At 41.8% G+C, this 1052150-nt stretch overlaps 9 protein-coding genes and 2 long non-coding RNA genes across 41 annotated transcripts; 4 read left to right on the plus strand and 7 right to left on the minus strand.

Moving 5' to 3' along the window:
• The first annotated feature begins 6003 nt into the window (after nt 1-6003).
• On the plus strand, nt 6004-32924 carry LOC123378179. The gene is made up of 4 exons (XR_006582496.1): nt 6004-6365; nt 13423-13522; nt 14733-14876; nt 32849-32924. It is a non-coding gene; the product is annotated as an uncharacterized LOC123378179 (long non-coding RNA).
• A 30787-nt stretch (nt 32925-63711) lies between these two features.
• Nucleotides 63712-76988, plus strand: DAPL1 (death associated protein like 1). Of its 2 annotated transcripts, XM_045031708.1 has the most exons (4): nt 63712-63855; nt 68405-68492; nt 74852-74915; nt 76705-76988. In XM_045031708.1, the coding sequence occupies exons 1-4, from the start codon at nt 63798-63800 to the stop codon at nt 76822-76824; spliced, it is 330 nt and encodes a 109-aa protein (XP_044887643.1). In that variant the 5' UTR covers nt 63712-63797; the 3' UTR covers nt 76825-76988. The 2 variants fall into 2 exon arrangements, with proteins under 2 accessions (XP_044887643.1, XP_044887644.1); XM_045031709.1 differs by lacking the exon at nt 74852-74915 and having other exon boundaries at nt 76705-76838.
• A 29401-nt stretch (nt 76989-106389) lies between these two features.
• TANC1 (tetratricopeptide repeat, ankyrin repeat and coiled-coil containing 1) lies at nt 106390-294698 on the plus strand. Its single transcript, XM_044978309.1, has 26 exons — nt 106390-106459; nt 159280-159353; nt 181259-181462; nt 197687-197791; nt 205982-206112; nt 206976-207165; nt 224559-224819; nt 231344-231469; nt 233067-233348; nt 234319-234470; nt 239102-239333; nt 241904-242070; nt 243237-243844; nt 245342-245450; nt 245679-245801; nt 249776-250012; nt 254385-254570; nt 260492-260570; nt 272392-272525; nt 273036-273159; nt 273430-273605; nt 283037-283169; nt 286338-286429; nt 288566-288712; nt 289538-289638; nt 291893-294698. Exons 2-26 carry the CDS (start codon nt 159293-159295, stop codon nt 293325-293327), a joined length of 5595 nt encoding a protein of 1864 aa, XP_044834244.1. The 5' UTR covers nt 106390-106459; nt 159280-159292; the 3' UTR covers nt 293328-294698.
• LOC123343300 lies at nt 275430-301756 on the minus strand. Of its 4 annotated transcripts, none has more exons than XR_006572183.1 (4): nt 301628-301756; nt 294839-294988; nt 279632-281763; nt 275430-277986 (listed from the first exon to the last, which is right to left on the minus strand). It is a non-coding gene; the product is annotated as an uncharacterized LOC123343300 (long non-coding RNA). The 4 variants fall into 4 exon arrangements; XR_006572184.1 differs by lacking the exon at nt 301628-301756 and adding an exon at nt 301128-301202; XR_006572185.1 differs by lacking the exon at nt 301628-301756 and having other exon boundaries at nt 279632-279730; nt 281425-281763; nt 294839-296000.
• A 3979-nt stretch (nt 301757-305735) lies between these two features.
• Nucleotides 305736-373740, minus strand: WDSUB1 (WD repeat, sterile alpha motif and U-box domain containing 1). Of its 7 annotated transcripts, none has more exons than XM_044978325.1 (11): nt 373638-373740; nt 368816-369237; nt 360607-360791; nt 347175-347267; nt 345885-345978; nt 344427-344460; nt 339772-339812; nt 339577-339683; nt 338812-338991; nt 319224-319364; nt 305736-306408 (listed from the first exon to the last, which is right to left on the minus strand). In XM_044978325.1, the coding sequence occupies exons 2-11, from the start codon at nt 369211-369213 to the stop codon at nt 306236-306238; spliced, it is 1446 nt and encodes a 481-aa protein (XP_044834260.1). In that variant the 5' UTR covers nt 369214-369237; nt 373638-373740; the 3' UTR covers nt 305736-306235. The 7 variants fall into 7 exon arrangements, with proteins under 7 accessions (XP_044834260.1, XP_044834258.1, XP_044834262.1 ...); XM_044978323.1 differs by lacking the exon at nt 373638-373740 and adding an exon at nt 373213-373374; XM_044978327.1 differs by lacking the exon at nt 373638-373740 and adding an exon at nt 373118-373374.
• Nucleotides 373741-383696: 9956 nt separating this feature from the next.
• BAZ2B (bromodomain adjacent to zinc finger domain 2B) lies at nt 383697-718691 on the minus strand. Of its 10 annotated transcripts, XM_044978298.1 has the most exons (40): nt 718585-718691; nt 688783-688994; nt 659012-659348; nt 601041-601083; nt 539906-540058; nt 517106-517294; nt 505749-505913; nt 502323-502516; nt 493205-493414; nt 485785-486183; nt 482281-482899; nt 481685-481978; nt 479970-480030; nt 479303-479411; nt 478929-479030; nt 469660-469870; nt 466644-466736; nt 466462-466523; nt 458213-458278; nt 456985-457050; nt 456260-456304; nt 455978-456010; nt 454586-454651; nt 434904-435044; nt 433728-433982; nt 432706-432920; nt 431668-431742; nt 426544-426787; nt 424034-424096; nt 420806-420950; nt 416187-416851; nt 415331-415607; nt 415008-415163; nt 414129-414289; nt 411935-412245; nt 411416-411551; nt 406497-406643; nt 395380-395642; nt 394421-394564; nt 383697-385168 (listed from the first exon to the last, which is right to left on the minus strand). In XM_044978298.1, the coding sequence occupies exons 5-40, from the start codon at nt 540054-540056 to the stop codon at nt 385015-385017; spliced, it is 6687 nt and encodes a 2228-aa protein (XP_044834233.1). In that variant the 5' UTR covers nt 540057-540058; nt 601041-601083; nt 659012-659348; nt 688783-688994; nt 718585-718691; the 3' UTR covers nt 383697-385014. The 10 variants fall into 10 exon arrangements, with proteins under 10 accessions (XP_044834233.1, XP_044834235.1, XP_044834234.1 ...); XM_044978300.1 differs by lacking the exons at nt 659012-659348; nt 688783-688994; nt 718585-718691 and adding exons at nt 639202-639244; nt 642776-642884 and having other exon boundaries at nt 415331-415604; nt 455984-456010; XM_044978299.1 differs by lacking the exons at nt 659012-659348; nt 688783-688994; nt 718585-718691 and adding exons at nt 639202-639244; nt 642776-642884 and having other exon boundaries at nt 455984-456010.
• LOC123378721 (histone H4-like) lies at nt 622489-622845 on the minus strand. Its single transcript, XM_045032833.1, has one exon. It carries the CDS (start codon nt 622810-622812, stop codon nt 622489-622491), a length of 324 nt encoding a protein of 107 aa, XP_044888768.1. The 5' UTR covers nt 622813-622845.
• On the plus strand, nt 718625-754416 carry MARCHF7 (membrane associated ring-CH-type finger 7). Of its 11 annotated transcripts, none has more exons than XM_044978315.1 (11): nt 719576-719755; nt 725878-726046; nt 735260-735412; nt 738013-738184; nt 740510-740674; nt 743450-744557; nt 744836-745005; nt 746810-746919; nt 748704-748817; nt 750735-750783; nt 753475-753659. In XM_044978315.1, exons 1-11 carry the CDS (start codon nt 719715-719717, stop codon nt 753480-753482), a joined length of 2259 nt encoding a protein of 752 aa, XP_044834250.1. In that variant the 5' UTR covers nt 719576-719714; the 3' UTR covers nt 753483-753659. The 11 variants fall into 11 exon arrangements, with proteins under 11 accessions (XP_044834248.1, XP_044834252.1, XP_044834255.1 ...); XM_044978314.1 differs by having other exon boundaries at nt 719578-719755; nt 753517-754416; XM_044978311.1 differs by lacking the exon at nt 750735-750783 and adding an exon at nt 722108-722141 and having other exon boundaries at nt 719636-719755; nt 753517-754416.
• A 719-nt stretch (nt 754417-755135) lies between these two features.
• On the minus strand, nt 755136-881684 carry LOC123378722 (lymphocyte antigen 75-like). The gene is made up of 41 exons (XM_045032834.1): nt 881636-881684; nt 880858-881085; nt 866792-867163; nt 862814-862987; nt 862345-862509; nt 861527-861637; nt 857802-857945; nt 855675-855863; nt 854777-854934; nt 853182-853289; nt 851715-851803; nt 850840-851012; nt 850485-850681; nt 848833-848975; nt 842458-842539; nt 840115-840186; nt 838782-838905; nt 836680-836715; nt 836233-836408; nt 833271-833335; nt 831494-831570; nt 830935-831071; nt 829952-830057; nt 827545-827705; nt 826751-826880; nt 823857-824083; nt 821574-821742; nt 819211-819375; nt 818343-818465; nt 816592-816786; nt 815970-816190; nt 814913-815087; nt 813434-813601; nt 811969-812091; nt 810489-810656; nt 780799-780912; nt 777387-777509; nt 774587-774760; nt 769268-769294; nt 768577-768705; nt 755136-759275 (listed from the first exon to the last, which is right to left on the minus strand). The coding sequence occupies exons 1-41, from the start codon at nt 881682-881684 to the stop codon at nt 759082-759084; spliced, it is 5961 nt and encodes a 1986-aa protein (XP_044888769.1). The 3' UTR covers nt 755136-759081.
• Nucleotides 881685-890787: 9103 nt separating this feature from the next.
• PLA2R1 (phospholipase A2 receptor 1) lies at nt 890788-972720 on the minus strand. Of its 2 annotated transcripts, XM_045032541.1 has the most exons (31): nt 972164-972720; nt 969528-969590; nt 963921-964304; nt 960601-960768; nt 958483-958647; nt 941586-941699; nt 940892-941035; nt 940432-940620; nt 938050-938207; nt 936458-936565; nt 926684-926796; nt 922974-923143; nt 922030-922232; nt 921508-921653; nt 920416-920500; nt 919542-919674; nt 918849-918884; nt 917837-917994; nt 912391-912455; nt 911757-911860; nt 908561-908703; nt 907346-907463; nt 906199-906329; nt 905401-905545; nt 903010-903248; nt 901906-902074; nt 899779-899919; nt 897879-897992; nt 896979-897155; nt 894875-894904; nt 890788-894746 (listed from the first exon to the last, which is right to left on the minus strand). In XM_045032541.1, exons 1-31 carry the CDS (start codon nt 972267-972269, stop codon nt 894529-894531), a joined length of 4437 nt encoding a protein of 1478 aa, XP_044888476.1. In that variant the 5' UTR covers nt 972270-972720; the 3' UTR covers nt 890788-894528. The 2 variants fall into 2 exon arrangements, with proteins under 2 accessions (XP_044888476.1, XP_044888477.1); XM_045032542.1 differs by lacking the exon at nt 969528-969590.
• A 10927-nt stretch (nt 972721-983647) lies between these two features.
• Nucleotides 983648-1029927, minus strand: ITGB6 (integrin subunit beta 6). The gene is made up of 16 exons (XM_044978517.1): nt 1029794-1029927; nt 1029219-1029295; nt 1028419-1028498; nt 1025596-1025800; nt 1023976-1024222; nt 1022802-1022967; nt 1021981-1022142; nt 1021007-1021102; nt 1011110-1011199; nt 1006495-1006629; nt 1005842-1006259; nt 1004523-1004745; nt 1001834-1001931; nt 996336-996455; nt 991358-991524; nt 983648-987260 (listed from the first exon to the last, which is right to left on the minus strand). Exons 2-16 carry the CDS (start codon nt 1029277-1029279, stop codon nt 987159-987161), a joined length of 2370 nt encoding a protein of 789 aa, XP_044834452.1. The 5' UTR covers nt 1029280-1029295; nt 1029794-1029927; the 3' UTR covers nt 983648-987158.
• Nucleotides 1029928-1052150: the final 22223 nt, after the last annotated feature.

Genomic DNA, 1052150 nt, shown 5'->3' on the forward strand with positions numbered 1-1052150 from the left:
ATTGGCGCCGCAAGCCTGGGAGGTGGGAGAAGTGGAGCAGCAACGGTGTGCTCGGGGAGGAGACGGAGCAGAGGTGAGCTGGGACAGGGAGCTGACGCATGGCTCCCTGGGCCGGGGGGAGCTGCTGCGAGGGGGGCGCCCCAGGGAGGAGGAGGGGAGCTGCTGCAGGAGGGGCACCTCAGGGCGGGGGGGTGGGGAGCTGCTGCAGGGGGGCACCTTAGGGCAGAGGGGGGGCGGAGATCTGCCACAGGGCTCGGGGAGAGGGGCGCAAGGTGGAAGTTTCGCCTAGGGCACGAAACATCCTTGCACCCAACCTGGGTCCCGCAAACAGCATCCGTTCTTTATCTCTCTGTGTTATCCTCAGGAGAGTGATATCATTCCTGGACACCTGGTTGAAATAGGGTGATTTTATTAAGGGGACATTCAGAGGTGCCCATTCCTGCTGGGCTGTTTGCCTGTGGCTGAACTGAAATATTCCCCACTGTTAGCCACGCAGTGGGGGGCAGGGTGAAGTGATCGTCCCAGAGAATTGGGTGTGGGGGGGAAGAGAGGGGGTTAGTTGGGTTTGTGCTGCATGTTAACCCAAAAACCGCAGCCCCTCCTCCTTTTAAATGGCCAACCCAATGGCTGCTTGGTATGGGAAATGAGGGTACTGCTGTTCGAAACCATTCCCACATGTTATGAAGGTTAAAGAAGGCAAAAGGCTGTGTCTTACCATGGCTGCCTGCAAGCCAAATCCTGATGCCCGGCCCTGCGTGAAAGAACTCTCACACCAAACCGGCATACCCTCAATAAGAGGCAAAATGTGACCTTGTACCAAAAGCACATGTGCTATGTAATATTAACAGCAAGGTTTACTATGAAAGCATCTACCCATTGTTCTCTAACATGTCTTTTTAACTACCACTCTCCCTTTTCTTTCCTCCACCAGCTGCAAATGTTTCAATATTCATGCTATCTTCTCCTTCCCAGAGGCTAGCGAAGTTTAGAAGGCAAAAAAAATGCACTTGCAATGAAATGTTCTCTGAGCTCATGCAGTCCTCCCACACTGACAGAGCCCAGCAAAATGCATGAAGGCAGACAATGTCAGAGTCCAGGAAAGCACAATATGAACATGAGGACAGGTGGCGGGCTGAAGATAATAGGTTATGTCAGCTTGGTGACAGAAGGCAAGAGGCAATGCTGAGGCTACTGGAGGAACAAACTGATATGCTCCGGCATATGTTGAGGTTCAGGAAAGGCAGCTTGAGCACAGACCACCGCTACAGTCCCTGTGTAACCAACCGCCCTCCTCCCCAAATTCCATTGCCTCCTCACCCAGACACCCAAGAACGTGGGGAGGGGGCACCCAACCACTCCACCCCAGAGCACTGCCCAAGCAACAGAAAGCTGACATTCAATAAGTTTTAAAGTGCAGTGTGGCCTTGTCATTCCCTCCTCCTCCACCCCTCCTGGGCTACCTTGGCAGTTATCCCCCTATTTGGGTGATGAATTAATAAAGAATGCATGAATGTGAAGCAACAATGACTTCATTGCCTCTGCAAGCGGTGATCGAAGTGGGGAGGGGAGGGGAGGGTGGTTAGATTATAGGGAAGTAGAGTGAACCAAGAGGGTGTGGGTCATCAAGGAGAAACAAACAGAACTTTTACATCGTAGCCTGGCCAGTCATGAAACTGGTTTTCAAAGCTTCTCTGATGCGCACCGCACCCTCCTTTACTCTGCTAACTGCCCTGGTGTCTTGCTGCGCATAATCAGCAGCCAGGCGATTTGCCTCAACCTCCCACCCCAACGCCATAAACATCTCCCCCTTTCTCTCACAAATATTGTGGAGCACACAGCAAGCAGTAATAATGGGAATATTGGTTCGCTGAGGTCTAGCCGAGTCAGTAAACTGCGCCAGTGCACTTTTAAACATCCAAATGCACATTCTACCACCATTCTGCACTTGCTCAGCCTATAGTTGAACAGCTCCTGACTACTGTCCAGGTTGCCTGTGTACGGCTTCATGAGCCATGGCATTAAGGGGTAGGCTGGGTCCCCAAGGATAACTATAGGCATTTCAACATCCCCAGTGGTTATTTTCTGGTCTGGGAAGAAAGTCCCTTGCTGCAGCTTTTGAAACAGACCAGAGTTCCTGAAGATGCAACCGTCATGTACCTTTCCCGGCCATCCCACGTGGATGTTGGTGAAATGTCCCTTGTGATCCACCAGTGCTTACAGCACCACTGAAAAGTACCCCTTGTGCTGTATGTACTCGCTGGTTTGGTCCTCCGGTGCCAAGATAGGGATATGGGTTCAGTCTATTGCCCCACCACAGTTAGGGAATCCCATTGCAGCAAAGCCATCCACTATGACCTGCACATTTCCCAGAGTCACTACCCTGGATATCAGCAGCTCTTTGATTGTGTTGGCTACTTGGATCACAGCGGTGATTTGCCCACAGTACATTTGCCCACTCCAAATTGATGCCCGACTGACCGGTAGGTGTCTGGCGTTGCAAGCTTCCACAGGGCTATTGCCACTCACTTGTGAACTGTGAGGGCTGCTCTCATCTTGGTATTCTTGCACTTCAGGGCAGGGGAAAGCAAGTCAAAAGTTCCATAAAAGTGCCCTTAAGCATGCAAAAGTTTCGCATCCACTGGGAATCATCCCAGACATGCAACACTATGTGGTCCCACCAGTCTGTGCTTGTTTCCCAGGCCCAGAATCGGCGTTCCAGGCCATGAACCTGCCCCATTAACATGATATCCACATTGCCAGGGCCCATACTTTGAGAGAAGTCTGTGTCCATGTCCTCATCACTCTCATTGCCTGGTTTTGCTTTTGCAGGTTCTGCATATACTGCAGGATAAGGCACGTGGTGTTTACAGTGCTCATAATTGCGGTGGTGATCTCAGCAGGCCCCTCACGGATGGAACTCACAACGCTGGGTTTAGTAGGCCAATGCTCAAACCACTGAGCTATCCCTCCACCCACTATTCATGGAGGGAGGGAGTGGGGAGCAAATTAATACAAAACAAATCTGGTCTCTTTATTGTTTTGATCCACTCCATCTCTCTTATACATCTTAGGCTGGCAGCAGATGGTGCAGTATGAATGCTAGCCATTGTCTCCTGGCTGCTTGCCAGAAGACAGTGCAGTATGACTGCTGGCCATCGTCATCTCCTGGCTGCTCTCCAGAAGCTGGTGCAGTACAACTGCTGGCCATTGTCATCCCCTGGCTTTCGCCAGAAGATGGTGCAGTACAACTGCTGGCCATCGTAGGCTCCCATTTATGTCCAGGCACCCCCGGCCGATCTCACCGAGGCCAGCCAGGAGCGCACACATCTGCCCAGGCGCCCCTGACTGACCTCACCGATGTCGGCTAAAAGAGCACCCAGGAGACAGCGATGATGGCTACCAGCCGTAATGCACCGTCTGCTGCCAAAAGGCAATCAGCTGTTGCTATGTAGCAGTGCAGTACCATGTCTGGTAGCACCCAGGAGACATATGGTGACGGTGAGCTGAGCGGGCTCCATGCTTGCAGTGGTATGGCGTCTGCACGGGTAACCCAGGAAAAAATGATTTATTGCCATTGCTTTCACAGAGGCGGGGTGGGGGGTGTCTTGACAACATTTACCCAGAACCACCTGCGATAATCTTTTTGCTCCATTAGGCATTGGGAGCTGAACCCAGAATTCCAATGGGCATTGGAGACTGTGGGAACTGTGGGATAGCTACCCATAGTGCAATGCTCTGGAAGTCGACGCTAGCCTTGGTACTGGATGCACTCTGCCAAGTTAATGGTTTTAAGTAGGGACACACACACAATTGACTGTATAAAATCGATTTCTAAAAAATCAACTTCTATAAATTCGACCTAATTTCATAGTGTACATATACCCTTAATCTTTAGAACTGGATAGAAATTACTGCATTTAAGAATTCAAAATTATAAACATTGTCAAATACTTTCCACTCACAATGTCACTTTCCTTACAACTATTAGAATCTTGTGAGGAACTTGAGTTCTACCTACTTAAAATAATCAGCCACCATTGGTAAGAAAATAATCACCCCTTATATAGGACAGGACTGCAGTAAATGTGGCCCATGCATAGGTTACCTAAGGAGGCTGTAGAATCCGTGTCTTTGAAGGATTTTAAGAAGAGGTTAGACAACCATCTGTCAGGGATGGTCTAGGTATATTTAATCATGCCTCAGCAAGGGAGGGTGGACTAGATGACATCAGATCCCTTCCAGCCCTACATTTCTATGTGTAACACTGTTGCAAAAAAAGCAAACATCATTCTGGGATGTATAGGCAGGAGTGTTGTAAGCAAGACATGAGAAGTAATTCTTCCACTTGGCACTGATAAGGCCTCAGCAGGAGAACTGTGTCAGGTTCTGGGTGCCACATTTCAGGAAAGATGTGTACAAGCTGGAGAAAGTCCAGAGAAGAGCAACAAAAATGATTAAAAGTCTAGAAAATGTGACTATAAGGAAAGATTGAAAAAAATGGGCTTGTTTAGTCTGGAGAAGAGACGACTGAGGGGAAACCTGATAACAGTTTTCAAGTACATAAAAGGTTGTTACAAGGATGAGGGTGAAAAAATTTTCTCGTTAAACTTTGAGGATAGAACAAGAAGCAATGGGCTTAAATTGCAGCAAGGGAGATTTAGGTTGGACATTAGGAAAAACTTCCTAACTGTCAGGGTAGTTAAGCACTGGAATAAATTGTCTAGGAAGGTTGTGGAATCTCCTTCATTGGAGCGTACCTGTCTAGAATGGTCTAATTATTAAGTAGTCCTGCCTTGAGTGCAGGGGACTGGACTAGATGACCAATTTAAGTCCCTTGCAAGTCCTACACTTCTATGATTCAATGATCAAAACACAGGCATTAGGAGCCATCAACAGAACTGATAACTGCAGGGACCGAGCAGCATGAAGTTCATATTTCTTTATGGTACTATTATCCTACAGAGAGAGAGAGCAGGAAGATGGATTTCAGTCATTAGTTTGAAGCATGTTAATTTGAAAGAGTGGGATCTGGAAGAATTTAACGAGTGTGCATGCTATTCAATCTGCTAACTGAATTAGAGGGAAAGCACAACAAAATCTTTTTATTTATTTACAAGCCTCATGGTGTAAGTCATTTTGTCACACATTATTTAAAAAATAAAAAAGAACTAAACAGATTAGGACTCAAAACATGTTTAACTACATTACGGCTACATCGGAGAAGCACCTGTGAACAGCCATTCAGAAGAGCAATAGAAAGATATTGCAGGAGAGCTTGGTGCAGAGGAAAAAACCTGAGTGAATTTTAAGATGCTATCAGATGTTACAGGACACCAACTTTTTTGCAGTCTTGTAAGCTGCTGGTAGAGCTGGAAAAGTACTCCAATACTTAATTAGTTTCCTACTGTTGGACAGTGCTGCAATTTTAGAAATAACTCCTCTCCCTCTGGTTGATACATAAAATTTCATGATGCCTATTTCCACCTACACCACAAAGTTGTTGCTGTTTGCAGAACATTGAAAAGATTTTTTTTTCTTTTGTGGAATTCATGTGCACCAATCAAGCAGCTGCCTGGAGAGAATAAAGTCTTATACAAAAGTTTAATTATTGAGAGTTCTCAGTTCTTTTGATGAGTGTACAATACCTCTGCTTCACTGAGGTTTCTGCTGTATGGTTAGTTATACATTTTCATATCTAAAAGTCTGATTTTTGTTTGCTTGCTGTGCTTCCTGGTGAAATGTTCATAACCCTGTTAAAAAGCTGCTGACATCTCTTGCCAAACAGTACAAGACTCATCTATTTAGAAACTGTTCTGCTGCTGTACTTCTATTTCTCTTGTCCCTTATTTGTTACCAAGGCCATTTAAAATAGGATTTAAAATGTATTTGCGCCTTTGCAAAATCACTGGTCAACCTCCATTTGTTACATCATAATTGTTTCCCAGACATGTGGACATGTGGTCTGGGAGTGTGGACACACACACACACACAGAGGCTGGAAGACCTTCCCTCCTTGGGGTTATGTGAAACCACCAGACAACTTAGCTGACCGTCAGTGGAGGTCTAGGTGCATATTCTTCCCAGCTCCTACATAAACATACTTGGGAAGAATCTTTCTGCAACTTCCCCAGCACTGCCAGTGCAAAACGGTGCACGATTTTCCACTTTATATTAAATCATTTCTAGTTAATTAGTGGTGGCTCAACTGTTTGTGGTACTGACCACCTCATCTGTATTCGCGCTGTGTCAACACCCATCATGTTATGAGCACCAAGCACATTATGGCACTCGGAATGTAATATAATGTGATCATCATCACAGCAATGTTTGGATTCATTCAAGTCAGGAAGAACTTAGCCAGTCAGGTAAGTGCTATGTTTTCTACACCAGGTTGCGCAGTGTGTGTGTTTAAAACAAACAATGAAGCATCCATTGGAGGGATGTTGTGTTTGTTTTTTTGTTTGTAACAAGTGAGGTTGTATTATTATTAAGCATAATTGCACAAAGCTAAGCTTTGGGGCTAGAGTTCACAAAAAAGAATTGCATTCCTATGTGATATTAACTGTTCTTAATTTGAACCTTGCCATTCTCAGCTGGGGTGATCATGGAAATGTTTTATTCTAAATTATTTCCATCTCCCACCAGTCCCTGAAGTGATTTGTTAATGGATCTCACATGAATTGTACATCTAAAACAATGGTCTGCTTTTCACTAAAACCTGAATTTTAGAAGTTTATTACGGAACAAATTTGCTTCCAGTCTAAGTACAGTTCTTTGGTTAATTTTTTTTTCTTACATTCAGGTTGTTATTTAAAGCTTTTACTCAACACTGGGTAATCATTTATGCTTCAAGAAAACAGTGGGGCTTAAAGGTGGTGCAGAGAAAATGATAGCTGTGTGTCCTTCTGTTGTGTAGGGCACTCAGGTTTAAAAGCAACCATAAGATTCCCACTCCCCAAGCTCCTGAACAATATTCCAAAAGTGAAATGCACATCTAGAATGCTGATTCCAACTGCATCACTGTAGGAGCACCCTAGCTGCTGGATCTACATTAATAATATCTTACACTGACACGGAAACTTTCATCCCAAAGGATCCCAAAGCACTTTGCAAAGAATGGGACAAATTCTGAATAACATTAATTTCCAGCATCCCTCATTGACTCCAATAGTAGTTGCTGGTGGGCAGAATCTCTATAGATTTGGTCATATGTCTATCAACACACGGAAATGTATCTCTATGAATCACTTAATTACTTTATGCCACCACCTCTGGGATGATGGGAAGCAGCCATTAAACAACATTCTGCACAAGTGTGTGTTGAGGAATTCTGCTTAAGGGAACAGAGTGCCCTTTTTAAGAACAGTGTAGTGAAACTGTTAATGTGTAGCCTGAGCAGAGAGTCCCTCCATTTTTAAGACTTGTGCTAGCACCATCCTCCAAAAGACAGATTCCAAACCTAATCCAGACTGATAAACGATCCTATGCTGCAAACAGCAGCCTGAGAGAAGCTGCTGCCTCCACCTAACAGGTTTGAGGACAGTGCCCTAAACCTATCAGCTATCAGGTGACCAGCGCAAGGAAGAATACTAGTAGTCTCCAGAATGAGAAGAGGAGACATGCTGCTGAAAAAGGGACAATTAAAGGAAAGCAGCAGTAAGTCAGGCCAATCTGGGAGACTTAGCCTGTTTTCTACAAGGACATTAGTGTCTTAGGTTACTTGTTGCAAACTAGACCAGAATTAAACTCCAACCATTAAAAAGCTGCATTCTCAAAGGCATAATAAAGTGGAAATATGTGAACCAGGGAATAAATCAAGTTGACTCCTCTCCCAGCAACCAAAAAAGGCAGATGAGAGGAGATTTATTGAGAACTTCAGGCTCTTGACAGGGCTATAATTATGGATTCTATAGCTATTAATCAGGTATTTGCAGAGTACTTTGGATATATCTTCACTTCTAACAATCCTCATTCGCTAATGGATATAAACAACTATTTAATTCAAACATATCTGAGCAGGTTGTTAGAAGCAAGGTCTAGATAAAGGTGTCTCCACCAAATATGTCAAAAAAGGATTTTGATTAATTTTTCTATGTAATTTCTTTTGATGGTGTCATTTTTCAGTAATTTCAAGGACTTCATTAAGTCCCAGGCAGAGTTTCTAGGATATGGACAACTTGTCAGCTCTGATAATGATCACAATGTTCATAAAATGGGCTTTTTTTAATGTTCCTTTGCTCACATGCAGGAATGGTTTGCCTTGACCAGTAAGCAATTCAGAAGCATTTGCAGTTTTCAGGCATTCAAGTAGTTAATTATATGCTACCAAGCAGGTACTGTAATATATCTTGTTATCAGGGCCGGCTCCAGGCACCAGCGAACGAAGCAGGTGCTTGTGGTGGCCAGTGGGAAGGGGCGGCAGGTCCAGGTCTTCGGGTCCCTCAGTCCCTCTCGGACCAAAGGACTCGCCGCCGAATTGCCGCCAAGGAATGAAGCGGCACGGTTGAAGTGCCGCCGATTGCGGCTTTTTTCTTTTTTCTTTTTCTCCTTCGCCACTTGAGGTGGCAAAAAAGCCTGAGCCAGCCCTGCTTGTTCTAAAGCCATAGTCCAATAAAAAATAAAAAAAGGTTGATGCAGGTCGGTACAGTGACAGCTACATACAACAGGGCTATTGAACAGGTGCATTCTGACTGGGTTTCATCAGGCTTGTTTGCTGCTTCAGCCAGCAAGAGGCAGAATGGCCTGCTGGATTAACAGAAGGTGAAGGGGAAGCTCTTGAGTGTCAATCCTGATTCTGCTATTGATTCTCTTTCTTTCTCCATAAGTAAAATGATCATTGTAATACTGACTTTTTTACCTCATTGGAGTGCTCTGAGGACTAATCAATTTATGCCTGTGCAGGGCCTTTAAGATGTAAAGTGTTTTGTTATCAGACACTAGTTTATACTTTTAAGTGTATGTTTTGATTGCACATATGAATAATTTGATTTTTTTTTGTTTTAACTTTTATCAACCAGTAGTGCTGAAGCACTAGGAAATTTTAATTACCTCTCACCAAATAAACATCCTATGTTTAAAAATACTTAGCCCTTTAAAACTTTCAGGGCCACTCTTGACTCAACGAGTTTTATCATTGATTGCAGTGGCAATATTCAACATAAGTAAAGGCAGCAGAATTCAGCCCTAACTGATTAATCCTCACATTTTCACTGATGTAGATAAGTGTGTCGCAATTATTATTAACCTCATTTTGCAGTTCGGTAAACTGAGAGCAGAAAGGCTACATGACTTGCCAGGGTCAGAGAGGAAGTTGTTGTCAGAGCCAAGACCAGAACTGACTTGTTTCAGGTTCTTAGTCTTGTTTTCAGAACATTAGACTGCACCAACCTCAGGCAAAGACATATCTTTGAACTGGAACATAGGTGTCCCAGTCTAAAAGCAGAAAATATGGTCTCTTATTAATTTTCTTTCATCTACTGGTATTTCACTGGATTTATATGAATATGAGCTATCTCTGAGATAACATATAGAACCATCACTGTGACAGGATTACTAATGCCTATGAAACCAGAAGTCAAAAAGAACCCAAAAGTGACATTACTTTTAAACTTTGATTTTTAAGTTAATCTCATGATTTTCGAATGCCTGAGGTTGGCAATACTGTGACTCCCTAGCATCCTCTGTTATAGTCAATGATATACTCTATGAGGAAGGTATAATCCTCTCTCAATGGATGAGGGTATATTATACCAGTGTGCTGCAACTTGCACGGGCCCTTTCTAAGATCCATTTCTAAAGATCTGTTTCTGATTTACAGAGCTCTGAATGGGATATGCCCATGTTATCACAGAGGTACCCTCTGGAACCCACTAGAGCAGCTGTGCTTGTCTGCAAGAAAAGAACTAAAAAAGGCCAAGATATAAATTTGAGCATCCAGGAAGTAAGGTATTTTCTATAGCCATATTCAGCATATGGACCATCTTCCCAAAAGAAATCAGGAATAATCTGACCATTGGACCTTCAGTACTTCCTATACAACCTATCTTTTCACCACACATTTCACAGAGAACTAAATTAGAAGAAAATATGGTGGAGTACTCAGACAGCATGACTAAATCCAAAGCAGATATGATAGCCGTTTTCTCTTCTTTATATGCAAGAGTCTAAGACACAATGTCAAATTCTGCCCTTTAATAATACTTAGCATTTATATAGCACTTTGCAGCCATAGATCCTTACATTTTACAGATGGGAAAAGTGGGACACAGAAGTTAAGTGACTTTGAAGTGCCCCCCCAGTTGATTTTTCTTTTCTATTCAGTGTCAGACCAATAAACCACCTAAAAAAAGGCATCATGTCCATATGTGACTGATTCAGAAGACCTAGGTTAGCTCTGCCATTGGCTTATTGTATGTGACCTTGGGATTTAGAAGACAATCTGCTGCTTTTTCCAATAGATGCTGCTGCCTCCAGCATGTATCTATTGAAATCAGTGGGAGCTCCAGCCATGCCTGTAAGGACAGAATTGCACCCAAAGTTTCTAAAGTGACTGACAGCAGGTCATGTTGAACCAGATACTGTATTTTGGGACTAACAAAGCAGATTGAGGTTCCTAGTGATCTGTTTTAGTGGTTAGCATGAAACAACTACCAATAATGGGATGGGTTGCTTTTTTCTGAATGATTTATTGGTCTGTATGAACTAATCCATTGTTTAGCTAGAATCACTAGATGTATTCTTTCTTGTGCTACTCCTAGTCACACTAAGAACAACAAAGGGAAACCAGAATCAAAATCCTAGTTGGACCAGACTATAACACCAAAGCCTGGGACCAGCTTATCTATCTTTATCAAACAAAACGCTAGAGATCCCCATTTCATTTAAAAAAAAAAAGAAGAAAAATCCAGTGGGAAGCCACTTTTTGTATTTCCAACATAAGCTTGTAAAAATTGAAAAAACTAACAACCCTGTTTCTGTGGTCAGCCAATAGGAAACAGCAAACATTTTAATTTCCTGATATTTGATGGGGTTTGGAGGTTGTTTTTCAGCTCAGGGCTAGCTTATCAAGGTCACCCTAAGCAGCAGAACTTGACTTGAGCTCTGACTGTTTGAGAAGGATTGTCCTGGGTCTGGTCTGGTTAAGGCTCACATCGAGATTTTCTGTGCCTGACACAGCAGCACCTCACAGTTTGTGTAACCATTTACACACAGGCTAAGCGACCATAAAATGCCACAGTTCTAATCTTGGGAGTGTTTTACACCCACTGAGCAGGGATGTAAATGACTGCACAAGACACAAGACAATGGTGAATGAGGCATTCTTTGGTTAGCTATAAAGGGTAACATGGAACACACAGGTCTGTTTACTTTTGAAGGACAAGGCTATTAGATGATCTCATAGCATTTGTCTAAGGCTGGCATAGCTGAAAATAGTGTGTGAGTAGTGTAATACACTGACTTAGTGCCAGGGGCGGCTCTACGTTTTTGGCCGCCCCAAGCAGTCATGCCCGGGAGGCGCCCCGGAGCCGCGGGAGCAGCGGACCTCCCGCGGGCATGACTGCGGAGGGTCCGCTGGTCGCGTGGCTCGGCTGGACCTCCGGACGGTTCGCAGGTCCGGCGGCTCCGCTGGAGCTGCCGCAGTCATGCCTGCGGGAGGTCCAGCCGAGCCGCGGGACGAGCGCCCCCTCCGCAGTCATGACTGCGGCAGGTCCGCCGGCCCAGCCTGCCGCCCCCCGGGAAAGGGCCGCCCCACGCGGGTGCTTGCCCCGCTGGGGTCTAGAGCCGGCCCTGCTTAGTGCATGTGAGCAAGTTGAGCTTTTAGTGACTAAGACAGCTCAAAGACTTTCTTTTTATCCCAAGTGCTAGAGACCTGAGAGCTAGGTGATGACGAGCCCAGGTTCTGTGTCCTCTGAGACTGTGGCAAGGTGCCTATAAATGTGTGTAGCCATGGCTCGTTTAAAAAAAAGGCACCCCAGATGGGATTTGGACTCCTTTGGACCACAGATGCTTGGGAAGGGCTTGTCTAACACTGGCTTAGTATATATGATCACATGTCCCTCTAATATGTATTTTGTCTGGGTTGTTACACTAAGATTTCAGCTACACTGCTTTGATCATGTAATTTGTCTGTCTATATCACTGCATGTGCTAATATGCTGTGTAGGAAAGTAAATCATTAAACTAGGTCTAGGTTGTTTTAAAGCTAGTAACTGAAATCCTCTTTTTGTGGTTCTCTCGCTCATCAATAGCTTTTCACATCTTTTCACTAACCTTCAGAAGGGAAGAAGATGATAAAGACAAACAGTATGTTTCTCAGTGTTTATATTAATGATATAAAGTGGAAATGTTGGGTGACTAGAGAGCAGGGAAATTTGAAAATCAAGGAATGAATAAAACAAATCTGTGAGATCTTTATTAAGATTTAATTTTTTATATAAAACACTTTGAGTTTAGAGAATCATTAAGCAGAGTGAAGATAATTATTGAAATTCCCACAGTGGGAAGGGCATTATGATTAAGTGTGTGGAACTTTAATGTAAATCTCTTTCTCATATTCTTGTATTATTTTGATCATTATTGTTCACAAGACTATTTGCTTATGAGAAAGCATCCAGCACAACAGTCAGCTTTATTATCATTATGAAAGAGCTGGCACATAAATACTTCCAATATATCTCTTTGGAGAGAGATTTGCTTAGCTTTTGAGCTGGGTATGTGTTACGTGTTTTGGGGGTGTGGTTATGGTGTGTTTCGAGAAGTTTTTCATTTGCTTTAGCCATAGGGACAAATAATAGGTTTGTGAATGTTTTCCCTCTACTTTCTAAAAGCCTGAGGATTAGTATTTCTGCAACGTTCAGATGCCTTTTAACTCAAAGGAACAGTTTACGAGACAAGTATATTAAATGTGCTATGAACTTCCTGACATAAACCTTCAGAAATGGTCTCCTGAGGAACAAAATAATAATAATGGGGAACTAATTGAGTTGGAAGTATCTATTGTTTTTGTCATGATGAATTCTCTACTGTGAATAGAGAGAAGACCATTAAACTTGTATTTCATTAAAGATTTCAGAGCTGATTTTTAAACCAAAATAGATTGCTTATTTTGAATGCCTATACAAATAAACTCTCTTATTTAACAAAGACCTGTTCTTAAGCAGACACAAGAATATCCAACAGTGATTATTTGTTTTAAGGTAAGCTAAAACTTGGCCATGTCTTTCCCCGTGGGAATTGCAATATTATATAAAGGGATATGGTTAGCACAGCATGATTAGATAAATACATATGTTCACTGGCTCGATGTGCCAGTTTAAATCTGAGGAGGAGGGAAGGGAGATGTCTGCTCCACAGTTTGAGCTGAATAGAATGTGTATTCTTTAGAGCTGTGTGAAGAACATGCCTGTTTTCATCTTTCTGCAGATGGAAAAAGCATTAAGTACTTGCTGGTCTTAATAGCACCCGTGAATGGAGTTGCAGTGGAGATGCCTGCTTCGTATGGAGTGACTATTTCTTGAAAGGGGTGAGTTCTTAACAGTACATGGGATATGACAAATGTCTTATTTTCTTATTTTGAACCCTTAGAGTGTTGACAATAGTCCACACTGCCAGCCAAATTAGTGTTTGAGGTTATCCTATATGTTTGAGAGATACTTGCTTCTAGAAAGCCCTTTTTCCAATGAAAATATTCTGTTCAGATGATCAACTGAGATTTACTGACTAACTACGGTAGCCTTCAAACAACAGAGCTGATCATCTGAACCAAGTATTTCCATTAAAAAGGCCTTTTCCTAGAGCCAGATAGAGAACAGAAGGATATGCAAATACACTACAGATCATTTTCTTTCCCCATTTTTGTTCTCCACAAGAGACAGATTCACCTCCTGCCAGTGCAGAACTCACCTTTTTTTGGCATCAGTGCCTTGGCCTGAGAGACTGGGAGCTGGGGCCATATGTTCCTTATAGTCTCTCTTATGTTCTCTCTGTTCCTTCACTCCCTATGCTTATGAATCCAGGATATCTCCCACCTTCTCTATTTTTCTTTTAAATATTAAATATTCACTGCATAAAATGATACCAATCCTGTATGTTCAGTCATATGATATATCCAGGATTTCAATTTGTTAACATACTCAGAAACTGGGCAGGGGGGAGTGGAGGGCTTGGGAGGAAACATGGACCGAAACATTGTCACTTTCCTGTTGCATATACCTGCTGTTAATGATGTCTGGCTGATACTCAAACTATTGCTAGTTTACTGCTTTCGGTGCACACATATTTTCTTGCTAACACTCCTCCCTTTTATCTGTTGCACCATTCCAAAAACCAGGCATAGTGTACAGTACCCTTTTTAATGTCCACAAGTACACGGTGACCCGGGAAAGTGAGGGCAATACAGTGTCATTTTAGGACGCTTCTCAAAATTGCTCTGCATGTCCCAAACCAGTGAACCGGGTTACCTGGCCTGAAATGCTTCTCAGCTTGTGGGGAAGTAAAGACTGGCAGATATTAAATGTATCTTATTTAGAGTATAAAATAATAATCCATGAACTAAATAGGATTATAGGCCACAGGTTCTGCATGGTATGTTTCAGCAGAGCCCCTGAATTGGCATCTGAAAACTTACATCCCAGGTCTAGCTTCATTTCACTTTAGCTGAGCTAGCCAATATATTTATTTCTAGGGTGCAAAATCCAGCTACGGTTTATCTTTCTTCTTCCCATCTTTCCTAGGGAGGCAGCCCATTCCATTTGCTAGAGTAGAGAATTAAGAGTTAGAAGACCTGGGTTCTCTTCCTGCTCTGCCATTGACTTATTGTGGAAAACCTGAGCAAATGGCTTAAACTCTGTACCCCAACTTCCTCATTTTAAAAAAAGGTAATAACAATACTCACTTGCCTTTGTAAAAGGACATGAGATCCTCCAGTGAAAAAATATAAGCACATTATTATAACCTAGGGGTAGTTGGGTCATAGTGTTGGGAGGGTGTGTAACAAAGGAGCAAAATTACCACAGCACAACAACTTTCTAAGAAGAGGCCCCAAAAACCATGGTCCCTGCACTTGTGCGTGTCCTAATACAACAGGCAAGTTAGGCTGGCTCCCATGAGAGGAGAGAACAATATTTTGGAGACATCTGCCTTATGTGATTCAAACTGCATCTCCCAGGGGAGCTTCCTTAATTAGTATCATTATTATTCATTCCGTACGGTAAGTATTCCTGGCTCGGTACTGACATATCAGTATGTGTTTCTTCCCTGCCCAGAAAAGCTTATAATCATCTTAAACTTTGCACCACATTATATTTCTATAAGAGAAATCTTCAAACTAACCTGATAGGGAGCAAATTCCAGTTCTTCATCATGTGACCTAACTCAAAAAGGCTACCTCAACAAACTCATGAGTTTTGCCACCCTGTGGCAAAGACAAATTAAGAACATCCATATTTACACAGTCTTTGCTGGCCATTCCTGTTCATCCTATTGCAAAGTTATCTATCTAAGTTTGTCATTGGCATAGTGATAATTTTTAGAATTGGCTGCAAATTGATGTATCAAACAACTTGCAACCAAAGCCCAATACCTGCAAAAATAAGAACTCACTTCTCCATGACAACTGGCACCTGCACTCCCACTTTGCATACTATGGCTCTCAGTACGGAACTACAAACTTCCTGCTTTCTGATTGGTTGTCAGTAGGTGAGCCAGCCAAGAGACAACCAGTATGTGATAATTACTGTAGCTGGAAACTGATGCAGTCTGCCATCTGCAAGGGAATGTGTGAGCATGGCAGCTGCCTGCCTGTTGTTTGCAGAAAGAAGGACTCACTAGAACTGGCAGCTTTTCATCAATCTAGAGTAAGAATGAAAGGTTTGATGCTTTTTAAAATACTTTTTCACAGGGATCTGATGCAGAGTCTTACTTAGGCAGATGCCTCAGAGTCTGTTGTGGAAAATGAGGGCTTGGCATCTGTCATATGAACGTCTTATCTAACAGGTAGCACTGCAGCATTTGCCAAAGCCAAAACACAGGCATACTCTTCCCTTCATAACAAACTGAGTACAGTGTATATACAGAACGCTGATGCTTGTACTGTTGGACTTGCATTAAAATTAGCCCAAATTCACTGGAGTTCCATATCTGCACAAAAACATGTCCGTTTTTTATTAGATGGTAAGTGACAGACATGGGCTGGAAGCAAGACATCTACAAATTTCAGGGAAATTCTAATCTGAATTCCATTGCTGGCCACTCTGTGGGCCAAACCATAAACTGGGATCTGAACATTGTGGGAGTCTGAATCCAGAGCTAAAGTTTCCAGCCCAGTCCCATTTCTGATCAGTAAGATTTATTTGAAATAGTGGCCAGTCATTGAAAGTAGCAAATACAATGTGAGGAAAACACCACGAATGATATGAAGCTGAATCTCCACCCCCCCATCTTCCAGTATCCAGAAGTCCAGTTTCTCTCCTACGCACTAAGTCCTGGAGTGCGCAGGCTGAAAAAAATCTTCATCAGTTCATCTGTTCATGAAAGGCACTGGATTGGCAGCTTTATTATTATTATTAATTATTGGCAGCTCTCTCCCACTCACATAGAGCAGCTACACAGGAAACCTTACAGCAGCGCAGCTGCAGCAGTACAGCTATGCCCCTGTAAGGCCTGTAATGTAGACATTGTTCTAACTTCTGTTTAACATATTTCTTCAGTATGTTCTTAACTGTGCCAAGGAGCTTCTGCTTCTATTTAAGGCAATCAGAACTGGAAGGGGATGCTGCTAAATTGGGTCGCTCGTTCTTGGGTAGAAGGAGCTTGAACTGTGACCTCAGCGTAGCCTAAATCAGGAGTGAGGTAATTGTCTAAGCACAGAGTCGAAGATGAAGAAGTTGCATTTCCCCTTGCGCTTGACAATACAAGAAAAGGATGTCAGAAGCAGGGCTGGCTCCAGGTTTTCTGCCACTCCAAGTAGCGAAAAAAAACCCCCAAAAAACAGCAGCATGGTGGCAGGAGCTCAATCATGCCACTCCATTCTTCGGCGGCAGTTCAACGGCGTATCCTTCAATCTCTCCCTTCCTCTTCGGCAGCACTTCGGCAGCAGCTCAAAGAGGAAGAGAGGGACTGAGGGACCCGTCACCAAATTCCCTCCAAAGACCCGGACGTGCCACCCCAATAGCGGACCGAGTGCCGCCCCTTTGTATTGGCCACTCCAAGCACCTGCTTCCTTAGCTGGTGCCTGGAGCTGGTCCTGGGTGGAAGAATCCAGTGTAGGCTCAGGGGGAGGCAAATGAACAGCAGGGTGATTGGTATGGTCATAATATCACAATGACACTTTATCAGTCATCTTATCCAGCAGGTGATACTATATTATGTGAGATTCTGTAAGCCCATGTTTAAAAGTTAGGCATACTAAAGGGCTTTGGGATAAACCTTGCTAAAACATCTGACTGGGTTTTGTGAGTGAGGTGTAGGAGAGCCAAAAATCATACTATTTGATGTGCTGTTATAACCAACTCCAAAGCAGTGCAAAAAGTAAACAAACAGCATTTAGAAAGAGTAAAAAGTAAATTTGACTATTGATATTGCTTGGAGTTTTGATTGTGCAAGGTGTTACTGATTAACACAGATAAGGATGGTTGTTTTTTTAAAGCATCTGAATTTTAGATGGATGAGTGTCCCTGCCAGCATTTTGTAGAAAGCATCTGACTCTTAACACTACTTTTCATTTTTGTGTTTAATATTACACACTCGGTTTTATACTAGCATAGTGACTAATAGACTTGCTCAGTTAGGAAACATGACATTCCACTCTCTGCCCCCCACCCCTCAACTCCACCACAGCATCTAAAACTATGTTGCTATACAGTGTGTAAGTAAAACAGAATTAACCCATGGGGTTAGAGATGGTACTTCTTGCTCAATTAGCTGCCATAGCAATTTGCTTTGTTACAGTTCATTCTTTGCCTCACTGTAGGATTTCATTTGTATCAATATTAACTGTTTGCCTTGGTAAAGGTTGCACAACAGCATCTGCAATTTATTATTCCACTGGCCCTACCACAGTAATAAAATCCTAAATACCATCTTCTTCTCACTTCAGGGACATGGTGAGAAGTACAACAGAGATGCTTAACTGAGATTAATTCACTGGAGCTTCCATTTGCTGAGATGGTGATTTCAATTACTGCAGTGTTTTACAAAAAATACACAAAACTAAAAAAAAAAAAAAGAACACACACACCCCCATCTTAGTTCTGCCTCTTAGATTATTACCATTTGTAAATAAATACGCATAAAGACTTTTGCTATCAGCCAGTTTGGCAGCTCAGGTGTATGTGCTACAGTGACGCAAAGGCCAATGTAATTTGCAGATGAAAGCGCCTCAATGCATGCCTCTTCCATCTATCTTTATTATGGCCTGTATGCCACCTAGAGGCAAATGACTGGAAAACAGAAATCAGGTTCCAGTTATACTTCTTAAAAGGAGAACTTGCTCATTTCTAAGAACAGACAAATGACTGAAAAAAAATGAGCATCAATTTTGATGTCCTGGCGTTTAGAGCAGGAAGTATACTGGTAATCATGGCAAGTCATTTCACTTAAGCATCAGCATGTGAACTACTTAGGCACTGATATAAGTCTGTATATATTACAGTTAGGCACAAAAGGCGTTGGCTGTTAGTAGTGGCGGATGGACTTACATGCAGTGGAACTGCATGTTAACTGACAGCACTATAGCAGGGCTTAAACAATAGATGCACTTAGACATTTCAGTTACACTAAGAGAAAATAGTGGCATAGTTCTTGCTAGTCTAGGGAGGATTCACATGTCTCTGTTGTTATTGGGATTTATTTTGAGACTAAACCTGAGATGGTTGGAGTAAAAACCCTGAGTAATATATTACAGGATGCTATGGTTATGCAGAATATTCTACAAGCATGGATGCTAGGATAGACCTCATCTTACTTAGGCCATGTCTACACTACCAATTTGTGTTGACAAAAGTGATGTTGACACCCAAAGGTCGACATAATAAAAATCACAATTTAATATTCACACTTGCTCTGTCTGTTGGCACATTGCGTCCTCAGTGGGGGCACCATCATCAACAGTGTGAGCAATGCACTGTGGGTACCTATCACATAGTCCTTCTGTAGGTGTTGTGGGACGATGGAGCAGATCACGGCACATCTTGGGAAGTGCTAAATGTCCCGTGATGCATTGCTTTCTGTCCCAGCACTCCAGGGGCTTCCAGCTTTCTTTCATGGCATTTTTTCAATGGCCCTTCTTTGCTATGCAACATGGCATCTTTGTGAGAAGGGATGGATCCCGCACTGCTCTCCTATGCTCTGTTAACTGTCATGAAGACATCACGGATGGCAGTGCGGCTACTCATGAAGTTCCTAACTGAAGAAGACTCACAGGTGATATGGATAGGAGCAATTTTAGATTGCTTTTGGCATTCACAGAGCAGATGCATAGGGTAGATCTTTTGGGCTCATGAAACAAGCACTGAATGGTGGGATCATATTGTCATGCAGGTGTGGGATGACAAGCAGTGGCTACAGAACTTTCAGATGCAGAAAGCCACTTTCCTGGAACTGTGCGCAGAGCTCGCCCCAGACCTGCGGTGTAAGGACACTAGAATGAGAGCTGCCCTCTCAGTAGAGAAGCGTGTGGCAATTGCGTGTGGCAATTGATTTGTGACCGACCAGTTGTGACTGGTCGGTCACAAATCAATTTGGAGTGGGGAAGTCGACTGTTGGGACTGTGTTAATGCAAGTGAGCAGGGCAATAAATTGCATCCTGATATGAAGGACTATGAATCTCAGAAATGTGCATGAAATAGTGGATGGCTTTGCAGAAACGGGTTTCCTTAGCTGTGGAGGGGTGATAGATGGCACACACATTCCAATTTTGGCACCAGACCACCTTGCGACAGAGTACATCAATAGGAAGAAGTACCTCTTCATGGTGTTGCAGGCACTTGTGGATCACCGTGGGCGTTTCACTGACATCAACGCAGGGTGGTCTGGGAAGATACATGACACACTCATCTTCAGGAACACCAGCCTGTACATATAGCTGCAAGCGGGGACTTATGCATCCGATGAAGTGGGTTGCATCCGATGAAGTGGGGTTTAGCCCACAAAAGCTTATGCTTAAATAAATTTGCTAGTCTCTAAGGTGCCACAAGTACTCCTGTTCTTTTTGCAGATACAGACTAACATGGCTGCTACTCTGAAACCTGTCATCTATTTACAAGCACCCTATGCTATAGCAAATCTCTGCTTCACAGATTGCTCCACATGCTGATGGTGCCACTCATGTCATATGTCCTCTGCACACCCTCTCCCCTGGTGAGACACTGTGGAATGGTGGCTTAGATTGCCCTAATACAAACACAGTTAGGCAGCATAGTACGCATGGATGCCCAAACTCAACCACCTGATACGTGACTGTGTTTGAAAAAAATATGTGGTGGGCAGAACTTAACTGTATTTGTTATAACTGGGCCAGATGAGTGTGTCACGAACTGGTCACAAAAACACTGTTGTACTTATAGTGCTATTCTGATCTATTTAGGTTCTTATATGGCATCTGAGTGTCTTCCAGAGTTAAAAAAATATCAGAAGACTAACATCTGCCAAATGGGTTTCTTCCCCAGTTCCTTTCATGGGGGCAGAGTGGATGGCATGTGTAGGTATTTGTTGTTGTTTTGTATATGTTAAAGTGCATGAGGAAGGCAAATCTGCAGAAATGTGCCTTGCTTTTGAGCTGGAGCATAGTGAGATTTGTGGGAGGTTTCAGACCTTAGGAGAGAGAGCTCTAGCCACTAAGAAAGCCCTTTCTCTTGCTTCAACTTTGTGGTTGGACACCAATTCCATTTTCCCTGAGCAGTGCAGGTGTCAAGGATAACTGAGATCCCTGAGGATGAGCCAGTGTTTTAGGCCTCTGGCATGGACCCTGACCATTAGCACTTTGAAAATAAGAACCAAGACCTTAAAATGACTGTTGTGCTGTACAGGGAGCCAGAGCAGAGCACTGGGAAGACATGCTCTTGATAATGTGAACAGGTGGCTGCAGCATTCAGCTCCAGTTGCAGTTTTCTCAGTTTATGCTCACAAACCCAAATAAATTGCTTTGCCATAATCCAAGTGATAGGAAGCAAACACAAGTATTATCATGGCCAGGTCTGTTGCAGATGGGACAGTCTTTTAGTTGTGCCCTCTGTCTCCTTACACACATGACCCCATTCTTTTTTTCATGCTACCCCCTACCCCTGGAACAGCCTCTCCCTTTCTCCCTTCACAGCCTTTTTCAGATCTTGTTTCTTTTGGCTTGGTTCCCTCTGGTTACTGATCTCAGCTCCACTCTGTCTCCTCTCTCATGCCTGATAAGTTTGAACATAGAAATAAAACCAATAACCTGAATTCTCTGTAAATACTATCCAGGAAAGGAAGCAAGAATCAGAGGGCCTCAGTGTGTGGGAGTTGGACTGAGGGTAGAAATAAAACACTGTTCTTGTCAGTGTGACTCAAGCAATTGCTTCTGTGATGTAGACTTCAGAAGCCTGTGGCATTTGCATTCTGCTTTGCTTCACTGTCACGCACCCTTGCCCACTGCATTAGTGTGTGTGTTGAGAAGCAAACTGGCATGTTTCTAGAAGATAAACACCTCTGTCAATGGAGAACTGCAAAAACGAGGAATTTGGGAATCATATTGAAATGAATGTACCACATACCCAGGAATATGTACCATGAGAGTAGAAAGAGCATATTGGACAAGGTTCAGAGTGGTTCTGTTCCAATCTGTTCTTATCCCTTTTGATTTCATTTACATAGTATTATTTAGTGGGTGGTACTTTCCACTCAAGAAAGAAAATAACTCGTCTGTCCAGAAGAGCGTATAGTTTAAAATAGACAAGTATCATAACAAACTATGACAACAGACTACAGTGAACATAGCTCTTATAGTGAAGGAATGAGGACGAATCATAGAAACAGTGGAAAGAGAGACCAGCTCCTTAGGGTGCATGTCGGTTTGGGAGAGCCCACTTCACCTCTCTTATTCCAGTATCCTGTCTGAGGGTATTCTCCACTTTTCCATTAACAATACAGTCACAGGGTAAGATTTTCAAAAATGCTTACAGCTGTTAGGAGCACAAATCCTATTAAAAGACAATGGAACTTGTGCTCCTAACTGCTTAGGCACTTTTGAAAATCCCACCTGCAGATCTTTCAGGAAGGACCTTAATTCTTTCAGGCTAACCTGCATCTCAAATGTACTGTGTAATCTTACAAAACCATGTAAGGATGTTATAAATCAGAGTGTTCCTGGTATGGACTATAAAATGCAAAAGTTTATCCAGATTTACACTAAAATAAAACCTGCACCTGCCTGTGAAACACTTTGAGACAGAGTGATCATTTTGCAGTTGTTTCTGAAGATAAGCAGGGATCTAGCTAGTAAGCACTGTGAAATCTATATGCACACTGGCTGATCCACAGGGTATCATAAACTCCTGTGGTAGACCTTTACTATTACACCCAATCTGATTGCTAACATTGTGCGTGTGGTCAGACATAGAGATCTAACAGTGTGTTAATAAAAGGCCTTATGAAGCACAATGTAAACCTGCTAGTCACAAGTAGAATTGTTGCCTCAGGAAATTAAACAGCAGACACTCATAGTTCTGTCAATGAAGAGAGGAGAAAACAAAACATTTGTTCTTCCACTAGGAAGTTCTGTAACTGTAAATATTTTTAAATTGGTTCTTTACCCATAGCAAAGAGATTTAATCATTGTAAGAATGATGATCATCATAATCCATCCTCAGAAACATTCCCAAGGAGAATACTAAGAATATGGGCAACACTTTACCTTGAAAGACTTGTTGGCTCATGCAACCCAAGCCAATATGAAAACAACTCCTGCTGTCTGTGGGATCCAGTGAGCTTAACAAAACGGTGTAGAATTGAGCTGAGGGAGTGTGGGCAGGGGAATTTTTCACCTCTATAGGGAAGCTCCAGCAATAGCCAGTAGTGGATGTGATGATGTGAAAAATTATCAAACGGGGGTAGCACTTCATAAAGGTGCCACAAGCGAAGAAATAAATAGCTCATTTAAAGATACTGCTGTGCTGAAATACCAGTTGTCTTCTATACATTATTTATAGGCGTGAGGAGTGACGCAACAGAGTAGACGGGGAGACAAATTAATGTGGGTGGATACAAAATTTCAGTTGCTGGCTATGCCCTTTCTGAACACAGGCCAGTCCAAGGACATAATAATACAGTGCTCGCTAGCAAGGTATGTTGTTATATATAAAAATAGAAAAAGAGTCCTTGCTTCAGTGGTTAGACGAGGCAGAAAAATCAGTTATAAAAAAATGTTATGGGTATGGCAGAAACGCATAAGTCAGAACATTAGAGTTGTCTCATCCAAACAGCCTAGAGGCAGCTGGGCAATGCAGCACTATCCTGCGACACGGGGAAGCCAGTTTCAGTCATAGAATCATAGACTATTAGGGTTGGAAGAGACCTCAGGAGGTCATCTAGTCCAACCCCCTGCTCAAAGCAGGACCAACACCAACTAAATCATCCCAGCCAGGGCTTTGTCAAGCCAGGCCTTAAAAACCTCTAAGGATGGAGATTCTACCACCTCCCTAGGTAACCCATTCCAGTGCTTCACCACCCTCCTACTGAAATAGTGTTTCCTAATATCCAACCTCCCGCATTGCAACTTGAGACCATTGCTTCTTGTTCTGTCATCTGCCATCATTGAGAATAGCCGAGCGCCATCCTCTTTGGAACCTCCCTTCCGCTAGTTGAAGGCTGTTATCAAATCCCCCCTCACTCTTCTCTTCTGCAGACTAAGCCCTGGTCTACACTATGGGTTAGGTCAAATTTAGCTGCATTCGGTCAATTTTAAAATGGGTGTGTCCACACAACCAACCCCGTTCCGTCGACTTAAAGAGCTCATAAAATCGACTTCTGTACTCCTCCCCAGCGAGGGAAGTAGCGCTAAAATCGACCTTGCTGGGTCAAATTTGGGGTAATGGGGACGCAAATCGATGGTATTGGCCTCCGGGAGCTATCCCAGAGTGCTCCAATGTGACCGCTCTGGACAGCACTTTGAACTCCGATGCACTAGCCAGGCACACAGGAAAATCCCCAGAAACTTTTGAATTTCATTTCCTGTTTGGTCAGCGTGGCAAACTCAGCAGCACTCAGCAGCACTGGTGACCATGCAGTACCCCCAGAATCGTAGAGCGTAGAATGTTTCTATGCTCCTCCTATCATCTCTGTCCCTGAAATTATAGCAGATGAGAAGGCAAAAAAACATGCATTCACAATGACATGTTTTCCAAGCTTATGCAGTCCTCCCACACTGATAGGGCACATCTTAATGCATGGAGGCATTCAGTGGCAGAGGCCAGGAAAGAATTAAGTGAGCGCGAAGAGCGGAGGCAGGACGTGATGCTGAGGCTAATAGGGGAGCAAACGGACATGATGAAGCATCTGTTGAAGTTGCAGGAAAGCTAACAGACCCCCGCTGCATCCACTGTATGACCGCTTACCCTCCTCCCCATGTTCCATAGCCGCCGTACCCAGATGCCCACGAACGCCGGGGGGGGGGGAAGGCTCTGGGCACCCAGCCACTCCACTCCAGAGGATGGCCCAAACAACAGAAGGCTGTCATTAAAACAGTTTGATTTTTAGTGTGGCTCCAATAAGCAATGTGGCCTTGTCATTCCCTCCTCCTCCACCCAACCTGGGCTACCTTGTCTGTTATCCAGGGCCGGCTCCAGGCACCAGCCGACCAAGCACGTGCTTGGGGCGGCACCTTGGAGCAGGGCGGCGATCGAGTTTTGGTTTTTTGGGTTTTTTTGTTTTGGTTCGTCGGGGCAGCACTGGAGGGGGTTTTTTCTGTTTTGGTGCTGCGGCACTCGGGGGGCGGGGCTCTGGGCGGTGCGGCACTCGCGGGCGGGGCTTCGGGCAGTGCGGCACTCGGGAGGGCGGGGGCTTGGCGCGGCGCTCAGAGGAGGGGTGGGAGCTTGGGGCAACGCGGCGCTTGGAGGGGGCGGGGGCACAGCACGGCGCTTGGGGGGGCGGGACTTTGGGCAGCGTTGTGCTCAGGGGCGGGGCTTCGGGAGTTGTGGTGCTCGGGGGCAGGGGCTGGCGCGGCGCTCGGAGGGGGCGGGGGCTTGGGGCAGTGCGGGGCGTTCGGAGGGCAGGCGGGGGCGCGGAGCTTGGAGGGGGCGGGGCTTCATGTAGCATGGCACTCGGGGGCGGGGCTTCGGGGGGCGTGGTGCTCAGGGGCAGGGGTTTCGGCAGCGTGGCGCTCACGGTGGGGTACAGCAGGGCGGCGCTCTTCTTTTTTGCTTGGGGCGGCAAAAAAGTTAGAGCTGGCCCTGCTGTTATCTCTTTTTTTTTTAATTAATAAAGAAAGAATGCATGGTTTCAAAACAATAGTTACTTTATTTCAAAGAGGGGAGGGTGGTTGGATTACAGGGAATTAAAATCAACAAAGGGGGCGGGTTTGCATCAAGGAGAAAAACACACAACTGTCACACCAAAATCTGGCCAGTCATGAAACTGGTTTTCAAAGCCTCTCTGATGCGCAGCACACCTTGCTGTACTCTTCTAATCGCTCTTATGTCTGGCTGCTCAAAATCAGATGCCAGGCGATTTGCCTCAACCTCCCATCCTGCCATAAATGTCTCGCCCTTACTCTCACAGATATTATGGAGCACACAGCAAGCAGCAATAACAATGGGAATGTTGGTTGCACTGAGGTCTGACCTAGTCAGCAAACAGCACCAGTGAGCTTTTAAACGTCCAAAGGACATTCTACCACCATTCTGCACTTGCGCAGGCTATAGTTGAACTGCTCCTTACTACTGTCCAGGCTTCATGAGCCATGGGAGCAAGGGGCAGGCTGGGGTAGATGCGACCGCGCGATGCTGCCGGCTGGGAGAGCAGCTTGTGGCAGAAGCGTCGAGCTTGCATGATATTCCAGGCAGGACTGAATCTCCATGAAACGAAACTTAAAGAAGAAAATGATCTGGAGTCTCTGGCTCCCATTCAGTGCTCTAGGAGGAGGATAGCCATATCTGTCCAGGTGCCCCTGATCGACCTCACCGAGGTTTGCCAGGAGCACCCAGGAGACATATGACGGCTATCAGTCCTACTGCGAAGGCAAGGAGCTGCTGCTGTGTAGCAATGCAGTACCACATCTGCTAGCAGCACCCAGGAGACGTACGGTGACGGTGAGCTGAGCAGGATCCAAGCTTGCCATGGTATGGCGTCTGCATGGGTAACCCAGGGAAAAAAGCGTGAAATGATTGTCTGCTGTTGCATTCACGGAGGGAGGGAAGGGGGCCTGATGACATGTACCCAAAACCACCCGCGACAATGTTTTTGCCCCATCAGGCATTGGGAGCTCAACCCAGAATTCCAATGGGCAGCGGAGACTGCGGGAACTGTGGGATAGCTACCCACAGTGCGCCGCTCTGTAAGTCGATGCTAGCCACGGTAGTGAGGACGCACTCAGCCGACTTAATGCACTTAGTGTGGACAGACACAATCGACTGTATAAAATCGGTTTCTAAAAATTGACTTCTATAAAATCGACCTAATTTCATAGTGTAGACATACCTTAAATCACCCTAGTTTCCTCAGCTTCTCCTCGTAAGTCATGTGCCCCAGCCCCCTAGTCATTGTCATTGTTCTCCGCTGGACTCTCTCCAATTTGTCCACATCCCTTCTGTAGTGGGGGGACCAAAACTGGACAAGACACTCCAGGTGTGGCCTCAACAGTGCCGAATAGAGGGGAATAATCACTTCCCTCGATCTGCTGGCAATGCTCCTACTAATACAGCCCAATATGCCTTTGGTCTTCTTGGCAACAAGGGCACACTGTTGACTCATATCCAGCTTCTCATCCACTGTAATCCCCAGGTCCTTTTCTGCAAAAATGTTGCTTAGCCAGTCAGTCCCCAGCCAGTAGTGGTGCATGGGATTCTTCCTTCCTAAGTGCAGTCTTCCTTCCTTCTAAGACTCTGCACTTGTCCTTGTTGAACTTCATCAGATTTCTTTTGGCCCAATCCTCCAATTTGTCTAGGTCACTTTGGACCCTTCCTACCCCCAAAGAATCCTTTGCTCTTAGGTCAGCAGGAAGTTTTAGTGCTGTTCAGGTGCGGTGTGCGCTTGGCTCTTTAGAAAGGGAAGGATGTACTTGACACCACTCCAGTGGCACTTCAGTGGCTTGCCATGAAACAGCATTGACTTATCACAGATTAACCATAGATTCAACAGGCCCACTGATCCAGGCCAGGCCTCTGATGCACAGGGGAATTGGAGCAATCTGGGATCCACTTTACAGGAACATAACAGGCTGAGTTCCTCCTACCCAGAAATCTCCAGCATAGTCTCTATTTGTGTCTCTCTGTCTTATATGGCACCTGTGATGCTGTATGATTGTAGATGACCATTTATATCACTGTTGTGACCACTGTTATACAATTGCAGCAAATCTTGTACAAAGTATGTCATGTAAGGTATCAATAGAAAAGTTATGAATGTCTAAGTATGATTATCCTGTTTATATGCATGCATCATCTTTGTATCTGAAGTTATGAATATTGGCTATGCATTGTGTTCCTGGGCGACACCTCCCAGAGAGCTGTCTAGCCCTGATCTAAATCTATGTGTTGATGACCCACTATGGACACTCCACTCTCACAATGGGCCATTGAAGAAACCCAGTAGGGCTTTCCTGTGGGTGTTTCCGACAACCAGGAGCCAATGGCTGCCCCATGATTCAGCAAACCATGCAAGGACATGTGATGAGGACATGTAACCTGGACTCCATCTTTGTCAGTAACTTTCCATAAACAGGGGCTATGGGCTTTGTTTGGGACAGTAACTTTCCATGCACATGGCAGAGGATATAAAAGATACCTGACACATCTCCTTTTTGCCTCTTTCCTGCTTCAATTCTCTGGACTACGGATTTACAACTACGGACTGAGGACTTCTAACCTTTTGGAAGTTACCAGAGAGACTTTTGCAAGTCAGCAGTCTATTCCATCACTGCTACAAACCTGATCTAAGAATGTTGTGATCATATGTATGTATATGATCTTTTAACCATTTAGAATTCTATTTTTTTTTTATTAATTATTCTTTAGTTGTTTACTAAGGATTGGCTGGTGGCGTGATATTTGGGTAAGAGCTGAGATACCTATTGACCTGGGGGAAAGTATATGATCCTTCGGGATTAGTAGAACCTCACATATGGTGAACCTGTCACTATATTAGACCTGTTTACCTGGATGGGAGCCAAGGGCTGGAATGCCTAAAGGGGACTGTGTTTGGCTTCTGGTTAACCAGTGCGGCACTGCAGAAGCTCTTTTGTTGCTGGCTTGGTGAATCTAAGCTTGGGGGATTGTCTGCTATGTTTCTTGCAGTCTGCCCTGAGTGTGGCATTCTCAGTGTGGTCCATCCCAGGCACCCAGGCACTGTGCCCATCACTCAGGTAAGTGAACACATCCCAGCCTTACACCTTGGGCCCAACTCTTTGTTCCAGGCCAATGCAAAGGAGCTAGAAACCCAATGGATCCAGCCTGCTGGGAATATCCCCATGTAAGAGAAATACTCAGTTAGCTTTGACTAGTGCAGTAGCTCTATGCCACCCCCTTTCAAACTCCTCCAGTCAGGGGGCTACCGGTGAGAAGGGGATGTGGCTGGAACACCTTTGTGCTCTGGATATTGCTGGTTGCCAGAACTGCTTCTTTGGGCTACTGGCAGCAGGGCATAAAATAGATCCGCTCTTGGACTGTTCTACCTTATATTGCGGTCCATACTGCAGGGCCGCCCAGAGATTTCCGGGGGCCCGGGGTCTTCGGCGGCAGGGGGCCCCGCTTCGGCGGTAAGTCGGCGGCGGGGGGTCCTTCCGTTCCGGGACCCGCTGCCGAAGTGCCCCAAAGACCCACGGCGGGGACCCCCCGCCGCCGAATTACCGCCGAAGCAGGACCCGCCGCCGAAGTGCAGCCCCCACCGCGGGTCTTCGGGGCACTTCGGCGGCGGGTCCCGGAACGGAAGGACTCCCCCACCCCCCGCCGCCGAATTACCGCCGAAGACCCGGCTGCACTCCCGCGACGGGTCCCGCTTCGGCGGTAATTCGGTGGTGGGGGGGTCCTTCTGTCCCGGACAGGAAGGACCCTGGGCCAGCGAAGAAACTCCGGGGGCCCGGGCCCTGTGAGAGTTTTCCAGGGCCCCCGGAGCAAGTGAAGGACGCTGCTCCAGGGGCCCCGAAAAACTCTCGTGGGGGCCCCTGCTGGGCCTGGGGCCTGGGGCAAATTGCCCCACTTGCCCCCCCGCTGGGCGGCCCTGCCATACTGTTTCCCAATCAGCCCCAGAGTTGAGAAGCCACTGAGGGGGTATAAAGTCACACTTACCCCACCCTCCGTCACCCCTCTGCAGTGATTACAGCTCATCCGGACCTCAGAATCAGGCCACATATCTGCAAAGGGCCTCCCATAACCATCACATGACTAACCCTCAGCTCTACTCCCCAGTACCCAGAACAATACCATAGCCTCCCCATGAGCACCATAGCTCTGACTCCAAGATGCCAAAATCTGAAGCCTGATCAAGCTAAGATTAAAGAATGGTCAACCAATAGGCCGTCATTTATTATATGACCCTCTCTTCCACTGCTCCCTTCAGAATTGGGGCCTTGCATTTGTTTGAGATCTGGGCCCATTTAAGACTTACCCTGAGCCTGAACTGAATACTGGAGGCAGCTGCATCTAGCCCTTCCCTGCTGGAGACATGGTGGAAAACTTGCAGGACTTTTGAGGGTGTCAGAGTGCAAATTAGAGTTCCTGGCGAGAGCAGTCCCCAGTGTAAGCCAATCCTTAGGCATCACAGCATCCTGTCTGCTATAACTATTCCTTTGTACATCCCTAGTATTGGGAATCATCCTTACGTGTAAGTTTCTCTGTTGGTAATAAGCATTTTTTATTTATTTATTTATTTTGCTACTTGTTCTTCACTGTATTGCTTTACAGAGTGAATCATTACACAGGTTTTCTGACATTTTAATTGGTTAATTTCTTTTTCCAAGTTATTTGCTCAAGGTAGGTGTGGGCTCATTTTTCTCAACTTTGAAGAGTGTGAAATGAACTGTCCCCTTACATATTCCCATACAGCAATCCCACACCACCAGAGGGGTTTGATCTCCATTAGAGTTAAGTGCAAAAGACATCTGGCTCATTATAAAAAGCTTATAATCAGGTTGCTGGAGTGGAGCACAATTCATTGATCATCTACTGAAATGATTCAGATTGTCAAGTAACACTAGAATCAGCCAGCTCGTCCCCTGTGTGGTCAGAGAGATGGATAGGACTGAAATCACTATCTAGCATGAAAGGCTAAATTACTTTTGACACCAGGAAAAAAAAAAGACTCATGAGTGGTTGACATGGGAACAAAATGTATAGTCCTTTTTATTTGACTGTAAATCCCCCATCACATTCCTATTGATCCAGATCCTATTTAAAGCTGTCAGTCACTCTCAGAGATGTTAATGTGTTGATTTAGCGGAAGAGGATTCATCTAATTCCAAATTTTGCACACACTTATAATCCATTATAATGAAATAAGGATCAGGCCATTCAGCAACTGTCAAAAATGCAGTTAGACTGATTTGGGGACTTCAGTAACTCAGTCAGAGGTTAGGGGTCTATTTCAGGAGTGAGTGGGTGAGTTCCTATGGCCTGCAATGTGCAGGAGGTCAGACTAGATGATCACGATGGTCCCTTCTAACCTTAAAGGCTTGTCTATTTTGTCGGTATCATTAGGCCCATGGACATTGGAAGTAGTGCATGAGCATTTATTAACAGCTACAGACATGTTAATTGTAGTGGGCTCTGGTCATGCTGGCAATACTAAAGGTTGCAAAACAAGTTCCATTATATTCCCCACGCCCACTTTTCATACCCCCATAACATTCTGCAACACTCCCCCTTTGGGATGAAGTGTTCTACTCTGATTCTTTGTCTGAAGGTGAGTTTTCTATAAAAGATTGAGGAAAATTATCTGAGCCATTTTTTGAGTTTGGGACAGTGGAGGGGAAAAGGTAAATTCTAACCACACTTGGTTGAACTGGGCTAAAAATGGCTGAAGTTTGAAACTTAAAATTGACTACATGGATAACAGACCTCGCTGAACCCTAATGACTTGACTAGATTTGATAGAGGAAAAAGTTATTCACAATTGAAACATCACATTTGAGCACGCTCATGGGGCATCTGCTAATATTTTAGTGGGTGTAGCGGGGTGGTCACCCCGCTTCTGCCCTGCAGGGCTTAAAACAGCCCTGGGAGAGGGCTGAGACAGCGAGAGGGCTGCTGCTACAAAAGCAGCAAGCCTCGGCGGATTGGGGAAAGAGCCACAGCTGCGGCCACACCCCAATCAGGCCACAGCTGGCCTGTACAAAAAGGCAGGTGGGCCAGAAGCGCAGAGTCTCTCCCTCTGCCTTTAGAGGGAGAAGGGCCAGGCTGCTGGGGAGTGGGTAGTTAAGGTGGAGCAGGGCTGGGGGAAGGTCAGAGGAGCTGGGGAGCTCCATCCTGGAAACCTTCCCCCAGGCTGCAGGCCTAGTGGAAGGACAACTGGGTACTGGGGTTGCAGGGGGAAGCCCATGGGTAGACAGAGGCAACAGGTCCAAACCCCCCTTGCCTGTGATGAGTGGCTTATACTGCTGTCTGCCCCAGGGAGTGGGGGCTAGTTGGTGACTGGCAGTAGCCTACGACTGAGATAAGGTGGGGATGGCGGGTGGGGATTCCCCAGGTTGGGGAGACCCTGAGAGTGAGGGGTTACTGCCAGGGGGGCAGCACCCCAGATAACACAAGGCACCAGAGTCCAGGGAGGGATGCGGGGGCCCAGTGGCAGTGGGACATTGGCCTGCAGGAGGGGTGCTCCGGAGGCTGTACGAGCTAATTCCCAAGATGACCAGCAGGGGGCGATGCACCAGTGAGTCTCACACACACCTTTACAGTGGGGCTCACTGGTGCCTTGGAATTCACTGCACTTTTTCCTAACTCCTGGAACAACCTCCATGAGGGAGATTTTAACTGTCCCCCGATACACACATGGGGCTAGATTGTGCAGTTTGCATTCAGACCTGTGTGTTAAGAGCTGATATAAAGAGTTGCACAAAGAAAGCCAGTTAGAGTGCACTATAAATTTTATAGTTCTAGAAAACCATGAGCAATGCTATGTATTCTTGAGCACCACCCTACTGGCCCCTTATCTATTAACTATTTGTCCGAGTAACCAGTCCTCAGGAGACATAATATCTCCCAAGGCTGCTGGCTGTACATGCTGTATCACATATTGGGATAGTGAAGATGGCTTCTCCCAGTGTGCTGACCCTGCTCTGTGCACAGTGTGGAAGCTGGTAGTGGGGTTCCTATTTCCCTGTCTCCTTTCCACCTTTTTCCAGGTGATAAGTTCCTCAAAGATATAAGGGCTGAGCAATCCCCATTCACGAGGGCTGCTTTCATGCTTTGCCTTTGTACAAGCTGCATAAAGGGGAGGTTTCTTGCTCACTTCCCCCACCCTGACCCACACACTTGAAAAAGGATAGATTGTGATCTAGCCCACAGAAAAAAATTCTCCCAAAATCTGCCATAATGTCAGGAATAGGAGTACGGGCAGGACAAAATTCCTAATTAATCAATTTTAGGATCTTTCCACAGTTGGGATAGAATTCTGAACACTGCCAATTCTAACCTTTACTTTTTAAAAGATTATTTTTCTCTCTTCTTTCATTGTGTAGTTACATCAGTCACAATATAACTCCATGCCACTGCTCTGGCACTGCTAGCCAAGCCTCGTTCAAAACTCTGTCCAGCCAAACATGAGCAGCAGTAATTCAACTTTTTCACTCTCAATTCACATCAATGAGGTAGAATTTCAAAGTCTAACTTAGACAATGTAAGTAGTAACATTATTAAACACGAGTCATTTTTGTTTTGTTAAACCTGGGAAATGAAATGCAAACAACATTAAGTTTGCACAATTACAATAAAAATGTCTAGAAACACACAAATTAATGTTCTGGAAGCTGTACTAATTCCTCTGTGTTGTGTGTGTGTATATATATATATATATATATATATATATATATATATATATATATATGTGTGTGTGTGTATATATATATATATATATAATTTCTGTTTTTCTTGTTACATGTGTTGTTAAAATATAATAGTTTATGTCATAAAATTCACAAAATGTCCAGTGTGGCCAAGTTAACATTGTTAGAACCTTAATATTTTTTGTGATTTATAACTGTGTAGCTCTAATGCTCATTAACTGTTTGTAGCATTTTGGAGAGAGGAATGGAGGTGGGACTATCTGTGCCGGGGAGAGGACATCTGATGAGTCACAGAGGATGGAAGCAAAGTGGAAGTAATGTCTTATCTTCCTCCACTGCATACAATTCAATAGTTATAGTGAAAAGTGCCAATAACTTTTCAGCATTTGGTTTATTTACAAATTATACCATTGTCCCTTCCATGTTGTTAAGTGTAGGGAGAACACTGGGTTAAATATAAAGTTTTCAAGTTTTAATGTTATATTATATAGTCACAAAAAAGTTATACATCTCCTACAAATATCACAAAGAAATGATTTTCAGTCTTTTAGATTCCTACAAAGGATGGTCCACAGGCAGTTACAAGTTAATAGAAAATTCAGGTTCATCATCCAAGTTGAAATAATTTGTATTTGACAGTCATTCTATAAATTTTCTACTTTTATTAAGGACTCCACATATCACTATAAGTGTAAAACAAAATACAACTTTAACTATGAAACCCCTAAGGCAACTCCATAATGCCTTATGTAATGGTACATACATACAGAACACTGACTTACAGATGTATAACTTACACCACCTCTTAATTGGATCTTGTGCATGCATATATGGAAAACAAAGTGCTACTGGCTCATAAAACTATTAATTGTTTTGAATAGTCTATTCACTGCTTACAATATCTATGACCTAATAATATTGACACCTTAGATAGACCAAGTTCAAATGTATTTCTGACCATCACTGAATGGTGTAATCCTTATAATATATATAAACACGTACTTGCTCTTAAAGCATTAATTTATCTGACAGTTTGGGCAATGCCAGTAATATAAGGGTCCAATCCTGCTTACAGATACTTGACTAACTCTAGGGATAAAGTTACTAAAGTGTGTAAATGTTTGCAGGATCAGCTCGTTAGCATTAATGGTCCAGGAAATACCTGTATCGTGTGCTGTTGCCTGAGAATTTGAGTCTACTTATATATTGCCCACCATGAAGGATATCAATCATGTGTGAGTTCTTTTTATACAAGACCCATTAGGAAATCAGGGTAAGCAATTCTAGAACATTATCATTGAATTATTGAATGTCACATGCCCTCTAGTGGCAAACAATACTTATGAAAATTTACTCTTTTGTGATATTTCTTAAGAGAAAATAGAAGAGAGATGAAGGGGAAAGATATGCAGCATTGCCAACCCCAAATATTCAAAAATCATAAGATGGGCATAAAAAAATTACAAGATTTAAAAAAACACATGTTGGGTGCTTTTTATTTGCCTTTTGGTAGTATAGGCTTTACGGTTTCTCAAGCTTTTTTTCTATAGTCATGAAGGCTGGAAACTCTGAGATTCTCACATAATCAAATGAATCCAAAAGCTGGGACTTTCAGAAATGCACCAAATATTGGGAGAACTGACAGTTGTGGTTTTGATAATCCAGCAGCAACTATGGAACCCGTGCAGCAGTTTGCATAGAGCTAAGAGGGTCTGTCACAGATGGGCCATTTAGATTTGGTTCTCTTACTCTCCCCAATATGTTGATGTTACACAGGCTACTCAGGTTAGATCAAACAAGTTGAGCCCAGTATGACATAAAGAGGTCTCTGTCTGGTCATTCTGTGAGAGCGGCCACAATCCATGGTCAAAACTAATAAAAGTAGATCCTCTGTTTACACAAAGAACAGAGTTTGCTCTGACCAAGGCAACAGCATAGTCAGGGCTGGCTCCAGGCACCAGCACAGCAAGCAAGTGCTTGGCGCGGCCAATGGAAAGAGGCGGCACGTCTGGCTTTTCGGTGGCAATTCAGCGGCGGGTCCTTCAGTCCCTTTGGAGGGAAGGGACCTGCTGCAGAATTGCTGCTGATCGCAGCTTTCCCCACCACCACCACCACCACTTGGGGCGGCAAAAACGCTGGAGCCGGCCCTGAGCATAGTGCCTAGGCTTGTCACAAAATTTGGATCCAGATCTAAATCTGGTTCTGAACTTCTCACAGTTCAGGAGCGGTAGTTGAGCCCCTTGCAGAGATATGGGTTACCTAAAAAAGTATAGATATGCAGCCAACACACATAGATATTTGTGGAATGTGAAATAGGATATATACATGAGTTGTTTGCAGTGTTGTTGTAGCTGTATTGGTCCCAGGATACTACAGAGACAAGGGGAAAGGTGAGGTAATGTCTCTTATTGGACCAATTTCTGTTGGTGAAAAAAACAAGCTTTTGAACTACACAGAGCTCTCCTTCAAGTCTGGGAAAGGTATTTGGAGTGTCATGGCTAAATACAAGGTGGAACAGATATGGTAAGAGATCATTGAAGATGAAGTGGCCAGTTAACACCTCTACAATCATAGGACAAAAAGTAGAGGTTAGTGGGTTACAGATTGTCCTAATGATCCATAAATCCAGTGTCTTTATTAAGACCATGATTTTTAGTCTCTAGCAAAGTTATGAATTTAAATTCATCTTTAGAAGGCATTGTGTGGGTTTCCTTTGAGAACAAGGACTGAGACGTCAGATATGGAGTGACTATTTTGTGAAAAGTGTTCACTTACAGGTGATATGGTGTTTTTGTCTTTTATCATTTTTTGTGTGAGTTCATTGGAGAGCAGAGTGATTGTCTGCTTTTACCCCCAGGGTTGTTATTAGAGCATTTAGTGCAGGGGTAGGCAACCTATGGCACGAGTGCCGAAGGCGGCACACGAGCTGATTTTCAGCGGCACTCACACTGCCTGGGTCCTGGCCACTTGTCTGGGGGGCTCTGCATTTTAATTTAATTTTAAATGAAGCTTCTTAAACATTTTAAAAACCTTATTTACTTTACATACAACAATAGTTTAGTTATATATTATAGAATTATAGAAAGAGCCCTTCTACAAACATTAAAATGTATTGCTGGCACGCGAAACCTTAAATTAGAGTGAATAAATGAAGACTTGGCACACCACTTCTGAAAGGTTGCCGACCCCTGATTTAGTGCATTGGATGAGGTACGCCACATGTTGTGATAGGCATGTGTAGGACCCATTCATCTTAAAGGTGTGTCATAATACTGGAGATATGTCTGCAGATTTTGCATCTGTTGTTCTGGCAGGGGCTGATGCTGCTTTGAGTTGGTTGGTCTCTGGTCTGAGGAGAGCTTGCTTCTGATGATGAACTTGGCAAGGTTGGGGATTGTTTGAAGCAGGGCCGGCTCTACAGTTTTCGCCGCCCCAAGCAGCGCACCGAATTGCCGCCGCGGGCAGCGGGGGTAGTCCGTGTGCCCTTAGGGCGGCAGGCGCATTTCTGCAGTGGCGGCAATTCGGCGGCAGCTTCTGTTTAGCTGAAGCCACCCCGACAGCTAAACATAGAAGCTGCTGCTGCAGAATTGCCGCCGCCACAGAAACGCGCGTGCCACCCTAAGGGCACACAGAATGCCCCCGCCGCCCGCGGTGGCAATTCGGCGCACTGCTTGGGGGCAAAACAACAGGGACTGCCGCCCCTTGCAGAATGCCGCCCCAAGCACCAGCTTGGAATGCTGGTGCCTGGAGCCGGCCCTAGTTTGAAGGCCAGAAGAGGGGGACTTGGGGAAGACTTTTTTCAGGATGTGGTCCCCATCAAGTATGGCTTGTCATTTTTTAATGATATCCTGTATGGGTTCCAGTGTGGGGTGGTAAATGAAAAGTAAGGGTGTGTGGTCAGAGGGTTTTTTTCCATATTGAAGTATATTTTCTGGGTATTTGCGTGGCTCATTCCATAATAAGATCTATTTTTCTGGTTGAATGTCCTTGTTTGGTGAAAGCAGTTTAAAGTGTAGTAAGTTATGTATCCCAAGCTTTCTCCTTGGAGCATGTTCTGTGGTATCTGAGTACCTGGCTGTAGATAATAGATTTCTTGGTGTCTTTGGGGTAGTTACTGGATCTGTGAAATAAGCGTGGCGATCCATGAGTTTCTTGTACATAGTTGTCTGTAGGGTTCCATTGTTGAAGTTGATGCTGGTGTGGGAGTGCTCTAGAGAGAGTTTGATGTATGGGTGGTGGTGGCTGACGTTGTCTTGGAAATCTATGAGGAAGTTTAGATCCTCTGTCCAGAAGATGTAAATATCATCAATGTATCTCAGATATATAACTGGTTTCATAGTGCATTTGTCCAGAAATTCTCCCTCAAGGCAATCCATGAAGAGGTTACCATATTGGGGAGCCATCCTAGTACTCATGGCTGTTCCCATGGTTTGGACAAAATGTTTGCTGTTGAATGTAACATAGTTATGGGTGAGAATGAAATTGATGAGTTTGGCAATGTGTCAGCAATGCCATCATTATAAGGAATGTTGGCATACAGGAAAGTGACATAAATTGTGGCCAGATGTTCTTCTGTGGGAGATTGTTAATGTTGTGGAGTTTCTGGAGGAAGTTAGTTGTGTCCTGGAGGAAGCTGGCCCTTTGTGGTGAGTGGTTTGAGGATGGTTCTATGAGTTCTGATTTTCCTTTATTAATAGTGCCATGGCCAGATATGATGAGTCAGCATCATAGGAGGTCACTTGAGTGGGTTTGTGGGAGATGAGGTTGTCGAGTTTCTCTTGGAATAGTTTGGGGAAATATCTAATTAGGTCCTTAAATTCCTGGTTGAATTGTGCTGTGGGTTCTCTTTGAGTTCTTTATAGTAGGTAGTGTCAGAAAGTTGTTGGTTGGCCTAATTAACATAGTCCTCATGGTCGAGAATTACTATGTCACCCCCTATGTCTGCTGGTTTGTTCACTAGCTGGTAATCGGATTTCAGGGACTGTGTAACTGTCCTCTTGGTAGTGGAGAGATTGTGGTGGATGTGATGTTTGTTATGGATTTCATAGTCAATTTTTCTTCCTAAAGCAAACAATGTAATGATCAAGTGGGCTGTCCATTGTGGGGTGTCCAGTCAAATGATTCTTTTTTCTTATGACTGTCTGTAGGGACATGATAGTTGTGGGTGATGTCATCATTGTGAAATAATTCTTTCAGGCAGAGTCGCTGAAAAAATTCTTCTAGTTCACATTAGTATGGTATCAGGTTCCTTGATGGGGCAGACGTTCAGTCTCTTGGAGACTACAAATACTTCGGCTCTGGTTAGGGATAGTTTTGATAAATTGATGATGTTGGGGTGTCGTGTAATGTCCACGTGGTGGGTCCTAGTGCCGTGGTTTCTCCCAGAGATGGTGTTCTGTGGGTTGTGGAGTTGTTGTAGTCAGGGGCGGCTCCAGGCACCAGCACGCCAAGCGTGTGCTTGGGGCGGCAAGCCATTGGGGGCACTCTGCTGGTCGCTGCGAGGGCGGCAGGCAGGCTGCCTTCGGTGGCTTGCCTGCGGAGGGTCCGCTGGTCCCGCGGCTTCGGCGGACCTCCCGCAGGCCTGCCTGCGGAGGGTCTGCTGGTCCCGCAGCAGGCAAGCCGCCGAAGGCAGCCTGCCTGCCGTGCTTGGGGCGGCAAAATGTCTAGAGCCACCCCTGGTTGTAGTGGTTCCACTATTTGATTTTTAAAGTTGGGGGTTTTTAAAGTTGGTTTGGGTTTTTTGCATTATCTCCAGGTAGGTTTACTGATTTTTCCTTCCAGTGTGTGGCAGGAATGTTCTCAAATGAACTCACACGGAAAAATTATAAAAGACAAAAACACCATATCACTCGTAGGCGAACATTTTTCACAGAATAATCACTCCATATATAACCTCCCAGTCCTTGTCCTCAAAGGAAATCTGCACAACACCTTCTAAAAATTACCCTGGGAGCTTAAATTCATAGCTTTGTTAGACACTACAAAATCATGATCTTAATAAAAACACTGGATTTATGGTTTATTATGACAATCTGTAACCCACTTTTTTGTCCTATGACTGCAGAGATGTTAACTGGCCACTTCATCTTGAATATCTGTTAACTATTTATGCTAAACAATCTGTTCCACCTTGTATCTTTCCCAAACCTGAAGAAGAGCTCTGTATAGCTCAGAAATGTGTCTCTTTCACCAACAGAATTTTGACCAATAAAAGATATTTGCTCTCTAGCTTGTCTCTCTAACATATATATGTGAACATTTATCTAAGTATTTATATGAGCTATGAGTCTTCTGAAAATGTATCCACCCTCCTTTACTTGTTTTTTTCCATGCTTTTAAGTTTCTTAACTGTAAAGTTGCTTAGAATGCATATGGTTCAACTTTATTATTAACTACCATGATGACAGGCACCTAAAAACCTAAGACATGGAGCAACTTTAACTTAAAGGTAACAAACTTTGTTTATCTATTAATCAAAAATGAGTCATGTTAGTGCAGCATAATGCTTTTTAGTCTCCATTGTGCTCCTGCCACATAGATAAATGGCTGAACAGACTCCATTAAGAGATACATTGCCTGTCACTGCCAGAGCTTAAGGAAAAAACTAATAAGATTTCACATTTCCAATGTCACACACAGGCATGAGCAGGCTCAATTTACCAGAGAGAGGCCAAAGATTAGTAATTCTGGAGTCTGAAAAGCCATGATCCCAAAGAAAATGTAGATGAGAGAAACTGCTGTAATGTCATGCGGGAAGGATGTGAGCAAATGATATTTTTTAAATGAGAGCACTGAATTCTGAAATTAATCAGTGTATAGAAAGATCTGGCATAGTTTTAAAAAGATAACCATGTTTATGATAAACATGCTAAACTACATGTTTGAAACCCAGGAATCTACTTGGTATGATTGTTCTGGATAGCTTTTAGCCAAGTTAGATTATATTTCCAACAGACTGAATGACAGGCTGACTCTTGATTTTGCCAAGTGATTTTTTTTAATCTTTTGCAGTCAGGAAAGAACTTCCCTGTAATATTCTATGCTATATTATGCTATACTATACTAACTAAACATGGTTCTTATACCATGCTCATCACTGTAGTGTCTGAGCACCTTCCAGTAATATATTAAGCAACATGTTTATAGAGCTGTCATGTGTTGTTTATTCTCTCAACATTTCCCTAAGGGGAGAATTGTGTGCAATGGAGTATTTTGTTTTGGGTATGGTGTATGTGACAGTGTCAGGCCAGAAGGCTACAAGAGACTGATAGAAGGTAGATACATTAGCCCCAGATTAAGTAGGTCCCTTTTCCCTGAGTAAGATAATAGGATGTTCCAGAACAATCAGGAAGTCGCTGGAACCAATTGTGGTAGGCAGGCTAATTAGGACACCTGGAGCCAATTAAGAAGCTACTAGAATCAATTAGGACAGGCAGGCTAATCGGGGCTCCAGGTTTAAAAAGGACCTCACTTCAGTTAGTGATGTGCATGCGAGAAGCTGGGAGCAAGAGGCGCGCAAGGAGCTGAGAGTGAGAAGGCGTACTGCTGGAGGACTGAGGAGTACAAGCATCATCAGGAGGATTAAGAAGGTGTTGGGAGGAGGCCACAGGGAAGTAGCCCAGGGAGTTGTAGCTGTCATGCAACTGTTACGGAAACACTATAGACAGCTGCGATACACACAATTGACCTCATGTACCATTATTTCAGTGTCTTTTAGCCTTTAATTCTGCAGAGTGGCCCTGGGTAGGGAGGGGCATTCTTCAACTCTGTTAATATTCACATAAACCATCCATCTATTGGCAGAGAAATGAAGCAAAATCAACAACTGCACAGCATCTGCAGACTGCTCACTAAGTGCATACATTATATTTATCTGCTGATGATATGCTAGTCTGTTTTCCAGGACTGGCACTTTTATTCCCACTGTGCAACTGAAACAATTTCTGTTTGTAAGGCTAACATATTAAAGAGGCCAGAACAAAAATTTCAGTGTTTAATAAATGTAATGGACAGTAATTATATCTGAGGTACAATTCAAATGTGCATAGCTTTCACTCGCACACTTGGAAGTGGAGACTCCTATTGTGATGACTAGGACTCACTGTTTAATTTACAAGCCACCAGTCAAACATATTTGAAAGGGTCCAAATAAAAGAGCAGAGATTCCAGTGTCCATGTTATGATTGCCTGCATTTGGATAATAATAAAAACAAGTGCATTTTTCAAACTTTCACTCATTGGTCACATGTATCACAAAGGAAAACAAGAATAAGTGGAATTATTTAATAAGAGCAGGGCAGCTGACCTTCCCTGTACTTTTGGCTATCCTCAGCACTTTACAGAAAAACCTTTGTCTGATATTCAAAACGATGAAAGACCTTTCTTGGTTCTTCAGTATTATGCATTAAGCTGATTAAAGCAGAATGGAAGGAGAAGACCGTATGATTCATATAATGAGAATAGTGAAGCTAATGTCAGGGGGATTGAGGTGAAATGTTAGCATATTGTTTCCTGCAAGTGTGGGAAAACCAGCAGGATTTCTTTGACTTAAACTAGAAGGTCTCAGTTTTGGTCTTAGGGGGTATCACATTTTCAAATCCTACCAACAATACTTACTTGTTCTTATTGACAAGTAAACTATCCAATCATTAGTAGGCTGCATGATGTGCCAGAAATACTAAGGTAATGTTCAGTTTGTAAGAAAATATAAAGCCTAAGCAATTAATAGGGAAGCTAACATATAGCATATCTGGTTAAATTAGCAAAACAACTAGATCTAAACAGCCTGACACTGAAATAGAAATAAAATCTTCAGCGCAGAGTTCGAGTAGCAAATAATGTCTGGGTGGGACATTTCTATGATAGTTGAGTGTATTGTGGCAAAGTCCCGTCTCAGTCTCCCCAGCCTTTGCTGTTTTTAGCTCTGGTGAGACCGGCTTGGGTAATGCAGTCCCCCTTAGAACTCAGGGGAAGTCTGTCCCCTGTCTTCCCATCAGTCTTAGTTAAAGTATTTTTTTACCCTGCCTTGTGGGAGAGCATCCTGCCGCTCCTCCTGGGGAGGCTTGCTGCTTCAACACTCCTGGCAGCCGGGCTCCTTCTCTCTCTGCTTTTTTCCCCCCTTCCTTCCTCCCAGGAAGGGGTTTAAAAAGGTCTCAGGCAGCTCCAAGTTGGAATCAGCTGATCCTAATTACCCTCAGGTAGCTCCCCTCAGCTGATTCTAATTTGCTACCTTGGTAACCCTTTCTCAGCTGAACCTGATTGACCTGTAGTTGCCACTCAGTTGATAAGGAGGAGGGCCTTTTAACCCTCTGGGACTGACTCCTCCCCCCCTCTTGCAACTGTCTGTCCTGAGTTTATCACACATCCCCCCCCCCCTGCTCAACACTACAGGGTTGGGCTACTTGGGTCGGCAAATAGTGTACCCTTGAAAGGCCATCCGCGTTGCCATGCTTGATTCCAGACCTATGTTGTACTCTGAAGTGGAAGGGTTGTAGCGACAGGAACCACCTGGTCACTCTCGCATTTTTCTCTTTGTTTTGGTGCATCCACTTCAGAGGAGCATGGTCCGTGACAAGGGTAAACTTCCGTCCGAGTAGGTAATAGTGAAGACTTTCAATGGCCCACTTTACGGCCAGGCATTCCTTCTCTACTACGGCATATTTACGTTCCCTGGGCAGGAGTTTCCTACTGAGGAACAGGACGGGGTGTTCTTCCGCTCCAACCAGTTGTGAAAGCACCGCTCCCAACCCAACCTCTGAGGCATCCGTTTGCAAGATAAACTCCTTCTCCCAGTCTGGAGCTACCAGCACTGGGTCGGTGCAGAGCGCGGTCCGCAAATCTGCAAACGCCTCCTCAGCCGCGCTAGACCATCTCACTATCTCTGGGCCACGGGCTTTCGTTAGGTCAGTTAGCGGGCATGCCCTGGTGGCGAAGTGGGGGATGAACCGCCTGTAGTACCCCACCAGCCCCAGGAATGCTCTGACCTGTTTCTTCCGGACAGGTCGGGGCCAATTCTGTATTGCCTCTAACTTGTTGAGTTGGGGCTTCACCACACCTCTCCCCACTATATATCCAAGGTATTTGGCTTCTGCTAGCCCAATTGCGCATTTGGAGGGATTTGCAGTCAGCCCCGCCTTCCTCAAGGTGTCCAGGACTGCTTCCACCTTCCCCAAGTGCGTCTCCCAATCCGGACTATGTATAATGACGTCATCAAGATAGGCGGCCGCATACCTGCCATGTGGGCGCAACAGTTTGTCCATGAGCCGTTGGAAGGTTGCAGGAGCCCCATGTAAACCGAAAGGGAGGACAGTGTATTGATACAGTCCCTCTGGAGTTGAAAAGGCCGTCTTCTCTTTGTCGGCCCTGGCCAAGGGAATTTGCCAATAACCCTTAGTCAGGTCAAGGGTGGACAAAAATCGTGCTTTCCCCAGTCGGTCAATTAGCTCATCTATCCGGGGTATAGGATACGCATCAAATTGGGACACCTCATTCAGTTTCCGGAAGTCATTGCAAAATCTCATACTGCCATCCGGTTTAGGTACTAGGACCACGGGGCTTGACCATTGGCTATGAGACTCTTCAATGACCCCTAACTTCAACATTTTCCTGACTTCTGACTTGATCTCTTCTCTTTTTGCCTCCGGGATCCGGTATGGCTTTACATTCACCTTCACTCCAGGCTCTGTGAGGATGTGATGGTGAACCTCAGTAGTCCGGCCTGGCTTTTCTGAGAACACGTCTTGGTTGCGTTCGATCATGTTGATCACCTCCGCTCGTTGGTCAGAGGTCAATTCTGGGGATATTCCCACTTGGCCAGGCAGGTTGCTCTCGGGAGGAGGTGACCCTATAGTGACCACATGCGCTTCTCTGTCTTGCCAAGGTTTCAACAGGTTCACATGATAGATTTGTTCCAGCTTCCGGCGTCCGGGCTGTCGGACTTTGTAATCGACCTCTCCAACGGCTTCTATTATCTCGTACGGCCCCTGCCATCTGGCCAGGAGCTTGCTCTCTGCTGTGGGTACGAGTACCATCACCCAATCTCTCACCTGGAATTTTCGGATCGTCGCCTGGCGATTGTAATATGTTTGTTGGGCCCCTTGTGCCCTCTCCATGTGTTCCCGCACTATGGGAGTGACTTGGGCTATCCTGTCTTTCATCTGCAACACATGCTCGATGACGTTTCTCCCTGGGTTCGGCTGTTCCTCCCAACTTTCTTTGGCAATGTCTAGTATGCCACGGGGGTGGCGACCATATAACAGTTCGAACGGGGAAAACCCAGTCGAAGTCTGTGGTACCTCCCTGATCGCAAACATTAGGTACGGTAGCAGGGTGTCCCAGTTCCTCCCATCCCGGCTCACCACCTTTCGTATCATGTTCTTCAACGTCCTATTAAAACGCTCGACGAGGCCATCGGTCTGCGGATGATAGACTGATGTCCTTAGGGTCCGTATGTGGAGCATTGCACATAGATCCTTCATTAATTTAGACACAAAGGGAGTTCCTTGATCTGTCAGGATCTCTTTGGGTATTCCCACTCTAGCGAAAATTTGGATTAATTCTTTAGCTATGGTCTTGGACGTAGTGTTCCGTAGGGGAATGGCCTTGGGGTATCGGGTGGCATAATCTAGCACCACCAGTATGTGCTGATGGCCTCGGGCTGATCTTTCTAACGGCCCTACTAGGTCCATAGCTATCCGCTCAAAGGGGACTTCAATAATCGGGAGAGGTACCAAAGGTGCCCTTAAGCGTGGTCGGGGCCCGTGTAACTGGCATTCTGGACAGGAGGCACAATATCGTCGGACCGCCGCATATATTCCAGGCCAAAAAAACCTCTGCAGAATTCGGTCCAGGGTTTTATCTACCCCTAGATGTCCCCCGAACAGATGGCTGTGGGCTAGCTCCATCACGCCCCTCTGATGTTTCTGTGGTACTAGGAGCTGTTCCACGACTTGCTCTTGGATACGGACGACTCGGTCCAGCAGATCCTTCTTGATCATATAATACGGCCCTGGGCCCTTGGCTCTCCCTTCAACAGGGACCCCATTCACCTCCACTACTTCTTTGCGAATGTTCTGGTATACTGGATCATTGGCCTGATCCTGTCCAAAGTTTTCTAGTGAAGGTCCAATTTGCCCAAACTCAGAGGGTTCTATTTCCCCCTCCCCTTCAAGGGAGGTCCCTGGGGAACTGGGCCCAGCTATTGGTTCCCCAACCTCCTGCCTAGTCCCCTTGTCAGTTGGGCCAACTCTCTCCCCTACGAGTATAGGCTTCTGGTTCTGCCAAGATGCTCGTTCCCCTCCTCTTATCTGCCCTCCTTTCTCGCCGAGTCTTCCTGGTTTTCCCAGGGGGTGAGAATAAATCCTGGGCAAATTCTTGGAAGGCTGGGGGGTTGCTAACTATTGAGGCTGCCCCATTGCTCTCTGGGGTGTTATCTTCGTCTGGCTCCTCTCCAGGAAGTAGACTGCCAAACCCTGGGAAGTCTCGTCCTATGAGGACTGGGTAGGGGAGTTTCGGGACCACCCCCGCCATCACCTTAGTGGGGTTTCCTTGGACCTCTATTTTCACTCGGATGGTCGGGTAGTAATTGACATCCCCGTGGACACAGGATATTCCTGTGCGCTTGGCCCGGGATAGTTGATCATACCCGACCAGCTTTCCCGAGACCAGCGTGACCGCACTTCCTGAGTCTACTAACACGGTGGTCTTTATACCATTCATTTTAACTTGCCTAGTATATCTATGAGGGACCATCGCTACTCCTACTAGACTTATCAGGTCACATGGCTCTTCTAGGTTTCCCAGGTCGCATTGCATGGGCTCCTCTAGGTTTGGGCATTTGGCAGCTATATGCCCCATCTCTCCACATGCATAGCATCGGTACCCTCCTCGGGGCAGCCCCTTAATTTTTGGGCTGTGAGGCTTTACCCCCCGAGTCTCTCTCTCCCAGTCCCCAGGTCCCTCCGAGTACTTTGGCCGCTCTTCGTCCTCCTTCTTCCCTGCCATAGTTCGGCCTGGAGCTATGGCAACTCGGGCCCTTGGTACATAGACTTGCCTCCTATCCTGGCGCCTCCCTTCCCCAGTGGTCCGAGAGAGTTCCTGTGCTGCTAGATGTCTCTCTACAAGGGCAACTAACTCATCATAGGAGGAGGGATCATTTTGACTGACCCATCCTCGTATGTCCGGCGGTAGCCCTCTCATGTACCTGTCCACAACTATGGTTTCCACGACTTCCTCCGGCCGGCGGGTCTCGGGGCACAGCCACTTCCGGGCCAGATGGATTAGGTCAAACAGCTGGGACCTCGGGGCTTTGTTGGCTCGGTATTTCCACTCATGGAACCTCTGCGCCCTTATAGCTGTCGTCACGCCCGACCTCGCCAGGATCTCTGCCTTTAGCTGGGAGTAATCGGAAGCTGCTTCTGTTGTCATATCAAAATATGCTTTCTGTGCCTCCCCACACAGAAAAGGTGCCAGGATACTGGCCCACTGGTCTTGGGGCCAGGCCTCCCGCCGGGCCGTCCTCTCAAACGCAAGGAGATATGCCTCCACGTCATCATTCATCGTCATCTTCTGTAAGTAATGGCTTGCGTGCAGGGGCCGAGTCCCATGGGGGCCGCTCGTTAGGGTGGTCAGGGCCTTTAGCTGGTTCACAACCTCATGCAAGGTGGCTCGATCCTGAGCTGCCTGGTTCATCAGGAGTTGATTTGTCTCCTGCTGCATTCGCACCGCCTCCTGCTGGGCAGCCATCTGCACCCTGGTAGCTTCTTGTTGGGCCGCAGTAGCCTGCACCAATGCCTTTACTACATCTTCCATTTCTTTTCTTTTTTTTGGGGGGGGGTGTTTTACCCTGCCCCGAGACGGTTTGCCGCAAAGTCTCACTCACATCCCACCCCTGACACCACGTGTGGCAAAGTCCCGTCTCAGTTTCCCCAGCCTTTGCTGTTTTTAGCTCTGGTGAGACCGGCTTGGGTAATGCAGTCCCCCTTAGAACTCAGGGGAAGTCTGTCCCCTGTCTTCCCATCAGTCTTAGTTAAAGTATTTTTTTACCCTGCCTTGTGGGAGAGCGTCCTGCCGCTCCTCCTGGGGAGGCTTGCTGCTTCAACACTCCTGGCAGCCGGGCTCCTTCTCTCTCTGCTTTTTTTCCCCCCTTCCTTCCTCCCAGGAAGGGGTTTAAAAAGGTCTCAGGCAGCTCCAAGTTGGAATCAGCTGATCCTAATTACCCTCAGGTAGCTCCCCTCAGCTGATTCTAATTTGCTACCTTGGTAACCCTTTCTCAGCTGAACCTGATTGACCTGTAGTTGCCACTCAGTTGATAAGGAGGAGGGCCTTTTAACCCTCTGGGACTGACTCCTCCCCCCCTCTTGCAACTGTCTGTCCTGAGTTTATCACAGTATATAGTTATTCCAAGTTAATGTGGCATGTCTAATCTGTTTATAATGTACTTTCTAAAAAATGTCCCAGATATAGCAAGAAAAAAATTGATACTTTTTGTATACAATTGCAGTTAATCCCTAACTATACACATTTAAAGTGGGAAAAGCTTTTCACTTTATTGGGTTGATAAGGCACATTGAAGTTGCTACAGTGGATTTAACTTAAAGGAAACTGTTTTTATCATTAACAGTATAAAAATGATTCTTTAGTAAACTCCCCAGTAATCTATTCTGTTCTATTTATACTCTTATACCATGCTCATCCATCAGTAGTATCTGAGTGCTTTTCACGTTTGCATGAAGTAAGAGTAGATGGTGCTGTTGCTGCTGAGACTGAAATATTTGCATAAGCCAATATGCAAATCAGTTCCAGGAAAGGGAAAGTTTGTCATCTTAATTTTTTACCTTGGCAACTTTTTTAAAATGCCTTTTTAGAAACCAGAAATCATTCTGACAATGTAACTTAAGAAAATCAGTTAATTGTGCTCTTTTATAATTAAAACCTTTGGCCTATATATTTAAACTCTTGCACCATGCTTTCACTCAGGGCCAGCTCCAGGGATTTTGCCGCCCTAAGCGGCGGAAAAATAAAAAAAGCCGTGATCGCAATCGGCGGCAGCTCCACCGCGCCGCTTTATTCTTCGGTGGCACTTCGGTGGCACTTCGGTGGCAGGACCTTCCCTCGGAGAGTGACCGAGGGACCCACCCCTTCCCCTTGGCCACACCAAGCACCTGCTTGCTGAGCTGGTGCCTGGAGCCAGCCCTGCTTTCACTACTTTGGGTGAATTACTCTTTTTTTTTTTTTATTTTTGCTAGTTCAGATGCTAAGCCAGTTGTACCACCTTGTGATGGGGTTCACAAACACCACACTGGTGAGCAAGGGGTTAAAAAGTAGGTCTGGGCCCAGGCGGCCCCATCCAGTCACACCTGCAGGGCCTGTACAAGCTGGAGGCAGGGCTTTAAAGAGGGGAACAGAGCAGCTCAGAGGGAGGCAGGAGTGGAAGGGAACAGACAACTGCCCTGAACCCTCAGGGGAAAATACTACCCAGGAGCGCCTTGCCTGAGGCCTCAATACACAGACCAGTGAAGAACCTACAAAAGAACGTTAAGTGACTGAGCGAGCAGGTCAGAGATTGGAGAAAAGTTACTTACTCTGGTACAAATAAAAAGATGGGTAAGAAATGGTCCAGAGAGAGTGGAGGTTTAGCACCCCAAAGGGCCAAGTGCAGCTGCCCACCGTTGGGCCCTGGACTGGAGCTTGGTGGAGAGGGTGGACTCAGATTCCCCTACCCCTCCCACAAGACCGTGCAACACCAGGGGCCTTCACCTAGGTCAGAGGCCTGCTGGAATAGGCTTTGACTATGCCAAGCCCCAGCCCCTGCTACCTCTGTGCAGGAGGGGAGGACCGGAAAACCTTGAGGTAGGGCCATCGAAGGGCAGGACTGAATTTCTAACAGGAAGGTGACCTATCAATCCCTGCCTAACCACTAGGTGGTACTATGGGTGGTGGTGCACCTTCTACACACCTATTTCAGAGTTAGTTCAGACATTTAGGCTATGTCTACTCTATGAGCTTAAGGGCATGATTCCCAGCTTGTGTAGACATACTCGTGCTAACTCTCATCTGATCTAGCATGCTAAAAACAGTAGTGCATCCATGGTAGCACAAGCAGCTGCAGCAGCGGCACATGCTAGCCACCCTATAAGGTTCAGGTAGGACTGTACTTGGTGCAGCTAGCATGACGTTGCTGCTGCCACAGCCTGTGCTCCCCAGCTACATTACTATTTTTAACATGCTAGCTCAGATGAGATCTAGCACCAGTATGTCTACACAAGCTGGCAATCACACACCTAGTTCATAGTGTAGACATAGCCTAAGTGTAAAGGTAGTTGACAATTATTAGAATGAAAAGGTTTTTTGTATTAATTTTGTACTCGTATTAAAACAATAAATTTCTGGACAAATCTATTAAGTTTTTTTAAAAATTGTATTTTTATGTGAATTTTCTATGATTTTTAAAATATTTTATCAATTTATATTATAATATTTTATCAAAACTATTTTCAAAATGTCCATATGTTTTAGTAACATTTTTTATACAAAAAATTTGCTAAATTTTGAAAAAAAAAGTCTCTTTTTAACGCTGCATATTGGAAACAACTTTGAAATTTTTAAAAGTGTAATTTTTCTGAAAGCTCCTCTTTTACAATCTCAACTATTAGATGGGCTGTACATTATTGATAGTAAAGTCACAATGTTCTACTTGTTTCTACAGGGTCCTTATAAAGGTTCCCACTCTTTCCCCATGCCTCTGCATCGTTGGATAAATGCACACCTGTTCATTCATAGGATTTAATGCTGATCAGGTTTTTTTAAGCATTATGCATGAGATTATGTGTTGTGCCTCTTAGAAGCACAGCACAAAACTCAGAGCCCAGGGGTGTGCGGGGCTAAGGTCACAGCTGCCTCCCCGAACTGCTCTATGGGCGGTGGCATTGTCCAGAATCAATACATGCTTTGTACTGTGACCTTGCCCCAAAACACCTCTCTGGCCCCTAACACCACCCCTACACAAGGGTTTCTGATAGTGTCCTCAGTTCCTGTGCTGAGAGGAATTCTCTCTGGCCAGTTCTGGGGCTTTTAGAACTTCTTAGGCAACTTCAGCCTTTTGCCCAGCATAAATGGATCAGAACAAGGGAAAGAATCTCACTCTATGAACCTCACTTCATGTGCCAGTATATTTATGCCTGTATTTGTAATTTTCACTCTATGCATCTGAAGGAGTGGGGGGTTTTTACCCACAAAACTCACTCACTCACTCATGCCTGTCACCCCAATCGGGGTATGGGCCGCCAACCACAGATCTCCAGAGTCCTCTATCCTGCGCCATTCGCTCTAGCTGGTTCCAGGTACAGCCCATTTTTTTGCTATCAGCCTGAAGGTTGTGTCGCCAGGTGTTTCTTGGACGGCCTCTTTTCCACTTGCCTTGGGGGTTCCACCGCAGTGCCTGTCTAGTGATGTTAGTTGGTCTCGCTAATGCCTAGTAGAGTCAGGTTGTTGCTCCTCATCTCTGCTGCAACCTGCACCGTCTTTCCTGACTCATACATGGTCCTCAAGTTCCATGTGCCGATGGTAATCCTCCTGGTAGCAAGAAGGGTAATCGACTTAGTGGCTTCCTCGTGGCTTTCACCACCCAGTGTCATGCGTCTTCAAGTTGAAGACCCTTCTTTTTCCAGCCTAAAAGTCTCTGTTATCTCTATTGTTGGCGTTTCTGTAGCAAGTTGATTTTTTATGGGGTGGAGTTGCTAGCCCCACGCCCAACCCTCCTCCTTTACCCTGACTTGGGACAGGCAGATGGCCCCAAAGGACCTCTCTGGTGGAGTTTTACCCACAAAAGCTTATGCCCAAATAAATTTGTTAGTCTTTAAGGTGCCATCGGACTCCTCATTGTTTTTGTAGATACAGACTAACTCTGATACTCTATGTCATAGTTAATTCTGTCTCATTCCTTAGCAAAAACAAATAATTTATAAATGTTTTCAGGCTCAGTCTCTGTAGTATAAATGAATGAACTAACCTGTACTTCTTCACTCTCTGTGTTAAGCTCCATTGTGGTTCAGAATCTGCTGAAGTGCTCCTTCCACTCAGGCCATTCTCAAGACTTATCATAATGGAACTCGGGACATTTTCTTTTGTCCTATTCATACTGGTTCAAAATTAGTCATCTTCTGACAACATGTTCTGTAGAAATGGGGAAAAAACACAGAAAAAATATTTTCTTCTAATTCTGGACAAGATGCTTTATGAATAAGGAAAACAATATTATCCCTGAAGCTACTCCTTCTCTTTCTCTATTTCACTAACAAGATGCTACCTAGAACCTTCCCCAACCCACTTCCTCCTGTCTGGGTTCCTGCTACAGTTTTAAAGAAATAGCACAAACATCCTCACATCATGTAGTTCAGAATTTTTATGGAAGCTTGCCCTAAAGTAATGTACCTCAGGCAAAGGCTTTTGGGACATTGAAAAATTAAAAATCATATTTTAAGACACAAATATCCTTCCTTATGAATAAAATGTTAAATTATTAAAAGTAAAATATTTTTTTTTTAAATTTTCATTAATGCTCATGTTTGTTTACCTTTTGCATGTCTCTTCACATGCACAATAAATATAGTCAGGTCAGTTTTACTTTGTAGCCAGTTTCTAAGGTTTTGGATGTTCTTTGAAATTCTATAGAATTTTTTTTTAATTCCTGAAGTATTTAATTTTTGTAAGTTTATTTTACAAAATCTAAATTTTGGGGCAAATTTGACTTTATATCTCTTTCAAAGTACCCATAGTGTCCCTTTACTGGACTGGTCTGAACTACATTAATTAGCGCAGAAAGTGTGCACCATAGGGTGATAGCTTTCAGAAGACAATATTTTACTAGCATTTTTATTTGAAACTTAGTGTAACTTAAACTGTAAAAAAAATTATATCCAATAAATAAAACTTCAAGATTAGGTTAATCTGCTTGCTGTCTTTACAGTTCATTGTAAGATTATTATGATAATCCGACATCTACCTTGGACAATTTAATTTCTGCATAGGATGAAATGGATTAACTAGTGGGACTATAGCATTATAAGGATGAAATAGGATTAACTAGTGGGACTATAGAATTATAAGAATTAAAAATGGGGTTCAGAAGCCTTACTGCATATACTTATTTTCAGTTAATTGTAGTTATGTTAGTGTTAGGTTAGCAATCCTGCAAAAAGGTTCCATATGGGTTATGCTCGTGAACATCACTTTTGCAAAACCAGACTTTGTTATTTCCAGCAACCTACTTAATTTGAACTGTTGATGAGATATTTCAATAGCCATGGTACCTTGATGTTGAATTGAGACCACAAGTAAAACAGCCTTATTTTTCAAAAATAGGGTAGAATTTAGACATCTTCATTGACACCAATTGTGTTTCAGTTGTATGTAATATTCAGTTGTGTGATATTCTCATTAATACGTTGTACCTAGCTTGCTGGATTTATATTTAAACAGGAAAAAAAACCCTGATGAAATAAAACCAGGAGAATATTGTTTCTAAATGTCACAAATGTAGAAATTGCTTGTGCCCCTCATTGCTGGAAAATGTTGACCGAAATCCATTATTGCTGATTTTACATATTCATAGGTTAAATTATGCTGGGGACAGCTAGTTGTTCTTGGCCTACTGTTGCCTTGATTTACATTTTGAGAGAAGAGATCAGAACGGAAGGCTGTGTTCAAGTTGATAGTAGATACGTGACATGGTTTCCTATTTCTACAGGAGTTCAGCTAGGCTGCGTCCTGTCACCATCATTGTTCAATATCGGTATTGATTGGTCAGTGGATAAGCTTAAGAAGGCAGCTGTTGGCAGCATGGTGCTGAACACTATTTTGCTTTGAGACCCTCTAATACACAGAGGATGTTGCCCTGCCAGTTCAGTTTGGTGAATCACTGCAGCTGATGGCCAGTCTGGGCAGGTAAAAAGCAGTATGCATTGTTTTGGTTATTAATCCAGATAAAACAAAGTCCCTTGCCATTATCATCAGGCAGCCTCCAATACTAGATTTCAACTAGCTCAGTATTAACCTATCTCAATGGGATATTGAGCAGGTGGCACTGTCAAATGGTTGGGAAGTGTCATACAGTGATACGGTCAGCAAGGTCAGAGGGAATGCACAAAACAGGGCAATTTAATGAGAATTATTCTCCAGTCATCCCGTCCCATATTCTGGCAGTCAGAGGTTTAGGGACATCCAAAGCATGGGATTGTGTGCCTGACCATCTTGACTAATAGCCACTGATGGACCTATCCTCCATGAACTTATCTAATTCTCTTTTGAACCAGTTATAGTTTTGGCCTTCATAGCGTCCCCTGGCAATGAATTCCACATTTTGACTGTGTGTTGTGTGAGGAAGCACTTCCTTATATTTGTTTTAAACCTGCTGCCTATTAAGTTAATTGGGTGACCCCTAGTTCTTGTGGTTTTTAAAGGGGGTAAATAATACTTCCCTATTCACTTTCTCCACACCATTCATAATTTTATAGCCCTGTCATATTGCCTGGTACTCATCTCTTTTTTAAACTGAACAGTCCTAGTCTTTTTAATCTCTCCTTATATGGAAGCTGTTCCATACCCTAGGTCAACAATGAAGCAGGTCAAAGGTATAAGTTTGAAGTTCCCATCTGATAAGTTGCTTTTAAGATTCAGTTTTATCACAAAAGCAATTGTGTATGTTTGTGTAGATTGGTCCTTGCCAGTCCATTGAAAGTGCTATTCCAAATGGACAGTTTTATTTTTTCCCTATAAAACACCATTTTTCTTCTTCATTTTACAAAATGAAAAATGCACTGTATGAAGATTTGCATGTCATGTGCCTAGCATACCCATATTGTTCAGATTGTGTATACTGTCACATTTCCTGGTTGTTTGGGGATACAGAAACTCAAAAATCAATGTGTGTAACAGGTTTCAATGATTTGAAGAATATGCTAAAGTCCATGTCTGTTCATGGGAGGAGGAAACAACATCTACAGTCACATAAGGCAGCTATACAGTTTGTGAAGTGTTGTAGTAACAATGCATGTTTTGATAAACAAGCATCTGAAAATATTAGGAAATGGCAAGAAGTACTAAAAATATTGCTTTACACTGTCAAAACTTTAGCTAGTTTAGCTCTCCCCTTCCAGGGCCACTGCAAAGTGTTAAAGAACAACAGTTGTAATATTTACTTAAGCCTCATTAAGCTACTTGCCAGACATAATACAACTTTTGCCCAGCATAAGAGTGACACCAAGAGAATCAAATACTTGACCAAAACAATTACTGATGAACTTATAAGTCTTTTCGCATCAGTTACCAGGAGGCTCATATTTAATAGCTAAAAAGAAGCTAAGTTTGTTCCTGTCATTGCAGATGCAATCATGGATATCAGTCATGTTGGTCAAATGGTCATTTTGCTTTGCTAATATTGATCATACTGAAGGAAAGGTACATATAAAAGAGCATTTTGTAAGTATTGTGGCAGTAAGGGAGGCAGATGTTGCATCATTGTGTGACCAGTTAACTAATGTTTTATTCTGCAAGTATGGATTAGACTCCAAACACATTTTCTGGACAGGGACATGATGGGGACAGTGTTATGGCAGAGCTCATGGAAGATTTCAAGCAAAAGTGAAAGAATACCTTTCAGGCAAGGGAGACAAAATATATGCACTATACATCCTTTGCCCAGCACATCAAATTAACCTAGTTTTGGTGCATGCTGCTGAAGATAAGGCCAGTCCAGACCTGAAGATTTTCTTCACAACTTTGCAGGAAATATATAAATATTTCACAGACTCTTATTATCAATGGGAAGAACTAACAATCAAGTCTAAAAATATTCTTTATCTTCAAACTCTTGCTGAAGAGAGTACAATTTTGCAATGAGAAGGGGAAACTGATGATGCACTTCAGGCCCCTGAAGCAGTTGACAGGATTGATGCAGCAGGTGACATTGAATAGGCTTTGGAAGAATAAAGGAGACCTTTACATCTAAAGGCACAGGCAGCTTGAATGAAAGCCACTGAGACAATGATAGTAAATTTTCAGACTATAATTGAATGTCTAGAAGATGAAACTAGCTGAACACAGGGATAGTGAGAACATACACTGAGCAAAAAGCAACCCGTCTTTGATGGATTGGATGTTCTACCTCAATCTGTCATGGTGGCATAGGAGCTTAGTTGTCATGACTCCAGCATTTGGAGTCCTTTAGTCAAAGAAAATTGATCTGTTCCAAGTCCTCTGGATATTTGAGACCATAGTGAATGAGCTTAGCAAACCCAGATCTGAAGAAAATTATGAGGAAATTGTAAAAGAATCTCAGAACAGTTGGGAAGCAATGGGCTTTGAAAATGTAAACTATTCAAGCCATAGGAAGATACGTGTATGCCACATGGATGATGAATTTGCACATGATTCTGTCTTAGAAGCAAAAGATAACCATTGAAGGAATATTTTGACGTTTTAGACAATGTCATGACGGAACTAAGATCTCCATGTGATTGTTTTCAAGAGGTAGCCACTCTATCTGGTTTCTTCCATCCCAGGGGACTTCAGAGTATAACTTCAGAAGAATCAAAGGAAAACATTCTGAAATTCATGGCAAAATACTTATATTTTTCTTTAGACTTGATTCATGAGATTGCCTTTCAAGATGTATTATTTTACAAAAAACACAGGTGTTAAGTTTGTCACTTAGAGTGCAGAGCGACTTCAATTTCATAGTGTCAAGTTCTCTTGATGATGTTTTACCAGAATATGCAATGAGCATAGTAAGACATGCTCAAAACTACATGTGTTCAACACTATCACAGACACAGCTGAGTGACCTTGAGCTCCTTCCTCTTGAGAAAGACCAGATAGCAAATTTGGAGCTGGATTGCATCACAGAACAATTTGCTAAGGAAAAGTGTCACCTTGGTGCTAGTTTCCGATAATTGGAAATACGCAAGTCTACACAATTTGGGTGAGATTTCCCCTTTGGTTTAGGCTTGTGATTTGTTTTATTTATTTATTTTTACCTTTTATGTTTAAAAAAGCTTAAAGTGACATGACCATTGGGCCCAAGGCTACTTGTTTGGTGACCATGTTCTGACCTTTAAATGTACCACTGGTTATAGACAGTGTTGGAGGATGTTTCAAAGATATGGCTGCTTGTATAGCAGCAGCTGCCATTCTGTTCCAGGCCCTTCAGTAGCCTCTGCGGAAATGATGTGACATCAAGCATACCACAAATCTGCAGATCAATAGAACTATGGTTATAACAACTCAATTGTATGGTAGTGAATTCTGGTTGCAAAGGAAGGCTGAAGAGTGGTGGATTGACATTTTGATTTTCATTGTCTTCATCAGCTGCTTCATATTAAGGGTCAGGACAAGATCACCAGTGAGGATATTCGTAGCTGAGCCCAGTAACTTCCTCCATCAGCATTGGTTCGCTTTCAGCGCTTTTCTTGGTATGGAAATAATTTGACTGAAATTACAAAGCGTGTTATCAAGGAATGCAGCTACATAGTCAGTGATCACATGGTTGCCATAAGCTTCAGTGACACAATAAGCTCACCAATGATGAACACAGACTGAACATCCATCCAGACAGACCATTATAAGGACCTAGCCAGAGACTGATTCCAGGTGACACTCAATCTGTAAGGTGGCTACGTTCCTATGGGATTTACCTTGATGATAATATATAATTTTGTATTTGGAGTGTTTATTAATATTATCTCTCTTTTTAAAAAATACCATACTCTTTTGTGTACTTTTTTGTAAGTCCCATACTCACAATAATTTCCAAAATACTGGAAAATAGATAGTGGTGAAATTCTGGCCCCATTTAGCATGAGCAGAAGAGTGAATGAATTTCAACCTGCATAACAGACTAAAATTACATGGCTACATAGTCAACTTTCAGCTGAAATTTTCTTGAATAATTGAAACTTTATGACTGATACCACAAAGAATCAGTTGGGTTTTTATAAATGTTGTGCACTATTTATTAAAATGCTAATACCATTGGAATACCTAATGTCTGGTATTTTTCACCATACTGTCACACTGTCTGGAGTGGCTCACGACCATGAGTGCCTACCTCAGGACAGACTGTCAGAAAACAGAGCAGACACCCCAAACTGGTAATATGTTCTATAATTAGATTTCACCAAGCCAGTAACAAATGTGAACTCCTAGATCACTATACCAGTCTCATGGAGTCACAGACAGACTGGAGAGTCTAAGGGAACTATCTTGCCACCCAGACAAACTAGATTTTATGATAAAAGGTCACTTAAACCAAAAATCACATCACATCAGGTTGCTCCCAATCCCAAGAGACTAGTCACTTACCCCAGATCATTTGATACTCTAGATCTTACACCAAAGACAACGGTGGTAGCCAATTCTATAGTAAACTAACTAATGATTTATTAGCCAAGAAAAGGAAGTGAGAGTTATTGAGAGGTTAAAGCAGGTAAAATGTAAGTACAGGTGAGTCACAGTCTATAATTCCAAATGCTGGCAGTGATGTAATAAACTGCCAATTTCCCAAAAGCCTCTCAGGGCTACTCAGAATAACTTTGTGGATCTCTGTCTTCTTGTTCAGTTATTCCACCCTGTTAGAATCCAAATAGTCCAGAGATGAAGGGTGTTTCCTTTAATTTAGTCTTATAGCTTCTTCTCACAGAAAATAAGCTGACAGTGTCACTACCCATGTAGGCTTTTCCTTTGGTGATGGAGAGTGAGAAATGCATTTTGAGTCTTTGACCTCCAATTATCATACACAATGACCACTTGCTTTGAATTAGCACTTTTCTGTTAAAAGTTCTTAATTTGCTTTTCACAAGACTTCTTTCTCCTTTGATGAGTTTATATAGTTACAAGTGTAAATGTTTGCTACTCCATTATAACAGGATACAGATAAGTAAAAACAATGCATGTAAAATTCCATTAGTTTTCATGGAGTTTTAACACCAAATACACTCTTATACATTTAAAAATAATTTTGATCTATACTAATACACAAGTGAATTGACCTGGGGCTTTGGCATGCGCTAGCACCTGGTCTGCCAGCATCATAGATACATTATTGTTTCCCAAATGGGAGCTACAAATTTTAGAGTATTATTGTTTATCATTCAGAAAATAAAATAAATTAATTAATTTTGCTCTCTTTTATGCCCTCCCCCCTCAAAGCCACAAGGGTTTTTTTCCTACAGTTATGGTACAGAGCCCAATTCATCCTTCTCCATTGAAGTCACTGCCTCCCCTTACACCTGTGCTGAATTTGGCTCAATGTCTGAAATTTACATTAGGTCATGGAATGAAAAGTTTGAAGCTTTACACTGTAACTCATGACAAGTAGCAACCACCCAAGGCCAAGAATGTAACATCTGCCCAGATGGATTCAAAAGTAGATGAAGCACCCCTCTGGTGCGCTACAGATGTCTAATATGTTACAATATTTTGAAAATATTTGAGTTTCTAATGGACTCTATCTTGCACTTTAAGAATAACTTTTATATGAGTACCGCCATTCCCTTTTGTACTGTTGCTTTCATACCTGAATTTTACTAATTTTTTTTCTTTAAGCACATAAGCTAATTGTAAATACTTAAGGAGGTTTAGTACCTTGAAATGCAACTGCTTCTTGCTGAATTAGCTTGTAATCTTTGCAGTTGATGGCTAAAACCCTCACTAATTTAGATCAGTATTTAAGTATCAGAGGGGTGGCCGTGTTAGTCTGGTTCTGTAGAAGCAGCAAAGAATCCTGTGGCACCTAATGTGATCAGTATTTAGGTTTTTAAAAGCAAACAGAGATTTGTAGACTAGAATAATAAAAGTAGATGAATAAAAGGCTTATATTACTTATATTAAATTATCATTATTTATTAAAAGTCTTCATCCATGTACTATGTTTGCTGAACTTCACCATTAAAAGGATTTAGCAAAAAAATTGAGACAAATCTGTCAATAACCGGATATTAATTCAAAGAAATAACAAAAACCTAATTTAATATGTCTATGTCTTTTCATACATGGTGAACAACTGATAGGGTATTACTAACTTGTCTCCAGCTAAATCTTGGGATTTTAATTTTATATTAACAATATTGGATTTGTGAAATGTCTTGCTCAAACTGAGAATTTTCAGACTCACTCCCTCTAGGAGGCTTGGAAAATCTAGTCACAATCAGAAGACAATCTCTTAAAATGTTGTAGCTTCTCCCATCAACATTGTTGCTATACTTCATTGGTACTGCTGCCCTCACTACTCCTGCTGCTTTTCTCTCTGTTTATGACAGGACAGTGAATTCCCGGTGGAAGTGATTATGTGAGAATAGTGAATAATTGGAAAACTTAAGTGGGGAATAAGCAGCAGGAACAGACACTTAAAACAAAAATCTTCCTTTAAAGTAAATATGTGTATATTACAAATTATAACATAGAGGCAGGATTGTCCTTAAATGCATTTTTCAGTTTTCAATAAGTTATCTGCAGGTCTTTAATGGAAAATTGCATAGCTTTAATTCAGCAGGGTCACTTTGGCGAATGCCATGGAGAATATTTTAAGAGCAAGTCAGACAGGGGTTTACAAAGCTAGCACAAAGACATGGCCAGCATTCATAGGGAACTGCAAAGAAAAAAAACCCACCGCTTTTGTCCTTTACTGCCTCTTTATAAAGTCTGTCAGGCTGGTCAGAAAAGCAAATACACATTCTTTGTTTAAGGCAGACTGTGCTTATTCATTGCTTGTCAAACACATTTTAAGAATATAATTCTAGCATATATTTATAACCCTTGGTACACACCCCATACATACATCGTACTAGAATATTAATGATCAGTGAGTTATTAAGTTCTCCAGTCATATATTACATGCCACCTTTTGGGTATATATCATGACATTGTGTTAGGTGTAGTGAGTATGTCAGGCCTGACAAGAGTTGCTGACACAGGGTACTGAACCACCCATGAGCCTCAGTGTCACACTGCTGCTTTGACCATATCACTCCTCTTTTTGCATTCCTCCTCTGACTCCCCCTTCTCTATTGCATCAAACATAAGTTGCTCTATTCACTTTCAAGGCCCTTCGCAGTCAATCTGCACACCACTTATTTCTCATTCACTATTGAGCTGTCGATGCTAATCTCCACCCAGCCCATGATGTCAGCTTCCGTTTGCCCACATGTTTGGGAGATGCTACCTCATTATTAAGGCACTGTGTTTTCAGTTTTTAATTTGTTTAAAATTTCCTGGGAATCCATCAGTGTTTATTACAAACATTTAAAATGGGTGAAAATGAATGCAAAAAAATTAACTTCACAGTTTTCTGGATAAATATCAGGGTTAATATTGGAGAATGGGAGGATAGAAAAAAGCAAGAGAGAAAAGTAAGAGTATTAAAAGTAAAAGCAGTTTATTTCATGAACTGTATATAATATGGACACATATGCATCACATGCTTGTGTATATATCTTCCACTACCTCGCCTTACTTTAATAGACAGCCTCACATTTAGACTAATTTATTAATAACATAAAACACATCTAACCAATATAATGTATTGGATTTTCTTAACATAATCAGTATCTTCATGTACTTGAGTAGTCTAAAATTCAGGTGAAAAAGTAGTAAAAACTGGTAGCTATTTTAAAACCCAGAAATTATTTTGCTAAAAATCAGTAAAAATTGAAAATTAAAGGTCTATTAATTATCTACTTTCAACAGGGCCAGTTCTGGGGTAGGCAAGCCAGGCAGTTGCCCATGGGCACCAACTTCCAGGGGATGCCATGCTGCTCACTTTTTTTTTCTTTTTTTTTCTCCACTGCTGATTGATTGGATAGCCATTTTTGCTCCTGTGATGAGCCAGCTGTTTGTGTGTTTGCTTGCTTGGCAGCTGAGGAAGTAGGAGTGGAGCTCTGAAAACAGCCTCCACCCTGGCCAACAAAAAGCTTACCACCACTCCTGACCTTCGGATCCCTCCTCAAAACTCTCCTTTGCCCAAAAAACTTGACAGGGGTTTGGCTGCTGGTGTGAAATGCCTATCATGTTGACCATTGTTGCCTCTTTGTCTCCGTGTACTCCCCCATTTATCTGTATACATTTGTTGACTCTTGTCTGATAACTAGATTCTAAGATCCTTGGGGCAGCAACTATCTTTTTGTTCTGTGTTTGCACAATGCCTAGTACATTGGGATCCTGGTCCATGACAAAGGCTCCTAGGTGCTACAGTAATACAAATAATTAACAATAATAAAGTTTTACTTTCTCAGCTAAATTATTGACTATATTTTAATCTACCCTTACATCAATATAGATGTTTTCAGATTAGGACACCAGGCTAAGACTGGGGAGACTAGAGTTCAATTCCCTACCCCACCATAGAATTCCTGTGACATCTTGGGCTAGGCATTTAGCGTCTCTGGGGCTCAATTCCTCATCTGTAAAAATTGGGATAATAATACTTCCCTACCTTAGAGGGGTGTTGGTATTGTGAGGATAACAGCATCAAGAGACTGTGAAGCACTTTGAGATCTACTGATGAATAAGAGCTAGCTATTATTATAATTTAGTTAATTATCCCAGTAAAACAAGCAATGCCAAGGGTACCGGTACTCTGGACAATAGCAGAGCTCTAGGACAGTATTACAATATTACAGCAGTGGGCCTCAACCCTTCCCACACGGTAACCCTATATTACAATGGAAAAAAATTTCAGAAACCCCTCTTCTAGGGGTAAGGGGAGGTCAGGTTCACAAATCACCCTATACCTGTTTGGAAATGTCTTGGAGGCCTGAATCCCCAGGCCGAAAAGCCATAATAATAGAACAATAATATTCCTGAATATTGATAAGCTCTCTGAGCACCTGCTCCTGGGGAAGATTACTGCAAAGTTGCTGATGCTCAACATGTACCCCCAAAACAATGTAAACCTATGGGTGATACCAACCTGAGATCTTATAAGGTTCCAGGGTAAACAAACTTTGACTCTTTCTTGCTTAAAGTAAGAGCCACAGAGTGATTAATTATTGCACCTGAGAGTATTTCTTTAGTTTAAGCCCCAAATTTAAAGTGTACTTTCAAAAGAATTCTCAAGCTAATTATTAAATGAAGTATTTTGTAGTTTTTTTACAATGCTTTATTCAAAACAATGTTTTGTTTGGATGTAAAATATTCCCCTGCACTGTCACACCAACATAAACAAACCCTTCTATACCAACCTCTTCCCAATGCCAAACAGGTACACCACACAAAGAGCACTTCCTCTTCTACTCCCTAAACATACCCCACAGTACCACACTCCCCAATCCCTCGCACCTATACCCCACAAACCTTTCCCCTCATAGCCCCAAAGTACCACACTCCCCAATCCCTCGCACCTATACCACACAAACCTCTTCCTCTCATACCCCCAATCCGTTCCCCCTACACCACAGTCCCTGTCTCCTGCCCCTACCCCTTCCCCCATAACACACAGACCCGTTCCTCTCCTACCCCCACTGTACTCACCCCTACACCGCACAGCCCCTTCCTCTCATACCCCCACTGTACCCATCCAGCCCCTACACCGCACAGCCCCTTCCTCTCATACCCCCACTGTACCCATTCAGCCCCTACACCGCACAGCCCCTTCCTCTCATCCCCCCACTGTACCCATCCAGCCCCTACACCGCACAGCCCCTTCCTCTGCTGCCCCCCACTGTACCCGTCCAGCCCCTACACCGCACAGCCCCTTCCTCTCATACCCCCACTGTACCCATCCAGCCCCTACACCGCACAGCCCCTTCCTCTGCTGCCCCCCACTGTACCCGTCCAGCCCCTACACCGCACAGCCCCTTCCTCTGCTGGCCCCCACTGTACCCATCCAGCCCCTACACCGCACAGCCCCTTCCTCTGCTGCCCCCCACTGTACCCGTCCAGCCCCTACACCGCACAGCCCCTACCCCCGCTGCCCCCCACTGTACCCGTCCAGCCCCTACACCGCACAGCCCCTACCCCCGCTGCCCCCCACTGTACCCATCCAGCCCCTACACCGCACAGCCCCTTCCTCTCATACCCCCACTGTACCCATCCAGCCCCTACACCGCACAGTCCCTTCCTCTCATACCCCCACTGTACCCGTCCAGCCCCTACACCGCACAGCCCCTTCCTCTGCTGGCCCCCACTGTACCCGTCCAGCCCCTACACCGCACAGCCCCTTCCTCTCATACCCCCACTGTACCCGTCCAGCCCCTACACCGCACAGCCCCTTCCTCTGCTGCCCCCCACTGTACCCGTCCAGCCCCTACACCGCACAGCCCCTTCCTCTGCTGGCCCCCACTGTACCCATCCAGCCCCTACACCGCACAGCCCCTTCCTCTCATACCCCCACTGTACCCGTCCAGCCCCTACACCGCACAGCCCCTTCCTCTCATACCCCCACTGTACCCGTCCAGCCCCTACACCGCACAGCCCCTTCCTCAGCTGACCCCCAACACAACACCCCCACCCACACCCTGCTCCGCCCCGCCCCGTGCCCCGCCTCCATAGAAGGGAGCGCCGCGCGCCTGCTCCTAGCTGGGACTCGCCTCTGCAGGCTCGCGACTGGCTGCCGCCTGTCCACTCATCCACCCCTGCCATGGCGAAGGAAGCGTCAGCTCCGCCGTCCCCCCTGAAAGGCGGGCGCCCTCCGGCAGGTAGGCGCCCCTGCTGAGCAGGGAAGCTGCTTGGTGTCCTCTGGCCGCTGCTCCGCGCGGTTGTGGTTGGGTTAGCGGGGACGGGGAGACACAAACGCGCGCGCCTGGTTGTGTAATATGCTCCGGGGGGAGGGGTCTCACACACTCTACCTACCTGCCTCACTGTGTAATGTGTTCCCGTAGTCGCCTGTGAGAGCCCCTCCCCGTCGTGCAGGGTCGGGGTCTGGGGGTGCCGCCAGGGGTGAGACTCCAGCACCCCTCCCTCCTCTTGGCCTTTGCGCAGACCTGACTGACGTTCAGACTCTGCCTGGCCGGGCAATTCTCCCTGCCCTTAAGAGCCCCTCGGCAGAATCTGGCCCCATGACCAGCTCTGAGGGGCTGGTTCCTTTGGGGCCGCTGCTGCAGCTCCCCAGAGGGAGAGGGGTGAAATCCAGCCAGTGTGAGCACCAGTCATCGCTGAAACTCTGTCGTGATCCCCACTCGCACCTGGAAAGAGCCCACGCTCCCACTTCCTCCGCACCATGTGTTCACGCGAGTGTGCTGCTATCCTGGGGTTTCTCCTGATGATGTTAACAACTAGATTCGACTTCTACAGTTCTTTCTATTTAAGAATCCCAAAGTGCATTACAAGTCGGAGTGGACTTGCTCCTGTGAGGATGGAAGGAAATATTTTTGCCAGTTTTTACCAGGGAGTTCAGCAGATATTTTTGGAAGTGATTGGGTTATTTTGGGTCCCTGTTTCGAAAAGCAGGTTGTGGTGTGGGCATCCAAAACCAGCAGCTGTTTTTAAAAACTTGGGTGTCAAGATTGCATACCAAGTATCAAGCAGAGCTGGGAATAGCCTCAATCCTGAGTCCCTGACTCTGGTGTGTTAACAAGAGCTTTCATCCCTTTTGAGTCCTGGTCTGCTGGTTTGCTTTTTCCTTTAGAGAATAACTAAGCTTTTAAAAATAAGAAGGCGAAAAACAATTCACATTGATGAAGGGAGTGTGTAGAGAGGCTGAAAGGTGTACCTATGTCTTAGAATTTCCAAATTTGACAATGTCCCTTCAAGGAATTACAGCCACTTTCTGGATTACTTTACAAAATTATAACCCAGATTTTACAGCGCCAGAGCTCTCACTAAAGTCCATGGGCATGTGCCTGAGCTACATCTACAGAATTGGGCCCTTAACATTTTATCAACACCCCTTTCTAGCTGTAGTAGCCTCTTCTACTGCCATTATTGCATTTTAGGCCTGGATCCTGCAGTCTAGTCTGGACAAGTGGATACCTGTACCTATGCAACACCTCAGTGATTTCAGTGGAGCCTATTGCAGGGATAAGAATCCATCTGTGACATTCAGGTTTCAGGATTGCAGTATTGGATTGCAAACTTGCTGTGACAGGCAATGCATTCCACTCCTTGTTTGAAGGGTATTATACTTTTATAGCTGCGGTATAAATTTTGAGTAATGATTGTCTGTAGATGAAAGCTGTTTCTTTTCTCATTTATCTCCTCCTGTTTATCAGGTGAAATCACGTGTGAGTGTTTGTTTGGGACTTCATAATCAGTTCCATAGTCCTGAATTGAAACAAACACTGGATTGTGGCAACTCTGAGAGGAAGAGAAGGGTGATAATCTTACTCAGGAATGTGCTATAAAGGAGTAACAAAAATGTGATCGGTGCATTTAAATAACTATGAATTTAAGTCTTCTTTGTCATCATATAACAGGAAACAAGTACTCTGAGATGTTATGTTAGATGGTGCCTTTGTTCACATAACCTGAAGATCATTAATGTGATACTATAACTGCTCCTTTCAAGCAGTTATGATTTGTCGTAATAATAGTTGGTATTTATTTGGTGCTTTAAATATTCAGAGTTGTATAAACATTAACTAATCCCTATGTACACTAGCTAATTGTGTGAAGACCTACTGTACTTCAGAAAAGTTCATTCTGATTACTATTCTATAGCTGCCCACGTGCACTAATTCAACATACTAAAAATTCTGCAGTTTTTGGTGAAATATAAAGTTATGTTCAAGAGCTTCTTTTCTAAATCCACTAAGATTTCCTTCTCCTAATTAGTCAGTTAAGGCACATTAAACACTAATAATTTACTAAACTTCATTTTTAAAATGCAAAATAATTTTAGTCTTTAAAAGCATATTCATTCTGAATGGTATCTAGTTTTAGCCTTGCAACTTAAAATTGTACACAAGCAGATGTTTTATTATTTTTTAAATGCCCTGGTGCCTTGGGGTCCCTCCCTGTATTCCTTTAGCCTCCTGTTTCATGCAGTGGGCAGCTTTGTACGATATGTACATGCTTCTGCATATATATATATATATATATATATATATATATATCTATCTATCTGGAGCCTTACCTCTCACTATTAAAACTTCAATGAAAATTATGTATCCTACTGTCAAAATATTTACAAATGCTTATTGTATATTTCTAGAAATGGGTGCAAGCCACATAATTTAGATCTAGGTTCAGATCTGATTTTGGACACCTCCAGTAATTTGGGTGTGTACTGAACAGGGGTAGGGCCCATTATTAAAAGGCACTAAATGTCACCTTCTAATTAAGGGTTCAGCTCACTATAGCCCTAATCTTGAAATCTGAATCTATGATTTGGAAATTCCGGTACAAAAATTCAGGGCATTTTGGTCCTAGGGTTCCAATTAAAGTCCTGATTTAGTCTAACTTAAACTTAACATCAGATGTATCCAAAAGATGTCTGCTCTCTCTGAGGACTAAGTCTGGAGCAAATTAAATTTTAACTATAAACTATATTATCAGTTAGTAGAGGGGAAAAAAATTATCTGAAATCTCTTAATGCCAAAACCTCTTCTCTTGCCAAAACTGCCAAAGTTGTGAGACCCTCAGATCTCTCCCCGCAAAGTTCACCTTGTGGCTAAGAATGATCATAAGAGACTTCAGCTTAAAAGGCAACTTAAAAAAAAGTTCCAAATGCCTCCTCAGTTATAACTATAGCTGTTGTTCCTGCAACGCTATAGACAGAGCAAAAGACCTCAAGCTGCATTTTCAGTAGGTAACGTTCAGTTTTCACAAAAACAAAATAGCTGTTAAGGAAACTTACAAAAAATAAAGCAAATGATGAGCAACCACATACAGGAACTCCTCAGTTAGTCATCCCGGTTAATGTTTCGATGTTAAGTTGCTGATCAATTAGGGAACATGCTCATTTAAAGTTGTGAAATGCTCCCTTCTAGCATTGTTTGGCAACCGCCTGTTTTGTCCACTGCTTGCGGGAAGAGCAGCCCATTGCAACTAGCTGGTGGGTGGTTGGAACCAGGGTGGACCAGCAGCCCCCCTATCAGCTCCGCACTCCCCTAAGTTCCCTGTGCAGCAGCTGATATAATACGAATTCAGATATAACACGGTAAAGCAGCGCTCCGGGGGGGTGGGGCTGCGCGCTCTGGCCGATCAAAGCAAGTTCAGTATAACGCAGTTTCACCTATAATGCAGTAAGATTTTTTTGGCTCCCGAGGACAGCATTACATTGGGGTAGAAGTGTACTTATTTGGAATTCTGCAACCTGCTTGAAGTACTTTTAAAAACAATTTTCCTTTCCTGCTTGTGCCATCCCCAAAAAACACTAGATCTGACAGAAATGCTTGTCTTGGCTGTTTAAACACAGACTAGGAACCTTGCCATAAGATGAAACAACTAGATTAAATTAACCAAAAATCTGTTCAGCTTGTTCTTATTTACTTTGACAGTTATAAAATTTACAAATATTCTTGTGCACAGGAAGAAGGTATTTGCTTTGACAAGTCATCTGAAATATCTTTACATGCCCCTTTAAAAAGTTGGATTTATCTGACATTGCTCAACACTTAAATTGTCATTGTTAGGTCATCTGTAGCTTAATTAGTACTAATTAGTTTTGTGATTGGCAGGCATTTTAATAAATTATAATTAAGCTTGAAAAAACACTAGTGCGTGATAAATATGCAGCTGATTCCTATCTGCATTATAACTTGTATTATGCATACAATTTTATTCTGGGGTATCTTGAGTAAATCATGTAAACAACCTTCCTGCTATTACTTGTATGCTGTGTTGATAACTGATGTAGAAGGACTCGACTTTATTTATTTATTTTTAAATCTATAAACAATTACATCTAAGGTCTCTGGGAAGGAATGCATGAGAGCAGCCAAATTTTAGAACCAGTATAGTTTCTATTCCTAAGGATACGACTTTTTAGATTGCAATAGCTTGAATTTACTCTGGTCATGCTGTAGTCCAAAAGTTTTTAAAGATAGTCTTGGGTGGTTCTCTGGGGCTCATTTTGGTTTTCAACTTCCACCCACAATGCAGAATAACCACAACAAAGATTAACTCTCAAGAGAGTTATTTTGAACTCTTCTATCTTACGAATTTTTCTTGTATTACCAGTTTTCCTGAGTATATGTTGTGCAGGGTTTTTTGTGTTTTGTTTTGTTTTTTTAAATCAACCTTGTGATGAACAGTTGTATAGCTGTTTAAGCTATTCACACAGTATAAATTGTTGTCTTCTAACAGTCAAATCTGGAGGTAGGAGAGTTTCCAAAAAGCAAGAAAATGGAGCTGTTGAGAAAAATTCCAAGAACCCTGGAAAAGAGAAGACAAGGTATTTCATCTGCAGTCATGCCTTGATGTTTAAGGGTAAAATTTAATAGCAAGTTGCATCAGGTTTCCAGAAAGAATAAAGCTTTGCGCTTTTGAACAGTGCAATTAGTAAGCACTAAACTCTGCTGCAGTATACAAATGAAAGGCAGATCTGAAGGTAATCTGAAAAGAAAAAATAATTGGCTTGTACCCTTTTTTTGCTTCTTTATATTTTCCTTTTAAAAAGCTTTTGTTTATTTTAAATGATTAGGGGGCTGGAGAAAATCTCTGCCTTCAAATGAGAGAGAGAGAGAAAGACCTCAATCTCTTTAGTTTAACAAAAAGAAGAGAGAGGTGAGTTGATTATGATGCATAAGTACCTACACAGGGAGTTCTTGGAAGGCAGTCTTACAAATGTCCTCCACTGTGACAGCACAGGAAGAATCTACCACAGCTGGGTACCACCCCCAAGTCCAAGCCCAAGCCCACACAACCCCCTGGATAGCTAGGGCAGACTGCTGCCAGTGCAGCAACATCCACACTGCTATTTTTAGCTTGCTAGCTCAAACTGAGCTAGTGTGAATCTGCCCACCCATACTGGGAATCACACCTTCCAGCTGCAGTGTAGACATGCTCTAAGTCTCCATGTAGACAAGCCCAGAATGACTTGTCCAAGGTCACATAGGAAGTCTGTTGCTGACCTGGCAATTAAACCCAAGTTTTGGCACTAAATCTGATCTCTTTTTAAAATGCTATAATTTGCTGGAAATCCTCTACATTACAGATTTTTTTTACTTACTTATTTATTTTTCTCAAAGCTGAGAAACAAATTGCTGCTAATTGTTTTGGCAGACCCACAGAAATCAGCACTCCACTTCCCTTGCTGGCTCTGAAGACCTTGAACTAAAACACTATTCCTGGAACTAGGCTCAGGTGACAGCATTGATTCTGGCACACAAAACTAGTAAACAAAGAGCTAATTATAAAATCCATTAGAAACTGGAAAGAAAGAAATATTTACTGGAGTATATTTTATGCAGGGGATAGTGAACTTTATTTTCAAGATGTAATTATGTAAAAGCTACAAATGAGGTCTCATTTTTTTAACAAAAGAATTTTTTAAAGTAATGCATGCATGTTAACTTGTTCAGGAAACTTAAGCGTCATGATAAATGGAGCAAAGACTGTCCTTCATTCACAGAAAATAATCCAGTGATTTAGGGAAACAGGACAGTGTGGCTTGGAGGGCTGATAATGTCTTGGGGAGTCTTTACCCTCTAGATCACTGATTCAAATGTGGCTCAGGTTGGTGGTAATGTAAATCACTTCCATCTGACACCTGTAAAGTGGCCTTTATGAAATGAGTTGATGTCCTGAGTCTGGACTCATAACAGGGTCTCATCATAGTGGGCACTCTGGTTGGCAGTCTTAGCCAAGAGACTGAGGTTTGAGGAGGCTTGGAGATGGGATTGTTCATGCTAGAGGTCAGGGTTTGGCACAGTTGTGGGGCAACAGCATCTGTGATATACATGTCCTGTTAAAAGAGGATTTCAAATGTCCGACACCTTTCATGAGAAATACATTCATGCAATTTCGCTAAATCTTACCACTTGAAATCTATCCAGAGAATGAATACTTTAAATATCTTTGGTAGGTCAAAGTTTAAAAAGTTTAATGGCAGATAACTTAGGGGCCTACTAGTGCAACTTTGTACTGTGATTAGTCTCCTTAGAATTTGCGGTCACTGAGGGCATGGCTACACTTGCAGATGTAGAGCGCTTTGAGTTAAACCAGCCTTTGCAGTGCTTTCCTTACTGCACTCTCCAGTCTGTCAACACTGACAGCTGCAAGCGCACATTTGCGGCATTGGGAGCAGTGCATTATGGGCGGCTATCCCACACAGCACCTTTTCCCAATCTGGCGCTGTAGCCTGTGGGAAGGGGGTAGAGGGTGCGGGGCATTCTGGGTCCTGTCCCAACACCCGGTGATGCATTGGTTCGCATCCCAGCAATCCCTGTGCTTCCATCCACATTTGGCACAATCTTTCAATGTTTTTTGTACTGCATGCTCTGTCTTCCCTTTCGGTCTGTGGGAATGGAGTCCGAACTGCTGAAGAATATGCTGGTGAGACTCACCAGCATGTCACATTTGGCAATCGAGTTACTCCTTAAGCTCCAAACTGACAGTGAGGACTCCGACGATGATATCGACTTGAGTAACACATACAACACAAGATTGCTTTTGGCGTTCACGGACATGCTCGCTACTGTGGAACGCTGCTTTTGGGCTCAGGAAATAAGCACTGAGTGGTGGATCACATCGTCATGCAAGTCTGGGATGATGAGCAGTGGCTGCAGAACTTTCGGATGAGAAAAGCCACTTTCATGGTACTGTGATGAGCTCACCCCCACCCTGCAGCGCACAGACACAAGATTGAGAGCTGCCCTGACGGTGGAGAAGCGGATAGCTATTGCAATCTGGAAGCTAGCAACTCCAGACAGCTACCGATCGGTCGCTAACAAGTTTGGACTGGGAAGGTCGACCGTTGGAATCGTGTTGATGCAAGTTTGCAGGGCCATTAATCGCATCCTGCTCAGAAGAACCGTGACTCTGGGTAACGTGCATGACATTGTGGCTGGCTTTGCACAAATGGGTTTCCCTAACTGTGGAGGGGTGATAGATGGGAAGCATATTCCAGTTCTGGCACGAGCCCACCTAGCCTCTGAGTACGTTAATCGGAAGGGGTATTTCTTTATGGTTCTCCAGGTGCTTGTGGATCACCGTGGGCGTTTCATTGACATTAACGCAGACTGGCCCGGAAAGGTGCATGATGCATGCATCTTTCGGAACACTGGCCTGTTCAGGAAGCTGCAAGCCGGGACACTTTTTCAAAGATCAGCAGATCACAGTAGAAGTCGAAATGCCCATTGTGATCCTTGGAGACCCTGCTTACCCTTTAATGTCGTGGCTCATGGAAACCGTACATGCAGAGCCTTGCCAGCAGCAAGGAGCAGTTCAACAGGCTGAGCCAGTGCAGAATGACTGGAGTGTGCTTTTGGCTGTTTAAAGGGCCGCTGGTGCTCTCTGTATGGGAAGCTGGACCTGGCCAATGAAAGTATCCCTGCAGTTATATCCACTTGTATAACATTTGTGAAGGGAAGGGTGAAAGCTTCACTCAGGCATGGAACTCAGAGGTTCAACACCTGGAGGCTGAATTTGAACAGCCAGAGAGCAGGGCTATTAGAGGGGCCCAGCACAGGGCTGCAAGGATTAGGGATGCCTTGAGGGAGCAATTTGAGGCTGAAAACCACCAGTAATGTTTGGTGCCCTGCACGGGAGTGAAGTGCTGTGGTTCCAATGTTAATAGGAATCTGTTAGACACGCTGACTTGCAATGCCTGTTGCTGTCCTGGGCTAAAGCATCTTCTACTTTATGCAATAATAAAGAATTATTTTCAAAGCCAAAAAATCCATTTATTGAAAAGAAACACAACTGCTTGGGAAACAGAAAGGGAAAGAGGGTGGGGTGGGGAACAGTACAATCACAGATTTGCGTATGTCCTGTTATCATACTCAGCCTTCCTGCCTGGAGCGCTGTGCAATGAGTGCTATGCTTCAGGATGGCTATACTGCATGGTGATGGAGGTGGAGTGCAGTGGGTAAGGGTCGTAGCTTTCAAGGCTGGGTGGTGAAGCTACAGGTGTTGGAGGCAGCTGGTGGCGATAAGAACCTGGATGTTGGGAAACGTGGGTTGGAGGTGACATGGGGCACAAGGGAAAGGTTTGGGACAAGAGCCGCAGAGGGGCGGGGGTGGGCGCGGTAGTCCTCTGCCTGCATGGCTATGAGTGCCTGGATCAAGTCCGCTTGGTGCTCCATGATGCTTATCAGACACTCTGTGCTTTGCTGCTGGAGCTCCGCGCTTTTGTGCCGGTGCTCCTCATTCTGCTAGCAGATCCTCCTTTCACTCTCCCTTCACTCCTGCACTTTTAGATTCTCGTTAAGGGACTGCTGCATGACTTCATGCAGCATATCTTCTTTGCTTCTACATAGACTCCAAAGAATTAGGAAGAGGCTTTCGGCCGGTGATAACACGGATGGCTAAGATCTCAAGGTTGTATTTGTAAAGGCAAAATACAACACTTAACAGAGGCAGCATTGTTCATACCAAACAGAGCAATGATTGCCCCATACTTAAGGGCAAGCACAGTCTACACAGTAGCATAATTTGCCCATCCCAAGTGAGCAGACATAACCCACGGGAGCCCCAAATGGCGAGTAAGCACATGGTCAAGGAGGGCTGATTGTTTCATGGCCATACTGTCCTCTAGGTTTCTGTGCCTTGGGGAGAGCCAACAGCTGCAGGGTGCCCCTATACTGAACACTGTCCCCACATCTTCCACAGGAGTTCATCCTGGAAGATATCTCGCTGCTGAGGGTGACCTGGGAAGCAAGGGAGGGTCTTCTACTACAATGTGGCTTCTGCCCTGGCCCATATGCAGCTTTCCTGTGTGCAGCAATGGTCCCCCCGCCCCTCACGGCACAGTGGTACAGACATGTTAGCCTGACTGGGACGAGGACCACAGTGGCTCTCCTAAGAAACCTGCACAAGCGCATTGCCCAAGTTCTGGATGAGACCTTTGAAGAGATCACTGAGGCAGATTTAGCTAGGATGGGTAAGAATGGTGTCCTTAGCCTCTGTTCGTCAGAGGATGGAGATGGATGGCAGGAGAGAGATCACTTGATCATTGTTAGGTTCACTCCCTCTGGGGCACCTGGCATTGGCCACTGTTGGTAGACAGATACTGGGCTAGATGGACCTTTGGTCTGACCCGGTATGGCTGTTCTTATGTTCTTATACCATGATGAGAGAGCACATCAAAGCCCTATTCCACATGTGGGCATGCATGTAACCCTAATCTTCCGTGCCCCAAGAGCCTGCACCAAATAACTTCCTTCCCAAAATAAGCCGCTTACCAGGCACTACCTCTGGTGTTTGTCCTGCCTCAAGCACCGGCTGCTGTGACTGGCTACCTTCCTCCTGGCTTGAACAGCTCCTAGCTGCATGCATCTAGGGATTCCGGGATGTCTTCCTTCTCCTCAGCACCCTTGCTTCTGCTTTCCTTCTCCTCCTGCCTTGTTGAACTGGGCTGTGAAGTGTCCATGGTGGTACTCTGAGTGGAGGTGGGGTCACCCCCAACTATCACATCCAGCTCTCTATAGAAACGGCAGGTTGCGAGGGCAGCACCGGAGTGGCGGTTTGCCTCACAGACTTTGCAGTAGGCATTCCACAGGTCCTTCACTTTAACCCTGCTCTGCAGTGTGTCCCGGTCATGGCCTCTTTCCATTATGTCCCTTGATATCTGCCCGAGGGTATCGTAATTCCTACGGCTGGAGCGCAGCTGGGACTGGACAGCTGCCTCCCCCAAACACTGAGGTCCAGACCTCACCATTGCTCCATACTGGGGATCACCTAGCATGTGGAGACATGGTCACCTGGAAAGATTGGCTGAGAGCACTCCTTGCCTGGCTGAGCAAACAGGAAGGGGATTTTCAAAATTCCCAGAGATTTTAAAGGGCGGGTCTGATGGTTGGTCGTCTCAGGGCGGGGCAGTAGAGTTCAAAGTGATGTCCAGAGTGGCTAGAACAGGCATTGTGGGACACTGCTGGAGGCCGATCAGAGTGCATTAACAGACCAGGGCGTCCACACTGGCGCCGTGGCATTCCAGTGGGGGCACATCGAACATTATTCCACTCACTGAGGTAGATTACCAGCAGCACTCTAGCTGCGGAGTCAGAGCACTCTGTGCCATGCCAGTGTGGACACATCATGAGAGAGAGCGCACGGAGCTGCTTTAATGTGCTCTAAATCGCAAGTGTAGCCATGCCCTTAGGGTGCTAGGGCCCGGTTCTTGGTTGGTATGTCTGTTTGTTGAAGTATTTTAAATTCACCATTGGGAAGTTCATTTGTTACTGCGGCTCAAGCCCCACAAGCCTGAGCCAGCTGACCTGGGCCAGCCCTGGCCATGCCATGTGTCTTTTATTGCAGTGTAGACCTTGTGACTTCATGAAACATTTGCCAGCAACATACAAAGAAACTATTACTTATCAAAGAGGCCTTCTGGAGGATCAGGCACCATGGACAAGTATTATCTTGTTTCTAGTTTCCTGTTACCAAGTACAAATTGAGAGAGAAACTATGTATCTGGCAACTGTAGGGAGATGATCTTAAACTCTATGATGGGGGGTGGGGGGGGGAAATAGAGTTTAAGTTATAGCTGAATCACAAAGGCTATGTTGTTTATATCTTTACTTTTCTTCTCAAGGTTTCTTTTAAGTCATCTGTGGAGACAAAAATCCTGAAAAAAATTCTTTTGCTTTGCAGCTCAATTGTTAGTGTTACAAAAATGCAAAATATGGGTGTCTTACTAGCTGATGCACTGGAGAAAGTAAGTATATGTAGTGGAATAGGGCACACATGCCTGTTTAGTCTTATAAAGAGATGCTGATAAGGTGTTGTAACATAAAATTGATTTCCCTTAACTGCTGTAATCTGATGGATGTGAGGCTATGTACTGCTATTTAACTAACTAACAACTAGCTATTTAAAAAAATAGACTACAAATCAATTGCTGAGTTGTTTTTGTTTTTCTGTGGAGGCTGTGATATTTCTAAGATGTAACTTTGAACTGTCTTCTGTACTCCACTGTGACTGTTAAAGATCGGCATGTATTTGTGTTCTGTTGGGTATAACATGGCCCTTTTAAAAACTATACAATGTCTTATTAATTTCAGATTTATTAAAAACTTGGGAAAAATAACTGAGACTGGCACTGAGTCAGTGGCAGAGCTGGGAATAAAATCCAGATCTTCTGGATTCTAGTCCTGTGCCTTAACCGCAAGATTTAATTTAACTCAGATAAGTAGGCAACCCACACAAGCAAGGAGATCACCTCAATGAAGCAGCTGAGGGAAGTTCACAACAGTATAAGGACAGGTGCCCATCAGCCCTGATAAGTTTCAAACAAAGCTACAGCAAAATAGACACCAGGAAAGCAAGACAGAGTCAGCAAAACAGCCACAGGTGATCCTCTTGGGCATCACACATAGCATACATCAGAAGTAGCCCCAGCACTGTCCAGTAGCCCATGCCACCATCATGGTTGAGGACTAATGTGAGACTTTGGAGATTCCAGTGCTGTTTCCTGACCTCTGCCTTTGCAGATACTCCCATGGTACTGCAGTTCTCTGTCAGACTGCTATGAATGGGGCATCTTTCCTGTCAGTTTTGGGTGCAATCCACAGCAACATCCAGTGCATTTCATGGTGGTCCACTGTAGAACTCCACTTGCAGTTTAAATATTTGAGAGAACCTGTTTTACAAGCTGCTTCTTAACTTGCACTCCTCTTGCATATGATTTTAAAGATTCTGCCTATATTACACAAACATGATGTCATTAAAGTCCTAAGCCTTAGACAATTCTGTTCTTAGTTTTGCCTAGTGCTTACTGAAGCCTCAATTAAATACATTTTCAGCATATAAATATTGTGTGCAACATTAACTCATTGGATCAAATCCCTGGTGTGTGACAAGATCAGCAAAGTCACATCAGAGATTAAATTAGCTCAGACTTTATTTCCTTTTCTTTAGAACTAGCAGTATACATGGCTCTTTCTTCTTTCTCCTCCCCTCTCCCCCTCCATCTCCTAACTCCTCTGTTCTAACTTAGCATTCCTTCCATTCTCTCTGACCTCCTTGATTCTTCAAATATGCCGTTTTCTCTGGGATTGGGAAAAGGTTCTCAGATATCACAGTGGGCTACTGTTGTTACAACTGAAACTTGGAAAGACTGAGAGTGACTTTAACAGCAGCTGGAATGCTAATTGGCTCTGCTTGGCACCCCTTGTAGTAGTAGTAGTGGGGGCTGTGGGTGTGTGGGTGTGGGTGTGTGTCTCATTTATTCACATGTTAACCACGCTGAAGTAACTTTGACACAGGTATGTATGCAGTGTGTTAGTGACAACCAGGTGCGAGTCTTTCACTGCTAGTCAAACACATGGAGCTGCTATGTCTAAGATATATACTGTTCGTTTTAGTGGCAGACACTTAAGATTGGTCTGCTAAAATATAAAAGCTTTTTTTTTTAAAAAAAAACTTTGTCAAGACAAAATTCAGCAGAGAAATAGCACCAAAAAAGTGTTTTTCTGTTGTGACTTTTTTTTCTTTTAATCTTTCAGATCAGCCACAAATTTCCTGCAGCAGCAGCACAGATGGCTCATCAAAAGCCACGACCAGCCCTGGAGAAGAGTATATGGCCCAAAAGAATTTACATTATCCAACAACCTCGGAAATGTTAAGATATAAAGCAAATAATCATGTCTGCTTGACAGTGAGCTAGTCTAACCACAATCTGCTATTAAATGCTATTTGCAAAAGGACAAAAACATAGGGAAATAGTTTGCTGGCTGAATTGTATTGTATTTTTCTTTCATTTCTGGCAATAAAACACTTCATAAGTATACTAATTTCTTGTTATGGCTTCATCCACCTGACTTTGTAGAATCTTCTATCTGTTCATAAAATCTTCAGAGAATCATATCTCAGAAATCTGAGTTGGAAAAGAAATGTTTTTTTTTTATCTAGTCCATCCCCCCCACACTGGGAAAGGATTGTTCCCTGCATTGTAGGGCTAACTCATGTGTTGATAACAAGTCCTGTGTCAAGGATAATGGTAATAATTGGAGATATACCAATCTCCTAGAACTGGAAGGGACCTTGAAAGGTCATCTAGTCCAGCCCCCTGCCTTCACTAGCAGGACCAATTTTTGCCCCAGATCCCTAAGTGGCCTCCTCAAGGATTGAACTCACAACTCTGGGTTTAGCAGGCCAATGCTCAAACCACTGAGCTACCCCACCCCACAATGGGTTGTGCTGCTCCAGGAGCAGACTCCGAGGCACAGTTCCCAGCCCCTATCTGGTGCCAGGGTGGGTAGTGAAGAAGTAATTTGTCCCAGACGTAGGCTTGGTACAAATTACTTCCCCAGCACAGCTCTTCTCACTCCCAGCCAACCTGGAAGGGAGGGGAAGTAGTAGTCCTATAGAGGCTGCTTTTCTTTACGCCCAGCATTGCACCCCATAATGTGGGTAGAAAGCACAGGAGAGTGAGCACCTTGTACCTCCTTACTTCCATGCATGGGAGTGTTGGGCCACAGTATGTCCCAATGTTCTTAGATGTGTGCTTCATGTTTCTGTAAAAGTCTCCTCATAGTAGTCATATGAGGAGAGGAACTGCAGGAACATGTCTCTAACTATGTTGTTGTCATTGATTTATTAAGAAGTTGTCTTTGAAAATACACCTCTACCCTGATATAACGCTGTCCTCGGGAGCCAAAAAATCTTACCTCATTATAGGTGAAACCACGTTATATTGAACTTGCTTTGATCCGCCGGAGTGCGCAGCCCCCTCCCCCCCAGAGCGCTGCTTTACCGTGTTATATCTGAATTTGTGTTATATCGGGTCGCATTATATCGAGGTAGAGGTGTAGTTTTAATCAATGTAGTTATGCCACCTGTTGCCTAGTTTACAACTTCTGTGGGTGAGACACAAGCTTTTGAGCTTAAGTAGGTGACTTGGAAAAGAGCTCTGTGTAAGCTCAAAAGTTGATCCAATAAAAGACACTACCTCACCCACCTTGTCTGTTTAATATCCTGGGACCAAAATGGCTACAACAACATGAGTTAGCAACAAGATGTTTCCCTTAAGATTTCCCACCCTTGCAACACTGGGGTATTTTTCTGCTTCTGGTAGCAATGATGGTAGTGTAGATTGGCCACTGGTGTCTTTACCACCATGTCATCTAGATTTGCTCTGAGCAGATGACCAGGTGGCTTAAAAAAACAGAAGGCTGCCAACTCCTTCTCTACCCTACAGTTCTCATGGTTGCTAACATCAGTAGAACCAATGTTGGGAAGTTTTAGAGGAAAACGGTTCAGTGTAGACACTGACAGGACATAACTTTGTATTAAATAATTAGACATTTAAAAATGTGACTACCTGACCTCCCGAAAATATATTATAGGTGGCACAGGCAGTGAGTGACTCTACTTAGGGTTGTCCTACACTTTCTACTTTCCACTAGCCTGTTTTCAGTTGCTTATAACTTTGCTGGACTTCAACAATTTAGGCAGAAATCTTCCATCCTGGGTGTCTGCCTTAGGCTAAATTATATATATTTTAATTTCAGCAAAAATTATTCAACCATTTTTCAGAACAAGGTTAGGAGGAAATTTGTTGTAAAAACTTTCTTATTACATGAGCAAAACAACGGTTTCATTGAAAACTTTAGTACCTCTGTGCTTTGGAGCAAGGACTTTGAAATTTGGCTAAGGGTGGAGAAGTTGTCCTGGTGTCCCTGGGAAAATCTGCCCAAATTTGACCAAGCTTGGAGCATCTGAAAATCTCTGTTCATACCATTCCTGAACAACCTTCTGATTGTTGTATTAATCCCCAAGCTGCCAAACAGCAACAGCAGTAACCAGCTTGCACTCTGCTTCCCATGACTGGCTGTGGAAACAGACCATAGGAAGTTCAGCCTCAAGGGTTTGACAGACAGCAGGCTCATGGCTCCTGATTGGCTCTCTGCCCTATGTAAAGTATCTAGACAACCGGCGTGGGCAAGGTGGGCCACCGCCCAGGCTGCTATGATCATGGGGAGTCTCAGTGCCCATAGGACCCGTGTGTCTGTGTCTGCGTCTGCACTGAAGGCTTCTGTAGCAAAGTATGTACGGGGACCAGGGCGGGGGGTAGGGCAATGCTTAATTTGTTCTGGGGCTTGCTAGGGCTGAGTCCCAGCACCTCTAGGCTTGGCAGTTCATAGCCACAGTACCTCTGGGCTCCTGATGAGTAGCTGCCACTCAGCTCTGAAGGCAGCGCTGCTGCCAATAGCAGTGCAGAAGTAAGGGTGGCAATACCATAGCATGCCACTCTTGCATCTGTGCTGCTGCTGGTGGCAGCACTGCCTTCACAGCTGGCTGCTGCCTGGCTAGCAGCTGCCACTCTACAGCCACCCAGCAAGTGCATAAGTTGTGACAGGGCTTCTTTCATTACAAATGAAGCATGTCGGGTGGGGGGGGGAAGGGGTTCTATGGATAATGAAGCCACCTTGGGGCAGGATCTGGGTCTCTTGTGTGTGGTACACCTGCAGGGAGTGGATTCGGGGTGGCTGTGGTTGGTGCAGGTGGCTCGTGTGCTCATTTCAGCCAAGCCCCAGCTGAGCTGGGCATGGGGCCCGCTCAGTCCTTTCCCTGCCCTCCTCAGCCCAGAGCTCACAGACTGCAGAGGGAGCCATAGTAGACTGACATGCCAACTGCTCTCAGCTTCCCAGAGCCCCCAGACCTGACTCTATATTTGAAAATATAGAAAACCCCAAAAATATTTAAATAAATGGTATTCTTTAACAGTGCAATTAAAACTGCAATTTTTTTTAATTGCTTGGCAGCCCTAGAGAGAGAGAGAGTGTGAGTGTGTGTGTGTGTGTAATATATAGTGTCTGTCTGTATATTCACATGAAAGAATTTTTAGGCTGCAAAGTTAAGCACTCAGATGTCAGGAAATGCCAGAATTAAGGTTGTTTGTGCAACCTTAAATTGGTTCCTTTGTGCATATGTATTATGATTAGGTTTGGCAGAAATCACTTTTTATTTTTTTTAAACTTTATTGTAATCTGTTTTTGAGTATTTTTTTCAATTTTATTGATTTAAATTTTCACAGCTGTAGGATACTGGGGGTGGGGGGCCAGACAATTATTTGGTGACAGTAGATGTTGAGATTTATAACCATTAAAACAGAAATTGTGAACATCACATGTCAAAAAATACAAAGTGAATATCCTTAAATCAAACTAAAGCAATACTTTTCTTAAGGACATAAGAACAACCAATCGTCCATCCAGCCCAGTATCCTGTCTTCTGACAGCGGCCAATGCAGATCCTTCAGAGGGAATGAACAGAACAGAACTTTGCCTATCTGCAAACTTTAGTTTTTATTGATGGAAATATTTTTTGTCAATTTATGGTGGTACTGTGAAATTGACATTTATTGATACTTACCCATAAAAACCTAAAATCTACAAGCCTAATTATGATACAGTCTTTAATTACATTATCACAACTTCTCCCCCCTGCCCCCATACTGTCTTATTCAATACTCAGGATGGCTGATATTCCGAAAATTTAAACTGCTGGTAATGAAGCTATTTTCTGCAAGATCCTGGCCTCACAAACACAATAGATGTCAATGAGAGCTCAGCTGTGAATATATAAAATGCTAATTCTCTGAAAAATAGGATCCTAGATTTTTCAAATGGGGCACTCAAAATTAGTGTACTCTTTAGACATAAATATCTGAGCCTCATTTCCTCAGCTGTAAAATGGGGATATCAAACTATTTTATACAGGGATGTTGTGAAGATAAATTAATTTAACAGTTGTTAAGCACTCAGATGATTACTGGAGGAAATCAGTAATTCTGAATTCAATGCAAGGTTTGAATAGCGTGCAGTAAATGAGGCATAGGGCCACATCTTGAATAATGAGGGTAAAATAAAATAGTGAATAGCTGCTCAGTGAGCAGCAACCATCCTGTGCACTGAACGAGGCTGGATCGGAGGGAGGAGGGAGAAATAGTGTGAGATCAAATGCACAGGCAACCTTAATTCTGACACTTTCTAAGTTTTGAGTGCTTGACCTTAAAACCTTAACATTATTTTAATGTAGTCTTTATACATAATATATAGAATTTATAAGCATTTTAACAAAGTTACATTCTGTCCTCATTAGTCCAGCCCACATTTTGAAGGGCCATTTTTTCCAGCTTCCACGTAACTTTTAAAAGTAAGGTAGATCTGTCATTTTAGGAAGAGTTCTGTATTTATAATTTTATTGGCTTCTGTCTTGTCCCCCTAAGTAACATTTTTGTTTCCTTAATATGCGCCAGGTATTACTGATTATAAACAGTTGAAATGTGTTGTGTGACCTCACAGTCTCTTTTTTTGGTGGGTGAGCATAAGCAGGCAGAGATCATGGAATGATGATGACAGAGGCAGGAGCTCAGTAACGGCAGAGCATGTATTTATTACTGGAAGAGGGTGCAGATACGCAGCTCTCCAACTGCTGCTGCTGACTCCAAAACAACCCTTTCATTTCACTTTACACATGCAGGAACCACCCCTTTACCTGACCTGTCACTTGGGTTACTTCCTCAGTCAAAGTCCTTCCCCTTCCCTGCCCCTGAGAAACCACACCCTTTAGGGGCTGTCTGTGGATGTGCCCCACCCACAGACCCGCCAGCACAGTATCTTGGTTAGTTACACACACAACTCTGTAAGCAGCTATCCTGTCAGGTGAGTCAGAAGCTTTTACTTTATTTTATATGTACTTCAGTGTTAGTTATTGAGCTTATGGAGTAGCTACGGTACTTTGATCATATCAGGTACAGTTCTTGCGCTCTGTAGTCTGTGACTGATGAGTGGAAGTCTGTTTTACTGACTAGACTAGGGATGAGCAAACTATGGCCCACAGGCTGGATCTGGCCCACCAGCCATTTTAATCTGACCCTTGAGCTCCCATTGGGGAGCGGGGTCTGGGGCTTGCCCCGTTCCAGTGCTCCAGCCAGAGAGCAGGGTCGGGGGCCGCTCTACACACCTCCCAGAGGCAGCGGCATGGCCCCACTCCGGCTTCTATGCCTAAGGGCAGCCAGGGGACTCCACTCTGCACACTGCCTCCACCCCAAGCTCCGCCACGACAGCTCCCATTAGCCAGGAACCACAGCCAATGGGAGCTGCAGGGGCAGTGTCTATGGACAGGCAGCATGCAGAGCCGTCTGGCCATGCCTCCGCATAGGAGCTGGGAAAGGGATATGCTGCTGCTTCTGGGAGCCGCTTGAGGTAAGCACCGCCCAGAGCCTACACCCCTGAGCCTCTCCCTGTGCCCCAGCCCTTATCCCCCTCCCGCTCTCCAAACCCCTCCAACCCAGCCCAGAGCACCCTCCTACACCCCAGCGCCTCATCCCAAACCCCACCCCAGAGCCTGCACCCCCAACTGGAGCCTGCAACCCTTCCCGCACTACAACCTCCTGCCCCAGCCCTGATCCCCCTCCCACCCTCCAAAGCCCTCGGTCCAAACCCAGAGCACCCTCCTACACCCCAAATTCCTCATCCCTAGCCCCACCCCAGGGCCTGCACACCCCAGAGCCTGCCCCCCCTCACTCCCTGCAACCCCACTCCCCTGCCACAGCCTGGAGCCTCCTCCTGCACCCTGAACTCACCATTTCTGGCCCCACCCCAGAGCCCACACCCCCAACCAGAGCCCTCACCCCCCTCCTACACCCCAACCCCAATTTTGTGAGCATTCACTGCCCACCATACAATTTCTATTCCCAGATGTGGCCCTTGGGCCAAAAAGTTTGCCCACCCCTGGACTAGAGCCAAGTAAAAAACATAGCATACAAATTAATTAAAACGTTCTCAGACGGATGAAATGATTCCATTAACACTGCAACAAAGCTAAAAATAGCCATAGTGGATTTGGTGTAAAGTCAATGGAAAATATGGGATATCTACTGAAATAAAATGTCAATAAGATTTTGAGGCTATTTAAAATGCTGTTTTCACCCTTCCTGATTCTGAGGGCAAATAATGGCTGAAGGGCTATTAAAGGGCCTCATCTCGAGAGGTGCTGAGCACTTGTAATTCCTACTGAAGTCAATGGGAGAAGCACCTCTAGAATCAGGCCCATAATGGGCTACTTGCATTCTGGCTCAAGGATATCCTACCACGGATGTGGGGGAGAGGAATGTCTTTTATTACTTTGAGTGCCCCTCTCTCTTCCACCATAGGGAACAATTTTCCTTTGGAAAGAAGAGCAAATGATGAAGCCTCTAGTTCAGGGCTATTTTCAGCAGGCCCAAGTGGGAGGCAGTCCAAGATGGCTTTTACTTCTGGGGGAATTCTGTGCCACTGTGTATATGCAGAATTAATGTACTGTGAAGAATTTTTTTTTCTCAGTAGAAAATACATTCTGCCCAGAAGTGATGCAGTTACGCCTTTCACTCACCGGGAGCTGCTGTGGTGCCAGAACAGACAGCAGCTGCTCCAGGTCAGAAGCAGCCCCAACTGCGGATAGGGAAGAGAAGAGGCCCTGTTCCTCACATCACCCTGCCCATGGGGCCAGGTCAGGAGGCACAGGTTATGCAGAGACAGTCACCATAGGGCATATGGGGCTGTTGGGATGGGGTCACAAATTGGGGTTCAGAAGGGCTAGTGATGGGGGACAGACTGGGGTGGGGGTTGAGTGGGGGTGCAGGGACACATGGGGATGGAGGAGGAGGGGTGCAGGTTCACATGGGGATAGGGAGGAGGGAGGAGTGCAGGGACACATGGGGTGGGGGTGGGGATGCAGGGACACAGGATACAGGGGAAGGTGTGCCTGACTGAATGAGAGAGGCTAGGGGTCAGCCAGGATCTGTATGGGGAAGGCTCCTTAACAATTCCCCCCCCCCAAAAAAACCCCAACCCTGGTCCATACTTCTCCCACCCACACCCAACAACCCTCCAAGTTCACATCCAGGCTCCTTCCCAAAAATTACTTCTGTCTCCCTCAGTTCCTTCATTACCCCTGATTCCCCCAAGCCTTTGCACTGCTTCTGAGGGGTGTGGAAAATATATATCTGTATTGTAATTTTATGCCTAGTAAGGAATCTATTTGTCAAAAACATTTCCTGAATCTTTTTCATTGTATTTTACAGACCTACTTGCCAACAGCTATTTTGAAATAAATTACCAAAATAATTGAAACTGGCATGATTATATTGTTTTGACAAATAAAATATGCATAATTTTTCAGAATTTTAAAATATTGTGTGCAGAATTTTTAAATGTTGGGCACCGAATTTTAATTTTTTTGGCACAGAATTCCCCTAGGATCATGCTTTACAGATTTCCTCTTCCTGGTGCCAACCTGGGAGCCAGTTCACTCCTGGCACAATTTAGAGCCTGTGCTAAATTGCACCCAGTTATCAGTGGTCCCAAGGATCCTTTCCAGTATGTAAGGATCACCTAGAGGTACCATGGTCCTCTTACTTTCCTCTGGGAATGTCTCCTGTACCAGGAACCGGGATGGCTCTGAGCTACCCCAGATATCCCTCTGTCTTGAGGGACTTTCCCAGTAATTAATCCCTCTCTGCAGCCCTCCTTCATTGCTGAAGTGGCATAAATTTCTGTTTTTAATCTCCCCCTTCGCCCCCCAGAAGCTAATGTCACGTCCAAAAGGTGCTGATTATGGACTTTCACATGCAAAAATAAAGGAGCTAGTGCTGCTTCTAATTTTTTCTATTTTTATAAGTATAATCCACAGGCTTTGGTAGAGTTAATCCTGATTTAAATTATTTTAAATTCAAGAGGAGACTAAAACTCAAAACTATGTTCTGGGATTAGAGTAGTGGTGAAGAGAATGTATAAAAAAGGAGGCTATGGCTACACCACAGTTTAGGTCAACATAATTTATGTTGTTTAGGAGTGTGAATAAACTGCCACCCCCCCAAGCAACGTAAGTTACACTGACCTAAGCGCCAGTGTGGGATGGGAGAGCTTCTCCCGCAAATATATCTACTGCTGCTCTTTGGGGGTGGATTAATTAAATTTACTGGAGAGCTCCCTCCTGTCAGTTTAGAACATCTGCACTAGCAGTGCTACAGAGGGCAGATAAAGCTGCACTGCTGTAAACTCTCTAGTGTAGCCATAGTCTCACTTTACAGGAAGCAGACACAGTCATACCTCCATTACTGTGATGTAAAACTTGTAATTCTGCTCAGTCAAGAAATTGTATCTTCAAGATTTATCTTAACTGCCATTACCTATTGTCTAGCATAGACTATTCTCTGCTGTTTAATTTGTATCTGCTTTTTGCTCTCCCTCTTTCTAATTTCCATAAATAAACTTTGTTTTATTTATAAGTGGAGTTAATGGCTGTTTTGGGGAACAATCGGGGGAGCCAAAGCAACGGTCTGTGCAGGAGAGAGGTAGTGGAGGGTACCAAAGAGCTGGTAAGGCTCCCTGATTCTGAGCGCTGGCTAGCCCCAATGCAATTTTTAGTTGCTGCTAGGTTGTTCTAAGTTGCACCACTGATTTAGGGTCTTGAATGGACCCTATGCCTGTAGAGGAATGATACAGTGAAGCTCTGCGCTGCTACACTCTCTCCCTGCTCCCAACATACCCCTTCCTCCCCTTGCTCTCTATATTGGAGGAGGAGGGGACCACAAGCAAAGGAGCTAGCTGCATGCAATCATACATAGCAAGGAATTCCCCTTCAGAAGGGGAATTACCTGCTGGGCATTTGTGGCCAGATTATGGTCACCATGTGCACCCCAAGAAGTACAAAGGGGCTGTAATGCAGTAGAGATCCTGACCCCCTCCAAACTAGCCACCACCCCGCAAAGAGGGGCTGAGATGGGATAGAAGTTTCAGTCAAAGGATGGGCACAAGTGTCCCAGTCTCAACTCACTTCTGCTAAATCACTAATAGCAGTAGAGCTGGTTGAACTTTTTTCAGGATGAATATAAATCAGAAGCTAGGAACTGTAGAAAATTGATAAGGCAAGCAAAGAGACACAAGGAGAAACATATGGCCAACAGAATTAAGGACAATAAGGACTTTATTATTTATTTATATTACTTTAAAAATAACTAAACAACTTATTGACAATGCATGAAAATGATAGAGAAATTTGCATGTTTTTTTGAACTACTAGCATTATTCAGCTCTTCTCTCCTTGCCCCTCCCCCTCCCCAATTTACATCCTTCTAAATGTTTCTTTTTGGTTTGTTTGGTTGTGCAGAGTCACTTGTGATATTGTGGTGAGTCACTTTGGAGCGTTGGGTAATTATAGCCTGTCAACTGTCAGTATTTTGTTTTATTTAACTGTAGGACTCTATTGTTCTTTAATAAAAACAAAACAAAAAAAGCCATGTAAATTGCAGCTACATTTAGAAAAAGGGGAAAAATAAAGTTTGTCTGAAGGAAAGGTAAAAACTTTGTAGGGAAGAAAGGCTATTTTCAGGCTTCTTGGAAGTTACTATAAACCAGTGGTCTCCAGCCTTTTTACACCCAAGATCACTTTTTGAATTTAAGGGCAACCCAGGATCTACCCCGCCCCTTCCCCAAAGCCCCGCCCTGCTCACTCCATCCCCCCCTTTCTCCGTCACTCGCTCTCCCCCACCCTCACTCACTTTCACCAAGCTGGGGTAAGGGGCTGGGGTTCAGGAGGGGGTGCAGGCTCTGGGCTGGGGCCAAGGGGTTCGTAGTGTGGGAGGGGCTCTGGGCTGAGCCAGGGGCAGGGAGTTGGGGTGCAGGAGGCAGGGGCAGCTCTAGCTTTTTTGCCACCCCAAGCATGGCAGTCAGACAGCCTTCGGTAGCTTGCCTGTGGGAGGTCCCCGGTCCCGCAGATTCGGCGGCTTGCCTGCGGGAGGTCCACCGGTCCTGCAGCTTCGGCGTACCTGCCGCAGAAATTGCTGCCGAATCCGCGGGACCAGCGGACCTCCCGCAGCCAAGCCGCTGAAGGCTGCCTGACTGCCGCCCTCGCAGGGACCAGCAGGGCACCCCCCACGGCTTGCCGCCCCAGGCACATGCTTGGAGCGCTGGTGCCTGGAGCTGCTGCTGGCAGGAGGGGATGAGGGGTGCTGGATCTGGGAGGGGGCTTGAGGCTGGGGTGCGGCCTCTTGCTGGTGGCACTTACCTTGGGCTGCTCCCAGTCGGCGGCGCAGTGAGGCTAAGGCAGGCTCCCTGCCTACCCTGCCCCTATGCCGCTCCTGGGAGGGGCCAACGCAACCCTGCGGCCCCTGAGTGGGGAGGAGGGGGACACGTGGCTACGTGCACTGCCCTTCTCCACAAGCACCACCCCTGCAGCTCCCATTGGCTGCAGCTGCTATTGGCCACAGCTCCCCGTTCCCAGCCAATGGGAGCTTCAGGGGCAGTTCTTGCAGGCAGGAGCAGCGCGTGGAGGGAGACCCCTGCCTCCCCACCCACGGGGCTGCGCTGGCCACTTCCGGGAGCGGTGTAGGGCCGGGGCAGGCAGGGATCCTGCCTTAGCAGCAGCCCAACTGCACCACCAGAGATTGCAATCGACTGGGAGCTTCTTTAGGATCAACCATTGCTATAAACAATGCAGAGTGAACAAAAGTGAAATATTCTTGTCAATGTCCTTTTAATTTTTAACTTTTGGTGACAAATATATTTCCCCCCTGCCTGATATTCTTTAATCATCTTGACAGTTGGAATAACAGCAATATAGTATAGTTTAATTCTTATAGTGCTTTTTCATCTATAAACCTCAAAACATTTACAAAAATGGGTAAGACCTCAAGCCAAGTGCCAATGAATTCTATGGAAAAACCTCCATGGGAATTCAATAGATACTGAGTAGTTTACTGAAGGTGAAATTTACCTCTGTACAGAGGGTCTGCTCAATTCCCTCATTACTCCTGTTTGAAGGCTTTAAGTGATGCATAAGCCTTGTGCAGGCATGAATTTTACCCTTTACAAGGCAATGTCTCAGTCTCTAAGCTCAGGGAATTCATGATGTTTAGGCAGTTCATGATGGAGATAGGATGGAGTATGGCAGCAACCATAAAACTGTGCATTTAGTAGTATTGGAATAAGTCTTTGATTCATATGTAATATTGTAATTTAAGTGTATGGATTCATTGAAGACTTATCCAAGAATAGACAACAATTTGACATTCTCCCATAGATGGAACAAGAAAAAAATGTAATTTAAGTCATGAAACTATTAATAAACAAATATAAACAGCTTTACATAATCACCTATCCCTTTGAGTCTGTCAAGCTCATGCTTCCAACCTTGAAAAAATGAACACCAAGGTACAAAACCATTCCCAGCATATGAACCTTCCCCCAATATTAAAAATATATACAGATCAAGATACACTGTAAAGTGTGTGTTACATCTTCTAGTGACTGGTCCACATATAAGATAAGGGAACTGTTATAATTCCCAACTAAGCTCTCCTTTAGCTGAAGTGGCAGAGGTCTGTGTTTTTGGGTCTCAATCAGGGTTCTAATTCCAGTTTCTTCTGTGTAATTTATATTGTAATTGTTTCTCTTGTTACATACTCCCATAAAAAGTTCACAAACAGGCAAATATGCTTTGAGAGCCCAATAATGCATTCTTGCAAAAATGTCTGTCTTCCCTGATTGTCACTTCTTGGAGTCCATTGCTGCTGTTCCTTATTTTCCCTTTCTGCAGCTCCTAGACTACCCTTTCCAGTCCTTTTGGATATTTACAGGATGAGTGTTGGTCTAGCAGATTTATCACTGGCCATTTCTGCATTGCCATGATACATAGTTTTTCTGGTGTACGATGTGTATGGTGGGATCTTTCACACACTCTCAATGATCTATCAGTCTTCCCTCTGGTCTATCTGGCTTTCCAGGACATCAAGCTTTCTGGATAGAGAGGGAGCTGCCAAGTCAGTGTTCTATAGAAGACTTTATTATACTAGGCAGGTACTTGGTATCCATTTTCACAGTCATCTGCAGCTACTGAAACAAAGAAATTATAGTCTTCCTTTTATTCAATGGCTGGTTTCCTCTTATGCAATGGACACATGCTGAGATCGATGGATTCAGCTCTCTGAAAGCCCTGTTTATTATTGATGGTACTGGATACACACTGTTAACTGACTCCATTTCTCACTGTCTTATCTTACATGATCTTGAGAGGTCTAGCTTCATATTCAGTATTTAACAAATACTCTGGTGTACATCACTAGTTTGGGGAAATGGAAAATATATATTCTGACTATACAACAATACAATTTACTCTTCACTGGAGCATAAATGTTTCATTAAACAATTTATTTTGCCTTCATATATTAGGGCAATTTCTATATCTTATTGTGTTTGTCATGGAAAATTACTCATGGGAGGTTCAGTCTAATGCTCCAGAAGCCTTTGTGATCAAGAGATTGGAAAATGGAAGGACAGTCTTTTTGTTCTGCATTTGTACAGTGTCTACCACAACAGGGTCCCGGTTTGTGACTAGGGCCCTCAGGTGCTACATTAGTAAAGTGGATTGAGGGGAAGGAAGGGAAGAGGAAAGGAGACTAGGAAAGGAGGAGAGGCTAAGATTCTGAAGTTTTTGTGAACACTTCAAACTCTAGCAGAGGCTAATTTAAACTTGTTTTTCTTTGCTGAGAGTTAAGTGGACATTATTCAAAGGACATGTTAATGACTCGCAGTCATGTCTAGAAAAATCTTTTGATAAAAGATTAGAGAAACAAGGCGGGTGAGGTAATATCTTTCACTGAATCAACAAAATATATGATCTCACCCACATTGTCTCTTTAATGTCCTAGAACCCACATGGCTATAACTGCACTTGAGGAAAGATTAACATTAGCTGTTAATTATACCTGCCTTTTTATGCCACAAGATGTTGCTGTTAACCTACAATTTATACAGCCTCCACACCAGTTGAGCTGTCCAGTGATTACATTATAGTATCCTCCCATCACTGAGCCATTCTTTTTAATCCACACACAAATTTTACTGCAACAATTTTAAAGAGCAAGCATTAAAAGCAAAGATGTATTTCTTTCAGTATCATGCTAGGGTTTGCACAAACCACAGAGGACTTGACCCAAAAAATGAATTATAAACCTATATAGTACATCATTTATAGGGGGGAGGGAAAGGGGGAAATCACATTTCTTACCATTTCTAGTATCGACGCACACATACTAACTTCATATTTGAACAAGTTAACTACAAATGAAATATAATCAAAATAAATTAGTGGCAAACATATTACCGTACATTGGCACTGAATTCAGAGGAGTAGATTACAGAATCTTGCCATTTTGAAGATCCTGTGTATTATAAATTTCTAACAGAACAATCTCAACATCAAACTATCTGAATATACTACAGGTATTTTGAAGGAAAATGTAGGCAATGAGATTTTAGGAGATTTATGAAAATGCAAAATAAAATTGTTGCCGGCACAGAGGCCCCGAGGCAGCAAACAGTGATTCGTTGCCCGGTGTGCGTTGCACTAATTAACACACCAGAGTGGAGAAGCAAACCAAGTTTATTTGAGCTCAAAAAGGTGCCAGGGAGAAAAGGCATTCTCAAATCCTGCACACAGATACAAGTGTTTTTTCTCTCTTTATACATAACTTCAGCTAAGCATTCCCATCACCCCCACACTCCTCCCCCCTTACCCCCCCTCCCGTCTATTTTCTATAGCAAATACATCATGCAAGTAGCAATTACACTAAGCAGGTTAAATCATACTTGGCAAAAACCACTTTAGCTCGTTAGTAACTCTTCTGTGAACAGTTATCTTGTTTTACTCCCTCTGATCTGTTATTTTGCCCCTTAACCAGGAGCAAGCAGGGCTCATTATAGCAGGCCTCATTATTACCTTCTGGTGCAGGTGTTGTAACTGATAACCATTCTCTGTTGCTGGCCTGTCAGGTCAATTAAAGTTCAAACATAAACATGAAAGCACTTTGGTCAGACATGGAGTGACTTTAGTTCATTCAGGCCTAATACAGATGCCTGATGACACCAACAAAATGTTTGTATGCAGTGTTGTGGTAGCAGTGTTGGTCCCAGGATATTAGAAACAACAGGATGAGGTAATATCTTTTATTGGACCAACTTCTGTTAGTGAGAGAGACAAGCTATTGAGCTGGCACAGAGCTCATCTGTGGGTCTCTCTCACCAACATAAGTTGGTCCAATAAAAGATATTACTTCACACACTTTGTCTCTATAATAAATATGTACATTTTATAAGGCAAAATGATTTCTCAGCAGCACTTCTTCATGGTCTGCTCTAGTCACTATCAGAGTTAACATAGACTGGTGCATGTAGATCTATTGAAAGTTGGATATAGCGGTTCAAAGTCAACACTGATGTAAACAGACACAACTTCATTGACTGCACCCATTTGCACCAGGTCTGAATTTGGCCCAGTTTCTCCTCTGCCTTTAATTTATTTCTAACTGTTGTTTCAGAAGTTCTTTTTTGTAACACCATAGTACGCTTACAAAGTTTGTGGAAGATACAAAGCTGGGAGGGGTTGCAAGTGCTTTAGAGGATAGGATTAAAATTCAAAATTATCTGGACAAATTGGAGAAATGGTCTGAAATAAATAGGATTAAATTAAATAAGTATGAATGCAAAGTACTCCACTTAGAAGGGAACAATCAGTTGCACACATACAAAATGGGAAATGACTGCCTAGGAAGGAGTACTGCAGAAAGTGATCTTGGGGTCATAGTGGATCACAAGCTAAATATGAGTCAACGGTGTAACACTGTTGCAAAAAAAAAGCAAACATCATTCTGGGATGTATTAGCAGGAGTGTTATAAGCCAGACACAAGTAGTAATTCTTCTGCTCTACTCCATGCTGATTAGGCCTCAGCTGGAGTATTGTGTCCAGTTGTGGGAGCCACATTTTAGGAAAGATGTGGACAAATTGGAGAAAGTCTGGAGAAGAGAAACAAAAATGATTAAAGGTCTAGAAAACATGACCTCTGAGGGAAGATTGAAAAAACAGGGTTTGTTTAGTCTGGAGAAGAGAAGACTGAGTGGAGACATGATAACAGTTTTCAAGTACATAAAAGGTTGTTACAAGGAGGAGGGAGAAAAATTGTTCTCCTTAAACTCTGAGGATAGGACAAGAAGCAATGGCCTTAAATTGCAGCAAGAGCAGTTTAGGTTGACCATTAGGAAAAACTTTCAGGGTAATTAAGCACCACAATAAATTGCCTAGGGAGGTTGTAGAATCTCCATCATTGAAGATTTTTAAAAGCAGGTTAGACAAACTCCTGTCAGGAATGGTCTAGATTATACTTAGTCCTGCCATGAGTGCAGCGAACAGGACTAGATGACCTCTTGTCGTCCCTTTCAGTCCTATGATTCTATGCATTTGCATGGTACATTTTCAGTCTGACTGCATTCAGGAGGTTGGGCTTGAGGATGGTTGTGTTCAAGGGAGGCCTTTAACTTCAGAAACTACATAGATCTGACATTATCAGCTGTACAGGACCGAAGATGCCCTCTGGTTAAGGGATTTAGAAGCCTTGTTGGCAAAACTGGAATTTATGTTTTCTAAAGTTAATAGGTCAAAATTGGCTTGTTTACACTACACAGCTTTTAGCTGCTGTTTGTCGGCTCTATATGGCACTTTCCTTTCCCATTTCCTGGCTACATTTATCTTGTCTTTCTTATTTAAATTTGGTACTAAAAAAAGCACTGAAACAGAATGTGCGAGCAACCGGGCAATAACTAGACTTGCAGTAACCACCCTACACCATTAATACTGGAACACAAATCAAACGAATTCTCCCGGAAAGTAGCATAGAATAATCAAATAGAAATAACTGTCAAGAATGATGGCTTGCAGCTGCACCTGCCCAGTCTCTAGGCAGCCTATGAGCACAGATGAGCCACAGCAGGGCTGTCTCATTGGCTGCTGAAGTCAGCAAACCCACTTTTAAGCCCAACAGCAACAAACAATCTCTGGCTGCTTAATGCACAGGCCTGCAGTTGTGGTCTCTTCTGTGGGTACGTCTACACTACGGGACTATTCCGAATTTGCATAAACCGGTTTTGTAAAACAGATTTTATAAAATCGAGTGCGCGCGGCCACACTAAACACATTAAATCGGTGGTGTGCGTCCATGGTCCGAGGCTAGCGTCGATTTCTGAAGCGTTGCACTGTGGGTAGCTATCCCGTAGCTATCCCATAGTTCCCGCAGCCTCCCCCGCCCCTTGGCATTTCCGGGTTGAGATCCCAGTGCCTGATGGGGCAAAAATCATTTTCGCGGGTGGTTCTGGGTACAGCCTCACCCCTCCCTCCCTCGCTGACAGCGGCAGACAACCGTTTCGCGCCTTTTTTGCTTGGTGAACCGTGCAGACGCCATAGCACAGCAAGCATGGACCCTGCTCAGCTCCATACCGCAATCGTGGATGTTTTAAACACCTCGCGCACTCTCGTGCAGTATATGCTGAACCAGGACCTTCGAACCGAGACGAGTAAGAGGTGGATACGGCAGCGCGGCGATGACAGTGATGAGGACGTGGACACAGAATTATCTCAAACCGCGGACCCCGGCGCTTTGGAGATCCTGATGGTAATGGGGCAGATTCTATCCATTGAACGCCGATTTTGGGCCCGGGAAACAAGCACTGACTGGTGGGACCGCATTGTGTTGCAGGTGTGGGACGATTCCCAGTGGCTGCGAAACTTTCGCATGCGTAAGGGCACTTTCATGGAACTTTGTGACTTGCTTGCCCCTGCCCTGAAACGCCATAATACCAAGATGAGAGCAGCCCTCACAGTAGAGAAGCGAGTGGCGATAGCCCTGTGGAAGCTTGCAACGCCAGACAGCTACCGGTCAGTCGGGAATCAATTTGGAGTTGGAAAATCTACTGTGGGGGCTGCTGTGATGCAAGTAGCCAAAGCAATCACTAAGCTGCTGCTACGAAAGGTTGTGACTCTGGGAAACGTGCAGGCCATAGTGGATGGCTTTGCTGCAATGGGATTCCCTAACTGTGGGGGGGCGATAGATGGAACCCATATCCCTATCTTGGCACCGCAGCACCAGGGCACCCAGTACGTAAACCAGAAGGGGTACTTTTCAATGGTGCTGCAAGCACTGGTGGATCACAAGGGACGTTTCACAAACATCCACGCGGGATGGCCAGGGAGGGTTCATGACGCTCGCGTATTCAGAAGCACTACTCTGTTTAAACGGCTGCAGCAAGGGAATTACTTCCCAGACCAGAAAATAACAGTTGGGGATGTTGAAATGCCTGTCGTTATCCTGGGGGACCCAGCCTACCCCTTGATGCCATGGCTCATGAAGCCATACACAGGCAGCCTGGACAGTGGTCAGGATCTGTTCAATTACAGGCTGAGCAAGTGCAGAATGGTGGTGGAATGTGCATTTGGCCGTTTAAAGGCGCGCTGGCGCACATTACTGACTCGCTCAGACCTCAGCCAAACCAATGTCCCCTATGTTATTGCTGCTTGCTGTATTCTCCACAATCTCTGTGAGAGTAAGGGGGAGACCTTTATGGCGGGGTGGGAGGCTGAGGCAAATCACCTGGCCGCTGATTACGCGCAGCCAGACACCAGGGAGATTAGAAGAGCACACCAGGAAGTGGTGCGCATCAGAGAAGCTTTGAAAACGAGCTTCATCAATGGCCAGGGTACAGTGTGACTGCTGTGTTTGTTGATGAACACCCAACCCCCTTGATTGACTCAGTCCCTGTAAGCAACTCCCCCTCCCCCTTCGAGTACAGCTTACTTATGCAAATAAAGTCACTCTCATTTAAAAAGCATGAATTCTTTATTGATTCATTATAAAAAGAGGGAGAGAAGTAAGGGTGTGCTTTGGGAGGAGGAAAGGAGGGATGGAGAAGGCCATTAAAAAAAAAATTCAGAGTAACGACATCCTTCTGGTTGGGCTGTCCACGGGGGTGGAGTGGGCGGGTGCACGGAGCCTCCCCCCACGCGTTCTTACACGTCTGGGTGAGGAGGCTAAGGAACATGGTGAGGGGGGAGGGTGGTTATACAGGGGCTGCAGCGGCACTCTGTGATCCTGCTGCCGTTCCTGAAGCTCCACAAGACGCCGGAGCATGTCAGTTTGATCACGCAGCAGCCCCAGAGTTGCATCCCGCCACCGCTGATCTTCCTGCCGGTCTTCCTGCCGCCACCTCTCATCTCGGTTGTCCCTCCTGTCCTCACGTTCACTGGCCTCTTTCCTGTAATTTGAAACCACGTTCTTCCACTCATTCAGATGACCTCTTTCATTGCGTGTAACTTCCATAATATCCGAGAACATCTCATCTTGCGTCTTCTTTTTCCTCCGCCTTATCTGTGCTAGCCTTTGGGATGGAGGAGGGACGCTTGAAAAATTTGCAGCTGCATGAGGGAGATAAATATTTAGAAAGATACATTTTACAGAACAATGGTTATACTCTTTCACAGTGAAAAGCACTATTCACCTTACATAGCACATGTGATTTCCCTACAAGGTCGCATTTTTCATCTTAATAGTGCCTGCTTGCAGCTCTTGGGTTACAGATCTCAGACACAGGTCCAGGCATCAGGATTCAGCTTGCATGCGGCCATGGTAAGCCACTGTCTCAGTGATTTACCCCTCCCCCCCCAACGCATGGCTAATACCACGCTAGCTCCCTGCTAATCAACAACCTTCCCCCTCCCCCCCACCCACTGCTTGTCCGGTAGCTTGGGGAAGATCGCCTCGCCGGTGACCAAACAGAAAAGATCATCGGCATTTCACTCCTCCCCTCCCCACGCTTCGCTACGTGCAGGAAAGTGTTTTTTTTAAGCTGCTGCATTCCACGAACCCAGTAGAAAAATGGCCACCCCCCTTACTTAAATTCCTGATTTCTAACCAGGTTATCCTGAACGATATCACTTTGCTGAGGATAACAGAACAAGATAAAGAGCGGATGCTTCTTGAATGCCAGCAGTCACCGGGACCATACGCCGCTATGCTTTGCCACGCAATGATACCTGATTACTTGCTACATGCATGGCATGGTAAAGTGTCCTACCATGGTGGGCGGAACAAGGATGCCTTGCCCAGAAACCTTTTGCAAAGGCTTCTGGAGTACCTACAGGAGCGCTTCATCGAGATGTCCCTGGAGGATTTCCTCTCAATCCCCGGACATGTTAACAAACTTTTCTAAGTAACTATACTGTCTGCGAATGCGTCCCAAGTCCTCAGGGCAAATCAATCATTAAAAAAGGCTTGCTTAAAAAACACTGTTTGCTATTTGCAAAGGTACACTCACCAGAGCTCCCTTCCATGGCGTCATTCTCTGGAATAGTTGCTTGTGAGGGCTGGGAGCAGGGTAATTCCGTCAGGGTGATAAAAAGCTCCTGGCTGCTGGGGGTCACGGAGTGCTGTGTGCTCTCTGCGAGGTCTTCCTCTTCTTCTTCCTCTTCATCTTCCCCGTCTGACATGGCAGAGATTACAACCCCCACCTCGGAATCCACGGTCAGGGGTGGGGTACTTGTGGCGCAGCCCCCTAAAATTGCATGCAGGTCATCATAGAAGCGGCATGTTTTTCGACCTGCCCCGGACCTTCCGTTTGCTTCTTTGGTTTTCTGGTAGGCTTGTCTGAGCTCCTTAACTTTCACTCTGCACTGCACGGAGTCCCTGCTGTGGCCTTTATCCGTCATAGCCTTAGAAATTCTTTCAAATACTTTTTCATTTCGTCTTTTGGAACGCAGTTCTGTTAGCACTGAATCCTCTCCCCATATAGCGATCAGATCCATTACCTCCCGAGCGGTCCATGCTGGGGCTCTTTTTCGATTCTCAGGAGACTGCATTGTTAACTGTGCTGATGAGCTGTGCGTGGTCACCTGTGATGATGAGCTCTCCACGCTGTCGAAGCAGGAAATGAATTTCAAAAGTTCGCGGGGCTTTTCCTGTCTACCTGGCCAGTGCATCCGAGTTGAGAATGCTGTCCAGAGCGGTCAGTGGTGCACTGTGGGATAGCTCCCGGAGGCCAATACCGTCGATTGCGGCCACACTAACCCTATTCCGATATGTTAATACCGATATTAGCGCTACTCCTCTCGTCGGGCAGGAGTACAGAAACCGATTTAAAGAGCCATTAAAATCGATATAAGGTGCCTCCTAGTGTGGACGGCTGTGGCGTTAAATCGGTTTTAGGCTCCTAAAACCGATTTAAACGCCTAGTGTAGACCAGGCCTTGAGTTTGTCTTGTTTCAGCTCTGATCCTACCTTGTTGTCAGTCTTGTTCTGGCCCTGCCCAGCCCAGCCCAGCCCAGCCTTGTCCATTCCACTCCAGCCCTGATTCCCGGTTCCTGACTTTGACATTTGGTGCTGTTCCAGGCTGCTGACTCCAGCTCTGACTAGTAGGCAAGACTGCCTATGTCTTGGTTTGCGACAGTAACAACTAATCTCAGCCAGCAGACAACAGAAAGGAAAACTCAAGAAAAAATTTCACCCCCAAATCTTACCCAGGAACATCCCCTCATCCATCTTTAAGAATGCAGTTTTTGGTCCTGTCTACTGAGATCCTGGTGGTGTCTATTGCTGTTAAACATAGTCTAGAGGACTGTGTGTGACTGCGCTGGGGGCATGCCTATGACTTTGCTTCCACTGTGACCAGTTGTGTCAAACTGTACTGGGAGGAGAGAATCCTACACATTTTCTGAAGGAGCAGCAGAGATCATTGCTGTGTGCACTTTCCTCAGCTCACTGGAAGGCTTTCTTCTGCCCCACATAGAAATCATGCCTCCAGCCACCACCAAAAGGGCATAAAACTTTCTCTTCCCCATGTGGCTTATGATCTGGGATCCTTAATTTGTGCCTAAAATCAAAAACAAATATAAAAAAATACAAAGTATTTGTAACAAATCTTTGAAAGAAAACTCCCCACCCCTCATTTATTTCCAGTATGGCTTTCTGAGGGACATAATCACTGGCAGGGATGAAGGATCATAGTAGCAATGAATTTCTCAGCTCCACACTGATAGAACTAAATTTACGTAACCATAAGAATGGATTATCATTTGTTCCATCTGAGAAACTCTAGAGGGTCCCCTTTGAGACCTTCTTTCTCTAGAGACTCTTAGAAATCTAAATGAACACATCTACCTGCCCATCTGTATGTTGGACCCATGCCACAGATGTGGCTAATTCCTGAATGGCAAAAAGTTAAAATTGTAGGAATTATAAAACACCATTGTTCATAAGCATGGTTGTCCTTATTTACAGTTTTAATGACTATATTTTTATCAGTTAAATGTTTCCAGTGCTTCTAATTTTTCAAGGAGTCTCAAATATTTGTTACATCTGAGGAATTTCCTCAGGATAAGGCTTAATTTTCTACTAATCAAAATCATTTTGCAGTACTGAAAATAAATTGGAAGCAGAGTTTTCCACTTATTAATTGATTTCCAGACATACAACTGGTGCTTCTTCAAATTGAAAACATTTGCCTTTCTGTTACTTCTGATGTTTATCCACCATTCTTCACTATTGTTCGAGTACTTATAAAAATGTCACATACAGTACATTTGTGATAAACTTTGGGTTCAAAACTTCCTCCCTTTTGGAGCATAATTTTTTCTAAACTCTGTACCATGGATGTTCTTCTGTAATCTGCTCATCTCTTGCTTATGTGTGTTTGGTATGTCCCAAAGCAGAACCTTGGAGCTAGTACTACTGATACTCTTCACTAAGGCCTCAGTTTAACAACACACTTAAGCACCTTCTTAAGGTTAAGCACATTTTAAGTCTATCTCTATTCAGCAAAGCATTTAAGCACATGCTTCAGAGTATTGCTGAATTGGGGCCAATGCTAAGTAAATACACTGCTTTTGCTGTGTATGTACCATCCATAAGCAATGAAATTCTGCAAGTCACAGGATCTTATAAATCTCTTATTTCCTCCTTAGATATCAATCATTCCTTGTGAAAACAGATTCATAAGTGAGAGACTCCCAAGATAAAATATAGGGCAAAGCTCATCTAATAATTTCTGTCTCCTGATCAAGATTCTAGATATAATCAGTTTTTGCTACTGAGAAGAGGATAAGGAATGGAAAGGAGAGGAAGGGAGCCGAGCAAAGCATTGAATCTGGATGACTCCAGTTGATTGGCTTGATAATGTTCTTGAGATCTTGTTATAGCCTTCTTTTGTAATAACTTTGCTGCCACTAATTGTGTCCTTATATTGCTTTTTCTTCTGGTAGCCCTTCCAAAGCGATGGGAACTCTAGAGTGGCAAAAGGCAATAGATTAACTACTCTAGCAGGAATAGGGAAATCCATGCAATCACTGGAGGATAAAAGGACTTTAGAATCAGCGAGCCATATCCCGTCCTCAGATAATCACCTACAGTTCTCAATGATTTCAGTGAGAGTTGCAGATGCAAATTTGAAAGCAAAATTTAGCCCACTGAGTCCTTTAGGAATCTGAGCATCCAGATCAGTCCTTACTGACTGAATACTGCAAAGATGTAGCTTAAGACTCATGGATTCAGTGATTTTCACATTTTAAAATATTTATTAATGGTTTTTACCGCTTAAAGACTCTTGCATCTAGGCAAGTAGATATAACAGTATCAGGTGATCCGTTTGATGAGGCAGATGAGGGCTGTCAAGTTAAAACCTGAGCTGCATGGAAAAACTAAAAGTAAGTAGGAAATCTCACAAATCTAATGATTTGTCACAGGAGCTCATGTATTCTGAGCAGGAAGCTACTGGTGGTACATTCCTCAACAGGCAGCTGCCATGAGTTACATGCAATTAAGTACATCTCAACAATTTAATTTTCCAATAAAAAGAGATTTTAATTAAAATAATGGTATCTGTGAATGTTAGTATTTTTTACAATAAATTTGTTACTTTTGTCTTTTTCCATAACAGACTAACTTATATAAATTGCCATCACAAACCACTCCCCCTACTCAGATGTTATTTTGTCCCACTGCAGAAAGTGAGCAAGAACTCCTGTAATTAACTAGCTTTTTTGTACTCCCTCTACTGGATGGAAAGTGGGAAACTAACTTGTTCAAGTGTTTACAGTGTGATACATTGATGACCACCTAGGAATTTAGGGTTGTGGTCACTATGCTGCAAACCATGGCCTCTTGGAGCTTCACCCTGGCAGCAGGAATAGAACCCACATCCCACTTGCTCTGAAAGTACTGGTCCTGCTACTTTAACTAAGGTGTCAGCAGTATGTACGACATGTGACCATTGATTCTTACTCCATCCAATAGTGGGTAGTGGAGTACAGATACAATCTAGCCAGTTCATTATATGTTCCCAGTGTGAGCAGCTAAATTAGAGGACTTACTCTAGCCTATTGCAGTAGACCCCTATAATATCTGGAACCCAAGATCATGGGTTCTGTTCCTCACACTTCATGTGTGTAGTTGGCTGTTTCTGACCAGAATGTCTCTGGCTGTATTTGTTCATGGATTCTTACACTTGCATGAACTAAGTAGTAACACTTAATTTCTTTTTTCTTTTTTTTTTTTCAGAGAAGTTTAGTACCCATTTCTTCTTTTCCCTTTCATAAGAGCAACAACAACAACAAAAAACCACTGTCTCCCCCACAGCCTACAAAAATTAAATAAAGAATTAATATTAATTTGCAATTGACTCATAAAAAAGAAAAAGAGAATCTGATGGGCCACTTAAATCTCATCCTGCAGTACAGCATCTCTGACTTGACTTTGCTTTAAGCTGCCATATTCATTGTCAGCTTTTGTTCTGGAGCATTATATGAGATTTTCAGTTTTCTTAGTTTCTTTTCAAGCACTGACTGTTCCAGTGTGATCATTGATGTTGACCCTAGCTCAAGATGAGTTTTTAAATAGGAAAATTTAAGAACTTGGGTGTAGGCAGGCATACACACCCACAAAATACAGGGTTTTTTTCCCCCCTAAGGGCAACAATTCCTGTGGTGTAATCTTTCTTCTGTATGCCTTGCAGAAATGAAGTGCTGGCAGACTGGCAGTAAAGCAAAATTTACTAGCACCCTGTTCTCTGAAGTGCTGTATGCCAGGCTAGGCCTTGCACAGAGGTCAAGTTTCTGGTAAATTTCACTTTGCTGCCAACCTGCACACAGAGCAAACGGAACAGAGAACTGGAGAGGGTTGGGAAAGAGTAGACATAACAGGAGCAAGGGTTAGGAGAGGCAACAAAGGTATCAGAACTGGAAAAGAGAGGAGGGAAGAAAGTGTAGGGAACAAATTATTAATTGAAAAAAATTATCAAACAGTGAAATTTAGAGTTTTTTTAGTTAATGTTTATTATTTTTATTATTTATACAGTGCCATAGGTTTGCATGGTATGCTAAAGCCAAAAAAGATACATTCTGCCTCAAGGAGCTTAAAACTTGCTGCCTGTTCCTGCAAACACTTACTCATATACATAATTATTTGTGTGGATTCCATATAGAGAAAGTGTTGCATGAGATGAACTGCAATTCTGCAAATACTTGTGCATATGAATCACATGATACCTGTGACTGGTACCACTAGGGTGACCAGATAATAGTGTAAAACATCGGGACAGGGAGTGGGGGGTAATAAGAGCCCATATAAAAAAAGCCCCAAATATCGGGACCTATAAAAGTCCCTATAAAATCAGGACATCTAGTCACCCTAGGTACCACTGAAGTCACTGGGACTCTGCACAGGGATCTAGTCACGCAGAAGAGTTTGCAGGATTGGAGTTAGAGTATCTACCGATCATAAAGTAGTTTAACAAAGATATTATTTGTAATTGATTTTATGTTTTATTTTCATTTTTGTGTTTTTCTCTTGTAAAGTCAATAAAATATATTCAGTAAATCAACAATCTTCTAACAAAAAGTACATAGACAAAGCAAAGAAATCAGATTTCTTAGCTCCTTGGGCCCCAACGTTGCTGGTCACTCTGCTGCAGTATTTATCATCTCAGGATGAGGCTCTCGGTGATCAGAACAGCTCTCTAAAAACCTTGAGGGCTTGGATAATAAATTTGAGGATATAAGGGGAGCCATAACCTCTGTGAAACAAAGCTGGAAAATCTGTTGGCTGGGACAAATTATCTGAACAACTAAGTTGAAGGGGCAGACAGGGGAATAGTGCAAGTGGAAAAACAGCTGTCGACTCAACTCCTCCCATGAGGAAGCTACTGATGAAAGGAAAGATTTTTTTTTGTGATCAAATGTATTACTGTACTGAGAGACAAGTAAAGAACCTTCACAATCAAGCTACAGCTAAAAATATCTGGATCTTGAGCTTCCCTGTGGAACAGCAGGACCTAAATCCAATTGACTTTATTCTTAATAGTATCCCAAAGCTCCTTGACTTAGATACAGAGGACTAGCACATTATTCAGCGATACCTCAGGATCCTGACCAGGAACACATCACAGGAACACTGGACTTGTAAGTCACCTGGTTTCTTATTTCAGACACAAAGAATCATAAAGGCTGCCAGATCCAAGAAAGACATCTCCTTTGAGGGACAGAAAATCTCCTTTTTTCCAGAGATAGGCCCAATCACAGAAGCAAAAAGGAGGGAATGGAAAGTGATCAACAAGGATTCTCTACAGGAAGGAAGAGAAGCTAATGTACTGTATCCAGCCATACGGTGAGTTGTGCACAACAATCTGTCCTTCTTTTGGGATAAGTTTTCAGCTCCTAAGCTGTTAGAAAAAATCAAAATGAAAACACAAGCAGCAGATAAAATTTAACTGCATCACGGTTAGGACACGAACACTCCTTGTTTCTATTTTGTTTTGTTTTTCTGTTACCACTTATGGTATTCATGTTTAAATATTCTGTTAGGATGTAACTTTTGTGTATAATCCTATGACATGTTTATCAATTCATCCAGGGGCTCTATCCTATACCTCTTACTGGCATTGTGGAAAGGCTCTGTGTACACTGTGGCAAACTGGATGTTTTGGCACTCTAATGATTATTCAGCAGCTTGATTAAGATTAAAAACATAGGCTTTAATAAATTAAATATGAAAATAAATAACTCAGTCTGCACAGGAATCCCCTATTTTTTATATTAAATTACGTTTATTTTACTCTGTCCCCATATTTTCAGTGTGTTGCAAAATGTTTTATTGATAATGAATAACATAATAATAGTAGAAATTGCATGGGGTGAAATTGGTATCTAGGCAGAGGATAGTTGGGGTTTGTGGTACCTGCGGAGGTGTGGGAGGCAGTTTGGATTGTAGGATTAGAACATTAGATGGATGTTTCTGCTAAACTATGAAATAGCTAATGATGACATTTAAATTGACATCACTAACATTATGTCTTCACTGCACAAAAAGGATGTTTTACATCAAGATCTAACTCGAGATAGCTATCCTGATGTAAAATCCTAGTGCACTGTAGTGTTTATCTTGTTTAAAGTAACCCACAGATGGGGGTATGGAGTTGGCCTCTACTTGTTACATAGAGGTAAAAGCTACCTGTGCCTTGTTTACACAAGGATTTTACATCAAAATAGTTATCTCGAGTTAGATATCTCAATGTAAAAACACACCTATTTTTGCAGCAAAGATACAGCTTATGTTTCAGAGTTAAAATCCCACTAGAATGATTGTGGCAATTCACGCACTGGGCTCTGACAGTTTTAGGCTGTCCTCAGATACATCTGTGCAGCAGTATGTTCAGAATAGTACTCCCCTTGACCTCAGTTGCAGTTGGGAGGGCTCAGTACTTCTGCAAATCAGACCAGGAGTCTCAAGTTGGGCATTCAGAAAATAAGGAACACACCGTTAGTGGCCATTTGTGGAATGTCTGGTTCAAGCAACTTGCTCAGCAGCACACAGGAACTTTGCGGCAGAGGCAAGGATAGAATCCAATTCTCCAGCATGGCATTAAACTTTCACACACACATTCCCAGCCCCGCTAACTCTCTACAAATCCACTCTCTGGATCATCCTTTCTCTTCCTTCAGCTCTCTGTCTTATTTGCTGCACACCTTCCAACTTCTGCAACAAATGAGGCAAGGGGTGTACAGATAACAGCCTCATAACTACATGACCCCAGTTCATTCCGTGACCACCGTCCATTCTGTGCAGTGAAAAGAAAGTGTTGGGCAATCTTAGCTATACGTCAGGAGTCGGCAACCTTTCAGAAGTGGTGTGCCGAGTCTTAATTTATTCACTCTAATTTAAGGTTTTGCGTGCCAATAATACATTTAAACCTTTTTAGAAGGTCTCTTTCTATAAGTCTATAATATATAACTAAACTATAGTTGTATGCAGGGGCGGCTCTAGGCATTTTGCTGCCCCAAGCACGGCAGGCAGGCTGCCTTCGGCGGCTTGCCTGTGGAGGGTCCACTGGTCCCACGGCTTCGGCGGACCTCCCGCAGGCACGGACCAGCGGACCCTCCGCAGGCACACCTGCGGGAGGTCCGCTGAAGCCGCGGGACCAGCGGACCCTCCGCAGGCAAGCCGCTGAAGGCAACCTGCCTGCCGCCCTCGCGACGACCGGCAGAGCGCCCCCAGTGGCTTGCCGCCCCAAGCACGCGCTTGGCATGCTGCCTGCAGCCGCCCCTGGTTGTATGTAAAGTAAATAAGGTTTCAGAATGTTTAAGAAGCTTCATTTAAAATTAAATTAAAATGTAGAGCCCCCTGGACTGGTGACCAGGACCCGGGCAGTGTGAGTGCCACTGAAAATCAGCTTGTGTGCGCCGTGCCATAGGTTGCCTACCCCTGCTATATGTCATCACTACCTCTGCGAACTATAATAGCTACATGGTCGGTCAAACCCACCTTCTTCAATGTTCAGTGTAACACATTAGTTCCCAAACTGTGGGTTGTGACCCCAAATGGTGCTGCACCATCAGCAGATGATCCTTAGTGTGCAGAGAATGCCATTTCGCTCTGCACAGCGTGACCTCTCCTGTGTGGTGCATGTGAGGCCATGATCTGTGGAAGACACCATTTTCATTTACCAAATGGCATCCTCTACACAGCTTGACTTCACATGCACCTTATATATGAGGTCATGCTATGCGGAGAATGCCATTTTGCAGAGGAAAATGGTGTCCTACATGAGGTGTCACCTCACACATATAGTGCATGCAAGGTCATGCTGTGCAGCGGATGCCATGTTGTTCTTCAAAATGGTGTCCTCTCTGGTGTCTAGGGTCCCAGGAGGAAATAATTAATTAAAATGGGGTCAGGCCAATAAAAAGTTTGGGAACCTCTGCTCTAACCTTCCCACTTGCTTTCAATCAAACAAAAGTAAAAATGAGAGAAAACAGATCATAGAATAAAGTATTAAGACATTATGAAAGGTGATACAAATATATTTGAATTGAAACACAAACAAACAGCATGGGCCTGTGAAGACTCAGAGATTTGGAGATGCCATCACATTTGGGTTGATTTTAAAACAGGTTTTGAAGTTTCATCCTCTAATAATGAAGAATTTTTGCACTGTATTTCATTGAGACATTAAAAATCTTCCCTTTTTTTGTAATCTGCACTATCCAAATTATCTGGGTATTGTGTAGTACTTTATAGCACTGATAATGTGTGACATATGACAGCAGTGAACACCAGGGCACACACACCAGTTAGAACACACATACAACATACACCTTAACAAGCACAGGCAGTGCAGAAAAGTTAAGAACGCAAAATTACAACAAGCATCATACACAAGTTCATAACAGGGAACACTTAGAGAAGATAACAACATGATAACTCACAAATTAACAGCAGCGGGCAACCCACAAGTCCGTATGGAAATTATTTTTTTCCCCCGTGCGACCCCCTCGGCTTGCCTTATTAATTTTAAATTTGCATTTGGCTTCTGTTTTGCGTTGTTGATGTGAAGGGTAGGAGGACGAGCAAGAGAAACCCTGCCTGGGACCCCTCGCTACAGCAAAAGCAGCCTGGCTGAGTCCCCCTCTCCTCCCGCTAGCGCTGCTAATCGCTCCCTTACGGGGCGCCTCTTTCCAAGCGGTAGTCACTTCGGGCTGTGAGGGGGCAGGACTCTGCTTGCAGACGGAGCCCCGCAGAGGGCATGAGGGGCTGCTCAGGGAGCTCACGGGCCCGGCCCAGCCCCGGCCCGGACGTGGGAGGCTGCAAGGCAGAGCATCGGGCGTACTTGGCGTAAGCTGGGTGCTATTCAGGAGCTCGCTCCCCTCCCCCAGCAGGAGTCTGTCCGTTCTGGGGAGGGAGGCGGCCGTAGGGAGACTGCGTAAGGCGGCGGCTGTTGTTGCCGCCTGCTTCCAATGAGCTCATCCCGCTGGCTGCCTGCGGAGGAGCCCGGCTCGGGACGCGCCGAGGGCCAGGCAGAGGCGCCCGGAGCGGGAGAGGGGCTGAGGAGACGGCCCCGCGGGGAAGGGCGGTAAGTGCCGGCCCCGCCGCGCGAGCGGTGCCCCTGGCCGCGGCGGGGTTTGCGGGGGCTGGGGGGGGGCTGGGAAGTGTGTGTGAAAGTTTCAGGCTGGGAATGTGCACGGGCATGTCCGTGCCGCTGGGAGCCCGGCTCCGCCGCTTCCTGCGCCGCCGCCGCCGCGGCCCCGGCCTGGGGCGGGGGAGGAGCTGCGAGGAGGAAACCGGAGGGGGCCGCTGGGGCTTTGCCGCTGGGCTCTCGGCTAACAGGTAACTTGGGGTGGAGGTGCTGAGCTCAGGCTCTGCTGAGCTGTAATGCCGGGCGCGGGCCTGGGGCGCTGGGCACTGGGCTGGGGCTGGCGCCTGGGCACTGGCATTGGAGGGGCGGGGCTGGGGGCTGGGGCTGGTGCCTGGGCACTGGCATTGGGGGGCGCTGGACTGGGGCTGGCGCCTGGGGGCTGGTCTGGGGCTGGCACCTGGGCACTGGGATTGGGGGCACTGGTCTGGGGCTGGCGCCTGGGGGCTGGGCTGGGGCTGGCACCTGGGCACTTGCATTGGGGGGGCTGGGCTGGGGCTGGCGCCTGGGCACTGGCATTGGAGGGGCGGGGCTGGCGCCTGGGGGCTGGTGCCTGGGGGCTGGGCTGGGGCTGGCGCCTGGTGGGGGGGCTGGGCTGGGGCTGGCGCCTGGGGGCTGGTGCCTGGGGGCTGGGGCTGGTGCCTGGGCACTGGCATTTGGGGGGGGCTGGGCTGGAGCTGGCGCCTGGGCACTGGCATTGGGGGGGCTGGGCTGGGGCTGGCGCCTGGGCACTGGCATTGGAGGGGCGGGGCTGGGGCTGGCGGCTGGGGCTGGGGGCTGGGGCTGGTGCCTGGGCACTGGCATTTGGGGGGGCTGGGCTGGAGCTGGCGCCTGGGCACTGGCATTGGGGGCGCTGGTCTGGGGCTGGCGCCTGGGGGCTGGGCTGGGGCTGGCACCTGGGCACTGGGATTGGGGGCACTGGTCTGGGGCTGGCGCCTGGGGGCTGGGCTGGGGCTGGCGCCTGGGGGGGCTGGGCTGGGGCTGGCGCCTGGGCACTGGCATTGGAGGGGCGGGGCTGGGGCTGGCGCCTCGGCATGGTATTGGAAGGAAGATTGTGGGTGTGGGCAGTGGCTGGCACCTGCACTTGGGATGGGTCATGCTGCGCTGGAGTTGGCATGTGGACATGGTATCCAAGGGGGGAGGTGGGCTGGCGGGCAGGCCTGGGCTCAGACTGGTGGGTGGACATAGTATGGGGGGCGGAGGTGTTCAGGCTGGCACATGAACAAAGTATCACTGCAGAAGATAGGTTGGCGCAGATCCCTGGACGTAGTACTGGTGGGAAGCTGGGGCTGGTACCTTTACCGTGTTTTTTTCTTTTTTGGGGAGGAGCCTGAGTTGGGGCTGACATGGGCACAGTTTGGGGGTTGGGGAAGGTCTGAGCTCTGCCTGGCATTTTGGCATAGGTGAGATATGGGAAAGGGAAAAGGAGGGCCATTGATGGAAATGGCCTTGCCTTTGCTCAGGCATTGCTGAGTGAGAAGGGAGGGCGGGGGGCAAAAAGCAGGTGCTGGTTGTAGCTTGGATTTGCAACTGGTGCAATGGAACAGTGATGTTAGGCAGCCTTGTCTCTTTCCAGACTGAAAGCTGGAGGCTCCTATTAATGCAGATTTTATAGAATCATCGTGTCCATGGATTTTACACACAAGGACATGGCCTACCCCTGTCTTTTGGTTCAGGATTTTTCTGATGTTTCTAGGAGTGGAGGATTCCATGAGAAGAAATAAAATCTACTTTCTGCTTAGCCTGGGAACTACTCTGAAATCAAGAAATCTTGATCTGATAATGCTTGCGCTGTTTTTAATTGATATTTGAGGGAGGGGTAGTTAAGAAGCTTACAAAATTACTTTGCATTTGTTTCATCAAGTATATACAGCAACTGCAGCCACATAGAAGGAATGGGCATATGCCACCATGTCATGTGACATGCTGCTGTCTTGCCTTATTGTCAAAAGATAAACTGAACTACCCAAAGGAGGATATGAAGCATTTCAGGTAGCATGGGGGAGAAGGCAGGACTTTCAGTTATTCACTTTTTGTGCATTAAGAGATGGTACTATCAGAGGTGGCTTTGTTGCCTGCATTTGTAAATCCATCCATCCATCTCATCATCTCATCCTAACTAAAAAGAATAAAAAGACATGTTAGCTGATGAGTTACTGTGCATTTGCGGCTCTCAACATAATCTGCCGTGAACTGAACGGCATGGCATGAAACCAAAACAATAGAAATCATAGTGGATTTGTTTCTTTGACATGTACTTCAAATAATTTTCTGTACCCTCATTGTAATGACTTAACACTTTTGATGTCAGTAACTGGCATAGAAAGAGTGAAATAATTCTCTGTGTGTGGTGGACGGAGAGAAATCTTTTTTTTTTTTTGTGAATAAGTGTACTTGGAAATAGAACACAGCTGAAAGATATAGTTCTTTGGGGAAGGGGCTAGGAAGAAGATAATCTGGATCATCTAATTTTTTTTATACTGATTTTGTTCCTGTCATGTGGCATCTGCCAAAGTGGCACTTCTGTAGTTTGCTTTGGAAGCTAACTATCCTGGTTGGCAAAGCAAGTGTGCTACTGCTTTACTACTGGTAAAGCTGAGATTTCTTTTTACAGAAAACTTGTATGGTTGGTAGGAGTGAAAGAATTTGCAAGTGACAGGAAGGTGCTCATTTATAGTATTTGAGTCCTTTACTCATCAAGACTATTTAAAGAGTCTTAAACTGGGTAATCACGTTGCATGTCAATTGTTTTTAAAGTTCCTGTCAGCCAAAATTTTTAGTGGCTATTCTCTTTAAATATATCATGATGGCTTTAATTTTAAAAGTATGTGGAAGTAAGGGAAATAAATGTGGTATCTTACATCCTTCAGAATTTCCTCCCAGTGTAGATTCTGATACATGGCTGCCAAAAATGAACCTATTCAGAGATTTCCTAATTGTTGTGATTTGACAATAGGTGATGGGGAAATAGTGCCATTATTACATTATGCTAGGAAAGCAAGTGAATAAATGTGAATAAGCTTTGGGTTAGCAGTGTAAACATACAGGTATGGCAGTGTATATGAGGTTTGTTCATCTGCATGCTATGATGTGCGAGCTGTCCAGCTTTCTTGGTTTAGCTAACCACTGGAATGTCCGAATGATAAATTACCGGGTATGTCCACTCTAGAGCCAAAACATATTTGGTTCATAGCCAAGCTTGCTCAGCTTCCCATAACAGCCTTTATAAAGAGACATTTTGTCTCTCCAACCACAGTCTTGTAGTTGGTGCCATGGCAACTTTGTGATCTGAGGGTATTATTTTAAAGACATCTGAGCAATCTTAACTGAACTGTTCACTTTTTCTTTAATTGAATTTCATATTATCAGGATTAATACTTTCCTTGGCAACAAAATATTAAACAACAACTCTTCAGACTCGCATCTCTATAAGAATATGATCATGACCTGTTGTTGTGACACCTATTAACACTGCTGGATGTTAAAATTTATGCCAATGGTAGTATTCTAAACACCTAATTTTGCTCTAAAGGTTTTCTTTTGGCTAAAAGATGGTATTCAGAGCCTCTATCTGACACTGATTTTTCTTTTATCTTCTAGAAAATGTGAGGAAAAGTCAGTTCAAATGTTAATTACGAGAGCATGCCCCTCCCAAAAAAACAAAATAGATAATGGATGGATTGGTTGTTTGGGGTGGTGATGGTTGTTTTTTTTGGGTATTGCTCTGAGTTCCTTTGCCTTAACATAAAGGTTGGCAAGCTATTTATCCTGCACACTATAGTAATTGGGTATACAAATACACATATATAGACTTTTACCTAACAAATGTCTAACTTTTTATATTTAAAGAAGTGTGCAGATACAGGAGGCATTGTCATGCTTCAGATTGTAGGCACTCAAAAGTAGTCATTGGGGCGAAGTATACCGCTAGTGTGTGGATGAAGAAAAGGAATGATGTGAAACAAGGACTAAATCACACCAACAGGTGGATGATTCTCAGAGACCATTTCATTTTTTATTTAACTACTCTTTTTGAAATAGCGGATTTAAAAAACTATCTGGGTACCAGGAATTGTAAACTCTGATCTCACCTCATGCCCTCTCCTAAAGAAGGGAGGTAGATAGAGGCATCAGTTTCCTAATACGCTCAAAAATCAACACATTCTGTCACACTGCCTAATTAACTTTAGGGTGCCTACTCTTTATTGTATTGCTTTTATTGCTCTTTTATTATTCTTTTTTAACATGATTGATCAAGCCTTTTATCACTGTAAATCAGAGAAATTTTGTAAGGAGACACTCCAACACTTGTACCTGGTTATAATATAATTCATGCTTGTATAGTGCTGAAACATACATCCAAGGATCTCAAAATGCTCTGTCAACATCGATAATTTAAGTCTCGCAACACCTCTTTTAGATATCTCTAATTTACATTGGATGAAACCAAGGGACATAGGCTAAGTGACTTGCCCAAGGTCACACAGTCTGGCAGAATCTAAAGTAGAACCCAGATTATCTTGACTCAAATTATTCATCAAAATACCATCTTTTCCCCTTGATCTCTACATCTTTGAATTTTATTGCAACACCTAAACTAACATCCTGCTTCTTGCTTTTCTGTCCAATGGCTGATCCTGAAAAATCTGCTTTTAATATATTTCAGGTTTTTCCACTGATCAAATGATACACATATTGGGGGCTTTTTAACTTGGTTTTTAAAAATTCCTTTTCATTGGACTAACACAGTTGCCACTTCTACATCTTAAACTGGGAAGTGTATCCAACTTATCTTAGTGTACATTTATACAACTTGATTTGATGGTATGCCATCAGCACTTTTTTACACTATCAGTATAAAATAAAATTCTGATATGGTTTAGCTAGCCAAATGCTGTACATTTCCACAAGGTAACTCTTTGTTTATTCAACTTTTAAAATACATGCTTGATAGTTAAAGTATTTTGGAAGTATGACACCAGTGTAGGTATATAAAATTATGAGTGATTTGGAGAAAGTGGATAAGGAAAAGTTATTTACTTATTCCTATAATACAAGAACTAGGGGTCACCAAATGAAATTAATAGGCAACAGGTTTAAAACAAATAAAAGGAAGTTCTTCTTCACACAGCGCACAGTCAACTTGTGGAACTCTTTACCTGAGGAGGTTGTGAAGGCTAGGTCTATAACAGCATTTAAAAGAGAACTGGATAAATTCATGGAGGTTAAGTCCATTAATGGCTATTAGCCACGATGGGTAAGGAATGCTGACCCTAGACTCTGTTTGTCAGAGGGTGGAAATGGATGGCAGGAGAGAGATCACTTGATCATTACCTGTTAGGTTCACTCCCTCTGGGGCACCTGGCTTGACCACTGTTGGTAGACAGGATACTGGGCTAGATGGACCTTTGGTCTGACCCAGTACGGCCGTTCTTATGTTCCTTAACTTCAAGTTGTGTGTGTGTGCGCACACGCATGCATGTGTGCAAGTTGTTATGGTTTCCTTGATTGTGCGTATGGCATTATGATAGATCTCTAAAAGTCACAATTTTGAAATGGGGGAGGAGAATGAGTTATAAAGAATGTTGCCATTTACTTTAAAATAGGCTTTTATGGAAAGCAGCAGCATTAAACTAATAGTGTGGGAAAATACATCAGCATTTAAAAATTCTAAGTGAAAGTATAACAAAATCTGAAGACCTTGTAAGGAGGGTTCCTGTCTCCCCCTCCCTCCCTCCGGCTTAAGTAAGTGGATCTACTCTTGTAGTTCAGTTGGTAGAGTACTTTTGTGCATGTAGTGGTGACTCAGGTTTTGCTTGCACCTCTGACTTCCTTCTGCAAAGTTCATTCATTCATTCTTTACATGTCTAATTAAACAAAGTGAACGCTGGTACTAGCTGCACATACTGGTATATAAAATACAACATCAGACAACATTGGGTGGTGATGGGGTAATCTTGCTATTTACTGCATCTCTTCAGGGGCGTAAATCTAATAGATTGCAAAGGAGAAAACAGGGTAGCCAGTAAGATGGATGTTTGTGTTGCTGTGTCTTGGTTAAATTTAGATCTTAAAGGAGAGAAGCTGGAACTTGTTAGTAACACAGGAAACGCCTTGAAAGAAAGTTTGTTTGTTTAGTGTGTGAATGTAAACTCTGCAGTTTTATGGCTGAAGGCAGACTATAGGGAGCCCTGATTACTTTAGCAAAGTTTTGAAACTTCTTGTGTTGTATTGGCTTCTAGTATTTAATATTTAATGCACTTAATTTAGTTTTAACAAACCATAGGTATTACATAAATTAAAACACTGACAGCTAATAGTTTTGAATTTGACTTAGCACTTAAACTGCAGAAGTCTTTAATTGCTGGAAAATCTGGAGACTGAGAGTTTGTCAGAATTACTTTAATTTTGCTTCATTTGGAAGAATTCTTTACAATGTGAACTAATCTAAAGACTTTGAATTGTGCCCTTACCTATTTCATTCACTTACAACAAGACAAATTTGTTTTTTATTGTAAGTGTGTTTTCTTTTTTGCTTTTAGGAGATGGGTCTGAAACAAAACTGTGAACACCTCCAAACTTCTGAGAAGTTAAGATCTGAATGATGCTTGAGCCCATCACTAGTTTCTACATATTCACAGGTTTTTTTTTTGGGTTTTTTTTTAAGTTGCTTGGAGAAGTTGATAGGTAGAGCTGGCTGAAACTTGGAATTCCCAGTTTGCAGTAAATTTTGAAATTTGGTTTTATTATGATTTGGGCTCAAGCTGGGTTCCCTCGGGCTTTCAGGTTCCTTGCTGCGGAGCTGGGACCCTGTCCCTGGGCAGTCTGCATTGCAGAGTTACCCCAGTCCCCAGCAGTCTGTCAGGTGAGCTGGCAGGAAACCAGTCAGGGTTCTGTCGGAAACCTGCTTGTGGTTCATTGGAAGTTCGTTGAATCCATTCTCTCTATGGGCTTGGCTACACTTACAAGTTGCAGCGCTGGGAGTTACAGCGCTGGTCATGCAGCTGTGGAAGGGCCAGCGCTGGAGTGTGGCCACACTGACAGCTACCAGCGCTGCAGTGTGGGCCCACTTGCAGCACTTTCCAGCGCTGTATTGAGAGGTGCATTGTGGGCAGCTATCCCACAGAGCACCTCGTCCCGTTTTGGCGCCGTTTTGGCGCTGAGTATTGTGGGAAGGGGAAGGAAGTGTGCGGGTCATTCCGCTTCCTGTTTGCCAGCGCCCCGTGGTGCATCGCTTCACATCCCAGCATTCACTCTTTCCAGCAGCGTTTGGCGCCATTGTGAGTGTATTTCTGTTACTCTCTGTGTGAATCGCGATTTCTGTGGCAAATGGAGCCCGATCTGCTGAGGACTCTGCTGATGAGTGTCACCAGCACAACACGTTTGGCAGTCCAGCTATTCCTTCAGCTCCAAAGTGACAGTGAGGATTCCGACGATGATATCAATATGGATTTTGCCTGCCGCGTGTGACACTAAAGTGCTTGCGGCATTTACGGAAATGCTCAGCACCGTTGAACGCCGCTTTTGGGCTCGGGAAACAAGCACTGAGTGGTGGGATCACATCGTCATGGAAGTCTGGGATGACGAGCAGTGGCTGCAGAACTTTCGTATGAGAAAAGCCACTTTCATGGGACTGTGTGCTGAGCTCGCCCCCACTCTGCGGCGCAAGGACACAAGATTGAGAGCTGCCCTGACGGTGGAAAAAAGCGAGTGGCTATTGCAATCTGGAAGCTGGCAACTCCAGACAGCTACCGGTCGGTCGGGAACCAGTTTGGTGTGGGAAAGTCGACCGTGGGAATCGTTTTTGATTGCAAGTTTGCAAGGCAATTAATCGCATCCTGCTAAGAAAGACCGTGGACTCTGGGGAGCGTGCAGGACATTGTGGATGGCTTTGCACACATGGGTTTCCCTAACTGTGGAGGGGCAATAGATGGGACGCATATTCCTATTCTGGCCCCCCCCCACCTGGCATCAGAGTACGTTAATCGGAAGGGGTATTTCTCTATGGTTCTCCAGGCGCTTGTGGATCACCGCGGGCGTTTCATTGACATTTACACAGGCTGGCCTGGAAAGGTGCATGATGCACGCATCTTTCGGAACAGTGGCCTGTTCAGGAAGATGCAGGCAGGGACTTTTTTCCCAGACAGGAAGATCACAGTAGGGGATGTCGAAATGCCCACTGTGATCCTTGGAGACCCCGCGTACCCGTTACTGCCTTGGCTCATGAAACCCTATACAGGGAAGCTTGACAGGAGCAAGGACCGGTTCAACTACAGGCTGAGCCGGTGCAGAATGACTGTGGAGTGTGCTTTTGGGCGTTTAAAAGCCCGCTGGCGTTGCTTGTATGGGAAGCTAGACTTGGGGGAAAGCAGCATCCCCGCGGTTATATGCGCTTTGCTGTACCCTCCATAATATTTGTGAAGGGAAGGGTGAAACATTCAGTGAGGCATGGACCACCGAGGTTCAAGTCCTGGAGGCTGAATATGCACAGCCAGAGAGCAGGGCTAATAGAGAGGCCCAGCACAGGGCTACAAGGATTAGGGATGCCTTGAGGGAAGAATTTGAGGCTGAAAGCCAACAATAATGTTTGCTGCCTTGCATGGGAGTGAATTGCACTGCTTACACTGTTATTCTATTATCCATAATAATAATATGATTTGTAGTGCCTCTTTCTTTACTGGGCTAAGGTATCTGTTCACTATCTGCTATAATAAAGACTGTTTTCAAAGCCAAGAATTGTTTTATTGAAAAGAAAAAAACTTCCTTGACAGACAGACAGACACACAACATTTCATGAACACAAGAGGGCAGGGGTGTGGGTTGGTGAACTGTACAGTCACAAGTTTGCATATGCCCTGTCTGGATTGCTGTTTAATGAATCCTGCACTTCAGGGTTCATATACTGCATGGTGATGGGGGTTGAATGCAGAGGGTAAGGGTGGTGGTAGGTATCAGGGCTGGTTGGGGAACATACAGGTGTTGGAGGCAGCTGGTGGTGGTAAGAACCTGGATGCTGGGGAAAGGTGGTTTGAGCTGACATTGGGGCACAAGGCACAAAGGACGGGGCGGCGGGTGGGGGAGGTAGCACGGTAGTGCTCTGCTTGCATGGCAACGAGTGACTCTATAGACTCCGCTTGGCGCTCCAGGATGCTTAGCAGCCTCTCCGCGGTTTTCCTCTGGGCCACTGCATTTCTCTTGCGGTGCCTGCTTTCTTTCTCTCGCCAATCCTTCAAGTCCTTACTCTCTCGAGCAGACTGATTAAGAACAGTTTTCAGCATGTCTTCTTTGCTCTTTCGGGGATTTTTTCTCAAATTTTGAAGCCTCTGTGATGTTGAACATCTGGGCAGTCCAGTAGTCAAGGTCACTGTAGAAACAGAAATGACAACATTTAACACGGGCAGCATTGTATCCACTATCTCCAGACATGAATTGTTACACTGAGGGAGTGAGTTCTTATTTAAGCATTCTTTTACCCACACGCATAACACTACAGAAGCCACGACATGGTGAGTGAGCAGTGCTTATATGGGGAGAAGTGGGGCTTGGGTGATAGAGGGGAGCTGGTTGCTTCGGGTAATCTGGAGTGCTAGAGGGTTTGAGTGAAATGAAGATGCAGATGCAGGGGTGATCTTATCTCCCTATCTCTTCACTAAAGAGTCTCCCAACATTTTTCACAGGACTTAATCCTGGAAGATGTTTCCCTACTGCGAGTCACTAGGGAACAGCGGGGGGGCTCTTTTAGAGCAATGTGGATTCCGCCCGGGACCCTATGCGGCTTGCCTGTGTTCAGAAATGGTCCCCCCCACCACTGGCAGAAGAGTGGCGCGGACGCGTCACCGTCACTGGGACAAGGGACACAGTGGCTCTGCCTATAAACCTGCGCAGGCATATTGCCCACGCTCTGGATGAAGCTTTTGCTGAGATAACTGAGGCAGATTACCGCGACGTGATAGACCACATCAACGGGCTATTCCACATCTAGAGGCTGGCATGCATGCATCCATAACCCCCCCTCCTCTCCAGAAACATTTCACCCAGAAAATAAAAGCCGCTTACCGGTAACACGCTCCTCTGCTTGTCCTTCTGCAACTGCTGGCTGCTGCGATTGGGTGCTTTCCTCCTGGCTTGAGAAGAGCTCCTGGCTGCATGCCTCCAGGGAATCTGCGGTTTCTTCCCCATTTACATGAGCTTCACTCGCGGTTTCCTGACCCCCCGACGCCTCCGCCTCCGCCGCCTGCTCCGACTCCTCCTCCCTGTCCCCCACCCTGCACAGAAGTCTCCATCGATATCCTGGGATTGGCAGTGGGGTCACCCCCAAGTATCTCATCCATCTCCCTGTAAAAACGGCAGGTCGTGGGAGCAGCTCCGGATCGTCGATTCCCCTCTCGGGCTTTGTAATAGGCACTCCGCAGCTCTTTAATTTTCACCCTGCATTGTACTGCGTCCCGATCATGGCCCCGATCCAGCATGGCCCTTGATATCTGCTCAAAGATATCGTAATTCCTACGGCCGGAGCGCAGCTGTGCCTGAACATATGCCTCACCCCAAACACTGATGAGGTCCTGCAATTCACCAGTGCTCCATGCTGGGGCTCGTTTGCCGCGTGGAGGCATGGTCACCTGTAACTGATTAAAACTGATTGCACTCCACACCTGGCTGCAGCAAACAGGAAGGAGATTTTTAAATTTCCCGGGGCATTTACAGGGCGGGTCACCTGAGGCAAGAGCAGTAGAGTGCAAACTGATGTGCAGAGTGGCTGAACAGGAATTCTGGGATACCTCCTTATTCCCTGGAGGACAGGTAAAGCGCTGGTGAGTGTCCACACCTGCTGGGCAGCGCTGGATCACCAGCGCTGCACTCCTTATACCCCTGCCGGGATGGGTTTTCAGCCAGCGCTGCAACCAGGGAGTTGCAGCGCTGGTTGTGCCCTGCAAGTGTGGACGGGGTGTTGTTGCAGCGCTGGAAAGCCTCCACCAGCGCTGCAACTTGTAAGTGTAGCCAAGCCCTATCTCTGTGACTGTTTCTAGTTTGAGAAATCAATGTTTTCCAGTGAAACCCTGGTTCATCAGAAAATTCCCAACCAGTGCTAGTGATAAATCCAATGTGTTCTGACTATTTTAAATTAAAATGGAAAAGGGATTATTGGAAACAGTTTGATACTTTTTGTGAAGAGTCACTCCATATGCACAGAACATTCTAAATGTGAAATTTGAAGAGGTGATGCTTTTTTTGTGGTTTGCACCAGAAATATCTATGTGATGAATCTCTCTAGTCTTGGAGCACCATTTCACACTTGGGCGAAACTCACTTTGAAGTCACTGTGGGAGTTTTTTCTTAGTAAGGACTGAGTTCCTAGACTCTTCTAAAACTTTAGCCAGCAATTAACATAAAATGAATATTAAAAAGTAAACGGGAGTGAGGGGAGAAACCACAACAGTTCGAACTGTTGATAATTTCTAATCAACTTTTATTACTATAAAGTAACCAAGGAAATTCTCAATGTCTCCTTCCTGTTCTGTAAAGTCCTTGCAAACATGAAAGAATTAGCTTTAAAAGTTGTATGTAAGGAGCAGTGAAAAGAAATTGGGGAAGGGCTTTTCTTTGGGCTGTACTGTAATGGTAGTTTGCAAAAATAAAACATGGAGACCGAGTAGAATTATATAATGCCTTTTTGCTCTAAAGCATAAATCATAACCACAAATGACAAAAATGGACTAATTTCATAACATTGGCATACATTAAGTATATAGTTTGGGAATATTGAGCTTAGGTTGTCCTTTCTTCTCTTCTCGTCTCTTCTCTTGTCCTTGTGGAGTGTAAACTACTGCCTGTGCTGCTATCACTGGACAGAACCTCTTATGTAATTTTGGCACTAGTATAAGTGTTAATACCCTTTAATGAGTAGCTAGAGCTCTTAAAGTGTTTTAGGTTTGGTCAGAGGAACTTGTCATATTTTGATTGTTAGAAGGAAGAAAATAAAAATTATGCACAAAGCCATGGCCGTAACGATATTGTGAGCCACACTTCAAGGCACAGATTCTGTGTTGTGCCTCCAGGAGGCACAGCACAACAGAAAGGGGGACAAAGGTGGCTTTAAAGTAAGCCACCTTTTTGTGCCAACTTGTTTCTGGGCGGTTGCAGGAACTCAGAATCTTCATAGCAGCTTGCACCATGGAAATGCTCCAACACACTCCTCCTGCTAGACTTCGCAAGAGGAGGCAGTGTAGAGATTATGGTGGCCCTGAGCTGTGCCTGCACTGGGGAAATTCTTCTCTTACCCCCTTGTAGTGCCTTTTCCGTTCCGTCTACTCCTGGAGTGGCACATGGGATTGAAACAGGGGAAAGAGGCTTCTTTGGGGGAGACTTTGTTTTATTAATTGGGTGCTCTTCTCTGGTTCTTCTCAGCAGTTTCATTTTCCATAACAGCTTCTGGCAGGTAGGTATATGATAAATCTAAAGACTGCATCTTTCTGTCTGGCAGAAATGACAAGGAGCTCTTTCTTCATCTTGTTGGTGGAAGTGGGAAGAGGGGATGCTTTCTCATATCTTGCCTGCTATGGCAGCTTTTTTGCGGGCAAGGAGGGAGGGATCCATCCTGCCCCTGCTTCATTTAATAGCTTTACCTAGGAGGAGAATTAAATTGATGTGATTTGTGTCAGCTTCTCTGTTACCCAGAGGGTTCTGAATAGTAAGGAAACTAACCAGAATCTTGTTAATTTCACTCTGATGCTGCATCTCTTCCTTTTTAAATTACTGAATGCTCAATTTACATTGGTCACTAAAATGAGGCAGCACATTTGACACATCCTATAGGAATCTGATAGATTCCCCCCCCCCCATCCCCCAATGCACAGTTGACTAGATGTGTGCTGGGTTATTTTACCTACCTCTAAGGATCAGGGATGGCCAGGGCTGGAGACAAGACATTGCATGGCGAAGACCCCTGCTCTGAGGCAGTAAAAAAAAATATATATATTTCTCAGGTGTTTGGCTGGCGTGTCTTGATCCTATGCTCAGGATCAAACTGATCACCAAATTTGGTGTCAAGATGGAATTTTTCTCCCAGGTCAAACTGGCAGGGATGTTGGGGGTTTTTCACCTTCCTCTTCAGCATGAGGAGTGCATTACTAGATAGGATCAAGTGGCGATATCTTGCCTTCTCAATTCCTTGCCATTGCAGGAGCCTCAGGCATTCATGGCACCTTGGTCTCTTCTCTTCTGTGCCTGTGGCACACAACTCAGGGTATGTCTATGCTAGAGCTGGAAGGTGTAAATGTATCTGAAGGAGACATATCCACACAAACTCTAAATGAGTTAGCGTGCTAAAAATAGAAGTGTAGCTACTGTGGTGTGAACAGTGGGAGGGGCTGCCACTCAAGTACAGTCCCATCGGAGTCCATAGGGTGGCTAGTTCCTCCTGCTGCTTGTGCCAACATCACCACATTTCTATTTTTAGCACACTAGCTGAATCAGAGCAGAGTCTTGAACTGGACGTCCAGGTCTAATGTAGACATACCCTCAGACGCCTGAGGGCTGAAATTCTTTAGGCCGTGTCTATACTATGCTGTTTATGTTGGCATAGCTATGCCAGCATAGCCCCCTAGTGTAAATGATGTGTATGCTGACAGAAAGCGTTCTTCTGCTGACATAGTTATACCACCTCCCTAAATGTCATTAGCTAAGATGACAAGCACTCTTCGGACGGTTCTGCCTACACAACTATGTCGCCTAAGGGGTATGAATTTTTTACATTCCTTCTTGACATAGTTATGCCAGCGCAACTTTGTAGTGTAGACCAGTCCTTAGTCTAATCCAAATTATTCTACTTAATGTACTCAAATTTAATGGCCTGTGATATACAGGTCAGACTGTCATCAGGGGTGCCCAACCTATGCTCACGGCTCTGTACACAGCCCACCAGAGTGTTTCATAAGGCCCGCAGCCTGCTTAGTTACAATATACTAAAGGCCAGTTCATTCGCATTTTGACACTGTATTTGCATTATTTTAGTTTATGCAAGTGTGTAAATAGGTTGTTTCTTTGTACAGTACCATCTGTCTAAATACATACGAAACAAACTGAACTTAAAATATAAATCAATACAGGTGATTTTAAATCTTTTTAAAATATGTGGAATCAGTTTGGCTCACATAAGATTGTGCTTAGGTTATATGTCCTTTCTGTGTAATAAAGTTGGGCACCACTGATTTTTATCCAATGATCCCTTCTGGCTTAAACTCTATAAAATCTGGCTTGCAGACATTGATTTCAAGGGGTTGATAGTCCATCCACTGAAAGTTGCTGGACAAATCTAAAACTTAGATAAAAAGTGGGCTTGCCAGATATTCCATTTTCTGGTATGTACATGTTAGTTTTTCTCCTCAAGCCGTTTCTGGACATTACACTTGTATTTATGTCACCAATTTCAAATATGTTATTCATGTCCTGCAGGAGAGGAAAAATAATTGAAACACATGTATAGCTTTACTAATGTGAGTAATTTCACTGACTTCACTTGCTCACTTACGGAAATAGTGTTCCATACTTAAAAGTTGCAGCTCAGAGGTTGGATTTTAAGATCTTTGGGGCTTATACTGTGTCTTTCTAAGTGTTTGTACAGTGCTTAGTATAGTATAATATGGCCTCTGAATGCCAACTCATTATAAATTATTAAATAATTACAGTGAAGAGAGCTGGAAGTCAAATGGACTGGGAAGAACAGTATATTAGAACTTTCCTTCTTAAATTACACTATTGAGGTGGATATTTAAGTCTCTCCCAAAATATAAAATCAGACTATTTTGCCCCTTCCCACCTCTGCACTATTGTAAAAGGTACTTAATAACATATAATTAGAACAATAAATCAGTAACAAATATGTATGCACTGTATCTGAAATATTATTGCTCACAAAAAACTTTGTTAAAGTAGAATTAAGCAGTACCCATTGCTTCCCATACCCTTCTAGAATGTGTAACTACAAATTCAAATATTAAAAACCCAGGAAAAGCCAAGTTAAGGTCTCTGTGCATCTCCTCAAAGGATGATAAGGATTAAAAAAAAAAATCACACGTTTAGGAAGTGAATAACAGATGCTTTTGCAAACACTTTACAAACTTTTGAGTTCAGTGGAACTGTGCTTATTTGCTTATGTACGCTGGTAGAGGATCTAGCCCAGTGTGTTTGAGCACTTCATTGCCTCTTACTCCCTGGTTTTATGGCCAGTTAAGAGTTGCAATTTTCCCTTTTTAGCATCTGTTGCGAATAGATCCATTTAGGCAATTGCGTTTTGTGAAGGTAATAGTTCTATCCATGTTCCATTTCTAATGTAAATTCTGGAATTTGGTTGTATGCTTCTATATTAATCATAAGAACCTGAATGAGTGTGAGTAGTTTTGCCTTGATGACTTTTGTAGTTGATATCTTATATTCTCAATTATTGGAGGCAGGATGGGGGTGTAAATCTTATCCTAATCAGGTGTCTAAGAATATTTGAATCAGTGTGTTTGAATTACGAGAACCAGGTTATATTTTTGAAAGCCAAATTTAAAATCAACTTAAGTATTTAACAAAAAATGTATATGATGTTTTGTTTCTAGGAATTAGAAGTAGGAAGAGCTTATGCAATAGACTTTTTGTGGCGCTTGACAAGGGCCAATGTAATTCCATATTGGCACTTTTAGTTAGCATGCTTCTACACTGGGTTCCAGCAAGTGCAACAGCAGGCTTGCTGCTTAAAGGATACAAAAGGGCTGTCCTATGACTGCTTGGAAAATAGGCCAACTCCAAGATCAGGTTATGGAGTAGATTGGTGCCAGCTGAAGAATTTTACCCATAAAACTCATTGAGCAAAGATGACTAGAATGGAAGATAGATTGGAGGCAGATAATTGTGAACAGTCATAGGAAGAAATTGAAGATAATCATGGAAACTGGGAGCCTAGATGAAGAACAGAAACTCAAATCTAGGAAAGATTGAAATGGTGCTAAATGAAAAATGTAAATGCTTTGAGGTGCTTGCAGCCATCATCGTTTTAGCCTCAGTCAAGGTTATATGCTTGACAATAATTGAGATGCTGTGTAGCCTTACCAGATCCATCACTGATCCTGAAAAATCAAATAGCAATGATCACAAAAAAGCCACCTTCCAGCTCCAGATTCCTTTCACATGAGGCTCTGGCCACAGTACTTCCAGAACTTTATCACCACTTATGGTGGGTTTCTGCAACTCTCAGGCTAGACTGCAGTAGCCTGTCTAAGGAGGTGAAGCTGAAGGGACTATAACATGCTAGTGTTCCATAACCTGCATTTCCTTCCTCTGCAGATTCAGTTTAGAGTTGTGGTACCATTTTAAAATCCCTCAATGGGGTAGTTCTACATTATTTCAAAGATTTTTTTTCTCCTTCGGGGACCCACCGTGGCAACTGTGGTCATCTGGCTTGCTGTTTGTTTAGATCCAGACTCACCTATGGAGTTTCAGGACTCCCATGTCTGAAGACTCCTCCCCCAGCCTAAGGGGAGGAGTGACTGAACCCAGGGCCCATATGATTTTGGGGGACAATTAATAACAAAACAGGGACAGGAGTGAGGTCATAGAGCCATAAGCAGGGAACCAGAGGGGCACACCAAGCAGAGAACCCTGGACAATGTCCACTGCTCCTCAAAGGTATCTAAGGAGCCAGCGGACGCGGCCCAGAGGAACTCTGACTGGATGTGTGATTGAAAGGAGGAACAGAAATAGGTCCCACAGTCGCAGAGCACCATCCCTGTCCAGTATCCTGGTTTTATAGATGGCCAATGCCAGGAGGAGGTTGATGAGGAGGTCTCGCGATTTTGTGGGGCCACAGGGTGTGCGTAGATCAGGAGGTGCTGGGGAAAGTGCAGCCAGAACGTTAGGAGAAGGTTCTGGAGGAGCCGGAATAGAGGCTGCCACCTGGCGCACTGCAGGTAAATGTGTGCCAAGGTCTCCCTGAGGCCACAGAAGGGGCAGGTATCGGGGAGATGGATGAACTGTGCCAAATACATTACTGTGCTCATGGCTCCATGAAGGAGCCGCCAGCTGATATCCCCAGTGGGCTGTGACACCCATGTAGAATACAGACTGGCCCACTGGGGTCCCTCACCCTCAACACATGGTAGAAGGGCCTGCTACTTGGTGTCAGGGCGGGACATGAGACTCAAGCGAGAAAATAGTAGAGTCTTCTCAACTGCATACTTCTGGAACAGACTACTGTTGTTGTCTTCAGGACATACTGTAAGACTCATCATCTTGTCATAGCATTCCTCAAAGAGTCAAAGGACAAGAAAATCTGTCATAGTGCTAAGTAACAGTTCATGAATAAAAATGGAAGCAGGACAGAAATGACTTGCTCCAGGTTAACTCCCTATGGTTACTTGTAGAGCAGGACACAACCTGCTGTGCTTTTATAGTTCTGCATAGGGGTTTGAAACTGCAGTGCTAACCACTTTAGAAATAAAGAAATGCAAGGAAGAAAAAAAATACACACTTTAGAAATGGAAAATTCTATTGTATTTCCCTCTCAGAAAGGGGTGAACTGAAAAAAGAGATATTGAGTGTCCAATTCAGTCTCTGCCTTCTGTGTTGACTGAGGAGCGCCGTGGGTTGATGACTTGAGACAGATTATGCATGGTGCATACCAGCAGTCTACTAAATACAGCACAGTTTTTATTTCTGGAAAATGATTTCTTCACATGTACACTTCCCGCTTCCCCACTTTTTTATGCAAAAAATCGGTTTAGGTTTATTTTAAAGTCCTGTTTAGGAAGCATGAAAATCAGAATGAAGGGAACATTCATTTTTAGAGGACTAGACATTATTCTAGTAAATTGACAGAGCTACACGGAAAGGATGTGTTTGGTACGTTTGAAGTTAATGTGCTTTTCTTAGTGTTTTATTATTGCACTTTATACAAGTGAAAGCATTTCTCTTGAGTTTGTCTTATTGTTTTTCCTTTACTTGCAGTTCTTCTTGCTTATTGTTTTCTGTCATCTGTCTAAGTTAAATTGATCAGGATCAAAGAAAAATCTACTGCAATTTTTCCTTTAATCTTCTATATCTACTAATCAGGAACCCTCTTCTATCCAATGATTTGTCTTGATTTGGTATCACAAGGTTTTTAAGGGTATGAAGGAAGATTTTAGAAGAACAGCCTCTACATGTATTGCGCGGCATCTTGGAATACAGCTGTGTTTCCTGTACTAGATTGGCAGAAGGACTATCAAGCTGTCAAACTGACTACAGTAGATGCACAAGGCAGTGATTTCTATTAGGGCTCTCAAGCGATTAAACAATTTAATCGCGCTGTTAATAACAGAATACCATTTATAGAAATATTTTTGATGTTTGTCACATTTTCAAATATATTGATTTCAATTATAACACAGAATACCTAGTATACAGTGCTCACTTTATATTTGTTTTTTATTCTAAATAATTGCACTGTAAAAATAAAAGAAATAGTATTTTTCAATTCGCTTAATACAAGTACTGTAGTGCAGTCTCTTTATCATGAAAGTTGAACTTACAAATGCAGAATTATGTACAAAAAATAACTATTCAAAAATAAAACAATGTAAAACGCTAGAGCCTACAAGTCCACTCAGTCCTATTTCTTGTTTAGCCAGTCTCTCAAACAAGTTTGTTTACATTTGTAGGAGATAATGCGGTCCGCTTCTTGTTTAAAATGTCACCTGAAAGTGAGAACAGTTGTTCACATGGCTCTGTTGTAGCCAGCATCACAAGATATTTACATGCCAGATGCACTAAAGATTTGTATGTCCCTTCATCTTTCATTCACCATTCCAGAGGACATGCATCCATGCTGATCATGGATTCTGCTTGATAACGATCCACAGCAGTTCAGACCGATGCATGTTCATTTTCATTATTTCAGTCAAATGCCGCCAGCAGAAGGTTGATTTTCTTTTTTGGTGGTTTAGGTTCTGTAGTTTCCGCATCGGAGTGTTGCTCTTTAAAGAGTTCTGACAGCATGCTCCACACCCCGTCCCTCTCAGATTTTGGAAGGCATTTCAGATTCTTAAACCTTGGATTGAGTGCTGTAGCTATCTTTAGAAATCTCACATTGGTACCTTGCATTTTGTCAAATCTGCAGTGAAAGTGTTCTTAAACAACATGTGCTGGGTCATCATCCGAGACTGCTATAACATGAAATATATGGCAGAATGTGGGTAAAACACCAAGCAGGAGACATACAATTCTCCCCACAAATTTAATTAACGTATTATTTTTTTAGTGAGTGTCATCAGCATGGAAGCATGTTCCTCTGGAATGGTGGCTGAAGCATGAAGGGACATATGAATGTTAGCATATCTGGCACGTAATGCTGGCTACAAAAATGCCGCGTTAACATTTGTTCTGACTTTCAGGTGACATTGTAAATAAATAGTGGGCAGCATTATCTCCTGTAAATGTAATTAAACTTGTTTCTCTTAGTAATTGGTTGAACAAGAAATAGGGCTGAGTGGACTTGTAGGCTCTCAAGTTTTACATTGTTTTGTTTTTGAGTGTAGTTATGTAACAAAATAAACCTGTATTTGTAAGTTGCACTTTCGCGATAGAGATTGCACTGCGGTATTGATATGAGGTGAATTGAAAAATACTGTTTCTTTTGTTTATCATTTTTACAGTTCAAATATGTAATGTAGAGTGTAATAAAATAATATAAAGTGAGCACTGTACACTTTATGTTCTGTGTTGTAATTGAAATCAATATATTTGAAAATGTAGAAAAACATCCAAATATTTAATAAATGTCAGTAGGTATTCTATTGTTTAACAGTGTGATTAAAACTGCAATTAATTGTGATTACTTTTTTTTGAGTTAATCGCGTGAGTTAACTGCGATTAATTGACAGCCCTAATTTATATATATATGAAAACATCCCTTTTTAATGATGCTGCAGACAGTCATGCACACTGTTTGTCTTGTCTGGAGATAAAGTAATGTCATTTTGAGATGCAGCAAAGATGTGGTGAGTTTTTAAAAATTTTTTAAATCTAGAGTCTCATAATTTCTCTTTTGCTCTGTTTATTTTTGCTTTGCTGGGCTGTTATATGTATCTTACTACATCTGTAGATGGAAAATGGATTTAACATTTCTTTAGAAGTCTCTGTGGGCCTCTGTGGTTTATCATGTACAGATGGGTTCTGTTGCACTAAACCACTTTGGAAAGTGTTAAAAATAGGGAGGGGGGGGAGAAAGAGTTGAAAGCAAGACTGTCTAGAATACTCATCTGGCAGAGTTACCAAGGTGCTGTAGCAGAATTCTCAGGATGCTGTGTCACAGATTCCAAGGGCAGAAGAGACTATTGTTATAATCTAGTTGGACCTCTTGTATAACACAGACTATAGAACTCCCCCAAAATATTTCCTAGAGCATCTTTTAGAAAAAACATCCAATCTTGATTTAAAAGCTGCCCGTGATGTACAGTCCATTGTGACACTTGACAAATTGTTTCAATGGTTACAGTCAATATAAAAAATGTATGCCTTATTTCCAGTTTTAATTTGTGTAGCTTCAATTTCCAGCCATTGAGTTGTGTTATACCTTTCTCTGAAGATATTTAATCAAATATTTAATTGTTCCCCATGTAGATACTTATAAACTGTAATCAAGTCTTGCCGTAACCTCTGTACGTTAAATAGATGGAGCTCTTTGAGTCTGCCACCATAAGGCATGTTTTATAATCCTTTACTCATTCTCTCCAGTTTATCAATATCCTTCTTGAATTGTGGGCACCTGAGCTGGACACAGTATTCCAGCAGGAGTCGTACCAGAGTTAAATACAGAGGTAAAATAACCTCTCTACTCCTATTTAAGATTCCTCTCTTTATGCATCCAAGGATTCTTATGGTGTTTTGGCCACAGCATTACACTAGGAGCTCATGTTAGGGTGATTATTCACCATGACCCCCAAATCTTTTTCAGTCATGGCTTTCCATGCTTGAGTCCTGTTATTTTGGTCAAATTGTCATCTCAGAATGTGCAGAAGCCTGCCTTTTATGTAATTATGGTATAAGTTTGGCCAGTGTGAGCTTCCATTAAGAGGAATAAAAGACTTTGCAGTTTAAAAGAAATTAACAGCCTAATTTTCAAATGTGTACCTTAATCAGGTGATCAGAGTCCATATTTTGACACCTAGATGTGTAAATTATATTTTATATCTCATAAATTCTGAAAGCATTTTAAAAAAGAAATTAAGTAACTTTAGCCAGATAGATAAGGCTGCAGGCAAATAACAGGTGTTTTGTGATGTTAACTCTTCATTTAGGGTAAATAACTTTGTCTGGGCTGTTTAACACAGGGGTTCTCAACCTTTTTATTTATTAGGCCCTCCCAACATGCTATTAAAAACTCCAGGGCCCAGCCAGGGAGGGTGGCGTGGGACTCAGGGCTTCTGGCCCGCGGGTTGCCAGGGCTCGGGGCTTCTGCTCTGCGTATGGTTACCGTGTTTCAGGTTCCCCAAAAGAGGACACTGGCAGAGGGGGAAGGGGAGCCAGGAAAGGAGGAGTTGGAGGGGGGGTTCCTGTAACCCCTCCAGCACCCCCTCCTCCCCTAACCCCTGCATTCCTTCCACCCACCCCCCAGGCGCTTGGTGCAGCCTATCTCTTACCTCCAGCAGCTGCACATAGCTCCTCCCGGGGAAACAGCTGCGCAGCCCATCTTCCTCCTCTCCTTCCCACCAGGCCTGCAGCATGGGGATCAGCTCCCCCACTGCGAAGCGCAGCCCCAAACCAGAGCCACTTCTAGCATGATGAAAAAAGAGCAAATGAACATGTGTCCCTGCAATATCAAAGCAAACTGTATACTTGCCAGAGGTTCCTTCCCCTGCATCAGGCTCACCCGTGCTGGTCTGGAGGGACTGGCTTGACAGCTCTGGAGTCAAAATAGGTCCTGGCTCACTGTTCCCCATACTGTCCGCCTTTTCGTTGTCCAACAGCCTCTCCTCACAGTTTACTCCGGGGGCCTATGACTACAGCTCCCCCAGAGAATCCACAGGGCTCTTGTCGGTGGTGGTGGTGTCTCTGCCGAGGATGGCATGCAGCTGTTTGTAAAAGTGGCATGTCTGCGACTCTCCACCAGAGCAACTGTTAGCCTCCCTTGCCTTCTGATACACCTGCCCCAGGTTCTCTGCTTTCACACGGCACTGCTGCGGGTCCCTCTTTTAGCCCCTCTCCCCCGAGCAATCTGCTCATAGATATTTATGTTTCTGTTGCTCTATCAAAGCTGTTCCTGCACAGCCGCTTCATCCCACAGATTCAGGGGATCCACAACCTCCTGTGTACTCCAGGCAGGAGTGTGTCTGCAGCATGGAGCCAGCATGGTCAGCTGGGCGGTTGCAAGGTGAGCTCTCGAAGGCGAGCAAACAGAAAATGGAATTTCAAAAATTCATGGGGCTTTAAAAGGGGAAGGGCATGTACCCTGTACCTGGCTTCCAGGCAGTGGAGTTCAGAGCAGTTATGGTGGGGGATTATGGGACACCTCCTGGAGGCCACTAAAGTCGACATAAGTCATGCAGTGTCTATGATGACACTTATGGAGGTGGAGTTATTACAGTAACTCCTAACTTAAAGTTGTTTGTTTCATTGTTACATTGCTAATCAATTAGGGAACGTGCTCATTTAAAGTTGTGCAATGCTCCACTCTTAGATTGTTTGGCTGCCTGCTTTCTCCACAGCAGGCAGCCTCCCTATGCCCCTCTCCCAGCGCCTCCTGCCTGCCGGCAGACCCTGCAGATCAGCGCCTTCCCCCACTTCCCGCCGCCTCTTGCCTGCGGCAATCAGCTGGCTTGGGGCGTTTTGCAGGCAGGAAGGATGGGGGAGGAGTTAGGACTCAGTGCGCAGGCTCCCCCCGCCTCCCGAATGCCACATGCCAGCTGATTGCCCCAGGGAGGAGCGAGGACTCGGCGCGTCTTCCCCCCTCCCTCCCCTGCCTCCTGAACGCGACAATCAGCTGGCTTGCGGCGTTTAGAAGGGAGGGGAGGGAGTGGGGAGGAGCTAGGACACAGTGTGCAAAGTAAAAGGGGAGGAGGGGGGGAGAAGAGGCGGGTCAAGAGTGGGGGCTTGGGGGAGGGGTGGAGTGGGCAGGCTGAGGGTTGAGCCCCCGTCCCTGGTGCTTGCAGAGTAGGGGAAGCTGCCCTGAATCTACCTCCCCTTCTATTTACATTAATTCTTATGGGGAAATTGGATTTGCTTAACATTGTTTCACATTTCACATTTTTCAGGAACATAACTACAACATTAAGTGAGGAGTTACTGTAAGTCAGTATAGCGGGCAAGTTACAACATTTTAATGTGGATGCTTAGAGAATTAGGTCGATGTAAGCTGCCTTGCATCAACTTAACGCCGTAGCAATCAGAAGCTGAGGAGATGGGGCCCGCCCATGCAGCTCCAAAACTGCGATAACCTCCATGAGCTGTAGAGAGCAGCCCAGATGTCAAGATTTGTGGGAGATGCTGCTAGTGGAAAGGAAATTATCCATAAGAATTTTTCTGTTCCTTCTCTTGTCCCCTCATTTCCCAGTCCGACCAGCTGTTAAACTCCTTTGTGTGTCCTACAGCAAGTCGTCCTCACTCCTTTTCTAAAGGGCTTTTGGTGGGAGCGTAGAGGAGAAGCAGAACAGAGCAGAACTGGTGATGGTTTTAATGTGATTTTAGGTTAGAGTAGGCTGATGTGAACTTGCTTAAGATCCCAGACTGGAAAAGAGAATAGCTCCATCCATCTATGCCATGGAAAATGTTGTCAACTGATACACGGATTAATGACTGGAGGAGACTAATTAGCTACAGGGATGACAGGAGGAGTTAGCCTTGTCCAGAAACCTGGCTGACTGGAGTTTCTGTTGAATGAAAAATTCCCTTGCATCATTTCATAAGAGAGGATCAAAATATGAACCTACAGAAATGAGCTAGTGGCTTCATGCAACAGCATAGAACCATCATAAGTGGCCTGCAACCCCTCATCCCCACTCCGCAGTGTGAAATCAGGGTCCATAGCTGGGTCACTGTCAAGAGATCTATTTAATAATAGTATAGACGAATATTACTAGATTGGGAGTTATATTACTTGACCTTCCAGTTAGAGCATCTTAATTCCACTCATTTTTATCCTGGCACTGAGGTTCCATTAAATGGATTTCATGCTCAGCCATCTTATTCAAAATGTCTTCATACAACTTGGTATTTCAATTCTTGCTCCCTAAACTGTGGATCCTGGAAGCATCACACCAAAGATCCAGCAGTACCTTGATGCTGCCTCTGGTCAAATGTCAGCACATTGAGATTATATCTTGTTGAAGGCTATCCAAAAAAAGCCAGAGGTGTAGTTGCTGTTATTAATGCTGTGTGCACAAGGAGGTGGGAAATTCTGAGCAGGCCTATCTGCAGTAATTGGTGACTTCCAGTTAGGAAACAAAATAGGTAGATGGCAAGAAAAGAGCATGGGGTCCTTGTGTTTTGTATGACTAGCAGCCCTTTTTTCTGGATGCAGGCTAGCACTACAAGTCTGCCCTATATCCCAGTCACGTGAACCAACTTGTTACTATACTGCTACCACTGCTACACACAACTGATGGGTTTTTGTGTGTTGATAGGGGTTGAGCAGAGGATGGGACTGAGAGTGCCTGAGAAATTGTGGACATTGACGACAAGGAAATATATATCATGCTCATGGCGGCAATCCTTGTGAACGCATGCCAAAGTGGGTAGTCCACAATAGGGTAAAATAGCAGCAGAGTAGAAAACTGGGTTACTGGTAGATAAAAGAAATATATAAAATCTGGGAAACCAAATCTAAAACCAAGCTGGTAGAAAAAGTGCTGTTGCAGTGCTTTCTTCTAGCTAACATGAGAGTGAGAGGCAGGTTTTTCTCAGGATTCCTCATCTTTTCCCCTCTTCCATTGTATTTTAATACTGTATCAGGGTCTAAATCTCCTTCTCAGTAGTTGTAGAGGGATATTGGAAGCCTCTGTCTTTCTAAGTCTGAAGTCAGAAATCTGCTATTGAATTGAGGCATAGCTTTCATGTGTCAGTGAAGTGCTGGGAAGGTGGCATAGCTCATCACAAGGTTAATGCAGTTAGGTTGTTGAGTGAACAAAAACACAGAATGCCAGCATGGGATGTAATTTTAGTGTCTGTGTAAGTATCAGTCTTAGTATCTGTTTTTGAGAAACATCTGTTTATTTGTAGTTTCATAAGAGGTCATTTTTTCTTAGTTACTATTACCCATTTTACAGCAGTGGGTTTGTTTTGGTTTTGGCAGAATGCAGCCTGTCATTCAGTTATAGAAGTGTATTAGATGTTTCTGATTTTTAGTGTGTGAAGCTTTTTTTCTGCGTGTCTGTAGCAGTTTTTGTTCATTAAATGAGGAATAAAGGATACAGCTCATCAGATCATGTGATGCATTTTTTTTTAAATGAAAAACTTTTTGTGAGTAACCCATTTGTTCCTGGAAGATTGACAGCTTTAGAAACAGGTCCTCTGTTTATCTATCAAAAGATTATGGCAACTTGATATCTAATCAATTTCAAAAAGTGAATTTCAGGTACTACAACTACCCCTGACTGCCTTGGCCAGTTATGGATTTTTTTTTTATTTTTAAAATGTTTTTCTCTTCCCTCTTGCTGTGTGAAAGACATAGCGAAGTAGGGGAAACTCACTTGAAGCTATGAAACTGACTACACATAAGGAATGAAATACTGGTCTTGTTGAAGTCAGTTGGAGTTGTCACTGACTTCAGTGAGGCTAGGATTTTGTCCAAATGCTTTGTAGTTCTATCGCTGTGCCTTAACTAGACTATCAGTATCTCTGCTTCATTATCTTATGTGACATTTTAAAACTTTACTGAAATGTGTTACAAAGCTTTGATATTTCTCATGACCGTATAGAACTTAAAGTAGTTCTGTTACTTGCTGGCTTCTGCTGGTATTTTTAGACTTGGGAAATCTCTCAAACTGTTGAAATGAAGGGAGTGAGAGCGGGAGAGTCTTCTGATGTCAAACTTTCCATTGCTTCTGTATGAGTTCTGGCTATAGTTTTTCTGTTTAAACAAAAACAGTATAAAAATGTAGTGGGCCAGCCACATTAGTCTAGGAGACTTACAAAAGTTGTATGATCGTTTGACCATTGCTTGAAAACATATTTTTATCTAATCCAATGCTGCTTATTTGGATATTGGGCATGGGGGAAAAATAGGGACGTCCCTTTTAAAATATAGGACAGATGGGGTGCCCCTGAACCTTCAATTCTAAAGATATTTGATAGTGTTAAGTGGCTCTGTTGCCACCAGTAGCAAGACTAAGAGGGATATTCAGCATACGCCTTCTTTCCAAAGTAAAATCAGTTATTTACAAATTGCTTTTAATGATTTAGGAATGGAGAGGAGTTTAAAGTAGTAAAGCTTGAAGCTAGCTAAATCCAGGAGGAAGCATAGTACTTTCGTGAAAGGGGGATTTGCTAGTCAGTGAAATAGAATATTTGTGAGAAATTGGGCATGTTGTAAAGCCATTAATTATGGAGCCATGATACTGACTTCATAGGTGAGATTGTAGCTAGCTTTCTGTTATAAATCAATGTGATTTTATTTATTTATTTATTTTGGATTCCCATCAACAACCTCAAAAAGAAAAAGCTGCTGCTTTTCTCTTGAAATTTCTCATACATATTCTTTAGGGTAAATCTACACTGCACCTGGGATTGTGATAGATGATCAGATGTTTGAGAATGAGCTAGTAACAGGAGTAGGATATGGACTCCTTGTCCCAATACTTATAGAATATTAAATGAAAATTGAGATACAAAGTACATATAAAAATATTGCTTATATCAGAATCTTATACTTGCCTACTCATAGAAAGATGATGAATAAGTGGTATAAGGTAATGGAAGACACACAGTTAAGTTACAGTGGCATTTGGAGTGGGGAAGGCAGGTGCAGAGAGAAAATTATTTTTCTGAAGTTGGATTACAAAAAATATATATGCTAACATCTAAACTTTGTAAACTTTCATGGGATATCTGATTTTTAAGAATACTTAGTGAGTCTCTAAATCATAAGGGAAAATGAACATTGTGTGTGAAGGTAGTATGTGCCATTACTCCGATTAGATAAAAATACTATAGGACTGAATTACTTGGATGAATACAAAGGTAATCAAAACTTTTTGATATGTGAAAATGTTTAATAATGACACAAATTTAAGAAGTGTTAACATGTTAAATATAGTAGAGTATATGGTGCAGTAATAAATCACAAGAAAGTCTATTAATATAAAAAGAAAGTTAGACAGTGGGTTACTAAAGGAGATGAGTGGGCTGTAGTGACTGAATAATAATCTTAAGAGCTTGAATGATTGCTTCGCCTCAGTATTCACCAGGGAAGCTGCATATTGTTACATCAAAAGTGGAGAGGAGGGCCAACAAATACAATTATACAAAGGAAACTAAAACTCCAAATTTGGTTATTGCAATTCAGACTAGCTAATTTAAACTTAGCTTGTAGAGAATGTGATTTTAAAGCTACAGTTGTAAGTGTAGCAAAGTATAGACCAATTCAGGGAGAGGAGAGAGAAATTTTTTGTGCAATGCTTATAATTTTTTCTGTTCCATATTAGTTTTTAGTGCATTTATATAGCGTGTTAAAGTAACTTATATTAAATTGGCTTGAGGGAAGGGGCGAATACAGAGATTTGGCTCATGCATTTTTTGGTAAAGGATGATATGACTAAAGTATAGCATGGAAGGCATATTAAAGTAGGACAAAGTTCTGGCTGTTTAAATGTTTTAGCAATAGCCAATTCTGAAAGACTTGGATTGAAAGTGACAGAGGAGGGGAAAAGGCACATAGTGTACAAGTACTGTAGACTGAATTTTTTTAACAAAGGGTTACTGTAATAATCCATTTGCTAAAGGCATCAGTGGAAGCAAGTAGCTTGATGAAGAAATGTCCAGTATAGTCTTTGTACTGAAGAATACTTATTTTGTTGGATTAAAGTGGTAACAGCTCCTGGTCTCCTGGGCTAAATGTAGTCCATGATAAATTGCATTATCTTGGGCTGTCTCTTAAATGTTCTTGTATTTGTATTTTAACACTATTGTAAACCCTATGGAAATAAAGAAATTTAGAGTGTGGAGTAGGAAGCGTTGCCTCAGGCCTGGTCTACACTGGAAACTCTTGGTAGTATAGCAGTGTCAGTTGGGGGTGTGGCATTTTTGTTTTTTTGTTACATTCTGTACTGATAAAAATTGTAATGTAGATGCAATTATAATGGCATAAAAGTGCTTTTTCAGTTATAGCTTATATCTCTAGGGGAACTAGTATAAGTTATACAAGCAAACCCTTTTTAGTGTAAGAGCTACCTTAAAATAAGAGCAGGGGATGGAGTCAGGAGACTGAGATTATGTCTACACTGCATTTAAATACCTGTGACTGATCCATATCTACTGACTTGGGCTCAAGTTACTGGTATGTAAAATTGTAATGTAGATGTTCGGGCTTGGGCTCGTGGGGTCCTAGAGCTTGGACTTCAGCTGGACCCTTGTGAGATTCCAGAGCTTGGATTCCAGCCGGAGCCCAAACAACTACACTACAGTTTTACAGCCCTGTAGTTCAAGCACCATGAGCTTGAGTCAGCTGACATGGGCTAGCCATGTATGTTTAATTGCAGTGTAGACAGTGGTGTTGGAACAATTTTTATAGCGAGGGTGCTGAAAGTTATTGAACAAAACTGTAAATTGTGTGTATGATGGAAACCACTTCAAGCCGAGAGGTGCTGCCACACCCCTAGTTCCAGCATCTTTGAGTATATACATATCTCAAGGATCTTCCCACCTCTGTTGCTGGCTTTGTGTGAATTGGTTGGGGCTGTCACTAAACATCTCTGTTTCTATTCCCTTTCTGTAAAGTGGAAATTACACCTTCCCTACTCAGAGCTTAGATGTAAATCACAAACCAATTAATGCTATGTTTCATATATCTAGTGCTCTTCATCCTCTTTGAAATGTTGTTGCCTACCTTTGTGCGAATATTTTTGTGAGAAGAACCTGCCATGATTGAATGGTTAAGAGAACTAATCAGGAGTGGATATTAGTCTGGCATTTCAGCCTTCAGCTACAGCATATAATACAATTTTAACTATTTAACAGGGTTCGGGAGGCTATGATCAGCCACAGGGTTTTCAGAGGGAAACCCGTGGCTGCTGGGTTCCCAGAAAGCAACTGGGAAAGAGAGAATAGTATCTATGTGAGGTAAGTTTTGAAGCAAGCTCAGGAAGTGTGCTGCCTTCTGATTGGCTGGTATTTTTATAGGTCTGTTAAAAACTTGGGGGCAGACCAAGCCAGCTGAGGGAAAGACTGTCCAAGAGAGAGTGATATGAGTTCCTGGACTGCAGGCCTGATTTATGTTGCCAGACTACCATTAAAGAGAAGTGGAACCTCATTGCTAAAGGTGACATTTACCAGGAAGCTGGCCAAAAGAAGCCTTGGCTCTTAAGACCCACATTTATATCTGGAAATAGTTGTTTTCTGTTTTATGTGATCTTTGTGCAACAATATATTACTTCTGCAAATAAAACAGCTTACCTGAAGGACTCTGTCAAACCAAGACTCTCAAACTTCTTTGAGTGGGGTAAGGGGAGAGAGACATTCTGAAGATTATTTTATGTGGACACTGCAAAACTTGTGGCGCAAGGAGGGATTCATAGAGAGATGCTGAGTATCTCAACTGGGAAAACAATAGGTGTCATTCTTAGTGATTGTTTCTATAAGCGGATGCAAAATTTTAGAATTGATGTTTTACATGAAAGGAGGTGGTGATGTGTGTGAGGAGACTAGAGAATATGCAAAATATAAATCTGTACATTCAGCTTGTCTGTAAACTAACTCTAGTGTTCTGTGACAACAGCGAAAGAAATTCCACCAGCTGGATTAAAGATGCGGTTTCAAACTTTGGTAGAACTAGAGCATAATTTCTAGTACTTAAAACTTAAGTTTTTAAGCTCTTTATGTAAAAGAATGATATGCAGGTTAAAACTTTATCATTCACCAAATACAACGAAACCATTTTCAATTAATGTTTGTTATGATTCATGTTTTTTGTTAGTTTTTAATGAAAGGGGGAAATTTTGAACATGTGTGACTGGTTAGAGGTGGGTGACTGTATGTTTTGGGTAACCCATTGTTAACTCCTGAATGTAAATCTTTGGATTAAGTGTTATTTCATCTTAAAATCTGTGTCCTTGTTGATTTCTCAACACTCGTGAAAATGGTTATTATTCAGTTTATATAATACTGTAACTTTGCATGGTGGTTTATAGCAGTGATTCTCAAATTTTTGTACTGGTGACCCCTTTCACACAGCCTGTCTCTGACTGTGACCTCCCTTATAAATTAAAAACACTTTAACACCATTATAAATACTGGAGGCAAAGCAGGGTTTGGGGTGGAGGTTGACAGCTTGCGACCCCCCACATAATAACCTCACAACCCCATGAGGGATCCCAACCCCCAGTTTGAGAACCCCTGCTTTATAAGATGAAAATAGACATTGTCCTTGCCTTGAAGATCTCACATTGTAAATTAACAGTCAGAAGAAAGAAGATGGGGCAGGGAAGGTGAGGATAAATCCAGGATGGATTTGATTTAAATCAAACTGAATGCTCGCCGAAGCATGAAGGGACATACGAATCTTTAGCGCATCTGGTATGTAAATATCTTGCGACGCCGGCTACAACAGTGCCATGCAAATGCCTGTTCTTTCTTTCAGGTGACATTGTAAACAAGAACCGGGCAGTATTATCTCCTGCACATGTAAACAAACTTGTTTGAGCGATTGGCTGAACAAGAAGTAGGACTGAGTGAACTTGTAGGCTCTAAAGTTTTACATTGTTTTGTTTTTGAGTTCAGTTATGTAACAAAAAAAAAATCTACATTTGTAAGTTGCACTTTCATGATAAAGAGATCACACTACAGTACTTGTATGAGGTGAATTGAAAAATACTATTTCTTTTGTTGTTTTTACAGTGCAAATATTTGTAAAAAATAATATAAAGCGAGCACTGTACATTTTGTACTGTTTCATAATTGAAATCAGTGTATTTAAAATGTAGAAAAACATCCCAAAATATTTAATAAATTTTAATTTATATTCTACTGTTTAACAATGCAATTAAAACTGTGATTAAATCACAAGTAATTTTTTTTAGTTAATTATATGAATTATTTGCGATTAATCGACAACCCTAGTTAAAATAGATCTCCACACTGTTGTCCTGGGCAACACAGTATGGGGAGGAGGTGAGCAGCCTTCAGTGGTGAAAGAATAGGTTAAGGACTATTTAGAAAAGCTGAACATGCACAAGTCCATGGGTCCAGATCTAATGCATCTGAGGGTGCTGAGGGAATTGGCTGATGTGATTGCATAGCCATTGGCCATTAACTTTGAAAACTCGTGGCAATTGGGGGAGGTCCTGGACGATTGGAAAAAGACAAATATAGTGCCCATCTTTAAAAAGGGAAGAAGGAGAACCTGGGGAACTACAGACCAGTCAGCCTCACCTATGTCCCTGGAAAAATCATGGATCAGGTCCTCAAGGAAACCATTTTAAAGCACTTGGAGAGGAAGGTGATCAGGAACAGTTAATTTGGATTCACCAAGGGCAAGTCATGCCTGACCAACCTGATTGCCTTCTATGATGAGATAACTGGCTCTGTGGATATGGGGAAAGTGGTGGATGTGATATATCTTGACTTTAGCAAAGCTTTTTATAGGGTCTCCCACAGTATTCTTGTCAGCAAGTTTTAAAAAGTATGGATTGGATGAATGGACTATAAAGTGGATAGAAAGCTGGCTAAATTGTCGGTCTCAACGGGTAGTGATCAATGGCTTGATGTCTAGTTGGTAGCCGGCATCAAGCGGAGTGCCCCAGGGTTTGGTCCTGGGGCTGGTTTTGTCAACATCGTTATTAATTATCTGGATGATGGGATAGATTGCACCGTCATCAAGTTCGTGGATGACACTAAGCTGGAGGGAGAGGTAGATACGCTGGAGCGTAGGGGTAGGGTCCAGAGTGACCTAGACAAAGGAAATCTGATGAGGTTCAACAAGGACAAGTGCAGAGCCTGCATTTAGGATGGAAGAATCCCATGCACTGCTACAGGCTGGGAACCGACTGACTAAGCAGCAGTTCTGCAGAAGAGGACCTGGGGATTACAGTGGATGAGAAGCTGGATATGAGTCAGCTGTGTGCCCTTGTTGCCAAGAAGGCTAACGGCATATTGGCCTGCATTAGTAGGAGCATTGCCAGCAGATCGAGGGAAGTGATTATTCCCCTCTATGTGGCACTGGTGAGGCCACATCTGGAGTACTGCATCCAGTTTTGGGCCCTCCACTACAGAAAGGATGTGTACAAATTGGAGAGAGTCCAGCGGAGGGCAACAAAAATGATCAGGGGGCTGGGGCACATGACTTATGAGGAGAGGCTGAGGGAACTGGGCTTGTTCAGTCTGCAGAAGAGAAGAGTGAGAGGGGATTTAATAGCAGTCTTCAACTACCTGAAGGGGAATTCCAAAGAGGATGGTGCTCGGCTGTTCTCAGTGGTGGCAGATGACAGAACAAGAAGCAGTGGTCTCAAGCTGCAGTGCGGGAGGTCTAGGTTGGATATTGGGAAACACTATTTCACTAAGAGAAGCACTGAAATGGGTTACCTAGGGAGGTGGTGGAATCTCCATCCTTAGAGGTTTTTAAGGCCCGGCTTGACAAAGCCCTGGCTGGGATGATTTAGTTGGGAATTGGTCCTGCTTTGAGCAGGGGGTTGGATTAGATGACCTCCTGAGGTCTTTTCCAACCCTAATCTTCTATGATACTATGATTATCACTTGTCATTTTAGTGGGGACAGGAAGGGAAATGGACAGTATTGCTAAGTCTCTGTATAGTCTGAAGTTATGGATTACTGGGTACTCTATGGGTATTATCTGAATAGCATTGCCCTCGTCTTCCAACCAGGAACAGGAAGCTAGCATTTGTCCTTGTGGATCTTTTTATCGTACGGGTAGAATGGGCCTTGATTTTTGAAATAAAGATTGGGTAAACACAGAGGTGAGAAACTCAAAACAGGATTATGCAAAGTTTTGCTGATTTAATGCCACATTGCCCCTCACCTCCATCTTCTCAAGGAAGTGGAGCATATTCTTATCTCTGTCATAGACATGTCAGATGTAAAGGTTTAGAATTTGTTTTGTATTGATAGCTCAGGATTGTATAATAACTTCAGATTCCAGCTAAGTATCGAGCTTCTGTATTCATGGCAATAGAAATTGTATACATGGCACACTCCTGAAGTAAAAAGTGAATTAAACAGAGTATGCAACTCTTTCTGTTCTTTCACAGTGTCACCAGCTTGGTTTTGTCATTCACAATATTGCTGTCAGATTTAATGAGACTATATTTTGTGGTTAGGTAATGCAGGTTTTCTACAATAGTTTTTTTTCTTCCAGCCAAGTTATTTAAAACAATCCCGTGAAAACCAAAAGAGCTTCACTTTTTTGTTTTTATTTTAACAGATTGTGAAATAGGCATTTTATTCTTGTTGCTATAGCTTATGAGGCTATCCTATAGTTTGTAGGCAAAAATGCTCTAGTTCTTTATTTCTACCTTTTTTCATTGGAATATGATACTGACTCTTAAATACTTAGCATAGTATTTGGAGTCTTAAAAAAATTAAAAATGGGGGATGGGTGGCATGTACATGTCACTAGAGTACAAATAGTTGCTGTAGTGTTTCTATTCTAGTCTGTCCCTTAAGGTATTTTCCTCTGCTTCTGCCAATGGGACACAGACATTCTCTTCTCTCCCCAAGCCCTTAGTTATTTTCTATCTTCATTAAGAATCAGACCCAAAGAGAGACTGCTTGGACACAAGAAACAATTTACATCACATTTGAACCAAAATGAGAGCCAGGCTCAGCATCAGCTATGACGATTGGTCAGTTTTTCCATGTAAAATACATTCAAAGGGCCTTTCTTTTCTTTTCAGTATGTGTGCAGCACATTGTCCCTTCTACCAGTAATGAATATGAATAGATTGGGGGAAAGGTGCCTTTTTGAATCAGAAAAATCTCTTAGATTCAAACACTCCTTCTCTTTCAAAGGATCTTCTCCACTTGTCTAGTCTTCCAAGGAGTCAACTGATAAAAGAAGGAAGACAATGACTTCTGACATTTGCAGGGTTAGAAAAGAAGTAGGAAATGCCACCCCACTCTACTTTTTGAGAGGTGAGAAAAGCATTCAGCGCTGCTACCTATGCATTAAGCAGCAAAAAGAAGACACGCACACTTCCTCTTTCATCCATGTCATTGTTTAATTAAACATTGAGTGCAGGATGTCTTTGAAATGATAGTAAAGATCTTCTAACTTACTATTTATCACCTCTTACTGTAGTGGCTATAGGCCCTGTGATTGGGGACCTCAGTATAACTATTTGTTGGTAAGAGTCCGTCCCTGCCCCCAGAAGCTTACCATCTACATAGTCAAGACCTACAAAAGGCAGTTTTTGTTAACTCAATTCTATTGAGGCACAGAAAGAGTAAGTGATTTGTCTAAGATCACACAAGCAGTCTGTGGCAGAGCTGGGAATTTAACCTGGATATCCTGAGTCCCAATCGAGTGCCAATGCACAATATTTTGTCTTTTGTTTTGTTTTAAAAGTTAGCACCAGAGGACTTTTTTAAAATTTGAAATTGTTCCTTTCTTTGCTGCTTTATGGTGTGTGAAGCAAGCCTGGCAGTTTGTCTGTCTGTGTGGGGGTTTATTCATTTGATTGTTTTTTCTCGGCTCGCCGTTTATCATAGAAATATCAGGTCTGGTTTTACTTGAAAACCTCTTGTTTGTTGTGAGTTCTAACATTTTAATTGAGGGATTGGGAGTACTGAATCTCGAACAAAGATATCCTGTATCCAAACAGTTGTTTAGTGTGAAGGTAAAACAGTTGCTAACAAAAGCAAACGAGTTTGAAACTAAAAATCCCTTCCCCTTCCAATTGTTCAACTTTCATTCTTGACTCGTGGTATGATGAAATCACTGGTTCTCTAGTCTTTATTAGGGGATGTCTCTTGTAGGGAACACTTTTTGTTATATTACTTATTCAGCCTCACTATGCTTAGTAATGTTGTGAACCTTATGTAGCTAGGATGCTCGCTGTTACAAGCATTCTCTGACATAGGAGTTAAAATATCTGCAGCAGTTGGTGACCTGTCCATACAAGGTCCCAAAATTGCTGACACAGCTGGAGCAGAAAGCATTGGCAATGATGGGGAAACTTTTGAAAAATTTGTTAGTGGAAACATTCCTGAAGCGTCTTCTAAAACTGACAGTACCTGAATTTTTAATGTTTAGAAAGAAATAGAAAAATAATCTTTTGAAAGTAGTCATTCAGGTCTACTATATAAAGAAGCAAAAAAGGACAAAAATCTGGATTTTTGTATTTGTAGATCATCTTGAAAAGACTTCTATCATGTCCCTACTGAGTCAGGATTCAGAATAGGCTCCTTCAGTCTGAACTCTGAACAAAGCCAGGAAAAGTCTAAAAGTCCACCCTGCAATTCAGAAACTAATAATTTTAAGTAGTGGGCATGACCAGATTAATGCTTTCTTTCCCCAACCTTAATCCTTTATCAGAACTACTAGCTATCAAATAGAAACTTTGTTGTTGAGTCTCTGTCCCCAGTGTAAATGCTGTCATTTCTGAACTGCTTTGGGGCTATTGGTTTGGAGAAGGGTTTGGACTGGAATTTGTGTGCTTAAATACATGTTACTTCTGTGCTGTCCATAAAAGCTGGGTTAAGCAAAGGATGTCAGCAAAATTTTCAGTGTTCTTATGAGTTCTGTTTTTATTGCTTTCTTCAGTGCCCAATTTTCTCCTCATTTGTAAGCCTATTCTTAGTGGCCAGCTGTTCGGTCAAGTGTGTCTCACTAAGCTGCTGGCTCTCTGCTTTATTGTAGGTCTTGCCAGACCATGTATCAGGGTGGAATCAAGCTTTGAGCTTTAAATTCCTACTGTTTTTCCACAATTGGGAAATTATATTTCACTTCATTATATCCTAGATATCACACCCTTCTGCCTTGAACCAAGATGCATTTCTTGGATGTTAATAGAACAATAAAGACTTGGCTACTTATATAAAATGCTGGGGCCACATTTTCATAAGTGACTAATGATTTTGGATGCCCAAATCGAGATGCTTTAAAGGACCCTAATTTTTAAGAAACTGGTGAACCCCTATCTTCTGAAAATCAGGCCTTTTGAACCAGTGATGAGCTGCCAAAATCTTAACAACCGGTTCCCTATAAAAAGTTCTGATTTAAGTGGGGGGGAGCAGGGGAGGGCCCGGGGGCGACATCCTTGTGGGGCCAGGGGCCCCTGCAGGGCCCGGGCCAATTGACCCACTTGCCCCCTCCCCTTCCCTCCTCTCTGGCCAGCCCTGGAGTTTGCAGCAGGCCCCCCCACACACCTTGCCGGGCCTCTCAAAAAGCGGCAGCAGGATGACTCCGGAGCTCAGCTGAGCTGCCCAGCTGATGCCGGCAGCTGGGGGGAAGCGGGGGAAGGGCCGGGGGAGCCTCAGCCTCCCCAGCTGGGAATCCTGGGAGCAACAGGATGGTCCGGTCCGCGGACCGGAGTTCTTTGCCCATTCCCTGGCCCTTTAACAACCGGTTCTCCACAGAGGTCTAATTTTAGCAACCGGTTCTTGGGAACCTGTGGGAACCGGCTCCAGCTCACCACTGTTTTGAACATGCCTCCACTTAGGCACACAAAATCACTAGTCACTTCTGAAAACTTGGACTTAGGACTTCAGGAACTTGGGGCATGGCTACATTTGCAGATATAGAGTGCTTTGAGTTAAACCTGCCTTCGTAGAGCGCAGTAGGGAAAGCGCTGCAATCTGTCCACACTGACAGCTGTAAGCGCACTGGGGTGGCCACATTAGCAGCTCTTACAACAGCCACAGAGAGCAGTGCATTGTGCAAGTGGCTGCAGTGTGCTGTTCAAATGAGGGGGGTGGGGTGGAGTGTGACAGGGAGTATGGTGTCTGTATGTGGGGGGGAGAGTGTGTTTTTGGGGGGCTGAGAGCATGTCAGCATGCTGTCTTGTAAGTTCAGACAGCAACAGACCACCTACCTCCTCCCCCACACCTCCCTCTCTCACACACAGCATTCCAAAGTAATGGTTGCTTTGTCTCGGAGCAAATAAGCATGCCGGATGTCAGAAACGGAGCTTTCAAAGGGCATATTGGCATGCCTGCAGTGATTCCAAAACAATGACAAGAGTGACCACTTGACTTAAGGGGATTATGAGACGTTTCTGGAGGCTGATCAGAGCGCAGTAATGCAACACCTCGTTCACACTGACGCCCGGGCATTTCGTCCAATGCGCACCAAGTGTTAATCTTCTTGGCGAGGTGGAGTTCCAGGAGCGCTCTAGCCCTGGAGTCAGAGCTCTCTACGTGCCTTGCCAGTGTGGATGGGTAGTGAGCTAGGGCATCCGGGGCTGCTTGAATGCGCTCTAACAAGTGTAGCCAAGCCCTTGGAGAGATACTCAGGGCATATGAGATGGTTTGCTGCCTCCACCCCTCTTCCTGAATAAGGGTACAATTTTCAAAAACACTTAGCATTGGTCTAGCTCTGCATTGACTTCAGAAGGAGCCGAATTAGGCACAGCAATATCCTGGGTGCTCCCGCATAGATTTATAAATCATATGAGCAAGTGACATTCAGCAGACACAGAATTTATCAGAGTCCCACATTTAATTACTGGTGCATTTTTCTCTTACTAAAATGTTAGTCTAGGTTTTTAAGACTCCCCCAGAATGTGGAATGTACAATCTATCTATTTTTTGTATTAGTTGATATACCATTTTAGACCAGCCCTCCCTCAAAAACAAACAAATGTCTTTTGTGTATATTGATATACCTTTATTTTAGAAGAGAGCTCCTCATGTTTAGAAAAATAGATGATCTATAGTAACTTTCTATATGGGTTTTATATCTAATATTCTTCTGTGGAATAGATATCAACTGGTGCAATGGGACCATCTTTTTCTATGTGCTTGAGAGTAGTTTCTACATGCTGAATATTCAAAATAATGTATAAGCTAACATACTTGAAAAATGTTCCTGTAAACATTGTCATTGTCAAGAAGCTCTAGTCCTTTATTGGCATTTTACATAACTTTAAGAATTAATGGTGACCTGCAAAGGATTTTTTAAAAAATGTAGTTGGGGTATACTTTTTTGAAAAATTTGCAGCTTCACAATGAATAAAGAAGACATGAAAGGGTAAGGGGTTGGGTTACTTTTTTTTTTTAAAGATTAAAACCCATTAATTGACCATAACCAGAAGCATCACATAAGTGTTTGTTTAAAACACTCTCATTAAACAATTCCTTACCATCACAGTATATGAATCTTCACACTCTCAGCTTTTGTGGTGGTATCATCTCACTAGTTCTTTTTTTCCTTTTTCTTTCAGTCATCATACAGTCTTCCAGGCTAGATAGGATGTGAATTTGTAATATTAGCACCTCCTTTCCCTCCCTTCCCCCGCCCCCCACCCCCAAAAGAAGGCAGTTTGTAATAGGCTCAGATAATGCAGAACTTCTTTACAATTGACTTTTCATCTAAGGAACCTTGTTATCAGACTCCCTAACATTAGCCTGTCGTTCCGTCCACCTCAATACCTCCATTGTGCCATAGTGGACTTGGAGCAATTTTGTGCTATGTCTTGCAATAATTAATCTAATATGTGGACAAAGTTGAAACTTCAACTCAGAATATCCTGGTTTAAACTAGAAGCTGTCCAGAACCAAAGCCCTGGATCCAAGCAGTCCTGATCTTTGTGGTTCAGGCCAGTTTACACTGACTGAGCTAATCTGGAGGAGGAGAGCATTTTTGCAAAATATCACTTAGGTGTGAACTCTTATGAGGTGCTGGAAGAGAAAATAGATGCTCCACTCAGGATGCTACTGTCTAAGAATGTGAGAAAGTTCTATTAAAGATGTGTTTGTGAACTGGCAGACTCTCATTAAGCAGCTCTCCAGTACTTCTCGATGTAAAGGGAATGTTTTCTTTCCTGAAAAATGATATTGATTCATATTCTCGTTCACAAGATGGCGTGATCCTGTTGGGAATCCCCAAATGCTAAGCTGACTTTGGCTAAATGTTGGAAAGACTTAAAAGGTAACCACAGAGGATAATTCCTTGTGGTTGAAACTCCCAAGGCTTGACTTCACAGTTACAGCCTGTGCTAAATTCTCCTCTCATCCCCTGGACTCCAGTGTCTTGCCTAAAGATTTATTAGACCACAAAAATAAGTAAAATCTGAGGCACAAAAATAAGTTAGTGACCACTTAGCTTGCCATGAATGCTAGCTACTTTTACATTTTTCTAGGGTGGCTTAAGCCTGGAAGGGGAAAATTCAGGCAGATGAAATAGCATGTGCTCCATTACCCAGATAAGTCATAATTTTCCCCCCGCCTCTTATTAATCTTTGTCATAATGGTAGCAGCAATCAGAGCAAAGATCTCTAGTCTCCTACTTAAGATAACTGGCTTGTCCAGTCTCTATGAGCTGTGATCACCAAAGCAGAACTTCAGAGGTTCTGTGCCTGAAACAGATTCAGTCCACAGAGGGGAGAGGGTAACCAACTCTGATGGGTGAAGTACCGGTACTTGATTCCATGGAACAGATAACAGAATATTAACTGTTCACATGGAATTCAAACAAGGACTAAATCATCCACCTAAACTAGGGATGCACTTAAACATCCCCTAGGGTACTACACTACCCCTCCCACCCCCCCAAAAAAACAAACCAACAAACCCCCCATATCTGCTCCCCTACCCCCTAAAAACACCTCACCATGTGGTTGTCAGTTTGAACCCAGTTGAAGCTCAACCCTGGAGACAACGATGAATCTCAGAGCCTGGGCTCCAGCCTGAGCGGGAACATCTGCATTGCTGTCTTTCGCCCTGTGACCTGAGTCAGTTGACTCAGGCTCTGAGACTCGCTGTTGCGGGGTGTGTGTGGTGTTTTTGTTTTGCAGTGTAGGCATACCCCAGTATCTTTCTAAGACCTAGTTCATTAGACTTTGGCATGACCCCTATCCCACAATCCTTGGAGATAAAACTGTCAGTTCTGTGAACTGACTGGAAGTCTTAATCTTGGAACAGCCAAGCAGGTGAAATCCCTTGAATGTACTATGGGATCTGGGAAGAATGCATCAAACTCCAAATGCTAGCTGGAGAGTTCACAGGGTCACCTGCATAGCGCAGATGATATGGTGTTGCAGGAAGAACTGACACACAAACGTGTTATAGAGGGTGGTGATGCTAGCTGTCTTTAGCATGGCATGTGACTGCCAGAAACCAACACCTTTGCGTTGAACAGTTGCGGCTTCTGTAAATAGTGGCACACAAAGAAAAGAATGGTCCTGTCCTTTTAGGTGGGCAGAAAGAAGTCTAAACTCTACATCAGTGATAGTCAATTAGATCGACCTGTGGGTTGATTTGAGAATTTTATGACATGAGGTGGGCCATTTGCATAGAATGCTGACAGGACACGACAAAAAAAAAAATCAGCTGCCAATAAAGACCTTTATTGCAATGTAAGTATTAGTGTTTGTCTTTTAACCAAGTTTATAAATCAACATTATTACCTGTATTTGTGACAATATCTAATGGGGGAGGTGACATTGATGATTTCTGGCAAGTTTTTTGAAGAGTGATTTGTAAGAGGTCAGGGCAAGGCACATACACAGGTGTGAAGATGCTCATCTGTCAGGTGATAGCAGTATTGTTTTTGTTGTTGTTTTGTTTTATAATGCTCATGGTAGAAAACCCAGATTCTCAGAGAGACATTGATCCAAATATCATTAAAAGATAGATGGCTAGATTCTGGCTATTCTGAAACTGGTCAGCATATTGAGTCCAGAAAACACACAGTCCCACTTCTCTGAATTTTGCCTCCAAGGCATCTGAGCTCTGGAGCCTTATAATTTTCTAAGTGAAAGGACCTTCATCAATTGAATAAAAAATGTCCTTTGCTTCAGAAGGGCAAAGTCCATCAGCAGAGACAACAAACGGATCACGAACAAACAAAAGTGAATCCTTTGGAATTTTAAAATTCTCAAATCGCATTTTAGAATTTTTGATCAGATTGTTTAGGAATTCTTGCTTCGTTTTCATAGAAGTTTAATGTGTAACGACAACACGTGGTGTGGGAAAGTGCAACATCTTTCCTGTTAAGTCTGTCTGAAAGATTTCAAGATTCCTTTGAAAGGCATGCACATTTTCAAACAGATCCGCAACGTTGCTTGCATGGCCTTGGAGCTGTAAGTTGAGGGAATTCAAGTGACCAGTAATATTGCACAGAAAAGCTACCTGTGACATAGACGGGATATCATTAATAAATTCCAGGAACTCGCAAGCCTTATTGGTCTTTTGGTTTGAAAGAAATTCTATTATTTCTTTTAGAAGCATGCACAACCTCTATAACACACGCCCCCTACTTAACCAGCGAATGTCACTGTGCTGCAAGAGTTCACTGTTTTTGGTTGAAATGTCTTGTAAAAGAGCTTTAAAAAGATGAAGTTGCGATCTAGAAGTTAAGCGTTCACTAATCTCATCACAGTACCCATTGTTAGTCCCCAGACAATTCACCACACAAGACAGTCTGGTGAATGATGCAGTGATATATATTGAATGAAGGGTGTATTGCTGCCAAACAGGAAGCAAAGCTCTCAATCATGGATGGATCTCGGTCTGTAACAAGCAAGTTTACTTTCTGCAGATCTAAACCTTTTTTTTTCTTTTTCTTTTTCAAAAAAGCCTTTTAACTTTTCAAAAATGATCTCTCCTGTGGTGTAGGTTTTTAATGGTATTAAGCCCAAAAATTCTTCCTTGAAAAATTTCACCATCATAAAATCTAACAAACAGTGATAGTTGGGTAGTGTCGCTTAAATCACTTTATTTGTCCACTGCAAGAGACACGTATTTAGTATTTTTCAAATAAAAAAACAGTGCTGATAAACAATCCTCATAAATTACCTCCAAACTTTGCACTGCTATCGAATCAGATGGAAACTTGCTTCGCACGGTTCACAGTGTCATCTTTGTTTTTATCTCTGGCAAAAAGCTCCTCCAGCATTTCCAACTTGCACTCCTTCACAAGCTTGGCATCTAGGAAAGGCTATTTCTTTTTAGCTAGTACCAACAGTATCCGAAGAGAAGCAGCTGTTGCTTTTTCCTATACAGTTGCTGATGTTGTGAGAATGACAGTTTGAGTTTTGATATGAAAACTTCAGATTTTCAGTCTTGCAACACTGCCAGGATGATAGGCCGCGTTAAAGTTACTCTGCTTTGATTCAAAGTGTTGCCTCACATTGACGACCTTACAGGCGGATACCTTAAACACAAAGGTGTTGCATTTAAATGAGGTGGCATAATAAGAAAATCTGCTGTTCAGTTTGGGTTTAAAGCTTAGTTTTTGCTGTCGACTTTGCAATGTTTAGTCCCATTCACATTAATTTTTGGCTCAATTTCCATCACAAATGAACAAATGGGTGATGTCCTAGCTCAATCATAGCCAATGCTATCGCGAGGACTTAAGATCCAGTAAGCAGTGCTTAATTTGTGACAAAGCTTGCTGGGGCTGAGCTCTTGCACCTCTAGGCTTGAAAGTTCATAGCCCTGGCACCTCTGGGCTCCCAGCCAGCAGCTGCTGATCTCTGGCTACCCAACTCTGAAAGCAGTGCCGCTGCCAGCAGCAGTGCAGAAGTAAGGGTGGTAGTACACCATACCATGCCACCCTTGCATCTTCACTGCTGCTGGTGGCAGCTCTGTCTTCAGAGCTGGGCACCCAGCCAGGAGCTGCTGCTCTCCGGCTGCCCAGCCAGTGCTTAATTTGAGCCAGGGCTTGCTGGGGCTGAGCACTGGCACCTCTTTCATTACAAATTAAGCACTGCCATTAAGTTAGTTACTAAGAAAGTAATTAAAAATGATCCGTAGCGCTTCACTGTTCATGAATTTAATTATAAACTTTTTTTTAAGGTGAGCTGGTGGGCCACACAGGAAGACTTGGCAGGCCACATTTGACTTGAGAGAGAGGATGCTTTTCGTCTGTTACAGGGCAGGATGCCTACTCCCAATCCCAGATGTGATATAGTTAAAAGGATGCAAGTGTCAAGCAAGTCCTTTTGAATTAGGTCTCACTCTTCTTGGGGCAGCAGTACACCTGCCTGCACTAGGATTTTGTTGCTCTGTGAAATAATGGCAACAAAGGTTTTGTCCTGCCTATGTGAGCGCTTACACCATTTTAAATACTGGTTCAAAGGAACTAGTTAACAACAGTGCAAGCAGGTCCCTGTGGTAGTCTAGTTTTCATATTAATTGTTCAAATGTGGAAGTCATCATCTGGAGAGGGGCTGCTGGGAAATGCTTGAAGGACACACAGGTGTGAAATTACTGATCCTTCACTGACTGAGTGGCTTGATGTCCTATGGCCTGCATTGGCACAACTGGATCACAGAAAACAACTAACAGGCAAGAGTTTCACTGTGGTTGCCAGCAGAGGCACTACAGGTGAGGGTATATATGGGAGAAACTGTCTATATACTTTTGTATTATGTGTGTGTATGAATAATAATGACAGAAGAAAGGAGCTGCCACCCTATGGAAATTGACTAGATGAATTTTTAGTAATTTTTTTAGTGTTTTAAAAGTTAAAACCAGGATAACACCTGAGATGGCTTTGAGGAATCTGCAATATAACGAAACTTGAAATGACAGAGAGAACCCTAATAACCTATATTTATACAGTATTGCTTCTGAGAAGTGCTATAAATATCCTCTTTAAAGAAACAAAAGGAAACATCTCTCAGCATATTTGTATTCTAATCTAAAATACCACACAGTGAGTTATTCATTAGTGTAGATTCCAACATTGTCTCTGGTGAAAGAGAGGAGAGAAATGTACCTCTATCCTGATATAACGCGACCCGATATAACATGAATTCGTGCAAAAGCAGTGCTCCGGGGGGGCGGGGCTGCATGCTCTGGTGGATCAAAGCAAGTTCAATATAATGCGGTTTCTCCTATAACACGGTAAGATTTTTTTGACTCCTGAGGACAGCGTTATATCGGGGTAGAGGTGTAGTTCCAAAACTATGTATAACATTCAGTACAAAAGATGGAATATGGTGCATTTTGATGAAATTTTCTAAACTATAATTATTCATGAGTATGAATTCAACAATTTTCAATTTATCCAACATACAAGGGATTATTATTCTACTAGCACTAGATAACTAGATTGCCTATAGTATAAAACTCTGTATTCTATGTGGATGAGCTACATGCTATCTTGTCTTTTAGAAAACACTTGCCTTGTAGCAGATGTTCCTTAGTTAGGAATTTGTGGAAGTATGTATAACCAGTTTAACCAGTTTGTGCTGCACTCTTTCCAAATGCCATAATCTATATTGTTACACCATTATATACATTTTTTTAAATGTATAATTATCCAAAATATTTTTCTTATTTTTTTTTTTAGCATGCGTCCTTTTATAGAAATCTTAAGATGACATTACAAGGCAACACATGAAAACTTTTATGAGAGTTTTGGCTTTGGAGTCTTGGATTTGTGTGAAATCTAGGTAGGGATATATGCCAGAAGTACAAGGAAAGAATTAGAGCTGTGTTTATGTAGTACTAAAACATACACTTAATTTGTAGAATTTACACATGTTAATGGCAGCACATGAACAAAGTGTTTTTGTAACTCAAAAATGTGAATTTTATTCTGTTTCAAGGAAGAGGAAAAGGATACGTGTTTGTATTCTAATCTAAAATACCACACAGTGAGTTATTCTTCATTAGTGTAGATTCCAACATTGTCTCTGATGAAAGAAAGGAGAGAAATGTAACACGAATTCGTGCAAAAGCAGTGTTTCTTAGAAACAGAAACCCAAGTTTTGAAGCTGCTTCTGCCTAGGGTGAGCTGTCAGTGTAGAAGCCTGATATTTGTTGTTTTATTGTTTACCTCCTTTTCTGTCCCTCCCCCCCGGTTATCATAAATCTGAACCTACATCAGGTCTCCAGTAGATTTGTCTAACTTCTTAACAAAAAAGTTCCCCTCTCCTAAATTTATCTACTTTTAGGAATTGCTGCCTCCTGATGTTTCCTATCTTTAGAAACATTGTCCAGAAAACAAAATGACTTCTATAGCAAGAAATCAGTTTAATATATTGCATTTGTGCAGTGTTCTGTGAGCATTTGATGTACAATTTCTTTTCCTAAACATATATAGTCATACAAAGTTTAAAATGCTAGACATCATGCATGTATCCATATAGCAGAACTCTGCAAATTATTCAACCTTTTAAAATAAACTTCCATTTCCAAGTATTGTTGAATGATTTTTCCCCACCCCCAGCAAAGGAGATTCCTATTAGGTGTTCACATCTCCTATAAGTGCTGGTGGTACTTGTGCTGTAACATTTCAAAATTACTGCCGTAGGCATACACCACTGGGAATTTAACTTACATCTTTGGTTTTACAAATAAATTGAGCTGTCTCAAGATTAAAGTGTACAAATAAAACTAGCCTCTAATGCAGGGCTGAAAAAATGTGCCAGACATTTACTAATCAAAGGTCCATAGGCAATTCGTTGGAGGGGCATGAAGAGTCGAGTGCCCCCCAGCAGCCAGCCCAGGTGGAGAGTGGAGGGGGCGGAGCCAGAGCCTGAAGAGAAGGGGCGGGGCCAAGTCCTCTTCTAGCCATGCTGTCTGGGCCGCTGCCTGGTGCAGCGCAGCGGCTGACTGGGAGAGGTTTCAGGCTTCACTCACCTTTTCCTCTGAAGCTCAAGACATCTCTCTCTACTTTGTGCCTGCACAACATTCTGGTTATTTGTTTGTCACGTTCAGAATTAGGATACTGCATAGAAGGCAGATTAATTGTTCACCACTTGTCAAACTTTTATAGTTTTTTGTTTTTTACAGTGCACATATTTGTAATAAAAATAAATATAAAGTGAGCACTGTACGTTTTGTATTCTGTGTTATAATTTAAATCAATATACAAGTATTTGAAAATGTGGCAAACATCCAAAAATATTTATATAAATGGTATTCTGTTATTGTTTAACAGTGTGATTAACTTGTTTCACAGCGTGATTAATCACGATGAATTTGTTTAATCGCTTGACAGCCCTAATTAAAACATATTGGCTAACATGTATCCTTTTTAAAGTACCTTTTTTCCTTCACGAGGCCTAAGATGCATCCCCAATTTCCTGATATGTTGGCACTGGTCTCACAATCTGTTGAGTAACTTCTGTGTTTAATGTCTTCACTTAAAATGAACACCTTACTATGTTCATCTTGTGGTGGTGGTGGTGGTGGTGGTAATGTATTCTTTTCTGAGGGAAGAAAATACAAATGGTCAAGTATATTGAATCTAATGTAGGTGGGTTTTTATATATACCGTGAAGTAAGCTTTTTACGATAGTAGGTTTATAGTCCAAAATCTAAGTAGTTCTTTGACATATTTAATGCAAAGTCATGGCTCTTCCTTTCTCCTTTACAGCTACATACTTGATTGATGAGTGCTGTCTTTTCCTGAAGTTGCACCCATTCCACATTTCCTGGGGGTGGGGGCGGGGGGAGGATGTTGTATCACCTCTACACTATTTCCCCTCCTTCTTCCCCAGTTTCATGCTGTCTTTTCCTTGCTTCCACTCTCATCCTTCCTCCTCCTCTTAGCAATAATTTCCCAGAAGTTTGGGGCTGTGAGGAGCTGCTGCTACTGTCACTCATTTCTAAGGCTTCTGCAGAGAAGATCATCATCTCTTCTGCTCCGTTGTACAGGTGGAAACAACTGACAAAGGAGGAGGTTATGGATGGAGAATTGAATTGTTACTGCTGCAGCACTATGTGGTGACTGGAATCGGGCACTGTAATTACTCTGTTTAGGTGTTCCCTAGCACTATCGCCTGTAGCGTCTATTTAAGTACAAAGCCTATAAGGACCACACAGGAGGATGGCAGTTGAGCCCCAGTTTCAGTCTTGTAATTTTTTTCCTAGTGCACTACCTCCATTTCCCAGAAAAAGCGTCTGTGCTGTAGGAGTTCCTTCAGGTTTGCTAGATATAGAACTGATGCAGGCACATAATTGTAATCTGAAGACTAGTTTTTTAACCATTTTAATATTTCTTGCCTGTAATTGTAGGGGTCAAGTCTGGGGAGAATATAACACTTCTGGTTTGTTTGTTTACAAAATTGTGTCTCAGTCATATGAGAGGGAGTTACAAACGTATTTCTCCCAATCTGGCCTTCTCTACACAGACAGATGTGTTGAGTGTTCAGGATAAAGAGGGGTCTGTCTCTGTTTAAAACCAATGGTATAAAACTTTATATATAATTTTATAACAGCTTCCCCCTGCTTCCCGTATCGAAATCCAAAATCCTGATATAGCTGCAACAAGTCAAGTCAAGAAGTTCTAGACTTCTTTCAACAATATTTAAAATCCTTTCTAGTTCTTATTAGTGGTCTTCTCTTTGCCATTTGAATTTCAGCTGAGTCCAGTTTTTCCCTCAATTTTATTTATGTCGGACTTGTAAAAGGCTAATGAAGTTCTTCTTTGAGTAGATGCAGCTGTATATTCAACTTAACTGTTTGCATATCCAGTGGACCAGAGCCAGAGAATTTTGTCTAGCAGTATCCATAGAGGTGTAGTGCTTGTGCCTTGTGGCTGTAGCCCCTCACCAGGACTTTGCCAGGGCTATGGCATCCACAACCTTGCTGCCTGGACAGGCCACTGAACCTTTGGGCCTGGTGGCACTGCAGCTCGCTGTTCCTTTACTGCAGACCATACAAGTGAGTCTGGTGCTGGGTTTGGCACAAGGGACCTCCTTGGCACTGGGAAACTCCTCAGCATCATTGCATTCCACTCTGCTGATGTTACCATGGCAGCATTACCTGCTCCCCACCTCGGTACTGTTGGCTGTTTCGGTACTGCCACTAGCTTTAGTACCAACACCAGTTCTAGCACTGGAGACAGTTGAGGGCTACCCTGGGCCAGATGAGGGTAGCCCTGTTTCAGCAGTTGACACCGATCTCTCCCTTGCTTTGGATGATGGATGAGTCTGACTGGTTGCTTGCACCATCGAGGCTGGCTCCACCTTTATCCCCAGAATCTCAAGACTTCTTGGCATCCAGGGCAGCATCATTCTCCCACTCTCCATTTCCTGGCCTACACCTGGGACTGTTCATGGAGCAACATGGGTACCGAGATCTGCAGTCAGGATGGGGGCCTGTGGCCTGGTGCCTACTGACCACCAAGGCCTTACCCTTATGTCCAGCTGCCCCCATGGAACTTATGAGATACTTCTTGATTGCAGAGGTCGTACTCCTTATCCAACTCTAAGACAAGATAACCAGTCATATCAGTGGCTGGGACTGTTAACCTGCCACAATTTCAGGTGCCAGTTGTTCCCCCTTCTCACCTCGGGGAGCCTTTAGAATTGCCCCGTCCATGTCTGCCTGTTCAGGAAGGGGACCCATCATTGGCACAGTTAACTGCCTCTTCCTCATCCCGGGGCGACTCGGGTGTGTCTCGCTCTTCCTCCCCTTTTGTGCCTGAGGACTTCAAGGCCTACCAGGACCTTTTGCAGTGCATGGCTGCTTCCCTGGACATCCAGATGGAGCTCCTGCAGGAGAATACCCATAAGTTGTTGGACATCCTGCAGCCATCTTCGCTCAGGAGAGTGGCCTCTCCTCCTCAGTGAGGCATTCCTGGAGTCTGCAAAGGTTAATTGGAGCACACCGGCTTCAGTGCCACCCATGACAAAGTGTTTGGAGAAATACTACTTTGTCCTGATGAAGCAATCTGAGGGGTTCCACCTAGCTCCTAATTCACTCATCGTAACTGCCATGAATGACAGAGCTTGACAGGGCAGATTGAAGTCCACTCCTAAGGAAAAGACCTCTTAAAGGATGGACTTAATGGGTAGAAAGATTTGTACCACCTCTTACCTGCAAATGGGGATTGCAAACCAGCAGGCACTGTTGTCCAAATATGATTTTGTAAATTAGACGTCTGTCTAAATTTACAGACCAGCTGCCTGAAACCTCCAGGGAGGAATTTCAATCATTTATTGACAAAGGCTCCTGGGTGGCTATGCTAGACATAACACGTGCTTCAACCAGAATGATGGCCTTGGTGGTGACCATGAGCAGGGCATCATGGCTGCAAAATTCAGGCATTGCTCCCTATAGAGGACATGCCCTTTGATAGTTGGATCCTCTTTTTGGACAAAACCAACAAAAAGGGCCTTGGGGGTGTACGCTGGCAGTGCAAAGATGCCAGAGGTCAGCTGCAGCAATACTGCCTGCAATGCCCCTTTGGGCAATTGTTCCCTACTCAGAGACAGTGGGACTACCCCAGGAAGGGGTATAGGTCCCAGAGGTGGAAGCATTCAGGTTGTGGGTTTGGCCAGTCGACACACCGTCTTCCAGTGCCATCAAGTGTCTGTTTTTGACTTGTTTGTCAGGGCAGCAGTCCAGTTGTGACTTCCATTATCCTGTTTCTCTTCTCTCTTTCCTCCACCCTCCCCTGCATTTGGAGACAGGCTAGCTTGCTTTCTAAATGTTTGGTGCTCAGTTACTATCAACAGCACTGTCAAATTGGGTTATGCTATCCAGTTCTTCCTCAACCTCCCTGCATCTCACGATGTGGTTGCTCCGTGGTTGAATGAGGACGAAGAGTAATGTTTGGCGGCTGTTCGACAGGTTCTACTTACTAATAGGAAACCCTCTATCCGGATGGTGTATTTTGCAAAATAGGCCCAGTTTTCAATCTGGTCATTGGCCTACGGAGTTCAGCCAATGCTGGCTTGTAACCAGGAGTATTCACCGCATCTTCAGTTGTTGTGCCTTATGCTTAGCTTGTTGAGGGCATATCTAGTGGTGATCTCAACCTTTCATCCCCCATGAAATATTTAAAAAAAAACAACCCAAAATTAAATTGACTATGTCAGTCAGGTCAACATGAGACACTTGATGTCTTTGGTAGGAAGGCATATTCCTTTGCCACCTTACAGTTTTGAATTGCCAACTATTAGGTGCTCACAGCAAAGTACAGCTATACAAATTATAATAAATTACACTACTTTATTGATAAGCTGCCAGAGATCTCTCAGGATTCCTTCAAGGCCATCATCCAGGAGGAGCAACTGGTGGCAAAAACATCTTTGCAGTTGGCCCTTGATGCCACTGACACAGCTGCTAGGACCATCTCCATGGCTGTGGTGATGAGATGGGCATTGTGGCTGCATCTCTCGGGTTTCCCGAAGGAGGTGCAGACCATGGTGGAGGACCTTCCCTTTGAGGGTGTGAAGCTCTTTTCCGAGAAGACCGACACCTCTCTCCATTCCTTGAAGGATTCCAGGGCCACTCTCAAGTCACTGGGAATCTATACACTAGGGCAAAAGAGATGTTTTAGCCCTCAACACCAACAGAGTCCTTATTCGTCCCAGTTTCTGTCACAATGGAACGATTGGCCCCAGCAGAAAAAGGGAAAGCCTTTCAGCTCCCAGTCCTTGACTCAATAACCTGGCCCTAAACACTGCTTTTGATGGGCAGGTTAAGGTACCGTGAGACCACTCCCCACTACTATCTGTGACCATGCACCCATTTGGCCACCATACAGCAGCGTTCCGCAGTACCTGGGAGTGCTAACCTTGGACAGATGGGTCCTAGAGATCATCAGATCTGGGTATTCCATCCACTTCACCTTCATACCCCCTCCACAACACCTTTCCCTTTTCTTCTTCGGGGACTCTTCTCACAAGAGTCTACTATGGTGGGAGATAGACTGCCTCCTGTAGTGAAGAGCCAAAGAACCAGTACCTCAACATCTACGAGTCAAGGGGTTCTACTTTCGTTATTTCCTAATACCCAAAAGGAAGGGAGGTTGAAGACCCATCCTGGACCTCAGAGCTCTCAACAAGTTCATCCAAGCTCAGAAGTTCAGGATGGTCACCTTATCAATGATCATTCCGTCACTGGAACAGAGAGACTGGTTTTTGGCCCTCGACTTACAAGATGCCTACTTTCCCATTTCAATACTACCGACTTACAGACGTTTCCTCAAGTTCACCCTGGTGCACGGCTATTACTAACGCAGTCTTTCCCTTCGGACTTTCATTGGCCTCGAGAGTATCATCTTTGACTAACCTGACTCTGAAGTCCCAGCCCTCCCAAGAGGGTACTGCTCAGGAGCACCAATAGGGACACTACTTGAAGGAGAAGATACTCACCATGTGCAGTAATGATGATTCTTCGAGATGTGTATCCTTACGGATGCTTCATTACCCTCCTTCCTCCCCTTTTCGGAGTTCTCACTATGATTCTGCAGTAGAGAAGGAATTGAGGTGGGTTAGTCTGTGTGCGCTGGCTAGCCTTATGGCACAGCATGAGGAGAGACAGCGCATTTGCGGACCCAATGGACCAAAGTTCTACCAAAGTTCTCTGATTAGCAGAGCATGGATGCAGGCACATCTACAGTGGAGCACCCACAGGGATGCACATCTTGGGGAACATTGTTACTGCACAAGGTGAATAAATTCTTACAGTACATACTAGTAATAATTACTTTATTTTGTTGTTGCATGCTGTATGCTTGTTTGACGCTTAAAAGAAAAGAGAGAGAAAAAACAAAACCTGTAGAATTGTGTTTTTCCAATAGAAGATCCTTAAGCTAAAATGAGGTTGAGGACTCTGATACTTCAGGAAGTTTAATGAAAAAGTTATGTTTAGGGACCATTCTTCTTAGAGTAAATACCCTTGTGCTCTCTTTCATTCATTGTTTCATATTCATTTCCATGAGAACTAGAACATTTGTTTAGAAATTTCTCTTCCAAATGTTTCTTCTCTTCTCTTAGTCTGTAACTTTCTGAAACTAATTAGCTGCTGCAGAAGTTGATGATACAGAAAATTAGGTTTTTTAGACTGTGGAATGGGAGATAAGGAACAGAAACTGGAATTTTATTTTTAATACAAAATTTCTTGGTAGTGATGACTCAGGATTGTGGGGCAAAACAATGCAAAGATGGTTTTAAATAAATTGGCTTCTTAGTGGCATGAGTTGTGGGGGATTAAGTTAGTAAAAATATTTGCTCCATATAGAAGTTCTATTGTACTTACTCTTTATATCAGCATTTGAAGGTGCTGATAAGTTTTACTGTCAACAGTGTTTTTTTTGCCACCTTCACTCGACCTCAAGTAGGTATTGTTTTGTCTAAATTTATTTTCCTCCTCCTTGATGAACTCTGGTCAGGAGCAGACATTCTTTTGCTAGAGTGTCTTACAGTAACTTATCCAGGTTTAGCCTCATAACCTTAATTATATGTGGAATGTGGAGAATGCTGTATGTTGTTTTTGCTTTATAACAAGATAGTGAACCCTTAATCACTTGGTTCAAGTATTAAAACATTCCTTGCAGCTTCAGTATTTGGTTTGACCAATGTAACTTGGTTATAGAAAACTAATGTAAACCATCAACATGTTTCAAATGAATACCCCTGTGTTTAGTTTTATCTTCCTCCCGTCTGTTGCAATTTTCTTTTTGGGTGAACTTTCATTATTAATGATGTATTAAAAATTTTTTTTCCTTCCTTCAGGAGCAGTATTAAAATGTTAAAAGCGGTATTAAAAAAGAGCCGAGAAGGTGCAAAAGGAAGCAAGAAAGAATCAGGTATGAATATTGAAATATTGCTATACTGTAGATCTAATAATAACTCATGAATTCAGCATTTAACATTTTCGTAAGTGGATATTTTAATTTTAATATTTTCTTAAGGAAATTACAATTCTTCAAGTATATTTAAACAGAGTTTAATTATTTTAAGAGTCAAGACAAATTAATGATAAAAAAAATTACTTAGATTCTTTTAGATAAAAATTATTGATAAATACCTGTGGTTTACAGACATTCGCTCTAAATAACTCAATATTGTTTGAGATATTATGTCCCAAATGTGTACTTTGATATAATCCATAAAAAAGGCTTTATTTTATTTTTTGTAAATTATAGCCGATGCCATAAACCCACTAATTCTCTAGTTGTCCATAGTTAAGGCTAGGATTTAGTCATGGGTATTTTTAGTAAAAGTCATGGACAGTAAACAAAAATTAACAGCCCGTGACCAGTCCACGACGTGTACTATAAATACCCCTGACTAAATCTTAGCTGCGGGGCTGGGGTGTGTGTGTGTGCTGCTGTGGGGAGAGCCGGGGTGTGTGTGCGGTGCTTCGTGGGGGGACGACCCAGGGGCCAGTGGCACCAGCTGCTGGGGGCCACTGAGGCTAGCAGCACCAGCTGACGGGGGCCACTGAGCAACGTCTGCTCCCGCCGCCCCTGGAACCACTGCTCAGGCAGCCTACGGGGCCAGCCACACTGGCTGCTGCTCAGGTGGTCCCTGGGGCCAGCTGCCCGGGGCTGCCTGAGCAGCAACCAGTGCAGCTAGCCCCAGGGACCCTTCGGGGCACTGGTGCGGCTGGCCCCGGGGCTGCCCAAGTGGCTGGCTGTGAAGCTGCTCCAACAACGGCCGATGTGGCTGGCCTCGGGGCCAGCTGCTTGGGCAGCTCTGGGGGCAGCCATACTGGCTGCTGCAGAAGTCACGGAGCTTGTGGAGAGTCATGGAATCCATAGGGTTGCCAAATTTCTGTTTGCAGAAAACCCAACACCCCTTCCCAAGGCCCCTCCCCTTCTCCGAAGCCCTACCCCCTGCCCACTCCATCCCCCCTCCCTCCGTTGCTCGCTGTCCCTCACCCTCCTCACTTGCTCATTTTCAATGGGCTGGGGCATGGGATTGGGGTGTGGGAGGGGGTGAGGGCTCTGGTTGGGGGTACAGGCTCTGGGGATCGGCCAGGGATGAGGGGTTTGGGGTGCATGAGTGGGTGCGGGCTCTGGGGTGGGGCCGGAGATGAGGGGTTTGAGGTGCAGGAGGGGGCTCTGGAATGGGGCCGAGGGGTTCGGTGCATGGGAGGAGGCTCCAGGCTGGGGCAGGGGCCTGGAGTGTGGGAGGGGGTGAGGGCTCTAGCTGGGGGGGCAGGCTCCGGGATGGGGCCGAGGGGTTTGGAGTGTGGGAGGGAGAGTGGGGTGCGGACTCTGGGAGGGAGTTGGGGTACGGGTCGCGGCTCAGGGTGTGGGACGGGCTACAGGTGGCGCTTACCTGAGGCAGCTCCTGGAAGTGGCGACATTTCTTCTGGCCCCTGGGTGCAGGGGCAGCCAGGGAGGCTCCGCATGCTGCTCTCACCTGCAGGCACTGCCCCGGTAGTTCCCATTGGCCGTGGTTCCCAGCCAGTGGGAGCTGCGGAGCCAGCGCTTGGGGCAGGGACAGCATGTGGAGCCTCTCTGGCCACCTCTGCACCTAGGGGCTTCAAGGATGTCGCCACTTCTTGTGTGTCGCTCAGAGCCAGAGCAGACAGGGAGCCTGCCTGAGGCCCGCTGTGCTGCTGACTGGACTTCTAACGGCCTGGTCAGCGGTGCTGACTGGAGCCGCCAGGGTCCCCTTTCGACAGGGTGTTCTGGTTGAAAACTGGATGCCTGGCAACCCTAGGAATCTGTGACTTCTGCAACCTCTGTGACAGACACAGAGCCCTATCCGTAATATCTTTCAGAAAAAATAGGGTAGGTGACCTACATTCTAAGCCATGTCTATATGGGACATTCAGGAAAGTAGTTAATTCCCTGTAAAAGGTGTGAAGTCAATGTGTGTAAATTGAAGCATGTTAAAGCCCTTTCGGATGCTCTTGTTCAGGAATAAAGTGGCTTTAACTCACTGTAACATCCTCTGGAGAATATAATTTACGCTCGTTTTTAGTTGATTTGCCTTAACTTTCCCAAGTGTCATGTGTAGACAAACCCTAAGTTTCATTAAAAAAATAGAAAACAGAGAAAACACCCAAAACGATTAATTCTGGCTGCCTTCAGGTCTCGGGAAGAAGAAAAGGGCATCATCTTTGTGCCTTAGCAGATGGTGGGGATAAGCAGGCTTCACTTCAGACTGCAAGCTGCCTGAAAGTGTATTACATGCTTCCAAATACCGTAGGCCCCTTACTACATGTCTGTCAACCAAAAGAAAAACCCACCATGTTACTAGAACATTATTAAGGTTGCAAAGTCAAGCACTCAAAAGTTAGGAAGTGCCAGAATTAAGGTTGTCTGTGCAACCCTAATTTGTTCTCCTTGTGCATATGCATTATAATACAGTCTTTAATTATATGATTGTGTACTACATTTTCCCACATGGACTACTTCGTCATACAGGGCAGGATGGACCTGCTCTGGGGATGAATCAGGGTTGTGTACTGAAGATGACACTTGTCTGCAGCACCTCTGCTTCATTTGTTGTAGAAGTTGGAAGGTGTGTAATGAATGAAGCAGAGGACTTCAGGAAGAGAATTGATGGTTTCATGGTTTAAAATAGTTGAATGGTGAATGGATCTACCCTGATTGTGCCACAAAATTCCTATGTGATGCTAAGCAAGACACCTAAATCAAATTTTTCAGGTGGTCACTAATTGTGTGATCCTCATTTTCTAGGTGCTTGACTTATGATTTGCAGAAGTGCTGAGCACTCACGACTGCAACTGAAGTTTATTGGAACTGTGCTTTATATTTCAAATTGCTATATAATGCTAAGTATTCTGGAAAATGACATCCTAGGTGTGTCAAATTGGGCACTCAAAATTACTGTATACTTGGGACCTTAATTTCTCTGTGCCTCACTTCACTATCAGTAAAATAAGAATATTATCCCTTCATTTCACAGGGGTGTTTTTAAATAAACTAATTAGTGTTTGTGAAGCATTCAGATACTTTAGTGATGAGCGCCATAAGGAAATAAGCCCATAAGGAAATTAATAATTCTGTCAACAGAGCAGAGTTTGAAGTAGCAGGGTGTCCAGTAAATAAGGCATGGGGCCACACATCGAACAAGAATAAAACAAAATATTGAATACTTACACCGCAAGTGAGCACCATCCTACACCGCAAGCGAGCACCATCCATCCTGCACTGTCAATGAGGCAAGGATCCTGTGGGGGAAAAAAAAGTAGTATGTAAGCATGTAATTGGACTGTTATCACAATGCATACGTACAGGGGGACAAAATTAAAGTGGCTTGGACAACCTTAATTCTGGCATTCTTCTTTGAGTGCTTGCCATGTGTATTCCACAGTAGATGTCTGTGCTCGCCATGTGCACTGGTGCCTCAGTAGTACCTGTAGGGAGAGTGCTGCTGTGACCCCTGGAGTGGCGCCGCTATAGCGGCGCCATAAGGGGACCCACACACTCCCCCCACCCTCAGTTCCTTCTTGCCGCCAGTGACGGTGCATCGGAACTACTCGTTTCAGCTTTGCTGCAGCTCATCTCAAATCTCATTGGTTGTTCAGTTGTACCTCTATCAGTTAGTTAGTAAAAGTTCTAGTTTAGTTAGTTATTCTTCAGGCCGGGGCATGCCCCAGGCCCCAGGGTTTAAATTGTGAGAGTCTTGCAGGCGTTCGATGCCCAGGAGTGATCTGCACACCGACTGTCTCCGCTGCCTGGTTGAATCCCACATCAGTGACTGCTGTAAAATCTGCAGGTCCATCAAACCCAGGTCAAAAAAAGAGAGAGACATTAGACTTCGGGCCCTTCTCATGGAGTCGGCACTGGGTACTTTGTCTTCGGTGCATGGCGATCCCCCGGCACCTTCCGTTGGCCGGCACCGCTCTCCGTCGAAAAAGCAGAGGAAGGCTTTGTCATCTCAGAAGCATAGAGAGAAGGTGTGGGGAGAGGCTAGACCCACGTCAGGCAGCCCGTCTCCACCCCCGCTCTAGAGCTCCAACTCAGGTTGAGCGGAGCAGCCTGGTTACGTTGACTCAGACCTCTCTGGCTGAAGTCTGCATGCCTTCAACACAGGTGGCCCTGAAGGCGGCCAAAAATATTATGACCCTGCAGGTGCCCGGGACACCGCTGGCACCCAGACCCTGCTCTAGAGGCAAACCGCCACTGAGGTCTCGTCAGCCGACGCCGACCCGACACAGATCCTGGTCAGGAGACTGCTCTCGGGACCATTCGTCACCCAGTGTCCTGTCAGAGCACAGCCTCCAGCCTCCCCTCTTGTCTGGTAGGGTGCTGCCGGAGCGCAGTTCTAGGCACCGCTCCACGCCGAGTACAGAATATCAGCGGGACGCTCCCGCTCTCGGTGCAGCTACTGGACCCGCTCCCGGCATGGACACCGTCGCCGGTCACACTCCAGCTCTCGCACGTCGAGGCACCGCATCCACCACTCCTGGCGGGGATCGCCAGCTCTGCGTCGTCGCAGATCTAGGCATCGAAGCGTCTCGAGGAGTAGCAGCTTGAGGCAGTACTGTTCCTCGACATTGGAGTCCCGGTTCCGTGGGAGATGCCATTCTCGGTACCACTGCGCGTACCACTTGCACAGCACCGACAGGTCATTGGTAACCCAGACCTCGACCCACATGCAGTGCCCTATGCTCCAGCCAGGCCAACCCAACCAGCTGGTGCCACCGGTGCCGCACCAGAGCCAATGGCAGGGACCCCCATGGCAGAGCCAGTGGTGCCAGTGGACCCCCTGGCCCCCCATGCACGCCCAGCAAGGCCCTCGGTTGATAGCAGGAGCATCGGAGGCTCCGTCAGTTGCACTATCCAGACCTCTGAGGGATAGATCGGCGGGTCACAGCTCCTCGGCAACGCACGAGGAATCAGATCAAGGGGTGGACCCTGTAGCATCGGCCGATGTGCAGAGCCCGGTACTGGCTTCCTTCCCTGCACCAGATGATAAGATCGCAGCTCCACCCCCCTCCGTACTGCAGGAGGACTTCAGGGCCCATCAGGAGCTGCTAAAGCGAGTAGCATCCACTCTCCATCTCCAAGCTGAGGAGATGGAAGGACCTTCGGACTCGCTGTTTAACATTCTCTCATCCTCGGCACCAGGCAGAGTGGCCCTCCCGCTCCATGAAGGGGTGGCCAACATCTCCAGTGCCCTCTGGCAAACACCGGCCTTCGTGGCCCCAATATCAAAAAAGGCGGAGCACAAATACTTTGTGCCCACGAAGGGGCATGAGTACCTCTATAATCACCTGGCCCCCAACTACCTACTGGTGGAATATGTGAACCACAGGGAAAGACAAGGCCAACCAGGACCCGCACCCAAGAATAAAGACTCCAAAAGACTGGACTTGTTTGGCAGAAAACTTCATTCGTCCGCCAGCTCCAGGTAGCCAACCACCAGGCCCTTCTCAGTCGATATGAGTTTAACTTGTGGGGGTCTCTGCCAAAATTCGAGCCCTCCCTTCCAGAGCGCGAAAGGAAGGAATTCAATCACTGGTGAAGGAGGGCGCCGCTGCCGCAAAGGCTGCTTTGCAGGTGGCGGCGGATGCAGCTGATATGGCTGCTCGATCCATGGCCTTGGCGGTGTCCATGTGTAGGGCATGGTGGCTACTGCTGTCTGGGATCTCCACGGAGGCGTAGTCTGTGATACAGGATCTTCCCTTTGATGGCAAGGACCTGTTCGCGGAACAAACAGACGTGAGACTCCACGGCATGAAGGACTCACGTACCACCCTTCAAACCCTCGGGGTCTACGTCCTGCCCAAGGAAAAGCCTAAAGCGCAAGCCTCCGTCCCTGCGCCCTAGCCGAGATGCGAGCCCGCCTACAAGAGGTCCAAAACTCAGAAGAGGCGACCTCAGAGGCAGTCTCGCTCTGCCCTGCAGCCTGGACTCTCCAGGGGCAAGCAACAGGGCAAGAGACAGTTTTGCCTGGTTGCGGGAGGGTACCCCGGTGACCCCCGAAAGGACCCTCCCACCAATAAAGTTAGTTTTCAGCATTCCTTGTGGAGTGGTCCCGAATAACATTGGACCAGTGGGTCCTCAGCACCGTTTCCCAGGGTTTATATGCTACAATTTGCCTCACACCTGCCCTCTGTCCCCCCTCCCTTGGACAGCAGAGGGGACTCATTGCATTTACCCCTGCTACATCAGGAAGTGGGTTGGCTCCTCAGCCTGGGAGCTGTGGAGAAGGTTCCGTGGGAATTCTGGGGGAAAGTAGTTTACTCCCATTACTTCCTGATCCCCAAGGCGAAAGGGTGGCTCAGACCCATCCTGGATGTGCGAGGCCTCAATTGGTTCATGGCAAAATGCCGGTTCCGCATGGTCTCTCTGGCATGTATCATACCCTCTCTGGACCCTGGCGATTGGTATGCGGTCCTGGACCTTCAGGATGCATACGTCCATATCCACATATTCGAGGGGCACAGACACTTCCTCCGCTTTGTAGTAGGACAGGACCACTACCAATTTACGGTCCTCCCCTTTGGCCTGTCCACCGAACCCAGGGTGTTCACGAAGTGTATGGCGGTAGTGGTGGCCTATCTCAGACACCGAGGGATACAGATATTCCTCTACCTAGACGACTGGCTGCTCAAGGGCAGCTCATGGTCCCAGGTACGCAACCATGTGGACCTGCTCTTGGCCACATGTGCCAAACTAGGCCTCCTAGTAAACGAGGCCAAGTCAACACTAGTCCTGGTGCAGCGCATAGAATTTGTAGGTGCTCTCCTGGATGCCTCCAAGGGGACAGGTTCCGGACCTTAAAGAGGCTTATAACTTCGGTCACGGAGTTCCCCGTTACCACGGCCAGGGCATGCCTACAGCTCCTGGGCCACGTGGCAGCGTGCACGTACGTGGTCCGCCACGCCAGGCTTCGTATGAGGCCCCTCCAGCTCTGGTTGGCCTCAGAGTTCTCCCAGGCCAGGGACAAACTGGACAAAGTCCTCTCGGCACCAGTGCGGGTGATCGCCACTCTACAGTGGTGGTCCTGCCCGACCAATATGCTCCAGGGAATTCCCTTCTGGGACCCGACCCCGTTGCTCGACCTAGTGTCCGACGTGTTGTACTTGGGCTGGGGGGCATACATAGGGACCTCACAGACGCAAGGTTTGTGGTCCACCGGAGAGCTATCCCTTCACATAAATGTCAGGGAACTCAGGGCGATACGTTTAGCTTGCATGACGTTCAGCTCGCAGCTACGCTGCAAGGTGGTCAGAGTACTCACGGACAACACTGCTGCGATGTTTTACATCAACAGGCAAGGCGGGGTGGGGTCCTCGGCCCTCTGCCAGGAAGCCCTCAACCTCTGGGAGTATTGTATAGCCCACGACATGTCCCTGAAGGCTTTCCACCTGCCAGGCACCAACAACATGCAGGCTGATTGCTTGAGCAGGGTTTTCTCCTCCTAACATGAGTGATCACTTCACCTGGAGGTCACTCATCAACTCTTCCGAGAGTGGGGCACTCCCCAAGTAGACCTGTTTGCGACTCGACGGAACCACTGTTGCCACGGGTTCTGCTCCAGGGGGTGGGGTGGGGTGGGGAGGCGGGGGAGAGCCCAGGGCTGGGGCAGCAGGGGGTGTGGGTGGAGGGGGCAGAGCCCAGGGCTGGGGTGGCAGGGGGGTGTATGGGTGGGGGGGCACTGGTGAGGGGGGAGCCCAGAGCTGGAGCAGCATGGGATGTGGGGGGATGGGAGTCCAGGGCTGGGGCGGCAGGGGGGTGCGGGTCGAGGGGGGGGGAGAGTCCAGGGCTGGGGTGGCAGGGGGGTGCGGGTCGGGGGGGGGGAGAGTCCAGGGCTGGGGCGGCAGGGGGTTGTGGGGGGGAGAGTCCAGGACTGGGGTGAGGGCAATCAAATTTTTTTTTGCTTGGGGCAGCAAAAAACTTAGAGCCGGCCCTGTACCTAAGGGTTTTCTTCCTTTGTGGGCTTTTTAAAAAAAGCAAAACAAAATAGGCCCCAGTCCTGCTTCAGGAATCATCTGACCTCTGGTATTCTTTGCTTTCCTTGGGCTTAGCAGCTCTTTAGTCCTTGGTGGCAGGAGTCTGCATTTACCCTCTCCAGATGGTGCAGCTAAGGTATAGGGCAGAGGTCCCCAATCTGTGGAGCGTGCCTCCCTAGGGGGAGCGTAGAGGATTATTTGGGGGGTTCTGGCCAGCCTCCCTGGAGGGCAGAGAAGGAGCACCACCCAGCTCCGCTCCTAGCCCTGGCCGTTGGTTCTAGCTGCTGGCTCTGGCCACCGGCCCCATCCCTGGGGCTCTGCTCCTGGCGTGGCCCTGCATCCCCAGCGCTCTGGTCCCGGCCCCAGCCTTGGCCCTCTTACCCTGTCCATTCTCCCCCTGGAGCTGTGGCTGGAGGGGCATGACAAGGGAGGTGTGGGGTAAAAAGTTTGGGGACCACTGGTGTAGGGGAACCTGGTGCCTGTCTCTAACCTAGGCTTCAGTCCCAGACTCTACACACTGGAGTGCCATCCATTCTGACTGAAAGGTTCCAATCCGCTCATCTTGAGGACTACTTCCTTCTTTGTCTCCATGGTCCTTTCCATCATCCCTCCTGGGCTGAATGCTTCCCCACTTCTCTCCTCAGGCCTCTTTAGGCTAAATTCCACTTCCCTGTCTCCATTTCCATGCTTCCTCCTTAACCACTGTAGAGAGCCTCTAACACAGTTGGCATGAATCAAGAGCTTTTTTTTTATATAGCTTCAGTAGGCGGTCACATGACCCTTCTGCCACATGCTCTGGCGGTGACTGTAACTGTCTAAACTCAGTCCTTAAATGGGGCTACCTCTCTAGAAGAGACATGCTGGCTATGCCCATGCTTACACGACCAGCACACTGTTACATACTTAATGTTCAGAGATTTAAGCAAAAATAAACATTTAATTATGGAAACTGATATTTTTATAGAGTTTTAGATATTAAGTTTATTTAAAAGTTATTTAAAAATATTACAGCTATCCATTGGTGTTTCCTTTTGGTCTCCTATACTGCCTACTCTTCGTTAGTATATGTTTGTTTTGTTTTGTTTTCCCTTAAACATGCTACACTATTGTTCCATGTAAGGATTAGGCTATATTTAGGAAAACTCAGTTTTTGAATATAATTATCCAAATAAATAATAGCACTGGATGCAAAGTATAGTTATATTGAACTGAAGCTTGACCAGTTGGTCAGAAGAAGGGTGACTTCTTTTAAAAACTTCACATACAGACCAGTCAGTTATTTCAGTTAGTTTTTTAGTAACATGAGCAGTGATGTTCTGTTGACCCCCATATCAGGCCTGAAGGAACAAGAATAATGGAAGTATTGTGCTTAGTGTGCACTGTCCTTCCTGCAGAAAATCTCATCAAAGTTTCACATCAAATGTAGCACAAAGCATGCATGAAAACTGCATTGATTTTAGTGAAAATTGGTGTAATTTGTGGGTTTTTTGTTTTTTGCATTTAATTTTTCTTTGTCATTTTATATTGTGTCCAAATCAACCAAGATATGCCACAGAGAGGTTATTACAGTGTGTTTTCTAATAAATTTCACAAAGGTATAAATCTGAGGAAAACAAGAATCAGACTGAAGTTTTTGGCTGTTTGTGAATGAACATCATAACGTTTATTGGACACGCAGTAAATCTAGTGATTTGAATCTTTTATTTTTTTACAAGTGTTCTGTATCTGTTAAATCTATCAAAGGTTCTTCTTGGTTTAAGTTTTTACCTTCTTAGTTTTCAGTTTCGCTTACCTTGTTATTTATCATCCTAGTCTCTTTATATGAACATCTTTGACCTAAATGTATAATATAATATAGAATAAGTATTTGAGTGTGCAGAATCTAATGATTAACGTTTTTACTTTTAGTAGTAAGTTCTGTTGTGCTTGAAATATTCAGACACCTTTTTGATATATTCTGAAGGATAAATCAGGTAAAAAAAATCAGATTGTCAAAAAACAATCATACTTGTGTTGAGCAAATGTTATGTGAGGTTGGAAAGTAGATTTTAATTAAAAAAAACTTGGACATTGCTCTCATTTTAATACCTTTTTTTGAAAAAAAATTCAGTGACTGTTGTGCTTTTTGGGCATTTGCTCTGGAGACTTTAGTTTTGATTGCTAAAATAATGTCCAGTCATATTGTTTTGCTTCTCCTCCTCCATTTAGGATTATTTTAGTCTAGGCCACAATTAAAAGCGTGGCCTACAGTACAGGCACAGCACTTGAATACCAAATACAAATGCACCTAAATTTGCTGATGTGATAATTTTGTTTAATCGTTGTAGCTAAATTGCCACTTTCATTTATAATAAAGCAAAACGGAGTTGTTTTGGCAAGCAAAAAATTATTTATTAGGCCACCTACTTAGTCCTTTAAAAAGAAAAGTTGCACCTTTTTTAGAAGACTTCTCTGTAACAGTAAGGATTTGTGTCTCAGCTGAAGCTGTTTATTTAGAATGTGTATTTGACCCTCACCTTCCCTACGTGATCTCTTATTAAACATCAGTGTTTGATTAACACTTGTAACTAAGCCAACAGTAAGTAGGGCTTCAGATACCCTTTCATCAAATTCAGGGTTTGCAAAATCATTAAATAAAATATGTTTGCATTTTAAAACTAAATACGCAAATCCAGTTTGCTTTTGGTATGTAAGCCCTGTATGATAGGCTTTGAATTTTAAGTCAAAAGGGTCTTTCTTGTGCATGCAGTTTTGATACCATTAGTGGAATGTTGAACTTGTGCTGGAATCCTTTCAAGTTTTAGTGTGACTTTTGGTCAGTCTTCTAAAAATGTCTCACAACAGAAGATGCTTTGTTTCATGCTAAAATATGGAGCTGTTTTTGATTATTCTGCAATGCTTTGCCCATTTTCTGTGGCTATTGGCTATTATTTAAGAGTTTAGTACAGTGACTTTTTTGCTGAGCAAGTCGGTATTTTGTGTGGTGAAGCAATTCTTTTTTCCAGAAACTAACTCCAAAGAGATCTTCTAAGTATCAAAACTAGCTTTGATATTTGGGTATTCACAAGCAATAATTATTTCAAATGCCCTAATTTCTATTTCTCACTTTAATTTCTTTTAAAAATAGTTGTCTTTTTTTTAAAGGAAACAATTTTTGCTAATGCAAAAACCTCAGTTACTGTTAGTGGTTCAGATTTGGGGCTGTTGGAGAATTAATCAGTGGGCGGGAAGTAGATATTGAGGATGAACAAATGGGTTCAGATAAAAACAGACTGGTACAGATTTTCATCCAGCCATTGAACTTCTTGTTTTAAAGTTTGCCCTGGGCTGGTTCTGATTTAATACACTTTTACTGCAGTCCAGGTGCCTAACTCCTGATGAGTCTCTTCTCCTCACAGGCTAGGTCCTTCCTTTGTCTTGTCCTTCCATACTTGGTGTGACAGGAAAACACATAGTTGAATGATTTCCCCACCTCACCCCTCAGAGGTGTCTCTTAAGTAACAGAAGTTATTTTTCTTTTCCCAGGGCCAGGGCCTCATGCCTTGGGCAATGAGTTAGGGGTAACTTCTCCAATTCCCCAGTGTTGATGATAATGTTGGTGGGAGTGGGTCTCTGGTTCCCAAGGGTGGGGACCTGATGCTCTGGTGCCTCAAAATCTTTAGGTAGTGCTCTGGAAGCAAATTCTCCTCCCCATTCCCTAACCGTGGGTTTGGGGTAAGTCTCTTGGTCCTGGGGACAAAGGCCTGATAGCCTGTCCTCTCCTGTCCCAGGCAACATTCTTACCTGCTTTGAGTTGCCTGGTTTTAATTTAAAAAAGATGAAATCTCTGTAAGAGACAACTGAAGCTTTGTTATCAGCATATAGTGATTAAAAAAATAGGTGTGTAGAAAACAGATGGACCATGCCGCCCTACCCCATATACCAGGGGTTCCTAAACTGGGGGTCGGGACCCCTCAGGGGATCACAAGGTTATTATACGGGGGGTTGCGAGCTGTCAGCCTCCACCCCAAACCCCGCTTTGCCTCGAGCATTTATAATGGTGTTAAATATGTAAAAAAATATTTTTAATTTATATGGGGGATCACTCTCAGAGGCTTGCTATGTGAAAGGTGTCACCAATACAAAAGTTTGAGAACCATTGCCGTATATTGTCACCTGTTCATTCCCATGAAGAAAAATATCAGGATGGGGGTGAAATGTGAAGCAAATTGGGTTTAAAAAAATCATATTTGAACCTTCAGTAATCTTTCTGGCACCTGGAATTTAGAGATTGTGATGGCACACTCTGGGGTTTGAAATAGCATCTGACAGTGGCATGTTATGAGGGAAACCAAATCTTTTTTCTTCAGCACTCAGAGTTCCCCACTAATCTGTGGAATCTCTTTTCTCCTCTGTGTGCACCCATTAGTGGGAGTTTATATATATGTATATATTCTTATGTATATATCATGAAGAATCTCATTCAGCTGCATGAGACTGTTTTTAGCAAAGTAGAAAGTACTTCAGAATGTTGGATAATCCTGTCTGCTTAGGTAGTATTGATCAATGGTATCGTATGGGCACACAACCTGTTAATTTGTAGGTTTCTGGGAAGTCTCTTCACTGCTCACTTAGAACTTTTACAGAGATGTCATTGAACTGTTGGTGGCAAGAGAATAGGAACCATATGCAAAGAAGGCTAAATGAACTGTTACTGGTTTTTATGATGTTCACAATCATGCTCTCTCCCGCTCTCCCAAATATAATTTTTGTCCTGTCTTAACCAAAACCATATATTAGTGCTTCCTTCCAGCCAGCAAAGTAATTACTGTAATGATAATCTGGGAGAGAGAGAGGTGGGGTTTCAGACTATAGTATCTCCTCTGTGGCTTATACTGTAAAATAACTTGAGAAAATATATCTTAAAAAATAGACTACAGTGATTATCTGTGGATACCAAAACTCCAGCAAAAATTGCAGCCAGAGTTCCCTTGCTTCCTAAAGGCTGGGGAAAAGGTATAGGTCTTGCATGTGCTGTGAAGGCTAATAAAATTTATGCTCAGTCAGTAAAGCCACAATTGTGAGGTCTAAAGGTCTGGAATCATGACAGAGTTCCAGGTTATTTAGGATATTATAAGTCAACATCTTAAAATCAACCCAGAAGGCAATAAACAACCATTGTGGATGATAGAACATTGGTTTAATGTGCTTGTGAAAAGAAATGCCACTTACCATGAAAAAGATACAGTATCAGAGAAAAAGCAGACCTTGCCACCTTGCTTGTTCCAATGCTCTTCAATACTCCTGAGGGCATTATTAAAATATTAAAAATTCTGCACACAATATTTTAAAATTCAGCAAATTTTATTTGTCAGATAAACGTGGAGGCTCCAGCATGGCATTGGGGAGCACAGGCCACTGGCTGCACAAAGCTGGAGATCACTGTCCAGCTCCCGCCCCCCTCTCCCTCCCGGGACACATACTCAGCAGTGAGGCTGCACTCAACCCTGACACAGCACAAGGACTGGGCCGGCCCCAGAAACACCCCAGATCCCTGCCACACTGTGCTGGGTGCACCAGGTGTGGGCAGGCAGGCTCAGCAAGGCAGGATCCAAGGGTGGGGGAATCCAGGTGTTGGTTGAGAGGATTCTGTGTGGGGGCAATCTGAGTGTAGGTGGCTCAGTGGAGGATTCTTGTGTGTGTGTGGGGAATCTGGATACACAGGAGTTTGTTGGGGGGTTCTGGGTGCAATGGTAATAGGACTCTGCAGGGGTGTCTGTGTGTGGAGGGTCCAGATGCTGGGGGAGGGAGACTCAGTGGGGTCGGGATTCAGGTGCAGCTGGTTGGGGCTTGGTGAGATGGGGATCCGGGTGCGGGTGGCTCGTTAGGGTGGTGCAGGGGGAGTGGGACTCGGTGGGAGGGCCTGCGTATGAGGGGGTCTGGATGCTCGAGGGTTGGGCGGATGGGGGAGTAGCTCACTCTACAGGGATTCCTCCCCCTGCGACTGAGGAGCAGTGGGTGCAGGAAGTGGTGGTAGTGGGGAGTTTTGCAGAGCTTTCTGCAGCCAGGGGAGAAATCTGCGAGTGGGTCTGACCTGGTCCTGGATACCATGCAGGGGAAGAGGAAGTCCCGTCCTCCCCAGCCCAGCCTAGCCAGGACTAGCAGCTGAACACAGCACAGAGTAGGAGCCACCAGCTAGGTCTTCCCCAGTCCCATCCCCTACCCCACAGTGATTTACCTCTGTGCTGGGTGCCCTGGGCACCCAAAACATACTGCTCGGGAAGGTCGCATGACTAGTCTGTGGCTTCCCTTTGCTTCCTCACAGAGAAGTCATTTTTCTGTGGGGGACATAAATTCTGCACATGCGCAGTAGTTCAGGTTTCCCCCAGGAGTAAATAATGGACTTGACATCATCTATAGCATGAACTCTCAAATAAAGAAAATGATAGGTTCCTGCTGCAAAGATCTTATAACATAAGGCAAAAACTATGGGATAAACCATTTTCTACCATGAGTTGTCCCATTGCCCTGTGCCTTGTATTAGTGTTTGCAGGATTAGCTCCTAAACTACCTTTAACATAAGGGATTGGAAATAAAGGAAGGGGGATATGGGAAGTTGAGGGTTTCAACTGTGAATAACAGAAGAGATCGAAGTGTGATTTTTTTTTTCCCCTAGCTTACTTGGAGCATTTAGCATGTTAGTGCAGGTATGTTCATAATCTGGTTTTTAAATGTACCTGTCATATTTAAGATAAAAAGATTGTCCTTTATTGAACATCATCTTAGATCAAAAGAGTTTTACAGGAAAGATCTATAATTGGCTTGGTAGAATGCACGCTACAAGGAGGACTGTTAACTGCAGTTTTGAAGGTTTGCATAGTTTCTCCCCCCAATCCCTTGGGATATTTTTTTGTGGGTGCACTGTGGTTTTTTTATTTTATTTTATTTTTTTCAAACATTTGCTTTGTCTCCTAACAAGAGACTATGGCACTGTACGTTAGAAAGGTGATATATATAAATAAAGGGGGGGGCACAGAATTTCTGCTGTTATGGCCTATTTTTACATCCTTTCCATATGGCAAGAAGATTGTTTTTGTTTTTTTCTTATGTGGCCTGTGAGCCTGTCTCAATTCAGCAGATGTGGCAGCAGATGTGGCTGATTTTCATTAACTTAATCTTTGGTGTTTGAAACTAGGATCCTCTTCTTGAATGTTATAATAATTAGAATTCAAAAGTCTCTTCCACACTATACAGCTTGTATATAGAATGGGGAAAATAAAATGGTTTTATTATGCTTAATCTTGAAATATATACCAAAAAAGCCTGTAAAGTTTTCATTCCTGTTATCCTTTGTTTTCAATAGGATTAGATAAAGCATTTAGTTTTAAGTCTGTTAAAATTCAAGTTCTTCATTAAGTATAATAGAAGTCTTACATAATCATTACATTGTAGTCAGTTATCCTCATCTTTTTTTATTTTTTAATTGTTTTGGTCTCTTAAAATTGTTAATCTTATTAAACCTTTTAGTTGCATCCCAATATGTCAATAGGATTTGAGTTTAATTTTCAAGCCATCTGACCCCACCCATTTTTTTTTAAAATTTTTGGCAGTTTCCATGGTTACTTTGGCCACTGAATAGGACCTCCTAGTTCCTTGTGATTCATGCCCATGGAACTATGTTGGCCAGAGACACATTGGCAGTGGAAATGTGTACAAATAAAAGGTTTATAAAATAGAGAATGTGATTTCACAGAACTACTTGTCTTTGTTTAGTTTGACATTATTAGAAAACTTGTAGGCTGTCACCTTCCTGTTATTCCAGGGCTGATGTGTAGACACTGGGCTGGAGAAGTAAAATATAAAAATATCTAATACTGTGAAAACATGAAGCTAAAATTATTTTAATTATTTTTAAAATGGTGGGTGAGTAATTGTAGCTTTTAATATGTATCAGTTTATGGCAACTGGTTACATCCTGGGATACATGTGCAAACTGGTGTTTTGGCAGTGATTATTTATGCATTTCTAAAGTGCTCATCTTTCTAACATGTAGGTGCTTTCTAGAAAGCAGGAAAGTATTATCTCTCTCCCCCTATGTAGTCATTAATTTTGGATCTGTACTATCACCAGTCTATACATCCATCTCTGAAGACTGCTAGTGGAGTTGGGAGAAACTAAACCAGGGGTCTCAAACTCCCGGCCCATGGGCCATCTGCAGCCCAGGAACCTCCCCAATGTGGCCAGAAGGGCTCCAGCAATTTTGGGGCTGGGTCTCTCCCTTGGCCCTGCTGCCAGCCCCGGGTGATCCCCCACACTTGTGCGTTGCCCGGGGCTCCGCCCACCACCGGCAGCGCAGTGGAGCTGAGTGGCTTCCTGCGCGCTCGCTTCAGTGGCTGCCAGCCCCTCCCTGTGGCCCCGGGGCAGGGCTGTGCCTCCGCATGCTGCCCCTGCCCCAAGTGCCCCTGCGGCCAATGGGAAGCTGCGAGGGCAGTGCCTGTGTGCAGCAGTGCATGGAGGCCCCCTGGCCCTCCCTGCCTTGGAGCCCCAGGTAAGCGCCTCACCCCTTGACCCCCTCCCAGAGCCTGCACCACCCCTCACACACCCCAGGCCCCAAACTCCCTCAGAGACCCTGCACCCCCTCCCCACATACCCCCTCCTGCCTTCAAACTCCCTCCCGGAGCTTGCACCCCCTTCCCATACACTACCTCCCAGAGCCTGCACCCCCTCCTGCCCCCAAACTCCCTCAGAGACCCTGCACCCCCTCCCCACATACCCCCTCCTGCCTCCAAACTCCCTCCCGAAGCCTGCACCCCCTTCCCACACCCCCTCCTGCCCAGAGCCTGCACCCCCTCCCCCTTCCCACACCTCCTCCCGCCCCCAGACTTCCTCACAGAGCCTGCACTCCCTCCCTTTCCCCACATATCCCCTCCCGCCCCCAAACTCCCTCCCAGAGCCTGCACTCCCTCCCTTTCCCCACATACCGCCTCCAAACTCCCTCCCAGAGCCTGCACCCCAATTCCCTACCCCAGACCTCCTCCCCGACCCATACTCCCTCCCAGAGCCTTAGGCAGGTGAGGAGCGGAGTTTGGGGGGGGGGCAGAGTTTGGGGCGGCATGAGTAAGATTATTGGCACACTGGGAGGATTTGAGGACTGGCACTTGCCCTAACGTAAATTGAGTTTGAGACCCCTGAACTAAATAATTTACTGCTTCAGAATAGTGTATTTATTTTTCTTTGGCATTAACACTGTGCATCATTTCAGATCTGACAGTAGTGCCAATTTATAACAAATATATAAATATCATCAGTGAAACATGCGACATTCACTGAGAATATTGCCTTTATTTGAAACACTGAAAATGTTAATTTATTTTCTGCGGGCAAATTGCATTCTGAATTACTTTGGTATTTGTTGTACTGCAATTTGGAATACCTAATTTGGTTTGCTTGTCTGTATTTCAAATACTACTCGGGTTGGTGTTAAAGACCACTAAACTAAATAGTGCTGTCTCTTTCCTACCTCGCCCCGGGCAGGGCGTATTCCTGAACAATCTGCCCAGCACATTTTTGTTGTCCCTTCTTTTGCAAGTGTCTAGCCGTTATAGTTATTGCATACAAACTGGCAAATTGAAGTGGCATTGATGCCAGGGCACCGTGACTCTTGTTGTTCCACAAGGAAACCTCTTTAAGATGGTATGTAGATTGGCATGGGGCAATTGTTTAAGAACGATCAAACAGCTAGAATGCATTGTATATGACAGGGGTTGGCAACCTTTCAGAAGTGGTGTGACGAATCTTCATTTATTCACTTTGATTTAAGGTTTCGCCAGTCATGCATTTTAATGTTTTTAGAAGGTCTTTTTCTATAAGTCTATAATATATAACTAAACTATTGTATGTAAAGTAAATAAGGTTTTTTAAATGTTTAAGGAGCTTCATTTAAAATTAAATTAAAATGCAGAGCCCCCTGGACGGGTGGCCAGGACCCAGGCAGTGTGAGTGCCACTGAAAATCAGCTCGCGTGCCGCCTTCGGCACACGTGCCATAGGTTGCCTACCCCTGGTATATGACATTTGGTAGAAATGAATAAAATGCCTCAGAACTGATTCTTATAGCTGTTTTAACTTTTCACTGTCGTCAAAATTGATTAATGAGGTGCTAGCAGATAGCAGCCAATCTGGAAGCAGGATTTTCACACCCAGTTCTTTGTCTTTCTCCCCTTTGGTGTCAACTATGCCAATTATTTGAAAATACTATATGAAAGTTGTACCTTTCCTGAAACTAACCATTCCACAGGTCCAGTCCCTGCTTGTACTGTTTGCAGGGCTTTACACGGGGTACAAGGCATTCAGAAATGTCATTTCCCCAGTGGATTAAAGGCCCTTATAAGCCTCCGTCACCTCAGAGGAACTTTGGGTGTGCTCTAGCCAAGCCATGTCTATGCCCTGGGGCAGAGTTCAGGAGGCCTCAGTTGATGAGATCTGTTGGGCTGCCTTTGCTAGGTTCATACCTTTTTGAGAAACTACTAGCTTGAATTGCTTGCATTAGGTAATGCAGCCTTTCATCAGTGGGTTTTTGGAAGGGTCCTTCAGGAGCAGCCAGAGGGCTGATTCTTTCCTGGGGTATTTTGCTCCCCTCTGACTCTGCTCCTTCCCCATTGTTCCTAATGGTCTCCCCTTTTAGCTTAGCCTGTCCTAGTTTCTCAAGGGCTGTTTTCCCTCCTGGGTACTAAAACTTGCTAGTCAAACCCATTTATCCATAGTGGTGGCAGTGACATAGAGTGAGGTAAGATAAATTAGTTTTGTTTTCCTATTTCCCCCCCTAAAATGTAACTCTTGTTTCATTATGGCAACAATGCACTCAGTGTTTTAGTGAGCAAGGATCTGTGAATGAACATAAGTGAGAGCTTGCTGTCAAGTTGGGAGAGCTTGAGTACGGGTAGAAGGGTTTCTGTGTTTTAATTTTGTGTTGCTCTTGAAATCCAAGTAATGGAAATCTGGTCTGTTGCTGCTATCCCAACAGACATGGTCATAGGTGTAATCAAAGTAAATAGCAGCAGCATGCTATAATAAAAATTGCTGAGACAGAATGGTTTTATGTACAAATGTTACATTTTTTGTAAAGTTACTGTTGTAGCCAAATTTATTTATCACATAATTTGATTGAAGATAGTCCTAGTGATCAAATGTTTTCCTGTTTTTTTGTTTTGTTATTTTCTGCAAGAGGAAAAACTTTTTGTTCCTTTTTCTGTATGTGTTGTCTTTTTTTGCACTCTGTCACCCCATCACAGCTGCAATGCTTGCACAATTTCCAAATTGCAGCCTCTGTAACATGTCTAGTGAAAACCTTAGCAACAATGTCAATATTTTCAAATTGCAGTTAGCTATATTTGCATTTTGCTTGCTTGCTCGCTCACTTTTTTCCTTTATCCAAAGACATAAATGGAATGTGAGCTCCTGCTTCTCTATGTATCCTACATCCACCTAGTCCAAGAAACCACTAATTTTATATTCACTGGTTTTGTCTTTAAGGTTATAAATGAGCCTGTCACATCTAATCTAAATCTGTATTTAGAGTACCAGTCACCAAGGTTGATGTGCAATAGGTGCAGAGTTGATACTAAAAGTGTGGGTTGGATTTTCAAAAGTGCTTAAGGGAGTTAGCTACCTAGCTTCCATTGAAAGTCAGTGGAAATTAATTGCATAGTTCCTTTAGGGGCTTTTGAAAATCTCACCCTGTGAAGTTATAAATCTGTAAATTAAAATCACTAGTGTTTTGTTTCATTATTTCTTTGGAAATATCTTTTTTACACACAGTGTGTTGCAACTTGCTACACACTGAAGTGTCTCTTCTAGTTCACAGGGGGTTTTGAGCCAGTAGCGAAGCTTCAACAATAGTCATGAAAGGCACTTTAGATAAATATAATTGTATATTTTCCTTGGTTTTTACAATTTCTATTCTTCGTTGTGATTGAACTAAAACTCAATCCCTAAAAAGTGTACTAGCAGTTTTAGCTTTGTTGGGATAGAAAATTAAGAGAGGTGCTGAAGATAAACTCAGCATTAGGAAGATGGTATGTTAGCCTGCTATTGTGTTTTTAATTGTGTTTTAGGACTTACAACTCAGTGAGAGAACTTTGAAATCCAGAGTGAAGTTCTGGCAGTTCACTTATCCTACAAAGAGAAAGCATATCTCACTGTGTAATTCCTAGAGGTAAAGTTTGAGAACAGGGTAAGATCTGTATGAACCAGACTTCTTGAGATGCACTCATTTTTAGAAATAGGAAACCACTGTGGATTTAGAACTTTTTGCCTGTTAAATGATTGTGCCGAAGAGCAGTTATCTCTAATGTCCATGTGTACTGTTTCAAAGCTTGCTAGTTGAATTGACAAAAATATCCCATTTTTTCCCCTCCAAATCTAAGAAGATTACATACTCTCTGCAGTTTTGTAATTAAAAATGGTAAGAGGTTTTCTTATGGTACAGTATGGAAATACAACAAGATGCTCTAAAGATAGTATTAATAGACTGTATCTGATGGAAAGTGCTGAGGAACAGCTGTTTAAAAGGTTATAGGTCTTGATGGCTACAAAATGAACAGGAAGCTTGACAAAACAAGGTCGGAATCTAATTGAAATATTACCTTATTGTAAGTAAATAAACTTGATATGAGGAATTGGTAATTCAAAAGAAGCATCTGTTTTCTCCATAACGCTAATTTATCAGGTTCTTTTATGGCAACCATCCTTGTGGTAGCAATGTGCCTTGACTATGGTAGCTGAGCATATAGGCCAAACTTTACTCTGGACTTTTATTTCTCCCTCATTTGTCAGGATATATATACCGTAATATTTTTGCTTTACTTTTTATTTTTGCGAGACTGGTTCACTTTTAACTATATTTTTGAGTTTAAAATTATCAATTTTTTATTTACAATTTCAATAATTCATAATGTCTTCATTAGGAAATAAAATATCAGATGCATTTTGGTATAAAGCTTTGTTTTTGAGTTCTATTGATTTCTATTTGAGACACTGAGGCCTGCATTACTAATATGGCCATACACATCTGGCTTGTCTGCCTTGCCTTCTGTTTTCCTTGCTTCATTGTTGTGAGCAGTCAGGCTTTTGAAATGTATAGCAATCCGGATTGCTATTGGACTAAAATCATTTTTCTTGATAGGTTTCCCCTCTATTAGAGATGCACACTAATTTGCCATTGTGTTGTGAACCAACATTTTTTTTATTATTTCTTAAATAAAAAAAATCATTTATTTATCAAAGCCCATGTCTTGGATTTCACAGATATAAGCAGAAAAAAAGGCAGATCAAATTTGGATTTGCCAAATTTGAGTGTCCCTTCCTGTAGACCTTCTTTCATAAGGTTATTCATGACATAGGTTGAAAACTCTTTCAGATTTTCACTGTAGTTGTGATTTTACAGACAAGCATGGCTTTCAGGGCATCACAGCAGTTGTAAAATACCTTTTCAGCTGTAGAAATGTTTGTGTATTGTGGTAATGTGGTTTTGCCTCAAAGGGTAAAATCTAAACGATAGTAATCTTATCTAAAAGCTTGTTTTATGAATGATGTTAGAAACAAAATTCTGCTTACTTGCTCTACTTTCTGTGTATTTGCGAGGCTTTTTGTTGATGCCTAGATACTATAGTGATAGGAATATTATAGAGAGGTGGTCTTTTTCCCACCATGGTAAGAGTGGTCTAGTAGACTTTTTTGTTTGTGGATGGTGCATGTTCGTACCAATGTTGTAGGCTATATTTCAGTGTAATTCTCTCACGTTTATTTCAGTGCATTTGGTAAATCACAAACAACATTTTATTTTCAGCAGGTGACTCCTGCCCAGAGAATGCACTGCACATTATTGCGACATCTGGCTACAGTGCAGATTCTCCCATTGGTAATCAGCCTGTACCTGAGGATATGTATAAACTAAACTTGACTAAAGGAGTCTCAATGTCTTTGCCATCATCACCTTTGCTGCCACGCCAGTCTTACTTGATGCAAACAAGATCAAACAAAAAATCCCCAGGTAAAACTTAATTGATAAACTAAAATATATTTGTAACATTTCATATCAAGAGCATTATAAAGTTTTTTCCCCTATTTAAAATGGTGTTGTTAAAGCTACTCTAATGAAACCAGGAGAAATTGATGTGCATTTGTATGGGCCTATGGAAAGACATAAACAACTTGTGTTCAAATGGAATATTTTCTTCCTTTCAAAAGCACAGAATTGTTCTAGCTGGTTAAAGTTTAATACAAAATCTATTTGCCTTGAAATGTCGTCTGAATATGTTTAAAAATTTAATTGTTAGAGTATGAGTTTATACTTCAGATATGTAGAGGTAAAAAAAAATCTATTCTATTTTTGCTTGATTTTTAAGTGTGGTAGTGACTATATAGTGTCATTGTGACATGCATTTAGTGATGGCTGTAGATGCGTGCTTAATTTGAGAATGATCTTCACAGTTTGTAGCTATTATTTATTTTCCTAAATAAATGGATGTAAAATTTTAAGCTGTTGAAATCATGGCAACTAATTTGTTATTACTAAGAATACAAATTTTGAGAAGTAATGCGCATGTATATGTCTCTTACTACATTAGGTATACTCTCTAGTTTCCTTTTTATCTGCATTCTGTGCATTTCAATCATTCCAACACACTAGCATCACTTGAGTTCGGACGGCTTGAGCATCAGATGAAGCTTTCCAAACTGCTGGTATCTAGGGAGATATGGAATGGTTTTGAAGTTCTGTTGTCTTAGTATTTGTATCTGTGAACTTGAGTATCATGAAAAAAAATTGTTAGGTTGTCAGTACAATAGATGCTTCTTGGCAACAAGCCATGATATGTAAAAATGAAAGAGTAACATTTGTTTAAAAGGTTATCAGACAAGTATTCCAAAATACTATTAGGGTTTTTAACAAATATTCTTAGAGGATTTACTTACATTATCTAATATTCTTTACCATCCCAATCCTTCTTGTAACCTCTTTCTTTTTGGCACTTGATGTTTAAAGTACCGTGAAAGCTTTAAAATTCAGGTAAAATTACTGAACCAGCAAATGGCATATTTCAGTTCTGTATGATTTTACAAATGATTGTATATTGACTTAAAGACCTTAGGTAAAACCTTGGCCCCACTGAAGTCCGTGGGAGTTTTGCCATCAACTTCAGTGGGGCCAGAATTTTGCCCCCTACTTTTTAACTGTTGGGAAAAGTTAACTGTATTTTGGAAAGATCCAGTGTTTTTAAGGTATCTCAAAATTGCGTGATCTAATGCAAAGTGACTGCAATTATTATGGTTAGTGTAATAGACTACTTATCAAGGTGGATAAAAATCAGTGATTTAAAAAAAAAAATCGGATTTTTTATTTAAATCGGATTTTTTTATAAAATACTTTTTGAGGGAAAAACCTATCTAAAGATAGTTTTAATTAAGATCCATGATGAGATATCTTTGAGCTATAATGTAATAGAGATTTTAAATTCTAATTCAATAGTATGAGTCAATATATTCATGTAATGTTTAAGAAAAGTTTTGTAAATGAGTTCCAATAGTTCATGGATTAGGGACCCAATTTTATGGGTTTCCAGGGGCTTCTGTATAGATTATTTAGATTAATCTTTCTATCTACTTAATGGGACTCAGTGCTCAGTCTAGAAGATGCCATCAGAGATGCTTAGGCCCCATCTACACTGGCAAATTTCTGCACAGTAAAGTGGGTTTCTGCGCTGTAACTCCTGAGGTGTGCACACTGGCAAGCCTCTTAGTACACAGAAACTGTGCAGTGTCGTGCTCTAAAAAACCCACCCCGACGAGAGGCATAGAGATTTCTGCACTGGGGCTACAGCGCTGCGATGCCAGTGTAGACACTGTGGTGACTACAGTGCTGCTATTGGCCTCCAGGAGGCGTCCCACAATGCCTGTTCTCACCTCTCTGGTCATTGGTTTGAACTCTACTGCCCTGCCCTCAGGTGACCGGCCATCATCCTCACCCCGTACATTCCTTTGCAAATTTGAAAGTCGGCTTCCTGTTTGCTCAGTGATGTGTGCAGTGGTCTCAGCACATCTTTCCAAGTGGCTATGCCTGCTCCACGCACCAGGTGATTCCCCCACTTGGAGCAGTGCTGAGCTGCTGGACCTCATCAGCATTTGGGGAGAAGCAGCTGTGCAGTCCCAGCTGCGCTCCAGCCATAGGGATTATGACAACTACGGACAGATTTCACAATGCAGGATAGAAAGGGGCCAGGGCTGGGACATGTTGCAGTGTAGGGTAAAAGTGAAGGAGCTGCAGAATGCCTACCACAAGGCGAAGGAGGCAAACCGCCGCTCCAGTGCTGCACCCATGAACTGCTGGTTCTACAAAGAGATTGATGCAATGCTCGGTGGTGACCCTACCTCCACTGCGCAGGCCCCTGTGGATACTTTGTTGGCTCATGTGCCAGTTGAGAGTGGACCGAGCCAGGAGGAGGAAATCTTGGACAAAAAGGGGGAGGGGAACCCAGAGGCAGAGGATGGCTCGGATGCCCCGCAACCCACCAGGATGCCCTGCGACCCCCTCCGCCTTCCCATAAGTCTTAGTGGCAAAAGAGAAAGAGGTGCTCTGTGGGATAGCTGCTCAGGGTGCACCGCTCCAAATAGCACTGCAAGTGCCACAAGTGTGATCACGCTATTGCGCAGGCAGCTGTCAGTGTGAACACACAACAGCAGTTTGCCTTCTGCACTCTCTGAGCGGCACTGTAACTGCCGGCGCTGTATTTTGACAGTGTAGACGTGCCCTTAGTTTTACAGTTCTCAAATTGTGGATTTGTCTCTCCAGAGATAACATGCTTGTTAACAGCAAAATTTTTTAAAAAATAAATAATATATAGAGGTGAGAAATAACAGACCTCAACCCGATTGTCCCTCTGCAAATTTGTGTACACAGAGTCAATCCCTTACCTCTCTATAAAAGTGCAAAGTTTAAAAAAGGTCAATGAATAGAAGATTGTTGGGGGCAGAATAGATCTGGACAAGGAGAAGAAGTCTGGAGATAAATGTGAGAAGGGAAGGACAGGCAGTAGAAACAAAAGTGAAACTGTTTGAGCAGCATATTCCAGAAGTCTTGAGGTCTTTCTGAGTGTAGCCTTCATTGATTTGAGATCTGCCACACCATTCTCTCACTAGAAAGGAAAACCTATAATGGCAGCAGGCTGTAAAAGAGAGCCAGCTTGGGAATAAGAACCATTCAAGAAATATATGTTTGCTGATGATGTTTTAAAGAAAGCCACGCCAGGGAACTGGAAGAAGTCACTTAAGCACTTGAATTCAGAGACTGTTGAAGTGATAATCTCATTTTTAACAGCAGTAGCTTCTTCTGCTGGCGTAGAAAGAATATTTTCTTCCGTTGCACTAATTCATTTTAAATTGAGAAGTAGTTTGGGACCTGAAAAAGCAAGAAAACTTGTTCTTTTCCAGATTATGAACAAACAGGAAAATGAAGATGAAGACGACTGAGTTAGAAGCAAAAGCCTATATTTTAATTTCTCATGTTGACCTGACTGACAGTCAATTTAATTTTTTTTTTTAACTATTTCATTTAACTATTTTAGTTAAAAACAATTTTAACAGAAACAAACCAGATCTTAAAAAACTTGAATGTTTGAGTAAATGCAAAAATTCATATGCTTGTTTTGTTAAAATGTTATGTTTGCTGTTGAAGAAAAAAATGCAGACTACGTAACATTATTATTTTAGTTAAATAAAACAATTTAAATGTCTGTCTGGTGATGTTCTTCTCCTAATACAGCATGGCAAGAAAATCCTACAAATATTAATGAATAACCTCTTGAATTGGAGATAGTTCACCTCCCAGTGACTTCATAAATACCTGTTTCAGTTACCTTTGGTAAATGAAATAACCAAACAATCATTCATTTTCTGATATAGCTGTAAAACTAATCTGAAAAGTTTTCAAAATAAATAACTTTAAAAAATGTATAGTGTGTACCTTCTAAAAATGAAACCTACATCTATCTGAGTTGTGAAGAATATGTATTAAGGTTATAACAACCAACAAGAATGCACTTTGATGTGGAAATCCATGATTAAATCGAGTTTTTCTGACTAGTGATTTTAATCAATTTGATTTAAATCAAATCCACCTTGCTACTTATTGTTTTGTTTACCCTGTGACTTTCACACAGAAGTGTTAACTCATTCCAAACGTAGAAATCTCAAGAAATCCTCTTGTCTTGTTCTTTTGTTTGAGTGTATCCCAGTGGAGTGATTTTGAAGTTGTTAGGAATACTGCCTGTCATTTAAAAGCTAGCAGCTGTTAAAATATTTTTCATTAGTGGATACCGCTGCATTGTTCCATAGGAATATACCAGACATATACATTATCCTGTGGGTATTGGAGACCTGGTATACTATTCCTTTTGAATGTTGGAGAATTTGAACTGGCAAAGGAGGAAGATTTTGTATAAATGATCTGCAATCTGGGATGGGGCAATAAGAGATGAAGAGGATTCCAGCAGTATTGCTTTCACAGCCTTTTCAGTGTTGTTGTATCAGCAGTGTATGTAGCATGGTGATATTCCCATCTCAGAATGTGGTTGACTGAAAAGGGAGATAGAAGTGAGGAGTGCACAGAAGAAAGTGTTTTTTTTGTTTGTTTTTGTTTTTGTTTTTTTTAAAAAGAACAACAAACCATAGTTCAATATAATCAAATGTTGGGGGAGATGGCGGAAGCAAATTTTAATGAAATAAAGTGATACCTATCCCACTTTACTGGGAGACAAGTATGTCAGAACTGCCAAATGGTTTGTTTATTTTGTCTGTGATTTTGTTATCAAATGTAAGACGTGGCACTGTACTGCTATAATTGGTCATGTGTCTTAGGACTGCTTTTCTAAACTAGCTAGGGCTTATATGTGGATTTCTTAAATTGAAACTCCATTCAATGTCTGGCTAAATAACATCTGAGTCTTCAAAAAAAGAACAGGAGTACTTGTGGCACCTTAGAGACTAACAAATTTATTTCAGCATAAGCTTTTGTGAGCTACAGCTCACTTCTTCGGATGCATAGAATGGAACACACAGACAAGAGATATTTATACATACAGAAAACATGAAAAGGTGGAAGTATGCATACCAACAGGAAGAGTCTAATCAATTGAGATGAGCTGCTATCAGCAGGAGGAAAAAAACCCTTAGTCTCTAAGGTGCCACAAGTACTCCTGTTCTTTTTGCAGATACAGACTAACACGGCTGCTACTCTGATATCTGAATCTTGAAACTCTTAATTTACATTAGTCTGTTTTAGGAATAGAACAGCTGTATTGTAGCCAGCATTTTATGGACTGACTTTCTTACCTTGTAACATGTCTGTATACATTAATAACATGAAACCCACAGGGTAAAAATGTAAATTTGAGTTGTCCAGGATGTAAAACAGACTTGTCTTATTTTTTATGTACTCTTGCCATCGCACTGTTATAAATCACAATTTAAAACTTTCAACAATATTGGTAACTTTCCCTTCCTGTGTAGGAACATTTGGTTGGCGCTTATGTTCAAGAAAATGACAGTGTTTTTGTCCCTTTTTATTTCAAGTAAATTTGCACACTTTATTTTAGCATATGTTTATGTATACTTTATTACAGTCTTTTTCCAGTCCCATTGCTGTATTTACTGATAAAATAACATTTAGTTTGCTGGTTAAGTACACTAAAGAAATTTTTATACATAAAAGTATTTGCATAGATAAATAGTTTTAAAATAATTTGTGGAGACCCAATCTGACCTAGAATGTTTTCTATAAAGTAATGATACATTTTTGTGTCATTTAAATTGTTTTTCAGTTAAAATTCAGTCACAGAACGAGACTTCAGTTTGAGACGTCTGAAACAAAGAAAAGTTCAGTGTAAAATAGTTTGGCAGCAGCTGTCTCCTTCCTTCCCAATCTCTCATCTCTTTCCCTTTCCCTCCCATCTCCTTTCTGTCTTGGCTTTTCTGGATGTTTCCCAACACCTGTTATATAATGGTGACTCCAGACCTTCTTGATAGTGCACGCAATGCTGGAGTCAGCCATCTGTCTGAATAGACACTGCATCAGCATCCTGTGTTCAAAACCTCAGCACTTTGAGTGGAGATGGAGTGACCATTTCTTTCCTACTGTCTTCTTTCTCCCCCATGATAGTCCTAAATTGTGTGGGAAAACTGGGGTCTCAGTTGTTATAGTTTGACTGAGTGTTATCTAATTAAACAGGAATAAATTAAGTTTAAATTTGGGGTGGAGGGAGAGAGAAAGAAAGGCAGGACAGTAATGTGGTCTCATAGACTCATAGTTCAGAGGGAACCACTGTGATCATCTAGTCTGACCTGCACATTGCAGGCCACAGAACCTCACGCAAGCGCTCCTGAAATAGATGCCTAACCACTTGGCTGAGTTACTGAAGTTATCAAATCATGGTTTAATCACTTCAAGTTACAGAGAATTCACCATTTACACTAGTTTAAACTCGCAAATGACCCATACCCCATTCTGAAGAGGAAGGTGAAAAACTCCCAGGGTCTCTGCCAATCTGACCCAGGGGAAAATTCCTTCCTCACTACAAATATGGCGATCAGTTAGACCCTGAGCATGTTGCAAGACCCATTAGGTTGATACCTGGAAAAGTATTCTCTGTAGTAACTCAGAGCCCTCCACATCTAGTGTTCTGCCTCCAACTGTTGGAGATTTTTTGCTACTGGCAGTCACTGGTGGGCCACATGCCATCCCCTCGATAAACTTATCAAGCTCAGTCTTCAAGCCAGTTAGGTTTTTTGCCCCCACTGCTCCCCTTGGAAGGCTGTTCCAAACTTTGCTTCTCTTCTGGTTAGAAACTTTCACCTAATTTCAAGCCTAAACTTGTTGATGGTCAGGTTATATCCATTTGTTCTTGTGTCCACATTGGCGCTTAACTTAAATAACTTCTTTCCCTCCCTTGTATTTTTCTCTCTGATGTATTTATAGAGAGCAATCATATCTCTCCTCAGCTGTACCTGGCCACCTAGCATAGCTGCCCCAGTCAGAATGGGCCTGATGTGGTTTAATGCTCCTGCTTCTTCAAGGAACTGGAAGGCTGGGAGCCTGTGATGACCCCATTGATGAGCACAGAAAACACTCCTCTTGTTGGGCTTTTCTCCCCCTCCGTAAGAACCCAGTTGACCTGACACTGCAGGAGTTCCTGAAACTGGACAAGGAACGAATGAGAAACATGATTAAAAATCAAATCTCTCAGAAAGTGACGGAATTTAAAGAAGAATCAAAGTGTTCATGTTTTGATATTGAGGTCTCCTAGGCCCCTGAGATTTGCCTGTGTGTGGCATCTGACTTGTGTATACACTTTCTGGAGCTGCTAGTAGTTCAGGTCCCTTTCATGCAAGGCTCAAAGGGATGTATACTTATAAACAAAGGGGGAGATTTTCGGAATCACGTTAAGGGATTTTAGGACCACAATTACCATTAACTTGGAATGCTTCACCTTGGCTTTCAATGAGGTTTGTGTTCATAAATCTCTTACATGACTCTGAAAACCTCCTTTTGAAATGATTTTCTGTCTCATGTTGACACACATCTCCTCTCAGCCTTCTTTTGGTTAGGCTAAATTAGCCAAGCTCTTTGAGTCTCCTCTCATAAAGTAGGTTTTCCATTCCTCAGATCATCCTAATGGCTCTTCTCTAAGGGCCTAACTTAAATAGGGTGACCAGATGTCCCGATTTTATAGGGACAGTCCCGATATTTGGGGCTTTTTCTAATATAGGTGCCAATTACACCATCCCGATTTTTCACACTTGCTATCTGGTCACCCTAAACTTAAACCTAAAGAAAGAAGGCACTTTAGAGAAAGCTAGCACTTGACTATCCTGTTGTGTAAAAGATACTGCAAAAGTGTCAAAGCTGAGTGAATTCAGGTAATCAGCTGTCATATAGAGTTATAGCACAACACTTGAAAGCGACACAGTCATGACCAAAATTTAGGTTTTATTTACAAAATTATATATAGGGAACTATATAAATCCGAACAAAATATTTTAGTTGAAATTAACACATTCATGGAAAGAAGTGTACCTATTTTTTCCACGTGGCATGTTTTATCCCTACTACCCTGGACACTTTCCTAATTCATATGGGATATTTAGCTTCAAGGTTGTTCTGTTTTCTTGTAATTTATCTAGACTTTATTGAATTTACTTGCTCCCCTTTACTAACCTAAACGACATTTTGGTGGTGGCAATCTCTTTCAGTCCATGTATTCCTCTGTGCAGTACTGTACTACGTACGGCATTATAAAGAGACAAGCTTAATCTCTCCAGGGTGGAAAGATTAATTAAAGATGTAGTTATAGTGTGTGAAGTATGTGTTACTTCAAAGAATTAAAGGATTCCATTCCATCATATGTATGGTTTTGATGCCTATAATGTTGTAATTAACAATTCTGTTTTTTGACCAATCTGTGCTGGGGAGGGGAATGAGAGAAACGTGACAGATGTTAGTATGTTGTTTAATGTAGTACTGGAAGATACTTGAATACCATTGTGACGAAGGCGGAATAAAAACCTATACAGAAAGTACTGGCCTTTAAAGCTGTATTTGCCAGCAGGTATTTAGACTGCAGCTCCAACTAAATGAGATGTAGGTCTACGAATCAGGCTAAACAATGTTGAAAGAATGTTCAGGTATATGCAGGGGCTGTTTAAAAACACCCACACTGAAAAATACCCTGCTTCCTTAGCACTGTTGGAGCCCCAGTATACACGGGCTTCGTGGGGTGAGGCAAAGGAAATATGTTTTTTTAACAAGTTCACTTCTAAGGTTTGTATATACAGAAACAAGCCGCCACACTCTCTCTCTCTCTCTCTCTGTGTTTATTTAATATCAGACACTGTTATAAAACATATAGTGTATCAAGCAGCTACGTACATGATGTTTTTTTTTGTTTGCTTCACTGTGGAAGACTATATTTATTATCTTTTTGATGGGCATGTGGAAATCCTATTAGTGTTAAGCATACATCAAGAGGAGGCTATACACTGACATCTATTAGTGAAACAGTATGCCTGTCTTTGGTGTGCTTTTCTAATCTTGGTATTAGATTTGATTTGTGTGTACTTTGGGGTTACACTAAGGTCACTAGTACAGTAGCTACAACAGGGTTTTTAGTTGTTTTTGTTTTAATATTGGTGGGTATGAACTTAGAGCTTGTGAAAGATTCTGCATTGAGAACCATGGAGGTAAAGACCTCTTCTCTTCCCCCACCCCCAAAAAGGCAGAGCACAGGACATGGCAGGGTAAGCTTCTTACTACTGTGCCTCATCCCTAATTTGCAGGTTTGAAATTGCATTGTACCAATTATGTCCTTTTGTAATGAGATGACATGCTGGGAACTGTATTGAGATCCAAGTCATTTCACCTAAGGCACGAAATAGTCAGCAGGTAATAATGTTCATTCACTAGACTTGGGCAGGAACTTGGATATGAAAAACTAATTTCCATAGTTTAGAAAGTGCATTGTTAGGGGACCAGCATGTTTCCTCCACAATGGGGAAGTCTTCCACTGTATGGAGAACACTAAGTCAGTGTTTCTTAAGCTGTAGTCTACAAACCACCAGTGGTCCACTGAGCACTTGTGGATCATGTGAGGCTGGCAGCTGTACTCCTCTCTTACATCTGCTGCTTTAAATATGTTAGTCTATAAGATGCCACAGAACTCTTAGTCTAGATCTGTAAAAGCGGCAAACACGGCTACCCCTCTGATACTTTAAATATCCAGACTCACTGACCTATGTGGTATTCTCCTACCTATGAAATGAGTATGATCTCAATAAAAAGCCTGGACTCCTACCTTTCAGCTGCTTCTATAGGAGGACCAAGTGTAGCAGCATCCTCTGGGGAACACTGTAGCCAGGGCTAAGATTGAACCAGTACATGGCCTTTATGGCATACCAGTATCTCTCTGAAACTACTGTATTTTTCTTCAAAATCTCAGTTTTTATTTTTGAAAAAGTGGCTGTTATGCTTGCAAAGAAACCTGAAAAATATGAACAGTGTGTACTTGATGCAGAGATGTTTATTGGTCAAGGCGCACAGCTCTGAAATGTATGTCGTCATTCATCTTAATGAGATGTTAACTCAGATTCCCAGACATGATAACTTAAATACTAACACCGTTAACTATTTTATTCCTCGTGTAAGAAAGGAAAGGCTTGATTACAGATATCCACTATTTGCTGTGTCTGAGGTCTTGTTTTGGTGTCACAAGTGGATGGTGTATGGAGATAGCTCCACGTATTTTTTTTTTTTGTCCCTCGGTCAAGAAAGCCAAGCCTACGGAGCTTCATAGAGTCCATGAGCATATCCAAGAACTGTCAAAGAGAAGCCAGTGTGGCTCAGAAAGCTTGCAGAATCATATTTTGAATATCTGTAAAAAAAAATATTGCGATAGGCATCTCATTTTGGTTAATCACATAGCTTGACTGTAGTTAGTGAGCAGAGCCTGGTGAACATCACCACCTTTTTTCCTTCCTCCCTCCCAATTCAACCCCAGATTGCAGTCATAAGAGGAGGGGACAGAGAACCCATAGCTTAAGTGGGAAAAGAGCCAAGAATTGCTGGTGAAACTGAAGTTCCTGGTTCATTTTGGTTCATGCAGTACTTGAGAGAGGAGGTTGGCAAAAGAACGGAGGGAGCAAGGGCAGGGAGGAGCCTGGGTGAGGAAGTGAAATGAGAAAAGATGGTGAGGTGAATCTATTTTGTAAAGGAAGTTTAACATTAACGACATAAACATTAAATTATGTGCAGGTATACAAAGTAATATAATCGTCAAAGGGATGATATGGAATTATGTATTGAATAATAATTGGGAAGGGAAATAGGAACTCAAGTGCATTTTGATTGGATGAGTAGATTACTGGAGAGGTTATCGGACTTCACTATAGAGCGGATCAGAATGGTAAATGGGCCATCACTGATATCTTGGACTTTTCTTTGGCCAGTTCCTCATACTGCCGTGATGATAGTGCTCCAGGCTTGAACTAGGGAAAAGCCAAATAATGTCTTTAAAGACGTTAAACAAATGCAGTTCACCTTTCAGGAGGAGCAAATCTCCTCCTGTCACCCCATTACAAGTGTAAAAAGAAAATTTTGTTTGAGCAGTAGGTGCTGAAAGTTGTAACGAAGAAGACTAAGAGGACCGTTTCACACACTTCAGAGGTGAGCTATCTGTTTTAGGGCCCAGTCCTGTATGTATTTCCTCATGTGTTTAACTTTACACATGGGAGCAGTCCCTTCTGGTTACAAGGGGCTGTGGTGTGTTTGCAGGACGTTGGGACTTTTCATAGATTATATTAATTTTTCTTAAAGGCTGGAAAGAACTGGTGATGGTCTTCTAGTCTGATCTCATTCATGACACAATCCATAGACCCTCCCCCAGTAATTTCTGCATTAAGCCCATAACTTTTCTTTTAGATATTGCATCTTTTAGAGAGAGATCCAGGCCTTCCCTGGGATTTGAGTTCAAGATCTTTGGCACTGTGAGAGAGCACAAGATCTGTACAGATCACCAGACTACCTCTGTTGTTAAATCCAAAGAAGACTTGCTGATTTTGGGCTGCTGAGATTCCCCACCGGGTATCTTTTAGTGTCAGCATAACCTGGGAAAATCTGGTGGGTTGGAAAATGAAGCTCACAACAAGGGTGGAGGGGTCAGTCTTTTATGCATCTCCAGCTTTCAAAGTAAGAAGCTCTGAAAACTCTTATAATTGGCATGTATGCAGCATTAAATGATGCATTCTGGAACATCACAGCTAAGTGGAGCTGGCCAGTCGGGAATTTGCAGAATGTTTGTTACATCTTAGTGTGCCCAATACTTTTCTTATCATGATTGGTTGCAATATTCAACACGATACTAGAGTAAACAGAATTTTCATTTTACATTTACGATTCACTTTTGAATGGTTTATCTTTGAGCCACAGTTAAACTCTGCTAATGTCTCCCTTTCTAGAGTAGTGTACTAAAGTTTATTACCATTTGCCGTTCTTCCCTGTATTAATTCAGTGTATCTGTTCAGGGCTGTAAGCATTGCTAGTCAGTTTAAATTGGCTAAAGAAAAAAGTTATTTCAACAAGGAGTCCCAACTGCTCCGCAGCTGAAAAGTGAGATCAAGATGTTAAAATATACTCTGAGGATATTTCAATTCTGAATTGTCACTTGACAGGCTCTTGCTTATTAATCTGGTTCTGATTAGAATGTTTGCTCGTTTTTCTGCTTTGCTCTATCTAATTATAGTGCTATTTGCAGTTGAGAGTTGAATTACTGTCTTCCGAAAGGAAGTGGTTATGTTTCTGAGGAATGCATTTTGAGTTGCTTCCATATCACACTTTTTAAAGTGTTGAAATAACACCCTCTGGTGGTAATTTATAACTAAACGTTTTATTTATTTTTTTTATTTATAAAATTTACTCTCATACTCCTTGGGCACAAACAGATTTATTTTTAATTACTAAATTAATTTTCCAATCCATAAACTCCTGGAGCGCAGATTAGGATGTAAATATATTCAACAATCTCCACCCTGAGTGGAAGTCTGAAAGAAGAGGCCATATCATGAAAGTCTGCAGGACAGTGTGTGCAGTTGTGGAATGAAACGCTCCTTCCAGAGCATCCAGTTTTCAGGCCATAATCACTGAAATCAGATGGGAAGTCTAGATCTCAATTGTTGCATCATAGACAGAAAGATGGTCTCTCACTGGGCCAGTACTCAAATGGTAAAGGGTTTGTGTTTCTTTAAGACAGGTTTCAGAGTAGCAGCCATGTTAGTCTGTATCAGCAAAAAGAACAGGAGTACTAGTGGCACCTTAGAGACTAACAAATTTATTTGAGCATAAACTTTCGTGGGCTACAAGTACTCCTGTTCTTTTTGTTTCTTTAAGAGCAGTTTCAAAACCTTGAATTACACCTGGAAATCAAAAAGAAGTCAACATAGTCTTCAGGCAATTGGTGTAATATGGTCTGATGCTGATGCTGCCATGCAGGTGAGCAGGATCATTCTGCATAAAATGCAGATTGAGTGGCCTTCCATGGCAGCCCCATTGATTATATTAGAATAACCAAAGCAGAAGGATCACAAAGGCATAAATAACTGGCAAAGTCCATATCCAAGAGCAATGATTACATTTGGCTTTTCAGATATGCATTAAAAATATAGGTGCCCCCTGAGAACTGAGGAGTAGTTGGGGACCTACAAGCATTCCTAAATTGTGTGCCTCTTTGGCTAAGGGTGGGCAGAGAGTGCCATGGAAGGCCACTCATGCACCACTCCTGCAAACTCTTGTTCTGATTAGGCTCGTTTGTCATCAGAGTAGCATCTCCCACCACAGTAAAAGGAGTCAAGAGACTGGAAAACTTGAAATACAATCTAAGTTAAACGAAAACAGATTTTACTCTGAAAGAAACTACCAAAATTATCAGTATTGTGTGGCGTTTAATCACCCTTCAATACAAATACTCATCAACTTTCATCCAAGCATTTCACAGCACATTACGAGCATGAATTAAGCCCTCTGAAGGTAGGTGAATTATCCCTATTTCACAAATAGGGGAACTGGCGCAGAGAGAGGACAAGGTGTGTCAGCAAGGCAATGGCAGAATCTAAGCATGCTGCCTGGGTTATGGTGTGGTTTTTTTGTTCATTTGTGTTTTATTCAGGTCACAAGACATTATGGCCTAGTTTAAATTTAAAGGGACACTTTCAAGGACTGAGGGTCTATAGGATTTTTTTTTTAATACAACTCAATAGCAGAAATGTTTTCCTTTTTTAAAAAAAAAAAGTTTTTTAAAAATTTAAACATTTCCTTGCACAGTGCCCCTAAGTTATACATTGCAGCATTTTAATTGTACCTGAGAACTAAAAAGTGAAACTGACCAGTGTGCTTATTTCACTTTAAATATTCTTCTCAGTGGGGGAGGGAGGCGAGGGGGAGAGGAACAGTAAAAATTGTGAATGAAAACTCATCATTAAAACTAAAAAAGAGTAAATTAATCTAAACTAGTGGTAACACTGTAGGTAGAGTTAAAAATCAGTTTTCCCTTTTCTTCTGGGAAATATCTTGAGAATTTTTAAAGGAGCAGGTCCCCCTGTCTGCTTACTCTCTTCTCCTCTCCCTCCCCAAGAAACTCTAGATATTGTAAAGTTTATGTCCATGGGAGAGAAGGAAAACCAGTCTGATATGGAAGACAGACAGCCTGTCTGTCTGTCTATCAATAGTGATCATTTAGAAAACAGGGGAAGAAAAATAACATGTATGTCCGTAATAGTTTCTTACAGGGCAGGATGTGAAAACAGATCAGAAAATGCTTATATTGGTAAGAGACAGAGCAAAAGAGTGGTAAAGACATGATTTCATTTAGCCTGTTGACTGGGTTAACTGATTTTTAAACCATTGAAGAAGGGTCTAGTGTTAAGGAAAGTCATCGTTCCAGTAGATACTCTAATGAGAAACCAACAGATAAAAAACCATTCATAGTCATGTCTTAAAAGGTAAAAGTAATGCAGTTCCTGACAGTGCAGGGTAACAGTTTTAGATCTAGGCTGGACGAAACCCTAGAAAAATTCAAAGTAATGAGGTTTCCATCATGTCCCATGGGAGTTATTCCACAGCTTACATTTTCCTTATCTTGATTTCATGTCATTACTCTTGAGTAAACCCCATATATCCTCTCCACTCATAGGGTCTCTATTCTTCAGTCATTTTGGCTATATTCTGGCTGCACCTGTACAGGTGGGTGGAGTAGTTACAGGCAGTTTGCACTTTTTGTGCATCTGCACAATGCACAGCCAGAATCCTGTTGGTTGAACTCAGAGTGCAAGATGTATTTGGTAAGTCTTGTTAGCAATGACACTAGATAAGCCAAAGGGACAAGAATGTGTCCATGGCCTCACCTCCACACCACACAGTGCATGCTATGTTAGCTTTGAATTTTGTCCTATTGTAGGTGTAGGTCAAATTTGTTAAATTTTTGCTACAAAATGAATAATTTTAATAGTTCTAATCTGCCTGTCATTCTTAATGAATAGAAAATAGAAGTTAAATCATTCACTATAAAATTAGAGTGCTAAGCATTATAATTACACTAAATGTAAAATACATTAATCTGGAACAATTTTCTTCACAGAAGATCAAATTTATTTTAACTAATGAAAACTCAGAATAGATATTTTTATAATGGTGTTTTCTGTACAAGTGCACATAAACTTAAAATGTTAAGGGCTAAATAGATGGAGTTAATTTATGTTGGTTTAATATATTACTATTATTCTACTTTTAGTCAACCCTTAGATGGCAGTATTGTTCTCATTGTGCTGATATTTTTCTGACCAGAAAGTCTGTTGTTCATCTAATGTTTCCTGTAATTGTTAAACCTCATTTAGCAAAGTATACTTTCATTAATAATTTAAGAAAGAAAACATAAAGCATTCTCACTTAGTTTGAGTTTTAGGTATCAATTTAATTAAAAAATTTTGTTCTGTTTTACTATTTTTTTTTTTAAAAAGGTAGCTTAAAAATACCTGGTACAGATTGACTTAATTTTTAAACATGAGCTGGGAAAGCTGATGTCTTTATAAATGAGAAACAGTTGGTTGACAAGAAGGTATTTTTCTCCCTCAATCTCACCTTCCCCTTGCAATCAGACTGTGCAGCTTTGATTGGATAAAATACACAATAATATAAAGTTGCTGGACAAAAGTATTCTGAGTATTAGTGTTGCAAGTTGTCTGCTTGTAATCCTTGTCTCCTAGCTTCAGAGATATTAGAGTTATCGTTATACTGAGTTGGAAAATTTAAGTTCTGAATAGAGGAATTCAACTAACAGCTGTCTGGATTCGAATATGTCTGTCACCTTCTTTTTACATACACTGGGCACTGCTTCAGGAGCGTCACAGCAAGCAAATTGCTTTTGTTTTCCACCAGAGTTTACATTCCAAAAAGTGAGTGTAACTCAAGTTTTTCTTTCTTACAATGGACTGTAAGAGAGGAAGTGCAGAAGTTCACTGGTCTTTATTGTAGTAGCTCTGTGTGTGTATGTTTGTGTGTATGTATGTATGTATGTAGTAGGTCGTCCTTTTAGGTTTATTTAGATCTCTAAGGGTACACACTGTTCATTTTGAAAACGTGCTTTCCATCTGGAAAAAATTAGACGCACTAAATTTTTTCCCGCTGCAGGTCCGATCAGGAAGCCCAAGTACGTGGAAAGTCCCAGACTGCCAGGAGATGCGGTTGTTGTACCATCGAGAAAAGTATCAGAGCCAACAGAACCCAATCAAAATGGTAAGAATGTACTTTCAGTGCTCTTTTATTTTATTTAATGGCTAGCTTTTCATTTCAAAGGGAGCTGGGCTATGCAATCATGGGACTTAAGTCTGTCTTGTAAGAATCTTTTGCACAATTAAATGCATTTGTAATAGGGAGGAAGAGGTTTCCTGAAAAGATTGTGATCTTTCTAAAGTCTAAACTCTTGGAGCTATGTATCCTGTGAAGACAAAATTTGATTATGAGGATTGTGGGTCACTTCTTATGCTAGAGGACTGCTTGAATTTTTCTGATTTTTTTTTTCAAAAAAATTGATTCAAAGTGTGTAGTTTTATATTGAATACAATACTGCTGTTTAAAAAGTTCAGTGAAAGCTTGCTAAACAGTAGGGTAATATCAACAGATTTCTGTGTTGGCAAAGCTGGTAACAACTACCCCCCTCAAGTTAATTGGTATTCCTGAAAAGTTTCAAGTTCATTAAATTTGACCAGCACATAACAAAGTGTAGTTTCGATGAATGTCATAGAGCAAAATGACACTCAAGTCAGTATTTAAGTATATGTACTGTAATGAGCATTTCATATCCATTGTTACATTTTAGATCAGTTTACAGCTTAACTGACCTCATTAAGGTCATTGCATATAATCAATCCAGTACAGTTGATCAAATCTGTTTTTCTTGTGCTTCAGTTTAAAAGGCATTCTTAGGTTTGAAAAAGAATAATTTATTTTTAAAATAATGTTACTAATCTTTATTACATTTTTATTCAGTGAAAATAGACTGGTTGGTTATAGTTAGTTTTGCTTTTTGGTTCCATTTCTTATTATTCCAATGCTGCAATGGTTGAGGTTGCTAAAACTTCAAAGAAAGTGCTTAAAACCAAGTGCAAAAAATAATAATTAGTGAAACAAAGGTAAAATGTTCTGATCATTTGTGGGTTTTTTTGTTGTAAACCTACTTTAAAAAAAAAATCTTAGTTTTAGTCCCCAAATATAACATTTTCTCTCTCAACATTAAAAACAAAAACTCTCTGAATAATTCACCTTTTAACCTATTTATATTTCCAATTTAAATGCACCAGCAAAAACTGTACTGTAATATTTTACTTGTAGTTAAGAATGAAAAAATTGGACACCTTTTTAATGGGCAGGACATCTCAGTAAATTGGCTTTTGGTTTCAGGTTTTCTTTTTTCTTTTCAATCAGCTACTGTGATCAGTCATCAAGCCATCTGACTGATTGACCAGCATATATCTTATTTGGTATAACACAGATAGGTATTCTGGAAACACCTTGCCCTTTCCTTAGCAGCCCCGTTAATAGATCCATAGAATAGATTATTCTCCCTCATTTCAAGTGCCGCATCTAACAGTGACCCTCCACCTAGCAGAATAGACCCACGTTCTCTGAGCGTTAGAAACCTGACTAAAGATTATTGCGAAGCTCCCCACCGTCTATGATTGAGCAGTATTTGCTGGGCTGAGGAGTTTAGACTCACTCTTATCTGAGGTAAAGCAGCAAATATCACTACTGCTTGACCGCAAGCCTGGAACAAAATACTATTTTTTAAAATAATCATGAATCACAGAAGGCAAAGGAACCAGAAGCTCATTATTAGATGCTCTGTGACTGTTCTAATTGTTCTGGGGAAAAATTAAGGCTCTGAGGGCACTTGCTGTAAGGCCAATGGAAATTTAACAAAAAGGAATCAGTGTAAATGTGGATTAGTTGTGGTCCAACACAATTAAACGTTAAATGACAATTGATAATAGCCAATGCATTTTGAAATCCATATAGTATCTTTGAAGTTTCTGTGGGGTTCATTAATTCTGCTTTGTATAAGCCAAGTATCTACTGTAAATCTGACAAAGGTAGAAATAATTGGATCAGATATAATAATAAATTTGTGTTTAACACAAGTGGAAAAGCAGAATGAAGAAGTTGATTAACAAGAGAACCATTTCTTCTTTTTGTTTGTGTGGTTCTACTCCGTAAAATGACTTTAAAAGTATTTGGAGGTTACATGTTTCTCTCAGAGAAATGGCTATTCCAACTACCAGAGCTGAAAATTTAATCTGAAGGCTGGCTTCTTTCCTGTCAGTCATCAACACCTATTGCAAAAGTCCTGGAGGCAAAAACCTGCTCTTCTACACCATGGCTTTCAATTCTATTTGAAGAACAAAAAAAGAATAGCTTTCGACTCACCCTCCCAGGGCTAACTTCTGTTTGTCACTAAAGCAGCAGCAAATATGACTGAATACACACAGAGAACAGTTCTTTTTAACATAGTCATTTTTCGTAGTAGAACTTTGCTTAAAATAACTGCAAAAATCACTTTAAACATCAGACTTAAAACATAGCCATTTATATACATTGTATTGAGATTTACTTGTAAATACATTGACATAGTGGCCAATTAGTTATGTTCCAGGTTACAAGCTGTCACATACTGTATTCAATAAAGTTGCTATCTTGACATATAAAGAAGTAACTTGGAAGATTAATTCGCCACATACTATTTATATGGGAGTTGTCCCTGACCACCATTAGCTCCACCCCCGGAGGGCAACAACAGGGCCCATTCTGCTATTCTAAGGGTTTTCACCTAGCTGTGACATTTTCCAAAGTGGTTAGTGACCAAACCCAGGGAACATCCCCAGAGCACCTCTCCTTTGTTGGCAGAGATCCATTTAAAATTGTGTGTGCGCATCCATGCACGTCCACATCCACCAAATTTTATACATCAATTCACTACTCAGGTACACTTTTATGCCAGCTTTTTCTTAGCTCTTTCACAGATCTCCCAGCAAAGTTCTTGACCATAAATACTAAATAGTGCTGCCGTGTTCTGTTGTAATTTAGAGAACAGAAACTGTAGGAATTTTAAGGAACCTGGAACCCAAAAACCTGCACTTTCCCAAATCTCAGTTGTAATTGCCAAACAGGACCAACAAGGCCACACCACAGCTGAAGTCTTGTACTCAGTTATATAAAACCAGTCCCTATCAGCACCTCATCTGTAATTACAACATGCAAATTAGCAGAATATAACTGTCTTGAGTTCCTTTTGGTGAATGCAAGATTGACTACAAAAAAAACAAACAAACCAACCAGCACCATCCATGAACTGATTTTGGACAAGGCACATGACCTCCTTTTGCAAGGACGTGGTTTAATGCCAGCACCGGCTCTGTTTACACAGGTTAATAAATGCAACACAAACCAAGAAGGATTTCAGAAGAAGCCAAAAGGGAAGGAGAATGGGGTAGGGTAGTAGTTTTGTCCCTTTATAACCTCCTATGCAGCAAAACCCCAACCCAGAAACAAAGTCTATTTGTATGTATTCACGTGGGTGTGAAGTGAAAGAGAAGAAGAATTTAGGGCTCCTAGTGGTTTACAGGCCTCTAGGTGAAGACTCCTGCCAGTTTCCTAGAGGAACTATTAGCCTGCAATATATCATTGGAAACCCCAGATTCGGCTTCTTGGCAACATACACATAAATGTATTTAGCGTATTCTTGCTGTTAATCTTCTTGTCCCCCATAGAAACGATGTATTTCATACAAGAGACACCCCACCCTCCCTGGCCTGAAATCCAGTGTGGGGCAAAGCCTCAGGGTCCAGCTGGACTGTTTGCTAATCTTGTATGACAGATAGCAACAGTATCAATTCTTTGAGTCCTTTATTCTAAAATGAGGATCTCGTAACAGAGATCCGTGCAGTTGTCACCCCAGACTGAATTACAGCAATTCACGTGTTTGGGGCTCAGCTCACTTTTCTTGCCAATTCAAGGCCCTGATCCTGATTTCTTTTCATAGCTATCTGTTGGCCAGGGCACAACTGCCTGAGCAAGCTCATCTCCATCTGTTGTCCCAAGAAAACAGGAATGATGCAGCTACAAAACCAAGCACAAAGGTGTGAGAGCTGAAGTTAGAGGGGTGTGTGTGTTGGGGGGTATTTAGAATGAGCTTCCAGATGAGAGTATTCTGGCTACTTTTAGGGCAAACTTTCCTTTAAAATAAAACTTTTATAACAATCAATACAGGGCTTTATATTAAAAGAAACCAAAATCAAACACTCAGAAAAATACCCCCAAAAGATTTTCCTGAAAGGTGAAGAACAGAAGTCCTACCATGGACCCAACAATGCAGATGTAATTTACCTGTGTAGCTTTTAGATATGCTGAAGGTCATGGGTCCTATAGAAACTAGAGATGGTCAAAAAAGGGCCCCTCACTCCCTGGAAAGCTTACAACAAAACTAATTCCCTGTTTTTATTGAAACTTTCCATGAAAAATGTCAACTTTTTGGTGAAATATCAAAAACCAAAATGTTTCAAACTAATTTTTTTTGCATTTCAAGCCTTTGGATTTTTTTAAACAAAATATAAAAAATTTCTACAGAAAGCAGACACTTTTCATGAATACATTTGTTTAGCCAGATTTCTGTTTAAAACCGAACATTTTTTAATGGAAAATTTTCAACCAGCCCTAACAGAAACTCAAAGATTTCAATTCCTGGCTGCTCTCAGCAGATAAGAAGGCTGCCAGTTGTTGTGATCATTTGTGGTGTATTATGGGCACATGTTTGTTGGGAAAGGGACAGAAATTGCAACCCCTTTGAAAAAACAAACAAACTACTACTACTATTTCTGTTACTTTGTGGTGCCTCCCTAAATGTAATAGTGTATATGAAAAGAAAAATACTCATTTTTAGAATGGATTTGTTGCGGTTTATGCATTAGAGGGTTGTAATACTGAAAATAGCTCAACAGTGTTCACCTAATGCCTTCTGTTAGTTGGCATGGTTAAAGTTAATTTACCTTTTTAATTGTAACTTGGCTTTCCTGTCAGAAATGTCATTACTGTATAATATTCAACAGCTATAAATTTGAGAGGAAATCACTGCTTATACTCCAGCTGCATACAGAATAGAAATGAAATTGAAAAAATTCTACATTTTGCCATTCAAATCATACTAAACACATATATGTGAAAATACGAAGAATAATGTGTGATGACAACTCTTGCTGTTATTTTAGTTACAGAAAAATGGTACCCTAATGGTGTTCACCTTACAGACATCCTCTTCCCAATATCATTAGGGGAGTGTTAAATACTTTTAAAATACTTAGATAATTTGTCATGGAGCTTTAAATGAACTGAAACAACTACAAGAAATACATACATTAGAAACAGGTGTGTAATCAGTTGAAGGGTGTTAGACTGGTAAAGTACTGCTGTTGGGGGACTGGATGGTTCAATGCAGCCCAAGACAAACAAAGTAAAATGTTGTTATTGCCTTCTGGACAAACTGCTGAGCTGCACTTAATGTTGTTGGGTGTTTTGACTGGTGCATCTAATTTGAAGGTGGAAATCAAAACTAACTTTGTGCTATTTCCCTGTAAATGCCACCGAATGTCAGGTATGTCTTATACTGCAATTTGAGAAGTGTATGCACTCTTCTCAAAGAGCACATTGAGGTGCAATTGGTGGTGTGAAACTAGAGGAAGAAGATTACAAAGTAGGTCTGGTACCCAAATAATCCATTTCTTCCTTTTGGTAATGTACAAGGCTCAGAAATGAGGCTTGTCTTTATTTCTGCTTCATTTGGGATACATCAGTCAGTCAGAGCACCAGGGCTTTAAAGTACAGTTCAGCAACTTCGTCCTGTCTCGAGAGATGGCAATATAACAGTTTAAATTTAAAATAATACATTTTGGCTTCAAAAACTATCAGATAAACAGGTCTTGTGATTTGTATGTGCATAAGTTGATGTATTTGTGCATTCGTGTTGAAGGTCTTTGAGCATCTGATTGTCCTCCATAAGTTGAAGTGCAGAGGGCAGCCTGCCTTCTTATAAGAATCCTTTAACTGTCTCCAGATCCTCCCTAGTGTGCTTCACCAGCTAGAAGGGATCCTTACTTTATTAATCTGTGCAATTCACTTTTATTCTTTCTGTTTTTCCATCTGTAAACTTGGGTATAATGATGCTTATGTAGAGCCAGCCAAGTACCCTGAGAAACTCAGCTAAAGAAGTGTGGGTTTTTACACAGTCCTTCTGTGACACTATTGTTGGAAGATTGAGGCTGGAGGCCCCGTCCTCTGATTTGATCAAATCTTCTCTCCAAAAAAAGATAAAAAGATATTGTAGCATGGAACAGCTGGCACCCTCACTGCATGTAATCCAGAACAAGCAGGCTGCATAATCCGAACAGTTTAGTTGGATAGTTCTTTGTCTTCATGATGAAGAAACCAGAGAAAATCTTAGCCTCCACCACTGCATGTGTGCCCCCCACTAATGCATTTGAGCAGTAGCCTGGATCATTAACTCTCACATCCTTGATAAATTGAGTTTTTGCACCTAAGTGATTGGATGCCATAGATTTTTGAATTGACAATAGAGAACTGTATTGTGTATGATGTTGGTTTGAGGAGGGGAGTTTTTATAGTTGGGTAGATGACAGGGATGTTAGCAGCTGAGAAGATATGGGGAAATCGTTTGAGTGTGATTAGCACATTAGCTAGATATTTTTCCTTATCAGCAGTGAAATAATTAACAATTTGGACATTTTAAAAATGCCATTTTTAGATTTTGGCATTTACACCCTGTTTAGATGGAAGCTACCAGTATTAGAGCTTATTGTTCTTTGGAAGACAAGACTGCACTGATTACATTCAATTATTTTAAAAGTTTTCTTTGCAGTTATAAAGTCTAGAAACTTTAAAATTTAAGGTTAGATTCTGGAGCACAATTACACAATGAGAGAGAGATTCTGCAACAAATTGTGCATGCACTGAATGCAATAAGGCACCACAAAAATGTATGTTTTTGCTATATCTACAGTTAAGATTGCAAAACGGTTTCATTATTAACCTCTGTTTTTATACACATAACTTTCCAGAATACTGCTATTAAAAATTATTGGAATGGAGTCATAATCTTACATGAATGTTCACAAACACAAAGTTTAACTATACTTGGAAATGATATTGAATTTTATCTTGTGTTTACTAACACAATGTCAAACACATTAGGGCAGGGATGGGAAAACATTTTGGCCAGAAGGCCACATCTAGGATGGGAAATTGTATGCAGGGCTGGGGCAGGGGATTGGGGTGCGGGATGTGGCAGGGAGTGCTGTGTGCAGGAAGGGGCTCAGGGCAAGAGGTTGGGGCAGAGGAGGGGTGCAGGGTGTATGAGGGGGGTTTGGAAGGGGATTGGGGTGCAGGGAGGGGTGTGGACTGTGGAAGGGGGCTCAGGGCACGGGATTGGGGTGCAGGAGGGGTGCGGGGTGCAGCAGGGGGCTCAGGGCAGGGGATGCAGGGTGTGGCAGGGGGCTTAGGGCAGGGGATTTTGGTGCAGGAAGGGTGTGAGGTGTCAGGAGGCTCAGGGCAGGGAATTGGGGTGCAGGGTGCAGGAGAGGTTTGGGGTGCGGGCTCCAGCCCGGCGCCACTTACCTAGAGCAGCTCCAGGGTGGCAGCAGCGTGCACCGGGACCAGGGCAGGCTCCTTGCCTGCCTGCCTGCCCTGGCCCCACGCCACGCCACGCCAGGAAGCGGCCGGCACCATGTCCCTGCAGCCCCTGGGGGAGAGGGGGGGCGGAGGGCTCTGTGCACTGCCCTTGCTGCTCCTCCAGGTACCTCCCCTGAAGCTCCCATTGGCCATGGTTCCCTGTTCCCGGACAGTGGGAGCTGTGTGGGGTGGTGCCTGGAGGTGAGGGCAACACATGGAGCCCTCTGTGCCGCTTCCCCCCCCCCCCCAACACACACATACTCCAGAGACCGCAGGGATGTGGTGCCGGCCGCTTCAGAGAGCGGTGCAGGGCTCGCGGTGCTGGGGGGGGGGGAGGGAGGACGTAGTTTGCCCACCCCTGCATTAGACAGTAGACATGAACTGTTGTGTTTAAAATGCTCTCAGCTAGTTGAGAATAACACTAGCTTATTGATTACTGAACATATCTTACAAGTCAGACAAAAATGCAAATGAACCTAAGACAAATCTACCTTTTAAAGCTTATTAGACAAAAAAGTAAGACGTTTTGTAATGTGCCTATTACATTCAATTAACTAAAACCTTGCACATAGAAAAATCAGTGTTGAGATTTGATTGCAGTCTCTTAATTTTTTATTTTTTTTTTACCTCTAGCAACAGTTTCCAAGTATAATACTGTAATTCTTCATCAAAGTTCAATCTTTTATTTTGGTACAGAAGGAAAGTCTGATAAAGAATCAAACTGTTCACCTGCAGCACAAGAACTGATGACAAGATTGGGATTTTTACTGGGAGAAGGGATCCCAACCTCTGGACACATAACTGTAGAAGAAAAAAATGAAACCATGGTATGATAAAAGAACATACCTTAACTCTCATTCTAACTCTGAGATAAGAACCATTTTCCTAAGAGTTAATTGCAGTCATTTGATATTTAACAAAACACTTTTGACTGTATTCATAAAAACGCATGTCATGGAACTTGTAGATGAACCAGAACTGTAGAGGTTTTTTCATTGTGAAATGATCTCAACTCCTTCCCCTAAGAATAAAGGGCAGTGAGATTTTTAAAAATAATTGGCTTATACGGTCTATTTTAGAATGATTTATTAGGGGAAAATGTTAGTAATGGTTAAAATAGCTGATCTTGTGAGGGGCACACTTCCCCCCCTGTTGAGCCCTGTTTCACTTCTGCTCTGTGATTTCTGTGTTTGGAAGCAGTGAGGGGAGAGGAATGAGAGGCTGATGTCCTATCTCTATACAAAAATGTCATGTGTTGATTGAGATCCCTCAATAGCCATCAGTCTTTATGCTTATCCCAGGCCTCCTAAATCTTATAACATCAATTTAGGTTTCAGTGGTGGTTAAGTGTGAGCAAGATAACAATCCCAGAGTTTAAATGGAGAGAATGAATAAAGCATTTGTTTTCAGCAAAATGTCTAAAAGAAAGGAAATCTGTCTAGCAGCAAATTTTTCCTCGAACAATATTTCTCTCCTTTATTTCTTCAAAATCATCACTTTTGAAAGAGTATTTCAGGAACATGCCTCTGAATCTCCCAAATCACTGAGAATAAATGTAGGAATTAAAGATCTGCACAGAAGTGGGTTCTTCAGGTTTTGACATTCTTCTATTTCATCTCAGTAATTCTAATGTTCAAGAAATGATGTGCTGTCGTCCGTGCAGTAATTGTTTGTTTCATTCATGTTGTAGTGCACAGTAACCAGTCAAGGAGTCAGCCCCTGCTCTACACTAACAAGCAGCACTACGTCACCCAGCACTGATAGTCCCTGCTCAACTCTGAATAGCTGTATTGGCAAAACAGCAGCTAATAAAAGTAGTCCCTGTGGGACCATTAGCAGCCCTAGCTCCACACTGGAAAGCAAGGACAGTGGAATTATAGGTAAGTAACCGAATTCTTAGTAATGTAAATACTTAACAGGTATCTTCTCTTGTTGTTTAGAGAAGGACCAGATCACAAGATGTTCTCCTGTCTAATTCTACTTAATAATTTGGCTCTAGTTCCTATGCTTGAGAGGATTTAAAAGTGCTGCTCTTTCTCTAACAGCATTGTGGTTTCAGGTGTGCATTTTAACCTTTTCCTGTTCATGTTTCTAATACCCCTTGTTAGTTTTTCTTTATCCCTCTTGTTAGTTTTCTCTTCAGTTCTTTCTCTGCTTTCTAATAACTACCTCCACTTCTACCCTTCCCTTGTCTCTTTCTTCTTCCTGGCATGTGCTTCTTCACAGTAGTGTTTTGCCATGGTGATGCCCACAGATGTTTGAAACCAGTCTGTTAGCTTCAACCAAAAAGTATTTAGTATTGCTGCTACAGTGACGTGCTACTGTACTGTTCATGAGCACAGTCAGATCATGCTAATTAAAAACAATGCAGGTTTTTCCAATGTTAATAGGTATGGAAGGAGGATTTAAACAGGGTGACAAGGGACAAATGAAATTCTGGTGATCCTCCACAAAATCGATAACTTTGGGCAGGATGGAATGTAGAGGCCCCACAGTTATTCACAGCATGGAAGGAGTATCTCTCTAGTGAAAGCAGCCGTCACAGTAAAAGTCAAGGATTAATTTCTTTACCATTGCTAGATACCTTAATATTTAAATAATAATATGCGTCTTAAGGGAAAATTCAAAGCTCTGGGCCGTTGTGTATTCCATCTTCTCTTTCTGTCCTCTGTCCTGAAGAGCTTAGTCTTATTTTTCTGACTTATATGTAGGGTCCTACCAAACTCATGGTCCATTTTGGTCAATTTCACGGTCGTAGGATTTAAAAAATAATAAATTTCATGATTTCAGTTATTTAAATCTGAAATTTCATGGTGTTGTAATTGTAGGGGTCCTGACACAAAAAGGAGTTGTGGAGGGGTTGCAAGGTTATTTTAGTGGGGGTTGCGGTACTGCTACCCTTATTGCTGCACGCATTGGCACTGCCTTCAGAGCTGGAAAACTGAGACTGGAGGCTGCTCGCCAGGAGCCCAGCTCTGAAAGTAGAGCCACTGCCAGCAGCCGCACAGAAGGAAGGATGGCAGGGTATGGTATTGCCACCCTTACTTCTGCACTGCTGCCTCCAGAGCTGGGCCCTCAGTCAGCAGCCACCACTCTCCGGCTGCCCAGCTCTGAAGGCAGCGCAGAAGTAAGGGTGGCAATATGACGATCCCCGCCATCCCCCCAAAATAACCATGCAACACCCCCTCTCCTCCCCCCGCAACTCCCTTTTGGTTCAGAACCCCCAATTTGAGAAATGCTGGTCTCCCCCATGAAATCGGTATAGTATAGGGTAAAAGCACACAAAAGACACGATTTCATGGTCTGTGGTGTGTTTTTCATGGCCATGAATTTGGTAGGGCCCTACTTATATAGCACTGAGCATGCTGATGCTTGACAGAAACACATAATGCAAACAGTCTTGAGAAATATTTGTCATGATTTCAGTACCTCCATTTAGAGAACTGGCTGGTGAATCCCTGAGTGCAAGTTGCTGTCTTAGGTCTGGTCTACACTACGGGGGGGGCGGGGGGGGGGGGGGTGTCGAACTAAAGTATGCGACTACAGCTACGTAAATAGCGTAGCTGAAGTCGAATTACCTTAGTTTGACTGACTTACCCGTCCAGACGCGGCAGGGTCGAACTCCGCGGCTCCAAGGTCGACTCCGCCACCGCCGTTCGCGGTGGTGGAGTTCCGGAGTCGACCGGCGCGCGTGGGGAGTTCGAACTATCGCGTCTTGATTAGACGCGATAGTTCGAACTCCGAGAAGTCGAACTCACCGCGTCGACCCGCGCGGTAAGTATGGACCTACCCTTAGAGTTACTTCCCAGCAGAGGTTTGTTTCTTATATTGGTTAGTAGTTAAACCATCTGTTAATTCATTAACTAATTAAGCCCTTTTTAAATTATTAATTTCTATCATGACTGTTAACTTTACCTACAATAAGAAAACAAACATAAAATATCCTCTTAATTTGAAGCTACAAGGCTTTCCCTGTTCCAGTGCCTTCTAACTGGAAAAGTGACCTTTCAGTTCTACTTAAAATCAGTCAGTTGTCAAAATGGCAGCTTCTTATTTGACTTGTATAAGGCACTAAACATTTTTAGTAATCTCTGTATATAGAGATTAGAATATAGAGATTAGAACATTTTGCTATAATGAAGGTGTGATGCTGGCAGACCAGGTGCCAGGCTAATTCACTTGTGTATACGTTCTTCAGAGTAATTGTTAAATGTATAGGAGTGTATTTGGTGTTTAAACTTCATGAAAACTAGTGGGATGTTACTCACATTGTTTTCATTTATCTGTATCGTGTTATAATGTAGTAGCAAACATTTACATTGTGTGTACCCTTGTAACTTAATAATCCATCAAACAAAGCATCAAACGAGAAAAGTATTGGGGAATGCAAATGAAGAACTTTAACAGAAAATTGCTAATTTCAAGGCAAGTGGTCAGGTGGTCAAAGACTCAAAATGCATCCTCACTCTCCATCATCAAAGGAAAAACTCATGTGGGTAGTGGCCCTGTCAGCTTGTTTTCTGTGAGAAGAAGCTATAAATATGGATTCAAGGAAAGATCCTTCATCTCTGGACTGTTTGGACTCTTAGAGGGAAGAGTACCAGATGCAAAGCAGGTATTCCCCAGAGACAATCTGGGAACCCTGAAAAGACATTTGAGAAACTGGCAGTTTATTACATCGCTGCCACTATTTGGAATTACAAACTGTGACTCACCTGTGCATATGTTTTACCTGCTTTAACCTCTCAATAATGCTAATTACTTTTATTAGCTAATAAACTTTTAGTTTTCTATAGATTTGGCTACCAGTGTTGTCTTTGGAGTAAGATCTAGAGTACCAATTGATCTGGGGTAAGTGACTGGATGCTTGGGACTGGGAGCAATCTGATGTGTGATTTTTGGCTTAAGTGACCTTTTATCACAAAGTCTAGTTTTCTGGGTGGCAAGATAGACTGGAGAGTCTAAGCAGACTGTCTGTGACTCTATGATAAAACTGGTATAATGATCAAGAAGTTAACATTTGTTACTAGCTTCGTGAAATCTAATTCTAGAACACACCACCAGTTTGGGATATCTGCCCTGTTTTCTGACAGTCTGCCCTGAGGTAGGCACTCACAGTCATGAGCCACTCCAGACAGCATGACAGATTGGTCTAGTCGTATCAAGATTCACATACCACAGATCAGTTAACCTTAAAGATCATAACCCAACACTGTTAAAAGTTAAAACTCTCAATATCAAATTTAAAGGGTTAAAGTTTAGTTACAATGAATGGATCACAATCATATTAGGGTCTTGACACAAAAGACCTTTTTAAAAAAATATGTAAAAGTATGGGACTATCCCATAAAAAGAGACTCAGACCAGGAACTGAAAGCTTTGCTCATACACTTTGACCAGAGAGCAGGGCCTGAGCATCCCCATACTCTAGATGCCACAGAGACCGCTGCAGCAGAACTGGTTTGGCTGAGGCACTTGGAAACCGAGAGAGAACGTGAGCATGAAATAAGGATGAGGGAACTCTGGATCAAAGAGACAGTAGAAATGGAGGAAGCTGAGGAGAGAGCCTACTAAAGATGCAAAGCTGATGCTGACATTGAGATGGAAGCCCACCAAAGACACATGGAGCAGCTAGCAGCTGAGAACGAAGCTCATGCCCTGCATTTCAGAGTTCTGGAGCAACAAAAGGAGCAGCCTCAGACTGTGAGTACATTCTCTCACAACAGCAGGGAGTAGGAGAAAGCCTGCCTGATTTATCAAGAGACTGACTGCATTGGGCAGTTCCTATCCACCTTTGAGAGACTGTGGGATCCATAAGATTCCAGAGGATGAATGGATGCCTGTCCTCTTAACCCAGTTGACTGGGTAAGCCAGATAAGGTTTTAATTATATGGAGAAGACTGATGCTAAGGTGTATAAGAAATTTTGAACAAATGTATTGAAGAGGTCCTCAGCTCTAAGTCCTATTAGTTCAAGCAAATAATTTAAATATTCCAAGAGCTACAGTTAGTCAGAAAGTCAGTGACCTGCAATGTAGTAAAGAGGGCTACATTCACCACCTTTTGCTGATGGAAAGAATTTCAGGTGAATATATTCCCTCTTTCTACCATTACGAATTTTAGCTGATTTCCACTCTGGGATCTAGCGCTGGTGGTGATAATACAGTCTTCTATAGTACATTTCACTTTGCAGTTTGACCATTCAGCTATTTTAGCATTTCATAGCAAAATGGAGGAATAAAAAGTAGTAGTCATACCTTAGTAATCTATTTTAGTGTGATTTTATCTCAGAGTCTCCCTGAGAACATGTTGTCTTAAGATAGTTAGCAAAATTGTCCTCCAGTCCCTTATCGTGTCTAGTGACATGCGTATCTTGGAAGAGAAGTTTTCTATTTGCTGTCACATAAGTTAGAAGAAGGAAAAAAATACATTAATAATTGTATTCTCCCTTTCTCTGACTTTTTCAGCATTGTGCCGCCTTCTACCTTGGAGACAGGTCAACTTTGAAATAAATCTGGGGCTCACAATTTCTCAAAACAAAGCATCTAAAACTAAGAGGGAAACTCTTATAAGAGGGAAAAGTGGATGTTTTTTACTTTTTGCTTTAGAAAATTATATGAACTTGTTTCGCAACTGAAAACTCTAACATGTTAGTAGAGGTCACTGTTAGCCGGAAGTTTAATTGATTTAAGTTTTAAGATATGCCTGTGAGGTAAAGTAGGTAAGTACTTTACCCTGTTACCTATATGACTGGAAAAAGGCTAATGTAGTGCCCATCTTTAAAAAAGGGAAGGAGGAGGATCCGGGGAACTACAGGCCAGTCAGCCTCACCTCAGTTCCTGGAAAAATCATGGAGCAGGTCCTCAAGGAATCAATTCTGATGCAGTTAGAGGAGAGGAAAGTGATCAGGAACAGTCAGCATGGATTCACCAAGGGCAAGTCGTGCCTGACTAACCTAATTGCCTTCTATGATGAGATAACTGGCTCTGTGGATGAGGGGAAAGACGTGGACATGTTATTCCTTGACTTTAGCAAAGCTTTTGTTATGGTCTCCCACAGTATTCTTGCTGGCAAGTTAAAGAACTATAGGCTGGATGAATGGACTATAAGGTAGATAGAAAGCTGGCTAGATGGTCGGGCTCTACGGGTACTGATCAATGGCTCCATGTCTAGTTGGCAGCTGGTATCAAGCGAAGTGCCCCAAGGGTCGGTCCTGGGGCTGGTTTTGTTTAATATCTTCATTAATGATCTGGAGGATGGTGTGGACTGCACTCTCAGCAAGTTTTCAGATGACACTAAACTGGGAGGAGTGGTAGATACACTGGAGGGTAGGGATAGGATACAGAAGCACCTAAACAAATTAGAGGATTGAGCCAAAAGAAACCTGATGAGGTTCAACAAGGACAAGTGCAGAGTCCTGCAGTTAGGACGGAAGAGTCTCATGCACTGCTACAGACTAGCGACCGAATGGCTAGGCAGCAGTGCTGCAGAAAAGGACCTAGGGGTTACAGTGGACGAGAAGCTGGATATGAGTTGACAGAGTGCCCTTGTTGCCAAGAAGGCTAACGGCATTTTGGGCTGTATAAGTAGCGGCATTGCCAGCAGATCAAGGGACGTGATCATTCCCCTCTATTCGACACTGGTGAGGCCTCATCTGGAGTACTGTGTCCAGTTTTGGGCCCCACACTACAAGAAGGATGTGGAAAAATTGGAAAGAGTCCAGCGGAGGGCAACAAAAATGATTGGGGGCTGGAGCACGTGACTTATGAGGAGAGGCTGAAGGAACTGGGATTATTTAGTCTGCAAAAGAGAAGAATGAGTGAGGATTTGATAGCTGCTTTCAACTACCTGAACGGGGTTCCAAAGAGGATGGATCTAGATTGTTCTCAGTGGTACCAGATGACAGAACAAGGAATAATGATCTCAAGTTGCAGTGGGGGAGGTTTAGGTTGGATATTAGGAAAAACTTTTTCACTAGGAGGGTGGTGAAGCACTGGAATGGGTTACCTAGGGAGGTGGTGGAATCTCCTTCCTTAGAAGTTTTTAAGGTCAGGCTTGACAAAGCCCTGGCTGGGATGATTTAGTTGGGAATTGGTCCTGCTTTGAGCAGGAGGTTGGACTAGATGACCTCCAGACGTCCCTTCCAACCCTGATATTCTATGATTCTATCTGTTAAACTGAATCAGAGAGGTTGTCACTAGCCTAAGGTCATACATCAAGTCATTAGCAGAGCTGAAGGTATGACCCAAAGTCTTAGGGTTTGTCCATAATTAAAAGTTTTGCCATTTTAACTATACTGGTGTAGCTAGAGCAGCAAAACAAAAAACAGACCAAAACACCCCAACCCCCCCATACTGTGCAGGTAGTTTTGTCAATATAAAAACGCTTATAGCAATATACCTAGTTCAGGAAATGATGTAAGCTACACAAGTATAAGGCATCTTTATACTGGTGTATCTATTTTGGTTTAAAAAACAAACAAAAAAACAAACAAACCACACTTCCCGACTTGATAAAGCTTGACTGGTAAAACAGTTAAGTGTTGACCAAGTCTTGGGCTCTTCTGGTAGACTCTCCTTGCCAAAGTCTGAAAATTTTTATAGCTTCTGTAAGATAGTGGTAAATAACCAGTTTTTAAAAAGTTAGTTATTTTGACTTTAAATTTTCAAATAAATGATTGCTCTGCTCACTGAATGCTCAGCATTTTAGATGTATTTTGTTGAAAAAAAAAATTGATTTTGCCAATTGTTTAAGGCTATGCGCTATATTAATTCACTAATAATTTAAGTGCTATTTAAGTTAATGAGAGTGACAATCTTTTGAGGGCAAAATTTGGCCCTAACAATAGACTTAAAGTACACATTTTGTGCCAGCATGAGCTCTTAATTCCGCCGCCTTTTCCCCCCACCCGCCCCGAAATGACAAGTCTAGATTTTAGAAAACCAGACAACTGCTCACTCTGGCTACTGAGATGGGGGGTTCCCCTCTCAACTCACGTTTCATGCCTTGGCATAATTTCCTTTCTTTTAAGAGGAGCCTCTTCCAGTTATAACTCATTTCTTTAAAGCAATTGTTTCTTCTTTGAGTTAGGGAACACATCTCAAATGGAAGTTTTGAGACCACTTCCTATAAACATTTTAAAGAGATATTATAGAGTTCTATTTAAGTCTCTTATGGATTCCACTATAATTAAAATGTATGCTGTCAAAATTATCTTAATTATACCCTCACCTACATCATTTTTTTTCTGTTTATTGTTGTGGCTTTACAGTTATTTGCTTGAAAAATGGGGTTCTCCTTTCTTGCTTGTAACATACTTTTCGCATTGCAGTATTCCTACATACATCTCTGCAATCTAGTAGTAGTCTATGTGCATACTGTATGTATGCATGCAGCTTTATTTTTAAATAGTTGAGCACTTACAATACAATATGTGCTCAGTGTTGTGAATAATATAAACGTTAACTCAAACTAGGTTATTTTTAGTTTGCACCCGTGATGAGAGGTCTTGTTGAATAATTAAATATGGGTTTGGGAGTGGAGTGGAGGGGAAGAGCAGTGTTTGAATTTAGGAGCAGCATGAAATGATCCAGTTGGAGTGTTGAAAGGAGTGTAGGAGGAAATTGGAGCAGACATAGGCAGGGCAGTATTGTATAGTGTCTTGAATTTTGTGTGTGGTTCCTGACCCTGAGACCCTCATAGAAATGATTTGCTACAGTTCATGATGGATATATTCTACTGATCTTAATGATTGAATGATTTAAAATATAGCCTTCCATCTCTCACATCTTCTCCCAAATCCATGGAAAACAAATTCCTTGGGAATCCATTTGGAGACTGTATGGCCCAGACCTGCTCCATAGATGAAGTAGGCAGAAAAATGGGGAGTGTAAATTACTCCTCCAAAAAATTCTTAATCTCCATTACCAGCCTATGCATCTGTGTGGAAGGGTATTATTAAGACACCTTTGATACATAAACTTTATTTTGGTTTTGTATAAAAAATGTGTGTAGTTGTGCATTCAGATTGGTTAATGGCATTAAATGTACATTTTGAATAGAGTTTAGCAAGTATATCTTTTGTAACATTTTCAGCACAGTTCACCCAACTATGAAAATAGCTTGTTCTTCCATGCTACTTAAGAAGGCTTCCATTGTATTTCCATTCCCACTTGGTTATTCTGGGCCAGCAGGCCCTTTGATGGGAAAGCTTCCCTCTCCTCCCCCTACTGCTGGCTCAAGCTTCTTTTAGTCTTCTAATGCTTTACTGACATCGTCTCTGCTTCCATTGAGTTTGACATAATGGAGGTGGAGGCAGGTTTTCATTTTTAGCAGTGAGCTAAATAGGAGAAAAGCCTGGGCGACTTGCCAAAACATAAGCTTTCCTGGAAACAGCCTACCCTTTCAGTATGGAAAGCTTGAGTGGAGCTCTTCCCTGGCTTTATTTTTTAAATCCAAGGGGAATCCTCATTTATAATACAGTATTTCAGAAAGGGCCAAGTTGTTCAGACACAAGAATAAAAATGCAATAACTCTGTCATACAGAAATATGAAGAGGGATGAGGATTACTGAATGCTTTATAAAAGCCTTAGCTTTGACAGTCCATAATTGTTATGCCAAATTGTTGGTATTTCTTTAAATAAGGTCCTATTTTAAAATGTCACTTACAGATCCCTTTAAATGTAATACTCAAGCCTGGTTTACACCTAAAATGTAGGACAACCTAGCTCCATTTCTCAGGGCTGGGAAGAGTATCACCCCCTGTGCGATGTAGTTGGGTCAACTTAGTTGTGTTGTCTTAATTACCATCTCTAGAGAAACTGATTTACCTTATACACAGCATGAGTTATGAACATCATCTAATATTTTTATCTAAAGCAGAACTAATTATTTTTAAATGTGTTGATTTTATAAACATCACTGAAAATAACAAACTTTATAAGCCCCCAAGAGCATGAGTGACTAAGCTAGCATCTTAGTTTGGTAATCAGCACACCTATACATAATCTTAGGGCTTGTCTGCACAGTGCGTTAGTGCACACCAGCGTGTTGTGTGCAGTACTTCCTGACTACATCAGCATGCACTAGGAAACTTTTACTGTTTGCCAGCAGGGTCCGCACAGACAGTGCGTGACATATTGGTGCACACTCGAATTTACACCCTAGCTGGTGTGCACTAACAGACCGTGTAGACAAGCCCTTTGAGATCGACCTAAGTGCACTTGCTTTGGTAGTTGTGCAGTCCATGGAGGCTCTGTGAGCCTCCTGGATTACATATTCTGAGGAATCACTTCTCTCTTACCTTCCATTACCCCCACTCTCTTGGATGAGGAGACACAGTGCCAGTTTTAGTCTTAAATTGATGCTTCCATGATTCCTAATCTCATTTATCCCCTATGGAGGATGGAGAGACTAGGATCTGGAATTGGGAGCAAGGGTGCTCATGTGTAGAAAGGGAACAGTGTATTTGCACGGTTTTATGGTGACCTTTGCACACCATACAAACCTATTCTCTGACTCGGATGCCCCACTCTAGAGCCACTATAAATCTTCTTTTTGGGCATACACACCCCCATAAGATCCCAAAAATCGTGAGGTTGGGTGGGACAACAAATTCAGACACATACATTTTTGGGCTAACCCTGTTCCTCTTCTCCTTACCCCTTCTTTGTTCTTTTCTAATGATCCTGTCACCCCTCCTTTTTTTTTATACTCCATCTTTTATTACTTGAGTTAGACTGGTAGTTTTAGACGAAATCTTTCTCTGAGAAAAATCTTAAGGATTAAAAATGCCTGGGACTACATAACCTTAGTGTGTCTTTAGCTGGTGCCTGAGTTTATAACAGTGTTTCATTTTCTTTCCTGTTTGGTAATTTTTTTTTAAACTTAAACTTTTTTAAATGAAGCAATTATGGCTTGTCAAAAACAGATAGTTAAGGGTTAATGTCTCTTTTTACCTGTAAAGGGTTAAGAAGCTCAGTAAACCTGGCTGACACCTGACCAGAGGACAAATAGGGGAACAAGATACTTTCAAATCTTGGTGGAGGGAGTTCTTTGTTTGTGTTCTTTGTTTTGGGTTCGTTCGCTCTCGGGACTGAGGGGGACAGGACATCAATCCAGGCTCTCCAATTCTTTCTGAATCGGTCTCTCATGTTTCAAACTTGTAAGTAACTAGCCAGGCAAGGCGTGTTAGTCTTATTTTTGTTTTCTCAACCTGTAAATGCTTCTTTTGCTGGAAGGATTTTTACCTCTGTTTGCTGTAACTTTGAACCTGAGGCTAGAGGGGGTTTCCTCTGAGCTATATAAATCTAAGTACCCTGTAAAGCATTTTCCATCCTGATTTTACAGAGATAATTTTTACCTTTTCTTCCTTTAATTAAAAGCTTTCTTTTTTAAGAACCTGATTGTTTTTTCCTTGTTTTAAGATCCACTGGGATTGGGTCTGAACTCACCAGGGATTGGTTAGGGGGGATGGTTAATTTCTCCTTGTTTTAAGATCCAAGGGGGTTGGATCTGTGTTCCCCAGGGAAGGTTTTGGGGGGACAGAAAGTGTGCCAGACACTGATTTCTGGCTGGTGGCAGCGTTACCAGCTAGTAATTAAGCTTAGAAGTGTTCATGCAGGTCCCCACATTTGTACTCTAAAATTCAAAGTGGGGGAGGAAACCTTGACATGGCTGTTTGCTTTTTCTTCCAGTTATTTGTTCTAGATGTTTCAATATAGTTTTGAATTCTTAGATTATGTATTAGATGGAAATGCTGTTGAAGTTAGTTGTAAATTTAGAAACGTCATGTGTCTAAAACGTATTGCATGTCCCTGGTTTTCGTCAACTGTTAAATAACACTTGAATAAATATTATGAAACGTAGATGGGGTTTCAAATAAAATTTTATTTCACTTTGATTATAAAATATATCCTACTTTGTAGTTACATCATGCTTTTCATCAAAAGACATTAGTGTTTTGCCAAATACTAATTTTACAAAATAAGCTTTGAGACACATTTTGAGGCAAGAAAGAAAACAGTGCACAGCAATACTAGAGAACAAGTTAGGATATGAAGTGAAGAATATCATATCTAGCTAAAAATTTAGGGAGAATCCAGGAAAATGGACTGTAATTACTAGAGGTGGAATTTAACCAAAGATGCTGAAGTTTAATACCTCTGCTTTTTCAAGTATTGTTATGAGATCTGTAATAACAATTAGTGATCAGGAGTTGACTTTGCTAGTATTGTCTAAATGACAGCCCCTGCAGCAGTACAGTGCACACTAGCACCATACTGGGCACTGATTCATTATTGATTTGACCATTCAGAACAATAAGAGCTACCCTTTTCTCTGTCACCACATCCAGAAACACTAGTATGTTCTTTGGTGCATGGAAGAAGCCCAGTCTGGTTCTACCATGCTTTTTTTATGACACATGATTGGGTCACAACACACAGTGCAGTGGCATAGGAACCAGCAAACAGGAGTTTGAGTGGAAATCTGTTGGAGGAGAAGAAAGGCAGTGAGAATTTAGGAGGGAAGGCTATGACAGCTACAGAGACAATAGTGATGGTGACCCGAGGAATGGAAGAGACCATGAAGATGACCAGATGTAGAAGCTGTGTGATGTACATTCAGGAGAGGGTACTTGAAAAGTATGTCATTTGTATGAATTGCCCCCTGATTGATCTGGTGGAAGAGAAGATCTGAGGTTTGGAGATACAGCTAAAAATTATGGTTGAGTTTCAAAGGGGATTTGAGCGGATGATGGGAGGGAAGGAGAGAGGTGACTAAAGGGAAACCTCAAGACTTGCAGATGAATGATGGACCAGAGAATTGTGAGGGTACACTGCTGGATGAAGAAAGTGGCCAGTGGAAGGGTGTAAATTCCAGACTAAGAGAGAGGAAAAAGCGAAGGAGAAATAGAACTGAGTAACAGGTTCACTGAGTTGGAAAATGAAGGGGAGAGGCAGGCAGAAGCCAAAGATGGGAAGGCAGATAAGATGAGAAGTCCTACAAGAAGAGGGAAAGAGACAATAGAAATAGCCAGAGTTTGGAGCCACAGGAGGATAGAGGATGACTTGCAGAAGGTTGCAAGTGAGAACAAAAGACCAGAAGACTTGCAACCAGAAAAAACAGAAGAGGGAAGACTGGAGAATCTCACCAACACCAGGAAGAGGCAGATCTATGTGACTGGGGATTCCCTATTAAGAAGAACAGACAGGACTGTCACCAGAGCTAATTTGGAGAAGAGAAGTGGTGCTCTCTGTCGGGAGAGATGTGGGATGTGGACCTGAGGCTGAAGAGAATCCTAATGGGAATAGGAAAGAATCCATGGATTGTCCTTCATGTCGAACAAATGATACTGCTAGGTTCTCATTGAAATGCATCAAGGAAGACTACAGCAGGCTGGGGAAGAGACTTGAAGAAATGGAGGCTTAGTGATCTTCAGTGGGAACCTGTCCCTCAAGGAGGAGACAAATGTAAGACAAATTTATGATGATCAACAGATGGGTTAGGCAGTGGTGTTATAAGGAGGGTTTTGGGATGTTCAGCCACTGGGAGGCATTTATGGATAGAGAATTGTTATCATGGGATGGACTCCAGCTGAGTAGAGAGGAAAATAGACTTCTGGGATGGAGGTTGTTGCAGCTAATTAAAAGAGCTTTTAATGAGGAATTCAGGGAAGACAGTTGGGAGATGCTTATGTAATTTGCATAACTGACTCTAATATTGAGTGGGAGGAAAATCAAGAAGGAGAGGATACAGCAATGGAGAAAAGAGCAGCAGAAGGTCAGAAAATGGGCAGTGAGAGGAAAGATACTGTCAGTGGTACTGGCACTAACAGTCAGGGGATACTGGCAGTAAAATGACTGTACATAATTGAGCGAAGAATCTTGGTGAAGCCAAGTAGAAACAACTAAGATGTCATCTGTACACCAATGCAAGGAGCCTGAGTAACAAAATGGAGGAAGTAGAACTACTGGTGCAGGAAGTGAAATTATATATATTATAGGATAACAAAACATGGTGGAGTAGTAGTCATGCCTGGAATGCAGGTATTGAAGGATATGAGCTGTTCAGGAAAGACAGAAATAAAAGGTAAATGTGGTAGAGTAACACTGTATATAAATGATGAGGTAGACTGTAAAGAAATTAGAAGTGATGGAATGGATAAAATGGAATCACTTTGGGAAAGAAAGGTAACAGATGCTCCACTGGGATATTATTTGGGATCTGCGACAGAAGCCTGGGATCCAATTTGAATATGTATGAGACCTCTTTAATATTTTTAATTAAATAAATACTTCTGGAAATTGTGTGATTATGGGATGTAGGTTGAAGGACAAGTGCTACTAATAATAGTAGGGCCCAGATATTCCTGGATGTGAGAGCTGGCACATTTTTTTAATCAGTCACCAAACCAACAAGAGGTGATTGATGCCCCATTAGACTTAGTATTGGTAAGTAGCAAGAATCTAATAGAAAAACTGGTTGTAGAGGACAATATTGGCTTGAGTGACCATGAAATTAATTCAGTTTAAACTAAATGGAAGGATAAAATAAAAATAGGTTTGCAGCTAGGGTCCTTGATTTCAAAAGGACAGATTTTATAAAAATTAATGGAATTAGTTATGGAAGTGGACTGAATTGAGGAACTCAAGGATCTGAATGTGTAGGAGGCTTGGAATTACTTTGTCAAAGTTACAGAAACTATCTGAAGCCTGCATCCCAAGCAACTGGAAAAAATTCATAGGGAAGGGTTGCAGACCAAACTGGATGAACAAGCATCTCAGAGAGGTTAAGAGAAAGCAGAAAGTCTACAAGGGCTGGAAGATGGCATGTATCAGCAAGGAAAGCCACTTCTTGGAGGTCAGAAATCATAGGTAAAAAGTGAGAACTGTCAAACATCAAGCAGAGTTGGACCTTGCAAAGGAAATTACAGTCAACAGTGACAGATTCTTTAGCCATATAAATAGAAAACAAGGAAAGAAGAAGTGGGACAACTAAGCACTGAGGATGGGGTTGAGATTAAAGTTAATCTAGGTATGGTCCAGCCTGGACCCAGGCCCATCCTGTCCCGTCCCAACCCCAGGCGTGGCCTGGGCCCGGATCCGGCACGGCCAGGGCAACCTTTTCCCACCCCTAATCCAGCCCCGGACAGGACCTGCTGAGGCCAGGGAAGAGGCTCATATCCTGCAGTCTCAGCTTCAGAGCTGTCACAGCGGGCAGAGGCACCTCTTCCCCCCCAGCCCAGGTGCTGCTGCAGGGACAGAGAGCTGTGGGGAGTCCTCTCTCCCCACGTTAGCCCCGGAGCATCCTCTGCACTCCAAACCCCTCATTCCCGGCCCCACCCCAGAGCCCTCACCTCCACCCGGAGCCCCCTCACCCCTGTACCCAACCCTTTGGCCCAGCCCTGAGCCCCGGCCCCACCCCAGAGCCCGGACCCCCACCCGGAGCTCTCACACCCCTGCACCCCAACACTCTGCCCCAGCCCTGAGCCCCTCATCCCCGGTACAAGCTGGGGAATGTGTCAGCTGGAAGAGACCGACAAGGAGAAAAACCTTGGTTAGTCACATAGAATCCTAGAACTATGGGATTAAAAGGGACCGCAAGGATCATCTCGTCTAACCCCCTGTCAAGTTGCAGAATTTGTCACAGGATGATCATGAGTCGCTAATGTGATATGACTGTGCAAAAGGCTAATGTGATCCTAGGACACATCAGGTGAGATATTTCCAGTAGAAAGAGGGGAAATATTACCATTATGCAAGACACTGGTGAGATCTTATTATGTGCAGTTCCGATCTCCCATGTTTAAGAGAGATGAATTCAAACTGGAGCAAGTGCAGAGAAGGGCGACTAGAATGATCAGAGAAATGGCGAATCTACCTTACGAAAGGGGTGTGGGCTGTGGGAGGGAGTTTGGGTGTAGGAGTGGTCTCCAGACTGGGGCAGAGTGTTTGGGTGTGGGAGGGGGCATGGGGTGCTGGTTCCGGGAGGGGGCTCAGAGCTGGGGCAGAGGGTTGGGGTGCAGGAGGGAGTATGGGGTGCTGTCTCTGGGAGGGGGCTCAAGGCTGGGGGTTGGGATGCATTCTCCAGCTGGACAGCACTTACCTCGGGCAGCTCCCGGTTGGCGGCGCAGCGGGGCTAAGGCAGGCTCCCTGCCTGCTCCGGCCCCATGCCGCTCCCAGAAGTGGCCAGCACGCTCTGGTGGTTCGGGGAGGGCAGGGGGACGTGACTCCCGCATGCGGCTCCTGCCTGCAATCACTGCCTCCGCATCTCCCATTGGCCGCAGTTTCCTGTTCCTGGCCAATGGGAGCTACAGGGGTGGTGCTTGAATGCAGGAGCAGTGCAGTGACAGACTTTTAGGAGCTGGAGATCACGATCAACTGGTTGGTGACCACTGGTCTAGGGTATACTTTCATGCCATAAAAGTCTATTTTGTATGGGAAATTATTTGTTGTTGCTTTCCTGTTTTGCATTAAAAAACAACACAAAATTATAATTGATCCCTGGTGTTAACTGCATTCTGTACAGATTGAAATGTTTCTGAAATTGGTAAACCAATAATTTCGGGGTGTTTTAATCTAAATTTCATTTACGGATACATCAACATTCTTTGCACCAGGATTTTTAAAAGATAATTAGGGAAATATTCCTTCAGATATCTTGAGTTGAGATCCTTCATTGTTACTTCATAATAAGCATATTGAAATAGCAGCTGTTTTTTTCATACTTGTAGTGGATTGTCAGGCAGCTTGTTTACTGAACAAAAACTGATTAGAAAAGGAAGTGGGTGGTGCAGTTTGCTATTGTATGTTTGTAGACAGTGAAGTTATAATCTGTGGAATTGTTACAAAGCTAGCCATGGGAAAGATATATTCCAAACTTTAAAGTTTGGAATATATCAAAACCACTGTATTAAACACTTCCTCTTCTGTGAATGGGGGCAGATTATATTATTACTGTATGGATTTTTTGTTTTTGTTGTTGTCACTCATTCTGTAATTTCTGATGAGCAGAGGAGCCTTAGGATAAGATAGATCAGGGGTGGGCAAACTATGGACCAGGGGCCGCATCTGCCCCTTCAGATGTTTTAATCTGGCCCTCAAGCTCCTGCCAGGGAGTGGGGTCCAGGGCTTGCCCCACTCCACATGTGCTGTGGCTCCATGTGGGTCCCGGAAACAGCAGCATGTCCCCCCTCCAGGAGCTAGAGCATTATTATTCTGAATTTCCTCTAACTCTAACGTAAGGATTGTCCTTTTTCACTTTATGATTTCACACGTACTTCAGTATGACATATTCTGTGTTGTTAGCCTGTGAAAGAGCTATGCTAAATTCCCAGCATGCTGTTTTGTGTGCTTTGCTATAGATTGCAGCATGCCTAGGAAAGTTGTGTATATACATAAATTCACACGGTATTCACAAAAACTTATTATTTTGCAAACAAACGTATTGAAACAGCTTGTATGGGGGAGGAACTGTCTGAATATTCTGGCACACTTAGCTAGGTCAACATTTAAGCTTCCAAGCTTGGATCGACAGAAAGCAGGTCAAGAATGTGTCCTGTCCTAAAGTTTCACTGTTATTCAGAAAGTACAGAATGGTGAAACTGTCCCAGCCTACTCTGGAGTTGAATTGACCCTTTTGTAAAAAGTATATTTTTGAAAAAGTGACTTATCAAGAATATATTGAAATTCTTGATTCTTATTTCAAAAATGCTTTCTTGGTTTATGTTTTTCCATTAGATTTTATTAGTTAATCAAAAAATTATTGTAGTTTGTTATATTATTAAATTTAATATTCAAAGGAATTTGAGATTTATTCTTTAAAGAGTAGTTCCCTCATTGAAAAGAACTGGATAAATTATCTCCCACAAATTACGTGGATTTACAGTAGCTTCCAAACTGCCTTTTCATTATCTGTTTTATCAGACTTTCTGTTTTCCTGTAGTCATAGAGTTTAAGGCCAGAAGAGACCACCAGATCATCTAGTCTGACTTCCTGTGTCTCACAGGCCGCCAACACCATTCAGCACTGCACTCTAAACCCAGCAACCAAAATTAGACCAAAGTATTACAGCCCCCCATAAGAGGGATTGAGCAATTTGTTTTCATTGACAAGGAGCATTCTTCTAATTTAACAGAATACATTGTGTGGAATTTTCTTGGATGTTACCTGTGTAAACTAAAATGCCATTTGAATAGTAAATGTATCATGCCACTGAAGTGCCATTGTAGTACTTGGTCCTCCCTAAGTTTTTAGGATTTTTGTTTCTTCAGCAACCATAACAAGTTCATCTGAAAATGATGATCGCAGCGGATCCAGTTTGGAGTGGAGTAAGGATGGGAGTCTCAGGGCTGGTGTACATCAAGGAATTATTCACGATCGAAGGGCAGATAATTGTTCACCGGTTGCAGAAGAGGAGACAGTTGGGTCTGCAGAGAGTTTGTCTAAAGAGGAAGTGTGCACTGGAGATGGGCCTGTTCCCTATACACCAAATTCTAGCTCTTTAATAATGCCTCGTCCCAACTCTGTGGCAGGTAAGGAAGAACTGAACTAGAGGAGGAAGAATTTTTTTGTGATCTAATTGTACAAAATGAGGTTTTGTATTCAAGTTACAACATTGATAGTAAGATATTTCTTTGTAGGAAAAAGGCATTGACTGCAGTGAATTGAATACATGCTTATTACTTTAAATTGTTTTCAAGTCTGAACATCGATTGTTGAGACACTTATAGTATATAGTGTCATCCATAGGAATATGTTTTTCTTATACTCTGTGGGGTTTTTAATCCGAATATGTGCTCATTTACTGGATTTTCTAAATGTAGCATTACTATTTTAAATTGTTTCTGATGAGGGAGGCTTACTTCAGTGTTGTTTTTTACTACTCCCATCTGTTAGCAATGCACAGTCAATACAGCTCTGGAAGAGGTGAGGTAGATTAAGTTATGGTTCGAGCATTGTTGATAGAATTAACTAAATTCCAGTTGCAGTGCCATATTTTCCCCTCACTTATACCTGTGCAAGCCCATTGACAACTTAGTGTGATACAAACTTTCCAGAAGTGGCAAGTGAAACAAATATAATGACAGTAAACTCAATTAAAACAAATGAAAACTAAAGTTTATAAAATCCAGAAAATGTCGACTGAAGGAGCCCCCCCCAACATAACCAGGCTTTGCCAGGAGTTAATGATTTCTGGAGGGGAAAAATATTATGCTTGACTTGGAGCTGAATATAGTCAGCATTCCACAGTAAAATAAAAAAGGGAGCTGTAGTTTGAGATGTGAAATAAAAAATTGCTGACTGATATTAGGGGTCATAGTTTAAAGTTTTAACTCCGACGTTTTCTGAGCCTTTTTCTCTAGGGAAACATTTTTTGTGGTGAGTGGGAAGTTACTTCTGTTACCACTGGGATTTCCAGTTGCAGTGCTCTGATGCAGAATATATTAGCGGTGCTGGTGTGAGCTTAAAGGTACAACAGGACCACCACTCTATTGCTCAGTAATTTACAGTGATAACCTGTGATAAGAGTATCATGTTTTGCTGTGTTTTTAAATTTGAAGCAGCAAATAAGTGGGGAAACTGGAAAAACACTGGGATACATTCTTCAATTGATTTTTAAAGGAAGTGTAATGTGGCCCTATTCCAGAAAGGATGTCCAACAAACTGCAGTAAGTTGGAAGTGACATTGAAAAATACACTAGTATACGGCATAGTGAACATTATCAAGAACTCAGGATTTGTCAGCAAGGTACTGGATGGGAGGTTTTTTTGTCTTTTAGGATTATATTTTGCTTATTTATTATAACTAGATTGAATGATTCAGTTGTATTGAGAAATTCAGTAACTCATTTGAAGCCCACAGAAAGCACAGTCTTGATGTGTATAGTCTGAGCATTTAAAATGCCTTGAAAATCATTAGTACATTAATTTTAAACAGTGAAAGCACCACTGTTAAGTGAAGGATTACATTACTTCTGAATGGTATATTGTGCAGGGTCTTTCTGTTAAAGTCTATGGAGGGAGAGAGTTAAGTTTTTCCAGTAGACTGCTGTGATTACAGAGCATAACTTTCCAGTTTTCTGCTATACTTGCTCATTAGCTTCATCCTATTCACTCAGTTAGACCTCCCGTGGAATGAAAATTTTAGTCTTAGACTGTGCAGTGGCAAAGAATCCTAATAAATTTGCATGAATTTTCCATTATCCAAAGACGAGTGAAAAAGAGCAGATTGATGCAGCAGACTTTTGGTACTGGACCCAGTACCGAAAACTGCACTGAGTGAGCAAGTGTCGAACTGCCATCAGCACCAAGGTGTCCACTGATACCAAGAAAAGCCCCAGCACCGTGGGAACCATACCCATCAGCATCACCTATAGAGGAGATATACTCCTCGTCACCATCCTTGGGGCATAGCACATCACCAGCATCCCAAGTCTTGAGGAAACATTCCCCTCTTTTAGAAAAAGAAGATATCCCTCTCCCATAGCATTATTGGCAAGACCACAGAATACCAGAAGGAGTGGGATCCACAGGCACAAACCTATCAGTGTCCAGTGTTTCCCCCTAAAAACATCCTCTCCTTATCATTGGACAAGGCAATTGCCTCAGCACCAATCCTGACTCTAGATGATTTCAGGGTATTCCAAGAGTTCCTGCAGTGGATTGCAGACACACTGGAAAATGAGACTGTTCAGATTTAATGCAAAACTCACAAATGATTGGAAGTTCTTTTGTCTGAATCTTGCCAGAGCTCCTCTCCCTATCAATGAAGGATTACGAGTTCCAGCCAGAGTTTTGTGGCCACATACCACCACTGGCGAAATGTATTGAGAAGAGGTCAGATGCCACCTTCCAGGTTCAAATACATTTACTTGCACTCCAACTCCAGATCTCTAGTAATCTCGGCCATCCAAGAGAAATCACACTCTGGCAAGAATGCATGAAAGGAGGAAGATCCAAAATGACAGTTTGGGAGAAAGTCTTACTGCTCTGCCTATCTCCTGCTGTGAGTGGCTAACTGCCAAGCTCTGCTAGCCAAATACGATTTTCTACATGGGACAGAGTGATGCCATTTGTCAACAAGCTCCCTTATGAGACTGGAGAAGACCCTAAGGACATTGTAAAAGGAGGACACTAGTGGCTAAGATGTGCCTACAATGGATACAGCTGATACTGTGGCTAGGTCCATGGCCACCACTGGCTCTTGGGTTGGGCATTCCTCGCCAAGTGCAAGCCACAATCAAAGGTTTGCCATTTGAGGGATCAAAACTATTTACTAAGAAAACAGAAAGTGCCTTCCACTCTCAAGAACTTTAAGGCAACCTGTAGTCCCTGGGAAACTACAGATCTCTATTGTACTGCAAAATGTATTGCCCTCAACAGCAACATCAGCAGAGACAGCGGACACCTTCATACCACAGGCAGCTGGACTGACAGTCAAAAAAGGAGATGAGATATGATAGAGGATGTCAATCCTCTTCAACTCCAGCCATGTGTAAAGTTCTATCCACATAGCAGCAAATTTGATAGGTCAGTCAATAGCTGTATCAGAATCAGTCATATGAGCACCTGTAGTAGAAGCTGCCTTGCCTCATTCCTCCAGACATGGTCGACCATCTCCACTGACAAATTCTCACTATACCTCACGTCCCTTCCACATCCCTCTTGAGGGACTCTTCTGACAGGAGAAGAGTTTACCAATATTGGGTTCTGCCGTTTGGACTCTCCACGGCACTGAGAATATTCACCGCTAACCTTTAAACTCCTACCCACCTCCATCAGATATAGCTTGGAGTCACCTACTGTGGAATACACATGAGAAGAAGAAGAAAGGACAGTTACCTGTTCCGTAACTGGCGTACTTCGAGATGTGTTGCTCAGATGTTTTCCACATCCTGCCCTCCTTCCCCTTTGTCGGAGTTGTCTGGCAAGAAGGAACCAAGGGTGAGGGGAGTGCGCAGCTCCCTTTATAGCGTGACATCTCGAAGAACGCCAGTTATGGAACAGGTAACTGTCCTTTCTGAAACAGTCAGGACTGGCCCCTGGTACAATACCAGCATACCATCCACCAGTTCAGTCATGTTCTGTTTTCTCTCCTCTCACAATGTTGAGATGCACAGGTGACCTCATCAGCCTGATTCAGAAATGTGCCAGTTTTCAGAAATTTGTAAGGCAGCCATGTGGAGTAAAGCAGCCACCCTTCATTAACGTTACGGACTTGACCTGGCAGCCAGGACAGATACAAAGTTTGGAAGAGCAGTACATACCCACCATCCAGACTGATTGCCAGTCACGGACAGTGGAATCCACATTGAAACCTACTCAAAGAAGAAAATAAGGTTATTTACCCTGCAATATTTGTAGTTCTTTGAGATGTGATAGTTGGTGCATATCCCACAACCTGCCCTCCATTCCTGTTTTTGCAGTCCTTAGCTGCCCAAGCTTTGAATTGGAAGAGAACTGAAGAAGGTTCTGCCCTTCGTGCCGGAGCATGAGGAGCCTCAGGGTGCATGGGCAGGCCTGATGGATGTTGCTAGCAGAAAGAAACTGGTCTTGTGCCCATGAGCTATATGTACTTACAGTGGAATCGTCACAGATTACATCATCTCAAAGAACCGCAGTTACTGTAGGGAAGTAAATGTATTATTTCACTGTATATATGAAGCACAGCATTGTAAAAGTTGCTTTAACTGGGAATAGCCTGATGACTTGGATCTTTGTAATGCTAAAAACCCTCCTTCTTTTTGTTAACTTGGATTTATTAATGCGCATACAACACTGGACTAAATTGGTTGATGTTGTTACTGACAATGCACTAGGCACTGTCCACATGTACAGCAAGGCACAGTCTCTGCTCCAGAAATACTCTAATGAAGGCCACCATGTTATGAGTGTGTAATTAAGATGGCGTACCTATGACACCTCTGAAAAAATGTTCCATATAAAACCACAGCTTCAGCACGGTGTCTGTCGATACACATGTGGAATAAAAATGCTGTGATTTTAAACAGCACTATTATAAAAATGTTACCTTATTACAATTTTTGGATGTGCTAATCCATAATGTAGTACATTAATAAGTTGCATTTACGACACAGGAATAAGATTCTAAATTTTTTGTACTAGTATTAAATGATAAAATGACAGGAATATTATTTCACAGGTCAGTTGGTAAGCAACCAAACACAATTCTAAATATATGGGCACCAAGGAGCCACAAAATATATGCTATTCATTTATATTGTCAGTTGTTGCTTTAGTAACATAGTAAATATGCTATACTGGTATAAGTTTGGTTGCCCGGATATGGAGGATCTGGCCCTACATTGTTCAGTCTTTACTGAGATGTGGAATGAGACTGCTGTGCACGTGTGAAAATTATCATCTGTGCAGATGTATGGTTCCTATTATAAATAATAATTTTCAATTTTATCTAGATTGTGAGAAACACGTGTCCTTGTAAACAACTGATTTACGGGGCATGGAAGGAATAAGTGTGAAGAACCAGGCTTTGTACAGGGTCAGCTTACAAGGGTCTGGGAAATCCTTCCCTGCCCCAACTGCAGAGCAGCTATTGCTGCAGCAGCTCCCACTTTCTCCTTCATAGAGAGAATGGCTGGCAAGTCTGCATAGCTGTTGATCCACTGTTCCCGGCCTGCCTTGCTTCTGTTACTCAGGGCTACACAAACCTTAGCTGAGCTCCTTTATATCCTTATGCTCCTGGTAGCAGAACTACACCAGTCTGGCTGTGTACAGGGCCCACCACTACTCTTTTGTGAGGAAGTGCAAGAGGAGAAAAGAGTGCAGGATCTACAAATGTGAGATGTTGCTTTTGAAGACTCTGCTAGGAGATTTAGGCTCAGAATGTGCCCCCCTCTAATATAATTGTGCGGTAAGTCCTCTGGGTCTTTAACAATTTTTTTTTTTAATTTTTGTCCCTTTTCATAAAATGTTTAAGGGAAAAATTACGCATCATTTTGCTGGACCGAGGATCAATTGTATATATGAGCTCTCTACAGATATTGCAAGCAGCAGTTTACCAATGTACCCTGTTTCTAAAGCTCTACTGACATTATTGATAGTGGTCTCAAACAGCAAAGTAAAGAAAAAGCCATATTAATATTGGTTTTGTTTGAAACACAAAGGGGAGAAAGGGGAAATGAATGCCTGCCAAATGGAAAAAGACCTAAATGGTGATAGGGAAAGAAATATAATCTTCCACTTTAGTGCATTTGATCCCAGAGCATACTACAGTATGTTTATATTACTTTTCTCAGACCTAGGAAGAATTGGTAGTGTGCCAATACATTGTGAAATTATCGATACATTTTAATCCCATTAATACAGAGTGTGATCAATTGCTGTTGCAGAAGATTTCTTTTCCAATCAAAACTTGTATAGTTAAGAAAGCTCTGCAAAGGAATATGAAGAGTCAGACAGTTAATGGGGTGATTGTTAATGTTCTGGATGCGGTGAAATAGTTCACACAATGTCTGCTTGTCTAATTGCAAGATTTGGATTGCCAGCAACTATGAATGAAATCACTGGGGCAGAAGATTTATCTAGCTACCTTGCTGTGTTTCTGCTTGGAAGTATTGAAGCTTTACTAAATAATTTTTGACTGCCCAGACTTGTCATAAAAATTCAGTGTAAAGCTTCTCTTTTCTCTCCCCACCCCCCCCCACCCCCCGTTAGCTTCTCACTAGGAATTTTAACATTGTTTTAAATTCTGGTAATATTTCGTATTAAAAATATAAAATAAATAAAAGCATATCTAATAAAAATGACTTTTTTTTTAAACTGGTCAGTTCATGGTATTGGTAGGATATCTAAAATCTTTTTGCTATCAAACACTTATATTTACAGAGGAAAATGGCTGTGCTCATAAAAAATGTTACCTAGAATTTGAGGGTATAACTGCAGGAAAATTAATCTATGAATTCCATGTTGAAAGCATAAATATAATCATTATTAATGATTCATGTTGATATATAGTTTAGTTTTGTGTAATTATTTATTCAAATGAAAAAATAAACTTCAGTTCTTAATATCCTAGCAACAAGTTCAACCAAGTTAGAAGATTTGAGCTATTTGGATGGACAAAGGAATACTCCATTACGCACCTCAATTCGCTTGCCTTGGCATAACACTGCAGGAGGAAGAGTACAACAAGAAATTAAAGGTATTTATACATTTGTGATTATCTTAGAATAGATACACAGTAGTAGTTTTTGTAATACGCTAAAGCTGCAAAAGCCTTCGCAAAAGGATTTTTAAGTGTAATCCTATGTAAGCACAGATGCTGGGGCTCCTCGTGTTCAACTGAAGCCAGAGCGTCTCCATGCAAGCATTCAGTTCTGCACTAGTAGATTCTATTACAGGTTTTGGGACAACATTATTGATCATAAAAAAGTGCTTGCTCACACTTCTTTCAGTATGGCATATATCAGAAATGGAATGATTTATTTAAAAAAACCATTTATTTATATAATTCAGTAAAACCTGGATTATCTGAACCTCACATATCCATAACTGAATCATGTGCCTCCAATGTTTATATTGAAGATTCCTTTGATCAGCTAAGCAAGACTTCAGATAAACTAGTTCAGTATCCTCCATGGCATTCAAATAATCATGATGGTACTGTATTTTAAAAAACAGATTTATATGCAGTCTCAAGGATATCCCTCCATCTGAATTTTGTTTATGGAAGAAAAGTAATTAATTCATTAAGGATTGGTGTAGTGGTACATAAATAATCCAGTATGGGATGCCCTTTGCAAATATAGTGGCATTTTTTTCCTTGCGGATTGTGTGCAATTTATTTTCTCATCTTAACTTTATCTTGGCCACTTGCTGCTTTTGTTGTGTAGCAATCAAACCTCCATATTGTTGCTCTTCAGTGAGTCTCTGTGTAGATGTTATGCTGCCTTCATTCATATTCACTTTATCTTTGTGAGCTAATTGCTGAAAAAACAGTTATGAAACAAAACTTTTCTTGAGAAATCAGTGTATGATTTTTTAAAAAAAAGTATGCATGGTTAAAGTAATCTTTCCAATCAAAACCAGATTCATTAGCCCTATAGCTCTTGCATTATCTGTTTGAGAATATAAATGAGAACAAGAAGATATATGCTAGATTTTTCAGAGGTGTTGAGCACCTGCTACTCCTGTTGACTTTAAAAGGACTGTATGAACTCATCAGCTGCTGACAATCAGTTCAGTAATGTCTCATTTACATGGTTGACTGATTTTGGAAGTCAAATCAAACTTTTTCATGCTTCTCAGTATTTCATTACATTTCTCTATACATGTAGTTGCTGCTTCTAAGGACCTAACCATGGGAAGTGCTTAGTACCCACAACTCCCTCTGACTCTAAATATTTCACAGGGCCAGGCCCTCAATTAGAAACATGCATTGTGCATTTTCAAATATATAGAAAAAAATTGTTCTTCATTAAATGTAAAGTTATCACAGTTCTACAACATTTTAAATATAAAGGCTGAACCCCTGTCGAAAAAGAACACCCCAACAATCATTTGCATTTTATCATGAAGTGGTTTTAATCCACACTGAAGCTGCTAATTTATAGACAGTTCAATAAGTCATTTGTCATTGTTTTTATGGTAAAAGTGCTGAAAAGAAATCCTCTCAAATTGTAAATGTACCCACCAAAAGTTATTAAAATTGTCTTCTTAAATATTGATGCCAATAAATAGGTTTTCATTGCATAACAAGATTTTCTTCTAATAAACTTTTTTTCCTTTCCACTTCTCAGCACGTTTTGCCCCCTATAAGCCTCAAGACATTTTGCTAAAGCCACTATTGTTTGAAGTGCCAAGCATAACAACAGACTCTGTGTTTGTCGGAAGAGACTGGCTGTTTCAAATGATCGAAGAAACCTTGAAGAATCCGGAGCTGGAAGAAAACAGGGGAGCAGTTATTATTGGAAATGTGGGATTTGGAAAGACTGCTATTATTTCAAAGCTGGTGGCACTTAGCTGCCATGGAAGTCGCATGAGGCAAATTGCTTCAAACTGCCCTAATTCATCCCCCAAAAGTATGTTTCTCTTCTAAATAATTGTTTGGGTTATTATACTATACAAAGACAAAAGTAATTACTGGCCTTATTGTCCCCTACATGAAAAGCTCTCCTCAGGGGTAAAGGAAGTTCCATCAACATGGCATGCTTTGACAATAATCTCCAACAGAATAGACCAGGGGTTCAACTTCTTAAACACACATGCACCCACCCACTGCAAAACCCCCCACCCCCCCCGGGTATCTATGGAAACACTGAATCTCCATATGGCATCCCAGCACTCCAAACTCACTTGGCAACATGGCTCTAATGAACTGTGCTGCCTAGACTCCCCCATTACCACCACCCCCCCCCATAGCTATTGTTGGTTTGTGGAGGGAGGATGGTGCTTTAGTATAATCATACCCTGTATTGTGCAGCCCAGATTTTTCAAAGGCTTCACAGAATCTGAGATGAAGGGGAAGATGATGCTAGGAAGGTGACACTTATCCCTTCCGTGCCCCTCTACTGCCGTTGCACTCCCTCAGTTTATCAGAGGTGAGAGGATGATATAGTTCTGTGTATTTACTCAGAGTACTTCCAATGCTGACGCTTTTCAAATTTGCCATATTGATAATGTGAAGAAAAGGCTATTATGATACCATAATTAGTACTTTCCACATCAGTTGAGCTCTGGTACATTATATGATTTAATGAGCTCTTGGATTTAGAATTGTACTTATTTTTACACCCCTGTATTTATTTTCAGTATTTGCTATTTCTTCAGCTCAGAGGTCAATTATATCACATAGAGAGTATAAAGATGAAAACATGTACATGCATGTCATATTGTAACTCTACTTTGAAGATGATATATTGTATGTTTAAAAATCCTGTATCTTAATAGTAAATTTTACCCAAGGCTTTAAAAAGTTTCATTATCACGTATGTATTTTACCCCAGAGTAGTAGTCTGTAATCATAACTTTGGTCTGTGCACTTTTTTATAGGCAGTGACCCCTGTCAAGAGATTCCTCTCACTAAATTACCACCACCTGCTCCTCCCACAAATGGTAACAATACAATGAAGATTCTGAGTTGTCCTGGTACTCCTGAACATCAAAATCAAATGGACAAATCTGTGAGATGTCTTGCTTCAAAGGTAAGCTTTCACCATTCAGTAGGCTTCTAACACACTAAAAAACTTTAAGCTCCCAGACACAGTGCTTTGCAGAGCTCCCTGGTTGTGGTAGGGGGGAGAAGAGAGAGTGATTTGGGACACACTCATATAAGGGTGTACCACATGCATACATCCTGCACAGTTAGCCAGGTCTTTCTCCTTTCATGTGAGTTGCAACCTGGTAGCAGCCCCATTGCTCACTTAAGCAAAGGGGCTGTGATTACAGGGAGTCCTTGCATAGCCTGTGCAATGGAGTCTGTGTAATACTGGACTCCTGTCTCTGCTGTTGCTGTTTCTTGTGAGAAAGTTATTTCTGTTCAATGTCAGTCATTGGCATCCCTAATTCCTTAGATGTCTATTGCTCCCACCAGAAAATTACTCCATGTAGATTCTTACAGTGCAATTTTGCATGAAATAAGGAAAGATAGACGTTTTGCTCAAGGTTATTTGCAATGCACTCATTGCTATTGTGTTTGGGCAAGGGTTACAGAAATTAAGATTAACAGGAAATTGTATCTTGGATGGGACTGTATTCTTTGGATTCTCTTTCCCTGGTGAATGTTGCCAGGTCTTTCTGATGCAGTTGTTATTGTGGAAAACCTTTGCAAAGTGAGCAGAGGCCTGCAACATGCCTTAACCATAGCAGAATTTGGCCTCATCTCTATCTCCTGTGAACGAGAGTTCCAGAGCAGTGAGTTCTCCATCAGAAATGCTCTATCCTTGGCTCCCAAGAGCCCTTAAGGCTGTCAGTTGTTGAGTCCTGGTTCACTATAGCTTCTAAATTGTGTCATGGGGGGATGAGGTGTATGTAAGAGAAAGGTAGTATGTAAAATAGCTTGAAGAGAGTCCTTATAGGGTTTTAAAGATTAGGATCAATACCTTGAAACCAATTTGGAGTTGAATGGAGAGCCTGTGCAGGTTGTGGAACACAGACTTTGATCTCTTCCATTTACAAGACAAGCCATTGCATGATTGACTGGTGACAGTTTGTACGTGGTCTGTGGTATATCAAGGTAAGCACATTTTTCAGTAATCCAGCCTGAATTTCAAAAAGTATGGATCATTTGGGCTAGAGCTTTCAAAGATAAAAAGGAAAAGTTTTTAATCGCCAGAGATGAAAAAAGATGTTTCCACTAATGGTCATGTTCTCAACAAAGAGACCTTTCCTATCCTAAATCCTCTTTCTGAAAAAGTATATTCATTACTCTCCGAGCCTCAGTGAGGTGGCCTTATCTAGCTTGTGCTTTTTATAATATATATAAAATAATAAGGAATTTGTGAAATTTATTTTCCAGTATTGCCTAGAGATCCATCCAACATCAGGGCTCCATTGTGTTAGGTACTATGCAACACACAGTAAGAGATGTTCACTGCCTTGAAGAGTCTACAGTCTAAAAACAGACAAAACTGACAGTGTGAATTAATAACTATTTCTCCATACATTTCCCAATTATTTGTTAGAAATTTTACATACAAGGGGGAGAAAAGTGTGATCATTAATAAAATTTGGTTCAAACCAAACCCTTTGCTTGTGAAAATCCTAGAACTTTGGGGATGACCAGTGCTTAGGCCCATCTAGTGCCAGATACTCCTATGCTTTGACATTTTATGGATAGATCTATTGCTGATCTCTAGTTGTAACGTTTCCCTGACACCGACTATTGCAGATCAGTTTTGTTAAAGTATGGAAAATCGTTACCAGTAATAAGAGCTTCAGCTCTTCTAAACATCAGAGATATGATATTGAACAAAGGAGCTGGGATGTGATCCTATTCCATAGTTACAATAAGGAGATTTTTGGCTGGTAATGTAGGCATGGTATCATGTAGACATCATCCAAAGTTGTCCAAGGCTTCCTTCAAGAAATCCAGAGCAAAGACTCAATCTCAGGGCTTGGCTACACTTGCAAGTTACAGCGTATTAAAGGAGCCCTAGGCGCACGAGCTCACTACCCGTCCACACTGGCAAGGCATGTAGAGCGCTCTGGCTCCACGGCTAGAGCGATCCTGGTACTCTACCTTGGTGAGTAGAATAATGTTTGATGTGCCCCTGCTGAAGCGCCCCAGCGTCAGTGTGAACGAGGTGTTGCATTACTGTGCTCTGATCAACCTCCGAAAACTTCCCGTAATCCCCTTAAGTCAAGTGGCCACTCTTGTCATTGTTTTGGATATGCCCTTTGAAAGCTCCATTTGGCAGCCGGCTGCTTATCTGCTCTGAGACAAAGCAACCGTTACCGTGGAATGCTGAGAGAGAGAGAGAGAGGTGGGGGAAGGAGGGTCTATTGCTGTCTGAACTTACAAGACAGCATGCTGACATGCTCTCAGTCCCCCAAAAACCCACTCTCTCTCCTCCCACATACACACAACACACACCCTGTCACACCCCACCCCACCCCCATTTGAAAAGCACGTTGCAGCCACTTGCATGCTGGGATAGCTACCAGAATGCACTACTCTCTGTTGCCGTTGCAAAGAGCTGCTAATGTGGCCACGCCAGTGCGCTGCCAGCTGTCAGTGTGGACAGACTACAGCGCTTTCCCTACTATGCTCTGAGAAGGCTGGTTTAACTCAAAGCGCTCTACATCTGCAAGTGTAGCCATGCCCTCAGTCTTGAGAGCAAAGAACGTGCCGACTAATGTCCTCATGATTCTCCTCAGTTCAAATCGGTTTAAAGCTCTGCCGCAGAGGCAGAAGAGTGTACTTGAACAGGATGTAAATATATAGGGAATCTTGTGCTCATATTATAATATGTTCTGTCTAGAAAAATGTGTCTTGTCCTTGAGAACTAAAACAAGCCACTGTCCCCTGAGACTGAAACTACTTCACACCTTAGATTAAGGGTATGGCTACACTTGCAGGTGTGCAGCACTGGGAGTTACAGCTGTCTTCGTACAGCTGTGTAGGGAAAGCGCTGGTGTGTGGCCACACTCACAGCTACCAGCGCTGGAGTGTGGCCACATTTGCAGCATTTACTGCACTGTTGGGAGTGATGCATTATGGGCAGCTATCCCAGCGTTCAAGTGGCAGCAACATGCTTTTCAAAAGAGGGGGGTGGTGTGGAGTGTGACAGGGAGCGGGGGAGAGAGAGAGGATTTTTGGAGCCGACACTGTGTATCAGCTCCCTGCCTTGCAAAATCTGAAAATTTCCCCGACCCCTTACTCTTAACTGCAAACAGCCTGCAGACCAGATAAGCAGCTGCTCCAACGGACTCCCTTTCTCCGCCCCGCTCCCGCTGTTTCTCTCCTCAAGCAAACACTCATCCCCCTGCCTCCCTCATTTACAGCAAGGTAGTGGGTTATCTCAATTGATTGTTCACAGTCAGTTACAGATTGATCACAGCAAACAGGAGCTGTGTTTGTTTTTTAGATAAGCAGCTCCCGGAGCCCCGAGTTCACAACAAAACAAAGAGAGGCATCATAACAAAACAAAGAGAGTAATTTAGTTAAAAGCATTCTGGGATATCTCCTAATATCCTCGAGGCCAATAACAGCGCTGGTGTGTGGCCACACTTTACGAGCAGCGCTGCAGCACCAGCACTGCAATCGTTATACCTCAAGCAGACTCAGGTGTACAGCCAGCGCTGCAGCCAGGGAGTTGCAGCGCTGGATGTGCCCTGCAGGTATGGACAGTTACTAATTGCAGCGCTGGAAAGCCTCCACCAGTGCTGCAACTCTCAAGTGTAGCCATACCCTAACTCTTTTCTCAATCTGAAAGAAGTTTTAAAAGCTATATTACTGTAGTTTAAACTATATGCAGCACATGCTGATGATAATCTGTGACTATCTAGAGTATTTGATTACAACTGACTTCCGCATTAGATTATATTATGCTGAGAAACTGATTTTACCTAAAGGATAAAAATATTCTACATCAGAGTTGCGCTTATTTAATAAAGTAGTTTCCTCCATCATTTGCACAATTTTGTATTAAAGGGGTGTTTTAAAATATCTACTTGCATCCAGTGGGAAAGGTGCTGAAGAGTTTCAAGCCATGAAAACCACTGAATGACACATTTGTGTGAACTGTAAACATTGCTTTTCATTGTGATGGGTTGATTTTCACAGAAATAATCAGAAGCCTGAACCATGACTCCTCACTTTAAGGAGCATTGTCCTCTTTTTCTGCAGCAGTCAGCTGCCTACAGCGACACTGTAACATTCAGCGGATCAGCTTGCTCAGATAGAGCTTTCACAGATCTTCAGGTTTTGTTCTGGAAGTTTTTCTTGTGCTATAGCAGGGGCCTCAAGTTCTGCCTTGCCTGCTGAACTCCCGTCATATACAAATGCCAAGGAGACTCTTGCCAAGAGGCAGATTTTCAAATTAGTGGTTTATTTATTATGTCCAAAGTGGATGTTTGGATTTCTGTGTCTCCTCTTTCCACCCTCTGCTGTAGTAACACTGTTTCCCTGTTGTTGTTTTTTCCTTGTGCCATGACTCCATTGGGCTCATCTTTCACACACTATGAATCAGGATAACTTTTCTAAAATTGAACATACCTTGGGGGCTGCCATTCAGCAAAATAAATTAGCTTAATTTTTTTGTCTTAACTAAAAGAAACTGTGTTTCTACAATGTCATCCATAAAAATGTGGTAACCTGACTTTCTTTGTTTAGGTTGTTGCCTACCACTATTGCCAGGCTGACAACACATATACGTGTCTTGTCCCAGAATTTGTGCACAGTATTGCAGCTTTACTTTGCCGGTCACATCAGTTAACAGCATATAGAGATCTTCTGATAAAAGAGCCTCATCTACAAAGTATGCTTAGCCTTAGGTCCTGTGTCCAGGATCCAGTTGCAGCTTTTAAAAGAGGAGTTTTGGAACCACTTGCAAACCTCAGGAAAGGTATGCCAAGTAGCAGGTTACTCAGAAACTGTCTCTAAACTTTGTAAATTTACCAAAAAACCCTTAAGTAATCTGATATATGTATTTAATGGTCTGAGGGAGATGATTAAATGTATAGGAATGACTTCACTAGCAGGAATGTTTTTCTTTAATCTCTTTCAGTTATAATCATTTTTGATGTTACTAGTAAGAATAGTAGACAATTTTCAGACAGAAATATTTTAGTTTTAAAATAATGTCCTCCAATATCCAATATTAAAAGTATTGGATGACTCTTTTTAAAATGTCAGTGGTCACACTTATTGTTAAGGATACATTTATAAATTATAGGCAGGACTTCTATCACCCATTAAGGTTGCCCAGCACTTCCCATTATAAGACCCAGTTTTCAGCTGTGTATAACTTTGCCCTACTTTAACTGTCTGGGCTGAAATTCTCCATACTGGGTGTCTGCCTCAGGTTGAATTTGGAAAACATCAGCTAAAGCAATTTGGTGTTTCTGAATACAAAGCTGAAAGAAAACAATATGTTTGCCCATGTTACAAAATTCTGGTATCCTTTCTTTGAAAAGCTGTAGCACTCCCATGCTGTGGAGCAGGAACTTGAAATTTGCAGGGGAGTGGCATATGTGTGAGGGATCTGTCTTTTGTTGTTCTCATGAAAATCCACTGAAATTTGGCAAATTGTAAGTCTTCGAAAAATCACAGTTCATGCATGCTCAGTAGAAACGTCTTAGATTTTAGCAGCTAAATTCCCCAGGATTCCATCTGTACTGGTCTACTCCGGTCCAGGGCTGAGCAGGACTCGCCCTGTAATTGCTGCACAAGGCTACTATGTGCCAAGCCAGGGCTGGGTCTGAGCACTTGAGCTGAGAGCAGGAAGTCTGTCTCCCCCATGCTCCTGATGACCCTCCAGCTGGGCCCAGGCAGCATGCAGGAGGAAGCTGCCCAATTCAAATACAGAGGAGACAAAAGCCAGACCTCCAGGGGGATGTGGGGAGAGTAGATTGGGACAAGGAACCTGGGTGTCGTAGGGACTGGAGGCTGCTAGGGGCAGGGGAAGAGGAAAAGGGAAAGTGGGACTAGGAGTTGGGATGTGGGGGGAGTGAGTGATGGTGACTGGGATTGGATGAGGAGTCAGAGGAGAGATTGTAATTGAGAAACAGTGACTTAAGGGGAGGGAAAAGTTAAGATGGGAGAAAAGACATATGATGAGCCAGGTTGGGGGAAGAACTGAGACTGGGACAAGAAGCTGGGGGTTGGGGAGGATGGGAAGTGTGGGATAGACTGTTGTGCTGTGTTGAAAGGGGTGAGGCTAGGACTTGTTGGAACTTGGATGAGAAGCCTGAATGTAGTGGAGCCTGGGACTAAGTAGGTGAGGACAGGGGGGCTGGGATGAGGATTTGTGGTGGGGAAGGGACAGGTTGGAGCAGGTGAGGAAGAAGGGATCCCCTCTCTAAAGAGTCTTGGCCCACTAGGACATGCTATCCTCCAGAGCTTGGAATGGAGCCCAGGATTCCCGAGTCTCACCATTCTTTTGTTGTCAGCAAATAATGGTGAACCCCACTGGCAAAGTATGTCTCATCCCTCTTTAGTGCTGGTCCGCATAGAGGGTGACAACACAGTACTGCTATCAGTTACACCATAACTGAAGTGGCAGAGTGTGCTTTCTTAAAAAAACTTAGGAAATTACATACTATGTTAAAGGAACATTATTAAAATTGAAAAGTCAAGTGGCCAAAATTAGGAAATGTTATAATTAAGATTGCCCGTGGAACCTTAATTCAGCCCCTTTGTGCATATGTATTATGATACTTTCCTTAATTCTGTGGTCACATACTGTTTTTCCCCACGGGATCCTTACCTCATATGATGCACAGAATGGACAATGCTCACTTAATGAGCAGATATATTTTGTTTTCTCTTTTTTCAATATGTTGCCCCATGTCTTATTTACATAGGTGTTTTGTCTTATAATGGTTTGTAAAAGTTTAATACATGATTAATAAAAGTTCTAATAAATGGTTATTCGTTAGAATCAAAGGGTGAGTAAGTGCTTGTAATTACATATGGGACCTTCTATTGATGTACTTATAACGATCTATAACACCTACTACTCATGTCTTTAACATGCTTGTAACATCTATTAATCAATTAACCTTTTCAGTATACCATTTACAAAATGGAGATTAAATATAAAGTGTGACTGAAAACACAGTTGGAAATGTGTAGATGTTCCCCTGCAGTTTTTATAACCCAGACCTTGCAGCATAGTGCTAGTCATAAGATCTAGAAAATGAAACTATGAACTATTTTAATTGACTAAAGAGAGTAAAGTGCCAAAAAGCAAGCAAACAGCATAAATAGTAAATTAGATTTTAAAAATTCAGTTTTAATCTAAAGTGAGATTAGTGATGGTGGTGATTTTTGGTTGGATATTCTGACTTGCAAAATTTCTCCAGGTGTGTATAAAGTTACCTGTACTGCCATGATTTTCAAAATTGTGCATAAAAATGAGTCTCTGTGAGAAAATGTGCAATCTCCTGGGTTTTTTTTACTTTTATTATGCAGAGCAGAGAATTCCAGAGGAAGAATACATCATTTTGATAGATGGTTTAAATGAGGCTGAATTCCATAAACCTGATTATGGGGACACCCTTTCTTCATTTATCACAAACATTATCTCTAAATTTCCTTCCTGGTTGAAGCTGATTGTGACTGTAAGAACTAACTTTCAGGTAAAAATCATATTTTTTGTTTAGCTTCTTTTTCTCTTAAAAGTGACTTTTTACACTGTTACAAGGATGTTACCTTGAAAGAATGCTCTTTTAGGTGAATTCAAAGACAAAAATAAAAATTGTGCCATATGTTCTTTCTTTATGGTGGATAAATAGGTTTTTTTCCCCCGTTGTTTTCTGAAGTATGCCAGTGAGATAAGTGACAAAACATGAGCTACATTTTTCTTAGCCCTCAGGTGAGATGAGAATTGGATATTGAATCAATAGAAGTTAGGAGTTCTCAACATCTTACAGAATGTGAGGTGGTTAGTTCCCAACTAAAGGTTGACTTATTTGGGATTTCTCCTGAAAGGATCACCTATTTAGAATAAGTCTTTCTCTAATACATAGTCCATGAAACAACTATCTGGGTTCTGGGAGGCATGGGGCTACAGTAGTTTCATAATGTCAGTGCCCCCAGACTTAAAGTTCCGATTATTTATCCATTTATCTGTTTTTAATTACATAAGAAATGCATTGTATTATAATGGAGCTCATTTATACTAAAGGTGTTTGAAAAGTTTTCTAGACTATGCAAATATATATTGCTCTGCCTGAAAAGCAGTTGTATATCTATCATCTGAATTACTGTTTTTTATACACCATAAATGTGTGTTCAGGTAAAACCACCATACCTAGATCACCCGTTCTGTAACTGTCAGTTCTCCCTAACTAAATAGTCATGCTCAGTCAGTACTTGGATGGGAGACCTCCAAGGAACACCTGCTGCAGGAAATGGTGGTGATGGTCCTATTCTCTCTGAGTCATTACTGAACTATTTGTAGGCAAAGGGATGTAAAAACAGTTTCCTGGCCAAATTCCATTTCTGGTAACTTTGCATTCTGCTGCCCTAAATTTGAAATGACCACTATATATCCTTCATCTACCCTTCAGGGTTTGTTAATAAAGTGTTCTGAGATTCTCAGAAGAAAGATGATGTAGTGTAAAAATATAAAATGTGTTATCTGTTTTCAGGTTACTATATTTACAAGAGCATAATAGAGCTAATAGATCTTTCTTATCTCTATCTAATGCCTCTCACAAAAGAAAAATATAGTGAAGCTAGACTGTGAATTTTCAATTCTGAAATGCTATAATGTGTGCGTGTGTGTGTTGTTTTGTTACAGGAAAATACGAGTTCACTACCCTTTTTCAAAATATCCCTAGATGACTTCCCAGATAACAAAGAAATTCATGGTGACTTGAATTCATATATTCAGTACAGGATCAATAGCAGTCAGGAAATTATAAACAATATATCTTTAAATGGGAAAGCTGATGCAGCCATAATCGGGAAAGTGAGTAACCACCTGATCATGAAGAGCTTGGGATCTTATCTCTATTTGAAACTGACACTGGATCTTTTTCAGAAAGGTCACTTGGTGATAAAAAGTGCAAGCTACAAGGTAGTTCCTGTGTCTCTATCAGAACTTTATTTGCTACAGTGCAACATGAAGTTCATGACCAACTCTGCTTTTGAGAGAGCACTGCCAGTGTTAAATGTGGCACTAGCATCCCTTCATCCCATGACAGATGACCAGATTTTCCAAGCTATTAATGCTGGTCAAGTAAATGGTGAACAGGACTGGGAAGACTTCCAACAGAGGATGGAGGCCCTTTCGTGCTTTCTGATAAAAAGGCGTGACAAAACACGAATGTTCTGCCATCCTTCCTTCAGGGAATGGCTTGTTTGGAGAGCGGATGGTGAAAATACAAACTTCTTATGTGAGCCAAGGTAAATTAAGGCTGCAGTAAGCTGTAATATGTACAGATAGCTGCTGTTACAGATTTTAATTATCACTTTTGATCACTGATGGGAGGAGAGAATAATGTTAAACAGATGCATCTTTTTCAAAGGAAGAGCTGTGCATGTTTAAAGCCAAGTTTTGTCTTCTAATGCCTAGATGTAACTCCTCATGGAGTCAATGAGAACTGGGCCTATCCATCTGAGAGCAGAATGTACCTTTAGTAGATTAATTAAGCTGTGTGATTTCACTATCTTAGTGAAGAAGTGTAATTTATGAGAAGTCTCCTATTTTTATCTCCTTGGCAAAATCTGCAATAGGAAAATACTGTAAGGTTTCTTACAAACTCAGACTTTGAAAGCTACCTTTTCTGTTAGGAAATATAAGGCAATAGATCATTTTGTCTCATCTTATTTTTTTTTTTTAAATTACTCAGACATTCTCAGTCTCATTATTTCAATTTGACCCTACTCCCCTTTCTTTGGTTGTATAGTATGCATCATGTAAGTCAGAGCCACTGAAAAACACTGTGCGTGCATATTTTGGTAGCCTGCATAGTCCATTTTGCCAGCCTGCATTTTCTGTTTTGCCACACTAGTCGGGGGTTGGAGTTTAGTCCTTTAAAAAACATTTTAAAATGAGTTAGGACCATCACGCATACATAAAGTAGATTTTGGTGATAATTTTAAACATGGATTTACCAGTATTGCACCCAGCTACCTCAAAATTTTAAGAATTCAGTTCTCCTGAGTTTTACAAAACCATGGGTTTTACATGATAAAACTGATCTAATAACAATTGAATTTAATTATGTAAAATTCACCACTCTGTGTTTGCTTCATATAACAATGCCCAGAATTATATCAGAAGCTGTAAATTTTCTGAAAAGGTGACTGCTGTAGTATGTTAGGCATATGTTTCAAGCTGATGGTGGTTTTTATGTCTGTCTGTGTGTGTGTTCATTTCATTATGAAAAGAAAAGGATGCTCTGTCATTTTTTTAAGGGCTTGAAGGTTTTAATAGAATTTCATATCTTATTAGAGGTATGGAAAAATGCAACAGTCAGATTTAGCAGAACATTGCAATATCTATTTAGGGTGTCTTGTTGACTTGACCCCTTCCATCTCCAGTCAGTGGGGATTCTGATCTGGTGCTTAAGACCTGAACACTTTTCATGAGGCGACTCTTTAGATTTCCCATGACCCTGTTCAATTCAGATTTATTCTTTTAGAAGTGAATTCACTTTACTTAGAGACAGAGCTCTGTTGTCCCCTCTGCTAATGTAAAAACTTATGAACTCAGGACAAGTATTAAAAAGTTTTCTCTCTTGTGACATTTGAAAATTTTTGTATTTAAATCGACACATGGAGATATTTGAAAAGTTTAACTAGGTGAAACAAAAAACATTGAAGTTTGCATGACATAAATGTAACTAAATCTTTACTAAATAAATGTGTGCTACTCTCTCATTTCCTTCCTTTTGCTAGGAATGGGCATGCTCTATTGGCATTCATGTTTTCTCGGCAAGAGGGAAAATTAAACCGTCAGCAAACGATGGAACTTGGTCATCACATTCTTAAAGCACACATTTTCAAGGTAAAATCCACATATTTTAAAAACACAGTTGTATGATATCAGTATAAATGCACAAATGTCTGAGATGATTCCAGACTGGGGGCTTTAATAGTTTAAAACCACCTCTATAAACACCTAATATTCTTACAAATAATTCTTACAAATTATGCCTCATCCATATAAAGAAATGTAAATTATCTTTGCAATCCTATTTCTAAAAGTATCTCTTTATTTTATCATTTCTTCTAGGGTCTCAGCAAAAAAACTGGAATTTCTTCCAGTCACCTTCAAGCCCTGTGGGTTGGATATAGCACAGATGGATTGTCAGCTGCCCTTGCTTCTCTGAGAAACCTCTATACACCTAATGTGAAGGTAAGAAAATAAGAATTATGTACTGAGGATGCCACCTGAATCACAAATGGATCTGATCTTGCACCGATGAAATCAATGGGAGTTTTTCCACTGACTTCAGTGAGGACAGGATTACCTAATGTGAAAATATCATACATAATTAAAATACCAGTGATAACTAGATGTCATCCAGAGATGGTCTGTGAATAATATTTAAGTGCTATAAAGTCAGCAAAGAGGGAAGTAAAGGTTTGCTTTTCTAGGGCCAACTTATAAATTGCAATGAATATCTTAAGATTTTGTTTGCCCAGAGAGTCAGTGTATTTTTAAAATAGACACTGAGAATCTGGAGGACATTACTCATCAAATCATAAACATTTTTATGAGATTAAATTTCAGACCAAATTTATGGGAAGGTACATTTGTTGCCCTGCAGCTGAATGAATGCTATCTGTGTTGTGCCCTTCTTTAGCTTTTGTGTTTTATTGGGGAATTTGACTTCTGTGACTATCAGAAATAGTCTGTTCTTCACTCTGTTGCATTTTATCTCATTTTGGATTATTCCTAAATCTTAATCCAAATGGGTATTTAATACATGAATCAATTTAAACAAAACCGAAACACATCTCTACCCCAAGCAGAGATTTTACTCCAGAATAGAAATGCCAGAGACTCCATGAAGTCTACTAGGAATTTTGCTGTTGCGATCAATTGTACAAAGAATTAATACAAGAACTAGGGGTCACCAAATGAAATTAATAGGCAGCAGGTTTAAAACAAATAAAAGGAAGTTCTTCTTCACGCAGCGCACAGTCAACTTGTGGAACTCCTTACCTGAGGAGGTTGTGAAGGCTAGGACTATAACAATGTTTAAAAGGGAACTGGATAAATTCATGGTGGCTAAGTCCATAAATGGCTGTTAGCCAGGATGGGTAAAGAATGGTGTCCCTAGCCTCTGTTCGTCAGAGGATGGAGATGGATGGCAGGAGAGAGATCACTTGATCATTGCCTGTTAGGTTCACTCCCTCTGGGGCACCTGGCATTGGCCACTGTTGGTAGACAGATACTGGGCTAGATGGACCTTTGGTCTGACCCGGTACGGCTGTTCTTATGTTCTAAAGAAGGCATTTGGATTAGTATGGTGAAGGGCAGCAGTTTAAAACCCTGACATAGAGAGAGAGAGAGAGACAGCAGAAAACATGCTGAGCTTAAACATTAAACTGAGAAGATCTGAATTTCAACAGATTGCATGGGCGCATAGTCAAGTATGAGGACTCCTGAGTTCCACACCCATTTCTATTTTTTACTTTGGGACAGGTCACTTAATGCCTCAGTTTGCCCATTTGTAAAATGGGTGCGGTGCTTAGTTGTTTGTAAAGTAATTTGAGATGCTCTGTTAAAAGTTGTGTTATTTTATCACAAATGATTTCTTGTGGGAGGAATTAAAAATAAAATCCACCCATCTAACGTGTTGTGGGGGTGGTCCAATATATATTGGGTTCTTAGTTGTTATATAAATAACTTAAATTTAATCTCATTTAGTCTTGACTCTTCTGAAACCTTTGCTGAAACAGCTAACGTGGGATCATTTTAAAGACTGCGCGTTTTTAATAGGTATTGTAAAATATCTGTTTTTGCAGAAAACTGTGTACCTTATTTGTAGCACCATGCTGTCTTAATGGTATTGGTTTGCTTTATACATCCACTGTCTTTTAAAATAGAACTTGCAAAAATTATGCATGTAATTAAAAGAATTTTCAGAATAATAATGGTGAATGAATACTATCCAGAAGAATTGTAGGTAGAGTTTGTTGAGGGGTATTTCTGTAAAAAGCCACTTTAATTCATATTTGTATGAATCCTTCACTGATGGATTTTCATTTCAGCAGAGAGCTGCTAATGTTATAGATTCATAGATGCCAACATTTAATGCCTAAAAAAAGTGTCCTTTAAAGGAAAATATTTTTAATATAGAATTTAAAGCAAGTCATAAATTGACTGGAGAAAATCCATATATTGGAAAATGAGTTCAAAATATGCCCTTGCCAGTAAGGTTAAGTATAGCTCTTTTGACTATAATTTCACAACCCTGCCATGTGGAGATTTTATGTGGTAAATGCACAAAACCTTGTTTTTAAAAAATCTGACACAAATGTGCAGGAAGTTCAGTTACAGATTCTTCTTCTGTTTAAAATCTTACTATTGATTGTGTCTTGGAGACTGATCCAGTTCTCATTAAAGTCAGTGGAGTTTTTCCCTCGATTTTGACTGCTCACATTTATGTCTGAGTGAGCACTATATTGACAAGTTATCAGGAGCCCAAGGACCACACCCAGTTTACTACTTTAGAGCAGAATTTAGTCTCCTCATTTTAAATATGATGAAGTGTAGTACTGAAGATTAGTTTCTAGCATGTGGTGACCTATTTTAAACTATACAATCCAGCATGCAGGAGTTGTCCTCTCCCGAGGTTCAGTAAACTCCATAAAGCTAATGCAGGGGAGTGTGACATGGCCGTGTCCATCTTTACCCCAGTTGCAGTAGACTGCCCCAAGGGATGCAGAGAGAGGCCAGGCAAACATAAGGGAGAGGGAAACTCCTTATATCACTGTTCTCACTGTGCACATATTAAGAGCTGTCTACAATCTGACTGTTGATTAAAACAGAAAAAAATTGCTAGCCATTTAGCTGTCATTTACCCACATAGTCAGACCTTGGTTGTGGTTTAATTGTAATATTAAAAAGAAGCAACTTGAGGTCATATATGCCTGTTTCAAATATTTTCAAATATGCCTGTAAAACACTAAAATACAAATGAATAGGAGGAACAATGAGGCATTGAGCCACAGTGATGTCAACTAGAGGTAATAATAGGTTTCATAGTGGACCATTTTAGGGACCTATCCTACAAAAACATATGCATGTGAGTAACTGTATTTGCAGGACTAAGCCTTTAGATTGCCCTTCTTTTGTGTGTTATCTGGATTTTCATAATTTTAGCACGTTTCTTTGATGACTGTGTTTTAGGGTTAGAGAAGAATTTAACAGTAACTTCAAGCCCAAATTCAGCCTACCCTAAAATTATTATGTTCTGCTGGAAGATGTTATTAATAGCAATTTAAGAATGGGGGGGATATCCTTCCATTTCCAAGACAGTAAATTAATCTAGTCAATGTTTTTGTGGACCTGAAACACGTTTTCTGTTCTTGTACTTTCCTGCTGATTCTTCAGCAGATTTAGTTGCAGTTGGTCCTGCTTTGAGCAGGGAGTTGGACTAGATGACCTCCTGGGGTCTCTTCCAACCCTAATCTTCTCTGATTCTGTGACACTAACGCTGGGCCCAGCCTTGTGCTCATATTGGTGATGTGGTAATGCAAGTAAGGGAACAAGGCTATGCACACAGAAACATGCTAATTTCAAGCACCATTGGAGATCAAGGAACACAATCTGTGTTTTGCTAAATGGAAAAAGTCATGATCTGCAGGGAAATAGTTGTTGTTTTCTGATAGGGAGCAACAAACATACCATGGGGAACTTTAAAGGTGAAAGAGGTAAAATTGGGGAAAATGGGAAGTGTAGGCTCCATTATTGGAATTGCCAATGTGGGGAGGGGGAGAAGGTTGCAATTTTGGCCAACTGCTAAGCGTTGTCGCAAGCAAATTATAGAGCTCCAGCGTAACAATATATGTTGTGCCATGGTAACAGATGAAAACATAGTGGTGAAGAGGTTATAAAGATTTTAAACATAATAATATTGTGGATTTATAACTTGAATTTAGAGCTAGTAAACCAAAGAGATGTAACTGCTAGCCAATGGCTTTAAAACTTTTTTTACTTCACATTAATATCAATATGTAATAAATTCAGTTTCCATGTATAATTTTAATACCAAAATCAGAAATGAAAATGAGATGCTTCTGCAGCCTCTCTAACTAAGGTGAGGATATGCTATGATAAATGTGGAGAAAAAATAGCTTGTTTAAATTCTCCTTCAGGTGAGTCGTCTGCTGATCTTGGGGGGAGCAAATGTGAATTACAGGACTGAAGTTCTAAATAATGCTCCAATACTGTGTGTTGAGTCTCACCTTGGACATGAAGAAATGGTCACTCTTCTGGTGGAATTTGGAGCTGCTCTTGATGGGACATCTGAAAATGGAATGACCCCACTTAGCTATGCAGCCGCTGCAGGTCACATGAACTTGGTTTCACTGCTCTGCAAAAAGGGTGCAAGGGTAAGCTATGACACCAAAGGATGATTTTAACTACAGTATTCATGGCTAGGAAAATATTGTATAGGCATGTTTTAGAGCAATATTATTTATTAGCAATTTATATAGAGCACTGTGTACATACCATTTTTGAAAAAAACAAAAACAAAACCCAAAAAACACATTACCAAAGGAGTATAAATTCTTACATAGATCCTTGCCCTGAAGAGCTTACAATAGAGAGCCATAATTCTACAAAGATTTATGTATGTGCTTATCTTTACATTTGTGAGTTGTCCCATTGAATTTAATGGAACTATTTACATTATAAACCTCGCCACGATTGTGGCCGAAGAGCTGAAGCTGATTGGTGATGTCCTGGGGCAGGCCCCAAGTGTGTGATGAGCAATCAGTGTCATGGCAATGGGGGAGGGAAGTAAGAGTGGAATTGCAATAATGGGAGAGGAAACATGTTCATGGGAGAGCATATTTGTTTATTTCCTACTTGGAATCATTTGAATCATCTCATTTCATAGTTGTTTTTCCATTTCATTGTATTCCTTTCTCATTTGGGGTAGATAGATCCCAACCCTTCCTAATTTTCCGTAATCCTCCCAATTTTTGCATGTAATTACAAAACTACAAATTCAGGCTTAAAACTACTACTCTTGCAAGCACACACATTTTATACATATATAAATTACGTTTATGTGAGAGACTCACCACCACTCAGGTCCAATGAACAGAGCAAATATTGCTGTGGCCTTAGGGGGCATTCTTTTCCACTTATGGCACATGCACAGATTGCACAGTGAAGGTCTGATCGGAGGCAAGCTGCAATGATTTTGAATGGGTTGAGGCATTGCTCGATTTACTGCCCAAGCCACAGGCTGTGTATTGCTCTCTAACTGCCCTGTGTGGACCCTGATGGTGAGCTTTAGGACCTAGAGCACGCCAGCAGGGTCTGCACAGAGCAGATAAAGTTCAACATGTGGCTTGAGTGGTGACTCCTGCACCCCAAACCCCACTGACAGTCGCCGTGGCTTGCCTTCTGTGAGACCCTCACTGCGCAGTCTGTGGCAGAGGATAAGCTATAGGGGGAGGAGGAGGAGGAGGAGAGAAAATATGACTGAGGGGGGAGAAGAGTATCATACCGGGAAAGAGGTTGAGCCATGGGACTGGCTGAGGTAATTAAGGGCCTTCCTAGGTGGCATAGGAAGGTAGATTTCCTAGGGCTGATTCTCCCCTTCTTCCTGTCCAGGAGTAGGAGCCGAGGCCCCCTCCTTATCCATAGACTGGGAGGGTGGGGAAGAGATGTCCCATTTTCTGTGAGGGGAGAGGGGTGGGTGAGGGAGAGCCAGAGGTCCCAGTCTGGGGGAAGAGAGATCTAAGCAGCCTCCCTGATTCCTCACCACAGTTGTTTTCATAAACGTCTGTAAAAGTCTCAGAGCAAGATTACCGTCTCTGGCCAAGTGCAAATACAAAACACTCAACTGGAAGTTAGTGCAGGGGAGATCTCCAACCTCTCTTATTTTGGCTGAGGGATTTGAAGGAGAGGAGTTACAATTACTTGGTGTGCAGGAGGACAGAAATTGTTTCAGGCATATGTAAGGACATGTATGTGGGGGAGAGAAGACATGGAGTGGAAGAAGGAAGTAAATAGAGAATGCAAATATAAGTGGAACTAGTTGAGTAGAAAAGGATATGAGAATGAGGGAACAAAGGCTGAGATGTAGGTATGGTACAGAGCTCTGGAGAACATTGAAGGGGAGGAATGTTGATTGATTGATCAACATTTTCCTGAGATGTGTTTATATGGTGATTTATTAGGGTTTCATTTGTTTCTCCTGTGTCAAATTATGAGTAAAAAAAGTGCAGAATGAACAAAATCCTGTTGTTGTTCTTCCCCCCCCCCAGATTAAACACTAAATATTTGGCAGAGAAATTGGCTAGTTAGTATTTGCCACATGTATAAAATGCTCATTAACGGATACTTATTCCTGTTACTTGGATTGTAAGCTCTTTGGGACAGGGACCAGCTCTTTGTTATGAATTTATATACTGCCTAACACAATGGGGCTCTGATCCATGACTGGGATTCCTAAGCACATAATACAAGGAATAATAATATGCACCCAGAACGCAGAGACTTAAAGGCCAGAAGGACAGACTCTTGTGATCATCTAGTCTGACCCTCTGCTTAACACAAGCTATTGGACTTCCCTGAATTAATTCCTGCTTCAAATCCAATAGCAGTGGTTGCACTGTAATAATGGAGAGGCCTCTAAATGGGGCCATGCATTATTTAGTTCCTAAATTGCTTGCTGATGGCAGAGATGTTGCTCCACGTGTCCTCTTCATTTGTCTCATGTTTTGTGGCTATATATAATCACTTTCCATACCTAATGGAGCTGTATGAGAAACCAAAGGTAGAAAAAAAGAAATCAAATGCTTTCTATCCAAATTCTTGTTGCTGTTATAAAAAATATAACCCAATAGCAGATTTTAAAAAAATCCCCGAAAAACCCACAATGCAATTGCTATGCCAGGTCTAGTGGATTAGTTTTATTTCTCGCATTGAAAAATAGAAAAGCTCACAATCTAAGATGGAAACAGACAAAATAACTAGATACTGGAGAAGTCAAAATGTGGTGGAAAGTTCCTGTTCTTTGTTTGTACTGACCATCACTTTCAACATGCAGATGAGTAATTAGACAGGCTTGATCTTTTAGTGTTTTGGGGGAGGTGTTTTTAACTTAGCAGCCCTAGACTGACCCTCTTGGCTACTTTTTTACAAACTGATAATCTGTCTACCTGCCCAGATAGCACTCTTGCAGCATTAGCAAGAGGATGGACAAGCTGGAGAATCATTGACAGCTTTGAGGGGTGCGGCATAGGGCCTCCTTCCAACCCCACCTGCTTTCTCCTCCCCAGTGGGGTCAGATGCAATGTTCCTCACTTAAACTGTACCAGTTCCTTTGTGGGGGGATGAGAGTGCTGTCCTCCTCTGTTCTTGTTTGGCTGATGTAGCCTTTTCAGGCAGTCGCTGCTGCCCCAGCTGACACTACCCTCACTGTTGATGCAAGAGTCTGAGAGTAATGATGGGTTTTCAGCATGCAGAAGAAAAAAGAAAGAAATGGTCAGTCAGAAGCCTCTCTAAATGTAAAATACACCTTAAAAAAAAAAAGTCCAAGGTTGGCCATTTACTCACCCCGACTTTAATGAAATCCATATCTATCATATAGGGCTACAGGGGTAGAGCTGGAGGTGCAACAGAGATAAATTAGAGTACTCATATTTCTGTGAGAGTAAAGACTAAGATTGTGTGTGGCCACTATACATAGGTAAAGGCAGTGACGATGCTTCTTGCACACTCCAGAGGGTCTAGGCATAATCAAGAGGGGTGTGTACGTGTGTTTAAGTCCCATAGCAAGAAATGGAGGGAACCTACAAACACACGGTCTCTTCTGGTAATTATCTTTTTATTTGAAGTTATTCAGTAGGAAAGCTGTTTTTATTTTTTTATGTTTAAGCCTCTCCTTGTGTTTCTTTAATTTTACATGAACAAGAGAATTGTCACATAGTATCATAGAAAAGTAGGACTGGAAGAGACCTCGATTGGTCATCTAGTCCAGTCCCCGGCACTGAGGCAGGTCTAAGTTTTATCTAGACCATCCATGACAGGTGTTTGTCTAACCTGTTCTTAAAAACCTCCAGTGATGGAGATTCCACAACCTCCCTAGGTAATTTGTTCCAGTACTTAACTATCCTGACAGGAAGTTTTTCCTAAAGTCTCACCTAAATCTCCCTTATAGTAATTTAAGCCCATTACTACTTGTCCTGTCCTCAGTGGATAAAAAGATCAATTTATCACCCTTCTCCTTAGAACAACCCCTTATATACTTGAAGACTATCATATCTCCCTTCAGTCTTCTTGTCTCCAGACTAAACAAACCCAGTTTTTTCAAACTTTCTTCATAGATTGTTTCCTAAACCTTTACTCATTTTTGTTGCTTTCTTCAGTTTGTCTGCATCATTCCTGAGGTGTGGTGCCCAGAACTGGACACAGTACTCCAGATGAGACCTTGTCAGTGCTAAGTAGAGTGGAAGAACTACTTCTCATATCTTGCCTATAACATTCCTGCTAATGTTCCCTCCCTCTACATTCCAGCTGTGCTTTGAACCATAATTCCAAAAATATCACTTATAAATTAAAAGAAAAAAATATTTGCATAAAAATGATTTATGTAGTACATAGTGTTCTGAAAGTATGTGAGTCATGAAACTTCGCATGAGATTATCATCAATTGCTTTGAGCTGAGCTTTGTTGTTGTTAGATCTGTTATGAGAGCTCTGAGATTACTTATAACATTCAAGTTTTTGTTCTTTCATACAGGCTGACTACCTGGACAAAAAAGGCCAATGTGCTTTGGTCCATAGTGCATTAAGGGGACACTGTGATATCCTTGATTATTTGCTTAACAGTGACTGGACAGCTCCTTCCCATGAACAAATTTCACTAAAAAAATGTCATGCACTTCAGCAGGCATTGACAGCAGCTTCCAGTATGGGACACAGTCAGGTAGGTTAGTGGTTGGAATGTTTCAAAACTAATTTGAACTATCAAAATGGTTTAAATCATGCTTTAAAATAATAAATACAAAAAGGAAAACTATTGCAGCTTCAAATGACTTTAATTGGATTTCATCTTAGGTCTTAACTGTATAGAGTCTGCAGGGTTATTTAACCAAATAGACCTTTGTGTCTTGATTTGTTGATATGTAATTGTCAAATTACTTTTTCTTCACTATTCTTAAAACTGCTATATAGAATTCCTAATTGTGGTTACTGTTAATGCCTACAAATGAATCACTTCCTCCTGTAATCAAAGGCTTATTCTACCTAGGATGGATTTTTTTTAAATTTTCTTTCAAAAACCCAAGAAAATGCTGTACAGAAAACTACAGTAAAGGAGCATTAGATTGCTTCACCTTGCAACCATCGTAGAAAGTACTAAAGTTAAGGTTGTATATGTAACCGTAACTCTGCACCCTTGTTGCATAAGCTCTGAGATACAGGGCTAGATCAGGGAGCCACATCCAGCCCACCAGATCATTTTATTTGGCCTGCCACAGCCCAGTTCTGGGCAGGTGATCTACCTGTGCCAAGCCCAGGAAGGGAGCAGGGTGTCACAGGAAGAGGGCCCCGCCTGTGCCTGGATGCATGCATCACATAATGCTGTGGCAAGAGCCAGTGGTCTGGAGTGGGGAGACATGCGCAGCCCTGCGGGACAGGAGCTGTTGCTACGGGGTGAATATGGGTTGGGCTTGCGTGCCAACTCTCCCTCCCTCCACAGCCTCTTGCCCCTTGGGGGCAGGATCTGACCCCTTTCGCCTCCCCCTCACCCCCAATAACCCATGACACACACCTTAGCCCACCAAAGGGTTTTAGTGGATTCTGTGGCCCTTTGCTATGTTAAAGTTGTCCATTCCTGGGCTTGGTCCTCAAAACTCAGTTGGACCAGCTTTGTCTGATACCCCAGTATGGCTGAAAAGGTGGTTTTAGTCCACCTTTTACAGCTTCCTAATCCTGTGGCCAACTGGAGGCTGTTTCAGTTTTGACATGACTTAGAGCAGTCTTGAGACTGCTCTAAGTTGCACCCAGGCACAAAGAGCTGATGATAAAAAGAACTCAGCAGTACTCTGTTCATACCTCCTTCCCTACACACATCTCTAAAATGCCTCCATCTCCAGAGGCTGCAAAGAAAAATGTAAGACTGGCTATGGTGGCTGCACACTGCTGGAGGATTCCACTTCCATTAGGAAAATCTTCAGCTGGCCATTTAGGCTAACTTTAAGGCCTCCTTCACATGGCTGCACCGGTTTAACTCAAATTGTTTTATAAACTGTTTGTTAGTTAAGCTGATACAAAACCCCTGTGTGGACACAGTTAAACTGACTTAAACTTGGTTTATATTGATTTAGCTTAGGTAGTTTCTTTACTGAACAAATCAATATAAAGCAGATTGAAATTAAGATTGTCGACCCAGCAGTTTGCACTGGCTTAAATGATTTATTAAAAAATACTTGTAGTTAAAATAATATACATTGCACTGCCTTCCAAATCTGCCTTAAATAAGGATATACACCTCTAGCCCGATATAACGCGACCTGATATAACACGTATTTGGATATAACACGGTAAAGCAGCGCTCTGGCGGGGCGGGGCTGCGTGCACCGGCGGATCAAAGCAAGTTCGATATAATGCAGTTTCATCTATAATTTTTTGGCTCCCAAGGACAGCGTTATATCGGGGTAGAGGCATATATTCTTTCACTATAGGCTTTTCTAAAGCGATGAGCATCATAGAATCTGAGTGCCACACAAGCACTAATGAATTTATCCTTACAACCCTGTTGTGAGGTAGATAAGTATTATGCTCCCCTTTTTGTAGATGGGACCTGAGGCAGAGAGTGAATTGTTGGAGGTCATACTACAGGTCATTGGAAAAGCCAGGGTGGAACATAGATCTCCAAAGCCTCAGTCTCTAGTGCCTTAACTAGAGGACAGTTCTGTCTGTGATCCCCTGCTTTGTTTACTGAATGCTGTCCAGCTTCTACAATAAAGGAGCCTGGGATACTTGGGGTGAATTGGGGTTCCTGTTGAAAAGGTAGGATGTAATCGTATTAAATTTTTTATAGTAATGCATATGCACAAGGGAGCAAAATTTAAGGCTGCATAGACAACATTGGTTCCCAAATGATGCACTCAAAATTTAGAAAATAATAAAATTAATGTTCTTTAAGTTAGGGTTTTAAGTGTATTTTTTGTTTATAGAAATAAAAATAAACATATGATCCATCAATACTACTGTGACAGGCACACTAAAAATGAATATGAATAGAATGCCCAAATATCTTATTCCTATTAAATTGTGGATACATGTGTTGTGTTCGTTGAGAAAACAGTTTCATATATTTCTCTTGAGAACAGAATCTAGACAGTAACTTAAGATACATTTAGAAAGCTCAGATGGGGAAGATTCAGTTTCTGTGTATGTGTCTGATATGTGATGCAACAAAATGACACAGGAAACTCTTAATATCATAGAAATTATGTTTATGTTGTAGGAAAAGTTTTTCCTATTGTTTTAGGACTCTGCTCTTTTAAAGTGGTTTACACTAATAAAACTGACAGCTAAACACTCTTACTGTGAGACGTAGAATGGACTTTTCAGTTTACTCTAACACTCTTTCTTTGAGAATCAATATGCATGAAGTATTTGAAAATCCACTTTACCTTCCAACAAGTATTTGGCCCATTCCTGAATTAATTTGTTTCTGAAGATAACATTACTATTGTGAGGGGAGTGTTAACTTCAACATATATGAGGCCACTCATGGAAGAAGGTGCCATGGCATACACTACCTAGTGAAGATTATCTCCACTGCTGCATCTTAAAGATGAAGTGAAATGCTTTTTAAATTAAACAAATCCAAAAGTCTCTTAAGTTCATAAATCACTAAACAGATTTTAATATAAATGTATTTTAAAACTAAATAGTTGAAAGTCATTTTCTCTCTTACCTGACAAGACCCGAGTTCAGAATTCTGTTTCTCTTGCCTGTGTGATTAGATCAGTAACACCTAACATTGCATAAGGAGCCTATTTAGTAGCCGTTGGTGTTATCCAGTCTGGCAGGTATAATATCCATGAACTTGCATTTTGGCAGGTGAAAACACCATCTTGATTAACTTTTCAAAATTTTACATATTTGTAATTTTCAGGTTCTATGAATATTCAGATAAGAGAGTTTTATTTTTTTAAGCATTTAGTTCCCAATCTAAGATTTGCCACATCATACAATCAGCAGTGACGTGAGAAAACTAGACTTAGAGAAAAAACATTGTGCTTAGAGCATTTAGTAATTTTTCAACAATTAGAGATATTCTGTATGTACTAGGGCTGGGATTTTTCCAAGAGTCCTTAGGAAGTTAAGCACCGAAAACCCATTGTTAGGTATCCTAAATCCCTTAGGCCTCTTTGAAAATCCCACCCTAAATTGACGTTTATATATCAGTAGGGCCCTACCAAATTCACACCCATGAAAAATGTGTAACGGACTGTGAAATCTGGTTTTCCCTGTGAAATCTGTTTTTTGTGTGCTTTTACCCTGTACTATTCAGATGTCATGGGGGAGACCAGCGTTCACAAATTGGGGGTCCTGACCCAAAAGGGAGTTGCAGGAGGGGTCCCAATGTTATTTTAGGGGGGTATTGCCACCCTTACTTCGGCGCTGCCTTCATAGCTGGGTGGCCAGAGAGTGGCAGCTGTTGGCCTCGCACTGAGCTCTGAAGACAGCACCGCCAGCAGCAGCACAGAAGTAAGCATAGCCACTCTTACTTCTGCGCTGCTGCCTTCAGAGCTGGGCGGCTGGAGAGCGGCGGCTGCTGACTGAGGGCCCAGCTCTGCAGGCAGCAGCACAGAAGTAAAGGTGGCAATACCATACCCTGCCATCCTTCCTTCTGCGCTGCTGTTGATGGCGGCTCTGCCTTCAGAGCTGGGCTCCCAGCCAGCAGCTGCTGATCTCCAGCTGCCCAGCTCTAAAGGCAGTGCCACTGCCAGTAGCAATGCAGAACTAAGGATAGCAGTACCACAACCATCCTACAGTAACCTTATCACCCCCCTCCCCACCCTTCCACAGCTCCTTTTTGGGTCAGGACCCCTACAGTTACAACACCATGAAATTTCAGATTTAAATAGTTGAAACCATGAAATTTACGATCCATGAAATGGACCAAAATGGACCGTGAATTTGATAGGGCCCTATATATCAGGAAACATAGTTCACAAAAAGTGTATTCAAACCAACTTTATTTTCTATAGTGTCTTTCATATAATCTATATCAGTGGGTAGAGTAAGATAGTACATGTGAGCTGTCTCCATTTATCTTAATGGTGTATTAACTCTTAATGCTTGCCTTTAAATTTTCACTTAGGTTAAGTATCTCACTGATGATCATTTCTGCAGAAAAATCCATAATTTTTGGAGTTCTTTGTTGGAGTTTGACTAGAATATCATTATTTTTCACTAATCCGATATCTCTGTTCCCTAGTCTGACTGTATTCCAGAATGCTTTAAAGAATGAAGGTTACCAAATAATAGAATTAATATGTATCATTAAGGGAGAAGAGGTCTTACATCTTTGTGAAATATGATGGAGAATCCATGCAAATGGGAAATACAAGAAGGATATTCCAGATTGCAGAAACTGAACAGAACACTCTCCCAGCAATGTTGCGAAAGTTGAAGGGAGAGTGTGGAGGCAACTGCTAAAAACGTGAAAGGAGAGGAATAGAGATATTTAATATCTGGTGTAGATGTTTATAAAAGCAAGAGTGTGATTTCTAAACTGTGTTGTGGAATGTTGAGTCAGTAGAATTGTTCTAGTTAGGGCTGATATGGTTGTTTTTGTTCATGTGTACGTTTAAAAAAAAAAAGTGAACAGCAGCTTGTGCATGCTGGCACCTTGCAAGGTGATAGGACAGAGTGATTATGCTATTCAATATATTTTCTTTAAATATTAGGGGTTGAGAATGAAGTCCCAGATGTGTATTGCAATCATAGTTTTATTTTAGTCATGGCTGCTTATCTCAGTTTCATTCTACACTTAACATATGGTTTTCAAACTTATTTTGCAACATTTTCTATCTCATTAATTTCCTTAGGTAGGTATGGATCCAGTATTTTACACTGTTAGGAAACTGATTTAAGGAAGCCACTTAATGCTATTGGTACTTGCTAGTGCTAAGAGGGCATAACTTTATTAAAATGCTTTTTAAACAAACCATTGCAAGAGAGGTCTTGAGTGTTCTTTAAAAAAACCCAAAAAAACCCCACCCTGTACTCGGAACAAAGTTATGCTGTGTCCGCACTGAGCAGCATAACTCTCTAAAGTGGAAAAAGATTTTAAAGGCTGGAACTAAAATTGTGGTGTAAAGTGAGCATAGAAGGGGCATGGGAGTCTACATTATTCAAGATGGGTCTAAAAACATGCTTTTTTTTTTTTTTATTATAACTGGAGTGGAAAGCATTGTATTCCTTGTGGGAAAACATGGTATTAACCAAGCCTTACAGGATTTAGGCCAAATTGGCTCTCCTTTTTTTGTATTGTCTGTCCTTGCTTATGCTGGCATATTGAGGAGCTCATTAAAATCATTAACATGTAAAACACCCTAAGATGATTAATAGAAATAAACTAGGTTTCTTTTTTAATGATTTTTAATGATTTTATAGAGTAGAAAATTAATCATAAAATGAAGTTGTACCCTAAATAATACTGAACTTACTCTAATGGTTTATGCACATATTAACTTTTGCTTGGTCCGTATGTGCTAGGAGAGAAGCAATTTCATTGCTGAAACCTTTCCTTATTGGTGTACACAGCAAAATGACAACGTAATGTTTTTTTCTAACTTTAATTTCTTTAACTGTTTTTGACAGGTGGTTCGTTACCTCTTTGGGGTTGAAAAGGAACATGAAATAGACATTAATAACACTGATGCATTGTGGGGAGAAACAGGTATTTTATTTATTTTTCCTAATGAGAGTTGCTCACATAAGATTATTGGAAGAGATTTTAATTTGATTTAAACTGCTTTGTATATTAATCACAGGAAATTTACAATAAATCAGAATACAAAAGATTTTGTAGTGACAATGCCAAACTTAATAAAAAGCCCAACCATTTTTTTATAAATGGAGTAGGATATAAAATGTATACACAGTATATAAATGAGTAACTTCTTAATGAAACTACAGATTTTTCTCTGAGGTCAACAGTGGTCAAAGAGATGCTTTCATTACAGCGTTCAATTTGATTGTTAAAATAATGCCTTGACTTTATAAACTTTGTATTAAAAAATAAATAAAAATTTGGGAAGTTGCCTAGTCAATTCAAGCTAGGTAACAGGTGCAAAATGTGCACATTTTCATGGTCAGCAAATAGATTTTTAAACTATTCAGTGAACAAGGCATATGTAAGAATATGGCTGTAAGAATAGCCATATTAATTTAAGTAGTTGAGATGTGCATAGTGTGGCTTGCAGTCTAATTTTATGATTCCCAGCAGTCTCTTTGCAGATGAGAGAGAGAGGTGTTTTTCATCTCTGTGTACTACACAAAAACTTCATTTTTATTCTTCCTTGCTAATATAAAATCAGATAACACTTCCCAATAAAACACAAATTTTTAAATAGATCACAAACTGCATCCTTAGGTAATGTTGGATTTTGGGTTTTTCGGCTGTGATTTTGTTGAATGAAGGCTTTTGCTTGGTGCCTCTGAATTTTTTGCTGACTTGATATAGTCATAAAATGGATGCATTAACACTTATGAGAGTAAACTACAATGCTACAATCCATAACCTTATGAGCTTGACTTTAGTTGATTAAAACTCTTCATGTACCTGTGTTGCAGTGTTTCTGCTCCATTACAGGGCTCTGAAGCTAATTCTTGCACAAACCTTGGAAACTGGAACAAGGCTGCTTTATGTGCATTGTGTCTCTCTCAATGTCCCTTGTCTTGCAAGGGGAGAGTGGTTCAGGAGGGGTTTAATCACTGGGTGAGCAAAGGGAAATTTTAAGCTTTGTAAGCCCCTCAACACTTGATTTATTTCTCATCAGTATATCCAAATGGAACAGGGGGTTGGGGAGGAGAAATGAATATAGATTATTAGCAGAAAATCCTCAGTCAACTCTTTCTCCTTTTTTTCTCAGTCAGAGATCAGATTAATCCTGAGTTTGACCACTTTCAGAACATACTGCAAGATCCTTTTCTTTGACAAGGCATTTCAAGCATAATAAGAATGCTGATATGCAAATAGGTGCTCATGCACAAACCACACACACACACACACACACACACAGAGATCCTCCATCTTCCTGTAAAAAGTTTAATAGAAAGCTTCACCATTCAAATGTCCTTCCTTTCCCAGTGGCCTTCACGTTGTTGCTCTGCCTGTCTTCATCATCGTGTCTAATGCGAATGTGGCTAGCTATAGGAGGCAGAGTGTGAAGTCCACACAGGTCTTGCAGTAAGAGTCTCTGAAGGACCCAATTATGGACAGATAGGGATGAAGATAAAAGTTTAGTACTTGGGAGTTCCTGCCTTTCAGCCTTATTACTCAGTCCATTGGAGCATGTTTGCCATTAGAGAATTGCTGGGAGAGGAGGAGCTATGGTAGGACTCCCCCCACCCCAAAAAAACATTCACTATTTGTGGGGGTGAAGAGTGCATGCAAGTTCAGGAAGGGCTTTATTAAAGCAGAGGACATAGAGGAAACAGAGCATAAAGGAATTGTAATTAAACAGGAAAAGGAAAATACACTAATGAAGAAAACTGTTGAAAAGACAATGGGGAGGAGGAATTGAGAAAAAAATTGACAGGATGGAGCTAGAGCTGGGGTTCCCAAACTGTACTCTGCGGAGAACTGACTGGTTGCAGGGTGCTGGCTCCTTCTTCTTTCTAGCTGCTAAATTGATTTAAAAGAAATTTATAAATACACCAGTATTTTCCTGTTGACTTCTCCATGTAAGCAAGAGCAGTTATTGGTACAAAGATATGATGACGATTGTGAAAGGAAGGGGAGAATGGTCTGGGAATGGGGCTTATGAGGAGAGCTGTCAATAAAAAAACCTGTGAGCTGTAGCCCATGCTTTGGGAGCTTGAGAACCCCTGAGCTAGAGGACTGGATTTCCTGGTTCCATAAGGCCACTGTGTAAGCAGCATACAAGATCTGGAGAAGGCCAGTGTTGAATTAATTCTGTTCAGGGGAATTCTCTGCTGGTGTAAATCCATTTTGTACCAGTCACTTGGTGTAAGGGAAACCGGGGGGGCGGGGAGGGAGACAGGCAGAGGATGTTCTGGGGATGAAATACAAGTGGGAGAGAGGAGAGGAGGCAAGATGGAGCCTAATCCTCCATTGGCGTATGGTCCCTGAGGAACCTTATGCCAGTGGGGTGAGTTAGGGCCATCCCTGTGCAATCCTAATTTATGCCAGGGTTGAATGGCCTTGAATCAGGGAACCACCCTGAGGCACCCCTACCTCCACTTTTTCTGAGAACAAGCCCAGAAAGAATTAAGCAGCAATTTTAAAATGGGATGTTTTAGAAATATTATATTTAAGAAAAACATAGAGGAAAATAAGGGACTGTAATAGACAAGACACTTTTAAAAAATTATTGGATCTCATCAGATTAATATGGCTTGTGAAATGATATGCTAATTTATGCACTCTGGAAACTTCACACATTTTCAGTGTGCCTATGTGAACTGATATTTGTGCTGCACACTCTTTAACTAGAGCTGGACAAAAAAATCTCGGTGGATAAGGCACTAACATAGGGATGAGAGAGACTCAAGGTCACGTCCCTGCTCCAGTGACTACTGCCAGCGAACTAAAAAAACTCCATAATTTGCCCAACTCTGCTCTTAACACTTCAGTTTAAAAATGTATCATGCTAATATATCTTGCCCAGGGATTTCTGAAAGGTGACAAGCCTTTGTAGCACAGTTGAGAGAGAGGTTGGTGAAGTAGGTGGTTGGAAAGTGTCAAAGATAGGAAGGGCTGGGCGAGGGAGTAAAGAGTGGCCAAGGGAAACTGTGTTTTGTGTGTGCTTGTTTTAAAAAGAAAAATTGCATTAATGTTAAAAACATTGAAAAAGAACAGGAATAAACAGTGGAAGGATGATGACATGCCTGTGAGGTACCGGATAGTGTATTTGTAACGCTACCTTCTACTGGATGGAATGTGAGACCTGCTCTGTCACCCTTTATTGGCTGATCTGCAGAGGTTAAAAACTTTGCTGTTTAGTGGTTGCTGAAGTTTTCCTGTAGTTCAAGTGGTAGAAACCTGTGATGATTTTTTCTTTTTGTTTCGGGGGCAGGGGGAGGTAGCATGAGAAGGGGAAGAGACAGGCTGTCAGAGGTCACTTTTTCTATCAGTAATATCACATGTCTATGGTGTAGCTGATGACCATGCTGTCAATGTGTATTTGGAACACAGATTCACCACAAAAAGAGAGAGCAATCTTGGTGGTAATTTAGGGCTGTAGGAGGATGTGATGAAGCATAGTAGTAAATGGGGTTAAAGGCTGAGGTGGGAGATATGAGAGAGGAGTTCTTTGAGTGATTTCATATGTCTATTCCACTGTATGTGTATGCGTGTCCCGAGCATAGCTGCTGGAAATTATCCCATCAGTACTACCCAGTGGGTCATCTCTGGTGCCCTCTGGTGCTGCACGTTTATAGCACCGGTATAAAGGGCCCCGCTGACTCCGCGCCCCCTCAGTTTGTTCTTACCGTCCAGACGGTCACTGGAACTGCTGTCCTTGCTATAGGAAGATTTTCTCAGAGGTCTTTGTTTTCTTAATAGTTGTATATCGTTAGTGTTTAAATAGTTTTTAGTCTTAGTTAGTATAATTAGTTTTTTCTCTGTTAGCGGAGTTTCATCCATTCCCAGTGCCGAGGCATGCCTCAGTCACTGGGCTTCAAGCCCTGTGTCTCCTGCAGCAAGGCTATGCCTTTGAGCAACCTGCACTCTGATTGCTTAAAGTGCTTGGGTGAAGCTCACGTCAGGGATAGCTGTCAGATCTGCTGCAGTTTTAAACATGGTATGAGAAAGGACTGGGAGGCTAGGCTGAAGTTCCTGCTGTTGGAGGTGGTGCTGATACCTTCCTCCAAGCTGTGCTAGTCAGACTTGACATCAAGCACCTCAGCATCGGTGAAGAGCACTCCTCCCACCATGCAGGAGTCCCAGCACCATTTGCCTTCGCCAGTGCCTAGGCAAAAGCACAGGATGCTGTCAGCTGAGAGGGGACATTCCCCAACTCTGAAGAAGGCCAGGCATGGGAAGCAGAGCGGATTGTGACCTAAGTCAGGCCACTCCTCTGCCTTGGCATTTCAGTCAACACCTTTGGCTTTGGCCCTTACACTGGCACTGTTGAGTCTGGTACCAGAGAAACCATCAGCGCCAGAGGGACGGTGTGGCACCAGTACCATTGCAACCATCCAAGCCAGAGACATGTGCTGTCACTAGAAATCTACTAGCACTCTCGGTACTGCCATTGCCGGTAGTACAGGAGTTGGTGGTATCGGTATCAGGGGCAGGAGGGACCACATAGTCCCCAGTGGCCGCTTGGTTCCAGGCCACGTAGTACCGTCTAGAGGGAAACTGACCATACTGGCCCCAATGAAAGCTTCTGTGCCTCAGCACCAATCTCTAGCACTGGTGGCAACCACAACTCCATGGCCACCAGAGGAGACTTGTCATCGGAATTGGAGGTTGGGTCATACTCCTTTCGTCCTGTGTAGTCCTGTGCTGTAGTCCCTACCCTACCGTGGACTACAGCACAGGAGTGTCATCAAGTGCTTGGCCTAGTGGTCACTGGATTGATAAGAACATCATTGGGAGGCCTACTACAGAGGTATTTGAACAGCCTCACAGGTTTAAAAAAGCATCTCTGTATAAAGATAGATAGAAAGATATGTAGGGGGTTTGGAAGATGTAGGCTGAAACATTACCCACTTTGTAGTAAGACTGATCAAAAGCCTGTAATTTGTGGCAGCTGTGGCAAACATTTCAGTTACATATGCTGCAGTTCAATCTGAATTGTCTGAGTGCATTGTCTTCAGCATACAATAACTTGTAGATGAGCACTTCAAGAGGTAGTTAATTCTCTTGATTAGAGGAAAATAATTTCTTATAACTCAGTGAAGGGGAGATAAATATTTTAGTTCTTACTTTATTTTTTGTTATGCTTATGTGCCAAATCTAAGAATGCATCCATACACTTGCTCCATGGTCATTGATAGCAAGAGAACTCGGGACTTTCAGTACTAAAAACACAAGCCTGTATACCGATCACTAAAGGGGAGACATGTTCATATACGCTTAGCCAGTGTTATTACAATATGCTTATTCAACTTAAGTGTACTTTTCTTTTTCATTAAATGTAGTTTGTATATTTTGAATCCGTTTAAAATGGTTTAATTTGTCTTAGAATAGTTAACATATGTAAGATCCACTTCTTTGAAGGCCTGCTGCACTAGCACTAGGGCTAATCACCTCCTAATATTTTTTGTTTATTTAAGAAATATTAATTAGAATGGTATCTTGCTCAAAATGGGAATCCAGTCAGGTGATGGGTGTGTGGGGATCTGATGGAGTGGAAGGTGGGGTGGAATGGCAGTGAGGGGAAGCTAAGTGGGAGCATCTCCTAGGTTTTTCCTCTCAATTCCTCTTTTCCTCGCCTTGAAAAAGGTAAAGGGCCCTTTCATGCTGTTGCTCTGTCTTCCCAGTCTCTCTTCTGTCCACACTCTTTCCCTCTGGGCCTCACATCTGTCTCTTTATCCTGTATTTATACGTTTGCAATCTCTTCCCCTCTACTTTTCTCTTTCAACCTTCTGGAAACTCTCTACAAGCATGTATGTACTCTGTACCGTCTGACTTCCCCAGCTGGTATCTCTGCCTCTTTTTCTTTGCATTGCAGTTTAGTATCTTAAACCACCTGATATGTCTAAAAGTGTATTGGCAACCTGAGAATCTTATTACAATATTGTCCAGTTTGTATTTTGTGATGGACTAGGCATTTTAAGCTTGTCATATTGCGGTAGTTCTATTTAACACTGTAGACGTACACAGTTTTTTAAAAATCTGCAAAATATGTAAAACAGAAAACCCAGTTCATGCCCTGAAGAGTTTACAGTCTAAGCACATAAGATTTCTTAGTATCAAATCAATAAATTATCATCTATATATGTTGAGTGCCCTAAAGCATGAGGAACTGTGCACATATCAGTTCTTACATTTCAAAATGGTTTAGCCTCTTAGAACATTTTGATCGTGTCATCTTTTGATTTAGTTAGTTAATTCTCCTATACCTACAATGCAAGGAATTTATTTTATGGAGATGGTTAAATTAAATGAATAGTTTAGTGACAAACCAGTTGGGAGTTAATCAACTGAATAAAACTATTGGGTGGCTGTGTAAGCAGTCTGGATTTGAAGGATTTTATACTAATCACAGCTAAAGAGCTACAGCTGCTACATATCTTTATAATAATAGAGTTAAATAGCAGTTAATTTTGTAAGAACCCTGGGCAAAGTTTGTGTAATGCAGTTCATGAGCATCTAAGAAAAGGTCCTGACCTTTGCAACTGAAACTCAAAAAAGTTACTCCTGGAGCTTTGTCTAGTTGACATAGTTGATGCTGGACTACGAATGAAGAATTAAACACAAATAGTGTGTCATCTTCAAGCTCCAGTGACATTAACCAATCAGTGGTTACCAGAAAAAGAAGAATAAAACTTATAAGGTAAGATATGATACTGCTTAGGAGTATCTGAAACAGTGGAGAATGAAAATACATGATTTTCAAACATTATATCACTTTGCCTTTTAAATTGTGTTGTAAGACTATATTTAACAGCTGTGTTAAAAACTCTTGGAAGGAATTAATGTTGAAGTGTTGTAATGCTTCTTTTAATGGGATGTTTGAAATTGAAAGCGTTTTTAAAACAGTGCCATAAATTTAAATGTACTGTGGGGAACAAACAAGACTAGCAGGGAGTTGGAATTAGATGGGTCTTCTCCATATCCAAAGTCTATGTTCTGTTGGTGCCCCACTGCAAAATCTGCCACCTTCTGTATGAATTTCAGGATTCCCTTTATTTTCAGCAGAAGGCTGGCAAATTGGAGGTAAAACTTTATGATCCTTCAGTATTGCAAAAAGCCCCCCCCCCCCTCCCCTTTTTAAAGGGATCTGAGCATAGTGGCTGATACACTTGCATATAATATCTCTCTCTATCTCTGTGCATCTGCATGCAGTATGATTTAGTTAGAGATCTATATTTAACACTGTTTAGATTTAAACACTCAGTAAAAACAGAAGATTTAGATTTGAAGCTGAAAATGTTTTTACTCTAATAAAATTCACATCTTTTTGCAAAATGTCAACTCAGATTTTGAACCATAGTGCAAAATGTCATTGCTTTTTGGTGTTTGTCCTTTAACATAAAATTATTCAGCCAAAGTTTTTAGTATTGTGTAAATATTTGTGTTTTTCATATAAATCATTGTGCCATTAAGGTAATTTTATCCTATCTTCATTTTTTTATTGTATCTTAAAACCAAAAAGGATACCCATAATGCCAATCTGAGTTTCTAAGTAAAATTCATGCTGTGGGGATTTTTCTGTAGTATGTTTAATCACCAGCTCTGTTTCATTCCGCCCTTTGCACGTGTAGTAGTAGATAGAGCTTTTTTCTGTCAGAACTAAATAGGATTTTGTTAGGATAGAAATTTTCCGCATCACATAAATCCACTATAACTGCCATCCTCATCTCAGAAAAGTGCTAAGGATTGAATATGTATTGGCACTAAATTATTCATTTCTCCTTAGAGGTTAGGCGAGGGGTGTCTCTGGGCTGTAGTTGAGTCATATCGGGGAGTGCATATGTTTTGTGGCTAAATGACATAGAAAGTGAAGGCCTCCAACCTGGCACCTTTCACATCAGCACTATAAGAAGATTTTGAAATGCATTATAAATACGTATTAGTAATATACTTGCATCATCAGCTGGATCAAACTTAATTCTAATTGCTTACTTGAAATTTAAATAGCAAAATTATTTTTTTTCAACTTTTGGGAGGGAGAAGAGTGTGTGATGAAGCAAATTAGTAAATATTTATATTACTATAGCATACAGGGGCCTGGTTATTGTTGGGGTTTCACTGTGTTTGTACCAACACAAAGACAGACATGCACCAAAGAAGCCTTGTTAAAGAAGACAAGCAACATATAAAGGATGGTGGGAGAGGGAGGTCTTCAACTATATAATTTTTAATAACAAAATAATATATTTGCATAGTTTTTAATTAATTATTGACTTTCCTGGAGGCCCCTCAGCTTAGGCAATATACAGTGGCTGATTTTTAAAACTTTTTTTTATATATCAGGGGTCGGCAACTTTTCAGAAGCGGTGTGCCAAGTCTTCATTTATTCACTCTAATGTATGGTTTTGTGTGCCTGTAATACATTTTAACCTTTTTAGAAGGTCTTTTTCTATGTCTATAATATATAACTAAACTATTGTTGTATGTAAAGTAAATAAGGTTTCAAAATGTTTAAGAAGCTTCATTTAAAATTAAATTAAAATGCAGAGCCCCCCAGAGCAGTGGCCAGGACCTGGACAGTGTGAGTGCCACTGAAAATCAGCTTGGTGCCGCCTTCAGCTCACGTGCCATAGGTTGCCTACCCCTGTTATATATAGTCATTATGGCAGAAGTGGGTCTTAAGGAAGGAATCTGAAGAGCGAAAAGAATACTAGCAATCCAAATCAGTTTGGGATGGGGCAGGGATATTTCCCGTACACAAAGCTGGCATCACTGGCAAAGCAGAAGGATGGGGAGGGTCAGGTGCAACACACGAGATAAAAATGGATTCTTAAGAGTGGTGTAGTTTGAATGAATGGCTTAAAGTTAGGAGATGAGGTTTTAATTGGATACTGTGGAAGAGGAGGAGATGATAGAGGGGTTCAGAGAGACTGATTATGTGGTGAAAGTAATGTGCAAGGACATGTCAGCCTAAAGCAGATTCTTGGTCAAGATATAAACCTCTGAAAATGAATGTACAAAGGAAGTACAAGAAAGCCACTTACAAGTGTCATTAAAGCTGAGGTAATGAAACATATTGAAAAACAGTCCTAGTGTTGAAAACTAGATATTTTTATGCATATACTTACATAGAAAATTCATTTAGGAAGCAGTTTTATGTAGGCTCTGGACGTGTGCATTTACCCATTATGATGTTTAAAACAAATCATGCTCTCAAGACAAATGGTGATCTTTATAGGGTAAGATTCCAGAGTCAAAGTCCAACACGCAACTGTGTGCTCCAGTAGGTATTATTGGCATCTTATAGAAATTTGAATAACCATGAAATACAATATTAAATGTTTTTTTTATCATACGTGTTGGATACTGCACCTGGTGGCAGACATTTATAATTATGTTTTCATATAGATTTCCAAACTTTGTGTCTGTCTTGTTTCAGATAAAATAAAATAAAAATCCTTTTTTCCATCCCAATTACTATTTCCCTCTAACATTGTTGGCTGCACACCAAAGATCTGCCAGATTATTAGTTTTCCTTCAGCCTAATGGGCTGCTCACATATTTTCCATTCTGCATCAGTTGCTTGTTTAGCTGCTCATTTAAATTCTTTCCTTTTTTATTAAGGCAGATTGGGTTTAGCTTTTGCAGAGTACATTAGGCAGATCAGAGGTGGTCTTTTCAGTAGAATAGTCGGAATTCCTGAACATAGTTTTGCCATTATATTGTTTGTTTTAGCTTGCTGTAGTGCTATTCTTTGGTCTTGCTTGTGGCCGAATATGGTATGCTTTAGTCATGTTATTGCTATAACTTCAGAGTTACACCTTGAACTCAAGAGCTGGAAGTGACAGTGAGATAAATGTGAAGTCTGTCTTTAAAAAGGTGGTTTTGTTCGCTTTTTTAGTTACTCAACGGTTCTACCTGTACATTGAGGATCTTCAAGAAGAACTGTCCAATTGTTTAGACCAAAACATTTGGTCTAATTTTTAAATAGGTGTCTGTAAACTGGAAGGGTGGGTATGTAGGTCAGATGTTGTTTAAAAATTTAAAAACAGAGTTACTACATCCTGCAGTGATTGTACTTTTATTACTTTTCGGCACATCTGTGCAAGTTTTTAAATACTGTATTTAAATATTTTCTAATTGAAAACTATTTTTAAAAAAGGAAAAGAAATGCACTATTCTTTCACTGAGCAACTGAAGAAAGTGTGCATTAACTCTTTATGCTGGATTTAGATAGAAGCACTATGTGTAGTGGTGAACCATTTACTGATTTTAGATGAAGTTAGCTAAGAAGCATTATTTCCAGAACAGTGCTGACATCACTGGTGATTCTGGTACAAAGAATTCAACAACAACAAAACCTGTTAATTTCAAGCTCCATTTAAAACACACAAAAAAGCTGATGTGTGCCAAATGGAAGAGAACAAAATCATGACAGGAAAATATTTTATTTTCAAGCTTCAAAGTGTGTCACAGTGGAAGTGAAAAAGCATAATAAACCATGGGAAAAGATGATTGAGTTGTTTAAATGATAGCCTAACTGCAAAACTATTATTTTTAAAGTCATGATGCTGAAAGGGATTTCAGACTGTATAGCTCCCTATAGTAGGAATTGTCTGCCCCAATATAAAGGTCCTAGCAACAGTTTTATAATTATGCTGTTTGTACTCACATGCTACCATGTTGTGTTAGGATGATCAGTCACAAAGGCACATGCATGAGCCCACAGAATGTTTTAATCCAGTACCAAATTGCTGTTCAGTGCACCCGTTTATTTGGGTTCTGTGCATGGACCAGCCAATGTTCTAATGATCTACCACACCAATATCAGTCCAAAGTTGCAAGGAGGTTGCAATCTAGTAGAAATCAAGAGTCGAGAATATTGTAATCTTTTGTACTATTCTAAAATATTTTTAACAAGAGACTAGCTACAATGTTAACATCACTCATGCACTGGCAAAAGCCATTTGAAGCCTAAAATAAATATGGTCAAGTTAAGAATCAAAACCCTTTATTAGAGAGCTAGTGTAATTTTTCCCATGCAGTCTGCTGCAAAAATAGGCAAAACAGGTTTAACTCCTCCATCAGGAAGAAACCCAGGTACATGAAACACACAAACTTCCTGGGAAGTGTTGAATATCTGCTTAGTGGTTGTAATAAGCTGCTGTCAGTCAATAAATAAGCAGCATTCTGAGAAGCTGTGATAGTCCTGGGATTCACTAACAGGACTATCAGATCTATAAACCTCTGAGAGAAGCATAGTCCAATAGGTTTCAGCTCACCTATCTTGATAAAATGATTAACCTAAAATGAAATATAATGGACGTATCAAATTGGTTGATCTAACTGTTTTGTTCTGTCCATAAACACTCTTCTTATATGCAAGCTATGTACATGATTTAATCAGTGTGTTTGAGACTTAGCTTTTCCTCAGTCACAGTATACTTTGGTGCTTTAACCTCCCATCTTAGTTCTGCTCTTCCTGATGCTCTGTGGAGAACACCAAGTTGCCTTTATAAATGGGGGGGGGGGGTTAAAAAAAACAAACAAAAAAAAGTCTCTGAAAAAGTCTAAATAATTGAATCTAGAGACAATTTGATCAGAATGCTGTGACTACTGCACAGAGGTATTTTTAGTTGAAAAAATTGTTCTTTTTTCCTCCATAAGAGGCTGTGTTTACCAAAGCTAAAACAAGTTTAATGAGAAATTTTTTTTTTACTTTCTTTAGCCCTGACAGCTGCTGCAGGAAGAGGGAAATTGGAAGTATGCGAGTTACTGCTTGAACATGGAGCTGTTGTGACAAGAGCCAACAGGAGGGGAATCCCTCCACTTTTCTGTGCAGTGCGGCAGGGACATTGGCAGGTATGACAAATGCTCATGGATAAAATGAATGATTATGGGAGATGTTTCCTGAATTTTAAAATTGTTCCTCCATCTTTATGCATGTAATAAATGGTGCAAGTGTTCAGACATACTTAATTCCCAAGGAAAACCTCACCACTTGAGTAATTTAAGATGGGACAAAGCACTTGAAATTACTGCGTCTTTCAGAACTAGAAAATTGTGCTTCCTAAACTGGGAGCAGAGGCAGCATAGGAGCTGTTACGCTGGCACTGTACTAATGGAAGATCAACCTGTTATTGGGGGATTCTTCCCGATCTGCTACCCTTGGTGGTGTGCTGCAGCATGGCACAAAGCGGCCCTAGCAGAGTGGAAAATCCTAGACTTAGAACTGCAAACTGTTGAAGTTTTAAATTCATCATGAATTATCAGGCTGAATATAAGTAACACGTTATACATCCCATTCCTAAAAAGCCATTAGTGCATTTCTAAAAATTAAACTACTTATCTAAATTTAAATTGTATTTTCAGATTGCTAAACTTCTGTTAGAGCATGGATCTGATGTGAATGTAAGTGACAAGCAAGGCAGGACACCACTTATGGTGGCTTCTTGTGAAGGACACTTGAGCACTGTGGAATTTCTACTTTCCAAAGGTAAAATCAATAATTGTACAATTGCACAAGGGATTTTTCTGTACATTTAATTACTGGTACACAAGCTAGATAATTTTTCAGCATCAGGTACTTTCGATAGTTTTCAGTCATATCTTATTTGCAAATGGTATGCCGGACTATACAATAAGGTTTATTTTATTGTAGCTTTTGATGGAGATTAGAGGAAGTTCACTTCAAATTTTGGTTTTACTTTTAAAAGTTAAACATGGAACTTTAATTTTTAAAAAACCCATTTGGGTTTTATTTCAGGTGCAGCCATTTCATCCCTGGATAAAGAGGGGCTGACAGCACTGAGCTGGGCCTGCCTAAAGGGCCATAGGGGAGTGGTTCAATATTTGGTTGAAAAAGGTGCAACAATAGATCAGATGGACAAGAATGGACGAACACCCTTGGATCTGGCAGCTTTTTATGGAGATTCTGATATTGTAAGTAAGGTTAATTTGTAGAAAATCCTCTAAGCCCACTTTAAACTTTCACAGTCTGAACTGGAATCTGTTGATCAAAATGTTAATGAAGGAAGTGTAGGCAGATAGTTAAGTGGCTTAACTTCCTTCTTTACTTACATCACTTAGACCTGGACACCAGTGCAGGTGTTTATGCAGAAAAAGCATTTTCCAACAGATTTTTAGTACCTAGATAATTGTACTAGAAGTCCAGTGTTCTTCAAATAGTGTCCCTATAGATGCTCCACTTCAGGTGCACATGCACATCATGAGCCCTTGGTCAGAGATTTTCTGTTACATCCCTCCTCGTGCCACACATCAAGGCAACATAAGGCTGCATGGGTGAAACGTTCTCAGTTCCTTCTCAACTGTCTCAGCCTGAGTTGGAGTCTTAGCATGTCCACCTGGGGCATGTGTCAGCTATCTTGTATACAGTTTATACTGAAGTTTGTTTAGTATTAGTTATAGTTAGAGATAAGTAACAAGAGGATTATTTTGTTGTTCTCTCTCTCCCTGAGGGAGCCTTATTCTGCTGACAGGGGTCCCTCTCCTGACGAGAGACTGTATCTATTAGCGACGGCCACTCTGTGTCCGTTGCTTGAGGAACAGAACTGCAGGTCTCCCAGAAGTGCAAGTTTTGTCTGGCCCTCAAATCCAGGGCAAGGAAGAACAGGGAGATTAAGCTGAGACTGCTAATGGTGGAATGCTCCCTTTGGCCAACTTCTGAGGGTACATCTACAATTAAAATGCTGTAGTGGCACAGCTGCAGCTGTGCTGCTGTAGCACTACAGTATAGACACTCACTACAGTGATGGAGGGTCTGACCTGTTGTTGTATTTAATCCACCTCATTGAGAAGCAGTAGGTAGGTTGACGGAAGAGTTCTTCTGCTGACCTGGCACTGTCTATACTGGAAGTTAGATCAGCAGAGATACGTCTGTCAGGGTATGGGGTTTTTTTACATCCATGAGAGATGTAGCTATGTCAATGTACGTTTTCAGTGTAGATGATCCCTGAATCAGGTCAGGAAACCCACCCCCACCTGTACCCCTGTCTCTGGATATATCTAGTGCTCTTTAGACCTTAGTTGCAGGCTTCCTCTAAGAAAGGGAGGCTTTCGGAGACTTTTGGTAAGGTTCCAGAAAGAGGACTCTCATCTTAAGGAGCCAGCTCCTAAAAGACCCAGGGCCCCTGTGAGATGTATGGTCTTGGAAACCTCTACCTCTTGGTTCAGTACAGCACAGGCAAAGGACTCCTCCTCTGGGACTGGCAAGGCTGGAAAGTCCCACAGCTCGAAGGAGAGAGATGGCTCTGACGGGGCCTCTGTACCATCTTCAAGGGACAAGGCGAAAAATTATGTTGCGTGTCTGTCACAGATTCTGTGACCTCTGTGACTTTTTCAATGGCCGGTGCGGCTGACTCCAGGGCTTACCTTGGGGGTGTCCCTGCAGTTCCTAGGCAGAGGGGTCATGGGGCTCTGTGTGCTGCCCCTGCCTGAAGACACAGCCCCTGCAGCTCCCATTGGCTGCAGTTCCAGGCCAATGGGAGCTGCGGAGCTGGCACTCGTGGCGGGAGCAGCGTGCAGAGCCCCCCTGGCCCTCCCTCCCCCCTAGGAGCTGCAGGGACATGCTGCCGATCCGGGGAGCTGCACAGAGCTGGGCTGGGAGTTTGCCATCCCTGCCAACCCTCCCCGCCCCCCAGCACCAGGGAGGGTCCCAGGCCGCGCATCGCCACCTGCCTCCCCCCCCCCCCCAGCACCAGCGGGGGTCCTGGGCAACCCCCCACCCCAGCCCCCGTTGTGCCCCTGGACTTCTTCCCCAGAGCACTCCTGGACCAAGTTTTAGTTAGGGGTATATAGTACAAATTATGAACAGGTCACAGGCTGTGAATTTTTGTTTACTGCCCGTGTCCTGTCCATGACTTTTACTAAAATACCCATGACTAAAATGTAGCCGTAATCCATAAGCACTCCAGTCTGGCACCCTCTGGCATAGCCTTGCTGTCAGTACCTATCCATTCAGCATCCTTGATACTGAGCAAGTAAGGGTGCCACACACACCAGCACCTGCACTGGTACAGCCCCAATCAGCAATACAGTCTGCTTCGGCTACTGCGTGAATACCCTTACTTGGTACCACATGGAATCTGATACGCTAAGGCCCTGTCTGTAACTGACTAAATGAAGTCCCTGCTCCTCATGGGTACTGAGTATCTCTTGGTACTGACACCCTGATCTCCAGATCACCATTGTTCTCTGGTACTCGAGGAATCTTGACCTTTTCTGTGTGCTCCCCCATTGGAGGATATTGAAGAGGATGAAGACTTCCAGTCAGTCTCTTCTATTTCTGAATAAGGTTCTCTGACATAGCCTTATAGGAACCCATTCTTTGACCGTCATAAGGAAGATCATCATGCTTGGCAACAAGGATGGTGGAACCAACCTGGCATGCCACCGGCACTTCCATATGTCCCCACTCCCCATGGCTACATTGAGACCCTGGGTTGCTTATTGGCAGCAATTCACAACAAGTGCTGTTTCATAGGGAAGCGAAATCTGTACAGTCCTCTCCTCCCCAACAAACCCCTCTCCCCAACAAGAAGAGACATCTGAGGAGCAGGAGGCCACTTCTCAAACACCTATTTCATCCTTGTCTCTAGACAAGATGATTATTGCCCCCACCACGTTCAATGGCTGACAGTTTCCATCAGTTTCATGACCTTATAATGAGAGTAGCTGACACTCTTCAGATTCCATTCATAGTACAAGCTGCTGGATATCCTGCAGTCACCAACATCCTCCAGGGTGGTGTTACCCATTAAAAAGGTGCTCTGGATCCAGCTAAGACTGTGTGCCAGACACCTGCTACCATTCCGCCAAGGTGTAAACAGGCAGGTAAGAAATATTATGTTCCCTTAATTACTCTGATTTTTTTTGTTCTCCCGCATTCCCTCCCGTCCCCCCAAACTCCCTAGTGGTGGATGCGATAAATGAGCATGGTAAGTAACACTTCTGGAAAGTCTACTTCATATGACAAGGACCAACAGAGACTGGACCTTTTTGGATAGAAGTTCTATTCATCCGCAACCCTGCAATTTAAGATCATGAACTATCAGGCAATCATGGCCAAATATAATTTTACAAACTATAATAGATTTACAGCCTTTATTGAACATCTGCTGCAGAAACATAGGGAACAATTCCAGTCCATCATTTCACAGGGCCAGAAACCTCTCTTCAAACAGCCTTGAATGCTGTGGACACTACTGCCAGGAACATCTTCATGGCAGTTGTTATGCTCGGCATTTTGGCTCCAACTCTCGGGGATTCTGAGAGAAGTTCAGAAAACTGTTGAGGACCTCCTCTTCAACGGTCATAAGCTTTTTTCGGAGACCGTGGATGAATCCTTGTACACACTAAAGGACTCTAGGGCTACTTTACGATCACTGGTCATGTACAAATAAGAGAAGATTTACTAGGTTACAGACTGCCCAGAGATGGTGTCCTGCTCAGTTCTCTGGAATCCGTAGATCCACTTAATTCCACAGAGAGAGTGCCATTCACTTGCATTCCATGAGCACTCAGTCATCTTCAAAGGAATAGTTCCAACGGGTCAGTCAAGGGATTGAATCCTCGCATGCCTGGTTTTACAGCTGCATCCATTTGCCCACCTCCCCCCGCTTTTAGAGACCTCCTTTCCCATTTCCAACATGCTTGAAGGTGGATCACTACAGAGAAGTAATTCATAGAGGTCATAACATTGGGCTATGCCATCCATTTTACATCCCTCTCTCCCTTCTTCTCTTCCCATTTCCCCATCCCTTTTTGGGGACCCCGCTCACTGGTTTTATTGAGACAAGAAATGAACTTTGTCCTTCAATAAGGAGCAATAGAGACAGTTCCACCTCCTCATAAGGACAAAGGGTTTTACTCAAAGTATTTCCTTTTGCCAAAGAAGGATGGAGGATTGAGACCGATCTTGGATCTAAGACTTTTAAACAAATTTGTAAAGTCTCAGAAGTTCAGAATGGTGACTGGCAGCTATAATTCCTTCACTAGAGGAAGGGGATTGGTTTTTGGCCCTCGACCTACAAGATGCCTATTTCCATATAATGATACCTCCATCACACAGGAAATACCTATTTGTCACTTTAGTCCAGGATCATTTCCAGTACAGAGTTCTTCCCTTCAGCTTTTCTTCAGCTCCAATGGTGTTCTCAAAAGTCCTGGCAGCAGTGGCTGCTTACCTCAGATGAGAAGCAATCCTTGTCTTCCTGTACCTCAACAAATGATTATTCAAGCTTGTTCCTACGAAGCAGTGCTATCTTCCATCCAGACATCCCATGTTCTTTTCCAGGAATTGTGTCTCCAGTTGAATGTAAAAAAAAACAAAAACATGTTAATCCCTGTACAGAAGATAGTTATAGGCGCATCCTTGGACTGATTGATAGTCAGGACCTACCTTCCCATAGAAAGATTCATAAGTTTGTTGGGTCTGATAGGCAAAGGTCAGGGGAGCCCTTGACGCATGATAAGGAGCTGTCTATAGTTCTTGTGACACATGGTAGTTTGCACCTCCATGACTGATTGCTTAAGGCTATGTGTCTGCTGCTTGCAGGGTTGGCTCAGAGTGACTTGTTTTCCAGCCAGAGACACCTTACAGGCATGTGACGGTTCCTCTTCAAGTGAGCAACTCCTTGGACTGGTAGAAAGATCAACTCAACGTCTGTGCAATCATTCCCTTCTGTCACCCAGATCCATCAGTAACTATGACAATAGATGCACTGTTGGGATGGGAAGCTCACCTCAGTGCTCTGATGACCCAGGGCAGATGGACATCTAAGGAAACCAGTCTCCATATAATTCTGTTGGAACTCAGGGCAGTCAGGAATGCTTGCTTTCATTTCTTATCCCACATTGGGGCAAATCAATCACAGGCATGATGGGCAACGTATCCTGCATGTATATCAACACGCAGGGAGGAGCAAGATCCCCCTCCCTGCGCGCCGAAACCATGAAACTATGGCACTGGTGTATAGCCCATCAGATCCAAATTTCAGCTGTCTACCTCCCACGTAGTCAGAACACCACAGCCAATATTCTCAGCAGATGCTTCTCCCAGGACTAAGAATGGGAGCTGCACTCTCAAATTTTTCACAGCTATTCTGAAGATGGGGTCTTCCAAACATGGATCTCTTTGCCACCTCCAGGAACAAGAAGTGGGGGTGTAGGGCACCACTCTGTGGGAGACTCCTTTCTTCTATCTAACTGAGAAACTAGAGGTGTGGGGGGAGGGAGTGCTACAGCACCCCCACGTTTTATGCAGGGCTTCGCTGCCGGCCCCCAACCTAGGGACCCCTGCCGCCATGGTCCCAGGCTCCGGCTAGCAGTGGAGTTTAATTGTAAACCGATAAGTCTGATGCTTATTGGTTAACCGGTTAAACTTTTACATCCCTACTTGTTATGATGCAACTGTTGTTCATCCCCTGCAAAGGGTGAGAGTACATTCTGCCAAATCAGCAGCAACATCCACAGCATTACTCAAGAATGTGCCAGTATCTGAGTTATGTAGGGCTATTACAAAGGCTTCAGTACGTACATTTTCTAAACTTGGTACTACAGTACTGTCTTCAATTCTAGACTCAGTTCTGAAGCTCCCTCTGCTCATAAGCAACCTGAAGTGGAGCACCCAAAGGGACACTACTTAAAGAAGAAGAGATTACTCACTGTGTGTAGTAACTGTGGTTCCTCCAGATGTGTGTCCCTGCGGGTGCTCCACTACTCACCCTCCTTCCCCTCTGCTTCAGACTGTTCTCTAGGGGATGTTCAAGTGGAGAAGGAACTGAGGACAGTTTCCCATACATTGCTATATAGCCTTGGTGTGTGGGCACATGCTTGGGCCAAATGGACACGACTAGTAGAAAATCTCTGAACAAGATTCAGGAGATGCATGCATACTTGAAGCGAAGCACCTGTAGGGACATATATCTTGAAGAACTGCAATTACTCACTTTGTGCAGTAACCTCTTCTGATGCCCTTGTGCTTTACAGTATTTCATAACGGGTATCTTAAATCTCCATAAGAAAAACACCAAGTTTGTACATCTGATCTACTGGAATTAAAAGAAAAAGAAAGAAAACAAAACAAAAAAGTCTGCTAGACCGTGGAAAATATCCTTTCTCTTTGTCTCTGTGTAACTCTTCTTAAAATAGCCTTCCAATGCCCACATTGGGTAACAATGTTGAGCAAAGACCCTAAATGAAAGGGACATATAAAGAAAATAATGGTGCATGAAGGCTGAAATTGAGTGGTTCATTTCTGTATCATAAAGAGCACTTTCTCTAATCCTAGTGTAGATATCCTGCATTCTTGATGTGGTAGTGTTTATGATTATGATGATAATACCACATAGTGTTTGTTAAGCTTTTTTTCTGTTAATCTCACAACATTCTGTAAAGGTGGCTAAACATTATTATCCAGTCTTTATAAGTGCAGAAAACTAAGGTGTTGAGGTAAATTTGCAGCATGAACTAAGGCAAATCAGACACTTCAGTGCTGAGACTACACCTTAGGTCTCCACTTCCAGTCTTGTACCCTATCCACTGCACTCCACTGCTTCCTTAGTTTATATTATAAGTATTACAGGTGGAGCAGTGATTAATTTGAAACTGAAATAAGATATGTCTATAACTGTTACAGCCAATATATGGTAACTTCAGAGTCCATGATTTAAACTTTTCAAATTTGCATTCATGAGGTGAGGCTCTCAGCAATAAAACATAATTAAGCCAAACTGGCAGAAGTTAAGCTTCTAGGAGTTAACTGGTAGGATAGGTAATGTACTTCTTACCTGCAAGGAGATGATTCACTTCAGGTTTGAAGATCATGTCAGAACACTAGTGGGAAGGACATGCACTATACCAAATCCAGCAATTAAATGGGGAACCTAGAGCCTGAGCTTTCAACCTCTTACTCATATGGAGGTAGCCTTTACTCAGGCTAGAGCATGTCTACCCATGCAGTTGCTTCAGAATAGCTATTTAGGAAGAGTCAAACCTCTAAAGGTCCACATGTGGAGTTACTCAGAAATAGCTATTGTACTTTAAATTCACACTCCACCTTAATCTGAATTAATTTACACAAGTCTGTAGTTGATTTTGAGCGAGTGGTTGTTAATGGATTTTGGAAGGCACTATGCTCAGCCTCCTCATGAGTGTATTTCTAACAGGCAGAAGGAATCCTCAGGCCTCCTAGTAGGATTTGGGGTGTATCCCCTCTGTTCAGTTGGGAGCCTTTTTGGGAGTACTGTAGTTAACATACTATATTAGCCACTGTGTAATCAAAACATTGGTGTTTCAGTATTTGCACATATACTTCTGAGTGAATAGTGGCTTATGAAATGACATTAACAAAAATTAAATATGAAGTAAATATTTCCAACCAGCACATGTTGTGTGGGAACATAGCTGTTAGATTGTTTAAAAATAAATCTGTTTTCTCCTCTAACTGGTGTCTCTCTTGCATGTTAAAGTTCCAATATTGCTACTTTTTACTGACTATATATTTTTGGAGGGTGGGGGTGTTGGATGCACTGTCTATATTCATGAAAAACACTTAGTCCATATGTGCTGAGAACAGTGTGATGAAGCTCAGAAACACATAATTTACTTGGAACAGTTTTCCTGCTTAAATGACTTCAGAATCCTAGGAATTTCCAGTAGTAGCAAAGTAGTAGTAGCAGCACTCTGCCAGGAGGAGGACATTGACCAGAGTTTCCATTGCTGGCCCCTACACGCACCTCACCTCAGATCCAGAATCCCCATCCATCAGCAACAAGAGGAAGAGAGAACCAGTCTTTAGACTCCCCAGCCTGGATGGTGACATTACATCTTGTATGTGACTTAACATCTCCTGTGCTACCAAAGGTCCTTACTGTTATCTCTGGGATGAGATTGGTCACCAGCCGGAGCAGCTCAAACTGCCAGTCAATCTAGCAGACAGTTGCACTAGGAGTTACCATCTTCTTTCACCTTGTATGTCTGGGCAGCTTGATCTCTGGGTCAGGGTGGCAGCCAACAGCATAGACTGTTGGAGGTAGTGGAAAGGCTCATCCAGCAAACCAGCAGCACCAGGACCTGGGGGCTGTGAATGACAAGGATACTTAATGTCTAACTTCAGGTTATATCATTATCAGCCATAGAAAGCAATTGTTAGGCTCCTTATTCAAGGAACTATTGCTGGCCATTAACCACCTTGCTATTACTGTCATTTCTTGTACTTCCCACTTTCAAGAATGGTTATTGAGAAGTTAATGATGGGCCAATTCCAGCTACTCTTGGGTACCACAAATTTCTGATGCATTTATTTTTATTCAGCATTGGACATCTTTTTTACTTTTTACATTTCTGTTTTTACCACTTTGTGTTTTAGTTTATGTCTATACTGCATTTTAAAACTTGCGGTCCCAAGTCTCAGAGCTCAGATCGAGCACTACAGAACCAAAAATAACAGTGTAGATGTTTGGGTTCAGGCTGGAGCTTGAGTTCTGAAACTCTCTCTCCTCCTGGGACTTCAGAGCCCCAGCTCCAGCTGCTGCGTATATATAGCTGCTTATTTTAAGCCTGAGTTTGTAGACTCTGAGACTTGCTAATGTGGGCTTTAGAATGCAGTGTAGACATGCCCTTAATTTCTTAACTGCAACATCAAACTGCTCCACTGATAAGTGGTGTAGAAATTAATAAATGTTACTGCTTTAGTTTTCTTCTTGCATTCAAAAAGCCAATGTCTGTTATCACAAAAAATTGAAGCATGTAATTAAACTTGGGCATTTTAAATAATCCATGTTTAAGTGAATGTTACTTAAAAATAGCCTGTACATTCTTCTTTATTGTATTTGTATGCCATTCTTCCCCAAACACATCAGAACAAATTTGGTACTGTAGTTTCACACTTGTCATTTTAATGTCACAACATACTGTGACATGCTATCAAAACCTCTGTTAATTATCCTGAAGCCCATATGGTCTGTGCAGGGCTCCTCTATATTTTCATCCCAGTTTTATAATCTTGGACACTAGCAGCCATACCAGTATGTTGAAGCTCATGATGAGAACAAATGGGAGAGTGAACATGTAGTGTTGGCCTTATAGTGTCTTGTATATATTTTCTACTGACATGAAGACAGAAAAAGATTATTATTTATCACTGAAGTTAATGCAGTAAAATTAGGAATGTGGCTATTGCCTTCTCCTTCCCTTCCCTTCCGGGGTAAAAAGACAAAAGAGGATTTAACTTATTTTAGAGACTGACTTTATTTAATGGGGTCTCCAAGTAGGATTAAGAAGTGGCTTCACTATTCTGCCTCTCATGTTGAAAGTTTTGAAAGGTTTTATCCAGTCTCCTTCCTTTTTCCCAGGTGCAGTATTTAGTAGAGAAGGGTGCAGTGATTGAACACGTAGACTACAGTGGAATGCGTCCATTAGACAGAGCAATTGGATGTCGAAATACGTCGGTAGTGGTCACACTACTTAGAAAAGGCGCCAAATTAGGTTAGTAAGCCCATCTATATCATCAAAGCACAATTTTTGTTTGTGTTGTTTTTGTTTTGAAGGGAAAGAATTAAATGTGTGCTATAGTGCAATAATTGTCATTTTTCTAAAACAGAGTTTTTGAATGGAAGTCTATAAAACATATTACATACAAAAACCGACTTTCAAAGAACTCTAAGTAAAGCACTCCAAAGTTAGAAAATGCCAGTTTTATGGTTACCCATGCAACCATAATTGTGTCTCCTTGTGCATTGAATGCTGAACATAGTGAGCATTTAATTTAAAAGACTGAATCAAAATTCTTATGCACAAGGGCAGGGGCTGAATTACTGTTATGCGGGCAACCCTAATTCTGGTATTTCTAAAATCTTGAGTGCATGACTTTGCAACCTTAAGAATGTTCATTTAATGTAGATTTTTGTATGGAACTTTCTAGAGTTTTTTTAAAAGGAAAAAGGTAAACAAAAATTCTGTGGCATCCAGCTGTAACAACTGACCCATTATCATCAAGTGTCAAACCCTGAACCCTCAACACTGCAAGCCAGATTGCTGCCTCTTGAACTTCAGGATCTAAATATTTTAGCACGCACATGCTCTCTGCCTTGCTTCCTTTGCCTCTTTCTCTGGAATTGGAGGGAGCTCTGTCCCCATGTGGTGCCCCTTGAGACGAGCTGTGAGGGAGAATGAGCCACTGGGGCTAGGTGCGGGATCTGGGGGCAGTTCATGGTGGGGAGGAGGCCAGGACTGGTTTGCTCTCTCCTTCTGCCACATGATGTTGCTACAGGGGCATGGGCTATGAACTAGGTCCCACTAACTACATGTGCTCTGTCAGCTCCTGGGAATTCCCAGTGCAGTGTGTGCTACTGGTGATGCTGATTTGACAGCAGTATTGCCAGTCCAGACTTAGAATTTTTATATTCAGTTGTTATTTTGGTGTGCTGCATTTTCCTCGGGAATGCAAACAAGAGAAGGAAATGGTGAATTTTTTATCAGTTTATATCTCAGCAAAAGGTGAATGGAATTTTATGGGAAAAAGAAAAAGGCATGTATGTAGTCTCAGGGCATTCCTGCTACCAAAATAATGCTGCAAACAAGGGAGGTGAGAGCTTCTCAAAGAAAATGTCTCAAGAATAGTTTGTAATGGAAGCTGTTAGGCAACCTAAATATAGGGGTTGTTACTAGAGCCTGCCTAAAAAGGGAATTTTCTGCCCCAGGGAAAATGTCAGAGTTTTTTGGGGGGTGGGAAGGGGTGGAAGGTAAATATCTAAATTTTTCACTGGACAGAAATTCTCAACAATTCTGTTTTGGGTGAACCAAAACAGATTTTTTTTGGCTTGCTAACTGCCTTCCTGGAAGTTTGTCAATTTTACTCTCTCCCTGCAGGCAGAAAGTGAAATCGAGCCTTCCAGGCAGGCAGCTGGGGGGCTGTCATTTTGATTTTTTTCCTAGCAGAAAACAGAAATTTTTGCATGGGAAAATTTCTAATTGTGCAAAAGGGGATTTTTCATTTGGAAATCATCTTCAGCCAGCCCTAGTTGCTTCTAGCTTTTCTTCATGTTTTGGTTCTAATAAAAAATTTCACTTCCATAACTTTTGGGGCTTCCATTAATTTAAATACACCTCTACCCCGATATAACGCGGTCCGATATAACATGAATTCAGATATAACGCGGTAAAGCAATGCTCCGAGGGGGCGGGGCTGCGCACTCTGGCGGATCAAAGCAAGTTTGATATAACGCAGTTTCACCTAAAACACAGTAAGATTTTTTGGCTCCCAAGGACAGTGTTATATCAGGGTAGAGGTGTAGTTGTATAATAGGTATTTAGCATATGAAAATCTTTTCCAGACATTAATTCAGTGCATAGCTCAAGAGCTAGGTGATCAGAGCACTTTGGACACTTTTTTTCACGTGATAGCCACATGTTTTAAAGCCAATGAATCTGTACCAGCCTTGCTGGTCCAGTTGTATGAAATATATGTAGTGTATTAAGCAAACAATCATTTTTTTTGTTCCCACTTCTGTATTTCCCATCTTAACACTTCGAACCTTGACTATAGCAGGAGGCTGTGGAGCCTCAAGAAAGCAAACTGGTACTAATGCTCAAGAAGGGGCTTTTCCCTTTAATACTTAGAGAATACATGATGGTATGGTAAAGAATTTATCCACATTTATTTGGAGTAGGGCCATTACATGCTAGTGGCTAGACATGAATTATGAAGTCATCCCAAAAGGGTACCGATAAAGCTGTTTATACCATGCCATAGGATGTTGTTCTGAAAAACCATTTTCGAACTTTCAGAGGTTATTTAAAATTGTATTGATATTATTTTTAATCTTCCATCTGTGAAACCAGGTGTCTTAGTTAGCAGGACTCTGCAGTTAGGATTCGGAGAATAGAAATAATTTTTAGAGGTTTCTAAAATTATAATCTAAAATAGCTTTTCTGTACACACTACTGTTCTGATTTTAAGATCTCATATCTCACTATCTACTAGGATGGGCTAGAATAAAAAAACTTATATCACTGTTATAGGGAGAGGTGAGAATACTGGGCTTCTAATGACATAAAGGCCCTGTTTTTAGCCCTCATGGACTTAATCCATGGATTCCAGCATGAAATCCGGGACTGATAATATTCAATCCTTGACCCATGAGATGTTTATCTTTTCTGAAGAGAAATTCCACGTTTGGGTTTTGTGTTACATTGCAGCTGTTTGAAAATGCTCAAAGATTTGGAATATTAACAGTCCTGGGGGCAACGGATTAGAGGGCAGAGGGCAGGTGAGGTGGTCAGTTGCCTGAGGAATGCAATTAATTAATGGCTCTAGTTTATCCTGTGGTTCAGCAGTTAATTATGTGGCTATTACTACTGTGTGTTTGTGTATGTGATTGCTACTGAGTCTGGGAACCTTTAAACCACAGTTCAGGAAAGCATCCTTATTTAGGACTGCACTTAAACACATGCTTCGGGACCTAAAGCAGGGCAAACACACTTGAACCATTAATACCAGGCTGCTGTATGTATAAGCATTTCTACAATCATTCATCACTTGTGGAATATCCACTGAAGTTTTGAGTGTGAAACTATGTTGGAAACAAGCCTAGTTTTTTTTTCTAGTAATATCAGAAATGTCTTTTGAAAAATATTTAATATTTTAACTTGCAGGAAATGCAGCGTGGGCAATGGCAACTTCTAAACCTGATATTCTGATTATTCTACTACAGAAGTTGATGGAAGAAGGAAACATAATGTACAAAGTAGGTAGATTCTTATTTTCATTGCTAACTGAATGTTGTAAGTGTGCTATTACTCAAAAGTAGGTAATGATTGTTAAAACACCTGCTTTGTCTTTAAGAAAGTATTGATAATAAGGTATATGCAACCTCCTTCCCTCATGTTGTGGGGTATGGGAACCAAGGAGCTTTGACAGAAAATATCCTTCCCCTGTAAGAGAGAAATTGATTGGGAACACTCAGATCTTGGAAAAATGGATAAAAGGATTTGACCTGGATTTCCTTTACTATGCTTCAAGTTGTTCATTGAAATATTGGTGGTAATTAGTTATTCCTTAAAATGGCAGAAAGCTAATTTGCACATATCCTATTGAATTCGGTATGAACAAAATACATAAAGCATATCCTTTTGTTAAGATACTTCTCTGCATATCATTTGTTTAAATATGAATTGAGCAAACTTTAGCATGCCTGATAAATGCTTTTCTCTGGTGAGAGATTGTTTCACAAGAAGTGAATTGGAAATGTCTTAAGTTGTGTGACATTCTTTCTGTATTTCGTTAGTGTAATATGCCCATGTAATACCCATGGAAGCTATCATTCAAAGGCCATTTTAGCCATGGGATTTGAAATCCAGGGGGTCACCCCTTGGAAGGACTGCAAAGGTCTGCCTCTACATCTTTATTGCTACTTCTGACCTGCATCTGCAAAAAACAGAAAAAAATGCAAAAGAGAGGCTCCTTATGACCTAAATAAGTGTATTTCAAACCCATTTTATTTTTATCTCTTTTCAGGGGTTATTATTTTAAAGGTGTAACTGATTCTAGGGGAAGGGCTGATCTTGTGATTTTTAATTTTTGTATTTTTAAATTTTGTATTCGTTTTACTGAATTGTGTGGTGTTTTATGCATTATGGCCTAAGCCACTATATTAATGAACTCAAACTCAAAGCTTCATTGGTATACAGTGTTCAGGTATAAGAGTTCTATCCCTGATGCCTTCATGAGGCTGTAGTAGCATATATTTAGGACAGTTACATTAGTCTTCCCACTCCTTTAACTGCTTTCCTTTATAGCCTAAATTACCAAAAGTGATGGTTTTGGGGCACCCAACTTGAGGCATCTTAAAAGAGCTTGGTTTTCAGAAAGAATTGAGCGCACAGTCTCTGAAAATCAGGTCCCTATCAAGTATCTCAAGTTGGGTGCCTAAAAATTGATGTACCCAGAATAACTAGTCACTTTTGAAAATGTAGGCCTATTTTTATAGAGAGAGACACCATGAGAGAACTTATAACACAAGTTTATTATTTAGGCTAACACAAATTACAAAGCAATTATTAAAACAAGAAATTAACTATAAAATATTTTTAAAAAAGAAAAATATTTCAGTTTTATTAATTAAAACCCTTGCTAGTCCTTATCTAAATTCTCCTTCTGTAAGAAGCATTAGCAACATCTTCTCAGGGACATTTATCTAACCACAGAGATGTTTTCTGAATGTCTTTTGGATTCTTTTAGAATTTCCAGGACTTTAAAATTTGTTGGTAGTCGCTGGAGAAGGTTAGCTTCAGTTTTCAGTCTCTCTTAAGCAAGTCAAGATGTCCCTGCTTCCTTCCCCCCTGCAATTCCTTCCCTCCACCCCCCAGCAAATCACACAGCAGCAAGACACCTTCATTGTTTCAATTCCAGCTCCTAAATGAATTTGGGAGGTGTTGGAATCTACATTTGTATGTTGCTCTGGATATAGACTGTCCTTCCTCTGAGTTTATCCTGAGATTTTATAGGTAGGCACCACCCCCAATAAAAGGTGTGGCATAAAGGTATCATCTGGCCTGTAGAGTTTTGCTGTTTAGACTTTTAAGCCAATTGTTCAATTATCCTCTGTAAAACTGTTCCACATTAAATACCAGATCAAGAAGTTGTGTTATCAACAAGACCTTACATGTTTGAAGAACTCTGCTTTGGCACCAGTGCTACAAATTTAAATATAAATATTTGAATAACTATCCCTGTTTTTGAAGGAAAAAAAACTGTAAATACAAAATCTATAAAAATAGATTCTATTTGAAGAGCATCTGTTTAGCAAATGTCAACTCGGAATGATTAATATTGAGAAATTTACAAATCCAACTTCTAAAGCTCTTGTGTTCTAAACCTATAGAAAGGGAAGATGAAAGAAGCAGCTCAGCGATATCAGTATGCCTTAAGGAAGTTTCCTCGGGAAGGGTTTGGAGAAGAAATGAAAGCTTTCAATGAACTAAGAGTTTCCCTGTATTTAAACCTGTCACGGTGTCGCAGAAAAACAAATGTAAGTTCTTATTGTTGCTCTGTTGCTCATGTACTTGGAGTACTAGAAACCTCAATGAAGCTCACACCCCATAAATGTATAAAGGGCTAGCTAGTATGCTGTCCTTGCACCATGATGCTCTTGTGATTCTTGCTCTTCCTGCTGAGCTAAAGGAGGGGCAGGCAAAGCTACCACTGGGAGGATGTACAGAATACCCCTGTGGTACTAGCATGAAGTGAGGGGCAAGGGGAGAGGGGCAAACCATACAGGTGGGCAGATTACCTGTTACTCCAGAAGTGATTGCTACTTTCATGGGTCACTGCACATGTAAGTGCTGGGACCCCTTCCTTCCCAACCTATAGTACTAGTAAACTCCTTATCCACTGTTATTTCAGCCATCATCTACTGATTTTGAGCCCTATGTTACCACAACCAATGGGACTCCTCATAAAGTAAAGTAGTACTCAGGGCTTGTCTACATGGGTGAAATTGACCAGCATAGCTATTCCAGAATAACTGCCCTGCTTTTATTCTGGAATAGAGTGTTGACACAGGGGGCTATAACAGAATAGTTATTCTGGAATAGGTATGCTGGACAACTTCCCTGTGTAGATAAGCCTTAGGGGTGGCAGCATAAGGTCCATCCCGATTCTCCCCCCCCCTCTTTTTTTTTTTTTAACCCTCCAACTTTACTTTTGCCAATTTAAATAGTACTGTCTGAAGTGGGTAGGCTATGAGAGCTCTCAAGATTGTTTCTGGTAGTATCTGCAACTTACGTGCATGTAACATTTTAAAAATATTTAAATGTCACTGTATACATTGAAAATATAATTGCTATTAAATTAGGACTTTGGCATGGCAGAAGAGTTTGCTACCAAGGCACTTGATCTGAAACCCAAATCCTATGAAGCCTATTATGCTAGAGCAAGAGCCAAGAGAAACAGCAGGTACTGTCTGTGACTGTGTCTATAACATTTTTAAACAGCTAATTCACAGGTAAATTTAAGGTGCTTTAAGTTAGAGATACTTGCAAATTCTTTGACCCCTTTTCTTCTTTTCCATTTGTGTTTATTAATTTTGTTGGGAGTTAAGTGAATTTAATGCAAGTGAAAGGTGCCAGGTAGGCAGGATATTAAACAGTTGTTTCTGGAATTCCTCATGACACTTGTTTAAATAATGATGGTGAGAGTGAGTAAATGCCCAGTTTTGGTATCTACCTTTTTATAAATGACTGTAAATTAAGCTATATTCCCTTTTATCCTAGCCTTTTCCATAGGCCAAAAGCCTTCTTTGGGGTTTATCTTGGTGTTGACAAGCCAGTCACCTGGACTGAGCCAGCAGTAATCCATCAGCATTCCTTGCAGGGTACCAAAACTAGCTAACTGGATGGGTCAGCAGTAAAAACCCTGGAACTATTATAGATGACAGAATGCCAAAGGACAAGAAGCTGCTGAATGAGCAGCAGTCCAAGATGTAGGCAAGAGTGGGGCAGGGAAGAGTAGTTGTCAGCTCTTGGTAGTACTCCTGAGGACATTCTGCACACAAAAAAAAATTTAAAATTCTGTGCACGATATTTTAAAATTCTGCAAATGTTGTTTGTCAAATAAATGTGGAGGCTCCAGCATGGCATTGGGGAGCACAGGCCAGTGGCTGCACAGAGGTGGGAGATCACTGTGCAGTTCCCCCTGGTACATGGACTTGAGGGTGAGGCTGCACCCAAGGCTGACACAGCGCAAGGACTGGGCCTGCCCCAGAAACACTGCAGGGCCCTGCCCCTCCGTGCCAGGTGCACCAGGTGTGGGCAGGCAGGCTGAGCAAGGCAGGATCCAAGTGTGGAGGGGCTTAGTGTGGGGGTATCCAGATGGGGGTTGAGAGGATTCTGTGAGGAGCAATCTGGGTGCGGGGGAGATCTGGATGCACAGGGGCTTGTTGCGGGGTTCTGGGTGCAATGGTAATAGACTCTGCAGGGGTGGGTCCATGTGAAGGTGGTTGGGGCTTAGCGCGGGGGTCTGGGTGCAGGGGGGCTAGAGTTTGACAGGGGAGTCTGGGTGTGCAGAGGTCAGTGCGGGGACCAGCTGGGGGAGTGGGGCTCAGTGGGGTGGGGATCCAGGTGTGGGTGGCTCATCTAGGTACTTCAGGTGCAGAGGGAGGGGGGTTTTGAGTGTGGAGGGGTGAAGCTCAGTGGGATATGAGGTATGGGTATGGGGAGGGGGTCTGGATCCATGGGGGTTGGACAGATGGGGGAGCAACTCCCTGTACAGTGATCCCTCCCCCTGCAGCTGAGCAGCAATGGGTGCAGGAAAAGCGGGGAGGAGGGAGTTTGCATAGCTTCCTACAGCTACGGGTAGGTCTGACACAGCCCTGGATGCCGTGCAGGGGAAGAGGAAGTCCCATCCTCCCCAGCCCAGCCGGGGCTAGGAGCTGAGCCCAGCACAGTGTACGAGCCACCTCAGTCTTCCTCAGTCCCACCCTCTGCCCCACAGTGATTTACCTCTCTGCTGGCTGCCCTAGGCACCTGAAACATACTGCTGGGGAGGATCATGTGACCGCTGTTGTGTGGCTTCCCTTTGCTTCCCCATCAGAAAATCATTTTTCTGCAGGGAAGCAAAGAAATCTGCAGGCAACATAAATTCTGCACATGTGCAGTATTCCCCCAGGTGTATGGTGGGAACCTAACCCTCCAAAGACTCTGGTCCCAGCAAGAGGTACCTTTTCCCTTCTTCTCCTGCAGCCAGAGAGAGAGGGGTGCACTTATTCTGGGGTATGGAACATTACAAAGGAACTCAGTGTGCCAGTTAAAGTGAAGCACCTTTTGTGCTGAATTCCTTATCCCCTCCTGCTGCTGTGTCCAGTGCTGCCAGCTAACTCATTGCTTTTGCCTTCTTGAAGGGCTTCTGATCCTCCAATGGGATGGAATGGGAATGATATGGGACTTCTTTGTCTCTTTTCTCCTCATTCCTAAGGTGCCCTTTGAGTGTTGAGAATTCTCTAATTTCCTACCACCACATTAAGTAGCAGATACTTTTAAAAGACAATAGATCAAAGGGCTGCCTTGATGGGTAATAGAGAGCACAGCCAGTACACAATGGTGGAAGTTTAATTGCCCAAAGTTGTAATAATTTTTTTTAATTTTAGAGGGACAAGGTGGGTGAGGGGTTCTTTTGGAACAGTTTACTTTTATTTATTTTTTCCTTTACACAGACAGTTTCTTACAGCTCTTGCTGACCTACGTGAAGCCATAAAATTGTGCCCCAGTAATCAAGAAATCAAAAGGCTCCTAGCTAGAGTAGAAGAGGAGTGTAAACAGTTTCAGAGAACACAGCAACAAAAGCAACAGTCTCCACAGCCAGCACAGCAGAATGACTCTGACAATGAGGAGGTTCTTGTCCAAGGAGTGAATGATCATTTCAATCTTGAAGAAAGAGAAGAAGAATTTCCACACCATGATGACCCCTTTCCATCTTCACAGAGGCTGCAGCGTTCCCAGACAGCTTCTCCCTACAGCAGAACCCTTCAAGACGGCCTTCAGCAGAAAGCCAGACCCATGTCCCCTCAGAAAAAAAATGGGAGTAAATATCTGAAAGAACCAGGGTTGATCATGCAACCTACAAAGCAAGCACAGATTGTGAAAACTAATCAGCATTTGAATTCCATTCAGCCTGGATCAAGAACTGGAGCTACACTGTGTAGTGCAAAGACACCGTCTCCTTTTCAGCATCTTCCCACAAATGCTATGCCTGTCCGACACCCTGGAAATCTAACCAATAAAAGTCAGCATTTAGATGGGCCAAACACTTTATCATCTGGAAGCATTCCCACAGGTTTCAGCTCTGGACTGTACAATGAAAAGTTAGCATCCAACCAGAGTCCCCATTTACAGCATAGTGAGAGTCTCTCTTCTCACTCTTTCACAAGCAAGGCCAAAACCACTGATAGGCTTACTGTCCTTGCACCTTCAGTCATGGAGAAAGCAGCTCCAATTCAAGGAATTCAAATGAACTGCAGTGAAGCAAGGCAGCAAGCCTCTGTAACTAATGTCATCTCTTCTGGCTCTCCATCTAGCAGCATGATCGTTTCCAGCTCAACCAGTAGTTTAACTTCAAGCAGCAGCTTTTCAGATAGCGTGAAAGGGTTAGGGCCAGATGTTCGAATCAAGGAAAATAAAGTTAGTCAAGTTCAGAGTGGTACGACTGAACTCAGACCTCGGAATACACCGTTTATGGGGATCATGGATAAGACAGCAAGGTTCCAGCAGCAGAGTAATCAAACTAATCGCACTTGGCATTGTCAGGCATCTGAAGGGTTAATAAAAGATGCTTCTGGTGGGTTTGTTCAATCTGTAAACTGTGAGCAATTCTCTGCCAGACAGACAGGTGGATACAGTAATCAGACTAAAACTTCCTCTCCTGCTATTGCCCCGGGAGAAAATATCCAAAATGGAATGCAGCCTAAAGAACTTGAAGAGCTCAAGTGCCAAAAGCCTGCCCACTGTCAAGATACCAGGATGTCTAAAACTGTTCCTCATTTGTATCCAGATGCTATATCTGAACAGCAGTCTCATGTTAATAAGGAAGGTCATCTAAGTCCTGTCACTTCTGCAAAACCAAAGCGAGCTTTCATAGAGTCTAATGTATGAATATATCATTTTATATAATAACTGTTTGTAAAACTTAGCACATAACAGCATATTGATTACTTATGTTAATCACTACTATAGGGCTGTTTCATCATAGAATATTGTTTCTGCATAACATATTGATTATTATCTGGCCACTTTTCTAATTATGAGTAGGTTTTCCATGTTGGCCAGTATTATTCATAGAAATATGGGATACAACCACTTCCTTAAGAAGCTATACGTACCACCATGGAACAAGAATATTAACTGGTCAAATTTAACTAGAAATGCATTTACATGGTTAGCTAAGATTGTGAATGCACCGAATTGGGACCGTGAAAGAGGGGGAAAAAATTACTTTTCATTATATTCCATCCTTATTGTAAGACTTATAACATTTTCCTCTTATATAGGGCTTTAATCTTGGCTTTTGATTGTATTAAAAGTCATCACTTGCATAATAATCATAACTGTGCCTCTTTCTAGTACTTAAAATGCTTGATTCCAACAAAGTTATGAGGGTAAAATACATAGTATGTACCATCCAGGTCTGTAAATGACTGTTTTCTTATAAAAAAGATATAGTATTATTTCATTAGTTTGCTAGGGGGATTTAATTGGGATGCATGATGTAAATTTAGGAACTTTAAGTCACTTGTATATGAGTAAACTTTAAGTAGCTATGTTTTGACATGTAAATATTATATTTTTAATTACTACAAGAAACCAAGTAAATCCAGTAAATTACAGCGACAGATTTGCATGCATTTTTAAAAAAAGCTTCAACCATACTGGTTATTGCACTGAATATTATTATATTATGGCATGTTAACAGTATACCAGTAACCGCACTTTATATAGTTTACCTAAAATACCTTTGAGGTGCTACCTTAATACAAAATGATGTATTGTACATTCACAAAGAAGAGGTACAAGAATGAAATACTTTATAGAAACATTTTTATAGGAAGCCTGATGTATTATTTTGAGAATATAAAGATAAAAATTTGAGGAAAGGGGTAGGTGCGCATTTGCTTTGTAGGATGGGGTTAAATTTTTTTTTTCAGAGCTTAAGAGGAAAAAGGTTCTATATTTGCAAGAATGTTTTCAAAATGACTAGTTGTAATGACATTCCTGTGTGTAATAAAGGTTTGTGTTGTACAAGTTGGAATTTTCAACTTTTATTCCCATGTACAGTATGTATGTACGTTGTAAAAACAACCTTACACGTTTTTACAAATTCCTTAGGAGTTTGCATTATTACACCCTAGCTTATTTATTGTTTACTGTTTCTTTGATATTTGTACAAGTCTTGTTCTCTTCTTCAGTAGTTCTCTTTTTGCACTGCTACTGTATTTTTTTCCTTATGAAATAAAGACTATTAATATAGTGGGTTGAGAGGTGCACTCTTATTTTGTGTATTGTGTATAAAACTACCAACAGATGCACACAAATTAAATCAATGATGTGTATGTAGTACAGTTATAGAAAAGGGTCTGCTTGTAACTGCATTATATGATTCTCCTCACCTCCCATTTTTCCTGATGAGGCCCGTATAGCTTTACCAGTATCTTCTGAGGGTAAACACTGATGACTGAGGTCTGGAGAATATGCAGGATGATGTTTTGAAGGTGAAAGACGTGTCTTGATTGCCATCAGCTTCTCCAGTACAGTAGAACCTCAAAGATATGAACACCAGAGTTACGGACTGATGGTCAACCAGATGCCATGGGGATCCGGAAATAAGCTATCAGGCAGCAGCGGAGACGACAAACCCCCTAACGAATAGCGTACTGTACTGTGCCTATATTGCATCTTAAAGGTAGGCACATCTGGGCTTTCTGTTGCCACCCCACCTCCATGCACGGGGCAGGCACTTACTGGTAGGAGGTGGTGAATGCTGTTTTCCCCTCTTCCTCCCGCTAGCTGGGAGGGGGACAAGTTTTCAAACTCAGATCTCAGGAAAGAAACTTCCCAAGCTGCTACTGAAACCTGGCCTGGAGTGTAAGCTGCTGGAGCTCCTGCCTGCAAACTGCGCTGTGGACGAGCAGCTCAGTTTTAAAGGGCCTGCACCACGCACCCACTGACACTGCAGTGCCCCAGAGTGCCTCACTCAGCACCCTTGCAGCCAAGATTAAAGCCCTATATAAGAGGAAAATGTTATAAGTCTTACAATAAGGATGGAATATAAGGGTGATTAGCTGCAGTTGTGGAGCCAAGCATGCCTTCTTGGAGTCACTGCAGAAGCAAGTGAACTGGCTGCTCCATCAGAGAGATCAAGAGATGCTCTCAAGGCATGCTTAGAGTGTTCCTAGCTCTCCAACTAGATAGAGGAATTGCTCTTTATTTTCCAGAATATATTCGGCCCTGGAGGTTACCATGGACAATGAGTAGGAGTATCTGGTTAAACCGCTAAAATTTTTATCTGCTGCAAGGACTTGTCTGCACAGAGAAATTATAATGATGTATAAGATCAGGGGTGAATTTAAAATGTTGTAACTACATCAGTAAAAATCAGTGTATGGACACTCCTATTTTGATATGGGTGTCTTTTTCCAGTTTACCTTATGTTGTTTCAGAAGCAGTTTAAGCTAAACTGCAAAAGGCCAGTCTTAATCCAGAGTAAGGGTATGTCTACGCTACCCACGTTACAGCGCGGCTGCAGCAGTGCTGTGACATGGGCAGTGTAGACATGCTTTATCGCTGGGGGAGAGCTCTCCCGGCAATAAAAAATAAAAAATAAAAAAATCCCTAATGAGCAGTGGTAGCTTTATCCCGGCGATAAAGTGCTGTCTATACTGCCGCTTTTCAGAGCTAAAACTTTAGTTGTTCAGTTGTTTAGTTGTTGTTACACCCCTGAAGGACAAAAGTTTTAGCGCTGAAAGTGGCAGTGTAGACAGGGCCGACGAGAAGGGGGGGAAGCCAGTATAAATTACCGGGGCCCGGCGTTCCGGAAGGGGGCCCGGGGCCTGGCTTCGTCAGTCCTGTTTAGCCGGTCCACCCTTGCTGGTGGGCCCGAAAAAAAATTTTTCACTGGGGCCTGAACCTGCACTCGGCGGCCCTGAATGTAGACACAGCTTAAGAGCCTTCATATAGGGGTGTTATACCCGCATAGTTTAACTTTAAGCGCTGTAGTTATACTGATATAATTATCCTTGAAAAATCTCCTTTGTAGGCAAGCCCTAAATAAGAAAAGATTTTTCAGTCCAAAGCATCAAACTGCCTGGATTATTTATCTCCTAGAACTAAGGTTTGACTGAACTGAATTTACTTCTGTCAGCCAAAACCAGTGAGTGAGCCAGATGCCAGGTGCTGATAAAAATAAGTCAAACCACCCTTTGAGACCTGATAAAAATGATAGCAGCCTTCAGCTACCTGAAGCGAGGTTCCAAAGAGGATGGAGTTCTGCTGTTCTTAGTGGTGGCAGATGACAGAACAAGGAGCAATGGTCTCAAGTTGCAGTGGGGTAGGTCTAGATTGGATAGTAGGAAAAACTATTTCACTAGGAGGGTGGTGAAGCACTGGAATAGGTTACCTAGGGAGGTGGTGGAATCTCCTTCCTTAGAGGTTTTTAAGGCCCAGCTTGACAAAGCCCTGGCTGGGATGAATAAGTTGGGGTTGGTCCTACTTTGAGCAGGAGGTTGGACTAGATGACCACCTGAGGTCTCTTCCAACCCTAATCTTCTATGGTTCTATTAATCAGATTTACAAAAGCAGGGCCACTCAGACCTTCCTCAGCTGTTGCAGCTCAACAACCATTGTTAAAGTGGGCTGCTGTTTCCTTTCCTTGAAGATGTCAGAATGTTCAGACTTTCCTTGACAAAGATACCAAAGAAATGTGTAATACTGCCATCGTCCTGCTGTCAGATGCTAGGGGGTTCTGGGGTCACTCAGAGGGGAAGAGGAGGCAATAATGCATTCTTATACAGAAGTGACAGTGGTACACTTCCAATGTTCATCTTCTCTAGCTTTATCAGAGTCAGGAAGCATTGCTGAACATGGGAAATTGGGTGACGAGGGTCTAGCCAATATTGCAGGAGCCGTTTTAGGAGAAGACTTCCTATGAGATTAAGGGTATCTTGTTCTTCATCCCATTGCTCTTGCTGAAGATGTAGTGGAAAAGCAGATAAGGGTTGGGAGTAATCCCTCAAAAACCCCAGGATGTGTAAAAAGAACAAAGATTAAATCCTTAGGGAGCCCAGATGACTGTTCTTGGAGGTCTGTTGATGGGTCTGACTGAGACTATGGCCTGGTCTACACTACGCGTTTATACCGAATTTAGCAGTGTTAAACCGAATTAACCCTGCACCTGTCCACACAACGAAGCCCTTTATATTGATATAAAGGGCTCTTAATACCGGTATTTGTAATCCTCCCCGACGAGGGGAGTAGCACTGAAATCGGTATTGCCATGTCGGATTAGAGTTAGTGTGGCCGCAAATCGACGGTATTGGCCTCGGGCGCTATACCACAGTGCACCATTGTGACCTCTCTGGACAGCAATCTGAACTCAGATGCACTGGCCAGAGACAGGAAAAGCCCCGCGAACTTTTGAATTTCATTTCCCGTTTGCCCAGCGTGGAGCGCCGATCAGCACGGGTGACCATGCAGTCCCAGAATCCAAAAAGAGCTCCACCATGGACTGTACGGGAGATACTGGATCTGATCGCTGTATGGGGAGACAAATCTGTTCTATCAGAGCTCCGTTCCAAAAGATGAAATGCCACAGCATTTGAAAAAATCTCCAAGGCCAGAGGCCAGAGCAGGGACTCAGCGCAGTGCTGCGTGACAAGCGTAACAGAAAGCCAAAGAATCAAATGGACGCTCAGGGAGGGAGGGAGGACCGAGGACTCGAGCTATCCCACAGTTCCCGCAGTCTCTGAAAACTATTTGCATTCTTGGCTGAGCTCCCAGTGCCTGAAGGGTCAAAAACATTGTCGCGCGTGGTTCAGGGTATATGTCGTCAATTTCCTCCCCTCCTCCGCCCGTGAAAGAAAAGGGAAAAAAATCGTTTCTCGCCTTTTTTCAATGTCACCGTATGTCTACTGGATGCTGCTGGTAGACGCGGTGCTGCAGCGCTGAACAGCAGCATCTCCTCCCCTCCCCTTCCTGATGGCAGATGGTGCAATAGGCTTGGTAACCGTCCTCATCATCCCGTGAGTGCTCCTGGCTGGCCTCGGTGATTCCCTTCTTTAAGCTTTGTCTCCTGGAGATTCAGTCCTGCCTGGAATATCAGAGCAGCTGGAGGCTGCCTCCCCGTCATTTTATCTCAATAAAGTCAGTGTTTCTTATTCATGCATTCTTTATTATTTCATCACACAAATGGGGGGATAACTGCCACAGTAGCCCAGGAGGGGTGGGGGAGGAGGGAAGCAAGGGGTGGGGTTGTTGCAGGGGCACCCTGTAGAATGGCATGCAGCTCATCATTTCTGCAGGATCTCTGGGGCTCTGACCCGGAGCGGCTGTCCACTCTGGTTCTTTAGTAGGCTTGCCCTATATTCTAGGCAGGACTGACTCTACTTTTAGACAAAACGTAAAGAAGGGAATGATCTGGGGAGTCATTCCCATTTTTGTCCATGTGCCCCCGGCCGACCTCAGCGAGGCCAGCCAGGAGCACCCATGATAGCAGCAGATGGTACAATAGGACTGGTAACCGTCATTAACAATTTCCAAAGCAGCGGACAGTGCAATAGGGCTGGTAACAGTCTCTGCTACCTTGCAAAGGCAAATGAATGCTGCTGTGTAGCACTGCAATACTGCGTCTGTCAGCAGCATCCAGTACACAAACAGTGAGAGTGAAAAAAGGCTAAATGGGCTCCATGGTTGCCATGCTATGGCATCTGCCAGGGCAATCCAGGGAAAAAGGGCGGGTAATGATTGTCTGCCATTACTTTCATGAAGGACTGAGTGACTACATTTACCCACAATCACCTGTGACAGTGTGTTTGCCCCATCATGCATTGGGATCTCAACCCAGAATTCCAATGGGTGGGGGAGACTGCGGGAACTATGGGATAGCTACCCCCAGGGCAATGCGCCGGAAATTGACGCTAGCCTCAGTACATCGATGCACACTGCCGAATTAATGTGCTTAGTGTGGCCACGTGCACTTGACTTTATATAATCTGTTTCCAAATACCGGTTTCTCTAAATTTGGAATAATCCTGTAGTGTAGTCATACCCTATGCTGTGGACTGAGGAGGACTGAGCCCATTGATTAGGACCTACCCTCTTCATTTGCAAAAAGGGAGCAGATGTGGGCTGAGGTACATTTGGCAGCACTGCTACATGAGCTGTGTGTGTCATTTTCCCAGAGCCCTTCTCTAGTGTCTTGCTCAACAGTGCCTCCTGCATAAGGAGACTTCTTTTGTGGCAAGTATCTACATCCCATACAAGTTTTAGCAGAATAACATTTTAGGCAGTAGAAAGACGCAGCAATCCATCAGAAGAAAATGTATAGGGGTAAGAAATACACATTTTCTCCGCCGGGTTAGCCATAGGGGTGGAGCAGAACTACCCTAACTCTAACCAAACTGAGCAAAAGATTTTTATTTTAATAATACATCATCTCTCCATCACTAGAATTAACTATGTATTTTAAAAGGGGGGCAACTCCTTAAAGGTGAACTGTTTCATAACATTTTAATAGATTACAGGGTTACTATTTTTAAACCCTATTTACATATCTAGTTTGAAAGGTTATGGGGTTGCACACTGAGACGTGTAACTCTCCTACAGGATGATGGTGGAGGGGACTGATTCTCCTCCAATTCATATAAATTTAAATAAATACTTGCAATGAAATTACACTCCTAATTTACACTAGAGGACAGGGACATGTTGTGAATCAGGCTTACAGTTTATAATGCATTTGCTAGGGAAGGTGGCAGAGAAGCTTGTGAGGCAATCCTAACTTTGGTAGGTCCTGATATTTGAGTCCTGCATGATGTTTGCTTTCTTGTGTCATTCATATTTAGTAGAATAGCATTACTCCCATTCGTAGGCTGACATACTGCAGCTGAAAAATGGGTGGAATTTTTCAAAGGTACATTAAAAAAACAGGAAGAGGCAATGGGGGGCTAGACTGTGTCCCCTAGATCCAGAAACATCACATTACCAACCTTTCAGTATGGAAATTAGGTCAACTACCTCCCTGGGCCCCCTGTGTCCCTGGATCGTGCAGAGTGCTCCCCAGTGAGTAACTAACTAGACAAGGAGGTGAAAGAAGCTGATGGAGAAGGCGATGAGGCAGTGAAATGTTATGCTGGAGGGAGTGAGCGAGAGCCTAGTTGGAATAGGATGGCACTTTCCTCAAGTACCAGAGCAGCAACAGCTTTCCTTCCACCCTTTGAGGCAGCTGTGTACTAGCCTTCGGCTTTTGGTCAGGGTGAGGTTAGAGCATCAAAGACCTTGTCAGTGTGTAATAAAGTCAAAAGTCCTGGTATAGGAATCACAGAAGCTGGGCTCAGACTCCGTCTTGAAGCCACAACTACAAAGGATTAATTGAACTGGGAGGGGGGGGCCATGCGCTACTGCAGCAGTTCGAGGTCCACAATGTGGTTTTTGGGGGCCAAACCCCGGAGCCACAGTGCAGTGTGGGACAGAAGCGCCGAGCGCCCCCCCCCGTGGCTGACTCCAGCAGCCTGCAGGCGTAGCGCCTCCTGACCAACCCCCCAGCCTGTCCCTTCCCGCGCGTGTTTATAGCGCGGCGGGGTGCGAGCCCCGCGCTACTGCAGGCCTCAGAGACTAGCGCAGGACGTGCCCGCCAGCAACCACCCGCCCCGTAACTCGGCCGGCGGTGACACGCGCAGCGCTAACCTGCCCAACGCCTCGGGACAGGCCCACCCGGGTAACAGGCCAGCGGCACCACCCCGCCCCCCGCAGACAGCCCCGTTGCAGACTTTTGCCACCCGCCCCCCCCCCCCCGTAAACTGCCCGTTTGTCGTTTTCATCCCCCCCCCCCCCAGCGCGCGGCCGGTGTAGCACGTTAATACACTAGCCCGGCAGCGCTCCCGTAACACTTTGGGGGGGGGAGGCGGACTCTAGCTGCGCGGCAGCCGCGGTTGTGACAGGAGCTCCGCGCTGTGGGGAAACCCGGCCCGGCGGCTCTGTTGTCCCCTCGCCCACCCTAAGCGGCTGGGCCCAGGCGCCTCCGGCTGCGCCCCACAGACGCGGTGCCAGCGCCGAGCACCGCCCCTGAGGCCCCGCAGGCTCCCGTAGCATGAGGGCTGCGGCGGCCGCCTAGTGTACGTTTACCATCGTTCAGGGGACCGGAAAGAGGCCATGGGGGGGGGGCGGCGGGGGCAGGGGGTACTCACTGGCGGGGGGCGGGGGGGGCAGTGTCCGCTGGCACAAGCCCAAGGCGCAACCTCAGCCGCCGCGGGCGGGCTCCAGGGGCGGGACCTGGCGAGCAACCGGGGTCTTCCTGAGCAGCAGCTCGGTGCGCTGCAGCGCCGGCCCCCCCCGGGGCTAGCGATTAAAAACCCCGCCCAGACCCGGCGCCGGCTTGTACACGGCCGCCTGAACCCCCTCCCCCTGGGGGCCAGCTGCCGGGGGGGGGTGGGGTGGTGGAGGGGACAAGTCCGTGACGTGGTTGGGGCACAGTGAGGGGCGGAATTGGAAAGGGCCGGTGCAAGGGGGGGGGGAAGGGGAGTGGAGAAGGTAGGAGCTGTGTGCAAGCGGCCGCCGGGGCAGAAGAGGGTGCAGGGAAGGAGTTGGTGGAGCTGGCGGGGGAGGGGTGCTGTGTTCAAAGGGCAACAATTGGGGAAAGTTGGAGACGGAGAATGAAAACTAGGCACAGGGAAATTTGGGGAGTGGAGCGCAGGCAAGGGAAGGTGGGGGGTGGGACAAGTAAGGAATTGCCAGTGGCAAAGTGTGAGAATTGTGTGCAGAGAGGGACTTTGTGGTGTTTTTTTTTTTTTAAGAAGGGTTAGGAAATGGTGTGTGTATAAGATACTAGGCATTTTTTTTGCATCTGTATGTCGAAATGCATATGCAGTATGTAACAAAGGTAGTCCCAAAATTTTAGAAAGACAAGGTGACACCTTTTAGTGGCCTCACTTCTGTTAGAGAGAAGCATTTGAGCTTACAGGGCAGTCTTCTTCAAGTCTGGGAAATAATAGGAGGTTGAATGGATGTTTAACAAAAGTAGTTAGATTACAGATTGCTGTAATAAACCATATACCCTCTGTTTCTGTCAGTCCATGCTTTTTCACATCTAGCAAAGTTTTGAATTTAAGGTCCAGGCTCCTATTTTGGAGTACACAGTTTCCTTTGAGAATGAGGACTGAGACCTCACTGATCACTGCGGGGAAAGGGTTTAAAACCCCTGATACAATATTTTTGTCTTTTAGTTATTTGGAAACATAATGATCATCTCTAGTCACCGCCATAGTTGCTTTAGTACACTGCATACAATGTTCTGTTGGACCCATGGATCTTGAAAGGTGGGTTGCAGAAGGTGGTGATCATCATAGCCATGGAGATGTGGCTATAGGTTTTGCATTTGTTGTTCTCGCAGTGGTCCCGCTTTAATTTAGTGTGTTCTTGTCCATAGGGAGCTTGCTTCAGATGATGATCTTGGACAGATAAGGGGGTTATTTCACGATGTGGTCCCCATCATGTATGGGTTATAATTGATATTCCAGCTGGGTTCTAATGTGGAGTGGGTAGGTGACAACTAGGGATTTATGGTCAGAGAGAGTTTTATTTCTGTACTGAAGCAGATTCTCCCAGGGTATTTGAGTGGCCCATTCCATGATGTGATCTATTTCTCTGGTGGAGTGTCCTTGTTTGGTGAAGGCAGTTTTGTGTGTGTTACAGTATAGGTTTTCTCTTCTGAGCATATTTTCTAGTATCTGAATGCCTGGCTATAGATAATAGTTTTCTTGATATGGCTGGAGTGGTTACTGGATCTGTGAAGGTAGGTGTGGTGATCCATTGGTTTCTTGTATATAGTTGTCTGTAAGACTCCATTGTTGAAGCTGATTATGGAATCCAGGAAGTGGCTGCTTGCATGGGAGTGTTCTAGAGCAGCAAGTGGCTCTTTAATTTGTCTCTTATGGCTCTTTGCAGCACACAATATTAAAACACTGTGTGACTGAATTATTAACCACTCTAAATTAGTAAAAGCATCCTGATTGGTTAATATGTTATTAACCAATTAAGTTGTCAACTGGTATTAAGTTATTTATTTGCTGTGAGAATCACTATATATAGTACTATAGTAAATGAAACGATGAAGTCACAGTACTGTGGCTCTTATGGGTAACGTTGATTGCTAATTTGGTTCTTGAGCCACTGAGGTCTGAGTATCACTTTTCTAGGGAGAGTTTAAAAGATGGGGAGCGGTTGTTGAAGTTATGTTTGAAATGTATCAATCAGTTTACGTCATCTGTCCAGAGGATGAAAATATCACCCATGTATCTCAGGTATACCACGGGTTTCGTGGTACAGTTGTCCAGAAATTCTTCTTCAAGGTGGCCCATGAAGAGGTTGGTATATTAGGGAGCCATCCTAATACCCATAGCAATTCCCGTGGTTTGGACAAAGTGTTTGTTGTTGAATGTAAAATTTTTATGGGTGAAATTAAATGAACAATTTTGGTCGTGTGTTTGGAGTGGATATCTGAGTGTTGTCCATTATCTTGTAAATATTTCAGGTAGACAGCGCCATTGTGAGGGAAGTTGATGTATAGGGAGGTGACGTTCATGGTGGCAAGGATAGTGTTAATGTTGCAGTGTTTGGAGGAGGTCAGTCATATCCTGAAGGAAGTTGGGTTTTTGTGTGGTGAGTGATTTGAGGACAGTTTCTATGAGTCGCAATATCCTTCAGTAAGAGCGCTGTGGCCAGATATGGGTCTTCCCTGGTATGTCAGGTGGTGGAGCAGTGGGAAATGGGGGAAGAGGGCAGGCAGGAAAGGAGGGGAGCAGTGGGGGCAGGGAAGTGTACATGTGTATGGGAGGGTTCAGAACAGTGCAAGAGGAGCTCAGTATCTAGTAGCTCAGTATCTCAAAGCACAAAGCCCTAAGGTGGGGAGAAGGCAGGCACCATTCCCAGTCCTGCAGGAGCATACACAGAACACAAAGTTTAAGGCCAGAAAGGATCACACGATCATCTAGTTTGACCTGTTTATCAGTGGCCCCCAACACCACCCAGCCCCCATACACTAAACCCAGCAATGGAAATGAAACCAAAGAGAAGACTATCATGTGCCATAGGCAGCAAATAAGAAGGACCAAGGTGCACCAGTGCTTGAGGCCCCTGCAATGGCAGGGAAATTATTAAATGAGATATACCCAGATAATCCTGGCAAGTGATCCCCACCCACAAACTGCAGATGAAGGCAAAACCCCCAAAGGTCCTGTCAGTCTGACCTGGGGGGAAATTCCTCCCTGACCCCACATAGGATGATCAGCTACACACTGAGCATGTGGGCAAGAAACAAACAGCCAATCACCTAAGAAAATGTTGGTGCAACCTCAGAGCCCTGGCCCACCCTGCCCAATATCTCATCTCCAGCCATGTCATCCCTGATGCTCCAGGGGAAAAAGGCAAAAACACCTGAGAATGCATAGGGGGATGGGAACAGGGAGGGAATCCTTTCCTGACCCCAGCAGATGACCAGCGGAAACCCTGAAGCATAAACTTTAGGAACAGAAGACAAACTAGAAATTAAACACATGGCTGTTGAGCTGCGCCCCTTGCCCTATTACAAGCAACCACATCACACAATCCTACTCATAAATTTGTCCAGCTCTTTAAAAAAACTAATTAAGTTGTCTGCCCTCACAACTTGTACTGGAAGAATGTTCCAGGACCTCACTCCTCTGACGGGTAGAAACAAATAGGGATGCATTCACTGAATGAGTCAAAAATAGTTTGTATTCATGTAATTTAAGACTATATCATTCACATATGCACAAAGGGGCTGAATAAAGATTTCACAGGCAGCCTTAATATTGGCAATTCCTAACTTTCAAGTGGTTGACTTTGCAACCTTAACATTCTTATTTTGTTTGCACTGGTTAAATATACCAGATATTTTGAGACACACTCAAAAACAGACATTACAGTATTGCCACTTGTAACAGACAACTTTATTTTTTCAAGCTTACACATATTTAGGCTTGGAAAGATTAGATTTTTTTTAAAAATTAATAAATGTCTGTAAACATCAATTTCATCGTACACACAAATGAAAATATTTCTATTGATAATTGAAAATGGTGCTAGAGAATGTATTAGATTTTGATTTAAGGATATTCACTTTGACTATTTTGGAGGGAGGGATAGCTCAGTGGTTTGAGCATTGATCTGCAAAACCCAGGATTGAGAGCTCAATCCTTGAGGGGGCCATTTAGGAATCTGGGGCAAAAGTCTGTCAAGGAGAGTACTTGGTCCTGCTGTGAAGGCAGGGGACAGAACTTGATGACCTTTCAAGGTCCTTTCCAGTTTTATGAGATAGGTGACATGTGATGTTGACAATTTGTGTTTTAACAGTTATAAAGCTTTAACTTTTTGAATCTCAACATCAACTGTCATTAAATAATTCTTGTCTAACCCACCAAAATTGATAAACTTGAAAAAAAAAAGCATTATCCAATGAAATTATAAAAAAATAAAAAAATCAAATTCTGCCAAGCCTACATATTTTCAATTAGCATTTGAACTTTCTTATTCAAAAATATTGTAATTAAAGCTCAAATATTAAAAAGAAACTCTAATAATTTATTAGGCACCAAAATCATTTTTTTGGTTTAAAGTTCTGCATTTAATGGACTGTGTGTGAGTTACAGACTAAAGACATAATGAACAGAAGCTTACCTTTTTCCTTTCCAGTGTTTTAAGATTTCTGATAGTTATTTCCTGCCACTACCTACAATTTCATTGCAATTAATTTGACAGAACAATTGGTGTATTCAAGACTAAGTTGTTTCATTATATTTCTGCTGAGTCTCTAGCCAGCGATTGATGGCCATTTTCAGAGTCCTATTTGGTGTAAGTATAAGAGATTGGAGAGGGAGATTTGTCATGGGACTAGACCGTCTCTTTTTCCTGATCCAGTTTTCCATTGCCTCTTTTTCATAGGAATAGCCATCTATAAAGAGAAAAATACAATTAAAATGTTAAAATTGCACTAACATAGGAATGTCCATCCAAGGCTCTTAATGTACTTTAGATACTAAAGATTAAGCTTCAACAATACCCCCTCGGATTCAGGGAAGCATTATTTCCAGATGGGAAAACTGGGACACAGAGGTTAAGGGACTTACCAGATCGTATGGGATCACATGGAAATCAAAAGATCATCTTTTTATTCACAACACTCCATGTTCTGTACAGAATGGATATATGGTTCTATATGATCATCTGAGCCTTTATTTCTGCAGCAAAGGTGCAGTTTTTTCATGAAAATGAATAAGTATTCCAGTTTAGATTTTTAACTACAGTGAATAAAGTACACTTCCAGCATAATTCTGTCATGTCCTACTGTACTGGTAGATCAACACCAAATATAACTGCAGCAGATTACTTTTAAAATGATGTCAACTGCAGTTAGACACTACGTATCTTAACATTGTTTTCTATAATTAATTTAAGCCTATTTGAAGCTCGAGTGCAGTTATAAAAAAAATTCTTGCAAATTTCACAAAAGGCTACAGTTACGGCAAAGCCAGTTCACTGATGCCAGTATTAAAGCCCATGTGTATTAAATGAACCCATCTTAAGAGAGAATCTCATGGTAGCCCCAATGTGACCAAAGGCTGCCCCAAAATAATTCAAGTTCTGCTGAATCTGTTTCTCATGAGATCAGAGGAAACACTTTAGACTTCAATGCCCAATGTAGCATCCCATGTGATACAGAAAGACAGACAGGATTTAGGCCAGGTCTGAATTTGGAAGGCCTTGCCGGGATAACTTTACTGGCATACTATACGGGCAAAGTACTCCTAGTGCAGATGCAGCTTACACTAACAAAACTGCGCTTTTGCTTACTCAAGTCGCCTGTGTCTCCATACCTCCCCCCCCCACACATATGAAATAAGTTATACTGGCAAAACCACAGTCTACGGTAGAGGCTTTTGTTGGCACAGCTATGTCAGTCACAAATCACACTACATCACACCCCTGGCTGATTTATCAAAATAGAAATATTCTTCTTCGAGTGATTGCTCCTATGCATTCCAGTTAGGTGTGCGCGCCGCGCGTGCACGGCTCTTCGGAAGATTTTTACCCTAGCAACACCGGCGGGCCGGCTGGGCGCCCCCTGGAGTGGCGCCGCTATAGCGCTGGATATATACCCCAGCCAGCCCGTCCGCTCCTCAGTTCCTTCTTCCCGCCCTTGACGGCCGTTGGAACAGTGGAGTTCTCCTTTGACCTCCACATCCCTAGCTCACCTCGGTTCTAGTTTTGTAGTTAGTGTATATAGTAGTTAAAATAGTTAGTTAAGTAAGTTATTAGGTAGATTAAGGGGAATTAGGGGGGCTTAGCCCCTCTTTTCCCGTCCGGTGCGGGCGTATGCCCAAGACACCGGGGTTTAAGCCCTGTGCAGCTTGCCAGCGGCACATGCCGATTGGGGACCCTCACGACTCCTGCCTGCGTTGTCTTGGTGAGGCCCATCAACCAGATAAGTGCCCGATTTGCAGATCGTTCAAGCCTAGAACGAAAAAGGAGCGGGACATTAGATTGAGGCAGCTCCTAATGGAATCGGCGCTTACCCCTGCGGTGCCGACACCAGCAGCTCTGCTGTCGCCCTCGGCACGGAGCGCTCCAGCGGTCCCCGACCGGTCCGGTACCGAGACTCTTAAGAAGCCACCGGCACCGAAGCCCCGGCACCGTTCCCTCTCACCATCGGGGAAACGGAAGCCGCAGCCAAAGTCTGGGAAGACTGCTGCATCGAGACCGCTTGTCCAGCAGCCAGTGTCGGCCCCCTCGGTACCGACCTCGACAGCGCACGGACCGTGCGCGGTACCGTCGACTCCGGCGCTGACAGGGCCGTTGAGTCCGGTACCTCCGTGCTCCCCAGTGCAAGCCGTGGTCGAGCTGCCTCTCCCGTCCACGCCCGAGACGTTCTCGATGGCGAGGGAGCTCATAGAGCTCACAGAGGCACCGAGCCTCCGGCCCCCGGCACCGCCGGTGCGGGCTGTGCGGTCAGTGGGCAAGCCGGCCATGATACGGCCTCCTTCCCCTGACAGACGGGATAGAAGGCGATCCAGGTCCCGCTCCCGATCCCGGAGACAGTCACCTTCACGCCGATCCAGGTCCCGGCACCGGTCACCATCCCGGTACCGCTCTCCGTCTCGGCGCCGGTCGCAGTCCCGGTACCGCTCCTCATCGCGGCACCGGTCGCACTCCCGGAAGCGATCCCGGTCCCGGTCTCCGGACTGTCGGCACCGAAGAAGGTCCGGATCCCGACACCGCTCCCGTCACCGTTCTCGGAGCCGCTCCCGTCGACGACGGTCGAGATCGCGGTCAACCTCCCGGTACTCACGCGGTCGACGGTCCCACTCTCGCTCCCGGTACCACGACGATCGGCACCGGTCCCCGGCACCGTCCACGGACAGACTAGCGGCATCGACGGCACAGTCCCTGAGCGCCTCTGCCCCCCCGTGGCCTTCCCGCCAACCGTCGGTCGCCTCGCACGAGGGCAGCGGTGGAGATCACCAGGCAGACCCCCAATGACAGGACCATGGTCCGCAGCAATGGGGCTTCTGGACCCCCTGGGCCTTTCACGAGGCTCAAGGTGCCCCCTCCCTCCAGCGACCCAGGCCCTCCGACCACAGGGTGCCGGAAGCCACTGTCAGCAGGCCCCCTCCATCACCTCCGGTTGAGGTTCCGCCGCCACCTGTACCGGCGGAACATCCCGTAGAGGCGGAGGCTTCGCACCCCATGGACGAACCACAGCTACAAGCCATGGGTCAGGGCCATTCCTAGTCTTCCTCGCCGGACGAGGCGGTGGTGGGGTCCTCATCATCGGATCCCCCACCGATTGACTTGCGTGCCCATCAGGACCTCCTCCGTCGGGTGGCACAAGCCATCAACCTTCCGGTCGCAGAGGTCACTGAGGACGAGGATCCAGTTACTAATGTGATTGGAGCTGAGGCCCCGATGCGAGTGGCCCTGCCCTTCATTCGCACTATTCAGAGGAATGCCACTACAATCTGGCAATCACCTGCGTCCATCCCTCCCACTGCTCGAGGCGTGGAGCGAAAGTACTCCGTGCCCCCGACCGGGTACGAGTACCTGTATACGCACCCGGCCCCAGACTCCCTCGTTGTGCAGTAGGTGAATGACCGGGAGAGGAATGGGCAGCCCGCGCCAGCGCCAAAGTCCAAGGACGCGCGCAGGATGGACCTGTTGGGCCGTAAGGTCTATTCGGCTGGCGGCCTTCAACTACGGATAGCCAATCAGTTGGCTCTCCTTGCCTGCTATGCATACGACAACTTCGTGGCCCTCTCTAAGTTTACGGAGTTGATTCCCACATCCTCCAGGCAGGAGTTCTCAGCCCTGCTAGAAGAGGGCAAGAAAGCCTCCAGGTCCTCCATCCAGGCCTCACTGGACTCTGCAGATTCCGGAGCCAGGACTTTGGCATCAGGAGTGACCATGAGGAGGATCTCCTGGCTGCAATCGTCCACCTTGCCGCCAGAAGTCCAGTATACCTTGCAGGACCTGCCCTTCGATGCCAAGGGCCTATTCTCGGAGAAGACAGACTCCAGAATCCAGACCCTCAAGGATGGCCGTATTGCCATCCGCACCCTGGGCATGCACACGCCTGCTACCCAGCGGAGGTCCTTCAGGCAGCAGCCCTATCGGCCATTTAATCAGTCTAGGTTGCGGCCTGATAATGGACACAGAGGCAGACTGAACCGCCATAGACCATCGGGCAACCGGCGTACCCAGTCCCAGGCGCCCTCTAAAGCCCCTCAAGGGCCGAAGCAGGCATTTTGATGGGACGCCCGAGGACGGCCCATCAGTCTCTTCACTGGATCCTCCCCCGTTATTTTTCAACCGTCTTTCCCGCTTCCTCCCGGCGTGGTCCCAGATTACAACAGACAACTGGGTGCTACGCATGGTAGAGTCCGGTTACCGTCTTCAGTTTGTTTCGCCCCCGCCCTCCCACCCACCCACCCCGTCCCTCTTCAGGGACCCCTCTCACGAGCAAGTCCTCTTACAAGAGGTCGAGTCTCTGCTGAGCTTGGGTGCCATAGAGGAGGTGCCAAGCGATATGCGAGGCAGGGGATTTTATTCCCGATATTTCCTAATCCCCAAGGCGAAGGGAGGTCTACGACCCATACTCGACCTCCGAGAGCTCAACAGGTACCTGCTCAAGCTCAAGTTTCGCATGGTCACCCTGGGGACTATCATTCCCTCCCTGGATCCGGGAGACTGGTTTTCCGCCCTCGACATGAAGGACGCCGATTTACCCTCCCCATCGACGCTATCTGCGTTTCATGGTCAACACCACGCACTACCAGTTTGCAGTGCTACCCTTCGGCCTCTCCACAGCGCCGAGGGTCTTCACCAAGTGTATGGCAGTGGTGGCCGCGGCCCTCCGCCGTCGTCGGATACACGTCTACCCGTATCTCGACGATTGGCTGGTCCGTGGACCATCCCGCCAACTGGTAGCGGGTCACATGACCACGATCCTAGCCCTGTTTCAGCGCCTAGGACTTATGATAAATGCCGAAAAGTCAACGTTGACTCCATCGCAAAGGGTGGAGTTCATCGGAGCGGTCCTGGATTCCAGTTTGGCCAGGGCCTGCCTGCCCCAACCTCGGCATCAGTCTCTGGTCTCCCTAGTTCGGGGCCTACAATCCTTTCCAACAACAACGGTGCGTTCCTGCCTCCGCCTCCTGGGCCATATGGCTTCGTGCACGTTCGTCACTCCGTACGCGAGGTTGCACCTTCGCCCGTTTCAAGCTTGGCTTGCGTCAGTGTACCGGCCCCACCGCAACTCCATGGATATGGTAGTCACGCCCACGAAGCCGATCCTCGCTTCGCTCACCTGGTGGCTGGACCCAGAAGTTGTGTGTGCCGGAGTCCCATTCCGCCCTCCTCAACCATCCGTCACCCTGACCACGGATGCTTCAGAGCTAGGGTGGGGGGCGCACCTAGCCGACCTGCACACCCAAGGTCTCTGGTCGCCCCGAGAGCTCTCCTTACATATCAATGTCAGGGAACTGCGGGCGATTCGCCTCGCGTGTCAAGCCTTCCGCTCCCGTCTCCAAGGGCGTTGTGTAGCGGTGTTGACGGACAACACAACGGCGATGTTTTATGTCAACAAGCAGGGTGGGGCCCGATCCTCCCCGCTTTGCACGGAAGCGATGCTCCTGTGGGACTTCTGCATAACCCACTCGATTCACCTGGTAGCGTCCTATCTTCCAGGGGTGCAGAACACGCTGGCCGACCATCTCAGCAGGTTGTTCCTTTCCCACGAGTGGTCCCTCCGCCCAGATATGGTGCACACAATTTTCCGGAGGTGGGGGTTTCCCCAGATAGACCTGTTTGCCTCCAGAGAGAACAGGAAGTGCCACCAGTTCTGTTCTTACCAGGGTCGCGCCCCGGGCTCCCTGTCGGACGCATTCCTCTGCTCCTGGACGGGTCACCTCCTATATGCCTTCCCTCCGTTCCCTCTTGTACATCGGGTGCTTCTCAAGCTTCGGAGGGACAGGGCCCACCTCATACTCGTCGCTCCGGCCTGGCCGAGGCAGCACTGGTACACTCTGCTGCTCGAGCTCTCCGTCCGGGATCCCATTCCCCTCCTGTTGTGGCCGGATCTGATAACGCAGGACTTCGGCAGGCTCCGCCACCCGGACCTGCAGTCCCTCCATCTTACAGCCTGGTGCCTGAGTGGTTGACCCACGCGGAGCGTGCCTGTTCGGTGGCGGTCCAGTGAGTCCTGCTAGAGAGCAGGAAGCCCTCCACTCGCTCGACTTACCTCGCGAAATGGAAGCGTTTCGCACTCTGGTGCGATCAGAGAGACCTGAATCCATTCGTCGTCCCTATACCAATGATCCTGGACTACCTCTGGTCACTTAAGGAGCAAGGTCTCGTGGTCTCATCGTTGAAAGTGCACCTAGCGGCCATATCTGCCTTTCGGCCGCCCGTCGGTCACCGGTCCATCTTCTCCGATCCGACGGTTTCCCGTTTCCTCAAAGGCCTAGATCGCTTGTTCCCGCCAGTACGGCGTCCTACCCCGTCCTGGGATCTGAATCTAGTTTTGACCAGGCTCATGAGAGCCCCCTTTGAGCCCTTGGCCACGTGTTCCCTGCTCCATCTGTCGTGGAAAACAGCTTTCCTCGTCGCCATAACCTCAGCGAGGCGAGTTTCCGAGCTTCATGCCCTGACGGCTGGTCCACCGTATACCATCTTTCATGCAGACAAAGTTCAGCTTCGGCCACACCCGGCCTTCCTCCCTAAGGTGGTGTCGGCCTTCCATTTGAACCAGGACATTTTTCTTCCTGTTTTTTTCCCGAAGCCTCACGCCTCAAGTCGGGAACAACAGCTTCACACCCTGGACGTCCGCAGGGCCCTTGCTTTCTACATAGAGCGAACAAAATCCTTCCGACGCTCGCCCCAACTGTTCGTAGCGGTGGCGGATCGTGTGAAAGGCAAGCCGGTCTCCTCTCAGAGGATTTCCTCCTGGGTCACTGCATGTATCCGAACATGCTACGAGCTTGCTTGTGTACCAGCTAACCGCCTCACCGCTCACTCTACGAGAGCACAAGCCTCGTCTGCCGCCTTCCTGGCCCATGTCCCCATCCAGGACATTTGTAGAGCGGCCACCTGGTCTTCTGTCCACACCTTCGCTTCCCACTACGCGTTGGTGCAGCAATCCAGAGACGATGCAGCCTTCGGCTCAACAGTCTTACACTCTGCCACGTCTCACTCCGACCCCTCCGCCTAGGTAAGGCTTGGGAATCACCTAACTGGAATGCATAGGAGCAATCACTCGAAGAAGAAAAGACGGTTACTCACCGTTGTAACTGTTGTTCTTCGAGATGTGTTGCTCCTATCCATTCCAGACCCGCCCTCCTTCCCCACTGTCGGAGTAGCCGGCAAGAAGGAACTGAGGAGCGGACGGGCCGGCTGGGGTATATATCCAGCGCTATAGCGGCGCCACTCCAGGGGGCGCCCAGCTGGCCCGCCGGTATTGCTAGGGTAAAAATCTTCCGAAGAGCCGTGCACGCACGGCGCGCACACCTAACTGGAATGGATAGGAGCAACACGTCTCGAAGAACAACAGTTACAACGGTGAGTAACCGTCTTTTTCTAGCATAGACCTGGATTAATTGTGATGAATATAAACAGAATTCTTTCTTGAGGCTACAGGACACCGACATCTTGAACTAAGGCCTAGTCTACATGTAAAAGTTTTACTGACATAGTTAGACTGATTGGGGTGTGATTTTTTACTGACGTGGCTATGCTGGTAAAAGCCCTAGCATATACATAGTTATATCAGTATAACTGCTTATACTAGTATAGCTTATGCCATTTGGAGGGAACCATTATAAGCTATATCAGTAAAAGCATTTTTATACTGATATTAGTGCATCTATGCTAGACAGTTTTTCTAGTATATCTATACCAGCATCATTTTATCAACAGAACCCTCCTATTGTAGACAAGGTCTGACTAAATACAGTCTAATGTAAGCACACAAATTCTTCCTAAATCCTTCGCTGGGCTAAGTAGTCATGGAAGGGACTGCAACTGCATTATTCATAAATTCACAGATTACACCCATCAAGTACAGTACATCATCTGTGCAGGGGAAACTCTGTTCTCTGTGTATTGCTTTACATTTTTATACTAGAACACCAAATAGGAATTAAATATAATAATCATTATGTGTGAAATCCTGGCCCACTGAAGTCAATGGCAAAACTCCCACTCACTTCAATGGGGCCAAGATTTCACCCTACACTTTTATGTTACCTCTGTCTAGGGATTACCACCAGACAGATCAATATTTAGCTACCAGTGTCCATTTATGCATCAAAAATTGCTTTTATTAAGTATCTGTATTCCAAATATTTTACAAAAACGTGTTTGTAAAATGCTTTCTAAACAATGACACATTTTAGTAGCAAGTAAATTTTATTTAATCTTTTACTGGATTCCCTTCAACCCGTCAAATAAATGTTCTCAGCCTCCTTTATGAGAGGCTGTCTTACTTAAAAGACCACATTTTATCTGTTCTTTGATTAGTGATTTAATCAGGTTTTACTATACACAAGGCATCTCCTATAGAAATAGCATATTCTCCTTACCCGTTCTGGATAGCTAAACTCCCAACATGTAAATAGTTATAGAAAACACTAAAAATTGTTCCCAGCAGGGATGCAACAAAATGTAGTTAGCCATCCAGGATAAAAAGCTTCTCTCAATGGTCGTTTTTAAATTTTAATATTGACTTTCCTTCCTTCTCCCACATAATAGGAAATACAAAAGCAGAGCCCAACATAATTTTCCCATTGGTAGCAAAGCGACTGCTAAGCATTGTTATCACTGACTATTACTGGTCTGAATTTACTTTCTCTGTGATTGATCTACAGTTAAACCATCAATCATTTTGCTTGCTCGTAAAACTAGTATTATTGTTTTTAAACTTTTCACCTAGTCTAAAATGCTATGTAGAATTAATACATACATGAAATCTCAATGTGAGCAACTCTCTGAAATAAAATGTTACGTGAAACCAAGTTCAGATAGGATTAATTTTATTCTTAGTATTTCTCTTGAGAATTTTTTTAAAATAAGCAATCAGCTTTCCATGGAATTAAAAATATTATACTAAAACAAAGTGATTCTGCGGAAGAATTAACATTATTGTCTATTGGTGAACAAATATGTCCCCTTGAGCTTTTGTTAAGTGAAGAAAGCAGGGATTCTCAGCAGATCTATTCTATCACTAATTACATTTCAATACAGGCTTTAAAATTGTTTTGCAAAGTTCATCACAAAGCTGTCAAAGGAATCATCAGAGCTGCTAGGCAAAGTCCCCTGTGCCCATAGCCTTTCATGTATAAATAAGAAGCACTGAAACAGTGACGTGACTAGCTAGTAAATTGCAATTGACAATCTGCATTTTAACAACAGTGCTCACTCAGCTCCTTTTAAAAATTCATGTATGCATTGACAGTTTACTGCAAATGCAGTTGCTTAGCTATGTTTAAGTCAAACACATTTTCCCCAAAAGTAAACACTGACAATAAAACATTTTAGAGAAAATATAAGGCATTATACTGAGCCTCAGTAACCATTTGCAACTAATTTTGTTTACAATCGACTCTAAGTTTAGAAATGCAGCAAAATATTTGTATTTAGCATACTCTATGTTATTGATTCTGAGGTCAGAGAGAAAAACTATAAAGGGGTTCTGAAATATTAATCACACATCAACTGTAACAAAATTGATGCATCCCACAAAATATTATTTCAGTGCATCAGTTACAAGTGAACTTCTGATTAAACTAAAGCAGAATAGGAAGTCAGAGCCATGCTTTACCAGATTGCATAAAAGGGGTATCATTATTTTTAAAACCCACCATTTTATTGTAACAAGATAGATTTTGTGAAATACAAATATCAGATTTAATAATATTTTAAAATCTCTTAAATTAACAGTCAATGTAGTTTAGTCCAAAACTTAATTTATCTTAACAAATATTAATATTATTTTTATTTATTAACAACACTTCTTATTTTAAACATTCCCCTCCAGCACTGGAAATACAAACAGAACAGCACTAAAAGACATCATAAAAACTAGAACCTGAAAAATGACTATAAACAGATCAGGCTTGTTTCATTTTCAATCTCAGTGAAATGCACAGTGTAAATTATATTCATTTTGAAAGTTCCCCCCCCATTTTTAACAATATAAAGCAAGTGTGGGGTAAAATTTTCAATAGGCTCCTAAATTACTTAGGTGCTAACAGACAGATTTTTCAAGGGATTTAGGTGCCTAAGGATGCAGATAGAGATTTTCAGAATGCCTAGAAATCAGGAGTTAGGTATCTAAATACCTTTCAAAAGCTAGTCCAAAGTGCCTAAGTCACTTTTGAAAATGGAAATTAGACTCCTAAGTAATTTAAACACTTTGAAAATTATTACTCACAGGGATATAATTATTTTGATACTGTCTCTTCAAAAAAAAAATTAGTAAAATGCATAGTTATTATTAGTTTCTAAGCTCTCTGAGGCAAGCATTCTCTTTTCCATAAAGCATCTAGTACTGGGCATTACCAAAATAAAAATGATGATAATTCTAACACATTCCTCATTTTACTACAGCACTAAAAGCAGCAGGGATTTTAAATTCTTAAATTCAGTAAAGGCAAAATGTTTTATCATGCAACAGAAGTAATGTCTGACAAACCGATTAAAATAAAAAAAGTCCATCTAGTGTTTCTTGAAATGAACTGAAGTATTATTTCTGTTTAGCATTTCCTAGCTTGGTGTTCCACTGCTTGATCTGCACAATCTATTTTTCTGTCACCTTTCATTGAAAATCATTGGTTTGGGTTTTTTTCTATATAAAAATGTAGAGAGACACAATAACATGAACACAGATCAAACATACAGTGAATACTTCCAAAGTGTAAAACATCTCACGGAATCCACAAGCGCTACAAAAAAAAAGAAAAAAAAGAGCCACATCCTCAAATCCACCATTGCTGTTTGCAATGCTCTGGCGAGGCAAATCAACCTTACGTTCACCCCAACTCCCTCTGTGTAGGGAAATACTATGGTGATGTGGCATCCTCTGAGTGCCACTCTCTCCTTGTTCCTCAGTGCCTTGGGAGTAGCAAGGGCATCTCTACACTTCAACCATCAGCAGCTGTCTTACCAGCAGCTTGCGTAATATAAATCAGCCTTCAAGAAGTTCTACATTATGCTGGGGACTGGACCAGCACCCCAGAATCAGCAAGAGCACAGGAAACTTTCACATGTTTCAAGGCCAGAAGTGACCACTATGCTTATGTGGTCTGACCTCCTATTTAATCTAGCACTTCTCCAAAATAATTTCTATAGCATATCTTTTAGAGAAAACATCCAATTGTGATTTAAAAATTGTCAGTGATGGAGAATCCACCATGAGCCTTGGTAAACTGTTCCAATGTCTAGTTAGCCTAATTGTTAAAAAAAAAAAGTCTTATTTACAGTCTCATGTTGTCTAGCCTATACTTCCAGCCACGGGGTTGTATTATACCTTTGTCGGCTATACTAAAGAGCTCATTTTCAAATATTTTTCCCCATGTAGGTACTTAGACACAGTGATCGAGCCCTCCCTTTAAAGTTACCTGCATAACCATCAGTCTTGTGATGCATGAGAAGCACAAAAGTTGGATTGAGCTTTATATATAAAATTTACACATAAAAACTAAGATTGCAGAACCAAGCACTCAAACGTTAGGAAATGCCAGAATTGAGATTGCTCCTGTAACCTTAACTTGGCCCCCTTGTGCATATGCATTATGATACAGCCTTTAATTCCATGATCACATATTATTTTTCCACAGGACCCCTGCTTCATTTAGTGCATAGGATGGAGAGTGCTCACTTAATGAGCAGCTAACTATTTATTTTTATCTTCATTGTTCCATGTGTAACCCTAGGTCTTATTTACTGACCATTAATCAAGTCCAGTTGTGGAGACAAAATTAATTTCCTCATGGACTTTTTTCTGGCACTCATCATTGCAATATCTGAGTGCCTCACAAATAATAAATTAATTTATTTTCACAACACCCTCTAAGATGAGGGGGGGGTTATCCATTTTATATGTGAGGATTGAGGCAGAGAGAGATTAAGGTCAAAAGAATCCACTAATTTTGGGTCCCTAATTTGAGACGCCTAGGATCTAATTTTTCAGAATGCTTAGCATTATACAGCACTTTATACAGTCAAAGCACAGTTTCCGTTGACTTCAGTTGCAGCTATAAATGCTCAATGCTTCTGCAATTCAGAACCAGGGTCTCAAGTCAGGCACACAGGAAATGAGGAGCACACAAATCAGTGAAAAGTTTGGTTTAAGTGATTTGCCTAGCATCACACAGGAACTCTGTGTCAAAGATAGGGACAGAACCAATTCCCCAGGGCAGGATTCAACTGTTTTAACCATACTATCCTTCTCTTTCTGTAGTCTCCTGTCTTATTCACTACACACCTTCCAACTTCTGCAACAAATGAAGAAGTGGTGCTACAGATAAGACTTATCTTCAGCACACAATCCTGACTCATCCCCACAGCAGGTCTATCCTGTGCACTGTATGAGACAGGAGTCCTATGGAAAAAACAGCATGTGATCTTGGAAATAAAAGACTATCATTATGGCTTAGTTACAGTTGCAAAGGCAACAGATGTATGAGTTCTTCCCCATCTGGGTACTTAGAGCCTAATCCCATAAACGTTTATTAACAGATGCAGCACATCTGATATCCAGGATCTCCTTGAATTGCGGTGAGATTTGGGGTTCTAGTTCCATCCAAGCTTTTTAGGTGACATAATATATTTCATATATCATCTCTATTTTTACTGATAGACATACAGTGCCAGGTTTTTAAAGGGGTTTGCTCTTGTATGTGCACACTTCCTGCATTTGTGCAAAACAACTGTGTAATTAGTCTTGTAATTACACAGTTTGCATAGGCACAAAATAGATGCCATTTACAAAATTGTATGTATCTCAATATCAGAAGCATGATTTCACAAGCCAAATATTCAAAAGAGCAGAAACAAATTTAATTTTTACCTTGATGGAATTTGAATACACTTAAGGATACAGGAATTCAGAATGCACGTACTTAGCATTCTTTAAGATATATATTAATAGTTCCCCAGTATTCATCTTTACACCTGAACAATTTGTTTTAATAAACTTGAAGTAGCTCATAGACATACCTGCTGCAATGACAGGCTCCTTCATAAGCTCCCTAGTTATAGGACATAAGAATTCATCAGGAATACCAAGAGAAACAGAATCCACGTTGCTCCTCAGCTCCTCAATCTTCCGGAAAACTTTACTGCGTAAACCTAGAGATTCTGAAAAGGGATGGTAGATTACAATCCTTGGAACATATTTCAAGAGCATTAACCTCTGAAACACAAACACATTATCAGGCAGAGAGATTGCTTCTGGAGCAATCTGGAAGACATTTCAGGAGCTTTGTAAATACATTGTTTCTAACTTTTTCCTCATGGTTGACAGAGACCAATTAACATGTTTTTTAAGGCATAAAAGGCTATCTATCTACACTATATACTAAGCAGTGTTCAAAAATACATTGAACAAAACTTGTCTCCCAGAGTATTTTAAAACGTCATCTATTTTCCTAATCTAGACAGAGTATTCGATTGACCTTGACCAGAGTGATACGTCATGTTTAACATGATTCTAGTGTAGACAAGCCCAGGGCTGAAGTCATGCACTGGACTGCATTACGGCTATGTCTACACTGCAGCTGGGAGCAAGCCTCCCTGCGAGGGTAGACAGACTTGCACTAGTGCACTAAAAACAGCAGTGTAGACATTGTGGCTCAGAAAGCAACTCAGGTTCTCAAACCCAGCTAACCCTCTGGATCTGAGCTATCCTGTATATTCACTGGAGCTGCAAGATCCACAGTGCTATTTTTAGTGAACTAGCTTCAGCTGAGGCTAGTGCAAGTCTGCCTACTTGGAAGGAACCTCTGACAGTTTGACAGGAGCTGGCTCTTTGCTAGTCCCTGTCAGGATAAAGGAGTGCTTATCTCCTATGATTCCCATAATGACCATCTGTATGATTATTGTAGGAGGAATCCTTTGAACTAGACCCTCAACTGTTTTCTATGGAGTTTAACACATACATATCATTAACAGATTTGCCATAATAGCCTCATTTTCAGGTTGTTTCATCTTTTCTGACAGAAGGCAAATTCACAGACATCTGCAACGGCACCAAAACGGGATATCCCCCAAATCAGAACAAGACAAATTAATTAAATACTCTAGGTTTAAGTATTGTTGCATAAATATAGCATTTTCTTCTCAGGATTTCACATACTGTCATTTCCAAAATCCACTTTATCCCCATTCAGGCCTTTATAAAGCCTTTTTCTCCTTTAATCATTTCCTCTCAGGAAACAGAGAGTGGCCACTTTGACTCCTGCCATGTGTGATTTACCGCTGTGGAGTCTGCTAGGTGAAGCAGTATGACCAACCTTGCTCCTCCTGGTCTAAGATGATATCTGTTACTGTCAAAACTAGGGCCTTCAATTAATCGCAGTTAACTCATGCAATTAACTTAAAAAATTAATCGTGATTAAAAAAAATTAATACCAATTAAAATTTGTTATAAAATTTTGGATGTTTTTCAAATATATTGATTTCAATTACAACACCAAATACAAAGTGTACATTGCTCACTTTATATTATTTTTTATTACAAATATTTGCATTGTAAACATGATAAACAAAAGAAATAGTATTTTTCAATTCACCTCATACAGGTTGTAGTGCAATCTCTTTATCATGAAAGTACAACTTACAAATGTAGATTTTGTTTTTTACACATAACTGCATTCAAAAATAAAACAAGGCAAAACTTTAGAGCCTACAAGTCCACTCAGTCCTACTTCTCATTCAGCCAATCGCTAAGGCAAACAAGTTTGTTTATCTTTACAGGAGATAGTGCTGCCCACTTCTTATTTAAAATGTCACCAGAAAGTGAGAACAGGAGTTTGCATGGGACTTCTGTAGCCAGCATTGCAAAGTATTTACGTGCCAGATATACTAAATATTCGTATGCCTCGTCATGCTTTGGCCACCATTCCAGAGGACAAGCTTCTATGCCGATGACGCTTGTTAAAAAAAAGATGTTTTAACTAAATTTGTGACTGAACTCCTTGGGGGAGAATTTTATGTCTCTGGTTCTATTTTACCCGCATTTTGCCATATATTTCATGTTATGGTAATCTCGGATGATGACTCAGCACATGTTCATTTTAAGAACACTTTCACAGCAGATCTGACAAAACGCAAGGAAGGTACCGATATGAGATTTCTAAAGATAGCTACAGCACTCGACCCAAGATTTAAGAATCTGAAGTGCCTTCCAAAATCTGAGAGAGATGAGGTGTGGAGCATGCTTTCAGAAGTCTTAAAAGAGCAACATTCAGATGCGGAAACTATAGAACTCAAACTAAGAAAAAAGAAAATCAACCTTCTGCTGGTGGCATCTGACTCAGGTAATGAAAACTGACATGCGTTGGTCCGCACTGCTTTGGATGGTTATTGAGCAGAACCCATCATCAGCATGGACGCATGTCCTCTGGAATAGTGGCTGAAACATGAAGGGACATATGAATCTTTAGCGCATTTGGCATGTAAATATCTTGCGACACTGGCTACAACAGTGCCATACGAACACCTGTTCTCACTTTCAGGTGACACTGTGAACAAGAAGTTGGCAGCATTATCTCCTGCAAATGTAAACAAATGTGTTTGTCTGACCAATTGGCTGAACAAGAAATAGAACTGAGTGGACTTGTAGGCTGTAAAGTTTTACATTGTTCTATTTTTGAATGCAGTTTTTTTTACATAATTTTACATTTGTAAGTTCAATTTTCATGATAAAGAGATTGCACTACAGTATTTGTATTAGGTGAATTGAAAAATGCTACTTCTTTATGCTACTTTTATTTTTTACAGTGCAAGTATTTGTAATAAAAATAAATATAAATATAAATGTGTTGTAATTGAAATCAATATATTTGAAAATGTAGAAAACATCCAAAAATATTTAAATAAATGGTATTCTATTATTGTTTAACAGTGTGATTAATCGCACGATTAATTTTTTTAAATTACTTGACAGCATTAGTCACAACTTTTTCAGACTCAGTTTCCACAGCTGTGCTCTCAGTTTCTGGGGTTGGCCATGATGATATTCTGTCTCCCTTAGATGATCTCTATGGATAACTTTGGTCTTTGTCCTGGGATACAACTAAATTCTATAATCCACATCATTTATTTGTGTAAGAATTGTATGGGACTCATCCCAAGGTTTATCCAGCTTAGGACAAGAGAAGTTAGGCACTTTAGAAAATCTTACTAGGCACCTATATACCTGGGAAACCCTTAGCTGAAGTCATCTGCCCTGGAGCGCATGTGATAAGTTAGGTGGACTTAGTCATTAGCTTTTCTTTTGTCCAGCAGCTCTTCAACACAAAGTTCAATATCTTCATCAACGACTTAGATGTTGGCATAGAAAGTACGCTTATTAAGTTTGCAGATGATACCAAACTGGGAGGGACTGCAACTGCTTTGGAGGACAGGGTCATAATTCAAAATGATCTGGACAAATTGGAGAAATGGTCTGAGGTAAACCGGATGAAGTTTAATAAAGACAAATGCAAAGTGCTCCACTTAGGAAGGAACAGTCAGTTTCACACATACAGAATGAGAAAAGACTGTCTAGGAAGGAGTACGGCAGAAAGGGATCTAGGGGTTATAGTGGATCACAATCTAAATATGAGTCAACAGTGTGATGCTGTTGCAAAAAAAGCAAACGTGATTCTGGGATGCATTAACAGGTGTGTTGTGAGCAAGATACGAGAAGTCTTTCTTCCGCTCTACTCTGTGCTGGTTAGGCCTCAACTGGAGTATTGTGTCCAGTTCTGGGCACCGCATTTCAAGAAAGATGTGGAGAAATTGGAGAGGGTCCAGAGAAGAGCAACAAGAATGATTAAAGGTCTTGAGAACATAACCTACGAAGGAAGGCTGAAAGAATTGGGTTTGTTTAGTTTGGAAAAGAGAAGACTGAGAGGGGACATGATAGCAGTTTTCAGGTATCTAAAAGGGTGTCATCAGGAGGAGGGAGAAAACTTGTTCACCTTAGCCTCTAATGATAGAACAAGAAGCAATGGGCTTAAACTGCAGCAAGGGAAATTTAGGTTGGACATTAGGAAAAAGTTCCTAACTGTCAGGGTGGTTAAACACTGGAATAAATTGCCTAGAGAGGTTGTGGAATCTCCATCTCTGGAGATATTTAAGAGTAGGTTAGATAAATGTCTATCAGGGATGGTCTAGACAGTATTTGGTCCTGCCATGAGGGCAGGGGACTGGACTCGATGACCTCTCGAGGTCCCTTCCAGTCCTAGAGTCTATGAATCTATGAACCACAGACAGTGCCACCTCTTCTGCTGGCCTCTCCTTGGACAAAGAAGAGAGCTTAATCCCGTTAATAACCATGCAGGTAGAATCACTGTATGAGGTTCTTAAAACTAGCCCCCTTCCCCCGGCCATGGTTAACTCTTTTTATAGAGATTCATATTGAGTGTGCATACAGCAATTCATGTGATGTATTTCATTAACACTTAAGATTTTCTATTAGTAGTAGTAGTACTATTGTAAAGTCTAGGAGCCCCAGTCATGAACAAGGACCCATTGTGCTAGGTACTGTACAAACAGAACAAAAAGACAGTCCCTACTCTGAGGAGATTACAATCTAAATATAAGACAAGAGACAACAGATGGATACAGTCTGTCAGGGAAGTACAAGGAAACAATGAGAATACTGGCCAGCATGATAGGCAATGGTTTCAGCACACCAGCGGCCTAAGCATTGTCAAAAAAAATTTGTAGACCTCACAAAAAAGTTTTAAAGAGGGTTTTGACTGAGGATATTGAGTACGTTTTGCTGATATTTATGGAGAGCTTCTCCCAAGCGTGAGGGGCAGCATGGAAGAAAGCACAAAGGAACCTATTTGAACATTTTACAAATGGGCGATGGCATCCTGGGCCAGCTTGTGGTGGGAGTCACCCCGTACTACAGATGCTAAACAACAAGAACCAAGCATTAAATATAAAAAAGAGATAATACAGGAAAGTAGAAACAATTGTATTAATTTTCATGTTTGGCTGAGAGTCAGTTTATTCTCCTTCTGATTTACAAGGAAAGAAAACTAATATAGTGATCTGGGTATTTGCAAACTAGCACAGAACTGCAGTATTGTTATTATACTATATAAAGTACTACATTAAAATTGCATACACTTAGTCCCACTACCAGAACAAAACAGGCTTCATGTAGAAACCTTAGTGAATGAACCAAGAGTATCAAATATATGTTTGATTTAAACCAAAGAAAAGTAGTACCCACAAGGAAAATAATTCTGACAGTATACATGCAGCCTCCTTCCACAGACCTAACACCATTTTATATGAAAAAATAAAGCACAATTCAGACAATTAACTCTTTTTTCATAAATGTATGATCAAAATGTATACTCGTTTAGTCATAGTTGTCCTTTTCTAGTCAAGCACAGTTACAAACTTTGACAGATAATTAGTGCCTGCAATTGGGATTTCTAAGTTACATGAATACATTACTGCAAATTCTCTGCCTGGTTCATATACTGCTTGCTCTACTAAGACTGAAGGTAGATCAGCTCACCGGAGGCAACTGCAAAATCTAACGCTCCCCACAAAAAATCCCTCCCTCCCCATAAATAACTGCTATCCACCACTATGGGAGAGTACTGCATATAGCAAATGATAGTTCTTAGCCTGATATAATTTTCAATCTTTGTTACTGGAGTAAAGGTTTGCTATGCAAACTGTTCAGTCTAACTACTGTACTTTATCTGTAGACTGTCATGCAAAACTATCATGATCTGCCAACATGCTTTTAACATACCAGTGCTTCCTGCTTTACTGTACAATTAATCAACTGTCTCAGACAATGTATGCTAGAGGCTTCAAACTCAGTCACACTGTTGTGGGAGTCATTTTAATCAGAAATGACAGCAGATACCAGAGAGTAAGAAAAATTAGAAGCAAAATTGCCCCACATTTCTTTAATAAGGTTTATATGACATGTAACACAAGGATGGAAATATGATAATAAACTCCTGTTTATTCTTAGAGAGTCTTTTGCATGTTAATATTGCAATAAGCCTGAAGGTGAATTGGGAATTGACTGAGGAAAAACAACAACAAAGCAAAGCAAAACAGTGTTTGTTTTTTTTACTTCCATACCTGTAAATCAGATTTTTTATAACCATTTTTGCCCAATCTAGAACACACAGACAGGTTTTCCTAAATTCCTGTCAAGCAGGATTATGTCATCCCAGTTGCCTCCTCAAAAGCCTTCTCCTAGTTAAGCTCCAATCAAAAAACTTATTGAGCTACCCAAAACATTATTTCTGAAAAACTAGGTTCATAAAAGCCACATTTTCAAGCAGGTATTTGGGATAGATTTCTGTTGAGCTATTCCCAGCCCAGAACCACAGCATTACCATTTGGAATAAATGGTGTATGCGCAACAATTCCCCAAATTTTCAACAGGGGGGGCAAGCTGGAGAAGGACTCAGCCATCCTGGATCCCAAGCACTCAGGATTCATCTTTGGAAAGTCACATTCAAGGAGGCACTAAAATCTACTCTACAGAGCCTGATAAACATATGATGGAGACAGAAGGATGATATTATGGAGACGATTTTGCCACAGTAAAATTAAGCAAAATTCACAGAACAGTCAGGAAAATGTACAAAATGAGGGTATGGTCATGGCGGGGCTGATACCGAAGCCTGAGTCCCGCCCATCCCGGGGCTCAAGCTGAAGAAGTCATGGAGATCTGTTAAAGTCTCTGTAGCCAAATCATGTCCTTAATTATCCTTAGGTCATTAAATCACTATGCCTCCAACTGAATGAGTTCCAAAAGACTTAGTTGCTATGGACACTTCGTTTACAATGTAAACTTCCTTCATTTTATTTATGAATCAAAAACTACATTAGAAGAACATTAAGGTTGCAAAGTCGAGCACTTAAAAATTAGAAAATGCCAGAATTAAGTTTGTCTGTGCAACCTTCATTTGGTCTCCTTATGTATTTGCATTATATTAGTCTATGATTATATTGTCACAAACTGTTTCTTTCCATAGGATGTAAGTTTTTTGATGCAATTTTCCTAGTTTTTTAAAAAAAAGGAAACTGAAAAAACAAATTTAATCATGTGATGACATACTCCCATGAATCATAGTGGAATAACTGATAGCAGTAGTAGGCTGTCTTTGTCTACATGGACCAGCAGTAGAGAGAAATGAGATACATACTTTGCAGTGGGTTTCACAGATACTTGATAACAGCAGATGAATGTTGAGACTGAGGAATCGTGCTTTCCATTCCAGGCTCTGAAAGGCATGTGCTCTAGAGGCTACAGACCTTTCGGCCCCCCTTCACCTCAAACCTGACCCCCTTCTGCCCCATCCCCTCCCACTTACCCTGTGTGCCAGCCTGTCTCCTCCCCACTCCTGCCCCACAGCTCTTTGGTCTAGTCCCTGTCTCATTGCTTAACTAATCCCAGTCTACCAACCTAACTACCCACCCACCCACACTCGCCCCAGCTCCTCATACCATTCTTCCTTTATGGGCTCCCTGACTTCACTTTCCCTCCACCCCAGTTTCTCATTCTAATCTCTCCCCCCAGCTCCTCATCTCAATTCTCCACTCTGGCTCCATGTCACAGTCTCCTTGCCTAGAGAGTTACAGTCTCCCTCTCATCCTGTCTCCCAATGCCCCCCAAAACTCCTTGCCTAGCCAGTCTAAGTTTCATTGCTGGGTTCCTTATCTCAATATACTCTCTCCATCCCCATCCCTTCCGGGGTCAGCTCTTACCTACCCCAAATGCAGAGGGGAGAGATAGCTCAGGGGCTTGAGCATTGGCCTGCTAAACCCAGGGTTGTGAGTTCAATCCTTGAGGGGGCCACCTAGGGATCTGGGGCAAAATCAGTACTTGGTCCTGCTAGTGAAGGCAGCGGGCTGTACTTGATGACCTTTCAGGGTCCCTTCCAGCTCTATGAGATAGGGATAGTCCTCCTCCACACTGTCTAGGAACCAGCAATGGAACACTGAGAGCTCAGGAGAGACGACTGAGATCCACAGTGCCATAGCAGCCCACCGTAATTGGAAGCAGCAACTGCAACAAAAGTCCAGCTCAGACCCCTGAAATCCTGGGCTGCAGCATGCTCACTGAGGATGAAATTTTTATAGAATTTACCTGCCATGCACTAACAAGTCTCTGCTGAGCATATGCAAATTTATTTTTTTGAGATAACTTGGCCAAATTTGGGCAATTTTTCATGGGATCACCCATAGGCATATTCCTGAAACTGAATCAACCCTCCTGCCCAATTTCAAGTCATTGCTTCAAAGCATGGAGGTGCTAGAACAGTGGTTCTCAAACTTTTGTACTGGTGACCCCTTTCACACAGCAAGTCTTGGAGTGCGACTCCCCTTATAAATTAAAAACACTTTTAAAATCTATTTAACACCATTATAAATGCTGGAGGCAAAGCACGGCTTGGGGTGGAGGCTGTAATAACCTCGCGACTCCCTGAGGGGTTCCGACCCCCAGGTTGAGAATCCCCGTGCTAGAGTTTCTAAATGGAATGGTTATGAGAAATATTTAAACATGGGCAAAGTATTTTTCCTTAATTGCATTTTTTGGAAATGGCTGAACCATTTTTGCTGAAACTTGGCATGGAAAATTTCAGCCTGAATGATTAAAGTTTGGCAGAGTAATATAAAACTGAAAACAGGTTCTTATGACTGGAAGTGTCAGACAACTTTAAATATATGGTGGCACTATCAGCTCTGTCCTATTGACTGTCCTAAATTCCTGGGTGCCAGTAATATAAAATGCTGACCAAGTCTGGCATGTGCCAAAGATTAACTGTGCCCAAGGATGGATTCTGGTAAAAGGAGAAAAGGTAAATGTTCTGGTCCTCATGGAACATGGAAAGAATCACTCATCACATCCATTATCACTTTTCCTGGCACCTCAGTGATGAAGGATCGAGTAAGACAGGTATACTCCAAGTGTTCTATCCACAGAATGGAAAAATCCCTGTTTTCCAGGCCCTTACTTCCTTTAACTGATTGCAACATTTCTTGAGCTTGCTTCCCCATTGCAAATAGATCCATACTGAAAGAACTCCAAGTCTTGAAAACACAATGAAGAATCCTGGGGTTCAACAATCACTATTGTAGGAGAAAATTCTGGTGACTGGGCCAGTCCACTTTGCTGCTGTTCTCCTGCTAGATGGGTAACACTGGTGGATGAAAAGTCCTTTTTTTTTTTTTTTTTTTAAACCCAGTAAGTAATTTTCATGCCACAGATGCACTTTTGATGCTCCTTATTTTTCCTGCTCAAGATACAAAAACTCCTTTACTGGTTGATATAATGTACCATTCAGGCATAGAAGACATCATCAAGGATTCTTGATCTCAACTGGATGCAAAACCTGTTACCTCAAAACAATCCACAAATTGTACCAACTGGCCAAGGAATGCTACAGTCTAGGAGGCTGAACCCTCAGAGATTTCCTCTGTTTTGAGTTCCAATACCTATAACACCTCTCTGAAGAGGTATTCCAAGTCCTATGAAGGGAAAAGTCTTGGCTGTGCTGGGGGGGGAGGTGTCATCTGAAGCCCTTTTATACTACTTTTCATCAAGATTCACCAGGTTGCTTTTTTCAGCAAAGCAGAACTTGTCTAAACTCTTGGAAAACTGGAGAGAGATAAGGGACTCTGAGGGAAACCATGGCACCAGCACACTTGATTGACCTGTCTACTGGGTGAAACAGCTCTTCTATTCTGGGCTGGTGATGTGAGAAGAATATACTCTTATTCCTGCTATCTTTTTTCTAAGCTTGTCATCATATAGCTGCAATGAACAGGCAACTATGTTTGCAAAAAATTCAATTTTTCTGCACCTTGTTTGAGTATGAGACTATATTTTACTAGAAAACATGTCTGTGATGGTCAGTATCTTGCTGTCCAAAAACTTGTGAAATCTATCACTGTGTTCTTTATATTAGGTTAGATGACAATTAGTCTGGGAACAGAGGCTAGTTCTATTTGCATGGTAATGAAGCACTCTTTCAAAGAGGTGTCAGAAACAATCAGAGGGGCTAATGAAATGTTATGTGAACCTCTGCTGGTTGCCTTCTCTTCGATTAAACGCCTTTGCAGGGAAGCGAAGAAACCCTTTTTATTAAATGCAAATCAGTACTCAAGTAAAGACTAAAGATGTAATAAAGTAACAGAAAACAATATAAGGAAAAATAGCTATATTATATATAGGTTATCCGAATCTGGTAAATGCTGCATTTACAGATCAAAGGGAAGTGGATACCAAGGAGTGGAAAAGGAGACACCCAGCCAACTTGAGATAGGATACACACAGATTTCTAGAGACATGCTTAAACTGTAAATCGGACAGGCTAGGAGAAGTCCTAAAAGCTTTTAGGCTGAGAGAAACTTTCTTTATTTACAATCTATGCAACACTTTTATACTTTGCAATCCAAGTTGTGAGCCTATCGCAGATAAGAAAGAAGAGGTACTTTTATTGTAATTCTGGTTAGATAAAATAAAAAAGTAATTATGAATAAATTTTATTTTCTATCCTATGCTAAGTAAATGTGTGACCTAATGTTCAGAAGTGATGTCAACAGGACTTGTGAGCATATAGCATTTTGGAACATCGAGCCACTGACTCTTATTTAAAGGGATACTATCAACTTGAATTATTTTAAAACTGGCTCATTTTGGAATCATTGGAATTCAAGGACATTGACATGAAGGATCACTTTGTGTTCCAGCCATAATGCTTGGGTTCACAAACCCTCCCGGGACACATTGGTAAAAATCTGGCCCTTTGTGTTCAGAGTTTAATAAAAAAAAGCATTAAAGTACTCACTGGAATAAAAAATGAGGCATACAGGTGCAAGCCCAGGGAAACACAGGCTAGTGGTTTGAACACTGAATATCTCCTTGGAATGGCAGTGGAATTGAATCTACTGCATAGAGGCTAATGCAGCCCAAAGACACAATCCTAATGCATCCTGCTGTAAGGAGAAGACAGAAAGATCCATGAACCAGCAGATCTTCTGGCCGTGTCTTCCATGCACTGTCACATACAGAGCTGCTCATAGAGCTCGGCTCCATGCCCACTATCCAGATGTCTCTTTGTATCACTGGTTCTGCTGTTAAGGGGACCTCCACTATTGCAGAGATTGGGGTTGTATTTGCTCCATAAAGTATCACAGACATTTGCAAACAAATAAGAAAATCACCGCGTTTGTCAAAATTTGGGTTTACCAACCTTGAAAGTGTGGCTCAGATATGTGCCTGCATGTTTTAACAGCTCTCTTTGGGGTGCAGTGCTTGTAATATTAAAAAATGACTTTTTTTTTTAGGGTCAATTCCTGATTATTCTAACTCAGATATTTAGAATCAATACATTGTTTTTTCTCTGCATCCTATAACCAATCCTTATCACAGGTTCTGCCAAATCAGATTTCATTTTGTTATTTGTAGTTTGTAATAGTTCTCAATGGTGTCATTATAAATCTTAATACTTTCCACAGAGTGTGATGTGTACAGTGGGTCAGTCCTCCTGGAGACTATCATCAATCCCACAGGTTTCAAAATTCACATAACCCTATAGTCAGCATTATCTGATTAGTCTCAGCTGATGAGCACCACAGGACAGTTTTAGGCCATCTCCAACATTTAATAAAATTTATACAGAAATTGATCTTATCTTTTGTTTTTCAGAAACGGTCTTCCATGGGAGAACGGTCTTTTATGGATACCTACTCTCAGAACTTCAAGAGCTAACTGATGACTTCTAGAACCCAATGAGGCAGTTCATGCAATAATGCCTCCTGTGATCTGACATATACTAGTACCTCATTGTAAAATATTTGTTGTGACCTTGTCTATTAGTGTGACACAGTGTACCTCAAAATAATACCCTGTATCTCCGTCTTCACCACTTGTATATGGTTATGATCTATTTGTACAAAGCATGTCTTGTGTGGTATCATTGGAAAAGTTATGGTCTTTTGAACATCACTGTCCTGTTAAAATGTGTGTATCATCACTGTATATGAAGTCCTGAAATGTTGTTGTATGTTTGCTACTGAAACGTGAGTCTGGGCAATGTCCACAGACTGGCTCTTCAGTGGCAACAAAGGGATGACCAACACTCAGCCAGGTGTAAAGCAACCATCACTGACCATTCACTAGCAGGGGAGTTGTTAACAAGAGATTTACAATTCACATGAAAGACAGTTGCTTGAGTACATAAACCATGGAACTGCCTGACCCCATGATGCAGAAAGGACTTTTCCAGTAAAAAGTGTCAAGATATTAAAAGGGGGAACATAGGTCCCTGACCACCTCTCCTTCCCCACCTATTCTGAAGGCAGCAAGATTATCAGGAATAAAAAAAAAAATTTGGACTGGGGTGAGTGGTCCTAACTGGAAAAGCTTTCCAGTTAGCATAGACTGCTGTAGGCAATTGGGTAAGAGAAACCTTGTTACTTCACACTTGACTTAGCTTGATAAAGTTGAGGAATTAGATTGCATTTTTACCTTTTATTTCCTTTTGTAACCAATTCTATACCACTTATCACTTAAAATATATTTTTTCTGTGTTAATATACTTATTTTAATGTTTTCTCTAAGCCAGTGTGTTTTTGACTTAAGTTTGGGGAATCTATTCCAGTTACAAAGGCTGGTGCATATTCATACCCTTTGATGGAATGACAAATTAATGAGCTTACTCTGATCAATGAGGTCTTGAGCAGTGTAAGATGCACATTTCTGGGGTGCCGTGCAAGGCTGGGGCTGAGGGATGGAGGTATGTACATATAGCGCCTTATATGTAATTCAAGAGTGGCCATAGTGCTCTGTTAGTTGTCTGGGTGTGACCTGCATGTTAGAGGCAGGGGTGAGTGGGCCAGGTGGCAGCTCACACTGCAAAGCGGGGCATAGGACACACCAGACTGGAGAGTTAAGGGGGCACAATGATTCAACAGTCCAAACTGTACCCTGGGGCATCTCACAATCAGTATATGTATGTAAGAACTTGCAGGGCTAGAATTGGAGACCATGGGGGTTCTGGGCTGCTGACGCCTCCGTGTTGCCATTAGAGGTAGGTGTGCATAGGAGTACCCTGCAAAGCAAGGCCACTCCCAGATCACTGACTGGCCAATACCAGTATATAAATTAGGAAGCCATGAGGGGGAGCTGTCTGAGCAACAACAAGGCTGCCTACCTGCTTATTTCTGCGACAGACCCGTTTGCGACAGACCCTAGACTTCAGCCTCTGACCCTGATCTGTCCTTGACTTCGCTATTAGATTGTTGTCTGTAACCTGGCACCCAACCCTGACTTCCTGGTATCCTGACCTGGCTCGACTCTGACCTGCTAGTCCCCAACCCTGACTTCCCAGCTTTCTGACCTTGCTTGCCCTGCTATTGTCCCCAATCACAACTCAGCAGCTGACCGGGCACGCCAGACATCCACAGCCCAGGACTGATAGTATGGTACTTCCTCTGGGCAGACTTCTGCAATATAGTTCCCAACTTTATTGGCATAAATCTGTAGGACTGTATACCATGTGCCCTTCTGATTAATAGTTGTAAAAAGTACTTGTACCAAGCAAGCTTCTTCTAATCCCTACTAACAAACTTTAAAAACTAATTTAACATCTATGGCTAAGGGAAAAAATCTAGCAAAAAGCACATTTTTATTTACATTTCTTTCAATTACAGTATTTTTCACCCAAAAAAATTCACAACTAAATCCAGGGTTGCTGACCTCTACATATTTCAAACACACACAGATTCCCTAGACTGACAGGAAAAAAACAACAAAAATACAGTTCACTGCTTATATTAGCCAGAATCATTGACTACAGTGTGTACATGTCAAGGCCGAATCCCCACTCTGTCTCTGAGTACAAAATCCCAGCAAGGATTTTAAAAATTAATACTGGCCAATCCAGGCTTGTATTAAACTCCCAAGGTTACAGCTTTTCTCTGACCTTCGCTTGGTAAATGCTGCCACCACCCAAATGCAACATAACCCCCTGGACTCAGGAAGGAGCACTTGGGAATTCTTCCCTATGAGGTACCCTCAAGCCCTCTCATCCCCACTCCGGGGAAGAGCTGAAGAAGAAAACAAAGGGTACGTCTACAGTACGAAATTAATTCGAACTTATTCTATTTGAATTTTCAGAAGCGATTTTATACATTCAGTGTTGTGGCCCTCCCACTAAAGCGCGTGAATTCGGTGGAGTGCATCCACAGTACCGAGGCCAGCATCGAATGTCGGAGCAGTGCACTGTGGGAAGCTATCCCACAGTTCCTGCAGTCCCCGCTGCCCATTGGAATAGTGGGTTAAGCTCCCAGTGCATCATGGGGCAAAAACATTCTCGCAGGTGTTTCTGGGTGTGTGCCGTCACTTGCTCCTCCCTCCGTGAAAGCTATGGCAGACACCATACTGCCAGCAGACGGTGCAATACGTTTCCTGGTACGTTTCCTGGTACTATGAATCCACCTCGCATGTCCTCTCGTCTTTCTATCTACTCTTTTATCTAACCATTTCCCGCCTTTTTTCGGCTACTGTGAACCGAGCAGCACAGCTTCCGCCGCAAACTCTGCTCTCCCGCTCTTGCATCGCTAGCTAGTTTTTCCATGTTGTCTGTCCTGGGCTCGCATGCAAGCTACAGAAGGCAACAATTCCCTGCTGTTTTTCAGCCATCGTGACCTCAGCCGCACAGCTTCTGCTGCTTTTTCTATGTTGTCGGTCCTGGGCTCCCATGGAAGCTACAGATGGCAACAATTCCCCGACGTTTTTCGGCCATCGTGACCTGAGCCGCAGAGTTTCCGCCGCAAACTCTGCTCTCCCGCTCTTGCAGCTCTAGCGAGCTTCCTGACTCTGTGAAAGCTACAGAAGACAACTATTTACCGCCTTTTATCAGCCATCTTGAACCGAACAGGCCTCCTACGTTTCACGCCCTTTTTCCAGGATTACTTGTGCAGGTGCCATAGCGCGGCAATCATGAAGCCTGCTCAGATCTCCGCTGCAGTTTTGACCATTGTAAATACCTCACACATTATCCTGCAGTACGTGCAGTACCTACAAAACCGGGCGAGGAAGCGACGACTGCGCGATTACTATACTGATGAGGACATGGACACAGATGTTCCTAGAAGCACGGCATGTGGCGATTGGGAGATCATGGTGGCATTGGACCAGGTTCATGCCGTGGAACGCCGATTCTGGGCCGGGAAACAAGCACAGACTGGTGGGACCGCATAGTGTTGCAGGTCTGGATGATTCCCAGTGGCTGCGAAACTTTTGTATGCACAGGGCCACTTTCATGGAACTTTGTGACTTGCTGTCCCCTGCCCTGACGTGCAAAGACACCAAAATGAGAGCAGCCCTCACAGTTGAGAAGCGAGTGGCCATAGCACTGTGGAAGCTTGCAATGCCCGACAGCTACTGGTCAGTCGGGAATCAGTTTGGAGTAGGCAAATCTACTGTGGGGGCTGCTGTGCTGCAAGTAGCCAATGCAATCATTGACCTATCAAGGATAATGACTTTGGGAAATGTGCAGACCATTGTGGATGGCTTTAATGCGCTGGGGTTCCCTAACTGCGGCAGGGCGACAGACAAAACACACATCCCTATCTTGGCCCCAGCACACCGAGGCGGCTAGTACATACACCACAAGGGGTACTTTTCCATGGTGCTGCAAGCACTGGTGGATCACAAAGGACGTTTCACCAACATCAACGTGAGATGGCGGGGAAAGGTGCATGACGGTCGCATCTTCAGGAACTCTCGTCTGTTTGAACAGCTGCAGGAAGGGACTTACTTCCCAGACTAGAAAATTACTGTTGGGGACTTTGAAATGCCTATAGTTATCCTTGGGGACCCAGCCTACCCCTTAATGCCATGGCTCATGAAGCCATACACAGGCACCCTGGACAGTAGTAAGGAGCAGTTCAACTATAGGCTGAGCAAGAGCAGAATGGTAGTAGAATGTGCTTTTGGACATTTGAAAGCGCGCTGGCGCAGTTTACTGACTCGGTTAGATCTCAGCACAACCAATATTCCAATTGTAATTACTGCTTGTTGTGTGCTCCGCAATATCTGTGAGAGTAAGGGGGAGACATTTATGGTAGGGTGGGAGGTTGAGGCAACTCGCCTGGCAGCCAATTTTGCACAGCCAGACAACAGGGCGATTAGAAGAGCGCAGCAGGGCGTGCTGCACATCAGAGAAGCTTTGAAAGCCAGTTTCATGACTGGTCAGGGTACGGTATGACAGCTGTGTTTGTTTCTCTTGAAGTTACCTGCCCCCTATATATATATATATGAAAGGCAATAAAGTCAAAATTGTTTAAAAACATGTTCTTTATTATTTGTTGCACAAACATTGAGAGAAATCTGAAGGTAGACCGAGGAGAAGGGGTATTGGGTTAGGGAGGTGGAGGAGGAGGGAAGGACAAGTCCAGAAACCAAATCAAAAGTTCGCATATGCCAACTTTTTGCTGCTTGGGCGATCCTCTGGGGTTAAGTGTGTTGGTACCCGTAGCCTCTCCCCTCCTGTTCTTGGGCGTTTGGGTGAGGAGGCTATGGAACTTGGGGAGGAGGGAGGATGGTTATACAGGGGCTGCCGCGGCAGTTTGTGGTCTTGCTGCCTTTCCCGCATTAGATCCACCATACAGCGGAGCATGTCAGTTTGCTCCCCCATGAGCTTGACCATAGAGTCCTGCCTGCTCTCATCACGCGCATTCCTCCTCTCTTCGTGTTCCTGTAATGCTTTACGGGACTCCACAATTGTTTGCCTCCATGAATTCAGCTGGGCCCTATCGGTGCTGGAGGATTGCATGAGCTCAGCGAACATGTCGTCCCGAGTTCGTTTTTTCCACCTTCTAATCTGGACCAGCCTCTGGGACGGAGTAGATAGGGGCCGCGTTGAAACATTTGCACCTGCGGGAGGAGAAAAAGGGAGGATAGTATTTTAAAAGATACATTTCAGAGAACAAAGGGGGAACTTTGGTGTGAGTAAGCCATCACACACGGCCGGGGAATAGAATTCAGCTTGCAGGGAGCCTAGTGACATGTGGGGTTCTGCTTCTTCTACATTAATTTCAATACTTTCAAAGTGCTGGGCCCCCTTTCCCATAGCAAGCAATACCTGGTGGGTTTGCCATATAAAAGGAGGGCCTGCGGACGCTCTCGGATGATCATTTTACACAATACCCACCCCACCCCCCACACCCACTGCGTGGCTCCGATGAGGCTCTGAGCAGGGATGAGCCCTTTAAACTAAACGTGAACAGCCCAGCGCGGCTGGGTTCCCCCACCCCACCCCCACTGCGTGGCTCCGATCAGGCTCTCACTCACCAGAAGTACCTTTTCCAGGGTCATGGTCCAGAAGCCCTCCTTGGGAGTTGAGGGAGGCTATTGGTTCCAGCATTAAGAATAGTTCCTGGCTAGGAGGGAAAACATATTCCCCACTTGCCACCTGTGCACTGTACTCCTCCTCCTCTTCGTTCTCGCTCTGTGCAACTCCCCACTGGCAGGTGTCCACGGACAGTGGTGGGGTAGCGGTGGCGTCACCCCCCATAATTACATGCAGCTCACGGTAGAAGCGGAATGTATGGGGCTGTGACCCAGAGCGCCCATTCGCCTCCCTGGCTTTTTGGTATGCTTGCCTGAGCTCCACGATTTTTGTATGACACTACTCTGTGCCCCTGGAGTAGTCTCTTTCCATCCTTGGCCCTGGAGACTTTAGCGTATGGATTTGCACTCCTTTTTTTGGAATGTAGTTCTGCCATAACAGACTCGTCTCCCCAACATGTGATGAGATCCAGTACCTCCCGTTCGGACCATGCTGGAGCTCGTCTGCGAATCCGGGACTGCGTGATCTCCTGTGATAGTGGACTGTGCTGATGGTCACCTATGCTGATGGTGACCAAACAGGAAATGAAATTCAAAAGTTCCCAGGGCTTTTCCTGCCCACCTGGCTAGTGCATTGGAGTTGAGAGTGTTGTCCAGAGCGGTCACAAGGGAGTATTCTGGGATAGCTCCCAGAGGCCAATAATGTCGAATTGCATCCACAATACCTTTAACCCGGGATTGAGATCTCGATTTAAGCGCTACTCCACTTGCCGAGGTGGAGTACAGAAATCAGATTAAAGAGCCCTTTAAATTGAAAAAAACAGTTTGGTCGCATGGACGGAATAGGTTTTTTTTTGTTTTTTTTTTATTAAGTTGGCTAATTCTGAAATAACAGACTAGTGTAGACCAGGTCAAAGGAAATTAATTGTTGCTACCAGCTAATAAAACAACATGCACAAACCTCTTAGGACACCAAAAATTCAATCCTGTTCTTAAAAAAGGTAAAATTTATTAAAAACAAAAAAAAAATACAAAAATTAAGCATCAAGATATCTCTCTTGAGGTTCAGCTTAAAGGTGACAAGCAAAACAAAAGCATCTGGGGTTAGCCCAGAGGAGATCCACAAGCCAAAATAAAGAAATAAACCTAATCGCGTCTATTTAAACATGCCCTGTTCAATGATTTCTTCTAGGTATGGAAGATTATTTTTTATACCTGGTTCAAGCCTTACACAGCATTCTTGCATATAGCATTGCTGCTCCGTATAACTTAACAGAGTATCAATAGTATTTGGCCATGTACTCTATTTAACAGGGAAAAAAAAAAGAGTGGCAGAATAACTGTAAACTTAAAGGAAAGTGTAGTAAGAGGAGGGCCTGAGATATAAACCTTGGTATCAGAGGCCCAGTATGGGGCCTAAGGCCTAAACTAAAGTAATGGTCAAGACTTTGCTAACATAAAGCAAAGTTGAGCTGTGAGCCAGAGGCAGGCCCTGCTCACAGAAGCTGGCAAGGAAAGGGCTGATGCTGCAAAAAGAGACATACCTCAAAGGTACTGGACACCAGATATCAGAACATTTGCATACTTGTACATTCCACATGGATAACAAGGAACAGGCTGACCCATCCCAATGACAGGGCCAAAAGGGTAATATGATGGATAGAGTTGTTTTGTTTGAACCAACATGTACAAGGTGAGAGGTGGCACCTTGCTATGTAGTGGAGTTGTACCTTGCTACGTAGAAGGGTTGCACCTCAATACATCAGGAGTGATGTGTAACTTGTTTGTACTTGTGTATAAGAATGCATCCGTGCGGCCGTGTCTTTGTCTGGCCTAGGGAGCAGTGGAAAGTCCCGCCACTAACTGAGCTGGTCCATTGTCAGGGAGCACACAAGTACTAGCTGGCAGCACCTTGGACTTCTATGCCTAGGAGCTGGAGATTGTGTTTCTCTTCGACAGTAAACCTGGCCTGGGTGCCTTCGTACCTTACTAGAGTCTGTGGTCATTGGGGGTTCTCTCGGGGTCTGCTGGGTCAGCTATCTGCGCAGAGCTGGGGCAGCACACAGAGGGAACACACACAAGCGTTCGATTGATATCAACATTGACTAGAACAGAGCTCCACACCAGGAGCGTCTGACGACAGAGAGGGTATACCTACATGGAATTTCTGACCTTCTTCCACCCTAAAAGTTCCTAAATTCCTATCAAAGGTTACAATTTTACTTGCCTTTACATTCTTACCAATTTTTAAGTCGTTAGACAGACTGTGTTTTGTAAGACTCAGCAGCTCTTTGCCATCAATGTTATTCATCTTGAAAATCCCAACAAGGTCTTTTAAACCTTGTGCACAAAGCCAAACTGAGACCTCTTCCTCTGACCAGTTCTCAATAGACATCTTAGGTTCATCTTCCAGGCCACTTCCTTGGGAAACAAGTACAGAAGGGAAATTTCAGATAAGAAATAAGAAAAACAGAACTGCTTTTGTGCACTGAAAGTTGCTCTTGGTATACCTTTGTAACATAGCTTTTATGAGCTAGAATGTTTATTTCCTGACTTATTTTTGTCTATACTAATTAGCAAATAATTTTTTGTTCCTATTGACAACTATGCTTGCAATTAACTTGTATTTTCTGTTTCTCATATTATTTGTGTACAAGTGTCATTGGCAAAGTCTGTGCTGCTCTGGGAATATTATTTGTCAGTTAAGTGCTGCCCAGAGAGTAAGAAAAAGGGATGCAAGAGAACACACTCCTTTTGTTTAGGTGTAAAATTTCCTTAAAGAAGGAGTGGTACATTTAAAAGATTTTTTTTCCTTCTTTCTTTTCCAACATACGGGACATTTCCCAATAGTAAATAACAATTTTAAGGAAGGTCAAATGTTGGGCCTATATTATTTAAGATTACACAATGAGCACATACTAGGGTAAAGCAGTCTGTATAGCTTCTCCCAATGGGTTTACACTGGAAGTATAAAAAGAGTGGGTTAAAAAAAATGCATGTATTTACCTGCAAAATGTTGCTTTGGATCAAATTGCCAGATATTCACAGTTTTATCCATTGAACCTGTTGCAAGTAATGGAATATCTGGTGCAAAGGCACAAGTTGTAACATATCTAGAAACAAAAACAATTCAATAATTGAAATTTAAAATCACACATTAAATACTTCCTTGGTTAATATAGGATTATGCTGATTTCACACCTGGTATGCTGAGTTAAAGTGTGCAGGATGCTCCCAGTTTTCTGCAAACAAAAAGTATTGCATTTGTTAGGTCAAACAGAAATAATAATCACAGTTAATCATTGTTATTTATATTGCAATTTTTAATTCAAAGCACTTTACAAAGGTCGGGAAGCATAATGATTTCAGTTCTGAAGATGGTGTAACTGAGGCACAAAGAGGGTAAATAACACTGGTCTACAATTTTTGAGAAGTCGTCTGCTTCAGAGATAAAATGTGCTATTTATTATGTATTTTGATGTGCTGAATTCAAATATGACAATTAAAACAACTGATTGGCTACTGTTTCTAAGATATTTAAGTTTTTACATTTTATGTCTATGTATATTGTGTAGATAGTAGAGTTTTAATCATAAATTGTAAACCTAGGTCTTTTCATGTGTTTATGGTTGCTTTACATGATAAACAGGACAGGTGAAATATTATGTAACACTTTAAAAATCAGCAAAGGGTTATATAAATAAAATTTATTATGAAACAAAGCAAAAAACTATTATGTACATAGTTTAGTCCTATTCAGTGTCTACTCGGCGCTTCTTGGCTTGTCTCTTGTATTCATTAAATGGAGCATCTCTTGTCACTGTCCAGCAATAGTCTGCAAGCATTGATGGGCTCCATTTGCCCTGATAGCGTTTCTCCATTGTTGCAATGTCCTGGTGAAATCGCTCGCCGTGCTCGTCGCTCACTGCTCCGCAGTTCGGTGGGAAAAAATCTAGATGAGAGTGCAAAAAATGTATCTTTAGTGACATGTTGCAACCAAGGCTTTTGTATGCCTTGAGGAGGTTTTCCACCAACAACCAGTAGTTGTCTGCCTTGTTGTTTCCGAGAAAATTTATTGCCACTAACTGGAAGGCTTTCCGTGCCGTCTTTTCCTTGCCACGCAGTGCATGGTCAAATGCATCATCTCGAAGAAGTTCACAAATCTGAGGACCAACAAAGACACCTTCCTTTAGCTTAGCTTCACTTAACCTTGTAAATTTTCCACGGAGGTACTTGAAAGCTGCTTGTGTTTTGTCAATGGCCTTGACAAAGTTCTTCATCAGACCCAGCTTGATGTGTAAGGGTGGTAACAAAATCTTCCTTGATTCAACAAGTGGTGGATGCTGAACACTTTTCCTCCCAGGCTACAATGACTGTCGGAGTGGCCAATCTTTCTTGATGTAGTGGGAATCTCTTGCATGACTGTCCCATTCGCAGAGAAAACAGCAGTACTTTGTGTATCCAGTCTGCAGACCAAGCAAGAGAGCAACAACCTTCAAATCGCCACAAAGCTGCCACTGATGTTGGTCATAGTTTATGCACCTCAAAAGTTGTTTCATGTTGTCATAGGTTTCCTTCATATGGACTGCATGACCAACTGGAATTGATGGCAAAACATTGCCATTATGCAGTAAAGCAGCTTGAAGACTCGTATTCGATGAATCAATGAACAGTCTCCACTCATCTGGATCGTGAACGATGTTGAGGGCTGCCATCACACCATCGATGTTGTTGCAGGCTACAAGATCACCTTCCATGAAGAAGAATGGGACAAGATCCTTTTGACGGTCACGGAACATGGAACCCTAACATCACCTGCCAGGGGATTCCACTGCTGTAGTCTGGAGCCCAACAGCTCTGCCTTACTCCTGGGTAGTTCCAAATCCCTGACAAGGTTATTCAGTTCACCTTGTGTTATGAGGTGTGGTTCAGAGGAGGAGGATGGGAGAAAATGTGGGTCCTGTGACATTGATGGTTCAGGACCAGAAGTTTCATCCTCTTCCTCTTCCTCGTCTGACTCAAGTGAAAATGATTCTGGTGCATCAGGAACTGGCAGTCCTTCTCCGTGGGGTACTGGGCGTATAGCTGATGGAATGTTTGGATAATGCACAGTCCACTTTTTCTTCTTTGACACACCTTTCCCAACTGGAGGCACCATGCAGAAGTAACAATTGCTGGTATGATCTGTTGGCTCTCTCCAAATCATTGGCACTGCAAAAGGCATAGATTTCCTTTTCCTGTTCAACCACTGGCGAAGATTTGTTGCACAAGTGTTGCAGCATATGTGTGGGGCCCACCTCTTGTCCTGATCTCCAATTTTGCAGCCAAAATAAAGGTGATAGGCTTTCTTAACCATAGTGGTTATACTGCGCTTTTGTGATGCAAAAGTCACTTCACCACAAACATAGCAGAAGTTATCTGCACTGTTCATACAAGTACGAGGCATCTCTGCTCACTTTGGCTAAACAGAAATGTGTCCCTTTGCAAAATCAAACACTGACAAAAAAGAGAGCACGACACTGTATGATTTCTAGAGCTGATATAAGGCAATTTGTTCAGCAGAGTGATGTAAGCTTCGTTATGATTGCATCATCCATGACTTCTAGGAATAACATGATGCAATTCATATCATGTATGACGCAATACCAGCTTCAGATTGCATCATTCATTGTTTTGCCTAAAAAGCAAGTACTGTCCAAACCCAGTCATAGATTTATTCATAGATCCAGTCAAAGATGTATTTTAGTCATTTCTGGTTTAAATTGAGATCCCTTCCCTTTATAACTCACTTGTCCTCCGCTATTCCCAAGTCAAGGGTCGTATATACTGACCCAATGGCATAACTTGAAAACTAGAGCCAATCAACAATTTTAAGCATCATTTTTGTTCTCAGTGACCCAGAATTAGTAAAGTTGGACTACATTTATTTCAGAAGCATTTTGGCTGTAGAACAGTGTAATGTGCCAAAAGTCACATAGCAAGTCAGCATCAGACCTGAGAATAAAACTCAAATCTCCTGACTTGCAGCCCCATGTTCAATCCAACAGACCACACAGCTGTCCCTCAATGTACCTGGCAGACAGAAATATAATATATTCAACTGACAGTTCTAAAATTCCGTATGGGCTGATTACTCATCTGGATAAAAAAAAATACTAGAATTAAGAACGTATCAGAGTGAACTGGTAACTGAATCTCAAATAGAATTCAAGTGCGACCTTTAAATAAAAAAACAGGGCCTGTAACATCACAAGGATTACGCAAGTGTGGTTTGCATATGTGGCCACTAGATGTTGCCATTCACAAAAACAAATCTTAACTATTCCAATCCTTTAAAATAATGTTTAAGAGTTTTTCTCTTTAGTGTAGCACATGATTCCTTTGACAGACATTGTCAGAATTAAAAACACAAGTTATTCTAATTGACCTGTCAACTTTCCTGTTTTTCCTCTCATACTTCTGAACTGTCCCTCATGAGGGATATGTCCCTTATGTTAAACTGAAATTTATCTCCATCTGATCCAGACCTATTGTTCTTTCACTGTTATTACTATAAAGTAGATCAGAATTATTTCCCATGTTTAAACAAGAACCCAAGGTTACAAAAAATGTTCTGTCAAATAATTTCTTCCCTGTCACGTTCAGTATTAAACTTCATGCATTACTATTTTTTGTATCCCTCATTTTGTTATTGTCTCATATTTGGATGCAGAAGATTGAGGGGCTGTTTTTCTATATGCCTCTTAACTATGTTTCCATAAACTCAGAAGATTCTGAGAACATGAAAGCAGCAAAATAGTCTCATGGTTGTGCCATTGGTATTCACCTTTATTCCGATCTCACAGTTTAGCTGAGAATTATCTCCCAATTAACATTATAGGACTAAACAGAACAGTGGAACAAATAATTTATTTCTTGAAGTAGTCAGCAATCATGCTTTTTTTAAAAAAATATATATAAAGTGTAACTTAAAGAAAGCAATGAATGTTTTTAAACCTCACTATAAATCAATATTGACACTGATGAAGAAAAAGAAAATCCAATCCATCCCAGCCTGGTTACCACAATTTATCCAATGAGGCCAAGGTCAGCTGGGACATCTCCTTGCAGAGGTCTCATGAGGCAAATGCCAAGAGCTCTTCTCCTCCCTAAACCAAGTATGGCTCAATTTTATACAGGCTATATGACTGGTTGGAGACACTCTCTGACTCTGATTTGCTGGGAGGCTGGAGATGCCTTCCTCATCACCTTTAGGCTGCTGTCACAGTAAGCATAGAGTCCAAAAAGTATTTCAGCAGCAGTCAGTGCCCAGAGAAGGCCTGGCATGATCCAGCCCCAGAGGCATAGTGATTTGTCAACCATCACATAGGAAGTCTAAGAACCAGAACTCACATCTCCCAGTTCTGTGACCTCTACTCCGATATAACGCTGTCCTCTGGAGCCTAAACATCTTACCGCGTTATAGGTGAAACCGTGTTATATCGAACTTGCTTTGATCCGCCAGAGTGCGCAGCCCCACTCCCCCAGAGCACTGCTTTACTGCATTATATCCACATTCATGTTATGTCGGGTCACATTATATCGGGGTAGAGGTGTACACACGTATACAGTCGTGTGATTCTGTTGTACAGTACCAAGATAAGAAAAGAATAAAGTGTAGAAAAAGGTGGCGAGAGAGTGTCTCTGTACTTTGATATGGACGAACTCCTTCCTTGCTCCTACTCCTGAAATCTTTAGTGTGTATTTTTTTGGTCATATTTGCTACTCTTCTATCTTGAGAAGACAACATTTCAGGTGAAAGGATACAAACTAAAAAAAAAATTCAGTAAAACAATCTTGAATTATGCAATACTTACAGTGTCATGTATTATGATGGATTTGTCCACAGATCTTTTAAAAAAACACATTAAATTAAATGATGGCATGGAAAGAGATGAGAAAAGAAACTGTTATAATTAAAAGCTATGGAGCAAATCTTGTTTGTTTAGACTTTCCTTGTGGACAAAAATTTTGACGTAGCAATCCTCTTCACTGAAATCTAGAGGTAGGGCCTGAACATCTATACAGCAGCTTGAGGTATAGCCTAGCAGGAAGAGTAGTGGCTGAAGTCCACAGCTCCTCTAATTCCAATAGGTTTCTGAGGCAGTGCATCTGTGTAGTACATAAATCCACTGGCCATACTATCACCACACCAGCAGCTCATTCACATTTGTCCCCTCAATGCTCCAGTACAGGGAATAGCTGCAAAGGTGGGCTCAACCATGTGTGACACTGTGAAAACTGACTGAGTGGGTGCTCCTACCCAGGAGTACTGGAACCATTTTTGTAGTGGGGGTGCTGAGAGCCACTGAATCAAACTGTGATGGATATATGATGTATATGATGGAAACCGCCTCAAGTCAGGGGGTGCAGCGGCACTCCCAGCATCCTTAGTTCCAGCACCTATGCTCCTATCCTCCAAGTATTTCTGCTTCAATTTGGACCTTGAATATCTGCAAAGCAGACTAGAGGAAGTGGCTCAATACAGAATGTAAAATACTTCATAGTTAAAATATCAGTATTTTTAATAAGATAATCCAAATACAAAGAGTTACATGTTTATTTCAGCAACTACAGTTCTTCCTGAAATATGTATGGAGTACAGACTGGATGCCAACCTCAAGAGATCAAAAATCATGAATCGGACCCTCAAAAATCATGCAACTGGCCCAAAACCTGGCCCAAAAAAATTACAACTTTTTTTTTTTAAATCATATCAACTCCTATGTTTTAGTCTGTCTTCTGACTTTCCCCTCTATTCCACTGTCAATGTGTGTGTGTGATAATTTCAGGTTGAAAAGTCAGTCTTTAAGGCATACAAAAATGTCTGCCTGAAATATTTATAAGCACATCTATTTGCAATTTTAAAAAATGTATTTGTGCATGGAACACTAGCATTTGTACATACAAACTGTGGATTTGTACATGTATCTACAAGTTTTATACATATATAATAAATTAGAGTTTTTGTGATGTGCCCATAAATATTAGTGGTAAATTTTTGGAAAAGTACAGAAATCTGGCACCAGAAATAAACACTTTGCATGTAATAATGTAGATAAGTGTCCAGAAAAGCTTTTCATACACCAAAGCTGAAATTGAGTTCTCCCCACTCCAACACTCTCATCCTATTCCTTAGTAATTTTTCAATTAACTTCAGTGCTTAAAAACAAAACCAACTCTATTTCCACTTCAGAAGGGGGAGATAAATGTTTACCTAAGCACAGCCATCTTCTGTAAAATTTAAACAACTAAAATAAAATGAAACTGCTTACCCTGAGACTAGCATCTGCCCATCATAGGAAAATGCGCAAGCCAGGACTGGGGCAGAGTGTCCATTCAATGTGCATTCATATTTTAATTCACAACCTACAAATACAATTAGCAAAAAGCAGAACATGATTTTTCTAAACTTGTTAACCAATCAATGTTTTGATTTATTACTTTAAAAGGACTGAAAACTTGGGAGCTTGATATAGTGTAATCAAGTGAGGCCAGATGTCAATAGCATAAGAGACAGCAGTGATTAATGGGGCATAGGGACACCCCCCAACCACACCCTCTGTTCTTTGGCCAGGCCCCTTGTGCCATAGTGTGCAAGAAGGGTTGACATAGAAGCAAGTATTATGGCTCTACTCTGCTTAGAATTCCTGGATAAACTGGCTTTGTGGCTGTTTTGTGCCACCAAAGCAGGCTCATGGATCTGGCCTCATACCATAATGTATGCACAGAAGGGGTAATTAGGATTGCATGGGCAACCTTAACTTTAGTATTTCCTCACTTCTGCTGCTTCACTTTGAAATCTTAACATTCTTTTAAAATAGGTTTTTGTATGGAATATATAATTATATTCCTATACAGTTAAATATCTACACATACATACAGCCCACATATGTACAGAACACACAAAGAAAAGAGGAGGGAAGGTTTTTTTCCCCCTTTATTGAAAATGGTTTTGAAGCTTTCAGTCCCACGTCTACTGCACTGGTACCTAAATCACAAAGCCACCCCCCATAGCAGAAATATTTGTTGCAGTTTTAGCAGATGTCACAGATTTAATGGACAAATGAGTCACTCCTAGTTATGGTCAACTTTAGCTCAGGACTGGGGTAATTTTAATACCATCACCGTATGCACTGTACCTCTTTGGGAGGGATAAAGAGAGGACTCTGGTCTCCAAGCATGTCAACCGAGCACCTTTCAACAGTTCTACACTCAAACAAATTATTGGTAGCTTTCAACAAATAAAAAATACTCTCGCATAATAAAATGTGTAACAATAATGTACCAACTATTCTGTGGATTTGTAACATACTATAACTGATTACTGTACGTCAGTTAAAAACTTTAATAAATAAAGAAGTTAAGCAAAGCTTGATCCTGCACAGTGCTGAGCCCTCTGACTCAACTCTAGCAAAGCACTTAAGCAGCTTCACTTTAAAAGCATGTGATTAGTCTCACTAACTTTGTATCTATAACCTTGATAGATATTAGCTCATTAGCACTAAATTATAACTAAATAGTTATTAATTTTGAGTAAAAAAGAAAAGTATTGCTATACATACCTAAGAGATCAGCAAGTGAAATAAGCCAAAGCTTGATCTGGTTATCCTGACCACAAGATGCCATTCGGAAGTATCTAGATCCTTGTTCTCCACCTGATAAAATGAAAATGTTTTAAAGGGGATCAGAAGCACTGAAAAAAATGTGACAGACCAGTACGTTAGGTTACAATTCTAACATTTCAATTTGAAAATTAGCTTCCACATTCCTAATACCTTTTTAAAGTGTTGATAAAATACTTATACAAATTAATGGTATGATTTTGCAATCCAGTTAAATCGTATAGCAGATATCACATTCAAATGTTGTTTCATGAATCGTATAGGTGGAAGAAATCTAAAACTAAGCAGTTGTGACAATAAAAATGAGATAGCAGTCAAAGCTAAAGACTTACCAACAGCCATACAAGATAGTTTAATTTCTCCCCTCTCCACCTCCTATGCTAAGTGGAGCTACAGTGCAGGAAAGCATCTGGCCAATTATTTAAAGTTTTTTAAAAAGTCTATTTTGTGGTGTTATGACAACAACAAAAAGATGGCTTTGATGTGTATTTGGCCTGATTTATTTACAAAGTATTTAACAGCATACAAACCTACAGAAAATATATATATATTATTTCATTTAGAGTAGACCCAAATTTGTAATTCACACACTAAAAACAATTTCAGTTCCAATTTTACAGCAAAGACTTAAGTACAGAATGCTGTTTGCTAGATCCCTTTTCTAAGACTTAGTAACTTTTACAATATATGCTACATATAAACTAACAAATTATATTGTTATAAGATAAATACTATGAGGTATAATCATAATTAAATCTAAAATACACTCATCAAATAAATGACTAAAGCACCTTTGGTAATGCATTTTCTAGAATGGTCAGGCTAAACTCTCTCATACAGAGAGATTAGGGCACTGGACCAGATGGCCGTTTGAGGTCCCTTTCAGTTCTACACTTCTATGATAATCTAAGTAAAATATCTACTAAGAAGGATACCATATAACAAGGGGACCATGAAGAGCATGGTCCTTAAAGATAGAAATGTAGATTTTCAAATTAAATGTACAGTGAATACAAAGAAGTAAAAACATTAAACAAATCTTGCATTTTTTCTAGTGTGCTTATTCACAAAATTCAGTAATTCACAAAGGGCCTACCAGTCATTAGTACAAAATAGCAGGGTTCTGCTGTATTTGAAAAATGTGATTTATACAGAAGTTAGAGGTCTAAAAACAGATTCTACTGTCAATTTACTGTGATGATATAATTTTATGACAAACCTGGCAATACAAAACTGTGGAGTTGTTTTTTGTTTTGCAAAAGATACTCTGTACAGTCATAGTTGCCAGTCTTGTTTTCCTTAGTTTTTGTTTTTCCTTCCTCCTACTACTCAAATTATTGAATACTTGAAGGTGGGTTGATCAAAATGGATAATAAAGGTTGTTTCTTTTTTGTGTTCGATGAAGCGAGAGAGCCTTTAAACATGGTTGTATGCATGTTCTCTCCAGGTCAGCAGTTCTCAAACTTTAAAACCTAATGTACACCATGTAAAATTCAAGAGTACTTCACATATTTTCGTAACTGTAATCAGTTTAGTTATAATGTGTTCATATTCTGATAAATGAACCCATGAACCTGACTGCAAAACCAGTACCAGTTTCAGAAAAGCTGTTCTAGTCATTACAGATAAGAGACAATTAAAACAATGCACATGAAAGAAGTTTGCCTGTTTAAAATACAATGCCAATCAGTGCATACCACTGCTGAGTAGTGTGTGAGGCAGTTGTAAAAGTATAATAAAATTGCTCCTAAATACTAAGAAGTGATCAGCACGGACTGAAGGCTAGGTAGCAAATTTGTTTTAAATACTGTATATAACTGCTATTCTGTACATTAAAAAATAATGGGCCAAATTCATCACTAGTGTTTGAATAGGTAACTTCAACAATATAAGTGGGAGCTATATCTGAGGATGGAACTCTGCCGTTAGCTAGTTAATTTGTTTACTGAAGGACCTGAATGCAGTCCAGCTTGGATGGTTGAAAAATCTAAAAAAAGGTCACGCTCCTTTACTGACTGTGAAAATACATGTCTCCTTGGCAACTGTTTTCTTGATTTGTGTTATTTTAATCATCTAAAACTTTGTGCCTCATTTAAGATTATGTCTCGCTTTTTCATTAATTTTAATTATGTATAAATCTTTCACACATAATTTGTCATAAATCTTGACATTTCAAAACCAATCTGTATGCAATGGGTTTTGGGAGTAAAAACCTACATTTGAAAATCCAAAAATTCAAGAGAAGGAAATTTGAAGCATATGTTTATAACTTTTAAATGGTACCGAGCCTAAGGGCTTTCTCCTGCCCTTATGCAAGCCTTTTTTAATTTGGATTTTCATGTGATATTAATTAAAAATGGCACTTTAACTGGATAGTTAATGATGCAATGATGGCATGCATGTCTCCAAAATGTGGCCTGTTTTCCCAGGAGAACTGGGTACAGCTCTGGGGAGGCATTAAGGAGTGGTACCTGTGTATACATATAAGACTGGAGAAGGTAGAAAAATCAGAGAAGTGGCCCCAGATGACCAAATTACATTTATTCTTTTGCCCAACTTGTTTTACATTTTGGAAAAACAAGGTGAAAGTTTCTCCTATGGAGCCTTAATATGTATTCCCATGACCTACACAGCAGCTAAACTCCTGTTCTGAATTAAACCCAACTCAGACCAATCAACTTCAATAGAGTTATGTGGGGAAGTAAATCAGCAAAATTTAATCCTAGTTCTCCATAATCATGGAAGCATTTCTAGGGTAATCTGTCACACAGAAAAAGATATTCTTGACCAGTTCTCATTAGAACTGGGTCCAAATCAAAACCTCAGATCCAAAATCCATGAACTGTGCATAAACTCAGATGAAGTTTTGAACTTTGCAGCTTTCCTCTATCTGTACAATGGGCTGACCCAAAGCCTTGGATCCAAACATCTCGGAACTAGAGACAAGTTTTGCATAGGATCTGATCTTTGCAGTTTGGGCCTAGGATTTTTCCCCTATTAGGTACAATCAGACAATGGCCAGATCCTCAATTTGGTTTATGGCTCCTTTACTCCACTTCGATGGCACAAATGGGCTGCAAATATCTAGCAGAGAATTCCTCCATTGATGGGTATCCCCTGCTTGGTGCTGCAGTTGGGTCTTGCTACCTCCATCCTCTTTGCCTCAGTTATCCTCCATCAGCACAGAATCTTTTAAGTGCCCTGTGACAGAGGAATAATACATTGCTACCCACCAGATGTTCTAAGCATAGTCAGGATCAGGGCTGGCCCTGGGAACCACAAACCCGGAACAGGGCTCTCCGAGGCCTCCCCCCTCAATCGCCCGTGCTGTGTGACGATACTGTGCAGGAAAGAATCTGCCAGTTATTTTAACCATTATTGCTTCTCTCTCTTCTGTGCCTTACTAATATCCAAGGGCTCGAACCTGCAACGTGTTAAGTACTCTGGCTCTGATCCAGCAAAGAATGTACTTAAGTCATTTGCTGGATTGGGGCCAGAGCATACTTGGAAGGCTCAAACCCTAATGCAGGGGCACTTATTGAGGAGAGAAACATTCATAATGGACAGTGACCTGCCCTCCCCAAATATCAAGAAATCCAGTCAGGGAAACACCACATCAGAAACCCAATAACTGTGCAAACGACAATTGCTGATGTGGGGAAGGGAGTGGTCACCATCGCATTTCCCTCAATGGCAGTCATAGACAAGTGCCTTATACAATGCTTGCAGAAGCCTTATCCTCACTAGGTAAAAAAGGTGTGTTCTTTACCTTGTCTTAGCTAACATGAGTTAAGCCCAAGTAAACAGAAGGCAGGTTGAGGGATTTTAGGCTCCCCCTCGGTCTTTAACTCGAAATGCTAATTTGTGTTAATGTTACAAACTGCCTTTTCTTCACTAGAATTTTACCTCAGGTTAGTAACCTCATGTTAGCTAACATGTTAAGAACACATCTCTTTTCCTAGATTAAGTCTTCACTGTCAAAACAGGTGTAGGGGTTTTTGTTTTGTTTACAGTAATATAACTAATATAGATTAGCTATCATTTAAGAAACCCACATTTGGGGGCAGTGAAGACATCCCAGCAAAGACAAGGCCATAGTAAACTCTGACTTGAGGTGAAGGAGTGGCCCACAATTTTATATGAAGTCACAGCCTTATAAAAGAGAGATTAAGTTTTGTTTGTCAAGCACTTTGGGATTCCCTGGAATATGAAAGGAGTTGTGAAAAACAACTCTATTCTATCAAATCCCCAGGGAAATAACACCTTTATTCTCCATCAATTAATTATAACGAAAAGAAAGCACTTAAAATTAGAATGTATAGAACAAATTATGCACATTTTACAGATCAGTAACAACATTGCTACTAACTCTGTTTTCAGCATGTTTTTCTGGTAGCTTTTGGGATTCATTTGCAGTATTTCCTTTTTCACTACTGAGATTGTTAAAGCTAGGATGGTTGACTTTAAATAGAAACAAAAACATACAGTTCTCTATCCTGCAATTGCAGGTTAACCACACAATTCTTACCATGATGAGAAGCAAGAGCTATTTATAAAGTGGATTCAATTCTAAGAAGCCAATTAGTAAACAACCACAGGGAAGTGAGATGATTTGATGTACTTGGCAGGATGGAAACAGAAGAATGGCTTTTAGTAGTTTTCCCAAATGAGAAGAAAACCATCTACAGTGCATCACTGTCAGAATGAAAAAAAAGAAACTACAATGATAACACGTATGTCACAGAAATAGACGAATCAGAAAAAAATAAAAATGAAATCTATATCAACAGAAATAAAGATTCAACACAAGATTCTAGAGGAGAAAAGAGAAGTGCTGAATTGTAGAAATCCTAAACCACAATGTAAGCTATTAAACCATATATTTTATACACTAGCTTGTGGAAAAAACAACCTCCCACTTAACACAAAAGAAGTGGAATTTGTCAAATCAAACCCTATTTTTTCCAGAGCAATTAAAATCTATATCTTCTGGGAAAAGAAGTGTTAAGATTCTAATTAACCATAACTAAATCCAATTTAAAGAAAATAGCAGAGTCATCTGCTATGAATAGCCTAATGCATAAAGAATAGTCAGAAACTTTGGTTTCATAGGCTGTTCTTTGAATTAGGAAGGTGAAGAAACTCAGTTTAAAAAAAGATTTTCTTTTCATTATACTGGTTAGCACTGCTTTCATGCGCTTTGTTACCTTTTAAAGGCTGTCAGTAATACTGAAAGTTTCAACTATTAGCAATAAAACTGAGAAAAAATATAAGATTCCAATAACATTTCATTAAAAAAAAATTTACAATCAGTTTTCAAACTACACCATTGGGATCAGCCAAAAAAACCAATCTGTACTCTCATGCAGGGAAATGCACATTTTCTTGTCAATTTCTCCCTTATAAAGGCAGAACCGGCAGGAGGTAGCATTACTGGTGGCACAATTTTTAAATCTACAAAGTAATCTTTGGAATATTTTCTTTCTAAAACTATGATCCGCTTTAGGGGAAAGGAAATCATAGGGAGCACAGGTGTAATGCTTAGTTCATAACTGAATTTTCTGGGAGTCTTTCTCCTATTTAGAGATTTTATTTAAACATCAAACCCCCTTCCTATATCATGACAGAATAATTCAGTGCTGTCCCTCACAACTTGGAAATTATTCCCCTTATTACTGCGCACTTTTCAGTGGACACACACTTGATAGATTTGGTATTATCAATCGCTAACTTTTGATTCAGTAGCATATGATCACTTTCTGCTTTCTCAACTTTTCCCTGTCTCTTTGCAGCCGATGATAGTTAAAGCTTTCTGTAATATATTAGTCTTAAGTGTAACCAATGCTGTTTGGTAGTATGAAACATGCTTACTATGTAATTATCGTTCTTTGGCATTTTTAAAAATTCCAATTGATACTTCACTAAAACAGTGTCTGGCATATTTGTGAACTTTGAAAATAGAATTTTATTTACCACTTCATGAAAGATCACAAAAAACCTATGAATCTTGGCTTCATAAACAGATCTAGAAAGCAGAAATAAATGATGAGATTATTAAGGCAGGTTACATGCTAATAACTTATTGCCACTGAAACTAAGGCTCCTGTTTCATGCTATGGTCTCCCACAAAATCAAGTTATTATTTATGGGGTTTTCTAGCTCTTTATGAAATATGTTAGCCTTTCAACCTGCCAGACACTTTTGAACTTAAGGGCTTCACACCTGTGTCATTCTTCTGGATTCTCCTTCATTTCTATTTGTGTATTTCTGCTGGTTAGGTAACTACTGTTATCTCTGCTGTACAAGTTCAATGCTTACACAACTACACCACACATCTCTTCACAGCCATCCCTCATAAATTCCGCAATGAATCCTGGTTTGATGTAGGATATGAAAAATCTACTTGCTTAAGGCAAATACAAACTTTCCCTGCCAAGTGTAGAAGCCAAAGATATAAATTTCTGTAGAATTTAAATTTCCATTTATAAATACAAGTTAAATTTCTAGCTACTGCCATTCCAAAGATAACCTTCCAAATGTGAACGGAATGAAGATCAGTGTAGTGTTGTCTTTCTCAGGGCTGGACCAAGGCACAGGCAGTGTAGGCCCATGCCCAGGGCAACAGCTCCTGCAATTATCTCAGGTTTCATTTTTTTAAAAAGTGGTGTAGTGGTGTCCTCCTAAGTCTGTAGATAGCCTGACATAATAGCGCTAAGAAGTTTGAACGGCCCCATATATTTCAATGGGGTTTTAACTATAGGACTCGTTATGCCACCGACAATACCCCAGTAAAGAAATGTGTGTGTGGCAGGAGTAGTTGTCTTAGCCTATTCACCACTCCAATGGATGCATCCTGGCTGCAGGAATAAGCAGCGAGGAGGGGCCTGCCAGCTGCCACCTCTGCCTCTCTTTAAATGGAGATGAGGACCACTGTTACTTAAAGTAGAGAGTCGGGCCACATTGGCCCCCACATTGTGTTGTGTCTATGGCCCTGGAATGACTTAATACAGTTCTGCTCTGACTCTGCAGACAGACATTTCCACATGCCTCTTCTGCAGCTCATGGTTTTGCCAAGCAACAGCAGAGTGAAAACAACAAGACTGGTCAATATCACTGCTGTTATTCATAACCTTGGAGAAAGCAAAGAAACTGTCAAGAATGAGGGGGCAGGACTGACATAGGAGAGAAGGACTTAAAAGCCAGGTGTTAAGAGGAGCTTGCGAACAAGGGGCAGCAAACAGTGGAGTTTGAGAGGGAGTTTGTAAGAGGGAGAAAGAATAAAATCAGCATGATTTAGAAAGGCCACCTCACCAATCCCAACACTGCTCCTGGCTCCTCCACCTGCATCTATATCGAGACAGAGACTCTGACCATACCCAGGTCCTAGTGTGGATTCACAGAGATTGCGGGCTGCATTTCCCTATCGCGGAAAGCCAGGCTGGAAAGAGCATCCTGCATGAGAGGTGCCTATTGGTAGAATCTCTCAGGGAGCAGGTGGGAGAGCTACAGGAGGAGGTGGCGAGGCTTAGGAGCATCCACAAAAATGAAGAATTCATTGAAAACATGCATATGGAGACCTCAAGGTTGAGGAACCCATCCAGCTGGAGAGGACTGCAGACGAACCACCAAGGGAGGAGGAAACAGCTCCTTCAAAGGGAGGAAGCTGGCTGCTGATTACTTCTGGCAGTAGGCAGCGCACCTCCCCTGCTCCAAACCCATTGTCAATAAAGATGAAAAACTGGTATGGTGCCCTGGCCCTGAGGAATGAGGAATCTCCCTCAAAGGTGGTGGTGGTGAAGTCATGCACCCCCATGGCTGGGAGGATCGCAGCCATCGCTCCCAAGAGAAAACGAAAGGTGGTGGTGGTCGGTGACTCTCTTCTAAGGGGTATGGAGACATCCATCTGCCTGCTTGACATGGCATCCTAGGAGGTGTGCTCCCTGCCAGGGCCCTGTATCTGAGTCATTGTGGAAGGACTGCCAAGGATCATCCGACCCAGTGACTACAATCCCATGCTGCTCATCCATGTGGGCACTAACGAAACTGCGAGGTATAACCCTGAGCAAATCAGAAGTGACTACAGGGCTCTGGGAGTGAGGGTGAAGGAACTGGGGGCCCAAGTGGTGTTCTCATCAATCCTTCAGGTCAATGGTAGGGGCCCAGGCAGAGAGAGACACTGTGGAGTTGAATACATGTCTGCACAGATGGTGGTGCCCAGAGAGCTTTGGCTCCTTGACCACAGGATGTTATTCCGAGACGAGGGACTGCTGAGCAGAGATAGGGTCCACCTATCAAAGAAGGGGAAGAGTATCTTTCGATACAGACCAGCTAACCCATTGAGGTGAGCTTTAAACTAGGTTGGACAGGAAACAAAAACCCACAGTTAAGTCCAAAACGACCTGGGTAAAGGGTCAGAATCTGGGGGCAACATGGGCAATCATGACAGGGTCAAAGGAGATACAAGAGGGAATATAGAGGGGAAATCTAATGAACATCTTAGATCTCTGTGTACTGATGCAAGTAGTATGGGGAACAAACAGGAAAAACTAGAAATACTAGTGAATAATCAATTATAAAAGGTAATAATTGGAGATATACCAATCTCCTAGAACTGGAAGGGACCTTGAAAGGTCATCAAGTCCAGCCCCCTGCCTTCACTAGCAGGACCAATTTTTGCCCCAGATCCCTAAGTGGCCTCCTCAAGGACTGAACTCACAACCCTGGGTTTAGCAGGCCAATGCTCAAACCACTGAGCTATCCCTCCCGTTATGACATAACGGGCATCACAGAAACTTGGTGGGATAATTCATGACTGGAACATCAGTACAGAAGGGTACAGCTTGTTCAGGAAGGACAGGCAGGGAAAAGAGGGAGGCATAGTACACACTTGCACTGAGGTTGAGACAGAAGCGGTAGGCAGACTTGTTGAAAATCTCCAGGTAAGGATAAAGCGGGCTAAAAAGCCAAAAGCGATGTCATGGTAAGAGTTTACTTTAAACCTCCTCATCAGAAAGAAGAGGTGAATGAAGCTTTTTTTAAAAAAAACAAAACAAAACATACAAAGAAACAAAAAACTAACAAAATCATCCAAAACTGGTGGTGATTGGGGACTTCAACTAACCAGACATCTGTTTGGAAGTAATACAGCAGAGCACAGATTATCCAGCACTGGAGACAACTTTTATATTACAGAAAGTGGGAGAAAGCAACTAGTGAAAAGGCTATTCTAGATTTGATTCTGAAAAACAAGGAGGAACTAGCTGAAGGTGGAAGGCATCTTGGATGAAAGTGATAATGAAAGAATAAGAACTTATGGACGACAGGAGTGATCCCAGAGGACTGGAAAAGGGCAAATATAATACCTATTTATAAAAAAAGGGAATAAGGGCAACCCTGACCAGGCAGCTTAACTTTGGTACCCAGAAAGATAATAGAGCAAATAATCAAACAATTTGTCAGCACCTTGAAGAAAATAGGGTGACAAGTAACAGTCAACATGGATTTGTTAAGAACAAATCAAGCGAAAGCATGACAAACTAATATTGTTCTTTGACAGGGTAACAAGCCTTGTAGCTATGGGGGAAGCAGTAGACGTGATTATCTCTGTTTAATAAGGCTTTTGATACTGTCTCATGTGATCTCACGTAAACAAAACAAAGAAAAATGGCCTAGATTAACCTACTATAAAGTGGTGCACAAATGGCTGGAAAAGCATACTCAGAGAGTAGTTATCAAAGGTTCACAATGAAGTTGGAAGGACATATTGAGTGGGGTCCTGCAGGGATCTGTCCAGTTCAATTCAGTATCTTTATAAATGATTTGGATGAATGGCATAGAGCAGGGGTGGGCAAACTTTTTGGGGCGAGGGCCACATCTGGGTGAGGAAATTGTATGCAGGGCCGGGGCAGGGCAGGTGGAGTGCGGGATGTGGAGGAAGGGGCTCAGGACAAGGGATTGGGGCAGAGAAGGGGTGCAGAGTGTAAGAGGGGGCTCAGGGAAGGGGGCTGGGGTACAGGAGGGGTACGGAGTGCAGGATGGGGCTCGGGGCAGGGAGTTGGGGTGCACAGGGTGCAGGGTGCAGCAGGGAGCTCAGGGCAGGGAGTTGGAATGCACAGGAGTGCAGAAAGGGGCTCAGGGCAGGGAGTTGGGTGCAGGAGGGGTGCGAGGTACAGGCAGAGGGCTTAGGGCAGGAAGTTGGGGGGCGGGGGGCAGGAGGGGTTTGAGCTCCAGCCCGGTGCCGCTTACCTAAAGTGGCTCCGGGGTGGCAGTGGCGCACACCAGGGCCAGGGCAGGCTCCCTGCATGCCTGCCCTGTCCCCACGCCACTCCAGGAAATGCTGCGGTGGCATAGAGAGTACACTTATAAAGTTTGCAAATGATACTATGCTGGGAGGGATTGCAAGTGCTTTGGAGGACAGAATTAGAATTCAAAATGATCTTGAGGAAATGGACTAAACAGGATAAAATTCAGTACGGACAAATGCAAAGTACTACACTTAGGAAGGAATAATCAATTGCACATATATAACATGGGAAATAACTACCGAGGAAGGAGTGTTCCTGAAAAGGATCAGGGCTTATAGTAAATCATAAACTAAATGAGTCAACAATGTAATACTGTTGCAAAAAAACACAAACATTATGGGATGCATTAGCAGGAGTGTTGTAAGCAAGACACAAGTAATCATTCCACTCTACTCAGCACTGTTAAGGCCTCAACTGGAATACTGTGTCCAGTTCTGGGCACTGCACTTCAGGAAAGATGTAGACAAACTTGAGAAAGTCCTGAGGAGAGCAAAAAATGACTAAATGTTGAGAAAACATGACCTATTAGGAAAGAGTGAAAAACCTGGGTTTGTTTAGTTTGCAGAAGAGACGATTGAAGGGGGATATGATAACAGTCTTCAAGTACGTAAAAGATTGTTATACAGAGGAGGAGGATAAATTGTTCTCCTTATCCACCAAGGACAGGACAAGAAGTAATGGGCTTAGACTGCAGCAAGGGAGATTTAAGTAAGATATTAGGAAAAACTTCCTAACAATAAGAGTAGTCAAGCACTGGGACAAATTACCTAGGGTGGTTGTGGAATCTCCATCACTGGAGATTTTAAGGAACAGGTTAGACAAGCACTTGTCAGGAATGGTCTAGATAATCCTTAGTCCTGCCTCAATGCAGAAGACTGGACTAGATGTCCTATAGTGGTTGTGTCTGGTCCTACACTACGATTCTATAGTGATATAACTTTCTAGGTGCTATTACTGTTGCTTAAAGGAAAACCAAAATGGAGCAAGGACGATGGGGTTAGAGTAGCAGAAACTCTACTGGGGGGAGGGATAGCTCAGTGGTTTGAGCATTGGCCTGCTAAACCCAGGGTTGTGAGTTCAATCCTTGAGGAGGCCACTTAGGGATCTGGGGCAAAAAATTGGTCCTACTAGTGAAGGCAGGGGGCTGGACTCAATGACCTTTCAAGGTCCCTTCCAGTTCTAGGAGATTGGTATATCTCCAATTATTACCTTTAACCCCTTCTCCCTCCCTTTCTCACAGTAGCTAGGAGGTAACGGAGGGGTAGAATAGCAGAGACATTCCCCGTTTGACAGTGCAGTCCCTAGGGAATAGGAAGGATAGCAAAGATTCTCCTCCCTCAGAGCAGCCAGGAGACTCTGGCCCTGATTCAAGAAAATAATAAATGGGAAATCAATGCGACTTAAGCATCTGATTAAGTGCTTTCTTCAATCAGGGCCTCTGTAGGGTAGAGGACACAGAAAGGGCCATCTTCCCCACCCTTCCTCTGTAGCTAGAGGGCAGAGGAGCTTCAAATGTATTAGACACCTGCTAACTAGAAGCTGATATGAAAGAGGGAACCCCTTTGTGGGTTCAAGGAGAATATTCTGGTTCAAAATTCCAGTAATCTGCTTTTTGGACCCAGCTCTGCCCAACTATCATACCTACCTGTGCTTGGCAGGTTTAATTATCCAGCTAGTGGAGGTCTATTAATATGGACTCTAACTTAATATGGTCCCAACTTCCACATCAGCAACTGAATGATTTTATAAATATGCTGGACTGCTTATTGGCTGAGCTTGCAAAGGCCTTACACTCAATTTGACAGCATTTTTCTGTTAGCCTGTCAGTATATCCATCTGTCTGTAACATGATTATCTTTGAATGCCCCATCCAATCAATTACAAAGTTTCAGATAATGTTCTAGGCATTAATGGCCTGAACCCTACTGATTTTGGGGAAAATTGGAAAACCAAAATGGGGGGAACATGAAGCCCCTCTTGAGCACATCTACAGACTCAAGCACCTTAACAACTGTCTATAGATCAAACAACTGGTTGATGGCACCCATTACTGCCTTCCAACATAATATCCATCTCATCTCTGCTCATCCTCCCAATAGAGTTGAACATGTTAGCTTGTGAATGAATTCACTCCCAGACACAAAGAAAAATAGTGGGGCTGGAGAATGTATGGGATGCCATGGGAGAAAGGGGCATGCACACAACCCTTGGCATGCAGGGGTCGGGGAAATAAGGCACACAGTCTTTGGCTTGGGGGTGAGGGGGAAGTAGGAGGCAGAGCCCTTGGAATGGTGGTGAAGAGTTAAATGGGGGAAAGGAAGTAATGAGGATTCAGAGTCCCTGCCATGGGGGAGAAGAGGAGAGACTGCTATAGGGGGAGAGGGAAATGGGGTAACACACACAAAACCCCTGCCATTGAGAAGGGGAATGGGGGAGCCTGGCATGGGAGGAGGGAGATCCACAGAGCCCCTGCCATGAGGGGGGCAGGTGAGAGTGGGAAGAAGAGGGAATGAAGCACACAGAACCCTGATAGGGACAGATTGTGGGTACCTGGTATGGCAGGGCACATACAGCCCCAGATCTGGGGAGCAAGGAAGGGGGAATGGAGCACACGAGGGGGTGGTGAGAACAGCGGTGTACACAGAACCGAGAATGTGGGACCCTGCTATGGGAAGATGAGGGACACACAATCCCTAGCAGGAGAGAATCTGGGGGCAGCTGCAGGAAATTCCTTAAAAAAAGGGGGATGGGAGGGTGGCACACAGGGAGCTTGTGTGGGTGTGCAGGAAACAGAGGAATTCAAAGAACCCCTGGTGTGTGCAATAAGCTTGGTCTACACAAGCTATGAAGTGTACAACCACCTACTTAGATTCCTAGAACATTTCTTCATCATCAACTCCAGCACAAGGGCAAATGAGGGGCACCGGGAGTAGTCTGAAACATCAAGAACACTTTCAGTTGCTATTCAGTCCTGAGCACTGATGATAAAAAAGTTATGAATAAAAGCAAGAGCTGGAGGAAAAAATAATATGAAAAAGGAATTATTTAAAATATTAAAAGTAACTAACCAGAAACTGCCTGTGAAGAAAAATCACAGCAGGTGACACCAAGATCATGTCCTTTTTCATTATACAAGCACCTCATTTTATCATCCCAAATGGTTAAATCTCCACATGATGATCCAGTGACAAAGAGATTTCCATTAGGAGAAAACGCACATGCCACCAAGGAACCATCCTTAACACTCCCAGATCTGAAAAGCAAGAGAATAAAGGACTGAGTTTAGGAAATGTAATACTCTGAAATTTTGATCTCTAACTGCCGTATGATATAGAAAAAATAGTGAAAAACTGAACTGTTTCTAAATATGGAGCTTAAAAAGAATAATAAAAAGGGACAAAAGATGACAAACTGTGGAAACAGATGTGAAATAAGCACATATATAACATGCGCACAGGGATTTGATTTCTGACCACAGAAGGAGAATGGGAGATGTTACCCCAAGGCAATATTCTGATTCAGTAATAAAATGAGCCCTGAACTAAAGCCCACCCTCATGGATTTAGTATTCCCAAGAGCAGGATACTGAGCAAATTACAACTCAGACATTCATCTAAATCAAAGATTAACATGCAACCATCACAACAGAGACTTAAATATACATAAATAGAAAATCACATTTATGAACTACAGACGTTTCAATCTGTCAGATCTGGGTTTTACTCCCCCAAAAACTCAAGCATAGATCCATATTATATGTCCAAGAGACTAATATTTTCCAGTTTAGGACATGGGGCTATTTCTGAACAACAGAAATAAAGAAGAAAATGTTGTCTGAAAGAACTGATTTCTATTTTTTTAATCTCTTTTAAAAAGTCAGTCTGAAGGGTTTTTTTAATTATTTTTTTAAATTATTCTCAGAGGTTTTGTATGCCAAGTTTTAGTTAGGAACGAACGTGTACAACTCGCTTAAAAAAAATCTCTCTAGCCAAATAGGAGTTTATAGTGGATATGCAGGTTTGTTTTGCCTTTTTTCTAATGTCCAGCCATTAGCTCACATTTAAATTAGCAGAGTATCCCATCCACTGGCTGCACTCAGTGGGCCTACCTGATCCAAAAGCCCAATGAAGTCAACGGAAAGTCTCCAGTTGGCTTCAATGCTCTCTAGATCAGTGGGAAAATGGTGGACCACAAGCAACAATTCTATCCCATGAGTCAAAATTCAGTTTAGCCATCTATTCTGTATGGATTATTGTATTGTGGGATAGTTGATGGTTTTCTTTTGTGGATAGCAGTTTTAGTTATTTTCAGAAGTACCAAGAGAGTTAGGCATCTATTGTGGTTTTACAAATATAAATTAATCAATGAAATGGTGCTTCCCTCTCTAAATACAGACATAAGAGCTACACTAAGCTACGTTTACCTGGAAGCAACACTTTTTCCATAGTATCAGAGGGGTAGCCGACGAAATGGGTATTCACCCACAAAAGCTTATGCTCCAATATGTCTGTTAGTCTATAAAGTGCCATAGGACTCTTTGTCACTTTTTCCATATTATATCCTAACCGTAGCATCATGAATACTAACACAAATACACTTTTTTCCCCACCTTTTTACAAATGCCATTCACTTTCTTCAATACCAGATAAAACTGAGACACCTCTCCTTCCTTCAGGAAAAGATCTAGTGAACTGTTTCTTTGCAAATACTTATGTCACTTACTGGATCTTTTCTGAGGAACAGTAATGTAGCCACCACAATAGATAGAAATCAGTTACACACAGCATTCAAAGTGTGGTAATTTAAAGGTAAAGCAAAACAGTTGATAAAAGACAGTTACCTTTTTCGTAACTGGTGTTCTTCAAGATGTGTTGCTCATATCCATTCTCGTTAGGTGTGTGTGCTCGCGACATGCACCGTACCGGAAGATTTTCCCTCAGCACTATCCCGTAGTGGAGCAGCTCTGGCGTCCTCTGGAGTGGCGCCCGCATGGCACAGTATAAGGAGCACCGCCAGCTCCCTCCACCCTCAATTCCTTCTTGCTGAGAACTCCGACCATTGGGAACGAGGGCGGTCGTGGAATGGACATGAGCAACACATCTCCAAGAACACCAGTTACGAAAAAGGTAACTGCATGCTCATGTTCATTCACGTTAGGTGACTCCCAAGCAGTACCACCGGAGGCGGGTAGGAGTTCATGGACGTAAAGACTGTAACACAGCTCTGCCAAACCCAGCACCGTCTCTAGCCTGCTGGGTAACGGTGTAGTGTGCCGTGAACGTATGCACTGAAGACCACGTTGCGGCCCTGCAAACGTCCTGGATAGGAACGTGTGCCAGGAAGGCTGCTGAGGACGCTTGAGCTCTTGTCGAGTGGGCCTTCACAATAGGTGGCGGTTGGACCCGTGCCTGTTCATAACAGGTCCGGATGCAGGAGGTAATCCAGTTGAAGATCTTCTGAGAGGACACCGGCAGGCCCTTAATCCTATCTGTTGTTGCGACGAAGAGCTGGGTTGACCCGTGGAAGAGTTTGGTATGTTCCAGGTAGAACACCAAGGCGCACCAAACATCCAGGATGTGCAGCCGCCTCTCCTCAGCAGACGAGCACAGCTTAGGACAGAACACTGGGAGAAAGATGTCCTGATTGACGTGGAAAGAGGACATCACCTTTGGCAGGAAGGCCGGATGGGGTCACAGCTGAACTTTGTCCTTGAAGAATACCGTATATGGTGGCTCCGAGGTCAGGGCTTTCAACTCTGACACTCGTCTGGCCAACGTAATTGCTACAAGGAAGGCAACTTTCCACGACAGGTAGGAGAGGGGACAAGAGTCCACAGGCTCAAAGGGTGGGCCTGTAAGCCTGGCAAGGACCACACTGAGGTCCCATTAAGGGACCATGTTCCGAACCGGTGGAAAGAGCCTCTCGACGTCTTTTAGGAACCTGAACAACATTTCATTCAAGAACACTGATTTCCCCTGTACCCGTGGGTGAAAAGCCGAGATGGCCGCTGGATGCACCTTAAGAGAAGATAGGACTAGGCCCTGGTTCTTTAGGTGGAGCAGGTACTCTAGGATAGACTGCAAGAGTGAATGCATCGGGGAGATACTCCGTCACGATGCCCAGTGGGAGAACCTCGTCCACTTCGCAAGGTAAGTCACTCTAGTGGAAGGCTTTCTATTCTCCGGGAGGTCTGTTCCTCTGGATTCAGCCACATAGCATCCATTCTGCGAGGTAGAAGGAGGCAAGGCTTGGGTGCAGTAGACGGGCCGTGATCCTGCACCGGGGGCAGCTACTGCCAGATCCATCAGTGTGCTGAACCAGTGTTGACGCGGCCACACTGGGGTGATCATGATGACCCGTGCTCTGTCCCTCTTGATCTTTGACAGGATCCTACTGATTAGTGAAATCGGTAGGAATGTGTACATCAGGTCCCCCGACCACGACAGGAGAAAAGCGTTGGAGAGGGCGCCTTTGCCAAGGCTATGCAAGGAGCAGACCTGATGACACTTCCTGCTCCATCTGGTGGCGAATAAGTCCACTCGAGGAGTTCCCCACCTCTGGAAGAGCATCTGGACCACCTCTAGATGGAGTGACCACTTGTAGTGTGAGAAGAAGGACCTGCTAAGGCGATTCATCAGCGTATTCTTCATGCCAGGGAGGTGGTAGGCCTCCAGGTGGATAGCATGCTGGATGCAGAAGTCCCACAGACAGAGCGCCTCTTGGCAGAGAGCTGACGAGCACACTCCCCCTTGCCTTCAAATGCCGCATTGAGGCTGTACCACTTTGCCCGTCAGGTGCGGCAGGAAGACCCTAGAGGCCAATCAGACTGCCCACGTCCCTTGGGTCCGCATCTTGCCGAGGTGTGCCCCCCAGCCAAGGTTGGAGGCATCGGAAATCTGGGAGATCGAGGGGCATGGATTGTCTAATAGTACTCCGTGTAAGACCACACTCAGTCAATCAACAACTGCAGAGAGGTAAGTTCCCTTGGTGGAATTGTGATGACCTTGTCTAGGTGATCTCTGGATGGGGAATAGATGGTGGGCCAATACTGGAGGGACCACAGCCTGAGCCTCGCGTGGCAAACAACTTAAGTGCACGCTGCCATGTGGCCTAGTAGCTGGAGGCAGACCCGGGCCACGGTGAGAGGCACACGGAGAATCTGGCAAGGAGATCCACCTCATGCCGGAACCTGTCTTGTGGCAGGAAGGCTCTTGCACAGATGGAGTCAATTACTGCTCTGATTAATTCTATCCTCTGTACTGGAACTAATGCTGATTTTTTCCTTGTTTATCAACAGGCCCAGGGCGTGGCATGTGGCTTGCAGTACTGTGACACTGGACTGGACCTGGAGTGGCCCTTGACCAGCCAGTAGTCGCGGTATGGATAAACCCGAATACCTTGACGTCTGAGGTAAGCCGCCACCACTGACATACACTTGGTAAATGCCCTCGATGCCATCACCAGCCCAAATGGGAGCACCACAAACTGGTTGTGAGCGAAGCCTACCATGAAATGGATAAAGCGTCTGTGCCTGTGAAATATTGCTATGGGGAAATATTCATTCTTCAAATCGAGAGCGGTGTACATCTTCTGGATCCTGGGAAGGGATGATGCAGGCCAGGGAGACCATGTGGAACTTCAACTTCTTGAGATATCTGTTGAGGTCTCGCAGGTCCAGAATGGGTCTTGGACCCCCTTAGGCCTTTGGAATCAGAAAGTAAGGGGAGTAAACCCCTTGCCCCTGTGGTGTAGAGGGACTTCCTCCACAGCTCCCACCTGAAAAAGGTTGTACCTCTTGCCAAAGCAAGTTCTTGTGAGAGGGGTCCCTGAAGAGAGACGGGGGGTGGGGGGGGGAGTTTAGAAATAAACTGGAGGACATAACCTTGAGCCACAGTACTTAGGACCCAGTGGTCCATAGTTATAGAGGCCCAGGCAGGGAGGAAATGAGACAGGCGGTTGAAGAAACAGTGGGAAGTAGATCTGGACAAAGAGGTTTACCAAAGCAAGGAATGTTCCATCACCGTCACTGGCGGTAAGAAAGAACTGAAGGTGGGGGGAGCCGGCAGTGCCCCTTATACCATGGCATATGCACGTCACTCCAAAGGGTGCCAGAGCTGGTCCCCTATGGATACAACTAAGGGAAAAACTTCCGGCACCAGTGCATGTGGCAAGCACACACATCTAACATGAATGGACATGAGCAAGCACTTGAAGAAGAATTAAGGCTATCAAAAGGCTTAAGAAAACTGCATTTGAGCTTCTAGATATGGAAGTTTAATAATAAAATAATAATGAATAATACTTTGCAGTCTAACAGCATCTTCATAAGACTTTGTGAAGTTAAGTGTACCAAAGACAAACTAAAAGGTAATCCGTTCACACACACAGACTTGACTAAGATTTTTCTGTTTCCCTTGTAGCAGTTAATGACATGATACCTAAAACTGTGTGGGAGGGGCATTCTTTTCTCTACTTTCCTTTAAATATTAGTAATACCATCAAATGCTGCAGGAGAAACAAAGGACCATAGATCTTGTGTCTGGCAGGTAATTAAAGGATGAAATTATTTTCAACTATTTTTCTCTAGGCTGTATTTCTTTGTAATTTTAACTGCACATATTAGGCCACATTTTTATAAAGGTTTGAGATCAATACACATTTTTGTGCACGCAACCATGCATGCCAGTACCAAATTTGAGAATGCAACTGCACACACAAAGCAGCTGCAGTAAAAGTCACACAAGCAGTTGGCCCTCCAGGCCTTAATGTTGAATCTGCAAAGGCAAAAAAGTGGGTTTTTGTTCTTTTTTGCTTCTTTACAAAAGCAGCCTACAAAGGAGTTTTTTGTTTGACTTTAAATTGTTCAGATTGCTTTTTATATTATAAATTCAGCCTGGAAGACACTGATGACTGGAGAAAGTACAATGGTAACATCACATACGCTAAGACTATGCAAGTAATTGAGAAGGGAAAGGATTTTAGTGATAATGGTTTAACTGGTTTTGTTAACATCCACTTAACTTCTGAATAAACTAAACTTTTATTAAAAATTCAATGCTTCAAGAGGTCACAATAAACATGCTCTGAGACCTCTCACTGGTCCTCTGAGAAAAGTGAGATTTGACATTCCTAATTTTTCTAAGGCCTGGTCTACACTCAGGGAGGGGGGGGGGGTCGAACTAAGGTACGCAAGTTCAGCTACGTGAATAGCGTAGCTGAAGTCGAACTACCTTAGTTCGAACTACTTACCCATCCTCACAGCGCGGTATCGACGTCCGCGGCTCCCCCGTCGACTCCGCCACCGCCGTTCGCAGTGGTGGAGTTCCGGAGTCGACGGGAGCGCGTTCGGAGTTCGATATATCGCGTCTAGATGAGACGCGATATATCGAACTCTGAGAAGTCGATTGCTACCCGCCGATCCGGGCGGGTAGTATGGACGTACCCTAAGTTATAGACAATTAAAAAAAAAAAAAACACACTCTTCAAGCCTTCTGTATGTATCATAAAGAAGGAAGAAATGGCTGAAGACCACTTAAAAAAAATGTATGTCAATCTTTAAATGTATAGGATTTCAGACATTTAAAAAATATTCAGTTTTGTAAAGTTTTCCAATTCACCTCTAAGTCATTAAGACGAAGGCAACAGGAAGCTCATCCACTCATGCAGTAACACTTCTACAACAGGTAAAAGACAGGTTTGGCCTACACAAGCTGCTATTCACTCATCTTGCTGTCCAGAAGCAGAAGAATGTTAATTAAATGTTCTCCAGGTACCCTTCTTTTCACACAAAGTCCTAAGAAATTTGCTAAAGCCACAGGGCTTTTTAGTGCAAAAACAAGAAGAACTATTCAGGACAATGAAGAAATGAAGCCTTTATTAAATTTCTAACTCCAGGGTCAAAACTTGCAATCCCTCTCTAAATTCAAATAACATTTTCCCCGAAGTAGACTACAGGATTTGGCCCAGAGCTAATTATCAATGTCTATGGACAAACTAGATAAATCCTCAAAAACATCTTTTTTTTAAAAAATGTACATTTCACTGTAAACAGAATCATTGAAAAAAGGGCATTTCCCATCCTTATTTTTGTAAATAATTATTTGCTACTGAATAGCAGGCCGAATCCTGTCCCCATATCCCTTACTAACTTCAGTGAGAGTTTTAGATGTGCAAAAAAAAGAAGGATCAGGTCTGCTATTTGTACCATTCAATCAAAGTATACCTTCTACAAGCAGCAATTGGGAGGTACAGCCATCCTTTGATGGCCAAAAATCTGGGGTTTCACCTCTGAAAAGGAATATAACCCTTCAACCCTAGATTAAAAAAAGCCAACATCAATCCACAAGAAATAAATTGGAACACTATTCTACAAGCAAAAGATAGAGGGCGGGGGGAAGGAGATAAATGGTGGACATTTTAAACATATTGCTTACAAAATAACCTTTTCCAGCTTCATTTCTGTAATAAACTATAATATAATATAACATACCATTATACTGTGTATATTTAGAACTAGATTTTAATTGGAATTATGCAGTACAATACAAAAGGGGTAATAAACAAGCATACATTTCCTAAAGCGTATGCTACTCTGGCAAGTAAAAAGGTATGAAAAGTGTATAAGTAAACTACTAACTTATGACAATACACTAATGTATAAACGAAAGGAATTTTGATTATTATTTTTAAAATAAATTTAAGATGTGGACTCATTAATCAAATCTGACACAGCCCCAATTTGTAATCTCATTGTCCCTTATTCCCAGTTGCCATAAATCAATTCTACTGAAGGAGTATGATTTATGCAATAAATGACAAGCCCTGATCACAAAGGAATCAGGATTTGGCCCTAGAAGAGCTGGGCTAAAACAACAGTTAAATCAAATACTGTATCTCCAGGATGCTCTAATTTTTCATACTAACAAAATATAGCTGTTGGATAAAATCTCAGCACTTCAAATGCATTTTAGTTCCTTCTTCCATACCTCTATAGGCCCAATTTCCTCTTTTCTGTGTTGGACAATGTGGTGGTAAAAATGCACTATCCATGTCTACAGTACAATTTCCACCATAAATATACTACCAGTGGAGTAGTATACTGGTGAATTATATTTTTGCTAGTGTAAACAAGGCCTAAAGACTTGATCCTGAGAGGTGATAACAACTACAGCTCTCAGTGAAGTCAGTAGAAGCTCAGCACCTCTGATGATCAGGCCATAAGAATATTATATTTCCAAAATGCTTTCTTAGTTATTATCAGTAAAACTTGGTATTTACCTGTACAATTTCAATGACTGCACATTCCAAAGAACGATACTACCATCAGCTGCACCGGAAACTAGGTAAGCGGAGTCAGGGGAAAATCGGCAGACTCTTACAGGGCTGCCTCGGGGCTGCTTCAGCACTGCCAGCGTCTGACCATTATGAGTATTCCACAGCATCGTGGTACCATCTGTCGAACATGAAGCTAAAATGTGTCCAGAATGAGAAAAGCAGCAGCAGTGGACAGCATAAGTGTGACCTTTTAATGGTGAGTAGGGAAGTTCAGTAAAGTTGTTTAAAGAATAGAGGCGGATTGTTTTGTCCAGGGAGCAAGTAGCCAAGCAGGAAGAGGAGAAGGCACAGTAGTTGACATCATCACTGTGATCAGCTAAGGTGTGAATTAGTTTCACCATTTTATCTGCTTTAAACCAAGTTACCTGAAATTAAAAAAAAAGTTAATACAGTTAATACATTTATCTTAGGCTTTGGCTACACTTGCATTTCAAAGCGCTGCCGCGGCAGCGCTGCCGCGGCAGCGCTTTGAAGCGCTAAGTGTAATCAAAGCGCCAGCGCTGGGAGAAAACTCTCCCAGCGCTGTCCGTACTCCACTTCCCTGTGGGGAATAACGGACAGCGCTGGGAGCGCGGCTCCCAGCGCTGGGGCTTTGACTACACTGGCGCTTTGTAGCGCCGCAATTTGCAGCGCTGCAGAGGGTGTGTTTTCACACCCTGCTGCAGCGCTGCAAATTTGTAAGTGTAGCCAAGCCCTTAGTTCTTCTACTTTAAAAGTGACATATAGATTGTTTCCATTCAACTAGCTACCTAACCAATAAATAAATAAATGTCCATTTCAAGAGGCAGTTTATTTTCGTTCAAGGTTCATTTTTGCCTCCACTAAAGTCAATGGGAGCTATGCCGCTGACTTCAACAAGAACATGATCAGGTCTTTATAAGTTAATTACAGGGTGAAAATTTAAACTTGTGCAGTAAAAACTACATTTTGAAATAAATACAACAGCTGAGCCCAGTCTTTTTTAAAAGGAAAGGAGAGGAAATTAGTTTGAGACTACCCCAAAACTTGTCTTAACATAATTAATACACAGAGTGGTTTCACAGTCTTCTTTGCTGACATTCACCTCCTCACTGTTACTGAAACTGCTGCAAACTGGTTTAATAGGGCAAATGGGCATTGTAAAAGAAGCTGATGAATCTAATGATTTACCACACATATGGCATGTTGAGAAGAAACAGTTTTTACTTTTTGGAATGAGATCCAAGTTTAAAATCAAGAGACCTTAATTAGGACTACCTCTGGAGTGGGTCAATTTATTTTCCTGCACTATTTTTAAATGAAAGAGTGGATTAAAATTTATTTTCCATCAAGGTAGGGTAGGCCAAATTGCACCAGGTCTGATATTAAATCATTTTCTCTAATTTGGAAGTCTGTCTTATTCCATACTTCCACAGATGTCTATCATGAAAAGTTGTCCAAAAAAGCCAAATATGGCTCTTTGTTGAACCAGTCAAACTACAGTTCCAGTAAGGTTCCATTTTATGTAATAGAGAGCAAAATCTGACCTGACATCTTATCACAATAGTTTATTATCCTGAGTAAATTTATTACTGTACTTTCTTTATTAATCTGCCTGAAAAAGAGCATAAAAGTCCTGCAGGCTGTACTGTGTTAACCTTTTGTAGTTTTTCTTATTTGTATACACTAGTGCCTACAGCAGCAGTGGGCAACCTGCGGCCTGCCAAGGTAATCCACTGGTGGGCCGCCAGACTGTTTGTTTACATTTGCAAGGCCGCCTGCAGCTCCCAATGGCCACAGTTCACCGTTCCCGGCCATTGGGAGCTGCGGGCAGCTGTACAAATGTAAACAAATGGTCTGGCAGCCTGCCAGTGGATTACTCTGATGGGCCACAGGTTGCCCACCACTGGCCTAGAGGCCCCAATTAGGATTAGGGCCTCATTGTGCTAGGTAGTATATAAACAGAGTAAAAGTCAGTCTCTATCCCAAATAATTTACAAACTCACTTAAAGGGAAACAGTAATAAGATCATGAATTTAATTGGCCCATTATATGTAGAAATAAATGGTTTTGGGGATATTGAGGGAGGGGGTGTTTTTAATATAAGTAAGATAAATATAAGAAGCCAACTAATATATTAAGTTTTCTTAGTTCATTGAAAAGATCACATTATGGCCAATTTTTCAAAAGTGACTAGTGATTTTTAGCACCTCAGTTCTTCTGTTCCCAACTTGGGAGCCTTAAATGAGCCTGATTTTCAGTCACTTTTAAAAATCTTGGTGATATTAATACTGGTGAATCGGATACCTGTTTCGGATCACATTTACTGAAGTCAATGATTGTACTGCAGGGTAAATGAGATCAGATTCAGGCCTAGTATGTCCAGAATGTTTTGTAATAAAATGTGAATGAAACATTAAGGGAGTAATAAAACAGATAATGGTTATAAATTCTCAGAATCCACACACTCTTTTTATCCACTATGAACTCAATCACATGAGATGCTCAGCTACCTCAACTCCCACTGACCTCCACTGGAGTGGAGATTAGTCATCATATGAAGGATCAGAACCGATGCTGCAGCTGTATCAATATCCTCTTACAAAGTGTTTTCTATCATACATCAGCCTCATCTTAGTGTTTAAAACAGTCTTTTTTAAAAAACTAGACTAACACATCCTATCTGGTTTCTCCATACCACCTTTTTTAGTCTTCTAAAGGGTTAGTTTTAAAATGATCAGTGAGTAAAGCTCATAAGGAAGCAGGTATCAAGCCACCTATTGGAAACTGCTCTGAGCTTGGAAAAAAAATGCATTATTCCAGCAATAAATTATATCTTGCAAGTCATATAGCATTTATAACAATATAGCCCATTGAAAAATAGTAGCAAAGTCTTTGGTCTTTAAATCAGTGCACTTACATCTCTCCAGTAAAATATACTGCATTGTTTGGATGTGTTCTGTTATCCAAAAGAACCAACTTAGGTTGAGCAGAGTCAGGTGAGAGTAAGAACCTCTCGCCTACACAACACTTGCCAACACCAAAGCTCCTGAGGATGCGGGAGCAAAAAGCCAGAGATGGCTTTATAGCTCCCAGGCTTCTTGTGTTGTGCACGTTCCAGGCGGAAGGGCCCCCTACTGTTGCCCTTTTGTTCTGGTTTAACCAGCTCAAAGGAACATAGGGCAGGGCTTTGGAGCTGTGCTCTGGCTCCGCTCCAGCTTCAGGCAAAAACCTGCAGCGCCACTGCTCCAGAGCTGCTCCACGCTCCAGCTCCGGGCTCAATCCAAAGCACTGACTTACGGGTAACCATGATTTGGGCATTTGTCTGTGAAGTGGTTTGCAAATCTCAAATGTTCTCAGACATCCTCAGGTCAGATCCATGAACTGAGAAAGCACTAGACTATGCAAAATCTAAACAGTGGCAAGCTCACCAGAAAATGCTAGACTAGCAAAAAACACACCAGGGCTATAATGGGAAATGTAAACAGAGACAGTGGGAATAATGAAGGCAGAAGAAATTGGTACAGGTAAAGGGCAGATTTATTTTAGTAGATCTAAACATTCAAAACAGTTTGGTTTGCATTTTGTGTGTGGGGGGGGTCAGATCCTCTATGCCAGGGGTTCTCAAACTGGGGGTCAGGACGCCTCAGGGGGCCACAAGGTTATTACATGGGGAGTCATGAGCTGTCAGCCTCCACCCCAAACCCGGCTTTGCCTCCAGCATTTATAATGATGTTAAATATATAAAAAAGTGTTTTTAATTTATTGGGGGGGGTCACACTCTCAGAGGTTTGCTTTTTGAAGGGGGTCACCAGTACAGAAGTTTGAGACCCACCACACGGCTACAGTGGGGGCCTGTCACTGGGGCGAAAGGAGAACCGCCGCCACCGGGCTGTCTCCGGCACCTCCAGCTCCCACGGGGTGGGCGCTCCGCTTCCAAGGCCGGGCTGACACCGGCCCCCACCAGAGCTCCGCCTGCCCCAGCGCCGAGGGGTTTCCACGCGCGTCACGGGCCCACTCGCGAAGCGCCGCGGCCAGCGGGAGGCGGCGCAGAGGAGCCGGGCCCCGCCACGGGACAGCACCCGGCGCAGGGCCTCAGGAAGGCCCCGGCATTAGCCCCACGGGGGGGGGGGGGACGCCCCGCCCCAGGCCGGCTGCGCAGGGGCTGCGCGAGAAGCCCGGGCCCCGAACGACCCCAGAGCCCCGCCCCCTATCACCCGCCGCCTGCGCGCGGGACCCTCCCCCGGCTGGACCGGCGCGGGGCGCTGCGACCCCTCCCTCACCTGCCTCGGCCGGCCGGGCGCCTCCGCTGCAAGTCACGTGACACGGCGCCGCCCTCCAGGTGTGACTCTGGGGGCGGCAGAGGCCAGTTCGCAACTCACCTGCGCCCACGTGACCCCGCAGCCGTGACCGAGCCAATGCCACCGCCCCGCGCTGGCCACGTGGGCGGAGTCCGTCCTCTCCCCGCTGATTAGCTGCCGAGGTCCCGGGCCTAAGGCGGCGCCCTGTCCCCGTCCTCGGAGCGGGCCCCGCAGGCGGCGCTGAACCGGAACAGCCCTGCGCCAAGAGCCGCCCCCTCGCTAGCGCGGCGGGTCGGTGCCTGCGGGGGGGTCTACGCCCGGGTCATGGGGCGGCGCCTGCGGCCTGTCAGTCCGGTAACCTGGCCGGGAGCCGCCCGCTGGTGGCGAGGTAACAGCGGTCACTGGCCCGGCTGCTGCGGGAGAGCGAGAAGGGCCGTGGGGCGCGGGAAAGCTTTTCTCCCTCACCCCCTGCAGGTGGCCCAGTAACAGCTTATCCCCTCACCCACCTTGTCTCTCTCCTATCCTGGGATCACCATGGCTACAACCGCAGGGTGAATACCCTGTCACATCACAGTCTTCAGTCACAGCCGGTCGGGTGTAGCGTATTAAAGTGCTACCGGTAGCGGTGACCCATACGTAATGGACTGGAAGAAACTGCTAGTGTAGTAAACTGGTACCTGATATAGCAGGTGCCTAGATGGCATTTTTTGCATTAGAGTGTATGTAAGATTGCTACGTGTAGAAATGTGCTACCTGTAGCAGTTATTTATATGCATGCTCAGTTTGTGTGACCATACAAAAAAAGCCTCTCGGTCCCCAAACTATTCTGCATGCACGGCTGTCTGCGTCCCAGTGGGGTAACTGCTACCCCCTCTGTCCCTGCTTCTGCCAGGGTTTTTCTTTCTGACACCCTCTGCTGGTGCCTCAGTCCTGGGCTTAACTCTGCCTCCCCCTCCATCCTTCCTGATTTTGCCCTTTAGCCCCTCTCCTAATGCTACCCCCAGCTGCTTGACCCCACCTGGCCAGTAAATTTTCACCCCCTGCTCAGAACGTAGCCACCCCCCTCCTCTGATTTGCCCCCTTTTGCCACTTTTTAACCTGTCAAAAGCAGTCCCCACAATCTTAGGGCTAATAAGGGTAGGGGCTTCAGTAGGTGTATTGAGCATGCTCAGTACACCCTAAGTAGCGCTCACTACAGAGAGCACTTTAATACACTACACCTGCCATAAGCCTCATAATGATCATATGGCCAGATCCCTTACCTAACAGGTGGGGTACACGGGGGGGGACGACGACTGCTAGTTCCTGGGTCAAGCCACCTAAGTTGTTTGAATTAGACTATATCATTCAGAAAGACATCCCATCTCTCACTCCTCTTGATAAACTCTTCCAGTAGTTAGTTATTAGCACAGTTTAAAAATTCATTTCCAGGTTGGATTGTTGTAGCTTGATTGGATCTTGCTTTGCCATTGCCTGCTAGATTAAAGAGTTGATTTATAGACTCATCAATTCACTCTTTAACCTTCTTTTTGGTAGCTTACCTCTATCAATTAAAGGCATGTTTTCCAGACCCTGAATCATAACTGTGGCTCTTTTCTGAACTCTTCCACTATCTTTGTTAAAGTGTGGATACTAGTGCCCCTAGGCACAATAGAGCAACCTTCTTAGGTCTGTGCTATATTCCCATTTGTATCAAAGCATTGCACAAGAATCTCATGTTCAGTTAATTATTTCCCATGACCCCATACATCCTGTTCAGGACACAGTCTCTTACGTCACATTCTTTATTACTACATAGATAATTGCTGCATTTGACTTTGTTAAAATGCATGTTTGATTACACCCATTTTAATCAAACAATCCAGGTAGTGCTAAATGATTTGCCCTTATTTATCATTCCAGCTACCTTTGTGTCATCTGCAAACTTTACCAGTGGCAGAGTGGGATTAAAGTTATGAGGGGCCTAAGGCTAATAGGAGGGAAGGCCTCAGTATGAATTACATATTGAAAAAAATTACAAAGTCAAATATTTATCTGCATACATATTTATGTAAAATTAAGTTTCTTCTACTCTCACTACGCTCAATGTTTTTCTTTGTTTAGCTGTGGCAAAGTCATAAATGATGTCATCGTAATTCAAAGACCTGATGATTTCATCCTCAATGCTCAAGAGGGACAAAGCACTGAGATGCTCTTGAGTCATGGTGGATTGGAGGACATTTTTTAACCTTGTTAGAAGAGAGAAGGAACCTTCTCCACTACAGTTAGTGATCATTAGTGACAAATGCTATAATGCAGTTTCAACATTTGGGAAACATTCTATCACATTTAATTCAGTCATAACACAGTACTTGCAAATAGATTTGCTTTCATCATCTTTTCTCTCTATATCTGAGTGACGTGAATTCAACAAGTTGAAGAAACTCTTTAGTAAAATCTACTGGGACATCGTCTGGGTACTTCTGATACAGACGTTTGATACCTTCCCTGACTTTGGAACTTGAAATGTTAGGCAAAAAATTTGTCAGTACACTAAAGGTTTTGTCAATATTTTCCTAAGCCTCGATCCGATGTTCTAGTGAACTCTTCAGTTTGTCGATGATTGTGATGAAGGTATTCACTCCAAAGGCCTCCTTGTCATTGAATGAGTGGTCAGTTGCATCGTCATGTCTTCTGTCTTTTGCAGCATTTGGCTGACATACTCATGGTTAGCAGTCCTTGCAGCCCCCTGAATTTCATACTCATCAAAAAGAACAGGAGTACTTGTGGCACCATAGAGACTAACAAATTTATTTGAGCCATAAGCTTTCGTGGGCTAGAGCCCACTTTATCAGTTGTATAGAATGGAACATATAGTAAGAAGATATATATACATACAGAGAACATGAAAAGGTGGAAGTTGCCATACCAACTCTAAGAGGCTAATTAAGATGAGCTATTATCAGCAGGAGAAAAAAAAACTTTTGTAGTGATAACACAGCTGCTACTGTGAATACTCATCAAAACTATCCCACATTTGTTGAAGAACAGTTCCAAGACTCCTCATTAGGTTTACAGCAGTGGAAAGGTCAATTTGAGCATTTTGCAAGCTTAGACCTCACCTGCTGAATGGTTGAAGTATATGATTCCAGATGCATTGCATCACTCAGAATATTCATATTTTTTCTTGATGATGACTTTTGAGATTCATCATCCTTGATGGCCTCTAGTGCTTCAAGGATGTTGGGGTATCCCAGAACAAACACACTCACAGCTTCACCATTGGCACTCCACTGTGTCCCTGAGTGATTTGGGCACTGGGCATCCCTTTGGTAGTGAATCTGTAAGAATCGTCCAATGACTGGTTGATGCAGAGAAAAAAATTGTACAATCCTTGGACAAATCCAAAAAAAGAAACTGCTTCAACACAACAGTCCACAGCAATCTGGCCAACAAGGTTGAGTGAGTGTGCAGCACATGGTATGTAATCAACCAAAGCATTGTGCTCATTTATCTTTGCCTGTATCCCTGAATATTTGCCACTCATATTACTTGCATTGTCATAGCTTTGGCCATGACAACGGCTGATGTCAATCCCACTTTCGGTGAGGAAATCAAGTAGGTATGAGGCAAGTTTATCCCTTGTGGCTGGTGATGTTTATGAAGGTCATGAAATGCTCACCTGGTCAGCTGGGTAGCACATAACACAAGATGACAGCCAGCTGATCTACATGTAACACCTCCGGTGCTGAGTCAGTGTACACTGAAAAAAATATCCCAAATCTTTGAGCTCATCTACAATGGCTGATAGCGTCTTCTTTGCCAGCAATGAATTAATCACAAATAGTCTTTGATAGATATGATGTATGGCTTTTTCCATGATTTGCGTGTTCATTGAGATGCTCAGCTAAGAAAAGATCAAGCTTAGTGATTAGCTCTAGAACACCAGGGTAACTACCACTGTGTTTTGATCCAACAGTCTTATCTGAGCCACGGAATGGCAGACCACGCTCAGCAAGCAAAACTATAGTTTCAGCTACGTATCAGAACTTTTTTCCAAAAAGCACGAGCTTCCAAAAACTGGTTTTCCATTTGGGTATCAATTCTGCCACTAACTTTCTTTCGGGCATGGTAGCTGCTAACTGAAAATGCATGCTGCTCACTCACTGCATGATTGGTCATATATGCAGTATTCTTCCAATCACTGAAGCCTTCGCAGAACATTCCCCACTTTTTGGTATCAGAAAACAGGCAATAATAAAAACAGCACACTTTCTTCTTAGAAGGCGAATAGATGAGCCATTCTCTCTTGCCAATCTGTTTGTTAGGCTTCACATGTTCAAACATTGATTTGGTCAGATAACGATTCTGATTGGTGTACTCTTGCTTTATCAATGAAAAGTCAGCAACTAGATATTGGCATTTCTATGGGCCCTTCTCAGTCCAATATGCAATGAGAAGTCACATCCCACTCGCCTGGATCATTGGAGAAGGATATTTTTGTATTACTATCACTAGGAAAGTCTTCAGAGGAGTGGGGTCAGACTTCCGCTAGAGAAATCACAGGAGGCTGCTGCTTTTCATCAGGCGCAGGAGCAGCAGGTTTACTTGGGCTGGTATTCGCCTGGACTTCTGCACCACCAGACTTAGTAGGAGGAAAAAACATTAGGAGAGAAGGAGTACCTTTCAGCACTACATCTTTCTTTGCCCGCTTTCAATTTCTGCCATCCTCCTTTCTTTGACACAGTTTCTATTTTCCAGTGTAGGCCTTCTGTGTACAAAGTTCAATATTGCATGGGCCCACAAACACTTACTTAGCCCAAAAAGACAAAATCACAACCACCATAAAATGAATTCACAATCTTGATGGATTAATTGTACAACACAATATCTAATGAGACAAATTTCTGATGGCCCCGCTACTGTCACTCAGCTGTTACTTCGATATGGAATGGAAGGCCTACAATAGGGCCTAAAAAATAGGGCCTAAAGTAGGACCTAAAAATAGGAGGGCCTAAGGCTATAGCCTTATTAACCTATGGGTTAATCCAGAGCTGACCAGTGGTGACTTTATATTTTCTTCCAGATCACTGACAAAGATATTGCAAAACACTGGGCCAAGAACAGTTCTCTGGCACTCCACTAGAAACAGCTCTATTTGATGATGACTATACATTAACAATTATGTACTGAGTTCTATCAGTTAAGTGCTTTTATAGTTGCCTTGCTCCACCAAATCTATAATTGAATTAAAAAACATTGTTTGCTTTTCAGTAAACATATTTTTAGTAAAATGAAGTGGACTGTCATTACTGATGCTAGCAACCTTTAATTCTTTGATTAAATCCTGTATTAGCTGTTCCATGATTTTGCCTAGGATTGATGTCAGGCTAACTGAACTAAGCTTAGCTGGGTCATCCCACTTACCTTTTTAAAAAACATATTAGCAACATATTAGCAAAATATTAGCTTTTTTCCCCTGCAGTCTTCTGGAACTTCCCCAATTTTCCAAAATTTATTGAAAATAGACATAAATGACAAATTTCCTCAGCCAATTTGTTTAAAATGCTTGGGAACAAATTTAGCCCTGCCTATTTAAACATTTAAACTTTAACAGATGCTTTTTTTTTTTTACCTCATTCCTAGTTACAGTGGGAATAGAAAGCATTTCATTGTTGCTGTAGTATGTGAATACATAATCCACACTTTCCAAATATTAAATATTTATTGAACTTTTCTGCATATTAAGACAATTTTATCTAAAAGTAATAACAGCCGGACATCATTGTTATATTTCTTTTGTTTCCGATATCTTAAAAAATTCCCTTATATCCTTTACCCAAACTATCAGAGATTTTTCACTGATACCTTTAGCTTCCCCTTATTAACTGTCTACACATTTAATAACTTCTAATTAATACCTATTGATATCAACTTTCCCTTTTTAATTGCTGCTTTCACATCTCTTCTTAACCAGGATGTTTTCCTAAGCCAAAGCAGCCTTTGTTCATGATTGCAGAATTGTGGCTTTTGTGGCATCTCGTAAAATGTTCTTAAATCCCAATTACTCACATTTTTCTGTTTAAATTTTCCTTCCAATGTTGTTCAATTGTTTTCTGTTTGGGGAAACTGGCCATTTTACAGCATTTATGTGTTTTACTAATTGGGTTTGTATTCTTTTTTCACACATGTAGCCAGGTTGTGATCACTTGTACCTAGACAACCATTGCCCAAACCACAATGCTTACACTGTTTTTAGCACTGGACTCTTGAGTCTCACTGCCATAGGTTTTAAAACAGTGTAAACATAACCTTACAAAACTTTAGAAGGCTGTCTGTCATACATACACATATACACCTTTTTGCTGTGTGTTTGCACAGTGATCAGCACAACAGGGTCCTGCTCCTATCATAGAAGATTAGGGTTGGAAGAGACCTCAGGAGGTCATCTAGTCCAATCCCCTGCTCAAGGCAGGACCAGGACCAACACCAACTAAAACATCCCAGCCAGGGCTTTGTCAAGCCGGGCCTTAAAAACCTCTAAGGATGGAGATTCTACCACCTCCCTAGGTAACCCATTCCAGTGCTTCACCACCCTCCTAGTGAAATAGTGTGTCCTAATATCCAACCTAGACCTCCCCCACTGCAACTTGAGACCATTGCTCCTTGTTCTGTCATCCGCCACTACTGAGAACAGCCGAACTCCATCCTCTTTGGAACCCCGCTTCAGGTAATTGAAGGCTGCTATCTAATCCCCTCTCACTCTTCTCTTCTGCCCAGTTTCCTCAGGCTCTCCTCGTAAGTCATGTGCAACTGCAATACAAATATCTCACACACACACGATTCCATAACCTACTATTTTACCATTTTAAAAATATTTTTCTAACATTAATTCTCACTGTACATTCTCTATAACTCTGTTCCAAATTTAACAGTCTGGGCAGCTAGTAGGTTACTCTCCATCTACACCCATTCCTTCTTAATAATTTTTTTTGGCTAGACTCTGCCCAAGATAGAGTGAATCATCTTTACTCCCACCATCTTTATGACAGTAGAAATGTGCCATACATCATGACATCAATCTAATTGTCTTGGACACTTTTGAAACATGCTAAAGACTCATCCTGTTGACCCTTGGCAGTCCCACAGCTAACCAAATTTCATAGGCAAGTCATTTAAGAAGTGCCATTTTTTGAGAGAGCAATGCCGTAAGTGAAATATAATTTTTTGGTACTTAAATTACATCCTGTCATCTGTTTTTTTAATATATTAAATATATTGATGATTTCCTTGATAGCATTAATTTGAATAGACTACATGGAGTTTGATAAGCATGCATTAAACTCTGCCCATATTCAGTGTATATCACTGGTCTATAACTGCTTAGCTTCACACCACTTGTGCAAAGTTAGGTAAGTGTTATACGGAGGAGTAAAATGTGACAGAGGTTCAGTAAATTGTCTAAGGTCATCTAGTCAATGATAACATTAGAATGATAACACTAGAACAAGAACAGAACCCAAACATGCTGAGTCAATTCCTCAGTTCCTATCTCCCTTCAGAGCACTAAATAGGACTGTGGGAAGAAAAATCATGTTTTAAAATCAACCATATATTGCATGAATTCCATTTGGGGTAATTATATTTCATATGGAGGCAGCTTATCCTACATCTGCCTACTGTGGACTAGCCTGCACTTCCTGTGCAGCATGTGGTGCTAGCCACTATCAAACACAAGATACCAGACGAGACAGACCACAGATGTGATTCAATATAGCAATTCATATGTTCCTATTATGGCTAGCTAATGTACCTCCTCAGTCTCAATTGCAGAATTATTTCTTCAGCTCCTCTCCTAAAAACAGTCATGTTGTATTGTTGGCATGTTCCACGACAGAGATAAAGGCACATAAGTAGTGCATCCCAGTTCTGTTTCCTATACAACACCATGATAATGATCTTACACTTTCCTCTGCAATGTATTGTGAATTTATGTCATTATTTGGTTTTATTAATAACTTAACATTTTGCAGAGAGCACTATCTGCATATTTTAGTAATGAGGTTGCTAAACATGCACAAACATTGATAAGTAGAACAAATCTTTTTATAAGCTCTATATCGTAGAGATACAGTACTGATTTCTGATGTGGATAAAAGCAGAACTAAATCCTGCTAAATAACTTATTAAAACTGCTCCCTCTTCAAATGTATTTTGGATGCTGTTGCTGTCTCAGTTTAGGTATGCTGCTTATCCACTACAACATAGGCAACACCTCTAAAAAGTTACCTTAGATAAAAATGTCATACCTTTAAAGACCACTGTCTTGGGACTTTTCAGGACTTGAAATAGGTGCTGCATTTTATTGGTCACTATTGGGAATCTCCCTTTTGCAGTGGTAGAAAGCTCTTATATCTAGTCCTGAGAGATCAGACCTTAAACCTGTCACAGAAATAAGGACTGAATGATGTCTGTCCCATGTGTAGGCCAGTGCAATTTTTTTGAGAAATATCTCATATAGGTTAGAGAAACAAACATTTTTGTGGCTCATTGATTTCAAATGAACAGCATTGCTTTGCAGTTGCCCAGAGGTTTGGAAGTAGCAGCTATTCCAGTGAAGATGGATAGTGTGCGGGATACTTCCAGATGATCAACAGAAGTTTGTGTAATAAATAAGGGTGTTCTCATACAGGTTTCACAATGTGTACACATGTGTACTTTATTAATTTATTTTGAAACTATTCTGATTGGGCACAGAGGGTTTGTGTGACTAAAAATGGTATAATTTTTAACTCCATACGGATACAATGGGACAGTAGTCTCATGGACAGAAGGCAACATCCTCCATCTGTAGTTATCACATATATTATGCAGTGACTGACTCCATCATTAATCCTTAGTTTTCTGGCAAAAACATTTTATTAAACCAAAAAATATAAGCAGGGGGATTGAAGGAAAAAGATCCCCTGGGCCAGCAGCTCTGCACATTATGAAAAGAACTGACTGCTTCTTCACGGCATGGTTGTCCCACAGATGTCTTTCCTATTCAAAACTGCACAGAACACCCCACCCTCTAATAACTGTGGCAACTACTGTAATCACATAAAAAAAGAATTAGGAAAATACTTATGCATGTTTGTACTATATTTAATGTAATGCATTTTGCCTAATTAGGCTGGTTGATCCTCCTTGTTTCCAGCTGCTTCTATAGGCATCCAGACTCTTTCCAAAGAAGTGGTACCTACAGAAGCAGCTGGAAAAAAGGAAACAAAATCATCCTGTGCCCGGACAATGCTCTAGTGCCAATCAGTAATTGGTCCTCAGACAACAGTTTGGGAATTGCTGCCACTAGGAATTCTCCCAACTACTCCAGGGAAAAAAAAACAACAAAAACCCAAAATTAAATTCAGGCTAAACAGACCTAGAGATTTTCTTTGCACTCCTGTCCTTCCCTTTGTTCAAAAGAAAAGCAAGCACTCACTAAAATCTCTCCCCTAAATAATAATGTATTTTTAAAAGGGAGACATTTGAAGTTAGCAGGCAAAAAGAAAAAAAAACTAGTTGTGTTTTTGGTAGCAGGAAAGCATGCTTACCTTTAACCTTACTTGTCATACCTGGCTGCCCTGCTTTGTTCTATGCAGACCTTACAGTGACATTTACAACAGTCCTGCTCTCTTCAGATATAAGGATTCTTGTCAATTTCACTTCACTGCCATCATAACAAGAATAGAGTGGCAGACACAGTGGTGAAAGGTTTTTTGGAGCACCTGAGATTAGATGGGAAAATGGCAGCCTGGTCTGTTACTTGTTTCATAGCAAATAAGTGTGTTGGAACTCTATTTATTTAAAGGACATTACCAGGACAATGTGACTTGATAAGAATACATCTTTAAGGGAGGTAAAATTGTTGGCAGACTGTACTAACCTTAGAAGAGTCTCTTCAGCTTTTTCAGTGTAGGCCTTGTAGCATATGAAGCAAATTAGGACAAAGACAACGGAAAATATCAAAAAAAAATTTTTTACTACTATAAAATTATGAGAGAGACGTATCAAGTATCTCACTAGACTGATGAATCAATGAAACAGATTTTAGCTACTTAAATTAAAGCTTAGCTTTTCTGTAGTGCCTTGTCATATTTGTTTTCTCTCCTTACCCCCCAAAAAATTGAGTTTTATTTCATGTTTGGGTCCTAGCACAGCTAAATACAACTAAATTATTTTTCCACTAACTTTTTGAAAAACAAATATTTGATCTGATTTATAGAACAAGTATGAATCAGAACTAAATTTAAGCAGAAAGACATGCCTTTCCAACTTGTAATAAAACATATGTAATAATACCTACCTGTCATACACAGATAGTGAGAAAAACTGTGTGTGTAAATATATATTTACACACACAGTTTTTCTCACTATCATATATTTTATCATCACACTTAACATATAAAACATTTTAATATATAAATATACAAACATTAATCAATCAATCTTAATACTCCTAAGAGGTAGATGGGTAAGATTATCCCCATTTTTCAATATTTCTTTTGTACATATATCTTGAGTACTAAATAACCAAGAAAAACTGGTTTGCAAAACAGTCTTTTATTGTATCCGTGCCACACATACTAGTGAAAAATAACACTCCTATAAAAAGAAAAAAAGAAAAAAGAATGCTACCTTTTCCACAACGTTTTTGTTTTAAATAAAGCTTCAAGTACTCTTACATACGTACAAAAAAAAATTTCTGATCTATCTGCCTCCAACAGGCCACCACAACACACAGTAGATAAAACACAGTGGTTACAAATGTTTTTTGTTATTTCTGTGGCAAGGCAAATGGAGGGAAATGTTTCTATGAAAAAATACTGTGTGCGTAAGAAATTGTCACAATTTTATTTCACATGGATACAAATGATTATACTTAAATCTGAGGCCCTGGTGGCTTGAAATTATATAACAAAATAGAAAAATGGAAAACTAATATCCCCTACACCCTGTTTTAAAGGCAGGCACTACCAAGATTAAGGAGACTCCACAGTGTTGGTAGAGGAAAATTACTGTACAAGCCGCATAGCTATAATTACCTTAAGACTAAAATAAAATGCTACAGTCCTTCTAAGGCATAAACAATAATGTCTGCAAATAATATGTACACATCATACATATTTAAAACAAGACGTAATATAAACAATAATGAACAGTATATACATATGTCTCAAATTTTCTTCACTGTCTTCAAATACAATTTTACTACACAAGTGATGCAGCAACATATATATATAAATGTACTTGTAACTCTACAGTAAAGTTTTAACTTTTAGTGCTTTTATAGCACATCAGTGTAAACAGTTTTACTTGGCTTTGTTTTATATTTTAAAACATTCCTTGTTGTATTTTCAAGATTTAAAGCAATTTTTCTAATTCTTCCTTTTCACAGAAAACGAAGATTCTGGATGCTGTTTAATCATAAATAATTCATAAAATTAAATACATTCACTAAAAAATAAACTACAAAGTAAAAAAATGAAAAATAGATATTTATTGAAAAGGGGAAAAGAGAACCATTTCCCCAAGTAGAGCTCTGGTGGTTGAATATTCAGTGCGTTTTGATATATTTTAAATTGCTATTGCACTATAACACCCCTTTCTTTGAAATTCTTTGGGTGTGCTTCCCTGTTCTACCTAAATTAGTTTGATAAAACACACAAACCAATAACCAAGGGCCATGGTTGCTGTAGGAGTGAAGCCTTTAGAATTAGTATCACTCTTCTGCGATACTTCTCTTTAAGGAAAAAAAAAACAGTCATTAGTTATGCGTGTGCCTTGCACTTTTTATGTAAATACAGTTCACATTGCTGGTCTCATTTGTCCTTGTTTAAGGAAAAAAACTGAGTTCTGATAAATTCAGCTCACTTTGAAAATCTCTGTCCATTTCTTTTCAAAATATTTCCTCATGTTGTGGCCAGCCCTGCCTATGTCAGAATCATCTTCATTAAAGGTTTCACAGTTGTCAAAAACAAGCCTGATGTCTAGAGAAAATGCTTCAAGATTAGGGTACCTGAAAGAACAGAGAGGGTAAGGTTTTTTTGGAACACAGAATCCCAGGGAAAAAAATAAAACCTACATACATCAGAAGGGAATGTAAAAATACAAATTAATGTACAGGTGACCATGAAATCTTCAGTATATGCTGTACATCTCAGTTATAATTTTAACATTTCTAGTTTTAATATGAACTAATTCAAGGAAAATAGTCTTTAGAGCAAAGAAGATAATTTCTATTTTTGTTTTTGATGTTTGCAGAAAGTACAGTCTAGAAGGGAGAATTCCAGGTCTATACTAGAACCAACACCAATTTTCAACCAACACTCTTCCCTCAATAGTTTTCTGGTTAAAATAATAAGGAATTATTCCCATTTTACTCCTGCCTTATTTGGCTGCATCACTGACTTTTAAATGGACTAAAGAGTTCCCTTAAATTTTCTTGTGATAGCAATCTGTACAGCATATGGACCCATATGTGTATGTCTCCATATCAAAGAAAAACCCGCAGCTGGCCTGTGCCAGCCAACTGGGGCTCCTGGGCCTCAAGCTGCAGGATGGAAGGGTCCTAGAGTTCGGCGGAGTCCCCAGTGATCGCTTAATGTTCTGCAAAGATGTGGACTGACACTCATGTCGCCGCTCTACAGATCTCTGAGATGGGGACATTCTTGAAAAAGACAACGGATGACATAGACCTTGTGGAGAGTGTATGAATAGTATCCGAATGGGTCAGACTGCAAACTTGGTAACGGTGTCTGATACAGTTTGAGCTCATTTGGAGCTCTTTGGGCTGATACTGCTGAGCCTGTGGCTCTTTCCACAATGGAGAGGAAAAGCCAGGGGGACTTCCTGAAAATCTTCGTCCTGTCCAGGTAGAAGGCTAGGGCTCTCCTGACATCTAGTGTGTGTAATATAACCTCCCTGTTGTCTCGGTGAGGCTTGGAAGATGAATTAACTGGTTCATGTGAAATGGGGTGGTTACTTTGGGAATGAATTTCAGATGTGGCCTGAGAGTAAGCATGTCTGAAAAGTATACTGTGTATGAGGGATGTGTCATCAGAGCCACTATTTCTCCTATTCTCCTAGCAGAGGTGATGGCTATCAGGAAGGCCATGTTCACTGAGAGGTAAATAAGCGAATAGGTGGCCATGGGTTTGAAGGGAGGCCTAGTCAGTCCTACCAGGTTTAGGTCCCATGTGGAAGCAGGAAGTTGAGGTTGTGGGAAGAGGTTTACTATACCCTAGAGGAACCTTTCACTCGTCGGGTGTGACAGCACCAAGCATCCCTCTACTGCAGGCCTGCACAACTCGTAAAGCGGCGAGGGCCACATTACTCCAAAGAAAACAGCTGAGGGCCGAAACCCCCCGGCCCTGCGGAAACACCTCCCCGCCCCAGCACCTCCGGGCCCCGCGGAAACACCCTGCCCCAGTGCCGCCCAGCCCTGCAGAAACAAACACTCCTTCCCCAGCGCCGCCCCACCAAAACAGCTGTGGGCCAAAAAGGAAGGTTGGGGGTGGGGAGGGGATACTTGATTTTAAATCAACCAGGGGCTCCCAGCTGAAGAGGTGGCTGGGAGCCCTCAGGGGCAAATTAAAGGGCCCGGGTCTCCGGCGGCCGGGGGAACTGGAGCTTTGCGGGGCTGGGACAGGGATTTAAAGGGCCCAGAGCTCCTGCCGCTGAGGGGAGCCCAAGCCCTTTAAATCCCAGCCCCAGCCCGGCCGCCGGAGCCGGGGTGAGATTCAAAGGGCTCTGGGCTGCCGGCAGCCCGGGGAGCCCTGAACCCTTTAAATCCCAGCCGCTGCCAGAATTCAAAGGGCTCTGGGCTGCCTGCAGCGGCGGGGAGCCCTGAGCCCTTTAAATCTCAGCCGTGGCCGGGATTCAAAGGGCTCTGGGCTGCCCTCAGCGGCGGGGAGCCCAGAGCCCTTTAAATCTCAGCCGCGGTTGGGATTCAAAGGGCTCTGGGCTGCCTGCAGAGCGCTGTGTGTGCGGGATTTAGAATCCCCCCACGGGCCGCACAGTTAACCTCTGCGAGTCGCATGCGGCCCGCAGGCCGTATGTTGTGCGGGCCTGCTCTACTGGTTGATGCAAGGTTGTTATAGCCACTAGGTGGACTCTGAGAGAAGTCAGAGATAGCCCCAATTTTTTTTTAGTGCAGTCTAAAGTACATGGAAGAGCCAAGGATGTCAGGGAGATTTGCTGGGAAGCACACCAAATCCGAAACCTGGACCATTTTTGCAGGTAGGTACGTTGTGCCGAGGACTTTCTACTGTGTAGTAATACCTCTTGCACCTCTTTGAACAGGGGCTTTCTAGGTGTTTGAACTAAGAAAGAGCCATGTCTTGAAGTGGAGAACCCCCAAGTTGGGATGCAGATTACATTCTCTGTCCTGGGAGAGAAGGCTCAGAGTGACTGGGAGAGAGATCAGCAGGCACATTGTGAACAGTGACAGGTAAGGGTACCAGGTCTGTCTCAGCCAAGTAGGAACGATCAGAATCACATGTGCGCCATCCCTTTTTATTTTCAGCAGGACCTTCAATAGTAGGGGAAAAGGAGGAAAGGTGTAAAGGAAGTCCCCATCCCAGGGGAGGAGGACAGCATTGCCCAAGGTGTGTTTTCCTATTCCCGCTCTGGAGCAATAGCATGGACATTTTTTATTCAGGTAAGTGGCAAACAAGTCTGTGGTCAGCACCCCGCACTGCCTGAATAGAGTATGAAATACTACTAGGTCTAGCTCCCACTTGTGGTCATGTGGGAATTTGTGACAGGCTGTCCACTATGGAATGCTGTGTGCCCGGAAGGTAGGCTGCTGACAGTGTGACATCATGGGAGATAAACCAGTTCATAGTCTCATCGCTTCCATACAAAGGGAGGGTGACTTGGCCCCCCCCTTGTCGATTTATGTAGTGTATGCAGGCTACGTTGTCTGTTAGAACTCTTGTGTGCGATCCTTTGATCAATGGCAGGAAGCGGGTGCAGGCATTCCTAATCTCTCTGACCTCGAGATTGATGTGAAGGGAGATCTCCATGGGTGACCACTTGCCTTATGTGGGGAGGTAATTTAGATGTGCACCCCATCCTATGAGCAATACATCAGTGGAGGGAAGAACTGAAGAGTGAGGTTGCGAGAAGGGAATCCCTCTGCAAACGTTAGCTGGGTCTTTCCACCAGTCTAAGGAGTTTTTGATCCCAGAGAGTAGTGACTGGGGTTTCTCTAACCTGTCCCTGTTAGAGCTGAGCTGAACCCCATCTGAAGGCATCACATGTGAAGCCTGGCATGTGGTATTACCGCTGTGCTCGCTGCCATATGCTCCGAGAGTTGGAGGCAGTGTCTTATATTTGTGGGCTTCTTTGTACGTCTCTATGAGTGTGACCAAGGAGAGAAATCTGTGTTGAGGTAGCAGAGCTCTGGCCTGTAGCGAGTCACAGTCTGTGCCTATGAATTCCAAGCACAGTACTGGAATGAGGATTGACTTCTCAGTGTTGATCTGTAGACCCAATTCTGTAAATAGGCATAATGTAGTTTTGGTGAGAGTCTCTAGGAAAGATGGGGCTCTGAGAAGACAATCGTCCAGATAAGGGTAAATCCTGATCCCTTGGGAGTGTAAGTGCATGAATACTACTGAGAGAACCTTGAAAAATACTCTCATGGCTGATGATAGTCCAAAGGGGAGCACTGTATATTGGTAAGTGGTTTTGTCCTAGAGTGAATTTGAGAAATCGTCTGAGAGATATGAAAGTAGGAGTCCAGAAGATCGATGGCTGAAAACCAGTCTCCCTGTTCCGACGCTGGAATAACTGTTGCTGGAGTGACATCTTGAATTTTTGAGCTTTGACAAACTTGTTGAGAGCTCTAAGGTCTAGTATGGGTCTCCAGCCTCCCTTCCTCTTGGGTATTAGGAAATACCGAGAATAGAACCCTTTGCTTCATAGATGTGGAGGTACCAGTTCTATGGCTCCTAACAGGAGGAGGCGATTGATCTTTTGTAGTAGTAAACTCTCGTGAGAAGGGTCCCCGAAGATGGATGGGGAAGGGTGCTGTGGAGTGGGTAGGGAAGTAAAATGGATAGAGCACCCAGTGGGAACGATCTCTAAGACCCATTTGTCCAATGTTACGTGTTCCCAAGCACTGCAAAATGATGCTAATTGGTGGCTCAATGGGTGTAAAAGCATTGGTCGGCTATAGTAGTTGGGGGGCATGGTCTATCGACAGTGCAACTAGCCTGTCAAAATTGGTATTTGGATGTAGACAGCTGGGAATAGGAAGATTGTGACCCAAATGTTTTATGCCTAGAAAATTAACTTTTCTTTCTCTGAGGTTTGTACGGGCATTGAGCCGGATATTGGGATGTGTGTACTCTGTACAGGGCACCACCTCCATGTCCCTCCATGATGTCTTTTGGAGATGCTGAAGCTGCAGATGTTGCGCTGAGGGGATGTGATTCAAGGATTCTCAGGTGATGCTCAAAGCTTGAGAGGCATGCTGGTGATATGCTGCCCAAGGGTCCTAATATGGCCATTGGGGTGGAGATGGCATAGAGACCAGTGGTGGTGCCCATGGATGGCCATTCTAAGATGGTGATGGTGGGGCCATCTGAGGGTTTACTCTAGAGCCCTGCTGATGTTGGGAACCATACAGAGCCTGAGAGGAATACTGTGACGCCTCCTCCTCTGGCTCACTGTCTGACCCTTCACTAAAGAGCGGGGGAGCATGGCATGGCAGCGGAGATAATTCCCATGCTAGGCAGAAGCTTGGTGTAGAGGTCCCGATACTAAGAAGGGGGTCTCTGGAGTGGTGGAATTCCACCGGTACCAACGGCGGTACTGGGGGAGACGGAGATCTTGCCTGTACTGGTCACTCCGGTGCCAGGTGCGGTGTTGATGATGGTACTGATACATACTCGTGTACCGAGAGTGCCTAGTCCTGTCCCTCAGTGCCGATGACTCGGTGCCTGTACTCATTAGGTCCATGGGCATGTTAATGGTACCAGCTGCTGTTGTTTCTGTGAGCTGTGGGTACCAGACTGAGAAGGTCTCAGTGCTGACCATACCAAAGATACCGAGCATGATGGGGACTGGTTACAGCTATCTCGGGGCTCACTATGGGGGCTTCCTGCCTTCTTCTTTGATGATGTGTGGGAAGGGTCAGCAGCTTGCTTCTTCGACCCACAGCCTTTAGATGTAGAGGGTTGTGAGGAAAACTCATGTCTGCCAGGTGACTTGTGGTGTGGATCCTGAGAAGATCCGAGAGTCGCCTCCATGAAGATAATCTTCTGTCGGAGCGCTCTGTCCTTATGTGAAAATGGCCTGAGCTACTGGCAGAGACCACATGTCTGCTGGATGTGGCCTTCCCCAAGGCAGGGAATGCACTGGGAATGCTTGTCTGCAATAGGGATTGCCTCCTTGTAAGTAAGGCACTTCTTGAAGCCCGGTGAACCAGGCATACCCCATAGGGGAAAGGTCCCTAAGAAGGTGGGGTGTTAAAGAATAATTAAAATTAAAAATATTTTATTTTATTTTAAGAGAATAATGGGGTCTAGAAAAAGCTACAATTATACTAAGAGACAGACTAACTAACTACAGAAATGAAAATAGAAAGTAATGTTCCTAATGAACTGCGAATAGCTCCATCTCTAACCAGGGGCAGTTGAGAAGGAACTGAGGCGGGGTTAGCCTGTGCATGCTGACTAGCTTCATTGTGCAGCACGAGTAGAGACAGTGCATGTGCGGGCATAGTGGATGCTGATACTGAAGTTCTCTTATCAGCAGCTCAGGGGGCAAACACAACTACAGTGACACGACTTGAAGAAGAATGTTGCATTTCCATTGCACTGGTACCCCAAGCAATAAGGAAAGTGCCCAAGCATCTCTGCACCTCTATATTTGTATATCCTGTGGATCTGACCTCGCTAGCAGGGGACAATCCTGCACCAGAAAAGTCAGTGACAAAGCTCCAATTAACTTTCAGCGGTACAGGCCCAGACCTCCACAAATCACTAGCCCTCTTCCAGATCAAGTAGCTACTAGTAGGCCACTTGCAGATATTCTAGCTTGTAACATGGATATGCTGAAGATTTTGTTCCTCAGCCTTATGCCACTGGAGCACATTTTCCCTCTGAGCTTGACTGTACTCCCACTTTATGATTTGGTCCACTATTTGAAATTTAGTCCTAGATCCTTATCACATGGAGAATATTGATACATTGTGACAGTGCGTGACCCCGCAAACAAAGGAGAATTTTACCATTCAAAAGGGGATTGGGGGGGGGGGGGATATCAATGTACTACACTGGAAAAAGTATATTCCGCCATTTTTTCAGTCCATAATCTGATTTAAGCCTTCTTGATATTATGTACAACATTTGATTGCATGAGTTATTGTTGTTTGAAAAGGAGATGCATACATTGTATTAACCTTTTCTAATAAGCACATTTGTATATACATCTTAGTAGCTCATAGTATGGAATAGCACAATGACAACTGACACTCAGGGTATGTCTACACTAGCCACTGGATCAGCAGGTAGTGATCGATCAGGGATTGATTTATCACGTGTAGTGTAGACGCAATAAATCGATCTCCGATTGCTCTCCCGTTGACTACTGAACTTCAGCAGTGCGACAGGTGGAAGCAAAGTCAACGAGGGAGCCGCGGCCGTCGATCCAGCGCTGTGAGGATGCAAAGTAAGTAATTTTAATTCGATCTAAGATATGTCAACTTCAGCTACTCTATTCTCGTAGCTGAAGTTGCGTATCTTAGATCAATCCCCCCCCTCCCAGTGTCAATCAGGCCTGAGATACAACAGCAATGGGCAAATATAAAATAACTAGGTAGAGAGAAAACTGATTTCAGAGTCAATAAGGCTTACTGAATTATTTGGATATATTTGTAAAACTCCCTTGACCTACTTTTATAGGACTTCTAAAAGACGTATTTTATGCTGTACTGCTGTTCTCATTTTTGGTTCTAGTTTGGATATATGAGATGCTGAGGTCAACTCTGCTGAGCTATCTAACTATCACCTCATCTGCTTCAAAGCACTGTTTTCAATATTAAACCAATTTTTTAAAAAAAGAAACAAGGAATCAGGCAAAAATGAAACTAAATCCATAACAAGACTTGTTGTGCCGAGGTACAGAAAAATCTTGCATAAATACAGTGTATAATCCTCAATCCATGGGCCAAGTATGTAATCCTCATTCAAGTAAATCTTCCACTGGTTTTAACTGGAGTTTTCTCTAAGTAAGGAGTCCAGAGTCAGGCACCATCAGTGCTTCAAGTCTTAGGTGTGAGAATGGGTTTAAATTGAAGATTTATGGATTGCCTATACACAGAACTTGCATCAGTTTCACTTAAATAGCTCTAAAAAACAATTTAGTTAGACTAGTGCATACCCTGTGTGGACACTCATATTGGTTAAAACCTGGATTGTATCCATTTATCAGCTTGCACATTGAAATTATAGTTGCAAGCTAAACCAATATAAACCAGGGTTTAAACCAACATTATAATCTCAACACACAAAAGTTGCAATAGTTTAATTATGGACATGTCTAAACTACAGCTGTAGCGCCATAGCTGTGCCATTGTAGCACCATAGTGTAGATGCTTCCTACATCGATGGAAGGGGTTTTTCCATTAATGTAACAAATCCACCTCTTGAAGAGGTGGTAGCTAGGCTGATAGAAGAATTCTTCTATCAGTTTAACTGCATCTACATTGTGGGTTAGGTTGACCTAACTACAGCATTTTGGACGTGAAAATTTTCACACCCTGAGCAACATACCTAAGTCGATCTAATTTTTTAAGTGCAGACCAGGCCTAAAGCAGTTTAAAAATCACACCTTTAGTTAAACTGGTACAACTTAGTGTGTAGACCAGGCCTGAAGGGCTGTCATTCACCACTGCCTTGTACTCTGATATTTACACCAGCGTAAAATGGGCACAAGATGTTACCTTCTTAGAATTCTACACTCATATTGTTGGGTGCATTTTACAACTATTTAAGGGCCTGATACTGTAAATTAGTGTGCTTTCCTGTGTGATCACCTATGCATAACTGTATTTTCTTAATATTTTATTGAACTTCACAAATACCTACAGTATAGTACAAGCAAAACATTTTACTTTGAATTTGTGTTGGTTGCAGTGATGACTCCATGACATCCTTGGGAATTTCAGGCTATATTTCCATCATCATCTATTGGGTGGCAAGTGTAGTAGCATTAACAGGCAGAATCAAATTTTCTGTTTCTTTGGTATTCTTTGCATTGCCTATCCTGACCCAGTGACTCTACAGCATGCCAGACCTATAGTACTACTATAAAGTATTACCTATAGTAGTCATTGATTATTCAGAGGAATGGTTGAAAAGAAATGCTTATAGTTGTACATTTAATAAGAGAGAGAGAGAGTGTGTGTGCATGTGTGTGTGTGTGTGCGCGCATGCATGTGTAAATCTGTCATATGATCAAATTCAGCTAAATGTGGGAGTGTGCCTTGCATTGCCCTAGCAAACCCTCCATAGCCTGTTCTGAATGGAGCTAATGGACTCTGAAGTGAGTCCATCTCTTCTTCCTTGGCTGAAAGTTGCTTCATTGTTGGTTCTTAAGATTGCAGCGATGCAAACCGGAAAGAAATGACAGCTGAGATCTTTCCATGTGAATTGAAAAAGGGTCAGGGGAAGGGGTAAATAATTGTTCCCGTTATTTATTTTAATTTTCTCTAATGAAAGATGCAGTTTTAATTTCAGGACTATGAAATAATTAACCACCATTTGTTGTAATGTTTCATGCTTCCCTCTAGTACGTAGCTTTGGAATGAATTATAACCAATGTACAGTAATACTTAAAGAGATGTCAACTTAAAAATCACATTCCTGTCTTGAAATTAAAAAACAAAAACACACAAGTAACTCAAAAGACTACAACAACTGAAATAAATAAATCATTGATTTTTCAGTGGTTTTTTGGGGCATTTGAGAGCACTTTGTGAACAGTCAGTTTTACTGTTTTCTCTCTGAAGTTTGTTTCTCAGCTTCCCTTGATGTTTGAAAGGGTATTTCACATAGGAACGGGGAAGAGAGAAATATTTATAAAACATGAAATTGTGAAGAACCATAAAAATTAGCAGGGGAACTCCAGGGCATAAACAGCATCTGAAATTACTTTGAATTCCTTGTTTTTAAAATGACTAGATTTCAAATTGATTGTGTCATTTTAATTTTTTTGCTGAACGTTCACAAATGTAATGTACAGTATGTTTACTTACTGTCCACTGCTTAGCTTCTCTCTGATGGTGGAAAAGTCCATAGGTTTTTTAATAACCTTCTTATAACCAGGAACAAGTTTCAAGTTTACAGGAAGTAGAAAAGGCCATGCATCTTCATGAGTTTCCAATTCAGACAGGATCATGCTGAATAAAACAAGGTTTTAAATCAATACCTTCAGCTGTTGGCTCATTTGCACAGGATGGTCACTGTTATGTACATTCACAATGTGTTGTCACTCTATTAACTTTACTAGGGATAGCATACTATTGTCATGTATAGAGCATAACGCACTCAATAAGTAATGTTTCTCATTAATGCTCAGTTTGTCATTTATAGCTCTTTAAAGCTAGTTCCCCAGGAAGAAATTCAAATTATTTTTTTTAAACAGAATATAATGTATCCATGTACATTTTCCACAGGGTGATCTTTAACATAACTCATTTACTTCTACGCAAATCAAACAAGTGCTACTAATTTTCTAAAACAGTCTAAAGGCTTAATTATGCCACTTGCCAGTGAGAGCCAACCAGCAAGGGAAAAAGGTGCACCACAGGAATGGCGGGGCCCTTTGTGGGGCAGAATGCTTCTTTGACATGTGCTGGGCATCTGGATTTCCTACACCTTTAGAAAGTTGTAGACAACACTTCTCTCCTCAGTCTCCACCTGCCAGCTCTTTTTAGCACACAGGAGAAAAGGGGGTAGGATTTCATAGCCACACCCCACCTTGCTATGCTCTCAGGAGAACAAGTGTTGCAACAGGTAGCTTTAGCTGGGTACTCCTATTACACACACTTGCAGTCCCCCAATGGCTGCAATCAAATTATTGCTGCCACCTGTGTGGGGCACCATATGGAACATGGCTCTGCGCTCTCTCTACTACAAGCACACTAACAGAGCAGCAGGCACTATCAGGCTTCAAACAAATGTATCACTCTCACAAAAGACAGGCAGACAGTACCTGCATATAGCCAGGTCCTTGGATTCATCTCTTTTAGGTTTCTTCGTAGGAGTGAAGCTTTCTTGTTTCAATTGGTTAGAAATATTTTCATCGATTTTTCTTTTTTTGGGGTCTGTTTTTCCTCTTTTTAAAGAGCTGCTTGTAGTTGCAGAGTCTTCATCCTCCGTATCTCCTGTTAAAGACAATTTCCTGCCTCTCTTTTGTTCATTACTTTTTTTCCCTTTGATCTGAAGTTTTTTTATTTTTAGGGTTTGACCACTTGCCTACAATAGAGAGAATCCAAGTATGTAACAAAACATAACCAGATTACACAGAAGTATGTATTATTTGTAAACAGAAAACCCATGAAGGTCTGACACACTAAACAGTATCAAAACGCAATCGCTGCATTTAACATGACATACAAAGAACAGGTAGATCACTTAATTCTTCTTGATCTCTAAAGGTCATAGACTGTACAGATTCATAAGCCAATATTTTCAGAAGTGATTAGGAATTCTGGGTCCTCAATTTAGAACACTATAAAAGGCACCTGATTTCCAGAAGATATTGAACCGTGCTCTAATAACCAGGCCACTTTATGGCATCTTAAAGTTGAGGCAAACAAAAATCAGTAGTCTCTTAGGAAAAATCTTGGCTATAGTCTTAATTCAAAAGTCCACTGGAATTCTTTAAAGCTCTAGAAATTTCTGGACAGTCCCCCTCTCCCAGTCCTCTCAACCTCATAACATTAATTCTAGATCGATCGATAGAATTGAGAAAGCAGTTTTAGTCCTGGGGAAAGGTAGAACCACTGTGAGTTGTCATGACGGTTGTAAACGGCAACATATCAAGATGGCAAGGTAGGGAAGTATATTAGGATGGATCGTATTTTAAGAACTTCACTTTTGATACCGAAGAGGGATTAACCAGCACACACACAAAATTTTACAGCTAAAACTAAATTGTGAGGAGCTGAAAATCCCAGTATGAACAGAATAAAAATATAAAAGGAGACAGATTAGAAACATGGGCTGAAAAAAAATCCATGAGATTCAATTTGAGAAAATGAAAAATCTGGATACATTTGGATTACAATAATCTAGATACATATATCCTGTGGAAATAAGAAACCTAGAGAGCAATAATGCTGAAAAAGACATAAGGGTAATAATGGGCAACAAATTATAAATATATTTACGGTGTAATATTGCTGGTAAAAAAATATAATTTCAGACTACATATTCAAAAAGATTAAAAGGCTGGTGAAGTAATGGTCTTCCTCTAAATGGCTTTGGTACAACCACACCTGGAATACTGCATTTGTTTCTGACCAGTACTACTGGTAAGACAGTGATGACTGTAGAAGATTAAGATTTTTATTTAAAGGTCAGTAAACAAGGAATTCATTGCTTTATGCAAAAAGATTAGAAGAGTTAAATATGTATAGTGTGGCTAAGACAACTAAGGGAGAACACGAAAGAAGTCTACAAATACATGAATGGTATAAATAATATGGAGGGAAGGAAAATACACACACACACACACACACACACACACACACACACACAAAACTAAGAAAGTGAACATGGTAGGCTAAAAAGCAGTGAAAGCTTCCTGACAGCAAGATATATGAGGCTTTGGAAAAATGTGCTAAAAGAGGTGGCAGCCCTACCACTGGACTTTTAAAACTGGACTGGACAAAACACTAGATTTTGCATTAACAGATACTATAAAAATATCTAAATATAGAAAGGAACTAGAAGGGAAAGGACTGAATGATTGAATAGGTCTTTTCCATCTTTACCATCTAATTCTAATAGCTCCTTTCTTGATTAAAGATTCTGAAAGCCCTAGTCTTAATATCAGGATGCAGGAGGTCTAGAAAACAGACTAACAATTTAGTAGATTAATTACAGTGAAATTCCACAACTAGACAAAGGGATTCATTCAGAGGACCATATGGTCATCATGCAAAGTGAAAGGGATGATAAACAGGATGTAAAAACCAGCCCACGTCTGAATAGGGGAGGACAGATATGCAAAAGCCTAAAAAGGAGCCATAGCAGGTTGAGAAAACAAGACGTGTCCAGCAAGCCTATGCTGAAAGGGGAACATCAACAGATTTATAGGTTGCATTCATGAAGTTCCATTTAGCTGCCTATGGGACGATAATGAACTCCAAAATGTCCCTTACTTGATAAAAGGAGGAGAGAGGATCCAAGGATGTCTCTAAGTGAAAAATCTCAACTAAACATTATACAGATATTTCCTGATGAGTCTGTAAACAGGGTTTGGGTACTGACAGCACCAAAAAACCCCATTACATCTGAATTCACATTCTAATCTTAACAGGGATTTCCTAAATCTAGAAGTCAATCACCTAAAGCTACTGAATAGAGTACATTGAAGTTTTCCTAAACTCATCCAACCAACTATTCTCCAGCCAATATGTTATAAAATTAATATAATATAAATGAATAAAAAGACACCCCGTCAAAATAAAAACTATGTATTAAAAATGGTTGTGTTACACACATCTTAGATAATTTAAACAATAATTTAAAATATCATATTTAATTTCATAATATTTGTTTATTGACTTTCTATACTTCATTCATCTTCATTTAGTAAATTTTACTTCTTGTTTCTCAAGCACTAGCAAAATGCTGCTATATTCTGGGGGCAAATACTAAGAAAATGTTTAAATACATCCAAAACCAATTTCACTGACACTCTAAAACACAATTTTCTAACATTTGTGTTAGGTTTTGTAAAATGTTATTTTATTTTTTCAATCCCCCACTTGTGCTCTAGTGTTCACATCTGATTGTGTTGTATTTATTACCAGGATACAAGCAATAATGATGCTGGAGGCCTTTTTAGATATCTGGGTTCTCTATTTAGTTATCTAAAGAACTATGTGTTACACATTTTTTCAGAGTATGATTATGCAGAATTCATTGCTTACTGTAAATAGTTATATCATTTCCCTATCTATGGCATAAATGTTTAACACATTGCGTAAGCATTTTGGTCCTGATGAAGCTGGAAGGGCTGAAATTTTTGCACCATTTGTGTAAGATGCAGAGAATATGAATGAATTATACGAGGAGAAAAAACTGGGGGCAGAATTCCTTAGCTTTAAAAACAGAATACTGCAAAGGTTTATAAATGACTATGAATTTTCTATACTATTACCACACAGTGGTTTCTATTTTTTCTTGTTTTAAATATAGGGAAGTACTCTATTATCATTCACGCATACCTTTGTGTGGCAATTGTTGCAAAATGCTGACTTAATGGTGACCCCACTGGAGGGTCCTTCAGATGACAAGTCAATTGAAGAGTCATGGGAATGGACCAAATGTCCTCACTCAAGGCCTGAATATGTGAAGTGCTGTTTACCCTCAACTTGCAATTAAATTAATGGGAGCTTCTTTGTCACCTTCTTTGTCACTTGCCACCTCACAGGCTCAGGCCTTGAGTAAAGTTAATGGCAGTTTTGCCTGAGTAAGCCCTGTCTGAACTTGGTCAAACTGATACCCCTTAAACACTTATTTTATCTGGAATTAATCTACAGAGGTAGCAAGTCAATGTCAATATTTGCCATTAGTTGCCACACACAAGTATCCTAGATAAAAGTGTTTCCCTATACTTACAATACAAAATAAATGTGATATTACCATTACAAATGGTGACGTTAAGTTTGTAAATGAATTGCAGGCATGCATCTTTATAAAACTTGTTGGCTGAATATTCATAAGAAAGCAGATGTTTTATAACAAAACATGCAATTAGTGGAAAATTACTCAGTTTCGGTTTTTGTTACATGAAGTTTGTTTATGAAGTTTTCCGCAAATCTGTGTTGAGCTTTAACCTAAACTGCCTGGATTGATTTACAGTTTAAGGTAGACATCATGATAAATTTGGTGGGTTTACAGAATTTTAGACCCAAATGCAGCAAATCTGAGAGTCTTCTCTGAGTTTCACCTTTAGTTTCTGGCTTCCTTTATACCCAAATGATTCAGTAATTTGGGAAGGAGGAAGGAAACCCATGATAAAAGATACAGGATGCTTTATACAGCATAATGCTGTCTATAGCAAAGCACAATTTAAGGGACACTATTAAAAGGAAAAGACAGTTACCTTTTCGAAACTGGTGTTCTTCAAGATGTGTTGCTCATGTCTATTCTACAATAGGTTTGCGTGCTCGTCACATGCACCAGTGCCAGAAGTTTTTCCCCTAGCAGTACCCATGGAGGGGAGGAGGGGGGGAGGAAGTGCCCCCCATGATCCCTAGAGTGGTGCCTGCCTGGCACGGTATAAGGGGACCTGCACGCTCCCCTCACCCTCAGTTCCTTCTTGCCAGACAACTCCGGCAGAGGGGAAGGAGGGTGGGATGTGGAATAGACATGAGTAACACATCTCGAAGAACATCAGTTATGAAAAGGTAACTGTCTTTTCTTCTTCGAGTGATTACTCATGTGTATTCCTCAATAGGTGATTCCAAGCTATACCTTCTGAAGGTGGGTAGGAGTTCACAAGTTCTCTGGACGGAGTACCGCTCTGCTGAACCCGGCATCATCCCTGGTTTGGGAGACTATCACATAGTGCGAGGTGAACGTGTGAACTGAAGACCACATGGCGGCACTATAAATGTCCTGTATAGGGACATGGGCCACGAAGGCAGCCGACGAGGCCTGCACCCGAGTCGAGTGTGCCCTCACAATGGGTGGCGGGGGGACACCTGCCAGCTCATAACAGGAGCAGATGCACGAAGTGATCCAACTGGAAAACCACTGGGTGGAAATTGTCTGGCCTCTCACGTGCACAGCCAAGGCGATGAACAGTTGCGAGGACTTTCTGAACGGCTTGGTCCACTCGAGGTAGAAAGCCAGAGCCCGCCTTACATCAAGCATGTGGAGGCGGCACTCCTCACTAGTCACATGAGGCTTGAGGCAGAGGACTGGTAGAAAAATGTCCTGACCCATGTAGTAGGTGGAGACCAACTTCGGGAGGAACGCAGGGCGCGGGCAGAGCTGGACCTTGTCCTTATGAAAGACCATATATGGCAGCTCAGAGGTCAGGTCCCTGAACTCCGAGACCTGCCTGGCCAACGTGATAGCAACTAGGAAGGCCACCTTCCATGAGAGGTGAGACCAGGAACGTGTGGCCAACGGTTCAAACGGGGGCCCCTTAACACGAGCCAGCACCAGATTCAGGTTCCATTGTGGGACCAGGGGCTTAGAATATGGGTAAAGCCGGTCCAAACCCTTAAGGAACCGGCCGGACATAGCATGGGAGAACACAGTGTGTCCTTGCACTGGGGGATGGAAGGCCAATATGGCCGCCAGGTGCACCCTGACTGACGAGGGTCCCAGGCCCTGGGCCCTCAGGTAGAGGAGGTAATCAAGGATAAGATGGATTGGGACGGCCGTTGGGGACATCCCTTGGTCTGCCACCCACCTAGAAAACCGAGACCACTTCGCCATGTAGGAGCGGCGAGTGGAGGGCCGTCTACTTTCGAGGAGGACATGCTGAACCTGTTCTGAGCATATCCTTTCCTCGCCACCTAGCCACTGAGCAGCCACGCCATAAGGTGAAGAGCTGCCAGACTGGGGTGGAGGAGGTGGCCCTGGTCCTGAGAGAGCAGGTCCAGGCGGAGCGGCAACGGCCATGGCGGAGCCACCACCAGGCCCAAGAGGGTCCTGTACCAGTGCTGAGTGGGCCACGCCAGGGCAATGAGGACGACCCTGGCTTTGTTTATCTTTTATTTTCTCCAGGACCCTGCCAATCAGAGGGAACGGGGGAAGGCGTAGAGAAGCTGGCCTGACCAGGATAGGATAAAGGCATCGGCGATAGCACGCTTCCTTAGGCCCCCCCAGAGCAGAGCCGGGGGCATCGTTGGTTCTGCTGGGTTGCGAATAGGTCCACCTGGGGAATTCCCCACCTTCGGAAGAGCTGGTGGGCCACTTCCGGGTGTAGAGACCACTCATCCTGAGAGGAAAAGTCTCTGCTCAAGCGATCCGCCCTCACGTTCTGGGCACCCGGCAGGTGAAAGGCTTTTAGCTGGATGTCGTGGGCTATACAGAAGTCCCACAGATTGAGGGCTTCGTGGCAGAGGGCAGAGGATCGGGCCCCACCTTGCCTGTTGATATAGAACATTGAGGCCATGTTGTCCGTGAGGACTCTGACTACCTTGCCCTTCAGGTGCGAGTGGAAGGCCATACACGCCCGTCGCACCGCCCTGAGTTCCTTGACATTTATATGAAGAGTCAGGTCTTGCAGAGACCACAGGCCTTGGGTCTGAAAATTCCCCACATGGGTCTCCTAGCCCAGGTCTGATGCATCGGACACCAGCTCCAACGATGGGGCCCTGTCCCTGAACGGGCCCCCTTGGAGCATGTTGCTTGGGGAGGACCACCACCGCAGGGAGGTAATTACCGAGTTCGGCACGGTGAGGACCTTCTCCATTCTGTCCATGGCCTGGGAGAACTTCGAGACCAGCCAGAGCTGGAGGGGGTCTCATCCTGAGTCTTGTGTGGCAGACCACATACATGCATGCTGACATGTGACCTAGCAGCTGCAGGCAAGCCCTGGCAGTCATCACCGGAACCTTGTGACCGAATCAATGAGCCCTTTCAGTGTCTCGAACCTGTTTTGGGGGAGAGGCCCTGGCCGACATTGCGTCCAGTAGCGCCCTGATAAACTTTATGCGTTGGACCGGGACTAACTTGGACTTGGTGTTGTTTACCAACAGGCCCAGGACAGTGCATGTGGACAAGACAAGTGACACATGATCCCTCACCTGCAATCAGGAGGTGCCCTTGACCAGGCAGTCGTCCAGATAGGGGAATATCTGGACACCCTGGCACCTAAGGTAGGCCGCTACCACAAACATGCACTTTGTAAAGACCCTGGGGCAGGGGACAGACCAAACAGGAGGACCATGAATTGGTAGTGATTCTGTCCCACCACAAAACGGAGGAAGCACCTGTGCCTTTCGAATATGTGGATGTGGAAGTACGCGTCCTGGAGATCGAGGGCAGCGTACCAGTCCCCGGGATCCAGGGAGAGGATGATGGAGGCCAGGGAAACCATGCGGAACTCGAGTTTCACCATGTACTGGTTCAGACCTCAGAGGACCAGAATGGGCCTGAGCCCCCCTTTGGCCTTTGGGATAAGGAAATAACGGGAGTAATACCCCTTGCCCAGGAACTCCTTGGGCACCGCCTCTATCACTCCTAGTTTCAGGAGCCGCCCGACCTCCTGCTCGAGCAGAGCCTCGTGCGATGAGTCCCACAAGAGGGACGGGGATGGGTGGGCAGGGAGGAGGTAAACTGAAGGGTGTACCCTCGGGAGATGGTGTTGAGGACCCACCGGTCCAAGGTCCACCACGACCATTCCGTGAGGAACGTACACAATCGATTGGAAAAAAGGGTGTGGATCCCTGCTAAGAACTGGTGGAGTACCCCCGAGCATCCTGGCAAAAACGCCTTTTACCCGCCTGCTTGCCCTTAGAGGACCCAGGTGGTGGGCAGGCTCAGACTGCCTTTGCGGGCGTTTTCTATAGTTCCACTGCTTCTTATGGACGGCCTTGTACTTCAGGAGGGCAGCCTGGGTGGGAGCCTGCTGCGGCTTGAACTTGGGTTTTGCTGGAGCAGGGACATAGAGGCCCACAGTCTGGAGGATCATGCAGGAGTCTTTCATGCCGTGCAGCCTTGTGTCTGTTTCCTCAGCAAACAGAGCCTTCCCATCGAAAGGGAGATCCTGCATTGACGACTGCGCTTTGCTGGATTGCCCAGACAGCAGGAGCCATGATGCCCGTCTCATGGACACAGCCGAGGCCATGGACTGTGCGGCCATGTCCGCTGCATCCAAAGCGGCCTGCAAGGACACCCTAAGCAGCCACTGTCCCTTCCTCAACGAGTGCCTTAAATTCCTTTTTATCGTGCTCCTGGAGGGAGTCCTTGAACTTGGGGAGGGATCCCCAGAGATTAAACTCGTAGCGACCCAAGAGAGCCTGATGGTTTGCTACTCTTAGCTGGAAGCTTGTCGACGAATAAACTTTTCTCCCGAAAGCATCCAGCCTCCAAGAGTCTTTGTTCTTAGGGGTCGGGGCTGGCTGACCCTGCCGCTCCCTGTGGTTGACTGACTCAACCACCAAGGAGTTGGGCGCCGGGTGGGTATACAAATACTCATGCCCCTTAGTGGGTACAAAGTACTTGCATTCCACCTTCTTAGAGATGCGAGCCAACGAGGCCGGTGTTTGCCACAGGGCATTTGAAATTCTTGCCACCCCTTCATGGAGCGGCCAGGCCACCCTACCCAGTGCCAAGGGGGAAGCACATTTAACAGGGAGCCCGAGGGCTCCTCCATCTCCTCTGCCTGGAGGTGGAGGCTCACTGCCACCCTTTTTAAGACGTCTTGGTGGGCCTGGTAGTCCTCCTGTGGGACGGAGGGGGCGGGGCCACAATCAGCTTCTCTGGACAGGGCGAGGAGGCCGGTAGGGTGCTTTGGGTGTCGTCCAGCACCGGAGGATCCACCCCCTGGTCAGACTCCAGGCACAGTGCTGAGGACACGGATCCCACCAACTCCTTTCTTGGCGGTCTAGGGATGGAAGCCGACGGTACTTTCAAGTCCCCGGCCACGGAGCGAGTCCCCACCAGGGGCTGCGCTGGAGGCCACAGTGCCCACCGGTACCACTGGACCAGCCACGACGCTCGGTGCCACTGCACTTGCTCAGGCACCGGCAGGGCCGGCTGTTCGGGCTCGCTAGCCTGGCCTGTAGACAGACAGCTGTGAGCAGAGGCCGGGCTGGCGTACGACCCTCTGCTGCCTCTGGACCAGGAGTAGCGGCGGTGCCTGGATCCGCGTTGGCCACGGGACCGCGATCTCGAGGCGGAAGAACGGCACCAACAGGAGTAGCTGCTCCGCGAACAGCGTCGACGGGTAGACCCACGACGGTGAGACGACGGCAATCTATGCTCGGGGCTACAGTGCCTTGGTGGAGACTTGGAGTGGGAGTCCGAGACGAGGTCCGTTGGCGAAGTCCACCACGGTCCTGTTGATATTCGCTCCATGAAGACAAGCGGTGCTGGGAGTCCCGGTCGGACGGCACCCATCCAGACAGTCTGGCCAGTGCCGAGGACGATCCACATGGACTGAGCCCTGAACAGTCGCTCGGTGGTGAGCAGTGTTGGGAACGCTGGGCCGACAGCGACTGCGGTGATCCCAGCAGCGGCTTGCCCCTGGAGCATGGGGCCGACATCGGCGGAGCTCCGGGCACCGGCATGGACATGATGTTCCTGGCTGCCTGGAGAGCTTTGGGCGTAGATGGCATCCAGACATCCGGAGAGGTCTGCTCCGAAGGGGCCGGGCTACTCCACTCAATGTGAGTCGGAGGCCTATGGCCCGGTGGGGATCGAGGGCTACCTGACATGGGCCTAGCCTCTGTCCCAGACTTCCCTCGGTGCCATTGCGAAGAGGGAGTCTTTCCAGTCCTCTTGGTGTGCCCCATGGAAGGGGAGCGGTGCCAACTGGTCGATGGTGCCGGAGGGTCTCCGCATACCAATGCTGCGGTGCCAGGTACCGGTTCGGAGCAGCGTGCCAGAGTTGGGGCCAGTGCTGACTCCATCGGGATGTCCTGGAACCTAATGTCGCTTTCCTTTTTGGTCCGGGGCTTGAACGACTTGCAGATCTTGCACCTTTCGCTGGTATGGGTTTCTCCCAAGCAGTGCAGACAGTCCACGTGCGGGTCACTCCTTGGCATAGAATGTCTACAAGACCCGCACGACTTAAATCCCGGGGTGCGGGGCATGCCCCAGCCTGGGCTCACTAACTAACTAAACTAACTGAAATAGCTAACTGACTACAGGTACTAATTAATGAACGAACAGTTCTCGGGACAAGCTGCAGCAAAGCTGGAGCTGAGCAGCTCCGACGCACCTTCACTGGCGGCAAGAAGGAACTGAAGGTGGGGGGAGCGTGCAGCTCCCCTTATACCGCACCAGGCAGGTGCCACTCCAGGAGTCACGGGGGGGTGCTCCCCCCCACAGGTACTGCTAGGGGAAAAACTTCCGGCATCGGTGCACGTGGCAAGCACGCACACCTATTGTGGAATACACATGAGCAATCATTCAAAGAAGAATTGGTGGATTCTCCATCAATTCACCTCTTCAATTCAAGACTGCATGCCTTTCTGGAAGATATGCTTTACTCAAACAAGTTTCTGGGCTGAATTCTGGGGGAAGAGTGAAATTTAATAGGCTGTGATATACAGGAGGTCAAACTAGCTGATCTAATGGTCCCTTCTGGTCTTATTCACTATGAAACTATTAAATTAAAATAAACTCAGTTTTAAAAAATGAGTTAAAAGTATCTTCAAGTACTACAATTGTCCTGAAATTCCCCACCTTTCCCTTTATTGACAATTTTTGTGGTTTTATGTTTCCATTTTCCTTTTTTCAAAAAGATAGGGTTTCTCTCCCTTACTGCTGTGTGAAACACCCATGGAAACTAAAAAGCAAACTGACTGAATATAGCGAGAGAGAGCCAAACTGATTGTTAACAAAGTGTTATGAAATACACATACAGAGAAACATTATAGCAACCTTAGGTGTTACTTGTAACAACAGCAGGTAAAAGATTTGTCCGAGAGAAGTATAATCTTTGATTAACACTGTATGAGAATGATGGAAGTGACACACTAACAACATAAAACTACTACATTTATTTTCATACTGCATATATGTATGAAACATTTGTCTGTCAACAGTTATATCAACTTTGTTTTAAAGGTGAATGAAAAAACATTTTAAAATAGAGAAAAAGATGCTTAGGATATCAAATTTGTAGCAGCCTATGTTTAAATGCAAAATTACTGAGAAGTACAATTAAAAACAAAGTAGCTGAAAGTCATATCCTTTGCCAACACCTGTATTAAGACTCTATTCTTCTTTTGCAACACTTGATGGCATCCTTAACAGTTACCCAAGCCAGTATAAGGCATGCAGATTGCTGCTCTACTTTAGATGTTTGTCAAGTTGTCAGCAATTGCTGGAGAAGCACAGAACTCTGAACTCAGGTACTGGAGGGTCAAAAACATTTCAATTCATCTTTAAGATTAATATTACCTTTGCTATGCAGGCAGGACAAAACCAGTCACCCTCTGGTATAGTAGTGATCTTGGGTCTATGGCAGTATGTATGACAGCCTTTGTCACAGCCATCACAAAGAAGCAGAAGTTCCTCGTTATCTCCCTTTCGACATATTTGGCAGTACTACAATACATGAAATATCGCTTTAATTCAACAAGCCTCCCTTAAAAAATGTTCCTGAAATGTAGTAATATATAACATATATTCAGCACTGGAAGATATTTTCCATATTATCTTGCATACGTACAGTAGCTACAGCTATACATGTGTATACATCTATGTATTTCTATAATTCTCTCTCTCATGTATATGGACAACTATGTAACAGGTTGTGGTTGCAGCACTGGGATATCTGCATGGCTCGTGTACAGTGTGAGAAATTAAGCCAAAGGAGAAATGCTTATACACTTGAAAAACACATCTACATTTAACACTGATGTCAAAGCATACAAAGCAATGAATACCTTTTACATTTGCTTAAATGCTGAAGTGAAGCAGAGCTATTGGATAACCACAAAAACCACTGATAGCACATATGCTATCTCAAGGACTCTCTCTCCACTTATGCCCTATGGCAGAAGTCACAATCAATTAGAATGCTCTTGTCTGTCCCCAGGGTTGAAATCCTAGGGCTAGAAAGCAGGGCAGTCTTAGATCCCTCTGTTCTGGAATTTATTCTCTTATAATCTGCCAATGCCAAGATTGGCAGCCTTTAAAATGCAGCAAGACACATCTATTTAGTCTCACTTTGAGTTTTTCATCTGGTTCAATAGCTGGTAGGGCATTCACTGTCTGCAGATAGGGCACAGCACTGATGGGCACTGACTAGGCATTGGTTAATAATTGTTCGTTTTTCATTATGTAGGAAATTTAATCAATTTTAATTTTGCATAAAAACAAATTCACATGTAACAAAAGACATGACCAAAATTATTAAATAAAATGCCATCATGAACATTATTACTATTATGCAAAAAGGAAGAGTGATGCAAAATCATAATGAAAATCATGTTTTCCTCTGCAAATGCTGTATGATACCTTTTCTGACTTTAGGTTGGCCTTACACTGGGCATATGGCTAGGAGTATGTAAGTAGAGCTTTATTTAAGACATGAATAAATTTAAAAGTAGGTCAATAATATGACAATTATTTGATGGAATGAGAAAGAAAAGAACGAGACACCGCATCCCTAAGGTTTGTGGGGCAAAACAGTTTGTGGGGGAAATGTTTCTTTTGCATATGTTAATTGCAAGATCTAGTATGTTATATGGTTTACAGAACTGTATCAAGTAATTACATTTTAAAATTAGTACAATATTTTAGGAAAATAATCAGAAAGGGCCTGATTCAAATCCCATGGAAATCAATGGGAAAAATGTAATAGGCTTTGGATGAGCTCCTATTTTAACTTAATACTAGCACTAAAATAATTCCAATTCATTATTAATTTTCCCACAGACTCCAGGAAATAATGATGCCTTTACATCTCTGCAGTTGTTTCTCATTACAACTTTTTGTTTTGTTTTGTTAAAGTCTTAGTAAGTTTCAAAAAGGCACACTAGCAACAACTGGATACAGAATTTACACTAAAGGTATGGCATTAAGATAGAATAATGGCATGTTTTAGTGGTTGGTTAGTACAAGTCTAAGATGCATGTAGCTTTGTGCCTTCAGCTGCACATGGTGTGAATAAATGGAAAAATTAAACACAACTAGACATTTGACTTACATTTTAAAAATAGAAAATTTAGTATTTTTATTTTCTGTGGCAGGTACATTTCTTCTCTGAGTCTCCTGATGTGGAGTGGGTCTTTAAAGTGAGTGCAGTGCCCCGCCAAGGTGACGGAAGGGACAATAGTCCATGGTCCTTGTACAGACCAGACCATGTAAATGACTCCTCGCTTTCTCAACTGGACCCAACAAGACATGTCCACACCAATACAAAGTAACCTGCAATTAAGGGATTCTGATTTCATGGACAGTCGTATTTGAACTCTTTCTAGACTGCTATAAAATTGAAGGTCATACTGTAGAGTGGTCAGCCTGAAGAACTTGCTTATTTTGTATTGGCTAGATAGATACAATACCTCAGTATTTGCTATACAGCAGGGGTGGCCAAACTGTGGCTCAGGAGCAACATGCGGCTCTTTTACAGTTGAAGTGTGGCTTCCGGAGCCCCCCACACTCCTCCCCCATTCTCCACCACCCAGACTTGGGGTTGGGGGAGTTCAGGACATCTGCCTTGCAGCAAGGTGTTGAAATAGGAGCTTCTACCCAGCGGGGAGATGGGTCTCAGGGCTTCAGCCCTGTGGAGCACGCCTGCTGGGGTTTGGGGCTTCAGAGGGGTGGGACGGAAGCCCCAAGCCCTGGCAGGTGCCTCCCATGGGACAGAAGCCCCGAGCCCCAGCAGGCATGCCTGGGCTCTTGAATTTCTGAAGATTGTTGTATGTTGCTCGGAAGGTCAGTAAGTTTGGCTAATACTGCTATAGGGAATACTTGGGAAATAATGCAAATAATGAAGTAAGTATTTAGCTAAAACAATACTGGCAGGTTCTTAAGTGTGACTACTGTATATTATTCAAATGTAATTTGTATTTAGACCTGTGACCTCAGTGTCATGGGGTATTAATATTCTTCACAGACCTGTTATACAGGCAAACAGACAATTTGTGTAGCTTTGCAGGAAATGTATTAAATTAAGTGCTAGAAGTCATGGCACATGTCAGTCAAAATCCATTGCAAATGAAAAATCTAGGCATTGAAAAGGGGCTGCTTAATAGAGAGTTAAAATACATTATTGTTAGTTTCAAAATACTGCAAATGGAGAGCTGTTATAATAAGCCTATGTATTTTTAAAAATATTTTCTAAATTATTATTAAATACAATCCATTTTAAATTAAACAAGTTACAGTTTGATAACTTTTGGCTAGACTATGCAGACATTGCTTAGAGAAAATTCTGTGACTTCAGGATCAGAGCCAGATGTGTTAATAACTATTTTATAAATATTTAAGAAGAAAAAGGCAATGGATCAACTGGAGACAAAGCCAATTGTTCGAGTGCCTGATATAGCCATGTTGACTTCTCTGAAGTCATCATACTTTTAAAGTAGGAAAAACTTCATTATGTAGTATCTTCCATAACATATATTATATATTTCATTTTATATTTTTACATTAATGTATATTTTAAATTAATTTGATACATTAATACTTATTTACAATTTACATTTTTAGAAAACTATATATCATTTAAATTTATGTAAGCTGACAGTCCACAACTGAACTACACAAGTGAGTTTTACATGCAATCATATTAGAGCACAAACATATTTTTGATCAGACATCTATTTTTGGAGAAACGGGAGAAGAAATGAGAGTAGCCAGCAGCATAGGAAACGGAACTCCTACTAACTTCAGTGGCTAGTTGCCACTTCCAAATTCATTAACATAGATACTGTTTTGGTGAATACAGGGGAAAGACTTTAAGATGACGACTGTTTTAGACTATTCATTTGCCTTGTTTTCTCTAGTCCAAAGTCTGTAACTATAAAAATATGAGTGGAAAACATGAAAAAAGTGCAATTTAAAAAAGGAAGAAGAAATTCTGAATTTTAAAAACTGTCCTTATGCAATTAAAATTATTATTATTATTATTTTGGTAAAAGTAATAATACCTTTCAGGACTGAGCCCTTCTACTAAATACCCAAATTCCCTGTGTAGTTCAATGCATAAACCTAATTCAGAAAAAACTGTGAATTAAACTATACTTCACTCTCAAAGTCCCAAATTACACTTTAAGCCATTTCTGTGGTCTTTTGGCTACTCTAGTAGTATCTATAATTCTTTGATAGGAGCATAAAACCTTATAATCATAGTTTGTATCTGTAAATTATCCTTCAATTATCTATCTAGAAATACAAAGCATACCTAATGGACGGAAGTGGGATATTACTTCTATTCTTGCTGGTTCAAAAATGAGGGGAGGGGCTAATAACTAAAAAAAATGCTTTCGACAGTGCCCACCATATTACACTGACAATACTGGAGCACAATATTGCTCATGAAGCAATTTTGAGCTAGTTCAATAACTGAATGAAGATGTTTACAAGTTAATATTTCAACATTAAATACTTAACTGTAAAAGTTCTCTCTTTGATGAATGTTTTAGCAGTCTTAAAACTTAATTTTCAGAAATTTGAGGTTCAAAGCTTCATGCAAATTTTTACACATGCATTTGCATGCCTTTTTTGTATGTGCAATTAACACAGCTCTACTTGTTAAATGGGCATGTGTATGAGGAGATGGACATTACAACCCACTTGCTTATATATTTGCCCAGTTTGCATGTTCAGTCATGATAAGTCGGCATGCAAAGAAGCTACACACATTCTGGAGCATCTCAACTTTCTGAAAAATCAAGCCGTTAATTGCAGTATGTGACAATCAATCAGTCTTCATGAAACTAACATCATGGATGAATAATTTTCAGTAATATGGTGTTCTCCATCAAAGAGGCATGGAAATGCCTATTTTATACCTACATGTTAATTTCAAAGAGTAATTGACACCTTAAAAATAAAGCAACCAGTGGAAGAGCTTTCTATTATAGGAAGTTTCACAATGCTGAACTCGGCAGAAGTGAAATCTGTACAATTTATGCTCATAAGAGCACTATGTACAGTTTAACTGTAAAAGCAGCAAAGAGTCTTGTGGCCACAAGACTCTTTGCTGCTTTTACAGATCCAGACTAACATGGCTACCCCTCTGATAGTTTAACTGTAGTAGGTTTTAGAAGTGGTAAGAGATACATTATTAATCACAGTATCTTAGAGTGGGGAAATAGGATACAGGAAAGTTTAGTTAGAGTATTTCTTAAATGAAAAACACTTACAACTTTCATAATAGATTTTTCCCACGCTATTGATTTCTGTAACTGCTGAATGCACAGCGCTACCTGTGCAGCACTGCGAGCTTCTGACAATGCCCTTCGCCATACCCTTAGCCCTGGAGCAATATCCTCTTCAATTCTGCATTGAAATACAGAGAAATTAAGTAGGTCACATCCATGTTTGCTGATCTCTGAACGTGGAACAATCATTATCACATTGAAAGCCAAGCAATGACGAAACGTACACAGCCAATAAGTATAAGGTTTAAGCAACTAAATTTGATGTAGTGCACAGACTGTGGCTACGTGCCTCAAAGCTCAGTCACAACCAGTTAAATGTAAGATAACTTTGCAGGATTATCAACATACATAACAAAAAATATTTACAAAGCACCATGCAGAATAACATGATCCATATGGATCACAGACATACAAGAAGATACATAGATAACAGGCAATAGAAAATAGGCTCCAATTAGCAAAGAAGCACAATAATTTTTCAAGTTAATCTCAATAACCTACCCGTCACCATCACCACTAATGGATGGTGCAGGAGCAGGGACAGTAACTGTGCCCACATTATCCAGTTTGATCTGAATGGTGGTACTTAAGGGGCTCTTCAGATACCTTCGCTCTATGTTCCGCTCCAAGTCAGCAAGCCTGGTTACAGCTATATCTAGAGGGTTGTCACTCTTCCGCTCTAGAGCACTGGTATTGCCGCCTTCTCCTCCAGCACATTCTCCATCATGCTTCTTATACAATTTAGTAAATGACTTATGTTCATAATATATCAGGTCTTCCCTCTCCGATGCAGGCTCGGGACATATCCAGCCCTATATTTAGTAGAAAGGTTTACACACATTGTTTGATGCTGTAACTGGATAAGTGTGGGAATAATGCAGAGGTGGGCAAACTACGGCCCACGGGACCCTATCCAGCCCACGGGACCCTCCTGCCTGGCCCCATAGCTCCTGGCCCGAGAGGCTACCCCCAGCCCCTTCCCTGCTGTTCCCCATTCCCCGCAGCCTCAGCTCACCCCACCACTGGCGCAATGTTCTGGGCGGTGGGCTGTGAGCTCCTGAGGAGGCACCGCTGCAGAGCCCGCCCTGACCTGGAGCTCTGTGCTGTGCATGGCTGTAGCGCCGCCAGCCACCAGTGCTCCAGGCAGCGTGATAAGGGAGCAGGGGGGTTGGATAGAGGGCAAGGGAGTTTGGGGTGGTGGTAAGGGGTGTGGATGGGGTTGGGGCAGTCAGAGGACAGGGAACAGGAGGGTGAATGGAGGCGGGGGGGAAGTCAGGAAGGAGGGGGCTTGGATGAGGTGGCAGGGGGCAGTCAGGGGCAGGGGTTCTGGGGGCAGTCAGAGGACAGGGAAAAGGGGGTGGTAGGATGGGGCAAGGGTCAGGGGGGGGAGGTTAGGAAGGAGGGGTGGGTTGGATGGGGTGGCGGGGGGGCAGTCAGGGGCAAGGTTTCCGGGGGCGGTCAGGAGACAGGGAGCGGGGGGGGGGGTGGATGGGGCAGGGGTCCCGAGGGGCCATCAGGGAACGGGGGGCTTGGATGGGACAGGAGTCCTGGGGGTGGGCCTTCAGGGGGTGAGAAGCGGGGGGCGGGGGCGCGTAACCACACCCCCCTCCCCTAATCAGCCCTCCATACAATTTCCAAAACCCAATGCGGCCCTCAGGCCAAAAAGTTTGCCCGCCCCTGGAATAATGGAATTTTGTATTTTATTAACCTAAAAAAAAAATCAGGTACTGTCTTCAGCTGATGTCAGTAGTTAGTAATCAGCTTTTTACTCTGTCTTTCCCAAACTACTCAGATAATTAAAATTATGAATCCCAAAATATAAGCATAATCAAACCATTAGCAGAGTGGTCTCTCAGCAATAGCATTCTCTCTCAGAGCCCTCTGGAAGCATCAAGTTCCATTAGTCTCTGATGGCAGACCACCACAACAGATTTCTGATTCTGACAGGAAGGACCCTGTCCAAGACCTCAAACCACAGGAGACAATGTGCAACCCATGACATGGAAATAACATCCAACTCTCAACTCTACTCCAGATCCAGATTGCAGCCAGACATATGAGCTGGGCCTACAATCATCTTGCATAACGCCATGATTCTAAGCGTGACTAGAAAGTCCTGAGCTTCTTCAGACTCACAATCCATGTGGTATGTAGCTCCTCATATGCATGGGTGTATTCCATTATTCCACCAAAACAAAGAAGTTGAAATGCTCTTTTATTTATTTTAAAGAACAACAACAACTACACACAGACATACAATAGCGGCACGAAGTGCTATAGCTAAATGGCTAGGCTAGCCCATACCTATCAAATCTTTGCAGTTAAAAACAGATCACCACCCAAAATGGCATTATTCCCACAACAATGAAAGGCATAGGGCTCTGGGTGCTATAAGGGAATATTCTGGGGGCTGCCACTCTGAGGATCTTTATCCAAAGATTTAACTGTAATAAAAATAATACTATAATCTACTTTTCCTTTATATTTGAAATAGGAAGAGAAAGGGAGAAAATATTCCAGCTTCTCTGATACAAATATAGTGAAATTATATTGGATTTGTTCCATTTGTGGACTATAAAATTAATGAGAAGGCAGTTATCCCCAACAGCAAAAGAACTGCAAATATTAGTTTTCAATTCTTATTACTTTAATAATAACATTTTTGAAGAGGGATTTTACTGAAAGGCAGTTTTACCTTAACTTGCAAACTAGCTGATACAACTCTCCTTTCTAGGTCTTCCACCTGGTGAAGAATAGCCAGATCCATCTCCATTGCTTGCTCTTCTACTGACCAGTTTTCCACAATGTCTCGAGTTACCTGGTTTTCCTCGTTTTCATTTATTTCAATAATTGCAACTGTATTTGGGAGTCAAAATTGTATTATTTTATTTTAATAAACTTTGTAACTGATTTTTGCAAACTCAAACCTGTTACTTAAAAAAGTGTTTAATGGTCGTTAGATGAACTTATTCTTAATACACCCAATGTGAACGCTTAATTTTGTATTGATTTTGTCACATATGCTTAAAGAATTGCAATATCTAGGGTGTTGGCACATTGAGTATGCACTGCAGTATGTAGTACTGTGAAGGTTCCGGGCAGGCTGAAAAGATTGGCATAACTCAGTCAGGTCCCCAAGGCAAGGGTGACCAGATAGCAACTGTGAAAAAATGGGACAGGGGGTGGGGAGTAATATATTCCTATATAAAAAAACTCCCAAAGAATGGGACTGTCCCTATGAAAACCAGACATCTGGTCACCCTACCCAGGGCTTTCTGTATTACGATGGAGCTCTCCAGAACTACCCAGTATCAAGAGGCTACAAAGGTGTTTTAAAGACACTTTAGACCCCCTCCTCTCTGGCTGCAAGTTCTGTGTTGAAGCCAATATCCTTTTTTCATTAAAAGAAACATACTTAGTTAAGTGAACTAATTATTAGATATTGGCCTGAACCAAAAGCTCAGATCTGGACAAGCCGAGCATTTGAGAACCTCTAATCTGGATCCAAATGTACCTCAGATTCATCTCTACTTATTATCCTTATGCCAATCAAACATTCATATCAGTTACATACCATCTTTGTTCTTGATGCAGGCCAAAGTAATGTAATCCATGTGTTTCTGTATTTGCTTCTGTAAGGCCTTCTCTCTTATTCCCCTGAGATGTAGTACTTTAAGCAAAGCTTTTAGGTCCTCTGGATCAATAATTCTCCACCAACCAAACTGCATTTCTGAATCAAGACAAGTTTGCAAATCTTTTACAAGCATTTTAAACATGAAGCACTATTACGATCAGATTTATTTCAAGAAATCATGCAAACAAATGTTCTGATAGTGTGGCAGCATTAGAGGAACTCAACATTTAGACAATTCTGGCACATTACTGCATTATGCTTACCTTCTGGTATGGGTTTTGGGCTAGGATAATCTACTGGCTTGGCTACTTCAACTCCTGTAGAGGGAGCAGAAGCTGTTTTTTCAGTTTGTGGTACCGGTGATTCACTTTTACTTGTAGGAACATTGGGCGTCAAAAATGAATTACCATTTCCTTCTGACAATCCTAACCCTGATCCAACACTAGGTAAGGGAGATGAAAATGGAAGGTTTGAAGCAAGAACTCCTGTAGGCCATCCACAAAATTGAAGTCCCATTATAGGTAATCCAGTCTTCATCTGCTGTATCAAAAATATTTTTAAAACATTACTATTAATTCTATGACTAGTGTGGAGTTCCTAGAAACCTGGATTAGGATTACTCAACCCTTGTGCTATGCATAATAAAAACACAAAAGAGGCCTTGATCCCTGCCTTAAAGAGTTTAAAAAGCTAAGATGCCAAATCATACAAACAGCTAGTAACCCTATATGGTGAATGTTTAGAAAACTGTTGCTTCTGATGACCACAGTTCTGAAAATTACTATTTGTAGTTATCTTTTTTTCATTCAATTTCCAACTACCAATTGCCAACTTCTTTATACAAATACAAATGATTTGAAACAGTACACACAAAATCACACAAATTGTTAATTTAAACATCCCTGTTTGCCTACTAATCTACCAATCTAAATCTTTTTAGCAAATAGTACTCGGCAGCATAAAAAAAACATTTCTAAGAATGAGTTACATTTTACAATAGTTTTAAAAAAATACAAGGAACAAAGGTACAATTTCAATGGTATGATCAGCTCTCAGAGGGAATTTCGCCTGAGTAAGGACTGCTAGATCAGACATCTTAGATTGTAATTAAGTACCAACCTGAAGTGATGATAATGCAAAAGGACTTATTCCCATAGGACTCTGTACAGAGGTTGAAGTGATATGAGGAGATGGGACTGGTGAAGGTGATTTTGAGGGAGGATTTGAATGCAGAGTTAGCGAAGAAGCAGATGGTATATCTGAATGGGTAACTGATGCATCATCACATGGTATTCTTGGTAAAAGGCTGAACCACTGTCTGCTCTTTTCTGTAAGAGTCTTTAACAACTGGTCATTTGGAATTAATGGAGAATTGTAAAACTTCCCTGGTCCACTTGCAATGGGATTAAAAAGATTATTAGAATCTGACTTTTCAGAGCTGCTTTGTGATATGGTGGGCTGAAGGCTGCAGAGGGAGTTTTTAGAGTTATTTTGATAAGATAGTGTGCACCCATTTGCTGCACTGCCATTGGGTTTTTGTGACATAATGTCAGATTCAGGAGGCATCTTTGCTACCTCCAACAGTTTGCTTAGCTTTGAAAAAGAGCCAGGCTTCTGTAGAAACAAATTAGTGTTATCCTTTTCCTTAAGATCCTCTTTCTGCTCACAGTGACTTGTATTTATACAGTTTACTTTTTCCTCTGAGGTCTCAAACATCTCTTCTTTGATATGTATACTTTCTGCTTTTTTTAACTTCTCTTTTTCTTTTGCAATTTCTTCTAGACCTGCAAAATTGAAACAACTGTAAACTTAAAATATCAAAGGAGAACCATCTAACTTAGACCATTCCTGTAATCAGGTTTTATATAAAGAAAAACTTCAGTCACTTCCACGTGCTCTAGACCACCATGTACTCTATGAAATTGCCTTCAAGCTCTGAAAAATATTTTGTAAAAGGACAAACACAACACTCAAATACACTTTACACTGTACCTCCATGTGGACGAAATTTCACAGCCAACTCAAAACAGTTTGAAAAGAAGTTTATAACAAAAATGCTCACAGACCCTTCTCATAGTGTTGTCAATTGTATTGTGTTTTTTCCCCTCACCAAATCTAAAACAGATTTAAACTTTGCTGTGTATCACAGATGAAAAACTGGACGCACTGAATTTAGTAAAAAAACTCCTGTTGAGTTCAACAAAGCCAGGATTTTGCCCCAGAAATTGCTAAGAGATTCACTTAACTTGCATACAGAACACCAATGGAATTCTGGAGCAGTTTATCAGTTCTAATTTCTTTGGAAGGAGCAAAATTTTTATAGCTTTGTGCTTGTAAAAGTTACCATTGACTACAGAATTACCAAAAAGTTTCATGTTCACACCAAGAGAGAAGGATATTTTCTTTTAAATTTATAGGCTATTTCACAGATTGGATGTCTCCCAAAGATAGAAACAGGACATTAAAATTCACAATCCACCCAATTAATTTTTTAATTAAATAAAGCGGGGAATTTAATTACCAAATACTAGAGGCTACTTTTACCTGTTTTACTCGTTATCTGAAATAAATCATTTGAAGAACCTACACAATATAATGATTGGGATCTACAGATAGCTAAGTAGATAGATGAACAGAATAGTTTAAATAGCTAAACAATTTACAATACAAAATGCTGAGGTTCAGAGTCCATGTCAGCTCGAATATCTTTGAGGTGGAGAAGGACCAGTTTATAAATGGGGAAAAAAATTGTTCTGTTCTCTCTTCTCTCCCATTTTCCTGTCAATCCTCTGTCTTCCTCTGCCCTTATTAACATATGTCAACAAGCATTAATAAGAATCTTCAAAAAGAACAAAAGAGGGGGAAATGGCAGAGAGCAGGGAGGAAAGAGAAGGGAAAGCGCTCAGCATGGCAGCCATTTGTTTGCTTAGTTTCTGCATCAGTTAGTGCAGCTGCATAATTACAGATAAACAGGGCCCCTATTTATCGTCTATGGCTGGTAACACCTGCAGGGGTTATTTGCACATTCTGCAAAACCAGAATAATTTCAACAAGGAAAAAAGCACAATAGCAAGGAAAATGTACTGCTATAATTTTGCATCTCTCTTTCTGAATTTTTAATGCACCCACCACTCTAGTAACGTATCTGGGTACTAATAATGTTGAATTTACCAAGAGATCCCAAATGGGCCTGACAGGAAGAAACAATTTTGGGAACTGTACAGGTAAAAGCTTTAGAGGGAGGTACTTTTGATAACTGGACAGATGGCTCAGTGTTTTATGCATCGAGTTTCCAGTTACCTACACCTAGGAACCATAAGTTTCAAAACTCAGCAGGGCCAACTCAGACTTTCATCCTTCCGAGGTAATAAACTAACTACTATGCAATTTACTTAAAAGGGGATGAAGTGGGCAGGGAGACATCTTGCAGATGAGATCTTAAAAAAAGAAGTCCCATTGATCTGCATGGACCTTAAGAATCCCTCTAGACTAATTTAGAAGAATATGGGTCTGTTCTGGTGTTTTTGGCCAAAATTTCTGTGCAGTTTCATTAGCACCTCCAGAGAGGAAGCTCTAGTTCAGTGGTTCTCTATGCATATAGTTTGTAAAGCTCTTTAGGATTCTCTAGGCTAAAATACACTATGTGAAATATTATTACAGTACAAAAGATAAGACACTTTGGAAAATAGGAAAAGGAACACAAGCACTACAGCATTTGATAATCAACTTCTTTTTCCATACAACTTTTGGTGTTTTCACACCAGTTTCTAATTCAGAGCATAATATAATCAGGGGATGGTGAAAGAGAGGGCCTGCAGAGCACACACAATATTAGGAAGCTACTTTTGGAATCATGATTAGGTTTAGGTACGACTTTGAGATTCAGGTTTGAGGTCAAATCAGGGCTCAGGTTTCACTTAGACAGTACTGAAAATTTTGGGGATATGTGTGAGAGATACCTAGAATGCATCTTCTGAGGAGTTTTTGGAGAGATTTTTGCAATCTTGGGCCAAAATCTTGTAAAAATGGCGGTTTTGGCTGCAACCAAACCAGAACTGAAAAATGGATCTGTTCTGGAACCAAAATCATGGGTTGGTCTATATCCAGGAATTCTAATGAGTGAATTCTAAAATTGACATGTATCTAGACTTGAGGTAAATTTAAAAAAAAAAGTTTGTAGAATAGGTATATATTAAATATCAAAATCAGCAAACTCCATTTAAATTTTAGTAAAATAGACTTTAATATCTCCTGGAGGGAAATTCAGGTCACTCAGAAAAAAAGAGGAGCATAAAACCATATTATGGGTTGATAAAGAAATTATTGTTTTAGCAGAGAACTGAAGAGAGTATCTTATTGTATAACAATCATGTTCCATTTTATTTCACATCATATATGTAATCTCTAAACACAAAACATTCTGAATATCTGCATAAATCCTGAGAAAATTAAAATAGACAAAAATAAATGCTTCTTTATACATTCTGTGGTGAACCTGCAGAATTCATTGGCAAGGAAAATATAGAGAAATAGTTTAGCAACTGTCAAGGCTGATTCCCCACTAAGGTGGGGGCCCGCAAGGGTTCTAAAAATTAATACTGGCCACTCCAGGCTGGTATTAAACTCCCAAGGTCACAGCTTCTCTCTGACCTGGGATGGGTAGATTCTGCCACCACTCAAATGCAAAAAAACCCTTGGAACCCAGAAAGGCTCACTTGGGAATTCCTTCCTGTGGGGTACCCTCAAGCCCTTTCACCCCCCACCCCCTGCGAAGAGCTGAGAAAGAAAAACACAGAAAGCAGCTGTTGCCAGCAGCTAACTAAAAAACATGTGCACAAACCTCTTAAGACACAAAAATCCAAATCCTGTTCTTAAAAAAGATAAATTTTATTAAAAACAAAAAGAAAGAAAATACATCTGAAAACTCAGGCTATTGCTAGATTTTTAAAAGAGCAATTCCAAAAATTAAGCACCCAAAATAGTTTCTGGGGGTTCAGTTTAAAGGTTACAAGCAACAAAAATATCTGGGGTTAGCACAGAGGAATATACAAGCCATAAGAAATAAACAAAATAAACCTAATTGTGTCTTTCTACACATTTTCTGATCTACTTACATATCTGGGCTCCAAATAAGCAATTCTAGGTCTGACTTTGATGATTTTCATACCTGGCCTTCAGCTTCTCACAGCATAACTGCTGCTCTGTTCCCCTCTTCTCCAGAGAGCAACAACAGACACACAGACAAAGGGAAGGTCTTCCCCAATTTTAAACAGTTCTAGCCCTCCCATTGGCTCTTTTGGTCAGGTGCCCACTCCCTTCTTTTTACCTATGGGCTTTTTTAACCCTTTATAGGTAAAGCAAGTAAAGAACAGCTACCAAGAGGTATTTTATAGCTAACTGGCTGGCTGGGTATCCATAAAAGGAAGCTCCCTCCCTCCCCCTTCATTTATCACAGCAACATTAAAGGATTTCATATGCAGCTACACTAGCTAAATCAAAAATTAACAAAAGGATATTAATTCTCTGTTTCAAGGGATAAATTAACAACTAAAAATCAGAAAAATTCCCCTTAGCCTCATCAAACAGCACTGCACAAATAACTAGGGCTATCACAGGTTAGTTTTTAGCCTTCTCCTGAAGGTAACAGGCCATTTTTGAAGACACAGATAACAGACTAGATGCACAGGCAGTATACTTTTGTATGGCAATTTCTACGATTACTCCTTTATGGTACTTACCTTCACCACTTTCCATGCCTTCCACAAAAATACCCCCACACTGGGGTAGAATCCAATACCGGCGTCTGTAACGATCCTGACCAAACATCATTGAGCGTAAAGAGTGAGATGCTTCAAATAATTTCCTTCTGTATTGGCTTTGTTGCTGTTTTAAAAAAAGAGGGATGGAGGGTGGAGGATTATAATTCAGTGGGGAAAAAAATCAGTTGTTACAGTATAAAATATCTGTTCAGGCAAGGCCAAATGACAGCTCAGTGGCCACATGAGCATTTACTTGGGATATTTCACACAAGTGTTTTATCTAAAAAGCCAAATTGTCTTTAAATAATCAGCTCAGGCACTCTTTGATATATCCTAAATTTATCAGCTTCACTATCAGGATGCTCAGCTCTCTGAGCTAAGAGGTGAAAACATTATCTAAAAGTTGTATCTGTTCTGTATTTTAATACCAACATTCAGAGAACAATAGAATCCATGATTTCATTGCACTGGAACAGCCAAAATCTTATCAATTATGCAATACAGTAAATGGTGTTCAGAGTGCTGAAGTTACCCAGCGCAGTGTGAGATTCTGTAGCTCCTGATGACAAACTAATGAATTTTTCAATTGGCTTAGAGAAATGAGTTCAGTAATATCTGAACATAAAGCCTTTATTCAAACACAGAAAGTACTTTTTGGGAGGAGTGGAGGAATCTAACAGGAATTTCAGTTAGTCTACCCACTCCTTCCTCTGCTAAACTGGCACTCTTGGAAGCAGTGTAGAATTCCCAGAACTGGGTGTTTATTGCAGCTGGGAGCAGTAGACAAACCAATGACAAAGCCTGGAAGGATGAACTCTCTTTAAATAAATAAAATAGGTACACTATAGTATCCCAATTCGTCAATTTTCCCCAGTCTATTCTCCTTATCTACTAACCTGTTTCCCTTCCTATACCAACTGCTATTATCTAAACACCTGATTCTACTGTGCTACTCGAAAACATATACAACTCTTCAGAAACTGAATAAGCAACTATTCAAGTCTATGCCGTTTTGGGCCATACTCTAGGCACCTGGCTATTTTAGAATTCAGGAATGGTCTTCACCATTGCAAGGTTCAGAACAAATTTGACTTGTCTTCCTTACCAAAAAGTAGCCTATAAATCCTACAAATTTATAGAGGGACTGATATTGTGGAGATTTCTTGCAAATTTCTTTGTGCTATTATCTTAAGTATATGTCACCTCTAGTCTATTCTTCTTTGTTTTCATCTTTCCTTTCCCTATAACATCACAGTGCTTTTAATATCCCATAGTATTTCTATGGCCAATGGCAGTGCTCACTCCAGAAATCCTACATAAGAATATTCACATTTAACCCTAATTATATTGCCTCCATCCTCTGGAAAACATAAAGCTATTAATACTAGAGCTGCCCCTTTAACTGGTGGTGACAAGTGCACTTAGCACCCCATGTGTTTAATTTAAAAGCAAAGAGTCCTGGTCTCCCCTCTACAATGCCTGGGAACTAGGTTCTGAAGGTCAACCAATAGCAGGAGAGAGCGGGTAATTACAGATCACAATTGAAAGGGAAAACCACATACAGGACATTTCAGGAGAGCGGGTCTCTTTGTATTAATTTAGATGGAATATATGGGCTAAAGTTGTTAACATGACGCTGACTGTCCAACATTAAGCACTTTTAAATAAAGTTCGGGTTTCATCCTGGTTAGTACATGGCAATCACACTATTAAAAATACCTTTCATTAAAGATACAGAAAATAAGGGAAAACAGTTACAGCATTTAAAATGTAAAGCATTAAATAAGACTTTCATTTTAACAACATCCCTTGTTCCCTCTCTCTTTTGCTGAAGAGAGTTTTCAGAAGGAAAAAACAGTCTTAAATGGTATCAAGGAGGGTAACAACTGTTGGGGGAAAGGTGACGTTAGATAGCTGAGATGGGCTAGAGCTGTTACTGTTGCGGTTGTTAAAGTCCCATTTCCTGAGACAGCAAACACGCAAAAGGAGAGAGAACAGAATATCAAAGATAGAAAATGCACCTTCTGTCTCTGGTGTTGACTTTCACTTGCAATCTCAGTACTGGAAAAACAGCCATGGCACATGGTCTTATGAGCCACTCCAAGACCTGGCAAACGTGTACAACCATTGGCCTATTTCAGTACTGTTTTAGTTGTCACTTTCTGGTCACAAGCTTACAGCAGTGTTGCAAGATATACAGTCTTGGCTGGCTAAGCCAGACTCTTATTAAAAAAGAGGCAAAAGGAGACAGGAAAGAAAAGAAATAAGGTTGGGAAGGAAAAGAACACACAGGGGGTGGGTGGAGGTGGCGAAGTCACACATCCCAGCTGGTGTTTTGGATTTAGCTGGAGCTGGCAGAGATAGCGATGTCATCTGAGTAGGTCTCTCTGTTCTAGTCTGGCCAGGACATCTCTCAGGATCAAGATGATGAAGGCCTGGGGTCCCACAATATGGCGGAGGTGGCAGCCATGATGGCGAAGCTTGCTCCAATGGCCAATTTTTCTCCTTAAAGTCTCTTTCTCTCCAAAAACGGGGTTGTGGGTACAATAGCCCGTCGCCTCATTATTTTGTCCACACAATTGCACTTAAATTTTCCAACACACCAATTCTGGTTCCCTGATCTCTGGTTCCACACTTTCCTTGTTTAGCAAGCATTATTTTAATACAGTCCTTGAGTTGTATCAGTAGGCCTTTTGTTTCCACTAATTCTGTCTTGCATTGGCAACTTTTCCTATCAACATTTGTAGTTATAGGTTATTGTGATACTTTATGAACTTCTACTCAGTTTTCACAGTTGAGCTCACAATTAGGATAAATTTGTAGGTCCCAGTATCGCAAAAGGCCCCACTATCAAGGGATGGGTTCTGGACAGCACTCACCAAGGACTGAGGAAAAAAAGACACCTAAAGAAGGGTGGCTAGTAAACTGATATCCTGTGAGAGTGAAAGTAAGAACATAAGCAGTAGGTACGTTGGGAGCTGATTAACTGGAAGTAAAAGCACTTATTTCCTCAACTCCCTAATCTACTAACATGTGAGGGTTGGGGATCAACCACAAGTGCATGGAGAATGGGAAGAAAAATAACAATGGGAAGATGAGCTGGGATCTGTGTCTCCTTCTGCCCTGTGAAAGAAACCCATGCAGAGAAAGTGCTAGAGGCAGAAAAAACAGATAAGACAGACACTAAAATTGATGGAAATCTCTTACCTTGGTGAGTTTTTCAATCTGTTTCTCTAACTCTTCAACACTTGCTGCCTGGTCCCCATCATCCTACACCCAATAAATACACGGTCATGATAGTTTATTTCAGGATAACGTAATGCTACTACATCCTACTAATGCTACAGTACAAGATCTTCATGTAACAAATACGTCATGTCGAATCTGTGGGACAAATTCTACCCTAAGACATGGATGCAACTCCCATTGACTTCAGAGGGAGTTGTGTGCAGAAGTTGGAACTATTTGTCTGTGGAATATATGTGACTATGCCAAATATATCTTTACTTCTACAAAAGTATTATAAATCTTCCTTCCCAGATGTATATGTATAGGGAGAGTGGGTGGACAGTCGATTTTGTTGAGACTTTGTCCTTTTACAGGAAAAAAATAATTCACCTTGCAGATACACACTTAAAACTATAATTTAGTTTATTAAGTTTCATAAAGTTGTGTCTTTTTTTACATTCATTTTTGAGTGTTTTTCTCATATTAAATAATGGAATAATGTCAGAATCTGATCAATCAATCTTTGGAGAGAGAGAATTTGGAGTCTTCTTTCAATATTCACAAGAAAATGCAAAGCCACTTTAAATGACAAAAATTTGTATGGGAAATACTAGTACGGCTATTATTGATTTTTAAAGAGAGACCTTCTATCATTGAAAACTGTAAGCTTTAAATTCTCCTTGATGAAATTACAGCTAGAAATAAGGATAATTTCCATAAGAATTTTAATTCAATTCAGTGAGCCCTTGGTGAACTACAGTACGGTTCCAAGAGAGTTCTATAACTTTCCTGGGAAGTCTCAATTACTCCTCACCCTGAAGCAGAAGATAGTAGCCTCCCCTATGTGATTCTTTGTGCGAACAGCTGAAATTATACCTCAGATACTTTAAAGGTGAACTGAAAAGCAAAAATGAAACTGGAATTAAACCCAAAATTTGTATGTTAAATTCCAACAATAACCATGATGGGGTGGTATGAGGAAGGGAGGCATTCCACACAGAAATAAGATTTCATTAACCTTTACAAAATCGTTCTAACTTTTGTGAAATTCTTTTTGTGCTTCTTGGCTCACAAATGCAACATTGTGAAACATCACACATAACGTGGGTTGCAGTGGGACTTTCTGTATTTATCACAGATATCACATTCTGGGATATCTTAAGTGAACCAGAAAGCACCCAGACTTTTTCACACAGTTAAAAATAATTAGAGAAGGTTAATTAAAGGTGTTGAATGTCCCCAACTCCTGGTACCCAGCCTGGTCACTGTGGTATTTAACATAGTTTTAGGGAAAACTCTCAAATTTCATTTTTGCATTTAATAACATCAGAAGTCTGTAGAATTGATTGATATGGCTGTGAGTTAAAGAAGACACAGGTCCATGGAGTCTTCCAATCTTCACAGATAAGACTTTATGAAGTAAGTCTTCCTGCTGAAACATTATTGTCTACTATCCTTTTTTTGCACACTATCCATATTTTGTATTTTCAAGGGGACTGCATTTCTAAAGGTTCACTCTTTTTGCTTATGGGACCATTCACACACAAAGATTTTCTGGCAGTATCTCCTATATTTACTCACAAGGACAGAAAGACAGCAGGAAGGGATTACTGTAATTTCATACAGAATCCAGAATGGTGGCCAAAAGGAGAGTTCCTACAGCTGATGCTTAGTTTTTAATCAAAGGTATTTGTATGGATTTGAGTGTAACAACTAGTTTGCATATAAAGCACTGTGCAAACATTAATCAGTCTCACAACACAACTGTGAGGCACTGTAGGTAAAGAAATATGACTACCTTATTTTACAGACTGGTAAAATGACAGAAAGAAAGGTGATGTGACTTGCTGGAGGCCATATAGCAAACTAGAGCAAATGACAGCAAATTTGCCAACAAATTTCAATTATTCTTTAACTTTAAAAATATACACACATACATGGTTCAGCTTAAGCTCCCAAACAACCCTTCCCTTCTTTCAGCTTGTAGTCACACCGGATACCTCAGTTTCATAGTGGATATTATTTATTATAATTTCTCTCTGTACCAATGACTAAACTGAAGCTATCCTGATAATTAACACATCCCCTTCTCCACTCTCCGGAAAGCTACTTTTATGCTTATTTGCTAGAAAACATTTGGCTCCCTGGATCTGATTTAGCCTTTTCCTCTTTGAAGAGTCTACGTAAAATGGTAGGAAGGCAGTCCTCAGAGAAATGAAAATCTAGATTAAGCTAAAACAAGCAAACAAAAAACAAACAAAAGACACCTGGCTAAAGAATATAGAAAAGAAAAGTCTACCAAAGAACTTAAAATACCAAACAATTAAAAACAAATCTAACACATACTCTCACGTATTATGATTTTTTCCTTTTTATAAGATTTTCGACAAATGTTGTCTTCAAATCTATCATATAAAGGAGTGGAAAGAAAATTCCATTCTTTTATGTTTAAAAAAAAAGTTATCATTTGTTAAATTAATATTCCCTACCTCATCTTCACAGACTTCTGCCTTCTTTCCCTTTTTGTCATCTTTGTCCTCTTCATCCTCATCATCTTCATCTGCTTGATCATCACTATCATCGTCGTCATCATCATCATAATCACTGTCTCCTCCCTTCCGTCTCCGTTTGCGGCCTGGAGTGGATGTACCCAATGAATGCTGTTCTTCTCCTATATCACCACCCACTGTAGTGTCTCTCTTGCCAGTTTTCTTGGCATGAATGATTCTAAGCCTTTAAACACATAATATGCAAGTGGTCTTATTGACTGTAGTTGTAGCATACACATACTCTACTCTGTACTTCATTCCAAGGTGCATCACTCATTTTAAACTCAAATTTACTTCTGTCCTACAACAACTTTCTGCAATCTCACTGTTTGTTATCAGAGACTGACATAAGAAATTCACATTGTAGAACACTTCATACAGAATTCTGACCCATAAAAATGTATTCTGTTCTGCACTGGATTTCCTGCCTTCAGGGTAATTTCTACTGAGTAACACTGAATTCCTATATAAAAGGCATGCAGGACCAGAGGAATTTTAAATAGCAGCCCTGTAAGCTAAAGAGAAGAGCCCATTCCAATCTTCCTCCTCTATTAATTTTTCCCTTTTTCTTTTGCACTGCACCTGCTGAAATCTGCATTTTACCCACCCATTTTAAAAGGCCACTATTAAACATGTGTGTCTGAGAAAGCTGAGAACGGATGATAGTAAAACAAAGAACATCATTTTGCTGAAGTGATCTTGGTGCTAGCAAGGTGATAGTAAACTTGACCCTTGATCCTGTATTTTTTTAAAAATAGAACTTTCTTAGGTGTATTTGGTCTATTTTACAGGTTTCTATTCGTCTTTATGCTTTGGCTGCTCTTTTCACATTCCGGACACAACACTCTCTCTAAGAAATTGTAACCAGCTAAAGTAAAGTAAAGAGGTTAACAGATGTATTAATTTTAAGAAATAAAAGAGAAACTTACATACCAGTATTTATGATTGTTGTAGACTTTCCTCTTCTACAAAATCCTACAAAAAAGATTCCATACAGCAAATGTTATAGTTCTACCTACCAGGAAGCTAGCAGGCAAACACTGAATCATAGAAGATATATATAACCAGGCTCAAATAGTCATTTAAAGAGCAGGCCAAAAACATAACTGATCTACAGCAGATATAAAAAAGCGTGTAGAAAAGGCAAATGTTTTGTAAGAGAAGAGGGGAGGGACGAAGGATGGGAAACGTGAAAGGATTACGACAAACACAATTACCAGCAAGTAATTTTTCCTTGTCGTACTTCCCCACTTCTCCCATCCTACGAAACAACATTCCATACAGCAAGTGGCTAGCTATAATGAGAAGTGTGAAAGTAGGTGGCTTCTCAAACAGCAGCCTAGAGAGAGAGAACTGACAAAAATGTCAGCTCTCTAGAATGCTGATGTATCTAGCCAGTAATGAAGGTGAAAGACTGAAGTGAGGACTGTGCAGTATTCCTACACAGAGTAGATCATTATCATTGCCTCAGTTCTCACTGCTCAAGGGATAATAGTGTCTTTAGAAGACTAAGGCTATGTCTACACTACAACTTATGTTGGCATAACTTATGTCGCACAGGGTAGTGAATAAGTTACACTGACATAAGCACCAGTATGGACAGTGCTATGTTGTCTGAAGAGCTTCTCACACTGACATGGCTATTGCCACTTGCGGGGGCTGGAGTAGTTAAGCCAATGGGACAGCTCTCTCTCGTCGGCTTAGAGTGGCTACACTAGAGAGCTTACAGCAATGCAGCTGCATTGCCGTAAACTCTCTAGCGTAGCCATGCCCTGGCAGTGAGAAATTACCTACCTCCTGGTAGGACATATTTAAAAATATCTTTAATCCACTTGAAGGTTTAGAAGATGTAGAAGATCTTAGACCCTTCTTTTGCTCATGGAAACAGATTTTTAGACTTACTAATATACTTTGGATAAAATTTTCAAAAGTAGTTATGTGACAAGTACCTAAGTCCCATTTTCAAAAGTGACATTTTCAAAAGGCTCATAAGCCTCACTGAACATCAGTGCCTAAGTCACTTTTGAAAATGGGACTTAACAGCCTAAGTCACTTAAGCGCTATAGAAAATTTTATCCTTTTTCTAAGGGTACGTCCAGACTACCCACCGAATCGGCGGGTAGCAATCGATTTTGCGGGGATCGATATATCGCGTCTCATCTAGACACGATATATCGATCCCCAAACGCGCTCCCGTCGACTCCGGAACTCCACTGGAGCGAGTGGCGGTAGCAGAGTCGACGGGGGAGCCGCGGACGTCTATCCCGAGCGGTGAGGACGGGAGGTAAGTCGGGATAAGATACTTCGACTTCAGCTACGGTATTCCCGTAGCTGAAGTTGCGTATCTTACTTCGACACTGCCCCCCAGTGTGGACCAGGCCTTTGAGAAGTAAAATTTTCCAGCCTTCACCACCAGTCTGGAAAGTTTTCTGTGCACAAGAGTTAACATATCAGGCAAAAGCATAGGTGAATAAATAGCTGACTAACATAAAATTCAAAACTTTAGGTATAAAAATCCAGAGATAACCTGAAGGACAACTTTTTCCAGAAACATCAGCTGATAAAGAAGTTCAATAACCAGTGAACGCAATTCTCAAATGCACCTAAAAGAGAAGAGGGCATGTAAAAAGACCACTTCAGTGGAAAGCAAATTAACAGATACGACTCTGAAGGACATAAACCGAGGTTTGCATAACATTGAAAATGAAAAGTAGAAAAATGAATCAAAGAAGGCACTACAGACACCTAAAGGCAGCATTCTGCACTCTAAGGCCCTGGTGAACCCTGGTAAATGCAGTCACTATGTCGTAAGGAGCAAGTGACCAATGAGAACTCTTCCCGAGAGCACAACTTAACAAAAATGCTCCAAATAGGACAGGAGATGACAAAGGTGGAACATTTCCTGATTGTGTCCGGCCACTTAGCCCAATCAGGGGAGAAAGCCCTGTCTCAGAAAGCTGTCTCTTTAATCCTCTTCACTTCCAGACACATACAAAAGGTGGTGTTTGAAGGGAATGAACTCCTGGATAATCTGACCTCAGCATGAACCTAATGAAAGGTCTTACTGGGGCTGGAAACCAAAGATATGGGGCCAAAGAAAATGACATGAATCCAATCTGAGCTAACCTTTGCAACATTCCTGGAATCAGGCAAGGGAAAAGAATAGGTATCCATGGCCTAACTTTTCAAACAGACCTTAAATTCTGGATGTCCACCCTGAGATACCTCAAGGTTTTTAGAAGTACAGAGCACACATGCCCTCTAAAAGATGCTTCAAGTTGGGCACCTGAAAATGGAGACACCGAAAATCACTAGTCAGTTTTGAAAATGTTGGCCTTCATTCCTTCCCTCAGTCCCAAAAGAAGACAACAATGTGCTTGATCTGTGGTTATGGTTTACAACCACGCGCGCTTGGGGCAGCGTCCCAGCGGGAGGGCGGCAGGCGGCTCCGGCGGACCTCCCGCAGGCATGCCTACAGAAGGTCCACTGAGACCGCGGCTCCGGTAGACCTCCCACAGACGTGCCTGCGGAGGGGTCGCTGGTCCCGCGGCTCCGGTGGAGCATCCGCAGGCATGCCTGCGGGAGGTCCACCGGAGCCGCGGGGCCAGCGGACCCTCCACAGGCACATCTGCAGGAGGTCTACCGGAGCCGCGGGACCGGCGACCGCTAGAGCGCCCCCCGCGGCACGCCGCCCTGCTTGGGGCGGCGGAAATCCTAGAGCTGCCCCTGTTTACAACTGAGGTGGTTTCTCTGTGAGAAGGGAAACCAATCTACTGTGGGTGTCCCACAGCAACACCAAATCTGAAGGATTTGATTGAGACCCCTGCCTGAGGTACTTCAGTGTTCTGCCCAGAAGGATGAACTCATTGGTTCTGCAGGCAGCCACATGCTCTTCGTCGCCCTTTGCCCACTGATATAAGTGACAGTTTGATGGAGGGAGAGAGATAAGAACGAATCCCTGAGGAGATAAAGACGGCTAAGATTTCTTGACTACATCAGAGCTTCAGCAACACTGTTTCAACTACATACCCACAGGAGAGGACTGGCCTGTTAGGATCCAGATGAGATGGGAGAATGATTGGGCTTGCCCCAAGAGATAAAGCCATTATACCTATGTAGTCTGGGAACCTGCAGTATTAGCAGAGGTCCACAGCTACATTTTTTTCCCATATTTTTTTTAAATGGTCAGTTTTTTTCCTCTATCTCCCTCTTGTCCTTCTTCTTTACTTCTTCTTTCTTCCTTCTGAGACACATTAAAGGGAAAAAAGGGAGAAATAGGATTAGAAACAAAGTACCTGAAGAAAAGGACCGAGAAAGGATTCAATGCTTCCTGGATAGGAGGCAAAGATGACAAACGGAATGGGAGCGGAGCCTGGCTTTGTACACCTCGTGATTCACAGTTTCTTTGCCTTCTAACCTCCTTGTAGATGGAGCTATTATGCTTGCTGTATGGAATTTTGTTTTGTACGATGGGAGAATAGGGGACATAAAGTGATTACCCTTGAAAATTTGCCAATTTTTCCTGAGGTAAATAGATGAGATTACCTCAGTATTTGCATTATTCCCAACACTTACTATAGGAACACTGAGGATGTACTGCAAATAGTGAGGTAGCATTATTTAGTTATCAAAGTAACTGGCAATTTTTTAAGGGTGTCCATTGTAACAACAATCAAGTCCTTTATAAGCATATTTAAAATGAAAATTGAGAAGTGTGGCAGGTCCAATCAGTTTCTTAACATCAATAACAATTTGATAGCTAAAGTAACCTTTGAATAAGAAATGGTTTACTTCTTTCAAAGAATGCAAAATGGATTTGATTTTCTTCCAATTTTGAGGCATAGTAACCCACTGAATCTCACACGTCTTTAAACGATTGTAAAATACTGGCCTTGGGACAAGTTAAATTAATATCCTTTATTAAGACAGTATTGCAGTTACTTTTTTTTCTTTTCTTTTTTTTTTTTTAAACACAACTTAGCTGATTTTTGTCTTTGGAACAAATCTTTATAGTAGAAATTTAAACAAACACACAAAAGAAATATTTAAGGAAATATAACTTACTTCCGCAATTTGCCTTCAACCATCCATTTATCTCTTCTTAAATTTGACATATAATCAATGTTCTTATCAATTTCACTGTCAAACACAAAAAAACCCAAAAGTTTTAGGTAGTTTATGAAATATCACCAAGCAAGAATACGCATATATCTGAGAAACACACACACACAATAAATATATATTACATATATAAAAATTACATCCAAAAATACTTCATTAAAAGAACAGGAAGATTGCAAGGGTAAGCATTCAAAAGTTAGGAAATACCAGAATTCAGGTTGCAAGTGCAACTTGGACTGCACACACAGTGGATATTCTTTTAAAAACGTTAAGCAAAATCTCTGCAGCTGTTTTTGAGTTTGGAGAAGGAGTTGGTTTTAAAGAAATGAGAGAATAAGTAGTTATTCAATATTTCTTTTTATAATACTCAGTGGCCTCAGGCCTTATTTGCCACAGACTATTCAAACCCAGTACCAAACACAAAGTTATTAAAATCCTCTGGGCATTTCTATGGTGCTCTAACCATGGTGTCTAAGTGCTTCACAAATATTAATGAATTTATCTTCAAAACACTCTTAAGAGAATAGGTAGTATAATCCCCATTTTACAGATGGGACACAAACACAGAGACATTAAGGCCAAAATTGTCAAAAGTGTCCACTCATTTTGGATACCCAACCTGAGAAACCTAGGCCCTAATTTTCTAAAATAATTAGCATTTTTATAGAGCATTATATGTTGAAAGCACAGCTCTAATCACTTTTAGTTGCAGTCGTGAGCAATCAGAACCTTGATTTTGCTCAAAGTCTTGAGAAGAACATTCCCTCTGGGCATAAACCAAGTATGAAAAATTTAAAATTTCCCAAGGTCTTTCTTTTGAAAAGTTGTGAGTATATGAAAATAGGGAATTATAACAGAAATCAGCTCTCACCCTTAGCTACAACAGGGACTAACAGAACTCTACTATAACAAAATATGATGTACACATTATGCATTATATGGTGTATTTGTAAGCATGGATAAAGGTTCAATAAATCTTACCTCACTACACTTTTACTGCATGCTAACTCATTAATAAGGAAAGCAAGTACCGATGCTTTCTGAGCTGGAGTATGTGCCTGGAAAGCTTTGGTCTTTAGACTTTCGGTAAGCTCAGTTTGCCCACAGTGAGCTTCCATAAAAATCTGTAGAATCTCAGAAACATTGTCACGGTTGACACCAACATTCAACAAATGTTCCCCAAGAGTTGTTTTGGCCTAAAAAATAAGTTTTTCAGTCAATCACATAAGAACAATAAAATACTATAACAGACCCAATAATACATTATGGTTAAAAATAACACTTTTGTCTGTTTGTTTGTTTTGGGAGTCCAATCCCAAAGTTAAAGTTGAGTCCAGACAGCACAGTGCAACAAAATGCATGCATCCATTGTATGTTTCAAAAAACTGAAATAACACTAATGTACATTCAATAGGTTAAGTAAAAGCAGACCAACATGCCAAGTGGTATTTGTCAGAAAATGATAGATATTGGCTAGCACAATTCAGAATGTTTAGAAAGGGCTTCAGTAAAAGGTTACATTAGTCCAAGCAAAAAAATGAATACATAAAAATAAAAAGGCAGAGAATCATGGTGTCAATCAGGGTTTTGACAATGGTGTTAGAGGGGAAGGAGCAGATTTTGAAGGAAGAAGCAACGAGATTTGCCGAGAACCTGGAGGTGAGGGTAGAAGGAACAGGAGGAATCAAAGATGTGCCCATAGAGGTGATGGTAGATCATGGGAGAAGGTGTATATGGGGGGAGAGGGGGAATGTAAGGATCAAAGACACATCTCTGGGAAACAATGACAAAAGGGTGAGAGTGAGAAGGAAGAAGAGTCACTGAAGGTAACACAGAAAGAGTGGTCAGCTAGATAGGAGAACAACCAGAAAAGTATAGTTATTGGAGTCCAAGGAAGAGAGAGTATCAAGGAAAAGTGGGTGATTTTAATGGTTACTATTAATAATTTATTTATTAATATTATTTGTTTACCACTGTAAGGTGTTTAGGACTTTTTTTTTTACCTTGTATCCTGTGATTAGTCCTGGATCACAAACAGCAGCTGAGAGGAGCCTTACAAGTAAGTCTTGTACTTCTCCCATGCTGTCCCCTATGTTTAACAAGCCCTCCTGAAGAACACTTAGATTAGGGACATCCATATTCACATCAAAACCAAGAACTTTACCAAAGTTGCGCAAGAACTGCACCACCATGAGACAGTCTGAAAATGTGCTTCCAGAGAGAACAAGGCCTGGAATGCGAGGCAACTCTGGCAAAGGCTGAAAATCAAAGAGAAAAACAATGAGAGATTCAGTAGGATCTTCCAGGATCACTATAACTTGCAAGACTTGATGTTAATAATAAGCTACAAAAGGTTGGGGTCTGAAGGGTGAAATAATTCCACTATTTTCACAGGTTATTTACTACTGACACGCTGGGCTAGATGTGGCACTCAGACCTTTGTCGTGCTTTATAGTTCAGAGTATGGTGCGCACGGGGGGGAATCTTATAAAATGAGAAAGTAGCTTTCTGTACACAGTGTTGTCATTGTGTCAGTCCCATGATATTAGAGAGAGAAGGTTGGTGAGGTAATATCTTTTGTTGGACCAACTCCTGTTGGTGTAAGCTCTAAAGCGTCTCTCTCTTACCAACAGAAGTTGGTCCAACAAAAGATACTATCTTACCCAGTATGTCTCTCCAAAGCAGCTCTCTGGTAGACAGGACTGAGAGCTGAGACAGACTGGTCCTGAGGGAACCATAGGAACACTCAAGCTCAGGAGAAGGATTACATTGGGGAAAGGAGCCCCAGGAGAAGCCGTGTCTACAGGGAAGGCTCCAGCTGGGTTCATGTAGTGAGAGAGACTTTTACAGTAATAATCATGAAGGTTACTTTAATATTTTAAAGTAGGAAAGCATGTGAATTTTTGGCGGCCTCAAAAGTAGGTCAGCCTCAAAAGTAATTTCATTAGATAACTAAAACAATATTGCCTCAGTATTTGTAGTATCCTTTAGTTAATGCTTACATTTAGTATATAGATAATACTGCAAATACAGTTATCTAAGGCAAAATTGGAATGTTTTTAGGGGCAGCTGCAGTAAGAAGAATTAATTATTGACACAATGGCAAGAGACAGAGACGAAAGAAACAGGATTAAAAAGGGGCAAGAAAATAAAAAGTAAATTTACATTATTATGATTACCTTCTGGTCTGCTAAGCACATATCTTCATTAGGCTTCTTTAGCTCCTTAGCCATTTCTAATTCCAATCTTCGCTGTTCCAGTTTACGCTCTTTATTTAATCTTTTTTCATCGCGTTTCTCTTGCTTTAACCGCTCTTTCTCCTTAAATAGAACAGAATGGAAAGAAAATTAAACCCATACATTATACTTACAATGGAACAATTTAAGAATTTGAAAAGCACTAGTTACGTAATCATAATAATCACCACAGCAATTAAAGCATTTGGATTAAAAGGCAGCAAGGGGAGAAGCTGCCCTCCCCAGCACTGTAAATAGAGTTAAATTATCCTGTCCATGAGCAGATCCGAGATCTGTGGCAGAAATGATTTCTTATATTGCTTTCCATGTGCCAGCAATGGACATTTAATGGAGATGGCCATGCGCCAAATTGGTCTCTAAAGTAGACATCAGTGCACCCTTTCTGAAAGAGTGGGGATGGCTTGGCCAAAATGGAGTCATTTTGCCTCAGCACATCAGAAAAAAGATTCTTCAGGAGCAAAAGATTCTTCTGAGTACTAATGACTGATAGGCAATTGCTCCAAATGCGAGGCTATCAAGTCAGAAGGATGTGCATATATATCCTAACACACATCTGCAAAGAAAGGGTCACTGCAGACTGCAGCAGTCCAGAACACCATGCCATTAATAAATCTTCCCTGAAGATGTATAGTTGCCAACAACCCCGCAGCAAGGGAAACTGTATGACAAGATATAAATCGACACCGTGCAGCCACTCAGTAATAGCCTTTTTTTTAAAAAAACAGAAACATCATGGTTCTCCTGTAGTTTTTTACTGTCCAAATCACACAGCAAAAGATTCTTCTGAGTACTAATGACAGGCTCATAATCTCACCAGCAGAGACAAAGTAGCCACATCCAGAACTCCCTACACATCCTGTACTAGCTGTTGCAGCCTGGCCATACCAGCACCCTGACCAGTTGAAGATTCCATCCCTCAGCCCTGTGACTCTTCACAGGACACAGCACTTTTACTTATGCTTTGCTCCATTTACCAGAACACGGCTCAGTGTCTAGAAAGCGAAAATACATTAAAGCTGCATACAAAAATCCATGCCCTTACTGCTATTAAATAATGGAAAATGCTCTCAGAGCAAAGCATATCTGGGAATTAATGACTGGTTCTGGTTAAATGCCCCTCTGCTTCATCTTGGGCCTCCAGTACCCCAAAACTGGTTGGTATTTCCCAGAAAATATCCTATACCTTGGCTATTATTATTTACATATTTTTGACAATTAGCAAAATGCTATGGACAGTTACAAAAGGCATGGGAAGGGTAAGCTTTAAATAACACTTTCTGTACAGTTATGATCAAAAAGGCAATGTTATAAAAATGGTACATTGTTACTCAACAGATCTGCTCCCTGGGTATATTAAGAGTAGTCAGTTTATTTTATTGATTAAAATAAACATTTACTACCCTTTACTTTTGTTAGTAATATTAGTGCAGAACTAAATATAACTGTAGGAGAGTGAGCGAAATTCTTCTTCTGCTCCTCCTCCATCAGAAGACTTAAGTGAGTTTCACAAGGAGAACCGTTATTATTGGTGATAATGCATACAACTGAAAGAACACAGCTCGACCCTCAGTTCTTAGGCTGAATCTGCAAGGCTGGCAGATAGAATAGCTTTTTTTAAATTCTTGTAAATGGAGCAAATTTGACACACAAACCATTGAGACACACATAGAACCCATGACCCCGTTTGTTAAGTCATATTTCAGAGAACAGCACACTTCAATAATTTTGCATGAAAATCACTATTTAAATGGACAGATAAATCCCTCTTGCTTTGAACTGAATCACAAAAATACAAAACCGAAACACAGAAAAAAATTCAACTTCTAAGACCCTGACTTTTTCCAACATTTGCATTCAGTATAGCTTTGAGTTAAGATATTTAGCCTTATTCTTAGAGGTATGTTGGGAGAAAGACATGGTCCTGTGGTCTGATCATTATAGCTCTAATCCTGGATCAGACAGCGACCCCCTCTTATTTAACCTTTCCATATTAGTTAATAATGCTTACTGTACCGACACCTCACAGGGTATTGTGAGGTTTAATCAGTTAATGTTTGCAAAGTGCTTTGAAGATGAATCTCATTATATAAAATGTTAAATTATTATTAAGTTCAAACTCAGACTTTTAATAAAACTGGTTCATGGGAGGTAGAGACTATTCAGATTAAAGAATCAAAGTTTTCCTGCCACTTGGAAATATTTGGACAGAAAATCTAAATACAAATGTTTCACATTAGTCACTTGAAAAGGACAGTTTGTAGAAATAGGTTAATACCTTTTTTTCAGAAAGCTAGGATTTACAGTGAAGAATACAGGATAAAATAATTGTTTTAGGCCAACAATACTGTGAAAAAATAAATTTAGTACAGAAGAATGTAAGGTGGCTTTGACCAATTGTTACAAAACTTTATAACATATGGGACTGTTAAGCCTGTGTATTGAAGCATTTGCCATATAATCCACTGAAATGGTCTACCCCTTTGCATTTTATGATTCTTTTGGGTCCTTTACATTTTTGTTCTGGGCATAATTAAAAGTGAGAATATGTTTCTTCTGACAGCAACTTGTACTCAAATTTAAAAGGCATAAATAAAATTTAATATATATAAGGGAATACTGTAGGTTACATGGAGAATAAAAATGAGATTAATAAAACAGAGGTCATAGAAGGCAGATATAAAAACAAAAACCGCAAATAATGTTGTTGGGGTTTGCATTAATCATAAGATGAAAATGTAAGTTTGTCTATAGCAATTAATGTTATAAAAAATCTAAAGAAGTATTTCAGTGTAAGCATTTCTATTTACTAGGTAGTAATAAATGTTCATCCTTTTAGTAACATTTTATAATGTATTATTTAGAGTGATTTTAGGGACAATAATATGTACAAAATATGGAATCAATGAGTTTTTTGCAGCAACAGTTTATTATGTTTTAATTAAAATTTCACCCCACCTAAAAGATACAGAAAGATGTGCTGGTATAAAACAGCCGTATTAAATTATATATATTATTCATTCCCTGTTCCTACAGAAAAATCACCTCCATGATCTTTATCCCTTTGTATCTTGCACAAACATCAAATTAATTAGATATTCTTGGCTGCTACACTTAGTTTATAGGTAACTGTCCAGTTTTAAATGGTCAACTTGTATATGGGACGTTTAAAACAGAAAGGTTGGTTTAGTTAAGAAAAACTGACAATTCCACATGGCATTTTCACTAAGCATATATTTATGGTATAAATCCTCATTGATGCACTATGTGCATCACTATTAGAATCACTAGGGTGCTGTGAATTCCATTCTACTTTCAAACTGCTTATTAGACAACTTCTGAAACCTGAGCTACTCCCATATCATAGCGATGTCTACAAAATTGCTGACAGAGTCCTTTAGCAATAAATGCATGTTTAACAACCTTTTGTTGTTTACTGATCCCTGAGGAATTATAGGGAAAAAGCCTCTGGTACAATTAAGTTTGTTATCCAGTTTACATAAGTAAAATGATTACAAGTTTGTGTGTGCTATTGTTTGAAATGTAATTGCTAAATGGAGGAACTCAGGAGAGTCCTTACTAAATATCTATTTGATACTACACCCTGCATTCTACACCCTCTGATTTTCTTGTGCTTTTTAATGCTGGTAATAGAGCATACTGCTAGGTCAAATCATGAACTCCACAGTCAGTCAAAACTTCCATTAAATTCTGTAGAAAATGGGAGATTTGCATGAGTATGGAACATAGAGTTTGTTCCCATAATAGCTACTAATACCTCTGCTAACTCATTTTTCTAAATACATGATGCTACTGTACTGAGCTCATAGTACTAGTTTTAAGAAAAACACTTTAGTATGTTGATATGCTCCTTAATTTTTGCAAACAACAACAAAACATTTTTCAACCACTAGTAAAGAATTTTTTTTGTTAATCAAGAAATTATAAAAATTAAATGTCTATCACAGCAGTTTTCATTTGGCACCACTTCAGAGACCACTCTGCTTTCAGGATAGAGTTTTTTCATCAGATTTTTTAGTGAGATATTTCCTGTTTAGATAAATAGTTTTTTAAAAGAAAATTATATCAAGGAAAAATACATCACTAGGTTTTTTTTCCCAGCTAAATTGTGGGCATGAGAAAATAATGTTATTTTATGGGACACTGCAGCTGCTTACAAACTATTAGAAAAGAATGTAATCCAACTTTTCGATACATAAGAGCGGCTAGATAGCCTTCCACTTCCCAACTGTTAGGGATTATTTTGATGTTAAATACAGAATTAAGCTGCTAGAATTAATTTTGTTTAAATTTATAAACAGTTAATTGAGCCAAAGCTGCTTATTAAGTTTAATGGAAGTCTACTCTTGCTATTAGTCATGATTTCAATATTCCTTTTACCTTTAATTCTTTTAATTGTCTGTGATTTGTATTTGATTATTTATTTTGCTACTTCTTGGTTTACCAAGAACTTTAACATTTTTACAGTTAGATATTAATATAAAAATAAATAAATTATACTATAGAAACAAAAGGCAAGGTTAGCAATGTTTTAGCCTTGAAGCTCTCTGAAGATAACATCATGGTTAAATCTGAAGATACCATCAGACTGAAATATGAGATGTAAATTAGTCCATCATAGCCTAACAAAAGTTTAATCAATAATTTTGTATATTGCCTCTGGTTTTATTATCTATGCTATTCCAGCATGTAATCTTATTAACTCCTTTTTATTTTTGCGGTGTACGCTCTGTTGCAATACAAAGTACGGTATGATTTGACATCTTAACCACTGGAGCGGCAAATGTTGATTGAAGTGTTTTATCCAATAAATCTCTAATTATTACAGTCTAAGTTGAATAAGCTGAATAGAGTACTCCTGAAAAAAACAGCTTTTTCTTGAGTTACTTAAGTTATTGAACATAAGCAGTTTTGTTTAATGTTGTTCAATCTCAAGTCAATTCTAAGGACCTTTTTCAATTTATTTCTCTGACCTTCTTGGCCAGAGTTATTTACATTATGTGCTAGTGCTATGTACATAAGTCATTTATTCCCTTACAGGAGGCTCATGTATTTTGTTCTGAAATGGTAAGGGATTTAAAAAATAAATTCTCATAATTACACAAAAAATATTTTGATATAGCATGAGTTACATATGAAAGAAAGAATGCTTGTTAGTTAAATATGTGTAAATAGAAGTGTCCACCCTCTACTTTGGACAACTTTATGCTTTGCTTTTCTATGGAATTTCATGACCATGGATTTTTATTGCACAGAATGTGAAAGTCCAAAAACCTACTTGTCCATGGACAGGGTGACCAGATGTCTCGTTTTTAAAGGGACAGTGCCATGTTGGGGGACTTTTTCTTATATAGGCGCCTGTTTTTAAAGGGACAGTGCCATTTTGGGAGATTTTTTCTTATATAGGCGCCTGTTACCCCACCCCACACCCTGTCCTGTTTTTTCACAGTTGCTATCTGGTCACCCTATTCAATCCCCTTCGTGAATGGGAAGGGCCACCCTAGCAGGGGCTGTGGAGGAAAAGACATCACATAGGGAGTCCGCTTGCTCCTCCAGCTCCTCTGCCTGCAGGCCAAGGTTGGACACGACCCTCTGCAACAGTTCCTGGTGCGCCTTAGCGTCACCCAGAGGAACCGGGTTAGGGGCTCTGTGATGGTCTCATCCAGAGACTACAAGGTGGAGGCCGTTACTGTGGGTTTCACGACACCCACTGGTAGTTCAGCAGGCTGTTCCCCTTGGTCCACATGGACTTGTGGGGTCTTATCCCCCTGGGCCTCAGGCACTGGAAGGAGTTGGGTCGATGCCACTGGCCTGTCCGAACTCCTGACGCCCAGCAGGCAGGCTGGGAGGGCCGGGTGAATCCCCACGAGTTCCAGGGGTACCATGGGCCCAGCCACTGGCCCTGGGGTCATGGGGCAGGTTTTGGTACTGATGATTCAGGCAGTACTGAGGGCCTAGGAGGCTGCCCCACTGATATGGAGCCTTGCTCCATACCGGCACCACAAACGGAGCGATTCCTGCCCGGTCACCCAGATTTGCTGGAGTGGCGACCCTGTGCCTCGTGATAATCATGGTCACATCTGGAGGAGGACCAGTCCGAGCAGGACGTGTGCATCTGTGGGGACCTCAGTGACCGGCGGCACTCGGTGGATCGGCAACAGGAGACTGGCAATTGACGCCTCACACTTCGAGACCAGTACTGGGATGAGGAGTGGGACCTGGAGGTATGGCGTGCCGGGCAGGATCTGCCTTGGGGATCGTTGGCAGGGCCCATGGCTGTGGTCCTCCAATCATTCCCGGGATCTGTAGCGGCATTCCAGTGATGTGAAAGGCCAGTCCCAATGTTCCTGCCAGGGAGCACGTGTCTCCATGGGTCTGAGCCAGGTAACCAGTGAAGTGAGCCTCGAATCCCACTGCCGGTGCCCAAGGTCCGGTGACCGTAGAGAGCGTCTGCCTCCCTAACTCCGAGGCATGACGGCTTCGAGCGGGTGGATGATGGTGGGACGTCCCCCATGATGGGGAGCGGCACCGTTGAGGCGAGGGTGGATGGAAAGGTCCCAAGGCGGGCTTACCCTGAAGTCTGAGCACCGGGAGCGTCAGGATCTCCTGCACAGCCAGGAGCACTTCAGGCATCGATGGCACCTGAAGCAGATGAAGGCCTGCCTCCGTGTCCGGGCAAGGAATGGGGTGGGATGCATTGCTCGATGTGAGCTGAGGCCCGACTTCCCAACAGGGAAGATGAGCTGCCCAGCGTAGGTCTTAGATCACCCCCAGCCCTGTCCTTCCCCTTGCAGGGAGCAGGAGACCGTCCCCTACTGGCCTTCTTTGACTTCTTGGCTGGGGCCGTGGACAGGGATCGGTGCCGGCTTGTCGACGGCGGGGCACTACGCACCAATACAGCAGTGCTGGGTGCCAAGCTGGACCTTTGCTCTGGGGCCAGAGTGAGCGCCGACTCCATAAGAAGCACTTTGAGTCTGATCTCACGCTCTTTCTTGGTCCTAGGTTTAAAGGACTTGCAGATTCGACACTTATCACTTATGTACCCTTCACTGAGACACCTGAGACAGCTACTATGTGGATCGCTCACGGGCATGGGCCATTTGCAGCCATCTCAGGGCTTAAAGCCTGGGGACAAGGGTATGCTCCGTCCCCCGGCTAAGTCTCTGACGGGACTAACAAAACTCTAACTACTACTAAGGGCTAACTAACTCAATTACTAACTATGTACACTAACTTTACAAGAACTCTAAGCCTAAGCAATGCAAGTAAGAGCAGCGAACATTCTGTGCACCCTCACTGGCGGCAAGAAGGAACTGAGGGGGGGGGAGCCAGCAGCGCCCCTTATGGGCCCAGGTGCGAGCCACTCCAGAGGGCGCGAGAGCCACTCCCCTCCAGATACACCTGAGGGAAAAACTTCCGGCACCAGTGCATGTGGCAAGCATACATACCTAATGTGAAATGGGCATGAGCAAGCACTCGAAGAAGAATTAGTGTTTTATACAACCATTACTTTTGTGTGACCGTGGGCCTGGATTAGGTCATTAATCAGAAATTTGCTTTCTCTGATCCATACCACACCACTGATTTAGTATAAAACTGCAGATAGAAACTGCTCAATTGTCATCAAATTTAGGAAAAATAAGTAAACCATCTGAAGATGGAAGTCTTCATAGATCCATAGTTTGGGATTATAAGCACATGACTTATGAGGAGAGGCTGAGGGAACTGGGATTGTTTAGTCTGCAGAAGAGAAGAATGAGGGGGAATTTGATAGCTGCTTTCAACTACCTGAAAGGGGGTTCCAAAGAGGATGGATCTAGACTGTTCTCAGTGGTAGAAGATGACAGAACAAGGAGTCTCAAGTTGCAGAGGGGGAGGTTTAGGTTGGACATTAGGAAAAACTTTTTCACTAGTAGGGTGGTGAAGAACTGGAATGGGTTACCTAGGGAGGTAGTGGAATCTCCTTCCTTAGAGGTTTTTAAGGTCAGGCTTGACAAAGCCCTGGCTGGGATGATTTAGTTGGGTTTGGTCCTGCTTTGAGCAGGGGGTTGGACTAGATGACCTCCTGAGGTCCCTTCCAACCCTGAGATTCTATGATTCCTTAACTTTGAAAGATAACATTATAAATTATATTTTTATATGTATAACACACTCTTTATTCTGAAAATTCTCAGAGCACTTTGACAAACTTAATTAATATACAAATTAAACACAAGGATCACTTCACTAAACACTCAAGCGCAGCCATCTCTAGAGTGGAACTTGGCAAACGTATGACAATACAAACTCTACATAAATGTTTTGCAAAGGAAGCAATACCTTCTGTAACTGAACTAAAGGGGAAAATTTGGTAGACAAAGTGCCATTACATGAGCTTCAGTTTGGCTAGGGCATAAGAGTTAAACATTTTTGGTTTTTGAAGTACTACAAATTGAACCTGATTTCTACATCTCATCCAAAAGATAACACTCCCAACACTATGCTGGGGCATTGGTTCAGTGCTGTCTCAGAGCAAGTAGTGCCACCTGCTGACTCAAAAAATAAACAGATTTATATATGAGGGTTCAGTGTGCACAATATAACTTAATTTAATGGTTCATTTGAGTGAAAATATACAAGGAAGGGAGGGTGGCTATCCACTGATCTAAGAAAACTACCATACCTCAGAAAAAAATGTAAGTCTTTTCCCTTCCGCCCAATAGGAAATGCACTTCAAAGACTCTATGCAAATAATTATTCAGAATAGAAGTGTTTATCATAGTGGTATAAAACCTTTAATTATGAGATGCCGGAATAGCTGTTCTTTCTTGACAGTACCACAAATTTCAAACACTTTCTGAGATACAGCATACTAAAAGTGCTTACAGCTTGAATTTGCTCCTATTCTTCAGCTTTCAGCAGTAACCATACTATAAAATCAGATAGGGTGAGAGATGCTCCAATTCTGTGCCTTTGTTGTCATTCAGGAAAACTGAACACTCAGGACACTATCCTTGCTGCACCGATAACCCAAATCTCGACTCCTTTCACAGCATTATGTCAACACTGTTTTGTAACTGTATGACAAGGACTTCCCAGTTGCAGCTTTTCAAACCTTCCCTAGTAAAAATTATGTTGATCATTAACGGTGTTGCCAACTTTAATGTGTTCCTCAAATTTCAATCCCACTAGAGTATAGCAATAAAAAAAATACAAGCAAGGAAGCACTAGAAATGCTTTTTACACAATGCACTAAACTAATGTGTTAATTTTTATTTTAAAAAGGACATTAAATACTGGATGGACTTAAAGGGTTTGTTGCAACCAGAAAGCAAAACAGCTCAACAGCCAGCTTGTAAAACAATTCCACAAGACCGTTATGAAGAAAGACAAAGAGGCTGGCAGAAAAATGGCCAGGTTACTACAGAACTGAACATCTCCTTAAAAATAAACCCCATAAGAATATGAATAAATACTTTGTCTTAGAGCCTCTTGATTCCAAAAAGTCACTGGCCATCTGAAATGGAATCTGCCATATAAAATACTTGAGCTCACTAATTCAGAGAGTCTCACAAAGGGGTTTAAAGATCTGTGAAGCATTCACTTATATCCTATAGATGGTTTTAAGACCATTGTATCCTTGATATATCAACTACCAGATACCAGAGGCTGGTCTGTAATTGGTTTATCTTCTACAGAGAAATGAAAAGTTGAAATTGAAGCTAAGGTAGGTGAAGTCCAGATTCTGACAAACACAGGAAGTATAGGTCATAAATCCCCCCAAAAAACTTCTTGTGTAAAAATTATGCTGTAATTGTTTGACCTAATATCAGACAGCAAACCTTTTTCACTTAAAGTTATAAGCTTTCTAGTGAGAGAAAGAATTCATGGCGAATAGTAATAACCGCACTTTGGACTTACATAGTGCTTTTCATCCACAGATCTCAAAGTGCTTCACAAAAGTGACCTATTTTATAAAGAAGATTGACCTGCTTCTGGTGTTCAGATTGGATGTTAAGAAATTTGGGAATTCTAGTCAGAATAGTAATACTAGTCAGAAAAGACGGTTACTCACCGTAGTAACTGTTGTTCTTCGAGATGTGTTGCTCCTATCCATTCCAATGTAGGTGTGCGCGCCGCGCGTGCACGGCTTCTCCGGAACATTTTTACCCTAGCAACTCCGGCGGGCCGGCTGGGCGCCCCCTGGAGTGGCGCCGCCATGGCGCTGGTTATATACCCCAGCCGGCCCGTCCGCTCCTCAGTTCCTTCTTGCCGGCTACTCCGACAGTGGGGAAGGAGGGCGGGTCTGGAATGGATAGGAGCAACACATCTCGAAGAACAACAGTTACTACGGTGAGTAACCGTCTTTTCTTCTTCGAGTGATTGCTCCTATGCATTCCAATGTAGGTGATTCCCAAGCCTTACCTAGGCGGTGGGGTCGGAGTGAGACGTGGCCGAGTGTAGGACCGCTGAGCCAAAGGCTGCATCGTCTCTAGACTGTTGCACCAACGCGTAGTGGGAAGCGAAGGTGTGTACTGAACACCAGGTGGCCGCCCTACAGATGTCCTGGATGGGGACATGGGCCAGGAAGGCGGCCGAAGAAGCGTGCGCTCTGGTCGAATGAGCGGTGAGGCGGCATGGGGGGACGCGAGCAAGCTCGTAGCACGTTCGTATACATGACGTCACCCAGGATGAAATCCGCTGCGAGGATACCGGCTCGCCTTTCATGCGATCGGCGATTGCCACAAACAGCTGAGTCGAACGCCGGAAGGGCTTCGTCCCATCGATGTAGAAAGCGAGGGCCCTGCGGATGTCCAGGGTGTGGAGCTGCTGCTCACGAGGTGAGGCGTGCGGCTTCGGGAAGAAGACCGGGAGGAAGATCTCTTGGTTGAGGTGGAAGGCCGACACCACCTTGGGGAGGAAGGCCGGGTGCGGTCGAAGCTGCACCTTATCCGCATGGAAGACGGTATACGGGGGCCCGGCCGTCAGGGCGCGGAGTTCCGAGACTCGTCTGGCGGATGTAATTGCGACGAGGAAGGCCGTCTTCCAGGTGAGATAAAGCAGAGAGCACGTGGCCAGGGGCTCGAAGGGCGGTGCCATCATCTGGGCCAGAACTAGGTTCAAATCCCAGGTCGGGGCAGGAGGACGTACCGGCGGGCACAGACGGTCTAGACCTTTAAGGAAGCGGGCAACCATCGGGTGAGAGAAGACAGACCGACCTCCGATGGCGGGCCGAAAGGCCGACAGAGCCACCAGGTGCACCTTCAGGGAAGAGATCGCAAGACCTTGACCTTTCAGGTACCAGAGGTAGTCGAGGATGGTTGAGATAGGGACCAAGAATGGGTTAAGACCTCGCTGGTCGCACCAGAGCGCGAAGCGTTTCCACTTCGTGAGGTAGGTAGAGCGCGTCGAAGACTTTATACTTTCGAGCAGGACTTGTTGCACCGCCGACGAACAACCCCTCTCTGCGTCGGTCAACCACTCAGGAACCAAGCTGTAAGATGCAGCGACTGCAGGTTCGGGTGACAAAGCCTGCTGAGGTCCTGAGTGATGAGGTCCGGCCATAACGGGAGGGGAATGCGATCCCGAACTGACAGCTCGAGCAGCAGGGTGTACCAGTGCTGTCTCGGCCAGGCCGGAGCGACGAGTATGACGTGGGCCCTGTCCCTCCGAAGCTTGAGTAACACTCGGTGTACGAGTGGAAACGGGGGAAACGCGTAGAGGAGGGGACCTGACCACGTCAGGAGGAACGCATCCGAGAGGGAGCCTGGAGCTCGACCTTGGTACGAGCAGAACCTGGTGCACTTCCTGTTGACCCTGGAGGCGAACAGGTCTATCTGGGGAAACCCCCACCTCTGGAAGATTGTATAAGCCACATCCGGGCAAAGGGACCACTCGTGGGAGGCGAACGACCTGCTGAGATGGTCTGCCAACGTGTTCTGCACCCCCGGCAGAAAAAACGCTTCGAGGCGAATCGAGTGGGTCACGCAAAGGTCCCAGAGGAGCATCGCTTCTCTGCAGAGCGGGGAGGATCGGGCTCCGCCCTGCTTGTTTACGTAAAACATTGCTGTAGTGTTGTCCGTGTACACCACTACAGAGCGGTCCTGCAGGTGGGCCCGAAAGGCGAGACATGCCAAGAGGATCGCTCTCAACTCCCGGACGTTGATGTGGAGGGAGAGCTCCTGGGCCGACCAGAGACCCTGGGTGTGCAGGTCGCCTATGTGAGCACCCCAGCCGAGTGCCGAGGCGTCTGTGGTCAGGGTGACCGACGGGCGAGGAGGGCTGAACGGAACCCCTGCGCAGACAACCTCCGGATCCAGCCACCAGGTGAGCGACTGGAGAGTGGGCTTCGTAACCGTAACCACCATGTCTATGCTGTCGCGGTGGGGGCGGTACACCGATGACAGCCACATCTGGAACGGGCGAAGCCGCAGCCTTGCGTTCGCGGTCACGAAAGTGGACGCCGCCATGTGTCCTAGCAGGCGCAGGCATGATCGCACCGTCGTTGAAGGGAAGGCCTGCAGGGCCCGTATGAGCAAGACCATCGTCTCGTGCCGAAGACGAGGGAGGCAGGCTCTGGCTAAATTGGAGTCGAGCACCGCTCCTATGAATTCCACCCTTTGTGCTGGAGTTAGGCTGGACTTCTCGGTATTGATAAGGAGGCCTAGTGAATGGAACAGATACCGGACTTCGGTCACCTGAGCTGCTACCAGTTCTTGGGAACGACCCCGAATCAGCCAGTCGTCGAGATACGGGTACACATGTATCCGACGACGGCGGAGGGCTGCGGCCACGACTGCCATACACTTGGTGAACACCCTCGGTGCGGTGGAGAGGCCGAAGGGCAGTACCGCAAACTGGTAGTGAGCTTCGTTGACCACTAAGCGCAGGTAGCGTCTGTGGGGGGGGGTAAATTGCCACATGAAAGTATGCATCCTTCATGTCGAGGGCGGCAAACCAGTCTCCCGGATCCAAGGAAGGGATGATGGTCCCCAGGGTCACCATACGAAACCTGAGCTTGCACAGGTGTCTGTTGAGCTCCCGGAGGTCCAAGATGGGACGAAGACCTCCTTTCGCCTTGGGGATGAGAAAGTATCTGGAATAGAATCCCCTGCCCCGCCTGCTGCGAGGCACCTCCTCTATAGCACCCACGCTCAACAGAGTCTGGACCTCTTGTAAGAGGACTTGCTCGTGAGAGGGGTCCCTGAAGAGGGATGGGGAAGGTGGGTGGGAGGGAGGGGGCGAAACAAACTGCAGGAGGTAGCCGTGCTGGATGGTGTTGAGGACCCAGCTGTCCGATGTTATAGAGCACCACGCCTAGAGGAAGCGGGAAAGGCGATTTGAAAATAATAGGGATGGATCCTGGGGGGAGAGTGGCGGGCCGTCCTCGGGCGTCCCGTCAAAAGGCCGATTTCGGGCCCTGAGGGGCCTTGGAGGGGCCCTGGGTCTGGTTACGCCTACCCCCCGACGGCCTGCGGCGGTAGGGGGCCGTCCGGCGATTGTTAAATGGCCTAGACCTGGCCTGGGTGAAGGGCCGGTAGGGCTGCTGCCGGAAAGGCCGTCTCTGGGTGGCCGGCGTGTGCATGCCCAGAGTCCGGATAGCAATCCTCCGGTCCTTCAGGGTCTGAATTCTCGAGTCCGTCTTTTCTGAGAAGAGACCCTGTGCATCGAACGGGAGGTCCTGGAGGGTGTATTGTACCTCCGGCGGCAAGGTGGAGGATTGCAGCCAGGCAATGCGCCGCATGGTTATTCCAGATGCCATAGTTCTGGCTCCTGAGTCAGCGGAGTCCAAGGCTGCCCGAATTAGGGTCCTGGAGGCCGTCCTGCTCTCGTCCAGGAGCGCCGAGAATTCCCGGCGGGAGTCTTGCGGGGTCAGCTCCGAAAATTTTCCCAGGCACCCTAAGATGTTGAAAGTGTACCGGGACAGGAGCGCCATCTGGTTCGCTATGCGGAGCTGAAGGCCACCCGCTGAATAGATTTTTCGCCCCAACAGGTCCATGCGCCGCGACTCCTTTGTTTTTGGCGCAGCGGCCGGCTGTCCATGCCTCTCCCGGTCATTTACCGACTGGACCACTAGAGAGTCCGGGGTGGGGTGCACATAGAAGTACTTGTACCCCTCGGGCGGGACAGAGTATTTTCTCTCCACTCCTCGCGCCGTGGGGGGGACTGAGGAGGGCGACTGCCAGATTGTCGTATTGTTCCGCTGAATAGTGCGGATAAAGGGTAATGCCACTCGCACTGGGGCGTCCGAACCCACAACATCCGTTATAGGGTCATCGTCCTCCGTGACCTTCTCAACGGGCAGGTTCATGGCCTTTGCCACACGGCGGAGAAGGTCCTGATGCGCCTTCAGGTCAATAGGCGGGGGTTCAGATGTTGATGCCCCCGCCACTGCCTCGTCAGGTGAGGAGGACGAGGAGCTTCCGTGAGCTCGATTAGCTCCCTCGCCGTCGCAAACGCCTCCGGCGTGGACGGGATCCGCAGCTCTACCTCGGTGGGTACCGGAGCGCTGGGTGGTGCCGGACTCGACGGCCCTTGCGGCGCCGGAGTCGACGGCACCGTGCACTGCCTGTGCACTGCCTCAGCCTGTACCGCTTGTGTCGGAGGCGGCTGGGCTAGCGGTCTCTGTGGATGTTTAGAAGAGACCGCCTTTGGCACCTTGTGCTTCCTTCCTGGGGAGAGGGAGCGGTGCCGGGACTTCGGTGCCGGGTGCCGAGGAGGCTCGGCACCGGAGCGGCTCGGTGCTGCCGGTGCGCTGCCCGCCGAGGAGGGCTTCGGCGCCGGTAGAGTTGGCGCTGGAGGCTGGAGCGAAGCCTCCATTAGCAACTGTTTAAGGCGCGAGTCCCGCTCCTTTCTCGTCCGGGGTTTGAAGGCCACGCAGATCGGGCACTTGTCTGTTCTGTGTGCCTCCCCAAGGCAGCGAAGGCACGGGTCACTCACCGGCATGTGCCGCTGGCAAGCCGCGCAGGGCTTGAATCCCGGTGCCCTGGGCATAAGCCCGCACCGGGTGCGGAAGAAGAGGGGCTAACCCCTCTAATTCCCTATTTACACTACTATACCTATCTAACTATAAAACTATACAACTATCAAACTAACTAACGAACTATATACAGTAAGAGATGGAGAAACGCTAGGGCTGTGGAGGTAAGGGAGCACTCCACTGTTCCAACTGGCCGTCACGGGCGGTAAGAAGGAACTGAGGAGCGGACGGGCCGGCTGGAGTATATAACCAGCGCCATGGCGGCGCCACTCCAGGGGGCGCCAGCCGGCCCGCCGGAGTTGCTAGGGTAAAAATGTTCCGGAGAAGCCGTGCACGCGCGGCGCGCACACCTACATTGGAATGCATAGGAGCAATCACTCGAAGAAGAACTGTAAGATTGACTTGAAGTTCCACGAAGCTATTGACTCAAATGAGGTCTTGTTAAACAAATACATTGAGACTTAGTGTAGCTTAAGATCACTGAGACCTCAATGTTCTTTGAAGATTCTCCCACACTGAGGTAAATCATGGCCACAGGGGAGGCTGGCCAGCCAGTTAAAGGCCTGATCAGTGCCCATTGAAGTCCATGGGAATATTCTCACTGACTTCAACAGACTTTGCATCAGGACCTAGAAGTAGTGACTGCCAGTATCTGCTGAATCTATTTTAGTCTATCCAGTAAAACCACATCTTGAGTTCCTTCAATCACAAAAAAGATTTTCATTTGAGTTACGGGTAATAAAAAATATAGATTCTGCAGTTGCTTAGAGAGAGTATGCTGGGGTTTAGATAATTAGAGAATTAAAGAGATTCTAGCATCAATATAAATTGGAGTAGTAATTAACAAACAGAAACAATTATTCTGTAACAGTAAAAGAGGAACAGTGTTCAAGTGGCTAGGGTACTACAGTTGGACTCAGGAGACCCAAGCTCAAATACCACTTCCATCACAGACTCTCTGTGTCACCTTGGGCACTTCATCCTGTTCTACACTTAAAATTTAGAGCAACCTAGCTATGCTGCTGAGGGGTGTGAAAAACACTGTAGTTAAACTGACCTATCGCTCCACGTGGACGTGCAAGGTCAATGAAATTCTTCTTCTGTTGGCCTAGCTACCACCACTGAGGGAGGCAGATTACCTACATCAGTGGAAAACACCTTCCTGTTGATGTAGAAAGCATCTACACTATAGCGGCATAGCTGCAGCTGTGCCACTGTAGCCCCCATTGCATAGACATGTCCTGAATCTCTCTGTGCCTCTTCCCCCTTTGTAAAATGAGGAAAATAATACTTCACGACCAGTACTCAGATGTTTCTGATGGGGCCATAGATTTACATAGGCTTGGAAGGATTCGATTTTTATCAGTAAATGTTGGAAAATGTCAATTTCACCTACATACACAAACCGATGAAAAGCCATTTCCACCAATGATCATCTAAATTTACAATTAGGCAAAGTAAGAAAAATGCTGCTTGAGAATTTAGAGTGTGATTTAAGGATATTTACTTTGTACATTTTGACTTGTGATGCTGATAGTTTGTGTTTTAATGATTTTAAAGCTTTAACTTTAGAATCTCAACATCTACTATCATTAAATATTTATTCTCTGTCCCCCCTTAACTTCTCACAAATGTGAAAATTTTAAATCAATAAAAATAGAAAAAATGCTTAAAACCCATAATTTTACCCAACTATGACAATTTAAAATTGATTAAAAAAATTAAAAATGAATATTGATATTATCCATCAAAATTATAAAAAAATATAATTGAATTCTGCTTAGTTTAGACAGATAGATGTGTTATTTAAAAAAACCCATAATTCTTTCAGTTTTGGGTTGTTAATACAATCTAACACACACGGCCAAATACTACTTTCAACAGCAGTGGCATAAATATTGAGTACTTTCATTCAAATAATCTGAGTTGCTTTGGATTTAAAAAACTGGTATTGCAGAGAATACAATTTCTCCTTTTAATATTTAGCAAAAGTTAATGATAAGTGTTTGCTTTTTATTTACCTTATAGAATAAGAAACTGAACTGATTTGAATTTTGCTGAATTGTACTAATAAAATGCTTCATAAAAAATGTACCAGTAATATTAATTTAAAATGCATTTTGTAAAGTATAGCGAAGTGAAAAACGTTTTAAATATATGTAGACATTACTTCATTTTAGGTTGGTGTGACAGGGTGTACTCACCCTGAACTGGACAGGAAGGGATTAACTCTTCCTTGGTGGCTGAGGAAGCCATGCCCCCATGACCCTACGGGGCATGCTCCAGGTGCAGTGGCTGTATAAAGGCAGGCAACCCAGCTCACTCAGGGCTGACCACCAGAGGGGAAGGACGCAGCATACAGGATCTCAACAGGGAGCAGCTATCAACCCACCCCATGGAAGCTCAAAGTGCTGAGGCCCCAGCTGACACCCAGGTGCCTGCTGATACCCAGGAGGGGGCAGAGACAACCAACCCGAAGACACCTCAACTACTGCCACCAGACCCACGGCAAAAAGTAGCCATGGGGATCTAACCAAAGTCCCAGACATAGGCAGCATGTTCCGGTTGGATCCCTGCTGACCTCGGTGGTGGAACCCTCTGCCACTACTAGGGCCCTGGGCTGGGACCCGGTGGAATAGGGAGGACCTGGGTCCCCTACCCTAGTGTGTTAAATTGTTTACAATGTAAATTACTGTAAGGTGAATGCCCAACTGGTTGAAAGACTGTATTCAGTGGTTCCTCGTGGGAGGGCGTACCTAGAAAAGTCCCAAAGGGGTCAGTCCCGGGTCTGGTACTAGTCAGTATTTTTTTTAATGATTTGGATTATGGGGTGGAGAGTATGCTTATAAAATCTGAAGGTCACACCAAACTGGGAGGAGATTAGGATTAGAATTCTAAACAACCGTGACAAATTAGGCAATTGGTCTGAAAACAACAAGTTGAAATTCAATAAATACGAGTCCAAGGTAGTACTCAGAAAAATCAAATGGTCGACTACAAAATGAGGAATAATTGGCCAGGTGTTAGTACTGTTGAAAAGGACCTGGGGGTTATAGCGAATCACAAATTGGATACGAGTGATGCAGTGGTTAAAAGGGCTAATATCATTCTAGGGCGTATTAATAGGCATGTCAGATGTAAGATACAGGAAGTAATTGTTCCACTATTCAGCTCCAGAGGAGAGCAACAAAAATGATAAAAGGTTTAGGAAACCTGATCTAAGAGGCAAGATTTAAAAAACTTTGCATGTTTAATCTTGAGAAAGGAAGACAGAGGACCTGATAACAGTATTCAAAATATGGTAAGGGCTGTTATAAAGAGGACTGTGATCAATTGTTCTTGTCCACCGAAGGTAGAACAAGTAGTAATGGGCTTAATCTGCAGCAAGGAAGATTTAGGTTAGACATTAGGAAAAAATTTCTAACTATAAAGGTAGTTAAGCTCTGGAATAGGCTTTTAAGAGAGATTGTAGAATCCCCAACATTGGAGGTTTTTAAGAATAGGTGGGACAAACATCTGTCAGGGATGGTCTAAGTTTACTTGGTCCTGGCTCAGTACAGGGGACTGAAATGGATGACCTCTCAAGGTCCATTCCAGCCCTACATTTCTATGAAGCCAACATATTTGGGACTATTTGCCTGTTTGGGGCTATTCTCAGTGCTGGTATTTTATCTTCACATGTTTTCAGTAATTTTTGAGAATGAAAACTGCCTTTTCTACCAGTTAATTATGCTTTCCACTTGCTGAATAAGTTGTAAACCTAAAGTTTAGTGAGGCTCCAGCATTAGCATTGTGTGCTTGTAGCACACAATTGTGTACCAGACTGACTATAGTGGTTGATGCTGTGAGACCCGGCCCCTCCCCACCCCTTAAAAGCCCAACATTAAAAAACCTACAGAATAGTCAAGGACAGACTTGTTGGATATTGTGAAAACTATTACTCATTGCAGAAAGTTAAAAAGGTTGAGGGTAGCATAGTTTTCAGCAGAAACGTTTGTAATTTTTGTTTTCACAAAATTTTCAGCTCTACTCCACCTCACAAAAACACCATATAATTTGGCATAATCAGCAATCTTCAAAGTTTCATCTATACTAGAAGGAAGAGTTGTGTTAGCTAATATATTTTAATTATCACACTATTAAACACCACTTAACATCTAGGACAAGCAGTGTGTTAATTAAAACATGTGAGTTTATGTGTTTTCTAATACAACTCATTTTCCAAGTATAGATAAAAGCCCAAGAAGTCCATGACTGGAGTAAGAATGGTATTTTTACATTTGAACAGTTGTCTGGGGAAATCTATGCAGCATATGTCCAACCTTCTGCCTTGCTCTGGACAGTACAATTAGTGTCTTACTTTTAAAGCATTAAATTTACACACAAACACACAAAAAGGGGAAATCACATTTGCTAGGAGATACTTATGGAGGCTCTGAAGTCTGAAATGACTGACACAAAAATATTCTGTGATTCAAAAGTACTTTCTGACTCTCAAGTCAGCTGCTTGCTTAACATATTTGTTTATAGAAGTTCTGTGTCACTGTTCTGTTCTATGAATGCAGATAGATAGTCAAACTGTTAAGAAAGAAACTGCACACTTTTTCAGAGCTGAATGAATACTTACTTCTGCTTTTTTACGTGCTTCAATGGCTTTCATAAGCATCATATGCTGTCTTCTCCTCTCTCGTTCCTGTTAAAGCAGATAAAATTAGAACAAGACTCAACCACAGTTACAAAAGTGTCTTTTTTATTTTACAAACTCAGTACAACAAGCTTAGCATTAATAGACAAGTCACAATAAATACTATATATAGGACAAGAATGGCTAAGTCTGTGCATGTTTTAGTTCAGGTTTAGAAAGCAAATACAAGAACAATCAAAAGCAAAAAGGTAAAGCAATGAACATGGAGACAGTGTAAAACAGAAAGCATACAGCTTTACTTATGGTCAGTTGTGATGCTCCTTCATAAGCTGGCAGAACAAAAAGCATAATGGTTGGCTGGAACAGGTCAGTTACCTTACATCTGCTATTAGAAAGCTCGCAATTACTAAATGAATTGCCAATTGAACAGAAGGCTGTATTTCTAATAATTTAAAAATATAGTAAAAGGCTGAGTTTTAAAATCATTTTAACTTCATGTTTACTCTCAGAAAAATCTTGCTGGAATCCAATATGCCACCAACAAATAAGTATGCTGAATTTTTCTGTGTTGAGACCAGTTTTACTTAAACTAGCTATGGTTCATACACAAACATGAATAAAATAGGATATTCCTATTTACTGATGCCTGTTCCTCAATGCAAAGTCAAAAAAGCTGCACCATAGATTATGTTAACAAATTTAAATGGAACATGAATTATAGTACTATAGAAAAAACTAGATAAGTTCCTTCAACTTTAAAGTTCTGAGGTAAAATCCTGGCCCCACCGAAGTTAATAGGAGTTTGTCGTTTACTTCTATGAGGCCAGGATTTCATCCCTAGTTTCATTTTCAGATTAAAATATTATGCGTTTACTATTTATTGAAAGCTAGTGTGCTCGGCACCGTACAAATCTGGGGGAAGACATGGTCCCAATTCGTACAGTAATTCTAATCCAATTTGTAGTGTTCTAATCCAAAATTATATTAAAAGCTTTATACCGAATCCCAACAAATGGGATAAGACTTGCAAAATTTGTACAGTGATTTTCTATTAAAGGTAAAATGCTAATTTTGCAACAATTCATCACTGATTTTACATAATGGTCCAACTCATGTTGTGACATCGGTAATGTAGATTTCCAGTCAACAGCCTCATATATGAATCGCAGAATTCAATTTATAACACGTCTGAGACAAGTCATACTTTTTTTCTTTAATAGACAAGACAAGCAGATGTATGCAATGCACTGTGCTGTAAAGCCATGCAGCAGTATGTAATATGACAGCAGCCAGTGCTACATTTTATGCATTGCTATGACAACCATATCACAACCAAATCACAATGCGGTGTTAGATGTACAAAAATAAACATACCCATACCATATCTAGTCTATGCCTCTCCAACTCCTGGTAGAAAGAGTTGGCACAACATTATGAAACAGAAATCACAAAGTCATAAAACCAGTTTATAACCCCCACAGAGACCCCAATACCAAAGCAAGTCAATAAACCATAAAATGAAAGAAAAACTTATGCAGGAATCAAAATCAGAAATTTATACCAAAAATATTTTGAAGACTTTTTTCCCCCAAATAGCTTAAGCAGAAGTTAAAAATTAGCATTTGCTACTGTTCTGATAACTGTATGCATACTAACCTGATGTTTCAGAAGAACAGCCTGCTGCCTTCGCATCTCTTTTTCCTTAAACATAAGAACAAAAAGGTGCTTCAAATACCTGACAATTATTATTTAGCAGTAAGATGCAATTTTTTGAGCCATGCTAAAATAGGAAGAATCTGCATTCTCTCTCTCTCTTCACTCCTTTATTTTCAAACACTTTACATAATATAGGAACAGTTTATGCTATAAAATCTACTGAACGGAGCATCAGGAGATGCCAATAACATTTGGCTACACTGAGAGTGCATGATTTCCAAATACAGAAAGTAAGTTTTTCAGCACTGATAGGGATAAATGGGATATTTGACCACAACGTTACACAAGTAGCAACAGAGTTTTTCATTATACTCAACATAAAACAGAAGAGACACTGTATGCAATGCTATTACATAAGGGTTTGGTGAGTATGTCAAAAGCTGCTCAAGCCAAGCATAAGGTACAGATAACCCTAGTATTGACACTTCTATTTATTATTATTATATATATGCATGCATATGCATGTATATATGTAAATGCACACACGCACAGACACGCACACACATATGCACAGTACTTACTCTACATTTCTATTACAAATGTAATACCTTATCAAAAAAGATTCTGCCATACCTACAGTTCTCATATTAGTTCACAATTATTATGCACAATCACACAGTTTTTATTTTTGGAAAATAAAAACTCTGATGCTCATCTAAACTAACCTTTATTCGTTTCTCAGCCTCCAATAATTTGGCATTTGCCGCTTCTTCCTTCTTTTTCTTTTTAGCCTGTGCATGCAAAACAGGTCTCAAGGTCATGCAACAACACCACTAAAACTTGAAAATAATCTCAGACTAAATAAAACTACATGCCTCACAAGGTGCAAAACAATACCACATATTATGTGTACATTATAACAGATTTCTTCCCCAGTACACTTTGCATTATCAGTAAGTTCACGATTTTTTTTTTTTAAAGTCAAGCCAGAATTATGAAGTCACATTCAAGATTTATTTTACTTGGATATTTGTAACCAAGATACATAGCATATAGGAAAATAGTTATTTTTTAAGTGTGGTTGGAAAGAGATTAAAATTCTAATCATTATATAAAACAGTGGGTTAAAAACTTTAGCAATCAATGGTTTACCACTTTTTTCCATTTTAAATACATATTTAATGTAATTGAAAATGTTCAGTTGAAGCCAATATACGGACTGCTCATCAACACATTTTGGGAAAAATATTTCCATCCATTTAATTTGTATCAATATTAGTTCTAGTATAAGACAACTGAAACCAAAAAGAAATCTGTTGTCAGACAGATCAGAAAATGGAGATCTGAAACAGAAATCTTAAATTCAAATTCCTTTAATTTAGTTGTATGTGACATGGTTACATTATATGAAGCAACCATCTGCAATATGGAAGCTTATGTCTTTTAAAAATAGATCATGCACATTTTTGAAGATCAGAATCATGCTGTTCAAATATCAACTTCACAGACAAATGTTAAATATTTTCCTTCTTTGATACTGTAATTTAACTTTTAAAACAAAGTTTTAAATCCATTCCACAGTCAGGAACTAAATTCCATATAAAGTAGATTGCAATACTATTTTACTCCCTGATTCTGCAAATACGTATTTGCTTAACTGTAAGCATGACTACTCCTTTTGTCGTTGATGAGACAATTGTTGTGTTTAAAGTTAAGCATATGTGTAAGCAACTGCAGGATTCGGACCATAGTTTAAATTAAGGATCAGTATTCTTAGAATTTCTGAAATAGTGAGACAGTTAACAATTTGAATCAAGACTGTGGAATTCCTGAAGCAGACCTTACTTTAATCCAGTTGCGACAAACATGCAGTTAAGACTTTTTTCTTAATTATAATGTTCTTGAAACGTATGAACACATTTTAAAAAGTTATACTTAGTTTATTGTTTCTACCTCTAAAATTTGCTGAGCCCGAAGTTCTTTTTCCATTCTGATTTGTTGAATTCTCTTAATTTTTTCCTGCAAGGGGGGGAAAACATCTTTTAACCCTTTTAAACAACAACAAAAAGTACATAAATTTTTTTTACATGAATGAAAAAAAAAGTGAGAAAAGAGCCATAATAATTTTTAAAGAAATGAGCACTTGTTGAATCTTACACACATTCCAGTTGATTATTTTGAACTACAATTGTCTGTGTTTGGTGTTCTACATTAACATTAGCAAATATTTGATGAAAGCACTGAAAATGGAATCTATGCCTGTGGGTTTATGTTTAGGCAATGACAACTGTATTTCTTTTATACTAACTTAGGCCTGGTCTACACTACGCGTTTAAACCGAATTTAGCAGCGTTATACCGATTTAACCCTGCACCCGTCCACACAATGAGGCCCTTTATATCGATATAAGGGCTCTTTAAACCGGTTTCTGTACTCCTCCCCAACGAGAGCAGTAGCGCTGAAATCGGTATTGCCATGTCGGATTAGGGTTAGTGTGGCCGCAAATCGACGGTATTGGCCTCTGGGAGCTATCCCACAGTGCACCATTGTGACCGCTCTGGAAAGCCATCTGAACTCAGATGCACTGGCCAGGTAGACAGGAAAAGCCCCGCGAACTTTTGAATTTAATTTCCTGTTTGCCCAGCGTGGAGCTCTGATCAGCACGGGTGGCGATGCAGTCCCAAATCCAAAAAGAGCTCCAGCACGGACTATACGGGAGATACTGGATCTGATCGCTGTATGGGGAGACAAATCTGTTCTATCAGAGCTCCGTTACAGAAGATGAAATGACAAAGCATTTGAAAAAATCTCCAGGCTATGATAGACAGAGGCCACAGTGCTGCGTGAGAAGCATAACGGAACGCCAAAGAATCAAATGGACGCTCATGGAGGGAGGACTGAGGACTCCAGCTATCCCACAGTCCCCGCAGTCTCCGAAAAGCATTTGCATTCTTGGCTGGGCTCCAAGTGCCTGAAGGGTCAAAAACATTTTCCCGGGTGTTTCAGGATGTATGTCGTCAATTTACACCCTTCTCCCCCCCCGAAAGGGAAAAAAATAGTTTCTCACCTTTTTTCAACGTCACCCTATGTCTACTGCATGCTGCTGGTAGACGGGGTGCTGGAGCGCTAAACAGCAGCATCCTCTTCTCTCCCCTCCCTGGTGGCAGACGGTACAGTGCAGAAGGACTGGTATCCGTCCTCGTCATCAGCCCGTGAGTGCTCCTGGCTGGCCTCAGTGAGGTCAGCCGGGGGCACCTGGGTAAAAATAGGAATGACTCCTGGTCATTCCCAGCAGATGGTACAGAACGGCTGGTAACCATCCTCATCATAGCAACTGGGGGCTGAGCTCTATCAGTCCCCCCCGTCATGTCTAAAGAAAAGATTCTGTACTGCCTGGACTATCATAGCAGCGGAAGGCTGGTCTCCTCTCCCCCACTACCCTTTAATGTCCTGCCTGGACTATCATAGCAGCTGGAGGCTTCCTCCCCCTCATTTTATCTCACTAAAAAGTCTGTGTTTCTTATTCCTGCATTCTTTATTACTTCATCACTCAAATGGGGGGACACTGCCACGGTAGCCCAGGAGGGTTGGGGGAGGAGGGAAGCAACGGGTGGGATTGTTGCAGGGGCACACCCTAGAATGGCATGCAGCTCATCATTTCTGCGGGATCTCTGGGGCTCTGTCACAGAGCGGCTGTGCTCTCTGGTTCTCTAGTACACTTGCCCCATATTCTAGGCTGGACTGACTATTTTTAGACAAAACATAGGAAGGGAATGACCCAGGCAGTCATTCCCATTTTTGCCTATGCGCCCCCGGCCGACCTCAGCGAGGCCAGCCAGGAGCACCCATGAAAGCAGCAGACGGTACAGAATGACTGATAACCGTCATCTCATTGCCAATTTACAATGGCAGACGGTGCAATATGACTGGTAACCATCTCTGCTATCTTGCAAAGGCAAATGAATGCTGCTGTGTAGCAGTGCAGTACCACGTCTGTCAGCAGAATCCAGTACACATATGGTGACAGTGACAAAAGGCAAAACGGGCTCCATGATTGCCATGCTATGGCGTCTGCCAGGGAAATCCAGGGAAAAAGGGCACAAAATGATTGTCTGCCGTTGCTTTGCCGGAGGAAGGATTGAGTGACGAAATTTACCCAGAATCACCCGCGACACTGTTTTTACATTGGGATCTCAACCCAGAATTCCATGGGCAGAGGAGACTGCGGGAACTATGGGATAGCTACCCACAGTGCAACGCTCTGGAAATCGACACTAGCCTCGGTACATGGACGCATACCGCCGAATTAATGTGCTTAGTGTGGCTGCGTGCACTCAACTTTATACAATCTGTTTTACAAAACCGGTTTATGTAAAATCGGAATAATCCCGTAGTGTAGACATACCCTTAGAGAAAGGAAGCACCCTGATGACAGTACAAAATATACAGTGTAGGCCAAATCCTGGCTTGCAATGGTAGAGAGGTGTAGGGATGGTAGAAATAGGGTCTGGAGTGCTCTGACGCAGTCTGCTTATGCAGGGAATGCTGGGGGCTATGAAATTCTCATTGCTCCCTGCTATCTGTTGCTTAACTCTTGCAGACATCCGGGGGCTGGGAGCATAGCCATTCTTGAACCTCCACTGATCTTGCTACCTGGGACCACACAGTACCTCTGAGCATATTGCATAGCCCAAAGTACCTACCCAGCAGCAGCCAATATTTAGCCATATCATATCTGGATGAAGTATGCACAATTAAGTGCTGTATACTTTTATTTCCACTGGAAACTAAGCTATCAAGATGGATAGTCTGAGTTTGGACAACCTTACTTATTTCTCAGAGGGGTGTGTGAAGTTATGCACTATAGAGTAAAAGTAAATAAATAAGTCCAGAAAACAGCGGCCACAACACTTTCAGTCAAGGTCATTCCCAGAGACGTCAGCATGCCTGTGAGCTCCTGAGGCATTGGGGGAGCCTAATGCAGTCACTGGACAGTTTTATTCTACATGTCCCGTGTTGTATACTTTGTGATTTGTAAACAGAGATAATATGTGCTGCAACTGAAAACCTTATAGCATCCTATTTAAGGGATTATTGTCTCAGAACAGCTGCTTGAGGCACATCAATTAAAAGAGCAGAGCATGTCTATGGATGGAGGTGTTTCCATTCTGTCATTTGGACAGACAGGAGAAAATCTGAACCACAGAACTCAGGGCATAGCAAAGCCCTTAACTTATTCCAAGGGATGTCAAAGAAGCTTGCATCAGGCTGTGTCATACAGACAGGCGTTCAAATGGACATAGTATCAAGGCACCTGGAAGAGAAAAGTCTGAGTATGATATGAGCCATCAATTCTCTATTCTGTGTGTTGGAAATTACGTCACCACTGTAGTTTCTGGAGTCTCCAGAGAATAAATATGTCATGAAGAGGAGTCAACTTCATCTCGTCTCAGGGGCATGGTGACGGTTCCTGCACCATACCAGAAGCAGGACCACTATGGTTGGAACAGGTTACTAAAACCAATATTCTGCCACCTCTATGTTCTCTATTACAACTTTCTGAATTTTAAACTGTTTAAAACATGTTAAAAGTCACTACATTTTCTGTGCCGGAGGCTAAACACATGCCAAAAAAGCCTAATGTTTGTGGTGGTGGTGGTGGGGAAATCCCCTCTTAACCATACCCTGACCTCCCAGGAAAAAGAAGTGTGAAAAGCACAAAATTAATCATCTAGAGTGACCCACAGTTTTATTACCATAAGTATATTTAATTAGATTTCTTTAAAATGTGGCTATCCAAAGTTCAAACATCTCAGCTACCTGCAAATGTCACTATACCACCCAGGGACAGAGGCAGTGAGCCCAGATCAAAGAGCTTAGTTACAGAGTACCCTGTGGATGAAACTCTGTTCTATGGCAGGTAGGTAGTTGCATTCTGCCCTAGCTGCAGTTTCCAAATAATATTTAAGGTGTAGCCCCAGTGTACAGTGCAAAATGGCAACCAACCTATCTCTTAATACTACTGACTGCACCGTCTCAATTGGAAAATCATTCCACCAATTCACCAATCGCTCTAAAAAATGCCTCTTACCTGCTATATGCCAAAGTCATACTATGTCCCCTCATTTTAATCTAACAACTTCGAGTAGATCAAGTTGAATGAAATACCATATAAACTCTAGTTTAGGGACAATAGCACTTCAAATCTTAAAAATTACCATTTTGTTGCTCTCATATGCAAGCCCTCTCCATTCCATTTATTATTTTGGGATCCTACCCTTATTTTCTCCATTTTAACAAAATTTTTCTTCAACTAACGTGACCTACACTGCATATTTCACAAATGTGGTACCAATATAGTCAGTGTTTTTTATAAGTTAGCTAACATAATATCCTCTAGATACAAGCCAACATCCTCTTACCCTTTTACTGTGCTGCAGAGTGGACTAAAATTTTATATGTTGAGTTTCTCAATTCAAATCCTTTTTCTCTCCTTTCTTTACTAATTCAATTCTATTTTGACTATACTTAGCCTGGGCATTACACATAAAAACAGGACACTGTGTTGTACATGTTAGATGAAACAGTCCTTTACCATGTAAAAATTTCTAAATGCAATTATCTGAATAAACTGATTAAGTTAACTCAGACTGAAGAGGTTTACTCTCATGCACACAATTGCCAGTATCTTCAAGTGCTATTTTAATAGGCAATCTCTTTCTATTAACTTATTTTTTTGTATTCATCATGTTTACTAAGATAGTGAGGCCAAGATTCTGATACTACTACTCATAGTGATTGAGTAGCACCTTACTCTGAGAGTGGTCCCAACTGATTCCATGTATTACACAAAGAATAAAGTACTACCCAGCATTAGCAGGGATGTTAAAATCTGTTCCACGGTTCACTAAACACTACTGCCCTAATCAGACCTGCTCAACTGCATATCATAGACCATATACTGCTAAGTCAGCGGAGACTCTAGGTGACGTGGTAGAGTCCTATGTTTTTGGAGCAAGAGGCTTAAGTCCTTTTTCCTCTGTTGCCGTGACCCTTCCTGGGTCCTTAAACTATCCTCTGTCTCCCCAGTGCCCCAACTACAGCCGCTTGACAGTCTCTGTTTAAACCAGGGAAGCCCCAGTCCAAACAGGGCTGCACTATGGCAAACTTTTGGAAGTCTGTTAGACAGGGACAGTATCTCCTTAGGAGTGAGCAGTACCATTTCTCAGTTAGCTATCACCTGTAAACCTTTCATTCTCCTTGACCCTTTGCCCAATTTCCCATTCACTTGGCAGCAACAGGGCAATCACTGAGGACACGTAGAAAGAAAGATACATAGATAGGTATCTGAAAAGTTCCTCCCTGTGAACCTTATTAGGTCCATTACTTACTGGAGAATCTAGGGTGGATTTGCAGAAAAAGGCAGATGGGGGTGTTGAGGGAAAGGTGGCAGCATGTGTGGAGGAGAATGAGTGCCCAGGGAAAGGATCTTTCTTTACGCTAAACTTTAGTTAGTAAAATGTTTCAACATGGGTAAAAGGTTTCCCTTACATTACATCCCCATAACAATATCTCACTAAGCTATCATTCCCAGCCTCCCTAATGTACAGAGACATTCAAAGGTATGAATAAGGGGAGTCCCACTGCAGTGAGCAACTTTGCTATGGTATGCTTTGTTCTGTCTGTCACAGTAGAGCTGCTTTCCCACAGACTTTACTCATCAGGTGCATTAAAAAAAAAAACACATGGAAATCCCTATCCAAAGCTGTGTTAAGTTATAGTTAAGGATATTCAAGAGTATATTTTCTATCTATCTAACAAAATCACTACAAGTCAAGGAAATCACCACTTACGGCAATATTAACATTCACACCACAGCTTACCACCCAAAAATCACAATGCCCACAAAAATTAATTCAGATTCCTCATGTCTACATAAAATGAACTTTCACTTCCAGCATTCAAACACCAACAATGTACCCTAGCAAGATTCTCTGTAATCTCATTCAACTGCATAACCTTAACTCTGACCTCTTTTTTTAGGTAGAAACAAAACAGGACACAGTTCTTCATTACAACTTGGTGGCATGTATTTGTTACTAAGATCAGAATTAATGCTGCTTGTAGAGAAATAACTATTAGAATTCTCAAAGTTTTGAAGTTGAAGTGTGCTTCAACAGCAGAAGGATTGTGTTGTTACTACACAGGACCCAGATCATACCATGCGAGGACTAAAGTTGGGCAACTTTTTAATTTGTGTCAATTTCGCTGAAATGTTCATTTAGGAAAGAAAAATAGAAAACGTATAAAGATATTTCAGCATTTTCAAAATGAAACCTTTTGATTGTTTCGTTTAAATGTTATTAGTTTAAAAATTTCCTTAATTTTTTTTAAACGTCAAGTATATTTAAAAATGGTCAAAAGTTTTACTTAACCCAAATTATTATTATTATTACACTTTTTGATTCCCTCAAAATTTCAAAAATGTTGGTTTTCAGTTGAACCCAGTTTTTTTAAACACTTTTTGAAATTGCCAACAAACCGAAAAATATGTTATTCAGCCAGCTCTAGTCAAGACTGACTTGTAATCATTTCTAGATGGTGAGACGATGAAAGCACACATTATTTCATCCCCATTAATGACTCCCCAAAGCAAAAAAAAAAAAAAAAAAGAGATCTGGGTTTACTTGTTTCCTGTGGAACCACATCCCTATTACATGGAAGATTCTATAAATACTATAGATATACCTCACTTAAATTAGGGTTGAGCTACAGGCACATTTTCAGTATGCTGAGCAATACTCTAACACAAGCGCCTTTTTTTAAATAACTCAGCTACAAAACAATTACTCAGCAATACGCTATTATAAGTAAGTTCCCTGGGGCAGGGAAAATCCTTTTGTTCAGTTTCTACAGCACATAGCACAGTTGGGTCCTGGTCCATGACTGGGGCTTCAAGGCACCACTGCAATGTAAATAATAATAAAATCCACAGCAGAAATTGACCAGAAAGGCAGAAATTTATACCAGTGTTCACTCTCACAGGTTACAATCACGATATGGTATCAAGAATGTGATAACAAATCCCTCCTTACACAGACATCTGGTGAAGCCTGTTTAAAAAGTGCAAGGTATTTCATCTTGAATATTTTCCACTAGCTCCATGATTGGGTTTTATTATTGGATTAAAATGGAAATCTCGAGTAAACACTGATTCCTCTTTCCACACACAGATTAATTAAGGTACTTTTGTGTTTCATTTTCTTACAAGGACAGTCAAAGAAATACTCATCAGGATATCCTTACAATCTTAATAAAGTTCTCTATAAAAAAATCAGAATGCCTAGGTTTTAACCATAAACACACACAATTTAAGCTTCTACACAAACAGCGAAGTTTCTATATCGATAGGAATACAGAACTTAAAATAGCGCAAAAAACAATTTAAATACTTTCTGCAAAAACACAATGCGCATCACACGCTATTTCAGAAGTTAATGTGTCCAGTTCACTGCAGGGAATAGAATTAATGCAAAGAAACCTAGTAAAATAATTGTTTTTAGAATGTCAGGCTTCAAAAGCATTCATTTAATACTTCATTTATTGGGATATTTGTTCAAATGATGAAAAAGCTGCTCCCACAAGTAGCTTAATTTATTAATGGCTAAATATGAAAAATCTTCTTGCTGTTGAAAGTATTACATATGGTTAAAAGCCTTTGATATAACAATATTTAACAATAATTTTATATTTAAAAAGCAAGCAATGTATAATTTAATTCATCACTATGCTTAGATATAATTGTTCTTAAGCAATCCAAAATCACTGGCAGTTTTCTCTCTAGCTGCTTTGGCTGAGCTATTTCAATGTTTACATAAGCAGCTATATCACTATTTCTTTTTATAGAGCCGTAGAGTAGTTGAGCATGTAACTAACTGGAGGGCCAGCTGCGCAACCCTTAGTCACATGCGTAGTGCCATTGAAGTCAAAATGATCACACAAAGAACAGATTCACCAACATGAGTAACGGCTGCGCTATCTAGTCTTTCAAAATAAAATACAACATATGTTCTTTATAATTAGATAACTAACAACTTCAAATTTTAACAAGTACACTGTATAACCTATCAAATATATTGAAAGCATGAGTTTAAGTAAATAAATAAAATATAGAGCTTATTTAATGAACACACAACATTTACCTGCTGTTTCATTATCTTTATCTGTTCTTTTTGCTTCCGCTTTTCTTCAGCAGCCATAATAGCTACAAGTAAAACAAAAAATGTAACATCAGCAGAAAATGACTGAAGAACAGTAACCTAATATCGACAACTCTAAAGCTGATCTGCAAATATGCACAATCTTTTAGAGGTTTACTACTTACCTTGCTGTTTTTTTGCTTCTTTGGCAGCTCGAGCCTGTTCCTGCTTCTGAAGTTTTCTCAAAAGCTTTATTTGTGCTGCTTGCCTAGCTATTTCTGTAAAACAAAGAGGAAATATTAAGCACATAGTCATAGCAATGTCTCACAAAAGAGATCTAACTTATGTGTTCAGACATTTTCACATAAAGAAAGAGGAGATGAAGAAAATAGTGAGTTTATCTTGCACAAATTTATCCCGAAAATGTTTAAATATAGAACTCTTATACCAGGATCTCTTTTATAAACAAATACCTATAACAGCTTCTCAAATGAACATGGATGCTCTCTGTTATCTACACAAAAATTATGTGTAATTCTGAAAAACGAAAATGATTTACTTTCAATCAAAAAATACCGACCCACCTCTTTGTCTCTTTAGAAGTTTATATAGTTTATAATCCTTTTTGAACAATCCCATGAGAGAGTTCAGATAGCACATACTACATAGTACACTCTCAAAAGGCTAGATTTTGCCACTCTTTCTCATGTTGATTAGTAAATCTTACTCTTTGAATAGTTCCATTGATTTTAGTGAGATTATTTGTGAAGTAAGGTGGTACTGAAGTGAGTTAAATTTTCAACCTGAGTCAGACACATTACTTTTTTTCATTCTTGTTATTTTCCCTTAATCTAAAAGATAAGTAATTTAGACTAGAAGTATATGGCTGCTCTCTGTATATGAAAAAATGTAATAAAATTTCAGGGTACAAGATGAGGATGTAAAACAGCAGAGCTGAAAATGAGTGACATAACAGTGAAGAGGTCTACTGGTTAAAAAAAGAAAAAAGAAAAAGTTAAAATGACAGTTTATGGACAGTTTATTGTGTAACCACAAAGAGGAATATTTTAAGTATATTTTAAGAGAATACATCAGTATTTCATGTAAAAGCTATTGAAAACTGAAAAAAAAATAAATCAGATTCTGAATTACAGAAGAGTGATATCTGAAATGCCTGAAAAACTTATGTTTTCCCACAGAAATAAGAGAGATGAAGTATAAGGATTTAAAGATGCAGTACAGACCAAAATAAATTGTTAGCGGGTACTCTATATATAGGGTGGGATTTTCAAACACATTCAGGATTGATGTAACTCTGCTTCCACCGAACTCAGTGCTTAAACTCCAGTTGACTTCAGTGGGAACAGAGTTAGGCCAAAACTAAGTGCATTTTCATATAGCCATCACAGAATCATGGGGGTGAAGGACAAAACAAAACCAAATTCTAAGGAATATTTACACAACCTATAAAAAGTTACCATCTACCCATCCAGGTATTTATAACACACACTGTATAGGCATCTCTCTGCAGAATATGAATGCCTTACAAATTCTTCACGTAAGTAAATGTATTGCCAGTTCAAAGAATTAGAACGTGCTTAAAAAAAACTCTGGATGCCACCCATGAAATGAGCCTGCGACCCCCCCTATTAAAAACACTTTTTTTTCTTTGAAATACATTGACATATCCAAATACATGGAGACAAAGAACAGTTGATAGGAAGAATGACAAAATGCCTCTGATTGGACTAGCAGTTCCTAGTCTATACCATTATTAATTAGTAAAAAGATTCTGAAAGACTGAGATCACAAAACATCAGGTCGAAATCAATTTTACTCTCAATGCTTGAGAACCTGAGTGGGAAAAGGAAGCCAAGGTGGACATTAACAGGTATAATAGGTCCAATAGTACATATAAAGAACCTCCTGTAGCCATGGGCTATGAGAATCATCTGTCCTTGAAGAATGGAGAAAAGCAGACAAGAGAGTGCCTTCAAATACCTATCTGCTTGCATGGCCTCTTTCAATGTAGTATCTGGACACCTCTATGAAATCTCAAACAACAGGAAAATTTGCAAACAGGGCACAGGGAGGGGTGTCTTTTAGTAATACATTAAAGTCACTAGTGAGGAAATAGTCACTACTGAGGAAATGTATGCCAATTTGCTCTCACCCTGCTACTACTGTAGGTAGAGGGCTGAAAAAGGAGGCATTGTGGTTTAGTGGTCGGAGTGCAAATCAGGAGATCTGGATTAATTCTGGCTTTGAATGGGCAAGACACAACCTCTCTAGCATCTGTTTTTGCAATTGTAAAATGAAGCGGATATCTACCTTCACTGGGGTGTCATGAGGCTTAAGCTGTTAATATTTGTAAATTGCTTTGAGATTATCAGATTGAAAGCAATATACAAGCAACGAGTACTATGGTGCTTAGTGGCCTCTAATGAGACAGAAAATGATCTAGCTACCTTACCTGATATCCAGCCCCAAGCCAAAAATACTACCTACAACAGGTATCTTTAAAAATGCATCCTCTCTGTTTGTTCAGGCAGAACGTTTCAATCATCTCCAATGACTGGTTCTTTGTTGTGTAATGCTCTTTGCAGGCACAGAGAAAAAAGGCACAATGAATCTCTCAAAGAGGTAGTAAAGGCTTAGATATTTTAAGTATGAATCTTGTGCAGCACCGCAACAGACAGCATATGTCCACTTTCACTATCTAGGCCAGATCAATCATGAAACTCAAGAGGAAAAATAACCCTGAACCTTAAGAGAATTTTGTAGAAATATTAACTTCTTTTAGGAAAATGTGAGGCAATTTTGAAGAACAGCGCTGGGATGAAGGTTACATGCTTGATGCTTATATTTAGGATCAGATTCTCAAATCCTTATGTATTTTTTAAAAAATTGTCAGTAGTACCCAGATTTCCGCTCTTATTACATTGTATAAATCTAAATAAAGTTAATATTACCCAAGCTTATTCATTTATTACATACACACATACACCCCCTCCTCACCTCTCTTTAAAGCACGTTTATATCTACTTGGCTTTAAACTGAAGGTCAAGGTCACACTTTTGACAAGATTTCTAAAAGCAACTTGCAAGGGTGTACAGTAGCAGAAATACACGGTAATACTTGCCTTCAGGAAAATGGAACATCGTTACTTTCAGATTGTAGAAACTATAACAAATTTCTTACCTTGAGCTTGCAACTTCCTTAAGAGCTTTGCATCAGTGTTGTCTAAAAATTCAGTGCTACCAACATTTGGAGGTCGGCCTTTGCGACGCCTCATTCTTGATTCTTCTCTAGCACGCTGTCTATCTGGATTTGGTGGTCGTCCTCTACGACCTTCCATAGCTCTGATACGGGGAATGACTTCCTCTTCTTTCAGGAGACACCACTGCATACCCTTTTAATTAACATATTTCATAGCCATTATAAATAAAAGTGAAAAGAAAACAAAAACACACATTCACAGATCTGGTCAGACATGCAAAAATGCATATGTCTATATATGTAAATATATTTACACAAACACATGAAAGTCAGTATTAGAATGACCGTGGTGACACAGAGCAATTGCATAGATATTGTGGGATTTATCAAAAGCATTTCCACAATTTACCACTACAACTTACAAGATCTCAAAGCTAATTTACTCAGCGAAACACCATTTGTTATTACATATGTGCCACTACTATATTGCTTCTAGTTCTCTCTTGTCTAAATAGCCCAATGCTCAAATTATTAGGTTAGGCAGAAGAACAGATTTTCCCTTAGCCTATAAACTTCAAATTTAACTACTACACCTGCACTTATCCATTAATCAATGTGATGTTTAAAAATCTGACAGGCTAAATGTAAAGACCATTGTTTTCCTGAAATTTATAGAATATAAGGAAAACAGTAAAAGCAGGAGAACTGATTGTGATTTTTACTTGTTACTTTTGAAGGGTTGGATATTTCAGTTTTATAATAAATAAATTGAAAAACCACAAACTCATTTCTACCGTGCGATTTTATTTAGTACACTTTAGTTTTCACCTACTGTGAAAATTAATTTGTCAGTCAACTAAAATTAAAAACTAATCAAAAGTTTTCAAGTAGTTATAATCTGCTCTATGACCTTAATTCAAAGCTCTGGAAATTGTAGCCTCTTGAACAAGTTAAGAAGCACTAAATTCAACCCTTTTTAATTTCTCATGGCACCTATCCTCATCCTAAATTCCTGTTGCTATAATACCAAGAGGTTAGTTTTTAGATAGCTTTCATTTAATTGACACAAGGGGGAACCTCATATTGTGTCTATTAATTAAAACAGTTGCTTGATCTATTTGATCTTGCTTGATTGAGCTTGATCTATTTGGAACTGTGGTATCTCTCACTGCTTTTCCAATTTTTTTGGAATGATAGGAAGAAATGATAGCTAAGAATACTTCTGGGAGCATGTCATTATTTACTTAATGAAAGCTTGTCAAGGACTCTGAAAATGTCTGCCAAAGCAACTATGAAGCCAGTCACATCTACTTTTTTAAAAAACACAGTTGATTCGCAATACTGAATTTGTGAATTAATAAGCGCACAAACAATAAAATCAAGTATGATTAACCACAAAATGTGCTTTATTTATTTTGTCAATTATGTTTTAATTATTTATGCTAATCTTTCATAATATGTTAAGAAATGTTTCATAGAACATTCTGTAAAAGGAACATTTTAATAACACGAGACCCTCACATCCAAAAGCAGCTGCTAATAGAAGCTGCACTGATATTTTTCAAATCTCAAACCACTATGAAGTAAGAGATCACAAGAATCCATACTGTACTTAGCATGCAGCTCTTCCAAGAGGCATACATTAACTGATATCCAGCACCAAGTGCAGAATCCATCCTTGTTAAAAACTGATTGAAGACTTCTCAATCCAAAATCAGTATCTGTACCACTCGAGCCAAAGAAGTACCTTAAATATCTGTCAGCAGGAGTACCATTTATAATATATATAGTATATTCTTTTTCAGGTGTCTAATATCTCAGGGATCTCCCCCTGTAGTTTATCACAGACCATTTGTCTTTTTGAGCCATGTAAACAAGACTAAATATTGTCTCTCTTTATTGTCCATACCAACCAGCAACCTAGCAGACAACTTCTCATATGCTTATTCATGAGTGAGAAAAAAAATGCACAACAAGATTCAGAAACAGAAGAAAAAAAATCAATCATGGTTCAAGGGTAGTCCAGACTGTGCTGTACTGGTGTTTGCTCTCCTTTCGTACTGTTTCCAATAAAGGACACCACAAACTGAGGGACACTACATTCAAATACATTAAGGAAAGCCACATTTGATTCTATGGACAGGATTTTTCCACTGGTGTAAATCAACATATTACCATAACAAAAGGAATGTTGATTTACATCAGATGATACTCTGCTCCTGTATCTATTTTATCCAGTTTTTTAGAATGCAGGACAGGAGATATTTGCAGGACATGACATTGTTTTAAAACAAGAGTCTAAAGGAACTCTCTCTTTCTGGTCTCCTTTAAGTATCGAAGAATGTTGGATGAGGAAACACAAACTGGGAAAAAGCCGGCTGAAATCTCATTGTAAATTACAATCATTTTAGAAGTTGTTGAATTCTGGGAACCATTGTTTATTCAAAAACAGGAATCTGACTATTCCATTTAGACTCCTATGTAGTTTAGTACCAACTTTCAGTTTCACTAAGATTTTACATTAAGATAGCTAAATCAATGTAAAAGCACACTTTTTTGCAGTGGAGACATAGCTATGGTCCATGTTAGAACAGCCTCAAGGCTACTCTAACTTATTTTAAGTAATCTACTCTTAGGGCTGTTATATAGCTGAAGATTGCTGAAGTGCAAATCATTCTATCCCATCACTCCTACCAGCCTTGACACTACTCATATGCAAGAGTAACCCCCTATGTCTTGTGATGCTCTAACACACCTGTGTATCCGGACCAGAGTTCCTGGCACCCAGTCTTGCATTCAGATCACTAGCCAGCACATATATATCTATAGACATACTTCTCTTTTTTGTTTTTAAACAGACACAGCAGACGACCTATTCCCAGGCAGTGGATATCATCAAAGTACGTATTTCACAGCTATAACACAACATAAGAGGTTTTAGGAACCGGAAAATGAGGTTTCTTATGTTTACAGTAACAAATGTTCTTCAAGGTGTGTAATCTGTATATGCATTCCACAGTTGGTGAGTGCATGTCCAGCGTACACACGTTGGAGAATTTTCTTATCAGCAGTACCCCTAAAGGTAATGCATGCGCCATTCCACAAGGGCATAATGGGTAAGAATCCATGGTCTCAGAGCTCTAAAGTAGCAGCCACAGAGGTAAGTAGTGGAATATGTAACTCGGAGAACACCAGTTACCATAAAGGTGTGTACCCTCGTTTTCTTCTTAAGAGTGCTAGCCTGTATGCATATTTGTGACTCCCAAGCAGTTTCCTGTCAGTCGAGTCACCTAAGAGACATCAGAGTATGGACTGCATCACAGATCATGTGAATCTTGCATTGTCCTTAGCAGCCTGCACCAACATACAGCGTTTTGTGAACATGTCAGTCCACCTTCATCCTGGGTCCTTTGCACTGAGGCCACTGGGTGGCCCAGGGGATGCAGCAGCGACGGGTCTAGCCTCAGGTGCGTGGATGACAGTCTTAACCTGCAGATTCGGATAGTACGACAATCCCCATGGGGCCACCTGCTCTACATTCCAAAATGAAAAACATGAGACACACCGGTGCCTAGAACCGGCGATCCTCATACTGCATCATAGCTGTATCCGGCTCTCCCCTTAGTCATGGGTACACACCTTTTGATTCCTTGGGAGACATCAAGACTGCTGAGTCCTGGGATCAGGCTGGGGACAGCTGTTGGCTGTCTTGAGTCAGAGGACAGGACAGCAGTCCTCTGGAAAAGATTGCATGAGTGCAAGGGGGACATGACTGGGTGCTGGAAACATTGAGGCCACTGGGTCCAGGAATCTAGAAAGCATCAGGAATTAGTGTGACATATATAAGTGCAGGCCCCAGAGATGAGGCCCTGAGTGGTGGAGCCCCAGCAGGTTGGTATGGCAGTGACTGCGCAGATACCTGAAAGCATGCTGAAAGCATCAGGATGGCCAGTACCAAAATCAAACTTTTACCAGGTACTGAAGTAGCCAGTGACCATTCTGACTTCTTGGTACCAAGAAGGCTTACACAGCAGTGGCAACTCGGGGTGGAGGGTGCAGGCTCTGGTGCTCACGGAACGTTTTCTAAGTTTTGAGGCACCCTTGGTGTCTGACAGGCTGTTAGTTTAATGTGGTCTTTACTTTGGATCAGGGGAGGGTGATCTCAGACTCTTCTTCCTCAAAGGCTTCCAGTCCAAGTCTGCCCTGTATCTGACGCACTCGCCTAGCAGAGTCCTAGATCCTGGGTTCCAACCCAAGCCCAGACACCTACACAGCAATAAAACAGTCATGGAGCCCATGCCCTGTGAGCCCAAGTCAGCTAGCACGAGCCAGCCACTGGTGTCTAGTTGCTGTGTAGACGTATCCTGTATGTCTTCCAGACAAGGCAGCTTCAAACAGTTTTAAAGTCTACACTGGGGCTGATTTCAACAACCTTTGTTCCCCTGCAGGCCTATATGCCTGGAATCTGGAGTTGGAGACCAACCTCACTGCCTGCTCCATGAGAAAAGCCTCAGGCATGAAGCGCTGGGTCCACTTCAAGAAAGACCTGCAGATTTCACAGTACCCCCAGGTATGTCCTTCTTGAGACAAAAACAGACACCTCATGTGTCGGTCATTCAGAAACACAACAGCTTCGCACGATGGGCAGTTCTTAAAGCCCAGGGAATTGCTATGCTTGAGCATAGTGTCCCACACCACCTGCACCCTTGGGGAAGGGCCTCTCTCTCCACGTGGCTTCCATGTGCACCTATCTGACTAAACTCACAACACTAACTAGCCAAAGCAGAGGTAAATTTGAGGAGAGTTGCTCCGACATATACCATGAGCAGTAGAAAAGGAACTGAGGCATGGCAATACATGGAGAGGAAGGTCCTATGTGTCACACACCCCCAGAGAATTGTCTGATCGGCAATATCTAACACATATACATGAGATGTGCGCTCACTAACTATGGAGTATGTATCTAGACTAGCACTCAAAGAAGAAAAAGTTCCTCCAACCCAACAAGTTTACATTTTAAAAACAAATCTTAATCCCACTTTTTTGCTACTCCTCCCTTCTTTTTCCATAGAAAAACATACAGGCATTTTTAATTCCTTAATTATGGCAAGAAGGTAGAGATTCCACAGATAAGGATGAATGATGGTTTCTATCCTTAATATTATATACTTCAGTTACTTACCTCTATAACTTATTCCATGTATCTATTAATACTTTCATGAAGTATCTTGGCTCAAGTCCCTGTTAATCTTAAACTAGAAAATTAGGATTTATGTTCCCCTTTTTTTAGAAAACTGGTACCAGTCTAAAAATGTACTGTAAATGACTACTATATCAGTTCCTTTCATAATATAGAAATCCTTCATTATGTACCTAAAATATTCTTTGTTTTCAATTAGGAAAAAAATCTCTGATTGAGCTAAAAGAAACTTTAGGAGATTACCATGCTTTCAAATTCTTTTTTTAAATTCAATGTACTGAAAAGCATTAGAAATGCCATTGTCAATATAGTAGGAAAATATAGGTGGATTTCAACCTGGAAAATTTAGATTGGAATGTTCTACTGTCTACAGCACATCAAACCACGTTCTGAATTTTATAGTATAGTTACCTGAAGTTATCATTTATTCCAACTTTGCTATTGATATGGTGCTTCTGGATTTTATTAAAAAATGACAGAGCCTAAAAATACCTCCAAATCACCTTGTAAAACTAAAATTATTTTTCATATCAAAAAAAACTTCAGAAAAATCTATCACACTGAAGTCACTGGCAAGAATTCTGCTGATTTCAGTGAGCGCAGGATCAAAACCATAAATAGTTTTCCATGCATCTTTTTCCATCTTTCCATTTGAATTTTGCAATGCTCACAATCAGATGAGACTGATATAATAACCTGGATTATGATATGCCAGAGAACTCAAAGAAAGGCAGAGAGAAGAACATGAAAAGTAGCAGTAAAGGGCCAAAAACTGTAAAAAGTGGAGGAATCAGCAGATGAGCAAATTCCTGGAATAAAACTGATAATTTTTTATACCATAAAGATATAGATAAAGTATTGGCACTTTCATTATTACAACAGGACACTAAATTTCAGTAATCTACGTACAGATACCATTTTCATTAAGTACTAGTTTAATTTTTTGTTTGAATTACTGTAAGAGGTATGTTAGCTGTTATCAGTTTAGTTCAAATGTTTACATGATAATCTAATGAATTAAAATCTGATACATGAAGTATAAATATAATTTTAGAGCTTCTTATCATACTAGGCCTTTAGGCAATATATTCTCTTTAATTCCATATTTTAAAAAAATATGTATGGATTAGAATAGAAAAACAAAAATATAAACACTAAAAATTACCTGATTCAAAAGCTGGACTGATGCCACATGTAATAAAAATGCTAATGAGGAATGCTAAAGTTTATTTTTGTCATTAAAAAATAGATGTAAAAACAAATCTGCTAAATCTAGTGGGTTGATATTAAGAGACAACCTAAGCCTCTAGTTAAAAAAAAATCTAGACTTACTATTTAAAATGTTTGCACTTTTAATAGTATTTCAGATAAAAATCAAGAAAAAACATAAATATAAGATTCACATGCCAGTTATGTCTGGAAAGTGCAAATGCTCATGACCTCAGTTTGAAATGGATCAAATTAGTCTGTGGTATCCAATGCTGATTGGCATACTTTAAAGTTAGGTAACATAACACTCACAAGTTACCTTCAACACAGATAAATTATAAGAAAAATGTTCGTAATGACACAGAATAGACATTCTGTAATCACATTGCACACCGAATATATTAGTCTCATGCTTTGTAAGTACCAATAGGAATAGAATAAAATTAGAAGTAGGATCTGGGCTTGTAAGCATAAACATATATAGACGTATATAAGACAACATACATATAGTGTACACACACACACACACACACACACACAGTAAGAATCTGAAAATATACAATAACTTGTATGATTATGTATGACAATTTACCTGCTGTGAACAAATAACATTACTCTCACCAAAGATGTTATCCCAAGCACACCTATGTTACAATAAAAAAAGCGTCTCCCTAGTGACTAAAGGATAAAATTACTTACCTATAATTATTGTTCTCCAAAGACAAACATCCTGTTCAGATCCACTATAAGTCTAATATCTCCAGAAGGCAGATATCTCCAAGATTCTGAAATGGCTCCCTCCTCCACCCAAGATGAAGATAGCAGCTTTGAGTTTCAATCTGAGGAATCTGCAAATTCTTTCTGTTTGCTTGTCAGGATTTGGTCTTTGACTAAGTCAATGTGCATTATCTAGTTACATATCAAGCATCACAGTTTAGCTTCTACACTGGAAGCAAGGGGTTGAGGGAGAAGGAGCAATGCTTTAGTTGTGCACTTTAGAAAGAAATCTGAATGAACTAGCCACAACTTCTCTTGAAGTTCCTGATGCATGCACATCCTACAACCTCCTGTTCTGCCACTCTCCCATGTGGTACAGTGTGTGCTCCTTCCCAGCACCCTATCAGTTCTGCTATAAGGTATGGAGGAAAGATAAGGCCAGGTCCCAGTTCTTCTAGACCAACCAGCAGTGGAGCTAGGAGAGAGCAGTGTTTGCATGCCCAATAATATTTAGCATTTTACCTGTATGGGTGCACAAGGCAGGAGGCCTCTTGTGCCCCCATCCCCTTGCCCACCTGTTATACGCTGGGGACAATCCAGCCATAAGAATGTACATGTGGAATCTGAGACCACTGGAAATCTCAATGTCTTTTAACAATGTATCATGGGGAGGTGTGATCTGGGTGTGATAATAGTGCTGAGGCCATCTATACCACCATCATGAACAGAGTAGTGTTTGCTAATACCTACTTGTTCTGTTTTAGCCTCCCCTTTCATGATATTTTTCTCTCTCTTAGTAAAACTGCTCTGACCTGAGCAGAGTAAAAATTGGAATTCTTGAATGATATTTAGAAGAGGTTTGGGATAATTCATTACCCAGCCTTGTGACTGAACTGTGGCCCTTCCTCAGTTCCTCCTTTCTGAAGCTTTGCAGTCCCAAAGGAGGGCAGGGAGTGCAGTACATCCCACTAGATAGAAGGTAAGAGGTGTAGAAAGAAGTAACTAAGGGTGGAGACATGTGAGATGGGAAGAATATAACAGATAAAGAAAAAGAAAAAGAGGGGTTGACCTGATGTCCAGGAAATTAATAGGTACTTAAATCAAAGCACTGAGGTTCAATAGCAAGGTACATACCTACATGATTTATTGATCTTGACTTATTCAATGGTGGGTTTACAGTGGCTGATGTACAAGGGGCCTACAACATTAGCTTCCTCAATGGGCCAGAAGTTAGCCAACGCCACCCCAAAGTGAGCGATCTGGCATGGCTTCAGTTTTATTACAAACATTTTTGCATGTTTTGTAGACGATGTATAATCCTACAGGGACTCAACTGCCTCAGCAAGGTGTTTTGAAATTCCAGGAATTGTAGAGCGCATTTTCCTGATGTCTGTCCACATTCATGTGGTGATATCCAAGGAAGAGTTATTTTTTAACAATAAGTAAATATATTCACTGACATGAGATCACAAGAAAAAATGAAAGTCCCTAAACTGGACAAAATAGATGGTGGTGTCACACAGTTCAATCATAATTTATTCTTCTGTGAAGTGGCTACTTTATCCACATAAAGCAAAGCAGAGTTCTGCCACACTCAGGTAGAATGTTTGTTCATACAACTGTGCATAAAAACTGGATCCTTCAGAAAAGCTAATACTGTAGTCTCTCCATAGTAAATGCCAGTGTTTTAAGTATGTATTTTAGATACCCTTGACGGATAAAAATATGAAAAGAAACATGATACACACATACACAGAATTTCTACAGCTATGGAGTTTGTATAACATAAGAAAAAATTTCTACTCTAAGTAGTATCTGAACGTGTCCTCTTATAAAATACTTAGCTCAAAGCTCCTTCTTACTACACAACTATAATTTCAGAGCTGATCTTGGGATATACTGAGCACCTACAACCTCCTGCTGAAGTCAATGAGAGATATAGATTTTCAGCACTTCCCAGGATCAGACCCTCAACTTTCAACAAAAGCTACTGTAAAGTACTATGTATGACTATAAGAATGAATTCACTAACAGGCAGTGCTCCAGCGTGTAGTAAAAATTACTTCACCTAGATTTATGTTACTACTCCTCGGATCAAAGACTTTACTTTTTAAAAAGTGGATACCTGCGGTCCATCTCTGGCTTCATAGAAGTCACCCACTCCTATTTTTGCACTGAAGCTGAAATTGTCCCTTGAGATATCCATTATTCCATTTCTGCTGAGATACTGAAAAAATCACATATTTTTCCACTTCAGGTTTTAAATAATTACAACCCAGCTTTGATGTACAGCTAACGTCAGGAGTCAAATGTTTTGCACATTCTATCAAGGGGATATGCCTCTATAGGAGGTCAATTTAGAAACAGGTTAAGGTACATTAGCCTCACATCACAAGACATTTTGTATCAAGGAACTTTATTTGAGGAAGAAGTGCATTTTTTTATTGTACACATGCTTAATGGTACCAGAATGCATACAAATTGAAAAAAAGTCTGTACCTTTACCACTTCAGGATACTGTCTCAGTTTCTTTCCACATGGTGCATAATATGCTACTTCTCCTTGAAGGCGACCACCAAAATTCCTTATTCGTGTTTCTCTTTGCCAGCTGTAGTAATAGTAAATATAGGTGTGTGTTAACACTCATTTTTTGAACTAATTTATAAACATTAATTTATTAATTTTACATTAAAGTCAAGAGACAAATATACAAAGTGATTAAGGCAGAAATATGACTAGTCAAAAATGGCATTGTATTAGGATACTTTAGCAAAAAAATTATACATTTTAACATTGTAATGCACACACAATTCTGGGAAAGTGAGCAGGTTCTGGGTCATGAATCATTAACAGAACTACTACTGAATTTTCAGTTGCAAAACAATTAAGCAACACATCTTTACATTTGCAACTAAGCAAATTTGTTTTGGAAGTAATTGAGAGACAATACATATGAAGGCTGGAATTTTCAAAGGGAACAGCAAGTGTCACTTCAAGTCAAAGGACTGCTTAAGTCCAAGTCAAAGGACTGCTTAAGTCCATGAGTCCCTTTGAAAATTCTATGTCAAATTCTACAATGCCATTTTTAACACAAATGACCGTTCACTTTATGAAACACTATATGCAATCACTTTCCAAATGCTCTTCAAGTAAATATAAAACATACCCATACTCTAAAGGAATACGCAACTCTCGTTCGTCTGTTACTCTTCGCCTTTTTGAAGTACCTTAAATAGAGTTTAATTGATTAACATTGGAAAGCAATGAGATGACAGAGAATCAGTTTACTGAAAACATGTATTCCATCACTCAGATCCACAAACCAGAAGAGCAAACACATTTTATCAGTCATGTATACGACCACACCAACTGATTTGTACCCGGTACTTTTTCCACTAGGCTCTCTCCAGTCTTATTTACATTTATTTCATATGTCCTTTCTCACTGAGTACCAGCTTTGGGCAAAAAAATAAATACATGGACACTGCTTTCTAAGAGTGTGCACTTTTGATGCAAGTAAACTAAAGACAGAGGAGCAGTGGAGATTGGATACAGGAAAGCAAGGCGAAACAAATCTTTTTAGGTGATTGACTAATGATATGATGGACAAAAAATAACCTTTGATTCCAGATTGGTGGATCTGAGTAGGCAGAAAGTCTTATACCATATACTAAAGAAAACATTTAACATAAAACGTACATCAGCGCCATATATAAACAAAATACAGACAAACATGGGCATGCCAATTTTTTGCACGGTGTGTAAACTTATGTTATTAAATAAAACAAGTGCCAGCCAATCAGAATGCTGAAGAGCAATATAACCTGAATTCTGAGCCTCTGACGTTTATTCGTAAGATACAGTAAATCTTTATAAACTGTAAAACCAATAAGCTTGCATCTAACAGAAAGAGCCAGTCTGAATAATAGCAAACAACTTTTCGTTAATGGTTAAGCAAGCAACTCTTATTTCACTGCACTCTAAATATTAGGATAAACTGGTTTCTGATTCAATGTCCCTATTTAAAAAAACAAAAACATTTATTTTCATGAGAAGTAGCACTTCGCTAATTAGCAGCCAAGAGACTCATTTTGATAATTACTGAATATTATGAATTAGCAAGTAAGGGTATGACCATTTACGCAAAAAAAAGTTAAAGATAATACATCACCAAGTGTACTTAAAATTTGCTTATTTAAAAGTGTGTCATAAATGTATTAATAAATGGTCTATTGTGAATGTTGCAAAAATAATGAAACTTGCAATACAACAACTCACTACGGTCAATACTCTCGTGAAGAGTGGGTGAGATGGGCAGTTTTTGGTGCAGTTTATAGTACGTAGATTGGCAAGGTTCTATTGTAACCAGAATAGAAAAATACTACTGCCTAGGTCTTGTACCATAGATCTCAAAGTACTTTAGAAAGGAGGTCAGTATCATTATTTCCATTCTACAGATGGAGACTGTGAGGCACAGGGAGATGAAGTGATTTGTCCGAAGTCCAGAACAAAACTAGACATCCTGAGCCCCAGTCTGGTGCTCTATCCACCAGTTGTCACATTGCCTCCCAGAATGCTGAGAGAGAGTAACGATCACCCCAGATGATTTGAATATAAATGCCATATAAAGGTCATATACATTGACCTTAGCATTCAGGTCCTGGTCCTAAAAGGTGCTGAGTATCCACAACTCTGTTTGACTTCAGTGGAAGTTGCAGGTGATCAGTACCTTTATGGATCAGGCAAAGGAGAGTAAGGTCAGTATCCAATTGCAACATGGTACATTACGGACACTATTATCTTGATTACACTTTTTGAAATACATTTATGAGACACATTTCTCAGACACTACACTTTGTTATATAAAAGACAGTAAGATACCACAATGTGTACTTGGATTAAGTGTGGAAGAAGGCGTCCCAAGAAAAACTGGTGACTGGGATTCAGGACATAAGGCAGCAGGAGCAGAGCTTGGAGTCTTTACTACTTGGAGATTAAGTGGTGTAGAGTGAGCTGTGAGACTGATGGAAGAGCTTTTCACAGAGGAAGTTGTTTTATTTAGTTTCAGTGGTGTTTTCTCTCCCTCAGTATCAGTATCAGATTCATCTTGATCTTTGTCATCCTCATCATCATCTTCAGACCCTTCTGTATCTGACTCTGAATTACTATCAGACTCTGTGGGAAAACAGTAACAAGTACAGGTTACAACCGGACAACAAACAGCACACTGAGAATTGTTCATTGTAGCTCTTTGTCATTCTAGCATTCCTCAAGTCTGTGGATGCATTAATTAAGAAATCTTTTAAAAGGATGCCTTTTAGTATCATTCCAAGATCATCGTGAATTTACCCAGGCTTTGACATGACTGGAACCAATACAGAACAAAGTAACTCAAGGAGTTGTGGGATATGTGTTTCCTCATACAAAATTTAGAACAAAATCTTTAATTTTTTTATACAGAAAAATCAAATAATAACCTGATTGACTATCATCAGAATCCTCATCATCTTCATCTTCATCGTCGTCTTCATCATCATCATCGTCATCATCATCCTCTTCATTTGAGTCATCAGAGTCTTTACTACTAGGAATGTCTGAATCTGTTCCTCTAAATTGTTCCACTAAAGATTTTGAAGAATGAAGGCGGTGCTGTGGTTTTACTGCTGTTATTGCATTATTGCTGACTGCTTTTTCCTTTCCCAGACCAGGTAACACAGGAGAGGTAGAGGGCATAACAGGTGTCCGGTTACCAGATGTTTTTTTCCCACATGTACTTACATTTCCTAGTGAAGAAAAGGGGGCACTGCTAGAAGTAGCTATGCTTTCATTTATCTTGGGCTGGGATTTAGATTTGGTTGTAAGTGCCAGAGGTGCTTCCTGGATGACACTCTGAATAACTCCATTGGGTTGGTGATTACTTAAGAGTGCATTTGTCAAGAATGGATTAGAATGGTTGTTTTCTTGAGATGTGTGTTTTTGATGAGCTGGTAAACTACAGGTTGGTTTTGGACTTGACAAAGCTGTGATAATCTTCTTCAGGTTCTTAGATGATTCTTGTTTCTTTAATTGTGCTGGGAATGTCTGTTTATACTGTTCCTGTAGAAACAGAGAGGCAAAAAATAAAATAAAAAAAGACTGCATCTCACAGGGAAATTTATATTTGTTTAGTCCTCACCATTTGCATTCCACAAAAAAGCAGTTTTAGTAGGTGGTAGGGAGGGTAGGTAGCTCAAGAGCTGGATAGATGACCAGGTATCAAGACATCTAGACTCTCCCTAGATTTTTCATGATAAATCAAAGAAAGATGGCTGACCCAGGGATTCAAGATATTAAGCTGATGGGAACAATGGTGCAAGCTTTTGAAGCTTCTACTTCAGTCTGGAGAGCTATTTTCACTCTTATCACCTGCTACAGTTATAACTGGAAACTGAGAGTTTACCTCTTATGAAAACAAGTCAATAGGGAAAAAATTACATGAAACAGGACATGCCCAGTGTAGTGTTTATAAGATTTCCATAGCAATTAAAGTAAAAATTCTCGTTTTCTTACTGACACAGAGTAAAAGTCATACAACCGGATGCAAATCAAATTGTTAGACAATTCATAAATCTTAATAAATATAACACAGAATACAAAATAATAATGGCTACTAAAAATAACAGGAGATTAAGGGGATGGCTGGAATAGGAAAATTTGACACAGGAATCAATGAGAATATGTTGAACCACTGGGATCATTCCAAAAACTGTTATGCTAGAACACCAGGTTGTTGTTATAGAGACCAGCAGTGGCTGAAAATGCTCAAAGGCAGCATAATTATCCCTTAATTAGGGAAACAGACACTCTTGAAGTCACTCAACAACAACCCTTTTAGAGTGCATGGAGCAGGACTGACAGGCTCCAAAGGGAATCCCATTCCATCCATTTTAACCAGAATTAAATCCTTATCAGGGTTCCTCAGAGGTTCAGTGTAGACCTTACATTGTATTTATTTTCATGGCTCTGTTAAGGGCAATAAGAATACCTCACCTTCCCTAGGGGAAAATAATCAATGAACATATATAAGCAATATTCATACACTAATTAGAAGCCATGATTACACACTAGACATAGGAAGTGTTAAAACTACATTAACAATCTGACTGAAATCACGAGACGCAAAGAAAAAATTCTCAGGCCTGACTGTCCCATAGGAGTTCATTTTCAGTGTGGTACATTGATTTTTAGCCACTCAACTCCTTAATAGGAGCTGCATGACAAAATCCCTTTCTTTCTTTCTTTCTTTGTCAGCATGTAATGCAACAAATCGGGAAGTTTATAACCTTCATAATCCAGCAAGCTGAAGCCCTTCCAGATGCACTTACACTGTCTTTAGCATCTCCTTTTTTTTTTTTTTATTATTATAAGATATTACAGTATTTCAGATTCGACCGAATTCTGATGCCAAGATAGAAGATATGAAAAAAAATATTCCCTTATTTTTCTTAGGCCTGGTCTATACGACAGACCTATATTGGCATAACTACATTGCTCGGGGGCGTGAAAAATCCACATCCCTGAGTGATTTAGTTATACCAACCTAACCCTCTATGTAGACGGTTCTTTGTTGGTGGGAGAGCTTCTCCTGCCAACATAGATACTGACTCTCGGGGAGGTGGATTAACTATGCCGACAGGAGAGCTCTCTCCCGTCAGCATAGAGCGTCTTCATCAAAGCGCTGCAACTGTGCCAGTGCAGCATTTTAAATGTAGACTTGCCCTTCATGTATGTCAAACCTTAAACATCACCTTAAAACATGAGCTTCTATTGTTTTATTATTAGTATTACGGTCCTTCCCCCCCACCCCACCCCATAGGTCAGTGTTTGAAAGCCCTGCTGGAGCTTGAAGAATCTCCCAAGTTTTTGCCTTTGCTAATTTTTCATGGGTCCTCCAATGCAAAAATTCAACCCAATGATTAAGGACTGGAGACTGCTCCCAAGAGAGCCAAACAGTTCATGGGCTGCCTTCAGAAAATATCCATGTCATAGCCCTCTTTAGTTTAGGACAATGATTTCAGGTGAGACTCACGCTCCTAATGCTAAACACACTACATTATGCTTGTATTGCTGTAGTGCTAGGTTATGGCTCCCCCATATTACACTGGTGAGCATTCACACAAATAGTCTCACTGGAGTCAATGGCTACATGTGGAACTAAGGGCCAGATTTTTAAAGGTATTCAGGACCTAAACATACAGATAAGTAACTAGTGGGATTTTTAAAGTGCTGTAGCCACTAACTTCTATTGATATCAATGGGGCTTGACATTTGTTAAAGCTACTAGACATCTAACTCCCACTGATATCTATAGAAGTTAGTGGCCTTTATGCTTTAAAAATCCCACTCGGCATGCATCTACATTTCTAGACTCTCAAATATCTTTAAAAATCTGGCCCTAAGAGTTTACCAGCATGAGCACTGGTTGCACAATATGGGCCATAGTGATGTACTGTAAACCTTGTGTGGCACTTTCACTGGCATTCTACTGACATTCAATGGATTTGTAAGAGACTGGTCAGCAGAGAATGAGACTAATCAACCTTGAAACCAAGTATGTTCTGAGAAGCAACTACTGTGGATACTTCATGAACATGTTAGAATATGAGTTGATTTTTCCAAGATATTGTTTCAGAATACTAAAAGACACTGCTAATTTACACTACACATTCAGCAAATAAATAAAATAAATAAATTAATTAATAAAACCTTTTACCTAAGGCTTAAGATTAGCTGTTCTAAAAGGCAACCAGATAGCTTTAAAGGTATTGTTAGTGCTCAACCACAAACATAACCTTCACCAATTAACGTAATTTATAAAACCTGGATTTTATAACAAAGAGCTTGAGAAACATAATGCTATCATATGTTAAGAAGGACATGCTTATAGACACTATAGTTGTAGAACAAAGTCAAGTATTGCTAAGCCAGTAATTTCTACTCACCCGTTTTGATCTTACATCACTGTTTAAAGGGCTAGATTCTTCGGAGGTATTTTTATTCCCTGCTTTCAGTAGATCAGGAGAAGGGACTATAAGTTTTAAATAAGTTTCCTTTTTGGCTTGATTTACCAAAGACAAAGGTTTCACACTGGGCACCAATCCCGTAGACTGTATTACACTTGTGTGTTTGTTCACAGATTCCTCCTTTGCCTGAGAGCTTTGGAAAATAAAGGGAAGCTGCTGTGACAAAACCTGAGGCTGCTTCTGCTGGGATTGGAATGACGAGGGAGTCTGGGAATCAGACACAAGAGGTATCTGCTGGTGTGTTCTCTTTTCCTGGGACTTTTCATGTGTTTTTTGTCCATCTGCTTTCATGTCTGTTACACTACTATGCATTAGCACCTGTAAAATATATTTACAAAATTATATAGATTACACTAGCCCATTAAATATTTAAGATGACAAACAAAATGTTATATAATTAATCTCCATAAAGCAACTACAATTTCCTCAAAACAAGGTAACTAATTTATTTTAAAATAATCTTACAATGTATTTGATTGCTTGATATTTTCCCCATAGGAAGTCACTGTTTAACATAAAAACAAGGCCAAAAAAAATCAATTATTTTGAAATGTATTCTTGATTAAAAACCTAATGGAATGGTAAATTTCTTACCTGTTCATTTCCTTTCTCCTACCAACTTCCCCCCAATTCTGATATGTATGAGCTATTCTCCTTCTGTCTGCGGTTTCCCGAGGCAGTTCAAAACTGTAACAGTCTCTGTGCTAGCCATACCTCCTTCTCCGACCTGCTGCCAGATGATTTATTCCAAAAACGAGTAAAAACTTCACAGAATAAGATTAGTAAGAATAACTTCAAAGCCAACCAATAAACTATGTACAGTAGGCTATGGCCTACAGGCATAACTACCAAAATTAAACATTGTCCCTTGGCTTGGAAGCCAGCCAGCGACGGTAGTACTGTGGGATACATTGTAGCAGAAAGGAAATCATCCAGTAAGAAATTTACCATTCCGCAAGCCCAGCGTATCCCACAACTCCGATATAGATATAGATAGGAAGCAGTGAACAGCCAACAGACGTAGAGAGGGATAGGAAATACAGAATGAGATAAGGAAGAGCCCCTGGAATTAACTAGCAATGCTATTACTGAATCCTTGCGTGCAACACCTTACTACCAAGGGAGGCTTCTGCAGAAGACATGAAGTCCACTTTGTAGTGTCTAATAAAGATGTTAACTGGTGAAGACCACTTTACTGCCCTGCAGATCTCTTGTGGAAGAAGCACAAGCTCCTTCCGCCACAAAGTCACCACCGATCTTGTGGAGTGTGCCTTCATTAAGTCTGGAACAGGAGCACCTGACGCACTGTATGCCTTTATGATGCATACCTTGATCCATCTAGCTAGTAATAATTTAGATACGTGAGCCCTTGGCACTTCAGATGAAAAGTGACAAACAAGGAGCCTGATCTTCTTGTCAATTAGGTGCGCTTAATATAGCTCTTCAGTGCTCATATAGAAGAGGTAATAGTGGTAGCGCCACACTAGCCAAATAGACATGGTTTTCTAATCTGATAGCACTGCAGTTGGAACCCCCACTTCAGCTACCAGTGAGACCAGGCATCGTTTACCCAGGCCCATTTCTTCATCCAGACCATTTACAACTCGCAGCATGGTTATTGAAAGGAAAGTGTTAGCTTGCACTGAGGTGATCTTCCAAAGCGATTGGAACTGTACTCTCCTCCAGCCGAGCTTCAACACTAAAGGCCTACTCCTTTGTCTGGACTAGGTTTAGCTCATTGTGTCAAGAATACAACAAAAATCCCAAGGATCCTGGTATCCCAGTTATCCTGGACTCGCTTTATGAAGATGTAGACAAGGGATTTCAGCCCACCACAAGGGTGCCAGGTGTCAACATAGTGTCATATTCACAAGATCCTCTGGTTCCCTGACAGAGAATCCTCAGGTATCCAGATTTCTCAGAGCAGTCACACTGGCTAAACCAGGGGCGGGCAAACTTTTTGGCCTGAGGGCCACATTGGGTTTCCAAAATTGTATGGAGGGCTGGTTAGGGGAGTCTGTGCCTTCCCAAATGGCCAGGCGTGGCCCAGCCCCCTATCTGACCCCCCCTGCTTCTCACCCCCTGATGGCCCCCCTGGGACTCCTGCCCCATCCAAACCCCCCGTTCCCTGCCCCCTGATGCCCCATCTGCTCCTCCATGTCCCCTGACCGCCCCCGGATCCCCTGCTCGTGACTGCCTCACTCCATCCAACCCCTCCTCTCATTCCTGACTGCCCCCCCCGGGACCCCTGCCCCATCCAACCACCCCTTCTGCCTGTTCCCTGACCGCCCCCGGAACTCCTGCCCCTGACTGCCCCCCCGCCACCCCATCCAACCCACCCTCCTTCCTGACTGTCCCCACAAACCCCTGCTCCCATTAAACCCCCCTGTTCCCCGCCCTCTGACACCCTGACCCATATCCACACCCCCGCCCCCTGCCCACCACCCTGAACTCCCCTGCCCTCCATCCAACCCCCCCGCTCCCTGCCCCCTTACCGCGCTGCCTAGAGCGCCGGTGGCTGGCAGCGCTACAGCTGCACTGCCCAGAGCACTAGGACAGGCAGCTGCCATGGCGCAGCACAGAGCACCGGGTCAGGCCCCGGCTTTGCAGCTGCACTGCCCAGCAAGAGCTCACAGTCCGCCGCCCAGAGCATTGAGCTGAGGTGTGGGGGAGGGGGAATAGCAGGAGAGAGGCCAGGGGCTAGCCTCCTGGGCCAGGAGCTCAGGGGCCAAGCAGGACGATCCTGCGGGCCGTATGTGGCCCACGGGCCGTAGTTTGCCCACCTCTGGGCTAAACCAATATTTCTTAAGTGGAACCTACCACTGGCGTTAAATGCCGTACCCACACATTTTTTGAGCACTGACATCAATATCTCCATTTTACCTATCCATCAAAATCTGTTTTCTGGTCACTATTATATCTGCTAGATGAGTTTCTGAACCTGGCAGCTTTATCCCCACTGTGTTTTCCATGACAACAAAAAAGTGGTGCTAAGAATCTCAGAATCATTCTTGCCTAAGGTGAATCCATCTTTCCATGCCTCCATTCTGACCAAAGCCACAACACCCAACCGAAAAGCTGTTGCACACTTGAAATAAGACTTTCTCACCTTATCTTCTGGATCACCTTTCTTAGAAATGGAAAAAGTGAGACTGCATATTGCAGGTCTTCTGGCCATCTGTGTGAAAGAGCATTCATTGCCAGGGAGGATTTGGGATTTGTTTCCCTTGTGAAGTTCTTGGACTGCCTTGTGTTCTTGTGACTGGTGAATAGGTTAATTGCCAGAAGGCTGAACTTCTGAAAATCAGAGTGAGGATTTCCTGATTCAGGCACCATTCTGAGTTCTTGACTGCATCTCCTGTGCTGAATCCTCTCTACTCATTTCATTATCTCCATCACTTCTGCATGTAGAGTTAACACTCCCTCTTCCCTGTTAGTTACTGATATATGCCACAGTGGTCATGTTGCCCAACTGGACCAGAACATGTTTGCCCTCTACATAGTTCAGGAACTTCCACAGAGCTAGCCTGACTGCTCTGAGGTCAAATAAATTGATTTGCTTGTTCCATTCCTTGAAGTTTCAGGTACCTTGCACTGTCCTGTGCCCCAGATGCGTTTCCCGCCCTCAACAAGCCGGTATTCATTGTGAGTACCTGTGGGTCTGGAAGACATATGGGAAGATCCTTGTGGATGTACCATGAGATTGTTCACTATCTGGTAGTGTTCAGCACCTAGCATGGTACCCATACCAGATCTTGCATGCGTTCTGGTAAATGCTTCCATACTTTCAGAAGAAAAGCCTGAAGGCAGCTGATATGGGACCTTCCCCATAAGGTGGCTCATATACAAGAAATCAAGAGGCCCAGTTGCTGTGGACACTGAGCTATGGTTAGCCTTCCTTACTCTATCAACATGGATAACAGGTTTTGGATCCTGGGGAATTTGTCCAGCGATGGGTAAAGCTTTGCCACAGAAGTGTCTATTTCCATTGCCTGGTGAACGCTCTGTGTGGAATGAGTCAAGGAGCTCGTCTCACTGTTTATCACAAATCTGTGTGCTTGAAGCAGTTCCAGCATCCAAATTGTGGCACTGTGTGGGTCAGAGCCCTGATCAACATGTCGTCTAGGAAGGGATACAAGTGAGTGCCCGGAGACCTGAGTATGGCTATTACTACCTCCAACATCTTGGTAAAGACCTTAGGGGACAATAAGAGGCTGAATGGGAGCATTTGGTACTGGTAGCAGGGCATGAAAAATCTCAGCAGTCTACAGTGGCATGGTCATATGGGAACATCTGCTAGATGTTACTTGCTAGGGTGGAATCTCATTTTCTTCATCCACCTGTTGAGCTGCTTGAGATCCAGAACAGCTGTGAATCCCACCCACACCCATCTCTCCCCTCCATCCCAATGCTCTTCTGGACAATGAAGAAAATGAAGTAGTCCTAAGAATCTTTCTTCTGAGGAAACCCTATTGTTCCTATGGCCAGGAGATTTGAGATTTCATTTGACACCAGCTTACATTTGACAAAGTTGCTCAAGATGGGGGATTGGCTGAAGATGGGATGAGGTGGGGACCTTAAGGTTGAAGGAGTATCTTTGATTCAATACATCTCTGTTCCTGGGCTTGTAGTCCCATCTCAGAGCACTAAGTGGGATGGAAAAGGATTGTTTGAGTTTGGCAGTGCTTTCTGCCACTATTTTGTCTAGCTTTCCCCCAAAGAGGAGAGAATCTGTGACTTCAGATAGAATGAGCGCCAACCTTCCATGAGCCTCTAGCTGCTGAGCTGGATGCCATGGCTTGGCTTAAAATCTCACTGTATCCATTGTGGCATCTGCCACAAAGGCTGCTGCCAGGGAAATCTTCTTAAGTGTGGACTGGAATTCAATATTTCTCCACCCAGTGTTCTCAGAGAGGAAAGCGTGGCAAAACTTATGATGAAATTGTGTGATATACCACATCTACCATTAATTAAAGACTTGCCTAATCCAACACCTGGTCGTCTGCCGTCATGGCGCCCACTGTGGATAAGTTCACCAGGTGAGGTACTTATGGTAGAGCTTCACAGTCTGCAGAGAAATTGACAAATAATTATCTTGTCTCAGACCCCACTCAACATCAACCTAGGTATTTGATTTACTGCGACGGCAATGGAGCCTTCTGAACCAGTTTCATACCAGACATGGAATCTGTACTGCAGCGGAATTTCAGTCGCATTTTAGACACAGTCCACTATGTTAATGTGGGCAGTCATAAACCATGAGACACGTTGAGGACTTCAAAATGACTCAATTACCTGGAGGTTTTCAGATCTTGAACATCACTGGTAAGAATGCTGTGGTTTGGCTTGACCGGATTGCATACACCAAATAAATAAATAAATACTGGAATTCAGGATGGTCTCTGTTCTTCATGACCTTAAGGTCCTCCAGCCAGGAGACTGTGATTCCTGCAAAGCATGTAGCTGCCACGGATGCTCTAAGTATGACCAACAAAGCTTCAAAGTACCTTTTGAGGATGGCTTCCATCTTTCTATTAGTTGGATCTTTGGGGAAGAAATCCCCTGCAGATGGGATTACTCTTATCTTTTGCTAAAGATTCCACAGCAGCATTGGCCTGTGGTATATCTGTAATGGCATTTTTTGGTTCTTGCACTTTGTAATACCTAAGTGAATGCCTGCTAGTGCATTTACCCTTATCAGGGGTTTCCCATTCCTCTTTGATCACATTCTAGAAGGATGTCTCAGGTTATGATTTAGAAGGCAGGTACTGTATTTGCCTTTAGGACTGCCCTCTAGCACCTGCTCAGGTTGGATCTGGATCATGCCTGCAACCTTTCTGCACACTGTTTCAAACATTTTTATGAGGAAAAAGCCTCTCTTGTATTTTTACCATGTCCTCCTCAGAGCCTGAATCTGAGCACTCCCCTTCCTCAGTAGAGACTGAGACGTCTGAGTCAGAGGACAAATACCTCTTAGTTTTTGGGTTTTGGTTTTTTTTAAACCCTTTCTCCTTTCTTTTTTGCTCTTTTTGAAATGTTTAGCCTTTTGGCCCTCTTTGCAGATCTTGCCATTCAGCTGTAGCTAGGGCTGACCTTTTGTGGCTTGCTTTATGCAGTTCCTTGAGCCCTCCAGATAAATCTTCCTCAATACCCTCCCACTCAGGATCCCACTCTCCCAGCCGGGGAAATGGGTTTTCATTGCCAAAGTTCCCTGATTCTAGCTCTGAATACAAGCACTGCTTCTCTTCCTAGGGAGTTTAGAGGGAGACCTGGAGCCCTTTACAGGTTTTTTCTTTCTGGTCCTGTTCTGCCCCAGGACTTCCCCCCTGGACTGGCTGCTTGAAGTCCTCCTAGCCATTGGAGTCTCTCCCTGCTCTTCTTTTTGTCTACAAATTAGGCTTTTCTGTGTTGGAGTGGTGTTTTCTTGGAGTATGGGGGGCACCTGAAGTGCCTATCCAATTCACAGCCTATGCGCTTGCAGTAAAAGGGCTGGCTGGCACAGAACTGGCAGGGCACAATTCGACTTCTGAAGAGCCTGTAAAAGCTGCCTTGCAGACCACCACTTGGATTTAGCTTGGTGTTAGCATGACAGCTCTGCCATGCCAGGGGTAGAAGAATCCCACTGGGAGATGCTGAAGTGCCAGCTTTGGGTGGCTGAGACCATCCCAAGGCTCAACGCTTGATCCAGAGGAGGGAAAAGAAAGACAGGCTGCTTATTTTTGCTACTGTCTGGAAAAAAAAAAAAGATAAAAAAATAACCTGTCAAAGAAAATTTGGGAGCAAAGTGAACCTCCACTTGACTGCTGCCACAGAGGCAGAAGATCAGGCAGTAGGCTAGAGAAGGGGATCTGGCTAACATGAAGCTGTGCTACAGCTTTGAATTGCCTCTGGAAACTGCAGACAAGAGGAGAATAGCCCATATGCATCAGAATTGTGGGAACAGAATATTGAGATTCCCATCCTGCTTTACTGGGTCTGGATAGGGTAAAGGGTACACTAAGAAAAGAGCAGCTATGAACAGAATGCAGTATCCATGGTGACATACAGTTCAACTAAACTTTACAACACAAAGTACTTAATTTGTCTTTACATATATTATATATTTTCCAGTTTATAACAAAAATTACCTCCAGGTCAGGCATTTCCTAGAAGTTAACCACCAGCTGAGTTAAGGGTGCTTTTTACCCTGAGCAAGCCATTGACTGCCAGGAAATGCCCTTTCCTGACAGGTATTACTTCTTAAACAATGCCTCAGCTATACAAATCTGAGTTTAATTTTTCAAGAGTAACTTTCAGTAACAAGATTGCTAGCCGTACAATCACTATACAGCTATCATACCTTGTTCTTGTTTTTATGTTGTGCTTCATTCTCTGAATCAGAATCATCATCTTCACTTTCTTCAATGCTTTGATCTTCCTCCTCCTCCTCCTCATCTTCCTCTAGATCATCTGAGTCACTACTACTAATGCCCTCACTTGAGGTGTCTGAAGAGGAGCCTGAATCACTATCACTATTGCTGGAGCTTTCTACTGCTTTCTTTCTTGGTTTCTAGAGAGAAGATAAAAACTTTATTAATGGGTAATCTTTAATTTGTTACATCATCCATCTCTTCTTGACATGGTCTTGATTAATATTATCAGCAATTCTCTAATGCATCTTATTCTCCTGATGTTCTTCGGAAAGAAGAAAGGGGAACTAGAAAATGAATAAATTAACCACATCTGTCAAGGATACATCATTGATATTTTAGAGACCTGTATCCCACTGAATGCGAGAACACGTAATGTCATCAATTTTAAGGACGATATGAGAGATTCTTTGTGTAACTGCCAAATTCAGGCCTAGATAGTTGGGTGACCACACAGAGAACGTGTGTTCTAACAAGTCTGAAAACAATAAAACCTACAATAAGCTCCATCAAGGTATTTCAATAATCATGCTGTGATAATTTGGTTAATCTGTTTTTGTACATCATATTAATTTTGTTTGATATTGTGGCCCCTCTAGGTTTGTCTGTGTCAGACTGCAAACTCTATTTTGAACAAGGAGCTGGTTGCCTTCTCACTTCCATGTTGGAATTAAATGCCATGGGGTGCTGAGGGAAGGGGTGGGGGAAAGGGCATGGAATGGAGCCTACAAGTCTGTCTTTGAAAGGGACAGTAGTTAACAGCTATTAACTAGTATAGTGTTTCTATTGCTTAGTACTATAAAGTTGCATGGCATTTCCAGGAAGGAAGAGATGGCCTCTGCATCAGAGCACTTACAATCTGTAATAGGCAAGAACAGGAAACAGAAAAGAGAAGGTAGCAACAAGGTGACAAAAATACAGGAGAAGATGTGAAATATATATTGAAACTTCAAAGAACAGATTTTCAAATGTGATAGATGAGGCTTTGAAAGCTAGCCAAACAAGTGTATTTGCTTTAAGGAGGGACTCTAAGTATGAGGACTCTTGGAACATTAAGACAGGGATGTCATGTCAGATGTAAGGGGCAATGTGAAGAAAAAAAAGGCATGAAGCATAAAGGCAAATATTGGCAGAGTGCAAGATATAAAGGTAGAGGGTAGGGAGAAACAAGGTTTAAGATGTAGGCAGGGACAGAGAAGTTGAACAGCACCTTGAAAGCAAGGATGAGATGTGGGTAAACTAGATAGATACTGGGTGAATGCCCACTTCGTCGGATGCAACCTTGCATCCGACAAAGTGGGTATTCACCCACGAAAGCTCATGCTGCAAAATGTCTGTTAGTCTATAAGGTGCTACAGGATTCTTTGCTGCTTTTACAAAACCAGACTAACACGGCTACCTCTCTGATACTAGATAGATACTGATACACGGAGCACTGAAGATGTCATAGAGAGAATGAGATAGTGTCAGACCAGTAGGAAAGGAAAATAATTTACACTGCAATATGCAGACATGTTGAAGAGCAGAGCATCAGGGTGTCTGGAGAGAACAAAGTGACAATACTTTTAAGTTACAGTAGTAATGAGAATATCTAAGAAAGCATCTTTAGAAAAGTTTTTTTCTTTACTTACCTTTTAAAAGGAATATATCAGAGGTTTGGTATAGTTAAGTAGCTTTTTATCATGGCTACTGAACAGTAATCATATTACTGAAACAATAGGAGCCTGAAAAGAATTAAGATTTCTATGCTGAAATCTCAAAACTTGTTGTTTTAAGGGGGATTTATTGGAATTAATTGTACGGACTGCTAACCATACTTGTGATACACCTGGGCTGAATTTACACGAGGGTGGAGCTATTTGCCATTTGCGATAGTTATTAAACACAGCATTTAGAACAAATGAAGTTTTAATTATTGGTCAATCACAGTGTTTGAATTTCTATTATGGGCTTGTCAAGACTGGTCTGACTGCTTCAGTAGCTGTATGGCTTTTGCCACGTCTTTACCCTATATGCAACACTGTGACTCATGATACTTACAACACTATAAAACAGGTACTTATATCCTGTGCAACTAGTTTCAGTGGAGCTGCTTCTGCTTACTCAAGGTCAGAATCTGGTCCTAGATATTTAGTGATTTAAATATGATATAAAGAGGAACAATGTTTTTATCTTCCTTTCAAATACTAGGCACAGAAGTAGGATATGTCTTCATGAAGGTTAAGGTCTTAAAATGAAACAGAATACCATGATTTGCAAGCAGTAAAATGAGCAGAACTTCCTGAGATCAGATATATAGGACAGTATTTAAAATGGGTGTTTACTGTGTTTACAATACCTCTGTCAGTAGAATAAGAATCACCCAAAACAGTGCAATACATTTAACTATTACAAATAGTAAATACTCAGTTTTTAATGACACCCACTGGATGTATGTTTATAATATCAGCTTCTTGAGCAACCAGAGATACGGCAGGCTGATGTTGACAATCAACTTGAATGCATATAGCAGTGACACTAACGTAGTCTACACTGGCCTGGTCTACACTGGGTTGGAGGGGGAAATCGATCTAAGATACGCAACTTCAGCTATGAGAATAGCGTAGCTGAAGTTGACGTATCTTAGATAGACTTAGAATCACTTACTTTCTCGCGGCGCGGGATCGACGGCCGCCACTCCCCCATCGACTTTGCTTTCACCTCTCGCAGAGCTGGAGTTCAGCAGCCGACAGGAGAGTGATCAGGGATCGATTTATCACGTCTATACTACACACGCTAAATCGATCCCTGATATATCGATCTCTAACCGCCAGTCCGGCGGGTGATATAGACGTACCCCCCAGACCTGAAGAAGAGCTCTGTGTAAGCTTGAAACCTTGTCTCTCTCACCAACAGAAATTGGTCCAATAAAATATATTACCTCACCCACATTGTCATGCCACAGTCAAGAGAAAAGAGTTTATGAGTGGGTCCACCTCAACTTGCTAGGGTAAACATGTAAAAACTACAACTTGCTCTGTGTACACCCGAGTTCTAAAACATATTAGCTACCTCATTTTTAGAAGCACACCTTTTCATACTGTAGACAAGGTGTGGCAGGGTAGGGCTAAGACCCCCTTTTAAGCCCTGCCAAAATGCTGGCTGCAGCCTGGTTTTTTGGCCAGGAGGCCAGGTGCAGAGATGCAGGTACTCAGCAGGGAGCCCAGCTTCAAGCCCTAAGGAAGGCTGGCTCAGAGAAACATACTGAGCTAAGTAGTGACAGCTGGGCCGGAGCAGGAGAAGGCTATAAAAGCCCTGGGCAAACCTCAGTGAGGAGGCTAGCCTGAGAGGAGACAGGAGGGCAGTATCTCTGTCTCCTTGCCAACAAGGAAGCCTCAAGGACCAGGAGATCTTGCGGAGGGCCTATGGGGCACTAACTGTTGGGGGATCAGGGAACTGCACAAGCACTGTAAATAAAGACACAGGGGTGATTAAAAAAAAAAAGAGGCATGGAAGACTCTTTATAATACCAGCCTAAACACAGGGTGCAGGCCCAAAAGTGGGAGAGCCTGCATGGAACCCTGTGACACAAGGCCATAGGGAAAGTGATCACCCTAAGAAGAGGGGTCTGGCATACTCTTAGGGACAATACAACAGCAAGTTCTTGCAGACAGATGCGATAGAAGCATGACTGACAAGGGAAGATAATTAAACATGCTCAGTTCTTCTTTCTGAGGGTTTGAGTGTGATAAGCACAATAGGTGAAAGTAAAGGAGAAGCATGGAGTATATTCCATGTATAAAAAAGCAGACTCTCCAGTAAGAAAAGAGGTAGCTGCTTTTGGCATACAACTCCATATTCTGCCATATTTGTCTAGGGACAAATTGGGAACCTCACTGCATTGTGCATTACTGTTGCAGTCATAAGAGTCTCAGCTTGTAGGCTATTCAGGCCCCTTTTGTAATAGGTAAAAGCCAATAATGGTTGAACTGGTCACATTTCTACACAAGGGGCACCAATTTAGTATAAAAAAGGAGAAACAGCATTGTGTGTTTATAGGATGTGTGTGGGGGAGAGGGGGGTATAAGTGCATTTAGAGGGTCAGAAAAGGGTAGGCTTGACCAAGGAGTTTCTGCAAATGACAGCATAAAAGATAAAACAGCTAAAATATGCAGACAAGTGGACAGCGAAGAAATAAAAAAACAAACAGAAAGAGAGAGAGGAAATTGTAGGAGAAAAATAATCTGTAAAAGGGAAATTTAAAACAAACACTCATGGGGTCGTCTCTAAAATATTTGCTGACAAGAAAAGAAAAGCAAGACAATATAGAAGAAAGAAGTACATCCATACAATAGTGATTTTTGCACCATTGTCTTATCTGAAATATACAAGAGAAGACTACAAAGAGATTTAAATTTGCCAAGATATTGGTCAGAACAGCTACTTTCTTAAAGAATATGCAGAAGAAGATTTAGAAGTAGGTAATAACAGTTTTTTCAGGGAATACCGAAAATATAAAATAATAAGTATAACAGCCAAATTCTACTCTGACTAGCAATCCCATTGAGTTCAATAAGGTTCTAAAGGGTAACCTTGGGCAGAATCTGGCCCCAAGTAAACAAGCTATGTTATTTGAATTAGCCTAGATTGGCTGTGTTAACAGAACATTTCAATTGCTCAGCAAAATACCATCTAGATTGAATGGAATGAATAAATCCAACAAGCAGCTTTTCGCCCCGCAAGATAATGCTTGGTGAGGTGATGCCAGAAAGTAGTTTCAATACTTGATATTAAGTGGTATTGAAATTTATTAATCAAATACAGCTGAAAATCCCAAAAGTGAACATTACAGCTCTAGAGGGTAAGGGATGTAGTGGAAATGTATTAAGCTACCTTTGCAAATCCTGAATCCTTTGACCAGCAAGACACAACCTGACCTGGCACAAGGCCATAGAGTTGTTCTTTCTCACACCAGCTGCCATTGGACCCAAGAGACTTCCAACTGAAGATGAAGTAGCAACTCCCTGATTCTGCCTTCTTTTCCTTATCCACCCTTCCTATACCAGGTTGGGAAAACTGGGGTGCATGCCAGCCCTACCTTGCCCAACCCAATCAAAAAATTCCTGTATGCCCTGGGAACCCTGAAATAGATTGTTCACCAGTTTTAAATGTTTTGTGTTGCTGGAGCAGCACAGCAGGCTGATGAATCTGGCCCTGAATTTATACTATGTAGTCTACTTCTTATCCTCAGTTAAAGGTGGAGGAAGTCTGAAGGGAAGCGAATTAAAGTATACTGAGCTGCCACCTTTTAATGCTTTGGAGCAGAACATTAGAGTTATGATCATACAGTAGTATGAAACTGTTTACTTACACAGTGGGAAACTAGAAAAGGAGCAATTTTAGCCTTAGTGATGAGTAATTCTGAGATCATCTGAGATAAAGATGTGGGAGGGGAGTTAGCTTGCCATCACCATTATGTTATGTTTATATTTCAGAGCCTAACAAGACCAAAACAAGAGAACAAAGAGATATACATTTTCAGTAGAGGAAATTCTATAAGAATGCACATAGGACTCTAAGAAACAAAGGGTATGTTTACAATGCAAAACCAAAAACCCTGCAGCAGCAAGTTTCAGAGCCTGGTTCCACTGATTTGGACTCGCTCTATGGGACTAAAAATAGCAGTGTAGATGTTCCTGCTCAGACTAGAGTTCAGGTTTTGAGACCCTTCCCCCCCACACCAAATTTCAGAGCCAAGTCTCCAGCCCAATTGAAAACATTTACAGTGCTGCTCTTAGTCTAGTAGCGTGAGCCCCATGAGCCTGAGTCAGTTGACCCAGTCTCTGAGATTTGCTGCTGCAGGGTTTTTTTGCAGTGTAGATGTACCCAAAGCCAGAGAGCCAACAAAATAGGGAACTGAAAACTGCTCTAAAGAATGAAAATGTAATGACTTAGTGTTATCCTTGTTACCTACCAGTAGAGTGACCAGATGCCCTGATTTTATAGGGACAGTCCCAATTTTGGGGTCTTTTTTTATATAGGCTCCTATTACCCTGATTTTTCACATTTGCTGTTTGGTCACCCTACCTATCGATAACACATAAGGAGACAAAAATCCTAGTGTAGATGAACAAGAAAGTGCAAATACATTATTTAAGAACATATGCTTAAATTAAAATGTCAGTTACAGAAGAAGACTATAACCAAAGAATGAAGTTAAAGAAATGGGGAAACAATATAAAAATTAAAAACAAAAAGATTTTGAAAGACAATAACAGAGATGTAGGTAAATAAGTTGTTTTAAAATAAATGAATAGGGAGTATAGTCTCTTACAGACAGTAAGAAAAATTAGAAAGCGAGATAGACAATGTTATAAATTAAATGGCACCTTATGTTTCAAAGCATAGAAATAAGAAACAGCATTTCTAAGAGGAGCAACAAAATACTGAAGTTGACTAAATTTATGTCTGAAAAATTCATACCCTTATTATTTACCTCAACTCTTGTCCTGTTCTGACTTTAACAGGGCTATATAGAGAATCGTCACCCTTAAATCCTGACATGTTTTCATTAACTTAATAGATATGTTTACCTCAGTATCTGAAGTATTATCTGAACTTCCTTACTATAGGGAATACTACATTTACAGATACACAGTTACTACAAATATAAAGGTAAAGTTATTTAGTTATCTAAGGCAACTGGCAAGTATTTAAGTGTCCAAATTCCATGGACATATTTGAAAATATCAGCCTATGTCTCTCAAAGTATCTCTGCACTTCTTCTTGATTCCACTTTGCTACTGAACTAAGAATAAATGACCATCTTCACACTTAATCCTTTTATCTTCAGACAAGGCACCAACACCAAAAACACTGAAGTACTCCTTTGCACTGAAGGTCTGATGCTGTCTTTACTTTTGCCCATTTATTTTCCTCCAACGATCTCCATGTCCACATCCCCAACAGATCACTCAAAATCCCACCCTAATCCCTTCCCCCATTTTTAACTTCAGTTCAACTACGCAACCTTTGAGTTTCTATTTAAAATGCCAAACACAAAAGTGAGTAAGTGACACAAATGTAACAATGGCTCCAGGTACAGAAGCAGGTGAGGAAAAAAATTTAACAGAAGAGGGGATTTCTGAGTTCTTGTTTATAGCTTTGTTTATAGCTCTGTATATCTTGACACCAGTGGCTTGAAACCCAATTGAAATCTTCTATTGATAAAGGGCTATCAGGTCCATGGTACTGACCCAAGCATGGGTCTGTAGAGAAGAGCTCAGGATGGAGAACACTAACTGGGGCAGAATTAGAAAGTTCTGATTTAAAGAAAATCAGTATCATTTACAAAAAGAGATGAGAACCAACAAATATAGGTTACATTATGAGGGAAATGACAACAAAAAATTGTTGACAGACAAAAGCTCTGGACATTCTGTAATTTACCCAGCTTTGGAATCAACAGTGAAAACAATCACATTTTGTAAGCTATCTGAATGGATAAAGAACTGTCTTGGTTTTAAAGCCAAGTGATACTTGGTGAACTGAAACAATAGAGGTGGAAGGTGGAAACTAAAAGCAGTAACAGAACAAAATCTACCGATGATTCAGAACTGATAGTTAAAGGAAACAGACAATACAAAGAAGAGGGGAGGAGGGACAGTGACAATCAGAATGATTTCTACAGACTAAAATTAAAGGCTGATAATTGGCTTATCCAGATCAGTTTGGAGACTGAGGCTTAGGTCCAAAAAATGAAATTTGAATGATTTCTACTGTTTCATGGTTATGCCACAAACTACTCTGCAGGAAGAGAAAACTGGAGGTAGAGAGAGTTAACATTCTAATACCTTCGGCACTGTGCTTAAGGTCAGTAAAAAGCAAGCAAACACCTGGAATACATAAAGAGAGGTATTATTAAAGATACTGTGTCCTGGGAAATTCCCTACTTGTGTATGAGGCAGAAATGCGAGCACATTTGCATGCAAATCTTATGAACTGATACAAAATTATTCTTCAACTGCTCCATTTCTAAATTTAATAAACAAATCTGGAGAATCTAAAAAGCATAATAAGATTCCGACACGCATAGCAAACCATTCCAATGCATCTGAAGGTTGTTAGAGGGTGCATGTTTAAACAGTATTCTGAGGTAAAATGTACTTTATACTTTTGGTGGGACAGATTTTGTAAAAAGACTCCCTAGATAAGCTTGTCATCAAGGTAAAAGAGAGTAAGTTATCCAAGCCTGCATCTTAAAACACCTAAAAATCTTAGATCTTTAGATGTTTTGCACGTCCCAAGCCACACAAAACATAAAATTAAAAACATATCGTGCTTGAGAATGTAGCGTGGAACAGCAACAATCAGACTATTGCAATGGAGAAGGGGCAAGAAGGTTATGGTATCAAGTGACTGCCACAAAAAGTATCAGAATTAATGCACTTCTATCCTTTGACATTTAATCTAGTTATTGGCAGCTGGTACTGTCCAAGTCCCTTTCTTTCTAACCACGAGGAGACTGAATTCTAGCCTCCAGTTTCTATTGCTTGGACATAAGTAACTTGGGACTCAGTGAAGCAAAGTACTTAAACAGGTGCCTAACTAAGCAGGTGAGTAATCCTACTGCAATGAAAATACTTGTGCTTAAAGTTAGGCAAATGCTTAAGTACTTTGCTGAATTGAGGCCACTAATAATACTTCCATTACCTCATAGATAGGAAATCCCACTTAGGAAGATATGTGAATCTTTTCTCAAAGTGCCAAAATGTTCTTTTTACTATGAAATTCAATGTTATCTTCCCATGTATGCCCAAGTATGACTAATCTATTCAGGTTAGTGGAACCTACACATAAAGCTCTACTGCTGGCTTTTAGTTAATGGGCATAATCAACTGGTGCAAGGTGAGAAATCCTGCATTAGAGAAAAAGGAAATCCCAAGACATTGGCAAAGAAGATAAAACACTTTATATTATAATCTTAATTGCAGACAACTGAGTTTTAAAGGCCAATACTATAATCTTACATCTTTAGCCATGAATCAGCAGCTTTTTTAGGTTATTTACCTTATCTTTGATTTTGTCAGCTCTGGTATCCAAAAGCTGGGTTTTGTTTTGTTCCTGGTTACATTTGCGACCTCCCCCTCCTGAGGTTATAGCCTTTGCTTGTCCGGCAGAGCTTGCAGTGGTAGTGAGCAATACGGATGTGTTGACCCCAGATACTGATGTTGTACTGTTCCCATTTACTGATCCATTCACACCTTAAAAAAATTAAAAACTGCGGTTTACAGAATTGCAGACATTAAGCAGTCACTTCCATAATGAGTTATGGTCATATTAGCCTATATTAAGGGTACCTGTAAGCAAGAGGTCAGAACCATCAGATAAAGACATATTTAAATCTTATAATATACTGTCCTATAAAACACAACTACCCCAAGAAAAGGAGTAATTTGGAGGGGGGACTGTTGTTGTTTTTAAGGAAAACATGACAATACCAATAAGGAGACATAGAAGACTGGATTGAATAATTTGTAATTTACTGTCAGAAATCAAGAATTGTCTATTTTCAACAATACACTCAAAGTTTAGTCAGTAACGATACAATTTACTCTGTTGCAAAATAAACAGCTTAAAAACATACACTGTGCTAAGCCTCTGCTAGGAGGAATCTCTTCTTATCTTAAAGGCAAAGAGAGAAGTGTGTGTAGGAAGCTGCATCTGCAGCTTGTTATTGTACAAGGCCTGTTGGGGAGTGGAGAGATATCAATGAAGAAAAAGTGAGAAACTTGAAAGAATTTCATTTGAAATCAGACAAATTTTAGTTTTACAAATTAAGTTTCAAAAACTAAGTTTTTCAAGAGGTAATCCTTGACACACACATAATTTCCCATTCTGGGGTTCTGGAATCTTGAGCACGTGGACTTGGGAGCATGGAAGAGGATGCCAAAAATTTCCTGACTACTGCCCACCCATCAAGATCTCAGTTAAATTATATAAATTATAATTTATACCACATAGAGAGAGGATATGTGATGGCACTGGATAAAGGTTTTATTGGTGTGAATTTGGAATAATTGCAGTAAGAAATCTGCAGGCCATGTCCAATTGCTGCACCCTCATTTTTTTTTAAAAAGACGGCACTTAGAGGTTTGCATGACTAAGGCACAAGTCCTGAACTCAGCATCTGGCCCAAATACCTTGGCTTAATGACACACAGGGTGTGGGTGTGTGCAGGGAGAGGGACCCTCTCTCACTACCACCCCCCAAAATCTCCTGGGGAAGTGAGGTGAAAAACAGGAACATCTGTAAAATTATGATATCCCATGGCTCTTCCTGCCTTTCCCTGCATACTGCTACCCTGGAGATAGGTACAGTCCCCCAGAGCCAGCCCCCAACTTTGATGACGTAGTGGAACTATATTTGCTACAGGTGACTGAATATGGACTTGTATATCAACCTACTCCTTTTAAAACAAATCTGCTGTGTATACTCGGTATGCAATGGCCTAGATATATAATCACAGAAAAACAAGAAATCAAAAATATATGTCCTAGAAGTGGTATTCAGTGATTGAAAGCCCACACTGCCAAAATAAACTCATACTAAATTGTTTAGATATGGCAAGGATGATGATGATGATGATGATTGATGATGATGAATTCAAAGTAAAACTCATGCACACTACCAGAAAATAGATTATATAGGCCAGGGGTCGGCAACCTATAGCACGCGTGCCACCTTTGGCACACGAGCCCATTTTGCCTGGCACACGGCTGCCAGCCGGGGTCCCGGCCGCCGGCCCCACTCAGCCCGCTGCCGGCTGAGTGAACGGAACCTCAGGCCGGCAGGAGGCTGAGTAGGGCCGGCGGCCGGGACCCCAGACCAGCAGCAGGTGCACACCCCCAGCTCCCTCCTCACCGCGCTCGGGTTCTGCGGCTCCCGGGAGTGTGAGATGCCGGGGCGCAGGACCCTGAGCCTGCTGCGGCAGGGGTGGCAGCAGCGGCTCACACTCCTGGGAGCTGCAGAGCCCGAGCACGGCGAGGGGGGAGCTGGGGAGAGCATGGGGACCGCCGTCCACATGTATCTGCTGCAGGAGGCCCCCCTCCGGGGGAAGCAGTGGGCCGCAGCCCGGGCCGGCGCGCCCCCTGGCTCGCCCCTCACCACGCTCGGGTTCTGCAGCTCCCGGAAGTGTGAGCCGCCACTGCCCCTCCTGCAGCTCCCCCCTTCCCGCTGCCTCAGCACACCATGTGGAGTTTTGCCTCCATGTGGAGCCAGCGTCTGACCGGCATGGGTCTGGTAAGGGGAGTCCCGGGGAACAGTCAGGGAGCAGGGGGAGAGTTGGATGGGTTGGGAGTTCTGGGGGTCCTGTCGGGGGTGGGGAGTGGTTGGATGGGGTGTGGGAGTCCCCGGGGGGCTGTCTGGGGGCGGGGGTGTGGATAAGGGTTGGGGCAGTCAGGGGACAAGGAGCAGGGAGGCTTAGGTAGGGGGTGGGGTTCTGGGGGCAGTTAGGGGCAGGGGTCCCAGGAGGAGGCAGTCAGGGGACAAGGAGCAGGGGGGGCGGGGTTGGGGGTTCTGACCGGGGCAATCGGGGTGGGAAGTGGGAGGGAGTGGATGGGGGCGGGGTTAGGGCAGGGCTCTCCCCTCTTTTTTGATTGTTGAAATATGGTAACCCTAGGTGAGGGAAGAGCCGGGGGGGCGTATGTGGGCTGGCGCCCACATATATCCACTGCAGCCTGCAGGAGCCCCCGGGGGGCGCTGGGCCGCAGCCTGGGCAGGAGGAGTGGGGGGGCGCAGCTGCTCCCCGCTAGCAGCGCCGCTGCCCTCCTGCACTGCGCCAGCTCCTCCATGGCTGGGGCTAGCTCTGCCGCAAGCGGGATGCTCTGGCTCTCCAGTGCCTCCGGAAGGCGGCTCCTCCCTGCCAAGCTGCTGCAGCGGCCCAAGCCCGGGAAAGCCAGTGAGTGTACTTGGGGCGGAGGCCACCTGGGTGGGGAGGGGAGGGCTCACGGGGGGACTGTGCACCCTCCAGGGGAGTTCAGAGGGGCGGGGAGGGGGGAACCTGGTCTGGGGAGCAGCCCCTGGGGTCTATAAAGGCTCGTTGGGATTTGCCCCTCAATGAACTGATGTGCAAGGGGGGGGCCCAAGGTGGAAGTTTTGCCTAGGGCGCAAAATATCCTTGCACCGGCCCTGCCCCAGGGGGTGCGCGCACCCCAGGTTAAGAACCACTGCACTAAACTGATAAATTCTGCATTTTAATTTAATTTAAAATGAAGCTTCTTAAACATTTTAAAAAACTTGTTTACTGTACATACAACAATAGTTTATAGACTTATAGAAAGAGAGACCTTCTAAAAACGTTAAAATGTATTACCAGCACGCGAAACCTTAAATCAGAGTGAATAAATGAAGACTCAGCACACCACTTCTGAAAAGTTGCCGACCCCTGATATAGGCTCAGGCTTGTTTTATTCATGTTACAACTTCAGCTGTTACCTTTTTCTAAACCACCTCGACTATTTTTTCCTGTAGTTCTTGAATGGAATGAACTGGAATCATGATTCTGGGCAGGAGGAGCAAATAGTGGTGGAATTCCCAGAAGAGGTGGGAAAAAAGCAGCCCCTGTACGAGTGTGCACATCTGTTCGCCACCATTCTGTACCTCAAAGAAGAAGAAAAAGGAAAAAACCCAGACATTAGTTATCTCACTCAATTTAATTTTTAAATCTTCATCTAATGAAGCTTGTGTGTGCAATTTACAGCAGATCCACAAAATAAATTCTGCCTATTTTGAAGTGACTTAGAAGTACAAGCATCACTGACTTTCTCTGGGACTTACACTCTGAAGCTATTTAAGAGCTTGTGAAAATTACACCCTAAATTTTTATTTATTCCCATTTTGAAAAAAAATGCACACAAAAAAACCCCACATCAGTTGCAATACTGAGGTGACCACAACAAAATTACATTGGTGCTCGAGAACACCATCAGGAAACACAGGTCACTTTTGCATGCTCATCATCCGTCAGGTGAAAAGTGAGAGTGAGTCCATGCTGTGCCTCTTAAAAGGTGCAGCCCAGAACTCTGAGGTCAGGGAGACAAGGTGCTAAGGTACCTTTATATCAGGTGAACCCTCCCAATTTTTATCTACTCTGGGTTCTCTATCGTAACTTGAACATCCCTGTAGACCTCTCCAAATTGAGATAGCCTGGGACTGCCCTGTGGTACACAGTGATGCCAGGAACCTGTACAGCTCTGCCCCAGACATGACCATTGTGCCCCCAGCCCTGCCTCAGTTTGTCCCCTACACCAACGCCTGAAAAAAGGGTCCTTAAAAGGCAATCTTTTAATAGTAGTAGGTTTTTTGTTTTGTTTTACAGAGCATGGGGGCGGGGGGGGAAAGGAGGAAGAATCCTTCCACAGCCAAAAAGTCCTGTCAGGGCTCCTTTATGCCACTCCTGCACTTCTACACAACATAAAGAGGCCTGAGTAGGGGGATGAGAATCTCACTTTGAAAACGTTGAAAAAAAACTGATAATGTGTTTTACTAACAAAACAGGAAACCAGTTTTAGTCTTGAATAATTCATGAAATCTCCTTTTTTCAGGCAGATCAAATATACAACCATTTGACATGGTCCCTTAAGTAATCAAAATAATTGAATTTTAAACAGAGCAGCATCTTAGAATTTTTGTGGCATCTTTCACCTGGCAAGTCCCCAAAATACTATATATTAAATATTGTACATAAAACAGAGACAAGATGGGTGAGGTAATATCTTTTATTGGACCAACTTCTGTTGTGAAAGAGAGAAACTTTTGAGCTTACAGAGCACTCAAGCTAGACCAATAAGAGACATTACCCCCTCTCTAGTATACTAGGACCACCATGGCTACAACAACACTGCAATTATACTGTACATATGGCACCTCAGACACACAGACATCTCTGATGCAGAGATTAGTAGTGAGGTAGACAACCTGTGCACCATTCACTGCCCAACAGTGCTGATGCCTGAGCTTGTACGGGGATCCATGATGGCATACGAATCTGCCCAAGACAACTGTTTTGCAGTATCAGGGCCACAGTTTGTAATAGCTGCTGAAGTTACTGCAGTGGAGCCAACTTAAAAACACTTGTTAGAATGAACACATTTATTCAGCAACAAACTAAAACACACAGCATAATCCAGAAAAGAACTTTTACATCACTTCTAAAGGAATAAAAAACTGTTAAAAGAACAAGCTCCTTTGCTTAAATAAAAAAACTGGTAAAACAACTGGTTCATGTTTTGGCAAGGGGAAGACCTTTTTGAAACTTCTTTTAAATAAAAGGGGGGTGAGGAGTGGGGGGCGCGGGTCATGATCTTATACTGCCTGTAACAAGAGAGTGTCAGAAATAAGATCCGTAAATGCAAATATGACATAAGTACAAAAAAAGTTTGGACTTAATAAAACAAAGCAGTTAAGCAAGTGTGTACTGTTACATAAAATACTGTAACTTCTGAAAGAGAAAGGGAACTTACAGTTCCCTTCATGGCTTGCCACACTGTTTTTGTTTGTTTTGTTTTGTTTTTTTAAATGGTGGTAGCAGCTCTTTTGATTGTGTTGTTCAACAGTAAGGAAAGAAATTGTCATAACGTATTATGCTATTTTACACAACAACAACAAAAACCAAATAACCTCTCTCAGTGTTGCTGATCAGGCCAATGGAGCATAAGATTATGGAGTAAGCTTCCAAGGGAAATAATGGAATTCCTATTACTAATATGATTAAAAGTATAGACTGACAGAGCACTAGAAAATACATGGTACGGAACAATCTGCACAAGTAACAGGATAGACTAGATGACAAATAGGCCTTTTATATCTAACTCATGTCATTTTTTGAATTAGTGTCCGCCTCTTGGAAATTGCTGCTTTAAGGGTTCCTCTGTGCAATTATGCTTTTAAAAAAACAAAAACAAATATACTTTAAAAAAGCAGCAAGCACATGCATCAGCTTTGAGTAAGTTCCGTGTGATCAAGTTGAGAACCTGAAGAATCCATTGCTCTGCTCCACAGGAATGCTTCATTTTTAAAGAGATGGTACCAACTTCAATACAGTATGAAAATGGAAATTGTACCAACAGGAGGCAAATTCTGCTGTTATTTACACTGATGTCAATTTCTCTAGTGAAGTTAATAAAGTTACACCTGATTTACACCAGTGTAGTTGAGAGTAGAATTTAGCCTTTTATTTTAAAACAGTCATTTAGAATTACTATTCAAGAAGAGAATTTGGAAAGGACGGTTAGATTACGTGTCATGTTTTACATTCATTGGCTGACACTATTAATGGTTATGAAAACTGGATTGTGAACAATGCCGGTGACAAATACACTGATCTTATAACCTGCTATGGTGTCACTCAATATGAAGTATGTAAACTAAACAAAGAGAAATGAATTCACAGTAAAATGTGGTGGAAGAAGGTGATTACTGCTCAGAAAAAGGTAAAAATATTTGAGATGTATCAAGATGTGGAGACTACCTGAGAAGGAGAATACACTACCATGTGCTAAGAAGGGAACACAAAGAGAATGGTGACAGGGCAGCACAAAGGATGGAATAAGACAAATACCAAGCAAGAAAATTGCTTGTCCCTGGTGTGATGTGCCACCTTCAAAGATTCAAATGACACAGAATGGCTATGTACAGTTATATAGCTATGTATAGTTATGTAAACTTTCTATATTGTCTTTTAGCAGGACAGCAAAGCAAAATTCTCTGAGAAAACGTAAAACTAAAACTCTCTCTATATACAATCTTAGTCATAAAAAAACTGTACCTTTATAGATAAGATGCTTCCGGGTTAACTGAAGCACCCAAGAGGTCTCTTTTCCAAGACCATCACTGAAAAGCAGATAAGTAATGATTTAGGGCCTGATCCTAAGGGATGCTGAGGAAATGCAACTCTCATTGAAGTAAAATAAACAATTTTCTTAAACACAAAGGATTGACATCTATGGTAAATGTGGATGTTCATCATCTCTCAGAATAAGGCTTAGAGTAAGTAACTGTCATTCTATTGCACCAACATCCAGTAGATAAAATGATTACAGCTGCATGAATCATTCAGCATAACAGAGACAAATCACTGAACTACAATATTGTCCCAGGATTAAGGTCTCCTGCTCTGAATATAATTTTAACCTTCTAGACTTCACCTCAACATGCATTTCCTCTAAATGCCTTGCCTCTGTCTAGTTGTGAACCTTTATCTAGTGACAACATTCTACTTCTGTTCTATTCACATGATCTCTAAAATATAACTAGGTCATTTTGGCAAACAAAGAAGACGGTTACTCACCGTTGTAACTGTTGTTCTTTGAGATGTGTTGCTCAGATCCATTCCAGTTAGGTGTGTACGTGCTGCGTGCACGTTCGTCGGAAGATTTTTACCCTAGCAACACTCGGTGGGTCGGCTGGGCGCCCCCTGGAGTGGCGCCGCTATGGCGCCGGATATATACCCCTGCCGACCCATCTGCTCCTCAGTTCCTTCTTGCCAGCTACTCCGACAGTGGGGAAGGAGGGCGGGTCTGGAATGGATATGAGCAACACATCTCGAAGAACAACAATTACAACGGTGAGTAACCGTCTTTTCTTCTTCGAGTGATTGCTCACATGCATTCCAGTTAGGTGATTCCCAAGCCTTACGTAGGCAGTGGGGTCAGAGTGAGATGTTGCAGAATGCAAAACTGCTGAGCCAAAGGCTGCATCATCTCTGGACTCTTGGACCAATGAGGCAAAGATGTGGACCGAGGACCAGGTAGTTGCATGACATATCCCCTGGAAGGGTTTGTGAGCCAGGAAGGCAGCAGAGAAGCCTGAGCCCTGGTGGAATGTGCAGTAAGGTGGCTCGATGGAACATGGGCCAAATCACAGGAGCTGCGGATGCACGACGTCATCCAAGATGAAATCCTCTAGGAGGAGACAGGTATGCCCTTCGTCCGGTATGCCAGTATGATGAAGATTTGGGGGCGTTACGAAAGGACTTTGTCCGCTCGATATAGATTGCGAGCGCCCTACGGACATCTAGGGAGGGCAATTGTTGCTCCCTTCGTGATGAGTGTGGCTTTGGAAAGAAGACCGGAAGGAAGATATCCTGGTTGATATGAAAGGCCAACACCACCTTAGGGAGGAAGGCCGGATGTGGTCACAACTGCCCTTGTCCTTGAGAAACACAGTATACCGTGGGTCCATCGTGAGAGCGAAGCTCGGAGACTCGTCTGGCCGATGGAAAGGCTACAAGGAAAAACTGTCTTCCAGGACAGGTATATCAGCGAGCATGTTGTCAGTGGCTCGAATGGGGCAGTCATAAAACTGGTTAAAACCAGGTTGAAGACCCAGGTTTTGGTGGGGCCAACTGGGGGGTATAAACGCTCCAAGCCCTTGAGGAACCTAGAAACCACAAGGTGTAAGATTACGGAGCGGCCACACTCCGCTGGGTGGAAGGTAGATATGGCTGCCAAGTGTACCCTTGATGACCGCACCAGGCGCTGCTGCTTGAGAGACCAGAGGTAGTCCAAGATGGAATGGATCGGGACCTCGGTGGGAGAAACATTGTGCGTTTTGTAGCAGCAGGAGAAACGTTTCCACTTGGCCAGATACGTTAACCGAATGGAAGGTTTCCTACCACCCAGGAGAATCCTGTAGAACTGAGGCAGAACAACGTAACTCAGATCGGTTTAGCCACGCAGCAGCCATGCTGTGAGGTGCAGGGATTGCAAGTCTGGGTGTGAAGCTTGCCGTGATCCTGCGTTATGAGGTCTGGGCAAAGAGGCAGGGGAATAGGGTTGGCTACCGACAGGTGTAGCAACCTGGTGTACCAGTGCTGCCTGGGTCACGCTGGAGCAATCACGATCAGGTGCGCTCTGTCCCTGCGGAGTTTTAGCAGGACCCTGTGAACCAGTGGGAACGGTGGAAAAGCGTACAGCAGATGGCTCATCCATGGCATCAGAAAAGCATCCAAGATGGAGCCCGGGGAGAGGCCTTGGAATGAGGAGAACTTCTCTCTCATTGTGTTCTCGCGAGAGCGAAGAGGGCTATGCGGGGAAAGCCCCACTTCCGGAAAACGGAATGGATAACGTCCGGAGGAATCGACCACTTGTGAGACAGGAAGGATCTGCTGAGGCGATACGGCAGAATGTTCCGGACCCCTGGGAGAAAGGACGCTACCAGGTCTATCGAATGGGCTGTGCAGGAGTCCCGGAGCTGGATAGCTCTCTGCAAAGAGGGGTACGTGCTCTTCCGTACTTGTTTATGTAATACATGGCCGTTGTGTTGTCCGTGAACACCGAGACACAACGGCCTTGCAGGTGCTGCCGAAACGCCTGGTACACAAGGCAGACTGCTCTCAGCTCTCGGACATTGATGTGCAAGGCCAGCTCTTGAGCCGACCGAAGGCTGTGAGTGCGAAACTGACCCAGGTGAGCACCCCAGCCGAGAGATGGGGTGTCCATCATGAGGGACCCCGAGGGGTGAGGTGGCTGGAACAGCATCCCTGGATACACCAGGGAGGGCGTCGACTCCCAGTCAAGGGAGCCTAGGATGCTCAGGGGGAACGAGGATGACCAGGAGTATGCTATCTCTGCCCGGGTGGTACACCGAGGTGAGCCACGATTGAAGTGGACGGAGGCAAAGCCTGGCATGTTTGGTTACAAACGTGCAGGCAGCCATGTGACTCAGGAAACCTAGGCAAGTGCGAGCCAAAGTTGTCGGGAAGGTCCGTAGACCTTGTATAATTGTTACCATCGCCTGAAACCAAGGCTGAGGTAAGCAGGCTCTGGCGAGACTGGAGTTCAGGATGGCCCCAATGAATTCTATTCCCTGTGTTGGAATCAGAGTGGATTTTTCTATATTGATCATCAGGCCTAGACGCAGGAATAGGTCCGTGTCGATGCCCACATGACTGGTAACTTGGGCCCCGGTGGTCCCTCGAATGAGCCAATCGTCTAGATACGGAGAACGTGTATCCGACGGTGGCGGAGAGAGGCGGCAACTACAGCCATGCACTTTGAATACACTTGGGCTGTATAGAGGCCAACCGGGAGGATCATAAACTGGAAATGATGACGGTTGGCCACAAACCGGGGGTACCTTCTGTGTGGTGGAGAAATGGCGACGTGAAAATACGCGCCCTTCATATTGAGGGCGGCATACCAGTCTCTGGGATCCAAGGATGGGATGACGGTCCCCATGGATACCATGCGGAACTTCAGCTGTACCATGAACTTGTTGAGTTCCCGCAGGTCTAGGATAGGTCTGAGACCTCCCTCCGCCTAGGGGATTAGGAATTAGTGGGAGTAGACCCCTTTGCCCCTTTCGTCCTTAGGTACCGCCTCTATAGCTCCGATGGAGAGGAGCGTCTGCAGCTCTTGCAAGAGGAATCGCTCGTGAGAGGGGTCCCTAAGAGGGACGAGGATGGATAGGCTTTTGCCCCATTGGTGGTTAGAAGGACCCTAATTTTGGCTCCTTTGGGGTCCTGATTGACGCCTACGACCGCCTAAGCCACGCCCGCTGGCAAAGCCCTGTCTTTGTCTAGGCGCAGGGTAAGAGCGGTGAGGCTGGGGACAGAAAGGTTGGCGCTGAAGCACCGTCGTGTGTATACCGAGAGAGAACGCAAAGTGACCCTGCTGCCCTTTAGGCTTTGCAGCCTAGGGCCAGTTTTTTCGGAGAACAGGCCTTTGCCATTGAAGGGCAAGTCCTGTATAGTGTGCAGCAGCTGCGAGGGAAGGCTCGATAACTGGGGCCATGAAATGCGCCTCGTGGCAACACCCGAGGCCAGAGTCGTGGCAGCGGAGTCTGCTGCATCCAACGAAGCCTGGAGGGAAGCTCTCGCCAGCTTCTTCCTTTCTTCCAGGAGGGCATCGAACTCTTGACGGGAGTTCTGAGGAACCGACTCTGTAAATTTGCCCGCCACCGTCCATAGTAGCGGCTAAGCAGGGCTTGCTGGTTTGCTACTTGAAGTTGCAGGGCCCCTGCCGAGTACATCTTACAGCCCAGTAAGACCATTCGCCTAGCCTCCTTGGATTTAGGGGCTGGTGCCTGCTGGCCATGGCATTCCGTCTCATTGACGGACTGGACGACAAGGGAGCAGGGGGGACGATGTACATATAGGTACTTGTAGCCCCTGGAGGATACCATGCACATGCATTCGACTGCCCTGCCCACGGGCGGGATAGTGGCTGGAGACTGCCAGATGGTATTCTGATTGGCCTTGACCGCAGAATGAACGGTAGGGCCACTCTAGTGGGGGCGACAGCCGACAGAATGTCTACGACCGGATCCTGTATCTCCGAGACTTCCGCCACTTGGAGATTCATATTGAGTGCCACCCGTCTCAGGAGGTCCTGATGGGCCCCCAAGTCGATTAGAGGAGGGCCCGAGGAGTATGCTCCTGCCACCGCCCCATCTGGGGAGGAGGAAGAAGAAAGGCCAGGGACAAGTGGGTCCTGTGTGGGCTCGCAGCCCTGGACAACCTCCTGATCCTTGGGGACTGGGAGTCCGGTGGCTGAACCGGGGCTTCCTCCGTACCGGTCGGAGGGGGACGACTAACTGTCGCCTCTGGTACCCACTGCTCTGACGGAACAGAGTGCGATGGGATCACAGGTACACCTTTGGCCTGATGGCACGCCCAAGATGTACAGGGTGACCACTGATGGGGGTCAGGGTCCTGGGGCTGGGGCACCTGGAAGACTCTGGTGTGCACATCCGAATCACAGTCCTGCGTGTATGAACTGCCCGCGCGGGACGACACTGATGCATGTTTGGATGGCCATGGAGGAGCTGAAAAGCCCTGGCAGAGTCTCCCTCTCTAGCTGACGTCGCTTGACGTGGCACCGGGTATCGGTACCGGGAGGCATACCGGTACTGGGAGCGAGAACAGGACCTGCGACCGGAGCGGTGCCGGGAGGTCGACCGAGATCTCAAGGCTCGACGTCGGGAGTGGCTACGGGAGACTAGTGCCTGGAGCGGTGCTGGGAGCTGGATCAGCGCCGAGTGTACCGGGCCGGCGAACGGGACGCTGATCGGTGCCGCGAGTAAGACCAGTACCAAAGTGGAGAACGGTGCCAGGACTGCGAGAGGCGTGGGCACCTGGATTGGCAACGGGACCGAGAACATCTGCGGGACCGCGATCATGAACGGTGCCGCTCTGCGGTGCCGACGTGGGGTGGTCTGATCAAGGCAGGCTTGCCGATCGACTATATAACCCGCACTGGCGGAGCCGGGGATTGAGGCAGCGCAGGCGCTGTCATTGCAATCAACTCCCTCGCCGTGGAAAATGTCTCTGGTGTGGAGGGAATAGTGAGCTCAACCACGGTTCGCACCGGGGAGCGTTCAGGCACCAGACTCGACGGCTCTTGTGTGGCCGGAGTCGACAGTGCCGATATTGTCGGTGCCGCGGCAGATATCGGAGCTGGCGGTCCGACTTAGTATAGCGCTCGGGCTGCGGAGCAGGTGGCTCTGACGCAGCTTAATAGTGAGCTCAACCACGGCTCGTACCGGGGAGCTTTCAGGCACCGGACTCGACGGCTCTTGCGTGGCCGGAGGCGACGGTGCCGATATTGTCGGTGCCACGGCAGGTATCAGTGCCGGGCAGTCCGACTTAGTATAGCGCTCGGGCTGCGGAGCAGGCGGCTCGGACGCAGCAGGAGTCTTGTGCCTCTTCATCCTCCAGGAGAGGGATCCGTGCCAAGCGGATGTCGGTGCCGGAGACGGCCGGCACCGAGAGGCCTTGGCGGTACCGGCGATCCAGTGCCGAGGGAGCGGTTCTTGAAGGCTGACCAGCGCTCGATGCCGAGGGCGGAGGAGTAAGAGCTGCCTCTCTTAGGAGCTGCTTGAGATGAAAGTCCCGCTCCCCTTTTGTTCTTGGCTTAAAGGCCTTACAAATGCGGCACTTATCTGTTAGGTGAGATCCCTCGAGGCACTTAAGAAAGGATCTCTTGTCGGCATTGGCTTATGGCCGGCCGAGCGCGGTTTGAAACCCTGTGAACCGGGCATAGTACCCTGCACTGGGTGCGGGGAAGGGGATAATCCCCGAACCCCTGTGAACCATACACTAACTATACTACAAACGAATAAAGTTAACTACCACTATATAAATCTGAACTATATATACAGAATTAACGAGAGAAACTATGAGTAGCTAGGGAAGTGGAGGTCAGCTAAGCTGCATTCCACTATTCCAACGACCAACACGGGCGGTAAGAAGGAACTGAGGAGCAGATGGGTCGGCAGGGGTATATATCCGGCGCCATAGCGGCACCACTCCAGGGGGCGCCCAGCTGACCCACCGAGTGTTGCTAGGGTAAAAATCTTCCGACGAACGTGCACGCGTCGCGCACACACCTAACTGGAATGCATATGAGCAATCACTCGAAGAAGAATAAAAGATTACAAGGAATTACAAGGTTTGCTCAGGGTTTTTATCAAGAGAGGATGAGTAAGCCAAGTGGAATTTTGGAGGTAGAATTCTAGTCTTACAAATTCTATTTTAAAAAATATATATATAGTCTTTACACATAGTTCAGTTCCTAGAAAGGAAAATCCCGTTCTCGTGAAAAAATATTCTGTTGCAATCTACAGAAGACTGAGTTACGAAAACACTTTGCTTCATCAGGAGACAAATTTTGACACCCACACTTCTCTAGGATGCTCAATGTGTATTAAGATATGAGGTTTTGTTTCCTCAGACAGGGGATTAAAGAGTTCTAAATACTAGCAGAATTAGGATGTGGGAAAATACTAGCAGAATATCTGACAACTTAAAATGGAAGTCAGATGCTACCGGGGCACATAATTTTGTACATGCAAAAAAACCGATCTCCCACAGAATTCTGCAATTTTGTTTAGGATAGGGCTTATTAGAGCTTACTGTAAAATTTTACAAGACGCCACCATGAATAAAAATTTATTACCAGTAACAACAGTTATATAAGGGTATATAATCATTACCCTAAAGCAGTGTCTGTAGTATTTCCATACTTTGGGACCCTACGGAGTTGCTACAACTTGACAATTTTTAGGTACCTATTCACCTAGGGTAAAATTTTCAAAACTAGCTACAGAACCCAGGTTCTAAGTCTCATTTACAAAAGTGACAGGCACTTAGGATCCTAAGTCCCATTGACTTTCAATGAGACATGGGCACCCTAAGTCATTAAAGTGCTTTTGAAAATTTTAACCATTGTCCTTGACCCCCAAAGTGAAGAAAAAATTCATGGTTCTTATCAATCAATCACAGCTTGAGCTGACAAAGGACAACTAAAATCAACATTATCTCTTGAGCTTGATTAGAACTTTCACTATTACAGGTGTCGGACAGAAAACACAATTGAAAAAGTTACCCCAAAAAAGGGAGAATAGATCCATTACCCTTGCATCTTTTCTCAATATTAAATAAATATCTTCCAATGTTATTGTTTGTGATGAACACATACACCTAATAGAAACAAAGGCATGTTAAGATGAAAAAAAAACAAAAACAAGTGTCTGGCTGGTTAAACCTCACTATTGGTGAGAACACCTATTACTTCTGTTACACACTACAGTGGTTCTTCGAGGACCACTCCTGAGAGGCTATTAGTGATAATCTCGGCCAATCCGCAATGTTTTCCTTTCCTCACATTATAAATTACACTCAGGAATTTCCTGGACCTTGCCCAGCCCCAGATCTTGAGGCCTTTGACACAGGAAAGTTGAACCTCTTCTACCTTGCTTGTTGATGTAAAATAAATCACTGTCTATTTGAATTAGGACAGTTCATTGTTTCTTCTTCAGAAGCTTGAATATTCTTTGTAACAGATGTTTACCTGGAAAAGGTGCTAGTTGGGGATGTGCTGCTAAGGCTGTGGGAGTACCAAGTGTTCCCAAGCCACCAAACTCTGAATGCCCTGAGCTGGCTGTATGTAGACCAAAGACTGGGTGGCTGACCATTGGGAAGGCACTCGACACTGTGGACAGGTTACACGGTTGATCCCCAGCTGTTCTGAATAAATGTCCTGAGGGGAAAAAACAACACTTGAAATTGTACTATCAAAAACAGATGCTAATCATGTGAAGCCCAACCCTCATGCTTATAGAAAGTTTATAAAAAACCTTTATCATTTTTTAAAGAACGGTTGTGTAGTTTTACATGTAGTATCCTTTGTTATTGCCATTCACTTCCTATAAAATACAGATATTATCTGGAAACATTAACAATCCTAATAAAAAGTTTGAAATATAAAAGATGGTAAAAAGATATAGTATTTATCTCTGTAATTATTTTAGTAGTCGAATGTTTTTCTATTCCCTTTAGATAGTGGTGCAGGATCAGAGATAACCCATGGGCCCTGCATGACCAAAACTGACAACAACACTACCATGTCTATCCTATATATATATATATATATATATATATATATATATATATATATATATATATATATATATATATTTTGCTGTATTCTGCAGTCTTGACTCAAGCAAACTCCCATTTTAATTCAATAGGAGGACGTGCAAATCGGGCACTCCTTCAGGATTCTGATCATCCTTACAGTAGATTTGAGAATGAATGAAAACAGACACTGTTGAATCTCCTCATCGAAAGCTAAGATTCCAGGATAAATGAGCACTTTTATTTTCCTTTTCAGCAGTCTTCAGGCTTCCTTTTTTTGCAAGTTTTCAGACAGTAAAAATAAGTGCACAAATATTTACTAAAATACATATATTTTAAATCTGGCATATTTACCTTTTAGAACTAAATTTTTATAAACACTTTTGGTTTTTGAAATGTTTGCCAATTGTGCTCTCATTAAATGTGAAATGTCACCTTTCCTCTTCTAATAAATCTTTTCTTTGGAATCTGATTTAAATAGTTAGCTTCCTAATCATGTATTTGAACTAATATCTTAGCTCACTTTTCTCTTCAAAAAATAAACAAAATTCCTCTGTTCTCATTTTCCAAAATAAAGATTTTCTTTCTAAATCTCTTGTATGCATATAAGTGGTGGCAAGAGTAAAGGGAGTGCTTGACATTGCAGAAATATGGTATTAGTGTTGACGAGAAATAATTACAGTATACAAATTCTTTAGTATCAAAATAGTATGTATAGTATTTTAAAGATGCAAAATGTGATATTCTTCTCTGTTTGTACTGCATCCAGCACAACGGTCCAGGTCCTGGACTAGGGCTCATACGCATTATGGTAATACAAATAATAATCACTATCACCATGGTCCTATTCCACTACCAGGTCTTCTAGTTCACCTACTTCAAAGTTTTTGCTATTAAAGCTCTCATCCTTGCACCATTTCATCTCTTTCTTCTATTGGTTCTATCTTGTCATAATTCCAGATTATGAGCTCTCTGGAGCAGGGACCGTCTTTTTTATAATTGTTTATATAGTATCTAGCACAATGTGGCCCTGATTGGGTAATGTAGGTACCACTGCAATGCAATTGCATCCTCACTTCCTTATTCACCTCCACATGGGTATATAGTTTTTCATTTTTTACCTTTGCCTATATTTATCTCCTTTATCTGACACCTTGTTATTTTTCAGGCATTTATGTCAGCCATACAGAGATTCATTTGTTTTAATGAAATACCCAGCAGATATTGTTGTCTGACTTGAGTTTTTCCTTAGTGCCTGTTGATTTCCCCCTAGTGTCTAGTTTAAATAATTCTCACAAACCTTGTCACAGCTTTCTGTGACAGACATCTGATTCCACTGCAATTAACACGGAGCCCACCCCTTCTGCCTAGGCTCTCCTTGCACCCACAGTGCTTAACAAATGTAATGAAATGCTGCTTCTTTGCACAATGTTCTCATTCACACCTTGAGACCCTGAAGTTTCTATAGTCTGTCTGACCCTGGGAGTGCACCTGGAAACATTTCAGAAAAATGACCATAGATGCTTAAGACCCTTCCTGATAATTTAAATTTAGCTGCCTAGCTATATCTCAGAATGTTAATTGCATCCCCTTGATGGACCTCTTTGGTGCATGAAGAACGTTCAGTCTCCTCTGTATTTATTAGAAGGAGTGTCCCAACTAAGACAGTTTGTCCTTTTGTCCCTACATGAAAATTGTACCAATAAAAATTTTAATAAATTCAAACATTTATTCTGGTGCCCCGTAGTACAGATGCAGTTTGGGTCTGATGGGAGGGCAGCAACAAGTCTTAACACCTTTCAGCCACTAATGTTTCATTTTCCTGATGTATAATAGAGAAATGACCACAGAGAATGAAGGGTGTCTGTAGTCATCTTTGCCTTCTGCAGAACCACCTACACCTGGTTGCTCAACACAGTCAGGGCCGGTGCTTCCATTAGGCGACCCTAGGCGGTCGCCAGGATTTGGGGGGCGGCATTTTGTGCGCTCCCCACGGGGCACGCGGGAGCTTCCGGTTCCGCTCCCATCGCTCCGCCAAAGAAGGACATTCTACCATCGAGACGCGGAAAAAAGCGGCAGGCAATTGAGCAGCTCAATGACTGCCGCTGTCGCCTGCGGCATTTCAGTGGAGGGTCCTTCTTTGGCGGCGCGATGGGAGTGGAACCGGAAGCTCCTGCACGCCCCATGGGGAGCGCACAAAATGCTGCCCCCCTGAATTCTGCCTAGGGCGCCAAAAACTCTGGCGCCACTCCTGAACACAGTACTGCTGAATGTCCCACACCATTTTCCGGCCTCCAAAGGGGAGAGAGAATCAATCTAAGATCTCGTAGCTGAAGTTGCGTATCTTAGATTGACTTAGAATCACTTACTTTGCATCCTCGCGGCGCGGGACCAACGGCCGCCACTCCCCTGTCAACTTTGCTTCCACCTCTCACCGAGCTGGAGTTCAGCAGTCGACAGGAGAGCAATCAGGGATCGATTTATCGTGTCTACACTACACGCGATAAATCGATCCCCGATATATCGATCGCTACCCGCCGATCTGGCGGGTAGTGTAGACATACCCAAAGAGACATCACACAAAAAAACCAGTACCAACATCAAAGCTGTGATCCAGGACACAATGCTGGGAATTTGACTGGTCCTTCCGCTGACCATAGCCACCTGAACAACCAATCTTTCACATTGGAGTGTACTGGTGGAAGACATCACTGGCGCTGTCTCTGGATCAGACATACTTTTTCTCCATCTACTGCAGCAAAGAGAAAATGAGAGGTGTGGTGTCCACCATGCCTTATACACCAGTTCATCAAGAACAGGAAGCACGGCATGGCATGGCAATTCTATTTGTAAGGGGAGCCTGATCCAAGTACCTTATCAATCTTGGCTCTTTAGGATTCCTGAAAGTAATTAGTTCTAATCAGCTAGTGAAACCAGGGTGGATATCAGTTCCTGCAGGGCACAGTCACTGTATTATTCTCCCCTCTGTGGATATGTAGTTAGCATCTCACTAATCTGCTAAAATCCAAACAGCACTCATCTCTAGGCCCATCCCACAATAGTAGCACAAAAAGAGCCAGTGGTGCCAAAATGGGTATAAACATTGGCTTCAGTGCAGGTAAGCATTACCAAGAAAATGTCTGTGCCAGTATATCCAAGCTCCAGAGCACAAACATCTATTTCAGTGCAGAAAGGGCTTCCCCAGAACCTCTTCCAGATTCTCTGTTTGATGCAAAGACTAGTGGTACTGTCATTCACATATATGATCATGTTATCCATGTGATAAATTGCAAAGGCAGGTGATCATGAATGTTCTTCACACAAAAGGGTGGAAGGATCAGGAATAGCATGACAAAAAACCTTTTCCTCTATCTTTTTCAATACTCAATTATATACTTTAAAATACTACAGAAAACAAGGGCTCATTTGAATTAATTTTTTTAAACAAAAAAAAGTTGCATGGTGACTTCTTACTAGAAAACAGGTATATGTGAAATAATATATGTTTTACATAAAAATTTAGTAGGGCATAACCCTGTAGAAATATCATATGAAATAAGAATGACACTGTGCAACAGGGTAAAGAAAAAAATGGTTACTTACCTTTGTAACTGTTGTTCTTCGAGATGTGTTGCTCATATCCATTCCAGTTAGGTGTGTGCGCGCCGCGTGCACTTTCGTCGGAAGACTTTTACCCTAGCAACCCCAGTGGGTCGGCTGAGCGCCATAACGGCACCGCATATATACCTCAGCCGACCCACCCGACCCTCAGTTCCTTCTTGCCGGCTACTCCGACAGTGGGGAAGGAGGGTGGGTGTGGAATGGATATGAGCAACACATCTCGAAGAACAACAGTTACAAAGGTAAGTAACCGTTTTTTCTTCTTCGAGTGATTGCTCATATCCATTCCAGTTAGGTGAATCCCAAGCCTTACCTAGGCGGTGGGGTCGGAGTGAGATGTGGCGGTATGCAGGACCGCAGAGCCAAAGGCTGCGTCACCTCTCGACTGTTGGACCAGGGCGTAGTGTGAGGCGAAAGTATGGACGGACGACCACGTCACCGCTCTGCATATCTCTTGTATGGGTACTTGCGCCAGAAAGGCAGCGGACGACGCCTGGGCCCTGGTAGAGTGGGCGGTGAGATGGCCCAAGGGGACATTAGCCAAGTTATAGCAGGTGCGAATGCACTCCATGAGCCACGAGGAGATTCGCTGCGATGAGAGAGGAAGACCTCGCATCCAGGTCAGCAATTGCCACAAACAGTTGCGGAGATTTGCGGAACGGTCTTGTCCGATCAACGTAGAAAGCCAACGCCCTGCGAACATCGAGGGAGTGAAGTCGTTGCTCTCTCAGAGATGCGTGAGGTTTCGGAAAGAAAACTGGCAGGAAGATATCCTGGTTATTGTGGAAGGCGGACACTACCTTCGGGAGAAACGCCGGATGTGGACGTAGCTGTACCTTGTCCTTATGGAAAACGGTGTATGGCGGGTCCGCCATGAGCGCCTTGAGCTCAGAGACTCGTCTGGCGGATGTGATAGCCACGAGAAATACCGTCTTCCATGAGAGGTACAGCAAGGAGCAGGTGGCCAGCGGCTCGAAGGGCGGAGACATGAGCCTGTTGAGGACCAGATTGAGGTCCCAGGTGGGAGTCGGATGACGCACCTGGGGGTAGAGACGATCAAGGCCCTTTCTGAAGCGAGTAGTCAGCGGGTGAGAGAACAGCGTATATCCCGCCTCACCGGGGTGGAAAGCGGAGATGGCCGCTAAGTGCACTTTGATGGAGGACAGCGCAAGACCTTGTTGTTTTAGCGACCAGAGATAGTCCAGGACCATCGGAAGCGGGAGTTCCGAAGGAATAGCGTCACGCGCTTGAGCCCAGCAAGCGAAGCGCTTCCACTTGGCCAGGTAGGTAGATCGAGTGGAAGGCTTTCTGCTGCTCAATAAAACGTGCTGCACGGGAGCAGAGCAGCGCAACTCCGTCTGGTCTAGCCACTGAGGAGCCACGCCGTGAGGTGGAGGGCCGGCAGGTCCGGGTGACGGAGAGTGCCGTGATCTTGTGTTATAAGATCTGGGTGAAGCGGTAGAGGAATTGGGCTGGCTACCGAGAGACGGAGCAGCATGGTGAACCAGTGTTGCCTGGGTCACGCTGGTGCAATTAAGATGAGACGTGCCTTGTCCCGTCAGAGCTTCAGCAGGAGGAAAGGCGTAGAACAGGTGACGAGTCCATGGAAGGAGAAACGCGTCCGACAGAGAGCCTGGTGCCAGGCCTTGAAAGGAGCAAAACTCCTGGCATTTGCGGTTCAATCGGGACACAAACAAGTCTACGTGGGGAAATCCCCACTGTCAGAAAATGGCATGAGCGATGTCTGCTCTCAGCGACCACTCGTGGCAGAGAAAGGACCTGCTCAGGTGATCCGCGATGGTGTTCTTGACGCCAGGAAGGAACGACGCCACCAGATGTATCGAGTGGGCTATGCAGAATTCCCACAGTAGCATCGCCTCGTCGCAGAGGGGGGATGAGCGGGTCCCGCCTTGCTTGTTGATATAATACATGGCCGTTATGTTGTTCGTAAAGACCGAGACACAACGGCCGTGGAGGCGAGTCTGGAACGCTCGGCAGGCCAGGCGTACTGCCCGGAGCTCCCTGACGTTGATGTGCATGTTCAATTCCTGCAGCGACCAAAGACCTTGAGTCTGAAGATCGCCGAGATGGGCTCCCCATCCAAGGGACGAGGCGTCCGTTGTCAGAGACAGGGAAGGTTGAGGAGCCTGGAATGGGACCCCCGCACATACGTGGGACGGGGTCAGCCACCAATCCAGGGATTGAAGGACACCCGCTGGGATGGTGAGTATGGTATCCAGGGGGTCCCTGTGTGGGCGGTACCTGGAATGGAGCCACAGCTGAAGCGGGCGGAGGCGGAGCCTGGCAAACGGAGTGACGTGTGTGCAAGCCACTATATGACCGAGGAGGCGGAGGCAAGCACGGGCTGAGGTCATGCGAGAGGCCTGTAGGTCATGGATTAGCTGCGTAAGGGCCTGGAACCGGACCTGCGGAAGGAAGGCTCTGGCTAGAGAGGAGTCCAGGGTCGCGCCAATAAAATCCAACCTCTGAGTTGGAACTAAGGTGGACTTCTCTATGTTGAGAAGTAGGCCTAGGCGCGTGAGTAAGTCCTTGATCTCTGTGACATGTTGCTGGACCGTGGCCTGCGAGTCCCCCCTGATGAGCCAGTCGTCCAGGTAGGGAAAAACGGAGATGCCGCGTCGACGGAGGTGGGTGGCGACAACGGCCATGCACTTTGTGAACACCCTTGGGGCCGTGGAGAGGCCGAAGGGGAGTACCGCAAACTGGAAGTGTAGGTGAGCGATTGTGAAACGGAGGAAGCGTCTGTGCGGTGGGAAGATGGCGATATGAAAATAAGCGTCCTTCATATCCAGGGCGGCATACCAGTCTCCTGGATCCAAAGTAGGGATAATGACCCCGAGGGATACCATGCGGAACTTCAACTTCAGCATGTATGCGTTGAGTCCTCGCAGGTCGAGAATGGGTCGAAGGCCTCCTTTGGACTTGGGGATCAAAAAATAACGGGAATAAAACCCCTTGCCCCGTTCCGCGTCCGGAACCTTCTCGACCGCTCCGATGGCTAGGAGCGAGTGCACCTCTTGTAAGAGGAGTTGCTCGTGAGAGGGGTCCCTGAAGAGGGACCGGGAAGGAGGGTGGGAAGGTGGAGGTGAAACGAACTGGAGTTGGTAACCACGTTCTACAGTGCGCAGGACCCAGGCATCGGTGGTCAGCCGGGCCCACGCCGGGAGGAAATAGGAAAGGCGGTTGGAAAAAAGCAGGGAGGAATTTGGAGGAAGAGCTGGTATGTCGTCCCCGGGCGCATCTTCAAAAAGATGGTTTAGGCCCCGGTGGTTTAGAGGGGGCTCGCCCTTGGGACGGTCGGTTGCCAGGCCGTCGCCCACGGCCGCCACGACCCCGCCGCCGACCAGAGTCTTGCCTGTAGTGAGGCATATAGTAAGGGCGGTTAAACTGGGGACGGAACGGACGCCTCTGGGTAGCCGGGGTATGCATCCCCAAAGTGCAGATGATAACCCTGTTGTCCTTTAGATTTTGAAGCTTGGAGTCCGTCTTTTCTGAAAAGAGCTCCTTCGAATCAAAAGGAAGGTCCTGAATGGTATATTGAACCTCAGGAGGAAGCGTCGAACTCTGGAGCCAAGAGATCCGGCGCATGGTAACGCCCGAGGCTACAGTATGTGCCGCCGAGTCAGCCACGTCTAAGGAGGCCTGTAAGGAGGTGCGTGCTACCTTTTTGCCTTCTTCTACAAAGGCTGCAAACTCCTGTTGGGAATCCTGAGGCAGGAGCTCTTTATATTTTTCTACCTCAGCCCAAGTGTCATGGCCGTAGCGGCTGAGCAAGGCCTGCTGGTTAGCCACACGGATCTGTAGGGCACCGGCAGAGTAGACCTTGCGACCAAGCAAGTCCATGCGCTTGGCCTCCTTTGACTTAGGAGCCGGGCCCTGCTGGCCGTTGTGCTCTTTGTCGTTGACCGACTGCACCACTAAGGACGAGGGGGCAGGGTGCACATACAAATGTTCGTATCCCCTGGAAAGGACCATGTATCTGCGTTCCACCCCTCGGGCTGTGGGCGCAATAGACGACGGAGTCTGCCACAAGGTATCAGCGTTCGCCTGGATAGTCCTTATGAAGGGGAGAGCTATGCGGGTTGGAGCGTCCGTGGACAAAATGGTCACTATCGGATCATTGACTTCCGATACCTCCTCAGCCTGCAGATCCATTCGCAGTGCCACCCTGCGAAGGAGCTCTTGGTGCGCTCTTAAGTCAATTGGCGGGGGACCTGCTGATGACGAGCCTGCTACCGCCTCATCCGGGGGAGAGGAGGAGGAAGAAGTGCCGGGCAGAATGGCGTCTTGGTCAGCATCTGGCCCCTGTAAAGGTTCCTGCCCCAGAGGTTCCTGGGCAGGCTGAGCCCCTTCGTCTGCACCGGATGGTACCTCAGTGTCAACTGGGGGGCGGCTTACGGTAGCCTCTGGGACGCGTGGCTCATGCGATACGGTGCGCATAGGAGGCACAGGAGGGCCTTGGCTTTGGTGGTAGGCCCAAGGGGTCCAATAACCCCACTGATTTGGGTCCTGGTCCGCAGGATGGGATTGCCGGAAAACTCCCGAAGGGACCTGAGAGTCGTGGTCATCGACATAGTAGCTGTCGGCGTGTGAGGAGGCCGAAGCGTGTCGAGAGGGCCAAGGAGGAGCAGATAAGCCTTGCGCCGAAGTGCCCACAGATCTCATTTCCCGCCTTTGTGGTGAACAGTGCCGGGAGGCATCTCGGTATCGAGAGCAGGAGCGAGAATGGGACCTGCGACCGGCGCGGTGCCGGGAGGTCGACCGGGATCTCCATGATCGGTGCCGGGAGCAACTCCGCGAGTAGCGGCGGCCATATCGGTACCGAGAGCTTGATCGGTGCTGGGAGTGACGGGTCGGAGATCGAGAGAACGACCGGTGCCGCGTGGTTGAGCAGTGCCGGGACTGCGAGCGGCGGTGTGATCGACGGCCAGATCGGGATCGGCGCCGAGAGTGGGAGCGGCGTCGAGAACGGGAACGGGTTCGGTGCCGGTCAGAGTCGGTGCCAGCAGGTGGCCTAAACATGGACGGCTTGCCCATGGAGCGGGGTGCCCGCACCGGGGGCGGTGGCACAACCGGTTCTGTCAGCGCAATGAGGTCCCGTGCCGCCTCGAAGGTCTCAGGAGTCGATGGCAGTGGCATCTCAACCGCGGCCGGAGCTGGGGAGGTTACAGGTGCCGGGCTCCACGGCCTCTCAGGGGCCGGAGTCGCCGGTGCCAGCAGAAGCGTCTGCGGCAGAGGAACCGGTGCTGTGGCAGGTTTCGGTGCCGGGCGGTCCGGACGGGGCGCACTCTGGGGCTTCGGAGCCGGCGGTGCCGCGGAGGCAGCAGCCTTTCCTTTCTTCGCCCTCGGCGAGAGAGAGCGTCTTTGGGCCGGTTTCGGTGCCGATGGCGGTTTCGGTGGCACCGCAGAGTGGTCCGGCGCCGTGGCGGTGCTGCGAGAGTCCGTCGGGGCAGCGGGCAGTGCCACGGCCGGAGGGGTTAAGACTGCCTCCATTAGGAGCTGTTTCAGCCTAATGTCTCTTTCCCTCTTAGTGCGAGGCTTGAAAGCCTTGCAAATTGGGCACTTAGTAGATAAGTGCGACTCTCCTAAGCACTTCAAACAGGAGCTATGAGGATCTCCTGCAGGCATAGGCCTGCGGCAGGCCGAGCACGGCTTGAAACCCGGGGAGCCGGGCATACGCTCCGGTCCCGGGTGCGGGTGGGGCTAACTCCTGAACCCGCTAACTATCTAACACTAAACTGATTTTAAACTATCAAAACAAGAAAACCTAAGCTAAGCTAAGAACTATGTACAACTTTTTACAGAGAAAAACTATGAGGAAGCTAGGGAAGCGGAGGTCAGACAAGCTGCACTCCGCTGTTCCAACGACCGACACGGGCGGTAAGAAGGAACTGAGGGTCGGGTGGGTCGGCTGAGGTATATATGCGGTGCCGTTATGGCGCCACTCCAGGGGGCGCTCAGCCGACCCACTGGGGTTGCTAGGGTAAAAGTCTTCCGATGAAAGTGCACGCGGCGCGCACACACCTAACTGGAATGGATATGAGCAATCACTCGAAGAAGAATCACAATTTTTTAAGGTTACTGAATTGGAAAAGATGAAGAACACAATGAGAATAAGACTTCTGAGATAATTAAACCTGTACGCACAATACTTACTCCTGTGAGTAATTCCATTCGTTTCAATGGAACTAGATCATTCTAGTGAGTAAGTTATGTAGGATCAATCTTATTTTTTTAAAAACCTTTTGAATATGATAGATTTCATCCTATAAGCAAAACACAATTTACAAATATTAATTAAACCTCACTAGCTTTTGAGCTTACTTTACCAATGGCTAAAGAGAACTAACTGTTCAGAAAGGTTAAGTGACTTACCCACAGTCACACACACACAGTCAGTGACAGAGTTAGGCATAAAACAGAGTCCCAATTTCCAGTTCCCTACTCTAACCATTAGGCAGCATTCCAATGCAATTAAATGTTAATCAGAAACAAAAGTAAGTGTTGAGGTGCTATGAAATTCTGAACAACACAGAAACGTTGGATGTCAAACTACTTGAAAGGTAAGAAATCGACAAAAAAAGGATGCAGACTTAAGATGAGTGTGCATTCTGGACAAATTTCTTCACAAGGGGATAATTAATGCATTGAATAGTGTACCAATGGAAGTAATAGAAGCTGAAGCCTTACCTATCAGTGTATGTGAACATATGTTTTTGTATGTGCGTTTTTTATTTCTTCATTTTTAAAGAAAGCCAGACAAGCAGTAAAGGAATGGAGGAAAGCCTCAAGTAGGGAGGCAGACTGATGTAAAACAGAAGCACAGTTGACTAAAAAATGTTTAGTTTTACAGTGCTACAGTTGCAACTGGTACATGTTTTTTCTGAATATGAGGGGGGAGAAACAATAGGAGTCATCAGTTTACCTGAGGATTAAAAACACTGCTGAAGATCATGAGCTCAGCAGGTAAAATTAAAGAGTTTATGAAGGTCATAGAAACTACTGGCAATTCAATAAATTATGAATAAAAAGAAAACTAATTGCAACATATCTACATGCACAAACATATTCACATTAAACTCCTTGTACGTCTTGTCAGCACTAAATGTTGCGTCAGGGAAATCCATCGCTAAGCATTAGAAAGTTTACAGATATTATCTGTTGTGCCTTCTGGCTCCACCATAGCAGGCTCCTATTCTTGCTGGAGGAGCCTCCTCCTTCTGTTCCAGAAGAATTTTCATTAATACAGCATCTTCACCTGACACCCTAGAAGAACCTGATTTAATACTATTCTTTCTTATTTGTCATTTTCCTTCAAGCCATTTTCTTCTTTTCTTATTCTTGTTTTTTCAATTTCCCCACAGTCCTCTCTCTCCCTCTCTTTATAATAATTAAGAGTTATAGAGTAACAAATTTGCATGGGGTTTTTCCAAAAAGAGAGAATCCCTGCCATGAAAAGATTGCAGTCTAGAAGCCAGATACTGTCACCCTTTCTCATGCTGGGTAGTTCCTTACTCTGCAAGCAGTCCTACTTAGGTACAGAGCTCAGCCAGGTGAAAGTAGAGTAGCAGTATCTGGCCTTGTATCAGAAAAATAAAGGAAATGAAGACAAAATAAGAGGGGGCAGGGAAGGGAGAGATGAGGGTTAAAACAAAGTTAATGTGAACTGTAATCTATTCATAGATTCCAAGGCCAGAAGAGATCATTGGGATCATCTAGGCTGATTCCTGTATAACACAAGCAATAAAAATTTCCCCAAAGAATTACTAGAGCTTTTTAAAATTTTAAAACTGGCTGTGATAGAGAATCCACCAGGAATTGGTTAATTACTCTCACTGTTAAACATTTACGCCTTATTTCCAGTCTGAATTTGTCTAGATTCAACTTCCAGCCACTGGATCATGTTACACCTTTCTCTGCTAGATTGAAGAGCCTATTATTAAATAGTTGTTCCCCATGTAGATACTTAGACTAATCAAGTCACTCCTTAAGCTTTTCTTTGTTAAAATAAATAGATTGAGATTGAGGATGAAGCTGGTAAATCCATTTATTTATTTTAAATTGTGAATAAGGTGGGGAAAGAGGGAAGGAGCAGACAGAGCAGGAGCAGAGATCCGCAGTGGAAGACAAGGTTCAAGTGTTTTTTAAGCAAGACTTCAAAGATCAACAAAGAGATGATTGGAACACTGGAAGTGAGCAAAGGGGCAAGTGTAGCTGCCAGCCTTGAATGCCCATTTGTCTGCTTCTCCCACATATGTATTTGAGCTTTCTTAACAACTGCCTATTATAACTGGAACTTCCTCCCTGAATTTACCCATAAGGCAGCTACCTTCTCCTACTTCATGACCCACTTCTGCTGTGATGCGTACAAGAATTCTGTCATGGTGAGGTTAGGCAGTAGCCAGGCTGGTTGGATTTCTCCCTCTCAAAATTTTTCAAATGATCTAGAACCTCAAGTTGTACAACAGCCAACCTGCATACCCATGTGATCATACCAAGGGAAACCACTAGAGCACTTTGCAAATTACAAAAGGAGGAAGGTGTTCCAGCCACCATTACGGGCAGTAAAAAGGAACTGAGAGGACACAGGGCTGGCGGCGCCTCATATACCGGAGCATGAGCTCTGCGGGAACAGGATTCCGGATACCACTAAGAGAAAAATCTCTGGCAGCCATGCACGTGGGCATGCACACACCTAACATAGAATTGACATGAGCAAGCATTCAAAGGAGAATGTTTTTATAATATAACTCACTTAACATAAACAAAGGCAAAACATGTGAGAGTTTCAAATAGGGCCTTTTGAAAAAAAATTACTATGTGGTAACTGAGCCATTCTTTAATGTGCCTAGAAAACAGAAGCTATCAATTTTTAAATATGTATTTAAAAATATGTTCAAATTGGAACTGTCCTTCCATTTGTCCTCAAAGCAAAGTTCTCTTACAACAAACTGGATTATAACAACATTTTCCTTCCAAAATAATCATTATCTTTCTTTTCTAAGATACTTTAAGATTCTGATTGTAGATGAATAATTTTTTTTTGTTTTTGTCCCTATTTAAGTTGCTGGCTTACTGTGTGCAGGTTTTGCATAATGAAATTTAATACAAAACTGCATTGCCTAAGACTCTTGACTTACATTTTAATAGGTTGAATATTTTTGAGCAGAGCTTTTGAAATTCTAGTAGCCAGTACACAGATAAATGATTGAAAGCATTACCCCAAAGGCCAGCATCCGTTTCTACAACGCTGGTGTCTTAGTAACAAGGAATGATAACTGCAAATGCCTTTATTAATATTAATGAACTTCATGCTGAAATAGAACAATGCTTTTCAAAAGAATTAAAAAAAGGGATAAATACTTAACTAATGCCTTAAATATAAAGCATCAGTGAACAAAATCATTCACCTATCAGTAGAAGTACAAAAATGATTAGCTAGATATTTTTGGAAACAAAATTTAAAATACTAGCGTGCCAAGACATTCTATCTTATGGAGAATCCAGGAGACCACTTACTGTGACAGAAATGAATGTATGTTATTTTCTCTGTTTTTCAAAGTTCTTTAATCTTTACACTGCAATAAAATCTTGTTGCAACATGTCTTCCAACATTAGGCTCTAGCTCTTTCAAATTGTATGCATAATTTCACAGCATTGGTGATTGTGCCTGCAGTGTAACAAGCTGAAAACTGTGGCTAATCAACAGAAAAGGTTGTATTCCCAAGTAAAGGTCACATACTTTAATTAACATTTGTAAAAATGGAGTGAAACAAACAAAGTGAACTGCATCTAAAATGTTTGTAAATTAAACTGAGCCTTAAAATGCAGCTCAAAAAACTGGCTAAAGTATTAAAATATTTACACACAAAATATTTACATACAAAAGCTTGCATAGTGTTATAGTTAAGAATCAAAATTTACATTTTCACACACACTCTCATTATGGAATCACAGAAGATCATGATGAAGTTACAAAGATAAATTCCATTTCTAAATCTCAATTTTTAACTACCCCTTATAATTGGGGGGGGGAGAGGGGGTCTTAAATTTTTGGCTTAATTGGCAAAATTGAGTGCCTAAAGTTAAGCTCCTACCGCCAGATCCTATATCAAGTGAAGTTAGTGGAAAGGCTATCATGTTTCAGCAGATAATTAAGGCCCAAATCCTTATGCACATGCTTAACTTCAAGTGCAATGGGTAGCAAATGGAACTCCTCGTGAATAAAGTTAAGCACATTCATAAGCATATATAGAAATGTAGCCTAAATGGCCAGATTTTTAAGAGTGCTGAGTATACAGCCGTTCCTAATAAAGTCCATGGGAACTGCTGAGTGCTCAACACTTATGAAAAAAAATTGACTTATTATTTAGGAATATGAATATGAATTTAGGAACCTACCTATAGGGTCCTGAAAATCCTGATATTTATTTTCTTTAAATGTAGATTTTATTGAAGACATATCTATATAAAATCAGACTAAAATTACACATTTCCAGAATACACTCAAACCCATGTAGTAATTTTTATACTTTGCATGTTTAATCTTAGTCTACAGACTTTTTTTTTTTCTTTTTTATCAGAGGGGTAGCCGTGTTAGTCTGGATCTGTAAAAGCAGCAGAGTCCTGTGGCACCTTATAGACTAACAGACGTTTTGGAGAATGAGCTTTCGTGGGTGAATACCCACTTCATCAGATGCATGTAGTTGCATCCGACGAAGTGGGTATTCACCCACGAAAGCTCATGCTCCAAAACGTCTGTTAGTCTATAAGGTGCCACAGGACTCTTTGCTGCTTTTACAGACTTTTTTTTAAAAGTCTGAAGAATATAAGTCAAATATTTTAAGTTATATGACTCTGATTTTTTGCTATATTTGCTTTCATGTTACTCAAAAATTACCTTTAAAAGTTAGAACCTGTTGTGAACATAGTATATGTAACATGTTTATTACGATTACTAATTATGTATATTTCTGTAGCATGCTCTACTGGCACTGTAGGCACATAGATTTGAACAGTCCTGTTCCAAAAAAATTTACAGTTTAAAAGACAAGACTGAAGCCTGAATGAGGTAGGGGCCCTGTGGGGGAAAAAAATAGCGTGTGATCATGTAACTGAAGACTATCATACAGGCTATGCACAAACAGGGCAAATTAAGATTGCACAAGCAACCTTAATTCTGGCATTTCCTAACTTCTGAACACCTAACTTTGCAATGTTAACCTTTTTAATGCATTTTTTGGATGTCCTACATTAAATGTTTTGCGTAATACTAGAGGAGAGTAAAGTATCAAGTCTTGTCAGTGTCACAGGTGGAAGAAACATTCAGGGCCTCTAACTCACAGCTGTGCTTTTATGAGATTACTACCACAAACTCCACCCACCTCTCTCAAAATTCACATTTAATGGGGGAAAAAAGGCTTTTCAATGTTTTTAAAACACCTAAAGAGTGGTGTTTCGCAAAAAATGTAGATCCTGTAGCCACTCAGCATATAGAAGTATTAATAAATTCATGGGAGTCTGTGCAAAGGACCGCAGGCTGAAGCCCAAATGTTTGGCAAAAATGAGTTTGACAAAAGCACTGAAGTCAAAGGCAATGGAGTTACACAGTTTACATTTTATTTACCAAATCTGCTCTTACTCAACATTGCAGCTGCTAAAGGATAATTTGGAATTGAGGTGGAGGGACATGAAAATAGTTGGAACTTAACTTTACAAATTCTTTGTTGCTATAATTTTAGCTATGTAAATTGGAAATCATCTAACTCTTCAATTAAAGCTATCCTCTTAGTTTGGGAATCTATGTTCACCGTCCCATGATTCAATTTGGGAGAAATCCTGAACTCCGAGAAGATTAATGAATCTGACCTTGGCAGACGCTCTTGGTTTAATAAAGAATTATTTACATTGATGTTTTATAAGAAGTTAATGAACTTCCTTTATTTAATTCCTCAAAGAGGTCAGACTGTTTAACCAGGATTTTTCTGAAGTTTCTTTACTACTCATATCACCAAAATATTAAGGGAATTGCTCATCTTTCATTAGTTTTGCTTTGGGTCCAGTCCTGCAACATTCACAAAAGTTTAACCACTGAATTACAGAAAGGATTATTCATGTAAGTAAACACTTGCAAAAGTGCTGACATCTCACCAAGGTGCAAAAATTTATTTTCCTTTACAGTGTTCTTTATTATTTTTCACCAATAGATGATGAGATAAAAAGGCATCAAACAATCTACTCCATTGCTTTTTTCATATTCAGTGATTAAAAACATAGCAGCAAATAAAACCACCATAAACTTTTGCATCACTATTATTGTACTCCACCTAAATTGCATACATAGGACTGTTGTATTTTTCTCTATATAGTCTCACACATACTTTTCCCATTTGAACTGGGAGAACCCAAAAATAACTTATTTGTTATATAATTTTTTAGCACTGCATATAGAATTCCAGTCTTCTATTTTAGGGATTTGTATGATATGGGTACTGAAGTTTATTACACAGACTGCAGTAGTCAATAGTCTGGTAAGTAAAGGAAATAATTATACTGAACTGGAGGAAATGTGAACCTCCCTAATTGTGCCTCTCAAATTGTATGCACAGATTAAAGTGTTTTTGACTTCATGCCCTTGAAAACAATAATTGCTTATGCTGAAGAAACCTGAGCAATTATTAGACCTGGGAGAACTATATTGGTAAAAGATGTAATATAATTAACACAATGGAACTGATGAACCCACAATCGGTGCTTTTTAAGAAGTTACATGTATGAATGAGATCTGAGGTTGGAAACTGAAACAAAAGGTGAATATTTTATTTCATCTTCTCCACTTAGAATATGTTGCAAATTAAATGTAGGAGTGATTTAATGAAACCATGATACCAACTGTATGTGTATTGTGGCAAAAAAATAAAATAATGAATAAAATAAGTACAAGCTTTGTTGCTTTGGCTGCAGTTTAGAAACAGAGCTAAATATTTTTGGGGAAATTTCTCTACAACACAGCAACTCTTAAGTAAAAACTTGAGGTACCCTTCCAAATGTAAACTGTAATATGTTATGCCACTGAGACTGAAGGATGAATCACCTATAAAGTTTATGGGGGAGAAAAAGGTTACAGCAAATCGGATTCCAGGCTGTTTGTAAGATTACAACATGCCTATAGGAAAAAATACACTTTTATGACTAGGGGGTAAACAAAAAGTCTGCGCTCAAACCAAACAGAATGAACTATTCATGGTATACTGGAGTTTCTGACGCTCTCCACTGCCATGATCTGTGAGACAGTAGGATAAAAACTGATGATTTAAAAAAAGAAAAAAAAAAGTTTTTTTTTAATTTAAATTGGATTTTTATTTAAAACTAAACAAGTTTATAAACCCAATTAAAATTAAATTTGAAATTGACAACCTGTGTTAAAGCCAAAGCATCTTATAATTTATTAAAATCATTTAAATTAAATATAAAAAATATTATTAAAGCAGTACAGGTTTGCTGCTAGGCTTTAAAGGAAGTCAAACCACTGAACTGGTGAAAGTGATTGCCAAAGCACCTTGAATCCAAGTGCTAAACAAGCTTTTGACAGCACTAGCCTCTTCTGCTGAAGCAGAGAGAATATTTTCTTCATTTCAGTTTATTCAACTATATCAGTTCAATGACTAGTTAATTTCAAAGTTTAGTTCATTCAGAGTTGAGTAACCAGTTGGGAGCTGAAAAGACAGGAAAGCTTGTTTTCCTCTCCCAATCTATGAACAAAAACCAGATGAGAGACAATTCTCTACTAGTTCTAAAATCTTGAAGGAGACAGTGTCCAGAAACAATCTGTTCAATTCCCTACCTATAGATTATATTTCCTCTGTTCAATAAAATCAATTTTAAATGCAAAACATATTTTGATGAACTTTTTTTTTATTTATCCAGCACATTAAAGGTAGTTTTACTTAACAGAAAAATTAAATTAAGTTTTTGCACATTTTTAAATTATTTAAATTTCCATTCAAATAGAGATTGACACAAATCACAAATAAAAATCATCTAGTAAATAAGAACTGCATTATTCACCACTTCCTATTAAAAAAAAAGTTAAAAAAAATCAAGAATCTGAATAACTAAACTACATAATCACTTAAATAAATGTAAATAGATATAGTGTGTCTTTGTTAGCAAAAAGAAACACCAATTTAGGCTAACCTTAGTTGCAAATCAAAATGTTTTAATGGTTACCAACCAATGTGAAGTAAAAAAACAGTTACTAACCTGTTCTGTAACTGTTTTTCTTTGAGACACGATGCACATGTCCATTTCACTTCAGGTGTGTGCGTGCATAGAAACCAGAAATGTTTTTCCCATAGCACTCGTTGGGGTGGCATATGCGTCCTGTGCACGCTCATGCTGCTAGCCAATGGCATAAAGGGATCAGAGCCACCCCAAACCTCCATCAGTTCCTTCGTACTGGATATTAGTAAGTTAGATGGTGATACAGAGGGAAAGAAGGTGGGACATGGAATGGACACGTACAACACATCTTGAAGAACAACAGTTACACAATTTGTTAGTAACTATTTTTCCTTCTTTGAGTGATTCCACATGTCCATTCCACTCCAGGTGATTCACAAGTTGTTCAGCCAGGAGGTGAGGTTTGGAATCTACTTTAACAGAGACTAACACTGCTCGTCCAAATTTGGCATCATCTCTTGACTTTTGAGATACAGTGAAAAGTTTATGAAGTTAGGCACCAACAACCAGGTTACTGCTTTGCAAATGTCCCCTATAGATACATGACCCAGAAATGTAGCTGAAGCCCCATGAGCTCTTGGAGAGTAGCATGGGGCCTCTGAAAATGACATCAGGATACGTATGATCTCACCTCTGACTCCAAAGAAGAGCCAAATAACCCGACAGCCATGGTGGTACAGTACAGTACATGCCGTGCAGGTGATTCAGATCTGACCCGACCTGATTAGTACCAGGGAAAGCATTCTTGGTTTACGCTAAGAGGATACCAGATAGCTAGGCCGGAACTCTGTAGAAGTCTTGCTTGCCATCGGTACCAAGGTCTGTTGCACCAAAACTGAAGTGGAGTGGAACAACACTGCTGATGAAGTAGGTACTAGAGCTTGTGAAGTAGATGGTGCCAATAACTACATCCAACACAATCGGAGAATCCAGTACCAAGAGGCTGCATCTGCCTCTTGCATTGTCAGTACCAAGAGACCAGTATAAGCAGATGTCTGCTGCATAGATAAAGTAGAAAGTGTAGTCAATAGAATCAATCTCAATGGTCCTCAGGTTGGAGCTGAAGTCATCACCTCTGCCTGATGGGTCAAGGAAGCATGAAATACTGGGGAGCGCCTAGCCAGAGCTGGTGCTCTACCTCTGGTATCCACACTCCTGCTTGAGAGTCCCACCAGAAACCTTGGGCTTGTCTACACGGTACTACAGCCCAGACTTCTGGGGTGTGATCTGTACAGTGTTCTAATGCATTGCACTCCAACTGCCCTGTGTAGACCCTGCTGGAGCAAACTCCTGGTTCCCATTAATGCGGTCCTCTTTTAAACAGGGTTAATGCAAACTAGGTACCTTTTAGTTTGTGCCAGTAGGATCTACACAGCTAGAGCACTCTACAAATCACACACTCCTAGTCTGGACTGTGGCACTGAGCAGACAAGCCCTTAGATCCCCTAGAAGAAAGTGGCCTTCTAGCTCTAGAGGCACATAAGTCATCCATCTTCATCTCCTTACACAGTACCAGGGAAGGGAAAAAATGGCTTTTTCTCCCTTCTGAAAATCTCTGATGAGGAGACACTGCAATGTCCAGAGGCGTGCTCTCAGGTGGAATGGAGCCTCTCAATGCATGTACCAAGCAACTTGGTTCTGAAAGAGGATGCAGGCAGCTTACATTAGAATGTGAGAAAGCCTCACCTTCCTATCTTTCTTAGTCCGAGGCTTAAGCCTCCTGCAAAAAAGGCATCCATTCTGAACATGACCCTCAAGTACACACTTAGGCACCGAGAGTAAGGGTTAACAACTACCATGAACTTCTTACAGCTATCATAGGGTTTTTGAGGCCAGAGACCTAGGCATGCCCTGATACCAAGTGTCCATGCAGAGAAAAACGTCTGATGCTCTTCAGTCAAAACGCACTCCACCCCAGCTTCCGGAAAACTAAACTAAATTAATGAGTACCACAATAAAACTATGGAACTAACTACTGACCCTGTTTACTAAGTTTAATAAACTTTCTCTAGAGGAGAGAGAGAAAGAGAGAGAGAGAGAGAGAGAGATTGTATAGATAAGCAGAGACACTCAGAATTCTGGCCACAGGCAGTGAAAAGCAACTGAGGGAGTCAGGGTAGCTCCTTTACCAGTACGAGTGTTAGGAGGGCAAACACATTGCCCTGATGGGTGTCTGCTATGAGAAGACACACACACACACACACACACAGAATGGACATTTGCAATCACTCAAAGAGCCTTTCTTCAGACAAATAACTAAAATGTACAAATGCAAAACATTATTAAAATAGATTTAAATCAAAGTTTCCTGCTTGCTTATTTGAATGATAATCAAAAATGCGGATTTAAATTGCTTTGATTTAAATCAATCTACACTGCTCTCGGACAAAAAGGAAACAATGGTCTCATATAAAGTATAAAGTCAACAATCAGAAGAAAAGCTAGTGAAACATCTACATGCTGACTCAAAAGTTATGCAAAGGACTACTGAATTTTCTAATGAAGACAAAATAAACTTAGATATTGTACTATCCTAAACATAAAAACTACCACTTTATTCTCGCCTTAAAAAGATCTTTATTGTACTTATTAAATTGTGAGCAAGTTACCAAAATACTTCTAAAAATATACTATACTACAGGAGACACACACAGACAACATAAATAGGGTAAACAGAGAAGAAAACTCTGGTAAATCCTCAATGTGGCCTAAGAGATTTTAGTCACATGTAAATTAACTCCTACTGTATGTTAGGAAACCACCATATAACCAAAACCTTACAATTGCAAGTGGCGGAGGCCAATGAGGATGGACACACACATCTGGATTTTTTGGAACAGTGTGGAAAAAGAAGAGACCCTCATCAGCTTAGCTGGTCCATTTAAAGTGAGACGCTCCTCTAGTGGCTTCTTTTCGAGCAATTACAAAGAAATATTGTTGCGATACTGCCTCAGATACAGCAGACTACTTTATTTTTTATATTCTCCAGCGCAAAGCTGAGAGTGAGTGGTACTAGGCTGGGACAGAAAGAACACACTGGTTTTAAGTGATCAGGACAGGAGAGTTCTTCAGTTTGATGGAATAGGTTTCAGCCAATTCCACTAGAAGGAACTACATTTGCTTTGGACTATGGTCAGCTACTTGTATCATAAGGTCCTATCTACAGACGTTTTCATTTGCTGTGCTTTATTAGGACCTTCAACATTAATAAAGCTAACAGACTTTACATGAACTTTCCCTAGAAAGAAAGGAGAAAGCATTGCAAGTTTCTATTATACAGCTGACTGACATCTTCATATTCTAGATCAGGGGTCAGCAACCTTTCAGAAGTGGTGTGCCGAGTCTTCATTTATTCACTCTAATTTAAGGTTTCGCATGCCAGTAATACATTTTAATGTTTTTAGAAGGTCTCTTTCTATAAGTCTATAATATATAACTAAACTATTGTTGTATGTAAGTAAATAAGGTTTTAAAAATGTTTAAGAAGCTTAATTTAAAATTAAATTAAAATGAAGACCCCCGCGGACTAGTGGCCAGGACCTGGGCAGTGTGAGTGCACTGAAAATCAGCTTGCGTGCCGCCTTCGGCACACGTGCCATAGGTTGCCTACCCATGTTCTAGATCTTCCCTGGGTAGGGAGATCCTGAAAGGTTGGTTTATTCATGAGTTGTTATTCCAGAGATAGAGATAAAATGACACTTGCACTCCTACGTCCAGTTGAGATCTCCCCCATATGGCTTTCCCAGCTGAGTTTGGATGGCCAGAACACAGTAATTTCAGACGGTGATGTTTGAAAATCCAAAAATTTGACCAGGAGGTCCATAAGAGAAAGCCTTTCTCCTACCTCATCAGAGGACACAGAATTAGGGTAGTGACTGGGCTTAACTCTGACTAAGAGATGTACATTCAGGAACCTGAACTTTAGTTTTATCAGGTCTATCCCTAAAAATTCTATCCCTGTGTACAATATATGTACACTTGGGATCGGCTGCACTGATTTTTCATGTTGATCTTTTCTGCGATACTAGTGAGGTTGCTTTATAAATTAAACAGTCTTTTAGAGTTAGCAAAGCATCATTTTCAATCTTTTGGAGGTAATGGTTTCTTCTTGAGGGTTATGTTCAGAATGGATGCCTTTTTTGCAGGGGGCTAAAACACAAAGAACTTCAGCCTGATATGCAGTTTACTCTGTATCTTTGTCTTAAAAGATTTGCATTTGATGTACCAGTTTTACCTTATTATTATGCTTAATCCTGTAATACATGCAGCATTCTGAAATTGCCTAAAATATGCTACATACATGTAAATCATACTGCAAATTAATAAAGTATAATTAATTAAGAATATTTACCGCATGTGTTGATTGTGGAGCTAAGTGATGCAGCTCCAGTGGAAAGGCCACCTTTTGAAACCGCTGATGCTACAGAAGGTGTAGAAGATGCAGGAGAGGAAGTAGCTGTAGTAGAGGAGGCTGATGATGTTAGTCGCTCTCCTGACTCCATATCTGTAAGAAACAGAACATAAGAAAGAGAACAAATATTTTTCTACTCATTAAGGAAATGAATGACAGGCGAATTGTAGGGAAACCACCCACCAAAATACAAATATACATGGAATTACACCTAAGATGTTTAAAGACAGTTAGCGAAGGAATAAATTAAAAGAACAAATTTATAATCCATCAAAAAGTTAAACAAAAAAACCCAGGAAATTATCTTCTGCAAAGATTAAAAGGACAGTGCAAAGTTTTTAGATAATTCCGTTATACGAGAATGATTTATTTAAATTCTGCTTTTTCTGGGTCTTATTTTATTTAACGACTTTCTTCTGTATTTGTAACTGCACAGGCATTAGCTGTTCCCAGTACATTTTAAGAAAAAGTAACTGAAGTGAATATAATTTGTACATTGTAAAATGTTTAATATTAAAAAAAACAGTTTACTAAAATCAGAATTGTAGCTGCTTTAAAGAAGCTAGTTATTTCCTTTCCACATAAGATCCTTATCCAGCATCTTCCCTGCTAGCTAGAGCAGGTGTAATGCACTATATATGTGCACTAAATGGTCTGGCACCTACTTATCCAAAAGATAGCTTCTTTTCCTGTGTCATACCGGGGGCATGGCTCAGCCTTCACGTCGCACTCCCTCTCAGTACCCAGCCCACGCCAGGAAAGCTAATAATCCAATCAGTGGACAAAATTTGGTGATGAATCCTGGTCACATGCCACCTGAGGCATGCTGCCCATATGCTAAGATGACGACTGCGACATTTGCAATCAGCAGAAACACCCCAATTCGGTGAGAAAGAGTTGGGTCAGCCAGCAGTGTGTTCTCTAGGGCAGCCCCTAAGCTTTGGAACTTGCTCCCTCCTAGATTTGAAACAATGTCCAGGGCACGCGGCAAGGATCATCTGTTCTCCCAAGAGGTGAGAGATTGTGAGGGTTCTGGTGGGAAACTAACTGTAAAGATCTTTAAAAGTTTCTTGTGCTGAGTTTTTATATGTTTATATATTATATACAGCATTTTAAATGTGTTGTGGAGAGTCTAGAGCAAAGGGTAAGGGCCCCCTTTTTAATTAGTGTACAGAGGAAAATAAATAAAATGTATTATCAAAAATAATACCAACAAAATATTAAAACCTGTTGGAAAATTAATTTCTCAGATATATTTATAACAGTTACATTCAGACAAATGAAAGAATAAACATAATGACAAACACATGGAAAACTGCACCAAATGGCCATTTGAGCCAGTCTGTCAAGTCTGCAGGAGATTCAGGATAGAGTTGAAGTGGGGATCACAGTGTCCCCAAACCCCATGATGTTGATCTATTATTACAACTACAGGGAGACCCCAGAGTCCATTCCAATAGTTCTGGGGTCTCCTGTAAATCTGCATTAAGAATGTTGATACCTTTTAGTTTTAAAAACAGTTAGACCTATCCCTTTGTGCAACAACCCCATCATCATGGAAACCCCTCCAGCCTCAGAGTTGATAGCCTGGTTCAACCAGCCCTGGGCTGGGCTGACAACTGGATGGGGATCCCAGGTCTCCGAGTACAGGAATTCTGACTTCAACAACAGCTCAGACACACACTCTCACCCTTAAGCTTTTTAGAACAAGGATTTCCTTTACTGTGCATATTGTACAGGGCAGACACATTGTCAGTTCCAAACAACCAATTAAGTGAACAATAATAATTTCTTAACTGTAAAAGTACAGTTACTCCCGATCTGGTGGTGGAGTGAGTAACTGATGAATTCCCAAATGACTATTTGGAAGGCCAGCATACAGAGCACCTCCACTTGGACCTCGAGTCACTCCCCCTCCTCCACAAATACACAATTTCTTGTGCTATTCGGGCAGTAGAAGGTAAGGATTAAGGAGAAAACAAAACAGGTGAGTAAGTGACCTACTACCAGCTGTGGAGTGTTCACTGCTGGAAATTATGCTACAGGGAATACACAGGACCCAGGCGATATACAGACAGTACGTCCTGCATAATATTTTGCAGGATTTGGCCCAGAAGTATGGCTCTTAGACTAGTTGGGTTTAATTAAATGCTAACTATATTTAACACATTTTTTAATTATAAAGTGTCAGTGTAAATAATTGAAGTTAAACTATAAGTATTGCTGTGTCCAAGACTAGATCCTACTTTTTCAAAGTCCATAGAATTCTTTTTATTCTTTCTTGACTTTTTTGAATAAAGATAAATGATTCAGTGCTGTTTTTCATTAAAAAAATAAAGCACAACACTTGCAGCCCAGCATTCATAAGTAAATGCTGTATTAACAAGCTCACATGTGTGCACCAGTGCATAACGTTCAGACGAGTGCTAAAGAAGCCTGCTTGAGTTCCTAATGGCTTAAATACACACAAAGAGGCAAAAACTGCTTAATTCAAAGGGAAAGGAAGATGGACTTGTGTGTAACCAGAATTCTCCAGATATGGGTCTCTCTAAGAGTTATGTGCTATTCAACTCAATCAGCAGTTCTTAAGGCAGTTTCATCATTAGTGGGCTCATACACACTGACTTATGAATGTGATGTCCCAGAGTTATAAAAACACCATCTTTCCCTGACCCTGCTCAGTTCCTCTGTTTCTTGTAAACAGAATACTCCAAAGACGCATGGGAAAAGAGAGAATCAACATGGGTCTGTATATACAATGTACTTGGAACATATTGGTACCAAGTAAGTAATCCACATTTCTCCTTCATGAAATTGCCTCTGAACAAGTTGCAGCCTTACAACCTTATTAAATTTCAGTGAAAGTAGTGTGACTAAACCAGGGTTGGCAACCTTTGGTACGCGGTCTGGCGGGGTAAGCCCCCTAGCGGGCCGGGCCAGTTTGTTTACCTACCACGTCTGCAGGTTCAGCCGATCGCAGCTCCCACTGGCCGTGGTTCGCCACTCCAGGCCCATGGGGGCTGCGGGATGTGTGGGCTGAGGCTGAGCAGCCAGCACATCCCTCAGCCCGCACTGCTTCCCGCAGACCCCATTGGCCTGGAGCGGCGAACTGCGGCCAGTGGGAGCTGCAATCGGTCAAACCTGCGGATGCGGCAGGTAAACAAACCAACCTGGCCTGCCAGGGGCCTTACCCTGGCAGGCTGTGTGCCAAAGGTTGCTGATCCCTGGACTAAACCCAGTAGTTGGCTTTGAAAACCTCCCCAAAGTCTTTCTGTTGTTAAAACTCTTCACTGCTTAATAAGCCATCTGGATAATCTCTAGGCAAAGAGAGTTCAATGTTTAGAGTTTCTCTCAAGGCTACAAACAAATGGGATGATCTCAAAAAGAGTTTGGTCCTTTGTAAGTAATACAAGGGTCCACTGGCAGATAATTTAGGCTACCAAGCTCCTCATGCATGCTATCAGGCATTGAGGAAAACACTGAAACAAAACAGGATTTGATTTAATTGAAACTGCTTTCACCTTAGGCAGAAACTCTAGATGGGGACACAGCACTATTTTATCTTTGCAATCACTTCTTAAGAAGAGTCCACCATTAAAGTTTGAATTTCGTACACCTTTTAGGCACACTTGATAGCCTCCAAAAAGGAAACTTTAATGAACAAACTATAATGGCCAATACCCCCAATGGCTCAAAGGGAACAGGGCAGGAACCTAGTAAAAACCAAGTTCATCTCCTGAGAACTATCATGCTGATAAATTTGAAGGAAGGCATTACAGGTGTAAAATACCTGGCAAAAATACTTCAGATCCCTAAGGGGTAAAAACTGCACTCTTTTAAACTACACTAATAATGATAAATCTGTAACCTCTTGTATACAAATTAAACCAAGACCTTCAAAACCAAGATGATATTATTAACTATTACCTATTTTTTACTGAGTCAACCTGATATAAGTGACCTTCCTTATTGCCTTCCCTGAGTGTTGTACCTCCTACAAGTCATCCCAATAGTTCTACCCATAAAGAACAAAAAGGAATTACACAGAATATATAGCAATTTTATAGGGCATGGAAACAGAATTTATGGATCCATGGTTAGCTGATAGAAAACAAAACAAGACATTAACTTTCCCAAATGGAAATTCTGTAACTGAGAAACTAATTTAATATAGTGGGAACTAGTTTCATTTTATAGAAACTCAAAACAGCAGCCCCACACAGCCAACCACTGAACCAGCTTATTGGTTTTATTCTTTACAACCTAATTTATTACATAGAAACTTTGCTCCCTCAGGAGATCAGACAACATTGAATCTGCAAATATAGAAACATGCTATCAGATAGCTCAATATAGCGCCAAAATTCTCAATAAACTCTTGGCTACATAGGCTACAAAAGCTCTTCCTACAGGACAGGAGCAAGCTAACTTTACACGATGCAGGAGATGAAAATGCCAGATAACTCCTGACCTTAGACATTTCACGATTAAAGTAAGAAGCTCAAATTTTAAACTCAATCTATCTGCTCAGGATTTCTAATAATTAGACATTTCCTACAGTTACTAAAGGAGACACTCCACAATTGAGAAAGAAGTGTCTGGTTTTTGACCGGAACACCTGGTTGAAAAAGTACCCTGGCGGCTCCAGTCAGCAATGCTGTCTGGGCTGTTAAAAGACTGGTAGGCAGCGCGGTGACTGGCAGGTTTCATGCCTAGGCAGAGGGGCAGTAGGAGGCTTTGCGCACTGCCCCTGCCCATAGGCTCCGCCCCGAGCACCGCCTTCGCAGCTCCCATTGGCTGGGAACAACACCCAATGGGAGCTGCGAAGGCGGCACCTGTGGGCAGGGAACAGCACATAGAACCCCCTGGCTGCGCCTCCGCCTAGAAGCCAGAGGACCATGTCACTGCTTCCTGGGAGCCACCTGAAGTCAATGCTGCCCACAGACCACATCCCAATCCCCTGTCCCTGCCCAGAGCCCTCTCCCACATCCTGAACCCCTCATTTCTGGCCCCACCCCCGAACCCGCATCCACAGCCCATACCCCCTCCGATACCCCAACTCCCTGCCTCAGCCTGGAGTTCCCTCCAACACTCTGAACCCCTTGGCCCCACACCCCAGCCCAGAGCCCCCTCCTGCACCACAAACCCCTCATCCTCAGCCCCACCCTAGAGCCCACACCCCCAGTCAGAGCCCTCACCCCCTCCCACACCCTAACTCCCCAGCCCAGCCTGGAAACCCCTCCTACACTCCAAACCCCTCATCCCCAGCCTGCTCCTGCCCTCCAAACCCCTCATCCCTGGCCCCAACCCAAAGTCTGCACCCCAGCTGGAGCCCTCACCTCCTCCTGCACCTCAACAGGCTGCCCCAGCCCCGTGAAAATGAGCGAATGAGCAAGGATGGGGGAGAGCGAGCGAGCGACAGAGGGAGGGAATAAGCAGGGGCAGGGTGTCAGAGAAGGGGCATGGCAGGGGTGGGGTCTCGGAGAAGGGAGTGGGGCAGGGCAAGGGTGTCTAGTTTTCTACAATTAGAAAGTTGGCAACCCTAGAACTTAGGGATGGATGTTCTTAACTCTATTGTAAAACATCATCGGGAAACACTTGCAAATGTATACCACAAGTTCTTTACCCTGGACTTGAAATACTTGAATATCCCTTCAAAGTTTCCATCTGCCACACATGTGATCAAACGCAGTATTCCATGTTGCAAATAATTTAGTATTTTCATTTGATTTTGAACAAATCCAGAATATATATTGGATGCTTTAAATATGATTTCCAATCATGCTCACTCTTCCTTCCTGCATGGTGGGGTAATTCACTCTAAAGGGATGTGATTTCTAAAGCATACTAATGTGTTGCCCATTATTTGGTTCATGTAGAACCTGATAGTGTCCTTTAACATAGTATTGTTTCAAACAGCACTACATTGTAGACCTTGCTGGTGTGCTTTAATGTAGTGCTGTTTGAAACAGTACTAAGTCAAAGGACACCAGCAGGTTCTACACGAACCAAATATAAATATACAGAACACAGATATCTATACCGGGCAAAAAGTTTATACAAGGTCTACTGTCTTCCAACAAAGCCCACATTACAGATAGGGTAACGTGAATCTTAACCTACACAAATATCACATCAGTTCAATAACAGCTAAAGAAAGATTCTATAAACTACTGGAGCAGATATGTAAAGATATTTATTAAATGATAAAAAAAATTGCCTCTCTAGATAAATTCAAGTTATAGTCAAACAAATGCATTGCCAAGATATTAGCACATTTGATTTTTAGATGTCTAATTACTATTAGATGTATGTAAGGGAAATTGTATTTAGAATTTTCATTACTATATTAATATTAACTTGCAAAAGGAAAGAAAACTAAGCATTCATGTCTACATCATGTTTTAATACAGTTTCCCTTTTATTTCTATCTGATAAAACATTCATACTCTTCATTTTCTTTACAAAATTGTTCCTCTTTCTGTTTATATTGAATGCAATAAAAACAACATTAAAATACTGCTTCCTCAAACTAACCAATTGTACAAGTAGTGCTTTTTTAAAAAAACTACCGGTAAGCCATCCAAAGTTTATGATACATTACATTATACACTGTAGTGGGGAAGATATCCTCAATAAAATACTGTAAGGTTTGAAATGCTACTTACAGAATTGTTTTCCATATCTATTTTTATTAAGATTTTTACTAAAACAAATTCTCTGATAGTATCAGTAATTTAGCACAATATGTCATGTATATTCTTATAGATATTGCTGTTTTAATAACTAACAAATAACATTGAAACAATAATCTGACTTACAAAAATTGCCCTTTAAAAGCAACAACAAAATTAATGTAATGTGGCATTTCATTCGGGTTTTTTTAAACTCGGAGCAGTACAACATTGACATTTCTGACAGGATTTAGAACCTAGAAAATATTGCTCTGGTTCCTAGAGACATAGCTTTGCTTTTAAGGCAAAACCTTAATTGTGTTTAGTTAGTGTATTATTCTAAACCACAACAGATGGTTGACACTGTAAAAGATAATCCCTGAAAGACTCATTAATGAGGATCTGCAATAATTAGATGATAGACTTCATGTCTTCTGTAACTAACAAGTCTATGGACAACAACAAAAAATTTACAAAAAGCCACTGCTCTCTTTGTAAAGTTCAGCAAGTATATATTAATCCTTTGTTGAACTACAATATATGTTGCCAACTAATATTTAGATCTGTTACAACTTATTAAAAATTACACATTTTATACAATATAACTTCAACCAAAGAAGTTAAATCGAGAACACAATTACTTCTGTTTCCCAAGTGTACGCTAGCAGTTTGTGCCAGTTTCCCTAAACTCTCTGCCATAAGTGCAAATTTATCTTCCTGGCTGCTTACTAATTAACTATATTTTCTGAAGTAGATGAATAACAATTTGTGAATGCACACTGAATCAAATGTAGAGAAAAACAAACTGAACTAGGTGCATCTTTTTATAAGCAAGCATTAGTCTTTTCCTTTTACATGCAAAAAACTGTTTAAATGCTGCCTAGCAACCATGAGCAATAATAGAAAATACAAAAATATTCCAAGTCCAATTGAAAAGAAATATATTCACATCAGTAAATGAACAACCAATTTTATAAGGTAAATGTTCCAGTAATTAAAACTCCATATAATTTAGTTAAAACTATATTGAAGATCGACGGTCAAATCGCCAATCAAATTAAGACTTCAGAATATACACTTTTACACTTCATAAACACTTGTTTGTATTTAATAACTATATTTTTCTTTCATGTATTTAAATAAAAAGCTTAGTTGTGATCAGATACTGACAAATTATTCTTTTTCAAGGAGGAATCAATATGTATAGCAACCAGAAGATCAGTATATGGTAGGATGTTTGAATACCATGCAGCTATGCAGAAACAAAATTAACATTAACCCAACAGAGACAAGAAGTCCAGAATGCAAAAATTAATACTGATACACAATACACTTTTGGGGGGGGCCAAAATTTATCAAATTTCTAACAAGCAGCTACTGGGCTTTGATCCTGAAAGGTGCTGAGCCTCTCGCCCCATCCAGCAAAACATTTAAAAATATTGTGTAAATATAAGAAATTGATTATTCCACTGAAGTCAATGAGACTGTTCACATACTTAAAGTTACACACTTAAGTGCTTTGCTAGATTAGGCCAGAGTGCCCAGTCCTTCATAGGATTGTGCCTCAAAGGTACAGTGCTACCCTCAATACATTTGGTAGCAATAAATATCTGGGAAGGTTTAATGATAATGTTTGATATAAATACTGAATGAATCATGTCAAACACTTGGAGCTTAGGCTCATTTTACAAAATACAATCCACATCTTGCTCCCGCTCTCTCCAGGGGGTGTATGCCCGAAAAGACAGGGGGGCACATGTGAGCGGCTGCAGAGGGTCAGCCGCAAATAGGGACTCCAGTCTGATGTGGTATACAGAGGTTTGGCAGATGAAGTAGGGAAAGAACAGCGACGCTGCCAGTGGATCCATTACAATATGCACTGGCCAACTTCCATACAGTCACAGAACCATTTTCACTGATGCTCCACAGCCCTGGGCATGAGGCAGAATACCATTTTACCAACTCTGGCTGAGTACCACTGTGCAAATCCTGTTTCTAGACCTTCATACCAATGAGAGATTTTCTTTTTCTGCATAAAGAGATTTTTTTTAAACTCAGTAGGAGTGTTGTCGTTGTTAATAAGCCTTAATGATTAATATTGGTATAGTGCTTCAAAAATATAAGTACCATATAAGCGCTACATATTATTACTGTTAAAGGCAATATTTGTAGTAATATCACCTTTCAGAACTTACGTAGCATCAGCACTTCCTTTAAAAACTCCTCTTTAGGACAAACACATTATATCACACCTTGGCAAGCTTGAAAGATGAAATGGTTTAGCAAAACTCAATTAAATAATTCCTGTTGATTTTCTGCATTTCCTTTCCCATTATGCCAATTACCAAGGTACTTGGGTCAAGGAATAAAATTAATTACCTATAATTCTTGTTCTCAAAAGGCAGCAGCATGAACCTGAGAGTCAGGATCTATTGTGCAAGAGCAAAGGTGTACTGTGACACTTAGCTCATATTTCTCTAGAGGTTTCACCTTTCTAACCATTCTGCCTGATTCATTCAGTGATGAAACAATTCAATGTTTGTTGCATCACAATTCATAACCATGGAAGCAGCCATGATATCACAAACACTAAGGTCTGATTCAGCAAACCCTTAAATGAGTAGTCTTTACCCACATTAACAGACCCACTCAAGTCACATGGGAACTGTAGAATGAGTTCCTAAATTTGGCATTGCTAAATAAGCCTGGCAGAGGGAGAAGGCTACTTAAAAAGATATCACTTTGCTAAAAGATAATGATGGGAGCCATTTCAATGGAATCAGGATAAAATATGGAATTTTTAGAAGGCTCTCAGTAAAAATGTGTCTCTTTTAGGGGGTCAGAATATGGTCATAGAAATTTACCATGGGATATTTGGCAAATGAAATCAACTCAAAACATTTGTTTTATACGGACAAAAAAAACCCTGATTTTCCTCTTTATATATCTGGCTGAGCTATTTTAATATCTTTCAGTATCTAACTAGAAATCTACCTACATTTCAGATATTTGTGCATCCATTTTTTTAAAAATAATTTATGCTTACATGTTATGCTCTTAAGTGATGGAAGCCAAGTATAAGCCAGTTTGGACAGCTGTTGGGAAAGTTTCTCCACAATAGTCTTCCAGCAAATCTCATTCAGAGCCTACAAACCATCCCTAGTGCTAGTCTTAGATTTTATCTGAGACTTTCTTGCTACATAAAATTATGCCAAATTGTGAAATGGCCTTGTTATTAATTGAAATATTCACTAAGGACTAGGGCCCTGGTCCTGCTCTCATAGAAGTCAATGGTAGAATTCCTATTGACCTCAGTGATCCAGAACTAGATTCCAGATTTAGACATCCAAACTCTATATACTAGTGACCGACACAAAAAAATAACTCTAAAGGTTCCAGAGGTGAAAGACCAGTGTTTTTGAGATGCGCCCATTATTCTACCTAATCCTTGTAATTCCAAATAATGATTAAAAGTCCACAAGCTAAGTCATTTTTCCTTCTTTGAGTTGTGTCCTTATGAGTGCTCCACTTCAGGGGATATTGCTCATGAGTCACCCGAAGAAGGATAGAGCTTAGGAGCTGGATCCAATAATAAAGAAAGGACTGCCATGACAACAACAGGGTCTGATCTAGAGGCATGTACCAAGGCATACCATTTGAAAAAAGCACTGATGCCGAGGTTTTGGAAATTTCGGTATGTCGGTATATTTTTTAATACTGCAATGGAGTTAGCTTAGGATCTTGTAGAATGGGAAATTATTCTCGAAGGAGGCTAAACATTAGAAGCCTGGTAACAAACAAGAGTACAACTAGAAACCCACTCTGAAAGTCTTTTGGTGAAGATTGTGGATCCTTTAGATCTGTCCACAACTGAAATAAACAGTTTAGGAAGCTTTCAGCGTGGTTTGGTTCTTTCCAAATAGACAGCTAACACCCTTCTAATATCCAAGGTATGGAGGACAGTTTCCTCTCTCATTTGCTGTGGCTTTGGGAAAAGCACAGGAAGGGATAACTTAACTAATGTGGAAATCAGAGGATATTTTAGGTACAAACTAGAGATATGAGCATAACAATACCTTATCCCGAAAGAAAACAGTGAAAGGCGAGAGTGGAGGAATCAGCCATCAATGCTCATAATTCCTCAACTCTGTGAACAGAAGTGATACCTGCTAAGAACACTTTCATGGACTAATGCAGCAGAGAACACTTAGCTAGCGAATCAAAGGGAGGTTTCAAAAGACAATTAGGATACGTCGACACAGCCCTCAGCAGTAAGTCTTCCTGCCCAGGTTGACAGACTCAAGTTTGCGGGACTCACACTAGTGCTCTAAAAATAGCTATATAGACAGTGCTTTGAAGTCATGGCATGGGCTGGAGCTCTACCTCTGAAATCCACCCCCGCCCTTGTCTTCAGAGCCTGAGCTCCAGCCCAAGCTGCAACATCTACACTGTTATTTTTAGCATGATAGTGCAAGCCTGAGTCTGGCTAGGAGGCTCGTTGCCATGGGCTTTGTATATGTACCCTTAAGAACCAAGTTTCAATCCCATATAGAAGCAGGCTCTCTGATTTGTGGGAAAAAGTCAACCAACTCCTTAATGAATCTTGCCATTTGTGGGATGAGGAAAGATTGAGGCTATGTCTACACTACAATTTATGTCGGCATAACTTATGTAGTTCAGGAGGGTGAATAAATCATGCCCCAAGCAACATAAATTACACTGACATAAGCACCGGTATGGACAGTACTATGCTGGCAGGAGAGCATCTCCCACCGACATAGCTACTGCCACTCATGGGGGCTGGAGTAGTTAAGCAGATGAGAGAGTTCTCTCCCATCAGCTTAGAGTGGCTACATTAGAGAGCTTATGACGGAGCAGCTGTGTTGGGGCAGCTGGGCAGCTGTAAACTCTCTAGTGTAGCTATGCCCTTACAATCCCTCCGCAAAGGAATGAAAGGCTGTAATAGCTGTCAAATGAACTCTGATGGAACTAATGGAAAAACCTCAGACTTTAAGGTCAAAAGGGATCACAGGAATCATCTAATCTGACCTCCTGCACATTGCAGGCCACAGAACCTCACTTACCCATCCCTGTAATAGACCTCTAACCTCTGGCTGAGTTACTGAAGTCCTTAAATCATGGTTTAAAGACTTCAAGGTACAGAGAATTCACCATTTACACTAGTTTAAACCTGCAAGTGACCCATGCCTCTTAGAATCATAGAATCATAGAATCTCAGGGTTGGAAGGGACCTCAGGAGGTCATCTAGTCCAACCCCCTGCTCAAAGCAGGACCAAACCCAACTAAATCATCCCAGCCAGGGCTTTGTCAAGCCTGACCTTAAAAACCTCTAAGGAAGGAGATTCCACTACCTCCCTAGGTAACCCATTCCAGTTCTTCACCACCCTACTAGTGAAAAAGTTTTTCCTAATATCCAGCCTAAACCTCCCCCTCTGCAACTTGAGACCATTACTCCTTGTTCTATCATCTTCTACCACTGAGAACAGTCTAGATCCATCCTCTTTGGAACCCCCTTTCAGATAGTTGAAAGCAGCTATCAAATCCCCCCTCATTCTTCTCTTCTGCAGGCTAAACAATCCCAGTTCCCTCAGCCTCTCCTCATAAGTCATGTGCTCCAGCCCCCTAATCATTTTTGTTGCCCTCCGCTGGACTCTCTCCAATTTATCCACATCCTTCTAGTAGTGTGGGGCCCAAAACTGGACACAGTACTCCAAATGAGGCCTCACCAGTGCTGAGTAGAGGGGAATGATCACATCCCTCGATCTGCTGGAAATGCCCCTACTTATACAACCCAAAATGCCATTAGCCTTCTTGGCAACAAGGGCACACTGTTGACTCATATTCAGCTTTTCGTCCACCGTAACCCCTAGTCCTTTTCTGCAGAACTGCTGCCCAGCCATTCGGTCCCTAGTCTGTAGCAGTGCATGGGATTCTTCCGTCCTAAGTGCAGGACTCTGCACTTGCCCTTGTTGAACCTCATCATATTTCTTTTGGCCCAATCCTCTAATGTGTCTAGGTCCCTCTGTATCCTATCCCTACCCTCCAGCGTATCAACCACTCCTCCCAGTGTAGTGTCATCTGCAAACTTGCTAAGGGTGCAGTCCACACCATCCTCCAGATCATTAATGAAGATATTGAATAAAACCGGCCCCAGCACCGACCCTTGGGGCACTCCACTTGATACCGGCTGCCAACTAGACATGGAACCATTGATCACTACCCGTTGAGCCCGACCATCTAGCCAGTTTTCTATTCACCTTACCGTCCATTCATCCAGCCCATACTTCTTTAACTTGCTGGCAAGAATACTGTGGGAGACTGTATCAAAAGCTTTGCTAAAGTCCAGAAATAGCACATCCACTGCTTTCCCCTCATCCACAGAGCCGGTTATCTCGTCATAGAAGGCAATTAGGTTAGTCAGGCATGACTTGCCCTTGGTGAATCCATGCTGACTGTTCCTGATCACTTTCCCCTCCTTTAAATGGTTCAGGATTGATTCCTTGAGGACCTGTTCCATGATTTTTCCAGGGACTGAGGTGAGACTGACTGGCCTGTAGTTCCCTGGATCTTCCTTCTTCCCTTTTTTAAAGATGGGCACTACATTAGCTTTTTTCCAGTCATCCGGGACCTCCCCCGATCGCCATGATTTTTCAAAGATAATGGCCAATGGCTCTGCAATCTCATCGGCCAACTCCTTTAGCACCCTCGGATGCAGCGCATCCGGCCCCATGGTCTTGTCTACTGCAAAGTCATAAGCGAGAACTCCGAAGTAGAGGGGAGGAGAGCAGCTAGTGGATCACCAATAGGGACACACATCTTGAAGAACCCAATGTTATAACCTCCATGACCCATTTGAGAAATGTAATTTGCTCCCATGGAGGTCAAAAATGGGAAACACTGTCTCCAAAAGGAGGGGAGATGGGTAGTATGATGCAGCTAAAGATATCCAAGGAGGGGATGGTCCGGAGCCTCGACCAAGCCCTCAAAATTGATGTTTTGATGAGGAGGGCTGGAGTGGTGGTAGTGGTCACCAAGGGAGGCCTCCTCTTTTGATATCATGGTTTCCTCTTAGGTGGTTCAGCTAGTCTATGAAAGCCAGAGAATAGGACCAGATGGGATCTCTTACCATTTGGGATCTGTTAAATTTTCTTTTATTTGCATGTGTATATATATATCTCAACAGACTTGAATCCTTCCAGATGCACAAGGATTCATTGATGGACTCACTGAGAAGTTTCAGTCCGTCAAAAAGAAGGCTTCTATGGTACTCTGAACCTCCCTAGAAAATCGCAATAGATGCAACCAAGATGTTCGATACACGATGACAGCAGTAGAGATGGAACGAGCTGCAGTGCTGGCTGCATCTAGGGGGACTTGCAACATTGCGGTTGCCAAGATCTGACCCTCTGCTATGATGACCTATGATGTTCCTGATGTTCCGGTGGAAAATAATCAATAAAAAAAGTGTTGAGTTTACTGCAACTAGCGTGATCATACTTTGCCAACAGACCCTCATAATTCACTATTCTATACTGGAGGGTTACAGAAGAGTAGATTTTACACTGGCAGCCTGAGAAAACACCTGGGCACTATTGTGAACAGTTAATGTAGACGTCTGCTTAATGTGCAGCTGCAGTCAGAAAAAAAAACCAACAACAAAATGTTAGGAGATGAATGGGATGGAAAACATTACAATGCCATTCTATAAATCAATGGCATGCTTTCACCTGGAATACTGTGTTCAGTTCAGGTCACCCCATCTCAAAGGACATAGCAGAAATGAAGAACATTCAAGTTTGGGCAATGAAAATAATTAAGTAACCCCATCATTGGAAGTTTTTAAGAACAGGTTGGACAAACACCTGGCAGGAATGGTCTAAGTTTACTTGGTCCTGACTCAGTGCAGAGGGCTGTACCTGATGTCCTCTCAAGATCCCATCCAGACCAACACTTACACGAGTCTATGAAAGTCATTTCACTAATGCGTAAAGAATAATCAAAACAAAATATAGTCCTTAAAAGAGAATCAAATGAAGACTTCTCAAAGTCTTCTGCATTTACTTGATACGGTTACTTTATCAATATATTTGATTTATCTAGCACAATAAAGTTAACCTGATTAAGCAGTTTTAATTTCTTGAAGTTCCATATGTTCTCCTGAGAAAGATTACTAGCATTCATTCTCCATTAATGCACAAAGGGGTGCACTTTTGACCCTACTTGGTGCCACCTGCAAGGCTGCCCCACAGATCTGTGGATTTGCAGGATCGAACCAGATCTGGGAGCTTCACTTCACAATGCCTGCTGCAATTACATCAACCATGATTACTCTGGAGGGTGCAACGGTCCTAAGTGGACTACACATTTTTGATGATGATTTTATATTTGACTTCTTAAGACAAATAACTTAGTAAAAATTATCAATATTTTATTTCACAACCACACAAAATAATTTTCATCTGACAGTCCTCATGCATGAACACAGCAGCTGTCAAAGGACTCAGACATTAAAGCAATTGTATTGCCCTTCAGAGTGAAGCACTTTCATTAAATCTTGACATTTTGGCAGAATAAACTATTTTTAAAATAAATATAGCATTGTGTGCTAGAGGCCATACACATAATCCTGAAGGTTATTTAAATTCGTAAGACTGAAGGAGAAATACAAATTTTCTTGCTTAATGAACACGTGAGTATTTAAGGTAGCAATGCTCACATTACACAGTTGATCTGTTCTGTTAGTCTGGTCTTCTGGTTTTTCACGTATTAATTGTGATTTTGGCATGGCAAAAGTTTAAAACCCTGTTTCTCTGTGTTTATAATAAGCATATTCATTGAAACCAGCAGACTAAATTATTATTGGTTAATCCAGAAAATTTAACTTAATGCACAATAGAAACTAAATACTAAATATTTAACTACTAAGGTCAATAGAGTAGATATAAGACAATGCACAATTTAATCATTTTAGGGAAGTTAAGGTCGATTTCTTAAATTAAGCAAGTTTAGAGTAATTACAACTGCAATAATTTGGAAAGTCCATTACACTAATTAAAGTAGTTATACTAATGATATTTTATCTTTATACCATAGTGAAGAATTAGTTGATTTCCCCACAACTAATATTTTTAAAACATTCTGTCTTTACTAGCTCCAAGTTTGGCAACAAGAACAGAAAACTCACTATCACCTTAAAAAAGAAAAGTACATGACAATCTTTCATTTTCTCTGCAGAGTCAGAGTCCTCAAATCTGAAAACAATCAGATGCCTAAAATCTTCAAAATATTTGAACCTTTGTCCCAATCCACATAATGAAATTCTAAAAACACTGAATTACCAATCCATCTCCATCCCTCCAACTATATTAACACATAACAGTCACCAAGGAAGTTCAATACATCTACAAACATCTCAATACCAACACATTCAATTCGCATCAATATAGTTCATGTTCCACCTTATTCAACCAGTGCTATCATGATTCATTTTACATATTATACTCATTCAACTCTGGACAAGAAGTTATTATATACCATCTTTCTTGATTTGTAAAAAGCATTTGATACAGTTCGCAACATTGGCACACAGCACAGTAAATTATCTGTAGTATTCACCTGTCACCAGTGGATTCCAAGAGCATCAAGCTGTGGGAGTAAAGAAATGTAAATCACACTTGGAAAAAAATGCTCCAATACTAAGGAGTTGGGACTGTTCAAAAAGTAGAACAGTACGAGACAAAACATGTCTGTTTTCATACTATCAAACAAAATCAAGTTTGGGCCAGTAACCTTTTAGACTCTGACTCCAAAGAGGATTCTAGATGTCCAAGTGTATGTACAGAATGTTTCAAGATCAATATATTTTCTTAAATACATCATATAAAATCAACATTCTGAATAAACTTGAAGCAGAGTAAAGTTCACATACAAATAAAAAATTGACACCACTAGTTCTAACAAGAAATGAAAAAAACTTGGGATTTTTAGTTACGTAGAATTATATGGTTCTAAGAAGTGCTCCTTAGCAACGGATCAATAGAAAAAAACAAAACGACAACTTTGTCTCAGTAATGTAACGTTCATGTGCAAAAGCAAGACAGGTAAAGCAGTTTACAGAGCCTAGAGTTCAATCTGGCCACTAAATCAAGACAATAATTAATTTCCTGTGTCTTGTGAATGTAAATCTGACCTTTAACTTCATTTTGTGTTACATTTTAGAATCGTAGAATCATAGGACTGGAAGGGACCTTGAGAGGTCATCTAGTCCAATCTCGCTGCACTCATGGCAGGACTAAGGCCTTGGCTACACTTGAGAGTTACAGCGCTATTGGTGGCTTTATAGCGCTGTAACTCACTCCCCGTCCACACTGGCAAGGCACATACAGCGCTGTATCTCCGTGGCTACAGCACTGTTTGTACTCCACCTCCCCAAGAGGAATAAAGAGTATAGCGCTGCTGCTGCTGCGCTGTGCCACCAGCGTAAACAGGGAATAATTTTAGTACGCTGTGACTTACCTCCGGAACCTTCCCATAATCCTTTTAAGTGAAGGTCCCGCTCTTTGTTTTGTTGTGATGCCTTTCTTTGTTTTGTTGTCAACTCCGGGCTCCCGGAGATGCTTATCAAAAAAACAAACACAGCTACTGTTTGCTGTGAACACGCAGAGGCAGGGGGCTCCCTTTGGAACGCCCACAGCTAGTGTTTGCTTGAAGAGAGGGGGAGGGAGGGGGCTTGAGGAGAGAAGCAGTGCAGCGGGCGGGGGGGCGGAGGGGGGTCCATTTCGGTGAGGCTGCTTATCTGGTCTGTGAGGAAAAGAACAGCTGCTATTTGCTTTCAGTGAGTGAGAGAGGGGTGGGGGAGGGGGTCAGAACTCGCAAGGCAGGGAGCTGACACAGTGTCAGCTCCAAAAATCCACTCTCTCTCCCCCCCATGCTCCCTGTCACACTCCACCCACCCCACCACTTTTGAAAAGCACGATGCAGCCACTTGAATGCTGGGATAGCTGCCCATAATGCACCACTCCCAATGCTGCTGCAGATGCTGCAAATGTGGCCACGACGGTGCGCTGGTAGCTGTCAGTGTGGACAGACTGCAGAGCTTTCCCTACTCAGCTGTACGAAAACAGGTTTAACTCCCAGCGCTGTACAGCTGCAAGTGTAGCCATACCCTAAGTATTATCTAGACCATTCCTGACAGGTTTTTGTCTAACCTGCTCTTAAAAATCTCTAATGATGGAGATTCTTCAACCTCCCAACCTTACTTTTGTAAGCATATGGGATAATATGAATGTTACAGTACTTAGTTACTTTCACTGTCATGCGTTTTCCATGGTTTCTTTAACCATTTCTATAGTCCTCTCTTCATGAGCCTACAACCCCCAAGGGCAACAGCTATCATATGGAGCTTTTACTACAAAGTTTTCTTGTGAATACTCAAATATGACTGTTTTGAACTTTTTGAAATGTATCGTCATTTTCAAAAACTTCTATTAAGATATAAAAATCTCTTTTCCATTAAATATGTATATTTATTTTAGTAAAGTAGGAACTCAAACAGCTGCTGTATTCCTAAATAAATACTATGTTAATCTTTCTCAATGGCTTCAGAAGTAAGCTAGCCACTGACGGAAAACAAAATTCTATGATGTGTAGCTGTTGGTAGAAAGGTATGTAATTCCCACAGTGATTTAAAAATCTCTGAAATGCCTCAGGAACTAGTTGAAAAGTATTTCTTGTGAATTTTTTAATGTACTTAACTCATTAGCAGTCACTACAGGGCAAAATCTTGTCATTAAAAGAGGTTACATTTTGTCTCTTTACCATACTTACAAGTAAATTTAGTTCTTACAATATTGCTCCTCAAGTTATAACAACATTCAGGATCTTGCTTCTTAAAATTCCAAGAAACACTGAATACTTGCTTCAGCAAGAAACTATTTTCAGAACTACTAAAATACACTACCTCCAAGGTACTTTAAGCGCACGTAAAGAAAATAGATGGTCCTAGAATGAATACAAGATTTATTTGGGGCACTCTGCTGATGTTAAAAGACAGACAAATGCCGATTCAGGTCCATCATTGGCAAGAATGGCAACCGATTTTGGTTGCTCTAGTTTTTGGCACCTATCTCAAAACACTTTGGGTTTGGTTTTCAGAGCACAGATCACTTCCAGCTTCTACTGACTTATCTAATTGGGCACTAATCTGGTTATGAAAGTCGCAGAATTAATTGCAAGAATCAATTTAGCCAGTTACTCTTGGATTATTTTTATGTATGAAATATACTTATACAACCATCAAAAATTTAGCAGTTCAAGCTTAATGATTTATCTTTTTAATGATTAACAATTAAGCTTTCCCTGTGAGTAAACAGAAAGGGAAAGGTAGAGTTCCATCGTTTCCCTCTGATGACTCCTCTCCAAAAGGCAATAATTCACAGGTTTCTGCACTTTTGCCTCTGGCAGGCAGACTCCAATATGTGTACTATTTTCTCCAGAAATCTTTGAATCTATTCACATAGGAGACTATACTATTCCAAGTCTTAAGAATGCAGTATTAATTCCATATCAGACTATGGGCCTAATCCTACAAACATGCACCATACTTTCATGAATAAAGTGCATATTTAAGCATTTGTAGGATCAGACTCCATGGACATTTTCTTAATACTTTTAGGGTGAAATCCTGGAATTTTACCATTAATTTCCATGAGTTCAGGATTTCACCCTTAGACTCTAGTGCTTATAATAAAGTCATAATATATAATGGGAACAGGGCCAGTCTCCAGGATGACCCACTTGGCATGAGCAAGGTGGTGGTGTATGGCAGCGCAGAGTTGCATGCTCCTGGCTGGCAGGAGAGTGCTGCGTGGGGGGGCGCCCAGCTTTCTCCTTGTTTTCTCCCAGCAGAGGAACATGAGAAGAGGGGCGAGTGGTGAAACACAGATAGAGCTCACCGGCCCTGCCCCCCCGCCAACATTCCTCAGTGCCCCTCCTAGGGAGTTGTGAGAGGGGAGGGAGGAGTGAGGAGCAACACCAAGTGCTCGGTCATGCAGGTCACTTTCCCCATCTGGATTGTGCTGTGAGGTGAGCATGAGAAGCTGCTGCTGTCTGCCCTCCCCTTACGCAGCCCAGTTGGGGAAAGTGACCTGGATGCAGGGAGCCCTGATGTAATTCCTCGCCTCCCCTCTCACAGACCCCTAGGGGTGCATGGAGGAGCAACGTTGCAGGGGGAAGTGAGACGCAATGCAGCTGCTCCATACATCCAAGTCAGTTTCCCCACATGGGCTCAGGAAGGGGGTGCAGGGGTTAAATGTGAAGGGGCACAGTGAAGGGGTTAGGGTGCAGGAGGGGAATGCAGGGGCTGGGATGAAGAGCGCACAGAGCAGGGTTTGCGCATGGGGGCCAGGGGCACCAAAGTACAAGTTTGCCCAGGGTACCATTTTCCCTAAAGCCAGCCCTGGAGAAAAACAGAGAGTGCTGAGATGGCAAAAGAAAAAAAAAATAAGACAATTATACACTGCATTCTAGCTGCATTTTAATTCTTATACCATTCTGTTTACTGAATGGTTTATAACACAAATCATATTTTTAAAAGTACTTTACGCAAAAGTAATAAACATCATAACAACAAAATATTCATTAGAACCATTCACACATGCAAGTGCATCCCACAAGCTATGTGGCCTACAATGTTGACATATTTTAAGATATTCTAAACAACTAGTATTGTATGAAAGAAAGAATTTACAAGAAGGATTTCTCAGAGAAAATATGATGGCAGCATGAAGCATCTATAACATGCAAAAGACTACATTAAATGAACATTATTACGGTTTCAAAGTCAGGCACTCACGAGTTAGGAAATGCCAAAATTAAAGTTGCCTGGGCAGCCGTAATTTGCCGCCCCTGCATTATAATACAATCTTTAATTTAGGGATGTAAAGTGTTAACCAGTAAAGCATTAGTCTTACCAGTTAACCCGCCTTACCCGTTAGCCCCCGGGCCACCTGGCCAGCCCCAATGGCCCCGCACCGGCCAGAGTGGCCCCAGCTGCAGCAGCCCCAGCCCGTAGCTGGCACTTTAATTGATTAACCATTAAATTAAATATTTTAATCATTTAAATGGTTAACTTTTAAAACTTTATTTACATCCCTACTTTAATTACTAGGGCTGTCGATTAATCGCAGTTAACTCACACAAATAACAAAAAAATGAATCGTATTTAAAAAATTAATCACAATGAATCAGTTTTAAATCGCACTGTTACACAATACCAACTGAAATTTATTAAATATTTTGGATGTTTTTCTACATTTTCAAATATATTTATTTCAATTACAATACAAAATATGAAGTGTACAGTGCTCACTTTATATTATTTTTATTACAAATATTTGCACTGTAAAAATGATGATAGAAATATTTTTCAATTCACCTCATACAAGTACTGTGACTAAACTCCTTGGGGGAGAATTTTATGTCTCCTGCTCTGTTTTGCCTGCATTCTGCCATGTATTTCATGTTATAGCAGTCTTGGATGATGATCCAGCACATTTTGTTTGTTTTAAGAACACTCACTGCAAATTTGACAAAATGCAAAGAAAGTACCAATTGGAGATTTCTAAAGGTAGCTACAGCACTCAAGGTTTAAGAATCTGAAGTGCCTTTCAAAATCTGAGGGACATGCTTTCAGAAGCATGCTTTCTTAAAAGAGCAACACTCTGATGCAGAAACTACAGAACCCAAACCAACTTCTGCTGGTGGCATCTGACTCAGATGATGAAAATGAACATGCATTGGTCCCCACTGCTTTGGATCATTATCGAGCAGAACCCATCATCAGCATGGACACATGTCCTCTGGAATGTTGGTTGAAGCATGAAGAGACATGTGAATCTTTAGCACATCTGGCACGTAAATATCTTGCGACGCCGGCTACAACAGTTACATGCAAATGCCTGTTCTTACTTTCAGGTGACATTTTAAACAAGAAGCGGGCAAATTCTCCTGCAAATTCTAACCAAACTTGTTTGTCTGAGTGATTGGCTGAAGTAGGACTTAGTGGACTTGTAAGTTCCAAAGTTTTCCATTGTTTTATTTTTGAATGCAGGTTTTTTTGTTGTTTTTTTAAACACAATTCTACATCTGTAAGTTCAACTTTCACATAAAGAGATTACACTACAGTACTTGTATTAGGTGAATTGAAAAACACTTTCTTTTGGTTTTTACAGTGCAAATATTTGTAATAAAAAATATAAAATGAGCACTGTACACTTTGCATTCTGTGTTGCAACTGAAATCAATATATTTGAAAATGTAGAAAACATCCAATAAATGTTATTCTATTAAGAGCGTGATTAATCACGCGATTAATTTTTTTAATCGCTTGACAGCCCTATTAATTACATGATCACACATTATTTATCCCCCAGACCCTCTGCCTCAGTCAGTGCACAGGATGGACCTACACTGGGTTGTGTAGTGAAGACAACTTGTCAGTAAAACTCCTGCTTCATTTGTTACCCAAGGTGTGTAGTGAATGAGGCAGAGGACTGCAGGAAGAGAAAGTAAGGTCTCCAGATTAAGGCATTTGAATGTTGTGCTCAGCTCCATGCCTGGCACAGATGGATTCCTCAGGAAATTTTGTTGCTAAAATCCAAGAAGTCTCTACTGAGTACCTACAAACTGCAATTTTTCAAAGGCGCAGATCTTGGCCGGATTTTGACAAGGATGGCAAGAGGTACACATTGCTGACACAGAGGTCAACTCGAGACAATTTCAAGTCCCTGCTCCAGAGCATGGGGGCCCTAGAGCTTATCAAAGAAAAGGTTACCAGAATGGTTTGTTTTTTTTTACTATGTGCAAAATGACTTATTTTCCCTAACCTCTGAACTGCTTTAAATGACATTTTCCAAAAAATATTCAGCATGAGGGATATAGCCAGCATAGAAAGTTACAAACTAAACAAAAACAGTTGGGCCAAGTTATAAGCAACTGAAAACACAGTCTTAAAATGAGAAGTGTTGGGCAACCTTAACAATAGGAAGCATACTAGCTCAATTTATGAGAGAGAGAGAGAGAGAGAGAGAGTGTGAGTGTGTGTGTGTGAGAGAGAGAAAGAGAGAGAGACAGAAAGACAACAGTCACAGTATGTCCAGGCCTTCTTGAACTAGTATAAGTTTTAAAGAACAAAAGACACTAGCAGAGCCTCATTACATGTAGCATGCTAGCTGTAGTATACCACAACGCTTGCCATAACAGCAGTTTGATTCTCAGCGTTGACAGTCAGAACAAAAATTGACAAGCTTGTCGTTTCATATATTGTCTAGAGCCTCGCTACATTAGACAGGGTGGGAGAAGTCACTTCCCTTGATGTTGGGGAAAAAATGCTCTTATACCAAGTAGTGCACATAAATCTACAAGGTATGCTTGCTGGTGCATACCAAATTTTGGTTTCATAACACGAAGATGCCAAATTTAAAGGAATATCTGCAGCTGTATTCATTCTTGTCATAGAATAATTATTGAACCAAGAGTACTTTCCTTCATTGTTAGACATTTATATATAAGGAAATATCCAGCTGAATGGCAAGGTAATAATATAGGTAACAAGGTAATAATATCTTTACTATGCCCAATTTACTTCTGTTTTTCTTTTTTAGTGGGCTTCAGACTAAAGTTAATTATTTTGTACTTTGAGGAATCTCAGATATAACAGAAAAGGGTCTGTGTTCAAAGAATGTGAATATGTATACAGGGATGTTCTAACACTCTTAATTAGATAAACAAACAATGTGTTTCTTTCATGAAGGAATATTGTTTTCGGTAAGTATGTTTAGTAAAAAAAAAATTCCAATAAAAAGTCAACACATTCTAGGTCAGTTTAACTGTAACTGAAATTGTGAAATATATTAACAAAATATGATGTGCCAACACCTCAGTTCTGTTTTCCTTTTCCTTCCAATTTAGCTTCCTGTGGTAAAAAGAAAGATATCAAACCACTCATACTACAAGTTTCAGCTACTTTCCCCAAGACAGAAAATATGCAGCCAACATGCTTGATGTCTCCCATATATTGCAAGTATAAAACGTTTTTAAGTAGATGCACCTTAAAAAAGAACGATCATTTGTATTTCTATCATATTAGGACCAAGATCAGGTCGTCTGCTGGAACAACTCATAAGAAAGCTAAAAGTTAGACAGAAGACTCAACACCCCTAAAATCAAGGGAATGCTACTGCACAATGTGGTGAATGTGTGCAGATTTTTGAAACACACAGACAGCAGGGGGTGCAGCCTATAGGTCTTAGATACAGAGGACATGAGGAAGGCTGTAGATAATCTGAGCAAACCCAGCAGCACAATTCCATCTAGAACAGTGCTGACGGCTGAAATCTAGCCCTCCGATGTAAGAGGGTTTGAATGTGCAGAGGGGCAACCCATATGTAATAAGACAACTTGGGTCAGTATTAATCCAGGAGCTATTTTTTGTGAATTTGACAGGGTATGACGCTGCAGAGAGTGTCTCCCTAAACTCATGGAGAACCAAAACACATGGCAAATCTTCCACGGGGTTAGAGGTAAGGATGATCCTAGATTTGACTCCCTTCAACAGGTCTTGGTCTGTGTAATCTAATTTTCTAATATAGTCATGCCTTCCATCCCAAAATTCACAAAGGATGATTCTTCCCCACAACAATTAACAGAGAAATATCAATCCATGTACCCTGACCGGAAACAGCAAGTCACTCAGACCTTTCATCAAAAAGTCTTAGCAGGGTACTTTAGGAGAGGTTGATAGGCAAAGGTTCTACATTTATACTTAAAGGGGCCATTACTACCCCAGCTTTTAGAGTAGGTTCTGTTTTGAGAAGCACAGAGTAGTTCGAGTAATGGCATTGAAAATTTTAACATCAGTCCAATTTACACTATAACAAAAGAACAAAGTAAAATTCTTAGTAATTTATTCAGTTCTCCTATACAAGTCAAGAAAATGAATTTTCTCTCTTCTTATCCATCAGGTGAAGACAATTAATTGGTCCATTAGCATCAGCTTGTCTAGTAGGTCGTTCCACCTCCTAGATATTGGCACCCTGTTTAATTTAGTTCAACATTCAGAAATAAATTTTGGACTTTGCAAGCACCTCTTGCTAGCAGGTAGCAGGAATCTCCAGGTTTCTACACAAACACCTTAATTCAGCTACACTTCTCCAGTTGCCTTGTGAGACATCAAAGCCCTAGGCAATTTTATTCTGTGTTTCCTCTGTGGCCAACAGAAGGATTTAGGTAAATGGATGCTTAGCTTTTTCAAAAGTGTCCTCTTCAGGTGGCTGTATGGAAATCTACGACCAGTGCCAGAGGTGAGCACTCTCTGCCCCATCACGATTTCAGCACTTCATGCTTCCAGATGAAGCACCCAAACACCCAACCCCACACCTCAGTAACAGCTTTTCCAATTTTGTACCTTAAAAACCTGGTCACCATACACAGAAGTAGCAGTAATATCTACTGCTGCGTCACTGGAGTGTGGAGGAGAAAAATCAACTGTCCCCAGCTGAAGTGGAAGATATCTCCTGTTCTACCCCCTGCACAGTGTTTCCTCCATGGCACAGCAAGAATAAGGAATTAAACTCACCATGATCACATCAGTTTCATTCTGATGTTCCTGCATAAGAAGAAGAGGTTAGAAAGGGAACAGAAAACTAAAAGATCTTACAGGGGAAGTTTGTCTCCACCTGCTGGATAGAACAAAAGCAGCAAACTGGGGGGAGGGATAGCTCAGTGGTTTGAGCATTGGCCCGCTAAACCCAGAGTTGTGAGTTCAATCCTTGAGGAGGCCACTTAGGGATCTGGGGCAAAAATTGGTCCTGCTAGTGAAGGCAGGGGGCTGGACTCAATGACCTTTCAAGGTCCCTTCCAGTTCTAGGAGATTGGTATATCTCCAATTATTACCTTATTACCTAAACTATCCATTTGTAGAAGGTACAAGAACAAATTGACTTCAGAACTTGCATCTACATTTCAAACACTGTACAGCCATGTAATGTTCAATATAAATTTCTCTAGAATCTAGACTACTGAAATATGACTATATAGAATACAACAGATTTTGTTTAAAAATTAGTGGTTATTTTCTTGGTGCCAGAGTTTAATAATGAAAACAGTAAATAATGCCACCAAGCACTTACATAATGCCTTTCCTTAGAGGATCTCACAGCACTTTGCAAAACTGGGTGATCACCATTAACCTCATTTTATAATGAGTTACATGACTCCTCTCCCCAAGAGGCAGACATTGCACAGGCACTAGCAGATAAAGCTTACCCACTCTGCCACACTGTTTTTCACCAAAAGGAGACCACTTAATGGTCAAATGGCAAACTAGTTTATCCTAAGGATTACTGTGGAATGAGTGCCGGCAAATGTTCCCATTTAATCCCAACACAATTAGGCCAAGAAGTGCTAAATGCAAAAGAGGAGTTTTCTTATGTTGGCAACCTCAGGTTGGTCAGACATGCCATCTACTTTACATGTTCCTTAATATAAACAATTTAACCCTAACTAATGTGCACGTGCACACACTCTCCAGAAACTATTAATCATGTTTAGTAAGGAGAATTCCATTAATTAGTTGTCAACCTATCTTGCACCGATTACTTCTTTTTCTGGCATTTTTAAATGGAATTCTTTATAATTTTTTATTCCAAATAACTTAGTATCATATTTAATACCAGCACATTAAGACATCCATATTGATTTTACTTAAAAAGTCCGCTCCAGCATGTTTTTATAATATACTTAACTGCCTACTGTAGAGGAATTGATGCCAAATATTCATTATGGCAGCAAAGAACACTGGTGCAATCCCATTCTAATATCCTCACCTATTTTTGGACCCTGATTTGTCAACTTTCCTGCCCACTGTGAAACAACTGAGAAAAATGGTCCATTGTATATGGTATATAGCCTCAGTAATGTTATCAGAGTATATAGCACCCTCCTTGCACACATTATAAGTGTGTAACGATCAACTTCAGAGAATTCTTCTGTATTTATGTAGTGAGTAGAATTTGACCCTCAGTCGCCTGGAACCCCATCTTCTTGTGGTATTAAATCTCAAAATGAAGTTTTTAGGGTAATATAAAAATGGGTCTAGGCACAGAACAGCAGGAGTTACACCTGCTGCTCTCTACCATAAGACTGCCAATTGTGCAGTTATTTGGCAGAAAAATAGCTAAGTTAAACTATCATGAGTACGGAAATAGAGATCTAAATAAATAAAATCTAATGAAGAAATTCCAGATAGTACTTTATTCCAAAACTGATAGACCTATGCTAGATGTAAAATAGATGATACAGGATAAATAGACTACAAATTATCAGTGTTTATTCAACAGTATTGAAAAATACTTTAGCTATATTGTTTGTAATATCAGAGTTATTCCTTTGAACATTTACCAGAATCGTAATTAAGAATAGTTGAGAGATTTGCAGCTAAATAGATTTCAAATGTTAAACACTCAGCATCTAAATGTATTTCAGACAAGTTTGTATTAAAACATTTTTCAAAGGAGTATTAAAAAACGCTAAGTAACTTTCTTAGTTCAAAAAAAAAAAAAAAAAAAAAAAAGATAATCCTGGAAATTAAAATAATTGAAAAGTCCCTCTAACTGTAGGCTCTCACTTCAACCCATATTTATAAACATTTTAAACTGAGACTTCTCTGGAAAAAAGCAGAAAACAAAAAAGAACACTTGTCTTTAGAGGAGAATAGATATATAACATTAACAGCTTACTGTGGATAGTGGTTTAATCAGGAAGTAGCCATTATCCTTTCGCTACAGAGCAGTGACAGCACTCCAAAACAACAAGCCGTGATATCTTTTTCTCAGTTAAGAGGACTGAAAGAACACATACTATTTTGCTCCAGCTTTGCTGACCCCAAAGGTCACCAGATGTCTGTTATCAAAAGCTATCATGAAAACATAATCCAAGCAAGTATTTACAATGCTAGATTTGTGGAAACATCTAAAATCTGTCTAACACAACCTCCTCTGTGTGTATTACTCACAAAACATGGCTGTCTTATTCAGAGATTAGCAATTATTGTAATGAGATACTGTCGGAGAGGGTCAAATAGTACTTCCTGCAGTTTACACATCTTGATTTCCTGGTAAACAAACTGAAAGGCAGGTGGAGCACTTAGATCACTGGTAAACAAGTATGCTCACATGACCAAAACCAACCCAGGTGAACTAATTAGTTGCAAATACAATGTATAATTGTTCCAACTTAACTGCATCAGAAATAAAAATAACTAAGCAAAATGCAGATTTTTTTCTCTAACATTGGATAAATGGCAATTCTGTACTGCATGATGTTTTTTAAGCATGGCTAAATATAAAAGAATCTTAAGTTAACTGAAGTTCAAATATACACATGCAATAAACTGCTGCTGAAGTTCTATTAGAATGAGGAATCAGTACACATCTTATGATAAAAACTCAATCACAAAAGTTATTCTTGGAAAAATCTGAAATCTGAGAAACAATTGCTAACAGCTGTATTTGAAGTTTTATAATTTTCACCCTCTTTTCAGAAGAGAAAGGAAATAAACAATAGAACTTTCTAAAAAGATGATATATATTATTTAAAAGCAACCAAAATAACTCTAAAGTGCAATTTAAAAGAAAAATAAAACAATGGTTGGATAAAGATGTCAACTGCAGGCTCCTTCACAGCACAGAGCAAGAGGCTACTTGGTTTGATAGCTTGACACAAATCAAAATTGTCACAGATATTAGCTTGGAAGGTTGTGATGTTATTTAAGTGTCTAGAATCCCCCCTCCCTCCGCTGCCTGCTGAAAAGGGGGTGCGAGATCCTCTGGTAGAGAAGAATTTGATCAATAAAAATAATCCTCTACTCCAGATATTTTAAAAAAAATCTAATGTGCAAGAAGCAAGAGAATCTGCACTTAATTTCTCTAAAATACTTTTTTGTTGTAACTGAAAGCAATAGACTAATGTCCAACCCAAAACTATCTCCTCAACTCCTTCATATTTCAACTGGATACACTTCCCTCCCCCTCTCCAACGGATGCAGTGGTCATGCCTTTGACTGCCTAAGACTGTTTTCCTCCCAAAAATCTTAAGTCACAGAGGGGACTGACATCAGCAGGAGAAGGCTATTGCTTCCCTATTTAACTGACAGAATCCACGAACGAAGAAAAGTTAAGCGGGTCCAGTTTACATTCAGGCTCTCCCTGATGGACCTTCTTCAGGAGTTGACGGGGGCCATGACACTATAAAGAGTAAAACTCCATGAAAACAGTAACCAATGGAAAGGAAGCCTCTTACCCTCAAGAGTAACATGGGGAGCAAACAAAAGGGACATCAACTTTCCTCTCTGAGAAACAGTTCAGCATGCAGCCACAGGAAAGCAGCGAACTGACAAATCCGGAGAATGAAATCCAGGTACAGAATGCGCATTGGCAATGCAAAGTTCCACTAACTATACCGTCAATGTACCCTGACCCTATCTCAAAATCACCTCTAGGAACAAGGACCTGATCCAAAACCTACAGAAGTAAATGAAAAGAATCCTATTCACTTCAGGGAGGGTTGCATCAAGCCTAGAGAGCATATCCTAGGATGAGGCCTTGTCTACACTAGAAAGGTTTGCTGGTACAGCTGTATTGGCAAACCTTTCTAGTGGAGAGACAGCTTATACTGGAAAAAGAGTTCTTTTGCTAATATAGCTAATACCAGTTCCATAAATAAATAAGTAGTATCGTCAAAAGGACATTTTTGCCAGCACAACTGCGTCTACACTACAGCTTTTATCAGCCTAGCTATGTCTGTTAGAGAGTGTGGTTTTTTCACATTCCTAGCTGACATAGCTATGCTAGCAAAGCTTTAAAGTATAGACCAGGCTTGAGTGCACATTTAGTTATTGGTGTTTCTACAAAGACTGTCCACAATGGTACCATCTCACTGCTAAAAGTATGATGGTGGTTTGAGTAGGACACCTGTCCACCAATAAACCAGGCCCCATGATTAAATGTAGTTTGTAAATTAAAAACATTCCAAAAACTATGCTAATAATATCAGCAAAAATAGTAATGAGGATTCTTCTTATAAAATATTTATATTTTATACTGTTGATTTAAAACATTATCTTGAGATTGTTAAATGTAATAAAGGATTATTTCATGAATTAGAATGGCCATAATTGTTGTAACAAAATGCAGAGAAATATCTCATTCCCTTTAAAAAAAATTCAAAACATCAAAATTGTATAGCTAGAATCTGTTGGGTTGTGTTTTTTTTCCCCTTTCTTACAAAAAGTGATTCTTGTAAAAAGAGATGGTTAAAAAATACACATCTTCAAGCAGAAATAGAGCCTTGTGCTTAGAGAAAAATCTCAGCGAAGCTCTCTTTACAATAGTTTAAAAAATACCTTTCCATAAACAGTACACAGTTCATAGTGAAATCAATGGGAATTTGCCTCTGACTTCACGAGAAGAGATAGTGAGTTAGGGCCTGACATTAGAAACTTTTCATCCAAAAAATCCTTACTCACAAAAATAGTCCCAATGAATTTAATATGTCATACACGATTTAGGGTTTTTATGGGATGGGACGTGTACTAGAGTTATTATTCAGATATTAGCTCTTCTGATAACAATTCTTCTCAGATCATTTCAATACACATTACCTAATAATTACGTTTTGAAGTGTGGGTAAAGTGTCTTTGCTACAGTATATGAAATGAAGGAGGACACACACACACACACACACACACACGATATTGGCAACAACAAAATAGGATACATCTTTAGTAAATGTTCCCAGATCACCCACAATTCCAAGCCAGATACCAGCGTTAACAAGATTACATGCAATAAGGGTTATTTTCTGCCCCTTCCAACCACCAGAGGCCCTCCAGGGACTCATCTCACCTCACACTTGTCAGTCGCTAGCTTAATCGTATAATGCCCAAGTCTCATGAGGCCCCAAAACTGCTAAAATATTGGAAAGTTTAAAAAGAGATCTGACAAGGTAAGGAAACTGTTTCTGTGCTTGCTTCATTTAAATTAAGATGATTAAAAGCAGCATTTTTCTTCTGCATAGTAAAGTTTCAAAACTGTATTAAGTCAATTTCCAGCTGTACACTTTTGAAAGAACAACCATAATGTTTTGTTCAGAGTTACAAACAACCTCCATTTCCGAGGTGTTTGTAACTTTGAGGTTCTACTGTAGGCATATTTTTACTCTTATCTGTACTTTCAGAAGGCAAGCAGTTCTGCGCTAACAAGAACATTCAGGTTGATCTTCAGAGGTGGCTCTGAGTAGAGTATATTGCAGTAGAGAAGGGTAGAAGTAACAGAACCAGGGCCGCCCAGAGGATTCCGGGGGCCCGGGGTCTTCGGCGGCGGGGGGCCCTTCCGTTCTGGGACCCGCCGCCGAAGTGCCCGAAGACCCGCGGCGGGGATCCCCCGCCGCCGAATTACCGCCGAAGACCGAGCTGAACTTCGGCGGCGGGTCCCGCTCCGTCTTCGGCGGTAATTCGCAAACCCCCCGCCCCCCGCCGGCGAAGACCAGGAGCGAAGAAGCTCCTGCGCCTGGCCCCACAAGAGTTTTCCGGGCCCCCCGGAGCGAGTGAGGGACCCCGCTCCAGGGGCCCCGAAAAACTCTCGTGGGGGCCCCTGTGGGGCTCGGGGCCTGGGGCAAATTGCCCCTCTTGCCCCCCCCCGGGTGGCCCTGAACAGAAGTCCTGGACTGTTGGATTTCTGTTGCGCAGTCCACATTAGAGAGGAAGGGCTACAGTCTCCAAGTAAACGGCAAATAGTGAAAGGCACTATGGCCAGGGCTTTGCATTTTACGTTATTCCTTAGCCACCAAATTTGCTGCAGAATCCACGTGTCACTCCAGAATATAAAACTTTCCTTTAAAACAAAACAAATAACTGTGAACATAAACTCCTGAATATGAACTGAATGAAACTGAAAAAGCAGCAAAGAGTCCTGTGGCATAGACTACAGACGTATTGGAGCATGAGCTTTCGTGGGTGATTACCCACTTCGTCGGATGCATGTGAATTAAACTTATGCAGTCATCTAAGTATACAAACAGAAAACACAAAAAATGGCTCTGAACAGTGTGAACTTCCCCCATTCATCTCCATGATGTGTTAAATCTGAAACTTAATGCTGATGGTTTCACATCAGTGTGGTTAAATCTTTCACTGCTAATGATCTGAGCAAGAATACCCAGCTAACATGTATATCCATTTATGTTAGCTACACAGACAGATATTCATGGGCAAGGAGAGACAAGTAGGCCAGCTGAATACTATCAGAATTTGCTGGGGTGAAACACCAGCAATTCAAACCATTCCTACGTTCCCTGACCCCTAAAATCTCAAATTACTTCCAACTCTGCCCACCAGAAGAAGGGAAACTAGAGATGCAGATTCTTCTCCTCTACCAAAAGTCTCAACCACCTCTTCCAAAAAACCCAAATGCATCTCACTTCTTCGTAAGTGACAAATCTTTCAGCTATTCCCTTTCCGATTAAGTGCAATTCCCACCTCCCAAGCAATCTGGAACGAGTGAGAAGTTTTACTCATTGGGCCAGATTCTAACACGCTTAACACATCTGAGTACTACTTTATTTCATGAGTGGTCCCACCACGAAGCCATTCATAGAGTTCACTAATATTTAATATTCAATATGGGGGGGGAGGGATAGCTCAGTGGTTTGAACAGTGGCCTGCTAAACCCGGGGTTGTGAGTTCAATCCTTGAGGGGGCCATCTGGGGCAAAAATCAATACTTGGTCCTGCTAGTGAAGGCAGGGGGCTGGACTCAATGACCTTTCAAGGTCCCTTCCAGTTCTAGGAGATTGGTATATCTCCAATTATTATTTTATTTATATTTATTTAACTTGAGTAAAGAGTATCAGAACCTGGCCCTATATTTGGAAAAGACATTGCTTTAAAAACATGAAGCAAACAAATCTCCTTTCTCCATAGTGTTTCAAACAGCTCATGCCAGTTCAGAAGGAGCCTCTTAGGGCTGCCCAGAAATAGTGCAGCAGCTGAATTCCCCCTATCTGTCTTAGTCCTAGCCCTACCAGGGCATAGGGTGGAGCAGGGGTTCCTGCAAGGGGCAGGAAGGAGATACGGCATCCTCCTCTGAAGCAGCATAGGCAGTGTACTGTGGCCACAGGGCCTGGTGCTATTACTCTGATTTCTTTGGTTTTAGTTTACAGATTCCTTCCCCATCACCAACCCCAATTTTAAACTGAATGCTTCAACACGTGACATATTAATTAGATCCTAAGGTAATATCTTGAATCAAAAGATTCAGGTGAAATATTGCAAGTACTGATTAGCAAGAGCCACTAAAAATTATATACTTATTGCCCACTATGTCTACAAATTGTCCTCAAAGTCTTTTCTTTGTAAATTGAATTAATTCTGCGCTTACTAAAAGGTACCAGAATGAGTGTTCAGGAGGCTGAATTTCTTTGTTTTTTTCCATCAGGTAGTAACAGTGCAAACTCCTGTGTACTCCAAGCAGGCGTGTGCACACTAGAACCAGACACTTTTGCCTAGCAGTACCTGTAGACGGGTGGCACTCAGGCCTCATGCCTGTAGCCCTACCTCAGGCTATACGAGGTGGTGCCGGCCAAATTCCCCTCAGTTCTTTTGCACCAAACATCCATGGGAAGACTCTGATGCAGAGGAGACAGGGTGGGTCATGGAATACACATCTGCATCACATCTTGAAGAACCACAGTTACAGTAAGTAACTGTTCTTTCTTCGAGTATACGCAAATGTGTGTATTCCAAACATGTGACTAGTGAGCAGTAGCCCATATCTGGTGAGGAGGCACAGCCAATGTTATATCATACTCAGTCTTGATGCAAGACGTTATCCATCTAGAGATGGTCTGCGCAGAGACCACCTATCCTTCATGGGGTCTGCATATGATATGAACAGGCAAGGCGAAGCACAAAACTGTTCAGTTCTGTTCAGATAAAAGGTTAGACAGCATCTAATATAAGGAGGCATTGTTCCTCTGGGGAGGAATGCAGATAAGGGAAAAATACAGGCAAATACACTGCCTGGTTCAAATCAAACTGAGAGACCATTTTGGATACAAGATGTGGCCAGAGCATAATCTTGTCCCTGGAGTACTGGTGTAAGGAGGCCCAGTTATCAGGGCCTGCAACTCACACACCCTCCTAGCAGAAATAAAGGCCTACAAAAAATACAGTCTTTTGAGATGGAAGGGTGTGACAGGACCCCAGAGCATAACCTGGAACCGTGGGATTGCTGTGCCCCCTTAACTTTCCAGCCTGGACAATCTCTCACAATGCTTTCCTAGTGACAAGCAGCAAACCCCTCCAGGCGCTGTTATCACAGCCACCAACCCAGCTAAGTTGCATAAGTTGGACTCAATGGATGCCTAGAGACCGGGACTGGAGTCGATGGTATATGATGCCTAGAGACCGGGACCGGAGTCAGGCTATATGAGGTGGTGCCGGCCAAATTCCCCTCAGTTCTTTTGCACCAAACGTCCATGGGAAGACTCTGATGCAGAGGAGACAGGGTGGGTCGTGGAATACACATCTGCATTACATCTTGAAGAACCAGTTACAGTAAGTAACTCTCTCTATCCTGTACTGAGAGAGGGTCAGAGGCACCTGCACCATCCCGCATGCCAGAGCCAGCCTGGTGCTGGTCTCCATTCTTCTTAGGGGAGGCAGAAGAGTCGCCTCAGGACCTGGAGTACTCGCAATTGGTCTTCTGAGACCTCATTTTTGGCGCCGAAGACGGAGAACTACTCCTGCATCTCTTTGGAGAAGCCCCTGCCCCAGAATGGGAGGCAGTAGCATTTTCCAAGCTGGAGGGGCATCTGTGGCCTGAGGAAGGCCTCAGTACCAGGTCAGGCCTGATGGCCTGTTCAAGCAGGTGCTGCTTGAGGCAAAGGGCCCGTGCCACCGGAGTCCTCTTGAACAATCTTTAGATGGAATAGCTCTCTTTAAGGTGGGCTTCGCCAAGACAGAGCAAGAACCTCATGTGGGGGTTACTATTGGGAATCGCCACTCCACACAAAGGACAATGCTTGAACCCTGGTGAGGGCATCACTGGGGAGCACTACCACTATACTATTACTCTAATACTAACTAAACTATTAACTATGCACATTAAAACTAGGCTAAGATGATGAACTGAGAGATTATGAAATGACAACCACACAGAGCTCCGACTTCAGCTGATAGGCAGTGAGAACGAACTGACGTGGAGTCAGGGCAGTGTTGCCTCATATAGCCAGGGAAGGAGTTACAGCCATGAGGTGTGAGCGCCGCCTCTCTATGGGTACAACTAGGCAAAAGTCTCTGGTTCCAACACACACACACACACCCCTGCTTGGAATATACATCTGCATCTACTCAAAGAAAAAATAATATTACATTAAAGGAATAAATCCCATAGCATTTTAACTTTCTTACATGAATAATTTGTGTCCTCCTCATTTGGGGTCTTTGTCCATCAAAACTTTCCATCACTACCAGACATGGGCTGGATTTGAAATGGCGATATAGAGACAGCAGAAACTATACACATCAGTCCCTTAAGCCACTGAGCCTCCAACTGTCTTACATTTCTGAATTTAGCATTTTATGAATAAACTCAAGTCACATTAGAAAAAACTATTTACTATCTGGATTTTCAATTAAACATTTTCCAGTATTTTCTCACTTATTAGAGCTTGAAAACGATTCAAACATGTCTATGTACACACTTATTTTGGGATTTTTCTTTTTTTTTTTTTTTTACTAGCTAGTGGGAAACAACACTACTGAACCAGCTATATAAAGTATCTACAAAAAAAACAATACTTTAACAGCCTAGCATTCGCTTTTTATAATACAGTTTAACATTAAACATGATTTATTTTCTCAAAGTGATGGCCTTCAGAAGGTTTGCAATCTACATTTTCTTTCCAGAACACAGGGAAGGGGTTTATTTAATAAATTAGATCTCTCACTATAAAAACTAGGAGAACATTTTATAGATATTTTGTATAAACAAGATACCTTTAATATACAACTCTAGATATACCTTGAAAGGCTTAAGAACAAAAAAGAAATGTTGAAGGCCGTGCATATTTTTTAGAAAAGAAACAAAAGACTGAAGAAAGCTATAAATGTATATCCTTTCATTTATCTATCAACATAAAATAGACACACACACACACACACACACACAGCCTGTGAGAATACAATATTCATTTTGCTGCAGAAGAACAGACATTGCATAACAATGAGATTTGCTAATGAAATCAGCCATCAACCTGGAATACATATGTATTAAACCAAGACCTCAGTGTCATTTTCTTTTTGCATCGTTTGTTCTCTCTCTCATTTTTCTCGACCTTTCAATATTTTGTCCTCCTTCAGGTTTCATTGCTTCAAGTACAGCAATATTGTACAATATTGTATTAACACTATAGATGCAGCACTTTTCATTTTATCACATTTATTTTTGTTAAATGAAGAAGCTAATTGCACCGGTTCCATCAGCATTGTTAATGTACCTTTGAAAGAAAAATCAGTGGTGCTAAGGAGACAAAGGAGGTTGTTTCTATTGAAAATTGAAGTAACATCTAATAAAAATTGAATATTATTTGGTACATAAACCATGTAGAAACTTTTACAACTAGACCACTGTTTACCTACCTGTTAATGCAGAGATTTTATATATAAAATATATATTACCCTTGTATTTAATGGTTAAATGTGGCCATCGTTTAAAACTATGACATGAATGAAAATAATTGCTTTACTAACTCCCCAAATCACCATAATTTTAATATATTTAAATAAGCCATCACATTTAGTAACAACATAGACAACATATATTCTACACATTGATTTGAAATACACACACTTTTACCTGAGAACTAGAATTCTTAAAAAAAATAATCAAGATTATTTACTGTTTATGCATGGAATGATGCACTTGGCAGCTGTTCACTACACAAGATCAATGAATTACAAAAGTCTGTAAGATGCTATTCAGCTCACCGAACACAATGATCCATATTTTACTTTTCTGAGATATATTTGGCTCCATATTGTTTTGTGAAGATGCCATATTTAAATGTTAAAAGCTTTCTACCTACACCATTTGCTGCCAGACCAGATTACTCAAACTGGGTTTTGAGCAACTATAAAAATTAATGGCATAATCTACTGTGGAATGTAATTGTTCTTAATCTATGGTACTAATAATTTTAAGATAGTTGGTAGTACTTCAGCTAATATTCCACTGTTAACATAATATCTGTATCAAGTTAGCATGCTTTATTTTCAATGCACCCTATTGCCTAGCTCCAAGTAGTGCACTGCATGCTAACAAAAGCAGCAGAAATCACAAAGACACTTAAAAAGTAAACAAACATTCTCTAGAACACCTGAAATCTTTGTAGACTGTCGCTTATAAAAATCGGCTTTTCACTACAGTGGAGTTATAGACATAATTGTATTGGTTTTGGGGGCATAAGGAAGAATCTATGTAATTCATAAAGTAATTTCTGTTTTCAAAGAAAAAGCTATTCATCCTGCCACCTGACACTTCCCTGTCCACTCAGAATTGGCTCTTCAGAGACAAGAGAAAAATCAGAAGGTAATTGTACCATAAATTAAGGTGAATGTTTGGGAAGGTCTGGAAAAATATTAAGAAAATTTCAGAATCTGATTACCTTAATCAAAGGAGGATTGGATGAATGGACTATAAGGTGGATAGAAAGCTGGCTAGATTGCCAGGCTCAACGGGTAGTGATCAATGGCTCGATGTCTAGTTGGCAGCCAGTATCAAGCGGAGTGCCCCAGGGGTCGGTCCTGGGGCCGGTTTTGTTCCAACATCTTTATTAATGATCTTGATGATGGGATTAATTGCACCCTCAGCAAGTCTGCAGATGACACTAAGCTGGGAGGAGAGGCAGATACACTGGAGGGGAGGGATAGGGTCCAGAGTGACCTAGACAAATTGGAGGATTGGGCCAAAAGAAATCTGATGAGATTCAACAAGGACAAGTGCAGAGTCCTGCACTTAGGAAGGAAGAATCCTATGCACCGCTACAGGCTGGGGACTGACTGGCTAAGCAGCAGTTCTGCAGAAAAGGACCTGGGGATTACAGTGGATGAGAAGCTGGATATGAGTCAGCAGTGTGCCCTCGTTGCCAAGAAGGCCAATGGCATATTGGGCCATATTAGTAGGAGCATTGCCAGCAGATCGAGGGAAGTGATTATTCCCCTCTATTCAACACTGGTGAGGCCACACCTGGAATACTGCGTCCAGTTTTGGTCCCCCCACTACAGAAGGGATGTGGACAAATTGGAGAGAGTCCAGCGGAGAACAACGAAAATTATAAGGGGGCTGGGGCATATGACTTATGAGGAGAGGCTGATGGAACTGAGGTTATTTAGTCTGCAGAAGACTAGAGTGAGGGGGGATTTGATAACAGCTTTCAATTTCCTGAGGGGGTTGCCAAAGAGGATGGAGCTAGGCTGTTCTCAGTGGTGGCAAATGACAGAACAAGAAGCAATAGTCACAAGCTGAAGTGGGGGAGGTCTAGGTTGGATATTAGGAAACACTATTTCACTAAGAGGATGGAGAAGCACTGGAATGGGTTACCTAGGGACGTGGTGGAATCTCCATCCTTAGAGGTTTTTAAGGCCCAGCTTGACAAAGCCCTGCCTGGGATGATTTAGTTGGTGTTGGTCCTTCTTTGAGCAGGGGATTGGACTAGATGACCTCCTGAGGTCTCTTCTAACCCTAATATTCTATGATTCTATACCAGAGGTGGGCAAACTACGGCCTGTGGGCCACATCCGGCCCGCAGGATCGTCCTGCTTGGCCCCTGAGCTCCTGGCCCGGGAAGCTAGCCCCTGGCCTCTCTCCTGCTATTCCCCCTCCCCCACACCTCAGCTCAATGCTCTGGGCGGCAGACTGTGAGCACTTGCTGGGCAGTGCAGCTGCAAAGCCGGGGCCTGACCCGGTGCTCTGTGCTGCGCCATGGCAGCTGCCTGTCCTAGTGCTCTGGGCAGTGCAGCTGTAGCGCTGCCAGCCACCGTCGCTCTAGGCAGCACGGTAAGGGGGCAGGGAGCGGGGGGGTTGGATGGAGGGCAGGGGAGTTCAGGGTGGTGGGCAGGGGGCGGGGGTGTGCATATGGGTCAGGGTGGTCAGAGGGCGGGGAACAGGGGGGTTGAATGGGAGCAGGAGTTTGTGGGGACAGTCAGGAAGGAGGGTGGGTTGGATGGGGAGGCGGGGGGGGCAGTCAGGGGCAGGAGTTCCAGGGGCGGTCAGGGGACAGGCAGAAGGGGTGGTTGGATGGGGCAGGGGTCCCGGGGGGGCAGTCAGGAATGAGAGGAGGGGTTGCATGGGGTGGGGCAGTCAGGAGCAGGGGATCCGGGGGCGGTCAGGGGACATGGAGGAGCAGATGGGGCATCAGGGGGCAGGGAACGGGGGGGTTGGATGGGGCAGGAGTCCCAGGGGGGCCATCAGGGGGTGAGAAGCAGGGGGGGTCAGATAGGGGGCTGGGCCACGCCTGGCCATTTGGGAAGGCACAGACTCCCCTAACCCGCCCTCCATACAATTTTGGAAACCCAATGTGGCCCTCAGGCCAAAAAGTTTGCCCACCCCTGTTCTATACCTTCACCAGGGCCATCAAATGTACTGAGTCACTACTGTATTTGCCAAGGAAGAACCCCATCAAAATATCAGACAAAAGAACAACCAAGATACCACAGTGAAATAAAGTATAATAAAAAAAATATTCTTCACACATACACAAGCACATGACACAGCCAATCTTGCATTTTTATGCAACCAATGCTTCCACTGGAGTCACTGAAAGTTTTGGGTGTTCACAGGATATATCATTTAGGCTCCATTCTATCCTTCCATTTTCCCCCTCTTCCTTTTACACACTCAAAGTGTGCAACAACTTCTAAGAAACTTCCAAGCGTCTCTATTTCAAAGCCTTAGTGTTAATTTTAAAATTCAAGAGATTTTGAATATAAAAGATGTAGAAGATTGTTCAGAGTCACAATCTCTCAAAAATATTTTAAAACTCACTTCTAAGTATTTGTCTTTCTCCAGAAATCAGTATATATTACATTTTCAAGATGAATGCAATTGAACTGGTACAGGCACAGTTAATTCCACTGGGCGCACCTTCTGGAGCAAAGACTACAACAACCTTGTGATGAACAGTGATTGCTTTCTGTAATTTTAACAATTGTCAAGTGGTTTAAAGAGTAGCACTGGCAGGTTATAGTTGTGAAATGCTTATACTTTTAATTTTAACAGTGACAGCAATATAGGTCAACTGTCCAATTCAACATCCTGTACATGAGGTTATACATTCTTGGAGCCATATATTGCTCTCACTGACATCAACAGTTCCACCAGGGAGGACAGGTAAAGAATGGCCCATTGTAGACGGGCTGGACTCACCCCTGCGGCACCTCCTACTGGTCTCTCAGGGAATTAACTCATTCCGGCATCCGGAGCACCCTCTGCAGGCCGGTGATCCACCTTCCAGCTACTGGCCCCCGTGTCCCTCCCAGGACCCCAGTGCCCCTTTAACTGGGTCTCCCCCTCCCAGGGGAACCCCCACCCTACTATCCCCACTTTGCCTCAGTATTGGCTACTGCCCAGTCTCCATCTAGCCCCTGTTCACTGGGGCAGACTGCAGTATCAGCCACTCATCAGCAGCGAAGGGGTTTGGACCTGCTGCCTTGGCCTACCCCTGGGCTGCCCCCTGCAACCCCCAGTACCGCTTGGCCTAATGCTAGGCCGCAGCCTGGGGCTCTCTAGGCAGGAGCTCCCCAGCTCCTCTGCCTTTCCTCAGCCCTGCTCCACTCTGGGTACCTTGTCTAGCTCCCTGCAGCCAGGCCCTTCTCCCTCTACAGGCAGAGGGAGAGTCTGGGCTCCTGGCTCACTGCCTCTTATAGGGGCCAGCTGGGCCTGATTGGGACTTGGCCACAGCTGAACCTGCTTTCTCCCAATCAGCCCAGGCTTCTTGCCCCAGCTACAGCCCTCTCCTGGGCTGTTTTAAGCCCTGGAGGGCAGGAGCGGGTAACCACCCCGCTACACCCTTAAAATATACAATACTAATTCAAGAGATTAACTGAAGAAAGGATGTTTCTGTATTGTCCAGTTATACAGTACATATAACTTCTCCGGCTCTAGTTTACACAAATATCTGAAGGATTAAGCAGCCATGGACATACCTTAAATATACTATACCGACCTTTAACAAATCCATGAGATAGTCTTATGGTGATGTGAAAAAATATTAAATGGGGTGAGAATATAAAACGCTTTCTTTCCAGCTACAATAAATGTGAACCCTAATTTTATGAATAAGGACTCAGTCCTACAAACTGAAGTTAATAGGAGTTGAAAGGCGCTTAGTGCCCCCATAGCAGGTGCTCAGGACCGGATGCCACCAGATGCTAACTGTTCTGTACAATTTTATCAACACAACAGAGCATGTTACAGTATTTTTGGGTCACAAACCACTGCCAGTAAGAAAAAAAAATGCAAAAATACAAATAACTGAATTTATATTATGTATTCTTGTTTTCCAGATTAGTGAGAAAAAGTTTCAGAAATATACAATATATCTTGGCATTCTATCCTTTTACTTGGATTAATTAGCCAGCTACAGTACAAACAATTTAAAAATTAACACACTGTCCAAAAAAATATTGTATCCTTTTATTTCTGTAGTTTCGTGTAGTTTAGAAGTGACACTAATTCTAGGGAACTAGAAAAGAATATAAAAAGTTCAGGGTGAAGGGGGGGTGCCTTTTAATTTTAGTAACAAGCATATCAAGTTAAAAATACTTCTGGTACTTACCTTGCTCAGAAATACAAGCTTACTTAAAAGCTTACTTCTTACAAATCTGGATAATAAAACATGTTTACGTTTCTTTATAATGAAACACCTCAATTTGTACTGAAGTATGATGACTACTATTTATCTACTTTAGGGAATAAAAGCAGAGGACAATTTATTAAAGCACAAGAGAAACTCCTGAACACTACAAGGTCACAGCCTGTGAGCTGAGCTGCTAGCAAAAACATCTATGATGCTCCAAAGCTGCCATTTTTCTTCCTTGACAAAGACTCCATCTGCCACAGAGCCATTTACAGCCTCAGAGTCAGAATATCAATGATTTCCAACCATTTTGCAAGTCTGCTTTCACCTTGACATCACCTCTGTAATACATCTAAAACAGATGAAACATATATTCCCTCTACAAGCTCTGAGCCCATGCTTTATTCAGCTGATAGGCATTTAAGTTGTCCTCTAATGTACCATTTTTTATTCTCACTGAATTGTGTAAGAAGAATTTTAAAACTGCAAATTCCCTGTAATTTCTGCTGTTTTGCCTATCTTAAAATAAGGTTCATTTGTACAACTTCAAAATAAGGGAAAAATATATTATGTACTTTCAAATACTGACTAAATAAAAAAAATTACAAAATTATATGTATACATTTTAAAGTGTGTTATATTAAAACGGTTAACTACACACATGCACACAAACTTGAAATAAATACTGTTTTTATTTTTTAATTTTTTTTTTTAAAGTTCCTCACTATGGCCAGATCTTCAGACTGAGTAAACTGGTACAACTTCACTGAAACCAATAGAGCTACATCTGTCTACACCAGCTGAGGATCAGCTCTACATCTCTGGACCCACATAGAAATTCAAAAGCTTATCCTCAAATTCTTATTTAGACTAAAAATGCTCACTCACATGAAAGGGAGTTCTGATTGCTGAAGTAAGGCTTCCAAGAACTGTCCACAGATAAACAGCAATATAATAAAAAACTAAATAGAAATAGACTTCCCATCTCTTTAGACATAAGAATAAACATACCCTTACCATACCCTTCTGGCAAAGGCCTGAGTGAACATATTCCTTGCAAGCATTACATTATGAAACCCAATATTCAGCCAGGTGTCAACCTTGCCTCTAGTTTTGCAGGTGCAATTTTTTTATCCTGTAAATAGTCACGATTTTGGTCTCCCAATGACTTATAGATGCAAGAGCAGCAATTATATGTCTGAGTGCATGAATCTAGTAGCTAGATGTCCAGCTGTTGCCATTTGAACCCTCAGTTTGTTACTCATGCTGGTGCAAGTATTTGAGGACAGAATGACACACAAATTCTGACAATTCTGGTCTTTATATCTACAAAACACACGTACCTCATTTTACAGGCACAATTCTGTGTGTACTAATACACTCCCATCCAAAAGGCAAATGAGATGCGATGATAGCCATTTGATAAACAGCAACTATCCTAACTAGCATTGCCAGGCATCCAGTTTTCAACTGAAACACCTTTTCAAAAAGGGACCTTGATGGCTCTGGTCAGCAACACTGATTGGGCTGTTAAAAGTCTGGTCGGCAGCACAGCGGGGCTAAGACAGGGTCCCTGCATGCTTTGACTCCACACAGTTCCTGGAAGCACCCAGAATGTCCCTGCAGGCCCTAGGTGCAGGGATGGCCAGGGATGCTCCACGTGCTGTCCCTGCCCCGAGTGCCAGCTCCGCAGCTCCCATTAACTGGGAACTGCAGCCAATGGGAGCTGCGGGGGTGGCGCCAATGGGTGAGGGCAATGCACCGAGCCCGCTGTCTGCCCCTGTGCCTAGGGGCTATAGGGGCATACCAGCCACTTCCGGGAGCTGCCTGAGGTAAGTGCTGCCTGGAGCCCACACCCTGAACCCCCTTTAGCACCCCAACCCCTTGCCCCAGCCCTGAGCCCTCTCCCGCACCCAAACTCCCTCCTAAAGCCCTCACCACACATCCCCTCCCACACTCTGGATGCCTTGGCCGAAGCCCTCTCCTGCACTCCAAACCCCTCATCCCCAGCCTCATACCAGAGCCCACACCCCTAGCTGGAGCCCTCACCCCACACACACCCTAACCCCCTGCCCCAGCCTGGAGCCCTCTCCCACACCCTGAACCCCTAATTTTTGGCCCCACCCCAGAGCCCTCTCCCCCAGCCCCGTGAAAATTAATGAGGGAGTAAAGGTGGTGGAGAGTGAGCACTGGAAGGAGAGGGGATGGAGCGAGCAGGAGTGAAGCCTCAGAGAAGGGGCAGGGCAGAAGCAGGGCCTCAGGGCAGAGGCGGGGAAGAGTGTTCAGTTTTCTGCAATCAGTAAATTGCCAACCCTAATCCTAACCCTTTAACCACCTCACCTGCACTCTTACCACTTCTCTCTCACCTGGACTACAATTAATATTCCAAACCTGTGTGTGATTTCAAACAGCTTCAGATTTTTCTTTTTTAAAGCCATCAGGAGAGGTTTCCTTCTTCCCCACTCAAATGTAGAGTTTTCCCTGAAAAGTGCCTAAACTAAACTGGCAGGCTGAAGCATCCCATTCAATATCTTTCTAACTGCCTTCATGACACTGAGCAAGAGATACACACAAACACAGTATATTTTCAGGTGTAGAAGAATGTCATATATTCAACACATCTCTTATTCCACAAAAATATCGTGTTCCTTTCTCCAATCCCAAATAATCCCAATATTCATTCCATTTGTCTCTCTTCTTTCACGCCCAATACCAATGCCACCCCTCCCCCCCACAGCCATTTCATCATTGCTGTCCAGTCATATGCTTGTCCTGGTGGTAGGGAAGAGGGGCATGCAGGCGACACAAGATCAGAAGGCTGACCTGTATGGGTAGTGGTTTGTAAATTGATGCCAAGCTGGCAGTAAATTGAGCAGCTATCATCCAGCACTAAGTTGCTTACTCCCCCTTGCTGGGCCACAGGGTGCATGCTGAGGCTCCATGCTCTGCCCTGTTTCTATGAAGGCTCATGAAGATGTTATTGCACTAGTTTAAATTTGGAAGTTTACCTTCACAACCAGAGGGCTAGAATTATATTTTTAATCTAAAAACTTAAATTATGGAGGAGAAAGTTGCTTATTTACCAAAACGTAACCAAAAAGCTTCTCACTCCACTAACTGGGAAAAATAATTTTAAAGATCAGTTATAATATATCTATAAATATAGTTACACCCATTTCCTCAAAAAACCCCACTGATTACAGACACAGTTGTGTTTTGAAAGATCTTTGAACTTTAGACTTTGCAAGTAAACATAACTAATATGAATTCTCCTTTTTTTTCTTCTTTTTTTGCAAACCTATTACTGCTATTAAACAGATAAAACCAGCTGGTCTTAACAATAAAGTGATATTACAGAAAATTCAATTTACATCTGAACCCTTCCAGTTGCCATCTGTACAGTAAAGCTTAATAAACCACTTATTCCTCCTAACAGATGCTAATCATGGACTGACAATACACAATCAAAATCTGTTCTTTAACTCTTTTAGCCAAATGGCCATTATTAAGTCTGGTTATCAACAGCAATATCAACATAGTTGGGAATAATTATTCTTGTTCATCTACAGCAATATTTATGTTACTACTGCTTTAAAATAGTTTGCCCACCTATCTTGAACACAAGACAAAAATAATGTACCTAACTGTAAAAGTAGATCAGAGCAGAGCTAAGCAAGTAGCTTTTAAAAGCCATTTAGACTTTATATTTTCCTTGAAAGAAACCATAAGAAACATGAAAATATTTTTGCAGCTTCTTTCCACACTGCTATTTTCCCTATCAAGCAAATTTGCATTCATCAGTAACAAAATATATATATTATTTATTTTTATTGCTGTAATTCAAAAACATTTGCTGACAAATCAACACAAAGAAACATCGTATTCACTGGCAATAAACTACTTTTATTTTAAAGTAAAGCAGTTTTACTACACACAATTGTGTAAATAAGGGGGAGAAATCTTAATTTTTAAAAGGTGTAATTTCCTCTGCCTTCTATTTAAAACAGGTATGCTTATTACAAACACTTAAAACTGTGTTAAAAGAGCTTATTATTCTTAGTTTCTCAGTAAATTATAATTATTGTTATTATGCTTAAGTAAAGATGTAATTAAATCTGCAGGTGCTGCACCATGTACGAAGCGGTTAATTCTTATGCACCTTTTGGGATGTGTTATTTTGGAACATCTAATTTTTTGTCTCCAATGTTTCTTGTTTTTAAAGCAAAATGCATGTTTTCTTGCTGCAAAAACAGCTTGATATAACTTTACAAAAGAATCAATGCCACTCCTTTCAGCAGTGGGAGGGGAAGGGCATGATTTGAGGAGCTTACAAAGATCACTAAGGATATTTAGGGAGAGGGATAGCTCAGTGGTTTGAGCATTGGCCTGCTAAACCCAGGGTTGTGAGTTCAATCCTTGAGGAGGCTACTTAGGGATCCGGGGCAAAAATTGGTCCTGCTAGTGAAGGCAGGGGGCTGGACTAGATGACCTTTCAAGGTCCCTTCCAGTTCTAGGAGATATACCAATCTCCCTTTATTACCCTTATGTCTACATTGCAATTAAACACCTGCAGCTGGCCCGTGTCAGCTAACTCAGGCTCACAGGGCTGTTTCATTGTGGTGTAGACGCTCAGGCTCTAGCAGGAGCCTACTCTCCCCTCTCAGAGCCCAGGCTACAGCCTGAACATCTACACTGCAATGAAACAACCCTGTGAGCCTGAGTAGCTGACATGGGCCAGCCACGAGTGTTAAGCACAACTCTGTGAGATCCCCTGTGAGTAAGGTGTTTAGATCAGTGGCTCTCAACCTTTCCAAACTACTGCACCCCTTTCAAGAGTCTGATTTGTCTTGCATACCCCCAAATTTCACCTCACTTAAAAACTTGCTTACAAAATCAGACCTAAAAATACAGAAGTGCCACAGCAAACTATTACTGAAAAATTGCTTACTTTCTCATTTTTACCATATAATTATAAAATAAATCAACTGGAATATAAATATTGTACCTACATTTCAATGTACAGTATATAGAGAGCAGTATAAACAAATCATTGTCTGTATGAAATTTTAGTTTGTACTGACTTCGCTAATGTCACCTGTTGTAAAACTAGGCAAATATCAAGATGAATTGATGTACGTCCTGGAAGACCTCTACATACCCCTCATGGAGACTCACTTGTTTAGAGGATGAACAGGGCCGGTGAAGCAGCATATTTGCAGATATATTGGCTATTCTCCAAGAAGGAAGAGAGTGCAGTAGGCAGGAAGCCCGACATTACACTGAAGCTGCAGAAGCAGCAACAGGGCATCCTGGCAACCTGAGAGTGGCAACATACAGTTCATTTACTCCCCCCTTTATCAATAATTTCTCCTTAAAAGTTTCTGGTTCTCAGCCTGTATTCTAATCCAACTGCTAAATTCAGATTTAATCTGTACTTAGACCACCATATTTATTTTGTTCAGATTAGCGGATGGAATGCTGACAAGCCATACTAACTGGTTGTAGAATAATACTGAGATGTTCACGTAACTCCCTTAAATGTAAACCTGATGCTCTTCAGCTCACTAATTTACTAGCTTACAAATTCACACAAAGCAATACCTTCCCTGTAAATAAATAAATTAGTTTCCTTGGTAATTCACTTCTGGCTTTCAGAGCCATCAATCCAAACATTGGGGACCTCTCCAAACATGACATTCAGAGCTACCAATGGCTACAGAGCTTTGTTTTTAAAAAGAGTCCCAGAGAGAAGAGTCCAGAGAGAAGTCTTTCATATGTCTAGGCATTAATACATATGCCCAACTCTCCCCTAACTTTTTTTTGATCTATGACTCTGATTTGCAAGAAAAGTTCTTGAATGGTGGCTCTGAAAACTAGAAAGAAAACTATGTAATTTTCATCTCTAATTACTCTACGACAGTGGTCCCCAACCCTGGCGGCGGTGGAGCATCTGCCGAAATGCCGCCGAATTTCTGCAGCATTTCGGCAGCGATGCCTCTCGATGACGTCACTTGTCGGCGGCAAGTGGCGTCATCGAGAGGCGTCGCCGCCGAAATGCCGCAGAAATTCAGGGGCGACACCTCTCGATGACGCCGCTCATCGGCGGCAAGCGGCGTCATTGAGAGGCGTCGCCGCCAAAATGCTGCCGAAATTTGAATTCAAAATTCGAATTTCGGCAGCATTTTGGCGGAAGCTCCACCGCCGGCCAGGACACGGGCGCATTTAGATGCCCCCGTGGGCGCCATGGCACCCACGGGCACCACGTTGGGGACCCCTGCTCTAAGAAGTCTGCAGCTGAATGCAATACCCACCAATTCTAGGAAGTCTGTATGGTAAACTCTGGGAAAAGGTATAAATGGAACTCCAATTTGGGGTCAAATTCTAACTCACCCCAAGCAGCCAGGCAGCCTGGCCCCCTCCACCATCCAACCCCCCTGCTTCTTGCCCCCTGATGCCCACCCGGGACTCCTGCCCCATCCAACCCCCCTGTTCCCTGACTGCCCCCTCTGGGACTCCTGCCCCATCCAACCCCCCTGTTCCCTGACTGCCCCCTCTGGGACTCCTGCCCCATCCAACCCCCCAGGACCCCTGTCCCACCCAACCACCCCTTTTCCCTGTCTCCTGACTGCCCCCCACCATTCCATCCAACCCCCCCTCCTTCTTGACTGTCCCCTGGGAGCCCTGTCCCCATTCAACTCCCCTGTTCCCCGCCCCGACCCCTATCCACACTCCTGCCCCCTGACCACCATCCCCCCAAACTCCCCTGCCCTCTATCCAACCCCCCCTCTTATTGCACTGGTGGCTGGCAGTGCTACAGCCGTGTCACTCAACAGTACCAAGACAGGCAGCCACACCACCACACAGCACAAAGCACCGGGTCGCGCCATGGCTCTGCCGCGGCGGTGCCCAGAGCACTGCGCTGGTGGCAAAATGAGCTGAGGCTGTGGAGGATGGGAAACAGCAGGGGAGGAGCCAGGGCCTAGCCTCCCAAGCCAGGAGCTATGGGGCTGGGCAGGAGGGTCCTGCGGGTCAGATATGGCCCACGGGCCATAGTTTACCCACCTCTGATCTAGCTGAATTCTGGTAAGGATTCTGGCAAGGCAATCACAAAGGGTTCCTTCTTTTCAAAGAGCTTGTACACTGGTAGTGCCTGAAGACAGAATTAAGGAAATGTTTTCTTTTGCATTTGGATGCTACAAAATATCCTGAGTAGGTTACCTACTTTTCAGGCATTGGACTAATTGGATCTGCATTTTAGAAGTGGGCAACAGTTTACATTGCCTTTCTGAGGGCTCTTTAAGTAGATTTTGAGGTTGTATGGTTCTCAGTATATCATCCTGAGAATATTACCGTAAGTAATAAAAGACAGACCTGTACAGGCATTCAGGAATCGTGTCAATTCTTATTATTTCTGATCTGGGACTAGTACGCATAATTAGAAGCTCTCAAGTGGCCTTTCCTCTGCAGCTTGAGTACACGAGAATGAGTCCTGGGTGAAGATGGTAAGAGATGCAAGAAGTACCTGCTTTCACCAGGTGCAGGTTGGGATAATCTCTTAAATGAGCCTTGTTATGTAAAGCCTCCGCTCAAATGAGTGTGAACGAGGGAGTGTGAACAAGGGAGTGTATGTGGGACTGGGCGGAGAGGAACTGCAAGGAGACAAGAGCCAGGTGTGTCTGATATAATCTGCCCTAAGAAGGCAGTCATGAAGTGCTGAAAAGAAAAGAAGAACCTGGTATGCATGAAAGGAACTGGTCTGGGAATGCTTCTCGGTGACAGACACAGAAAGGAAACTCAGTGTACGTGACAGGAGCCGCCCAGTTCCAAAATAAGAGGAAGGCGGCATGCACTCAAGCCCCTGCTTCTTGACCCTCTCAGCAGCCTGGATATGTGACCGCAGATAGACACACCAGATCTACCATGCTTCGGCTTCTCGGCCTCCAGGCTGTCTCCGGTAACTCTCTGCCTGTGTAAGTGTGTGGGTGCATGAGGGTATGAATGCAGTGAATGTGTGTGTGTATGAATAAGCTCCATCTCTTTTCTATCTGACCTAACAGCGGCATTGTAATAAAACTAATACAAGTGTGACCCTGGGTTGGTTTTTAGGGGAACCTAGGTAACAAACCTAAATTCCCTTTTACTCCAAAAGTGTCCTGATTTGGCAGGACTAAGATGGGAGTAAGATTTTATTGTCTGCCATTTTTCTTGAGTGGTGTTCTTCTTACTACATTGCTTTCCAGCAGAGCACATGTGAGTTTCATAAGAATAGGTTGTGCCTACAAGAATGCAACTCCTGACTTAGAGTATGGTTTTCCCTAGGTTTAATTCTTTTCTTTCTTTACCAAGGTATCCAGGAATCCCATGGTGACCATAACTATATATGCAGAATAAACAGGTAAACTGAGTTAGCACATGACCAGCATGCAAAATAACCTTGTAGCTAGAGACCCGCACTGAGCACAAGCAAGCCTCCTCTGGCTATTTTCTCACAGATTTCTTTTAAATGCTTAAGAGAAAATTGCTCAAAGCCACAAACCTATAAAAAATGGTTACTACCTTTCCGTAACTGTTATTTGAGATACGTTGCACATATCAATTCCAATCTAGGTGTGTGCACTCACCCTGAGCACAACTACCGGAAAATTTTCCCTCAGTGGTATCCATCAAGTTGACTCTCATGCCCCCTGGAATCGCATGCTCACAGTTCCGGTATAAAGGGTCCTGCTGACCCCGGTCCCCGCAGTTCCTTTTTGCCAGCTAATTCAGACAGATAGGTAGGAGGGAGAGTCTTGGAATGGTCACGTGCAACACATCTCAAACAACAGTAATGGAAAGGTTAGTAACTGTTTTTTCTTCTTCGAGTGCTTGCACACATCTATTTCAATGTAGGTGACTCCCAAGCAGTTGTGCAGGCAGAGGGTTCGGAGTTTATCAATATGCTGATTGCAACACCACTCTGCCAAATCCAGCATCAACTGTAGCCTGTTGGGTGGTGGTATAATGAGACGCGAAAGTGTGAACTAAGGACCACACTGCTGCTCTACAAATGTCCTGGACAGGAACTTGTGCTACGAATGCTGTCGAAGATGCTTGGGCCCTCATGGTATGTGCTGTCAGGGCAGGTGGGGCAGGAACCTTTGCCAGGTCATAGCATGTGCGGATGCAGGAAATGATCCATGATGAAAATTCTCTGGGCTAAGACAGGAAGACCTTTTATCCTGGCTGCAACACCTATGAATAGTTGAGTAATTTTCCAAACCGTCTTAGTTCTTTCTATGTAGAAGGCCAGTGCATGTCTGATGTCTAGTGAACGGAACCTCTACTCTTCCCCGTTGACATGTGGTTTCAGATAGAAAACCGGCAGGAAGATATCCTGGTTACTATGAAACTGTGAAACCACCTTTGGAAGGAAAGCTGGATTGGGATGCAACTGGATCTTGTCCTTGAAGAATACTGTGTATGGTGGTTCTGAAGTGAGGGCCCAGATCTCTGAGATCCTTCTGGCAGAAGTAATGGTCACTTCCAGGACAGGTAGAGCAGAGAGCACATTGTCAGCGGCTCAAATAGGGGTCCTGTCAGTTTTGATAATACCAGGTTGAGGTTCCAATGAGAGATTGGGTGACATACCTGGGGGTATAATCTCTCAAACCCCTTAAGAAACTGTTTAAAGATGCTGTTTGTTTCACCCATGGATGAAAATAATTGGAGATATACCAATCTCCTAGAACTGGAAGGGACCTTGAAAGGTCATCGAGTCCAGCCCCCTGCCTTCACTAGCAGGACCAATTTTTTCCCCAGATCCCTAAGTGGCCCCCTCAAGGATTGAACTCACAACCCTGGGTTTAGCAGGCCAATGCTCAAACCACCGAGCTACCCCTCCCTCTAAAACTGAGCTTGAGGCCAGATGGACCGTAACAGATGACAGGGTTAGACCTTGTTGCTTCAGGTATAGTAAGTTGTCCAGAATGAATGGTATTGATGATTGCATAGGTGAGACACCCTTCTGCGTGAACCACTGGTTCCCAAACTTCAACAACCTGTGAACACCTTTCACTAAAGTGTCCAGTCTCGCGAACCCCCTCCTAAAAATGAATTCGTGCAGGGATTTTCTCCTTTATCTGAGTATAAATTATAAAAGCAGTGATCTGGGAAATATAAAATTTGTTTTATGACATGCATATTACACACTATTTATTATTATTTATTATTACAGTATTATTACATTATGAAAATGGCAACACTCTTCCAAGATCTCATTTTCGTAGCTTGTATCACTTTGAATAAGTCTGTTATAAGACAAGGCTCCTATGTTTCTTCAAGGAGTATCAGAAGTGAAACACCATGAAGGTATTTAAGAAGCCAACTCAAAGAGTTCTTCCTACACAAGCATTCAGGTCATGAGCAGTCCAGGCAAACAATGCGCATTACAACAAAGCTTAAGCTTGTTCTTCATAATAATTTTGAAAAACAATACTAGCTGCCTATTTAATTTTAAAAACTGCAAAAAATATCCACCTCCCCTTCCATTTCTTATAAGGAGTCTTGAAGTGTAAATCTCCTCAGTGTGATAGATATGCTTGCTTTGATCTGCTAAGCTCTTGGAAGTCCAGGGGCTCCGGGCTGCTGGCCCCGTGCTGCCTAGGATCTCTAGGGACAGCTCTGTCCGCCATAATGGAATTTTTTCCCAAGAATCCCCTGTAACATTTCACAAACCCCCAGGGGTTCATGAACCCCAGTTTGGGAACCACTGGCATAAACCAAATCAAGAACCTCTTCCACTTTTCCAGGTACATAGCTCTAGTGGACAGCTTCCTCGCAGACCTGCTCCGAGCATGCTAGTTTCCAGGCTGTCAGATGAAGGGATTCGAAGTTCGAGTGACGCAGGCAGCCATTGCCCTGAGAGATCAGGTCTGGATACAAAGGTAGAAGGATTGGCGTCCGAGATATCTAGGAAAGTGGCGAATCACTGCTGGCATGGCTAGGCAGAATCTATCAGGATGACTCGCAATCCGCCCCTTCTGATCCTCAACAAGTATCAGAGGAATGGGAGAAAATGCGTAGACGATATGACCCACCCAAGGGAGGAGAAAGGCTTCTGTGAGAGATCCAGAGCTGTGACCCAGGAGGGAGCAGAATTAGAGATACTTCTTCTTGTGCTTCGTCATGAACAATCTATCTGGGGAGATCCCCACCTCTGGAAAATGGTGTTCAAGACATCTGGATGAATGGATCACTTCTGGTTGACTGGAAAAGAATCTTCTGGGGTGATCCGCTAGCTCATTCTGTGATCCCTGCAGATAGGAGGCCTCAAGATAGATCGAGTGAGCTATGCAAAACTCCCATAAGCGAAGTGCTTCCTGGCACAGGTGACACTTCTCCTGGCCTGTTGAAATAAAACTCTGTGGTCATGTTGTCTGTGACAACAGACATGTTCTTGTCGACGTCATGAGGTCCCTGATGTTGATGTGCAGCAAGAGCTCTTCCGGAGACCAGAGACCCTGGGTTTTAAGGGAACACAAGTGAGCACCCCAGGCTATCGCTGAAGTGTCCGTAACAAGATACAAGGATGGCTGGAATCCTGAGGATAGGATTCCTATGCACACCACCAATGGGTCTAACCACCAGTTGAGAGAGGCGATCACCAGTGGAGGACATGTGATAACTATGTCCAAATGATGTTGGTTTGGTAAGTATACGGACACCAGCCATGCCTGGAGATGTCTGAGTTCAAGTCTCACATGCTGCAACAAATAGGTGCATGAGGCCATGTGGCCCCGGAGCTTCAAGCAGTTCCTTGCTGTCGTGATGGGGTGATCTCTGAGGCTCTCTATAAGCATCACTATTGCTTGGAACCATGCTTTGGGGAGCAAGGCTCTGGCTTGGACAGAATTGAGGATCACCCTGATAAACTCTATCCTTTGAACTGGGGAGAAGGTAGACTTCTGCGCATTTATCAGTAGACCTAAGTCCTGGATTTTTGACTGGATTAACTTTATATCTGACTTCACCTGGACCTCGGTCCAACCTCTGACCAGCCAGTTGTCGAGGTAAGGGTAGACCTGAACCTCTCGTCTCCTCAGGAAGGTTGCAACGATTGCCATGCACTTTATGAACACTAGACGGGCCGCAGACAGGCCGAATGGGAGAACCTCAGCCCCTGAACCCCAGTGGAATCTCTTCCACAGCTCCCACCCTTAGGAGCAACTGCACCTCTTGGGCTAGAAGTTGCTCATGAGAAGGGTCCCTGAAGAGAAACGAGGAGGGAGGTGGGAAGAACTGAACTGAAGGGTATACCCCACTGCTATCGTGCTTAGTACCCAGTGATCTGTTATAATACGGGCCCACATCTGATAGAAATGCGATAAATGGTCCGCAAATACTGGGGAGGTTGGATCCACGTTCTATCTTGGTACATTGTTCCCGAGTGTCCCATCAAAAGGCCTGCTTGGACTCACCAGAATGTCTGGGGGGAGCAGGCATGGATGCAGACAAGGACTGGGGAGGAGGTATTCTCCTAAAGCCCAAGCTCCTCTCCCTGTGAGAGTCCTGCCAGGCAGGTGATGGGAAGAATGAAGAGGCCGGCTGAGGCTTATAATGTTTTCTCATGTGTGCCGGTGTATAAAGTCCTAAGGACTTCCAGATAGCCCTGGAGTCCTTCAGGCTGCGCAGCTTGTAGTCCATCTGCTCAGAAAAGAGCAACATGCCCTCAAAAGGAAGTTCCTGCAAAGTCTGTTGGGCCTCATGCGTCAGGCCTGAGGACTGAAGCCATGAGCTTATGGCATCGCCACCAATCAGGCCATCGAGCAGGCTGCAGAGTCAGCCACATCCAAGGCTACTTGAAGGGACGCCTTCACCACAGACTTACTTTCTTCCACGAGAGATGGAAACTCACATCTGGACTCCTGGAGTAACAACTCCTTAAATTTCAGCACGGAGCCCCAGGAATTAAAGTTGTATCTGCTCAAGAGCGCTTGCTGGTTCATGATCCTGAGCTGAAGGCCTTCTGTTGAATAGACCTTTCTGCCAAAATGGTCTAATTTTTTGTCATCCTTGGTCTTAGGGGTTGGTCCTTGTTAGCCCCTGTCACTCCCACTCATCAGTTGCTGACACAACCAAACAGTCTGGTGGGGGGCGTGTATGTAAGAATTCATAACCCTTAGCCGGGCCAAAGTATTTCTTTTCAGTCTTCTTTGCCATCAGATGAAGGTACACTGCGGTCTGCCATAATGCCTTAATGGGGTCCATAATGGCCTCCTTAAGGGGCAATACCACTCTTGATGTCGCTGGTGACGTCAGAATGTCCACCAAGGCTTGGGAAGACTCCCTGACCTCCTCTACCTGAATACCCAGGTTTTGGGCCAATCTCTTAAGGAGCTGATGATAAGTCCTATAGTCATCCTGAGAGGGCACTATATCTGTTCCTGTCACGCCTCATCAGGAGAAGAGGAGAAGGAAGCCTGCACCGGTAGGGAGCACTGTTCTTCACCCTCAGCACCGGATAGGTCTGGAGGTGCTGATTCTTGGTATCAGAGCTTGGATCTGGCTCTGAGCAAAGCAGTGATACAGCTCTGGACTCAGATGCCACCAAGTAGGACCTTCTGGATTGGGGACCCTGCATTGATGGGAAAGCCCAGGGATTCCAGAAGGGCCATTGTTCTGGGATCTGCCACCGCCCCGGGGGCCACACAATGGATGGGATGCGTTGGCCCGGGACTATGGCAGGATAGTGCCCACTGGGTTGACTGTGCTGGTTCTCACAAGAGGCGTATGACTCTGACTCCAAGTCCGACTCCAAAGACTCCATTCCTGGAGACCTGGGAGGAGCGGTGCTGACCAGTGCTGGCGACCAGTGCAGAGAGGAAGGAAATCAGGGTTCAGCCATCATGGCTGGTTTCCCTTTGGAAGGCAACTGGGGCCTCAGTGCCGCAGACATCCTTCCTGTCAGTGCCACTAGTGTCTGCTCCTGCATAGCCGGGAATGCCAGTACCAGCAGTGAGAGTAAGTCTCTCGCTGCAGCAAATGCCTCTGGCATAGATGGTACCACCAAGACACTGGAACTCTAGTGGTTCTCCTGTGTTGGCGAGCCCATCAGTGTCGGACTCAATGGTACCCGCTTGGGGGCTGGAGTCAGCAATGCCACAGGGGTTGTTGGAGCTACGGAGTGGACCATCCTCTATCAGTCTTCTTCTGTTTCTTCTTCGGCACCAGGGATAGTGAATGATGCTGAGGTTCTCTCACTGGAGCATTTTTCTTCGGCACCGTCCACCCTCTCCAGTGCCAAGGCTCTTGAGAGGTGGAACAAGCGTCTCTCCTCATCACCGGTGCTGAGGAATGGCATCAAAGGTCTGAAACAGCAGCCAGAGCAGTCCTTACTGAGGCTGAAGTGCTCTGTGTCAAATCTGAGTGACCTGGTTCCAAGGGACATCTTAGTGCTGCCTCCATGAGGATAGATTTCAGTCTGGTGTCCTTACAGTGCTCCCACACGTGAGTTTCCCTCTAGGCACTTAAGGTAGCTGGAATGGGGATTGCTCACAGCCATAGGTTTGTGGCACTAGGCACTGGCTTAAAGCCTGGAGACCAAGGCATGCCCCAGAACCAGACAGACCCTAACTCCGCTAAACAGAGTTCTGCTGACCTATCTATCTATTAACAAAAACGTAACTACTATGAACAAGAGATAACTATATATCATAAAAAGTTCACTGAGAATGTACTTCCATATTGTAAGGACGAAGTAGTTCCAGCAACTGTCATAGGCAGTAAGAAAGAACTGAGAGGGCTGCAGGTCAGCATGACTCCAGAGTCAACCCAATGGATACCACCGAGGGAAAATTTTCTGGTGGCTGTGCTCATGGTGAGCATGCACACCTACAATAAAATGGACATGTGCAAACACTTAAAGAACACTTCTCTGTTCTCATCCAAGTGTATGCTTAAAAGGAGACAGATTTATGTCTGTCATCTTAACCATTTATTTATATTTGAGTCTCATCCTATTGAGTAGCATCTTCTTGTGGCCAGAGATCAAACTGGGTGCTCAACAGAGCAACAGCTCAGCAGCAGACAGTCTGCTGCAAAGGAGTTAGCAGTAGCTCAAATACCATGAGCAGAAAGCTTGGGTGACACGGTTCCTCATAACCACAAACTGGTCTAGGGGTAAGTGACCCCCAAGCTGGAGAGGCACAGGATCACAAATAACCCTTGAGTCGTAGAAGTCAGAGACAAATTTTCAATCCTAGTAATGATTTTATTATTTTCAAGGCTATCTTTGCAAGGAAAAAGAGTCTAGAAAACTTTTTTCTTCAAATGAAAGCTGAGCTTAGCTCTGGCATTTATAGGCCCCACAAATCAGGAGGCCCAGCAGCTGTGGGCTTCGAGCAGCCAGCTTTGAGCATCTGAAAGACACAAGCAATTTTGTGAGGGTCCATAACTGAAGTTCCCTCTACCTGAAGAAAGCAAGCATAGGAAGGGGAGCGGAGGGGAGTTATGGCCTTTCACTTGAGATTCTTCATCTTGAGTTTCTAGCAGTTCCAAACATTTCCTAGGGAAAAAGTTGTAAGCTTTAATTGAAAGCCTGTTCAAGAAAGGAGTTCTTTTGTCAAAACCATTAAACCTCTAAGTAGCAGGGGCTTTGCCCTCCTATAGTCTAGTAAGTTTCATAATGTCTGCTGCCTGCCGTAAAACTACCAGTATATTTTCTTACTGGAAACTAGACACAATCTTCCTCCTTCCTTATGTCTGAATTTATTATTGCCACCCTGCTTGCTGACTTGCCCAGTTTTATGTTTTGCAATTGCTTTAGATTGCTGCTTCCCACTTACTTACATGTAGTAGGTTACCTTATCTCCCTCCCTACTGGTGGTCTTACCAGTCCTAAATATGGTTTGAAATCACATGTATAGCCTTTCATAGCTTCATTTTCTGCTTTGGAACACATTGCCAGTTTAATGAAGAAAATGCTTTCAACTACTGGGACTTTAAATTCTAAGATTTCTATTAGTCAGCATTCTTAAAATGATTGTTTTAGCAATTTTTTGTCCTACCAGAGCTAATTTTAACATTACTGATTGTAGAGCACCTCTGGGACGTAGGCATGAAGGTCACTAGTGAATTACAAGATTGCTCTGTATCGTAAAATATTCAGTCTGGGCACTAAGAGAGGCTCTTGTTAGTCAACATAATATCGTCTGACACACACAGAGTTAAAATATTTCTGTTCAGAATAAATGTCTGTCTTTATCTTCACATACTGGAGACAGAAAATGAACTGATGGCTAATCTGAAGGGTACTAAAATTAAATTATAAAGTCATTTCAAATCTCTGTCTGAAAGTAATTCTCTACTCCTGACAGGTAAGAAGTGAAGATAAAAAACTGTTTGAAACTATCTATAGACAAACTGACTTTGCTTATTCTCCCATTCTATTTCAATGCACAATAATTATTTAGTCTAGTAGTAAACTATTAAAGTAAGATGTAAGCAGTTTTTAAAAGTATGGTCAGGCTATCCTTGAAATAAATGGCGCTCAACTGAGTGCAAAATACTTGACTTCCTATTAGGAATATTACAATAAACTGCCTATATTAATATAGGAAAACATATGACCAGTAAGCTACAAAATATCACAACTTGTGTAATCACACCATTGTTTTATCATTATTCAAATATAAATTTCAAAGTGATTAAAATTGATTTAGCAGTTAACATATTACTTGGATATCTTACTATATTTGAAAATAGCCTCTGTCTGTACTGAATAACACATCAAAACCACCGTAAGACAACTGAAAAAATCATAAAATACTGTAATACGATATAAATTTACATTATAATTCAGACTTATGTATGGTAAGGCCACCATTCACTGGGATGTTGCTAGTACAGGCTAACTGTTTTAGTCTCTATTTTTAAAAAATGTGTAAAAAGTTAGAACCACATCCTCCAAGTTAACAATATGAGTAGTTCTTACTAATGTGTGTATTCCCACTGAAGTAAATGAAATTACTTGCATTAGTGAGGACTACTAAGGCCTAGGGTGACCAGACGTCCTGTTTTTAAAGGGACAGTCCTGTATTTAAGCTCTCCTGCAGGTGTCCCGACTTTTTCTTAAAAACGGGCAAATTGTCCTGTATTTTCTGTCCCCACCCCATCAGTACTGGCAGGTCCTGCTGCTGGCCAGATCCCTGCTCATGAGCCACCCGCCCACTATCGATGAGTGGGGAGGGGGTTCCAGTGGCCAAGATGGAGGTGGGTGTGCAGGGCTGGTGGCGGGGCGATGATACAGCATGCGAGGCAGGCTGCTCCCCCTGCTGGTCCATTAGCGCAGCCCCAATTGTGTGCCGGCTCTTGGCCAGAAGCGCCCTGCCCCCCATCCCATTTCCAGCCAGTGCTGGCTATGCACTGCGAGCTGCAGTGGTTGGTGAGTACAGGCAGGTGCCAGGCGGCAGCCAGTTATGTGTCACCTCTGCTGCCCATCCATTGGCACTTTACGTGCTCCCTCTCCCTGCTTTGCCTGCTCTCCCCCCCCCCCCAACCCTGCTGCTCCACCATATTCCCCTGGGCAGGGCGCATCCCCCTCCCAGTGCTATGGGGAGAACCGGCCCCCGGTTGGAGTGCTCAGCTCACCAACAGCCTGGCCACCAGGCTCTTTCCTTTCCGCACTGCCTCTGGCTGGGCTGGCGCCCTGGGAAAGCCCAAGACCCTCCAGCCCAGGGCGGTGGCCAAGAGGAGCTGAGCCCCACATGTGCCAAAGCCCAGCACACGGAATCCTCTCCACCCCTCAACTAAGTTCTAGAGTGGGGGGTGGGGGTGGGAAAGTGATTGCCAGCCTGTTCACACTCTGAACCTGCAGGCTCCACAGCAGCCCCTTCACCCCCCAGGTCCACCCCCAGGGCACCCTGCTCTGCTGAGTCACCTCTCTGGCTGGGTCACTGAAGCCCCTGCAGTCAGCTTCCCTGGGCCCTGGTGCACAATGCATCCTTAGTGCTTAACCCCTTCATGCCCATGCTGTAGCCAGAGGTGCCTGGATTATGCAGGTGATGAAGGTCATCACTACATCATCTCTCTCCCTCCCCCACCCTTCCCTCCCACAAAGTGCTGAAAGGCAGCTGCTGGCCATATTCTGGTGTGAATCCTGGCAGAAATCTGGGGAACAGGGCATGTGACTCTGCATGCCCCTCCCCATGTTTTGCCTCGGGAAGACACGGCACCAGGTACCAGGAGAGACAGGTCGGTCTTGGGGGCCCAGCCAGGTACGGAGGGCGGAGAGGGTCAGTTCAGTCGGTCACCCTCCCACCACGTGTATGTCACATCTCCCGATGTGTGGGGAGGAGGGTAAGGGTGTGTGTGTCTCCCCTCCCAGTGTGAACCCTAAAGCCTTAAAGATGAGAAGGTAAATAAAAAGAAATACTATGTAGTTGGATTCTTTTTAACAGGGTCTCAGTCAACTTCATGTTAATTTGAATGTTTGTACTGCATAGTTCTGATTGATTGCCATTGAACTCACTTGAATACGAGTAATTTTACCAGGTGTCCCATATTTAGCATAGGGAAATATGGTCACCTTATTAAGGCCCAGATTTGTAGAGGTATTTAGGCAGTGCTGTGCTCAACACTGCAACTTCTGGCTGATATAGGAGCCTAAGTCTCATTTTCAAAAAAGAATTTGGGCAATTAGGAGTCAAAGGCTTAGGGCACTGCTACTCTGACCACAGTAATGCTTAAGTACCTTTAAAAATCTAGATCTAAGTCACAGAAGTAATGATTAGCAAGACTGGACCCTTGAGTTTTAGGCACATCCTCTATCTCAATAAATAAGAAGTCTTTAGCAAAAACAAATATAGTCAGTCATTTGAATTAAATAATAATGAAAGTATATTGCTAATTTATACTACTGACTATGAGACCCAATGTGATTTAATGAATTTTGTGAACAGCAAATACAGCAAGTGAACCATAATAATACAAAATCTGAAAATAGCTTTCAGTGTACAGCTTTGCTGGGAAATAACAGGAGGCCATAATTTTTATATGCAAAGGAAGAGGCGTGAGAAATAGTTGCAGTGAGTTCTACTGTGCAGTTCAGATTTTATTGTAGGCTTGAATGATAATGGAAAATTATCTTAGCCAAATTCTTTCAGTTTCAGTGTAATGGAGTTACTCAACATTTAGGACTCTGTTCAGCAAAGTACCACATGCCTACCCTTAAGCCCTTTAGACTTTTAGCCCTATTGATATGTTCAAGTACCTTGCTGATGCAGGGCTTATGAGCAGAATTTAGCCCTATGTTCAGATAATTATACAACCATCAGCTCTAAAGTAGATAAACTGTAAACAATATTATTCCAGTTCTCTGTATGATTCATGCTTCTCAGAATATTATAAGAAAGATAATTGCTGTTGCACACTTACTGTGATGAATGTGGTCAGTTCTGGGACATCACTGATTAACAAGCTGCAACAGAAAATATCGTTAATGAATCATCCTCTCATATCAAATAATTTTATAAAAACTAAATAAAACATTTAAATAGAACAAGAACAATGAGGAGTCCTTGTGAAATATTTTAAAATTCTCAAAAACAATCTTAGGGAATATTTACAATGAACTGAAAATACAGATAATATCTCAAAGAACCTGATATGCAACAACAGTCATTTAAACAAAAATGTTACACAACTGCAGTTTAAATTCATTTTGTTTGCAGTCAAACACACCTAAGGTTCACCTGTGCTGAATTCTAAAGCACATAGAGCAATAATTTTATTTTTGATGTAGTCTCATTAAAGGGAAGACTTCTGTTAAAAACCATGGGTGAAATTCTTGCCCCACTTAAGTCACTGGGCCAGGATTTCACCCCATATTTTCAAACATCTTTATCTTTGGTACAAACATCTTAGGGTTCTGCTCATACAATGAGAAGTCAGTGCAGCTCCCTATGGGCACAAGTGTCTATCCACATGGATCTCATTGTAGGATCAGGACCTAAAATTATAAAACGGGGGAGAGGCGGAGGAATTAAAACATAACTGAATTTTCACTATTCATGCTGTTTACTTTCTGCATTTTTACAACGTGGATAACGAAAATAGACTAGATCACGTTTTCTTTAGCTAATGTTCAAATTCTAGTCAATTTCACTTTCAAATTCTCATAGGCTGGCACAACAGATACATTTGGGTTGCAAACATTACATGGAGATACTTGTTAAAGCAGCACAACTTTCTACTTACCTTTTTATTCAATGGAAACAATTTTATTGGTTTCAGGTTTTATTAATTTTTACATTTATAAAATCTAAATGTGGAGCCAAATTTAACCTAACTGCATCCTTTTAACATGGCAAAAACATTATAAATTTAATACTGACTGCAGAAAGATAAAAGAATGCCTTTCAAAAGACATCCATGGATAATTTTAATTCACAAAATGTACATAATTACATTATATAGGTGTCACAACTGCTCCTCTGAGCATGAGTAACAGAAAGAAGACCGAACAGGGAACAAGGAAGAGAAACAGAAAAGTGGGGAAATGCAGTGTGCAGAAAAAAACTGACTACATTGGAGAATTCAACCCTGGCCCAGTGACTTAAGAATTTCTCCTTTGTAGCCTGCTTTGATTCTCTAGTCTACTCAATTTTATCTTCACAGTTTTGGCACTTATGCTCATAGTATCTGTTCCTGTGGCACCGTTAAATGTCATCTGAATTTGGTAGAGACAAGGTGGGTGAGGTAATATATTTTATTGGACTAACTTCTGTTGGTGGAAGACACAATCTTTCAAGCTTCACAGAGCTCTTCTTCAAATCTGGAAAAAGGTAACTGGCATATCATTGCTAAACATAAGGTAGGGGCAGACTGTAATAAGGGGTTGGCAGCAGTCTTGAGGGCCTAAGATATCCCACAGGCCAAACGTTTGAGGCTAGACAGATATAGGGGGTGGCAAGAGGAGAATAGCCATGCAGCCCCACTGATTAAAACAAACAAGAACAAGCCCCATCTTGCCATGTGCTAGAGACAACATCTATATATAACAACTATTAACACAGCACTACAGTGCGCTGCATTGTACTAGCCTCACCCTGACACACTGCAGAGAGGGAGAATCAGTTCCATGCACAGAGATTATCCAGAGGTCGAAAGACCCAAACTGAGCTGAGGAGTAACCTAACAAGTCCCCCAAGGCAACAGGGACTGCAAAGGGAACCAACAGCTTAAGGAGACAAAGGCTGACGGGAAGACAAAATGGCTGCCTCAGCCTGATCTTGCTGGAGACCCTCCCCCCCCCATGCCAACTCAGCCAGCTACAGCTTCCTCCTGCATACTTTCCCCTGCCCTGGCTGGGCACTGGGATGGGGAGCAGAAATGTAAAGGAGAAGAGAGACTCCCTGCTATCAGTACCAAGACCACAACAGCCTCTGGTAGTTGGGAGGAGTAGCTGTAAGGGTACCCCTGTTAAATCCATACTGCCCTGCTGGATGCATAGGACAAAGTGAGCTGGAGCAGGCACTCTGAAAATCCCATTCAGAGATTAATATTTTCTTCTTTTCAAGATTACAAATAAAGGCAGACAATAGTTTCATGCCCAACCCAGACCATCCGGCTCTACAGCCTGCTTATAACATACTGGTTTGCATAACCAAACCTTATTATCAGAGCCAAAAACTTCAACTGAAGGCACGCACATACAACTGAGTACTGATTTTGCTGAAGACTAGAGATACTGCTAACATTCCAGCAAAGAACTTTGGAGTAGACGTTGATTTGCTAGCCTCACACTGCACTGATAAATGTAAAAAAAAAAAGTGTGCAAAAGAGTAACAAGTCTTAAATGTTAAGGCAAACATTTTTGGTCATATTCAGTCCTGGATAAGCAGGCACAAGTCCACTGACTTCAATCTTGTCAGATACTTCGTGTAGACCTAGTGAACAGGGTGGACTAACAGTTCCAAATATTATATGATACTATCAAGCCAGGCAGCTCAAAGTAGTAGTGAATTGCAGGTGATCTAAGCCAGCCAAATACTGAGTCTTTATTGAACAAGAAAATTGTGATGGTATATATATTGCTAGGTTACTATGGATTCATTTAAAAAAAAAAAAAAGCCCTCCAGAAATTTATATACAATTTTTGACAAAGGGTATTTTGTGGGTCTGGGATAAAACTAGGGTTTAAATTATTTTCCCTTTATAACAATACCCATTGCAAATCATCCAGATTTTAACCAAAACCACTAACAGAGTTTTGAAGACTGGGAAACCCATATAACACATACAGTTAGCCAGCTGTTCAAAGAAACTTTTCTAACTTGTTTAGAAATCATAACTAATTTTAACCAGCCCACTCTATCATGGTACCAGTATCTTCAAGGTCAGCATTATGTTTATCAACTTTCTCAGAATGTTGTATATAGAAAGCTAACTTTAATGGCAGAGGTTGATTAGAAAACAAACAAACAAACAAAACCCTACATTTATATCAATCTTTGCAGCCAACTTTCTTAACACAGAATGTACATGTATGACATGGTGTAAAAAGGATTTGGACAATAAGTTACTCCAAAGCAATAGGCTTTGATCTGAGGGGGGGGAAAGAAGACCAGCAACCTCAGTTTGCAGCGTGATACAACAACATTTCTTTAAGACACTTTTTAAGTGGTACTTCACACAAGTCAGCTTAAAAAAAATATACACAGACTGACTAGGAGCAAGCACTTCAGAAACTGTGCAGAGAGAAGATTTTATACATATATGGTGGATATTTCCACTCAGACAATATTGGGATCCAATTCATAACAAATATCACAAATTTTTTATATTTATTACCATATAATTCTTTGGTAATCCTTCTGAGAATTCCTAGCAGAAATGAACATACTCAAAGAAATGAAAAATTAATCTCATCTGCTGGTAGTCACTAAACTACTGATAATCTTAGTGGATAAAGAAAAATATTCCAAATCTTGAGGAATGGTTCCAAAAATACACCTCCACCTCGATATAACGCTGTCCTCGGGAGCCAAAAAAATCTTACCGCGTTATAGGTGAAACTGCGTTATATCGAACTTGATTTGATCTGCCAGAGTGTGCAGCCCCACCCCACCCCCAGAGCTCTACTTTACCGCGTTATATCCAAATTTGTGTTATATCGGGTGGCATTATAACGGGGTAGAGGTGTATGGGCATTTGTTATTAATGAAAAATTAATATATCAGTCATGTACCTTGAAAAACAGACACTGTACTTACATATTTGGTTACCATTAATTCACTTTTCAAACAAAGTACATTCATCTGTAAAAACAAAGTACATCTCTCTAATTTTTTTTAATGTTGATCCTTTTTATAGATACACCTGGTTTGATAAATATGAGTAGAGTCAGCAGTTTCACTCATTTAATAAAAGCATGTTCTGAATGGTGTAATGAGACTAATTCTATAGTATGGTAACACCCTGTTAAATAGTGAGATTTGATTATTATTACTATATAATGTTACTCTGAACAAATAAATAAGCTCACTGTTATAATAATTATTGTCTTGTTTCTAATATTTATATGGAATGACTTGTAAACTTAAGATTTCCTAAATAGCTACAAAACACCGCAAAAACTCCTGATTTCCTTTAATGGTGGTAAACTTATAGCGGTAAGTTTGTATCTATGATTTACTTCACTACAAGTGTAGTACAACACTCCTCTCATCACAACGGTATGAAGCATCATCTCTCTACTTTACAGGTTAGGAATGTTAAGCTATTTGAATTAGAAACTGAAAACAAATAAGATCTCTGAAGCAGTTTTATTAATCTTCTTTTGATATCCAGACTCCACCACAAAACTGCCTGAGAAGCATCCTATGCTCCAGATGACATTCTTAAGAGAGGAGAAGCAACCATATTTAACTACTGTAAACATGACTAAGTTAAGATTAGGTGACGGGGTATACGTGTAAGTGTGCAGGCCAAATCCTGAGGTCCTTAATAGTGTGAACTCACATTCATATCCTTTGAGTAAGGACCACAGAACATTATACACTCCTTAGGCACTCTCTTTAATATGCCAAACATATCTGCAATAACATGTTATCAAGTCAGTCAAAATCGTTGTCCATTCTTCATCTACAAAGGAGAGCAGATCTAATTAACAGTCTCTCATTACTGGGATTTGTTATTCTCTTTCCAGAGACTATATGTTTTGTTGTTCACAAGTCTATTTTGTTGCTGCAGAGTTTTCCCTCAATATATTGTTAATCCTAGCCAAGGGCATTTAATACATGGCCCCCCACCTCTAAAGAGACACATGTCTATATTTTCCTTTTTGAAGAAACTATTCAACTATGCAAGATAGAAAATGTTGAAAAATTACTCTTGAAAATGTTTTCTAAAGAAGTTAAGACATACATTTCTTCCTGCAATTAGCTGAAAGCTCATGCTTTCACATTATTCCAAAAATATATTTAAAAAAAAAAAAGAGGAAATTCAACATTTTTAGACAAGAAATGATGGCAGGGAAGGAACTGAAACAAGCTAAGATTCCAAATGACTGAAAAAGGATTAGTTATATATATTTTGACATCGCTTATGAAAAGTAAAGAAATTTAACTATTTCAGCTTATTGCTACTTGCAGACCCCTTATATATTCGCTACATTTCATTTTTGCTTCAACAACAATTATTTATTTAAACAATGTAAACTGAGAATTTTAGGAGGTGGATAATGGAATTAAGTACCTAATTTATATTAAATTTCAATGGGATTTGGATGCCTTAGTGTCCTTTGAGGAACCAAACCATGTTCTGTACAACTGAGTGCGTCAAATTTCACCTCTTTGCAATATCAACATTTTAATACAAAAATAAATCAAGATTTACCCTCACTACTAGACTGTATAAGGTATATCTCAATGGAGATGCACAGCTATGTAGTATGTATCATCTGCATTAGCTAGACTTTACACTAGAAATAGCATGTAGATTACACAGGTAGAAGTGATATCGCATCCATAATTACCCATACTTTCAATACACCAGAGTGTCTATGGGCTGCCAGAAGAGCAAAAAGATATCAGAGGTGGATGTCAGTGGCAAAACCCAGTATTATACATTTCATTGGAAAAACGTGATGCAATTTACCCATTTTTTTTGAAGAAAATTATTGTAGCCTCAGAACAGGAATGAATGCAGCTCTGCATTTCCCTGTGATGGGAACAGGAGATATAAAGTCATATTTACAATTACTAGGTTAGCATTCCAAATGCTCACAAGTCAAGGAAATGTAACTAGAAATCAGATTTGGGGGAGAAGGGGAAGGAATCTAAATACTGAATACGCTATAAGTAGTTGCATGTTAGCATTTGGAATGCTATATAGCTAATGTACATGTACTACTCTTAGATGATGGCAAAATTGAGCAGGCATAAAACACACCCAGAGACTCGGTTGACAGCTTTTTTCATAAAGGCATTTTACCTATATTACTACAGAAATTAAAGATGGGAAAGATCTATGTCTAACCCATTCTCTCTGCTAGCATATGATTCTCCCACATGGTCCATTTTATGGTGCTTTGTCCATGTCTCCAGGGAATGGAGATTTTCTTTTAGAAGATTATCCCTTGGCCTAATAAAATGTAATTATTGGGAATAAATATTGGACATTCAGCCCAAATTTTCCATTTCATCCCATTACTTCTGCTAAATTTACTGTGCTAAAGAATTCCCTTCCTTGCTCTTAACTATAAAAGCCAAAGGGCAATAAAATCCACTTGCTTTTTCAGTGCCTTTGAATATACAGACTTCATTCTCAAAAGGGGTTGTACACACAGCTGCAGAAGATGCATGACAGCAAAGCCAGCTGTAACCATGAAAGGTCAGCCCATTCAATTAGGACCCACAAAAGGAAAATTATATGCTATTGCAGCATCTCTGCCACAATTCTCTCAGCAAGGAGGTGAGTAGAGACAAGTAATAAAGAATACAAGTTTACTTTGCACTACAATTAGGGTAAAAGAGAAAGAACTCTGAAGGTCAGAAACTAGAGGGAGGATGTGTGTCACTCTTTAGGTAGGTGATCTGAATGAGACAAAATATTATACTATAAGAAAGCATCTGGCTATTTTTACACTTAGAATGCTATAGCAGCACAGCTGCAGCTATGCTGCTGTAGTGCTGCAGTATAGACACTCACTACAGTGACAAGAGGACTTCTCCTATCGCTGTAAGTGATCTACTTCCCCAAGACGCGGTAGCTAGGTCAACAGAAGAATTCGTCCATCGACCTAGCGCCATATGCCAGGGATTAGATTGGCTTACCTCCATCTCTCAGGGATTTGGATGTTTCGCACCTCTGCGAGAGCAGCTATGCCAGTGTAACTTTTCAGTGCAGATCAGATCTCAGGGTATACTACACATGTCTTCCTGACAGTTTTGCCGTACCTTTATAACTTCTTACCCTTCCATTTTGCCAGTCTGCCTGTTGCCTATGCTGATACTTTTATAACTCCTGTACAATTCCACTGACAACATGCATCAGTTAATAACTGAAATAGCCACCACCTATGGTTCCAAATGCAACTGCTATTTCCTTCAGAGTCCATCTGTTCACTCTTGATATTACTCTTCTCAAGGTGTCTCATCTTGATGGTACCCCTTCTAGATAAAGTTGTAATTTTTATGGGTTGGCTTATTATGGTTCACACAACTGCTATAACCAATAAAAGCCAGGATTTTTATGCAAAGGAAGGTGACTATATTTACTGAGGGTTGTGATTACAAAATAAACCATAAGAGCAAAGGCATGAGTAGCTGGTACATGCCATGAAGAACAAAGACACCCAGCCTTATGTTTATGTCATGAACTGCAGAAAATTACAAAAAAATGTAACCAAATTGTTTCACACTTTACAAAGCACACATTCCTTGTTGAGTATATTCATGTGTCAAGTCTGAAGTTTTAGATTCACTACATGTTTTTTAAAAGAATGAAATACACCCCTCATACACTTCTATTCTCAATAATACAAAAATGGCCAAATTGGATTGAATTCACACAATCACCTTTGCTGTAAGAACAAGCATACCACTGTTTTAACTCCTAAAACTTTATGAAGAGATCTCAAGTCTGAGGAAACTCTTGTGCACAAGCTAGTTTTTAAGAAAGATAAAATGAACTTAGTTGTAAGTATTATTGATCATTACTGTTTCTTTTTACTCCATGGAAGCAGACAGATAAGAAAAATATACATCAAAAGCCAATGTCTACAGTTTTACACACCAAAACAGTGACACTTAATATTGGATGTCAGCTCTTTTGAGGAAGCCAAAAAAGTGCATGGCTAGAACAATCAAGGAGCCAGCTTACTCAAGTTTTATATAAAAGCCACACATGAGCAATGTATATTGAAAGAGTCTATAATATTCCTGGGGGAATTCTGCGCCACTGCACATGTGCAGAATTCACATCCCCCACTGATTTCTTTGCTTCCCCACAGAAAAATGACTGACAAGGAAGTAAAGGGAAGCTGCAAGAGCAGTCACATCCCACTCCCTAGCTGCACAGGTACATTGTTTCAGGCACCTGGAGCAGCCAGCAGAGAGAAATCACCACAGGGCTGGGAACACCCCAGCCAGTGGCTCCTGCCCTGAGCTGGGATCAGCTGCTAGTCCCAGCTGGGCTGGAGGCAGGAGAGGACAGGACTTCCTCTTCCTCTGTTAAGGAGTGGCTGCGGCTGTGTCAGACCCACCTCTAGAAACCTCCCCCAGCTGCAGGAAGCTCAGCATCCTCCCCTGCTTCCTTCCCCCATCGCTCCTCAGCTGCAGTGGAAGGGGTCACTGGGGAGCTGCTCCCTCATCTGCCCAACTCCCATGCATCTGGATCTCCCATACCCAGACACCCCTACAAAGCCTAACCCTCACCCAGAACCTCCTAGCCCTCCATACCCAAACCCCATCCCATTGAACCTCAACTCCTTCATCTGGAGGCCCCCTGCACCCAGATCCCCTGCCTCTGGACCCCCACCCCTGCACCTAGAGCACCTCCCACCTGAGCTCCCTGCACTCAAACCCCCACCCTGATGAGCCTGAGCCCCCACATCCAGCCCCCCAACTAGCTGCACCAGACCCCCGCCCCACCAACCCCCCCTCCTAGCACCCAGCCCCCCTTGCTGAGACCCCCACACCCAGACCCCTCCGTTGAGCCCCAACCACTTTCACCTGGAAGCCCCCGCAGAATCCCATTGCCCCTGCACATGGAACCCCTCCAACAAACCTCTGTGCATCCAGATCCCCTCACACTGAGACTCCTCACTAAGCTGCCTGCATCCAGATTGTCCCACACAGAATCCTCTCACGCCACACTGGTTCCCCCCCACAATGAGCCCCTCCACACTTGGATCCTGCCTGGTATAGCGTGCCTGCCCCACACCTGGTGCAGAGCCCCAGGGTGTTTCTGGGGCAGGCCCAGGCCTTGTGCTGTGTCAGGGTCAGTTGCAGCCTCACCACTGAGTCCGTGTCCCAGGGGTGGGGAGGCTACAGGGTGATCTCCCATCTTCATACAGCCAGTGGCCTATGCTCCTCACTGCTATGCTGAAGCCTCTGCATTTATTTATTGACAAATAAAACTTGCAGAATTTTAAAATATTGTGTGCAGAATTTTTAATTTTTTGGTGCAGAATGCCCTCAGGAGTGCTATAATATGGTTTGAAGGTCAGAGTAAAAGTTGTATGGAAATGGGTAAGGTGAAATTTTACATAAGTATTGTGTGAACTGTAAGGGTAATAGAAGATTTTAAGTTATCTTAATTTGCCATGTTATTTTCATACTTTAAAATATATTTTAAATAAAATATGATATAAGGTTAGATTATTTTCGCAACCTTCACTTTTAAACTAAGGTAAGCTTTTTGCATCAGAGTACTAATAAAAGTGAGGTAACAGGATCCAAAATTCTGCTCATTTAACTAAGTAGTCCCAACAATATTGATAAATTTTGGTCTACAATAGAGAATAGACAATTGAGAGATACACATGAACACAATGGAAGAAGAAAGGCTAGCAGGTGGTATGGAATACTTCTGTTTGAAACTCCAAGGGACTATCATCAGTAATCAAATAAAAACATTAAATATTAAATATATTGAACTTTAAAAGTGTCTTTTTAACGTCAAAGCTGACCACATCCTTAGTCCCTAAAACAAAACACTGATGAAATGATAATTTAAAACACACAGTAAACCACATTTAAGAATCTCCCTTGAACAAGCTTAGCAACAAGAATAATGCTCAACCTTGCTTTTTCTTAATCATTGTGAAGGAAAATTACATGAGCCTAGATTGATTCTGGTCCAAATATTCAACGCACAGATTAAAACAGTGCCTTCAGTAGGCAGATTTTAGAGCAAGTGGAGACTATTGAAACTCAACAATGAATATGTGATCTGGCATGCACTTGAGGAAGTTACACAATGCCGACATGTTTATGCAATGAAAATATTAGTAAGAGGCAAAGAAAGCCTTTTCAGATTAAATACGGTTTTCCCTCAAAATGACAATTACACATACACATTTAAATGGGAAAAGCAGTCAGTATTTATAAATCAGTCATGCAATAATATGCATCCCTGTAACAAGTTTCCTCACAACCTGCATTTTTGTTATGGTTCCTCATTTAAAGGATGTCTTGCTATTTATTTTAGGTCTGACTAATATGAAGTATAAAAGTACATATACTGTTAAATGCAAAAAATTCATTAATGCAAGATAACATTGCACTGTTAAAAGTCACAAGGAGTCAGAAAGTGAAATAATTGAACTTCCACACATTTTAGAAGTGGGAAAGGAGAGTTAATTTTAAGACAGACCAAAAATATTACTTAATCTTTTTTAAAAAAATCTGGTGACTCATAAATTTTTTTTAGGGGTTGGCAATACTGAGAATCTAAATATTGCATTGCAGGCTCAGCTATACTTAAGCCACATATTTAATAAGAAAAAACAAACAAGAATTACAATGCATGTTAAGAAACAGACTTTAACCCTGATTTTATATTCAGATTCTTAGTATAGGTACAGTCCAGAGCTGAAACCTGTGGAAATGCTTCCAGATGATAAAGCGTTTGGCCCATCTAAATGCTGACTTTTATTGGTTAGATTTCCAGGGTGTCGGACAGGCATAGCATTTGTGGGAAGATGCACAGTTAGAAGGCTATGCAAATAATTGATTTAATTGAAGAAGTTAGGCAGTTAACAGGGTGGTTAGAATCTTCATTTTTGCATTTCCTGATTTTATAATTAACTGTGCAACCTTAAAGTTGCACAAACAGGCTTTAAAAAACAACAGAAAAATCCACATTTGATTTCCTTGTTTTCTCCCTAAAGTACAGAATGAAAAAAAGAAATTTCCTGTGCTTAATATTACCATTTAAATAGTCCTAGTTAAGCTTTGAAGTTGAATAGAAAGATAGGATGAGGTTGTTTCCCCACCTTTGTTGCTGCTATCATTTGGCTTGATGTTTTTTGTTTTGGTTTCATGTTTTTTTGTGAAAACCTGGGTTAACTGGTTTACACTGACCGCTGCATCATCTATATTAAATAAAAAGTTAGACACTGTAGAACCCCGGAAAAACTGTAGTTTCCGAAAGTTGTGAGGTCAGCAATTTTCTTTTCATGATTGAGGTTTGCTCAAGTCATGGATGCATACAATGACCTGAAAAGGATTTGTTTTTCTAAACAATTGGGTTTATGCCCTTTATTGTTTGTTAATTATGTATAAATAATCTACTTGCATCCAACGAAGTGGGTATTCACCCACGAAAGCTCATGCTGCAAAACGTCTGTTAGTCTATAAGGTGCCACAGGATTCTTTGCTGCTTTTATAAATAATCTGTTTTTTTAAAGTTATGTTCTTGGTTTTCACATTAGTAATTCAGGACTTGTATACCTTGGAAGATTATGGTGACAGGAGAACTAGTGAAGTTATGAAAGATTAAAAACTGAGCAACTGAGAAGAGTAATTATTAGCCAGACAGTTTAAAACATTTTTTGTTAACATCGGTAACTCTAGTGTCTATTCAACACTTGGTATAAAGGACATTTTGGTTAACATTTCAATGCCCTTGTCCCATAAAATATGAGAACACACAAACATTTCTTAGACCATAAATAAGTCATCCAAGCAAAACCAGACTTGTTGACATTACTGATAATTATGAAAAAAGGAGAATAATTAAATTCATAAACAATTAGTTAACCCTCATTCTGGATTACTTACATGCCAGATCTGAGGTTTTCAAAGTAAGCCATGTAGGGTACATCTACAAAGCAGCTAGGAAGTGAGAGTCCCAGCTTGGGTAGATGTATATGCACTAGCTGTGCTTGCTATTGCCTAAAAATAGCAGTGTAACCTCAGTGGCATAGGTGGCAGCTCAGGCTAGCCACCTAAGTACATACCTGGGGATCAGGGCAGGATTGTACTCAGGTGATTAGTTCCAAGCTGTTCCCCATGCCACCACTGCCATGTGGCTACTTTTAGGGGCTAGCTCGAGTATCTCTACCCAATCTGGGAACTGCATCTCCCAACTGCTGTATAGACTGCTCTTGGGACTTGTTTGAGGGAGAGAAGGGAAAGCTACCACTGCCAAACACACAACTTAAAAAAAAAAAATCAAACAACTGAATAACTAAACAAACAAAACAAAAAAAACCCCACTCTTTTGGGCTGACCCAACATTTCAGAAATTTTAGCCTAAGAAGTAATTTGAGATAAGTTATTAAAAGTTACAGTTTAACATAGAAGAGTGAGCCAGGAAATTGCTGCTGTGATGCCAGAAACAACAACAATAAAAGCCAACCACTTTATGATAGTTTACAAGAGAAGAGTTTCATAATAGGTTATTAAAACTCTATCTCCCAGTTCATCTTTTGCCGGCATCTGGAAACCACAAGGGACTTTTTAGTAGGTAGACAAAAGACTGGCCCAGGCTACTGAAGATAATGGTCTCTCTTGAACTGTTAATATAATACAAGAAAACTACAGTATGATATGAAGGGCAACAGAGAATAGTAAACTGTGAGGGAGAAATTAGTATGGATGAAGAAGAGGAACGTGGGTATGGTAAGATGTTAAGTGCAATTTAGCAGATGTAAATGAATTCAGCTCAGCACGGAACAAAAGAGCCTTGTATGACAGACTACCAGGGGCGGCTCTATATTTTTTGCCGCCCCAAGCACGGCAGGCAGGCAGCTGGCTTTCGGCGGCACGCCTGAGGGCGGTCTGCTGGTCATACGGATTCGGCAACACGCCTGCGGGAAGTCCAACGGTGCCGTGCCATCGGCATCCCCACCCGAAGTCGCGGGACCGGCGGGCCTCCCGCAGGCGCACTGACAAAAGCCGCCTGCCTGCCGCCCTCACAGCGACAGGCAAGCTGCCCCCCGCGGCTTGCCGCCCCAGGCACGCACTTGCTGTGCTGGTGCCTGGAGCCGCCCCCGTAGACTACCATAACAGCTCTTGGATCCCTTTTTTCTTAACAGTGAATGCAGGTATACAAATAGAGGACACCAACACCAAAAATCCCACCATCTCCTCTGCCCCTGAAAACAGATTACTAAACAGGAGTTCAACAGCATATTTTAGACTCTCAACTGAAGACTTCACCAACAAGCATAACATGGGCAGGTGCAGAATTCCACAGGTCTGAACAATCTTGAAATTCTGCAGAGTATCAGTCTTTAAAATTTAGATTTTTGTTTCGGTTGCTAATAAATCCTTCATTCTATAAATCAGTGCATTACTGTCTTGTGCATTTATTAATAATGTAGCTCAAGAGGGGTAAACATCCCCCATTCATCTCAGTTAAGTGTTCAGTTCTAAGATTAGTTCCCCTAAAGAATATGAAAAACACACACACACACCCCTCTTCACCTCTAGATTCCAAAGTAGATGCTGCATCAGCAAAGCAGAGATGTAGCACTGATAGGCACATTGTACTGGCATGTAGTGTCACCTATCATCAGTAAGTCCTTAAAGATTCTGCCATACCTTCCAAGAAGGTGTCACTACTGGAAGTGAACAAATGCTAAAATGCCAAGGTCGTCCCCACTAACAGATTTAAAGGAGTTTCTCATTTTTAAATTAGGACCAAAAGTTTCGTGATTACCACCACCACTTCCATTTCCTCTGCTCTTCTGAAATTTCACATCTCAGAGGCCATCAGGTGACAGGCACAAACTTTTTTTCCCCCACCAAATACTGACTTACCTCAGACAATAGGTTAATTCTTCTCTTGTAAGAACCAAGGGTTACTTGGCTATATGAGATAAAAGCTAGAGATGGGTAGCCAGTCAGCTTTGGGATTTACAAAACCATTAGCAGCTCAGATCAGTGTTCCACTTCAACTGAATCCCAGAAATTCAGAAGGAGGGGGAGGATACATTAGATAATTACACACACAATTTCAAAATATCTTTATATGTTAATTGAAATTAGCATAGATTGGTTTGTATTACTTTCCAGTTTAGTAAGAGAAAAAACAGAATAATGAAATCTAGGTTATCTCTGGAACTGGGCTTGAAAAGGAAAGATGGAAGGAGATCATTCAGGAGAGAGAGTTAGAGGGATTATTCTGGTTAATGTAACTATTGTAATCTGGATTTTTTAAAACACAGGCAATGCTGCTTTTAAGAAAAAGTACTGAAGGGGGAAGCTGCACTACATGTTATTTAATGTGGTGTACGTGTTATAAAAACAAAATGAAAAAGCATAACTTTTTTAATTACATACCTACAAAAGTCACTGATGTTCATCAGCTTTGTGACAAAGCACCAGAAGAAAGCTTTTTTTTTCCTTTTTGCATTAACTATGCAGCCACTGACTGATGTAAAACTTATCGTATTTTAATTTCAATAAATCTGGGTTTGAAATGCTTATTGGGCTAGTATCAGAGGGGTAGCTGTGTTAGTCTGGATCTGTAAAAGCAGCAAAGAGTCCTGTGGCACCTTGTAGACTAACAGAGGTATTGGAGCATGAGCTTTCGTGGGTGAATACCCACTTCATCAGACAGCCGACAAAGTGGGTATTCACCCACAAAAGCTCATGCTCCAATACCTCTGTTAGTCTATAAGGTGCCACAGGACTTATTGGGCTAGGTTCTCCAGGACAGATACTATTTGAGCAAAACACCTATATCCCACTGCACCCCCAAGCACTTGTTTTATAGGGGGTCCTAACTCAGTAGGTAATCTGCTATTTTCAGACCACCAAACAAAAAAGGGGGGGAGCAAGAGACAGAATATCAAAAGAAGAAAAAAAACAGCAAGAAACAAGGAAACAGAGGACAGAAACCAAGAAGAAAAACAAAAAAGGTATAGCGAAAGCAAGCAAAGGCAAATCAAGGAAAGACATGACAAAGGTTGGGCCGGTTTTGTGGCTGGCTGCTCTGCACAGCCGATAATCTTCAGCCAAAAATGGGAGTTAGGGCATGTCTTCACTAGCTTTCTAATGCTTGCAAGTTACTCATGACACAAATTAGGATAACAATTTCATTCTACTAGCTAAACCTCCAGTAATTTTAATACTTCAGTCCTTTAAACAATCACATTCTGGTACTTTTTTAACATATAAGATTTATAATTAGGGCTGTCAAGCTATTAAAAAAATGAATCTCGATTAATCACAATTGGGGGCAGATTCTCCCAGCCTCACTTATGATTAGGGCTGTCAAGCGATTAAAAAAATTAATCATGATTAATCACGCTGGTAAACAACAATAGAATACCATTGATTTATATATTTGTGGATGTTTTCTACATTTTCAAATATATTAATTTCAATTACAACACAGAATACAAAGTGTACAATGCTCACTTTATACTTATTTTTTATTACAAATATTTGCACTGTAAAAAACAAAAGAAATAGTATTTTCAATTCACCTAATACGAGTACTGTGGTGCAATCTCTATCATCAAAGTTGAACTTACAAATGTAAAATTATGTACAAAAAAATAACTGCATTCAAAAATAAAACAATGTAAAACTTTAGAGCCTACAAGTCCACTCAGTCCTACTTCTTGTTCAGCCAATCACTCAGACAAACAAGTTTGGTGACAATTTGCAGGAGATAACGCTGCCTGCTTCTTGTTTACAATGTCACCTGAAAGTGAGAACAGGAGTTCGCATGACACTTTTGTAGCTGGCATTGCAAGGTATTTGTGTGCCAGATGTGCTAAAGAATGGGTAGGCAACCTATTGCACGCATGCCGAAGGCAGCACGCAAGCTGATTTTCAGTGACACTCACACTGCCTGGGTCCTGGCCACCAGTCCAGGGGGCTCTGCATTTTAATTTAATTTTAAATGAAGCTTCTTAAACGTTTTAAAAGCCTTAAAAAGAACAGGAGTACTTGTGGCACCTTAGAGACTAACAAATTTATTTGAGCTTAAGCTTTCATGGGCTACAGCCTACTTCATCAGATTCATGTAGTGGAAAATACAGTAGGAAGATATATACACAGAGAACATGAAACTATGGGTGTTACCATACATACTATAAGTAGAGTGATCAGTTAAGGTGAGCTATTATCAGCAGGAGAGAAAAAGAACTGTTTGTAGTGGTAATGAAAATGGCCCATTTCCAGTAATTGACAAGGAGATGTGAGGAACTGTGGGGGGTGGGGGGAAGCATGGGGAAATACTTTTACTTTGTGTAATGGGCCATCCAATCCCAGTCTTTATTCAGGCCTAATTTGATGGTGTCCAATTTGCAATTTTATTCCAATTCAGCAGACTCTCGTTGGAGTCTGGTTTTGAAGTTTTTTTGTTGTAATATTTCAACTTTTAGGTCTGTAATCGAGTGGCCAGGGAGATTGAAGTGTTCTCCAACTGGTTTTTGAATATTATAATTCTTGAGGTCTGATTTGTGTCCATTTATTCTTTTATGTAGAGACTGTCCGGTTTGGCCAATGTACATGGCAGAGGGGCATTGCTGGCACATGATGGCATATATCACATTGCAGGTGTACAGGTGAATAAGCCCCTGATGGCGTGGCTGACGTGATTAGGTCCTATGATGGTATCCCCTGAATAGATATGTGGACAGAGTTAGCAACGGGCTTTGTTGCAAGGATAGGTTCCTGGGTTAGTGGTTTTTGTTGTGTGGTGCATGGTTGCTGGTGAGTATTTCCTTCAGGTTTGGGGGCTGTCTGTAAGCGTGGACTGGCCTGTCTCCCAAGATCTGTGAGAGTGATGGATCGTCCTTCAGGCTAGGTTGTAGATCCTTGATGATGCGCTGGAGAGGTTTTAGCTGGGGGCTGAAGTGATGGCTAGTGGCGTTCTGTTACTTTCTTTGTTGGGCCTGTCCTGTAGTAGGTGACTTCTGGGTATTCTTCTGGCTCTGTCAATCTGTTTCTTCACTTCAGCAGGTGGCTACTGTAGTTGTAAGAACGCTTGATAGAGATCTTGTAGGTGTTTGTCTCTGTCTGAGGGGTTGGAGCAAATGCGATTGTATGTAGGTAAGTAGTGATCAGTAGGTTTCCGGTATAGGGTGGTGTTTATGTGGCCATCATTTATTAGTACTGTAGGGTCCAGGAAGTGGATCTCTTGTGTGGACTGGTCCAGGCTGAGGTTGATGGTGGGGTGGAAATTGTTGAAATCATGATGCAATTCCTCAAGGGCTTCTTTTCCATGGGTCCAGGAGATGAACATGTCATCAATGTAGCGCAAGTAGAGTAGAGGTATTAGGGGACGAGAGCTGAGGAAGCGTTGTTCTAAGTCAGCCATAAAAATGTTGGCATACTGTGGGGCCATGCGGGTACCCATAGCAATGCCACTGACTTGAAGGTACGCATTGTCCCCAAATGTGAAATAGTTATAGGTGAGGACAAAGTTACAAAGTTTAGCCACCAGGTTTGCCGTGACATTATCGGGGATACTGTTCCTGACGGCTCGTAATCCATCTTTGTGCGGAATGTTCGTATAGAGGGCTTCTACATCCATAGTGGCTAGGATGGTGTTTTCAGGAAAATCACTAATGGATTGTAGTTTCTTCAGGAAGTCAGTGGTGTCTCGAAGATAGCTAGGAGTGCTGGTAGCGTAGGGCCTGACGCTATGTAGACTATGTAGCCAGGCTATGTAGACTCCCTTCTCAGGCTCTACGCCACCAGCATTCCTAGCTATCTTCGAGACACCACTGACTTCCTTTTTGCGGATACAGACTAACATGGCTGCTACTCTGAAACCTACTTAAAAACCTTATTTACTTTATATACCACAATAGTTTAGTTATATATTATAGACTTATAAAAAGAGACCTTCTAAAAACGTTAAAATGTATTACTGACACGCAAAACCTTAAACGAGAGTGAATAAATGAAGACTCGGCACCCCACTTCTGAAAAGTTGCCGACCCCTGCGCTAAAGATTCATATGTCCCTTCATGTTTCAACCACTATTCCAGAGGACATGCGTCCATGCTGATGATGGGTTCTGCTCAATAATAATCCAAAGCAGAGCGGACCGATGCATGTTCATTTTCATCATCTGTGTCAGATGCCACCTTTTTTGGTGGCTTGGGTTCTGTGGTTTCCACATCTGAGTGTTGCTCTTTTAAGACTTCTGAAAGCATGCTCCACACCTCGTCCCTCTCAGATTCTGGACGGCGCTTCAGATTCTTAAACCTTGGGTCAAGTGCCGTAGCTATTTTTAGAAATCTCACATTGGTACCTTTGTGTTTTGTCAAATCTGCTGTGAAACTGTTCTTAAAACGAACATGTGCTGGGTCATCATCCAAGACTGCTATAATGTGAAATATATGGCAGAATATGGGTAAAACAGAGCTGGAGACACATAATTCTCCTCCAAGAAATTAGGCCACAAATTAATTAACACATTTTTTAATGAGCATCATCAGCACAGAAGCATGTCCTCTGGAATGGTGGACGAAGCATGAAGGTACATACGAACATTTAGCCTTATCAGGCATGTAAATACCTTGCAATACAGGCTACAAAAGTGCCATGTGAATGCCTGTTCTCACTTTCAAGTGACCTTGTAAATAACAAGCAGGCAGCCGTATCTTTCGTAAATGTAAACAAACTTGTTTGTCTTAACGACTGACTGAACAAGTAGTAAGATTGAGTGGACTTGTAGGCTCTAAAGTTTTACTTTTTTTTGTTTTTGAGTGCAGTTATGTAAAAAAAAAATCTACATTTGTAAGTTACACTTTTATGATAAAGAGATTGCACTACAGTACTGGTATGAGGTGAATTGAAAAATACTATTTCTTTTATTTATAATTTTTACAGTGCAAATATTTGTAATAAAAATAATATAAAGTGAGCCCTGTATACTTTGTATTCTGTGTTGTAACAGAAATCAATATATGTGAAAATATAGAAAACCATCCAAAAATACTTAATACATTTCAATTGGTATTCTATTGTTTAACAGTGCAATTAATCATGATTCATTTTTTTGAATTAATCGTCTGAGTTAACTGCAATGGACAGCTCTATTTATAATATATATTTTAAACATTCTTTGAAAAATATATTCATATTCATAGACTTTACGGTCAGAAGGGACCATTATGATCATCTAGTCTGACCTCCTGCACAACGCAGGCTACAGAATCTCACCCACCCACTTCTGTATCAAACCTGTTTCTGAGCCATTGAAGTCCTCAAATCATGAACTAAGTGAGGCAAGAACTGTGTCTTGCTGTGTGCTTGTACAGTTTACAGCATAATGGGGCCAATAACTTCATTGGCTCTTGTGCACTACTGCAATACAAATAATAAGTAAAGGGAAACCCTTGTAATACATGGGAAAAATTTGACCCCAAGTCCTAAAAACTGTTGTCTGTAGAGCTCAAAATTTCTTCCAGAATGAGGTGAAACATTTTCAGTTAAAACACACACATACACAAGTGTCTAATGTGTCGTGTTCAATACTACAAAATATCTACACTGGCAGATCTGGAATCAACAACCTGAAGAAACATCTAGTGTCGCTGCAAAACATGTCAGTGGTGTAGCCTCATTACCTTTCCAGTGAAACAGAAATGCTTTTTAAAATCCAGCTCAACAATCATTCAGTGAAAAAGTTACAAATGCCGAAGTGTTGCTACTATTCACTTTGCTGACCATTTCACAAAGCTTGACAAGACAACATTCTCAGACTCAGCTACCAGAAAAGAATTTCCCTGTGGAAGAACAAAAAGCTGTGTGCATCATCAAAGTTCTGTCAGCACATCTGACACAGTCAAGCCATGAACCTTGCAAGATCAGGACCTTTCACTGTTATGATGGATGAAAGTAATGATGTCAGCAATGAAAAGAAGGTCTACATCATGATTAGCTATTTTGATTAGGATTCAAGACTTGTGAAAAATGATCTTTTGGGAAAGCTTGACTGCAAATGCTGAAAGCTTTTTTGCATCAATGAATTCAGTTTTCACTGACTTCAACATTCCAGGGACATGACAGAATTTCTATCTGACTCAGCATGTGGGGACCTGGCAAGCACAGTCTGTACAGAGTAAAAGAAATGTCATCCTCTCTGTGCAGCCTTCCATACATGTCACTTGTGTACACTTGATAGATAAGAAGCATACTGTCACAGCCATCTCCAAAACAGTAAAAGATGTTGATTAACTATTATTGCAATTGCTATACAAAATGAAAGGAAGAATACTATCAATACAAATAGTGCTGCAGTACAGATGACCTAGCTAGCCTCCTACCACCACCATGTTTAATGCAGGGTAAGACTTCAACAAGCTTTTACTTTAGGTGTCCCTAAAGCACTGACTGCCAGAAGCTGGGACTGAGCAATGGGCTGGATCACTCAATAACTGCCCTGTTCTACTGATTCCCTCTGAAGCATCTGGCACCAGTCACGGACAGACAACAGAATACTGGGCTAGATGGACCACTATTGCCATTCTTAATATGCCACTTCATCGTTATTGTAAAATCTAATCTGGGATCAAAAAGCAAAGCAAAGAGTTCCATGTGTTACTGCTTAAGAGACTACTTAGTGGTCCAATTATTTTTAATTACTTTTTTTTTTTAAGATAGAGCATAAAGGGGATCTAGGGCTACCAGGAGATCACAAACACATCTGTACGATTTCTGGCTCATCTGATCTAGAAGTTGGAAGGTGCGTAAAGAATGAGGCAGGGAATTACAAGAAGAGAAAGGCTACTCTTTTGGTAAAGGCAGGTGAATGCTACCCAGAAAAGCTCTGTTCTATTCCTGGCTCTGCAACAGACGTCTTATATGACACTGAACAAGTCAGTTAAACCAAAATTTTCTGTTAGGCTTTGTCTCTTCACTAGCCTACCAGGTTAGTGAATACATGGTAGGTAACACAAGGTAAAAGCCTAACGTGCCACTTCACCTGGTTGGAATATTCACACCCCTGAACGAAGCAAGTTATACCAAAGTAATATGTAGTATAGACATAGCCCGAGTATGTTTCCCAGACCTGAAGAATTGCTTTGTGTAAGCGCAAAAGCTTGTCTCTCACCAACAGAAATTGGTCCAATAAAGGACATCACCCTGTCTCTGTAATGAAGACACAGCAATTTGTAGTTTTCACATGTTAGCAGGTCAAAATTAATCCTAAATTCCCCACTCCTATTCAAGCTTACATTACAAGAGGTGTGGAGAACACAACTTTTGCTCCAATCATATTCTTGTTTGGGTAATGGAAGTTGGACCTTTGTACAGGCCAGCATGAAGACCCTATGAACAGTGTGAAATTCTGACCTAAAGAGGTCTGATCAGCTCATTCAGTCACACTGGCAGAGAGAAGTAACATTGAGGGCTGATCTACACTACCATTTAAGTTTGGTTTTAAAGGTAAGTCAAAAAAAAGGCTTAGCCCCGAATCCATACAGAGTATGACCCTGGCGTTTTAGAGCGTAAACCACATCCATGGCTGTCACAGTCTTCCGCTTCGCATGTTCAGTGTAAGTAACAGCATCGCGGATCACGTTTTCAAGAAAAACTTTGAACACGGCACAGGTCTCTTCATAGATCAACCCAGAAATATGCTTGACACCACCACCACGAGCCAAACGACGAATAGCCGGTTTGGTAATACCTTGAATGTCATCGAGAAGTACCTTCCGACGGCGCTTAGCACTCCCCTTTCCAAGTCCTTTGCCGCCTTTGCCCTGACCAGACATGTTGCTACCATCAAGCTGATGTAACTCATGTTGCTCAGAGGCATGAAAACAACACCCCCTGAGCAACGTAAGTTACATCAAAACACTCTCCTGCCGACACAGCTTCTCCTGCGTAGCTGGAGTAATGATGCCAACAGGAGAGCGCTTTCCCATCTGTGGAGCACGTCTTCACCAGACGCGCTGCAGCAGTACAGCTGCATCTGTGCCAATGTAGCGCAGTAGTGTAGTCTTGCTCTAAGGCCAAGCAGGATAAAGGGAAAATGCGGGCGTGCAGGGGTGGAGGGTAGGGGGGAGAACAAGCAGAAAAAGCCAGGTAATAAACAGACAAGCCATCTCTTTGGTGGACCTGTGTGAGGAATTTGCACTGCTGTGGCCTGTGCTGTGGGTAGATGGAGAGCAAAGTCCTCTAGTACTTTTTTGCAAGTGCTACAATTCACTTTTGCATCTTAAAAAAAAAGTAAAGTGTCCAGGAAGAAAGAGATGGATGGACTGGAATGAGTTATATTTTGGTGAAGGAACTTAAATGTTTTCTAAGGCAGAAACACCCTTCAATTTCAACAATCTCCAGTGGTATAAATCTTCGTGAGATAACTTTCTTTTCCTTATATACAGCCTTTGAAATGTATTTTCGGTGTTTCTGATGTGACCATCACCATAGTATTTGTGTACCAATGTGTAGTGGATATCATGGCTTATAACTATATAAAGACAAATGTATGCTATTGTACTGTACCATAACAGTATTTTTCTGAGGGCTATTCTGAAAGCCTGTTCTCTTGGGTTCTCATACACTTTTGGCAAGGCTGCAAAATCCTTTTCCCCCCCTCCCTCGGACCTGTACTGCTCTACAGCCAAAATGCTTCTGAAATAAATGTAGTCAAACTTTACTAATTCTGGGTCACTGAGAACGAAAATGATGCTTAAAATTGTTGATTGGCTCTAGTTTTCAAGTTATGCTATTGGGTCAGTATATACGACCCTTGACTTGGGAATAGCGGAGGATAAGTGAGTTATAAAGGGAAGGGATCTCAATTTAAACCAGAAATTACTAAAATACATCTTTGACTGGATCTATGAATAAATCTATGACTGGGTTTGGACAGTACTTGCTTTTTAGGCAAAACAATGAATGATGCAATCTGAAGCTGGTATTGCATCATACATGATATGAATTGCATCATGTTATTCCTAGAAATCATGGATGATGCAATCATAATGAAGCTTACATCACTCTGCTGAACAAATTGCCCTATATCACTCTAGAAATCATACAGTGTCGTGCTCTCTTATTTGTCAGTGTTTGATTTTGCAAAGGGACACATTTCTGTTTAGCCAAAGTGAGCAGAGATGCCTCGTACTTGTGTGAGCAGTGCAGATAACTTCTGCTATGTTTGTGGTGAAGTGACTTTTGCATCACAAAAGCGCAGTATAACCACTATGGTTAAGAAAGCCTATCACCTTTATTTTGGCTGCAAAATTGGAGATCAGGACAAGAGGTGGGCCCCACACATATGCTGCAACACTTGTGCAACAAATCTTCGCCAGTGGTTGAACAGGAAAAGGAAATCTATGCCTTTTGCAGTGCCAATGATTTGGAGAGAGCCAACAGATCATACCAGCAATTGTTACTTCTGCTTGGTGCCTCCAGTTGGGAAAGGTGTGTCAAAGAAGAAAAAGTGGACTGTGCATTATCCAAACATTCCATCAGCTATACGCCCAGTACCGCACGGAGAAGGACTGCCGGTTCCTGATGCACCAGAATCATTCTCACTTGAGTCAGACGAGGAAGAGGAAGAGGATGAAACTTCTGGTCCTGAACCATCAATGTCACAGGACCCACATTTTCTCCCATCCTCCTCCTCTGAACCACACCTCATAACACAAGGTGAACTGAATGACCTTGTCAGGGATTTGGAAGTACCCAAGAGTAAGGCAGAGCTGTTGGGCTCCAGACTACAGCAGTGGAATCCCCTGGCAGGTGATGTTAGGGTTTCCATGTTCTGTGACCGTCAAAAGGATCTTGTCCCATTCTTCTTCATGGAAGGTGATCTTGTAGCCTGCAACAACATCGATGGTGTGATGGCAGCCCTCAACATCGTTCACGATCCAGATGAGTGGAGACTGTTCATTGATTCATCGAAGACGAGTCTTAAAGCTGTTTTACTGCATAATGGCAATGTTTTGCCATCAATTCCAGTTGGTCATGCAGTCGATATGAAGGAAACCTATGACAACATGAAACAACTTTTGAGATGCATAAACTATGACCAACATCAGTGGCAGCTTTGTGGTGATTTGAAGGTTGTTGCTCTCTTGCTTGGTCTGCAGACTGGATACACAAAGTACTGCTGTTTTCTCTGCGAATGGGACAGTCGTGCAAGAGATTCCCACTACATCAAGAAAGATTGGCCACTCCGACAGTCACTGTAGCCTGGGAGGAAAAGTGTTCAGCATCCACCACTTGTTGAATCAAGGAAGATTTTGTTACCACCCTTACACATCAAGCTGGGTCTGATGAAGAACTTTGTCAAGGCCATTGACAAAACACAAGCAGCTTTCAAGTACCTCCATGGAAAATTTCCAAGGTTAAGTGAAGCTAAGATAAAGGAAGGTGTCTTTGTTGGTCCTCAGATTTGTGAACTTCTTCGAGATGATGCATTTGACCATGCACTGCGTGGCAAGGAAAAGACGGCATGGAAAGCCTTCCAGTTAGTGGCAATAAATTTTCTCGGAAACAACAAGGCAGACAACTACAGGTTGTTGGTGGAAAACCTCCTCAAGGCATACAAAAGCCTTGGTTGCAACATGTCACTAAAGATACATTTTTTGCACTCTCATCTAGATTTTTTTCCACCGAACTGCGGAGCAGTGAGCGACGAGAATGGCGAGCGATTTCACCAGGACATTGCAACAATGGAGAAACGCTATCAGGGCAAATGGAGCCCATCAATGCTTGCAGACTATTGCTGGACAGTGACAAGAGATGCTCCATTTAATGAATACAAGAGACAAGCCAAGAAGCGCCGAGTAGACACTGAATAGGACTAAACTATGTACATAATAGTTTTTTGCCTTTTGTTTCATAATAAATTTTATTTATATAACCCTTTTGCTGATTTTTAAAGTGTTACATAAACAGGACAGGTGAAATATTATCATGTAAAGCAACCATAAACACATGAAAAGACCTAGGTTTACAATTTATGATTAAAACTACTATCTACACAATATACATAGACATAAAATGTAAAAACTTACATAACTTAGAAACAGTAGCCAATCAGTTGTTTTAATTGTCATATTTGAATTCAGCACATCAAAATACATAATAAATAGCACATTTTATCTCTGAAGTAGACGACTTCTCAAAAATTGTAGACCAGTTTATTTAAGTCTCTGCTTCTTAGCTTTGTTTGTACTATGTACTTCGTAATGCAGTTCATATCCTTGAACTAGCAAACAATATTTTATGGGGAGTATGGTTAGATCTACTTATGTAAAATAGCACTAGTACAAGTCACCTTTTTTAGTTCTGGCATTATAGAACAGCCCTGGCAGGAGGACTGTCTACATGGACTCTTCAGGCATTCAACAGTCCATAGTAAATGATGACATTTTTTTACAGAACATCTCAAACTCTTAGTGACTGGTGGCTGTGTAAACAGTGTCTGGGACACTTCTTTGGAACACCAGGCAGTTTTACAGAAAGGCCAAGCAAGAGTACATGTGTTTCTGCTGTCTTTCACTTTGACTGGTTAACTTTTAAGAAACCAGAGATATAATTTCACAAGCACTTTTAAATAGTTTGTTTACCAACAGAGTAAACAAATTTGTTTTTGTACTTCGTCGGTGATGTGGGTATGGGTAGAAATATGGTCAGACATAAAGCGGATTTAAACGTACTTATATTTGTATTAACACTTATTACATTTATTAACCAATTCAGTTACAATATCACTATGGTTAAGTAGGTGCCCTCCCTGACAATTTGTAGGTGTGGTTAGTTGAGATACAGCTGATTACTCCAAATTTTTTTGAGAGGTGCAGCTAGATTTATAACTTTTAGTGGACTAGGGCCTGATGTAATTTGTCTTTGGAACAGACCTGAAAGTGGTGCCTCTGTGGAGATAGATAACTGTTCACTAGTAAGGCTATTAATCTAGCTGAAATCTAACTTAACTTAAAGATATATGGTAGAAGTCTCTGATAGAAGGGTAGAGGTACACTAACCATTTCCCCAATAAGAGGAAAATATCCTTTTTGTGGCAGAAGACAACTGTGCTGTTTCTGCAGCACTTAGGACACAGTGTCATTTACAGTTATGATTGGCTGAAGTCATGGGAAACATCTAATGGTTAAGAGACTGAAGAGGGATATAGAGATGATTCATAAAATGCTTCCATCTCCATTTCAGTTTGACTTGGTTATATGGAAGCTTTGACCATTATGTTCAGTGAAGTCTTGTGCACATCTGAAGAAGCTTTGGCCATTGTGTTCAGTGAAATTCAGAACCAATATCCTGAAGAGCATAGGCTGAAAGATTTTTTTTTTTAATTAAAACAAAAAAATTCACTAACTCTCTTCTCACTTGCACCAGTTTTGCATCATTGGCTTCAATGGAGTCACTTCTGAAGAGAATACATGCTCTTCTTGCCTTTAGTTGCATCATGTCAGGGAACAACACTTTTGCTCTCAGACCAGGCAACAGGATTACCTTGTCACATGTTGAAGGCCTAGTTTCCCTTATGATGTAGGAAGCACTCAAAAAGATTTGTCTGCAAGTTACTAAGACTCTCTGTGTTGGAATTCTCCCACAATAGAAGATAAACTGCGGTAGAGGAAGTCTTTCCACACCTGCAAATTTTCTTAATTCAAAGGTTTATTCTGTCCCTGTCTTCTTGTGATACAGTGCATTACAACAGGGTTGCCTGTAGGAACTAACACAAATTAATCGGATTACAGATTTCTGAAACAACTTTCTGAAGTTCTCTATATTAGTCATCTCTCGGACACTGTATAGCACAGACTTTTGGACAGAACAAGTTTACCAGTGGTAAAATGACTCTGGATGATTTCCAACATCCAATCTGGAAGCATATTTGATCAAAATAATTTTAGCTGTGGATGGATCACCCTTTGGTTGTATTGGAGTTTAATTGTCACCTGTTCCAGTGCATAAGGAAGTTAGAAAAATCCAGCTCTATACACTATGTAATTTCAAAATCTTTCCAAGTTGTATTTAGTTGGCCAATATCGTAGGTAAAAATTGCACATCTGCAGGCAAGTGCAAGTCAGTGTTAGTATGATACAGTAAGAGAGTCAAAACCTTCATTAAAACAATATGAGATAAAGCACTCCAAAAACAAACTAGTCTGAACAAAAAGCATTATGTGTCTCAGACAGATTTCACTTTTCCCCTGTAACACAGATGCCTGTTTATATTTATTTCTAATATAGTGTTGTTTAATTTTGCTAATGGGTGAAGGGTTATGCTAGTAACTAATTCAAAACAATATGAGCAGCACACACAAATTTTTCACATGGTATTGGGAGAACTGACTCTACAATATTATTACCAAACAAAATTATTGGCAATATCATGGCAGCCAGGTAACAGAGTATGAAACGTCTCTGGAAATTGAAGTTAGAAAATAAATAAGAGACTTCAGCTCCTCTAGCCAGCAGACAGAGAATTTGGCAGAAACAATGCTCTCAGATGCCAGGTTAGACATTGTTTTTGTATCCCCTCCTCTTTCCCTAGGAGCTAATTCTTGAAGCACTGATGATGTAAGTCTTGGACATAAACTATATAGCTATATTGTCTGCTTAGTAAATGGGAGGAGAAAAAGGGGTAAATTACATGAACAAAAGTATAAAAACAAAGGACTAAAATGAAGGAACTAGTGATAACCATGAAATTTTATCTCAGATTGCTCACATTTTTAACCTATTGCCTGAGCAAGATGACAAAGGCCCTACCATATGCCTTTGATTATGGTTGTGAGTGAATAGGAATTTGTGTTACCGTGAGCCTGCAGATTTTATTAGTGGCTATTTATTGAAAGAAACTTCTACTCTGTTTTTTGGAAGGTTATAACGTTTACTTTGTGATGCACTCCTCCCCCGGTGGCTGTCCAGGTTCAGGATGCAAGCACAGGCTTGACCCAAGCATTTGCTAAGACAAAGGCTGACTGGTGAACCTGTAACTGTCAAAAATGAATTTGCTCTGGGTTTGAGAGAAAAAAAATTTCTTGAGAGAAGAGAGAGCACATTGAAAAACAGATGGGAGGTAATACAGAACTTACAGGGGGATGGAGAGGGAATCAGGGCCAAAACCTAGAGTTTGCACCTAGCCTGAACCTAGAATCTGTGTTTAGTGTTTCTTGCTAAAATCCTTTCCCCTGCATTTCTCAAACTGGTGACTGAGATAAAGAATGGAATTTTCTAAAGTGCTTGGTGATGAACTAGCTCTTCTCTTAATGAAGTCAAGGGGAGTTTTACCATTGCCTTCAATGGGAATAGATTTAGCTCAATATTAAGCATTTCTGAAAGTTTAACCTTAAATGTCTATTGAAACCTGAAAACTTCATGCAGGAAAGCTGTAACCGCAGAAAGATCTGTTAAGGTACAATATACCATTTATTTTGCAAACAAATGAAGAGGAAGCTACAATCTTTTGGTTTCCTAAAAATAGAGTTCCATCAACAACTTAACTTCTATTCAGGGAGAAAAGCAGGTGGGGACTTAACGACTGACATCTACTCCGAAAGGCAGGGAAAAAAACAAACAAACTCGGAAGCAAACAGGATCATGGATGTCACATACATCTGTTCTGAAACCAGCTAACAGAGAAATGATAGCAATGCCAGAAGCTTCTGTAAGATGAAACCACATCTTTGGAAGCTTTCCCTAACGTGACTATGGATGTAGTTTGTGAAGGAGAACAGAGAAGCAGGAATTCAAGGAAAGGATAAGCCCATAGGCCAGTAACTAGAAAGGCGTACAGTGTGGAACTCAAGGACTTGGTAGGCATCCCCACAGAGTTTGAAGCCCCTTTAGAACTATTTCTTGTGAGGAGATTAAAATAGTTTTTATTTGCCAATTTCATGAATTTTGTAAATTTCAATACACACTATTATGAACGTCCTATTTACTCAAATATAGTATCTTGACATTTGTATTCACAGTATTTTACATTTCTACAGCACTTTCCACATGAGGTCCCCCAGGACACTTTAGAAACACTAGTGAATTAACCCACAGGACATGCCTATAGAGATATATCTATTAAAATAATATCTATTTTACATAAGCGTGCATACCATGTTTAAATGAAAATTGCACACATTAGTTGTCTTGATACTAACTATTTAGGGAAAATACTAATCGTATCTTAAATTGATTAAATACAACATGTTGGATAAAACATATTGGATACATACAAAGTGCTGCTTTAGAACAAGTTGTTACCATTATCTTCCTAATTTGAACCAAAATGGACTAAACAGTAGTTGAGGCTTCACAGGACTTGTCTAGACTAAGTTACACTGGAAGGTAAAGCTATATTTGCTTGTGAGTAAGGGATGTGGTTATTACATGACTTTGGAGAAGAAAAATATGGGAACTCATTATCTTAGAAAGTATTACTATTTATTTGCTATTCTGCAACTCCACAGGAATAGTGAAGCAAATACTCATCAGCAACTACACACCACACAACATGAACACCAACCCAGGAACCAAACCCTGCAACAAACTCTGGTGCCAACTCTGTCCACATATCTATTCAAGAGACACCATCACAGGACCTCACCACATCTGCCACACCATCAAGGGCTCATTCACCTGCACATCTACCAATATGACATATGACATCACATGCCAGTAATGCCCCTCTGCCATGTACATTGGCCAAACTGGACAGTCTCTACGCAAAAGAATAAACGGACACAAATCTGACATCAGGAATTATAACATTAAAAAACCAGTAGAACACTTCAATCTCCCTGGTCATTCACTAACAGACCTAAAAGTGGCAATTCTTCAACAACAAAACCTCAAAAACAGACTCCAACGTGAAACTGCAGAACTGGAATTAATTTGCAAACTGGACATCATCAAATTAGGCCTGAATAAAAACTGGGAGTGGTTGGGTCATTACAAAACCTAATTTCCCCCATACTAATTTCCCCCTACTGTTACTCACACCTTCTTGTCAACTGTTTGAAATGGGCAACTCTCATTACCACTACAAAAGTGATTTTTCCTCCCTTGGTATCCTACTGTTAATTGAATTGTCTCATTAGACTGACCTCCCACTTGGTAAGGCAAATCACATCTTTTCATGTGCTGTGTATTTATACCTGCTACTGTATTTTCCACTCCATGCATCTGATGAAGTGGGTTATAGCCCACGAAAGCTTATGCTCAAATAAATTTGTTAGTCTCTACAATGCCACAAGGGCTCCTTGTTGTTTTTACTGATACAGACTAATACAGCTACCCCTCTTAAACCTGTGAATTTAGGGTTAAATATCTCATGAATGTTTTAATCAGCAATAGAGTGGTGTATGACCCCTTTCCAAATGATAGCAAAAGTTGGTTAGCTCAAGCATCTATTAATAATATGATTTAAATGACAATAAAGCATCAGTTGGTAAAGATTTGTTTAAATCTGTCAAACAAGTCTGAATTTCAGTAATCTGGTTTACAGTTTAAAAGATGAAAGTGAATAAAGTAAAATCCATTGTATCATTGAATCCAGCCAAAAAATCACTTGTATTAAAATGAATGGCTGTTAAAGGGAAGACTTTTAAAAATATATGGTTTTAGTTTGAATTAAGAGTGACTGATTCAAATTTAAAAAAAAACTACTTTTATTAGTGAAATCACAATCAGCTGTGCATATGGCAACCAGGCACAAAACCAGTTTTACAAGGCATTCTTGAACAAACACAGATTTTTGTTCTGAAGTCTTAAACTAAAATGAAATCACTGGAAAAGTACATACTGTGTTTGCTCATTTCATAAAGTGAGGCTGGCTCCTCACATCAATGCAAGCGTTTTATTCTTTAATGTTATCCTGGAGGAGTAGCAGTAGCAATGGCAACTTGTAATTTAGTTAGGTCTGTGCACATGCGTCTGATATATATACACACACACACGCTACAGTTTGGAAATTATTCTATGATGTTTCCACTACAGGAAACTTTACCTATATATTACTTAGAGCTAAATGTGTAATTAACTTTTTACTAATAACATGTCAATTAGGTAACTTCAGTGATGGTTTTTTTTAAACCATCAAAGTTAAGTTTACTGTATTTTGAAGGGAAAGGAGGAAACAGAAACAATTTAAGCTCTAAAGATCAATCTTGAGCATCCAATACTTGCATTCTCTATTCTATATAAAAATACACATTAAAAGGTTTTAATACACAAAATAAAGAAGAGAGGAAGATAACAGTTAAAAACAAGATTTCTGACATTTGTACTGTTTTGGAATGGCAAAGTAGTAAAGAATAGAATAAAAACAGCATATACTCATAACTTAAGGGCCAAATGCCATGATCTGAGGCATATAACCTGACATTCCGATTGGAGTATCTGATAACTACTGAATTTACTGGCTCTCTCTCAATTTCATCAGAGATGTTTTGTGTTAAATAAAAAACTGGCATTCAATTTCTGTTTTAAAAAATACAATGAATAAACAGTATTTAATATTATTTGGGAGGCTTCAGCCATCAGACAAATGCATATTTAAGGAGATTTTAAAATACATGTTATCAGGTAGAAGCAATATGACCTCTTGTGTATTTAGTTTTAAAAATAGGGCCACTCCATATGTCCAATGTATTTTTAATGGCGACTGATTCACATCCTTAATAGGCACACTATGAATACTGGGTATACATATCTTACTCCTGAGGGCATTCTGCACACAATATTTTAAAATTCTGCAGATTTTATTTGTTAAATGTGAAGGTTCCAGCATGGCATTGGGGAGCACAGGCCACTGGCTGCACAGAGGTGGGAGATCACTGTGCAGTTCCCCCTGGTACACGGACTCGATGGTGAGGCTGCACCCAAGGCTGACACAGCGCAAGGACTGGGCCTGCCCCAGAAACACTCCAGGGCCCTGCCCCTCTGTGCCAGGTGCACCAGGTGTGGGCAGGCAGGCTGAGCGAGGCAGGATCCAAGTATGGAGGGGCTTAGTGTGGGGGTATCCGGGTGTGGGTTGAGAGGGTTCTATGAGGGGCAATCTGGGTGCGGGCGGCTCAGTGGGGGATCCGGGTGTGGGGGGAATCTCGATGCACAGGGGCTTGTTGGGGGGTTCTGGGTTCAATGGTAATGGGACTCTGCAAGGGAGTCCAGGTGAATGTGGTTGGGGATCAGCAGGGGGGCTAGAGTTCCACAAGGGAGTCTGGGTGTGCGGGGGTCAGTGGGGGTCCAGATGCTGGGGGAGTGGGGCGGGATCCAGGTGCAACTGATTGGGGCTCAGTGGGGTATGGGTGGCTCCTCAGGGTGCTTCAGGTGCAGAGTGGGTGGGGCTCATCATGGGGGTTCTGAGTGCAGGGGAGTAAGGCTCATTGAGAGAGTCTGGGCATGAGGGGGCCTGGATGCATAAGGTTTGGGTGGATGGGGGAAACAGCTCCCTTCACAGGGATCCCTCCCCCTGCAGCTGAGGAGCGATGGATGCAGGAAGCGGGGCGAGGGGAGTTTGCACATCTTCCGGCCGCTGGGGGAAAAATCTGGGGGTGCCATGCAACGGAAGAGGAAGTCCCATCCTCCCCAGCCCAGACGGGACTAGCAACTGAGCCTGGCACAATGTAAGAGCCACCAGCCGGGTCTTCCCCAGTCCTGCCTCCTGCCCCACAGTGATTTACCTCTCTGAGGGCTGCCCTGGGCACCCAAAACATACAGCTGGGGAGGATTGCGTGACTGCTCTTGTGGCTTCCCTTTGCTTCCCCATGAGAAAGTCATTTTTCAGTGGGGAAGCAAGTAAATCCACAGGGGACATAAATTCTATGTATGCCCAGTGGCACAGAATTCCCCCAGGAGTAAAGCAGTAAGTATCACACAGTCCAGTCACAATTGGCTTAGTATCAAGTGATGGTGGCTGCCCATTTTCATCACCTGATAACTTTCTGGAAAAAATATTTTTTGTGTTGAAATGTTCATGCTTTGACTCTAGCCAGAGATGAATCTTTGCGGAAAGTCTGAACAAAATGCCTTCACACTGCTTTAGTTCTGTGAGGGCAAGGAAAGACACACTTTTTCCATATTTAACAAAAGAAAAACTACACACACCTCAACCTTTTCTCCTGCAACACATCATTAAAACATGGCTGAAATCTGTTCGTAAGTAGTTTTCACTGAGGTACGCAACCACATTTGAAAACCAAAATTGTGTGACTAGTACTGAAGTGATCAATGACTGAAAATAGGCTATTGCACATGCACAACAGAAAATGTCATTAAGTCTGAGGCTTCACATGCACAGTTCATTTTTCCAATGGACAATGAGACTGCACCTACACTGGAAGCTAGGCGTGTGATTCCCAGCTCATCTCATAAGAACATAAGAATGGCCACAGTGGGTCAGACCAAAGGTCTATCCAGCCCAGTATCCTGTCTACCAAAAGTGGTCAATACAAGGTGCCCCAGAGGGAGTGAACCTAACAGGTAATCATCAAGTGATCTCTCTCCTGCCATCCATCTCCACCCTCTGACAAACAGAGGCTAGGGACACCATTCCTTACCCATCCTGGCTAATAGCCATCAATGGACTTGACCTCCATGAACCTCCTCTCGCTTAACCTCCTCTCGCTAAAAATAGTAGCACAGCCACTGTAGTGCAAGCAGCAGCAGCAGCAATGGCACAGGCTAGCCATCTCAAGTACATACCTGCAGGGTTGTCTATGGCAGTGGCTATCAACCTTTCCAGATTACTGCATCTCTTTCAAGAGTCTCATTTGTCTTGAATACCCCATGTTTCAACTCACTTAAAAAAAATGTGCTTACAAAATAAGACAAAGATACAAAAGTGTCACAGCACAATCTTACTGAAAAATTTCTCACTTTCTCATTTTTGCCATATAATTACAAAATAAATGAATCTGAATAAAAATATTGTACTTAAGTGTATAGTGGAGTGGCCAAACCTACTGACCCTCTGAGCCACATAATCTTCAGAAGTTCGAGAGCTGGGGCACACCTGACAGGGCTCAGGGCTTCACCCCCACAGGAGGTATCTGCCAGGGCTCAGGACTTCAGCCCCACTCCTGCTGAAGCCCCTAGGCCCTGCAGGTGTGCCCCGCAGGGCTGAAGCCCCAAGGTCCCCCACTGGGCAGAAGCACCTACCCCACCACCCCACTGCAAGGCAGAGATCCCGAGCTCCCCCCACCACAGGTCTAGTAGGTGGAGAATGGGGAGGGCTGGCTCCATGAGCTGCACTTTAATGGAAAAAGAACTGCATGTGGCTCATGAGCCATAGTCTGGCCACCCATGCTGTATAGTACACAGATCAGTGTAAACAAGTCGTCTGTATGGAATTTTAGTTTGTACAGACTTCGCTATGGCTTTTTATGAAGTCTGTTGTAAAAGTAGGCAAATATCTAGATAAGTTGATGTACCCCCTGGAAGACCTCTGAGTACTCCCATGGGTATATGTACCCCTGGTTGAGAACAACTGGTCTATGGCACTATAGGTATGCATTTTCCTTCAAAAGTGTACATTTAATCTGTTAATAACATGATAACCCATCTTCACCTAAGTCATTTCTACTAATATGACTAATCCAATGTAAAGCCCTGATCCTGCCAATATTTCCACACACTTAGCTCCTTTGGAGTCAATGGCACTTCTCCTGTACGTGAAATTAAGCATGTGTGAGAGTCTTTGCAGAATCATGGCTTAAGATATTGGACATACTTATGTTAGGGCTACACTATTAGCTTATTCGCCTCTTGCAGTGGTATCACATAAGGCTTACGCACTGCTTTAAATTCCACTTCACAGAAACAGGCCCCAATTCAGCCCACACACAAGTATGTGCTTAACTTTAACCAACTGCTTAAATCCAACGGACTTCAATAGGATTTAAGCATAGGTTTAAATGCTCTGTTGAATAGTGGCTTTAAACGATACTTACATGATGCATAGGTCTTATGTGGTCACTCTGTTCAAGGGTCAGTTTCACTTTATTTGTATTGGTGGCTTTCAGATTTTAAAGAACCCTAATGAGGGCTTTCCACTTTTTTAGATTTATGTAAAGAACTGGGAAAGTTAAGGCCCCCGCAGATCAATATAATCAAGCATGAGCAATCTGTATTGAAGTCTTTGGGATTACTCAGGTGCCTAGAATTAGACACATGCTTTAGTAATTCAGGCCTAATATGTTCTTTACAGTAACTCCTCACTTAAAATCGTCCCGGTTAACGTTGTTTTGTTGTTACATTGCTGATCAATTAGGGAACATGCTCGTTTAAAGTTGTGCAATGCTCCCTTCTAACGTTGTTTGGCAGCTGCCTGCTTTGTCCACTGCTTGCAGGAAGAGCAGCCCGTTGCAGCTAGCTGGTGGGGGCTTGGAACCAGGGTGGACTGGCAGCCCCCCTATCAGCTCCCCACTCCCCTAAGTTCCCTGTGCTGCAGCCGCCCAGCAGGCTATCAAGGCAGTTCAGCTGTCCCTCCCTCACTGCCATGTGCTGCTCCTGCCCTCTGCCTTGGAGCTGCTCCCAGAGACTCCTGCTTGCTGTGCGGGGAGGGGGCTGTAAGGGTGTCCCCCTCCCCCCTGCATCCTGCTTACCCCTTCTCCATATAGAGCAGGGAGGGGACATGGATGGAGAGAGACAGAGAAATCTTGGGGCACCAGCTGCTGTCTTTTTAAGTGGATCAGAAAGTTGAGACAATGCACTTAAGAGTGGGTCAGCTTACTTAAAGGGGCAGTGTGCATCTCTCTCTCTCTCACACACACAAAGTGTGTGTGTGTCTGTCTCTGTCTGCTATGCTGTCTCCCCTCCCTCCTGTTCATGCTGCCTTGTGTGAGAGGCTACATTAACAACAATGTGTTAATCCTTGAGGGCTCAGCCAAGTGCTAGTTCTTCATTTAGCAGCAATGCATTCCCTGGGAAATATCCCTCCCTCTTCCACCCTCTCTAACTTCACCACCTCAACCAAGCTTCACAATCATCACAGCTGTGAACAGTATTAAATTGTTTGTTTAAAACATATACTGTGTGTATATCAATATAATATATAGTTTTTTGTCTGGTGAAAAAAATTTCCCTGGAACCTAATCCCCCTATTTACATTAATTCTTATGGGGAAATTGGATTCGCTTAACATCATTTTGCTTAAAGTCGCATTTTTCAGGAACATAACTACAACGTTAACCGAGGAGTTACTGTATTTTATATACGTTCAATGCATTATTGAAGTTGAAATATTTTTAAAAGTCATGAAATGCAAAAAAGAAAAAAAAGTCAGGCTATGACCCTGATTCTGAGTGTATTGTGACAGGCAAGCACAAAATGTGTTAAAACACTGGTGAGAGACGGACAGACAGATCCACAGACTTTCATATATGTAACGTTCTCTGTTCCCAGTATTCTTGTAATAAACATATGGCAACAAATACTAGAGATATAAAACATGACCAAAATTAACTATTCTATAGAAGCAATACCATTTTCCATTTCCTGAGCAATCTAGTGTCTTTTCAGACAACTTTTAAAATTAAAAATTTTTTTAAGAGTACAACTCAGTATAGAAGTGGCTCCATCATTGTACTGAATCTGTTTCAACTCGAGTGTATTTTGTTTTAGGCAAGATCTACCCTATAAACTTACAGCAGTATAACTACCCCTGAGCAATGTAGTTGTACTGATCTAGCCCCCGATGTAGACAATACTGTCAACAGGAAGGCTTCGCCTGTCGTCATAGCCGCTGCCTCTCATGGAGATGGATTAACTACGCTGATGAGAGGCTCTCTACCATTGGCATAGAAGCCTCTTCATTGAAACGCAGCAGCTGTGCCGATGCAGCATTTTAAGTGTAGACCAGTGGTTCTCAACCTATTTATAATTGTGAGCCACAGATTGAGAACCACAGATCCTTATGCCCAGCGCCCCCTGCCCAGAGACCCCTCCTCAGAGCGGGGCCAAGAGCGGAGCCCCAGGTCCGGGCAGCCGGAACCCAGATCCAACCACATGCGGGGCTGGGCAGCCGGGGCCAGGACCCGGGACCCTGCCGGACACTGAGCCGGGCAGCCAGGATCTGGGGTTTTTTTAGCACATAACTGGGCCACAGCTGTGTGCTAACTGGGCCACATGCAGGCTGCAGATTGGTTAAGGGTATGACTATACCAGTAGTTTTCAATCAACTAAAAAAAAGTAACATTTTTATATTAAGTATCATGATTTTTCTTCTGGTGAAGTTCTACACTATTAAACCAAGTTCTGTTTCATCTCCATTCACATAGTATCCAATACAAGAGTCAAGACAAACCCCTGCATGTGTCAGGTGGTCCTTTTTAACCCTCCTTTTAAATGATCATGACCACAGGCCTTTCTTCAAACCAGATTTCAATATTACTCTATGACGTGGCCATCAGAAGGCACACAGGTAATAAACAGCTGCAGCATTATTATGTAATGACTTGACCAAATATGTTTCCACCCTCAGTTTTAATTACTGTATTACTAATTTCTAGCATCCTGTAAGCAATTTAGGGCAAGAACTATCTTAAAAAAAAACAAAAACAAAAAAAACCACAAGCCGCACCTGTGCTTATCACAATGAGGTCTTGGTCCATGACAGAGGTTTCTCGGCGCAACCACAATACAAACAGCAAGATAACCAGTACCTTTCAGTAACAAACTTGTTTTTCTGAAGAACTACTAGAATTATTTTCCAGTGAAATCAAATATTAGTCCATCTAGTTAACTATTGCCAGCACAACTCTATCAGGTTTTTTTTTCTTTGTTTGTTTTTAGGTGTGTTATGTAATGTAAGACACTTTTTTTTTAAAGCTAGATGCCTTTTCTAAACTAAACTAAATCTAAACTTTATAACAAAATAAAAAAAACCCGAACTCCTACACCAGTAAAAGAATATATCTTTAGATTTAAAAAATGTAAATGCATTTTTGTAACAAAGGCAGAACAAGGTCCTGCCAAGTTGTGAGTTCAGAATTCTTTTCTCCTTGCAACATTTCATTCCTGCATCCCTTGCATTGTTTTCAGATGGTTGTGACTTCAAGTGTTGCAAAGCAAACACAGAATCCTAAATTCAGGATGTGTCAAGGAAGTATAGAAGTATATTAGTTATTGTTAAGTCTAAACAGACTAACTTTTTTAGGATTGCAAACAGATTAAATTTTTTACCTTTATGATTCAACTTTGCTTTCTGAGTTTGTTTTAAATAGCCCTAAAGAAAAAAAATTTAAAAAAAGATCAGCTCCTGCTGTGAAAGGAAAACATTTAAATACTACGATAACCATTTAGATACAGCTTCCATCATAAAAAAGTCTAGAATTACAATATTCTGTTTTTTTAACCTACTAAAATATGTTTTTAAGTGGTGCCTTAGATTTAGAAAAACAAGCAGAGAGTTATGAATAATAAATAACTTTCCAAGTTAAAGGAAATTTCTTCAGGCAAATATTTTTCCATTTCAACCCACAGCTGTAAAACATTACCATGCTTCTGCATTTCCTCATCTACAAAAAGAAACATTTAAGTCTGCCAACTTCATTGTGAAATAAATCACAAATATGTCCAAGAGTGTGCAATATTTTACATTATTCACACACAAAAAGCAAAGCTATTTGTCTGAAGAATGGATATATATTTAGTGGAAATAAGTTAATTTTAGAAACAGAGCTCAGCTGATAAAATTTTATTAATTTACCTTTCAAAGGTAAACTATAAGTTATACTTTTCCCTGTACATAACCTGCATGGAGCTCATCTATACCAGTGGTTTTCAAACTGCAGGTCGCTACCCAGTACTGGGCCGTGGAATGTAAGGCACCGGGTCATGGCAGCTCTGGTCAGCACCGCCAACCGGGCTGTTAAAAGTCCCAACAACAGTACTGCCCAGTTAAGGCAGGCTAGACCCTACCTGTTCTGACACCATTCTGTGCTCTGGAAGTGGCCAGCAGCAGGTCCGGCTTCCAGGTGGGGGAACACAGGGCTCCACACGCTGCCCCTGCCCTGAACACTGGCTCCGCACTCCCATTGGCCAGGAACCGCCCAACAGGAGCTGGGGGGGGAGTGCCTGCGGGTGAGAGCATCCTCCATCTAGGAGCCGGACCTGCTGCTGGCCGCTTCCAGGGTGTGGCACAGTCCGCGGTGCCAGGACAGACAGAAAGCCTGTCTTAGCATCTCTGCTGCACCGCTGACCGGGAGCTGACCGAGATAAGCCCGTGCCCCAAATCCCTGCCCCAGCCCTGAGGCCCCCCCAAACCTAGAGCCCCCTCCTGCACCTCAAACCCCTCATCCCCAGTCCCACCCCAGAGCCTGTACCCCCAGCCCAGAGCCCTGACACCCTCTTGAACCCCAACTCCTGCCCCAGCCAAGAGCCCCCTCCCACACTCTGAATCCCTCATTCCTGGCCCCACCCGGCAGCCCTCAAAAAACAGTTTGAAAACTATACCATTTGTCAGTGAAGTGACATGGCAAGTCCAAATCAGAAAAATAACATTGTGTAAAGAATGGAGGAAGTTCAGGTCAACTATCTGTACATTCAGATAGAGACTCAATGCAAAATAATTATGCAAATGTGATGGTTACAAATTAAACATGCTGAAGTCAGGAAATTCACAAAAATCTGTACTAATGCTTAAAGCAGGGGTTCTCAAACTGGGGGTCAGGACCCCTCAGGGGGTCGCGAGGTGATTACATGGGGGGTTGCGAGCTGTCAACCTTCACACCAAACCCCGCTTTGCCTCCAGCATTTATAATGGTATTAAATATATAGAAAAGTGTTTTTAATTTATACGGGGAGGCGGGGTCGCACTCAGAGGCTTGCTATGTGAAAGGGGTCACCAGTAAAAAAGTTTGAGAGCCACTGGCTTAAAGTAACTGTGGACTAGTACTGTTGTTATAAGAGCCACAGTTGTGTGTCCAGCTGAAGAGTCCACCCCTCAATGCATGCATTTCACAGAGCTGCACAAGTACGGTAGTATGAAATATGCATTTCTCAGAGTACATTTCATCTGGAAGTTTAAGCCCACAGATTCACCTTTTGAACCCACCCTACGGGACAAACTAATCAGGACAATTAACTTGCATCAACGGTGAGGTGAAAACTAATCCTCTCAATGTTCGAGATTAAGCTATTGTCATTTGTGAGGGAGCTTGTATTGCCTAGGCTAGTCTGGTTTCTTGTGCTAGACTCAGGTTAGGATGACACTAGAAACTTTTGCTAGTATCGTAACATCGAGTAGGGTGTGGGGTTTTTTTAACATTATATAAATTTCTATATTGGCAAATGCCCTAGTGAAGACACAGTTATACCAGCAAAAGGTGTGTTTGCCAATGTAATTTGTTTTAGGAATCTTAAGTTATATCTACAAAAACACTCTTGTACCAACAGAAGTTGTGTCGGTATTAGGAGGATTTACCAATACCAGAAAATGTTTTTTAAATGTAGATGATTAGGCCTCAGAGTAGCTTAACCAAAAAGCAACTGAGCCAGCAGCTGAACCAGGGGTAGGCAACCTATGGCACGGGTGCCAAAGGTGGCACGTGAGCTGATTTTCAGTGGCACTCACACTGCCCAGGTCCTGGCCACCGGTCTGGGGGCTCTGCATTTTAATTTAATTTTAAATGAAGCTTCTTAAACATTTTAAAAACCTTATTTACTTTACATACAACAATAGTTTTATTATATAGCATAGACTTATAGAAAGAGACCTTCTAAAAATGTTAAAATGTATTACTGGCACGCAAAACTTTAAAATTACAGTGAATAAATGAAGACTCGGCACAGCACTTCTGAAAGATTGCCGACCCCTGAGCTGAACACAGGGAGGAGGAAACAGTCAGGAAACCACAGTGGGACCAACTGCACTTGGGAGCCAACTCTACAAAACAGCAAGAGAGAAACCCAGGACAAGAAACAGCTTTGTTCAGGTAATAGAGGCAAAGAAGGAAGTCATAGTTTGTTCTTTTCATGCCAGGAATGTGGCATCAGCTAGCCCTGGTAGGTATGTTGAGGTGGGATCTTGAAGGGCACAGCATGGTATAAGAACCTATACAGAATAGAATGGTCAGTGCCATTAGATAGTTAAAATGAGACCTAGGGATTACCCAGTGGCCCAGGACCAGAGAGATCCAGCCACATTGCCCCAATATTTGCTTATATTAAGCTTTAACAAGAATTCTTTCATTGGTGTGTCATTTGTTTTAATAAACCTTTTATGCAGCTAAAACTAGTACCACTATTTCTTGTTTGCCAGAGACCCATGTTTGTTGGGCATGCCATCTCTAGTTTGAATGAAGAAACCTGCCTCTAACTGGACTTCACATGCAGTCTAATGAAGAGTTTATAATATTACACACTGCTCAACTATCATCCATGTGGTTACCAACACTTCATGAGAACCGACAAATCCATGCGTTGTGATTCAAATTAATGTAAAATGCCAATTTTTAGTCTTTAATGGGAAGTACACAGTGTTTTTTAAAACAATAGCTATTTTTATATATCACATCACACAACTTTCTCTCTAGATTTTAACGTACTATGTAGATTTCAGGAGCCTTTTGATTCATGAAGAGCATAGGAGGTTTTCGGCCAACTGGCACTTGCAAACTCTCTATTCACAGCCAGTTGCTGAAATCCACACCAAAAAACTCCCAAAACCACCACACACATTCAGCTGCTTTTTGGAGGTCAGAACAGCATGAAGCAGGGAAGTGAAAGTTTTCAAAATTGTTTTTTAAATCTTTACCTTATTTTCCCTGATAAGTCATCCGTTTCCATGGGAAGAGAGGCAGAAACAGGTTGAACAGCCAGAAGCGTGTCAATTTCAGTTGCTGGCTGCTGGTTCCCCAGTTCCGCTCCTGTTTCCATGGCAACTTATGTAGCATCAGGGAAAACAAACGTAAAGGATATACAGCAACTAGAGGCAGAAAACACCATTTGCAAAAACAAAAAGTTAAAAAAAAAATTAGCTGAATACTTAAAAATGTTAATAAACTTAAGTTACAAGATTAGAGACCTGGTCCTAGAAATCAAACAAGCTGTCCTTGACTTCACTGGGAATACTCCCATAAGTATGGCTTGATGAATTAAGGTCCCAATTTACAGGAAAAACAGCTGAGATCTTCAAAGCACAAAGAACTGTCATCAGCCATTAAGATGCTTTTTTCATAATTTCTTACACACACACTTCATAGGTATACATGTGTTTCTGCACACATGCACTTATCTATGTACTCAAGTGACTCCTACCACCACAATAGTTGAGTACTTCCCAGACATTTAAAGATAGAAACAACAAAACCAACTTCTCCCTCTCTGTTTCTTCCCAGCACATTTGCAATTGGGTTTCCAAATGCAATCTGTTGAGATGAAATTTAAGAGTTCTGCACTATGCGCTACTCAGTCATAGTTAAATACAAACTATTGAGCAGCTAGCCATTAGCTCAAGACAAATCAACAACAGGCTGCTGGCTGGTTGAAACAAGGTCACTTTAATCATGTCTTTGCCAGTAGAGTATTCCAAGACATGGGGCATATCCCCTGCCCATGCACTATTCTTTACCATTCCCTTCTCTGTGAAGTTCTTGCTCCTCAACTCTCTGGAAGTCTTCCAGCAAGTTTGTCTGTCTACACTCAGAATAGGCAGCAGGTGCCTTTACTGTTCAGGTGCACAACAACATCCTTTCTGCTGGATGTCACAGCTGCTCAAGGCCATACTGCACTGGATTCTGTGAAGCATCTGAGCATTGAAGGCATTATCTGCTACTATCTCACTAGAACTCTCTCTGTCAGCTGTCCTATAATTCCTTGTTCTTGGAAAGTATCTTGAGCTCAGCCATGACAGCTGGCACTGTTGGGTCTCAGGATCCTGGGGGTTCTCTCTCTGACAGCTGCTTTCTGTGCTCTCCAGAAAGAGAGAATAAAGGATACTGGTACATTCAAGACTATATGGTCTTTGGTTACATTCAGCTCACTATTACGTGTACAGAGAAATCAGATCAGTTTCCCAAGACAACCAAGAATCTCTTACAGGTATTGAAATATCAAGTGCAAAATCTCAGGACTCAATAACAGAAGGAAGACAATTAAGTTGATGACAGTGAGCAAGAAATTGTTCCGCAGAAGAAGGGGCTTGGGGAAGAAGTGTTACTGCTTTATTACTTCCTAAATAGTAAATCTGGAAGCAAACTCCAGTTTATATTGAAAAACTGCTATTCCTTGGGTTGAGAAAGTGACTGACAATGGGGGGGTTAGAGCTCCCCAAATCCAGGCTCTGATAGGAACTCATCACCATGAGACATGATTTTTAACCCCAGCCTGACACGTCATTTAGACAAACTACATTTAATAGTAACACTAACATTCAATTAATTGAAGACCACTAATTACAAATAGAACATTACTTTACTTTAGGAATTAAGTTTACATTCATACCAGGCCTGTTGTCCCCTTCAAAAAATAAAAACACTGCAGTGTAAAACAAAGCAAGATTTTGCTTGAGGATACTAGGACTTATTTGGTCTGCTAATTTCAGCAGCAGCGTTTTGAGCAAATCAGTCAAAACAGAGATTTAAAAGATCCTCAGAATTTTTTCTCTAGACTTGGACAGGATGAGGAAGTTGTAGAAACAATATTCAACTCTAGGAAAGATACAATACACATACTACCTAACGGTTTCAGGCACAATATACCTGTGACTTACATACTATCATATGAGGGGAACAATTTAAATTTGGAGTTTGGTATTTTGGACTACCATTTTGTAGAGAAAAACTAACATCGTATCAGTAGGGAAAAAGTGCAGTAAGGACCACTAATGAAACAGAGACAGAAGAATGACCATCTGGGTATGACTGCAAACCAAAGATGATTGTTCTTCTGTCTCTTATGGAAGATGATGCAAATACATCTTCCCATACTTGGTGCCCAGCTTTTAATTTCTGCTCCACTTCACTGGAGTGATCTATTACTTTTACACCCTGATAGACAGATAGTATTCATTCTGTGATGTGAGACATTTATACTAACATAAATATTGTGCTCTATCTGCCCTTTTATTAAAATGCTTATAAAACAGTAGGGCAAAACTTTCATCCTATGGTTAACAGAAAGCATGCTGATGATATCCTTTAAAGCAGAGGTTCTCAACCACGGGTCCAGGGGCCCCTGGGGGGGGCACGAGTAGGTTTCAGGGGGCCTCCAAAATAAACCAGCATTAGACTCACAGGAGCCCAGGGCAGAAAGCCGAAGCCTGCATCTCGCCATGCGAGGCTGAAGCCAAAGCCCGAGCAACTTCACTTTGCAGGGCCCCCTGTGGTTTGGGGCCCTGGGCAATTGCCCTGTTTGCTACTCCCTAATGCCGGCCCTGGCTTTTAATCTACTGGATGTGTAGAAAAATAGTTGCTGTGGCATAGGTGGGCTGTGGAGTTTTTATTCCATTTGGGGTGTGGTGGGGGGAATGGCCTGAGAAAGAAAAAGGTTGATAACCCCAGCTTTAAAGTACATGAAGCCTACCTTAGGCCTGGTCCACACTGGGGGGCAGTGTCGAGGTAAGATACGCAACTTCAGCTACGGGAATACCGTAGCTGAAGTCGAAGTATCTTATCCTGACTTACCTCCCATCCTCACCGCTCGGGATCGACGTCCGCGGCTCCCCCGTCGACTCCGCTACCGCCACTCGCTCCGGTGGAGTTCCGACGGGAGCGCGTTCGGGGATCGATATATCGCGTCTAGATGAGACGCGATATATCGATCCCTGCAAAATCGATCACTACCTGCCGATTTGGCGGGTAGTCTGGACGTACCCTTAGTATGCAGATGGACATAAAAAATAAAACCCACCAAAATTCAGACCCCATCAGTCATACAAACAGCCAACTCAAATCTGAAGGAATTTTTCAAAAAGCACCTTGAGACCTGTGAATTCTGAAAAACTGTAAACACTTTCCAAAAAGGCCTAACTATTTTTGGATTCCTTGATAATTTCCCAGCCCACATTTGACTGCTGTTTTGTAACATCAACTGAAAAGCCATATGACAGTGTCATAAACAAATCCCTTATCAGAAGGCTACTAAATCAAACTCTATAATGTATTCAGTAAATTCATGTTGAAAATGTAATTTCCTTTCTTATATAAGTGGACATATGGGTGAAATAACCTCAGACACTGTTACAATGGTGTCATGCATAATATCAAATCTCCTTCCTATTCATGAGGCTACCAGTTTTTGAGCCAACTTTGTACCTTTTGTCCTCAGTGGCTTTTATGCTTACTGGTATTTAGCTTGCAAAACAAATGTTCAAGAGCCAAAGAATATATTTATTTTAATTATAATAGGAGTTTTGTTGTTGTCAGATAATTTCTCTCCAAGTCCAATACCACCATGTTTGGCACTAGAAGATATCATACATGAGCCAATCTGAGTTCTAGGTCAAACCCTATATCCTTTCTTACCAAACCAGTGTAGCCTGGCTCCTTCCAGAATAATCCCCAAAATGAAAACATCCACAGATATGCACATGCTTCATGAGCATCTGATCTCAGGAAAACAAAAGAAAGCATGAATGACTTTACCTATTCTTCCTTATTCTGATTAAAGGAAGACTATATACAATTTATCAGACTGCTACCTGGCAGTCTGTCTAACCTTATAATTCAGCAAGCCCAACTGTGCCTCTGTAGGCTGATCAAATCCCAGTAAAATAATTTATAACCTGTTTCTATATATCAAAAATGCTGCTACTTAAAAAATTATTCATATTCAATTTTGAAAACCTGAATTTAGTCTTCATCCATTAGGGCAAGATGCTTTTTATGACCACTACAGTTAATGCTAAAAATTACTGGATTGCAACCTACTGGCTCTTTTTTTAGCAAGTCATATAATTTACTACAACTTCTGGGGTTACATTTTCCACGATTGGTCTATCAAAATTTTGAGAAAATGGCTCGGCCAGTTTTGAGTGAGAAGAAAATGTGGATGGGGAAGGCAATGGGGTTTCTCTCCATCACATATGTAAAAAAAGTTATTGTGGCTTTTAAACAAAAAAACAAGAAGTTAACACTTGAAATCTGGAACTGAAATAGCCCTCTTTAAAGAGTAGTGCAAGATTTTTACTGGAGACAACTAGGCATTAACCAAGTTATGACCATCTGGGGGGAAAAAAATCACAAACCAAGTATATGCACAGGTTGGCTTTGTTTTTTGGTTGTTGTTTTGGGTTTTTTTGTTTTGGTTATTTCCACTGTGCTTCTTTGGGTGTGCACATGAAAGAACATGAAGCTGCATATGCACAGCTAAATTAAATTAGCAGTCTTTTCATCTATGTTGCTGAAGGTGACCATAAGAGACCAGTGTTCTTCTCTCAGTCTCTCGGGTGACGGGGGAAAAGGGGTTTGTAAGATGCCCATGATAGCACAGTGGTTTCAGCGTTGGCCTGCTAAACTGAGGATTGTGAGTTCAATCCTTGAGGGGGCCACTTACGGATCTGGGGTACTTGGTCCTGCTAGCGAAGGCAGGGCTCGATGATTCTCCCAGCTCTGTGAGATAGGTATATCTCCATATATTATCCATTCCTGCATGCATTGAGTGTAGGACTCCCACAGCCTAACAAAGACTTTTAGGAGGAAATCCCCCTCAAATGCATTTTATAAACTCAAACAACTGCACCCCAGGCTGCAGACCTCCTATGATGTGCAGGAAAGGTGCTCCTTCCTAGTGTCTGCCTCCTAAAATAATTGTGTGGGACATTCTGGTGTCACTCCAGAATATGGATTTCTCATGCCTTGTTTAAAATTATTTTACAAGTTACCAAACTACAACTACATAAATAGAACATTACACTTGAGCATTCAGGAGGTCAGAAAGTACCAAAAGGTATGGTTGTACAAACAACCATACATCTGTCCCCTTCTATGCATGCATTACAATACAGTCTTTATATGATCACATACCATTTCCCCAAATACGTCATATTATCTTCTGTGACCTAAGACAGATAGTACCACAAGGCTACACTTCAATGCCAGGTCTATGAAAATCATTTATGAGAAGTACACAGTAAACTGTACTTACATTACATATTACGTGCAACACTGAGTAATAGTGAAAATTTATTGGCATCTATAGGCTACCTATATTTGCAGCTAACTTTGTTGCATATTTAACAGCCTCATCTTCTGAATTGTGCCTTATAAAGGCTGTACAGCTGGTTGAACAGTGATGATAGTAGAAGTGCTGACTATATATATATAACATTTCTTGCTCATGTAAATAAAAAAAAATCTGTCGCTAAAAACCACTACTATGCCAATGAAGTAAAAGGAAAAAAAATATTCCAAGATGCCACAAGAATAGCTAACGTCACAGGAAGACATTGATGATGTAGTGCTTTCCTTAGAGCCAGGCTAAAAGGCTATGTTTCCGCAAGTGCATTTTGGATGCTGCTAAGCATTAGCTATAACAAAAAGCTCACATCAATCTGTGACATGATTCCTTTCTCCCATCCCAGGCCTACGTTTAATCTACTGTATGAATACATATGTTCACCTGTCTAAAGTATTACATCAAAGATTATACTCCAAAACTAAAGGCCTAGACATATCAAAATTGTGGGAGTTACCGTATATACTCGATCATAAGCCGGTTCGTTTATAAGCTGACCCCCCGAAGATGGATAAGTAAAAATGGAAAAATTTTATGACCCGTTCATAAGCTGACTCTATAATTCAGGGGTCAGCAAACTTTGGCTCCTGGGCCATCAGGAGAAGCCGCTGGCGGGCCGAGATGGTTTGTTTACCTCAAGCGTTCGCAGGCATGGAGGTAAACCTAAGTAAACAAAGTGTCCCAGCGCGCCAGCTGCTTACCCTGACGGGCCGGGACAGCAACTGGTGGGGAAATTTTTTTGTGGGGAGAAGCTGGGAGTCAGGGGAGTAACCCTTGTGACCACCCCCCACATGACCCCACCTCTAACCCAGGACCCCCACACTCTCCCCATCCCAGCCCTTCCCACCTTATCTGGGGAGAGCCAGGGGAGGATGTCTCTGGCCTGGCTGGAGCTGCTCCGGCAGGCTGGGCAGCGCGGCCACAGCCTGTTCAGGCAGGCCAGACCAGGTGGCGAGGCTGTAGCATGTTCCAGCGGGTTGGGCTGGGCGGCATGGCTGCAGATTGCTCCGGCAGGCCAGGCAGCGCAGCCACAGCCTGCTCTGGGGGGCAGGGCTGAGCGGCACGGCTGCAGCCTGCCAGCCCCAGAGCTGCAGCTGCTTCGGAGGCTGGGGGGTGAGCAGCATGGCCAGAAGCGGAGAGACTCTGGTCCCGCCTCTTCCCTTCTGGCTCTGCTGCCTCTCCTTGCCCCCTCTGTTGTGGGGAGGGGCTGTGTCCTACCTCTCCCTCTCTATACCCGTTCATAAGCCGACCTCCAGCTCTGGTGTTTCCCTTTTTTACTAAAAAAAAATCTGGCTTATGAACGAGTATATACGGGTGTGTGTGTGTGTGTGTGTGTATTTCAAATTAGTAAATATAACAACTCCCTGATGCATCTTCTTCACTCTACCCAACACATCCTGCAATTTTTTTCCATTAAGGGTGGGGAAAACCATGAGGGCAAGAGACAAATGCCACCTGACTACTACAAAAACTACTGAAGACTACGCCAATAAACAAATGAAAGACACAGAATTTGACCGCCAACATCACATATGGCAAAGTGCAATAGTCTACTTTGGTTTAGGAAGGCATTCCCTTTTTGTACCTTTTCTTGTTTTCATAAGTTTACTCGCCAGTACTCTCCTATTTTCAATGAAGCAGTACAAAATTGTATATATTTTCCAAAACTAAATCTTTTCTTTAGTAATTTTTGGCAAGCGTATGTAAAGCTCTAGCCAAGCACAAGACAGCTCTTGACCCCTTCTAATATGCCAACCAAGGGCTTTATTGATCATGGCACCTCTAGTTCATGGGTCAACTATCTACTGCCCATGCCTACATTTTACACTCCTGTTCTCTGACACACTCCAGGTAAGGTTGTAGGGAAGGGTACTTTCTGCACCAGTGCTAGGCAATTACTATATCGTTCCAATAATGTAAAGTAGTCATTATACCAGTAGTTATATGGTCGTCATACTACTTAATCCCTTTCAATGCTATCAATAAAATCATTACACCAGGCAACAGAACTAGAATCTACTGCTGTTAATCATGCCTTTAAAAAAAAAAATCTAAAATAGGCCTGTTTCTGCTTTATTCCTGATACAGTCCTGTTTCAATGATGACATAATCCTCAACCACACAGTAGCCCTTCAGCATGATCTGTCTTGAAAAGAAGGTAACAAGGTTTGACTCACTGTCTGATGAAGCATCAACAATTCAATTGCTACAGCTGAACATTCTATTCCAATTTAACTAAAGACAAAAAGAGAAGGAAACACCCATTTACTTCCTTCCAGTCCCACTTAGGGTAGCTTCCTTGAGGGAGCCAAGATGACTTCCTATTGTTTCTAACATCCACCAAGAGAGTTTAGAAAATAAAACAATTCTCTTTGCATTGAAGGCGCTAGGGCTGTGCTAGTATGGTTTCTTATGGATATTGTAGAAAAATAATATACAAACTATTTTACCACACAGCACTTTTCCCTCTTGCATCCTTAACCTCCTGAGCCAAACAGGTTTGTACCAAACTGCTACTTCCCCTCACCATGTCTCCTAGTTGCTCCTTCATCACCTCAAAATGAAGCACTTGGAAGCTCAGTGGTAACATAAGAAGTTATCAGAACTCTCACAGGAAAAATACTACTTAGCACTTCTTATAGGCTTAACCTTTTAAAAAGTGCTGTAACTAATTAACACATTAAACTATCTTCATGTGCAAGACACGCCAGCTTTCACAATCTCCATGCATTGGACAAGAATTTATGTGACATGTCTTTTCAAAAATCTCATCTGCCTGCGACACCAGATCATGAGCTTTTAACTAATTTCATAATGGACCTAAACCTGTGAGATATTGAGCACCCTCTGCTCCCTTTTATTTCAATAGGAGCTGAGAATGCTCAATACCTCAAAGAACTGGGCTCTTCATTTCCCTCAAAAAAATAATCATTTCTCTAGGCGTTCCAGCCACTAGCCATTAAGGCAAGAAAAGATGAGAAAAAGTTGCCAATAGCAATAAAATCCAATAATAGCAGCCACTTTATTCCTGTGCATGGAAAAAAAAATCAAGGTCTTTTACATTTCTTAAAACAGAACTTCACATTTACTAACACAGCCCATATATACCACTGGCGGCTGTTATTAACAAGCATATGTTCTGTGACGTTACAAAAAACATACCTATCCATTTTAGAGCCATGAAAAGATTAAAGCAATTTCTAACCTATTAAATTTTGCTTTGTGATACTTGTCAAGACTGTTATAGATCCAAGGTATTAAATAATATTCTAACAAAACTATTTCTTTAATACATTTTATATTTTTGGAGTTTCCCCCCTCCAAAGCCATGCATGGGCAAAGCATGAAAATCATGCATTTTAATAACTTTGGTTTTGAAAACTTAACCTTGGCTAAATTTAGCAAAGATTTCTTATTCAAAAGAACACAACAATCAAAGGACTACAAAGGTTGCATGATGTATTTTTTAGGCTGCTTTACAAAAACAAGATTTTGCATTTAAGATTTGTGTCTCTGCTGATCCTTGCAGTTTATTTCTTCAAACCCCATACTTTATCATTTTATTCAGTATTTAGTTAAAATTAAATATTTAAAATTGAAGTTGTTCTATGCTGCAAGCGCAGCTAAAATGAAAGTCCTCTCTGGCAGCAGTGACTAGATTTTAAATGCAGGTAGATCAATAAAAAGAAAGGAGCTCAAGCACAAGCTCCATGTGTGAGTGGAATGGTTTATAATAGCTTGCAAATGACTATGTGCTTGCTGTAACCAGCTGTTCTTAAATTATGAATATGCAACCAATTCATGTTAAAGCCAAATCCCACCACTATTTCTACAGAGAAATCCCAGTAGTTTTTGCTTGTTCTACATGTGAGCTCTGCTAAGGATACAAATAGCAGTAAGCTTCAGGACAAATAGGACCAAACTATTGGCATTTCATGCACTAGGTCCATTATCACAGCAGGGGATGTCAATCACTGGAACATTCCTATAACAGCTCAGGCAATATGACAATGATCTCCCAGAAAAAAAAAATCAAAATCTCTACTGCACACTCAAAGTCCCTCTGCCAACCTAATGCTTTTTTGCTTCAGCCAATCAGATTGTCAGCCCTGACCTAGAAGACTTGCATCAAGCTTCAAACATTTAAAAACATCAATCATAAAAACAAAGACAGGACATTGAATTATACAGTATTAACCTCCAGGGTTTGCATACAAAGACCTTAGATTTATTTATGTCCCAGCGCGTTAAGAGCTTCAGTACACCGTTCTTTACACCAAACCGGCTGCCAATTTGATGAACCTCTCTGCCCTCAGCAGGAGTGCAGCATCTTTGATTAATGAGTGCATGCTTGTGGAAAAGTGTAAGAACAGAAAACAGGGTTTAAAAAAACAAAAAACAAAAAAACACACAATTGTGTCGCGATGGACCAATGCAATTATTATCTTCAAGATGGATTTCTTTTACAGAGAAAGAATGAGACACTTTTAATACTGCGTATGTTCACTTAAAACTCACACTGCAGTTATTTTAATCTCTTAAAATACTTTATAAAATGAAAATGTTATCTTTCACAAAGCACATTCATCTACTGCAAAAACTGAAAATTCATCAGATCAACAAAGCCACTACTAAATAAGGTCACTACTTCTGACTGAATGTGTGCTTAAGAAAGTGCTTTAAATCATCAAAGCAGTAATTATTTTTTTAACATTTTTTTAAAACTTTTAAATTCCCATCTAACAGTCTAACAATTCAAAAGCTCAAACCAACTGAACTGGTGTATTTTTTCCTCTTTCTAAACATTAATATAAGTACAGTATTGATTTAAAAAGTTCCAAATCAAATCAGATACAAAATATAATTCCTTATATAATTTTAATAAAGGCACATTTTACAGAGAACATTCCATTTTTCCAATGTTTTAAAATGTTTTATTGTGACTTGCAACAAATTAGATAACAATAAGGACAGAAATAAGTTCTACCTATACAGACCCGGGGAAAAAAACCAGATATGTCTGTCTGATGGAGAGGTGACCACATTATTTTTGACCACCACTTCATTTTAGAAGAATTAGTTTAACTCCTTTTAGACCAAATACATTTTATTAAAAACACACCAAGAATTTGATCCTGCAAATGACAACAGGCATATTGCCTAGTAGTACTAAAAGCAGTCTCACAATGAAACTATTTACAATGGTAAGCACTACTGCACCTGATAGTATTTGCAGGATTGAGCCCAAGCATTCTGAAGGTGTCATCACCTTTTTTTCTGCATACGCCCATCACAGAGGTTAGAAACATCTTTACCTATGGCTCTAAACTACCAAGGTTTAACTCATTCAACTCCTTACCTACATCAAATGCAAAGATAGTCATATGGTCCCCTCCACATATAGGAAATCATAACACCTGAAGTGTGCAAGGAAGCAGGTGACAGTATGGGTTACACATTAAGAGACTAGAATCTCCTTTCTATGAAAATTGGAGGGACACTGTCAATTTCAGATCTAGAATTGTGGGGTGGAGGGGGATTAAGTGTTAGAAGTCGTTTCAGAAATGACATCTTCCTGGGAGTCCCCTGGCCAATTTCTAAGAGTTAAATACATACAAAACTGTTTTCTATTTTTAAAAAATATTTATTCTTTTTTCTATTCCTGTTTGAAAAAACCCCACACAAACAAAAGGATAAACTAACAAAAGTGCTGTCAAATGCACAAAATAAACAATCTGAATTCAAAAGAGAAAAAACATTCCTTCCTCTAATCTCTATTAATTGCAGCAACATTAGCGAAAACCTACAGACAGATGTGGGATTTTTACATTGATCAGAGTCAGGTGATCTTGGTTCTGTTCCCAACACTGCCATTGACTTGCTGTGTTGCCATGGGTAAGTCACTTCACTTCTCTGTACAGTATAGGGAAACTAGTAGTTAGCTACCTTTATGAAGCTCTAAAAAGCTCGGCTGAAATAAAAGCGCAACTACTACTGTTTGACGTACCATAGGATTATTTTTCTTATGCAGTGCTTTGGTGACTCATTTGTTGTTTCTGAATGTATAGCACAATTAGAAAACGTATACCTTTTTTAAGTTGATCTTATTAATATAATACTATTGTTTCCATTACTCATCCCTAAAGAGTAAACATAAAAGAACTCCAAACCCCTGAGTATGTACTCACTTAGATAATGACACTAAAGCAGTGCTTCCATTATAACTACAACTACAACAGCATTAACAACAGAACAGATCATATGTAAGGAAAAAATATTGGTGCAACTGAAACTTTACAAAAACAGAAACATCATTGCTGCTTATCTTAATGTTTCTTACTCACTTGGGCTTTTTTGGCACAGATTGAGGGGGACATAGGTACAGAAGACATTTAAAACTATTTTAGCATTCCGTATTTTCCTCCATACATTTCTTTAAAGCATACAATTTACCCGTTACATTGTTTTGTCAGTGTTCAACCAGACTGTTCCAGTCTACACAATTCTGAAATACACTGTTGTCTCTCTTCTCATTAAAATTTGTCAGTGTTTCTCTTGACTGCTCTTTAGAAGCATTTAAAAAAGGACACAGACTAGTTGATAAAATTATTTTAATATCATCGACCAAAACAAACAATAGTAGAGGACAAGGAAATTTGAAGGGGTTACCTTAAATTTGGGGGGAAAACCCTGATGGCCTTAGGCAAGTCATTCCCATCAATGGCCAACGCACCTGAGTGAAGCAAGCACTATTTGGCCCTTCATCTGGTCTCTGTTATAAAAACCATCTTCCATTTTTTTTCCCTTTAAAAAAATTGATCGTACTATACTATTACCTTTTAAAGCTGAAATCTCTATTCAAATCAATTGAAGGATATGGCCCTACATTTATATTTTTAAAAAGGGGAAAAAATAAAACCTGGTTTTGAAGATTTTTAAATATAAATTACTAAAGGGAAATTAAAAACCCTCCAAAGGAATCTAGTATACTAAGAATAAATCTTGGTGAAATAATTTCAATTCTGGGGCAGCACTATCTTAGTTTCTTTGTAGTAAGATGCATTTCTAGTTGATCTAGACTTGGCAAAACAACTTGGATCTTCAGTGCTGAATATGCCATAATAAGAATACTGTGAATCTAAAAGCAATCAAGCACTAAACACATTCTTTCATTAATTCAGAGGGATCAGACAGAAAGCATGAACTTTCTTGCAACTGTGATATTCCACATCTTGTGTAGGAACACAAAAGTAGCAACAAAGACATTAACAATTGCAGTTCAAGCTGGGAGTGACTGTTCTGTTTCAATTCAATGACACCACTAATGGCTTCTTAGCAGCTCCATGAAATCAACCAGCTGTCAAGTCGATGCATCAGAAGGAACAGTTACGCACTCCCATAAGAAAAAGCAACACATCAGGATGTTTGGCAAAACATCTGCTCCTTTACACTTCAATTCTATAATAAACATGCAAACAAAGAAATAAGGGGAAAAAAGACAATAGAAACTTAAAATTCTAAATATTTCATTTGTTTCTTATTTGTATTTTAAATAATTTTCTTGCAAAAAAAAATCAGTCATGGAGCATCTTATCTACAAAGTTAGTATTAATGCTTAATATATTTACAATACTCAACCAGTGTTTACTCCCTGTGTAATACAAAAAAATATTGTTCTTGTTTCTGTTAAGCAGTATCCAAGCATCTTACCAGGAAGGGAAAATAAAAAACCACTTATTTCCCCAAAAATTACACAACATATTTAGTAAATTTTATCATAAAACAGTGTTCCAAACTAATTTTACCATATGAACTACGACCCTTAACATAAGTTTTCAAATAAATCTTATTTTGTTGAAACAGGCAAGTGAAAGTAACTCAATACTAGAATTATTTAAATAAATTCATAAGATGAGAATTTAGTGTGGCAATTCTACTGTTTATTATGTCAATACATAGTACTCTCAGAAAGCTTATTTACATGATTCTTTCAAAATAGCAGTAAGTCAATAATAGGAAGAAACTATTAGCTACTCCTCCAAAGATGATTTTTTTCTTCTAAGACATCATTAAAATACCACAAAAATATATTCACATATAAATTTATCAATGTTTGATTTTATATGCTATAGTTTTTAAAGAATCAGTAAGCTAAAAAAAAAAAAAAAAGCTTCCGGTTTGCCAAATTGGACTTAAAATAACTTGAACACCAAAGATATCTCTCCTAAATACTGAAGGTTCCTAACTTCTCAATATATCCAATACAGAAAATTGTTTCAACTACAATTTTCTTTATGCTGTCTGGCTTATTGATTATGCAGCATTGTATCAAAAATGTGTAGTTTACAATAGGTGCGAGAGACATCAAATATACTTAACTACCATTTTCTTAAACTGCTTTATCCTCTGTTGCTCACCATTTATAATCTGCCAAATCTTCTAGGCCTTTGTTGCATGTATAATTTAGAACCATCTGTTCTATGGGCTTTTAACTATTTAAACATTTTCATCTACCTACAATTCACATAACTGGCAGACATTCAATTAATCGAGGTTTTCTAAAGCATTTTTTAAAAGAACATAGTAAGATAAATATCTGACTTTTGTTAACAAAAAAGCATACTTCCTATACAACCATAAAGACATGTTTAATGTATCATTCAATTCTGAGTATGTGAGAAAAAAAGAAATCTCTTGATGTACTAAGCCCTGTTCCTATTAGTTTCTAAGTTAATTGTAACCAATGTTTTTCCCAATCCTGAAGACAAAGGGAATGCAAATTAAATACAGACAGTTTCATGTTCTTGTTAGTGTGAATATAAATATGCAGAAAGTAAAATCAATGTAGGAAACAGAATGGAAAATTAGAATTCTATTTAAAGAACCTATTATTTATGAAGTGTTCCCTGTTTCATTAAGTTTTGCCATGTGACCAGGAGAACTTTTATTAGATGAAAAGACTATCATTGACAAATAAATTGAAGGAACACTGTATTTTACTGTTTTCCTTTTCACAGTGGCTGATAGAAGAGTTTATAACCAGAGGTAAAGTAATTCAGAATTGTGGCTGTTTTTTTTTTTTATTTAGCATACTAACTACATTCTGCCAACTGCAGAATACAGCATCTGGAACATAATCCAAAATACATAATGGCTACAGGTACTTTCCAAAAGAACTGTTTTAACAGTATCATATGTATGCAATAAACTGTTTATAATCTATCATTTTTAAAAAATAACTAAATTTCCCTAACCCACTTCACCTTCAGCTCTACACTCCTTCAGAGAAAATTCTGGACCAAGTTGTCTCATGTAAATTCACGAAATAACTATTTGCTGTAAATACAAATAATGCTAACACACAAATGAAATAATATTTCATATGACAACTTTGGATTTTTTAAATAAAGAGTTAAATATATATTTATATTTGAAATAGTACAAGGCCAGAACATAAAAATTAGAGTAATTCAAAAGAATATCTATTTCTCCACCTGTTACAAAAATACCAGAAAAGGAGTGCATAGTTTTAAAAATTATATGCATTCTAGCAGGATAAACTACACATCTCTCACTTTAAAGTGCAGCTTACAACACGTTAGATCAGAAATCCCAAGGGGGAAAAACACACACTTGGAAAATTTCCCCTTAAACTTTACATGACGTCACTGTCTGTCCCTGTTACATTTCCTAAACTTTGAGCCTTATCCAGCAGGACTTTCAGGATTTCCACCCACTCAACCACCCCTAAAAGAGAGACAGACAGACTTGGGAATAAAAATTTGCCCAAGATGGCGAAAGCCTTGTTGTTTAGAGGGCAGAAAAATGGAGGATATTGTAATATACACAAAGGGATAAATTTCAACAACTCGGCCAAGGGCTGCAGCTGCTTCTCTCTCTTTATAAGGAAGCAACACACACAAAAGATAAAGGGCGAGAGAAAGAGAAGAAAGCAGCAAAGCTCTCAGCACAGGCAGACTCCCTGGTCTCTCCCAAGCCCACTCCACTCGCCCGCCGCCCTTTTCAACGCCCAAAGCGGAGTTTGGAGCAACTCTACAATGCCACATTTTGAAATAAAAGGATATAAAAGACTCCGGGGGGGGGGGGGAGGCCAAGCGGGAGGGGGGAGTTTGCCGCTGCTCAGCGGGAGACAGAGCCGCTGCTGTCTTGAGCCGGGCGGGCTCCTCTTACCTTGTGCACACTCCGAGCTCCCGGGGGCCCCCTCGCTGCACGCTGCGAACCCCACTGGGCACCGGCAGGGGAGGCAGCGGGGAAGGAGTTGCCCCTGCGGCTGCAGCTGGCTGACATGCCCAAAGCGGCGGCAGCCGGAGCGAGCCGGGAGCGCAGAGACACAAAGGGGCGCTCCCAGCCCAGGCGGCGGCGGAGCAGCCCCGGCCCCCGCAGGCAGCGGCGGAGCCGGGCAACCCGGCCCAGGGACACCCACTGGAAGCCATGAATAAAGTTTAAACTCGCTCGGGACCGGGACCCTGACCTCGACCCCCCCCCCTTCCCGGGACTCGCACTGTAACAGCCTCTCTCCTCCCCACCCCCAAACCCGAGTGGACAAGGTCAGCCCCTTTCCGATGGGACACACAACCCCAAAGGCACAACCAACCCACCGCAACAAAGGGATGATACAAACCAGCGGCTGCAGAACACCGACACCTCAACTCCGGCAGCAGCTTTGCCCATCCGAGCACGATCTCCCCGTCCCTCCTTCCTTGTCCTGAAATCTAGCAAACATTTCACATTTCCACCTTAACAGAAAATCCCTCCCTCCCATCCGGGGAGAGCAGGCAGAGAGGTTTTAACTCACCTTTCTAGTTTGGAAGCGATCTCCCCTTTCTCGGGTTGCTGGAGGTTAGGATGGGTGTGTGTGTGTCAGGAACGTTTCCCTGTCCAACACCCTCAAGAAGGGTGTAAAGAAACACTAAGGAGGGGTGGGGAAATTTGGGAGAGTGTAACCCTCTCTGCGTGTATCTCTTTCTCTGTCTGTCTCTCGCTGTCTCTCCCTGGTTAGTTCCTTACAGCGGGAGCAGATTGAAGCAGATTCTCTTCTCAAGGTTTATTCAGCTTCACTTCCAGGCGAAGCCTTCATGAACCAAAAGTGACGTCAACCAACAAGGCTCTTCTCTCTCCAACAATGAAAGTTGCTGTTAACAAGGGAGAAAAGAGAGAGAATTGTTTATCTCATTTCAGCCCCAGTAATAAATGACCTATCAGCAACGAAAAGGAGCAAGGAAAAGAGTGCATTTCTGTTTCCCAAGTGCACACACTCTCTCTCGCACACACACACACTGTCCAGTATTCCCCGGACTAGGAAAAGTTATCGAAAAGTTTAGGTCTTATAAAAGGGAAAAAATAATAAATCCACATTTGGTGATTATTAAATAACTAATGAACAGATTGGGAGGGAAATGCATTAGTCCTTCATAGCTGTCTAATGTTGTTCTTAAATTTATGTTCAGGTTAAAGATAAATTAGATGCATTTTAATCATTACAAGAATGATTTTAGGGGGAGCAAATGATGACCTGCTACAAAAAAAAACAACCATCACAAAATCTGACACTTTTTGAACCAGCCAAGTACATCAGGAAGTCATGCTGGATGTAATGTACAAGTCTTATGATGATGTGACAGAAACAAAGTGAAATCCAAACAAATCCAAGTAAAACAGACAAACAGGATCAGAAACTGTAAGGTGTTTTAACGTGGGGGTGTTAAAATAGTTCAACTGTTACTATGGATATTTTTAAAAATACTTTCCAGAATGTCTATAAAATATGAGCATTTTATTTTGACTACTGGAGACTCTGGTTGGCTAAAACAATTGAATTAATAGGTTATTTTGTGAAAGAAGAGCAAAAACTGGCCCCTCCCTACTCTAACCCGTTAAATTATACACGTGGTTTCTCTCTCCCTCTTTTTTTTTTTTTTTTTTTTTGGCAAATAGTCAAGCTAGGCCAGGTTTAAAGTACACTAAAAACCAAAGCACTGCTCCGTATGAACTATAAAAATAAAGATTTAAAGCTATATTAAAATATAATCAAGAACATACTTCAATAAATGTAAAGTTATTTCATTATGTATCTTACAAAACATTTTCTTGCATTCTGAAAATGTAATATTTAACTTGATCACCTTATTTAGCACTATATAGAATTTAAACATTTATTTTAAAACTACAGCTAAACAAAGCTGATCTCAACATAAAATAATATGTATATTTAGAGAGATGCCATTGTTTTGTGTTTCCCCTTCAGCCACTGGCTGTGATTTTAATTGTGCTGGAGGATCTTCATTAGTATTAACACATGGGGAGATTTCACAAAGCTGCTTCATTAGGAAAAAAAAAAAAAAAAAAAAAAAAGCTTGGCAGACTAGGTCTTTTTGCATGCAATGAGAATGTCAGCCTTACCTCGGTCATTTGTAACATAATAAGTGCAAGCACAGTGATTGCAATGCAGGAACACTGGGGGAAGGGCAAAAATACTGCCTGTCTAACAGGAATATGTGAAAAGAAAGCTCCTCATTACACAGTAAAATGTATGCTAAAAATTAGTGAAGATGATGTCTCAAGAGACTGATGCTAAATAAATTAATGTGCTGATATGTTTTTAATTATTATTTTTGTACTAGTTTATTTCATTCACCGGATTCACATCCAGCAGCAAAGCTTTGCTAGCATTTATTGATTTTTTCACTGCCACATTCCCGGAATACAGATTTTAATCATTTCACTACACCACATTCAGTAATTTCATTAAAAACTGGAACCTTCCATCCCCAGAAAAGCATTTAATTTCAATGACACACAATTTCTCTTAGCAGCAAACTGTCTCAACAGTAAAAGCTGGCCTAAGGTTCAAATGCATAATTTAATCCTGAGTTCTCCATGCTCTGCATTCCTTTGAAGCTATAATTTGACTAACTACCTAATAACTGTAATAAGGACAATGATTTCCTTATAATATGTTATTAACCCATATTTAATTAACTCAGAGGCCAAGATCTGTACATGTTTGATTGGGTCAGTACTTCTCTAACTCAAAATTTACAAATAATGTTCTTGTAGAAAAATGTGGGATAAGAGTATAAGTATGGAAATAATAAAGTAGATATTTTTCTCAGAATGTTATGCATCAAAAGCTCATACATTTTCTAACACAACAGTATTGTGCTCAAGAGATAGTAGGATTTTAAAATACGTGGACAAACAATGGATTTAGATAATTCACTATACAATGCATTGGCTGTTATGCAGATATATTAAATATCTCTGCCATTAATATTTGAAAGAAATCCTAATATTAATTATTACTAGCACTATTGTAAAGAACAGACAATTTTTTAAAATAGTTAGTAAGCCAAACCAACCCATGTTCTCAAGATAAATAACAAAGTTACTGTTATATAATCTATTTAGTTTTCTATAGTGCCCATCATCACTATAGAATTGAAGCACTTAAAATACAAAATCAAAATAAAGTTTAGAGAAGTAGTCTAATTTAAGCCACTAGGAATGCATTTTGTTGTTGAAAATTTAAACACTACACTTCTCACTGGAAAGCTAAATATTGATTTTGGCTTCATTTGGCAATTGAAAATATTATTGAATTTGTAGATAGCACTTTGTATTCTACAGTAAAATGTGTTTAATAAAGAAACGATGACTCTGGCACCTGATTGTAAGAATAGCGACAAACAAACCAGTTTTACTAGTGCAAACTTAACAAGGTTCATAAATGTATTAAAAATTCTTTTGTTTTAATATGCTTATTCAACAGAAGCTGTTGTTACAGGATCCTATTGATGCATTTAAAGTGATTAACTATTACATCAAAAAGGTTCACAGCTTCAAATTTTGGCTGGCTTCTCTTAGGCAGTATTAAAGTTGTAGTCCTTGATAAAAAATATGCAAATTAAAACTGCAGCATGTATACAATAAAAATAGGACTCTTGTTTCTTCGTATGTTTGAGTAATTAATTTAAAAAATGCAGGACCCTGGACACTCTAGGTTTCCAATGTAAGTGCTCTTTAAATAAAACCAGCACAACATCTCACCCTTTGCCTCTTCTACTCATTATTTTGATCATAAAGAATTCATTAGATGGTTCCACCCCCAAATTTAGGCAATATTCAGAAGTGTCACAAACTGCATGGAAGACGACCTGGGTAAAAAAAGCAATAGAGCAAAGTAAGACGCCAGGCCTGTGAACACTTACACACATGTACTTTACACATGTGAGTAATCCTATTGAAGTTAATAGGTCTATTAACATGCTTAAAGTTAAGTGCATGGATAAATATTTGAAGGATGAGAGTTATACACTTCAGTAGGGGCTACTCACATGAGTAGACTTATAACCATACTTAAGCATCTGCTGGATTGGGACTTCAGGCCTTGATCCTACAATGAACTCTGCATGGGCAGACCCTTGTGTCCCCATAGAGCTGCACTAAACTCAATGGTTTCAATGGGACTCTGTGTCGGTGTAATGGTCTGTCCACACAGAATTTATTACATAGGTCAGGGTCTAATATTGTACATTTTTAATAGCAGTTGGCCTACTTGTAATGTTAACAGTGGTGTTTGCAAAGCACATATGTTTATTACCATAAAGAGAGAGTCAAATATATTTGAGACACAAGAAACAATAAACTTTCAGCAGGATTGATATTATTGTTCATGCCACTGATAAGGGATAGACGCATAAGGATGGAGGTTGATTTAATAAAAAACTAAATATTTCATTCAATTATGATGTGCAGTCTATGCTTTAAAACATCATGTTTAAAAGTAATAGCACAGTAGAAACCAGTTAAAAGCATAACCTTCCTGCTCAGAAAATTTACTCTGGGTTTAAGAGGTTTATTCTTATCATAGATACTTGTTGGCAGAGCACAGCTTATGCTATCACTCTCTAAGGGCTATTTATACAGTTTAATGTGTCTAAAGTACTACTGGCTTTATGCTGTTACACCCCTATTTTATGATGTCATCCTAGAGTAGTCAGATGAATGAAGATCTACTTCATCCCACTATAATCAAAAAGTTTAGAAGAACACAGAGCCAGGGAATTTTTTAAAAATACAATTCAATTTATATATGGTATAAAACAACTTTAATGGCTTTGCAGCTGGACTAATCTGTTGATCATTATTTGTGAGTTGCTTGCTTTGAGGAATTCTGATTTCACTGACAGGGTTCAATCTGTTGTAGACTCTCTTCTGAAGCAAGTGATGTAGGAGCACAGAGGGTAAGAGAATCCCAGATGAATGGCCCTAATAGCTTATGGGTATCCTGAGCTGCCATGTGGAAGGATAGGACCAAGTGCCAAGACAGGAATCCCCAAAGAATCAGAAGGGATCTGGACTGAAACATCATGTATAGGGTCAAAGCCTAGAAAGATTGCCCCCAAAAATGATATCTGCAGTGTCCTAGATTACTGGGAGCCTCATGAATTAACACACTAATGGTATGTTTAAACTTCCAGCCCAGGTAGACATATTCTTGATAGCTTGGCTTGAGCTGGCATGCTAAAAATAGCACTGTGGATATTTAAGACTCCAGGGGAGACCCAGACTAGCCACCTGAGCTCAGATCCAGTGGGAGAGTGGACTTGAGAGATCAGGCTACCACCCCGACCAACAATATCCATGTGGCTATTTTTAGTGCTTTAACTCAAGCTGAATTAGCAGAGTCTGTCTATTGGCACTGGGAGGCTCACTCTCAGATGCAGTATAGACATACCCTGAATGGCTTCACCATAACTTGCAATGAATAAGACTATGGTGATGGGTGCAGTTCTCAGCTGTGCTGAGATCATGAACATGACTGAGTAGGGAAGGGAGACAAAAGGTAGCTGTAAATCATATTTATGCTTCTCTGATCCTGGTCTGGCTGGGCAACCATGCCAACTCCTACTGTAAAACAGAGCAGCTCCTCCAAGCATTCTGCCAGCCATGTTACAGCGGAACGCATTGTGCTCCAGCCTTGCATTCTTGCCCTCCCCCTCCATCACAATTCCTCTCCCATCTTGAAACTCTGACATGACTGGGAGTTGGGGGGTCAGAAAGGGTTGGCATAAAATCCACCATGCCAGCTTCACTCTAGCCCACAATTCCACCATACTGAAAGAATCCTCATCAGACCCTTTAGGGCTCAGTTAAGGTCCCTTTGCACTGATCTAGCAATACAAAAGGACCTTAGCAGGGGCAAGGACCTGGCCCTAAGACCAGTATAGTATTACAATAACTAGCAGGTGTACTGTGTATTAATCAGCACTACACCAAACAAGCAGTAGTTAACCCCCACCTCCCACAAGTTCTGTTTCAGGTTGCTCTAGGAAACCTGGATGGATTCTTTGGGATGGTCTCTTTCTCAGCTGTTCCAGTATTCTTATCAGTAATGTGAAGATGATATCTCTGGGGCATTGAAGAGGCTACAACCACAGGACCAAACTACTTTCTACTACAAGTAACTCTGTGGAATAGCACAACAGAGACTTTTCTCGCTGTCAGCGCATGCATGCAGGCACACACACACACAAAACTTTAGTACAATTTTTATCATGAATATTTATTTTTTATTAAGCTCTTTCTGCTCCTTATTTGTTTTTTAAAAAGTCTATGTATATACTGTAATATATATAAAATGGTTTTGTGTGTCAGTACTATTGCTCTTCCAAAAATAAAATAAATAAATAAGAGCAGAAAAAACCAATCCTTTTACCAAACAATAAATATTAAAATAGGCCTGTGATGGGGTCTAGCAGGCCTTCTCTGCCTCCTGCTCGAGGCATCAGTGACCTGACACTCCCCAAGGAAAATCCACTGACACTGGGCAACCAACAAGTCAATTCTCCAGAGGCCTAAAAGGTCCAGGAGGAAATAGTGACCAAACAAGAATGATAAAGCCAGGTAAGATATCTTGCCTGCTTTTTTCTATAGTCTCAGGCAGAGCTGGGTAAGCCTGGGACAGAGGAGGAGCACCTCAGGAATAACTGAGAACCCAGGTGCAGGTCAGGGCCTTCCCCTAAGTGCTGCAACTAATTGCTAGCATTTGAAGGGGTTTTTTTCCCCCTCTTGCATAAAAGTGAAGACAGCTGAATCCTGAGCTGCTGGTTTGTTAGTTGTGCAGAGACTGATGCCAAGCTAATGTCAAAGGGTGTCCTGGGTGTCTCCAGGCAGTCAAACCATGCGGACTAAAGTGGGAGCACCTGCAGAACCACCTGTAGCCCTGAAAGGGGCACTACAGAGTAGCACTGCCTCTCGCAACTTGTTTCCAACAGTGGAATTGACTCCCCCTTTTTCCGTAAGGTTGGGGGAGGTGTACCATGGATGAGATCATACAACAACTAACTCAGCAGCAGCAGCAGATCCAGGCAGAGGCCCAGTAGCTTTTCCTGGAAGGGCAGCAGGAGGCTTGGAGAGCCACCCAGCAGCAGCAAGCTGTGTTCTTCAAGCTATGGTTTCAGGCAGTGATGCTTGAGCAGGTCACTCGGAAGTGACTTCTTAGGCAACAAGTATAGTCCTTTCCAAATTGGGACCCGCTTATGACCCTGAGATATATCTTGATACATTTGCATGGGTATCGCATGCTGCTCAGTGGGTGAAAACCATCTGGGTCACATGACTAGCTCTTTTTCTGACTGCAAAAGCCCATGTTGTCTGCCAGGCCTTAGATGATGAAGCTGCAAAGGATTAGGTACCCGGAAAGCCCTCTTCCTTGACCAACTAGAGGTATCACCTAAGCATACTAGCACCAATTCTGGATAGGACATTTCCCACTGGGGGCATGACCTCAGGCTGTGGCATCGCAGCTAAGGGACTGGGGCACTCACTGGCTGCAACTGGCATCCTATTGTCCAGTCAAGATTCTGGGGTCGGTGATACTCTAACAGTACCTAGATATTTTGCTGACCGCCATTCAAACCTGGCTATGCCCACAGAACCCCAGCATGTTGACAGATACTGTTAAACTCACTGAGAATTTTATGGCATGTTGGTTGAACGGCCTGGATCTGGTGAATCCCAGCCCCTATCTCCTGAGGAGTCAACTCAGGGTACCAGAAAATAGCTGTCTCCCTGAGAAATCCCAGAATGAGGGGTACCCCCTCAGTGGAACTCCAACGTTGCCTTGCAACACCACCTCAAGAACCATCAGAGAGATAGCGTATGGAGTCCCACCCAGGAGCAGGCCAAGGAGCCTCCCCTAACTGGCCAGTCATTTGATTCCCGCTGTGGGAAGCCGGGACATGTCAGCTGCTCATGCCCCCTCATGGGTTGTGACTTCATGGAGTGTGGCTTTGTAGAAATGCTGTTGCCAGGAATTTGTAGCTCCAGTCGCACTCAGGAGGGAAAGGGGGCGAATGGTGACAGGACTAATAGATTCCCAGTGCTCCCAGATTCTATTCCAGGAGAACCTGCTGGATCTGGAAGAGTTGTGACAGGATGAGCCAGTGCACGTGATGTGTGTCCATGGGTACATTCATACCTATTCCATGACCTGGGTGCATTTGAACATTTTGATTTGGGATAACTTTTAACTTGCCATGGGAAGTAATTATCGGAAAGGACTGCCAACACTTCTCACTGCTACCGCATGGTTTGGAGAACCCAGATGTGATCCCAGTCTGATTGTCTGACATCTTTCCAATTGCTGTATCTGACTTTTGGGATGGCCCATCACCACCCAGGAAGACTCAAAACAGCAACAACTAGCCAGGAAGGCTTGGTTGTGAATAGTCTTGGCAATTCAACAGAATTAGCTCGGGACAGCCCTCTTCCCAGCACTGACTCAACTGGCAAGGATTTGGTTCAGGAACAGTGAGGAGAAGACATCCTTAGAGGGGTATACACTTGGCTTGTGGTGGTTAATGGAACCAGCGTGCAGAAGGCTCAGGCCTCCCAATTTCGCCACTTTGAACTACAAAATTATACACTTTTACCATGTGGAGAACTCTTGGACAGATGAGATACATCACCAGCTCCTGGTGCCCTAAAGCATTTTAAAAGAAGTATTACAACTAGCACACCCCATCCCCTTTGCTGGTCACTTTGGCAGAGATAAAACCCTAGAAAGGATGCTAGCCAGATTCTTTTGGCCATGGGTCCACAAGAAAGTGGTGAACTCTTGTGCATCCTGCTCAGAATGCCAACAAGTAGTGCCTAAGGGACACCTCTGGGCTCCCTTGGTCCTCTTACCACTCATGAAAACACCCTTTGAACAGATAGAGATGGACATAGTGGGGCCATTAGAAAAAAGAGCAAGGGGCAGCAGTGTAGTGGGTTCTGCAATCCACTACCTGGAGATAGTTCCCTTCTGCCTAATAACAGCCAAGGCCATAGCGAGGAAATTAATCCTGCTTTTTGCACAAGTAGGATTACCTACCAAAGTCCTCACAGTTATGGGAGTAATTTTGCCTCCTGCCTAATGCAGGAGGTATGGTAGCCTCTTAAGATTAGACCCCTCCAAATTTCAGTGTACCATCCCAGACCAATGGCCTGGTGGAAAGGTTTAATCAGATTCTTAAATGCTGAAGAAATTTGTGATGATGGACCCCATGGGATCAGCGACTTCCCTATCTCTTCTTTGCCATATAAGATGTGTCTCAAGGCTCAGACTTCTTACCTGGTGAACTGTGATATGGCCAAAAGCCTCGAGGACTTCTGGACCTCCTTAAAGGGGCCTTGGAAGAGCAGCAATTGCACTCAAAACATGTTATAGAACATCCTACAGATGCACAAGTGGTTCAAACAGGTAGGACAATTTGTAAAGAAGACTCTTGCAAGCCCAGCAAACCCAGGCTCAACATTATAATAAAGGAGCTTGGGAAAAGGTATGATGCCATTTCTCCCCAACTAGGAAATCAAGCTCCTGGCCAAACAGCAAGGACTCTATGAGGTTCTCCAGCAAACTGGAAAAGTTCATTATGAAATTCACTGTCTAGACCAGGGGTCGGTAACCTTTCAGAAGTGGTGTGCCCAGTCTTCATTTATTCACTCTAATTTAAGGTTTTGCGTGCCAGTAATACATTTTAACGTTCTTAGAAGGTCTCTTTCTATAAGTCTATAATATATAACTAAACTATTGTTGTATGTAAAGTAAATAAGGTTTTTAAAATGTTTAAGAAGCTTAATTTAAAATTAAATTAAAATGCAGAGCCCCTTGGACCGGTGGCCAGGAGCCAGGCAGTGTGAGTGCCACTGAAAATCAGCTCGCGTGCTGCCTTCGGCACGCATGCCATAGGTTGCCTACCCCTGGTCTAGACAAAATGATGAAACACCAGATCTTCCACATAAATGTGTTAAAACATGGATGGGCTCAGGAAATCTTGTTCATAGATCCCAGGGATCTCCCTGTGAATCTGACCCCCAGATACAAGAGCTGGCAGGTGTTGAAGATGTGCTGATAGCAGAAAAATCTTACTCCTTGCTTACACTGGCAAGCTACTCATTACAGCACCATGTTCTCACCCAGCCAGTGCAAACACATTTTATGGAATACCAAATCCAAATCAGCCCAGAGGTAAACATGAGACTTATTGCATTCCTGAGCAGCTCCACAAACCATGGAGCAAGAGGTCAGGCCACGTTAGACCTTCGTGTCATTAAGGAGTCCAAGAGCCCGTGGTGTAACCTGGTGGTTTTGGTTCTCAAACCCAATGGGACCACTTGATTTTGTGTGGACTTCAGGAGGAATTCAGTATCACAATTTGATGCCTCCTGATGCCTCATGTCAATGGACTCCTTGACCACCTTGGGGAAGGCTAAATATAAAATGACACTTGATTTACAAAAAGAGTACTGGCAAATAACCTGGGCCCCATATTCCAAAGAAAAGATGGCATTTGCCACACATCTTGGGATTTTTCAGTTTATTTTGACAATGCCCTTTGGACTGCATGGGGCCCTGGCCACATTCCAGAGGCTTATGGACCAAGTCCTATGTCACCGCATCCAGTTCATACCAGCCTATTTGGACAATGTAGTTATATTTAGTACAACTTGGCATTCACATCTGGTATATGTGGCTTCTGCATTACATTCACTGAAGTAGGTGGTCCCATCACTAATCTGAACAAAGTAAGTGTGGGATGCAGGAAACCTTCTATCTCGGGTATTTTTTAGGGAAGGGCTGGGTTCAAACCTGGAAAGATAATGGCAAATGAAGTGTAAAAATATAATTAGAAAGACCAAAAAAGAATTTGAAGAACAGCTAGCCAAAGACTCCAGAAGTAATAGCAAAAACATTTTTAAATACATCAGAAGCAGAAAGCCTGCTAAACAACCAGTGGGGCCACTGGATGATCGAGATGCTAAAGGAGCACTCAAAGACAATAAGGCCATTACGGAGAAACTAAACGAATTCTTTGTATTGGTCTTCACTGCTGATGATGTGAGGGAGATTCCCAAACCCGAACCATTCTTTTTGGGTGACAGATCTGAGGAACTGTCCCAAATTGAGGTGTCATTAGAGGAGGTTTTGGAACAAATTGATAAAATAAACAGTAATAAGTCTCCAGGCCAGTAAGCCTCACTTCAGTACTGCGCAAATTGATTGAAACTATCGTAAAGAACAAAATTGTCAGACACACAGATGAACATAATTTGTTGGGAAATCCTGCCTCAGCTAGAATTCTTTGAGGGGGTCAACAAGCATGTGGACAAAGGAGATCCAGTGGATATAGTGTATTTAGATTTTCAGAAAGCTTTTGACAAGGTCCCTCAACAAAGGCTCTTAAGCAAAATAAGCAGTCATGGGATAAGAGGGAAGGTTCTCTCATAGATTGGTAACTGGTTAAAAGATAGGAAACAAAGGGTAAGAATAAATGATCAGTTTTCAGAATGGAGAGAGGTAAATAGTGGTGTCCCCCAGGGAGCTATACTAGGCCCAGTCCTATTTAACATATTCATAAACGATCCGGAAAAAGGTGTAAACAGTGAGGTGGCAAAATTTGCAGATGATACAAAACTACTCAAGATAGTTAAGTCCCAGGCAGACTGCGAAGAGCTACAAAAGGATCTCACAAAACTGGGAGACTGGGCAACAAAACGGCAGATGAAATTTAATGTAGATATATGCAAAGTAATGCACACTGGAAAACATAATCCTAACTATACATATCAAATGAGGGGGTCTAAATTAGCTGTTACCACTCAAGCAAGAGATCTTGGAGTCATTGTGGATAGTTCTCTGAAATCATCCACTCAATGTGTAGCAGCAGTCAAAAAAAGCAAACAGAATGTTGGGAATCATCAAAAAAGGGACAGATAATAAGACAGAAAATATCATACTGCCTCTATATAAATCCGTGGTACGCCCACACCTTGAATACTGCATGCAGATATAGTCGCCCCACCTCAAAAAAGATATATTGGAATTGGAAAAGGTTCAGAAAAGGGCAACAAAAATTATTAGGGGTATAGAACGGCTTCCGTGTGAGGCGAGATTAATAAGTCTGGGACTTTTCAGCTTTGAAAAGAGGCACCTATGGGGGGATATGATAGAGATTTATAAAATAAGTAAGTGTTATTTACTCCTTCTCATAATACAAGAACAAAGGGGCACCAAATAAAATTAATAGGTAGCAGGTTTAAAACAAACACAAGAAAGTATTTTTTCACGCAACGCACTGTCAACCTCTAGAACTTCTTGCCAGAGGGTGTTGTGAAGGCCAATACTATAACGGGGTTTAAAAGGGAGCTAGATAGATTTATGGAAGATAGGTCCATCAATGGTTCTTAGCCAGGATGATCAGGAATGGTGTCCCTAGCCTCTGTTTACCAGAAGCTGGGATTGGGTGACAGGGCATGGATCACTTGATGATAACCTGTCTGTTCATTCCCTTTGGGGCACCTGCCATTGGCCACTGTCAGAGGACAGGATACTGGGCTTGATGGACCTTTGGTATGGCCATTCTTATGTTCCTGGGCCATATGAGGATAGGCCAAAGTAGGTGGTCGTCAGAGCGCAGTATGCTGCAGAAATACCTAGTTGGCAGAAATACCCAGTTACTGAAACACTGCTGCTCTACCTTATGCTGGGCTCTGAACCACCCCCTTCTAGTCCTGAAATCAAGGGAGCTACCTCTTTCCCTTTCCTTTGGTCTTGTGCAGAATGGAGTCTGGTCAGGTCAAGGGATTTGTCCCAAAGAATAAAGATAGTTTTTGACTAAATAGTTCCTTGTTGTGTTATGGTCAGCACTCAGGATTTTCCAAGTGGGTACAATGTCAGTCAGTAAGGAGAATATTATTCAGTGAAAACATAGAGAGGAAGTAAATATCCAGATGACTTTCGTAATCTATTCCACTGTATACCATTGGAAGAAAATCAGTTTGCAGTTCTTGCCCAGTATACTTCTTATGTGAGCACCAAAATACAAAATTATTTTATCTGAATTGTTTAGTAGACCTTGTGGAAAATATTGGTATGAGCCAAGGTAAGGTTCAAGGTCTTAGACTAGGAGCATAGCCTTTTGTACACTGTGAGTTGGAAAGTTTATACTCAGTGAGGTCAGAAAATTCAATGTTTCCTTAATAAACATGTTTCCTTAAGAAATGTCCTGTGAACTCTTGAGGACTGGTTTACTGATACGCTGCAACTGTAACCACAGGAATTCCATGCTAGCAACTCTCCCTGCTGCTAGCTAGATCTCTTGATAGCAGAACTGCAGTTGCCAGCATGGTTGGCCTCTGCACTCCCATCTGTGACTTTCCTTGATCTTTTTTCCCCACTCTCAGCTACATCTAGGGTTTTCCTGGCTGCCTCCCTACTGTGTACTTGCATATGTGTATGGGGAATCAAGTCCTTTGAGCCTATAGTAGGAAAAATACCTGTTGTTGTCCTTACTTTAGAACATCGTTCAGCACTGGTTCAGCTGCACCTGCTGCTGACATTCATTGCTAACAACAGGTAATCTTTTAATGACATATATAATGTATTCTCTGTTCTCTACCATGGAAGATATTCTACTGAATCTTCACATTTGTACCATGATGGGGAGAACCCATCCTCTCCCTTTCTATCTGTGTGTGTCAGAAGGGGTCGATGGAAAGTCTTCAGCCCTACTAAAAAAAAATACATAAAGTAGAAACTGAACCCCCAGGTCAGTAGTGTATACATTATTATTTATTTTGTGTATTGTGGTAGTGCCTAGGAGCCCCAGTCATGGACCAGAACTCTGTTGTATAGGCACTGTGCAGACAAATAACAAAAAGACAATTCCCACTCCAAAGACCTTGCAATCTACATTGGCCTCCCAGCTTTCCCAGATAAACCATCACTTCCCACACCAAAACCCCTTTAGAATGGTGAGCGGCAGGGGCAGAGTTCCTGCTAGTGACTGCAGTGCTGATATCACAAAAGTTCACTGCTAGTAGTAGGGCAATTAGGTTTTCTCCAAGAGTAGAGAGAAATGAGTTGATATGGATATAGGAAACTGTATCCTCAGTCTCGCTTATTGATAAGTCTGTACAATCTTTAACAGGCCCAATCATATGATATAAGCAAAGTCCATCTTATAAGTTATATGTGTAGCACCACTTTCAGGAATCCAGCAAAACTGTGTTCATGTTCCCCATCCAAACTTTTTTCTCCCATCAGTCTGCTTCAACTGCTGTGCGTCTCTGTGTTTTTATCCATTCCAAACACATTCAAACCTTTATGTTAAAGATGAAATTCAAGTCACCTCTGCAGACTCTAGCCAACTTCTGTGTGTCACCCAAATGCATTCCTGTCTCTGATGTCTATACATGAGGTTTAGACAAAATGGTGTAAATGAGAACTTATATTAAAAAGAATCTCCGCTTATGAGTCCACAGTGAGACGATGTAACATCTATGCAATTCCCCACTCAAGTGGGCCTGGTTCTAGTCTCACTTAAATTCACTATGCACTAATATAACTCCATTGACATTGGAGTTACTTCTGAGTTACACTAGTGCAGTGGTCACCAACTGGTAGATCACGATCAACTGATCAATCATGGAGCCTCTGAAAGTCGATCTCAGTCTCAGTCACTGAGCCTGAGATCCATTGTCAGAGGCTCCACAATCAACCAATCAGTCATGATAGAGTTGCCAACCCTCCTGCAGCCAAACTGGGAGATTGGCTGCTTAACAGTCCAGCGGCGCAGCAGGGCTAAGGCAGGCTCCCTGCCTGCCCTGACCCCGCACCGCTCCCGGAAGTGGCTGGCATGTCCGCAGCAACTCCTGGGGGGGGAAGGGGCAGGGAGGTCTCTGCACACTGCCCTCGCTGCAGGCACCCTCCCCCCTGCAGCTCCCATTGGCCGGTAACAGGGAACCATGGCCAATGGGAGATGCAGGGGCAGTGCCTGCAGGTGAGGGCAGTGCCAGAGCCACCTGCCTCTCCCCCGCACCAGAAGCCTCTGCTGGACATGCCGGCTGCTTCTGGGAGCAGCGCGGAGCCAGGACAGGCAGGGAGCCTGCCTTAGCTCCACTGTGCCACCACCCAGGAGCTGCCTGAGATAAGCGGCGCCTGGCCAGAGCCCACACCCCGAACTCCTCCCACACCCCAACCACCTGCCGCAGCCCTGAACCCCCTCCTACACCCCAACCCGCAGCCCTGAGCCCCCTCCTACACCCTGCACCCCAACTCCCTGCCCCCTCCCAGAGCCCGCACCCTGCACCCCAACATGTTGCCTGAGCCCTGAGCTGCCTCCCAGAGCCAGCGCCCCACACCTTCTCCTGCACCCCAAACTTCTGCCCCAGCCCTGAGCCCCCTCCTGCACCCAAACTCCCTCTCAGAGCCTGCACCATGAGTCCCCTCCTGCACCCCAACCCCCTGCCTCAGGCTCAGCCCAGAACCCCTCCCACACTCAGAACCCCTCAGCCCCAGCCCAGAGCCCACACACCCCCTGCACCCCAAGTTCCTGTCCCAGCCCAATGAAAGTGAGTGAGGGCAGGGGAGAGCAAGCAACGGAGGGAGAGGGGATAGAGTGAGCAGGGCGGGGCCTCAGAGAAGTGGCGGAGCAGAGGCATAGCCTCAGGGAAGGAGCAGGGCAAGGGTGTTCGGGTTTGTGTGATTACTTGTCATTTCTACATTTTCTCAGAGGTAGATCTTGGATTGCACTTAAATTCAATAAGTGATCTTGTGCTTAAAATGCTGGAGACCACTGACCTAGTGTCTCTAAGATAGGGTTGCCAACTTTCTAATTTCTGAAAACCGAATACCCTTGCCCTACCCCCGCTCCCCTGAGGACCTGCCCCTGAGACTGCCCTGCTCACTCCTCTCCCCTCTCCCTGTGTCACTCACTCTCCAGCCCCAGGACTCACCTGCTGCCTGCAGAGGCAGGCTGAGAGGAGCTGATACAGCGCCTGCTTGACTGCCCAATCTGGGCACAGCAGGATGGGGGTGGGTGGGTCCCTGGAGTGAGGGGGCCAGGGCGCAGTGGGACATGGCAGGGTTCAGTTCCCAGAGCAAGGGGGCGTGGCCAGGGCAGAAGGGGGGTGGCACGGCACCTACTTCTTGGAGCCCGGTCTGGAAACCTGCCACTGCTCTCTGTCAGGTGTCAGCAGCTGAGCAGAGAGCAGCTCCTCCATGTGGCTCCAGCCACAGCTGCTGCTCTTCCCGCCTCCCAGTGGTAGAGGCTGGTTACTGCGGCCAACCAGACACTGCCAAGTTCCCTTTTCAACTGGACGTTCCGGTTGAAAACCAGATACCTGGCACCCCTAATCTGAGATCAGAATTGGATCCAACTAGCTTTAAGCACCTGAGGCCTGATCAATCAATGGGAACAGGCTATCTGGTCAATTGGAGCAGGAGCAGGCCCTGAGTTGTTAAGCTATTGGGAAGGTCTCCTGTAACAGTGTTTTAAGTGTAACCCTCATCTCAAACATTTATTTAAATAAAATTATTGGTTTCACATTCCCCCACCATCCTTTCTTACAATATCTTTATTTTTTTCAAAGGCTTGCTGGTCTGAATTAAAGGGATTGGGCTGGAGGGCCAAAGTGTCCACTCTTCCTATAGTTATAGCAAAGAATTGGCCTATGTCGGGTCTGTAGTAAGGCTATTGTCTCTAGTAAGTAATTTGTACAAGTTATACCAGTTGCAAGCTAAGTCTTATATGCTGTTCTCACTCAGTTTCTCATCAGTGCTGCATTTTGTTTTGTTTATGTTAGTAAGGCTTCCATCTTGTAAAGCTGATTTCCCTTAAATTCTCCCCTCTCTTCCTCCACCCCACTGGGTACCTGAAGAATATATCTTATAAAGCGATTCCATAGACCAAACTATTCTTCCATTTGCAGTTTTTATATTAGCTTTTAATAGGCCAAATTTGGGCTCACGTGTATGTAGGAAAAGAAGTAGCCAGCCACGGAACAAATGCTGCTTCTTGATATGAGAGGTGCTGTTCTAGCAAGAGGACATGTAGACACTTCCTGATGGTCTACCTTTCAAGAATAATCTTAGTAGGGTCACAAGGCTTATAGTACTGCTGTTTCCCTCCTCCCCCAATGTTTATGTACACTCCTCTGCAACTAGAAACAAAATAGGGCCTGAGTTTGCTCCAAGGCCTATAAATCTGATAAAATCAGAGCAAGGTGCCAAGTGCAGAAATTATCCACAGTTAGTGCTTTCCTTTCCTTTCTTTTATTTTGTGTCTAAGACTGCAATGTTTTGTATTTAAAAAAGCATTTGCATACTACAGTAATGGGCATTATACAAACCTTAGTAGACAAAAAGAGTGGAGGAATCATAAAAAAATGCCTAAAAATAGTCATAATGTAAAAGTTAAAATGAATCCTCCAAATACCCCTCTTAACTTATATTTGCTATGTCAGATTCAATATTGAATTAAAAATCTAGACTTTGGAATCAATGCATGACCTTTTTCCTTTTCATTACAATTTCCTCTCATTATTTGAACGAATAATGACATCATAGACATTAAACAAATCCTAATGGGTTCCCTTCTCCCCTTTTAATTAAAATGTGATCTAAAAGTTTACTTTTTTTAGGAGCTAAAATTTGAATTGGCACACACAATTTCAGGACAATACCTATTATAGTCATAAAAAAGTTCAACCATGATATAATGTTTCCCACTTGCAAGTATTCCTATGATTTCACAGAACCACAAATTAGTTGTTATTCCATGCCAGAAAATGCTTTAGGCAAGGTTTTGTCACAAAGCCTTGCCAAAAGCTCTCTATAGGGGATAGTAATGAATTTATGCAGTTTAAAACACAACTTGCAACCAAGGATGTTAATTAAAATAGATTTTGTTGCATGGGTGGGGAGAAAAGGCATGTGAACAGGCCAGTACTGTGAATGTTTTTTTATTGATATGTATATTTCAGTTCGAGTGATTGCTCATGTCTATTCCACAATAGGTGTGCATGCTTGCCACGTGCACCGGTGCCAGAAGTTTTTCCCCTAGGAATACCCGTAGGGGAGCACCCTAGCGACTCCTGGAGTGGTGCCTCCATGGTGCAGTATAAGGGGCGCTGCACGCTTCCCCCACCCTCAGTTCCTTCTTGCCACCAGTTAAGGTTGAAAAATATGTGCAGCTCTAAGTATTATTATTATTTTAATTAATTTTGATTCCAGTCCTCTTGTTCTCTAGATATGGCAATTCGACTGCTAGAACAAAACACAGTACATTGATTGGTTTATTCTATTATGCTGAAAGTTAGACCTATGTCCTCCTGTCTCCGTTGAGTGTAATGGTATTTCTGATTAAGAAGGAAGCACATTGTACTCAAATGGTTGAGCACTTTGACACACATGGGCCTGCTACTTTTTCTTAAGTTAACTGCCCAGTTTTATTCCTAGTTGTTGTTGCTATCACATTTAATGTAGTTTATGATGTTTGCAGAGGATTGACGAAGGCATTGTGGTGCAAAGATTAAGATGTATGACTTTCTGAGATGGGGCTGAGTTAATTGATACGAGTTTTGGCTGAATTATGTGAGGAGCTAATTTGGTCATACCTGATTTGTACATCAAGTTGGGTTTTTTTCTTTTAAAATCATGGGTCAGACAATTCTCCCCTGATGAAGTCATCCTTCTTACTCCAAGTTGCATATTTTCTTCCCCAGTAGTTCTCAACCAGGAGTCCATGTACCCTTGGGGATATATGCAGATGTCTTAAGGCAGAGGTGGCCAACCTGTGGCTCTAGAGCCACATGTGGCTCTTCAGAAGTTAATATGCAGCTCCTTGTGTAGACACCGACTCCGGGGCTGGAGCTACAGGTGCCAACTTTCCAGTGTGCTGGGAGGTGCTCACTGCTCAATCCCTGGTTCTGCCCCCCCTCCACCGCTTCCCACCCCCTCCCCTGAGCCTGCCATGCCCTTGCTCCTCCCCCTTCCTCTCCCCAGAGCTTCCTGCATGCCACAAAACAGCTGATTGGGAGGTGCATGGAGGGAGGGGTAGGCGTGGATCAGCAGGGCTGCCAGTGGGCTGGAGGCACTGGAAGCGGGGGAGCTGATGTGGGGGCTGCGGATGTATTACTGTGGCTCTTTGGCAATGTACATTGGTTAATTCTGGCTCCTTCTCAGGCTCAGGTTGGCCATCCCTGTCTTAGGGAGATACATCAACTCATCTAGATATTTGCCTAGTTTTACAACAGGCTATGTAAAAAGCATTAGCGAAGTCAGAGCAAACTAAAATTTCATGCAGACAATGACTTGTTTATACTGCTCTATATATTATATGCTGAAATGTAAGTTTATGTTTCATTTATGTTATTTATGTTCCAATTGATTTATTTTATAATTATGTGGTAAAAATGAGAAAGTAAGCAATCTTTCAGTAATAGTTTGCTGTGATACTTTTGTATTTTTACGTCTGATATTTTAAGCAAGTAGTTTTTAAGTGAAGTGAAACTTTGGGGTATGCAAGACAAATGAGATACCTGAAAGGGGTACAGTAGTCTGGGAAGGTTGAGAGCCACTGTTTTACCCTAAAGAATAATCTATAATATAAAGAGAGGGGCAAGTTTTCAAAATGCACAAGTTTCATAACCTACATTTTTGGACATGAAAAAACTTGATCTTGTGAACACAAATTCTGCTTGCACACACAAACATAATAGCTAGAAGTTTAACTACATGAACTCCATCCAGAAATAGTTTATGATACAAATTCAAAAGTTTTGTAGACACCAAAACCTTTCATTAAAATAAGTTGGTTTCAAATAACTTAGATGCAGAAAATTAAAGGTGCAGTTTTAGAAGCACTCTCATAAAAATGTGTCTGTAGAGACAGTCTATCTCCAGCATACCTTAACTGGGAGTATTTAAGAAGAAAATAAAATACTTCATACTGTTTTAATATACTAGAAGATTTGCTAAAAGTATATATTTTGTTTCTCCATAGCTTTAAAGGTAGCCAGCTCTACAGTATACTTATGAATAAAGCTATTCAGAGTGCATTGACACAAAATACAATAGCCCAGGTGCATCTTTAATATGTATATGCTAATAGAATGTTTTCATTTTAATGTCATTCAGTGTGTACTGCACTATACCTGCAGTAATTTTTCTTTGTGCGTTGAAACCAAGATTTCTGCCCACTGGAGGTCATCAAAGAGCCTGCTGAACTTTCTGCAAGAGTAGGGTTGTTAATCCTGCTGACCTGGCCAAATTCCAATTTGGCTAAGTACTATTATTTACCCTATAGATTTAATTTCATAAAGTATTCTCTTCACTTCCTGTCCTAAATTGTTGTGTAGGCTTATTATATGCTGTACAACAGCTGTTGCACTCCACCCCAGAAGTGGCTACATATCAGTTGTAGAGGGCATTTACTACAGAGTAAGGGCCACATTAAGTTTGCAACTAGGCTTCCATTAAAAGCCTTGTATGATAAAAGAACAACAAAAACCAAACAAAACCCACTACTTTTGTTTACAAATATCTTAGTCTCAGGCCAGAAGAGAATTCTTTTGGAAAGTCTAAAGCAAGTCAGCCATGCCATTTAATAAGGCATTTTACAGAGCAGTGAAAATGTAACATGTCTAAGTAGCAAAACGTGTCTAGCCATTTTTGGGAATATAGAAATGAAAAATTACTTGGATTTATGGGTTAATACTTCCCCTGTTCTTATTTCTTCTCAACAACTGTTGCATACGTTAGATTAGGACACATTTCATCTACAAATTGAAAATGCTATTGAGGTTTTTTTGTTTTTGTTTCCCCCCTCCCCAGTTTACTAGTTCTGCGAGAGCTGCCAGGTAGTGAAAAAATTTGTCAGTGACTTAGCTGCTTACCTATTATTATTATTTAACAGAACCCAAAAGTGAGCAGGGTGCTTTACAAGCAAAATAGAATGATAAGTGGCCTAATTCACCTTTAATTTAAACCAGTTTTACTTTTGTAACTCCATTTACTTTAAATTACACCTCTACCTCGATATAACGCTGTCCTCGGGAGCCAAAAAATCTTAATGCATTATAGGTGAAACTGCGTTATATTGAACTTGATTTGATCCTCCAGAGTACGCAGCCCCGCCCCTTCCCCCCCAGAGCGCTGCTTTACCGCGTTATATCTGAATTCGTGTTCTATCAGGTGGCGTTATATCAGGGTAGAGGTGTAGTTATTTCTGAATAATACCAGTGCTCAGAATCAGGCCTAAGGTCCCTAGAACCCTGATGCTGCATTGAGAACCACACAGGTATAGTGGTTCTCAATGCAAGACTGAGGCCTAATATTTAGACATAATATGAGGAGTGGGAATAACAAACAGGGAAACGATAGGGTGAGGAAGGATGAAGGTCACATTTAATATTTAAAAGTTAATAGTTGAGCATGAAAATACATTACTATGCATTACTCTTTAAATAGTTCTATCAATTCAAATAATAGTGCTCAGCACAACAATAAATACATCAGTATTTTCCCAATAACTTTAATATGCTTATTGACCCTGATTCTCTAGTTTGGCCAAGCTGCACTTGATACAGGATCCAAGGGTGGCTTTGTTACCTTTGCAACAACACAGTACAGTAATAGACTTGGCGTAAGTTATAGTAACACCACAACCTACACCCATCTAACTAGCACGCTAGGGGGCCATTCGGCTGTGGCAATAGCTGGAACCTTACAATCCATCCGACAAATTCTGTGTATGGGACAAATGCAAGAAAACATGGAGACTTCATTAATAAAAAGAATATTGGTCAGATACCCCCCAACAGGTGGGGGAAAGAAGAGGAGTCATGGCCTGGTAAAGACCAGGGCTAGAGTATGGTCCCTCCACACTGTTATAGCATAGTTTGCTTCCATCCACATAAACAAGACAAGGCCAGGTCTACACTTACAAGCTTATAACAGCATAGGTGTACCGGATATACAGCTGTGCTGCTATAAGGTCACTTGTGTAGCTGTGTTATGCTGATGGGAGAGAACTCTCCTGTTGACATAATAAAACCAGCTCAACAAGCAGCAGTAGCTTTGTTGGTAGGCGAGCGTCTCCCACCAGCATAGTGCTGTGCACACCAGTACTTATGCTGGCAAAACTTATGTCAGTGAGGGGGGTGTTTTTTCATACCCCTGAGTGACAAAAGTTTTGCTGACTTAAGTGCTAGTGTAGACATGGCCTAAATAATGTTGCAACACAATTTTGCTATGGCTATTGTTCTCATGGTGTTCAAACAAAGTAGATCTTTGTCATGTAAATGTGGCCTAAATTTCTGATAGATAGTGGACACAGTGGTCCACAGAGCTTGGCATAACAAAACTTAGTTCGCCATGTCCTTTTTAGGAATGAGAGGGTGATTTAATGTTGAGCTTCTTGGGGTAGGGGCAATATCTTGTTATAAGTTTGTACATTTCCTACCTTCTATAATATAAGTGATAATATTGATTTTATTTACAATGAAAACCCATCAAACGTATAGAATCAATACGATTACAGTAATTTGATTGTGCTTTATGGCTCCAATACAGCAAAGCACTTAAATGTGTGCTTAAAAAGCATGTGAGTAGTCCCAGTAATCACAGTTACCAACTTTCACGTGGTAAATAAGCACTCTGACTTTCACAATAAGGCAAAAATCAAGCTAATCCCATTTCAAAACAAGGCCAAAACAAGCCAATCTCTAAGAACCTCAACACTCTATGTGACTAGATCCCCTTGGCGTGCAGTCTGGGACTGTGGTGGGCCCACTGTGCACCTTCTCCCTGCACTCTTCTCCCTGCCTTTCCCCTGCTTGCCCTCCCTTGCCCCTGCTTGCCAGGAGCCAATAAAAAAAAAAGAAACAACAAGCTAAAAACTAAAGAAGCCCAATTTCTGCATTTTTTCTTGGGTTTGGCATGTCTGTCAGTAACTTCAGTGGAACTTCTTTTGGGCTTAAAATTAACTGTTTGCAGGATTGGGGTTTTGTGGGTGGTGAGGCTGCTCTGTAGTGCCCCTTCAGGGCCAAACATGGTACTACAGGCAGTCCCACCTTAGTCTGCAAGGCCACCTGCTTGGGGCAGGGTAGCCTGTGCCCTAAGCTTATCAGTCTCTAAACAACCAAGTAACAAAATAGCAACTTAGGATTCAGCTGTCTGCTCCATTAAACAAAGACACACACACACAAAAACCTCAACCTATAAAATGCAAGCATTTAGTTGCAGTGTTTAGGGCAAGGCCTTGATCTGGGCCTCGGTATTGGGTTAGCCGTGAGGAGCTCCTTTTCTGTCCCAGTCTCATCCACCTCTATCTCTGAGCAAAAGCAGGCAAGCCTTCTTAACTGGCCCACTGGTTCTTGCTTGATCAGTATTTCCTCCTAGCCCGCCTAGGCCCCTGAAGGATTTTCTTGTTCGTTGCCCAGTCTGACTGATTTTCCTTGTGTGGGGAATGTCAGCTGCTGATGCCTCCAGCAGGGAGCAAAGAGGGCCTGATAAACCCCATCACACACTTCCCCATGCAACATGGGCCCCGGGACCTGATTTCCCCCGTCCATAATAACATAACCGTCTCAAAAAGAAGTCCACTTTCTAGTCCTGTGAACCTGGCTGGTATTGTACACGAAAAGCATAGAGTTGCAATGGCAGATATCACTGAGTAATGCAAGAGTGAGTGTCCTACAACTATTTAAGTGGTGCATGGTCTGTTAGTAGGTCAAAGGGAGCCCCTAAAAGACAGCAGCATAGTACACCCAACAGCCCATTTGATGGTGGCCTCTCTCAATGGTGGTGTATCTGGTTTCCTGTGGCTGCGGTTTCCAGCTTAGGTATGGTATTGGATGTTCCACACCCTGAAATTTTTGTGACAGCACTGCATCAAATACAAACTGATGCTTCCACAGCTGAAGTATAAAACAGTAGTGAGAAATCCAGACACTCTAGCATAGGCTGTTACATTCAGTTATCCCCTGGACTGCTCGAGTGTATTGACCTTTGTAAAGTCTGCCAGTGGTGAAACAAGTGTTGCGAAGCAGGGCATGAACCTCAGTAATAGCTGGCTAGACTCAGGAAAGCCTGCACTTGTTTCTTGGTGGTGGGAAATGGAGCCTCCCATAGGGCCTCTGTCTTATAACATAAGAACGGCCATACTCGGTCAGACCAAAGGTCCATCAAGCCCAGTATCCTGTCCTCTGACAGTGCCCAGTGGCAGATGCCCCAAAGGGAATGAACAAACAGGTTATCATCAAGTGATCCATGCCCTGTCACCCAATCCCAGCTTCTGGCAAACAGAGGGTAGGGACACCATTCCTGACCATCCTGGCTAATAGCCATTGATGGACCTATCTTCCATGAATCTATCTAGCTCCCTTTTGAACCCCATTATAGTATTGGCTTTCACAACACCCTCTGGCAAGGAGTTCCAGAAGCTGACAGTGCGTTGCATGAAAAAATACTTTCTTGTGTTTGTTTTAAACCTGCAACCTATTAATTTTATTTGGTGCCCCCTTGTTCTTGTATTATGGGAAGGAGTAAATAACACTTCCTTATTTACTTTCTCTATACCACTCATGATTTTATAGATCTCTATCATATCCCCCCGTAGGCGCCTCTTTTCAAAGCTGAAAAGTCCCAGTCTTATTAATCTCTCCTCATACAGAAGCTGTTCTATAACCCTAATAATTTTATTGCCCTTTTCTGAACCTTTTCCAATTCCAATATATCTTTTTTGAGGTGCGGTGACCATATCTGCACGCAGTATTCAAGGTGTGGGCATACCATGGATTTATATAGAGGCAATATGATATTTTCTGTCTTATTATCTGTCCGTTTTTTGATGATTCCCAACATTCTGTTTGCTTTTTTTGACTGACGCTGCACATTGAGTGGATGATTTCAGAGAACTATCCACAATGACTCCAAGATCTCTTCCTTGAGTGGTAACAGCTAATTTAGACCCCATCATTGTATATGTATAGTTAGGATTATGTTTTCCAATGTGCATTACTTTGCATTTATCTACCATTTATTCCTACCCTTTGTTTCCTATCTTTTAACCAGTTTCCAATCCATAAGAGAACCTTCCCTCTTATCCCATGACTGCTTATTTTGCTTAAGAGCCTTTGATGAGGGACCTTGTTAAAGGCTTTCTGAAAATCTAAATACACTATATCCACTGGGTCTCCTTTGTCTGCATACTTGTTGACCCCCTCAAAGAATTCTAGTAGATTGGTGAGGCATGATTTCCCTTTACAAAAACCATGTTGACTATTTCCCAACAAATTATGGTCTTCTATGTGTCTGACAATTTTGTTCTTTACGATAGTTTCAATCAATTTGCCCAGTACTGAAGTGAGGCTTTCTGGCCTGTAGTTGACAGGGTCAACTCTGGAGCCTTTTTTAAAAATTGGCCTCATATTAGCTATCCTTCAGTCATTTGGTACAGAAACTGATTTAAATGATAGGTTACAGATGACAGTTAGTAGTCCTGCAATTTCACATATGAGTTCCTTCAGAACACTTGGGTGAATACCATCAGGTCCCGGAGACCAAAACCTCCTCTAATGACACCTCAATTTGGGACAGTTCCTCAGATCTGTCACCCAAAAAGAATGGCTCGGGTTTGGGAATCTCCCTCACATCCTCAACAGTGAAGACCAATGCAAAGAATTAATTTAGTTTCTCCGCAATGACCTTATTGTCTTTGAGTGTTCCTTTAGCATCTCGATCGTCCAGTGGCCCCACTGGTTGTTTAGGAGGCTTTCTGCTTCTGATGTATTTAAAAAAAATTTTGCTATTACTTTTGGAGTCTTTGGCTACCTGTTCTTCTAATTATATTTTTACACTTCATTTGCCAGAGTTCATGCTCTTTAGGATTTATCTTCCACTTTTTAAAGGATGTCTTTTTGCCTCTCATTTCTTCTTTTACTTTGTTGTTTAACCACAGTGGCTCTTTTTTGGTTCTCTTACTATGTTTTTTAAATTGGGGTATACACTTAAGTTGAGCCTCTATTATGGTGTAGAACAGTTAGTGTAGAAACAGCTGAGCTGGCTCTATGCCACACAGGGAATCCCGACATCTACATTCCCCTAGCTATCTATATTTTGGATTTATACATAATAAAAAAAGCACTTAACCATCTGCTCCAAGTGCCCTTGACATAAAAAAGTACAACTATCAAAAACTCACTCCATTATGAAGCCTTGCGGTCTGCCCCAAAGGTCATTATTGGAGTGGCTCAGATGCGCCAACTTAGGGTGGCTGAGAGGGTGGGATAATAATGCTGTGTGCCAGGCCAGATGTGTCTGGGTTCCTCAATCCCTGCGATGGCAAGCATCAGGGGACAAGGCAAGAAGAGATTCTGTTTGCTAACTGGAATTGAGGTGTTTCATTTCTATTCCATTGATTTCACCTCTCTCACTAAGTTGGTTGCCAGGTGTCTGGTTTTCGACCGGAATGCCCAGTCAAAAAGGGATCCTGGTGGCTCCAGTCAGCACCACCAACCTGACCGTTAAAAGTCCGGTTGGCGGTGCTGTGGGGCTAAGGCAGGCTAGTCCCTACCTGACCTGGCACCGCGCTGCGCCCTGGAAGCAGGCAGCAGGTCCGGCTCCTAAGTGGGGGGCGGCCACAGAGCGCCACACGCTTTTCCCACCCAGAGCACCAGCTCCGCACTCCCATTCGCCAGGAACCACAGCCAATAGGAGCTCGAGGGCAGTGCCTGCGGGTGAGAGCAGTTTGCGGAGCCTCCTGGCCTCCCTGCCTAGGAGCCAGACCTGCTGGCTGCTTCTGGGGAGCAGTGCAGTGCCAGGACAGGTAAGGAGTTTGCCTTAGCCCTGCTGCACCGCTGACCCAGAGCTGCCCGAGGTAACCTCACGCCCCAACCCCCAACCCCAGCCTTGAGCCCCTCCCAAACCTAGGTCCCCTCCTGCATCCCAAACCCCTCATCCCCAGCCCCACCCCAGAGCCTGCACCCCCAGCCCAGAGCCCGTAACACCTCCTGCACTCCAACCCCCTGCCTCAACCCGCAGCCTCCTCTCGCACTCTGAATCCCTAGGCTTCATCCCCCAGCCTGGAGCCACCTCCTGCACCCCAAACCCATCATCCCCAGCCCCACCCCAGAGCCCGCATCTGCAGCCGGAGCCCTCACCCACTCCTGCATCCCAACTCCCTACCCCAGCCCAGACCCCCCTCCTGCATCCTGAATCCCTCATTTCTGGCCCCACCCTGGAGCCCACACCCCAGTTAGAGCCCTTATCCCCTTTCACACCCCAACCTCCTTCCCCAGCCCAGTGAAAGAGAGTGAGGGTAGGGGAGAGCAAGCCACTGAGGGAAGGGGAATGTAGTAAGTGGGGGGAGGGGCCTTGGGGAAGGGGTGGGGCTTGAGGAAGTGGGGAGGCTTGGTTTTGTGCATTTAGAAAGTTGGCAACTGTAGATCCTGGTCTTAGCTTCATGATAGAGAATATATCAAGGCTATTGATTAATAAAATATCAACCATATGTGAACTGATCAGGGCTGAGGCCACAACTTTACATTTATTATATGATAAATGAATTAGATAATCCAAGACTTTATCAACTAGGCCAGTGGTTCCCAAACTTGTTCCGCCGCTTGTGCAGGGAAAGCTCCTGGCGGGCCGGGCCGGTTTGCGTACCTGCCGCGTCCACAGTTCGGCCGATCGTGGCTCCCAGTGGCCGTGGTTCGCTGCTCCAGGCCAATGGGAGCTGCTGGAAGCAGCAGCCAGTACGTCACTCGGCCCGTGCCACTTCCAGCAGCTCCCATTGGCCTGGAGCAGTGAACCGCAGCCACTGGGAGCCTCGATCGGCCAAACGTGCGGACGCAGCAGGTAAACAAACCGGCCCGGCCCGCCAGGGGCTTTCCCTGCACAAACGGAAGAACAAGTTTGGGAGCCACTGAACTAGGCTATACACTGCCTATATTAGGATTGGGACTCAAGAGACATGGGTTCCATTCCTGGCTTTGTCACTGGTTTGCTTGGTAACCTTGCCACATTACTTCTCTAACTATGCCTTAATTTTTCCATCTGTAAAATGGGGATAATGATACTAAGCTCCTTTGTAAAGTGCTTTGAGACCCATCGATGACAAGGGATATATAAGAGCTAGGTATTATTATAGGTGGAGGTGGTAGTGCTGCCAATTATTAAAGTTGTCTGACACTTCATGTTATAAGATCCTGTTTTCAGTTGCTTATAAAACTTTGCCAAACTTTAATAGTCTGACTGAAATTTTCCATGCTGGGTGTCAGACAAAATTTTCTTGGAAAAAACAGTCCAGCCCTTTCTGAGAACAGGGCTAGGCAATAATACATTATTTTACCCATATTAAAACATTCTTCTTTGTTTTGAACAGCTCTAAGACCCCCAGGCTATGGATCAGGGACTTGACATTTGGTGAGGGGAAGATAGCCTTTGTGTCAGAGATGTGCCCTTTGCCATCTCTGTGAAAATCTAGCATGTCAGGGTGGGAGCCGGAAGCAAGAAGAACATATGCAAGTCTATGTGCTTCCATAGCACATTAAAGTTTCTGAAGAATTTTAAGTCTAATATGCAAAATGATTTCTATGTTGGACTCAATACGTTTAACAATAGCTAACTTGACCTCTAGCTGCCTTTTAAGAACATTGTAAGCATATAAAGTATCACTTAAAATATCCCCCTGTAAACTGATGTGTACTGCCATTCCTGAAATTATAGTGTTGTAGCAGCAATTTGGGATTTATGGCTGGAGAAATACTTCTCTGCTTTTAGCTTGTTGGCATTTTTGAGTGGATGATATTTCTCATGCTTCTCAATCCCAAGGTTATTTTTGTTTTGTTTCATAAATTTAGTAAACGTCAACAAAAAATATTTTTAAATATCTCAGTATGGAAAAAGGTGGGTTTTATGTTTTAAATTTGTGTTCAGAAACTTCAAATCCTATTATTTTTTACATTCAATTAATAAACAGCATATTTAAAAACTTTCAACACTTCAGTTTGCCATGAAATTAGTTCCCAATTAAGAGAAGTGCCTTTGACCTGTAGATTAAGAAATAACCAAGTCTGGAAATTGTGTACTAACTCATGCTGACTATGCACTATATGCTCTCTTCCATTAACCGTGGTGTGTGTATTGAAGAGGGAATATGTCTGCAGAAAAAGCCATGATGGGACCCCATGAAAAGGGAAGAGACTAACTAGGATACTCCCCTCACCTCTGCTTTTCCAGCTTTTTATTCTTCATATTCTTTAGTCTTCACCTCTGCTTTTCCAGCTTTCCGTTCTTCATATCTGCATGGCTACTTGGCTTTACAGAAGAAGTGGTGGGACCAGGGATTGGGAGAAGGAGCCAGGGAGGTAGTGTGCTCTCACAGGCTGCAGGTGAAGTTGTGGGAAAGTTAATGTTGCCCAGCTCTGTTCTGCACACTTTGTGATTCCTTGCTACAGAGTCACAGCACACAGCAGGGAAGAGTGAGCCTTTGGCAGCACAACTCATGGTCTTACCCATTCGCTTGCCGTGGGGCTTCATACTTGAGCTCATTGGGGATATTTGTCAAAATGGAAATGGTTTGTGGAAATGTATCTGTTTCAGTGATATTTTTACTAGGAAGGTTTCTCAGGCCCAGGATGGAATTTCTGGTCAAAATGAGACAGCTTGCCCTCCCCAGAATAGTCGATAGCCCAGTGGTTAGGATGCTCACCTGGGCTGTGAGAGATGACCTTTGTTTGCTGTAACAAAACCATGACTTTACTTTTGTTTTATGATAACAATCAGTTTTACTAATGAGTCCTGGATTTACTGGCTCTGATGGGAAAATTCTGTTTTATAATCTACCTCTTACCCAGTGTGCAAAGGAAGTCATAAAAGACAGCTGTTCATGTTCAACTACCAAAAAACAAGGAGCAAAAATGAATGGTCAGTCAAGACTAATGTTAAAATAGTTTGGTATAAAGCTCTCCCACTTCATACTCTGAGAACCTGCAGACCAATCAATAACATACACAACACTGGAGAAAAAAGGAACACAACAGAATAAAAAACTCCAACCTCTAGAAAGGAGGTGGACTAGAATTAGGATGGAGTAGGAAGCAGACTATCACTAACTGTGATAGTCTGTGCTGGTATCTAACTTCCTTTTTTCAGACGTGACCTCTTCCCCCATCAATCAAAGAAAATCCTGACAGTGAACATCATAAGCATTAGCTTATGGGCAATGGGCTTACCTCACTTTGCAGGCTTCTCCTTCCAAAAGCTGTTATCAGCTGGTGTTCCCAGTCTTAGTATGTAATGACAGATGAAGGTGAGCACTGAGGACCAAGCTGCAGATTTGCAGATCTCTCTCACTAGTGTCTCAGCCCAAGAGGTAGCCATCTCTTTGGTGGAAGGACACTACAGTACAATAGCTTTTTGCAGTCCCACATTCTAGTCTTTGGACCTAGGTAACAAACAGTGTTCTCAATTATTCTGAAACTCTTGATACAGTACAAGCAAAATTAAAGAGCGTGCTTAATTTAAGACTTCAGATAAAATTTTCAAAAGCACCTAAGTCCATTTTCAAAAGGGACTTAGGCACTTAGATTCCTAAGTCTCTTAGAAAAATCAGTGGGATTTAGTCCCAGATTTGTCAAGGTATTTAAAAGCACCTAGTGCCTAACTCCCACGGAAATCAATAGGAGTTTGATGCACTTCAGCCAATTCCATTAGGTGCCTATCTGTATCTTTAGGCACCTAAATACCTTCAAAAATCTGTCCCCAAATGACTACAATGACAATAAAAATTTATTCTCTTTGACTTTTTTTAAAGTAACTATTTCTGGATAAGGCCCAAGGCAAAGTTAACTTATATTTGATGTTTGGTTACTTAAGATTGTTCATGATAAAAATAAGCTTTGCACTTAACTGTTTATTTTATTACTAAATGCAGCTAATTTTTTTTATTTTAAAAAAGAAGCAATGCATTTATAGTCACCTCTGAATTTAGTTCACTTACAGAACATAGTGCTAGGTGAGTATCATTGAGTTCTTTCTTTTTCCCTATCTTATCTTCTTCCCAAGAAAATACCAAACAGTCATACTTGTTTATTAACATAATTCCAAGAACCCATGACTCCAGTCCCAAATAAAATGTATTAAATGATTATACCTAGTGTGGGAATGTAGCTAAAATAGTAAACACACAATATTGATCATCACATTCATACTTTAATACTGACAATAATGAAAAGAACCTATACCACACCTTCTGATCAACATGCATTTTAAATTGAAATGGAAAACATGCTAATATAATAACATGAACCTATTTTAGCATATGAATTTTATTAGTTCTTACATTAAATGGAAATACACTGAAATATGTTATATACTTAATTAAGATATAAGTTTCTGTTGTCTTAAACTATTATATTGCTTCTTCTGAGCTAGATTTGATCCATGGTCCTAAATTTTACAGATAAGCAATAATCCACAATTCAATCCAGTCATCCTCAAACACAAAATATTTTTCTCACTAGGTAACATATTATTCAAAATCCAGCCAAATATTACTTGTTCAGCAGTATGCTAAACCCTTTTATTATAGCCTGAGTCAAGAAAGACTGATGATCTTGAGGATAAAGCAGTGGACAATGGAAAAACCTGTGACGGATTTCGAAGCCAGCCAATGCTTAATTTATCGAGACCCAGAAGGCAAAAACAAAATAAATTCAACTATTATGATTGTTACTGGATAGAAAGTCTGTACTGCACTCTAAAGAGAATCTTCAACATTGATAATGACACATAAACAATTAAACTGGTGTATTTGCCAGCAGCTATATTGATAGAAGTTTAATTTGCAAGACAAGCAAAGAAAAAAAAATCTAGATTTATTAAAAGATACAAGCCAGGACACTCTCAAGAACTAAGAGAGAGTATCTTAACCCCAGAATATACACTCAATCATTCCAGTGATGTAAAAAGTGACCTTGTCCTTCTCACATTACATTAAAAAAGAATACATAAATTACACAACACAGCAGTATAATGTTTTGCAACAAAGCAATTTCTTAAGAAGGTATTAAAAAGCAGCTCCAGAGTATTAAAATTGGCTTGGTGCACTTTGTTTTGCTATGGTCTTGCCAGATCTTTGTACTGTGTGAAATACTGTAAATATGGCATAAAAAACAGATATAAAATTGGTTAGCTATCTGGGTATGCAAAGCAAAGGATCACTCAGTTGACTGCTTTTCTGATAGTGGGAACTAAAAAAACAAAACAAAAACAGGAGGAGTAAATCAAAATGAATTTTAACTGCCAGATTAGGTTTCTGATTTTGCTATTCTGTGTTACTGTGTGAATTGTTGCTAATAAATTACTACAGCAAAGAGGAAATGCCATAACAATGAGGAAAATGGATATTGAGGGACAAAAAGAAAAAAATCTAAATGGTATTGTGTGGTTTCACAATAGGCTCATTGAGCACGGAATTCTTTATTTTTAACTGTTAACTTAAATTTTCCCATCTCTATAAAAACATCAGTATTTGAAAGTAAACATATTTCTGATGAAAGCCGTATTTCTGTTTTAGTGATGTACTATTGTTTTCTCTTTTCTGAGAATTACATTTTTGGCAGTATATAGTTTCAGCAAAGCATTAAGAATGACAACAGATACTATATTGTTTACAACCCCACCTAGTGGTCTTGAGTTTCAAATCTTCCCACTAGATAGAGTTGACAGTCTGTATTTTAGCATGAGCATCCTGATTAAGGATCTCTAATATAACAAAAAATATTTTTCATTTATCTAGTACTTTTCATCCTGAAGGATCCCAAAGCATTTTATAAAATTAACAGGCTGATTCACAAACTGGAGCCAGGAATCCCAACATCCAACACAGAAATGTATCCACCTTTGGAGTGGAACTCAATAACTGCTTAACAATACATAGCAATGCAACATTTAGGACAGGAAATTAAGGATCTAACAGTCTGGCTGATAACAATCTTCAAGTATGTTAAGAGGATGGTGCTCAATTGTCCTTCATGTCCACTGAAGGTAGGACAAGAAGTAATGGGCTTAATCTGAAGCAAGGGAGATTTAGGGATATTAAGAAAAACTCTCTAACTAGAAGGGTAGTTAAGGACTGGAATAGGCTTCACAAGGAGGTTGTGGAACCCTCACTGAAGGTTTTTAAGAACAAGTTAGATAAACTCCTGTCAGGTATGGTCTAGGTTTATTTGGGTCCTGCCTCAGCCCAGGGGACTGGACTACGGATGACCCAAATAAACAAATATTTCTATGATTCTATGAATATTTTTTCCATCTGAAATTAAGAAGGAAGATGAAACTACCCTGATGGGATATGATCAATACATTGGGATTAATACCCTTTCTCTCAAAAGGAACAACCTGGTATCTTTAATCACAAGTGGTCAGGATCTTGATTTTATGATCTTGATTTTATGTCTAATCTGAAAGAAAACACTGCCCTCTAAAACAATGCCAGGCATTTGTTCAGTAGTGAGTCAGAGGAAAGAGTGCCATCTGCTGAATCATCACCATATATAAAGAATTCATTTTAGAAAATAACTAGATTAAGAGAATGTTAAGGTTACAAAGTGAAGTATTCAAAGTCAGGAAATGCCAAAGTTAAGGTTGCATGCACAACCTTGACTGCTTCCCCATGCACAGGTTTCATGATGCAGTCTTTAATTACATGGTTATATATATTATTACAGAAGCCCTGAGCCCCCCATCCCTCCAGGGCAGAAGCTGCTATCTCCACCACTCTGCCACAGGGCAGAAGCCCCAAGCTCCCCTCACCAAGTCTAGTAGTTGGATAATGGTGGGGGTGCCTCTGTGAGCCACACTCTCTACATGAGGCTTGGAAGCCTTGGCTTGGCCACACCTGTATTATTATTTCCACAGGATCCTTGCCTCATTAAGGCAAATTCCAGTGACATATAAATTCTCAGAAAAAGGAGAAAACAATTAATCAACAAAAGAAAACTATGGCTTTTGCAAGAAGCATATTTACTTCAGTGGGTTTTGGGTCAGGCTCTCTGTACATGGGTTGGGTGGTACAAAGTGAACAAAGCAGGTATGGGACTGATCACTCAAACACTTAGGCATGTGAACAAATTTAGTCAGATCAGTATTCCCAACTGGCCCTTCATTTGAAAATAACTTATTATAACAGAAGAGAAAAGCTATAAATCTCATCATAATTGTCTGTTATTCCAGAATAAAGAATAATTTATTTTCTTCATGGGAATTAAATTACCGTACATACTCATTCATTAGCCCGTTTGTTTATAAGCTGACCCCCCCCAAAATGGATAGGTAAAAATAGCAAAAACTGTATGACCCTTTCATAAGCCAGCCATATATTTCAGGGGTTGGAAAACTTTGGCTACCGGCCCGCCAGGATAAGCACCCTGGCTGGGAACGGTGAACTGCAGCCACAGGGAGCTGAGGGGCTCCATGCCTGCAGATACTCCAGTTAAACAAAACTACAATGTATTAGATCAGGGATTGGCAACCTTTGGCATACAGCCCGCCAGGTTAAGCACCCTAGCGGGCCGGGGCTGTTTGTTTACCTGCCGCGTCCATCATGGGAGCTGTGCCACGGGGCTGGCAATCCCACGGGCTGCACTGAAATCCCTGATGGGCCAGATCTGGCCCACAGGCTGTAGTTTGCCCTCCCCTCTGTTGGGCTCCTTATATAGTCAGGGTACCCAATGAGAATGCTGTCTTTCCAGCCAATGAAGGGGGCTGGGGCCTGGCTGCTATGGGTCTGTAGGCCTTTAGCACTAAGGCTATTGGTCAGGGGCAGTGGCTTATGGCACAGCAGCTAAGAATGCTGTCTAGGAACCTGGTAGGCCTAGGTTCAATACTAGGGTCGTGACATCACTCTTCTCCCTTGGGGTACTGAAGGACCAGGCTTATCTGGATGGGCTCTGTGGAATGTTCTGACCTTTTCAGGAGCATGTACATAATGGGCTGGTTCCCAGGACCAGTCCTCCAGCCCATACCCTTCCCAGTCAAGGAGGTATCATATCTTTCCTCTTCGTACATTGCAGTTTAGGGTCTTGTGGACAAGATCTTGGCCTTGTACTGGTGGAACAGGAGATTATTTTCATTCAGAGAAGGGTTTAAGAAGAGAGACATGGAATCATGGAATACAGGGTGCACCTTAAGGTGTAGGGAAGTTGAAGTTTGAAGGTTACTGGGTTACTTTGCCTGAGATTCTGTTAGGGTGCTAGGTACTGGTGGTCCAGTTTACTTATGGGTCTGCCTGTCTTGAGGTGTTTGCAGTAGGACAAAATTATGGCTATTGACCAAACATACGGCCTCTCTACCAGTGGCAATCAGCATGATGTTTGTATGCGGTTGTGGCTGCATCTAGGTTTTGTTTCAACTCCTTCTTTGTTGAAACTCTTCCTTCCGGATCTGAGGCTGCAGGAAGTGGGGTACTATGAGAAGTGCAGGGTGAAAACAGGAGTGAAAGATGTAATTTTCAAAAAACAGTCTCACCTTGGACAAGGCACAGTCTGTGTTGTATGCGGATTCCGTGTATGGCATCAGTGAGGCTCAGTCATTTTGGTGGCAGTTTGTGAAGCATCACAGGTATTGTTCTAATACATGGTTTACTCTTTTTGATTGGTAATTGGTTTGTGGATGGTAGGCAGTTGATGCATGGAGACTCACTAGTAGGCAAAACACCTCCTGCCAAAACTGAGATATGAACTGGGACCCCCAATCTGAGGTACCCTTGATGTGGTCTGGGAGGCTGTGGAGGTGACAAATGTATGCAACGAGGGGGACAAATGATATTCTTGGTGATGGGAAGAAGTGCATAAGGAATGAAGTGCGCCATCTTTGTCAGTTGATCTACTATCATTAGTATGGTATGGCATCCCTCAGACTGTGGTAATTTGACAATGAAGTCCATTATAATATTAACCTAAGGCCTCCAGGGGATCTCAGCGGATATTAACATCCCAAAAGGTTTTATTTAGGGGACTTTTGTATAGCCAGATGTATTACAAGATCTGATTTAGACCTGAAACCTCCCCAAACAAAGTTAGCTGTCAACATAGCTGTGGCTACACTGTGGGTTTTGTTGACATAACTATGCTACTGGGGGGGGGTATATGATGGTATAAGTTTTAAATGTAGACCAAGCCTAAATTGGAGCAGCTCACTCCTTCTCCCATTCCTAATCCCACTGAGGTATCATTAGTGGGGGAGTTGTTTCTCACTAACATTTTGCTACCTGTTGATGTCTCTCTTACTGCAGCTGTATGATTCATTCATTCTCATTCCTTATCTCCACAACTCTTTTTTAAACCATACTATAGCTAATATGAAACAAGCAACAAATTGCAACTATGTTGTAACGAGCCAGCACACAATTCTGTGGTATTGGGTCACCTTATTTGGCTGCAGTTGAGCTGTGGATGGGCCCTAATGCATGTCAGAAACAGTACAACAAACTAGATGAACCACTGGCCTGGCCTAGTATAGCATGCCTATGCTGCTAGCCATCTGCATTTGGCCTGTTCTTCATTGTCTTGTATGATATGTAGTCATTTACATCAATGCAAAGTAGGTGTAAAACTACTAGAACAGAATGGCAGCAATAATACCTACCATGCACTTACTTTACACTAGTGTAAATGAACTGTGCAAATAGCAAGGCAGTGGTGAATCAGGCCCATTGATTTTTCTGCCATAAACCCCAGGCATGTATGCTGGGAATGTATAGCAGACCCTCCAGATAAGAGTGGCAAACACCATAGGGCATGAGCTCTATTACTGAATGGACCAGCAGGAAAAGAATTAAAACTCTGGGAAACAATTTTCAGCCATGTAAACTCCTAGTCTGGGAACCAGTGACCTGGTATCAGGAGGAGGACCGAGGTTATAAAGAGCCAAAGAAAGAGGGTATAGAAGAAGTCTGAAGGTAACAAACATACTGAACACACAGCTGCTATTAAGAGTTAGGCTAAAAAACAAGGGATTTTTCTACATTTTGGGGAAGGGTAAGGAGATATATGCATGAGAGGTGTCTGACTAGAGACTCATCAGCCGCAGAGTAGCTTGGAATTTGCTAATGGACAGATAGGCCTGTAGCATTAATTAAGGTATTTGTCCATATTGTGTTGTCTACAAGCACTGCTTTTGGGGAACAGTGACACTCAGTATACTGAGTGCTCCTTACACAACAAAGAGAAAAGATGGATATATGTTCAACAGTACTGGCTCTTAATTGTTGTCCAGAGGAAACGATCCAGTAGCAGTAGCACAACTGCCAACATATGCCTTAGCTGTTTCTTCCTTTATACATTATCGTGCTACTGTGATAACCACAAGTGTGAGATTACCTATTACTGATTTCTTGTAAAAGAAAGAACAAGATCTCTCATTTACCCTTTGTCTTTAATCTGTCTTCTTTAATGTCAGCTACTACTTCTTCACAGGTAAGACCTTTTAACCTTAACTTGTCCTCTTTACATTCCTCCACTGTTTTACTCCATCTGGTATTGCAATCGTCTCTGTGCAGTAACCACAGGTATTACCAATTGAATTAAAATTCTTCACTGCATTACTGCAAAGACCACATGCTGTAACTTCACATCATAATTCAGAACCCTGAATATTATAGTTGTGGCTAGGTACTTGCTAGCATGGTTTCTTTAATTGATAAGGACAAGGATTTTTTTTCCTTGACAATATTGCTAGCCAAATTGTGCTACAGACTACATGGTTTTATAGTAATGCTATAACAGTTTTTAGGGGGAAATATCCCTGGTCACATGAGTCTGGGAAGCCATGCTGGAACCTTGAAAGCAACAAGTGAGTTTAAACAGGATAGTGACTAGCCCCGCCATTGGCCCGGAGCAGCGATCCACGGCCAGTGGGAGCCGCGATCGGACAGACCTGCGGATGGGGCAGGTAAACACACCGGCCCGGCCCCCCAGGGACTTTTCCTACACAAGCGGCGACCCCTGTTTGAGAAACCCTGCAATAGCTGGTGCCCTTTTTCTTTTGTGTGGGCATCTTGGGCTATTCAATAAAGCAGGTCTTTTCCCAACCCAATAAGGGGGTAGGTTGAAGCTTGTTGCTCTCGGAGGATCTCCCCATTTACTATAGCCAGTTGGTGATAAGGCTCTTGTCCACTCATTGCTCAACCACTACATCACATGAGTCTGACAAAACATCGGGGCCTAGGTGAGGTGGATCCTCTGTGTCCACCAGCCCATTGTGAATCAACATATTCTGACCAACAAAGGTACCTTCCTCCAGGTCCTCTTCAGGTGTAACGCTCCCTTGAGTTTGATTTAACTATGCCCCAAGTCGTCCAGCCTCCCATCTCGGCTGTTGAGATTTCATGGCCTCCACGAAGTCTGAGTTTACATGGGGGAATATGCGTGTGAGGTTACCTGCAGAGTTTTCTCCCTTTTCCCCAGATTGTGCTGTGGTGGAGGCACTAAGCAGGCTCTGGAAATGATTCCAGTCCTGTCCTTTTATTATAGGCCAGGGCAAATTTTTGATACCTCTATCTGGATTGGCTCCTCATGCTTCTCAACTCGCATCATGGCAGCAGCAGGAGGGTAGGGTTTTACATCCCTGTGGATGAAGAAAATAACCACCGGAGTTCTGCAGCCACTTCTCCAGAACTGGGTCTCCCTGGGTCAACATCTGGGCTGAATACGAGTCAACCAGGCCAGAGGTAGTTCATACATTAGTGTGGACCAGGAGCAAAATTACCAGTCCAGATGGAAATTTTCTGAAGTTCTAAAGCCCTTTGCAAATCTCTCTTCCATTTGCCCAAGGAAGGACATGCTTTCCCACCAGAGTAGGGATTCACTCTCTGTTGCCCCCCTTTTCTTCTCTAGTGGGTGGGGGATCAGAGCCTGCCAAATTTGCCAATTTGTAGCAGGGTTGCTATTTGACAAGCTCCCCCTTCTGGCCAGAGGTGTTTCCATGGGGCCCAGCCTCTCTTCCTTCTCTTCAGGGACCCCTTGGAGTGGTGTATAGTCTCTCTCAGGGCTATCACCAGTCCTGCCCTAAAACTGGGTCCATACCCAAAGCAAATCAAAGTCGTTCTCAGGGTCCCAAATGCAAGGTCCATCATAGTAGGTCCAGAGTTCATACTCATCTCCATTGCTTCTCTCACCTACAGAGACCTTATTCTGCTCAGGAGAAGTTTAGCCTTCCTCTGTCTGGCTCCCTCCATTCTCCCTACAGATTCTTGATGCCTTTTATGTTGGCCTCGCTGGATTCCTCTCAGATGAATCTCACTTGTAATCAGGGCTGGATTAGTCTCAGGTTCTCCTCCCCCTGGATAAACCACCATGTTACCCTCATGACTCCTTTAGTCCACTCCTTCAGGAGTCTCTCTAATGGCTAGATCCTCAGAGCAGTGCTTGTTTCCAGGCCTGGTAAGTCCTTGGCTGACCTGTTGTACTCTAGTGCCTGCTTTCTCTGACTGTTGGCCATTTCTCAGCATGTCCCATCCCTCTAATACTTAGTCCTGCCATGAGTGCAGAGGACTGGACTAGATGACCTCTTGAGGTCCCTTCCAGTTCTACAATTCTATGATTCTGGCTGCAACAGGTCTCATCTTATTGGTAGCAGGGTTAGTTTCTTTGTTCCATCCATGCCTGCACTGGACTGCTTTGGCACCCCTGTGATGGGGCATTCCTATATGCCAAAAATGCTAACAAGGGATCAGAACCAGAAAAAACAGCCTCATGTAACAGTCTCTTAGCTGTTCACAGCTGATTCCACCTTACTGTTACTCTGTGCATATGTTGGGAAGGAGATGTGATGGTCAAACTCCCATTTGTATCCAAATTCCTTAAATTCTTCCCAGGCAAATTGGAATCTGTTGTCTGTGAGTACAGTGTCTGGAATGCCATATTTTGCAAAGTGGCCCTTCAATTTGCCAATCAGTGACTTGCATCTTGTATTAGGCAGAGCATCAACCTCCCAAATATTTCAGTAGCAGTGCACTGTAATCAAGTACTGCTTTTCCTTGAAGGTGAATAAATCTGCTTCCACCTTTTCCCAGGGTCAGCTCATGTGGTAACAGAGTCTCTTTGTGCTGACAATGATCACACCCTTCTATCAAGGAGTGGAGTTGTATGTTCATTCCTGACCAGTGAACACATTCATGGGCCTGTCTAAAACAGCTGTCAATGTCCAGGTATTTTTGTGCACAAGATCCTGACATAACGAGGCAGCTCTCTGTCATCAATATATAGTTCCATCCTGGACACTCAACTCATCTTTAATTTTAAAATATAGTTCTGCTCCTATCAGTACTTAGCTTTTGTCTTCTGGCCATCCTGCTAGTATCACTCTCTTGAATACCTGCAGCTGATGTTCTTTTCCATAGCCTCTTTGGTTTCCATCAACTGTTCAGATTGGGAGACAGTGCAGAGTATTAATTGATTCAATGTCCTTATCCCCTTCCCTGAGCTTGCCGATGCTGGGTATATATGCCCTGCTCAAGGTGTGAGCCAGCATCAATAACTGTCCTGGATAATACTGGATCCCTGGCTGGTGGAACTGAAGGCACATCAATATGCAATCTCTTTGGAGCACTAAGAAGAGGCTTGACCATGATTGTCTCTAAGGGATTGTGGTATGTTTGCTCTTTACTGGGTGGCCATAGGTGTAGTGATGGAATCGCTGCACTCCAAATACAACAGCCGGAAACTAGTTTTCTATTGGGCCTACCCTGGTTCAGTCTCTGATAGGGTTCCGCTGGCATAAGTGAGAGGCTGCTTCTGCAAAAGAGTGATGCCCAATCCTTTCTCTGGTGCATCACACCAGAGTGTCAGTGGCTCTCCTCGCTGGTAGTACATCAGGACAGGGGCATTCATTATGCATAGGAAAGGTAGGAAGTATGGCAAGAGACCACCCTGGCTTAACCAGGAGATCTTCAATTATCTGAAACATAAAAAAGAGCCTTACAAAAAGTAGAAACTAGGTCAAAACACAAAGGATGAGTATAAACAAGTAACACAAGTATATATAAAAAGGGCCAAGGCACAAAAGGAGATTAAACTAGCTAGAGACATAAGGGCCACTAGAATGATCCGAGGAATGGAAGGCCTGTCGTATGAAAGGAGACTTGAGGAGCTCGGTTTGTTTTCCTTAACCAAAAGAAGGATAAGAGGAGATATGATTGCACTCTTTAAATATATCAGAGGGATAAATACCAGGGAGGGAGAGGAATTATTTCAGCTCAGTGCTAATGTGGACACGAGGACAAACGGATATAAATTGTCAGTCAGGAAATTTAGGCTTGAAATTAGACGAAGGTTTCTAACCATCAGGGGAGTGAAATACTGGAACAGCCTACCGAGGGAAACAGTGGGGGCGAATGACCTCCATGACTTTAAGATTAAGCTAGATAAGTTTATGGAGGAGATGGTATGATAGGATAACGGGCTTAGTCAATAGGTCAATTAAGTGCCACACTGGTAAATAGTACAATGGGTCAATGATATGATATTCTTAACCTTTTTCCAGAGGGTATGGCTGGAGAGTCTTGCCCGCATGCTCGGGGTTCAGCTGACCGCCATATTTGGGGTCGGGAAGGAATTTTCCTCCAGGGCAGATTGGCAGTGGCCCTGGAGGTTTTTCGCCTTCCTCCGAAGCATGGGGCAGGGGTCGCTTGCTAAAGGAGTGGGTGGATCGGCTTATGTGGCCTGCATCTTGCAGGAGGTCAGACTAGATGATCATAATGGTCCCTTCTGATCTTGAATTCTATGATTCTATGATAAAGGGTAACAAGAAAACATCCTACAAATACATTAGAAGCAAGGGGAAAACCAAGGACTGGGGAGGCCTGTTACTCAATGAGGGGCTGGGGAAAAATAACAGAAAATGTGGAGATGGCAGAAGTGCTAAATGACTTTTTTTTGTTTCAGTTTTCATCAAAAAGGTTATTAGCAATTGAATGTCTAACATAGTGAATGCCAGTGAAAATGAGGTAGGATCCGAGGCTAAAATAGGGAAAGAACAAGTTAAAAATTACTTAGATTCTGGGTTTGGAAAGTTCTGGTGAGATATCAATTGTGGGCAGTGGATAGTGGCATCTTTCCAGTGGTCAGTTCAGTAGCTTTGGGTCCATGCAGATGCATAATTTGCCTAGTGGTTTCTTACCACCAGCAGGCTGCTTACCTAGGCTGTACTGACCCCAATAGGTGGTGCGATACTCCTGCACCACAGACTTTCAAACTCCTCGTGTACTGGGTTATGTACTACCACTGGAATTTTCCTTCATGGTAAATACACAGGGTTCCACTGTGGGGTCTACTTCAAGTTGTAGCTTTCCTTTAAAGCTCCCATCACTTTTGAAAACATCCCTATATGCTTTTTAAAATTGTCTCCATTGTCCAAGGGACTCCCCCTTTTGCTTCTTGCAGTGCATCTATAAAATTCTGATGCTGCACCATACTCAGATTCCTGGGTTGTCTGACTGTATTCCCCAAGAGGTGCTTACTGTCCACCACCACAAACGTCAGTTGGTACCGTCTGTTATTTTTTGGGTTAGTCACTATGAAGTCACATTTTCCTATGGGCTGCATTATGCAGTCATTGTACATTATTTGATTGTGCCTGCTTTTTGCAATGAGTGTGTTTGAGTCCAATTAAACCTGAGGAATCACATTGCAGGAGGTCCTACTATCCAGCTGAAATCACATAGGGTGTTTCCCTGTTAACATTGTTGCACACTTGGGGGGCCGGTCTTATCCCTTTTTGTTTTCTTGTCCTGACCACTCAAACCCAATATGCTGTTGGAATTAAGGAGAGAATCATGATGTCATCCCCGCTGTCTGATGTGCCATCCCCCTCTTGTAGAAGACTGACTGAATCTTTCTGAGATCTTCCTCTGCTCCTGCACACATCACTAAAATGGTTCAACTTGCCACATTCCTTGCACAGCTGTCCTAGTGCAAGGCACTACTCCTTTACCCACTCATACTGTCTCCCAGAGTAAATGCATCTCATGTAGGTATGCAACTCTGTCAACCTGCTCTTCTTTGTTTATGTTTCACTGCATGTACTTTGAGGGTATTGTTCCTCCTAGGGCTTTCATCCTTTCTCTTGAAGCTTCCACTATAAACCCCATATCTAAGCATCTGTTTAATGTAAGAACACCTCCCCAGAGAAGCCACTCCCGCAGATAGTGATCCCAAATGCCACAATAGACATCCTAATTCAGGACAGGATAGCCTAAGTCCCCACATTGCAAGTAGCAGACAAGGTGCATAAGGCAGTAACACTAGTTTTCTCTAGTGAAAAACCTGTCTCTCTCCAGAATTTACTTCTGCTTTTCGGAAGAGTAGGTCCCCAGGGCTCCTAGGACTGCTGTGAGGCTTGAGGCAATGGTGAACTTCAGAGCGTTGCAGATCTCTCCACTCTGTTCCCCAAAAAAGTAAAACAACAGTTTTACATTCCAGCTATTGTCCTCCTGCATGGTCAGATCTGGTACAATTTAAACTCCTCCTTCCATCGGGTCTATTGCTGGGCTAGGTTTGTGTCTGCAAAATCCAGGGCTTCAATGGGCTTTAGACTGAGTTCCATGGCTCATGGTGCCAGATGCTGCACTGCAGAGAACTCACAGCTCAGAAACTGCCACCATGTTTCATTCACAAAGAGAGATGCTGAATGCGGGTGTGCCTGCTCCATAATGCCCACTGGCAGAAGGCCCACTGTATTGTAACTCATACCAAGCCTACCATACTCGCTACCCTCAAGACACTGTTGTCATAACATCTATCCAAAAAACTATCTTGTAAACTGGTGATGCACTGGTCAGGAATATTATTGTGATATATGTATGGGTTGTGTATAAAGAGCTGTGTATCTGTGCTGGAAAGATCTTCTTAAATGTGTTTGGAGGAAATGCATAAATCGAGCCTGTTCCACTCCAGCCCTAGTCCCTGTGTTGGGATGTACATTGCATATTGCCTGATTTTTTTGCTTTTATTAAGGTTTTTATTGTTTTTAATGTATTTTTAAATTAAAGGACCAGTTTACATTTTTTGGTTTTTAAACAATTTTTTTTTAAATAGAGGACCTTGGTAAATAATTTTATTAATAATGATCTTTGTTACATTACATTTACATGACTTAATTGGGCCTTTTTTGTTATGCTTTTTTAAAAATACATATTTTTAGTGGTTAACACACAAATATACCCATTGCCTAAATTAAACGCTTTTGTGCCAGAAAAGGCTAAATATTGCATGGTACACTTTTGCTTGAATGGTTTAAATTACATTTTTTTAGGGACCAAGTTAGTTGTGGGCCCACCCATTTGCTTTGTCCCCACTTTTTACAATGTTTTGTTAATTTTACTAATTTATGTATTTTTTAATTAAGGGTGTTTCACTTATTTTTATTTGCCATAACTTTTTATTAATAATTTTTGGCAACACCCAGGCCATTACTGATTTTTTTTGCTTTCCTGTGTTGTGTAACAGCATACCTCTGAACTTCTGATTCCTGACTGTGACTACTGTCTTACTTCCTGACCACGCCTTCAGTTATGCCCTCTGATTCTGCCCTGACCACTAGGCCAGACTTCTGCTCAGACCACTAAGTCTCACAGCCTACACCTTGGTGTGTGACGCTAGGGAACATGGACTCCAGTATCACTGATCATGATACAGTTGTGTGTGTAGTGAGCATTGGAGAAAGATGTGGGGACTCTGTTCACTGTGATATTTTAATTTCAGTTCCATATTTTTAATTCTGGTTTGGTTCCAGTTTATAACTTGACACATGATATATGTATTGCAGCAGATAACCCTTGGAGCCATGTCATTGCTACTTTGCACCTAGATTTGGCAAACATTTCACTTGTGAACATTCACCACCATATTCAAGATTATATTTATATGCAAGTTCAAGGCCGACCACATAAATGGCTTAATTATCCTTTCAGTTATGCTGAAACAAATTTGGAAGCAACTCCATTGAAATCAACAGGTTTGAGGATGGGATCAAGTCAAAACTGTTTAAATACATTATCACACCTGATATTCTTGCCCAATGGAAAAAAAACTGTGAATTTCCATGGGACGAACAATAAATATACCTTCCCATGTAAACTGGTAGCAAAACTGGAGTCTGGGTTACCAAGAGATTTGCCAAGGTGATAGTGGAAGATTGAAGAAAGGTCAAATCCAGGATAAAGTCTTATCTACCTTAAATATCAGTTCTGATTGATTGCACCCATTCACAGAAAGCACTTCAGTGCACTGATTAGTTTGGCTAGTATTTGGACCACACATGTAGTGCTGAGTTTCTGATGTAGGCAGAAGTTGATTGCAGAAGCAATAGTTTGTGACTGAGGTTTAATGACAAGGAAAAGTTGCATAGCACTGTGGAAATGTCAAGCCAGTTAAAAATGGGAGTTGGAAGACAAGATAAACCACTTCATCTGCCATGGACTGAACTGCCCATCTGCCCTGGTGCAAAAGTATGCTAGAGACATCCATTCTTCACATACCCAAAATTAAGACTAGCCTCCAAGGTAAATTCAATACAAAGGATGTGATTTTCCACTTTGTTAAAACAGTTTTATATTGCTATAATTCAATTAAAATCAAGGGAGTTCCACAAGCATAAAACTGGTGTTATGGAAAGCGAATCTGGTCTGTGTGTGTCTGTATTTTGCTTCCAACAGCCTCTGAAAGCACACTGTGCTGCAGCTGCAGAGAGTGTTTCAACTCAAGGAAAACTCAAAACTGGACTCTGGACTAGATGAGGCTAAAGATTATTATATTTGAATACCTCATTACAAAGCACCTATATCTATTCAACATGGGTTTAAACTGCAATTTTGTCTGCACTGGAATCCAAAATAAAGTATTATAATTTTGTTATCACTAAATGGAATTGGCTTGATATATTAAGTTATAAACTTGCTGTATGCTCTACAGTTTGGGAGAGATAAAACAGGAATCTGTGCAGGAGCATTTATGTGTGCCCATGCATAAAGTTTTCAAGTTCTTTTTATGTATCTTTATGCTTTAAAATAATGGATTTAAATTACCATTACAATCATGAGTTAATCCTATGCAGTTTACCTCTCTTCAGAGAAATGCTTCTTTGAAAAGCCTCCAAGACAGCATAGTATCATTAGCTATATTTTTGTATCATACATATGTTAAAATATATGCTAATTAGAGCTAAACTTTGGCAGTTTTACACATGAACTTTGAAAAAGCCGTGTATGCGTCTATGTTAAAGAAATTAAACTATTTTCTAACATTGTACAGTTCTCCTGGGACACAAGTCATTAAAAATAGACTGTTCAATATTTTAAACATAGAAAAGAATTAGTTATGTAAAGTAACAACTCAATTATTTTTCATAATCTAATTCCTTCAAAACATTAGTGGCCTGATTTTCAGAAGTTCTGAGAACTCAAAAATCTCACTGTAGTTAGTAAGTGAAAAAATTTGCTAGATTTCCAAACTTGATATGACTATCCCAAAACAGTTTCAAAGGCATATTTTAGTTAAAAGAAATGATGAAATATACTTTCTAAATGTGACAAAATGGTGCAAGCCCATTCCTGTCCTCCTAAAGGCCATATGTTGAAGACAAATATGACACACCCTTCCATACAACTAAAACATAGTAAACAGGATTAGAGCCCCAGTATGGCTGACCAACTACAGTATACCTGTCATTCATAAACTCTTTATAGAATGCTGCAATACAAACTAGTTATGTCTGGGTTTGTGATGATGAATGTTACAGGGTGTATTGTTTACTCTTGTACATGTTTACAGAGAATATATTCGGTTGCCAATTAGTCAAGTATATAGTTTTGAGAGTTAAGATCAACAGTGAAAAGAGTGGCCTAATTGTCACTTCATATAAACTCAAGGAGAATTAGGCAAATGATAAATGTGGGTGAAAAATCTGCAACTTTCTTATTCACATGAAAGTTCTAATAGGACTAATTTCTTTCGTTAGGCTTTCTCACTTGAGTGAAAGTGGCAGGATCAATCCCAATACCAGCAATCATTCCAGCCTCAAACACTGTATATAATACTAGATTTTCACTGAAAATTGAAGAGTATATGTAGGATAGCAATAGCTGCATTTGGAAACTAGAAAAAATGTAAACAGTTCTGTAATTCATGTCGGGGTATATGCAACTATACAGTTAGCATATACATCTTACAGAAAACAATTAATATGTGCACTTTTAATATAGTCTGGTAAATATGTAATTGTATTGCCACTCACTCTGTTTTGCTGCTGATTTAGATAAGGAATGCCTACATACATTTTCTGAGACATAATAGGAGTTAATGGGACAGGTCTGTTAACATGTAGAAAGCATAGAGTCTGTAACATTATTTAGGTCTGTGTGTGGTTTTGATTAACCAGACTGTTTACACACTCTAAACATGAACTGATGAGAAAAAGCTGCAGCAGCAGCGAGAAAGAAACTTCCTAAATAAAAATGACAGATTATATCCCTTTCACTAACAGCAAGTTGACGTAAAATGAATACTATTCTGGGATTCTTTTCCAACAGTTGTCTGTGTCTGAGTTTCAAATACATTTGTATGCTGCTCTTTGTTAACAGCAGTAAATACCTCATGGTTGCCAGGAATACCTTATTTTGCATTGATTCTGCCTAGTTTTAGCACTGCACATTCCTTCTGTGGATAAAGGAAGTTAGAAATATTGCAAATGACGGTTTGTGGAGATCCTGCTCTTTGACCTTTATCTGCATTTAACAACAGCTTAAATTCCACATTTTGTTCAGTATAGTAATCACACAAAAGTCTTCTAAATAGGCCCCTAGAAGCTGCTATTGAATGTCTGAGAGTTGCTCCTATTATAGAAGCATTTTCTCCCACATTTGGTTGGTTTAGGAGTAAAGTGTTACTACGTTTTTAGGTTTAGTCTATAGATTTTTTTTCCTTTTAAATCTTTTAATGAGGAGTAGAAATGCTAATAGTCTGTTGTGTATTTTCTTTCTATGGCTTTCTGCCAATTATAGATAAGTCAACAGTCAAAACACTAACAAGTTTTTATGTTAATAATGATAATTTGAATAGTAGCTTGAAAAATGTGAGTGTCTCTGTAACATTGTAGTAAATCTCTTCTTATCTGTCCAACAAACATTTATATAGAAAGCAGCTATTTCTAGCTATGTTCATGTCTTATTTACATAGCTTGTATCCATACCCTTTCCTTGATTATATTTGGAAGTAATACATTTGTTAATAATGTTAAACACTGAACTTATTGTTTAATAAGCAGATAAAATGAGCTAAATAAGGAGACTATCAAAATTTTATTATACAATTAGTTTTTTTCCTTATTAAACTAGTGTTATGTATGAGTTATATTCACTATTTAGATTGTGTAGAAAGATTCAGAGATTCAGCTAGGAATTTTCAGCGATATGTAAATAATTTTACATTATGTAAATAGAAGTATTGTAATATGTAGTTTACTATATGAAAATATAAACAATACTGAAAATATTAGGTAATACTAGACAGCAAAACAATTTAATTAAAGATAATTTGATATTTTGAATTATTTTTTGTAATTTGGAAATCAAATTTTAAATCTAAAATAAAGAAATACTTGAAACAGAAGAACCTATCAATTCTTTTTTCATAAATGAAAAGGCCTGACCCTCCATAGGAAAGGGTTCTTAGCATTATCCTGTAGACCACTGGGTAAATAACTTCAAAATGGAAGCACAATAAGGATTGGAGTGATCTCAGTAAGCACTGTCCTCAAAGAGCTGGGGTGAAAATCCAGGACAGATTTTCTTTCATCGGGCACAGCCCCCCAGTTTCCTGGTGCACCAAGACATCACAAGTACTACTGCCGCCCCTTCACTGTCTACATCTGTTCAATGTAGACAAGAGGGGGAAGGCCTGTTGTGACTATTGGGCCTACAAAGTGTACATCTATTGTGAGCTCAAATGTATAGTGTATGTAAAAGTTCATAAGATGTTACAACAACCATGAAAAATAGGCCAAATCATTTACGACACTGAATGTCTAACAAGTGCAAGAGAAACAGGCAAAGAAGCTGGATTAGTCTAAATCAAAAAGGCCATGTTGATATAATCCAAGTACTGTTGGAATTATGCGTGGTGAAAACAGATTTTAAAGTTAAAAGACCAAAATTGATGTGACAGATATTAGGCCTAGTTGGTGAACAAAAGAGTGAGGGGGGTGAACTATGGCACCCACTTTTTCCCTTTTGGGGTTTCCTAAAAAGAGACTTTGAAAAAAAATCAGTTCAGTTCAGCTCTCCCTTTCATCCCATTTTACATCCCAGCTCATCCCCCAACCTACCAACACTGCAACTCATCTTGACTTACCTAAATGACTTTCTTCCTGAGAGGAAGGCTCTCTGGCCTTGCTCTTGTTTAAGGAACTTTGTTTTCACCTGTGATTGCTGAAAGTCATCACATTATCATGACATCCAGTCCTCAGTCCAGCAGCGGGGATATCTAATTAGCAGCACCTCAAAGGCATGTAAGATCTGGTACTGTATTTCCTTCCCTTGTTGTGTTATTTTCTGTCCCACTGTTTCTTTCCTCCTATCCTATCTCACTCTCATGGCTTTTCATTGACATTTCCTCAGACACCTTAAAAACATTAAAGTCAAGGTTCCTGATGTGTGGCTCCCCGTTTAGCTGTATCTTTCTCCACCAAGCATCTATACTATCTCATTGAGAGACAGCACTGCATCCTCCTAAGAAGCTATCTGATTTGGAAATTATCTGAAGTTATTACTCCTTTGGGCACTCTCTGAAAGAAAGAAACAGAACCATTAAAAGGCCAGGTGCTAGTCTGTCATCCCTTCTGATCAATATATGCATGGGACCATTAGGGGAATGTGAAGAGATGACTTCCCCAATATATTTTAAAAGACAGTCTACATGCTGTGTGGAGTCACATCTCACTCCCATTCTGTGATCTGGTTTTATTAACAAAGAGATAACATAGTTCATCTCAAGCCATCTCCCTATGCTTGGCTGCATCTAGGATCCTTATCTCAGGACTACTGACACCAGAATCTAGAGCTTCTTTGCCTCAAATTCTAGCTCCCTCATATAAGTATCTCCCAGCAGGATCAATACCTACTTTCAAGGACAAATCTACTAGAGTATTTCCCATCCCTCTTAAAAAGGGCTAGTGAGACAACATGGGCTGCAATATGCAGATAAAATACAGCTTTATAACATCATCTTTTCTGACCAGCTGGTGTAATTGAGTGACTCAGCTAGTATCTAATAGCTTTGGAGGAGTGTATGCAGGCTAACACTGACTGAAAGGGTATACCTGCTGTTTGTTACACAGGCTCGCAACCTAAGGATTTTTGTTGGCTGTCCAAGTAGCAGTGTTTCTCAATAATGCTTTTTATTGTTTCCTCTTGGCAAAAAGGTTGTGACCTTTCATTTTAGATACAGATCTTCCAAGGGTCATCCATGCCATTTTCATCTTAAAGTTGGATTACTGCAATGTGCTGTAGAAGAGGCTACATCTTAAAACAATCCAGAAATTAGCTAATGCAGATCGTGATTACCCATTTATTAATCAGCACTGCATTACTCCTGTACGCTGGCTACTGACTGATTTACAGGTGGATTATAAGGCATTGGTTCTAACCTGTAAATCCTTAAGTGAAATTGACTCTACCTACTGTGTCATTGCCTTTCTCCTTACATGATTCTGCAGCAGTGTGAACAGCCAAGATCCAAGCAGTAGTTGTTCTTGATGTGGGGCCCTTGACTCTGAATTTCACTTTCCCATATAGTTTGCTTGAGTCCAGATTTGATGACCTTCAGAGTATGCTGCAAGACTTTACCCAGATTTTACTGGGGAGGGAGCAGGTGCTGAAATGTATTTTAGAACTGATGTCTAAAATTGTTCTTTGTTGGCATTGAGACAATTTGTACATTATTTACTTACTATTTTAAGTTTTGCACATGCACTGAACAATCTGTGGTTGGCAGATTTTAAAAAGCGGCCTAAATAATTTGTCTCCCCAATACTAACAAAGACCTAATATTTCAGCCCACCAGTATTTTTCCTTTCCATCAGTCACAATCCATCAGGCACTTCTCTCCAGAACAAATGGTGATGAACAAACATGGGAATACCCTTGGATAACATGAATACTCCTTGCAGAATTCTAAGTGTTTCTTTATTAGAAATAGTGTAAGACTGCCTCGTGTGTACTTTGCAGTGTGGTAGTACTGGAAAAACTGCAAGAATGGCAAGCCTCAGTTTTTACTATCCAGTTATGCTCAGCTTGCGATTTACACAGAGGCAATGATCTACATTCTTTGGCCCACTCTGCTTTCTTTGCATGGTTCAAGAGGTAGATGAACCTTCAAGATCACGCCAGGTGGAAATACTCCCAGTATAAGGGATTCCCAGCAGATATAGAGCCATTGGAGCCTTCTACATTTTCACCCCACAGCTCTTGCTATAGTGGGTGTATCGGAGGCATGGAGAGGCCTGCCAATTGAGGTGGAGTGGAAAGCATTTCATGAGATCAAAGACAGCTGGTGCAGTTTGGAACAGCCACAAGCATTCTAAGTTGTGCAGAGAATAAGAGAGTTGTAACCAATTCCTCGATAATCTCTCCTTTCTCTGCTGCACTCAGTATAAAATGGATACAGAAGAGAATCTGGTCAATTGGCTAGTGAGTGCAGAGCTGGGATACAGGAATCACTGAGTTGAAGTTCCAATTTTGACACTCCTCTGTGGCCTGGGACATCTCTCTCTGGCTCAGTTTTCCATTTGTACAATGGGACGATAATGAAACCCCTACAAAGCCAAAAGGAGTTTAAGAGTGTGCAAATTAGTGCAGAATTTGGCCCTAACATGAGAAACATACTACATATAATCACAAAAGCCCAGATTTTAAAGATATTTTGGCATTGCTGAGCTCAGCATTGTCACACCTAATTGATTTAGGAGCCTAACTCTCATTTACTGTAAATGGGATTTATGCTTCTAAAAGCCTATATCCCTTTTGAAAATTAGATTTAGGAGTTACAATACTGAGCATAGCAATTATTAAAAACCTTTAAAAATCTGGGCCAAAGGGACCAGCTACAACTGTGGGAGAACAAGATACTTACATTCCTGAATTTTTAATTTAAATTAACAATTTACCTTAATATGGCCATGTCTGCACTGCACAGAGCAACATAGCAAGTGGCCCATAAACGGGTTAAATGATTTGCCCAATGACATAAAACAACTTTATGATATAGTTATGGCTAGAAGTCAAGAGTGGCTTCCGAGTCCTGTGTCCAATCTACTAGACCATGCTGCCTCCCTCAGTGTTTGATTTCTTAGGTGCTTTATGTGCAAAAAGGAAGGAAACACTTAGTTCTTTTCATTTTTAAAAACAGCTTACTTTAAAAAGTTTACTTTAACTTTTTCTTATTTGGGCTTCTAGCCAGGGACATTTATCTTTTGAATGGTAGGGGGAAAGAGGCAGGGGAAGGTAAGATTTGTATCAGTTGTTGGAAACAGCTGTTTATTGTAATTTTAGCACTGTGTGTCAAGATATCTAGATGATGGACAAACTATAACTGAAGGAAATAAAAAAACAAAGCATTAATTTTCCTGCAGAACTGTCAGTATTTCAATTACAGAAAAGCCACAGTAACTCTCTCTGTGCTACTTACAATTCGGGAGCCTCACTCCTCCCACTTCCTCATCTCCTTAGCACCCAAACTCTCAAGCTTTAACTACAAATACAATAACAATAATTACCCTGTCATTGGACACTATGACAACATGCTGATGAGATTGGGGAGGGAGAATACTCCTCACCTATTTACATAATGCTGTAAATTGCAGGGCTTGAATGGACTTTGCTAAAAATCTTAGTACCTATTGAGCAAGTCCAGAAATTATTTGTTTACAAACATATAACTATATATATATTTTTTTCATATGTAACTTAGAGACTTCCTCATGGATATCAAGTTAAAAATGTTTTTGTGCAGTTGTTTTTGTTCCATCTAACTTAGACATAACAAAGTTGAACAGATTTTCTTAGGCTTCCAACAATAGAACAATAACTTCCTGACTGAAAGCAAACAGGGACATTTTCAGTTCCAAAGGAGAACTTTTCACTGCTCTTGTGAGTATCAGATAATAGAACTTGACTGCCACATGGGCCTTTCTTCACCTGCAGCTGAGATCACTGCAACCTTATTGAGGATATTACAAGCAAAAGAGGGTTTCATAAAGGACTCTGCTGTAACAGCACTGTTCCCTGAACTGCTCTCCAAATATGTCTGGGAGCACTGTCATCCTATTGAGGATATCAACAGGGAGAGATGCTTTAAACAAAAGACTGCTATGTGAACAAGCCTGTATTTTCTTTTTGATGCTTATAATTTTCAGTTGTTAGCTTTATTTGTATATAATGCCTATCTTATAAATCTTAACTATTTTGTCCTATTTAATGAAATGTAAAGATGTTCTATAATTTGTAGATTTAACATTTGATATAGTTATCTATGAACGCTATTTTTAAGGAAGGATCGAGGTTTCCTATTTTGTAATGTGACATTATTGGAGTCCCGGTGATTTTTTGTTTTTAATGTTTGTGCATTGTGTAACTTCATCTGTGTTTTTTATATTTACTTTGTAATTGCAAGGGAGACTGGTTATCTTGGCAAAAATGAGTCAGAGAAAATATAAGTCATCTGAGAAGATAAAGCAACAGAAGCAGCTTGGTCAAAATATTAAATTGAAAATTAGCAGTGAAGATAAAGATTCCTCAGTGACTAATTTATTGTCACCATATGCAGATCTAGCCTTCGTACAGGTTTAGGCTCTGAGACTTCTAGGAAAGTGGACATAAAATGAAGGACTTCACAACCAGCTTTTTAAAATGATGAATAAAAAACCTACCCGTTGTATTCCCAAGAATTAAAAAACCTGGAAATACTAAAAGAACCACTGAAAAGGGACCAATTATCCTATTAAAGAACAAGACCAAATTAAGATGTATTTGAATAGCTCTAAAATATTAGCAGGCACATCAAGCTAATACTTTATTACCTCAGAGGTTGAGCCTCTGGAGAATATATCAAGAGTCTCCAACCATCATGTTTTAGGATTAAAAAAAAAGCAGAGGGTTATGATCCTTCTGTTCCTTTACCTGAAGATTATTGGGGGAGCAGCTTAATCCACTATTAAGTATACAACATGCTTTTGAATGACTTCCTCTTCCTTGCACGCTTGTGAAGCAAAAAGGGCACAGGGAAGAAAATAACACTTTCTGGTTGCTTTTAACATGTAGCAGATTGAAATAAACATTTATAATGTCTTAAAAGATTATTTATCAAGAAACACTGAGTTATAATGTTTTCAGATAGTGAAAAAGAAACAAGTCATAAGCAGAACACATTTATAAAATAGGCATATTGCAATATTTTATCCTACAAGACTGACATACTTCTGGGACTAACCTATGTCATCTTGATTTTGACAAGATGACATAGGTTTGAAAAGTTTTTGTTTCAAAGCATCCTATATCAATTTTAGTTGAGGCAAAATCTTTGGAAGCAGTAACTTTGACCTTACTAAAAATCCTTATTTTCCTGATTCTTTAGCAGCAAAATCCTAGATATAAAATAAAGTTTGGACATATGTTTTTAATAAATAGAATTTTTTTCCCATTGGAATTATGCAACATGCCTTACTAACCGCACCATAATAGTTTATTTAACCATTAACAGATGCGCTGTAAATTATTTTGTCTTTGTGATAGTTCTAATTTTGTTAGTATTATTACTAGTGACAGTGAAGAAGACTATTTTATAGCATTTTTTTTTAAATTGATAAAATGAAGAGAGGAATACAAGAGTCACATGTAACCTTAGCATTCATATACCATGCAACAATAAAAGGGATGATTTCAGACTCCACTAATCTATGACAGCAAGATTTGAGGCATCCCCCCAAATCTTCAACCTACTACTTCTCTGCACCCCCTCTTCTGCTGCCACACACACAGAGCTGGCAGTGTGTGCTCTGCACCATGGCTGAATCAGTCAAATATTGAAAGACTGAAGGAATAGCACTATGGACCTAAGATGCATCCCCTTAGCCGTAGGCTACATTGTCTCCTGCTCATTAAGGTCCTGTTCCTACATGTGCTTAACTTTACACACATGAATTGTGCCACCAAAGTCAATGGGACTACTCACATATAAAGTTAAGTATGTGCATAATTGTTTTCAAGATTGGGGCCTACATTTCTAATGTTACTCACTGAAACCAGAGGTTCCAGATTGTAAGAATTAAATCCTACCTTAAATAATCTAAAATTATTTAAAATATTTAATAAGCATCTAAATTTCTTTTGGATGAACAATCCATCCATATTGCATAAAAAGGAGGGAGCTCAGTGCCCTCTACACAAAACATGGTCATAGCTTGGCCTGAAGATGTGACAGACAGAAGCACTTTGGAAATTGGCTCCACCAGATGTTTATCAGAAGTGAATTTGTATTATTACTACTGTGTTTATTGCAGTAGTGCTTACAGACCAACCAAGATGGGGACTGTGACGATGTATCCCATAATGCTTTATGAGAATATGACATAACTGGAGTATGTTTTATGCTACATGTGCCATGTAACTTATCTCTGTAAAGGTTATGGTCTACTGAATCTGTTCATCTTATTTGTACACATATATCATTTTTGTACTTGAAGTTACTTGGTTTACCTGGGCAGGGTGCTTTTTGCTTCATGGGTACACTGCCTTTTTTTGGGCTTTGTTAAAGGCAGGAAGCAAGCAGCAGTTGGGAGACCTGCACTGAAACACTCCCTCCATTTCCCACAAGAGTTAATACTTGAAGATATCTCCCTGCTGCAGGTTACCTGGGAAGCAAGGGAGGGTCTCCTACAACAATGCGGATTCCGCCCTGGCCCCTATGCAGCTTGCCTGTGTGCAGCCATGGTCCTCCCACCCCTCCTGGAACAGTGGCGCGGACGCGTTAGCCTGACTGGGACAGGGACCACACTGGCTCTCCCTTTAAACTTGGTCACGCGAATTGCCTATGCTCTTGCAGAAACTTTTGAAGAGATTACAGAGGCAGATTACCGTGACGTGATAGACCACATCAATGGGATATTCCATGTCTAGGCATGCAGGCATGCAGCCATACCACCCCCCCTCCTCTCCCAAAACCTTTGCATTGCAATAAAAGCTGCTTACCTGGGACCTGCTCCTGTGATTCTTCTGCACCAAGTCCCAGGGGTTGCGACTGGCTAGCTTCCTCCTGGCTTGAGAAGAGCTCCTGACTGCATGCCTCCTGGGACTCCGGGGTGTCTTCCCCCACCACAGTAGCCTCACTGTCTGCCTCCTCTCCCCCTCCTCTACCGGCTCTGAACTGTCCATCGTGGTCCTTGGATTTACAGAGGGGTCACCCCCATAAATCGCATCCAGCTCCTTGTAAAACCGGCAGGTCATGGGGGCAGTGCCGGATCTGCTGTTTCCCTCGCGTGCTTTGCAATAGGCACTCCGCAGATCCTTTACTTTAACCCTGCACTGCAGCGCGTCACGCTCATGGCCCCTTTCCAGCATGGGTCTTGATACCCGGGCAAAGGTATCATAATTCTTACGGCTAGAGCGCAGCTGTGCCTGCACAGATTCCTCCCCCCAAACACTGATGAGGTCCATCAGCTCCCCATTGCTCCATGCTGGGGCTCATTTGCCACGTGGAGGCATGGTCACCTGTAAAGATTAACTGATTGCACTCCACACCTGGCTGAGCAAACAGGAAGGGGATTTTTAAAATTCCAGGGGCATTTAAAAGGTGGGTCACCTGAGGCCAGGGCAGTAGAGTCTGACCTGATGAGCAGAGTGGCTGAACAGGCATTCTGGGATACATCCTTATACCCTGGAGGCCAATCACAGCACTGGTGTGTGGCCACACTTGATGACCAGCGCTGCAGCACCAGCGCTGGAATCCTTATTCCCCATGCTGAGTGAGGTGTACGGCCAGCGCTGCAGTCAGGGAGTTGCAGTGCTGGAAGTGCCCTGCAGGTGTGGCCACTTACTAATTGCAGCGCTGGTGGAGGCTTTCCAGCGCTGCAACTCGCCAGTGTAGCCATAGTGGTGTTCTTTCAGGTCAGGTGGATGCCATATCTACTTCCTTCATGGAACAGCACTGCATGGTCAAGGAAGCCAAACCCCTCCTTTTGACACCATCTGCGCAGCCATGTATTCATCTCCAGGATGTGCGTGTCCCTGCCTAGGCCGTTACTCTCAACTGGAAGGATGAATGAAAACAGTACCTGCACTGCTGACTCCTTCACCTTTCCTCCCAGTCAAAACTTTACAAAAGTGTAGGTGGGACATAATACTGACTGATCTGGGCTGTTATTTCCCCTGTTAGCAGGCATACAAAATGGAGTGTCAGTTTCCTTACTGCAACATGGACAGTGAGACAAGTGTTTAGAGCTTAGTAAATCGATCAACACTTAATAAAAACCTCTGTGGTGAATTTCCTTCCTCTTGTTTCAAAGACTTTTAAAGAAGGCAATGGCATGGAAGTTCCCTCAACCTGTCACCTAACCACCTGTACACACACTGCTACTTTAGGCTTTCTGATTAGCACTGGAGACCATCCCAGTATTTCTGGTGTAGTTCTTGGGTCAGATTCTAAATTAGATTCATTGTGGTGCGATGTGGTGATATTGTAATAGAATATCATTGTCTTTCCCTCCCTCGTGCTATCTTGAGGTTTATATTGTGATGTGTTGGCATGTCTTGATTAAGCTAATGTAGTTGAGCTACATAACATTGTAAGGGAGGAGTATGATCCACTGGACAAACTTCTAAAAGTTGCAATGCTAGTAGCTGTAGACACATTCTCTCTAATGTAATGGTAAATTCTCTGTTGGTTGTGGTACAATGTTGCTGAAGGTGCATTCAATGGTCTATGGTCATGAATATGGGATGCTTCAAATTGCAGTCTTGTGACTTTAATAGTGATGGTAAGACTGAGTTTCTGAGAAGCCCTTAGATCTGTGGCAGGCCAACCATATATGTTAACTTTTCAAAAAAGGAAAAGAATTGTGATCTACTATATTCAAAGGGGTTTTGAGTCTTGAGAAGAATGAATTATCTTTTTGGTGCTGCTAAAAACTTCCAAATTACATTTAATCAATAGATTCAAAAATTTGTATGCTATGATCTGTAACTAATTTTTAAAAATAAGTCACTACATTCCCCTTTTTCTCCCTCTTCCTAATCATCTTGTATGCCTCCATGTATCTCTCCTTGTTTCTTTCAATGCCCATTTCCCTCAGCGAATTTTCCTATATATTTTTCATCCTATTGAAATGTTTCATTTGATATATTTTCTCTAAAATCCTCCATTTTATTCAAGTTTTTCTTTTCTAGTTTATCCCTTTCCACTGTATCTTTTCTTGCATTCAGTATTGTCCTTCTCTCTTTCTTTGTGCCAACCTCTCTCTACCACTATTTTTTCCTTCCATTTCTACACCCTTAGTCCTCTTCTCTCTGTTTCTCTGAGAAGGAAAGTCAGAAAACAGACCCTGTCAGTCCAAATGCAGGTGAAGATTGCACTTAGGAGGGTGAATGGGTTACAGAGTGAAGTGATTTGATAGACATGGGTGCGTCACTACCATTGCTCATCCTTTATTCTATCTGTGTGAGGGTGGAGTCCAGAGTACTGGAAATGTAGTGTTTTGGGAAAGGGCTGAGCTAGAGAGGTGGCAAAGATAGAGTCTGGGGCAGAAGCAATGCCGGAGCTTGAAATAGTGGTGAAACAGAGTGAGAGAGATTAGGGCTCATGCCAATGGCACAACTGAAGGTCAAGGCAGTGCTGAGCTATTGCAGAGGTTGTGACTCACAAGTAGGGATGCCAGCTTTCCAATTTCTTAAAACCGGACACGACACCCTCCCACCCCATTGTTCGATCGCCCCCTCTCCAACCCCGGCCAGTCACTGTCTCCCTGCTCTCTCAGGACTCACCTGTAGGGTTGCCAACTTTCTACTCGCAAAAAAATGAACACCCTTGCCATGCCCTCCTCTGAGGCCTTGCCCCCCACTCACTCTATCCCCCCTCCCTCTGTTGCTCGCTCTCCCACCCTCACTAACTTGCTCATTTTCACTGGGCTTGGACTGGGGGTTGGAGTGCAGGGGGGTGAGGGCTCTGGTTGAGGGGTTCGGAGTGTGGGAGGGGGCTCTGGGCTGGGGCAGAGCTTGGGTGTGTGTGGGGGGTGTGAGGGCTCTGGCTAGGGCTGCGGGTTCTGGGGTGAGGCTTGGGATGAGGGGTTTGGGGTGCAGGAGGGGGCTCCAGGCTGGGGCTGAGGGATTCAGAAGGCAGGAGGGGTATCAGGGCTGGGGCAGGGGGTTGGGGTGAGGGAGCGGGTGCAGGCTCCAGGTGGCTCTTACCTCAAGCAGCTCCTGGAAGCAATGGCATGTCCCCACTCCGGCTACTATGCGGCAGCACACCCAGGCAGCTCTGCATGCTGCCCTATTCACAATTCCTGGACAATCGGAGCTGCAGAGGGGCACTTGGGGCCAGGGCAGTGCGCAGAGCCTTCCTGGCTGTCCCTAAGCCTAGGAGCCGGGGGGAGGGATGTGCCGCTGCTTCCAGGAGCCCTGCAGAACCACGGCACGCAGGGAGCCTGCCTTCACCCTGCTGTGCCGCTGACCGGACTTTTAACGGCCCAGTCAGCACTGCTGACCGGAGCTGCCAGGGTCCCCTTTCCACCAGGCATTCCGGTCGAAAACCAGGGAGTGGTCTTCTTTGGTGTGGTGATACTAAGAATGGGGGGAAGTGCAAAGCTGCCAGCTCTCTCAATATTATGCCAAGGACCACAGCTTCTCGGTCTGACGATTTGACAAATCTTGTGAACGTTTCCTCTTAATCAAAATGGCTGCCATCTCCTATTACTTTTTAGTAGGAAATACTACAAACCGAAAGTCTCCGCCTTCAGTTAAAACGACAGCCGTTTCCACGCAGCTTTGCGGAATGAAGTGAGGCTGCGTGTAGTAACGAGTGCTGCCATCTCCTCTTGTCCCTGGGGACGGAAGCCAAGCTGCCTGCAGGGAACACTGCCACCCTCTGGGCTCTCTGGTTAGGACTCTAGACGGTAGGGCTGCTGATAAACTGAACAAACGTTGTGAAATTTGTTTTTGGTCAGTTCTGAATTTCAAAAATATTTGCCCAGCTCTGTTGGGCAGGAAGAGACTGAGGAGATGTAATGTGCTAAAGAAGCAGAGTCAATATGAGGGGCAGGAGCTGGTAAGAGGAAAGGGAAAATATGGGGAGCAAGTAAATGTGGAGGAGCAGGAAGAGGACGTGTAAGTGGGGCTGGGGAGTAGATGGGACAGGGAGGGAAACAGGGACGGGCTAGGAGGAGGGAGAGGGAGGCGGGTTGAGGTAAGGGGGTGATGAAGAAGGGCAGAGAGTGAGAGAACTTCCTTACACTGCAGGCCATGGAGACCCACATTTGTGTGGTTTTAAGATTGAATTTTGAACCTGAAATAAATCACCCCCCTCCAAGGGCTTTGGATATCTTGACCTTAACGACTCAGGGCGGAGAAAGTGGGTTTGTTTTTAATTCCGTGGTTTTTGAGGCTGTTATAATAGCGTGGTGTTTGAGTCATGACTTTTGAACCCCAGGGACAGCAGCACTCAGGGTGCTGGGAGACAGGAAGCAGAGTAAATTCGGGACTGTTCCTGTTGAGCGCTCATCACGCGTGCCCGGGGGCGGGAGGAAGAGGCATTTGGACTCATCTCTTGGAGCAGTAGCGCAGGGGGCTAGAGGGGGTCGATCGGAAACCCCACCCCACCCCCCGAGTGTGGTAGCGGGCCAAGGGGGGGTCGGCGCCGGGGACTCTCCTCCTCTCCCGAGTGGCTCGGGGCTCCCAGATGTGGCGAGGGGACAGGCCCCAGAAGAGAGAGAGCGGAGGAAGCGGCCTCTCCCGCCCGTTCTCGCGAGAGCCGGAGAAGGGGTGGGGCGTCAGCGGGGCTATAACTGGCGACTCGGAGGTGTCGCCATTGTGAGTTGTGCAGGCGGAGGCGGCTGGGCCGCCCGCAGCGGGATGTCCGGGACGGGACCAGAGGAGACGCGACGCAGGCTCGGGTGAGTCGGGGACTGGCGTGGCTCGGGGCGGGGGGGTCCCCCTGCCTGGCCGCGGCGCGGGGGGACCCTGACGGAGGTTGAGGCCCACAATATCCATCTTGTCTCTGGGCTGTAGCGGCAGCAGCCTCCCCGCCGCCACAGTCTAAGGAGCAGGCCCGGCCGGGCCGCAGAGCAGCCGGGTCTCTACCTGGCCTGGCGAGACTCCGTTCCCCGCCGTCCCGCCCGCCAGGCTTGGGGTGCGGCACGAGCCACCAGCCCCCGCCGCCCCCTGCTGTGACTCTTCAACCCCCTCTGTCCCCAGCTCACCCGGTCTGGATCAGCCCTGCCCGTGCCACCCTCCGAACCAGCCTCAGTCTGTGCCCCCAACCCCAGGCCAGCCCCTGCTCGGGCCTGCTGAGCAGCGCAGACTCCCTCCCTGCTCCCGGCCTGACCCCTCCCCTTTCCCTCCACTGGGCCTAGGGAGCTGCCCTGTTCCCTCTCCTGACAGGGCTGGGGGAGTAGCCCCACCTTCCTGAGTGAGTCTGGGGAAGGAACTTGACCCTGATGGACTGAGTAGTCTGGGAGGGCTCAGAGTTAATCAATCGTATATCTATGCAGAAATCCCCATTATCCCTTCTTCTACCCATTACCACCACTAAGATAGAAGACTTGGGGAGGTGGGAATCGCTATTGAAGGGGAATTGATCATTGCCTTGTTGTAGGTCCCACCATGCCAGAACTAATCACTGAAGGGAACTTTAGGAAGGGTCGGGGGGGGATAGCTCAGTGGTTTGAGCATTGGCCTGCTAAATCCAGGGTTGTGAGCTCAATCCTTGAGGGGGCTTTTTAGGGATCTGGGTCAAAAATCTGTCTGGGGATTGGTCCTGCTTTGAGCAGGGGGTTGGACTAGATGACCTCCTGAGGACCCTTCCAATCCTGATATTCTATGTGCCTGAGGAAAGGGAACAAATGGTCCATAAGAGACACTTCTTCCTCCCTTCTCTCCCACTCCCCAAACTCCTGAGGCAGAGGCCTTCCTAACAGGCAGAGAGGCAGGGATGTTGGCTCTATGCACCCCCTCCACATGAAGTATTCTGGGATGGCAGAAGGGGCATAAGCACATTTCTATTGTGTAGTGCTGCATTGGCCCACTGAGGCCCTTTCAGAACTAGTGTAAGTTAAGATGACCACTCAAGCCTTCCCTATTTGCAGAATGGCTGAATTGGCCTCTGTCAGCTGTAAGAGACAGGTAAATGCATTGTCTTCACCCCCTCAGCCTGATTCTGATTAAAAACAGCACCTGATCTTAGCACCCTGGGGTGAACCAGCATCAACTCTGATCCTTTTCAGTACTTCAAAGTCCAAGTGTTCAAAAGCTATTATTAGTAAGGCCCTCCTAAAATCCCAATAGCTTTAGAAATTTCTTTGCCTTCTGTTTTTTAAATCTTTAGGGTATGCTTGGATCAGGATTTTTTTTTCTAGCTGTCATGGTTCCAGAAAAGTTACTTGAATGTTCTATTACTTAAAATCTGAGGTGGTCCCCCTTATCACATGCCTCCAAGCTAAAATTGCAGGACCCATAAGCATGGCTTCTTTTCTTGGCCCCCAACCCCCACTTCTCCCTGTGGTGGATCAGAAAGATTGTTCTTGGAATGCCAAGCTGAAGTGTTCATTTTCTCCTTCCCTTCCCAGAGCTGATGACTCTGGAGAGGCTCCAAGTCAGTGCCAGCCCCTATCATCTCTTCTCTGTGATGAACTGGTAGACTCTTAGGCTTTGGCTACACTTACACTTCAAAGCGCTGCCGCGGCAGCGCTTTGAAGTGCTAAGTGTAGTCAAAGCGCCAGCGCTGGGAGAAAGCTCTCCCAGCGCTGTCCGTACTCCACCTCCCTGTGGGGAATAACGGACAGCGCTGGGAGCCACGCTCCCAGCGCTGGGGCTTTGACCACACTGGCGCTTTGCAGCGCCGCAATTTGCAGCGCTGGAGAGGGTGTGTTTTCACACCCTGCTGCAGCGCTGCAAATTTGTAAGTGTAGCCAAGCCCTGAAACCTGGTTCTCCTTTTTTTACTGTACCTAGTGGCACTGATGGATTGTGAGAAGGGTAAGACAGTGGCTTCTTGGCTTGCCAGTACTATAGTTGAAGGAGAAACAAGGCTATCTTTTACCCCTTTGGTACACCTAAGTGTTTAGGAGGCAATGAGATTTAGAGAAGCTTCAGCCCCTCTCAAACTTACCACTGTCATAAGAAAGTGGTAAGAGATCTTAAGGGTTGCTTCTAATACTGAAGGTACTTTATTATATTAAGGAAAACAGTTATCCATGAAAATCTTCTTTTCATGTCCATTCAGTTAGGGATGTACCCCATATTTTTCAGAACTGGACATCATAAGGGCACACCACGCTGCCAGGTCAGTAGTAGATTCTTGCACTATTTATCTAGTTTCTCATTTCTTTTAATATGCAATGATTGTTTTTGGATTGTGCTGAGTACATCGTATGTCCCTCTCAGTAAAATCTGTAGCAGCTCTTCTGCAGAACTGGCTGAACACGGTCCCTACTTCTGTGCATCTTATGAGGCTCATCCCAATGGCTGTGGTTTGGCCTGGGAGTTTACTTGTAGTGACCAAAGTATCAAATGCTCCATGCCTTTTTGACTGGGGTGGACTTTGAACTGATCTGGGCAACAGTCAGTCTTCCTGGGGATTAAGTGCTAAGCACTTCCTCAGAGACCAGTCTATGGGCTTCTAAAACAAAGTTCTGGAGAGCTAAAACTTAAATCAGGGTAGGCGAGCTGAATTTCAGCGGCACTCACACTGCCCGGGTCCTGGCCACTGGTCCGGGGAGCTCTGCATTTTAACTTAATTTTAAATGAAGCTTCTTAAACATTTTAAAAAGCTTGTTTACTTTACATACAATAGTTTAGTTCTATATTATAGACTTATAGAAAGAGACTTTCTAAAAACATTAATGTATTACTGGCACGCAACACCTTAAATTAGAGTGAATAAATGAAAATTCGGCACACCGCTTCTGAAAGGTTGCCAACCCCTGACTTAAATTTTGGTGCCTAGCCAGTTGCTAGCTTTTAACATACAGTCTACCAAGTTATTAATTGGCTGAACACTTTATAAAAAAAATACTTGTAAAATTTTAGTTAACTGTTTTCGGTACCACAAATCTACTTTAAATGTTTTCAGTGTAACTGTCTAATCCTTAAGTGTCTAAATGGATTTTAGAACTTGCAAAAGTGTGCTACTTTGAATCCTACTGAATCCATGTTCACTCATTTCTGCCACAATTGAGATCGGAGTTGGGTAAGGTCCCAGTGCCCCTCTGAGTAAAAATCCAAAATGGTTTCAGTTGAGGTTTCCTTTTCAGTGTGATTTGTCAAGTGAACAGACAGTGCTGTGTACTTGTGTAATTTGCAGGTATTGCTGTAGCTAGTAAAATGCTGTAGTGAGGGTGTCAGGGAATAGAGGAATGTTGTCAGTCAAGGAAGCCTATTTAAGTTAAGTATGGTCAAACCCAGTAATTATACACACAGCTGTCAAATGAATATATTTTAGCACTAGTAAGACAACAGTATATTTTCTCTACACTGTTTGTGGAACACAATTATGTAACATTGTAATGCAATGGTAATTTGAATATCTAAAATTACATTTATCACTTACATTAAGTCCCCTTGGACACAGTTTTGCAGTGGGTTCCTCCCCCCCACATGTAAGATTGTGCTCAGATTCCTGGTACTAACGCTACTAACTTTTGTTGGGTTTAAAACAATCCTTAAGTCATGTGTTTACCTTTAAGGTAGTTAAATTGTACTGGTTAATATGAGAATACTCAAGGGCTCATCTGCACATGAGGCATTTGGGAAAAGCTATACAGAAAAAATTAAGAACTCAGTGTCTGAAATAAAAGTATGTCTACACTACAGGATGTGATTTCTAAAGTGCATCAATATGTCACACACTTAACTGGTCCACATAAACCCTGCTGGTATGTACTAACAGTTCCCCAGTGTGCTTTAACATAGTACTATTTGAAACATTACTTATTCTGGAATAAGTCCATGTGAAGACAGTCTAGAATAGCTATTCTGTTTTAAATCACTCTTATTCTTGCATCTATGTGTAGACAAGACCTAAAGTGCTAGAACTGGAAAATGAAATGATTCCATGTAGGAATTTAATTTTTTCTAAGTGTCTTAAGTTAACATTCAAAATATCTAGCACAATCTAGGGAGCCACTGATTCTGACACAGATTTTTGTGAAACTTTTATTGTGACAAATACATGGAAATCCTGCAAACTATACTGTAACTTCTTCCCTTGGTGGATGTAAAATGTTATCAAATCAGAATAAGTTTCAAGTCATGCATGCCAGGAAAAGCTTTAAAACATGAACTGAAGCCATGTCTACCCTCTGGGTACTATAGCAGCATAGTTATGCCAGGATGATCCTGTAGTGTAGATACAGCCTATGGCACTAGAAGAGCTTTTTCCATCGCTGTAGGAACACTATGGCTTCATCTACATTAGCACTTTTGTTGGTCTGGGGTGTGAAAACCCCCACCCCTGACCGACAAAAAAGTTTGACAAAAGCTTGGTTGTGGACAGCGTTATGTTGGCAGGAGACACTCTTCTGCTGACATATACCGCTGCTTGTTAGGGGTGGCTTAATTATTCTGGCAGGAGAGCTCTCACCCGCTGGCATAGAGCAGCTACACAGGAGACCTTACAGCAGCACAGCTGCACTGCTGTAAAGTCTGTAGTTTAGACAAAACGTACCTTCCCGAGTGACGATACCTAGCTCAACGGAAGCATTCTTCCATCAACCTAACTGCATTTCCGCTAGGGGTTTTATCGGCATAGCTGCATTTCTTAGGGGTGTAGCTTTTTCATACCCCTGAATGCTGTAGCTATGTTGATGTAAATTTTAAGCATAGACCAGGCCTGAGTGCCCAATGTCTGTCTGAATCTGCAAAGGGCATGAACAATAGCTAAGAGGTGTGAACTGCCCAGTCATCTGAATTCAGAAGCATGCTGCTACCTAAGGAGGGTGGTATTATGGCAGGATCATTATTTGGGAGAGGGGTGATAGTGGGTGGTCTTGTGGATTAGTACCCTAGGCACAGATTTCCTTAATTTAACCCTGGTGTGAGTGCAGGTGGTAGTACAGAATGAGGCCCCTCTATCTTCCCCTTTCTCTGCACACCTAAGTAGCGTGTTTGTGTCCTTGTTCCTTGCACACATTCCTGGGATAAAGAAACTGACAAAGCTCATGCCACTTTCATGCTGCTGCTTAGAAAGCACTACAAGGATACCATCCAGAATAGAGGTAGGAAGAGAACTGAAGGAGACTTGCAAAAGGAAGAGAGAGCAGCAGCAGTGCAGTAGCAATGTAATTACTTTGAGAGTTTCTCAACCCACTTTTTGGACCTGCACGGAGTGGGATGGAACACTGATAGTACCTTTAGTCCCTTGGCTAGACTCTCTTCAGTCAGGTGTCTAGCCAACTGAAGTAGAAGTGCTGATGCTGTAGGAGTAATGCATGGCTCTGACACAGGAAAGTATAGAGGAAGGAAGTTTAAAAAAACCTATTTGCCTTCCTGCCAAAGGAAAGTCTGCGGCTAGATGGACTGGGGGGGAAGACCTCTAAGAGGTGGGGGAAATGTTAAACCGGGGTAGATCTGGTGGAAAAATGTGAAAAACCAAAAGGTAATTTAGCCAAGACCTAGCAGAGAGAAACAATTTTTTTTGTGTGAGGGAGATTGTATGTATTTGTAATCTGCCTCAGTATGCCATAGGTAACTAATGCTTTACACTTACTTGGCATCTCTTATCAAAGGATCACCAAATAACTTATAAACAGGTGGTGGTGAAGTATTATCCTTATTTTACAATAGGAAAGCCAAGGTAAAACATGATGCAGTTTGCCATTAACTTGCTATATGACCATAAGGTAATTCTAGAATTAAAAGATAGCTCTCCTGGTTCCCAGGCCTGTGCTTTAAAAATTGCTATATAAAGCATGCATGCAGTAAGTATTGATGACAAACTTAACATACCTATCTGTTGTTGCATTCTATACTACCAACAACAACAAAGGGGGGGAAGGGAAAATAACTTTTGTCTCATGTAGAACACTGAGAATGGAGTCTAAACCTTCAAGGATTCCTCGAAGGATATCAGTTCAACCCTCCAGTTCCTCCTCTTTAAGTGCCAGAACATTGTCTGGAAGCAGAGGAAGCAGTTTAACTGATGCATATCATACAAGAGAATCTTCACTGAGACTGGATTCTGGATGTCAGGTAAGACACTTTATATTTGCTTTTAGAAGTAACACCTATATCTGCCAATTTTGTGCAGGATTCTTAAGATTAATTTCAAGGGCACTATAAGGAGGAATTTCAACATGTTTTTTCATACAAACAAGATAAATACAAATATTTGGCCTTGTAGTGGTAGTGCTTTGCACTGCCATGAAATGGCCTAGAGTCACTTCGTTTTACCATCTTTCCCCACCACTGTTGGTATGTAGTATTTTAAATCAGTGCCTGAATAAAGAACATAATTAAATGAGTCCTATGCATATCCTTTGTCTAGCGGGATGGTGATTATAGGATCTTGGAGGGAAATCTGTTTAAGTAAAATTGGGATCTTCTGGCTTTACAGGGAAGTGGGGACCATAAGTTTTAGTATTGCCAGAGCACAGCATTTGTTATAGAGAAGTGTAAAATGTCTCAACTCTAAAAATGATAGCACAATTAATAAGCTATACCTGATCTGTTGTATTTAACTGTTTGTTCTGTCTGAAGATTATATGGCATGAATGAGGATATAAAGGAGTGAGAAGGCTTTCAGGCTTCAAGTCATTCTGCCAGCATGCTAGCAGAACTAGAGATAAAAGCATAAGGGGTGCTAACTAGAACATTCTCTGAAGGCTGAGTTATGTCTAGAATGGGGTGCTTCAACATGGTATACTAACAGCTGATTCATTAGCCCTTTGTCATGTTTCTCATTTTAGTTTACACAAGTGTGTAAACAGACAATACTGTACATAAGTTATTTCTATCTAAATACATATGAAACAAGCTGAATTTAAAGGCACCTGTATTGATTTATATTTTAAGTTGTATTAAAATATGTAGAATCTGTTTGGCCCACACAATTGTGCTTAGGTTTGTGTCCCTCCTGTGTAATAAGGTATAGCACCACTGTCTTGAACAAGACTGTTCAGTAAACTAGAAAACACTTTAAGGATTAACCTGTATATAAGTAGATTTGGGGGAAGTCTTAGATGCAAGATATTGGCCAGTGAGTTCTTTCATGTTACACTTCAGTTAATGATTTGACACTTTGATTTTAATAAAACTCCTCCTATGCTATTCAGAAAAGAGATTCTCTAAATTCCTCTTAGAAAAGAAATCTTGCAAGTGTAAATGTGTACCAAGATGTGTGTTAATGCTTAGTACTCATAACTCATTCTCACAAAGTGCTTTACAAAGGTGGGGAAACACTTTTTTAGATGTGGAAACTGACTTGCTTGGTGTGTAACATCAGGTATGGCAGAACAGAGAATAGATCCCAAGTCTAATTCCCAACCTGATGACCTGTATATTGGACCACACTGCCTTGGCTCATCTAGTAATCATGGACCAACTTTCTGTGGAAGTGCACTTTTGGGACTATGACTTGGCTTACATAGGAGTAGTCTTTTCCTTATTATCAGGGATTTTTTTTACAACACTTGCTTGGCTTCACTTCTGTTTATTCCTCATTGTCTTGTCTAATAGTTGTTTCAGTGATTAACTCAAATGAGGAACACATCAGTGCTATCCTTCTAGAAAAGGAAATGTGGAGGTATACAGCTGATGTAACCTTCCTTCAGTTGGTAAAGAAAATGCTAGCTGTGACTGACTATGAAAGTGTATGTCTATCTGCTCATCTGATAAATAATGAGGCATACATCCCTGTTTTCTAAAACCAGATGGCTAAATGGTGTAAAATTTTTCACAGGATTGCTTTTTTGATGCCCTCTTAATTTGTTGTTTAGTTCTTCATACATTTTTAAATAAGAATGTTCTGAATTGGGGCTCTGAATGCTTTTCCTTCAACTCAAACATTACCAAACTTTATGTAGAGAGGCAGGTGGATCTGATGCGAAGGATAGGGTGTTTTTTTAGAAACTTTATTTAGGGTCATTTGATTTAGCCATTCATGTTATAACAGAATTTGTGCTCTATACACAAGGTTGGTTGATGGGGTTGCTGAAAGAGCCTGGTGCACATAAAACTTGAACTAGCAGCTACACTTCGATTTCCGCCCCCCCAGCACAGAAGGGGAAAAAAGTTGCTGTGCTGATAGTGTGCCATGATGAACACTTAGCACTCCCACTGCTTCTAGATAAGCAGGTCCACTTCCCCTCCCAAATTAAGCACTAAAAACCTGGGAAATTAATATACAAAATCTGTGAAATAGATAGCGTTACTGCACACACAGAATATTTGACACAAACCCACAAAAGCAAGGAAGTTAAAAGTTAAGCCACCTAACAGTACATACCCTCTATTCCACTCACAAGCACACACCTAACCATTACCAAAAGTACCATATGACACACTAGCTCTGCTTCCCTGCCTAGGGATGCCAGCCTATCATCCCCTCCCTCTACCCACAACCCTTTACCAAACTCCTCTCTCCAAACACAGCCAACTACACCATCAAACATCCACAACTGCTGTTGATGGGGAGAAATAATTTGGGTAAAAGGGCTCGTGCAGAAAGTTTAAAGGTAAGCAGAATTAGGGTTTTGGTAGGTGGTCAGTGGCATATATTAGTTGTGGTAATGGTAAGATGTGCACCTTTGGGTGAAACAGTAGTTCCGTTGAATGGCTTAACTCTTTTTTGTGTTTGGTAGTCAGGGTTGCAATACGCACGCACCAAACAACTCAGTAGGTATTTTTAATTATACTGTAGCATTTGGAATCCCTAAGGCTTGGGTCTTTGTTGTGCTAGGCCATGTACAGGTGACTAAGAAACAGACCTCTTTTACCACAGGAGCAGCCCATAAAAAACATGTAGACTGTGAGGTTTTTTATTTAGTTTTCTACCTTCCTCTCCTCATCCACCTCACCCTCACCCTGAAGTCTTCAAAGTACTCATTTCAGACAATTCTGACCTTTCCTTTGAGGGTCCACAGAAGTTACAGCCCTCCTCTACTCATCTCTATTAAACTGTCCCCAAAGCTTAGAGTTTGTAGTACAATGTGTGTCCTAGCACTGCTCTTAAGACGTTTTGGTTTACATTGAAATGGAGGCATTGTCTTACACAGTGGAAACTAGAAGGAGACGAAAGTGTGGTTTGTTATGCTTCATCTTAACTTTTTGGTAATTTAGCAGCATTAAGACTCTATAAATAGAAGCACTCTGAAACTACTTTTAGTTAGTCTCTCTTGCTCTGAAAGACGACATATACAAGAAGGAGCTGGAAGGATTCAGGGCTTTACATTCTTTCCTAATTTGCAGTAACTTATTTGTGATGGATGCATTTTGCAGAAACTATATAGGAATACATCTAAGGTAGAGGGTTAGCATTGGAATTTTTTACACAAATTTCTTAAGCAAATTGCTTGGGGGAGAAAGCAATGCTTAATTTATTAAACAAATTAAATCCTGCAGGCCATGATTTGTGGTGTTAAAAGTAGCACAGTTGGTGGAGATTAAATCCCTTAACATGTTTACACCTAAAAGTTTAACAAGAGAACAGATACTTATTCAAGGCTAGTTGGCTCAGTTTGTCCTGGTCACTTGGTATCTGAACCCCTAAGCAACAACACTTTGCTCCTTGAGTAACTGGGTCACATAAGTCTGAGTCTGCTCCAACAGTCAAACTAAGAAAGCAGGCCTTTTAACATAGGCTCAAGCTCCAGAAGTCAGATGTTCAGTCCCTTCTGACTGTCCATCCAGGAGCATTGTGTTACATAAGCCATTTCTTGGATTTAGTTTTCTGAGTACTAGATCATTCAAGTTACCATGTATAGCTCAGTAGGTATATAGCCATGTATCTTGCCTACATTCCTGTGTCTTGTATACAGGACTTTCCAGGCATATTGGATGCAGAGTATGGCTTATGCATAGGTAGAACATTTTCAACATGTTCACTCAGAGTAAGGCTAGAGCTCCTGAGCTCTGCTGCTAGCTATACCACTGATTCATTACATAGCCATGGATCAGTCACTTGCCTCACTTCCCCTTAAAATAGGGATGATGCATATGTCTCTACATGTAGAACCATTTTATCAGTATTCATATGGTGCTGTAAAAATGTTAAGTTTAATATGTTTTGACAGGTTATTTCTAAACAAATTAGACAATTTTAGCGATGACCTATTCAATTTTTGCCCTTTTCTTGGTTAAATTGGAATACCATTCTTGATCTCATCGTAACACTCTAAGGTCTGGAATCCAGGGGCAAAGTCTACATTGTATGAATTTTGCACTGAGTCAACGAAACTTACTGCAGACTTCATGTGTTGGTACTTGGATACCTCTACCCCGATATAATGTGACCTGATGTAACAGTAATTCAGCTATAACGTGGTAAAGTAGTGCTCCAGGGTGTGTGTGTGTCTGCGCACTCCGGTGGATCAAAGCAAGTTCGATATAACACTTTCACTTATAATGCAGTAAGACTTTTTTTGGCTCCCGAGGACAGCATTATATCGAGGTAGAGGTGTATAGAGCCAAACTTTCTCATGTGACCTCAGCTGTCAAAGGAATTTTAGGAGCAGATTCCAGTGTTGCTACAAGTACAGATTTCAAGGGACCAGGTAAACTGAGTAAGATCATCCTGAATAAGTAGTAATAAATGTAGCCAAATAGGAACAGAACTGACAGGTCACTTCAAGATTTGAGTCTGAAACCTGACTCAAAATTATTACTAAGAGCTGCTGCAGCTGCATAATAATTACCTTCAAAATGGGGTGCAGTGGTTTTTCTTTTTTTAACAATTGGATACCAGGTAATGATCTTGGAATAGAATGGAAGAAAGTTATACCCACATACAAAATCTTCTTAAAACCAAAGAGCATTCATAATTGAAAAGCTTACCTCATAATAGGAAAATTAACTTTGAGACAGAACAAATCAGAAATGTAAAAGTTGGTATAGTATAAATTTTAATGGAAGTAGCCAATAATTTAAGACCATCCATCTAGGTACTGTAGTTTTCCCAAGATTTCAAATAGATTTTACACGTGGAACTAAATAGGATGTTAACGGCCTATAGGCATGACATGGTTAACAGGCTAAAAGTCAAGCCAAACAAAGATGCACTTGTATCCTCCAGCTGTCTGAGGAAGAGTGGAAATAATTTGACAGTAGTAAATGATCTCTGTGTAGTCTAACTGTCAGAGTCACCAGGCCAGCGCTCTGGAACTACTCCATACAAAGCCAATCGGTACTCTGGTGTAGCGTGCCTCCTCTCTGAGCATATTTTTACCAGGGAAGAAGCTTCCTCGGTCTGACCTTGGAGCATTCAGCATCCCCTTCCTCCCTGTGTGCTTCCTGCAATAAGTCCGCCCAGGCAGGGCTCCTGGGGAAGCCAGAGGGCCCTGCACCACAACTCCTGTGGTCAGCCAGCATGTAGAACAGAAGGGTTTATTAGCTGTGTTCCTGTCAACATAGAACAGAGCTTGCTGTCACAGGTGTCAGTGACTTTTAGCCAAGTCCATGGTGAGTCCTGGGCCAGACAGCCTGGACTCCCACTCTTCTAGTCTCCACAAGCAGACTGCCAAGCTACCAGTGATCTGACCTCCAACATACCCATCACTGCTCCTCCTCTGTCCTGCTTCCAGGGCAAAAGGTATCACCTGGTCACACACCCCTCCTGGGTCTCGGGTTACAAAGGGCACTGGCCATAGCATACACAGCTAGAAGCAGCAAAGAATCCTGTGGCACCTTATAGACTAACAGACGTTTTGCAGCATGAGCTTTCGTGGGTGAATACCCACTTCTTCAGATGCAAGTCTTGCATCTGAAGAAGTGGGTATTCACCCACGAAAGCTCATGCTGCAAAACGTCTGTTAGTCTATAAGGTGCCACAGGATTCTTTGCTGCTTCTACAGAACCAGACTAACACGGCTACCCCTCTGATACTATACACAGCTAGGCAGCCTCACCTGCCCTGAAGGCCTCTGCAAAAGTTGCACCCATTTCCCCCCTCCAAAATATTGGCGCAGTACACAGGGAAACAGAGCTACACACAGTATTAGTATAGGACAGTAAGACACTCCTGCAACATAAGATGAATAAAACTCCACTTTGTCACAGTAAGTGTCAGAAGTCAGTTTACATGATTTACAGGTTTAAAAGTAAGAGCATTATAAACGCAAGTTTGGTTTGTTATACAAACCTTTCATAAGTTTTGTGAAACTTGCTAGCAAAATATCTTAAATCACTTCCCTTTCCTACAAATAAGTGGTTTTTTTTTTTTTTTTTTTTAATTAAAGTGGGAGTTTCTGGGAGCAGCTTTTTTTTTTTTTTTTTTACAAAGACCCTGATTTTTGTGCTGCCTTTTAGGGCCTACTAAAACCTCAGAATTCCTTTCCTTAAACAAAGGAAGTAACTCCCACCCCCACCTTTTAATGTAGTGTTCCTGCTTTAATTACTCACATTCAGTTTGTTTGGACTGCATAGTATTTGTGTGAAACTCTAGGGTAAGACTGTTTGTTCAGCACCATAAAATAAGTGGTGTATGTCATTTACACCAGCACTTCATAAACTTAAGTGGGAACATAAGAAACTGCAACTTCTGATTTTGGTAATGCAACAAATTTGATTTTTAAAAAACACTAAAAGTCCAGCATCTCTCCTACTATACTGAGAAAAAACCCTTTAACGGGAGTTCTTAAAATTACGAAAAAATAAACTTAGACTTAAAGAACCCTTAAACACACACTCCAATCTTGGAGAACATTTTCTAAGATTTAGCCTTGATTGTGGTTAAACAGTTGCAAAAAAGAAAGCAGAATACCCCTTTACAAAACCATAAACACTAAGTCTCTACCTTTGGGCAGAGACCAAGTATGGACAATTTCAGACCCAAATGTAGTAGTGCCACCCTCCAGTGCTAAAAATGTCATGAGCTGAATCTCAAAGTGGCTTTAAAGTTATGAGATTTAAAAAACAGAACTTTCCCATTAGATTCTGGTTTCTGAGCCATTCTGGTGCACTGGGGTCATATTTTCATTGTGTGAAGCATGGGGACTAGAAATCTTTTAACATGAAAGCTGAAATTGTCAGGTTTTCATTAGCTGGAGAATAAAAAGAAAAATATTGCAAGACTTGGCAAGCAGCAAGTGACATGCCTCAGTAGAAGTTATGAACACATGTAACTGACTTTTTACAAAACAAAAGCACAGCTGTTTATTAAAGTTGGATAACTTTTGAATTTCCCAGTTATGAGAATAGTTTAAGATTTTAAAAACTTAATTTTGAAATTAAAGTATTTTAGAAAGTGATTCCAGAAGCTCATCACAAAAGGAGTACTTAAAAGATTAAGCTTCCACTTTAAATAATTTCAAAGGGCTATGGGATCTTAAAGGAAAGCTAATAAACTTTGTAATGTTTTACATATGGGAATAAACATTATGGATATCTCTTAGGAGTAACTTAATAAAAAAAGACATGATTTACTCCCTTGAGGAAAAAAGGCTGTCTTTATTTAAATAGATTGTCAGGTGTCATTAGAAATGGCATTTGATTTTACTTCTACTGAATTTATTGGAAGTTGCCTCTAAGTGATGCTGATATGCAACCTCAAGAATGTTAACATTGTTAAAACCTTCTCTGTACTAATTGATCAGAGTGCCTAGAAATACAAAGATAGTAATTTTTGTATATATTCAGCTTTTCTCCAGAGTGTGATGTTCCAATTCTATTACTGTTAACTTCCCTATTTGTCCAGAATATGGACTGCAGCCTTTGGATGTGTTGGGAGGATGGAAAGACAAAAGTCAAATTAGTTGCAGCTACTGCCATACACTAAACTTTTCCAGCAATTTGAAGAACACTTTGTACAGAAGTTATTCAGCCAGCAGTGTTTTGCAAAGCTACCATACAGAACTGTCTTCAATATGCATGCCAAAATAGCTGTTTATAATTTCAGTCCTGTTGCACAATGTCTGGTGAGTCAGCTACATAGATCCCAACTACTAAATTTGTTTTCTCATAAAGTAACCCCCCCCCCCCCCCATGGTGATTGCTATGTTTTGCTTCCAAATGTCCCTGTAGGCCTTCTTTGGTAGGGCTCCATATAATTGCACTAGGGCTTGGCTACACTTACAAATTTGCAGCGCTGCAGCAGGGTGTGAAAATTGCTGCAAATTGCCACAGGGAGGTGAAGTACGGACAGCGCTGGGAGAGTTTTCTCCCAGCGCTGGCGCTTTGACTACACTTAGCGCTTCAAAGCGCTGCCGCGGCAGCGCTTTGAAATGCAAGTGTAGCCCACGCCCTAGAGTTGGGTAGCAAACCTATGAAGTGAAACTTCTCTAATGTACTCCCTGAGCAAGGGGATGGAGAGTCAGGATGCTATCCTTTACTCCTCTGTAGAATATATTTTTGAGGAAATATCAGAGAGAAGTAAGGAGAAGAGAGGCAGCAGAATAGGAGGGAAATGGTTGTGGCCTGTAAAGAAACAAGAACAAAGTGAATTTCATGTAGATGTTATGTGAAGTATTCTTACAGTAACAGCATTGGTTTACTTTGCTAATAAGCCACATTACCAATTTAGTTGACAAACTACCCTCCCTTGTTTCATCTGTTTTTGTTAGGATAGGATTTCTTTTAATCAGTGTGCTATTCTGTTAGCTCTTGAGGGTGGCAAAAAATGTAATTCATCATCCTGTTCGGTGTTGATGTGAACCGAACAAATGTAGTTTCGTCCTCTACTACTGCTTTGGTGTAGAAAGATGGTCTGTCTTTTGTTTTAAAAAACAAAAGTGTTTCTGCAGAATAGGAATAGTGGTATCACACCACAGGAAACATGAACTTAAAGTTCCTCTTTCCTACCCTCAAATGATAGGAGAGGGGGTGTAGAGACTTCAGCTTCCTTAAACTGACAGTTCTGCAGTTTGGGTTACAGCTGCATGTGTGACAACTATTCAGATCTTCCAGCAAAAGGATTGGGTCCTTGCTTCTCTCAGTACAAAAATCCATTAATTAACTTAATGTCAGGGAGGAATCTGAGGCAGCAGAAAAGAGAAACTAATTCTCTACCTCCTTTTCCCCTCCCCCTTCCAAAAATTACTAACAAAACAAAGCCCACAAACCTTTGCTTAGCAATTCTTCATAGATCAATCATCTATAGCTTAAGTCCAACACACTTAAAGATGGAGTGCCTGCTTTAATTTTGAAGTTTCCTGACTCTTGGTGCCACCATCTTAATATGTACTCAGTCTTCACAGAGCATGACTAAAAAGGCCATCTTTATTTAAAGTTACATGTAATATGCATGTTCTCTAGGAATCCAATCTATTGCATAGTTCCAGTAGAGACTGGGGAATTGGAGAAGCTCATGAAACTCCTTGGAAGCTTACTAGTTCCTCTCCAACTCACTACTCGGGGACACTTGATCGTCCATGGTCTGGAAGATTTTTGGGAAGCAGAAGCAGATTGGTGAGATTTGATAATATATAAAATATATGGGAACAGAAGTTTTAACTTACAAATCTTCCAGGTCAAAAAACCCGCTAGTAGGAATCTGCTGCTATGATGCTTAAAATAAGTTTGGTAGACTTAATCAAGTTAAGAGTGAGAGGGGAGGACAGGAAAGAAGAGGACTGGAGTTGTTAACAGACATGTATACAGCAATTATAAAGAATGACTTGAATTAGATTTGTTTTAGATTAGTTTACAAATAGTTAAGGCTAAGATTTTCATGGGCAACAAACAAAAATTTACAGAAGCTGTGACCTGTCTGACTTTTGCTGCTGCAGCTCTATGGTTTCTCCTGCCACTATGGTGGCTGGGAGCTGCAGGGTCCCCCATCCCCGCATGTGAGGCTGTCATCTGTCACTGGAACCCTGAGGAGGCTGTCACCTGTTGCAGGAACCCACAGGGGGACCCTGAGGAGACTGTTGCCGGAACCCCGCTGGCTGCCAGCTTCAGTCCCACAGCCCCAGAGGCTGAAGCAAAAAGTGTCTCAGGTCTCTGGAAGTCATGGAGTCTGACCTTTGACATAAACTAGTTGCATTTAAATACTTACAACTAGTTAAATATAAATTTTGAAGGGGACATGCTCTGCAAATCCTCCATTTTAAAATTATAGGAGTTGTATGCATAATAGGGGTTATGAATAGACTCTTAAATGTGTATTGTGGCCTAACACTATGGCACTCCCATGGCTCCATTCCTCCTTGGAGTGAGGCAATAGTTTTCAGAGTTAAGATGAATATGGGGAACTCTTGTTTTAGGCTGCTTGCTGATTCAGACAGCCACCTATTACACCCTGATCATGTTTTCCAGTTACTATGACCCTCATGGTTGCATACTTTTAAAATGGAAGCTGAAATTAATATGTGACTCCAGGAACTGGGGCCTGAAGTGTCTGCCTTCATCTGGGCCTGGTCCCCACACTGAATTGACGCTTGCTATTTATGACATTTTATGCATAATACTGAAGTCAAACATTTTTAAAAAGTTAGTAGTAAGACAGGACATTGGACAAGCCATAAAGGTCTGTGGCCTCTTAAAATAGGGAGATGTTTGGAAACTTTGCCAAGAGAGAACAAGTTTAAACAGGGTTTCTTTCACCAATTTAAAAGGTGAAGGTAGTCAGAGTGGGTGAGAAAACAAATGTGGGGCTGCCAATCTTCAAGGGAAATAATGGTGAAAGACTGTGCATGTAGTCAAAGTGCAAACTGCCTGTGCTTATAAAAGGCCTGTCCCTGTAGTTAGTAGGCACTGCAAGCTTTTCAAACTGGTATTTTTTTCCTTAAAATTTAATTTTTTTCCCCCTAAAGTGACTTTTGAGCTGCAGTGCGAAGGAATGTTGCACCACACAGTACTTTCTGAAATTGTTGCTTTTAGATTAGCTTCATTGAGCAATGTGTGTGATTCAGTCTGATTGCTAAACAGGGTTATGAATCCTGTTTTGTATTTGGTTTGGGAAGCTAGTTTCTATTTTTTTTTTTAAATGACAGGGAGGAGAAATGTCTAGTACAACTCCCAGTCATAAAAAGTAAAAGCAGGTGCTTTGCATAAACCTTATATAAAAAATAAGCCTTTCCTTAACCTCTTCAAATACATTTGAATTGTGATTTATAGGGAGGATCTCCAGTAATTAGGACAGGAAGGTGAAGTATCAAGGCAAATTGTAACTGGCTGACACATGAAGTTGTTATGTTGTTCTGGTTACACAAATCTTAATAAAACTATACATGTATGCCTCATTTTCTCAGTGCTAATAATTTTATAATTCTGCCTCTTAACTTGTATTAGTGACTAGCAGTCAATTGTGGTCTACTGCTGAATGTATAACTTGCGGTTCAGTGTTATGACTAAATAATAAACATTTTATCCATGCTCTCAGTCTTCAGAAGCAAGAGATTTAACTGCTAGCCCAAACCTATAACTTTAGGTCGCTAAAAACAGATATATTTTTCCCAAATTAAAAACAATAAAATGAGTTAAAAGATGGAATTGAGCCATTAAAGCTATTAACTGTAAAGGCCATTATGATCTTTACTGTCTTTTAAAAAATGTAGACAATATGAAAAGTCACTTTGCTGTGACACCTTCATGTAGTCAAACATGGCTTAGTGACAGTGTTCTGCATATCGGAGGGAAATGCTTTTCAGTGTTACAAAACAGGTAGTGTAATGGGGAACAGAGTTCTTAAGAAAAATTGATTTAAACCCTGGGGTTGGAAGGAGAGGTTGGCGGGGGGGGGGGGGGAGAAGGAGCTAATCAAGGCTACTGGCATAAGTCCTAAAATACAGCTAAAGGACTATTTTTACTAAATCCTTTTAACTGTTTAACCAAGTCATATGCTTACTCTGAGGTAAATTAGCAGCTTCTCTATAGCACTCATAGTATCTGTGCACCTTTTCTACATTGACTAATTTGCTTATAAAAACAATGCAAATTGTCTTGCTGACTTTACCAAGCTGGTTCTAGCCATATATAGATAGATTTTAAAGCTGGCTTTTACAGGTAAAAAGCTTAAGTGAAACTACTTTCATAACAGTTTTATTTTTATTTTTTTAAACAAATAGTCTACATCCTCCTCCTCTCCTCTTTCATCTACTTGGTATGGTGAATCTGAGAGAACTCAGGGAGCATACTCAAGACTACATAACCAGCAGCGGGATAGTGATTCAAAGAGACCTAAGCTTTCCTATACATCTACCTCTTCTGTGAGAAGTAATGGCTTAAATACAGTTTCAGGTAAGAGATGCATTACTAGTGCTAAATAATATGTATAAAATGTAGTTCTGAACATCAAGCTTTTATCAAGCTGTAAATATCCACTGATAAATATTGAGGCTTTAAATACTTAGATTCAAAATTAACTTTAAACAGTAGAAACAAAGTGTTTTCACAATTTTGGTATCTTCAGTCTAGGAAAATATTAACTTAGTGTTTTGAAGAGACCACTGTATTAAAATCATTTTAGTAGAAAACATCCTGTTTAAAGGTGAATGGAGTGACTAAGAACCAAAATGTCAGAGTCCTAAGGAAGAGAGTCTGCAGCTGTTTATGGGTGCAGTTTGGCACTAAAATTTAACAGGTACACAAGAGCAGTAGGGCATGTGGGAGCAAATTCTTCCCTATATCCTAGCTCTACCTTTCACACAATCCTAAATACCCCAGCTGGCCAAAGTACTATGGGCCGAGGTGGAGCTAGAAGCAGAATCATCTTTTAGCATGGGCTAAAGGTGGCTATCTTTACAACAGAGCTTTCAAGCCAGTATTAGACAACATTGAGCTGATATGATTTTAGATTCTTAAGAGAGTGCTTAATCTAATTACCGCTGGAGTTAAGGTTGTAAATATGTATCTAGAATGTCTGTGGGGTGTGCATAGAATTTAATACTCAGTTTAAGTATAGCAGCTAAAACTAAAGTTGAAGGTAAACTTAAAAAAAATTAGAAGGTTATGAAAATACCAAACAACCTTAAGTCTGATCTTGTTACACTATCCTCTCTACTCAATATTTGCATATCTTCAGAACAGATTATGAATAGGATGCTGTGTGGCATCCTATCAGACATATTAATAAGCTTACCCTCAAATCCTAGTACACGTATGCCACTGACTCTATTTTCTCTGCTTTGAGAAGACCAAGAGTTCTCCTCTTATTCTTCATATAAACTAGATTTCACTTTAGCCTTTCTCATCTTCCCAGTATACTTCTGTCAAGTCAGATATGGAGTCATTTTAAAACCATGTATATTCCCTGTTGCTGTCCTCAGTGCTTTGGTTCCCAGCAGCTATAGAAACATTAGCTTGTGCCTACATCCAAGGTTATACAACTTAACCGAAGATGGATGTGATTTTAAGGTGGCTTCAGCCAAAAGTGAGACGTGATAGTGTGGATTTTAAGAAGGTCACAGAAACCAGGGATCCTGGCCAAACCACCAAGGTATCAGAGGTTTGATGTATCACACTTACCTTACATAGGAGAGAATAATGGGGCAGAGTTAAATTGGCTTGGGGTACTTGGGTTGTTTTGCCATACTTCACAGTATTTTAGAATTGTGGGTCTGGGTAGGGTTGTTATAAGCTTATAACGTTAAGAAAAATCCAGTGTTAAACACAATGAAAGTGTTCTGTTAAGACTTTCTTCTTGTATACACCACCTTATATCCAGCTAAACACTCTTCAAAAATCTGAGAACACTGGCAATTTAACAAATGATTGGATTCTACTACCTTCCGTTCCACCTCCACTTTGATAATACATTGTATATTCAGTACAACTCATGGCATCATTGACCATCTCTGCTTTTTGCGGTCAGGTGGGAACCACAAGAAACCATAAGTGATTAAAGATTCTGATCTTACAAACCCCTTTGCACATAGAAATGTCCATTGTAATCTGGAGTTTTGACCACAGGATTGAGACTAATACTACACTGACTTGCTTTCAGATGAATGGGCTGGTGACAGAAAACATAAAACGGAGAAGGCTAAGGCTCCCTTTGTGTAGTACTGATGCTTTGCAGCACATATGTTTGTAATGCAGCTTCAGAACAGTATTTGGTGTAAATAGTGAAAGAGCTACTCATAATAAAGCAACATTAAAGGTCTAAGGAATATTTGATCCTTGCTTTGTTGGATTTGGCTGGTCCTCAGATTGAAGTAATGTGTTATTAAACTGTATTTCATTCAAAAATAGTATAACCAATGTTTAAAAGAGCCACTGAAGAGCACATTTGTTCTTACCAAATCTGAAATACCTATCTCCTGCTTAGATGCTGAAGCTGTTAGAAAAAAATAAAATTGAAAAACTTGCCATTTAAAAACAAAAACAGAACTCTTTTGTACTGTGAGCAAGAGCAGTTCAATATTTTTTTTTTTTTAATTTACTCACAGGCTGAGAATGTGTTCTGGGAAAACAAGTTTTAAGAAGCCCCTTTAGTATCAATGCAATTATATTGTAATACACCAAAGCAAATCAGCTGTTTGAGTAAAACTGGTATTGATATTTTTGTGATAGTTTAAAAATTTAAGTATCTGTAAAATTTATACAGAGTTCTCTTGTTTTTAGATTCCTCATGGAAGTATAATCAAGTTCCTAGATCTTCGTCAGTGGTTCTCAGTTCTCTGGGAACTGAGCTAGTGAGAGAGAGGAGAGAGCTAGAAAGGAGAACAGATCCATCTGTTAGTAGTCTTGTGGATTATAGTCACAGGAGTGGTGACTTTACATCTTCATGTATGTATTATGCAGCTGAAAGCTTGCAAATGCATAGGCTGTGTTTAACTTTAAAGGAATAACAATGTTTCATGTCACATGTAAAAATCTAACAAATCTATTTTAATTATTTATAGCCTGTTGGTCCTCTTATCCATATGTTTGACCAGTTGAGTTAAGAGTTGAACTTACTGTCTAATTGCTGAACAGTTCTATCTAGATCCTGGTTTGAAAATGCCTTGTATGCATTTAAGTGTAGAGACAGTGGCAAACTATTTACACCAAGCTGCAGGGATTTGTTGAACTGAGCTCTGAGTGAAACATTATATTGCCTTGATGTGAATTTTCAGCAAACCTCTCTGCTCCCTCAACTTCTCAACCTTTTCCAATGAGAAGTTGAACTTCATAAGTGTTCCCCAGTGGATGGAGAATAAGTATAAACAAGGTTATTTGACTAATAGATAGCTCTACAGTGTCCCTCTTTCCTAACTGGTCTCTTGCCTGAGAGTGGATCAGCCCAGATCTCTCACATGTAGCCCATTTACCTGCCCAGAGGTTTCTACCACGAATCTTTGCAAGAGTAGAATGTGTTGAGAAAACAGGTGCAGAACTAAAATTACAAGTGAGTAGCTGTTGGCAAATGGAGTGCACACACAATCAGCTTGAGAGACTTACCTATAAGCACAGTTTTATAAAAAACTTAACACAGACTAATATGACTTTGGGGTTCAAAGCAATCTTTGGACTTGAATATTAAGTAGAGAGTATTTTAACAGAACCACATAATCCTTATGCCAGGCTTTCTGGTTTGCCTTTCACACTTGCTTCCTATTGAAGCTGTTTTGGCCTTGTAGAGCTACCCTACCTATCCAAGGAAAGACTCCTCACATATCCTTCTTACCCAGTTCACCAGTGCTTTAATGGCATCTTCATGCAAAACTCTGCAGAATCCCCATTCTCATGGGTAAGGGAAAAGGAAAGATATAGGCCCTGATTCTGCATTGTGATCTGGGTAGTCAGTCTGCTGTGCCTGCATGAGACTCTTTCAAGTCAGTGGGGCTTCCTGCATGTACAGATCACAATGTAAGATGGGTGCCTTAGTGCCCAAGGAAAGGAGTTCTGTTTCCCTGCCAGTGGTAGCCTAGCATTTAATAGCATAGAAAGCTTGCTATGGCCACAGTTGTGCAAGGAGAGCTATTCAGAAGGATTCTTGCACCTGTGCAGAACTACTTACTTCAAAGGGGTTCTGCCTGTGCAGTTCTCCTTCCAGTTTCAGAGCCCATGTATCAGGAGTTCAGAACTATCATGCAGTGGATCAAAATGCTATACTGTACAGGGAAACATTTGACTCCAGTTAATAAATTCTGTTTTTAAAAAAACAAGGAAGCAAAATAGTTTTTTCCTTACCTGGTTGCTTCTCTGTTCCTCCTTTTTTAAAAATTTACTTTCTCCCAACCTTTTTCCCCCTAAGGAAGGAGGCTATCTATCTTCAGCTGTGGCTGCTGGTCTTTTGGGTCTCAGACATAATACAGGAGCCCTGGTTCAGCTGCTGTAATGTCAGAGGAGTTGCCCTGGGAGTTAAAATCCTTGTTGTGGCTGCACTCTGAAGACAAGCTGCAGGATCTGAAGAAATCATGCATCCAAAGAAGCAGCAGATGGATAAAAGGGAGGGGGGAAGCAAATTAGAGGACTTAAGAATAACATTTTAATTGGCTGGCTGGATCACATGATTCTGTTGAACCAGTTGACATCTGGATAGCAAACTGAGCAACTGGAGCAATAATACTAAATGATTAGTCATATGACCCTGTCTGAGCCAGTTGGATGGTTGAGCCATTGAACAGTGTAATAGATTTTGAAGAGTCAGAGTTGTTAATGAGTCAGTGTTAGTAATATACTTCCTAGTTAACAGTTACTCTTAGTATAACTTTTTTTTACTGAGGGATTATTGAAATTGTGGGTGGTTGTTGTTTTAACTGTATTGGAGATATTTGAGCATTTTGTTAAGATGCTCTCTTTTCACTGTATCTGATTATCATTCATATTGAAGTTGTAGTACATTAAGATCTCTAACTGAAGCTACTACTAAACTTAGTCAGTAGTGGCCACATAACCTTTGAGTAGTTTTTGAAACTACAGTTTTTTTTGTTTCGTTTTCAGGTGTAGTTGGGATTAAGTATTCTACAAAGCGGTTATACTCCTTCTTTTAATACTGTAACTATATATCAGAATGCCTTTATTTTGAGAGGAGAAAATATGCTTCATCTATAAATTCTGCGTTCTAGACATATTTTAATGACTGTTATATTTGTCACTGAAATTATTAGACTGATCTGAATGTTTACGTCAAAAGGCCCAAACTGGTTGGAGATTTAAGAACAGGTATTGGACAGAATACTGTTTAAATATGCCGTTTGCTATTAAATAAGTATTGTGCTTACATAATGTCGGTTGACATACTATTTTTAATATTCATTAACTTGATTCCTCCATACAAAGAATGCTGAATCATAAGGTGGTGGTTTGAATAAAACCCCACAATCCTCATCTGTATATGTGCATCTGTTATTGACTTAATAAACTGAAACCAGTTTATTAAGTCAATCTGGAATCTACTTAATAATGTAATCCTGTTCACTGAGAACAGTACTCAATTTAGACTGTCTACAACCTATCTTGCCAACTTTTAAAGTCTTTAAAAGTGAGTACAACATAACCCTAGACTGACTGTTATTTAGTTGGATAACTTTTAAATGACACTGTACATTTTGTCTTTCTTCAATTCTTCCATTGTAGATCTTCAGGATAGACCTGCCTCTTCATATGCACAGGGAGCAAGACCAAAAGATAATTCATTGAGCACTTTGAGGCTGAATACATCCATGAACCGCCAGTTGCCTTCTGAACATGACTCATCTTTATTCTCTGGAGTCTCTAGCAGGAGCTCTTCAAGATCTAACTATTCTACAAGGGAAATGGAATCTTCCCAAAGGAATATACAGCCAGAGTTTACCCACATTGCCATTAGAGATGAAATTCCCTCCACAAGCAGCACTGAAAGGGTTGCGTCTCAAAGGTCACTCAGTGAGCCTCCAGCAGATACTGAAGGAAGGCGTACAACTAGACAATTACTATCTCGTTTAGCTTCTAGTATGTCATCTACATTTTTCTCACGGAGGTCTAGCCAAGACTCATTAAATGCAAGATCATCAGATTCTGAAGATTCATGTGTAGTCCCAAGAGTTCAAACTTCTACCCAATCTAGCACTAATGCAACTGCACGTCCTGAAGTTCCAGGCATTCAGACACCTGAAGCTTCTCAGGGATTTAGCTTTCTTAGACGAAGATGGGGCTTATCAGGTGCTTCACAGAATCATAGTTCTGATTCAGATGCTGAAAGTTACAGACAAGAGCCTGAAAGTAGAAATACAGGATCCTGGTTATCGTCATCCCTAAGAAATAGATGTACACCTCTCTTCTCCAGAAGAAGGCGAGAAGGAAGAGATGAATCTGCAAGAACCTCTACCTCTGAAACACCTGCTAGATCACTACACCTCTTTAGGCGAAGAGAGTCTAGCGAAGAGACTCCTCTTGAAGCACAGAGCAGCTCCCCTGGGGCTGCTGCCAACAGACCACCAACACCAGCAGTATCTAGCAGTCCTACAACTACTGCTTCCACATCAGATGCATCTCACAGAAGAAGTTCTGGAATATCAGGAATTCTTCCTGGCTCTTTATTCCGGTTTGCAGTGCCCCCAGCATTAGGGAACAGCATTTCTGACAATGTTATGATAACAGTAGATATTATTCCCTCAGGTTGGAATCAGCCTGATGGAGAAGAAAGTGACAAGTCTAAAATATTACCTTCAAGAGATCCTGAAAGACTCCAGAAAATTAAAGAGAGGTAAATCAATATATTTCCAGTCAATAAAACATAGCTGAATGGGTTAATAGACTGAATGAGACTTTTCTTTAAAGTTTTTTTTTTTAAAGGGGCCTCTTATTTTGAGAGTTGCAGTTCAATTCTTTGGCACCTACAATGTCACTTATCTTCAAACTTGTTTTAAACTCCTTTTTCAGGTTTGAGAACTATTTGTCAAAGGGCTTAAAGTTTGGGGGAAAAAATGCCATATACATGTAACTTTCACATCTATTTGAAAAAATTGCTTTCTTCCTACTCAGCCTCCTGTTAGAGGACACTGAAGAGGAGGAAGGTGATTTATGTAGAATCTGCCAGATGTCATCTGCATCTTCTACCAACCTCTTAATAGAGCCATGCAAATGCACTGGAAGTCTGCAATATGTTCATCAGGAATGCATGAAAAAATGGCTGCAGTCCAAGATTAATTCTGGTAAGGTAGACCTTTTTAGAACAAGTTCTTTTTTTGATTAAATGAAAGATGTGTTGCTGGAATGACTGACTATTGCAGTAAAAAATCATACAATCTTGAAGTCATCTGATTTGTTAAATGTGCAAAACAGTTGGAGACAAACCAAGAGAAGCATGGAAATTCTGAAAGGTATACCTGGCAATCCTAGTTTGTCTTTTATACATGTAATTTTCAAAGTATCCCAAAATGCTTGGGGATTTGATTCTGTTTCTGGTGTTGCTTGGATTTACTAGTAAGATGGTATAACTACTCTAAAATGTATTTTTTTCTTTGTTAAAATACCTTACATTTTGATCCTTTCTTCAGTAGTATGGGGGGAAGAGGTAGATACACTAGAGGGTAGGGATACAGTCCAGAATGACCTAGACAAAGTGGAGGATTGGGCAAAAATAAATCTGAGGTTCAACAAGGACAAGTACAGAGTCTTGCACTTAGGATGGAAGAATCCAATGCACTGCTACAGGCTGGGGACTGACTGGTTTAAGCAGCAGTTATACGGAAAAGGACCTGGGGATTACCGTGGATGAGAAGCTAGATATGAGTCAACAGTGTGCCCTTGTTGCCAAGAAGGCTAATGGCATATTGGGCTGCATTAGTAGGAGTGTTGTCAACAGATAGAGAGATGATTATTCCCCTCTGTTAAGCACTGGTGAGGCCACATCTGGAGTACTGTGTCCAGTTTTGGGCCCCACATTACAGAAAGGATGTGGACAAATTGGAGAGACTCCAGCGGAGGGGCAACGAAAACAATTAAAGGGGTGGGGCACATGACTTATGACAAGGCTGAGGGAACGGGGTTATTTAGTCTGCAGAAGAGAAGAGTGAGGGGGGATTTGGTAGCAGCCTTCAACTACCTGAAGGGGGGGTTCCATAGAGGTTGGGGCTAGGCTGTTCTCAGTGGTGGCAGATGACAGAACAAGGAGCAATGGTCTCAGGTTGCAGTGTGGGGAGGTCTAGGTTGGATATAAGGAAACACTATTTCACTAGAAGGGTGGTGAAGCATGGAATAGGTTACCTAGGGAGGTGGTGGAATCTCCATCCTTAGAGGTTTTAAAGCCTGGCTTTACAAAACCCTGGCTGGGGTGATTTAGTTGGGGTTGGTTCTGCTTTGAGCAGGGGGGGTTGAACTAGATGACCTCCTGAAGTCTCTTCCAACCCTAATCTTCCATGATTCTATAACTTTTTAATTATGACTTTATAACAAGGCACGGTATCACAGAGTTATAAGTATTGTGGAACCCTAGCATTCCTTAGTGATATCAAATCTGGTCAAATGAATGCCTTGTTTTAAGGAATACTAACAATGTTCAGAATAGCCATAACTTTAAACTAATTCATGTGCTCTGCAGCTAAACAAAGTGAAAATTTGGGAAATCTCTCAGAAAATGGGAATGTCCACATCTTTAAAAGCTGGTATTGCAGTCCAGAAAAATCTGTTCATTAAAAAACTTCAGCGCTTACCTAAATTCAGCATAAAACTGTTGTTGTCCTATATATGTGGACGGCATTGAGATTAAAATTGGTTTGGGGGTTTTGCTGAGCCATCATAAGAGGCATATAAGAATAAACCAAGTAAACTTTGACAAAAGAAAAGTCTGTTGGACCGTAACCCTGTAACAGATATTCCCTACAGTGACTCCAACAGTATTGCTGTCATACTTCCTTTTTGTTTAATCTTGCTATGTAAAATAAAATTGAGTCAGTCACTTAGACCATAACATCTAGCCTCGAATATATGATCTGACTCTTGTTTTGTTTCCATAAGGTTCTTCTTTGGAAGCAGTAACTACCTGTGAGCTGTGTAAAGAGAAGTTGCATCTTAATCTTGAGGATTTTGATATTCATGAACTCTATAGGGCACATGCAAATGAACAAGTTAGTATATTTTGCCTAATTTGGTAAGTGTCAGTCTAGTGCTGGAAGTACAGGGTTCTTATTTTTTTTAAAAAAATATTGGTCGGATACCATGTACAGAATATAAATTTATTTAGGCTATATTCTGTCTCCTGTCTAAGTGGAGCAAAAGAAATGAGAATTGGCTGCAGATTCTCAACATAGTCCCTAGTAGGTATAGACTCAATATAGATTCCACCTTGTCTCTGTTTTTAGCAGTTACTCTGCTTGATGTCTCTGAAATAAGATTATATGAACATAGAAATACTGGTATGAACCTAGGATCAAATTCCAGATGGATTCAAGGTGGTAGCTAGCTTTCTGCATACTTAAACATCCACATTGCATGCATGATAAAAATGCTTTACAACTCCACGATCTCTAATTAGATTCGTAGACAAAGTGAAAAATTTCCCCCTAAAATGTGCTGTTCTGCTGCTTGCCCCACCTAGACAAAAACAAAAATGGGACCCTGAAATAGTCACTCACTGCTTAAGATATCAGCATACTTAAAAAGGAACACTAACACACTTTGGGTGTGCATATAGTGTATTTTTTTTATTACTAGACACAAGCATCATACAGATGGCTACTAAGAAAGTACAAAGTTTTGTTCAAAGGATTTTCCTACACTTTTTGCTTGGTACTTTACCTTGTTGACTATAGTACAACCTCAGTTATGTGAATAATTTCCAATAATCTGGAAATTTAATAATTGTTGAATAAGGAGGACATGACCCAATTTATGCATAGTAAGAAAATTGAAAGCTGAAGTTTGCATTATGTGTACTCTGAATCGGATCTCAACCCAGATACCTATGTGGATGTCCAAGAGGAAAAATCACTTACTTTTAAGTAACTATAAGAATCCAGTCACTTGAGGCCAGATCACAAATGTACTATTTGCATCGGTTAGCAGATACACTCACAGGACTAGTCTAATTGAAATCAGTGGGACTATACCTGGAGTAATTGCTTGCTGGTGGGAGTAAGGGATTTGCAATTTGTTCCTAAGGAACTGACTCTTTTTTTTAAAAAAAAAAAAAAAAAAAAACTATTGCAACACTATTCTATGCAGTGTAGTTATAGACTTTTCAGTCCCAGGAGATTAGAGACACAATAGGTGAGGGTGATATTTTTATTGGACCAACTTCTGTTGGTGAGAGAGACAAAGCTTTCAAGCTTGTCTTTCTAACCAACAGAAGTTGGGCCAGTAATTGCTACAATAGTCATTTCAAGTTCTTTTGTATTACCCTACTTTAAAACTTTATTTTCTCTGCCGTTAATCATTAACTATTGAAAGTTAGTTTTCCCCTCCCCCCCTTTACTAGATGAAGTTGCATACATTTTTCCTGTTATCTTTCAATGGCTCTCTCCAGTTGGGAAAAGAGGTTAGAGGGCATTTTTGCTTTCTGCTATTCAGCACTGAAGTGAGCAATAGTTTTGGGATCTATGAAAAGGACTGCTTAAACCATAAAAAGCCTTGATCCTCAAATCTTTGCTCACAGACTACTCCCATTGACTTCAGTGGAAGCTCTTGTGTGAGTAAAATCTGTTTGCATGAATAAGAGTCTTGAGATCAGGCCTAAGCAGTTTTTAGTTGATTTCATAATTACTTGGAGCACTAAGATGTAGTAGGAGATATTTTAAAGCCTCTTCATCTGTTATCCTCCCTCAGTATACTACCATTAAAACTTGGCACTGATGTGCTTTTCATATTGCTTATACAAAAAAGTTTGATGAATTTTTCTTCTATCCCCTTCAAGGCAGACTATGAATTTATCAGCTCTGGTCTCTACCTTGTAGTGTTGTTACACTTGTGTGAACAACGCTTTTCTGATATGCTGGGAACTGCAAGTGAGGCCAGCACACGTGTCAGGGTGAGTCTCATTTTGTGGGTGGCATTGCTTGTATAAACATTCAGGTTATTTGGTGAGTTCTTACCTTGCTATGCTCATACACTTACAGCTCATTTCCTGTGTACTTTATTTTGTAACCTCTAAAATGTGGTTGTACAGTCTAGCATAATGGGGCCATGATTTTAATTGGGGCTTCTAGGTGCTACTATAATACAAGTAGTAATGATAAAATCCTAGTTCCTGTCTTTGAGAATTGCATCATGCAGTATTAAAATAAAAGTATTTTGCTGACAAGACTATTAGTGGTTAAAATAAACAGGGCATTGAATATTTTAGTGGTCTGGTATGATAATGAAAACAGATGTATTCAAAAAATCAAAATTTAATTTCACAGAAGTCTTAGAGGAGAAGTCTTAACTGGAAAAAATCTGATTACAAAATCTCCAGTTGTACAAGATGTACAATTCCAAATATCAAAATCACAGATGTACTCAACCAGTCTTAAAGATAGCACATGACACTAATCTCCCTTTATAGTACTAGGGTCTGAACCAGTAATAAACACCCATCTGCAGGATTTGGCCCTCAGTTTCCACTTCTGTATTACATTGTAGCTTGTCAATTTAGAGTGCAAGTCAAGAAATAACTAGAGGAAACTCTTACTAGTCATATGAATGGATATTTATCCTAAAATTTTTCTTGGTGCTCATTTAAGAGTGTAATAAATGATGTACTAGTAATTCAGTATCATGGGAAATCTTTCTTTGACCGGAGTCTGATGCAGCAACCTAGTTATATAGCTAGAAGCTCTTTGGTATCCTATAATGGAAAAAAGCTCTTTAGCAAATTAGCTATTGAAAAGCTAGTCTTTGTAACAAGAAGCAAAACTGTAGCAAGTGTGAACTTGTTCCATGAAACATTCAAATTATCAGCACCCGGCCATGTCTATTTTTGGTTTGTTTCAGATAGTATGCCTAGACTTAAGCATTTGGGGTAGGGAACTTGTTGGCTCTAATCTCCTACTGCGCAGGGTCATGTACATTTATGGTGCTACACATATAAAGTATATTATCACCATAACTTTCAATTTATGGTGTATTGAATGTGGTTCTGAAGGCAGCTTTAACTATAATAATTAGTACATTTTAATTGCTAAAAATCTAGGTTCAGATTTTCAATGATGCCACGGGATTTGTATACCCCATTTACATGAAAGTTAATGGGAAACTGGGCACCCAACTCCCTCAGAGCTTTGAAAATCTCCACCCTAATCTTTTAAAGCATTAAAGTTGTAATTAGTGACTTATTTTATTGTATTTTAAGCCTTCTATTTACTAGAGTTTGCATAGGTTCTTTAGTGTAGATTCTGACCATCATCTAGTCAAGTGCGTTCTACTTCCCCATAAAATCCCACTATATTCAGATTAATGTAGATGAAACTAGTTCACGTAATGAAGTCATTACTCATTCGATCAATTTATATACTGAGTTGCATTTAGTTTATCTATTCTAAAAATTACATTTTGTAACACTAGGAACCAAATAGCATTTATTAAAGTTTTTCCCATTTCCATAACTGACTGACTGTATATTTGACTCTTAAATTAGACATGTTTTCCAGAATATAGAGCATGCACATGACACCATTGACTTCACTGTCAGGATCCTTTTTGACACAGTGGAGATTCACACTTCCAATTGGTATTAGACAAATAGTCTGATACAATGTGCCTTATTTTTTTAATAACTTAATCTTTGTATTGATGGCTTGTGCTGATAAGGGCATAGAGTGACTCCCTTGGAAAGAGCTTTGGGGTAAAGGCATAAAATGCATTTTTTTTCTTAAAGAAGAAAGCAAACCTCTGTGCTAATTTGTTGCAAATTTATGCATATTATTTTTGCAACATTTAAATTACTTTCTCTTTACCTTGTTTCTAGTTTATTAACCTTGCAAGAACTCTTCAGGCACATATGGAAGATATTGAAAGTAGGTGGCTTTTCCTTTCCAGATACATTCAGTTTCACTTCAGGTTAAACCAACATAGGGAAACTAAACTGAAAATAATCCTGCTCAATATAAAACCAAACATAAGTGCTGAAGCTGGCTTGTGAGTTTATATGTCGGTGGCTGTTTCATCATGTAACACTGGAAGGGTGTTGGGAGTGAATTGGCATCTAGATTAAGGGCTCAGATTAGCTTTCCTAAATGTTTATAGTCTGTTGGGGAGTGGATTTATTTTTTTGAGACCAGTAAGACTATCCTCTGTAATTGAAGCCTGTGCATAACAGTACCAAGATTCTTTAATTATTCAGATTAACTTATCTTCATTTATTGGAGTAATTAGTTCCGAAACTGTAGTTTGTGGTCACTTGGTGATGACCTGCAGACTGTTCCTTTTTTTTATAGCGGTTTTATGAGGGGAAGGCAGCTTAAATTGCATTTGAGACTGCTCAGGTGATGCACATCTCTCCCTCTGGCTCCCCTAACCTGAACCATTTTGGCTATGCCTCTGTCAGCACCTGCTTTTGTGATACACACTGGTCAGTTGCAAGACTTCTAGCAGAGTGAAAGTATAGTGACTGGGTAAACTTTTCACTACCTTGTTCCTGTATCCTGGGCTACGCTGGCGGAAGCCTGTGTAGCCTAGTGCTTAAACTTGCATGGATCTAAATGTTGTCTTTTGCTTGTTTGCTATGTGTAGACATTGGAAAGCTATTGATGACTGCTTTGATTTGTCAACCTCAGTGTATGGATGACTCTCTTTATAGAAAAATGGAATACAGGTCATAAAGCATGAATATGATGATTTGCATCCATGAGATGAAGTGTTCAAAGTACTATAGGGATAGTTCTTTGCTTGTGCTGCAGGAAACAAATTATGATTAGTTTCATGAGCCTGAATGCATGACTTCATATGGTAATGGTCTAGTTGTTAGCTAGCTAGTATTTTTCTAAAACAAAGGTGACCAGAATTTTTTATAAAATAACTTATTCCTCATTTAGGTAACTGTGTTCCTTTTTATAGAACAAATGAATTCTGGAATGAGCCTTTTCTCCTTGAGTTTGATCTGCAGAGAATTTGACAGGTGATTTATCAATTGGCATCAACATTGAGTTTGGGAGTCTGAAATTGTGCATTAATGCACAATTAGTGCAATAAATTATGCTCTCCCTCACAAGTCTTTACAAAAGAATTTAGTTTTTGAGGGGAAGGAGAATTGAGGCCAGCCTTCCCTTTTAACTTATACTTAGGCTTGGCACAATTGAATTTAAATTGGTAGTCATCAGTAAATGTTGAATTTACCTGACACAGAAATCAATGGGGAAAAAATGTTAGTCAATAATAGTCTGTGAGTGCAGGTTTCTCACCCCTTACACCCACAGGGATGTGGCATCATTGATGTGCAGAAAGCCCTCTGCAGCCCCACTGTAGTGGCCCTGTTCACTCACTCACTTGGAATATGAGAGTTGTCACCAGAAAGGAGGTGTGTTCAGCAGTGGGTGACCTTCCCCCACTCTTGGGGGCTTGTCTTCCTCCCTGTAGTCCTGGCCAGAAATGTGTGCTCAGTCCCACCAGCCACCACAGCCTTCCCTGCACCCTTGGCTTCCAGGGATCCAGTTTCCCCAACAATGCAGGGAATCATCTATAACCCTGCTGTGAAAAATGTATTAAACTGATAAAAGGAGGGAAGGTTAAAAATAAATACTGATTGAATTTACAACAAAAAAAGAAATTGAATCTGCCACAACTACTTATATTGCAGCTATTCAGGAACAAGTTGTTCCTGAATGCAAGTAGGTTTATTCAAGATGGTTCAAAAGTTCTTATACTGTCAGCTTAGGATCATCTATATGGAAAACTATCTCCCACTTTAGTATGAAAAAAAGAATTTCAGCAAGTATGTCTTAACATAGCACTAAGCAGTTTAGGGCACTTAACAGTAAAGGAAAAATAGTTATAGAATTGCATTGCTCACCCAAAAGGTGGTTGTACTTCTGTGGTGGTGGAAAATTCCTGTGTGTACACAAACATCTTAGAGCACATCAGGATGAGTGTTGCATATATATACACATTACTATTTTTTTTTTCAATTTGCAAATGTGTATTCTTTCCTCTGTCCCTCTCATGCAGCCCTATATACATTTCTACCATGATTTTCTATAGCACATAGTACTAGAGAATCTCTGAAAACTAGGAAAATTGTTACTTCGAAGCAAAAATAAGTGACACAGCCTGGCTGACAGCTTCATAAAACTATCAGTTTTCTAAAGTATCCTCTCTGTCTGGGATAATGAATCTTTTTAGATATTTTAGAAATACCTGAATATACTTGGTTCGCTTTGACTTTTTTCACCCCCACAACCACCACTGCTATGGTGTTTCCCTGCCATAGCTACTGGTGTTAGTCACCATAAAGAAGGGCCAGTTTATACTCAGGCTTAAGCAGGTACAGGTGTTTGGGTTGTATGTGTTGTTTTTTTTAAGCCAATGGCAGCTGCATGTAATGTTTGATGCATTTTTCTAGGAGCCTGCATTCAAACTTGGAAAATCTTGCATTTTAACATGTATTTGAATGGTCTGATTCTTATGATAGAAAATTCTGAATTTTGGTATTATAAATTAAATCTTTTATTCACATTTAAACTAAAAACCATTTTAATTCTACATTTTTACAGACCTTTAAGAAGGCTTTTGATTGTACTATATTGTTCCAACAGCTTCAGAGGATGAGTCCGAAGACAGTGATGCTGGCAGAAGTTTTGACACTGCTTAATGCTGCAAGAGCCAAACAGAAGTGCTGCAAAGATGCTGAACTAGCAAGAAAGTACCATCAATATGCATTTATTTTTTGCTCTTTAGTAGAAAGCGCATTGAATATTACTATAGTTTAACGCATTACTGAACTCCATCTGTTGCTGCATACCAGAACACAAACAATGAATCTGAAAACTATTCCGCAAGGTGTGCAAGAGTTAGATATACAATGCTGTATCCCCTTTGAGATGGGATCTTATGCCTTGTTTTGAAAAAGTAGATTTTAAATATTTAAGGAAGTCATATCTCCCTTTCTATTAACGTCTTACTGTAGTCACTTAGATTGCTGGATTGGTCTATCAAGTTTTTCTCCTATATTGGTAATTGTGTGTTTTGGGGTGGCGGGACCCATGTACTTATAGCATAAATTTTCCTTTTAAAAATGCTTAAGTTGTAGTTTCTTATCACTTGCTTCCAGTGTTAACATAGGATGAATGGGTACTGTAAAACTACAGTGTTCAGTTTCCAAATTTTATTTGAAGAGTGTTAAACTCAACAGCAATAAGAACTTGCAAGGGGCTTCTATTATTAAAGTGTTAATGATGGCTTTTTTATGTACTGATTTGGAAATTTGAGATTATATTTGATATTATGTGGATATTCCATTAAGGAAATATTGCAGCTGTAAACTCTTGCATTTTGGCATTCCTGGCAGAAATGCAACTTGATAGGATTTAAAATCTTAATTGACCTGTTTAGTTTAAAAACCTTTTTTAGATCCCACATTCACTGTTAAAGCACTGGTTATATCAATGTGTTTTCTAGTGTTGTCACTTCTTTATAAATAAAGATGATGCATAGAACCGCTCTGGAATGTTCCTTTTTTTTTAAACATGGGTAACTGTAGAATGGTCTCCCTAAATTTAACATGGTAGCAAGATCTACACATCTCACCTTGTAAGTCTGGTAACATATAGACTGTCTTAATGTTCTCTGTATAACCTGGGGAACAATTTACTGGTATAAAAACTAATACCACTCTGGGAAGAAGTTAAGAATGTATATTCAACCTGTCATGTAGAGAAGAGCCTTTCTGTAGGATACTTAAAATTATCTGGGGTCAGATCTCTACCTATCTTTTTTTTACAGCTGCATTTGGTTAGAGACCTCTGTAAAGGAGTAGATTACTAGTGACAACTTTTTCAAGGGAAACAGATACATAACATGGTCAAGGAGAATCCCTCTATTCCAACTAAATCACTTGTTCTATACCATTATAAATAGTATTCTTCCTTCAAACTCAATTTGTAATATGCATAAGCACTCTAGAATCTACCAATTCTGAGATTAAAAGTTGCCCTATTGGATTATCTAGGAAGTCCACTGCCAACACAGGCCAGTTCTTGACAGTGTATAGCTGAAACAAGTTTTAAGTGACTAGTAACATGGCTTCTACTACTTCCTGCCATGGAGAAGGTGTGGCCACTTAAAACTCCCCTACTAGGCCTAAGCAACATTTTGCTGGGCCCAAGACAAATTCATAACACAGGCTCCTATCCCATCCTAGACAGACAGACACTAATGAAAGAAAAAATTATATTTTATTTTTGAAAGGGCACACACAGGCCTTAATCACTTTACAACTTTAGTTTGGCCTTTTTCATAGCAAAATCACAAACTATCTTACTACATTTATTTTTTTTTTCTTGAGGTCACACACAGACAAAACAACATGACGTAAGTGTTACCTGTGTCAGAAGATAATCTACAGTTTTTTGAGTGCTAGCTTGCTGAAACTTTTTTCAGCTTCTGCCTATCACCGGCAGTGTACAAAAAATTCTTAAGACTATGTATGCTTCACTGAAAATTACTTGTATTTTTGTTGTAAATCTCCTTAAGTAAGATAAGTAATGGCTTCCTTCCCAAAAGTAGATTTTTTTTTTTTTTTTTTGCGCTAGTCTTGCAGAATCTTTTTTTTTTTTTCTTGTACGAAGTCTTGCATTTGAGGAAAAAATTCAGGAAAACTAGGGCCATCCACATCTTTTGGTCTTGATTTCTGGAGCTTATGAATTTTGAAGAAATGCAGTACACCAAATAAAAAAAAATTTGATTAACAATCTAATGTGTTTAACCACAATCCTGAATCTTAAAAGATGGAAAAAAAACCCCAACATGCATCAGTAAGGAATGCAGTACTACATTCTCTTGTTTGTTGAAAACTTGAGTCTGATGGTACTGTTACCATGATTACCTTTGGCAGTCATTAGATTGAAGGACAGCAGCCAGATGAATAGTGATTCCAATTTCCACAGTCTCTATATTGAAATCACCACAATATTTCTGTTTTTCTTCATCCGGTTTCCCAGTTTGTGCATTGCGTGAATCAGGCTGAGGCCTTATCTGACTAGAAAAATTAGACCACTGACATACTTCAGCTTCTTTTCCTTAAACTCTTGGAGTTTCTGACTGTCTGATTTGTATTTATAGCCAGACATGGCAATATTAATGATACACCAGTGACCAATGCCCTCTATGCAGCCTGAAGGTACTGTTATGTGTCTCAACCCTTTTAGGCACCCCAGAGGACTAGCTCACTGTTCAGAATATTGCTTCTGTTCAAATACCATATTTGATTGGCTCAGGTAGATTGCAAGATATAGATGCTACATAGATCCACAGGTACAATCAAACATACTGAGGTAATGTTTAGTCAAACTCAAACATCTAAATTTTAGCCAAAATTTTTCTCATGGTGATGGATGAGCTTGTGGCCCTCTACGTGGACCCCTTGGTGGATCAGGCCCCTGTAATGTATACCCATTTTACCTCACTTTACTTGGGGCCTGCTTAACAGAATTAAAAAAAATCTAGCTTCTGTTACCACTGAAGCTTACACATACATACATTTTTGTAGTGCACTCTGAACAGACTAGTTTTCCTCTAGTGAAGTTTACTTCTTAAGTTTGCTTACGTGAGCACGATTACTGCTGTCATGTCTGTGGGTATGTATGTCTACACTTAAAACAAAGAAAAAACAACTTGGGTTTAGATAGCAGTGTAGACATGCCCACTGAGCTTTTAATTCAAGTTAGCAGCTCAAATTCAACCCCACACTCACCTATAGGCTTTAACAAGTTCCTAACCCAAGTTAATAGAGTTATCTCCATTACTGTTTTAACAGGGGTTGGTGAACCAGAGTTGTCTTTTTTTGTTGTTGCAAAAGTGGATAAACACCCATCTATACTTCACAGGAATATGAACACTTAATACAATCCTCCTACTCTGTTTGAGAATGATGTTTCTCTTGTTCAGTGACTTGACAATCCACAGACTGGAGTACTGCCTTCAGTGGGTGCTTGCTTGCTCTAGTTTGTATAGCTGAGAATGCTGCTAAGGGGGATCACTTGATCCAGAACTTCTGTACATAAACCATGAAAGCTCTTAGCTTTGCTACAACATTTTGGCTATAACTATAAACTTAGATCTAGGTGTCTCAACTCTGCACCAGCATGCAGGAGTAGCTTATACTGCTGTAAACTCAGAAGAGCTTCCATTCAATTACTTAGTGCACTTTGTTCATGATTAGTATCTTTAACACTAGGGATAGGTGCTGTCCTTTTAAAGGCTAGGCTTAGGCAAACTTGAATGGCACCTTGAGAATTTTCCCTGGTCCCTCTACAGGAATGAATACAGCTGAATACCTTAACAAACATTCTATTCAGCCCTTAGACAACATACACCCTAGTGCCATTCACATGAAATGTTTTAAACATTCCTATATCTTAATTACCTTTTTAGCAGACAAAAGGATTAGAGCAGCAAAAGTCCCTTCAGGGAAAATCTCCAACAGGTGAATAAAGAGCAATAGGCATGAAACTTTCTCATGTTTGAACCATTTAGATTTTGTAGAAAGATTTGATGAGGAAGAGATGAGTGCCTATAAAACCTGAGCTCATATCACCTAAGAAGGAGAACTGCAAAAAAGGAAGACTACTAAATTTCCTACTGCTCCTATTATCTATAGAGAATAAGGTCAGCCTCCATTTCTTTGCAGTTCCAATCCAGTTTCTGCTCAAGAAATACAACAAGGAGTCCGGTGGCACCTTAAAGACTAACAGCTTTACCCATGAAAGCTTGTGCCCAAATAAATCTGTTAGTCTTTAAGGTGCCACTGGACTCCTTGTTGTTTTTGTGAATACAGGCTAACACAGCTACCTCTCTGCTACTTGCTCAAGAAATTAAGATTTAATTTCATTAAGTTCTGAAAGAAGCATACTGTATACATATAAATATTCTGTTCCTTATCATGCTATTAACATCATTTACTGACTATTTATTGGTGTGTATCAAATCTACCTTCTCTAATACCAATTCCTTTGCTTCACAGAGATGTGGACCTCCCTTGAGAATCTTCACTCAAGGTTTTGGTCTTTTTGCGGTCTCACTGGGTAAAATGCAACATTTTAAAGCGCAGAAAATAAAATTTGTGGCAACAGAGTACACATGCACACAGCAGTCTTTCAATTTTGTTTTATATATTAAAACAGTTGCAAGTTAGCCAGATGAACTCTTGGCAGTTTGCCCACTAGTTTCCCCCTTAAAAAAATAGGATGACTACATATTGCAGGGTATAGAAAGCTAATTTTGCAATCAAATAAGCATAGCTATAAATGATAGCTGCTAAACCCTGATCAGTGGAGGCAGACCCCTGTTCCTGTGCAGAGGCCAAATGATTTCTATGCAACTTAAAGGGACTGCACAACTAGGATCAAGACTTGACGTCTTAATCGTGCAGCTACAATGAGCTGCAAATACAAAATTAGAGTTTGTGAACATTTGGACTCTAATCCTAATTTGAACTGGGCAAATAATTTGAGGAATTTCACCTCCCTCTTTTAAATTGTTTGCAGATAATTTGCTTAGTTTTGTCTCAAATTACTCATTTTGGGTAATAGTTTTTTTTTAAACCAGTTTCATGAGTCTGAATGGTTTGAAGTTCAGACTGTTTTGACTGGATGCAGATCACGTGGCTCATTTTCTGTGCATTGACTGGAAGTTCTTTGAATTAAGGTTTCAGTGCAAATACATCCAAATTTTCCTTCTATACTATTCATTTAAAATGAGCTAGTCTTTCAAACTTTTATTTGCTAAAATATTCACAGGAATGAAAACCAATCATGAACACAAATGAATTTAAAACCTGTTATGGAAATCTGCAGAATTTTTGAAATCTTAACGTTTGTTTAAATGCTTGCTCTTTTCAGAATGACACTTCACTGAGACAGACCAACTCATACTCCAGGTATTTCCAGGTGCCCTAAATACATTTGGAGAGAATTTTGAATATGAGCTCTGACAGCCCAATGGGAAATACTTTTGACTATTTTTAGTCTGTCTTCTCTATCTGTGTCCTAACAACTAGCACATTATTATGTGAGTAAAGTTATGCATGTGCTTACAGGACTGAAGCCTAAATATAGGTAAGATGTCACTTTTGGCATATAAATAAAATTGTATAATTTTACATTTTAAGCAGTATACTCATTTTCTTCATCTATTAGAACAGTTTCATCACTGTATGGCATTTCAGCTGTTGAATGGTGTGTTATACATAAAGCTCCAGAAGACATATTTCTTTTGTACAGGAACCAAAATAATGCTGCAGAAACTGTCACAACTATGGTAAAAATTATGACCAAGGTGGTAGTCAAAGCAGTTTTATCTGAAACAAAAGAAGATTGGTTATTTACAAGACTTTCACACACTAGGTATCTATACTAAAGGAGATATAAACATTAAGTGCACAGTTATCAAGTTTATTTTTTAATTAATTGCATTCATATTGTTTGTTCAGTGGCAGCACATGGAAACCTTGGGATTATCTGGCAAACATCCTAAACCATTAGCTCTTCCTTTCCTATAATCTAGTCTGTCTTCATAGCTGACTTTTTTTGTCATTTAATTGCTTAGAAGAATTCCAATTGTTGGGACTTCTTTTCAAATCCCAGTTTCTACTCTTCATTTTCCAGAATTCTTTAACCAAATAAATATTCTGAAGTTAAAAAGAAATGAACTACTCTAGGCATCACACTTTACACATCACTAAAATAATGAATTAACTTAGTTTTGGCAGAAGTATTTTATAGCTGTGTCTTTCCAAGGGATTAATTTAATCGCAAGAGTGGATCAAACATAATGGAAGACCAAGTTACCATTCAGTTTGTGGTATTTTTCTGATCCCTCAGGGGGAAATTACTTGCCGAAATTGTACATTTACAGGTGTCAGGGAATTCAATTTAGAATGTGCTGCTTAGTGCTCATTATAGGAAAACCTGCTCCTCATGTACAATGTGGGTGTGGGGTTAAAAAAAAAATTATACTAGCACCCACTGATCCTATGCCTTTCTTGACAAACAGAAAGAATCTGCAGTAGTCAAGGTATGAGAATAGAATTTGCTCTTAAGTGTCACAAATACTGTGAAAATACAAGAAAATATGGAGCTGTTGCCTAAAGGTGATCATTCTCTCTTTTCATTCCCCTTATTGGCTACTCAGGGCTTAAGTGGCTCCAAGAGCCTGCCATGGAAGGAGTATCTGCACAAGCTCTGAATAGACCAGCTGACAAGGGGAATTTAGACGCATGATTACATAGATCCATATTAAGCCCTCACCTCAGTGTAAATCAAGAGTAACTCCACCCAGGTCAATGGAAGGTACTCCAGATTTACAAAGGTGTAACGAGAGGATATGGCAGTGGTCACGTTCAACGACAAAGGAACTACTGTGAATTACCAGTGATAACAGTGTGAATTCTATTCCCCACAAAAATAGCTACACAAAGCCTGATTGTTAGAACTTGCAGCTGAGAAAGTGAGGATGACTTCCATCCTTTGGGCTCAGGAAAAACTAGTACCTTTGATTATTTAAAAATTTAAACTAGTTCAGAAAGTTGTTTGTATCTGATTACAGCCATGGTTTGGTTCAATTGAAATGAGCAGTGACCCAGACATTTTTGAGCAAAACTACTCATTCAATAGGAAGGTTCTATTGGTTTCAGAAGAAAATATCCTGAATCAATCCAGATGCTTCAGAAATACTCCATTCAAGCTTATGTTAACCATTTAGTTCAAAACCTCCACAGATAAGACGGTTTCTCTTCTGTATAAAGTGATAAGCTATTCAGGTTTAAAGGGAGGAAAAAGTAGCTTATTTAAAAAAAACATTTAATTCTAGTTTTGATTAACTATTATGAACCTTATGCTATTTTGTTAAAATGGGACATTAACTGCCACCAGGTAACAGTGGGTTAACATTTGGCAGACAAGAAAACTTACATAGACATGAGGCAATTTATCTTCTAAGGCAGTCACTTTCTCCATTTTCTTTAATTGTTGTACAGGCCTCCTGACTCAATATTGATCCAATTAGCAAATATTTCATTGAGATAACTATAAAGAAAACTGAAGATTTCTTTTGAAGAAAATGAACTCAGTGTCCTGGGGATTATGTGATAAAAGTAATGCTGATTCCTGACTTGAAGAGGTTACTATGAGCTCAGATAGGGATGCCCTCTCTTGTATTGCACTACTGAAAATCTTACTCTGCTAAAATGGTAAAATAATTGAAGTCAAGCAAAGTAAAAGACGGTTACTCACCGTTGTAACTGTTGTTCTTCGAGATGTGTTGCTCCTATCCATTCCAGTTAGGTGTGTGCGCGCCGCGTGCACGTTCGTCGGAAGATTTTTACCCTAGCAACACCCCTGGAGTGGCGCCGCTATGGCGCAGGATATATACCCCTGCCGACCCATCCGTCCCTCAGTTCCTTCTTGCCGGCTACTCCGACGGGGGAAGGAGGGCGGGTCTGGAATGGATAGGAGCAACACATCTCGAAGAACAACAGTTACAACGGTGAGTAACCGTCTTTTCTTCTTCGAGTGATTGCTCCTATGCATTCCAGTTAGGTGATTCCCAAGCCTTACGTAGGCGGTGGGGTCGGAGTTAGATGTTGCAGAATGCAAACTGCTGAGCCAAAGGCTGCATCAGTTCTGGACTCTTGGACCAATGAGGCAAAGGTGTGGACCGAGGACCAGGTAGTTGCATGACATATCCCCTGGAAGGGTATGTGAGCCAGGAAGGCAGCAGAGAAGCCTGAGCCCTGGTGGAATGTGCAGTAAGGTGGTTCTATGGAACATGGGCCAAAACACAGGAGGTGCGGATGCACAACGTCATTGAAGATGAAATCCTCTAGGAGGAGACAGGTATGCCCTTCGTCGGGTATGCCGGTACGACGAAGGTTTGGGGGCATTACGAAAGGGCTTTGTCCGCTCGATATAGACTGCGGACGCCCTATGGACGTCTAGATTGCGGACGCCCTATGGATGTCTATGGTGCTCTCCTTGCGATGAGTGTGGCTTCGGAAAGAAGACCGGAAGGAAGATATCCTGGTTGATATGAGAGGCCGACACCATCTTAGGGAGGAAGGACGGACGTGGTAACAACTGCCCTTGTCCTTGAGGAACACAGTATACCGTGAGTCCATCGTGAGAGCCTGAAGCTCGGAGACTCGTCTGGCCGACAGAAAGGCTACAAGGAAAACTGTCTTCCGGGACAGGTGTCAGCAAGCATGTTGTCAGTGGCTCGAATGGGGCAATCATAAAACTGGTTAGAACCAGGTTGAAGGCCCAGGTTTTGGCGGGGCCAACTGGGGGGGTATAACGCTCCAAGCCCTTGAGGAACTTATAAACCACAAGGTGTAAGAATACGGAGTGGCCACTCTCCGCTGGGTGGAAAGGAGAGATGGCTGCCAAGTGCACCCTTAAGGAGGACCGCGCCCGGTGCTGCTGTTTGAGAGACCAGAGGTAGACCAAGACGGAATGGATCAGGACCTCGGCGGGAGAAACATTGTGCGTTACATAGCAGCAGGAGAAAACGCTTCCACTCTGCCATATACGTTAACCGAGTGGAAGGTTTCCTACCACCCAGGAGAATCCTGTAGAACCGAGGCAGAATAATGTAACTCGGATCGGTTCAGCCACGCAGCAGCCATGCTGTGAGGTGCAGGGATTACAAGTCTGGGTGGTGAAGCTTGCCGTGATCCCGCGCTATGGGGTCTGGGCAAACAGGCAGGGAAATAGGGTTGGCTACCGACAGGGGTAGCAACCTGGTGTACCAGTGCTGCCTGGGGCACGCTGGAGCGATCATGATCAGGTGCACTCTGTCCCTGCGGAGTTTCAGCAGGACCCTGTGAACCAGCCGGAACGGTGGAAAAACGTACAGCCGATGGCTCATCCACGGCATCAGAAAACACCTCCAAGATCGAGCCCGGGGAGAGGTCTTGGAATGAAGAGAACTTCTCTCTCTTTTCGTTCTCGCGAGAGCGAAGAGGGCTATGCGGGGAAAGTCCCACTTCCGAAAAACGGAATGGATAATGTCCGGAGGAAACGACCACTTGTGAGACAGGAAGGATCTGCTGAGGCGATCCGCCAGCTGAAACGCCTGGTATACAAAGCAGACTGCTCTCAGCTCTCGGACATCGATGTGCAAGGCCAGCTCTTGAGCCGACCGAAGGCCGTGAGTGTGAAACTGACCCAGGTGAGCACCCAGCCGAGAGATGGGGTGTCTGTCACGAGGGACCCCGAGGGGTGAATGGAACAGCATCGCTGGATACACGAGGGAGGGCGCCTAGGATGCTCAGGGGGAACGAGACGACCATCAGTATGCAATCTCTGCCCGGGTGGTACACCAAAGTGAGCCACGATTGAAGTGGACGGAAGCGAAGCCTGGCATGTTTGGAAACAAACGTGCAGACAGCCATGTGACTCAGGAAACCTAGGCAAGTGCGAGCCAAAGTTGCCAGGAAGGTCCGTAGACCTTGTACAATTGTTACCATCGCCTGAAACCGAGGCTGAGGTAAGCAGGCTCTGGCGAGACTGGAGTCCAGGATGGCCTCAATGAATTCTATTCCCTGTGCGGGAATCAGAGTGGATTATTCTATTGATCATCAGGCCTAGACACAGGAATAGGTCCGTGTCGATGCCCACATGACTGGTAACTTGGGCCTGGTGGTCCCTCGAATGAGCCAATCATCTAGATACGGAGACGTGTATCCGATGGTGGCGAAGAGAGGCGGCGACTACAGCCCTGCACTTTGAATACACTTGGGCTGTATAGAGGGCCGTATACTGGAAACGACGGTAGACCCCAAACCGGGGGTACCTTCTGTGTGGAAGAGAAATGGCGACGTGAAAATATGCGCCCTTCATATCGAGGGCGGCATTCCAGTCTTCGGGATCCAAGGATGGGATGACGGTCCCCATGGGTACCATGCGGAACTTATCTGCATCGTGAACTTGTTGGGGTCCCGCAGGTCTAGGATAGGTCTGAGCCCTCCCTTCGCCTAGGGGATTAGGTTTCGTCCTTAGATACCTCCTGTATAGCTCCGATGAAGAGGGGTCCCTAAGAGGGACGAGGATGGGTAGGCTTTTGTCCCATTGGTGGTTAGAAGGACCGCAATTTTGGCTCCTTAGAGGTCCTGAATGACGCCTACGACCGCGTAAGCGACGCCTGCTGGCAAAGTCCTGTCTTTGTCTAGTCGCAGGGTAAGAGCGGTGAGGCTGGGGACGGAAAGGTCGGTGCTGAAGCACCGGCGTGTGCATGCCGAGAGAGAGCGCAAAGTGACCCTGCTGCCCTTTACGCTTTGCAGCCTAGGGCCAGTTTTTTCAGAGAACAGGCCTTTGCCATTGAAGGGCAAGTCCTGTATAGTGTGCAGCAGCTGCGAGGGAAGGCTCGATAACTGGAGTCATGAAATGCGCCTCGTGGCAACACCCGAGGCCAGAGTCGTGGCAGCGGAGTCAGCTGCATCCAACGAAGCCTGGAGGGAAGCCCTCGCCAGCTTCTTCGTTTGTTCCAGGGCATCGAACTCTTGACGGGAGTTCTGAAGAACCGACTGTAAATTTGCCCACCGCCACCCATAGTAGCGGCTAAGCAGGGCTTGCTAGTTTGCTACACAAAGTTGCAGGGCTCCCGCCGAGTACATCTTACGGCCCAGTAAGACCATTCGCCTAGCCTCCTTGGATTTAGGGGCTGGTGCCTGCTGGCCATGGTGTTCCGTCCCATTGAGGGACTGGGCGACAAGGGAGCGGGGGGGGAGATGTACATATAGGTACTCATACCCCCTGGAGGATACCATGTACTTGCATTTCGATCAGAGGAGGGCCCGAGGAGTATGTTCCTGCCCCCGCTTCATCTGGGGAGGAGGAAGAAGAAAGGCCAGGTACAAGCGGGTCCTGTGTGGGCTCGTGCTCCTGGACAACCTCCTGATCCGGTGGGATCTGGGAGCCCGGTGGCTGAACCGGGGCTTGCTCTGTACCGGTCGGAGGGGAACGGCTAATTGTCGCCTCTGGCACCCAGAGCTCCGACGGAATGGAGCGAGATGGGACCACCGATACGCCTCTGGCGTGGTAGTACGCCCAAGGTGACTAGAATGACCACTGAGAGGTCTCCTGGAAGACTCTGGAGGGCACATCGGACAACCGAGTACTGTGCATATGAAGTGTCCGCACGGGGCAACACTGATGCGTGGCTGGATGGCCCTGGAGGAGCTGAAAAGCCCTTGGTAGAGTCTCCCTCTCTAACTGACGTCGCTCGACCCGGTACCGGGAGACATACTGGTACCGAGAACGGGACCTGCCACCAGAGCTGTGCCGGGCGGTCGACCGAGAGCGTGAGGCTCGATGATCAGGAGCGGCTACGGGAGTCCCGGTGCCTGGGGCGGTGCCGGGAGCTGGATCGGTGCTGAGTGTACCGGGCCGGCGAACGGGACGCTGACCGGTGCCGCGAGTACTACTGGTACCGAAATGGAGAACGGTGCCGAGACTAGGGTGACCAGACGTCCCGATTTTATCGGGACTGTCCCGATATTTGCTTGTTTGTCCCGCGTCCCGACCAATGTTCGGTCGGGACACTGGACAAACAAACAATTTTGTCCTCCGCTCCCGTGCACAGGCGGAGCCCGGAGGGGCTCTTGCCCCCCGGCCCGACTCCGCCCCTTCCTTCCCCCATTGGATCCCTCACCAAATCCCTGCCCCCAGCCCCGCCCCCTCAATGCCCCATTGGATCCCAAGCCGAACCTGGGGAGGAGACGCCCCTGTGCAGCAGCCTGGGCACACGGGCCATGGCTGGCTGGGGCCGGGAGCGCTGCAGTGCAGCGCGGAGGCTGCTCCAGCCCTGCAGTCCACGGGGCAGCATGGTGGGTCCAGGGGCAGCGCGGAGCAGGCAGGGCCCGGGTGAGCGGCGTGGCCCGGGGGTGTGGGCTGCCCGCCGGAGACATGTGGTGGAGAGGGGCTGCGGGGGCGAGATCTGTCCCAGGCGGGGCGGCTGGCGCGAGGAGCCGGCCAGGGTCCCCCGAACCGATAAACTTCCCCAACGCTGCTGGGGAATCCTGCGCCTCTCCCGCTCGGCTGCGCTCCAGCATCTTGCCCTGCCGGGAAGGAGCTGCTGGAGTGCAGCTGAGCGGGAGAGGGGCGGGGCTCCCCGCCTGCGGTGGGACGAATCTCATGTGCCCGGGGTGGGAGGCTCCGCGGGGAATGCAGTGCGCGCGGCTGGGGCGCTGTGTGCGATCCGGCGGCGCGGCTGGGTCCTGCTAATGCCCCCGGCCCCTGCAAAACTTTTTTTTTTTTTGCTCTGCCGCCATTTTTTTTGCTCCGCCCCCTCCCCCCCCCCCCCCCCCCCCCCCCCCCTGTCCCGATATTTCATCCCTGTGATCTGGTCACCCTAGCCGAGACTGCGAGCGGCGTCGGGACCTCAATCAGTGACAGGACCGAGAACGTCTGCGGGACCGCGATCGTGAACGGTGCCGCTCTGCGGTGCCGACGCTGGGTGGCGTGAGCAAGACAGGCTCGCCAATAGACAATATAACCCGCACTGGCGGTGCCGGGGCTTAAAGCCGCGCAGGGTCTGTCCTTGCCATCAACTCCCTCGCTGTGGAAATGTTTCCGGCGTGGAGGGAATAGTGAGCTCGACCACAGCTCGCACCGGGGAGCGTTCAGGTGCTGGACTCGACGGCTCTTGTGTGGCCGGAGTCTACGGTGCTGATACTGTCGGTGCCGCAGCAGGTGCCGGGCAGTGCGACGTAGTAGAGCGCTCGGGCTGCGGAGCAGGCAGCTCGGACGCAGCTTAATAGCAAGCTCGACCACGGTCCTTACCGGGGAGCTTTCCAGCACCGGACTCGATGGCTCTCGCCTGACCGGAGTTAATGGTGTGGATATTGTTGGTGCCGCGGCAGACATCGGTGCCGGGCGATCCGACTGAGCATAGTGCTCGGCTGCGGAGCAGGCGGCTCGGACGCAGCTTCATAGCGAGCTCGACCACGGTCCATACCGGGGAGCATTCCAGCACCGGACTCGACGGCTCTTTCCTGGCCGGAGTTAATGGTGCGGATATTGTCGGTGCCACGGCGGACATCGGTGCCGGGCGATCCGACTGAGCATAGCGCTCGGATGCAGCAAGGATATTGTGCCTCTTCATCCTCCAGGAGAGGGATCCATGCCGAGTGGAAGCCAGCGACGGCCGGCGCCGAGAGGCCTTGGCGGTACTGGCGATTCGGTGCCGAGGGAGCGCTCCTTGAAGACTAACCAGCGCTCGGCCCCGAGAGCGGAGGAGCAAGAGCTGCCTCCCTCAGGAGCTGTTTGAGACGAAAGTCCCGCTCCCCTTTGTTCTCGGATTAAAGGCCTCACAAATCCGGCACTTATCTGTGAGGTGAGATCCCTCGAGGCACTTAGGAGAGGATCTCTTGTCGGCATCGGCTTGTGGCCGGCCAAGCATTATAAAACCCTGTGGACCGGGCATCGGACCGGCACCGGGTGAGGGGAAGGGGATAAACCCCGAACCCCTGTGAAATAAATACACTATACTATACTACAAACAAATAAAGTTAACTACAACTATAAACATCTGAACTATATACTTAACGAGAGAAACTACGAGTAGCTAGGGAAGTGGAGGTCAGCTAAGCCGCGCTCCACTGTTCCAACGACCGACACGGGTGGTAAGAAGGAACTGAGGGGCGGATGGGTCGGCAGGGGTATATATCCTGCGCCATAGCGGCGCCACTCCAGGGGGCGCCCAGCTGACCCACCGAGTGTTGCTAGGGTAAAAATCTTCCGACGAACGTGCACGCGGCGCGCACACACCTAACTGGAATGCATAGGAGCAATCACTCGAAGAAGAACAGATATTTATAAACTGGTTCTGAATATGTATCTTTATGACTAGTTAAGTTACATACTAGTTACTCTTACACGTAGTAGAGCTAGCCCCAGCAAGGGACATTTGTTCCTGACCCCCTAATTTAAGGCTTGTGTCAGTACACAGGATGCCATGTTGCGTTTTTTAAAATGTTTCCTGTTACAAAAATAGTTTTAGCTCACACCTATTTGTGCCACACATGGATGAAGGATAATTTTGAAGTGTTTCTTTTTAAAATGTTGTTAACCTGTTGGGGCTTATTCATAGTGGTGACACAACCATGTTAGCTGAAGTCATTTTTATGACAGAGTTTAAAAACAGTTTCCAAACACAATCCATTTTGAAGTGCAGGTGGGGCCTAAAAAGCACCTTAATTATCCATGCACACGTACAGCCAACAACCCTAGAGATCTGCTTCCCTCATCCTCTGGTCTGAAGACCATCCGTATGTTTTAGGTTGAATAATTTTAGTACATTCTGAATTCTCAGTTGATTTAGCAAATGGAGGAGGTAGGTAGAAACTAGGCAGAGGCCAGGATGAGTGTTGTGTCTAGGAGAGGGATAAAGCTCCACTTGTTACTTTAAACAAACCCTTTAGGGGTTAGTCATAACAGCTGCAGGTTTGATAAAGAAAAAGGGAATTCCTATCAGTTTAGGGTTACTGTATTTCAGGTTCCCAAAAAAGAGGACACTGTCAAAGGTGGGAGGAGGAGGGGTATGTGTACTAGGAAGGGTACCTGGGGGAAGCTGGAGGGGGTACCTGCAGCCTCACTCTCAAGGTAGGGGGCAGCGTCGCTCCCTCTCAGCATGCTGATGCAGGCCCAGGATAGAGTCAGCTGCCTTTGGGCCTCTCCCCCTCCCCAGGGATGGGCGCTGTGGCCTAGCTGGGTGGGATCCAACAGCTGTGGCTGCAGGGAAGAGACCAATCAGGGCGTGAAGACAGCTCTTTCTGAGCTGCAACGTCTGCCCGCAAAAATCCCAGACACTGCCTCTTATTTGAAAAAGAAGTTTAAAAAAAAAAGGTTGTGTCCAGGAAAACCCAGACATATGGTAACCCTATATCAGTTTATTCCTTTTTCTATTTTACATCGAAGAGATAAACATGACTAACCATCCAAAGCGCGCTGGAAAATGTCAATCTGTGCAACCCTAACCGACCTCTCTTCTAGCACTGGGAATTTTACTAACCTCTTGCCTTTTGAAGTTCTAATATAAGTAATAAAGCTCTTTCCCTTCCTTGTGAAAGCTTAGTCTAATATTATAACAACAGAATATCAGCTGACATAATATGTATGCACATCACCCAAGATAAGGTAATAGACAAATAAATCAAGATGTGTAGTTCTATAACCAGGAGAAATACAGTGTCTCCTTTTTTTGGAAGTGGGAGTTGGGAAGCAAGTGAGTGGGGCAGTGAATAACATCCATAAAATGCCTGTAAACTTCAAGCAAAGGTATGCAAACACTCACCTGGTAAGTACTTCTTTTCATATGCAACTATAAGAAAAAAAAAGATTTAAAATTAGGTGGTTAGCTTGTTTCATGTTTGTATGGAATAAACTACTATTTTCAAAGAAAGTTAATTTTCATCACAGTTTTTGATGTGTAAGCAATTGAGGGAAGAATGCATTCTCACAGGAAAAAGTTTACTTAACTGTATTAATAAAAAACGATGGTCCCACCACTCATGCAGATATCCATGAAGTTAACAGAAAATGCAGAATAAGGTAACGTAAGTGTGGATGAGAGATGTCATTTAAGTGTGAAACTAGGAGCCAGACTCTAATATCACTTCTATGACTGGCTCCTCTATGTCCTCAGTCAAGTCACTTTGGCTCCCATCTACGCCACAGGACTTATTCTTCTCATTCGTCAGAGTAAGTGTCTTGCCTTCAACAGTTACTCCTAATTTGCACTGGTAAGAGAAGAGGACTAGGATCCTGTAAGTACAACTTTGTTTTTATAACCAGGTTGTGACATGCTCATCTGACTTGGTTGCAACAAACATAGCTGCCAAGTGTCAACACTGAACTTTTTTTTTTTCCACAACACACTGATGCATCTACATGGTTCCACATCCACATAACTTATGTTTCTAAAACTAACTGCAGCATAATGTATTATCATTGTAGTAGATTAGAGGCTATTGTAATTCCTGTTAATATATGGTTCTTCAATAAGGATTTTGAGACAGTAACACAGCAAACTCATGTTTTTAGATATATTGTGTTGTCTTCTAGAAAACTGAACTACTATACAAAAAAGGATCACTCACAAACAGACATCCTGACAGTAATGGTAGGGTAAGGCTACAGAGAGATCTCTAACGGAAGCATGAACACTCCTTCTCTGTGGCTTCCCTTAGACTGAAATTATATGCACAGTCATGTGATTAGATAAATTTTCTCTGCAAGCTATTCAAGGGGTCAATAATTCAGATAATTATCAGTAAATCAGAAAAACAATAGCTTTTATAGTCCACAAGACTTGTGGCTTGTCTTCATTTAAAATGCTACAGCTGTACTGATGCAGCTGCACCGCTGTAGCACTTCAGTGTAGACACTGTCTACACTGATGGGAGAGATTCTCCTGTGGGCATAGGTAAGGGGCGGTAGCTAGGTCAGTGGAAGAATACTTCTGTCCACTTGTCTATACAGGGATGTAGGTTGTCTTAACTACACCTCTCAGGGGCGTGGATTTTTCCACATCCCTAACCAATGTAACTAAATGGAACTAATTTTTTATTGTAGATCAGGCCTTGGCCAAAGCAGAGTGCTGGAAAACAACCCATAACCAGCCAAAGGAGAGAGAGGAATAGGGTTTCTGGAAGAATTGTTTAAATTATAGCACCATTAAAGTCTATTTTTAAGCATATTATGAAATCTAGTCTATTAATTGTTAAAGACCAAACACACAGTGAAACAAAATTATTAAAAACATAGTTATGGGGATGTGGCTAAGGCAGCAAACAAGATAGTGGCTTAATCCAGCTCTCTGCAATAAACGGCAGTGGGGGAATAAATGAAAGTGATATAAACAGAACCCTGAACCCACAGATCCATGCCTTACATTTGAGTAACCATCAGTGGAGCAACCTTTGAAAAGCAGGAGGGGGGGAAAAAAGGGTGAAGAGAGCTGACAGATCCCAGTCCCACAGAGCAGCATTGGTGGGAGAAAAATTGAGCAACTGAATCCAGTGCCATCAGCTTGCAGAACATATTAAAAATGACTCTGCAAGCCCAGAGATACTGAACTGGACCCTCATTACCCCGTAAAGAGACAGGGGTGAGTGCAGCAAAATTAAAAAAAATCAAAATAACTTGTACTATTGTGGCTGGGAAAGGAAGCGTGGCAGAGGCCATTTTGGAAAGAGCAGGCAAATAGAAGTGTGGCAAGAGGCATCTTGAGAGAGAAGCCACTAGTAAGATGGAAAGACAAGAAGATCTAGATGTCTGTGAAAGGAAAGATCTTCCAGTAGAAAGATCTGTTCCCCCCAAAACAAAGACATGGCTACTAAAGAGAGTAACTTCCCCTCCAGCAAATTATGAAGGCAGGTGGAGAAAGACCAGTCACTATCTAACCTGAAGGACCTGCTCTTAAAAACAAAAAAAGATGAATATGGAGATGAAGGAAGAGTTCCAGGCTTACAAGAAAGAAATAAAAAATGAAGTTAATGATATGAATGGGAAAATATCAGATGTGGAAACAGGATTAATCAAGCAATTGGACAGCACTACTAATCTAAATGAAAGAAATAATTGAGGGGAGGAAAGAGAAGAAAAGAAAAAACAGAATTAAAGATGGAGGACATGGAAAATACAGAACACAGGAAGAAAGCAAGGCTTAAGAGTATTCCAGAGGAGACTGAAGGGAGAAATCTGGTCACACTGGATAGATATTTTCCACGACATATTAAAATCAGCAAATAAAGTATGATACATTGCAGGGGAATGAGATTCCTGATTTGTGGAAAGATACAATTGTGGCATTCCTAAAAAAGGAAAAGATCTTACCAATTGCGCATCATAACACCTATTTATTTAATTAATGAGGATGCTAAAAGTAAAGAAGGTGTTAGCAAACAGATACTGGGTATGTTTGCAGCTGGCCTAGGTGAGCTGATTTGGGCTCATGGGGCTTTAGCCCTGAAGCCCAAGACTGCTATGTAGACCTTTTTTGGGGGGGAGGGGGAGAGAGTGAGGGGGAAGAGTTATAGGGGCATGTCAGCACTAAATACTCATCCTCAAGCATCTGCTTTGGTTAATGGTCATCAATCCCCTCCTTTTAATTTGTTCAGGGATATGAGTCAGGATTGCCTGTTATCCCCCGTTGTTTTCTTTGGCAATGGAGCCATTTGCAATAAAGCAGAGGTCTCAAAGTCCCAGCCAGAGAACCTCCCCACTGCGGCCCGGGGAGGAGAGACACATGCAGCCATGATGCCGGCAATGTCTGCTGTAGGCACCGCCCCCCACAGCTCCCATTGGCTGGGGGAGAGGGACAGAAATACCATCACTAGTCACCGGGCAGAGTCAGCCATGGAGGCAGCATCATTAGTTGCCGGGCAGAGTCAGCCATGGAGGCAGCATCATTTTTCCCCCCCACAATGAACATAAACAAGTCAAAATACCAAACACAACTATCTGATGCACACCTTGCTGAAATCCTGAAGGTTTTAACTGCTCAGTCACTGAGGCCAAACATCAAAAACCTGACAGAACTGAAGCGTTGCCAGGTGTCTGGCAAGAGAAGAATTGTATAAAGGTGTATGACGGTTTTATTATTTCTAAGAAATTCAAAATTAAAAAAAAAATATAAAAATTTTCTTTTCTGAACACCATCTTCAGTGACATTATTGGCCTGCTGGTAGGATTTGAGGACTGGCACTGGCCCTAAGGTATACTGAGTTTGAGAGCCCTGCAACGAAGGTAAGAAGTACCCCCCGGGTAAAGAGCATCAAAACATCTTCTGGATTAGAACACAAAATAGCTCTGCACGTGGACAATGTCTTGTTATATTTGCAGGAGTCAGAAGCCTTGTTAAAAGTTACATAACAATTGACTTTGGAACTTAGGTAGGTATCAGGCTTCAAAATAAACTACAATAAACCTGAAATTTTAGGAATTAATATTCCCAAAAAGCTCAAAACAAACTGTGGTGAGCTACATAAATTTAAATGGATAAAGGAATCTTTAAAACGTGTAGGTGTAAATATTTTGGAGAAACATAAAAAAATCTCTAAGTGAAATTAGCCTCCAGTGTGGAATAATATAATAAACCTCTTGGAGGAATGGAACAAACAAAATTTCTTGGCTACTCAGGATAGCCTCAATAAAAATGAATGTCCTTCAAAAGTTATTTTTGTTTCAGCGCATCCCTGTTGGTATCCCTGATATGACATTAGGGACATGGCAGGATATTCTATTAAAATGCACAAGGAAACATAAAAGACAAAGGGTGATTTCAAAAAGTTCTGTATAAACCTACAAAGTGGGATGGACTAGCTTCCCTAATTTGGCATGTTATTGTTATACATCACAGTTAAAAGATGTGATCAAGTAGATTAACAATAAACATCAAAACAGTGCATAAAACTCAAACAAGAATGGAGCCCAAATACAGCTATTCATAGTAGTTGGTGACTCAGAAAGAAATTTAAATAACCAAAAATAAAAAAAGTCACCCATTCTTCCAGGCCACCATAGCGCTTTTAGATACATTTTCTAAATTCTTGTTGCCAAGGCGCTTGCTCTCAGCTATTTCCATTATCAATCAGGAATTTATCCCAAAGAAATATCAAAGTGTCTATTAATTGTGGATAAGAACTGACATTACTGAATTCAGAGATCTGTTCCTGAGTCCTGATTTGAAATTATATCAATGGTATGTAATATAGAAAATAACATAACGATCCCATATTTTCAGTATTTACAAGTCAAACATTGTATTGTTAAATCTGGATACAAGGCAGCTCTAACTAGAGCTCCTCAACTACAGTTGAGGAGCTGACCCAGGAGCAAGCTGGAACAAAAGGTTTAATTTCTCAGATATATACAATTTTGATGGAAAAAGATGTAGATAAGAAAACAACCCAGATGAAAAGTTAGGAGAAAGATTTGGACAAAAATCAATCTGGATGTATACATGGGAAAGGTGATAAACATCTTTAATTTGGGTAGCTCATAAATAAAATTTGTATCAATTATTGTATAGATGGCATTTGACTCCAGTTAAGAGCCATCTACTAGGGAGATGCTATTAGAGGGATTTTCTGTGGGAGGGGCTGTTTTGGGAAAGTGGAACATAGTTGCACATGTAGTGGTTGTGTCTAGGAATGATATGATTTTGGGAGGAATTTAAAGAGATTCATTTTATGACAAAATGTCAGCTTTCTGGAGATCCCCTGCCGTGCTTACTGAATGCTCCTGTAGAGGATCTGCATTTTAAACAAAGGACAAATTATTTATTTTCTATTGTTAGCAACTAGACTCTGTATTGCGCACTACTGGAAAAATATGACCTCTTCACACCAAGTACGTACCAAAGAGAAGTGCCGAAAAGAGGACAGAAATTTGGTCATATTTTCTAGCGTACTCAGAGGAGGAGGGCTCCCAAGCTAGCAAGCCAAAATGCCACGTTCTTTGAATATTAACCTGATCCTGAACAAGTAATGTACAGTGTAGTATGTTAACGTTTTAACTTTTTATAATCAAAAGTTTAAAATGTGTGTCTGTCTGTCTGTACAGAGAAAGAAGGAGAGAGTCTTGTGATGTAGACCCACATTGTACTTACAGGCTGTTTTACAAAGGATCCCTGTCAGAGGAAGATCTTCACAACTGATTTTTTTCCATTCCCCAGACTTAGTGTACATAGAAACACATGTGTTCAGGAGATCCTCATTGCTCTCCTCTTCAATCCAATTGGTAAATTTCATTTCCGATTTGTCAAACCATTTAAAAGCATTATCTGTGATTGAAGGAATTATACATTATGTCATTCATGCAAAAACAGTTTTTCACACTTACAAATCAAATGGAATAATTGAATTTAAAAGAAAACTGAACATTTTGAAGTTATTGGTACTTTTTACAGGCTGCATCCTGGCAACATGCGTCAAATCCAGTGCAGTGAGAGATGCAGTTCATGTCCAACATATGCTCTCAAGACCTTCTTGGACAAGAGAAATTCTGCCAACATACACCAGGCTGTCATTTGGACAGATCACGCTTCAGGACACTTGTTACTGCTCCTTTCTCATAAAGAATATACTCATTGCTTCCATCCTTTTGCATGCCATAGTAAGATCATAATTTCTACACAAATTGCTTACAATACTGCTTACATATTAGCTTTGAAGCTTTTCCTGTCTTCCTCTTTGTGAACATGGGAAAGATTTTATGTCAGGACCAGGAGCTCTTTAATATACACTATTCTCCAGATCACAAGCTCAGTCTTTAGCCTGTCCTCAGCCCGCTGGTAATTTACAAAACTCCTAAAACCAGTAGAATGATCCTTTAGGACTAGGGACATAAAAATGATCATTAATCTAAATAAACGAATAATGTCAAACTCTCCTTGATGTAGGAAATGGACTTGATAATCCACACGATGGAGCCTGTAGATTTTATCATGAACAGAAGTCACACACCTGTGTCCCAGCCCAGAGAGATTTTTGAGGTTTGCAGTATCTTCATGGAAGCTTCCACCAAAGAAAATAAGCGCAGCAAAGGAGGAAATAAAAAGAATCCTGACAAAAATGAATATTTTCCATGCAGGGACACAGTGAGAATCCTGGTATTAGGAAGTCCAGAGGAGGAAGGCTGGTCTCATGGTTAAGGTGCCAAACTTTGGCTCAGGCATCTGGGTTACATTCCCTGCCAGACTTAATGTGTGACATTGGGGGCAAGTCACATTTTCTCCCTGTAATTCAATTTCCCATCTGTATAATTGGAATAATAAATCCAGCAACATTGTTACTTCTGAACTCTGCTTTAAACAAGTATGTAATAATGAGCCTCGGATTCTGACATAAAACTGATTTTCTTAGATATGCAGAAGAAAAATAAATCAGGATTTTATTAAAAAGACACAGAGACACGTTTTATATCCCTACTTTGCTCCCCTAATGAAAGTAACTTTGGGCTCTTAGGGTACAGTGCTTGGGACCCAAGAAAGAGGGATCTAAATGATCATAATCTGTAATTTAATAAATATTAGTCATCCCTCAGCAAGCAGTTCAAGGCCACATCAAGAAAGAGGCACATCATAAGGAGATGGCCACACATATAGGCTAGAACAGAACACAACTTATGTAACAGAAAAACATATTACACAAAGTAGTAGAAAACTTAAAAAGAATTAACCTTATCTTTTGCTGCTGTTCTGGGGCAAGGACAACATTCCCCATGCTTAATAAAAGCCAAGATTTTTCCATGCTGATTAGGCCTCAACTGGAGTATCGTGTCCAGTTTTGGGTGCCACATTTCAGTAAAGATGTGGACAAATTGGAGAAAGTCCAGAGAAGAGCAACAAAAATGATTAAAGGTCTAGAAAACATGACCTATGAGAGAAGATTGAAAATACTGGGTTTGTTTAGTCTGGAGAAGAGAAGACTGAGAGGGGACATGATAACCGTTTTCAAGTACATAAAAGGTTGTTACAAGGAGGAAAGGATAAAAATTGTTCTCTTTAACCTCTGAGGATAGGACAAGAAGCAATGGGCTTAAATTGCAGCAAGGTCAGTTTAGGTTGTACATTAGGAAAAACTTCCTGGTGGTTAAGATCTGGAATAAATTGTCTAGGGAGGTTGTGGAATCTCCATCATTGGAGATTTTTAAGAGCAGGTTAGACAAATATCTGTTAGGGATGGTCTAGATAATGCTTAGTCCTGCTGTGAGTGCAGAGGACTGCACTCGATGATCACTTGAGGTCCCCTCCAGTCCTACAATTCTATGATTCAAGATCTCTAGCAAAATCATGTTCCCCTCTCTGGGCTAAATTCTGTTCTCAGATATGTAAAGTCAAAATAATTCATTAATTTCAATGTTGTTACTCCAGATTTACATAGTGTATCTGAAGTTAGTATGTATATACAAAGAGACAAATTTTATTTACAGTTTTTTTTAAGCTATTGATGTGAATGGAGAAAAGCAAGCAAGAGTGTTTCTATAACTACGCAAACACCACATAAAGATGTTTGTAACCATCATCTGTGAAAGTGAATATTGGTCTTGTCAAAATTGTCAGACTGAAAGACCTGGAAATAATCCTATATTTATCCTCCACACAGGTATAGCACAGATAGCAGCAATACAACCTTCCACGTAGTCCTCTACTGACACGTCTCAACCCTGATTTGGAGGGACTATCTAGGGCTGAGAGATTAGTTACGTGTCTGTTCTCATTCAATCTCAGATATTGTCAACAACAGTTCTGATTAGCATGGCAATTATTTTTTTGGATGTGGACACCTTTTCAGTAAGAACTGAACTGAGACTGCCATATAATTTAATAATTCCACCACAAAGACCTGCATTTTCTGCAGTTAATAGAGACAAAGTATTAGGATATCAACAAGGTAGTTCTCACTTACCGTCTGTGTCAAAGAATATGCCCAGTGAAATATAATCAGGGCCTTGCCAGTGATTTTTGAATGTTTCTTGTATAAAGGTATTCTCCTCTTTATTTTTTATACTAATAATGTCTGCTCCAGAAGCTGTATTTGAAAAGAAAAAAAAATCCCCCTATAAATCTAAGTTTGAAAGCACGTTTCATGCAACAGAAGTGAAACAACTATAAATACTATATTAAAAGCATCTTAACATACTGACCCACCCAGTAACCAATCAATTGTGTACATACATTAACCACATCTCAGCAGTGCAATGACAGAGTGACAGGATATACAATGCATTCACATAGTGTCATATAAATGCCATTTATGATGTTAGCGAACACACAGGTATTTAGACATTTAAGTCTGTAATCTTGAAAAAAAACCTGAACAATTTAGATAATTTAATTAGATCAAAGAGTTGATTTATAGTCTTTTTCCCTTGATATGTCTCAGATTTTGTACTCAATTTGAATACACTGACTACCAGTGGATCATTCAAAAGAAACACAAAATTTAGGCTCTTTTGTTATTTACACTATCATCATATCATTTACATGCTGTTTGCAATACAAATCTCTTTAAAATACTAATGAGCTATGGGAAAAGATCTTCACATACACATAAGTAAGCCCAACCCTTTTGGTTTAATACATAAATACTACTCTGAAATAGCTAAAAGTTGGAACTGTATTCTGCTACAGAAATTCCTTGTCAGTGCTCAGCTGATTTTTCCTTTGTAAAATAAGACTTAATATAAAATAAAATGCAGAATAGTAAATTGAATGTTAAAAAAAATGTTGAATAGCTGATTATATTTAAGGCTACCAGAATGTCACGGAGGTCATGGATTCTGTGACTTTCTGTGACCTCCGTGACATTGGGGCCCCGCAGAAGCCCAGCTGCCACAGCAGTGGGGGACCCCCCCAGAGCTCTTAGCTGCAGCAGTGGGGGGCCCCCTCAGCTCCAAGCCCTATGGTCGGGGTGCCTTCCAGGCATGGGGCAGGAGTGGGGGGCCACAGCTCCCTGCCGCTGCATTCAGTGGGGAAGGGTGATGGACCTTCCTCCCTCCCCATTTTGTCAGGGATGTTTTTAGTAAAAGTCAGGGAGTAGTCATGGCTTCTGTGAATTTTGGTTATTGCCTGTGACCTGCCCATGAGTTTTACTAAAAATATCCATAACAAAATCGTAACCTTAATCATGTTCCATTTGAAGCCACTGGGAATTTTCCCATTCCCATTATCAAGTATATGACTGAACCAAAAATGGCAAGAAAACCAAAATAATCTTCCATTTAAAACAAAAAAACAATAAACTATGTCCCTACGGAAAAAGTGATATAATATGCAAGCAATTACGGACAGTCTCTTTAACCATATATTTCAGGTTACAATGGTGGAGATGTCAGTTCAGTTTATATTTTTTTACTTTCACTACCATTGAAAGAAAATTATGGTATTCTAGAGGAAGGAACTATTATTAGTCTGTGGCTTTAAGTCCTCGCCCTGTGGCAAGGAGAGGATGTGGACATGCACTGTTCTGACAACAATACATGAGGCAGGCACAATGCTTCTGGGAATGCTGCAGAGGAAAGCCCACTACACCATGTTACAGAGTGCAGCATGAGCTCGGCTTAGCTGACAGGGTAATGGTTTCTTTTTCCCTCCTGTCATGGGCTCTCACCCCCACTTTGAGCTTGTGGGTTCAAAGATGGGGACCCGCATGTATTCTGCCACCATGTCCTATGGGATCTTACCCCCACTTTGAGCTTGTGGGTTCAAAGATGGGGACCCGCAGGTATTCTGCCACCACCCTAACCCTTAGGGTAGGGTTCCTTCTCGCTGCCACCACTCAATTAGGAAATGTGAATTGAGACACAGTCCTTCCCCAAAATCCTAGGGGATTCCAAGAGCCCCAAATCCATGGAGTTCTTACACCCAGGAGAAACAAACCATTCCCCCTGCTTCCTCCCCCCTCCCTTTTCCTAGGAGAGATACCGGGATCCAACTACAGAGGGATACCTCCCCCTCCCCTTTCCCTGAGAATCCACCCAAGGAAAGACCAACATGTCCTTAATAGAAAAGAAAAGAATTTATTAAGAGAACAAAAAGAAAATACAGAATCTCTATGAGCCCAAGCTGGACACTCATAGGGTATAACCTTATCAATCTCTGGAGAGAATCCCCTCTCCCCCTTTTCTCAGTAAAAGCAATATCAGCAAACAGGAATAAAGCATTTCCTTTAGCAAACACACAATTGCAAATATAGAAATCAAATCATAAGACTAATTCGCCTTTCTAATTAATACTCACTATTAATTAGTAGAAACTACTCCAGGAGAACTTGGAGACATGACTGTCCTCTGTTAGATCCAAAAACAGTTCTCTCAAAGAACACAGACAAAAGCTTCCCTCCACAGAGATTTGAAATTATCTCATCTCTGATTGGTTCTCTGGTCAGGTGGTCTCCAGGTACTGCATGTTAACCCTTTACAGGTAAAACAGACTTTAACCCTTAACTATCTGTTTATGACACCTCCCCACAGGAGAATCGAACAACACCTGTGTCTTCATTAGACTCTGCTGGTCTTCCTGTCCTAAGAGCAGTACCATGAATTTGCCTAGCTGTGAATGGGGGTTGGGATGGGGCAGGGCAGGGATTAGGGAAGACTCCTTGCACCTCCTCTGCCATGCATCCCAGAATGGCCAAAAGAAGAATATAGACTGAAATTTTAAAGGTATGTCTATGATTTTTTACTGTGAGGGAAAAGCAGTAATGAAAAATGAGAGAATGATAGTCACTTCCAGACTTTACAGAGAATACTGAGGCAAGGACTCGGGTCCAGAGTGACCTGGTGAGATACTATATATGTTTAACACAGCAAAAATTGTGGTAATCTCTTGTCTAACAAGGATATGGAAGTGTTTCCAGAGTATCTAACTGCCACTGCAGCCTCCGTTCTCAGATAAACACCAGTACAACTTGAAGAACATTTGGAAGCTCATCCACTGAGGTGAAGTTTTAAAAAAGTAGTTGCTCTACTACCATATTTTGACTATTGAGAAAGTCCTGGGTGACAGTAAAAACTCTGCTGAAGTCAGCTTAAATCACCAGAAACACAGGATTGGCTGTATTAGACCAGACCAGTAACTAGTACTTGGTGCTTCAAAGAAAGACAAAAAATGCATTTAGCCAAATGTACAACGTTCTGCCATACCAGGGACATTTCTTTCCTGATCCCCTTGGGTTCTCCAAAATGATGTTTGTTTACCTTTATTATTTTAGCTTGTTTAATAACAATGTCCTAAAATAATACAGTTATTCATTAAATGCAACCACAGTACATATCTCTTAATAATGCATCAGAAATAAAAGAGATGGATTACAGTACCATTGTTTTTACAGAGATTTCTGGCTTCATCAATATTGTCCAATTCCTCTAATGTGCCTTGAAGAAAAATATAGCAGCTACTTCTAAATGGAATCCAAGCAGAGGAAGGGCACTCTACACAGAGAAGAACAAACATCATTATTCTAAACACTAAATAGTAGTATGGTTGTTGTTATGAAGAAATTGTTTCAAATGGTGATTTAGATGAAAAGAAAAATAATACAGTTTATCTTTCTGGATTGTATGCATCTCTGATGGAGCATGAAAACAATTAAATATTAATAAATATCTGGAGTAAAAATAAATACAATATTCTTAAGACTCTAATTTAACAGGTCAGATGAAGAACAAACACAGGACATGAGGATGTGTGATATAGCAGAGAAATCAGAGACACAAAAGATTCATTAAATCACTTACCCATCCTCTAGCTAGTATTCTGCTTTTTAGAGTTTATTCTCCAGTAATTTGGCCAATATACTTGTTAAGGTCTCCAGTAGAAGGAAGGCCTTCCACCATTCCCTTGGGATATTCTGGACATATGTCACAGATATCACTGCGCAGGGCTATCTTTTTGTTCTGTTTGTACAACACCAGCACAATAGGGTCCTGGTCCACAATTAGGGCTCCCAGGTGTTACAGTAATACAAATAAACACTAACAGTTAGGAGATTTCCCTTATATTCAGTTTAATTTGTCCTTTGCTTTTTTCTAGGTATTTATAAAGAGCCCATCACCATGATATTTATTTATCCCATTACTCTGAACAAGATAACCTTGGACCACTCTAAACGATTCATCTTGCTCACTTGTGTTTACACCCTTTGAATACTAGGTGGTAGCAAAATATTTGCTCTTTTACTCATCTGAACAAGTTATATGTATTAATTTACTCTTTCATCACAAGTCAATTCCTTCATCCTTTTAGCTATTTTTATTGCATTTTCTGGAATTTCCTCCACTTTATCATCTTCTTTCAGGTAGTGAGGTACCTAAAACTCAGAGTAATCTGGGAGTGATTTCATCAGTACCAAACAGAGAACAACTCTCACCTCCCAGCTAAGTGATCCCTCTGTCTGTGCAGCACAAAGTTGTAGTGACTCTGTTTTTTGTCAACACTTTTGTTTTTGGACTATATGCTCTTTTACTACCCACTCTTGCCCTTTACCTCTCTTACAGCATTTCAGCTGACCAGTTATTTTCCATAAGAGCGCAGGAAAAGAGAAATAAATTCAGTAAGAAAATATGTAGTTGGGGGACACACTATATAACTGCTACTTGACGGCTCAATGAGCAGGAAGGAGAAAAGAAAAGACAGACTTGACAACTAACCAAAACAATATATTTTCATTCTGAAAGTAGTTTCTTCCTCTAGTCTGTGCCTCCTCTCACTAGTGTTCCCAAACCCATCTAACTTAATCATGTCCCTTTAGTAATTACAAAAAGATGTGTGATTCTGAAGAATCAAAGCCAGCATTCCTGTTTATTACCTTCTATGAACCTATTTTGGTCTGTCTACCTAGCAACACAGACCCCCAGGAACTATTAACCGAGCACTCTGCTCTCTGCATTTAATAGGGAATTCAGTTCAAGGATGCATCCTCATATTCAAAGTCCTCTATTGGAATGGCCTTAGCTACCAGAGAGATCACTTATCCCTCCATGATAATGACCTCCAATGACAGGAACATTCCAATGAAATTGTTGACCAAAACGGTGAGGCTTGTGAAAGCAGAAGGTAGAGTTTCACAGGAGCTGGACCTAGAACATGGAACTTATTCCCGCATGTGGCAAATTGGCTGAAAATACAGTAAAGAACAAAATTATCAGACACACAAATCAACAGAATATGTTGGGGAAGAGTCAGCATAACTTTTGTAAAGAGAAGTGATCCCTCACCAATCTATTGGAATTCTTTAAGGGATTTCACAAACATGTGGACAAGGGTAATCCAGAGGATATAGTGTACTTGGACTTTCAAAAAGTCTTTGACAAAGTCCCTCACCAAAGGCTCTTAAGCAAACTAAGCAGTTATGGGGTAGGAGACCAGGTCCCTGCTTGATCTGTAACTGGTTAAAAGATAGGAAACAAAGTAAACGGTCAGTTTTCACAATTGATAAATTGATAGATAGCAGGGTCCCCAAAGGATTTGCATTGGGACCTGTGCTGTTCAACATACTCATAAATTATCTTGGAAGGGGAGTGAACAGTGAGGTGGTAAAGTTTGCAGACAATACAAATTACTCAAGATATTTAAGTCCAAAGATGACCGAGAAGAGTTACAAAGGGATCTCACAAAACTGGGTTACTAGGGGACATTTTGGTAGATTAAATTCAATACTGATAAGTGCAAAATAATGCACATTGGAAAAAAATCATCGCAACATCCGCTCAATATGCAGTGGCAGTCAAAAAAGCCAACAGTGTTAGGAATCATTAAGAAAGGAATAGATAATAAAACAGGAAATAGAGTGGAACTATATATCCATGATATGCCCACATTTAGAATGCTGTGTGCAGTTCTGGTCACCCTATCTCAAGAAAGATTAGAATTTGAAAAGGTACAAAGAAAGACAACAAAAACTCTTAGGTGCACATACAAGGAAAGATTTAAAAGACTGTACTTTTCATCTTAGAAAAGAGACAACTAAGGGGGGATATTATAGAGGTCCATAAAATCATGAATGGTATGGAGAAAGAGAATAGGAAAGTGCTATTTGCCTGCTTCATATGACACAAGAACTAGGGGTCACCCAATGAAATTAATAAGCAACTGGTTTAAAACAAACATAAGGAAATACGTCTTCACAAAATGTAAAGTCAGCCTATGGATATTGCAATGGGATATTGTAAAGGGTAAAAGTGTAACTGGGGCTGAAAAGGAATTAGATAAGTTCCTGAAAGATAGGTCCATCAATGTCTATTAGCCAAGCTGGTCAGGACACAACCCCATGCTCTGGGTATCCCTATTCCTCAAATGGTGAGAAGGTGGGAGTGGATGACAGGAGATGGATCACTTGAAACTGCCCTGTTCTGTTAATTCCCTGTGAAGCATCTGGCACTGGCCACTGTGAGAGACAGACTACTGGGCTAGACAGACCTTTGGTCTAACCCAGTATGGCCATTCTTCTATTCTTATGTCATATGAATGACCACAGATCTCACCACTTTTCAAATGAAGAACCTGATCTAAAACGCCACTGAAGTCCATGGGAGTCCTTCTATTTGCATTCAGTCTCATAGACTTTAAGGTCAGAAAGGACCATCATGATCATCTAGTCCAAGTGTAGGCAACCTATGGCATGTGTGCAGAAGGCAGCACGCAAGCTCATTTTCAGTGGCACTCACACTGCCTGGGTCCTAGCCACCGGTCTGGGGGGCTTTGCATTTTAATTTTAAATGAAGCTTCTTAAAAATTTTTAAAACTTTATTTACTTTTCATACAACAATAGCTTAGTTATATATTATAGACTTATAGAAAGAGATCTTCTAAAAAGGTTTAAATGTATGACTGGCATGCGAAATCTTAAATTAAAGTGAATAAATGAAGACTCGGCACAGCACTTCTGAAAGGTTGCCAACCCCTGAACTAGTCTGACCTCCTGCACACTGCAGGTCACAGAACTTCACCCACCCACTCCTGTAATAGATCCCTAACCTCTCTGGCTGAGTTACTGACGTACTCAAAGCATGATTTAAAGACTTCAAGTTACAGAGAATCCACCATTTATAATACTTTAAATCTGCAAGTGACCCATGTCCCATGCTGCACAGGAAGGTGAAATATAAAAATATATCCTCAAAATATAAAAAGGGGCTATTGTCTTAGCACACTGCATCACCCGGTCCTACAAATGCAGATCCAAAAGAGTTCATTCAATTTAATAAAAATCACTAGTGATGAGACGTCATGGCTTGTGTAATGAAACTCACTCTGTAATACAGTAACACCCTGTTAAAGAGAGAGATCAGATTACTATATTCCTGTATAATCTCTAAACAAAAGCTCACTGTTGTAATGATTATTATTTTGTCTCTGATATTTACATGGCAAGGATATGTAAGCTTGTTAACACTTCCTAAATAAACTGTTAAAAAAAAATACAAATGCAGATCTCTTACTTTGTATTTGGTCATTACATTTTATTTATCCTGAGGTTCCAGGCTACTCTAATACAACACAAAAGCTACAAGACACTGATAGCACATACCATTTAAAATGACCAAAAACTAATACATTCATACATTTGAAGGAATTAACTCCACACCTTCCAGCACTGAAACATGCTGTGTAAGCAAGATCAGATACTGCACTTTTACCTGATAAATGCAAAATGTTTAAATTATATTGGAAACACCTAATTTTTTGCAATAGTAATTATAGACTGATGACAGAACACCCTAGTAGAAACAATACTTTTCTAAATAGCTTCCAATTAAAAACGTCAAAATCCAGTGGCTTTTAAGTAGAGAGATTTTCTGGAGTGACAAGTGATTTTGAGAACCTCCATTTTTGGGTGCCTAATTTAAGACATGTTTAAGGGGCCCAATTTTAAAACCGGCCCTAAATGCAAAATTGATCTCTCTTCAATGTAGTTCAATGTAAGTTACACTGCCCACACCTACTACCTCTCACACAAACAAAAATATAAACTAAAAGCAAGTTATTTCTCCTGTAGGCTGGAAAGGGATATTACACATTATTTATATTTTTTAAATACTTCGGAGGTGCTCATATACTAATTAAGGGCCTTATAAACATATTAAACTAAGTAGTCTTCATCCTCAGAAGGACTGAATAATGCCACAAAACAATGCCAAAAAAGGAAGAAATTATTTGAACTTTGATCTGAGTGTTCAGACAGAGCCACGATACATGATAGGAGTGACTCCTATCAAGGGGTAAGGACAAACCTTTTTAGAAGTGGTTATTTTAGATCTGATGTTTCCTTCTAGACTTTCTAGTGCTCTTGCAACACCACTTTATACTATAGGTGGCTGGTGAAAATATTTTTGTGGGGGGGGGGAGGGGGATGAGACTACCCTGCATCACCCCACAATGGCAGCTCCTGTCCCATGGGGCTCAGACTGGCTCCCCATTCTAGCCCGTTGGGTCTTGCTGGGCTGCTACATGCAGATACGGATAAGTCCGCTCCAGTGTCACTTGATGCACATACATGCAGGTGGGGCCCTCCCACAGCAACATCCCCCCATTCCCTTCCTGGGTACAGGGCCTCAGGATTTCTCTCTTCCCCAGGACTCCCACCCCCACCTCCTCAAGATTATTCTTTCCCCCAGGACTCCTCTCCCCACTATCCCCACAAGATCCTTCCTTCCCTCAGAGCTCTCACCTTGTCCCAGTGAACCTCATCCCAACCCCCCAGCGCAGGGATTCTACTCCCCAATCTCTGCAAGCCATATCTTTGTGTCTCAGGAATCCCCCAGGATCTCCACTCAGAGAGGTCTCCCCGGACACCATAGCTCCTCCTCCCCCATACTCTGCACCAAATGTGGCTCCTGAGCCTCCCTGCCTGTTGGAGCCTCCAACAACTGACACTTCACAAACTTCAACCTTTCTGGGAAGTGCCACTCAGGAACCAGAAGCCAGCATCCCCTGCTGGGACCGAAATCTAGCTCCATCTGCCAGGAATCCAATGTGCAAGCAGGGCCCTCACCCCACAATGTCCTGCCCACTTTCTGGCCTTGGCACCACCAGATGCGGGGCTTCACTTGCTGAACTGGGCATACATGCAGGCAGTGGGGTGGCTCACAAAATGGCCAGGCAGAGAGAAATTTTGGGGCTGAACCTTCTCTAGCTCTAGCTACCCGCCATTTTGCTGTACACCTCCCACTTACATACTGCCTCTAACCATTTCATTTGGTTCAAATGAACCAAGGAACAGCTAGGTCACATTCCACCTGGGTTGAACAAGCACATACAACACTTTATGGGGGAAGGAGGGGCAATCTGTGTTTCATTCTTTTCATTCACTGTTATCTTTTTAAACCTTTCATTTAACTTTGAATTAAGCAAAAGGTTTCTAAAAATGCTATAATTTAAAAAAAAACAGCATTACTTCATTGTTTGTTTAGCAGGAGCCTCATAACTCAGCACATTTGCAACTTGAAGTCATTTTAGATATATTTCCTTCTGCATTTTTTAAATAGAAGGTTTAAACATTTTTCATTTATCCACTCTTTAGTTTAATGGCCTCTCACTATATATCTGAGCAGAGAGCAAGTGAGCACGCCACACACACAGTGTGAGAGTTTTGAAAACGCCTAAACATCTTAGGAGCTCAAGTCTAATTGATTTTCACTCAGGTACTTTTGAAAAATCACACCCATCACAAGTTAGCTTTTAACTATAATTGCAGAAAAGGTTCTTGACTGCCAATGCAGGGAAACATGGGGCCTAAACTAGCAGCATTAAGCACATCACTTTGGCTGCATAATGCAAAATTAAATTGGAACACTTGCTGAGCCACAGGAGAGCAAGTGGGGAACCCTTAGCCAACTGAATGAAAAAAAGTTAAAAAGCCACTCAAACGTCAAAGATGTATTGCAGGGGAAGTACTGGTGAAAGACTCAGTAATTGGGTATGTCTGCACTGCAATCAGAGGTATGACTGATGCACAGATGTAGACATTTGATCTAGCTGGCACAAGTACCAATAGCAATAAGCTGCTTCAGTGCAAGCTATATAAGCCTGCCCAAGACTGGGCTATTTACTTGTGTGGCTAGCCTGTGCTGCCGCAGCTTCACTGCTATTGGTATTCCCATTAGCTAGATCAGGGGTCGGCAACCTTTCAGGAGTGATGTGCCAAGTCTTCATTTATTTACTCTAATTTAAGGTTTTGCGTGCCAGGAATACATTTTAACATTTTTAGACGGTCTCTTTCTATAAGTCTATAATATATAACTAAATTATTGTTGTATGTAAAGTAAATAAGGTTTTTAAAATGTTTAAGAAGCTTCATTTAAAATTCAATTAAAATGCAGAGCCCCCCGGACCAGTGGCCAGGACCCGGGCAGTGTGAGTGCCACTGAAAATCAGCTCGCGTGCCGCCTTCGGCACGCGTGCCATAGGTTGTCTACCCCTAAAACAGATTAAAGCTAGTTTGAGTACATCTTCCTGTGCTGCAATCACACTTCCAAATGCAGAGTAGACATACCCAGAGACCCTTTGGAATGGGGAGGTTCTCAGAAGGAAAGGGATAACAAAGGACAGAAACAGGAAGACATGGTCAACCTGTTTTCTCTAATCTCTTACAACCATTTCTCATTGTAAAAACAATTTAAGTATTGACAACTCACTGTTGTCTTCTGTTTGAGATGGTTTGTCCTGCACGATTTTTTTTTTGCATACTATTAAATTATGCTGGTGTATTACCATTATGGGACCATAAGACTGTTGTCCCTCACAGGATCCTCACAAAATTAGATAAAAGAACAGGAGTACTTGTGGCACCTTAGAGACTAACAAATTTATTTGAGCATAAGCTTTCGTGGACTACAGCCCACTTCATCGGATGCACGTAGTGGAAAATACACACACACACACACACACAGAGAACATGAAACAATGGGTGTTACCATACACACTCTAATGAGAGTGATCAGTTAAGGTGAGCTATTATCAGCAGGAGAGAAAAAGAACTATTTGTAGTGGTAATGAAAATGGCCCATTTCCAGCAATTGCCATCCAGAGCCTCAGAAACAACTCTGACATCATAATAAAAAAGGCTGACAAAGGAGGTGCTGTTGTCATCACGAATAGGTCGGAATATAACCAAGACAGGGCCGCCCAGAGGGGGGGCAAAGGGGGCAATTTGCCCCGGGACCCGGGCTCCGCAGGGGCCCCCAAGAGAACAGCGGAGGCTCCCGCCTCCGCCCCTCTCCAGGAGCCTCAGCGCATCAAGCGCCGAGTCTCCGCCGGGGCCCCTGAGCCCCGCCCCGCTCCGAGCCGCGTCGTCAGGGGGCGGGGCTGGGAGCTCCTCCGCTCGGCGTGGAGCTCCCAGCCCCGCCCCCTCCCCACGCGGCTCTGAGCGGGACGGAGCTCAGGCCCCGCTGGCCACACGCTGCGGCTGTTCCGGCGAGGCGCTGAGACTCCGGGTGAGGAGGGAGCCGGGGGTAAGAGGCTGGGGCCGGGGCGGGGGGGGAAGCGGGACCCGCCGCCGAAGCGCAGCCCCGTCTTCGGCGGCGGGGGGCCCCTTCCGTTCCGGGACCCGCCGCCGAAGCGCCCCGAAGACCCGCGGCGGGGGCCACCCCGCTGCCGAATTACCGCCGAAGACCAGGCTGCACTTCAGCGGCGGGTCCCGCTTTGGCGGTAATTCGGCGGCGGGGGGGTCCCCGCCGCGGGTCTTCGGGGCACTTCGGCGGCGGGTCCCGGAACGGAAGGGCCCCCCGCTGCGGAAGACCCCGGGCCCCCGGAATCCCCTGGGCGGCCCTGAACCAAGAGGCTGCTAGGCAGCTCTCCAACACCACATTCTACAAGCCATTACCCTCTGATCCCACTGACTGTTACTAAAAGAAACTACACCATCTACTCAAGAAACTCCCTGAAAAAAGCACAAGAGCAAATCCGCACAGACACACCCCTAGAATACTCCTGCTTGGAGTTCTATCTGCTACCCAAGATCCATAAACCTTGAAATCCTGGAAGCCCCCTTCATCTCAGGCATTGGCACCCCGACAGCAGGATTGTCTGGCTATGTAGCCTCCCTCCTCAGGCCAGGGCCGGCTTTATGACCCGCGGGGCCTGACTGGAATACTCGGTGCTGTCTGGGGCTTCGGTAGCACTTCTGCGGCGGGGGGTCCACTCCGGGTTTTCTGTGGCACCGAAGTACCCCCCACTGCCAAAATGCCACCAAAGACCCCCGGAGCAGGGCCCCCTTAGGCGTGGGGCCCTCTTCGGCGTGGGGCCTGATTCCGGGGAATTGGGTGAATTAGCTTAAAGCCGGCCCTGCCTCACGCCCTATGCTACCAGCACTCCTAGCTATCTTCGAGACACCACTGACTTCCTGAGGAAACTACAATCCAATAGTGATCTTCCTGAAAACACCATCCTAGCTACTATGGATGTAGAAGCCCTCTATACCAACATTCCACACAAAGATGGACTACAAGCCGTCAGGAACAGTATCCCCGATAACTTCAGCCACCAGGTTTGCCGTGACCTTTGTCCTCACCCATAACTATTTCACATTTGGGGACAATGAGTACCTTCAAATCAGCGGCACTGCTATGGGTACTCGCATGTTCCCACAGTATGCCAACATTTTTATGGCTGACTTAGAACAACGCTTCCTCAGCTGTCGTCCCCTAACACCCCATCTCTACTTGCACTACATTGGATGACATCATCATCTGGACCCATGGAAAAGAAGCCCTTGAGGAATTCCATCATGATTTAAACAATTTTCACACCACCATCAACCTCAGCCTGGACCAGTCCACACAAGAGATCCACTTCCTGGACAATACAGTACTAATAAATGATGGCCACATAAACACCACCCTATACCGGAAACCTACTGACCACTATACTTACCTACGTGCCTCAAGCTTTCATCCAGACCACACCACTCGATCCATTGTCTACAGCCAAGCTCTACGATACAATCGCATTTGCTCCAACCCCTCAGACAGAGACAAACATCTACAAGATCTCTATCAAGCGTTCTTACAACTACAATAGCCACCTGCTGAAGTGAAGAAACAGACTGACAGAGCCAGAAGAGTACCCACAAGTCACCTACTACAGGACAGGCCCAACAAAGAAAGTAACAGAACGCCACTAGCAATCACCTTCAGCCCCCAACTAAAACCTCTCCAGCACATCATCAAGGATCTACAACCTAGCCTGAGGGACGATCCATCACTCTCACAGATCTTGGGAGACAGGCCAGTCCTTGCTTACAGACAACCCCCAAACCTGAAGCAAATACTCACCAGCAACCACACAACAAAAAACACTAACCCAGGAACCTATTCTTGCAACAAAGCCCATTGCCAACTCTGACCACATATCTATTCAGAGGATACCATCATAGGACCTAATCACATCAGCCACACTATCAGAGGCTCGTTCACCTCCACATCTACCAATGTGATATATGCCATCATGTGCCAGCAATGCCCCTCTGCCATGTACACTGGCCAAACCGGACAGTCTCTATGTAAATGAATAAATGGACACAAATCAGACCTCAAGAATTATAACATTCAAAAACTAGTTGGAGAATACTTCAATCTCCCTGGCCACTCGATTACAGGCGTAAAAGTTGTAATATTACAACAAAAAAACTTCAAAAACAGACTCCAACGAGAGACTGCTGAATTGGAATTAATTTGCAAATTGGACACCATCAAATTAGGCTTGAATAAAGACTAGGAGTGGATGGGCCATTACACAAAGTAAAACTATTTCCCCATGCTTATTTCCCCCCCAGTTCGTCACATCTCCTTGTCAATTGCTGGAAACCGGCCATTTTCATTACCACTACAAACAGTTCTTTTTCTCTCCTGCTGATAATAGCTCACCTTAACTGATCACTCTCGTTAGAGTGTGTAGGGTAACACCCATTGTTTCATGTTCTCTGTGTGTATATCTATCTATCTATCTTCCTACTGTATTTTCCACTACATGCATCCAATGAAGTGGGCTGTAGCCCACAAAAGCTTATGCTCAAATAAATTTGTTAGTCTCTAAAGTGCCACAAGTACTCCTGTTCTTTTTGCGGATACAGAGTAACATGGCTGCTACTCAAACAAAATTAGATGTGTACATCAAGAAGCTCTCTCAGCAAGCAAAGCTTTAAAATTAAATATATAACAGAGCAAAAGAGGACAGAGGCAAAATGAAAAGCAGAAAATGATGAAGTTTGGCCTCAGAATCTCAGATACATGTGTGCAACACCCACTGACTTCAATAGGAGCTGTGTGTATCTATCTGAAAGTAGAATTTGTCTCAAAACAGGGAAAAGGAACGGGATCAGAGCATCAGGAGGCATCATAGGAGAATAGGGAGAACACAGTTAATAGTCACACAAGTTTTACAGAGCAGCATAATAAAATGGTTTTAGAAGTTTTGATAAATTTAAATATCCCACTCTAAAGTGCTACAAATGATTTACAAGTGGGCTACCAGCTGTGCCACATAGATAGATTTTGCAGAACTAAATACTGGTTTACTCTGAAGTTTTTAGTGCCAGTGTGTATGCAGACTTGTTGAAATGCTTCAATTATTCTTCTCACTTCCTCTCTTCTCGCCTTTTACCAAAATCAGAGCAGATACTGGAAAAGGACTTTTCCACATGATAAGATCTGATTGTGTTTGAACACAATTCTGAAGAACCACGTTACTGATACAATGCTGGCCAGCACAGACCGAGGCACACTGTGGTGTCTGCTAAAGAAATTAGACCCTGTTGTGACCAGCATGCCGTCACAAGGCCATGTCTACACTTGCGAGATTACAGTGACACTGCTGTACCAATACAGCTGTGCCGCTGTAAGATCGCTTGTGTAGCCGCTCTATGCCAATGGGAGAGTCATCGTGGACAGTTCTCTGAAGATGTCCACACAGTGTGCAGAGGTGGTCAAAAAAGCAAACAGGATGTTAGGAATCATTAAAAAGGGGATAGAGAATAAGACTGAGAATATATTATTGCCCTTATATAAATCCATGGTACGCGCACATCTCGAATACTGTGTACAGATGTGGTCTCCTCACCTCAAAATAGATATACTGGCATTAGAAAAGGTTCAGAAAAGGGCAACTAAAATGATTAGGGGTTTGGAGAGGGTCCCATATAAGGAAAGATTAAAGAGGCTAGGACTCTTCAGCTTGGAAAAGAGGAGACTAAGGGGGGATATGATAGAGGTATATAAAATCATGAGTGATGTGGAGAAAGTGGATAAGGAAAGGTTATTTACTTGTTCCCATAATACAAGAACTAGGGGTCACCAAATGAAATTAATAGGCAGCAGGTTTAAAACAAATAAAAGGAAGTTCTTCTTCACGCAGCGCACAGTCAACTTGTGGAACTCCTTACCTGAGGAGGTTGTGAAGGCTAGGACTATAACAGCGTTTAAAAGAGAACTGGATAAATTCATGGTGGTTAAGTCCATAAATGGCTATTAGCCACGATGGGTAAGGAATACTGTCCCTAGCCTCTGTTCGTCAGAGGATGGAGATGGATGGCAGGAGAGAGATCACTTGATCATTGCCTCTTAGGTTCACTCCCTCTGGGGCACCTGGCATTGGCCACTGTCGGTAGACAGATACTGGGCTAGATGGACCTTTGGTCTGACCCGGTATGGCCGTTCTTATGTTCCCGTCGACATAATAAAACCACCTCCACAAGTGGCAGTAACTAGGTCGGCAGGAGAAACTCTCCTGCTGACACAGCACTGTCCATACTGGCACTTCTGTCAGTGAAACTCATGTCGCTTAAGGGTGTGTTTTTTCACACCCTTGAGTGACATAAATTATACCGACAAAAATGGGAGTATAGACATGGCCATAGTTAGCTTATAAGACACTGAACACAGTTTGCCCTGATTTACACTGACTGCTTAGTTGTGGTCAGCAAACAAGTATATTTAGAATGGAATCTGTCAGAACACCCTAAAGGAAACTTTACTACAACTAAATTCACTACAAATACCTTCCAATGCATACACTGGGTGAGAGCCTTACACCAGCGAAGGGATGAAGCAGTATAACCGGGCCCTAAAAACCCTGGTTCTATCCAGGAGAGGGTTCCTCCAGCACAGGTATTGTGGAGACAGGTGCAGCCCAGGATTGGACAGGGTCAAAGATGGCTTAAAGCAAACACCCTGCCCCCTACCTCCTTGGGCTGCAAGCTCTCTCCTACTCTACTTAGAAGAAAAAGCACAGCATCTCAACAGTTTCTTTTACTTTTACACTGTCAGGAACAGAACCAGTTCCTGTGCTTTGCTCTGATCAATACACAATATCTCAAAAAGAGGCATCTGATGAATCAGACTATCTCAAAAGATTCGCAGCTCTGGAGTGAATTCCTCATAGAACTGCTTGTTCTTCTTCTAAACCACAGAAACTCTAGATGGGGAAGTGAGTACGTTTTTCTCTCCCAACTTGCCTTGGGACATTTTGCAAAACTTCCTACTAATACTAAAATCAGTTACATTTTACTGGTGGTAGCAAAATTGAGAGTCCTAATGTATAAGGGCTGTCAGCTGCCTCCAACATTTTAAGTACTTTATCAATTAGATTCTCTAGTGTAGGCCAGGCTCAGGTGTGTTTATATGACAAATCAAAATTACATTTCCAGTTGGGCAAGTCTTTCATAGGCTTGCTAATGGCCAAGAGTTTTAAGGTGCATCTGTTTGCTTTGAAATACATGATCTATGCATATGTGGTATTTATACAGTTAATAATATTAATACAATTTGAATTAACTCTAGTAGGAATTATGTGCATTACAGTAATGCCCAGAGGCCTCAGTCAGGATCAGGGCCACCTTGTGCTAGGACATGTACAAGCACATTAACAATATGCTTCCCATCCCTGATCAGATTAAAAATCTAAGATGACAAGTGACATACAGAAGGAAGAGGAAAATATTGGTTTCTAATATTATAATACAAACTTTTCATATACTTTTGTTTTAAATAAAAACACCTCATTATACCATCTATACCTCATTCTGTCCTTTCTTGCAGGCTATGGGGCAGTAACGTATAATTGAGGTGATTTTTACTCACATTTAAAAAAATTAAAAAGTATATGTTAATTATATATTGTACAGGGAGGACACATGATCTGGTGGTTAAAGCATAGGTATATGCAGGTCTGGGTTTTACTCAGTTCTGCCACAGATTTCCTGGGCAATTCCATTTGCACTTGAAAAATTGGCAATTTGTTTTACAGTAACAGCTAGCAATGGGGCTAAGCCACTAGCGTGGTTGTGACTCAAACACAAGTTTTCATGCACAGTGATAAAAACATCCAAAACCTAGCTAATCTAATAGTTTAGCCCAGGTACACCCGCAGTCCTGGGGGGAGGCAGAGGCAGATAGGAGGAGGGGGCCGAGCCATGATCCCCTCCCCTAACCAGCCCTCCATACAATTTATGAAACCCGATGCAGCCCTCAGGCCAAAAAGTTTGCCCACCCCTGGTTTAGTTATTAAGAGTTTCACATACTTATTAAGAACAGAATAGACTTTTCTAACCATAAAAATCTGAGAACTTCATATAATACTATTAAAAATAAGACAGCACTGCAGAAATGGCAACAATGCAGCCACTTAAACTCATGTAAATCACAATCCATTTAAAAAATCTCAATACTTGTCTTTTGTTTGTTTACAGCCATAAAGCCATAGAATCACTCACTAGCCACAGAATTTATTTCACTCTTTCAATTTTTTTAAAATGTGTAGCATATGTCCAGGGCAATGAACAGATGGTACATTTGATTAAAAAAGAAATAGAACCACCACAAACTCTTAAGCCCTATATTTTGCATACACAATTACATGTAGTTATTTTCGACAACAGAAAAGAGAAACTAAAATAATGCCAAGGCAAAAAAAAATAATCAATAAATGATTGACAGTTACGATACAAATTTACTGTAAATTGTGAAATGTACCATACATTCTTCAACACTCAGGCCCTACCTACACTTCAAAACCAACCATTTGTATCATGCCTGTAGTAGACCAATGGCTCTCAACCTTTCCAGACTACTGTACCCATTTCAGGAGTCTGATTTGTTTTGTGTACCCTCAAGTGTCACCTCACTTAAAAACTACTTGCTTACAAAATCCTACATAAAAATACAAAAGTGCCACAGCACACTAGTACTGAAAAATTGCTTACTTCCTCATTTTTACTATATAATTATAAAATATATCTATTGGAATATAAATATTGTACTTACATTTCAGTGTACAGTACATATACAGAGCAGTATAAACAAGTCATTGTCTGTATGAAATTTTAATTTGTACTGACTTTGCTTGTGGTTTTTATGTAGCCTGTTGTAAAACTAGGCAAACATCTAGATGAGTTGATGTACCCCCCGGTAGACCTCTGTGTACCCCCAGAGGTACACGTACTCCTGGATGAGAACCACTGTTGTAGGCTAAGGGTACTATGCTGACTGAGAGGGCATCGATGGGTCTGGAGGGGAGGCTGTATGTATCAAAAAGAGCAACTGCAGGCCAGAAAGGAATGGGAAGGCACAGAATCTACATCCAGATGGTCCTGTGCTTCCAGAGACCAAATCCCTTTCCTGGTGGAAGGGTAAAAGAGAGAATTTCCATCCCACCCCACATAACAATGTGGGAAAAAAGTCAGCAAGGGGAACTGCATGGAATTATCATCCCTGCACCACTCTCCTCTCATGGGATTTTCTACAGGCGGGGACAATCTTTCCCAAAGTCAGAAGGCCAGCATACATGGAATGGGGATTACTTGGCCCGACTGCCACACCCTTCTGCCTAGTTGCCATCTCACATATCAGCACAACCACCTAAACAACAGCACAACCAGCAAGTCCAAATACAGATAGCCCCTCACCCCAGCACATACCCCTTATCTGCCACCAACACAAACCAACCAAAATCTCCCAGCACAACACAACCCAGGCACAAATCAACACAGCTTCCCATCACAATACACATTTGTCCACCCTCACTCATACTTACCATAAACTTAAGTGGCAAGTCTTTTGCTAGTAAGCATATATTGGGCTACTGTGATAATGCAATAAAAGTCAGTAGAAAAACCACTGTAAGATGCTATACAATTTAAGGGCGTAGAAAAAAAGGTATATATTATATGAGAAACAGTATGTGACCCTGTAATTAAAAGATTACATGATAACATAGTCTCAAAGGGGTAGAGAAAAAGTTGTGTGTGCAACCCTAATTTTGGCATGTGTGCTTAACTGTGCAGTCTTAATATTCTCTTCGTGTAGGTTTTTGTATGGAATGTGGTACGATTTGCAAGCAACACTGAGACTGGTTTTGTCTGAGGATATCAAACCTAATATTGATGCTCTGGTTGATGCAAAACGTTGCCAGCTAAGTGGCCAAAAAATGAAATGACTGTCAAAATTAGCATTGACTTTTTGCATTATAGTTTTTAAAAAGTTAATTCATTGACTTTAAATAGCATACTATAGTCTTCATTTTTTTTCATTTTTGACTATACTTTTGTATCGTTGTGTGAAAAGGTGTCAGTGATGCGGCCCTTGGGCCAATGTACTAATCCTCATGTGGCCCTCGTGGTGATTTGAGTTTGAGATCCCTGGTGTAGAGTCTGTAGACAAATCTATAGTGCTACTTGTATCCTGGTCCAAACTCTAGGGTTTTGTCCAAGAGGCAGAGTGCGCTAGTGGATAAGGCAGTGGGCTGGGACTCAGGAAGCTTGTGTTATCTTCCTAGTTCTGCTATTGACCTGCTTTGTGTCTTTGGACAAGTCACTTCATCTCTCTATGCTTTGATTCTCTCCCCACCCCCCTTTAATTATTTTGTCTATTTAGATTGCAAGCTCTTCAGGGCAGACTCTCTCTTACGATGGGCTTGTACACACTATCACTTATGTCACTATAACTTATGTCACTCAGGGGTGTGAATAAGCCACTCTCCTGAGTGATGACATAAGTTACACCAACCTAAGGCTGGTGTGGACAGCACTATGTCAGTGGGAGAGATTCTCCTGACATCATAGCTACTGCCTCTCATGGAGGTGGTTTTATTAAGCTCTCTCTTGTCAACACAGAGCGTCTTCACCAGATGCACTACAGCAGCACAGCTGTATCACTTCTAGTGAAGACTAGCCCTATGTGTTTGAGCAGTGACTAATGCAATGGGGTCCTGATCTCACTTCGGCTATGTCTACACTACAGACCATAGAGCGGCACAGATGTACCGCTACAGATGCATCACTGTAAGGTCTCCAGGGTAGCCTAGCCGCTCTATGCCAATGGGAGAGAGCTTTCCCATCCACATAATTAAACCACTCCCTACAAGCGGTGGTAGCTATGTCAGCAGGAGAGCATCTCCCGCCGACAGCGCTGTCCACACAAGCGCTCCTGCCAGTGAAATTTATGTCGGTCAGAGGTGTTTTTCATACCCCTGACTGAGAAAAGTTTTACCAACAAAAGTGCTAGCGTAGACTGGGGTCACGATGTATAAACAAGCATGCAAGTAATTAGAAACTTTTACCATAACAATTAAAACATTTTTTTAAATTAAATAAAAACATATTTTTTGTTTAAATTTAAACATTTCCCTATACAATTTGTAACCTAAACATGGCAGCATTGTGCTGGTGCATTAATGAGTAACACTGATCAGTTTACTTACTTTTCCACTTCACATGACTAATAAATAGCATTATCTAGGAAAAGTGCAGAAATGTTGAAAAATTCAAAAGGAGAAAACCCTCTTAATTTCTTTGAAAGTGCTTTGAAAAATCAAAACCACTTAATCATACAACTTATGACTGTGCAGCAATGCAATTCTTTTATAAATTGCAAGACTAACATAATTTTTTTCTATGCCATAATGCTGATATACATGTTGATAATGTGCACACACTTTCTTTACCAGAATTATGTAGGATCATAGTCCTACTATATAACTAGATATAGAAAAAGCTCTATTTAAAGCCTACCCTGGGTAAGGGAAAAATATAGTTCCCAGGCATTAGGCATTTAACTGACAGGAACACATCACATGTGTCATTTTCCCTAGTTTAACTGGTTCTTTCCTTTGCTACTATTCATTTCACAGTTAGGTCCCAAGCCTTCAAATATTTATGCACATGCTTAACTTTACTCACTCAAACTGTCCAGGTGAAATAAAATTAATGGCACTATTCACATGCTTAGAGTTGAACATATGTGTAAATTTTTGCAGGACTGGGTCATTAGTTTTGATAAGAAAGCATGAGAAGGCACTCGCTCCAGACTATATTATGGGTTTTTTTAAATGTTCCATGTCTGAAGGGGTGTTTGCTTTCCACTGTTTCTCAATAGCTGTACATTAGCCAAATGGAGTTTCCAGAAAATGAAACTTCTCAGCACACAACACAAAGCCTCCTCTCCCCTCATGAGGAACAGGAAATGAATTTGCCTCTCATCTGATTTTATATAAGGAGCAAGACTAAAAACATAACGGGACTGTGGCCCTGGCTGGATCTGGAAATAGGTTGTGTTTCGAAATGTTTGCTGGTTGTGACTAACGCTAGACTCCCTTAAAGGCTGAGCACGGCCGGGGAACAGGTTTTTAACCACGACTGACAGTATCTGCTGCAATGGTCGGGCTAGTTAACATGTTTTCGCTCACACGTTTCAAACCATGGCCTACGTTTCTAGCGCAGACAATAGCTATGTTCATGGCAGGCCAGGAGTGTCCCAGAGCAGCTATCGCAGGGGCCTGCGGTGCCCAACGCAGCACCCCCCCCCCCGCCTTCCGCAGCGGCAGGGTGAACTCCTCCCCTCTACGGACTTACAGTGCACCGGGGTGGGGGGGCCGCCGCTACCCGCAAACCCAGCAGCGTGGGCTGCGCTGCCTCCCGCGGGGGGTGTCACACCCCGGCCGCCGGCCCTGAGCGGGACAGAGGCCGGGCTCGAAGCGGCCCCGCACGCCGAGGGAGGCGGGGGGCTGACAGGCGCAGGAGGGCAGCACCTTACCGGCTGCTCCGGAGGCGGTGGCGAGGAGGCCGAGCAGGCAGAGCAGCGCGGGGAAAGGGGGCTCCATAGCCCCGGCTCACTCCACTTCGCGCCGGCTCTCGGAAGGCTGCGCCCGCAGGGGGGAGCAGCGCCCTGGCCGGCCGGACACCACCCACTGCGGGGGCAGCCCGGGGACGGGAGCGCGGCCCCCGCAGGCTGCCCGGCCCCTGCAGGCTGGGCTGGGCCGGGCTAACGCGCCGCTCCCAACAGGGCTGGCTCCGGCGCGGGCCCCACGCGACATCTGCTGGGCATGACAGGGGCCAGGTGTCTGGGGGTGCAGGCGAGTCGGGCCGTGGAAACACGCCCAGCCCCAGGTGACTGGGCTGTCCAGGGCCAGCTCTGCCTTCAGCAGTGGGGGAGCGAGTGAGCGAGCGCGCCCGGCCTGCCGACCGGTTCGTATTAGCCACCAGAAACCCTGCAGCGCACGATGCAAATATACTAACAGGAGAAATCTCCCCTCACCCCAGTAGTGTAAGACGTGCTGTCCTCTACCTTCCCCCCTCGCTTTTAGATGGCTCCTCTAAAGTCCTGGGCTCAGCACTTCTGTCAGCGCCTCTCCACGTGGAGCTAGCTTGGAATAGGCTCTGAGTACAAAAGTTTGAAAACAGTTGAAATAAGTTTGAAATCTCAACAGTATTCGATTGTGCTGGTAACTTGCCTGTGAACTGCAATGGAGAAGCCTGGCCTAGCTGTCTGTGTTTATCAATTGGCTCTATTCAGTGGTGGTGGTTACCTTTGGGTTATATTGTTTGCATTTTATTTTCAAAACTAGAAAAACGGGCAACACAGGTGTGAGGAGGGAAGCAATAACAGTAGCCACTGAAGTCAGTAGGCTACTGCCTTCTGCCAGGTGACACAGATCTAGAAACACTGGTAGCCTTGACCCATGTCATGTGACTGAAGCTGGGTAACAAAGATCAATCTTTTACACATACTCTGTCTCACCTTTTATTACACATGATACTGCACAAACACAGAAGATGTAGCCCCTCCCCAAGGAATTTAAACTACACTTGACACTAATAATATAGATGCGTATAATATTTTGAGGCCCATGACTGAGCTCCCAGTGTGAGGTGAAGTACATGGGCTTTTTAAAAAGCCCATTTTCTCATGCTTGTTCTTTAGCATTTTAGAATAAGTTAACATTTATAATATACCCAGTGAACTTCACCCACAAATACTATTACATTAAGATAAAATAACCTCATCTCAATTCTTAAGCACCAGTGAAGATCTGCCCTGCATTTAATCAGGCTCCACCATTATAGGACCTTTTGTCTCCTTTGCTAACAAACAAACAAACAAATCTGCAGTCCTTAGGTAAAAGCTCCTGCTAGAGTCAATGGGAGATTTATATCAGTATGAACTGCAGAATTTGGCCCAGAAACATTTAAGAGGTCATTTTAGGCAGGAGAGAATTCATAGTAAATCTTAAAAAGGCAAGATGGTATGTAAATTTTATAACTGATGTGTCATTATACATCAGACCAAAAGTATCTTGAGGCTGGAAGATAGATGACTACACCTGATGGGTACTTCCCCTATTTTCAGGGGAATTCCCTTGGGGGCTGTTACTGCAACTTTAGAGGGTCGTTACATGGGCAAAAAGGAGCCCTGGGACACCAGTGAATCAGACCTTAACTTGCATTAAATGCTTAAATTGGCCACATTTCTCTTTAATTATTGCCAGCTCCTTGCAGCAGAAGCCTGGTAGTCATTAGGAGTCTTCTTGTATTCCACAGCAACATGTTTTTCTCCATTATAAAAGAATTCAGCACCACCAATACTAAACCCCCTTAACATTAGTTACTACTTTATTGTAGAAACACCATTGTGCTAAGTGTTGTACAGACATTCAGCGCTGTTAATTTTTCCCCACAGAAACAAACAAAAAAAATTAGGCTGATTTTTTATAAATTTTATTCTTTCAAGAGTTAAGAGCATGTTTGCATATTATCCTCACTGTACACTTCAATCCACAAAGTGGGCTGTTCATTTATGCTAAGACAGTTGTGCTCACTGAAATAAAAGCTACCCAAGATTCCATTTACTGGTATAGTGTAAAAAACATTGGAAGTGTGCCTTACAAAATTATTTACATAATTCACAACAATACACAAACACTTTATAAAAACACTATCCTTTTATTGTATATTCATGTGTCTTGAAATCATAATTTAGTTATCTTGGTAATAACATTAAAAATATACTTTCTATCTGTAAATTCACATCCAGGCAAGCCCATAAGTGCAAATAGTTAAAAAACTAGCAAGGCTGAACACACATGTATCTAATTTATATTTGTACAAAAATACCCCGACCTGTACTTTTGTTAGAAAAGGACACAACCATATACAACTCTATTTAATACAGTACAAAACGTATCTAAATCTACTAATTTAGACCCCATCCAGCAAAACATTTAAGTATTTATGTTAACTTAAAATTATGCACGTTTAAGTGCTTTGCTGGATCATGGCCATGCTCCCTATTGCTTTATTGATAATATTTTTATCACATTAGTTGGAAATTAGTCATTAAATACACAGTAGAGGCAAGAACTGTGTTCTCATGTGTTTGTACAACACATACCATAGTAAGACCCCACTCTGCTTGGTGCTACTGTAATATAAATGTTTCATAATTATAATAAAATAAAGGATCACAAGAACCAGACTGTTGTAAAAGCAATATGTGAAGCACAGCAACAAGGTTAAATAGTCTCACATTTTACCTAAAATTTACTCCAAGGTATTGCAACCAATTTCAATAGTTTTTTGCATAAATTGCAACAAGGCCAATTTCTTTCTTACTCTTGTTTCTTAGTTATGGCCAGGTATCAAAAGGACAATGTGCTTAGTTCTCTGACTGGAGAAAAAGTAATACAGAACTATTTTCTTTAGTGTGCTTGTCTGATACCTATTCTTCTTTATGGGTGCTAAAACCATCTACAAGAATCTTGCTCGAAAGATACTGTACTGTCCAAGTATCATTTTAAAAGACTGCATATCCAGAATAGTGCAAACAAGCACAAAGGGAGTGTTTCATCAGCAACAAAAAGAGAGAGGCTCACAGGTCTGGCCTGTCACCCATAAAAGTATCTGTTTAAAAAAAAAAAAAAGTATTCTCAGCATATTTGGCCAAATATACTCCTGATGGAATACCACTCAATGGAATTACACCAGGAATGAATTTGGTCTTGTGTACAGTATGTTTTTTTACTTAAATAGTATATATTCCTTCAAAACAGTAAACAGGTCTGATCTGAAAAAGGACAGTGTGCATTAAGAAACATTTTTCTTACAAATTATTATTCCACTTTCACACAGTGACTTACTATAATGGTTTAATCAAGTAATATATATTTTAAAAAACCCTTCACTCTAGTAGCCTTTTTGGAGTACACAGGAAACTGACACAGCATGTAAAAAAAATCAAGTTTAACTTGCATGTAAATAGATCAAGAATTTGTAGCACGTATGCACACAACTTGAGTTGCGAAACATTCTCTCCCACTCACTACCTAGGACATATTTTCATCTAATCTCTGAAACTGATTATAGAGGAAATACCTTATTTGTTATCAAGTTGTATGTTTAATCATAGCATAGGTGAGTTAGGATACTATTCAGACCAAATATAGTGTTTATCCTTTTGTATTATGTGATCAGAACAGCTGTGCTAGATCATCACCTTGTATTTTAAGTCTAAACTTTCCCCCATTACTCCAGAGTCCCTGTCACAGCACCCTCTGCTGCCCTGACTTTTCTTCCACTTTACACACCACCCACTCCAAATAATATATCATTCCAACTATCCTTGAACAACAAGCATTTGCTTAGGAAGTAGTCAATGAGGCTCCTTAAATTGGCTGGCAGGACTGTGGTTCATCAACTGTATGGATTTCCTCATTACAGAACCAGGAATACTGGCTCTGAAACACTCCTGTAGCCCTGCAACGCAGTGCAACAGACTAGGAAATGAACTGTGAGTCTTTCCCATGTGTTAGTGCAGGACATCATCATTCAGATCTAATTCTATACCAACTTTAAAAACATAGGATGGATTTTGGCAGATTTAAAGGTTATTCTCTAAATACTAGTTTAAAGACTAGTCTTCCTTTTCTATTGCCTCCTCATTCCCAGAAACTGATTTTCAACATGCCTGCTATGGGGTACTTGCAGCACCACATATAAGAGCCTATGAAAAGATGACTGAAAATTCTTGCTTAAAAGGGACAGTCTCCTTACAGTGAAAAATACACCATTCATTGAACTGCTTTTAGACAGTCACAGAGTGTTTTCATAAGGTTTGAATTTTGCTCATGTTTGTATTTGGCCCTTAATCCCAGTTGTGCTGAGATCAGTAGCATCTTGGGAGGTCATGGCTATTCATGTATGAGCCTGCAATAGGCTCAGACTTAAAATGTTACCTGTTTTTTTTAATAGGAATATTTCCTTATTGATAGAATCCCAGAGTGAAAGAGCATACTCTGTCATGATTCTAGCTCTGAAGGGCACCTGAACAATAATTCATATGATAGGAAAGAGTGATGATGGCTTGTTGGTGACCTCTGAGAAAAAACCAACAACAACAATGTTCAGATATAATTTCTCTCTCTCTTGCACTCAATGGACCATAATAAGCATACCAAATGTTAAGATTCTACCTCAATGAGAACAGAAACTGTCAGTGGTTACAAGCCCCTCTGTATTATATCACAGTTGATAATGAGTTATTACAAAAGTGGTTATCCAAATATCATTTATCTGGTATTTATCATCATATTTTGTGCTAGTTGTTGCAGGATGACCCAATGCTAGGAACAGGGAATGTACTCTACCTCAAAACCTACGTCTTTTGACACCAACGGTTTAATCAATAATTGCCTGTAAAAAGCTAGATATTTAATTTAAAGTTTGTTTGGTTTGCGGTTTTTAAAGGTCTATTCCTCACCCGCAACCCCCCAAAAACACTTTACCAAAAGAAAAAAAAAAGATAATGTAGGTAAAGCTTTTAGAGGCAGTACCCAGATTTAATATGGAATCAAAGAGCTCTAGAGTCTCAGGGAACTTCTATCTTGTGCAAGATTTACAGCTAAGGCCAAATTCAGTTAACTCCCACTGACTTAAAATTGCACACATTAGAGGGCAGAATTTAGCCACTAGTTAATAATCTTTTTACTTGTTTTTCAGAAGGAGCTAATAAAGTGTCAAGTAGCCCATTCCCCATAGCTTCACACAGTAGAATCTGTAATAAAACAATTAGCAAGAACAGTTTCTCAGTAACCATCTTTGGTAAACATGCTATCAGTCTCATCTTCATTCATCCCTCGTTCGTAGCGTACTGCAAAGAAGCCACCCCACTGAAGCCGTTTCTTTTTGTAGAGATACCAAATTAATCCAGCAACCAAGACTAGGATAATTAACAGAGCAAATGTTATAGCCACTCCAGTATGATTAGTGCCTGTAAAAGAGAAATGAAAATAGTTAATCAGTGTTTTTGACTGAAAAATATTTGTTATACAGTAAAGTTTTATACTAATATGTATACATTTACTATAAAGTCATTTTACTGAAGTTCAGGAACTCTATTTTAAGTCTTACAGACACACACACAAATATTTTCCACACCATCAATTCTAGTTTCCTATAAGTGCCAAATATTATAGCTGAGCACAAGCTCCACTATGATTAAGGTTAAGAAGCCCTTTCTGTTTAAAGCTGGACTGTTCTGATTGTGCTACAATCCGTCTGGTTACTTGGATTGCCTTGATATTTGGTTTGCTTCATGGAGATTCAGAATAGGGTCAGTGATCTATATTTGGGATACAGCTCCCCAGAAAACCAAAACAAAAAAACCACCCCAAACAGCTTTTCTTAAATTAAAGGTGACCTATTCTGGCAATACTTTTTTGCATAAACTTGGGAAGTGACTGTCGAATTTCACAAGTGTGGTAGTCTATCAGGAGAGTATGTTAAGTGTTTGAGTGCAGGGCAGGTACAGATTGTCTTTTCACTGTAAAGGAAAGGAGCTGAGTATGTGTAGTATGGGTGTTTTGGGGACACTGCTCAAAGAGGCCAGAGTTAAGGTTATATGTGGGTGTAACTTAACTCTGTATTTCCTGGTTTTCTGAAGTCTGAACTTGACATTCTGGAAGGGCACAAGCTATTGCTGGACAATATTAACTCTGAATTAAAGTTTTCTGCTATTTAATCTAGTAGCTAATTTTGAATCACTTTGCTGATATTTCTTAATCTATTAAGAAATTATTTGCATTTAAATCAATGTGGAATTGCACTCAATATAACTGAGTGTACTTTGGGTCACCTGACATGAACATTTTTTGAAAAATAGAAGTAACAAATTTTGAAGTGGAGACACACTTTAAAGGTCTCCACTGAAGCATAAAAATGGTGACAAAGTTCCGAGCCTGTAGTGGTGGGTTCTGTGCTTCCGGGCGGATTTAGTGGCCTCCGAAGCTCGCTAAGGCCCTCAATGTGACCTCCCTTTCTTTGTGTAGTGGCAAAGGTCACAGCTTTATTGAGCTACTTTCATCACAGGCCAGTACAGAAGGTCGGAATGGGGAATACCCCCCAGTCTTTGTTGCTCCTCAGAGCTCATTAGGTGCAATCCTGCCTCCTGCCTAGACCTAGGCCTGCTTCCTCCTCAGAGGGTGCTGTAGAGCAAGGGGGTGGGTGGGGGAACCCAGGCCCACTCTCTACTCCGGGTTCCAGCCCAAGGACCCTAATAGGAGCAGCTGTTGGCAGCTTCCCCTTCGCCACTGGTGCTGTTTTGATTCCCTGGGCCACTTCCCCATGGTCTCTTTTTCCTAGCTGCACCCTTACCTTAGGATTCAGCAATGCTTCCTCTCCTCCAGCTTCTTCCACCTGGGCTCTCTTGAGAGAACTGGAAGAAGAGCTTTTAAGCACTATGAGTGGGACCTTGATTAGTTCCAGCTGTCTCCATTAGCCTAACGGCCTTAACTGACCCTTTGCTAGTTAACTGGAGTCAGGTGCCTGCATTAGCCTAACCATAGGTACCAACGCCGTGGGTGCTCCAGGGCTGGAGCACCCACAGGGAAAAACTGGTGGGTGCTCAGCTCCCCGACCCACCCCCCCTACCCCAGCTCACCTCCGCTTCTGCTTCACCTCCTCCCCTAGCGCACTGCGTGCCTGCTTTTTCCCCCTAGCTCCCAGCGCTTGCGCTGCAAAAGGGAGGAGGGAGAACATGGCACACTCGGGGAAGAGGTGAGTCTGGGGGAGGGTTTGGAGAAGGGGTCCAATAGGGGCAGGAAGGGTGCGGAGTTGGGGTGAGGACTTTGGGGAAGGGGTTGGAATGGGGGTGGGGAAAGGGCCAGGGAACAGTTGGTGCCTATGAGCCTAACTACCTTAATTGGTTAATTGGCATCAGGTGTCTTGATTGTCCTGGAGTAGCCTTTGTTGGCTACCCAGGGAACAGGGACCTGCTCAGCCTGAGGCTGATATATTTGCCTTCCGCTACTCTTTTATAGCCTTCTGGTCTGAATCCGTCATAAAACCTATCATCGTTAATGTTGGTTTTCCTCACTGTTTAAATGTACTTTGTGCCTCAGTGTATACTTAATTCTGTCCCTGAGCTTCCTAGAAGCAGGAGGAAACCCATTTCTGAGGCAGGGTCAGAGAAGATCTTGTAGCTCTCTTCCTTAACAACATGAACAGGAACATTAGCTTCCCATTGCTCCTCCCTCTCAACTTCCATCGAGGTGTAGGAAAAATCTGAAAGATCCCACTGCTTCCAAGGACCCTTTCTAACCCAAGTAACTGATTTCTTTTCTGGAAGGAGTGAAATGTGAAGTAGCAGTATGGGAACTGGATCCTTTCCCCAGCCACCAGGCAGGTAAAGTTATACCAGCAAACCTTTAAGAGTAAACAAGACCTTAATCTAGTGTAGCTTGTCTGCTTGCAAGAATGGATAAACCTGCACATGGGACTCATAGCAAGAATTACTTTAGCTCCTCAATGGAAAAAGCATAGTGCTGCATCCTATACAGAAATAGCTAGAAAAGACAGTAAGGGGGAAACTTGCTGCTATGAAGAAAACTTACAGAGATTATTCTATGACATGGACACACATTCTAGATTTTGCTGAAATCTATGCAGCTGTCATGGTAACACTGCATACACAGATGAAGCCACTAAGACGCTAGTGCTCCAAACTGATCTCTCAGTGACCAGGTGGTGACACCCTCAACTTTTCCCTGGCATGCTACATACATGCACCTGCTGCCCATACGACCAGCCCCAGTACTAAAACCATAAATTCCTGCCTCTCCATATGAGGTCCACTGGTGGGGCAGGAAAGAAGACAAACACTTGTATACTGTAGCCCCCATATTTATTTCTGTTGTAGCTGTTAACAAACTTGGGAAAACACACTTCTGTCCTACAGCAGACTGGATATTAGGGAATGTAGACTGATAGTATACACTTGGTACATGCCAGCAGAAGAATTCTGGAACTAGCAAATTTTGGAATTTTGCAACTAGGAAAAGACTCAAAAACTAACAGCAATTTTTTTGTAAATACACCAGAAGCAGGAAGTTTGACAAGCAATTAGTGGGGCCACTGGACTATGGAGGTTCAAAGGAGCATTCAAGGAAGATAAGGTCATTGTGAAGAAGCTAAATGAATTATTTGCATCGTTCCTCACTGCAGAGGATGTGAGGGACACTTGAGCCATTCTTTTTGGTGTCAAATTTGAGGAACTGTCCCAGACTGAGGTGTCAATAGAGGAGATTTTAGAACTGATTGGTAAATTAAACAGTAATAAGTCACCAGGACCAGATGGTATTCACCCAAGAGTTCTGAAGGAACTCAAATATGAAATTGCAGAACTATTAAGTGTGGTATGTAACCTATCACTTAACTCAGCTTCTGTACCAGATGACTGGAGGATAGTTAATGTGACACCAATTTTTAAAAAAGGCTCCAGAGGCGATCCTGGCAATTACAGGTCAGTAAACCTAACTTCAGTACCAGAAAAACTGGTTAAAACTGTAGTAAATAACAGAAATATGAGACACATAGATGAACTCGATTTGCTGTGGAGGAACCAGCATGGCTTTTTTAAAGGGAAATCATGCCTCACCAATCTATTAGAATTCTCTGAGGGGGTCAACAAACATGTGGACAAGTGTGATCCAGAGGATATAGTGTACTTGGACTTTCAGAAAGCCTTTGACAAGGTACCTGACCAAAGGGTCTAAAGCAAAGTAAGCAGTCATGGGATAAGAGGGAAAGTCCTTTCATGAATCAGTAGCTGGTTAAAAGACAGAAAATAAAAGGTAGGAATAAGTGGTCAATTTTCAGAATAGAGAGAGGTAAACAGCAGGATCCCTAAGGGATCTGGACTGGGACCAGTGCTGTTCAACATATTCATAAATGATCTGGAAAAAGAGGTAAATAGTGAGGAGGCAAAATTTGCGGACGATACAAAGTTACTCAGGATAGTTAAGGCCAAAGCAGATTGCAAGGAGTTACAAAAGAATCTCACAAAGCTGGGTGACTGGGCAACAAAATGGCAGACGAAATGTTGATAAGTGCAAAGTAATGCACAATGGAAAACATAATCCCCATTGTACATACAAAATGATGGGATCTAAATTGATTGTTGTTATTCAAGAAAGAGAATTTGGAGTCATTGTGGATAGTGCAGCAGCAGTCAAAAAAGCTAACAAAATGTTAGGAACAGGATAGATAATAAAACAGTGAATATCATAATGCTACTGTATAAATCCATGGTACGCCTACACCTTGAATACTGTGTGTAGTTCTGGTTGCCCCATCTCAAAAAAGGTATATTAGAACTGGAAAAGATACAGAGAAGGGCAACAAAAATGATTAAGGGTGTGGAACAGCTTCCATATGAGAAGAGATTAAAAAGACTGGGATTGTTCATCTTGGAGAATAGATGACCAAGGGGCGATATGATAGAGGTCTATAAAATCATGAACGGTGTGTAGAAAGTGAATAAGGAATTATTATTCCTTCAAATAACAGAAGAACCAGGGGTCACTCAATGAAATTAATAGGCAGCAGATTTAAAACAAACAAAAGGAAGTTCTTCACATAATGCACAGTCAACCTGTGGAACTCATTGCCAGGGGAATGTTGTGAAGGCCAAAACTATAACTGGATTAAAAAAAGAAAGAATTAGGTAAATTCATGGAGGATAGGTCCATCATTGGCTATTAGTCAAGATGGTCAGGGATGCAGCCCCATGCTCTGGCTGTCCCTAGTCTCTCACTGCCGAATAGATGATAGGATGGATCACTTGACAGTTGCCCTGTTCTGTTCATTCCCTTTGAAAGCATTTGGCAGTAGCGACTGTCAGAAGATGAGATACTGGGCTAGATGAACCATTGGTCTGACTCAGTATGGCCATTCTTATAATGAAGGCCTCTAACTATTTATTGAAAGCGACAGAGTCCTGTGACACCTTATAGACTAACAGATGTATTGGAGTATAAGCTTTCCTGGGTGAATACTTACTTCGTCAGATGCAGTATTCACCCATGAAAGCTCATGCTCCAATACGTCTATTAGTCTATAAGGTGCCACAGGACTCTGTCGCTTTTTACAGATCCAGACTAATATGGCTACCCCTCTGATACTTAACTATTTATTAATATCTATCTATGCATTTCTAGTGTGCCCATCAACACGACATATCCCATGCATAGAAATGCGACTAAAGCAGAAATTAGCTGCTTTACAAAAACAAAAGCAGCCTAAAAATAAACAGGATAAATGAATCTATGCACCATTTAAGTTCCACTTAAGCCACAGGTCTTCTGGAGTGAATTTCATCTGAGTGATCTGTACACAGACCTTGCCTGAAATAAAAATCCTTTAGTGCAACAATAAAAAAAAGTAAATTGTATATTAAACACAAGACAGACATACCTAGAGGAGCTTTACAAACAACTCTGCCTTTACTATGACTGCAGTCAACTTCAGACCATGTTCCATTTGTGGATAGGATAACACTGCATTTACCATTGACTTTTGAAGTTCCATTTGCCCAATTGGCATATTTAACTGCTGAACCATCAAGCCAGTTCAAGGACTTAGCTGTAGGGAAAGATCACAAATACTGCTTTGATAAATCACCATAAAAATTTGCAATATTGCAACATAATGTGAAAATTGCAATTTATTTATTTCATCTCATTTCTAAAAATCAACTGTAGGTGCCCATCCAGTCAGCTGGGTGCCTATTGCATAAATAACAAATGACAACATAAACTGCCCATAAAGATAAATATATATCCATCTCAGTGCATCCTTCCTGAGAGAGAGAGGCTTTGCAGCATGCCCAGGTTAACAAATCTGGGATCTGGCAGACCAAGAGTTGGGAGTGAAGTAAGTTCAATTACTGAGCAACCTGCATAGAAAATGCCCTGTCAGCACCTCAGTCTCATCTATATTGAAGGAGTTCCAGCTCAAGTGCCTCTGCTCATCCTAAATGTGGCACAGGGAGAGATGATACCTCAGGTAACCAGGTCTCAAAATCCACCTAGAATCTTATTGGAACCCAGTGTAGATCATGGTGCACTGGACTAATGTGCTCCCAATGTGCGACTCCACTTAATAAGACCACTGCAGCATTCCAGCAGTAGATTCAGCTTCTAAATAGTCCCCATGTGTAGCCCCATGTAGGGCGCATTACAGTAATCTAGTCGAGGTGATAAAAGCATGGGTAATTCTGACAAGGTTCGCATTGGAGAGAAAGGTTTATATTTGTCTTGCCAGGCGCAGATGGAAAATACTCTGTCGCAGCTGCTACCTGGGCACCTCGGACTGGCCCAGAATCTAATACCATCTCCAATTTTCATACTGTTTTACAAATGGTAGTTGCATGCCCATATAAGTTCCACTTACTTTTCTGCCTGCTTCCACCAACCCACCATTATCTCAGCCTTGCCTGGATTAAATCACAGCCAACTAGTTCTCATCAAAACCCCAAACTCTTGTACAATGTCCCTTTGTTGATTATCTAATTTTCATTCCAAAACCACAAAAATAAAAGTGATTCTGTGAAACTCGTAAAATAAATATTTCAGAATAATTTTAAAAAGCCAACAAAAAACACCTCTCCCCATATACCTTTTCTAACTCATGTGTCTTAATCTAGCAGCTAAATGTTTGAATTTAACCCACTGAATATATGAGAAAATAATTCTAAATCACAAATCAAGAAACATTAGGAACTGACACAAACTGGGAAGAGGTAGAAGTTACTATACTATATAAATTAATGCTAACAAATTGCATAGCAAGGGCAGTTAACTTTTCAAATTCTAAGTATTTTTATATTATTTTCATTCATTTTTATTTACCATATAAGATATATACACACACATAGTTGGTAGTTACTTCTTACCCTTGAAGTTCTGAGACAATCCAAGCCACACTCTTCTGGTGATGAGGTAATTTTGCCTTATGTGCTTGCTAACAAATGTATTCTCTTCGGCATCCTTTATAGTCAATAGTGTTGCAGAAGGATCTAAAGGAAGAGTTTAGTGGTCAGTACAGAAAGAAATTTTAGAGGTTTCCCTCATAGTCTTTTTAAATTAAATGGATTTTCTAAAAATTCAAAAGGGATCATTTAAGGCTCAGAAATGAGAAAGAACATTTGCTAATTTGGACTCCTAAAATTTTGCGATATGTAATCTGCAGAGGAAAAACACAGATTAGGCGAACAGTGCAATGTCATGAGCAGCCTCAGATCAAAGTTAACTTCTTGTTTTATCATCTGGGCAGGTGATGCAAAATAAAATAAAGACAATTCTCCTGCAAGTCTGGAAAGATATTAAATGATACTATATGGAAACAGAAGCATTGATCCTGCCAGGTGCTAAGCATCTTCTGTAAACCCCCTTGATTCCTATTAACCTAAATAGAGGCTCAGCACCTTGAATCAGGGCAATTTTCTGTATCTAAATAACAATCATATATTGATATACAATGTCACTGCACTTAAGGTGCAATGGCAAGGAGGGGGTGCACTGGGGGCGGGGAGAGCAGGAGGCGTGCTTCAATGCACCGGATCCTCTGCTGGAATAAAGGACTTTCTGCCAACAGCATAAGTTAAAGAAGGACTACTCTTGTTCTAACACACACTGGGTCCAAGTGGCCCTGAACTGGGTGTCACACCTGGTAATGGGAATACCTGCTTCTTTTATTTCAGTTTATTTTACAGTTTGTTTAACCTTAAATCGTAAAAAAAATGACAGCTAAAATTATGACAATTCAAACATCCTAAAATTGTGAAGGGAGCAAAGGCTTCTGTACATGAGGAATTACATGCTGCTTATATTATCTGTCACAAAACAATCCCCAGTATTTACTAAAGGAAAAAAAAAAAGCTCTTCTTTTAGCACAAAAATTGGCCTTTCAGCTTCTGTGTGCATCATTAAGTTTAAAGTGTGAAGTGTCTACTTTCAAATCCTTGGTGGGATTTCTCTGCATTCATCCTATGCCCAGGGCTATAATAAGAATGACTTTGTAACAATACAGCCTTTAATTTGTATAAAGTGGTTTGTGTAAAATAAAAAGGTTTTCCCTTGGAAATCAGCCTTGATCTTCTGAATCCTTTATTAATGGTTACATATGAGGTATCACTTTATGTACATTCATGTTCCAGATAAGTAAATCAGAACACTGCACAACTTTACCAAAAATATTAATCAAATGCTCCAGAAATCATTAGATAAAACCAGCCATTAGACACATTCCCAAATCAAAGAAACATAAAGCATAAGTTTTGCCAGTGTGTTTTTTCTAATCCTCCCTTAATGACGAGCTAGTTACAAGATATAACACATTATAAATAAAACCAAACATACCGAGCTTCTGGCAGACTCTTTTAGCCTCTTCTGCAGTATATACTGAAAAATTGTATAATGCCATGTCAAATGCATAGCAATGATCTTTATACTGCAACCACTGCGATGTTCTAGTACCCTGTGGACACCTGGAGGAGCCTCTGGCTTGCTGTGGCTGTAGTCGTCTCTCTGTAAAAATATAAAAAAAACTTTGTATTATGCAAATTAAAAGAGGCTCTGCAAAGTCAAATCACTCGGGGGTAGGGACGCTATATACAAAAATACACACACATGCTGGAAACGGTCTGACTAACCAACAAAATTAATATATATCCCATTTCGCTTGCTTCTTGAAATATAGTAGATTCATTCATTATCAGCCAATGATTATAGGAAAAGTTCCAGATATTCTGGGACTTTGACCTTCCCATTAGTGGGGGAACCGCTCATTCTTACTGGATTTCAAGCATTCAAATGGCCTTGAAATACAGTCTGCTCATTCACTGTGCACCTCTGATTTAAGAGCTGACATTTATACCATAGGTCACAAAGAGGTAATCAGTCTAACAATTTATAAAAATTATATTAATTTATATTTATATTAATTTAATTATATTAATTTATTCCATGAAACATTGGGTCATGTTGAAAGTGATCCCTCTAATTTGAAGAAACTAAGATAATCTGAGGTCACCAGTTTTATTGATCAGATTTTGCCAAGGTAATTGTCTAAAATGAGGGAGTATGAAACAGATACAGATGGTGACAGTTTCATGTTCTCACTACTCAAACTAAGATTCATAAATTAATATGGTAATTTCCACAGCACCTTCCACACAAGGATCTCAAAGTGCTTTATTGCTTTATAAAGGGAGGATATGTATTTCCCATTTTATAAGTGGAGAAACTAAGGCACAGAAAGGTTGTCATTTGCCCAAGGCCCAAAGCTAATCTTGGCATAGCTGAGAATAAAACTCAGGAGTATTGACTACGAGTCTCCTGTTCTAACTACTACTCAACAGTGCCCTCCAGTAATGTGTTACACCCTGCTCAGCTCAGTTTAAAGTTTCATTCCATTGATGGGCATGGGAAAGAAATGTCTCAGGCAGTTATCAAAATCTTAAAACAGAAATCCAGTGACAGCACATGACTTTGACAGAGTTGGTATTTCATGGAAGCCGAGCCAACAAAACTGCACTGAAAACATTTTGGGCATAAAGAAACCCTCTCGCATTAGGCTGTTTAACAAGCAGTATCTATTTTTAATGCCTGTTTAGGTATCTGGCCACCACTGTTATCAAATACCAAAGTATGATGCCACAAAGCTTACAAGATATTCAGACGAGTACTTTGCCACTCCTTCTAAACAATAAGTCTTAAAGAACAAAATGTCTCGTTTAGTCTAAATCACATTTCTTTCAGTCTTCATTTTCTGTTCATAATACAGCAGGTGAAATAGAGTATGTGTTAAATTACAGGAAAAAAGGAAATCAGGCTTACTGTCTGAAGAAGTATAGCAAATGGCACCATCAACAACATCTGTGCACCTTTTACGTTTCCAAAATCCTTTAGTATCCAGAAAAACGCAGATCCCAATAGATGTAGAGTTTTCTAGTTCCCAGGGACGGTAATCAAATTCACTTCCATCCGACCATTCTAAATTAGATTCACTTCCCTGATTAAAGAATAATAATTTTTATACCACAGCATTCAGGTCTTAATTAGTCAAATATAAACACAGATAAGGTACAGAGAGTGATGCACTAAAGAGTCAAAAACCCATTTCCTCCAAGTCAGTACTGAACCAATGCCCAACATGGTTAGCAGCTTCTATCTTCCAGGTAATACTTAAAACTGAGGCCCCGGCCACCTGTGATCATTGAGGAGTCTGTGGTACTCTAAGAGTAGGGTTGTGGCCAGGCCAAATCCCAACCTGGTAACATTATGCCTCCCTAATTATCCCATGCTGTGAGCTGTGAAACCACAGGGGTGGGAGCAATATGTAAAGTTTATCAGTTTTTGATGAAAGCTACTAAGCTAGATTCACTTGGAAGTGTAGGCTGGTGGAAACCATGGCAGTGGAAAGTATGCGATGGGAGGTGAAGGGATTAGTGGAGCCCAAAAGATGGGTAGGGTGGTGGACAGATGCACTGAATTGATGTTTCCCTGAGCACTATTTGCTGGTGGGCCCCAAGGGGAGCTTAAAGCTACCCTCCCCTTTGAAAACCCTGAGGAAGAATGGTGGTATAATGGGCGAAGTGGAGCAGGCTGCATGCTGTACTTCCCTACGCTTGTGGGGTGAATTTGGACCATCATGTAAGTATGAAATCAGATGCTCATTCTAAAATACATTTCTAATCCCCTAATATCTAAGTGTAATAACGTGTAGGAAAAGTTAACATATATTATTAGTGGTAGGGGGAAAAGAAAGCTAACAATCTTCTAGCATGAAATTCAAGCCTCTAAAAGAGCCTGGAAAGATCATAACGATTTTGGAAATCAATTGCAGAAAATTACTGCAGAAAAAGAAACAATGGTCATGACAGTAGAAACTTACATCAAGGCTTGATAGCCCAAGCCACAGTGGATATCCATCACGCTTTACAATATCTTCCAAAAACACCTGATGGGATTCACTGTGTATGCTGACTAAATCACTTCCATTCTGTTTGCATTCTCTTAATGCTTCATACCAGGTTATTTTTTTCTGAAGGACCTTGTATGTGCTATTTCCATGTAGTATATACTCAGGCAAAGGAGGCTTGTTCTCTCTGGGCCCTATTTCAAGATTAAGATCATAGTTAATTCTATACACTTCATTCATGTTATTAGAAATATGTGGAAATCTATCAGTCTATAACAACTCAATTCAAGCACTGAAGTGTTCAATATAAATTACTTATGGGATACAAATTATCTTTTTTTATATTAAATGATGGGAGAAAGATGGAGGCACACAGCAAACATCCATCCTGAGCAGAGTACTAGAATACTGACAGACAGCTTCATCCTGCAAATTGAAATCCATGACAGTTTTGCCAATGAGTTCAATGGGAGCAGATGCAGGGTCTTCATTGGGAGTCATGTTCATGGAGGGCTTGCAGGACTAAGCCTTAAAATAAACTTTACCTCCCCAGCCCCCAAAACTTTGGGTGTAATTGTTTCTGGATATTACTTACCCATTTCCATTTTACAGGCAAGAATACTGTGTTGATTAAATTGGAGAGCTTGCAAATTTTGCGTAAGGTTGTAAATATCCCAAAACCCATCACGGTTCACTCCAGCAAAAAACTGATTCTTCTTTACGTTAGGTCTTCCCTGTTTCCAGTTATTGTAAGACACATAAGTTTCATCATACCATTTTAGGGAATTATCTGTGGAAAATATGAAAAAGTTTCTATATTTAGCCTTGAGCAAAGCATTGATTTTTTAAGAAATGTGAAATTCATCTACAACTGAAGATGGTGTGCTCCTGACCAGTATTAATAAACACTCACTTTAGATCAGAAGTTATTATCTGTTTTTTGAAGTTGCTAGAGTTTCCTCTAAGCCCTCACCAAAATTCTAAGTATCACGAGAAAATGTTCTCTGGAGATTACCCAAATTAGAATTGTGAAAATTCAGATTACAAAAACCAAACCAAACCACACAAACAACAGGTGCCTTGCAAGTACCCAGTACTATTTTCTGAAGAAGAGTGGTCTGGTGGATAATAGCTATAACTAGGAATCAGGAACTCCTGAATTCTATACTGGCTATGATGCACACTCCCTCGGTAGCTTAATGTGACTAATGTCTCTGCCTTGTTTTCACATTTTGTAAAATGGAGATTGCCATGACCCTGTGTGTTCTGCAATTCCTTAGCCATGCAATTTGCCAGAATATCCATCACTCTGCAATAAGATGCTCTGGAATCTAAGATTTCTTCTTTCTTTTTTTTTAAATGATGTTTCCTGCCCATGAAGATTACTTTTAAAAGAAGAACTGAATGTAATTGATGCAGTGTTGTATTTCTGAGTCTGCAAACAGTCTGAAATAATAGTTCTGAGAAGTGTGAACTACCCCATTCATCACAATGAGTTCAGTATTTGAAACCTAAAGATGAAAATTTAAGGCTCCAATACTAAAATCAGATCTTTGCATCTGCATGGAATCCCTTAAGTTCCAATACTGCTAACTACTCTACAGTTTATTGTTTAAATAGAAACGTCCAGTTCATGCACTTGCCCCACAATCCAAAACTACCTCCTGCTCCACCTCTCCAAGGGCTCCAGATTGCAACAGAATTCAGACACCCTGCTTCAGAATCTACATTCAGAATGAAGCAGAGTACATGGACTCTTGGGGATCATGAAAAAATTACTGATCTACATCACTGAGATGTTATTCATTCATCTTTGTAAAGTGCTTTGAAGATGAAAAGCACTATTATTCTAACAGAAAAACTGCAGAAAACTTACTGCACATAATAGAGAATGCAGGGTTGGTCACAAGCTGCAGCTGTAGGAGCTTTAGTAGTTTGCTACTCAGTCTGGGCTTGAAATTCCAAAGTAGTGAGCACCCAAACTGTCACTAACTTCACTGGGAGTTGTGGGTGTTCAGTATCTCTGTAAGTCAGGCCGATGTATATTGCTAAAAATGTCAGCACATATCATTATGCTCTTTTTAAATCCTGCCTTTTGGTAAAATCAATAACCTGAATTAAGCAGACTGTGCAGGATCTAAATATCACTAGAACAGACAAAAGATATCCAATTATTTCCCTCTAAAAATATAAATGAAAATATAGGCAGTTGTAAGCATTAATATAGGCAGTTGTGAGCATTTATTTTTATGGTATCTTGGATTGCTCTACCATATGTAGTATGTAAGAAATGTATCAGTTTAATGATAGCAAATTAACAAATTTTATTAAGAAAAAAAATCTTACCGCTGTCATCATAAATTACACCCAACCATACCCATGTAGCTAGGCCACTGAAAGAATGTAGCTGCTCAACAACAAAGTTATTTTCTTCCTCATCTCTAATATTCAAGACAAATGCATCTGGATCTGTTGAAACAGTTTTTAAAATAATAGTTAGTTTATTACAAGTTTATCTATCATCTACAAAACAAATTAAGTTTTGATCGCCAATGTTTAATCATTACCACACACACACACACACATTCTAAAAGGACAGACAACACATCAGCCAACAAAAATATTAGGACAAATTACCATTTTTCAAAAGGCAATGTCAACACTACCTGTTCTGTGAGTATTTTGTAGACAAGTGGAGGATTTCAGCTTCTAGCACTGTCAGCTATACTTTTCAGGAGCACTTCATACACTTAAAAACAGGTATCCTTTGGATATATCTATACAGTAAGGAAAAACCCATCGCTGGCCCATGCCAGCTGATTCAGGCTTGTGGGACTTAGGCTATGAAGCTGTTTCATTGCTGTGTAGACTTTGGGGCTTGGGCTGGGGCCATGCTCTAGGACTTTGTGGGGAGGGAGAGTCCCAGAACTCAGGCTCCAGCCCAAGCCCAGAAGACTACACAGCAATGAAACAGCCCCACAACCCGAGCCCTGCGAGACCGAGTCAGCTGGCATGGGCCAGCCACAGACTTTTCTTTGCTGTGTAGGACCCTTTATGCATTAAAAATTGACCCTCTGATTTTAAAAAATGGACAACAATATTTGCTATCTTTCAAACTCCACCTAGGCTTCACCTCCCTAGTTTTTCAGTTTCTGTACAATCAGCGTAAAAGACACTGTCAATTTGAAATCTAGTAATTAAAAGAAGTACTTACTTATTTTCTTGCATAAATGGTGGGCTTCTTGTGATTTCATTTCTTGCCATCTATCTTTTGTTATCATGAAAGTGTAACAACTATTTTGAAATGATATCCATGGTGTATTTTTAAACTTATGTGGACATTTAATATGTTCAACAACTTGTTCTTTTTCAGTCTCATCTGGAAAAAAAAAGAAGACTCTCTTAGGTCATGCACAATTTTAAAATAAGACAGCTCATTCCTCACAACAAATTCCAGTGTGATATGAAAATCTGTTACAAAACATAAATTCAGCATAAAATGTAACATTGTTCCCAGTCTTCTCAGAACAGTGATATTTCCATAAACTTAAAGATGGTAAGAAGCAATGATTTTATGAAATGGGATATGCAAATACTTTAAAAAAGCTTTTCATAGGAACTATTTTAGGTTAAGTAGTTTTAGGAACAAATACATATAATAAAACCAGAACAAATATTATCCAGTAACTTAGCTTTTGCAGTGATTCTTATGCAAGCACAGACTACCTGTTACATTTCTACATAGCAAACCTGAAAGGGTAAAACATTCCAATCTTGGGGCACCATGTAATTCCCATTGAAGTCCCCAACTAAAACCTCTCCAGAACATCGTCAAGGATCTACAACCTAGCTTAAGGATGATCCCTCACTCCCACAGACCTTGGGAGACAGGCCAGTCCTCGCTTACAGACAGCCCCTCAACCTGAAGCAAATACTCACCAGCAACTACATACCACACAACAAAAACACTAACCCAGGAACCTATCCCTGCAAAAAACCCCGTTGCCAACTCTGTCCAGATATCTGGACACCATCATGGGACCTAACCACATCAGCCACACCATCAGGGGCTCGTTCACCTGCACATCTACCAATGTGATATATGCCATCATGTGCCAGCAATGCCACTCTCCCATGTACATTGGCCAAACCGGACAGTCTCTACACAAAAGAATAAATGGACACAAATCAGATGTCAAGAATTATAACATTCAAAAACCAGTTGGAGAACACTTCAACCTCCCTGGACACTCAATAACAGACTTAAAAGTGGCAATTCTTCAACAAAAAAACTTCAAAAACAGACTCCAATGAGAAACTGCAGAGCTGGAATTAATTTGCAAACTGGACACCATCAAATTAGGCCTGAATAAAGATGGGTCACTACAAGAACTAAAAAAAACTAATTTCCCCATGCTAATTTGCCCCTACTGTTACTCACACCTTCTTGTTAACTGTTTGAAATGAGCCACCCTGATTACCACTAGAAAACTGATTTTTCATCCTGTTGATAATAGCCCACTTTAATTGATTTGTCTCGACCCCCCACTTGGTAAGGCAATTTCCATCTTTTCATGAACTGCTATATATATCTTCCTACTGTATTTTCCACTCCATGCATCTGATGAAGTGGGTTTTAGCACACGAAAGCTTATGTCCAAATAAATTTGTTAGTCTATAAAGGTGCCACAAGTACTCGTTGTTGTTCCCATTGAAGTTAATGAGACTACTCCTCTAGTAATTCAGACTGCAAGAATCAACTTAATTATACCATAATCACAAGGAATTTCTGGTTGCAATTTTGTATTTAAAGCAATAGCCCATATCATGCCCTTCCACAGAAAAACCTACAAGAGTGGTCTCATGAAGAAGAAATTTCTGTGAAGATCTCCTCAGAGGGATCCCCTCACATCATCCTTTTCTTTTCTGTTTTTTTTGTTTGGTTTTTGAGGGGGGAATTGTTGTCCTCCCCCACTGTCCTTGGCCAAACCTAGAAGATCCCAAGGGACCTCTCTCTAGGGAGCATTATTCTATTTGGAACAATTTCTGTGGAGTTGGCGAAGGCTCAATTTGTACCTCCCGACTTGATCTCCACCTGCTACTCCTTCCACCTACCCAGTCACCAATCTCCCCCCGCAGCCTGGACTCCAGACTGTATGAAGAGGCCTCCACAGGGCCCAGATGGGGCCCAGATGGTGCAGGGGAGATGGCTAAATCCTCCTTCCACATGGAGGTGAGGGAGATCCATGTGCAGAGGGTGTCCTCAGTGGGCAGATCTAGAGGGCACAATCTGGGTCAACACAGCAATCCTGAATGTTATTAAATAATTACACAGTGCTTGGGTAACTTGCTCAGGTGTGTACATGGCCCATTTCCAAGGCACCAGCGGGTTTTTTGGTACACAAACAACTAAACAAGCCTGTTCTAGAAAGTAGTCTATGTTTAGTGTATATAAATGGAACATTTTTATTTTAAAATAATTATAAAACATCTTTGTTACTGAGTTTTACTATGTATATTACTTATGAAAGATGGTTTTTTAAAAATAATGAGAATGTATTTTCTCAGAATACATACTTCTTGGCAAGTAGCAAATAGCACCTGGATTTTCAGAGGAACATGCAGAAGTTTTCCAGAATCCATCAATATCCAAAAACACACATTCTTCACTTGTTTCTTCATCTTCTTCAGACCAGCGACTAAAATCAATGCGCTTTCCATCTGCCCAGCCATAATGTTTTCCATCCTAGCATCATACCAATAAAAGATGAGCGCTGACACACTTAAAAAAAGTCTAGGTACATCAAATGACATGATACTATATTTCTACCGGCTGAAATCCTGTGTTCAGCAAGAGTTGCAGGTGCTCAGCAGCTTTTAGGATTTGGTCTCTTGTTAAAATAATAAATGAAGTCTGTCACTTTCAGTTTTGCTGCTGAAAAAAACTACATTGACTATTGTGAATGGCAAATGATAACACATAGATGTTAGAGAGACAAGGTGGGTTGGGTAATATCTTTTATTGGACCAACTTCTGTTGATGAGAGAGACAAGCTTTCAACCTTACACAGAGGTTACCTGAAGAACTACTCTGTAAGCTTGAAAGTTTGTCTCTTTCACCAACAGAAGTTGGTCCAATAAAAAATATTACCGCACCCACCTTGTGTCTCTAATATTCTGGGATCAACATGGCTACAACAACAGTGCAGAACTTAGATGTCTAACTATTATGCTTGATTTGCAGGCAAAGCCAGGTAGTTGGATTTCTAAATGGTATCATTTGCACCTGCAATTAACTGTGGGCACAATTATTTGTGCATGGACATTAGAAGCAATTTCTAAGAGTCAGTCCTGTTGTTTCCCCATGCTAGATCAAATGTAACGTTTAATATTAAGTACTTCTAGAATTTATAATTAGACATATTCCTGCCCTGAAGATGACAACAATAAATAAGAATAATAAAATATAATAATAATTAATCGTATGAAAACACAAGAAAAGTAAGTGGATCTATGCTTTAGGAAAGTTAAATTTAAAAGTTTTCTTCTGTATTTAAGACCACTCTTATATTAGGAATTGATACCAGCTGTGCTAATCTTTTTTTTTAACTGAATATCTCTTCCTGGTATGTTCAGTGCTAGAACTGCAGGCTCTCCTGGCACTGTCTCATTGCCTACAGGCATGAGCTGCTGTGTAGGCAGTACCCCTCTACATGTTTCAGAGCTTTAGTGCCATTTGCAACAGGATGAGGCATTTGATCCCCACTTAAAGGTCACCTACAAAGGGAGGAGAGGTTGTCTTCTTTTTTGCTTCTTTGTGAAGTACAGATAAGACATGAAAAGTCTGTTTTCTTTAAAAATTCCCTGTATGTTTTATACATTAAAAATACCAGGTTTTTCTTCTCTATTGTTCCTGGAAAACTCTATGGACAGCTGCAGAAGTAGGAGAATTATGACGTCATAGATACATGTCTATGAAAACAATTTTTATTCAGGCTATTTAAAACTTTGTGTTTTGCTTGGTTTTGGTAATACTTATTTAACTCAAACATCCATAAATGGTCAGAAGAAAAGATGTTTGTTAAAGATTCAACACTCACTCACACACCCATGCCCCAAGCTCTTTAATTAACAGATGAGAAAGCTCCCAATCCACACTGGGAATTTCCAAGAAGTCCTCCAACAAACACAGAAGAAAGAAGGCTTGACACTGTTGATATTTTTAAGATAAAAAAGCATAATTTTTGTAAAAAATACCCTTTCACAACTTTTCTCCATTATTAAGAAGCAATAAAGCTTACAAACCCTATCTGAAAAAATCCACTCCAAGTTCTAAGACAAGATTTTACAATATATTTCAAACAGTTTTTAGCAGTTGCTTTTGGATTTCATTTGCTATCTTTCAGATTTTCTCTTTTTAAAACATTTTGGTTGGCCTTCCTTGACCCTGCCCCAGAATTTCAAATGACAGCAGCAATTACAGAACCACTGACAACGGAGGGGCAAAGACAATGCAATGATATAGTTTGTTGCTATTATAAAACATTTTCCTCCATCTTAAAACCTGAAGGATATAGTCTCCTCTCAATCAGTCCATCAATAGGAGTTCCACACTTGAATGTGCACCTCAGAGAACTGAAAATCTAGTATATAACCCTGAGCATCAGGACTGGTTGACCTCCTGGTAGACCTCTAGCTTCAAGATGGTTCTCTGCAACTGAAAATAGATGTCAATGGAAACATCTATTTAAAAATAACCCAGTAATTTTCAGTTTCATTGTTTCCCCAGTCATTCCTTTACTATTTCACCCTACTCTAAAAAATGGTTCTAAGGAGGGACGGGGAGGAGATAAAACTTACATCTTTGCTGAAGAGTCCAATCCACAGAGGGTAATTGCGAACAGCAGCCTGCACAGTAAGAAAAGCCTGTTGGTACTGATCTGTGATGCTAACGAGCTGCATGTTTTTCTGTTTGCACTCCCGCAGTGCATCATACCAGGACAAATTCTTCAGAATTACTGTGTAATGGACATTTTGATAGGTCAGTGTTTCACTAAGGACTTGCTGTGTCTGGTTGTCAGCAGCCCCTGTAAATAATCAACAAACAGAAGCATTAAGTAGGATAAACACGGCAAAACATTTTAGTTCTCAGTTTCTTTTGTAACAGCAGCAGCAAAACTCATTCAAATTTCTTTTGGGAATAACCATCAAAAATAAAATTAAAAAAAGATTTATAGACTGTTGTAGACTACAATTTTACTATATCAGAATCGATAGAGAGTGTATCTATGGAAAAATGTAAAGCTCTTTTTAAATGTAAATATGTAAGTCCCTGTATAAAAGCTTCGTAGAAAGGCAGTAACAGAACTACTGGGCTTTGTGGCTTTCCAGATTCATTCAATTTAACTCAAAAGATTTCAAGTTATTAGGGGAAAAATATACTCTCTGGGTGAAATTAATGTGAAACTGTGGTAGCCTTCTGCAGAACTGCGCACAGATGTTGTGACAATCAACAGGGGCCATGCATCTCCGAACAGTCTGACAGAGAGAGGAATGAGTTAAGTAAAGAGCCATCAGATTCATTCTTATGTAAATCTAATGGGCAGTAAACCTGGTACAGGTAGCTCTTCCAGCCAGTACATTGCAAGAGCAGGCAGAGAGGTAATAGTTTGGCTCCATAGCATGTGCTCAGTTTCTTGCACAAAGCCACCTGACCTGTGTATTGTGCTGGAAGTGGTGAAATTTACCATTTGGGTTCTAATTATCCAATATTATCACAATGAGCTGCATTAATTTCATCCAACCAAGTGATGCATGCAACTATAAAAAATGCAAACTTTACATGGATGGGGAATTAGAGCATGTGGATCTAATGATTCCAAGAAGTTTATGGGCTGACACCAGAGCTAAATTTGGCCCTAGAATTTTGTAAAATGTGCATTGGCATCTAACACAGAGGTGTCTCAGGAATACAAAGGCTTGTCAAGGGAAAAAATTACCCTGTATAAATAAGGGCATTCAAGTGACTGATGAATAGGCTGACAGACCAATACCCAAACAACAAAGCCATAATATTAATTTTATGCTTATGCACAATTTGCAGCTGTCAGTGGATTAGAGAGGTGACATGAAAGAAACAGAATGTCTGAACTAGTTCGTGGCTGCTGTCAAGTGCTTCTATGTAGTAAACAGCTTCAAAAAGAGAACTGTGAGACCAACAGAGACCTCACACACTTAAAGGTTAATAGTAAAGAGTTAGGGGAAAATATATACATTTCCCAAAGATGAAAAAAGAATATTGCTGATGTTTACAAGCACAATTATCACAACATTTTGAGATAATCATTAAGTGTCTGAGATGCCAAGGAATCCGAGCTGCTGACTCACTTGCTTCTGTGACAAAAGTGAAATGAAAACCATAGGGCCAGATTGTACTTAGCCAAGGATGCCATGGCAGAATGGAAAAAGTCTCCCCTGCTGCAGCATCCTGAGCTGTGGCCAGGTACAACTGCAGTTTCTGCAAGAGCCGACTGAGCGCTCCTTCCCTGCATGCCTGGGTGTTTAGAGGCTTAGCAACCCAAGAATAATGGGGACCATATTGCAGCAATCACTGCACTTTCCCTGAATGTCATTTTCCTTTTCTGGAGAGAAATATATTTATCAATAGCAGCTGCAATCTTTTATTGGAGTCTTATAAGCATTTTTAATGTTCAGAGCCTGTGCACAGTTCACCTTTTCTTTTTTTTAATAATAAAAAAAATCCCCTTCAGATTTTTCAGACTGAATCACTGTCCTTCCCTCCTTCAAATTTATAAATAGTTATTTAAAAAGATTTATACATAGCAGAACATAACCCACAGATGGGTGTACCGCATATTATACCCTTGGCAGTTAAACAGTAACTAAGGCTTTGTTCAGATTGGGTAATTGCCCTGATTCGAGTAATCAGTGGGCAGCCACCAATATAGCTGCACTGGTGCAGCGCCCCTCCCCAATCCTGAGTATAAACAGGAAAGCCACACTGTATCAGTGGAGGTGACCCCTGCTTGAAGCCAGGGCAAGCTGCACCAATGCAAATTGTGTCTCTCCTTGTCTACACCTGGGGTTTGCACTAAGGTAGCTAAACAAGTGGTCTGAAATCAAGGCTAGTTCCAAGTGTAGATGAGGCCTCATATTATCCCTTCAGTGTTAAAACTCACAGGAGTTGGTTAAGTGGGATTAAAACTCTGTATGGTTCTCCTCACAGAGTTTTGCCCACGTTGTTCTCGGGGAGAGGAGTCATTTGCTCCATTCCTCACTGAATGAAACAAAGTCCATCCCCAATCCCTGTAGGTCCCCAAAGTGTCCAAAGAAGATCAGAGCCATTCACTTACAGGCCTTGTACTCCTTGCCAACTATTGGGCCCTGCCCCCCCCCCTTTCACTCTCAGGCAGCGTAACTCCACAGGAACTTCACTATCAGGGCCTCCACTGCCCACGGCTTTCCCCAAACACCTCTTAAAAGGGGTTTCACACTATGGATGGTGTCATGGAAAATGTAGGCATGGGAAATTTTTCAGGAGGGATGAGGTTTGTCCTCATGGCCCCACCATTGGATGCCCAGTATGGGCCTGCTCAGTTGCCAGAAGGATCCTGCCACCAGGGAACACCCTTCTTGAGGTGCTGTGTACAGGGAGATTGTGCCTCAGGAGGGGTGATATTCATGCATGAAGGGGTTTCTTGGCAGGTGGATATTAGGGGCACAGTCAGTCTTACCTGCTGGCTTCTGGCAGATACCCAAAAAATGCTCCTCAGCACAAGGCAAGAAATTCCACGTTCCAACATACAAAGATTTGGGGTTGTTGAGCATTATACCACACTGATTGTTTATCTCCTCATCAAACATCTGAAAACCAGAAAACTCATCAAGTTCATGTATGATACAAGCATTCTTGTGTGGAGAGAGCGAATGAAGATCAAGTTAGGATAATATACTTCTCTTAGTTAGTATGTGCAGAGCAGTAGTACAACACACAGCTAGTTTATTTTGCAATATTACCTAGTTGCTGGATTATTTGTGAAAAAAATTACCTGGACCCACTATACTCTTTAAAAATTCTTGTTAATCAGTGGCATTCCATTATGTTTCTTATGCTTCTCAATGAACAGTGCAGCCAGGAAAACAATATATGTATAATGGTTTATGGATGTATTCTGCAAATAACTGAACCAAAAACTTTATAGTAACATCCCTCTGCTACCTACATTTTTATGGAATGTGGCATCTCAGCTACATATTAGATATGCAAAGAGACTGAAGAGATTCCAATTTTTACATCCCTTTCCATTTTAATAATTAGTGTTCAAAACATATCATCCGAATAAAGATACAAAGAGCTCATCATTACTGGTCACCATGTCTGCCAATTAAGAATACAATTTCTTGGTTTGGGACCTTTACATGTTTTTTCTCTTTTGTTATTTTGATACAGTTACCAATACACCAACATTCTATACTTTTTATAGGACAAAACATCAGCTGGATTTGTATATTCAAACAGATAACTTACATCAAACGGAATCTTCCTTAGCCTTCCTCTCAGCAATGGGTGAAAGTTACTGTACAGCAGTCTACTGCCATCTACCCATTTGTTTTCCCTTATGTTGAAAAAAAACTTCAAACCAATCCAAATGTTTTCTTCCAAACCAGGAAGCAAGGATGTTAAAAAATCTGTTGGGCAGAAAAATAAAAATTTACATGCTATAATTTAGACAACCACAGTAAACATTTGGAAAACAGCTTGCATAAATAAGATAGTACAACCCCCATCTACATTAACTTAATTTCCCACCCTAGTCTTTGAAAATGCAATAAGCCATTCTAATAGAGTATTAAGTGTTTTGCAATTTTATCATTCCATACTTTCCATATCCGACAAGGACATTATTTAAACAAATCATTTGAGAGGATTAGCCTTTTAACAAGCTAAGGTCTAATTGAGGGCCAAGAGATGAGTTTAACTTGTTTCTGTCTCTCTCCTCCTCTCCCTCCCTGACATCAACCTTGTCTCCTTGTGTCTCCACCCAAATTTCAGAAGGTGCCTCCCTATTGCTCTGTAAGACCTTCTACTGACTTCCCACAGAAGCATTAAAAGCGGGCTCCATGTCCTCTTTGAGGGCCTGGAGAGTTTCACTTGCTTCCCACACACCTCACTCTCTGACTGCTGGGCATGCCTCTAAAACAGGACCACTTGCTGAATAAGTGTCTGATTTACTCAACCAAGAAACAGAGAAAGTCAGGATAGAGGGAAGGGATCAGTTTCAACCAAGAAAGACTCAGGAATCCCAAGACAGCCACTCTTTGTTCTCTGTGGCAACGCCCACTATTGGGTGAGGCTACAAATGCTTAATGTGTGTCAGGGCTTGCCAGGGCTTAGCCTCAGCACCCCTAGGCTTGACAGTTCATAGCCCTGGGACCTCTAGGCTTGCTGCATCAGTTATGAATGTAAAATAATTGCTTGAGCCCCAGCACCTCTTTCATTACAAATTAAGCACTGAATGTTCATTAAGACATTTAGAACTAGCTACCTGCCATATGTTAGCTAGCTCCAGGCTAGTCCCAAGCTCTTTTCCTAAACTAGACAAACCCATTAAAGGTTAAAACCTCTCAGGAGTAGTCACTATCCAATAGCCAGCTACAGAAAGGGCCACAGTACGTGAGGGATGGAGGGAAGGTAACCACCTCTTCCTGCCAGCCTAAGTTGTGGCAGAGCTGTCTTTCTCCACCACAGCTTTGCCATTGCACCGACTTGCCTGGCAGACAGGGCCGGCTCCAGACACCAGCGCAGGAAGCAGGTGCTTGGGGCGGCCAAAGGAAAGGGGCGGCACATCCGGGTCTTCAGGGGCAATTCGGTGGCAGGTCCCTCAGTCTCTCTTGGAGCAAAGGACCCGCCGCCGAAGAATGCCGCCGATCGCGGCTTTTTTTTGTTCTTCTTTGCCGCTTGGGGCGGCAAAAAAGCCTGAACCAGCCCTGCTGGCAGAAATCTGTCACCAGGACTAATTTATTATGCTAAATATCCTTCAATCAATTGAAATGAACTTCCATTTACACAATCAGGCTAAGAAATGTTTGGAGCAGAATATGCTTTTCTAGAGTTAAAAGAGTTCTGAATTGCTCTAGTCTCAGCCACTTGAGTTCCAGTGTGGGTCCATCTCAATGCCTGGCAGACAGGGCTGACTGCTCTTCCACTGTGCACTGTTAACTACTGAAGTGGCCTGCCTGGTCTATTTTCTATATTCCACTGCACTGAACTGAGTTGGCTGGAGGTCACTTACCTATACAAATAATGCTACACATAATATGGAGCTCTGTTGTGAGCTACATCTTCAGACATATCTGTAGGCAACTACCTGCCCACTACAGAAATACAAACGTATTAACAGATGTCTCTCTCAACTGATAGGTAGTCAGACACATCTGTAGACAGCTATTTGCAGCAAATGTCTTCTCTTCATTGCATTCACCTCAATGAGGTTTTAACTTCTGAAGTAAAGCTTGGAAACTGCTTTAGACACGGTCCCTCTACTCTTCATAAATCTCTGATAGTCTTTGCAATTTCTAATTCCCTTCATACACAAGGGTATGAAGAAAAACTGGTCTCTGAACTGGTTCTTTTCCTTTTTCCACGGTTTGCCCATTGTGTGTGCATTTCCCATTCTGTGACAGGCAGAATTCCTCTGACAGTGCAAATTAAAGGCATTAGTTATAGGTTTTTATTTTATTGTGAATTTTTAGAATTATTTCAGTAAGACTCAAAGTAATTGAATGATTTTACAATCAGATAACACTGCCACATAATTCCCAGTCTGCTGCATGATCCTGTGCAGTTATGCTGCATAGACTGGGGAAGGGGCTTGACATATTATTTTGGTCTAAAGTTCTGTATAGTATAAAGAGCCTTGAATTTACCATCATACCTTGTTCAGCTTGGCTTGAGATTGATGGAAGAGTGCCTCCAAAAGTTTCACATACTTCATTGGCTTCTTTAAATGTTAAAAATCTGTGTTCTATCTTTAGAAAACACTGCAAAATAAAAATGGTAAAAGCTTATGCAATGTAGCACGAGTTCACTTTCTCTTTAAGATTTATTGTATCTTAGATGTAATTCATAAATCAATGACCCTAAAACCCTCACACCTCACTTATCTTGCTTTCTGTGAGAAACTATTAGAAGTGCAATTATAGATAAATGCATACAGGCTCTGATTCAGCAAGGTGTCTTTAACAGGGTGACTGTCCCGTTAAGGATAGTAGGGACTAAGGGACACTAAACCCTGTTTTTCTTTAAGATTCCTAGGACTTTTGGAGCAGATGAAGACCTACAGACAGGCAGAGGCAGGTGTTGGGAGAGAGGAAGATGGTCCCAGAGACATAGTTAATGCTTGGGGGAAACCAAGGCTACTGTTTCTTTAAAGGATCAGAAGCCTTGTAGTGCAGGGTGGGACAAGGCTCCCCTCTCTCCCAGCTAAGTGGGAGGAGCCTGGAGAAGGAGGGCGGCATATACCTGCCTCCTTTTTCACAAGAGGGCAAGGATTGCCATCTGCTAATCTCTCTCAGCCCAGAGAGGAAAAGGGCTGAACTACAAAGTGGTGGAGGCAGCTGATAAAGAAGCTGGTTTTAAGGCATCAGCTACTCTGAATTAATGCAGATCGCAAGGCGGCGGCTTTTGGACCGATGAGCCCAGGAGAAGGAACTTGATGGAACTGATGCAAAAACATTGAGAAGGAGAGCTGTGGGACACCTGAAAGAAGAACAGGGGTTGGGGCTGAGGGCTACCGGGTCCTCTGCAAAGGAGGGATCTGGTTTAAACACTCTGGCCTGAAAGTGAGGCTTGGTCTACACTACAAAGTTAGGTTGACGTAATGCAACTAATGATGATTGTCCTATATTCCCCCTTTACCTTGTTCTGAAACAGAATCCATTCTTTAGGGCATCCTCCTTTACGGGGGTGATATTCTGGCTCATGTTTCTCCAGTAAGGATGCATTAGATTTTTCACATATGAAGGGCAGTTTCAGATTGCAGTTTATTGGATAGTCTGTAGGAAATATAAATACAGTTATCATCTGTATTATGATAATGACTATGATGTGCTAGGTGCTACCTACACTTGTGGGAAGAGACAGTCCTATGTAACTATAACATACAGCTGCAAATTATGCAAAGTAAAGTCTTTTAAAATGACAGTAGAATAAAGCATAAAAAATTAAATGTATGAGAAAATATTGTATTGATAAGAAAGGACCAGATTTGATAACCTTACTCACTTTCAGTAGCTACTTGCTCTACAAGTGGTATCACTGACTTCAGTGGAGAAATGTGGAATAAAGTCCTATACATGGTAAGTGTGAGTTTCAGAATCTGTCTCACAGCGCAAAAAGTCATTTGCTCCTGGATCTTGTATTCAATACTGCATTCTGGACAGAGCTAATATTTTTTATATTAAGGAAACAACCTTACCTCTATACCAGCCCTTCGAAGAAATATACCAACAATCCCTCCAGAATCGATCATGGAAACGTGGAAATAACTGTAAACTAGATACAAACATTTCAGAGTCAATCTCTGACAAAAGATTCTCTTTTAGGGGCAAATCCCGGGCATGGCAGCAGAACTAGCGTGCCTCTGCTGCTTGGGAGAGAGAAAATGTCAAGGGCGTACACATATAAAGGGGTTGCCTGTGCCCTAACGTGCCAGAGGTTTAGGGAGAGGGCTAGTGTCGGGGAAAGTGGGCGGTAGGGTCAGCAGATCTGTAGTGATTAGTGTAGTCATGGATATACTGAACAAATCAACCCTACAGAGACGTACACAACAGCCTAGCTACTTAGGCTGTACACTAAGGAGCGGTCTAATTGTCTGTCCCTACTGCAACCCCTCCTACATTATCATGCACCGTGAGGATAATAAAATATAGATTCTACATTCTTCTGTTCTAAATTATTCTTTTTTAAAATGTAGCATTTTGCTACTTATGCATCCTAAGATTTTCTTGGACAGGGAAGGCCCTGTTCCTTAGCTGCAGCTGAGGACCACACAGTGCAACTCAGGAGGGTTGTATAAAGGTTGCTGTAAGACATCTCTGCATTTCCCTGATCCTGGATGCAGGATCCTGTGCCAGACTATGTCATAAACTAGAAGCAGCCTGAAGGCTGCTCTAAATTACACTGCCTGCCAATGGCACCAAGGACCAGTGATCCCCAGGGCACAAAGAAGCCCTGGATAACTCTCAAGCCAGGCACGGGGAGGAGTGGTGGTGTAGGAGCCTTATCCTGATTTTACAACACCAAAGGATTCCCTAACCTAGGGTAATCTTCCTGTGGCTGGGCATGGCAGAAAGCAGAGACGAGGACAGAAGATGACTTATCCAATTTCATATGCTCTATATGTAAATATTTTGTTCATGGTTTTTAACTGACAAGATGAACTGAAAATTTTTGGTTTTGCTGTTTTCTTAAATGGAAGAGTAAAATAATGTAAAAACCTCCAATCCTGTTTCAGAACTCAAGTAATTAATGGGCTACATGGGCAGGCTTAAAATCACAAATAAAAACATTTGAAATAGGAACCAGAAAGGGTTAACTGTTAGGACCAGGGTTCAAGCTTTCAGGGCTTCTAATGATACCACTAATGTATTAAGTCCCTGGCCATGCAAAGACTTATGCCTGTGCAGAAGTCTTTGGGGACAATGTCTGAAAAGCACTTTGAAGACATGAAGCCTCATATAAGAACTAAGTGTTATTATTACTGATTTAGGTGTTAGAAATGTTGCTAACCTTTGTAGTGGGAACAGCACTCTGTAAACATTCCTGCTTGAATAAGTCCTTAGTTCAAGTATTAAGTCTACACATATATTCTGTTGATTATTTATTATACTCAAAATCCCCAGTGTCCTAAACTCCTCACCAAAAGAAATAAAGACTCAGTCGGTGCTCCAGAGACCTTACACTTTAAATTTGACGTGGCAAGGAAAAGTGCAGGTCATATGCAGAAAAAAAAGGGGGAAGGCAAGAGAAAGGAAAAGAGTCACAATTATCAGATAATGTGGTTTTGTTAACAAGGTTTTTCAAATAATTATTTTATGCTTTTTGTAGCTGACCTGTCAGAAGTGAGCTTTGTAAACAATTTGGGATTATTCAATAGTCATTTTAAAAAACCCACTTATTTTACTAAATTTTTCCCCATACAAGAAATGTCAACAAAAGTTTATAATAATGTTGCCTGCAAATAGAGTACATACGGTGAATGATGGCTAGCTCCATGATCCATGTATTTCAGCCACCACTTCTGCTCTGCACCTGACAACTGCAAAAATAAATAAACAACTAGATTTTACCACCATGTATAATATAATATCACAAGATAGACCACTGGTCTTCATCCACCCTTGTGGCAAAATTCCTTTTGATGTAAATGGTTTAACAGAAGCAGGACTGGAACTTACAAGTAATATTCTTGTAAATGATTCAAAAATTCAAGTGACTAACTTCTTGGTCTTGGCTATAGACTATGCACGGGGAATTTGCAAATTCTAGTTCATAAAGGGGCATTGTCAGGTCAGATATTTTAAAATCTCAAATCTGTTTCTAGTAGTTCTTTATTATTAAAACCAATACTACATTCAAATACACCTCTACCCCAATATAACGCGACCCGATATAACATGAATTCGGATATAACACAGTAAAGCAGCGCTCTGGGGGGGCGGGGCTGCACGCTCCGGCGGATCAAAGCAAGTTCGATATAATGTGTTTTCACCTATAATGCGGTAAGATTTTTTGGCTCCTGAGGACAGCATTATATCAGGGTAGAGGTGTATATTTTCCCACTGCTTACTATATTTTGAATGTTTACATTTCACTCAGTTGGGATCATAAAATCGGACTAGTCAGTTTCAATGTTGGGTTCCCATGTGCTAATACACAAGGGTTCTCCATTTTTTTTCATGGTAGGTCACATCTTAATAGTGATCTTAATGACATCTTCACATCTTGTGCACCCTATTCTTCATAAAAGCATGTATGATCTACTCTCCCATTCAAGATCATATAATATCTTTGTGGCAACTACAGCAATTACTTAGATGGAAAGGTAATACAAGGACAGATTTTGTGTATTTGTAGCTGTTTTTAGTGCAATAAGTTTCTTGACCTTTTTGAACAGAGATAATCTTACTGCCTTACATACTTCATTTTGGGATGGATCCTCTGGCCCAGCCAAGTAGCTTTCAGTGTGGAATGAGGGGGGAGGAATAAAGGGTGGTTTTAAGACACCTTTGCTGAGAACAGGAGTGGGAAAAAGCGGTGCAATGAGCCTGAGGATCCAGCCCTTAATCTTTTCCTCCATCTACACTGTTTCTCTCACCTGGAAACAAGGGTGAGAGCTAGCTCTCTGTGGACCAATAGAAAGTGCTCTTTGGACCATCAAAATCCCCTTGACCAGTATGGGGACCTCTGTGCCAGCACAATGAAGTAATATTTGTTTGCAAAGAGCATGGAGGAACATTTAAAATAAAGAATAAAATGGTTGTAATTGAAATGAAAGTACAGTACTATAATAAAAACTTTCTTAGGGGCCAGATCATACCCTTAGGATACATGCAGTGATGGGACACCTCTGAGCATAGAGCCATCCCTACACATAGAAGGTAAAGAGAACAACTGTCTCTGTGGCAATATAGCCCTTTCACCCAGGCTGTGAGGAAGCCTTTCGTTAGGTTGGGGGGTGGGGTGGGGGGATAAGGCAGGCTGGATTGATGTGCCTCTTCTCCCACCACTGCACAGAGAAACAGAACCCCCTCTGCTATGGGGAACATCTTAAAGAGGGGTTCCGGGCACTTGCTCCAGGATCCCTAACAACTCCAGGGATCACGCTGTCAGGCAGAGATGACACATAACTCTTGATGGTGGGGGGGAGGGCACAATTTAAAGGTGTGGGGGGCACGTAACTCTTGAAAGTGGGGGGCACGTGACCACCCCATGTGTCGCCTTTGGGCTGAGGAGCAGCGACAGAGCCAGGAGCACTAGAGTAATTGCAAGTGAGCACCTCAGAGAGCATCTCATGGCAGCCGGGCTCTGCAGCCAGGGGCCAACTCCAGGGGGCATTGCCAGTGGCACCAGGCTCCTTTGGGTGCAGCTCAGGCTGTGCTGCCCGCCCTGCCTGGGGAGCGCCCAGCTGTGCAGAGGCGGCAGAGGTTGCCTGGTGGAGGTGGCCAGTGTGGAGAGCCAGGCGCCCGAGTGGGCCAGGCGACTCCCACCAGCTTCTGATCTGCCAGCTCCTGGCAGGAGGACAGTTTTCAAACTGTGGGGTGCACACAGAGTTTGAAATGCTCTGTGCTGAATGGAAGGCAGAAATGGGGGGGGCGGGGACAGGACACCCCTAACCCCCCCGCCCTCCCATCGCCTCTGCTGCCAGAGAACCAGAGCACAGTTGCAAGGTACCCAAAGTTGGTGTGAAGTCATAGAACCTTCTTGTGGATGACCCTGTGTGTCCTCCAAAACCATGTAGGATCTGCAAAATTGGAGGGTTGGACTCATGAGTTTTTCTTCCTGGGGGCAAACTCCATCTTAATCCTAATGGAACAATTCTAAGGAAACTCCATGAGGGGACCCAGGTTAACTTCCCACCTCCAATAAATAAAGAGTGATGTCTCAATGACACTGAAAAAAGGCAGTAACTGAGATATGGCACTCTGAAGTCTTTTTTTTTTTTAAATGCTTCCCACAGAGCAGCTGATTTCCTGATTACATAAACTATACGCTCTGCCCTACAAGGACTGATCACATCTGTCTATTACTGGTTTCTAATATAGTCCTCTTATTCAGATAATGGTGTGATGTCCCCATGTTGGAACACACATATACAAAATGACTATACAGTGTTACACCTCTGGCTGAATCCACGAACAATGGAATGTTTATGGTAATCTTGTCACAACATCTCCTTGCTGTTTGGAGCTTGTGTTCTGTTATTAAGATTATTTTAACAGGCTGTTTTAAAATTTAAATATTTAAATGTAGATTTAAAGGAGATTAAAACAAAATTGATTATTTCCTCTTTCAACTAAGTCTCTCCTTTTACAGGCGTTTTAAAAACTATTATGGGTTATATGTCAGTGAAAAATTAAAAGAAAAACATTAACATTCGTATACTGGAAACACTTGCAACAAAGACAATTCCTGATGTACAATGTATTTCATTACCTTTTCTATTTTGGTTAGGAGTGCCCTTAGTTTTGTATAAGAGTCCACTGATGCTAAGTCACTATCATTGTTTGCACAGTAGAGAGCAGCTTCTTGGTAGGTCAGGTTTTTATCTGGCACAAACCAAAATTCAGCTCCATCAATAACAAGTGGCGGTCCATGAATTCCATCTACATCTGGGGAAGAAAAGCACACATACACACATGGCATTAATCCTGGAAAACGATTACACTCAGAAAAGGAAAGGGCTGGACAATCTGGGCCTGATGCTGAGAGGAGCTGTATTTACATCTCCCATTGAAATCAATGAGAGCTAAGAGTGTTGGCCTATCTCTGAATCAGGCCTTCTGTGTGTCAGCATGATCTTCACTAACATCAGAAAGGATATATAGTGAGAAACACTAGACACAAGTAACTGAAACATATGTAAAAACTAAATCTGTTTACCTGGTGTATACCACTCTGGTGTCTTTGGGGTACTACCTGTTCAGGAGAGAAAGAAACAATCACTGATCTTGCATTCCTGATACACATACTTCCACTGAAGTCAATGGGAGCTTTGCATGCATCAGACTTAAAGTTATGTTTTTCTCCTTATTAGAGATGTGTAAGCACCAAAGCTCACACTAATAATAATGCCAATTCTCCACACACATAGGCACTAAGATTTGGCATTTTCACTGCAAATTTCCAACAAGTCAAGGAAAGTTTTATGTCCCCAAAAGCTATTTTTCTGACCAACTAGAATAATTAGAAGAAGCCAAGATTACTAGATGCTAAAACTCCTAACTCCTCACAAAAACAAGTGCATCTGTGCAGAACCCTCATGCCATCCTTTCTCCACCCTCACCAGAGAAACCCTTTTCTGTGTATTTTGCTACTCTGGAGACCCAAGTCATAAATTTTACAAGACGATTACAGGCCAAATTCAAGTCTGGAGGAATTAGCTGTCCAAGCTGTCCAGGAGATTTTCTTTTGTTTATAAATACTGCTTATACATTTTAAATAAAGCACATAAATGCTGGAACGCCATGATCTGTATCTCCCCACCACACTAAGGTATCTACATTCCCTGTGGCACATTTCTCACTCCAAGGGAACTTAAGGGGTAGAAGCAAGGTTGGACCCTAGAGAACTGATACAAGGTCCTTCCCCCAGTAATAGTTTATTTGTGAGTGTTTTGTATGTTTATATTTCTATGAACAGGAGCCTATAAGACATGCAAGGGATTTCAGGCCCTTGCCTCGTGTACTGTTATTGCCAGTTGGTTAGAGGATGTGGTAAAGTACTGGTTGCCAAATTTATTATGCTCATATCCTTTTCCCCCACTAGAAAAAAAAAAGATGCCCAACAACCAAAAACTGTGAATTTCACACAACTTTAGAGAATATAACCCAGCTGTTACTCATACTTCAACCTTACACTTCCTAAATCAAGCACCCTTTCAAGTTGATAATAAACAGCATTGCAAGTGTGACAGTCTCTCTCGTCTTATTTATTTAAAATACACAAAGTTCAAGTCTCGCTCTCACATTCTAAGGACTCTAGGTCTCAAGATTATTTTAATGCCTTCTGAGATGTTTTAAAGTCAGAGATCCTGGGTTTACTGTTAATGATGACAAAGTGAAAGTAGTAATTAAAGACATTCTAAACAAAAAACAGATGAGAGTTTCAGGGCCGCCCAGAGGGGGGGCAAGAGGGGCAATTTGCCCCAGGCCCCGGGCCCCACAGGGGCCCCCCACAGGAGTTTTTCAGGGCCCCTGGAGCGGGGTCCTTCACTCGCTCCGGAGGGGCCGGAAAACTCTTGCGGGGCCGGGCCCAGGAGCTTCTTCCGCTCCTGGTCTTCGCCGGCGGGGGGTCCTTCCGCCCCCCCGCCGGCGAATTACCGCCGAAGTGGGACCCGCCGCCGAAGTTCAGCTCGGTCTTCGGCGGTAATTCGGCGGCGGGGGGGGCCCTTCCGTTCCGGGACCCGCCGCCGAAGTGCCCCGAATACCCGCAGTGGGGGCCCCCGCCGCCGAATTACCGCCGGAGACCCGGCTGCACTTCAGCGGCGGGTCCCACTTCGGCGGTAATTCGGCGGCGGGGGGGCCCCCGCCGCGGGTCTTCGGGGCACTTCGGCGGCGGGTCCCGGAACAGAATGGCCCCCCACCGCCGAAGACACCATGCCCCTGGAATCCTCTGGGCGGCCCTGGAGAGTTTAGATCAGGGGTCGGCAACCTTTCAGAAATGGTGTGCCGAGTCTTCATTTATTCACTCTAATTTAAGGTTTTGCGTGCCTGTAATGTATTTTAATGTTTTTAGAAGGTCTCTTTCTATAAGTCTATAATATATAACTTACCAATTGTTGTATGTAAAGTAAATAAGGTTTTTAAAATGTTTAAGAAACTTCATTTAAAATTAAGTTAAAATGCAGAGCCTCCTGGACCGATGGCCAGGAGCCAGGCAGCGTGAGTGCCACTGAAAATCAGCTCGCGTGCCGCCTTCGGCACGCATGCCATAGGTTGCCTACCCCTGGTATAGATGAATAAATGGATGTAAATGCAGCTTACCTTTTGTTATCTGGCAAACCCATTCAAGTCTAGCATCACACAGGAAAGGTTTTAAGTAAAAATCCAATTGTCTGTCGTCATAGAAATGAAGTCTCCAAAAATACCTCCGTGATATTCGAGTGGTCTGCATAAAAGTAGGGGGTGGGAAACTGTGTTGGTATACTAGATACAAACTTCTGGAGCAATAAAACTGTTTATAAGATACCTTAGATATCCTTGATGATAGACGTAATCTACCCTGTTGCCAACCCTTTGCAATTTTAACTGAATTTTTAAAATGATAAAATACAGGTACAGCTTCAAAAATAGTCTCTGAACAACTAGAAATTATGAAGCAATCAGTTTAAAATGTATCCATTCACAGAAATCTCTTCTTGCAGCTCACTACAACACTGTGTGTTTGGGGTTTTTTTGTAATCCACAAATTTGTTTTTATCATGGAGTAATAGTCACTGCCCCTTAAAGGATTCTCGTATCTGTCCCAAAGGGAAAATCGTCTGAATTGGCCCAGAAACAGGATTCTTCTTAGTATAATCAAAATAAAAGCTCGATGCCACCTCTTGGTTTCTACAATAAAGATAATGTTGGTTCCTTTAGTTTGACAACACAGGATCAGACTCTTGTCATTGTGAAAACAGTGGTTACAAAAGCCACGATGCCCACTTCACACTTGTTTAGGGATAGTCTTCTTAACATCCAAAAATTTATTAGCCTAATATTTTAGATGAGAGGTTCTCTAAGGGCCATGGGTCCAGGGGGTTTCAGGGGCAAGAGGGTAGTGACCACCACCCCCTTCAATGAACACTAAATGAGAGAGGGTTCTGGATAAATGGGAGGGAACATCCCAGCATGATCCCAATACGGGAAACCAGGTAATTGTATGGAAAAGGTTGCGAAGTACTGTTTTAGCAGTCATACCATAAGGTTAGAGTTACATAGTAATGAGGCATTTATGAATATAAGAGAACCACACCAGACTGGATTAATGACTTGTAGGATCATAATTACAGTATTTTGCTAAATTGCTCTGTATGCGACATATTATTACAGTAGTATTTTAATAGAAGTAAAGAAGTGTTGATGAAAGAAGTCCTCGCTATATGTTGTTAGTAAATATTTACTCAGCAGTGGAGGTAAAACTGCTGTTTTTTGTGAAAATTAGCAGGTTTGTGAATTAACAAAAAGAAAAGTAGCATCTTTCTAATGTATACAGTTATAAATTTACAGCAGCACTCTAAGTTTAATGTACAAAAACTTAAAAGTACAAAGTAAATATACTGTAAATAAAAATTTCATATGAATATATTCATATTATTAAAATCTTGAAACATACCTTTAAAGCAGCACAGTCTCTAATGTCATAGACATCTCTTTGGAAATCGTGTGACATAACAACAGTAGTTTCCTACAGAAAGGGGAGGGATGGCAGAATTGTGACTTATTATTATTTGTATCGAAGTACTGTCTAGGGACCCCGGTCATGATTCGGTCCCTTTGTGCTGGGCACTGTTGTAACACAGAATAAAAGGCTGTACCTGTCTCAAACAGCTTTCAATCTATGGCCCTGATTCTGCAAAGACATGTGTACATACAGTACTTAACTTATACTAGGGTGCTGATTAATCACAGTTAACTCTCACGATTAACTCAAAAAAATTAAACATGATTAAAAAATTAATCATGATTAATCACAGTTTTAATTGCATTGTTAAATGATAGAATACTAATTGAAATTTACTAAATATTTTTGGACATTTTTCTACATTTTCAAAAATATTGATTTCAAATACAACACAGAATACAAAGTGTACACTGCTCACTTTATATTATTTTTATTACAAATATTTGCACTGTAAAAACGATAAACATAAGAAATAGTATTTTGCAATTCACCTAATACAAGTACTGTAGTGTGATCTCTTTATCGTGAAAGTGCAACTTACAAATGTAGATTTTTTTTGTTACATGACTGCACTCAAAACAATGCAAAACTTTAGAGCCTACAAGTCCACTCAGTCCTATGTCTCGTTCAGCCAATCGCTAAGACAAAAAAGTTTGTTTATATTTATGGGAGATAATGCTGCTGACTTCTTATTTACAATGTCCCCAGAAAGTGAGAACAGGCATTCGCATGGCACTTTTGTAGCCAGCATTGCAAGGTATTTATGTGCCAGATACGCTAAACATTCGTATGCCCCTTCATACTTCGGCCACCATTCCAGAGGACATGTTTCCATGCTGATGATGCTTGTTAAAAAAATAACGTGTCACTTAAATTTGTGACTGTACTCCCTGGGGGGAAGAATTGTATATTTCCTGCTCTGTTTTACCCGCTTTCTGCATATATTTCATGTTATAGCAGTCTCGGATGATGATCCAGCAATGATAACACTTTCACAGCAGATTTGACAAAACGCAAAGAAGGTACCAATGTGAGATTTCTAAAGATAGCTACAGCACTCAACCCAAGGTTTAAGAATCTGAAGTGCTGTCCAATATATGAGAGGGACAAGGTGTGGAGCATGCTTTCAGAAGACTTAAAAGCAACACTCTGATATGAAAACTACAGAACCCAAACCACCAAAAAAGAAAATCAACTTTCTGCTAGTGGCATCTGACTCAGATGATGAAAATGAACATGCATTAGTCTGTACTGCTTTGGATTGTTATTGAACAGAACCTATCATCAGCATGGATGCATGTCCTCTGGAATGGTGGTTGAAGCATGAAGGAATATATGAATCTTTAGCACATCTGGCATGTATATATCTTGCAATGCTATCTACAACATTGCCATGACAACACCTGTTCTCACTTTCAGGTGACATTTTGAATAAGACGTGGGCAGCATTATCTTCTGCAAATGCAAACAAACAATCTTGTTTGCCTGAGCAATTGGCTGAACAAGAAATAGGACTGAGTGGACTTGTAGGCTCTAAAGTTTGATATTGTTTTATTTTTGAATGCAGTTTTTTTGTATATAATTCTACATTTGTAAGTTCAACTTTCATGATAAAGAGATTGCACTACAGTACTTGTATTAGGTGAACTGAAAAATACGATTTCTTTTGTTTTTTACAGTGCAAATATTTGTAATAAAAATAAATATAAACTGAGCACTGTACACTTTGCATTCTGTGTTGTGATTTAAATCAATATATTTGAAAATGTAGAAAACATCAAAAATATTTAAATAAATGGTATTCTATTATTGTTTAACAGTGCTATTAACCGCGATTTATTTTTTTAATCACATGATTAATAATTAATTTTTTTTAATTGCTTGACAGCCCTACTTTATACATATAAACCAGCTTGAAAGTGAGATAGACATTTTCTGGAGAAGTCTAGACAAACCAAGGATATGGGGTTGAGAAGCTGAAGTACATCTTGGGATATAAAGACACCTTGTTCTGTCCAGCAGCATTTGGATCCTTATTACATTTAAATATTTTGACAGCAATACAGAATGAAGGCAGATTATTATTTATGAGATTATTTTTAATTGAGAAAGTCTCCTAAGTGCAAAGTTTTACATAAGTGTTTTTCTATATTCTTCATGTGCCACAGAACAAGATTAATCTAAAATATCAGTAACTTGATTACATTTTCAATCCAATCTAAATTCAAACAAATGTTAATATGTATTTTCTGGATAAAGATTAATGTAACTTACCGGATTGTTATCACTCCACTGCCAGGTTCCTAGAGAATCTGGATTCCTCTTATTGAGTCCCACCCAGACCCATCGGTCATTACTGTAAATATATATTTAAAAGAAAAACCTCAGCATGAGTGTATGTTCATTCTAGCACATTAAATAAAAAGATTAATGAGTCATTTTTAAAGCCTTCCTTTAAATACCAAACTTTTGAGACAAGTACAAAAATACAAGTATAGCGTCTAATTCTGCAAACCCTTCGCTTTGTCCACGAAGCCCAGTATGAATTACTAGTATTGTATCTCAGTTTAAACAGCCTCTGATAGCACGTATTAATTAAAGAAGCCAATATTAATTTGGAGTCCCATTGCCTGGGATATTTAAAACAAAAGTAGCATAGATGAAACAAGCTAAGACAAAGGGGTTTGTGTTTTCTCTCTTCTCTTAGGTTCTGATTCAGCAAAGCACTTAGGCACATGTTTATTCCCCAGTAACTTCAATGAATTTACAAATGCAGGGCTGTCTTTTTTATTTTCGTTTTTCATTTTTTAGGAGTGGGGTAATTACCACTTAAAATTCTCAGTTCCATTCCAGGAGAAAGGTTGTCACTATAAAAGGGGATTTCAATATATTCAAAACTGCAGTAATACCACAGGTCTCCTTACTATTGATTGGGACTTTAAGGGCATTGTGACAGAGTGGGATATATCTGGGTCAGACCGTGAACTCCATTTGTATTGTAAGCTTCATTTTGATTTAGGACGTCCACTTTGTTCTATGTGCTGAACGCATGTCCAGCCTTGCCAAAGCAAGGCTATGAAGTGTTCTAGTCAGTTACGCTGCCTAGGAAACAGGGCTGGTAACTTGATGACTTCTCAGAGATCATCCTTCAAAAAGACAACAATCTAGTGCCACCGACTCTGATTGTCTCTAAACTACCAGTCCATTCCCATGGAAAAATGGATGTTTTACACAGGATCCTGGAGGGGGAAAAGGGAAAAGCATCACAGTAGAGCACATGGCAAAAAGGAAGAGAGACTGTATTTAAGGATCGCTTTTCTGGCAAAGGATCTGTTCATCGCCACATGCAAAAAGACTTGGTTGGAGAGAGAGAGGAGGCGGCAGGAGGGACTCTGCCTAACCTGAAATGCTGACCAGACCATGGACTCAAAGAAGAGATGAGTTCAAACTAGGCAAGGGAGCATCTCAGGACTTTTAAAAAAATTATTTCCAAAGATCTGTATGTCTTGAATGCTTTTTAAGAGGAAAGTGATTGTGACTAAAATTATTTTGCTAAGCCTGTGTTCCTTGCCTTACTGGCCTTGAAGGGGTTAATGTAGAAGCCAGAGTGCCCACAGCCTAGGTGGAACTCTCAGGGAGCAGAAGTAAACAGAAGGGGGTTGGGAGATCTGAGGCACTGACTCCAGGGTCTGGGATGGCTGGACTGCCGAGTCCCATGTCCCAAGGAAGGGCTCAGACAAGAGGTATGAGTCTGAGAGTGTGCCCTAGAGACCCAGAGCTAGAAGCAGCGACTCAGCTCAGAAACATGTGGGACATAGGCTAGAATTTGAGTCCATTTAAAATAGACTGGTGCCTGTCTAGAAACGAAGTGGGACAGGCTGCAACAGGCATAACTAATTTGAATATAGTAAAGATACTAATTTCCAAGACCATCCATTTCTATTTGTCCTCCGATTCTTTTTACGGAAATTCTTGGTCATCTTTTTATTTAATTTGTAGACATACACCAAATACTGCATTGACTTACAATGTATGTAGCCTACTGAAGTCAGTGAGGTCACTTTGGGTGTTAAACCATCACAGAGTCTGGCCTATAGATGCAGATATTGTACATAACTAAAGATTTTACAATTCTACATTCTAAATCATCATTTGGGGCCAAAAATTGGCTCTTACTCCAGTAACCAGATCTGCTGGGTTTAAGTCTGCTTTATCCTAGGGGAAATGGCACTTAATGCACTGGAGAATGACAGTCAGCAATTCCACATACATAGGGCTGATCCAAAATTCTCTGAAGTCAGTTGACTTCAGATCCAAAAAAGGCATTATTCATTTTGTTTACTCAGATTTTGATTAGTAGGATAGATGTTTTACTTAAAAAATAATCTTTTTGTGGCAAATATTTTGCCTTGCTCTAACATTAACTGTCTTCATATACCAGTGGGATATAAACTTACCATGTTCAATATTTTCTGCTCTTCTATAGTGATAGGACTTAAATGTGTACAGGTGTAGACTCTAAAGAACTTAGAATGCTCTATGTCACTCCCCAGCAAACCACTCAGAAACAGGTATTTACATTTATCTAACAGATGAATTGCTTCTGACATTCTTCTTTTAGGATTTTATTCTTCTACAATTGTCCATCCCTGCACAGTTAATCAAGCACTGCTTAACTCCCTCTCTCTCTGAGACACATCCCAAAGCTTAGAGTGGCACAAGGAATCACCAAGACACACATACTGACTAATGACCCTAAAACACTTATTTCAGAAGACTTTGCAATAATTACTTGAGGGAACAGAGCAATTTTCAAAATCTTTGAACTTTGATGCTCCCACCTATTTCTTAACCAGATGTCAAGTCAAGAGTTTCCCCAATTTATTTCCCAATTTGTAATAATTAACCTGATTATGTAATAAGACATTTCAGCTGATGTGGCACTTATAATATCAATTCATAGTTTGGCTTCTTTGTGAGAGCTCAAACATAATTATGAAACTTATTCAGCAACTGATCCACTATTTTTGATAGCACTCCAGCTCAAGTCAAGTCTTTTAGTACCCTAAGTTGAGTGCACTATCACTTCACCATGAAGTAAATTTAGAAGGCATCCTAGGCCAAAGTAACGCTAGAATACAGCTGTTAATTAAGATTCCATCTGCACTGCAACTATGATGGCATCAGGGAACCTTGTTACACCACTGTTGTCCCCTGCTCCAGTTACAACATGGTTAAAAGTTGTATTGTAGATTGCACCTAAATATGTTCTAGTTTAAAACCTTAAGTAGTCTAGGTTTTGGGGTGGTTACAGTTAGATCATGATATAGTGTTGTAGCACAGATGGAACCTAAAATGGATTCAATCTATGCTTTACCATGGACTCAAATATGATTGAGTTTAAAGGATTGTAAGTCTCCATCATCTGCTGCTTCTGTGCTGAAGGCTTTCCATTCAGATGAGGAGTTCTCACACAGAATTAGAACTTGGTAAATGCTACCAAATGTGGTATGGTCTTTTTTACTACTTGATGTAAATACTATATGGATCACTGACAATACTGCAACAGAGAGGTAGGTATGTTGCACTTTTCAACGGTTGTTCTAAAAGAAAAAAAATAGTAACTCAGGAAATAAAAGTTCTAAATGCTCTACATAATTAAAAAAATGCAAAGCACAGGGTAAACTAATAGCACCATGTAAATGTATTTAAAGAATAATAATTTTAATGTGCCAGTCTCCGGAGGCAATATTAACCATGTAACATCTCTTTAGTGGAAGTTAATGATCTCAAGACATAAGTGATTCACTCCTGCAATCTCATCAACATTCTCTCCATGTTTTGGGCTATTGTTGTGTGCATTCTGTTATTGCTGCTCTCTTTGATTATACAGTCAGTTTATACTGTGCTTACTGTATTAGGGCCAATTTAAATTGCACTGTGGTTAAGTAAAAGATCCTAAATGACTTCAAGTGGGATATCCAAGTCAGGAGTAATCGAATGCCTTAAATCACGAAAGAGGATTATAACCAGTGTTGTACCATTGGATACAACAGCTGGCAAGGCATGACTGGGGTTAAGGAATGAAAGACTATGTGCAGTCAGACGCACTGAAATAGATCTGGAACCCCACGAGGACCTTCCTGGAAGGGCCGATAAAGACTGGTCAATGTGGCGATACCTGAACCGCCTGTGCATACAAACTGGCAGGTCAAACACTAATATGATCAAATGGGGCTACTCTAATTACATGAGGTGAGGTGCACCTGCTCATTTGCCAACTCTTTGGGAAGATCTGTATGAAGGAGGACCTCGCTGCAGTGATGGTTCTCGAAAAACATCTAGTTTGTGACAAGGATACGAGGGGAGGAGGAGGAGGGAAATGGATCCAACCCTTACTCTATCAAGCAAAGTTTGAGGTTCCTTACATATGACATGTACAATATCTCACATTATAACATTGCCAGAATCTTTAGAAATTGTAAATCTTCATCTCCTGACTCCTAACAAAATAAACATGGCCATTAGTTGTAATTAATATTGGATAGGTATTGGCAAGCTGTAAAGCTGTGCCACCTACCTCTGTTCAGTGGGGAAACAAAATATAATGATTCCTTAAACATATTTCATAGTGAATTGGGTACAGAGAAACAAAACTTATACTTGCAACATGACAGAGTAAAATTAGAATAGATTTACTACATCTACATACAACAAAGTTGTATAGTATATTTTATTTGAGGGACATTAGTAAGTCACTTTAATAAAGAAGTTACAAGTGCCTTTTTCTGGGCTGTTCCATCTATGTATAGAGTATGTGGGTTTGTTATTGTTTTGTATTAGTGCAAACAATGGCTGGGTCCTTTTCATAATTGGTGGATTTCCAAACAAAACAAATTGGATATTCAGCCACTGACTTTCAGTTTTTAAAACGTATTACAAGAGACTGTACCATTGGGAGCTATTAAAAGCTTTTGCTTTAGTTTGTGAATAAAAATTAAAAAAGTTAAGTGAGGCTGGTTGCAACAACAAATTTAAGCTGGCAAGGGTTCTGCAAGGCTAAACTGTCAATCAAAAACTTTATTACACATGGATCTGACGACATACCCATGCATAACAAGGCTTTTCAGAGACAGCTTCTTTGACAAAAATCCAAGACTCACTGTTTATGTAGCATTTAATTTCTTGATACCAGAGAACTCAACATACTCATCTAATGTCTGTACAGTGTTATCCCAGTTATGCCAAATAGAATCTGTGCCAACCATATTGCTAGATAGTACATTATTCATTGATTTAATTAATTAAAAAACAGAACTTTTATTTAGGCAGAGAGCATCTTGTGCACAAAAATAAAGCTCACTTTAAAAAATTTAATAATCAGCCATTCCTAGAGTAAGTTTTTTCTTCAAGTCAACCGGAATACAGCAGTCGAGAACAGAGAGTAACTGTCACTATACCAAAATTCAGCAGAAAGAAGCAATCGTTTTACTGTAACAATGTAAGTTTAAAGTCATTGTAAAGAGAAGATGGAAAGCAAACATCTCTGCTTTGCCTCTTTATTCCTGTCAAGAAAACTTTGGCCAACTTGTGTTCCCTTTAACACTATCCAGAGAAGTGGTATTACGTTCAGGAGATTGACTGTCATGGGCTCTTCTTAGAGTAGTTAATAATTGCCTAAGCTGCCTCTGAGATGTTTCTAATGGTCAAGCCCCTGGACTTGAGTCCAATGAAGTTTTGGATCTATACTTACTACAGTACTACCCATGTACTGGGGACATAAAGAGACACAAAGGGTGAAATCCTGATCCTGGGTGTTTTGCCCTTGACTTCAATGGGAGCAGGATTTCGCCCAAAATCTTGTCACCAATACGACAACGAAAATGATAATGAAAACATATTACTGCTTCGTTTTTAAAAAAAAGTCGCCCATTCCATTCTAGTGGGAAAGCAGAATTTTACAAGGTTGATTTAACTAACAGAATCTCTACTGCTTTGCAATAAGAAGTAAATAAATGGGTGCTGAGACAGATGAACTATTATGCAAAGAAGAGGCAATCAAATATGCTACAGAACAATTGAGGCTATTGATATTATACAACAAACATATACAGGAAAAATACAATTTTCTACTTCATTAAGAGCTTTTCAAAGTTCTGCACTGTCTCCTTGACACTCTAGTGATATACACTTTAGGGACATGTCTAAGATGAATGGTGTAAGTGATCCAGGACAGTCCTAAAAAGTAATTAGTTCTTCATTGGAATGACTTATTTGGAAAAAAAGAGGTATAACTGTCATAAAACTAACATCATCTGGAATCAAGCCTGTTTCTTTTAAGCCTAAATCTGGCTAATTGTTAGAGCTTTCAATTTCATTTCTGAGAAGACTTTGAATAGTTGAAGATTTTCTCTTGATGAATAATCTGGGTTGAAACATAGCCCAAAACAAAATCAGATTTCACATACTAAATCAGAAATTTCAGGATTCTCATTTACAAAAGTAAAAACTTCAACATCCATCACAGTTATTCAAATGACAAATACACAAAACATGCAGCGTTTCTCAGATGTAACACCAGGTTAGACTCCAATCTCAGCAGTGTGTAACTGAAATCACCATATCATCATGGCATTTCTAGATTGTTACCTGATAATGTCTCTTAGTATATAATGGAGATTCTTCATTTCTGCAACATCACTGAAACTAGGAAGATGACCTCCTAGTGCTTCACAGAATCGTTCTGCCTCTTCCCATGTCCTGGTTCTCAGCAATCTTTCACTATGAAAGAACTTCAAAAAAACCAAAGTGACAGCATGACTCAGTGACAGCATTGTTTAGTCACTGTTATTCTACTCAAATGTGGGCATTATTTGTTGGAACAAATTATTTCTTTCCAGGGGACGAAAGTGGAGAGCTTGATTTTAAACTTTTTTTTTTTAAATCATTCTTTTCCCCCCAGTTTTATTTGAGGTAATGGCTGGATTCTCTGGATTTTTAGTCCAATTTTTGTTGGTCTACACTCAGCTTGATGGTATTTCTCCTCTTGTCTGTATGTACCACAATAATTTTTGAAAACGGCATCTGGTAAATTCCAAAATGCCAAGGAATGTTCTATGTATGGAAAGACAGAACTGTATGGATTTTGGTGAAAATCTGAAAAGCCTAATTTTCACTAAAATCAGGCCAACAGAATGCTCATTTTGTGCTACAGGCAGAGGAAGCTCTCAGACACCCTCTACTGCCATCTACAATATCACAGGAAGCAACTCACCAGAGCATTGCACATTTCCTTTTTTACGTAAGCCAACCTATATTCCCAACTTCATCCCTGACCCCCACCACTATAGCCGGCCCACTCCCACTTAGGCACTCAGCCCCACTCTGGTCAGCTGGGCTCCTCCCCTGCTCCCCACTCTCACCAACTCCTCCTTCCAGTTCTAGCCAACCTCCCAGCAGGGACTCCATTCGCACTTAAAAAGTTGGATACCCAAAGTTCAGCCTACTTGAGCAACAAAATGTGATGTCGAGTTTACTATTTGTCTAGTCTAAAGTTTGTACTGCATCCCAAACACTGAATCCAGAAATTAGGAGGTATAAATCAAATAGGCCATTCATTTTAATGGGATTTGATTCTAAGCATTTCCATTAGGACTTTTAAATGGAAAAAAAAAAGTGTGCTTCTAAATTCAAGATCAATGAAGCCATTCCAGCCAACAGCTAATTGACTCAGAAAGCTATCTTAAAACAGCAAATACAACTTCAAAATTTGGCTATACTCTTTAGTGGATGAGATCGACATATTTCTGTAGCCATCCAGAATGAAAAGTCAAATGTCCCCATTCATGGCCTCTGACAGTATACAAGGGGATGTAAGAGGAGAGAAGCTGCAAGGTGCCAAGTGCCTTCTTTGTGCCTCTGTACAACAGTCAGGCTGGAGGGAAGACACTCCTTGTTAGTGCAGCCAACAGCACTAGCCTCCTGAAAGGAGGCAAGGTGATGGCAGAGCTGTGCCTCAACCTTCCTTGCACTGGTCAGCAGTGCTGGCCTGGCATGGAGGGGAGTGCATGCTGCACCTTTCAAAGGATGGTAGAGTTGCTGCTCCAGTGTGCACTGCCTAGAGCCTTTGGAGGAATTCTGAGTCAGCAAGAATTCTTCCTTGGGCTCCCGGTGCAGTATGGCCTCTCTGAAACTCCCTGCAGCACAGCTTAAAGCCACAAACTGGCCATTAACATGTATATACAGATGGCTGCAAGAGAGTGCCAGAATAAATAAGGCATTTAATAAGAAAAATGTATTACCTTATAGCAGGCAAGGCCTGATCCATTTTGCCATCCAGGAGGACATGGGTCAGTTGGCTTAGGAAGTACTTCTGGCTGCCTGGGAGGCCCAGTATAGTTCTTGCAGATAGATAAGGCTGTAAAGGTTTTACAGTCCTTGGCCTCCCATTTTCCAAGAGATTTCCCGCTTGACATTGCTACACATCCTCCAGGAAATGCTAAGATTTTAATAAACAAAGACAACTTTTAAAATCTCCTTGCTGGTTTTCAGAAAATCCATAGGTTTTTGAATTACAGTTGTGCCATTCTTTTGAGACTATAAATGCACTTTATCACAATTATTTATTTTAGTTTTCTTAACTGTTAAAGATTTTACCTGGCTGTAAGGAATTCCAGTTTGTATACATCACAGCTTCATTTTTTCTCCCATCTGATTCACCCCAAGTATACTTTCCTGACCAGTTGATATCTTGCAAGCCTATCCAGAAATATTTTTCTTTGCCTTTACTGTATTTTCCAATCAAACTGTTTATAAATTCTTGCTCAAACCTGTAATAGTCACAGTTTATTTAAAAAAGATATTAAAAGGACATTTGTAACTATCAAATCAATTTGAAAATGAAGGGATATTCTCTTCTCTATGCAGACGGGTAAGTCCAAATGGTTATAAGAGGCGGTTGATGCATTCTGTACATTAAAAGAATTTAATTTCTAAATATGCAAGTTTGAATTGCCTACAAAATACTAACAGCTGATAATGGACAGGCAGGTGGTAAGCTGAGACTACTGCCTACCATGCATATCATTCTTGTTTTAATGTTACCTCATCCTCCCACCACCAACTGTTGTTGTGTCATATAAACCTAGCTTATGAGATCTTTGGGGTAGGGATTGTCTTCTTATTACTTGTCTATACTGCGCTTACCACCATAGCCCTTGATTGGAGCCTCTAGGACAGCGGTTCTCAAACTTTAGTACTGGTGACCCCTTTCATATAACAAGCCTCTGAGTGTGACCCCCCTTATAAATTAAAAACACTTTTTTATATATTTAACCCCATTATAAATGCTGGAGGCAAAACGGGGTTTAGGGTGGAGGCTGACAGCTTGCGACCCCCCCATGTAATAACCTCACGACCCCCTGAGGGGTCCCGACCCCCAGTTTGAGAACCCCTGCTCTAGGATCTACTGTAGTACAAATTAATAAATAATAAATAATAATAATAATACTAAAAAAGATACAGGGCTGTACCTGTTCATTATTGTAAGATTGCACTGAGCTCCAAATGATACTTTATTGTTATGAATCTTGTAACAGAAGTCTCCATGTCTCTTCCATCCCTAAAAGTTTAGAGAATGAAACATTTATATTTTTATAGGCAAGTTCTGACAGTATAGTCCAACCTACTTCCCAAAAAGAAAGCATTACACCATTGTTTGGTGTCCAGGCACAGATATGCTACTACGTATAAGACCCAAGATCAGGGTATTGCAGAATTTTCACCCTCTCAGCCAGGGAAGAAAGAACATGTAAAGGAGTGACACACCATGGGCTCTATCCGACACCAAATATCCTTTGAGTAAGGGCCACAGGATCAAGCCCTAGACCTATAGTGTTTGTGGAAACAAGGCAAAAGAAAATACAACACTATGTGTGCAGAACTGTGCAGGAAGAGCACTGTGATTGTTGCTTGTCAAAAGTCAATACTAGAGTGAAATTCTGGCCCCACTGAAGTAAATGGCAGTTTTGCCACTGACTTTAATGAGCTCAAGATTTTTTAAAAAAAATATTTTAAAAATGCAATTAATAATATCAGTTTAGGAACATGACTGGAATAGTGATTTAGAGGCGAATAGCCTGTTCAGGAACATAGGTGGGGAAAAAGGAGAAGAGGTGTTGCATTATGCATCAAGAATGTATTCACTTGTTCTGAGATCCGGAAGGAGCTGGGAGGCGCACCATTTGAAAGTCTCAGGGTGAAAATGGTTTTAATTGAATTAAACAACAAACAAACCCAAAGGGAATTAATGAAAACACATCTATTAAAATGGTGAGGATAAAGGTGTTGGGAGGAGGCCATGGGGAAGTAGCCCAGGAGTTGTAGCTGTCACGCAGATGTTCCAGGAAGCACTCTAGACAGCTGCAGTCCACAGGGCCCTGGGCTGGAACCTGGAGTAGAGGGCGGGCCTGGGTTCCCCCCAAACCTCCCAATTCTCGATCAGACACAGGAGGAATTGACCTGGACTGTGGGTTCTACCAGAGGGGAAGGTCTCTGGGCTGTCCCCTGACCCACATGGTGAATCTCTGAAGCGAACAAATACGCCAATAAGCGCAGGACCCATCAAGACAGAGGAGGAACTTTGTCACAGTTTGTAAAATCTATTTTTAAATAAAGTAATACAATATTACAGCTTACATATTGGGACTAAACTGCTTGCCAGCATCCCAGTATACTTCTCACTAAACAGAGGAGTATGACTTTTAAAAGACAATCTCTACCAAGTGTAGAGAATTTTAAATTAAGTCAACTTTTGGGTCAAATCTACTTGGATGTATCTTTATAAAGCTAGGACAATCCAATGTTTGATAAATTCTTTTAAAAATTAGAACTCCAAAAATAGAGGGAATAAAAGTAATTTTATATAGGAAGCATTTTTACACTGAAGTAAGATAAAAGAATCACACATTTTTTAAATAATTGGCATTACGAATTATTACCTCTTTCGGGAAACAATGTTTATCAGATGTTTCATTCAAAACCTCTCCTTTTTTCATGCACACATATTTCAGTTTCTCTTCACAAGATTTGACTCTCCACCGACCCAACTATTAGAAAGGAAGAAAAAAATGGGATTTAAAAACCCCTCAAAACTTTCAAATTTGAAAGTATTTCCATTTATACTTTAGTATAAAATCATTGCTGTGATGTAGACATAAGCCAATTTACGTTGTGGGGACTCCTCCAGGCTGAATCAGCCTTTCCTGGCTCTTGCTCTTTAAGGATTAATGATTCTCCTGGCTACTAGCCCTATAAAAAGCCTGATTAATTATGCCTGCTTAAGGGACCTTTGTCTGCAGGGTGTCCTGCTATCTCCTGCCAGTGCCGTCTCTTGCTCTCCTTTACCAAAGCATTACATGGACACCTCATTTTCTTCTTAACTGATCAGGGCCTGCGATGACCCTCTTGAAGACACCAACATACGGTCACAGCATTACTTAATAGCTCCCCCAGGTTCACCAGATCGTTCCCTCCAAATACAAACCCAAACTGCCCTAAATTGCACTTTTAACAAGCACTGTGTTGTTACATCAACAGACAATGATGTTTCATCATGATGCAATACTGCCCAAACATACAAGATCACATAAAATCCCACTGTCATCATTTTAAAAGTACATATAAAAGCCTTAATGGAGAAACCCCAAAGTTCAGAGTTAGCTGAAACAACTTGTTCAGCTATGTATGCAGAAGTCCAGATGCTATCAAAATCAGTGATACCTCCAGCCAAGCCCTGAAGCCCTCCTCCATACTACCCCTCTCTTCCCAAAACATTCCATTGCTCCCCCTCATATGTCTCCTTGGGGAAGGCTCACTACCCTCTTCTGAGTATTTGCGGAATAGCTAGTAAGTCTTTTCCAGGGGAATGGCTATGGCCAGCTCCCGACTCTGGCATCTCTGTGGTGTTATCAAGATCTCTCTCCCCTCCAGTCCCCTTTACTACTCTCCAAGAGCCAGGGTCTCTCTCCTTCACTCCACACTCCAGGTGTCTCATTACCCCTTCTCAGAAGGGAGGGACTAAATTGCTCATAGTGCCTCAAGCCTCTAGGGTTTGATTCAGGCTGGCTCCTCATCTCTATAGCTCTGCCCGCATCCCTCTTGGCTCTCTGTCACCTAGACATACCAAGGAGCTGGTAAGTGGCAACTCAGAAGGCAGAGCAGGATTGGAAAGAACAACATGGAGCAACAGGAGAAACAACTAGCTGCCCCTCAACAGCAGCCAAAGCAGCAGCTGCTAGTGGCAGAATTTGAGAACTGCAAACAATTTTTTTCATTCCCTTGAAGCCCATCATACACACAGGGAAACTAGCATACACAGTATGCAAACTTTGGATAAATAATTTCAAGCAATTTCTTTTTTTAAAATAGTGTCAAATAGTTATTTCTGAAACAAAGAGATTTGCTTTCATTATCTCTATATTTCTTTATATATCTAAGATGATTCAGTAGTATTTGGGGTTTTTTGCTCTCAGCCTTCACACATACACCACATAACACTGAATCTACTATGACTGAAAGAGCATTGGGTTCTTACCTTTCCTGAATAGGACACACAGTTAGGAGTGCTGTTAAAAGGAATTTTTGGTTCATTCTGATCCCAGTAAGTGAAAACCACTTTGGACCCATCTGACCACTTAAACAAAGCTGGAGTATTCTCATTCATGAAACCCATCCATATTTCCTCTTTAGTTTCTAAAGTTAAAATGGGGATGAGAATATAACTTTAGTTTAGTAAGTAAGATAATTGCAAATGAAAATGAAACCAACACATTTAAGATTTAACAGCATGCAAAATACTATATAAGCCTCCCAAAACTTGCCACATCTCAGAATGCACTGCATTATTCTCAAATACCCATTCTCACAATGTGATCTGAGACTAGTACAAAACATTTTTTACCATGCAGTTTTTTTTATTATGTATGAATATACGTAACTGCTTTTTTTGGTGATGCTTACATGTACCAGCAAAATTACCACTAATCCAAAAAGAGAAAGCAACAATGGAGAATACACAGACAAGTTCAATGACCAATAGTCAAGTAATAACTCAAGTAACTGTATAGATTTGAATGAAGAACTATCACCATTCTGTTTATAACATAATACAATAAAACACAAAGTAAAATAAAAATAAACATAACCCTACCAATATAAAACAGAGTAAACAACCCTAAAAACTTTGGCCAAAAAAAAAAAAATAGTTTCCTCAAGAGAGGTTGATCTTCTTGGGTCAGTCCCTCAGCTAACGTGAATTAGTTTACTACACTGAAATCGATGTAATAATACTACTGAAGTCAATGGAAGTACACTGATGTAGACATGCTGAGGATCTAGCCTTGTATCTCTCTATCAAAACAGCTGGTTCATTAATTTCTGGCCTCAGGGAGCTATTGTTAATTTTGTTAATATTGTTAACTATCCAAACTTACCATTATGAAGCTTTGTAACAACCAGCTCAACACCTGCTAAAGAATGTATGCTGATCAGGTCACTTTTATTTTCTCTGCATGACTGACTTGCCATATTCCAGGAAGCCTGGTTATTCATTAGCATATAACAAAAACCACTGTATGGAAGCCAGCCTGAATCACATTGAGTCTCCAAGTACCTCCAAACATCTGAGAATGAACAGAATGTGGATTACATGCCATGTGAGTTACACAAATTATTGTATAAACTGAAAATTTGTTAAACGTTTTCTTGCAGAATCTTGAAGCTTCCAAAACAGAGCAATTATAATGTATTCACTCAGCAGGAAACTGTTAGTATTGCCCCTTTCTCTGGCTCCGATCTCAATGTCCCACATTGTACCCTCCGATTCAGTGAGAAGAGGGGACCATTTAAAAAAGTACCCCAACTATGTCAAATGGAAGGAGAATTCTACATCCGTGATACTGTTCAAGTTATCTTCCCAAAGTACAGAAATCGCTCTAACAGGAAGTGCACAGAAAATGCTTCAGTCTTTACCAGCATTCCTGTATGTCTCTCACTTGTTATAAACATCACTGACTTAAAGTAAAATGGAGAGAGGTAATGTTAATAAAAACAAGTAACATGGCTCTTACAACATTGGAACCTAAGCCAAGGGTCAAAGAGAAACATGTGGGGCTTGCATCTATCCAGCTAGTTTAGAAGGGGAGAAACTAATAACAGTGATTAGTAATATTTATGGGTGGTAGGGAAGGGGCAAAGAAAATGCAGCTAGTTGCAGTGGAAAGTAATAGTTATCCATCACCCTAACTGTGATGTAAGTGAAAGGTATTTGTCAGAAAAACGACACTGCGCCACATCTTCCCTTGAAACTGCCTTAGAACACACGGCCAAGCAGCTAAAAAACAAAGCTACTTCATTGTTAGCGGCCAGTATATCACTCCCTCAGCTTCAGCAGCTTGATTTAGAAGGAATTATGCATTCAAGTATATAATATTATTTACATGTATTGTGGTATCACTGAATGGCCTCATTCAAGATTAATGCTGTGAAAACACACAAAAATTCCCAGTCTCAGCCCTGAAGAACCTACTATATTTTTCTCCCAAGAAGGTTTCCTGTAAATAGTCTCAAACTCCAATGAGGTTCAGCCTTACTGATTTAAAACACAGCACAAAACACAAATACATTTGAAGTAATCACAAGTTGTATGGTGGAGTGTTACAGTAGGCAAACTTACTATTTCATACAGCCTGTCAGACCTTTCCTAGAAGCTTACTGAATGTTTACAACACTACACAAATTATTTTATAAAACAGAAGAGAAGACACAGACTCTGCCTCAAAGAGCTTATATGCTAACTCATACAAAACCAAACAAGGAGACACAGTTCCCATACCTGAAGTGTGAGGACACCACTGGTAATGAGGTCAGTGTCGGAATAACACTGAGCTCTTCCCTAGTTTAAATCATCAAAACATTGTACAAACATTAACTACCTCTCAGCACATCCCTCTGCAGAAGGTATCAGAGAGGTAAAGATTATACAGTGGGTCAGACACCAACTCGGGCTTCCAATTCTGGGCTTGATATAAAGCCAATGGAGTCAATGAAAAGATTCCCATTGAGTTGAATGGGCTTTGAATCAGGTTCCCTGTGCTTAATCCACCTAAAACACACGTCTTGTCAATACAGGCAAGCTTTGTGAGGGAAATGGGTTTTCAGAAGAATTTGAATGAGCAAGGCTGCCTAGAAGATAGGAACTTCCAAACATTGGGTACAGCATGAAAGAAGCCACAAGCTGAAAATAGGAAAATATGATAAAGAAAGCAGCATGGAGGAGGCAACTGGGAAGCATTCAGGGAATGTTTGAGAAAGTAGGAGGAAATGGGAGATGAGGGTGAGGGAAGATCCTGCACTGTTTTGAAATGGGAGGCAAAAAGTTTGAGCTTGATGTAGGAAAAGAAGGGACTCAGTGCAAACAGATTTTGGGGAGGGAGGCTGATGTGGTCAGAGTGGGGAGAGGACCATTACTTTAACACTGGCAAGCGACTATAGCAGCAGTGGATATTACCCTCATATCGCTATATATTGACCAGAAACGCAGATGCATAGAGGTGGATTACCTGGTAATTCTGATTTTGTATTGTTAAGTGGCTTCTTGCAGACATATGGAAGTGCAGTCCCACAGTGGTAACTCTGCCATTGACCTGAGGCAGCATTCATCGCCACACAACTTGACCCATCCAAAGGCGACACATTTTGCATGTCTTTGGGAGAGAAAGAACTATATGTAAGAGTGCAGATTTATATAAAATGAAGGTGATTATTGCTTCTTTTGTCTCACACTTTTTGATGCAATAATAATACTTGTTGCTTCTGTAGTTTCTTCCATTTGAGGATCATAATGCACTTTACAACCTTTGGTCTAAGGAACTTGTTTTACGGTAGGTCACACAGGAAGCCTTCTGAAAGAACCAGGAATAGAGCCAAGGAATCCTCATTCCTAGTCCTGTACTTTAACCACCTAGCAGACCTAGCAGAATATTCCATCTAAACTACAATTAACACAAGGAAAATTTAAGCTATGACATAAACCAGCAGATAAAAGGAAATGAATTAATGAAATAATTGTAAGTAAAAGTCAACTTTTAAATGTCCTTGTGTATGTTTAGAGGTAGCTCAGTTACAAATACCTGCTCTTAAGATCATAGGAGTTTCAAATGGAAACTACCAATATACTGTTTACCAAAACAGAAAGTCTGTATTAATACAGTAAGCACAGTAAAAGCAAAACGAAAGAATAGTGACTACCTTTGCCACAGAAATCATTTAGTAATAGGCACTGCTTTATGTTTTATCAAGTTTTTCTGTCTTTATAATGAGTGAGGCAACAAGTATTTCAATACATGGTCCCTCCTGGTCACTTCTCTCTGTTGTTTGGAAACTGGTGCCAAAATAATAATTTGGTTTCTTGATTAAGAGCTCAATCCTGCACACTTGGAAATTATTGTGAGTTTTGCCATGGATTTAAAGAGGAAGTGGAGCAGGTTGTAATTTATTGGGCTTTTCCATCTACCACTTAAAAGTTTTATTTTTTGAGCTACGTGGTTTGGATTGTCAGACAACTGGGGGCAGATTCTGCCACCCTTATTTATGATTAGGGCTCTCAAGCAATTAAAACATTTAGTCACAATTAATTGTGTTGGTAAATAACAATAGAATACCATTTATTTTAAATATTTTTGGATGTTTACTACATTTTCAAATATACTGATTTCAATTACAACACAGAATACAAAGTGTACAATGCTCACTTTATATTTATTTTTGATTAAATATTTGCACTGTAAAAAACAAAAAAATTGTATTTTTCAGTTCACTTAATACAAGTACTATAGTGTAATCTCACAAAAGTTGAACTTACAAATGTAGAATTATGTACCAAAAAAAACTGCATTCAAAAATAAAACTATGTAAAACTTTAGAGCTACAAGTCTACTCAGTCCTACTTCTTGGTCAGCCAATCACTCAGACAAACAAGCTTGGTTACAATTTGCAGAAAATAATGCTATCTGCTTCTTGTTTACAATGTCACCTGAAAGTTAGAACAGGCGTTCACATGGCACTGTTTTAGCTGGCGTTGCAAGATATTTACGTGCCAGATGTGCTAAAGATTCATATGACCCTTCATGCTTCAACCACCATTCCAGAGGACATGTTTCCATGTTGATGATGGGTTTTGCTTGATAATGAGTCAAAGCAGCGCGGACTGATGCATGTTCATTTTCATCATCTAGTCAGAAGCCACCAGCAGAAGGTTGATTTTCTTTGTTGGTGGTTTGAGTTCTGTAGTTTCCGCATCAGAGTGTTGCTCTTTTGAGACTTCTAAAAGCATACCCCACACCTCATCTTTCTCATATTTTGGACAGCACTTCAGATTCTTAAACCTTGGGTTGAGGGCTATAGCTATTTTTAGAAATCTCACATTGGTACCATCTTTGCGTTTTGTCAAATCTGCTGTGAAAAGTGTTCTTAAAGCGAACATTGCTGGGTCATCATCCGAGACTGCGATAACACAAAATATATGCAGAAAGCGGGTAAAACAGAGCAGGAAACATACAATTCTTCCCCCCAGGGAGTACAGTCACAAATTTAATTGATGCATTATTTTTTTAAGAAGCATCATCAGCATGGAGGCATGTCCTCTGGAATGGTGTCTGAAGCATGAAGGGGCATACGAATGTTTAGTATATCTGGCATATAAATACACTGCAATGCTGGCTACAAAATTGCCATGCGAATGTCTGTTCTGACTTTCAAGTGACATTGTAAGTAAGAAGCAGGCAGCAGTATCTCCCGTCAATGTAAACAAACTTGTTTGTCTTAGCGATTGGCAGAATAAGAAGTAGGACTGACTGGACTTGTAGGCTCTAAAGTTTTACACTGTTTTGTTTTTGAGTGCAGTTATGTAACCAAAAAAAATCTGCATTTGTAAGTTACACTTTCGCGAGAAAGAGATTGCACTTCAGTACTTGTATGATGTGAACTGAAAAATACTATTTCTTTTGTTTATCATTTTTACAGTGTATATTTTTGTAAGCAAAAATAAAAATAGAAAGTGAACACTATGCACTTTGTATTCTGTTTTGTAATTGAAGTCAACAATGAAAATGTAGAAAAACATCCAAAAATATTTAATAAATTTCAATTGGTATTCTATTGTTATAAGTGCAATTAATCATGGATTAATTTTTTTGATCGCGATTAATTTTTTTGAGTTAATCGCGTGAGTTATCTGCGATTGACAGCCCTACTTATGATGAATAGAGCCCTGCTTTACAAATTGTCCCACTGAAATCACAAATAAGGTGTGACTCGTGTAAAAGTGGCAAAGCTGGGGCCTTAGACTTTGAAGAGATGATAAAAGAAATGCTTCATGTGGCAAATCTTATAAAAAGCTCTACTTAGCAAACTTATCCAAAAATAATAAACTCTCACAAAAGCCACATCTTATCTCTCTTCTCACTTGCTTCCTCAAATGGCCACCATTTGATGGAACAAGAAGCTATTCAATAAGCTGGAAAAAGAGAGAGTTCAGTTCCAAAAAGACCAGACAGACTTACTTTGGGGAGGGGCAGGAGCCTTAGTATTAATGTTCAGTTATACAGCAAAGATTCTCATAAATACCCACAACAAATGAAACCAGATTTCAAATGCAAGGCTTCAAATTCCAAGATACTTAATGAGCAAAACTCTCATTGATTTCAATGGAACTCTGAGCAAATAAAATAAGTTTACCAAAATTTGTCTTTCTATCTCACCTCCTAAGACGCCACAAGTTAATGTAACCTTAAAGTTAAGAATTTAACTGCACAAGTCAGGCTGCTATTGCAATTTATCCCAGGTCCCTGGCACATATGTGTTATTTTATATGCTGTTAAATGTATGCCTTCATATAGCAGTATAATGTGGTGATTACAGTCATCATGATAATCATATCTTTGAAGTCCACAATTTGTGTATAAAATCTCATCCATTTTGCCAGTGGCAAGAAGAAATTGTCAAAGAACCCTGGAGCTGCACCAAATATGCAGACAATCTCAAACAGAAGGTGTTTTTAAAAGTTGTCTTTTTTACTAGGGGTTTATTAACCTTAATCTTCCATAATTTGAAACTTGTTTAAATAGTAGGATTCACCTTTTAAGAAAAATGTTTATGGATGTTTTTCAACTTTTTACAGCAATGGAACAATAATGTTCTCTTTGGTAAAGTGCAATAAAAGAAGATGAAAAGTAAAGTTCCAGTGTGTGTTATGAATATACGTTCATTCAATTGAAAAGGTCGTTACCTGGATTCCAGTTAAGAAAGTTCAAGGGTGTGTGGTCTGACCACTGCCAGCCTCCAGAAATGTCCAGTTGGTTTAAGCCAATCCAAAACACCTCTGCAATGCCATCTTTAGCTGGAATTAATAATTAAAAGTGGTTAACTAAATCTACGTTCATCCATTAAACAGTTGTTTTTAAATTAAGGAGCTAACTGAAAACATGTCCAATAGAGAAACATTTTGCATTGAATATGGATGTGCAACTTCTACTGAAGTAAGAAGTTAAGGTCCCTGGGCAAAATTTGGCCCTTAATATGTTACAGAATTCTGTTTCTTCCTCCTGTTCCCTCCAGAAGCTGATTGTTTTATTCCCCCATACTCAAAGACACAGTGACACCTCCTGCAGTCCAAGCCTGAATTAAGCCCTGTATGGTTGCACAGATGATTACATGACAATGGCACAAAACACCCTCTTCCTCAAGGGATGAGTGCACTGCTAGAATGGATATAACTAATTTGATTTCCAGATCCACGCCTGGATCCTGTGCACTGCACTGACACTAAGCTGTCATGCTGACCCATTCTGCGTTTTGTGTGTGGACACTGGCAGTTTACTTCTGTTTACATTCACAAACACTATAATACAATCAGATAAGCTATATGAGAAAATCTCAGGTTCGATTAGTAATTCATTCCTATTATACAAGTTACAGCACCAAGAGATCTTACATGCCAGAGAATTTTAATGCTACCTTGAAGTTATTCTACTTGTCAGGGTTTCCTGATATTCTGCTGCCAACATACTCCTCTCATCCATTTATTACAGACAGTTTTATACCTACCTTGTATATAACTTAATTCACTTGTATTTGTGATGCTCAGTAAATCTCCCCCTTGTGTTTGACATGAAATATAGGCTTCTTTCCAAGAAAGAGCAGACTGTGTGTTTAACTGGTAGCAACTTTCAGATCCTGGATCGTGTTCCCAGGTATCACGACAACCATCCTCTGTTTAATGCAAACACATGATACTGGTGACTATAGCAAAACAATAACGGCATTTGGGTTTTTTCAAACATGTTAGTGAACATTATTGTAATGCAGAGGAAAATGCAAGGAAGTGTTTTAGTTGTATGTTAAAATCACTCATATTACAGAGTATATTTTTGTTGATTGTTATATCAATGTTCCAATAACAGTGAGACCTAATTTAAAAAGAGTTTAGTGTGCAGATATTGTACCATAAAATGGAGCTGTACACACATGAAATTGCAGAACTCTGTTAGAACATCTTTTTAGAAAAACTACGTGCCTGGTTTTAAGCAGATTCCCCATTTGGCATCCTGATTGTAACTGGAGGTTGTGGCACACCAGTCACCATCTGTGTGTGTTTCATCCCGAATGCAGTCATGATACCATGTCTTATTAACTAGGAAGGGGAACTCACAGGGCCTTCCATAGGAATTACCATCCCTCGTATAGATCTCTGTAGGAAAAGCAACAAAACAGCAGATTTAGTATTTGAAAGAGAAATCTGAACACACCTGAAAGCATTATAATGAATAATCTAAAACTCCCCTCTCACAAGTTTGTTGAGGAAGAAAAGAGTAGCAAATAAAAGCTACTACTTACGTGGAGAATGTTAATTTAAAAAATACCAAATCACACTACTATCTAGGAATACTGTACTCTATTGTTACAAATAACACATGATAATACTATAACTAGAAGTGATTAAAGAAAAATACGTTTTTCTGTTCCTCCCCACTCCCCAGGCATTACTTTATGTATTAGCCAGTTTCACCATGCTTCCTGTATGCTCAATTAGACCCCAATCCTGTGAACACACTTGTGTTGAACTTCATGCATTTCAGTAATCCTACTGAGTTCAATAAGACTCTTTACACATGTAACACTAAGCATGCATTTGCAGGATCATCATCTTAGTTAGTTTCCCCTTTTGTTCCTGTGAATCCTTCCCACAAGGAGTCGGGGCCCCCTAGCCACAAAGCACCACCAAGAGCTCTAAGGACACAAGTGAGCCACATCCCAGTATGGGACCCCTGGATTCGATTTCAAGTTGATGGTGTCCCTTTAAACAAACACGAAAATGCTGTATATTACTGTTAACTGCTATTACTTTCTGCCCAGTCTAATGGAAATTGTAAAATGTATTATACCACCCATAAAGGGCTCTTACAAAATACTTTACCTAGCCCAAATTTGACTCCATGCCTGCTAGACTACAGAGGCACTGCACAAACTACTCCCTTCTCAGAAGCAATGAATACAACACAGCTCCCAGAGTCAGAGATACAGAGTGCACAAAGTTTGACCGCCATGTAAATGTGCTAATTTGAGTCATCATGGCTATAGCGTTAGGGGGATACATTAAACACATTCAAAGCACCCCCTTCCTCCTCATGCAGGGGCAGGTTATTCTCTGTATGACAGACTGTTAGTCGACTAAGGAAGAAATGCTAAAGGAACATTATGGCCTGCAGCAACTTTTCCCCCAAGGCTAGGTCTACACTAGGAGCAATTTGCTGCTATAGCTATTCTCTCTCAGCAAGGACACTGCAAAAAAACATCTACACTAGAGCTTTTACCAGCACACCTACGTCCATCAGGGATCACACCACATGACATGCCTGACCAATACAGCTATGCTAGCAAAAGTCTGAAGTGTACACATGGCCTAAGTGACAGCTCTCTCTGTTAGAGGGCGAGGCGTCATATGACCCTCAGGACTCCCCTGAGATTCCTCTTAACCTAAACAAAAATCAAGGATCAGGGATTCCCCCAGTAGATCTCTGATAGGGGAATCTCTTGGAGGGGAGGAAGAATGGTCTACTAGATAGGGCACTGGACTGAGATGCCAGAGACCATTGTTCAGTTCCTGGCTTAGCCACAGACTTCCTGTGTGACCTTGGGCAAGTTACTTGGGGCCAAATTGACAAAGGTATTTCAATGTCTAAAGATGCAGACAGGTGCCCAACTTCCTTAGGTACTTCTGTAAATCACACTAGGGCCCAGATCTTCAAAAGGTATTTAAGGCACCTAAGTGAGTCACACACCTAAATAACTTTGAAGATCTGGGCCTCGGTGTTTATCTGTATTTTTAGGCACTTAAATTCCTCTGTCTCTCAATGTCTCATTCCCCATCTGTAAAATGGGGATAATAATACTTCCCTACCTAAGAGGGGTGTTGTGAGTATAAAATCCACTGATGATTGTGAGGTGCTCATTTACTATCGTGACGATGGTTGTAAAAACAGTGCTGGAAGCTGTCACTGTGGGCACAGGTTCCCTTCAACTTCCAAATAGCTAAAGGAAGCTGATCCTCTTCCTACTGTGGCAAACACATGTGAGTTGCAGGGTAAGTATGCATGACCAGAACTCCCTGTAAAAATCCATGAAGCTGACACATTGTTCTCCTTTAAATCCCTCCTAAAAATTCACTTCTGCCATGTTGCCTACAGAACACTTGACAATAGCAAAGCAGCTGGTGTGCTTTAACCACTGCTTCTTATGCTAAACATAAAAGTCTCATTGTCACTGTGTACTCCCCCATGTGTCTTTTATATCCATCTGTTGTCTCTTGTCATATAAAAGCTTGTATAGGCTTTTGGGGGCAGTACTATCCTTTTCATCATATGTCTGTACAGCACCTTGCACAATGCAGCCCCAATCCCTGACTTGAGCGACTACTGCAACGCAAATAAATAAATAAATAAATAAATAATAAAGTAATAACAATACATAGGGCTTCTGTTTTACAGGGTATATTAATTTCGGTTGGGGGGGTTATTTTTGTAATTGTTGAGTTTGATACAGATGGGATTTTCTTTTACATATACTGTATGAATAATGTATATTATATACTGTCATGAGTAATCTCTTTGTAATGTTCCCTGATGCTATTTAATATAGTACTGTTTCAAACCTTTTGATGTGAACCAGAAGGGTCAATATGGACCAATTAATGCATAACACAGTAGAGCACTTTAGAAATCACACCCTCATAGTTCATCTTACTGCTCCATGTACACAAGCCCTTAGATACAAGTAATAATTTCTGTTTTTTTCTGGTGTTTATTGGATAAACACCAATTTCTTTTTCCTTTTCTGTATCAGGAATGTTTTACTGGTGTTTATTGGATAAAACTGAAAACCAGAAGCCCTATAATAAGTTACTCTAGCTATGGCAGTAGCAGTAATTATGGAAAGCTGCATGGCACCAAGAAGGAGAAGAGTGAAGCAGATCCTGGGATCCTGGAAAGAAAGGCAGGGGCTGTCTTTATTTGTGTGTATCATCAATGCAAAGCATTTTAATAATTAATAAAATAAATAAAATAATAGTTAATAACAGAGAGTTTTGGAGCATGTTGTATGAGATCATCTTCCAATCAGCTCAGCAGCAGTCTGGTATTGAACTATTACTGTTTTTGGCTTTGCACAGTGTGCAGACTATTCTCCTTTACCTAGAGAGCAGAGAATAAACTATTAAAGACAAAAACTGTCTCTCTGTTCCTTCTTCGCATACTCCAGAGGCAGCTATTTCCTGCCTTTTATACAGGGCTTGTGGCAAAGATACAATGCAGGCCTATTTTTTTCAAACGAAGCAGTTAATGGTTTGTTATTAAGGGCCTGACTTTTTAATAGCATAAAAAGTCAGGCCCTTAACAGCATAAAATAATGCTGTTATGGGGAAAATAGCTCAATCTACACTTTCTCCATGAAAAACTATTTACTTGTGAACTTTCGCACAGTAGCCAGTGATCCACCAATTATTGTGGTTAAAATATTTATTTAAATGCAAAAAATATTGCAGATAACCAGTTACATAGTTTTCAGATCACCACTCCTACTAATCAGTGTCAAGAACACATTTAGAGTGGTAGAGAAAGAAAAAACCCTGAAATCCTGGTCTGAATGAAGTTAATGTCAAAACTACTGAATTAAACAGGAACAGGAAAAGGCCTATCAACTACAGTCTTGCTAGAAGGTGGCTAGTGTTTCATATATGAAAGGGATGCTATCAAAAGAATGGTAGGTGTACATGTACAAAACTAGCCTTTTACTTGACACCACTTCTCTGTGATTAATCAATCAACACCACGCTACAAATTTGCGGGACCTGAACATCACTATCTCTCTGTGGCAAACTTTTCCTTTCTTTATCAGTCTTTCAAACGCTTAGAAGTTGGCATACTCCCACATATTGTTAGTGAAAATCATCACCATATCTCCTACTTCTTCCAGAACAAAATCAAAACCACAGACTTACCACGGTAAGGGTATTCACAGATATCATCGGAAGAGTTACTTCTTCTCCAGGCATCTGATGAATTTATACTTGCAGTGACAACATTGTCTTTTAAAGTCAGCTTGTACTGGGATGCACCAAATACGGAAGCATCAACACATCGCCACCATAGCATAAGTTGTGAATCACAATTAACCATTTTCAACGGAGATGCTGGTTTGGCTATATTTAATCCAAGGCACTGTCGGGATCCCAAGTGGAAAAGGCGATTTTGGGAAACCCATTTCCACAAAGTTTCATTTGTCTCCTTGCAGTCTGCTGCCATGATCTGTGAGTTTTTAACTTGTAGGCACTTGCTGGTTTTTTCATGGCGAATGGTAAATGCATCATTACCTATATATAAATACACGTGTGATTTACATGCAAAATTTTGTTTTTAAAACTAAGACAAGTTTTGATATGGTCTACCAGAAAGGACTAGCAATTGCAGTACATATACGACTCCTTAACACTAAGGCTAAGATTTCGTCATGGATATTTTTAGTAAAAGTCACGGACCGGTCAAGGGCAATAAAGAAAAATATCCATGACAAAATGGGAAACCTCTGGGCAGCTGCGGGGCTGGATAGGAGCTCTGGGCCCCCCACCACTCATGGGGGCTTGGAGCGCCAGGGTCCCACCCCCCCAGGCTGGGAGCTGCAGGGGTCCCCCCATGCTCTGCGGCACGGCTTAGCTGTGGTGATCCCCTTGCCACCCACAACAGTGGAGGGCTGCGGGGGTCTCCCTGCCATGGTGGGAAGCTGCAGGGATAATGCCATGGGTGACTGGGGGCTGCAGGGATCCCCCTGCTGCCACGAAGGCGGGAGTTGTGGTGGTCCCCCTGCTGCCCACGGCGGCCGGAGCTGCCGGGGGGGTCCCCCTGCTGCCGCAGGGATAACTTGCCACCAATGGCAGCTAGGGGTTGCAGGGATCTACCTGCCACCCATGATGGGGAGCTGCTGGGGTCCCCCTGCCGCTGCAGCAGCCGGGGGCTGAGGGCGACTGGGAGCTGCCGGATATCCCTGTCGCCTGCAGCAGACAGTGGCTTCGGGGATCCCCCTGCCACCCATGGCGGTGGAGGGCTGCAGGGTCCCTCTGCCACTGCTCCCAGCCACAGCAGGCTGAAGTCCTGGAGGGTATCCGGCAGCTCCCAGCCACTGCAGGCTGAAGTCCTGGAGGTCTCTGGAAGTCACAGCTACTGTGACTTCCCTGACCTCTGTGACAAAATCACAGTCTTAATTACCACTGGCACAACTTACATAAACCCTAGTGTTAGTAGCACATTTAATTTCATCTTCCTTAGTGAAAAACTTGTTAATAAAACAAAAATAATTCTTTCTAAATGCGCATAAAATGAGTTTACAATGTAAGGCCTGATCCTAAGCCCAGTGAGGTCAATGGGAGTCTTTCTATTGACTTCAGTGCACACTGGATCAAATGTTGGATTAATGTGAAAACTGTCTGGGTCTGGGACCTTGTTTTCATGCCTGCGGTAAATCAACCAGCACGCTGTAGTTGATACACAAGCAATAATAAATAACGATCATCCTCATCTTTATCTACTAATCAGCAGGAACTGTCTCTGAATGTGTGTTTGTATGGTGTCCAGCTCATTGGAATCCCCATCCAGACAGGGGTTCCTGGTTGCTACCATAATATAATAATGGACAATTATCCCACTTTGGAAATGTGCATACAACCATAAAACCATACAATTAACCAGGGCTTAAAATAATTACCCAACACTTACCAGCCTTAGGACTAAGGTAACATTTTCAGAAGCATTAGGGGCCTAGGTCCCTTCAAGAGTGACTTAGATTTTTGTCTATATAGGAAAGTTTTTTCAGGTATAACCGAAGGTGTGGATTTAAAAGGATATAGTTACACCAGTATAACTTCCCATGTGGATACTGACTGTCCCTTTTTCAATATATCTTATGTCAGCTGGGAAGGATTTGAGGCTAAACTGAAAAAACAAACAAACAATTCTTATACCTGAATAAGAGTGTTCACAGGGCTATACCAGTTTAACTATATCAGTATTATGGTAAAACTGTCCTGTAGGCAAGGCCTACACAATAAAGTTATGTTCACCTATGCTATGTCAACTAGGAGTGTGAAAAAATTCAAACACCCCAGCTGATACAGCTCTGGCAGCAAAACCCCCCGTGTAGTCGCAACTATGCTGGCAGAGGAGTACGTACCTCCTCCATTTCCAGTGGTAAAGTGGGATGGGTCCTGCGCCTGGGGGTGTGAGAGGCTCAGGGGAAGGGGGGGTTGCGCAGCAAGTCTGCCCCCTACACACCCCACAGCAGCAGCTCCTGTTCCACAGGGCTGATTGGGCTCGGTTTCCTACTCCAGGTATTGTGGCCTGGCTGGTGTCACAGGTCCACTCAGGTTTGGCCTGGCCATATCTGCTTAGGGTCCTTTCCAGCCCTACATAGCTATGATTCTTAAATGGTAAGATTCAAGATTGTACTTCCACTAGAAGTGCAGAACACAGAAACACCAAGGAATCATAGCTTATGTATGCACTTGAGTTGTATCCACTTCTCAGGATCTGACTATTTTGGAACATCTGCAGAGATTGGGAATTACAACGGAGACGTAATCAGCAATTTAGATACTGTTCTGATAGGCACCTTAGTAGTACCTGATGAGATAAGGAAAGAGAAAAAGATCTATTGTGCATTTTGGTTGTCTCTTGGGCATGTGAAAAGCAGCATCCTTTGTCCTGCAGCTATGGCAAGTTTTCCCAGGCTGGAAGGCAATGTGATTTTTCCAAGCCATTTGGATAGTACAGGGTACAGATAGGGATAGTGGATTTTTAAAAAAAATTCTTTTGTAAGTGAATTTAGAAAAGCTTCCCACACTACTTCAACCAACATGCCTCTGCTCTCCGTCTACAGGGACCTTCTCTATTCAATCTCTGGCTTCTCTTCTGAGTCTGCCAACAGGAATACCTGGAATGGCTTTGGTGATGTGGACCTTTTTTCAGTAGAGTTACAAATGAATTCAAAGTCCTTTTTATGAACATCAGATGACAACATTCATCAGATTGTAACAACTGTCAATTGTTCAACCAACCTGTGTATGAATAAAACTGGTAGTCAGATCCTGAGAAATCAGCCTTAGACTATTTTAAATTTTAGAGCCCCTGGAGAGCTAATCTGTCCCACCAAATATTTAATATTCTAAAATATCCCCATTTGGATGAACAAATCAGCAGCTGATCTGCCTAGGATCCACCCTGACTGCCAGAAGAATTTGTCCAGCACCTGAGAGTGGGACCACACTCTGGAAGAACTCCCTAGTGCCCCAATCCTAAACACATCAGCACCAGCACTTTTCAAGCAGCAGGGTCACCTCCAGAGTGAAACAGACTAGGAATTAAGCAGGCCGCAATTCTTTGGACTTTGCTATCTATCCTACTTGCCTCTCCTGCTTTTAATACATTGGTTTGCCCTTGTCACATTATATCGAAACTAAACTTCTTCCATTTCCTTGGCCCTAGCAGGAGCGTTTGCTTTGCCTCGCCTAGCAGTGAACAAACACAAACGCACGAGCTGAAATTCCCCGGCTGCACAGGGCTGCGCCACTTCCTTATACTGCGGACCCGAACTCTCATCTCTCGGAGCTGGGATTCCCTGGGTGTTTCGGTTCCAGGTCCTGAGGCCAAGACATGGCCCGTCTGGGGCTGTGTTAATTCTGGAGACGCAAAGGGGACGATTACACGGTGGAGGAGGCGATGGGGACTCGCCGCAAATGTGAAGGGAATGAAGTAAAAGTGAATGAGCGACGCGTTTAAGCTGAGCCCTGCCCCGCCGCCTTCGTGCTCACTCCTACAGTGGGGTCCTCTCGCCTGTCCTTGGGACGGTCCCTCCCCCCAGTGGGGACCCCTGCCCCTCTCCACGGGGCGCACATCCCTTCCCACTAGGGGACCCTGCCCCTCGCCACGGGCGCCCGCTCCTCCCAGCGAGTCACAGGCGTTTGTCCGCCCGCTCCCCCAAGTGTCCTGAAGTTGCAACTAAATGCGCCACCAAAGCGCAGACGGGAGAGCGCAGCCCCCGGCAGAGACTCTTCCCTCCCGCAGCTGCCGAGTCGTGCCCGGTGCCCAGCTGCCTGGGCTCAGGCTCCCCGGGGCGGCGGCCGCGCTGCTCCGGGGGCCTGGCCCGGGGCGTGCCGGGAAGCAGGTAAAGGTAAAAGTCCCGCTGTGCGTTACCTGCGGCTGCCCCGCGCGCCAAGCAGCAGGCTGCGAGCAGAGCCACCCAGCCTGTGGCCAGCGAGCGCCCGGGCGCCCCCCTCATCCTCTCACGGGGCGAGCGCGGAGCACGAGAGGCAGCTGGCCCGACCCCGGAGCGATCCCCGAGCGCTTCCCCGCTCAGGGACGCTCCCCAGTCCCACGGGCACTCGGGGCGACCCATTGGAGGAGGCTGGGGCCAATCAGAGCGTTCTCCTTGACTCCAGGCTGGGCGGGTAAGTTGTTGCCGGGCGAAAGCAGGTCCTAGGAGTTTACTCTGCTACTTTCACCGCGGACCTTACGCAAGATCACACCTCTCAGGGCATCCAGGCCCCTGGTGGGGGTGCAAAGGGGAACAACAAGGGCCTCCCTGAGACACACATAAAAGGAACAGTGGGAGAAGCTTTATAAGCACAGGATTTATTTCTACCCCCCATCAGTTCAGCTCCAGCTCCTCTCAGCCCCCATGTCACCTCCCCATCAGTTCAGCTCCAGCCCCCCAGTAGTCACCTCCTCTCAGCCCTCATCACTTCAGCTGCAGCCTGCCCAATAGTCACAACCCCTATCAGTTCAGCTCCAGCCCACACATCGGTCAATTTAACCCTTTTCTGGGCTTGGAGTGCATCTTCAGCTGCTCTTTTAGGGATGCCAAGTTTGGTTGGACATATTCCTTGAGGTTCCATCACATGACAATCCTCAATTAAAGATAATAATCTTTCATTCCTGGAGACTCCAAGGCAATACTGTAGGATTGGCAACCCTACTTCACCCTCTCTGCCCTTTCCCAGGCCCAGGAGGGAGGAGCAGAGGCCTGTCCAGCTGTTCACAAGAAGGAGGAGGGAGCTTCTGGGGTCCTGTGAGAATGGCTTGGTGTTGCTAAGAGAGACAGAGGGAGTACACTCTTCCTATAGCAGCTCTGATTGATTGATTGATTGATTGATTGCTCTTCCCCAGGTGGTGGGTAAGTGGGGCAGGCAGCCAGTCAGAGGGGGTTCTGCCAAAGGACTGGAGATGGGGACTAGCACCAGCCCTAAATGTCATTTGCAACAAAACTCACAGGAGCTGGCAACCAATAGTGTTTGATTTGGCGTTATTGATGCTCTTATTGATACTAAGTTCAGAGCCTGAACCAGAGCTAGCTCTGGAATTTCCTGCTGATGTTCTAATCCAGAGCTTTGGTAGCAGCCTATGTTTATAATGTAAATGTTTGGAGTAAGGATTGGTCTAATACTGGGTCTTGTATACAGCCCGGACCCTCGAGGTGATTAACAAATAATACATAATAATGATGGGCCAGGTTTTCCACTGTGTAAATCTGTTTAGCCCCATTGATGTCACTGGAACTATTCTAATTTACACAGACTGAGTATCTGGAGCATGGTTGGTAATAATTAAAGAGAAATACAAGATCCTTATGGGATGGGGGCAAATTTGGGTCTAAGTGAAGAGGCACTACAGAGAGGCATGCTTAAGACAATAATGTTAAAAAGGGAAAGAAAAACATGGGGATATATATGTCCTATGGTACTGCAACATGCCAAATAGATCATGTCTGTTCTCAGAAAAGAAAAACAAAAACCTTCAGGGGGAAAGAAGACCAAGGGAGAGAATGGGAGAGGGAAGAAGAAGCCAAGGTTGAGAATGTAGTGAGGTGGGGAGTGAGGACTAAGGAGGAGAAGGTGGGATAAGGAGAAATGATGGAAGAAAGAAGCTCAAGGGGGAGAGTTTGGTTATTGACTTCACTAGAAGCTGGATCAGGCCTCAGCTCCTTAGTACAGTTTTAAGGCTTTCTGAGTCCAGCCTGACTCAGGTGGTATCTTTGTATCTCGCTGGTGTTTGTATCTTTGTATCTCGCTGGTGTTTCTTGGCTGAATTACTTCAGTTCAATAAGGGAAATTACAGCCTTTGACATCAATGTGGCTTTGCTTCACAATCTAATAAGCAGCCACATGACACTATCAAACACACAGAAAGCCTTTTCATTTAATTTTATTTTTTTAATCTGTGGGGAAAATTCTTGACCCAACATACAGTCCTAAGAATTGGGCTGTGCCTGGGTTTCTCAATTGGGGCACTCTCTCCTGAGGCTGCAGCATGACAATGAAACTGCTCTGTGGCACTGTTACGTCCTGAGGGCTGTAATAGCCTCTGCTGCTGGTGCTCTTCCCCCTACAGAGGAGAACAGCCAGTGTACAAGGAATGTACACAGAGAAGACCTCTATGCACATGCAGAGGTGTGGAATCCCCATGTGAAGATCCCAAATTCTTCCCTCATCCTTTCTGCAACAGATCTGCATTTGCTTCATCAAGGCCCTCTGTGTTTGTTGAGGAGGGGCTGGATTTGTGCTATATAATCTATGTACATTATTAACATATGAGAGTTTAAAAAAATCATTTAACTCCACTTGAGTGATAGCATTTTGCTGCTGCTCCATCCAAAACAAATTACTTCAGAGCCATTACTTACATGAGCAAGACCATCAAAAGTTGGCTCTAAAAGGTTTTACCAAGTGCAGGTTGGGGAAATGAGTGGTATTCCTTCGGATTGTAATGGAAAGCTAGTTGCCAAAGAGCCATATCAAAACATAAAGAAGAAAGAACACAAAGTGGACTAGGCACAATCCACAGGAATAAACAGATGCCTTCTTCCCACAGATGATGATGAGGAGAAAGGTCAGTCTGTGAAGGAACTGGTAGGGGAGTTAACTGTCAGATTATAAAATTCAGGTGTCTGTGGCCTCTCTGATTTGAAACAACTGCAGCTAAGAAAATGAGCATATGGGATAAGTGAGTCACAGATACTAAAAAATAAGACTTGAAGGGGAAAAAAAATCCGAAAGCCTTCCCAAAAAGGCATGTGAAATAAAATATAATCAGTTTATGAAGAGATATACTGTGTATATGGTGATCCAGGGATATCTATATAGGCAGGGCCCCAGCTAGGAAACAAATTCCCTCACTCAAAATTTGCAGAAAAAAATATTGGGGGAATCTATTATAATTAAATTTAGAAGACAAAACCATTCAAGGGGAGTAAGTCAGATTTCCATCACGGTGGAAGGTGCAACACTGAATCTATTTTGTTAGCCAATACCATATATTTTAGAAGGTTTATGCTAAGCTATATAACTATGAACCAAACTTGTAGTATACCTTGTTAGGTATGCTAAGCTTTACAATAGAATTGTATTAACCAGAAAAAAATTTATAACCTCAATTTCTTGTACATGCAGGAACTGTCAGAAATGAGATGTGTGTTTTGTTAAGGTTTGCCAACTCATAATTAGTGTGCTGGGCACAAATATCAGGAATATTTGGGCTAGATAAGATGCCAGGATAATTGGTGCTGGCCTTAGAAATATTTGGGGTAGGTGTCGCTCTGTACCCTGAAAAACAGGTGGTACAAACTAGAGAAGAAACAGAAGAAAGGTCTGATAATTAGGGTATTTTCTATTTGATGTAAGTAGATAAGATATAAATACAGATCAAAATGAGCTCACATCTTTGGAACAGATTCGAGCTGCAAAGCCATTTCCCAGGGACTGGTATGTATTTGCTTCTCTGTTTGTGCTGATCTATTTTTGACTAATAAACACCAACTGAGCTGAGCTATTTGACATATCATTGATCAGTAATCTAAATCAACCCCACTTACAATGTTACACATTTCTAACATACCCAGTCACTTTAAAATCTGGACACCCATCTGAGAATGTAGGTAGGCTGAATATAATGCTGTCAGGTGTAACTGTCAGAAAGGAGGGATACAAACAAAACTGAGTAATGTACATAACCAACTCTGAGAGAGCAAAAATTATGTTTTTCCTGAAACTCAGCAATGAGCCCTGAGTCAGGAAGCAGGTGTTTCCAGAGATGATTTAAAAAAAAATGTTTCAAACGGAGGGAAGAGGGTTCTCTGTAAGTTGCCTTAAAATTAAGACTGCTCTATTAGAACAAGATATACATTTTCTGGAACACTAGAGCTGTAAATAAACAGTTAACCCAGAGTGAGGGAGAGCACAGTTCTCACTGGAAATTCTGATACACAAGTAGGAGATTAAAACTAAAATTAAAAATATATTCAGACATTATGTGATGTCTCTCTCTTCATACAATATCATAACAATAATCACTAGCACAGATACCTGTACCCATGAGTGTGAGTTCTTTAACTGTTTTCCTCCAACTTTATAACGGTCTGTTTCCAGTCTGGGTAAGGAGGGGGAACATAGTTTTAAGTTTGTAGCAAATGCAATGTGGTACATATTTACTGCACTTACACTAACAATGATGTATATGAAGTTAAGAAAAGAAGTTAAAATCTACTGAAATCTAAACTGTGCAAAGAATCATGTTTGGCTCCCCTAAAATACAGTTCCAGCTGGTGGTCTCTTTTCATATAGACATTTCTACAAGACATCACACCAGGGACAAAATCATTGGTATCACAGGCCTTGCTCCTTCATGTCTCAAGGTAAAAGAACATTTTAGGAGTGCTAAAGATGAATGTTTGTACAGTTTATTATGTTTCAGCAATGACTTTTTTTATACTTAATATATTGAAATCTTGAGATAAGCGCAGTAGACATGCAGCCTGCAGATGTTCAGTTGCCAGTTAAAACACATTCTGTCTCCCCCCACCACACACAAACCCAGACTGGGGACAGACAGTTATAAAGTCAGGAAAAAAAATAGTTAAAGAACTCACACCTGTTGTTGCTCGGGTAAACTGCTTTGTTGCTCAGTGTTCAAACATGGGAACAAGCATTTTGATGATGAAAGTTGCTAAAAGACGCACTTGTTATTATAACATACAAAAGCACAATGTAGATTAATTTATATACCCAGGTTTTATGCCCTTTAATGTTTGTATATTGTAAAAGTTTCAAAAACAATTTTAAATGAATAATGACTATTTATGAAGTGCAAGCTCATTTCTGTTCTGAAGGTAAAGATTGTGTGGGCAAGGACAGTAATTAAGCCACCAAGAAAAAGCCAGGATGCCAATTTGGATAGAAGAAATGATCACCAGGAGAGATATGGAGAAAGCTATTATAGCTGATAATACAAAAAAGGAAGTACAGTATCTTGTTTTGTTTCCATGGAATATAAACACAAAATTTAAATAAAAGTAGGAGACACAGGGAAGGTGGGGTGCCCTGGGTAAGACAGAGGTGGAAACTGAAAGCAGATGGAGGAATGCAACCAGGGGCGGCTCCAGGCCCCAGCATGCCAAGCACGTGCTTGGGGCGGCATGCCGCGCGGGGCGCTCTGCCGGTCGCCGGGAGGGCGGCAGGCGGCTCCGGTGGACCTCCCGCAGGCATGCCTGCGGAGGGTCCGCTGGTCCTGCGGCTTCGGTGGAGCATCCGCAGGCAAGCCTGCGGGAGGTCCACCGGAGCCACGGGACCAGCGGACCCTCCGCAGGCACGTCTGTGGGAGGTCCACCGGAGCCGCGGGACCGGCGACCGGCAGAGTGGCCCCTTCTGCGTGCCGCCGTGCTTGGGGCGGCGAAATGGCTAGAGCCGCCCCTGAATGCAACCACAAGGAAGACTAAAAACTAGGAAGAACAGAAGGGAAGCACATATTTAAAACTGATATTTGCTTCTGACAGAAGAGGCCCAGATGAGGTCAGCACCCCAAACAGTGAATGGTAGGCACGAGCACTGAAATTGAGCCACTGGAGAGAGGGGCAAATTATCTTGTTTAGTGACTCTATAATGAGGAACATAATGGGCCTATTATTCATTTACACTACAGTCATTTTATACAACTCTGGCATTAAAATGGGTGGAAAATACCCACCTTTATGGCACCTTTAAACTGCCAGAGCAGTAGAAATGAGAATCAAACCTGGAACCTGTAGCCAAACAAAGAAAAGATGCTGGCTCCTGAGAGCCATGACAAAGATCACAGTAAGGGTTCCAGATTTCTGTAAAATGTTGGGCAACTCTTACTGATCATAATTCATATGGGGACACCTGGCACATGTAAAAGAAGTTTTTAGGTAATAGAGAATGACCTCAGAGGTCTGGAAAAGCGTCTTCTCCCCGGCTGATGACAAGCACAAGTGGAGAAGGAAGACTGATAATGGAAGCCTCCAGCTCACTCAACAGTGATGGGGAGAGGATTTTGGATTTCTGAAGCTCTGGAATTACATCTGCCATGAGACATGATTTATGCAATTAAGGACATGGGGGTGCCAACCTTCTGGATTCAAAACGGACAGGGCTTGTTAGGTGAGCTTTGTACTAGGTTTCTGGAGGAGGAGAGTTTTTGGTTAACTCACATGATCTGGCATGTGCCTCCAGCAAAAAAAGACTGACAATGGAGTTGTTCTGAAACAAGATGAAGAGTATGAGCATACTAATGTGTCTATATGCATACATGGAGTATTGAGAAACAAACAAGAAGAACCAGAAACACTTCTAAATTTTAGAGATTTTGATCTAATGGGCAAACTGTAATTAAAACCTGCTAGGATAATTCTCATAACTGGAATGTGGATATAGGTGGGTGTAATCTGCATGGCAGAGGTGTGAGAAGACAGGGTATTATAGGTCAAAAGTGCTTACACTGCAGTAAGCTATGAGTTTGGAATAAAGACTCAGATGGTAAAATTTTTGATGAAAGTAACAAGAACTGAAAACCAAAAACCAAATAACAGCGAGCATCTCCTCTGGACCAGAGGAACTGGTCAAAATCAAGCAATCTGACAATAAATGCAGACTTATTAGTTATAATTGGATAATAGTTGGTTGCCATGTAATGGCTATCTCCAAAGGTGGAGCATCGAAGCCCTTAGTTTGGTTTGTCTTTTGCTGAAGTTATGAGCAAAGAGAGGTTCTATCTACTGCCTGTAAAATGTTAGGGAGTTGTCCAGATCTTCGATCCGTCAGAAATCATCCATAACTGTATTTTATAAAGCATCTGCTAACACCATTCTCACTAAAAATGCAAAATGAAAGTGGAGTTCTGAAGCACAACTTGGGGGGATTCTTTAGAAGCATGGCTGGATTATAAAATTTAATACAAATGACTTTCTTTTTATGGCTGTTTGGCTGTGTGTATTTTTTGGCATTATTGGGACATGTACATTCTGCAAAATGATAAATTTGGTTGCATTTGAAATATTCATGCAAAATTAAATGCATTCCTCGAAAATAGCATTTTCAACTTTTGTTACAAACATGAAAATGGTCCTTTTTCTGATTTTTTTTTAAATAAAAAAGAATCTCTGCTGAGTGAAAACATATTTGCAATGAAAACATGCAGAGATTCATATTTTATCACTTACCTGAAATACTAAAAGTCATTTAATTGTTATTTCACATATAGAGAAGTTTGCTCTGAGTAACACTGCAAATATTTTCACACAAAACTTTCCAAAACAAGATTAAGTTTGCACTTGTCTGGCTTGGAGTCAATACTGTTTTTTATTATTGCAGAAATTAGTGTGATAAATAAGGGTACAAAGAATGTGATAATAGCAACTTTCATCTTAACTATGACTGAATGCCAAATGAATGTCTTTGGAGGGATGCATGAGTTTGGCTGACCCACCCCTGTTGGTGACCATATAACCAGTTGGTGGCAGAATGCCCTGTTGGTGGCATTCAGGGGTAAGTGACACACAGCCAGCAGCTGGTTAGAAGTTAAAAGAGATGACATCAAAGATCTTTAATCTCTAAATATGATCTTCTTCTAGATTCTTATTCAATTTGTTGGCTTATTTTGTAACCAAACATTGTATGCGTAAGACTTATTTTTAAATGTTAAAGAGTATTTAGAGTTTTTTAATAAAAAAGGAAAATAGGTTTGTTGTTGTTTAGACTTCCCATTCCAGCAGCAACAGCACAGTCTTTGAAGGCATTACGAAATCATTGTGTTGCATAACTTCAGCAAAGTAACTGAGAAGTAAGAGATCTAATTTTTCAACTAGATTTTTTTTATAGATTTCTGATATTTCTTCTACAATTTTCACAGAATTCCTTAGGACAAACTTCAGGGTTTTTGTTTTACATAGTATCTGGCTCAGACTGCTGATTCTTATTTACATTGGCATAAGTGAGGTGAGAATAAGGTGAATGGTCACTGTTCTGAAGAATGTTAAAAAAGGAAAGGGGTAATATCAGTAAAATAGGTCCCGATCAAGCTCCTTTGACATGGGTGTCCATTTTCTGCTTATACGGATCAGGCTCATAATGAGGTAGCTCACTGAGGGCTAATGTTCAGCGTGGTGCAGTGAAGCTTTTTCTAATGGTATAAAAAATGTCTTAGTTAGCTAGTTTCTTGTAGGCTTTATAGAAGAGGGTCTTCATGAGGGGGTTTAAATGTAGAGAAGGTAGTAGCCTTGTAGGCCAGCTCAGTAGCATGTTCCATTCATAGAAATTTTTGATCTTGAACCTATTTTTCTTTCTCCCTTTGAAGCTGGGGAATTTCCTGGCAAGTATTTCTCTGCATTCTTGTACTGCAACAGATGCAGTGACATGGTAGAAAGTTGGCGCATCGGTTGAGGAAGTCTCTTGTTGTCTCTGACTGATTGCAGCATATAGAGTTTGTAAAATCATATGATATGTGGGAAGCTAGGAAGGTTTCTTCACTTCCACCAGAATGTCTGCAAAAACTTGCAGAGTGAACTGTTGACAGCCAGTGGTGAATCTTTGCAATTTCTACGTAATTGCTGATTTTAGTTGTTCTCATTGTGAAGAGTTGCCATATTACTTTGCAGATAAAATTGCTGAGATTCAGACTGAGATCTGCTGCTGCAGAAACAAAACCACGTAGGACAGGGGTTCTCAAACTGGGGGTCGGGACCCCTCAGGGGGTCACAAGGTTATTATATGGGGGGGTCGCGGACTGTCAATCTCCACCCCAAACCCTGCTTTGCCTTCAGCATTTATAATGGTGTTAAATAGATTTTAAAAGTGTTTTTAAATGTGGGGGGGGTCGCACGCAGAGATTTGCAATGTGAAAGGGGTCACCAGTAAAAAAGTTTGAGAGCCACTGATGTAGGACAAACATTATGTCTTTCTCTGTGTCACAGTCAATATTAGTTGCTGAGGTCATAGAGGTGCTGAGGCAGCTTCATTCCACAACTTGCACAGTGGAGCCTGGCTTTCCTAGATGGTGAAGGCCAAAGGGAAGTACAGGCTCCACTGCTGGTTGAGATTGCTAGTGTTTCCCTATCAGAGAGGGGCAGCATTCTTGCCTCCCTTAAAGAAGCTACTGTGAGACCCATGGTCAAGAAACCAACTCTTGATGTTGACAAATCTGGCTAACTTCCCAGTGAGATGGCTGTGACAAGGTAATGGTGGCTGTTTCTTCATGCCTCAGACTTCCAGTCAGTCTCATTATAAGCTTGGATGGGATTAAAACGGCACTTTCTGAGTTAGTTGCTGACCTCCTCCTAGCACTGGATGAAGATTAAAGTGCCCATGCTGACTCTTTCAGACCTGTCAGCAGCCTTTGACACCACTGAGTACAAGACATTGTTGAGTTGTTTGTGAACACTAGTATATGTGGCTGGAGCTGCTCAAGAAGGTTCCATTCTTATCTTTCTGAGAATACTGTTCCACTGCCTCAAGGGATCTCTCTAGTGGCCAGAGGTTGATACTGTCAGCTTTTTTGTTCAGTATGAATAGGAGGCCACTTGCAGGGTTAGTGCGGAGACAAGGGCTGCAGAGCATTTTGTAATGCTGATGACTTCCAACTCTATATCTCTGCCATGTCTGATCCAGCAGGAGTAACCAGTGCCTAAATTAACTTCACCTATGTTGCCTACAGGCCTGGCATTGGTCTGTTTACTCACCAGATGGAGACCACATAAACACCAGAGTAACAATTCCCTTCAAGGTCATGGCTTCTCTCTCCTGGTAGATGAACCTGAAACAAGAGTCCCTTTCATCACACCCTTGATGCTGAGTATCTTGGACCTCCTCAAATGGAATCTGGAGATCATTTGCTGCTCTCTGCAGGAGCTCTTGATATTGCCTGGGGTCATCAGCCGGAGATGGGGAAGATGGAACAATTGCCTCATCTGGAGAGGAAGATGAAACATCTGTGGTACCTGTGGATCAAATTTGATTTTCTCTCCCTCATGCTCCAATGGAGCTGACTGATGTAATGTAGGAGAGGGTCAGTGGGACTCATGAAAGGATCAGAGGTGTCTAGCATAGGGATTCCATGGACCCCAACAGGGCCAATATGAAGAGTTGACTGGTTGGGGGACCCCTTGGCATAGGGTACCATTGGTTCCTTGAATAGTTGTATCTGGGTGAATGACAGATCCCAGATCTCCTTGAGTCTCTGCCTTAACTCACCCTCTACCGGGGATGATGATTCATCTGGATTTTCATCAGAAAAGAAAACGGGCTCTCATTCAACCTATAGCGTGGTAGGTACTAATGGGTGAAAACTCTTGCCTACACACAGGAGAGAAGAGCATCCCTGTCTCCTCAAGGTTGATTCCTCTTCTGGTGTCAGAATGTCTCTCATAAAGGTTGGACCTGAAAGAAGAAGAAGAGATTGAGGGTAGGGAAGGATGTTGTCCTCCAGAGACATGTAGGTTTTGGTTTGTCCTGTAGTACATGATGCTCTGGTAGTTGGGCCTGATGGATCCAGCAGGTCCATGGTCATGGTGGATAGTGAGTTGGGGATGGGTTGGTACTGACAGTCTAACTGGGAACTCTAAAGGTATGTATACAGTGGAATAAAACACCAATGGCTGGCCTGTGCCAGTTGACTTGGGCTCACAGGGCTTGGGCTATAGATCTATCAAATGGCATTGTAGATATTTGGGCTTGGGCTGGAGCCCAGGCTCTGAGACCCTTTCCCATTGTGGAATCCCAGATCCTGGGCTCCAGCCTGATCTTGAATGTCTACACTGCAATTGTATAGCTCTGCAGCCTAAGCCCTGTGAGCCCGAGTTAGCTGACACAAGCCAGCCATAGGTGTTTTCTTGCAGTGTAGATATACTCTTTGATGGTGTTGGTGGGTGCTGATCAGTAAGCTTATGTACATTGTCAGTACCAGCAGATCCTTTCTCCTTTGTGCTTTACCCTCGTGTTTGGAGGTTTTATACAGGTCTAAGCCCTTAGGACCTTAGACTTTAGACGCAGGCCTGGCAGGGTCTCTCTCCTTGTGCTTGTGAGAGTGTCCCTTACTCTCATGAGAAGCCCTAGTTGATGACTCTTTGGGCTTAGCAGCTCTAGCTTCCGCTCCTGAGCTCATACTCAAAGGGCACTGCTCGTCGGTTGAAGCTGATATACATGAGCATCTCCCTGACCAGAATCTGACTGAGGTCTTATGGACTTCTCCATAAAGTGCTTCCCAGTCATATTGACCTTTAGTGCCTTGAGGTTTCATGGGGGAAAGGAGCGGGAGAAGCTGCACTTAGCAGAGATATGAGCTTCTCCCAGACAATGCTTGTGTTCATCACTCAAGGAGAAGGAGCAGAGGCAGGAGATATAGTTCTTAAACCCCAGGACTCTGAGATTAGTTTCTCCCAAAACTCTAACAATACTAAAAACTAGGCATAATATCTTAACAGGTTCCGAAGAAGAAACACGGAGAAATCTGTGAACACATATGATTCTGACTAAGGCTACATGGCCATAAGAAGGAACTGAAGAGGCATTGGTCCACACTGCCCAAGTAATACCCTAGGTTTGGAACACAAAGATGGCAACTGTGCAGACCAATGAACATTAGTTGCTAGAAATCTATCACAGGCATACGGTGCACATGCATATCACGTGTGGAATACACATAGGGATAAGGGCTTGAAAAAGACTACACATACACTAGCCCTGTCTGCAAAGCCCAGTAATTGTAATCTGTGTACATTAAATCTGTAACTGATGTGCACAATTCAAGAGCATCAATCATGATACATTTACTCTGCAATGGCAACATTTCACTCTATAAATTCCACACTTTATGTTCACGTGCATTTTACAGTGCTATCCAGCGTGTGCACATGGAATACTTGGTTTCTAACATTTATACAGCTCTTAAAATAGAAAGTGCTAAAAATGTGTCAGAATTATCTTTACCACATACTAACCCTAACCCACCTTAACTCAGGCACAAACACTGACAATACTTTTAATCTTAACCTTAAAACAAACACAAGCCTTACCAGTAACCCAAGCTGTAAGTGAAACCCTAACTCCAATCATAACTACAAACCAAGCACTTATCTTTAACCTTTACGCCTACAAACTTTTATGGTCAAACACACTGTAAGACAAGGCATGACAGAACATTGTAAGGTGGGAACAAGCTAGAGTGAAGCCAAGAGTCTTGCTTGGCTTCAAAAGCCAAAGCATGAGCAGAGACTCAGTCATCTGACAAAACATGCCTAAACCCAAACATTGGACACAAAAAAGAAGCATGGAGGAAACACAAATTTAGTGTCTGACATTGATTTAAGTAGAAGAGATGTCTTACTCTAGTTTCTTTTTATACATTATGCCACAGTTTCAGAAGACTGTTACTAACACATATTCCAGCATTAACAAGTTTTTGGTTGGCAGTACTGTGCCACTTTTTTTACGCACAACATCAACGAAAAGAACAGTTGTTTTGTGCATCTTTTTTATGCTGAAATTGGTAGTCGTTCATTACACTGGTGTTAGCATAGATTGGTTTTAGAATTAACGCTACTCCAAATTTGGTTTTAAAATAAAACTTAGAAAATGTAGTTCTGCATTCAAATTTTCCAGATAATGGTCTTCTCCCATATCCTGTGAAGCACTATAAGGATGAGGTATAAAATAGGATACTTCAAACTGTTGCTAAAGGGGTCAGGAAGGATTTCCCCACTGTTAATAGATAAATAATTCTTTTGACTCACATAGCACTTTTCAGCCATTGATCCCAGAATGCTTCACATTGGTGGAAACAATGAGGCATCCTTGTGGCACCTTAGAGACTAACACATTTATTTGGGCATAAGCTTTCGTGGGCTAAAACCCACTTCATCAGATGCATGGAGTGGAAAATACAGTAGGGAGGTATAAATACACAGCATATGAAAAGATGAGAGTTGTCTTACCAAGTGGTGGGGTCAGTGCTAATGAGCCAATTCAATTAAGGTGGAAGTGGGCTATTCTCAACAGTTGACAAGGGGTGGAAATCACTTTTGTAGTGGTAATGAGGCCAATGTAATCAAGGTGGCCCATTTCAAACAGTTGACAAGAAGGTGTGAGCATCAGCAGGGGGAAATTAGTTTTTGTAGTGACCCATCCACTCCCAGTCTTTATTCAGGCCTAATTTGATGGTGTCCAGTTTGCAAATTAATTCCAGTTCTGCAGTTTCTCGTTGGAGTCTGTTTCTGAAGCTTTTTTGTTGAAGAATTGCCACTTTTAAGTCTGTTATTGAGTGTCCAGGGAAACTGAAGTGTTCTCCTACTGCTTTTTGAATGTTATAATTCTTGATGTCAGATTTGTGTCCATTTATTCTTTTGCGTAGAGACTGTCTGGTTTGGCCAATGTACATGGCAGAGGGGCATTGCTGGCACATGATCTCATACCAATGTGATATATACCACTCTGAAACCTGTCACACTGGTGAGTAAATATCCTTATCCCCATTTTACAGATGGGGTAACTAAGACAGAGAAAGTGATTGAGTTCGCTAAGGTCACATGAGTCAACACCAAAGTTGGGAAGAGAACCCAGGTGTGGCATCTCATTAATGCCAGCCTTGTGCTCAATCCACTAATCCTGCACCTGTCCCCAAATAGCACAACATTAAATTACATAACTGTCTACTGTTTTCTTTTGCTAATCTTCCTCTGAACCACAAATGATTGGCTGGTTATTGCCTTGTGGACTGTCTGGTGGGTCAATCTGGAATCTTTTGCTATTAAGATAATGTTTGCTTTATCAAAGGTACAATAGTAAATACCAACAATTATTGGATATCCATCCTATTTTTTTTTGTACAAGTGAAGGCCTAAAACAAACTGGAGGGTTTGGGCCCACAATCCAAAACAGCTGTGACATTTTGTGGCACCTTCACCTTCTTGAAAGAGGAGTTGGGTCCTTTGTTTATGCATAGCCCTTCCCCCAGTGTTGAGACTTCCCCACTACTACAGAAATGTGTGATCATATTTGGAGATTCACATTCTTGATCAGTCTGGGGCTCATTTAAACTTAATCAATCGCCATCAACAATATTATGAATATTCACTGTACCTTATCTGTTGCAATTTAACTCATCAGCCCAGGGAGGGATGGAAGACAATTTCAGCATTCTTGAACTGGCTCAGATGGTAATTGCTTTTGTGCATCATCCTCTTAGCTCTCAGTATTTGCTACACATAAGCACTAGCGGACAACTAAGACTAAAGAAAGAGAGAAGGACAGGGGTGGGAAGAGATTAAAAGAACCTGAAAGTAAATTTTCTACATTATGGTAGTTAGCAATACAGTATTAGCAGAACTTGTAATGTCACTTAAAATATTAAAACAAAAATAAAAAATATGCACACCACCAGTATTAATTTCATGGCCAACCAATTCAGCTGAAAACCACTAGGTACTAAATAATAGGGGTACAAAAAATCAAGTCAGTATCTCAGGTGATCTGTTTGTTTAAAACAATAATACATTCAGTTAAATCAGTGCTGGCACTTGGCTTGATAACAGCAGATGTCTCTGTTTTGCAACTGTATCAAATAGCAAAATAATTCTAGCATGTTAAACAAATGGTACAAATCATTTATTCATTCCTAAATTTAATTTCTTTGTCTTTCTTTTTTTTAAACTACCGGTAGGTATTATTTAATGCATTTATACTCTCTTTTCCCTAACCATGGCATATATTTTAATTATAGCGAGCCAAACGCTGACTTGAATGAGCCAGACTCTGGTTCAATACCCATCCTGAAAAACCTCCTTTCCCTCTCGTGCCCCTCAATATACCAGCAATTGGGAAAAAGTATCTGTATACTACACAATACTATCTATTTGCTAGGGATGCAGGGGAAGAATGAGGACTTTTAAGTGGAGTGGGATGGGAATATGCTGCTGTGCTGTCTACTATCCACTGACCAGTCTGTTCTTTTTATTGCTTGATACAGCTGAATAGTTGTGATTGTAAATGTAGATGGAATTTTTCAAAGGCACAAAGAGCAGATAGGTGCCCAAATCCCATTTGTGCCCTTGAAAAAAATCTCCCCCTTCATTATTGTCAGAGTGCCTACAATTCGTGAATAGGCATTCTTCTCTCTATATTTTATATCAGAATAAATATATAACTTCAACTCTTCCCATAGAGCCTTTCATTAAGATTAGGCCTTATTTCAGACTTAAGGTTGCTGAACAGTGTGGAAAAAAAATCATGGAAAAAATGAGGCTGACTGAATTTTTTTTCCATATTCAGTTTGAGAACTTACTAGTACCTCATATAATAAAATGCACCTCATTTTTCTCTTTCATTACTGGTAACTATGTATACATGTAAGTGTTACTTTTCAAAAGAGATCTGAATTACTGTGGATGCTTTCCTGGGATGTTTTTTATACACACTTCAAATTCAATCTTTTCCATAGAGGGCTAATGAACAATTAACAAACTTGATCCTCCAGCTGTTTTTGGAGTCTAACTACCATCCTCCTCCTGAATTCAATCAAGATCCACCAGAAATAAAAAGTATTAAACAAATCACAGTGTGCTGCAGGACTCTCTTACGAAGTTTTGGTCTGTGCTCAACAAGTTTTGTTATTTTCCATGTAAGCTTTTTTTCATTCCACATGTGATAGTTTTATGTGAAACAATAGGACCTTTGCTTTAAAAAGCACTAATGTTACTAATAATATGTAACACTTTATAGCATCAACATGCTTACAAACGTATACTGATTAATTAATCATCGCCTCTCCCAAAGTGGTTAACTGTTAATACACCTATGAAGTAGTTTTAGCCCTCTGTGGTTGCAGTTCTTCCCCCTTTGAGTTCACTATTATTATTATTCCCATTTTACAGTTTGGGTAATTGAGGCAGCAGGATTAAGTGAGTTTTCTTAAGGCCACAGAGGAAATCCGTGCCAGAGCAGGGAAGAAAAAGCAGAATTCTCTGTCTTGTAGTCTGGTACCTAGCAGTTCTGTGATTGTCTCAAGTTGAATGTTGCTTTAGCTGGGTGGTATAGATGCCTAGCCCCAAACAAAGCCCTCTTGGACCTCATCTCAGCATCCTTAATGAAGGGAAGTGCTATTATTCTCCATAGTGGGCCTGGTGAGCCCCAGGTTATAGGACCCAGGAGAATTTCTCTCTCAGGTGTGGAGAGAATGTGGATCCCTGTAGACTGCACTTCAGCAAGGGGCCTTCAAAGTGGGGGCAGCCACCACATGTAGGAGATTGGCAGGGGAACTGGTCACCATTTTTCCAGGAGTGCAAAGAATCTGCTTAGGCTCACCCTGGATAGTGAGCTCAGGCATGGTGTGTGATTTGGTTCATCTGGATATCTTGGGTAGAAACATTGGGAGGGCATCTGAGCCAGAATTATTTTTCTTGTGGTGATATCCAAAGCAACAAACAACATCTCTTTAAAGAAAAAGCATCTTTTGCTTTAGTGCTTTAGAGGAGTCTGGTGCTTTGGGGTAGGGCCTATCCACTCCCTTCCATGGATTTGTTGCATCATGTACAATATAGATATTTTCAAGTTACTAACATGATGAAATGACTATCAAGTGTCCAGTTGCAAGTTTGTTTATGGCTTCTCTATAAAAAATATAATGAAGAATAGACATTCTTTCTTCTTGACTCACTATCTCACCTTCCATGAGGCTTCTGTGTTGATTCCTAGTCTTCCTTAGCAATTTGCATTTCTCTTATATCTTGTGAATGTTCTGTTTATTGTTCGTTTGCCTGTTTTTTGGCAGCTGTGGTGGGGATTGTGAAGGTTTTGTTGTCTATATACTTCCTTCCTGGCTTTCATTCTGGCCCCTTTCATGGTACATTGGAGATGTTTTCTGAATACCATTTTGGAGGACTTAGGGTCTTGGAATACCAAGTTTGTGTTTGTAGAATACTTGTGGGGAATGATGGCTGGTGGGGAGAGAGCAAGATGGGAATAGTGCTTCATCAATAGAGAAAATATGTTGTGATTTCTTATACAGGATCAACTGCAAGGGACATCCAGTGGGGTTTCTAGTCTGTTTCCCTGCAACGTTGCTGGAGTGATTTGATCATCCCGATACCATGGGTATTCAATATAATTGCATATTTCTACTGAGGGTAATTCTACAATTTATTTTGGCAGCTTGTCCTGCTGTCTGACTGTTCCTATGGTTATAAAGATTTCCCTGCTGCTTTTTCAGTCAATTACTTCTTGTTTTGGTCTTCTTGACTAATAAGTATAATTGATCGCTGTTGTCTTTATAACACTGCTTTAGATCGTGATCTTAATTTTTCTTGGTTTTTGCTTTTAGCATTCTTGGCATTGTGCTACCTAGGAACTGGTAGCTGAACACCCCATAAGGCCAACAGAAACCTATCTGACTTCACTGTATATTTTTTTATACTAAAAAAGGATGAAGCAACTTTGTTACTGACCATAGCAAGAAGAGTGATGAGTTGGGAACTCATGTCTTAATAGCAGTAGTTAAAATCCAAATTATTAACTAAATCTACTTATGGGACTAGATTTTGGCTGCTTATGTGTGGACACATGGACCGGGGTAGAGGGCACATGAAATAGTTTCTCCCCTTTTCTATATGCTCCTATAGCCAGAATCTTGGTGCTTGCATTCAATAATTTCAGACGGTAGGTGAGTGTAGATACTAAACACCCCAAAGAGGGCAAGGCCTTTAGGGCCGGGGCTCATCTCCATTCCTGGCTGGAGGCCAGCGGTGGAGAGTGCTCAGTGGACTCAGGAGTTAATGCCCATGTAGGTATTCTATTTGTCTCTATTTGTCACAGGCAGAAAGTTTCCAGAAGCCACTGCTGATTTGTTGCACCTTCATCTCCCCTTTTAAAGCCACAGTGTAATCCCTCCCCCCATGTAAACTCAAACCTTGCAAATATATTTGCATTTAAAGTAATTTCATCTGTCCTTACCGTGAAATCACTTGGAAAGTGTTATCAGTCCACAGCCTGGCCCATTTGTCCTATGTGGCAGCAGCCATGTTAGATTCTTGCCCTTGAAGAAAGAATCCTTCCGGTCACATTGAATTTTAGATACTCAGGAAGTACACCGATGGGACCAAGTAAATAACCAGCTAACTAATTGACTATAGATGGGTAAGTTCATTGGGGACAGTGGGAGATCTCTCGAAGGATTGCAGTGTAGGCACTGCCAGTGGAACTATTAATGGCAGTAAGGATTGTATGCTTGAGCCCATACCTAATTAAGCCTCAGAATTATTTATTTGTATAGATTACGTACTCCATCCAGTTGGCAGCAACTGAAGTTAGGATTTCTGCATAAGTGGCTGATCAAGCCTTAAAGCATCAAGCTTTTTGACGCAATGCTGAAACAAATGTTAATGAAGCCTTTATGCCTGAAGCTACTGACTAGCTGGACTCTACCTTTCCTTCAGTTTACAAATCATTATCTTTGTGCTGGCTTGCTCCCTACAGATCTGCAGCCAGAGGGGGTTTTCCACATGTATATCTCCTACTTTCTGCCTGGAAGGGGAAAGGGAATCCCTTATCTTGCCCCATGAGTGGGGGTTCGGGGCGGGGGGGAGAGGAAGAGGGGAGAAGGAATGTTGGGCTATGGAAAAGGGTTATGTCTTTCTTTGACTATGTTGCTAGTAACTGCCAGATGGCAGAATGAGAGGCACGCTACTGGGCCCACTTCCAGTGGTGCCTTTCCAAGTTGCTGCCTCAGAGCTGGGATCTGAAGAAACATGCTCAGGAGACAGTTTTGAAATGGTAATTTTTAATAGTCATTTCAAAATCCCCACCACATACGGTTTTTGGGGTAGTGGAGGGGATTTTCTCAGCTGCTCCTGAAGAAAATCTGTATAAAAAGGAAACCAATTACATGAGTGAATTTGACTCAAAGATCACTGCTATGTGTTGATACAATATAGTTCATTTTAGGCACAGCTGTGAGACTCCATCAGTTGTCCTAATCATTGTGGAGGAGCTTGAAGTGTCATTGCCTAAACGGCTGGACACCACTATTTGTGTGCTGGCCTGCCTTGCAGACACTAGTTTTGTTAATTAGGCCTGATTTTCCTCTCCTTTAAAATGCTGTATGTCACTGAAGTTAAAGGACTTATACTAGTGCAACTATAAGAAGAATCAAGCCTAAAATTTTACAGGCTTAGGCATTCCAGTGTAACCTCAACTCAAAAATGGCTGCTATATGTTGATACAATATAGGTGCCATGGTGGTAGCAATGTCACACCCAAAAGGAGAAGCCAGGGCTCCATTTAATCTCTGTCCCTCTTTACCCACTAAGAAAGGTTGGGACAGTATTAGGCATGCAGCCACCATTCTTTTTCCAAAGAAAGATCCAGGACATTCCAACATGATTGTATCAGGAGTAGGTGACGGGGGTGAAGAGAGACCTTATTCCTCTGTGCAACCATCCATGAGCAGGGCACAATCTAACCATCATGAATTTGAAGATTTGTCGTATTTACAATTTAATTTTTGTTCCAATGGGAGCTATTTAGAAGACAGTTTATTTTATTTGTTAAAATTGGAGACCTATTCAGTAGGTTGAAAGGTTGCTTTTTTTTTTTTAAAAGAGCTTGTCAAAATTAGCAGCTGCCTAACAAAAAATTACATGCTTTATTAACCCAAATACAAAGTAGTAGTAAAGGAGGGATTTTTGCTTCTATCTACTTGGGCCTTCTTGGAAATGTATATATGTTAGAATGTATATTACAGAAATAAGACATGATCACTTCTATGCAATCCAGTCTGATGGAATGCTTACTTTTCCTTAATCATTACCACTAGTTACTCCATTACAGAAGCATCAGAAAGTTACAGAAGAGTTAAGACACAGGAAAAAAATCCAAAAATATCAAAAGTGAGTCTCTAATTTAAAGTGAGGTAATACTCTAGAGTATCTTAACTCCCTTCCTCTTTTTAATTAAGTATTTAGGATCTGAATCTAGGCTGACATCAATTTCTGCTTAAAGTCAGTGGAAACTGAGGGTGTTCAGCGTATCCAAGGCTCAGCTCCTTATGAATAAGCCCTGAGGAAGGATAAAATCTGCCTTCACTAGTGAAACAGAACTGAAACAAACAGTAGATGATAAAAATTGCTTTTGCATTTTTCATTTCATACATAAAGCCTTGATAAAGAAGATACTGTGTGAGAGTCAACAAGTAAAAGAAAGAGGAATGTGTACATATCTTAAAACAAATGTCATTATAATAAATAGAGCTTGTTGGAACACTTTTGACAAAACAAAATCTGCTGTTTCATCAAAGCTAAAACATTTTACAGAGGTGTAAAGATTTTGATGTAGCTTTTGACAGCAAAATTTTTGAGGTTGAAGGTGGATGTTCCAATCAATACCAGAGAGAGGGGAATCTAAAATCTGACCTTTTCAATCCCAAATGGACATTCTGACAAAATTTTGCTTCTCAATATTTTCAAATGATTTTGTTTTCATTCCAGTTTGGAACAAAAACAAAATCTGAAACCTTGGAAGTTGTGGCAAAATGAATTGTCATCCTCCCACTGATTCTAATTATAAATTAAATTGATATATGTGCAAACATCATCCTAAGGGTTCAATCTTGCACCCATTAAAATCAGTGGCAACACTTGCATTAACTTCAAAAGAAGTAAGAGCTGACCCTGTACAATTCCTTATAGGTAGTACCTTATCTGTTTAACTTCTAAGACCAGTTAACTTTAAATGAGTTGGCTGCTCTTATGTACACCACTGCCATCTACTGGCTAGAGTAAGACCTGCCTATGTGTTTGTAATCATGGTTAGATTACGATCTCAGTTTTACAATGAGATTACTCCTGGTTTATAGTGATGTAAAGGAGGTCAGAATCAGGCCATAAGTTTCATGGGGCTGGCCTACAAAGTTAGTTATACTGCCCCCCATACTACTAACAGCTAATGGAGGTTTCACTGTGGCTCAGGAAGAGACCTATGTTTTTGGACCAGAAGGTTGAGAGTCTTGTTGCTGAATGTGCAGAGTGTAGCCGGACAATCATTATGTCAGTATGTGAGTGTGTGGGTGTGCTGTGGATTTTATTAACATGGATTTATAAGATTGTCATGGACAGGAAGGAAAAAAATTCAGCTAAGGTCTAAATTCAGCCTAGGTTTGTGCTGGCAGAGCTTTAGAGGTGGAAAATCCAACTGTGAGAGGCCGGGGGAAGAGGGAACTAGCACCGGAGTGAAGAGCAACCACAGCTTCCCCTCCGGCTGACGTCCCATTGACATACAGCACATGTCAAGAAAGAGATGTGGCCAGGGTGGTTAGAGATGCACGGCTGCTGTGCATTGGAGGCCCCAAAGGAATTAAGTCTGCCTTCAGTCAGTGGAAAAAGTCTAAAAACAACACGGTAGAAGAAAATCGCCTGCTCTCTTTCCCTCCAAGGCTGGCAGAGCAAAGTGCGATGTACACCTCCCTGCACCAGCTCTGGTGAATCCACACAAGCACAAGGAATGAATTCGCGGCAGGTGAAATAGGTGTGATTTAATTGGCTCAAACACAATTTTAATATGAGAAAGATTGAGGAAAAAATTACAGAAGAGCATTATTTTTTTGTGCACTATTTTAACTTTCCAACTGAAATAACAGTGAAACAAAATGTAAATATCGGTATGAATCAGAATGAAAATGTGTTCACGAAATTTTCAGATTAGGAATAATACAAAATGCCTGTGATCCAAGAAAAGCAAGCTAGAGGAATGGAAACAGAAGTTCAATACAAGGAAGAACAGAAAACACAATCAACGCTTATAGTCCTGGGCTAGTGCTAATTGTAATTATGAGAATTAGGTGGTGTCACAGTAATTCCTTATGTAAGAGAAAAGTAAAGGAAGTTCTTACCATAGCTTGAGTGAAACTGATCATAATCAGTTTCTTCATATAGACACTGACTAAAAAAATAGGATAAAAGAAAGGTGCTTAGTTTGTTGCAGAAACCCCCCACCCCGCCCCCACCAAGTATGTTATCTCAAAGTTTAATCTTTAACAGGTAACTTGGAGTAACTCCTGTTATTATACTGTACTAACAATGTGAAGAAGTCAAAAGTCTGTACACCATGGCAAGTTTTAAGTATTTCAATTTAACAATAAGTTAGGAATGGTGGACTGAATGGTCAATTCTGACACTCCCAATTTCCCACCCCCCCTAATTTTATATTTGCAAAACAAACAAATTAAACCAAATAAAAAAAACTAACCCCAGCCCAACCAACCGAAAAAACCCTAAACAAAACAGGCAAGCAAAACAACCAAGAATGGCTCTACTTCTCCACATGCTGGAAATCTACATGGGGTAGTCCTATGTCTGAAAAATGATACTAATGTCATTCTCTTTGCACAAAACTGGGTATTGAGCAAAAGATTCTTGTAGTAATTTGATTATGTTTTAAGTTTCCTGAAATCAGGGCAAAAATTTAATGTTAATTATTGCCAGATTTTGCCTCTTGTGTAAAATAAAATGCAACAAACAACAACAAAATACACAGAAGGAACAAAGCTAAGTGAAAAATCTCTGCTGTCTTCAGGCCATAGAGTTTCTGTTGAATTGTCCCATGTAGTATGAGAGGTTTTGCAGGTCCTGAGATCTGTGGGCCTATCCTGAGGATCTTCAGGCAACTGGAGAATTCTAGGCTCTCTCACAAGGGAAAGACTCACTGTGATTCTCCTAGGGCTGGTCACTTAAACTGTATTGAATCAAAATCAAATTAGAACAGGTTTCCATCCCAGGGCTTGCTCCGTACCACTGAAGTCAATGGGAGATTTACTATTGACTTCAGTGGGAGCAGGATTGAGCCCTGTGTACTTGAATCTGTACAAACAGAAGAGGCAAACATCCTGGTTTTTGCATCATCACAGAGAATGATAATCCTTGAACAATCCATCCCCTAGCAGAGCTTCAAAGGAAACCTGTTCTTAATCAGCAAACCCATTTTCCACAGGGGTTTCCAGGAATGGAGTGCAAACCTACCCAAGTTAATGCTGATGGGCTGATGCTGCGAATACCATATGTTTCTGGTTCTAACCCCTCTCTGCCCATGTGTGCTCCCTAAAAATCTGCAGATGACTTATTGCAGAGAATTCACACAGAGAAGCTACCACGGGAGCAGAGGGAGGGGACATACAACTGCTACTTAGGTTTCACTCCCCTTCTTTTTGACAGATATTTGCTCCTTTGAATGGTTTTTCCACTCTTCATTTTGTCCATTGCAAAAAACTGAGGTGTGATATGGTCCTAGTTAGTAACTAGTTCATAAAATGAACTATTCTGTAGAGTTTCTTTGCAATATCTGTATTAAATGCAATTATTTTAGTCCTTCCTGCACCATTAATTTTCACTAGTTCTCTCAAGATCAGAAATGAGGATGCTTTCTTCCACAGCTAGATCTTCAGAGTTCATTTGTGAATAATCTGGATTTTTGAACCATCGTACTCTGTTGAAGAGACGGTTGTTCTGTTTGTACAGGCACCACAGAAATGTGGAAATAGCAGCCACCATCACAAGTGTCACCATTACAGCTAGAGCTACGATACCACTGTGTGATGCTAAAAGGAAAGAAGAAGAAAAGTTCTATAACAACGAAAGAAAGTAATGTCATAAAAATAGATACAGAAAACATTTTAGTTTCAGTATTTCTGATAAAAATATAAATGTATCACATAGTAGAATTTACCTTTTATAGTTTGCACTGTTGCAAAGATATCTGAAACAGAATTTAGAGTTCGCATGAAAATTATTCAGACAACTTTTAAAAGTTAACATACATGCTTTATTGTAAAGTTGCTACTTGTGGGGGAAGGGACATACTTTATAACAATAATGGGCCATCCCTGATTTAACTTTATTGATGTCAATGGGAGTTACAACAGACTGTGATAAATATGGCCTGATGCGTCATTTGAAATTCCTTCACTTACCAAAGTGCATGTGAGATAAGCAAGGTCTGAATATGAAGGAGCTAAAGTTCAGAAATGCTCAGCTATGGTTTGATCTGCTTCTGCAGAAGTCACTGGATTTTTGCCATGGGTTTCAATGGAGGCAGGAGAGTTGTCAAGCTCTAATACTCTGAAGTCTTTTCTATTCGTACAGTGGTCTTTTGGTTAAGGAATCAGCCTGGGAATAAGAAGATCTGAATTCTATTCCTAGTTCTCCCACAAATTTCCTGGGTGACTGTGGCCAAGTCCTTCTCTATAGGGGCGAAATAACATTTACATACCTCTAGGGGAATTGTGAGGCTAATTTCATTAATATTTGTGAGGCACATACTATACTACTGAATTACATAGAAAAGCCTATGCATAAATACTTGGATACAACTTTCAGTCAACCACTGGATCTATATAAGAACTGTAGCAGCGTGGAAATCAAAGATCTAATTTTTCTATCTGCCACCTGTCTTATGAGCCAGTTGTTTCATGAGGAGAAAACTTAGAAGATTCTACTGCTTTTCCCAAAATATATTAGGTACAATTTAACGTTGGGACTCTTTTTCTTTTTTTGGCACAAGAGAACCTTGCAAAATTATCACAGAACTTTACCATTCCCATCACAGCAGCCTTGGTGATTATGAAAAAGGTAGTGATATTTACTCAGAAAAAAAAAAAGAAATTCTCACAGTGGACAAGTAGGGAAGCATCATTACACAGGCCTGGTTTAAGACTAACTAGCAGGGCTAATGCCGATTTTAGTGTTTTTAGGTGGGCCTGCAAAATAATTTGTTTAATCCACAAAATGTAATGATTCCTGTCCCCTGTGACTATAGAGTAGCACTATGTGTCAGGCAGACTTGGTACTTCGGGGAGGGTCAGTCAGATAATTCTTTAGGATGCTCTATATTTCATTTCATGTATAAAAGGAGAGGGAGAATTTCTTATTGTACAAATGGTGACTATTGTCTGTGAAGTTTCCGACACTCTATAGTGTTTCAAAGAACAATTATATGACTAACCTAAGAGTTTGGGGGGTACTGGAGGCTTTTATGCATTCTCTGGTGAACTTTAGCACTTATATAGTAGCACTTTATGCCACTTCTTTAGTAGATTGTTAAGTAAGTAAGTAATTATTAAATATCTCCATTTTACAGGGGGGAAGACAGGTTGAGTGACTTGATTATGGCCACACTGGGAGTCAGAACTAGGATTAGAGTCAGGGAGCTGGCTTCTGTTCAGTCCACTATCCTAGGCTGCCTTTCACATTATTTAGCAAGCTGCCCTTGTGGCTGGAGGCCACATAGTCTGCTCAGCAGAGGAGCTGACTCAGCAGCCTGGAAAGCAGCTACAGCAGCTCTAGCACCGTCAGTAGCAGTGCCCATTGTCCCGCAACTACAAACTGGTCTGCATCCCCGTCAAAATAAGGTGACCACAACTAAGCATTTTATGGGTCCTACAGGCCAATTCTGAATGGCATTAGGGAGGACCAGAAATAAAGAATCCTCTTTAGGAAAAAAACATCAGAGATAAAATTGCAACCTTTGAAGTTAGTTCACTTCTTCAAAGCTATATCCATGAATAAAAAGGGGGAAAAAAAATCTATAAAAAACGAAATATCCATTATAGACTACCAAAATCAAGTGAGGCATGTGACTACAGGCTTCATGGATGCAAAGTCCAGTTGTGAAGAGGACTGCAGACATATGGGAAACTGAAGGTACAATGGCATTAAAGGCCCTTAACTGAACACCATTTCAGAGGAAGGCTAAAGTAAGGAAAAGGGGAAACCAGGGGCATATAAAACAATGTTATAAGGAGATGGTTACTTTCTTTCACATAAACACATACCTGTATCCATTTTACATACAAATCCCTTTTTCTCGCTGCAGGGAGATAATTGCCATACTCCATCTGTGGTCCTCAAAGCAACACAAAAATTCCCTTTGAGATGATCTAAGTCAGGCTCCCTGATGCCCCAGTTTGAATAATTTAAGGGAGAACCATCAATCCATGTTACTGTGTCATCTAAGGGCAAAAATATTTAAGCACCGTGAGGTCTGTGTAATTTGTGTTTAAATACTTGCTGAACAGGAAAGAATGAGGAGAGGACAACTAAATAGGGGGATTCTGAAGAGCCCACTCCCCAAAAATATGGGCAAAATTATCTTCTCTGATATGCATTGCTGGAGCTTCTTTTGTTCCCTCCATCTCCAATTCAGGAAAGCATTCCTATTCAGGAAACCACTTGCGTGTCTCTTGAATATGGATGGATGTTAGCATGTTCTTGTGTGTTTTCCTAGATCAGAGCCTCAGAGAGGTAGCCTACCTGCCAGGAGCAGACTGCATATGGTCCCAGCATTGAGAAACCTGTCTCTCACAGCAAAAACAGTGTCATCCATTATGAGCAGTTAAGGTGTGGGCAATGAAACTGGGTGTCTCTCTGCACTGTGAAGTAGAGTGGTTGGGGATGTGAAGCAGGAGGGAATCTGCTCTGCAGTGACCACCCATCCTGCCCCAGCAAGGAATAAGGGTGTTATCCTTCCTGTGAGCCAGCCATTATAGTGGGTCACAAGCCAGAATGTTCCAACCAAACTGTCATAGCTACAGAGATAGAACTTTGTATTTCCAGTACATCCTAAACTGACAAAGACAGCTGATATAAACAAGTTGAGTGTTCTGGTATGTGGTTGTCAACACTAAAATAAGAAATGTAACTGTACCATCATATTAATGTATTCCATTACTTACTGTCTACAACAAACTTGTTCAACCAAATCCTTTGGACAGAAGAACCAAAATGGTGCAGTTCTTCCAGAACAAAAGCATTTTCATCTTCCTCTTTAATAGTTAAAAGATTAGATCCTGTAGATGAAACATATATACCAAGTTTCTTCATTGTTGATCATGTTCAGAACATAATTAAACTCTATTCATCTAGCCTTACACAGTGGGAAATCATCTCCTCCCGCTGTAATCGCAATTCACTCTTCACAAGATAACTACATGCAACCCCATGCTCAGGATGTCCCTAAACCTCCGACTGCCAGAAGCTGGGACTGGACTACAGGGGATGGATCACTCGATAATTGCCCTGTTCTGTTCATTCCCTCTGAACAGGGCCGGCTCCAGACCCCAGCGCGCCAAGCAGGCGCATGGGGCGGCATTTTGCCGGCAGGGTGGCATTTGGCTCCGGCGGACCTTCCGCAGTCATGCCTGCGGGAGGTCCACCGGAGCCCCGGGACAAGCGGACCTGCCGCAGGCATGACTGCGGCGGGTCCCCTCTTCCCGCGGCTCCGCTTGAGCTCCCGCAGGCACGACTGCGGCGGGTGCGCTGGTCCCGTGGCTCAGACGGAGCTCCCACAGGCATGCCTGCGGATGCTCCACCGGAGCCGCGGGACCAGCGCACCCGCCACAGACACTTCTGCCCCGGCCGCGGGACCGGGGAAGGGCGGCGAGCGCGCCGCCTTGCTTGGGGCGGCGTAATTTCTAGAGCCGCCCCTGCCTCTGAAGCATCTGGCATTGGTCATTGTTGGAAGACAGGATACTGGACTAGATGGATCATTGGTCTGACCCAGTATGGCTCTTCTTACTGTATATACACTCGTTCATAAGCCGAATATTTTTGGTAAAAAAGTGACGCATCAAAGAGCAGGGGTTGGCTTATAAATGGGTCCACACCAAAATTTGATGATTTTAAGGAATGGAATAATTGAATTGGATATCTAATACACTGTCATTTTGTTTACCTGGAACGTCTGCAGGCATGGAGCCCCTCAGCTCCCTGTGGCTGCGGTTCGGCGTTCTCAGCCAATGGGAACTGTGGGAATTGGCGCGCTGGGAATGGCAAACCGTGGACACTGGGAGCTGAGGGGCTCCGTGCCTGTGAATGCTCCAGGTAAACAAAACATCCAGGCCTGCTAGCGGCTTACCCTAACAGGCCGAGAGCCAAAGTTTGCCAATCCCTGAAATATAGGGTCGGCTCATGAAAGGGTCATACAGTTTTTGCTATTTTCATCTAACCATCTTGGGGGATTGGCTTATAAACAAATGGGCTAATGAACGAGTATATACGGTATTTTTCAGTGGAGCCTTAGGAAGTTAGTTTTCCAACACTCAAAGCAATTCAGTAGGAGTTGGGCACCTAACTCTCTTAGGCACCTTTGAAAATTCCAGCCTCTCTCTTTAAACAAAATATTTTTGTTTCATTCTCACACACCACATGGAAGTTACATTTCCCACTCATGGGCTTTTGCTACAGAAGAAATAACACCTGTTGCATGCTGTCAAAACTTAATATTGCGCTTCAAAAGTTCAACATTATACATAGTTATCTTAGAGATTTTAAATTATGGTTACACTATATAACTTCTAAATTTACAATGCAGGTATAAATCTGAAACTGTCAGACTGTTGTGAAACTGTGATCACAGGATCTTTACAATAATCTGAAGAGAAAACCATTGAATTTTATACAAATGCAAAGAAAACTTATATCCTGATGTATTTTAGAACATTTGTTAGTTGTTTTAGTTAGTTACAATATCATCTTCTCTTCCATATAAAACAGGCCACTATTTAAATAATTTATTTAAAATGTTCAGAAGAATACATGACATTTATTGCTGTAAGATAACTAATAACAGATTACCTTGCTTTTTGCAAAATTCATATGCTGTATCAAAACTTGTACTCTCGAAAACTGTGGAAAACCCGTAGCAATTGCTTCTAAATTTTATCCAGGTGACATTTTTTTCTGAGCATAAGCCTTTGTATTCAATTAGTTTCTTTTCTGTGATAGAAATAACATTGTAGGTTTAATGGAGTAACGCAATATATTAATAAACATCCCACAAATCATTTTAGAATAATACTAGCAATAATTTTACATTTGAGAAGCATACATGTAAACTGGTAATCTTTTTACTGTATTATGGCATGGAAAATCTTTATTTATTGTAAAAATTATAAAGAAAAATGGAAACTTGACTCACTGACAGTTAAGATCTATTTTTTTTGGCAGGAATAAGCTAAATTGAAGTAAGCTATTCCTAAACCCAAATAAGATACAATTAAGGGATACAGCCACATAATAAATACAATCATTGTGACTGATCCTGCTGCCCTTCCTCACCCTAGATGCCGTCTGGTGAGAAATTAGCTCAATATATATATTTTTAAATGGACAATAGATCTCACGCTACACCCATTGAAGCCAATAGGAGTCAATGGCAGGGTAATGGTATTGGGTAGGGTAATGTGGTCCTGTGTTGAAGGAATATTTAAAGGACACTGCTTAGTACTGCAAAAGACTCGGCAGAGACAGTAACTTTAATTAAATTAAAAACTGTTAGTTACTTTTGATGCATCATTTTAAGTAGATCACCAGTGTTGTTAAATATGTCCTTCTTTCCTAGGCAGTGCAATATCATTTATGATTAAAGTAAGAGAATGAAAACAGGATCTTGGGTTTTAGTCTTATTCAAAAACCCTCTCACACAGTAAATTGCCTGGAACTCTATTTACCTCAGGGCTAAGATATCCATGGAAGGATTTTAAACTGTGGTTTGGATCCAGGAAATCTAGACAAGAGTCTACTCATTTCTAACTGATGACCACCAAATCATCCATGCTCAGTGAATTTTATTAAAGTGTATTATACTTCATGCTAAATCTAGTCTTAATCCAAGAGATCTAACATTTCTCATTAGTTTTTTCCAGTTACAAGAAGGTGTTTTCCTCCCTCCCATTGGCCTGAACCCAAAGTCCTTTTTTTTTTTAAATTAGCTTCACACCAACTTTTAGGCACCTAAAAATCACTAGGATTCACAAAGCCTGAGTTAAACCTCTATACAATGAATGGGGAGAAACTGGCAGCTAAGAGTGGGATTCAAAAAAGCCAACATACTAGGCGGCTACTCATCTCAGCTAGCCAATGGGTGCCAAGGTGTGCTAAGCTCTGCCCCTCTAATGGAGTTAGGTGCCTAAGTGTGGGCTGCAGGGAGGTGCCTCCACCTGCTTCATATTCTCAGTCATGGGGCCAGAGAGATGCGAGTATGAGAAAGACTCTGTGACCTGGTAGTTAGAGCACTCACTTGGGAGGTGGGAGACCCATGTCTCAGTCCCCTTGAGCCACAATGGAACAGCGTCAACAGGAGAGACTGGGAACACCACATCAGAATATCCAATAGCTTAATGCTCAGAAAAAGCTCCCAAAAGATGGGACATCACTGTTCAAATCCCTCCGCCTCAGGGGGTCTCCCACATCCCAAGTGAGTATGATATCAATGGTAATGAGGTGTAGGCTGCTGTTGCTCATTTTGTGTGAGCTGGCCTATGGCGGCTTGAGCTGATAGATGAGCTCTGAGCATGCTGATTAGATCGGGCCTGCAGGTAAGTTAGGCATAGGAACACATATCTTCCTCCACTTAGTGCATGACTCTGGGGCTTAGGCATCTGGGACATCTGACATGCACATGCGCAGAGGCAGAAGAGTAGGTGCCTAGGGAACTTTTACTGCTGTAATTTAAGCACAGAGTTTGGTGGCACCTGAACAGTTTTGGGAATCCCACTGGGGCCTGATTCTGGGATTTAGTCACCTAAAGCAGTTTATGTCCTTTTGTGACTCTAGCCCTAAATACTTATATATTTTATAATATTATAATAATCAGTATTCAACTGTGAACCAACATACTTCTGTTCACATGCTTCCATAGCCAATGTGTAAAACTAAATTAGTTGCTGCAGAGATTTAATATAAAACTAAACAATGACTTACCAGTTGGCACATGACAAACTGCTCCTTGTAGAAGTCTTTCACAGTTAACACTTTTCCACTGCCCATTAATATCAATATAAACACAGCTGCCCAGTGACTGTGACTCCTCGTCTCCCCAAAAGGTAAACAAAGACTTGGTACCATCTGACCACTCAAAGTTAAGCCCATTCTGCCAAAATAAATTTAGGATTATTTCTCTTTATGTGTTACTGTAACATAAGTGGCTTCTTCTTTTGTGTTGCTATCCTTTCCGTGGGCTGGCAAATCTGGCTTTTCCTCCTCCCAGGCAGCTTCCTAACTAAACCATGCAGACACATTCCCAAGGACCATTACTATGTAATTCTGCAAGAGCCTCATAAAATACGTGGGAGCTGCGGAGACAGCACTCTGGGTGGGGGCAGTGTGCAGAGCTGCCTAGCTGTGCCTCCACCTAGAAACAGCAGGGACAGGTTGCCGCATGTGGGAAACCTTTCCCACTCCCCAATCCCCTGCCCCAAGCCCCCTCCCATATCCAAACTCCCTCCCAGAGCCTGCGCCCCAACTCCCTCCTTCTTAGTTAACTGGAATTATTCACTTACCAGCACCTCCCATTTCCCCAACATGCTGGGTAAAAAAGCTTTTACTGTACTAAAGGAACCATTGTGGCAGCTGACCATAAATAAAGTAGTTATCTGGAGCATAAGTGTATCAAGAATGAAGCCAAAGCCACTTCAGTGGTCAGCTTACAAAAGGCTTTTTGCCTGTGAATATTCTTCTTTCTGCCTTTAAGCTTCCTTTCAGTGCTGGGACTTTCGCATCATACCGGCATCACATCATGCAGTGGTGACACCACACTGATTACAATTTACTTTAATGAAGCTTATATGTTGTGTTACAACTATAGATAAGCCCAAGATGCATAGTTGGGTTTTGCTTCAGGATCCGAACTTCTCCCAAGTACACGGGTATTCAACTTGAGGTTTTTGCTGCAAGCTCATCTCCATTTACAAATCCACCAGTTTCAAGTGAATATGCATTTCCTTTTTTTTTAAACAGCTTATTACCTTGTTACTGTAAAAACAAATCTACAATATCATATTCATATGCACAGACTCCATTACATACATCTGAGGTAGAGAGTCCAATCCAGTGGGCGTATCCTAGTCTGTTTACAATGACAGTGAGGAAGGCTTGGTGATAATGGTCCGTAACGCTGACCAATTCAGTTCCATTTGCCATGCAGGTTTTTAAAGCAGCAAACCAAGTCATATTCCCATGTATTAGTTTATATGTTCTGTTTCCATATTCTAAAGTATCTGGTACTGGATACATCTCAGATGCATCTATGGCATGTTTGGACATATCTGCAACAAACAGAAAGAAAAAGACTAAATATCCAGTATTTTCAGTATCAAATATTTTCCTTTAACAGACAATGTTTAATAAAATAACAGTTCTCAGAGCAGAATGGCTATCCTTAAAAACAAATGTAAAAATCCCAAATCTGTTAGTTCTTCTAGGAACATCCCTGAGACCATGTCAACACAGCAAACACACACACACGACTCTTGTTTGAAATCACAGCAAGGCCAAAGATTGAATTTGTGTGGAAAATGAATCGATTCAGTACACAGAGAGGAAGGCCCTCTCCCAACTCTCAAACTTTGAATTTCAACAAGAATTCAAAGGGGAACTAATGCCAGTGGGCCTCAAGCCCAGGGTAAGTACCCATAAAGCACTATATATACAGAAACATGCACCAGCTCAGTGATGCTGTTTTACAGTGATGTTTTGAGTGTAACCTTAGAGGGTCTCATTACACACCTGTTTACTGTGGATCTCCTTGATCTCCCACTGGACTGAGGAGCTGGAGTAATCCAAAGGTTTGCTTATCTGCTTATCATGCTAATAAGAGCCTGGTCTTGAATTGTAAAAAATACATATTTTGCACAGTGAGTAATGTACATATCCAACTGTGAGGTCTATCTTTTCAAGGGGAGAAAATTGTGCATGAGTCTCAGAGTCAAAGATGAATGCAAACAGTACAAAGGCTATGGGATGACTTCAGAAATTAGCTGTAAAGAGCATCACATATCCTATGCAGTATCTCACTGATTCTGGCAAATGGACAGAACAGTAACAGAATCAGATGAGAGGGAGAAAAAAAGATCAATTGCACAAAGCTGAAAACACTTCTGAGCCAAATCAGTTGGGAGGAAGAATTTAAAATCAGAAAAATGTGAATGATAATTGGGAATTATTCAAGAACTCTTTATTGGATACCCACAATCAAGGAAGAAGGCCCTATTGGTAGAAAAATACCAACATGTTTAGAGGGGAAGTGAAGGCAGCTATAAAAATAGTGAAAATGTTATAACTTGCCAAGTATGATCATCTTGTTTATATTTTTGTATCACCTTTGTATGGTGAGGTATAACTGTACAATGAACCCATTGAAAGGAACCTGGGAATACACTTCATGAGTCAGCAAGGCATTTGGTATCCTTATGGACAGAATACTAAGTCTTTTCCATGCCGTGTGCTGGGCAGCTTGTGTTTGGGACAAAGGAAGTACAAGCCACATGGCAAAAGAATATAAAGGGCTGCTGCATCATCTCCATTTTGTCTTCATTCCTGCTTCTTCCCTCTGGAGTAACTTTTCTACAAACGAAGCTCTGAACAAATGACTAAATGACCCATTCCAAGTGAGAAAAGCTCTGTGTAGCTCTAAAGTTTGTCTCTTTCAACAAGGGAAGTTGGTTCAATAAGATATTACCTCAGCCACCTTGTCTCTATAATAAAAATAACATGGGACACATTAAATGGATTAAAAGCTGGCTAAATTATCGGTCTCAAAAAGTAATTGTAAATGGGGAATCAAACAGCAGTGTTTCTAATGGGGGTCCCAATTTTTAAATCAAGATGGGATGGTTTTCTAAAAGATACACTCTAGGAATTATTTTGCAGAAGTTCTATGCCTGCGTTATACAGAAGGTCAGACTAGAAGATTACAATGGTTCCTGCTGGCCTTGGAATCCATGGAAAAACCCCAACTATATTAGGTCTTCTAGTCTATCTTCCTGTCTGTGTGGATTGTTCTCTACAGTAGTTTTTCCTAAAGTTTTCTATAATCCAGTTTTACAGGTCTCATACTGAATCTCATTGTCAGTAGTTTTTTCTGATAGTTAGTCTAAATTTCATACCATTACTCCAAGTTATGCATCACCCTAAATACCTGTTCCCCTCCATGATCTAAGATATGCATTGTGTAGCCAGAAGAAAAAACCAAAGATAATACTCTTGGTATTGCTCATGTAGCAATGTTGATTTATCCAAAATGCTACAGATAATTTGTAGTTTTAGGCTGTTGACATGAAACCATGTAAGAGGTAATTTACATTCCAGGGTTTATAAAGAATTTATACAACATACCACAGCTGAAAGAGAAGAAAGTGAGTAAGGTAATTAACAACGGAGAGGGATGAGGGTGAGAGTAAAACAGAAACAAATCCTTACCTTGAGTCTTTTGGCAGATAAAACCATAATTTTTCTGACAGCTTTCTAAGTACCATTTTCCCGTAAAATGAAAATTAGGGTTATTTGATACCAAGGTACACAACGGAACTTGTTCTTGAATATTAGCACTGTTATATCTCTGACCCTGTAATAAACATATATCATGATAATGAATAAACACTGCCTAAAAACCAACTCTTAACTGATTAAAATAAAAATCATTACAAGAGAAAGCACGCCGAAGATTAACCAGCTGACAGTCACTAAACATGAACAGTGCAATGTACAACATCATAATTAAAAATTGAAACATCATAATGAAAATTTTGCATAATTCAGTTGAAAGAATGTGAAATCAGAACTAACTAAATATTTCTCTATGCATAAAGCAATACACTGCACAGTACACTTCATGATAATTTTGATTCCCCAGTCTCTTTGGAGCAGATTTTAAAAACTCATTACCACTTGTTATGCCCCCAATTTTGTGCCTGTAAACAGCTGTAGGAGTAAATGATTCAATACATGTGTCTATCCCATTGGAGGTGTAAATCAAATAGCTAGATGTCTACAGAGGATCATTTTTGCCCACATTTAATTGGACCTATGAAACTGTACTCCGCATTATTAGGACGTGCAAAAGTAAGCCCAGGTTGAGCCCCTGTCAAAAATGAGGCCCTATCCTTTTAAAAAAATCATTGATTACTATGTACAAAACAACACCTCCCCACAATTTAAAAAATCATTTATTATGTACAAAACAACACTTCCCCACAAAACACATTTCATAAAACTTACATGAACTACTTCAACTGGAGACCAATTGGAATATACCTTCGGATGTTCATTCACCCATTTTCCATAATCATCACTCTGCAGACCTATCCAAACACTAGTCCTCCCTCCAAACAGATTCATTGTTATGAAAGCTGCAAAAGGAAAGAATGAATTTGATCACATACAGTATTGTAAGCCATTTGGGCAACTCTCTCTTTATAGCCACAATTAGCACATTAAAACAAAGGATGAACTTAATTATCAGCCAATGCCATTTCATTTGTATTGTCCTTATTAGAAAGAAAGAGCACTAGCAGCATTTCATTTCCATCTAATCTTAAATTTACTGGTACTGATTGACTTCAGTGAGGTCAGGATCTAGACCATTACCTAATTAGGGTTGAAGAGGTTCCCATAGCTGTTGGAACAATTTTAGTTTTTTGATGTGACTGTTTCACTGAACATGCATTTCTCCATGGTAGTTAAAAATTAGACTGTAACAGAGCTTGAAGGCTAGATTTTTAGTTCAACTAAAAAAAACCAACCAACCAACAACAACAACAAAAAAACTTTACACACACGACAAATTTTAACCTGGGACTTTTTTGAACAGGGAACATAAAAAGTGCCAAGTGCACAGGTGTTTGTTACTCTGACCAGTTCAAACTAGAGTCTATAAAAACTAATCTAATATAGTACAGATAAGACCCAATGCACTACATTCATGTAACAAGGATACTAGCTTTTCATCATTATTACCATTATTTTTAATTAGGTAGATTTTATAATATTATAATGTTGTTTTCCTAATATAGGAATTTTATAAAGCAATCTTTAAAAATGTATCCCTCTATCTTTGGCATTTCTAATTCATGCATCACCTTTGTATGTAAACACAAAGTGTTGTGCAAACAATAACTAATCCTCAAAATACACTTTTGAGGAACATAACGAAATATTATCCCTGTTCCATAGTTTGAGAAACTGAGGAATGGAGATTTTAAAGAGATTGTTCAAAGTCACTTGAGAGAGTTAGTAGCATAGCCAGGATTGGAATGTGAGTATTCTTAATTCCCAGTCTTGTAATTAAGATTATGCTTTACTTCTTAATAAAATAAATAAAATGTCATCTTTATTATAATACAATACAGTATTATCAGTAAAGTACCTTGTTCTACTTCATTTTCAATAGAAGCTAGTGACCCATCCTGTTCACTGCAGAAAGACTGGGCAGAATACCAGTTCGTCAGATGGTCTGGATCCTTTGGAATTTGTATCAAAAAGCACTATTCCCAAAAGCAAAAAATGTTTACTTTTTTACATTTTGAAATGAGTTTGGTGATTGTTGAAGGTGCTGTATTGACAGCCCTGAAGACTATAGTCTTCTGATTACCCACAGAATAGGTACAACAAAGGCAATGGCCTGCCATTGTGTTTGAACCCTAAGCAAGAATGACAATTATTTCAAAGGGAGGCAGGGCAGGGCACTGTCCATGCTCTTTCAGTATCTAGGCCTCTCTGCCAAGACTGTCAACAAGAGTGAAAAATCAAGATCAGCTGGGTCATGAATATTGTGATGTGGACAACTGTCCAACAGGAACTGGGCTGAAGCCATCAAATCAGTTCAAACAGGTCACTGAAAAGTAAACATTTATTTACATAAACATCTCTTCTACATTCTTGGTATTAATTTTCAGTCACAAGCGATCAGGGCTGCATTCAAACCAGTTTAAAGGTGAAATGTTCCTTGGGCCAAATTTACTCCTGAAGCCAGTGGAGTTTAAGCAGGGATGAGTCTGGCTACCTGTCTGTGCTGGGGTTACAGAATACACAGGTTTAATATAAACCAAAAGAAAATTTTATCACTGCAACTCTAGTGTGTGAATAGACTTAGGTTTATAATCTTTTCTGAACATTATTGTAACAACATGAATAGGAATGTGACAATTTCTGAAGGAAAAATACAGGGCTCCATTTAGCACAGTCTTCTTGTCATATTTGAATCACATTCCTAGGCAATAAAAGCCTTCTTAGTGCATATGTTTTAATTCGGCCATGGGGTATGGCTAAGGCCCCAATCCTGCAGACACTAAATATATGTGACACAAAAACACGAGTAACTTCGCACACAAGCACTTGCATTTTACTCAACAAAGTCAAAACATTCTGTAACTTAAATGGGACTACTTGTGTATAGAAGTACTGGTCAGCATAATCATTTGCAGAATTGGGGCCTATATTTATATGCCTAAAAAAGCCTGTTGTCAAAAGGGAAAACAGTATCTTCAATAATCTGTAATATCCTCAAATATCCTTAAAACTCATTATCATAAATTTGTAATGGGTTTTGAATAAAATATATATATATATATATATATATTACCTTGAATCCAAAGTACAGCCATCCTTTGGGACATTCTCCTTGCTGGTTCTGGTCTTTTAGAATTTCTCTCTCTATTGTCCATACAGTTTTACGCTTACAAATAGAAGGAAGAGAAATGGTACAGTTTTCATCACCCCAAAGTCCTGTGAAAAATAATTATAGAAATGTTAATACATTCATGTTAGAAAAGTTGCTATGTACATCAATTTGATGACTAAATATTACTGTTTCTCAGATGTTATTGTTAATATTGCTATACATTTATTGGCCAAATGACACAAGGCCCTACATTCAACTTAATGGTATTTCTCTGTATGTCTTTCTATAATAGAGGTGGCCAAGAACTGGAATTTACATTCCGCTGGAAATACTGATATTTTCAATTTTGTTTTCATTCTGAATTGGAACAAAAAGCTGAAATGTTGAGATTTGCTGTGAAATGAAAATTCAGAAAAAAATTGATTTGGGACCATTTTGAAATATTTTATTTTGATAGAAACAAAACACTTCAGCTCTATCATTTTAATTCATTTATTTTTTATATTATATTAAATATTAAACGTGTTAATATTAAATATACTATTTAAATATTTTAATATAATATGAACAACTAAACAAAAGGAATCAAAACAAAAATATTTCAGCACTCTTGAAGTGAAACATTTTGACTTATTTCTGTTGAAAAATTTTGTCAGAATCAACATGTTTCTGCTAACCATTTCAATTTCAACAAAACTGTCAATGGAAATTTTTTAACTAGTTCAAATCTGTATAACACAACAACTTTTGAAAACTGCATCTGGTCAATTCCCAAATTTCAAAACTGGAAAACCAGAAAAGTTTGATTTTCACTAAAAACAGACCCACAGACTGCCCATTTGGTGCTGGAGGTAGAGGAAACTCCCTGTCACTCTCTGCTGCTGTCTACAAACATCACAGACAGAAGCTTACTTGAGGGCTACACATTTCCCTGCTTATGTAGATTGAGCTGTACACTCCCCCGCCCCTCCAAATCTGGCCAGCCAGCCCCCACCTCCAGGCAGGCAAATTGCTCCTTTCACCCCCCTGCTATGCCCCTTCCCCCCCCAAGCTCCTTGCTGACTCTCTGGCCAGGCCCCTTCACCCTCACCTACATTTACACGTAGGTTGGATAACACACAACTTGAATTACATGAGCAATGACGTGTGCAACCCTCTAGTGGCAATTTATTGCTGAGAATTATACAACATAGAGTGACTGATGCTCAGAGGGGATGAGCATCAGCAGCCCCCTGGGGAGTAGCAGGAGTGGAGCACCAGCTCAGTTCAGCTACTATGCTCTAAAATCTTCCTGATTGTGTTGGTAAACTGTGATGACCCATATTAGAAAATAAAAAAAAGTAAATAATAATTTCAAACTCAGCCGAAGAGTCTCGTTTTGTCTGATTTCATCTGTTCTCTTTCTTGCAAGTTCTACTAAACATCTTCACTTTTGGCCATGAGGATAGCCATGCTCTCTCTCAAAACACAGCAGTACCTTGGTTACTCCATGATGGAGCAGTGGCTACTACCACAGTTGATGCAATCCATGTGCCCCTCTGATAAACAGTAACACCACTTGCCTACATATTTCATCTTTGGCTGCCCCCATCGTCACTTCAAAACACTGCTTCTTACAAGGTAACAAAACTACACAACTTTGCCACTCAGCCTACTCTCAACACTGAATCTATTTTGAGAAACAGCAAACATCCTTTTGGTTGACACCTGGAACTTACAGTATTGCCAACCCCCAAAAGTAAGGTCCCAAAAAATCATGAGATTATTAAAAATAATACATTTTAGGTTCTTTTTAAAATTTGACTGCTGCTTTTTGAGCCTAGGGTGCACCTAGTTACATTTTTTAGCTTTTCTCCACTGCCACATGGGCTAGAAAGTTAATTTAATTTAATAAAAAAACCCAAAAGCTGTGACTCTTAAGTTACCAAATGACACAGGAGCTGGGGCATTAAGAAAAACATCCAATATCACAAGATTCATGATAAAATTGTTAGTTGGCAACACTATAATTTTGATAACAGTAGCAAAAATATAGATCCAGCCAATGATGTAAGGAGCTGACAAGGGAATAACAAAACATTGTACCAACAATCCTTAAGCAAATTGGCTAAAGGACCAAAACCAAGCTAGAGCAGTGAGTTAGTAAAGTTTTGTGTTGGAATAAATACAGTTTACAAAAATATTAAAAACCATTACTAAATCAATCCAGCTCATTTGGGATGAACAACTGGCTGAAAACTGGTAGTGCATTAGCTTTACTGTTGTGCAAGAAAAATTTCTAATATGCACCGAGGATTCATTGTATAATTGGATTATTTATAATTTTGATATTAAAAATTTGGAACTTTAAATATTTGTTTTAGATGCTTTGAGTCAGTCTCTGGGAATATTTTCAGGTTATTTTGCTATTGCTTTGTTCCAAATAAGAGTGTCACTATCTAGAGCAGGGATGGATAAACTTTTTGGCCCACACCTGGGTGGGAAAATTGTATGCAGGGCCATGAATGTAGGGTAGTGGACTGGGGTGCAGGAGGGAGTGCAGGATATGGGAGGGGGTGCAGTGTGCAGGAAGGGGCTCAGGGAGAGGTTGGAGTGCAGGAGGGGGTGCGGTGTTTAGGAGTGGGCTCAGGGCAGGGTGTTGGGGTGCAGGAGGGGTATGGCAGAGGGCTCAACATAGGGGGTTAGGGGGCTCAGGCCTGTGGCTACCACCCCCAAAGTTCCCATTGGCTTCCCATTCCTAGCCAATGGGAGCTGCGGGGGGCAGTGTCTGTCGGTGAGTGCAGCACATGGAGCCCTCTGCCCTGCCCCCCCCCGCCCCGCAGGGGCCACAAGGATGTGATGCTGGCTGCTTCTGGGAGTGGCGTGGGGTCATGGCAGGCAAGGAGGTGGCCTTAGCCTCGCTGCGCCACAGGGCTGGCAATCCTGCGGCCTGGACTGAAAACCCTGATGGGCTGGATCTGGCCTGTGGGCTGTAGTTTGCCCTCCCCGATCTAGAGTTCACTTACTGAAAAAAAATAATTAGATTGTGGGTTATTTTGCATGTTCTAGAGAAATATAAACCTCAATCTAATTTAGCAATAAAATGTGCAATAACCCCTTCAGGCCCATAAAATGATTAGTTTTGGATTAATGCAGCAAAGGGAAATGTAATATTGACCTGTCTGTGATGAAATGAAGCCACACCTTTCACCTTGTGTGCGCACAGATCTTTCTTTTCCTTCATTCCAGTTCTCATATACTAATGGTGACCCATCTCTCCACCTGCATAGAAACATTAAACATTTAGTCCATATAAAACGCCTGCATCTGTAATTTTCACTCCTTGCATCTGAAGAAGTGGGTTTTTTACCCAAGAAAGCTTATGCCCAAATAAAACTGTTAGTCTTTAAGGTGTCACTGGACTCCTTGTTGTTTTTATTAAACATTTAGTGACATTCTCTTCTTTTTTCCACCCCTCAAATTGCCACTACATTAATAAATGCCACCAAACAAATAGAGGATAGAAAATGTCCCTTAATTAGCTCACAAAAAAACCCTATTCACATTGTTGTGTTATATCCATTATAGCCCTGTCAGTAGAAATACTGTTAAAATGGGAGAAAAAACAGTAATAAATTCTGAATTACAGCCCACCCCCAATGACCTAAGTGGATCCTTGACACCCCATGCAGTCATAAAACAGGGTCTTATTTTGACAAACTGAAGGGCAACTTGTAAACAAGATCTTTCAATTAAAAAAAAAAAGACAAAACAAAATTAAAATCCCAGGCACACACTTAATACATTCTTACCGAAATCCATCACTAGATACTTCAGAGTGCAATCCAATCCACCAGCGTATGTCACTTTTTGATAGCTGTAAGAATTTTTTTTTTACCAGTGTTTAATTACATATAGTTCTCCTAGTAAAGCAGAAACAAACACCTAAGGCCCAGTCCTGCTCCCACCAAGGTCAACGGGAGCAACATCAAGTCCAAATACTGTTTGCCTTAATTTTTTGTGAGTGGGCCCATCGACTTCACTGAGACTGTTCATGCAAGGGCAGCAAGATTTGGCCCTGAGTTTGCACTTGGATCTCCAATTTACAGAGGATAAGTTGCCAATTTTAGGGGTTTATAGCTTGTCTGTAAAACTGTGCTGTGGCCTGAAATTGCTATGCGGGTAATTTATTTAACTTATAAAATGCAAACATTCCCTTTGAGTATTAAAATAATGTTAAACAGTCATTAAAGTTTGCAAATTGGTTATGTCACATTTTAATGGCTTTATTATTACTAATATTATTACAGCGCTACATTACAGATTTCAGAGTGAGTGAGGTGTTCTTTTTAATCCAGAGAACAGATACAATACACACAGCAACAATGTAAGCTTCTACTCACTGCCCTGCCAACATGTCTCTCCCCGAACTGTGGGTGGGGACCACTTCTGGGATGACATGATTGTCGAGTGTTTATAGATAAGGCTACATTTTAGTCACAGGTATTTTTAGTAAAAGTCATGGACAGGTCATGGGCAGTAAACAAAAATTCACAGTCTGTGACCTGTCCATGACTTGTACTATATATCCCTAACTAAAAGTTTCTCATGCCTGATTGTGATCAGTGGAAGGACCACATTAAATCCATTCAAAAGTTTTACAATTTTAATGATAGTTGCCCATGCTCCTGCTACCACTAAGTCAATGGCAAAACTTCCAAATGACTCTGAAGAGAACAGGATTAAGTCCTGTGTTTCATGTAGAAGCTACTATAGCTCAAGAACACTTGGCTATACTGGGCTTTAAAAGTAGTTGGAGCTCCAGTGTAGACAAGACTCTGATGGCCAGAACGGTTTTTATAACTGAGGTGTAACTAAACCAGTTACAGGAATAGTTCTGCTGCCTGGAGCCTTGGCCACACTGCAGCTCCAGCTGGTTTTAACAATTTGATGTTTCCCCAGTGCAGACAAGGCCTGACTGGCAATTACTACCTGATCCTCCAACGAGCTGAGTGCCTCTTGTGAGATGCTGAGCAATCTTGACTCCTGCTTAAGTAAATATGAACTGAGGGCACTCAATACCACATGGATCATGCTCATAATCTGACATAAAACCAGTGAATTAAATTGAGTTACTCTAGATTATTTATATACATTAAATTTACATGAATAATTTAATTAGACTTGAGAGCAGAATCTGCCTTTTTTTGTAAACACAAAATTGCAAATCTCTTTTTACCTAGATCCTTGAAGGATATACTGGTAAAGTCAGTATGACATGCAACATGACTTTAAAACTTGTCTTATTCTTTTGACAAACCATTAATAAATATCCACTATTTGTTTTTAAAATGAAAAAAAATTATTTTTAAAAATGGTTAAGTAAATGCCTCTTCATATAATCATTTTGATTTACTATTTTCAAAATGATTTTAAGTCAGAAAAATATTTTGCGTTATATATACTTCATGAACAAAATATATATTTTAAATAAAACCAAGTTATAATCTCAACAGAGCATAAACTATAATAAGAAGCAATAGATCTGGTGATTGAAGCATCCGCTGTACAATGTATACAAGGATAAGATGTTCTTTCATTACAATCTATCCCTGTTTAAATCCATTTTCAATATATTTTGCGTGAAAATTCTCACTGTCTACTACAGATGAAAACAGGCTAGTAAGTCATTGAAAGCTTAACGAAATCCTATCGCATTAAGAAACAAACAATCTGCTTAGGTTTTTGTTTTACTTTTTAAGGTAAAAGCAGAGAGGACTTTACACGCTGAAAGTAAAAGTAGACAGTAAACAATTACAGCTTGATATCTTTTTGGCTCAGCAGTGGTTGGTGATCTTTTAAATTAGTGCTGCAGAGTGTAGTATTGCTCTTATTAAGGCATCAGAATCATAGCTATTATGTGTTTTTCTTTATTTTTCTTCCTTCATTCTTTATTACTAATGACATTTAAATGAAAACAGGCTGTTTGTTTCTTGGGAATTCATCTGTTTCTGCAGCTATTTCCTCCATTTAAAATAATAATAATCTGCTTATTACATCACAACGATTGCTATGGAGATTCTGATTTCATATACAAATGAGAATTATGATAATTTAGAAGCAAAAATCCGGTTTTCATACAAATTACCTTAGTAACAAAGCACTCTAATTCAGAAGAAATCGTATGCAGCATTCTAAAGAATGGGAGTTGGGAGTGACACCCTGGAAGGTCTATTCAGAGGAAAAGTTGATCTGTTGTGCAAGGTCTAAAGCAGCCAGCTCTGGATCTGCTTAATGAGTGGGAAGCTTGTGCATTACCGATTCCTGCTCAGCACTGCTGAGAAGTAACTACAGCCCTTCAATTACCTCTTTAGAGATGTATGCTTAAGAAGAGGACTTCAAAGCATTCAGCAGAAATTTCTTACCTGATAATTTCCTGTCTGCTAGCAGCATCTCCCACAATCCTTATACATATGAGTTATTGCCCTGCTGTCTGCAGTTTCTGGGTGAAGTTCAATGCTGCTATAACAACCCCAGCTGGTCAGGTCTCCTTCTCCAGCTTGCCACCACATGATTCATTCCAAGCTGTATAAAAGCCTCATAGAATACGATTAACAACAATAGCTCCAATGCCAACCAGTAAACCATGTATAGGAGGCTAACAGGCCTACAAATTGTAGATATAAAAATTAAATTTTGCGTCTTGGGTAAGAAGCCATCCAAGGAAGGTAGACTTGTGGAAGATGCTGTTATCAGAAAGGAAATTATCGAGTATGAAATTGCCCATTCTGCAGCTCAGTGTTTCTCATGAGATGTATGAGAAATAACAAGCAGTGAACAGAAGTAGGGAGGAATAATAAAGTCAAATGAGATATGGAAAACACCTCCCAAAATTAATTGCCAAAGTGGCATGTAGCATCTTCTGGCCAAAGGAGGCCTCTGAAGAGGATAGAAAATCCACCTTGTAGTATCCAATAGAGGTGTTAACAGAGAACCATGTTGCTGCCCTGTAGATCTCTGCAACGAAAACATAGATTCTTTCTGCTCATGCAGTCATCATAAACCTCAAGAAAGGTGCTTGACTCCACCAGCAACAGATGAACCTGATGTCTTCTATGCCTCTACAATGCATAACCTGATCCATCTGTCCAGGACCCGTTTTAATAGCAAGAGCCCTTGGCACTTTGGATGAAAGGACTTGAACAAGAAGCCCAGTCTTCTTGTTGATTCATTACATTTTATATAGATTCTTAGTGCTTTATGAACCATCCATATTCCCCCACAGCTTTTCTGTAGGAGGCTATGGCGTTGGACAGAATGATGGATCATCTCCTGTGAGACATGAGAAGATGAGTTCACCTTTGGCAAGAAAGATTCTGGGGCCCTTATCAGCACCTTCTCAAAATGGAACACATAATTAGGTTCCTGTTAAAGTTGTCAACTCATCTAGCAGATGGGATAGTGACTGTATGGGGAGGAGAGAGATGGTTTTGGTTTGGAAGCACCGACTGCCACACTCCAATTTTCCCACAAACAGGGGAGCATCTGTGAATTTGGATGAGCACAAGATTTGTTTGGAGTGACTGTCTTGCGGGGTGTAGCCAAATGTGGCACCGTGACTGGGAGATGAGGTCTCATTGCTAGAGTCCTTGGATTTGCTGTTGGGAAGAAGGGGAGCTGTGTAGGAGCCTGCCTCTTTCCCCAAGGAGCTTAGGACGCACTTCGTTATCTGGGGGTCAGGGGTGTATGTGAGAAGGCGGGAATGACATGGTGCCCCTTAAGGGTTTTTTCCTTATGGCTCAGGTCTGTGCTGGGACTTGCCTCCAGAGCTGGCTGACTGGCATTCCCCTTGTCTTGGATTCTCTCCCTGACATGTTCTGCGTATGCACATTGGGCTTTTCTGCATTGGAGTCGCAGCTCCTCAGGGCGGGGAACCCAACATGCCAGTCCAACTCTAAGGCCCTGTGCCCTGGCAGAGCGAGGGTTGGCTGGCTGTGAACAGGTAGGTCATAATTCACCCTCTGGAGAACCTATAACTGCCTCACATATGGGAATACCACTCTGATTAGCCTGGTGAGTTCTGGGCAACTCTGACATGCCTGAAAAGGAGCAGAAAAGTCTAGTAGGGAGGCTGGATCCAGCTGTGACTGAGACCACAACATTGCTCATGGGAATGGGAGGAAGGGAGAGTAAAGGTTGCTCATTACTTCCCAAAAAAATCAATTAAAATTAAAGCTGGAAAAGAAATGCTTGGGAGCAAAGCGAACCACCACTGAACTGCTGAGACAGAAGATATGGATGCAATCCAGAGTAAGGGATGTAACCAGCAAGGACTGTATTACAGAATTGCAATGCCCCCAAAACTGCAGACAGGAGAATAGCCCATACATACCAGAACTGAGAGAGATGCTGAGCTGCAGAAAGTTATATCCATCCCACATTAATGCTGCACATTAATCGGTCCATGTAAATTCTGCTGGTGCACTTTAAAGTAGTGCTGTTTGAAACAGTACTACATTAAAACATATTAGAGAACCTTTAGGGAGCACCAGCAGTCTCTATCAATTAATGTAAAATACCTTAATGCACTTTAGAAGTCACTCCTCCATACAGTGCATTCCCCCACCGTGTAGATAAGCCCTCAATATGTTCTCTAGTATCATTACCCAAAGGCCAGCTACAATTTACTATATGACAAGAGAGCATTGTTGTGCAACTGTATAAGACTAAATCTGGCCTTATGCAACTGCATCCATAGCCCACCTCTGTGAGTGAGCTAGGAACCATGATGGCAAATTTGGACTCAATGAAGCTGCAACAACTCCTATGGCCTGCACAGACACAGAGGGATGAGTGGAACAAAGAGGGAGAAGCTTATGATAAAATAGGTACAGTGCATGCAGTGTGGGAAGCTCCTTTACATGAACTCAACACTTCCCAAGCACTTCCACAACTTTGGAGTAAGGAGCTGTTTTTTGTTTCTCTTGACACTTACGCAGCAAACTGACCTGTCTCTTGATTGGCTCAGACCACTGCAACTACCACTGCCCCCCTCCCCGCCCAAAAGGTTACTAACATACAGCAGGATGATCCTTTATAATGATAAAGTAAGAGGTAAAGATAATAGTAATAATATAAGCAGAATTGTTTCTAAAATAATATGACTTTCAACTTTTTATAAAAGGCAACTGAAAACCAGAAATTCCAAGAGATGTTATTGGTATTGAAATTTAATTTTGCAAAGGTTTGTCTTGTTACCTGTTTTATTCTACTGTGAATAAATTCTTGTTCACTAGAGGATTGTATTGTGACTATTTCACCACGAAGCCAACCACAGATGAACTCAAAGATGGTCCACTCTGAGGCACTAATATGAAAGAGGTATTCTGCTCCTTGATAGTAAGACCATGGTGGTTCTAAAATAGAAGCAAAAAATTGAAATGTGTAGCTCAAGGTTTAAGACTTCCTTTGGATTCTTACATGGAAAATTCTTTGCAATTAACAAAACATATATCTGAATATACTATATATCACAAGACGAAGATTCCATTATAAAAAACCCTCTCATTAACTTTGATCTATCATATATTACCAACTGACAGAGATACTAAGTCAAATTCTGGCCTGAATCATACCCCATGCAACTCCAATGACATTAGAGGGGCTGCATGGCATATAAGCAAAGGCAGAATTTGGCACATTGATTTTAATGAGTCTCAGAGGATACCAAATTCCTACACCATCTGCTCTTGGCTAGATTCTGATATCTTTAGTTGAGTAGTATCTTACTTGAGTACTCCCACTATGAGTTGGGGCTTGTCTTCACTATGGGGGTAAGTTGACCTAAGCTATGCTACTCCAGCTATGTGAATAACGTAGCTGGAGTCGACATAGCTTAGGTCGACTTACCCCAGTGTCTTCACTGCGCTACATCGATGGGAGACACTCTCTGGTCGACTTCCTTTACTCTTCACAGAGAGCCGGCATACCGGGGTTGACTGGAGAGCACTCTGCCATCGATTTAGCAGGTCTAGTGAAGACCCGCTAACTCGATGCCTGCTGCATCAACTGCAGCAGTGTTGATCTCCCTGAGTGAAGATCAGCCCTAAGAGTGGCAAAATTGGGCCTTATAGAAGCAATGAGCTCAATAATTCTTACAACGTTACTTAATGGGAGTTTAACATATTAATTATTTTAACTCAGAGCTTAAATATATAATTCCACATAATAGCTTTTCAAGATGTGAAAACTAAAATGTCCTTTTTCATACCATTTATGTACCACTGTGGACTCTTTGGCTTAACACCTGTAAAGAAATAATAATTAAGAAACAATAATTTCACACACCAATCATACAGTAAAATTTAACAAAAAAAATTATATTACTTCTTTTGTTGGTCAGGTAGAAAATTCAAGAGGGAATAAAATAAATATTGGGCACATAGTTTTTAAACTAACATGACACTTTTCAGCAACAAGGTAAGGCACTTGTTCTAGATTTTCAGCTGAACATTCATCACCACATACTGCTCATCAATATAGGTCATTTCTAAACTATGTGCACATTGAAGGCCATTCAGCAAATGGAACACCAATCTCAATCCAAAATCTAAGGGTACTACAGTCCTGCTTTCATTCTATGCAGCAGAACACCCATTGACATCAACACAGTTCTGGCATGGAATAAGAGAATTCTATAACCCATAACATTTCCCCTGTCTCTTCAGCTCAGTGGTTTGAGCATTGGCCTGCTAAACCCAGGGTTGTGAGTTTAATCCTTGAGGGGGCCATTTAGGGATCTGGAGCAAAAATCTGCCTGGGGATTGGTCCTGCTTTGAGCAGGGGATTAGACTAGATGACCTCCTGAGGTCCCTTTCAACTCTGATATTCTATGATTCATTATAACATAATGACTAATTATAAGTAGCATACATAAATTAAAATATAGCTTAATTACTCTTACCTTTTGGTATTTTGCATATCCATTCACGCTTCCCACTGCAATGCAATGGCAGGATTGTTCTATTTACTTTGTATGCAGCACAATTTCTTGAATCATCTTCAACATATATGCTCTGTAAAAATGCAGATACAACCTGCAAGAGACCAATGCTTTCCTCAGCCCTTACTGAGATTCCCAGATAAGATGTTTAAAAGTTTTAATACAAAATTAAATGTAAGTGTTTTGAAACGTATACGTTGCACCATTAGAAAACTAATAAACTTGGGGTACCTGAAGTATGGTGAAGAACTCTTAAAATGGGGTCCACAGTTACTCTCTTCCTGGGCCCTATTCAGTACTCCTTGCTCATTTTCAAACCCTTTTTCATATAGCTAACTGAGTAGCGTAACTTTTTGCCATTCCTGACAGGGGCTGCCTCATGTCTAATGTCATTTTTCCTCTGTGTTCAAAGTATTGCATGATTTGCATTTTGTATTTATGTTCTGCACTTATTTTCATCGTTAGTATAGAGAGTGCTTTTGCTGTAGTATGTTTCTGGATACAATTCTAATGATTATATTTTTTACTGGGAGTCTCTTCATGCCCTTGAAACACTTTAGTACTTTTGAATGCCATGTAGCATTTCAAATAATATTCCCACACTGTGTGCGCCAAAGTCAAAACTTGCCACCATTTAAGATGTGGCACAAGAGATGTGACTAGATCTGTTAATTCGAAAGCAGATTACGGTTAGTGAAGTGGATGCGTGTGAAGGAAGAGTCTGTTTTGTCTGGCCACGCAGTTTGGCTATTTGGAAGGTTTATTTTTAAATTGTGGTCTCATGCTCAGAAATAATTTAATAGGTCTTTAGAATATATAGCAAATGAGTATTTACAGGAGTTCCATCAGACCATTCCCATGTTCCTCCAGACAAAGGGTTTCTTTTATTAAATCCAATCCAGAATTGTCTTTCTTCAGCCCTGTGACAGACAAAAAAGAAAACAGCTGAAGAACATTGCTGATATGTTTGTCTTGTCTAGCTTCATAAAGCATTTTAAAATGTATAAATAGCCTGCAAATAGCAAATTCTGGTAATTGAGATATGTCAAACTGTGATGTATTTATTAGAGTTCTTATGAATGTTCTGCAGAGTTGCTGGCATCAATAAAATAATTTCTGTTTCTCTGATTAAAAAAATACTAAGTTACCTATTTAAAGATGGCAATGTAAAAAATATTGGGTCAGATGGCGAAGCCCCTTTTCCCACTGGTGAGAAGTTACTCATGTGGTTACAATGACTTCAATGAATATTCACAGAGTAAACTATTGATAAGGATCTGGGCCACACGGAGCACATCTTGACATAAAAAATATAGCAAATTGTCAGGACTTTCACCATCAAAATGCACAATCTCTAGCCACTTATGATAGAGGAGTAATTCATTTGGTTTAATAGGCTGTTTCAGTAGCTGGGAGCTAGCAACAACAGAAAGACACAATCACATGCATTAAGATTATTAGGACAACACTGAGTAAAATCTCCTGGGTATGCATTGCTCAATAAAATGCCATCTGACCACATCTTATGCTTTTTCAATGTATTTTGTTATTGAAAGATTCCAAATCTAGGGCCTGCTCTTACTCTCATTCAAATCAATGGACGTCAATGGGAGCAGCAACAGACCCTTTAAAAATCATTAGGATTAATAAACAGACCACCTTATCATGAGCATGATGAAAAATAGTGGACTATGGTAAGACTTGTTCCAGCCCTACCACAAATAAAGCTGGTCTTTAAAAGGAATTACATTAGAATTTTGCTATTGTGCTTCTTTTGGAAGAACAAATTCATTTGCAACTTCACTTCAGTCAGCGAGGGAGATTTAAATCAATTATTGGCCACTGTTGATGAGGATGTAGATGCACAGAGAGTTCTGTTTGTTAAAAAAATCTTTGGTGATATTAAATTTTATAAATACATGTTTACCGATCAAACATTTTGTTTAAAAACGTGTTCAAAAAATCCTCTTCATACACATGGGTAAAGCTGGCAAGATGTGCTCCAAGATCTTGGCATAATGCTTCTGCTTCATCCCATGTTCTTTTCATCAGGACTTTCTCATTGTGAAATACCTGCATATAAAATAAGAACCACCACAAATTTAAGAACAAAACTGATTTTGGATGGCTTTATATATATACACACACACATATATTTTAAGGAAGTGCAATTTGCCCTTGCAATAAAAGTAATTTTGCCCGGTCTGTTTCTGACACTAATCTTACCTTGGCTTTCATTAACTTTGAAATGCTGTATAAAATGGTACTGATAAGTTTGCAGTCCCAGTCCAATGGAGAAAAGATTAAGTGCAACAAGGAGTCTTGGATTCTTTTAGAAAATTTAGAATTTTAAGTTTAAATGAAGAATTTTCTTTCTTTAAACAATGTTGTTTGGAACAATAGGTAAAATCCTGACACAAATCAAGAGATTTAGGGAACCCTTTTTTACCTTGTAGCAGTTGAGCAGGTTAGATTCTGATTCCCATCCAGGATAACATACATCCAAAGGTTCTTCAAAATTAGGCTCATTTTCTTCATATGATTCAATTTTTTGCTTACACAATGACATAGCTTTGAAGCTTTTACAGTTTTTCACCTCCCAGTAACCAAGAGGCTGCCCTCTGCGAACAACAACACACCCTCCAGAATGGCCTAAGGCAAGGAAAACAAGAGTATTCAGCATCAGAACAAAACATTCGGTGCCCAACCAGGACATAGTTTTATGAATTAGTAATGGCCATCTTTCTATGAGGTGCCGAAAGGTATCAAATTAAATAGATTTAAACCATTTTTCCTAATAAACTCAACATTTAGTGAGACAAGGTGGCTGAGGTAAAATCTTTTATTGGACCGTCCATTAAACGATCACACAACTGTAGATTTTACTCTTCAATCAACGATATGATAGCACTGAGAACTCATTCTGGAGTGAGTATGATTGTGCCATGCCTGAGACTCCATGGATTGGTTGAGACTGGAAATAAGAGGCTACATTATTATAGCCTTTACTCAATCACACAGGGGAGTGGGAAGCCTAATACTGCTGGCTGTGAGGAAATGGGCTGGGAGGAAGCCAACTGTGGGAGGTCCTCTGGCTGTACCTCCCCCCCAAACCTTCATAGCTGGACAGATTACCTGGCTGGGTGCACAGTGGGGAGTATATTGCTCATGGGGATGTGCTGTTATGTGCCATCCCTTCCTCAGGGCAGATTGTAAAATTACAGTCTGATCCAAAGTGAGCCTAATGCTACACATATCTTGGGCAGAGTGAAGGAAGAAAAGTGACGTTGGCTATGTAAAAGGGTGGCAAAAGTAATTCTGGCTCAAGAATACAGTGGGAGATATTAGAATTTAACGAGAAGTTGTCATTTATCACTACAATATATTACTCACTTGGCTGATGCTTGTTCCAGTTTGTATAGCTCACAGGCTGATTCTTCCCCTCTGTAGTTAGCCAGAAGTATTCTCCTGTATTGTTAAGGTCTTGTAGGGCTATCCAAAAATAGGTGTTATCAGTTTCCACCATGCTACGAATCATACTGTTGATAAACGCTTGTTCAAATCTTTAAAAAGGTCAAGATCAAAATCTTGTCAGAATAAGATACCCTAATTCACATTTCAGTGAATAATTCTCATGAAATATTTTGAATAATGCGAAAGAGAGAAATATCCAAAGCCATCTACACTTCCTAATAAATGTCAGTCATGTATTTGCAATACAGGCAGAATTTGGCTATTATCGCATTTGCCCAAATGCTATACAAAACAATCGTTTAAGCTATCTAATTTGCATATAAAGCAATAACCTCAATGCTTATGGTACAATATATGGAAAGAAAATATAACACTCAGAAGGCATTATTGATAAATAATGCAGAGCTCAACAATGAGATTCTTCATATGCATGATGAGGGAGGAGTGGTGCAGAGAAGTTCAAAGGGAGTTACAGAGAGAATATTGAGGGGAAAAAAAGAAAAGACTTGTCACAACAATGTTTTTTCAGGATTTGATTTGGACACTCCAGTGGCACTGAGTAACTAGCGGCACTACACCAATAGCTCTGACACTTGCAGATGAAGATGTTCTGTGGGTGAAGAAGCTTTTTTATATTAATAAATGGTATATTTAATCCTGCTTTTACTACATAAATATAATTTATTGGTATAGCATTATACAAATAAATGCCTTAACTTATCAACATTTAATCAGCTTCCTATAAAATTACATCCAGTGCATTAAGGACCCAATCCTGCAGAGACTTACCTACTCTTAACTTTAGGCACTGTGAGAACTATTGACTTCCATGAGAATGGTCAGAGTGTAAAGGTAAACATGTGCATACATCTTGGTAGGATTTGGGCCTATGTAGCTACTATTCATTAATTTTTTTATTTATGACTTTTTGCTTTTCCTCCATCCCCACAATCCTCCTTCTTAGTAATATGCTCTTTATTGCCAGAGATTATGATAATTTAGGATCTTCTAAGTACCATTAATTCTGGAGAAATGTGTTTGTAGTTGTCACATCAGGACCAAGAACCTAAACAATACATAAAATGCCATGTTTACTACTATTTTCTCAGCTAGTGCAATATGGCAACTGGAAACCAGTGTCTGAAACAATGATAATGTGGAAGTGATGAACAGTTATCACACCTGTGCCTCTAGTGAGGTGCTGGGTATCCTCAATTCCCATTGATGCTAATGAGAGTTGTAGATGCTCAGCAACTGCAGGATCTTTCCTTTCTATTCACAATATGCATTACTTGTCTACTAAGATACTCACTGAGTATTAGGAACAATGTAGGGAATCACTGTCCTAGCAAGAAGAATCTCCATCAACCTATCTTCCAGATTTTTAAATCCATCCCACTGAATTATTCCTCTTGAACCTGACAGTGCTATCTGTCATTTTTTCAACTGAACGGGTTTCTCCTACTTTATTTCTCTATGCCACTAACGTTGGGGGAATCTATTCTTTTCCAAAAGTGAGCAAGCATATATCTGGCTGCTAGAAGTAACTGTGTTATAAATGTGTCTTACTTCCCACCCCATTCAATCACCTCCTTTAGACTGTAACCTAATAGAACAACTATGGATTCTGTGGGTAGCCTAACTTTAGTTATATTGAAAAATTCTATTTATTATTTTTCTACAAAATATTATTATGGTAAGACATTCCCACCATATATGCAGACAGGTCCCTATTCCTCCACATCCAGGATCAAATAGGTTTTATCATTTCTAGTTAACATTTTTCAATTTTGAAAAGATAAATGGCCAGTTGAGAAGAGGTTCACCAAACATGAAGAGGTCTCTTAACGGTAACAAATGCAGGATATGAGTACGCTTTGTTAATATTTGTACAGAAAGTTCATGTGTGTAAATAATGATCAAATAAAAAGGTTAAAAAATAAAGTATTTCCTTATATTTTATGCATATTTGAACATTACTTATTTAGAGCTTGATCCAGCCAGGTGCTGAGGACTCCAGCCCCAATCCAGCAAAGAACTGAAAAATGTGCTTAATTTTAAGCAAGAGTAGTTCTACTAAAGTCAAGCATGTAGTTTATTGCTTTGCTGGAGTGAGGCCAGAGTGCTCAGGATCAAGGCTTTACAGTCGTATCCTGCAAAGTAAACTCAATTTCCACTAAACCAGGTATCTGTCCCTGTGTAATTTACCACCATAGAGTGGTAGCAATTTCATAAAGGGAGCAAAAAAAGGAGACGCAATAGCAGTGACTGGTGACCCACATTTCCAAGAATTCCATGAAACCAGGGCGGGGCGAGTGGGGAACCACCCACGGCGCAAAGCTGCAGGGTCAGAAAAATGGGGCAGAAATGGAGGTGACGTGTAAAGGGGCTCCGGGAAGGAGTGCCACCTCCCATCTGACTCACCTCAGTGGGCTACTCAGCCAGTCTGGGGAGCAACCCAAAAAAAAAAAATCAGGGGCAGGGGGGATGTGACCCAACGTGCCCTCCCCACATCGCCGCTAGGAGGAAAAAATATGATAAAAATGGTAAAAGACACAATTACGTTTGCTGTCCCCGGCTGCTAAAATGCCTAGTTATGGTTCTGTATGAATCAATTCCATGGGTCAAGTTTAGAGGTCAGTTACCCAATTGTATCTTTTGACAGCCTAATAAACTCCTATGTAACTGATCATTTCTATTGCTCTTACAGTAACAGAAAAGAATTGGATACAGGGTTAGAACACGTATGCTGTAAAAGGGTTTCTCCTCAAGCCATTTGTCCTCAGACACCCTAAATGTTTCCTTGGAGCAAAGGTGCTCACAAGCCTTGTTAGCACTGGCAGTTTTTTTCCAACTTTTCCACACAACTAATTCTGGAGAGAATCAAAACTAATGTGTTTGTAGTAAAATAAATCTTGACAAGCTAGGAACCCCTCTTACAATATTTACACCTATGTATCATTGACCAGTAGTGTATCTACACTAATATACTTTATAATTGACTGAAGAGTATCAACTTTTTTTTCCCAGCTCTCACCACTGGCTATATAGAAAGTGGAGCTGATAGAAAATTTTCACAGAAATCAGATTTTGTTTTTGGAAAAAAAAATTGTTTAAATGAAAATGCAATCTTCCATCGATACACCACTTCAATGGAAATTTTTCTCTTTTATTTGTCAAAAAATGAATTCTAAAACCCCAAATGCTTTCAGTTTAAAATGCTGCCCTAGTGCCTCACAGGAGTCTGATCAAGGAGTCCAGCCTATAGAGGAGTATGAGAACTTGAGGGACCTGAAGTATTAACCCCCCACCCCCACCCTGCAGAGTGAAGCACTATGGTGGCATTTCAGAATGGAAGTATTTTGGATTTTGATTTTTTTCAACAAAAACTTGAAATTTTCTGTAGGAACCTGCCCCCACCCACACACAGTCCATCAGCTCAGTAATTGCACTCTACCAAATTTAATCCCAACTCGGGAAGGAAACAATGACAAAATGAACATTTGATTTTAGTCAGTCATTAATCTATGTAGTATTATTTATAAATAGTAACATTTTCTCTATGCTTTTTTAAAGTTAGAATAACATTTGTTACAAATAACTTTACACTGTCTAATAGGATTAACTACCTGTTTGTTACTGTTACAAGTGAAGGAGGACAGTAATAGCCACTGGAAGCATGGTCAAAACTTCGAGGGGTATTGTCGATTTTGTAACAAAATTCACCATGTCTCTCCCATCCCTTAAAAAAAATAAGGGTTATTTATATATCATATATATAATATATATGCACAATTGGTTTGGTTGTTAAGCAAGTGATCTCTCTTTGTACTTTCTATGTAATCATCACTAATTATGTTATCATATATGCCAGTTTCCTTTTCGCTCTGGTGGGGTCCTTGTGACCATACCTGACTGACAGTCTGATGAGCCGGGCTTTCAGTAGCCCTCTGTTTCCTGCTATCATGTGATGAGCTACTCCGTTCATAAACCAGAGTTGTTTTTGATCTACTTTTAAATGAATACAAATACAATACAATACAAGAAAAGGATTACTGAATACATATTGAAATATGGCTGGTGTCACTGACTTTGTTTAAATCCATTAATCATGAAAAATATTACATAAAAAGTTTATTTAATGATCTGTGATTTGTAGCCTGTAGGTATAAGTACACCTCTACCTCAATATAACGTGATCCGATATAACACAAATTTGGATATAATGCAGTAAAGCAGTGCCCCGGGGGGGGCAGGGCTGTGCACTCCGGTGGATCAAAGCAAGTTCACTATAATGCGGTTTCACCTATAATGCGGTAAGATTTTTTGGCTCCCGAGGACAGCGTTATATTGAGGTAGAGGTGTATTTGCTAGGTAAGGCATAGGTATAAATTAAAGCATTAACACAGTGAACCTACAAGCTGCAAGGACTGTAAAATAATATATTAGCTAAACTAATCAAGGTCTAAGTCCCAAAAATCCTTATCATAAACAGCTAACCAGGAGTAACCCTAGACCATAAGATATCACAAGACAGAATGCTGTAATAAGTAAGTAACACTGAACTGAAGACAGCTAACCACAAGATGCCTGATTATGCCAGCTTCAGATAATTTAAGTTAGGAACATCAGCAGATATCCAACAACAAGAATGCCATGGTAGCTAACTGATGTACAAATGAGCTTGAGGTAAAAGGCCCAGTAACCTAAAAGGGAGAAGGGCACCCCTACATTCCTCACCCTAGGGTGAGGAAATACAGATAAGGAAAAGGGGCTGAAACCCCTACTGAATATGCATTAGGCAAAGTGGACATCAGTGTAACATATAAAAGCTGTATCTTGGTCAGTGACGGATTAGCCACTGGGCCAACAGGGTCCAAGCCCAGGGGCCCTGGCCAATTGGTGGGCCCTGGAAAAATGGGCAGCCCTGAACCCCGACCCACTCTGCCTGCCTGGCGCTCCTGCTGGGGAGCGGGGTCAGGGTGCTGGGGCTTGCTCCTGCTGGAGAGTGGAGTTGGGGCATGGGCAGCTTAACACACTCCACCTGCCTGCCCAGCACTCCTACCAGGGAGCAGGGCAAGCCCTCACACCCCAACTCTGCTCCCCCACCCAGCAGAAGCGCTGGGCAGGCGGGGAAAGCCCCTGTGCCCAACCCTGCTCCCTGGCAAGAGCACCAGGGGAGGAGGGGACTGCAGATGGAAGGGGTCGGGGGGCACTTGCTCTGGCCCAGGGCCCCACAAAACCATAATCCGCCTCTGATCCTGGCCTGCATACCTTGGGAGATGCCATGATGATGACCAATGGTGGGGACAGTGAGGATGATGACTAATGCTTAGGGTCTTTCTGCAGGGAGTGGTGAGAATATATGGATGCTCATATGTGGGATGTTTTGACCATCTTATATTATTTTTCTGCTTTGCTGGGTTGGAGTGTTTGTGATTTTGCTAACTGTGCTAATAAAAATATTAAAAAGACAGAACATTTTTCTGAAATGTAACCAACTGTCTCCTTCGGGCACATGAGATTCCTTGTAATAGCCTTAATATTTCTGCATCTGATCATGAGGCAGAACCTTGTCAAACCACAGAATGCTAACTGGGAATTAATACATAATGAACAGATCAGGCAACATAGTCAATACAGGGTAATGAGTTTACATACTGAATCTTGGGGGTACACGCCAGGACATTTAGAGATGTCATTTTGGGATGAAGTGTTTAATTGTGCTTGTTAGTTTATAGTTGTGATAACTCATTACTGATGTAGAATATAAAAAATGTAAGAAACATTGCATGTTGATTCAACTGAGCTGGTATTTATGACCATCTGTACCCCTATGTTTATTCCTTTTATAAGATTATGATATTTTTTGTGCAAAGTATGTCTTATGAGGTATAATTTGAAAACTCATAATTTGCTGATCATTATTGTCCAGGTAAGATGTGTGTGGCAACATTGTATGTAAAGTTATAATATTCTACTGTATGATATTACTAAGACATGTTCCAAGTCTGGAGAGCAGTCACAAACCTGTTTCCCATTGACAAAAGGCTAGCTAGTGCCTCAGAGAGGTGTCAACAAAATCAAATGGACCATCACCTGGTTAAGTGGCCATTCTTTGGCAGGAAAGAGGATGTGGGCAAAAAATTACATCTAGACAAAGAAACAACTGGGGGTTTCCTGTCCACATATCCTTTCTGTCTCCTGAACCTTAGCTGGAGATGATTCTCAATGAAAGGAAAGAACTATAAGAAGCGAGAGCAGACACCCTAAATGATCTCTCCCTTTCTCTCTACCCCTGGCATTGACAACACTTGAAGAACAAAGGAAGCAGCATTGGACTGGGGGAAGGATCCTGACTGAAAGAAATTCAGCAAGTAAGATTGCTGAAACATGTGATCAGAGAGATCCTTGCTTTGAATTGACTTAGTTTATTAAACTGGGCATTTGCTGTGTTTTACTTTTATTTTCGTATAATCAATTGAGACTTTTATTCATTATGTGTAGTCACTTAAAATCTTTCTGTAGTTAATAAAATTGTTTTATTGTTCTAAACCATTGTGTTCGAACTGAAGTGTTTGGGAAACTCCACTTGGGATAACAGGATCTGTGCATCTCATTTTCTATTAATGACGAGCTTTGTATGAGCTTGTATTGTCCAGAAGGGGATGGGCAGTACAAGACATATTTCTGGGAGAAAGTCTGGGACTGGGACTGCAGGTGTTGCACTGCAGTGTAATTCAAGGGTGGCTGGCTATAGCACTCATACAATATAACGGGGGGGGGGGGTAATTTACATGCTGGAAGCTGTGTGAGAGAGACCAGGAGTGGTAGCCGTCACAGAGAAACAGTGTAAAAGGCACCTCAGCTTGGATAATTGAGGGAACACAGCTATTCATCAGTCCAGATTGTACCCTGTCACAGTATTATATGTTACAGCTGTATGATTTTTGTTTTAAACTGAAAATGGAATGTTTACTTAATACTAAAAGTGGCCTCAATGCTGACCTTTGATAAGGCAAATCATCCTTCTTGTTATTTACTTCGTATTATTTTCCTGCTCTGTTTTCAAATACAGTAATACTTTTAATTTTCTTCAATCTTTTTTTTAAAATGCCAATAGCGCAGGATAAAATAAATGAAGCACATTATAGCTATTACACAGATCTAATTTTTTTCATCCCAAGATGTTCACATTGGGGAAGAGTTGACAGAGCTTTTGTAAAGGGAAGTCATGCCCCGCCAATCTATTAAAATGCTTTGGGGTCTCAACAAGCACATGGACAAGGATGATCCAGTCAATATAGTGTAGTTGGACTTTCACAAAGCTTCTGACAAGGTCTCACACCAAAAGCTCTTAAACAAAGAGGGGATAAGAGGGAAGGTCCTGTCATGTATTAGTAAGTGGGTAAAAGATATAGAACAAGGGTAAGAATAAAGGGTCAGCTTTCACAAATGGAGAGAGATAAATAGCAGGACCCCCAAGGATCTGAACTGGGACCTGTGCAGTTCAACATATTCATAAAAGATCTGGAAAAGGGGATAAATAGTGAAGTGGCAGAGTTTGCCGACAGCAAAATATTACTCAAGATTGCTAAGTCCAAACCTGACTGTAACAAGTTACAAAGGGATCTCACAAAAACTGGGTGATTAAGCAACCAAATGGCAGTAGAAATTCAATGTTGACAAGTGCAAAGTAGTGAACCTTGGGAAACATAATCCCAGTTATACATACAAAATGATCGGGTCTAAATTTGCTGTTACCACTCAAGAAAGATCTTGGAGTCATCGTGGACAGTTTTCTGAAAACATCCACTGAGTGTTCAATGGAAGTCAAAAAAGCTAACAAATTGTTGGGAGCCATTAGGAAAGGGATAGATAAAAAGACAGAAAATATCACAATGACACTGCATATATCCATTGTACACCACAACTTGAATACTGCATGCAGTTCTGGTTTCTCCATCTCAAAAAAAGATTTATTAGAATCGGAAAAAGTACAGAGAAGGGAAACAAAAATGATTAGGGGTATGGAATTGCTTCCATATGAGGCACATTTTTGTAGTGTTTTGCAGATTTCCTTAGAGAATGAGGACTGAAGTTCAGATATAGAGTGAACGTTTTGTGAGAAGTATTCACCCACAGATGAACAATCCTTGGAGCTTAAATTCATAACTTTGCTAGACACTAAAAATCGTGGCTTATTACAACAATCTATAACCCACTAACAATCCCCCGCACCAGCTTCCAGGTTGTTAACAGGTCACTTCACCTTGAAGAGTCCCCTGAAATATGTGCTCATTACTTATGCTCAACAATGTGTTCCATCTTGTATTTAGCTGTGACACACTGAGTACATTTCCCCAGACCTGAAGAGCTCTGTGTAAGCTGGAAAGAAGAAGTGGGTATTCACCCACGAAAGCTCATGCTGCAAAACGTCTGTTAGTCTATAAGGTGCCACAGGATTCTTTGCTGCTTCTGGAAAGCTTGTCTCTCACCAACACAAATTGGTCCAATAAAATATATTATTTCACTCACATTGTCTCTATTTCATTTTTGTTCATCAATTGTACTTGGCATTTCACCCCTTAAATGCACCTCCTTCTTTCCTATCTTATTTTTGGCAGGCATGGTAACATTAATAGTATCAGTATTGGGAGATGGGCCCTTTTTACCACAGGTGACAAGCAGTAAATAAGAGAAATGCCCATTTTAGTGCTATGCTATGGTAGCTTTGAACATGTCAGCTAAATTACTGAGGACCATAACTGCCCACTGATATATGTGTATGCAGTGTTGTTGTAGCTGTGTTAGCCCCAGGATATTAGAGAGATAAGGTGGGTGAAATAATATCTTTTATTGGACCAACTTCTCAAAAGCTTGTCTCTCTCACCAATAGAAGTTGGTCCAATAAAATATATTACCTCACTCACCTTGTCTCTCACTTCTCTCTCTGTTATCAAGTAACTGACAGCCCCAGAACTCCTACCAGAAGCTGGTTTAAGGGAAGTTCTTAAAATCATTGTTTTTGGACAGATTGCCATAGAGAAGCTGACCTTTGTTACAAGACATTTGCTCCCTGTTAACAGATAACAGGTTAAACAAATAGTTGAATTAGTAAATAAATAAAAGTTTAAGAAGAGCCAAATAGCTCATGATGAGGTCATAGAAGAGGAATAATAGTGATTTCTGCAATTATTGCATCAGCTGATCAGATGCACAAGAGATTTTTAATGCTAATCAGTCTGAGGATCAAGTAAAAATCAACAGAAGATAAAAACCTCAGTAAAATAGATAAGACTAGAAAGCTTTGTAAAGACAAACAAACATGCCTGGGCTAAGAATCCTTGAGAGAAAAATAAGAGGCATAATAAATTAAAAATCAGATGTGAGACAAGCCACCAGAATTTACCTATAGTTAGTTAATGTACATCAACAATGACAAAGAAAAGGAAGAATAAGTAAACCTGGAAGAGCCCATAGAATGAAACCAAGAATAAAGTTAATGCCTGTTACTAGTAAGAAAGTTATTTTCTATGACGTGATGGCAGCTATGCTAATACAGAAAACTACAGTTTGGGGATGCAACATCTATTTAATCAACACACAGAGTAGATGGAAAGAGAAAACTAATCAGCAAGATAAAGAGTCCAAAATAAAAATTTAACTTACTGACTACTTTTGATCAAATGCACACAACTGCTTCTATCAAGTTAAAAATTAACAGACCCATAGAAATCAAGGAATTATACCAAGCTTGAGCATGTTTTACAGGATGAAAAATAACAGAGAGCAAAGAGGCAACTCCCACAGTACATTCCACTATTTATGACCTATGAGTCAGACATGTGAGTTCTGATCCTGGGAGGTGCTTCACTGCCTTTTGCAATGGTTGAATGCCTTCAAATCACACTCAAATCACTCAGTGTCTCTCATTCACGGCTTGGTCTAATGAAACTGGCTCTGTTCACCCCAATGAGGGGCAAAGGAGAGAGGGAACAAAATTAAGAATACCTTTCTGAAGAAAAATGTGAGCATGATGGGGTATATAAACTCAACACTGGGATAGAAGGAGCAGTTCTGGGCCTATGTAGCCTCACCCTATTGCACCTGCAGAACCTGCTCCAGCTGGAGGAGGAGTTTAAAATGCAGCTGGACAGCTCAGAAAGGGGAGGAGAAGAGATAGGATAGAATAGGAGATAGACTGGTAGGGGAGCCCAGGCTCTCAAGTCTGCTGTGAGGGTGGTATAAACCCCTCCCTCCTTGAGATAAGGGGATTAAAGGCATTGTAAGCCCTGAAGTAATGATGTGAGGCCTTTGGGGGCCCTCAGTTGGTCTGGAAACTCCTTTTTGGGGGCCAGGGGGTCTTTGGACTTCTATACTTTGTTGGACTCAATCCCAGAAAGGGATGATTTCATGGGTGACCTGGCTAGAGGGTTGAGTTACACTCTGTGATGCTGGACAACGAGGTCAGATCAGGACCCCAGGCAATTCACTTGTGTATTAGTACAGATCAAAGTAATGTGTAAGTGTGTATTGAGATGTTTAAATGTATGAAAACTAGTGGAATGTTATGTATTGTTTTCACTTATTTGTTCCTATTATAATATAATAGCAAACATTTACTTTGTGTATACCCCTGTAACTAAATAATCCAAAGAAATCTTGTGAAATACTAATGAAGGACTAAAGGACTAACAGAAAATGTTAATTTCAAAGCAAGTGGCCATTATGTGATGGTTGGAGATTAGAGGCTATGTGCATTCCTCACTCAAAGGAAAAGTCCATCTGGGTAGCGACATTGTCAGCTTGTTTTCTGTGTGAAGATACTATAAATATGGATTAAAAGAAAGACCCTTTATCTCTGCACAGTTTGGATTCTAACAGGGCAGAATAACTAAATGAGAAGATGGAAATACCCAGAGTTATTCCTGATAGCCCTGAGAGACCTTTAGGAAACTGGCAGATTATTATATCTTGCTACCATTTGGAATTATAGACTATGGTTCTCTTGTACATATATTTTACCTGCTTTAACCTCCCAACAACTCTCATTGTTTTTCTTAGCTAATAAACCTTTAGTTAATTTACTATAGAATTGGCTGCCAGCATTGTCTTTGGTGTAAGATCTAGAATACCAATTATTGTGGGTAAGTGACTGGTCTCTTGGGAGAAACCTGATGTGGTGTGATTTTAGGTTTAATTGAACTTTTATCACAAAGTTCAGTTTGTCTCAGTGGCAAGACTGGAGAGTCTAAGGGGACTGTCTGTGACTCCACAGTAAGACTGGTATAGTGATCCAGGAGTTCACATTTGTTACTGGCTTGGTGAAATCTAATTATAGAACACACCACCAGTTTGGGGTGTCTGCCCTGTTTTCTGACAGTCTGCCCTGAGGTAGGCACTCACAGTCATGAGCCACTCCAGACAGTGTGGCAGTATCTACTCGAAGAGAGATTGCCAACATGCTGGAGCGACCACTGGCAGGCAATACTAGAGATGGGGGAGAGTTGAGACCCAGGGACCTAACCACTTGCCAGTACCACTTGTAATCAACAGCCCCGTCACAGCAAGGAATTTTTTTTTTAATAGAATAGCTGTTTATGTGAAATATTCAAATGGAACGAAAAAGAACATAGTGACTGATGGGTCAAAGAAATTATAAATGTGCACAACCTGCAGGTAGATGGAAAGACCTAAATACAACAAAACTCTTGATACTTGAATGTTAATCCAAGTTCTTCATTTAGCAGTGCACTATTGAATGATAATCAAAGGTCGTGCTACTTCTAATTAATAATGAGAACCACCTTTACCTAAAGATGATGGATGTGCTCACAAGGCCAAATTCCACATTCCTTTCCCAAGCAAACTCCCATTCACTTCTGTCTACTTTAATCTAACCTAAATATTTATATCAGCCCCATCACCAGCTATTTGAATGCTTTACTAATTTGTTAAAGCATACACATGAAAGCTTACACATACACTAGCATGGGGGAGAAAAGTTGCCCACTCTTGATTTTGATGAGGTCTTTCCTGTGCTCGCAGCTTTATAAATTATAAAAAATGACATGTTCTTACTAAACTGCAAGAATCTTAACAGCCTGTGGCCAAGAGCGGAGATGAAGGAGTAGGGTCTTTGAAAGAAAAAGACATCTGTAACAATTCTGTCATTTCAATGGCTTTAAATAATTAACTCCTGCTAACGGTATCATCATAACACCATTTTTTACTTTTAAACACAAGAAGGAAACAAGATTCAGTGAACTCAGAACCTGTTCTGTGATCAGATTTTTAAACTTCATTTTTAAGAGTACTCATAGCACAACACACCTTAGAATGACAAAACATCTGAGAATAATATAGTATATTTTTACTTGATATACCTCAAAATAGAGATTGGCTCAAGTGAAATGCCTTTACGCAAGCACCCTAACTTAGAAAATTCCCCAATTTGGCTCCAGATGTGGATACAAATATCACAGAAAGTCTCTAGCTCCATAATGGCCTGAACAGAAATCTAAGTTCTTAACAGACTTGAATTTGGGGGAAAATTGGATCTAGGTCCTAACTTTTTAGCTTGGTCCCTTCTCCAATTTAAATTGAATCTGTCATGTTTCTTGACCTCTGGCACATAGCTTTGTTAATCAAATATCGAACGGGAATGACAAAAATAAAAAAAAAGTGAGGGGGGATGGGGGAGGAAACTATTACATTGGGCAGAAATACTCCTTCACAACCAAAGAAAGGATAAATATTTCTATTGAAAAAGCTTTTATAAAACTTCTCTATAAAGTTTTGAGCAATTTTCAAGGACACCAAAACCCATCAATCCCAGAATGTTTCTTTATATTGTGTCTGTTGAACAAACTGGTAGCAAAAACAAAAAAAAAGCTTTACCACTGGACTACATAGTTTAAAAACCTTGAATTCCTATTATTTTCTCCCTTTTAGATAGCTTCATGCCTTTCCATTTGCTTTACAAAAGTGAAAGGAAAGTCAAATTGAGTGTAAAAGTTCATTCTCCATATTAAAAAAAACCTGATTATTTTTCACCCTGACATTCCACTTGAAACTATGAAAACCATGTGAGAGGTGGGGCATCATGTAACAGTCATTATTTGCACAGATGGTCTGCAAGAGTATTTTGACTTTTGATCTAGAAAGAAGCAGGAACTTGGGTCATAACTTCAGACAAGGCAGTGATCCATAAAAGGAGCACTTGCAAATCTTACATTAATCTTTGGTTTATACATTTTTAAAGCCAACAATAGGATTGAGATTTTTCCTAGGAAAACTCAAGTATATTTTTTAATGTGAAAAAGCAAACTGTTATATACAAATATGTAAAGCTTTCCTATCACATTTTATGAAGTAAAAAAAGCACTACGCAAACTCACCTCTGGACAGTCTGATTCCTCCTTGGACGTGTCATTTTCAAGCTGTCCTGCTATTTTACAAATGTAAAAATATCTATCCTCACAATTTTTAACTTGCCAGTGTCCTGCCTAACAAAAAAAAACAAATAAAAAACCAAATCAAACGCACACACGATTACGTAGTTTCTTTTCTTATTTAACAGACCTTTTTGGATGAGAGAATAAACAGTCACATTCTCCTCACTTGATTCCTGTGTTTAGTCTTCCCATTGACTTCTGCAAAAACCTTCAATGATACTATTTGTGTGAGTAAGGCAAGACGGATTTGTCTCTCTGAATATTAAAATGAAATGCCCTTTAACTAACTGAAGCCAATGAGAACTGCTGTTGCTAGCCCTCTCAGAATCATGTCTTAGATGTTTCTTAGCTACCACTGGGCCTGACACGATTAATCCTTTTTCGCGTGCATGGTCTTTACTCAAGCAAGTAAAGGTTTGTGGGTCTGGGCCCCTAGGCATTTTTAAACTATTTGACATGCACAAAATGAATGCTTTAAAAGTTAAATTTTGTGCCTTGGTCTCTGCTACGTTGCACTTTCTATAGTCATTTACACCTGTGCAAAATGGGTGAAAAATGCTCATGTGTATCTAAGACATTAGGCCTGATCTTCCAGTTCTTAGTTATTAAGAGTAATCCTTGGTTTCTGTGGGACTACTCCCATGAGTAAGGATTAATCACATGAGGAAGGGTTTGCAGGACTGGGCCAATTATTAGGGACTAGATAGAATTTCTGATAATTGTGCAGAATAGTGGATTCTTTGGCAAAAATGTATTTTACTATAAAACCTGAAAATGGTGTCACATGGCATTAAGGAAAGAGTTTATTAGTGGGTTTGAGCATTACTAAATTATCCTTTGGTCAGATAAAATATTGGTGAATGTTTTTAGACATCCTTGTTTGGCTAGTAGGAACTGTAATTTACTTTTTTTTTTTTTTTAAAGTATGCATTTTGCTCCCAGTCTCAAAATCTCTGGCAGATTTAGAGTTCAATCCTGCTGCCATTAAAAACCAATGGCAAAACTTCCAATGCCTTGGAGTGGGATTAGACAGTATATGCTGCTCCTTGGTGTATATTTTTACAAGATGTTCCATAAACTGCTATAAATGCTGAGAACTGAGAGTAAGATGAAACCGGCATACTGTATCAAAAAAATTCATTTGGAGCTTTCAAGTCAACCTAAATGCAATAAGTTAAGATGCACTCTATATGGATTTTAAATTATTTTCTCTTCACTGAAACAAAACTACCTGCCCACTAATTTTTGTCTTCTTCCATTCGGCACGCATTGCATTATTCCATTTCTTATTGAGGATGAGGCCCAATGGTTATGACTCATTCTTTATTTTGTTTGTGCATCAGCACAGTCCTAAGACTGATTTTTAAGGCTATATCATAGTTTTCAAGACTCAGAGTCATTAAGCATCAACAGGCAATGTTGTAATGTGGTCAGGGATGGAAAAATATATGCATATTAAAAAGCCCGACCGCGATCATGACCAGAATTGACTAACCTAACTTTATTTTTAAAGGAAAGGAGGAAAGAAAACTTACAGATCCTTGTGCTGAAACACAAAGTTGACTTGTTCTCTGAAAGATATTAGGCTCTTGTTTGTGCCAGTTAGTGTAGGTTACTGAGGAGCCATCAGACCATTGAAAAATAACTGGGGTTTTATTACTGTTCAAGCCAATCCATGTTTCGGTTACATTTTCTGTAAAAGATTTTAAATTTGGATGAAGCAGAAATAAATGCCAATTATTTCCATAGGATTAACAGCACCTTTTAAAAAAAATGCAGAATTTCAGTCAGTTTCACCTTTTTTTAGAAAAATACACAATTACACAATTACACAAAATTTCTGAAAATTTACAGAGATATGTTTCTGCTTTACTTTATAAAAAATGGCTTCAAAAGTAAACCAATGTATGTGATGTTATGATCTGTAAATGCCCACAGGGGGAAAAGAAATTAGGAGCATATGCATGCAAGGGGGACAAAACATGGTATAGAAGACAAAGTTGGCTATGGAGTGGTATCCTTTTTAGGGCTATCAAGCAACTGAAAAAATGAATTGTGTGATTAAAAAAATTAATCACCATTAATTGCACAATAATAGAATACCATTTATTTAAATATTTTTGGATATTTTCTACATTTTCAAATATATTGATTTCAATTACAACACAGAATACAAAGTGTACAGTGCTCACTTTATATTTTTATTACAAATACTTGCACTGTAAAAAACAAGAAATTGTATTTTTCAAATAACCTAATACAAGTGCTGTACAAATACACTGTAGAAAAACATCCAAAAATATTGAAGAAATTTCGATTGGTATTCTATTGTTTAACAGTGCGGCTAATTGCAATTAATTTTTTTAATCGTGATTAATTTTTTTGAGTTAACCGCGATTAAATTGACAGCCCTAATCCTTTTCCACCCAGCCTCTGTGGCTGGGAACTAATGGGCGCTCTGCTCTACGTGGCTGGGGAGACATGACATCTTGGAAGAGCCACTGTAGATTCCCTACTCAGGGCAACTTAAGTTGCAAAGAAAAAGGTATCATAAACATTGCTGCTTTGAGCAGTAGTAGTTCTTGCTCCATAGCTTTTGCACAGGGAGTATTATTGAATTAAGTAAAAGCCCATGCTGTCATACAGGTGTAATTTGTAAAGTGTAAAAAAAAAAAAATGCAACGGACCACGAATTCCAGTGGTGATTGAACCTGGTGATACTGTAAACCCAATGAGCACTCAGCCAGTCTGAAAGGATGGAAACAGCTACAAGCATGACTCAGACATTCTAGGCTTCAGAGTGACAATCCTGGAATTTTACTGTATAGATCAGGGGTAGGCAACCTACGGCACGTGTGATTTTCAGTGGCACTCACACTGCCCGGGTCCTGGCCACGGGTTCGGGGGGCTCTGCATTTTAATTTAATTTCAATGAAGCTTCTTAAACATTTTAAAAACCTTATTTACTTTACATGCAATAATAGTTTAGTTATATATTATAGACTTGTAGAAAGAGAACTTCTAAAAACATTAAAATGTATTACTAGCACGTGAAACCTTAAATTAGAGTGAATAAATGAAGACTCGGCACACCACTTCTGAAAGGTTGCCGACCCCTGACATAGATGCTTGGGAGCAGTTTGTAGGGGCACAACAAATAATAAAATGAAAATGATAAGAATCAGACTGCAAAGGGCTTACTCAGGACTTGCTCAGAAGCTAGAATATGCCAAGATCTATGGTAAGAGACACTTGACCATTAGACTCTTGATGCTAGTCCCACCTCCTAGAGGGAGCAGTGTTTTCTGGAGCCTTACAAAAGGGCGTTGAACTGCGTTGAACTGCAATGTTCCAGGCTGGGAACCACGGCCAATGGGAGGTGCAGGGGCGACGCCTGCAGACAGGGCAGCACGCAGAGCCACCTGGCTGCACCTCCGTGTAGGAGCCAGAGTGGGGACATGCTGCTGCTTCTGGGAGCTACTTGAGGTAAATGCTGCCCAGAGCCTGCACCCCAACCCTCTCCTGTGACCCAACCCCCTGCCCAAGTCCTGATCCCCCTCCCACCCTCCAAATCCTTTGGTCCCAGCCTGGAACATTCTCCCGCACCCTGAACTTCTCATTTCTGGCCCCACCCCAGAGCCCTCACCGCCTCCCACACCCCAATCCCAAATTTTGTGAGCATTCATGGCCCACCATACAATTTCCATATCCAGATGTGGCCTTCGGGCCAAAAAGTTTGCCCACCCCTGTCCTAAAAGGAGTAGGCATCATAAGTTCTTATTCTATCTTATGTCTATACAAGACAAATAATATCATGCCTGAGTCATGTGGAAACCCATCATTAAAAGAACTTAATGAATAAAAAAGAATTCAGTTATTAAAAGTAACACAGTTTAAACTAACTCTCCAGCACTCACCATCTTCAAGAAGGTTAATAAGTAACTCCACATCTGCCAAGGAAGTTATACTAATGAGATTGCTATTATCAGTCTTGCAAGACAGTAAAGCCTCATTCCAGCTCTTTTCCTCTTTATGAAGCTTGTAGCAGTTGCGGTTGTAGGGATACCAGCCAGTGTTACAGCGGGTAGGATGATACTTCCATATATCTTAGTTAAACAATAAAAGATAGGAATATATTACACAAAATTAATTTCAGGCTATGCTCTATTGTTTTCATAATACAGTCATAGCTTTTTTATTTATTTATTTACAAAAGTAGAAATATAAAACCATCCAAAACTACTAGGTAAAGACAGAACATATCCACATACGAACATGCAGTATCATGTATCAAAATACAAATGCTAAATATAGATGATACTTTATTGTAAAAAACAAAAAACCCACGAAAGGAAATATTACCATTGAGAGACTTACCAAATGTTTCATATTCTGTACTATTTTCATATTTTTTGCATACATAAGGCAATCCAGATTCACATTTATAACTTTGCCAGTCATACTGTGCCTTTGAATTAAACACCACACAGTGATTTTCTCCAAGTGCGCTATTGGTGAGATCTACAACCAATTTTAAAAAACGTAAAATTAACCACAATTTACTTTTGAATTGCAGAACAGGCTTATAATCTTCTACGGGTGTTAGCATATTGATACACAAACCACAAGCCCTAAGTAAAGTAAAACAAGTTTTACTGCTCAGCACTGGGTAATGCAAAGGAACTGATTGAATTCACAGGAATTGGATGGTTGAACATCACACTCTATATTTGTTGGTACGTGTTTGCTCACTGAGTGCTATCCCATGAAATACCTGAAAAGTTCCAGTGTCCATTTTCTGTGGAAATGAATGGCCTTGAAATATGGGACAAGGGATGTCATAAGGCTTATCATATTAAAGTGAGACTAATCAGTTAAAATTCCCAATATAAAATATATCTTTAAAATACACTTTAAAAAGTCCAATTAATGAAACCCTGATCTATGTCCCTGGAATTTTGAATATCCCTCTAAACAAAAACACAAAAAGGGCCAATACTCTTACAAATTTCAGTTATAGAGAGCATACAATTACAATGCAATAATTCAGAGCAAGAGGAACATCAAGTACTTGATCTCCAGTTCACAAATGCCAATGGTGCTCCATCGGACCACTGCCAGCCAGAAGATTCATCCAGTCTATTTAGCCCTGTCCACAGCAGAATTCCTTTAGTGCTTAACTTCTCTGAAATATAAAAATAAGCAAAGCATGCTGAACATTTCAGATATACTGTTCTGATCTCTCATGGTGATGATAAATCAAAGCTTAAAACAAGTCTCCAGAAGGCTTAGGAATGCCATTGGCATTTAATCTTTGCTCTTGAAAATGTTCTATTCCATTACTAATCAGTATTATACTGAAAGACAACTAACTTAGCCAGTCACTGTACAGGAATAATGTATGTCCGCAACAACATGATCTCTTCACCTTCCATCTTGTTTCAGCTTTTTTTGGTCATTATGAATGAAATATGATTTTAAGGTCAATTATAGTAAACAAAATTGTCAGACACTTAAATGAACATAATTTGTTGGAGAAGAGTCAACATGTTTTTTGTAAAGGGAAATCAAGCCTCACCAATCTACTAGAATTCGTTGAGGGGGTCAACAAGCATGTGGACAAGGGGGATCCAGTGTATACAGTGTACTTAGATTTTCAGAAAGCCTTTGACAAGGTCCCTCACCTACAGCTGTTAAGCAAAGTAAGCTGTCATGGGATAAAAGGGAAGATTCTCTCATGGATTGGCAACTGGTTAAAAGATAGGAAACAAAGGGTAGGAATAAATAGTCAATTTTCAGAATGGAGAGACGTAAAGAGTGGTGTCCCCCACGGGTCTGTACTGGGACCAGCCCTATTCAACATATTCATATATGATCTGGAAAAAGGTTAAACAGTGAGGTGAAAACATTTGCAGATGATACAAAACTACTCAAGATAGTTAAATCCCAGGCAGACTGTGAAGAGCAACAAAAGGATCTCTCAAAATTAGGTGACTGGGCAACAAAATGGCAGATGAATTCAATGCTGATAAATGCAAAGTAATACACATTGGAAAATGTAATCCCAAATATACATATAAAATGATGGGGTCTAAATTAGCTGTTACCACTCAAGAAAGATCTTGGAGTCCTTGTGGATAGTTCTCTGAAAACATCCACTCAATGTGTAGCGGCAGTCAAAGAAGCAAACAGAATGTTGGGCATCATTAGGAAAGGGATAGATAATAAGACAGAAAATATCATATTGCCTCTATCTAAATCCATGTAATGCCCATATCTTGAATACTGTGCGCAGATGTGGTCACCCCATCTCAAAAAAGATATATTGGAATTGGAAAAGGTTCAGAAAAGGGCAACAAAAATGACTAGGGGTATGGAATGGCTTCCATATGAGGAGAGATTAATAACACTGGGATTTTTCAGCTTGGAAAAGAGATGACTATGGGGGGATATGATTGAGGTCTATAAAATCATGACTGGTATGGAGAAAGTAAATAATGAAGTGTTATTTACTCCTCATAACACAAGAGCCAAATTAAATTAATAAGCAGCAGGTTTAAAACAAAAGGAAGTATTTCTTCACACAATGCACAGTCAACCTATGGAACTCTTTGCCAGAGGATGTTGTGAAGACCAAGTCTATAACAGGGTTAAAAAAATAACTAGATAAATTCATGGAGGATAGGTCCATCAATGGCTATTAGCCAGGATGGGCAGGGACGGTGTCCCTAGTCTCTGTTTGCCAGAAGGTGGGAATGAGCAACAGGGAATGGATCACTTGATGATTATCTGTTCTGTTCATTCCCTCTAGGGCACCTGGCATTGGACACTGTTGGAAGACAGGATACTGGGCTAGACGGAACTTTGGTCTGACCCAGAATGGCCATTCTTATGTACACAAATATTTAGTGCCTTCACCTGCAAACTAGACATTTCAAATCCTAGTGTAATAGGAATTTCAGAGTTTCCTGTTAGCCACATCCTATTATTGAAAGTAATAATTGTTGGGATTGCCTCCAAGACCTCTTTCCACTTGGCTTCCCAAGAATTCAGTTTGACTCCAGACTTTGTCACTCAGGTATCTTCATTTGGCATACCGCAATGCTACACTGAGTTGATCAGGCTCAAACGCAGTGGGAATGGATGAAGGGTACAGAATAGCTCCAAAATTACACAGAAACTCTCTCCCTTTATATACATATCTCATTGCATTTACTATACATTGCATCGCACATTTTTGGATTGGCTTGGTTACTTTGAGCTGTCCATGCATTGTCCATCCTGACCTCCTCTTTACTACCTCTTTACATTCCTTCCTTATCTTGTTTGCAGTAAATGGTTCCCTGGTTGTCCACCCTCTGAACCTGGCTGGCCCAGACATTCTGTCTTTTTAGCCTAATGATCTGTTTACCTCCAAAGTCTATCTTCAAGAAATGGAGCCTCCTTTCATGTGTTAATCACTCATGTCACACCAGGCCTCAGCTACATTCCTCTGCTTCTGTCTTTCTGTTTTATATTAGCATTCATATTCATCATATTTCTGTGCCCTCTTTTTTAAGTTCATTATTCAGCAACACATGCCTAAGACCGCAGTAGTTGTAATTATTTGAACTACCATCAATATTAGACTTAAAGTAGGAACCAGGGGATGCAAGTTCATCTCTTCTGGTACAGCCCACCATGGTGTTTCCACTGCCTGAACAATAGCATCCCAATGATGACAATATCATTGCTCGGCTATTAGTTGGGCAATGGTCATGAACTGCTCTATTTTCCTTTGTATCAAATTAGTGATATTAATGGACAAGGAATGAACGGGTGCAAAGAGATTGGTCACCAGTGATTCCCATTTGGTGTTGTCTGTCATGACCTCTGTCACATTCTCCTTCATCTTCACACTTGGCCATAGGTCATGGGTCCCAATCTGAGTCAGAGAGGTGAGGTTCAGACAAAATCCATCCAGTGTCCCATCATGGTTTTGTCTCCACTGAAAAGTTGTGGTAGCCCAGAGCACATACTGTGTCCCCAAGCCGTACCACCTCCTTCACTCTCTCTTTAATGACTAGTTGGGCCCAAACTCCCTTGCTTGTGGAAGGTTCATTTGGGCTGAGCACTCACAGAACCATCTGTGCTTGATTTGTTTACAGCAGGCTGTGTTTATTTCATCTTCACACTGGGATAATGTTGTTTATAGGTCGCATTCTCTATTGTACTGTTAACTGTTGACATATACCATACATACTGTTAACATATACCAATCTTTTAGGATTCCTGGCCTGTCCATCTAGGAATAGCAATCACAATTGTCACAGCTGAATTAATTTCATGTGGTGCCCATGCAAATTGCAAATTTTCCTTCCTGATATTCTTAATTCCCATATCCATTAGTGTGGTTCAGATAAGTGTGCTGCTTAACATTCACCCAGTTTTATTTCTTCTATTCCCTCCATTAGATGCATACGGTATCATATATGCAGCATGCAATATTCAATGATTCAATCACAGTATTCACAGATATATTAATCCATTTTAAAGTTTGTGCAATGGAGTGCATTAACAGTTAATGCCTCCTGCTGCAAGGTTAAAGTACTAATCGCCTTTTAATGGCTCAACCTAAACTATCGGTTAGCAAGTTAATTTTAAGGTTCAATTCCTTTATATCTGCATAATTCCACAGAGAAACCCCCAACTCCAGTGCTACACATATGGTGCCTCTGTGTCCCTTTTGGCTCTACAATTTTTGTGTACTTCTTGGAATATGCCTCCCCCCAGATCCTCCAATAATCAAATGAGTGCCCTGATATTATTGGTAAACTTTTTTTTTTGAAAACATGGGGCTGGGCAGGTTCCAGTCAACTTGTGTTTTGTACAGTCTAAAATATACCTACTACTACTATTTCATGAGTGAGGTATATACAAATACCATTTTCTAGCTATGGAGCAGTGACTGGATAAAATAGAGGGGGGATGTTGAGCCCTGTGGAGGGAGAACAGTGCGGAGATGCACAGGAGGCTGTGGAACCATAGGCTCACTGTTTCAAACCACCCTCCACCAAACCAGTGAAAAAGAAATGATAATGTCAACTATCCACCTGGGTCAGTGCCAGTACAATTAGTGTATATAAGTACACCCATAGTTCTGAAATTCTAGTGCATCCCATAGTTCCCTAAATCCATATCAACCACCTGGACTTCATTAGCCATCTTGACATTCCGGACCCACAAGAACTGGAGTCATAGAGTCCCGACAGCTGCAGGTTTTTGTCAGTCACAGAACATAATTCGTATGCCCTGTAAGTAGCCGGATAGCAGGCCCCCTGACACCTACACATGGCAAGGTAAATCACCTCTCGTCACTATGATCTTAAGCACGGTGCCAGAGGGGTTTACCACAAGACCCGATGAACATTCATCTTCTGAGGCTCGTCAACATCTTTGGCTTTCTACTTGGATACGAGGAGTGATCTGAACAGCTGTAAAAATTCACCACACAACTAATAACACACCAAACCACAAGAGTGTGCCCAATGTTGGAAGCTACCACTACTACATGGATGCAGATCTGCAAGACAAAAAGGGAAGAAACCATTTCTAGATTCTCTCTTTTATTAAACTTTGTGAATTTTGAGCTGGCTTGCATGAACTCAACTCTGCCCTTTACTTCCCAGGTCTACCAAGTATACAGAGGGACCAAACTGATCCAATATCACACATGGACCATACCTCATTGCCTTTGGGAAAGTGTAGTAGGGAGCTAAATCGTGGATCATGAATTTAGATCCTACCTGATGTTCAGTTAGATCTCCTTTTGCATCGAACCATGCCTTGGCATTCTGTACTTCTGCCTCATTGGTTACCTCCATGCTCTTTTAGACCTGTAAAATTTGCATTTGCCATCCTGTACCCGGGCTTCTGATAGAGCTACTGTAGCCAGATGGGCTGGAACTGGGTTAATCCCGTCCTCCCACCGTGTCATTTGTCTTCCCATCAAGACCTTGTAGTGGCAAAAGCCTGTGCATCTGCACTCCGTAGCTCTGATATGCATTAGTACCAGTGGTAACACTTCATCCCAATTGCTGCCTGTAGCATTAACCCTTTTTTGAGTTCAGATTTTATGGTTCTGTTCATTCACTCAACCTGTCCTGGTGCTGTGGAACTTCTCACTGATGTCCAGCACAGTGCACACTTCTTTGACAACAGACCCCACAAAGCTGCTCCCATTGACTAAGGCAATCACCTTAGACACCCTTTTCTGCAGGACAAATTGTACACCAGTTGTTTTGCTGTAGTTAGGGCAGTCATTCTTGGTGGGGAAGGCTTCAATCTAATCAGAAAAAGCACCCACAACCACTAGCACATATTTATTACCTCTTGGGCTTAACGGTAATTCCCCAGTGTAGTCCATTTGAATTCTTTCCCATGGACCTCTGGGTGCCTGTTTCATAAGAGCTCCCCTATGATTTCTGTTAGCTGGTTGTGTCTGGCACAGATTAGGCAGGCATCAAGATGCTCCTTCAGGTCCCTTTCCCATTTGGGCCGCAACCCCCATCTTTGCCAACCTATTTCTGGCTTCTGCCAGTTTGGAGTGGCCACCCCACACACCCATAATAGCAGATCTTTTCACATATCCTGTGGTACCACCTATACCAAACCATTTTCTGATTTTACACCTAAGAGTCCGTGCTCTATTACTAAATCCTGACCTGCTGCCTTCACTTCCTTGCAGCATGCTTGCTCCTAAAGTGATCCTTGCTCCAAATCCTGTTTCTGAATGTTTTGTAACCACTCCACTATAGCTTGTGTTTGTTGCTGGCCTCAAGTCAAGTGAGCACTGCTACCGGGGTTGCTTCCAAAGCGGTCCCCCACGCCCAAGGTGACCCAGTAACTGCTGCATCCTTGGCTGCTAGGTTGTTTTTTCCTGTGCACCTCAATTTTAACCAAAATCAGCAAGCATTTGCCACATACTACTGAATTTGATCTCTCCTCCATCAGTAGTCCAGTACTACTTCTGAGCCCACCAAGCTAACATTCATACAGCAACCTTGAACACCCAATCTGAGTCCAGAACTATGGTAAGTTTAGAGAGATCCCTTTTCTTCCATCAACACACCGATAACTGCTGCCACTTCTGCATACTGAGCTGATTTACTGGCATTTATATTGTAAAGTGTTTATAATTATTCCATCCCTCAGTTTTACTGCTGCCAGACCTCCTTTCCTCTGTCCTTCTGCAGATAGATGGCAGTATGTACATCAAACCTCCTCTTCCTCTTGAACTCTGCCAGCATAAAGTTCTTTAAAAAGATTGGATACCCAGTGCTAGAGGGGCTGACCTCACACTCATGTAGCATCCCTCCTATGCAAATTCCTGCAATCCATTCCATTGGTTCCATAAGCTGGACAGCCTCCACATTTTCTCCTTGCAAAGCCAGAGTCCATTTCTGAATTCTTTCATTGCTTACTTGCCCAGCTGATACATTTCCTCCTAGAACTACCTTAAAGAGAGTATGCTGGCTGACTATAAACATGTTTTGGCTTTCCACCAAGTTTTTGTGCTTGATAATCGCCCAGTATGTTGCCAAGATGATTTTCTCACACGAGTTATACTTTAGTTCCACACTCTGCAGCAGTTGGGAGGCAAATGCCACCGGCTGATCCTGATCTCCATATTTCTGCATGAACACAACCCCTATACTGTTTGGAGTTAGGCTTTTTAATGCACCCAGTGTTACTCTCATCCGGACTAGTCAGTACAGAGCGCCCCCAAAAGCCTATTCGGCTCAGCCACTGTTTCAGTGTGCTCTTCCTGCCAATCCCAATGAGGTGCCATTACCAATTCATACAGTGGACTTGCTGGGGAGAAAACTCTCTGCAAAATCCTGTTATTCCCAGAAAAAATTGTAGAGCCTGTTTGTCTGTGGAGATGGGCAGTTTGGAGATTAACTCTGCTCTCTGGTGGTCTATACTTCTCCCTTCCTCATCTATGACACTCCCACAAAAATCACCTCTTCCTTGCCAGCTGTGATTATTTCCACTATTCACTTTTAATGCTGACAACTGCAGACACTGCAAAGTCTCAAACAAATCCTGTTTATGTTCCTCTTCTGTAGGGGATTGAATTAATATTTCATCAATGTACTGGATGAGTCTGTCAGGCTGAGGGACGTCCCAGAGTCCATGCTCACATGAAGCAGTGTAAATGCCTTGCCCTCCCTCATGTAAAAGCCATCCTGTACTGACACTCTGGGACTAGGGGGAGGGACCAGAACCCATTATTAATGTTCAGCACGGAAAACCACTTAATTTTATGAGAGATTTCTGTAGTCATCTCAGGATAAGCCGTCACTAAAGGAGCCACAGATTTTGCCCTATAGTTTACGGTCCTATAGTCTATGGTCAACCTCCATCCCGCTTCTGGCTTCTGCATTGGCCAGGCTGTAGAATTACACACTGAGGACACTGCCTTTATCACACCTTGCTCTAACAATGCCTCCACTATCTCCTGAATTGGACTGAAGGACTCCTTAGGTACTGGATATTGACTCTGGAGTGCTGGACTTGGCCCATACCTCTGAAACGGTCTCCACTAGTTGGGGTACCCAAGCAGGTGTGTCCTGTTCATATCTCAGAGCAATTTCTTATGCACTGGGCATGACACCTCTTTCCACATTCCCCCAAAGCACCATATTGGTCAAATCCACCACTAATTTAATTTCCACTAACACACGAATCCCTAGAATTTCTTCTTGTGAATTTATTACCATGTCACACTCTTCATATTCCTATTATAATTGGTTCCTTTCCCCTAATCTGAACTGCACAAGTTACTCCAGTAACTTCCTGAATCTCCCTTCCTCAGTCCTTTTTGGCAAGTGCCCTGTCATGGTTATTGCTACCCCACTGTCTAGTAACATGTCCTCTTCCACCCCCACTATAGTGATGTTTACCATGGGGCATGCCTGTAAAAGGGGTGCTATGAGAGACAGCTGGGGTGCAAGAGTCTGGCAGCCCTATTGGGTGCTCACCAGACTGGCTACCCTGCAGAGCTTTCAATCTCTTCACTTCCTCCTCCAGTTCCTCCTCCTCTTTCTTAAGCTGCCCAAATGGCACCCAGAGTCTTCGATGTTCCTGATCTACTTGTCCCTTTCCCCAGAGTCCCTTGTCCCTAGGGCTGGATTCCACTTGGAAAATCTTGGCTTCTGCCACCAACACTGTGGATTTATATGTAGCCCCCACCAGTGCTCTCCTCTGGACAACAGACTGTCCAACTTAGAAGGATTAAGGTCAAATTGTAAAACACAATCCTTGCATTCCAGGGACAGCACAACTAGCAACATTTCAATGTGTGTTCTCTCTCCTGTAGCTAGTAAATATGCATATTAGGCTTCTGTAGATTCCACCACTGAAGGAGGCGATCTGCTAGTTCACTCAGTCCTCCTTTGGGAAGAACTTCATATTAAACAAATTCCTCTACTTGAGCTGATCTTAAATTGTAAAGCACCCATGCCAACTGTGCCCCTAAAACTGAATCCTCTAGGGTATGCTCTATGATCCCTGTCCACAAACTTCCCCAAGATTTCTGCAATACCGTCTCCCAATTCTGCATAGGTAAGTGGTTCATATCTTTCAAGGCCAGTCCTTTAAAAAACACTGAGTATACCTATTTCAATCATCCCTCTATGGCACAAGCACGTCCCATAGCTACACTGCAAATTGGGAAAACCCTGCTGGGTCCCATCTCCCATCATGCTGGCACTGCCACAACTAGTCCTGTAAATTTGCTACTTGTTTCATGAGCTGGTCTTGTTCCTCCTTAATGCCTCACAGCTTTCATTCTTCTCCAAACATGTCTTGTTGGATTGTATTGCATGTACCTTGTATATTTATTTCCTTTTCCAATTTGTGGACCTGAATTTTTAAGTCCTTCAGTTGTTTATCCAAGGCTCGGATTCCCAATATTAAGCCTTGTAACAGAGTCTTTTGCTTGTCTGTTTTACATTTCTTATCCAGCACTAGGTGTTGGAGTTCCTTCTCCACCCAGTTCCAGTCTCCCCAAAACACATCTCTGCGGAGTCCATAGGGGCCTCTTTTGGATACAACCCACCCCTCCAGTGCCCTGGCAACTTCTTCAAATTTAAACCCATCTAATGCCATTGCAAACCTTGACACATATAATAAACTATACATTACCTGCTCCAGAAGAATGGATCCAGGTCGAGGCATGGCACCACTGTGTTGGGATTCCCTCTGACACCTCTTTCCATTTGGCCAAGAATTCTGTTTGACTCCAGACTGTGTCACTCAGGTATCTTTACTTGGCATACAGCAACACTACACTACATTTGAATCTGATCAATTCAGCAGGGATGGATGCAGGATACATAACAGCTCCAAAGTTACACAGAAAGCCTCTCTCTTTATATGCATCACATATCTCATGGCATTTACTATACATTGCATCACACATTTTTGGACTGACTTGGTTACTTTGCAAGAACCAATTGCTGTGCAGCATATACTGTCCATGTGTGATCTCCTCTTTACCACCTCTCTACACTCCTACCTTATCTTGTTCATCATTATTTTGCTTGTAGTAAATTGTTCCCTGAGTGTCCTCCCTCTTATCTTGGCTGGTCCAGACATTCTGTCTTTTCAGCCTAATGATCTGTTTACCTCTAAAGTCTATCTTCAAGAAATGGGGCCTCCTTCCATGTGTTAATCACTCATGTCAGGCCAAGCCTCAGCTACAACAACAGGAAAAAACTGATATTTGTAGAGAGGGGAAGTATCAGGATTCAGAGCAGTCTTTAGAGCACAAAACTAGAAGCCCAATTCTGTAACCCTTTACCTATACTTATATTCTTTAGTCAAACTAGAAATCCCACTGACTTCAAGGGTTTCAGGATCAGGCTCTAAGGGAAGATCACAAACAAAGTCTTATTTAAGAGACCCTTTCCATAAGCAGGTAAACAAATATATCAAAGATGAAGAAGTGTTTTCTGTTTATGATATTTACTTAAAGCCTGCAAAACCTTGTGGTCAGCCCAATCCAGTTAGTACAGGTACCGCAGAAGAAATAGATTATGACACAGGGAAGAAGGTAGTTATAGCTTGCTATTAAAAGGCTCTCGCATTGTATTTGTGAAATTCTCCAGGGAAAATGAACACACCTGTAACTTCCTGTAATGGGGGCACTCATCTCTTGAGTGCTGGGTGTGAAACTGCAGTCCTTTTCTCACTCCAGGCACCCACTGAAGACCTGCCAAGGTTGGCTGGCAGACTGCAGCAGCTTGTCCCTCTGGTCAAGTCATTAAATCTAAATTAAGCCCTTCTGCAGTACCAAAGTGTACAATAACTAACAGTCTATTTGCTCTCACTAGGGTCTTGAGCCCCAGCTCTGGGCCCATTAAATTTGGCCCTTTGTTCTGGAGCCAAAACAAGGCCTCTCTCTTTCTTGGGATTTACACCACTTTACCTGTGGCTCTTAGGGGAACCTAGGCTCATCCATCACTTTGGGTTCTAACACAAGAATCCTATAAACAGCAGCCATGTACTACTTACTCCAATCTGTGGCTGCTATTTTCCTGGGTCTCTTCCTAGTACCAGGCCTCTTTTATCTCCAGCCCTATTTCAGGGCCAGCATCCTCTGGTTTGCTCTCTCTTCTTCACTTGGTTGGTCCCAACTAGGAACTGACGTGTTAAGGCTCTGCAGTGTCTTTTTTTCTAAGCCTGCTGGGCTCTGATTAGCTACTTCTGTGAGGTTTCTTTAGACAGGCCTGGAAGACCCACCTTTGATGTTCCTTTCCTGTTAGTTGGGGTGCTGGTTCAGTCTGAGGGTAACATTCCCTCTTTTCCAGGCTTTGCCCTGCTTCCTCAGGGTCTTCTCTCCCAGATCTCTCTGCCTGGAAAGCTTTTGCAATTTAGGCTCCCTGGGAGTTCCAACATGCATCAAAAGGTGGGTTTGACCAAAGTAACCCTTTAACTATGTTATCTAGCCAGGGACACTTTTTGTTTAGCTATTACAAGGAAGTCAGCCAGGTTCTTGGCAATACCCTTATCTTCCTCAGAGAAATATGAAGTGACAAAAGCCTGGAGTTCCCCCATTATAGGTACCCCATACAGTGCACATGGCATGCTGTAATTTATGATGTGCTGAGCGTTCAGCTGGCTGAAGCCCATTTTCATCTCTAGAATGGTTAACAGAATTGGGATTTCACTAGAAAGAAACTTTTCTGCTGTGGCCTCCTGAGCTGGAGAGGAATCTCCCTGGGTGCACTTGCATGTACAACCTTCAGAGATAAGGCTCTCGCAAGCTACATTTAGATCACTTTCAGAGTTTCCAAAAACCAGGGATTGCACTGTTTTGCTCACTGCTTGTAGCATCTTGCTTAGGAATACCTGCTTTTGTTCTTTCTGTACCAATGCTATTTTATGGATGAAATTCAGTATATCGGGATCACCTTTATCTTCCTTTTTCCTCTGGCTATAGCTCTTCTTTTTAGCAGGGGTCCAGTTGTGGCTTTAGCTTGCAGCTTCATTGTGATCTCACATTATTAGGTCTATAGCAGGGCAGCTCTTAATTACAACTAGCTCATGTCCCTCCGGGCTCAATCCATCTTCCTGTTGTAGTGGTTGCACCCTGCACGATTCCAACTCTTTTCAAAGGATGGGCTACCTCAGCCTTCAGACTTTCCCACTCTTTATCTTTAACCTGCTAGACTTCAACCCTGACTGGACCTAAAGCAACTTCTGCAGCTAAGTCAGCAACTTCTGCAGTGAACACTGCTGTTCCCCAGTCTCTTTTTCAATTACGAGATGGGTCCTGTTCCCACTGCACTGCTTGGGCTAAGATCTGGTCCCCCGAGGAGAACATCTCTTTGAGTTCCTACAAGGCCTTGACCTTTTGGACCTGTAGGACGTTGAATTGAGACATGACTTCCTGTTTGACCCTATCACCTGCAGTGACCCTATCTTCTACTTTTCTCCACTCCAGAAGGGGTTGGGTAGCTGTAAAGGCTACTGATATTGTTGGAGCTTCTACAGTCAACAACAGCTTGGTACTGGCAGCTGTTGATACCAAGTCCTTCACTGGGCGGTGAATCCATATCCTCACACCATTTTCCCGGCTACTCAAATCCTTACCCTGTTCCTTGTGGGGATGTAAGCTTCCTGGCCAACTATCACCCTGCTTTCCACTTCAAGTCCATACTTGTGTGTTTAATCACACCTCTCTGCCTTCTCCTGGACCATCATCCTCTATCCTTTCAATTCCTCAAATTTGTTTCAGAAAGTGGTTGCTGGCTCAGACGGATTCTCATAGCTGAGCGCTGAAGTCATCCCATTGGCCTATGAGCATCTCCTTCTTGCTCTGTTGTTGCTGAAGCTTGCAGCACTAAATTCTGATCTTGCAGACTCCTCTGATGTGCTTCCAAGATCTGGATCTGGTCCCAGAGGGCTTGTAGAACTATCTTGTGTTCTTTACGGTGGCTCTGTATCTGGTCCTACATCTCGAGGATATTCTGCAAAACTCTCTGTAAATCCTGATGTAACTTCATGTTACAAAGCTGCACAGATGTCAGCACCAAATCTTTGCTCTGCCAGATCACCTCCATCTTGGCCCCGCTGTCAATTTAAAGAGTTTTCTTCTCCATCTGTTGTTGCCTGCAACTCTTTTGATTCTCCTTTAACTCCTCGGTGAGCTTGTCTAGCTGTTCTTGGAGCTGGGGGGTCTTAGTCTGCTTCACTACCTGCAGACTTTGCAGTTGCTCCTTTAGCAGCCTCTTTTCTTCATCTCCCATTTTAGACCCATCTCCATGAGTAGCTGCTTGACTGAAGAGGGACTGGTGTCTGGATCCTGACATTGGGCTGGATCTCTCAGTCACTTCTAAAGCTTGTTTGCTCTCTTCTATCCCAGCTGCAGCAGTTGCTTCAAATTCTTTTGCATGGTACTGTATTGTCCATCCACAGAGTCTTGGCTGGTTGATGGCTTCTGTCATCTAGTTCCCTGTTCCCCTTAGCTGTCTGGTGGCCATCAGCCTGGCATTTCTTGGACTCTGAATCCCATAGCTGTTTTAGCAGCACTACCTTCGCCTCTAAAGCAGCGAGGGAAGATCTGATTTGAACAACATCATACCTCCTTTCTGCCTAGACTGTATAATTGTCCTAAACGGATCATCCCAAGTTGTGCTATGGCTTTGACCATCTTCAATTCGAACTATCCCAATCTTGGAGCTCTGTTTTCCTTCTAAAATAGGGGTTCCCTGGCCTTGTGTTCCCCCACCATGATTGGTCCCTCCTGGTAAGGCTGTATTGGGCCCTTGTCACCTTTTTCAGGTGTCCTGTTAAATGACTGGAGTATTTTAAACGTCTGTCTACACACCCTTAACTGTTGGCTTCTTGAGAGCAACCCTATGCTTTCTGCTGAGGAAGACCCTGTTAAGACATACTGGGTCAGACAAAGGTCCATTTAGCCCAGCATCCTGTCTTTCGACCAGTGGCCAATGCCAGATGCTTCAGAGGTAATGAATGGATCAGGTAACCATCAAGTGATCCATCCCCCATCCCAAGCTTCTGGCAAACCAAGGCTAGGGACACTTCAGAGCATGGGATTGTATCCCTGACCATCTTGGCTAACAGCCATTGATGGATCTATCCTCCATGAGCTTATCTAATTCTTTTTTGAAACCAGTTATGCTTCTGGCATTCACAACATCCCCTGGCAATGTGTTCCACAGGCTGACCTTGCATTGTGTGAAGAAGTACTTAGGTTTGTTTTAAACCTGTTGCCTATTAATTTCAGTGGGTGACCCATGGCTCTTGTGTTATGTGAAGGCGTAAATAACACTCCTCTATTTACTTTCTCCGCACAATTCATGATTTCACAGACCTCCACCATATCCCACCTTTGTTGTCTCTTTTCTAAGATGAGCAGTCCCAGTCTTTTTAATCTCTCTTCATATGGAGATTGTTCCATGCCCTTCTCTGTACTTTTTCCAATTCCAATATATCTTGTTTGCGATGGGGCAACCCGAACTGTATGCAGTATTCACTATGCGGGCATACAATGGATTACTATAGTGGCATTATGGTATTTTCTGTCTTATTATCTATCCCAGAGGTAGGCAACCTATGGCACAGGTGCCGAAGACAGCACGCGAGCTGATTTTCAGTGGCACTCACGCTGCCTGGGTCCTGGCCACTGGTCATGGGGGGCTCTGCATTTTATTTAATTTTAAATGAAGCTTCTTAAACATTTTAAAACCTTATTTTCATTACATACAACAATAGTTTAGTTATATATTATAGACTTATAGAAAGAGCCCTTCTAAGAACGTTAAAATGTGTTACTGGCATGCGAAACCTTAAATCAGAGTGAATAAATGAAGACTCAGCACACCACTTCTGAAAGGTTGCTGACCCCTGATCTATCCCTTTCCTAATGGCTCAAAAAGCGTTAGCTTTTTGACTGCCACTGCACATTGAGCAGATGTTTTCAGATAATTATTCACGATCACACCAAGATCTTTTTTGAGTGGTGACATAATTTAGAGCCCATCCTTTGTGCGTACAGTTGGGATTACGTTTTCCAGTGTGCGTTACTTTGCATTTATCAACATTGAATTTCATCTGTCAATGTGTTGCCCCTTACCCAGTTTTGTGAGATCCTTTTGTAACTCTTCACAGTCAGCTTTGGACTTAACTATCCCGAGTAATCTTGTACTGTCTGCAAATTTTGCCACCTCCTCTATTTATCCTTGTCCAGATCATTTATGAATATGTTGAACTGCACAGGTCCCAGTACAGATCCTTGGGGGACCCCACTATTTACCTCCCTCCTCTGTGAAAAATGACCATTAATTCATACCCATGTTTCCTATCCTTTACCCAGTTACTGATCCATGAGAAGAAGACCTTCCCTCTTATCTCATGACTGCTTACTTTGCTTAAGAGCCTTTGGTGTAGGACTTTATAAAAGGTTTTCTGAAAGTCCAAGCACACTATCTCAACTGGATCACCCTTATACACATAGAATTCTTTGAGGGGTTCAATAACTAATAGCTTAGTGAGACATGATTTCCCTTCACAAAAGCCATGCTGACTCTTTCCCAACAAATCATGTCCATCTATGTGTCTGATAATTCTATTCTTTAATATACTTTCAACCAACTTATTTCCCTGGTACTGAAGTTAGGTTTACTGGCCTGAAATTGCCAGGATCGCCTCTGGAACCTTTTAAAAAAAATGGTGTCACATTAGCAATCCTCCAGTCATCTGGTACAGAAGCTGATTTTAAGTGATAGGTTACATACCACATGTTGTAGTTCTGCAATTTTATATTTGAGCTCTTTCAGAACTCTTGGGGGAAACTCCATTTGGTTCTCATGACTTATTACACTTTATGAATTTGTTTCAAAACCTCCTCTACTGACACCCTCAATGTGGGACAGTTCCTCAAATTTGTCATTTAAAAAGAATGATGCAAGTGTGGGAATCTCCCTCATGTCTTCTGCAGTGAAGACCATCTACAGATCTGGGATATCGGACATCTCATACCTGATGCAGTTAAATGCTTACCCCGTCTCTTCATCCTACCTTGATGGGATAGGGATTTGAATCCCACTTCTAGCACAAAGCTGTAACCAGGGCATTCACTGCCTGATCACCTCCTAGTAGCTAGGTGTGGTAATGCAGTCCTTTTCTCACCTCTGGCACCCCCTGAAGGCTACAGTTGACTTTGGCAGGTCTTCAGGGGCTTGGCCCTCCAGCCAGGTCACAAAGTCCAAAGAAGCCCTTTCTGGGGTACTAAAGAATCCAATAACAAACAGTCTGTTTGCCCTCACTAGGGTCTTCAGCCCTGGCTCTGGGTGCTATAAATTCAGCCCTTTGTTTGGGTTCCAAAACAAGGCCGGTCCTTTACTTGGGGTTTACACCACTTTACCTGTGGCTGTTAGGGGAACCTGGGCTCACCTACGACTCAGGGTTCCAACTCAGGGACCTGATGAACAGAAGGCACGTACTACTTACTCCAATCTGTCGCTGGCATTTCCCTGGGCCTCTTCCTACTGGGCCCCTTTTATCTTCAACCTTATCTCAGGCCCAGTTCCCTCAGGTTCTTCTCTACCTCCAGGCAAGAGAGGAGCACCTTTTTTAACTCCTCTGGTCTCAGCCAGGGACTGACCTGCTAACCTCCTGCAGCTTCTTTTAGTTAAGGCTACCGGGTTCTGATTCACTGCTTCCATGAGGTTTCTCTAGGTAGACCTGGAGGACCCACCTTTACTGTTCCTTTCCTGTCACTTCACTGCTTCCTGGGTAGGGATATATAGGACTTCAGGGCTACCCACATGGAGCTGCAAAGGCCAGATACACCTCAGCACACTTCCAAAAAGGCTTCAATTTCAAGAATGGAATAATAAGCCTTATGGTAAACCATTTGGAAGGGGAAAGAATTAATAAAATAACTACATCCTGGAGTAACATATACATAAACCTTGGACTTTGTTTGCTAAGCCCATATCTTACTTGCACTCAGATTTTAAATTTTTTTTTTACTGGAACACATGGTGTGGAAAGGCCCTGAAAACAGAAGTGGGTAAGAAAAGAGATGTATATGCTAGATATTGGTGGCTATGTTGCAGCATCTCTTTGCAAATCTATAGAAACCCTTCTGCATGAATACACTGGTTGGGGCTCCACAGATCTAAGTAATGCATAGCCATTCTATACAGCCTGCTCCTCAGGCAACCTGGCTGAAATATCCCAAAGCTGTAAAGTTTTGATCTAGACTTGGGTCTGAACTTCTCCATAGTCTGGGGATGTTTGGGTCCAGTTTTTGGTTGGGGCCCATTTCTACTAAAGAGCAGTATTTGACACATGGGATGAAATCCTGGCCCTTCTGAAATGAATAGAACTGCCCAACTAAAGAAGCAAAATATATATTTAAGTTTTAACATAACTTCACATCTACTCACCACTTATATACTTCTGTTCTGCCATGTCTGTGATACTCAGCAAATCTCCTCCTTGTGTCTGACATGCAACACGTGCCTCATTCCAAGAAAGAATAGAAAAAAGATTGAACTGATAGGAAATTTGGGTGTCAGGGTTCTTCTCCCAAAAAATATCACTACCAGGCTCTGTGTGAAAATCAGTTAAAAACAACATGATGCAACAAAACAATTACAGAGAACATTATAATATAACAATCTAGTTAATGTTGAACACAAAGTGGAAATGCTATTGAAGCATGAGTCTGAACTCATTTTCAATGTTTAGTGTTAAAAGCACACAAGGAAATAGGATGCTATATGAATTTTAAAAGTTTAAAAATTTTCACCAATGTAAATGAACTGTTCAGCTTTTCACAAAGTTAGTGAGTACTAGCGGGAAAGTCCTCACCTGGTGTAAATTGTCATAGCTTCACTGCAGTCAGAGCTATGACAATTTGCACCAGCTCCTAGAAGCTTAATGGTGAAACTAACTCACAGTGAATTTTGTAGGAACAGGGCAAACCCCGATCCCCACAGCCAGAGGGGAAAGGCAATTACACCTCCCCTTACCCAGTGCCCAAGAGGACACTCTGTTAAGGGATGAACACATTATGAACAACTAATGAAAGCAAGGCTGGTAATACTGCTTATTAAGATTTCCTGACATTTCCCCATTATAAAACCGTGTTTTTAGTTGCTTATAACTTTGCTGAACTCTAACCATTTGGGCTGCAATTTTCCACCTTACTTGTCTGTCTCAGGCAGAATTTTTTGGGGGGGGGGGGACATTTGCCCAAAATAGCTCAGCTGTTTCCGAGAACATAGGTAAAAGAAAATATGTTGATCTACCAATGTTAAGAAATTCTGGAGACCTTTTCCTTCAAAACGCTATAGTGTCCCCATGCTTTGGAGAAGGGATCTGAAATTTGGCAGTGGGTAGTCTTGGGTGTCATGATGTGTCTTTTGCTGTCTGTGATGGGGCAGCTGCCCCACACTATCAGAAAGGGGGTTAAAAGCAGCCCCAGGGAGGCTGTGCCAGAGGCAGCCAATTAGAAAAGGTCTGAGGGGAGCAGCCAGTCATGGCGTGGCAGGCTCATAGAAGAAGGGTTGCAGGGCAGAGCAGAAGGAGTCACTCCCTGGAGCTTGAGGAGGGAGGTAGACTAGCTGCCTTGCAGGCTGAGGGCAGCAAGCACCGTGGACATAGCAGTGCTGGAGGCTGAGGCCCTGAGGCTAGGGCAAAGAGGGTGCTGGGGCCACGGGGAAGTGGCCCAGGGAGATCCACAGAGGAGTTGGAGGGGATGCAGTAATTGGCCGCTATCTATAGGGTCCCTGGGCCAGGACCCAGAGTCAGCGGAGGCTCCAAGCACCAGCACGCCAAGCATGTGCCTGGGGCAACAAGCCGTGGGGCGAGGGGGTCCTGCCGATCCCTGCAAGGGCAGCAGTCAGGCAGCCTTCGGTGGTACACCTGTGGGAGGTCCGCCGGTCCCATGGATTTGGTGGCAATTTGGCGGCGGGTACGTGGAAGCCATGGGACCAGCAGACCTCCCGCAGGCAAGCCGTCAAATCCGCGGGCCTGGATCCCTCCCACCCTGCTCCTCACCACTGGGAAGTGGCTAAACAGTAGACTGCACTTGCCACGGAAGGAAGTGGCTGGACAGTGGATTGCAGCTCCCCCGGAATGGGGGAGAACCAAGTGCCAAATACTGAGCCTCTTAAAGGCAGAGTGTGACCAAAAGCAGCTTAAAAAGGGGTGCTGTAGTCAAAAACAGTAGAGGCCCTGTACAGAATGAATCATCATTCACCTGCATGCTGTGGAGAAAGTCTCCATAGATCATCTGGATGGGTGGGCTGGTAGAAAGGCAAGGGTACAGTCAGGGGAGGTCAGTGGACATCTCTTGTATTCATGTTTTGCTCTAGGGATCTGGGTCTCAGAGATAAGCATAAAGAATTATAGTAATGGCTATAATTTTTTGAAGAAACATCCATACTAACAGAATGGCAATGATCTTGCAATTAATAAGACAGCCTGCTCTCCTTGAATTAGAGTATGACATCAGACAAACTTTTATTTACAAAACAGAGAAGAAAGGCAGTACATACCAGCATTTGGGCAAAACCCCCATTTTTCATCTTGTTCATACTGACTTGTTGTGGCACACCAGTAAAATTCCCTGCTCTCTCTGGTGCATTCGTAGTACCATTTGTTCTTATATTTAAATGGAAAAATACAAGGTAAACCAAGAGAATTTCCCAGCAGAGTATAGGTTTCTACAATAAATAAAATAAAAGGAAATAGAAAAATCTGTATCAGTCAAATACTAGTTTCTTTTCTACTTTTTTTTTAAACTTTATATCACAGCAATGCTGTTATTAAGACTACAGCAGCATACCCTACATCAGCAGAAGTTTATTTTTTAAAAATTCCAGTCAACCTAAGACTTTCAGGCAATTTTTCAAAACTGTGACCCTGATTTACTACTATAAAAATGTATATGCAAAAAGTAATTATGCATACAAAATCTGCATTTGCAACTAATTGCACATAGAAATGTCCATGCAATTGCCTGGTCTGGATGCACAAATCCTTTTAGATACATTTTCAAGAGCAGGGCTTTGAACATCATATCCTTATTTGTACATATTCAATGACAAACAAACCCCGAGAATTTTATGGATTTCTACTGTTCTTGAATTTTGCCTGTTTATTCCTCTCTTCTATAGTTCCTTGAAACTAGAATTTTAATAAGTGTATTTTACCAAAGGAAAAAAATATTTTACAGTGTGAACGGTAACAATCTAACTTTGGGGAAGAGTAACCAATGCTATTTGAATTCACTGTATTTTTGGTTAATGCCTTTACAAAACAAAAACAATCTAGATTTTTTCCTACTATATTTTCATTAACAAAATATGGAAAAAATTAAGTACATCTGAAACCTGCAAAGAAGCTTTACCTCACTAAATAATTTATTAACTTCATAGTATTGCCCTTTAGTGTAGGGGCATTTTTAAAGCACCATAATTGTTTTTAGCTTGAAACTAATATTTGTGAAAGGTGTTGGACTGATAGCCTGAAGATCAAAGTCCTCTGTCTACAGCTCAGGCACAGCATACACAGTTTTAGTTTCCCAGAGCTGATGGCAGTCTGTCTCAATAAGGGTGGGAGAGTAGTTTATTCACTGTGAATCTCGTTTAAAGCCCAACAATGTTAATGGACAGTGTGAGACACAAGAGAGAGAGCTGTATTATTTTTATATTATACATACCTCATTCTATTCGATTGCTATCATGCTATCAGTCCTGAGTGATTTTTTGCACATCAGCAGGAACCCAAAATCAATGGCTGTAAGTAGCCAATTGCTGGTATTTAAACAATATAGGTGTCAATACCTTTGAAGATTTAGCCTCACCATGCTCTGATCATCAGGCTGGCTTAGCAACCCCAAGAGGGTGGGGGAATCCAAGTGGGGGAAAATGAAGCAAAGGATTTAGGATGGATTTAAGCCTCAGCCCTGAACCTCAGAGGGACACAGAAGGAGGTAGTGATTGCTGAGAAGACACTGATCCTCCTCTCCCAGATGTTGGGAGTACAGGGATGATTCAGGCCTACCTAAATCTTGAGAGAAATGCTAAACTTAAGTAAGATAATGTTTGTTTAGGCCTTTTTGTTGTTTTAAACCTTTTCTCTCTGATTGCCATGTTTCTATAGGTGAATCAATACTATTTTGTTTTAATGAAGCTGTTCTAACTCACTGCATTTTTATGCTGCTTACAGCTCCCAACAGGAAGTCTATCTCAGGGGCCAAACCTAGTTGGACCTGCTGAGCAAACATGGTTGGCAAAGTGGGATGCTGTAATCTGGAGAATCAGTCTAACATTGGGGTGAATTGCAGGAGAGAAGTGCAGGTGCTGGCCCTGTTACTTGAAAGAGGTCCTCATGGAGAGACCGAGTGAGGGGTGAAATGTACAGCTCATGCTGGAAATGTGACCGTAACAATTTTATCGCTGTATCTTCATTTCTTTTTTATGAATGTTAACATATTTGGATGCTTGTATTGTCTGTAAATATGGAAACCTATACTCTTTAGTTTATATGCAACACCCACCACTTAGCCAAAACACCAGATCAAAATACCCCTAAACTTTAAGTGTTTGAAATCTGAGCCTGGATCCTGAAATTTGCTCTTGGTCCCTTTCTCTATAATAGGATAAACCAAAATATTGATCTCCATACCCCAGTGTTTCAGGTGTTCAAAATCCAGACCTTGAGGTTGCCAGTCCTCATACTGCTACACTGTATTGTGACCTCTGGTCGATGTTGTATCTTACACACAGGAGCTATACCTTCACTAACTTGCTCTCATTGCACTGGGGAGGTAAGGCCACACTGCTGAGCTTGGTGGGAGCAATGGGGTGACTCTACTGTTCTATTTGGGGGTCTTCCCTACTCAGAACAAAGAGGCACCTGGAAACTGCAGACAGCTGCTAGAGCTTCCACATGCTCAGAAATGTTCCTGTGCTGCCAGCAGTTCCCACTTTGGTAGCTGTGCTATAGAAGAGTGAAACTACAGGCTCAGGGGAGAACAGGGATTGCCACTTCCCCTGGAGGATGGAGATGGGAGGACAGCTGATGGAGCCTGAAAGGTAAGAGGAATAGGGTCTCCGGCTGGTTGGAGGAGGGCACTGGAATCTGCAGGGGTGATGAAGGCTGCTGGAGCCTTCAGGGGTTGGGGAGGAAACATGTGGCAGCTTGCTTGGGCTAGGAAGGAGCTTCGGGAGACTGCCAAGGAGCAACGGGGTGCTACTGGAATTACCAAGAAGAGGGCAGACTGCAATTTACACAGGGAAAGGAAAGAAACTGGGAAAGGGAGTGCTGAGTGCTTAGGAAAGGTGAACAGGGGGGTCAGAGAAGGAGAGAATGCTGGCCCAGGGATTAAGAGGGGGAAATATGGAGTCCATGTCAGGGGGAAGATAGAGAAATTCCCTCCTGATATTTGTGCACACACATTTTGTGTTTGAGCTTGACTTTTTCCTCTTGCATGCACTGAAATGGAGGGTGAGGGAAGGAATGATGGGATCTCTGAAGAATTTGAAAGTCAGCACCAGACTCAAAGTACTTCATGCTTTTTTAAAAATCAAATCTCATGAATATTTGTAGTTTGCCTGAGGATTTTTAAAATCATAAGGTTTGTAATACTGGGATCCTGATCCAACTTGTGATGCTTTATAATACTGTAAAAAAAAAAAACACAAAAACACACACACACACACACACACAAACAAACACACACCCTAATTTAAAGACTCAGCATGATGCAGGTCAGGAATGATAATGAAACTGATAAGTTATGTCTCACCTTGCTTCAGAGAAACTGTACAAAAATTCTAATGGCAATGTGGATGGAGACTTTTATTTTTACCTTGAAATGGATGTTCACAAAGATCTTCATCATAGGACATGTACTGCTTCCACTGGTGATTAGTGATTCTTTTTGCCACAATGTGTTTGCCATTTTCAGCTGCTAGTTTGTATTGTGATGCACCAACCAATAGCTTTCCATTACAGTTCCACCATAATGAATGCTGAGCAGAATCACATTCTAACAGGCTTAATGGTTGCTCTTCATTACTGATGTTCAGTCCTAGACAAGTGCTTCTGCCTATGTTGAAAAGATGACGTTTCGATACCCATTTCCACAACATATATTTGGAAAGTTGATTGCAGTCTTCAAGAACAAGTCCAAATGTATCTGCTTTAATGCACAGGTTGAGATGTTCACTTTGGATGATAAACATCCCTTTATCTGGGGAAAAAAGAAGTTTCAGTTCATGATACTTTTTTGCAGATTATTATACATTATACAGGACCAGGGCCTTAGTTTTGACCATTTGAATTAAAACAAGCTTAGTTTTTACAAAGAACTTTGAAATTATCTTTCAAATTACATGTAAAATATTAAAAACAACTGGTACTCCAAAGACAAGAAGACTGTTCCAAGTTGGTGGTGGCATAAAAAAAAAAATGCAGTAAGTTCTCAGCGATCCTTCATAGCCCAATGCAAAAAAATCCCACCCTTTTATTTAAGGCTAGTACTTCTGAACTCACTCCTTCTTGTTTTTGTTTAAGTATCGAGCATTGTGACACCTATTTTATGTTATATAAAATGTTAACTACATAGGACGAGACTTTTATGAGCAATCAGTAATTTTTATGCTCAGTTGAGACATGCTCAGCACTTTCTAAAAATTAGGCCTGTTCAATATAGCTCAAGCTGGCCACCCAAATAATGAGGCACACAAAATCATTAGTCACAAAATCTTGGCCACAGAACAGGGGTCGGCAACCTTTCAGAAGTGGTGTGCCGAATCTTCATTTATTCACTCTGATTTAAGGTTTCGTGTGCCAATAATAGATTTTAACGTTTTTAGAAGGTCTCTTTCTAGAAGTCTATAATTTATAACTATATTTATGTAAAGTAAATAAGGTTTTTAAAATGTTTAAGAAGCTTCATTTAAAATTAAATTAAAATGCAGAGCCCCCCGGACAGGTGGCCAGGACCCAGGCAGTGTGAGTGCCACTGAAAATCAGCTCGCATGCCGCCTTCGGCACGCAAGCCATAGGTTGCCTACCCCTGCCATAGAGAATTCATAGAATCATGGAAATGTAGAGCTAGAAGGGACTCGGAGAGGTCATGTAATCCATCCCCCCCTGCGCTGAGGCAAGACCAAGTAAACCTAGACCAGGGGAAGGCAACCTATGGCATGTGTGCCAAAGGCGGCATGCGAGCTGATTTTCAGTGGCACTCATACTGCCAGGATTCTGGCCACCAGTCCGGGGGGCTCTGCATTTTAATTTAATTTTAAATGAAGCTTCTTAAACATTTTAAAAACCTTATTTACTTTACATTCAACAATAGTTTATTTATATATTACAGACTTATAGAAAGAGATCTTCTAAAAACGTTAAAATATATTACTGGCAAGCGAAACATTAAATTAGAGTGAATAAATGAAGACTTGGCACACCACTTCTGAAAGGTTGCTGACCCCTGACCTAGACCATCCCTCATAGGTGTTTGTACAACCTGTTCTTAAAAACCTCTAATGATGGGGATTCCACAACCTCCCTTGGAAGCCTATTCAACTATAACCATAGTTAAGCTCTAGAAAGATTTTCCTAAAATCTAACCTAAATCTCCTTTGTTGTAGATTAAGCCCATTATTTCTTGTGTTCCCTTCAGCGAACATGGACAACAAAGAACAGTTAGAGGTTCTGCAAGTTTGCAAGCGTCAATGAGAAGAGTCGAATCATAGGACTGGAAGAAACCTTGAGAAGTCTTATGGCAGGACTAAGTATTATCTAGACCATCCCTGACAGATGCTTGTCTAACCTACTCTTAAAAATCTCCAGTGATGGAGATTCCACAACCTCCCTAGGGCAATTTGTTTCAGTGCTTAACCACCCTGACAATAAGTTTTTCCTAATGTTCACCTAAACTGCCCTCGTTGCAATTTAAGCCCATTGCTTTTTGTCCTATCCTCAGAGGTTAAGGAGAACAATTTTTCTCCCTCATCCTTGTAACAGTTTTCAAGTACATAAAAGGTTATGTCCCCTCTCCAGGGGTGGCAGAGTCTTCCCAAAAGTAGGGGGAGCAGGGGCCCCCACCCCTGCCTGTCCTCTTCCCCCCAAGGCCCCGCCCCCAGTCAAGCTGGAAGCTGGAGCGAGGCCAGGAAGCCCGGGCCCTCCGCTTGATGGGGGGGAGGGGGGCAAGAGTACCCCCAGCCATGTCCCTGTCCCCCAAACACCCTACCCGGGGCAGGTAGAGGGTCTGCAGCTCCCCAGAGGTGCCCACATGGCTCTTATCCCGACTTGGCTCCGGCTTTGGGGGGGGGAGGGGGAGGCGGGGCCTCAGAGCCACAGCTTGGCCATGGTAGAACCACCTGGGCAGCTGTGGGGAGCCGTGAAACCTCCATCTGGCCCGGGAGCAGGGACACAGGCCGAAGCTGCTCTTGGGCCCCGCCCTCCCCTGGATAGTTGGAAGGTGGGCTCCCCACAGCTGTCACTGGTCGCTGCTTCCAGATGGGGCGGGGCCTCAGGGGGAAAGGGCAGAGGTGGGACCATGGCAAAAAGTGGGAGGGCCATAGTCCCTTGGCTCCCCCCTGTTCTGGTGCCTCTACCCCTTCGGTCTTCTCTTTTCCAGACTAAACAAACCCAATTTTTCCAATCTTCTCTCAGAGGTCATGTTTTCTAGACTTTTAATCATTTTTGTTGCTCTTCTCTGGACTTTCTCCAATGTATCCACATCTTTTCCTGAAATGTGGCACTCAGAACCAGACATAAGACTCCAGTTGAGGCTTAATCAGCACGCAGTAAAGTGCATGTGTAATGCTGATAGACCCAGGTCGTCAGTAGGCAGAATTGAACTGGGGACCTCTGGAGCTTAGTGCAGGAGTCTCTACCGCATGAGCTAAATGCTGACTTGCTGTTAGCTAATGCTGTAGAGCAGACTCATTTTTTCTCTCACTCTCTCTAAGTGGTCTTGGTGCCTCTAGATGGGACAGAACACCCCACCCAGAAGGTGTGTGGGTTACACAAGAATTACTTTTATCTTGCTTACAACACTCCTGCTAATACGTCTCAGAATGATGTTTGCTTGTTTTGCAACAGAGTTACACTGCTAACTCCCAGATCTCTTTCCGCAGTACTCCTTCCTAGGCAGTCATTTCCCATTTTGTAAGTGTGCAACTGATTGTTTTGTCCTAAGTGAAGTACTGTGCATTTGTCCTTATTGAATTTCATCCTATTTACTTCAGACCATTTCTGCAGTTTGTCATGTTCATTTTGAATTTTAATCCTATCCTCCAAAGAACTTGCAACCCCTCCCAGCTTAGTATCATCTGCAAACTTTGTAAGTGTACTCTCTATTCCATTATCTAAATCATTGATAAAGATATTGAACAGAACCGGACCCAGAACTAATCCCTGTGGGACCCCACTTGATATGCCCTTCAAACATAAACGTCAACCGCTTTAGAATTGCTGGCTTTTCTCCATCCAATATAGGGAGATGGGCAAGCCTAGTACAAGAAAAACATACTGTGAATAAAACAATATGCTTAGGTCATCATTCTATGCAAAAAAAAAAAAAAGTCAGACTGCAAGGGGTAAAAGGCCAACAGCTGATCAGCACTCTCAGTTCCTGTTTACTATGTTCAACACTGCAAGAGGGCACCTTCGCTTCCCACAAAAGGCAGTGGGAAACTTCTCATAGTGGTAATGAGAGTGTTTTACTCCTCTCAGCAGCAGCAGATGGGAGAGTAGTAGGGAGTTGCTCAGAATAGGGAGAACTTCATTGTCCTCTGACAAGACACTGGGAAGGAGAGCAATGGTGAAAACCTGATGGGATGCCTACAGTCTGTTCTCCCAGGATAAAAGGCAGCCTCTGAGGTGGGAGAGGGGACCTTTGTTTTCCTCCCACCAAGGGTCCGTCTTCACTGCAGAATTAACCAGGGCTCTTATTTGGGAGTTGTCTCTAACCCCCTTCCTGTCCACACACAAAACTTTTATCTCAGTGTGATGGTACTTTCAACCCAGGCAAGCTGGCCTATCCTGGAGGTGTAGCTAAAGCCAGAATGTAAGGCTTTCACTCAGGCTGGTAACACACTCACTCTTGCAGTGAGGGGTCAGGCTAGATCACTTAGCTCTTTATTCCCTTCCCACAATTCCCCTATGTGCCCAGGAAGCCAGACGAGTTCTCCCACAATTCACTGGGAAAGAATCATACAGCAGCTCAGGGCCGCCCAGAGGATTCAGGGGGCCTGAGGTCTTCGGCAGCAGGGGGCCCCCACCACGGAAGGACCCCCCCGCCGTGGGTCGTCAGGGCACTTCGGCGGCGGGTCCCGGGGCGGAAGGACCCCCCCGCCGTGGGTCTTCGGGGCACTTTGGCGGCGGGTCCCGGGGCGGAAGGACCCCCCTGCCGCCGAATTGCTGCCAAAAACCTGGAGCGGAAGAAGCTCCGGGGGCCCAGGCCCCGCGAGTTTTCCGGGGCCCCTGGAGCAAGTGAAGGACCCCGCTCCAGGGACCCCAAAAAACTCTCGTGGGGGCCCCTGCAGGGCCCGGGGCAAATCGCCCCACTTGCCCCCCCCCCAGGCGGCCCTGCAGCAGCTCAGTTTACTGCAGCACAGAGAACCATGGGATTTGCCCCCCAAAGTCCTAGTGCCGCACACGTCAGGCTCTGTAGTGTGGCTGCTCACATCTCAGGTAGGTTGACCCTGGTGTGAACACCCGAACACTTAACTCTGCAGTAAAGACATGCCCAAAGACAGAGAAGAGAGGCCGGGGAGCTATCAGACGGGTAAATGGAGATGTGCATTCCCCTCCCAAAAAGCAGAGGAAAGAAGGGCAGATCTTCACCCCTCTGCCTTCTGGCAGGTAGGAGAACCTAGCATGGAGGAATCCTTATGCTTCTCACCAAACATGTAATTGCTGGGGTGGGGAAAGGAACATCTTCACACCCCTCCCTAAAGTTCAGTACGGAGCCCTGAGGAGAGTGGGCTTCTCTCAGGGGACTGGGGACAGCACCACTATCCTCCCCTAAGACAGAGTACAGAGGACATGGGGGAAGCTGGCACAGTGGCAGTGGGGGTGATGAAACTTTTCTCCAGAACAGGAAGGAAGAAGCAGGGAGAACTCACTAGAAGAGGAGAGGGGTCTGCTTTGAAAAACGGAGAGCATTTCCTATTGTAACCTGGTGATTATGTTCACTTTCCAAACGAAAGCCAGAATCCCATGCTGCTGCCAAAGAGCTGCACATGTAAACATGCTGTCAGTGTGAACACATCCCCCAAACAGGCTGAGTGCAGTCTACAATTGCAGGACAGAACAGGAGGTAAACAAAAAAGAAAAGGAAAACTTCAGGACAGAACAGGAGTTACAAAAGAAAAAAAGCAACAACATTAAGCTCAGGGCTATTAAAAGCAGCTGCCTTTCGCACTAGTTGCTCAACATGGCTCATTGCTTCACTTACTCAAAAAGTAGGGCACCTGGTCCTGACTCAAAGCTGCATCGTCTTCAGCCAAACTGTAGCAAACTAGCAGCATGGAACAAACCAGGAGTTGGATCTGCACACACAGCATTTCTGCAGAATTACAGCTCCTGGCAAACACTTTCCTATGGACTCAGTCGATGGAAGAATACCACAATTTTCAGGGAGAGAGCGATCCTGGATATGCAGCTGTTCCCCGGACCACCACAGCTACTCTGACTCCTCCTGGATTGATGAAGGGGGAGGGACATGCAAACCCCCACCTCCACTAAAAGCAACTGCTTTCTGAACAAGGGGGAGGGACATGTCCCGCCTGCCCCTGTCTAAGGAAGGAAAATGCAGCAACCCGACCCTGCTAATTTGTTTCTGCCTAGAGGAGGGACATGCAGCACCGACTCCCTCCAACTCCTGCTTGGGGAAGTGACATGTAACTTCCTCCAGTCGCACCCACTCTGCCCAGCAGTCCAAGGGAGGAAATGGCAGGGACCTTCTGCACCCTCCGCGTCACTCCCACATGCAGCCTGAGGGAGGGGAAGTGAAGTGCACGCACACTTCTCTCCTGGCCCCAGAAAATCCCAAGTGAGGCACAGGCCGTTCCCCTGCTCACCCCACCCCTCCCGCTGGCCTGAGGAAGGAGAAGTGCCATGCCGTTTCCCCCAAGGCAGCTGTATCTTCATTCCCCCAGCGCCACCCCAGCTTCAGGGCAAACTTGTTGGAACTTGAGTGAGGTTCTGGGGAGCGGATAGGGAAAGAGGTCTCTGTTTAAGGAAAGAGGGACATGCTAAACAGAAGGGGGAGGATAATGTCTAAACTGAACTGTGAGCTGGTATAAAGTTAACAGCTGGTACAAATACACTTCTAATCTTAATGGTATCAATACATTTCTAATTAAGAGGTCAGGACAATGTTTTTAGTATGAAATGGTGTGCGGAGCACTATACAAGACCGCATCTGTGACTGATTGGGGGTTAGCCAGCAGTGGGCTCAGACTGACTATAGAGCAAAGTCTGACATGGGCTCCCTGACTGGTGAATGGCTCAAGAGACACAACTAAGACATGCCAAATTAGAAGACATGGATTTACTTGAAATCTTTTCCCTGTGCCCCTGTCCTGTACCCAATTGCAAGTATCCTGAAAAAGAGCAGGAAAATTACAGGAAGACACTAGGTGGAAACAGGTGATGCAGCAATTCCTGGCTGTGTCCAGTCAGATGTACTGACCGGACACTAAAAATCCAGTTGCTGCAGGCAGCGCAGGGGAGAGTGGCAGCCTGTTGCCTAGCCCTTAAGTGGCACGTACCATGGCAGCATACATGAACCAGCTTGGGCTGCCTCTTTGAGGAGCATGGTTTGCAGGGCTGCAGTGGAGGACAGGCATGGCAAGGGGGTAAGGAGCTCCCAGCAGGCAGCTGGGACAGAAGGAACACGAACTGCTCTACCAGCCGGTGTTTCCCCTGCCTGCACTTTCAGGCAGCTCCAGGGTGGGGAGGGCCCGCACGGGTGGGGATGAGGGTTGCTGGGCAGCAATGCACAGGGAGGCAGGAGGGCCGCATCCTAGTTCGCAAGCAGGGTGGCCTGGCTGCTCCCATGCAGCCGCAGTGCTCTTCTGAGCTGCTCTCCCAGGCAGCCCGCTGAAGCTGGGGTTTGCAAGTCCCTTGGGGCTGCTCACGCTGGAGTTGAGGGGGGAGAGCAGTGAGCGATGATGCCTGGGGGAAGGTGTGGGGCTGTTTTTCAGACATTAGAAAGTTGGCCACCCTAGTTACCAATTTAGTCATTTTCCAACCCTTTCCAAAATTCAAACACCCCCTCTAATTTCAATTCCTGGTGAAAGTACTGGGACAGAACACAGATGGGTGGAATTAATATGAAGATACAGTTTTAATCTGGGCAAGCTCTTTCCTCTCTGGCTCTGCTACTAATGAGAAGAGATAACAAAAGTCCATGTTTGTGTTCAGAGCATAGCTGAAATCCCTGCTTGATTTCCAGCTATTGTTGTGATCTTGTCATCTTGTTTCTTTTTCTCCTTCTTCCCCCTTTTATCATCAGGCAACCCTCGCCAGTGCCCTATGGGTGTATAAGCTTCCATTCCTTCACTCACTCACTCACTCACACACACACACACACACACACACACACACACACACACACACACACACACACACTTCCATATTCCCAAGGCCCAGTGGAGAAGACATGTCACATGTTTAGCTGAACTGTAATTGAGATGGCAACTAAACAGCCTCTATTTTGCTGTTCTATTTAATGAGCTGATTTGTAAATAATTTGCATTAAACATTGCACATGTTGCTTCACAGAACTTGGCAGTTATGTACTAGCTCCCTCAGGGAGGGCCCCACTGTCACATACTCTAGCAATAGTGCCAAGAACAAACAGGCCCCCCAAATTATGAGCTCTTTTGAAAAATATATAATTTTTAAAAATTGACAATAGTTTTTGATCATTTAGGTTTCACTTTTCAAGCATTTCTCTACATCAAAGAGGGCTAGAAAAAATTCATTTTTTAAAATGAAAACATTTCCAGCATAAGAATAGCATTCAACTCTGACACCTCCTTCTGCCACTAACCCCCACCCCAAAGAAAAAGCCCCCAAACTTACCACAAGCAGAGTTTTTATCCCAAGAAGGGAGAAATGCCAGAGCATCCATGAAGTCTAGTATAGCTTTGGTATTAAGAAAACACATCAAGTATTGCAAGACTTGCATCACAAGGTTCACTCACCCCTAGGGGAGCCTCTTCCTGGCTCTGCTCAAGTCCAACGCCCCCCCTTCTATAGATCATTCATGCTCTCTCTTCATGACTTGGCCCTCCTGCCAGGTCACCATATGCCTCCCCTTTTGGGATACCAAAGTCCCACTGGATGACTGCCCTAGTGTCTTCGCTCCACTGCCCGATCTGTGCCACTTCCCCAGCAGCTCGTAGGGAAACCCAGGCCCACCAATAACTCTGGGTTCCAGGCCAGGGACCCTGCAACCAGAAGCCAAAGTCTGCACAGTCCCAAACCTTGCTACTGTTTCCTTGAGCTGCTCCTATTTCATCTCTATCAGGCTCTTTCTCTACCTTCCTCTGGGTATGCCCTTCTCTCAGGGCCAGGCCCCAGCACTTTGATTCTCCCCTGATTGCCTCCTTTCCCTCTCTACAGCTAGGGAGTGACTGTAGGGCTCCACACTGCATACCCCTTTCTGCTGCCAGCTCCCTGACTTTATCATAGAGCCGCCTGTCCCTTCTCAGCTGGGCTCTACTCCCAATCAGGGGCCGCTCGTCCAGCCTAATTCCTCTCTAGTGTGACCTATCAAGTTAATTGGCCCCCCCCTTCTGAGCCTCATTAACCTTTGCAGGGCTCGTGTGGAGGTGAACACCCCATTGCAACTTGCAATAAAATTGTGAGAGTTAGCAACAGTGCACTGGCCTCCTCACACGCTATCCCACCGCTCACTAGATCCCCTGTACACACACACACTACATCACGTAATTCATCTTCTGCTCTTCAGCCTCATCCACACATACACTAGCTTCCCCTCACTAGCTCCCTTTGCACAGTAACCCTCCCACCTACGTAACTCTACAACCCACCACATACAGTATTAATAATATCTCACTCCCTTGAGCTCTACTCACACGTAAACTTGCCTCCCTTTTCCTCACACATGGTTGGTTTCAGGGTCTGCCTACCAGCTACTTTACCCTGTGCATACACACAGCTAGTTTGTGTCTCCCCTATCCCTAGCAGGGCCGGCTCCAGGCAACAGCGAATGGAGCAGGTGTTTGAGGCGACCAATAGAAAGGGACATCTGGGTCTTCGGCGACGGGTCCCTCAGTCCCTCTCGGAGCAAAGGGACCCACCACTGAATTGCCACCGAAGTATGAAGCGGTGTGGTTGAACTGCCACCGAAGTGCCGCTGATCGTGGCTTTATTTTTATTTTATTTTTTTTTTGCCTCTTGGGGCGGCAAAAAAACTGGAGCCGGCCCTGACCCCTAGACTCATACACACGTTAGCACCTCGCCTCTTATAAACACAATTGTAAACTGTGGGAGTCTCCTTGCAGCCTACCCTCCTCTTAGGACTGGGGGCTACAGTGTGTTGACTGAAAGGAGGAAAACAGAAACAGGCAGCTGTGTACAGACTCCCCAGCATGCCATTAGCATCTCTGCAGGGGGAGAGGAAGAAGCACAGAAGCAGCTGCAGCTCCTCCTCCCCTGATGCCACATCCCCATGAGAAAAGAAAGGCTGCAGTGCGCAGAGGGGCTATAACTAGGGATATTTTGTATTGTTTTCATCTGTCCTGCTCTAGCCAAGGATTTGGGAGCAGCAATAGAGGGAAATAAACTTCGTGGGGATCTGTCTCTTCACCCTCCCCATAAAATCATGCATTTTCTTTTTGTTACAATGACTGTAGTTGGAACAGAATGGTAACAACAAAGTACTAACAAAAACTAATCAAGTTGACACAGTAAGAAGGAGCCTTACACACAAGCTAGATATTTATAGTGCAACTTCATTTCTATCATTAGACCCAAGCAACTTTCCCCTGAACCTGCTTCCAGCTCACCAGTGTCTTTTAACTGTAAGGCCTTGTCTACACTATTGATATTTTCCAAAAATTTCTCCTCTTTGTTAACCACCAGAGCTAACAAAGTTGAGAGCCCTAGTGTAGATAGCTGACCAGCTGCTACCAGCATTTTAAGCACTAGGTCATGTAACCCTACTCAGTATGTAACTGATATAGGTCAAGATCCAGCAAAGAATTTAACCATGTACTTAACTTTAAACATGTAAATAAGACCATTAAAGTCATGGGACAACTGATTTGTTTAAGTTCTTTGCTAAATTGGAGTTATGGTGCTTAAAATTCAGGTGGCTTCAGGTTAGCTATATACAGTAGGGATCTCAATGTTGCTAACAGCAGTGGGGTGGAACCAGTGTTAGTAAACTGTTAGAAATTGGCAAAGTTTCTCTAAGAAGATATGACTTAAAGGAGGTTAATATTGCTTGTAGACACACAGAATCATAGAATATCAGGGTTGGAAGGGACCTCAGGAGGTCATCTATTTCAACCCCCTGCTCAAAACAGGACCAATCCCCAACTAAATCATCCCAGCCAGGGATTTGTCAAGCCTGACCTTAAAAATCTCTAAGGAAGGAGATTCCACCACCTCCCTAGGTAACCCATTCCATTCCAGTGCTTCACCACTCTCCTAGTGAAAAAGTTTTCCCTAATATCCAACCTAAACTTCCCCCACTGCAACTTGAGACCATTACTCCTTGTTCTGTCATCTGGTACCACTGAGAACAGTCTACATCCATCCTCTTTGGAATCCCCTTTCAGGTAGTTGAAAGCAGCTATCAAATCCCCCCTCATTCTTCTCTTCTGCAGACTAAACAATCCCAGTTCCCTCAGCCTCTCCTCATAACCCCCTAATCATTTTTGTTGCCCTCCGTTTGACTCTTTCCAATTTTTCCACATCCTTCTTTTAGTGTGGGGCCCAAAACTGGACACAGTACTCCAGATGAGGCCTCACCAATGCAGAATAGAGGGGAATGATCATATCCCTCAATCTGCTGGCAATGCCCCTATTTATACAGCCCAAAATGCCGTTAGCCTTCTTGGCAACAAGGGCACACTGCTGACTCATATCCAGCTTCTCGTCCACTGTAACCCCTAGGTCCTTTTCTACAGAACTGTTGCCTAGCCATTCGGTCCCTAGTCTGTAGCAGTGCATGGGATTCTTCCGTTCTAAGTGCAGGACTCTGCACTTGTCCTGTTGAACCTCATCAGATTTCTTTTGGCCCAATCCTCTAATTTGTCTAGGTCCCTCTGTATCCTATCTTTACTCTCCAGCATATCTACCACTCCTCCCAGTTTAGTGTCATCTGCAAACTTGCTGAGGGTGCAGTCCATGCCATCCTCCAGATCATTAATGAAGATATTGAACAAAACTGGCCCCTGGACCGACCCTTGGGGCACTCCGCTTGATACCAGCTGCCAACTAGACATGGAGCCATTGATCACTACCCATTGAGCCCAACAATTTAGCCGGCTTTCTATCCACCTTATAGTCCATTCCTCCAGCCCATACTTCTTTAACTTGCTGGCAAGAATACTGTGGGAGACCGTATCAAAAGCTTTGCTAAAGTCAAGGAAAAACATGTCCACTGCTTTCCCCTCATCCACAGAGCCAGTTATCTCGTCATAGAAGGCAATTAGGTTAGTCAGGCATGACTTGCCCTTGGTGAATCCATGCTGACTGTTCCTGATCATTTTCCTCTCCTCTAAGTGCTTCAGAATTGATTCCATGATTTTTCCAGAGACTGCAGTGAGGCTGACTGGCCTGTAGTTCCCTGGATCCTCTTTCTTCCCTTTTTTAAAGATGGGCACTACATTAGCCTTTTTCCAGTCATCCCCCGATTGCCATGAGTTTTCAAAGATAATGGCCAATGGCTCTGCAATCACATCCACCAACTCCTTTAGCATCCTTGGATGCAGCACATCCATTTCCATGGACTTGTGCTCATCCAGCTTTTCTAAATAGTCCTGAACCACTTCTTTCTCCACAGAGGGCTGGTCACCTCCTCCCCATGCTCTGCTGCCCAGTGCAGCAGTCTGGGAGCTGACCTTGTTCGTGAAAAAAGAGGCAAAAAAAGGATTGAGTACATTAGCTTTTTCCACATCCTCTGTCACTAGGTTGCCTCCCTCATTCAGTAAGGGGCCCACACTTTCCTTGACTTTCTTCTTGTTGCTAACGTACTTGAAGAAACCCTTCTTGTTACTCTTAACATCTCTTGCTACCTGCAACTCCAAGTGTGATTTGGCCTTCCTGATTTCACTCAGCAATATTTTTATTCTCCTCTCTGGTCATTTGTCCAATCTTCCACTTCTTGTAACCTTTTTTGTGGTTAAGATCAGCAAGGATTTCACTGTTAAGCCAAGCTGGTTGCCTGCCATATTTACTATTCTTTCTACACATCAGGATGGTTTGTTCCTGCAACCTCAACAAGGTTATCAATTATCAATACCATTGCATTTACTCATGTACTAACACATAATTATGACTTTTTTAGAATCAAAAATAGTATTTACTTAATGTGCAGCTGCAAAAAATATTTAACATTTGCAAAAATTATCACATAATTGCATGCAAAAAGTTGAGTAAAAATAATGTTGTTTTGAGTTCTAAGAATGAATGAAATGATCTGTACTTCACAAAAATAAACATTACCACAATTACATTACAAATTGCAGAAGCTTGGCTTTAGTTATCTGGTTCTTGCTATGTATACATGGAGAGAGAGAGAGAAATAGATTTAATTTCTCCAAATAGCTTTGTCACATTTAAAAGAGAAGCAAAATAGGTTTGACAGAGGATAATGGAATTTTGATTTCAGTTCATGTGGCAAAAAGAAAGACACAAGACTATTTTTGAATAAAGCTAGTCAAATAATGAAAAGAAAAACTTTCAAATAATTTACATGAAAGATATTTTTAAATTTGCTGAATTTTTATTGTATAATAATATTATGATTTACTTTTAGACCAGCTCTTACGATTTATATTGTTTGATTACAACATTACACCTGTACCTCCCTAGACCCAGATGTGAGACTCCTATTGACATCTGTATCTGAAATGTGTTATGACTTGTATGCAAAATATATTGTTATGGGCATTATTTTTTCTAGACAAGATCAATTTGATTTGGATAATGCTGTTCTTCATTTGGTAAATGTTCTGCAGAAGGATGACAGAATGAGAAACCTCAGACAAATAAAACATACTTAACTGTAGCCCCAGATGTGGGAACTAAATATTAGTTGACCATTAATCATAAGTTTTGATCTACAATTCACTTCCATAGCGAAATCTACACATTGAGATAAGTTTTAGTTAAGAAAATAACTGGTAAAAGTTGCAAAATTCTGAGTCCCCATGAAGCTCTGACAAAAACCACAAGTTTTAGCTCAAGGATCTTCCAGATGGAATAATTTTGCTTTACGTATCTTATTTTGCATTCAGTAGAATTAAATACAAACATATTCTGTGTTCTCTTTGATATTTTCTTTTGATATAAATTCGATACATATTTTCCAAAGGGAAAAGATTATGGTCCCACATTTGATGTAATTACATGAATTTATACAAACTATGAGTCCAATCCTGTTCCCAGAAGAAGTCAGTGGAAGAACTTCCATTGACTTCAATAAGAGAAGGATCAGTCTTCATGTTTGGATAATTCAAATTCTTTTTGTCATTGCTGATAACACAGTCTCTGGCCTCAGGTAATTGTTGGCAGCACGGAACCACTTTTGATACCATTTTTTCCCTAAGTCCTACATTTTAAATCATGGATATTTACATTATTCAGGCCAAGAATGTCATCAAACGTAAACGCACAGGCAATAAAAAGAAACACATTTATTGTAAATAATAGGTCAGATGCTCTGAACATAGTACACTAAACTTAGCCAAAATCTTTAATATCAATGAGAATTATTTATTGGCACCAAAGCCATTAGATCAGTAAATCCAGATATGTGGAACTGCAAATCTTTGGTCCTTGGGATGGAGAGAAAGCTAGACAAGCTCTCCTCAAGTACTTTTTACAGGCACCTTTGTGAATTTTCTGCTTCCAGCTTTTTTCCTTCTTAGGGCTTGTCTACATAGAGACCTGGCCTACATTACAAAGTTTTGCCACCATAACTATTTCAGATAGGAGTGTGAAAAAATTACGCCCCTAACCAACAAAGCTAGAATGGCAAAAACCCTTAGTGCTGACACAATTATACTAGCAAAAGTGTTCTTCTGCCAGCATAATTTATGTAATACAGGGGTGTGGTTTAACTTTGCCTCAATACAAGCGATGTCTCCACTATGGGGCTTTGCTAGAGTAGCTATACTCATATAGGTATGCTCAGAAGAGTTTGTAGTGTAAACCAGGCCTCAGGAGACTTCATCTGAATCAACTCATGGCGTGAATTTAAAATGCATAAATTAAAGTGCTTTAAATCCCTGCATGGATATTCAGCTTCAGAAGTGGCCTTTAAGGAGGATCAAGCTACAGTGAACTAAGGCCATTTTACTTCTGAATCAGAGCATCCACAGAGGGGTTTAATGCTATTTAATTTATGTGCATTTACTTCACAGCTTCCACTGATTTGTCTTAACTTTCCTGAGTACTCTCATGTAGACAAGCCCTCAATGTCAGTCTTCCAACTGCTTCTTGTAGAGGTGAAAAATATATTCCGGGGGGAAAAAACACTCCACCTGTACAAATCCCCTATAATCAAGCTCAATATAGCTGGAGTTGGAGAGGCTAGGACAGGGGTAGGCAACCTATGGCACGTGTGCCGAAGGCGACATGCAAGCTGATTTTCAGTGGCACTCTCATTGCCCGGGTCCTGGCCACTGGTCTGGGGGGGCTCTGCATTTTAATTTAATTTTAAATGAAGCTTTAAAACATTTTCAAAACCTTATTTACTTTACATACAACAATAGTTTAGTTATGTATTACAGACTTATAGAAAGAGACCTTTTAAAAATGTTAAAATGTATTACTGGCACGCGAAACCTTAAATTAGAGTGAATAAATGAAGACTCAGCACAGCACTGCTGAAAGGTTGCCGACCTCTGGGCTAGGAAGTGGAATCCAACCCCACAACCCACAGGCAGTGAATGGAGCTGCTGTGCAGTCTCCTTGAGGCTGCTCTTCCAGCTGGCCTGGAACAGTAACCACAATCCCTGCAGGTCAACTGTGATAGATATTGGGGCCACTGGATCTCTGGCACTTCTCCAGTTACAGCCTTCTGTGCTGGCCTGTGTGGCCTTGGCGCAGAGACCCTCTGTACAGCCCAGAGTGGGTGCTCAAGCACCTTTGCACAGACCAGGGGCGGCTCCAGGCCCCAGCATGCCAAGCGCGTGCTTGGGGTGGCAAGCCGCGGAGGGCGCTCTGCTGGCGTCACGAGGGTGGCAGGCAGGCTTCCCTCGCCGGCTTGCCTCCAGATGGTCCGCTGGTCCCGTGGCTTCGGTGGACCTCTCGCAGGTGTGCCTGTGGGAGGTCCACCGAAGCCGCGAGACCATCGGACCGTCCGCAGGCAAGCCGCGGAAGGCAGCCTGCCTGCAATGCTTGGGGTGGCAAAATTCCTAGAGCCACCCCTGGCACAGACACTATGTAATGCCAACAGACCCCGTTTTTGTGGCTGGCAGGATCAAACCTGGGACCTCTGAAGCTAAATGCGTGAGTCTGTACTGCATGAGCTAAAAGCCACATGGCTCTAAGCCAAGGTTGTAGCAGACTCATCAGTCTCTAGGTGGTCTAGGTGCCACTGGAGGGGGACAGAGCACCACACTCAGCCGGCCTGGGTTACAACTGCATGGATTCAAAGATTTTAAGGACAGAAGGGATCATTAGATCATCTAATCTGACCCTGGTGTATAGGGTGACCAGATGTCCTGATAAAATCTGGACCGTCCCGATATTCAGTTGTCTGTTCCACGTCCCAATGGATGTATGGTCGGGATGCCATTTGTCCCGACATTCTGGCTCTTTTTTGTTTTGTTGTTGTTGTTGTTTTGTTTTGCTTTGGTGGAGCTCTGGCTCAGCTTTTTTTTTTTTTCTTGCTTCAGCAGCGCTCTGGATCTGCCCCAATATTTTGTTCATGTAATCTGGTCACCCTACTGCTGTATAACATGGAAATAAAACCATCATAACAGTCACTTCTGGCCTTAAAAACCTATGAACCTATATGCTCTATGAGGCTATGTAATGGGTGGCTGTACCTGAACCGAGGCAGCACCAGTATAGACAGACCTGTGGGGGAGAGTTTAACAAGCAAAAGAAATAAAAGGGCATATAGAGGAGTCTGTACAGAAGTTAGAGAAGAAAACAATGTTGCTAAATGGTACAGAAAATAGAGAAAATAAGTATAGCATGAAAGTCCTTAAATAACGCTATTTTTACTAAAAGGCTTTCTCCCACTTAATTCCAACTGTTCCTTGAGTGCCTCTCTATCTTTTCAGACTCCTTTATTTTATTTTTTCGTGGGAATTTAATGGTTATACTATGTTCACTTGACCTGGCAATGGTTGGATGAGCCTCCTACAGCTTGAAATAGAATCCTACAGCTTGAAATAGGGGTTCATTATATAGAAATTTTGACCCTGACACTGAAGTCATTTGGGCTTAGTCTTGACGTCAGTGAGCGTTTTAGTAGGAGTAAGATCCGACCTACACATGTAACTTTGATCTAGTGGAGATCAGCATGAAGGCACCATTTTCCTTAAGATGAGCTATTAGCTTTGAGATTTAAAATTGGTGGTACAGTCTCTTTCCCAGAAACATGTAAAGCCCAACTGTCTTTAACATTTCAATTAGTATGTGCCATTTCTCTCTGCATTTAGCCCTCAGGTTTATTTAATGCCTTACTTTGTCCAAATTTGGAAGCTGTTATTAAGAAAGCTATTGCTGAGAAAAGTTACTTTGCAGACAAGTAGCTTGTAGAAAAAATATCAAGCCACACACTTTTTCTATCTGAAAATGACATTTCTTGCCATAGTTTGTAAATTACCCAGTTTTATTAGAAATGCAAACTTGAATTCATCTATTTTATAAACAATTCTCCGAAAAGTTAAAGGTTGCAGAGAAAATAAATTCCTGGTTCATATCTGCTCTCCTGAATTCTTATTGATAAAAGTTCAGATTGGGGCAAACTTTAAAAGAAAAAGTTCTCAACTTCCTAGACTCCCTGGCAAGTTCATGCCTTTTTACCATGCTAGACATGTGTCATTTTTGTCCTTTTCTTGATAATCTCTCAATCTTTGCCAATATGAACCACAATGAAAAGACAGAAGAAAAGTTTCAAAGTATGGACCATTCTGGGAATCAAGAAAATAAAGATGTATAGAGCGTTGGTGTAGGTTGAATCCGCTATAAATTATGCACCATAGATACATGCTATAGAATCAAATCAATTTCAACTTTCACATCCCACTGTGAAATATGAGAGGACATTTTCTCATTTTGCACCGGGGAAATATGATAAACTGGCAATATAGTTCTATCAGGGATACAGAACAATGCTCTCTTCCTCATAGCAGGATATTAACAAACAAGACAACAATATATATGAATTTTCATTAGAACAGAAAAAGGAGAAGTACTCTACAGATAAAATAGAAAATATGAACTTTGCCCTATAGCTTCAAAGAGAAGTAAAACAGTTATTATAATGATTAATGGAAAACCCTTAGCTGTAAGCATGTTGTGCACTTTAGGAATCACTCTATATAACCCTCTCATACATAATCACATCATATTTTGGAAAAACAGGTTGAGTATAAAGTTTATTCATTTACTTAAGAGCCTCTTGAAAAGTAAATAGATCACAAACAGGAGACCATCTAGTCATATTACACCTCATAAAGAAAGCAACATCATAAACTATAGGGCAAACAAAGATGTTAAATAAAAACAATGAATTTCAGCAGAACAAATTATGGAAGCATGAGGGAGTTGCTAGGAATAATCAAATGATATGAAGCAACAGATAAGGACAGGCTGACACGTAAAATATTTAGAGAAAAAATAATTTACTGTAAATACACTTGAACCAACAAATAAATAACAACAACAAAAAAAGATACAATTTTGCAGTCTTTACTCAAGATTAAATAATTCCCTCCTTTCGGAAGGAGAATTCAGTGGAAATTACTATACCCTGCAGAGGAATGGAGGAACAAATGGATTCCTTCAGGTTTTACTCATGTAGCTTCTGTGTGATCATTCCACTTGGACAATGTTCCCCTTCCACCTACTGTAAAACAAACTGGGAAGTTCGGGTTCAAAAGTCTTGACCGACATACAGGAAGTGTGGCTTTATACTCAGAACTCGGGGCAAACATGCAGAGCTGTGCAGCATTAAGGAAAAAAGTTCACCTAGGACTCCACTTTTTGGATCACATTGTGTGGCTGACTCCAAAAGCAGGTTTCTCATCACAGAGGATGTTTCTATGTAAGATAAGGGTTGGTGTTATCTTATGAGATAAATCTCTATGGGTTTTGAGGAGGAGGATGCTTTGTAGAACAGCTACTCCTCCCAGCTTCATCCTCCCACGCTGTCCCACCATTCCCTCTGAAACCAGGGAGCTGTAAGTCTGTGAGGGACTTCAGGGACAGTGCTGTTTCTGCACATCTCCTCCCAGTTTGTGGATACTTGCAGATACTTCAGCTCCTTGATGCTTGGTCTCAAGTTAGGGTGACCAGATGTCCTGATTTTATAGGGACAGTCCCAATTTTTGGGTCTTTTTCTTATATAGGCTCCTATTACCCCCCACCCTGCCCCTATTTTTCACATTTGCTGTCTGGTGACTGTATCTCTAGTCCTATCTCAAGTCTCATTGGTATCAATGTGAGATTTGCCTCTAGGAACATATGATGAATATCACGGATTTTTAGCAGGTAAAACTCATAGCCCAATTCCTGGAACTAGCTTACAGTCCGAGAAGCCTGGCTGTACACTGGGTATTTCATCAGGGTGTTGGACGGCAGGAATCCTCTCACTCGAAGCCAGAGAGCCCACCACAATTGCAACTACAATCTCAAGACTACAGCAGCCCAGACTGCCATTGGGCTCCCTTACCATCCTCCCTTTTATAGTGGAAAATGGTTGACTGGATCTATATACTTGTGGATCCATTGGCCCTCTCCTGATTTATTCTGCATGCTGGGAGTAAGTGACATATAGTGGAATACAGCGCCATAGCCTGTAGGAAGTGTGGACCCTCTGTATCTCCAAATCCTGCCCTCCTTTTCTCCTCTGAGAGAACTGGTCTGACTTAGGTGAGTCAGGGCACTCCATAGCCAGAGAGGAAGAGGCAGGATTAGGCCCTCTGCATTACTATATACAATACACAGAGAACTGCCCTGATATTCGACTCCTGGATTCATTACCTATTTTCTGTAATATGTTGTTTCCTGAAATTGAAAAAGCCGTACACGGGAAATGCAATCTGGACACACAGTACATAGATACATTTTTGTAAATCAAAATGAAAATTATCCATGCAAGACAAATTACTTAAATTACATTTTTAATGTATGTCAGATACACAAATACAAAAAAAATGTTATGAACATTCTTTTATTTACTTAGTTTAACTCTTCAGTGAACAGAAGTACATCTATTAATAATGTTTTGCCCTTTCTCCAGGTCCAGCCTTAGGTCAAAACATCACCCATGACAATAGCAAAAAAAGACTTTTCCATCCTCTCCGCTGCCCCCCTCCTTCCCCACCACATGGACACTCAGAGTTTGAAAAAGGAAAAAAGGGTTGTAAAAGTTTGCTAAAAGTATCTACAAGATAACAAATATTACCATCCAACTAAAAGGATAAACCCCACTCCTGGAGTTGGGGAAAATGCCACTGGTCTCTGATCAACATTTTATAATATGCTGTATGACCTCTGGGAAGCTTGCAGCACATATTTTAATTAAAAATAGCTTTCAGCATGATCTGTATTTGAGAGGTCTCCTACAGAATGTAAGCTCTTCAGGGCAGGGACTCTCGTATAGTGACTTGCACAATGGGGCCCATTAATTATAACAGTAAATTATCCGTGAGATTGGGTATTTTCTCTGTTCTTGATTTTCATTCTGGCAAAAAGTGCCTGACTGAGAGCCCTGAAAACCTCTATGCACAGAACTAGTACAGCACAAGCAGCCTTCTTCACCACACTGCTTTGCCAACGTGCCTCTGGCCTGCCAGGGCTCCCTGCCAGGGGATGAATGAGTTCTGTAGTTCAGTCTGTGCATTAGGAGACACTGAACAGTGTTCAGAGGGTAACAACATTCAAACACTACAGAGCTGTTCTATATATAAACTGGTGACCTAAAGATGAAAGGCTCTTCTTGCTATTACTGATCCATTGAGTCAGCCATTCTGAAATATAACTTAAAAAGTGTTTAATAAAACAATAGGCATTTGGTTACTTTCGAGCTACCAAATGGAAGATGCTTTTTAATCTTTTAAAAATGATTCTGATTTTATACTTTTACTTTAAAACCAAACACAGAAGTAATATCTATTTTACCTTTACATTCTTTCCATGGTCCAAATTCTGCTATCCTTACTTGTGCAATAATCCTACTGAAGTCAGTGGGTAAAATCCTGGCTCCATTGAAGTCAATGGCAAAACTCCCAGTGACTCCAATGGAGCCATGATTTTGCTCAGTGGGACTATTCATGTGGTTAAGGAAGCAGGATTTCATGCTATATGTAACTTTCACTGACTTCAGTATGAGTTAAGTGAATGGAAGGACTGCAGATCTGGGCCCTCTGCATATGCGTAGCTTCCACTATGAGTTGTGAAAGAATAGTGAAAAGTATAGATGCCTAATTAACTTATTCCAGTGATTAGATTTACAGTAAGCCTTTCACACTGCCATTATTTCATATGCTGTTATATTGTCTCATCTTATTTCTAAAGATGTTTTAAAAGTCTCTTTGAACACAAATATACATCATAGGTCTCAATCCATTAATGAATAGTGTTAATCAGCTTCTATCTGAACAAACAAACAAAACTTCCATTAACTAATAGCCAAGGTTCCATTGTAACTATTTTGGGGAAAGAGCTGAGATTTTAACAAATAAAATAAAATATATGTGCTGTAAGTTTCAGAGCAATATATACATCATTCTGGTGTGTTGGAATTTAGTCTGAAGTCTGGTTACTGAGGTAGAACAACTTGAACTGATTTCAAGCTGTTTAAAAGATATTCTGCAATTCAAATAGAGAGAGGTGACGACCGCAGAGCAATGGACATCTGTTTTTATGTCTCTCCGGACATTAAGGGCTCATCCATCCTTACCAATTGACTTCAGTAGACTTTGGATCAGGCCCAGAAAAACAGGTTTGAGTCAGAGCTACGTGATAAATCAATTCACACCAAATCCTGTATTTGCAATGTATGGACATAAAAGCTTGAAGTTGCACATGCTGTTGGAATAAATATTTATTTCAAAATGGCCACCTACAAGGATTTTTAGATCAAAATTTTGGTTTATTGAAGAGAAAAATATAGTTTTTGTTAGCCTGTCAATAGGTTAACATGTTTTTTAAAAAATATTTTCAGATGGCATATGTGTCTGTCGTAAAAATAGTCTGCACTCTGAATCTCTTTACCATGGATTCCAGAAGGTTAAAACATTTCAGAAGAAACTAATACCTAGGTCAATACAGTATTTTTTTCTCTCTAAAAAAAGTCTTGATAGTGTCATTAACATGTTATCACATCAGCTATTTTTTTTCAGTACTGTGCATGCCATCAGCATTTTTGACTAAGGGTCTATGGCAAGTAGTTAGCAACTCTAGTTAAAAACTGAGTTTTTAAGGTCCTTATTAAAGTCACCGCCATGAATACCAAGTGGAATTAGTAATTATTAACTGCTTATTTTGAAAAACTGTCCAAAAGGGCCAAATATATTCTCTTGTACTAGAATAAATGGACTTGCAGGTTAGAATACGCTGCTGCTATGGACACCTAAGAATCTCATCATTTGTATGTGTGGTATCCACAAAACAATGCTATTATAGGTATGATAATTACAAATGTGCCTTATGTATTAAATTCTCTTCTATGCAAAGTGCTTGCACAATAGCCTGTGCAGCTCCTAGGCATATCTTGAAACCTAATTAGGATTAAGTGTTGTATAGGCCTTGTGTGGGATCTCTGCACAGGAGGTAGATTTTTCAGAACCCTCAGGGTCATCATCAGGTTTAAAGCTGCTCTATTGAGTTTTCTGAACTATGACAAACATTTCTGTTTTGTACAAGAACCTCTCCACTAGAACTCAGAGGAAAGAGGAGGAAGTGATCTGACTGTGTTTAAACAGGATTCACTTTTGGCAGTGCCTTAGAATGGGTCCTTAAAGAAAAAGGTAGAACACCAAAGGGAGAAGAGTCAGGGGCAGGGAAGGAGACAGGCAAAGAAAGAGGGAAAGGCAAAGAGGTTGAGGAGATATTTTTGTAAGCTTTGGATCCATGTAAGCTAGGCTATATATTCAGTTGTTTCTGATTAAATCATTGTCCAGGCCCATAGTTTGGCATCAGGACCCTCTAGCCCTGCTTGCATTAGTCTTGTCATTCATAAATTCCTATCTTTTATTTTATGTAAGCCAACAGCGTAGACTGATTGTGTTTGGGCATGCACCATATGTGTGGCATTGTAGTGTGAACAACGTAAAGTCAAATTCACCATAAATAGCAAATACAAGTTAGACTCACCAAAATGTGCTTATTGATGGTGAATTTTATTCTATTTGTGGAGCAAATTCCACAGAAATCTTCAGTGCTTTCTTCTTTAAGACTAATTTGTGGGTCTGAATGTTAAGTGTGTTTCTTTGTAATGTTCCTGTTAACTGCTGTATGACTAAAAATTATCTACAGCACCTTCAATACACACAAAATATATTTGCTCTAGCTGAATTATATCACTAAGATGTGCTAATAAACATCCATGTCATCAGTTATAAAGAAATAGAAACGAAATAGTGCTTTTATATTTCTTGTCAGTAAAACTAATTTTCCAGTGTCTGAAGTGCTAATAGAAATCTGCAGTAATGTCCACTTTTTGCTTTTCTTGGTGCTTGTAAGTTACATTTTTAAATGTAGTTGTTGAGCCTCTGTACAGGGGATTTGTTCCCTAAAAATAACAAACAAACAAAAACAAAAAAAGAAAAAAGAAAAATGCTAGTAAGTTAAATATAATTTTTCTTAAATCTGCCATTTGACCATTGACTCATTTGTACATGTGTGTAGATGCAACCCATTAACTTTAATGCTACCTTTTCAGCTTTAGAGCAGTGTGGGTCACCATCATGTAAATGATTCCTGTCTGGTAATGCAAACCACACACAAACTCAGTAGTATCTTTTATTCCTTATATGTGGAAGAAATGTGCTTATTACTGCACTACAGAATATAGCACAGTAAATTTGTCATGTGAAGATCCACTGAAGATCGTAATATGGCATAACTATGATCAGTCTACACAGAGCATAACAAATCAATCCAGAACTAGGAAAAATGTAACAACAAACAAATTTGTTTCCCAGGTTAAAAAAAAACAAATCTAGTCAAACAGTATGTTGCCAAAGATGTAGTTAATCATGTGTCTTACATTATTTTCATGTAGAGCATCATGACTGGATCATTCTAAAAGGAAAAGACTATACAAAGTGTTTTCTATAAAGGGTCATTTAAATTGTTTATGATGCCACCATTCCCCTACTTGATCTCTGCAGGCTACTCTTGATAGCAGATGTAACAGAGTGGCAGATCAGTCTAAAACTTCCCAGTTGTAATCACATATAACTATGAATAATCAATCAAATGACAGATTTATTATTTCTGGCACTCAGAACTATGGGCCAAGTAAAAGCAGCAAAAGATGTGTTTTAAAATGATAGTCAGAACACCATGTACACTTATTACAGAATGAAACACTTTATATACAGGAGAAGTCATGCATCAATACCCCTTCAGGCAAGTGTGCTTTGCTGGCCTGCACCTGTGGAATAAGATCCCTTCCAGTGGTATCAGCGGTTTTGTGCTATCTGAAACTACAGATATCCTTATTCTTGCCTTGAGGATTACAAAGCTGTCCAAATTCTTAACACACAGTCATTTACCACCCACAATGAGCTACAGCACTCCTTCTCCCCTTGAGGCCAGTCCCTCACTGAACCACCTTCCTTACGTAGGCATCTAAAAGTTGCCTTCAGATGGCATTTCTGCTTTCAACATTGACACTGAAATGTGACTCCTCAATGTTCCCCATCACATTGCCGAATCCTTCAACTGTCTAATTACACAGATGGTATAATTATATTTTGCAGTACAGTTTCCTGAATTATTTTTTGGGGATTTTTAGGCAAATTCTCTCCATTCTTTTTCCACTTTTCCCTCATTCTTACAATCTTCGGGTGAATCCCCGATGCCCACTCTAGACCCACAGAAGCTGATTTCAGCTTTCTCAGCAGCTTGTCAATGTTATTATGACTTGAACTCTGGTCAGATGCAGCTACTTGGAGGTGAGGTGTCCTGGCTCTCATACTGATTCCCTCTGTGGTCTTAACTACCTCAGTTGTCTGTGTGCAAAATGACACTAATAATACTTTCCTACCTGAGGATTAGTTAGATGATGATGGAGAAGTGCTTTGAAAATGAAAGGTGCTAGATAAGTATTATTAGGTAATGCATATCCGTTCTGGCTTTAATTAATTACCAACCCATGTAACGTCTCAACATGTTATTTTCTGTTTTAGACTTTTTTTTAAAAAAAGAATCACAAAGTTTACACCTTAATTTCAATTATGTGCTAATCCTAGATAAAATGTTCTGTAGTCACTTTGGAGGGGAGGGAGGAATGATTCACCGTTAAACTGCTCAGTTAATTATAAAGATAGTACTCATTTGTCAAGCCTGTTTTTTTCTATAAAAACACAAATTTGTGCCAATTAGTATATGTAATGTATATTAACATGATTTTTTTCATAGCTTCTTTTAATCACGTTTAAACAAAGCTGCAGAAACTCACTAATCTGCAGTTGATATTGCATGTCTTTTCAGGTCTGCTGGTTAACCCATTTTTACTGTTACCAACACACTGAAATGTTATGTAACAGTTTTCTATTTGAATAAAAATGTTCTCGCAAAATGCTGCTTTTATTCTTTTATATGCAAGTAGTAATAATGAGGCAGCTAAAGTGTTTGTTGTATAGCAACATTGACATTACCATTATTTGGCCATGCAGAGAACTAAGGGGGAGTAGAGCTGTACAGAGAGTGGCTCTGGGGGAGATCAGAGAATGCTCAATCAGGACTCTCCACTGTAAGCAAGTGGTGTGTGGGGGGAAGATAGGGGATGGATGGGGCAGAGAGTGGGAACCTTGGGTCCCACCACACTACTCACCAGTCAGAATAGCTGGCTGAGTTCACAGGGTGGGGGAGCAAAGATGAAGTAACTTACTCCCCATCAGAGCAAAGGGAGAACTGGAGTGGAATTGTAATTCTGAGACATAATTCTTTGCCTGACCTTCTCTTGGAATGGCACAGTTGCACACTGTCCCTTGCTCTGGGCTGAGCTTAATGGCTCAATCTAGCTCAAAGTGCTTTCCAAACTATGCTCTGAGCTGCTGAGGGCCTTCAGTCTTCACAGTCAATGGAAGTTGAGGATGCTCAACTCGTCACAAGATCAGGCTCTCTGATTTTGCTTACTCATGTAGTACAGGCATTTCTGAGGTGAAATGCATCAGCTATTTAAGAGATGAGCCTAAACCTTGGAACAAAGTTCACAGCTTACACCTAGCTCCATAGCATAAGAACAGCCATATTAGGTCAGACCAATGGTCCATCTAGCCCAGCATCCTGTCTTCCAATAGTGGCCAATGTCAGGTGCTTCAGAGGGAAAGAACAGAACAAGTAATCATCAAGTGATCCAGCCTCTGTTGCCCATTGCAAGTTCTAGGCGGCTCACTTCACCCCTACTCTTGTAGAAGGTTCCCTGGGATTTTTAATATAACAATATGGCAACTCCAAAGCTATGCACTCCTTTCAGAATAAAACCTGAAGCAAGCAGAAAACCTCTGTGGTTCCAGGCTTTGGATGAAAATGAGGTTTCTTTATCTTTTACACAAACTTTTAGCCGAGGTTCAGGATCCTGAGCCTGAGATGCATGTAAACCTCAGAATGCTCAGATGGCCTCCCAATTCCCCAAGAGGTCTCCTCCCACCACAGGCCTGTGATCTTTCATTTATCTGTTGTCAGTCTTCTTGGGGCATGGCAGTGGCTTCCCATCTCCTACCAGTGTCACTATGGGCAGCTGACAGGCCTTGGAAATACCTTCTCTCCCACTTTCAGCAAGAGTGGTGGAAGACATATGCTGTCAGAATTTTATTCAGCTCTACTGTAGTCAGCCACTTCAGACTGCACCACATGGTTAATTAGGGAAACCCCCAGGGATTTTCAGGGCTAACACAAGGTATGTTAATGCTGGTTTCCAGTGCCCTTTATCTGGCCTCACTGATTTTCCCTTCAGAAGTTTCTTTATTTTCTCTCCTGATGGCTCTTCTATTCCTTCACCTCCCTCTTACCAGCCTTGGCTAACCAAAGGCATTGTGGAAACATTCTTGGAGTTAAGCTGTACCTATTTTTCTTTCTCAGATGCTGGAGAATATGTAGAGACTGGTCCTGCTGAAGTGTGTCAATCATGATGCTACTCTGCTCTGTGTAGCTTTGCCTTAGTCAATGAATCACTATTTAATACATCATAATACATTAAAATCCCTTCCACTCTTCTCTAGAAAAGCTTACTGAACATATGGTTCCCAGCCCTTTTCATTTAAAGACTTTTGCAAAAGAGCAAAAGTTCCAGGCAGAACGAACAGGGAAAAAGGAACGTGATATTTATGGGAACAGGATTGTGCCTCTAATCTTAATCAAATTATTTACTAACAATTGCATATAAAATTATTCATTAGATGCCCAATTGTTCGTTAAAAAACCAACATCTCAGTGCATCATATTTGTGTGTGGAAGAAATAAAATGAAGAATATTAAAATCCATCTATTTTTCATTCATTCCTAAAAACTCATTACAATTTTAATTTATAGCATGCTATATAGTGAAAATCTACTGACACAAAAGCATGGTTTGGGAAATCTGTCCAATTCCTTTATTATTTGAGAGCCATTGAGCCAAATCATAGAGATTTGTATAAAATTAATGCAAGTACATACCGTTTGCCATTTGGCCTTTGATCTTTCTGCTTCAAACTTGGCAACCTCTTTTCGGTCTTGAAAAGAAACTAGCAATTTCCATATACAAAGTAGAACAATGCCAATCAGAAGGATAGCAAGAGAAACACCCAACATTATCATCGGAATGTTTGGAGGTTGTGGGCAATCTGTAGAAACAAAGCAAGCTATGAGTGTTATTTACAAGTATAGCTAACTGAAAACAGCTCAGAAAAACCTTCTGGTTTTCCTTGCTGGGTGTTGCATGTGCCTTTTCTTTCAAGTTCATGTACCTTTCCAGTCCCTGAATACAAACCCAAGAATTCAAAGTGAAACTCATCTGAAATAGTTTTAGCTGAAGCCACCATTTAGCTCAGGTTTCCATGAAATTCAAACCAGGCTTATGAAAAGGTTTGAGAAACTGGCCCAGAAGGATTATACTGCAAGGGTAAAAAGTATTCACTACGGAGGTTTCCCATTGCTCTAATACAAAATTAACTAGATACAGATTCTCTGGAGTTAAATTTGGAACACCAAAAATAAAAATCTAAAAGTGATTTTTCCAAAAGAAATGAGAAAAGTGAATGGCTTAGTGGTAGCATGAAGTCTCACAATAGTTTCACTTCTTGGATTTACGGCACTCAGGCATATTGCAGAGGGAAAGATGCTGACTAGATTGTTGGCAGTTTAGTGGATGACTACTAACACAGGGAAATAGCATCGGTGAAATGGAGAAGCTAGGGGGAAATGGCATCTCAAAAATAAAGAAAAGCAAGAAAACCCAAGATTTCTCTTGAAATGCCTCAGATGTGGGACTGGGATTTGACTCAAATAAATAAGATTAGACTTGCTTGGAAAAAGTTACAACAGAACCATTTTCCATCAGAGAATGCAGTTCTCGAAAATAGAAATGCTGGGAAATCATGTCAATTTTGCAGAAAGTTCATTTAGGAGAAAAAACAAGGGAAAAAGTTCAGACAATGTTGAAATGTCTCATTTCAACATTTTCAAGATGAAATATTTCAATTTTTTATTTTGAATCTTTTTGTTTGGAATTTTTAAAATTCAGTATGATTTCTTTATATTACAATATGTAATGTAACATTTTTAAAAAGTTATAATATCAATGAAACATTTTGATTTTGTCCAAACAAAATGTTCTGATTGATCCAAAATTATTATTTTTCTGGAATTTTCTTTCATGGAGAATTTTGAAATGTTCAGGTTTGTTCTGATTCAGAGTGAAGCCAAATTTTGAAATATCAAAATTCCGTGCAAAACAGAATTTAAATTCTTCACACAGGTCTAAATGAGATATAGAAAGACTTCCACTGTTTTCCAATGTTCACTGCCATAATGTAAACAGTATTGCTAACCTAGCTCCCACTAGAATCCATGACAAAACTCTCATTGACTTCAGTGGGGCAGGATCAGACCCCTAGAAACTACACTGAAGGTGCTTTGTCTTGGGCTTCATTGATTTGAATATACTCATAAAAATACAGACATGGTCTTGCCCACCTGAATCCAGTCAGTTCTGAGTTCTGAACAGATGTCACTTTCAGCCCTATCTTAAATGGTCATGTCCTTTCCATTCAGTGACCAAACCTCATGAATAAAGATGGAGTGAAGGTAAGCTGAAGTATTGGATAAGGAGATACTGCATCAAATCAGACACCCAGTTTTCAAACAAAAGCACCTAAGTAGGACTCGGAATAACACATTTGATTGCTCAGTTTGGCACTTCAGTGCATAAATGTTCATTATACACATCTGGGTGCTAATTACAAGGGTCCAGGTGTGGGATATGTAAAGTTTGTTAGGGTACCTGTGTTTAAAAACAGGTAATAACATCTTTGAACCAGACAGAAATATTCTAGGCACCTCAGTTTTGGAAATGTTTCACTTTTATTTCCATGGTGAATATAAGGTGTTACCATGCTACAGGTTCAATACTACTTTTTAAATGGCTTAAATTTTTTATTAATTTATTTTTTTGGTTCTATAAATGCTAGCTAGCAACCCTAGGTCGAATATAGACATTTTAGAATAGAAAATCAATATTATTCTGGGATAGATTTTTTTTTTCTAGAATTCAACATAGGCTTGTAAAGCCCAGAGGGCATGTTCTTTTTGTCAGCTCTCAATTAAAGAATCATTTTAATATTAACCAGTATTACTCATAAAAGTCAATGAAGGTTACTATTTTATGAAATTTGCTGCTGAACCATGGTCTGATGACATTTAGAATTTGTTTCAGTTTGGCATAATTTACACAGATTTTATTTTGCATGACTATTTTGACTGATGTCATTATGCAACTCATTTTGAGAGGTCTAGTTTGAATAGTGGATGAACACATTAGCTGTTCATGCAGACTGAACTTCAGATCCATAAGTGAAAATGAGCTTTTGAGCGTTCATGGTGTTCTCATCTTAGTTCACATTTGCATACATCACAAAACCACAGCATAATTGTTCCTCTGCTTCAGGGAGGCCCAGAAGTGGAACAGCAGATTAAAATTTAGGTTTGTCATCAGAATTGTGGGGGGAATGCTGCAAAGCATTTGCATGCAGCATGCCTGCGGTAAGCTATTTCTATCAATCCTTATCTTTAAAGAAACACAGTAAATATATTTAATAAAGAAACTATCATACAGCTATGAAAATATTTTATGATCTTGAATCTGGGGAGTGCAGTTTACATGTGTATACCTTCTATCCTTATTGTAAAGCTTTGCTTCAACTAGGGTGACCACACAGCAAGTGTGAAAAATTGGGATGGGGGCGGAGTGATAGGAGCCTATATAAGAAAAAGCCCCAAATATCGGGACTGTCCCTATAAAATCGGGACATCTGGTCACCCTAGCTTCAACATTCTTTGGTATAAAGCTACTGTATATAATGGCACACTACTATTATTAAACAATAATATTCTTACAGGAATAGCTGATTATTTCCAGTGCAATCACTTTAATTCCTGACCCAGATACTGCAGAAACACTGCACACAGAATTAATAAAGAAGATGAGTGGCTGGAGAAATTTTCCAAACCTCAAGTTATACTGCCAGAAGGAAAGAAAGCATGTGCAGTGCTTTCCTTAATGATGTAACTAACTTTTAGAAGTGTGACACTGGGTATGTCTAGGGTTGGCATGCATCCGGTTTTCGACTGGAATGCCCAGTTGAAATGGGACCCAGGCAGCTCTGGTCAGCACCACTGACTGGGCTGTTAAAAATCTGGTTGGCGGCACAGCGGGGGCCCAGAGCTAAGGCAGGCTCCCTGCCTGCCCTAGCTCCACGCAGCTCCCAGAAGCAGCCACCAGGTCCTTGCATTCGCTGGTGCATGGGTGGCCAGGGAGGCTCTGCGTGCTGCTCCCACCCCGAGTGCTGGCTCTGCAGCTCCCAGCTGACTGGGAACCGTGACCAATGGGAGCTGCAGGGGCAGTGCCTGCGGGTGCAAAGGCAGCGCAAGGAGCCTCCCTGGCCACCCATGTGCCTAGGGGTCTCAGGGACCTGGTGGCCGCTTCCTGGAAGCTGCAGTAAGTGCTGCCAGGACCCCGCATCGCAACCCCCTGCCCGGAGTCCCCTTCCACGCCCCAACTCCCTCGCAGAGCCCACACCCTGCATCCCTTCCAACACTCCAACTCCCTGCCCCAGCCTGAGCCCCCTCCTGCACTTCAAACCCCTCATCCCCAGCCCCACTCCAGAGCCTGCACCCCCAGCCAGAGTCTGCACGCGACCCCATACTCCAAACACCTGCCCCAGCCTGGACCTCTCTCCTGTACCCTGAACCCCACATTTCTGGCCTTACCCCCAGCCCAGAGCCCATACCCCACCCCACCCCAATCCCCTACCCCAGCCTGGAGCCCTCTCCTGCACCCCAAACCCGTAATCCCCACCCCCACCCAGAGCCCGCACTCCCAGCCGGAGCCCTCACCCCCACTCCTGCCCCAGCCTGGTGAAAGTGAGAGAGGGTGGGAGAGAGTGAATGACAGAGGGAGGTGTGGGGCCTCTGAGAAGGGGCAGGGCCTCAGGGAAGGGACAGGGAAGCGGTGTTCAGTTTTGTGCTATTAGAAAGTTGGCAACCCTAGGTGTGTCCAAAAATTTATTTGACTGCCTGGAAATGTGCTATCTAATAACTGAGAAGAGGAGTGTGTTCTCTCATGTCCCACATGATTAGGATCTTTACATGAAAGATAAGCAAAGACAAATAACACAATAAATAAAGAAATATTTTAAAATGAAAGAACATACCTTAGTAAAAATGACTGTTGAATATCTAGGGTAACTTTGTGAAAATCATTCAAAACTTGGTAATAGTGCTGTGTTAAATGTAATTACAATATGTGGACTGGGCATGATTTTAAAAATATTTGCACAAAATATAAAATATTTACTTCATCAAGTCTAGTGTAACTATTATGGATTCTTGTTAATCTATTAAAATTTTTTGTATCTATATGAATAAGATTTTACAGGTAATTTGTCATGTAATGTGATGGTATTTGGTATCATCATCATCATCATCATCTTCATAATGTTTAGTACTCCCATAGTGCTTTTGAAAAACTAACTAATTAATCCTCACATGACTTCTGTGTTGTAGAGAATGAAATATTATCCAAACTCTACAGATGAGGAAACTGAAACAGAGATAGAGTGAGTTGTCTCAAGGCCACAGAGGGAGTCAGAGCTGGATTTAGATCAGCAATGTCTCGCTCCTAGCCTTGTGCTCAGTTCACTATTCCATACTGCCTGTATTGCAAAAACGGTCATATTTCATTTCACCATCACATGAAAGAAATATTTTAGGAGGTGCTTTTCTTTGGTTAGGTAGAGAAAACTATTAACACAAGAAAATACAGTACTGTACGTAACATCTCAGTTTGCTTATCTTCCAATATGTATGGCTCGATTCTCCCATCTGTACTTTTAATTCACAATGTGCATATATTAAAAAGGTGATATTAACAACTCACCTTTCTGCTTTATGCTATGAATGATTGTCCTTCCCTGTTCATCTGTAGCCATTAGAAATGTAGTAACACATTCATTTTCCCCTTGTAAAGAGCAGGGAATAGATTTATCCTTTGAGAAATCTGTGGAAAAAGAAGCCACCCAGTAGGTCAAATGCAATTTAACATGTAATAAAAACAGAGACTATGGATTAATGTGTGTCATGGCCTTTTCAACATATAGTAAAGTCAGGAAGAGAACTGCAGAAATATCCTAAGAATGTCCACTATATTTAACAACTTTTTCTTCCACTCTAAATGGCTTTTTGTTTTTGTTTTAGATTTTCCACTTATGTTTCAGAAGAGTACGTCCAGGTGTTGTCAATCTGCACTGACCATCAAGTGCACCTATCAATCTGCTGTAGTGTGAATTTCAATGAATTGCAAATACTTCTAAGACACTTTCCACCAGTTGTCTAGGGAATATAATAGCCCTGATTCTAGTACAAAGTAAACAATATGTTCTCTTTGGCTTAAAGCTATTGGTAGTATGTCTAGATTACGTTTCAGAAGTAGATAGTCACATATCAAACAGATACTGATACCTTTAAAAGGACTACCATTTATTCCTTCCACAATGCTGTTCCTAAAGAATACTGTGGCATGTATTGTGACAATAATAAAATATAAACTAATAACAGAAGTAGTTGTGGGATCATTGTAATGTGATTCAGCAGAAGGCAGATACAAAAATAATCCATTATGACAATCTGTCCAGTTTTACTTGCCCCTTCACTTAAAACTTTACAGGAAAACTTAATCCAGTTTTTTTTTTTCAAACCTTTCAGAAGTAGGGAACCTTTCATGTTGGGTTCATTCAAGAGGTAGGGACTGGGAATGAATAGTTGTGGCAGACAGTAAATAAGAAGCAAAATGATTGGAATCTGAGAGTGTATATCCAATTCCAGAAGTGCCACAATTCCAGTTCTAACATTATATAATATCTTTATGTTAAGAAAATATCCTTCATGTTTAGCAATGCCTGCTAACACATCTGTAGCTGAACATCTTTTGTTGCTTCTATTATAAACTATGGTTTCAACTATGGTTTTATGGTATAAACTATGGTATAACTCAGCTCTAAAAATTAGCTTTTCCTTTTAATGGATTTTTAAAAAAGCCTGTCGGTCTTTGTTATTTTTAGATAGATGTGAGAAAACTAGAAGTTTGTCAAATGGATTTTTAAAAATGAAATGTTATTGGCATTTAACGCTCTATTCACCACTCCTTCAGACAAAACTCTATGGGAGTTTGGCTGAGTAAGGAGTGCCAAATAGCCCAACCTAAACCTTTCAAACATCCAAATCACAAAAAAAGGAAACAAACAAACAAAGAAATAACTTGGCTACAATAATGGAATTTTAAAGGAAGCTATTGTACATACACAATGTCAACTTTTATTTACTATGTATCACATACTTTCATATAATTTGGCCTTTATTTATATCATACATAGGGATGCAATGTGGCCATGTAGTCAAGTGATTATAAGAGAATCTCAGTTTTCATTTAAAAAAAAATTAAGTTTCTATCTCTCAGTACGGTAGAGAAAAACTTGAAAATTGGGACCCAAGTGCATTCCAAAGGCTCAAGAATCAGAAGGCAAATAAAAGGAACCCCAAATTTATTACTTTTTAAAAATGCCATGACTTATACTAATCTCAGGATTTTTCAGGGCTTGACTCCAGATTTTTGACAACACTGCTTTAATTTCTTAAATTTAATTTACACTGAATATATTCATTAATCCTCCAAGGTGTCCCACTGTTTAAGTATATGAGGTCCTGGAAGAGTAAGGATAAAAAAATGTACACAGCAGTTCAGGGGTGCTGGAACTAGGGATGCTGTGGGTGTGGCCGCACTCCCTGGCTTGAAGTGGTTTCCATCATATACAGGTCTTACAGTTTTGTTCAATGGCTTTCAGCACCCCACTATTAAAACTGTTCCAACTGCACCAGTTTGATTCCTTCTGAAGTGTTTCAGCATTGTACTGGGTCAGATAGCATGCAAGGTTCATCCTAGGCAGCAGGACAGCAGGATTAGTGCCTGAGGTTTACGTTGCACTGAGATGGGACGCCGGCAGCTTTAAAGGGGTGCCTCCACTTAAATGTTCTGAATTATGCCAAAGTGGAACAAAATCACTTTTGTCAAATATATCTGCTGCTTATGCTCCTTTTAGTTCTTTCCTAATCATACTGTCCTGGGCTTTTAGAATTGCTTTATTGTGACTCACACAAACACTAAGGGAACATGTATAGACCTGATAGGATGTCTGTGCGGATCAGAGCTGGGGGAGGAGTATGGGAACACACTGAACCCTGGCTCTGCATATGCCTCAGGGATGCAGCTCAAAGCAAGTGCTTGGCCCTCTCCCCAATCTGCAGCTCATTTCCCTGATCCTCTCCTCTGCTGGCTCTATAAGCTGGTTGAGTATGTTCCACCTAACCCAGCTCCCTGGCTTGGAGCTCCAGACCTAGCTACATGGAGGGACAGATGCCTCCTTGACCTTTCCTCAGTTTCCTTCTGTAGCTTCTGTAGGACATATAGATTTTTGCGGCTATCTCAGCATTTTTAGAATTTTTCAATTTTTAATACTTAACATTAATTTGACAATTTCTCTTCATCCATGAAAAACAGTAACATAAAGTAGCACCTATATAAACTCAGAAACTCCAGCACCTCCACAGCTGTGTTATATTGAAACCCTGTTGGAGTGTAGGGACAAGAACATTCAAGTGAGCTTCCTGCAGAGCACTTATACATGTGATGCTAGCACTTAAAAAGTGGGAAGTGAAACTAACTTTGCACAGTGCACTGCCAAGTGCACAAAGTAGGCAATCTGAAGAAACAGGAAAAAAAGTGTATGTGGTTTTTTGTGTATTTTGGGTGTTTGTGTTTAACTGTTTCTCAATTGTAATCAGCTCAGGTTTTACCTGTAACAATTGTTAGTAAAGGAATCTTTCAGACAAAAATCTATTCAGAAATTTTTAATATTCCATATAAAAATATGTTTTAAAAATATTCAGATTTCATAATGAAGCGCTCAAAAAATCAGGAAATACCCAAGCTGAGGTTGCAACCTTGCCCAGTAGCAGGACTCCTAAAATGCAACAGAACAGGGATCCCTTTGTGAATCTTACAAAATAGGCAACCCTTCTTAACTTCTTTGCCACTTACAAGGTCTGTGGGAAAAGAGTGAAGGGATCCTCAAAACCCGCTTCACTGTACTTGCCACTATGCACCTATGTTAGCCATGCATAGTGCAGTCTACCTTAGCTGCATTCTTTGGATTTGACCAAACTCCTATTGAAGTCAATGGAAGCTTTTATATTGACTTTAATGAGATTTGGATCAAACTTTTCAGAGACTAACAAACACTCCTCGCACAGATACATACACACTATATATAATTTCAAAGGGCTAGAACTTGTTAAGTTAAAGCCAACAAGTATGATTATTTATCACAGTAGCACTTAGATGCCTCAGTCAGGATTGAGGCCCCATAGTACTAACCACTGTACAAACAGATTAAAAGATGGTCCCTGCCTCAAAGATCTTACAGTCTAAATATAGGATGAAATGCGACAAATATGTATAACTAACAATGAATAAGAAGCTGGGGGAGGAAGAACAAGGGTAACAGTGACAAGATTATGCAGTTACATAGGGCAAGTAATGCACAACTTGATGAATTCTCATTGCATTGCTGTTCTTCTGTTGTTTTTGGAACCTCTGATTATTTTTTTCTTTTAAGTATTAATTTTCTCCAGACCACTTAAAGTCACTCCTCATTGAGGGCTGTTTCCATGCCCAAATCAATCACTCCACCCACCACTCTCAACCATTTTGGATCAGGCATAGAGCTGTTCAAATAAAGTTTGCAATAATTATTTTATTTGTGGGGTTAGAATGGAAACTATCATGCAGTTTTTTCTACAGCAGTTGATACTACTGTTATGAACAAAATTAAAGTCTACAGTTGCTGAAGATTATGGTCAGGGAAGGGTAGAATTTGAAAGAGGCTCAAGTGCAAAACACACAAAAATACAGACAATGCAATGGGCTAGTCCCAGTTTTCAGTAGTATTGTGGATACCTTAAATAGAATGCTCTATGTATCTTTGGCTACAAAGATCTGCCATTCAATGATAGCTTTTTGAAAATTTGTACTAAGAATACGATACCAAAAACTGTATGGAAGGTACTCAGATACCAAATAGCCATGCTACCCACCGTCTTCTAAATAACTATCCAAACAAATCTGTTCTTTCAATTTATTATTTTTACTTGTATGTTTTTTGAGAATTTTTGCCATAAATATATACTACTTATTGTACTTTTATTATAAACTATAGGAACTTATTTGGATTTATAGATTAGTATCACCCAAAGAAATTTATCTATCATTTGAACAATGATTAATTGCTTTTATGAACTTATTTACAGTTTATAGAATTCCATACGTTCATGAATATATACCATGCATATTAATCATTGTAACTTATTGTTAAGTTCTGGAATACAATGTTACCATCACTGCCCCCAAAGATAAATTCTTACAATTTTTGTACGTTGTATTTGATATCTGTAACAGAAACCACAAAATACAACTGTGCTGAAGCTCTTCTCAGAAAGGATGCAAATATCACTGGATTGCTGCTATTTGTGATCCTGTGGATAAATTCCCAGCGGTTTAGTGCAAACAATCGCAAGATGTGCATACAGCATTCAGCATTGTTGTCCTAATTATTATATTTGCCTGATCTAGAGGTGAAGTCATATCTGTGATATGTTTACAGCGTAGTGATTGTGCTGCCTTGCCTCAGAATTACAATATTTCAGCGTATTAGCTGACACTGGAAGTAATTACAGATTGTCTGCATAACTATATGCAGGCCCCTCCCTTTTTTCTGTTTAGAAAAAGCAATGATATTGCTTAGCGGTCTTGTTTAAAGTTTTATTTCTTTGTCTATGAGGGTAATATTTTATTCAAGGTCAATTTCTGTCTTGGAAGTTCTCATGGACTTCAAAGGGGTCACTGCATGTGCATCTGAGGGCAGCAATCATAATGAAACTTATGGGCTGGGTGTAATTTTACATCCAGATGCTTTTGTTAGGATACTGCTTTCATTGGGAGTTTGTATTAGTGCACGTAAGACTAAAATTCAGCCATAGGTGGATTATAGTTTTCAAAAGTTGGTTAGGAAACTAGGTGTATAGTGGTGAGTTAATTAACCTGAAGGAATAAAAAGGATGTTTCTCAGTGCAGTACTGTATATGTAGATAGATAGTGATTGGGTCAAATAACCAGTATAATTTTTTAAGCCAATCCCATGGGGACATAATGATGTATGTACTGCAGTAATTTTCAGATATTGTATATACTTTTATGTAAAACTAATGAAAAATGAAGCTATGAATAAGGCAGACCGCAAAAGGCAGTTAAATAAAAGATGTACAAACCTTCTGCACTGTTGACAGTTGCATCAACTAATCTACATTTTTCATTGCATTCTGCCTGTGACTGGACATCAGAAGCCAAGTGACATTCTATGCAGCTCCTGTGAAAAATAATTCAAAAGCTCATCAATCTCTGTCTGTTACAAAGCACAAATATAAAGGAGAATATATTTGCTGTCTACTTTTTAAAAAGAAGCCAACAAAAGGTCTTGTGCTATAGATACAGTAGTTCTCAGAAATGTGATATGTATTGCCTCCAAAAAACCCTGAATAAAGGTACTGTAGTTAAGTACTCGTTTGCCCCCTCTCTCTCTAAGCTCTTGTTAGTTACCAGACAGAACCCCAGGCAACATGATTCATGTATGTCTGATAAAGAAATGGGGTTACTCATACGTAGCATTCATTTTTAAAGATAAAGGTTCAGAATTAAGCCTACGCTAAATACTTGTCAGAAGAATGGCTACCAAATGGACTAATATTTGATACTGACTTCAGTGTGAGGAGGCTGAGAATCTAATATAAATCTCCCTATGTTTAAAATCTCTTAAATAGTGTGTTATATTTACAAAGTGACTAAAAACATGCTCAGGTATCTTAACAGATGTCTCTCAAATATGATTCACTTGTCTCAGGAGCTACTAACACAGATGCTAATTAAGCTGATGCAAGTTATTGGCAAAGTAACTTCAAAATATCTTATTTACTTTATTTTATTTACTTGTACAATTATTGGAATATTTAAAAACAAACTCGGGGTCTGATCCAACTCCCACTGAAGTCAATAGAAAGTCTCCCAGTGATTCAATGGGAGCTGGAGCAGGTCTAGAGTCTGCTAGTGGAATAAAGAAAATACATAAATGAAGTTCACATAAGAAAATTGTTGTTGCAAAGTATATTGGAACAATTCTAGGTTTAAAGCATTGACTGGATTCAGAGGCTGAGACTCTGAGAAGAACAACTCTGTAGGACTGACTGACTGTTTAAAAAGAAACTGGCCATCACAGTTGTTGCATTGAATTACATCCCTCTATGAGAATAATGCTGAGGGTACTGTGATTGTTTTCATGAGATGAGGGTGACCTTATCATTCACAAGTGAAGCAGTGAATAGAATACATGAGTGGGTAATGGGATAGTCCCTATCAAATGTAGATACATTCAGTGTTGATGGTGTTTTTGTCATATTTGCCATGTTTCTCAAACTACTGCCCTCACTTTCTCAGCTGCCTACCCATGTCTCTCAGTCCCCTCTGACCTGGTCTCTTAACTTAGCCATGTCCTCCAATCTTCTCTCTCTTGGCTTTTCCAGCCATATGTTTCAGCTGTCATGGCAGTGACAAAGAAAGAGGCGAGATGGAAAGGTCTGACAAATGGATGATGTGGAATATATTTTTATTATGCTAACTCAATGCTCATCAGATAACTAAATATCTCCTGTTAGTCTGCTGAATTAGTCAGAGTATAAACAGATCAATATATTTACTGCATAATGTACTTATACTCAAGGGCTACGTTTACTCAAAATATTATGCACTTAGCCTATGCATGTGAGTCTTGAGCAAACTGTATTGGCCTTTTGGGACCTGATCCACTAGTTGTACAAAGCCATGGTAGTATAAGTTACACATCATGGAACTGGTTCCTTTCTCATTTACAATGCTATATTGAGAATAAGGCAACGGAATTCCAAAGGGGTAAAGACAGTGTGGGAGAAGCAGCAGGCCTCAGGTATAAATCAATATAAGTAGCAGAGTAGAGATACTTTAACATAACTTGCACTGATTCAGCATTCTGTGAATATGCAAATGTACTTTGCACCAATTCGGTATTCAATGGAGAGCAATTCAAGCAGCTTGCCTACTTGGGCAGTTGTGCCTACTTATATCAAGGCTGAATTTATCCTCAGATGATTTGGTGATAGTGCACGCATACAAATGTGTGTGTTTAGAGGATCTGCTTTTCTTACCCTCTTTTAAAATGCTTTTACTGGTATACCCTCGCATGCAAGCTTCACTTCTTTTACATATCTCAATGAAAGTGAAATCAGTGCCCCTTTGCTACCTATGATCAGTCTCAGATCAGCTTATACCTGATGCATAACTTACGCCACTGCTTTTATCTCCACTGACCTCACCCAGACATTCCTATGACAACTGCACCTGCTTAATCCATGCTCCATTTAGCTGAATTTGGTATTTGAGTTGCTGTATATGTGTAAATCTGGTGTAGCTTCTGAAAGCAGAACTTGGCCTTATGAATCCATAGCCATAAATAAACTAACAGTCATGTTGCAAACTTTATTATATGTTCCTTCCCTATCTGTTTTTCTTTCTGTGACATTGGTGGTGTTGTTCTGTTCCATGAACAGATATCAGTATTGCTCAGCTGAATTCATTGTAGGGCTTCTTTGTACAACCAAGTGGCAGAAGTGGAAATGTGACATGGTGCTCTGTGCCAGCTGAAACTAGGGGAAGTATTTTCCCTCAAGTTCATTTTGAGATCTAGCGGATCAATGCTGGAAATGTTTGGTTTCTGCATTATGATTAGATCGCATAGAAGAAGCAGAGAAGCCCTTAGGTTCTAGGACCAACACTCAGGAAAAATGTGTTGGGAATAGCACCCCAGAGCTATTACTATACTGCACACATCTGAATGAAGCAGAAAATACAAACATGGTAAAAACAATACCTTACCGTTTGGAATTACAAGGATCACCACATGTAGGGCATCTTTCACATGTGCTACCAGAGGCCCCGGGATTTGTGCAAACACATGTTCCACAAATGCATTCACCTCTTCCACTGCACAGTATTCCATCCTCAGAAACACAGGAATTAGTGTCAGTTGTGCAGTTACAATATTCACCAGTCCATCCCCTGTGGCATACACATTCACCACAGTCACAATCACCATTACCTAGAAAAGTAATGGTTATCTTGCCAGGTTAGTGTTTTCATTTGAAAGTGACAGAAGAAGTTATTACAAGCATTCTATTTCAGAATGCACATTTTCATTACTACCAGCACCTCTCATATTTAAAAAAACCCACCCTTTTCAATGTATAGTTAAACATAAAGGGCCTGATTCTCATCTCACTTAAACTAGTGAAATTCTATTTACTTTAATAGAGTCACTCCTGATATATGTGGGTGGGAGATAAGACTCGATCCTCATGGGCCAAATTGTCTTTTCATTGACACTGGGATAACTCCAACCTACCTGATTCACTACTGTGCTACTCCAGAGAGATGTCAGTTGAACTCTGTTCCCATTGTTTTTAATGGACTTGCTCTGGATTTACAGCAGAATTTAGTCCAGAAGACGAAAATAAATATAAAGGGCCTGATTCTTACTTCACTGACACTGGTGTAAATCAAGAGCAATTCCACTTATATCATTGGCGTTACTGGTATAAAACCAGCGTGAGATCTGAATCAGGCTCAAAGTGATTAAATACTTGGATAATTGGCATACTTGAATAATTATAAAACAGAGAAATGGTACAGTTTTGGGGACAGATCTGGAAATGACAAAATGAGAGACACGCAGCCTGGTGGTTAAGGCATTCACCTGAGATGTGGGAGAGACAGGAACTTGTCCTAACCACTGGGGTACAGTCCCTCATTCTCTCTGGTCCAGTTAATATTTAATTATTTATTTGTAGAAAATGGAATAGCTCCAACAGGAAAGATTGAGACACTGCTGCTATAGCATTGCAATTAGGGCACTCACCTAGCATGTGGGAGACCCACAAGCTGGGACTCTCACATGCCAGGTGAGTGCCCTAACCACTGGGCTATGGGGTATTCTGGGGCAGGAAGGGATCTCTCTCTCTCTCTCTTTCATTTTTTTCAGAAATTTTTGAAAGGTTCTGGTTTCATGCCAACGTGGAATGAAAATAAATGTCAAAACCTTGAAATTAGCTCACATCTGGAAATACACCTATAATGAAGGTTACATCTACATAAAAGGTTATAATATAGATTTTAAAAATAGTTTAAGGTGGACATACCTCCACACTGCAATCCTTTAAATCTCACGCAAGAGAAATTGTCACATTCACAGTATGGCCCATAAATATTTCCGTACACTGAGAAATGGCAAATACACTGGCCACAGTAACAGTCGCCTCTCCCGCTGCAGGAGCTCTGCTCTGGAGACCTTTTACAGGAATTTGTGCTCAGGGAGTTTTCATTACATTCACAATAAGGACCCATGTAGCCAGGGTTGCAGGCACACACACCACACTCAAAAGAGCCCTTTCCTTTGCTGCATTTGGAACTGTTCATCTCAGCCTCTTTCTGACAGTTACAGCTGCATTCCAGCTGAATATCAATTTCCAGGGCATCACTCAGGCCCACAGGCTTTATTACAATCTGCCTCCGCCTTTTCTCACAGGTAGGTAGGCTTACTGTCATGTTGAAAGAGACCTGGAAAAGAAAATATATTAACCATTCATGGCTGCAGCACACGAAATGCAACGAATATTCTGGAAATATAACGCACAGCCAAGAGCAAGAATTTATTAGGTATTGCCTAATAACTCTCAATTTGTTTGGAAGAGATTTATTAAATAAAGGAAGCAAGATTTCTGCCTTGGTGTTCTAAAAATCTCTCTCAGTTTTACAGGAATGAATGTCATTTGAGAATCTGTTATCTACTTACTGTCTCTCCTACTTTTATATGGGAACATTTCCTCTGGTGCGGAAAAATGGTACCATTGTTACAGATTGCCGTGAAAGAGAGATTGAGTCCTTCTGTGTCTCCTAACACCTCCAGCTCCACTTCAGATCGTAGCTCCTTAAAGAAAAGGAACACGATGGATGGGATGGTTGCGAATGCTCCACATCTTTGTGACATATATTGGAAAAACTCAACCTTATCTATGCAGTAAAGAATTCTGAATTTTGATACTTTATTTACATACTTCTTTCTTGCAAGAAAAATGGAAGATGAACAAAGTATTGCTTTTTAGGCTAACATCAACAGCCTTATCAGCTGAATATCTGATACCAGAGCGACCATATCCTGCACTTGTAGGGGAATGTACTTAATGCTTTAATAAGTCTTCTTTCATTTCTAAGTACTCCGCTCCCTTCTGTAGGTTTTAATTTAGCCATGGCCTTACTGAGGAATTTATATGATCACTTTGCTAACACTGTAGCTTTCCTTGTTTAACATGTAACCTTACAGTCTTTGCTCAGGCATGACACCCATTGACTTCAGTTTTGTCTGAGAATGGCCAGAGAAAAGACTCCAGGATTTGGCATTATCTTTCCAGTACCAGAGCCAGCCCTAATCCTCTGGCTCTCGCTCACTCCATTGTGTAAATCTAAGTCTCTTCTTCTTCCTGTTTTCTTCTGTTCCCCAGATGGAAACTGTTTCAGTTTATGAGCTTTTGCTTGGATTTCAAAACGGGTTCAGTAATGCCAGAAATCATGCTATTATTGCTTAAGGAAGAGATACTCTTCATGTTGCTGCCTGCGCTCCCTCACACTCTGCTTTCTGAGTTTCATTCTTAAATGTTTTTGTATTACACTTTTGACAGTATACTGAGACTTGATCTAAAGCTCACTGAAGACTGCGGCAAGATGGACTTCTGTGGACTTTAATGGGCTAATTCAATCAATAGTGTGCATCAGGCTAAACCTCAGATACATAATCCGTTTGATGGGAAATTATGCTTAAGGGATTTAGGAGCACAAGTCCCACTGACTTCCAATGGGATTTGTGTTTCTAAGTACCTTAGATGCTTTTGAAAATGTCCACTTTTTCTTAATTTCCTTGGAGATTCTCAGTTGAGTCATCCCAATGAATGGGGCCACTCACTTGAGTAAAGATTTGCAGGACTAGGTGCAATGGGCATTAGCTGAAACTGCAAGTGGAATATGTATAAACTTGCATAACTGTCTCATTTGTATAAGCTTTGGATTCTCTACATGATCTGTTTGTCTACTTCATTTTAATTGTGTCTTTCCATCTGAAAAACCTCACTGAAGTATTATTTTAATAAGATAAAGGATAGCAGCCCAGCAAGATGTTTAATATATTCATTTAGCTCCAAATCCACTCTACAGCACACAGTTTGAGCAACAAGGCTGTGCAGTGAGGATCAAGTTGGGGAGCTGGATGGGATACAATCTCTCCCTCCTCGCTGCTACGCCAGCCACAGGCTGAAGTAGCCTCTGTGCTGCCTGAATCTCCCTCTGAACAGGGAAGATGGGCACTTCCTCTGGCTCTGCTGTTCCCCAGCCTTCTCTGTTTGGAAGTAAAAAGGAACCTCCTTAGAGAGCTCTAATTCAGATGGCAGGGTCTGTGCAATCCGCGTGTGGCAACCCCAAATCCTGCCCCCTCTCCAGGCAGTGAACGATATAGTTTCTGCTGCCACCAAGGTCTTGTGTGCCCATATAGGGAGGGGACAGGGATTTACCCCTTAGTGAAAGTGACATTCTTGCCAGCCCCAGAAAATCATGAGATTTGCTTAAAAATCATGAGATTAAAAATAATAAATATTGTGTTCTTTTGATTTGCCATCTGGTGTGGGGATGTTTAGGCTCACATGGTCAAGCTTTTCTCCGCAGCCATGAAGGCAAGAAAATTCCTTTAAAAAAAAAAAAGCAGAGGTTCTCACATAGTAACTGATTCCAGCAGCTGGGGGGTCTAACAAAAGCATCAGCTACCATGAGAATAATGCTAAAATAAGGAGAGTTGGCAATGCAGACTTTATAAGATGTACCACATAATAGTCTGGTTTTCAACTCCTCACTCCATCAGCTGGATTGGAGGTCCAGGGCTGGAATTGAGGTGCAGCACTGCAAAACTATTTAAAAGTGAAATTGTAATAGTAAGTACAAATTAAATGCTGCTGTGCATAAGCCCATCATCCTTTTGGTCAGATGGATGGGATACATCTTTATCACCACGTCTCCATTTTCTATTTGTGAAATGTTTTTTTAAATTAAAAATATGTATCACCTTCAGCTGGAAATGAATGGAAATCCAGGGTCAAACTCCACCCTGTTTTCACTTCCATGACTTCAAGAAGACAACTCAAATCTAGTGGGTTACGTGGGCATAACTGGGAGCAGAATCTGGCTCCCAAGTACATTAAACGTTCCTGCAGAAGTACTTTTAACTCAAAGATTTCCTGAATGAAACAGGCATCAGCAGTGTTACAAACTTGAGCCTTTGCCAGCAGCTCCCCCGATCAAAACTGGTACCTGATCTGTTTAAAATATTATTCCTTCAATCTTTATTACCCTGTAAGCCAAAAGGGACTTGGCTGCTGGAGAGAATGGAATTCTTTGTATTTTTAAGAATGCTGGAATAACTTGGGAATCAACAGGCTTGATTTCAGATATAATGCAACTTGAATGAGTGCTTTGAAGATACAAAGCTAATACAGAATTTAACATTTGTCAAAGCAAGTCGCGACATGCTTACTGGAGACTATGAATCACACTGTGGAGGGGGGCACGGGGAAATATGAGAACATTTTACAACAAATATTTTGACAGCTCATAGTTTCCTAATTTGCTTACTCCCACTGAAGATTTTAGAGGCCAATACATCTGTGAGTTATATTAATAATAACTTGAGTTTCTATAGCGCAAGTCATATAAAGAACATAAAACATTTTAGAAACATTCAACATTTAACCTAACACTATCCTTCTGAGGTAGGTAATTATTATTATTCCTAGTTTACAGATGGGGAAACTGAGGCAGAGAGGGACAATGCAAGGTGCCACAAAAGTGTGGCAGAGCTGGAACTAGAACCTAGAATTCCTAAGTCCGAATCATGTGATTTTTAACAAGTCCACCTTTATTCCCACCACAATTTCAGCTTTTCTACACTCCCACCAAATATAAGGAAATGGTATTTCATTCAGTGAGGCATCACTTCATTTTTATTTAAAATATTCTGCAAAATAAATATTACCTTCGAGGAGGTGGGAAGGAGGATTTTCTTAGTGTTTGTATTAACTTGCTTTTTGTGCTTAAAAGAGTTTCAGACACGAACTAATGGAATAATTAACCTTTAACATTAATAAAATGGGCATGAATAAATTCTGAAAGTCTCTCAGCCAGGGGGCCTTGATTCATATGTGGCACCATAGGTATCTACATGAAGCTCTCCTTGGCACTCCTCTCACTCTCTGCCCTGTACTTTTCAAACTAGCCAAACTATTTGTGGAGTGCTGAGCAATGTGTGGGAGCAGCCAGGATCCATTTCCCAGCTTCACCTCTCTTGCAGATAGTAAGTAAAAGTGGCTTTTAATCCATTAAAGGTGGAGTAACAGTAGCTATGTCCTAAAATTCCATCCTCAATTAACCCTAACAGAAGGCATTTAACCTTAGTCCTATGTTAAAATCCAGAGGTGGAATCCTGGCTCCACTGGAAGTTTTACCATTGACCTCAATGGGGCCAGGATTTCACCCCAGGTCTATTACAATAGTAAGTCCCTTGATTGATTGATTTTAAAGTGCATTGTCATATTTATTTTTTTACTTTATAGAAAATCTGTTGGTGTTTATTAGAAAACCCATAGTATAAAAAGCTATTACAATTAATTATAAAAGATTAATATTTGCATTATAAAATATTTCACAATTTGTGTTATTTTTTTCTTTTTTTGTTGAGATATGATATAAATAAAGGATGTGAGAATAAAAAAACATGAGAAATGATCATTACAAAGAGGGTTTTTTTTAAATGTAGTAATTGCTAGAGTACATGCTTGTAATAAAGAAAAGTGAAGTAAAGAAAAAAAACCCAGGGACTAGGACCCTCAATATATTACTGTAAATGTACCAGAGAGATTCCCCTAACCTCCAAGAGCAAGGCAACCAGGATCTATTTTATAAACAAAGCTCTGAAAGGCAGCACCAGGTTTATGTCCCTATTTGTATTTCCCCCACATAATCTTAAACACATTCAAATCTTTTTTTCCTGCCTATATTCTGTCCTTTAAAAACATTAGAACAACCTCACAGCGGCACCACCACCTAGCTAAAGCAGAGAATAGCATTCTTAGTGCATTGCTTTCCAATATTACTGCAAAACAGTGTGATGAATATGCTCCAACAACATTTGAACTTGCATGTTCTTTTTTTCAGGAGCGACGGAAAGTTTCTATAATGAGGGGCATCTGTGCACAACTGATGCGCTTATTGTAAACAATGCAGAAACAAAGCCAAAGGCATTTGTTTTCACCAAATCACAATTTAATATCTGAGAATAGCAGACATGCAAAAGGAGAAGTATACTATAAACATACCTTATATGCATCAATGATCAATTGGAGAATATTTCCAGAATCTTTCTGAAGTTGTCCAACAGTAGCTCCAGGAATAAGTTTGGCATAATTCTGGAAAGAACAAGTATAAAATATAGACTTGAGCTGTTAACAATAATTTGAAAGCATAATTGGTAATAGGTGGTATGGTCCATCTTACTGGCAACCTCCTCCACTACCCAAGCCCATAACTACCAATCTAAAGAATTATGAGTAGGATTTTCAAAAGCACTTAAGTGACTTCAGAGCAAGCACAAGTCCTGTTGGAAGTCAGTGGAGGAGCACAAGTCACTTAGGAGTTTTTGAAAATCTCACCCTATAGTGTTCTCCAATTAAATTGAAAATATACTCTCAACAGTTCTATTTGTTTTTAATAAAAATAATCAGAGCCTGATTCTGCTATTCTTACTACTATTGTAATGTTGTTCCCATGGGCCCTAAATGCATTTGTTTAAGAAACTGTACTTTTCTGAGGCAGGAACATGTTAACTAGCATATAGTGTACTATGCACTAGGGCTCAGCAATGGAGGGGCCATAAGGCCTCAATAAGAATGAGACTGGTGAGCCTGGAACATAGGCTCTGAACTATTTGCTGCTGTTTTTTGACTGGAATAGAAATACCACACGTTAATCAATGGTTAGTTATAATTCAGGAAAGATGCCTGACTAGTGCCATGACTATATGCTGGTTTTGTGTAAACAAAATTGTGGTCATTTAATGTCCAGTCTCACCTTCGTGCTGTCATTGTAGCATGACACTCAGCAGCTAGTTGTTAGAACTAGTAGCTAATATTAATCTCAGCTGGTGGTTACTACAGTGTATTTAGGGCTTGAACCAATGCCTATTGAAGTCAATGGGACTCCTTAGAGATAATGAAATGGGCAGTTAAAAGAGAAAATTGGTAACATGATAAACTCTGCAGAAGAAAGCTGCTGTTATTATAATGCTGATTTTTTAAACATTAAAAACATTTGAAAAAATCAATGAAGATGGACAATTTGATTCTCTTAAATCCCTCTTATGCTTTGCACTTCCATCAGTATTATGCTTACTTGAAATATTATGTATGAAATACCTACCATTCATTACATTACTAAAGTGCTATTTTAAATCAGCAGGATTAAACACATTTTATGTTACAACAGGCGATTTGGCATGCCTGACTCCTGTGAATTATAGCACTCCGTCTTTGAAAGATTGTTCTTAGAATATAGAACTGCATTTTGTAAACATGGGCGTTATGCAGGCTGATTATAAATGAGAGTTGGAGAGTTTGGAATCTAAAATATCACTGCCTTTTATCTGGGGCATGCAAAACAAACAGCAGGAACATACTGGGCTTAGGGCCACATTCTACCTTTCCTCTTTGCATAAAAATGCCATGGATGACAATGTGAGTTCCACGGAAGGCACAGGTGCAGACTATGGATTGATTTTAAGAAAGTTTCCATCTTTGAGCATATGTTTTAATGTTTTTTCCATATAAAGTTTCCGAGCCGATTTACCAGTGTGGTGTGATTGCTTTGAATCTCATGGTTAATATTGTTAACCAGTTTTGGCAGGTTGTCTTTTTAGTGCTAGTGTGACACAAATAGACCTTCTAACTTTTTAGCATGCATTTACTAAATAGTTGATTTATTTTATTTACAGATATATTTGCAAAATTCTGCTCTGACTCATTCTCAGTGGAGTTAATTTGAAATTGCTCCACTGAGGTCAGTGGAGTTGCACATGATTTGCACCAGTGTAAATGAGAACAGAACTTGTGACATGATCCAGGGTGGAAGAGTACTATGTCAAATTTAGAAGAACCACATGACATTTTTTGAACAGATCTTAAGCCTAGAGAGCTTCTGGTGCCATTTGGCTATGTTGAAATGAGAGTTTTGAGCAGCTCATTTTTAAACTATATTCTCTTTGTCTGGAAGCAAAAGAAGAATTGCTTCAAAAGAAGAATCTTTTTGTTTGCATGGCACAGGATTCTATTTAGCTAGAAATACATTTTTGTTGTTTTTAACTCAGCTTAAATTAGAATGATTTTTAACATAATTTTCCTTGAAAATACATTTCAATTAAGGAAAAACTGTTTTGAAAACCTCCAAAAAAATTCCAAGAAATCCAAAGCTTTAGACAAAATTAGCAGTTTCATGAAAACCTAAAACACCAGTGGATTTCCCTACCCTAAATGTGGTACACATAGTCTGTTAAACTTTCACTGTCATCACAATACCCATAAAAATAATTTTCAAATCAACAGCTTTTAAAAAGAAATGAATTTCTTACTCTGTTATCAACAGCTTTCAGCTAAGAATAATGATATATTATTTGGTCAGCCATATGTGAATATATTCCAGTGGAAGGTCTTTTTTGTTTGTTTTCCTGACCTTTTCTTTTTTATAAACTATTTTAAACCGACATTCCTCATTTGTAAACAACGTCCTTCCCCCTCACGCGCCCATGCCGCTTGGTTTTTAGTTTTTGAGTAATCTTGGCAAATGTTTAATTTAAAACCACTAGTTCAATGCTACTTTAAAAGCATCTGTGGTCATGCAATACTTTGCTGTTTTAGTTTTGATTCTCCCATGCAATGTGACAACTGCTATTTTAAAATTAGGGGAACAGTTTGGTGTTTGGTGACATAAAATACATGTATTAGTTGCCTGGGTATACCGCAAGGAGGACAGGAGACTTGTTATGGGTTTTAATCAGGCAGCAACTTTAATATATAGATGTCTGGGACTACCCGGCAGATAAAGTGTACAGTGCAGGCAAATCCATGCTTATTTAAATCAATTCTCCGGGGCTTTCACAAGCCCGCCTTTGTTTAATCCATGCTTATTCAACTCAGTTTTCCAGGGCTTTCACCAGCCCCTCTTTGTTTCCATCCAGGTCCCCCAGCCAACTCATGGCTTGGACCTTACCATCCACCAGCCTCGTGAGAGGGTTTAGGAGGGCTATGAGAATGGAGGGGGTTGGCTCCCTGCCGTGCCAGTCATAGGAGTCCCCGAACCCCTTCCCCGTTCTGTCCTTTTATCCAGGACCTCCTTTTAAGTCCTTTATCAGGCCATTTATCTGGTCACTGGCTGCCCTCTCTATGGAGTACCTGCACTGAACATCCACCCAATATTACAAAATAAGTTGCGACATATGGCCTACCACCTTTTCTACTGACCAGAAAAGGTCCATCCTCACACCTGCTGTGAGGAAGGCGAAAAAACCCACACTCCACCAAAGCCAATTCTGGTGGTGCGAGAAAAATTCCTTCCCAGCCCCACTTTAAAAGGGGCGACTAGCGTAATGCCCACAGCAAATCCTAACCCAGCCTGCCAGTCGCCTCCACTAGGGGAGGGAGGGTGGGTCTTGGCTTCCTTGCTGCTTGGACATAGAGACTTGTCCCTCCCAGGTTTCGTACCTTTATGCACATTCCTGGAGGAATGGGGGGAGTGAGTCACCGCTGCAAAGCGCCTTTTGCAGCAGTTTCTGACCTTCCTCCCTCCCCCCCTCCAGCCCCAACCAACCACAAAGCAGAGCTGCCTTCTTTGGGTAAGCCCAGACAACTTATGCCCCACCTTTAGTAGTGGTGCAGTCAATAACAATATACACACCGATGTGGGAGGTAGGTCTGAGCCTACATTGGATCTGAAGGAGATTAGGAATATTAAATGAATAAATGATTGACATATGCCATGCTAAACTAAAGGGGGATTATAAATAGCTAGAAATATAACAGTACATTTGATTATTTGACTACTACATTTATTTTAGACTAATGCCATCTATCCAAACTATTTAAGGAGCTTCTGGATGAATTCTAGGATAGTGTTTGCCCTCCTTAGAAACTAAATTATCATCTATCAAGACCAATTATGTTTTCTGGTCCAATAAAATACAGTTTCAAGTTTCTGGGCCTGATCCTGCAAACCTAATGTAATTTAGGGAAAGCTCCATTAGGCTCAATTATAGTGGTTTCAACTGAAGTTTTTCCTGAGTAAGGCACCGTCTGTGAAGGTGTCACCAAAATGTTTGACTAAAGACATGAACCTTTGAGCATAGAGGTCCTTCACATACTAAAACTGGGCTCCCAACCAAAGTCAAAAGTGCCCTGTTTCTTGGCAGCACTGATTGGCTGATACTATTTCCAGATGTGCCGAAAACTGATCTTTCACAGGCGGAATTAAGGTTTGTCATTACATAAAGTGGCCCAGAGCAGTGCGCACAGGTAGCTTTGGTGTTATGGATGATTACATCTGCATATACTGAGTGATGATTTGAGTTCAGCTGCATCTGCTATTGTATTTTATTAAATAATGAGCTCTTTGTTCAATGAGAAACCCTTAGCTCTGACTGTATAAGCACAATAAGCTTCCATTCCTTAGCCTACTCTTGTTTCTGGAACCAAAATCATCCATTTTCCTCAAAATAGTTTATATTCCTTCTTTAGTTTTCTCCTCCCACCTCCCGCTCCTTCCATACAACAATGGAACGCATACATTTCCCAACACATACGATTACCTTGCACAACTTATATAAAAAATGATCTCATGAGAAAAATCATGGTTAGTTTTTTGACTCTTGGATTTCAGTTCATCCTTGGTCAATAATAAATAATACATCACCCGTGCAAAGACTAAGAGATTATGCATTTTAAAGTCTCATTGACTTCAATGGGACTTAAGCACTTGCTTAAAGTTAAGAACATGCTTAAGTGCTTTCCTGAAGTGGAGCCAAAATGCACCCTTGCAGCTTGATCCTGCTACCAGTGAAGTCAATGATAAAATTCCAATGGACTTCGGTGAACCAGGATCGAGTCCTTAAGCAAGTCACTGTCCTCCCTTGTCTCCTAGCACTCTGCCCTCTTCTTATTCCCCTAGTCCACTTCTAATTGCTCCTTCATCATATCCTTTGGAAGATCTTCCTTATTTCCCCCCCATACATACCAGGTGTCTGTGGGGATTTCACAGGGCTCTGTCCTTGGTCCCCTTATTTTCTCCTTCTATACCTCATCTCTGGGTAATCCTATCTGCAAACACAAGTTCAACTACCATCTCTATGCTGAGGACTCACAGATCTCTCTCTTTCTCTCTCCACTCCAGACTTCTCTCCTTCTATCCAAATTAAAATCATGGCCTGTCTCTCTGACAACCCCCTCCTGAATGTCTAGCCATTAGCTCAAGTTCAACATGGTTAAAACAGGGCTTTAAACATTCACCTCAGTCCCTCTTGCTTGCATCCTTTCTTGGTCACTCTGGGTGACATTGCCATCCAGTCTGTCCTGGCTGTCATCTTTGATTCAGACGTCTCTCTAGGTCCTCACGTCCCAGCTATCTAAACCTTGCTATTCTTTCCCTATAATACCTGTAAGGTGTGGTCTATGCTGCAATCACAGGGTGTGACGGCATCTTACATAGACACACCTATGCTAGCTTTAATCTAGCTAGCTTGGGTATTGGAGCGAGGCTGCAGCAGCATGGGTTTCAGTGCAGACTTCTCAAGCCTGTCTGGAACCCTGACCCTGGGTGGCTAGCCCACGCAGACATCTGTGTGGGATAGCTAGGTTAAAGCTAGCTCAGGTATGCTGCCTGCTGAACTGGCCTCTGACTACACCCAGGGTTAAGGGGGAAAGTGGAAGCTAGTTTTGCTCCCATTGCTTTAGTGCACTAACCCACTAAGGACTGCTCTGGTGCACATGAGGAGTAAGCCCCAGGTTGTGGCTGCAGAAACAGATATTTAAAGCAAAAAAAAAATTAAAATCAAAATACAAGATTTTAAGGTGAGTCCAATCTCCATGCTCAGGGGAAATAGTGCACTCTGAGTTCAACAGATAAGGAACTAGTAGACGTCACTCAAGTATAATCACACTGCAACATATAGTTACATAATCAAAGGGTATAACTAGCTAAATATTTATGGCATCCACAGAGCAGGTATTAAAATTCTATCACCTAAGGTTTGCTGGCTGGGGGCCTGATCCTATGGCCAATGCAACCTTTCCACTGACTTTAATGGGTGCTGGATTAAGTGCTACGCCTAAATTTGGAGCTATGCAGCTCCTCTTAATCTACTGTCTTATTGCACCGAAAAGATCCATCCCTCACTGAGTGCATGAAGGTTTCCTTTGGAATTTTCCAGTGGTCACGGTCTGCACCGTTCTTATCAAAGGTTTTATGTTTCAGTATCTCTGTCAGTTTTATACCAGTATTAAAATTATCAAGTGGCATGCTTTGTTCACTGGGAACTCTATACTAAGATTTACAACTAACAAAAAACGTGAGCCATTGTTAATCCATCTATTACTTTTTGTTCTCTACTTTCTTTGTCAGAAAAATAAAGTGCCATCATTTTCTGTCTTGTATAGAATATAGCAATTCTTTTAAACATATTCTATCTACTGCTTTCATCTTTCAGCATGTGGCACTCTGTCACTTAACTGAGTATCTGCTGTTATTGTTCCTTGCGCACAGCCTCACTAACCTGCGGGTTAGATGGACAGTTAGTCAAAGCAAATATAAAATAATAATAATAATAATAAAAAAATCTGACTTATATGGCTATCTTTCACAAACATCAAAGGGCATATCTAAAACTATGGGACGGCATTGTCACATTCCCCTCCTGTGTCAATCAAACTCAGAATATTAACCTAGAAGTCTGATTCGCCCATGCTTATGATTATAAAGAAAATGTAATATGACAATATAAATCAAGATTATAAGACTGCAAACACTGAATTCTGATCTAGGATTTATTTTTAAGACACTACAGATTTCTTCACAACAGCTTGACTGGGCAAAAATATACATAATAAAGTAAGATGGATACTGGCAGTTCTCTTAATGGGGGCATTGTGCCTATCCACTGCACAGCTCAGAGTGAAAGAGAAGAGAGGAAAAGGCCCCTTATGTGTGGGAATTGCTCCCTGTAAAAATCCCCAAAGACATTACACTTCCAACTCTCTCCTTAACTCACCTGCGCTGTGACTTCACTTCTACCCCAGTTCAGGGACAGTTGGCTGGAGGACACAGGGAAAAAGGCGAAAAATAGCATGGCTCATCAGAGAGATGTGTTGCCAGGGAGGCTGAAACCAGGGACTGTATGGATGGTTAGGTCTTCATGTGTAATCTGGGATAGGTGAGACTACAGCCGGTCTTTTCTATAGATCCTCCAGATCCAGTGTTATAAGGCCATGGGTACAATTTTCAAAAGTGTTTTCAATGGAACATAGGTCCCTTAGCCATTTAAAGTTTTAGAAGATTTTTACCACGTCCCCTCTACATCATGAGCGGTGGGCATAATAGGCCAGGGGAGGCTCGGCTTTCCCTAGTGTAGCCACTGCTGCTGGACCCTGGTTGCAGGTTTGACAGGGGAAACTTTTGCTTTTTATTATTCCCCATGCAGGTGCCAGGGCAGCTGAGGAGGTGGTATGTGCTACTCAGCTTCCTGGGATCATCACTAATCTCCCTGGAGTCCAGAGAAATTACTAATGAACCCAGGAAGTTGAGTAAGACATACTGCCTCCTCAGTCACCCTGGAACCTGTATGGTGCATATCAAAAGCTCAGGTTCCTCTTCCAGAAGAGAGAAGAAGAGAAGAACTTTTGAATTTTCCTTAGGGGCAGCATAGGGTCTGCAGTGGCTCTGGCTGACCTGGGGCTCCTCCAAGCAGGTGGGGGGGGGGAGAGGGCTTGGGGCTCTGGCTGGCCCAGGGCTCCTCTGGCATGGGAGAGGGGTGCAGAGGGTCGCGGGACTCCAGAAGTGGGGCAGGCAGAAGGGGTGAGCCGGGGACTAGCCTCCCTGAAGTGGGGCTCCACCTGCCGCCTATGCTCCACAATGACACAGACACCTCATAATGGAGGGGAAGCACAGAATTGTCAGATTACTTTTCTGTGGTTTTACTGCAGATGGGAAACAGGCTTTTTTCTCACCCATCTTTTTACTCATCATTTTAAAAAGGAACTTTTAAGTGTTGTGGGCCCACTCCAGGGATGTCCTATCACCCCATACACTGGTTCTGCTGGTACAGGTCACTGGGAAATTCCCCAGCTATAGGAGAATCCCCAAGTATATTCAGTCTAGGGGACAAACTGGGGGTACCTGGGGAAAATGTGCATGCTGACACAAGTTATGGCTGCTTTAGTTTCACTGAGGGATGGAACTGCCTCTGGCCAAACCCTGAATAGATGCACAACAGTGGTGCAAAGTATCTTTCCCCCTCCTTGCCCCAGTCCCATTTGCAATAAAATGTCTAATCTCCTCTCCACCCTCTCTGCTCCCATTGCCATGCAATGACTTTTTAAACAAAAGAGTCTTCATGTAACTGAGACTTGTATTCTTCATGTCAAACAATGCTAAGTATCTTTTCTCCCCTCAGTGCATACAGGCAGTTAGATGTCAGGGGGAGGGGAGAAGTTCTCCCTTCTATTTTGCCATTTTGTACTTTATATTTCCTGCTACCTTCCAACTTATCTCACTGAAAAGAAGTTTCAAACTGAAGAGCAGGAAGAAAACTCTCAGATCACGTGAAAACACATTATCTGAGAGATGAACAAAAGTTCATGCGGACATTTTGTTTCAAGGGATATCCCTGTCTCACAGGAGAAAAAGCAGGCTCAAGTGTTAGTACCCAGCATCTTAAGATATAACTGTCTAATGCTAGTGATTATGCTGAACAGTTTAGATAAGCTTCAGGGTAGAACATCCTTATCTACTATGACTTAAAAAGTAGGTATTCACAGTGTGATTCAACATAAAACCCAATTTACAATTACATAAAGAACCATAAAATCAGTACATGATGAGGTGCTTTCAAAGTAACTGAGTTTTTAGATGTTCTAAATCAGGTATCTAATTTTCTAGCTATATTTTTAATTAAATATGCACCTTGCAGGGTTGACTCCTCAATGCTAGTCTTCTCAAGTGGTACTATATAAATAGGGCCCTTCATTTTCAATTTTTATTGGGAATTTATCAAACAAACAAACAAACAAACAAATCAGGTAAAAATCATTGCAAAAATCTATTAATAATTTTTCTGGGTAAATATCAGGGTTTATTTTGGTGGATGGAAAGACAGAGGAAAAATGTATTCAGTAGATTAATGCTTTGAATTCCGTTCATCAATGTGGTTTGCTGCAGAACTAAAACAAAACTCAAAACACAATGCCACCTCAGAGTTTAAGAAAACAGTACATCTCTTATGTTCTTATGTTCTCTAATCCCCAGATCAAACTTTTCATTTGAATAAAAAGTTTACTGTTGTAGACTTAGAACTATTAGACTATGAACATTTAAATTTAATAATTGGGCCACACCATTTGCAGGGCATATACTCATCATCCTTTTCTCCTATTTTTGCTTTTTAAAAACTTTTGAATAGTTCCCTGTGTTCTGAAACATATTCTGATACAGATTTTCATTTTCTTCCCATTTTAGTGTGCTAAATCTTTAAAGCATTATCTGCTAACAGCTTGAAATGTGAATGTGGTGGCATGAGATTCATCAGTGTGTTCAGATGCACACACAATTCCGAGCTTGCATGCATGCCTGTTTATTGTGTGTATCTTCTAATCTAGACTAATACATAGCCTTACTTCAACAGGCAGCTTTGCATATACACACAGACTAATATATTATCATAATACATATCTCATGCAATGTATTGTATTTTCCTGAAAAAAACAACAGTTATTTTTTATATATTGGAATGAAGGGTGAAAAGTAGGGTGAAAATTGGAAATAAACTGAATAATACTTTTTGTAAAACCCTGGACATTTTCGGTAAAAATCAGTTTAAACTGAAAAAGAAAGGGCTTATGTATAAACATTATCAAAAGGAACATTAAAGCAAAACACTGGAGAGTTACACATTTTAGTTACCTCACCTCATATAAGTAAACTTGTTCCTTTGTTACAGCAAAAATTAGTAAAACGTTATTTTGCACAAGCTTGTCTGTTAGTTGTCCAATTGTTGGATACTCCTGAAAACAAATATAGAGAGCCAAATCAATCCCTGTTTTACAAAAGGACCAAGGAGTTAAAAATAGTGATGAAAAACATTGCATGTTATCTTTAATGAACATACATTCATACCATGCTCAGTGTAATATAAACATGTAATTACACACTACATGTGTACAGAGTAAGTGTGTATGTGCACATAGAGCCTTTCCTTCTGGTGCTCACATTACCCTGAAAAGACTGAGTGCTCCACCTGTATGTCATGCTTTGGTGCCTGGGGTCAGGAGGTTTTAGTCCACACTGGAACACAGGCCTTTGGAATCTTCTTTAAATCTCTTAGTTCTTGAATTTAGACTCTAAGAAGGTGAGAAAACTAACTCTTGGAGGCAAGGACACTACTTACCTAGCACAGTATGGCCCACATCCTAACAGGGGCCTTTAAATATCACCATAATAGAACTATTAAATAACAGCATTAGTTTCAGCACTTGGCTCTTAGTTTGAAATGTTTTTCTGACCTCAGCAATGTCCTACACATTCCTGAACCACTCCTTAATTTACTTCCTTTAAGACAAATGATGAAAGCATATTTTTGCTCCTCTCTCAAGGCGAGGATGCCAATAGGTTCTGTTCCACATGTTACCCATGGTGGCAGTTATTGGGAATAAGAGGTATCACTTTTTCTAATCATATCATGTTCTGAGATCACTTAGGTCAATATGCTGTGTCCTTAGTTTTGATTTTATGAAAATATGTGATTAAAATTAAAATGGATGACATCAAATGACTGGATTTCCCAACTCCTACTGCATATCACTGAACACTATCATTAATATTCCAATTCATCTTTCCTGTACTTTAAAATTCCACAATGAACGAATTGTACAAAGCACGTTACCAAAACTGTTGACATGGAATATTCATTATTGTGGTCCAAGTGACAATGCCCATCATTTGGAATAACAATCCCTGCCAGTTTACTGTCCATCCCAAAATGGGAATCAGCATCACTCACAAACACCAGCAGATGTAGAGAGTCATTTCTCCACCCAATCTTTTCCTGTAATTAAAATGTAACGGTTTAGTATAGACTTTGATTATATTGATAGAAATAATACAGGATGATGGGGTAGAACACAGAAGAAGAGGTCTTTCAAAGAGATCTTTAAAGGTAATGTCCTCTCTGCTTTAAGGAGACATCAAAAGACACCATGACAATTATTTAACAGAATTCACCCCATTGCCTCTGACCAACATATCTCTTCTTCCCATTGTTGTGTTGAGTGAAGTATGTATAGCTGCTTGTCATCTATATAAAATATTGTTAATCATTAAAATATTTAAAGAGAAAAAATTGAAGAAACTATTATGATTATGTGGTAATTTTATTGCTTTTCATTTCCCATAGACACCCGATTATTACATGATCAGTACTTTTATAGATGGAAACTACAAAACTATCATTTTCAATGTGCGTATTTAACTTCATTATATACACTTTTCTAATGAAAAAAGAGATCATTTGAATATACCTTTACAGTCTGACCAAATACCCACTGAACTCAGTGGGGGTCCTTCCACTGATTTTAGTGGAGTCAGATCAGGGTCAGAGTCTACATTTTGAGAAAACAAGAGCTGCTTATTTTTTTTTAAATACCATTAAAATCTATTAATATTAAAATGTGGAGTAATAAATATTACACCTAGAGGTTTCATTACCTTGCAAACAGCTGCCTGCATAATTGCATCAAATCCTCCCTCTGGAGTATCTATATTAGCTGAGATTTTCTGTTCTTTCACAATTTCATTGAATCTTTCAGCGTCATTTGTTAATGGCAAAACATGTTTGTATCCAAAGGTGGGTAAGCAATCACGTGGAACACTTCTATAAAATAAATGATATATCTATGTCTATATCTTACAGCCAAAGCAGAGATAGAATGCACAGACGGTAGTTTCTTTGTAACTCTATCTAGCTTAGTTTTCAGGTGAACATCTCTTCTGTGTAACTTGTTTTATTAATATCATTGCTGAAAGTAGTACCTTTATAGTTCAGTGAAACAGACCAAGTGAAAAAACTTCAAGGTTAAAACATAACATGACACTCAGTTAATTTTAATGAGAAACTGCTTTTAGATAAGCTGTGGCTAAAAAGTGGTGTGAAAACGGCACTTCCCCAGGAACAGCCCTGGGAGGCATTGTGCCCCAGTGATACCCCGCAGTGGCATACTCCTCCTATGCTCCTCTTGTAATCTGTTCCAGCCCTTTACAGGGCACATTATACTCCCACCATCACATCGCCTCCCCACTTGCTCTGAGGAGGAGAAGAGTATCAGGCATGCAGCCCCTACTCCCCCCAAGCACCCCAGAGTTATGATCTGGGCAGGACTCATGCAGCATGGGGCTCAGGGGACTGTTCCTGGTTCTTTAAAACAAATAAATAATAAGAACATTAATAAATATACTGAACTATTGTTGTTTGGTATTTTTGAGTACCCAAAAGTATGGTGAGCCTTTACAGCTGTAACATGAATAATCCAGGATTTAAATAAATAATATATATTTCAAGCAAATTCAAGAGATATATAACGAGTATCAATGTGCTAATCAGTCAAACACACCTGTAACTAGCAGGAAAATCTAAACAGCAAGCAAAAAGGCAAGCCTCTTCCCCCCTAAACTCCCCCTCCCCCCAACAACCCAATGGGGTATAGAAAATGACCAGAGTATGAACCAAGAGCCAAGTCCCATTTGCTTTATTCGCTCAACTGCAAGTGAGTCAGGTGGAAAGGCTCCAGTGAGGGCAGTGAGCAGGATTTTGCCCCCCGTGTTCCATCTTATCTGTGTTCCTCTATTAAATAATAAGACATACATAGCTGCTTTCTTTGCCTACCTGCAAGGGTTGTTTATTTCTTCAGCTGTGGTTTTGATGAATGGTGAAACTGGTTTTTCAACAAAAGACCCAAAGCCCAGTCTAAAGTTGCTTGTTAGTTTTGACATTTCTTTGGAAAGAGTTGAGCCTAATTCCTTTATTGTATTCAGATCATCATCCATGGAAGCGGAAAGGTCCATGAGGTAATAGAGATCAACTGGATAATCTTCAGTCTGGCGAACTTTAATCTCTATTGTTTCTTCATTTCCTAGTAAAGCCATAGGGGAAATGGATAATAAATTAACATATTTAACTTTAGACAATGTTACGGTCAATATAACAATGACTCTGTCTGTTTATTCTTAATGCTACCGTATGTGCCATTGGTGGAATTAACAGAAATGTATAAAATTATCAATGAAAATTCCAAATAGAAAATCTGAAAGGCCTTAAGTAGGTATTACGTGACTGGTACAGTAAAAGTTAAGTACTAACTTCAGGATTAGGACTATTTGATTCCTGTAGATCTAGTGTGTTAGAAAAAACAAATGGCAGAGTGCAGCTTTAAAACCTTCAAATATGAATCTATAACGAAACAGAAGTTAGCACTTGTAGGAGAGAGTGCAAGGGTTAGTGGTCTGAGCATGGGACTGGGAGAGTGGATTACAAGTGCATCTGAGTTCTATTCCTGGTTCTAATACAAACATACTGTGTGTTATTTAAACCTCTCTGCGCCTCATTTTCCCTAGGACAAATTCTGATCTATGTTATATTGGTGTAAATCCACAGTAACGCCATAGACCTCAGGAGATCTTGCAAATCATGTTGATATCCTCAGATAAAAACACTATACGACAGATTCTCTGCTGCAGCTGAGATTTTCTCAGGGTAGCAATGAAGAGGCGAGACACTGGGGAGCTGGCTATGGGTTGCAGTTTCCCAATTCTCTCCTCATCTCTGCTATGGCCTGGGTGCAGGTTAGAAAAGCCTCCAGAATAGGTGCTGCTGGGACCTGGAGGTGCTGCTGCCGTGCCCCCTGGCCTGAAGTGGATTCCATTATATATATGGTTTACAGTTTGGTTCATTGGCTCTTAGCAAACCCACTATAAAGACTGTTCCCGCATCCCTGGCCTTCAGACTCCTCTAACCGAAACCAGCTGGCCACATCCCATGGGATAGCTCGCCTACTGTGCTATGGCCACGGCCCCTTCATTTCCACCCTCAATACACCTCCTGCGTCAAGGGCACAAGAGGAACGGTAAGGAACTAGCTCTTCCAGCTCTACACCCACGGAGGGAATTCCCAGCCCCATCGATGTGTGACATTTCCATTCCCTTTGTGCTGCCCCGGGCCACGAAGAGAATAGAGCAGGGAGATTAATCTCCTTTTACATAAATGCAAAGTACTTTGGGGGGAATTTAAATAGTGTACATTTTACATCTATCCATCAGAGTAACACATGATAAATATTCACTAGGTCTTATATGATTACAACTAATGCTTAATTTTGAATTTGTTAATACATTTTATTTAAATACAGTAAATACATTCTGTTTTTTAGATCATTAACCATTTAGTCTGAGAAACCTGGAAAGATAGCATCAGCAGGAAAGAATCACAGTTATGAACTGAATAACTTACCTGGTCGCAGTCTAAAAGTTAACTTTTGAGGGGAAATCTGTGTGACATCAGAGTTATTCTTCTGGATTCCTATGCTAAGGGGCTTATTTTTGTGAATTTCTACTTTAGAAATGGGAAATTCAATAAAGTTCAACTGACATCCTTTTGACAAAAGATTTTCTGGAGTATCACACCTTCCGTGAATTCCAGATGAGTCTGTATAATTCTGAAACAATCAGCAGAAAGAATGGAAGAGCTAAATTTATTATTGAACAATGGAAAATAAATTATTTTCTGACCATCTTACACCTGATGTTTAACTAACACCATATTTTCATGACCATAAATTTAGCCCAGAAATACATGTGGCACTTGTATTCACTTCCTTGAATTCAGCCCTGTGTGCTGTTTGGCCTTCTCCTGCACTTAGGACCTGATCAATCTAAAGCCCATTGAAGTCAACAGGAGACTTTCCACTGACTTCAATAGTCTTTGGATCAGGCCCCAGCATTCCTACTCAAGCAAAACTCTCACCAACTGGAATGGGAGTTTTATAATTATATATTACTCTTCCTCTTCAAAGCACTATACTCACATTAATTTCCACAACATTGTTGTAAGGTATTATCATCATTGCTGTGTGAAAACTTTGTCAGAGAGGCTAAGTGATTTGACCAAGGCCACAGAAAACTCCATGTCAAAGCTGGGATTAAAATTTGGATATTCCTGGTTTCTAATCATGTGCTCATACCACTGGTCCATACTCTTTTCTTGTGCCTATATAAGGAATTTAAACTTTGCCCTTAAACTGCAAATATCCCCTGAATTTTGTCACTGAGAAACACTCTGTTAAAGTTACATCAAAATTACTTTAAATCCACAAAAGCCCAGAAATTCAGAGTTAATGCTAAGACTCTGCTCTTCACTTCCCACTGGAAGTCAAATTCTGTTCATGGATATGTGTGTGTCACATTGATTTCAGTGGAAACATAGGAGGGAAAAATTTGCCTCTCTGTACTTGGGCCACTTCTCATATCTACTCAGACAAAACACCCATTGACTACAGGATCAAACCCAGTGTATGTAAAAATCACCTATTATTATGAAATCCTTGGAAAGCAAAGCATACCGTCTGCAGTAGCTAACACTGAATTTTCTGGCTTCTCAAAACATGCATTATCAGGTAAACACATGGTTCAGGGCTAGTTAGAATGTGTATTTTTATCCAATAGACTATGATGGCTGCTTTTATTGAGTCTAGCCTGACACTAAAATAAATATGAAGTTCTTAAATATGCAGATTTTTTGCCTGCCCCACATCACCTGAGTGCAGCAAATAAATCCATGGGCAAACATTATATTTATTCCACTGACATTTCCAATAAATGCACATGATCTATACATGGTACTTCCAAACTCAAGAACTTAGTTGTTTTCTTTTTGTGTTTTATGAAAACACCCAATGGCAATTGGCCTAATTATGATCCTAATAGCTTGGAAAATTTCATATTATGAAATCCTGTGTTTTGAGTTGTACAGGAACTATTTTTTTAAAAAGCATAGAAAAGCCACTTTTTGGGGGGATTGGAGGGGAACTTTCTTAGTGTTATATCTTTCAAATTGCTAAATTGCTTTTAGTAAAAACTGGATTAAAAAAAGAACGATATTTCAGTTTCATCCAAGATGGTATTTTTACTGTTCAACTAAAACCCCCTAAGGAAAGTGTTTATAAATTATTTAAAGAGTCCCTTAGAAGAGAGCTGTAGAGGTAGGAACAGTAAACCACCACAATAAGGTATTAACACACATTCTGTTTCTCTCTCATATCTGATCTATGTATTGTGTTTATATATTTATTATGTGCTTTGGACCTGATCCTTTGAAATGCTTAGCATTCTCACTTGCCACTGAAATCAATGGCTATGACGGGTGCTCAGCAGGACAAAAGTATCAAACACAATCCACTTTACTAAGACATTATTTTAAGAAATTTTGCAGTACACAGCTATCTGATCAATAATTCAAAAACTAACCAGCAATTGACTGGCTAGCTGTTGGCTGAAACAGATTCACAAAACCCTGTGTTTGTCTATCTGTATTTATAAGAGCCAAGATTTCCAAAATCTAAAGTTAGGCTTCTAAAAATCATATCTAGGCTCCTGAATAAGCAGCTGTCTTTTCAACAGTGCTGAGCACCTAATTGTTCACCGTCTGCTTTAGAAGGGAGAGGGACGTGTGGCTCTCATTTGAACCCTGCTTATTTTATTTATTTACAGCCATGTCTATTGAGCTTTAATCGCAGAAGCCAACTGCTTCACAAACACTAACAAACTGAGGCTCAGAACACCTGCTGTGAGGCCAGGACGTATTCCTATTCCTATTTTACACATTAAGAACTGAACTACAGATAAGTTAAATGACTTGCCTGGGGTCACACAGGAAGTCAGTGACATATCTGGGAACCAAATCCATATCTGTTTCCCAGCCCCATACTTTAGCCATAAGACCTCCATATCTTGGGCGCTCTATCCAGTATCACAGGAGCTGTATAATCCCACCATATTCACTTCCAAAATGATGAGGGCAGCTCCTCTGATAGGTAGAAACAAAGGTGCTAAAAGCTGGGGATCTTTTTTTAAAGAAATAGAGAACAATAAAGCATAATTTCCAGATGTACCACTTTTGATTTCCAGAGAAAATTACACAGGCAATGTTCCCCCTCTAAATTCTTCATGCATTACAAAAGCACTGGCTGACCCAATTAATTCAATAATTCCATCACTCATAGCCACTGCAAACACTCAGATTGTATGGCTTTGAAATTTTTAAAATCATTTACTTTACCTCTTGAGAACACCAAGCACACTGTGGTCCAGAAAACAAACAATCTTCACAAGTCACTGCACTCCCTGGAGAACAATTTCCTATATTTAAACCCAGGAAGGTAAGAGATTAATAATGGGTTTAATTATTCTTTTTATAAAATGTCCCATTTTGTTAAAAATATTGGAGATAAAAATAGTGACACATTAGGACATACTTAATATTATTGACAAAATTCCATCATTAAAATATTTATATTAGTTTAGTATTTAACTTGATCAATAATTACACTATTGCTGGTAATTAATAAAAATGTGAGCACCTAAAGGTCACTCATCTGTGCACGATATGCATACCATTATTTGTTTTCTAAAATGCATTTCATAATTGTTAAGTTTGTTTAATCATAACTAGAATTTTTAACAAAATCGATCTGTGTACATTGTACACGTTACAGTTGTTTCATTCTGCTTTCCAATGTATTTGCTCTGGAAGTTAAAATTATGCCAGGTTCCATAGATACACCACCAGAGTCACAGATGTAGTGTGAAATTTCATGATGGATCAAACTCTGATTTGTTTAATTAAAATGGCTCAAAAGTCTGTGTGTTTGGTGCAGGTAGTTCTATATTATGAACAGATGTACTCTAAATACATGTATTGGCTATGTAGTCATACTACACTCTGTCAAAAACATTCATTAAGTGGAAAGGAATGATTGAACAGACAACATGGGAAGCTAGTTAATATAAAGTTGTTAAAAAGAAAACAATGTAAAATATGCTTTTAAAGAAGCAGAGTTCACTAATTGTACGCCTTACCTTGTACATTGTTATTTCTTAGCAGAAATAGAAAGAACAGGAAAAGCAATACAATCCCCATTCGTTTTCAGTTCTGGCTGTGTGAATTAAAAGTATAAAAGAATAATTACCTTCAGGGTAAAATGATTAATGTGGAATGTTGTAAAAGTCATAGATTCCTGAAGTATGTATTCTAAGATGATACTTACACTGGTTTGAAGAGAAACTTCCAAAATACCAGGACAGAACATTAATACAAAGAAAACAAAAGCTACCTGAATAGGTAAAGACGACAGGCTGTGCATAAAAGCAACTTCAACATGGTTATGGAACTTAACACTGCTCTTTATCTTACTTCCTTATTTTCCTTATAAGGAAAACAGGTACACAATCATAAGAAGGTGGGGGAATTCATTCAGGTACTGATTTTTTTTTTTTTTTGGTCAACACTCCCAGTCTTTCTGGGTCCTAGAGAAATCAGTCCAGGAGATTTTTTATCAAGTGTACAATAACTCTAAAGTACTGGTATTCCTTTGACTGTTTTCTGACTGAGTTCAATATGCTGGCAAGTCATACAAATAGTGAAGTGACTATACCTGGAGAGATGTATAAATCCCATTTTTTCAGGTTTCATGTTGTGGAATGAACCTTCTAAAACCAACTGTGAAAAGAAAAAAAATCACCATAACTTATTATAACACTATAATAGAAAGCCATTTTAGGAATATAAAATGTCTTTTGTTTTACTGTGTAGAGTTTATATATACGTATTTTATTAGCATTATAAAGTGAAAAATAATCAAACCTACATTATTGTGAAATGCAATTACTATTGTATAGGTGTGGTCATCTGCATGTTACTACCCCAATAGAGAATCTGTCTTCTGTGATGGAATTCAAGGTAATTTCCCCTGCAGCTATTAATACATGACTAGAAAGAGGTTTTCATTGCATTTCAAAGCATGTGGGGAACAAAAAACCTCACCCAACCTTCACAACAGTGAAGCAACTGTAGAGAGTACAAGATGAAAGGAAAGAAAGTATGGTTAGAGAAGGGGAATGGTGGCTTGAACACCAGGCTTCAATTCCCAACTCTGCCACTGACTCACGGTATAGCCTTGGGAAAGTCACAATATTTAAGATGTTGTGAGGTGGTTTTTAAGACACATTTAACTCCTTGGAGGAAAGGTTAAATATAAGTTCATACTATTATTATAAAAGGAAAATTAAAAATAACAAAACCCCATGTTTATCTGTTGTTTTATTTCCCCCCACCTTTTATCCTTTTGTCCTTTTTAGCATATAAGTTGTTTGGGACAGGGACTCTCTCTTCATAATGTGTTTGTAACAGCACATGTCAAACATTAGACTCTACTGTATAAATTATACGTAATGTTAATAATACCTGTGTACCAAAATAAAACTTACAAATACGTATGTCATTCCTCTTTGATCATTTCAGTATGTCTGAGCCAGTTCATTATACTAGGAGTTACAGGGACCCGAAGTTATCCTTGACGATAGAGCTCACAAGTCTTGGTGATTTATTTTAACTAAAATTTGCCCTTTCTACGCTTCACAAACTGATTCCAATTCCAGCTAATGTATTTGCTGTTCATAAGTATTCACCAAATAGTTTATGTGAACAAATATGCTATTGTTTTTGTCCCTTGGATGGATGATGTTTAAAACAAAACAGACTAAAAATTACAGCATACTTACAAACTAAATAAAAATTCACATGCACTAGTCATACTGCCTTTGACCTTAAGATCATAAAAAAGACCATATTAGGTCAGACTAAAGGTCCATCTAGCCCAGTATTCTGTCTATTGACAGTGGCCAATGCCAGGTGCCCCAGAAGGAGCGAACCTAACAGCCAATGATCAAGTGATCTCTCTCCTGCCATCCATCTCCACCCTCTGACAAACAGAGGCTAGGGACACCATTCCTTACCCATCCTGGCTAATAGCCATTAATGGACTTAACCTCCATGAATTTATCTAGTTCTCTTTTAAACCCTGTTATAATCCTAGCCTTCACAACCTCCTCAGGCAAGGAGTTCCACAGGTTGAATCGGCGCTGTGTGAAGAGCTCCCTTTTATTTGTTTTAAACCTTCTGCCCATTAATTTCATTTGGTGGCCCCTAGTTCTTATATTATGGGAACAAGTAAATAACTTTTCCTTATTCACTTCCTCCACACCACTCATGATTTTATATACATCTATCATATCCCCCCTTTGGGCCTGGCTACACTTGTGAGTTACAGTGCAATAAAGGAGTCCTGGGCACACTAGCGCACTACCCCTCCACACTGGCAAGGCAGGTAGAGCACTCTGACTGCAGCGCTGCTGGTACTCCACCTCGGCGAGTGGAATAACGTTTGATGCACCCCTGCTGGAGCACCGTGGCACCATTGTGAACGAGGTGTTGCATTACTGCGCTGTGATAAACCTTTGGAAACTTCCCATAATCCCCTTAAGTCAAGTGCCCACTCTTGTCATTGTTTTGAACTCGCTGTAGGAATGCGGATATGCCCTTTCAAAGCTCCATTTCTGACAGCTGGCTGCTTATCTGCTTCGGGACAAAGGAACCATTACTGAGGAATGCTGCTTGCTTTGAGTGAGTGAGAGAGAGGTGGGGTGGAGGGGAGGTCTACTGCTGTCTGAACTTCCAAGACAACATGCTGGCACGCTCTCAGCCCCTCCCCAAAACCCATTCTCTCTCCCTCCACATACACACAACACACTCCCTGTCACACTCAACCCCACCCCTCACATTTGAAAAGCATGTTGCAGCCACATGCATACTGGGATAACTATCACAATGCACTGCTCTTTGTGGCATTGCAAGAGCTGCTAATGTGGCCACGCCAGCGCGCTTCCAGCTGAGAGTGTAAAGCGTTTTCCCTACTGTGGTAACTCCCAGCACTCTACAACTGCAAGTGTAGCCATGCCCTTAGTCTCCTCTTTTCTAAGCTGAAAAGACCTAGCCTCTTTAATCTCTCCTCATATAGGACTGTTCCAAACCCCTAATCATTTTAGTAGCCCTTCTCTGAACCTTTTCTAATGCCAGTATATCGCTTTTGAGATGAGGAGACCACATCTGTACGCAGTATTCAAGATGTGGGCGTACCATGGATTTATATAAGGGCAATAAGATAGTCTTTGTCTTATTGCCTAACCCTTTTTTAATGATTCCTAACATCCTGCTTGCTTTTTTAACTGCTGCTGCACACTGCGTGGACATCTTCAGAGATCTATCCACAAACTCTCTCTTTCCTGATTAGTTGTAGATAAATTAGCCCCCAGTGGTCCCCAACCTTTTTCATCTGGTGGGCACCAGATGACGAGCCACGGAGGATCGTGGCAGCAGCCGAGCATCTGCTGATATTTTGCCAACAAGCGGCAAGTCAATAGGCGTCGCTGCCGAAATGCTGCCGACAAGTAGTGTCATCTAGAGGCGTTGCCGCCGAAATAACGCCAAAAATCCCTTTGGTGAGGGACCTTGTTAAGGCTTTCTGGAAATCTAAGCACACAACATATCTTCTAAGGTTGGATCATTCAAACATATATACATATCTTTCTAAGGATGAGCTGTCCACTTCCTGAAAACCATTATTTCCTTTTCTCCTCCCCAAACACTGCACATCTTTCACTGATCATAATGACCCCATTTTTCTGTCGGTACCTGCAAACTCGCTCCTTAGAGTAGATCTGCTGTTTCCAGGACCAGTTCCTTCTCTCCCTGTTTACCCTTTCATCCATCTTCTTTTTTCATGGCCACTTTGGAGCATCAGCACTCAGAACACTGTTATATTGATTTCTATCAGCTCTGGGCCCCTTGCATATTCTTATTAGGCCAAATTCTGCTCTCAGTTACACTAATGCAACACAGTAGAATTTGGCTCATTATTTTAAAAGATTGGCAACACTAAAAATATAATCTTTTTGTGATCATGGAACCTGGGACATTTCAAAAGATTCCACTCTGTGAATAAGATTTCTGTGGTCTCAGAGTGTATGTGCAGTCTTTTTCTTATTCCTACCTTTTCTAGTATATCAAAGATAGCACAAAAAGACATTTTATCTGCCTGCTGAAAAAACTCAGACATCTGGTAGTGAAAAAGCTTTGAAAAAGGTACAAAACCAGGGAAGATGCATCTTAGGCACATATGAAGCCAAACTAAAATATATCCTAAGGAATGTTACCAAAAAAAAAAAAAAGTATTTTCTCTCGACAGCTAATGTGTAGCTTTCCTGACAAGCTAGATCTTGTTTCACTCACTGAGCCAAATCCAAATGGAAGGGTGGTGGCCAGAAATAAAGATTGTGTAAAGATTCTAAAACAGAAAATGTTTGCATACAAAAGAATGCCTAATAGTTCATGCATCTTTATCTGAATAAACAAACACTCTCCCTTTGAAAAAAGCCAAGCTCTGCAGCTGGTAAGTTAGGAATTGATGTATTAGATGTGACAGTTACACTTTAGGAACCCAGTCCTGGACAAAACATCTATGGGTTCTTTCCAAACTAGGCAAGTTCTGGAAGAAAGGGGATGCTGGCTCCACAGAAGACTGATCTACCCAGGAAAAAGGTCAGTAGGACACACAGATGCCTGAAGGCAAGGAAAAACCCGTCTCAGTAACTGGGAATTGGAGAGCTACCCACTAAGAAGAAAAGTTCATGCACATGATCTCTCAACTTCATATGCTACACAACTTCTGATTCTTGGGACTGCTTACTACCCCCACCCCCATAAAGCCATGCAGCATGTGGGATTTATTATAGCTGAAAAGTTATAGTAATTCTCTTGAATGGTCATTGTTGGGGAATTCAAGGGCTTGGTGTCTACAGGCAGAGAGTGTTTTAAATACTCCCCTGTTGTTGGAGAATGGTGTGGCAAGTGGACACAGTGGGCCAGCTTCTCAGTTGCCCTGCAACTTAGTCATTTTCACCTCTGCAAAGTGGGTGTAAAATGTGTAATCAGAATGGTAATGATTTAGAACCCCTGTGCACTCAGGGCTGAAGGGAAGTGGCTTTACATTTGGGTCACATGGTTAGTTCGTCCTTTCCCCATCTGGCCTCCAGAACAGATCTGCCAGCCAAGGAATTCCCAAGAAAAACCTCTTAAAAGATTTCCTACCTGACTGTCAATCATTCCCAAGAATCTACTTGCAGAGTACAGCGACTGGGAGGGTGGAGTTGCAAACTCTGTGCCTGCTAGTAGTCAGCAGTGCTTGGTCACTTAATAAAGATGTTCTAAATAAGATGTTACCTTTGTAGCTGCCAAGCCAAGAAGCTTGAGGCTTTCTGTAGGACAGCAGACATGGAGACTCATTTTCTCTGGATTGGGTGACTGCCCAGAAAGATATTCCTGTCAACTGGAAACACCTGGTTCCAAAGACCATCTATAACAGAGATTCTTCAAAGGCTGCATATCAACTACCCAAATAAGGTTCCCTGAAAAAAGGTCTGAAACCTCAGTGCTTACACTAGCCCTTCTGGACTACTGCTGATTCAAGTAACCCCATGGAGATTTGAATACTTGTAAACATGGAATAGTCAGATATAGATAAAACAACTACCCACAGCAACAGTGTTTTGATGTAGAAGACAGTGTCATGCGCCTGTCCGCTACAGCGTCATTCCTGGCTGTACAGGGAGATACAGTTGGCAGTAGTACCTCAATGCCTGTTCAAAGACGTAATGCCTCTGGCAATTTTATATAATAAGGAAACTCATAATACACAGCCAGGTGGGATTTTTAATTTTTTTAAATTTTTGTGTGTATGGTATTTAATTATGTCACCGAATGGAGCACTTCACAAAATAAATAAAACTAGTCTGAACTCATATGCTTTAATGTCAGTTAATGTTGCTTGCTGCCTCTTGCTCCCTTTGTTCATTAGCACAGCTGGAGATGGATGATATCATTGCAACAGAAAATGTCCCAGATACAAAGAAACAGCTGTAAACACTCAGGGCTAGCTTGTCAGCCCTTAGTTGACTATAGAGGGAGTAAGGAGCAGTAATACCCCACTGCTCAGACTGTGACTGCAGGCACATTGAGCTGCTTGCCCAGTGCTCCCCCATGAGAGAAACAGACAAAATGGGAGGAGCTTTAGCATCACGTCCCTTGTTGCTTAGTCACTATAATTAGCCGGTTACACAGAGGGAAGTTATTTCCTCACCCACCCACCCTGAGCAAAGTGAAATGGAGGCCTGGGGGGTGTTGAAGAACTATGACTCAGTGAGTTATGATTCATTCTCCAGTCTGCCCTGAACTCAGGTGGAGACATAATCTAGCTCTAGAGCAGATCTGCAGAGAAAGAGAAAGAGCCAAAATGCTTACAAATGCTGAAATGAAAAGTAAACAGTTCACTAAGAGTAGTTTTTCAATTTATATGTACCTCAGCCAGAAGTCAGGACTTGGTGGCTTCAGTTCAGGGTGTCTGTTTGTGCGCATGTGTGTTCTAAATTTGCTTTGCATGGGTGAGCACTCCTACAGATTTGTTTGATTTTCAGATTTGGACAAACTCTCGCACTCAAAGCAAAATAAACCTGCCAAACTTCTCCCGGACTCAGGTGGAAACACTGCAACGTAATGAGGCTTCTGTCCCTGACTGCAAGCCAGCTCAACACTGTTCAAAGGTGGCCCAGCTTGCCAGAGAGCCAGGCAACTGCATGACTCCTGCCTGAGTTTGGGTTTTACCGTCTTGGTTACATTGTCAAAATTTTCCCCACTTCTAGGGAGGTCACTTTACTGTATGGTACAGCTTAGTACCATTTTGGCTCCTCTTCGGGTCTATGGGGAAACCTCTCTGCCTGGCTACCTTTCAATATCTCACAGCTTCAAGTGCTGAGGGGCTTCCTTCTCCCTCAAACACATGGAGGACACAGAGGTCCTGCCCATGTCCCCACTCTTAAAGGGCCAGGAGCACTCCTGAAACACCTAGTCCTTTGCTCCACAGCTAGTTCAGCATCCCCTCCTCTCTGACCCCAGAGCAACCCCACACTCCTTTGAGGGATGAAGAAGCTCCCCTCCCTGCCTTATAGAGAGGTGAGGGATTCCCAGCTGAGCCCCATCAAGGCAGCACCGAGAGGCATGAGGAAGCGCAGTGCTAAGGGGGGGCGGGGTGAGAGGATAGGGACCAGTGGCCATGTCTGCAGAGGTGTGTCTTGGGTATAATGGGGGTTGGGCTTGTGGGGAGGGGCAGGTTAGTTCATTTGTGGGGCTAGGCCCTATTCTGTTTAAACTTCCGGAAGCTGTCAGGAACTCCCCCAGCAAGCCCTGTCCAGGCATCCTCAGCCAAGGAAGGTGCCATGATACAGGACCTGGAACATGGAAAGGGGGCTTCTCACTTAGCCAGCCCTCTGCTATGTCAGATCCACATTTGTCATTGGATTTTCCCCTCTCTGACTCTCCTTACCTCAGCTCTCAAGCACAGTGTGAACCAGTTCATGTATAAAGTTCAGACAGTCCTACCTCTAAAAAAGGGAAAATGGATTTGCCCACCCTGTGTGATTCTCTTTTGCCACCAGTTTCTCACCACGAACAGGTAACATTTAAAGGCTCCAGTGGGAGCAATCCTTTCACCAGTGTGCACCAAGGATTCCTCCCGAGGACTGTCGTCATAGTTCCTATTAGAACTATAAACATCTTGCTGAAGTTACATATATGGCAGGCTGATTCTTTGCTGAAATACAGCTTGAATAGGGAGAGTCACTGCAATTGGTAACTATATTCTGGACATGCCAAATGGCTTATCAGACCTGAGACAGTGGGTTCAAACAACAAACAAAACACACTAGAATGGTAAGGTTCCCAGATGTCGTTTTGAATCTTGACTACATTGGCTCCATTTACAGGAACATGTTCAAACCCTTTAGACCTGTGAATGGATTCACTCACATCTGTTATTTCAAGGGAAAGTCTCATACTTGGGTTTTCAAAAGCTCTTCACACAAAGTGCTGCCATCTTCTGGGACTGTTCTGTGCTCGAGAAACAGCTTTGTCTCTATAGTGGGACTTTATAGTGGGAGTTTATACACAGTGCAGGTACTGCTTTACCTCTCTGCCTCTAGCAATGTTCAACCAAACTATGTGTTTAAGAATCTTACATAATATTGATTCAGCTTCTTTGCTGAATATTTCTCAGATTATTAATGTTAATATGTTTTTTCAAACTCAACCTGTAAAATCCTTGCCTCTTTCTAACGGAATAAATGGAACATTCCTTCTATCATTTTTAGTATGTGCTCAGTGAGATACATGTTTCTAAAACTAAAGCAAACTGTTTCTAATGTTTTGATCAGTGAATTGTATTTTACATATGTTGCCATTGCTGTTACACAATACAGTCTCATGAAAATGGTAGAAAAGGAATTAAAAGGGACACTGTCAACTTATGTTTATCCTAAAATTTAAATGTTGTAAAACAACTTTTATAAAAAAAGATAAGACCATTGTTGCCATAATACTTAAATTTGAGTAAAAACTGTTGTCTTTAAATACATAAACATTTCCAAGCAGTGTTTGAAACTCAAACACTGCAGCACGAAGAACCTGAAATTGAAACAGTCTGTACACAAAAATGAAACTGGTTTAATTGATTTGAATTGTCCTTGTTGTGTTATACAAAGAAAATACAGACAAAGAAATTTGATTTTAAAAATTGTCACTTTTAATAATTTAAGAATGGTGTCCCTAGCCTCTGTTCGTCAGAGGATGGAGATGGATGGCAGGAGAGAGATCACTTGATCATTGCCTGTTAGATTCACTCCCTCTGGGGCACCTGGCATTGGCCACTGTCGGTAGACAGATACTGGGCTAGATGGACCTTTGGTCTGACCCGGTACGGCCTCTCTTATGTTACTAACAAAAGTAAAGAAATGTGTTTTTTTTTTAACAATTTGTAATTTTTCAGTTACCAGTGTTCCTTTTTGGTCTGAAATTGGTGAGTATTTCTTACTGCTGCTAACTGTGATAATGCAATGCGTGCTGCCATGTTGGTTATGTAGAAAATAATGTTGGACAGATATTTCTTAAATGTATGCAATTTGTTCAGAATGATTCATCGCATAGCATCCATGAATATAGTTCTTTCTGTAGCTCGTTGCAAGTATTTGAAGTTAGAAATTATGAACAGCATTATGAAAGTATGAACAGCATTGCTTAGACACCCAGCTCATAAGGGTTCTTTCTGTTTTCTGATTAGATTACTCTTAGGAGTTAGGTTTCTATTGCAAATATACACTAAAACTGTTTTCCATGAATATTCTCTAGTACTCAGTGAACATTTATTGGTTTTGCAGACATTCCTGGCAATCTTGTTTACTAGAGTTTTCATGAACAGTGAACAAAAAAGGGTTTTGAATGCAATCAAAGACGATCTAAAATTCAAACTACTATTCATAGCAAGCTTTCTGAAGAATTCACCCAGCGGTAATGGAAAGTCTGATTTATTGTAATCTTGTTATATTCTGATAAGGAATACTGTAACTTTTTGTGCTTGTTACATTCACTCTGTTGCCTTTGAAAAAGTAAAGCCAGACCTTTGCCTCCTCTAACAATCACCCAAAAGGCAAATATTGCATGGAAAATAAAGTTTTAACATGCATGTGCAAATGAATGATTTATGTATGTGACATAATTCTTCAATTTACATCTGTATCATGAACATGATAATGTTTAAGGTATTGTGTTTTTTATACATCATTGTACACCTCTGCTTGGTGTCAGTGTCAGTGACTAAACATTAACAAATTCATGATAGAGTACCTCATTTACTTATTTTAAGATCATAATATCTAGAGACTGTGCAGTCATAAATCCATCCCCCTGCTAGGGCTGGTTTGATAACAGCATAGAGTATTTTTAAACTCCTATGCTGCAGCTGTCATGGAGATAAAAGAAGATTCGCTGTACCACCCTGTCTGTGTCTCAGAAGTTCTGCCCACTGGAATTTTTTAAAATCCTGGTTTCCTTTGCTTGGAAATAATTAGATTTTTTTCAGTGTGTAGAATTTCCCATCTACTTGTGGACAAGTTTGATCAAATTCAGGTTGAGTGGGCTGATGTTGTGATCATGAAATATACAGTAAAAGGAGTGAGACCTTTAGGAATTTGGTAGAAAACACAGCAAAGGGCTGGGACAGGAAGAAAACTTACCTGTAGGCTCAATGCAATGGGTACTAGAGATGGCAGTCAGTAAAATGCCTGGTCAGGATAAATCTTCTGGAGAGTTAAGTCTAGTATTCCAAGCAAACATTAATGATACTGGGGATCACAGAGAGAACTATCTTGGGAAAATCCAATGGTACTTTTCACAAGCGGAGAAGAGTTAGCCATAGTGTCTTGCCTAATTCACCCTTTATTTTCATACTGTATTCTTCTTCACTTCCTGTCCTTATGCAGTTTTCCTACAATATATACTGTTAAACATCTGCTATGTCCCACCCAAGAGATGGCTGCAGTTCTATGGTTGTTGAAATGACTTCTGTTTATGTATATTATGCATAGATTATACAAACTCATTCACACTTTATATACATGTAGCTAGTGAATAGAATCCTTTTGGATAATGGAAATATATAATGAAGATGCTGACTTTATAAGACGTGGGACAACTTTAAAATTAAATAGTTCTCGAGTTTTATGAAGAAATATTTTTGAATGGAAGAAGAGCTATGGGAACAACTTGACTATACTTTTGAACCTAACTATTTGTCAAATGTCTCAACACTTCTCCTGAAGGTATTTTAATCCGTTACAGTTAATCATTACCTGAAACTATGTGAAAACTCTATCCAGAACCAGTGGACAGTACATTGTTGTTTTGCTAGACAGGGAAGAAATGTAGACAGTTGAGTCATAGCTATCAGTTATTCATTACACTTAAATTTAGTCAACGACTATAGGATTTTTCAACACTATTCCCACTTTTGATATATAGTGTTACTAATCTCCTAGGATAAGCTCCTCTAAAAGAGGGCAGAATCCTACTTCTCCCATTTAACAAGGCTAATTGCTTTATGGTGGGAAGAACAGGGAGTCCAGAGGCCATGCACAAGGGGCTTCACAACCCTCTGCTTGCTGTGGATCATGTCTCTCTAAAGAAGCATTGAGGCAGAGTTCAGGGGTGGGTCAGGGAAATGGTGGAGCTATGGAGAAGAGTTCTGCCAACTGCACAGAATCACTAGCTGGGAACCCTGCTGTAGCAGCAGCCATGGACTGGTTGTGAAGATGCGCTGCATCCTGGACACAGGTGATGGGCAGGGAAAGATTCCATTCTTCGAGCCATGTGAAGCCTGTTTACTTGGGTTTTGTGCCAGTCATATGAATTTCACCTAAGGTGAGAAATCTAAAGAAACATGTTGGAAGTACCCTCTATGCACAAGCCATGCTGGAGTAAAGGTGGGTGGTAAAGAATACAGATGAGCATTTACTAATTTCCACTCTTGCAGAGTATGTAGCTCATGAGCCACAATCATGGATGTGATTTCAATTAGGGTCCTTTAAGACACAGTAGCAGCAATGGAGTGCGATTGCTAATGATCTCTTATACCAGTTAAGTATTTATCATAATTTGCTGAAATTTTTAAACTACATTTTTATTTCTTGTTTCTTAAAAATATTCAACATTTATCACTATTAAAGGATAATGTGAAAAAAGCAGATATACAATTTTATAACCCTCTGTTCAAACTGCTGCAGCTTTTGAAATCCACCAAGATCTAACTTCTGAAAAATGCCTGCATAAAGCAGCATTCCTGATATAATACTTGCTTTCACCAGAGTTCCCTCACCATGAGTTTGCCCGCTCTGAATAATAAAACTTATTTTCACCTCCAAGTACTGAACTGAGTTTATATCGTCACTTTCTTCCAGCTCTTTTATTCCTACTACTTTTTGTATGATTTTCAGGGGATTTTTTTGCTGGCTTTTCAGAAGACCCCATTTATTTGGTTTGCTTTGTTTTTGGAATGAACTTAGTAGCCTGATTTTTGCCAGTGCTTTGAAAATTATCCGTAATGAACCTTCAGAGACTTAGCTTTTTACCTGTATTCTTCTTTCATCTATTTGTAATCTTCATGGAGATTACTCAAAGGATGCATTTTTGCTTCATTAGTTGTTATGGTGATGTGCTAGAGGAAGACATTATAATTATTGTTTCCTTGAAAGAAGCACCTGTGCTTCAAGAAGTAGGTTTCACTAGAATCAGCTCAGGCTTAGGCACAGACACAGAATCACTAGCATTTGCTTGAGTGGCCTTCATGGCTTAAGAACTTTCTTAGTGCATTCTTGTGAGAAACCTTTATGTCTGCTCTTCTTTTGATTTTTATTTTCCCTGTTAACATTCTGCTTAACAACCCAGGCACCATCATGGGCTTGGTTCACTTCCACTTACATACTGAGGGGCAAACTGTACTTTCCTGTGCGAACAGGGGTCACTGCTTGCAAGTAAGTATTCATGCCTGAGGAGGGCAGATGGTATTTTCACCTCCACACTTTTGAGGGTCTCACCAGGAGAGGATAGCTTTAATCTCCACTGGGCAGTCATAGGAGCCATGTTTTCAGAAGTTGCTTGGGGACTGTACTGAATCAATGCATTTCCTGGTGCTTCAGTAGTATCTTATCTCTACTCCACACCTTTCGCCTTCTGTCCAGTTCAGATCATGGCTTTTCTTTCTGACATCCTGTCATGGATGTCTAGCTGTGAGCTCAAGCTCAACAAGGCTTAAACAGAGCTTTTAATGCCCTCCCCATTCGTGGCTCCCCACTACCTCATTCTTGACCTCTGTGGGTGACACCACCAACCTGCTTGTCTCTTAGATCCTTAACCTGAGTGTACTCGCACCTCTCTTTAGGTCCTCCCATCCAGACTATGCCCAAGTATTGTTGATTGTTTCTGCATAATGTCTCTAAGATAAAGCCTTTCCCCTACCCATCCACACTGCTAAAACTCTCATCCTGGCTGTCAGCATCTCACATCTCAATTACTGCAACACACGTGTGCCTGGCCTTGACGAATACAACATTGTCCTGCTCACATCCATTCAGAATACTGCTGCAAAGAGCATTCTCCTAGCTTTTCACTCTCACCATACTTTGCTCTGTTGGCTCCCCATTCTCTGTCACATCAATTAAAAGTTTCACATTCAAGGCATTTCATGGCCTATCCCCACCCTACCTACCATTTCTCATTCAATGTCGAGATGCTGACTTCCTCCTGTGCTTGTCCCTTAGTGCCAGCCTCCACTGCATCCTGTTACCTTTTCAAACAAGCACCTTTGTGCTTTCTCCCATGCTGCCCCTCAGGCATGGGAAGAGCCCCCAATACACATCTGCAAAGGGCTTCCTTGTTATCCTCTTTCAGATTTCTCCATAAAGCTCTGCTTTTTTGTGATGCTTTTCTGACATCACACCGTGCCCCAGCAAACACATAGGAGTTATTGCAGGAGAAATCCTGCTCAGTTCTTTGATTCATGAGAACTGCTTTAGTTGGAACTGCAACAAACACTCAGGAAAATCCCAGCTACTGATTTGCATTTTCTTATTAGTTGTTTGTGATACTGAATTTAAGAGAAGAGTTTCAGATCCCACCCAGACAGACACTGTCCAAGCCACTCAAGTGGTTTGACAGACCCTCACTTCAGTGACACATACTTATCTCAATGAACTTCTAAAAATGAAATCTTGATAATCACAGGACATTCATCTGATCCGAGATGCCCAAAATCCAGTCACTCTTACATTTTTTAACAATCAATGGGCACTTTCTTGTACCTAGAACCTTGGGGAGGAACACTCCATCAGTGTCCTTTCATTGCAAGCTTCAGTGAGCCGATGGAGTCTGCCAGGTTGATGAGCTGCACGTACATTGTAAAAGACACCATGAATCTGGCTGAGCATATAGAAGCGCTTCTTAGATTATCATGTTCTTTGATTTAAAATTTCAGTGTAGCTGATGAATCACTCATACTTATCACAATGTTTATTTTAAAAGGAGCAGTCATCCAGAAATAAATGTAACATGACATAAAAAGTCTGAATAGCCAATGTGGACAAATAGCAATCCTAAACATTGCTTTTGTTTATTCTACAAAAAGAGGATTAGACAAATGAATCAGTGTCCATATGAGAGAAATATAATTTTACCTGGGCTTGTATACAAAGGGTGCAGACATTAGATCATGATTTAAATTTGTAGACATATGCATTTCAATGATTATAAGGCCATTCTTATTTCAATCAAGGTACCATCATGGCTTTTGGGGGATGGATGATTATTTTTCTATTGGGACAAAATTTGCTTGGTACCTGAAGTTAGGCAATTATCTATTGTTAGGCACCTTAATAAAGGGCCAGATTTTCAGACATGCTGAGCACCACATCTCCCAATCAAGTCCGTGGGACTTGCACCAGCTGAGGATGGTCTCTTAGGGACCATATACCAGTTACGGATATCTAAAGTGCTCAACTGAATGAGATAAGAGTCCTGTGGGAAAAAAATAGTATAAGATCATGAAATTAAGCCATATGCCCAAAGAAGCACAATTAAGATTGCACAGCCAATCTTAATTCTGGCACTTTCTAACTGCTGAGTGCTTGGCTTTGCAACCATAATATTCTTTTAATGTAATTTATTTGTATAGAATTCCCACTCACACGTGTATCTATTACCTACAAGGAATATAATAATGTACCATAATAAAATAGCATCAAATATTTGTTTCACATCTGAATTTTGACAACCAATACTTTTTATAGCTCATTTTGTTTATTTGCTTTGCCCATAAAGAACCCTGAAAGATTCAAGATTTTTTAGATCTAGATTCAAGTTACATCTTTCCTACCTGTGGATGTTGGGAAAAATGCACAAGCACCAGCTCCTAAATACTGGAAACTTTTCAACTGGTTTGTTAAAAGGCCAAGGTAGGGATGTAAAAGGGTGTGTCAAAAATGTGCATATGACACCATAATTGAATATCATCATATTGAGTGACTGGTGGTTTGTTTCTGGGGTCTTTTTAAAGAGACATTTAACACAGCAGGGGAGTGAAATGGAGAGTGGATTTTTAAAGTGAGAAAATATAAACATCCATTTTGGATCTGTGTGCTGTTGTGTAAGGAATAAAGATAAGGAATACAAAATAAGAACTTATATCCATAAGTTCATCATGCACGAGAAGGGAATCTCTGTTCACTTACAAGAAGGAAGACCAAAATAATCTGACCGTATGTGTCATCAACACAAAGAAAAATTATACCATAATTATATTCATCTGGATTATCACAACCAATTTTCTTTTGCAGGGATGTGCATATTCACTTTAGAGAAGAGCTATTTAATTGATTAAAGGTACGGATTGCTTTTAGCTATGTTGGCAGAAGCATTTAGGCCAATTTTTAATGTTGCCAACTATCGTGATTTTTGTCCAGCGTCCTGTGGTATTTGATATTTTTCTTAGCGCCCCAGATGATGGAATCAAGAGATTGCATGACAATCTCAGCTTTCATTAAAAATAACAGACACTCATAGCACCTCAGAATGCACAATACTTAAGCTACAGGTATTTCCCTCTCACAGTAGGATTAAATTTAACACCAGTTTAGTTCAGGAAGAAATTTTCCACTACCACACGTTTGCATTGCATATTTTTACCTTCCTCTGAACTGAGCAGGCATCATATGTTAGGGTCACATATGCTTGTCCCATGTGATTGGTTTTCTTGCAGTTGAGAGGACAGCATTCATGTATCTTGGTCCTTTCTGTCTTCTATTTCAATGCTAATGCTAAAAATATAAAATTCCAAAATAACTTTTAAGTATAGAATCCTCTGAGGTCAAATAAAACTTCGTACCAAACTGAATAGCTTAGTTCACTCCCAATGAATATCACATTGGAAAACAAAATAGGAGATTAGCTGAATTCCTGTGTAGTCAGGCCAACTGACCTCTCCACCCTCTTTCTTTTTTTCCTCCTGCTGATGATAGCTCATCTCAATTGATTGGCCTCTTACAGTTGGCATGGCTACTTCCACCTTTTCATGTATAAATATCTTCTTGCTGTGTGTTCCATTCTATGCATCCGAAGACGTGAGCTGTAGCCCACGAAAACTTATGCTGAAATAAATTTGTTAGTCTCTAAGGTGCCACAAGTATGCCTGTTCTGTTTGCGGATACAGACTAACATGGCTGCTACTCTGAAACCTTTCTTTGAGGAGGGATCCATGAATGGTTTTCCAGGCTTCAGAAAATTACTCTGAAAGGCATCTTGGGTAAAAGGACACTTCTGGATGCTGCCTTTTCAGTAGTTTTATTTCTCTTATTTAGTACACCTCTACCTTGATATAACGCTGTCCTCGGGAGCCAAAAAATCTTACTGCGTTATAGGTGAAACCACATTATATTGAACTTGATTTGATCCGCCGGAGTGCGCAGCCCCCACCCCCCCGGAGCGCTGCTTTACCACGTTATATCCGAATTCGTGTTATATTGGGTGGCGTTATAATGGGGTAAAGGTGTACTTGGTGTGATCAATAGAGCCTTCAATTGCAGTCCATGCTTAGATATCACAGTAATGGAATCTCATGGATTTTCTACACAGAGCTGCAATGCGCTCTACAGGAGTGAGCGCTATCTAGTGTGCATTAATGTAGTCTGTGTGAAACCATAGGTGCTGGAACTAGGGGTGCTGCCGCACCCCCGGGCTTGAAGTGGTTTCCATGATATAGAGTTTACAGTTTGGTTCAATAGCTCTCAGCACCCCCACTATACAAATTGTTCAAGCACCTCTGTGTGACACGGACGGGACTATATCAAGATGGGAACTAGGCACCTTTTAGTTTTTGCCAGCAAGATCTACACAGGGCAGATAAAGCACTCTATGGTTTAATCCCCTGTAGGGTGCACTGAAGCACTGTGTAGACAAGCCCTTAATATAAGTGATGCCCTCTGAGAAGTTTGAAAACAAACTTTCTAGCCTGCAAATTTATTCCTATTAAAATCTGCATGTTTGTCAAGCTCTTCTTTCAAGCTCTGTTGTACATTTTTAGTTTGACCAATAAAGACTGAGCTATAGTTGGTAGTGACCTTGTTGATTACATCTTGCCTATGTTCTAAGGGAACAGGCTCCTTAATTGGACATCAATAAATATTGAGCAAGTTCCAAGCTTTTAAAGCACAGAGTTTATTATGCGGGTTGCACAACTCTGCTGTATTAATTCTCAGATTACTGGTGTTTGAGACAGGGTAATTCTAAATACTTTAGCCCTTTCTCTGTTTACTAGATAGAGTTTGAAACACCACCAATAAGCTATTTTGTTAACCATGATGGATAACTACAGCTGGCGAGACAGGCAATAAACCAGCATCTGCTTTTGTATTTTCTGTAAATCAGGCTGCAAATAATTAAACTTCAGATTTCTGGAATCTACCCAATTAATGGGAAAAAAGCCTGCTGCGTTCAGTGCCCTGGAATGTTCTTTTACCATGAAGTCATAACTGATATTGTACTAGATGAAGAGTATTCTGCTCATCTCCTTATAAAGCTTTATAATTTAGACCCAGCTATTAGCAGGATTAATTAATGTCTGCTGACGATGGTCTGGGGTCAAAGGAATATTGTTCTTCTTGAGGCATTAAACACTCCATCACAGGATACAGTCCTGAAAACACCTATAGATTACTCACTCTAATGCTACTACCTTGAGTAGTCATATTAAAAATCAATGGATTACTCATGACAGTAAAACCTAGTAATGATAGTAAACATTTGCAGCTCTATAACATTCTATACTTCAGGCAATATTCTATAATTATTCATCCTTTTTCTCTTTGTCTATATTTATGTGTCTGTAGACCCAATCACTGCTATAAAAGTAAAAGATTTGACATAACTACACATGAAAATTCATCTGGACAAACCAATGGTGTATAGTCCGATACTCTCCATCAGCTCTTAACACAGTCGCCTTAAAACAGTAATGGGAAAAGCTCAAACAATTCAGGGCAGGAACCGCCCCCCCCCCAGAAAGAGCAGAAAGGGAGACACACAATAATAAGGTAGCACTGGGAGCAAGGAAACATACAGTAAAAGGAGTGAGACCTTTAGGAATTTGGTAGAAAACACAGCAAAGGGCTGGGACAGGACGGGAACTCAGACTGGGATGTGCAGAGGTAGTTACTGGTTCTGCCTTGTACAAAAATATATTGTGGTGTTTCATTGTGAAAACAGTCATCTCACAGAAACATGGTTTGACTCAATTTCTCACTCTTGGCCAGTGAGCCAGGAAGTGCTATAGAGGAACTTAGCTGAGGGGAAGGTGGGGCTTCTTATGACCCACAGCAACAACTCTGTCTGAGAACTCATAACAAGTCCCTTCCAGCTACAAGAATCATAGCTGTGATGGGGGGGGGGGGGGCGCACTTCAAGAGTGATGATGTAAATAGCTATAAAAAGGAAAGTAGGGAAGGTAACAGAGAAGATAGATGTATTTCAGCACTTTGGTTACACCTGATGATTCAAGTGATCAAGTGCTAACAATGCACTGAACTCGGTGCATTAAACGGTGGGGGTTATGGGAGAGCAACCTCACCAATGCACTTCAGCATTATGTCCAAATATCTAAATACCAATCTTTTTTCGTGCCTGGTGTTTTTTCACTTCAGAAGCATATCCTTACTTGTGTTTTCAGTACTTGGTTCCAGCCTGCTTGGGACCAATTAGTATAAGGCAGTTTGCATAGTATTCAGCATGGTTTATAACTATGATCTGGCTTAAAAAAAAAGAGTGGCTATTAATAAAGGTAAGTTTCTGATAGATAAACATACTTTTGAGCCTGTGTAATGCTGTCTTCTCTTGGAGATAAATCCTGCAATTCCTGCTCATTCTAAACTCCAGTAGACTTCAATGGGAGTTTAGCCTGAATAAAGACTGCAGGACTCGCCCTTTGTTTGAAGAGAAGATATATAGACAGAACAACAACCTAATATTTTATGAAACCTCAAGAAGAACCTGAGTAAACTGGTGGCACACTGCGATAAACTGGGCTTGTGTTGTGCTGCGGGCATTGGCGGTTTAAGAAAATATTTAACTCGTGGCTTGCACTTGCATTATGCAGATGAAATACGTTAGAAACAATCTTGGAAAAGTTCTTCTGCAGGCGACATGGTCTGCAGTAGTCTGCCATGAGCTTCAGATTATCATTCAGGACCTTGTCAATTTCTGAGAAGGACTGAGCTTGATAATTGCGGCAGATGTCGTCGGCATAGATAAACTTGCAGGAAAGTGTTGCTGGCAAGTTGTCGATGTACACATTGTACAGTATTGGTGAAAGAACTGAATCTTGAAGAAGACTGTTAATCTGACACTTCCAGGAACTGCAATGGTCGCCCATGTGTATTCTGAACTGCCTATTTTGGAGGAAGAGCTCTACTACTTCACCCAAAGTGAGGCAACTTGAGAGAGTTTACATGGAAGGCCTCTCTGCAAACCATGTCATAAGCAGCAGTCCAGGAAGATGGCTCCTGTCTTTGGTTTTCAACAAAATCTATTTTTGATAAAGGTTGTCAAGGCCAAGACTTGATCACAGGTGCTACGTTCTTTCCTGAACCCTGCCTGCTCAACCTGCAAAACATTGTCCAACTCCAGAGCAATTTGTTGGAAGATCAAGCACTCAGATACCTTAAGACACCTTAAGACACACTGACAGCAAACCATGTTGTGAGGATCCTTGCCCAGCATGAGCATGGCAATAATCTTTGCTTGATGCCGAGTACATGGCAGCTTCTTTTCATTAATGACTCATATATAGAAATTAATGAGCCACTGTGATGCCTTTGGTCCAAGGTGCTTAAGGAATTCTGGCAAGATGTTATCATACCCTGCCGCTGTACCTGGTTTGATGGAGTTAAGGGCCATATCTAGCTCATCAACCGTAATTGACTTTGGTTGACTCCTGCCTACATTCTAATGTTGACGTTGAAACCATTCATCATGTACTTTATGTTTAATCATTTCTCCAGCAGAACCTTTGCTATCTGCAGTAGATGGCTTGCAACCTCACTGGGTGATTTTGGTCTGGTGATCACTGAACAACATCCAGCCAATAAATCAGATTCCACCACTTCTGGCTGGAATAAGTGAAGTCAAACTTCCCCATAAATTCCTTCCACCAAGCGGTGTCCGGAGACTAATCAGATGGTCTGCAATGTCTAGGTCACCAGATAATTCAAATCTCCGGAGCAAGGCTTGGTAATCAGCACCCAGGCAGAGAGTTTAAATTGATTGACGACAGCCTCATGGTATAGCTGAACATGCAGCTTTGTAAATGGCTCCTTGGAATCAGCATAGGCTTCATTGACTGGGATACAGTCTGATAGAATGGTAACCACACTACCAGTTCCAGAGCATTGCAGAACTTTTCCCAATTTGCCTTATGAAAATTCCACCGACACTTGATTGAACTTCAAATGGTAGCTGGAGCCCAATGTGGGCATCCGCTAATTTGTTACTAATTAAAATTAGTTAATAATCTCTCAAGTGCAACTCTCCCTGTCCTTTCTTCATTGAAGTGTTTCTAGTCAACTTCACGACCAGGTACAATAAATGTCTTTTTTAAAACAAACAAAAAAATAGATGATTTGATGGTAGGATGTGTATTAATGGTCCATCCTTCCAAGATGCTGAATCCATCCTGAGAAGAGCCGAACACCCTTGTGACAGGGCAGGATCCTGTTCCTCTGTCTTTTCAAGCAACAAACCTCTCAGAGACCTTCTTCTGGTCAAACATCTCTTGGTTTACTTCACAGTGTTCTCCCCACCACTTCTATAAACTCATGAAGCTCTGTATGTACAAGATCATAAAACCCTTGGCTCACTCAGCCAGTGAGGAGGGACACATAAGGTATTTTCCCCCTGAGAGCACTCTGGCAAGCCTGCAGATCTCTCTCTTCCCCCGAGTACGTCCTTTATGTGCCTTTTCTATCTCTTGGGTAATGGGCTAATTAGCCTTTTAAGCTCTTCTCAGCCAAACCCAATCCACATATTAGGCACAGCTCTTCTTAATCAGGGCTAATTGAGAGCAACTACTTGTAGTGGCAGTGACCAGAGTGCTGCATCTGTTGCTGTTTCCCAGCACTTTGTCACAACTTTGTCATTCCTATTAATTTCTATTGGGCCTTAACTCAGACAGCTCAGGGTTACAATAAGGTGCTTTGCTCTTAGACTTTCTGCACCTACTTTCTACTGAGTCTTACAAATAAGAAATTATGAATCTTTACTTATAACTCTAATAGCTAAAACTCCCTCCTCTTTAAAGAAGCATTGAATACGTGACATCCCCCATCCACCCAAATGAAGCAAGACAGCTTCAAACATTGATATGGGAGGCAGCAGTGTAGCAGGAATGGCTGGACTAAGATTAAGAAAGGAATGGACATTAAGAGTTCATGCAGTTATTAGCTCCAGGGAGCAATTAGTGTGGGGAACAGAATCCCTAGCAGCAGCTGAAGCTGCATTTAGAAATATTTGGAAGAATACAAAGACTAATTGGGGCAGTGGACACTGAGGACCTGATCTTATTTTCACTAGAGTTGATAGTTTTGCCTCTGACTTCAGTGGAGTAGGACTGAGTCCTAAAGGGCTAAGATGAAATTCTGTCCTCAGATATGTAACATAGGCATACCTCCCTCTGAAGTACATTGGAGTTTGTACTGATCTAAATACATTGTGTGGGCTCAGTACTGTAAATTATCATTTCATTTACAACAGTGAATCAAAAATCAATTTCCATTTAAATCACAAGTTCTGCAGCCAAGTTCATTCCTGTGTAACTCCAATAACTTGCACTCCATTTGGCCCCTCGTGTCTCAGGAGTAAAGAAGTATGGAACCCTCATAGGAAAAAAAATGTAAATTAAATACAAACACATGCACTTTAGTCCTTAAAGCCATTCAGTGCTTTCTCTGAGTAAAATACCAAAAATCCTGTGTTCAGAACAAACAGTTAATGGTGAAGCAAGGTGTCCCGAAACAGACTTCACTTCCAGCTATGAGAACAGCAAAGTAAAACACAGTATCTAACAAGTCACAAGGTGTTACCTAGTGTTTCTGTGCACTACCCAAGAGGACCAAATTCTGCCCTCAGTCATGACTGTACACCCCCATTTGACCATAATGAACCTGCATGGGTGTAGCTGAGAGTAGAATCAGCACCATATTGTGGCCTAAAAGCCTAACAGACTTGCAATTAAGAACTTCCCTAAAGCTGAGGGATGAGCTGGTGAGCAACTTCCTATAGTGCAATCCATTCCCTAAAACTAACAAAATGTAAAACCCTCAAGAAGCTACCTAGCACGTCTTCAGGAGCAAAAGCCTTGCAATATGTATTTATTCAAGATAACATTTATGGGTGTTTAAAGTTAGGCCTCTCCATCTGTATTTAGGACCCTAAGTCAAACTGACCCAAGGACTTTCAGCTGCTATTAATACCTAGCTCTTATAGACCTTTCCATCAATAGTTCTCAAAGTGCTTTACAAAGGAGGTTAGTATCATTATCCCCATTTCAGGCATAAGAAGGGAAATGACTTGCCCAAGTGGCCGGCTGGCTGAGCCAGGATTAGAGCCCAGCTCTCCTGAGTCCTGCTCTAGTGGTCTGTCCATTAGAACCACACTGCTGTCTGTGTATTTTTATGTCATGGGCAATTTCTGCCACACACCCAGTCTGTGGATGCAGGAAGTCTTAAATGTGGTGGAACCAATTTAATTATTATTACTTGTCTTACAGTAGTGACTAGAGTCCTCAGTCAGAATCACAGCTGCATTGTACAAACACATAATAAGACAACTCCTGCCCCCAAACAACTTGTAATCACCCAGATGACGTATGGGAGGTCAGGATTTGGGGTTCACCCCTTGCTTGTTGTTAGTGGGGTCTTCAACAA

The sequence above is a fragment of the Mauremys mutica genome, chromosome 10 (genome assembly GCF_020497125.1).
Source record: "Mauremys mutica isolate MM-2020 ecotype Southern chromosome 10, ASM2049712v1, whole genome shotgun sequence".
NCBI classification, from domain to species: domain Eukaryota; kingdom Metazoa; phylum Chordata; order Testudines; family Geoemydidae; genus Mauremys; species Mauremys mutica.

What these genes read in the sequence shown, in the direction of transcription:
- WDSUB1 (XM_044978325.1), bottom strand. Translation starts at nt 369,213, where the DNA reads ATGGTGAAACTAATTCACACCTTAGCTGATCACAGTGATGATGTCAAC. An exon ending in CAGTCATTGAAATTGTACAG is followed by an intron (nt 360,792 to 368,815) that starts GTAAATACCAAG and finishes CTTGCTTTTCAG; the next exon opens with ATCTGGGAGTGTTAAGGATG. An exon ending in TCCAAAGCAACATTTTGCAG is followed by an intron (nt 338,992 to 339,576) that starts GTAAATACATGC and finishes TTGTTTCCCAAG; the next exon opens with GAAGTGGCCTGGAAGATGAA.
- DAPL1 (XM_045031708.1), top strand. Translation starts at nt 63,798, where the DNA reads ATGGCGAAGGAAGCGTCAGCTCCGCCGTCCCCCCTGAAAGGCGGGCGC. An exon ending in AGGCGGGCGCCCTCCGGCAG is followed by an intron (nt 63,856 to 68,404) that starts GTAGGCGCCCCT and finishes GTCTTCTAACAG; the next exon opens with TCAAATCTGGAGGTAGGAGA. An exon ending in TAGCTGATGCACTGGAGAAA is followed by an intron (nt 74,916 to 76,704) that starts GTAAGTATATGT and finishes TTAATCTTTCAG; the next exon opens with ATCAGCCACAAATTTCCTGC.
- BAZ2B (XM_044978298.1), bottom strand. Translation starts at nt 540,056, where the DNA reads ATGGAGTCAGGAGAGCGACTAACATCATCAGCCTCCTCTACTACAGCT. An exon ending in GACTAATCACAGGATACAAG is followed by an intron (nt 432,921 to 433,727) that starts GTAAAAAAAAAA and finishes CTTATTTTTTAG; the next exon opens with GCCAAAACAACTCTTGGGGA. An exon ending in CAGCTAGTTTGCAAGTTAAG is followed by an intron (nt 412,246 to 414,128) that starts GTAAAACTGCCT and finishes TACTAAATATAG; the next exon opens with GGCTGGATATGTCCCGAGCC.
- PLA2R1 (XM_045032541.1), bottom strand. Translation starts at nt 972,269, where the DNA reads ATGCAAGTCTTGCAATACTTGATGTGTTTTCTTAATACCAAAGCTATA. An exon ending in AGGAATCAGACTGTCCAGAG is followed by an intron (nt 926,797 to 936,457) that starts GTGAGTTTGCGT and finishes ATTTTTTTTAAG; the next exon opens with GGATGGGAGAGACATGGTGA. An exon ending in TCCACAGTGGTACATAAATG is followed by an intron (nt 917,995 to 918,848) that starts GTATGAAAAAGG and finishes CTTCTATTTTAG; the next exon opens with AACCACCATGGTCTTACTAT.
- TANC1 (XM_044978309.1), top strand. Translation starts at nt 159,293, where the DNA reads ATGTTAAAAGCGGTATTAAAAAAGAGCCGAGAAGGTGCAAAAGGAAGC. An exon ending in AGGAAGCAAGAAAGAATCAG is followed by an intron (nt 159,354 to 181,258) that starts GTATGAATATTG and finishes TTTTATTTTCAG; the next exon opens with CAGGTGACTCCTGCCCAGAG. An exon ending in TCTGCAAAAAGGGTGCAAGG is followed by an intron (nt 250,013 to 254,384) that starts GTAAGCTATGAC and finishes TCTTTCATACAG; the next exon opens with GCTGACTACCTGGACAAAAA.
- LOC123378722 (XM_045032834.1), bottom strand. Translation starts at nt 881,684, where the DNA reads ATGACCATGGACCTGCTGGATCCATCAGGCCCAACTACCAGAGCATCA. An exon ending in TGAATTAAGTTATATACAAG is followed by an intron (nt 861,638 to 862,344) that starts GTAGGTATAAAA and finishes TATTAATTCCAG; the next exon opens with CTAAAGATGGCATTGCAGAG. An exon ending in CTCAAGCCAAGCTGAACAAG is followed by an intron (nt 827,706 to 829,951) that starts GTATGATGGTAA and finishes TCTGCCCAACAG; the next exon opens with ATTTTTTAACATCCTTGCTT.
- LOC123378721 (XM_045032833.1), bottom strand. Translation starts at nt 622,812, where the DNA reads ATGTCTGGTCAGGGCAAAGGCGGCAAAGGACTTGGAAAGGGGAGTGCT.
- MARCHF7 (XM_044978310.1), top strand. Translation starts at nt 719,715, where the DNA reads ATGTCCGGGACGGGACCAGAGGAGACGCGACGCAGGCTCGG. An exon ending in TGGTGACTTTACATCTTCAT is followed by an intron (nt 740,675 to 743,449) that starts GTATGTATTATG and finishes CTTCCATTGTAG; the next exon opens with ATCTTCAGGATAGACCTGCC. An exon ending in AGGCCAGCACACGTGTCAGG is followed by an intron (nt 748,818 to 753,516) that starts GTGAGTCTCATT and finishes TTGTTCCAACAG; the next exon opens with CTTCAGAGGATGAGTCCGAA.
- ITGB6 (XM_044978517.1), bottom strand. Translation starts at nt 1,029,279, where the DNA reads ATGGGGATTGTATTGCTTTTCCTGTTCTTTCTATTTCTGCTAAGAAAT. An exon ending in AACTTTTAGACTGCGACCAG is followed by an intron (nt 1,024,223 to 1,025,595) that starts GTAAGTTATTCA and finishes TGGCTTTACTAG; the next exon opens with GAAATGAAGAAACAATAGAG. An exon ending in GAAATAAACAACCCTTGCAG is followed by an intron (nt 1,022,968 to 1,023,975) that starts GTAGGCAAAGAA and finishes TTTATTTTATAG; the next exon opens with AAGTGTTCCACGTGATTGCT.